The sequence below is a fragment of the Mauremys reevesii genome, linkage group 1 (assembly GCF_016161935.1).
Source record: "Mauremys reevesii isolate NIE-2019 linkage group 1, ASM1616193v1, whole genome shotgun sequence".
NCBI lineage: Eukaryota > Metazoa > Chordata > Testudines > Geoemydidae > Mauremys > Mauremys reevesii.
The window spans coordinates 250,534,778-251,563,380 of record NC_052623.1 but is presented as its reverse complement, the minus strand read 5'-3'; the positions used below and the strand labels follow the sequence as shown (position 1 = coordinate 251,563,380).

At 44.0% G+C, this 1,028,603-nt stretch overlaps 6 protein-coding genes and 2 long non-coding RNA genes across 47 annotated transcripts; 4 read left to right on the top strand and 4 right to left on the bottom strand.

Annotated features, from left to right (window-relative positions):
- Positions 1-1,767: 1,767 nt before the first annotated feature.
- On the bottom strand, positions 1,768-88,345 carry NINJ2 (ninjurin 2). Of its 16 annotated transcripts, none has more exons than XM_039514238.1 (9): positions 88,146-88,345; positions 87,340-87,394; positions 83,956-84,040; positions 81,944-82,015; positions 80,340-80,517; positions 73,646-73,901; positions 8,752-8,983; positions 5,539-5,719; positions 1,768-2,337 (listed from the first exon to the last, which is right to left on the bottom strand). In XM_039514238.1, exons 6-8 carry the CDS (start codon positions 73,676-73,678, stop codon positions 5,562-5,564), a joined length of 423 nt encoding a protein of 140 aa, XP_039370172.1. In that variant the 5' UTR covers positions 73,679-73,901; positions 80,340-80,517; positions 81,944-82,015; positions 83,956-84,040; positions 87,340-87,394; positions 88,146-88,345; the 3' UTR covers positions 1,768-2,337; positions 5,539-5,561. The 16 variants fall into 16 exon arrangements, 11 of the variants coding, with proteins under 11 accessions (XP_039370172.1, XP_039370257.1, XP_039370610.1 ...); XM_039514323.1 differs by having other exon boundaries at positions 80,340-80,449; XM_039514676.1 differs by lacking the exon at positions 80,340-80,517 and adding an exon at positions 69,163-69,199.
- On the top strand, positions 17,161-41,810 carry LOC120391392. Its single transcript, XR_005591293.1, has 3 exons — positions 17,161-17,600; positions 22,238-22,384; positions 41,037-41,810. It is a non-coding gene; the product is annotated as an uncharacterized LOC120391392 (long non-coding RNA).
- Positions 88,346-116,053: 27,708 nt separating the features above from the next.
- Positions 116,054-298,143, top strand: WNK1 (WNK lysine deficient protein kinase 1). 7 transcript variants are annotated; one of them, XM_039546941.1, is made up of 30 exons: positions 116,054-117,609; positions 170,488-170,660; positions 186,299-186,519; positions 188,440-188,597; positions 214,338-214,426; positions 215,606-215,825; positions 216,078-216,414; positions 217,980-218,167; positions 220,800-221,057; positions 223,184-224,368; positions 226,996-227,073; positions 228,472-228,621; positions 229,729-230,202; positions 231,370-231,648; positions 232,347-232,444; positions 234,158-234,320; positions 235,114-235,230; positions 242,911-243,084; positions 243,689-243,746; positions 243,906-244,046; positions 246,466-247,943; positions 251,966-252,049; positions 257,532-257,618; positions 258,735-258,804; positions 267,723-267,796; positions 268,727-269,403; positions 277,263-277,465; positions 279,890-280,084; positions 294,584-294,771; positions 296,787-298,143. In XM_039546941.1, exons 1-30 carry the CDS (start codon positions 116,836-116,838, stop codon positions 296,790-296,792), a joined length of 8,397 nt encoding a protein of 2,798 aa, XP_039402875.1. In that variant the 5' UTR covers positions 116,054-116,835; the 3' UTR covers positions 296,793-298,143. The 7 variants fall into 7 exon arrangements, with proteins under 7 accessions (XP_039402875.1, XP_039402864.1, XP_039402870.1 ...); XM_039546930.1 differs by having other exon boundaries at positions 116,055-117,609; positions 295,090-298,143; XM_039546936.1 differs by lacking the exon at positions 220,800-221,057 and having other exon boundaries at positions 116,056-117,609; positions 295,090-298,143.
- Positions 298,144-300,982: 2,839 nt separating this feature from the next.
- On the bottom strand, positions 300,983-333,243 carry RAD52 (RAD52 homolog, DNA repair protein). 4 transcript variants are annotated; one of them, XM_039546832.1, is made up of 13 exons: positions 333,110-333,240; positions 323,728-323,755; positions 319,865-319,953; positions 315,771-315,872; positions 315,206-315,299; positions 311,417-311,484; positions 311,043-311,161; positions 310,874-310,949; positions 304,886-305,082; positions 303,883-304,016; positions 303,005-303,088; positions 302,132-302,359; positions 300,983-301,611 (listed from the first exon to the last, which is right to left on the bottom strand). In XM_039546832.1, exons 3-13 carry the CDS (start codon positions 319,949-319,951, stop codon positions 301,550-301,552), a joined length of 1,251 nt encoding a protein of 416 aa, XP_039402766.1. In that variant the 5' UTR covers positions 319,952-319,953; positions 323,728-323,755; positions 333,110-333,240; the 3' UTR covers positions 300,983-301,549. The 4 variants fall into 4 exon arrangements, with proteins under 4 accessions (XP_039402766.1, XP_039402756.1, XP_039402780.1 ...); XM_039546822.1 differs by lacking the exon at positions 323,728-323,755 and having other exon boundaries at positions 333,110-333,243; XM_039546846.1 differs by lacking the exon at positions 323,728-323,755 and having other exon boundaries at positions 300,983-301,608; positions 333,110-333,243.
- A 237-nt stretch (positions 333,244-333,480) lies between these two features.
- Positions 333,481-895,657, top strand: ERC1 (ELKS/RAB6-interacting/CAST family member 1). 12 transcript variants are annotated; one of them, XM_039546701.1, is made up of 21 exons: positions 333,481-333,619; positions 356,834-357,669; positions 431,495-431,911; positions 456,640-456,714; positions 469,648-469,803; positions 471,722-471,805; positions 474,564-474,731; positions 496,492-496,659; positions 527,386-527,523; positions 529,062-529,202; positions 530,031-530,171; positions 554,355-554,548; positions 580,847-580,858; positions 625,037-625,172; positions 655,032-655,163; positions 688,160-688,320; positions 798,205-798,349; positions 835,516-835,617; positions 851,119-851,307; positions 888,451-889,524; positions 893,088-895,657. In XM_039546701.1, exons 2-20 carry the CDS (start codon positions 357,001-357,003, stop codon positions 888,586-888,588), a joined length of 3,366 nt encoding a protein of 1,121 aa, XP_039402635.1. In that variant the 5' UTR covers positions 333,481-333,619; positions 356,834-357,000; the 3' UTR covers positions 888,589-889,524; positions 893,088-895,657. The 12 variants fall into 12 exon arrangements, with proteins under 12 accessions (XP_039402635.1, XP_039402643.1, XP_039402652.1 ...); XM_039546709.1 differs by lacking the exon at positions 580,847-580,858; XM_039546718.1 differs by lacking the exons at positions 471,722-471,805; positions 580,847-580,858.
- LOC120409224 lies at positions 872,621-919,556 on the bottom strand. Its single transcript, XR_005601205.1, has 3 exons — positions 919,477-919,556; positions 873,459-873,562; positions 872,621-872,752 (listed from the first exon to the last, which is right to left on the bottom strand). It is a non-coding gene; the product is annotated as an uncharacterized LOC120409224 (long non-coding RNA).
- WNT5B (Wnt family member 5B) lies at positions 919,156-1,016,674 on the top strand. 5 transcript variants are annotated; one of them, XM_039546858.1, is made up of 5 exons: positions 919,156-919,519; positions 995,210-995,358; positions 996,055-996,302; positions 1,005,454-1,005,746; positions 1,015,143-1,016,674. In XM_039546858.1, the coding sequence occupies exons 1-5, from the start codon at positions 919,514-919,516 to the stop codon at positions 1,015,599-1,015,601; spliced, it is 1,155 nt and encodes a 384-aa protein (XP_039402792.1). In that variant the 5' UTR covers positions 919,156-919,513; the 3' UTR covers positions 1,015,602-1,016,674. The 5 variants fall into 5 exon arrangements, with proteins under 5 accessions (XP_039402792.1, XP_039402823.1, XP_039402802.1 ...); XM_039546889.1 differs by lacking the exon at positions 919,156-919,519 and adding an exon at positions 970,501-970,579; XM_039546868.1 differs by lacking the exon at positions 919,156-919,519 and adding an exon at positions 993,083-993,109.
- On the bottom strand, positions 968,938-971,394 carry FBXL14 (F-box and leucine rich repeat protein 14). Its single transcript, XM_039546811.1, has one exon. The coding sequence runs from the start codon at positions 971,363-971,365 to the stop codon at positions 969,434-969,436; it is 1,932 nt and encodes a 643-aa protein (XP_039402745.1). The 5' UTR covers positions 971,366-971,394; the 3' UTR covers positions 968,938-969,433.
- Positions 1,016,675-1,028,603: the final 11,929 nt, after the last annotated feature.

Below are 1,028,603 nucleotides of genomic sequence, written 5' to 3'. Positions count from 1 at the left end.
AAGGATATGAAGCTTGTCACCTTTGCCTAAACCCAGTCAGGTCAGTAGTAGTTGAAAGCCATGACCTGATAGTTCTTTGGTGGCCTGTCTGAAATAGCCTCACTCTAGCTGCTAGTGGGGAAATATCCACCTCATAAATCCTCACTGCTGCGCCTGCTAGCAACTTCTTGGCTGGCTCCATAGAGAGGCCAAGGAGTGAAATAACCACAGAGAGCAAACATCTCTAAAAGTTAGAGGGTTGGTGCCTCTAGCATGTAGATGAGGCAGCTTTAGTTACCCCTGGGCAAAATAAACAAAGGTGGATGACTACAAAAGTAATCATTAATATTATTGTGTGTATAATCTGAAGCAAGAAAATCTAAACAGTCTGTCATGGCTACTACTAAGAAATACCCACCATAGGGCTTTTGCCTATAGAAGAACTCTCAGAAGGATCAGTAGGCAATATCCTATAAAGCAAATTACTGGAGAGTTAGAAATGTAATGATGCCTCTGCTTTTCTATAGTCAGCTAATTCATGTGTGGAACACGCTATAGAAATGTCATTTGCCCCTGTCTCCAGGATGAAGCTAATACCTCCAATTTAAATTGAAATGCAACAGAGTAGATTTCTGGAAGGAGATCTGAAAAGTCAAACACACAGGAGATCAGCTCAGCTTGTGGGAGGTAAACAGTGACACCAGCCAAAGTCATGTCAGCAACAGCCATATTAGCACTATCCAGTATCTCTTAGAAGCTCTTCTGAGGAGAATATGTGAATATCATCATGCAGTTACTGTTGCCTTTCCTTTCCTATCCAGCTGTGATGGGAATGTACATGTCAACCTTAGGAATTTTCTATCAGTTTCTGGGATACATAGGATTTCACCCACATTGAAATCTGACTCTGTCGTTGAGTGAAAAATCATTTAATAAACAGGAAAACATAGTACTCAAGTATGCAAATAACTGACAAGTCAAAAATATCCAATTTTTGAGTGTAACACCAATAATCCAAAAATCAGGCTGCCAGAAAGAACCTGCTAAATAACTCAGAATGATCTGAAGATACTTTTTTTTTTCATTACTGCTTTGAGGTTGTGTAAAACCACTTTCCAATACAGTAGAATTCTCATCAGAACTAGCAGGATAAAAATCATGTATTTAACAGCATACCTGTTACTGATAACCTTTAATTATAACACCAAAAAAAAGTTTAAACCCAGTTTGCTCTTGAACATGTATATGCTGTTTGTTTACTTTTTGCACCTCAGTTAATGTAGACAAGTGAAGCTAGACTGGTCTGTTTCACTTTCTGTGTTTAGTCAGCTTCATTTCCTATTTCTCCTACAGTACCCCCATGTTATCCATAGAGGATTTCTAACAAGGTCCTTGTGGTGGTATCTAAGCATAAGTATCTATTTGCTGTGGGGTTTAGGTTTCCTGCACTGCAGAGGAATGTTCAATGGTTTTCAAAAAACATCTCATTTGATTTTTTTTTTAAGCAACCTTGAAGAAAACATTTTTATTCCTATTAGTCGTCATAACACACTCACCCGCTCCTTTCCTCCCACAAAAACAACCAACCAACCTATATTTGAGACATAAACTGTTTGATAGGCCTGGTCTACACTGGGGGGTCAAACTAAGGTACGCAAGTTCAGCTACGCGAATAGCGTAGCTGAACTTGAACTACCTTAGTTCGAAGTACTCACCCGTCCAGACGCCGCGGGATCGAAGTCCGCGGCTCCCCCGTCGACTCCACCACCGCCGTTCGCGGTGGTGGAGTTCCGGAGTCGACGGGAGCGCGTTTGGAGTTCGATATATCGCGTCTAGATGAGACGCGATATATTGAACTCCGAGAAGTCGAACGCTAGCCGCCGACCCGGACAGTAAGTATAGACGTACCCATAGTGTTACTTTAAATGTTGCCAGTTACAAAATATCTGGACACGGTATGGTTAGTTTTGCTTACCAAATAAATATAACTCAGCCTGGAACTCAGCCCCCTGTAGAAAATTAGTTAATACTGAATATGAGAAGCAGAGAATTAAAATCAGAGAAAAGTTTGTTGTTACCTATGCACAGGAGCATGTTTGGAAAATGCTTTTTTGCAACTTATTGTGAAGCTCTCTAGAAATCACTGCACAGCTTGCACTAGCGTTGAAAAAAATCAATGGAAATTTCATTCCTGCAAAGCTACACATGCTTTATACAAACAACCTGCATAAAATACTTTGCAAACAATTTTTAAAGAGTAATTCAGTTCTCTGTCTCCACTCAGCTGGTAGGATTCTGCTGAGGTCAGTAAAAAAAAATTGAAAGAAGGGACCCTAAAGCTGGTGCCACACACACAACCTGCAAGAAAAACAAAAGATGCAAGATAAGAATCCACTAGGTTCCTCAGGTCAGCAAGTATTTCATAGAAGATTCATAAGCAGGATCCCAGGACAGCTTTCCCTCTACTCTCTGCCTGTGTTACCTATCACAATCCATTTCCCCCACTTACCCCCCACCCCATCTACAGGGCCATTCTAAGAAAGCATGCCACCATTGTAACATTTTTTTCATGCTATTTGCCCTAAGTAGTTTCCTTAATTCATACTGGATCCCCAGCTAGGGTGACTGCCTGTCCCTTATTTTAAAGGATGTCCTGTGACCATTTTAAACATTGAAGCTTATGATAATTGTATCGTAAACTTGAAGGCAGTAGAAACATACCCTTGAAAGAAAATACGTGTTATGGTAAGGGAAATGGCAGTTTCCCTAAAATGTCCCTTAAAATAAAGCATCGTTCCTTAGTTTTCATTTAGTTTTCCCTTATTTCCATCCAGCAACGGTGATCACTCTATCCCCGTCTCTTCTAGCACTGCATCATTCTAGTCCAGTAGGATGACTTCTGTGCTTGTAGTTAACATGCGCATAAGTGTTGCAGGATCAGGGCTTATGGTAGCATTTAGAGGTCTTACAATGCTATTTCATGCTTTTCAAGCTGAAGAATCTCAAAGCATTCTATGAACCAGTCCTGACTGATTCTATGGAAGTAAAACCCAGAGAGGGGAGTTAAAAATGTTGTATGGTTCCCTGTGTAGGGGTTGTTCTCTATCACACTCAAAGGGGAAGTAATTGCTGCCGTAATAAATATGGTGTTCAGCCCCTAAATCCCACAGATTTCACAACTCCAAAGCGAGTGCCATCTTCATGGAAGCCTTGTGCCTCTGCACTGAATCCAGGATCCCACCTCCCTCTCCAATCCAAATTTCCATGGGACACTCCTGCTGGCCATTGCCCCAGCATCCTTGGGGGTTGGGTGACCAGATATCCAATTTTTAAAGGGACAATCCCGTATTTAAGCCCTCCTGCAAGTGTCCCAGGACTCAGCTCACTAGCAGCCTGGCAAGCAGGCTCCTTCCTTCCCCAATTGCCTCTGGCTGGGCTGGCAACCTGGAAAAGCCCAAGACCCTCGTGCCTGGGGCACTGGCCAGGAGGAGCCGAGCCCTGCATGTGCCAAAGCCCCGCACAGCACTGGCACGGGGAAGCCTCTCTGCCCTTCAGCTAAGCTCTGGAGCGGCATGGGAGCAATTTTCAGCCTGTTGCCCCAAACCTGCAGGGTCCACAGCAGCCCCTGGGGCAGGGGCGTAGCACCCTCTTCACCTGCGCCTCCCACCTCCGCCCCTCCCTGGGCCCTGTCCCCAGGGAACGTAGGGCTGCTCTGTCTCCTACATACCCTCCCCTGCTGATCCACCTCTCTGGCTTGGTTCGCTGAAGCCCCTGCAGCCAGGTTCCTTGGGCCCTGGTGCATAATGCATCCTTTGGGCTTAACCCCTTCCTGCCCACCCTGTAGTGCAGGGACAGGAGGCAGCTGGGTTATATCGGTGGCCAGCCGGGAGGTGTTAGCTGCCTTTCAACACTGTGCAGGCAGGAAGGGACAAGCTGCTTCCAGCCACACATGGGGGGAGGGGGGGAGAAGAGTAGCTCTGCAAAGACACAGACCAGGTCATGCCTCCTCCTCCTCCCATGCAGCTGGAACCAGCTCCTGTCCCTTCCCTCTCGCACAGTGCCGAAAGGCTGCTGCTGGCCACATTCTGGTGTGAGCCCTGGCAGACATCTGGGGCGGGAAGGCATGTGACCCTGCATGCCCTCTGCCCACGTGTTGCCTTGGGATGACAGAATGCCAGGTACCAGGAGAGGCGGGTCTGTCCCGGGGGCCCAGCCAGGCATGGAGGGCGGAGAGCACCGGGCAGGGAGGGTCAGGTCGGTCAGTCACACACACACACACCCTGTATGATAGAGGTGTGTGTGTGCGTGTGTGTTTTGTGTGTAACCTCTCCCTATGTGTGTGTGTGGCGGGGGAGGTGTGTGTGTGTTACCCCTCCCCATGTGCGCCCTAAAGCCTTAAAGATAAGAAGGTAAATAAAAAGAATCCAACTAAACAGCATTTCTTTTTAACAGGGGCTCAGTCAACTTAATGTTAATTTGAACGTTTGTACGATTGATTGCCATTGAACTCACTTGAATACAAGTAATTTTACCAGGTGTCCCATATTCAGTATAGGCAAATATGGTCACCCTATTGGTGGGAACCATTAAGGCAAGAGCTACAAGCCATTAGTTCCCTCTCAGGCTTGAGAGCCCACTCTAATTTAAAGCTGTGATCCCTGGTTTGGATTTGATTTGGAAACCCAGACATTTGTCTGGACTCCTAGTCAGGGGCGGCTCCAGGCCCCAGGACGCCAAGCACGAGCTTGGGGCGGCAAACCAAGGGGGGCGCTCTGCCGGCGCTGAGAGGGGGGCAGGCAGGCTGCCTTCCGTGGCTTGCCTGCGGAGGGTCCCCTGGTCCCGCGGCTTCGGTGGATCTCCTGTAGGCGTGCCTGTGGGAGGTCTGCCGAAGCTACGGGACCAGCGGACCCTCCGCAGGCAAACCGCCGGAGGCAGCCTGCCTGCCATGCTTGGGGCGGCAAAATCCCCAGAGCTGCCCCTGCTCCTAGTCACATGACTCTCATCCAGGAATAAAGGTCAAAAATCAGATTCTTAAAATGGCCACCACCACCACCACATAGCAGTGGCCATTTTGAAAAGCTCCCTCCCTACTGCCTCTCTTTCCTTCCACCACCCTTGCCAGCATTGGTCCCTCTTCTGATCTCTCCCACTGCCTGAATAGCTCTTGGGAACCAGGTGCTTTCCCACATACCTGGCACACCCTCCTTTCCACTGTCTGACTCCCCTCTCATAGTGCCTATCATGATCCAGGTTGGGATTTGCTATCTGCTGGACACCAACTGCTGCTACCAGCTATCTGATGAATCCCATAAATGTGGACTCATGACATCCTTGCTTTAGAGATGGAGCAAGGAAATTCCTTTTCCTGAGAGATCATGTCACACGGCCCAGGCTTCCCAAGGGACAACACTATGCACAAAAGGAGCCATGTGTGTATGTGTAGGGTTGTCCCCTACCTTCCCTTCCACAACAGCATTGATGATTTCTGAGACCCTTTGACAGCCGAAGCAGTTGACCCTTCCAAAGGTGGGTGGTAGTGGACCCTCATCCCTTCATTACCTGATTCCCTTGCGCTCCAAGCCTCAGTAACGTCTCCTGGTAGGGTAGAGACCAGTCTTCTGCACGCCAAAGCCAGTGATGAAGATGTTGAGGATGACAGTGATGAAGATCAGAGCCGTGGCAGTGTTATTGAGCACGTTCAGGCGATGCTGCTTTGACACATCATTCAGGTTCAGCCGAGCTGAGACACAGCACAAAACAAAGGGAGAATTGAAAACTGGCTCAAAGCCTTATGGCCTAAAGCAGGGTTTTTCAAACAGGGGTCGCTGTTTGTGTAGGGAAAGCTCCTGGCGGGCCAGGCCAGTGTGTTTACCTGCCCCGTCCGCAGGTTCAGCCGATCGTGGCTCCCACTGGCTGCGGATCGCTAGTCCAGACCAATGGGAGCTGCAGGAAGTGGCACGGGCCGAGGGACTTACTGGCCGCTGCTTCCAGCAGCTCCCATTGGCCTGGAGCAGTGATCCGCGGCCAGTGGGAGCCGCGATTGGCCAGACCTGCGGACGGGGCAGGTAAACACACCGGCCCAGCCCGCCAGGGGCTTTCCCTACACAAGCGGCGACCCCTGTTTGAGAAACCCTGGCCTAAAGGAACTGTGTCCTGGTCAGACTGCTGAACACATGAGAGGTAGTGGCAGCAAGTTGTCCCAGGGATTGGAGCTGAGAGGATGATTTTATTAATACTATAGTACAGGGTTTGTGAGTGGGGGGCGAGGGGGCAGAACAGTGCAAGTTACCAAGAGGGGCCCTGTTTTCTGAAGCGCACCCACAGCTCCCGATGACATCAATCTGACAATCAGGCCCTACGTAAATAACAAGGGAGTTACCTTTGTCTATAGTCCAGGCTCATGCTCCACTGTCATTCCTTACAGCGCCAAACAGGAGCACACACAAGTGCTGACAATGACAGGCCTTTGTTTATCAGCTGAAGGGCGGCTCCAGGCCTGATGGGGTCTGTGGAGACTTTTGCCAAGTAAGACTATGTCTAAGCTAGAAACACTAGAGCAGCATAGCTGCCGCTGTGCTGCTGCAGCGCTGTAGTGTAGACTCTTATTACAGTGACAGAAGGGGGGTTCCTGTTATTGTGGTAAATCTGCAAAATTTTCACACCCCTGAGTGACCTAGCAGGGTCAACCTAACTTTCTAGCATAGCCAGCCCAGAGGTGCAGAGGAAGGGCTCTTGGTATCATGGGAGGAGGCAATGGGAGGCTTTTAGACACATGATAGAGGCACTGGTGTGCTTGTCAATGAGGGTCAGGAAAGGGTTCCACAAGTGAGGGCACTGGATGAGGTGGCAGTGGGAGGGGAAAGGTGCTTAGGGAGAGCTGGCTCCTCCTTCAAAGTGGGTGTGTGGAGAAGGGGGCCAGAGCAGGTGTGGGAGGCTCTGGAGACACATGTGCTGACAGAGCAGGCACCCTGTAGTGAGGCAGAGTGGCCTCCCTCTGAGCCTGAGGGGGAGGAACTGCTCCATGCCCCTGGTGAGCAAAGTCAAGACAGTCCTGCCTCCTGTGCCGGCAGCAGGGGGGCGGGACAAGACGGGCCCTTCAGCTCAGTTGCTGTACCTTGCTGCTGAACTCTGGACCAGGGACCGAGCTGTGCAGTGCCCTGCCCCTGGAGGAGACTGACTGTGGACAGGAGTTGCTGGGACTGCCATCCTCCATTTACCCTGAGGAGCCTGAGGACCCATGGACTATGGAGCCACGCCAAGGATGGGTGGTAGGAAGTAGCCCAGGGGAACCAGACTTTAGTCCAGTTGTTTTGCTGGGAAATGAGTCAGTGTGTTTTGGTGACTTCCCCGCTGACCAGGTGGCGGGATCACCGACACTGTTAGGGCCTTGGGGGTGGGACCTGGTGGAGCAGTGTGAGCCTGGGTATCCCTACCCCCTGCTGCTAAAACCACCCCTGGGGAGGTGGCCTACTACCTTAGGCTAGCAGGCCTGTGCCCTGTTTGTGGCTTGTCCCAGCCAGGGGGCTGAAAGCCCCTAGACCAGTGGTCCCCAAACTTTTCAGGGTCGTGCCCCCCCCCTTGCCCCTGTTCGCAACCCCCCAGACCGGGAGCAGGGCCTGCAGCTTTGGGGGGTGGGGCATGGACGGGGTAAGGGGGCTGCAGCTGCAGCTGAGGGTGAGTTTGAGAGCGGGGATGTGGACGTGGCCAAGGCAGAAGAAGAGCCACAGCCAGCCTGCAGTGGGGGCTGGCAGCTGGGCCTGTGGCTGGGTGTGGATCTGCGGCTGAGGCTGAGGCTGGAGACGGGGGCCAGGCGCAGGGACAGGAGTTGGGCCAGGGTTGGAGCAGAGCTGGTGGCAGGGAGGGGCTGGGTGGTGCTCTTCCCTGCCCCCCAGGGGGGCTGGCCCGGGCCAGCTACGCTCTCTGAACGTTCCTCTGCACCACCTAGGGGAGTGTGCCCCACAGTTTGGGGATCTCTGCCCTAGACTGTGACTGCTGTCTGCTCCAGCCTGAAGTCTGAAGCTAAAGCTAAAGACTGAGCCCCAGGTGTTAATTGCTGTCTACCCAAGCCAGGAGGCTTTGGCTAAAGACTGCTCATTGCTCTGCCCTGCCCAGAGGGCCAGACCTACAGACTGTGTAAATTGTCTCTTGGACTACAGAGTCCCTGTTACTCTGCCCTGACCAGAGGGCCAGAGCCCTGGTCTGCTAATTGACTGCTTGTTGTTTGATGTTGTGAGGCAGGGTGGCCTCCCTCTGAGTCTGACAGGGAGGAGGACCACAGAACCACTACAAACCACAACAGCAGGGGGCCTTTGGGCACATGTCTAGGACCAGCTGAAACACTAGGGACCCCAGTTAGCTCTTGTACACACAGCACAAGGACAGGTTTGGGATCAATTAAATGAGGGTTGGATAGAACTGCAGGCTGAATCATTCTGTTAGGCCACAAGCCAGGGACAGTATGGACGAGGGCAGAGTGCAAGGATGTGGTGCAGGTCATGCTGGGGGAGTGCAACATGAAGGGGTGCAGTGTGGGGAGATGGCAGAAACAATTCCCCATCCCTAGTACAGGGGTGCAGTGATGGGAAAGCAGAGGAGTGAAGGAGTGATAAAGCTCGAGGCTAAGATGGAGAAGGAAGAAATGCATTTGCTGGTAGATTCTCTAATTTGAAGGAGAAATAATGTGGGTTTTTGCACCAGCCACCCCATTCCTCCTTTCATGACCCTGATTGCTGCTGACAGTGGAGGCAAACAGAAGTTCAGAAGATATCTTACCAATGATGATAAGAAGAATTCCAATCACCACCTGGAAGAAGAGAGAGATGCTGATGAGCGATATCAGGGTGGCATAATACTGGAATGAAACCCCCTGCTCCAGCACTGCTTTGAGTTGTGTGACATTGGCCATGAACAGCGCCACATCCAGCATGCTTTCTGCCACACTCTTCTTAGTTGCATAGTGGTTGATGTTGATTGGATTGTCCCTCCTTGAGCCAGGATTCCCCGTCTGGGTAGAAGGGAGAGTGAGAGTAAGATTCCTAAGCAGACTGGCCAGTCCATTCTGGCTTGAGTATTAGCCCCACCAAGGGAGTAAATCTAGAAAGCTTTCAGAAGGCACATTCCATGAACCTGACAGGCAGAAAATTTAAAAGAAACCCTTCTCCCTCCCACCACAATTGGCCCGTGGATCTCATTGCTACAAGATAATTGGGGAAACCACAAATTTAGCAAGATTAAAAAAAGAATTGGACATTTGTATGATTAATAAGAATAGCCAGTGTTAGTCATATGGCTTAACAAAACCCAGGAGTTATGAAAGAAAGGATATTTAACCCTCATTCTTCAAGGCACAAAGCAACCTTACATTAAAGGGGGATTAGGGAGCAATATTCCCCCGTGGACAAGGTACTCCAGGTCTGCCTACAGCAGGGTTCTTACACACCTTCCTCTGAAGCATCTGGTGCTGGCTGCTGTCAGAGACAGGTTACCAGACTTGATGGACTATGGGTCTGATTCAGTCTGGCAGTTCCTATGTTCCTACTCTTGAAACACTCATCCGAACTGTCAGCTGTTTTAAAACACAGACACACAAGGTCTGTAGGTGTAGGTCAGCCTCTACAGGGAGCAGAAGAGGCACGAAGTGATGGGTAAACTTGTAAATATACCAGATACTAGCCAAGCTCAGTCAGAGAAGCTGGGACTTGCAGTCTGTGAGCTGCAGCTTTGTAGTGGACATGAAGGCAGTTGTGGGATGATGCATTTTAGGGCTTGCTGGGCCACATTCAGCCTGCAGATTGCACCTTTGGCTACCCCTAACTTAATAAAGAGTACAGAGGAGAAGAGCCAGCTACTACTACATCCAATCAGCTAATTCCTCTCCCTTGCCTTTGTCAGCCATCCTGACTGAATTCCGAGTCCTGCAGCTTGTTTAGACTCATTGCCCTGACCCAAATGGCCACTGGGCTGGGAGACTGTGAGAGACAAGCAGGGGGGAGAAGGAGATGATGATCTTTAATTAAATATTCACTGGGAGCGTGGTGACATGGTAGCAAATCTCAAGTGAAGGAAAGAGCCAAGATTTTGAAGGATCGGAATATATCAGCAGAACATGGGGGGGCAGGGATAGCTCAGTGGTTTGAGCATTGGCCTGCTAAACCCAGCATTATGAGCTCAATCCTTGAGGGGGGCATTTGGGGATTGGTCCTGCTTTGAGCAGGGGGTTGGACTAGATGATCTCCTGAGGTCTCTTCCAACCCTGATAATCTAACACCATAGCAGAGTAAAGGAAAGATATAACTAGTTGAAATCTGTAGCATGCTGGGCTGCAGTTCTGGATAACACAGGCTGTTTCTCACCCATATCCACCAGAGCCTTTAGAAAGCTGGAAAATCAGCCACCTCATGATTTTCTGACTACATGGCCTTACTGAACTCCCCATTTTGAGTTTACTGCTTTATCTGAGCTTTTCCTCATAGGCTCTCCCATTAGCTGGCCCTTTAAGTCTATGAGAGAGAACCAGCTGCAGCCTGAAGGTGATAATTTTAGCTCCCTGTGCTGTAAGCTGTTGATCCCTCTCTCCTGGCAGGAGAGTACTCTTGTGATACAATAGGATATGTCTGTATCAAATTGTGAGCTCTTTTTGTAGAGATGTTGACTACTAGGCTAACCTTGTCTGAGGGCAACCTAGCGTACTGGGCACAGCTCAGGAGAAGTGTTTAATACCTCATTGAAGAACTACACTTAAGAGCCATCACACTGCAAGCTAGGGCCACTGATTTTGTTATTGACCCACTCCCAGGAAGCAATGGTTTTTCTACATGAGCCCACATGGGGTGGGGACACAGACCTGACTGCTGGATCTGTAACTATACCATCTGTCCACATGGCTCAGAGACAGAGGCTATATTTAAGAACAGGGTTCTTCTGCTCTGTGCAGGACAGAGAGGGGCCGACCATTGGCACATTTAAGTACGGACGGGAGACAGAGGGCAGGAGGGACTCTGTGCATGCTGAAACACTGCTGACCCTTGGACTCAAAAGAAGGGGTGAGCTCAGACTAGTGGAGGGCACATCTGAGAACTCTTGTTATGTCTAATGTTCTGTAACTCTCAAGTGCTTTCAGATTAAAGACTGTGGTTAAGAAATTCCTTTGCTAAGCCTGTGTTCCTTGCTTTCCTGCCACTTTGTTTCCAGAGGGGTTACACTAGAAGCCCAGAGTGCCCACAGCCTAGGTGGAGCTTTGGGGAAGCATGTGTAAGTGAACAGGAAGCTCAGGAGAGACACTGCTTTCAAGGTCTAAGGCAGCTGGACAGTGGCATCCCATGTCCAAGGAAAGGCATCTGACAAGCGGTTGGAGCCTGGGGGGATATCCTGGAGTCCCAGATCTAGAAATAGTGACTAGACGCTACCTGTATCTAGTTGAGCTGGAATCATGTGGGACCCAGCGAGTGGGTCCACTCAAAACAAATTGGTGGCCATACAGTGGGGTACTGAGCCAGAGTAAAGCAACTGTATTTTGTATTTATATTGTTTTCTCCTGTGGTTCTTTTCCCATTCTCGAGGAAGCAGCACATCATCCCAGTGGGATAACACTAGGCATTGATTGCTTCTTTGTGTAATGATGAGTTAAGGATGTGAGAACAATGAAGCTAAGCAAACAAGACAGTGCTTCTGTCAAACAAGTGACTGGCACAAGTAGGCTTAGCCATCTGTTCCCAGTCACTTACCCAGAGACAAATAAAGCAATTTTTTTTCAAATTAAAACATTTCCTTTTTTAATCTGGTACTGAGCCCTTAAGCTTGAGTGAGAAATCATAAAAATGTAAGGCTGGCAGGAACCTCAAGACATCAACTAGTGCAGCCCTCTGTGCTTACGCATGACCAAGTAAACCTAGAAGACCATCCCTGACAGGTGCTTGTCTAACCAGTTCTTAAAAATCTCAAATGACAGGGATTCCACAACCTCCCTTGGATTCCAGTGCCTAACTATCCTTACAGTTAGAAAGTTTTTTAATATCTTACCTAAAACACCCTGACTACAGATTAAGCCAGTTACTTCTTGTCCTACCTTCAGTGGACAAGGAGAACAGTTATAAGAAGGACAGTGATTAACAGCCCTTAACATATTTGGAGACTGTTATCAGGCTCCTCCTCACTCTTTTCCCAAGACTAAACATGGCCAGTTTTTGTAACTTTTCCTGGTAAATCAGCACTACTGTGTAGACACTTATGCCCCATTTTGTATTTGTGCATTTAATTTTTCATTCCTAAATGTCGCATGTTGCACTTGTCTGTATTGAATTGCATCTTGTTGATTTCAGACGAGTCCTCCAATTTGTCAAGGTGTGATCATGCCTTTGGGGGTCACAACTGAGAATACCGAACTTAGGACAAAATAGGGTAGATATACCCCAAAACTGGAGGTTATTCACCCATGAGATATACCATGCCGGCAACAAAAGTAAACTTCTGTTTCACCACACTGGCTAATACGAAGTCAGAAAATCAGTTTCCTTAGGCATTCCAGTCTTTGTATCACCACCAAAAACATTGGATTTAAAGATGAGTGGTTCTTTAAAAACAGTCTCACCAAACAAAAGGTTCATCTGATCCCAAAGGACCAGCCACACAAACAGGTCACTATACATCTCAGATCTTACCCAAAAATCACACTGTTGCCAATCCTTTAGTATCTAAAATCTAAAGGTTTATTTATAAAAAGAAAAAAGAAAGGTGAGAGTTAAAGTTGGTTAAAGGAATCAAATACATAAAATAATTGCAAAGTTCTTGGATCAGGCTTGTAGCAGTGATGGAATAAACTGCAGACTTAAGTCAAGTCTCTGGTTGCTTCCAAATCATTGGAAGGTCCTCGATCCCTTGGTTAGAATGCTCCCATTAGTATAAGTCCATAGTCCAGAGGTTTGAGTAGGAAAGAGGCAAAATGGAGGTGTTTCCATGGCCTTTATAGCTTTTGCCATGTGGAGGGAAATCCATTGTTTCAAACAAAGACCTCAGCACAGCTAGTGAAAAATCACAGGTGACAAGATGGTGTTTGGAGTCACATGGGCAAGCCACATGTCTATGCACAATTTCGCTTAGTCATAGCAGGAAGCTATTACCTATACTTCAGATGGAACGTCCACAGGAAAGTCCATTTAGTGTAGATGGGCATCTCTCATGGTCAATTGTGTGTTAAGTGTCCCTTGATGAGCCACTTAATTTGAATAGTCCCTTCATGATGTGCGGGTGTTACTCCAGGAACTAACATTTGAAATCCAGGTATAGAGCCAATACTCATAGCTTCAAGTACAAAAATGATACATGCATACAAATAGCGTAATCATATTCAGCAAAGCATACCCTTTCCATAGACACCTTACTTTACAACCTTTGTACAAGATTTGTTGTAAATATATAACAGTGGTTGAAACAATGATCTACATGGTCATATTTTATCAGATAAAGTCACACAATTCTAATCCTATCTTCCAAAGTGCTTGCAAACCCTCCTAACTTGGTGTCATTCACAAATTTTATAAGCATACTCTCTGCTCCATTATCCAAATTGTTAATTAAAGTAATGCATGGTACCGGACTCAGGACGGACCCCCACACAGGACCTCACTAGATAATGTCCAGTTTGACAGTGAACCATTGATAATTACTCTTTGAATATGGTCTTTCAACCAATTTTCCACCCACCCAGTAATTTCATCTAGACCACATTTCCCTAGTTTGCTTATGAGACTGTTATGTGGGACTGTGTCAAAAGCCTTTCTAAAATAAAGATATTTAATGGCTACTGTTCCCCTATCCACTAGGCCAGTAACCCTAGCAAAGAAGGAAATTAGTTTGGTTTGAAATGGTATGTTCTTGATACATCCATGTTGGCTATTCATTATATTATCATTTAGGTGCTTCCAAATTGACTGTTTAATAAATTGTTCCAGTATCTTTCCAGGTATTGAAGTTAGGCTGACAAGTCTATAGTTTGCTGGGTCCTCTTTCATCCCTTGTTTAAATGGATGTGACTAGCATGGTGCAGTATGAAAAGGTGATGAGCTGTATGTGTTTGGAATGGGCATAAAATACAAACAAGCAACTTTTTTCTGTCTCACTGGGACCAAAGACAGGACTACATCTCTCATGGGTGCACACGCTCAGTTACTGCCAAAGGTCTGGCTTGTCCAGTCAGTGCTTCCTCATCTGGGTCTGTGGTTCTTTTACCCCTTGCTTAGCTCTTGTCACTGCAGTATAACCAAAATGTTCACACTTGATGCCAAAAGTTAGGCACCGATAGCTATCTTCAGGCAACTAAATAAATGACCTGATTGGTCAGAGGTGCTGAGCACCTCGAGCTCCCATGGACTTCAGCTGAGTTGCAGAAATTCAGTGCATTCAGGTTTTGGCCTTTGTAGAGGATTCTCCCCATTACAACAATAATGCCAAACTTCCCTATAAACATTTGGATAACAATGTTACATTTGCTCACAGGATAAAGGCAGCCCTGGAGTGACTTCAAGATTGTCCCCTTACTCTGGGATTGCTGACAATATGAGCCTTATCAAAGCCAGCAGCCGCCTGAGATAAAGCAAAGCCACGTACACGCAAGAGGGTTCATTGATGTATTTTATATGTTGACGTGAAAGAACTGAGCTCTTGTCCCATCTTGAAATTATTCACTCTCCTGTAGCGTAGGGAAATCCACTTTTCTCCCTCCATGTTGTCAGGGAAGAGTGCAGTCAGACACCAGGCACTGTCCTGAAGCTGGGCTGTATGTAATAATGTATAGCAATGACCAGTATGAGGCAAACCTCAACTGAAAATGCATCACAAAGATGGACAAGTATAATTATCCTTCTTTTACAGACAGGGAAACTGAGCCACAGAGACGTAAAGTCATAGAGTTTAATGGTAGAGGGGAACACCAGATCACGTAGTCTGATTTCCTGTATATCACAGGCCACCAGAGAGTTGCCAAACATCATAGAACAAGTTGAGCTGAAGAGAGAACCCAGGTCCTCTGTGTATCTGTCCTATTTGTTCCAAATTAAGCAAATCTCTTGCCCGTGACACTACTATCCTTGGTGCAAAACTCGCTGTGATCTTGGAAAAAATCCCTTTATTTTCCCTTTTGTGAAATATGACACAATGATATTATTTATTAAAGTGATAGACTTGGGTTGCATGGGTCCAATGTTTAGGTTTTGTGTAAAAAAAAAAGGTTTTATAAAACCTCATTCCTTCATTTAAAACAAATGCATTTTAAAATGTAGTTTTGATTAAACTTTTTTGTTGATGGTGTTAGAAATGAGAGTAGGGAAATGGGGGTGGGTGGGTTTATGTTATGACTTTTTTAGTTGAGCATGTACTGTAGCAAACTATGAAGTCACAGGTTTCAGAGTAGCAGCCATGTTAGTCTGTATCCGCAAAAAAAACAGGAGTACTTGTGGCACCTTAAAGACTAACAAATTTATTTAAGCATGAGCTTTCGTGAGCTACAGCTCACGGTGAGCTGTAGCTCACGAAAGCTCATGCTTAAATAAATTTGTTAGTCTTTAAGGTGCCACAAGTACTCCTGTTTTTTTTATGAAGTCACAGTGACAGTATATTCTCAATATGGCCACAAGAGGGTGCACCAAAGTGCCTCTGCCTACTACTGTACTGAGTCACATAGGCCAACTCCATTGCAAGAAAGGCTAGTAGAAAACTGTCTGTCGAAATTGTTTTTCAAAGGAAAATGAGGGTTTTGATTAAAGAAATTTTTTTTGTAAGAAGTATCTGCTTTTCATGAAGACAATTTTTTTGTCAAAATATTTTGGCCAAAAACTTTCTGGTTTTCAGCCAAAAAATTAAAATGTACGTAGAAAATTTCAGCAGAAGCAAAAGTTTTCTTTGTTGAAAATTTCCATGAGAAGGAACACTTTTTTCAGACCAGCTCTTATTGCAAGTCTGTTTTTTATTACACTCGTGAGGGGAGACTAAAAGAGACACTGGAACAGTCTGAGACAGAAAAAGAAAGATGTGAATGATAATCTTCTTCATGAGAGTTTGCCGGCAGAGGGAGTGTCTAGGGAGACACTGTATTATTGAGCACCAGTTCCAAAGGAGCTGCTGTGGAATGCCAAATAAACCACACAGAGAGAAAAAGAGAGAGAGAGGGGTAATGCACACAGAGGGAAAGGAGTAGAGACATGCATTTCACTCACAGATCCTGGCAGATAAACATCTGAATTCAGATGAATACATATCAGCAAACATATGAGAACAGCACACACACAAATATTTGGCACTTCCATAGCATTTTCCTTCTGACAATTTAAAAGTATTTTGTAAACACTTATTGACCAAGCTAAAAAAATAATAATAACCTTGAAACGTACGAAAGTATCCTTATCTCCATTTTACAAAAATGAAGAAATTGATGCAGGGTTTAAAGGCCACATTTTCAAATACCTCCTCTATTTTTAGGTGCCCTATTTTAGACACTTATGACCTGATTTTCAGAGATGCTTAGCACCTGCAGCTCCAGACTATTTCATCAGGTGTTGGGGGTGTACTATTCAGTAATTCTGAATATCGACTCCAAAGTGAGTCAAGTTTGGGTACTGAAAAGAAGAAGCCACTTTAAAAAACGTTGACCTGAATAACATACCTAAATATGCACAGGGTCAGTGATAGTGTTGGGAACAAAATCTGGATACACATGATTCCCCCACCTCTACTCTAGCCAGTAGACTATGCTCCCCCTCATCCATTTGCTAACCACTAAACCATGTTCATCTCTGTGACGGAATAGTCTGTCTCCTTAAGGGTAGTGGGGCATAGCAGTTAGCCCACCGTGTCCTGTGGTGTCGCCCTTTAAGATTTTGTGGAGTCTGATATATAAAAGGACCTAGGAGATATCAAATAGACAAGATAGAGGTAATATCTTTATTGGATCAACTTCTGCTGGTGGATGAGACAAGTTTTCGAGCTACACAGATCTCTTGTTTAGGTACAGAAAAATGGTAAAAGACAAAAATAGTTATTGGTAGAGAAGAAGCAGTCCTGGGAATAAATAGTGTTTGGAAGGAAATCTCATTACTGTTCCTTTAAGGGTTGGGGACCAGAAGCCTTGCAGAAGTGAGCTGGGCAAGGTTCCCTTCTCTCTCAGCCAGTTGGGATGAGCCTTGGGAAGGGGCACTGCATATATGCTGCCTCTTCCCTTGTAACAGAAAGAGGTCTGCCTGGTAAACCCTCTGAGCCTGAGGACCAATTGGAAAAGAGAGGCCAGCTGAAGGAGAAGCTAGCTAAGGCCCTACAGCTGGCCTAATTTACAACTTCAGCTCCAGGAAAGAAAGCTGGTGGACTTTTGCCTTAGGGAGAAGCAGAGAGATTGGCTGAATAACAACTTCAGCTCCAGGAGGAGAGTTGATGAGGGACTCCTGTCTTAATGAGGGATACCAGAAGGACTGTTTGAAATACTGCTCAGCTGTTGCCAGAGAGGACACAGCATTGCTGGGAACTGCTTTGAGGAAGCTCCTCAGTAGCTGGTTGGGGAAAAGTGCCGATGAGCCACAAATACAAGGTTGGGAATAGAGGAGTTACCAGACCTGTGGAAGATGCTGACAAACAGGAAAAAGGTAGGAGAAGTGGTGAGGGATTGAAGGATCAGCCCTTGGCTGCCTTTGGAACCCAGAGGAGAGGGTTGGTGGGTGAGCGGGCCTGTAGGTGGGCCTGGTTCCGCCTACCTCTCCTCCAGACCAAGAGGAAAAGGAAGTACAGGACAAAGGCCAAGAATGATGAGCCCCAGCTGGGGACCAAGGGCCTGGCATGCCGGCCTCTAGACTCTGAGTTTTCCTATTTTGGACTTTCCTGTTAACCCTAGAAAGGGATGGGACAGTGAGATGACAGGGCTGGGCTATGGAAGCTCCACTGTTGCAGAACAGGAGCATGGGCAAAGTGGTGCTAAAGTAACCACTACCGTGCCATGGCCTGGTACAAAGAGATGCTATGGAGGTGGGCATGCCCTGTGACAGCCCCCTCATCAAAGAGATATATGCCAGCGTACATGTGCTGAGACATGGACAGATACGTAGAAAGGGTGACATGAATGGTCCTGGATTATTAAGCATATACAAGGGCATGTACATACAGAGCAGTATGGACAATGATTAAAATATGTAGATTTTAAATCCCTTTAGGTAGAGATTGTGCCTATCTCTGGGTTTTGTACAGAACAAACACATTGGCAGTGTTCAGCAGATAAAAGCAATAATAAACCATGCCATGCAGGCTACAAGCAAAAGGTGAATTCAGTCTTCAGGGCCCATTCCCTCCTTTGCCTCTCTGCTGAGGCTTCCAGCAAGGAGATCAATTGTAGTGGTTGGTTTGTGTAATATGACCACTCGTTCTGCTCACTAGGGATCTGATCCAAAGCCCATTGACATCAATGGAAACACTCCCATTGACTTCAGCGGGCATTGGATCAGGCCCAGGAATCAGGATAGAGATACCTTTCTGGTATGTAAAGCCCCTGGAGGGCCTTAATCACGAGCCCCTCTCAGAGAGTTTGTGTATCCCGGTGATGACAAGAGATGCAGCCCTCCTGGAATCAGAGCAGCACCTAAATGTGAAGGAGTGGTCTTAGTAACCAGACACTCAAAAGAGAATTGTGAAACCAGAAAGGAACTTTCCAGCAAGCTGATAGCAGCCTGAGGGGTTAGAGCCAGCTCCACTTCTGGAATGGAAGGTCAGGCAAGTGGCCAGCTGAGATGCCTATTTTTCTACTAAACCCTGTTCAGTTTGTCTTACACTCAAACCCCTTTAATTTGTCTTATTCACCTGTTATGTCCTGTCTGGCACTTAGACTGTAAACTCTCTGGGACAGGGAATGTTGTCTTCCTCTCTGTTTTGTACCTAGCACAATAGGCCCTCCTCCTTGATTGGAGTTCCTAAGTACTACTGTAATATTTAAAAATGGGTCAAATTCTCAGCCAGTGTGCCAGCCGGTTGAAATCAATGGAGCCTCCCTGATTTATACCAGCTGAGAGTCTGCCTAATAGCTCGTCTGATTACTTCTTACTGTACTGAAGATATCCAGGAACAGAAGATTAAAATGGAAACCTAACACCACACAAAGATAAGGAATTTAGCCTTTAAAATCTTCAGGGTAATGTCTGGAAAGGAATATTTAAGCCCAGGCCATCTCCTGGCTGTGGCTCGCAGAAGGGTCCTCTAACTAATTGGAACTCAGAAGAGCAGCCTGGGTGAGTAATGAAGTAACATAGCTGCACGTAGACCCACACTCCTCCTCTTGCCCTTGCCCTCCGGCTGACACTGCAACAGGATTCCACTTCCCAGCTGTCTGGCTGGGTGCTCACAGCCTGCAGAGACCTGCTTGTTGGATCAAATGTGTGCTCTGCCTCTCTCCAACTCCTCTTGTCTTTTTGTCTCAGTATCTGGCTTGCCCCATCAGCTTCCCTTTCTCTCCTCTTTCTTGATCTAGCATCACCTTCCTTTGCTTGCTTCCTCATCAGTACTTCCCCCTTTTCTCTTTCACCTCTCCTTCCACTGAGTTCTGCCTTTCTCTTGTGCAGATCCATCTCCCTTTTTTCCCCTGCCTTGTGTCCATAGGTGCTCCTTCTTTCTTCCTCACACATAATGGCACTCTGCACTGCAGTTCTCAGATCCATTCAAATCTCAGCTGCCATATGGCTTTCTGGGCTACAAAGCAACATAAATAATGTATCACTTAAATAACTGTCCTCTCAAATAAATAAATAAATATCTATATATCCATCCTCCTAGTTAAGTGTATTTACAGTACTGAATTGAAGGTGTCCAGGAATCAACTGGCAGGCAGCAGGATTGAGCTGCTATTAGAAGAAAGATAACTTTCCTTCCTAGGTTGTCGGGATGCTTTGAAGGGGGTGCTGGTGGGGGAGTTTATTTCCATAATCCAGAGGAATTAATGAACTTGAAATCCAAGAACAGCATGGCCCCAGCAATCACCACTTGCTAATGGGGGTGGGGAGGGTTGGTTGATGAACAGAAGTAGTTGCGTGGAGGAGGAACCCCCTTTAATATGCAGAATACTGGGAGTGCACTGAAAAGGATTAGCTGGAAGCTGGAACAACTATTAAAGCCAGGATGTACAGGCTAGACACTCCAGTAACACCTGTTTAGCACCCAAGGTAGATTTATCCTAGTGCTTGAGAAAGCAAGTAGAAACTAAAACCAGCCATCCAGCTTTGCATGAGAAATTTAAAAGTAGGTTAGCAGAGAAAATGAGCCTATTAAACAATGAAGAGCAGCCGGGAGGCACAACAGTAACTATTGCATTGTGCTTACGAAGCTAAAAATGTAAAGATGAATAAATCCCCAGGCCTGAATAGCTTATGTTCTGAAATATTCAGAAAAGCTGGGCCTGGGTTGCATAGATTGAAGACACCTTCAAAAGTAAAGTGAGTTCATGCCCATCATTTTAGTTACACCCACTGGCTAGTGTCTGTCTATCTGAAGTTTGGTTCCCCAAATCTGAACTTCTTTCAGATTTGGGTGACTGCTGCTTGGGGTCAGGTTTATTTCTGATATTGAGAGAACACTGAGCTTCTGGTGGCTACTTCATTAGTTTGCTCAGGTATATTGAGACAACATAGACAACATGGTGGATAGGGTACTGGGCTTCAAGTCAGGAGGTCTGGGTTTATTCTTGTCTCTGTCACATACTTGCTGTGGGGTCTTGAACATGTCAATTTACTGCTCTGTGCCTCAGTTTCCCTACTTGTCAAATGAAGTTAATGGGAATGGCTCCCCTTTGTGAAGTCCTGTGAAATGTATGGCTAAGAAGTGCCAAGTATTATTTCTATGTACTACATAATGGACCAGATAATCTCTGATTTAAGTCCATTGAAGTCAGGAAAGTTACACAGGTGATTGATTTAGTCCTATGACTAAAAGGATCTTTGGATCTAAAAGGCCAGATCTACACACTTCAGTGGAGCTATATAAACTTACACGCGCTGAGGAGCTGGCCCTGTGTCATTTAAAAGCAAAAAACAGGTGCTGTTGCCGATCTCGACTTGAATAAACCCTTGAACAATATACAAATGGTTGGTGTGGGGGTGGGGTTGTTTTGGGCTTTTTGTCAGATATTGAATAAAGATAGCAAGCTGGTTAAATGGGCAGGTAATTATCATTATCAATGAGTGGTAGTGTAGGGAAGCCCACAGTGGGCTGCTTCTTTTTAGTGTGGTGTTTAATAACAGTTGTGCCTGCAGAGTGGCAGAAAAAAATGGAAATGTTATTAGCTTGAGCAACAGAATGGATTGTTTTTGGAAAGAGAGATTTAAACACATTAGGGGAGTGGTCTAGCAAATGGCTACCACATTTATGTGAGAAAATGCACAGTGCTGCACAGCAATGGCTTTTCAACTAAGTTAGTATTAAAGCCTTCAACTAAACCCGCCTGTTTGAGGGGCTGTCCCTGTTTCTAGATGTTCTGCTGTGGCAATAGTTATTGAAACTGTCTTGTCAAGAGTGGAACTGCTGATCTCTCCATAATGTAGTCTGGAAAGGACAAGAAACACCATGCTTAGCAGGAGGCACAATTCTCCACTGTGTCCATGTGAGCACCTCCAGGTACCCCAGAGTACATCTGAAACATCTTCTGAGCAAGGCTCAGGATTTTGCTTGGTTTTGTCCTTACATTGCTGAGTTTATGTTGCTTTTTGTGGGGTCAACTTATTGCACTTATGGGTAAGTTCTGTTTATTGTCTGAGCTAGGGTATTGCACCTGTTCTGGGATTTATTTTGGCAAGCTGCCCATTTATTAATTACATTTTTAGTGGTTTTTTTCTTATGAGTGGAAGGTTGGCCTTGCGGGTTAAGGCACTGGACTGAGACTTGAGAAATCTGGGATAAATTGTGGACTATCATAGAATTCCTGCACGACATTGGGCAAGTCACTTAAACTCTGCACCTCAGCCCCTCATCTGCCAAAGGGGATAATATTGCTTTTGTTTATCTTGTCCATCTAAATCAAGAGCTTTTCAGGGCAGGGACTGTCTCCTACTTTATATATGTACAGCATCTTGCAGAGCAGGGGCCTGGTCTCAGTTGTAGTCTTAGATAATAAGGTGCAGATGAGATTGGAGGAATAGGCTTCTAAAAGGGTAACTTTCCTGTTAACAAGGATTACTACTTTACTCACACGCAGCATTCATCACCCAAGGACCTCAACGCCTTTCCCATGTGACCATTATCCCCTCTTCTGCAGATGAGGAAACAAAGGAGCGGAGAGGTAGGGTGACAGATTGTGGCAATTGGGAGTAGAACCCAGGCCTCCTGCCTCCCAGTCCTTGGCTATCAGCACTGTTACTGCCCCTGGAGCAATAAAATGTGAGATGGCCCCCAGCAATGAAAAGTAAGTACAATTTTTATTTTTTCATTAATATAGCTGAGCACAACTAATGCACAAATTAGGAGATCAGACATTTATCAGCTACACTTAGGACAATGATTCTTTAAGGTCTGTCCCTAAGCTTTTTCGCTGAGAGGAGATTCATTCATTTAAATTCCTTTTCTTTTTTTTGTGCCAGTGGACCAAGCAATTGTTTGGAAGCATATTGTTTAGGTGCTGCAAAGCAGGTCAGTCGACGACAAGGTTGTATCAAATAGAGTATTTGAAACCAAAGATGGGAAGATATTATTCCATTGGGCAAGGCTTTGATGGGATTTACATCCAGTTACGGGGATCTTGGGTGCAATCCTGTGCCCCCTGAAGTCAATGGGAGTTTGTAATTGAGGTCAGCAGGTCCAGGACTGGCCCTCAGGTTGGTCGCATTCTGGACAAACTGTGAGGGGGTGATTGTGCCACCTCAGTTCCAACCTCAGCTAGGTGACAAGGAGGGCCAGGGCTGGGCAGGGTTGAGGTTGTAGTTGCTATCTTTACTCATATAATGCCTAGAGAAAACCACTGAGATTGGGACTCCATTATGTTAGACCAGTGGTTTTCAAACCCCCCCCCCACACACACACACACCAAGTCAAATGGTGGTGTGGACCCCTTTTGAAATCTTACATAGTCTGTGTACCCTCTGGGGTCTGCAGACCACAGGCTGAATACCACTGTGCTACACCCTGTACAAACACCCTGTAAGAGAGAGTCCCTGCCTTGAAGAGCTCGGAGTCTAACTACACAAGACCAGTGAAGACATGGGGAAAGGATTATATTCCCAATCCTCAAATGGGGATCTGAGGCACAGACTTGCCCGAAGTCACCTGGGAAGTGTCAATGGTAGAGCTGGGAACTGAATCCAGAATCTGAACAAGCTTTCTCTGAAACATACAGTTTTGCCTCACTTCCTTTAATCATCATCATCCTGAGTCCTAGTCCAGTTCCTTCAGCCCTTTCTCTCCAGCTTTCCCTTCTTTTCTCTGTATGCTTAATCCTCCATGACACAGGCTCTTCTGGGCAGAGATATTGTGCTGGGGATGAGATATCACCAAAGAAATGCTGAGGTTTGCCCTGGAATTCAGCTGTTCAGAGAACTTACATTTCTGAACCAACTGGAAAATCCAGGTAGGGCCATCCCCCTTCTCTGAACTCTCACCCTGAATTGCAATGCAAGATTGCTGCAGCAGGATTACCATGATACTTTCATGCTGTTTCTTAGATTAGACTGCTCAAGCAGCAGGCACCTGTCATAACCAGGATGTGGACAGTCATCCCTAGTGGTCAGATCAGGAGTCAGGTACTGGGAGATCAGAGTCCAGGGTAGACCCAACTGAGGCAGGTGTCAGGCAGGGTCAGAAGCCAGACTCTAGGGTCTCCCATGAGCAGGGTCTGGAACAGAGACAGGCAGGAAGTCTGTGTTGCTACTCAGACAGCTCCCCTTTATGGCTTCCCTGTATATATACTGGTATCAGCCAATGAGGGAGGTGTCTGAGGCTGCCACTCTGATCCTGCTGGGCAGTACTTCCTGTAGCACCCAGTTACACAGAGTGCTCCCGCTGGAGCCCAGCCTAAGCCTCTTTTGGCAAGGTGAAGGCATCGGTGGCCCTGAACCCCCATGGTTCCAGCCCTGTAGGTTCTAACGATCTATCAGGAGGTCAGCCCTGGAGAACAGGATGGGGAGAGAAATGATTTTTCATGTTGAAATATTTTCCTTCCCACCCAGATGGAGAACCTAAATAATAGCACTCAGGGGCTTTGGATCAAAGTTCTGCAGCTGGACTAGCTTAGCTCTCCTTCCCAGAGCGTGAACACTTCCATCCACAAAGAACTAATACATCCAAGCAGGTCCTTACGGTTCCACAAGAGGGCAGCAGGGCACAGAAACCTAGCAACACACTTACCTGTTCATACCGTGAGCCCTTTGCTTGTCACCAATAACAGAATATTTCATTGCCGTTTCTTAACGTCTATCCATCTGCTTGTCCATGGAGAAAACTTGAGCTGAGCACAACTGAATATCAGGCTTCTTCTATGTGGGTTTTAAACTTCAGGCATCTAAGTTGGAAATATTTGATTCCAGTGTTCAATGGTCGCCTATGAATACTTACATTTTAAGTTGGGATTGTACACTTCACTATGATGAATAGTGAAGGCCAGGAAAGTGGGTTGTTTTTAAGGGGTGGGGGCGGGAGTAGGCGTGTTCTGCTTGTTTTTCCTTAACATTAGAAATGTCAAGTTTGGTCTTCTCTGGTTTTGCTGGTGGATTTCTTGTGTGGGTTGTAGAGTAACTGGTGTTTAGAATATGGCGCACAGAGCAAGTCTGCTTCCAGTCTCCACCCCACTCTGATGACAATGGGGAAGCCAAATGTAGAAAACTGAGGGAACTAATATGAGACTCTATATAATGAACACTATGATCAAGTATAGTTTAAATACATTATGAACTGAAGTGGTGTGTGCATCACAATGGAAATGGCTACTGAGCAGGAATATCTTATTTCTGAAAAATTATGGAAGACTAAGACTGATACAGGCAAAGCAGACTAGGTGATTTAGCCACACAACTCCTATTGAAATAATGGAAGTTGCGTGGCTAAATCACTTGGCTGGCTTTGAATATCGTAACCTAAATTCAGACATCTTAAATAGTAACCCACCAATGTAGTTCTGACCATATTGACTGTGCAATAGCTAGTATAGTGGGCAAAATGCCAGCACAAGTAATTTGTCAGGATCAGATGATCTAATATTACATTGATAAACAACATTTGTGTTCTTTTAGTCAAAATTAGACTAAGAAATTAAATTTAGACTGGCCAAGAGTTTACCAAACTATTGAAACACAGAGGAAGTGGGTACTAAATATGACTTGTGTTCAAATCAATGATGGTTAAGGGACATGGGACTAAATTATTTTTCAAGGAAAGCCAGTTAAAATTTCTGCAAACCAGGCCAGTGCCTTACTCACTGAGTGATGCTGGGAATCAGCAACTAACGGTACTAGCTAGAAAAGGAAGGAATAGCTTCTGCATTTTTGTTCCTGGTTAGTGGGCTCCATCTTTTGTGTATGTATCTAAAACAGGGTGGAATGAAAAGTTTGTGAGGAACATTTGGTGACAATCATAACACATTCTAGAAGAGGATGGGTATTTGTCCCTGTTTAGAGGCTGGTCCACGTGAGGTTTGTGTGTTTTTTTCCAGCTTAGTCTTTTTCTCAAGTGGTAGAAGTTCACGGGTAGGTCCCAGGTACAAACTTCACTGTCAGATCAAGCAGGATCAGTTAAAACATTTGATCCTCTATGGATCTAGACTTGGCAAGCTGGTCAATTGAAGGGTCAGAGAATGTCTATGGACTAGTGAGCTGGCCACCTAATTGACCATGGTCAAATATTCCAGCAAAAATGCCTTGATGTAGGAAGCTGTCTACTTTTTTGATTGCATCATGGAATGGTTGTGAAATAAGCGAATATCATTCTGGGGTGTATTAACAGACATGTCATATGTAAGACATGGGAGGTAATTGTCCCACGATTTGGCATTGGTGAGGCCTCAGCTGGAATACTGTATCCAGTTGTGGGTACCACACTTTAAGTAATATGTGGACAAACTAGAGAGAGTCCAGAGGAGAGCAACAAAAATGATAAAAGGTGTAGGAAACCTGACCTATGAAGAAAGGCTTTTAAAAAACAAAACACACACTAGGCATGTTTAGCCTTGAGAAAAGACTGAAGGAGAACCTCGTAACAGCCCTTAACATATTTGATAACCATCCCCTTTATAACAATCTTCAGTTATTCTCCACATCAACTGAAGGTAGGACAAGTAACCTGCAGTAAGGGAGATTTAAGTTAGGTATTAGGAAAAACTTTCTAACTACAAGGATAGTTAAGCTCTGGAAAGGCTTCCAGGGGAGGATGGAGGTTTCCATCACTGGAGGTTTTTTAAGAACAGGTTACACAAACACCTGTCAGGAATCTTCCAGGTTTACTTGGTCCTGCTGCAGCACAAGGGGATGGAGTAGATAACCTCTTGAGGTCCCTTCCAACCCTACATTTCTATAATTTTTATTTTACTTTTTTTAGAACTTAATTTCATTGTTTTGTATTTGAATTAAAATAACTCAGTTAAGTAACTTGTCTCTTACAATTAGGCATAAATATCTATCTAAGGTTAAACCTATTAGAGACCATAGTCTTGTAGTGTCAAGTATCAGAGGGGTAGCCGTGTTAGTCTGGATCTGTAAAAGCAGTAAAGAGTCCTGTGGCACCTTATAGACTAACAGACGTATTGGAGCATAAGCTTTCGTGGGTGAATACCCACTTCGTCGGATGCAATACGTCTGTTAATCTATAAGGTGCCACAGCAGTCTTTGCTGCTTTTACAGTCTTGTGGTGGTTTTTCATTTTTTTGTTAATGTTCTAATAAATTAGTGCTTTAAAATATTTGACTTGTTAATTGACCAATTATTTTGAACTGGTCAAATGCCCAATCCTATATCGATAAATATCCCACTCCTAAAAATCAAGATTTGTCCCAATGTTTATGGGAGGAGGGACGGGGGGGATCACCAAATTAGATTTGACACCAGCTAACCAGCAGGTGGTGCTGGGTAGTAAATCTAAACAATACACTGATGAATGCATTTGAAAGGATTATTTTGCAACATAATCAGTTACCCTGTGCTGTGGCTAATGTACCAGCAGTTTTTCAGTGCATTATGGATTTAGATAGAATGACTAAAAGGGGTCATATGTTATCTGGATAATATCCTAGTTCTGGGAGAAACCACAAGTGCACTTGTGTAATTTGGAAGCTGCACTGAGTAGCCTACATGATTAGGGGGTGAAGTCTATGGGTGAAGAGTTCAGAAGGCAAATGTTAGGTTTTATTTCAACATATGTCATGTACCTTATTTAGGATTCAGAATTGATGCTGTAGGGTTTAAAACCATTGAAAATATAACATCTATGAGCTAACACCGTATGAACTTTCCTGATATCAGTGATCTATGGGAAAAAACTATGAAGGGAATAAAATGAAACCTAAAATCCTGGAGTAAATTGTAACTAGAATATTAAACCTTGGTAACAATTCCAGGAAAGCCAAAGCATTCTAATGATGTAATAATTCCAATTTGTTTAATTGGATGAAGGTGTCACTCAGTGATTGTCCTGCTGGGAGAGTTCTCCCTCTCTTGATCATGTAGGTTAAATTAGAGCTTCATAAATTTGTGGTTGTTTTTCTAAATGCTCTGTGGCCTTTTATACTATCCTTCCAAACACCACATTGCCCCTGATTTCTAACCCCTCTCTTCCCCCCTCACACCCCAAACACTATCTCAGTAAAGACTTCCCCTTCTGTCTTCAAGCAAAGTCCTCTGAGTCTCATAGGCTTGTCTGATCTCTCCCTGACAAGCCGCATGGGCTATACTTCTTGCTTCCAAACCTAGTTCCTGTCAGTTTAGAGCTATATTGTGCCTAGTCACAGCTTGGGTGTACAGGAGCCTTTTCCCTTCTCACCCCCACCTCTGAAAGGTCCATAATAGCAGCTTCCTCCTGGAGCACCCAGGAGTGCAAATCACCCCAAAATGGGGGAAATGTGAGGGTCGTGGCTGTGCCATCCCCTCCGCAGTGGTGCACCAGATAAGAAGGCTGCACTAGGAGCTGGGGGAGGGATTGTGCCTCAGGCATAGTCTCTCCCACCAGTGCCGTTCTATTAGAGTAATATTAATTATCAGATTCTTTGTAGTGTCTTAGGACCCAACTCACCCTTGACCTAAACATCACTTAACTTGATGATGATGAACAGGGTAGAAGCAGTGGCAGAATTTTGTTCAGCTGTCTCAGTTTTGGAAGCTATTCATCCTGCCCTGAATGCTCCAGTCCAATTATTCAAAGGCAAATCTACTCCTGACCAGAGTCTAATGGAAGAAGGGACACCCAGCAGTTGCCAGTAACCTAGAACATACTTGTGGAGTTTGTGGATGGGGGGAACAAGGGAAGGGAATTGGCTCTCAAAGAGACTCATTAGAATCTCAGAAAAATGGGACCTGTCTAGGTTTTGGTATTTTTAGTATGGCAGGTGCTCTGTGGAAACCTGAAGAGAAAGGAGTTAATTAATCCAGCATCTTGACTGACATTGGCAGGCTATTGAAGACACTCACATGGCTAAAATCCAGTCCATTACAGCACTGTACAAACATCAGGCATGTGTTGAGAGGAAGGTACATATTGACTTCCTGGCTGGCACTGCAGGTGTTCCAGGACTTGGCAGAGGCCTCTCTCTGATCACTCCAGCAGGGCGTGTAGGAGAGCCACCGCTGTTGTCATGCCACCCATCCTGAAATTCATGGGACAGTGATAAATGAGACCTATAAGAAATGGAGCTAACAGTGTAGAGTCCTTGGTGCAAGGAACATTAGTTGATTTATCCGTAGTACTTATTTTTAATTTTGTAAGAGAAGAATTGTTAATCTTCTCTCAACCACAAACTGTTCTCTTTAGCAATACAGCAGAGGGTTAAACTGGAGCTTGCGTACAACTTTCAACTACCTAGTCCCTTGGAAAGAGGCTGAGATTGGAAATGTACGATGAGATTCACTCTGCCGGTGTACCTGAAGTTCAAAGGGAGACACTTTGTGCCAGGCAGTATTTAAGCAAATTTGTTTTGAACAATGAGTCAGTTCCCGCACCACTAAATCAAAGATCCTGTTGGACATTGACCTGACTCAGTCTTGACCCACTGAAAGCTAGGGAAAAGTTCCACTGACTTCAGAGGGGGAACAGGATCAGGCATTTAATGGACAGTAGTGGTGAGCCCCTGCACATTCTGGTGACTTCAGTGGGATTTGTGAATACTGGTGCTTCTGTGAATCAGACCATATTTATATAAATGGAGACATCGTCTAACAAAACATACACATTTTATTTATTTACTAGATGCGCTTGTGCCTTGTGACATATGAGGCAACCCAGTCTTTCCAGCTTCACCAGTCTGATGCCATGTTTCTTGCTCTGTTATAACCTGTTCCCATGACAGCAGCATCTTTCTCAATGGTTTTCTTATGTCATCTGTTGTCGTCCTCCTCCATTCTATTTTCCCACCAGGGCTTTTCACTTTCCCAGTCAAGAGCTAGGAATATAATTTTTTGACATCCATGCAACATGTCCAAACCACTTCAGCCTTCTTTCTGCAATCATTGTCTTTGCAGTTTGCTGTCCAGTCCTTTGTAACACATCAGCACTGGGTACTTTATCCCACCAGCAAATACCAAGTATTCTTTACAAGCATCTCTGATGGGATGCATTAAGTTAATTGTTGTGGGTTACTAGCGTTTGCCAAGTTTCAAAAGCATATAACAATGTAGGGTATCAATAGCATTGTATACATTTCTTGGTTCTTGTGTGAATCTTATTTTTCCAGATGTTTGCCAGTCTTAAAATGCCAAGCATTCTAATTAGGTCAGAGGAATAAATTAAGAAAATGAGGACAAATTCAAACTTTTATGGAAGAGAACACAACTTCATTGAAGGCAGGAAAGTTGTATGTGCTTAGTCTAAGCTGGGATTTGGCATAATTATTTTAAAATTATTCTAACACAAATCTCATTAAGGAGATTTCCGATAACTGGTCCTCTGACAGCAGAAATATATTCTCTGTGGAAAGAGCTTTGTCAGTGCATTGTGCAGCTCAGGAGGGAAACAGGCTGAGATCAGACAAATATGGACTCTAATATGGTCACCTTATAATTTATGGTTGCTAGCCAAACTCTTCATTACAATGTGTAGGCTTTTCATAGCAACTATGGATTGGAAAGCACGGACGCTAAAAGAACCTAGCTGAATGTTCAGATTCCTGGTGGTTTGCAGCACTGGAAGTTAGAAAAATAATCTTTAGACTTGGAAAATTGCAGGGGGGGGGTGGGGTGGCGGAGAGAAGAGTAATTAGAATGGCATGTCATCTTCACCAGTTTGTTCTTCTGCATTTTAACTATAGTCTCCACTCTAACTAGAGATGCTGCAATTCAACAGTACCTTAACCTCTCTACTCTTCTCACTTACACACTCCAGGGTCTGGCAGGTGATTCAGATACACTGGATCTGAAAGGCTGGATGTTATTCAGACTATATCCTGCAGGAGGCTCTCAGGAAAAGGTGTGTTTTCAGGGCCTTACCTTAAGCAAAGCGGTCAGAAAAAGAGTTACTGGGTCTGATTCTTCTCACATGGCTTTTATACCACTGTAACGCCATTGATTTCAATGGAGTTGCTCCTGATTTGCATTGTTGGAAATGAGATCTGAAATCAGCCTGGTGTTTAACAAACAGATGATTTGTTACATTTTGCTAGTGGGAATTTCTTCTGCATCCAACTGTCCCACCAGATTCACTCGTCTGTGAAGAAACAATGTAACTAAAAAATTCAGGAATAATTCTTCAGCCTCCAGTAAGAATGTAAACTGCATTGCATAGCATCACTTCTCTGTTTATTTATACCATCATCTGTGCGTAGAATGTCAGCCACACTACGGCTATTGGACCATAGGACAAGCTCTTGGGGAGATGTGAAACAATGCCCATTTGGCATTCCTAGCATTGTCTTGATGAGGCAGATGGGTCTATAAATTATTGCATGCAGTGAGATCCATGCTCCACGAGTGCAGTGGAAGTGATGCACAATGCCTCTATTTCCATAATTGTGCATTGAGATTTTCACTCCAGAAAACTAGTACCAGCATTCATACAATCAGACTCTGGACCTAATCTAACACCCTAGGAGTCACTGGAAAGAATGGTTGGGTTCATAGATCAGGGACCAAGTATCTATTGGGTTTCGGGGGCAGGGGGGCGCAAAAGCCGCCCATGCTATCCCCCCCCCCCAGAGGGGAGGAGGGCCTCAGAAACCCACACTACTACCGGGGGGACAGGACAAGACAGGGAACAACAGTGGACAGGAAGTCAGTCAAAGAAGGAGCCTGACACCGAGGGACCAAGTAAGAAGGCGCATCCCTCAGCCTCTTGAGTACAATAGACTCTACTAGCCAGTGTGCTATCACCACAATTCAGACACACACAGTCCACTAGTGTTTCACATTGATCTGCCTCTTTCCCGAGCCAACCCTGCATTGTCATTTTCAATGTGTACTCTGTAAAGGTAAACATTTAAAATGAGACATTTATTTACAGGTGTAAACAGGGACACAGCTGCCTAAAAAAACCAGTCTGGTTAGTCAGCCTGTGTGATGACAGGAGATGGAAGGAAATTGTTAAAGGAAATTGCATCTCAGGTGCAGTAATTAGCTGGGCAGTTAGCACCAAACAATGGAGGATTATGTGGAGCCTGAGGAATGTGGAGATAACTTTACCTTTCCAAACAGGAGGGCACTGAGTTCTGCTTTATTGCCTAAGAAGTAGGTCAGGAGGAAGTGATCCTTCACTTCACATTCAGCTCATAATTATTTCACATGTAGAAAGCAGCACACTCCTCGTCTAGGGGAAAGATGAAAATTGCTTCTGGTTTCACCAGACAGCCTTTTGGACGAAAGATCCTCCACTCACTAAGAAACAACATGCATATTTTAATACCACAGTGAGCATCACTGCCAACCACAGCCACCTCCAACATGACCTTTTAACCAGCATTTTCACTGTTCTCATCATCCCCACCAGAACTCAGCATCTCTATGAAATCACCACTGGCAAAGCCACAGCACTGCTCTCAACAAAAGCACCACACAAACATACTGCAACACCTTCCTGGTTATAAGGCAGACCAAAACAAGAAATACATAACCATTCCCATTATGGAAACCAATAACCTTCCTTTGTGGCAGTACTGGAGAAACTATTTGTACCTAGCGGAAACCTACATAAAAGAAAAACACATATTTCCCTCCCTGCCCCCGCCCGGCAAGAAATCCAAAAAGAGAATTGTATCTTAAAAGAAATTACTTTCAACATGCATGTATATCTGAGTTAAGGCTGCGTAGTAGATTATGAAGCCTTGAGTGTGTTAAGCGTGCTGTAGAAGGAGGATAGTAATAGGAAAAAACTGATAAGTTTTATATTGGGGTAGGTAGACAGAAGTGTAGTTCTTGATCATAACTCTGTATTGCCTAGCTTGTCAGTGTTTGAGTGAAATGTTATTAAAGTATCCCAGAGCACCCATAACTTACCGTAAACAAAATTTTTCTTGAGACTTTCCCTAATTTTTAAAGAAACTGTAAATTGGTGATGGGTGCAGGGGAAGGAATATAAAAAGCAAACTGTCATCATTCTTTGTAAGCGACGTAGTGAATGAACATGGCAGCTGCAGTGCAAATTCAACTATGGAGAAATGTCAACATTAGATTAAATGTGGCCATGTAAACTGAATCTGCTGTCATGTGTAAAAGAGATGGACCTTAAAGAATGTCACCATTAGTTAAAGCAGTGTTTTTCAAACTGGTGACACTAAAGTAAACAGGGCCATTGGAATTTGATGAATCTGCTGCTATGTATCTGCACAGGTGGCAGCCTATGAAGCAACGTTATTATTAATATGGCCATTTCAAATTGGTGCAAATCTATTACTAAATAAAAATCATTGTTCTTAAATTCTAAAATGGAAAAAATATAAATGTGGTATCTATTGTAAAGGTCACACAAACTAGACCAGAAGTTTAATGTGGAGTTTTCATGTGTATAATTTGCAAAAGGTTTCCAAAAAAAGTGAGATACTAAAGACCCAGTATTAAAAGCCATCTTTTCTCATTTCCAAAATACTTCTCTACAAATCCCAAATGCACAGAAAAATAAAAGCCCTCTTGTAGTCTATTTCAGCTTTTTTCCTGTAGTAAAATATTTAGCAGGTATCAGTTTCCCCCCATGTTAAACACAATTCTCTTGCACAGTCTTACAGGCTTCGTCTTCACTGCCAAAAAAAAAAAGTTTCACATCAAGATAGCTATTTCATTTTAGCTAGCAATGTAAAATCTGAGTGGGAATAAGGCACTGTAGCTTTTACCCTGACAAAGCTAGCTGAGGTCAATCCCCAGTGAAAGGCAGAGAGTTGACTTCAACTAGCTATGTCAGGGTAAAAACTATAGTGTCTTGTCTCCAATGGGATTTTACATTGAGTTAGCGAAGATGAAATAGCTATCTTGATGTGAAACTTTTTTTTTTGTTTGGCAGTGAAGACAAATCTAACTATGGTTTTGTTATTACTACACTATAATACTATGCATAAGTACACACCCCAACCCCAACAGTCATTACACTGCCTGCAGTAATAATATAAAATATTTCTGGGATGAATCAGCCAGTTGTTGAAACTCAGGATAGTTCTTTCCTTTCTGATCAGCTGTCTCACCTGTGCATGTCACTATTAGCCAGACTCTTCCACACACAGTGTCTCATATCTTTAGCTTTCCTACCTACTCTCTCCTCCACTGGTAGAACAGCAGCCATTTCCCAGTGTAGCTATTTCTCTCATGAGCAACAGTGCTCAGACAGAACAAAACACCCTTTTAGGCCCAGATCCTGGAAGTTAGGAGCCTAAATACCTTTAAGGATCAGGACTTTAGTCTCTTCGTCACTGGCCACTCTGTGGGTCCTGCTGAAATTCAATAGCCTTCTACCACAGTGCCAAAGACACCCAGTTGCTGCTTCACTGCATTCATCCAAGGCCATAGCTGATGGCATGACAGAGGGGTGGCTGAGCCAAATTTGAATGGCATCATGACCCTATGCACAACATTGCAACACCACTCAAATTTGGGGTAGCCGTGCAGGTAATCTGGGTCCTCTCTTTAGAAAAAATCTGGGTTTTGCCCCTGCTCACTGCATTCAATCAGGGCCAACATTCAGTAGCAAAGCAACAAAAAGACAGTGACCTCATCCATTTTTTTTTAATGTTCTGTGCTGCTTGCTTCAATGAACAAGATGTTCCAAATTTCACTATAGATGATCTTGCTGTATCAACCCATAGCCAGAACTTTTTCTGGTAAAACTCTCATTCACCCATAGCTTATGAGGAGCAACACCTGGTCAGTCATTGCCATTAATAACTGGAAGACCTCCAGAAGGTGTGATGGGTAAGCACTGACAATTTGGATGCTTTTCTGAGCCTTTCGGGTCTCTTCTCTCTATCCTCACCTTTGTTCCAACAACTGTATCACTGGGAATAACAAATGTTTGAATGATCTCATAACTAAGCAGCTCTTAATTAATATGTGGATGGGAGGCAACCAGGAAATGGTATTAATGATTGGTATTAATGATTCACTTTGTGACATCTTTGAGCCAGTACTGAACCTATGTCCCAGTATAGTGCGAAGGGATGCTAGAAGCACTGTATTTTTGCTGAATGGTTAAAGCAAGGCCCTAATTTCCTGTGCTCATTATTCCAGTGCAATTTTTGTAAGAGTTGGCATGTTAACCACAGGGCCCAGGCCAAATTTCACTCAGGTACACTATTTACTTTCAGCCTCAGTTATATGTGAAATTTCACCAGAATGCTCTTAGCGCTTCAAAAGGGGTGGTTTCCCAAAAACTAAAGAAATTAAGTGAAGTTGATTTGAGAAAAAAATCTAGATAGAAAAATGTGAATGAACACTGGGAGTTATTTTTAAGATGGCCCAAAAGCTACAATTCCACAGTTGTGAAAGTAGCCACCCCATCCTGGTTAAGTGGGGAAGTGAAAAATAACACTTCAAAACAAATATATATAACAAATGGAAAAAAGGGGGAAAAGATGGGAATCAATAGAAAACTGAAAAGGAAAGAGAGAGCCTTAACAGCCATGGATTTTTCCCTAAAGACAGTAAGGAAGAGTGTTTAAATACAGCAGGAACAAAAGAAATCCTAAGAAATTTGTAGACCCATTTCAAGAGGAAGATGGTAAGATTGTGAAGTGTTAAATAAATATTTCTGTTTTGTATTTGGAAAGAAGCAGGTTAATAGACCCATACACCATGAGGATGATGAAGTATATTCTAGTCCATTAGTAATTAAGAAGGATGTTAGAAAGGATGTTATCTGGGTCTACTTTAATTAGCAGACCCAGATAACCTGCACCCAAGAGTCCTAAAAGACTTGGCTCTCTGATGTTACTTTTTAATAAGTCTTGAATATGAAGGAAACTCTAGAAGAGTGGGATGCAAATGGAATAACTTGTGTCATTTATAAGAGGGTTAGCCTGACCTCAGTCCTGGGCGAAATAAGGGAAAACCTGTTGTGAGATTCACTCAATAAAGAATTAAAGGATGGGAATATAATTAATGCTAATCAACATGGTTTTATGGAAAATAGGGCTTGTCAGCCAAACCTGATTTTATTTTTTGAGATTATAAGTTTGGTTTATACATCTAGGCAGTGGCCAACATACTTAGACTTTTGTAAGGTGTTTGACTTAGTACATGATACATGAAGTAAAAAATTCAATATAAATAAAGCATGTTAAATGAATAAAGAACTGCTTAACTGACAGATCTCAGATAGATAGTAACCGTCAAAGGGGAATAGTCATCAAATAGGAGTGTTTTTAGTGGGATGTTATAGGGATCAGTTCTAGGCCCAATGCTATTCAATATTTTCATCAATGAGCTGGAAATAGATATAAAATCACTGCTCATAAAGTTTGTGGCTAGCACAAAGATTGGCAATGGTAAATAATGACGAGACTGGGCAATCAGACAGTACAACCGGGATCACTTAGTAAGCTGGGCTCATTAAAATAAAATGCGAGGTCATACATCTAGGAACAAAGAATGTAGGCCATATTTACAAAATAGGAGACTGTATCCAGGAAAGTAGTGACTCTCTGAAAAGAATTTAGGGGTCAAAATGGATCTATAGCTCAACATGAGCTCCCAGTGCAGTGCTGTAGTGCAGTGGCTCTGGAGTCTGATTTGTCTTGCGTACCCCCAACTTTCACCTCACTTAAAAACTACTTGCTTGCGAAATCAGATATAAACATACGAAGGTGTCACTGCTCACTATTAATGAAAAATTGCTTACTTTCTCATTTTTACCATATAATTATAAAATAAATCAACTGGAATATAAATATTGTACTTACATTTCAGTGTATAGTATATAGAGCAGTATAATCATATGACATTTTGGTTTGTACTGACTTCACTAGTGCTTCTTATGTAGCCTGTGGTAAAACTAGACAAATAGCTAAGTGAGTTGATGTACCCCCTGGAAGATCTCTGTGTACCTCCAAGGGGCATGTGTACCCCAGGTTGAGAACCGCTACTATAGCATAAAGAGCTAATATGATCCTTAGCTGTATAAACATGGGAGTGGTGCATAGGAGTATGGAGGTGATTTTTACCTCTATGCAGCATTGGTGAGATGGACACTGGATATAATTCTAGGATATAATTCAACATTTTAAGAAGGATGTTGAACAATTGGAGAGAATGCAGGGAAGAGCCTCAAAATGATTAAGAACTGGGAAAAATTGACCCTCGCATTGAGAGACTTAAGGAGATCGATCTGTTTAGCTTATAAAAAAGATAATCAAGAGCTGATTTTGTTATGGTATAGAAGTACCAAGGGAAGTGGTGGATTCTCCATCTCTTGATGTCTTCATATCAAGACTGGATGGCTTTCTGGAAGATATGCTTTAGCCAAACCCAAGTTATTGGGCTCAGTATAGGAGTAACTGGATGAAATTCTATTGCCCACTAGATATTGTCAGACTAGATGATATAATGATCCCTTCTGGCCTTTTTAACAACAACAACAAAAAAATCTATGACTCTTCACTTTCTCCTCTAAACTCTTGAAAGGTGTGGTGGGCACTGTTAAAATGGCATTGCCTTCCACCCTAAAGATGCCACATTTCAGTGGCGAATTAAGCTATCCATCTAATATTATAGGCGTGGTGTAGGCTTAATTAGTGTTTTTTTTTCCATTTTACTAACTAATCCAGTAGGTATATCAGGTTTTGTTTTTAACTATCTGGGAGCTCAACATTAATGGCAGAGATGTAGGAGTAAGAGATTACAGCATCAAGTGTGTTCATAGATGGGACTGTCATGTGACAAGGTTGAAGAAACAAAGTCACTTTTCTTTCTATGCTGAACAAGGAGTTTTATTAGTATAAGGGAAACAGTATTCTCCCTAAAGCCCCCTTCTCCTCTGCTCCCCCCCGCACCCTGCTGTGTGGTGATAGAGCTTCTGCCACAAACCTTCCTCATCCCCACTCCTGCAAACAGCACGTTCATCCTCAGATCTCTGCCACACCCTCCCTTGCATGCATACCCCTTTTACTTTTCTGGTGTAAGCAATCTAACAAGACTTAATATTTAATAACATAAATCTTCATGAGTCACTTTCTTGACCGCTCATCCAGATCTGTTTATCTTCTGGCACTGAGGATTGCTTTATTGATTCACCTAGATTATCAAATTCCAAAAGATGGAGAGTCATGTTCAATAGGATTTAGCAAAACTCTTCTCAGACCGATTTTCACAGCAGCTGGGTTGTGCAGTACCATGGCTACTAGCATCACACAGTAGTCCAGCTGCCCATGGAATTTAGTCTCATAGACTTTAAGGTCAGAAGGGACCATTATGATCATCTAGTCTGACCTCCTGCACAATGCAGGCCACAGCATCTCACCCACCCACTTCTGTAACAAACCCCTAACCTATGTCTGAGCTATTGAAGTCCTCCCAGAGGGCACTCCAACATTAACTGTAATTTTCCTTAAAGTTCCTGGTTTAAAACCTCTACTATTGGACAATTGCTCACAGGTTCTTTCTCACTGAAGCCAAAGTTACAATGCGCCACTTGCAGATACAGGACCCTCAGAAAGGCTCTCACGCTTTCCCTGGGCCTCTGCACGCATTGGTAAAAGCATGCCGGTTAATGTATCATGTCCTTTTTTGGGGGAATGAAATGCTCCTCAACCTCCTTAAGAGCAATGTCTTAGCTATTCTTATCTGGTCCCTTAGTCAGGATGTCACAGGGAACTCACTCACCGCAGGTAGTACCTCCACCTGGATTATCTCTCTTCCAGGTGCAGCGCCTCTCCTTGTGATCTCTCTCTCTCTCTCTCTCTCTCTCTCTCTCGCTCTGTAGCCCCTCCCTCTTCAGGACTTGGCCTTCCAGCCAGGTCACTAAGTGGCACCCCCCTTCCAGGGTGTGGAGTCTTAGTGGCTCTGCTGTCTAGGCTATGTTACTACATCAGTGGCTGGTAGTGGAACCTGGGCCCACCCATTATTATGGATTCCAGCCCAGGGACCCTACAACCCACAGCCATGGTCTGCTCAGTCTCCAACCTTGCTGCTCTTTCCCCGAGCTGTCTACCCCCGCCCACAGGCTTTTTTCTCACCCTTCTCTCTCTGGGTATGCCCGTCCCTCAGGGCCAGGGTCCTATTCTTTCCCTGGGTTCCCTCCTTCCCTCTCCAATGCACAGAGGGTAACTACAGACTCTCTCACTACAGCCACTTCTGTTTCCAGCTTCCTGGCTTCATACTTGCCTAGCCCACATCTTCTTAACTGAGCTTCATCTTTCAGTCAGGGGTTTGTTCTCCAGCCTAAGCCCCTTGTGTGGTCTATCTCACTAAGTGGCCTTTTCTCAGCTTCCTTAACCCTTTCAGGGCAGGTGTGAGGCAAACAACCCATCACAGAAGGCAAATGACTTAAAAATATTTCCAGATTCACTGCCTGTTGCATAGATTAATGAGCCTACCTACACATCACATCTCTGTGTGTTTTAAGCTTCATCCACATTCAGTATGTGGTGACCTACTCCTTCTGCTCAGGCTGTATTACGGGTTTCTCACACTGAAAGGCTTGGGAAGGGCTGAACTTTGGCATGTACTTTTCTTGATATTCATGCTGGTTCAACATGAGACCACTATGGACACAGTCATTTTGCAATTATAAATAATTGCTCTAGTTAAGTGTGTTTATGATAGCATCCAGAATGTGATTTCTAGACATTCAGGAAAGTACAGTCTCTGCCCCAAGGAACTCAGAGTCAAAGGACAGACAGGTAGGCCTCAGAGTAAAAGGGGGAGAACAGCACAGGTTGTTAACTGAACCATGTCAGCCCCAGGCACTTGCAGTGAAGCAGGAGGAGACTGGGGTCCTATCCCAGACTGGGGATGTAGAGGACTGGATCTATAGGCCAGCACAAAGTTGGAGGTGGTGTGTGGGGCAGACATGACAGTGATGGCAGCGGTCCGGACAGCTACTGAGCAAACTAATCTAGGAGTAGATGAGAAATCGGGGGAAGAGGGTTTCTGTAGCTGACAAGAATAGGGCTGAAGTCTTTTCACAACTTAGCAGCCAACCGACTCAGATGGCAGAGTGCTTGCAAGAGCTGGAAGAAACATGCTCCTCCAGGGATAAGGTTTGGATGCAAGCCATGAAGAGAGCAGGAGCTGGTTTGCCTTGGAGTAAAAGAAGAGAACAGTGAGCAGCACCAACGCTTGCTTCAGGAGGAGGAGCTGATGAAGCTGGGCACTGAAATCCTCCTGCAGAGCCAGAGCCTGGCAGAAAAGGATGAGACATTAGAGACCCTGGAAGCTGAGTTGGCTGCTTTAAAAGGTAGAGACTGAACTCTGGGTGAGAATATTGAGAGTAGAACTTATCCTGGGACCCGGCAAGGCTCTTGGGGTAAGATATGTCACAGGGTGACTGGCCCTTCTAAGGGGAGACTAACCAGCTGCCTCCCAGCTGAGGCTGAGAGGCTTGGGGCCAGGGGATAGCCTGAAAAGCATCTGATCCTTATGAAGGCCAACAAGCTCAAAAAGCTCAGCTGACTAGGTAAATTGGAGGGAGCTGGTAGGCTGGTCTCTGGGTCAGGAAAAGGGGACTGGGAGAAGATAGAAAATGCATCAGCATGACCCAGACATCATTCTCTGTCCTAGCACCCCAGGAATGCTAACAAGGTGTGTGTGTGTATATATAATATAATCTCTCAACAAGCAAGTACTAGATGGTTGAGTACTTTCTGCTAGTCTTACATCTTCAAAAGATCTTGGAAAAAGAACTGCAGACAAAGGAAAATATGTTCTGTTTATACTGAGAGAATCCCAGATTTCTACCCAATGCCCTTAAAGAAAACCGGAAAGTTCCTATTGTCATTGAATCAATCTAAACATTTTAATTGTGTTTTAACTACAAAATATTAGTTCAAGACATATTGCTACACAGAGTAGAATTTTCTCTGTGCTTACCAGAAACAACCAGCCTAGTGGAACAAGTTCTCACTGTGATTAACCGTTCTGGAACTGAAAATCCCATGAGGATAGGTTAGAGCTGATGGAAAAATATTGTCAATTTTTTCCACCAGAGAATGTTTTGGTTTTGACAAAAACAGTTTCCTGCGTGTACATGTAGATCTCAACAAAATTTTATTTCAGGGGCAAAAAATTAAAACAAATATTTAAATGAGGTCAAGATTTTCCATTTTGATACTTTTGAAATGGAACATCTTGATTTTTTATTCAAAACTACTTTTAATTTCTAAAATTTCTTCTTATAACAATTTTTTTAAAGCATTGAAACTGAAACAAAGTTTTTTATTTTGTTGAAATGTTTTGATTGACACACACCACCTTTTTCTGAAATTTCATTTCATGGGAAATTTAAAAATTATTTGTCTTCTTTCCAAGTGACAACAGAAGAAAAACTTTGAACTTCCCCAGAACAGAAATTCCAATTCCTGCACAGCTCTAGTATAGGATACTATTGTGACACCTGCTATTTGAGCTGACTCCAGGGATTCAACTGGGTATCTCCAGAGGTGAAAGCATAAGTCTCTACAGCTTGAGTTTAAGAACCAGACTCTCAAGCTGAAAAAAGAAGTAACAGACTTGCATCTTCTGTGGATCAAGCACAGAGGAAGATCTGTAATACACACTGACCAGTTGTTCGTTTTTCTCCAAGTGACCGGTAACACTTGTTCAACTTTTCATGAAAAACTCATTCGGTACAATCTAAACTCCTAGAAAAAATCCTCCTCCCCAAGAAATACACATCTGTCACTGCTGAGGCAGAAACTAGCAGTAGTGACAACAGCACACATTTAAAAATGTGAACAATTGTCTTTTGTAGAAGTATTTTGCCACCCTAAAACGTCTTGCTATAACAATGTCTGTTTTTTGTTTTTGAAAACATGGTCAGATAATGAAACAACTGGGCCTTTATGTAATGAACAGAGAGTGTGAATATATAAAACTGCATCTGATAATGCTGACTTTTAGTGATGTAGAGAGCTGAATGGAAAAATATAGGGGGGGATCATTATTTGTCGTCTGTAAATAACTTTACAGAAGTATCTCAAAGCTGAGGCTGCTATCCAGTGATGTGATACAGAAAACATGTAGTTTGGCAGTGTGAAACACGAGGGGAAATTGTTTTAGTTTTTTCAGGCCTCTTAACTTGATAACATGTACCCATCTATGGATATCTGCATCCACGGATGCAAATGTGGAGATCTGAAGACCATTTTTGTGGATCAGATGTGGATACAAACTTTGTATCTGTGCAGGGCTCTACCCAGTCATACAACATCTGGATATATACACAAAAAATTCCAAATCCACACAACTGGTTAATATCATACAAAATGGACTCCAATATATTAAAAAAAAACCTTGATAACTGCCCAGCAGTCAACTCTCACTCAGGTAAGAGCTCAAGTGATTCATTTTCACAGTGTGAGATACTAAACAATTTGGGCCCTGATGGACTAGTTGCACATTACAGAACAAGGGGCTCTATCAAAACAGCTCTGCTGCTATCCCCAAGACATTCAAACCTATGGAATGTTAGAAAAATCACCCAGCTGATCTGAATTATTGTAGCTACATATACCGGGTGAGAGGTGGCCTCTCCCACAGCCAGGACATAAATTATATGGAACTTTCAAGATCACAGTCAACCACTTGAAATTACATCTAGAAATGAATTGGAAACCAGGGAAGCTATTAGAAAGCAGGTCTTGTATGGTTGCTGTGGCTGACATGGGTAAGTAAGCCAACAGTCCCTTTCTGTGCTCTCTGAAGCGTCTAAGAAATTTGCCAGGACATACCCCTTTGTAGAGCATGTTGTAGTAATCTGTTTGAGAAATCATTGCACTATAGAATTGGGGTCTGCATCAGAGCGAAATGGGGTGCAACTACCTAGCCCACTGCAGATGGAAAAGAGGCATTTCTGGCCACCAATTCGACCTGGAAATTCAGGATCACTTGGATATAAAGGAATGAAACCATAAACAAAGCTAATATTACAGTATAACACAACCAGTTTCATATTCTCCATTATACATGCTTCATACTGCTGACACTACACAAAAGTCTTCAGTATATTCCCATTATCATAATACAATGTAATACAATACCCCTGGCTTGCAAATCTCTTTGTAAGAGGATAGACATGCCCCTTTATAACAGGAGTAGACACCACACCCACCTTCCTCTCCTAATCCTCCTCCCTGCTTACCACCAACAGGTTTCTTTTTTCCTTCAGCACCGAATGGCAATAGGAGCTTTGATAAGAGAAAACTAACAAAGAGACTTCACCATCCAGGTCTGATTTTAAAAAATAAGGGGGGTGTCAGTCTGTGTATCCACCACATGCTGAAGGCATTTCAGCCCAAACCATCTTACCTCCAGTGTCCTGCCATGGAAGTTCAACAGGAGTGGTGATAGGTGGGGCTTTTCAGGCAGCTGTTTAATGTGTCTAAATTACACCAAATGCTTGCACTTACTCATACTACACCCCTGCTTATGCACTATATTCTATCAATGCCTTTGGCCACAGCAAACTATTCCTCTCCTCTTACTCACATCTCTGTGTCATGTTCAGCAGAACTGGAGTCAGACTGTTACTGAAGAGACACCCAGGAAACAAGGAATGTGGGGAGTTAGATTGGAAACAACTCAGCCATGTGGACAGAGCAGCCTATGGGCTTAATAAAGTTTCATTTGTTCAACTTAACCTTCATGTAGCTTCGCTCTTTGCAAATGCAACAATCTCCACAATTGTTTCCTGCTGCCCAGTATTCCTGGAATAGCCTCCCTGATCCACTACAAGCCACCTTGCGTGCCTCCTTCAAATCCCTCCTAAAAGCTCACATTTTTGCAACACCCAGTATTTTCAGAAAGAAATTGTGAAGCTACATGATAACTGCCAAACGTCAACAATGCATATTTAAAATAACTTGTTACATCAATTCCCTTTGTCTAATTTAGGGATCAGTCCTGCAAGGTACTCAGCATACTTCATTCCAATTGAAGCAATTAAGAATGTAGGGTGTTCATCACCTTGCATGACTGTGCCCTTAAATTGTAAAGTCTTGAGGGCAGGAGACTTGTCTTCTTGCACATAGGGTGCTTTGGAGATAAATACAGCTGTGGTGCTGTAGTAAATAATACATCAGTATAATTAATAACTACCTTCTGAGAGCTCTGTGTAGGAGGAAAGAACAGAACCATTATTAAAGAGTAATACTTCTCTGCTACTGTGAGCTACAAGGGAGTCAACAAAACGTCAATGTAAATAGTATCCAAGCCTGCTGATGCAGCCAAAAGGACTGATATCAACAACTGACCTTGTTGATCGCTCAGAGATGCTGGGCAGCTATCAATCCTATCCCAGGCTTAAAGGGGCCAAGAAAATCAGAGGATTCCAAATGATATTGAAGTTGCTTCATCACAATGTTCTTGATGGCCGTCCCCAAAAAAGGAAGGTCAGGGCATGAAGCTTGAGGAACTAGGCTTCTTTTATCTGAAGAAATAAAGACCTGCACTTGTGTCCCTTGGAAGTGGTATTAAGTGGACTACAAGTTTACAGGTTCAGAGTAAAGGGAATAAGTTCCCTTTTGAGACACTATAATTTAGGACACAGATGATGCTGAAGGAATTCACCCTTTTAAATTTGTAAATTGTTTGGGACAGGTACTGTCTTTGTTCTGTGTTCATTCAGAGCCTACCACAACAGGGACCTGGCTTGCAGCTGGGGTTCCAAGGCGCTATGGTAATACAAATAATTATAATAAAGTTAGCATCAATATTGTGCTGACCAGTGTTACTGAGAGGAGCGGCTTTTGCAAACCACCATGGAAAAATTCATTTTGTGTGTACCTAACTGGTAAGCATTTGGGCAGATGTTTTATACAGCATGGGGGAAATAATCATGGGACAGTGTTTTTTTTTTCTCTCTCTCTCTCGAAAATGCTGTATGTTGTTGTCTGAATGTGCTGTTGATCAGGGCCCAATCCTGCAAGTGAGATGCTGAGTGCTTTCTGTGGAGTCACAAACTGCAAAAGCCATTTGGTGCAGAGAAGCAGGCTTAGCCACTTGCACAGGTGTTCATGCCTTCGGGCACACACTGTACCTGTAATCTTGGCTTGGGATGTCTCCCCAATTGAAGCAGAAGCTGTGATTGCTCACAGAGTGCCCGATGACTGAGAGAAGCCCAGTGAGTATGACTCACACAGATGGATAAGATCTGAAAGGATTTATACTCAAATAAAGAGGCCTTAGGTATATTGTCTGGAGTAATGGGATCCCATGAACACCTGTATAGTAGAAAATATATCTTGATACCTGAGCATAAAATCTTCCTTAAGATTCTAAGACAGGAGGCTGCAGAAGCTTCTCTAGGGAATGACACAGACAGTGGTGACAGTCTTTTCTTTCTCCTGCTCTAATAGTTGAATTTAGCTTCTCACTAAAGCAGTTATTTGCTAATTCACTTCCAGACTCTGGTTATGTCTACACTGCTATGTACGTCGGTAGAACGTGTCGCTCAAGGGTGTGAATAAGCCACATGACTGCCCCGTGCGTCACCTCTGGGCTGAGGAGCAGCAGCAGAACCAGGAGCACCAGGGCAGCAGCGAGCGAGCACCTCAGAGAGCATCTCATGGCAGCTGGGTTCGGCAGGCAGGGGCCAGCTCCAGTGGGCATTGCCAATAAGCGCTGGGTTCCTTTGGGGGAGAGGCAAGAGCACATTGAGGAGCAGCTCGGAGCTGTGCCATCCACCCTGCCTGGGGAGTGCCTGGCAGTGCAGAGGCAGCCAGTCTCGGGAAGCAGGGCAAGGAGGGCTCCCATAGCATGTAGAGCCAGGAGCCTGAGTGGGCCAGGCAGCTTCCAATCTACCAGCTCCTGGCAGGAGGTGACGGTTTTCAAACTGTGCCCCACAGTTTGAAAAATCTCTGTGCTACAAGACAGGCAGAAATCTTGGGAGGGGGATGACATTTTTGTGCCTTGGGTGGCTGCCTCACTTGCCCTGGTAACAGCCCTGACTGTTACTCTAAATACCAAGAGAAAAAAAGGTTCAATCATCCACATAAAAGCAATTAAACCATAAACAAAGTGAATAGTTTTGTGACATCTGCATGGCTCTGATTTTCATTCTCTCTGTTACTCATGCCTCAGACTGATTACCATGCCGTAGTCTTCAGAGTTACAGCCCCTCCACCCCAACTTACGCAATTGTTCATTCTAGAAAGTCTTGCGTAACTCGAATTTGGAGTAAGTCGGAAACGTATACCTGTACGTTACGCAAAAGTTTCCACAACTTGAAAATCCTATTTCTGGTTTATGGAACTTTTCCCCGTAAGTATGAATTTGCATAAGTCGGGTCTTGCATAACCCGGGGAGCGTCTGTATTACCATAATGCAATACAGAGAAATAGCTCACATTGTGCAGCTTCTTTTATGCAGACTCGGCGTGGGGATTTCAAAAGAGGCTAAGTGATTTAGGGGCACAAGTCACAAGGCTCTGGCACTTTATCATCAGCTCTTGCTGGGTGATATATGGTGAGACTGTGTTAAGAGACAGAAATAAGGACTGCGGTGAATGAGGAGAGAAAGCAAGAGATACGGTGCCAAAATCAGGGGGTAGTCTAAAGGCTTAAGCCACACTCAGGATATTCAGTGTGCTATTGCAGTGTCCGCGTGGGACGTTACTGTGTGGCAAACTGCTACACTGTAGCTTCACACTCTGGCTTGTAATAAAGTGCTATGTAGACAAGCCACATGGTGTAATTTGTGCCTAGTGGCCTGAAAGAAGGTGTAACTGTACACTATCTTAGACTGCCTTAGACTCCCATGTGTATTTGGCCTAACATGATTGAGGTAGGATGGAGCAAGTCCTTGGAAGTTTTTGAAAAAAAAAGGGACATTTTGACTTGCATCTTGAAAGGGACAAGAAGCCAGTGGAGGTGTGGTAAGGATGGCCCTGTTTCTTTTTTCTTATGAAAAGGCAAGTAGCACAGGCTAGAGTTGCTTTCTAGTAGAGATAGTCCTAAACTGCAAAGTTTGGGTCTGGATTCAGAGTCTGGGAGTACTTAGAGATAGGGTTTCAGTTTGGGCCTCTCTCTCCTTTCATATGTTCATATGGATATTTTTCAAAAACAAGTCACTGAATTCATCCCAGAAAACATACATAAATCTGCATGCAGGCAACTGCAAGTGCAGTATATGAAAATGCACATTCAAAACCAGGTAGTTGTACATGCAAGCACCAAATGCCTCTCTAGTACATGCAATTTAATCTTTTGCTTGCATGGTTACCTGATTGCACACATGCACACACATTTTTGCATGTAACCACTTAGGCATCTGGGTTATTGAAAAAAGTTTACCCAAGTCTACTACAAAGAATGCTCACAAGGCCTCCACACAAATACTAACATAGGGACCCCATCTCCTCTAACACCAGGTGTATGTAAAAGCCTTTCAACATCAGTGAATCTGTGGCATCTACCAAATTATCAACAGTCTCTATTCCCCTTTCTTCCAGAACATGTAATTAATTGTTTGTAAAAGCCCTTGTGGTCTGTCAAGGTTTCCTCCCCCACTCTGAACTTTAGGGTACAGATGTGGGGACCTGCATGGACACTTCTAAGCATAATTACAAGCTTAGATCCGGTAACACTGCCACCAGCCAGAATTCCAGTGTCTGGCACACTCCCTGTCCCCCCAAAACTTTCCCCTCCCTGGATAGCCTTGAGGCTTTTCCACCAAGTCCCTGGTGATACCGATCCAACCCCTTGGTCTTAACACAAGGAGAAATTAACCATTCCCCCCTCCTTTCCCCCACCAACTCCTGGTGAGTCCAGACCCAATTCCCTGGGATCTTAAAACAAGAAAGAAAAAAATCAATCAGGTTCTTAAAAAGAGAACTTTTAATTAAAGAAAAAAAGGTAAAAATTATTTCTGTAAAATCAGGATGGAAAATACTTTACAGGGTACTTAGATTTATATAGCCCAGAGAAATTCCCCCTCTAGCCTTAGGTTCAAAGTTACAGCAAACAGAGGTAAAATCCTCTCAGCAAAAAAGGAACATTTACAGGTTGAGAAAATAAACATAAGACTAACACGCCTTGCCTGTGCTATTTACCAGTTTAAAACATGAGAGACTGATTCAGAAAGATTTGGAGAGCCTAAATTGATGTCTGGTCCCTCTCAGTCCCGAGAACGAGCAACCCCCAAAACAAAGAGCACAAACAAAAGACTTCCCTCCACCAAGATTTGAAAGTATCTTGTCCCCTTATTGGTCCTCTGGTCAGGTGTCAGCCAGGTTTACTGAGCTTCTTAACCCTTTACAGGTAAAAGAGACATTAACCCTTAACTATCTGTTTATGACATGGTCCTTAAATGAAAGGCACTACCTATGTGTAGAAAGTATTATTGTTATTGTTAGCTCAGTGCTTGTTGTTTGAACCTGATGTCCTGCCAAAAGGAACACCCTCTGAATCTTTCAACAACTATTCCTAGGTATCCTCTCTAAATTTACTGTTTTCTCATGTGTCCTTGAATTGAGTTCTCAAATTAGATCAATGTCCACCCCCTTCCTTTTGTAGTTCAGGTGCCACATTTAGAGTTTAGCCTGTGTTTTTTCCCCCCACTATCTTGCTATTAGGGTTTTTAAAAAAATAAATACCTGTGCCAAGTGGGTTTAAAATGTTAACACTGATGTAAATGAGTGGAAAATTCTGGTTTGGTAGCATTTTACATCCAATTTTGCACAAGTGTGAAAGGGCAAACTGGTGGAGAATCAGGCCCATGATTTTACAGTGAACTCTGAATGCTGTGGAGAGGTTGAACACTAAAGAACTGACCGTGGGAGGCTGATTGGTGTGCGATGGAAGCTGTGGCACAATACACCCAGAAATCAGTGAGATCCCCCTGCTCTCTCAGTAAGGACTTTGTTTTGCAGAGGTCACTTTTGTTGATATAACTTTCAGGGATCTTTTGGGCCATGCTGCCTGCAGGGCTGGCCTTACCATGAGGAGAACTGAGGCAGCAGCCTCAGGTAGCAGACTGGGGTGGGGGGGGGGGCACCAGTAGGACCCAGAGCATAGAAAATTGTGTCCGCTGCTGGAGCATATGTATTCTCTCTGCTTTAGATGCACAGAGATGGTGGAGTGCTGTGCTGGAGGAAGGTGGGCACAAGAGACAGAACAGGCAGCCAGGAGAAAAGGTGAGAAGGAATAACAGAAAGCAGCAGGAGCTGCAGGGAGAGAGAGGAGGAGGAGCCACTTATGTACCTCTCTAGCACCCCCAGAAGCCTGCACTGATTAACACCAGGTTCTCAGGGAGCTTCCTGTTTCCTGCTGCTTCCCTGAACCCACTTGAGGAGAACAGACAGTCAACTGAAGTAGTAGGAGCCAGCTAGGCCCTTAAGACTCTGATATCTTACCTCACTCAGGCCCTGCTACCAGCCTGCTTATTTGTCCCCTTCAATTGAGTGTTGAGAGCCACTATAGCTGGCACAGAACAGCAGTCATGAGTGAAAGAAGAAAATGCCCCTCGGGGGCAGCATTCAGAAAAAGAAAGAAAGCAAAAGAAAGCTTTTCTATCTAAGCAGGGAGGAGCTCTCCTGAGATACATAGACACAAATGTTCATGGTGATTCTTCCAGTCCCAGTGAGGACGTGAGTGGTGAGGAGATGCCTGATCTTCCAGTTAGTCAGAGTGTAGGTGACCTGGAAGCTACTGCAGCATCCATATCTCCATCTCAAATGGATGTAACCATGCACATTCCTGAAGAAAAGTGTAGATCAGAGAAGAGTGTGGTGGAGGTGCAAGAAACAGCTGCTGCTGAGTTTAGTTCCTTAAGTCTAGATGATCCAGAATTGTGGACCCATTTGAGCAGTAGCCTGAGGGACTTCCTTGTACTGGATGGGCCACAGCAAGTGAAAAACTTCATGTTCCCCAAAAACAATGAACATAGAAGTTTCCATCGAACACATTACTGGCATGAAATCCCCAATGGTGACAAAGTGGAGAGGCCATGGCTTATGTACTCAAAACCCCAGAATGCTGCATACCGTCTTTGTTGCAAACTCTTCCAGTCTAATGTTCCAGCCACATTGGGTTCTACGGAAACAAAGGACTCGAAAAATCTGGCTAGAAATCTGGCATGCCATGAGAAGGCAGCAAATCAATAGAGAGCATTCCATAGGTGGAAAGAGCTTGAGATGAGACTAAGGTTAAAGGCCACCATAGATGATCAGCATTAAGAGAAGATTGCATCAGAGGCTCTTTACTGGCAAAATGTTCTGAAAAGGCTCATTGATTGCTATCCAAAACCTAGCACTGCGTGGCACTTCAGATCAGCTGTATGTGTCAAACAATGGAAACTTCCTTAAAATTATGGAGCTGAGGGCTGAGTTTGATGCTGTAGTCGGGGAGCATCTAAGAAGAGTCACCACCCAAGAAAGGTACACACACCACTACCTTGGAAAAACAATTCAAAATGAGATCATAGAGTTACTGGCAACAAAAGTCAAACAGAAGATTGTGGCAGTTCTGAAGTCGGCAAGATATTACTCTGTTATTCTGAACTGCACATCTGACATCAGCCATACGGAACAAATGACTTTAATGGTGTGTTTTGTAAGAACAACAGAAGCTAGTGAAAATGTCCCTGCAATGGTGACTGTCAGAGAGCATTTTCTAGAATTTATTGACATTGAATAATAAACAGGAGCTGGTATGACAAATGTGCTTCTTTAAAAGCTGAAAGATATGGGAATTGCAATAGCTGACATGACAGGTCAGGGCTACGATAATGATGCCAACATGAGAGGAAAGAACAGAGGAGTGCAGACACAGCTCCGAGAGTTAAACCCTCGAGCGTTTTTTTGTCCCATGCAGTTCTCATTCACTGAACTTGGTGCTTAGTGATGCAGCATCAGCTTCTAGTGAGGCTGCTGAATTTTTTTAATGTAATTCAGAGCATCTATGTATTTTTCTCTGCATCAGCTCATCGATGACAAATTTTGAAGCAACATCTGGGAACATCCTCTCTGACACTGAAATCACCGAGTGTCACACGATGGGAAAGTCAAGTGGAGGCGATAAAGCCTATCAAACACCAAATTGGGAAGATCAATGATGCCATAGTTGCCATTATGGAGGATAATGCTATGACAGGAATTGTTTGTGGGAGAACAGTGGCAGAGGGAAATGGAATCACTAGAAACATACATAACTTCAAATTTCTGTGTGGCTTAGTGTTGTGGCATGACATACTGTTTCAAATAAATGTTGTAGTTTCCAACTCCAAGGTGTTGACCTTGATATATATGGAGCAGTGGAACAACTGGACAAAGTAAAGTCATATCTACCGTCTTACCGGTCAGATGAGGGATTTCAAAACGTTCTGAAGAGTGCTAGAAAACGTTCTGAAGTTGGTAGAGAAACTTCACACTGAAGCTATTTTCCCACCCATTCAAGAATAGAAGAGTCACCGAAGAAGATGACATTTTGATTATGAGGCACGATCCCATGAGAGACCCCAAACAACAATTCAAAGTTGAATTCTTTAACCAGATGCTGCAATACAGTCAGTTGAAGAACGTTTCATGCAGCCCAAGGAACACAGCAGTATATTTGGGATGTTATATGATATTCCAAAACTCCTCACTATACCTGAAGAAGACCTACACCAGTAATGCAGGGCACTAGAGACAGCGTTGACACATGATGACATGCGCGATATTGATGCGAGTGATTTAGGTGATGAACTGAAAGCCCTTTCAAGATGCATTTCAGTAGGATCAACTCCAAAGGCTGTTCTGGAATATATGTGCACAAATAAGATGACCATCCTCTTTCCAAATGCTTTTGTTGCTCTGCGCATACTTCTAACACTTCCTGTAACAGTTGCCAGTGGAGAACACAGCTTCTCCAAGCTGAAGTTAATAAAAATGCATCTATGCTCCACAATGACACAGGAGAGGCTGGTTGGCCTTGCAACCATCTCAACAGAGCATGAGCTGGCCCAGACTGTGGATCATCAGCAGGAAGCAGTTCAAATCTTTGCAATCAAGAAGGTACAGAAAGCACCACTTTGATTATTCAAACAAATAAAAATGCCGGTGTTTACTATGCAGACAAGAAAAGTTACATTTGCTGTTCAGGCGTTTGAAAGTTAAGTGTTACTTAAAATTTTTGAACAAGGCATTTTAAGTTGTTAGTTCTCCTTTATTGGGGTAGGTAGCAGAGCAGTACCATGAGAGGAGTAGAACAGGAACAAGGCAGAATTGAGACCTTTTAAAGTTTTGGCCCAAGCGAGGGGGCATCATTTGAGCTCCCCACCTCAGGTGCCAAAATGTTGTGGGCTGGCCCTGGCTGCGTGAGTGAGTATAGCAAATGAGAACTTAGTGCAAGGCAGGGGGAAAGTCTGAGTTAAGGGAGCAAGTCCCTTTGAGCTGGGATGTCGAAGGGAATGTCTATCAACTAGAACATTATCATTACATAATACGCAATTCCTTGAAGTCTAGAAAGCACTTAAATTTCAGTCACCAAGGCAGGACAAAGGAAGCAAACAGGAACACCAGAAACTGGTATGCATTTGTTAATATATCTGATATCCATCCTCTATTGAGTCTGTACAAGGGGGACAGTTGGAGGGGAGCGTGCAAAACAAATGCCTCTGATCTCTGGTGAATTTCAGAACCAGAACCCAAATTTTGCAGCAAAAGCTAGTTATTAGAATTGGTTGAACAAAACTTTGGATCCAAATAACTTCTTGAATTTTTTGGGAGTAGGGGGTTGGGTGGGTGGGAAGAGAAGCGATAGGAAATCTGAATCTGGAGCAGACATTTTGCCTTAGGGCTATCTCAAGATCCTCAAAGAAGTCAGTACTCCTGCTCTCCTATTGCTCAATAGCACATCTAGTTAGATACACAAGTCCAGACACAAAGGCAGGGGAGGCAAAAGTGGCAGTAATTCCCCCACGGTTTGCTGTTTTGCAGTAATTCTCTTTGTCTCAGGGTCTCTACATCTCACAGTGTTGCATGTCCCATAAGCTTTACTTCCCATAAGTTGCACAGGGTCTCATGAAGCTGCTTTGTGCTGCCCTTCTCTCTCTCTCTCTCTCTCTCTCTCTCTCCCCCCCGCCCGCCCCCCCCCGTCACTCTCCCAAGCTAAAAATGCATGCAGTTTTGTTTCTTGTTGCTGTTACCATAGGCATCCTTCCATCATGTTGTCTATGGCATTCCTAAATATAGGAACACTTCTGCAGCGGAGATGATACTCCATCAGAGAAGGGGGTGTGGAAAGAAATTCCCTTCCCTCAGTAAATTAGAATATAATTTCCAATAATCCATCTTCCTAACTCTACATTCCTCCATAGATGCTGGACACCCCTGCTGGGAGGATATTTGTTTAGTAGAATTTTCACCCTTGTTTTCCTCTGTCCTTGAATCTGGCACCAAATATTCATGTATTTGTTGATCCTTCTGAAGAAGTCAAGCATATTCTGAAAAAAAATATTCTAAATAATTCTTTCCAAAGCCTATTTGAGGCTCTTAACTCTGCCAACCCTGTGTATTTAGCTGTTATTAAAAGGTTTGCCCCATTCTTCTTCCTATACATCTCCCTATTTACAGCTTTGCAAAATTAGCATGTACCAACCTGCCTAATACCTTCACCCCTGTGAAACAGCAGCCCTCATTCACCTAACATGGCCCTCTCTCTGTTCTCAGACTATGGTATATTAGTGCTGACTAGAAGTGCAAGAGGTACCCCAGGTGAAAATCAGACCAAAGGCTGCTCAGTAACTAATCTAATAGTCTCTCTGGACAAAAAGCTCTGGGACTATCTACAGAAGTCACAGAGGTATATTCTCCCTCCCCAGTGTATTGAGAGGAGAATAGGCCTAATGGTATACACATTATACTCCTGAGGGAACTCTGTGCCTAAAAATTATGTGCCAAAAATTAAAAATTATGCGCACAATATTTTAAAATTCTGAAAAATTCTGCAAATGTTATTTGTCAATAAATAAATGTGGCTCCTGCATGGCAGTGGGGAGCACAGGCCACTGGCAGCATTAAGGTGGGAGATCACCCTGAAGCCCCCACCTCCTCTGGTACCGAGACTCGGCAGTGAGGATGCACCCGACCCTGACACAGTGCAAGGGCTGGGCCTCCCCCAGAAACACCCTGGGGCCCCACCCCTCTGCCCCAGGCGCACCTGGTGTGGGTATGCATGCTCAGCCCAGCAGGATCCAAGTGTGGAGGGACTTAGTGTGGGGGGATACATGTGTAGGGTGAGAGGTTTCTGTGTGGGGAAATCTGGGTGCAGGTGGCTCAGTGGGAGATCTGGATGTAGAGGCTCCGGGTGCAGGGGCAATGGGACTCTGCAGAGGATCCAGGTGAAGGTAGCTGGGGCTCAGGAGAGGGGGATGGGTGTGGGGAGATGGGGCTCAGCAGGGGGTCAGTGAGGGTCCAGGTGCTGAGGGAGTGGGGCTTGATGGGGTGGGGATCCAGGTGCGGCTGGTTGGGGATCAGTGAGGGGCGGGGTCTGGGTCTGTGGGGGGAGACTCACTGTAGGGGTCCAGGTGTAGGGGGGTAGGGTTTGTCAGGTTGAGGGTTCTATGGGCCTTATTAATAGGGGAGCCTCAGCTGCTGCTGAGGGGACACTGCATGCCGGGCTCCCGCTTCCCCTTGCTATTCCCCTATCCCCTTTTCTTCTCCCATCCCCCTCCTCTCACTCCCACACAGGGGCGGCTCCAGGCCCCAGCATGCCAAGCGTGTGCTTGAGGCGGCATGCCGCAGGGGGCGCTCTGCCGGTCGCCGGGAGGGTGGCAGGCGGCTCCGGTGGACCTCCCACAGGCACGTCTGTGGGAGGTCCACGGGAGCTGCAGGACCGGCGAGCATTGAGCGCCCCCCGCGGCGTGCCGCCGTGCTTGGGGCGGCGAAATGGCTAGAGCTGCCCCTGCTCCCCTGTCCTATTCCATGCCCTTTCTTCCCCACTGTCTCTTCCCCTCACACCCACTTACCCAGCCCCACCGTGGGCACTCACTGTTGCACAGAATAGAAAACAGGAATGTTCTCCGCCCACAGAAAGGGAGCTCGACTGGCACTAGGACACAGGAGGCAGCATTCAGCTGCAGAGTCAGCGGAGCTGAGACACAGCCTCCTTCAGCTGAGCAGCTCTGCGCTTGCAGAAGGAGGTGGGGGGCAGTGGCATGTAACCCTGTTCGCCTCACCTCTGTTTGGAGGGGGTAATCCCCCCCAAAACTGTCCTCCTGGCAGGGGCAGCTCTAGGCACCAGCAAAACAAGCTGGTGCCTAGGCAAAAAAAAGGGGCGGCAAAAAAAGGCTGGGGCCTCAGCTCATCCTGCCGCTGCCGAGGAGAGCGCCGGCCCTGTCCCCGGGGGGGGGGGGGGGGGGGCGGGGCAGGGCGGGACCTGCGCGGGGCGGAGAGGGGGCGCTGCTCGGCGCGCCGGCGGCGGCGGACCTCCGCAGCGCTGACTGGCGCAGCCGCACCGCCCGCCCGCGGACCGCGAGCGGCGGCGGAGGTCCAGCAGCCCGAGGAGCCACCACCGCCGGTCCTGCAGTCAGCCCAGCGGCATGCACGGGGGGGCGCCTATGGGCTGGGTGGAGCTAAAGCCCCAGGAACATTCACAATCAGGGGCTCTGCTCACCAATATTTAGCTGCTGCTGCCGCTTTAAATAGCAGCCCCAGCCGGGGCGGGGCTGGGGGCTGGAGCCCTTGCAGCGGGGCAGAGCAGCCAATTTAAATCCGCGCGGCGGGGAGAATCAGGGGAGCCCAGGCTGCGCAGCAAGGCCAGCCCCAGCGGCGAGCCCAATCGGCTGCCCCGGCCGCTGCCGGCTGGAGAGAGAGCTGAGGCTGCCCCAGAGCGCTTTCAGAGAGGGCTTGCTGGGAATCAGCCGCGGCTGCCGGCAGCCCGCGCTCTGGGCTGCCTGCGGCCGCGGCCCCAGAGGGCTGCATCCAGCCGCCGGGGCCCCAGGGCCTTGGGCTGCAAGCCGCAGCCGCCTGACCATCCAGGGCGGGGCTGCCTGGCCGCTGCCTGGAACGCGCCCTTTGAGCCCTTCCTGGCTGCCCTGCCCTGCTGAGATTGAGAGGGCTCTGGGCTGGGAGGAGCCCGCCCTCCGAATCTCAGCAGTGGTGGCCCTCAGCCGGCTCCGGGCTGCCTGCGGGCGCGGGGAGCAGAGAGCCCTAAATGCCTGCCCCTCAAAGGGGGGAGCAGAGGGCTCCTGCAGCCTGGAGCCAGAGGGCCCAGAGGGCCCCCAAAGCAGCAGCCAGAGCCCAGAGGGCTCTGGGGGCAGAGAGAGGCAGAGGGAGCCCAGATGCCTTTGAATGGAGCCCCCGTGGCTCCTGATGGGCCCCTCCAGGGCAGCCCCCATGGCTGCCCAGCAGCTCCAGCCATTTGCCCCCCAGCCCCCCTGCCCATTGCCCCCCCCCGGACCCCTGCCCCCCCCCCCCCCCCCCCCCACCCCTATCCTGCACCCCACCCCCCCCCTCCCCCCCCACCACCACCCCCCTCCCCCCCCCCCCCTCCCCCCCCCTCCCCCTTCCCCCCCCCCCCTTCCCCCCAACCCCCCCCCTGACCTCCCCCCCACCACCCCGCCCCCCCACCCCTACCCCCACCCCCCCCCCCCCCCTGTCCCCCCCCTGCCTGCCTATCCCCTGTCCCCCTCCAACCCTTGCCCCCTTTGCCCCCCCCCCCCCCACAGCCCCTTGTCCCCCCCAACCCCCTAACCCCCTGGCCTTTCTGGCCCCTTTTCCCTCTTCTGCTCCACTTCTTTGTAGGGCAGGCACTGGCGGGGGGGCGGGGAGCATCGGGCCCGGGGCGGGGGAGGGCGGGACCACCGCCGCACCTGGCACCAAAAACCTGCCCCGCCGGCTCCGGCCGCGGGCCAGAGTCTCGCTGGCGGCCGGGGCCAAAGCCCTCAGCGCTGCCTCCTGGTGGCCCCCTCCCCCAGGGTGGCTTCCCTTTGCTTCCCTGCCATTTTCTGCAGGGAAACGCAGGAAATCTGCGGGGGGGGGGGTGTTTCCTGCGGGCAGTCCTGCAGAATCCCTCCAGGAGTAACACAAATCTTCCCAGAAGAAAGCTGTGATCAGTAAATCCCAGAATCCCTTCAGTCTTTGTATTTTCCCTGTGTTAAGGAGGACTTCCCTCCCGTAGGTGTCCTTCCTCAAGTAGTATCAGTGAATCTGCTTCAGAAGGTGTAAGGATTGGACAGGTAATAAGAAACTTTGTCTGGTTATCCCAGCAAAGTGTATGCAGGGAACAGAGTCTGTAAACAGTTGAAGTGGAACACAGCATACTGAGCTTCTCTAGCAGACTTACGCTTTGGACATGTATAGTGCCTTTCATTTGAAGATCACAAAACTCTTTATAAGTACATGCACACACACTTAGGGTATGTCTACCTTGGAATTGGACGTGTGGTTTGCAGTTCATGCAGGCATACCTGAGCTAGCTATAATTTAGCTAGCACTTCTGAAAATAGTGGCAAAGATGCGGCAGCACAAGCTGCACAGACCTGCCCAGAATCCTGGGTACCTATTGGTGTTGCTAGCCCATGCCAACATCTGTGCCACTGCATCTTCCCCCTGTTATTGGTATTTGTGCTAGCTATTAGAGCTATCTTTAAGCATGTCTATCCAAGTTGCAATCTGTCCTCTGATTATAATGTAGACGTACCCAAACATGCACACAGTAAATTGAGACACAAAACAATTAAGTGACATGATCAATGGCAGAGTATGGAGTAGAACCTAGGGCTCATTGCTCCCACTTTATGTTTTAACTCCAAGATAACAGTCCAAAACCATTTTAACCAGTCTGAGTTTAGCATGTGCATTTCCCTTTTTAATATGTCTGTGGCATTTAATAAAGTAAACAAAAGCAGAAGCCACTTTAGGGTGCAGGTACAATGATGTTGGGCACATTACTAATAGATAGACAGGATACTGCTTACTCTTAGCCCAGTGAGAAACCAATTCTCATCAGACAGGGAGAAAATAGAGGGAGTGAACCAGACAAGAAAGTGAATTACGCTCAGATAACAGTAAAGAGGGGTAGATTTCTCTCATACGTGCCCAAGTGGTGGTGCATCTCTTCTCCGCTTTTTGCCATTGGTTGTCATGGGTGTATTAGTCTGCTAGACAAACACCTTTCTCTGCAGCCAGCCAAGTGACTGAGTCAGCTTCTCCCATAGGAGATATAATGTTGCAGTTTATAGATTGTGGGAATGAGCCAACAGGAAATGATTTTAAATGACCTATTAAAATCAGCGTTGCCCCACCCGAGTTGTAAACACCTGAACTCACCAACACAGTGGTCCCACTCCCAGAGTTCTGAGACTCTTCCCCCATTACTAGTTCCCAGCGAATCACTGTTTTGACACTCAACTTGCACGAAGAGTGAATCTTATAATGCTGACTGAGCTCAGCAGCTCTGAAGTGTGCTTTGAGGTTCATCGCCAGAGATAGCTCAGCGGGCTGGTAATGGATTCCTGAGCCATTTAACTCTACATCACCAGCTGAAAATGGATTCAAGCCGGTAGTCACCAAGAGCTGTTGCTATCTGTTCTTCAGTGGCCTTTGTGAAATGAGTCCAGCCCCTAGTGGTTATTAGGAGCTCTGTGTAAAGATACAGACATAGAGCACTTCTGTAACATCATCCACAGCACAGTTGGTGCTAACTGTACCCTTTGTTGCAGCAGACTCAGACTAAATTAACCTCCCACTCTTGATAGAGTCCCTCCAGCTCAAGCTAGTGGCTGATTGGCAGGGTATCATGGGGAAGTCTGTGCTGTCCCTTTTCTGTGGATAGAGAATTTCAGTCTCCAAGTCTGCCCAACCCTCACCCCATGTCCCTGTTTTGTCATTTGTTGCCCCCTATATTTAGTAGTTTCCTCATCCTGTGGCTCATGCCACCTCCAAGGGAGGTGGGCCTTTTGTTCCTGTAGGCTCACACCCACCTTTACCAGAAGACAGACAGATTGCACCCTAGCCCTGTTTTTTCATTCTTTGTCTCGCTATTCAGTCAAGTTCTGAGGCCCTGCCCTCATTTGTGAAGGGGGTTTCTGTTGTTCTGGTGGGCTTTGCCCACCATTCCCAGGATTTAAATAGGCTGGCAGTTTTCACATGTAATCAATCCACTTCAGAGGCACTGACTTCCCCAGTTCCCGAGGGGTTCTTGACACCCACTCCACTCCAGGCCCCACTCCACCCTTTCCCCCAAATCCCCATCCTCACCCTGCCTCTTCCCACCCTGCCCCATTCTGCTCCCTCCACTGCCTCTTCTTGCTCCCACTCCTCCCCCCCCCCCCAGCGCCTCCTGAATGCTGCTGAACAACTGATTGGTTCCCGGTGGGCAGGAGGCGCTGAGAGGGAGAGGGAGGAGCTGATTGGTAGGACCTGCCAGCAGGCAGGAAGCACTTGGGGGGAAGGGTAGGAGCTAATCAATGGGGCTACCAGTGAGTGCCGAGCACCCACTCTGTTTTTCCTGTGGGTGCTCCAGCCCCAGAGCACCCATGGAGTTGGCGCCCATGATCCTCTTCACAATGTTTTTTAAAGGCTAAGCTGCTGAGCAGCTGAACAGCAAACACCACGGGGAGAACCACAGTTTGTGAGAGCTCCAAATTCCTTAGAAATATATGTGGAGCCACCATGTCAAAGCAAGAGCCTTTTGACAAAGCTCACCAGTGAGACTGAAATGATGTATATTCCTCAAGCAACTTTTTCACGATTACATACCAGAAATGGAGTCTGCCTAAGGAATCAGCCCAGCACCAGCTCCCAAGAATCTAGCACATGAAGATCAAGACAGAGGTCAAAGCTAGTCTGATCAAGAGAAAAAAGAAGTGGTGGTGTATTCTGTTTACTTGCAATACACTATTCAGTCACTAGCTGTTTCGCTGTGCTGTACAGAGTTCCAGACAGGGTGTGTGCCTGGTCAACAAACCAGAAAAATCTGCAGTTCATGTGTGGAAATCCCTTTCTTTGTGCCTGTATTTCTATCTTTTTCTTTATTAAATGCCTTCTGTTTAAGAAGGGCCATAGATTCCATGTATCACAAGTGGCATTTTATTGTAATCTGTGTTATCATAGCACCTCCAAGCCCCAGTCACATACCAGGACCCCATAGTGCTAAGTACAAACAGAACAGACAGTTCCTGCCCCAGAGGGTTTACAGTCTAATGTGTATGGCAAGAGACCATAGATGGGAGAGTACAAGGAAACAATTAGGCAATATCATCTGAATAAACAAGTGTAACCAGGCTGCCTAAGCAGTCCCCTCCTGTGGCCCATCATGGGGCAGCTCACCCAGCTGCAGGTTCCCAACAGTTAAGTATCGCTCCTCGCAGGTCCATTGCTATGGTGCTTTAGCCCTCTGCCTATGGCACACTTGAGTCCTGTCTCTTACCTAAACTCATCAATTTTAAGGCCAGAAGGGACCATCCTGATCATCTAGTCTGACTTCCTGTACGTGGCAGGCCAGAGAGCCTCACCTGCCCACACTTGCAATGGGCCCATAATCTCTGACTGGCTGAATGACTGAAGTCCTCAGATCATGATTTAAAGACCTCTTCTGGTGTATTAGGGTCCAACACGAAAGGAAAACCAGTGAACTCAAAATCAGGCTAGTCTCGGGATTCATTGGCAGACCTCACCCTTCTCCACAGAGCTTGTCTCAGTTAGTCCTTTTCTTATCAGTCTTCCTGAGTCTAGTTGTCCCATCCAGCAGGAAGCTTGTCCAGGTAGCAGTGTCTCAGGATCTTGGCCGAACCAGGCTTCCTTCATCAAGGACGAAGCAGAGCTGTGCACTCCTCCCTGTTCAGCCCTGAGCTGAGCTAGGTCTCCTCCTTTTAATGCCCCTCTCTATGCCTGACGTGTATTGCAGATGTAGCAGAGTTGGGCCAACAGACGCTCCTTAATCCTCTGGTTGCCAGAGTGAGCCTAGCTGCCTCATTAACCCCCTTGCTGCCCATGTGGGGCCTTTGTGCCCCATCACAGCAAGAGAGACACAGGGAAGGGATAAAACACACAAGCAGAGTGAACAATGTGGCAAATGTCATGTTAGTGCCACAATTATTAATTTTTGTTGGCTGTGTTTACATAGAAAGGGAAGGAGGGTGAGAGAGACAGGGAAGGGGAGGGATGGGCAAGAGGGGCCGGTCACTAGTGTGCAGTGAAGCTGAGGTGAAGAGACTGTGAGGGAGAGAGAGGGGGGCAAAGGAGGAGGGTTGGCGCAAACCCCAAATCAGCACAGGGCCTCTACCCACCATCCCAAGGGAGCCAGATGGTAAAATGATCAACAGTGAAATAAATGTGGTCAATTAAATAATCATCATTATGTTGTAGTGAGATGGATGGGGGCATTCCATGCCTTTTTAAATAGCTATATTTCATCTGTCTGCAGACTTGGGAAGATGGGACGGCATTGGTTATTCTTTGGAAGGTTTCCTGCCTTCCCAACTTGAGGCCTGATTCTCAGTTATATTAAGGCTTTGGAATTGCTCCCTGCAGAAACAGGGTTAAGCATGAATCTGGCCACAAAAAAGGTGCAAGACACACCTCTGTGCCTCTCCAATTTACTAAGGCTCTGTCTACACTACAGCTTATGTCGGCATAACTTACGTCGCTCAGGGGTGTGAATAAACCGCCCCCCTGAGTAACATAAGTTACACTGACATAGTGCTGTCCACACCGGTGCTTATGTCGGCGAGAGAGCGTCTCCTGCCACATAGCTACTGCCTCTCATGGAGGTGGTTTTATTATGCTGACCAGATGTATTGCAATGGTGCAGCTGCATTGCTGCAGCACTTTATCTGTAGACAAGCCCTACGTTTGCTTCCGAGCTGACTGGTAAAGCTTCTGCTACAGGTAGCAGAAGAGTGCTATGTTCAGCCTCTCATTGAGATCTTCAATTAATATTTCACTTTAAGTTTTGCAAGGTGCCCAGATACCATGGTGATGGATAAAAAAAAAAAAATTTTTTTTCAAAAACTGATGGTGTCACCAGGACCACCAAGTATTAATCAATCCGAGCCATGTGCCAAAGCTCAAAGCAGATTGCCTACTTGGTGCTACTGCTATATTTAAGAAAATCGATCACACTATACATTGTTTAAAACTCATGACTAGGTGAGAGAAGACCTGTCTTCCATTTCTGGTTCTGCCACTGACTTTCTGTGTGATCTTGGGAAAGTAATTTAATCCATCTGTGCCTCAGTTTATCCATCAATAAAATGGGGATAAAAAGACTTCCTACTTCATAAGGGAATTGTGAGGCCGAATTCATTGATGTTTTCAAAGAGCTTTGAGATCTTGGAATAGAAAGTGCTATGGAAGAGTAAAGCATCACTGTGTTATTGCCTGTGAATAGGAATCCTTTCAACACAAAGACACAGTATAGTGAGGGTGAGTACTTTCACTTTCATTTCTATTGAAGAAAAACAAGTCCTTTCAGAGGAATAAAGTTTGTGGTGAATTTGGGCTCTTTAAAAAAATGCTGTATTTGCGGTATCTGTATGCAAAGTAAAAAACCTGAAAATATCTTTAAATGGTGAAACCAAAACCCAACAACTTTTTTTCATGCTGTGATCACTCAAAAACAGCTGATGGGATTTCACAAAACTTTCCAGAATCAATTTACATTTGAGCTGAGAATACGCATGAGAAATTTCAACCCAAAGGGTTTTATTTTGGGGGGAACTTTATAAGTGCATGAATATAAGAGCTCAGGATAGAAATGCTTTTACAACCATAATTATAACATCACACAACTTCATTATGTAACATGACAGGGAATTATGACTTGCCCAGTGTACAAGCTGCAATGAGTTATAACTGTAGCCATTAATATGCAAATCTCTTGCAGCGTCCATGAGTGTATCCTTCTCCCAGGCAAAAAGAAACTAGTGTCAGATTTTTGTAGCCGTAGTTCACACACTCCTTATTACATAGTCCCAGCCTGGGGGCTATCCAAAATGATAGTGCTGGTGAGTGCTATGAGGTACAGATGATTCAGGAACATCCCATCCTTCCAGAGATGTTTTTATACACATTTGACTCCCAAGCCATATTTTCAGATGTGGACCCAATGGATATGCCACTAAAAACACCCCTGCACCCTTTGTACCAGCACAAATCCTGCACTTGTGGACATATCTCCATCTGTACATGATGGTATACACATAGGCAGATTTTTGCAGGCACTTTGTATAATAATAGTTAGCCCTTTGGTAGTGCTTTTTAGCTAAGGTTCTCAACATGCTTTACAAATATGAACTCTCAGGCTCTTCACTTCCCTGTGAGGCGGGTAAGTGATGTTATCACCATTTTACAGACAGGAAAGCAAGCCCTGACCAGTTTAACCAGACAACTTTGAAAATGTTGGCTTCAAGTTATGCCCCTACATCCAGAATCAAGCACCCAAACAAGTGGCCTGTTTTTTCAGAGTTTCTGAGCACCCTTGGCTCTCACTGGAGATCATGAGAGCTGCAGATTTGGTGGTCAGCTCCCTCTACTTCCTTTATTTAGGTGCCTAAATAGCAATCTTGGGGCCTTGCTGTGGGGCAAAATTTGAAAATTCTGGTCCAGATTGTTTGCTGAAATTAACACAATGGGTCTGATTTTTTTCTTGCCTTGCCCTTTCTGCCATCATTAACACCTGCGCAAAGTGGGGATAAAATGCTACAGAATCAGAATGATAGCTCATGACATCTACTTTGCACAGGTATGCATTTAGGTCATGGAGAATGAGAGCCAGCACCTCTCTTGAAGAGGCAGGTGTAGAAACCACAACTTCTGAGAAACGTCAGCAGTCTTTGGAGAGATTGTCTTACATCCCCTAGATCTAGTGGCTACTGCAGCAGATTTAGCCACTCTTTCAGAAGCTGTGAAAACTGGATAGGCCCAGCTCTAGCAGGGAAAGAAGCAAGAAGCACAAAAGCTGGTACTGAGGTAAAGGACTTAGAGACTTGCTGTCCATCTGAATATGTATTTCTAGAGCACCCATCAGCATACTGTCTAGGCACCTGAGATCCGACTAAGGGTAGAGAACAGGCACTAACACAGAGACTTGCACTGACAATTAGCCTGATTCTCAGTTGCACTAAGGTGACTTTACACCATTCTAACAGTGTAAAGAGGTATTAAAGTTGATGTAAATGACACCTACTATAAAAGGGGTCTTGGTGTAATTGAGACAGGCTCTAGTAAAAGGATTATGCACTCTCGGGGGCAGTTTGGGCATAAAAGTTTGGCTCACAGAAGAAGGACATGAAGAAAGATTAAGATAGTTAAATTCTTGTTTAAATTGTTGGGATGGCAGGGTAGGTGATGATTATTATATATTATTTGTATTACCATAGCATATAGATCCCTAGTTGGGAAGATGAATGGGTACCGTGTCTCAATTCTTAGGAACTGGGAGAACGTGGAAACTGAGAAGTCCAGACTGATGTAGACAATAAAATGCAGTTCTCGTTGGGGAAAGACATGGAAACCAATATGGAGTGTCATTCATAAGCATGGCCATACTGGGTCAGACCAAAGGTCCATCCAGCCCAGTATCCTGTCTGCCGACAGTGGCCAATGCCAGGTGCCCCAGAGGGAGTGAACCTAACAGGTAATGATCAAGTGATCTCTCTCCTGCCATCCATCTTCACCTTCTGACAAACAGAGGCTAGGGACACTATTCCTTACCCATCCTGGCTAATCTGCTTTGGTTTGTAAGTTACAAAGGACACATTTACTAGCAAAAACCATCAACTCTGGGGAAGACTTGTTTTATTTTATCCTGAGATCACAATTCATCATCTTAGCTGGACGATCAGGAAATCACCATAGCCATGCTTAGGCTTATGATTATATGCTGAACAAAACCCATTCTTCTATTCATACTGACTGGAACTGAATAACGAGGAGCCCAGTGGGGTTGCACCATTGGTCTCTGTATATGGAGGCAGGGGCTGCATGGTGGGCTAGCAGGAGCATGGAGGAGCTCTTAAGAGATACACTGAGGATGGAGGAGCCTGAGGAGAGCTGCTTTTCCATCTGGAAAAAAACAGATTCGGCTACACTCCATGCTGGTGCTGAGGGTGAGACCCCCTAAAGGCAGGGGTGGCCAACCTGTGGCTCCGGAGCCGCATGTGGCTCTTCAGAGGTTAATATGTGGCTCCTTGCATAGGCGCTGACTCCGGGGCTGGAGCTACAGATGCTAACTTTCCAATGTGCTGGGGTGTGCTCACTGCTCAACCCCTGGCTCTGCCCCAGGCCCTGCCCCCACTCCAACCCTTCCCCTGAGCCTGCCATGCCCTCACTCTTCCCCCTCCCCCATATAGCCTCCTGAGCATGCAAAACAGCTGATGGCAGGAGGCGCTGATCGGTGGGGCTGCTAGAGGGTGGGAGCTGACTTATTACTGTGGCTCTGTGGCAATGTATATTGGTAAATTCTGGCTGCTTCTCAGGCTCAGGTTGGCCACCCCTTCCCTAAAGGGGACTTTACCACAGGCTGGCCCTTAGTTCAGAGGCATGCAACTGTCCCCGTGATGTTAAGCAGAAATCAAGGGCTCATTCGCTGTTTGGTATTTGGACTGTCAGCCTTGTAATGTTCCTTCCTGTGAGCAGGTGCGGGAGTTCACAGGCCATGTGTTCTCCTTTGCCCCTTCTGAGGGAAGGGAGCTCCCAGGTGGCTTTGGACTGCCTCCCGCTTACCGTGTGCTGAGGCGGAGTCTCTAAAACTAAACAATAAAATACCAAAGGCCACTGACCTACAAAAGCTGCCAAACAAACCAGGATGGGCTGGAGGGAAGAGCACAGGGAAGAGGGGATGTTTTTGTCCCCATGCCTATTTACTCCGCCTGTCAGCTGACCTTGTTTTTCTAAGCTGCCCCTCATTCATGGTCATGGTGCAGCTGTGCAGACTTGCTGCCTCTTTCTGCATGAAAATGGTACCACTCAATGCAAAGGCCCTCGGCATCCCCATTCCTCTCCCCAAGAACCACATGGGTTTGTCTTGCCTCTTCAGCCACAGAGTGTCTCATCTCTCTTTCCATGCACCTGCTGTTTTTGTGGTTCTCCCAAGCTTTTCATCCCCCTCCACTACGTCCTCCTCCATTCTTGTGAGTTTTAACAACAGACAAAGAAAAACACTTATATTTTATTCTTAAAATGCTTTCATTCCCCAAACTCGTTGTGTCTCACCCTGCATGCTTCCAAACATTTCAGGGTCCCCCTGTCCACAGGAAGCACTGCTGACAAAGAATCATGTGTTTCCATCTCATTCATCCTATTGGCTGATTTTAGTATCAACACCGTAAAAGCAGCAAAGAGTCCTGTGGCACCTTATAGACTAACAGACGTATTGGAGCATGAGCTTTCGTGGGTGAATACCCACTTCGTCGGGTATCAACACCCTGTGCCACAACATCCACAAGCACTGCTTTTGCTCACCCTGGGGAATGTTGCAGCATTGGATATGATCCGTTGCTGGAATCCCCCTGGCTCAAGGCATTGTGATGACTCAGCCGCACCTTTGTCCTCTTTAGGGGTGGGGAAATTACTCCAGATTATTATACAATAAACTCCCAGAACCTTCACCTATTTCTAGTTCCAGAGTTGAACTAACTGTTTTTTGGTGGTTCTGAAATGTTCAGAAAAGGTTTTGTTCACTTCAGGATCCTGGCTGGGATAGGAGGACTTGTGAGGCAGTGAAAAAGCCTATTCTATGGAAGCAGATGATAGTATTTTTATATAATGAGCTCTGGCTGAGTGCTCAGAGCTGTACAAACATAGTGGGAGCAGGATAGGGCTCATGGGTCTGATACTGTAGAATGGGGACAAACTATACTTCTGCTCTAGTTTGTCATCTTGTGCCCCATATTGGTTAGAGCTGACAAGGAATCTTGCACCAGTCATTGTGCAAAGGGTTCACAAAAACTCTTTGGTGCATATATTATATGTTTGTACAGTGCCTGATCTGGCTGAAGTCTCTAGGCAGTACTGCAATATATATATTTAATAACCATAAAGAAGGGTGTTCTAAGAAGGCACCCACAACCTCCTGAGAGAGCCTGTTGGCGCATGAATTTCAGATTTAAGGGATTAAATTTATCCCTGAGGTAACTCCATTGACTTCAGTAGAGTTACCCTAAGGACGGATTTGGCACCTGAAGGCACTCTGAGGGGTAGGTTACCTTTTAGAAACCTACATAGATACAATGTGTGGATCTTCATCCAAACCCTGTGAGGCTTGCTCATCACTAGCCCTTCCCATTGCACAGAGAGGGACATTGCTTATGTAACAGCTACACCTGCTCACTCCTCCACTCAGGCAGGCCAAGGGTCAGACTTCACTACCAGCATGGCTTAAGTTTAAGAATCTTCAGGATCTGTTTCCTCTCACTTGAGTAATTTACAGCATGGCAAGTGACCTTCACAGGCACTGGAGGGAAAGTTCACTGTACCTGAGGGAAAGTTCACGGTACCATTTGTGTTGAGTCATTGACTTTTTCCTCCTCTAATACTGGTCCTAGTAGTAGCAGGAATTATGCTAATCTTACCCATGAGTGATGCCATGGATTATTCAAACTGTTGCTTGGCAGCACAGAGTAAACATAACATCTTGTTTTCATGTACAGTAGCACTCTCATCACAAACTAAGCTTCATAAACTAATCTTCAAACTTGACACAGGATATCCACTCCATCCACCCCTAGGGTTAAGTGGAGTGGTTGTTTAACAGCACACAGTAGCCTTATACAACAGTTAAGGACTGGAAGTCAAAAGTCTGTTTCCAGCAGAAACTGCAGAGGCAGTTTAGGAAGGAGAATATAATTACCCCTGTTGCACTTTGGCCAGAACAGCATGGCCAGATCCCCAAGTCATGTAAATTCACAAAACTCCATTGATTTGAGTAGGGCTATGCTAATTTACACCAGCTGAGGGTCTGGCCCAATATATCTTCCAAAGAATGCTATGGATTCTATGATGCCCACAAATGATCAGAAGTCCCACCTACTGTAACATTAAACACCACTCCCTCTTGCAGTTAGGTATCCTCGAGGATCTCCCATCATATTACAGTGCCAAAACACCTCCACTTAGCATGTGGGAGGTGACAAAACAAGAAGAGAATGTTGCTGCATTGATACCTAGCAAAAGATGTATTGCGGTAATGCAGCACTGTCAATTTCCATGCAATGTCAGGACATAGAGGGGCCAGATTCTCTGCTACACAGCGATCCACTCAGTGAGGGAGCCCATGTGCACAGTGTATAAAAGGTGAAATACATCTAACAGTATTTCTATATATATTTCAATATATCTAACAGTGGGAATGAAGGAGAGCATTTGGTTAGAAGGAGGGGGAACATGGTCTGATGGGGTTTCTGAATATGGCATTTGGGGGAAAATCAGGTATCCAGTGATCCCTCTTCATGCACATTGTTTCAGGGAGAATTACAGACAGTCAGCAGGATTAATTCACTATTTAGTGTGTTCTGCATATAATCGGAGAATACCCATTAATATCTTCCACTCCCGTATATATTTTCACATTTGTAACCCTATTGTGGTCCTGTGCTTCTGAATGAGTGGCATGGTTAAGACTCCTCAATAACATTCATTAAAATGTTGATACCTTTCTCTCACCAAACCTCCCTGAGGTGGAGCACCTGGGACCAAATTAATGCTTGTTGAAGGCCTCTAATTTTAGTGGAGTTACACCATGGATGAATCTGGCCCCTAATCTGTGTGTGTGTATGAACACATCACACTCCACAATGCTCTCAGTTTCTAGATCTCCTTTAGCACTGATCCAATTTCTTCAAGACCCTTCTTCCCCCCACAAAAATTACTGTGCTTGAAAAATTTCCATTGTGCCCCTCCCATTCTAAGTAAAGTTGCTGTCCACATCCAGGGAGAGGAACAGAGGGGGAGCAGGAGGAATTTGTAGGAGCGAGTAGAAATATCACAACGTTATTTGAGAACAAAGATCAAATTAGTATTGCTGTAAAAAAATCCCATTCTCCACAGTGATGTGCTAGCACCACATCTCCAAGCCTTCTAGCATTAGTGTTACAGGCAGCTTGGAGAATAGCCTGGATAGTGCTGTGCAGAATCACAGTCCCCACGACTTGGGGAACAGACATAAGATCTTTCCCTTTCCCCAGTCTGATATCAGCTTTCACATCTCTTGTTTTGCTGACTACATTAGAAGAGCTTTGTTTTCACAGTGAATTTTCTCCCTAGCCCTCTACACTCCTCCCATCCTACCCTAGACTTTTCGTTATACACAATCTGTTCTTATTCCTAAATTTCACAGTTTGAGTTAATGATATTTAATAGTTAGAGGTTGGGGGCACGGGAGATCTCTTGGGCTCTATTCCTGACTCTGCCATTGAATAACTACCGCACACAGTTAGATAAGTCACTTGTGTGGCTGAGTTTCTCCATCTGAAAAATAGGGATAATCCTTTCCTACCTTCCAAGGATATTACTTACTGTTTGTAAAGCACTTGGAATCTTCACATGAAAGGATCTGTATGAATGCAGAGTATCATTATTAAAATACAGTATTATAATTCTGCCCGGTGCCCAAATGACATTACTGAAGCCCTCTGGGACAGGAACACTGCTTGGACTATAACATCACATTGTCATACACCTCTACCCTGATATAACATGACCCGATATAACACGAATTCAGATATAATGTGGTAAAGCAGTGCTCCAGGGGGGCGGGGCTGCACGCTCCAGCAGATCAAAGCAAGTTCGATATAATGCGGTTTCATCTATAACGCGGTAAGATTTTTTGGCTCCCAAGGACAGCATTATATTGGGGTAGAGGTGTTTTTCTTAGAAATTGCTGAATGAGGGTAAAAGTCTCTGCAGCACTAGAAAGCACAAATTGGCTGTTCCTGCAGAAGAAGCAGACAACTATGTATCCAGACAGAGAGCTTGTAACCACGACGCTGCCTGAGGTCAAAACTTGAAGCCACAAAAACAAAAATAAACAGAAGTCTCATCCAGTTGTGAATAAACCCACCTACATTCCATCATCAGGCACAATGTGAAAGTGAGATGTGGGAGAGAGAATTTATGATTTATGTGGGACTTTCCATTCGTTTTGTGAATGTTTTAGAAAAGTCCCAGCTGCCACTCATTAAGTCATGCAAATTCTATTAATCTGCCTGTCTAAAATCTATCTAATCTAGATCTGGTCAAACTACCAGTTGGGAGTAAATTATGTAATGAATTTAACTCTTTTTTTTCTGGTTACAAATTGTTTATGAATCCATTCTGATTTCTGGAAATGTACTTGATATTTGCAAGTAATCACTCAATAGTTTATGCAAGCAAATCTTAGCCTATGGGGTGTTCTCAAACTGCTCACTTCATGTGTTCATTCTTTCTTATTTATACTGTGTGATCGATCACTTAGATTGCAAGATATCATTTCTGCCCCATGCATTGGATGACTGGAACTTTTTAAGAACAGCTATCTAAAAAACTGACAAAAGTGAACAGAGGACAGTCATCTTCAAATATCATTGTTCACATAGGAATATGAACAACATTCATTCTGTGAGCATCCCTTTGAACCCAAACCCATTCACACAGATATATATGGATAGCAAATAATAAGGTGGCAACTATGATCTCACTGAATGGCCAATCAGAATTGGAGCATACATTCACTGATATTATCTTGTGGTTTTCAACTAACTCGAATACATTTCACCAATCTCTTAATTTCTAATGGATTTATCACCATGGTATCAAACACCAACTCTGAGGCAGGATGGGCTGCCTGGTGACGGGTTTTGTTTTGTTTATGTCAATATCCCAAATGCTGTTTCAGCTCCCAGTTATCTCAGCTTGGAATTTGCCATAACAGATCAGAAAACTGGTCCACCTAGTCTGACTTCCTGTCAACAGCCAAAACCAAATATTTTATAGAGAAAAATGAAGCTTCCATTGCTGGCAAAATCTGAAAGCCATAAATAGAGATGTTTGGGGTGAAAAATACAGATACACCTTTGAATTCGGGTTATAGTTTTATCTGTTTACTCAGGTTTTGGCTGGATGGGAAGGGTTTAATTCTAGCTTGATATAGAGCACTTTTCATGTTGACGTCTCATTTTAGGATCTATGTGTAGTTTGATATTTTGTACGTGTGCCTAGAAGTGGGAGTTGAAAAATAAACTCCATAGAAGTGCTCTGGACTTGGAGAGTTTTTGGGGGAAAGACTGGGAAATGCTAGCTACTTTGCTGTTAGGAAAGCAGCTGTGGCTCCTACACTGGGACAGTTGGCAGGTATCCTTTTCAATGTACCTGAGCAATTATATAGTGGTGTTTGGTGGCAGAAGGGCTAATCTTCCTGATGTCCATATATCATAAGCTGAAGTAGGAGATCTGAAAGTGCCTCATGTAGCTTGCATAACTCCAAATGTTGTTATTGGTCATAAACTTATCCTGTCCCCTATTTAGTGCCAGCTACAATATTTAACTCTCTGACCTGCTCCAGGACACAGTGAATTCCACAGGCTGACTACATGCTGAGAGAAGAAGTATTTATTTTTATTCTGTTAACTTCATCTAGTGAGCTCTTGTTCTTGTGTTATGGGACAGGCTAAAAAAAAGAGGAGACTAATCAGTTCTCACTAGAACCTTCATAATCTTAAATACCTCCTCCGTTGCAGGCTAAAGGATCGTAAGTTTTGAATTCTTTTCTCAAATGGAAAGCCTCAAAATGTGATTCACTATGAAAATTCTAGTTGGCAGTGAGCAGCCGTTTGGGCACACAATGCCTACAAAATAAAACCAAATGAAAACAATATAAATGTACATTAGAATTCTTGGCTACTACTGTAATAGCATACAGTAGTTCTTTCAGATAAAGATTAATGCAGCAGCTGTGGGATTGCCCCAGAGTGTGCAGTGCTTATACCTACAGGGGCCTCCAGGGCTGTAGCTGTTGGACTTCAGAGTGGACACCTGCATTTTATTAGCCAGAACAAAGAACCAAGGGGTACTGTCAAAAGTGCCTTTAATTAAAGAGCATATACACTATCTTTCCCTCACTCTTCTTTTTTTTCTCTTTCATCTCCTGCTTCCTTTGCTCTGCCTTTAAGGCTATTTTATACTCTGGTCCTCCAAGGACCCTTCTACTTCCTCGCCTACATGATCCATAATGCTCTCTTTCCTTTGCCAGTATCATCCAGGAGGTTTCCTGGTGACAAGTATGCAGGAACCTATGAATATTTGCCTAAGTTTTGTAAAGTCTGGTTTAGCAAAATCCCCATGAGGTGCCATTAGGAGAATCTCAGGAAAACATTCTGTCTTGTGGGATTTTGCAGAGAAGCGGATGATATCCTGCCCTTGCCTGGTTCAGAAACAAACATGTTAATTTTAGTTTTGAAATTCAAACCATCTCTCTCTTCTCAGTTGCTCACATACTATCTCCCTTGACTGAAGTGATCCTTAACAGCTTTTCAGTCACACTAGAGATGGACCCAAACTGCAAGGTTCAAATCTGAATGCAGAGCAAAACTTTTCTGAATGTCAGGAGTATCTGGATCCAGGGGGTTGTTTTGTCCTGTTATGGAGGCTGGGTTCATGCACAAAACTCAGATACAAATCTGAATTTTTCCCAAGTGTGGTAGATTCATATGCAGGGGTTTGGCTTGTCTTTAGTTTATATTTCTTGACCTGTTTCCCTTTACAATTGTTCTGGTTTGCATACCTCTCTGCCTTCACCCTTTCTACCTTGTTTTGGGAAAGATCACCCCTCTCTCTTTCCTGATCAAACAGAAGCATCCGTAGCAGTATCCAGCTTCACCACTTGGCAAAGCTACCTTTGAATACTGCTCTTTTTTCCTCCTATTGTATCTGAGGACACCCATTCCAGCCCTTTAAGAGCTTGCACTGCATCTCATTCCGCTGCTGAAGTGACCTTGTGAATCTGCCTGCATCAGGCCCCTGCCCCAGCCAGTCACTCTCTTTGTTCTGCCATTCCCTGTTATCAAATTTTGGGATTGTGGGAATGAGTCCTCTTCATTACTCCTTTGATGATTTCCATAACAACAGGCCCAATTCTTTGCATTATAGTCTCTAGAGATTTTGACCTAGATCTGAACTTCCCTAAGGTTTTGCTCTGTTCAGTTCTAAGAATTTGGCTTAGGCCCCTCTAAAGATGGAGGCCAACTACAAAGTTTGGATACTGGTTCAAACTTCCCCAGATCTGGGAGTTGAGTCTAGGACTATGTTTGGTGTAGTTCTAGAGAAGGGGCCAGCTGCCAGGTGCAGATCTGACTCTGAACTTTCCCAAATTTGGCAAATGTTTCTGATCAGGGGGTTTGATTTCAATCTCTAATAACGTCTTTCCAAACCCTTGGAGAGTTGCCCTTTCCTAAAAGACATACTGAGTCCAAAGAAACACGCTTCTTAAAAAACAAACACCTGCAAAAGGAAACACATAGGACTGAAGGAGCTTTACCAGTACGTTTTGTTTCTCTATCAACCCCACATAGGAAAGCCCGGCTTGTGCTCTCTCTCAGCATTTGCTATATGTATTTCTTTTCCTCCTCTCTAGACTGGGAGCACTTTCTGCCAAACACAGAAGGGCTTTGTGAGGAGGGGAACAGCTCAAACTCTTACAGCTAGTAAAATACGCACTGCTTCCCTCTCAGACCTGGACACTAACCACCTCTGGTGTTTCACTCTCTCCACAAAAATAGTTCTTTCTAGTAAGCTCCTGCAGCTCTTCTTTCATCCTGTCTCCTTCCCAATAAGGAGCTAATAAGCCCTTTCATTAGCAGAGTGTCGAGACGAACCTGCAATCAGCTTCTCTCCAAAGGGGGCTGAAAATTTCAGCAAAGATGTTTCAAAACACTACCAACACAGAGGTGTAAATGACAGGAATTGATACTGCCTCCCTCTACCCTCCCACTTCCCTCTTGGTAATTCCCCAAGATGGACTCACTTGAAGGTTGATGATTTCCCCTTCTGATGCCATTCTTTTGCCCTTAGGTCTCTTCCTCAGCCTTCTGCAGACTGCACAGTAGCTTGGGACTCTGCAGTCCCAGGGACTCTATAATGCTTCCTCTGGGTAGGAGAGCACAGCTGCTGAAACAGACCTGCTATTCATCTGCCTGATGTGAGACGCCCGTCTTGGCACAAGAGTGCGGGGGAAGAAGGGGGTGGCATACAAATTCTTTGTCTTCAAAATGCTGAATGGTCTATGGAATAAACATCCCTCTTAGATTTGCAATGACAGTTTTGTTCACTATGTATCTCCACTAACTCCCTTGGTCCAGCTGAGCCCTGTGAGATCACTCAGGCTGGAATTCTGTGATGCAGCTAGCGTACCATGAGGGTCATGGCACAGACTGTACAGAGCATTTAGCAACAATCCTGAACCCTCTCTGTAGCCACAGAGCCCCTCTGTTCATATCAGGGCTACCACATGAAGATGGTTTGAAAACTAGGGGCTGAGAAGGTTCGGGCCAGAAAGTCACGTTCCTTCACTGCTGAACAGCATTACAGCAAAGCTCTAGAGAAGGCTGAGATGGAATTTCCATTCTAAACCCATTCTCAGTTACTTCTCACTTTCTCAACCAAGAAAACATCATTTAGGTCTGGAATTTCTATTCCTGGTATCAGCCCCAAATGAGGTTTTCTTTTGATTGGTAGGTGAGAAGTGACCAAAAATTGATTTAGAATGGAAATGTACACAGCCAAAATCGAGTCACAAAGCATGAACAGAATACAAGTGGGATCCTCAGCCGGTGAAAATCAGGATAGCCCCATTGACTTCAGAGGAACTATGAAGTTTTACATCAACCAAGATTCAAGTGGAGAGGTTTTGTCCTTTGAAGGACAACCTCACTGATCAGTTACAATGGCACAGAAGGTTATATTATTACTAAAGAAGATTATCTTGTTAAGAAGCATGCTATGTAGTATGTATGTAGTTAACCAGTGTTCATCACAGTTTCTGTATCTCCAGGCCTATGAAAGGTCCTGAAGTCTCTCTCAGTGGGAACTGCCATTGTACTGATACTTCTCAACAGGAGGCCTAGTTTGACAATGATACTAATGCTTAGCAGTTCTGTGGCACCATTTCAAAGCATTAATGAATTTAGCCTCACAATATCCCTGTGAAGTAGATAATATCCCCATTTTAGAGATGGATAAACTGAGGCACAGAGGTACATATTAGTGACATGCTTAAGGTTCACACGGGAAATTTGTAGCAGAGTCAGGACTAGAACCCAGATCATCTTACTCTCAGTCCTGTGGCTTATCTATATGAACAACTTTCCTCCCATCATGTACCTTGGGAGCCAGGCAATGTAGTTTTTGTGTGAAAGCATGAAAAAGACAAGCAGCTGTCAAAGCTATTGTAATGTACTTCTGAAAAAGTTAAAAACATTTTTGGTTCTCTTAAAAGGTGACTACTGTTTACATCAGTTTACATAAGAGACTTATCTAACAACCATTTTTAAAGTCACCTGTCCATCACATGTAATCATGCACAATTCATGAGCCTTATTAGCATGGAAATCAGTGACTGTTACTTTTATCCTGTGATGCATAGGTTGGGGTCAGAATACAGGCTTCTAAATCCTAATCTACATGACAGCAGCTTCCCATTTGATTTTTTTAATTCTCCGTAAGAAGTTTTGAAAATAGCATGCAGTGATTTGCTCTTCTTGTTATTTAGAGGGAGGGATTGAAATCTCTTTCTGTATTGCCTACCTGTTTCCCTATAAGCATACTATTGCAGAGGCACTAATACAAAGAATTACCTGTTCTAAATTATCTTCCTTAAAGATGTCTATAATAAGATGCCACAGCTCAGATTATATATAGACACAGTCTGTTAATGAATCATTTATCTGATTCTGGCATCCACCACATCTTTCAAACTTACTCCTGAGAGGAGTTCATGCTAAGCTTGTTCTTTGTGAATAGGGTCTATGAGGAAAGACCCAGGAGTTCATGCCAAAGTTTTGCTGTCCTTAGGTATCTTACCTATATCGTGGTAGGCCAGAAATATCATTCTGTGGTAACAATTGGATGAAGTGTCCAGCTATTATTTTAGAAGACAACCAAAGACTAGTATGGAGCTAATTTCAGACCAGAACATAAGATATATAACAATGTGTCTTTTATACCAGTTTCCCTCCAGCACTTATCTAAGTGTTATGCTGAAACTTTTGCTTTGCTCTCCGGGGAGATATCCCAAAGAATAATACTCTTAAATTGTGTTTTCAGAATATCCAGAGAAATTAGGCAAGACCTAGAGTAACTCCTGTGTCCTTCCAGACAAGCAAAGCTAAATCCAAGATAGCATGAAAGAATCTTTCTGCAAGAGCATATTAGTAATAATGACTCTATGCAGCTTCTCTGAGGGCATCTGGAGCCAAATGCATTAAAATGATACAACTTCAAACAGCAAAATCTCTCTTGGAGATTATTTTTGTATATCATATTAATAGTAAAGCTATGAGTCTAAACATGCAGGAAAATGGGTCTATTTCCATTTAACTCTCAGAACTGCCAGGGGAAGATTAAATTCATCAAAGGAAAATCCCAGGGTAACAAAAAAGATTTTCTGATCACTACTTCTGATTGCAAAGAAGAGTAAATATGACTTTTTAAAATGCCTTTAATAATCCTTAGAGAGAAAGGTGGGTGAGGTGATATTTTTTATTGGACCAACTTCTGTTGGTGAAAAAGACAATCTTTTAAGCTCCACGCCTTTTCTTCACAACCAACATGGCTAAAGGTGTAAATTAGGGCACATAAAATACTGCACAGAGTTTGAATGCACCAGAAAAACAAGCGATTTCCAGAGCTGGTTGTTGGTGTAACTAATGATGATTGAACAGAGTAGAAGAGAGTAATTCTTATATACACTTGAGGATGCAAAGGGGAGTTTGATGGGGAAAGAGTCTCTAAAGAGAAGAGAGCAGTATGAGGTGACTGTGGAGCTATTTGCCATTTGGGGCCAGATTGTACCCAGCTCTTATGCTAGGGGGTGAGAGGGTACAGGAGCCTCTTCCCTTTGTTCCCCACCCCTCACACAGGGCCCAGGTACAAAGGGAGTTCTTGCACTTAAGGTGCTAGTACCACTCATGGTGCTAGTACCTGCAACAGGACTGGGTAAGAAGGTGGAGCCATGACCCTGTTCCCTCAGCACTAGCCAGCAGAGACTGCTGGTTGCAGAGGGGAGTACATGCTGTCTTTAGGGAGGTAGAGAAATATTCCCTGGGAGCGCTAAGATGCATCGCGATGCTCCAAATCTTGTGCCTTGATTAAGAGAACAGGTGTGTTTGTAGGGTAGTAGTTCTCAACCTTTTCCATACCGTGACCCCGTGTTACAAAAGAAAATATTTTTGAGACTCTCCCTCCAACAGTTTTGGGGAACCTCTGCAATCTTGTCACCAAGAAAAGGAGGATGATCACGACCCATTTGCAACCTTCCCTGGGGCATTGTAACCCCCAGACTGATAACCCATATTGTAGGGCATACTAGAGAGGTTAAAATTTTCAAAAGTGCCTATGTGATTTTGGAGCCTAATTCTTCCATCAACCTAGCTACTGCCTCTTGTGGAGGCAGATTTCCTATGTGATGGAAGAACTCCTTCCATTGCTATAGTAAGTATCTACACTACAGAGCTTACAATGCTGCCACTTCAGCATTTCTAGTGTAGACATAGTCTAAGTGTCTAAATATTAACTGGCAGGATCAGTTCCTCCTGTGGTGGTCATTGGGAATATAGACTGTATTGTATTGACTGGAGGAAATGAAACTCATGGGGAGTTAGAAGAAAAACAACTGTTCTTATTAAGAGATTGATTCAATTGTTTAACTGAAACTACAGGACCAAGGATATGCACTTCTACCTCGCTATAATGCTGTCCTTGGGAGCCAAAAAATCTTACCGCATTATAGGTGAAACCGTGTTATATTGAACTTGCTTTGATCCACCGGAGTGCGCAGCACTGCCCCCCGGAGCACAGCTTTACCGCGTTATATCCAAATTCGTGTTATATCGGGTGGCATTATATCGAGGTAGCGGTGTATTTGAGTTCAGACCCATTCTACCGGAAGTCCACCTAAAAGATATGCTCTAGTTCAAACAAATTAATTCAGGGAAATTGTATGGCCTCAGACTAGATGCTCATAGTGGTTTCTTCTGGCCTTCTAATCTATAAACTTTCTCTGCAGGATACTGAGTGAAAACATGCTCAGCCAATGAAAACAAGATAGAGGCACTGTATCAAAAGAATAAACTCTCATTGGCTGATCATACCCTAAGACAGAACACTGGAATTTTACTCACCTACTTGCTCCAGATGAATTTTTTTTAATAGACGAGTAAAACGTCATTAGCTTGTGTTCCTTAAGCAATTTCCAACAGCTGAAGGCTTTACAAATTAACCTGCTCAAGGATATTACATTTCAGCACAGGTAGCCTATGAAATGAAATTCTGCAGGGTTCACCTTTCAAAACCCCTTACCTTTAGGCTCTGGACTCAGTTCTCAACCTGGCTAGTAGGGAAGGGTGAGACTATGGGGCAGATCCTCAGTAGGAGTAAATCACTGTAGCTCCAATGAAACCAATGGAACTATGCCAGTTTATGCTAGCTGAGGATCTAGTCAGACTAGAGATAGATAGTGGTTGTGTGGGAGAAGGGAGGCCCTTTGTCCAGTTTTCCTCTGCATGCACCTTGTGTAGTCATTCACACCCAGGAAGAGTGAGTGTAAAAGGCTAGCAGCATGATTCTGATTTGGTGGCATTTTACAAAGGTGAAAATGGCAATGCAAAGTTCTAGGCAGTGGAGAAAGCAGCTCCTGTATGTGTAGATTGATAGTGGGAGTTCAAGGCACAGTCTACAATTACAGTGAGGTCTGTCTCAGAGTGAATTGCCTGCCCTTTAGAGAAAAACACTACTTCCAGACAGAAGACCCAGGATAGTTACTAGACAAGAAAGAGATTGTTTCTGCAGAATTAAATTTATTTTAATTTTGTGATGAGGATGGGCCAGGCTACAAGAGATCAGCTTCCAATTACCAGATAAACCTCTTGTTACTAAATGGCTCCTGAAATTCCCAGGAAAGCTTTGCAGTCTTGTTTTGTTTTGGTTTTCAGTGAAGGATTCAGAGAAGTGAAACTGTGATCAGTTAGGGGCAGTAGATCTCGGTGAAGCCTCAATTTAAGGCTTTGATGCCAGACTGCTTATCATTTTTCCTAGACCATCACTTGCCCTGGGAACTGGGAATTAAGGAAGCTGCTCCAGCCCCTGCCTCATGCTGACATTAGAACCACAGCAATGTCAGGAGAGGATATCACTCAAGAAATAGGCAAAATCTCATCACCCTGGGTACTTTGAAGAAGAAGTGAGCAAAGCCTTCTGCTTGGATCAAGATAGAGCAATGCAATGCATGCTACTCCACACACTGCACCTTCCATAGGCTGCATATGTACTGGAACTTACAGCTGAATGGTTTCAGCTGGCTCTTACTGATTCCAAATGACAATTAGGATTAGGAACAGGGCAACAAATCTTCTGGGCTACTGGTTTCTGGGGCTATGAGTTAATATGGTTACAGATTCTTCAGTTCAAACTGGGAGACCAGTAGAAGCAAATGAAGACCAGTAGAAATCAATAGAGACCAAATAAAAGATTCCAATCAATCTGATGGAAAATTTCAAAAGGCAAAATACAAATATGTGTCATGGGAAGGGTGATTGCAATCTACAAGATGCAGTCTTCAGTCTCCGAGCAAGTTGGTATTGTGGTCCCCACTCAGAGATAGGTCTCCTTGTGTTAGAAAAGAGAAGGAGACGAAGAAGCTGGGGAGAGAAGGAACCTGTAGATATGAATTATAAGACTAAAGGGACTGTTTCAGTTCTTCCCACACCTGCGATTTAGTTTTTTTCTGTGTTTATATTCAACTACAGAGTCTTGTTTTACATACCTATTTCCCACCCCCGACACCGGAGAGGGCCCAGCTACTGCTACTTTATAGTTACCAGCAACTCAGCCTTTCAATAGCCATCATAAACCCTCCCCCTCTGACTCTCCAAACATCCAGAAGAACTTCTCCTTCAGTAGGGTCTCTGAATCTAAAAACTCACTATCTTCATATGGATAAAATCATCCTTAGAGTATCTCCATTGACCTTAATGCAGTTGGACCAGTTTACCCCAGATCTGACTTTGACCCTAGTAGTGTTTCCTACCCTGCTGTGACTGGCAGTTCTCAAAACCATCCTCCAGTGTGAGGATGAGAGAAGGTCAGAAAACTAATCCCATGTGACTCCCTCTTATGCACTCACTTTTTCTTCTTCCGGGAGACTCCTCTGAGCCTGTCTCTTGGGAAATGGTCAGAACAGTGACCTACCTCTCTGTATTCCTATTTGCACTCTCTCCTCCCAGTGTTCTCACATAAAACCTCTTCTCTCCAAATCTCCACCTCTGAACACTGTGATCCATTCTCATGGAATTCCTTCCATGGCAAAAAAAGACTTAACCTAGACATAGATTTCATGATTTTGAGGCAGAATGAGGGTCTAAGTTTTGATGTTCATATGGGGCCCCACAACCATGGGCCATTTGGGGAGCCTAATTCTTCCCTCACAGGATCAAAATAACTCTCACTGGCTTCAGAGGAAGTTATTCCCATCTGCAGGAAGGAAGGAAGGCCTCTGGAAAGAACAGATAATTGATTCCCTCTTTCAGACTCTCATGCTTCCTTCCACTGTGGTCTCCTGATGTGGGTTAGGAAGATGAAAAGCACGGTAAGGAATTAACCCAACAATGAAGTTGTGCGGTAAACCTGAAAAAAAAAAATCATGGACACATCTTTCTTCATTCCCTTGTGTAATGTTTATGCATGTCAGGGTCTGGGTGTCCCCTTCAGCAGCATCAGGAGAATCAACACTCATGCCAGATTAGTGTATTGGGGGTCTTGGTTTGCAGTTGGGCAACTGTTCCTGAATGAGGGCTGAGCAATCAGTCAGTAGCTCAGGCTGTCCGGCCTAAGGGTTAGCGCTCACCCAACCTGAAGTGCAGGGCCTGGGGTAGGGGGACCCAGGCCCACCCTACTCCACCAGGTCCCAGCCCAAGTCACTAGAAGCAACAGGTGACCCCATCACAGGCTTAACGTGGAAACATGGGGTCACTGCCTTACCTCCTGGCAACCCAACAGGACCAAAGTCTGATTTCCCTGGACTACTTCCTACCGGCATCTGGTGGGGCTCCTCCACGGGGGAGCACTTTGCCTTCTCTTCAGGCCAGCTCTCAGGAGTCATCACCCACCACAGCCAGTCATGGGCTCCCTGGAAAGGACATCTGGCCTGGCTCTCACTGAGCAGCAGGGCCCTGCTCTTATACTTCCTGCCCCAACCCTGTACTTCCTGTGAGGGGGATGGGGTGGGGTTAGCTGAGTCCAATAGGGTGATTTAACCCCCTCTGCATTGGAATGAGGCCACTCCACCTCATTACACCAGGTTAATGCCCCAGTTAAACATGTAAAAAACTTCAGTCTCCTCTATTCTCTCCCTTACCCTGCCTGACAAAATCCCCAGATAAAACAGAGAAATAAAAAATCTGATATATCAGCTGTGAAATCTGTAACCAATTAAAGATCCAGGAGCAGTTACATAAAACTTTTGTCTCAAAACCCAAATGTTTCTTACTGAACTTCTAGTCTTAAGGCCAAAGATTCTACTTATTGTTTATCTGATGCCCATTGCACCCAAAGTCAAATAACTTGAGACCCCTGGCAATGTGGACATTAAGAGGATATCATGAGGTAAGAGGAGAGTAAAAAGGCAGAGACACAAGTCTTTCTATACATCTCTGCACCTGGAACACTGCATTTAGTTCTAGACACCTCATTGCCACAAAGATATTGACAAACTGCAAGCAACTCAGCGAAGAATAACAAAAATTTACTGGGGTACTGGAAAGACTAGTTTATGAAGAAACTTTTTAAAAGTTAAGTAAGCAGTGCTTGGCTAAATGATGATTAATGGCCTGATCCAAAGCCCCTTGAAGTCAACTGAAAGACTCCCACTGATAACAGTGGGCTCTGGATTTAGCCCTGAGTGAAAGGAGCTGGGAGAGAAAAATAATCTGCATATTTTGGAAGCATGTAAACATCAAGGTGGGAGGGGAATTTAGGGAGGTACACGGGGGTATAACTAGGAGCAAAGGAATTAAATTAAAGAAATACTCTGGCTGAATATCAGAAAACCTACCTAACAGTATGATCTATTAGGCTTCGCAACAGATCCCGGCTAGTAAGTGTGCAACAGCAACAGGGAAAAATCCTACAAAGGGAGATAAGATGGGAAAACGTAATGTGGTTATTGGTATTATTTCTAACTTCTATATTTGTTTGATCCTTTGCCATCAATTTCTGGGCTGAAGACAGAATTCTCAGTCTCAGGGATAAAAAAAGTTTCATCGTGGTGAGCTATAAACATGCTGTCCCTCCTTGATAGGATCTGGGTCCCCCAAAATAGGGAACTATAAGGATTTAATTTCTAGAATCTTCAAAAAGTTTCTCCAATACAACTGAGAAATTCCCACCTTTTAAAGACAATCTATTTATTAAATTGCCTAGTATTACAAATGCTATGGTAAGGACAGTGCATAAAGCCAAGACAAAAAATAAGAAGAGCAGCTACATATAGCATTCAAAAAGTGATGGTATTGAAGACATTTCACTTAGGGTCTGTCAGTGGAAATACTCTCTTTTGGCTTCAATAGGCTTCAGACAATCAAGTAACTGAATGTAAACTGTGTGCTTAACCTGAAGACAGACTTCATTTTTGTGCTGCAAATTACAAATCAAAAACTTATTCTTAATCTGCCTGACAGGTACCTTGCGTTTTGCAGTGCTTATGTGAAACCTAGTAAAATGTTTTTGCTTTTGTATTGTCAATTCCATAGCATTTATGACATTTGTTGAAGAAACTTTTTGAAGAGCCATGCAATTACAGCTTTGTAGTTCAAGATGTATGAATTTCAGTCCCAACAGTGTCTTTTCTTCTCCTTATTTCTGAGGGCTTAACAAACACAGTTATTGTTGGAATCACTTCTCATTTACACCGGTGTGAGATCTGAATCAGGCCCAGTGAGTGTTCATTTCTCATTTGTTGTCTTGGTTCTTGAGTACATTTACTACTTTTGAATACAATGCTCCTAAAACACCAAATGTGCTTGTGAGTTGAGTGGATACTCCAAAGTGTCAGACCGGAAGGATTAATTAAATGAAACATGGCCTTTTCCCCCCAGTGGTCCCGTTTCTGATCTAACTCTCACCAGTTTTGCACTTGTGTAACAACTCCATTTACTTCAGCAGAGTTATTTCTGATTTACACTGGGGGAACTGAAGTAATAACAATATATACATATTTCTGTTACAGTAGCACTCAATCAGGATCAGAGACTCATTGTGCTAAGCATTGTATGAACACATACAAAGACAAGTTAAAAGTTAACAATCTAAGAAACTGGCCCAGGGTTCTCTACATATATAAAAATTAATGCAAATTTTGTACAGTAAATTCTGGACTTCAGTTGCTTTTATGTTGCATTAACAATGATGCACTTGCTTTCAGGCATCACCACTGCACATGTTCAGCACCTTTTGAGACCAGGTCTGGGACATGAATTCATGGAAACTAAAAACCAGAGCGCATCAACAGCAGAATTCATCTGTGTATCCCAAGTCAGAAATTATGTTTCTGACTGTGAGGACAAGCAGTTGTTAAAGCATTGTTTCTTTAATTAGTCTTCTGGGATGAGAAATGTTTAGAATAATTTCTTGTAGCACTGGGAATCATGCAGGGAGCAGGCCTAACTAAAGTATTATGGGACCATATTTTGTTTTCATTTACTCTGGTATAAATTTGAAGTAACTCATTTGGTTTCACTGGAGATTCTCCAAATTTACACGGGTGTAGCTGAGATCTGAATCTAGTCCAATGAATATCTTTAAGTAAGCCAAGTCCTGCTCTCCACTGCACCTGTGAAATCCCATCACAATTACTAAATGAGAGCAGAATAGGGTGCAGTCTGTCTGCATAGACACCTTTCACTGAGCATACATGAAGAAAGCCACTTCTGGGTCAGTGTGATGACAGCCAGCTTGGCCAACATACCAGGGATTGAACCAGGGACTTCTAGAATTAAAAACATGAGCTGCTGCATAACAAGCTAAAGCAGCAAGGCTACTGAAGTGGGGGCTATAAGAGATTCATACCTTCTGCAGATCAGCCCAGAGGGAGGACCTGTAACATATTACATCAGCATATCCATTCCTCTGTGTGTGTGTGTCTGGAGGTAAACTGAAAAAAATTGCCATCAGTTTTGTCTGCCACACCAAAAACAATGTATAAGCTCTCTTTGCTAGTCTACAGCCAGCAGATGACTGATTAAACCTATTCCCACTATTGTGTAAATCATGCTGATATCACTGAGGGGAACTGGTACAAAATGAGAGAAATCGCCTGTCCTATCTGTTTTCAGTGGACCTGCAAATCCATCTTTCATGGTGCTACCAGTTTCTATGTGCTAGAAGTTGGGGGATGGGGTTACATCCCCCAAGGAAAATCTAGTGCCACAGAAAGTGATGTTGGTATTTCAATAGGTGGCATTCTTTCTTGTGAGTCAAAACTGAGTTAATTCCCAGCAGGCTATTTATTGGAAAGTGTCATCTTTTGGGTCAGCTTTGAAACTAGGGTCCTGACTATCTGTGGCAATTAAGAATCCCATGACACTTTTTTTTGAAGAGCAGGGGTATCATTAATCCTATTATCCTGACTAAATTCTAGATAGGTAATGAAATTCTGCCTGTCTAAAATTCCCTTTTAGTTTCACTTGGAAGATGGTATTCTCAACTTTCTGCCCAGAACAATTAAGTACTATTGCTATGCCCTATTTAAAATACTACCTTCCATCCCAAAGGTGGCTGAATTTCAGTGGTGAGTGAAAATCGATTTGTATATAGAGTTAATATGCAGTTGGTAAAGTTTATTAAGTGCACTGAGATCTTTGGATGAAAGATACTATGTACACACCAGTGATTATCTGGTAGAGTGCTTGTAGAATCTTTGGATGACAGGTGCAATAGAAATGTTAGGAGTGCTGAGAATCCAAGAACAGTCAGTCCTAGGCTATAGCAAGAAATCCTTAGAGTGATTATTCATATTTCTCCTCTTTCTGTTTTATTTCTATATTTTTAAAATTATTATTTTCTTGAAACAATAAAATTAAAAAGAATGTGGTACTGTACTTGTGGGAAGTGCTAAATAGCCCCCCCAAAACAAAGTTCTCTCTTTATCTATAATATGGCTACAGAATTACCAGTGGCAGTGTAAACTTTCCTCCATGCTACCCTACCAATGTGTCTCATCCCTAACTTGAAGGGACCACCTCTAGGAATCAGAGAAGTTCAATGCCAAGTGCTCAAGTTTCTTGAACTCTGGTGCAGTGATGGTTTTGTGACATGAACGCTAAAGATATCCTAAGACTGCACACATGCATACTTCAAAAGTTCTAAGGGCCGTGTGATGCGGTATACAAACCGCATACCGGGCAACACTAGGTTAATGAGTTATTGTGGGCTTATGGGGCCCCACCACACCACACCTGTGAAAGATGTCAGACTGGGAGGGAGGAGCTTCAAAAGAGAAAATGTGGCACAGTTGGTAGCAGACCCAGGGCCAGTGCAAGGATTTTTCGCGCCCTAGGCGAAACTTCCACCTTGCGCCCCTCCCCATACCCAGGGGCGGCTCTAGGCACCAGCGGGCCAAGCGCCCGCTTGGGGCGGCATCCTGGGGAGGGCGTCATTTGGCTCCGGTGGAGCTCCCGCCGGCATGCCTGCGGCAGGTCCACCGGAGCCCGGGACGAGCGGACCTGCCGCAGGCATGACTGCGGCGGGTCCCGTCTTCCGCGGCTCGGTTGAGCTCCGCAGGCATGACGGCTGCGGCAGGTCCGCTCGTCCCGGGCTCCGGTGGACCTGCCGCAGGCATGCCGGCGGGAGCTCCACCGGAGCCGCGGGAAGACGGGACCCGCCGCGGGACTGGGGAAGGGCGGCGCAGCGCTCCGCGCTGCTTGGGGCAGCCTACTTTGTAGAGCCGCCCCTGCCCATACCCATGCCCTGACGTGCCCCTCTGCCCTCCGTGGCAGCTCCCCCCCTCCGCCCTGAGGCACCCCCCCCGTGGCAGCTCCCCCACTCTGCCCTGAGGCATCCCCCCACAGCAGCTCCCCACCCCAGCTCACCCCTGCTCCACGCATGAGCACCCCAAGCACGCCATCGCTGCTTCACTTCTCCTGCCTCCCAGACTTGCAGCGCCTAAGCTGATTGGCGCCGCAAGCCTGGGAGGCGAGAGAAGTGAAGTAGCCATGGCGTGCCCAGGGAGGAGGCGGGGGCAGGGCTTAGCTGGGGCGGGGAGTTATCCTGCGTGCCACCCCTCCCTCTAACTTGCTGCAGGCGGCCCTCCCCATGCTCCCCTGCCCCAGCTCCCTCCGCCTAAATGCCGGAGGCGACCGAGGCGGCTGAAGATCCGGCCACTGTGGTTGCTGCCGAAGAAAATGGCGCCCCCCAAATCCCAGCTCCCTAGGCGACCGCCTAAGTCGCCTAAATGGTTGCACCGGCCCTGAGCAGACCAGAGAGGAGAGCAGACTTGAAAGAAGAAGGCTGGGGGGCCTGATGCTGAGCCACCTTTGATGGGACTATTTCTCCATGATTTTGGGGAGAGGTTGGTTGGGGCCATATCTTAACAGAAGCCCTCTGAAGAAAGAGACCCTTAGTCCACCTGTGGAACAATTCATTTGTGTTAATTTCTTTTTGTGGAAGGGATAGACTATCCAGGGCTCAGCTGGAGGACTGAGCCTCATACAACGGGACTGATGAGGTGGAACACTCAGACACAGCAGATCAGAGTCCTGAATGAGTGCAGGGCCCCGCCAAGAGCCATGGGGAACCCTGGGGAGGGAATACTGTGACAGGCCTGATTCACAGGGCATTGAAGTCAGGGGAAAGACTCCTATTGACTTGAATGGGCATTGGATCATGCCCTAGGTTGGATCATGCCCAACCTATAGCCCATGGGCAATACACAACCCACCATTTCATAAGGCCCATGGCCTGCTTCAAACGCTATACTAATAGCCGGTTCTTTAGTGTTTTGTCGTCATGTTTACATCATTTTAGTTTACACAAGTGTGTAAATACACAATACTGTACATAGAAACAACCTCTCTAAATACATATGAAACAAGCTGAACTTAAAATATAACTCAATACAGGTAACTCTATATCTTACTACAATATGTAGAATCTATTTGGCCCACACAAGGTTGTGTTTAGGTTTATGTGGCCCTCCTGTGTAATAGGGTTGGACACCACTGCCACCACACTATCTAATTAAAAGATCTAATTTCTGTGCTCCAAGACCTTCCATTCCCAGAGGCTGGTTACATGTGCCTAGGGTTGCCAACATTGTATTTCAAAAACAAGGGACTGTTTTCTTAGGACCCCATCCCACCCTTCCTCCCAATACTAATTATTATTGGGAGGACGGATGGGGAGGGTGTGCTAAGACAACAGTCCATTATTTTAATAATAATAAGCAGTACTCACCTACGTTTGCCGGGGCATTTTTTGATCCTTTTTGCAGCACTCAGCAACTCCCAATCTTGTTGTACAGAGATAAAAAAATAAGGGACATCCTTTATAATAAGGGACTGTTGGCAACTCTACATGTGCCAACAGCCATATACTAGGTGATAAGCACCCTAGACATGCCAGCAAATAAAATAAATACTTCTAACCACTTAACCCAAACTTAGGTCTTAGAGAATTTCATACTTTGGAAGGTGCCAGATTGATAGCCCTGGACAATGGAGTCCTTTTTTCATCTACAGAACAGTTACACCACAAGCAACATTAGAACCCAACTTCATACTGGTCCCTGGTAATATGTCTTAACTCTGAGCAGAGTTCATAAACCAGGCCCTTTAAGTCCTTGACCTCTCTGCTGGGACTGACAACAAAGGTGTCAATTGCTTTTTGTGATATAGCTGTCCACTAGGAACTGGACTGAGACCCCCAACTGGTTTCACGCAGATCAGTGCTGTAATGTATTATCGTGACTGGTGCTCTGGAAATACTTTAGATAGATTAGATTAGATAGAAACCTACAAAAGACAGTTTAGAACATTAACAGTTTATTTTGGAATAAACTAGGAATTTTTCTAGCTAACCCTATCATTATGATAGGAAAAAAATGTTCCCAAAGGAAAAATATTCTATTTTTTCATTTGACCATTAAACACATTGTTATTGTAGGACAGAAAAGCCTGAGTTGAAGATGCCAAGAAATATGATAATAGAGCCACTCCATACAAATATCACAGCTTCATAGAAATGTGAAGTACAACACTGACTATGTTAGACATCTGTGATCCTCAGGGGCGGCTCCAGGCACCAGCGCTCCAAGCGCGTGCCTGGGATGGCAAGCAGGGTGCCTTCGGCGGCTTGCCTGCGGAGGGTCCACTGGTCCCGCGGCTTCGGCAGACCCTCCGTGCTTGAGGCAGCAAAATGTCTAGAGCCGCCCCTGGTAAGCCTATCACAGAGGTAGTCAGTCTCTAGACTATTCCAAGGTGTAGGTATTACATAGAACACTGTGACATAGGCAGGCAAGGGAGAATCACAGTCTGTGTGTGACATAATACTTAGTGGAATGGTCGGCTTCCATGCGAAAGGGGGACTGTGAATGTCCATTCTGGCAGGACTGCCACTCATTTTGGCTCTGTAGCTCTGAAGTAGAGATAAAAAAACACATTTAAAACCCCTCTGTACTTTATTCTGGCTAAGTTTTGTTTTTTCTCTACGTCAATATATGAACTATTTTTGCATAAACAGTCATTTGTTTCCTTGAAAACTGTGCTTGGAAAATTCTCTGTCAGACAGCACAAAGATTCAGACTGATATATCTTCCCATGAAACTGAAATTTTATTTTGATCACCTGTAAATATAGGGTTGGAGCCTTAAGCACCTCCCTACTTTGAGAGTGTCAAACCAAGCTGTTCTCCTCTAAAGGTTGCTGGCAGTGTGCTGGGCAATACTGCGCTGGCACGGAGTGATGTGGGCTGGAGAAGAGTGAGAAAAAGATTGGAACGGGCCCTCAGTCAGCAGCCGACACTCTCCAGCTTCCCAGCTGTGAAGGCAGCAGCACAGAAGTAAGCATGGCATGGTATGGTATTGCCACCCTTACTTCTTCACTGCTGCTGGTGGGAGGCTGCCTTCAGCGTTGGGCGCCTGGCCAACAGCCAACACTCTCCAGCCGCCCAGCTCTGAAGGAAGCACAGAAGTAAGGGTGGCAATACTGTGACCCGCCCCCCAAAATAACCTTGCAACCCCTCCCCCCGCAACTCCCTTTTGGGTCAGGATCCCCAATTTGAGAAACGCTAGTCTCCTGTATAGTACAGGGTAAACGCACACAAAAGACCAGTTTTAACAGGGGGAGACCAGATTTCACGGTCCGTGACACATTTTTCATGGCTATGAATTTGGTAGGGCCCTACACGTGTGCGTGAGTTTTTGTGTATGTAAAACTGAGTCACTCTGGGCTTTAAACCATCCCTGATGCCTACATGCTAGAGTGTTGGGTTAAACAACAGAAAAATGTTAGAAAACTGAATTGCAGAAACAGAAGCAGGAACTAAAATGTAGCACAATTTTTTAAGAAATAATCACATTACAATGTATATTTGTAGAACACTTTTCAAAATGTAAGATAACAAAAGCATTTTCAGAATCAGTGCCATTGACCCATTGAAGTGCAGCCTCTTGTGGGATTGAGGGAAGCAGCCCGCTCATGCACAGCAAGTTGCACTATAAACAGGAAGGAGAAATTTTGTTCAATCACACTTGAGCGAAACTCATCTTGTAAGAAAAGTGTAGAGTGGACTGGGCTTTAGTTTTGAAAGTCTGAAAGATCCCCCCACAAAAAACTGCATGGGACTCTGTTTAGTTCAGACCTGGTGGAGCCTGCCAGGAATGGAACTTGCTGTTCCACAGCTATGAAAACCTAAAAAAATAAAATAAAATAAAATAAAATAAAACCCACTTCAAAACCCCATTTATTATATTTAAATATTTTTGTTCATATTTTAAATGCCTTTTACTTTATAAATGCATGATTCTCCTCTCCTAATGTCAATCAGGAATCACTCCAAAAAAGTCAGTGGTGTTCAACTGGTGTAAAAGTGGTCTAAATAAGAATCCTACATATTTTGCTTTTCCAGCAGCACTGGCATTTCCTATTCCTCCTTCACCCCTCCCCTTTTTCCACTCATCTACTATTTTATGTTATTCTTAAGTACACCGATAACAATACCGATCTCAGCATAGTACTGACAGCTTTAAACAATAGGAAACCACAGGCAAAACTCTTCACTTATTTTTGTACTCTGTATGGAACCTTTAGCACAAAAGTTGGCAGCCATCCCTTTACCCCAGAGAAACCCTCCTTGGTGCAACAATCATTTTTTCTTCAGATGATTTTTTTCCTATGCCTCTAATAATTTCTGTGGCTCATCTCTGAATCCCTTCTCTTTCTGCTATATCTTTTTTTGAAATTAGGGCCGGCAACCAGAACTGAGCAGAGTGAGGATGCACCATCAATTTATATATTGACATTATAATATTTTCAGCATTATTTTCCATCTGATTCCTTTTGCATCCTAACATTTTGTTTGTATTTTTAATACCACAGTGCACCAAATGGTTTTCATTGAATTGTCCACAATTACTATAATTGCAAGAAAGAAGGTATAGAAAGAGAATTGGAAGAATGGGTCAAGTCAAACCCCAATGAAAGAAAGGCTGCCACCCAGCATGGGGATGGCCCAGGGGATAGAGTAGAGGCATAGCTTACAGAGGCCTAAACCTCTTACCATTATGTGGTACCACCAACAAACACCAGTCATCACAAAGAACTCTGCCTTGTATGAGAAGAGACAGAAAGAGACACTCTTCCCACCACAGACAAGAGAAAAAGGGGGTCTGTGTTCATAAAACAATTCTTGGCAAACCTGCTTGGATTATAATTTGATGCTAGTGAAACCTTGCCTGGATTATACCAGGATTACTCCACCTACTGCTTCAGCTAGAGTCAAAAGGTGAACTGACTCTGGAAGAAAAATCTGAGGCTGGAGGTGCCTTCTCTGTCCATGATATTATTTTGCCATGTTTTATTTGGCCCAGCATTTGAGAAAACAAAATGGAGGTTTTCTGTAAGGACTGGAATGAGGAGTCAGGACGGGTTACTACATCTCATCATCCGGAAACGCCTAGGGTGCTAGAGTCCAACACTGCTGCAAGTGTCACGAGATCTAATGTGATACAGGAAGCCCTCTGCCAAGGTTTTGCTTCTGCAGCAGCAAATGGGGAGAAAAATATAAACGGACATCCAGACCCAATGAGCTTGATTTCCTCTTGAGTCCCTGTGTTCCAGAGAGATGTAGCAGCAGAAAGTCTGCAGCCACTGCTTTAGAAGGGAGCCGGAAGTTGGCTAGCACACGGCACCAAAAATGGACAGTGCTGGCCAGGGAGGGTCATGGCCAGCATATTCAGGGGACATGCTGATTCAGAACATTCCATTCTGCTGATAGGGTCTTGTGGAGTTCTGGCTACAGTTTAAAATTGTGGTCTCCCAAAAGAACCTCTGGGACTTAATTTGCCCTCAGGCTCGAGGGCTACAAATTGCACCCCTCTGTGCCAGCAGGTTTGAATCAGTCCAGTAGCTGCTGTGGGCAACAGATTGAGCAATGAATTAGCTGATGTTAGTCATCATTTTTCCAATATGATGTTTGGTTATTTCATCATGTATGTGGGAAGGGGTGGGAACATAGAACACTTTTCTGATAGCATAATCACCAGTTATTTTAATATACCCCTCTTGTTGACACTCATCAAAACATTTAAAATAAGGTGTCAATTCCTCTAGCAGAACAACAAAAATGACACCACAGATTTTATAACAAACATTGAATACACACTAACCAAATCTGACAAACCAAGGCTCAGGTAAGGATATAATTTGTAGGTTACTTTAATGCAGAAGTACCGTGTCCAAACAATCAGAATAATATGTGGAAGATGAACTGCTTGAGTGGATGGGGAGAGGGTGCAGGAGTCAGTGAGAGGGAAGTCTGGAGGGTGTGAAGAATATAAAGTAGGAGTTGTTAGACTGGAAGGTACAGTACTTAACTGAAGCTGGTGGAGGAGATGCTATGTTGTTATGCTCAGCTAAGATCTTGGTGTTCCTTTCTCATGACATCATGAAATCTCTCAATCTTCTGCCTAATAAATTAAGGCAAACTTTTTATCACCATCTGCCTGATATAGATCTCATGTTCCATGCACTATTTTACATGTTATTAAAGTTGTTGTGTTCATACTATGACAAGCAAACTATATAAATAGGAAAAAATAATAGTATAAATAAAAGTATTTGTGTTGGTTTAGGTCCCTTTCTTTCATCTGCAGTCTCAGCCTCTAACTGTCCTGCATTCTGTAATCCGCTAGATGTCTCAGCAGCTTCCTTCTCTCATTCCCTCTCCTGCAGCTTTAACTCCTTCCTTATCTCCCACTTCAGCTCCAGGAATATTTGTCCCTCGGCATCTTTTCTCAAGTTGCTAAGAGACTGTGTGTTTGTCCTGCTTTATCTCCTCAAATTCTCACTAGTGGGATGTGGAGACATCTTAGGGAGCCATCGACATTTTCTCCTTTTGTGCATTGGGCATCATCGTATTTGCATCAGCGGGAGCTACTGGAAATGTAGAAGAAAAATAATGAAGGTTGCGCTAGATTCTGTGTTGTCCCAGTCTTGCGAGTTTAGAATGAAGGTGCTTCTGCATAGATAAAGTGTTACAGACTACATTAAATACAGTCCTTGGGAAAATGCAAAACATATTTTCCTAAATACCATCAGTGCTTTAAGGCAAAATGTTTCATTCTTACTTGGGGCACTTGGGGGGTGGGGAGGACGGGATGGAACCAAACTACTATACTAAATAAATATACTTTCCTAAAAATACTTAGTCCGATGTTTGGAACATTTTATTGAAAGTTTGGACTCTTACAAAATCTGTACCAAGCCAGCTGAGTAAATTGAGATGGTAACAGCAGGCCACTTACATATGATGATGATTACTCGCCTCTTCTGTTCAGGAGTACCTTACACATGCAACCAATCTACACAGATAAAATGATGATACAGTCTGATACCCTGGCATAGTATCAATTTTAAAGGAATACAAAGAGAGGGCAACCAGGTCTTGAAGCTGGATATGTAGGATGGCTGCGGAATTGTCCGCAATTACAATGTGAGAATGGAGGGGGGAAAATGAAATCCAAGATATACCATACTTTTTCTGAATTAGATACCTGTCCCAATACCATTCACTAGCAGTTATGAGCTCATTCCATTGGTAGTGTTAGGGCTACTTGGTTCTGTTTATAGGATTTAGTGCAAATAATAAGTATAGATTTTTAATAGGCTTCAATTATGTATGTCTCTTATTTAAGCTTTTTTTTAAATTCAGCAGAGTGTGGGCACCATTTGGGGGTTGTCACCCAAAGCATGTCAAGTAAAGGTGCATCCACTTCCATCTCTTGGGAGACTATTCCACAGCCATCAGTCAGAAAGCTCTTCCTGATATTCTGCATACATTTTCCTTTTCATCCCAGTATTCCTGTTGCTACTTCCTTGTATCACCCTATAAATAACTCCTCTCTTGGATGTTTACAACCCTGTCCCCACCCTCACCATACACACCCCATTCAACGGCCAGGTGGTTGTCAGCGAAGGTGTACTCTTTCTAGTCCATGTAGAATTAGGTGACACAAGTGATGATTAGTGTGATGGGGCAAGGCCAGATGGCTACAGTACAGTAGTAAGGAACAGGTATGTTAACCCCAGGCTAACCAAATCCCTAGTGCCATGGTAACCAAATGGCAGTTGCTCCAGGTTAATCAAGACACCTGGAGCCAATTAAGATCTTTCTAGAAGGCAGTGGAGATAGCGACATTGATTGGGCCACCTGAAGCCAATCAAGGGCTGGCTGGAACTAGTTAAAAGCCTCCCAGTTAGTCAGTGAGATTGGGTATGAGGAGCTGGGAGCAAGAAGCGCAAGGAGCTGAGAGTGAGAGGGTGTGCTGCTGCAGGATTGAGGAGTACAAGCATTATCAGACACCAGGAGGAAGGTCCTGTGGTGAGGATAAAGAAGGTGTTTGGAGGAGGCCATGGGGAAGTAGCCCAGGGAGTTGTAGCTGTCATGCAGCTGTTACAGGAGGCACTATAGACAGCTGCGATCCACAGGGCCCTGGGCTGGAACCCGGAGTGGCGGGCCCAGGTTCCCCCCAAACCTCCCAACTCCTGATCAGACACAGGAGGAGTTCACCCAGACTGTGGGATCCACCAGAGGGGAAGATCACTGAGGTGAGCAAATCCGCCAATAAGCGCAGGACCCACCAAGGTAGAGGAGGAACTTTGTCACATTAGATACAAACAAGAATGATTAGAGGGTCTGAAAAAAAAGAGATGAAGATGGGTTGATACAGGTGATCTTTACAGAGATCATTCTGTTGCCACATACAAGTGCAGAAAGGAGAAGATGGCTAATGAAAACCAACAACTATTTATATTTGGTAATAATAACAAAGAATACCGAGCTTTTTATATAGCACTTTTATCAGTAGATCTCATACTGCTCAAAAGAGTTAAGTAGTGATCCCACACACAAGAATAAAATAGCCACATGGCTGTTAACTTGATCCTTCTTTGATGATCTGACAGTAAATCTGATCATTAAAGAGTGACATATCATTTGTCATGTGGCATATTGAAAAGTGCAGTGATAGGACACTAAAAATTCAAATGCAAGGAATAATGAGGCTTTGTCAAGGATGGCCTCCATTTTGAATTTTTGTGAGAGAAGCAGAGCTTTGTCTTGGAATTTTTCACTGCATACAAGAACTCCTGCAATGTCTAAGTACAGAATTTACACAATCTCAGTCTTTCATGGTATGTCTGCCTCAGTTTATGCCGAATCTATCTGGCACTGAAGATCATTTCTTGGACCAGACAAACAGTGTTTCTTCACAGAGGCTGTTCAGTACAGCAAAGAAGATCTATGTTGCAAATATGTTCCCAGGAACACAAGATGTTTTGAAAATATAGTTTATCACTAATAAATTAGAGGTGTTAATATTTGTGTCTATTTATTGCAGATTTAAATTTTTCACCTGAAATTCACACCAAATAGCCATCATTATGATCTTGTATTGAAATCTGTTTAGCTACTGATGTTTGATTTCAGGATTTTCAAGACTTTTAATATATTCCAAGAGTTTAAAACTGCATTGGCATACACTGCTGTGTGTTTTAACCACAGCATTTGGAATCATGTCATTATGAAGAACTTTACGGATGTCACCTGTGTCCCCACAATGCATAGTGTTTGCCCAGTTGCCATGGTCTGCAGTTAACAGTTTGTGGAGAGAAGCAATTGGAGCATGGCCATTTTTTTGAGAAAACTGCTTTGGGAAAGTTTATGTTTTACAAAGTGTCCTTTGCGATGAGAGACAGGAGAGAGAACAGGAGGCTGAGGGAAGAAGAAATGCTAAGAGAAAAAGTAAAATTCCTGACAGTGGAGTTGTTAATAGCCAGAGAGGAAATCAAATCAGTCCCAAAGAAAGCGGAAGAAAGGAGGATGGAAAAGAAGGATCAGAAAGATTTGGAAGAGGATATGAGTCTGAAAAACTAAGTTAAATGCCTGTCATTGGAGCTGAAGCTGGTGAATAATAACATTAAAAAATTTAAAATCAAGACCTCAGGCATAAAGACAAGAAACAGACAATGGGGGAAATTAACAGAATGATGGAAATATTAAATGTAGGAAGTTGGACTCACTAACTCAAAGAAAAACAGGCTGAATTATCAAATGGAGAAGGTGAACAGGGAAAAAGATGGGGAAGAACATGAAATGAAGCAGAAAGACCCAAAAATGGCTTTAAGATGATGCAAGGAGGTCTCAGGACTGAAATAGTGGAAGCCCTTGTAATGATCAGAAATGTGTTGGTGTCAGAGGACATGACTATCCAATCAGGGTCATGTCCACCACCAGAAGAAAAGGCTGCACACCCTGGTTCCACCACTGATCCCCCCTAGGCTGAAGAGGAAAATGCCCAGCAACTGTCAGCCACCACTCTCCCACTGTCTCAAGAAGAAGGCCACTCTGCAGAGTTCAGATTCCTCCCACCTGCCAGATAAAAAGAATGCTAACTTGTCAGGGTCCAGCTGTTTCAAAGAATGAGGCGGAAGATATCACTACATCAAGAAACATAGTATTGACAGTCTATACCAGGAGTCGGCAACCTTTCAGAAGCGGTGTGCTGAGCAGGGCCGGCTCCAGACCCCAGCGTGGCAAGCGCAGCGTGCTTTCGCCCTTTCGGGCGGGGCGGCAGGCTGCCTGCCGCCAGTCATGCTGCGGCGGAGGTCAGAGAGAGCCACAACCGACCGCCGCAGGCCGCACTGCGACGGCGCGGCGGCTGCGCCCTGCGGCTGACTGGACTCTCGCGCCATGACTGCCGGCGGCTGAAGAGCCGCGCGGAACCCGGAACCGTCCGCGCCTGCGGGAGGAGCCGAGCCGCCAGCGCGACCACGACCCTCCACAGTCATGCCCGCGGAGGTCGGCTGCTTCTGCGCCCTCTCGCGCGGCTCCGCGGCGCGCTGACCGGCCGAAAAAAAGCCGCCCCTGGTGCTGAGTCTTCATTTATTCACTCTAATGTAAGGTTTCACGTGCCAGTAATACATTTTAACCTTTTCAGAAGGTCTCTTTCTATAAGTCTATAATATATAACTAAACTATTGTTGTATGTAAAGTAAATAAGGTTTCAAATTATTTAAGAAGCTTCATTTAAAATTAAATTAAAATGCAAAGCCCCCTGGACCGATGGCCAGGACACAGGCAGTGTGAGTGCCACTGAAAATCAGCTCACGTACCGCCTTCGGCATGCGTGCCATAGGTTGCCTGCCCTTGGTCTATACTTCACACTAAGTTATGTCAATAGTTGTATAATCCAAGGAAGACCTTATATTGAATTTACACTATTTCAATATTACATTTGTTTTAGAACAGTATGATTAAAAGTATTTTTATAAATTGCCACAACTGTGTAAAAGACTTTTATACTTCATACACTGGATTGCCTGGTTTACGATATTACCTGTATAGTTCTCTCCTTCATTTGCTTAGGGATCTTTTTTTTTTTTTTTTGGTGGAAGGAGTTTAAAAAGCATGGTAGAAAAGAGTATTAACATATATGTTACAATTGTTATAGCTCGATTTCCTCTGACTTGCTCTGGTTTTACCCTGGTGTAAATAATTTACTTAATTTGAACTACTCCTGATTTATATTGGTGTAAGCAAAAGGAGAATCAGATTATATATATATATATATTGAGTGTGATGCTGCTGATATATTAATAGTGGTCATTAAATTTTCCATGTGTGGTCTTTGGCCGGAGGAGTGTTTTTATGGAAATGTTGAGACAAATTGGACAAGTTGTTTTTGAGATAAGGACTGTAGAAAACAATAGGTGTTATTTCATTATTGAAAATACATCTACATTTTTTGTCACATTGTTTCTCAAAAATGGGTTGGCCTAGAAACTTCACATTTGTTTTAATCAAGTGTTCTTGATGAGATCTAGTGCACAGCGGTGCTTTGGAGAGGACAGAATGTTTTGTTATAGAGTTATTCACTAGCAATTTGCTACAGCCCTGAAATTCTGTCAGGGAGCTGCAAAGGTTTTGAAGTCCTGACGCTGGACTAACTAAATTCAGGCTCTATACTAAGGGGCCAGTTAAGTTTGGGAACTGTGCCAAGGATCTAACTTATGCATGCACACCCTCGCAGCTATCTCCTCCAGATCCCTTCTTTCCCACATAGATTCTTACAGCATTCAGAAGCATTACAAGAACTCTGGAAAACATGAACTAGATTCTCTGCTGCATTCAGCTTATACGGAATTCAGCAGAAAGCAGGATGTTCTCAGTGAGCCAGTTACAGATCTTTGATTTTTCTGTTCCGCCTTGGGTGCAGGTTAGAGCGAGCTATTCTAACCTATGCTAGCAAGCAGTCGTTCTTAGGGGATGGTTTACACTGCTGAGTTTTGCAGCTATAGTTAAACCAAAGTACTTACACTAGTGCAAGCATACTGCACAACTATAAAAAGTGACTGAGGGCTTGGCTACACTGGAGAGTTGCAGTGCTGGTGGTGGCTTTACAGCGCTGCAACTCACTCACCGTCCACACTTGCAAGGCACATACAGCGCTGTATCTCCCTGGCTACAGCGCTGGCTGTACTCCACGTCTGCCTGGGGAATAACGACTGCAGCACTGGTGCTGCAGCGCTGGAATGCCAGTGTAAACAGTGATTAATCTTACTACGCTGTAACTGACCTCTGGAATTTTCCCGTAATGCTTTTAACTAAAGAACTCTCTTTGTTTTGTTATGATGCCTCTCTTTGTTTTGTTGTGAACTCGGGGCTCCCGGAGCTGCTTATCTAAAAAACAAACACAGCTACTGTTTGCTGTGAATGAGGCAGGCAGGGGGATGAATGTCCACAGCTAGTGTTTGCTTGAGGACAGAAACAGCACGGCGGGGGCAGGGGTGGGGGGAAAGGGAGTCTGTCGGAGCAGCTGCTTATCTGGTCTGCAGGCTATTTGCATTTAAGAGTGAATGAGGGGTGGGGAAGTGGTCAGAATTTGCAAGACAGGGAGCATGAACAAGGAGGTGAGAGGAGCTGAGGGTTGCACTGATATCTCCTTGGGCAAACCTAAAAGAAAGGAAGGGATCGGAACTTGCAAGGCAGGGAGCTGACGCACAGTGTCAGCTCCAAAAATCCACTCTCTCTCTCCCCCACGCTCCCTGTCACACTCCACCCCTCTCTTTTGAAAAGCACATTGCAGCCACTTGAATGCTGGGATAGCTGCCCATAATGCACCACTCCCAACACCGCTGCAAATGCTGCAAATGGGGCCACACTGCAGCGCTGGTAGCTGTCAGTGTGGCCACACTCCAGTGCTTTCCCTACACAGCTGTACGAAGACAGCTGTAACTCCCAGCGCTGCACACCTGCAAGTGTAGCCAAACCGTGAGGTGTGCAGCGCTGGGAGTTAAAGCTGTCTTCGTACAGCTGTGTAGGGAAAGCGCTGTAGTGTGGCCACACTGAGGCTTTGGCTACACTTGCACTTCAAAGCGCTGCCGCGGCAGCGCTTTGAAGCGCTAAGTGTAGTCAAAGCGCCAGCGCTGGGAGAGAGCTTTCCCAGCGCTGTCCGTACTCCACCTCCCTGTGGGGAATAACGTACAGCGCTGGGAGCCGCGCTCCCAGCGCTGGGGCTCTGACCACACTGGCGCTTTGCAGCACCGCAATTTGCAGCACTGGAGAGGGTGTGTTTTCACACCCTGCTGCAGCGCTGCAAATTTGCAAGTGTAGCCAAGGCCTGAGAGCTACCAGCGCTGCAGTGTGGCCACATTTGCAGCATTTGCAGCAGTGTTGGGAGTGGTGCATTATGGGCAGCTATCCCACAGAGCACCTCTTCCCATTCTGCGATAGATAGATGGGACGCATATTCCTATTCTGGCACCACCCCACCTAGCATCCGAGTACGTTAATCGGAAGGGGTCTTTCTCTATGGTTCTCCAGGCGCTTGTGGATCACCGGGGGCGTTTCATTGACATTAACGCAGGCTGGTCCGGAAAGGTGCATGATGCACACATCTTTCGGAACACTGGCCTCTTCAGGAAGCTGCAGGCAGGGACTTTTTTCCCAGACTGGAAGATCACAGTAGGGGACGTCAAAATGCCCATTGTGATCCTTGGAGACCCCGCTTACCTGTTAATGCCGTGGCTCATGAAACCGTACACAGGGAGCCTTGACAGCAGCAAGGAATGGTTCAACTACAGGCTGAGCTGGTGCCGAATGACTGTGGAGTGTGCTTTTGGCCGTTTAAAGGGGCGCTGGCGATCTCTGTATGGGAAGCTAGACTTGGGGGAAAGCAGCATCCCTGCGGTTATATCCGCGTGCTGTACCCTCCATAATATTTGTGAAGGGAAGGGTGAAAGATTCAGTCAGGCATGGACCTCCGAGGTTCAACGCCTGGAGACTGAATCTGCACAGCCAGAGAGCAGGGCTACTAGAGAGGCCCAGCACAGGGCTGCAAGGATTAGGGATGCCTGGAGGGAGGAATTTGAGGCTGAAAACCAACAGTAATGTTTGATGCCTTGCACGTGAGTGAAGTGCAGTGGTTACAATGTTAGTAGGGATCTGTGTTTCCTAAGCTGATTTGCAGTGCCTGTTTCTTTCCTGGGCTAAGGTATCTTTGACTTTCTGCAATAATAAAGACTCTTTTCAAAGCCAAGTTTCATTTATTGAAAAGAAAATAACTTTATTGACAGACATACAACTTTTTGGGAACCTAAAAGGGCAATGGGGTGGGGTGGGTAACTGTACAGTCACAGGTTTGAATATGTCCTGTCTGGAGTGCTGTGCAATGACTGCTGCACTTCAGGATGGCTATACTGCATGGTGAGCGGGGTTGAGTGCAGAGGGTAAGGGTTGTAGTTCTCAGGGCTGGTTGGTGTACATACAGGTGTTGGAGGCAGCTGGTGGTGGTAAGAACCTGGATGCTGGGGAAGGGGGTTTTGAGCTGACATGGGGGCACAAGGAAATAGCTTTGGGACAAGGGTGGCGGGGGGGGGCGGGCATGGTAGTGCTCCGCCTGCATGGTTACGAGCGCCTGGTTAGAGTCCGCTTGGCACTCCAGGAGCCTTATCAGCTGCTTCGTGCTTTTCTTCCTCTGTGCTGCATTTTTCTGGCGGATCCTGCTTTCCCTTTCCCTCCAGTCCTGTGCTTTTTGATTCTCTGTAAGAGATTGCTGCATAACTTTTTGCAGCATGTCTTCTTTGCTTTTTCGCGGCTTCTTCCGGAGGTTTTGTAGTCTCTCAGCCAGTGATAACACAAACAGCCGAGATCTCAAGGTTGCATCTGTAAAGCCAAAATGCAACATTTAACAGAGGCAGCATTGTTTATTCCCCCACAGTAACAGAGTTATTCCCCCACAGTAACAGTCTTCACAATAGCATAATTTTCCCATACCAAAGAGAGCACACATAACCCACGGGAGCCCCGAAATGGTGAGTAAGGCTGTACTGGTTCAGGGCTGTATTGGGGTTTCTGTGCATTGGGGAAAACAAACAGCTGCAGGGGGCACCTACACTGAACACTATCCCAAAATTTTCCACAGGAGGTTATCCTGGAAGATATCTCGCTGCTGCGGGTCACCTGGGAAGTACGGGAGGGTCTTCTACTGCAATGCGGATTCTGCCCTGGCCCCTATGCAGCTTGCCTGTGTCTTGCAATGGTCCCCCCACCCCTCGTGGCACAGTGGTGCGGCCGCATTAGCCTGACTGGGACAAGGACCACAGTGGCTTTCCCAATAAACTTGCGCAAGCTCATTGCTCACACTCTGGCTGAAACTTTTGAAGAGATTACCAAGGCCGATTATCGCGACGTGATAGACCACATCAATGCACTGTTCCGCATCTAGGCATGCATGCATGCAGCCCTAACCCTCCCTCCTCTCCCCAAAAATTTCCATCCTGAAAATAAAAGCTGCTTACCAGGAACCCGCTCCTCTGTTTGTCCTCCACCAAGTACCAGCTGCTGCGACTGCCTACCTTCCTCCTGGCTTGAGAAGAGCATGCCTCCTGGGACTCCGGGGTGTCTCCCCCCACCCCAGTACCCTCACTCTCGCTTTCCTCCTCCTCCTCCTCCCCCGCCCCACTCTGAAGTGTCCATGGTGGCCCTCGGAGTGGAGGTGGGGTCACCCCCAAGTATCGCGTCCAGCTCTTTGTAAAAACGGCAGGTCGTAGGGGCAGCGCCAGAGCGGCGGTTTCCCTCATGGGCTTTGCAGTAGGCACTCCGCAGCTCCTTCACTTTAACCCTGCACTGCAGCGCGTCCCGGTCATGGCCCCTTTCCAGCATGGCCCTTGATACCTGCCCAAAGGTATTGTAATTCCTACTGCTGGAGCGCAGCTGGGACTGCACAGCTTCCTCCCCGCAAACACTGATGAGGTCCAGCAACTCGCCATTGCTCCATGCTGGGGCTCGTTTGCCGCATGGAGGCATGGTCACGTGGAAAGATTCACTGATTGTACTCCACACCTGGCTGAGCAAACAGGAAGGGGATTTTTTAAATTCCTGGGGCATTTAAAGGACGGGTCTGACGGTTAGTCACCTGAGTACAGGGCAGTAGAGTTTGAACTGATGAGCAGAGTGGCTGAACAGGCATTCTGGGATACCTCCGAATACCTCTGGAGGCCAATAACCGCACTTTTGGTGGCCACACTGGCGGAGCAGCGCTGCATCAGCAGCGCTATAGTCATTATTCCTCAGGTCGAGGTGGAGTACAACCAGCACTGTAGCCAGGGAGATACAGCGCTGTATGTGCCTTGCAAGTGTGGACGGTGAGTGAGTCGCAGCGCTGTAAAGCCACCACCAGCGCTGCAACTCTCCAGTGTAGCCAAGCCCTTACACTGGTGAAATTTATGTGAGTTTCAAAGCTGCACTAGTGTAAGTTAATTTTTACACTGGGGAGATCTATCACTGTAAGGGTTTGCTCCATTGCAAAAGTTTCCATTAAAGACCAGCCCTCAGGGACCATCCACCAGTCTGGGATTGCCGGAGTGCAGGATGCTCCAGCCTCCCTTTCTCCCCACTCCTGACACCCACCCTGCTATGCTTTTTCAAAGAGTCACGCAGACAGCAGGGAAAATTGATTAACTGACTCTGTAGTAGAAACAAACTATTCATAAACTTCTGTAAAATGCACAAAATGAACACTATTTCTTTCAGTAACAGTGTTCCAAATGCTTTCCAAAGAGAGAAGAAGGAATGATCCAAGGAGCTCACTAAAGAACTGTGAAATGATCTTTGATCAAATTATCACATACTGTTTTTTCCATAGTATCCCTACCTCATTAAAGGCTTGTTCCTATCAATTACTGAGCACTACTATAAGGTGCTGAGTGCTTGTAACTCCCACTGGCTTCAATGGGAATTGAAAGCACTCAGTTCCCCTCAGGAATGTTCAGCATCTTTCAGGAATGCTGAGAATCTTCCAGTATCACAGCCAGGATAGATAGCACAGAAACAGATTCATGATTTTCACATGCATTTGAAGGACCTGGAGCAGTGGTTTGTGCTGTGCACTGTGCCTGCTCCTCCTCTGAGTGAAATCAGTGGTATTTTTGGGCTACTCTACACAAGAAGCCCTACAATTATTGTCTGACCATTCCTATTGTCTGACACCCCCAAATTTTCCACAACTGTGAAAATTTAAATTGGTAAAAAAAAAAATGCTTAAAAATAAACATTTATATTATCCATTAATTTTTTTTTACAAAATTCAGTTCTGCCACAGCCCATATAACATCACACATGCATATTTTATGGGTTGGGATTTGTTTATTAATCGTGAGAACTCTTGTTTTCACCAGAATTTTTTATTTGAATTTTGAAATGTAGTAAGTTGTGTCATCTCGACTTGGAACCTTTCATGTAACCCTGTGTTGAGGAGAAAGAGATTAGCTATTATGTAACCACCTAGAATTTTGACTGGATGTCTTAAATGGCCTCAGAGACACTCTCATCCATGGCTTCACTCTTAGGAGTGATTTGGCCCTCCCAGTATCAGCCATTTGGAATACTAAGGCCATGGCTACACTTGCAGCTGTACAGCACTGGGAGTTAAAGCTGTCTTCGTACAGCTGTGTAGGGAAAGCGCTGCAGTGTGACCACACTGACAGCTACCAGCGCTGCAGTGTGGCCACATTTGCAGCATTTGCAGCACTGTTGGGAGTGGTGCATTATGGGCAGCTATCCCAGCGTTCAAGTGGCTGCAACATGCTTTTCAAAAGAGCGGGGTGGGGTGGAGTGTGACAGGGAGCGTGGGGGAGACAGAGAGAGTGGATTTTTGGAGCTGACACTGTGTCAGCTCCCTGCCTTGCAAGTTCTAAGGACTGGAAGATACACAGCACCAACCTTCAATCATTTTAAAAGTTTTGACCCCTTCCCCCACCCCTCTCTTATTCACTAAATGCAAATAGCCTTCAGACCAGAGAAGCAGCTGCTCCAAAACGGACTTCCCCCCCCCCACCGTGTTGCTTCTCTCCTCAAGCAAACACTAGCTGTGAACATTCCAAAAGAATCCCCCTGCCTGCCTCTGCTGGAGCAAACAGGAGCTGTGTTTGTTTTTTAGATAACCAGCTCCGGGAGCCCGGAGTTCACAACAAAACAGCAGAGTGGCTGAACAGGCATTCTGGGATACCTCAGAATACCTCGGAGGCCAATTACAGCGCTTTTGGTGGCCACACTTGCGGAGCAGCGCTGCATCACCAGCGCTGCAATCCTTATACCCCAGGCAGAGCAGGAGTACAGCCAGCGCTGCAGCCAGGGAGATGCAGCACTGTATGTGCCTTGCAAATGTGGACGGTGAGTAAGTTGCAGCGCTGTAAAGCCACCACCAGCGCTGCAACTCTCCAGTGTAGCCAAGCCCTTAGGAGTGCTGCTGTAGTGCATCTGGTGAAGATGCTCTGTGCTGAAGGGAGAGCGCTCTCTTAACAGCATACTAACTTCACCTTCACGAGAGATAGTAGCTATGTCGGCGGGAGAAGCTCTCCTGCCGATATAGCGCTCTCCACACTGGTGCTTAGGTCAGTGTAACACATCACTCGGGGGTGGCTTATTCACACCCCTGAGCGACATAAGTGGTAGAGTGTACAAGCCCTTTGTTTTACATTGATGTAGAGGGGAACAGGACTGAGCTTCCAAGGGGAAACCATTGATTTTCAGCAGCTGTAGTTGGAGGATGGCAAGAAAGCCAGGTTGAAAGTGCCATAGCAGCACTAACAGATAAAATAAAAGCACAGTATCATCCCATGTGAAAAGCCATTACTTTTCACACCTTCCGCTATCCCTTCTCTCTTGTACAGCTTCTCCTCTTCATTGAAACAGTGCCTCTGCCTTTCCTTTTCCCTTAGCTATGTTATGATGCAGAAACACAGTACTCTCTCAAGCCTAAGAGGCAATAAATCAATAAACAAACAAATTAAATAAATAAAACAATCTGATAAAGGAGGTAATCCATGCAATCACCACAGGGAAATAGAAGCGCAGAGTAAAAGGTTCATTCTGGCAAACACTCAGGATCCCATAACAAACACCCACTATCCAGACTTGTAGCCTGTATAGATGGTGTTTGCGTGTATTATATAGAAATGTGTTGATGTAAGTAGGCCCAAAAATCTATTTCTCAAAAATAGGCTTGACAATAGTCGAACAAAACTTGAAAAATGAGTCAAGTGAAGTGAGACAATGCAGAGGCAAATTAGACGTAAGTGAGAGCATAACCTCAGGTTATGTTGTAAATGCATTTTGATCCTAGCTGGTTTTTGCAGTGTTTAAAATGTAAATATTTTGGAAAATGCTATCTTTATTGATAATTATTGGTATGGCATTTATGCAGATGTTAATTAAGATTATGCTTAATGTTAAATAGCCAGTGAGAAAGTATAAAATTTAATTATGGAAATATAGCTATGGTAAAAGGTGGATTTACTGTTAATTAATTGAGAGGCATTATTATAATTGATTATAAAAAGGGTAGCATGCTAACTTTAGATAGGTACGTCAAGGTACTGTTAAAGAAAGGATTATACCCATTCTTACTATCCAGGGTCTGGTAATCCCTAGATGCATCATTTCATCTTAGAATGTGAATATACAGGTCTGTCGCATCTTATGCGCATTTAAGATGTACAATTTCAGCTTTACGTGGTTGGCAAAAACAAAAAACCAAAAAAAAAGAGAGAAAAATAACAATTTTAATACTGTACCTGTAGTGCAGTCAACTCCGCCCGCCATTACACTCAATGTAATTTTGACTATATGCGATTTTTGCTTTACGCACTGACTGCGGAACGTAATGACAGCATAAGATGTGATAGACCTGTAAATGCAGTGTATGGTTATGCTGTAATGGCTGTTTGTTTTAACTAACTACTTTGTTTTAAATAAATTCTTTCATTTTATCACGTGTGTCATTCACAGTCCTCCACTAAATTAAATTAAATTATCTGTAAGCACCCTAGAGGCTGGAACCTTAAAGAATTCACTTTGGCTTTATTCCTTATCTTTAAACTATTAATTGGGAATACTTAAATCAAAGATTACAGGCTGCTGCATGCCCCCCATCCTTCTCCCCACCCCCACACCTGGCCACACATGCTACATAAAGAACCATGGCATGAAAATGAAACTTAATACACAGAGCAATCAGCTATCATAAAAAGAGGAGGAGATAATGAATTTGATCATTATGGTTTGGTAGCTCTGAAGTAGGACAGTAAAAATAATTTAACTTTATCTCAGGTAAGTATTATGTCAGGTGTTTTTTTAAATATTCTTGTTTTCCCCTATGGTTTGACCTCTGTTTCCTTGGAGGGACCATGTTTTTGTACATATGTTGATAGATTAATAATAAAGAAAATATTTGATTAAATATAAACCACCAGTAGACAGCAATGCAGAGTTCAAAGAGCTCCAGTCTAAAAATAGTGGTTAATGTAACTGAAATTTGTATTTTGACAATCAAAGACTTTGGTTAGGAGCCACCTGTGCATTGCTGCACCAGCTCTTGAGAGAAATGTTGCATTCAGGTAGCTGGGATATATGCTTACAAAGAACTTTGATCAGTTCTCTCTTGGCTCAACAAGAACGTGTGAGAGGGGAAAGATAGAGAATTAAACAACTTCTTCCAGCAGACAAAACAAAGGAATGCGAGGCAAGCCTAGGCTCTGGGCTGGATTTAGGGGTAGGCGACACAGGCAACCACCTGAGGTGCTGTGTTGGGGTGTGTGTATATGCCAGGCTCTGGGTGCTGTAAGGTGCTCAAAAGCTTACCAAAGGTTGGGGGAAGGGGAGGGGCAGTGCCAAAGATGCTCCTTGCCTGGGGCGCCATTTGGTGCAGGGCTGACCCTGCCTAGGCTTCAACTCAACCAGCAAGCACATGCTAAAGTACAATGTCCCTTGTCTGCACTACAGCATTAGAATGTGGTAGCTAACATATTCTTTACATCAATCTTTTTATTCTAGTCAACACATACTTTTGACTCAAGTCTTACTCCTGTGAAGTTTATAAACTCCATGTAAGGCCCAATCTTGATCTCTCTCTCTGGTCCAGTGGAGCTCACAGTTTCTGCAGGTGTTCTAGCCATAGTGCACTCTGTATTCCTTCCGAATTTATAAACTATGAAGGACAAGAAAGGTGATAGATAGGGGACTTCTTTAGCGTTTTAAGCCCTGCAGGACCATAAACTCTTGGGTTATCCAGGTTCCGCTGGGCCACAGGCAATTTCCCTCTAATTTTTTACATGGGGTGGGACTGAGGAATTCAAACTGTGCGAGGGAGCTCAGGGCTGAGGCAGAGGGCTGGAGTGCGAGGGGGTGAGGGCTCTAGCTGCGGGCATGGGCTCTGGGGTGTGGCTGGGGATGAGGAGTTTGGGGTGCGGGTAGGGTTGACAACTTTCTAATTGCAGAAAACCAAACACCCTTGCCCCGCCCCTTCCATGAAGCCATGCCCCTGCCTATGGCCCCACCTCCCACTCACTCCATCCCCCATCCTTCCGTCGCTTGCTCCCCTCCATCCTCTCTCGTGCTCATTTTCACTGCAAGGCCCAAACAGGCATATATATATTGTTTTGACAGATGTATTATGCTAAGTTCAGGTTTTATTTGTTACAGGATGGTAGAGCTGGCAGCAAAATAGTCAAAAAGGGTAATTTTGAAAAAAAATAAATTTCACAAAGGTTTTCATGATTCATTCCCCACCCCCTTTCCCCATTTTTCATAACCAGCTCCATGTTTTTTGTTCACTAAAGTTATTGTCATTTTATGTGTGGAATTAGGACCCCACATTATCACAGCTGCAATGGATTCATTAAAGGCCCACTCCCAAAGCCCAAATACAAATCCATAGAGCACAACCACAGAAATGCACCTGTCCAGATACCTATCAAACTAAATCCATAGAAACTGACTCCCACACCTAGATGCAGATACACATGTATATTCATGTGTACACATCGAGCATGTACTAACACATATACTTCCACATTATTTATTATTACAATTGTTGTTTAGTGCCTAGAGACCCCCAACTAAGATCAAGGCTCCGGGGTGGTAGGTGCTGGACATACACATAAAAAGAGAGAGTCTGCAACAAAGAATTTATAATGTAGTTAGACAAAGGTGGGGAGAAATGTATGATACATTGGCTCTTCTGCAATTACTAGTCAACAACATTCACTTTTTAAGAAATAATACATTTCTTTTAGAGTTCCCTTCTTTTTTAAATGTTATGAAATGAATACACACATATTTTATGTCATAAATTGTCTTGTGTGCAAGCCAGCAAAATGAATAAAAGTCAGAGAGTTAAGCTGCAAATTTTATTCACGTAGGTATACATACGTGGCAATACACGCACCTCCCTACACAAAGACACACAGTCTCTTACACACATACAATGCATGCATGCACACACTTGCCTACACAGAGACACTTTTTCATACACTTTTCCAGAGGCTGACTATATCACCCAGCCAGGAAGGGAGGAGCGTGGGCTGGAGGGGAAAAAGGGGGGAGGGGTGAATGGGGAGGAAAAGAGAGAGGATGGGGAGGGAAAGAGGCAGAGGTGAAAGCAAGCTGGTCCAGTCCAGTCCGGCGTACTGGTAAGAGCCAGTACACAGCCAACCATAAAGGGCTCATGGCCACAGCTACCACTACCATGGGGCTACGGTGATGATTGAAAGGGCCTGGGGCTTCTGGCCACTGCTATTGCAGCTGGATCCCCTGGCCCTTTAAATTGCTGCCAGAGCCCTGGGGCTCCCAGCCACGACCCTGGGGCTCCAGCAGCAATCTAAAGGTCCAGTGCCCTGGGCCCTTTAAATCACTGCCAGGCTGTGCTGAAGAGCTGGCTGGGGAAGTCTGGACCCCGCCCCACCCCTTCTGCCTGAAGCCCCACCCCTTCCAGTTGAGGCCCTCCTCCCCTCCCCGCTCTGGGGCTCCCTGCATGCTGGTAAGGCCCTTAAGTTACTTTCACCCCTGGAAAGAGGCCAAGGACAAGAGCTGGGTGGGGATGAGAGGGGGCAGTGAAGTAGAGAGGAGGGGGTGGAGGGGTATGTGGGATGGATGGGGATGCAGGGGGAGGCAGAAGGCTACAAGTGCATGAGGATGTGAGGGGCACAGGGGTGTATAGGTACACAATGGGAGTACAGCAGTGTATGGAGGTGAATGGGGTGCAGAGCTGGGGGGTGAGGGATATGGGGGTGGCAGCTTTGGGAGTGAAGAGGATGAGTGAGAGAGTGCTGTAAACGGTACAGGGCTGGGATGGATAGATGTGTGGGGCAGGATGGGCTGGGATGGGAGAGGGATGCAATGACGAGGGATGTGGGACAGGTAGGGATGTAGTGATGGAGGTGTGGAGGTGCAGGGGGGTTGGGATGGGGAGGAATGCAGTGATGGGAGATGAGGGTGCAGGAGGGTTGGGACGGGGAGGGATGCAGTGAAGGGGGATGGGGGTGCAGCCCCATTCCCAGCACTCAGAGATGGGGATACACATACCTCCAACTCCTGGGTGCCGGTGATGGGGCAACACACCGCAGTTAGCAGCAGAGCATGCGCTGCAGCTCAAGCCCAGCCACATGAGGAGTGTGAGGGGAAGAGGGCCGGGCAGCAGTGGGAAAAGCGTATGCCAGGCAACCCCTCAACAGCTGCCTGTTGAGCGCTCATGAGTGGTGCTAGTTCTTCCCCTGCCCTGACCCAGCCAATGGGAGCTGCGGGTGGGGGGATGGGGAAGCACGTGGACCCCCGCTGACAGCCCCTAAACTGCTTCCAGATCCGGGAGCCACACGGGCCGTGGCGTGGCACTAGCAGGGAGTCTGCCAGTCCTGCTGTGGCCCCACAAACTGGACATTCAACGGCCTGGTCAGCGGTGCTGACTGGAGCCATCAGGATTCCTTTTCAGCCGGGTATTCCAGTCCAAAGCCAGACACCTGGTCACCCTAGGTCAGTGGTTCCCAAACGTTAACAGCCTGTGAATCCCTTTCAATAAAATGTCAAGTCTTGCGAACCCCCGCCTAAAAATGAATATTTCCAGGGATTTTCTCCTTTACCTGAGTATAAATTATAAAAGCAGTGATCTTAGAAATATAAAATTTGTTTTTATGACTTGTTTATTACACACTATTTATTATTAATTATTATTTATCATTACAGTATTTTTATTACATTATGAAAGATCTCACTTTTGTAGCTTGTATCACTTTGAATAAGCCTGTTACAAGACAAGGCTCCTAGGTTTCATCAAGGAGTATCAGATGTGAAACAGCACAAAGGTATTTAAGAAGCCAACTCAAAGAGTTCCTCCTACACAAGCATTCAGGTCTTGAGCAGTCCAGGCAAACAACACACGTTACAACAAAGCTTAAATTTGTTCTTCATAATAATTTAAAAAACAATACTAGCTGCCTATTTAATTTTAAAAACAGCAAAAAATATCCACCTCCCTTTCCAATTCTTATAAGGAGTCTTAAAGTTTAAATCTCCTCAGTGTGATAGATATTCTTGCTTTGATCTGCTTAGCTCTTGGAAGTCCAGGGGCTCTGGGCTGCTGGCCCTGTGCTGCCTGGCATCCCCAGGGACAGCTCTGTACACCATTAGGGATTTTTTTCCCAAGAACCCCCTGTAACATTTCGCAAACCCCAGTTTGGGAACCACTGCCCTAGGTGCAGGAAGGAGCTCGGGGCTAGGGCAAAGGGTTGGGGAGCAGAGGGGTGAGGGCTCTGGCTGGGAGTGTGGACTCTGAGACAGGGCCTGGGATGAGGGTTTGGAGTGCAGGTTACAGCGGGGAGAGAGGACTCCCCCCAGCCCTCTCTCGCCGCAACTGCCCGGGGCCAGGGGAGAGCGCCTCTCCCCGCTGCAGCCCTGCATGCCCCCTACCTCTCTCCTCTCCAGGCCAGGCACCTGTGGCTGCGCACCTGCATGGCCCTTGATAGCCTGCTGCACAGCCATGCAACTTAGAGGCCACCGGGACTTATTATGTTCCTGGGTGTCACAGTCCTGAAGGTTGTCTTTGCTTCTGCAGTCTGTAAACCCTTCATAAGTCCCATGTAGGACACTGAAAACTTTATTAACAGTGCCAGGGACCTTGGAGACTTAATTAAGCCCATCAGAGACCCTGGAGGCCTCTCAGAGTTTCCAATTAATATTTCTAAAATGAACCACCAAACCTTCCAACACTACTGTAAATCCCTAATCCTCATTAAAGACAAAGAAATAAAATAAATGTGAAGATTTTCAATCAAGATGTCAATGAAATGTAATATACTGAACAAATTAAACTCTCCAGAAAGTGAAACTCTTACTCAACTTCTTGTAGTTCTGAAATAAGTCGAAGTAACCTGTAGCTTTAAAAAAAACAACAAATAAATAAATACTCTGACGGAAGTGTAGACATGATAAAAGACAAGAAGAAAGGAGTTGTTCTGAGGAAATTGTGGTGGCAAGATTGTGTTAGTTACAATCTTAATTATGGAGTGCTATCATAGCTCCATAATGTGCAGTCAAACTTTGCGATAGCAGAAAGCACGTTTTTTTTTAACATTTAAATTATGCAGTAAAAATCACATGCTAATTGTACTGTGTAAGGTATTGCATAAGTGGGAAAAATATAATAACTGTTTCACATTAATATTGTGTCACATGGGCAAGTCAGGAATGCCAATAACAAATGAAATCTGCATTATACAAAATGAAACAAAACAGAACAACAGCTTCTGTTTCAAGAGTCCCAGTCAACTTTAAAGTCACACGTATATTAGAATTATTTTTTATCTATTATTGTTACAAGTAACAACAAGATGACTATAGTTGGAACAGATTAGAGAAAAAATACATGTTTTTACTTTATGTATGTGACAGCACTTTGGGCCTAATCAAAAGCCCACTGAAGTCATTGGCAGTCTTTCCCTTGTATATAGTTTCTACAGTAGAGTCAGACTCTTCTGTTGTTTGTGTGGGTCTTTCCCACAGCAACAGGAGAGAAAAATACTATTAAAACATAGAGAAAACTGATTGTAAAACCACAAAAATTGACAGAGGAGCTCAATGACAACTGAAGTACTTGAAAGTACTTTTAACTGAATTGTTTTAATCAGCTATATTTCAAGCTGATCGTGTCAGGACAGTTGACATGTATTGTTGACAGGGACCTGATCCTACAACTTGAAGACAGGCAGGGTTTTATAATTGGCTGCCATGGGCCAGATTAACTGTCATGCAATGAGCCCATTATGCCGGCCCCATTTGGGAAAAGGTACTGTAAAACTGGTAAATCTGGCCACCAAGGAATTCTCCCAGTTTAGGAGGTATCTCCATATGGCATAGAGATACCATAATGTCTCTGTGCTGCTTCCCCTGTTGCAGAGAGTTGGTAGGGTCCATGATCAGGAAAGAGGGAGTTGCTGGAGAGCAACCGTTGGGGCAATAGGCAACCAGGTGCTACTTAGGTCAGCCCTGAAGCTGCATAACCTTCTAGAGGCCTAATGAGATGCCAGAAGAATCCAGGAAAGGGAAGGAGCAAAGGTAGTGCTAATCCTCTCCTCTGCTCTCACTCAGCTCTGGGCCAACTGGAACGTGGCTGGACGTGAGAATGAAGCCCATTTGGGGCTGCACCAAACCCTATCTAGATGTATAGTACTATACAACATTTAGTGCCAAATCAGCCAGAGTAACCAGAGTAAGTTGTAGGCTGGGGAATTTTGTTGGGTTCCATTGGAAAAAGAGTTTTCCCCCTTCCAAGCCATGAAATGGCTGTTTCTGCAGCCTCAGGATTACATCAATCCATGTATGAACATAGCCTGTGGTTCTGCCCTCATCCTTTTGCTACCACATCCTGTCCTCTGATTTCCTGGCAGTAGGCAGAGCTAGCAGCCACAGAGAAGATGTTTGTGGGCCAAGGTTAGTGCAGGTACTTCTGCAGGATGGTTGTGCTGCAAGAGGGGAAGCACTGAGTACATCTGTTGTACATCATGTATAGCAAGGGGCATGTCCCCGCATGTCACTTAATGCCTAGGAGGCATTTTATGCCTTTCAGAGGCAGAGCACCCACCTCTCACCAACGGAGGTGCTAGTGAGAGGAGTTAGGAAATTTGAGAGTCAGCCCTGAAAATATTGTACTCAGGTAAATAACCCTGTTTGACTTTAATGGGATTGCTCATGAGTTTAAGCGTTTGCAGAATCAGACCCTTGGGATGACATGCTTATTTACATAATGCTCCCAGTTTCTGATGTGTCAGCCTCAGGCCCTTTTGTTTTTAGACCCTGCAAAGCTTAAAGTTCTCTGTTAAAGGGTTTCACTTAACTAACACTGGGCAAATATATTTAATCACTGTCGGTGACATATAACCCAGACAAAGCCCTACACAACACGTAAGCCCCACTTAAACCATATGTTAAGACCAAGAAGCTTGATTTATCCCAATGCTATTTCAGCTTTATGTTCATAGAGTTACACTGGCATAAAACTGGAATAATGTAAAGATAAATCAGGATCAATGTTTTTTTCCTCAGCACCCAGCCTGGATAACTGGGTTGTGGGCTATGGATGTTTTCGGAAGGCAAGAAAGAAGGATTCTTGCCTCCTAGGCCATAGACCTGCAGCAAAACCATTCTTCAGCCACTGCTCCAGCCTAGTAGCTGGAATAGCTTGCAACCCTACTCCTTACCCTACCTCCCGGAGAGGAAAAGAACCAGAAGATCTGTATAGCTGTGGATCTTCCATCCTTGTCCACTCTCTGTCCCAGGCTCCCAAACACAAACCTGAACCTGGAGCCCTCACAGATTGGTATCCATGCTGTTAAGGGATTGCAAACTCTCTGTATGACCTTCCCAATCCTATTCCCCCTTTTGCACAGTGGAGCTGCACGTATTACACTGCAAAAGAAGGAGCACTTTCTATACTTATAGGCAAATCCTGCCCCACCACTCATAAGGATCTAAGTGGTGCAAGTAGGACTTTACATGGGCCCTCTGCAATGAGTTGAATTTAATCATTTATGTATTTTAATTATTATTTTTATTATTAATAAGATATGTATATGGATATACAGAAAATAATGGGTGCTCCATTTGTAGTGCAGTATTACAATCAACATCTATAAAGACTATATGTATGTGAGAGAATCACTCAAGTTCAGTGTTATGTATTGTTCAGTGTTGTGGACCACCTGAAAGTCTGTGTAGGCACGTAGACTGAATCGGGACCTCTCTGTGGGAGATGTAATGCACAATTTCCTATATTAGCTGGTTTTAATTTTTTTAATGATGTATTTGAAATATATGTGTTAATTTGTCCAATATAAAATGTATAGTTTATACAGAAAAATCTCCAAAAATATTTCTATTACAGTTATTTAAAAAATGCAGTTGCATAAAAGACTTGGGTCCAAACCCTTTTACTTTACTCATGAGAGTAGTCTCATTCACTTTAATATACTGCTCTTGTGTGTAAGAAGAAATGTTTGGTCTTGGTGCATTATACAAAAGATGAATACTTTATAAATAAAGCACATGAGTTGTTTCTACCAGTGCCTCTTACTCTCTGGAAGTTCCTGATTTGTGTGAATGTTCATGTTGCCTTCCTTATTATTCTGAGTGTTATATCTTCCCCATTTAAACTATAATAACTGGAGTTGAGTGTCAAACTGTGACAGTTAGACTAATGATCATTTTTAAGGGTCAGATTTAAGAATGCTGGCCTTTTAGGAACTGCAAAATAATTGGGGGCACACTTTTGCACAGCAGTTATTTGCTCCTGCTGTTTAGGTCACAAGTCCAAGTGACCTAAACTGTGACTACAAAAAACAAACAAACAAACAAACAAATAAGTAATTGTGGGTGCAACATAGCTTCCACAATTATATGTGCCTATGGTTTTGTGGAAGGAAAATGGGAGACCTGCTAGAGAGGCCTGGTTAAAAATATGAAGCCAAATGCCTGATAATACATACAGCAAAAATCATTCATTGTAGGAGGGGAACTTGAAACACCACCTTTAAGGGACTCAGTGCTTGATCCTGTAAGGTGCTGAACACTTTGGCCCTGATCCAGCAAATGATGCGTTTAATGGTTAACTGCCCTCATAGCTGAAATCAAGCATGTGCCTAAATGCTTTGTAAAAGCAACAAAGAATCCTGTGGCACCTTATAGAACAACAGAGACGTTGCAGCATGCAGCTTTGTGGATAATTGCTTTGCTCATTTTGCAGGATTGAGCCCACAGTCAGATTAAAAATCTTATATTTAAAAATATATTTTACTTGCATGGTTACATGTAACACCTTGTTATGAAAACTGAATTTAAAATCTCTCATACCTTTCACTATTTATACTGTTTGTTTATCTTTTCCATTGTGCTCAACATATATACATGAAAATACACTGGTCAGTTTCACTTTTGTTTATATTTATTTTCTGTCTCAGGCACTAGTTGCTTGCTGTGTGATGTGTAGGTTGGAGAAACTGCTTCAGAGTGGGAATGGTTACAAGTTGAAGGGCCTGTTCCGCATTGCTATGCCAATTCACACCAGCTGAGGAGCTATCCCTGAATCCTTTTTGGTTAGATAAAAACTATTTTTCTTTTAATTTATAAAAGCAAATCATGGAAAGATTTTAATTGCTTTTAGATTTTGAAAAAGAACTCGGAGAGTGAAAACAGTAGCATTCAATCTATTACATCATATAATGTATATTGCATTGTAGCCCTGAGTCGACTGAGTATGATGACAGATTCCTTTCTTCTCCGAGAATTAATCCATATGTAATGATTCCCTCCCCTCTTTTCCTGCCCTGCCCCAGTAGCACAGCTTCTACCACAGTATTGTGTGAGGAGCAGCCAGGCTCGAGCTGTAAGTAGCCCGCAAGAAGAAAACTACAACTCCCGTGATGCCGTGCGCCAGCGCAGTGCGCGATGGGAGTTGTAGGTTAACAGCGTTTCTGTTCCCTCAGAGGAGGGATGAAAAAACTACCATTCCCAGGAAGCGCGGGGCTCCGGCGCAGGCGCAGAACGGGGTGGAAGGAGGGGGCGTGCTCCACGGGGCTGTCTATGTCTGTCGGTTTCGGGCGCTAGTCGCCATTTAGCGCGGAGAATTAGCCGGGCCGGGCCGGGCGCAGCGGCTCCTCCCCCCTACCCTCGCGAGGGAGACACCCGGGCTCCCCGGCCGGGGCCTTGCGGAGGAGGCGGCTTCGCGGGCGGCCCCGGTGAGAGACCCGCGAGGGGGGTTTCCGGCTCCCCGTGAGGCGCCGGCAGGCAGCGAGGGGGCCGGCCCCGCGGCGAGCGGTTACTTCCTACCGGGAGGAGGCCGAGGTCGCCATGGGCGCCGTGTGAGGCGAGAGCTCCCCCAGGCTCCGAGGGACCGGGCCGTGCCGTGCCGGGCCTGCCCTCCCCTCTCGCGGCAGGGGAGTGCGGGGCTTGCGCCCCCGGCCTGGGCCTGCCCCGCTCCCCACCCCCAGCCCGGGGGGCCAGTCGCTTTTCCTCTCAGAGAGCAGCTGGTCTGGCCCGCTCCAGGCAGCCAGCGGCTTCTCCCGGCCCGGCACCTTCCTCAGGCTCCTCTCGACTTCTCCCCGCTAGTCCCGTGTCCCGGCCCCACTGCTGTCGCTCCATGTCGGCCCCGCTGCACGGCTCCCCGCTGCAGGATGGATGTGGACGCTAAGCAGGGACCCACCCCGCCGCTGGCCCAGCAGCCGCCGCCGCCAAGCCCCGCTGTGAGGAGCCCTTGGGACCCTCCTCTGTTGCAGCAGCAGCCGGACGCGCTCCCCGCTCACTGACACCTCCCACCCCGCATCCTCTCAGCAGCGCTACCCCGAGCCCCGCAGCACCATGTCGGAGGGCTCCGCAGAGAGCAGCAGCCCGGCCCCCCGCTTCCTGGCTCCCCCGCCGCCTCCTCCCAAGAACGGCTCTAGCTCGGACAGCTCCGTGGGGGAGAAGCTAGGAGCCGTCGCTGACCAGGATGGCTCGGGGGCCGGAGGAGCAGGCGGCGAGGTGGGAGGCGGGGGCCGGGGCGAGGAATACCGGCGCCGCCGTCACACCATGGACAAGGACAGTCGTGGGGCTGCAGCCACCGAGCACCGCTTCTTCCGCCGTAGCGTGATCTGCGACTCCAATGCTACTGCTCTGGAGCTGCCTAGCTTGCAGCCCGCAGCACCCCCGGCCGTCGCCACTCCCGGGAGTATCACCCCGCTGCTGGGCTCCCCTCCTGAGCCTGCTAGTCAGACCCCCTGTGTCTCTGTCACCCACGCCCCCCTGCTGTTGCAGCAGCCGTCTCTGTCGCTTCCCCACGAGGAACAACCCATTCAGGAGCCCCCTGCAGCAGAGGACATCGCCCCCCTACTGCCCAAAGCAGAGACAGAGGAAGCTGCCCCCGTACCCCATACCAACACGGCAGGCAGTGCAGCCACCGCCAGCAGGGAGCTCCAGGAGGGGCGGAACCGACAGCAAGAGGATATCGAGGAGTTAGAGACCAAGGCGGTGGGCTTCTCCCTTGACGGCCGCTTCCTCAAATTCGATATTGAGATTGGAAGAGGCTCCTTCAAAACTGTCTACAAGGGATTGGACACGGAGACTACGGTGGAAGTTGCCTGGTGTGAACTGCAGGTAAAAGAGATGCAAATTCCCCAAACACAGTCATTCCCCTGCTGGCAGCCTCAAGAGAAGGGCAGAATCCTCAGATGACAGGTCAACTGTCATCAGGGATGGGTGACACAGTTTTCCCTAGGTGCCACCCAGCCAGCCATTCCTTGAATGGAGGGAGCAACTTCTCCCATGAGCTAGGCTGCCTGTTTGATTCCCTAAAGGTCTCTTCCCCCTTATGAGGTTGTCCAAGCACTGAGACTTCAGAAACAGTAACTGCACTGAGTTTGCTGGAGCACTTAGCCTTCATGTCTTCTAAAGGTAATTTGGAGAGTTGCATAAAATCCTTTACTTGAGGGATAAAGGGGTTCAAGCTATAAAATTAGCATTCATACTTACTGAAATCTAGTTCAAGTCTACCTCCAGCTAAGATAATTTTTTTCAAAAGATTGGCATTTGACATTAATGTCAAGAAAAAATGTATAAGGTAGGGGAAACACTTGCATGTGTGGCTAACGGCATCTTACAGGAGATACTCAAGAAATATGCTAGCAAAGTGCACATAATACAGAGGGAAACCAATGTAAAATTAAACTTGAGTAGGTTATGTACTATGACTCCCCAGTAGCTCAGCCTAAGTCCCATGGCTGCCTGTTGATACACTGGAAAGTAAATACTTGCCTTTTGTAAAATTGCAAAGGCTGAAATTCAACTTTTCCAGGTAACTATCTGGTTAAACTGGTACAAAGATGTTGCCGTACCTTCCAGTTCTTTGCTTCGACAAAGCTAAGGCTGTGCCGAAACCCAGTCTCATGATGGCAACAGCAGCAACTTCAGCTCCATGGCGAGTTGGAGCATGTATAACTAAATGAGAGGTAGGTTGCTGTGCAACAAGGTTAAGGGGGAGGGTAGAGCCTGGCCTACCAGTTACAAATATCTGAAATAGGGGAATGGAGCATCTCTGCTCTTGAAAAATTGGAGGGGGCAGAACAAAGGCAGCAGTGGAAAGTAATCTTCCCCATTGCTTCTGAGGGATCAAGTGCATGATCTCAGTGCTCTCTCCTGACTGGCTGCAGTATCTCATGTGCCAAAATTCTTCCTCCTCCACAGAGCAACGTACCTACTCTCACAGTCAAACTGAAAAATGACTGAGACCACCCTCAGCTTGTATTTGTAGCATGCATTTTGAAAGCAAATGACACTCTCTGCCAGTGTGCTGGGTAGCTGTGCATCACCACATACCGAACAGGTTTGTGGTAATAGCTTTGCAAGCTTTTTTTTTTCTTTTCTTTTCTTTTTGAAATAAATCTTAAAACCTAGCAGTGCAGTCAGGGTACTGTTGTCGTTGGTCCTGTCTGTGTTTAATAGTTGATGCCCGTTCAGATGCTAGGCACTACTTAAACTTTCAGTGCACAGTCTGAGTGGTGCATTATCTATGTTCTTTATGCAGTCTGATGTAATTTTGATTTGAAATCCTAATCTTATTCTCTGTTTAAAAGGCTCTGTGAGTTCATCTCTGATTCATCTTAATATTCAGATATTGTTTATTGACCTGAAATGATTGTCAGCTTGGTAGTGATAATTTCTAACTTCAGCAGCTATCATGACAGTCAGGATGTACTAATGGTTATGGGGTACTATAAGAACAAATTAGCTAATAGAAACATCACATACCTTTTTATTTACATATAAGTCTCTTTATAAAACAGATTTAACCAAGATTTTGCCGTTAAACATTCTTTTATCAGACACTTCAAAAATAACATAATGGTTGTAATAACAATGTAAAACAGAGGGAAGAAAATATTTATAGAGTAAGTAAAGGGTGATGAATTCCAGTTAGGTTTTGCTGGAGTGGGTTGTTAGATTACATTATTACAATATTTCACAGTTTGCAGTTTAAGTACCAATTGTGTGATAACTCCACAGGGTGAGTGACAAAGGTACAGGGCATGAATAGAGAACTGTCCTACAGGTGGTAGAAATAAACTAGCAACTACAGAAATGAGCCTGTGATGCATGGTAAATGAGTGTGTTGATTCCTCACTACCTTCAGTTGTTTTGACTGGACCCTGTAGCCAGTGGTCTTTAGTGATGCTATACATTTACTTCAGTAATAATTATAGGAGGATGTCATTGCAGTTCTGTCACTTACATTGACGTTTTCTTGATCTGCTCACTTCACTCAGACTCAACTGTATGGCTTTGCAAGGATGAACTTACACTTTATAAGGATGATCTACTGATGCAAGGAGTGTTGCAGAGACGAGGAATTAGTGAATTCCATGCCAACCTGAGGTGGATTAATTTCTTTTGTGAGCACAAATGAGCTCTGATTCTTTTAGGGCTGTCTTGACTTTGTGACCAATTTATGCTTAACCTTTTCATAGTTTTGGTGCTTTGAAAAGTATTTTTTAAAATACAATAGCTACCTCTTGTCTATAGTTGAAGCTAGTAAGGTAGGGGAAGAAATTCAAACAATTAAATCTGACTTTTCCTTTTGAAAAGAACTCTGTCCAAAATGTTCAGTTTATTCCTAGATCTCAAACGCTAGCACTGCTATGTAATTTGGGAGCTGAAAGGGCATTCTAGACATAGGGGAGGTGATGAGCATGGCAGGTGTCCCTTTAGTTCAGGAATTTTTTTTGTATCCAGTGCTACCACAATAAGTCATATCTGAACTTTATAAGAATTTACTTAAGCATAGTGTGTAGCCGCAGACACCGTTTTCTGGCTAAGGCTCATTTGCCTGATACAGCAGCCTAACCTGGTGTAAGTAAAACTTGATACGTACACGGTATCATGCTATTGGAAAAGATGACAGAATGATAAAACACCACAGTTCTTACTTGCAAGATATGTGATATGGGGGGGGGGACTGCAAATGCAGTGCATGGAAGCCTACCAAAACTTCTATATGTATTTAACGTATAGTCTTTTGAGTATACATTTAATGCCTAAGTTATCTGAAACATCTTTGCTGATAGGAAAGGCTAAAATGCCAATCTTTTTACTGTTTATCAAAATTGTTAAATATTTTTGATCATGAAGTGTTCAAATTATACAGCACTGAGGACAGTCCTGCTAGAGCATTCAAGGATTTGGTGTATTACGCAGGCAAGTCTAGAATGGACTTGGCAATAGAATGTCTGTTTTAACTGTGGGGTTTCTAACTGGATGACACAGCTGTCTTTGACTCTAAGCTAGGAACCCGGTAGGGAGATCAAGGTAATATTTTCGGGAGTGTCTCTTCTTTTTCAAAAAACAGGTATTTAAATCCACTTTGAAAAATGACTTTTCCCAAGTCACTTTGGAAAATCTCACACCATGTCTTTCAGAAGCCTGGATGACTGCATGGTGGTGCCCCTTGTGTTTGTCAGGCTGAGAATAGTAGCATAAATGGAAAAGTAAACACATTTTTGGTTCTCCAAAGGCTACAGGTGTGTAGCTTAATGGCAGTCCTCCCTTTTGCCAGATAGGAAACCTGGGTGAAATTTCTGTTTCCCACCTTCCCTGTATAAGGAAAGAGAAATCTGTGATTTGGAGGAATCAATGATATTGAGGATTTTGGGGCTCTGGGAGTGATTCAATGGAACCCCAGTAAGCAGCCTTGTAGGATATTTTGGCTTCGCTCCAAATGCTTTGGTTCTCATTTCTGTTATTCTCCTTCCACTGGTTACATGCATTGAAGTGCATCTTCCATTGTCATAATTGGACGTGTCATAATTGCATCTAGAAAGAGGTTAGGGTCAGCACTCATAGGCTTCATGATGTAGATGGCAAGGACAAAATCAGTTGAATATCTCCTTGTGAATGGAATGGCAGTAATTCAAAGAAGAGAAAATAGCTGTGTGTAACTCTTAACATAGCTGGTTAATCTGATTGTTCAAAAATGAAAAACAATTCTTAACTGCCTCTTTTGGTTCAGTAGCATTGCTATTAGGAATACATGATGCCTTATTCTTGTTACATTAAACTCAATAACCCTGTATTATTGAGTAACTGTAGGTCAGAGGAAGTCACAGTTCCAGTTGATTATTCATGTGAGTCTTAGGTGTGGTCTGTGAACCTCCAGGTAAATCCCTCCTTTCCTCTCATTGAGTCAGTTTTGAGTGGGATTGTGTAGTCTACTTAGGTTCATCAAATAACACTGACCTGCGGAATAACTGGTTTGAACTGAGAATCTTCTGAGAGATGTTGGATTGCTATGGGAATTTATCACTTGTGAAGGAGCACTAATACTGTGTATTTTTTAAACATGAAAGTGCAGTGGGTGTTCAGCCTGCTCTTAAAATAATTAATCCCTCCTTTCTTGATGTGTGTGAGGAATTTGAAGAATTACCTTTAAGATGGAAAGGGTCTTCCCTTTAATGGGGAAAGGGTGATACAGGAGCCACCATGTGAAAGTTATTTTAAGTTGGTTGTGGAAATGCTTCCAAGGTGCTAGTGAAAGTAATATTAGCTGGAGCAATGCTGGTGTAGTAGTGTGTTCTGATAGTTTTGTTTAAATGAGTAAAAGCTGAAAATGAAGTTAATCTGAATTTGTAGCTATCGCTAATTCTCATTGTTAGCTCAGCTCTGATGTACAGGCCTATGTTGTAGAACTATAAATTCCAGTTAGACTACACACTCAAATCCACTACATTTAGGTTTGGGATCAACCACCCCTAGTGATAGGTGTCCTTGCTTTCCTAGCATTGATGGTAAAGCAGTTGAATACAAACATAACTGCATTGCTGTTTACATGCAAATGGCATTACTCTAAAATAAACTGCAGGGGGGAGAAATGATAAAGCATGCAGCCCTTGAATTTTACTACAGGAAGCAGTGATGTACAAAACGTGTTTTCATACACAAATTTCACTGAAGGAACATTCTGGCTGTGATAGAAAAATGTAAATAAGGAACCCTCTATTTAAGGGTAAAATGTACCCTTATATAAATATTTAAATAGGCTATGAGAAGTTGGCTGGGTACGAGGTAGGTTTAATTCTTAAGTGGTAATTTTGACAGTCTAATTTTTAATTTAGCTCAAACTCTTAATACAAAGATGAAGTCTGTTAACACGTACAAATAAGTGGAATGTAAAATGTAGCTTTCAGGCTTTAATATGCCAGTCTGTGCAGACTGGTTGGTTTCTCACGCTGTTGCTTGGACAGTTTAGGGTCACTGAATGCATTATGAGTCTCTGTGACATTCTGTCCTGAGCCAGATTTGGTGGATTACAGGGTAGGATGCCAGTAAGGGATGGGTTTTAGGTCTTCCAGGGTGTGTTTTCCATCTGCTTTCATTGTGTCATAGTAGAAGATGATTCTTGGAGAGAAGTTGGTAGGCATTCAGAGCAGATGACCATACTACCTGAAAGTGCGTTGGGCGACCATTTGAGAAAGCAGGACCTGGTTAGTTAGGAAACAGATCTCTTCATTCAACTTGAATTTGTCTCGCTTGAGGCTTTTGATTATTTGGAGATTTATTTGAATGGTGTCCAACTTCTTTTCAATCATGACAGTGAGCGGCCATATTTCAGTCTCATGTTTCAGAGTGCTGACCACCAAAGCATTGTATATGCTTAGCCTCATCTCTCTACTTAGCAGGGTGGTCAGTTTCCAGAATATGCTCTTAATAAGGTGCCCCACTAGTGACTCTGCTTTTGCAATGCTTCCCATGTTACTGACGCCAAAGGCAAGGTTGGTGAAATCACTGACAGTCTTGGGTGGCTGCCCATTAAGGTGCTTGAGCACTCAGTGTTCAGAGCAATCAACTGGAAGAATTTTGCTTTTACCCCAATTAATTTTCAGGCTGACTTTTGCCACTGAGCTTTCCCAGGACTTTAAATGCTGCAACTAGCTTGTCTCTTGATTCAACAGCTCGTGTTGTGTTGGTGAGGTTCTTATCAAGGCATATTTCAAAAGTGCATTTACATAGTGTCTGGTCAAGTGCATAGTCTATGATGGCATTGAAAAGTTCTGGGGCAGCAAAGCATCTTTGTCAAATTCCCAATCTAATTTGGAAGAAGGCAGTTCTTTTCCCATGTACAAGAACACAATTTGAGGTGTCTCCATATGGGAGACGGGCTACTACAGGGGACAAGTATGTTGCTCCAAACCAAGGAGCTATTCTGGATATCAGAATTATCGTTTCCAAAATTTGCTATTGATTATATTAAATCTCATGCTTTATGTTTAAGCCAGTCTCTAACTACTAGAGATGGGGATGAGATCTATGTAGGGGGTAGATGATCTCACATCTGCATACTGTGGGTTTCTTTCACCTTCATCTGAAGCACCTGGTATGGGTCATAATCAGAAACAGGATACTGGACGTAGATTGACTTTGAGTCTGATCTAGTATGGCAAGTCCTATGTTACTGTGCCTACCTAGTATTACTTGTGTAGTTTTAACTGGATGGATACAAAATTAATGAGGTTCACTGTCAAAAAAGTAGTAGCATTAAAGCACTAGATGGTTTGTTTGGCAATCATGTATGACTGGAGACAGTTGCTTAATCAACTATAGAAAAATTCTGAAAAACCTTACGATGGAGGTAATATACCCACTAAAGTTTAAATGTCTTTTCATAAACTTGAATGCATATAAGAGTGTGCCGCACTTACGAATGCAGCATGATCATGTGAAGATGCACCACAGAGTGCCTAGATTCACCCTTCCTCAAATAAGTCATTATCAGACTGGCTAGGGGTGACTGAGAGGAAGAGGAGGATGACTAGGACAATCCAAATGGGGTCGTCCACCATCCTTGTGCACTTTTTTACATTGTTATCCGATCTAACCCTTAGCCTAGTGTCCCACCCAGTGGTTTTAAGGCGTTCCAAGTTGTTTTGCCCAGGATTGTTGAGATGCATGCTCTTGGGTGCAAGAAAAGGTTCACATTCATGGGATTTTTCATTCACAATAGAGTGGGCATGCTGTTAAAGAAACATTCGGCAGCTAGCTAAAAATCTCTGGCTCGCTCCAGACTGCATTATTTTCAAGGTTTCTTAGAAAATGCTCTTAAAATACTTGGATTAAAAAAAAAAGTGATCAAGGATTTTTCAGTAGAAGAAAACTTTGACAATATTGTGGTGGAGGTTGGAGAGTTCTTATTAGAGTTTCATTTGTAAGTCAAGTCTGTAACTTAAAATTTCAAGTCTGAGCTGAAGCTTGCATTGATGTCTGAGCTTACCTGAAAAGTAGAAATGTATCAGGCTGCAGAACATATATCCTTATTTTGAAGCCCATCTCTTGGTTAAAATGACTAGGTACTGCTGAGTGACACATAAGAGGACCTGGTATTTTAGCAGGCTTATGCTGGGAGGAAGGAATTGTTGTGGGGGAAAAAGCTAGTAATACTTTCAGTGCAGAAGGAGATATGGTGCCCTCTTCTGCTTGTTCAGTGCTGTTTTAAATGCCTGAACTTGGGATACTAGAGCCATCTAGTGATTCACAGGATAGGCAGCATCAGTACAAGCTTGTTCCTTTTATCCTACCAGTAAGACTAAAATGAGGTGGAAGGCCCACCAAGCCTCTTCAATTCTTGGCATATCTGTTGAGACAGCCAACAAAATGTTTTATCTGTGCTGATTTATGATGTGCAAAGTCTAATGGGAATAGTTCAAGAACCAACCGACTTATTTCAACTAGGTCAGTGAGCAGTCATCAGACTGTGAAACATTGAGTGCCTATTCTCCCACTGCAGCATAACTCCCATTGACTATGATGGGAGAATAGGGCTCCTTAAGCCACTGATACAGAAAGGAGAGATTCTGTCTCATGACTTTTCAACTCCCTCTTCATCTAAATGGCTGTACCAGTCCCTACTTTTGCTACACCAGTAGCTGAAGATAGGTTGTGAGTCTAATCTACTTCTTTCCCTGCCAGTTAGATGTACTTTTTTCCATTTTTAGTTGTCTGCCTTCTTTCTCCCCCTGAACCCACACAGTGAATGACTGTGAAACATACCCATAATCTGTAGTATGCCTGTGTTCATTGGCAGTAGAGGCACAGGACCCTTGGTCTTTGAGTGCTTTGACATAAGTTAGGTAGAATAGTTGTGATGGGATGCATTCGGATGACCGACAATATACCATGTGTGACAGATGACCATAGTCTGGTATTGTTAATGCAGCTGGTCTGGCCAGACAGCCTTGCTTAGCCATTTAAATGTCTACTGAGTTGGTATCAATGTTAGCCATGCTGCTTTTTTTTTCCTTGTCTGATCTCTTTTATGGTGTTAACAGCCCTAACGGGAGATGGATCATTTTTGCCTTACTAACTCTTCCTGGTGAGTTGCTTGGACTCCAACATATGTATCTTGAACAATATGAAAACATTGACTATTTCTGTCCTTGTTAAGATGACTGACACAAACTAGAACATATAAATATTGCTATTAAAAGATGAAATCCAGGCGATTATTTTAAGGATTTAAACATCTGCGTACGCTTATGTAACGTGCATCTGTTAATAGCAGCTTCTGTGTTACTGCTAGGATTTGGTTAAATGTTACAGAATGTCAGCGTTTCTGTATTCTCCAGATGAGCTTTTATGAGGCTTTATTTCTTAAAGCCTTGATATATTTTTAGTTTTCTCTCCCCTCTGTCAACTGTTTACAATGTAACTTCAAGATGCTGCCCAGTTTCCTTGGGATAACAGCAATTTTTTTTTCTGAATAAACCTGTTTTATCAAGAGTTATGCATATATGGGAAGCATTAGCTTCTGAAATCCTGTAAGTACTCTATGCTGAAATGATTTGTTCTATATTCTTAGCTGTTTTTAGCTGGCTTGGACCCACTCAACATAAGATACTTTTAGGCAGGGGAAGGAACCATGAGAAATGATTTCGAACTTGAGTTGGAGGGAGCAGTTGAGACTTACTGAATGCAGACCTGGTTCTGTCTCACTGTAGGTTAACTATCTCAGAAATACTGGTGGGAAAACTGACTGAATTTGTTAGAAGTCTCCTATGTTGAGCTTCCAGCAATATTTTTCACTTCAGTATTGCACTTGGGATCTAGGCAAGTAGGGAGCTGTTGTGTGAAGAGTGCTCTTTGGAGGAAACCTCATGTTGGTCACATGCAGAAAACAATATACAATTCACTGGTTTAGTGAGTTGTCAGATTTACCAGAAGCATGTAGTGTGCTGGAAACTTAACAGCAAAAATTAAAGTAGCTGATGGCAGAGTGAGCTCTAGTTTCCTCTTCGCGCCTTCTTTTTTAGTGAAAAAACCACAAACATCCTTCACATGCATATTGATTCAGCTGCTAATCTGAAAACGGCTTGGCCCTTTCTAAAATGTTTGCATCTGAAAATTTTACAGTGGACACTTGCATTTTTCATCTTGATGGCAACTACAGGCCAATTCAAATTTTAGGATGAGATTTTGCTGTTCAGATGCACAACAGGCTAAGGCAGCAAAGAGTCCTGTGGCACCTTATAGACTAACAGACGTTTTGGAGCACGAGCTTTCGTGGGTGAATACCCACTTCGTCGGATGCATATTGGATGCATGTGCATCCGACGAAGTGGGTATTCACCCACGAAAGCTCGTGCTCCAAAACGTCTGTTAGTCTATAAGGTGCCACAGGACTCTTTGCTGCTTTTACAGATCCAGACTAACACGGCTACCCCTCTGATACTTAACAGGCTAAGGGAGCAACTCCTGACAGAAAAGCCCCACTGCCTTACGGGTGAACTTGGGAGAATGTAAGGCTATGAGAGTAAACTCAGACAGAAAATCTGGAATGGAGCCCCTAAGGCAGTCAGGTACTAACATTTAGTATCTTTCTGGCAACTCCTGTAGCAGATCAGGTAGTAGATGTATTGGTGGTTCCTCTCCACTGGATTTTACTGGTGACATCCAGAGGGGGGGGTTCTGATGCATGGGCAACTCAGGGCCTCCATATCATCTGTCCAGGCTTGTGCCCTGGAGACATACACAACACTATAGTCCCCTTCATCAGAAAAAAATACACTACTAGGGAATGTTTTCTAGAGCAGGAGTGGTGAAAGGCCTGGTTCTGGAGTACAAACGCATTCTAGGACTTGTCTGCAGTAAAACTTCTGTGCTTACATGGCTCAGATGTAAATTGGTGGTCCCCATTGTTGATTCCAGGGTAGAAAGGGCTCTGGGTTGGTGTTGCCCTTTGTTATGTGGACTGGCTCTGGGCTGTTCTATGCTACATGGTGTTTAAAACATCAGTTGTTGCCTGAAGCTTTAAGAGCTGTTGAAATTAATGTTGAAAATGCAGAGGGGAATCTTCTAGCAGAAGTGCTCATTTTGAGACTACATTAACGAGCACAAGGGAACTCTTCATGCTTTCCAGCAGGGTCCACATGTGCCTGTTAGTGCATGACACTCCAGTGAGCACTGAACTTGCACTCCTTTAGTGTGGATGAAAGCACGGTGTAGACAAGCTCTAAGTCACTTTCATATTGTCTTGGACAGGGCAAAACTTAATGACTTGGTATGACAGATGACTTCCTTTATTGTCTATTTGGTGAGTTTTCAGTCTGCTGGTCTTCAGAAGCTTCTTCCAAGGGCCTTAAATTGTAACTTACTGTTTGTAGACCATGCCTTATGTGTGGGCACTATTGTAATGGCCTGTGATTTGCATTTTTCACAAAGCTTCTTAGTTTCTAGTATACAAGAGCTAAAATAGTCTTTTAGACTGCTTACAAAGTCAAGATGCTTTCAACCTTATTTGAGTACAGCAACGTTTATTACAAAAAAAAAAAAAGTACAGCTATCTGCTTTTTTGGTACCTCTACCAGATTAGAATCATAGAATATCAGGGTTGGAAGGGACCTCAGGAGGTCATCTAGTCCAACCCCCTGCTCAAAGCAGGACCAAACCCAACTAAATCATCCTAGCAAGGGCTTTGTCAAGCCTGACCTTAAAAACCTCTAAGGAAGGAGAGTCCACCACCTCCCTAGGTAACCCATTCCAGTGCTTCACCACTCTGAGTGAAAGTTTTTCCTAATATCCAACCTAAACCTCCCCCACTGCAACTTGAGACCATTACTCCTTGTTCTGTCATCTGCTACCACTGAACAGTCTAGATCCATTCTTTTTGGAACCCCCTTTCAGGTAGTTGAAAGCAGCTATCAAATCCCCCCTCATTCTTCTCTTCTGCAGACTAAACAAGCCCAGTTCCCTCAGCCTCTCCTCATAGGTCATTTGCTCCAGCCCCCTAATAATTTTTGTTGCCCTCCGCTGGACTTTTTTCAGTTTTTCCACATCCTTCTTGTAGTGTGGGGCCCAAAACTGGACACAGTACTCCAGATGAAGCCTCACCAATGTCGAATAGAGGGGAATGATCACATCCCTCGATCTGCTGGCAATGCCCCTACTTATACAGCCCAAAATGCTGTTAGCCTTCTTGGCAACAAGGGGACGCTGTTGATTCATATCCAGCTTCTTGTCCACTGTAACCCCTAGGTCCTCTTCTGCAGAACTGCTTCCTAGACATTCGGTCCCTAGTTTGTAACAGCGAATGGGATTCTTCCGTCCTAAGTGCAGGACTCTGCACTTGTCCTTGTTGAACCTCATCAGGTTTCATTTGGCCTAGTCCTCTAATTTATCTAGGTCCCTCTGTATCCTATCCCTACCCTCCAGCGTATCTACCACTCCTCCAAGTTTAGTAACCCTCAAAGTGCCAAGCAGGTTCTATAGTTAAGAGAAGTGTGCTGTAATACTTTACCAACATATATAAAGACAGACAGGAAGGAATATAAAGTGCCTGTCATGGACCAGGTGTAGACAATATTTAAAATACTGAGTGGGAAGAAAAGAGAACTGGTTCTCTTGCTGCACTCTCAATTTGACTGGCAAAATGACTTATTAAAGCCTCTAAAAAATGCATGTGGTGGCACTTGCTTGAAGTAGGACAAATGTCCAATCTTATAGCCAATGTTTCATTAAAACTAGGGAAACATATCATCCAAAAAAAATCACATCTTTCCAACCTGAGACTTTGTCTTAGGCTTGGGTAGTCATAGCAGTTGAAGCTCCTTTATTACAAAGTGTAAAATGGAAGTGAGGTTTGCTGTCCAGATAGTAGAGACCTGAAAATAAAACTAGTTCTGACTCAGTGCTGCTGACTGTGCAATTCCTCATAAGGAACACTGAGGGCTGATGAAGCATTTGAAATAGAAAGTTGGAGAATTGCAAACAATAGTTCCACAATTTATATGGTCTTGTCTTAAAAACAAAAAACAAACAATCAAAAACCTAACACTTAATTGTGAAGCTTTAAAATGTGTGAAGCAGGATGGAATAAATCTGCTAGTAAATGTTCAGATGTGCTAGTCTGCACAAAAATAAGTATCTGCTATTTGTGCTCAAACTTCTAGACTAAAACTTCAATTTCAGATTCTGCTCCTAGCTCTAGTGACTCTCGCTGATTTTGATTAAGTCACTTAACCTTGTCATGCCTGCGTTTACACACAAAATCAGGATTGGGCTTATTTGACTCTCACTAGGCTATTGTGGATTTAATATTTTTGAAACACTTTGAACATGAGAAGCACTGTAGTTATACGTGCACTCACATTTTCCAAAATGTGTGTCAGCAGGGTCAGGCAAAGTTAATTAGAATATCTGGTGACTTACTGGATTGTCCTGGTAATGTGTGTTGCCTCTGACCACGTATTACAGAGTGAGCTGCCTGGCTCATCTTTTGCACAAGGTGAGATTTAAAGCAATTATAATTAGCTGTCTATGAAGCAGTTTATTTAATTGGGGGAGAAAATGAACCACTTAGTCTTGCAGCAATATCCATGTATTGGTTAGTGCTGAATGACTAGAAAATTCGTAAAAAACTCCATGGTGGTTTTGACATCTCTGAAACATCTAAAGAGAACACATTGGGTTCATTGATGAAGGACAAAAGTGTTAGTTAGAAACTGTCTTGAAGTTACAATTAAACTACTTAACATTGCTCCCCCGCATTTGGGTGAAGTGGAAAAATGGGGAGACTTTTACAATCATGCATTGTATTTCCTCCAGCCAAATAATGGTACTTGATCTGTCCCTTTTCTCTTGTGACACCTTGGGACAAAACAGTTGCGATCTAGTGACCACTTAAGACACTGATTAACCATTACAGTGTTGCTGAATTTTAATCCAACCTTACATATTCTGGGTTGAAGATTTGGCAAGATACCTGGTTGGTCCTAATAGGTTACCACACTCCATGCTTCCCTTCTTTAAGGGCTTATCTACACTTAAAATGCTACAGCAGTGCAGCTGCATTGGGTCAGTGCTTCAGTGAAGACAGTACTTATGTCGATTGGGAGAGGTTCCCCTATCGGCTTAAGTAATCCATTTCCCCTAGAGGCAGTAGCTAGGTCGATGGGAGAATTCTCTAATCTAGCCAGGGCCCTGTTTGGACCTATATTCTTTGGTGACCAGTGACAAATTCTGCAAAGCAGTGGAATTACTTAGCTGGGGAACTTTAATTTCAACTTGTAAAACTGCAGTAGATAACTATTCTGTAGTTATTTGGGCAATAAAACTCGCAATTTATATATGTATCTCACACACACTCAGACTCAGGCCAGTTAATAGTAAAGTTTCTCAAATTAAATACCAAATTACAATAGTAACCTTGTTATGCTTTCAAAAACTTATTGTTGAAAATAAGTAACATCCTGTTCAACTTTTTCTAACTTAGTGCCAAATTCCTGTTGAAGCTTAAACAATGCGTAACTGCATTGTGGAGGGCAGTCACAGTGGACAAGGAGGATTTAGAAATCGGGGAGGGAACTAAATGTGTGGCTTTTGTCTCTTGCAGATATGCAAACCCTTAAATCTGCTGGATTGGTGGTCGTGTAGGGCTTTTTATCACTTGGGATGGGAATGGCATCTGAAAGTGTGGGAGTTCAGCTTGTGTTTTTGGGGGAGGGAGTTAAATGAATTATTTTATTTTAAATGTGCAGAATTTTTTTTTCTTCTCTTGCATGAATCCCCTCCTTACTTTCTGTGGTGAGAATGGGGGTAATGTTGGCCTGTAGGTGTAGCATATACTCCTCTCCTGCATCTTTCTCCTGGGTAGATGTCTCTTCTGGTTTTTCACCTATTTCATGCAACATGCTGCTTGCCTCCATCAAAAGTGTGAGCAAGGAAAGGTATCTGAGTGTTGCCTGAAATAGTGCTTTGTCCCCAAGCCTGCCCATCATGAATCTGCATTTAGTCCCTTTACAAGCCACTTGGCAGATCAGGGAATATTTTTTTTCCTGTGGTGACCTATCATTCTGTGGAAGAAAGTGGATTCTGCAGCCATGGAATTGTGTTAGTCACAGAAGTTGTGACTACAGTTCAAACCTGTATAGATATCTTGACACTTAGATCTATCTGCTTCCAAATTTAGGACTTCCAGCTGGTAATCTAATCCATAGGTGTGTTTCAGTAGACCGCTTCTTTTCCCAATAATCTACTTCTTATCCTTGCTTCTCCCACCTCCTCACATTTTTTTTCCAGGAAGGGGGGAAACCCAGTACTAGATCGGACTGTAGCCGAAAGGATATTATATTTCAGATCTGCCTTCTCTTACTTCTCAGATGACCAAAACATAAGCAATAACTGAATGTTCTCTCTTTTTTGGGGGGGCAGGGGGAGGTAGGGAGAGGTCAATGGCAGTCAGACTCAGCAATTTCCCTTTCCTCTTCCCTGAGTTGTGTGGAAGTAGCTGTATTTTGCTATTTTGAATAGTCCTACTCACATCATTAGGATGGGATGGAAATATGTCAATTGTTGCAAATGTAAATATTCAATGCAACAGCTGTAAGTAATCAAGCTCTAAGGTTAGTAGCTAAGGAGTCACTTTCTAGGATTGTAGGCATTGCTTTAATAAAATTGGAGAAAATGTTGGACAGTTGCAGAACTGTTTTGATGAAATAAAACTAATGAGCAGCTTTTGTTACTGGCAAGACTCAATAACACAGTTTTTTTTGTTTGTTTTTTGGGGGTGAAGTAGGACCTCTTAGAACTGTGAATTCCACCTCCCATAATTCCTCAGAAAATCCTCTGTTTTCGAGTCATAAGTCCTCATAGTGACCACCTCCTGTGGGCTGTTGGAGGATGAGAAGCCATTGATGCCATTTCTAAAGCAGCCAGAGAGGTTGCTGTTAAATAACTTAAACTCCTTCCCTGCCTCCTCCCTTTCAGATTCTGAGTGTGTGTCACTATACTATTCTTAGTTTTGGGAGTGGACTCTTCTGGGATTCTTCAGTCTCCCTCTTCAACTGAACAGTACTGGGATAGCCCTAAATGAGTTACATTTAAGTAAAGACAGAGATGCCTGACTTTATTTAGTTGTAGATAGTAAGGAGCCACTTATCAACAGTACTTTTTTTTTTTTTTAAATGAGTCTACCTGACATTGATAAATGGAGGGGTTAACTTTTATATTTCAGGTTAAGGAAGGTATCTACTTCCCTCAGACAATAAATGAGACTTAATTTATTCATTAGTTTTGGGAACGGGTTTTGGGAGACTGCAAATGGCCATTGGCCATGTGTTACATGCACTGCTGAGCATAATGTGAAACTAAGTGCCATAAGAAGTTAAGTACCAAGTAAATGGTTGAAAAAAGCCTTTAATCGGAGAATGGCCATGGTCATTAATTTGGTAGAATAGTTCTTGTGGAGACAAGTTCTTGTGCGATATGTGAAGCTGTGGTTCTTGGCTAGTGAAGACTGAAATTATCAGAAAAATTAATTTAGTTCTTGCTTCCTCTGTCCCCCTCTCCCCCGAATAGTAACATGCTCATGCTAAAATCAAGGGGGTGGGGGAAAGAACACACTAATCCTTTCCAGTTGAACTTACTAGCTGTCAAAATTTTGGAGTAAGCAAAAGCCAACCTTGTAAAGTATCAGAGGGGTAGTCTGGATCTGTAAAAAGCGAGTGTCCCGTGGCACCTTATACACTAACAGACGTATTGAAGCATAAGCTTTTGTGAGTGAATACTCACTTCATCAGATGAAACTTGTAAAGTTTTCATCTGGCTGAAAGGGATACTCCTAAAGGTGCTCTTGAATGTATGGTTCTGTAGCAGACTACCTTCTAAAAATAAGTCATGCGCAAGCATTAACCAGAACTGGTTTCCTTTAGTTTGCTATATTCACTGGCTTGATAAAGTTACTTACCTTATAGTAACTCTAGTTTTCGAAGATGTTTTGTCCACATGGATTCCATTCTTGATGTGCATGCATCCTGTGTGTGAGAGATTGGATTGAGTTGGTCAGCAGTGCCCTTTGGGGCCCACACCAGTGACCTCCCTATCTAAGGGCATAAAGGATAGATTGGGTACAATGCCTAATTTCCTTTGCCAATACAGAATCCCAGAGGAGTAGAGCTACCTGGTTGTGGGATCTGACACGCATCTGATCTGGAAGATTCCTGTGAAGATTAGGGTCTCTCAAAAGTGTGGACCATGCTCCACGTAGTTGCCCAACAGATTTCAGAAACAGGGACTTGTAGTTACAGGGTAGTGGCACCTGTCCCCTTTTGTGGTCTCTGAGTGCACCCATTCAGGTGTCAGACCTCGTGGTAGAATTCCACACTTAGTCCAATCCCCAGGCAATGATACCCTGTGTATTAACTGTGCTTATCCATCAGGTTTGACTGAGTTCTGACATCTGCAGTTCTTCCCTTCAGAGTCTGTGTCCAGTACTGTTCAGTGACAAAACTGCCTTCTTAAAACTAAAGTATTGTTTTTTGTTACTATGTTAAAATAATTAAGATTAAAAAGGATTTCAAACCCAGCCTCTTACCTAAAGGCTTACCATCCCTGAGGGTAACCTAGGCGGGACTAACTTAAGACACCACAGCTGGTGGTGCTTGTGTCTCAGCTTATTTCCTCTTAACAGTTCCCTCACCACTCCATAGTGTTTCTTCTTAAACCTGCCACAGTTCTTTTGACCTCTGGTGTGCGCAGATCTTTTCCTGTCCTGACACTGTCACTTAACAAAATCAAGTGTTTGTCTCAAGACAAGTAGCGTTTCAACATTCTTTTCCTTCCCGCTTGGGCTTTTCCTTAATCGCTATTCAACTACACCAATATATTCATACAGTAAAGATTCCAATAACCAGGTTAGCAAAGAGCATTAATAAATTATTACAGAATAGCTCCCTATCTATCCTCCTCTGTTCTTCCAACAGGCTGTTGAGGCTGCCTGAGATCTGGCGGAATGAGCTTTAATGGGTGGGTGGATCTAACCTGGTTAACTCCTAACATGTTCTTATACAGTTGGAAGACCCATATCTGCAAAGCTCATGCTCGGTGTAGGTATGTTCCTTGAATGTTTTTATCCTGTTAAGGTAATATAACAATGCCCTTACTTCATCAAGTGTATGAAGTTTGTTTTTCCTTGAGATTGTGTGAGACTTGAAAGAAACTGGGAGGTAACTAATTGGTTCATATGGAACTCTGAAACAACCTTGGGAAGTAACTTGGGATGAAGTACCTGAGAGTACCTGTCCTTCTGAAACACTGTAAAAGTCTGTGTGTGGGGGTGTGTGGTGGTGGTGGGGATGCATGCCATGAGGGCACGGATCTTCCCTATCTTTCAAGATGAGGTCATGACTACTAACAGGCAGCTTTCATCAATAGGTGGTATAGGGAACTGTTCGTTAAGGACTCAAAGTGTGGGGACCCATCAACTCTAATTGTTTGGGAGCTCCCTTCCCTCTTGGGACGTCAAACAGGGAAAATCATGGGATGGCACTGTGCAGATAAGAACATAAGAATGGCCGTACCAGGTCAGACCAAAGGTCCATCTAGCCCAGTATCTGTCTACTGACAGTGGCCAATGCCAGGTGCCCCAGAGGGAGTGAACCTAACAGGCAATGATCAAGTGATCTCTCTCTCCTGCCATCCATCTCAATCCTCTGCCGAACAGAGGCTAGGGACACCATTCTTTACCCATCCTGGCTAATAGCCATTTATGGACTTTAGTTTGTTTTTTGGTTTGTTGACCACCATGAATTTATCCAGTTCCCTTTTTAAACATTGTTATTTATAGTCCTAGCCTTCACAACCTCCGCAGGTAAGGAGTTCCACAAGTTGACTGTGCGCTGCGTGAAGAAGAACTTCCTTTTATTTGTTTTAAACCTGCTGCCTATTCATTTCATTTGGTGACCCCTAGTTCTTGTATTATGGGAATAAGTAAATAACTTTTCCTTATCCACTTTCTCAACATCACTCATAATTTTATGTACCTCTATCATATCCCCCCTTAGTCTCCTCTTTTCCAAGCTGAAGAGTCCTAGCCTCTTTAATCTCTCCTCATATGGGACCCTCTCCAAACCCTTAATCATTTTAGTTGCCCTTTTCTGAACCTTTTCTAGTGCTAGAATATCTTTTTTGAGGTGAGGGGACCACATCTGTACACAGTATTCGAGATGTGGGCATACCATGGATTTATATAAGGGCAATAATATATTCTCAGTCTTATTCTCTATCCCCTTTTTAATGATTCCTAACATCCGGTTTGCTTTTTTGACCGCCTCTGCACACTGCGTGGACATCTTCAGAGAACTATCCACGATGACTCCAAGATCTTTTTCCTGACTTGTTGTAGCTAAATTAGCCCCCATCATATTGTATGTATAGTTGGGGTTATTTTTTCCAATGTGCATTACTTTACATTTATCCACATTAAATTTCATTTGCCATTTTGTTGCCCAATCACTTAGTTGTGTGAGATCTTTTTGAAGTTCTTCACAGTCTGCTTTGGTCTTACTAAACTGCTCAAGATAGTTATCATCTGCAAACTTTGCCACCTCACCGTTTACCCCTTTCTCCAGATCATTTATGAATAAATTGAATAGGACTGGTCCTAGGACTGACCCTTGGGGAACACCACTAGTTACCCCTCTCCATTCTGAGAATTTACCATTAATTCCTACCCTTTGTTCCCTGTCTTTTAACCAGTTCTCAGTCCATGAAAGGACCTTCCCTTTTATCCCATGACAGCTTAATTTATGTAAGAGCCTTTGGTGAGGGACCTTGTCAAAGGCTTTCTGGAAATCTAAGTACACTATGTCCACCGGATCCCCCTTGTCCACATGTTTGTTGACCCCTTCAAAGAACTCTAATAGATTAGTAAGACACGATTTCCCTTTACAGAAACCATGTTGACTATTGCTCAACAGTTTGTTTTTCTGTGTGTCTGACAATTTTATTTTTAACTATTGTTTCGACTAATTTGCCCGGTACCGACGTTAGACTTACCGGTCTGTAATTGCTGGGATCACCTCTAGAGCCCTTTTTAAATATTGGCGTTACATTAGCTAACTTCCAGTCATTGGGTACCGAAGCCGATTTAAAGGACAGGTTACAAACCTTAGTTAATAGTTCCGCAGCTTCACATTTGAGTTCTTTCAGAATTCTTGGGTGAATGCCATCTGGTCCCGGTGACTTGTTAATGTTGAGTTTATCAATTAATTCCAAACCCTCCTCTAGTGACACTTCAATCTGTGACAGTTCCTCAGATTTGTCACCTACAAAAGCCGGCTCAGGTTTGGGAATCTCCCTAACATCCTCAGCCGTGAAGACTGAAGCAAAGAATCCATTTAGTTTCTCTGCAATGACTTTATCGTCTTTAAGCGCTCCTTTTGTATTTCAATCGTCAAGGGGCCCCACTGGTTGTTTAGCAGGCTTCCTGCTTCTGATGTAGTTAAAAAACATTTTGTTATTACCTTTGGAGTTTTTGGCTAGCCGTTCTTCAAACTCCTCTTTCGCTTTTCTTATTACACTCTTGCACTTAAGTTGGCAGTGTTTGTGCTCCTTTCTATTTGGCTCACTAGGATTTGACTTCCACTTTTTAAAGGAAGTCTTTTTATCTCTCACTGCTTCTTTTACATGGTGGTTAAGCCACGGTGGCTCTTTTTTAGTTCTTTTACTGTTTTTCTTAATTTGGGGTATACATTGAAGTTGGGCCTCTATTATGGTGTCTTTAAAAAGGGCCCATGCAACTTGCAGGGATTTCACTTTAGTCACTGTACCTTTTAACTTTTGTCTAACTAACCCCCTCATTTTTGTATAGTTCCCCCTTTTGAAATTAAATGCCACAGTGTTGGGCAGTTGAGGTGTTCTTCCCACCACAGGGATGTTGAATGCTATTGTATTATGGTCACTATTTCCAAGCGGTCCTGCTATAGTTACCTCTTGGACCAGCTCCTGCGATCCACTCAGGATTAAATCTAGAGTTGCCTCTCCCCTTGTGGGTTCCCGTACCAGCTGCTCTGTGAAGCAGTCATTTAAAGTATCGAGAAATTTTATCTCTGCATTTTGTCCTGAAGTGAAATGTTCCCAGTCAATATGGGGATAATTGAAATCCCCCGCTATTATTGGGTTCTTAATTTTGATAGCCTCTCTAATTTCCCTTAGCATTTCATCATCACTATTACTGTCCTGGTCAGGTGGTTGATAATAGATCCCTAATGTTATTTTTATTAGAGCATGAAATTTCTATCCATAGAGATTCTGTGGAACATGTGGATTCGCTTAAGATTTTTACTTCATTTGAATCTACATTTTCTTTCATATATAGTGCCACTCCTCCCCCTGCATGACCTGTTCTGTCCTTCCGATATATTTTGTACCCCGGAATGATTGTGTCCCATTGATTGCTGTCAGTCCAGCAGGTTTCTGTGATGCCTATTATATCAATATCCTCCTTTATCACAAGGCACTCTAGTTCACCCATCTTATTATTTAGACTTCTAGCATTTGTGTACAAGCACTTTAAAAACTTGTCCCTGTTTATTTGTCTGCCCTTTTCTGATGTGCCAGATTCTTTTTTATGTGACTGTTTATCATCTGATCCGGCCCTTACATTATCCTCTCCCGTCCTCTGCTCCTGACTATAACCTGGAGATACTGCTGCTACTGGACCCTTGTGGAATTAATAGAAAATCCATATTGTTGCAGGCTTAACAAATAGTCCGGTATTGCTGAAATGGGTATCGTCAAAAACACTGGTGCTAAGATGCCTAAATAGGAAACCTCTTCCATTTTGTAAAACTGAATCAGTTTAGTTGAGACTTTTCTGGTTCAGAGCACAATGTTCAGAACTTCACGTGAACGCTTCTTTTGTGGGCTGCCAGTCAGCAACTGGGCTCAGATGTAAACCTGCTGGGTCTCAGTGCAGGATTTTTGTTCTATATATTTGGCAGAGTAGGTAATGTGATCAGGGCAGGCTGTGTTGAGAGGTTCACCACATCTGAATACCAAAACTCACTGTGCTGAGGCTATCACCAGGGCAGATGGTATTCACCCAAGAGTTCTGAAGGAACTCCAATAGGAAATTGAAGATCTAACAACTGTGGTATGTAACCTATCCCTTAAATCAGCCTCTTTACTAGATGACTGGAGGATTAGCTAATATCTCAATTCTTAAAGGGTCCAGAGGCAATCCTGGTGATTACAGGCTGGTAAGCATAACTTCAGTACTAGGAAAATAGTTTGAAACTGTAATAAAGAGCAGACTTAGCAGACACGGAGATGAGCATGGTATGTGGAAGAGTCAGCATGGCTTCCGTAAAGTGAAATCATGTCTCGCCAATCTATAGAATTCTTTGAAGATGTCAACAAGTATGTGGACAAGGGGGGTCCAGTGGATATAGTGCACTTGTACTTTCAGAAAGCCTGTGACAAGGTCCCTCACCAAAGGCTCTTAAGCAAAGTAAGCTGTCATGGGATAAGAGAGAGGATCTTCTCATGGATCAATAACTGGTTAAAAGATAGGAAACAAAGGGCAGGAGTAAATGGTTAGTTTTCACAGTGGAGAGATGTCAATAGCAGGGTCCCTCAAGGATCTGTACTGAGGCTATTGGTGTTCAGCATTTTCATAAATGCTGTGGAAATGGGCATAAACAGTGAGGTGGCAAAGTTTTCAGATGATACAAAATTACTCAAGATGGGTCCAAAGCAGACAGCAAAGTGGTATAACAGGTCTCACAAAACTGAGTGACTGGGCAGATGAAACTGGCAGATGAAATTCAATGTTGCTAAGTGCAAAGCAATGCAAGTTGGATAACTTAATCCCAACTATACGTACAAAATGATGGGGGGTATACATTAGCTCAGGGGTTGGCAATCTTTCAGAAGTGGTGTGCCGAGTCTTCATTTATTTACTCTAAAATTTAAGGGTTCACGTGCCAGTAATACATTTTAACATTTTTAGAAAGTCTCTTTCTCTAAGTCCATAATATATAACTAGACTATTGTATGTAAAGTAAATAAGGTTTTTAAAATGTTTAAGGAAAGTGTCATTTAAAATTAAATTAAAATGCAGAGCCCCCCAGACCGGTGGCCAGGATCCAGGCAGTGTGAGTGCCACTGAAAAATCAGTTCACATGTCGCCTTCGGCACACGTGCTATAGGTTGGCTACCCCTGCATTAGCAGTTACCCCTCAGGAAAGATTTTGGAGTCATGGTTGATAGCTCTCTGAAAACATGAGCTCAATGTGCAGTGGCAGTCAAAACAGCTAGGAGAATGTTAGGAACCATTAGAAAAGGGGTAGATGATAAGACAGTAAATATCATAATGCCACTATATAAATCCATGGTATGCCCACACCACTGCTGTATGCAGTTCTGGTCTCACAATAAAAAAAAAAAGTGTTAGAATTGGAAAAGGTGCATAGAAGAGCAACAAAAAGGATTTAAGGGTATGGAACAGTTTCCATATGAGGAGAGATTACAAAGACTGGGACTGGTCAATTTAGAGACGAGAGTAAGGGGGAATATCATAGAGGTCTATAAAATCATAAATGATGTGGAGAAAGTGAATAAAGAAGTATGATTCACGCCCTCACATACCACAAGAACCAGGGATGACCCGATGAAATTAAGTCAGCAGGTTTAAAACAAACATAAAGAAGTACTACTTCACACAATGCACGGTCAACCTGTGGAACTCATTGCTGGAAGATGTTGTGAAGGCCAAAAGTATAACTGGGTTAAAAAAATTAGATAAGCAGAGATAGGTACGTGATGGTCAGAGGGTGCAACCCCATGCTCTGGTTTTCCCTATACCTCTGAGTTCCAGAAACTGGGACTTAGAACACGACAGTTATTGAGTGATCTCTCATAGTTTATTCCTTCTGAAGTGTCTGGCACTGGCAATTGTGGGAAGATAGGATACTGGTCCAGATGGACCACTGCTCTGACCCAGTATGGCCACTTTTATGTTCGTTCTTATATTATGATGGACCCTGCACTTTTCCTCAAGATCTCCAGTGTCATGGGTATTGTCAGGAAGGTGTTCATTAATCCCTGGCACCAGGGGATGACAGAGGCATCGGATGGCCAGTGAGCCTGGACAGGAAATCCTTCTGAAAGAGAATGCTTGACACTTTGTTCTGGCTTGTGGCAAATAGATGTATTGATGGGAATCTTTACTTATGAAAGATGTTCTGCACCATTGCATCTTTGACCACACAGTTGTCTGAAACCTTCAAGAGTTATGAATGCCTGGAAGATTCAGGGCCCTCAGTATGATCCAGTGATGAATCCATCAAGAAGAGAGCTAAATCGAAGATGACTGGCCCCTCTTCCTCAGTCATAATACATAGCTGTAATGTTATCAATCAGCAGGTGCAGAGTATGGATCCTCAGAATAGAAGTAGGAATGTTTTGCATGCCAGGAAGGTGGCAAATGTCCCAGAATATGTATGTAGCAGGGATGTTGTAGCTGTGTTGGTCCCAGGATATTAAAAAGACAAGGTGGGTGAGGTATTATCTTTTATTGGACCAACTTCAAATGGTGAGAGACAAGCTTTCTAGTTGCACAGTTTCTTCTGAGGGAGTCTGGAAGCTTGTCTCCTTCACCAACTGAAGCTGGTCCAATAAAAGAACATTTTATGTGCAGATGTACTTCTTGAAGGGACCATAGCCTCTGTTTTGAAAGTGACCTAGATGAACCTCCCTTGAGTGGAGGCTTCTGTCACCAGTCTCTTGATAGATAGGTGGAGGTTCAGAGAAATGAACTCCTTTACCTACCTCAAGTGGGTCTTTCTACACATTTAACAAGGAGAAGATTTCTTGCAGGACCACGACTATATATTGTTTGTTGCGTAGATACATTCTGTGCAAGCATGGTTGAGGTCAGTGTAGGTGAAGGAGAATTCTGACATTATCACACAGATGCATGAAGCTGTATGTCCCATAAGTCTGAGGCATGCTCTTACTAATGTCTTTTTGGGGGAAGTTTGTGGTTGAGACCCTCTATAATTTTGAATCTTTCGTGTGGAAAATAAGTTTTCACTGACCTTACCTGGAATCTAACATGGCTCCTACAAACACTGCTGTGAATCAGTGTTTGTTCTGAATTTAAAGCCTAGTGTGGTGAAGAGCTTTAAGGTTATTGGGACAGAGTTAGCCACTCGCTGAGGTGAACTTCCCCGACTGACCTGTCAAAGGTATATGGTAGATGTGGATGCCATATCTCAAGTGAACATCTAACTGCCAACCATTTGGTGACCACTCTGTTGTTAAAGAACCAAAGGGGGAAACCCTGTACTAGTAATGAGATGTTCCTACTAGGAACCTGAGGTATTTCCTAGGGCCAGATGTACAAATTATGAAAATAAACATCTTGAAGGTTGAGAGCTGTGAACTGGTCTTGAGGATCCAACAAGGGAATTAGGAAGCTAGAGAGATCATCCTAAACTTGAAATGATTGATAAATTTGAGATGTTGAAGGAATAGAATAGGATACCGACCACCTTTCTTCTTTGGGATGAGGGGGGAAAAGGGGGAGGGGGGAATCTTGCCCTTGAACTTGAAGGGCACTTTTTCTACTTCTCCAAGATGCAGGAGAAGAGTCCACCTCTTGCTTCAATAGTATCTCATGAGATGAGGTTCCAGAAGTGGGACAGAACATGGGTGGTTCTGGGTAGGTATGGACTGGAATTGTAAGTAATATTTATTGCTAACAATCTCTGACTCAGCAGTTGGTGGTGATCCTAGTCTAGGCTTTCTGTGGTGGGGGGAAGAAGCTCTTGTCAGAAGCAGAGTGGGGAACGAGTATAGAGCCTCCAGATGTTTTTGAGGGGCTGTCAAGAGTTGTATGAAACCTGTTGAGAGGAAGACATTGAGTTCATTGTAGCTGCTGAAGAGGCAGTGGGTAGTTTTCATTGCAACCTCTGTGTCCTCCCTCTGTGGGCTGTCATAGTGTAGAGCAGAGGGCTCTGAAGGAGGTTTGAATCTGTCTTGCTATCTCCTTGGGGTTGAGGTATAGAAGTCCAGAGGATGCAGAAAGGCTCTAGAATCCTTTAATGAGCAGAGGGTCTCTTCAATTTTTGAGCTGAAGAGATGGAACCATCAAATGGAAAATCCTCTCTCATGGTTTGGACCACTATGGGTATTCCTGATGACTTGTGGTGATGCAAAGATCCTCCTAGTTCCAATGTGGCTGTGTTGCATGCAGCTATGTCAGACTCCTCTAAAGCAGCCTGTAGGGAAGTTGCCCCCCTGGATTTCAGTTCTTCCCTATGCATGAGACTTTCCATAAATGGAGACAGTTTTTCCCAGTGCACTCATATTTTGCAAGAAGCATTTGGTAGTTAGCAATACTCATCTGGAGGCCAGCAGAGGAGTAGACTCTTTTTTGCTAGACAGATCTAGTGTCTGGCAACCTTAATAGGTGGTGCTACTAGCTCTGAATATTCTGATCACTTTAAGGGCCTCTAAACCATTTTACACTCCTACAGAATTGCAGAGGAGGAGGCAGACACTGGAAAAGTTGTCTCCATTGCTACAGCTAGTAAGAAGGAACTGAGGGGTGGTGGCAGGACCTGCTCCACCTTTTATGCTCTTAGGTGTGGGGTATGAGGGCAACTAGGAGGGTGCAGGCATGCCTCTACAGACACTGATGCTTAAAAGAATCCATACTTGGCTAATGAGGTGCATGAACACTAAGAGTGGGATACATGTGGACAAATACTTAAAGAATAATTGATACCTGTCATTGAAATAGAGTTAGTGTCAAACACTTACAGGTGAACCATAGTACAAATAAGGTCATAAAACCCTTGCATTAATGTGAAAATGGGTGGGGGGAGGGAGAGACTCATAATTAGTGTCTAAAGTCAGATTGTCAAAATGATTAGCAAGCTATATAATTGCAGCTCATTACGTGAAACTGCATCTTCTGCAGTATTCCATCAGTATAGAAAGCAGAATTGATAACTTGGTCCCCATGCTACAAAATCATGTTAGGCACAGTCCTGCTAGTGAAGGCAGGGGGCTGGACTCAATGACCTTTTGAGGTCCCTTCCAGTTCTAGGAGATTGGTATATCTCCAATTATTACCTTTATTACGGTTCTCCCAGAAGGACTTCTAAAGCCTTTTCTACAGTAGAAAAAGTACCCATTGCTTACAATGAACATGGTGCATCCACTGTCTAACCTCAGTTATACGTGGACAGAATGGATGGTGTCCAGCACTACTGAAGCCATGCAAGTTTTAACCAAGGCACTGGAGAAGAGCAACAGTCCAAAATCAAGTCCTTGTTTGAGAACTTAGAGTTGAGGATACAGTTATACCTATAGTCTCTGTATTAAATTCTAGCTTAGTACAATTCTGCATGAGTATGCTTCAATGTCAAATCTTAAAAGATGCTGTTTTCTACTAAAGAGCAATTTCATTTTTTGAGTGTTCAAAGTCAAGTGACATGTTTTGTTATACCTGCTCACTTTTATCGTACACTTCTGAACTTCTATGGGATAAGGGAGATCAAATTGGCAGCATGAATGCACAATTTTACTGAAGGCATGGTGCAAAGTTGTCGAGGGGTTGTGAAGATGAACAGTTAGTGTGAAGCAAGCTGGCATGTAAATCTGCAATGCACTAGTGTGCCTCACAGTAACTGTCCATGGGGATCCTGCTATTGTGCACTAAAAGTTCCCTAGTGCATTGATGAACTCCCATTTCAAAGTGGAGTACGTCAATGCACTAGAGAACTTCTAATGTATAATGTATCGCAGGGTCCACACAGACAGTGTGCATCTTGATAGTGCAGTGTAGATTTACATCCCCCAACTTGCTGCACACAAACTATCAATCTAGATAAACCCTGATAAATCTTAGACGCTGATTTTGGGAAAAAGTTGCTGCTGACACTCCGGCTTGGGCCTGTAGTACTCTGTATTCCTGGGGCTCTCCATTGCTCAACTTTTGTTGCTGGAGGTCTTGGAGCCATTATTCTAAGAAGAGCCTGTTAAGGTTGTCTGCCACTTTCTGGGGTAAAGCCTTGTTTTCAGTGGCTTGTAAGGTTGCAAAACTTTAACCCTTTGAATTGAAACTTTCTGTGCAGGATGTCTGCATCAGGCTGAATTGTTTTGAAGATTTTTGGTCAGAGTTCAGTCATTTCAAAAAGAGGATAGGGATTTTTTTTTTCCACTCTTGAACTCCAGAGACCTTTGCTTTTGAAAAAGTCTAACACCCCCATGCTGTGGAGCAAGGATTTAAAATCTAGTGGGTTGGTGACCTTTGTGTTAAGGATGTGCCTTTTGCTGGCCCTATTTAAAAAAAAAAAAAAAAAAAAAAATCTGCCCAGATCCACCAAGTTAAAAATTTTGTGTTTAAAAATTGCAGTTCACTTATACTGAGTAGAGACTTGCTAGAACTCCAAGATTCAGTCCATGCTGAGCAGGCATTTCCTTGTAGTTGTAGCTTGTGGCTGTGCTAAACTTAGAGTAGAGAGCCTGTTTTGTGTTCTCAATGCTCCTCCTTCCTGATGCCCAGGTTGTGTAGAGGAGGAAGCTGACTTGAATGCATAGGGGGATAAGACACAGACCTCGGTAGGTTTGGGGGGAATATGTTGGAACAGGATTGTGGGTGGGTGACACATGACTGGGACTGGAGGCTGGTGAGTCGGGTGTGGGGGAGGACAGGGAAACTTGGACTGGCTGGGCAAGGAGAATAGAACTGGATATGTGGAAGCAGTGGAGGATTTGTAGATTAAAGCCAGAAGAGACCATTTGGTCATCTAGTCTGATTTTAAAGGAGACTGAGATGGGGCAAGGAGAGGAAGTGGCCACCACTGGGGGAGTGGGGTGGGAGGGGGGAAGAAAGGACGTGTAGGGGTGGTGGTGAGAGAGATGAGGAGCTACGATGGGGGTTGTGGGGGGGGGAGAACAGGCAGTGGTTGGGCAGGGAGCTGTGGGTGGAGGAGGAACTGGGAATGGCTGGTGAGGGAATTGGGAGGGAACAGTCTTGAGAGTGTGGGCAGAAAAGAGTTTGTCAGCCTCACTTACTCTTACCAGTCAGAGGAATCTGATGTGGTGAGTGCAGGTGATATGGGACAGAGGAAATACATACTCCTTTTGAAAGGTTTGCTGTCTTGAGGAAACACCCCCTTTTTTAGGCCGTTTATTGCATTGGGTATTTGTTTAGAAGCTTTACTGTTTTGGAATAAGGGTCCTAAGACTAGATGCGAGATGAAAAGATGTATTTCAGTTGCATGCAGATAGATTTTTTTTATGGGCTTATATATATGACTACCTTAGAAAATATTCTTGGTTTTTTTAATTGGAAGAACATAGCTGACTCAATATTTCGATGTGTAGAAAGCAGTGAGGCTGGCTTGTATGAAACCAAATAGCTTGCCCAGCAAGCCAGGGTAAAATTGATTAAGTTTATACTAATCTTGGATTGGTTTTACCATCATTGGTCTGGATCTTTGTATTTAAGTTATGCCTCAGAGCCTTTGATTTTAAAATGGCTTTCATGGGGCTTGCCTTGGATGAGACTGAGCATATCCTGGAAGCACAAGATTAAAAACTTGGCATACCCTATAGCCAAATTGCTCAGAGCTGCTTTGCTTTATGAGCCTGTTTCCTTTTTTTAAAAAACTTCTGAAGTATATTACCATCGGTTTTGTAGATGCTGGACACACAAACGTTGAGACTATTTTCAGCCTTGGAAGTAGAACTCTTGCCCTTAAGCCAGGGCCTAACACCTGTTAGTCCTATCTGTTCAACAGCCCACCAGTCTTATTCTACTTTCCCAGCTGCAGGATGGACAGAGTTCCATGCATCAGAATTCTACTATTTCTTTGAATCTAAAACTCTTCTAACCTAGAACAAAACCTAAACTGAGCCAGGAATTCAGTTTGGCTGAATCTGTGCCTATCTCTCTGGCTAGTTTTTGGGGTAGATGGCTTCCTATTATTCTTCAGGCACTGCTGTAGCAGGTGCCTCTGTTTTATCCTACGACAATAAACAAGCAGAGAAGAAGCCTAAAAGGAGACCCTGTTCCTCCTGCACCACTTCCTTGATAGCATGCCAAAGGTAGTGGTCTTTGGTTTTATGATCAGGAGAAGGAACCCCCTCTTGCCCTCCAAACTTTGGCCTAGCCCAGGATGAATTGCTCAGTGCTTCCTCCCCAGTGACGGTAGAGGCAAGGAATTCTGGCAGGGGAGCAACAAGTGATGCCCCTCTCTTCACTCCAGGAAGTAGCGAAAGCAGTAAAAGGGTGCTTTCTCTCAGGCGCAAATTGCTACTACTAGTTTCTTGAGTCTGTTTCTTCGACCACTGGTGGTGACTGGTTCAGACAATGGATCTTCTGTGATCTTGTACATGAGAGAGACCAAAGATACAGGGGTCTATGAAGATGGCAGCAGGGACCCTGGGGCCAATTTTGGGGGTCTCCAAGCTGGGAAGGGAAAGCAATAGGTCAGTGGCATTCAGTGCATACTAGGGTCAAAACTGATTCCCCTGGGGAACTCCTCTATCCCCACCCCTTTAACTTGGTGACTGGTTCCTGTCTGTAACTTCATGAGACTTGCAATTTTGGGCAAACCCCCTCCCCATGACATGCCTAGGCAGGCATCTGCATCCCCTCCTCATGACTTTGATCTAGGTGCCCTGGCAAGGGGATCAAAGCTGCAGCATTCCTATAGGTCAGTCAGAATTATCCGAGTCCCACAACCCTGCCTCACTGGCAAATTCTTTTGCTCTGTTGCCAACAAAAGAGTCTGAGCATTACAGCCTTTGTAAGAGGCTGTCCTAAAAAACTGTCCATTTTAAGCTCGGTCACAGAACTCTAGTCTTGGACCAAAGGTGTGCTAGAAATGAAGTCACTTTCCCAAGCACTGGTGTCTTTCATAAACAAACAAAAAAACCCTTCAACAGTAACCAGTAAGTCTCTTTCAGTATCAAAATTAAAAATTGATTCAAAATATAGATTTCACAAGGGGGTAAAATCAAGAATCTGGCACAACAGCGCAGATTGTTCTTTGGGAGGAGAGGCCAGCTCTTGAAGTCAGACTGGAGGTAAAACAAGGTGGGCTATAGAAGAAAAATCCTCAAGTATACTTTAAAGCCTCAGTTCATTTCTTACCTAGGCCTTTTTTCTTGTCCTCTGTTTCTCCATGAGCCTTTTAGTCAGACAGCAAAACAAAGTAAACATTTCTTTAGATCAAAATTAGACTCCTAAGAGCTTTCCTGCAAAATGTGATCAAGTCTGATTGGGAAATCCCCCAATAACTGTGTCCCAAAGCAAAATGAATAATATGTTGGACTCCTAATTCGGTGTTTGGATTCCTATCCCACTCGAGTTGCCAGATGAGTCAAGTGGAGTCATAGCTAAGTATACAGTTTCAGCAACACTAAGGGTCTCTGCAGCATATGCCCATTTTCCGGAGTGATCCTTGCATGCCCAGACTTTGAATGTGATGCCATTTTGCCTTGCTGCATAGCCATATGTATTATGAATGTCTTGGTGGTTCTGCTAATGGCTCTTAGACAGAAAGGGGCTCATACCTATGCCTTCTTAGACTTCATCTGTGTCCCATATAGGAACAAGAATCTAATGAACATTGAGCAGCCAATACTAATGCAGCAGGGGCCTGGCTTTTTTAATAAAACTTCTTTTTGTATGGGAATAGCTATGCTGCTATAAAACACATCTGTACTGAAAACTTCACCACAGTGGGGATGGTGTGGTGAGTGGGTTGTACCAATATCATTAAAGCAGTACAACTCGTGTTTAGACAAAGGCCTGGTCTACACTGGGTGGGCGGGGAGGGGGATCGATCTAAGATTCTCAACTTTAGCTATGAGAATAGCGTAGCTGATGTCGACATATCTTAGATCGACTTAGATTGACTTACTTCATGTCCTCGCGGCACGGGATCGATGGCCGCCGCTCCCCCGTCGACTTGGCTTCCGCCTCTCGCCCTGGTGGAGTTCTGGTGTTGACAGGGAGCACATTTGGGGATCGATGTATTGCATCTAGATGGGACGCGATACATCAATCCCCGATACATCGATTCCCAATAGATCGATCGCTACCTGACAATCCGGCGGGTAGTGTAGACATACCCAAAGCCTTGGCTTATGCTGTCTGAGATTTTCTTTGCAACCAGAACAGCTAAAGTTTAAGGTTTCGAATCCTGCTGATAAACCATGCCAGAGACTCCCTAATGGATGTGTGTGACCAAATGAAAATGAAAGCTGAAATATTTGGAGAGCAAGACAATTGCCAGAGATGCCAGTACGGAGTGCCTGGCTGTTTCAGAGCCCTGATGTAACTAATTCTCCACTTTAGTTTCATGTTTCAGGTTAAATGGAAATACTAACCTTCCAAAAAATGGTTCCATTGATGATTTGGGGAGATGCGATGCCCTCTATATTGTACTGGGTAGTATATTAACATCGTGTTCACCTCTGTCAGGTAGACTGATTTCTTTTTCAAGTCTTAAGCCAGAAGTGGTAGTATATAATCTTGCTGTTGGGTTGCTATTCCCTTGCAGGTTCTTGACTTTCATCTTCTTTTGTAGCAAGACAAAAAACAGCTTCAGCCCATACCTTCCAGCCTTAACTAACTTGTGTCACACTGGCTGTTTTTATACATGACAAATGACTGATATAAAATACTGTTGCTGTGTGTCACTCCATAATTGACAAGTGGTGATAGGGTTTGTAGTGGAAAACAATTTCAAAGACTGCCTTTTGTTGTTGACTTGATTTAAAAAAAGACCTGGTGTGACCAGGTTTCTAAAGTGATCTGAAAAAAAATTTTTGGTTATACACCCATTATTATGGGGTCTCTTGCATGGTTTGTCAGCTGGATTCGAACTCTTAAACTTTCAGATTCCCAGCATACACCTCTACCACTTGAGCTACAAGGCAGTAACTATTAGCCTGTGCGGATAAATCATTAGAGAGGATATAGTATGCCCTTTGCCACTGAGTTACGTTATAACTTGACATAGCAGTGGAATGTTGGGTATGAGGGTTCCCTGGATTCTTATTCCTGTCTGTGCATGGTTGAGAGCTAGTGGTGAGATAGCATAGACAAGCATGGAGTTGTAACCTTGTTCTGAAAGGCATTGTCTGTCTCACAAATCTGAATTCTGTTCTGAGCTATGCCAGAAGTGGACTTCTGAAACCTCTCATTTGCAGGAGGAGAATAATACTTTGCTACCCTTTTTAGGGTAGAGGTACAAGGCTTCACTCAACCAAGGGTGTGAAAATGCACAGAAATACGTACGGCAGTCAGATTTGAGACTTGAAATGAAGGTATGACGGAGATCCCAGTTGTGACGCTTACGGGGGCACCCATGGTTGAGGCACCTTGCTACCACCTGCCTTTAGTGTGAGGAAGCCTTGCTTATGCTTGCAGGGGGTGAAGTCCCCTATTCTGCAAGCCTCTAGGCCTTGCAAGCCCTTCTGTCTCTCTACAGATCAGTGATAGGCACATGCCAACCCTCCAAGTATCTCCCTGGAGTATCAGGCCCTTGATCCACTGGATGCTCACGGTATTCAAAGATTTGCTGCTTTCAAAGAACTGAGCGCCTCAGTTTACCAGTTTCATTTCAGATCACTGCTCTGCTTAACAGGCAGCACTTAGATATGTTTGTAGTGAACTCAAGTATTGGTTTATTTAACAAAGCATGGAAATTTAAGTAGTAGCAAGTAGAAGTGTTGGAAACAAATGGTTACACATGAAATAAAATCATAATAGCATTCTAGAGCCTAGACTTAATTAACTAGATGGCTCATCTTGTAGGATGTGGGTTACCCAAGATCCTTTCAGCACTTTTCAGCCAGGCTTTGCTGTGATTCTCCTTTCATGAGAGAAGTACTCTGTCAGCTTGCCTCCCAGGTGAAGGATCCTATGCATTTTTTTCCTTGCACCCACCCAGATATACCTTAACAATCCTTTGTTTTTCGTCATAAACAGCAATCCCCCTGCTGTTTTGTTTCATCCTGTGAATTTTCTCTCTTGTAGATTGCACAATCTCTTCTTTTGCTATGGTGCGGTACATACTCCTGGGGTGATTCTGCATCAAAAAATACTGCATATTTTTTGGTCAAAATAACACAATATAATCACACCAGTTCAATTCTTTTGGTAATTTTTATCAAAATAAGTCAGCAAATGTCTGTAACAATAAGACAACAAAAAAGATTCAGGAAATTTGTTTTGACAAATTCCTTACTAGGCATGTTAATACAGAACTTTGAGTAATAATTCATTTAAACTACAGTACAGAAACTTATTTCCTATACCCCTCAGAAGCAGCGCAAAGGCTTGAGAGAGTCAGGGGAAATGGAGGAGCTTAGGGAGAGGTAAGTAATTGTTGGGAAGAAGCCTGGGAGTGAATCTCTGTAGGGTTGTTGGGAATGGTTGGGAGCAGTATGGAACAGGTGGTTGGTTTTTTTTTTTTTTTTGGGGGGTGGGAAGAGGGATTGTTAGGGAGTTTGGGGAACCTCCCCCATGCAGACCCTGGCTGACTCTTATCCTATCTCATTCAGTCAGGAACATTTGCCCTATCCCCATGTGTCCCTCCAAAAGCCCATGCCACCTCCACCTGGCCCCATGGATAGGGCACTGTGAGGAATGCAGCCTCTTCTCCTCCCTCTTGGTGATTGGCTGCTCCCATCTGGGAGCAACTGCCCTCTGTTCTGATGCCACGCTAGCCACTGGTGGACAAAACGTATAACTGCAGCACCTCTCTGGCAGAATGTATTTTTTGTGGAGGAAAAATAATTCTGTGGAGGACATGAATTCTGCATGTGTGCAGGTAGGTGTCTGTTGCTTCCTGCATGAAAGGAACATTTCTGAAGTATGTCACTTTCTTTTGGGCTAATGGCTTTCACAATGGACACCATTTGTATGTGGATTACATGTGCGCATGCTGGAGGCACCCATAACTAGGTATCAGTCATTCAGACAGAACACTTCATTAACATGCAATCTAGCACACTGAGCACCCCATTATTTTTCAGATTTCTGAAAAACTGTATAGCCAGAAACTGCTCTTAAACTCTCTAGACTGGTCAGACATATTTCACCCTGTAGAAATCTGTTATAAAGCACTTACATTTTTATATCCTTTTAAAATTAATTAGTTGTAAGCTAAGCTCACAAAGCACAATCATGTTTGAAGCATTGATTAGATGTATTCAATCTGGCAGAGTGTAGTAGGTGAATTGAAAAGGAAGAAGCTGTGTAGAGGGCGTGGTGACCCATTTAATGTAGGCCTCCTGGACCATGACAACCTCGAAGATTATAGTTTGAGTCTTGACAACAATCCTCCCAACTGTTCCTATTCAAGATACTGAAATATGAAATGGCATCAGACCAAGGACAGTGTGTGACTAAAGGACATGAGAAACAGGCTTTTCTGAATAATTGATTCATAGGTATTTTTTATCTCTAATTCTTGATTTCCTTTGACATGTCAGTCCTCTTGCCGGGTTGGTTGTGATAATGTTCCCCAGTATTTTCCTGATTTTTAAATATAGATTTTTTTTCCCCACAGATGTATGTATTAACTTGAATATTTAAATTGCATACAGTCCAACAAATACTCTATGACCCAAGTAACAACAATTGTACAGTCTGTAATACCTAGTAATGATGAAACTAAGCTGATACTCAGAAATATTTCCTAATTTTTTTTTCTAGTTGCCTGCTTTGGATAATTCTAAATTTCCTACTCCTTAATAGGGACAAAGTAAGTGAGGTAATACCTTTTTATTGGTCCAATAAAAGATTACCGCACCTACCTTGTCTCTTGCATATCCTGGGACCAACATAGCTACACCATCACGCCTTGATGTCTGTCCTTGATAAATTTACAGGGGACTGTCCTACGCTGCCTCCTTGGTGGTTCAGCCACACTATACATATAGCTCTCAAACACTTCCTGCAAATCGGGAGTTCTCAAACTGGGGGTCGGGACCACTCGGGGTTGTGAGGTTATTACATGGGGGGGGGGGGTCGTGAACTGTCAGCCTCCACCCCAAACCCTGCGTTGCCTCCCCCAGCAATTATTATGGTGTTAAATATATAAATAAATGTTTTTAAATTTATTTGTTTGGGGTGGGGGTCACACTCAGAGGCTTGCTATGTGAAAGGAGTCACCAGTACAAAAGTTTAAGTACTGGTGTAAATGATCCAATACCTTTTTTTTTTTTTTTTTTAATTTTCTCTGAATTCTGTCCAACTTCTATCAAGGTACCTTCCCTTATGGTGTAGAAGGGGCTGTCCCTTTCCTGGTTTATTTGTAATCCAGAAATTTCATTGATCCTTTTTTTTGTATTGGATCTGAAGCTTGTTTATATGTAGTAGAAGCGTGTCACCTTTTATCCTCACTTTAGCAACTCACTCTTTGTATTTGTTGTCTTCTGAGTTTAATGTCAAAATCTTCAGGGTTGGATTATGTAAAGTCAGTCTCTGAAAATCAGTCTCTGAAAATTTTGGACTACTTGAAGAGAGGTCTAACACATCACTGACACGTGTCTGTAATGTGAATACTTTGAAACTGCATGTTTGATTTATTCCAAAACTTCAGGGGAGGTTGTAGGCATCAGTGGGCACAACCTTATTGATTTTGGTGCAGATCAAAACACTGGAAAAGAGTGGTGCACAGGAAAATCAGTGTCCCTGACTACCAGGTGCTGCAGACAGAAGAATCTCTGGTGCTTGCACATCAGAGGCAGCAGCTTAATAAAAATAAGACATCCTTGCAGGCAAGCTTTGTAAAGGGGTGAGGGGGATGGGAACCTGGAGTAGTAGGTGGCAAATACAGGAGTATGGGAAGCATCGGCGCTGGAGGGATGAGTCAGTGGTAAGGGGTAGTGTAGGTAAATTGATTCACTGCAAAATGACATGCAGTACAAACTCCAGAAAACTTTACTGATGAGTCATCTGAGTCACAGAGGTGATGAGACATTCTGGCTGGCCTCTTGACCATTCAATAAGGCCAGCAAGAATCCAGTTCAAGCAGCATTTCAGTTCCAAAATGGGAATGTAGCACACATACTTTTTGCAGATCCACCTTACCTATGTTTTCTGGGGATCAAATAGCTGTTTTTAAGGAGAAAATAAATAACCAACACACAAGACTTTCTACATGGGAAGCTATTGTGAAATAAAATAGGGTGTGAATTTAAAGCACAATAGCTATTCCACACTAGCTCACCTTGTGGGCACTCTTAGGACTCGGCTACACTGGCGCTTTACAGCACCGCAACTTTCTTGCTCAGGGGTGTGAAAAAACACCCCCCCCCCAAGCGCAGCAAGTTACAGCACCGCAAAGCGCCAGTGTAAACACTGCCCCAGCCTGGGAGCGTGGCTCCCAGTGCTGTAAGCTAATCCCCACGGGGAGATGGAGTACGTGCAGCGCTGGGAGAGCTCTCTCCCAGTGCTGGCGCTGCGACCACACTCGCACTTCAAAGCGCTGCTGCGGGAGCGCTCCCGCAGCAGCGCTGTGGAGCTCTAAGTGTAGCCATACCTTTATTCTACACTAAGGGCTTGTCTACACTTAAAACACTGCAGCAGGTTTTTCCCACCCCTGTGAGATATAGCTATACCAAAGTAAATTCCTGGTGTCGACCAGGCCTAAGGATGTCTTTGTATGGTTTAGCCTAATCCATTTTGAAAGTGGCCTGTGATTAAGTGACAGTAATCTAAAGCCGCTTTACTTCTGAATGAGAGCGTCCACATGGGGGTTTAATGTGATTTAATTTGTGCATTGACTTCACACCTTTATTTGATTTGCTTGATTTTTACTTTCCTGCGGGTTCCTGTGGTGATAAATCCAAAGTGCAAAATAAGAGCATCCATATAGGGAGCTATTGAAGAATATTTCTCCTCAGCTGTGTTACTTCACTGTGATTGGTAACATCAGAATCCATGTAAGTGTTGTCCTTTAACAAGCTAATGGCATTATGGGGTTAGCTTTAAAATGAGCAGATCACAGTAGCTCTTTAAGACTTTATTGCAAGGAAGCACAAATGCTGCTTGGGGGGGAAAAAAACAAGAATAAAAATTACTGAAGTCTAACCAGTTTGTCATTCTCAGGTAGGTCAGATTCCTGAGGACTTTAGAGTGATTCCATAACAGGTCATGATGACATAATAGGGGCATATTTATCTCCATTACCACTCATGGGTAGAGGGCTGAAGATAATACTAAACTATATATGAATTGATTGTGAGAATTCTAAACATTCTTTAAGAGATTGGGTGGTTTGTACTACATTGAAGTTGCTGCTATTCTAGAGACGAGGGGAATTCTGTGTCTCCTGTTGTCTAGTTTCTAAAGTGTGCAAAAATATTTAAGGGTTTCACTTTTAGGTAGTCATAGCTAACTTATTAGAAAACCACATTCATCAATTTCTACAGAATTAAAGCTTTCATTTCAGAAAATTAAGCTTCCAGCCTTGGTGGTTGTGCAAATAACCTACAGATGTAAACTAATAAGCGATTCTTCCTGAGACTGCAGGTGGCTTTAGTGCAATGCTATTGCTTGTAATTCTGCATAGTAGTTCATTGAAACTGACACTTTCCCTATTCAGTGTTTTTTATAACCCTGTGGGCAGCAGTGAATTATCCATCTTGTTATAGCAGCATTTGTTTCGGGATGCTGCTTTGGTAAGTTGTGAATAGTGGCAGGCAGTAGTTTTTCAGAGGAAGACCACTCGGAGAGAGAAGCTAGGGAAGGGGGCATTCTTCGAGGGCCTCTGCCCATTCTCATTTATGGGATCTAGTGGTAAGCTGTGGAAATGTAAATCAAAGCTGTCTGCTGAGTGTGTGTGCAGTAGTGCTTGCGCTAAAATGACAGTCAGCTCAGTCTGTATAAGGGGGTGCACCCCCCACAACTGCCTCAGTGGTTTGCTGCTATAGCCAAGAGCTAAATGGAAGAACTACCCTTTATGTTCTTGAGCTAGTTAATCTATCGTCTTACTGTTAGTTTAGTTAATCATAGTATATTTAGAGTATTTTGGGCCACTTGGGTTATACCTAAGACTTTGCATCCTGAACCCTAAAAGGAGTTCAAAAGGTGATTAACCTGCTCAGCCATCTTTCGAGAGACAGACCACATATTTGGTGTCAATGTGCTTGGAACATGCTCATGTAGTGTCCCAGTGAAGAAATAGCTTCACCTTTACTCCCCAGATAAGGAAGGACAGATGGTTAAGACTGCAGGTGCTCTTGTCTTTGCTAAATCTTCACCTGGACCATTCTAGCATTCCTTCAGACTTTAAGGTCCTCCTCTTCGCCAAGGTCTTCGCTGCCATCTGTTAGGCCCAAGTTTGGCTTCCCCAAGGCAAACACTTACTGGGGATGAACCTCCTGTCTGGCACTGTCCAGCACCATAAGCACCATCAAAACAGACTGCTCTGGCACTGTAGACTTTCTCTACACTGCTGTACTCGATGCTGCCAGTGAGTATGCTTCCAGATTGCTTACCTGGAACAGGGTCATGAGAAGGAAGAAAGAGAGGAGCTTTCTGATTTGTGAAAGGAGTCCAAGGAGAAAAAGGAGACATTTTGTTCCTCTATCTACTGATGCACATCACTTACGGAGACATCTTACTGGTCTCAATGCTGTCCTTGGTACACTCCTCCTCTGTTTGAGGCCTTGGTGCAGTCATTTGGACATCTCCCTGGTGCACATATCTCCAGCACAGTCGCTTTCCTCTCATGAATAGGGGTCTTCTATCAAAGGTTTTGGCTACACACCTGTTTCCCGGCTCTGTGCAGCTGCATTCAGTGGTTTCAATTTGTTATATCCTTGAGACATAATATCCCTTTAGAACCAACTACACAATCTCTTGTGACTTGCTCCAGAGAGCCTAGCTGACTCCCTTGCCTAAAGTTCTAGCTGCCTGGAAGGAATTTATTCAGGGCCCATTCCAGTTGTTAATGGGGTCTTAAATTCAGGAGTCAATGAATGTTCTGCTCCAATGCTTTCAAAACTAGAGTGGTGCTGAGTTCACTACCAGTGACTAACATTGACATCAATACCCCCTACTGGTGCCCAAGGCAGCTCCATCAACGCCTACAGCTTTCCTGGCACTGGTCTCCTCTCAGGCACAGCACATCTGATTGCGCTCTTCGATGTAATGGAGAGGTAGACAAGACAGTATCATTCCATATTCTCCCAGGACTACTCAATCCAGCAGAGGACATTTGTGGCACATAGATGGCCTCTCTACCAGTATCAGAAAAGGCCAGTTGTGGTCACCAGTTCTTGTTGCATCACCACACAACTGATTCAGTATTCCAGAAATATAACTGCTCCCTCAGAGGAGAATAGACTGGATGCTGTTGGAACAAAAGTCTCTCTTCTTTAACTTTGAGCTTGAGTGGCAAATTCCTAATGTGTTATATCCAGGTACACCTATGCAGCCAAGTTTGATCACTGAGGGTAGAACATCAGCCAGACATGGTCTGAGGGGAGCTAATGACGCCTCAAACTCTGCTGCCAGAACTCTGGCCAGTGGCTTAGCTATAAGGAGATAGTCATGGCTTAGATAATTAGGCCATGTTCCAGATTGACACAAACTGGTAGAAGACCTCCCTTTTGACAATTCAGATTACTTTAGAGAGAAAACTGATGAGACTTGTGTGAGCATTAATACCAAAAGAGGAATAGGCCAATCTCTAGGGCTTTCCCAGTCCTAGCCAACATCCTACTGATAGAACGAAGTGGCTGCAGCAGTATAGGTACACACATCTTCAGCTGATCAGAGAACAGCTGTTCATATTGCTCTGTACCCAGGCTCCTTTCCCAAGAACAAAGGAGGATTCTTCATCTGAATCCAGAGGCGCTTCATCTGGTTGTGTGGTCTAAGTTCCCAGGACCACGTACGTTCAGAGGGTTAAAGCAGTGCTGTTCCTTGAAAGTTCACTTAGTTGCTATTTCTTCTGATCAGTTTTTGTTAAACAATCCTTTATTCTCTGACCCTGCAGCCTTTAGGTTTCTTATAGGGATGATGAATGCCTTTCTACTAGAGGACCTTCCCTAGCCTGGGTATTAAACCAAATTTTAATAATGTTGATGTGGCCCACACTGTGACTTCCTGTCTCAAGCTTCCTTAGAACACCTGTTTACCAAAACTTCATTTTTAATAGACAATATCTTTTGCTAAGAGTGTTAGTGAAAGTTCAGTGCCTTGATGGATAATCAACCTACAAAGTCATATTGAGACGGTTATCTTGAGCCCTCACCCTAGTTTTTTGCCTATATTGGTCTCAGATTTCCATTTGTTACAATATCTCCCTGTGTCTTCCCCAGACCCAGTGCTCACCTGGGGACTTCTGTTTAATTTTCTCAAATGTAAAAAGACCCTATGCTATTACCTGGACAAGGCTAATCCCTTAGGAAAAGTCTGACAGATTTGTTGCCTACAGGGCAAGGTATAAGGAAGAACCTATTTAAATACTTTCCCACTGGCTGAAAGAGAGATTTCAGCATTGCCATACTTGAGCAACAGCTGCCTTTGTAGCTTGTCTGAAATGGATCCCTGTTGTAGAGATTATAGTGCTGAAACATGAAGTTTGTTCATACTTTCACTAAGCATTATTTTTTAGACTTGACATTCCACTCCAATGCTTGATATATTAAAGTGATAATACGGTCTAATTTTTTTGTCTAGAACTCCTTGTCCACCATACTCAAGGGGGGGTTCTACTTGCTAATCTCCATAACTGGTAATACACAGAACTCCTCAAAGAGGGATTATTTAGTAGTAATTGCTCTTTGAGTGTCATCTGTGCATTTGCACTATCCACCTGCCTTAACTTCTGCCTTGGAGTTGTTTGTATTTCTGGACTCTGTGGCCTAGGGAGAAGGAACCCCGGTGGTTGGGGAAGAGCAGTGTGTGAGTGCACTCCCTTTATATAGCCAGAGTTTGATATCTTCCTAGTATGAGTGCCTCTGCACTCCACAGTGCATTCGGCTTTGTTATACGGTTCTGCCTCTGGATTCTATAGGTGCTAGATCCCATAATTGTGAATGCATACAGAGGCAGCTTTCTGAGAACAATAATTGCTAGTAAGTAAACAACTTTTTTCTTTTAGTTGCACCTGCAGAAGGGCTCTAGAGAGGGGAGAAAGATTGGGACCACCTTCTTTCCAACCGCTATAGAGGAGCACTTCAAATTTGAAGGTCTTTCTTCTTATAATTAATTAGTGTAAGATGGTTTCTGGGGCAGCACAATTTTTATGGCAGAGGGGTTGGGTTTCTCTGTGCCTTAAGGTCTTGCTGGTTCCTCTGCCCTCTTGTTTCATATAATGCCTTGGGCCAGTAGGTTTTTCTTTCAGCTATATTGTTCATATAGTACCCACTTTTGAGCCAAGCGAGAGATGTATTGAACGTTGCTATACTTGAGCAACAACTGGCTCCGTAGCTTGTTTGAGCCAAGCAATTTTCAGTTCTTCTGGTGATGGAACAGTGTATGCTGCAGCCATCAGTTTTCATAGGCCACCATGTAGCTCAACGGGTCAGGCTGTGTTCTGAACCCAGAGACCTACACTCTGGCCATTCCTGATCTAGTAGTGGCTTCTTCAGTAATACAGTTGTCTCTTCCATCCCTGTCCCCAAACTTTGTAATGGTCAATATTAAAATAAAATGTCAGTTCTTGAACTCTGTCAGCTTAGATAACTTTTTTTTTTTAGCAATGTACTTTTGATTTTACTTTCCAAATATGCTAGTGGAACCACAAAGCTGTTGGAGCCCCTCATTTCCACGGAGACCAGGGTCTGAGGAGATAACGCCCCTGGGATGCATGGTTTCACTTGTCTGGGCTCCCAAAGGAGGTACAATTCACCATAAAGGATCTTCTCTTTGAAAGGCCAAAATTATTCACAGGTAAGACAGATGAGTCCCTTCACACACTGAAAGACAGAGCGACACTTTGGTTTTTAGGCATCTACACATCTGCACAAAAACAAAAGCAAGGCAGATATTAACCAGCACAATGGTCAAGACAGCGCCTTACACTGAGCCACAGAGGCACTACAACACCCAGCGTCAGAGGCAAAGACCCACAAAATGTAGGCCACTCCCAACTGAACCTTGTACGTCGCAACAACGTCTCTCAAAACGTCAAATTTGAGGGTTTGGTTGTGGGTGCGAGAGACTTCCCTCAATTCCAGGTGCTTCCTGACCATTCTGACCTGCAATTGGGTGTGGTAGAACCAGTATTGGTACAGCACAGAGGGAAGGACTTTTGTTCCCATTATTTCTTAACTCAGAAAGAGAGGCGGTTGGAGGTGCATTCTCTACTTAAGAAACCTCAACAAGTTCATCAAAACACAATGGTTCAGGACTTTAGCAACAATAATCCCTGCACTGAAACCAGCGGACTGGTTTTCAGCCCTCAACCTTCAAGACTCATACTTTCACATCACCATACAGCCATCACAACCCTAAAACACAGTCTGAGCAAGCCCCTCAACATACTGTGGAAAGTTAGACTTGCTACAATGGTGGACTCCATCTGAACAAAATCAGAGTACAGGGCAGGTGGTCTTCTCTGGAGTCAGTGCAGCACATAAACATAGTGGAACTGCAAGCAGTTTGCAATGCATTTTCACACTTTCTGCCCATGATCAGAAACAAAACCATACAGATCCTAACAAAATTGCTTGCCTATTTTAGGTAAACAGGGAGGAGTGAGGTCACGTTCTCTCTGCACTGAGGCATTAAGACCTTGGAACTAGTACATTCATCACAGCATCACCATATCAGCTTCCTATTTCCTGAATTATCAGAACATCACAGCGGACATGTTGAGCAGAAAGTTCTCCCATGATCATGAATGGGAAATAAAAACCTTGGTGATACAGGACCTATTCTGACAATGGAGCTTCCCACCCAGAGATCTATATGCCACAAGTCAGAACAGCAAATGTCCAACAATTCCCTCAAGAGTGGGATTGAGGCCAGGATCCATGGGTGAGACCTTCCTCCTCAGATTGGACGCATCTCTCCTTCCTAACCTCTTGTTGTCCAGTATCCTACAGAAGACCAAAACCAACCAATCCAGGGTCATCTTGGTAGCCCCCACATGGCCCAGACAAATTTGGCTCCCATACCTGCAGCAGATGTCTGCATGCATACCATGTGTTTGCCTCTTTCTTCCAAATATCCTGTCACAAGATGCAGGCCAGATCTTGCACCTGAACCTGGAGATACTCCATCTGAGGGCATGGCTCCTTCATGATTCCAAGGTGAGGAGATGACCTACTCAGAAGATGTGAAGGATATCTTGTTAAATAGTAGGCAGTTGACCACATGCTCTACTTACCTCCACAAATGGAAGAGATTCCACACATGGTACCAGAACAAACAAATTGGAGCCACCATTTCCACTCTACCACTAGTTCTGGACTATATACTGGAACTAAAAAAAATTCAAGTCTTTCATTGAGCTCAATTAGAGTACATTTTGTAGCTATCACAACCTTCCATCATAAAGTAGATGGCTCTTCAGTCTTCACCCATCCAATTACAAAACAATTATTACAAATAATATCCTGATTAGAGTCCCAGTGCTTCCATGGAATCTTAACTTGGTGCTTCATTCTCTTACCAGACTTCCATTCAAACCCTTTGCTACATGTTCACTATTACATCAATGAATGTGGCCTTCCTTGTCACCATCACAACCACAAGACGCATGGGAGAACCTAGGATTCTCATGGAATACCCCCTGTACATGATCTCCTTCAAGAACAAAGTCACTTTAAGACCACATCCTAAATTTCTACCTAAAGTATACTTAGTTCCACCTCAGCCAACCCATCCATCTTCCTGCCGTCTTCCCTATACCGGCAAGAAGCAGCACTCCATACTCTGGATGTCAGAAGGGCACTAGTTTTTTATCTTTAACGAACTAAACCATTAGGAAGTCACCAAAGCTGTTCCTCTCTACTAAGGAGCGTTCTAAAGGAGAAGCCATATGCAAGCAGAGACTCTCCAAATGGATTTCAAAGTGCATTCACCTTTGCTACCGTTAACACAAACTACAACCCCCACCGGGGATTAGAACACGTTCCACCAGGTTGCTCTCCAAGTCGGTAGCCTTCCTAAATAAAATACCTAGTATGGACTTATGTAAAGCAACCAATTGGCCATCAGCCCACATGTTCATTCAGCACTATGCAATCGAGCAAGACTTGACATCGAACACTTTGAGGCTTCATGGTCCTGTCATTGATCACAGATCCATCTCTGAGGCCCCTCCCTTCCATTGAGGGTGGGGGCACTGCTCTACAATTACCTGAAGTGGAGGACCCACAGGGACATCACTTGGAGAAAAAGACCTTGTATAGTAACTGAGGTTCCTCGATGTTTCCCAGTGGATGAACTACTACCTACTCTCCTCCCCTCTAGTTTGGAGTTATCAGAAGGTCCTCTGTGGTAGAGAAGGAAAGGCGGGTGTGGGGGTGGAGGTTGGTCACACAGTGATAGTTAATCCCCATTGACGGCGCGAGATGGGGAGAGCGCATGTGTGGCCCAACTGGGTGCTGCTGTAGAAATTCTCTGACAGAGGCGCAGGGGTGCAGTTACTTGAAGTGGAACACCACCAGGGACGCACATCTTGAAGAACCTCACTTACTGCACAAGGTGATAACCTTCTCTTCCTTATCTACCTATACATAGTGTATTAGGTGGTGATTGCTTCTGTGCAGGGACTTTGATTACTTTTTAGAAAAATATTGATTCAAATCTTGTGTGTACATATATAGAATTCCTGCAGCAGTACGTCAATGTGCACAAGACCAAAGATCCGATGATTTCACAGAAAGCTTTAGATTAGCTCTGTTTTGAGCTATTACCATGTCAGTGTTGTGTAATGATTTTAGGGTGCAGGAGGAGGAACAGTTCTTTAAAGGGATCAACCTGGGAACTGCTGGACAATTGGAAAAATCCCAAGTGCTGGAAAAACTAAACTCTGAAAGTCAATACATACTGCTGTAATTAACATTTTATTTATTGGGAAAAACGGAAAAGTCAATACCTCGTATGGTGAACTACTGGAGTACTGTTGTAGGAGTAGGTATTTTTGTTTGATCATAAACTTGGACAGTTATCTGAATCAATTACGTAGGTTATCAAAAGTGAAGACCAAAAATTTAGAAGCAGTATTTGAGTGAGAGGAGGTTGCAAGGAGGGATGTGGTGTGAGGCTGACTAAGTTGGCCCAGTGCAGGGTGTCTCCTTTTAAATCAGTCTTACCAAAGATTGTGCTCATAGATGGCATGTTGCCAGGGAGCCTTCCAACAGGCAGTCTTTTGGAGGAGAAATGGAACACAAGTGGCTGACTGTAACAAATTCCAAGATAAGAACTATGTATAAGATTTCGACTTAATTCAGAACTTGCTCCTTTGGCATTCCATGAATATAGCAGCTCACAGGAGCTTGGTCTCTAGCTGTCTATGTGAAGGCCCATTTGGGGTGCAGTTTGTCATGGGGGGGGGGGGATAACCTAGTCATATGTGAAAGGTGTATATAAAGAGTTGGACCCTAAGTCTAGGCCCTCCCTTGACTTTGTGAAATGAGATGAATGAATAAGGGTTTAAAAAAAGACATTAATGTGAACACTCTTTTTTTGTCCTGCTTTGTTCTCTCTATACTAGAACTTTCTCCTAGGCAATTGCTTTTTTCCTGCCAGTCCCCTGTGTTCACAGCATTGTGTACAGGTGTCGTAAACACCTGATTGTTTCGTTGTTACAAGCAAGTAGGCAGAAAACTGGTAACAATGAAAAATTATTTGTAAGTGCTTCTATTGTCTAAGAATTTCGCTGTCCGTGATCCTGTTCACTGCTTCTGTGTTTGCTCTTTGCTCTACCAAAAACAATGTGGCTGCAATATGTAGCTCTGTTTGAATAGATGTAAGTCAGATGTAAACCAAGGTAGGCTTTACTGTAAGTGTAAACAATCACTTTCGTGTTAGAAGACTTACTATGCTGTTTTAGTATTGACTATTACAAAAAGGGAAATACTGAACTCTGCCCCTGCCCAACCCTGAGCCTCTCCAAGTTATGTACTCAGAAGAAAGGTTACAGAGAGACTCTGAAATGTGGATTTTCCAGACTGAATGAACTGTTCAGTTGATTCATAATGTGGCCCAGCCACTGTAGTATTTCATAATTTAAAAGGTAGTGGTAACATGCACATATTGGTTAAATGATATATTTAGCCAACCCCCTTTCCTTTCTATTTGGGATCTCCGATGTATTAACTGTCCCTAAAAACAGGAAAGCCAAATAAAAACATATCAAGACCCAGCTGTAAATGTTCACTGGATGTGTTCATACTTTGAGCTGCCAAGAAGCAAGTATTTTTTATGAGAACTTAAGCTACTCCATTATCTGTCTGTGCTTCATATAAGGTACCTTAAAGATGGGGGAGGGTGATGGCTGTTTCAGTTAGTGTTTTCTCTTTATGAACAAAATGCAAGAGGGAAGGGGGTTGGAGAGGCTATATCTTGCTTGGTATGGCTGACTAAAGTGGGTCTTGTAAATGTTTACCGGTTATTGCACAACGTACAACAGTGCTGATAGAGACATCTGTCTCTCAACTGAAAGAAATTTCAGTGGAAAATACATGGATAAATAGCATCTGCCAAGAAAAAAAATTTGAATGGTACTGAGCTGAACAATTGTTTCTCTTGCTGCCTGTCTCTGTTCCAGGACCCTGGCTCTACAGAAGTTCATCACGTGCTGGGTAGCCTTGCTTTTTTGTTGTTCTGCCTTGTCAAAACAATTTAATGTAGGTGGAAAGGAATGAATGAAATGAACAGTGTGGGCTTGATGCATCTGCTCTAGTTAGTTCTGAAGGCAACCCTGTGGTTGGGATATGACACTGAGTCCTTGGGGGGGTAGATATCAATTCAGGAAGAACAATGCTGTCCATTTTATGCAACACTAAAAATATACAGGCTGTCAAACCCTTCTCAATTTCACTTCCTAAAATGGATTTAACTGCTTATTTGCCTTGCCGATGTACTCCAATGGCTTGAAGATACCAAATGATTGCATTATTTCTTGTAAATTCTAGGTTTTGATGTTTGCTTTATTCTATCCTAAGGCTTCTTAGCTGTTTTTACTCAAGTAAGTTTTCCATTTAAATGAATGAGCCATTTTTCCCCACTCAAAGGCTGCTTATAGTGACAGTAGCATGGGTTTCTGTTAACTCATTGAAGTGAAGGATGCCAAGTTCTAGTCCTTTCTGCTGTTCATAGTTTCTCCTTTCACTAAAATTGGATCTACACTGCTGAACTGAGTGCAAACACCTCTCAGTTGCTTCCTCGTGTGTGTGGGTTTTTTAGTGTTCTGGGTGCTTGACTTTGTTCCTTTACTTACCCTACTTGCGGTTTGTTAATGTTAACCTGCTGGCTTTTGAACATCTAGTTGGAATACCTGGAATTGCTAGTGACTCAGAGCAGTAGGTATGTGCTGAAATGATCACTTTAGATACCTATTCAGATTTACAAAAATGCTAAATAGGGCTCCTGTCCATATAATTCAGGCACCCTTGAAATCACTTAACCCAATGCAGGAATTTATCTTAAACAACCTGTCACAAACAATCCCCTCTTCTCCCTCAATTTCCCACTCTTAATTACAATTCCTCCCATTTCAAATTTTGGGAGATAAAAGATAAGCTTTGTAACGTGTTGACAGTCATCAGATATGTGGAACCTGACATTTTCCATTTTTGGTAGATGCATTTTAGATAGGTAGAATTAGGGTAATGATTCTTCTGTAGCATAGCAGATCTTAAGGTGGCCATCCTGCAGCAAAAAAACTTCAGGACCAGCCTCCAACGAGAAACTGCTGAGCTTCAGTTCATCTGCAAATTTGACACCATCAGCTCAGGATTAAACAAATACTGTGAATGGCTTGCCAACTACAAAGCCAGTTTCTCCTCCCTTAGTTTTCATACCTCAGCTGCTAGAAGAGGGCCTCATCCTCCCTGATTGAATTAACCTCATTAGCTCTAGCCTGCTTATTGCTTGCATATATATACCTGCCCCTGGAGATTTCCATTACATGCATCCGACGAAGTGGGTAATTGCCCACGAAAGCTCATGCTCCAAAAGATCTGTTAGTCTATAAGGTGCCACAGGACTCTTTGCTGCTTCTGTAGCATAGGTTCTCAACCTGGAGATGGTAACAACCCCACCCTTCCCATATTGTTAAAAGGGAGGGCATTCTAGCTCCATCTTGGCTAAATGGCAGGGGGAGGAGTCCTGATATAGAAAAGGTTGAGAACCACTGTCTTAGAGAAATTTCTTGTATGTCAATATTAGTGACTTCTGTTTTGTAATTCTTTCATCTTGCCACTTTTCTTCATAGCTTTTTCATGCCAAATTGTACCTCTCTAACACGGTTGGCCACATAGGGGGGTGGGGTAGGTGGATTATTTCATGGATTCAATAAAGGTGTCCAATTGCAGCAACAGTGGCTATTAAGACTGTTGCTTTTCCAGTAAAGTGATATATTTGTACAAGGAAGACTAGGGACCTTAAGATAGAGGCTGTCAGGTTTTCACATACTCAGCCCTGGTCTACACTACAAACAAATGTCTGTCTGCCTCACTCGGGTGTGGAAAATCCACCCCCCTGAACAATATAGTTATAGCAACCTAACCACTGATGTGTAGACAGTGATATGTTAACAGGAGGGCTTCTCCTATTGACATAGTTGCAACCTGCTGGGGAGGTGAAGTACCTATACTGATGTTAGAAGCTCTCCCATTGGTGTAGGTAGTGTCTTCACTAAGCACTACAGTGGTACAGCTGCACTGGTGCAGCTGCACTGCTGTAAATGTAGACAAGCCCTCAGACAGCTCAGTTTAAGCAGAAGAGTGCTGAAAGGTGAATATGCGATGGGAGTTGCTGTAGCCCATCTTCACACACACACACACAAAGAAGTCTTACTATAGAACTAATAGGCTTTAGGCTAATATTAAACTTGTGCCAGTTGTTATAGCATTAGGGGACTCATTTTTCAAATACGAAGTTATGCACAACTAAATGCAGTTTGTTGCTTGTGTGAATGACCAGTTTGGTGCATAACTAATCCTCTGTGTGCAAATACATGGTTTGGTAATATTTGCATGTGCACAAACTAAGCACATAATTGTGCATGTGTTCTTGAAAAATTAAATTCTAAATATCAACGTTTCTTCTATACGCCTGCATGGATATGTCTTAACATTGAGGGGAATCTTAAGGCTTGTAGCAGTTATGGGTGTGATTATGGAGAGTGGAAGGGAAACTAAGGTGACTAAGGCCAGGTCTATGCTACAGAGTTACCTCAGTATAACTGCGTCACTCTGAGGTGTGAAAAATCCACGCCCTTGAGTGATGCAATTATACTGACCTAGCCTTCAGTGTAGACAGCACTATGTCAGCAGGAGGGCTTTTCCTGTTAACATAGCTACTGTCTCTCACAGAGGTGAATTAGTTTGTGTCCGTGTAGTAGGGTCTTTACTGAAGTGCTACTAGCTGTGCCACTGCAGCATTTTAAATGTAGACCTGCCGTAGCATAGTAGTGAGGTAAAGTTGGTACTTGCTGGTGGTTCAATGGACAAGTGGTGTCTGCTCCCTTTGCCCTTCCCCCATAGGTCTTCAAAATTAATATTACATTAGAGTACTGCAACAGCAAAAATTAAACCTCCCCCCCCCCACTACTTACTTACCCCAGCTTGAAACTTGCTGGCATGCATTAAGTGTGCAAACTTGTCCCAAACTATTAGGGAGCGTGACTTCTAAAGCAGATGCTGAATTACTCACTTCACTGCTTTTGCCAGGACTTTCTGCCAGTGCTCAGTGTTGAGTGTCTGTCTTCAGCACAACAGTTACATCTGTAGGGATGTGACATCAGCATTGATGTGCCCAGTGAGGACAAAATGGCTCAACATGTGCCTGCCCATTATGAGTATGTATGTGGCCAGAAGCAACACTAGTTAAATTCCGTTTTGAGCTTTGGTGGTAGTATTGCAATGATGTGAGGAAGTTGAATCATCTGAGTTTGAGATTAGATGTTGGGTAGTTACAATGTGAGAGCTTAATGTAACAGTTATGGTCTAAAACTGATTTTTAGCAAAGTTTGTGGTACGTCACTTTAGGTAGCATAAAGTTTCTTTGTAAAAATGCATTCTCATGAACATTATAAGCCTAGAAAACCATAGCATTCGGAATGCTTTTAGCCAATTTTAAGAGAAACTTAAGACAGTAGTAGAGAGAAATAAGATTATTTCCTGGCAATAATTGTTTATAATAAACTTAAAAGCTTGATAGACTGTTACAATAATAAAAGCTGGTCTAAAATACAGTCTAAATATTTCTTTCTTGGTTTTTGGACAATCTGCAAACTAAACTAGTTTCAGTATGTGAATATTTATTGTGTAGTATCAATGTGTGTGTGTGTGTGTGTGTAATATATAATGGAGTCAAGGCCATGGAGCAGTGGCCAGGAATATGATACACCCGACATTGAGAGCAGAGTGTCTCATATTGGAGGTTTTCTGTGTTGGCCCAAATATTGAGGGCTTCTGCCAGGAAGCATATGTATACGATGCAGTTCTGCTGATACACAGATATGCAGATTGTGTGTTTAAAAATATGGTGCATTGCTTTTACTGTCATTCATTCATATTGTAGAAACAAGTGCTATTTAACCTTTAACTGGTCCTTACCTGGAGCCTTTACTATCTTTCTTATTTCTGGGGGACAGAAAGGTCTTAGTCTCACAGTCAGACTGCAAAATTAAATCTACACTTGAGACATACAGTGACACAAGACCTATAAACATATAATCTTACTGCATATGTGTCTTTGACAAGTGTATGTTCTGTTTTTACTTGGAAAGTAACAAATTGGTATGCATTCATTCCTGAAATGGGAAGAATTAGTAATATTGAATGTTAAGTTACCTATAAGCCAAATAGCTTGTCATATGACCCTTCAGTCATATCACTTCATTCTTTTGTTTTAGGATAATGCTCAAACAGGATTATAAAATATAGTGGTAATTCAGTATTTGAGATACATGTTTTAAAGTAGGCCATTGTGGTTGAGTAGTTTTACAAAGTAGGTAATGATGAGCTGTATGTATAACTTATAGTTGAGTTCTGAAGACCTTTAAGAGTGCTTGATTTTTTTTCTTCATTTTCATCTGGAAAATCTTTACACTTCTTGCACTTGTCTTTAAATTATAGTGTTCCAGCTGGAAAATAGCCCAAGTTCCTCCATAACTATGGCTATGTCTACACTACAAATTAATTTGTTCACACCCCTGAGTGAGGTAAATTTATACCAATCTTCGGGTCTTCCTAATACTACTCAGATGCAGGTGAAGTCACATTTAGGGAATGTCTATATAACATTTTGGAGCAAGCTTCCCAGCCCAAGTTGACAGATTCAGGCTATCAGGGCTTGGATTAGTCCTCTAAAAGTAGCTGTAGAAACAGTGCTTTGAAGTTGCGGCTCGGACTCTGAAGACCGACCTTCCTCTGTAGGCTTCAGAGCCTGAGCTGCAACTTCAAAGTACTGTAGTGAATCTATCCTCTTGAGAGCTGGCAGCTAGGCTGATGGAAGAATTCTTCCAGCAACATAGCAGTGTCTGTAATGGGGCTTATGTTGGCTTATGTTTTCTCACCCAAGAGAGAATTAACATTGACAGCTAGTTCAATATAGGTTTTAGGTGTGGACCAGTCCTAAATTTCTAAATGTAGAATTCAGTCCTATAATCTTGATAGGATTTCCCTGCTGCAAGCGGATCAATAACATGTTTAGTCCGCATACAGAAGAGGCAATTCTGAAGCATATTTCTTAGTATTTGGGGATCCTTAAATGTATTGGACCACTGTATCCCCTTCCCCTAAGCATTAGTAGCCGTGAATCTGATTTTTGGCCGGGGTGGGGAGAATAATAGGCTCAGAGTATGTGAGCCTTGGTTTATACTGCAAACTTATGATAGTATAACTACATTGCTCGGCTGTGGAAGATACCGACCTCACCCCGCCGTAGATAACGCTATGTCGACAGGAGGGCTTCTCCCATTAGCTACTGACTCTTGGGGAGGTGGAGTACCTGTGCTGACAGGAAAAGCTCTCCTTTCGGCGTAGGTAGTGTCTTCCAGGGAACTGGGGTAAAAATCTGTCTGGGGGTTGGACTAGATGACCTCCTGAAGTCCCTTCCAACTCTGATATTCTAGGATACGTGTTACAGCTGCATTGGTGCAGCTGCGCTGCCACAGTGCTGTAAGTGTACAGAAGTCCTAAGACTAGTGACTCTCTAGAGAGCAATCGTATGGCATAAACCACTAAATCCGGTAAGATGCTGTAGTAATAGAACGCATCTGCAATTCTGCATTTATATAGTGCATTTTTAAAAAAACGAACATGAAATATGCAATTGAATGACAATTTGGGTGGAGTGAATTGCTTGTGAGAGAATGAATCTGAGTGGACTTCAGAGTTTCCTCTTATCCTAGAATCTTACTAATGTGCAAGAATCAGCAGCTTGTCACGTTTCAGCTTGCTGCCCTTCCCATGTGTTTAAAGTGGACTACTTTCAGATAGGTTTTTATAAATAACCTTTTTTTTTTTTCCTGCTAGGATCGGAAGCTGTCAAAGTCAGAGCGGCAGAGATTTAAAGAGGAAGCTGAAATGCTAAAAGGGCTCCAGCATCCTAATATTGTTCGGTTCTATGATTCCTGGGAGTCTACAGTGAAGGGAAAGAAATGTATTGTTCTCGTGACGGAACTCATGACATCTGGAACGTTGAAAACGTAAGTGAGCTCAGGCACAAGAGGGGTGTGTGGTAATGATTAGCATGACATCAGAATGTTGAAATAAAATGGAAACCAATGTTTCTTTTGAGAATATCTAAGGCCAAAGACCCATTGCTGGAAGTGAGGCAAACTGACGCTTTCTCTGTAATCCTAAAATTACTGCTCAAGTTGGATGCTGTTAGCACCTTAATTAGAGTAATGGGCCATCCTTTGAGGTAGTGAGATTGATAAATTGTCTCATATCACTTTCTAGTATACACAGGCAGAAAAAGTTTATTGGTTTGTTTTTAATTTCAAGGATTGAGGATACAAGCAGTGATCCTATTCATCTCTTTGTATCTCCCCCGCCCCCATGTTATGCTTAAAATGTAGTGGTGGTGTAGCCCTGTTGGTCCCAAAATATTGGAGAGACAAGGCTCTTTGGGACAGGGAATGCTTCTTTGTACAGTGCCTAGCATAATCAGGCCCTGATACTTGATTGGGGTCTCTGGGTGCTTCCACAATACAAATAATGCGTAGAAGTAAGAAAAGTGATTTGAAAAGCTTTTTATTTAATGGTAAATTTATGGGGAATTTCAAAAGTAAGTGATTGTCTGAACTTCCAGACTGTAATTGAGCTCTCTGTAAAACTGTAAATCTGTTTTAAGCCTGAGCTGAAGTGAGCATTAGGAAATTGAGTTGCAAGGAAGCCCTCTAGTGGTGACTGCAAGTTCACAGAGAACATTATAAAATCGTTGGAAGGGACCTCAGGAGATCATCTAGTCCAACCCCCTGCTCAAAGCGGGACAAATCCCCAGACAGCTTTTTTTTACCCCAGTTCCCTAAATGCCCCCCCTCAAGGATTGAACTCTCAACCCTGGGTTTAGCAGGCCAGTGCTCTGACCACTGAGCCATCCCCCCACTTCAGTGCAGCTTTCCAACTTCCTTGGGTTTAGGGTAGACATAATTGGATGTTCATTGAACATGTGCACAGTTTTTGTCCATTTGGAACTGGAATAATTTTGGAGGGGGGGTGAGTGGGTAATAAAGAGAGTGAGTAATTTAATTGCCCTTTAAATCTGACAGGACTTGAATTCTAGTGAATAAATAGGCAGCCTGTAGGAGCTTGAAACAGTCTGTAAACAAGTTCATAATCCATTCAGTCAAAATACCCTGACCTGCTTGTTTTTGTGAGGTTTACTGATGGCCACAAATGAACACAGAACAGGAAAAATACCTTCTCCACTGAGAATTCTAGATTACATTTGCAGGGGAAGTGCTTATCCTTTGTTGCATCTGTTACTCTGAAGTTCTACAATCATGAATGTTTTTCTGCACGTGCAATGCCAAGGAACTGTTCAGGAAAGGGTTGTCTCTTCTCCTCTCCCCACCCCTGGTGGTTCAGCCTTCAAACAAGGCTGTGCTCTACATTAAGGATCTATAGCAATAAATGTAGACTAGTTTGGCCTATTGGAAAGATTGGAGGTGACTGTCACAGTTTAGGGCAGTTGCACCTTACTTCCCCTCTGTGATGCAGCAAGGGCATCAGCTCCAGACTCCTAAGCTGTCCCTTTTCATGGGTGGAGACCTATTTCTCCCCCTCTGGACTGGCTATTTCCAGGCTGAACAGTTCCCTGCCTTCACTGTGTTATTCCCCAGGATAAGAGAGTGTCTACGGGTATGGCTACACTTGAGAGTTGCAGTGCTGGTGGAGGCTTTCCAGCGCTGCAATTAGTAACTGTCCACACCTGCAGGGCACATCCAGCGCTGCAACTCCCTGGCTGCAGCGCTAGCTGTACACCTGGGTCTGCTTGGGGTATAACCATTGCAGCGCTGGTGCTACAGCGCTGCTCGTAAAGTGTGGCCACACACCAGCGCTGTTATTGGCCTCCAGGGTATTAGGAGATATCCCAGAATGCTTTTAACTAAATTACTCTCTTTGTTTTGCTATGCTGCCTCTCTTTGTTTTGTTGTGAACTCAGGGCTCCAGGAGCTGCTTATCTAGAAAACAAACACAGCTCCTGTTTGCCGTGATCAATCTGTAACTGACTGAACAATCAAATGAGATAAACCCACTACCTTGCTGTGAATGAGGCAGGCAGGGGGGATGACTGTTTGCTTGATGAGAGAAACAGCGGGGGCAGGGGTGAGAGAGGGAGTCTGTTGGAGCAGCTGCTTATCTGGTCCGCAGGCTGTTTGCAGTTAAGAGTAAGGGGTCGGGAAAAATTTCTGATTTTGCAAGGCAGGGAGCTGATACAGTGTCGGCTCCAAAAATCCTCTCTCTCTCTCTCCCCCGGTCCCTGTCACACTGCACCCCACCCCCCTCTTTTGAAAAGCACGTTGCTGCCACTTGAACGCTGGGATAGCTGCCCATAATGCATCACTCCCAACAGCGCTGCAAATGCTGCAAATGTGGCCACACTGCAGCGCTGGTAGCTGTGAGTGTGGCCACACACCAGCGCTTTCCCTACACAGCTGTACGACCAGCGCTGCAAATCTCAAGTGTAGCCATACCCTAAGCAGACCTGCTTTGCTTCTCTGCACTGAGATGGTACATAGTATACATGCCCAGAGTTTTAGATTACCAAACTGCTTTTATGAACAATCACATAACAATCTCAAGGCAAAAGCATTACAGTGAAAACACTTTTTTTAAAACAGTAAAAGAATCTACACACATGCTAATAAGCTTACCAGACATCAACCCCTCACTCCAAGAAGGGCTCAGGGTGGTGATTAGTCCTTCAAACCCTGCCCCTCCTCTCCCTCCCCCCCCAAGTTGTTTTTCCTTTGAACACAAGTTGATCACAGCTTCAGCTCAAACAAACACCGAAGTCTTATGGAGTTGCAGTGGGCCAAAGACCATCCAACTGTCCCTAAAGATTGGGGCTCCCTAGGTCTTATGTTTCCTGGATCAGAAGGAAAGCCAAGAGTCCCTTTTAACTCAGGTTTCAGAGTAGCAGCCGTGTTAGTCTGTATCCGCAAAAAAAAACAGGAGTACTTGTGGCACCTTAAAGACTAACAAATTTATTTTAGCATGAGCTTTCGTGAGCTGCAGCTCACTTCTTGGATGCAACCGAAGAAGTGAGCTGCAGCTCACGAAAGCTCATGCTAAAATAAATTTGTTAGTCTTTAAGGTGCCACAAGTACTCCTGTTTTTTTTTCCTTTTAACTCAGGCTGTTTAACCAAAAGTCCTTTTTTTGTCTGATCCCTGGATAATCTAGTTTAAACCAATATATGCAAGCCCCTCTCCAGGTCCTAGTTCTGAGGAGGTGTTACATCCTGAGTGAATTTGCTTAACTGTCCCCTACTGTTCTTAGTTCCTGGAGGGTTGTGGTCTCCCTCATGGAATTACATACAGTCCCTTTGTTAGTACATAAACATTTTGTGTATTTAATACAATGAACTCCTAAAATACTTAAACTTAATTCCGCATTGTATTCCAGTGGTGTCTCTAATAAATGAATGGCTCTGCAGAGCCTTTCTTGTGAGACATGCAGTTGAAGTCTCTCCATAAAGTTCTGGATATGCACCCACGTTTCATAGATTGATAGACTTAAGGTCAGAAGGGACCATTACAATCATCTAGTCTGACCTCCTGCACAATGCAGGCCACAGCATCTCACCCACCCACTCCTGGAACAAACCCCTAACCTATGTCTGAGTTATTGAAGTCCTCAAATCGTGGTTTAAAGACCTCAAGGTGCAGAGAATCCTCCATCCTCCATGCTGCAGAGGAAGGCGAAAAACCTCCAGGGCCTCTGCCAATCTGTCCTGGAGGAAAATTCCTTCCCGACCCCAAATATGGCAATCAGTTAAACCCTGAGCATGTGGGCAAGACTCACCAGCCAGCACTCAGGACAGAATTCTCTGTAGTCACTCAGATCTCCCCATCTAGCATCCCATCACAGACCATTGGGCATATTTACCCGCTAATAATCAAAGATGAATTAATTGCCAAAATTAGGCTATCCCATCATACTATCCCCTCCATAAACTTATCAAGCTTAGTCTTGAAGCCCCCACTACTCCCCTTGGAAAGCTGTTCCAGAACTTCACTCCTCTAATGGCTAGAAACCTTTGTCTAATTTCAAGTCTAAACTTTCTAGTGTCCAGTTTATATCCATTTGTTCTTGTGTCCACGTTGGTACTAAGCTTAAATAATTCCTTCCCTCCCTGATATTTATCCCTCTGATACATTTATAAAGAGCAATCATATCTCCCCTCAGCCTTCTTTTGGTTAGGCTAAACAAGCCAAGCTCTTTCAGTCTCCTTTCATAAGACAGGTTTTCCATTCCTCGGCTCATCCTAGTAGCCCTTCTCTGTACCTGTTCCAGTTTGAATTCATCCTTCTTAAACATGGGAGACCAGACCCCCACACAGTATTTCAGATGAGGTCTCACCAGTTTCTTGTATAACGGTACTAACACCTCCTTATCTTTACTGGAAATACCTTGCCTGATGCATCCTAAGACCGCATTAGCTTTTTTCACGGCCATGTCGTGTTGGCGGCTCATAGTCATCCTGTGATCGACCAATACTCTGAGGTCCTTCTCCTCCTCTCTTACTTCCAACTGATGCGTCCCCAATTTATAACCAAAATTCTTGTTGTTAATCCCTAAATGCATGACCTTGCACTTTCCACTATTAAATTTTATCCTATTATTATTACTCCAGTTTACAAGGTCATCCAGATCTTCCTGTATGATATCCCGGTCCTTCTCTGTGTTAGCAATACCTCCCAGCTTTGTGTCATCCGCAAACTTTATTAGCACATTCCCACTTTTTGTGCCAAGGTCAGTAATAAAAAGATTAAATAAGATTGGTCCCAAAACCGATCCCTGAGGAACTCCATTAGTAACCTTCTTCCAGCCTGACAGTTCACCTTTCAGTATGACCCATTGTAGTCTCCCCTTTAACCAGTTCCTTATCCACCTTTCAATTTTCATATTGATCCCCATCTTTTCCAATTTAACTAATAATTCCCCATGTGGAACTGTATCAAATGCCTTACTGAAATCGAGGTAAATTAGATCCACTTTGTTTCCTTTGTCTAAAAAAATCTGTTACCTTCTCAAAGAAGATCAGGTTGGTTTGGCACGATCTACCTTTTGTAAAACCATGTTGTATTTTGTCCCAATTACCATTGACCTCAATGTCCTTAACTACTTTCTCCTTCAAAATTTTTTCCAAGACCTTGCATACAACAGATGTCAAACTAACAGGCCTATAGTTACTCGGATCGCTTTTTTCCATTTCTTAAAAATAGGAACTATTGTTAGCAACTCTCCAGTCGTACAGTACAACCCCTGAGTGTACTGATTCATTAAAAATTCTTGCTAATGCGCTTGCAATTTCATGTGCCAGTTCCTTTAATATTCTTGGATGAAGATTATCTGGGCCCTCCAATTTGGTCCCATTAAGCTGTTCGAGTTTGGCTTCTACCTTGGATGTGGTAATATCCACCTCCATATCCTCATTCCCATTTGTCATCCTACCGTTATCCCTAAGCTCCTCATTAAAGACTGAGGCAAAGTATTTGTTTAGATATTGGGCCATGCCTAGATTATCCTTAACCTCCACTCCATCCTCAGTGTTTAGCGGTCCCACTTCTTCTTTCTTTGTTTTCTTCTTATTTATATGGCTATAGAACCTTTTACTATTGGGTTTTAATTCCCTTTGCAAGGTCCAACTCTACATGGCTTTTGGCCTTTCTCACTTTATCTCTACATGTTCTGACCTCAATAAGGTAGCTTTCCTTGCTGATCCCTCCCATCTTCCACTCCTTGTAGGCTTTCTGCTTTTTCTTAATCCCCTCTCTGAGATGCTTGCTCATCCAGCTTGGTCTACAATGTCTACCTATGAATTTTTTTCCCCTTTCTTGGGATGCAGGCTTCTGATAGTTTCTGCAACTTTGACTTGAAGTAATTCCAGGCCTCCTCCGCCTTTAGATTCACAAGTTCTTCAGCCCAATCCGCTTCCCTAACTAATTTCCTTAATTCTTTAAAGTTAGCCCTTTTGAAATAAAAAACCCTAGTCCTAGATCTATTTTTGTTTATCCTTCCATCTAGTTTGAACTGAATTAACTCATGATCACTCGAACCAAGGTTGTCCCCTACAACCATTTCTTCTATGAGGTCCTCACTACTCACCAAAACCAAATCTAAAATGGCATCCCCTCTTGTTGGTTCTTCAACTACTTGGTGAAGGAATCCATCAGCTATCACATCCAGAAAAATCTGAGCCCTATTATTATTACTAGCACTTGTTCTCCAGTCTATCTGGGAAGGTAGTCTCCCTTGATCACACAATTCCCATTAGTGTTTACTTCATTTAAAACATTAGAGGTCTCTATCCATGTCCAAATCGGATCCCGGTGGTCTGTAGCACACCCCAAGCATTATCTCAGGGAAGGCTCTAGTAGCTTTCTTTCCCAATGTGATTTTTGCCCAGACTGACTGTCTTATCCATTCCATCACTTCTTATTTCTTTACAGGTTTCAGAGTAGCAGCCATCTTAGTCTGTATCCACAAAAAGAACAGGAGTACTTGTGGCACCTTAAAGACTAACAAATTTATTTTAGCATGAGCTTTTGTGAGCTACAGCTCACTTCTTCGGATGCATAGAATGGAACACACAGACAGGAGATATTTATACATACAGAGAACATGAAAAGGTGGAAGTATGCATAACAGGAAAAGTCTGATCAATTGAGATGAGCTGTAAAGGTTTCTTTACAGTTAACCTCATCATTGATATACAATGCTACTCCACCACCTTTGCCTTTATTTCTGTCTTTCCTAAATCGCACATAGCTTTAAATACCTGTACTCCAGTCATGACTACTATTCCACCATGTTTCTGTTATCCCTATAATATCCGGTTTCACTTCCTGCACCAGTAGCTTGAGTTCCTCCATTTTGTTACCTAGGCTCCTCCCATTAGTGTACAATCATCTTAATTTTTGCTATTTGGCTTCACTGACATTCTTTACCCGATTAGGCACAGACATTCTACCAGCAGTATCTATTAGACTGGTATCTACACTACCCTTCCTCCTTATGTCTATTCTCCTACCCACAGCTGTATCCTTTCTTTCTTTATTTGCTTAGGTATATCTCCAATTATATTTTATATCTCCTAGAACTGGAAGGGACCTTGAAAGGTCATCGAGTCCAGTCCCCTGCCTTCACTAGCAGGACCAAGTACTGATTTTCTTCCCTCTCAATGTTAAATTCCCGATTACCTGGACATCTCCTCCAAATTCCTGGTTTAAAGCTCTCTTAATCAGTTGTGCCAGCCTCCATCCTAGAAGTCTATTTCCCTCCTTACTCAGGTGAAGTCCATCCCGAGAGAACAGTCCTCTGTCCAAGAATGCTTCCCAGTGGCCATACATCCCAAAGCCCTCTGTATAGCACCACTATCTGAGCCATCTGTTGATGGCCATAATCTTGTCAGACCTTTGTTGCCCTTCTCTAGGAACAGGCAGAATCCCACTGAAGATCACCTGAGCCTCAATTTCCTTAAGCGTCTTCCCCAGCCTGGCATAGTCTCCCTTGATACGTTCCAGTGAGAATCTAGCCATATCATTTGTTCCCACATTAAGGACAATCAGCGGATTCTTTCCCGCTCCCCTTAGAATCCTTTTCAGCCTCAGGTCCGCATCCCATATCTCAGCACCCGACAGACAGCACACCCTTCTGTTCTCAGGATCAGCTCTAGTTACACGCCTGTCTATTCTTTTCAGTAAGGAATCCCCAATCATGTAGACCTGCCTTTTCCTGGTGACAGTGCGATTCTCTGGTCTGTCCCTTGCAATCCTCCGCAACCCGTCCTGTATCCTCCAGGGGCTCATATTTGGTGGTGTCTCCATTGACTCTTCGCCTCTTCCTATGTGTTTCAAGTGTGTTAGGAGAGAATTTGGTGCATTCTACTCGTTTTTGATATTGGGATTTCAGAATAAAGTTCTAGTGCTAGGTTGAGTTGTTAAATTGGAGGTTTTGACAGATGGATGGGAGGGTTTTGGCACTTGAGGAATTGTGGGAGGCAGGAAAGGACTGTGAAGAAAATTATTAGTTGGATGTTTATACTAAAACAAGTAAATAGTTAACAGTGACACGTAAAGATATTTTAAGTTGCAAACATAATCTGTTATGCTGAATGGGTCAGTTAGCATCTTTCCAATCTTCAGACTCAAGAGAAGGTCACCACATTTTTTTAAACTGTAAGTCTGAACAGTTCTTGTTTGTCTTGTTCCAGGTTACACACCTCCAAGTTGGTAGGCCGTGCTGATTGCTAGTGATGCCAATATTTCTGACTCTCTATTTTGTATCTCTTACAGGCTTTTCTTTCATCATTTGATGGGGTTTTACTACACAGGGTTTGACAACAGTTCTTTCTGTCCTAGAATCTGTCCAGCCCATGAGTGTCTTCCCATTAATCTTCTGTTCCCACTGGGGATCAGATGAGTCTGAGTCCAGGACAGTACAACAGGACAAGTATACCTGTACCTGAAGTGGGACCCTATCTGCCACCACACCCTGTGCCCTAGGCTGTGTAACTCCTTTCCTCTGAAAGTTCACTCACATAGTTGACTCTGGATAGAAAGACAGAACTTTTTAGATGAAACATCTTAATCATCGTCTCACTGGATCAGATTTAAAAACTTAAATGGACTGAGCTTCCGCATTGCCTAATGGGAGGATAACTCAGACCTGGTTTACCTCAAGTCATGGGTGGTAGGTATAAGAGGCCAGGGGAGGTGCAGGGTTTGGCGGTGAAGTTTTTGCTTTTTTATGCTCTATGCAGGTTCCAGGACAACTGAGGAGGCGCATACCACCTCCTCAGCAGCCCCATAACATGCATGGGGCATATCAAAAGCATCTTCTACAAATGCTTTTCCCCTGGGTGGTGGGCAGGTTGGGTCTGGGAGGGGAGAGATGGCTGCAGCCAGCCCCAGGCTCCTCCTGGCAGGGGGAGGCTTGGCTCAGGGTTTTGGCCAGTCTAGCCGGGGCTCGTCCGCTTGGGGCTTCAGCCAACACAGCTGGGGCTCCTCCGCTGGGGGGGCGCTGGGCTGTGGCTGGCCTGGGGCTCGTCTGGGCCGGGGTGGGTGTGGGGGTGGAGAGGCCTTGGGGATTCAGCCAGCCCGGAGCTCCTCTGGGCTGGGGAGGGAGGCTTGGGGCTCCTGTGGCCAAAAGTGGGGTCTTGCGGCTCTGGCCACACAGGGTCTCGGGGCTCTGGCCATGGTGAGGGCAGAAGGAGCAGAGCTGGGGGCTAGCCTCTCCAGAGGGGGGCTCCACCCGCGGTCCATGCCTCAAGTACAGGTTTATGGCATATTAAGACCTTACCTGTGACACTAGAAAGACTCAGATCCTATCTCATAGAACTGGAAGGGACCCTGAAAGATCGAGTCCAGCCCCCTGCCTTCACTAGCAGGACCAAGTTCTGATTTTGCCCCAGATCCTTAAGTGGCCCCTTCAAGGGTTGAGCTTACAACCCTGGGTTTAGCAGGCCAATGCTCAAACCACTGAGCTACCTTCCCTCAGCATTAAATTAAAACTAGCCAGCACCAAAGTAGTGCAGAACATTTCTGCAAATTGGAAGCTTCTCATATATGTAGCTTCTGTTTAAGGAATTTATTTACACAGTGACTTGCCCCACCCACAGTCCTGATGACCCTTTGGTCTGGACTGTCATTAAGCTGAACTCCATGAGTAGGGCCCTACCAAATTCATGGTTCACTTTGGTCAATTTCACAGCCACAGGGTCTTAAAATTGTCAATTTAATGTTTTTTGGGTGTTTACATCTGAAATTTCAGTGTTTTAACCATGGGAGTCTTGATCCAAAGGGGATTGTGCGGGGCCCCAAAGCCATTGTAGGGGGGCTGCAAGATTTCCATACTTCTGTGCTGCTTTCAGAGCCCAGTTGTGAAGGCAGCAGCTGCAGTGTTTCCTGCAGCTGGAGGAGGCTCCTGGAGCTGGAGGTAGGCCTGATCTCACCAGTGCTGTTGGGAGCACCCCAACAAGGGGCTCCTAGTTGCTAGTCAGAGCCAGTGGTGGATTAATGCATGGGCCCATGGGGCCTGTGCCCAGGGGCCCTGGACAGTTTGAAAAATAAGAGCCCTGAGCCCCAAGAGGAGCCATGGGGGCTGAAGCCCTAAGCTCAGGCAGGAGCCAGCAGGAGGGGCAGAAACCTGGAGCCTGTGCAGGAACCAGGGCAGGGCACCCCAAGTCTCAGCTGGTGCCGTGGGGGTGGCAGCAACCCCAAACCTGGGCAGGAACCACAGGGGGAGGGCTGGAGCTGTGGGGGGTGGCAGACCCCAGCTCAGATCCCTGAGCTTGAGCAGGAGCTGCAGGGTGAGGAAGCCCCAAGTCCCAGCTGGAGCCTAGGTGCCCCCAGCCCTGGCAGGAGTTGCTGGAGGGAGTGGGGCAGTAGCCCCAAGCTCAGGCACCCAGAGTCCAGGCAGGAGCCATGGGGAGGGGGAGCGGAAGCCCTGGATCTCGAGCACTCTGAGCCTGGGCAGGAGCCGCAAGGGGGAGCTGTGGCAGTAACCCTGGAGTTTGAGCATCCTGAGCCCAGGCAGGAGCTGTGGTGGTGGGGGATGGGGTGGAGGGAAAGCCCTGAGCTGGTCTGGAGCTACGGGGGCCCGCAGCCCTGCGCACTGGATGGCCCGCAGCCCCAGCAAAACCCGTGTGGGGAAAGCAGTAGCTTGGGGCCGCAGCAGGAGCTGTGGGTGACAGCAGCAGCCTCTGGCCCGGGTGCCCTGAGCCACAGCAAGAGCCGTGGAAGCCCAGAGCCGAGCTCTGGGGCTACTGCAGCAGAAGTAGTGAGGGTGATACACCCTCATTTCTGCACTGCCTGTGGAGGTGAGTCTTATCTCCCTCCGATAACTTCTGTGCAGGGGAAGGACAAGTCCCGTCCCTCCCCAGCCTGGCTGATTTCAGGAAGATCAGATTTGACGGGAAGGGCTTATTTTGCAGTCCATGACTTGTTTTTCACAGTCATGAAATTGGTAGTGCCCTAGCCAAGACGGAGATTTACCAGTCTCACAACTTTATGCTGCCACCCATGATTGTAGTGTCTGAGTGTCTTCCACATTCAGTTGCTATAGCAAGTTGTCTAGTGGACTTCATAGCCGTCTGCTCGTTTCCTTTATTTGAATGTGGGAAAGTTTGCTTTATTGTAGGGCTGTATCTGCTTTTTTGGGGTGTGTGTGTGTGGGGGGGGAAGTGGTCATCACAACCTATTTTGATCTTTTTTTTTAAAGTTACTAATACAGCAAGAGTAACTATTTGTAGAATCATATGGCTTTAATTTCATGTTACTTCTCTTTTGCCCTAATCCTGCTAAGGAATCTTCCTGTCCAAGTCCTAATGAACGTCAGGGTTGTCTGTAACTAAAGTAAAACATGTTTCCATATCTTTGGTAGAATTTGAAAGGGACAGTCAAATTTGTCTGTTAGTTTTGTTTTGTAAAGCAAGCCTATGAAATACTAAATAAATAGTTTTACTAAATAAATTCTAAATAAGTAGTTTATTGAACAAGACCTGCAGTGTTTCCAACTCCTTGTTAATGCATGAGAACAAAGCGAAATTAACTGGTCTGTTTTCATTGTGAAAGATTAGAGACGTGTAAAGAGCATAAATATAATTCAGATTTAAAACTATTTGAGGTTTAATTTAAATTCCCTAACAGCTATTTAATGTGGCTTTTTCAAAACTAATGTTCATCTAAGAACTGCTTCTTAAAGCCATTGAAATGTTCGTTGCTGTTTTTTAAAAGAGAGCTGCAGTGTTTAGTTGGCTGAGCCATTTATAAAGTTTCTAAACATGGTTTTGAAAACATGTTCTCTTTTTCTGTTAACTGAATGGGGCTCATGTAACTCAGAGGAAGGATTGCACTTTTATGTCAGACTAGACTTCCTGCTGGTTCTCTTTTTAAACACAATGTAACTGTTAAGAAGAAAAAATGACTCTTGTATGCCACCTGGAACTGAGGTATCACTGACCCCCCTCCCCCAACCCACCAGCCTGGGCTCCCTTTACATTGTACTGTGACAATCTGCCCAGACCACATACAAGTAGGGACACACCCAGCTGCAGTTACATGCAGATGCTGTGATTGGCCCTGCATGGGAAGGCTCCAGCTAGGGGACTTCCCAGGTACTCAGGCAGGCACCCCCTCTGGAGTCTAAACCCAAAATTATACTCTTGCACTGCACAGGGAACTATACAGCGTAAGCTCATGAAATTTGCCCCCTCCCTCAATGTGGAGAGCAATACACAACTGCTTTCTGCCCTGAGTTATGACTCCCACACATTGTTTATTTGCTAGGTAAGCTCCTTTGATCTATTCGCTATCCTTTATAATCATTAAAAATCTGTTTTTTGTAGTTAAACTTTTTTGCTTTGTCTAAAACCAAAGTATGCCTAATATTTCTAACTTCAGATTCAAAAAGATACATGCATACAAATAGGATAATCATACTCAGTAAATCATAACCTTTTCAATGATACCTCACATGATTTATCTTGCATAAAATACATTGTCATAATTATATTATAATATCACTGTGAAGAATATGGGGTGCAGTGTCACAATGACCTGATGTTCTTTTCTTTCGCTTTATGCTGTGAAAAGGTCTGATACAGTTGTGTGGCTTTTTCTGTTGTGGTTTTACCTTCAAAATGTCCATTTTGGCCTTGTTGAGGGAATCTCAGTGTAGCATAGACTCACACTTTAGTTGAAGGAGAGATTGCCCAATTTTTCACAAAGCTGACCTTTTTCCAGGAATGATAGTGCCAACAAAAACAAACCAAGTTCTGACTGAAATCCCTTCTCCTTTCAGTTGTTCAGCTTCCATTCATCTCTTGTGATATTTCTCTAGTTTCTATAGGCATCATTTTTCCAGGCTAGACTATCTGAATTTCTAGTATAAAAATCAACCAGTGAGGAGAAAATAACCCTTTCAGGTCCTTCTTTATACACCAAAAAGGGATTAAGACCATTTCCCCCCCATTTCAGGTGGTCTTCTAAATGAATACTTAAGAATGCACAGTTTGCAAATCTGACTTTCCATTTGTTCTGATTTGCTGCTGATGTCCAAAACAATGTAATTACTGTCCGGATAGTACCTGTCTGCCTGGTAACTAATCAGTGTTTTAAGATGTATTGTCTTCATTGGAAATGGACTAGAGTAAAGTTTTCTTTTTCCTTTTAAAATGTCTGTGTGAGCTTTAAAAGTGACATGTGATTGGTAGCTTATGACAGTGTTTTTGGAAAATTACAACAATCCTGCAGGGATGCAGGATGATAGTATGAGCCTAGCTCCTTTAGGAGTGAATTGCTGGCAGTAGACCAGCATATTTGAGAATCAAGAATGTAATTGGAGATCCCAAAAGCTGAACTAGAGTGCCACTACCATGTGACCCTTGGAACAGGCATTAAAAAGATGAATGACTGTGTCAGTAGCAAAAAGTATTTAAACCAAAATCATGAGTGGTAGCTGATATGAACCAGAGCCTCTTTCATTTGCTCTCTCTTCCTGGGCTTGCTTTTTCTCTGCCCTTGTTCTCTCCTTAAATTGTGCTCTGATTTCCCTCTGGATTTGGCTCCTGATTGCTTTTACAGAGTTGTTTTACAGCAGGATTATCACTAGGAGCTTGATTTCAAGGGCTTTCGTTGAACCAGAGAAATTGTAGTAATGGGAATTAATGTCTGTGATCTTATGCGGGCAATGGTCCAAATGATTTCATCAAGACCAGTTCTTCTAATGAAGTGGATACACAGAAACCAGAACTCACATTGGCAGTGCTCTGGGGTAAACGTGATAATCCCAGTCTTATAGCATCACATAGTACTGACCTCGGTGCTGGTCACAGGAATTAGGACAACTGTCTTGGAGTGGTGCAGGAGACAGCCGTCTCAAGGATTGGTCCAAGACTGTGGAATAAACTGGGAACCATCATCACCACCTTCCTCTGCATGTGCAAAGCACATTTTGTCAACCTTTCTTTCTCTAATATAAACACACAGCCACATGTACGTTTTTAAAAACAACCCTACACTGCACACACAGTTCTCCTCCTAGGGAGAAGATGAGAACACCAACCCATACATGAAAGATGTTAGTCATATTGCTTAATGCACTACTGGTTGGTGTTCAGAGACTATGGTGATGAGGTTGGTATAAAAATCTGTATAGAAATGGACACAGATGAAGCCTGTTAACAAGCCTGGAAACAAAAGTTCCATCTCTGGCCTGACTCTTGTATTTAGACTTTTTTGAAACCCATGTCCGAAACAAGCAATAGTGTGTCAAGAAACTTGAGATTGTGCCGTGTCTTCTCTGAAAGGTGGTTTGGATTTGTTGAATCTGTATTGTCCATTTAGTAGAGTGCATCCTTTGGGCTAGAAGGTTCTTCCACCTTCCCAGAGTTCTGTAATGAGTCCAGATGGTGTTTTCAGTTGGGTTTTAAGTGATTTAAATCCTGTCCTACATCTCTTGAGACCTTTGAGAACAGCTAACTTGATTAGTCAAGTTGAGGCAAGTTTGAACTGTACCCTAGGTCCCTGGCTGAGTTGCTTGGATTAATATTTCAGTAGCTGAGTGGTTGCTGTGGTGACTTCATAGCTGTCACTCACTACCCAACAAAACTTCTATTCATTCAGAATTTGACATTCTCCAGCGTTCTTTTCCTCTGCTGTGTCCAGGAAAAGGCATATTTATATAAGATAGTGATCAGACCTAGCTACTTAAGCACTATATTTGAGGAAAAATGAATTGAGGGGGAGGGTAGCTTTGCTAAGCAGGTGGTGCAGCATGGAAGATGTCAGTTTTAATAAGGAATAATTGGAGATAAAGGGTTTTAGAACCAGGATTAAAAAAATAAATGAAGCCTTCAGCTATCTGCATTTGAAGTCATATTTTGTCAATCAGTGATTTGTTACAACTATAGAATTGGAGTTCCATTTTATCCATCAGAACCATCAGTAGTCACCTCCTGGGTAATAAAATTAAACAGCAAAATGCTGAAGTAACTAGATAGGCCAAGCCAGCCCTCAGGCTCACTAAAAATATGTATATGGAGGACAACTTGCTTAAAGACTCTGGCCATGTTGGGGCCGTCTAGGCAGACTTAAAGTAGAAGGCAAAGCTGAGGTTTGGTAGTGGACAGAACTAGCTGTTTATGAATTCTTGAACTTTAACTAGTCTTTCTTCTTCTGAAAGTTTTAAAGAACTGCAGTCTCTCTGTCAGCAGGGCCAGACTAATGCAGCTGTCTAAAAGACAGCATGAAATATATTTGAGTCACAGCTGTTGCTGTCCACCCTTGCCAAGGAGAGGAATGATCAGTGGATCTGCAGAGCCAGTGTCCTGCCTATCTCCAAAAACCTGCTTGCTGCTTCCATAGCTTATAGCTCTGCAGCCAATAGGGAGTGCTGACACTGTGTTGTGGAACAGTACTGTTCCTAAGCATCCAGTGCACTGAAATCGGTCCATTAAATGTAATAAATAGGCCACATGTAAATTGTAGTATACTTACTAGATTCGGTACTGTACATTAGTTGTTTTTACACATTAGCAGAATTAATGGTGAAAACTTAACAAATGAACCTGAAATTTGTATTCCTTTGTACTCTGTTCTTTTTCTCAGGTATTTGAAAAGGTTTAAAGTGATGAAAATCAAAGTACTACGAAGTTGGTGCCGTCAGATATTGAAGGGCTTGCAGTTTCTGCACACCCGCACTCCTCCCATTATCCACCGGGACCTAAAATGTGACAACATTTTCATCACTGGCCCCACTGGATCAGTCAAGATAGGAGACCTGGGTCTGGCAACCCTGAAACGAGCTTCCTTTGCCAAGAGTGTGATAGGTAAGCCTATTTTGTTTTTGGAGGCTGGTAGACCCAGTCCACTTACTTGAGCAAAATTTCTTCTGGGAAGGTCAAGTGTCCAAGTACACTCATCTTAAAATACCTGATCGGAGCTCAGAAAAGCAATACTGGTTTTGCTTCTGAATTGTGGGGCTCATTCTGCTGTACTGATTAAATATCTTTTGTTGCAGGGTTTTGGTATCTGTGCTCCTAGTATTTGGATACAATCTGTGGAAGCATTTTAGGAATATAGGTTTATGATGTTGCCCCCCCACAGCTTAGTTGAACACTGTTGATAAAACCACTGTAGCTGGATTATGGGATATTAAACAGATTTAAATCTGAAATTGTATTTACTGCCAATTTGTTTGAGTGCGCACATAGTGGTTTTGGTGACATACCTCTCCCTTTCTATCAATAATATATCTTGATACCTAGCTTAGCATCTAGCCACATACCCAAATCTGCTAGTTTGTCAATCTAACATTGTAGAGTACCCTATTTTAGTTTGGGCTAGTTTGAAACTGGCACCATTGGATCATCCTAGAAAATTGGTTTTATCAACTTTTGTTCTGATAGTGTGCATTATATTTAGACTAACAAGGGAGCAAGATGGTCCTTTTTAATGTGCTGCTAACACTTTTATATTGCTGAATGGTCCTTTACCTGTTCTCCTGAATACACTGTTGATATAAGTTTGCAGATGTTTTGCATGCTATCACTATTAAAATGTTTCCTGCTTCCTGATCAGGATAGTGTTTAAATATTGACAGAAGTGGAAAAATATACAATGGCAATATATAAAATTTCCTTAAACACGTCCTCACCATGTGTTAATTTTCTGCCTAGAGCTTCAATCATATCCCTCTGTGTTCTTGCTAACAATTGTTAGCCTATGGCTAATTGGATATAATTGACTTCTGGATTATGGGTTGTGGGGAAGGATTAGGGAAGCTAGGTTGACTGATCTTCAAACAGTCTTAAATCTGGTTAGCTTGCAGGAAATAATTCACTGCTTAAAGTCTTTCATCTCTGGCTTGGAGGAGCCCTGATCATACAGTGTGATCTCTTCACTTGTGGAGAGCGTGCTGTGATTGAGGCATTAGGGGGCAGTGCATCTTCTGCAAACTCTTTACATTGGGACTTGTTGAATCTCACGCTCTGTGCCTGTAACTCAATCTCTCTGTATTTCTAAGTATTTTTTGCCTGTAGGATGTTCCTCACTATTGCCTGTATCTGCAGTAGGCCTATAAAATATACTGCAGGTGAGAAGGTAAGTATGTGAAGAAAAGGGCTCTGGTGAGTGGCCTTTGCAGAAAATTACTTTTATTCATTCCTTATGAAGCTTTATCTGTAGTGACTGGGTTTTTCATTGCAAGGCCTTTTTCTGAACAGTTCCACTTCAAAAAGTAAATGGAGTGTTACAGGTCAGAGACTAGCTGTGGGCTCTTACCAGTACTACTTTTTTGCAGCAGGGGGCAGACGGGTATGTTGCAACAAGCCCCATTGCCTCCTTTCTTACAGGGAGGAAAGGTAAGTGTGTCTAACTCTCCCTAGTATTTGGTTTGCAGTCTTGCTAGTCTTTTACTTTTTTTCTCCATTTGTCTTAAATTTGATCATCTCCTGATCCAATTTTTATTGTAGCCAAAGTTTCCCATTTCTGCCCTTACGTTGAGTAACATGTGGAAAGCAGTCAAAATATGGACCCTCTCATCTAATTCCTTACAAAGGCCTTGCAGTGGGACACCCGTGGGGTACATTGATGCAACAGAGTGACTAAGGGTTTCCTCCCTCTTCTTTTTGCCTCCACTTTCTCTTCTCTCACAGGTCTGCCCGTCCGCTTCCTCCTGCGGTGAGTAACGCCAGCAGCCTCTGCTCGCTTTGAGACATTTAGAGTCTGAATCGTTCTTTTAATTTAAGGTACCCCAGAGTTCATGGCACCCGAGATGTATGAGGAGAAATACGATGAATCCGTTGATGTATATGCTTTTGGGATGTGTATGCTTGAGATGGCCACGTCTGAATATCCTTATTCTGAGTGCCAAAATGCTGCGCAGATCTACCGTCGAGTGACCAGCGTAAGTCTCCCATACCTCTCTGCTGATTCGAGAGCTGGTGCTACCGCTAACAAAGGAAGCTGGATAGCTTCATACAATGCAAGAAGTAAGAAAGACAAGCTGACACATCTTTAGGTGAAAATGTAGAAGTTACTTTGCTTAGCCCAATCTACGGAAATGCTAGAAGTGTGTGGAAAAGTGCTCAAAGGAAAATCACTTACAGGACTTAATATGCTATTAGAAATCAGATCTTTCATACACAGTCTGATATCCTACTTTCAGGTAAAACTACATAACAAGGTACTATATCACAGTAAAATTCACTCCACTATCACAGGATATTTTCTGACTCATGACAATTTTGTGCTTTTTGCCTTGTTAGTTTGAAACTTTAGTCTCTGGAATAAACAAACTTGGGTCACAAATCTAGGGAACTCTGGATTAACTGATTGCCAATGCAGATCCTCATCTGTTTGTTTTTGAGTCATTGTAAGTTAATACTTTATTGTATCCTAAATTGCCTTTGGCTTCTTTGCTGTTGGGCCACTTTCCATAGTTGACAACTGGAAATCTTTTACATTATCAGCAGGTAACTGGCTCACAGAATGAAGTGAAACAAAGGTGCCAAATGGAGTGCTTGTAAACGTGTCACTGGGTCAGACTAGAGAGGTTTTTGTTGCCACAAACATTCAGATGGTGATATTTGAATAGTTTGAGCCACCAGCTGTGGCACCAAATCAAGAGTGTAAGTTTGAGTAGTTGGGAATGATGGGACCTCCAATTCAATTTGTGTTTCAGTGGTGGCTTTTTTTAAGTATAATGTGAAATAGTTGAAGGTCTCCTAATGAGGATGATAACTGCTGTCTTGCAGCATGCTGGATAAGTAATCAGTCTTCAGAGCTAAATATTCAGAAAAATAAGAAAGAGGGGGTGATAGTAATCCTCAGAATTGGAATTTCTGGCATCTATAACGTCTGTTTCTTGACTGATTATTTTTTTTTGGGAGGGGGCGGGGGGGGACCCTTCCAGTTGGAAGTAGAGAACCTTGTTGGTTGGTTTGCCAACAGATGATTTCCTTCATCTAGTGGTGGGAACCCAATAAGTTTCCATATGTTCTCTTGTTAATCTTGTGGTATGACTTTAGAGATGGGGGTGAGCATTTGTGAATGAAGTGCTTAGCTTTGGAAGAAACACCAATACAGTCCGTGCTCCTAATACCTCACAATCTAATGGGTGGATAGTGAGAAAACAAAATTGACTAGAAATGCTGAAGAAATAATGTGCAGTATCTTTTTGATTAAATATCATCCCAGTTGCGCCTTCCCACCTGAAGTACCTAAGATTTATGAGGTTACTTCCAATTTATCTTTTTTCCATTTGGCCTGTCATCTGGCCTGCAAGTGTTAATGAATATCATGTAGCAGTAATCCCCTCACCCCTACCCTCCAAGAGGGTTTTGTGTCCTTACTTGAAGGATTGATTTATTTGTACACTCTCACAAGACTGTGCCAATCAAGCAATGCAGGAGATACCGGAGTTGTTTGATTGACTTGGTCTTGTAGCAAATTGGGGATGGGGGGGAAAGTACTTCTATTGCATTCCCTTAGTCCCAGCCAGGATACACATTGCCTTGGATGTGAGCCTGTGGGTGAGATCTCCTGGATGACCTGCTCAGTGCAGGATGACCTGCTTCCTAAGGGAGATGGCTGCACATAAACACCCTCAAAGTGTACCGGCTAATATAGGGAACATGTGTTAAATGCAACATTGTGGCTGTAGCTCTAGTTATGAACCACCTGGATTGCTTTTTTGTATTGTCTTGCTAAGGGAGTCCTGACCTTTTTGCTGTCTTGGGTGGAGGCAATGGTCAGTAAGGCCCTATGTGTTCTCTGACACTAACTGTGCAGCAGACTGCTTATGTTTATCTAAGACATTTCCAAGAGTGGTTACCAAAGAAAGTACTGCAGCACCCCCCCAACCTCTTGTAGACCAAACCACCAAGAAACTCAATATCCAGTACTCTTTAACAGTGGATACCCAAACCCTGAAGTCCCAGACACTGCAGCAGTGTTGTGGGATGAATTTCCATTGGGCTTCACATTCCTCCTCTGTTACTTGTATTAATGGTCTAAGGGTATACCTACACTGGAGTTTGAGGCTTCTATTTTTGCTAGCTCTGATCAAGCTAGCATGGGTATGTCTACCTAAGGTGGAAATTATACCTCCAGCTCCAGTGTAGACATACCCTAAGAAAACTGCTTGATGTGGGATTTCTTTAAATCTAATTATCTGGTGAAGGTGGAGTTGGTAGGCAGACCTACTAATGCTCACCCAGTATCTAAGAGTTGTCATGGGCCCCCTTAAATCAAGATTTTTTTTCTATAGCAAAATCAGGTGCCCATGGTCTCTACCTGGTTCATAACAAAACACTGCTGTAAGAGTTTGGGATTTGCATTTGGGTGGCCCAAACCATGCTGTACCTTTGAAAAATGCCTCTGTTGCTTTATATTAGAGGTTTTTTTTTTAAACTTGTGTGAAACAAGGCAAAGGATTTCCCGCCCAAGTTGGATTCTGGCCCATCTTGAGTATCCTACAGAAATCTTCGGTCAATAGCCCACTCTTACCTCTTTTAGGATTTAAGTCTTTGGTCTTATAAAGAGTTTTTAGCACTTTTCAGTAGGGGACCTCTTATTCTAGTTACACTTTGAGTGGCATAACTTCGCCCTCTAGCTAGCTCTACATTGCCTTCAGTTAGTTGGAAGAGGTTTTATGAACCTCCCTTTGAACCTCATCTTTGAGATTTGTGGTTCTTTCATCCACAAGGTAGTTTTTGGATAGCAATCAACTCAACCAGGAACATGGGAGAGCTCTCTGCTTTTTCCGGTCTTCCTCCATCTTTAATCTTCTGTAATGACAAGGTGGCTCTGTGCATCTGTCCTAGCTTTTACAGGAAAGCCTGTCCCCATTTCAGCTAACCACGATATCTCCTTTGGAGTTTTGGTCCCAATCTAGAACACGAAGGGAAAAGCCTGCTGCTACCCATTAGACTTCAGGAGCAGCCCTTCTTTGTACTTAAATCAGAAATATTCAGGGGAATGGACAGTCTCTTTAAACCCTAAAAAAGAGAATGAAAAAAAGACCTCAGGCAGCCAGATTCATCATGGATAAGGCTAAGATTTTGTCATGGTTATTTTTAGTAAAAGTCACGGACAGGTGACGGGCAATAAACAAAAATTCACGGAAGCCGTGATCTGTCTGAATTTTGTTGCTGTGGCTCCCTGGTTTCCCTTGCCACCATGGTAGCTGGGAGCTGCAGGGTTCTCTCCCCACAAGACTGTCCCTGGTCGCTGGAACCCTGAGGAGGGGCCACCTGAGGAGGCGGTCGCCTGTTGCTGGAAACCTGCAGGGGGGCCCTGAGGAGGCTGTCGCTTATCACTGGAACCCTGCTGGCTGCCAGCTCCAGTCCTGCAGCCAGCAGGGGCTGAAGCAGAAAATGTCACTGAGGTTTCTGGAAGTCACTGATTCTATGACGTCCATGACAAATGTAGCCTTAATCATGGATAATTTTTAATCGGGTGCAGACTCTAGAAGGCCTACAAACCCTTGGAATCTGACTGGCCAGTATAAATTAAAGCTCAGTCTGCCAGAGCCATGGCCATCATCTGGGCTGGAGAGGGGAGATGTCAATAGACAAGCTTTTTAGAGCTGTAACCTGGTGTTCCCTGTGCTCTCACTCTCACTGTGAACAAATTATGCAGGTAGTTGTGGACCCAGCCCTTGGTTGCAGGGTATTTAGAGCAGGGCTTCCACAAGAAGCTTTCTTCAGGGAGCAGCTGAAGGGTTTGGAGGTTTCTATTCCTTCTTCCCCTGCTCCTTTGCTCTCAAGCTCCCTCTTAAAGTTGAGCCTGGACTCTTTTGTTCTCCCTCCCTACAGTGGGTTTTCAGTTAGATAGTGCTTTCTAGAATCTAGTATGTGTGTGCTGTCAGACTGATCTACAGCAAGGCATGTTCTCATTTGCTGGGTAACTGGCTTTCTGTGGTCCAGTCCAGTTGGACTCTAACCCTACCAGGCTTTCCAAGTGCAAGCATTGTTGGGGAGGTAGACTGGGCAATTGGCAAGAATCACTGTGGAAAAGTGGAGGAGGGGAGCCCTCAAGGCAGACAAATCCTTGACTGCTCAACATGTCAGAGCAAGTGAGGAGGAGGAGCCAAACCAAGCACAGAAAGCAAATTAGCTGGTAAGTGAGAATATACCTCTGACTCAGAGCAGGTCTATACTCGCCGTCTGGGTCGACGCGGTGAGTTCGACTTCTCCGAGTTCGAACTATCGCGTCTAATCAAGACACGATAGTTTGAACTCCCCGCGTGCTCCGGTCGACTCTGGAACTCCACCACTGCGAACAGCGGTGGCGGAGTCGACCTTGGAGCCGCGGAGTTCGACCCCGCCGTGTCTGGACGGGTAAGTAAGTCGAACTAGGGTACTTCAGCTACGCGAATAGCTGAACTCGAACTTGCGTACCCTAGTTCGACCCCCGCCCTTAGTGTAGACCAGGCCTCAGTGGACAAGATCACTTCACTTTTGTCTGTAACCTGCTTGGACAAGTGAGAGTATTCAATGAACACTTGAACACCAACCCAAGTTGTATCCAAGCTACTGTTAGTTTCTCAGTTACTGTGTGCTACTGAGTGGACAGCAAGCATGCTTAATTTGCTCTTCCAGCATTTCTTTCTGGCTTTGCTTCCCCTTGGTTTAGTTAGATCTCATTCCTAAAGGGGTATCTTAGAATGCTAAGAAGAAAACAAATGCTCTGCTTGTGTGGCAGCCCTATCAGTAGTTCTTCTATGCCAGACTCCTGAACTATTGACTACTTTTAATTTTTAAAGACCTCCTGGTTTTCCAGACCCCCAATCATCAGATAATGAGAGTTTCACAAGTTGAAATGTCTCAGACCTGGGTAGGTCCTTTATGACCTTTAAACAAGAACTTATTTCAATAATGTGGTTCTCCTGTTTGGTTTAGGGTTTTTTTGCCTCCCAGATGTGGCATCCCTGGAGCTAAATCTCCATGTCAGCTCTCCATTGCTATTCTGGGCCTCTGCTTGCCATTCATTTATCCCCTATTCTATATGCAAAATTGATTTAACTGAACCCAGTTTGACAGGGATGGTCTCTGTGGAAACTACTGAACTACTACTAACCTTATTTGCTCTTTTTTCCTCAGTTTTTTCTTATAGTATTTGAGGAAAACAAACTGGACACATGTCTGCCTCTTGTGGGCCTAAAGCTAGTTGCTAATGTGACATTCATTTCATCCTCAAAACTATTACTTCCAAGCCCTAAAAATTCCTGGCTGAGAACACAGAAGTTCCTATGATGGGTTCTCCCCCGAGGTGCCACCTGGAACTGGGGTACTACTGAGCCCCTGGCCCACCAGCCTGGGCTCCCGCTCACACTGTACTGCTGTGACAAGCTGCAGATTCCTCCAGCCTGCACTTTCACCAGCATACATACAGGTAGGGGGACACCCAGCTGCAGTTACAAGCAGGCTTTCTGACCAGCCCCTGCATGGGAAAGCTACACCCAGCTCCTCAGGCAGGCACCCCCTCTGGAGTATAAACTCAAAATTATACTGTCTTGCGCTGCACAGGGGACTGTTCAGCATAAGCTCATAAAATTTACCCCCTCCCTCAATGTGGAGAGGAATATCAACAGCCTTTTGCCTCTGAGTTATGATTACCACACTGGTTTAGATCAGGGATTCTCAAACTGGGGGTTGGGACCCCTCAGGGGGTTGTGAGGTTATTACATGGGGGGTCGCAAGCTGTCAGCCTCCACCCCAAACCCCGCTTTGCATCCAGCATTTATAATGGTGTTAAATGTATAAAAAAGTGTTTTTAATTTATAAGGGGGGAGTCTCACTCAGAGGCTTGCTATTTGAAAGGGGTCACCAGTATAAAAGTTTGAGAACCACTGGTTTTGATAAAGCAAAAATAAGTAAACTACAAAACATAGATTTTAAGTGATTATAAGTGATAGCAAACAGATCAAAGCAGATTACCTAGCAAATAAACAAAAAATGCAAACTAAACTTAATATACTAAATAGATTGAGTATGAAAAGCAGAGTCTCACCTTAAGAGATGATACAAGCAGGCTGCAGATTCTTTTGGGGCAAGCTGCACTTACCTTACAGCTTGGAATCTGCAGGTGTTTCATTCACAGGCTAAAAATCTCTTTAGCCTGGGTCCAGCACTTTCCCCAGTTCATTCTTTTTTCCTCTGGTATTTCCAGGAGTCCCCTTGTGGGGGGGGGTGAAGAACACCAGATGATGTCACTCCCTGCCTTATATAACTTTTGCATATGGCAAGAACCCTTTGTTTCAAAGCTTGGTTCCCAGACTGGTCTGTGGAAAAACACTGACATCCCAAGATGGACTCTAGAGACATGCAGTCACATCACATGTCTTTGTAAAGTCATAGTAGCTATTACTTGGAGGCTGTCTGTAGCGTTCTCAGGAAGGCTCCTCAGGTGGGAGATAAGCTTCTCCTAATGCTGATTGTTTTTCCTAATGGCTCATTGCCCTGAATAGGTCTTTCTCCACCCACTGTCTAGACTGAAAACATCTTGTCTAGTGAGCGTTACCCTAGTGTAACTACATTTGAAATACAGATACATAGTCAATATTCATAAAGTCAGATACAAAAATGATACATGCATGCATACAAACAGGATAATCATAATCTTTCCAATGACATCTCACATGACTAGTCTTGCATAAAATAAGTTATGTCATTATTATAATACAGTATCACGGTGACAAATATGGAGTGCAGTGTCACAGTTCCTTCAAGTATCAGAGGGGTAGCCGTGTTAGTCTGGATCTGTAAAAAGCGACAGTCCTGTGGTACCTTATAGACTAACAGAAGTATTGGAGCATAAGCTTTCGTGGGTGAATACCCACTTCGTCAGACGCAGTGGGTATTCACCCACGAAAGCTTATGCTCCTCCATGACATACAACTTTCACGCAATTCTGTACAGTTGACACCATTCCCAGTTTCTGTCTGGGAAGGTCTGGAACTGGAATAGGAATTCTGTGTGTCATTACCGAGATTCTTTGTTGTAGAGAGAGGAGTGAAGCAACTTGGATGGCACTTGACGCTTTTGTACTTTCCCAAGAAATTGTCAGGGAAGTCAGCTTAATGCAAACTAAAATTCAGTTAATATCTTTAAGAGATGGAAAGAAAGACTTTGGATGAAATTAACTTCTGTTGCATTGTGCTATATAGGCAGTAAGCATTAAGGGTGGAAAAAGCAGGAGCAGAACTACCTAAAACACTAATTTGTGATCCTGTTGCACAGAAATTATAAGAAAATTAGCCACCTTATAAGAAGTGTGCGTTGATTTTTCCTTCAAATACAAACATGAGAGCTATGCAGAAAACCTGAACTCCAACAGATCAGGAAAAATAACTTGTAAGTAAAAATGGACTTTGCTCTCTCACTCACCTCCCAATACATTTTAATTTGTGCAACTTGGTTCAGTGCAACAAGTAGAGTAACCCACATGCTACTTCAGAAGGGAACAGGTTTCCTTTAGCTAGGATTGCAGGCATGCCAGCTTTCTATGTTTTCTGTTGGAGTTCAGGTTTTGCAAAGACTTCAAGTATTACTGAGAGAGTGGTAGCAGATTCTTCGTGTTTGTGAAAGAGAACTTGCAGCTGCTTAGAGGATTCAGTTACTTGTCAAAGGACACTCTCTCTGTCCTTGAGCTTCCTGCATTGTATTGTTCACCTTGAAAATTCATTTGCCATCAGCTAAGTGTGTTAAATATTTGTCATCACATGTCCATTTTGTGTACTCCAGGTTTCATTAAGTTAGGCAGTGTTTTTCATAGTAAGCGGCCTTATGAGTTTGGAAGGCTTCAGTATTCCATGTGGGAGACCAAGGGCTGATTGTGTAAGACTTCATTACATTTTATAGACAGCCTGTTGAAATGTTCATCACCAACTTGGAATAAAATAAAATCTGGTTTACAGACATGAGTTCTTGCTCTGATTCATTAATGAAAGAGTACTGTATGCATAGAAGATCAGGGGCTTTGTTCTTTTGTAGAGTCATAGGTCCATGGTGCTATAACAACTGGGTGGAGAAGGACCATGAAAGGAGGGACAGCAGTGAAAAGTGAGCCATTTCCCTGGCTGGTGGGGAACAGCATAGCTCCTTGGCTTTGTGTTTGGTATTGTCAGTTCCAACTTAATGGCCTAGTTCCTCTAACACTGGCCCATTTTTCTCTGGATAAAAGAGCATTCCCTAAGTATATGGCTCATACTAGTGAAGTAAATTCTAGGTAGTGAAAATGAAGACTTGTCCCTGTGCTACACCTTAGTAGTGAAACTGATAGTGCAAATCGTGTTTAAAATGAGTTTGACTAACCAGATTTGGGTGCGTTAACTTTAGACAGTCCGAAGTGTTAAGCCTGGTTGTAAAACGCTTCTTAAAAATAGCTGTGGATGGTGTAAGTGGCCAGGCAAACAAATGGTTTAAGCAGTTTTTAAGGCTATTTATTGTGACAGATTCTGTTGACTGTTCAGGGTTGTCAAATCCAGTCCTGAGTGGTGGTGGTTTTGAGTAGCTCTCTGAGTGGAGAGTAAAATTGACTTCCTAGGCCTACCATTAAATTATAAGGTACTGGGTAAAGCAGATAAGCTGTACATGGTTACATTGCCTTCCTCTTTCTGTTTTACTGTTACTAGACCTCTTCATTCTTTTGTTGTGATGGTACCCCATGGCCCAATCAAGATCTGTGCCTTTACAAATGCTCAAGTAGACATGCTCAGCAAGCTTCCCATCAGTGAAGTGGCTGAGGTGGGGAGAAGGGAGCAGGATTCAGCATTCCTGGGACTACTCAAAACAAGTAGGATGGCCTGTAGCTAACTCCCTTCCCCCTCAAAAATCTGCTATTGGTACCACTATGCATATTTAATTGAATGAGGAGAGGGGTAAATGGAGGAGAATCCACATATAGTGGGAGAAGTGAGAAAGCCCTATGTCATTCAGAGGGAAAGCTACTCCCTGAAGATGTGATGGGGAGGAAAAGGGCCCACGAGCCACTTTAAGTTGATTCTTTTCTGAAAAGCAACTCTAAAAGCAGTCTTATAAAGATTTGTGTTAATGACTCTAATCAAGTGTGTCCAGGTTACAAGTCAAAATGTCTTGTCTTAGTGCCCGGCCTGCAAAGTCAGCCAGATGTTAAAGATTCAGCTTGAGCTCTTTCTGGCTCACGTACCACAACTACTAGATTGTGTGGACCAATTTTGCCCTAAGCTACACCTGTGCAATTCTACCAAAAATTACTTTACAGCAGCCAAAGTTGTGCCAAAATCCTCATATACCAGATAAGGTGCTTCCCTGTACAAAAGAGCATAAATTTGGAGATTGGATATGACCTACATGAGGGAAAGCAAAACAAGAAGGGGCTTTGTATTGTGCTACATAAATAATAGTCCTATGGAGATGATGGAATTATTTAAAAACTTGGGCTAAAATTTACTAATACAAGTGCCTAAAACAAGATTCCTAAACCTATATTAAAGCAACTTTAAAGAAGTGGCTTGACTTTCAGAGTGCTGAGTAATCCAGGTTTCTTTGGACACCTGCAACTCCCATTAAGTGCAAACTCTCTTGAAAATCTGGCCGCTTTGAGGTAGGAGGCTAATTTTAGGCACCCATGTTCAGAAAATTTTGGTCATAAGCTGTGCAGCCCTGCTGTCTTTATATCCTGCTCACACCTGTGCAGTTCTGTTGTCCTCACTGTGGCTGCACAGATGTAAGTGAGTTTGGCCCTGCAGTTGGAAGATAACAATTCCAGTGGTGTGAGCCGGAAGAAAAGATAACTTGGCTCTTGCATAGCTGCTGGCTTTTCAGTGCTAATAGAAATAAGTAATGAAATTGTTATTGAAATCACTAGACTGAGTAGTCAAAAAGGTCAGATTGGCTGCTTAAAGTGCTTTTTTAAAGTCACTTCTCAGTTTAGTACCATAATCCTAAAATGCTGAAGTTGGGCCACAGACTTAATATAGTTTACTCCTGGGGGAATTGTGCACATCTGCAGACGTGCAGAATTCATCAGTCTTGCACTATTTGTATTTTCCTGCATAAAATACATTTTGCCTCAGAGGTGCTGCAGTTCCGCCTTTTGCACACCAGAGGCCGCTGTGGCGCCAGAACAGCAGGCATGAATGAAGCTGGATGTTCTGGCGCCACAGCGGCCTCTGGTGTGCAAAAGGCGGAACTGCAGCACCTCTGAGGCAAAATGTATTTTATGCAGGAAAATACAAAATTCTATGCCCAGTGCTGCAGAATTCCCCTAGGAGTAGAGTTCATTACAGCGTCTTACCTGCGGAGCCAGGTTAGGACAGCGTGTGGCACACAGGGCTGCTGTGTGTATGTATGTCAGACTTGGGTTCAGAATGGCTAGTGGGGTGTGTATGTGTGTGGGAAACAGACTGGAGCATGGGCTCAGGATCTAGTGAGGTAACAGCATTGAGCTTGGGGGGGTGGGGAGGCTGCAGAGACCCATGGAGATGAGGGGTGCAGTGATGGGCAGACATACTTGACTGACTGACTGGGAGAGGCTTGAGGTCAGTCAGGTTCTGTATGGGGCAGGCTTCCTAACAAGCCTTCCTTCCCCCAAGAAAGACCTCCCACCCACACCTGACACCATCCTGGTTCACTCCTAGGGTCCTTCCCTCTCCCTCAGCGCTTCTGTTACCCCTGACTCCTCCAAGCATTTGCACTGCTTCTGACAGGTGCAGGAGAAACAGTTCTGTATTGTAATTTAAATGAATTACACAAAGTTCTCTATTAATATGCCTGGTAAGGAATCTATTTGTCAAAAAAATTACCAGAATCTTTTTTTTCGGTCTGTACAGATATACTTACTGAAAGATATATTTTGAAATAAATTACCAAAATAATTGTAATTGGCATGATTATATTGTTGATTTTAACAAAATATGCAGAATTTTACAGAATTTTCAAATATTGTATGCAGAATTCTCCCAGAAGTAGTAGTTCCTGCCTCATTCCAAGAATACAATTACATGTACAAAGAGAATAGCTTTCAATAAACACCCACACCTCAAATCTTTGGCGGCCCTGAAACAAGATACATACGAAAATTCACCAGAATACTCAGGCAACGTTTTCATCATATTTCCCTCTGTTTATTTGGAGAATTATCTGTAGAAATGAAAAATGGCAACTTCATGTGGACAAGTCTGTATCTTTGAAAATTAGATTTGGCCTTTTTTCTGTGTCCAGGATCCTAATAGTCAAATTGCACTACAGGATTCAACTATCTAGCTTAACCCTTTCTGTCCTCAGCAAAATCAAACAATTCCTGTTTTTGCTTCTACCTCTGGTAGCTTCCAGAGGTTCTCTAACGAAGGCAGTGTAAATTTGTGGCTTTTAATAAGAAGGAAATTCCTCTTCAGCTGTTTTTTGAGCATATTCCTGAAAGTGAGGACCAATAGTGATATCAGATGTTCCTCAATCCGATAAGGAAATGGGTGAATCGCCTTGAGTGATGTTTACAGTGCAGCATAGGAATCCTGTAGGATCTCATCTTAAAAAGGTCTGAACATAGAATATACCTACTAAAAGCTGCCAAGAATATTACTAATGTTATGGATTTTCTAGGAGACTATCTTTGATAGAAACTTTAAATGGCTGCTAGACTGGGCTGACTTCATTCAGCTGTAAATCCACCTCATCCATTCCTGTGGCTTTACTGAAGACCCTGTTTTCAATAAATTCACTTTTAAAACTAGTTCTAGAATATGCTTTTTCTGTCATGGTTGTAGCAGAGCAGGGTATGTAACCAGATAACTCAGTTTCCAGAATGCATAGGAATGCTATACTGACTGAAAAAAATCCAGGCAGGCTTGCTTCTAAAAGTGTCTTAATGCAGTGACTCTAAATGTATGGCACTGAAACTAGTGTGTGTACTTTCTTTTCCTTTGGAAAAGTTTTATAACTTCTTAGAATCCCTACGACTGGGTCACTTGTGATCAGTCCAGGGTCTGCACAATCATGTGTCCCAAATCCAAAAGCAGAGGCATTTATTCCTTTTTTGGTGCCATATGAAAGGTTAAAAGCTGAACACACAACATATTGTTAAACTGGTCCATTTTATCTTTGGTATCCCTGTAAGAGTGAACACTGGAAAGTCAAACACTAGTCCAGCTTTCCAAGCTGTAGTTATTTCTGTTGCAGTGAAAGAACTTGTCCCTTAGTACCCTGTTACCCTGAAGGTCCTTGTTTAGAAGTATTTTGGTACCTTACAGTGGAGAATGTATTTGAGAGCTAGGTAGTGAGGCATTGTGTGCTGTTTCCTGCCTCCAGTCTTTAATGCTGATGTTGCAATGCCCCATCACATTATATACTAGTCAACGACTGTGCTGTCTTGTAGGCTGCAGTTAGAGGAGATGCTGAGATTGGTCTGTTTCCATTTAGCTGAAATGTCTCTTTGGTTAGGTTTAGGGAATCCAGCTCCTGATTACTTCAACAAATAAGCTGATTTCTAAAGGATTTGAATTATAAAGAATTTGTGCATTTTAAAACAAAACTTTAAAATACAAAAAAGCCCTGAACAGCTCCTCCTGTAAGTTCTTGTTGTGCTTCTGTAACATAATTAGTTACTCCCACCAAGCCACACAGTTTTTTGATTTAATTCATAATCCTAAATATTCAGCCATATGGAAATTTCAAAGCATAACTTCAGTTTGTAATTTACATAATATCCTAATGCCTATACAAATAATGAATGTGGTTCTCATAAATCTTGGTAACAGCCTTTATTGATGAGCGCTGCAAAATCACATCTCCAATAACTTCCAGATCAGATTAATATTTTTCTAAATTAACTCCTTAAAGCAGTTGAGATCAAACCAGACAGTGTAATTCACACAGCAAATGTCTGTTTTATCCTAAGAGTGAGATCCTTGGACTTGAAAAATCTGATGTTGCCAGTCTTTTGGTTTCATATATCTTCTACAGCTTTACTGTAAGTAAACATCAAGTATAGACCATTCAGTTTTTAAGAGATTGTTCATATTGTGGGGTAGAATGGGTATTTTCAGATTTTTGAGCACCAAGTAATCTTATCCCCCAAATTAGTAAAATTTATAGTTGAGAGAAACAGGAAATGGTAGGCCAGATGTTAATAGTTGCCTCTCTTACAATAATCTATTATGGCTGTTTTATTAAAGGAAAAGAGAGAAAAACAAAACAGATGAGCAATAATTACTGTACTTCAGTTGCAATCCCTGCTGGGTGTCTGAGCTCTTAATAGAGATTATACCTTTTGAAAGTGGTCCCATTTCTAGTTGGGTCAGTCTTCTTTTGGTTAGTTGAGACGGAAATATATATTTTTTCCCCCCCAAACTGGTAGTTAATCCTGTCTAAGGATTAAGTGCTCTACACTTAAAACTTAGGCAAGAGAGCTGTGCCGCTCAAGGATGTGAAAAACCTACAACCCCAAATTCTGTAGCTATAGTGACCTAACCCCTAGTTTAGCTGCAGCTAAGTCAATGGAAGAATGCTTGTTGACCTAGCCCCCATTACTCAGGGAGGTGGTGTCCCTAGAACAATGTGAGAAATCCCTTCTGTCACTGTAGCCTGTGTCTACGCTATGGAGTTATTTGAGCATAGCTGTGGTCCCATAGGTATGCTGCTGTAGTCCCCATAGTGTAGACACGGCCTCAGTGTATCATAGATAGCAAAAACTGTGCATAGATGGGTGAAGGAGGGTTGGTATAGCGTGGATAGACTAAATCATTTATAAATAGGCAATGGTAAGTAGTCTTAATTAGGTCCTATGAAACTAAAGAAATTATTTAAATTCTGTTACATGAAAGAAGCTATTCAGGGAGCTGTCTTGAGACAGGGAAACAAATGAATATTAAGAATCTTAAATTTCAAATTAAATTCCGCTACTTTTCTCTATTTACTAAGGCCAGTTTGTCTCCTAAACAGGGATATGTAAACCATCTGCTGATTAACAGGAGAAATTGTTACTATCTTATATTACAATAGAATTTCAATATCCCATTAAAATCATTACAAAAATTTTAAATCTAATCCCTTGGCAAGGCTTTTACAAATATCATCTTCCCCATGATGCTGAAGAAACCATTCTGAACTGGAAGGTTGCTGCTTCTTGATGCGGTCCTGTACTCCTTTCTGTTTTGGTTGCAAGCAAGCAACTAACTGTAGAGATCAATAAAATTAGCTGTGAGGAGAACTGTATAGTTGAGGGATGGGAGCAGACTATGCTCCTGGTTGGTCAGTTCAGAAATATTTTGTATTCTTTCCGTGTTTCACTGAAGGAGGAAAACCCCTGTTCTGGATTCTGACAAAATTAAAAAATTAGCTGCTCTCATACCTTCTGGGCTCAACAACTTTGCTGGTTGATCATGGCAGCATCTTTGGCTCAGAATATGCAGCCTGTGAATACACATGCCACATGCTGTAACTGCTCTTCTTGATGGTTATTTTACCTTTGTGGCAGGAAGTTCTCAAAACATCTTTAAAATTAGTTTTAACTTTTTTCTTCTTTTCAGTCCATTTTCTGAGAGCCTTTGAGTTCCATCAGGGTTTAACAGAAGTTGAAATTCTGCTTCAAATGGATCCAAACACACTTATGTTCTATATAAGGTTTTAGTCTCCCAAAATAATCAAGTTTAATCATTAATTTTAAATAGTCATGTCAGTAGGCATTCTCTGAACAGGCTTGGAAGAGACGATTCTTGTCTTTCTAAGTTTTGGTAAGGAAGTTGCTTAAGCATTGCAAAATAACTAATTTATTCTCCAATAATATAAATATTCTGTACTCAGATGGCTTCTGTTATTAATAAACAGTTGTAGCAAGGTCACTGGATTCTATATTGGTATATAAAAATCTTACCATTTGCACAGAAAGCTGTTACATTAGATGGTTGCGTTTAGAAAGAAAATATTTTGAAAATAAACATCTAGAAAGAAATTGATGCCCTCCTAAGTATTTAAAGAATTGCAAGGTTTTCACCTTGAAGGGGAAACCTTAATTGAGAGGTTATAAAGTTTTTCTACAAAACATTTCCAGCTATCAATGTTTTACTTATTGTCAAGGATAAAAACGTCTAGAATTCTTTTGTAAAAGGAAAGGGTGTGTGAAAAGGCCTGATTCTATGGCTGTTAACTCAATCCATCCCTAAACTTTCCTACAGGGTATGTTGTTTGAGATACAAATCTGGTATAGAGATACGTTTTATCTCGTACCAGAGGGATTTGGTCCTTGATCAGACAGGTTATAGCTATACTGCAATTCAAGGGGTGATTGCAGCTTAGGTAAACATACTTGTAATAGCTTTACCTGTGTTAGTGTGGCTAAAATAGCAGCACAGCTGTGGTGGTTCTGCAAGCATGCTGCGGACCCTGGGGACCGGCTTGGGTTGCTGAAGCCTGTGCTGCAACATTTACATCACTGTTTTTAGCCGTATGGGCACAGGCATGTCTGTCTGAGCTGGAGCGGCAACTGCACTTGGGATTACAGTGTAGACCAGGGGTCGGCAACCTTTCAGAAGTGGTGTGCCAAGTCTTCATTTATTCCCTCTGATTTAAGATTTCACGTGCCAGTCATACATTTTAACGTTTTTAGGTCTCTTTCTCTAAGTCTATAATATATAACTAAACTGTTGTATGTAGAGTAAATAAGGTTTTTAAAATACTTAAGAAGCTTCATTTAAAATTAAATTAAAATGCAGAGCCCCCCAGACCGGTGGCCAGGACCTGGGCAGTCTGAGTGCCACTGAAAATCAGCTCGCATGCCGCCTTTGGCACGTGTGCCATAAGTTGCCTACCCCTGGTGTAGACATACCCACAATCTTGCTTGGTCTGCTAGCCTTTCTGACCAAAATGATCCTGGGACTTAAGACCTGCTATTTGCAGTACATTCATAACTTGCAATTAAAACCTCTCAAAACATACCATGAAATAAAATAACACCGAAAATAAAGCAAAATAGAAGTTATAAAAACTGTATTTCAGAGTCTGTGTAAACAGGTTTTATGGATTGTGGGGATGTTATTGTTGATGCCATGGAAGTCTGTCACGCTGACGGAAAACTGAAATCCTAGAGATTTCTTAAAATTCAATCATTATAAATGCAAGTTTGTAATAACCAACATTATAATTATACTTTCCTTAATAACAACTTTTGCATCAATATTGAGATTTTTATCTTCCACAATATCTTTTTTAATCTTTAGTAAAAGGAAAATAGTCTCCTCATAATCATCTTGTGTGATGGCTATTGCGGGGGAGGGATAGCTCAGTGGCTTGAGCATTGGCCTGCTAAACCCAGGGTTGTGAATTCAGTCCTTATGGGGGCCACTCAGGGATCTGGGGCAAAACCAGTACTTGGTCCTGCTAGTGAAGGCAGGGGGCTGGACTTGATGACCTTTCAAGGTCCCTTCCAGTTCTATGAGATAGGTATATCTCCATATATTATTACTTACTATGCTATTGATCCTGTCTATTAATTACTGGTTGACCCAGCAAATAAAAGTGGGGCGGTACATTAACATATCACTTTGTAGAAGCTTCCAGAGAAGAAAAGTTCATCCAGATGGTTGATTCTTGAGGCCTTTACCATAGAGAAGGAGGGTTTTGGGCTTTCCAATGGCATGGAAGAGGTCTTCTGAAGAGTCAATGATAAGACATGCTGTGATGTCTGATGGATGATGATGGAGGAAGGTTAAATATCTTACTTACTTTTTTGAGGGAAGAGGTAAGCTAGTCTTTAGGTATGTATGTGTTTCTGCTTGCTGAAACTATCTGTCCTACTCTGCAGCATTTGAAATGTATTTGTATTGGTAATCATTGTGAAAGCCTATAGCAAGTGTCAGACTTGCATTTATTTACCTCTTAACATCTGTGGTCACTTTTTTAAAGTAACAGCTGTAAAATTAATGTATGATTTGTTGCTGTTGCTACTTCTCCCCCAAAGCACTGACATGTGATAGGAATGAGCCCTGAAAGAGACTCCACAAGGTTTATTCTCATCTATATTGCCCCACTTTTACAGGGGTATGTTATAAGGGTAGAGATGCCAGCCATATGTTGAGATTCACTTCTGCTTTTTTATCTAGCATAGACTCCTACTCTCATACTTCACACTGTGGGTAGTGGGGGAATTGAAGTGTCAGTTCTGAATTAAATCCCAGAAAGACTGAAGTCATGCTAATAAGTAACTGTTTTGATGTGCTTATAAACACCACTACCTTGTCTGCAATGAAGGGCACTTGCCCTGTAACATGTAGAATAGTATTCAGCGTAGCTCATACAAGGCTCATCACTGACTCTGGAGAGTCAAATAACAGCAATCACTAAAGCACACATCTTCATTGCCTGCTAGTGAGAAGACTCCATCAGTTTGTCTTATGAGAGGCTTGATGATAACCTGCATTCATGACCTCCATGCTGCACTACTGCAACTTGTTCTACATTGGGTAGACAAAAAAATTGTGAAGAAACTTCAACTAGTCTGCACTGCGGCAGTCTGTGGAGTAGATTGAAGAAAGCATATGGTTGAGCTCCAGATGTCCTTGTGTTCTAGGTTTGAGTTCAAATCTGATTTTTAGTTTTGGGATAAGTGCCCAGAATACACTGTGTACAATAGATAGCTGTATTTATAAATTTATAAAGAAACAAAATCAGGTAAATCTGCATAAGTAACAATTAGTCAAAATATGAAGTTAAGATGGGTATTTAATGTGGACCTACAAGGATGCATTGTTAATGCATTGTTCTGCCCTTGATCACAAACAAGTTCGTCATCCAATCCATTTGTGCCTGTTGCCAAATAAACTGTCAGCCATGCCAAGTTGTATTATGCTGAGAAGTGTAGACATGGAATAGCAAAGGGTGCTGTAGATCAGTATTAAGTTGCATTGGCAGAGATGTCTGGGGGTTTTGTACTTAAATAGCAGTTGGGGTGATGTTGGACCCAAGTACTTTGACAAGGCTATGTGGGGGAAGCAGTGAGGTGGAGACTGAAACTTCTTTTTGTAAATTGTGAATTTATGGAAGACAATGTCTTTGGCCGAGGAAGTACACTTGTTCACTTAAGTACATTCTGTGAACAGTCTAATTTGCTAATCTGCATTAGGATGTGTTTTGGCTTGCTCTTGGTAAGAAGGAATTTAATTTTTTTAAATCCAGGGTTTGAGGTAACTTGGAAAATTGTATATTGTGGTAGAAAGTAGAGCCCTCAGTATCTCATAGTGCTGGCTTTACTGTTTTAGATACATGTTGTGAATTGTTGCTATTGAGATAATGGAGTCAATGAAGCTAGCTTTCTTAAACTGGCTTTAATTTAGTCACCAAATCAGAAATACTGTAACTAATTATTTTAGTACAGATCTAAACTCCAGCTTCTACAGGTCACTTTGTCTTTGACTGAATCAATAGCTAAAATGTCCCTTTTTCAAGTCAGTAAAGGGGAATGTAGGATGTGATTGGATCAGCTCAAGGATTGAGATGAAAATTGTACTGGGAGATGAATTTCCAGATGTAGACGGTAGTTTTCAGTACTCTCCAGTTGTGCACAAGTCAAAAGCAGAGCTGGAAGGGCAGCTTCTGGAAAGAGCCTTCTGAGTTTTATGAATTCTATTTGCTTAGGGATAAACTGAAGGAGGTGGTGAAAGGAAGAAATGGTTAAGCTTATAGGCTTCCTGGGTTGGAGAAATAACTAATAGCAGGTGTTGGTATTTTAGAGTATCATGGGGTAAACTAATTTAATTGCCTTGCATAGTTTTGCCTAGGGCCCTTTGGGGGACGAATTGGAGACTTGTTTTCCACTGGAATCATTGGCAGTGTTTGAATTCCTTAAACTAATGGTTTGTAGCAGCCCATATCTGGCTCAAACCAGCAACTTAACAGTCTAGCAAAAAATAATGGAGATTTTAATTACTTTGTTTGTGTAATTTGACTTTGTCACTGATTCTATTAGCCTCTGGACTGCATAAGTCTGAACATTATGTTTGAGGAAAAGAGATTAAAGCAGTTACTGTAAAATTCCTTTTGAGCTGTGAACTTAAACTACTTTTCAAAGGAATAAAGCAAACACACAGTGTTTCGGTAGGGGGTTGAAAAATTGGAATATTAAAGTGCACAGTGCAACTTGCATAGTGTGCCAGAAAAATGCAGACAGAATTCTATAGAGCAGAATGAAATGGAACAAGGAATAAAAGAAATTCTATTCCCGTGAAATCAACTTTAGTCTGTTCTGACTGTAAAAAAACAGGCATTTGTGTTCACTGAAGAGCACTGCAGGGGAAACTACCTTAGTATGTCCTACTTGCCAATGAGTTACTAAACTCCACGCTATAGTTATTGATCATAACAGCAAAAGCATTAAGCAAAACTGGGAGCTGATATTTGTGTGCAAAATGTCTGACTAACAATGCTGTGAGGAGCAGTCAGCACAGCTATGTATTTCAGATGACCTTTTAACAATTTTCTCATCAGTGATTGCCACTAAAAAGGAGATCTTCAAGGAAGGTGTCCTAGAATGTGCTATCAAATACTGAGTGTCTCATTGTAACGGAATTTGGATGTGCTTAATGTGCTATTGGAATGTGCTCAGATACTATGGTGATAAGCACAGTATAAAATCCTATATAGAATAGAATGCATTTATGATATCTGCAATGAACCAGGAAGTACCAGGAAGATTTTTGGGGTGATGTCGTCTTCAGAAATTTAAGATAGCCTTTTAAATGATGTGCAGTATGTCCTCATTGATTGATTGGCTGGGATTTATTTGCTTAGATCAGACCTTAGTTTGGTGGGGGAGGGAGGAGTAGGCAGGGAGGGAAGGTTGCTTTTAATTTCATCTTAAAATAGTGGCGCTGTAGCTGTGAACAAGAGATTCACAGCACTTGTAGTAACTACTAGGGAATTCGTACAAGCCTTGTTCATCTTGGTATGGTCTTGGTACTTTTTTTGTCTAACATCTGTTGTGTAGGCTCTCCCAAGTTCTTAAATTACTAGAGTTACATAGATGAATGATTCTCTATTTGAGAATTTTAAAGTACTTTAAGTTGGGCAATCTAGTACAGGATATGTGAGGCTGGAATTTAAGAAGTATAGGCAAGGGAATAAAATGTGTTAAGTATGGGAGTCACCTTAAGAATGATTGCAGCTGTAATATGTTACTTGTTCCTGTGGTAGACTCTTAGTGCTGGCCAGGAAGGGTGCAGAATGTGTAATGTGGTTTAATCATTAAGGAAATATTCTTTAAATGTTGAGAAAAAGGACTCTGCTGTTGAAGTAGGTGTTAGCACCATGCTGTAATTGGATTGACTTGGTAGGCAGAAATATGTCTGAATCACAGCTCAGTGCCTGTTGCTTTCTTAATATATTAAATAGTGCCAACAAACTTTGGTCAGGTTGTTGTACTGGACATTGACCCACTCCTTTCAGTGCAGTAGTATCTAATTTGCTAGGGTGGGAGTTAAGCCAAATGTGGTTCTAGTTTACGTGCAAAGTTAATTATTGCAGCAAACATGGGCAGAGAATAAGCAGACCATCTAGGCTGGAGGTGGGGCATACAGCAAGCAAAGATCCCCACTCTGCCTGCCCCTGTAATGCCTTTGCTATTAGGGGAGGGGTGATGGAGGAGGAGCACTTGAGTAAGCTTACCTGCTTAGCATTTAGCGTTTCTGTTCTGGGGTCTGGAATGGACCAAGCAGCCATCAGAACAGAGCTCTGATTTCTCAAACTCATGTACAGGCTAAGGGAAGCACAAGTGGCTTGAAACAAGAAACCATGCTCCCCTTTAATTTTGACGTCTGCTTTCCTTCTGCTGTGCGTTAAGTTTATACCTAACGGACCCTCATATTGGAATATTTTTTTATCTTTCATCCCATTTTTGGTGTCCGTCCGTCTGTCTCTCTCGTGATGGATTTTACAAAGAGAGAGATTTGCCCGGTGTTTGTCATCATTAATTCCCACTGTTGTTGCTGCTCTCACAAGGACAGTGCTAAAGAGGTGGGTAGGAATTTCTACTGTACTGGATAGGCACATATAGCTCAAGTAAGGCAATTGTAGCAGGAGCCTTTCATGAACAAGTCTGCTGGACTGGTCTGACTTAACATAAACTGTGCTTTGGTTTCAGTTAGTGGGGGACCTAATTTTGTATTTAGGAAAAACTTAAATGTCTTATGTGGGGGTGAGAGTTTTGGGAACAGCAAATATAATGGAATAATGAAAACTGAGGCTATTCCTCACCTTATTTTGTTTGTGCCTGGCATAGAGAGGTGACTTGTTCTCTTCTGAATAATTATAATAAAACTCTCATACTGTCATACAGACTGTTGCTGTACAGAAACTGAGGGTGAGTGAAGGTTGCAGTGCCTATGAACTTTTAAAACCGATCTTCCGGAATATCTTATTGGAAACATTTCTTTAGATAGCTTACCTGTGCAAGACCATTACTTTTTTTTGTTTGGTGCTTCAGTTACAAGGAACAAAATAGTGCTAAGTGGGTTAAATATTACTCAAAATCTAAACAAAACCATCCTAATTCATGATACGTCATTTTTACCTATCTTGTTTGTGCTACTTTTAGCTTAATTTGGTGTTAGAATCATTTAGCATTGACTATTTGCTCCATAAGAACACATACAAGTGACACTTCTGAATTGGTAAGGGAAGATAATTAAGTATTCATTGCTACAATTTTCTGGATGTAATCTGGATATGAACAACGTGATACGGATCATGCAAAATACAACAGTTGTTTCTCTTCCTGGCATTCAGAACGATTTTGAAAGAATGTTCTGGAGTTTGTTCAGAGTTACCTATGTTAGCTTGTTTTGATTTGTTCAAGGAACATTAGAGACTGCTGTTGGAGTTTAGAGCACCCTTTTTGTTTGATTTTATAAATTCACAAACTTACTCTGACAGATGAATAAAATATTCAACTAGTGATCTTGCTTTTGTTGTAAAGGTGGATGCAGATTGGTGTGTTATTTAAAAACAAAAAAAAAAGAAAAGTAACGGACTTCATTTTTGTCCAGTTAAAATATCCACTCTATCTGCCTCATCAAAGCCTTTCTAATTATACATTAGCTGGAGCTTGTGTTGATTTCTGAGCTAATCTCTAACTTCTATATTACAGCTTGGTCCATTCTGTATTAATAGCTAAAGACCTTACTATTATAAATAGTGCCTGGATATCATGTTGATAGGCACATTAGCAATGCAAGGAAGTATTTAAATGCTCTGATGTCCACCCAAAAGACGAATTTTGTGTATTAAACAGGACTAGAACAGGTATCTGTAACAAATGTATGTCAGTTCCTTGAATCTGCCATTTATAACAGCCCATTATTCTTTGTAACAAACACAGGTAAACCACAAAAGTAGTGTCAGGTATTCAGTGCTGTTGTAACTGAGCATCACCACTCAGGAGTGGGAAGCCACAGTTTCTAAAAGAAATCCACTGGCTTGTCCTCACTCCTGATTCATCCTAATGGGCTTGGAGAAGGGGAAGAGGTGGGAACTGTGCTTCTAAACACATGACACATGCATACCCTCAACTAGTTAATATGAACTGCTTGAGCCAAGAAACTGACAAAGTATGCCCTTGAGCATCTTCAGCTTTCCAGGGCCTGTTGAAAGAGTGTGTGGTTGCACACAGGACACACCAAGGTCACTTGAAGCACAGGACCTCTTTCCTCATTTTCTCCCTCGTTACAGTATGCTTAGTAATTATGTTGTGTGCAGCCAGGCCTTTCTGGTTGAGAAGGGGCTTCCTGACTGATTACAGCCTAAGGCAGTGGGTAATAGTAAAGGTACTTGAAATCTCTGAACTTCAAATATCCAAGAGTATTTTTCAGTCATTAACTTGGTAACGTTTGTAGTTACCCCCTTATTAACGTCCTCATCACTTACAAGATTGATGCAGTTGCAAGGATGGAGCATAGAATAAAGTACCATAAACAGGAAACTCTCATTTATTTCCTTGAGCTTATGTCCAGCTGTGCCAGCCATTTTTGTATTTTGTCTTTGCTTTTCTGAAATGAGATCTTCCCAAAGATCCTTAACTGACATCTTACCTCCGTTGCTGCCGTCAGTGATGTAAATTGAAGTCTATGCAGGCTTTTGCTGCTTTCAGGACTCTAGTTATTTAGGGTATATCTGTGATGCAGCTGGGAGTGTGCTCCCCAGCCCGGGTAGACAGAGGCACACTAGCTTTCTTGGAGCTAGTGTGCTAAAAATAGCAGTATCTGTCATGGCATGGGTGGTGGAACAGGCTAGCTGCCACAATATAAATCTGCCTGACACTCACCCCCGCTTCCCCCCCCTCCCCCCCCCCCCAGGTTTGTACTCAAGTGACTAACCTGGGCCACAGCATCCAACTGCTATTGTTGCGTGTCCATCTATCTGGGCTGGGAGGCACACTACTAGTTGCAGTGTAGACGTAACCTGAGGAGCCACCTGTGCTCGAAATACCTGGGGTATAAATTACACAATGGATCATGTAGCTAAAGTAACCACCTTAGAAATCTGAATACCTGCTCTCAATTTAAGCTTGGAAAGTGACCATATTTAAAGAATTTAGCTTTGCTAATTGTTAGTACTTTAAGCAGTAAGATGATTAGCAGAAAAAAAACCCACAGGAATTTGGGGAGAGAGTTAAAGATTAAGATAATTTTAAGATCTATTGCAATGCAGTACAATGCTTGCTAATGTTTTGCTGGAAAACTGGGAGATTGAGTGCCCATGTTGCTGTATCAAGTTTACTTTTATAAGCTCTGGTCTGGTGTTTTATCAGCTGAGCCATTGGCCTCTGATAAAGTTCTCATTTTCAAAAAAGCTTTTAAAAAACATTCTTAATGTTCACTGAGAGACCCTGCTCCGGGGCTTCCTTTTGTCACACTATACTCTTCAATTTTATGACTCTTAACTGCAGGGATCTGTAAGCTAGAGCAAAGTTTAGAGCAAGGAAACAGGCCCTCCAGAATACAATCAACCAGATGTTTGGATTTTTTGTGTGAAATACATCCAGCATACTTAATTTTTGGTTATTAAATACACCTCTCCATTACTCTAGGTGCATGAACAATGCATACTAAAACTACAGCTAATAATCGAAGGCATTAGAAATCTGGACTCAGTGCTTCCCCCTCACTCATCCATCCCTGTTGGAACCCACCTCTCCCTCCCTTGGAAGAGTCTGGGAGAGAAAATAAGCTGTGCAGCATGCCTGGAAGGTCCACAAACCACCCTCAGACCAATAGAGAAGGGAATTTAGTCTAGGAGTCTACTGAAAATACCATGTTAGCCCCATTCCATTTAAATGAGGAACTGTTAGCCTGAGTTTCTTAGGGAAAAGGTTGAGAGCCAGTGAACTATGACCTCCCTCTCATTACGAAATATGGGAAGGGCAGAGTGGTATGTTGTAACCACCAGGTTGAGAACGTTGCCCTAACGTATCATAAAGGGAGAATGTCTCTAGGTGCTCAGGACACAAACCATGAAGGTTTGAAATACTTCATATAGCCCTGTTCCTTGACTGCTACTTCAGGGCTGGCTCTGTGCTTGGTTTCATTGTGATCCACCAGAGGTGCAGGCTGATACTTCAGGTATACAGATACTTATGGTGTGATCGACACCATAAGTAACAGACCTGGTAGCTGAATTTAAGTTTATAGTTTACTTTGCTGCAAACTGAGACTTTAGATAACCAAAACTATGAATAAACAGAATGAGCTGCTTCCTCTTTCAATGTGTTGCCATCTTTAATATTAAGTTGAGATGAAGACTGAGTAAAATGTAGTTCTGTGGGCCCAATTCTGCTTTCCTTAATGTGTGCACAGCCCCCACCAAAATCAATGGGGATGTTGTTCAAATGGTAATAAGGGAATTTAGCCCCATATATATCTGCACTGGCTTCGATAGGATTCTTGTGGGAAAAGTACTGTAAGAGGTGATCTTGCTTATTCTTTTTTTTCCTCAGGAGACTGCCCTTGTGTTGCTAAAAGTCAGTGCTGCCTGTGTAATCATAACATCTATTTGTGCTGTCAGACTGTTCTGCCTTATCAGATTTATTTTTGACTGAGAGGCTGAGATATAGGGAAGTCTCCAATCAGTCTGTCTGGGACACTGAACAATTTACATAGCCATCCAGACAGATTGTTTATGGAGCTGAATTTTTTCCTATAAGATGAATCTCTGCCTAAATCTTTCTGTGTAACTGTAATTTGGAACCATTCTAGGAAGCAATGTAACTCTTTGCTGCGTGTGTTCAAGTAATCATGTGGGTTAGTAGTGTAGTAGAGCTGCACAGAAGGCGCTCCCTTCTGAGATGACATGTGCCCCTCTAGCCAACAAATTCTTCTAAAGTTTTTAAAATGTTTGAGTAGCGCTTAACTGCTAAAGCCCTCAAACTATATAGGGGATGTCTAGTAGAGAAAAAGGATGAATCTGTTTTTGAAAGATCAGTAATGAATGATTGAGGAACAAGACATCCTGTGCCAGATTTATCCTTTTAGTTCATACCAGGGATATGAACTTAGCCCTGTGTATACAGAATATGGGTCTGTGTTTAAGAATTGCAGAAACAACCTTCATATTAAACATCATTGCAAATTAATTAATGGGCTTCCTTGTTGCTGTATCCCCACTGGTACTTCTGTGTGTTTCAGGGAGTCAAGCCAGCTAGCTTTGATAAAGTAGCAATTCCTGAAGTGAAGGAGATCATTGAGGGATGCATCAGACAAAACAAAGATGAAAGGTAAGCTCACCGTCTTTGAGGCCCGGGCAGTTGTATTTCAGCACAGACTAAAGCACTGGAATAGTCCTATAAGACTTCAGATACTATGTATTGGAAACTTTCCAGATAGCGTCGTACATATAATTCTGATAAAATGTTGAGGTCTTGAGAGCAGTCATGACTGACATGATGCTGAGTTTGATTTGGGCTATTCTATACTGACCACATTGTGTTGGCTGATTTGATTATTCACAACGGTGTTCAAACCCAGTCACTCTTTGTAGCAGAGAACAGTGATGCTCTCTTACTGTGCCTGTACAGGTTGACATCACCATTTGTACTCCTGCAGGGATTTGTTTGGAATACAATCTGCACCGGTGCTTCCCAAATAGCACTAAGATTGAAGGCCTAATGTAGGGCATAAGGCCATAATTAAACCTAGGTAAGAGGAAGTGTGACATGGAGGATTATTCCTTTCATCAAATACCCATCTCCCACTTAGTTCCTGAGGCCCAGTGTCACTGACATCTACCAGTTGTGGGAAGGAAGATAGGTGAAGCTCTCTCCAGCACTGGTAATGTTACTACTTTTGCTGAGAGGGATGATACGTTGCCAGGGCTGTCAGAAATAAATTCAGATCTCAAACGGAATGAGACAGTTGGGTAACCAGTGAGGAGATGACTGGTGTAGGGTTTGGAGGCCATCTTGAATAGAATACTGACTTGTTTATTTAAATGGCAGTGTCCGCTGTGCCCAATATGTGGACTAACAGATGCCTTATGGTACTTTAACCTTCATAAAGTCATACTGTTTCAAGAGTTATTTAGGATATGCTGGCCATTATTTTAAGTAATTAACGTGATGTTGTGTGTTTGATAGGATTAGGTATTTGTAGTTGAAATGCAAGTGAATTTTAAGCCACTGACTGTTGCATGCTTTTGCATCATCTTGGGGTTAATCTTTTATTGCATTTTGAAAAGTTTCAAAAATTGGCACTGGAAAAGTGAAACTGAAATAGCAGATTTAATCCCCCCCATCCCAAAAAACAGACAGAGGAGTTAATGGGAGTAGTATGAAAAGCTGAGAGTAAGCTTTTTGAGATCGCCATTCAAGGAAGATGATGTTCCTTACTAATTTTGTCAAAACCTAATCATTGTGTATCTTCTATCCCTTTCCACTTCTCTATCCTGGTATGTACAGATATGCTATCAAGGACCTTTTGAACCACGCTTTCTTCCAGGAAGAGACTGGTGTGCGTGTAGAACTAGCAGAGGAAGATGATGGAGAGAAGATTGCCATCAAGCTCTGGTTACGAATTGAGGATATAAAAAAGCTTAAGGGCAAATACAAGGACAATGAGGCAATAGAGTTTTCCTTTGACTTGGAGAGAGATGTCCCAGAGGATGTAGCACAAGAAATGGTAAGGGCTCTTGTGCCCTTTTTGGGCATTTCTAACTTTTTAGATTAGATCAACTCACACACTTTCTTCTGAAGTTGGGGTGTAACCTGCCATCCTTTTATTGTCCTGGGAGACATAAGCAGGTGAGGGATTGGTTGTGTTTGGAGCTAACCTTCAGAGGAGACAGGGAAATTGAAGATTATACAGCAGAGCTGTACTTGTTGTATTGGTGTGGCAAGATGTAATATTGAACATCCATATGTCCTGCTTTAGGTGGAGTCAGGGTATGTCTGTGAAGGGGATCACAAGACAATGGCCAAAGCGATCAAGGACAGAGTGTCTCTGATCAAGCGAAAGCGAGAGCAGCGTCAGTTGGTGCGAGAAGAGCAGGAGAAAAGAAAGCAGGAAGAAATCAGTCAGAAGCAGCAGTTGGAGCAGCAGCTACAAACAAATGCTACCCAGGCAGGGGCAAAGCACCCTCCATCTGCCACTGGCATCACTGCCATCCCCACTACTTCAGCATCAGTGTCCACACAAGTAGAGCCTGAAGAGCCAGAGGCTGATCAGCACCAACAATTGCAATATCAACAGCCCGGCATATCTGTTCTATGTAAGTATATTGCCTCAGGCCATTCAGGATGTGCTCCCACCCCCTTTAATTTTATTCTCCTTCCTTCTGGGGAGTCTTACTGATTTCCTTTTCAAGTGAAAAATCAGGTTATATGATGCTGATAATTCTGCCCATGGTGGGGTATCCAAAGTAATGAGTTGTTCTTCGAGTGCTTGCTCATATCGATTCCAATTAGGTGTGCGCATGCCGCGTGCGCAATTGTTGGAGAATTTTTACCCTAGCAACACCCGGTGGGTCGGCTGTGGAGCCCCCTGAAGTGGCACCTTAATGGCACTGGATATATACCCCAGCCGACCCAGCGCCCCCTCAGTTCCTTTTTACTGCCTGTGACAGTCGTTGGAACTGTGGAGCGCAGCATAGCTGTCCTCCACTCTCCCTAGCTTTTGCTTCCCAGTTTTAGATAGTTGTTCTAGTTGTTATAATATATATAGTTAGTATAGTGTAAATAGTGTTTTTATAGTTATAAAGTTAGGCTTGTAGTTAAGTTTAGCAGGTTGGAAGGGGTCCTCCCCCTTCCTCCCTGCCTGCCGCCCGGGCTCATGCCCAAGGCTCTGGGTTTTAAGCTGTATTCAACCTGCTCAATTGTAAGAGGAAGAGAAAATAGTGAGAGGCTAGTTGATCTTCCATCCATATATGCACTAATAAAACGAGAGAGAGAAACACAAGTTACCATTTGCCCTGTATAGGCAGCTGGGTATTAAGATCTTTTTTGGATATACTCAGATTTGAAAGATATACCTATGTGTGCAAGGCAATGAGGCTGTTCATCCTTATTAATAATAATAATAAAGAACCCCTGGTTATCAGAGAGGACCTCGTAACTTTTTCAAAAAAGCAAACTTCTTATTTCCACATTTAGTTGGGAATAACTTTTTGATAACTCTGTCTAGGTGAAGGAGCTGTTGAAATGATTGTCAGTGGCTTTCCACACTCATCTCCTGATAATACAGATGAGTTTAATTCAGAGTTGGAGGTGGAGCTCTGATACGGAATACTCAGGGATATATCCATATATAGGTTTGCTATATTGGAGGAAGAGAATCTTAGTTTTGGACCAGTTTTCCTCTTAATAATCAATACAGTATTTAAAAACTGCTGGTGTACTGGGTACTGTAAATGACACAATGAAAGTAAACTCTGCCCTGAAGACCTTAGTTCAATATAGGACATGTTGCAGAGCCTGGAGGAGGTGGAAGACATCCTGTAGTCAGGGCAGGTTGTGTGACTGACGTTATTGCATGCAGATAATAAAGTTTTTAAGGCCAAGATTTTCAGAAGGGTGCTTAAAGTTAGACTTCCAAATTCATACTTAAACACCTGAATAAATGGCCTGACTTTGACAGTGCAAAGTACTTGTAAGCTCTGACTTCAGTTATGAACTGCTGGGAGCTTAGCACTTTGTAAAATCAAGCAACATATATTTCAGAGCCTAACTTTAGGCACCCATTTTTGAAAATCTTGGCTTGTAATATTCAAGCAAGACTGTAAAACTTGAGTCCACAGTATGGTTTTTGTAACGAAAGTCTTGTGGTCTTTATTTTCAGCTGATGGGGCAGTTGACAGTGGTCAGGGATCATCTGTTCAAACTGAATCATGTGTGAGTAGCCAACAGACTGTGTCCTATGGTTCCCAGCATGAACAGACTATCTCAACAGCTACAGTCCAGGGATATACAACTTCAGTTGGCCAAGTGCAGTCTCAACAACATGGAGGATATCAGCCACCCACAGTGGTAAGCACAAACCTCAAAAAGGGCACACAACACTATGGATTACTTCATTCTGTTTGTCTGGTTTTGTGGCAAACTTTCCTCTTGCCTTTCAATTTGCAGTTTATATATTTAGGCTTGGAAGGATAAGATTTTTATTGGTAAATGTTTATTTACTATACACACAAACGATGAAAAAAAATTTCCATAGATCAAAATTTACAGATAGGCGAAGTAAGAAAAATGCTGCTTGAGAACTTGAGCTTGATTTAGGGATACTTACTTTATATATTTTGGCATGAGATATTGACAGTTTGTGTTATAACAGTTATAAAGCTTAACTTTTTGAACCTCACATCTACTGTAATTAAGTAATTGTCTGCCCTCCATAATTTTCCACAACTGTGAAAATTTAAATCGATTATTAAAAAGTGCTTAAACCTATAGTTTTGCACTACTTTGACAATTTAAATCTATAATAGCAATGTATATTTTAAGCATTTTTATTATGTCAAAATTATATTTAAAAAAAAAAAAAAACTTGAAATCTGCCAATGCAGACTCTATCTGGGAGGTGAAACACTTCAGGCTACATGCAGACTTTCTCAAATGCAGCACTTCATTTAGGATGAAGAGGGAGTAAGCTGGGTTTTTTTGCATGCATTTAGAGTAAAATGGGTGGATTAGTATCAGTCTTGACTGATACAATCCTAATTTGAGGGTGTTATCTCACATGAAGTCTATGCTTAGACTCACTCAGGATAGGATGGTGCTTCAGCTACACTTAACAGTGAGCATGGAAGTTCCAAGGATCAAGAGTCCTTGAAAGGACAGACAGAGATATTAGAATAACTTAGTGAGAGCTGCTCTATAAATGTGAACTTGCTACATGTGTATTCTGTAAGGCTTTGATTACAGGTGTCACAGGTAAGAATTTTGAACCATTATAGAATGCTGCATGTAAGCACTCCAGACTGAAGAGATCCCACATTTGTGTGTTCCCATTTTATTTATAGCTTGTGTTGAGTTGCTTGTCAGTTGCCATGCATATTCCTTTCCCTGGAAAGTCTGCAAAGGCCACAAATACCCTTTCCACTATGTTCATCTGCTACCCTTCATTTGGTACCCTTTTTCCCCCCCCCTTGATACGTTTTCAATGCTGACTTTGTAGGAGCTCTTAAAAAACCGTGCCCCTCACTGCTGTAGTATTTATATTTCCGTTCAACAGTCATCGCTGGCTCCTTTATTTGCAAACTCAGAAGCAAATAATGGTACCATATCTGGAGAATACAAAACCGTTTTCTGTTGAGTCTTGGGAATCCTCAGGTTTCTGTTTTGGTATCTAGAGCAGGAAATTTTATTGGAGTTGTTAGTGGTGTCAGCCTTTCTCTTTGAAGAAACTTACCAATCGCATTGATGAATAAATGGCCTCTCCATCCTTTCCAAAGGCACTTAACCTGAAGGTTTGTGGCGCTGATGATTCTTAATCAAATGAACCTTCTAAGCCATTTGAAGTAGTTTTTTGCTTGCTCTCTTACTTTCCCATATTTCAATCCAAGGATGTGGCTTGGACCAAAAAACATTCCAGGCTTGACATGGCTGGCTTCCAGATTGAATGACTAGAGTAACAGTAGGGAAACCACTAACAATTCTTCTGAGCAGTCCAGATACTAATCTGAAAAATCTTGCTAAAATCAGTGGTAGACCTGCAGAAAACTACCAATCTGAATTTTTATTTTTTTTTATTTTTTAACATTTGGAGTTCAATTCTCTGAAGGCAAGGGGCAGTTCATTGTGAGAAATTTCAAGGACTAGTGGAACAAATCTTGAAATTATGGGCTGGCTACTATACTAACGCTTCCATCTTGCCACTTCTTTCCTTTTTACAAGTATTTAATTGGGTCAGATTCTGACCAAACGGCTTTGGGGTTGTCAAAATCACAAAATCTTGGCTCTTTGTTTAACAAAGTCATCTTCTAGAAAATGCAGTAAAACTAATATTAAAGAAGCAATTTTTTCCAAATATTAAACTCTACCTTTTTGCTCCACAATTCATGTTGTGGATGATGCTTAACTTCTTATGGTAATCACTTGACTGAATAAAGCACTAAACGTATCCATCAGTCCAGCTATAGGAAGCTAAACTCCTTTCTAGAAAATGAAATAAGTTTTGTGCAAGCAGAAAGACTGGAGAGACAAGTACCACTGACTTTGACATACACACCTTCCCCCACTCAACCTAGTGTGGACATCTGAAGGCTGTGCATTAAGCACCTAGGGTCTTTCATGTGTAGAATTGCTTGGTACTGGAAATACCACTTCAAAGCTTCCTGAAACCAGTGTGCAGTGAGAAAATATCTCCAATATGTCAGCCGTGCTCTTCGTGTGCACATACAAATTGCTTCTGGTAGGAGCACTAATGGAACCCTCTTCACTGTTGAATAATCAAAGGCAAACTTGAATCCTCAGAGGTGCACACTTCCTGTTCCCTGTGTGCTGGCCTTCATTAAACTCCCTCATATCCTTTTGCACACATAGCAATCAGCATTAGTCTCATCATCATGTATGTGTGATAATATTGTTTTGTTTTAGCTCATTAGTTGTACAACTTTTCATTTTTAAAGCATTCATTTCTTAATTTTGTTTTCCTCCTTAGCCTCAACGTGGTCGTAGCATGTCAGTTTGTGTGTCCCATCTTTCTGCTGTTCCCTCTCTGCCCTGCATCCCTCCCAGTATTCCTTCTACCCCACCGCCAGCATTGTGTGCACCTCTTTCTCCTTCCTACCTTCGGACTGCCCCCGAGGAAACCTTTGCAGAAAAGCTTTCTAAAGCACTGGAGAATGTCCTGCCCATGCACTCTGCCTCTCCACGCAAGCACCGACGCTCCAGCCTGCCTTCCCTCTTTGTCAGTCCTGTATGTGTTACTGTACGCCTCCTGGCACACACAGATAAGTTACCATTAAATACATCCTGGTTTGGTTTAATAAAAGTAAAGAGGAGCTGATTATTTTATTTTTTTAAAATCCTGTGCCCTATGCAACTAGAGTGCTGATTCCTTCTCTTTGGGAAGCACCATGCTTATGTAACAACTAATGAGCAATGTTGGCACCTGAAGTTTGATTAAAGTTTTAGGGAGAGGACTGAATGTATCATAGAGGATAAAGAGAGAAGTTACAATCTAGTCTCTGTCCCATAAGGTTAGTGCACCTGCTTCTGCTTTTAAGCAGTCAGTGACATTCTTTCACCTCCTGGATAAAATTAATGTCAAATATGACCAGGTATTAAAACTTACTAGTAGCAGCTGGTTTGCTCCAGAGCACTGTGTTTTAGTGGTGACAATTACCTTCTAGATTTATAATGTTAAAACAAATCAGAAGGGCTTCTATCAGTAGGAGTAGCAAACAGTTCAGCTTCCTCCTTCTGTTTGATTCTGGAGGGAAGTTACAGTTAAATTTCCATTGGTTCCTATATAATGTCTTTTGAGATGGAAAAACTGCTTCTGTTAGAGCAGATATTAGATGCTAAGAGCATGAATGGAAGGCAGTCTTTCCAGAGTAATTGATTCCATTTGAAGTTAGAAGTGTTTTTGGCTTCAATTTATTCTTTAATTTGAGGAAATATTTCCTTTTAAGGGGAAGTTAGAGAATACAGAATCTGTTTCCAGAACACAGGAATAGAGTATAAAGGACATGTCTTTATTCACTGTACTGGGCACTATGGGAGTTTGCTGCTGCTTTTCCAGAGGGGAAATTAAGTGATCTGTTTGATTATAGTGAGCTCAAAGAATCAATCACAATGTCATGGAGAAATCAGTTGCTGGTAGCTCTTGTAGAATTCTCCTAAAAGAGGGGCAATATTGCATCATGGCTCAATGTGCTGGGGCAAAGTGAGATGAAAGCATCTCACCGAACATTTGGAAATAGATGCTTTTGATTGTTACCCTGCTGTTGAATTATCCTTGAACCAGATCTTCCTAACTGACTTGAACTTCTAGCCAATTGGAAGCAACTTCTTGGCAATTTCTTTGATTCCAATAGCCTTTAGTAGTCAGTGATTTCATGGTTGCTGCTGTTCTCCCAAGAGCAATTAAATAAATATGTAGAAAATATGAGGTGCTAGTGAAAATGAGTAGTGACATATATAGTAAAAATGCATCATTATTACAAATTACAGTACAACTTTTCCTCACCCTTCCTTCTGGCCCTTGGGGAAAAAAGCCAGGATGAGCTGAACCTAACACTTTAATCAAAAAGTGTATAACTTTCCTTTTGAGAACTTCACTGCTGATTTAGCACAGGTCTATTCAGATTGGAGATGCAAGAGTAGTCTAGTCAATGCTAATGAGTGTTAATGGCTTGCCTATCGAGTACCACAAATGTGAAGGGCAGTTGAAATCAACTGAGTCCAAAGATGATGCAACATAATGAGTGACTCTTAAGAGATGGATGAATCTTGTGACCTTAGAAGATTCATTCCATTGCCATTTAGCATATAGCAACTGCTGAATGGTTTCTGAGAGGGTAACAACACTACATCTTCATGGGAGATAATCCAAGTTAAGTAACCAAAAACTGAAGATCTCTTCTCCCTTTCTTGCCTTTTTTGTGTACCTTGTAAACACAAAATCAAGAGATTGTTGCCTCACTGCTAGCTAGTTCAGAGTTTGTTCTTTTGGTATAATTTGCACACAAATCAGTAACTCAAAGGCTTAACTTAAAGCAGTTGCAGGTACCGTGAAAGTAAGTCTGTTTCGTTTGTCCGCAGCAAATTCTCTCTTTTGTGAATTCTCTATTTGCTTTTGTTACGGAAAAGCAGCTTCTAACAAAAGCAAATACTTCCATATGCAGTCATGTTCACCACGGATGTATTTAATGGATATTTACGTTTTGTAATTTCCAAAGCATTGTATGTGTTATTGATCATGAACTCGGAGTAGTCATTCTATAAGGTTACTACACAGAGCTGCCTAGTGAGCTGTGCATGTTCATGTCCTTTCATTTCTAAATGTATGAATTACTTGTCTTGTTCATATCAATACAGCCTCAGTCTCTGGTGCAACCGTGTGGGGGAACACCAACGTTCCCAGATTCACAGATATTTTTCCCAACCATTCATGAACGGCCAGTGTCTTTCTCACCACCACCTGTCTGCCCGCCGAAAGTCACCATTTCTCAGCGGCGCAAGAGTACCTCCTTCTTGGAAGCCCAAACATGCCACTTCCAGCCCTTGCTGAAAACTGGCCAGAGTTTACTTCCATCTGGTGGTAGCCCCACAAATTGGACACCAGAGGCAGTCGTTATGCTGGGCACTACAGCTCATAAGGTCACTGGAGAGCCCCTACATGTGCAAGTCAGTTCAGCACCTCCTGAGGATGCTCACTATAGAATGCCTCAAGAAGCAGTGTACTTAGTGGGCATGCACTACCAGCCACAGTTGCCAGAGCATTATGATACAGTAGCATATAATTCCTATGGGACTGAACAGTACTTGAAACAAGTGCCTGAACAGAAGCATGTGCAAGGTGGCCCTCTTCAGAGCTCTGTTTATGACTACCAATCTGGGCAGACCTTCCTGCCAAGACATCTACAGAGCTTGAGGCTGGATGCTGGAATGAGCCCACTTTCACCATTGTCCAGTGTTTCATCTCCATTAAGTGCAGATTCCACACAGATGAAATTTCACCAGGTATTTGTTCCTCATTCTGCACCTGCTGTGCTTACTCACAGTGGTGATGGCAGAACAAGCTGTGTTTTTGAGTTCCATGTACACACGCCAAATTCGGCTCCAGGAGAAGGGGGTATCTTACCCCAACGTATTTACAGAACCTGCCGGGGGTCGATGGATTTTAATCAGGAGGAGTCCACTCAGGCAACAGGGTTGCATGGTCGCCTCCAGCCTGTGACAGAGGAACTGTGTAACTACCTTGTTCCCGAGCTAACAGTGCCCAGAGCGGGATCTATCAGACAGAGCTGGCCAGAAGGAAGTCCAGAATACTCAAGTGATTCATCACAGCTGACTTCCTCTGACACTGGTGATTTCCAGTCTCCTCCCCCAACAGGGGTGTCGTCTACAGCTTTTGGTTCAGACTTCTCGTTGCCCATTGTCCCATTGCCTCAGAAGGTATTTCAAGAGTCGCAGCTCTTCATCTGTTTCCAACAGGGAGCCTCAGCTCAGCAGGCCTTGTCCACCTCGCTTTCATCAGGAACATCTGCACTCTTCCCTCAGGTTATGAGAGCGAACCATTCCAGAATTTCTCTGCTGTTTAAGTCCTCCTTTACACAATTAAGAGCCATGTTTCCCTTCTTTCCTTCTCCTCTCCCTTCCCTACTCCAAGTTGTTCTAGATCTTGGAATTCAGAGGATATGTTCCTGCTCTATTGGTAATATACTAGGATCTCAGTAGCTTATCAGGTCTCACCTAAATAAGTGAGACATCAACAGCTAATCATTCTACCTTCAGCCCAGGCTAAATCTTGGTAGGTGGGGCCTTCTGACATTTGTAGCAAATAGTCAGTCAGTACTCCTTATCATTTCCTAGCTGATGATCAGCTCAGAGATCCAGGGGAGTGAAATGCAGGGTTGGCTTTTCATCCTGAAAAGGTTATGGATTGGGTACAATAAGGTATGACTAATTCTGTGGGAAGAAATATTGTGACCAAAGAATCATGCTTTCTCTGGTCATGCAGTCAGTGTCTTCAATTAAAGAATTTAATACCGTTTAACAAAATATTATTCATACGGTGTAGGATAGAACTAAAATGCCAATTTATCTGTCCACTGTCCAGATGCAGGCAAAACTTGTACTAGGTTTTAAAGGGATTTCAGGGGATGAGGTGTGTCCGTAAATTATACACAGGTCTGGGAATGTATTTATTGAAGGAGTACTCTGAAAATTACTTAGGAAAATTTATTTTCCAAGTTAACTATTTTGATAAATTAAAATGTAAACAAAAACCAATTGCACAAATTGTCTGAGTTTGATATTCATAAGGTATCATTTCCACATAATGGCAGTACTTGGGACTGTTAAAAATGAAACAAACTTAAACATGGTTGGAATTTACATATTTTTATCGATACATGTAGTACTTTCACTTGCAAGAGCCAGGAGAGGAGAGGACCCTACCTAGAAGTAGACTTCTCTTCTCCCTCACTCCACTCATTTCAGCAGTGAAGTTAGGATTCTCTTCACTGCTGCAGTTGCAGGGGACTAGCCTGTTTTTTTGGAATGGAGATGTTTAGGAAGAAAAGGAGCTTTGTTCTGCAGTATATAAATGTAGAAAGGTCAGGAACCAGGGATTCAGTTTGAATGCTTTCCTTATGGATAGTGGAGACTTTTTTCTTCCCACCCACTCAACACAAGTAGAGGATTGTGGTGATAGCTGTTTCAGAATGCAGCTTTTAAGCACCAATCTGTTGATGACAGTTGCTGAACTCCAAGGGAGCCCACTTAGAGCATAGTGAACCTTCAATGTAAGCAGAGTGAAAGTCTAGTGAAGTGCTTTGAAACAATTTGGGACTATACTACCCTATAAACACTATTTTGTTAAACTTCAGTAAGTGGTTTCCTATGTATGTTAAAGATTAAATGAATGGCTGGGAAGGTAGCCCAAAATAAGGAAGATAATCCCTACGTGAGATTTTATTAAGAGCTCTTGACTAATGTGTTAAAATAGTGCATGATTTAGGACTTAAACTGTAGCCTCATGTTGAAGCGGCCTTGCTTTGGTATGTACCATTTAAATTGTAACAAATAGGCAAAACCTTCAAGAAATTATTAAGAGTAAAAGAAAAAGCTTCCCTTGATGGCGGCGTTTTCCAAGGTTTTTTTCTTAAATCACAGGAATGTTTTCCAAAAGTATTCATGAATGCAATATACTGCAGGTTTGTACATTGTCTAAGGGAAATCTTGTAGCTTTAGTAATTGGAAAGAATATTTCATACAGTACTTTATACAACTTTCTAAATGCACTAGACACTTCCTACTTTTTCAGCCTTCCCACTGAAGTGACACAAACTAAGAAAGGGAGCTGGGTGACCTTCCTTTTCTGGGCTATACTGAGGTGTATAGTTACTATATGTCCCAGTTTCTGATACATTAGTCAAGTGGGAACATGCTGAGGGGGTAGTTGCCATACCATTTCTTCAGTCTCTTCCACATTCACTTGTAATATCATTCATCCATTCTTTTATTTGCTTATTCATTCAAAGTTGTCTTTGTGTTAGCTAGGACTCTGTGGACTGGAACCCTCTGTCTCTCCAACAGCTGATCCAATTGATAGGCTCTGAACATTTATTAGGGTTTGAGAATCTGGAAGTGATTTGGTGTGGATTTTTGACATCACTTTCAAAGTGAGCTGAGGACACGCACACTTGATTTAATACTGGTCTAGAACTCTGTATTTTTCTTCAGCTGATGCTCAAGGATACAGATTTCATATACTTTTTTCACTTTTTCTTTTACCCCTGGCCACCTAAGTGTGCTCACAGTGTGTAAATGTTTAATGCTTCTGTTCCCGGCTATTGTACCAGGACAGTCTGACGTAGATCCTAAAGAAACACTGCAGAAGGATGAAACTGGTAGGCTGACTTGCCTAATATGGAGGGCTGTTTGGGTTGCACAGGTTTTTTATATTAGTTGTTCTGGAAAGCTTAACAAAATAGAGCTCAGCACTTCCCCATAACGCTCTGCTCCGTTGAATATCTTTATATTAAAATTAAGCCATAGTATTGTTTTGTATCATTAGAAATTTCTTCCAATTATACCATCCTAGTTAGAAATTATAGATGCTTGTTGCAGAAGCCAATAATTGCCCGGTCTGATTCTACCTGTTTCCATTTTTTCCCCTGTAGACACAGGTGCAAGGCCAGCCAGCCTCAAGTAGTATATCAGTGGGGGTGCCATGCCAGCCAACACAGCAAAGTCAGCAGGTAAGAATAACCGTTCCTAAAGCTGGGACTGATGTGTAGTAAGTTTAACTTGCAGCTTACTTTTTATGGGAGAAAGTGAACAGGAGGATCTCCCCCTCCTTTGTTTTCCTTAAATATTTTCAGTATTGCCTTTTTAGAATTTTTTAAAAAGTTATGAAGTTACAGATTGTGGGCAAGGGAAGAGGATTCTTCTTAAAATAGAAAGGATATAGGCTTGTTAGTGCAGATGCTAGGCACAGCTGCCAACTTTTTATATTCTAGTGACTTTTTTATACATGATGGCTTATTTTTGACTAAAGTATGTAATTGAAGCTTGCCAGATGTGCATGGGGATCCTCTTGATGATGTGTTTGAGTAGGCAAAGGTGTACGTCTTCTCTACTCTCTCAACCTCAAGTTTATCACCTCTAGTTCCAGTGTGTGCTTGGTTTTGAAAGTGAAATTTTGTAATCTAAGTACAAGTGGACTATAGTGCTTGCAGAATCTGGCCTTCCAAATTTTCTCAATTATTTTCTCAATGAGGTTTCCTGTGCAGGGGCAGCTTCTCATAAGGTATGGTAAAAGGACTTATGTCTAGGTTTTGGGCCAAGGGCTGAATAACTGAAAGACATGTTTTCTTACTTGGGCACTGATACAACTATTTTGTAGGATCTTTCTGTGAATGCTGTCTTCTGTGCCTTTCAGGAAGGTGTTTAATCTTTTATTTGAAAAGAGAGCTCAGACTAACTCTTAAGTAATTTTAAGATCTAACAAAAATGATTGGGTAGGTGGAAGCATGAAGACGAATCACCAATCTTATGGGCGCTTACCGTTTTGTCCTTCTGGCATTGAAGTTTGTATAGTGTACAACCCTACTGTCATGATGTAAAGTGTAGTAGCAAGTAGACTTCAGACTTAATTTTTGAATTTTTTGACTTCTTTGGACAGCCTTAATGCTAAGCAGCTATGCTTAGTGTAACTGTAGGATAATGTCGTCTATACTTGTTCCCACATCTGTTCTGTACCTATCACAAACACAGAGGTTCCACTCAGAAAAACTGTACATCTTCTCTTGGCAGCTTTTGACATCTGCCTATTCTAGGTAGCCCTGTCTGATCGTCTGGCTTTTGTGATATGAAATATTTTCTATGCTGAATAATATTCTGTTAATTGTCTTTGCACTTACACTAATTCTGTAACAGAAAGCATTAGCTTCCATTGTAACTAGTGAAAAATTAGGGCTCAGTGTTGGTGCCAGAGCTGTTTTAATTCTGCAGAATAGAAACTATCGTATATGGTTATCTCCTATATTTAACAAGAGAGTGAAAACTAGGAAAATCTACCCAAACACATCTAAATCGGAGGAACATTTTTATCTGAAGAGAAAATAATCTCTTGCCATCTTGCCTCCTTGCAACAGAGTGCACAGCAGCTGGCTCCTTCCCAGCAGACAGGACAGTACCAGCTGCAGCAGTCATCCGTTTCCAGTGGCGCTACCCCATCACAACCAGTTTCTCAAACTCAGACTCCACTGATCATGCCGATGCCTCAGGTACCAGCTGGAACTCAGGTAATTAAACTTGGTCTTTTGCAAAATGAGGAGATTTCTCCTCTCTTCCTTTGTTGGCTGCCCCTTTTACTGGTCTGCCTTCTGTCCTAATGGTTCAGAAAATACTGCTGGAGGTGACACGATTATTATACTATGTTAAAAAATTTGGCAGGAACAGAAATGTCTGTGCCTGGAATCCCTTCTTTGGAATATGTGGCAGAAGTTCATTGGTTCAGTTGAGGAGCAACAGCACTTAAAAGGGAGGCCTTTCTTACATAGGTATCTTTGTCAGGTTGTCTAAAATGTGACGACAAGGCACAACTTCTGCAAAGATTAAAATAATGTGTCACCTGCACTTTGAGGAGTTTCATGTGGCATTGTTGACACTTCATGTAGGAGAAACCTACTCCATCCAAATTACATTTGTGGGTTCATAATCAAAAATGTGTTCTCCAATTAATGTGCCATGTACACTGCCTCTTCTGAACTGTCGTCCTCTTTTTCTACCGGTCTTCCTCCTTCACTCCTTGGACAGGATGCTTCTGTTACTGAATGGTTTTATTTCAGCTTGGCTCACAGGTTTTGATACTATGAATGTGAGCTTTGTTAAATTTAAAGAGTTTTTGTTGCTTGTTCATTTGAACTCCTTTTCCAATTGATTGCTGGCTTCAATTGACATGACCCTTGCCATTCTCTGTATGCTGACAGTGGCTTTTCACTCTCCATTGCTTCCTGCCCATGCCCCAAATGGGCGGACTTCCCCATTTTGTTGTGGGCTTTGCATCTCTTCCCGATAGGGAAGGGAGGGAGGATTGGTTGTAGGATTAGAATGAGAGAGGACCAGAGTCAGTTTACATACATGTTGGTGCTGCAGCAGTGTTCAGATCTTGCTGTTCCACACCAGCACAGCGTACATGTTGCAAAAGGTGGTTTAGTGATCCTCAGGAACAAATTGCAAAATGAGAACCCTTTGGAACAGCAATCAACTCTCCAGCTACTCTCCCCACTCCACTCTTAAAGGGTGTGATAACTTAAATAATTCTCTTTTCTTTGACTCATACATTAAAAATCTGCTTTCTGCAACCCTGCTTCCTAAAAAGTCTATCTCTATTTTCTTTGCATCCCCAGCTTCCTGTTTCCCAAGCAGTGCCGATCATCCAAGGCGAACCTCAATTACCTGTTGCAGCACCTTCTCTCCCTCAACCTTCAGTTGCCCCAACCATCCCCATTGGCTCTCATTTTCTCCCTATGGGACAGCCCTTGTCAACCTCCCTGCTCCCCCAGTTCTCAGTCTCTCAGCTCCCCATAGCAACACCTCATGCGTCAGTGGCTCAGCCAGGCTTCCAGTCTCTGCCTATCTCTATGGCAGCTGGCATTAACCAGCCACTACTCACTCTAGCCACATCTTCTACAGCAGCTGCTATCCCTGTAGGATCAACCATTGTCCCTAGCCAGCTTCCAGCTGTTCTACAGTCTGCGGCCCAGCTGCCCAGCCAGGTTCTCCCTCAGCTCCTGCAGCCAGCTGTTCAGTCCCTGGGATTACCAGCCAGCCTTGGACAAGCTGCTGAAGCTGCACTTCCAGCTGGAGATGCTTTGTATCAGGTATTGTTGCAAGCCAGCAAGAGGTCTCCTTGTCTTCTGTTCCTCTGGGGCACTAGACCTGATCTGTGTGCGGCAGATACTTGCCAATACCCGAATTTGGCAGGAGAGAACAAGCCACATGTTTTCTTCTTCTTTGTTCATTTAAAAAAAAAAATTCTCTCATTACACTTGTATGCAAGAGGGCATAGTTTCATTAAATTGTATTTGTTTTTGGACACCTAACTATGGATTTATTGGCAATGGAGTTTCTCTAAAAGAGCTAGTATCTTTTTTCTGCTGTATGTGACAACTATGAATTTTGAAAATTGATAATATTTTATCACCCTTGCCAAAGACATCAAAATGCTGGTTTATGTCCTGGAAAGACATTGTGTGGGGTGTCTGGCAACACCAGTCTTTTGGCACAACTCCTTGGGGGAAAATTGATATCTTAGCAATAAACCAAACTATGTGAGCCCTGAACATAAGTGAAGTATCAGATGCAAACATAGAATGTTGAGATGATGGACAGGAGCTAATCAGTGTCTGATTATTTAGAAGTTAAACATTTACTGCAGTCCGGGTATAAAAGGGACAACCTGCATAGTGATGGGAATAGAGGCCCAACATGTGATATTTACCACTACTGTAATACATTGAAATGTGCTGTCCAACAGCATATAATAGCAAGTACTGTTTACTTGCGGTGGGTAGCAATGTTGCTTGGCACTAAAGTCAGCCTACCTCCTGATAGTGGAAAGGGGAGAGATTGTAGGAACATTAGCTATTAGTTATGAAAGATTACCAGCAGCAGTTGCGTATCCTGTCTGAGTAGTGGCCATTCAGCCTGCAAGCTCTTCAGATTTTCCACTTCATGATTTTGTGGATAACTATGGGGGGGAGTTGGAAGGTGAGAATTCATTTACCTGCTAGGGACTTTGAAACCCTTCTCTTTTGTGAGAGCACTGAGAGAGAATTCGCTGGTTCATGCTACATGATTGTTCTGGGCAGTCTGCTCTGTTCCTCTTGGAAAATGATTTTTAGAGGTGCTTGAACATTCTGGAAGGGTGTCAGGTTGGAACATGCCCCTGCAGCTTGACTTGCCATGTTTTCTTTTTTCAGCCTTTCTTGCTGATTTCCTAACTTCCCCTGAAATGCACTAACTCAGATTCCTCATTTCTGTCACAGGGCTTCCCACCTCGGCTGCTGCAATACCCAGGAGACTCAAATGTTGCTCCCTCCTCTGCTGTGGCCTCTGTTTGCATACCTTCTGCAGTACTGTCCCCTCCCTTACCCGCTGATGCATTGGCTCAGCCAGGCTATCTTGCTGCAATGGTGCAGCCTTATGTGGAACAGAACATTTTAGTTCCTCTGGGCGGTCTAGGAGGACAGGTTCAAGTGCCACAGCCTGCAGTGAGTTTAGCACAGCAGGTGTCATCTGCGTCTTCACAGCAGGGAGCTTTAGAGGTAAATGTAATCTCTGCAAGTTCTGTGTGTAAACTATAAATTTCAGGGCATGCATTACATTGCACTGTTTGTGGGGGGAAATTAACCCTTCTGTGATGGTATTCAGTTGGACATAATGAACTAATCTCTCAAATGACATTTTTCTTACAGCAGAATGTCATGCCAATGTGGGGACCTTGTTGCCATTGGCTGTTCTGTTGGGAAATGAGTGTGCCACCCAGAGGCAAAAACCTGTTAACACGTCACTTCTTGCTAGTACTCTAGATCCTTTTTGGTCTTTTCAAAGACACTTTGCCATTGGTAGCCCTTGAGAATCTCTCTTATACATATTCCCTGCAGCCTTGCTGCTGTTGGGGGAGAGATTTGAATTGTCTTTGTGTGCTGCGTTGGCTTCCTTGTTGCACAGTCTGCTAGTAAGACACTGGCTGCATGGCAAGCTGTAGTATCATCACAATGTAGCAGATGGGATGGCTGACCTCACCAGGTGCTTTGTATGAATGAGACTTGCACTAGAGCCCTCTTCCTTGGGTATCAGATTTGAGATGACTAGACCCTGGTTGTTATAAATTGTTCTGGAGAAATGGTGCTTTCTAGGTTCAAAGTTTGATTGGGGAGAAAATATCAAAATGTTGATTATGGTGAGAAATGAAGAAATAACTCATCGGTGTACTTGAAGAATGTTTGTTTTCTCTTCGCAGAGTACTCAGGGAGCCTCACAGGCTGCTCCTTCAGAATCTGTACTATCAGCACAGCAACAGCTTGCACAGACTACCCCATTGGTCTCCTCACTAGACAGGTAACCAGTGGGTTTTACCAAGCTGAACTTTTTGGTTGAGAGGAGTTTCTTCCCTTGGTGGCTATTTGGCATCTCTTCTTTACTAGAGATATTTTCTACGTAAACTGAGGGAATAACTTCCATTTTTTTTCTAGAAGATTTCTCTCCAACTCCGCCAAGCCTCCTCTTTTTAAGCAGGGCCTGGAGAAGGCACACAGATTGTGTGCAATGATCTGATGTTACCATGCCCGAGTGGGTCACAACTGAGAATACTAGATTCATGACAAACTGCTGAGAATTAGGACAAACACCTCCCCCCCCGCCCCAAAAAATCTGGTGGTTATTCTTCCATATGATTTACCAAACCAGCAACAAAAGTAAATTTTCTGTCTCACTACATTGGCTAATAAGTCAGAAATGCAGTCTCCTAAGGTATCCCAGCCTTTGTTCCAACACCCAGACACTAGACTTAGTGATAAGTGGTTATTTAAAACCAATTTCATTAACCAAAGGGGGGTTCTTATCCCAAAGGACCAGTCACGTACCCAGGTCAATATATAACTCAGATCTTACCCAATAATCACGTGTTGCCAATCCTTTAGTATCTAATATCTAAAGGTTTATTTATAAAAAGAAGGAAAGAGGTTAGAGTTAAAATTGACTAAAGGAATCAAATACATGCAATAATTGCAAAGTTCTTGAAGCAGTGATGGCATAATACTGCTGGCTTGTTAAGTCTCTGGTTTCTTCCAAAAGATTGGAAGGTCCCTCAGTCTCTTGGTTAGAATGCTCTCATTAGTATAAATCCATAGTCCAGAGATCAGAGTGGGAAAGAGGCCAAGTGGAGATGTTTCTGAGGCCTTTTATACTTTCTGCCATATGATGGGTCTGCTCTCAGTACAGTCAGTGGAAAAGTACAGGCACAAGATGGAGTTGAGTGTCACATGAGCTGGTCACATGCCCTTGCATGTTTCGAGGAGTTATAGCAGGGGCCATTACACATATTCTGGCTGGAAAGTTCACAGGAAAGTCCATCAGGTGGGGATAAGCTTCTTCCATGGCCCATTGGGTTCACTGATGAGCCATCAACTTGAATAGTCTGTTCACAATGTGCTGGCTAGCCTGGATGTAAACTACCTTGTGGGAGCTACCACATTTGAAATACAGGTATACAGTCAATATTCATAACTTCAGAAATGAAAATATGTGCATACTAATAGGATAATCATATTCAGCAAATCATAACTTTTCCATTGACACCTCACATGACATACTTTGTACAAGATTTGTTGCAATTGTATAACAGTGGTAGCAACAGTAATATACATGGTCATATCTTAATCAGATAACATCACACCTGATGTGCTAATCTATTGCAATTACACATCAAGCAAGGGGGTTACTCATTCCTGTGATACTCATACTTATTCAGGGGTTGAGCCTTGCGGAGCTTGATACTTCATCCAGAAGATGCATTTAAACGGATTACTTTACAAACATATTTTATGGATCCCTTCCTTTCATGTGTGGTTACATATTTATTATTCAAGCAACCATATGTGATTAAAGGTTTATCCTTCTCATACCCTGTCCTCATAAGAGTAACCAGTATTGCTCTTAAGAGACCATCCTCTCTTGGGTTAAGAGGAGAATTCCGTCATCACACAGTAAAGAATTTCAAATATTATTTGTGAAAATTATTAAAACTTAAAATGAATTATTTTTGGTTTTTAGTGCACATTCTGATGTTGCTTCGGGCATGAGTGATGGGAATGAGAATGTGCCAGGATCTAGTGGGAGACATGAAGGGAGGACCACCAAACGCCATTATCGGAAGTCTGTACGCAGCCGCTCTCGGCACGAGAAGACTGCTAGACCAAAACTGAGAATTCTCAATGTGAGTTATGGCTTATTTCAGTGACTGTAGTAGTGGGTAACGTCTTTCTTGAGCTTTTACAGAACTTCCCTACCCACCATCCTGAAGAGGGGTATCCTTTCTGTTTCCCTTGTATCCTAAATTCTTATAACGGCCTCCCATGTGAAGTGGCTAGGCTTCCACCCCATCTCTTTTCTTGGTGCCGTACACTATACAGGGGTGTAAAAAATAATCTTCCTGCTTTTGGAGGTCAGATAGTGTTCCAAAGATGAGCTATTAGGTATGCTGCGGAGCAGTAAGAACAGCAGAACATGGTCATTCAGAAAGCAGTGATACCAGTAGTTGCTACAGAATGTTTGCTTTGCCATTTGCCTTGCCCTCACACTGTGTTCACTGCGCTGGAGTTCATTTAAGAAACCTCATCCTATCTTCACTATTACCATTAATGACTTTCCTGAAATGTTAGGGCAGACTTTTTGTTCTGTTTCCTGACATAAGCAGGAAAGAGCAGTCAGAGTTCTAGAGTAAGATGGTCTATGTTGAGCAAGAGGGCTTGAAGGTTGATGTAGTTGGGGAATCCATAAAGGATCATTGCCCTTCAGTGCATCTGATCTCTGTTTGAGAATGGAAAGTGAATTGCTCAAAGAGGAGTACAGTACAGTTGGCCCTCTTGGAGATCTCATGTTGCTTTTGTGCACCTGGCCTTCCCTGGCTTTAGGAACAAGAGATGTCTGCACACTTTACTCAATAGTTGTTCGTGATGTTCCACTGTGTTCTGCATTTCAGGCTAGAAAGCATATTTCTTCTCTTTCAGGTTTCGAACAAGGGTGATCGGGTGGTTGAGTGCCAGCTAGAGACACACAATCGGAAAATGGTTACTTTCAAATTTGACTTGGATGGTGACAACCCGGAGGAAATAGCAATAATTATGGTGAGCTATATCTCCAGTGCAGATGGAGAATTGACCCTGATCTTGTTAACCATATTAGTTGTACAAATCACCTTAGAGTTCATCTAACCTGTCTTTTTGAATTACTACTATTCTTATGGCTTCCCTGTGCACTACAATCTTTGTCTCCTCTTCCAGTCACATTACTAATACTAGAAGCAAAATCTTTCCCTAATGACTGAGTGGTAAAGAACAGTATCCAAAGCCAACATGTTTGGTCCAGTATTTGCACAACTAGTTCATCTGAGGATTTGGGTCAGCTTCGATCTTAAAACTTCAGTGTCTTCAAGTAAAACAGTTTTAACTTTGTACTATAGGATTTTAAAAATCTCTTACTAACTGCTTGTTTTGAGCTGAGCTAATAAACAGTAAACTCTATTTCTGGAAATACAATATAAAACAAACTCCTCCAAGTGCAGTCCCGTTCCTGTCACTGGGGAACTTAATTTTCTTCAAGTGGTGTCCCTATATGAGCTCCATGGTAGGTGTATCAGAGCCTCTGTACCTCTAATCGAAGATTTTAGGTTGCAGTGTCCATTCGGCCCATACATTTGCTCTCCTTCCCTCATGATCTGCCTGGAGGCTATCTTGGGCGGGTTAATCGCCCACAGTTCCTTCTCTACTGCCTTTGGCCTCAAATGGAGCAAGCGGGTGTCTTGTTGTTCTCAGCATCATTAGCATAAGTGGTAGTAGTTTTAGTCCTTTTGTTTCCCTTAATAGTTAATTTCCGGGATTTAAAAAGAGGGGGAAAAACCCCTTTTATTTCATGTTTCATGCCCTTGCTGGGGAACCCTCTACACCCCCTCCTGCCCCGGAGGGCATTTAGTAGTTTAGAGACTCTAACCTCTGTTTAATTAAAGAAAAAAAAATCTGCTTTCTTTGCTTTTAAGGGTGATATCACTGTAAAGTATTGGGAGAATCGTATATCCACAAAAGTGCAACCTCTGCCAGCAGCTCAAGGCGAGGTCTCAAAAAAAGCCAAACCAGGATCTGAAGTTAAAATGCCTCTTGATGGAGAGAGCACTTCACCCACCAGCTGACTCCAGTGCCAGACATTCTCCAGGATACATGTCCCTGGAGCCTTTAACTTCCATTGGGGTAGAACTGTGGAAAAAATCAGCAGATTTTCCCCCCTTACGGGCTCAAGAAAAAGGGCTCCAAGCCCCCAAACAGAGTCTTTGGCCAGCCAGAGGGGTTCCCCAGTGTGCTCAGCCACCTCTGTACCAGTGGCTCCGAAGTGTGGTACCCAGAAGTATCAAGGTGCTTCCGCTAGCCACACTGCCTAAAGACACCAGAGGCTCAGACTCCGAGGCAGTGGTACCACCTCCTAAGGACAAAGTACATACTACTTCTAAGGGAAGTAAAGCCTTGGTACTGAATGTGGCAAAGCTCCTGTCCCTGGAGTGTTCCACACATAATCAACCATTAGTATCTACAGCTTTCCACCAACACTCATCCATGGTACCAAGTGAATCAGCGGCACCACAAGAATTCCCAGCCCTAGAGACCTGGAGGTCATGGAAGAACCACAATCCCCATTAATTGGTACTGGAGCCCCATGCCTGGAATCACTGGGGACATTTACTGCCAGTGCCCTGATCAGCACCACCCTTACCTTTGAGTCTGACAGTGACCAGGAGCATGGTTATTTCCCTGACCTCTCACTGTGGCGTGCCATCACAGTACTAGGGACCTCATCAACTCCACCCTTGTGCTGACCTGCAATCTTGGTGTGGGCCTCCTTGTGCACTTTCATTACCCCCCTCCCCCATCCCTAGTGGCCATATTGGGATCCTTGGGTGATGTACAGATCCCACGCTTTGTGCATGTCCATGCCTCTCAGAGAGAGTTGGCGAGACTGTCTCCTGTAGCTTCACTATCTCTAGTCCCTGGACTGGAAGAGGAGGAAAGGCTTGAAAGGGAGGCTATCCCTCCAGCAGACTTCTTCTCCTTATCTTCACCAGATAAGGCTTTAATGCCTCCCCCCATCACTATCTGATGATTTTAAGAACTTTGAAGATCTTACTAAGAGGGTGGAAGATGATTTGCAAATTCCCCTACAGCAGGTAGCAGATGATAAACATCACAAGCTGGTAGATATTCTGCATAACTTCCTCCTTCTCCAAAATCTCTCTCCCACTTAAGGAGGCGCTTCTTGACCTTGCCAAAGTCATCTGGCAGACACCAGCCTCCATTGCATGACCTGCAAGAGAGCCGACAAGAAATGTTACATCCCTCTCAGAGGCAGACTTTGTTTCTACATCCTCAATCCAATTCAATTGCTGTAGATGCGGTTAATGCATGTGGCAAGCAACATCATGCCAAGTCGACCCCATATGATGGAGATTGGAAAAGTCAGTGTGTTCATCGAACATTTACCAGAGGTACAAAAAGAGCAGCTTCAGGTCATTGTCATAGAGGGCCAGTTAGCGGCCAGGACTGTGCTACAGACAGCATTGGATGCAGCTAGAGTGACCAGAGGTCCCGATAAAATCGGGACTGTCCTAATATTTAGGAGTTTGTCCCGATATTTTGCACTATTTTTTTTCCCCTCCGCCGGCGACCCCCTACACGTGTCCTGATATTTTCTTCCTCTCATCTGGTCACCCTAGATGCAGCAGATACAGCAGCCTGCTAGGTTTCCATGGCAGTGATGAGGCAGGTGTCATGGTTGCACCTTTCTGGGTTGCCCAGAGAGGTATAGACTATGGTTGAGGATCTCCTATTCAAAGGGCCCAAGCTCTTCACTGATATTACCAGCTCCTTTCTCCACACCCTGAAGGATTCCGTGGGAATCTATACAGCGGGACAAAAGAGGAGATATGGCTCTCAACCACAGTACAGGTCACGACCTTCTCAGTACCTACCCTCACTGCGCTATTACGAGCGGCAGTGCAAGAGGCTCAGGGTACAAAAGCGAAAACAGCACTCCAATGTGCGACCTCTGACTGTATCTTCTCAGCATTTTTGACAGATTGGTCGAGGGCCCAAACAACTACGACTTGAAACATCAGCTGCCATCTATGCACCTGTCACATCTCTTTGGCAATCACCTGACCACCTTTCACAGCAGCTGGGAGAGATGGCTCTTGGAGATTATTTCAAAGGGTTATGCCATTCATTTCTTGTCCCTCCCGCATTCCCACCCTCCTTCGCCATCACTCTTCAGGGACCCTTCTCATGAGAACCTGCTTCGCCAGGAGATAGATCTGTTACACCTAGGAGCCATAGAACCAGTCCCAGCAGAACTCAGAGGCAAGGGGTTTTACTCCTATTTATTCCCTGATTCCCAAGGCAAAGGAAGGTTGGACACCCATTCTAGATCAAAGGGCATCAAACAGATGTGTGAAGGTACAGAAGTTCGAGGTGATCACGCTAGCAGCCATTATTCTAGATCTGGGGCAAGGAGATTAGTTTTTGGCCCTCAACCTACAAGATGCCTATTTCCACATCTCAATATGACGGTTGCACATGGCTTACCTTTGGGCAAGACCCTTATCTATACAGGTGCTCCAGTTCGGCCTCTTGTCTGTACCCAGGGTATTCTCCAAGGCTCTCTCTGTCACAGTGGTGCACCTGCAAACATAAGGCATTATCTACCTGTGCCTAGACAACACCCTTGTTGAGGATGCCATCTGTGCCACTCAGATCACCATGCGCACTTTTGCACAACTGAACTTACAGCACAACATCCAGAAATCAACCCTCACCTTGTTACAGCGACTGGAATTTATTGGAGCCAAACTTGACACAGTGCAAGTGAGAGCATTCTTCCTGCTGCGCAGATTTACCACCCTCACGAGTCTCATAGAGACAGTCCAGGCTAGCCCACAAACGTTGGCCAGGAACTGCCTACAGTTGCTCAGTCATATGGCAGCATGCACCTTTGTCACTCTGCACGCCTTAAGGACCGGCTAAGCAAACAGCTATCACTACCCTCCACTATAAAGCACTCCCTGGACTGGTGGAAAGACGCATCCAAGCAGGCGTTTCATTTGTACAACCGCTACTGACGCTGACTCGGACGGATGCCTCCCTGATAGGCTGGAGAGCCCATCTACATGACCACAAGGTTCAGATCAAGTGGTTTCCTACAGGAGCGGCTCTTGTATCAATCTTTTGGAGTTAAAAGCCATCAGAAGCGCCTGTGCACACTTTCTCCAATTCGTCAAGAATACCACGTAAAGGTCATGACAGACAATATAACCTGTATATTTTACATCAATCACCAGGGGAGTGCCAGATCTCCCTCCCTCCCTCTTCACAGAAGCACTCAGACTGTGGAATTGGTGCATCCAACACAGCGTGTTTATCTCAACCATTTACCTACCTGGGATACAGAACGTGACAACCAACAGTCTCAGTCAGAGCGTCTCTAATGACCACAAATGGGAACTGAACTCCAAGGTGCTTCATGACCTAAGGCTACAATTTAGTTATGGGTAGTTTTAGTAAAAGTCATGGACAGGTCACAGGCAATACACACAATCACGGGCCCGTGACCTGTCCATGACTTTTACTAAAACTACCCATGACTAAATTTTAAGGGGGTCACTGCTGGGGGGTGTCAGGAGTAGGGGTGGGGGGGCATCTGGAGAGGCTGCTGCTGGGGGGTGGTTGCTCCAGGAGGCTGCTGCTGGGGCAAGCTGGGGGCTGCCCGGGCACCACTACTGGGGGTTGCCCAGGGAAGTGGCTACTCCAGCCACCTGGGCACCACTGCTAGCAGCCACCTGGGGAAGCAGCTACTCTACCACCCTCCGGTAGCGGCTGCACTGGCTGCCCAGCTGCTGCCAAGGGAAGCAGCTACTCTGGCTGCCAGGGGCTACGGACAGCAGCTGGACTGACCACTGGGGGACTGCTGCTCAGGCGGTCCCTGTGGCGAGTCTCACCAGCCATTGCTCTGGTGGTCCCTGGGGCTAGCTGCACGGGGCTGCTCCAGCAGCGCCTGGGAGCGGCTGTCCCTGGGGCCACCTGGCCTCAGAGCCAACTACTTGGACGGCCCTGGGGTCAGCTACACTGGCCCCCACAGAAGTCGCAGAGATCGCGGGAAAATTACGGAATCTGTGACTTCAGTGCCAAACACAGAGCCCTATTCATGACACATTCACCCTTTGGGGAACCCTGACTATAGATCTCTTAGCTACATATCGGAACAAGAAATGTCCTCATTATTGCTTTAGAGCAGTCCTGGGGAAACAGTCTCTGGGAGATGCGCTTATCCTCCGATGGGACAGGAACCTTTTTTATTCGCCTTTTCCCCCCATTTCCTCTACTGTCCAAGGTATGATGAGACAAAGCAAGAATTATTCTGATTGCCCCCTCCTGGCCATGGCAAGTTTGGTTTCCTTACCTGGCACAGATGGCACTATGTTCTCAAGATCCTCTTCGACCTATTCCTCACCTGCTCTCTCAACATGACAGACAGCTCCTTCACTCCAACTTGTGGATCCTCCGCTTCCAGGCGTGGCTCCTTTTTGGTTCCAGGGTCTAAAGGTAGAATGCTCTGATGAAGTAAGACGTGTTATTACACAGCCGAAAATTGACCACTCTGCATACTTACCTGCAAAAATGGAAGCGATTCCAAATTAGGTGGTGATCTAAGCACATAGACCAAACATCTTCCTCCCTTCATCTCATCAAAACTCTGTTCCTTTAAGGTACATCTTGCAACTATAATGGCCTTTCACTGTCAAGTAGACAGATACTGTTTGCTCGCCCACTGACGCGTAGATTACTTAAGGGTGCTGGAAATCTCTTCCCACACATGAGACACCCGCTCCAACCTGGGATCTTAATTTAGTTCTCTGAGCCTTGACTAAGCCTTTTGAGCTCATGGTGACTTGCGCTCTCTCGTACCTGTCCATGAGCAGATAGCCTCCCAGCTACTCAATGCTCAGTTGGACAGTTGTGTACTAATATTAATTTTAAAGAAAAATTGTTTTTGACTAACCTGCACAAAACGCATACCAACACTCCCACCACTTAAAGTAATACATATACACCTCTACCCCGATATAACGCAACCTGATATAACACGAATTCGGATACAACGCGGTAAAGCAGCTCCCCAGGGGGGCAGGGCTGCGTACTCCGGCGGATCAAAGCAAGTTCGATATAATGCGGTTTCACCTATAACGCGATAAGATTTCTGGCTCCCGAGGACAGCGTTATATCGGGGTAGAGGTGTACGTAGATAATTGAATACATTTACAGAAAGTTTTCATTGTGGAAAATGTTTTTTGTATGACTCTTGTTACTCATTAATAGGTTTTTCTTGAGGTGCTAACAATATACGTCAAATCTTTGAATGAGACACACACAAAATATTGTAAAAGGAAGATTCGTCCAAAGTTGTCATGAAATGTACACCTATAAGCTATTAAATTACGCTATCCACATTATATACACTCAACATACACCAGTTACCTCAGTTATTGTTTCCAAGTAAGTCTGAATGAATTCTTGTTGGTTTTGTCATGTAGAAAATAAATTGATTGGTCAGGGTCATATATGCTTGGTCCCGTTTCATTTGGCAGCAGCAAGGATAAAATCTTTAAGTCTTCTATCTCAAATCATTCTGTGGGAAATTGTCATATCTTGAAAAACTAGTGCATAGGACTCATGAAATAGAACATCATGGCATTGCTGATAATATCCATTTTCAGTCAGAGTGAAAAACAGATAGCTAAAAACATGCTTAGTCTTTGAACAGAAGAGTTTGTAGTAACTGTTTTTGCACAATTGAAATGTACAGCTGGTTTATGTGGCTAGTCACAGAATTAAGCTTGTGAAATTATTTGGTCTCTTCTCTGGGAGATATGGGTTCAGCTTAAACGTAGTTTGCCAGTGCAGTAGCAACTTGGTTCATCATGATTGTTTGACTCTGGTTATGAAAGACATGGAACAGGCAGAGAAGAGAATTGAAGTTCATTTCCAGCACTTCGTGAGGAGATCTCGCAGAGTACTTTCAAGTTTCAGTGCCCTTAGTCCCTCATTCCTTTGACTGCGGCTAAACATTTGAGAGCTGTTTTGGAATTTGAACTTATGGAATATTCAACTAATTCCTATTACAGCTATTGATTTGACTGTCTGACTTCAATTATGCAATGATTTTGTAGCCGTGTTGGTCCCAGGATAGTAGTCAAGGTGGGTGACGTAATATCTTTTATTGAACCATCTTCTGTTAGGGAGAGAGAGAAACTTTCAAGCTACACAGACCTATTCTTCAGGTCTGGGAAACAGTGTGTCACAGCTGAATATAAGATTGAACAGATAGTTTGGCAGAAGTAGTAAATTTCAATTAAACAATTTATGCCAAGCAGAAATCCTGTGATGAAGTGACAGTAGCTTACCTGCATGAGTGAGACTTCTAATGCTACTGTAATACAAATAAGAGGACCATATAAGAGTCTGTATTTTTATAGCCTCAAGTGTAACAGGACTATCTCTTCCCCGAAAAGGTCACAGTCTAAATGAAAGCAAGATGCAATAAGTTGGTGTGACAAAAATGGCCAACGGAGAATAAGGGTAATACTGAAAGGAAGGCATAATTGCATAGACAAAATCCATGTACAATATATAGGTTTGAAGGGGTTTAAAAATCTAGACAGACAAGGGACATTAATGATGACAGTAGTCCTTGTTGTTTTGTTTCGTTTACAGGTGCAGAATGAATTTATTCTAGCAACTGAGAGAGATTCATTTGTAGAGCAGGTACGAGAGATCATTGAGAAAGCTGATGAAATGCTCAGTGAGGATGTCAGTGTAGAGCCGGAAGGTGATCAGGGCTTGGAGAGTATGCAGACGAAAGATGACTGCTTCTTTCCAGGGTCCCAGGTAAGTTGGGGACTGGTTGCTTCAGCCAGATTGTTTACAACCTTTGTTTTGAGAATGTGGTGGCATAAGTAAGGCTGGCCAGAAACTGGAATTCCTGTTCCACAGGAAATTTCATAATTTCAAAAAATTGCTCCGAAATGGAACAATAATGAAATGATTTAGAAAAAAATCAGACCTCTTGTTTTGACATTTTCAAAGTGATTCCTCTGCTCCTCCAGTTGTCCAGCATCCTGGCAGCCCACCACGCAGGGGAAAGGGGTTGTGAGGGCTTCCAGGATTGCCTTGGAGCTGGGACAACTGCAACCTATGGGAGTCCTGGCTCCAGGGCAGTCTGCCTGGCAGGAAAATAGGTACGTTTCCAAACTTTTCTGTCTTGATAATTTAGATGTAATACTGACATGTTCCCATGGAACAGAGTTTTGAGTGTGTGTGGGGGAGGGGCAAAGTGTGGTAGACTAAACTGATAAAGTACTCAAATTCACAGTGTTGCTTACAGTAGCAGTACACTGAATACCATAATTATGTCACTGAACTTGTGTTTAAGCTTTTTTGGAAGACTGAGGTTGTGCTTGAATTTAAATTTTTTTATTTTATCTTTTTGCAGAAATTGGAGGGAGAGTTCAAACAGCCAGATCCTGTATCTTTCATGCCGCAGAGAATTGGTAAGCTTTATAATACTTATCCAACAGTTTCCTAGTGCTAACATTGATCCAGCTGAGGAGCGCAACCTTTATATGCTTGAGTGCACAATCTGGCAGGACATGCTGTAATGAATGAGATGCAGCACATCGTTAAATACCTAACTTCTCTTTATTGTTTAGGTGTTCCTCCCAGCTCTTTCACCCAGGTTGTCCATTCTGCTGGAAGACGGTTTATTGTCAGTCCTGTCCCAGAGAGTCGGTTAAAAGAACAGCAGTTTTTCACCTCCTCTATTCCTTCAGGAAAGGAACTTTCAGATATTGGTAAGTTACCCAAAGCTCTCTGAAGTTTTGATTGTTAATATTTATTTACGATACCAGCTACAAGTTGTTTAACCTGAGTGACCAGTTCTTGTAGTAGCTGTATCAGTCCCAGGATATTAGAGAGACCATAGGTGCCAACTCCATGGGTGCTCCAGCCCTGGAGCACCCACGGGGAAAAATGAGTGGGTGCTCTGCACCCACCGGCAGCCAAGCTCCCCTCACTCCCTGCCCCACCTCCTCCTCCCCTGAGCGCGCCACATCTCTGTTCCTCTGCCTACCTCCTAGCACTTCCTGCCCGGCCGCCACCAAACAGCTGTTTGGCAGCGTTAGCACACTTGGGGGGGGGGGGAAGCAGGAACGTGGTGCACTCAGGGAAAGAGGCTGGGGTGGGGATTTTGGGGAAGGGATTGGAATGGGGGTGGGAAGGGGCAGGGCAGGTGTGGGGCCGGAGGTATGGGGGTGGGTGTTGAGCACCCATGGGAAAGAGGGGAAGTCAGTGCCTGTGTGAGGGACAAAGATAAGTGATGTGATATATCTTTTCTTGGACCAAATTCCATTGGTGTGAGAGAAGCTTTTGACTTTACACAGAGCTCTTCTTCAGGTCTGGGAAACGCACGCAATGTGTCACAGCTAAATACAAGGTGGAACAGATTGTTTAGCATAAGTAAACAACACACATTTTAAGGGACCATTCAAGGTGAAGTGGCCTGTTAACACGCCTCCAATCATACGGGGAAAAGGAAGCTCCCTTCCCCTCCACCCTCTCCTTGTGCAGAGAAGGGCTACTAGGATGATCTAAGGAATGGAAAACCTACCTTATTAGAGGAGACTCAAGGAGCTTGGCTTGTTTAGCCTAACCAAAAGAAGGCTGAAGGGAGATATGATTGTTTTCTATAAATACATCAGAGGGATAAATACCAGGGAGGGAGGGGATTTATGTAAGTTATGCGCCAATGTGGATGCAAGAACAAACTGATCTAAACTGGCCATCAACAAGTTTAGGCTTGAAATTAGGTGAAGGTTTCTAACCATCACAGGAGTGAAGTTCTGGAACAGCCTTCCAATGGGAGCAGTGTGGGCAAAAAACCTAACTGGCTTCAAGACTGAGCCTGAAAAATGTATGGAGGGATGGTATGATGAGACTGTCTACATGCCTTTGTAGACAATCTGTGACTGCTAATAGCAAATGGGACACTAGATGCAGAGGGCTCTGAGTTACTACAGAGAATTCTTTTCCAGGTATCTGGCTAGTGGGTCTTGCCCACATGCTCAGAGTCTGATTGCCATATTTGGGATCAGGAAGGAATTTTCCCCCAGGTCAGATTGGCAGAGACTCTGGGGGTTTTTCACCTTCCCCAACAGCATGGGGCACGGGTCACTTGCTGGTTTAAACTAGTGTAAATGGTGGATTCTCTGTAACTTTTAAGTTTTTAAATCATGATTTGAGGACTTCAGTAACCCAGCCAGAGGTTAGAGGTCTATCATAGGAGTTGTTGGATGAGGTTCCATGGCCTGCAATGTGCAGGTGGTCAGACTAGATGATCATAATGGGCCCTTCTGACCTTAAAGTCTGTGAATGGTCCCTTGAAATCAGACATGCCAAACCCGTGGGGAAAAAAAGAAATTGGGCTTATTTTTGTCTTAATTGGCTTGAGTTGCTTGTTGGCTAATTTTTGGCTTGTTGCTTGTTGCTTTTTTTTAATCGGCTCCCGGCAAGTAGGGGCCTCACGGAGAGAGATTCAGAGGTGCACAGTGGGCCTACCAGTCCCAGACTGCACGCCGCGGGGATCTAGTCACATAGAGTGTTGGGGTTCTTGTTTTGGCCTTGTTTTGAAATGGGATTAACTTGATTTTTGGCTTATTGTGAAAATCAGGGTGCTTATTTACCACGTGAAAGTTGGCAACTGTGCTTGAAATGTGTGTTAACTACTTATGCTAAACAATCTGTTCCACCTTGTATTTAGCTGTGACATTGAGTACTTTTTGCAGACCTGAAAAGAGCTCTGTGTAAACTCAAAAGCTTGTCTCCCTTAACAACAGAAGTTGGTCCAATAAGATATTACCTCACCCACCTTGACCAGTTCCTTCTATTAGGGGGAAAAAAAACCCCCAAACACTGAAAATAAGGAACTGACTGCTAGTTAGAGCCAAAAATGCTTTTGGGCAGCATTATGCAAGATTTTTCTCCTCTAGATCTGTCTGTTAACTGATGCTACCCATTGCTGTTCCAATGCTAGGCTCCTATAGGATTCACAGCACATCTTAAATTATGATTTGCAACATATCCCCGGCTCTGTATTCCTAGGTCTCTTTGAATAGCCTACGTAAATCATGCCATAATGCACTATACTGGAATGGTGTTAGTCTAGCAATGGTAGGTAAACGTCTCTAGGTGTACTGACTGGATTTTTTTTTCCAGTTGCTTCCTCTCCATCACATGGTCCTGGGATGAACCTGTCTCATTCTGCATCATCACTCAGCCTGCAGCAAGCTTTCTCTGAGATCAGGCATGCACAAATGACAGAAGGACCCAGTACAGCTCCTCCAGTTTTTAACCAAACTATACCACCATTTCCACCTGTACTTGCTAACATGGCTGGGAGTCTACCATCTACAACAGTGGCTCCTCTCCCAGCATCTCCCCCCTCCACCACTGGTATTTCTCTTCCAGTAGCTCAGTCTGTTGTTCCCCTGCCTACAGAAAAGGTGCCAGCTGGAGTTGCACCAAGCACAGGTGTTTCAGGCTCCAGCTCTCCCACAACATCACAGTCTGGGCACCAATTAATTGGTGGAGTGACTTCCAGTATGAGTGCACCTGCTTCTTTTTCATTAACTGTTACCTCGCAGACTGCTCAACCACTGACTGAAGAAGTTGTCCCTAATATCAGCGCACCTGCTTCTTTAACATTGCCACCAACACAACAAATTCCTGTCATGGCTGGCCCCAGTGTTAGTGCACCAAGTGCTGTACCCCCACCTGTGACATCTCCGCCTGCTCAACAGATTTCAGGTAGTATGGAGTCTGTGGCAGCTCCGCAAACATCTGTAGCCCCAACTATGGCTCATAATGTGACTTCACAAACTCCTCAGCTCAGCAGCAGTAGCTCCATCCCCAATCTGGCAGAAACAGTTGTTGTAAGTGTGCTACACTCAAAGCCTGAGGATGGACAGTCAGTAGATAAACCGCAGCTGTGCAGTGCAGCTGGCTTGTCCCTTCCTGTCTCTGCACCATTGTCCTCTGCAGTGGCATCAAGTATATCTAGTTCAGTCCCTCAGCCTGCTGTGGTGCATCCTTTACTCATCCCATCAGCAGTTGCATCAACACCTGTCCTACCCCAGGCAGCAGCTGCAATATCTACCCCCATACTACCCCAAGTTCCTTTATCTGGCATCCTACCACTGACACAGCCAGTTGCTAACTTGCCTGCAGTACAGCAGACCTTGATACACAGTCAACCTCAACTTGCTCCACTGCCCAATCAACCTCATACTCAGTGTCTGGAGGCTGATGTTGACACTCAACCCAAAGCTCCTGGCATCGATGACATAAAGACCTTGGAAGAAAAGCTACGATCTCTATTTAGTGAACATGGCAATGTTGGAGCAACACATCCACCAATATCTCTGGAGACCTCACTGGTAATGGAGACTACAGTCATGCCTGGCATACCAACCACTGCTGTTGCACCAACTAAACCTATGACCGCCACTACCAGCTCTAGTATACCACCAGTTAGTTTGCCCCTTGGACCAGCTGGCATACCAGTGATGACACCAGTTGCCACACCTGGTCAAGTTGGCATTCCTGTCACCTATGTTCCAGCATCAGGCAGCATTGCAACAACAGCAGCGAAACCAGTGACCCCTCCCTCAAAGCCACCTCTTAGCAGGGTACCGGTAAGGAATCCAGCACTCTTGTGAATGGTGTTAAGTATACGAGAGAATAACCTTTTGGAAAGGACTCTTGTTCTGAAACAAGGCTGAAACAGAATGTTTGTTTATCCAAACTGATTTATACAGTCTATTAGTCTATTCTCTGTTTTTAGTTCAGGTACAGTGTTAGCATGCTTTTTTCCCCTCTTAAGCCAAGTACAGGCAGCTGGACTCAAGTTCCTCCTGATTTGATTAGCTCCTATAGCAATCTTAACTTAAGGTTTCCAGCCCTCCTTATTTCCATCTGAATGTCTTGAGAGCTCCTAAGATATGCAGGTTTCCATGACCCCAGTGGATCCCGCAGCCCTGCTATCTTCTGTCATCTGCCTCTACTTACTTTCCTCCTCACCCAGGTTACATATTCCTGCTCCCTGCCTCAGATTTGATAAAATGTACAGGTGCTATTGAGGACAGGAATCCATACTGGGCCCATGGTTTCTGCTGACTTGCCAAGGTCCATAGATCTGTTAGTCTTCAGGAAGGTGACTTGGAGACTAGCTGTATTTCTACACGTCCAGCTATAGATGTAATTTCCAACTCAAGGAGACGTATATGTGCTATCTCTGATCAAGCTGGCACTGAAATAATGTAGCTGTGGAGGGGAGGTGGGGGAGTAGGAGGAAGTGGGGGCTAGCCACCCCAAGTATGTGCCCATTCACCCCACCATCACCACCTCTTGTGCCGCTGTGCCTACACTGTGTTTTTTGCACTAGCTTGATCAGAGCTAGCACAAGTATGTCTCCTTGAGCTAGAACTCACACCCCTAGCTCAAAGTATAGATGTGCTCTGGGGACAAAAATTAAAGGTACAGAGGTAGAAGATTGTAGTGGGGCTGATGTGCAAAGGCTGGGGAGACTGATCATGCAGGGCTCCTAAGCACCACAAACTTCCCTGCTTCTTTCTGGGTTCCAGTATTCTTCAGAGGTTTGGAATTTCACAGGGTGTCCTGTTCCCGGTCTCCTGTGTAGGGCACAAATATATTTAAAACTTAGGTCTTAATATATCCCAAAGCAAAAATTTCAGTATGCTTGACAGAAAGTAAGCATTTTATTTTTTTAGGTTTTTAGCAATTATATTACAGAATCACTCAGAAGCACCAATTGGGCCCAGGGTCTCATTGTGCTATTTTATGTTGAAACACACAGAGAATTGCCTGCCTTGATGTAATGATATAAAGCTTTATGAGAAAGTTGTAGAGGTACTTATTTGGTGGGTGAAGAACACTTAAAGCATAGGAAATTCAGATTAAACTAAAAAGGGAGCCAAGCATCTTACACCAAAAAAAAAAAGTAACAAAAAAGGAGGATGGGAACTTTTGGAATGTTATAACTGCATAGACATAATTTCAAATGGTTAAATTTAAATCCAAACAACTGAGTTCCTTGGATTTTTAATGTTGGTTTTGGAAAATTACATCTTTGTAAAGTTCTTGTGTCTTAAATTACTGATATGTACTTTAAAGCTTAACTTTAGCTTTATGAAGTCTGGCTAGGAGTAACTCATACAGTTAAGTAATATGATAATGGAGTTTGGGGAGAGCACCCGGGAGTGTTCTGCCTTCAAATGGTTAATGTAGCTCAAAGAGTTGGTGCTGTAAAACAATACAAGAAAGCCACTGGAATAGCATAAGTGTATCAATTTCAAGAGTAAATGCACCTTGAATTTTCTTGTGATTTTTGTATCAGCTAGCTCAGAGGTGGGCAAACTATGGTCCGCGGGCCATATCCAACCCGTGGGACCTTCTTGCCCAGCCCCTGAGCTCCTGGCCTGGGAGGCTACCCCCTGGCCCCTCCCCTGCTGTTCCCCCTCCCCCGCAGCCTCAGCTCGCTCTGCCACTGGCGCAATGCTCTGAGTGGCGGAGCTTCTGGGGCAGCGCAGCTGCAGAGCCTGGCCTGACCTGGTGCTCTGTGCTGCTCGGTGGCGACGGCATGGCTGGCTTCAGCTGGGTGGCGTGGCTGTAGCATTGCCAGCCACTGGCGCTCCAGGCAGCGTGTTAAAGGGGGAATGGAGGGTTGGATTGAGGGCAGGGGAGTTCGGGGTGGTGGGTGGGGGTGTGGGTAAGGGTCAGGGCAGTCAGAGGGTGGGGAATGGGTTGAATGGGGACAGGGGTCCCCAGGGGGCAGTCAGGAAGGAGGGGGGGTTAGGTAGGGTGGTGGGGGGCAGTTGAGGCAGGTGTTCCGGAGTCAGGGAGAAGGGATGTTTGGATGGGGCAGGGGTCCCATAGGAGCAGTCAGGAATGAGGGGGTGGATGGGCGGGTGGGGGCAGTCGGGACAGGGAGTGAGGGGAGTGGATGAGGCAAAGGTCCTGGGGGGCCGACAGGGAATGGGGGGGTTGGATGGAGCAAGAGTCCTGGGGGGGGGGGCACAGATAGGGGCTGGGGACTGGGCCATGACCCCCTCCCCTAACCGGCCCTCCATACAATTTCTGAAACCTGATGTGGCCCTCAAGTCAAAAAGTTTGCCCGCCACTGAACTAGATTCTGCCATAGTTAGTTCCCACTTGCTTAAAGATCGAAGAAGGCTTTATCCAACAAAGAACTGTCTATCACGGTTTGCTGCCATAAAATGCTACACCCAAATATCATTTGGTCAGAGGTGGCCAACCTGAGAAGGAGCCAGAATTTACCAATTTACATTGCCAAAGAGCCACACTAATATATCAGCACCTCCCCATCAGCTTCACCCCCTCCTGCTCCCAGTGCCTCCCACCCTCCAGCAGCCCTGCCGATCAGCACCTCTTTCTCCCTCCCCGCACCTCCTGATCAGCTGTTTTGTGGTGTGCAAGAGGCTCTGGGGGGGGGAGGGGGAGAAGCGAGGGCATGGCAGCTCAGGAGTGGGGGCGGGAAGGGGTGGAGTAGGGGCAGGGCCTGTGGCAGAGCCAGGGGTTGAGCAGTGAGCACACCCTGGCACATTTGAAAGTTGGTGCTTATAGCTCCAGCCCCGGAGTTGGTGCCTATTCAAGGATCTGCATATTAACTTCTGAAGAGCCACGTGTGGCTCCGGAGCCACAGGTTGGTCACCCCTGCATTAGGTTATCGTGCCACTTACTATGTGTGTTTTCTGAAATCAAGGAGACATACCCACACTAGGTCTGATCAATCTAGTGTACTAGAAATAATAGAATGCAGGCAAAGTGATGCAAGAGGTGAGGGAGATCTGGACATAATGGAGGGGGAGGAGAGTTGGAAAAAATCCATACAGAGCCACTTAGTTATTAGGTCCTCCCACTTTTGTAATGATTTGCAATAACTAACTGGAATGTGCTGTCTGACTTTGCTGTGAGGCTTGCATGCCTCATTCTACCCTTTCCAGTTGCTCTAACACTTTCCACATAACCTGGCTGGATTTTTTCCCCCTTACCAAGATGCATGTTCCAGTCATCTGCTTGGGCAGTCAGCAGCTTCAGGTAGCTGTTTATGATGGGTAAAAAATTGACCCAGGGAGGTTAAAAATAATATATTTCTTGGTGGATGGAGACTTCCTCAGATATCAAAAGCATCTCAGGTTCTTTATTATTCCTTAGAGCGATTTACTACAATCACATGAATATTGCCACTCTTAAGCAGCAGTGGAATCTCAGTATAGAGATGTCAGGGAAACTGGGTAGGGGCCACATCCTATTCTGGATTGCCTTGCTTAGTTGTCACGAAGCTTTCTATTGGAAAATTGATTGTTGCAGTGGTTCTCATGGATTTGCTATAAAGATGTCAAGATTCCTGGCTTTTTAAAAAATAAACAAAAACAAAACCACTTGCCTAAGTCATAAACACAGATTGTTTCCCTGTGGCCATTCAAAGAAAAAATGCAAGTAGATATTCTAGCTGCAATGAATTCCCTCTTAACACTGTTCCTTGCCTCCATAGGAAGTCTCCACAGGGAAATTCTTAAAGGTTTCTACTAAATGATGTGAGTTATTGTAACTTGCTGACTGCTCCTTCTGTTGTTCTTTGTTTGATGGACTTGCATTTCCTGTTCATTATCCATAGGTGCTACCGGTAGGTTTTGAACTTCCAGCTGGCACTCCATCCAGCGAACAGCTGCCACCCTTTCCAGGACCTTCACTAACTCAGGTGCTACATGACTTGGCAGATTCTGTCTGTTACTTCTCCTTTCTCTTTCAAAGAGCATGTTCCAATTAAACTTTCCATTGCATGGTCTTGGCTTCTTCACTTTCTCTTTTGACTGAGTAACCCCTTCTGTGTAGTAGTGACCAGAGTCACTTGTGCACTGGAAAGGCAGCAAACTTGCCCTTTGGATTACTGGACCTTAATGTTTGAACTCTGGGTGCAATGACTCAAGCTTATATTTTTACTTCTGTTTTGAGCTTGAGGGAGAGCTTCTTAAAAGCCCTTGTTTTACAGACAAATGTGTTCAGTGTTGAATAGTAGCTGTGTTTCAAAGTCAGTTATGTGCCAAATATGTCTTCATAACAGTATTTGCAAGGCAACAATAATCACTTGGTCTTTGAGTGCTGGTGTTGCTAGCTACACCACCTGCAGAGCTCAAGGAGTGAGACTGAAGGTGGTGTATTCCATAATATGTAGCTATTTCAAACGTGCATTTCATGAACTAAGTACAGAAACTTCTTTCAGCAAATCCCTGTGTTGGCAGAAAACACACTGGGAATGGCCAGCCCTGAGGAGGACAGCGAGCTAAAGCAAAACTAGTAAATTAACTTTCCCAGTGATGCTGAAATCCTCTTTCCAGTGGATACATGAATTAGTGTATGTAAATGAAGAGTCATGAAACTTAACTTCAGAAGTATTACACACACCTGTCCTCTGATTAGAACAAAGAGAGAATCTGGTAGCAAAGTTCTAGCTCTGCAGGGAGCAATAAATATTGCAATACCCAACTAGCTGTTGAAAACCCAAGACTGCTGGCTATGAGAACTCAGTGGGTTTTTAATAGTCTCCTTTTCCTAGTCTATCAGAGTTGGTGCAATTCTATAAATCTTCTAATGCTGATTAAAGATTATAGTTCAAGCAAACTTCTGGGACCTACATTTGGCCACCTTCTGGTGTACAGATAGCTGAGAACTTCCAGGGAGACTGGTGGATGTTTTGCCTTGTCTGTGAACTTTTGAGGCTGTTACTTATTGCCTTAAAGACCAAGACAAACCTTTCTGACTGACAGCTGTCTCTTTCTTCTGTAAAATAGAAGAAAATTCATAGAAGGGGTTATGGAACTCAAGAGAACATAAGAAAAAAGCAGTCAAGACCTGCAATGAAATAAGAGATTTCTAGATATCTTAAATTGCTGTGCAGTGAGGTAGTATGGAGAAAATTTAAGCATATCATTAAAGAAGAAACATACAATATATGATGAAATAAAAGCAGTGAAGATGGAGACTTGTAAGCAGTCTGTATCCTGTTCTTAATGTGTTTTAGAAACAGCACGTTTAGTGTCAGAAGGTTTATTTATGGAATAAACACGAAGTGGACTTTTCTTCCAGTGTACTTTGCCTGTAAATGTAATCCTCATTTCTCAGATTTAGATTTATAAAGGAGGAGGTATTGTGTGTTAAAGCAGGCATCTGGCAATACCTGCTTTAAAACTGCAAAACAATTTGTTATAAACCTAATGGTTTTTTTACACACAACTTTCTGAAGTATTCACTTTTTTTGAAGTGAAATTTTCTATTTGTGGTTTGTGCCAAAGATGACCAATTTTTGGAATATTTTTAAGGAAAATCCCTTCAGCCAAATTTGAGTTATGGACTTGAAACAATACTGCCTTTTTAAAGCCATTGTTTTATTATTTTATATAAATATAAAAAAATAAAAGTCAAGTTAGAAGTACTTTAAAAGTTGTAGCCATTTTGGCTATAATATGGAACTTTGTTATTGCCTTGTGGGCTATTGCCAGTGGCTGGATGAGCAGGGAATGAAAATTTAAATGAGAATTCAGCTCTGCATATTCTCAGAGATATCAGCTAAGACTTTTATTGGAGCCTGATGGAAGCTTTGCCTGTTGGCATCACAGTATGTTCTCCCTGCTCAGCCTGACATGCTCAAGGGCCGTAGGTCTCAGGCTTCTTCTGAGAAAAGTAACATAAAATGGGCCCTTCTAACTCATCTTGTTCCCTTTCATGCCATGTGTTGGAGAGGAGCATGTACCCAGCAAAGGGAATTTACTTTTGTGTGTGTCGTACTAGTTAAATCAATGTGATATAAATGCCAGTTCCTAAGTGAAACCATTTAAATGTGCATGTCAAGCATAAAGCTGTAATCTTAAAAAAGAAAGTTTGCACTATGTAGTATAAACTTAATATTAAATCCCTTGACACTGTGATGTCGTCTTAGCTGTTGCACTATTTCTGAAAGCTGGGTTGACATACTGGAGGTTATATTTGTTCTTGCAAGATACCATTTGGGCAGGTTTTATGCTTCCAAACGCATGAAAAGTAGAATTACCCAAGTTCTAAAATTGTTTGGTTTCAAAGAGTAGAAGTAGTGTGGTGGGGTATGAGCTGCTCCCTTACTAGTGGTCATGCATTGCCCAGGGCTTTAACCATTATCTTTGTAACCTTCCAGTCAGTTCCTTCTTGATTGTGGTAAACAAAAGAGCTCCCTTCATGGACTGTGGTTATTCAGACACTGTTCAGGCTCTTCAGCCCATCCAGTGACACACTGTTTTGGAATTCTTAGTGTCCCTTCCTGGCTTCCATTAAAGTCTACATTCCTTCCTTTTATTGTGATGTTTAAATTTTATTTTCAGGAGTCAAGGCCTTTTGGCTTCCTCTAACCAGGGAGCACTGATAGTCGCCAGAGACACCAGAAGATCCATGACCTGTTCTAGTCTTTGTTTAGACATTTACATACTTTGTCTTGTACATGGGCGTGCAGCACTTTGATGTCATGCATACAATTTTTTTTATGAAGACTTTTTGGTATTGGCTCCTTTTTGCTTTCTTAAAATGTTTTCTCAAAGGACTATGGTTAAAGGTAATCATGACCTATTGCCCAGTCTGGGAGTGCACATATTCCTCTAATCTAACAGGATGATCAAGGACGCCACTCTGGAAGCAGTCGAAATACCAATCTGTATCATCACTGGGATCACTAGGGCTCATGATAAACTATCCAAAGTCACAGCTTGTCCCTAACAAACAAATGGAGCATATAGGAGTCCTGCTAAATATAGTTCAACTCAAAGCCTTCCTGCCCCATGTCAGAAAGAATCCAGGACACCACCAGTTCAGCAGAAAAGATAAGCAGTAGCCAGCACCTGACAACTTGGACCATGGTAACAATGCATTCATAATAGCTTGATAGAGAGGACTTGATACCAAAATACTAATGGATGCAAGCAATACAGGGGACTTGTACTGCATTTTGCAGAAGAATGACGACTTTGGCTTGGGATGGGATTTGGCAGCCTCAATGGAGGCTGATAGGAAGGTTCTCTTGGTCTATAATACAGCCTCAGAGTAGACTTTGAGGAATTCATTATATTTCAGTCTGTCTGAATCAGCCTTTGTTTTCTATCGGCCTCAAATTTCCACCCCTCTGTGTTTTCATCCAGTGTAGGGTGTTAGAAAACAAGGAGATCAGTTTGGGTGATGGGGAGGAAAGGTCCATTTGGGGTCCAGTGTGTCAGTGGTCCTGGCCAATGTAGAATGTACATCATGCCCCAGTGGGCAGAGAGCTGAACGTAGTTTACTGGCTGAGGAATTTACATTAGAGGATGTGTGGTGAGCTTCATGGTTCACAGAGAAAGTGACAAATAATTATCTTGTCTCAGATCCCACTCAGTGTCAACCTGGGTTTGATTTACTGCAAAGGCAATGGAGCTTTCTGAACCGGTTTCATACTGGACATGGAATTTGTGTTGCAGTAGAATTTCAGTGGCATTTAAGAGACAGTCCACTACATCAATGTGGGCAGCCACAAAACATGACACACATTGAGGACTGCAAAATGACTCAACTTCCTGTAGGTCTTCATGCCTTGAACATCGTTGATAAGAACACTATGGCTTGGCTTGACCAGATCGCATACACCAAATAAGTAAACCTAGGCTGAAGATCGGGTTCCAGGTAAGATGGCTGTGTGAGTTAGACCAGAGATGACCTGTGAAAGTCCTAGGAAGGCAAATGAAAAGATGTGTTTTGGGATTTCTGCATCTGCAGCCTTGTCAATGTGAGTGTTCTGATCTCCCAGGACAAGTCTGGAGTATTTCACCACCATTGCTGACAAGATGTCAATGAGCAACTTTAAGAATCCTTTTATCTCTGATGGTCTGTAAGGCTAAAATATACATTGGCTTTGGCTCTTGTCTCTACTGTAAGATGACTGAAGTCAAATGAAGTTGTCTTACCTGAGGCACTTCTGAGCCATTCAGTACTAAAGTTTCTTACAGAAGGTCATTTTCTTGTTGCAATGACTTCAGCTCAGAGGGGAACAAGCTTCAGGTCCTAATAACTTATCCACCTTCTACCAGAGTTGACAAGAATAGTGATGCTGTAGACTTGCCAGAGATTCCTTTCCAAAGTGGTGTCAGAATTCCACCTTAATGAGCCTCTCATCCTGCCAACTTTTTCCCACTTACTATATGCCCATCCTGGTATGGCCCTTAACTATGCACTCAAAATTAAAATGTCTTTTTTGTGACACTAATTCTGTGGATAATGCCATTACTCAAAAGATTAGTGTCTGTGACTGATGCGTTGCGTTTCTCATTGCTTATGATCTGGCTGGCTTATTTAGTCCAAGACAGGGCAATCTCTGATGTCTGCCTCAGGAATGTTTCTCATTCAGATATGTGCAAGGCAGCTACATGGTTCTCCATTCATGTGTTGACAAAAATCTATTACTTAAAACCTAGGCTCTGTGGAGAGAGATTCTTGATTATCTTGCATAACCTGTTTCTGAACTGAAGTCCAAACTTTCTTGCCTTTTGAATTTTTATTTGGGATGTCCTCTTTAGAAGTCTGTCTTAAGACACCACCTCAGGCTGTTGAAATGTTAAACCTGCTACTTCTGGAGGTACCTCCCCATTTTTTTAAGCAGCACACTGTTCATCTACATAGTTGGCTTTGGCATAGCTCTTGTCTCAATTTGCAATGTAACTGTTACTCTTTTGTGTAGGGATAATCCTTGAGCTACTTTCATTCCTGCCCAGATGGTATCTTTAGAAGAAGGCAAATTAATTAACCTGTAACCTGGTTTGGTGAGCTGTGTAGCACATACTACCTGTGCGGAATGTTTGGGATGGCCCATACCATGAACCACTGCCCTTGGAAACAAACATGAGAGCTCGGAGGCTCTTAAACATTCAGTCCATTCTTAAGAATGAGAATCCAAACACAATATCTTCAGAAAAACAGAGCTAACACTTAAATTTTCCTTCCTATTTTTGGGTTTAAATGTGTAGCTTAATTTACTACCTATATATGATGCAGGAAGCAGAGGTAATGGAGGTATTGAAACTCTATATTTTGCTATACTATTTTGCAACCTTAATATTAAGTAGCTTTTGATGTTAAATCTTGCCATGTGCATAGCTGGTGCCAAGGGGCAGCTGCTTATTTTTCCTTTGTTGCTTCAGTCCCAGCAGCCTCTAGAAGATCTGGATGCTCAGTTGAGAAGAACCCTCAGTCCAGAGACTGTCCCAGTGACCTCTGCTCCTGCCTGTGTAAGTTTGCAGTGTTGGTGTTTAAAGCCTCTAGTTAATAGTGCTTCCTTAAGCTTTTACGCTCTTGGATAGTTGCCTTCAGAAGCAGTGTGTCAAACTTTCTCTGGTCTTTGAAAATAAAAATGCTTTGATGCCTCAAAAGATAGTGAGTGCTGTGCAGGGAAACATACTTGTATGACTTACAAACTAGTAACTTTGGTAGGCTTTTTAGTAGACTTTCTGGTCTGTTGCTAGAGGTACCCTGCTAAAACAAACAAACATTCATTAAGAAACTGAGAGAGCCTTTCTGAGGATGGAGCAATATAGGAGATCAGAATAAAGAATCACATGTGACTGTCTTCTGAGTCTACAAGAAGTGCTTCTGATGTACTTGAGGCAAAAGGTACAGCTTGTGCTGAATTTTGTATTCCCTCATGGCTGGCTACCAAGTAATGTTGGGTCCTTAAGGAGCCATGCAGTAAGAGGTGATTGCAAATTTTAAGATGTAATATGAAAATTAAAACTAGTCATTTGGAAAGGAGGTACTGTATTCAGATGAATGTAGGCTCCTGCTACAGTAAATAAGAGCTTGTCTGCATGGAGGGTGGGGGGGGACATATGACAACTGGAATACCTAGCATGAAGTAGGTATTCTGCACTAACTCCCTGTGTGGACACACTTATTCCACACCAAGGGGTTGTCTACATGGGTACACCCAGGAAAATTTAATCTGAATGTAAAGGTGTGAATTTAAAGTGAATTAATTAAATTGCATTAAACCCCTGTGTGGACTGTCTCATTCAGAATGCATGTGGCCTTAATTTAAATAGCTGTTGCCCTTTAAACGTGGACCCTTAGCTATTTCATACCAACTTCCCCATGTAGATGGTACTAAAACTCCCTCAAGTTATCTAAAGGAGGAGGAGCGTTGCTGAACCATTGGAGATAAAATTTGAAAACACAAACCTATATCCTTATAGTTATTGCAAGATTCACTGAGATTACTTGTTACCTTTGCCCATGGTTATTCCTTTATCCTTAAGCAAGATGGAAAAATATTGAGTATTGCAGGATGCTTTCGGTAGGCTGTGGTAAGGATCAATGCAACAGCTAAAGGATTTTCTTTGTTTTTATAGCCTGTGCCAGCAATGGCTTCTACAGCGGTTACTGGAGTGGTGTCTGCACCAGCACAGCCCCTGAAAGAAGGTATTTATGCTGACACTTGCCATCTCAGTCTTCTGAGGAATGTGAATGGACTTTCTGAACAAGAGGATTTGATGTTAAATGGCTGTCCTAAAACTGCAGGCTTTATTAGAGGAACTAGAAAGGCATTTGCTTTTGATGAACTAAACTAAAATTCTCTTACTGCAGGTCGAGAGGTGCAAGGGATATGGTAGCTTATTTGATTTTTAAAACTCTCTCCAAAAATAAGCCAAATTAAGATTTACAAGGACTCTCCGCTAAACCTACTGTTAAGGACCAATATCAGGATTTGTGAAGTGATGCCACCTCTCTCTCATACTATATAGTCAGCAAGAGTGAGCAGACTGTATTGCTAGTTTTGATCCTTCTGTGCCTTATTAACAGATCTTTAGGTATTTCCCTTCTTTCCACTGTGCAAAGAAGTGGAAATCTTTGTATGAGCAGTGTTGGGGAAAAAGATTTGCTTTCTGGTTTCTTTTAGAGAAGTTGAGGAGCAGACTGTGGACTTTCCAGTCCTAAATTTATATCCAGCTGCTAAACAATTAATGATTGGACAGTCCTGTAAAGGTTCCAGAATGCTTCAGGGTATAAAGCGCAAACATTTCAGCAGAAGTGGGGGGGAAAAAAAAAAGAGATGGTGTAGCTAGCTAGCTCACTTGCTGGCTCTCACTAGCTTGATAATGTATTCACTTATAGACTAAAAGGTTTTGTGGGGGCCAAAGGTTCTCCTGCCAGTTTAGTTCAACGAACTTCACTTGCCTTTTTACAAGAGAAGAGTGCTCCTGTACTGTTAAGAGTATTTCAAAACCAGTTAGAAGAGCTAAAATGTTCTGTGAGATTTCCCTTGTGCAGCCAGTGTTTTATGGCAGACATTCAAGGTTTATTATAGTAAGAAAACAAAGTCACATGTAGGGCTGCCTGCAATAGATTCCCCTGGAAAATTGCTTTCCTACCTGAGAATACGTTCTCCATCCTGCTGAAGTTTAGTAGAATCATTTTAATTGGAACACCATATTGGACCGTCTGCTGAATAAGGATGACAAAGCAATTTTTAAAATTTTGAATGCCAGATCCACAGTTGCACAACTGGTGTGATGGGCAGTGGTTGTATGCCCCCAATACTGGAACCAGGCCAGCCTTTGTTACAACTTACGACACTCTCAGGGTGACCCAATTGCATCCCAGCTGCACGTATTGCTGGAGTGCAGAGGTGCTCAGTGCATGTCCTCCTTCCTCAGCCACAGCCCCCTACATCACAGGCTTTGAGAGTAGTTGTGTAGAGCCAATATGGCCACCCAAGAATTTCTCTTTCATTAGAGAGAGAGCTAGGTAGCTAGTTCCACTAGTCCAACAGTGCAATGCAGCTGGAGTGTGGGGGAGGGGAGTCCAAGAATCTGGCCCTGAAGATCTAAAATGAGAATATTATACTAACTAAAAATGATTCTCTGCATTTGATTTGTCTTTTAATCTTCTTTGTTCATTTCTGTATTAATATACTGGTTTAATGCTTGGGTAATCAACATTTGTCAGTGGATAAAAATGCCTAAAGGAGCTGGCCTTAACTGAATTTGCCACTATTGTCCCATTTAAACAGAAGTCTGTATCATTCACTAGTAAGCTACATTACTTCCATGAGTGACATGCCAGTTAATTATACCTCCAGATTACATGTATTGTATTTAAGTGCCATAATATGTTGAGAGGGATAACTCTAGTGAAAACCAATTTGTCTTGAAATTGTGGTATGGCATGGGGTACTATATAATATTCCTATGGGTGCTGCGCTTCAGGTGCACATGTGCGCCTCATGCCTTTGGTAGCAGTGCCAGTTAGGTCCACACATGCGCCCCAACTATCTTCATGCCCCATACTGAAGGTATGTAGGGCAGTGTCAGATGAAGCACCCTCAGTTCCTTCTCAACTGGCTCAGCATGAAACAGCATCTTCTGGTGCCTGCTTCATAATTAGCTGCCTCTTAGGGAATAGCTTCTAGATTTTATATGATATTTAGGTCTTAGTTACCCACTGTTAATGTTGTAGTTTTTGTTGAGACTTCTTCAAGAGACTCCTTTGTGGTGGGGGGAGAAAAGGGGACTTGGGCCTGCTTTCCTTTGACGGAATTAATTTTCTGGTTATGCCTTGCCTATGTTACCTAGATTTAAAGGTTGCCTCACTTGCCGGGAGTCCATCCCAGTTAGTGATGGTCACTCTTACTGTGTCTGCTGCTTACGAGACTCCAACATTCCACCTAAGTAAAATTTGTTTGAGGTTTGAGTAAGTCTAGATGAGCCAGGGAGATTAATCTTAGGCTTCTCATGATGGAGCGCTCCCTTCGACCTGCCTCAGACTCAGAAACCCCCTGGTGGAGTGATCTTCCAGTGAGCACAGCGCCCCATTGACCTTTGCCACCTATTCACCCACTAGATCTATGTGAGTGAGAACCACAAAGGATAGTACCAAAATTTCAAGAAGGATGAGCTCCAGATTGTCTTGAACAGAAGCTGGGGACAAAAAGCCTAGGTCACCACACAGACCTGCTGTTTCAGTGACTTCATATCCCAGAAAACATACCACTGAGGCTCAAAGGTCTCCTCTTATCAAGGCCTCCTCATCTAAATCTGCAGGAATCTTAAAGTCCCAGGATTCCTCGGTACCAGCATGGTTGTGGTGCTAACGATCCAAAAGACTCTGTCAAAGAGGTCAGTACTGAACATGGGTCCTGTTTCTAAGTTGCCTGCGGTACTCCAAGTTGTCTCAAGCTGATTGACCGGCATCAGCAAAGCCAAGGTCATCCTCGATACCACCACCACTCTGTGGAGTCTTGCCAGGTTTCTGCATAGATTCACTCACCCAGTACTGCAGGAGTTCATATTCTGCTGTGGCTTGTGTGTCTCAGATGAACAAGAGTCCCCTGTACTAATGGATGCAGGAGGACTGTCAGTACTGGAGCCTCATGTGTCACTAGTACTGCCTGGCTTCCAGGACCCACTAAAAATGACAGGCAACCTCCCTCAAGGTCATACCTGTCTGCTCCTTCCTTGGACTGCGAGCAACTATATTCTTCAGACGCTCAAATTTCTGTCAGAGGCTTGCTCGATTAGCATCCCAGAGCTGCCTCTTCTGATGGCTTTTTTTTTCCCCTGAGAGAAAAGCTCCAAGGCTCAGACAAACTCCTCATTCCTCTTGTATGATCAATCCTGGGTACCCCCTCCTTTTCCTAATGGCCTCCTTCAGTGGTCATATTGGGATCAATGGGCTGCCTATAGACAAAAGTTCTCTAGAGCACCCAGTTACACCTGTGGGAATGTATCAGACAACGACCACCTACTTTTCTTGTTCCTCCAAATCAGTCTCTACCCCAGGAGGAATCTTTCAAGGAACAGGAGAGAAAAGCTGATCAGGAAGCTACTTACTAGACTAACATTTCTTTCTCCTCACCTGATGACAGTGATGCTCTCCCCTCCCCCATATGCTGATGATTAAGCAGTTCCAAGAGGTCAAAAGAGAATTGCTGACTCCCTTTGGAGGGAGTTCATGAGACCAGCACAAACTCTTGGACATCCTCCATTCTGCCACTTCTGTTTGGGAAGCCTTACCTATAAACAAGGCCTTGCTTGAACCTGCCAAAACAATTTAGCAATCCCCAGTTGCCATTTCTCCAACTTATAAGAGGACGGATAAAAAATATGTTCCTGCTTAAGGCACTGAGTTTTTGTTCATGCACGCAGCCCCCACCTAGTTCCTTGGTGGTGGATTTTGTGAACAAAGTTGCTACACATAAGGACCACAAATGCCTAGACCTCTTTGGTCAAAAAAGTTACTGTTCAGCTTCGTTGCAATTTAGAATCTCCAATTATCAAGCTTTGATTGCAAAATATAACCACACCAACTATGGAAAAATTAATTTTTATTGATCTGCCTCAGGAACGAATGAAAGCAATTTCAGGTGATCATCACAGAAGGTCACTTGTTAGCCAGAACTTGGGTACAGGCCTCCCTAGACATTGCCCACATGACAATCAGATCTGTTTCTACAGTGATTGTCATGCATCCTGCCTGCTGGATGTGATTCTCAGGAATCCAGAGGGAAGTTGTAGAGACCTTTGTTTTGATGGGCTCAAGCTCTTCAGTGAGTGCACCAATGAATCCTAGAGAGAATGCAAGTATTCAAGGGCTTCCTCAGCACCTACACACCTGCAAAGAAAAGGAGATTCAATAGTCATAGATGGTGCAGAGATCCTGCCCAGCCTAGTTCCCTGCTTATCACAGGCCTTGGGAACTACCGAAGACGAGACTTGGGTTCCCAGAGAGAAGTCTGCCACCACAACTACCATAACTCATTCTTCTTTGTCACCTAAGAGTCAATTTTGATTTGGTCAAGGGTCAAGAACTATCCTTCCTTCAGGATGGGAAGCTGTATTATTCTGCCTCCTTCCTCCCACTGTTGGAGATTCTCTCTCCCATTTCTGATCGCATGGGAGCAGGTTACTTCTGACAGATGGGTTTTGGAGGTCGTAATGTTGGACTAGTCTATGCATTTCATTTTCACTCTCCCCATCCCTTCTCAGGGTCCCATCTCATGAACATCTACTGAGATAGTCCTATCCCTTCTCCACATGGGCAGATAACTGGTTCTACATCTCTTAACACAGAGGGGAGGGGTATTCCAAGTACTTTCTGGTTCCCAAAAAGAAAGGTGAATGGAGACCCATCTTAGATCTCAGATTGTTAATCACTTCCCGAAAAACAAGTTCAGGATGGTGACACGTGCAGCAATAAAACTATCTCTAGAGCTGGAAGATGAGTTCTCAGATGTTGACTTATAGGATGTGTATTTTGATATCATGATGCATCCTTTTCACAAGAAGTTTCTGCACTGTGTGGTTGGCTGGGGGCATTTCCAATACTGAGTGTCCTTTTTGGACTTTACTGCCCCCAAAGGATTTATGAAGGTTCTGGCAATGGTAGGTGTTCAGTTGCAATGATAAGCAGTTGGCTCCTCAAGGGCCGCTTTCACAACAAAGTTCTTTTTGCAGTGAGGAAGGCTATTTCGCTATTCGATAAGCTTAGACTTCAGCTTAACAAGGAGAAGTCTACTTTGATACCTCTTTAGTGAATAGAGTTTATACAAGCCACATTAGATGGCAAAGCATCCAGAGTTTACCTACCGATGGACAGGCCTATGGCATTAACGAATCTGATCTTGCAGGTCCAAATGAGACCGCAAACAATAGCCAGAACTTGTCTGCAGCTCCTAGGTCATTTGGCAGTCTGCACCTTCGTCATGCCATGGTTGCACCTACACTACTTCCAGGGATGGCTGAGAACAGTTTACACCCCCAACAAAGTCTGAACAAACTAGTGTCATTCCTTCATCAGGTTCTAGATTTGCTTAATTGGAGGAAAAACCCAGGCAAGGTCTGTGCTGGAGTTCCTTTTACTCTGCCTCCCTCCACCACAGCATCGGATGCATCTCTAGTAGGATCCAGGAGCTCATCTTCAAATGCATAGCACTCAAGGCACATGGACTGCCCTGGAATCCACTCTGAATATCAACCTTTTGGAATGTAAATGGGTCAATTTTGTGTGCAAACACGTCCTTCTCATGATCAAGGACCGGTCCATGAAGCTCATGACAGATGACAGAGCCAGCATATACTATATAAATTTGCCAAGAAAGATCTCCCTTTCTTTGTATGGATGCATTTAAAACTATAGAACTAGTGCATAGCCAATCAGACTTGTATCTCTGCCTCATACTTAATGGGTCTTCAGAACATCATAGCAGACTGCTTGAGCAGATGCTTCTGCCAGGATCAGGTGTGGGAAACCAACAGTCTGATTCTCAACTGTATATTGTGTACTTGGGGTTTTCTGGAAATAGATCCCTTTGCCACTGCCGACAAACAGAAAGTGCCGGAAATTCTGCTGCAGGTTGGGGTGGGCTAAGACCTCAGTCTCGGGTAGTTGCCTTCCTCTTTTCCTTGTTGACGAACCTCCTCTACACCTATTCACCACTGCTCGTCAAGTCCTAAACAGAATTAATCAGGACATAGCCAAAGTCATTCTAATTGCACTGACTTGGCCAAGGCAAATTTGGCTTTCCTACCTGATTTGCCTCACATCTTGCCCGGCACTTCAGCTACTGTGACTATTCCTGAGATGCTAACTCAAGATTCTGGGCATGTTCTTCACCACAGTTTGAACACACTGCAGCTCAGTGCTTGGTTTCTAGATATTTCTCTGGGTTAGAAGTTCGAGACAGGTACAGAAGGTTTTGTTGAGTAGCAGAAAAACATAAGCTACAAAAACTTAACTAGAGAGAAGTTCCATTATTGGTGAATTTTGTCCCTTGTTGATTCTTCCCTTTTGGTTGTGTTTCCTGTGGAGTTTAAAGAATTCAGGCCTCTCTGAGTTCTGTTAAAGTTGATTTAGCAGCTATCACAGCTTTCCATTCTCCTGTTGAGTTTTTTTTGGTGTTTGCTCACTCCACATCTTCCAGATTCATCAAAGGCTAGCTAACCTTTTCCCATATGTCAGAGAACCCACTCTTGCATGGGACTGGAACTTGGTCCTCAACTTTTTCATGAAGCCTCCCTTTGAGCCATTAGCTGAGTGTTCTCTTTTATGCTTGTCTGTGAAAGCTGCATTTTTAGTGGCTATATCTGCTTAGAGAATTGGCCCATCTCCCTCTACACAGTTTTCCATGAAAAAGTATCTCTGGCCACATAGCTGACCTTTACCCAAGGTAACCGTGGACTCTGATATCGATCAGGTCATTTACCTACCAGTTTTTTACTCTAATCTTCATCTGACAAAGGAGGCGGCAGCCCTTATGCTTTAGACGTCAGGAGAGAATTGAGTTTTTAGTTGGAAAGGACAAAATCCTTTAGGGCCTCTCCCAGGCTCTTGCATAGTTGGAATTAAAGGGGCCCCTCTTTCTACCCAAAGACTCTCTAAGTGGATTTCTGGTTGTATCCCCTCCTTCTGTGAGGCTGCTAATGTTCAGTCTCCTTTTAGGGTTATAGCCCATTCCACTAGATTTCAGTCTGTCTCCATCGCTCTGCTGAGAGGTTCTTATTGAAAAAAATATGCAAAGCTGCCACATGGTCTTTGGTCCATACCATCTCAAAACATTATGCCTTAGTACACACCTCCTAGGGGAGACACTGCCTTCGGGTCAGCAGTTCTGCAAAAAGTCTTAGACCAGGCTCTAAAGTATCCACCTCCTTTAGGGAATAGTGCTTGGGAGTTAAGTGAAGTTACTCCTGGAGGAATTCTGCGCGCACACGCACACCACCCGGCCGAGACTGGCTCCCCAGATCATACTGTGCAGGCAGGCTGCAGTTCCTGGGTTTGACAGCTCTGCTTGGTCACATGGTGCAGGCAGGCCCCCTCCCTCCATGGCAGCTGCTGGAGCCTGCAAGCTGCAACCCACAGGGACAGGCAGGAGCAACAGCTGGGAGCTGCAGGGAGGGGCCACTCTTTTCTGGGAGGGGAGACTGAGGATTGGGTGGGAGCTTGCAGGGGAGAAGTGTGACTGGAGCTGTTCCAGGGGCGGCTGAACCGTTGAATTGTACCTGTCCCCTTTCCTCCCCCCCAATCAGCAAGTACAAGTCATCTCTGCCTCGCAGGACAGTAATGAAGCCTGTGGCTGGGCTCTAGAGGCAGAGTGTGCACGTCTGGACCAGGGGGCCCTGTGCAGCCCACTCCAGCACCCCCAAATACCTTCTCCAAGTACACACCCTACTCCTCCAGCTCCCCCCAAATACCCTCTACAGCTCCCCCTCCCTCCAGCAGTGTCCTCTATTTGGGAACTTGAAATATGGTAACGCTGAGGAAGTAAGGTGAAAAAAATGAGAATTGACTAAAAGACCAGAGGGGCAGAGTTTTCCCCCAAGATGTGCCCTGCTGGCACATGTAACACACCCAGACAGAGGGGCCTGACAAAAGCATAACAGAGAAATAGGAACTAGGTTGTTGTAGGGGTTTCTTTAACTCTCTTCTCATGGGAGAATCTTTTTTGTTGCCTGTATTGTTACAGACATACTTGCTGACAGGTATTTTGAAATAGATTACCAGAATAATTGAAACTGGTGTGATTATATTGTGGTGTTTTGACAAATAAAATATACAGAATTTTGCAGAATTTTTAATTTTTTGATGCAGAATTCCCCCCCCCCCCGGAGTATGAAGTGGAGTACCCAAGGGTTATTGGAATTTGAATAACTTTCTAACACTGGGTATTTGATCTGGATAAAGAAAAGTTGCTGTTAAAGTCCAGATAATTCCATCTCCTCCCCTTTGTCCCCAGATACAAAACCACTTGTGTTAATTTTGTCCTTATTTTGTAACAGAGGACATTCTTCCTTCTCTACACTTTTTTTCAAAGAAGTGAAGTTAATTAATTGACTTCTCAGTAAATTACGTAGTTGTGATGCACCTGGTGCCAAGCTGTTTTATCTTCCATTAGTTTGAAGGCATTTAGCATTTGAATTGGTTAAGGCAAAACCCTGGAGTAGTTCAAAATAGAACACAGCAGATGACCCTAAGAGGCGCAATTGGAAACCAAAGATTTAGATCAGTCCAGTGGAGTGTTCCGCTATGTAATTCTGAGATTGGTCCTCAGACGTTTCAGACTAATACTTTGTTGGGTCTAAAAATACATGAATCGAGCAGGCCATGTTTTATTGTAGCTCAGTTTAGTTGAATTATTGCTTATGATCGCTCTTCATTCCTGCACTTTAGAAGTCAGATAGGAGGTTAAAGAAAGGGTGCTGAGTTCAAGTAATGATGCCATTATAGAAAGCAGACTGGGTGCAGCAGTGGGAGAAAGTTTGTCTCAAGTGGGAGAAAAAGATAAATGAAAAAACTTCTCTAACTTTCTCTTCACTTCCACCCTCCTTTTTTCTCAATTTCAGCATCACAGGATGCAGAGAGCAGTGCAACAACTACCACTGCAGGAGCTGGAGTTTTTAAGATGGGACGATTTCAGGTAGGAAAATGTTACTTTGTAGATTTACTCTGTGGCCAGGGCATTGATCCAGGAATCTCACTTTTTGTTATGGCAAAGCAGTAGGGCCCAGATTTTTCAAGGTATTTAGGCATTGCTCCACTCAGCATTGCAATGCCCAACTGATTTTGGAGCCTAAATCTCCTTTTCAAAAGTGGTTTAGGCACAGGCGCCTAAAACCCGTTGGCTGTCAATTAGATTTAGGCTCCTAAGTGCCTAAACCACTTTTGAAAAGGAGATTTAGTTTCGTGAACCAGTAGGTCATTGCAACGCTGAGTGAAGCAGTGCCTAAATACCTTGAAAAATCTTGGCCACCTTAATTGGTACCACCTCCTGGCACACCATTTTACTGGGAGGAATTGCCAGTATCGAGTTTGACATGAATTCATCTTTCTATTCATGAACTCTACTCCCAATCAGGGTTAACATCACACTTTATTGCAGCATTTTCTGGTTTGTGACCTTTGCATTCTGAGACAACTGAAGCCTTGAAATAAGTCTTAACTATGCGTTGACTTTGCTATTAGTAGTCCAGATCTTTAATGTTAGCCACATGATGGCTAATATGACATTGGTGCACTCTGGTGTATCATTCTCTCAGTAAAATTCCTTCACAACCAAACTTAAAGATGTAGTTCTTGGAAGAACAGATGTGGGTGTGTATGAAACAAGTTGAGATGGCTTAGCTCCAGACCAGATGATATTTAGCCTGCCTTTACCTAGAACTCTGGGATGAGTGGATACGGGGCCAGGAAAAGGAGAAGGCAACTTGCTTTGCTGTGCTCAAGGCAGCTGGTTACTTTTCCCAGTTTGACATGTTTCTGACCATAGAGGTCAGCTAGTGCCTGTCGCACATTGCTGTGAAGGGTTCAGAATGCTGTGCTCACTTAGTGTTTCCATCACTTCTTCTAGGTGTCTGTGGCAGTGGATAATGTACTGAGAGAGAGTGACAGTAAACCTGAAGAAACTAAGCCTGTGCATTTTGAGACAACCTCCTCTGATTCATCCTTGTCTGGCAGCAGTCCAGAGAATACGCTTGTGAAGCAGACTTCCAATGGGACAACAGAGGCTACCACCGGTACCTCCTTAGATGTGACAGATTATGTTGTTTCACAGACATTTCCTGCCATACAATTGCCATCAGAGGCTGGGCAGCCAACTAAAGTTGGGCGCTTTCAAGTGACAACAACAACAGACCAACTGGGTCGTTTTTCTGTGTCCAGGACTCAAGATGAGGTCACCTGTGTGGAGAGAGAACCCCCAATGACTCTTCCTCTTTCTGTGGATTCAGAACCAGTTTCTCCTCCACCCATGACTCCAAAGAAAGAGGTGCCAGAATTGGTGGAGCCACCGCAGTCTCCACTTATGAATGGGCCATCATCTGATCTGGAGGCTGCCTTCCTGAGTGGAGCGGCTCAGGAACTGGATGATGGCTCAGGTAGCCCAGACTCTCTCCAACCACTGGGTTCAAAGATCAGTCTCCCCATCCAAAGCTTTAGCAACTCATTGAATTCTTCCTACATGAGCAGCGACGAGTCAGATATTGAAGATGAAGACTTGAAATCAGAGCTACGCCGGTTGCGGGAAAAGTAAGATTTCTTCTTTGAGAATGATGTTTGTGTGGACTGTAACAGTTGCTTAGTCTGAATGTCTCCTCTGTATGGCAGGTCAGAATGCTCATAAAGGAAAAAGGACTGATTTTAGAATGAGCCTCTGTTAAATATCATAAGCCGGTTTGTTTATAAGCTGACACCCCCCCCCCCCCGATGGATAAATAAAAATGGAAATTTTTTTATAACCTGTTCATAAGCCTACCCTATAATACAGGGGTCAGCAAACTTTGGCTCCCAGGCCATCAGAATAAGCCGCTGGTGGGCCAAGATGGTTTGTTTACCTCGAGCGTCCACAGGCACGGAGGTAAACCTAAGTAAACAAAGTGTCCCAGTGCACCAGCTGCTTACCCTGATGGGCTGGGACAGCAACTTGTGGGCAAATTTTTTGGGGGGAGAAGCTGGGAGTCAGGGGAGTAACCCCTGTGACCACCCCCCACATGACCCCAACCCTAGCCTGGGATCCCACACTCTCCCCATCCCATCCCTTCCCACCTTAACTGAGGAGGGCCAGGGGAGGATGTCTCTGGCCTGGCCGCAGCATGCTCCGGTGGGCTGGGCGTCACGACCGCAGCCTGCCAGCCCTGGAGCTGCAGCTGCTTCGGAGGCTGGGGGGAGAGCAGCGGGGCCAGAAGTGGAGAGACTCTGGCCCCGCCTCTTCCCTTTTGGCTGTGCTGCCTCTCCTTGCTCCCTCTGTTTGGGAGAGGGGTTGTGTCCCACCTCTCCCTCTCTATACCCGTTCAAATTCAGCTTATGAATGCGTATATATGGTATTTTTCTGTCGTAATTGTCAGTTTTCACATAGGGTAAAATTAGTTTACTGATAAATGAATGTGGTCTTCTTCGAGTGGTTGCTCATATCTATTCCAATTAAGTGTGTGTGCGCCACATGCACAGTCGTAGGAAAGTTTTTCCCCTAGCAGCACCTGTTCTGTTGGCTGTGGAGCCCCCTGGAGTGGTGCCTTCATGTCGCTCAATATATAACCCTGCTGACCCAGTGCCTCCTCAGTTCCTTCTTACTGCCAGTAACGGTCGTTGGAACTGCAGTGACTTGCTCAGCAAGCTGCTCTCATTTTCCCTAGCTTTCAGTGTAGTTTAGTTTGCAGTTTACTCCTAGCCTTGTTAAGCTTCGTTTTAATGTTTTTGGTTGTTACAGCAGATAGCAGTTGGGAGTGGGGGGTCTTCCCCTTTGCCCTGACCATGTTCCCTGTTGGGACTCGGGGTATGCCTAAGTCCCAAGAGTTTAAACCCTGCAAGTCCTGCAACAAGACCATGATAACAGGCAACCCCCACAACGCTTGCTTAAAGTGTCTGGGGGAAGCACACCAAGCGGACAAGTGCAGGATTTGTTAAGAGTTTCACTCCAGAACAACAAAGGAGCGAGATTTTTGCCTCAAGCAGCCCCTTATGGAGGCGGCACTTAGACTGCAACCTACATCGGCACGGCAAGACCCGGCACCAAGCTCATGGGTGCACAGCACCCTAGCAGCAGTGGTAGAAGTGGCACTGCGGAAGGACTCTGGGAGAGACCTGTGACACTGCTGCTCACTGGCACCAAAACCAGCAGGATTGACCCGGCACCGGTCCCATTCCCCGACGCAGCAGTGGCACTGGAAGCAGGGGAGGAGTGGCTCTCAGACTCAGAGACGCACCCCTTTGGAGCTGGCCAATGGGGCATATCCCGGAGAGGAGCACCCAGGGCTGAAGACTTTGGAGCAAGTACCATTGACTTTCATGCCCCACAAGGGGGACCGTTGAGTCCGGTGCCGTTTGATTTCCCCAAGTCAGGTCATTGGAGTGGATGGCAATTCCACCTCCTCAGACACCTTTGAGGCCGCGAGGGACCTCATCGCCATGACGGCACCATGGTTCCCCGTCCTTCGAGCCAAGTCTCTGGTATCACATGTGGCACTGTCTTGAGGCAAACGAGCGATGCTGTGTCCCTCAGCACTGCCGGTGGAATCCCTCAGCATGGCTCCAGGTCACGCCAACGCTCCCGATCGTGACACTGATCCCCATCACGCAGCAGGTCCCACTCCTGGCACCAGTTATCCCGGCACTGGTCAGCATCCCGGCACCACTCCTCAGCCTCGCGGCACCGCTCGGCACCACCCTGGCTGTCGCGGTCCCAGTCCTCATCTTCAGACTCAGAGACCAGGTCTAGATACTCAGTGGGGCCAGCACCAGTCAGGCCATGGAAGGGCTGAGGTGAGGGCAGGGCTGTGGCCTGCGCAGTGGCAGAGCCCAGTGCAGTGCCTATTTTGGACCCCATGGGCGTACCACCAGGCCTAGGGTGCCCAATCCAAAGGTTCCTGTTTGGTGGCCTCTGAACTGTGGGTGCCAGAGGCATCAGCAAGTTGCCCCATCCCTAGGGGTGCTGAGGAGGTACTGGTTGCACTACCTCCCCTGGAACCAACCCCAGTTCCTGAGCCTGATCCAGGTGTGGTTGGCCCCGACAGAGAGGCGGGACAGGAGGCCCCTGGAGACCGAGAGGGTCAGGAGGACCCTGTTCCCCCATTAACCTCCTTGTCATCCTCCCTGGATGAGGCGGTTGCAGGCACCTCCATCTCTGGACTGCCCCCCATAGACAGCTGTGCCCACCATGACCTCCTTCGTAGGGTAGCACAAAATATGGGCCTGCAGGTCGAGGAGGTGGTGGAGTCAGAGGATCCGATGGTTGACATCCTGGCCCCGGAAGGCCTGTTGAGGGTGGCTCCTACCCCTCATCAAGACTATACAGGCCAATGCTAAGACCATTTGGCAGACCCTGGCCTCCATCCCTCCCACTGCAAAGGGTGTGGAGAGGAAGTGTATTGTCCCATCTAAGGGGTACAAATACCTCTTCACACACCTGCAGCCTTGCTCATTGGTGGTGGCTGCAGTAAATGAAAAGGAGAGGCAGGGACAATAAGCTCCAGCGCCCAAGTCCAAGGATGCCAAGCGCCTAGATTTATTTGGGTGCAAAGTGTATTCCATGGTGGGGTTGCAACTCAGGATTGCCAACCAGCAGGCAGTTCTGAGTAGATGACAGCTTCAACTCCTGGAACTCAATGCTCAAGTTTAAGGAGCTGGTGCCAACAGAGTCCAGGGAGGAGTTTGGAGTGATAGTGGAGGAGGGCAAGGCGGTGGCACGGAGCTCTTTACAAGCCTCACTGGATGCTGCAGACTCAGTGGCATGCACCTTGTCCTCCGGTATTGCCATGAGGCGTAGCTCATGGCTGCAGGCCTCGGGACTCCTGCCTAAGGTTCAACAGACCATGTAGGACCTGCCTTTTGATGGGGCAGGTCTGTTTGCAGAGCAGACTGATTCTAGAGGGGGAGGGGTAGTTCAGTGGTTTGAGCATTTGCCTGCTAAACCCAGGGTGAGAGTTCAGTCGTTGAGGGGGCCATTTAGGGATCAGGGGAAAAAATCTGTCTGGGGATTGGTCCTGCTTTGAGCAGGGGGTTGGACTAGATGACCTCCTGAGGTCCCTTCCAACCCTGATATTCTATGATTCTAGGCTGCATAGCCTAAAGGACTCCAGGGCTACCATGAAATCCTTGGGTGTATATATACCCTGGCAACCTAATGTAAACATTTCAAGCCTCAGCAGCAGCGCTACTATCCTCCTCGGCCGAGGCAGGACCTCTATAGAAAGGGGGACAAGAATGGCAGACACCAGCCTTCCCACCCCCTGCCCGGGCAGGGCCAGTGCCAGGGCCAGGGCCTGACTAAACCATCGTCTGGTTCAGAGCAGGCCTTCTGAAGGTGAACCTGAGGACAGCGCACCAGCCGCAATTCTGGATCCTTCTCTCTGTCTTGATATCATCTGTCCCACTTCTACTGTGCTTGCGCCCAAATAACTTTGGACTGCTGGGTTCTCTGCACCATAGAAGCGAGATATTCTCTCCAATTCTGCTCCTACCCTCCCTCCCACCCCCTTCCCTATCCCTCTTCAGGGACCCTTTTCACAAGCAACTCCTTATCCAGGAGGTGTGGGTGCTCCTCGCCATGGGAGCAGTGGAGTTGGTTCCTCAGGAACTATGGGGCAAGGGATTCTATTCCCGATACTTCCTAATCTCCAAAACCGGGCGGGGGTGTGTGTGTGTGTGTGAGAGACCCATTCTAAGTCTGTGAGGACTCAAGTTCATGGTAAAGTTGAAGTTCCACATGGTCTTCCTGGGCACAATTAGCCCGTCTCTGGATCTGGGAGACTGATATGCCACCCTCGGCATGAAATATGGAAGCACGCGTCTAGCTATTTCACCTGCACCCAGACGGTTCCTACAATTTACGGTCCTTCCATTTGGCATCTCAACAGCCTCCAGAGTGTTCACCGAGTGCATGTTGGTCGTGGCTGCATTGCTCCATTGGAGGCAGGTGCAGGTATACCCCTACCTTAACGACTGGCTGCTCAGGGGCTGTACCGGGGGCAGGTGGACTCTCAAGTCTGATTGGTCAGATCCACATTCGAGAGACTGGGTCTCCTCCTCAACTTGAACAAGTCAACCTTGTCACTGACCCCAAGAATAGAATTCATCTGGTGGTATTCGACTCAGTTCAGGCAAGAGCACTTTTGCCAGAGTCCAAGCCATGACAGACATCATTCAAGGCGTCAGGCAATACCTTACCACTGTAGCAAGGGGATGCCTGAGTCTCCTCGGCCACATGGCAGCCTGCACTTGTATGACCCAGCATGCTAAACTGAGGCTCAGGCCTCTACAGGCGTGGCTCACTTCAGCCTATCACCCGGTAGGCAACAGCCTGAATTCAGTGGTTGTGGTGCCGGGGCAGGTGCCAGGTCCCTTCGATGGTGGCTCCACCCTCGGACAGTGTGCGAAGGAGTCCCTTTCAACAGCCCTCCTTGTCCTTAGTAATGGACATGTCAGCTCTGGGATGGGGAGCGCATTTGGGAGCCCTCCAAACACAGGGCCTTTGGTCATAGGACTAGCTTGCCCTCCATATCAACATCAAGGAGCTGAGGGCAGTGCGACTAGCATGCCAGACCTTTCAGGCCTGACTACAAGGTCAGTGTGTAGTAGCTCTGACAACACCACTGTCTTGTTTTACATCAACAAGCAGGGTGGACCCTATTCCTCTCCCCTACATCGGGAAGCCCTCTGGCTGTGGGAGTTTTGCATAGCCCACACCATTCACATTCACAGGAGTTCAGAATGTGCTGGTGGACCACTTCTGCAATCATGAGTGGTCCATCTGCCCGGATGTCATACGCGCCATCTTCCAAAGGTGGGGATGTCATCAGGTCGATCTGTTTGACACCTGGAGCAACAGAAAGTGCCCAATGGTTCTGCTCCTTCCAGAAACACAGCCCAGGCTCAATCACGGACACATTCCTGCTACCCTGGGAGGCCACCTGCTCTACACCTTTTCCCCCCATTCCCTCTCGTGCACAAGGTCCTACGCAAAGGTCCGCAGGGACAGGGCAGAGATAATTCTGGCAGCACCAGCATGGCCTCGACAACATTGGTACACCACACTCCTGGAACTGTCAGGGGATACCCCGACTATGTTGCTTCTTCTGTCTGACCTGATCATTCAGGTCCATGGTAGTCTTCATCATCCCAACCCCTCCATCTCATGGCTTGGAAGCTTCATGGAGGAACCCCATGGAGTTTCTGTGCTCAAAATAGCTAAGGGAGGTCCTACTTGGCAGCAGGAAGCCCTCACTTAGAGCCACATATCTGGCAGAGTGGGAAAGATTTACTTGTTGGTGTGACTAGCATCGTACATTCCCTTTTCAGGCACCTCTTATCTTAGAGTACCTTCTGTGCCTGAAACCGCAAGGCTTGGCAGTGTCCTCCATAAAGGTACACCTTGCTGCTATTTTGGCTTTCCACCCAGGAGCATCTGGATGCTCCATTTTTGCCAACTCTATGGTTAGTCAGTTCCTCAAGGGTCTGGAACAGCTACATCCCTAGAACAGACAGCCTGTCCCCATGTGGGACCTTAACCTGGTCCTCTCCAGGCTCATGGGGTCCCCATTTGAACTGCTGGCGACTTGCTCCTTTCTTTGTCCGTCGTGGAAGGTTGCCTTTCTGGTCACCATTACATCAGTAAGGAGGGTGTCTGAGTTAAAGGCCCTTACCTCAGACCCACCTTATATGGTTTTCCACAGGGATAAGATGCAACTCAGACCTCACCTGGCCTTTTTTCCTACGGTTGTGTCACACTTCCACACTAGTCAGAACATTTTCCTGCCTGCTTTTTATCCTAAGCCTCATTCCAGTAGCCATGAACAGAGACTGCACTCCCTGGATGTTCGGCAAGCACTAGTCTTCTATATCAAGCGCAGGGAGTCGAACCAGTTGTTCATAGCACTGGCAGACTGGATGAAAGGACTGCCGGTCTCATCTCCCAAGAATATCTTCCTGGATCACGTCATGCATCTGCACGTGCTACGAGCTGGCCAAATTACCAGCCCCGGCTCTTACTGCACACTCCACGAGGGCTCAGGTTTCATAAGCTACCTTCCTGGCTCTGATCCAGATACAAGAAATCTGTGGGGTAGCAACTTGGTCCTCAGTACATAGATCACCTCTCACTACACCATCATCTGGCATGTCAGAGATGATGCAGCTTTCAGCAGAGCGGTGCTCTAATCAGTGATTCCATAACTCTGACCCCACTGCCTAGATAAGGCTTGGGAATCGGTATGAGCAATCACTTGAAGAAAAAAAGGTTACCTTCTTGTAACCGTTGTTCTTCAAGATGTGTTGCTCCTATCCATTCAAAACTCACCCATCCTCCCCTCTGTCGGAGTAACCAGCAAGAAGGAACTGAGGTGGTGCAGGGTCATATATTGAGCGCCATAAAGGCGCCACTCCAGGAGGCTCCACAGCCAACCCGACGGGCGCTGCTAGGGGAAAAACTTTCCGACTACTGCACGCGGTGTGCACACACCTAATTGGAATGGACATGAGCAACACATGTCGGAAGAATAACAGTTACGAGGTAACTGTTTTTTTTTCTATAAATACACACGCATACTTTTTATGCTCAGTTTTAACGGATATCTCGTGTTGAATGTGTGTCACAAGTTGACCTAGTCAGGTGCCAGTGTCTCTTTGAAAATGGAACTTAGGTTCCTAAACCACCTAAGGGCACTTGAAAATGTTATCCTGAGCCCATAGGGATAGGGACAAAGATGTCAGAGAAAACTGAACTGCCTGAGTTCTTGTGTTATTTTCTAAGGGTAAGTCCACACTTACCGCACGGGTCGACGCGGTGAGTTTGACTTCTCGGAGTTCGAACTATCGCGTCTAATCAAGACGCGATAGTTCGAACTCCCCACGCGCTCCGGTCGACTCCGGAACTCCACCACCGCAAACGGCGGTGGCGGAGTCGACCTTGGAGCCGCGGAGTTCGACCCGCTGCGTCTGGACGGGTAAGTCAGTCGAACTAAGGTAGTTCGACTTCAGCTACGCTATTCGCGTAGCTGAAGTCGCGTACCTTAGTTCGACACCCCCCCCACCCACCCCCGTAGTGTAGACCAGGCCTTTGATAGGCTAGACTTCATGCATAAGTGCCTGTGAAGAACACCCACCCACCCACATACGTGTGTGTGTGCATATTTGCATATTTTTAAGGATAGCTGGTAGTTTTAGATCTTGTACATATAAAACATCAGAAGAATCTGAGACAATACCAAGCCTAGTGGAAATTTCAAAGCACTCGTGTCTTAGGAAAGTTACAATTTCTATAAGGGGAATGGAGCAATGATTTTTGTGTGTGTTGCATCCAGCTTGCTAATTGTGGCCAAGATTTTCCATCCTCGGAAAGCCGTTCAGTGGGGTGGGACAGGACTGCTAAGTTCTTATTGATACTCTTAACTCTTTAGGCACTATAAAGAGATCCAGGAGCTGCACAATCGCCAGAAGCAGGAGATTGAATTGCTGTACACCAAACTGGGAAAGGTCCCCCCTGCCGTAATCATCCCCCCAGCTGCTCCTCTCTCAGGGAGGAGGAGGAGACCTACTAAAGGAAAAGGCAGCAAATCCAGCCGCAGCAACTCCCAGGGTAATAAGAGCCCTCAGCTGCTAGGTAAGGCACCCTCAGGTTTCAGTACCAATGTGACACGCAGGGTAAATTGTTTATTAGCACCTTTTGATTCTGTCTCAACTCTTTTTACAATAGACCATGGGACCCCCTCAACCCACAGATTGAGGGGTGGTTGGTTGAGGTGATCTCTTGCCTCTGTCTCAGAGGAATCTATCTCACTGAGAGTCTCATCTGGGTTTGTACATCTCACTGTTTTTGCACAGCATACAAGTTTGCTAGGTTCCTCTTAGTCTGGCCTTGGAGAAAGGGTTATACAAAAAAGGCCTTTCTAATGGTGTTTTGTAGACTTGCTGGCCACTTTGTTTTTTTAGTAGGGCTGTCAGGCGATTAAAAAAATTAATCTCGATTAATCACACTGTTAATAATAGAATACCATTTATTTAAATAGTTTGGGATATTTTCTACATTTTCCAATTGATTTCAATTACTACACAAATACAAAGTGTACAGTGCTCACTTTATATTTATGATTACAAATATTTGCAGTGTAAAAAAAAAAAAAGTATTTTTCAGTTCACCTAATACAAATACTATAGTGCAGTCTCTGTATCATGAAAGTTATACTTACAAGCGTAGAATATGTATAAAAAAACTGCATTAAAAAATAAAACAATATAAAACATTAGAACCTACAAGTCCACTCAGTTCTACTTCTTGTTTAGCCAGCCACTCAGACAAACAAGTTTGTTTCCATTTGCAGGAGATAATGCTGCCGGTTTCTACTAGCACTAGTCATAGTGCTTCTGGTGGCAAGAGTTGGGGATTCCAGGATGAATTCTAAAACACAGGGAAAAAGTCAGACAAACTTATTTTTAGTAGGGCCTCTTGATCCCACCCGTTTAATTCCTGGTTGTTCTCGTCACATTGAAAGATGGACTTCCACAGTGGAGCTAACTTTGCAGTAGAAAACTGTACTTGGTGGTATTTCTGTTCCTTTGACTGCTATTGCAGATGTCTTTCTTTTCTTTAATAGGTGCTTAATAGCACAGCATCTCGTTGTCTTAATGAAGTTATAATCTCATTTTTTGACGTCAGTCTGCTGTGGAAGTGACTGCAATGTCACAAATTAAGCATCTCATGTAATTACAGGATTAAATGAGGAAAGATGGATTTTGAGGGAGCCATTCTTATTAAAACACACAACAGTTTTCCTAACTAGCAACAGTAGTCAGAAAATTAGGTCCATGAAAATCAAAGTTCCTTCCCCAGCACATGTGAAAATCCCTCTAAAACCCTGTGAATGCCATTGAGCACATGGATATGGGAAGGCCAGCATTGTGAATGGAAATATTTGTTGAAGTGGCTGCTGTGCTCAGGGTTCAGAGTCCACAGGACACAGCAGAGCACATATCTTCAACAAGTGAATTTTCCTTCCACAAACTGCATCAGTGGTCTTTGTGAAATGGGGTGGTCTGCCTAGCAATTTTAGCATTAATTGGCCTGCCTGTTAGTAGTCTCAGTGCAAAGACCAAGGATTGAATGGAAGTTCAGTATCCATTGTCCATTTTACTGACAGAAGAGGTGCCTCCAGGTCAAGGTGGTAGTGCATTGGCAGGGTATTTTGGGAAAGCTTGCACTGTCTGTATCTCTTTTGTGGTAAGTGGGATTTTCTACCTCCAGTGCTGTCAGCTTCTCACATGACAACAACACCAAACTTCTTTTTAAAAGATCAGATTTATAGATGATACTCCCAAAGACTTGTTTAAATATTTCACTATTCTGAGAATGAGATGCAAAAATCCCTGCTGTTATATCTTCTCTGGGGACTGTTACGTGAGCAGTGTATTCTGACCTAAAGGGCTCACAGAACAGAAGATGACTCTCTATACCAATAAATGAGCTAAAACTACGATAAAGCAGTATTTTGCTTTCAAAACAAGATTCTCAGTAATAGACTGGCATCTGTCAAAGTAATGACACCTTTTCTCCCCATGCTCCATCACCTGCACAGCTTAATTCTGCTCTTGCATGCAATGGAGGAGCTATCTTGACACACGGAGGCAGAACAGGGCTGTAATTAGAAGCCTTTCTAAAAACCAGTTATTCCAAATTCTACTCCTGGCTCCTTTCTCAGCAACAGCAAAGTCCCCTCTGTATCCTTTGATAAGGCATGATAATCTAGATATAAGAATCCTGGCAAAAGGGTGAAGGCCCTTCCCTTGGATTTTCCTGCTAATCTTACATTCTCAGCATTTCTCCCTTATCACTCCTACAAGTCCCTCCCAGTGATAGATTTTAGTTCTAATTTATTCACTGCAGATTTTTCCTGCTAAATCTACCAAGCATTCATCAGCTCTAGATACACTTCCTTCTGTCCAATGGGAACAGTGGAAAAGCCTCTGAGGTGAGGTGGGGAAGCTGAATGTCTATATTGTCCTGTGTCCTGATTCTTATTTCTTTTTATAGGCAACTTGTCTTCTCAGAGTGCCCCCTCAGTCTTGCCCCACCAGCAGACTCTTCATCCTCCTGGAAATGTCCCAGAGATTGGGCAGAACCATCTGTTACAGCCCCTTAAACCATCTCCTTCTAGTGAGAACCTCTACTCTGCCTTCACCAGTGATGGTGCTGTTTCGGTACCAAGCCTTTCTGCACCAGGCCAAGGTAAGAACTTCTATGGAATTAATGCTAACTCTTATACCAGGGAGTTTTCAGCCTCAAAATACAGTAGATTGGCTTCAGGATATGGCCTGTGTTTAGAGACTGATCAGGGTGTTAGTCTGTCTCTTTGTGAGGCCTAGCCCACTATTTGCAGTTAGATTTCTAAGTTTGCAGGTTGGCAAAATCAGAGGTGAGGTAATGAGGGGGTAACATACTGCCCCTTCTGCTCTAATGACAGCACTGAAAAGTTAGAAAAACCTGAAGAGGGTGAAAAAAATCTTCAGAAAATGCTACTAACTCTGCAGTTCTATTGGCTAAAAAATTCTGGAGATAGAGATGTAAAATATGAGCATACAGTGGAATGGGGGTAGTTAATAGCTCTCTTTTCCTTATAGCACCCAGATTGGGCATTTATCCTTCTGATAAGGTATTAGAGCTTTAACTAGTCTCTGGAAGGCTCTGCTTGATATTTGGGGGCCTCCTTTCTTCCACTCATTAAAGATTGTTGGTCTATTTGTGTATTGCTTTATTCATTTCTATGATTCACAATTGTTCCATTTTTCCATATACGCTATTTTACCCATTGCAAATGTTCCCATGAGACTAGTTGAATGCAGCAATCTCAACAAGCTGGTGGTGGTTTTGTTTGAATTAGTGTGTGGAGTAAAATGTAGACATCGATAGGAAAAAAGGATCAACAAGTAAAAGAATGGAAGATGGAAAGCTGCTCCTTCAGAAACTTTTCCTTCTGAGGATTCTCTTCCCTTTCTCCACTAACCTGTTTCAGAAATATTGGGGCTACTAATGTGTAACTTCCTGTGTCCTGAAGTTGTGCAGTGTCTTATGTAATTGAGAGAATGCCTTTGCCAGGAGTTGGACTCAGCTGTGGAGTGCAGCCTTATTCCTAATGGATTAGGTATTGGAAGGTAGCACTCTTTTAGCAAAAAACAAACTCGACCTATGAGTGGAGGAAGATTCCTTGTACTGTGTACATATCCCCTACTCCATCTCTTGAGGCTTGTTCTTGTGTGCCATGTTACTGCATTTCACCCATCCAACCTCAAGTTGCTAACATCTTGTAGTTGTGTTCTGTCTCTTCTCCTCTCCTTTCTCTGTTCTTCCCTCTTTTGTTTTATCACAGGCTGTGCGAAGTTTAACTGTGCATCTGAGCGGGTGACGTTCAAGCCTGGTGGCAGGAGGACCCGATTTCTGAGTACGCCCTGCTTGGCTCTTTGTGTGTAACACCTTTACTCCTTCCTTGTCTTCATTTTTTTTTTTCTGCTGCTTGGATCTGATGTCTCAGGCAGCCCATTCTCTTCTGCGTACTTGTATTCCCTCCACTTCATGGCTCTGCTTAACAGCTCTTAATACACCTTAGAAGTTTGGGTTCTCATGTTAAGTGTCTTGTTCAATATAGACCTTAACAAGGGCCAAATAACTTAGATAAACTTTTAGGAAAACTTGTCTGTGGGAAATAATGTTCTTCAAGGAATTAGCAGAGACCGGGGGGAGGAGGTCACAAGATATATGAATATATGGGCCTTGCCTTATGGTTTCACTTATGATTGTTACAAACTGTACTTGTTGACACCAAGGAGACTTCTGGGGAAAAATCTGGTTCTCCTCAGTAGCACTGAGGGTGGCAGAGAGAGGGCTGCCCATTCCAAATTACAGCAATGGGGGTGTATGGTGTGTACTGTCTTCCCTAATAGGAAAAAGTAGCTGCCTTAATGAAAATGTGAAATAAATTTTGTATGGTTTCTTCCTCCAACACATCTCCCTATAGGGTGGGTAAATCTTTGCATGCTGTTCCCAGAAGTGCTCAGTGTAAATGCTGAGGTAATCAGCATTTACACTTCTCATAATCACTGAGTAACCAGTGACTAAAACTTGCACTGGTTAAAGGTATTAGCCATGTGTGCAAAGGAACACTCAGGCCAAATGATCATGTTCCATATTAGTAGCCAAGAGACCTATGTTCAGAAAGGGCTCTTCGTATTGAGGACTGGAGGCAGACTAAACATGCCATAGGTAGAGGGTTGTGGTGAGAGAAACTCCTCAAAACACCCCTTTCTTCCCAGCCCACAAAAAATACTCCACATCCTTCTTATTTAAGGCTATTCCAGCTGTCCTAGCAAACTAGTTCAAGTTTAAAAGCGGAGGGGGCGGGGAGGTAATAGGATGGGGGTTTTGACCTATGAGCCTCAAACTTCTGATGTGGTTATTTGAAGTGTTTAAATGCATGGGCTAAGGCTGCAAAAATTATGCTTTTTTTCCTGGGAGTGATACAAAATCCCACTATGCTTCCAATGTAGGCAGGACCTTTGAATGCTGTGACACTCCTCTCTTTCCCTCCCCACCCTCCGCAAATGACTGGGTATGTGAGAGCTGGCAGCCCTGTGAAATGGCCTTCATTTGCCACATTTCACACACATTCCACAGACTTGTAGCATTTGTCCTCCTACAGCATGCAGCAGCTCAGCTGGGCTAGAGATGAACTCCAATGAACAAAGCAACAGTTACAGAGCAAGCCTTCTACAGAGACAGCTGCAATGGAACTGACAATTATCCTCTTTATGTTGAGAGGAGGGTGAGAAGCGTCCTTAATTGTTGAGTTTTTCAGCAATACTTTAAACCCTGCCATAAATAAATTCCCAATATTGGGACTAAATGCACCATTAGTGCATAATTGCTCGTGTAACTTTTCACCTCTCCCTGCTGCTTGGCCTCCAAACAATACAGCTTTAAAAGCTTTGAGCAGGTAGATGAAGGGTATGGAAGGGATGTGCAAAGAATGTCCATTTGGATTGCCAAGCTTTATAGTTTCTTTTCCTGGAAGAAGTTAAATTCTTAGAAAATCTGGGAAAGCGTATATTTATTTTCCCTATGCCTTTATTGGGAGGGTAATATAAAGAACAGTAAGGCTGTCACTCCTTCACTCCCAGCCTCTGAGATTAGCATTGTGAGCTGGATGTACTTATCGTTACTGCTTTCTTAAATGGTAGTGTACTGTTAGCTTGTCACAACCTCAGTCCAGCTGTCAGTCCTCTTGAGGCAAACTATAAAGCATCTCCTGAGAAGCAGGTAGCATGCTGTGGTGGCATGGATTGTTTTCACTCCTGAAATTTGACATTGGTGGATGGACCTTCTAAAAGGTTTATTATTGTAGCTGTCCTGTAAAAATGGGTAATGCTTCTGATAGCGCAGCTTGGCTTGAATGCTCAGTTTGTTTACAGGTTGCTTGCTTCCTAGAATCTGATATACTGTCTCAGCCACTTCTGGAGGGTGGGGGAAAGACACCTAGTTAGGAACAGCAATGAAGAGGAAACAGTGCATTGATCAATAACATGCTTTTAACTGTGCAGCTGGAGGAGCTGATTGGTACAGGCCCAGTAGGGTTATCCGTAACTGTTGCACTAACATTTCAGAAAATATGGAAGGGGGATGTAGTGACAGATGGTGAGAGTACATGATCCACGCTTGGATCCTCTGAGTACCCCCACAAATTCTCAGACAAATGAAAGCCATGAGGGACACTTCCCCTTTCCAATAGAGGTGGGAGATTTTTTGCTGTTGCTCTTGTGGTAAACAGCCAGTGATCAATAAGTACCAGCACATCCCTAACATTCTTAAGATACCACTAGATTTCAGAATAAACATATTAGTCTCATTTTGTGCGAGAGCACAAATGATGAAACACTGTCTTGTGGTCTGGGTATTTCCATAGAGCATTCACTGGGCTCTCAATGTAACTGCAGCCAGTGGCAGTGTCCAGCTGTACCGTCGTCTTTCTCATTGGGCTTTATGTGCTGTTTGCTGATATTAAACACTTCTCACTGTTTCTCTTATTTTAACAAATTACTCTTTCTTTGTGCTTCAGGGAAGATGGTGAAAAAAGTCTGTCCTTGCAACCAGCTCTGTAGTAATTATCTTATTTCTGTTATTTCTGGTCCCTGTTCATGAGTTTCCCTCTGATCAGTGAAGCCTAACCTCTGTGAATCTGTCTCCAGCACAGCATCTGTCTCTGTCTCGATTATCCCCTCTAACATGTGTTCCTTTGTTAACATGTTAATAGGTTCTGGCTGCCTATTCATTTTTGCAGTGGGAAATGAACTGCTGTTCAGTACTGTAGAGGCTTGCTGACCCTCAGCTTAGCCGTGGAACTCCTTGCTGATTGGTAATGACAGTGAATTGTGAAGCAGGATCAGTTGCACACAGCAGTGCTGATGTGCTAAAATTACCCCTTTGTGCAGCAGGATTTGCTTGTAATGACTATGCTGAAGGGGTTTGCCTACTATTGTCTCCTGATTCCATTGCAGAGACTCCTTCAAGATCTTAAAGGGTAAGGACAAGCCATTAAACGGCTTCAACCTGTGCCCCCAAAACAGGAACAGTTTAGATATGCCTAATCTAAGTGTGCTGGTATTATCTAAGGTTGTCTTTGAGGGTGGGTGCTCAGGCTGGTTTCCAAGGGAGGAAATAAAAGGGGGCAGAGAATGAAAGCATGATGGAGTAACGGGCTGAGGGGAGAAGTCTGTTTTCATTTCAAATCCTTCATTATGTCACCAGGCAAGAAACTGGGACGTTTGCTGTGGCTGAGCAGGACTAGAGGGGGTTGTTTCCATTGAATGCCATGAATCTAAGCACTCCCCTTTCAGACTCTTCTGGATGGCTTTAGGTTTGGATTAGAGCAGAATAACCAACTTCTGAGATTTAAACTCCCTGAGAATGTTTAATAAAATGCTGTTAAGAAATGAGCCTTGTATTATTATTAGCTCATGTTTTACAGCACAGGCCAATCCCACTCTGTCCCTGCTATGAGGCCGAGACAAGTGCTCATTAGTTAACAAAATCACTTTGTAGACAACAGAAGCTACTCAAAGCAAACATTTCAAAATGTTTGTAAATCCCATTGCACATTTACAGGCAAATACACTCTGGTGTCCCTTGACTAAATGTGCCTGTCTCTCCCAACCCCGTGTCTGTGGATTAGGTTGGAGACACTGGGGTATGAGCTGTAATTCCTGACCAAAATGTAACTGGTTATACAATATATAAATGTATCAAGCAGCGGAGTGCAGATGACTGGCCATCAGGAAGGGGTTGAGAGGTGTTGGTTTCTGCATGAACTCTTGACTATGGAATGTGATTATCTTGCTGTCTGTTTTGGTACCTCCTCTGAAGTACCTTTTGCTTAGTCACTCATGCCTGTTTATGTGGGTTCCAACTTCACCCTTTCACTTGCTTTGCTGCCTTGTCAGATAATTGTTCCAGGCCCTTTCACATTACACATGCTTGAGATTTTCATTGTTCCATCACAGTTTCCTTAGCACACTACACAGTATGTTCCTGTTACTCTGTTCCTTTTGAACTCCCACCACGTTCCTCAGAGAGGCCCTCTGTTCTCTTCCCCCTTCATCTGTATTGCTGCATGGGGCTCCTTGCTCCTAAAGATTACACACCTATTATTAGGTACTATAGGTAGGGAGAGGATTTCATGTTTTCTAGACAGTGCTGGGAACGGGGATAGCATTACTCACTCTAGTAGCACATTGCTCAGTTGCTACAGGTAATGAGTATGTTGCCTTTCTTCTTCAATATCATAACAAGCCATTCCAGCTGAGATTTGGAGAGGCTGATGTTGTTTCTCAGGTATGAGGGTCCTGAAGAGAGATGTCTAGGGAAGTGAGTAACAGAGAGCTGCTTCATTCATTTCAGGTAGTGGTTTTGGCTTCTAGCCTTGTTCAGTAGTGAGAGAGTGATTTCAGTGCTGAGGTGTTTGATTATTTTTTTGTCAGACATATCTGTTCAGCACACCTGGGTTATCCCAGATGCTGTGCCTGTTGTAACCTTAGTAGCAAGCCAGCAATAATTGTTTTGCAAGCCTCTTAATTCTGGTTGAGAGGCAGGTGTCCAAGGTTTGCTGATTCAGCACTGGTGAGCATCTTCCCTGTATTTTGAGGAAGAATGGTGGTTCTTTGAGTGCTGGACCCTATGTGCATTCCACTGGGGGTGCACATGCGCACCATGCGCCTGAGACTGGAGAGTTCTTGCAAGTAGTGTCCATTGGTCTGCACCTGTGCTTCAGCTCCCTTCATGATCTGCGCCCAGTGCATAAGAGACATGGCAGATTGACCGCCTGCCTCTCAGGTTCATTTTTACTGCCACAAGGCCTGAGCTGGAATCCTCCACAGTGTCCAGAGTTTCTCTTTTCTCTTCATCCTGTAAATATATTCAAAGTTACATTATTCTTTGCGGTGTTTTTGAGAGTTATAGTTAGGTAGTGTTAGAATCCCCACCCTGGGGAAGCTTCTTGGCATGGGACTGGCTTATGCCCAGACCTCTGGGCTTCAAAATCTGTTTCTTGCCCCTGCTCTTTTTGGTCAGTGATCACCACCACCAGTGCTGCCTCTACTGCCTTGAGGAGGCACTTACCTCCACCAAGTGCAGTATCTGCCACTCCTTCTCCAGCCTAACACAGCAGGGGCAAGAGCTCTGACTTCAAAAACAAATTATGAAGCAGGCAATGAGACTACAATCAGACTAACACTGGGGAGACCCTCCCAGAGTTGACAAGGAGCATGTCTCCTAGTTCTTTGTCTGACTCCGGTGCAGAGAAGGGCAGAGGGAAGGACCTTTTGACTGGGCCTCCTCATGAGAGTAAGGAGCACTCTCTCGGGCACTCTCTTCGACCCTGGAAGAGGAGAGATCCCTCCATGACCCCCATCCAAGTCAGGCGAGCCTTCATGCCCAAGCCATAAGAACTTAGGCCCTCGTAAGCCACACAGGCATAGTCAAATGACTCGGGAGCAAGAATACCTTCAGTATCAGCCTCTGTTCCAGCTTCAACACTGACTGCAGTACCATCCAAACTGAAGCACCAAAACCCAAAGTATTGAAGTGTTGGTTACCGTCAGGTCAGAGACTCATGCACTAATATTACTGGCACAGCCCCATAAGGAACTGCTATCAACTACCACTTCAGTGGTATGGAAAAACAGATTACAATTTCTGAAAGTATCATTGATTTATACCACTGCTGATAGCTTCATTCTCCTGGATCCACAGTCTCTCTTGTTATCAGGACTGATTCTCACTAGAGAGAAACTAGTGCCTGTGGGAATCTAGGACTCTGGGAGAAGGCTGTCCTGTCCTGTCCGCTAGTCATGGATTTCTCTCTGTGGATCTGTTGGCACTGCTGATGGATCTATATCTGAACTTTTCATCTTGAGAAGGGTCAGATATACTGGTGGAAGCAGCTTCTGCTCCACCCAGGGAAATTCAGCCCAGACAGGAGATTGAGAATTTCTTGGAATCAGCCTCGACTATACAGGTAGGATCTTCTTCCTCAGACCAGTGGTACTCAGTGTCTTGGAGGTCACCACAACCTGGCTTCAACCCCTCATACTGCCCTTATTGGGGTTCTTGGGACTCTTACACATGTTACCCAGAATCTCAGTTCCAATGGGGACTCATACCACCCTTCTCCAAGGGGCCAGTGTGAACCCTTGAGTCCATGGAAAAAGGAAAGATAATCTAGTTCCAACATGGGTATCATCCTTACCTGATGAAGTGGTCGCTCCAGCCTCTCAGTCTCTCCTGGATGATCATAGACCGTCCCAGGAGCTTATATGGAGAATGGTGGAAGAGCTTCAGCTCTCTTTAGAGAAAGTCCAGGACACTGATCATAAGCTCCTGGATATCCTCCAAACTGCAGGTTCCAGTTGGGTTGCTCTCCTGGTCAATGGAGCCATTCTGGAACCAGCTAAAGCTGTGCCCCTACCTACAAGAGGGCAGAGACTTTGTCGTGACTAGGGCAACAGAGTTCTAGTTCAGAGCAGGGTGGGTAAACTCCTTGGTAGTCCAGGCCACTGAAAGATCCAGACAACAGCACCAAGGACCACCCCTGCAGGAAAGGAGGCAAATGTCTCAACGTTATGGGGAGAAAGATTGTTACATCTACCAGTCTACAGTTTAGGATCAAATTATCAGACTTTTCTTGCCAAATAATATTCCTTGAACTGCTCATAAGTTTCTAGACTTTAAGGATAAACTGCCTCAGGAAGACAGGGCTCATTACAAGCACTTATTGATGGCAGAGTGATGATCGGGATCTTTCTGTGGGATGTAATTGATGTGGCTGATTATGGTAGAGATCCCTGGCAGCTGCCATTGTGATGCAGCAGGAATCATGGTTACACTCTTTGGGGCTCAAGATGGAGGTTTAGAGCACAGTTGAACACCTCATTTGGTGAAACTAATCTCTTTAATGAAAAGACCGTATGAGTCTCTGCACTTATGGAAAGGCTTTAGGGCAACTCTTTGCTCCCTGGGTATTTATACACCTGTTCCAAAGAGAAAATATCAAACAGCCTTAAAAATCAAGGTCCTTACCCCCAACGTTTTTATCAACGCTCCTATGAGCCATCTTGCAAACAACGAAGAATGCAGAGACCAAAATACGTGGTGCCTTCCACTCCAGTCATGACTACCAACATTTCTGACATGATTCTAGAGAGCTCTGAACCAATATTGATGCCACCAGATTCTGAGATTTGTTTCAGGAGGGTGGCTAGTGAAATTTTCCCCAAACTGGGAAATAACAGACATATATCTGTACTGGATATCATCCCATTCTAACCATTGAGTTTCTTTGCCCACCTCCCCCAAAACTTCCTTCCCTGTGCTTTTCCAAGGACCACTCTCATAGGGAATTCTGTCAGAAAATACAGGGGTTTTTCCCTGATGAGAAATATAGCATCCTACCTCAACATCAAGGAAATGGGTTCTGTTCAAAGTATTTACTAGTCCCCAAAAAGAAAGGAGGCTGGAGATCCATTCTTGACCTAAAATTCCACATGGTTACATTAACACTGATAATACCATCCCTCAACATGGTTCTCAGCTCTTGATATATGCAGTATTATTTTAGCTGTGCTGGTCCCAGGATATTAGAATGACAAGGTTGGTGAGAAAGTATGTCTTATTAGACCAACTTTGAGAGAGCCAAGCTTTTGAGCTTACATAGCTCTATGTAAGCTTGAAACCTTGTTTCTCTCACCAACTGAAGTTGGTCCACCTTAGCCTTTGAAATGAAAGACACTACTTTGTGTGGCTTTCACCCCTCTCACAGATGATTCCTTAGGTTTGTGGTGTCAATATAGGGTGCTCCAATTTGGGCTCACAATTGTTCCCAGAGTCTTCACAAAAGTTTTCTCAATAATAGCATCTCAGTGTAGACAAGATGGCTCCACGGTCCTCATGTATTTGGATAACTGGTTTCTAACAAGTTGGTCTTGCCTGGAAGTGTTAACATCAACTTCATTGCTGCTCCAGCTTCTAGCATCCCTGGGAATCTGTGTAAACATGGAAGTGTCTACCTTATCTCTGACACAGACCATAGAATTTAGAGGCGCAACACTGGATTTAATCAAGGAAAGGGCCTACTTCACCACTGACAGATTTTGCACCGTGGGTGCTCTCATAGACTTGGTTACATGCAAATCTCGAACATCAGCTCAGATATGCCTTACTCTCCTGGGCTGTATGGAGTTATATACTTGCATAATGTTACTCACCTGACTCCAGCTTTGTTGCCTGAAAGCTTTGCTCCAAACAGCATATACACCGAGCAAGCATAGCATGAATCCCACAGTAACAGTTTCTTCTGAGGTGAGCCCCGTTCTGGCATGGTGGAGGATGTGTGTGGGGGAGTTCCCTTTTAATCACCTACACCCAACCATAAATAGATGCCTCCCTGATAGGTTGGTGAGCCTATCAGGGTGGGTGATCGTGGGTGATCGCACATTACAAGGCACTTGGACGTTTCAAGAAGTTAGAATGCACATCAGTCTTTTGGAACTGAGATCAGTATGGGAAGCTTGCTAAAAGCATTTCTACTATTCATACAATGCCAGTACATCCTCATAAGGTCGGACAACATAACTACCATTTTCTATATGAACAAATGGGGAGGGTATGTTCCTTGCCCCTGTATATACAAGTGGTCAACTTATAGAACTGGTGTATACAGAGCCACATCACCCTATTGGCAATGTACCTCCTGGGCATCCAGAATTCACTGGCAGACAGTGTCAGCAGGCATTTTACCACTGATCACAAGGGGGAGTTACATGATTCAGTAGTAAACAGTATCTTACTCAGTGGGGAGCCCCCACTTGGAACCTGACCATGTGGGCTCCCCAACCTGTCAGGAAGTGCAAAATGTACTGCTTCAGAGGAACCCAAGGTCAGTACTCCAGAAGTGATGTACTCCTCCTCCTGTCAACAGATCACTTTAGCTATGCCTTCCCTTCCATCCCACTACTGCCTTGAGTTCTATTGGAAATTTGACTAGATGGGGCACAAGTCATTCTCCATCACCCAAGATGGCCTGAACAATTTGGGATTCCAAGCCGCCTTCAAATGTCATCCTCTCCACTTAACAGCGTTTGGACTTTTCTGGATCTCTTGACCCAGAAAAGTGGTAGGGTAAGGCATCCCATCCCAGATGCTCTTCATCTCATGGCTTGGTATTTGGATTGGTGTCACGCCTAGAACATTCCTTTTCTGAAGTGGTGAAAATCATTCTTAATAATAGCAGAAAAAAACACCAGAAAATGTTACCTAGCCAAGTGGAAATGTTTCTCTGTCTGGGCCAGCAAAACCATACATCTCCACCAGACAGTGGATATTCCCGCTGTTTTGGATTATCATTTTACCCTCAAGATGATAAGATTTTGCCCTTAATTTACTATGGGTTTATGTAGCAGCAGTTAGTGTGTGGGTTCACCAGCAAACGATGACTCTTTATCCAGCCAATAACAACCCAGTTCTTGAAGGGATTGATCAGAACCTTTCTGTCAGTAAAGAAACCATCCTCCCACTGGGAACTTAATTTAGTGCTTTCGGCATTCACTAAACCTCCTTCAAAGCACTCATTACGCATTCTGTGGCTCACCTATCAATGAAGATCACCTTCCTCATTGCCATCACCTTGACCAGAAGGGTGAGTGAACTTGAGGCCTTAACGGCCAATCCTGTATACACAATATTCCATAAGGATAAAGTCTTGCTACGACGACACTCACTCCTAAGATTGGTTTACGTGAAATTTCAAAACTATCAATTCACTTACCTTTGTTTTTTCCGAAAGCCCCATGCCTCTAATGAGGTGAGTAGACTTCATTCTTTTGACATAATCTGAGCTTTGTACCTGCAGAGAACAAAACAGATTGAAAGTCATCCAGACTGTTCACTGCCATAGTAGAATGAGTATTAGGACAAGCTGTATCCTCTCGGAGAATCTCTAAATTGATTTCTGGCTGTATCATACTCTTTATCAATTGGCACAGCTGCCTCCTCCACACTCAGTAAAGGCTCACTCTACAAGGGCACTGGCAGCCTCAGTAACATCACTTCAAGAGGTGCTTCTGCTTAATACAGACAAGGTGTCTACATGGAGTTCCAACCACACGTTCTTGAGACTTTATGCCGTGGTCCAAGACTCTTTTGCTAATGCATCCTTTGGGACAGCTGTTCTGCAAGCAGCTTTACCATCTGCATCCTGTCCTCCTGTCTGAGTACTGCTTGCCCATCACCCACTGTGAAATACACATCAGGACCAGCACTTGACAAGGAAAGGGAAGATATTTATTGTATCTGGAGTTCTTTGACATGTGTGGTTCCTATCTGTATTCCAGGACCCGCTTTCTTCCCCTCTGCTTTGGACCATGACCTGATTTGCATCAGAGAAAGAATGGAAAGATGGTCAGTCTCCCCTGCCCCTGTTTTTGGCATGGAACAGCAGGAGAGTTGGGGTGCAGGAGCAGGCCAACAAACACTACTTACAAGAATTCTCTGGTCACAGGTGCCTGGTGCGCATACATACTCAGTGGAATAGAGATGGGAACTACACATCTCTAAACTCCTGTTTACAATGAATAACTTCTTTTCATACTGGACAGGGATTCAGTAGATTTAGGTTCTGCTCATCTTTGCCACAAACTCTAGTGTGACATTGGGCAAAACAGTTAACTGTGTGATGCAGTTCCCCATCTGTAAACTGAGGACACTTCCTCACCTCTCAGGGTTGTTGAGGCTTATTTCGTTATATATGTGAAGTGCTTAGAGACTACAGTAATGACTGTCATACAAAAACTTAAAATTGAATGCAGCTGTCTATTCTGCAGTTGCAAATGAGGCCTGAGGTGGGTGAGGATGCACAAAGACAGAGGAGGGATGAGAAGAGGCTCTAACTCCTTGCCTCTTTGAGTGACCTTCAGTGAACTCTCCAGCAGAAATGAAATTCAGCATTATGTGGACTCCTTTATTCTTAGTCAATGTGTGAATAGATTAGTTTGTATGTTCTTCTTTGAGTGATTGCTCCTATGCATTCCATGTAGGTGTGCGTGCCGCGCGTGCACGGCTCTTCGGAACATTTTTACCCTAGCAACTCCGGCGGGCCGGCTGGGCGCCCCCTGGAGTGGCGCCGCTATGGCGCTGGATATATACCCCAGCCGGCCCGTCCGCTCCTCAGTTCCTTCTTATCACCCGTGACGGCCAGTTGGAACAGTGGAGTGCTCCTTTACCTCCACAGCCCTGGTCTGGCCAACCTTATGGGACCGCCCTTCGAGCCCCTGGCCACGTGCTCTTTACTCTATCTCTCCTGGAAGACGGCCTTCCTCGTCGCAATTACGTCGGCAAGACGAGTTTCTGAGCTCCGTGCCCTAACGGTTAGTCCACCATACACCGTCTTCCACGGAGACAAGGTGCAGTTTCGACCACACCCGGCCTTCCTCCCTAAGGTGGTGTCGGCCTTTCACCTCAATCAGGAGATCTTCCTTCCGGTCTTCTTCCCGAAGCCGCACGCCTCACCTCGTGAGTAACAGCTTCACACCCTGGACGTCCGCAGGGCCCTCGCTTTTTATATCGAGCGGACGAAGCCCTTCCGGCGTTCGCCCCAGCTGTTTGTAGCGGTTGCTGATTGCATGAAAGGCGAGCCGGTCTCTTCGCAGCGGATTTCCTCCTGGGTGACGGCATGTATCCGGACATGCTACGAGCTTGCTCGCGTGCCACCATGCCACCTCACCGCTCACTCAACGAGAGCGCAATCCTCGTCGGCCGCCTTCCTGGCCCATGTCCCCATCCAGGACATCTGTAGAGCCGCCACCTGGTCTTCTGTACACACCTTCGCTTCCCACTACGCGTTGGTGCAGCAATCTAGAGACGATGCAGCCTTCGGCTTCGCAGTCTTGCACTCTGCCACGTCTCACTCTGACCCCACCGCCTAGGTAAGGCTTGGGAATCACCTACATGGAATGCATAGGAGCAATCACTCGAAGAAGAAAAGATGGTTACTCACCGTAGTAACTGTTGTTCTTCGAGATGTGTTGCTCCTATCCATTCCAGACCCGCCCTCCTTCCCCACTGTCGGAGTAGCCGGCAAGAAGGAAGTGAGGAGCGGACGGGCTGGCTGGGGTATATATCCAGCGCCATAGTGGCGCCACTCCAGGGGGCGCCCAGCCGGCCCGCCGGAGTTGCTAGGGTAAAAATGTTCTGAAGAGCCGTGCACGCGCGGCGCGCACACCTACGTGGAATGGATAGGAGCAACATATCTCGAAGAACAACAGTTACTACGGTGAGTAACCGTCTTTTCTAGCTGTTCTCCGTTCTCCATTCTCCAACATGAAACTGAATTTGCTGTTTTCACATGGAATGCTTGCTGCTCTGAATGGCGAATCTAATCACGATGGCAAAAATTTCCTGGAACCCACCAAAGAATGTTGGGTTTTTTGGGTGTGTGTGGGGGGTTGGTTTGTTTGTTGTTTTTGAAGTGCAGGCTGCCCTGCATACTGCAGTCGCTGCCTGATGGATATAGTAGGGATCTGTGTGCACTATCCCATTGGACAAGAGCCCTGTAGTTATTGAGTGCAATAGTGCCTGCAGTTTGTGTCTTTCAGCCCGATGTTCTTCTCGCATAATCTGGGTTCCTGGTGCATTCTGCATCCTGTAGAGTGGCGTTCACTGGGCTACAGAGCAGCTAGCTGTGCTGACTGTACTACTACTTCGCTTTCTGTATCACATGGGCAGAGTTGAAATTAACTGTGCTCAAACAGTAGCTGTTACTTACTCTTTTTTTAAAAAATAAGGTGCCGGGGAAGTGAGCAGCTATTCATCACGAGTACTGCTACTCAGTGTGAAACCCAATCTTCCCTCCTCCCTCACTGCCAAAAGAGGAGCCTGATGTGGGCAGCAGCCACTCATCCTACACAACTGCTACTTGCAGCACTTCTTGGAAAACAAACACATCTTTAATCTGAGAAAATAGCTAAATGAGCCCTTGTAAATTCCCCCTTCAACATGTCCTAGAATCAAAATGTAGAATTCATGTGCATGGCTTTTAAACTCTTGCTCTGTACTATTCCACTATTGTCATAGTTCCTAAACTTTCTAGAAAACTAGTTGTAACCTGGCCTTTGATTCTGTTGTCTTTAATTTTAGGGACCAGCAGCACCAACACAGTTGGGGGTACAGTGAACAGCCAAGCACCCCAATCTCAGCCTCCTGCCATAACTTCCAGCCGGAAAGGGACTTTCACAGATGACCTGCACAAGTTGGTAGACAACTGGGCCCGTGATGCTATGAACCTCTCAGGAAAGAGAGGTGGCAAGGGGCATAGCAACTATGAGGTAAGATATTTCCCGCTTCAACATGCATGGATGGAGAGCAGTCACTGCTAACATAATTTGTTGTCTGAGTATCAAAACACATATGTAAAGAAGAGTTTCCATGTAGCCAGGCCAAAATAGTGCTCTAGGAGGGAATGAGCCATAGCTTACATGTGGAGGGCTCCTGCCACCTGTTCTTCAGGCACTAGAATGGGGAGAGTCATGATGTCTTTTGAGAAGCACCCATTTAACTCAGTTACATGGAAGGGGCTGTGAATGGAGGGGAACTGCTTCAGCCACACTTAAATAACTTCTCTTGGGGGCTGGGTTTTCTTTCAGGGCCCTGGAATGGCAAGAAAGTTCTCAGCACCAAGCCAGCTATGTATTTCTATGTCATCCTCCCTGGGTGCTACGCCTATCTCTGCAGCATCAGCTACCTCTCTAGGTCACTTCACAAAGGCTATGTGCCCTCCACAGCAGTACGGTTACCCAGCTGCGCCTTTTGCAGCTCCCTGGAGTGGGACAGGTAGTCCAGCACAACCACCCCTTGGTCAATTCCAGCCTGTAGGAGCTGCCTCTTTGCAAAGCTTCAACATCAGCAACTTGCAGAAATCCATCAGCAACCCCCCAGGCTCCAACCTGCGGACCACTTAGCCGGACCCAGAGACTCTGCTGGGTAGAACTTGGGACAGGAGATGGGGAGGGAGTTAGGGCTACTAGTGCTGCACTGAACTGGCGATTTCTGCCAGAATGGGAATGAGCTTCCCTTTTCCAACCATTGCTGTCAGCTCTCAGTAAAGAGAGTTTCCCCATTTCTGAAGGGGGAGGAGGGTGATGAGTGTGAACACTCCTGCTCTTGTATAAGATGAGCAATGAAGATAGAAGTCACTGGATCAATGTGATCTCACTGTAAAAGTACTTCTGTTTGAGTCTGAATCCACATGTGCGGAGATGAAGAGTTTAGTCTTAGCATGAGGTTTTAACACACTTCTCATCTTCCCTGAAGAATCAAGGCCAGGAGAGAAGCTGTCCAAATCTCCCTCCTCTCCCCCAAACAATCATCCTTACCTCCTGAGTGGTAAGGCACACAAATGGACTTGCAGTACAGCCCATGCTTGAGAGATAGGTCATTATTGCTTTAAGTAAAAGATATTAACAGCTTTGACTGCAGCATTAGAGCAATTTAAATTGTTTAAAAATAATTTTTAAAAAGTTCCCTGCGGACATGTACTTACCATCAGTTTTGATGTGGAAACACTGTGATATATAAATGTTGTTGGACAACAGTAGTTTAAAAATGAGTGGAAAATAGAGGGTTAAAAAAAGTTAAAAAGAAAAAATGGAAAAAAAGCTAGCTATATCCTATACTTATTGGAGACACTTTAACTTTTTCCTTTGTATTTTCATTGTATTAGATAAATGTGAATGTAAAATTGTATAAATTAATGTACTTGAATACTTGTCTGTTCTCCCAGTATGCTTGCTGGATATTTTAGTGCCTTGGACTTTTATTGCTTCTGCAGTTAGCATCGCATTCTCAGTGGGTCCCAGCTGGTCAGAGAGCAAGTTAAGGGAAGAATGGACTATTTTGTACCTAGTGACTGAGATACCAAAGGGTTAACTAAGTATAGTCATACTGTAACTTGGCTAGGGTAGGTGCTGGAAGGAGGGAGAGCCGTTAAGGCTGTAGGTTGGAACAGAGCTTTGGGTGGTGGGGAAACCTGTCCATGTTGACAGAGTAAGAAGTTGATGGCACAGTGCTAGTGTAACAAGGGGTGATAGGCAGAAGTGATGGAGGGGAAAGAGGAAGCTGAAGTGAAACTAACAAATACTGCCTAGAGCCTTAAGAGGGCTGGATCAGAACAGAGGATGGGAAGAAAGTGCATATTTTGGAGAAGTTCAGCTTTAAAGGTGTTTTGACTATTAAGCTGTGATATGGAAAGTGGCTAGGTGAGGGTGGAGCCATTACCCTTAGGGGGATGGAGTTATCTGCTGGGATTGCTTTTCTTACTTTTTTTTTTATCCATTCGTGCTAGGAGTAGACTTTCCTGGTGCGATGTCCATTGCCGGCAATGGATGCACTCGAAACAGCCGGCATCAAGGAATTCCCTGTTTTAAGCATGCAGAGGACTTATGATTTTGTTCACTCTAAAGAATTCAAACTGGTACCAGGACCATAACTAACTGTGCCATCTTTTAGTAGCTGTATTGTACCTTCTACTGCTCAACTCATTTTCCCTTTTTCATACTGAAAAATACTGGTTCCCTGTTCAATGTAATAATACTGCAACCAACCAGTATTACTCTGTAGTGCTGCAACAAGCTGTGAAGGGTCAAAGTACTGCTTCCTGCTACTTGGGAGTAGCTCAGTGGTGTCCTGGAAGTCTCTGCACCAAGGAAACCTTACACGAATTTTCTGTGAGCACTGCTCCCTTGTGGGGGGTCTTACTAGGGAATTTATACTTTCTGTGGATGTTTTGCTCTTGTCTCTTAAAAACAAATGCACAGGATCTGTTTCTTTCCCTTCACCTGGTTTTGATGTTTACAGCAGCTTTGTCAGCCAGGATACCACTGGCATATATAGGTTGGAAATGAAGAGTCTGTGGGTGGAGGCTAGTGGCAAGGTGGTTGGGTTCTAACAGTTGCTCAGTAGATTTTTTTTTTATTTAAATTCTTGGTAAATAACACAGGCACTGTAGAACCATAGAATGAGATAAAAGGTCTCACTGTTGTGTATGTGTGGTTGGAAGAGGAAGAGAAAATGTCTGCTGGTAAAGTTAATCAGAAAGCCTCTGCTTTCTGGTTAAAATGACTGGAGAGGAGGCTCCTGAATACACCAAGTATGGGTAGGGAAAACAATGCTCTGTGTAATGGAGTAATTATACAGCTGAAGCAGTAACAGGAGTGGGGCAACACTTCGTGGCAGAAGAACTGATCAGCTGAATGCAGCACATGGTTATTTAATTATTTTGATTTAATAAGTTTGAGGTCGGTTTTTCACTTAACGTTATGCAAGAACTGGTTTTATTTACCATTGATTTCCCTCCTGTGGATGAAATAACTGAAGTCTAGAGGAATAAACTAATGCTACTGAACTGTTAAATTATTTTGTGTTAATATTACACTTTGAGTACATTTTTCCACATAAAATCTGTTTCTGAATTACAAATGTTTTCTTTACATTATTTAACGATGTACACTGTAAAAAAAACAAAAATACACACAAATAAAATGAATTCAAACTTTGGGCTTCCGTGGCCGTAGTTAATTGTATGTTTTGCACTAAATCCAGGCATTGCGCTTCTTGTACGATTGCGCTTTGTGCTGCAGTTTGTTACCTTTGTAGAATATTTAATGAAATCATTCAAATAAACCAAACCTGCTTTTGTTGAACTGTGGGTTTTCATTTTCAGCTGGTTCCCACTTCTCCTTTCTCCTGTCACCTGGAGTATTTAACTGCAGATGGGCTCCTGTTACCTCACCACAGAAAAATACTGCAACCCACTCTGAGACCCTAAACCTCTCAAAAGCAGTGATCAGTAGCAATACTATCTGCCCTTTAACAGACCAAAGACTCTCCAAGTAGTATGGAACAATAAGGGACAGTAAGTAGATACAGAAGAAAATTTCCACAAAATCTGAGTCAACTTTGAGGGAGGCAAAGGCTAATTCATTTTTTTTGACATGCAGCAATGAAAATCTCTCTCCTGGTGTGGTTTTCTTAGGTTATACTCATTCATAACTTTTTTGAGAACTGGCAAGTTTCCCAGTTTACTGGAAATTAGCTAGTATCCAATTTATAAAGGTTTCATGCTGCCTCTTGGCATTTCTATACCGAAGAGGAGTCTGTATCTGTTGAAAAGCTTTGTCTTTCCCACATGCTCAGGGTCTAACTGATCCACCAAATTTGGGGTCAGGAAGGAATTTTCTCCTGGGTCAGACTGGCAGAGACCGGGGCGGGGGTACCTTCCTCTGCAGCATGGGGCATTTGCAGGTTTAAACTAGTGCAAATGGTGGATTCTCTGTAACTTGAAGTCTTTTAAACCAGGATTTGTGGACTTCAGTAACTTGGTTAGAGGTCTATTATAGGAGTGGGTGGGTGAGGTTCTGTGGCCTGCAATGTGCAGGTGGTCAGACAATGATGGTCCCTTTTGACCTTAAAGTCTGTGAATCTGAAAAATCTCCTTTCTGCAGTTTTGCTCTTCTTTCTTTGTTGCTGTGCCCCATCCCCATCCTTCTCCCTAGAAGCAGGATGTGCTTTCAGCAGTGGGGAGAGAAGAAACTTACTGGAACAGAGCCCAGAATTATTCTATACCACAGACTTCTGGCTACTGCCAAAAGGCAGATGATTTTTTGTTTGTTTTTTGTTCAGGGTCCTCTTCAAGGAGCCATTGTGGGAGATAGGAGGGGGTACTGGAGTTGAGGAGCTAAACTGACAATACGCTGATTCATTCTGTGGCTTGCTGCAGTCCTCTGAGGCCCTAAGTTAGGTGGGCATTTCAGTGATTTGCCCCAGAAGAGGCACTGTTACTCAAGATTTGTCTTGTGGAGAGGCTTTGGCTGCAGAAAGCTTTTTTGACCTTCTAAAAATTCATTTGTAACAATTAGTGAATTTCCTTTAAAAACTTTGTTTTGATTCATACCATCTCAAGCTGTGGTCGTGTAAGAACTCAAATCAAGCAAGTGCAAGTCTTGTGAATACGGACTGAAAGTCCTCTAATGAGGAGCAAGGTGTACAGGTGATACAGTGAGATGGGACACTTCCCTCTATATCTGCATCACAACAATGGCCCTGTATTGTGGCCCAGGTCAGACCACAGTTGAAGGAGCCTGGTCCTTAGACTCAGGTTCTGAACATTGTTGAACTCCTATGACCACAATATTCCTTGGCTAATCTTGGGCTGCCCACATGTGCCCTCTGCAAGTTCCCTTTCTAACAAAAGTGCTGTCTTATTTCAACAGTGTGGTTGTGTGAACTCTTACTATTGTCAAATACTGAGAGATTTTTTTGTTGACACAGGAATTCTCCTCCCAGAGCTGTAGTGATCCCAGAAAGGCTGTAGTAGTGAACTGCTAAATAAGACTGGTCGACTTCAGCTGTACTTAGAAGGTCTTATGCATTCTCTATAGAGACACTGCTAACTACAAGAGTTCCAGAATTAGCTAAATGTTCTAGGAAGATGTGAAAGCTTCTGCTAGTAAAGTGTGGGCTACTGAGGACATTGTCCTGTACTCACTCCTACAACTAGCTTCTTGCTGGAAACTTGCTGCTTTTGAGAGGTAGGAAGTATATGTGTGGGAGAGAACCATGAGGATGGATAGATGTTGAAAGGAGAAATGTGTAATGGGAGCAGCTGCGAGGCAGAGGAGCACAAAACACTCACTAAATCAGTCCAAGTTATTCACATATGCATAAATCTGCTCAACCTCCCCTCCCATTGGCTCATAGCATTGTTCCTGTATGTATTTTGTTGCTGGACAAGTTACTGTTTCACATGTGGCACTAATGTTACTATGAGACTGATCCAATTAAATGGACTGAAGAGCTACTTCTTGATTGGAACTTTAAGTTCATCCCATTTAGGCTAGTGATATTCCTTTCCCACCCTTCAACTGGAATTGAAGCATCTGATCATTTTTACACCATGTCACTTTAGGAGAGTAATCTTCTCTTTTAACTAAGCTAGACTGATTTTTGGTTTTAACCTGTACTTCCCCCTTACTCATTAGGTTGCTCTTTTTCATTTACCTCTTATTGGTCAAGTGCTAAGGGCTCAGAATTAACCACAGCTGCACTTCCAGTGAGAATGAAGGGACAAGAGAGGGTGATAACCACCTTGCTCTACAGCTGCTTGTTGTCCCTGCTGCCCACCTCTTACAGATGTAAACTCGTGCCACTGATCGCCAGTATTGCCCTCTGTTGCTCCGGTCACATTACTGCTGTCTAAATAGAGTAGTTATTTTAGATTCTCTGATCACTGTAGATTTCAGAATTATAAAATGGGATTTGGCATCTTGGTTAGGGATTGAGTTTTCAGTTTCACTTGTAAGGTTATGGTACAGACTTGCTTTCTTCAGGAAGACAGAAGGGAGTTAACACTGAATTGCATTAAACCATGAGCTGTTACTGTAACAGGAATAAGTCCCCTGCCCTGGTGACTGTTTTATCTCCCAAGTAAACATGCTGCTGCCCCTTTGCACAGTTACAAATTAGATTACTCAACTAATGCTCTGATTTCACATATTTATTCACATAAGAAAAGGGGATAAAGTTTAATATAAAAACACAGGTACCTAAAAAGAACTAGTCAATCTTAATCCTTTGTAACACATCCAGCCATGTACTAATGTCTCCATTCAAATAATTCTTTCCAGGATCTGATCTTGCTGAATGTTATCCACATTAAAGGAAACTGCATTTCATCATAGAGGGAGTAAAGTAGTAGAGCACCCTTCAGTTATTAGCGGGGAGTAGTTACATCTCATGTCATTCCAAAGGAGTTAAAATAACAGGCCCTGGCACTGGGCAGGCTCCCAAACTGCTTGACTCAGGAAGAAATGATGCATCAAACTTTTTACCCACAAGAGGGGACATCAAGCACATTATGAGGGGCTAAAGTAAGTAAGGAGTTATGACCAAAGATTGTCAATGATCAGCATTGCATGAAAGCCATGGATCTAATGCACTAGATTTTCCTTTGTGTTTAAACAGGTTCTTGATGTGCTTCTGAAAATATGGTTGTAGTGCTCAAATAATCATGAGGAAACTAACAATTCAGGTGCTGTGCTGTCCTGTCTGTTAGGAGGGTTCCAGTTTCCTTTTCTTCATGCCTTGGCTCCTCCTGTATGGGCTGCACTCTGCTGAATAAGACAACAGGTCCTTAGTAGGCAAATTATTCTGCTCTCAAAACTTACCTATGTTTTTGTGAGTGCTTTTTCTCTCTCACCTAGAAGGGCATGTAAGATGGCTAAGTCCCTTTTCTGGGGAGATCTGTCTCCCATTCTCTCCCTGAAGGAGCTTAAGTCTTATGTTCAGGTTCTGGTAAAAACAAAAAAAATCTCTCCCTCCCTTACCCTTAACAGCCCTCCAAAAACTATAAGATTGAAGAAGGAAGTGCTAGCTGGGGTTTGAAAGTGTAAAACAGTCTAGTGGGGAGGATAGCCATATACTTCACAGTGAGAGAATCACACAACTGAGTTCCATGCCAGGACAGTTACCTAGTCAATATGCTGGAATGTGTGCAAAGTGTTGACAAACTTCATTGTGTTCCCTGCTCAATTTCACATGCTGCTACTCAGCACAATCACCTCTACTTTCTTCCACGGCTTCCTCCTGTCTACATTTCACTGTAGCCACTTACACTCCTTTTACAGTACGTACCTGGTGCACCTGGGTTGTAAGGCCTGTGCCTAGGGGACACCTGCCATTGTGCAGCTCTCTCATGTGGTTTCTTATGGTTCATTGTTTGAGGGGTCCTGCTGCGAGTCATCATGTGATAGTGTCCAAGAGGCGTTGCAGGAGCCTGGGCTGCTACAGCTCCTTTTTTGTGGCTCTCCGTATCACTGAGAGCAGTGGTCTCCAGGGGAATGTTCCAAAGCTCAGGGTCATCTGGAACAAGTCAAAGACATATACAACAACAAGGGAAGAGAACAGTGTGGCAGCTGAGAGAAGGAAGCGCAGTTCCAGTACCAGTGCACCCTTTCCTCACTTGACCCCTAGAGGGGTTAAACTATAAAGGAGCTTGCTGTTAAATGAATAGGCAAAAGGAAACTAACTCAAACTAAAATGAAAAATCACACTGCCCCAGAGAAGCAGACACTTCAAGGGTTCTGTCTTGCAGCTACAGGCAGTAAGAAGGAAGGAGGTGCAGCTGGGCTTGTTCTGCACTTTGCTTTCAGGTGTAGGGTTAAAGAACACACAAGCAGCCCCAACAGACGCTACTTGCTGAAAAGAATCTGATCTCACATGTATATGCACCAAGACTGGAATCTGTGTGAACCCTAATGGCTACAAGAAAAGGTTCCTATAGGCAGGTTCCCTCTAGTGACCCTCTAATTGTAGGGGCTGTTTCATCACTAGGAGGGGTTTAAGTGTGTGGCCATGAATCAACTCTCACCTCTGCCCATGTCTTTCCCCCTTCTAAGAGTTAGTATTGCCACATCCTATTGCTAAAGTAAAGATGGTGCCCACACCACTTTCCCAATCCCTTCATTAAATCCTGCCTCCACCCCCGTGAACGAACATTTTGCCAACCTGCAAAGAACTCCTCTTCTGCAGCTGGTTCCTGTTGTGCTGCTGCTGGAGTGCTGTGTTTCACCAGTGAGGGATGAGATGCTGCTGGGCACAGGTAACAAAGGGGAGCTATTAGTGTCAGAAATGCAACAGGACACCACCTAACTGCCGAGGGGGAAGAGAGTCAGGTAAGATCAGAAAGACCAGCAGCACCTGATCCCAGATACTAGGTATCCTATAGCCACTCCTTGCCCTTTGCTGGACAGGTGGGTATGGAGGGGGTATTTGTAAGGCTTACTGAGGACAAGGGAAACATCCTGAAATTTCTTGCAGCATGAGCAGAGGTTTGGTGTTCTCAGTCTTTCCTAGTGCTGCTCTACAGCAGCACTACCTAACGTTTCCTAAGAGGACATGGGGCAAGTTTGGTCATGTCCAGTCTGAGCCCACATCCCTGCCCTATAGGGAACAAGTTTTAAAAACTACAGATTTCCTTTTTTATAGCTTCCTTCACTCAGACAAGAGGTGGCAAAATTAGGCAGCTGAGGGGGGGTTAACCCTGTCAGCCATGCTTGTGCTGGGTCGGGGTGTGTTATTTCTACACTAGCACCTTTATCAGTCAGGAGATGGGGGGGGGGAAAAAACCCACACCCCTGCCAGATGTAAGTTACACCAACAGAATCACCAAGGTAGACCATGCTATGTTGGCCAGAGATGCTCTCTGGCCAACATAGCTACCCTTGCTCGTTGGGGGTGGTTTAATTATGCCCAGGGAATAGCGCTCTCCCAGCGGCATAGAGCTGGTACATAGGAGACCTTACAGCGGTGCAGCTGTAGTCATGGCTGTAGCATAGACATAGCCTAGGTTGTTGGACTTGCAGATTTGCAGTGGTGTCTCTTACCCTGTTTGCTGACTGGATTGGCTACTACCAGCTGTTTTTTCTCCATTTGCTCCCGGAACTGCTGCTGAAGCTGCTTCTGTCGTAACTTCCGCTGGTAAGTGGCATCACTCCCACAGACTAAGGTGATGTTATGTCTGTCCCAAGAAATAAACACACAGTTGGATGGTGACTAGCTACTCTTACACATTAGGAAGAGGGATGCTTATAGCAATAGCCTGCCAGGGAAAATACGATAGTAGTTAACACTTCGATCACACCTTCCACTGAAAGGGCCCCCATCTCCCAACACGCTTTACAAGCATTAACTATTTACAACTTCAGAGGTGCTTAGATGTATAAACTAAGGCACAGTGAGGCCCTGTCCAAGTTCATACAGGAAGGCTCTGGCTAGAACCCAGCTCTCCTCTCTCAATCATTTACACCAACGTATCCCTTACTCCAGTAGGAGAGACTGATTTTTGAATCAGGTATGAGACAATGTTTATCACACTTTGTAGCAGGCTCTGCACTTTGAGGAGCTCAGTCCCATGCAAATATTGCATGTGTAGGTGATTATTAGACACCTTGTGTGGTTATGTGCAGGCAGAAGTAGAGATCTAACAGCCTTGGACCCTCCAGGTTCAACTCGTGCCTGCTGCTGGACTCGTGTACTCTCTGGCTTAGACAGACCGTGCTATGCACCTTGTAATGCAGCACTCCCTTATGACTGGATGCCCCCTAAAAGCCTACTGCTAGTCCCTGGAGAAATGGATGGTATAATAGCTTTGTATCAAATATAGAGTTGGTATTTGTCTGAATTAAGGAGATAACCAGCTGCAAGCTCAGGGAGCTCCACTCAGCATGACTCATACATGCTCCTGCAGCTACAGGGATATGGAATTTTGGGAGTGAGTGGGGGAGTCTGTACATTTTAAGGGCCAAGAGTGATTAGAACGTGCGCTGGGTGCTCATTTATAGTACGATACAAATAATAAACTAAAAAAATTCTCAGGTTAACACTCACCTGGAGCTGTTCTGCTGCGTCTGCTCAGCTGTGCTTAAGGAAGCCACCTCCTGTCCAGGTCTGCATGGGGACAGGCTCTCACAGTGCTGGGGTTGCCCTGCACTCTGCTTCTGCAGACAGCTACTGTATCTAGCCTTCTCTATTGCAGGCTCCAAGTCTTGCCTTTTTGCTTTGGCCAAATCCAGCTCAGGAGGCAGCTAGTATAAATGGTCAATGGATTATGATTCAATTCTCCCTCCCTTGTCAACTCAAAAAGTTACAGAGACTCAAAGCCTCTTATAACAACATTTCATGGTTTGTGTCTCCCTCTCTTGCTGCTCTTAAATTAGTGTGGGCAGGTTTTGTCCTTTCCCATTTGCCAAGCACTGTTTGGGTTCTATAGTCTGAAGGGAGTTCATGTGGGTGTTTGCAGAGCACCACCATTAGTGTCAGCAGTGTTTGTTAGCTAGCACTGCCTCCATACCAATACACAACAGAATTGTAAAATAGAAAAGTAGTAGAATCTGGACAATCCCCATGGTATGGAGGCAGGCAAGGTAGTAAACCCCAGCTATTACAAAAATGTTAACTTCATAAATGTGTGCACAGACATGTATTAGATCTGGCCAGAGAATTGTCTTCACCCTCCAACCCAGGAGTGGAAAAATACACCCCCACCCTTTAACTGGGCCCATTGGGGGAGAGAGGCTAAACAGGGCAACAGAGGGAGACACTGTACCAACCAGCCTGGACTTGTAAGTGCAGAAGTCTAAGAAGATGGCAATGTGCTACTGCCACTAGCTTTGAGCAATTACCATACGTATCTCTGAACCACTGTTAACCATGGCAAAGAGCCACTTTTAACTGAAAAGCCACAAAGGGATTTATTCTAATGAAAACTGTTCCAGCAATAAACAGATTTCACATGTGAATCACATTCTAGTAATTTATATTCATCACAAAAAGTGTAACTGATTCAACATACAGCTATCACCTATGGTGAGGGATACCCTAGAAATTCTTACATCATAATAGTAGTGAAGAAATAACAGATGGGTGGGGATACTGAGAAGGCATTAAGGGTTACAGTGGATGTGCCACTAAAAAGGGAAATACTAAATTCCATGTAAAAAAGTAATATTATTCTTCAGTGTTTAGCCTTGGTTAAGTCAAAAAGCTTGTGTCTAGCTTTAGGTACCACTCAAGAGACAAACCAGAGAGTGCCCTGAAGAGAGCAACAGAAACTATAAAAGGTCTGGAAAATATGAGTCTGAGACAAGAGTGAGACCTGGGAATGTTCAGAATCTGGGAAAAAGATGAAAGACAGTAGTTAAAGGGGTGCTCATATAAGGAGTGCAAGGGCCTCATCTCATAATGAAGCACAAAGTTTAGTAGCTCTGGCCTCAAATACTTTGCTTAAGGACTGGAGACTAAATTTGTAGGGCCATGGCCCATTGGGCTTCAACCAATCAGTTCCCCCTCCAACTCTTTCATTTTTGGTTTTAAACATTAAAATGATGTTACTCTAGCTGTCTCTGGCCCATCAAAACCAGCCAACCTTAAGGCAATCAAAAGACAGCAGAGATTCCTCCCACCCACACACAATTTCAGAATTTGCAGTTTCCATATTAATTCCACAGGAAGCTGCAATACTGCGTTTCAGCCACCATGTGGTACTGAGTGAGATTATAAATCAGCATCTCCAAGCCCACTCCCCCTGATTCCAATATGGCACCCTCCAACAGGTACTGCTGGCTGCTCCTCCTGGATCCTTCCCAAAGGTAAGCATGCCCACGGCTCTACTTCTGTATACAAGACTCTCTGGTAAACTGTAACTAAAATCTGTGGCAAGCCCTTCTCATTACTGCAGTATACAGGTCTGTCGCATCTTTCGCACATTTAACATGCGCGATTTCAGCTTTGTGCAGTCGGGAGAAAAACAAACAAAAAAGGGCGATTCCACCAGCGTGAGATGCGAATCTGCTGTTCCCACTAAAATGTTTTTTGGGGGGGACTTGACAGCAACAGCATGTCTTTAGGCCTGTGATAAGGGTCTCCCCCTATAGTAACCCTGGAGGATTGGCCAAAAAAAAAAAAAAGTTTAAGTAGTGTGTCTACCCCGGAGTGAGTGAGAGATGGGAGAAGCAAATCTGCTGTTCCCATTACAGTACTCAGTCCCCCTGTGCCTCTCATACTGTGTGCATCTCGCCGCGCTGAGTGAGATTCTGCTGTGCCTGTACTGTTTAAAAAGACAGTACGTATTTTTCGCACTGTATAACATGGCCCCTAACCGCAAGGCACCTACTTCATCTGGTGCTCAACCAAAGAAACAGCGATGTGTTCCAATGCTGGAGGAAAAACTGGCCGTGTTGCACTTATTGAGAGACGGTATGTCCATCGCCAACGTGGCGTGTAAATACGGCCGCAACAAATCTAGCATCCGTGCCATCAAGATTCGAGAGACAGAAATTCGTCAAGCCGTGGGATCAAGTGCTCCAGTAAGTGCTAAGGTGATGAGCCAAGTGCATGATAAGACTTTAGTGAAGACTGAAAAGGCATTCAACTTATGGCTGGAAGACATGAACCGTAAACGTGTGCCTATCAATGGCAACATGTTGCGAGAAAAGGCTCTTAGCATCTACGCGCTGTTCAAACCTCCTGCCGAAGAGGGACAGCCTTCTGATAAGAAGAAATTCAAAGCCAGCCAAGGTTGGCTTAACAGTTTTAGGAACCGCTTCAACCTCAAAAACGTGTAGACTACTGGTGAAGCTGCATCTGCCAATGAGGACACAGCAAAAGCCTAACCTGAACAATTAAAGAAAATCATAGAGGAAAGGGGCTGTCTTCCAGAACAAGTTTTTAATGCTGACGAGACTGGGCTCTTCTGGAAAAAAATGCCCACCCGCATTTACATTTCAAAATCAGAAAGACAAGCCCCTGGCTTCAAAGCAGCTAAAGACCGTGTGACTGTGTTGCTTTGTGGCAATGCGGCTGGGCATTTAATAAAGCCGGGCTTGCTCTACGGGGCTGCAAATCCCCGTGCACTAAAAGGCAAGAACAATGATTCTATGAAAAATCTCCTGCCTGTGTTCTGGCAATCAAATAAAAAGGCTTGGGTGACAGCAGCATTATTTCTGGATTGGTTCCTGTCATAAACAGATAGTTAAGGGTTAAAGTCTCTTTTACCTGTAAAGGGTTAACAAGCTCAGTAACCTGATGAACACCTGACCAGAGGACCAATCAAGGGACAAGATAATTTCAAATCTCTGTGGAGGGAACTCTTTATCTGTGTTCTTTGTTTTGAGTTCGTTCTCTCTTGGATTTAAGGGAGGCCAGACATATTCTTCAAGTTCTCCAAAGTTTCCTGAAGTATTTTCTTCTATTCAGTATAGTGAGTATTAGAAAGGCGAATTAGTCTTATAATTTAATTTCTGCATTTGCAATTGTGTGTTTGCTGGAGAAAGATCTTTATTTCTGTTGCTGTTACTTTGATTATTCTGAGGAGGAGGGAGGGGAAGTCTCTCCAGTTTTTATAAGTTAGACCCTGTAATTTTTTCCATCCTGGTATTACAGAGATAGTGCACTTTCTTTCTTTTAATAAAATATTTTCTTTTTAGAACTTGATTGATTTCTTCTCTTGTTTGGATTTTCAGGGGAGGGGGAAAAGTGAATCCCTCTTTGTTTGTTTGATTCAAGAAATTTGAATCCAGGTATCTCTCCTAAGGACTTGGAGAGGGGAGGGGGGAATGGATTATTTCCCTTTGTGTTAAGATTCAAGGAGCTTGGATCTGTGTTCCCAGGGAAGGTTTGGGAGGAATGGAAAGTGTACCAAAACACTATATTCTTGGTTGGTGGCAGCTTTACCAGATCTAAACTAGGATTTTAGTTTAGAGGAATCCATGCAGGTCCCCATCTTGTGAACGCTAAATTTCAAAGTGGGGAATAAACCTATGACAGTTCCACAAGTGTTTCATTCTGGAGGTCAAGCAGTACCTTGAAGAAAAAAGATCCTGCAGCACTCCAGTTTGCGCATAATGATGTTGAAGTCGTCTTTCTCCCCTCCCCAATACCACCTCCATCCTCCAACCTCTCGACCAAGGCGGCATTAGCTGTTTCAAGGCCACGTACACGAGGCTTACATTCTCACGGATCCTTACCGCTACGGATACTGATCCCAATGTTAATGTGATGGAGTGCTGGAAGTCCTTCAACATTGCTGATTGCATCAATTACATTAAACAGGCAATGGATGCAATCAAGCCTGAAACAGTCAATGCATGTTGGCAAAACCTATGGGAAGACTGTGTGAGTGATTTTAAGGGTTTCCTGACCATTGATAAAGAAGTGCAACTCATTGTTCAGGTGGCCAGGCAAGTGGGTGATGATGGCTTCGTCGACATCCTCGAGGAAGAAATTGAGGGCCATAGAGAAACATTGACTAACGAAGAGTTAGAGGAACTGAAAATCGTCTACAGAAGATGAAGATGATGAACAGGAAGAGCCAGCAACTTGGAATCTTCATAAATTTTCTGAAGTGTTCCAAGCAGCGAAACACTGGAATGATTTAATTTCTGAATATGATCCCTCTATGGAACGAAGCCTCAAAATCACACGTATAATTACGGAATGTTTGAGGAGCTCAAGAGACAACAGCGACAGTTGCCACTCACCACGTTTTTAAAGAAAAAACAACCAGCAGCAGCAGAGCCTACACAATCAACTTCTCGAGCTGAACCAGAGCTAACCACTTCATCTACGACTCGCTCTCCGTCACCCAAGCTTGGCCCATCGTCTCCTGGATCGACATCAAGCCCTGAGAACTCAATAATAATGTTGTCAGGGGAAGAGGAAGACTAATCATTGGAGTGTGTACAGTACAAGACTGGTGACTGTTCAGGTTTACAGTACTGCACTGTACTGTTTTCATTTTTTATTCTTTCATTCTTCTGTCTTATTAAAAATACTGTGAAATTATATTTTGCATATGTAGTCTTTATTATATACTGTACATTGCCGTATACAATACATAATACTTAATGGGTGATTTAAGGGATTTTCAAGGGTCATTTTGACTATACGCGGTTTTCGCTTTACGTGCTGACCGTGGAACGTAACCCCAGCGTAAGATGCGACAGACCTGTACTGGAAATTCTATGGTAGCTTCAAGTATATCAAAAACTGGAGGGGTTTTATTATAGTAAATATAAAAATGAATAATATAATCAGTACAGTAGACCAGTGCAGTGTTACATTCAGTTTATTTTTCTTAGCCCCTAAGTTTTCAGTTCTCTGTATGCTGAAGATTTCTGCACTGGTATTTTGCAAGCTGTCATGGAGAGCTGAAGCTTTCGACAGCTGTGTAAGGGAAAAGCAGTGGCTGCCAGCACTTTGTTTAGACTAGAGTTCCCACTGTGCCCTACAAATGGTGAAGGTGGACTAGGGGCGGTAGCTGTGGGCTACTATATGAAAAACTTCTAGTGTAAAAGAAGCTCTACTGTACATAGCACAGTACAGTGGTTTGAGTAACTTGGTTTGAGATGGGCCTGGAAATAGTTCATCCCTGTCTACACTAGTATTTAAACTATCATCAGCAAGGGTGTAGCTGGACCCACTACTGGTAATGATACAGAATGGTCTGGTGCTCAGGTACCATTTGATGGGAATGGTATGACCCCCTGACTAGAACAGAGTAAACAAGACCCATGGAGAGAGAGAAACAGCAGTGGGCTTAAGCATCAGAATGGCATTATTTTGATGAACTACTGGGAAAATCTTTTACAAAGAACAGTTCAGACAAACTAACTAGCAGCTAAGGGAGGCTGTGGAATCATTGTCACTGAACACATTAATGGCTGGACACATTCTCACACACACAGCTAGCAAGTATGGTTTAGAAATAATGGTTTCCATCCCCGTCGATACAGGGGGATGGAACCAATGACCTACTAAAGGTTCCTGGCAAACTAAATTACTCTGCTTTCTCCTTCTCCAAAGCCCCCCATATCGCACCTGACGAGGAAGTTTATTCACTGATCGCAGATAGTCTTTGTCCAGGATGCAGTTCCCAAGAGCATTTCCAAAGCACCTGAGGAACAAGAGAGCCTGCCATGACTGAGAACAACATTTTATTCTGTGGAAACATGCAAGCAGAAAGGCAACATACTGGTTATCCACTTACTTGAGTGCCCTCTTCAGTCCATCTGTCACTGCTTCTTTCCTTGCCTTTTCTAGGGACAACGCCTTAGATTTCAGGCCCTCACTCACTCCGTAACCCACATCTTCATGGTACGACCCATCCTGTGGGGTGAGTTTAAAAAAAAGCAGTACTGCTGGAACTTTTGCTTTCACACACCTGACTATATATCTCTAATGTAGATTGGTATTTATTCTGTAGTAAGCTCAGTTTTCCAGGGGTCCACAGGACTGTCTCGTTTGACACAGTAACATGGTGTGTTCCAGTCCAGCTCCACACACACTAGTACTGTCATTCATGGTTCTTAAATAACTAGCAGTTCACTAACAGATGGAGCAAACAAAAATACATCCATTTACCTTGAGTTGAACTTTCACAAATGCACAAACTCCCACATAGAATTTGCCGTTGTTGAGATCAACAAAATCTGGGGAGAGCAGGAAGGAGATGGAGTTACAATGGAGACCCAAACAGTATATCACAGGGTGAAATTTCTGTCTCATGCTCATCTTCCTAGGCCTGGTCTACACTTGGAAGGGGAGGGGGTGTGTGTCAATGTAAGATACGTAACTTCAGCTACGGGAATAGCGTAGCTGAAGTATCTTATTTCGACTTACCTCCCATCCTCACGGTGCAGGATCAAGGGCCGCGGCTCCCCCATCGACTTAGCTTCCGCTGCTCGCCCTGGTGGAGCTCCAGAGTCGACGGGAGCATGTTCGGTGATCGATATATCGCGTCTAGACGAGACGTGATATATCGATCCCCGATAGATCGATCGCTACCCGCTGATCCAGTGGGTAGTCTGGACGTACCCCCAGAAAGCTTAAACACTAAGCCCTGGTCTACACATAAAATTTAGATCGACCTACCTACCGTGCTCTGTGCGCCATAGTTATACCCCCTTTGTACACATGGCTAGGTCGACAGAAGAATTCTTCTGTCTACTGATGCCTGAGAGATGGATTACCAACAGCAACAGAAAAAACCCTTCAAATGACGTAAGAAGCATCAGTTCGATGGCCCTATAGAGGCATAGTTGCAGTGCTGCACCTTTGCCGCTACAGTGCCCATAGTATAGACATGCCCCAAATGTGAACCATCTAAAAGAACTTATTTGCAAAAGTACCTGGTGTGAGGTTGGGGGAGAAGTTTTAAAACCCTGCTCAGGCAACTAGCTATCAGAAAAATCAATACCGCTGGAGAAATACCAAGTTTCTCTATTCTGATTGGCTGGTCACTCCACAGCATCGCTCTCTAAGAGATATGGTCTCACCTGCATACTGTTTGATTCACCTTAGATCAAGGGTCAGAAACTTTTCAGAAGTGGTGTGCCGAGTCTTCATTTATTCACTCTAGTTTAAGGTTTTGCGTGCCAGTCATACATTTTAATGTTTTTAGAAGGTCTCTTTCTATAAGTCTATAACTAAACTATTGTTGTATGTAAAGTAAATAAGGTTTGTAAAATGTTTAAGAAGCTTCATTTAAAATTAAATTGAAATGCGGAACTCCCCGGACTGGTGGCCGGGACCCGGGCAGTGTGAGTGCCACTGAAAATCAGCGTGCGTGCCGCCTTCGGCACACGTGCCATAAGTTGCTTACCCCTGCCTTAGATCATTACAATTTAGTTTAGTGTTAGTTAAGTTTATTAGATGCTACAGATTGGTTCATGGCTCTTGATTTGCAAGATGCCTATTTTCATATCTCAATACACTCAACTTTCTAACTATAAGGATAGTTTACCCAAGGTGGTTGTGGAATCCCTGTGACTGGAAGTTTTTAAGAACAGGGTTAGGCAAAAGCCTGTCAGGGATGGTCTAGGTATATTTGATCCTGCCTCAGTGTGGAGAGATGGACTAGAAGACTTCTTGACATTCCTTCCAGCCCTGCATTTCTACCATTTTTATGAATATCTCAACATCACCATTCTATCTAGGGCCACACTGTAGTTTCCAATCCTGTAGTGACTCATGCATGGTTTTTCACCCTGTTGGGAAGCTCCCTTGTTCCTGAGACCTTAATATAGTACTAGCAAGGTAGACAGTTCCCCTTCTGAGTCCTTAGCAACCTGCTCCCTTTACCACATGTCAATGAGTAGTACTGGCGAAACTAATCCTATCTCATGTACAAGTGGGTCAAGGGTGGAATCTATGTGGACAGCAAATCTCGGAAAAACCACAGTTACTGTAGGGACAGTTGAGTAACTATTCTTTCCCTTGGGATCTGTTGATACTGAACCATAACAAGTGACACTGCATCAAAGTATGGAGTGACATGAAAGGGTCGCACTCTATTTCAACGTCATGAGAAACATCTAGCGCCAGCAGGCTGTCAGTCCCTTAAATGTTGAGGATCCACTAGACTGACACTATTCTAACAATGTGCTTCTCAGATCTTTGTAACTCTCCGGCTTTCTTATCAGAATTCATTACTGAGGAAGCCAGCACCAACCTTCCAATCACCAGGCTGAAATGCTGGTGCAGTTTAGGAGTTTCTCACTGCAATCCCTGCACCAGACTTAGACTCTCAAAGTGAATGTGCTGATCCTTCAGTACTGCACTCTGTTGTATGAACCTCAAGTGTCTTCTCCAACAGATGAAATTGAGGTGGCCTTCCTTCTTCTTTCTAGTGTGAGGGGTGAAAATGATGCAGACCAAGCATCAATATGGATTTTGTCCTTTATTAAGGCACTTAAAAGCACTGTTCATGGTCACCATTGTCACACCGCACAATGCAGAGAGACTACAACTAGTCTTTTTACTGGCAACAGCCACAACATGAATGGTAAATGAAGAGAGACCACTAGGCCTGAACCATGTAACATTGACCAGAACCTAAAAACATAGGGGTCAGGGCCAATGGAGTTTGGTCCAAACAAAGCTGCAATAGTGTCTCCTAACAATTAAGAGTGCCAACTTAACTGGCCACCCTAACAAACTCAAAGAAGAATAGACTGAAGAAAGCACTGGGGATACTGCAGTGTTTCAACTTGCTGCTCCTGCAGTGTTCAGAAAGAACTCAGGGCAGTTAGGATTGGTCTCCTTTCTGCCATCTGCACAATGCACAGCATAAAGGAGTGTGTGCATGGCTCAATTAGGCACTGTTAGCCAAAACTTTGAGTTTGTACACCTGGCTACAGGTATCCCAAATATGGGGACACATATGAGCAATTACCCGAAGAGTGTCTCAGGACCTGGATGCTGGTCATAAGGAAGTATTTTGCAGGAAGTTCCATAGTTGAAGTGGGGGATGCATAAGTTTTGAGATGGATGTTTGTTTGTTTGTTTGTTTGTGGGTAGCAGTTGCACATGGTATTGACAGTTGGCTCAGGACCTAAGTTCCCTCTAAGCTGCGCAGCCACACAGCAGCCTATTAAGTGCTGCGCAAGCACTCAGGGATATGGGCGGGAGAGATGCCTCTCCCCCCCCAGCTCAGGTGCTGCTACGGGGAGGGAGAGAGCTGGGGGAGTCCTCTCTCCCTGCTGTAGCCCTGGGGCAGCCTGCACCCCAAACCTCTCATCCCCAGCCAGAGCCCTCCCCATCCCTACCCCAACCCTCTTCCCCAGCCCTGAGCCCGCACCCCCAGTCCTCATGCCCCCACACCTCAACCCTCTGCCCCAGCCCTGAGCCCCCTCCCACACTCCGAATCCCTCGGCCCAACCCCCGCCACATGAATTTTGTTGTGTGCACCAATATGGAGGTGATGTGTCACAAATCACCTCTATATTGGTGCACATAAAATTAATTGTGCACATGCGTGGGAAAAATTAGAGCTCAGGGCTGCTAGGGTTAAGCTGGTGGAAGAGTCCAGATGGAATGCTTTGGCCCAATCATCCCCACTTGGCTGAATAAACTCGTTTTCAGTAACTCAGATGTGCTATTACACAAAGTTGAGCTACTGAACCTAAACAGGGTTTTCTTTACACACAGGACAGGGGTTTCACCATTACTCTATTTTGCTTTCTCTTAACTGTCAAGGAGCCTGTAGGCTCCAAAATTTAATCTGTGTCTTTTACAGGGACTGTCACTTTGAAGATGTTTCCTGCTGTTTCAGCTGAACAGGTTCCAGGAAAGATGGTTTCTCAAACATTCTACCACTCAGTATGAAGCAATAGGAACATAAATTTTCAGAACCTGGAAAAAGATACTCACCAACATTCTGCTGAGTGACCGAATGAGCCCAACCATTGTAGCCAAACATCTCATTGGCCAGACTGATGACCCTGTGACCCTCAATATAACAAACCTGAAAAGAGGAACAGTGAATTTTAAAAAGGCCTTTACGGTCATAGCTCTACCACACTAAGAAACCCTGTTAATTTCAAGAAACATTTGACTGCCTGTATGCAAACAATGAAAAAAGAGCTGGTCCCTTCCAAGCCCAAGCTCCAGAAGAAGATGGCACAACTGAGAGAGGCAGATTTAGTGAACACAAAACAAAGGGGAAAAAAACCCCAAATAATTTATACACAATATATAGCATTTATATAGTGATTTACATGTTCAAAGTACTGAACAATTAATACCGCCCAACATCCTATGAATTAGGTAAATATTATTTCAATTTAAAGGATGAAGAAACTGAAGGAGAAAGTTAAGTGACTTGCCAAAGGTGTCAAGAAATCAGTGACTGAGCTAGGGACAGTTTCTTATAGTGAAGAATTCTCTCTCTCCCACTCCCCACCCACAAAGTTTCTGCACACACACTTGTTTGTACCTTCTGTCCTCCACCAGCCTGCCGGCTACTGATGTACTCTGGACCCAGCCTCTGACGCAAGGCATTCTGGATGGCCTGGTATTCATCCGCTGTATACTGGTACTTTAATAGAAGCATAGCAGGGTCAGACAGCTTTAGTTTCTTCGCTCTATTAGTTCCCCAGCACCTGTCTCATCCCATTTTCTTTATTCCAGTCTTCCAGGAGAAGATGAGTATTCAACTCACATGCTTCAGGATGTAAAGGATAGTCAAAGGGCTCAGGAAGGAAGTTACTTTGCTCCATGGGGTAGGTGTATTATGCTGGTGATATTGCTTGCTTTTGCAAAGAACTAGATTAGATGGATCAATGATCTTTGTTAAATTCTATACAACTTTTCTCCAGTTCTCCCAAGCAGCAAACATACCAATTACAAAGAGATATAACTCAGCCAAGCACACCAGTCTGAAGGAGTACCCTTGCTCCCATCCCTATGAAATCCTACAGCAGTTGTAACATGTGCAAAGTCCAGTCCAGGCTGCAGGGGAATGAAGCATAGAAGGAATCCCCATCAGCACCACTCATATTAGTCAGAAGATCAACTAGGTGTCACTACTTATTGCACTGGCAGAAATGTTAGCTATAATCTATACACACTCTGCAACAGATACAGATAGGCTTAAGTATGTGTTCATGAATGTGGTGTGAGTGTTCCTGTTCTGCACAGATATAGGTGTGTGCGGGGAGAACTGAGTTCAATTCCAACTCCTGTCTGAACAGTAGTGTAGATGTCTTTTTTTTACTCAACAGCACCACACTTTCCCCTAACTAAGGAATGGATCTGGCCTTCTCCAAAGGGAATCTTGCTTAATCCTCAATCTTGCTGCTCTATTCACCTGCAAAACCGAACTTAGAGTGGAATTTTAAGGGATCCTCAGAGCTGTGCCAACTCCCATCCTGCCAGGCAATATAATTCAAGCAAACAGCATGAAACTTAAACAAAAAAATTCTAATGCACGATCATGAGGTTTTAACATTTAGATTTCAATGTATTGTTCCATTTAACTTTTTTTTAGGAATAACTGTCCATTTCTTTTTCTGGCAGTTATACAGAAATATACATCAGGCAAAAGGGAAAGAGAGCATTGTGTACATATATACAAAGACATATTCATCAGCTAACTGAAGAAATAATGGCACGGATAGGAGAATTCACCATGCAAGGCCAAAGGCAAACTCTGTCTATTGGTTTCTTCCAATGGCGGAGTGAAAACAGCTACCTTCTCTCCACCAATAGAGGAGAATGCATGTTTTTATAAGAAAGCCTGGGGCATGTCATCCAGTATTAAGATAAACCAGTCTGTGACGGGGTGTACCTACCCTGCACTGGTTCAGAAAGGGTTAATCTCACACTGTGGGCTGAGGAAGCCACATCTCCATGCACCCGCTGGGCCTGCTTCAGTTGAACCAGAGTATAAAAGGGAGTAGCTCAATCTGGGCTGGCCACTGATGAGAGCAGATGTGTGTTGCAAGCTCCTAAAGGGAGACTGCTGGAGCTCCAGGACCCAAAAGCCAGTCGGACTGAGGCTCCAATGGACCCCCAGCTGACCATTGCTGCTACTGGAGGACAGATGGGGAGGCCACGAGACTATCAGCCTTGGAAGGAAGGGTAGGAAGTGATCCAGGGATTGGGACTGAGGTACTGGATGACCAAGACTGAACATGGAAGTACTGGTTCCCTAGGGTCCTGGGTTGAGACCAGTGGAGCTGGATGGGCCTGGGTCCCCCTACTCCAGCTGCCCTGCTGGTGTGAACTGCACTACTGACCGTAGCCATTGGACCATGCTGCTCTGAGCTACAGGCCTGCTAGATAGACTTGGGCCATTAGGCCAAACTGCCTGAACAATAGGACAGCCTTATGGACTCTGGCCACTGGGCCGCACTGTCCTGCACTGAAGGGTGGCTGCATTGACTCTGGCCACTGGGCGGTGCTGCCCTGGGGCTGGGGCAGCTGTGGTAACACAGGAGGCCAGCCTACTTGGGGTTTTGAAGTGGTTGCTGGAGAGTCAGCAGCAGCACGCGGCAGAACAAGAAGCAACACCAGACCAGCTGCTACAACAGATCACAGCAGCAGCTTCTAATGGTGCAACAGTAGGAGCAGCGGTACCAGATGGTGTAGGAACTGGCCACCCAACACCAAGCACACCAACGGGACCAGAGGCGAGGAATGTTTTGGCAGGACTGCCAGTTCAAGTGACTAAGATGGGGTCCAGTGATGACCCTGAGGCGGTCTCTGTGACATTCAAATGGGTCACCAGGCCCAGTGGTCACCAGTACAGTGGGCTACCCTCTCAGCACCGTACTTAACTGGCCCAACCCAGACCAGCTACCGGAACTTACACCTCCATGAGGCACTGGGATACAACAAAGTGAAGGCAGCCATCCAGGACCAGGCTGATGTCAGTCCTGAGATGTACCGCCAACGACTCTGCTGCAAATAGTACCTGCCAAAGGTCGGGCCACAGCCCAGCAACTCTGGGACTACTGCTGGTGATGGCTGGAATCAGATAAATGGATTAGAGTCCGAGTTGTGGAGATGGTAGCACTGGAGCAGTTTACCCAGATCCTACCTGCCGGGGGAAGGAATGGGTGCAACAGTCCTGCCCGGCAACCCTTGCTGAAGTTGTCTTCTTATTGGAAGACTTCATGACTGCTGAGGGTCAGAGCAGCAAGCCTGTAGACCAGGGAGACCAGGAAACTGAGGTCATCCAGCCAAGCGGGGACCACACAAGGCCAATGTAGGAGCCACCTCTGCCAACCCAGGCCACCGGCCACCACAACTCCTCCTGATACAAGGTGACTGACTGACCTTCCTGGGTCAGAAGGTACGAAACAACCACTGCCCGCTCCTTAAGAGGATGGAGGGAGCCATCCAAAAAGAACTGGAAAGTAAGCTGTCCCTAAGGGTGGTAGAGGAATTTCAGAGAGAGTGGCGGAATCCGATAGTACTGGTCCCAAAGCCTGTTGGGGCCATCAGATTTTGCATTGATTTCAGGAAAGTTAACGCTATCTCCTGGTTCTACACCTAACCAATATTTCATGTAGATGAGCTCCTCGAGCGGCTGGGTAGCGCTTAGTTCACCTCAAGATCACATCTAACTAAGGGGTATTGGCAGATACCCCTGACACTGGCCTCCTGTGAGAAGACTGCCTTCCCTACCCCATTTGGCTTATATCAATTTGTCATGATGCCGTTTGGGCTGCATGGAGCCGCAGCCACCTTTCACTGACCAATGAACCAAATATTATAGCCGCACAACCAAGATACGGAAGCAAGTTGGGCTCAGGCTCCAACGGATCCCCAGCCGACCACCGCTGCCGATAGAGGAGAGACAATGGAGGCCATAAGACTACCAGACTTGGAAGGAAGGGTAGGAAGCAATCCAGGGATCAGGACTAAGGTACTGGGTGACCAAGACTGACTGTGGAAGCACTGTTTCCTAGTCCTGGTTTGGGACCTGGTGGAGCAGGGTGGGCGTGGGTCCCCCTACCCTGGCTGCCCCACCAGTGGGGCAGCTGATGCCCAGAGGGGCGAACCACGCAGCAGAAGGCCTACCCTACTGACCTTAGCCATTGGGCCATATTGCTCTGAGCTACAGGCCTGCTAGAAAGACTTGGGCCATGAGGTCGAGCAGCCCTGAACAAAAGGTCAGCCTTGTGGATTCTGGCCATTGGGCCACACTATACTAGGGCCAGGGCAGCTGTAGCGACATGGGAGGCCAAGCCACTTGGACTGCTAAAATCTCTGCTTTGATCCCTCCCACAATCCACTGCCCCATAATGGGGTGTACCTACTCCACGACACAGTCCAATCCATCAGAGAAAGGAAAACATTCTTCCTGTCTTTTAAAAAATAATTCAAGGCCCTTTTCTCTGAGTAATTCAGATAAAAGCTATTCGTGTTGGAGAGACAGCTCTGCCACCAGCAGGGGAAAATGTAATGAGGATGAAGACTATCATGGTGAGGACGGCAGGTATGATTTTAACATACAACTAGCATCCTGCATTAAAAACAACTAAGTGTTTCCAGCTCTGTTCTAGATGGAGAGAGACTGACCTGTCCAAAGCACACAGCAGAGCTACCACTGCTGGAACCAATCTTGCTGGTATGACTTCCACTGTTTGTCCCCTGACTTTCAGACATTCCTAAAGACAAAGGAAAGAAAACAAATAAACAGTGAATCGTCATCATCATCACTGACAAAACAAAACCCCCAAAACATCTGAATAGAAAGCAACCGATACAATTGTCTCACTGAAGACTTAAGATTGTAGGCTAGAAGAGATTTAGTATGTAGTCCACCCCACTGTAAGCATGCAGCAGAATCCCCTCATACAGGATGCATTAGATATTATACCAATATTATACTTTGAATTCTAATGAACAACTGCAGTTCCAATGGAAATTCATTTTATGATTAATAATTCACTTTTTGCTTCCCAAGAGCAAATCTAACAGATCCCTGCAACATAACCACTTTTCTTAAACATAATCTACAGTGTTATAACTTTGTTAACTTCTGGTAGAGATGGGCCTTTGCTACTTTTTTCCCCATCCATAGCCTCAACCTGTTTTATCTCCCGCATTCATTGTTCCCCTCAGGGCTTTTTCTACGTGGAAGTTAGGGTGTGAATTTAAAACTCAATATTTATTCTGCACTAACTCTCCATGTGGACACTTCAATTCCCCACTAACAATTCCCCACTCCTTTGTCTGGTTTTTCTTAGGGCCTGTCTATACTACAAAATTAAGTCGACTTCATCTAATTCGACCGTGAGCCTCCGAATTAATTAAGTTGATTATGCGTTGCCAAACCATGGTCATTGTCTCAATGGCGTGTGTCCTCACTACCAGTGCATCGTGGGTAGCTATCCCAAAGTGCAACTTGCCGCAGTGTGCTTTGGGAAGTTTGTGCAATGCCTCATGGGACCAAAACATTGTCGCAGGAGAGAATGGGAACATTGTGTCAACATCCCATGATGCACTATGCTCCCTCCCTCATATCAATGGCAAACAACCCAGTGGTTTTCGTGCCTTAAAACCTCCACGCGTATGCCATAACCCCAGAAGCATGGAGTCTTCTCAGTTGTGTACTCTTGCTGTGAGCATCTCAAACACCTTGCGCCTTCTCCTGCAGTATTTCCAGAGCTGAAGTAGGGTCTGCCGCACATAAAGCGATGTCCTGCAAGCAGCCCTGCTGCAAGCCATTGAAAAAAAATAATTCACAGTTGCTGCTGGCACTCACAGAGCAAGCAGCTGCACTCTGAGAGCCATTTCTGGTCCCATGAAACAAGCACTGATTGGTGGGACTGCATCATTTTGCAGGTATGGGATGATGAGTAGAGGCTGCAGAACTTTCAAATGTGGAAGGCCACCTTCTAGGAACTTTGTTCAGAGCTTTCCCCTGCCCTGTAGTTCAGCAACACAAAAATGAGAGCTGCTCTGACACTGGTGAAGTGAGTGGCGATTGCTATTTGGACGCATGCAATGCCAGACAGTTACTGGTGAGTGAGGAATCAATTTGGAGTAGGTAAACCGTGGGAGCTACTGTGCTCCAAGTGTGCAGGGCCATTAATCAACTTCTGCTACGAAGGGTAGTGAGTCTGGGAAATGTGTAGGACATAGTGGATGGTTTTGCTGCGATAGGGTTCCCTAATTGCGATGGGGCAATAGATAGCACGCATATCCCCATCTTGGTACCAGACCACCTTGCCAAAGAGTACATAAACGGAAAGGGATACTTTTGAAAGGTGTTGCAGGTGCTGGTGGATCACAGAGGGTGTTTCACCGACATCAACGTAGGATGGTTGGGAAAGGTTCATGACGAACGCATCTTTAGGAACTTGGGTCTGTTAAAAAAGCTGCAATCCGGGACTTTCTTTCCAGACCACAAAATGAACATTGAAGACATTGAGATGCCTATAGTTATCTTGGGGAACCCAGCCTACCCCTTGCTCCCATGGCTCATGAAGCCATACACCGGCTGTCTGGACAGTAGTAAGGAATGGTTCAACTATAGGCTCAGCAAATGCAGAATGGTGGTTGAATGTGCCTTTGGTCGTTTAAAAGGGCACTGGAGAAGTTTACTAACAAGGCTGGACCTTAGTGAAGATAACTTCCCCATGGTTATAGCTGCCTGCTGTGTGCTCCTTAATATCTGTGGGGGGAAAAAAAGGGGGAGGAATTTTCTGCAGGGATGGGCACTTGAGACAGCTCACATGTGATAAATGGGAGGGGGGGGGCAGGTAGCTCCCTTTGATGGACACCCAGACAGCCAATTAGCTGTAAAATCCCTCTTGGTAGCTGTTCTCTACTTGCTTTTCCTGTAAAGGGTTTAAAAAGTCCAACAGGTAAAGAAAAAAAAAAACTGGACACCTGACCGAAAGAGCCAATGGGAAGGCTAGAATTTTTTGTCTGTTGTTCTCTGGGCTGCAGGGACATGGAGCAGCAATGCTATAAGCAGAAATGCTGTGTAAGGTTTGAACCAGGTATGAAAAAGTATCTTCTATACCTAGAAGAAATAATTTGGATAGGGAATGTTTAGTTAGATGCGATCAGGGTTATTTCTTATTTTGGTTTGTGGATCTCCTCTGTGCTAATCCCTGAGGCTTTTGTTTGCTTGTAACCTTTAAGGTGAACCCCCAAGAAAGCTAGTTTGGGTGCTTAATTTCTGGATTTGCTCTTTTAAAATCTAGCAGAATCCTAAGTTCCAAATGTATTTTCTTTCTGTTTTAATAAAATTTACCTTTTTTAAGAAGGATTTGGATTTTTGTGTCCTAAGAGGTTTGTGCATATGCTCTTTGATTAGCTGGTGGCCACAGCTAATTTCCTTTGTTTTCTTTCTCAGCTCTTCCCCAGAGGGGGATGAAAGGGTTGAGGGTACCCCACAGGGAGGAATTCCCAAGTGCTCCTTCCTAGGTTCAATGGGGTTTTTTTACATTTGGGTGGTGGCAGCGTTTACCAAGCCAAGGTCAGAGAGGAGCTGTAACCTTGGGAGTTTAATACAAGCCTGGAGTGGCAAGTTGTCATAAATATGAAGAAAAGGGTAGTACAAAAATCCCTCCTTGGCAGCTGTACTGAATCGCTTTACCTGTAAGGGGGTAAGCAGCTCAAATCACCTAGCTGGCACCTGACCAGAAGGACCAATGAGGAGGAACAGGCATGCCAAAGGATTAGCCTGCAAAGCCAAGGAGTCCAACAAGCAGCTTAGTTTTCTTTTCTAGCTTTGTAGCAACGAAATAGTTAGGCTAAGTAGGGCAGCCTATGCATGAGGTTGAGGTCAGGCACCAAAACCCTACAGAAACCAGTCTTCCCAAAGTGGCACGCCATGGAGAAGACAGACCCAGATCAAGCCTAGACATCCAGCTCCATGACAGAAATGCAGGGAAAAGGTGGGGGACTGGGAACTTCCCAGGAGGAAAGGGTTAGCCCTCCCATAACCGTGATCCAAGTGCCAGGATGGAGGGATGCCCTTAACCCAGACCGAGTTCTGACTGTGGAAGACAGGGATTTCTTCCTACAGATGAAGCACTCGGAGTTGGAAGCGGAGGAGAAGAGAGACAGGCAAAGTGCTTGGAGGTGGAAATGCAGGTGAAGCGCTTGGAAGCAGAAGAAGAGGAGAGAGGTGAAGTACTTGGAAGGGGAGCCTGAAGCGCTTAGAGCTGGAAAAGGCTAAGCTGGATCAATCAGGTAGCCCAGTGGTCCCCAACCTTTTTGTGGCCAGTAGCACATTCATGTTTTCAGAAGTGTGTGGCGGGCACCAACAATTTGTCAAGGCTTATTTTGTATTTGTACATTAAATAATACAAAAAACATCATATTTAATATTACATAATATATGAATCCATAAGACTAAAAAGGGTAATTTTACATGTAAAAGGTATTAATTAAATTATTTGGCAATTACTCTTTCACCTTACCATGTGAATTTGCTCTTTTTTAATCTACCTGTAAGAAAAATTAAGGAGGTTTTACAAAACAAATATCATAAACAGTTTTCATCTTATTTATTTTAAAAAAGTAAAACATTGTTGAACTGCTGGTCCAAATATATTTATTATTCTAACTTTAACACAGAATGAAGCCTGCAGCCCCGGAGTTCTCTGTCCCCGGCAGGCGCGGGGCCGCGGCTTCTCTCTGTCTTAAGCCGCAGCCCCTCGCCTGCCAGGGACCGAGAACACTGGCGCCCGCAGCCTGCAGCCCCGGAGTTCTCTGTCCCCGGCAGGGCGGGGCCGTGGCTTTTCTCCGGCTTTGAAGCCGGAGAGAAGCCGTGGCCCCACCCCTGCTGGGGACAGAGAAAACCGGCGCCCGCAGCCTGCAGCCCCGGAGAGAAGCCGCAGCCCCGTGCCTGCCGGGGACCAAGAACGCTGGTGCACGCAGCCTGCAGTCCCGGAGAGAAGCCATGGCCCCGCGCCTGCCAGGGACCGAGAACTCCGGCGCCCACAGCCCTGGAGTTCTCGGTCCCTGGCAGGCCCGGGGCCACGGCCTCTCTCCCCTGCTGGGCACTAGGCAGGCACACATAAATGCCCCGGCAGGCGCCACGGCACCCGCAGGCACCGCATTGGGGACCACTGAGGTAGCCCTAACAATCCTTCTCCAGGTACCGCTCCCCATTCCAAGAAATTTCCCATATACAAGGTAGGCAATGATACAGAGGCCTTCTTAGAAAATTTCTAAAGGGCCTGCCTTAGATACAATACCCCTATAGACCAGTATATGGTGGAGCTGAGGCCGCAGCTCAGTGGACCCTTAGCAGAGGTGGCAGCTGAAATGCCTAAAGAACACATGAACGAGTACAAACTTTTTAAACAAAAGGCCAGAATTAGAATGGTGCTCACACCCGAGCATGCCCGTCAGCGGTTCAGAGCCCTAAGGTGGACACCAGATGTGGCATTTTCCCGACACACCTACCACATTGTAAAAAATTGGGATGCCTGGGTATCAAGAGCAAGTGTTAAATCTCTGGAAGATCTGTCTCTCCTAATGCAAATGGAGCAGTTCTTAGAGGGTGTTCCTGAAGAAATAGAAAGGTGCACCCTAGATGGGAAGCCCAAAACTGTAACTGAGGTGGGGGAGATTGGAAACAAATGAGTGGAGGTGGCGGAGAAGAAAGCTAGTAGCAGTTGGAGCGGATACCAGAAGGTGTAACCCGAGACAACACCCCACCATCAGGGTCAGCCCAAAGCCCCAACTTGCAAGGAGGAACCCTCCACACAGCCGGGGAGGCCCCAGATGCCTCTCGTCCCACCACCCTACTCTCCAACCATTCACCTTGCCCAGCCCACAGTCAACTGCGTGATGCTTCAAATTTAACGAGCTAGGGCATGTGAAGGCCAACTGCCCCAAAAGCACCAACCAACTACAACTCATCACCCCGGAATCCCACCAAGAGCCTTCAGGCCCAGATGTTTCGCAAATACCCCCAGAGCGAAGGGAAACTGTGAGTGTGGGTGGGAGGAAGATTACTGGATGGAGAGACACTGGTGCACAGGTGTCAGCTATCCACCAATCACTGGTGGACCCCAAATTCATCGACCCAGAGGCCCAAGTGATGGTGCAACCCTTTAAGGTCAACTCTTTGAACTTGCCAACAGCCAAGTTGCCTGTCCAGTACAAGGGCTGGTCAGAGATATGGACTATTATCCCATTCCCATGCTGCTGGGAGAAGACTTAGTCAACCATGTGAGGCTAACAAAAAGGGTGGGGATGGTCACCTGCAGCCAGGCTAAACAGGCTTCCACACCTAACTCCATTCCTGAGCCTCCTACAGGAACCCAGCCAGTGGTGGTGGACCAGAGTCTATGGCAGCAGTTGTAGATCCAGTTCCTGGGACGCAACCCTAACCAGCCCAAGAATCAAAACTGGTGGAGCAGTTAACATTAAAGCCTGTGCTTGCAACCCCACCAGAGTCAGGGGAGCCAGCACCAAAGGGCACCACAGAGCCTGCACCTGCAGCTAAACCAGTGCAAGAGGCTCAACTGGAGCCTGAAATATCACCTAGTGTACTAGTGGAGAGCGGGTCACGGTCAATGGAAACAACCCACCGCCTGTATCGCTTCCAGTGGGACCAAGCCCAAGTCCACAACCCAGCGAGGAACTAATGTCTCCAGCATCAAGGAAGTAGTTCCAGGCAGAGCAGGAAGCAGATGAGAGACTCAAGGGAGCTTGGACAGCGGCATGGAGCAACCCACCGCCTCTCAGCTCTTCTAGTAGGTCCAGGTTTGTTATAGGAGGACTCTTATACATGGAGACCCTTTCTGGTGGGCATAAGGAGGACTGGCATCCTCAGAAACAGTTGGTAGTTCCAGTTAAGTATAGGGAAGATCTCTTGAGCTTAGCCCATGATCACCCTAGTGGCCATGCTGGGGTGAACAGGACCAAAGACTGTTTGGGGCGGTCATTCCACTGGGAGGGAATGGGCAAGGATGTTTCTACCTATGTCCGGTCTTGTGAGGTGTGCCAGAGGGTGGGAAAGCCCCAAGATCAGGTCAAGCCCCCTCTCCAGCTACTCCCCATCATTGAGGTTCCATTTCAGCATGTAGTTGTGTATATTCTGGGTCCTTTCCCTAGGAAGACACCCAGAAGAAAGCTGTACATATTGACTTTCATGGATTTTGCCACCCGATGGCCAGAAGCAGTAGCTCTAAGCAAAAGCATGAGCCAGGCATTGACAGATATTTTTGCCTGGGTAGGTTGGTCCTCCGACATTCTTACAGATTTGGGAACTAACTTCCTGGCAGAGACCATGAAACTTCTTTGGGAAGCTCATGGGGTAAACCACTTGGTTGCCACCCCTTACCACCATCAAACAAATGGTCTAGTGGAAAAGTTTAATGGGACTTTGGGGGCCATGATATGTAAATTCGTGAATGAGCACTCCAATGACTGGGACCTCATATTGCAGCAGTTGCTCTTTGCCTACAGGGCTGTACCGCATCCCAGTTTTGGATTTTCACCTTTTGAACTCATTTATGACCACAAAGTTAAGGGGCCATTATAGTTGGTGAAGCGGCAATGGGAGGGGGTTACATCTTCTCCAGGAACTAACATTTTGAACTTTGTAACCAACCTGCAAAACACCCTCAAAGACTCTCTAGCCCTTGCTTGGGAAAACCTATGGGATGTTCAGCAAAAGGCCTGGTATGATAAACATGCCAGAGAGCTTTCCTTCAGAGTAGGTGACCAAGTCATGGTCCTGAAAGTGCTCCATGCGAATAAGATGGAAGTGTCATGGGAGGGACTATTTATGGTCTGAGAATGCCTGGGAGCTATTAATTACTTCATAGTGTTCCCAGACCCTACCCTAAAATCTAAAGTATACCATGTTAATTCTCTAAAGCCATTTTATTCCAGAGAAATCAAGGTTCTCCAGTTTACAGCCCAGGAGAGAGAGGATGCTGAGTGGCCTGAAGGAGTATACTATGAAGGAAAAAGCAATGATGGCACGGAAGAGGTGAACCTTTCTATGGCCCTTGGGCGTAAGCAGCGACAGCAAATCCAGAAGCTGTGCACCAGCTTCACACCAATGTTTTCAGCCACCCCAGGATGGACAGAATGGGCATACCACTCCATTGACACAGGTGATGTTCACTGAATTAGATCCCAATCCTACTGGATGGCTCCGCAAGCCAAAACCGTAATAGAAAGGGAGATCAAGGACATGTTACAGATGGGTGTAATCTGCTCCTCTGAGAGTGCATGGGCCTCTCCAGTGGTTCTGGTTCCCAAACCAGATGGGGAAATCCACTTTTGTGTGGACTACCGTAAGCTAAATGCTCTAACTGGCCCAGAAAACTATCAAATGCCACACACAGATACGCTATTGGAGAAACTGGGATGTGCCCAGTTCATCTCCACCTTAGACTTAACTAAGGGGTACTGGCAAGTGCCGCTAGATGACCCAGCGAAGGAAAGGTCAGCCTTCATCACCCATGTAGGTCTCTGTATGAGTTTAATGTGCTCCCTTTCGGACTGCGAAATGCACCCGTCACCTTACAGAGACTGGTGGATAACCTTCTGGCTGGATTTGGGGAATATGCAGTCGCCTACCTTGACGATGTGGCTATATTCTCAGATTCATGGGCAAAACACCTGGAAAATCTCCAAGCTGTCTTCCAGCGCATAAGGGAGGCAGAATTAACTGTAAGGCCAAAGAGTGTCAAATAGGCCTAAACAGGGTAACGTACCTTGGACACCAGGTTGGTCAAGGTACTATCAACCCCCTACAGGCTAAGGTAAATGCTATCCAAAATTGGCCTATCCCTAAGTCAAAGAAGCAGGTCCAATCCTTCTTGGGCTTGGCCGGGTATTACTGATTTGTACCACACTACAGCCAAACTGCTGCCCCACTGACTGACCTGACCAGAAAACCACAGCCAAATGCAGTTCCAGTGGACTGAACAGTATCAGAAAGCCTTTAACCAGCTTAAGGTGGCCCTTACGTCTGACCCTGTACTGAGGACCCTGGACTTCAACCAACCATTCATCGTAACCATAGATGCGTCCGAACATGGTGTAGGAGCAGTTTTAATGCAGAAATGACCAGATCAACAATTCCATCCTACCGTGTTTCTCAGCAAAAAACTTTCTGAGAGTGAAAGCCACTGGTCAGTCTCAGAAAAAGAATGTTACGCCATTGTGTATGCTCTGGAGAAGCTACGCCCATATATTTGGGGACAGCGGTTCCACTTGCAGACTGAGCATGCTGCACTGAAGTGGTTTCACACAAAGAGACTAACAAACTTCTTTGGTGGAGTTTACCTCTTCAAGACTTTGATTTTGAGATACAACACATTTCAGGAGCCTCTAACAAAGTGAGTGATGCGCTCTCCCGGGAAGGTTTCCCAGAATCAGACGAATAAAAATGTCCCTGCATTCTAAGTCATTGTAGTTCATGAAATGTAGAAAGTACTGATTAGTTCTTCATGTAATTATTAGTAAAATTAGAGGTGCATGTATCTTATTAACTCTGTTTCCTAAATCTCCAGGAAGAAATCCCAGCCGGTGTGGACCCACCCTGAACCAGGCTGGCCAGTACCATCTGTGATTTGGGGTGTGTGTGATAAATAAAGGGGGGGATAGCTCCCTTTGATGGACACCCAGCCAGTTAGCTGTAAAATCCCTCTTGGTAGCTGTTCTTTACTTACTTTACCTGTAAAGGATTAAAAAGTCCCTCAGGTAAAGAAAAAAAAAGTAGGCAGCTGACCAAAAGAGCCAATGGGAAGGCTAGAATTTTTTAAAATGGGGAAACAAAGGGAAAGTTTGTTTGTCTGTTGCTCTCTCTGGATTGGAGGAACACAGAGCAGCAATGCTATAAGTAGGAATGCTGTTGAAGGTTTGAACCAGGTATGAAAAATTATTTTCCATACCTAGCAGGATTCATTGGGATAGGGAATGTTTAGGTAGACACAATCAGGTTATTTCTTTATTTTGGCTTGTGGATCTCCTCTGTGCTAACCCCAGATGCTTTTGTTAGCACTGACCCCTCACTTGGTAAGGCAACTCTCCCATTTTTTCCCATGTGCTGTATTTTTATACCTGCCTACTGTATTTTCCACTCCATGGATCTGATGAAGTGGGTCATAGCCCACGAAAGCTTATGCCCAAATAAATTTGTTAGTCTCTAAGGTGCCAAAAGGATTCCCCATTTTTATTATTTACAAGTAATTCTCTTCAAATTTGCCCTGTTATGGTCCCAGGCAGTCCCCCCTCCCCCTCCATCATCAAGGTAGAGGTGTGTGTATGTATATAACACACACACGTGGCCTAAAACAAATTTTCATGCAATCTGTATTTCACAATACTCTTATTTTCTTCCTCCCCAGCATGTTACCCCCTTTTTCAGTATGTGATAAGAAATTTCCTTCAGAGTGAGGCGATGGTTTGCTGAGTGAAAATCTCTTACATTCTTTCAATAACAATCATTCCACAGATCCCACCCAGAGCAAGCTAGTCAAACATGTGAGCTCAAAGAGGTACTTAGCTGGCTGGTACTGGAGACAATCCAGTGCATTCTATTCTAAATTCCTATTTATCCCATTTTTCTTATTATATAGGGTATTTCCTTCTACAATATTTCCTTCCCACAGCATTTTACAGACAAACCAATATATAAACTATATGCAGATAGCTGCATTTCAGTGGTGTATAGAGCAGTCTTTGAAGTGGAACATTGTACGTGTTTTTAACAGGGCACAAAAATGCTGCATAACAGTTTAGGACAAACTGGGACTGTTACAGTATCAAACTGAAATTGCAGTGGAATTTAGATAGTGTGTGTAAATGTTATAGGGGACTTTTTATTACACAGCTTACTTGACACAAGTAACCTTTCAAATTGGTCACATCATTCAGTATTTTAAGTTTCACATTTGTAAAATGATGTAGAAGAAAATGGCTTGTCCTGGAGAGCAGACCCTTATTGCACACACACTCTGTGTTTAAACATCTCATGAAAAATCTCAAAATAACTTTAATTTATATAACTCCTTTCTTCCAGAAGAATACCAAAGAGCTTTACAAACTCAGACTGAGATACCAGTTTTACACAAACCAATTCAAGTCATCTCTTGAGTGAAAAACATAGCTGTGTAACAGAACACAGCAACACTGTATGATTGTTTGGGACTGGCAGTGACAAACACAATAGCCATGTGCAAGTGTTGTGGGAATTTAGTTTGGTAGAATGCAATTACCAGAATAGAAATTAATCCAGGAGAGCATCTAACATCCCTGTTTTTATAATATTAAAAGTAGTATGAAGTCATTCAAGCCACAGGTACTTAAAAATGTAGTTGTTATATCAGGTACAAAGATAGCATTTCAAGCAGCAGGACAGTAAACCCTAAATGAATCTGGGATATTACTTAAGTACTGACTATGCATCTCACTCTTTTGAGACTTAAATGTGCTTCTGTTCCACCCTAGCTGCTTGTTGTCTTTCTTTACTGAAAATTATTTAAGTTACAAAATATAGTCTTTAAACTTGAGGCTGTTAGAATACTTTAGTTCTGTGCAAGACACAAGACCCGTTTCCTTCAGATCACTTTTCCCCTTAGGTTGTTGCTGACATATGTGGAAGCAAATGCTGCAGGCTGTCATTCATGCACAGCTTTTCCTGTTTGCTACTAGAGGAGAAGGGGCATGCTGTCTCAGCATAGGTCTACTGTTAAAACGCTGCTTTGCTGCAGCTGCCACCCCTGCAGTATTTTAACAGACACCACAAGTCACTGGAAAAAAGCTCTTCCATCAGCTTAATTAATCCACCTTCCTAAGAGGCGGTAGTTATGTTGGCGGGAGAAGCGCTGTCTACACATGTGTGTATGTGTGTGAGGTCAGTGCAACTATAGTGCTCAGGGGTATGGCTTTTTCACACCCCTGAGCAACAGTTATACCAATATAGGTCTATAGTGTAGACCAGACCTTAGACTGCATTGTAAAATATTCTGTATGTTAGACAGGGCTTGGGTTAGTACATAGCAGTATGGCGTATTGGCAGCGCTCTCAAGCAGTTATTTTGTTCTCCAGAATTTCACTTTAATAAAACCAAAAAACCCAGGCTCTAGCTTTTATGATCGCAAAAACACATACTAATGTAGAGACATCTGGATCAGCCCATAGAGCCTGTAGCAGTATCTCTGAAACGTGTGAATTATTCTATACTGCTCAGATGTTCGGTGATGATAATTTAAGGGTATGTCTACACTTACAGAGTTTTGCGCTGTATGTTTTACTGGTGATAGTGAACCGGTGAACATAAAGCACTGGTCTGTGTACTCATTCAATTCCTCGGGTGTCAGAGAGTGTTTACACTACCAGCACTTCCATCCCCTATGAGAGCAACGCTGTAGGACAGCTATCCCACAGTGCAGCTCTCTCGATAGGTCTTGTGGGGGAGGGAGGCAGCAGAAGTGCCCTGTATTGCCCTGCTTAGTCTCTCAGGAGCCCCATTACTTCCTGGTTTCTTCTGTGGCATTTTTTTTTTAAACCTCCTGCTGTCTGGCAGCTTTCCTCACCACATCTACAAACAAAAGGAAAGGGAGCTTCAAACTTTCCGGGGCTTACAGGTGGAGGGGCTGATGTCCATGCGTCAGAGCAGCAGAGATGCTGGCCAGAGTGGTCGCTTTTGGAACAGTGGGATATCCTCCGGAGGCCAAAAGGTGTTTACGCTGCTAAAACGTGTCTTCACTTTCACAGCAGCGCAAAAAGAACAGTGGTAAGAGCTGTATGCTTCTCGTGAAGGTGGTTTTCTTCACCGCAAAGTCATTAACAAGTGTAAAAGCAGCAAGGAGTCCTGTGGCACCTTATAGACTAACAGACGTATTGGAGCATGAGCTTTCGTGGGTATTTCCGACAAAGTGGGTATTCACCCACGAAAGCTCATGCTCCAATACGTCTGTTAGTCTATAAGGTGCCACAGGACTCCTTGCTGCTTTTACAGATCCAGACTAACACGGCTACCCCTCTGAACATTAACAAGTGTAGACGCTCCCAGAGTTTTAGCGCAAACAAGGGACTTTTTGAGCTTTAAAGAATAGACATACCCTAAATGTCCACAGTATCAGCTATTTCATCCTCCTTGTAAGAAAGGAGCAGGAGGATCCTACATCTACCCCAGCTACCGCAACATCCCATGTCAGGGTCATAAGAGGCCTGGCCTTGGGAGATGCCCCTGCTCCTTCTACTCTCCCAGTCCAGGATCACGTTGATCTGAACGACCTACGGTGAAGGCGTCTCATATCATAGAAGATTAAGGATCAGTCCAACCCTCTGCTCAAAGCAGGACCAAACCCAACTAAATCATCCCAGTCAGGGCTTTGTCAAGCCTGACCTTAAAAACCTCTAAGGAAGGAGCTTCCACCCCCTCCCTAGGGAACCCATTCCCGTGCTTCACCACCCTCCTAGTGAAACAGTGTTTCCTAATATCCAACCTAGACCTCCCATATCGACAGCTCCCCGCGGGACGACAACGGCGCCTAACTTTGTGGGCAGAGAAACCTCCTTCCCCTGCAACCCCTCCCGTGGCGGCCGGGCGGGTGTCTCGCGGCCGCTCCCCGACCACAGCCGCCCCGAGCGCGCGGAGAGCCGTTGCCCTGCCCGATGCGACATTAGCGCCGTATCCGTAACGAGGCCCCGCGTGCTGGGCCGAGAGGCGGCGTCTGTATCGGCCCCGGCACGGTGGGGGCGGGCGCTGCCCCTAAGGGTCTGTCAGCCAGTCCCGGCGGGGGCGCGGCGCTTGTGCATCCACCGGGAGGCCACATAAGGGGCGGGCACCACCCCCCACGCGGCTGGATCTCTCCGTACCTGTGCGTGAGTGGGGGCGGGGCTCGCTCCTTCCTTCAGCAGCCGCAGCTCTACTCTAGCGACAACGTGGTTACGGCAAGCGGGAAAAGACAAACTTCCCGCCCACACTGGACGCGCCAGGGACGACGTTGACCTCGTGACGGTCTTTTTACAGCCACTTCGGCGCGCGCACGCGCGCGCTTAGGGTCCAGGAGCAGCAGCCCAGCGGTCAGAACCTCCCTAGCTCGCGCGGCGCAGGCGATGATTCAGTAGGAGAGGCCCGCGCAGGGGCGGAGCTCTGGTGCGCAGCGTAGGGGGCGGGAGCTCGGTGTGTCGCGCGGTGGCGGCAGGAGGGCGGGGTTCGCAGGCTCGCGCCGGAGGCGGGACTTAGTGTCTCGAGCCGGGGGCGCGGGAGGGAGCCGAGCGGGCGGGGAGGAGCCGAGCGCGAGTCTGGCCGGTGTCGCTGCCCCCGTGCTCCCCCCTCCGTCGCTGACAGGCAGCAGCCGGAGCCACCGGGCGGGCGGGCAGCAGGTGAGAGACGGACCCCCGCGACCCGAGGGGAGCCTGGGCAGGGCCTGCGGGGACCGGGAGCCGCCGGCTGCGGGGTAGGATGCGGCCGGGGTGCGAGGCTGGAGCCCAGGGGGCGGCCTGGTACTGGGGGATCCGCCGCCAGCTCAGGTGGGTCTCGCCCCGGCAGTGGCCGAGACCCCTCCCTTTCCACCCCCCCATCCCCGGTCGGGTGGCCTGTCTGCAGGCGGGGAGAGCCGGGGGCGCTCGGGTGGGGCCGGGGCGGCTGGTAGGGAGCGGACTCTGCCTGGCCCCTTCTCTTCCCTGGTGGCGGGGGAGGCGCGGGGCCTGGGGCAGCCCTGCCGGCGCCTCGCACCCCCTGTGGCTCCTCGCAACCGTGTCTGGCTGGGGCGGTGTGTTCCTTCTGCCCTCAGACACCTCCTCCCCCTGCGGGACGGCGCGGGGAACGGAAACGGCAGGGATCGCATCGTAGCAACCTGCCTCTCTTTCCTCCCGACGGGGGACTAGGGGGGTCTGTGTCTTCTCTGGTGACATTACTCAGGGCTTGTGGATGTAATAAATGTATCTTGACTCTTTGGTTTTTGTGTCCAACACAGTAGCTCTTCCCCTCTCCCCCATTTTGAATTCCAGTTATCCAACCCCAGTATTTTCCTTTGGTAACTGCATTTAATGTCTAATGTAAAAAATAATTATTTATCCTTAGATGGGGCAATCATGTTATCTATTATGTTAGTCTATCATGTTAGTCTGGAGTCCGGTGGCACCTTAAAGACTAACAGATTTATTCGGGCATAAGCTTTCGTGAGTAAAAAACCCACTTCTTCAGATGCATGGAGTGAAAATTACAGATACAGGCATAAATATATATTCACACAGGAAGAGAAGGGAGTTACCTTACAAGTGGAGAACCAGTGTAGAAGGCCAATTTAGTCAGGGTGGATGTGGTCCACTCCCAATGATTGTTGAGGAGGTGTTAATACCAAGAGAGGGAAAATTGCTTTTGTAGTGAGCCAGCCATTCACAGTCGCTATTCAAGCCCAAATTGATGGTGTTAAGTTTGAAAATGAATTGTAGCTCTGCAGTTTCTCTTTGAAGTCTGTTTTTTATATTTTTTTGTTGTTGAAGAATGGCTACTTTTAAATCTGTTATTGAATGTCATGTTATTTATGGTATGAATGTCAGATACGCTATTTGGCTTGAGGAACAGGAGTACTTGTGGCACCTTAGAGACTAACAAATTTATTTGGATGCATGCCCACGAAAGCTTATGCTCAATGAAGTGGGGCTGTAGCCCACGAAAGCTTATGCTCAAATAAATTTGTTAGTCTCTAAGGTGCCACAAGTACTCTTGTTCTTTTTGCGGATACAGACTAACAGGGCTGCTACTCTGAAACCTGTTTGGCTTGAGCTATTTTTATCCAAACCATGCAGAATCTAAAGAGTCTTTACAAAATAATGAGTTTTTAATCTGTGGTGGCTGTAAATTAACCTTCCAAATGAAAAGTGAGTGTAAACTGATAGAGTGCTACGTTCCTGAGTCTGCAGACATCTTGAAACAATAGCTCTGGGAAAAGTGAATTTGTCTGCTCCCCCTATCACTCTAACTAGGGTATTAAATCTAAAGCCTAATTATGAAACTACATGTTGTCATCAGCAAATTTTGTCAGGGATCATTTAATTATAGGCAATGGAGAATGGAGTGGGAGTTAGGGAAAATTTGGGAGTGGCTTTAAGGTAGCATGTGTAGAGATAGAAAAAGAAAGCAGAGAGATCCATAAAGACAAAGTAAAGAGGATGGTGAAATAAGAGAAGAAGCAGACATATCAGTTGGTAAAGGTAAGAATATGTTTGTCATATTCCGTCCTTGATTATTTTGCAGACCTCCCTTTGATGGTTTTGGTTGAATAATAGTAATGCATAGTTCTACACTTATGCCCTGGCCAGCTCTAAAGAATGAATTTGACACCCCATAATGGTATTATCGCTTTGTCATTTAGCTCAGTACTGAGTAGAGTTAGATGAGACTGGTTTTTAAAAAAAACTAGCACCTTGACTATACTAATATGGCTAAGGCGGTAGTATAATAGTGAACATTATAAATGCAACTTGCAGTACACACGGCCACTGGTGGCTAATCTATGATCACTTGTAATGGGGGAGCTGTGTGAAACACAGCACACCCATAGTAACGGCACAGCCCAAAAACTTGGGATAGAGCATGGTTCTTGAATGCTACTTAATATCATTGGATCTTTTCCATGGTGGCTGGCCAAAGTTTATTAAAACAAGGTTTAGCTGAAACCAAGTGAGAATATAGATGTTAAAAAGAGGCCCTGTTTATATTACAGGAGAACTGTTATCCAAGAATGCTTTAAAATCTTTTCTAGATGAGAACTAGCACTGTTTCTCTGGCCATGTTATAAACTTTTATTAGGCCCTTATTTCACCAATAATTGGTTAGTGGCATGACTGGCTAAATGGTTACTAACTTGTGAATTTAATCATGGGCTACTCCTCTACTGGTCTAATCTGGCACACAGTTGTTAGCCCAATACCTCAACAAATAGTTTGCCTCAGTTTTAATAAGGGTAATGAGGAATTTAGAAGTAGTGGCAGTGTGGCTAATGGGAATGAGGATATGGGGATTGAAGTTGCCTTCCACCTCAGACATGGTAATTTCTAACAGCTTGGGACCAAATCAGGGACCTGGATAATTTCCATCCAAGGAAATTAAAGGACCAGGCGCATGAAATTGCAAACCCAAGAGCAAGGATTTTAATGAATCTGTAAACTCAGGGGTGTAACTTATTACTGGAGAATTGCTAAGATAGTACCTATTTTTAGGAAGGGGCAGGGGAAAAGTGATCTGGGAAACGACAGGCTTGTTAGTTTGACCTCAGTTTTATGCAGAGTCTTGGATCAGAGGTCCCTAAACTGCAGCACGTCCCCCTGGGGGTGTGGAGGAATGTTTGGGAGGGGGTGCAGTGGGGCCAGGCCAGCCCCCGCGGGAGGCAGGGAGAGTGTGCCACCTGGTCCCTCCCCACCTCCTACTCTGCTCCAGTCCTGCCCCTGGCTGTGGCTCCGTTCCCGGCCCAGAGCCAAGGGTGGGATGGGCTGGGAGTGAAGCTGGGTCCAGTTGCTGACCCCCATCGCAACCTGGCTGTGGCTCTGCTCCTGCTCCCAGCTTTGGCCCCTGGCCGCGGCTCCGTCCCCAGCCCACTCACGGCCCCAGACCCACTTCCAGCTGTGGCCCCAGCCTCGACCCCCTTACCTCTGTCTGTATCTCTTCTCCCCCTGCTTCCAGCTGCACTGACAGATAAAAGGGGGCATGACCCTCAAATGTTTGGAAACCACTGTCTTAGAACAAATTTTGAAAGAGAAAGTAGTTAGTTATAGAGGTAAACAGAAATTGGAATAAAATGCAACATGGTTTTACAAAAGGTAGATCTTGTCAAACCAACATTATCTCTTTCTTTGAGAAGATAACTGATTTTCTAGACAAAAGAAAGGCAATAGATTAATCTACATGATTTAGTAAGGTATTTGATACAGTTCCATGTGAGAAGTTATTAGTTAAATTGAGTAAGATGGGGATTAATACAAGAATTGAAAGGTGGATAAGGAACTGGTTGAAGGGGAGACTACAGCATGTTATACTGAGAAGTGACCTGTCAGTCTGGAGGGAAGTTACTAGTGGATTTCCTCAGGCATCGGTCTTGGGACCAATCTTATTTAACATTTTTATTCATGAACTTGGTGCACAAAGTAGGAGTGTGCTAATAAAACTGGAAGATGACACAAAATTGGGAGGTATTGCCAATCTGGAGGACAGGAATATCATACAAGAAAATTTGGATGACCTTGAAAACTGGAGTAATAGAAATGGGATGAAATTTAATAGTGCAAAGTCATGCATTGAGGGACTAACAACCAGAATTTTTGCTATAAGCTGGGGACATATGAGTTGGAAGTTGGAGGTGGAGAAAGATCTGGGTTATTAATCAATTGGCGGTCATAGTCATCCTGTAAATGTGATGCGGCCATAACAAAGGCTAATGTAATCATAGGGTGCATTAGGTGAGGTATTTCCAGTAGAGAGAGAGAGAAGTGTTATTACCATTGTACAAAGCACTGATGAGACCTCATCTTGAATACTGTGCAGTTCTGGTCTCTCATGTTTAAGAAGGATGAATTCAAACTGGAACAGGTGCAGAGAGAGGCTACTAGGATGATCAGAGGAATGGAGAACCTGTCTTATCAGAGGAGACTTAAGGAGCTTGGCTTGTTTAGCCTAACCAACCAAAGGCTGAGGAGAGAGATGACTGCTCTCTCTAAATACATCAGAGGGATAAGCACCAGAAAGGAGGAAAAGTTATTTAAGATAAAGAACAGTGTTGGCAAAAGAATAAATGGATATAATAAACTGGCCATCAATAAGTTTAGGCTTCAAATTAGACGCAGGTCTCTAACCATCAGAGAAATGATGTTCTGGAACAGCATCCCAAGGGGAGTAGTGGGGGCAAAAAACCTAACTGGTTTCAAGACTGAGCTTGATAAGTGTATGGAGCGGATGGTATGTTGAGATTGTCTACACTGGCTTGTGGCCCATCTGCGACCGCTAGTGGCAAACATCTCCAATGGCTGGAGATGGGATGCTAGATGGGGAGGGCTCTTCTTTCCCAAGTGTCTGTCTAGCTGGTGGGCCTCACCAACATGCTTATGGTCTAACTGATTACCATACTTGGGGCTGGGAAGGAATTTTCCCCATGTCAGATTGGCAGAGATCTTGGGGTGATTTTTTTTTTTTTTTTTTTGCCTTCTTCTGCAGCTGTTCCAGAGCACTTACCTAGCTAAATTACCTGGAAGCTATGGGTAGATTTAAAGTGTCTAACTTGTTTTGCTGGACAGCATATGTTCACTTTAGTACAGACATATGCAACTGTCCAGATAGCTGTATTTTGTGATCAGCTGATCACAATAATTTCTACAGTTAAGACACTGAGACAGCAAAACCTTGTCTGATGGTAAGATCGAGACCTTGCTGACTCTCCTGGAGTGAAGAGAACATTCAGGCTCATTTAGATTTTTCTAAACTTAAACAGAATGTGTTTCAGGGAAACCTCTAATCATTTTGCTGGAAGCAGGATTCAGCATACTGCTGGCCAGTGATGAGAGGCTATAAAGAGCTTAACAAATAAAACTGCTAACGTCTTTTCAATGCTAGAAAACAATATTATTGCTCTTCTTGCAAGTATCTCATGTATCTATGGCTGGATCACAGTGCAATTTCAGGAGCTGGTACATATGTTGCTCTGATCAAATGCCTTGTCTACACTAGTAAAAATCAGAGTTATAAATACCTACCGGTGTATAATTACTGGTGGGTAGCAATGGAGGAAGCAATAGTAAGAGCTTGGGCTTTTTTACTGCCATTGGCAACATGGCTACAGTTATGATTCTACTGTTGTAGTGAAGAGTTAAGGTTCTACTTCCACCCAGAGTGAGGGGGAGAGAGAGAAACTGTATCACAATTACTGAGGAAATATTTCTGTTATTGTGTGTGCACTATGAGAATGAGCTACATGTTGCTGCAATCTTCTAATCATTGTCCTGATAAAATCCCATTCTTAAGTTAGAAGAGTGAGAATTATTTTAATCAGAGTTAATATCACCGTTGGTTTTCATCCCTGATTGATTTTCATTATTTATTTGTTTTTTTTGTTATAACATCTGCTTTCTTTAATTTGTTGTCTTGTACATATTTTTTATGTATCACGTATTACATGTTGGTTGGTGCTAAAAGTATGTGGTTAGAGGCTTGACTTCTCCACCCACAACAATCTGATTCCTAACTAGTGAGTAAGAAGACAGATGCCTCAGGAAGGAGAATTTGGGTGATGACTAATTTGAATACATTTACCTGATTGTATTTGAAAATAAGCTGATGGTAATAAAATCACCAAGCTAGTGCTTCTGTGCAAGCCTGGAAAAGACACTGAGTACACAACAGTTTCAACAAGGTAGGAAAGCAGTACTAAGTCGCCTTGTCTTAATTTGCCTGGTATTAATGTTTTGGGGTGAAGGTCTTTTGGACTGGAAAAGGTTTAAACTAAAAAGCGTAGCTTTTGTTTTTATAGTATATTTGATTATATAATGTTTGTGAATGGTAAAAGGTCTAAAGAAAAATGTCCGTTATTAGCAGAAACACAAATCTTTAAAGTGAAAATAGTATGTAGCAGGTTGTTTCTGATTACACCAGATTTTATTGTTAATTCTAATACACATTTCCTATCATGAAATCTATCTGAAGCCAGGGTAGAGACCTGAAATGAGCTTTGAGGCAGAACGTGGCTCTGACTTTCATGTACAGAGGATTGTGGGTAGTAGGAGTATATTCTGATTTTAGAACAATGCCATTTTCTGCTCATTGCTGTCTTGCTTTAAGCTAGGTTTTCCCCTGTGCTGATAAATGAAGGCTGTAGGCTGCTCTCTCCATTTTTTCTTAGTAAAAATAATCACATACAGTAACTAGTTTGAGGAAGCTTACAGCAACAAGGTGTAGCTGCTTTGTTTCTGCTATCTGCTAACAAAGGCAAGTGATGAATTGGCAAATGGAAAGCAGAGCTGGATCCAGAAAGAGGAGAGAGAAATCAGATTATCACATACTCCAGTTATTTCAGAGTGTGTGTGTGTAACATCTTACATTTTATTCTTCTTTAATTAATCTATCAAATTGGGAGACTGCCTAGGGTGACTGTCATTTGGGGTTACAAAACAAAAACACTTTTTTATCACAAGTGACATGTAGTTGTGCTCTTCCTCAGACTGTTAGGGTCAGAAATTGTTGTATCCATGTTAATGAAGCAATTTTATGGCAAATCAAGGTCACCTAGAGATCCTCTAACCATTATTGAAAGACTTTCTTGAGAGATTTCTCTGTGAGACATGAAAGAAATACAGTCACAAGTCAACCCCCTCCTCCTCACAGTGGCTTTTGTTGGTTGGCTGATGTTTCAGATAGGTGAATTAAAAAAAAAAAGAAAAGAAAAAAATGAAATAACATTCAAATTAAAATAAAAACATAATTTATAAAAGAGATGTGGAATTGGTGCTAAAGCATTGTATGTCTGGTAAAGATGAATCAATCTTTGATTGCTATTTTTGTGTCTTCTTTCCTTTTTAATTTTCTTCATGCCTTTCAGTCTCTCTTGTTGTCAGGGCCACAGGGATAACTAGTATTTGTTTTGAATGTGATAAATAAGTACAAATTCCACTGATACAACCCCTTGTTTATATAGGATTTTCAGCACAGGTTGATTTGGAAACATTTCTCAAGACAAACTCCCTTTTCATCCCTTTCCCAAATGTATTATTCATTGGCTCACTTTAACAAGGAGCAGTGATCCTTCCTCCCTTCTCAATTGAATTAAACCCCCAGATTCTAGAATACAGAAATAAGACAGTTACTGTTAATTCTGTACTTGTGTGCTGTGCACAAGATAATAGCAGTTCATTAGTCTCCTATTCATTTTGGTTGGGACATCTGTAAATTGTTGTGAAATTTATCTTTTCCTAAGGCACTGAGTCACTGTGTAGTGAACATTGCTATCCATAAAATGTCTGGAAATTTTCACTTGAATGGAATTTTTAATATATTTTTTGGGAAAATCCTTTCCCTGTTTTTTTCCTGACACTCTCCCCCTCTTTGTTTTTAATTCCAGTATGTAGACCCACTTTCAGAATCCTTCCAGTGACTTCAGTTACATTTCCACCAGGCACCTAGTTCTGAATTGACTAAGATGTTATTGCTTTCCATAGCTCAGGTAATTCAATTCCCATGAGTGGTAAAGGGGAGTTTCCCTACCCACTAAGCAACGCTGTTTGAGAGCTGAATTAGCTCTCACCTCTCATTTTCACTGAAGGTGTAAAAGTATAAATCTGTATGGTAGATATCACATCCTTAAGATACAGCAGATTGTGTGGCATCAGCTACCTTCTGTTACTTGGGAAGTTACTTTTCTGTCAGGGACATGACAGTCATTTTCATTTTCTAAAGAAGCTATTAATAGTTTGACAAGATGCTGGCTTAAGGCAAAGAGGAGGCAATTTCTTGAATCTGTTAAGTTTGCCTTCTGGAGTGATTGAGTTACAATCAGCACACCAGAAGTTTTTAATAAGACTACCTTAAGTTTATTATTCAGAAGTGTTAGCACTTTTATTTTCCAGTTTTGTACTGTATCAATATTGCTATGGTTTTTCCTGTGTCTTCTGTAGCTTAGAGAGGGCATACGTTTTTAGGAAAGTGTTCTGATAAACTGAAATTCACAGGACAATACACTTTTAGTCCCTTTTACTTACTTAGGGCTTGTCTATACAAAAGTTTGAGTAAGAGAATCAAAATGAACTAAAGGTGTGAATTTAAAGTGGATTAGTTAAACCGCATTAAATTCCTGTGTGGACAGTGTCCTTCTGAATTTAAGGGGTTTAAACTGGGTTAAGTTCAATTAACCTGGTTTGAAAACAGTTGTGTATACGCGACACAATCAATCACAGTGCATTAACTCCACATTTATTGCAAACTTTGGAGTCCTTCTGCAAAGTGAACTAAGTTTGCTGCAAATTGAATTAGTTGTGTGTGTTTGTGTGGACACAATGCTGTTGTGCACCATTTTGGCATGTGTCCATCAGCTATCACACACTGCTATGTGAATGACAGTTACTGACCTCTCTTTCCCTGTGTGCTCTCCTCTGCTTCGGTATTAAGTTGCCAGGATGTCCCTGTCATAGTTCAGGGCAACTGTACCTCTGTTTCCCCTCTGGTACAGAAAGGACATGTACTTCTAGGCTTCTGGCTCCTCAACTGTTACCACTCTTGGGTTGAGATCCATGTGTCTCTCCCTTCTAAACCGTTTTTTTCCAGGCTGCACAGTTCCTGCACACACTTATTCCCAGCTGGCCAGACTACTTAAACAGCCAAGTATCAGAGGGGTAGCCGTGTTAGTCTGGATCTGTAAAAGCAGCAAAGAGTCCTGTGGCACCTTATAGACTAACAGATGTATTGGAGCATGAGCTTTCATGGGTGAATACCCACTTTGTCGGATGCATGGGTATTCACCCATGAAAGCTCATGCTCCAATACGTCTGTTCGTCTATAAGGTGCCACAGGACTCTTTACTGCTTAAACAGGCCAGTGTGTGTGCTTTGCTTTCTCTTCAGAGGCTATAAACATAACTGCCCACAATTAAGTTACCACATAGTTCTTTATAAGCAAGCACATTTATTCTTAAGGTGAAAACATTACAGAGAAAACATATTAAAAACAATAAAATAACCTACACACATGCTAATAAGCTTGCCAGAGACCACCCCCTCAGCTCCAGCAGGGACTTGAGCAGGAGTCAGTCCTTTGGACCCTATAATGGGGTTTCCTGTGGTTACAGGTTCATAACAGCCATAGCATAGAACAAATGCCCAGACTGCGCAGATCAGCCTGGTTTTGTGTGTGTGTGTGTTTAATACAACTGGGCCTTTGATCTCCAGCCTTTAGGAACAGGTGAGTAGCAGAAAATGGTGCTCTCTTCAGGGCATAGATTCAAAAGTTTGGACTGTTAAATATCTGGTGGAAGGCATTTAGATTCACCTCCCCCTACATATTTCCCAGGAATTTCACTTTGCACAGGAGCAGGGCCACGGCTTTTCTCCGGCTTCGAAGCTGGAGAGAAGCTGCGGCCTGGCGCCTGCCAGCGACAGAGAACACCAGCGCCCACAGCCTGCAGCCCCGGAGAAGCTAGAGAGAAGCCGCAGCCCCGCACCTGCCAGGGACAGAGAATGCCGGCACCCACAGCCTGCAGCCCGAAAAAAACCATTCTCTGCCCCATTGTTCAATATAGTCCTTTGATCATCCTGGCCTACAATAATATATACATGGCATTTAATACAATGGACTCAAATATATACATAAACTTTATTCAGTAAGGCAGTGGTACCCAACGTGGTGCCCGCGGGTGCTATGGTACCCACCGGGGCATTTATGTGTGCCCGCCTAGTGCCCAGCAGGGGAGAGAGGCAGCAGCCCCGCCCCTACCGGGGACAGAGAACTCCAAGGCTGCAGGCTTCATTCTATGTTAAAGTAAGAATAATAAATATATTTGGACCAGCAGTTCAACAACGTTTTACTTTTTTAAAATAAATAAGATGAAAACTGTTTATATTTGTTTTGTAAAAACTCCTTAATTTTTCTTACAGGTAGATAAAAAAGAGCAAATTCACATGGAAAGGTGAAAGAGTAATTGCCGAATAATTTAATTAATACCTTTTACATAAAAAGGGTAATTTTACATCTCTTGGATTCATATATTATGTAATATTAAATGTTTTTTCTATTATTAAATGTACAAATACAAAATAAACCTTGAAAAATTGTTGGTGTCCGCCACACTCTTCTGAAAACATGAATGTGCTACTGGCTACAAAAAGGTTGGGGACCACTGCAGTAAGGTTTTTCAAGGATACTTCAGGAAATGGCCACATCTGTCGCACCATTTAAAAGCTGCACGGGGCCAGATTTTGCCGATTTACCTCTGGATTCCACTATATCAGCATTGCTGTGATTCCACTATAGAAGCCCCATAGCATGCTTTGCGCAGCTGCATGGAGCTGTGCTGAGACAATGGTTCTTATCGCTATCTGGGATGAAGCGTCAGTACTGGAAGCAATTGTGAATAGAACGAAACTAAAGATTTGTTTGTGGACATTGCAAAGCAGTTGAGTGGGGTAGCGAACAGTGCTGGATAAAGACAAGCAGCTCAGAAGGACGTATATTAAAATTAGTGATGACAAAAAAAAATAAAATATCCAGCTGGGCACATGTAGCAGAACTGGACAGGATTTCACATAACTACGTAACCACCCAACACAGAGGTTTTGGAATCTGCAGCCTTTTCTCTTCCCCTCCTCCCTCCCCTCTTTCTTCGTCCCCCACCACGGATAACTAGCAAGACTATGAGGGAATAAGCACAGGGAGGCCAATGGGGACCTGTTCCCTAACAGTCAGAATCTCCTTAGGCCTGAGGTCCCAGGTAGAAAGCCAACCCGATTCCTGTCCTGCAGCAATGAGCCTGAATCTCAGCCAGAAATCCAGACCAGGACCCAAGAGGCAGATCAGCTGGCAGGAACTGTAGTGTGTAAGAGTACTTATCTTTACAATTTATTATTATTGTGCTGCCATGCTAACTTCTGTTATGGGTGCCTCATGGCCTCAGCTATATTAGGGGGATGTGAGCTAGGATCCTTTGAGTCTCCAGCCCTGCCTCCCTCCTTTGCACACTCCCCCTGCAAGTGTTTCCAAGTTGGCAGCTGCTCCACCTGGGTAATTTCCCTTTGTCATATGCTAAAGTACTGACTATTGATTGTTTTGAGGACCATGGAGGGCAAATACCTATCTACTTATTTTCCTTCTCTTCTCTTCCCCTCCCCTCATGTGTCCTGCCCAGTGAATGCTCTTCCTCTGCCTTTCTTCCACCCCCCCCCCCCCGCCAAAGCCTCCCTAAACAACTCCTGTTTGTCATCTTAAAATGGTGGTTGGCAGCATGGTGCAGCTGCAGCCTCTACCCCACTCCCCTTCCACAGCAGATTCAGTGTGGGCAAAATTCACTGAGATAATGATTACAGGAAAAGTTTGATTAGTTTCTCAGTTTACATGAGGTACGCATGGATATCACATGCCTGTAAAGATACAAAAATTACTGCTCCCCGCGGACGTACAAATGCCCTGTAACAAGCATTCTTACAGGAAAATAATTGACAGTCATTGCAGAAACTTATCTGATTTTCTCTGCACTTTCTTCATGTCTGCAGGGGAGATAAAGCAGAATCTAAGACTAAGAAATTGCTCAATTTTTGTCCAGATGTTATGGGGGATAGCCAAATAGTGACTTTCTCCCGGTAAAGCTCACAGCTCCCTTTTACTCCTGCAAGAGACATTTCAGGGGTGGGGGTGCATCTTGGTGAATAAATTTTACAGCATATCATGCCTGCCCTTTTCCTTTTTGAATAAGGCCATTCTTTGCCTCCTAGTCACTGGTCTCACTGTAATGTCATTGAGAATCAGGACAGCTTAACGGGGTTAATTACCCAGTTCACATCCAGATGCTGCCTCCTGCTTTCCCTAACACATGGTATTGGATGGGTATGAAAGCACCTCCAAGGCACAACACAACTGCAAAGCCAGACCAGCAACATAATTCCCATCCCCAGCCTCCAAGGCATAGTGGCAGAGCCAAACAGTATATATTGCGTGCACACACACATCCCATTGCACCCAGCACTCTTCTTAACATCTCTGAGGTTCCAGAAACTCAAGAAGGTAAAGTCACAAATGTATATTTAAAAATGCTATCATAGCTTGTCTGGAATATGAACAATTGCAGCCTTTTTTTTCTTGCTTTCACAGCCAGCACACCTGCAGTTGCATGACCCTCAAGACCAGGGCTTCTATTGACTGCTGAGTGGCTGGCCAACCTGAGGAGACAAAAACTGAGAACTTGGGACAAAATGTTGTGGATCTCATTACAGAATCTTAAATAAATAAATTAAAAAAAATAGTGAAGACATGGAGGCAATATTTGTGGCCAGAAAGGGAGCTCTCACAAGAGATTGTGGCAGTGGCCAAGGATCGTGTGGTAGTTGCCAGAGGAAATATTACCAGGGCCAAAGAGAGTGAAAAAAGACACGGAGATACAGAGGCAACTCATAGGTTCAATACTAAGCCAAAATGCTGTACTTAAAAGCATATTGCTGTTGGGGCAGCAGACACAGCAGTCCTGTAAACCAGGATTCAGTCATGTTCTTCAGCCCCTGGACAATACACAATACTGGGAATCATAGAAGATTAGGGTTGGAAGAGACCTCAGGAGCTCATCTAGGCCAACCCTCTGCTCAAAGCAGGACCAACACCAACTAAATGATCCCAGCCTGGGCTTTGTCAAGCTGGGCCTTAAAAACCTCCAAGAATGGACATTCCACCACCTCCCTAGGTAACCCATTTCTGTGCTTCACCACTCGCATAGTGAAATAGTGTTTCCTAATATTCAGCCTAGACCTCCCCCACTGCAATTTGAGACCATTGTTCCTTGTTCTGTCATCTGCCACCACTGAGAACAGCCGAACTCCATCCTCTTTGGAACCCTCCCTTCAGGTAGTTGAAGGCTGCTTTCAAATCCCCCCTCATTCTTCTCTTCTACAGCCTAAACAAGCCCAGTTCCCTCAGCCCCTTCTCATAAGTCATGTGCCCCATCCCCCTGATCATTTTCATTGCCCTCTGCTGGACTCTCCAATTTGTCCACATCCTTTCTGTAGTGGGGGGCCCAAACTGGATGCAGTACTCTAGATGTGGCCTCAGCAGTGCCGAATAGAGGAGAATAATCACTTCCCTCGATCTGCTGGCAATGCTCCTACTAATGCAGCCCAGTATGCCATTAGCCTTCTTGGCAACAAGGGCACACTGCTGGCTCATATCCAGCTTCTCATCCACTGTAATCCCCAGGTCCTTTTCTGCAGAACTGCTGCTCAGCCAGTTGGTCCCCACCCTGTAGTGGTGCATGGGATTCTTCCATTCTAAGTGCAGGACTCTGCACTTGTCCTTGTTGAACCTCATCAGATTTCTTTTGGCCCAATCATCCAATTTGTCTAGGTCACTCTGGACCCTGTCCCTACCTTCCAGTGTATCTACCTCTCCCCCCAGCTTAGTGTCATCTGCAAACTTGCTGAGAGTGTAATCCATCCCATCATCCAGATCATTAATAAAGATGTTGAACAAAACCAGCCCCAGGACCGACCCCTGGGGCAATCCGCTTGATACTGTCTGCCAACTAGACATTGAGCCATTGATCACTACCCATTGAGCCTGACAATCTAGCCAGCTTTCTATCCATCCAATAGTCCATTAATCGAATCCATACTTTTTTAACTTGCTGGCAAGAATACTGTGAGAGACCATATCAAAAGCTTTGCTAAGTCAAGATATATCACGTCCACTGCTTTCCCCATATCCACAGAGCCAGTTATCTCATCATACAAGGCAATCAGGTTGATCAGGCATGACTTGCCTTTGGTGAATCCATGTTGACTGTTCCTGATCACCTTCCTCTTGTAAAAATGCTTCAAAATGGTTTCCTGGAGGACCTGCTCCATTATTTTTCCGGGGACTGAGATGAGGCTGACTGGTCTGTAGTTCCCCGGGTTCTCCTTTTTCCCTTTAAGGATGGGCACTATATTTGCCTTTTTCCAATTGTCCAGGACCACCCCCTATCACCACGAGTTTTCATAGATAATGATCAATGGTTCTGCAATCACATCAGCCAGTTCTCTCAGCACCCTCGGATGCATTAGATCTGGACCCATGGACTTGTGCAAGTCCAGCTTTTCTCAATGATCCTTAACCTGGTCTTTCACCACTGAGGCTGCTCACCTCCTCCCCATACTGTGTTGTCCAGGACAGCAGTCTGGGAGCTGACCTTGTCTGTGAAGACCGAGGCAAAAAAAGCATTGAGTACTTCAGCTTTTTCCACATCGTCTGTCAGTAGGATGCCTCCCCCATTCATTAAGGGTCGCATACTTTCCCTGACCTTTTTCTTGTTGCTTACATACCTGTAGAAACCCTTTTTGTTACCCTCCACATCTCTTGCTAGCTGCAACTCCAGTTGCGTTTTAGCCTTCCTGATTACACCCCTGCATGCTTGAGCAATATTCATATATTCCTCTGTAGTCACTTGTCCAAGTTTCCACTTCTGATAAGCTTCCTTTTTGTGTTTAATCTCACCGAAGAGTTCACTGTTAAGCAAAGCTGGTCGCCTGCCCTATTTGCTATTCTTTCTGCACATCGGGATGGTTTGTTCCTATGCCCTCAATAAGGCTTCTTTAAAATACAGCCAGCTTTCCTGGACTCCTTTCCCCCTCATATTAGCCTCCCAGGTGGTCCTGCCCATCAGTTCCCTAAGGGAGTCAGTCTGCTTTTCTATGGTCCAGGGTCCGTATTTTGCTACTCTCCTTTTTTCCTTTTGTGAGGATTCTGAACTGAGTCATCTCAGTCACTGCTGTCCAAGTTGCCCAGGAATACAAGTAACTCCTTCCTACTGTTCCACAGCAGCAGTGCTCCCAGAGGTCATTTCCTTCACGGAGTAAAGAGACAATTGCATCTGGACACCCAGCTCTTCTGAGCCCTCCAGCACTCCTGATAACTTTGAGCTGAATCATCCATCCTGTTACCCAGGTTATATTTATGTGTATGTCACACCACATTAATATGTATTCAGGAATGACATTAACTACAGCTGTGAATTGTATTTCTTTTCCCAGAATGCTGGCCACTCATGCTAAGATACGTCCCATAACACTCAATAGCTGAACTTTTCTCTTGGCACAGGCAAATACAGAACTAGTCAGAAACAAAATGTATGAATAGAATGTCTTGGTACAGGTAGGAGGTACCTCCACACCCCAAAAACTCCTGGAATGTGGTATCCAAAACAAAGATAAGGGAGGTACAGGATGGTATGGGAAAACAAGTACAGACTGGTGGGTGATGTATAACGTGCTCTCAAACTTGTAAGCAACTGTGCTGTAAATATAGGTAATCTTAGATGCATATTTTTGAAGCAGACCTTCCATGTAAGGTAAGTACTGTGAGATTGCTTCCCAGAAAGCGTGGTGTATGTGTCTCCATTTCATTCTGTAATGCCTTGTCTTTGGCTAATAAGATGACTAAGCTTGGCAATTTGGTTTTCAGATATTTAAAATATCAAACCATAACTGGTAATTGGCTATACCTAGTTACCAATCCCCAGAAGTACCATGAACAGGAAGAGGCGCAGGCAAAGCATATACTTGCCTGTCACTTTAACGTTCCTTTTCCCCCATAATTTTGTTCTGCCCTTTAGTGCACTGTTGCACTTTCAGTTTTAGCTTCACTGTTTTAAAGGTTTGTTTACAGTTGTTAGTTAATAGAGTTGTTTTAAAATGTATTGTTTTGTACTAAAAATTATTTTATTATTGGTGCAATTAAAATGTAACATTGCTATATTGGTTGGAAACAACAGGAAAAAAACAACACATTCCAATCTATTCTACTAACAGTACCACTTTCCTTTCAAACAGCCAAATGCACAATCCACTACTACTGTGCACCTGCTGAGTCAGTCGAAAAAAATTCCTTCCATCCCAGTGGCCTGAGAATGGTTTCATTAACCGGGGAAGCAAAGGTTATTTTGCATTTCCTAAGATAACTGGAGCAGCCTCTGCACTATTAATGTCCACAGTGATCCTGGGGGCAAATATTCCTTTTTCCATTAATATAAATAAACCTGAGTTCTGAAAGATCCTAGTATTGTGGAACCTTCCAGACCACCCTGCATTTGTCTGTAAACCTGCTATAGTGGTCAGCCAACCCTTGGAGCACTATGGAGAAATAACCCTTTCTGTTTATAAATTCTGTGCTATAGTGATGTGACAATTTATAGGTACATAATGCCATTAGCTGCTCCAATACAATTTGGGAATACCATGCATACAGAAAGACACAATCTCCTGAGAATTACCAATCTTTATAACCTGATGCAACAGTACAGTAACTCCTCACTTAACGTTGTAGTTATGTTCCTGAAAAATGTGACTTTAAGTGAAATGATGTTAAGTGAATCCAATTTTCCCATAAGAATTAATGTAAATAGGGGGGGTTAGGTTCCAGGGCAGCTTCCCCTACTCTGCAAGCATCAGGGGCGGGGGGCTCAACCCTCAGCCCGCTTACTCCACCCCTTCCCCCAAGCCCTCACCCTTGACCTTCCTCTTCTCCCCCCCACCTCCTCCCCCTTTACTTTGCATGCTGCGTCCTGGCTCCTTCCCCCTCCCTCCCGTCCCTTCTAAATGCCGCAAGCCAGCTGATTGCCGCGTTCGGGAGGGAAGTGGGGGGAGGCAGGCCGAGTCCTCCCTCCTACTTAGAGCAATCAGCTGGCTTGCCGCGTTCGGGAGGCAGGGGAGGGACGGGGAGCCTGCGTGCCTAGTCCTGACTCCTACCCCCTCCCTCATGCCTCCAAAACGTTGCAAGCCAGCTGATTGCTGCCGGCAGAAGGTGGGGGAAGGCGCTGATCTGCGGGGTCTGTCGGCGGGCGGGAGGCGCTGGGGGTTGGAGGGGCACTGTAGGGAGGCTGCCAGCTGTGGAGAAAGCAGGCAGCCAAACAACGTAAGAGTGGAGCATTGCACAACTTTAAATGAGTATGTTCCCTAATTGATCAGCAACGAAATAGTGTTAAGCGGGATGACTTTAAGTGAGGAGTTACTGTATCTTTTCGATGCTATGATACATCTGCATGACAATAGACCCAGCAGTTGATTTCCCCACACTAAATTGGTTGGTTATGGACTGGTAGCTTTTGGGAGTGGCTAGCTTCCAGATGGCAGTGGTGATCTGTTTCTCCACAGGTATGTGGCACTGGATGTTGGTACTGTCACTGCAGCTTTGGGGTCAGTTCACTGCACATCTCAAAAAAGGGGTTCCTTTCCTATCCTGAAATTTTCTCATGACTTCTGGTCATCCAATATCTACAAAACAATCCTTTCCCACCAAACCACACTAGTTTCTTGAGTCCAGAAATGGTGCTGCATTGTGTGAAATTACTCCAGGACCCAGTCTTCTAGTATCAGCTGCTCAGTGTCCTCTTTTTCATGGTCCCTGACCTGCTTTCTCCACTTCTGAATCTTTCTACTGCTGGAGGAGCTGTTGCCACTGCTGCCATATCTGCTTCGTGGTGTGATGGGGAAAGTTCAAAGCCAAATTCATTCGGCTTTCAGAGCTTAAATAGAGCCCAGGCAGCCTCTATGTATTTTGTGATCGCTATCATAGTGGTGCAGAGCAGTGTTTGGTCCGTGCTGACCAACAGCAACTTGAAAATGGGGCTAGCCCACCCAGAAAGAAAGTATGGGATGGGGACAGTGGAAACATGGGATTTTAAAAAAAATATGAGATTGCCTAGCTTCTTGCTTTGAATCCTACAACTCACAGCAAGAAACATCCCAGAATGCACACTGCTCAGTAGTGAAGCAAAGGTCTGTGGGATTCTCAGAGAATACCTTGTCCTCAGTATGCAGCAAGCTGTTGTGTGTACATGCTATGCAAATTGAAAGATGGAACGTGTGCTCCATATACACACTATTGGCGCGGCTCATATGCGTGTGTTACCTGACGCTCATCAAAAAGCTTCAGGTTAAACCTGCTTTGTAGATGAGCCCTAAGGGTATGTCTACATAGCATAGTAAACCCAGATCTGTATGACCCAGGTCTGCAGATTTGGTGTTTCCAACCTTGCGCTTCAGCATTCACATTGCTTTGGAAACCCAGGTCTCTCAACTTTGCTGGTGTGTTCATACTGCACTATGCAGAGTTGAGTCAGAACTTCAGCTTCTGCGGGCATATACCATCATATCCCAGCATTCTTAGTGCCTTCACCAGCTGTACTTGCTCTAGGGCTTGGTTCGTTGTGGGAGAACTTGTCTGTCCCTCCTGCAGGAGTTGATTGGAAATGTTTTGTGTGGTTTTAGCCTGCCAACACATCCAGCTGAGCCATTTTGTGTCCACGTGCTCCTGGCAGTCAGAGCCAGGATCTTGTCCCAACATGGATCCTGACCCACTGGAAGAACTTCCCCATCTCTCTGTCAGTTCTATTTCTGGAATCACACATGGAATCTGTGAGGTGCTCATGGACATTTCAGCGGCAGGTTTTTGACCTACCAAAGGCACCTTTCGGAGGTGGATACTGCCATGCCAGTTGTGATCCAGCTAATGCTACTCAAGCCTGTTGCCTTAGCTGCAGATTTCCCCTGTGTAGACTGGCCTTTCTGGAGCAGGGCCACAAGTGTGAACTGGTGGGATCATGTTATTATGTGGACCTGGGATGACCAACAGCGGGTCCGTAACTTTCATATGAAGAAGCAGATGTTCCTTGAGGTTTGGAGCAGCTTGCCCCAACCCCAAGCACCACATCATCTACATGAGGGAGGCCATGGTATTCCAGTTGCAGGTCACTATACCTATCTGGAAGCTGGCTACCCCAGAATGCTATAGGCCAGGGGTGGGCAAACTTTTTGGCCCGAGGGCCACATCGGGCTTGCAAAACTGTATGGAGGGCCGGGTAGGGAAGGCTGTGCTGCCCCAAAGAGCCTGGCCCCTGCCCCCTATCTGTCCTCTCCCACCTCCCGCCCCCTGACTGCCCCCCTCAGAACACAACACCCATCCAACCCCCCTGCTCCTTGTCCCCTGACCGCCCCCTCCTGGGATCCCTGCCCCTAATTGCCCCCTGGGACCCCACCCACTATCTAACTGTAGTGGGCCACTGCCCAGGGCCGTCCTCAAACAGCGCCTCCTACTACAGACCCAGGATTTGCTGTAGCTGCTCCAGCTGCATAGCTATTTAGTTACTCGTCTCAGCACCAGTGTCACTTCTTGCACTGCATCTGATGGCTGTCTGTCCTGTGGCAGTGTCTGTGTCTCAGCGATCATAAGGGTGCCATCCTTGCACAGCAGATTGTCATGCCTCACTGTGGGGCCCACTGCTTGTTACAATTCCGAGTACTCCATCAAATTCTTTGTGAAAGGGACAGGAAGATGGGTATTTCAGAGGTGCTCTGAATTTTTGACTTTGCAGTAGTTCAGAGGTTGGCAACCTCTGGCACGTGGCTCGCCAGGGTAAGCACTCTGGCGGGCTGGGCCAGTTTGTTTACCTGCCGTGTTGGGCCAATGGGGGTGGCGGGAAGCGGCGCGGGCGAGGGATGTGCTGGCCGCAGCTTCCTGCCACCCCCATTGGCCTGGGACAGCGAACTGCGGCCAGTGGGAGCCGCGATCCACCGAACCTGCTGACGCAACAGGTAAACAAACTGGCCTGAATCTTTCCATCAGTCTCTCCTCATGCTGTGTGCAGCTGTTCTCTCTCTTTCCACCCTTCTTGCATCCTTATCCTTCTGGAACTCTAGCTGCTGATTCATTTTATCTAGAATCTCTCCCATTTCAACTCATCTTAGACTCTTTCTCCTTGCCTGCAATAGGTGAATCTCCCCCAGGCTGCGGTGGCATATTTTTCCTGTGCAAAGTGCCTTGAAAGGAAAGGGGGAAAGAAAAAAAAAGTACATTATTGACAGTGGAAATTTTTTTTTACATTTTCTCCTCTGTCAAAGGGGCTGCTTTCACTCAAGGTCAAAACATAATACCTTTGTCATCTGGCTTTATTTTCTTCACATACAAAACATTGAAAGCCTTCGCACATCATGGTGAGGTACATGTACAAAACATTGAAATGATTTCAACATCTGTAACTGGGCAAGCTCCTCTCCTGGTGTGGGGTCATTCCCAGATAGTCATGGATGCCTCTTGATTGTCAACACCTCTCTGAGTTTTTATTTATGTTGCCACCACAAAGGCATCCTCACAATCCGTGTGCAGCACTTCTGCTTATAGTGTCTTTCAACCTCAGCCCTTTCTCCAGGGAGAGGAAGTGATCTCATCCGCCAGAGACCTGACTTCCCCTGGGTTCTCCTAGCCCCTCTCTCCTCCTTTAGATGTCCTTCCTGTGCTTTTTAACTACGGTGACAAAGTTCCTCCTCTACCTTGGTGGGTCCTGTGCTTATTGGGTTGCCGATCCCTGCAGTAGTTTGTCTTCAGCCACTTGATTTGCTTTCTGCATTTTTCTGGGGTCTGATAAATTCCCAACACCACCAGCTGCTCACATATAGCTTTGTAGATCTGATCATTTCTTGTACTCTTAGTGAAATTGAATGTCTTTCTCGCTTTGTGCCAGAGGTTAACCAGAATCCATCTGTGTTCTGGCCAGCTAACAACATGCTTAATACAGGACTTTTTCTTATTGTTGGCCATAGGTAGTACACACAAGGGTTAACAGTTTCCAGTTGAGCTGTGCGTGCGTGTGTGTGTGTAAATGAAGGGTTAAATGCTGAGCAGCTACATTTGAACCAAGTGGTTTGTTCTGGTTCTTCTGAAGTGAGTGGGAAGGTTTGGGATGGAAGGGCTGGAGAAAACAGCTCTAGAGGTGGGATAGTGTTGGTGGAATCTCCAGACCTGAATCTGGTGACCTGAACTTGATCTGCATCCACACTGCAAAATGCCTTTGTCCCATACTCTTAAGTGGCCTTAATTAGGTATAGCTCAGATGAACCATATTAAAGCCATTTCAATTCTGAATGAGTGGGTCCACACACATTTAATGTGATTTGATTAATCTGCTTTAAATTCACACATTTAGTTAGTTTGAATTAATTTTCCTGAGGCCTCATGTGGACAAGCCCTCAATGAATGTGCTTCAGATACTGTTTTGGAAATAGTACAATCTGATTTGCATGCCCTTATCCAGTGTGGCAGAGCAGGAATGAACAAACTAGTAGTCCAGACACTGAGGATGACTTAATCAAACTGACTTTTTGTCAAGTTCTTGTTCAAAGAAATTGGCTACTTTGCTGTTTTATTTCAAGATCTAGAGCATAGTCTCTTGACAGTTGGTCAGCCTAATTTTATGACACTGTAGACTTCACTGTGAAAGGGAAGAATCCTCCTCTGACTCATGTGGGAATAAGTGAACTAAGAAGACTTTGCCATCTCTAATTCCTGACTTAAAAAATCTGTGAGCTACTGTGTTTTGGTTTTGGTAGCCAAATAGCTTACTGTGTTATAAACTGAGTTCACTTCTCTGTGCCTGAGCTTTTAAAGTAAGCTTTAGCAGTGTTACTGCCAAACTTAGTGCATCAGCCAACTGTTTAGATACATTGTGGTCATTTCTTGAAGAAAGGGTTCAAGTGAACAAATACTTTCACACCTATTTACAATTTTTGCTAGCAGTAGTTAGTGAACAGGACTTGAAAAACAGTCCCTACAGCAAGGTGAAAATTTCCTGTGCTATTGCACCTTCTGAAATATATAAAGGAAACAGCAGTATACTGTTTGTACGTTGTCATTTAACTTTCTATTTTTAAAATGTGATTCACTGCCTCTTGTTTTTTGTTGTTCCTTTTTCTGCTTTTACTCCACTTTTTTCTTTCCCTTACACTGAAAACACTGCAAAGAAGATAAGTTTCTGGTTTATGTTCCCAATTTTTTCTTCTCTCTACCTTTACCCTGTTACCTGTTCCCGTATTATGTTTTGTAACTCACCTATTATTTTTTCTTTCCATTTATCCAAGCATCTCCTTTAGTACCATATTCTCTCTCTTAACTTACCCTATCAGTCTCTTCCATCTGGTCACCCAAAAACATAACCTCATCACAAAACATATCACTCCCTACATTTTCTGCAGTCTCCTCACAGCTGCTGAAAGGAAGAAGGAACACTGTTGGCTTTATTCTCCCCTTTCCCTGAGTTGCTCCAAGGATGATAATGGGGGATCTGCTGTTCTTGTCATGCCTTGTTTGTGGAGGGAGTCCTCACAGCATAATAGTTCTAGTGCCTGCATCTATTGCTGCTTAGAGCTTCACTGTCAGCAACGACTTGACTGTTGTCAGTATCACTGCTGACCGCAGAGTTCTGAATGGCAGCAGTGTAGACTGAAAAGCCTCTCTGAGGAGTGACCGAGGCTCTGGAACTGTCTGCAAGTGAATTTAGAAAAACGGCACTGTATTAGTTTACACTGGGTTCATATTTGGGGGATCATTTTTACAGCCAAGGGGTCTAGATATTTTATTTTTAAATGAAATCTCAAGTTGCAAAAGCTGAGGCACTTGCCTGGGAAAGATTCATACATGTCAAATGGGTTCAAATTTGTTTATGAAATTGAGTTTCCTGACAGAAGCTACAGTTTAGGGAGGGAGGGGAGCAATTTGAAAGGGGGAAAAGATTAGATTGTTCTTTTAGAGTTTAGACCATGGCCATAGGCAAAGAAATGATCTGAAAAATGATGGAGGCGTCTCTGTTAGGTTTGTCATTTTTCAGTGACGACAACATAGAGAGAGAGCCTATAATCATAAAACTCACTTTAAGTTTGATTCTTGAGGTTTTGAAAAGTTCCATTTTTGACAGCTGCAAGTAGTTGGAAGTATTATGGAGAAATTGAGAAATAACTATTAGAGGACACTTTCCGCTTGTGGTGGATCAAAATGGAAGGAGGTTATTTATTATTTTTCTTTTTTTTTGAGATATTGGGTATTGAATGTTTTTTTTTTAATTGATACAGATATGATCTCAAACACCATGAGTACGTGACTTCAGAAATGGACAACTGGATCTATTATAAATTGTGATTGGCCTTAAGCTGACTTGCAACCACAGAAAAACCTCACAGTATCTCTATCTCATTCCTGCTTGATACCTGTATAGTCACCTCACGCCACCAGTTCAATCATGTATGGAAGTGCTCGGTCAGTTGGTAAGGTTGAACCAAGCAACCAGAGTCCTGGGCGTTCACCAAGGTTGCCAAGATCACCGCGCTTGGGTCATCGTCGAACCAACAGCACAGGTGGGAGCTCTGGAAGCAGTGCTGGGGGTGGGAGTGGGAAAACGCTTTCCATGGAAAATATTCAATCCTTAAATGCTGCCTATGCCACATCTGGCCCTATGTATCTAAGTGACCATGAGAACGTGGGTGCTGACACCCCTAAAAGCACCATGACTCTTGGACGATCCGGGGGGCGGCTGCCTTATGGTGTTAGGATGACTGCTATGGGTAGCAGCCCCAATATTGCCAGTAGTGGGGTTGCCAGTGATACTATTGCATTTGGAGACCACCACCTCCCTCCAGTGAGCATGGCATCCACTGTGCCTCACTCACTGCGCCAGGCCAGGGATAACACTATAATGGATCTGCAGACACAGCTCAAAGAGGTGCTACGAGAAAATGATTTGTTGCGCAAGGATGTGGAGGTGAAAGAAAGCAAGCTGAGCTCCTCCATGAACAGCATCAAGACTTTCTGGAGTCCCGAGCTAAAGAAGGAGAGAGCCTTGAGAAAAGATGAAGCTTCCAAAATCACCATTTGGAAGGAGCAGTATAGAGTGGTGCAGGAAGAAAACCAGGTAAGTTATGCAAGATTATTGTTGAACTGTGTGTGTATATGGTTTGGGTGGGAGAGAGTTGGACTGAATCTGTGGGTTATTTCTGTTTTACTCTTGGACTCTACACTGGATTCCACCTCTAAATTAGGTAGAATGGGTTGGGGGCTTTCCCAAGGTAATGGAATACGTTTAAAAAAATGTATTTTCAAACCATAATGCCACTTGTTGAACAAAAGTTATGCTAGCAGAATTCCAAGCCCTCTGAGCATGGGTCACTTGATGTGCTGTTGTGTGTTATGTAGTATTTGGGTGTGGATTGATATTAACCAGTTAATTTATTTCCCTTTAAATATCAGGTTATTCTCTATTGATATTTATTGATATTTCTATAGTGCTTATTCCTGTAATATCTGAAGCATTTTATGTGTTAAAAATATATCAGTTGCTGACAGAGGGTACCGTTGAACTGCTGCTGAACATTGTCTAAGTGAAGCTAAGGCTAAAGTGTATTTGGTATCATTTTAGAAACTGGCTAAAAATTGCAGGTCTGGGGATTGCTGAAATGTTGCTGAACAGTTTGTCCTTGGCTACACTTGCTGTTATACTTTATTCAGCACTTGTTCAGCTGCACCTGTTGTCAGCAACTGAGTATTACTTGTAGTGTAGACTAGGCTGGCGTGCCTGACAAGATTAGATACATCATTTACCTCCAAGAAGTTAGAACTCAACTTTCTGCTTTAATCTGGCTTCTTACAGAGAGTTGTGCTTATTTGATACCTTCTGCAATCGGTGTATTATGACATAGATGTGATTTTGTTTTTGTTTTGTTAGTGTGATAATGCAATCTGTTCATGTTTACACAAACTAAATCACCCTGTTAACAACTGTTGACCTCTGATTTAGTAGGGCTGTGTAGCAGGGTGACCCCTGCTCCTGCCCTGAGGGGTTTAAAAGCAGCCTGGCAGGGCTTGAGAGCTGCTGCTCTAGGCTGGGCTGATTGGGGAAGTGGCTGCAGGGACTGAGACAGTCTCTCTCTGCCTTCAGAGAGAGAAGGGCCTGGCTGCAGGGACTGAGACAAGGTACCTAGGGTGAAGCAGGGCTGGGGAAAGGCTGAGGAGCTGGGGAGCTCCAGCCTAGAAAGCCCCAGGCTGCGGCCTAGCGAAGGGCCAACAGGTACTAGGGGTTGCAGAGGGCAGCCCAAGGGTAGGCCAAGGCAGCAGGTCCAAACCCCTTTGCCTGTGATGAGTAGGCTGAGACTGCAGTCTGCCCCAGAGTGTGGGGCTCGACAATGACTGGCAGTAGCCATACACTGAGGCAAGGTGGGGATAGAAGGTGGGGGTTCCCTGGGGAGGGGGAAACCCAGTTACAGGTTAAAGAGGCACCGGGGTCCTGGGAGGGACTCGGGCCAGTAGCAAACAGGTGGATCACCGGCCTGCAGAGGGCGCTCCTGGCTGGAACAGAGCTAATTCCCCAGAGTCACCAGCAGGAGGCGCTGCAGGGGTGAGTCTGACTCGTCTACAGGCTGACTGTACCTTAAACTTTCTGTGCTGTAATTTTACTCATTTGTAATGACTTGTCCAGCTATAAAGTGAATCAGTGGTAGAGAATTTTAGTAATCTAGATTTTTCTTTTGGCACCCATAAAGAGCAAATTTTCACCCGTGGGGGCATTAGGGTTTGTTCTGTTGGGCCAGAGGTGTTAACAAAAGCCATTCACTGTCCAACATTAAACAGTTTTAAACAAGGTTTGGGGTTTGGTATACAGAGGCCTCAGTCTGGTTAGTACTATGGTTAACATATAATTAAAAATACTTTTGAACTTTTATTAAAGATGCAGAAAAGGAAAAACAGTTAAAGCATTTGAAATGTAAAGTGTTAAATAAGGATTTCATTTTAACAGCATCCCCTGTTCCCTTTTCCTTTAGCTGGAAAGAGATTTTAGAAGGAAATTTTGTTTGACAGTCTCAGAGGGCTTGTCTACATTACCCAGAGGATCGACAGGCAGCGATCGATCCAGCGGGGGTCGATTTATCGCCTCTAGTCTAGATGCAATAAATTGACCTCCGAGTGCTGTCCCGTCAACTCCGGTACTCCACCAGAGCGAGAGGCGCAGGCAGAGTCGATGAGGGAGTGTTAGCTGTTGACTGACCGCAATGAAGACACTGCAGTGAGTAGATCTAAGTACGTCGACTTCAGCTACGTTATTCGCAGAGCTGAAATTGTGTAACTTAGTTCGATTTCCCCCCCACTAGTGTAGACCAGGCATTAGATAGACAAGGTGGGTAAGTAATATCTTTTATTGGGCTAGCTTTTGTTGCTGAGGGAGACAAGCTGTTTAGGGTATGGCTTTTAGCTGCCTCTTTCTGGTCATAGGCTTACAGTCGTGCTGTAAAATATGCAGTCCTGGCTGACTAAGCTGGACTCTTGTTAGATGGAATGAAAAAGGAGAGAGATAGGAAAGTAAAGAATAGGTAGGGAAGGAAAATAATATATAGGGTTGGGGGAGACAGTCTCACATCCCAGATGGTGTTCAGGATTCAGCTGGAGCTTGTGGAAGTGATAATGTCATTTGATTTCCTTTCTCTGGCCCAGTCTGGTGTGGACACTTCTCAGGATGACGAAGGACTAGTGCCCAAAGCAGGGGTGGAGATGGCAGCCATGATTATGAAGGTCACTTCAGTAACCAATTTTTCTCCTACAGTCAGTCTCTCTTTTTTTTTTTTTTTTTTTTTTAAGAACGCCAAAAGGGTTCCCCTCATTATTTTGTCCACCTATTAGGCCTGATTTCCTACATACTAATTTTGGTTAATTGGTTTTCAGTCTGACAGTGTTGTTGTTTACCAGGAATTACAGTCCCGGAATTATATCTGTAGGCCTGTTGGTTTGTCCTAATTCAGTCTTCCTGTCTCCCTTTTGCAACTTTTCCCATCAACAGTTTTATTATAGGTTATTGTGACACTATGAACTTTCACTTACTTTTTACTGTTGAGCTTACAATTAGGGTAAATTTGTAGGCCTAATTATCACAACAGGTTAGGTCGAGGACTTTAAAGTAAGCTCTCACTCTCTAGTTAAAATAATTCAATGTAGCTTCCCATCTAAACCCACACCAGCGAGACCAGAGGTATCTCCTTGGAATCTCATGTTAGTTCTGAAGTCTTTGTTCCTCCTTTTGAGCAAATAACCTCCATCCCTTTTGATTGCTTTCCTTTATACCTTCTAGCTAATAGTTTAGCCGGTTGAGCTGGGGAACCATTCATCCTCTCCTTTAAGAAAAACCCTTTTTTTTTCACGTGGCAAACCAGTCCTGTGTGCAGTCCCAGAGTTTACCCCTAATCTGTTTTTGATTTTTCACAACAATCAGGATATTTCCCTGTTGAATTTTCATCCATCTCACATCTTTTAAAGAAAATGTGTGCTCTACTTCAGATGTGATTAGAGCCTTGAAGCTCTACTGGCATACTCACTCCTTTATCCAATCCTTGTTTTAGCTTTGGAAGGTGGGTATGGGGGAAAGTGCCACAAAAAATAAAGTGATTCTTTTCTATTTCTAGGTCAGCGTGGTTTAAAGTGAGTTATTTCAAGATTTGATGTTTCTGAACTTCCATTCATTATGAAAATCTTGAAGGCAACATATAGCCTATGGCTGGCTTGTTCAATAACTCAAACTCTTTGGAACAATCAGTAGATTATTATGTTATAAAGAACATATGTAGAGATTGGAGAACACTGATTTTTTCCACATCATTTCTCCCCTCCTTCCCCTCACCAGCACCCTAATTAAACACTTAAGGTTATTGCCAGGACTCTCTTCCCTAGGCGCCCACTGTAATTATTATCACAATGCTGGGATTGTATAACTTTGGTCCAAAAAAGGAAGGGTGCAATTTAAAAGCAAAGTGAAACATGCAATGAGATGTAGAAACTGGGAATGCTAATTAATAGATTATAGTCAGCTAGCAGTATGCCCTAATTAAACTCCGCATTCATTATATTCTCTATAGCCTTCTGGAGTTGGTCATTTCACCTTTTATAAGAAAGATCAGTTTAATAGGATTTCCTGTAATTAAACAGATTTCTCTTTTTAGGCTCTGGACCAGGGATTTTTCTGTGATCTGGGCAGCTGGGATCTGTCCATTGCATTAATAAAATTTTGTTTAATTTGTTCCCCTTTACATTATCTTCCAGTAAGCTTGCGGAAGTTGGTTTGTTCAATGTCAACACTTGTATTTCAACAGACCCTTTTTAATGAAGCTCTTAGATTTTGTGTGGGTAGGGGTAGAGCTTAAATTTTGTACAGAATCTAGTTAAGGACAAATCCAGCTGTACGCACCAGCTCTGCTTGTGGAGCCAAGACTGGCTGACTCATGCCATCATTTTAAGGTCATCTTGAAGTCTCCTTGCCCTTTCCACCATGAGTATATCTTTTTATTTTCACATGCATACCACATAGTCCCTGGATAGATTTTATTACTATGTTGATATCCTTTATTGACACCTCATCTTTCTTGAACATAAGGGATGGTTAAATTACCTTAGTTTTAGAAGATGTTTTTAAAAAAAATAAAATAAGCCATAAGTCTATGGCCTTTAGACTTCTGTCAAACAGAATTGATTTTCTAATTTAAGATTTCCTTTTTTCTCTGACATAGTTACAGTTAATAGCAATGCTGAATCTTTGTAAGGAAGCATGATCATGTTGATCTTTATAAAATGTATATGTGGTTAGGTGGTCTTAGACCATTGCTGAATATAGACATAATTTATAGAAAAGTTTAATAGTGGGTAGGTTGGATAGCATGCTGCCTCTCCTGGAACATTAGGGATCAATCAAGTGGAGACATTAAGCAGATAATATACTTGCAGTGAAAAAATAAGTTTTATTTAAAATGTTGTTTTTCCTTAAGCGCCAAATTTGGAAAAGGTATGTAAATGTGGCTATATATCTATATCTACATAGATATATGTAGATATATAATATTGCTGTTTCTGAGCTACCCACACGCTTCTCTGAAGCTTCAAATCAGCTTCAAATTTTAGCTTTCAGTCTGGATGCACTGTCTGTCAGCGCAACAAACATATTGAAGTGCATGTGTAATTAACAGATGGTTTTTGAACATGCAGTGCTTCTTAACTTCAATTAAATATTTGTATTGGTTACCAAAAGAGTAAAATTGCAATATTTTCTTGAGTGATCAAATGTTTAAAATCTGAGCTTTTTGTCTCTTCAGCCCACTGACTACTGGCAGGCGTGGTTTGTTCAAGTTGTATGTATGTTTTTGCACATAGTGTTGATATGCATGTGATACAGTACATGGTAAATATAATTTATCTTTTGACCACTTAGTCAGCACTCTGCCCACTAATACATCAGTACCTCTGTTGGGACCTTCCAAACTTTCACACCGTAATAATACAAAAAAAATCCCTCAACCTGACAAAACATTTCCTTCCTTCCCTTCCCATCAAATGTGGAATCTTCTCCATGCCGCAGTCTCACAGTGCCCTGAGACCCAGGGATGGTCCCTGTTCTATCCTGGACCAATGACAGATTTTAAGGTTTAATTTCTTAGAACACTGCAAGGATAGAAATGGGAGCTTTATATTGTTTGGAAATGGGAGATTCCCAGATTTCTAATGGGTCGTGTTGTTTGCTTCTAGCTCTTGAAGGACCCAAGCAATCCATTCTTAAAATAATGGCATATTTATTCATAGCAGAGTTACTAGGATATTTTCAGAGGATTGAAGTTTAGTAATTTTTTCTTTCCCTTTGAGGCCTGTTCATTTGTACTCATGGTAACTGGGGCATTTAACATTACAGGTTGAGACATAGAAAAATATTCCTAGTACAAATTTTTAAACATGAAAATATTTCTAGAATACTGTTATTTAAGCTTGCGGAACATACAATATTCCATCAAAATAAAGCCTTTATCTCCTGACTGAAAGAACAGCCAGGCCCCATGTTAAGAGATATTCTGATGTGTGTAAAAGACATTGGCTGCTGGTCCATCCATACTTCACTGTTGCTTACCTTCTATGGTATAATTTCTTCCAGAGAGAGATTTTGGTGGCCATGTGCAGGGAAAAGAGGAATTTGTCTGCTTTGTTACATATCAGTCATGTTCATTCACTTGTTCAGTGTCTACCTTTTCTTCTTCGAGTGGTTGTTCATGTCCATTCAAAGTAGGTGTGCACGCGCTGCGTGCACGCCAGCCGGAAGATTTTCCCTGAGCACTGACCGTAGAGTCTGCCCTGGCGCCCTATAAAGGGGCCTGCCAACCCTCCACCCCCTCAGTTCCTTCTTACCTCTGGTGACAGCTAGCTGGAACTTCGCTTGCTGATAGCAAGTTTAGCAGTGTCCATAAACCTCATGTATATAGTTTGTGTATATAGTTAGTCTATCTAGATTAGTTGTACATAGTTCTTTGCTGTTGGGGGTTCCCCCACCTACTTGTTGCCCCGCCGGGGCATGCCTGGGTCCCCTGGGTTTAAACTCTGCAAGGACTGCGGAAAGGTCATGCCAAAGAGTGACCCGCATTCTGCTTGTCTGCGGTGCCTCGGGGAGAGCCACCAAAGGGACCGGTGCACTATTTGCAGGGGCTTCCGTCCCAGAACTCTCAAAGACAGAGCACAAAGACTTAGAGTTTTTCTGATGGAGGCTGCCTTGCGGCCACCTTCGGACCCGGAGCCGGCCAACGCGGTGTCCAGCATGTCATCGTCGGCCCGGCACCGGCATCAGGACTTAGGGCCCAGCCCAAATCCTCTAAAACCTGGCACTGGAGGGAGTCGGGTCATAAGAAGTTGGCCTCAGTGCGGCACCGCTCGCCCTCTCTGGTGCCTGCTAAAAAGAAGAGGTCGGTGAGGGAGCGATCGCCCCGCCAGGACCTCCACAGGCCGACGCCGTCCGCTGGTACAAGTGGACAGGCTGGGCCACAGCCCCCGGCTGCTCCGTCGACTCCCACACTGGAGAGAGGGCGGTCAAGTCCGGAGCGACCATCATCCCCGGGCCTTAGCGGAGACGTGCGTCCCCCCTCGATGCCGGAGGCATTCAAGGCGGCCTCAGACCTGCTGGGACTCCCGGTACTGGCCTCCCTGCATCGTGGCAGGGAGGTGCTGACCATAGCTCGTCCCCCAGTACAGTCTAGGGGCAAGCCGGCCATGCTGTCGCCTCCCTCTCTGTCCCGCACCACCCGGGCGGCACCGGACCAGAGAGACAGCTCCCCGCCTCCGCGCTGCTCCCCGGCAACGACGGTTGCTGCTCCCCTCAGGTCCTCTTATTCAGAGACCTCAGACTCAGAGGCGGACTCCTATTGCTCCAGCTGGTCACGGAGCAGGAGATCGACTTGGGGGTTGAGCCACCAGCGGCACCCACCACAGTGGCAGCAGCAATGGCAACCGCCCTCTCAGTGGCCGTTTTGGACCCCCTGGGCCTACCACCAGTCGGTGGGCCAAGTGTTTGGTCCTCGCTCGAGGTCGGCCTCGGTCTCCTCGGCGTCGATGGCCCAGGCGCAGTTGCCTCTTCCACCGGCACCGTCGCCGGGCAGGGGTGTGCCGCATCTGAGTTCAGCACCCCCTAGCCAGGCATCGGCACCGGCGGCGACCACGGTTCGTGCTCAACAGGTGCCGCCAGACACGCCAAGCCGTTCATTGGCGACCCCGGTACCAGCCGTGGTGCCGCATTTGGAACCGGCCCCGGCCCCGCAACCTCAATACTGTGTGCCGCCGGACCCCGAAGGGCTGGAAGCGCCGGAGGACGGGCCGCTCCAAGTGATTTCCTACTCTTCTTCCCCGGATGAGGCGGTCATGGGCACGGCACTGGCCCTGGAAGACACTAGGATCCTTCAGCAACTGCTCAGGTGAGCGGCTCAGAGCCTCGCAATCCAGGCTGAGGAAATTGAGGTGGACGTAGATCCGGTAGTGGACATCCTGGCTCCATTGGGACCATCCAGGGTGGCCCTACCGTTGATCAAGACCATAGAGGACACATCCCGCACCTTATGGCAAACGCCAGCCTCATTGGCCCCTACTGCCAAGAAAACAGAGGCGTTATTTTGTGCCCTCGAAGGAGGGGCATGAGCATTTGTACATCCACCCTTCCCCGGACTCCCTGGTGGTAGACGCGGGTAACCAAAGGGAGCATCAGGGGTTCCAAGGGTCGATGCCAAAGAACAGGGACGCCAAAAGGCTCGACCTCTTTGGTAGAAAGGTGTACTCCACGGCAGGCCTTCAACTACGAATAGCCAACCAACAGGCTGTCGTAAGCCGATATGGTCATAACACATGTTCGGTCATGTCGAAGTTTGCTGAGCTCCTTCCCCAGGACTCGAGGGCAGAGTTTTCAGCCTTGGTGGAAGAGGGAAAGCTAATCTCCCGAGCCTCCCTTCAGACTGCTCTAGATGCAGTGGACTCGGCCTCACGCTCCATGGCAACAGGTCTGGTCATGAGGCGGGGAGCCTGGCTCCAGGTCTTGGGCCTCCCCTGTGAGGTCCAGCAGACTATCCAGGACCTCCCTTTCGAAGGGCAGATGCTGTTTTGGGACAAAACGGATAAGTGTCTGCATAGTCTAAAGGACTCGGGCTACGCTTCACTCACTGGGCCTGCATACCCCGGCAACCCAACGTAGGCAGTTTAGGCCGCAAGCGGCCCCGCGCCCTTACCAGCCTCAGAATCATCCAGAGGTTGGGTGCAGACGGGGCAGGAACGGGCGGCGGCACCACCAACACCACCCCTCCGGCCAGGCATCCGGCCAACCGAGACCGTTGTCGGGGCCTAGGCCCCCTATTTGATGGTACGGTCGAGGACGGCCTACCGATCAGGACTACGGATCCTTCTTTCCCTACCTTTGGGTCACGTCTGTCCCCATTCTACCATGCCTGGTCCCGAATCACGTCGGACAGTTGGGTGCTAATACCGAAGGCAAAAGGGGGCCTCAGACCCATCCTGGACTTGCGGCGGCTGAACAAGTTTGTGAAAAAGCTCGGATTCCGCATGGTCTCCCTGTCTTAGATCATTCCCTCCTTGGATCCAGGAGATTGGTATGCCGCCCTCGACTTAAAGGATGCATATTTCCATATTGCCATAATCCCATGACACCGTTGGTACCTCAGGTTTGTTGTGGCTGACGCCCATCTGCAGTTCACAGTGTTCCTGTTTGGCCTATCAGCAGCACCAAGGGTCTTCACAAAGTGCATGGCAGTCGTGGCGGCCTTTCTGCGCAAGCGGGGTATCCAGGTATTCTCCTACTTGGACTATTGGCTTATAAAGGGCCGCTCCAAGGAGCAGGTGGAAGCTCAGGTGCTTTTCATCAGGCGAATCTTCCTCAAGCTCGGCCTCCTCTTAAACGAGGCCAAGTCCACTCTGTCTCCTACCCAAAGGATAGAATTTATAGGGACGGTTCTGGACTCAACACACGCCAGAGCGTATCTTCCGGAGTCCAGGTTCCTGTCCATGTCCGAAATCATTCTCGGTCTGCACTGCGCCCTGACCACCCCGGCAAGAAACTGCCTCAAACTGTTGGGCCACATGGCGGCGTGCACCTATGTGGTGAGCCATGCCAGACTCCGTCTCCGCCCACTACAATCCTGGCTAGCGACGGTATTACCGCCCGGCCAGGGATCCCCTGGACTCAGTGATGACTCTTCCCCAGGTGGTGCTGAGCTCTCTCCAATGGTGGCTCGACCCACAGAAGGTGTGCTTGGGTGTTCCCTTCGCCACCCCTCAACCATCCCTCTCCCTGGTGATGGATGCCTCGGATCGGGGATGGGGAGCGCACTTGGGGGATCTCAGGACACAGGGCTTGTGGTCGCAGGAGGACCTCAAGTTACATATCAACGTCAGGGAGCTGAGAGCGGTTCGCCTGGCTTGTCTTACCTTCCAATCCCACCTGGCCGGCAGATGTGTCTCAGTTTTCACGGACAACACGTCAGCGGTCTTCTGTATCAACAAACAGGGGGGTGCACGCTCCTCTCCCCTGTGCAGGGAAGCCCTCGCGCTGTGGGACTTTTGTGTTCAGAATGCTACCCACCTGACGGCGTTCTATCTCCCGGGGGAACAGAATGGCCTGGCGGACGCCCTCAGCCACTCTTTCCGGGGCCACGAGTGGTCCCTTCGTTGGGACGTAGTGCGCTCAATCTTCTGGCTCTGGGGTCGTCCCCAGTTAGACCTGTTTGCTTCAAAGGAAAACAGGAAGTGTCGGCGGTTTTGCTCCCTTCGGGGCCACAGCCCGGGCCCTCTGTCAGACTCCTTCCTCCTGTCATGGAAGGAAGGGCTGCTCTACGTCTTTCCTCCATTTCCCTTGATACACAGGGTAATTCTTAAGATCCGCGGGGATCATGCCCATGTAATCCTGATAGCACCGGCGTGGCCGCACCAACATTGGACATGTCGCTCCTGCACACGTCCACCCGAGCGCCCCTGACGCTGCCCCTGCTGCCGGACCTGATCATGCAGGACCAGGGCTGCCTCCGCCACCCGAACTTGCAATCTCTCCACCTCACAGCCTGGTTGCTCCATGGTTGAACCCGGTGGAGATGCAATGCTCCCAACAGGTCAGGCAAGTGCTGCTCGGTAGCAGAAAACCCTCGACCAAGGCCACCTACCTGGCCAAATGGAAATGCTTCTCCATCTGGTCCGGTCAGCGAGGGCAGGAACCGTTGCGGGCCCCGATTCCCGTTATCTTAGACTATCTGCGCCACCTGAGACAGTTGGGCCTTTCTCTCTCCTCGGTTCGAGTTCACTTAGCGGCCATCTTGGCTTTCCACTCGGGAGAAGGGGGCTCCTCGGTGTTCGCAAGCCCACTGGTTGGTTGTTTCCTTAAGGGCATGGACAGGCTATTCCCGCGTGTCTGTCAACCAGCTCCTACCTGGGACCTGAACCTGGTCCTCTCCGCCCTCACGGGTCCTCCCTTCGAGCCCCTGGCTTCGTGCTCTCTGCTGTACCTGTCATACAAGGTCGCTTTTCTTGTAGCGATCACCTCGGCAAGGAGGGTATCAGAACTCAGGGCACTGACATCCGAGCCCCCGTACACTGTCTTCTATAAGGACAAGGTCCAACTTAGCCCTCACCCGGCTTTCCTTCCCAAGGTCGTCTCCCAATTCCACATGGGACAAGATATCTTCCTACTGGTGTTTTATCCAAAGCCACACTTTTCCGGTAGGGAGCGGAGGCTGCATTCCCTGGATGTCCGCAGGTCTCTAGCCTTTTATGTTGAATGGACAAAGCCGTTTAGACGGTCGACCCAGCCCTTCATCGCGGTGGCAGATAGAATGAAGGGGCTCCCAGTCTCCTCTCAGAGGATCTCTTCGTGGATTGCGGCCTGCATACGGGAATGCTATCGTATAGCCAAAACCTCTATTCCTCTGGTTACGGCCCTCTCTACCAGGGCGCAGGCCTCCTCCGTGGCGTTCCTAGCTCAGATCCCGACTCAGGACATTTGTAGAGCTGCCACGTGGTCCTCCATCCACACGTTCACGTCACACTATGCCCTCACGCACCAGGCTAGGAATGATGTCGCCTTTGGTCGTGCAGTGCTTCAGTCGGCAGTGACCTCCGACCCCACCACCTAAGGTTAGGCTTGTGAGTCACCTACTTTGAATGGACAGGAACAACCACTCGAAGAAGAAAAAACGGTTACCCACCTTTTAGTAACTGTTGTTCTTTGAGATGTGTTGTTCATGTCCATTCCAATACCCACCCTCCTGCCCCTCTGTCGGAGTGCCGGCAAGAAGGAACTGAGGGGGTGGAGGGTTGGTGGGCCCCTTTATAGGGTGCCGTAATGGCGCCACTCCAGGGGGCGCCAGGGCCGACCCTACGGGCGCTGCTAGGGGAAAATCTTCCGGCTGGTGTGCACGCAGCGCACGCACACGTACTTTGAATGGACATGAACAACACATCTCGAAGAACAACAGTTACTAAAAGGTGGGTAACCGTTTTTTCCCATATCTGGATGTAACACACCTGCTGCTGTTGTGAATTAGTGGGATTGAAAAGGCATTTTTCTTCTGGAAGAAAGGCACAGTTTCTATAGTGAACTCTAGGTAAACAGAAGATGAAAATGAGAGCTGAATCTTTACTTCTGTAAAGAGAGAGCCTGCCAGTTTGCTATTTACCTTAAGGTGTCTTCAGGATGTTTTTTCTTTCATAGGAGAATATACTTTCATTCATGTATTGTTTCATTCATGAACCATGAGCCCCCTGCAGGTGAGTAACAGCTGCAGAAACTCTGTTTGTGCTGCTCTGTGCCTACCAGTAGGTGGGGAATAACTGAAGTTCGTAGATTTTAAGGTCTAAAAAGGCCACTGTGATCTTGTATGACCACCTGTGTAAGGAAAGCTGTAGGACTTCCAATAATTTAGTTCCTGCTTCAAGTCAAATAGCTGTGATTGAACTAGACCATATTTTTTTAGAAAAACATCCAATCTTGATTTAAAGATTTTCAGTGATTGAAAATCTAAAACAAGCCTTGGTATGTTCCAGTGGTTAATTACCCTGACAGTATAAAATTTGCATCTTATTTCTACAAAGGAAGAACTTACTACAAACTGCCAAGCCCCCTCTCCACATTTTTATTCCTTAGTCATTAGTCCCTTTCTGTCTTTCTTGTATCTGGGGTAATGATGAGTCCCAAATCTGGTAGTTCAACAATTCAGCCTCTCTGCTGATCTGTAGTGTCCATACTTGGCCACAAACCTTTTCTTTCAGCACAGCCACCACTTCATACGGAAGAAGTCACTTCTGACTTCTGGCAGGAAAACACATGGCACATCCATTCCAGGTCACAATCATTGCTGGCTTTATGGTATGTAATATAGAATTTACCTTGGAGGAGAGCCGCAGACCTTGGTTAGTTCTCATGCTGTTGCTTGGACAATCAAGAGGGCTCTGTACATATTATGCACCTCTGTTGTGGTCTGTCCTGAGGCAGGGGTCTGATGATGTCCAACCATCATGTTTTTAGATCTTCCGGTGTGTGTGTCCTTTTTCATCTTGCTTTCGCTGGGTCAGAGTCGAAGATGATTCTCACAGGGTCGTTGATAGGCATTTAGACCAGATGACCATACCACCTGTAGTTATTCTTCCATGAATTCTTATGGTAGGTTGTTTGCCAGGGTTTCCAAAGCAGTTCAAATTAGGTAACAGCTTTTCTCTTTGCTGGAAGCCAAAATGAGAGTACTCAGTTTTCTCCAAGGTTAAAAAAGGCTTGAATGTTGAGGGAGAAAATTTTGGAGCTAATAACAGAAACTTGTTTTTGGCATGGGATCACTCTTCTCTGCTTGGTGCTGAGGGAGCTAGAGTATTCTGATTACAAGAGTTGAACACAACTTCTCAAAAATATATTTTCAATGCAACAGGGCAGTAGTGGGCTATGTAAGATTTATGCTCCCACTTTGAGCCTGCTGTTGTTATGGGCATCTCTGATCTCTATCTTGGGGTGGAATAATAAGGTTTCAGGTTCTGCAGTTTCACAAACATCCTGCACTGAAATTTGTTTCTACAGTGACTTGTACATGTTAAGAATTACAGAATGTTTCTCCTGAAGGAATGTTTGGCTGCTGGAAAGGATCTTTTTACTTTGATATATTGTCATTCAGTTGGTAGGGGCCCTGGATGTCTGTGTGAGAGCTTAACCATGAGAATGTTTCTGAAGGGGCTTTCACCTTATTGAGGCAAACACTTTGAGAATGTAAAGAGCAGTCTAAAAAGTCTTCATGTTTTCATCAGCTTCTCTATTCTTGGCTATTAGTTTTCATATCTTCCTTCAATCTTTTTTTATCGATGAATTCATGCATTATTGCAATATTTTTCTTCAGTGTTCTCTGGATGTTGCTCTTAAGACTTGTCTTTACTTGCATCCCTACCATTTGAAATAACCTCCATTTCCCATCATCTTGAAGTGTGAGTATCCCCCAGTGCCTTTTAAAACCTAATTTTTCGTTGATAGCTTCTAAAGGTTTTTTGTTACTAGTCCCTACTGCTGTGTTTAGCTGAGCTGTTAGTGGCATCCTTGTTCTGACAAAAGGACTAATTCTGACTGCACCAAATGACTTTTTGGTTAATTTATTATAGTTCGCTAATGTTTAGTCTGATTGCCATTGGTACATGCTGTTGGATTGGTATTATAGCTCTTCCTCCTCCCTCTAGTTAGCTTTCTGTTCATTGATATCTACCTTGGCTTTTTCCATCCTGATGTCCACTAGTCTTTGCTGTGGCATCTGTCTTTAAAATACACTGGCACAAAGTGACTGATTAAGGGACCTATCCTTGGAATTCCCTTCCACATAATTCTTCTTTTAGATCCAGGAACATGGCAGATCTTTGTGTCAGAGTCCTCTTGAGAACTGATCATTTTAAACTCTCTTCCAGCATTTGGAGCCTGAAATTATAAGTAAAAAATTCTTTTCCTTTTGGGGGAAAATCAGTTTAATTTGGTTAAGTTTCTGAAGGGAACTTTCAGTTGTTGAGGTCCTGAAATCAAAGAAATCATTTTCCAAAACAAAGTGTTCTTTGTACTCTACCCCAGTTGGTCCTACAGCAATTGGCTGATGCCTTGAATTACTTTGAGCTCCAAATGGATAGTATGCTTGCTTGGTCTGTCAAGTCCTGATCAGTTATTGTGTGACATGCTGCCTTTTTTGCATCTTGACTTGGGCATGAGGATCCCCTGGCAGCAATCAGAAGTGCAAAGGCGTCTCCTCTCTATTTCAACAGAGAAGACTGTTCATTCAGCTTCCTGTGCCACTACTCTGGACCAGTTCTTCAGTCAGCCAACCCCTCATATTTTGAGCTGTCTCTACATCCATGTAAAGGGAGGCAAGGTAGGGAAAACTATAGCTTTGGTCCCTCTCTTTACTTAGCACCTCTTCCAAGGTCAAACCGGTGTGTGTTGAAGAGAATGGAACAATGGTCTGCCAAATTTCCTGTCTTATGAAAACTAGAGAAAAACAGGATTCAAGAAAAAGTGCTTATCAGTTTTCCAAGATTCATTGTGCTTTGCCCCCCCATAAGAGAAGATGTCAGGAATTCCATTGCTGTGGTTCTTAAACTCTAATGGAGGAAAGTAGTCCAATAAATTTTTGGCTCCCACAGGATGTTGCTATCAGGCCCTTATGAATGTCCTAGGCACGATGGTATCTTGCATAGGTATTTTGCAGTGATCCTAGCATTATGAGACCACTACAGATCTCTGTCCTATTTATTGCATGAGTCTACCTTGCTTTGAATGCTGATGCACTTTTTTCACTGGTAAAGAAAATTTCATAGGAGGGCAAGCCATAAAGGATCCCATGTATGTCCACCATCATTGACAACGTATAATGCCGGGGAGCCCATGTTAAGAGCAGGTCAATTCAGGGAATGTGTTGAGGACAGAAAATATCACAGTATTAATTAGGTGTAACTGAGTGATCATCTATGTGTCCTGTGCTTACTGGTGGACTTTCTCCCCAGCAGCTCAGTGCTGATTGTGATGGAAAATGCCATATCTTATGTCAACAAGCAGGTAGGGATCAGGTCTGCCTCTCTACAGAAAGAAATGAGGTGAATAAAGAATTCATAGTGCACATTCAGCATAAATGAGAAAACTTCAGGACTAGCTTGTTAAGCATGAGCAAGCTAGACCACAGAGAATGGTTCCTTCAACCAGAGATCTTCCATCAGCTGGGAGTTTCCTTGGGAATGCCATTGCTGGGTTTACTCACATTATAGCAAACAACAAGGTCCCCAAATATTTCTCCAGGAAAAGAGAACAAAGACAGTAGCTACTAATGCTCTCTTCCAAATTGGGCCAAACTCCATCCTGTATGCATTACCTCCTGTGCCCCTCATGTCCAGGTTAATAAAGAATCAATAAAGGTCTAAAAGCCTGGCTTTTGATAGGGAATGTGTGAAGGACACACATTTTTAAAATAGGATGATCAGTTCCATGCTGGTTTGCAGAAAGAATTTTCCCCCAAGTTTGTGAAAGATTCTCCCATTGGTGCAAGGAAGGAAGGATTTCCCCATTACCAGACACTTCTAGCCTTCCCACAGAATGCCTCAACCTTCATTTATCTCTTGGTTTGCCAGCTGGTATACTCAGGGTGTAGATAGCAGCAGCACTTTTCTTCCAGCATTTTCCAGAGTATGTAGAAGAATTTCATCATGTCAGGACATCAGGTTCCTTATGGTGACTGTGCTAACTACTCACCTAAGATCCTTAAAACTCTGCTTTTGGATTTAAATCTGGTTTTGAATGCTTTCATGAGACTAAACATCCTTTTAAAACACTCCAGGAAATATCCTTTTTCTACCCCTTACCATCAAAGTTTGCTACCTTTTTTTTTTTTTTAGGGTTTGGATGGTGTGTGGTAAATAAGGCCTGGGGGGGCTACACATTTTAAAAAAATGATATAAAAGGAAATACTGAAGATCTGCCTATTCATTGAGCACTGTCTATCCTGTACATGGAATGAGGCGGGGTCCTGTGGGAAAAAATAAAATGTATGTGGTCATGTTAAAAACTGTACCATAATACACGTGCACAGAGGAAGTAAATTGAGGTTGCACAGGTGACTTTAATTCTGGCATTTCCTAACTTCTGAGTACTTGATTTTACAACCTGGATGTTCTTTTAAAGTGTGTAATAATAAACATAGCAGGATGGAATAGGTGGGAAATATATATGTTGTTTCCTTAGTGTGTTGCATCTGACTGAGTAAACATGAAAATTCTATACATTGCCCCTCCTGAAGATACTGTAACCTCAAGTCATCCTAAATGGGCAAAGATTGCATGGGGAAGGATGGCAAAACCACCATATTTTTCTAGTAATCTTTAATAGATGAGAAGAAATGGTGCTGGTATTTGTCAGTAGTCCTCTACTTTAGGCAACTGTCCCAGTTTTGTAGGCTAGTACTCAGTTTATACTAGTAAGCAAGCTCATGTTTTCTCCTTCAATTTGTGAAAGTCATTAGGCAGAGAGTGGTGGAAGTCGAAATATTCATATGGATATTAAATCCAACCTCCGTACTGACCCTTGCTGTACTGTTATCCTCAGTTTTAATGGATGTTTTAACCCTCACTGAAGTTTGGATGCTCTAAATCTTGGAGTCTTCAAGATTGTGCTACGCTAGAGATTGGAGACGACCTAATTCCTATTGTGGTTTACTAAACACAGTGCACAGAGGCTCAGCATAAGCCTTTTGGCTAAGATTAAGTGCCGTATTAGGTTAATAGCTAATAGGTCCAAGAGATTGTGTATTTGTACAGGGATGTACAATGCAGTAGGTCATTTCCACAATCATGAATATAATAGAAAAGGGAGAGGTGTTTGCAGAGGGGACTGATAAGCAATGGCTAACTGAGTGTCAGTGGCAAAAGTCTGAAGAAACATCACTGATACATGTAAGTATCTGGGTCCCATTGTTATAAATTGCAAGACTTTTATGGCAATGTTAAGGGATACATGAGCTCACATTTGCAGTAATAATAATATATGAGGCCATATTTGCATATTACTAAAAGTTTTGTTGAAATGAAGAAGGTACAGCTGAAAAGCAAGCTGAAATGCTACACAGTCCCTAGAATCTTAATCAAAATGAATAAGGAAATTAGATGGAACTTTATTTGCTGGGGCATAGGACATGAAGAAAAGGGCCTGATTAAGGTTTATGCAACTCTGGAGGGATTAGTAAAAAGAGAAAAATTCTCGTATTAATGCTAAGTGTAGAAATGTATGTCTAAGTAAAGTAAGGGTTAGGTACCAAAAGAATTCAGTTAACAGTTCTTTACTGTAAGAGTACTTAATATATGGAATAAATTACCAAAGATGCCAGTGTCAGCAGCTAAACAAATATTTGAAGAATGAAGTCTTGTGAAGTACCACTGCTGACTCAGCCAGCAGGAGGGATGGAAGAACTTGATAGTATTTGTAGTTTTCTCCTGTCAAATTTCCAACATAAGGATTCTTTACTTTTATTTCCTATATTTACCAGTTTGAGTTAGTTTAAGGAAATATTTGTGGCAGGCAGTGATCCACAGTGATTGAAACTCAAGAGTTGGAACCAGGATGCAATGGTTTGTAAGCAGTAGGGTGTGAAAGGTTAATTTGGCATCACATCCTCTGTGCGGCAAGGATAGTTCTCTAGTTGTCCTCAGCCTTTCTCTTCTGCAAGTAGCAGAAAAATTTAAAAATGACAGTGGTCTCACCAATACTTTCTTCTGTCAGAGTGCCTGCTAGGTATTTTTTGCAATTTGTGCTGTGATTTTCTGTAAAAGTTCAAAGCTATGTTAGATTGAAATAAAAATATCGGCAGCAAAACTCAAGGTCTCATGTTTATTGTGGACCTCTTCCTGGTTATATTTTTGTAGGGTGGTTGGAGACTCACTTGTTCCTGTTGGGTGCTTTGAGTCACCTTTTGTAGTGAGAGGAATACAGTAATGCACCTAGCTACCATACTGCCTTCTAGGCCATTTAAAAATATTAATACTTAACACTTGCATTAGTGCCTTAGAGGATCCCACTGTGCTTTACAATTAACTCAGCCTCACAGACACCCCTGTGAGGCAGGTAACAGTGGTACAGATAGATTATATATAAACTCAGATGTATAAATGTGACTTGGTTAAGATTTCAAAGTAAGTCATTGACAGAGCTAAGAACAGAATCTGGGAGCCAGGAGTTGCAGGTCCCTGATCTACTATAACATGATTGTTTGTTGAAGTAGTGCTTAGAGGTCCTGTTGTGGTTTGAGGCCTTTTTGCACTAGGTTCTGTGTAATCAATACTATTTCCCCAAAATATTGATAAATAGCATTGATGGAGGAAGAAGGGACAGAAGAGAATCACAATATTCTAGCCTCTTGTGGTAGTCATGTGAAATACACAGGACTTGTCTACACTTAAACCACTACAGTGGCACAGCTGTAGCACTTCAGCTGCTCTGCTGTAGCCCGTTGGTGTAGACACTACCTATGCCCATGGGAGGGGTTCTCCCATTGTCATAGGTAATCCACTTCCCATAGAGGTAATAGCTATGTGGGTGGAAGAATTCTTCTGTTGACTAGAGCTGTCCAAACTAATTTTCTAGTGTAGACCAGCCCACATTGTGATTAAACTTTTTTTTGAGCTGGCTGGGAGCAATTGACACATACTGATACATTGAAGAGCACAACACTGAAGGGAGTCTTTGCAGTTAAGACTTTTGTGAAGTGGTAGTGTATTTTAATGTAAACCAAAGAAATGTCTGTCAGGGGAAGAAATCTGGCTTTATTACCCACAGCAAGGCAAATATTGTGAAAGCTTTTCTTATTTGTTTGAATGTTGGAATTAATTCACCTCACTCATATCTAAGCCTTTTTGTGTGGGGTTCCCCTCCAATGAACACTTAAAACTACATCAACCATAGCACAAGTGATCATCAAAAGGAATTTTTGAATTTTGGGCATTCAAATATTTGCACAGAGCACATCTTAAGTGTACTTAAATAAGCATTGCATCAGAAACCTGACAAGTTATGCTGATGCAGTTATGGAATTAAAATACCATGAGACTTATTTGTCCAATTTCAACAGAGCGACTGAGCCCAAACCTGAAATTTCAGATTTAAAAAAAAAAATGTAATAAAGAATAAATCTGAGACACCATGATGATCTCAATCTGTTCCTGGATATCTCATGAACCAAGGTCAATTAAATTTAAAAAATCAATCTTTTGATATCTTAAAAAAAATTTTATTTGATTTCTTTACTTACATATTTTTATTTACATGTTACTAATTATTTACTTCCCATCTTATAGTCCTACATTGCTAAAGTGGATTTATTTTACTTGCTACTTTAGTTTCCTAATTCAGTAGTATTTCAGATTTTACATAGAAATGTTTTCTGTTAAGAAGGTTCACACTTAAAACGCTCATTTGTGCTGTAAAAGGCAAGTTCAGGTCCCCATTAACATCCTTTTTATGAGAACAACACAAACTCAAATAAAAAAGATCTTCCTTCTCCTAAGGTCCACAAATCTGTTACAATGGGTGCCTCATGTTGCTTATGGCTGGGGGCAGAATCAGACCTATCAGTCCCTGGCAGCAGGGGAATGGTCCTCCCCCTGAAATTCCCTCTAGTTTTTCCTGCCTTCACAATGACAGGCAGGCTCAGTCGGAGACCTTCCCGCTTCAGAGCTTTTTTGAGGAAAAAATCCAAACTTTATTTCAAGTTTCTGATGAATAGTTCTAATGGGAGATACTTACCTGAAAGAATGGTCTCCACCCTAAATAGGCCTTTCATAGACAGCCAAATCCAGGCAGGCATCACCTCAGCCCCCCACTCCTTTGGGCATGAAAATTCTCAGATGACTTCAGAATAGTAAAAGTAAATAAAATGTACCTATTACCTGACATCCAGTGGTCACATAGGTGGACAGTATTGCAAATATAACACCACCAACCTCTTATATAGCATCACCTGTGAATCTCCAAACATTTTACAAAGAAGATCAGTGCAGTTTGGCTAGGTTTAAAAGTAAATCACTAGCAAACATTGGAGCAGCAAACCAGCAGGGTTTCTGTGAGGGTTTGGCCTGAAAGGACAGTGGTGATTTTTGTGTTCTGTTCTGGAGTGATTTGTTTCAGTGATTGGTTCCAGGTGTGTGTCTTGATTCAATGCTTGGTGATATCCTTTATCCAGGGGGTGCTGCTGATCTAGTTTGGCTAGGTTTAAGAGCCAGTCACTAACAAACATTGGAGCAGTGAACAGCTAGCAGCTAACAGCAGAGTTTTGGGGCAAATTTTTACGTGGGAGTTTGTGGGGGATTGGTTTGTGATCTGAGGAATTACAAACCAGTAGTATGTGAGGTTTTAGAGGAAATAAGGGGAAGAAAAATTAAATTCATAGAGGTAAATGATAAGAGATGTAATGCAACACAGGTTTATTAAAGGTAGATTATGCCAGAATAACCTAGGTTCCTTCTTTAAGAATATAACTGATTTCTTAGATAAGGGAAGTGCAGCAGATCTAATATACTTGGACTTTAGTAAAGCATTTAATGTGTTACCACTTGGGAAATTATTAGTTAAATAAGGGAAGATGGGACTCAATACAAGCACTGGAAGGGGGATAGGAAATTGGCTAAAGGGGAGAAGGTGACGGATTGTGCTGGAAGGTGAATTATTGGACTGGAGGGAAGTTACTAGTGGAATTCTTCAAGGATCGGTCTTGAGACCAGTCTTATTCAATATTTTTATTAATGACCTTGGCACAAAAAGTAGGAGTGTGCTAATGAAATTTGCTGATGATACAGAGTTTAGAGGTATCAATACAGAGGAGGATCAGAATATTGTACAGGAAGATCCGGATGATCTTGGAGACTGGAGTGACAGAAATAGGATGAAATTCAATAGTACGAAGTGCAAGGTCATGCACATTGGGTCTAATAATAAGAATTTATTGTACAAGCTCATCAGTTAGATGTGACAGGAGGAGGGGAGAGATGTAGGTGTGAGGGTCAATAACAGGATGACTATGAACCACCAATATGACTTCGGTTTAGAAAAAAGGCAAATGTGATCCTAGGATGTAATCGACGAGACATTTCCAATAGAGAGAGAATATTAATGCCGCTATACAAGTTACTGATAAGATCTCATTTGGAATCCTGTGTACAGTTCTGGTCACCCATGTTCAAGAAAGATGAATTTAAACTGGAACAGGTGCAGAGATCAGGTACTAGGATGATCAGGAGAATGGAGGGCCTGTCTTATGAGGGAAGACTGGCTTGCTTAGTCTAGCAAAAAGACGTCTGATAGGAGATATATTTGCTCCAAATAAATACATTAGGGGGGTGTAAATACCAGGATAGGTTAAAAGACAATGTTAGCGCAAAAACAAATAGGTTGGTACTGGCTATGAGCAAATTCAGACTGAAAATTAGGCTTCTAACCATTAGAGGGGTGAGGTTCTAGAACAGCCTCCCAGTCGGAGTTGTGGGGACAAACAACTTAATTAGTTTTAAGAGAGAGTAAAACAAATTTATTGAGTGCAATTGTATAACAGAGTTGTTTGTGATGGTAGGGGGCAGGGCTCAACACCCTTGGCTCACTTATGGTTTGTGTTGTGTTCCTAAAGCTCATGCTTCAAGGTTTCAGCTAGTCACCGGCAGGAGTCTGGAAGAGATTTTTCCCCCCAATGTACTTCGGGAGATGTATATATTTTTAAATCTTCTTCTGAAGCATCAGGGATGGCCTGTACTGGAGATGGGATACTGGGCAGGGTGTGCCAGGGTTCTGAGGTGGCACCGAGTACTCTCCCCTTCTCTCAGGTGCTTGGCTGGCTGGTTCTTGCTCACGTGCTCAGGGTCTAACTGATTGCCATGTGTGGGGTTGGGAAGTAATTTTCACCAAGAAAGATTGGCAATGACCTTGGTTTTTTGTTTTGCCTTTCTCTGCAGCATTTGGATGTGGGTCACTTACCAGAATTATCTGGATATATCTCACTTAATCATTTCCCTGCACTGCAGGGGTCTTGAGCACTGCCTCTCCTATTATCTGCTTGTGGCACTGTGGTAAATGAAGGGGGGGTGAGGGTAGCTCCCTTTTATGAACACCCAGCCAGCCAGTAACTATAAAATCCCTCTTAGTAGCTGTTCTCTAATTGCTCTACCTGTAAATGATTAAAAAGTCTCACTGCTAGGCATAGGTAAAAGGAAGTGAGTGGGCACCTGGCCAAAAGAGCCAATGGGAAGGCTAGAACTTTTTTAAATTTTAAAACGACTCCCCCTTTATCTGTCTGTCTGTGTTCTCCCGGGGAGAAGCAGACAGGGCAGAGCTATACTGTAAGAAGCTTGGGGCCAGGTCTGGAAAATCCTCAGTATCATACCTAGAAACTACTCATTTGAAACCCCAGATATGTAAGTTGATCAGGAAATGTCTAGGAAGACATGATTAGGTTTATCTCTTTTTATTTCTTTATGGCTTGTGGACTCCTCTGTGCTAACCCCAGAGGCTTTTGTTTTGCTTGTAACCTTTAAGCTGAACCTCAAGAAAGCTATTCTTGGTGCTTAATCCTTGTAGTTGCTCTTTTAAAATCTAGCGATAGCCTGAATTCCCAGATGTATTCGCCCCCCCCCCCCCTTTTTTAAATTAAATGTAAACCATGGCCCATCTCAGTCTGAATAGCCCATGGCCTAAGGACTTCTCCCTGAAAAAGACAGTGGGATATAAATCTGTTTCACAAAGATGTATGCAGCTTTGATTCTTGAGATCAGATGATCAGGCAAATAGATTCCCAGCTATATTAGTGATACAGTGGGAAATGTTTTGGAAAACTGAAGTGTTTTTTTGAGTATGTGTCAGTGTGGCTCGCACAATAGGTACACATGTGCCTCGTGGAAGATTGGAGTCTTTTGAATAGTGTGTTTGTCGGGGCTGTGCATACATGCTATTCTGCTTCATTTTCCCACGTGAGCACCTAAAAGGTGATCAACTGTGACCTTCCCTCAGTTCTTCTTACCTCTTGTGGCAGCAAGATGGAGCCCAGCTTGTGTCTGGCTTGCTACTCTCTTTAGAGCTTGCAAACCTTTCCCCACCCCTATACTGCTGTGAAGAAAGCTGTTCTTCTCCTTAATCCATTTAATCTGTATTTGATTACTATTGGCATTCCAAAAAATCAAAATTAATCCAACTACCACCCTGTAGATGCTGTTTCTGCATAGGGAAAAGTCTGATCTTGGACAAATGTTTGGTTTGCTGGTATTTCTCCTTGAAGACCTGTACCAGGGATGCATGTTTCAAGCTGCACCTATTGAGGAAACTCATGAGTCAGTTTGGACCCAGAGGAGGTAATAACAGCAAAAAATGGAACCAAAGAAGTGCACCATACTCTGTCATCTGGTGGTTAGAAGAAGGCATCAGTGAGAATGCTGGCACTGACAACCTCACTGCTGATGGCCTCAACTCTGCTTTGGCACCTGCAGTCTTGATGTTGGTAACTGTGGCATTGACCCCAGTATCAGTGGATCTGGCATCTATGCTTTTGACAACAAAGGGCAGCACTGAGAAATGAACCAGTTATGAGCATCAACTTAGCTCCAAACATCAGGCAGGTTCATCCCACAAGGAAAGTTCCATAAATAACAGACCAGGGAAAAATTCTCCAAGTCCTCTATTGCCCTGAGGGCAGGGGACACAAGCAAGACTGCTACTGTGGCACAGGAGGAGGAGGAGGATCTGCCATCAAAGATGACAATCATGTGTCCCAGAGCAGATCCCCATCCCATGCTTCGAGAAAGTGAAGGATCTCTTGTTCACCAGTGGCATTGTTAAGAACTCCCACACCAGAGTCAGACATTGATCCCTAGGATTAAGCAGAATCGACAATGGAGGGAAAACAACAAACTGTCTCTACCCAAGGAGCTATTGTGGTTGCCACACTGGAGCTGATATAGAGCCTACCACTTCGGGAAGTTACCTTGCCCCCTTTCCACTACGTTTGCAGTACAGTCTTACAGCTGACAAATGGCTGCTAGACATCATGGGCCCTGGCTACCCTATCCACATCTTACTCCCTACCTATGCCTCATCCTTATCCCTCTCAGGGACCCTTATCTCAAGAACCTGTCACTAAGAAAAGTAGCCTTGTTGTTTTAGCGAGAAGCCATAGAAGGCGAGTATAGGGGAAGAGGCTTCTATTCCCAATATATCCTTATCCCAAAGAAGAAAAGGGGTCTTCATTTAATTCTAGACCTGAGGAGACTGAACAAATACATATGCTGCCTGAGCTTCAGGATGGTTAGTGCTTGCCTCATCATTCTGTTCCTTTTAGGCACAAGAGTTGTTCATGGCTCTCCTTTTCTTAGCCATCCATCTGGACCCAGGGAAGTATCTCAGATCATGTCCTGACCCAGTCATTATCAGTGCAAGTTACTGCCATTTGGACTGTCACTGGCACTAACGTTCTTTACAAAGTGCGTCACTTTGGTCATGACACACCTGAAAAGAAGGGGCATCCTTGTCTGCCTTTACCTGCACAACTGGCTGCTTTGTGGCAGATCTCAGCAGGAGGTGGCTGAAAAGTCTAGATCATGCCCTCTCTCTTATTGTCCTTCCTAGGCCTCCCAGTGAGCTACGAAAGTCTCACGTAGACCTCCAGTGGCCAGCCTTCTGTCTGCAGGAGAACTTGAGAGGTGTCCAGGTGTCCCTCAAGCTCACATTTCATCCTCTTTTTGTACCCAGTTTGTTAGTATTACATAGCTTGTTCATAAAAAACAAACAAATGTCTGAGCAGAAGCTAAATTAAGTGTGACATTTTCCAGCCTGTAGTGTGTAGCTTTCTATTAGTTAACCAGCTATATTTCACATCACAATAGTTAACTATTGCCAGACTTTCCATCTTGCAAAACCGCATGCTTAGGAAAAAGCTCAAGTTAGGAGGGCACAGGGTCATGTGTACTCCTCGTGGTCACCCACTTCCCCCTTCCCCTCATGGTCTGTTAGTTGTGCTGTGGTTTCAGAGAGACCTTTCTAGCTGCTTTCAGCAATAAGCATAACAACTGGTATTCCAGTTGCGAGCAGTGATCTAGGCATGTTACTGGGTTAACAATATTTCCTCCTTACAATAAGGCAAGTTGAAACAGTCCTTGAAGTACAACCAGAGAGACGCCTCTTTGCAAGTGATAGCTAGCACAAGTGCAGGTTGCTAATGGGAGGTCAGTAGTGGATCTCTGTTGCTTCAGAGCGGTCTACAGGACTCTCAGCCAGTCCTATCTGGAGTTAGACCCCCAGTTGGCACCAAGTTGGAAGCAAATAGGTTGCCTATAATATCAGATGAGGTCATTGAACTTGGTCCAGAGAAGGTCTGCTGAAGGTGGTTTGCAAGAATTACAGGAAGAGATTTATTCCATTTTCAGTCTCAGCAACCCATGGAAGTGCCAGGACATGAATGAAATCATCCATCTACTTCAGATTAGAATAATGCAACCCACTCTCCATCCTATTTCTAGCCTCAGAATTCAGGACAAACAGCAGCCTCCTTCTAAAACATCTGAATAAGTTCCTAAAAGAGGTTTATCCACAAAACATTCAAATTTTACCCATCCTACAGACCATTCTTATGTTTTATATATGATTGACAGCTTTTTTCTTTTCCTAATTTCTGTCATTACCATTTGATCTGATGTGCTCCTAAGGTCTCTTCCAGGGTCATGGTAGTATTAATACTAGCTTTTAAGGAAGAAGGAAATTCACTTTTTTCTCTACTTGGATAAATGTTCTGACCAGAAGTCTATACAGAGAGAGAGAGCTGGAAAACACATTGATATAGTTCTTGGTGTATCTTTTGTATTGAGGAGAAATATACATAGGCCTGGGCTGATAATGAATACCATTTAGGTACAAAATCTAATCTCAGAAGAACGATAGCAAGATGAAGATGGACATAAGGAAAAACAAGCAAAAATCCAGTTCTTTTTGTAGCCTATTGGGGAATGCTGATCTCATACTGTGGCACTCTGTACCTCAAAACACACCCTGGAACCCCCATATTCACCCCGTCATATAATTGATATATTTCATACAAATCATGCCATGTAAGATATCGTATGAAAAGTCATGATTTGCTGAAACCCATTATTTTATCCAAATATGTATATCATTAATGTGTATTTAGTTATGAGATTTTGCTGTATAGTTACTGAAATATGTATTAAGTTTGTCTCTAGTTCCCCAGTGACAACATGGGTGGTGATCCACTCTCAGGAGAATGTTAAGTTACCATTAATCAGGAGAGGAGTTGTAAACAAGGGATTTACAATTCTGTAAGAGAAGCACCGCATAATGGGGGATTGCTCAACCCTGTGACTCAGCAGAGCTCACCAGGACCCGTCTAGGTTAGTTTCTTTCAAGGCACATGGAGTGAGGTCATAAAATAGGGGACAGTGACATCATGCTTTTGCCTTTCTCCTCCCCGACTACGCTGGAAGCAACAAGAATGCTGGGAAAACAAAGACTTGAACTGAGGAGACTGGTCCCAAGCTTAAAGGGGAAGTCTGTGTTTTAAGAACTATAATATCTAGTGGGTGGGAAAAAACTTCTTGATCCAAATATTGCCTCGTCTAATAAGGTTTAAGTTTCAGACTACTCGCTTACCTTTTATTTTCTTTGGTAACTATCTCTGACCTTTTGTGCCTACCACTTGTAATCACTTAATCTATCTTTTTGTGGTTAGTAAATCTGTTTTATGTTTACTTAAAACCATGTGTTTTGGTTGAACCGCTTGGGAAATCTTAGCTCAGTTTACAAAGGTTAGTATATGTCCTCTCCACATCGAAGGAGGGCTGAACTGGGCAATGAACCTACACTGGTCAGGCTTCTGACCAGAGTAAGATGGTATATTCTGAGGGTGCAAGGCTGGAGTCTTGGGAGATTTGCTGGTGCCTTTCTCTGTGTGATTTGTGAGTGGCCTAAGAAGCATTCATGCTATCTAGCTGGGATTCCACGTCCTAATATACTGAGTGATAACAGCGTCTGGAGGGGTTTGCTGCTTGTCACTATCAAAGAATTGTGAGAGACAGCTCAGGCTGGAGAGTTAAGAGGGCACAGAGGTACCCCAGTTCCAGGTTGTACCCCAGGGATCCTGTGACACATACACAGCCACATGAGATTTATCTAGTGATTCTGGCTATCTCCCCTACATTTCACCCAGTCTAAATCTATTGGCAGAGATTTAGGTACAGTTATATATTCTCTACTCTTTCAATCTGGAAACGCACAGAATCAGCCTTTTTTATTGTTAAGGGATCCTTTCAGTTTTGGGCATGGATAACAGAAAGAGAGACCACACCAGTGATTCACTGAGGTTTAGGAGAACTGGTCTTTCCATGGATAACAGACTTATGCTAGTCACAATTGTCAGTGTGTCTGGGGTTTTCATAAGTCAACTAGGAAGAAAACTATCAGCCATATTCCAGAAAATTTCTCCTATTCTTGGCAGAGCAAAGTTTCCTTTCGCAAAGTGCATTGTCCACTGAGGGGGAAGATGAACACCAAGACTTACATGGCAGAAAATGGACTAAGCAAAGGGATCCTGCACCCAAAAATATCCTCATTCATTGTAAATCAGCTTGGTGTGCTGGTGATTGACCTCTTTGCATCTGGAAACAGTAAATAAAATTTCTGTGCTTACCTGAACATTTCCTTTCTTTTAAATAATGAGGAGGACAGATGTGGCAGAGCCTGCATATAAATGGATCATTCAGTATAGATATAGAAATTGACAACTGAGGATTTTAGTTCATTGCCATTAGGGGGAATGTGCCATGGTTTGCAGTAGGAAATGTGTTTTTGTGAGTTCATTTGCCAAAAGAAATCTAATTTGTTAGAAGCAAAGCCCAACCCTTCACTATACCAGCCCATTTTGGGGGGGTTGGGGTGGGGTGGGGGCTGACCTGAAATCAAATGCTGTATTTTGCATTTGTACAAATCTTACATGTCAGCCTCTAAAAGAGCTTTGCGGATATAGATTAATTACACATCAACATCCTGTGAGGTAAGTGTCATGCTATTCTCTTTGGATAACGTCTTTGTAAATCATTATTTACAGATGAGTAAACTGGATCAGAGATTAAGTGATTTATCCAGATTAAGTGATTAATTCAAAGTCATTATGGCAATCAGTAGAACTAAAGGAATCTTTATTTTGTCCCGTTCTCTAACCATTGGACCAAAATAGAGCCTTCTAGTATTAGGGCAGGTGGACATATTTTGCTCAGAGCTCTATACAAGTACTATAGAAGGACTTAGTGGGCCTGCTTGGTTGGAGTGTGGTCTTAAGTGTTCTGTAGAGGGTTTAATCTCTGCTTGTATGTAAAAGGCACCTTCTTTCTTCCCCTTCAGTTTATTCCCAGAGTATTTTTCAGGCTTCATTCAGCCTAGCTGGTTGCCAGATTTACTTGTTGGTCCTTGGGCAGTGCAGTCAGTTCAGTTTTTAGGTCAAAAAGCCATAAGTGAATAGAGAGGCATTGGCTGTTTCTAGTGGCATGTCATTAACAATTAAATTATGCATGGGCTTCTATATAACTTCATCACAGGAAGGATGAGGTCCTGTTGGATTCTCTCATATTGTTGCCTTCAGTCTGTGGATTTCATTTCCACTGAGCCAATGAATATTTATTTCATAAATGGCATATAAAGTACTTAGATTTTCATGAAGCATATAGCTGACTTTACTCCCTAAAGATGGGTTCTTTTGACATACAGCTTTCATACATTGTCATTAGAGATAAAGGTGTGTGAGGTAATATCTTTTAGCGGATCAACTTCCGTTGGTGAGAGAGACAAGCTTCCGAGCCACACAGAGCTCTTCTTCAGGCCTGAGAAAGGAAGAGCTCTGTGTGGCTCGAAAGTTTTTTTGCTGTCTCTCTCTCAAACAGCAGTTGATCCAATAAAAGATACTATGTCACCCATCTTATATTTCTAATATTCTGGGACCGACACAGCTACAACTACACTGCATACATGTATTTTCATTATTCTTTCCTCAAGAGAGAAGCTGCAGCATTTATTACTCAGTTCTCCCTTTCCAGTCTTGATGATGCACGTCCAGTGGTGAGTATCTCTGGCTCTGGAAGTCTGTCCTCGATTACAATTTTGACTTTTGACTTCCTTGAAAGCATAAGAAATTAACTCTTTTTTCCCTAAAGGATAGATATGATATAGCTAGACAGTTGGAAGTGAGGAGTAGAAACAGTACAAATTGTGGAGAGACTCTAAATTAGCATAATATATACTATATTTAAGGTGTTGTGATTCTCCAGTCTTGATGGTAAGGTTTTCCTTTTTGAAGAGAATTGTACTGTTTCAGTGAATCATTTACTTTTCCCCGTGTAAATTGTTCCAGCTTGAGAGCATTGTATCCCACTCTGAGACAAGACTTCCAGTCATGCCAAGGCAGAGCAAGTTTGTAGTGTTATTGTAAAGGAGGCAGGATTTATTAAGGTCTGCTAAAATCTTAATAGGTACGCACTGGCAATATTCAGAAATTATTTTTCACTCACTTATTTTCAATCTTCCCTCCCTCATCCAAGGAGGCCTCTAGTCCTCAGGTGGGGCTCTGTTCATGCCAAGTTTAAAATTTTAAACAGTTTGGCTATTAGTTTTTTGTGTGCAAACAATTAATATGGTTAAGATCTTTTACAACTCGAAAATTCGTGTTTTCACTCTTTTGTACTTCAGAAATAGTCAAAGGGATTTTGCTCTACCTTAAAAATAAATCACCTTCTGACAGAGATCAAGCCTAGAAAATGTCAGCCTTAAAGAGGAACATATTGGAAAGGATTGTCTGTAAGGAAAGTATTATATAACTGAAAAATGTTTTGCTAATATTTTTGTTCATACAATGTTAGATATTGCATATAAAATAAAAATCGGGAATTCTGGGTTTTTATACCATGCTTTTCATTTTTATTTTAACTGTGTGTACAATCTTATCATTTAATTAATGGCGTTCATCTGTGTTTATATTCCTGTTTTTTATAGAAAAGTTGTATGTGTGGAAGAGGGTCGGGCTTAAGGGGAAGATAGATAAATGTGCACTTCCTGAAGAAAGTGTCCTGATATGAAGTCTGTATGGTGTAACTGCCCTATCAATACATTTACCTTGCAAGCTTAATTTTCATTTAATAGTTTTTTAAAGTCAAGCATTCAAAAGTTAGCAAATACTAAATTTAAGGTTTCCAATGCAATCTTAATTCAGCCCCTGTGTGCAAATGCATTGTGATGCAGTCTTTCAGAACTTTATGATTTCCTATGTTTTCCCACAGGACTGGAGCCTCATTAAGTGCACAAGATAGATGGTGATCACTGAATGGGTAGCTTTTCAGTATTTTTTTTAATCGTTCAGTGTGTGGTTGTGTGCCTTATTTTATCACACACCATCCAGACCCTAAACTGAATACAGACTGTTTCCTCATATGCTTTTTTCAATGGTGTTCAACATGGGTTTGTGGAAAACAGATCCTGTCAAACTGACTTGATATCATTTCTTGATGCAATTACAAATTTGGTTGATGACGGCTAATGGTGTTAAAGAAATATACTTAGACTTCTTTAAGGTGTTTGACTTGATGCCGCACAACAGTTTGATTAATTTTATATTGTTCTAGGTTTTTTTAATATAGCACAAATTAAAAGCTGACTAGTTGGTAGGTCTCAAAATATAATTGTGAATTGGAAATGATCAGTAAGTGGCTGTTTTTCTAGTGGGGTCCCACAGGGATAGGTTCTTGGCCCTATGCTATTTAACATTTTTATCAATGACCTGGAAGCAAACATATAAACATTACCAATAAAGTTTGCAGATGACCCTAAAATTAGGGGAGTGGGAAATAATGAAGAGGACAAGTCACAAGTAGAGTGTGATCTGGATTGCTTGGTAAACTGGGCACAAGCAAACAGTTTGCATTTTAATACAGGTAAATTTGTACATCTAGGAGCAAAGAATGTAGGCTAGACTTACAGGATGGGGGACTCTATCCTGGGAAGCAGTGCCTTTGAAAAAGATTTGGGGGTCCCGAAGGATAATCAGCAGAACATGAGCTCCCAGTGCGATGCTGTGGTCAGAATGGCTATGTGATCCTTGGATGCATAAACAGAAGAATCTTGAGTAGGAGTAGAGGTATTTTTTTAAATCTTTGTAATTGGCACTGGTGCAACCACTGCTGGAATACTGTGTCCAGTACTGGTGTCTGCAGTTCAAGATGGATGTCGATAAACTGAAGGGGTTCAGAGAAAAGCCACCAGAATGACATGAAGATTAGGTAACATGTCTTGTAATGATAGACTCAAAGACCTCAATCTATTTAGTTTAACAAAGAAAAGATTAAGGGGTGACTTGATCACAGTTGATAAGTACCTACATGAGGAATAAATATTTAATAATTGCCTCTTCAACTTGTTGATCACACACTTAAAAGAAAAATTAAACTATCAAGGGGGAAACAAGCAAAATAATGGGGATGGAGAGCCGATTAGGAGGCAAGACTTAGCAAGATTTACAGTTTCTGGGGATGTTTAAATTCTTCGAATGCTTGCTCATGTCAATTCCATTTTAGCTGTGTGTGCACTCACGTGCACAGTGGCTGGATATTTCTGCCTTAGCAGTATCCATAGGGCCGACTATGGTGCCCCCTGGCGTGGCGCTCCCATGCGGTGATATAGCAGGCGCCACTCGCCCTGCACCCCCTCAGTACCTTCTTACCGCCTGTGGGGGTTAGTCAGAGCCCCTTTCCTTGCATAGCAAGGGCTAGTGGTTTTCTTCCTGTCCACAATGGACTTCGTGCCTTAGGGCCTTTTGTAAATAGTTTGTTGATAGTGTTAAAGTAGCTGTTAAGTATAGTCATTAGTTAGCAGTTAGAGTCCTGGCTGGGACTTTGCCCCAGGTGGGACATGCCCCGCTTGCCCGGCTTCAAGTAGTGTTCGACATGCAGCAGGCCAGTGCCCATCAGTGATCCGCATGACAGTTGTTTCAAGTGTTTGGGCGAAAGTCACAGGAAGGATAAGTGTTGGGTCTGTAAAAACTTTTTTGCCCTTGTACCCAGAAGGAGCGAGAGATCCACTTGAGGGCTCTCCTAATGGAATCTGATCTTCGTCCCGCGCTGGAGTCCTCCACGGCTGACTCCTTTGGTACGGACAGCGCCACTGGCGCCAGACTCGGCCCGGCACTACTCTTCTTTGCCAGATCCTAGGAAGCGGTGGAAGAAGACGAGGACTTTGGTGCCGAAGGACCAAAGGCCTATGGGTAAAGGAAGTATGTCAGGCCATGTGCCCAGTTCGGGGCTTCAAGGGGTGCCATGGCAGTCGGACCCCCAAGCCCGACTGGGGACCCACCCCCTACCCTGGGCAGCGTCAGGGGCTCCCAGCCCAAAGTGGGGCCCTAGGGCCCGGAATGGTTCCGGCGGCTAAAGAGTAAAGCCGACTGGCTCTGCAGGTGCTATGCCAGGGGACTGAGGCGGCCCTGCCCCCAGCACCGTAGAGCAAGTCCACCAGAGTGCAGCAGCATACATTGGCAGAACACCCTCAGTCACTGAACTGCAGGCGCAGGTCTCCTTCACCACGTCCTCGGTCCCTAGCACCGTGCCCCAGCTCACCGGCCAGAAGACCTAGGTCCCCAGTGAGATCCCCATCAATCAGGCATGGGATGTCTGCTTCGAGGCATCGTTCCCCATGCCACTGGTACTGGCAAACGCCTGACGGTGGGCTGACTAGGTGGTGGTCAAGCGGTCCCCTCTACATCGATCACCGTCTTGGAGGGGCCATTCAGGATCTTGGTGCTGGTATCGCTCATCCTGGTACCGGTCCTCAGACAAGCTGCATTACTCCCCATCGCCCCGGCATTCGCCCACCGGGGTCAGCAGCCTCAATGGCCCTGCCCTTATCACCGAAGGGGCAGTGGTCGGGATCGGACCCAGACTTCAGCCTGCCGCCCAGAAGGGCCGACTTGCCACCAATATGGGAGTCCGGAGCGGCACTGATGTCAGTACCAGTGCAACAAGACAGTGGCCTCCCCAGTGGCAGTACTGGAATCTGTGGGCGACGCGGCTGGTACTGGTTCAGTATTCCCAACCTTCCCTGGCTGCATTGGACAAGCCGACCGTGGCACCGCTAACACCACCATTGGAGCATGGTACTGAGGCCGAGGCAGCAGACCAATCCCTGGCACTGACGGAGCCCTCTCCCAAGAAAGAAGGGGACAACGCTCTCCCAGAGGCAGTGTAATCGTCGTCCCGGGACGAGGTGGTGGCCAGGTTCTCCCACCTTAGCAGTCCCCCGGACAATTTTAAAGAGCACCAGGCTCTCCTTAAACGGGTGGCAGAGAATCTGGGCCTACAGATTGAAGAGGTGGCTGAAGAAGTAGACAACCTCTTCGTCATCTTGGACACCACTCTGGCAAAGACTGCTTTCCTTGCCCACCCAGGGGTGCACAAGATAGCCGTGTCTGTGCGGCAAACCTCCTAATCTATTCTGCCTACCTCCAAAAAGGCCGAAAATAAATACATGTCCCTGCAAAGGGCTTTGAGTATCTGTATACCCATCCCACTGTGGCATCCCTGGTTGTGTCCATGGTGAATGAGAGGGGCAGACAAGGCCACCCCAGCGGAACTCCCAAAAAGAAAAAGGCCAAGAGACTGGACTTACTCAAGAGGAAAATTTGTTCGACGGCCAGCTTACAATTCCAGGTCTCCAACCACCAGGGCCTGCTGGGGCATTATAACTTTAACCTATGGGACTTCCTGAATAAGTTCATGGAGGCCTCCCACAGGATTGTGCCCAAGAGTTCACCACGTTGGTGAGAGAAAGGCACAGAGATGGCCCGCAGAGTCCTCCAGATGGCCTGGGATACGATGGACTTGGCTGCCAGGGTGGTCACATCGGCAGTGACGGTGTGATGCAACTCTTGGCTGCAGGCATCTGGGCTGTCCCAGGAGATGCAGCCCACAATACAGGACCTGCCATTCAAGGGTTCAGGGCTCTTTTCTGAGCTGACTCTAAGCTCTGTGAGCTCAAGGACTCCTGAGCCACCCTCCATTCCCTGTGTTTGCACACCCCGCAGCAGTGCAGAAAGCTGTTCCTCCCTCCTCCGCTGTGCTTCCTCCGATGTAGTCTTGGTCCTGGGGAGCTCCCAGATCTAGCTCCTACAGAAGGAAGGACAAGGGGCCGAAGAGGCGCTAGTCATCCACCTCCTGCTCATCTGCGCAACCTGACCCTCCCAAGAGTCAGGGAGGCCAGAAACAATCATTTTGAGGGGGCGCTCGAGGACGGCGCCCCAGCCAGTGCCCCTGATCCAGCCTTCCTTTTCCTCGACTGCCTCCTCCCTTTCTGGTTGGCCTCATCCTGTGTCACCTCGGACCGTTGGGTGCTAGACACGGTCTCTTCAGGCTACACCCTGCAGTTTGCAGCCAACCATCCCTCCCACCCCCTTTCCCTGTCCCTCTTCAGGGACCCTTCTCACGAGCAACTTCTTGTCCAGGAGGTCAAAAACCTCTTGCACCTGGGGCAGTGGAAACGGTCCCACAGAACATGGAAGGCAGAGGATTTTACTCCAATCACTTCTTAATTCTGAAGGCAAAAGGGGGTCTAAGACCCATCCTAGACCTGCGTTGCCTCAACAAGTCTCTCAAGAAGTTGAAGTTTCGCATGGTCTCCCTAGCCTCCATCATTCCCTCCCTGGATCTGGGAGACTGGTATGCCACCCTCTATTTGAAGTATCAGAGGGGTAGCCGTGTTAGTCTGGATCTTTAAAAGCAGCAAAGAATCCTGTGGCACCTTATAGACTAACAGATGTTTTGGAGCATGAGCTCTATTTGAAGAATGCCTACTTCCATATTTCCATCTTCCTGGGGTATTGGCGCTTCCTCCGTTTTACGTTGGGTGGGCGCCATTTCCAGTTTATGGCGATGCCCTTCGGTCTCTTGGCCCCGAGAGTGTTCACCAAATGCATAGTGCCAGTGGCCGCTTACCTGAGATGTTGAGGGGTCCAACTATACCCATACCTTGACGATTAGTTGATAAAGGGACAGTCCCCGGATCAGGTGCAGAGGCATCTCAACCTGGTATGTTCCACTTTTCATGACCTGCGGTTGATTGTAAATGTACTAAACTTAGTACAACACATAGAATTCATCAGGGCAGTCCTTGACTCCACTCGGGCCAGGGCCTTCTTCCCCAAGGCCCGGTTCCGGGCCATGGCAGACCTCATTGTGAGCCTGCAGGCCCACTCGCTCATCACCACCCACATGTGCATGAGACTATTGGGCCACATGGGTGGCATGTACTTATGTGGTTCGGCATGCATATCTACGTCTTAGACCCCTTCAAGCATGGCTAGTGTCAGTCTATGTCCCCAAATGCCACAGCATGGACAAGGTGGTCAGGGTCCCAGACGAAGTACTCTGATCCCTCGCCTGGTGGCAGGATCCTGCATTGGTGCTGACGGAGTGCCCTTCGTGATCCCAGCCCCGTGGGTGACCCTGGTCTCTGGCGCCTGGGATGGGGAGCACACCTGGGCACTCTCAGCACTCAAGGTTGCTGATCCAGTTGCGAGCACACTCTACATATCAATGTCAGAGAACTCAGGGCTGTTCGACTGGCCTGTGAAACCTTTCTACCTCAGATTCAAGACAGAGTGGTGCAGGTCCTGACGGACAATATGGCTATGGTCTTCTATATCAACAGGCAGGGCGGAGCCAGGTCGTCTGCCCTCTTCCAGGAAGCCATCTGGCTTTGGGACTTTTGCCTGCAGCACAATGTCCATCTCGTAGCCACTCACTTTCCAGGGACCAAGAACGCTTTGACGGATCACCTCAGCAGGACGTTCTCATTTTGCCCCGAGTGGTCCCTCCATCCTGAGGTGGTCAATTCCCTCTTCCACAGGTGGGAAGCTGCCCAGGTGGACCTGTTCGTGTCCAGGCAGAACAGGAAATGCTACGTCTTCTGCTGAATTGGGGGCATGGACAGAGGATCCCTGTCGGACATCTGATGGCCTGGCTGCTGCGTGGCTGAATGCACAGGAGCAGCAGTACTCAGCTGAGGTCTAGTGCGTCTTGCTGGGAAGTAGGAAGCCCTCCACCATGTCGACTTACTTGGCAAAATGGAAGCGATTCACCTGCTGGATCGTGGACAAGGGTGTATGTCCTGAACGGGCTTCTCTGCAGCTTATTCTTGACTACCTCCTGCATCTCAAGGTCCAGGGCTTGTCCTTTTCATCAGTCAAGGTCCATCTAGCAGCCATCTTGGCCTTCCACCTGCCGTTGGGAGGGCAGGTCTATTTTCACTCAGGATATCATTGCCAGATTCCTCAAGGGACTAGAGTGTCTCTACCCGCAGGTCAGGGATCCAGTCTTGAATCTGGTACTGTTGCTGCTCACGGGTCCCCCCTTCAAGCCTATAGCTCTGTGATCGCTCCTCCTCCTTTCTTGGAAGGTCGCGTTCCTGGTTGAAGTGATGTTGGTCTGCCGAGTATCTGAGATTCGGGCGCTCACTTCGGAACTTCCGTACACATCCTTCTACAAGGACAAGGTCCATCGCAGACCACACCCGGCGTTTCTCACCAGGCAGGTGTCTCCGTATCATTCAAGTCAGGACATTTATGTACTGGTCGTCTTCTTGAAGCAGCATAAATTGGAGGAGGAGCGTAGGCTTCATGCCTTGGACATCAGGAGGGCTTTGGCCTTCTACATTGCCACGAGTGGTCACTCCATCTGGAGGCGGTCAGTATAATCTTCCAGAGATGGGGGACTCCCCAGGTGGACCTGTTCAACTCCAGGCAGAAAAAGAAATGCCATGTGTTCTGTTCAATCTGGTGGGGGACAGGGGGTTCCCTATAAGATGCGTTTGTCATCCTGGGCTTGGGGGCTCTCATGTATGCCTTCCTTCCAGTGTCATTGATTCACAGGGTCCTTGTGAAGATCAAGTAGGACAGGGCGAAGATTATTCTAATAGACCCTGCATGGCCTCGCCAGCACTGGTTCGACACGTTGCTGAACCTTTTGGTATCTGCCCTTCCACAGCTGCCCCTCTGGCTGGATCTGCTGTCCCAGAACCACGGCAGCCTTCTACTCCTGAACCTGGTGGCGCTGCACTTGACAGCATGGCTACTGCATGGCTAAACCTGGACGAACAGGGATACTTGGCCCGTGTTCAGCAGGTCATGCTGAGTTGCAGGAAATCCTTCACTTGAGCAACTTACCTGGCCAAATGGAAAAGATTCACATGCTGGGCCTCTGAACGGCATATTCACGCCTCACTGCATGAGATTCTGGATTATCTGCTGCACCTCAAACTTCAAGGTTTGTCCCTTTCATCGATCAGGGTCCACCTGGCCTCTGTCTCGACTTTCCACCCTAAGGCAGGTCAATCTTCTCTCATGACATGATGGCCCGGTTTTTGAAAGGTCTGGAGCATCTCTAGCCACACGTCCAGGATCCCATCCCTCCCTGGGACCTGAATCTCGTGCTGTTGAGACTCATGGGGCCTCCCTTCGAGCCTCTGATTTCCTGCTCTCTCCTGCTTCTCTCCTGGAAGGTTTCTTTCCAGGTTGTGATAACATCGGCCCTCAGGGTGCTTACTTCAGAACCGCCCTACAATGATACGGTCCAGCTGGGACCGCACCCAACGTTTCTGCCCAAGAACATTTCCCAGTTTCATACTGGCCAGGACATATACTTACCTATCTTCTTTCCAAAGCCTCATACGTCAGATGAGGAGCGCAGACTACACACCCTGGGTGTCAGGAGGGCGCTGGCCTTCTGCATAGATAGAACAAAGTCATTTCATAAGTCAACGTGGTGGTTTGTTGCAGTGACAGAATGAAGGTCGCCCAGTGTCTGCTCAGCAGATTTTGCCCTGGATCACAGCCTGTATCTGCTACTGTTACGAGCTGGCAAAGGTGCCTCCACTGGCGATAGTGACGGCACACTCGACTAGGGCACAAGCGTCATTAGTGGCCTTCCTGGCACAGGTACCAATCCAAGAGATCTGTGGGGACGCTACCTGGTCGTCTGTCCACACGTTCACGTGTCATTATGCGCTTATCCAGCAAGCTCAAGACCATGCTGGCTTTGGCAGTGCTGTGCTGCAAGTTGAAAGACTGTGAACTCTGAGCCCACCTCCATGGACACTGCTTGTGAGTCACCTAGAATGGAATCGACATGAGCAAATACTCGAAGGAGAAAAAATGGTTACTTACTTTTTCGTAATGGTTGTTCTTCAATATGTGTTGCTCATGTCCATTCCATTACCTGATTTCCTGCCCCTCTGTTGGAGTTGCCGGCAAGAAGGAACCTAGAGGGAGTAGGGCCAGCGGTGCCTGATATACTGACACTTGAGTGCGGCACTCAAGGGGGCGTCACAGCCAACCCTACGGATACTGCTAAGGGAAAAATCTCTGACTGTGCATGTGGATGCACGGACACCTAGAATGGAATGATCAAGTGCAAAACACTTAGAAGAACAACAGTTATGAAAAAGTAGGTAACCGTTTTTTACTGGTTCAGTTCATCCTTGTTGGGTAGTAGCAGAAAATTATCTGATGACTGATTGTTCAGTAGCTTAAATTTGCTTAGTAACTGGTCTCAGTATAGTTACTAGTGGGCAGGTGCCTACATAGCAAACCTGCAACTTTTGATAATTAAACCTACCCTTTATCTTTTAGATGTGGTTCTTCTAGAGCAGAGTTTTATCATATTATCCAGGGCCAATGTGGGGAAGTTTGCTCTTCTGATACTTATTCTTTGCCTTCTCTGTGGATAAATAGGAGATTTAAGTCTACAGGACTGTTGGAACTTTTCAGTTGCACTAAATTTCTTTATAAACAAAATCTTGTTTATTTGCTTTGAGCAGTTGCTCTTCCCATTTGTTTCTTTCTGTCTGCTTTCCTAGTAGCATGTGTTTGCAGCCCCATCCAGCAAATGCTGACATCCTGATAGACTGCACTATGGTTTATAGGAATGTGCTTTTTTTGTCCCAAAGAGGTAGTGGTTTAAGGCAAATATTGATATTTTTTTTTAAAGTGTACAGGTATTCATGCTTATTTAGTATACAGCTTTCCCAGTGAAGAATCTTATGTTGATCTCTACATTTGCAGTAAAAAAATTTTAAAAGTAATAAAACACAGTAATATCAGTTTTAAGGTAACATGTCTTTCAGGTAGTTGGTACTGGAATCTCACTTTCATGCAGTACTGACTACTCAGTCGAGTGAACATGTTTGGTGGGTGGAAAGGAGAGTGGTGTGTTGGATCTTATACGGTATGTCTACACTGCAATTAGATCCCTGCGGCTGGCCCATGTCAGCTGACTCAGGCTCGTGGGGCTGTAAAATTGTGGTGTTGACATTGGGGCTTGGGCTGGAGCCCAAGCTCTTGGACCCTCCCCACTTCTGGGGTCTGAGAGTTGGGCTCCAGTTTGAGCCCGAATGTCTACACCCCAATTTTACAGCCTCACAGCCTGACCCTGCAAGCCCGAGTCAGCTGACAGAGGCCTGCCATAGGTGTTTAATTGCAGGGTATGCATACCCATGGTTCCCTAGCAAGTGATTAGTGAATCATTTTTAGCAGCTATCAATGCTGCTCTCTCTCTTTTTTAGTTCTGTTTCTGTGTTTAACTGTAAATTTTGGTTGTTGCCTAAATCCTGGAAATTTTTCTGCTGAAATACTTAGTGACTGAACTCCTACAGGATCTACTTCTAAAGTACAGTGTTGGAGGCTTTTTGTCTGTCTGAGTCAGGCTGTGCGGAAAATGAATGATTTCACTGTGGACAATGTTATTACTTCTGGTAGCATCAAGGAATATGATGATTTGAGCAAGCAAACATGAAGAGCTAGAGTACTGAACTATATAAACACTAGAGAAAACTTAAGTGAAACTCTCCGAAAAGGCAGCTCAGGTCCCTCCTCCCATTGGCAATAAAATACTGGGACATGTTACCAGCTTTATTTTATTTGCTGCTTTTTTTAATCTGTTCTTTGTGAAGGAAAAGCAGTGCCAGTAGTTTAGTGTGTGCAAAGATTTTAGGATTAATTAAGGCCTAATTTGCTGATGATTGAACCACAACCACTCTTCCCCCTTCCTTCCTACCTTAGGCCATGTCTGCATTACGGTGCTACAGTAGCATAGCTCTGAGGCTGCAGCTAAGCTTCTGTAGCACTATAATATATATGCTTCCTACAGCAAAAGAATGGGCTTTTTCCATGAGCAGTGGTAGCCCATTTTCCATCAACCTAGCTGCATCTACACTGTGACTTAAGTCGCCCAAATACCCCAAGAGAATCTGCATCAATACAGAAATAAAACCCCCTCCAACCGAACACTCCTAGTTGTCATCTGCCACCCTGCACTGGAACCCATACAGGGTATTGTCAAACCACCACAACCCATACTCGATGGGATCCCCCCCTGCCCTGAAAGAAATTTTTCCTGAACCCCCTCTTTTGGACTTCAAACAATGCCCCAACCTCTCCAAGCTCATCATCAGAAGCAAGCTCCCCAAAGACCAGGACACACCAACTGAAAGCAGCACCAGACCCTGCCAGAACAACATGCAAAACCTGCAGACATATTTCCACTGCTACAGTGGTCAACACCTCCCACAACACACTTTTCAAGATCCAGGAGTTTTACATATGTCTATCACAACATGCGGTATACCTCATCCAGTGCACTAAATGTCCCAGTAAAAACTATGTGGGTGAAACCAGACAATCACTAAGCTCTCGAATGAACTCTCACAGGAAAACGTAGCAAGAATTAAGAGCCTAATTAAGGAGGTCAAGCCGGGCAAACATGGGCACACTGTAGTCCACTATTGACTTAATCACCACTGTGTCTGAAGTATCAGTTGTCAAGGAGAGGTTTTGTTGTTTCAGGCTTTGCAAAATCTAGAAAACTGCTACGTAGGGAGTAAGAGCAATAAAAAAAAAACCCTGGCCCATGTGTTTCAAAACTTATGCTTAGGAACAGCCAGTTTGAAGGTGTAAAAAACTCTAGTCAAAACTTCAGAAAAATCAGATCAATATGCTTGAAGCTGCCATTGAGTATTTGGTTTTAAGATTCACCAAATTATAGTAACCACGCATTATGGTTTCAATGCTTTGACTCCATGCAGAACCGTAGTTATAGAGCTGTTTAAAAAAAAAAAAAAAAAAAAAGTGGACATTGTGTAGTATACAGAATAGACTGGTGATCTGTTAGATCAATTTACATAGGTATTAAGTGAAGATCAGTGGTTGCCTCTAAAATTACAAATGACAATGAAAATGTATATTTAACAAAACTTTTAACCATAGGTCACTTGCCTTTCAGACGGTATTGTTCTTGGAAGAAGTACTGTTCTCATTGTGTTGCATTGCCGTTGTAGATATAGATTTGTCCATAACAAACTTAATCAAAACAAGCCCCATTCATGTTCATGTAGTAAAGCATACTCCAAGACTTGATGTATGGATGACCCAATAGTAGGTGTTTTCCAATTCAATCGGCCTGTTCTCTACTGACTTGGAGGAGGATCAGGAACAAAACATATTTGTATACGTAACACCGAGCATTCAGCAACAACAACTGGCTGGATGACTAGGTGAGTGCTGACTCTGTATGATCAGATCTAGATTTCAGAACAGATTGATTTATCCGTAAGGTTTTGTAGGTATTCCAGTTTCCACTTGAATTTGAAATAAATTTATATAGCTTGAACTCTAATTCAAACTGTCTGACTGATGACAAAAGTGATATTTAGATTTGTCCTTGCTTTAATACAAATTAAAACATTAGACCTTGATAGTCTGACACACTAAAAGCAAGACCAATAAAATTAGAAACTCTGATATAATGCTCCAAAACAGCAGAAAGAATACAGAGAAATATGTTCAGACAATCCAAATAACAAGAAAATTTGGTTGTCCTAAATTTTTTGGCTGCTCTCTTACTTTCTCAGGTAGATTAAAAGGAAAGATTTTTTGCTAAACAACCACATTTGAAGTAAAAACAACGAGGAGTTCTTGTGGCACCTTAGAGACTAAAACATTTATTTCGGCATAAACTTTCGTGGGCTAAAACCCACTTCATCAGATGCATGGTGTGCAAAATACAGTAAATAGTATATATATTACAGCACATAAAAAGATGGGAGTTGCCTTACCAAGTGGGAGATCACTGCTAACGAGGCCAATTCAGTCAAGGTGGAAGTGGCCTATTCTCAACAGTTGACAAGTTAGTAAGGCAACTCCCATCTTTTCATATGCTGTAATATATATACTGCTTACTGTATTTTTCACGCCATGCATCTGATGAAGTGGGTTTTAGCCCACGAAAGTTTATGCCTAAATAAATATGTTAGTCTCTAAGATGCCATAAGGACTTCTCGTTGTTTTTGCTGATACAGACTAACACGGCTACCACTCTGAAACCTGTCACATTTGAAGTGTTGGCTGTCCATGGACAAATGATCAAAATATTTTCCCTACCGTGTCTCCAGCCTAGCTAGATTCAGGAATGAGAAGTGCTTTAGTAGAAATCGGGATGTAGGGTGATGACTTAGACTAGTATGGGTCAAGGAAGAGTCTTGCAGAATATATAGGCTCTGCCTTGTTTTTGTGATTGCTGTTAGCCTCTCTAATATGTGATCATCAAATGTATCTTCATTCTGTGCTTTCAATGTAAAGACAGTGTCCTAGCTAGCTTACGACTGAAATGCTGGTCTGACAGGTTCTCTACCATGTCTTCAGCTGACACCTGCAGTGCCAGATGGTCTTGGTGACATTATACTACAGAACACCCATATGCTAAGATGTTGGTAATCTTCTCAAGTCTCTTTCAGTTTAGTAGATTTGTCATCTTAGATTCTGCTGATGTGGCGTTAGCATTTTATGAATAACAGGTTTTGTCCTGTTGTTGTATTGCATGTGGACATCAAGTTTGTACCCCTTAAGGGTCTAGGTCTAATTTTGCACCATTAAAGTCCTTGAGAGTTTTACCACTGATTTCAATGGGAGCAGAAGTAGATTTAACAGAACCTGTTGGTTACTATGCATGTGTGGGTGTGGGAATATACAGTAGTTGTAATTTTGACAATGGAGTGTCTTATTGAGGAAACAGCTGTGGACAGAAAAATCCTGCAGCCAGTCAAGTAATTAATCTCAAAATCAGCTTGACTAAGAAATCCCACAATCAGTAACCCTAAATAACATCCTGTGAACAAATGAATCTCTTCTGATGGAGACATCTTGCCATTTGCTTTGGTCGAAAATTGGAATATTTCTTTTGGCAAGTATTTCCTTTAAACGAGCTAAATAAACAAGAATTTGAGTTGTTGAGTATCAGAGGGGTAGCCGTGTTAGTCTGAATCTGTAAAAGCAACAAAGAATCCTGTGGCACCTTATAGACTAACAGACGTTTTGCAGCATGAGCTTTCGTGGGTGAATACCCTTTCTTCGGATGCAAGATGCACTTGCATCCGAAGAAGTGGGTATTCACCCACGAAAGCTCATGCTGCAAAACGTCTGTTAGTCTATAAGGTGCCACAGGATTCTTTGTTGCTTTGAGTTGTTGAGGGGTTCAAGAGAAATGAAGGTTTGTAATCCCTACTTCCAAGAAACATTCCTCTAGTGCAACACCTGTTCTGCTAGGAGGATCAGAGGCTCACTGGTTTTGCAATACTATTTCCAAAATAAGGGTGCTCTATCAAGGTCAACAATACTATTAGTTGCTCTGTACAGTGCCTATGAGTGCTGGTGGATGGCAAGATAGGAAGTTTTTGGGAGGGTTAAAGGAATTAAGTAGCAGTTTGTTTGAGATGGTTAGTTCATGCAGTATGTGTTTATTGCTAACACTGGTATGGAAGTTGGGGTCTCACTGAACCAGTAATAGCCTCCCTCATGGAAAGCCCAGCACAAAACTCCTCCCCCACTTAAATGAAGCTATGAAGGTGCGGGAGGGAGAGAAGAGGGAATGTGCTGAGCCTCTAACCCAGGAGTGTCTTCTCCCTTGTGGTGGGTGGAGTTAGACCCTGCTCAGGATGAGCCCATATTTTGCATGTGCTTCTGACTGCCAAGTATCTAGTGATTAATGTTGTACATGGTGGGATCTAGACACAACAAAAGATTAACCCTCAGTTGGTAAGATCTTGTAGATACCTTGCAGCCAGTTTACTCTTGCAGTGCACTCTATAGTATAGGGTTGTTAGTCTTTCACATACTATTTTTTTTTTTTTTTAAATCTTCCTTTTTCCTTCCTCCTTAACATCTAATGTAAGGCGATAGCTCTCATTTCCAGTGAGTTTTAAAATAAACTACCCACAACTCCTCTGTTATACTGATCTGGCTGCTACTTGAAAAATTTCTTACCTCTTTTGAAAAGCAGGTCGGGGGAAAAGGGTTGGGACGCAGTAGGAAAAGCATAAAATGCTGGCTGTAGAAAAAGGAAAACTAGCCAAAGCTTTTAAGATTTACGTTTTTTTTTTTTAAATTAAGTTTCTATGAGGCTGCATCTCAGCTCTCCTCGTTTGCTTCCTCATCCAGGTGTGCATGGATGTTCGCCCTTACACGCCAGCTTTACCATTCTGATTGGTGTTCCAGTAAAGTGATAATTTTTCCTCCTACTTTTTCCCTGTTGTGTAGTCCAACTTGCATTTTGCTAAGATGGTGTCAGCTCTCAGGTGTGTTGGGGTCAGCCAATGTTCCAATAAAGATGAACAGAAAAAGAAATGAAGCTGCCTGAGGGGAAGGGAGAAAAGTCCATTACAAAAGCGGGAGCTACTGCACTGAATGATGTAGCATTATTGATCTCTGGCAAAAACAGCAGCATTGCTGTGATCTAAAAGATAGAAACCTTTATAAACTGGATATTTTTTACAATAGAAATTTTTTTTTTTGCGCTTCCTCAGTTATTTATTGATTTGTTGGGACTTCACAAAGTTTTGTGTAGCAGATGTTTTTTGCTCTTAACTCCTCTCCTAATTAGAGCTTAATAAATGTTTAAATTTAAAAATAGCTTAACAGGAAGGAAACTGACTCAGAAGATTTAATATTTAAGCTATGCCATCCCAATACATTCTGTAGCGTGGGCATTCAAAGCTCTTGCTGTTTTCAGGCAGAACTGGGTAATCCTGTCTGTAGGACTGCAGGTTTTTCTAACAGAGCTCTCTGTGGGATAAAGCTTTGGTTTATAAACTGAACTGGGGTGTGTGGGGGGGTGGTTATGAGCACAAGTAAACTCTGGGCAGTATTACTTTGCATATGTGATGTGAAGAGGATTTAGAATCCTAGCTGGAAATACTACATGAGTGTATGAGCAAGATTAAGAGATCTAGGTCTCTGGTTCTTTTACTTAAACATAAAATATAAGTATTATTTGTGCAAAATAATAGAAAATGTTTGCTGTCCCTTGAGGATACTTGCTTGAAATACGTTTTATTAGACTTCTGTTCCTTGGTTTGTAACATGATGTTTATGTACAAACCTTTGCATAACATTGGATTTCTTTATTTTTTAAAAAATCTTTGCTTTTTTACAAATAACTTTTGATTAAAACTGAAAGGTTTTTAAAAATCCAAGTTAATTTTCACTGTATTACTTTTACTTTCTGAGTTTCTTTCACCATGGAGAATGAAAACAGGTTGTGAATTTAACTTTGGTGCTTCTAGGTAGTTTCTAGTTGCTGTATCACTTGAAAGTGATATTAATACACCTCTATCCCGCTATAATGCGACCTGATATAACACGGGTTCGCATATAGCGCGGTAGCAGCAGGGCTCCAGCGGCTGCGGGGATCCCAGGGCCCTTTAAATCACCACTGGAGCCCTGCTGCTGCTACCCCGGGGCTGTGGCAGCGGGGCTCTACAGGTGATTTAAAGGGTCTGGAGCTCCCCACAGTGGCTGGAGCCCTGTAAATCACCGCTGGAGCCCTGCTGCTCCTACCTCGATATAATGGAGTTTCAGCTATAACGCAGTAGGGATTTTTGGCTCCCCACGACTGCGTTATAGCGGGCTAGAGGTGTATTTGGGTTGCAAACATTGGGAAATGTTAGTTTAAAATATTCCCTATAGAATTTTTAAAAATTAGATTTCAGAAAACTCTTCTGTTAAGCTTTATCAGTCTTACTTTTTAAAACTTAAATTTTGAGCTGAGGATGAGGGAAGAAAGTAATATAGAAAAGAGTCTAAAAGCCATAGAATGAAATGATAATACATCCTCATTTTGAATAAGAAGTCTACTCTTGGGGGAATTCTGCGCCAAAAAAATTAAAATCTGCACACAATATTTTAAAATTCTGCAGAATTTATTTGTCAAAATACCAAAATAATTGAAACTGGTGTGATTATATTGTGTTAATTTATTTCAAAATACTTCTCAGCAAGTATGTCTGTAACAATACAGACAATGAAAAAATTCAGGAAATGTTTTTTGACAAATAGATTCCTTACTAGGCATATAAATACAGAACTTTGAGTAATTAATTTAAGCTACAATACAGAACTGTATTTCCCACTCCCCTCAGAAGCAGAGCAAAGGCTTGGGGAAGTGCAAGGTAACGGAGGAGCTGAGAGAGAGGGAAGGAGCCTGGGAGTGAACCTGGAGGGTTGTTGGGTGTGGGTGGGAGAAATATGGAACAGGTTTTTTTGGTGGGCGGGGAGGGCTTGTTAGGGAGGCTCCCCCATGCAGACCCAGGCTGACCTCTAGCCTTTACCATTCAGTCAGGCACATCTGCCCCTGTCCTCATGTGTCCCTGTATCCCAGTGTGTCCTTGCACCCACTCCCCCCATCGCCATGTGTCCCTGCACCTCCTCCCTCCTATCCCCATGTGTCCCTGTGCTCCCACTCAGCCACCTCATTCCCCCATGTGGTCCTGCACCCCCCTCCCGCCATCTCCATGTATCTCTGTGCCCCACTCAGCCACCCTCTCCCTCTGTGTCCCTGTACCCCTTTCCCCTGTCCCCATATGATCCTGCACCTCCACTCCCATTCAGCCCCTGCCCCAGTCTTTCCTCCCCCACTAGCCCTTATGAATCTGTCTATGACCTCCCCCCCACCCAGAGGCCCCACGTGCCCCATGCTGTCTGTCCCCTCATATCCCCTGTCTCCTGACCTTGCCCCACTGGCAGGATGCTGCCTTCAGGAAGGCAGCCTCTTCCCTGTCACAGCTGGGGAGGACCTGGGAGCTGCTGCTCCATTCTAGTGCCACAACAGCCTCTGGTGGGCAAAAGGCATAACTGCAGCAACTTTCCGACAAGTTATTTTCTGCAGGAAAAAAATTATACATGGCACATGAATTATGTGTGCATGCAGTGGCGCAGAATTCCCTCAGGAATATAAGTTGGGGAATTTGAAGCAACTCTTCTCCCCCACAAACCAAAAAGTGTGTTTCAGATAAGGGCCCAGTCATTAGAGATGTTTGGATAGAGAGGCGGATTCTATAAAAAATATATTTTAGAACCTAGGACTGAGTAACATGTTAGGGAAAAGTAAAAAGATATAAAACAATGAATAGCGTAACAAGACGCATTTGGCAACTTTTGTTTATCATTACTATAATAAAATGAGAACTTGATGAACTTAAAAGGTTATTCTTTTAAAACTCAAAAAGGAAATTATTAACTAGCATATAACTTGTGAAACTCATTGCAGCATAATATTTTGAAAGGTGAGCAGAAAACAATCCCAAACTTAAATGTTGATTCATATAAATAGCGGGGAAAATAAGCAAGATAAGCTAAAAATGATTCTCTCTTCCAGGCACTACGGCAGTACAAATATAACTTAGAGGTTGAAACTAAAACATGAGTTGAACATGCATCCGACGAAGTGGGTATTCACCCACGAAAGCTCATGCTCCAAAACTTCTGTTAGTCTATAAGGTGCCACAGGACTCTTTGCTGCTTTACAGATCCAGACTAACACGACTACCCCTCTGAGAGTTGAACAAGTTTCACAAGTAGAATATTGGCAACGATGAGTATAATCTATATAAGCAAGAGAGAATGGGGTGGGGGAAATGTCACTGGAAAGATCAGACTTAAGTGCTTCTCATTTTCTTAAGAGACCAGCTAATAGAGCAGCAAAAATCAGTTGTGTAGGAGAGGATAGTAAATTAAAGATATACTGACATTTTACTGGAAACTTTAAAAGTGGTAGCTATTGACTGTGGCCCTTAGCAAAGGTTTTACTGTATATAGTGTGTAGAATACTTTTGGGGATTCTTAAGGATAAAAGGTACAATATAAATCCTAGCCTGGTAATGTTTGTTAATTTATTAGCAGTGAATACTAGAATGTAACAGAAAAGTTGTAAGTATTTGTGTCAAACCAGGATAATTCCTTTTACTGGTTGGAGATAAGAGATGTGGCATCCTTTACAGTGGGTATGGATGATTTGGATTTTTTTAACTTGGTGAAGAGGGAGGGGCATTGAGGAATCAGCTCATATTACAGGGCCTTCTGCTTCACAGAAAAGGTTGGCCAAAGTCTTAGTCCTTTGCCAGTCTTAGTCCTGTGAAGAAGAAAGCTAATGTATCAGGCCACTGGCCATTACCAGAAGAGAGTGAATCACAGCTTGTAAGTGAAGTGATGTAAATGGAGTATGAGGGTTAAATTTCTCTTAAATTAATCAGATACTCTGGTAAGACTGTCTGACTCTCAGGAAACTGATTGTTATGCTTCATGAAGAGTCCAGGTGGCATCTAGAGTTACTTTAAGCGGTGTTGCTTAAATATTATTTAACTTTTGTACTATCTACTTATATATTGATTTTTTTTAACTTGATTGATTTTTTTTAAAGAGCTGTTTGATCTCTCACTACAGAGCTCATGCAGAAGCATGGTATCAGCAACAGATTTTAGATCTACCATATGTACTTTTAAAGTGATTGCTACAGGGATTGTTGCACAAATCTGTTTCTTCTGTGCATTCCAGAGAATTCTGCGTATCAGTACCTGTAGAGGGGTAGCGCTCACCCCTCATGGCCACAGTCCCTCCCCTGGCTATATGAGGTGGTACCACCACAACCCCCCTCAGTTCCTTCTTACCACACATGTCTGAAGTTGGAGTTCTGCATGGTTTCTAACCTAATAGCCTCGCTCTTTCTTAGTAACTTTTCTAGTTGTATATAGTTAACCAGTGTCATTACTATAGTGTTAGTTAGCTTAGTTTTAAATATTTCTCAGGTGATCCCCTCACCAGTGTTTCAACATTGTCCATCGTGTGGGGGAGCAATCCCTACATGCAGTGCTTTCTGTGTTCAGGCGAAGCCCACATCAAGGAGTGTTGTTCAATTTGTAAATTGTTCATGAAATGGACTCAGGTGGTGAGAGATTTTTGTCTCAAGCAGCACCAGTTCAATCAGTCCATATGGCCTGCTTCATTACTGAGGTTTGCATGGGATTGGAGGTCACCCTCAGGTTCTGAGATTGCTGATGCTTCGTGTCCTGGAGCTGGTGCCTGTTTGAAGAGATGGAAGAGTTGCTCCCTATTGAGTATGCTGAGAAAAAGGTTGCAGAAGACTGATCGTGGCCACTCCAGGTTGCGTGGTGACTCATCTGCCTTCTCCACAAGGAGTGCAGAGCATGGGATGGAGCAGGGTCCTGTCAACTGCTCCCGGGTACTGCACAGGGAGATCAGAGACCCCATACCATTGATTCCAGTTCCAGCCACAGGGCATCCATTGAGTCCTGTACCAATGAGGGTGATTCTGGCACCAGCTGTTTCTGTGTTGGTGGCATATCAGTTGGCAACGGTCCTCCTCTGCCTTTCTGTCCTGACCTCTCCCTTGGTCCAGGACTTTGCTAGTGCTGCGTCATTTATAGCCCTATTGGGAGGGTAAGCTGCTGAACCTGTGGGTCTGTCAGCACTGAACTTTGATGTTTCCCTTTTATAGTCAGTGGAAGAGGGGCTGATGCCGGGCTCAGCACAAGTCACCGTCACAGCACCAGCAACTTCTTTGGAACTCCTGTTGTCGGTGCTGCCAATGTTACCGTGGCAGCACTCAGTGCCCTCCACTTCAACACCTTTATCAGCCTTGGTACTGCTTCTGACTTTGGGGTTAATACTGCTTCTGGCAGTACCATTTCCATTGTCTGTGCCAATTCCCTTCTCAGTTTGGGCTACGGATGAATCCGATTGGTTGCTCGTACCATCAAGGCTGGCTCCACCTTTTTCCCCTGGAGCCCGGGACTCCTTGGCATCCAGGTCGGGATCTTCCTCCTACAATTCTCCATCACCTGACCCACATTAGGTTCACTCATGGAGCACTATGGGTACCAGGATTGGTGTTTGTCTTGTTGTTGGGATGGGGGGCCTTGGCCCAGGTCCTATCAGCCACCAGTGCCCTATCCATACCAGTAGCCTCCATGAAATCTGTGGGACACTTCTCAGTCCAAGATCACCAAGCAGGCCTGTGGTGGTGACTGTTGATCCACTGCCGGCCTAACCTTCCTCTTGTGGATCTTCTAGAGTCGTCCTGTCAGGTTCGTCAGACCTGGAGCAGGATCTGACTCTGGCACAGTAAACTGCTTTGGCTTTTTCCCCAGATAATTTTTCGGTACCTGGCTCTTCCTCTTCTTCCATACTGGAGGACTTCAGGGTGAACCAGGACCTTTTGCAGCATGTGGCTGCTTCCCAGGTGTTTGAGCAGAGTTCCTTCAGGAGAATACCTATAAATTATTGGATATCCTGCAGCTGTCTGCCCCAGGAGAGTTGCCCTCCCTGTTAATAATGCACTCCTAGAGCCTGTTAAGGTTCTCTGGAGCATGCCGGCTTTAGTACTTCCTACTGTGAAGTGCCTAGATAAATGCTACTTCATACTGGTGCAGGGATTTGAGGTCATAACCACAGTGAATGATACAGACCAGCAGAGCAGATTTAAATCCACTTTAAGGATAAGGACTTCTAAATAGATGGACAGGGAGCTTTACATCTCCTCTTCCTTACAGATGTACATTGCTAACTAGCAGGCATTGCTTCCAAATATGATTTTGTGAACTGGACAGCTATGTGTAAGTTTGCAGATCAGCTGCCTGAAGCCTCAATGGAGGAATTTCAAGCATTTATTAACGAAGGTTGCTTGTTGGCTAAGAGTTCTTGGCAGTCTGTGCTTGGGTGGTGCATTTACTTCAGCCAGAGTCATGGCCTCGGCAGTGACCGTGATGAGAATGCCCCCTAGCTGCAGAATTGGGGCATTGCTCCCAATGTTCAACAGGCATAGAGGATTTGCTCTTTGATGGCAGAGTTATTTTTCAGGCAAGATAGATGAGCCTCTGCACTCCTTCAAGGACTCTAGGGCTACTGTACAGTGATTGGGGATGTATATGCTGGCAGTGCAGCGGTGCCGCTACCATGGTTGTCAGTAGCAGGATTATCTGCAGCTCACACTGAGGCAGCCTTTCCCTCCCCCTCGACAGCGGGACTACCCCAGAAAGGGGTATAAGTTCCAAAGGAGGAGGCATTTGGGTCTGGGATTTGGCAAGTTGACATGCCTTCCCTTGGTGCTTCCCAAGGGCCCATTTTGACTCCTTGGTCCAGAGTATTGTTCCAGTTATTGTTCTCTTCTCTGTCCGGAGACAGGCTGGCTTGCTTTTACAGTGCTTGCAGTTGGATCTCCACCGACAGCTAAGTCCTAAGCACCATCAGATCAGGCTGTGCCATCCAGTTCTTGTCTGTTCACCATGTCTCCCCTCACCTCTCCCATCCCCGTTCAGGAACTGCTCTTTTGAGATACTGCTCCTTGAACAGATCTGCTCTCTGTTGGCTTTGTGGAGGAAGTTCTTCCAGAACTCTGGGGTCAGGGCTTCTATTTCTGGCAGGTTCCCAAAGATAAAGGAGGGGAAAGACACATTCTTGGCCTTTGTGGCCTCAACAAATATATGAGATGCATGTCATGTTCTGGGGTGCAATCTAGACCAGTGAGGGATTGTCACCATGTGCCCTGCAACAGTGGGTGCTTCGCAATGCTCTGCTGTTGTAGCTCCCAACCTGGGCAGCTCACCAACAGCCAAGCAGCATGTAGGTCGCACCCTGAATGTCTGTGTATAGCTACAGCCCTGGTCCAGCAACTCTAATCCCAGCAGCCTGTCAGCAACCCAGCAGCCTTGGTTACTACCTGCAGGGTGACCTCAAAAACGTGTGTTCTGCACTGTCCAGCCCTCTCCTGGGCAGTTCAGTATTAGAGGTCTGTTGCGCCTGTAAGGTGCCAATATGCAACAGTTTGCTGCTTTAACTGGAGTTACCCAGACAGCTCAATTTAAAAACAACACTGGATTAGTTTTGATTTAAGAACATTAATTTAGCTACAAAGAGAGATTTTCAGTGAATTAAATGGTATTAAAGTCAGAAATGGTTACAAGAAAAATAAAGATAAAATGCTTTCTAGTGGATAAAACTTACCATGCACCAAGTCTAGTTTGTTAAAATCCTTACCACATGCGCCCAGCAACATTGCTGACCAAAAGTACTTCCGGAATATAGGGGGAAAGGCTTAAACTCCTGGTATTTCTAGACTGTTGCCATTGATATGGGTAATTTCATCCTCAGTTTTTTTCCATATTCTCCAAATTATTAGCCATTATTTGCTTAGTGCAAACAGAGTGAAATTTACTAAAAATAGACGCCATCAGCACTGAAACAGATGGTGACACCACCAGGGCCAAAAGCCTGGCACCAAAAGAGGACACTCAGAGAATAATATATTGATTACATCAGGCTCCGCCAGAATTGCTCTTGTGATAAATTAAGGATTATTTGACCTTGCTAACGCCCTGTGGCAAAACACCCACTACGATCCACATCATAGCACAAAAGGTGGAAAAGTGGTATCAGATCCTGCAGGAGGTGTTTGAATATTTTTATGTCCATTCCAACCTGGGGTCCTTAGTCATCTCAACGGTGCAAGAAAAATCCAAATCCAACAAATGCACCCCAGAAGACAAAGACCTAAAGAAACCTGACCTGTTCAAGAGGAATGAATCTGGACCCAGTAGAGGTTCCATTACAGAAGATCCTTGATTCCATGCTGCACTTAAAGCATGCTGGCCTAGTATTTAGCACTCTGAAGCTCCACCTTGCAGTGATATCAGAACGTTTAGGTCTATTATTGAGTGACCAGAGGGACTGAAGTGCTCTCCTACTGGTTTTTGAATGTTATGATTCCTGATGTCATATTTGTGTCCATTTATTCTTTTGTGTAGAGACTGCCAAACCAGACAGACCTAAAAGTGGCAATTCTTCAACAAAAAAACTTCAAAAACAGACTCCAACATGAAGCTGCAGAACTGGAATTAATTTGCAAACTGGATACCATCAGATTAGGCCTGAATAAAGACTGGGAGTGGTTGTGTCATTACAAAACCTAAACTTAATTTCCCCAATACTAATTTCTCCCTACTGTTATCACACCTTCTTGTCAACTGTCTATAATGGGCCACTCTCTTACCACTTCAAAAGTTATTTTTCTTCCCTTTGCAGCATGAGCTTTCGTGGGTGAATACCCACTTTCAGAGATGAGATGTATTCACACCCAGCTCATCATGCTGCAAAAAACGTCTGTTAGTCTAAGGTGCCACAGGAGGATTCTTTGTTTTTTTTAGAGATCAGACTACTCTGATACTTTTCTTCCCTTGGTATCCTTAATTGATTTATCTCCATAGACCAGTGGTTCCCAAACTTTAACAGCCTGTGAACCCCTTTCACTAGCACATCAAATCTTGCGAACCCCGTCTTAAAAATGAATATTTCCAGGGATTTTCTCCTTTATCTGAGTATAAATTATAAAAGCAGTGATCTTGGAAATATAAAATTTGTTTTATGACATGCTTATTACACACTATTTATTATTAATTATTATTTATCATTACAGTATTTTTATTACATTATGAAAACAGCAACACTCTTCCAAGATCTCACTTCCGTAGCTTGTATCACTTTGAATAAGCCTGTTATAAGACGAGGCTCCTGTGTTTCATCAAGGAGTATCAGATGTGAAACAGCACAAAGGTATTTAAGAAGCCAACTCAAAAGAGTTCCTCCTACACAAGCATTCAGGTCTTGAGCAGTCCAGGCAAATAGCGCACGTTACAACAAAGCTTAAACTTGTTCTTCATAATAATTTTAAAAACAATACTAGCTGCCTATTTAATTTTAAAAACAGCAAAAAATATTCACCTCCCTTTCCATTTCTTATAAGGAGTCTTGAAGTTTAAATCTCCTCAGTGTGATAGATATGCTTGCTTTGATCTGCTTAGCTTTTGGAAGTCCAGGTGCTGCAGGCTACTGGCCCCGTGCTGCCTGGGGTCACTAGGGACAGCTCTGTCTGCCATTAGGGAATTTTTTTCCTAAGAACCCCCTGTAACATTTCGTGAACCCCCAGGGATTCATGAACCCCAGTTTGGGAACCACTGCCTTAGACTGACATCACACTTGGTAAAGCAACCCCCATCTTTTCATGTATTTATACCTGCTCCTGTATTTTTCACTTCATGCATCTGATGAAGTGGGTTCTAGCCCACGAAAGCTTATGCCCAAATAAATTTATTATTCTCTAAGGTGCCACAAGGGCTCATCATTTTTATATGATATCAGTACTTCATGCACTGAGCTTCCAACTCTGCCCCTGGGCAATTTAGAATTTTCCTAATCCTCTCCTTTTTCCCCCTCCCTGAAAAGATGGGAAGATAAGGGAAACCACTAGGCAACGAAGCATGAGAGTGCTACATCTCAGTGCAGACAATGATGCTCTCATTTCATTAAGGATGGGCTAGAAGACTTTTCCCTGGACTGGTAAATTTGAATGAAAACTTACAAGTTCGGACCAGCCTTTCTCTTTTGGGTAAAAGAGAATTTTAGAATGAGGTGGTGATGGTTTGAGGGAAAGAGGTCTTCATATGAATGTGGGGTAAGAAATGACTTAAGAATTCAATCTCATTGAGATCTTTGCCTTGCCTAATGTTGACTTTGCTTTATTTGGTTTCTTTAATTATCTTGCTACATTTTTAAGTTTGTGACATGAGTTTTATTTTGAGCTATAATTATCTGCAATTATCTTTTCCATATCAGTGGTTTCTGAAATGTTATTACTCTTTAGTATGGTTCTCTACATTAGTAGTACAACTGACAAATATGCAATGGACAGGTAACAAGTATAGGAGAAAGAGGAATAGCAAATGAAGAATGAGTTAAAATTCTTTGATCCATAAGCAATTGTCCTCCTTTTTGTTTTGTTTTTTGAGAGGAGTTAAGTTTCACTACTCCTGGGTAGCTGATAAGGCAGTTGATGGGACTGGATGCTCTTATCATCCTTGACATAAGATATTTATTTCAATTTATAAATACCGTATTGTCCCGAGTATAGGCCGCACTTTTCCCCCCTAATGTAAGCCTTTAAACTAGGGGTGCGGCCTACAATCGGGATGTTGTAAAAAAAGGGGGGGTTGCCAGAGCGGCAAAGCAGGGGAAAAAAATAAAAAACACAGCGCGGCTAGAGCGGGGGGAGGGGGAACGACAAAAAACGGCGCGGCTGAAACTGCAAAGCAGGGGGAAAAAACAACAACAAAAAAACTCGGTGCGGCCAGAGCAGTAAAGCGGCGGCGGGGGGGAGGAACAAAAACAAAAATGGTGCAGCTGAAGCGGCAAAGCAGGTGAAAAAACAAACAAACCGGCAGCACGGCCAGAGCGGTAAAGCCCGGGGAGGGACAAAAAAAAAATAGCACAGCCAGAGCGGCAAAGCGGGGGGGTGGGGGAGACAAAAAAACGGTGCAGCTGGAACGGCAAAGCAGGGGAGAAAAAAAACCTGCAGCACAGCCGGAGTGGTAAAGCAGGGGGGAGAAAAAAAAAAACACGGCTGGAGCGGCAAAGGGGGAGACGAGGGGGACAACAGCGCGGCTGGCAAAGCAGGGGAAAAAACAAAACAAAAAACCCTACAGGGCGGCCGGACCCAGGGTGCAGGGGGACTCCCTGTGCTACAGAGTGCATGCCTGGTCTAGTGCGGGGGAGGCAGTGGTGAGCTGCAGCCGGTTCGCACCGGTTCGCGTGAACCGGTTGTTAAATTTAGAAGCCCTTTACGTGGGACAACCGATTCTAAAAGGGCATTTAAATTTAACAAGCGCTCCCTGCTACGGCCTCAGCTCTGCCTCCACTTCCTGCCATGAATGCTCCTCCCTGCTTCTCCTCCCGCCCTGCTTCCCGCGAATCAGCTGTTCGCGCGGGAAGCCTGGGAGGGCTGAGAAGCAAGCAGGCTTCCCGCTCAGGCCCAGGAAGACAACGCTGAGGTAGGGGTAGAGGGAACGAGGAGGGCCGGCCGGTCCCCGGCCGCGGCCCTCCCCGGCCCCGTGTCCCCGACCAGCCAGCTCCGGCCGTGACCCTCCCCGGCCACGACCACCCGGCCCCGCGTCCCCGGCCGTGACCCTCCCCGGCCACCCGGCTCCGGCCATGACCCCACCTACCCAGATGCCTGGCTCCGGACACGGCCCTCCAGCCCGGCCTGGCCCCGTGGCTCCAGCCGCCCGGCTCCTGCTGTTTTGCCACGTGGCCGGGCTCCAGCTAGTACTCTTGAGTGGCTGTTATAATCATTATAGGAATATAATTAACCAATATGATCCAATGTCCCAAAAATGATTCTGCTAAGTCTCTGTTGCTCTCTCACTATCTCTGTCATCTACTCCTTCCTTCCCCCTCTAAATGCTGTTCCATCAGCTAAGAACAACATTGCTTACAAGGTATCCGCAGAGTAGTCCCACGTTATGCCTTCAATCTCTTCTCATGAAGATTCCTATTCCGGCTCTGGAGGGAGGACACTAGTCTGTATTATAGGATTTCAGCACAGTAGGGCACAGCTGCTAGGCATCTTAGGGGAAAAATGGGCTTGGAGACTGGATTTAACAGTAAAATGCACTCAGAAGCAGGAAACTGATTATATGCTTTATCTGCTGTGCGTTTTTCAGTGGTTTGTGCTTTTTATCAGAAGCTCTGAATTTGTTTGAATAGAGTTTCAATTTTTCAATACTTTTGTTCAATTAAGTATTTTTAGGTGAAGTTAAAATACATCCATAGGTTTGCTGCTTTTCTAGAACAATTGTTAAACTTGAATCCTAGGGCAATTCTGACATTTGATGCTCATGTGCAAATAAAGAAATTACATTAATCTGGTGTTTTACTTTTAAATACCATTAGAATTGCAGGGAGAAAACAGTGTTGACTTGTTAATTAGTAATGATACAGATCCTTTCATATTGATATTACTGATTCAAATCCAAGCCAGTCCATTGTAACCAAAAGTTTGCTCTCTAGTTTGATGATCTGTGTCTGGTTCCCAGAGGAAGAGTCCCTATTATCAGAAACATCCCTTAGTTGATACGCTTTTGTTAGAAGGCTAAGCGGAGTCCAAGAACTGAATAAATATATACAGTAAAACCTGCTTTAGAGACTAGCTCTGAAGAGAGAACACCTGTCACGAGCGACTACTTGCAGAGGCCATGGAATACCGCCACTCTGGTGTGCAAACTGTTGAAGAGAGACAACCTCTTACAAGTGACCACTTTTGCTAACTCCCATGAGTGGTCACTCTTGGCAGGTTTTACTGGTCGAGCATTTTGGCGGCATTTCAACGGCGATGCTGCTTGCTGCCGACAAGCGGCATCATCCAGAGGCGTCACCGCCAAAATGCTGCTGAATTTCAGTGGCATTTCGGCAGATGCTCGACTGCTGCCACGGTCCTTCGTCTGGCGGGTGCCAGACGAAAAAGGTTGGGGACCACTGATGTAGACCATGTCATAATAGCGCTAGTGTAGGACGATCAGTATAATTCAGTTATTTGGAACAGATCTATAAATGATCTTATCTGCTCTAGATCTACAATATCTGATGACCTGAGTTGTAAGACAGATTTCACCTACTCAGTGGCAGATGTTAAGACTCAAATTGCTTTTTGGGCAAAGACATCTGTATATAGGACCGTGGCAAGAATCAAATCAAATGGAATATCAAGTCATCTCACCAGACGAGACATTAACAAGACTAGAGACTAGTGTTTTGAGAAAATCAAAGGTCAAAAGGTGGCCTCGTATAAGGCTAAGGACAATAATATATCCAGGAGGGCAGTCATGCATTGTCTATTTTCTGAGGAAATGAATCTCAATATGAGAGACTGTTTCAGCACAAGAATACTAAATGGACACCACCATGACATGTAGGGTAATTGTGGTCAGGCAAGAAAATGCCTCGCGTCTCCGTGAGTCCTCAGTCAGTTCATGGCTGCCTCCAAGATTCATGGAGCCAAAGGCCTCAAGACCAGTTTGGGAAGATAATATTCAGTATTTATATTGCAGTAGCACCTAGGAGGCCCAATCTCAGACCAAGACCTGTGTGCTAGGTACTGTATACGCATAGAACAAAGATGGTCCCTGCCCCAGAGATCTTACAGTCTAACTAAAATGCATTCTGACCTTCTCCAGGAGGTAAAGGTTAATGAGGATGCCATGGCAGAGATGCCACCCAAACCTTGGTCCAGAGATAGAGGTCACTGGACACTGCCAATGCCAGAATGCAGTAAGGGACTTTCTAGCCCAGCTCTCTCCCCTGATAACAAACCATCTAAGAGTTCTCTACTGATATCTCAGGCTGGGGCTTCTAGGGGCAAAATAGGTTCATCTGGGTTCATTTGGATTCTGTGCGCTACAGGGGAGTAGAACTTCTGGGAAGCCCATTCTTGTACCCTGGGCCAGTATCTTTCTTAAGAGACTCAGAAGGGGCCCATGTGGAGCTTGGAGACAATAAGCACAGACTCTTTTAGAGCTGGGAGATGGCTAGTGACAAAGTATTTTTGGAACAAACTTTCAGTCCAATTTCATTCCTCACTCTGATACAGGATTATAAGGATGAAATCCTGGAATTGAAATAAATAAAACCAGCCAGTTTCCCTTGCATACAGTTACAGAGTACAGCACGGCAGATCAATCCATCAAATAGCAGACCACAGACATGCTGATTCCTCTGGGCATGCACATGTTTGTGCACACACACAAAGGAGGAATTTTTCTCCTTGTGAGCAGAAGGCCAGCTGCCCAAATCAGAATCAGAGGCTCAAATAGTAAAATATATTATAAAAAACAAAACAATACGCCTTCCCCTCCCACCCCAGACAAACAGATTCTTTCAGCCAGTGCATACTGAGTTTTTCTTAGAATTAGGGCTGTCAGTTAATCACAGTTAACTCATGCTATTAATTAATAAAAAAAAATCTCAAAAAAATTAATCATGATTAATCGTAGTTTTAATATCACTGTTAAACAATAGAATACCAATTGAAACTTAGTAAATATTTTTGGATGTTTTTCTACATTTTAAAATGTATTGATTTTAATTATAACACAATATACAAAGTTCACCGTGCTCACTTTGTATTATTATTTTTATTACAAATATTTGCACTGTAAAAATTACAAACAAAAGAAATGTATGAGGTGAATAGAAAAATACTAAGTACTGTCATGTAATCTCTTTATCATGTAAGTGCAACCTACAAATGTAGATTTTTGTTTTGTTACATAACTGCACTCAAAAATAAATGTAAAACTTCAGAGACTACAAGTCAACTTAGTCCTACTTCTTGTTCAGCCACTTGCTGAAACAAACAAGTTTGTTTACTTTTACAGGAGATAATGCTGCCCGCTTCTTATTTACGTCACCTGAAAGTGAGAACAGGCATTTGCATGGCATTTTTGTAGCCAGCATTGCAAGGTATTTACGTGCCAGTTGTGCTAAACATTCGTATGCCCCGTCATGCTTCAGCCACCATTCCAGAGGACATGCTTCCATGCTGATGATGCTTGTTAAAAGAATAATGAATTAATTAAATTTGTGACTGAACTCCTTGGGGGAGAATTGCGTGTCTTCCACTCTTTTTTACCTCCATTCTACAATATATTTTGTTATATCAGTCTCAGATGATGACCCAGCGCATATTGTTCATTTTAAGAACACTTTCACTGCAGAACTGACCAAACACAAAAAGGTACCAATGTGAGATTTCTAAAGATAGCTACAGTACTTGACCGAAGGTTTAAGAATCTGAAGTGCCTTCTAAAATCTGAGAGGGACAAGGTGTAGAGCATGCTTTCAGAAGTCTTAAAAGAGCAACACTCTGATGTGGAAACCACAGAACCTGAATCATCAAAAAATCAACCTTTCTGCTGGTGGCATCTCACTCAGATGATGAAAATGAATATGCGTCGGTCTGCACTGCTTTGGATCGTTGTCGAGCAGAACCCATTAGCAGCATGGACACACATCCTCTGGAATGGTGGTTGAAGCATCTGGCACATAAATATCTTGCAACGCTGGCTACAACAGTGCCATGCGAATGCCTGTTCTCACTTTCAGGTGATATTGTAAATAAGGCAGCAGCATTATCTCCTGCAAATGTAAACAAACTTGTTTGAGCGGTTGGCTAAACAAGAAGTAGGACTGAGTGGACTTGTACGCTCTAAAGTTCTCCATTGTTTTTAGAATGCAGGTTTTTTTTGTACATAATTCTACATATGTAAGTTCAACTTTCATAATAAAGAGATTGCACTACAGTACTTGTATTAAGTGAATTGAAAAATACTATCTTTTGGTCTTTTTACACTGCAAATATTTGTAATAAAAATAAATAAAAAGTGAGCACTGTACACTTTGTATTCTGTGTTGTAATTTAAATCAAGATATTTGAAAATGTATAAAATATCCAGAACTATTTAAATAAACGGTATTCTATTATTGAGTGTGATTAATCGTGATTAATTTTTGTTAATTGCTTGACCGCCATACTTAGAATGACTGAAAGCTGCCCTGAGCAAGCTATAGCTGTATATCCCTTCTCCTGCTCCCTCAGAAGCTGTCATGGCGGGATGGTGGTTTCTTGTCTCTCCTAAAAGCTGTGGGTTGTGATGCTCTAACTCGTGGGCTGATGTTTCCAGTTGCCACTGTGGGTGACCACGCTCTAATATCCAGGTTATATAACTGGCTTCTGTTGCCAGATATCATCACCGTCATCATCCTTTCCACCTTATTCCTCCATTATCTGGCCATAGAGTGATGAGATGGACAGCAACCCAGATGTGGAAGAACAAGCAGACAATAAGAGGCCTCTTAGCCCACCATGTTTCTTTCTTTCTACCTCCACTGGCCTCTCATTTCATAAGGCCAGAAGGTTTCTCAGTGTGCACCAGTCCAAATTGAACCTGGTATCACTACTGACGCAAAATGTTGCTATCCCTGATGGTCAGGGACTCAGTGATTTTAACTGAAGGAGATATTTTTACTTGAAAGAATGGACTCCTCCTTGCCCATGCCCTTCATAGGCAACTAAGACAATGCAGGAATCACCTCAACCCCTTTTTTTAGGCATGAAAACTCTGAAGTGACATCAGGAGAACCCCAATCAAACAACAAAACGCCTATGATTGGTCATTCACACCTTGAGTGCCTCTGTGTGCTTTCACAAGCAGTGCTAACATGCATGGATGTTGGTCATTGGACTTTGTCCAGAAGGGGGCTACTCTGTTGAGCAATGCAAGAATGACAGGAACAACTGTGTTTCATTATCAATCCATGCTAGGGTTGCTAGGGAATAAATCATCTCCCCAGGCTTTCAGCTGGCCAGTGGCACATTCCACTTCACCCACTGCAGATGTTGGATGTTAGTCCAACTGTCTTCTACCTGGCTGCATTAGGTACGACTTCATAACCCAGGGATAATAGTGGCTATGCTGGCCCTCTAGAATGAAAATATGAATAAAAAATTCATTAATATCCTTATTTTTGTAATGGAATAGGATTGTTGCTTGTCTGCTCCTGATCAGTGAAGACTTTCTGAACAGCCTCACATCAAACACTCCACCAGTGATTCAAGGAACGCTCATGAAATCCAGGAAAAGCTTGTTTCTGATATGACAGCTCTTTGAGGCATCTCTGCTGCATGTGTAGCCAGTTTGCTAAATTAAATTGGTTGGTTTGGAAGCTGCTTACCTTTCAGACCCACATTTGAAAAATTAATGATGTGGCTTCTACACACGTGTAGTATTAGAGGGTAGGTCCCAAGAATTTGCAGGATTTCTCAGGTTGGGATTGTAGAAATTTTGAGAGCTTGATTTCTCGTCTCTCAATTTCTATTGGGATCCATGAGGTCTTCCAGAGTGTAGTGTGCAACATAGACAATTCCTTGCTGTTTGGAATGGTGTTGGGAACCTACCTTAAGCGCCATACCGTAGGCATATCCAGAGCTCTTTGATAGTGTATCGGCAGGACTACTTTCAGGATGTACCCATGTTTATTTGTGGCTATAGCTGGCTGTTCCAAAAGTAAAGCCATTTCACCCCAGCAGCTTTCAAAATGGATAACACATTGTGTTACACTGACTGTCAAGGCTGCTTCCACCAAGGCTCAAGGCACATCAACATCAGCCTTGCAACTCTACCCAATATCTGAAGTCTCTCTGAAGTGTGTGTGTGTGCTGCTGTGTGCACATGTGTGTGTTTGTCATGTATTATGCTAGATTCAGATGCATGTCAAGAGAGTTTGAGTTAGTTGTGTCTGTTGTCTGGTGGTTGATGCATTGCATATTTCTCATGGTACCACACACAACACTTAACACATAAAGAAAGAAGAAAGAACTGTTATTTGCCATACAATAACTATAGAACTTCAAGATGTAGTCAGTGGTGATCTGATCCTCTGCTCCATCTCTGCTCTCGTCCTCACAGGGGCGGGGGGGCTTTGATGAGGAGGACCTGGGGAGGGTTGGGGATGCTCCACCATTTATGCCCTAGTATGGGAGTATGAGATGACACAGGGCACATGCATGGTGGCCCCAGTAGACACTGCTATTCAAAAGATCCAAGCTTGTGCACATGAGGTGCACATGAGGTGCATGGGTGGGGGACTGAAAAAAACATCAACAAAAGAAAAAAAAGTTACTGTAGTGTGAATAGTGTGAATAACTCTTCTTTCTTTTCTCATCTCCTATCTGGGACTATAGGCTAAACTTTCTGGTTCTGCAGATGGATAGATGGAGCTAGATAGATAGATATCCATTCATCTTATTCTGGGAATTTCTCAGCAGCTGTCTCATGCATCAAAATCACATCATCACCTAGGAGCAGAAAGAGAGTGAGAAAGAGAGTATTAACTTTAAAAAAAAAAAAAAAAAAAAAAAAAAAAAAAAAAAACTAATTATTTTTTCCTTTTTTTTTTTTTTTTTTCCAGTTTTCTTCTTTCTTGTCTTCATAATTGAAAGGAAAACAACACAAAGTCAAAACCAGTCATGATTTTTAGCCAGAGATGATTTTGAGAGAGAAGAGTCCTGAATTCCTGAAGGCTGATCAGTTGATTCTGAGGCCCTTTAGGAGGCCTGCCTAAAACTTCTCAAAAAGAAAAACTTACTCCTGCACTTTACTGAATGCAAGACTGCATGCACTGCATGCTTCAGTAGAGACAGTAGACACATCCAGAGGCACAGGCAAAGCCATTAAAACAAAAAAAAAAATAATACATTCAAATATGTTGGGCAGAAGAGCAGTGGAGAGTTTTTGTTTTTCCTAGATGTTGTGCAGCAGTGGTGTAGTAATCTTTTCCTGCAGCGAGATTATTAATTAGCGAGAGTTCTGCAGCTATTGTATGTTCAGCAAAATGTGTCTTCTGTATGTTTCTTCTTCTTTTCTTCTTTCCTTCTTCCCTGAGTAGTTCAGTAAAAACTCTATAAAAAAAAAATAAAATATAAAAATAAAAATAAAATAAGAATAGAATTCTTTCTTTCTAAATTTTAATTTTTCTTTAAATTTCATTAAATTCCCAAATTTTCAGATTTTTTTTGACTTTCTGATATTTATTTTTTGGCTGGGTCTCTGGGGAATAGTTATTTTAATGTCTGTTAAGAAGACTAGAAAAGGGTTCTTTAGGAACTTTAACTCTCTCTGTCTATATCTTTCTTTTTATAGGATTTCATTTCTCTTTGAAAGTTGAAGAAAAAAAGGAAAAATTTGGTTCAAAAATTAAAAGGAGGATTAATCCTTTTTAATGACAGGATCATCAAAGACCTTGAGCTGAGCATCCTCCAAGCACACTAAGCAGAAATTGTGAAGTGGTTTATACATAAACTTCAGGGTTAAATGAAGGACCCTGTTCAGATGTTTTAAAGTTCCCAGGATTGGCAAGTATTGTCAGATTCAAGAAAGTATCCTTTATTCCCTTGTGGAAACTGCACTTCATATGCAGGCTTTATTCAAACTGCTTTCTTGAGCCTATTTGAAGACAGATTCCTGTGCCGCTTATCTGTCAACTCTGCGTGATTATCACTGTTCACTCAGACATACTAGTGAACTACAATCTCTCTCAGCTAAATAAGTTTGTCCTTAAATCCACATGAACAAATAATTTCAAGAAAAATTAAAGAATTTTTCTGAAGTTAAATTCATAATTTCGTCCAAGCCAGGATGTTGTTTTTGTTATTGTTCTAGGCTAGAAACTCCTAAAGGAGCTACATTGTTGAGATGTTGCAGTTCTCAAAGTGTATTTGAAAAGGACTCAATGGTTTAGGACAAGGTTTCTCAAACAGGGGTCGCCGCTTGTGTAGGGAAAGCCCCTGGTGGGCCAGGCCAGTGTGTTTACCTGCCCCGTCCGCAGGTCTGGCCGATCGCGGCTCCCACTGGCCACGGATCGCTGCTCTGGGCCAATGGGAGCTGCTGGAAGCCGCTCATGAGGCTGTGGGGAGCTATGGGGATGGCACATGCATAGCTTGGTCAGTGCTAGGAGCTATGAGAGGCTCCAGCATTCTCAGTGATGATGGAATCTTTGGAGACTGTAGCTGCTAAAAATCGAAGCGTCTACTAAGCATGTAGTAACTGATGTTTTTAAAGGTGTATAACTTGGCCAAACCTATTCATATAGTTTAATTTTCAGAGGGATGGAAAAATGCACCTCTTTGACACAAAGGCACCCCCCTGCCAAATTTCAAATTCCTGATCCAAAGCATGGGGCCACTAGAGCTGTTCAAAGAAAAGGTCTCCAGAATTTTTTAACATGGGCAGAACAATGTATTTTTTCCACTCAGCTCAACTGTTTTGACTAAAATTTTTCAAAAAACTTCAGCTGGAGGCAGACACCTGGCATGTGAAATTGGAGCCCAATTTCACAACATTTGCAGAGTTACAAGCAAATAAAAACAGGATCTTGTAACAAGAATTGTAAGGCAACCTTAATAATAGCCAGTGCTACCAGCTCTGCCTTGTGTGTGTGTGTGTGTGTGTGTGTGTGTGTGTACACACATGTGTAAAAAATTACGTTAAAAGAGTATTCAGTTGCAAAGTCAAGCACTCAGAAGTTGGGAAATGTCACAATTGAGGTTGTCTGTATATCCGAAGTTGGCTCCCTTGTACTCATGCATTGTTATATAATTTTATGATCATATACTATTTTTTTCTACTGCCCTGTTCTCCCCTCCCCCATTATTCAGTGAACAGGGACAGCACTCAATTAATAAGCAAGTATTCAATATGTTGATTTATCCTCATTGGTTTGCAGACAGAATTATTAATTTGCTGATGATCATCATGGTATGAGTGCTTTACAAACAAAACCTCTGAGGTGAGTGGATAGAAATCATAGAATCACAGGGTTGGAAGGGACCTCAGCAGATCATCTAGTCCAACCTCTGCTCAAAGCAGGACAAATCCCCAGCTTTTTTTTTTTTTTTTTACCTCAGTTCCCTAAATGGCCCCCTCAATGGGATGGCGCGTGCTTGGGGCGGCAAGCCACTGGGGGCACTCTGCCGGTCGTCACGAGGGCAGCAGGCAGGCTGCCTTTGGCAGCTTGCCTGCGGAGGGTCCGCTGGTCCCGCGGCTTCGGCGGACCCTCTGCAGGCAAGCCGCCGAAGGCAGCCTGCCTGCTATGCTTGGGGCAGCAAAATGCCTAGAGCCGCCCCTGCCCCTCAAGGAGGGAACTCACAACCCTGGGTTTAGCAGGCCAATGGTCAAACCACTGAGCAATCCCTCTTCAATTTAAAGGTGGGGAATTAGAGGTGCAGAGATTAAGGTCAAAAGTGTTTGCTAATTTTGAGTGCATAATTTCAATTGCCTAGGGTTTGATTTTTTTCAGAGTATTTAGCATTTTATAGTGCTTTATATGTTGAAAGCACAGCTCCCAGTGACTTCAGATGCAGCTGTGAGAGTGTTCATTCTCAGAAATTGAAGAACACACAATTAGTGACCACCTGTGAAAAGTTTTGGTTTAATTGACTTATCAAGCATCACTCTCAGGGAAAGAATCCAACTGTCCGGGGTAACATTCAGGTGCCTTAACCATAAGACCATTCTTTGTGTTTTCGTGCCATCCCTTATATTCTCACTATACATCTTCTAACTTCTGTAATAAATGAGGTCTTACAGTCAAGAGCCTCATTCACTACATAACCCAGATTCATTCCCAGAGTTCATCATGTGCACTGTAAGAGGCAAGGAACCTATGGAAAATCATATGTGATCATCTTATTAAGGACTGTATTATAATGCATATTCACAAGGGGTCCCAATTAAGGTTGCATAGGCAACTTTAATTCTGTAACTTACTAACTTTGTGTGCTTGATTTTGAACTGTTAATATTCTTGTAACGCAGTTTTTGTGAGTGATTTCTGAGGCTTTTAAAAAAGCAAACTGGAAAAACCCAAATTCTATCATGTGGAAGCATACTGACCCTTACATGGGTCATCAGCAGGGTTAGAATCTTTAGATCCAGAGCACAGCACTCTGAGGTAACTGAATGACTGATAGCAGTAGTCAGTTGTCATCCTTTATGTGGTTCCTCCACTAGAGGAGGTTGACACACAAAACTTAACCAATAATTTTCACAGGTATTTGCTGATTGCAGAGGAATGCAACTTTGATTTCATTCCAGGTTCTGGAGCAAGTGTGTTCTACAGGGCATAAATGCTTCTGCCCCATTTCTCCCTGACCCTGACCCTATCTGCCTATGCCTTCTCCAGCCTATCCCTGTGTCAGGTCTTGTCTCCCTTTCCCTTGCCCCCAGTCTCCTTGTCTGATCTTTTAGCCTCCCCTCACCACCTTCTGGCTCCCTGTCTATGTTCCTGCCTCTCTTCCCCCCAGGTTCCTTGTCACAGCTCCTAGTCTTCCCTCACAGACACCTTATAATAATTTATTTGTTCACTCCCTACTTCATCCCTCTAGCTTGGCTTATCTCCTTACCCCTGTGCATTTCAGTCAGATCGCTTCCTTTTCTTTTATGGTATCAGGATACCAGCAGCAGGAGCATTCAAAACACAAGAGAGACATTTTCTCTGTCCCTCAGTTCCTGTGCCTGGCACCACAGTAACCCACCCCTCAGCCGTCATGAGCCTCAATTGTGGGGAAAATCCTTCTTAGTTCCTGCATCTCTGGGTTGGAGCATGCTCAGTACAAATACAAATCTTTGGGGAATTTAGCTGCCAAAGTCTAACCAGTCTATACTGAGCATGTCCGCATTTAGATTTTTTTGAAAGGCTTGTTGCTTGGCTGGATTTGAAAGGTTTTTTCATATTGTTGCATAACACAGAGTACTTGTCATCCTATGCTGTGTAATGCAACAGATGGTATGGACCCACTTCAGAGCTGTTTTATTGTATGGCTCAGATTATTCCAGTTACCAGTGAAAGTGTGTATACTACCTTTTAAATTATGTAATGTCACCAAGATCATGAGTGTGCAAACATCTTTCCAAGGTCCACTCTGCTTGGTATAGGAGAGGTACCTGTTGGTAGTTGAGAAACACTCATACTCCATAGAAGGCAAGGTATTTCTTTATTTCTCCTTAAAGGTTGCCTTGGTAAGCCTCTATATCCATCACATAAGTGAATTGTTTTGTCCCTGCTGAAACCAAAGTGTCCAGTTATGTGCAGAAGAGAAGTTTAGGTTCAAGTCATTAGTCCAATCTTATTTCATAAGATTTACTTGAAATGTCACCTGTATCAGCAGATTTAAAGCTGTTCCATGCACCCACCGCTGGCACAGAAGATAATCACAACTCTTGATGTTTTTTAGTTAAAAAATGAATCTGTTCAGGGCAATCTGTCTATAGCAGCTTACCAAGAAATTAATCAAATAGGATCACATTTTAGATTTCATGTTTTCAGAAAGTCCTAACTTTGAGGTTTCCTCTTAGTAGAGTGAGAGTGGATACCTTTAGAAATTCAGACACGGAATGGTAGCTGGTACTGACTAGCTTAGAGTTATAAAAATAACTTTCCTTTGACTGCTCTAGCATATTAGAGTGTTTGTGACTTCTGCCAGGAGAACAAATTAATATATAACTTAGAAGCCCAGTGACCTGCTAGAAGTGCATTATGGTACAAAAGTGGCAGCCAAACAGAATTTTCAGGAAGTAGTTATTGGATCTGTCAGCACTCAGTTAAAATTTATTTGTTCTGCAGACTTTAAATTCTAAGAGTCAGATGTCTGCATCTCAGTCTTGGTTTCTTTTGGACTACAGGACTATCAATTTGTTTACTCCTGTCCTTTTTTAGGATTTAAATTTACTGTTGGTGCTTTTCTTCTACAGTTTCTTGTGGATGTATTGTTGCTTCATGACATCCCCTTAAACCAGATCAGTCATTCATGTGAGTCTGGTTCAGCAGACAGATGTACTACCAACAATCTTAAGCTCTTTATCTATAGAATTTGTTTACCTCCTTGCTCTTCTGCTGTCTCAGAGATAAATCAGTGTAAGGTTTTCTTAATATACAAGTTAATTTGTTTGGCTCCCACTTAAATTAAATCCTATTAGAATCATAGCTTTGCTTCCAAGCTAAGCTACACACTATAAAAATCACTCTGTCATTTCCATACAAATAAGGATCCTGGTGCCCCTGAGCCATCTTACAGTGAGCATGCAGTGTTTTTGGAATCAGCAAGTTCTGTTTCATCAGGGCCCTGCTGGACACCTGACATTAGCCCTTTTGTCAGTTTCTCTGCATCCGCTGCAGCTGAATGTCAGCAGGGACTCCCTTCAGATAGACAGGTTTTTGCCTTGAGTATGCATTCAGCAGAATCTGTTGCCCAAATGATAACACTTTGAGAATGAGTGAGAGAAAGAAAGACTTCCTTATTTTCTCTCCTGATTTGTGATTGAGTTTTGCTTTAGTGACCCTGGTTTCTCCTAATATTTGGAACATGGTTGCTGCCCAGCTCTGTGTGGCTCATCCTTTTCCTGTCATTTGGAATACTTTCATTTCAGGGAAGACTTATAAAGGTAGGTTGTTAGTGAGGACTTTTAGTTTTCATATGTCCTGAGATGCTGGCAGGAAAAGCAAATTCATGATCTCATGTAGATTCTGCCAATTTCTCTGACTACTAAGCATTTGAGATAGGGAGAACTTGGGTGCAATCCCTGTGCCAGCACATCAAGAACTGAATGAGTTATATGAGCTTTGAGTTGACTATCCCGCTAAGACCTCCAGGGTAATCACTTGCATTTCCTCTCAGAGATTCTCTCACTACCTTTTCATCTGCAGAGGGCTAACTCGCTAAAGAGAGAAGTCTTTATTTTCAGTAAAATCTAAAGACACTGTCAAGTACTGTAGGTTCCAATTTTTATCTACTCTTAAAATTGAGCTTCTGTTAACAATGTTAAAAACTACGGCATCTTCTTCATGGAAACTGAAAGTATTGAGCCTTTAAAATATTAAAGGCATTACAAAAATAGTCTTACATTTATTTTGAGATCATGTGAGACACTTGCAATGGGCTCTTTCAAGCTTGAGAGTGGTTTCAAGTGAATTCAGGATCTGAAACTAGGCTTAGCTTTTCAGTGGCCAATATTAGATGGATTTATAAATAATATGTTCCCTTCCTTTCCCAAGGAATTGCAGTGATTAAAGAATGCAGGCAGAGAACTGGATGAGAAACAGTGGTAAAACTCAGTTTATGAGGGAAGTGAGTATGTCCTATTTAAAATGTTGTAGAAGAACAGCTATGCCCACCTGAAGAACCACCTTATAGTTCATACCAACAGGGCACTGTTCTGTTGGTATCAAAAACAGAAAAGCAGCTTATTAGCCAGCAGACAAAAGAACTCTATAGAGCAATAATATACTGGGAAGGAGAGCATGTCAGATTTCCTCCATCTTAATTTACTGCTACACTGCATACACCTCTACCTCAATATAACGTGTCCATGGGAGCCAAATAATCTTACCGCGTTATAGGTGAAACCGTGTTATATTGAACTGCTTTGATCTACTGGAGTGCGCAGCCCCGCCCCACCGGAGCACTGCTTTACCACGTTATATCCAAATTCGTGTTATATCGGGTGGCGTTATATCGAGGTAGCGATGTATTATCTTTTTTTCAATTAAGTAGTTCAGAGTACTTAATTGTAATTGTAAGTAGTAATTCATAAACATATTGCTGATCTCTTATTTGCAAAGTATTTAGCTCTCTTCTTTCTTCCTAGGAAACATACTTTGACTACATTTGCTAGTTGCTGACCCTTCCATTGGGTATGGCATAACTCCGTTGCCCTCACCCATGAATCTGAAATGACATGAATTCCATAAGTGCTGCTTCTATTGGCATCAACATTTTTCTCTTTTACAATTAGCCTATTTGAACCACTTAAAAATAGCTTTCAGTTTGTCAGCTCAGATGTTGATTGCATCTGTGGTAAATCATTCATGCTGAATTTGGGGAGATGTTTTATACTGGAATAGGTGGTAATGTTTTTCTGGGGTACAGCTTTGCCTGGGACATGATCCTACATTAATCAGATTATAAAAATTAAAGTCTAGGAAGTTTGTTGTGGTGACTTCTTTTTAGTTAGGGTTATAAATAGCCTAAGACTAATTCTGTGGCAGTACAGGAAGCCATTCTGCTGTTCTAATGCATGTGGTGATTCAGAGGAAGCTGATTCTCCTGCCTTCCTGGTGGGAGGAAAGCGAGGTAAGAGTGGATACATGTGAAATATGGATGTTAAGCAGACCATGCTCTGTGGTTGAAATGGGATGAGTATAGTTTCCCTAATAAAGATAAGTTCCATTTTGGTGTATAGACTGGCTACCTTAGGTATTTGCACTGAGCTTAGTGGAGCACTTTTCAATTGTTTGGTGCAAATTCTCTTGCTACCAGTGCAGCCCCATTGGTATTGCAATGGTAAAAATTAGGAGAATGTGAGTGCATGAGATTTTTTCTTACAATTTAGTCTGTATGGATGAGTTGGATAAACTTTAGTAGTTTGGCTGCCTGACTTCCCCCTCATTCACCTAACATGCTTGCTGTTGCTCTTCTGAGCTTTAAAGTGTGGAGGTGCAATGGCATTTTTATCTGGAATGCAGCTTGGAGAAGTGACATTGGCAATTTGTTTCAAAGAAGATTGAAAGCTAAAAGTGCATTACAATTCCAGGTTGTGGTGTGCTCAAGGCATAAGTTTTCTTCCATTTTGCAAGTAAATGCATGGGTAGAAATTCAGATTGCCACATACACTTTACCTTACAGCATACAACAAATAATCATTCTTGTTCAGGAATACACTTGTGTGAGAGATCCAGAACCATCATTATAACTTAAGTACTATTTTCTGCTGAACTGAAACAGTAACTGTCAAGTATCATAAAATTACAAATAGAAGAAAAGGTCAAATAAACCTCAAAAGCTTGAGATAACTCCCTTTGATGGGGAGGACCCCAAATAACGGGGCTTGGAGTGTTTGAACTCTCACATAGTGAGGAAAGTAGTACTGAAATAGTTTACAGCCCCACAGACTGCCTTCATACATCAGTCCCTACAACAATAGCTATTAAAACCACAAAGATAGACTGAATTCATGTGTTAATGAAGTAGCAAATACTGTATTACTTCCTCCCTGTTCCCTTTTTCATAGGAATATGCAACAAACAAATTATTGGAGGAATCCTACAGTCTCCTTGATTACATCTCCTGTGCATTATACATCTTGTTGTGAAATTCACTTTCTGTATTTTACTTTCAAATATAAGGTCCCTTCCCGGAGTAGCTTATTTGGATTTTATTTAGATTATAAACTGCTGGGCTATTTTGCCTCCTGTACATCAGCCAGCCAAGAGATGACTGTCATGAAACCTGTCCTTTCTAGTGCTTACGCTTTTGCTACCACTGGTTGTATCTGTGCTGTTTTTGGAAGTTGCTGTAATGTAGGCACTTTTTTTCTAGTGTCGAAGAAGGCCTCACAGAATTCAATTCAGCTGGCCTGTTCAAAGATAAACTGAATTGTGTCAGTCTCTTTGCCTTTCCCAAGAAAAGAGGATAGTTTTGTGGTTGTCTCAGATTTGTCAGTCAGACATTGTTTCTGTTTTTGCATCTCCTACGAACTTCCTGTCTTGCCTGGATATTATTTCATTCAGTGCCTTGTTTTTTTTCTCTGTAAATGGGAATAATGCTTACCAGCTCACAGAGTAGGTTCATCTACACAGCAAAACAAACAAACAAACAAAAACCACCCCAAAACCCCATGGACGCAAGTCTCAGAGCCTGGGTCAACTGACTTGGATTCATGGTGCTCACGCTATGAGGCTAAAAATAACATAGACATTCCCACTTGGGCTGGAGCCTGGACTCTGAGACGTACGCCCCTCACTGGATTTCAGAGCCCAGAACATCTACACTGCTATTTTTAGCCCCATAGCGGGAGCCCTACAAGCCTGAATCAGTTGACCAAGACTCTGAGACTCTACCTATGTGTATGGAGGGGGTGGAGTGGTGGTGGTTGCATTGTAATAGAGCAAATTGTTCTGCAATCATACACTGACATCTTTTTAATAATGATTCTTGGGGGATGGGAAACAAAATGTATAACCAATTTTTTAAAATAATCTGATATTGCTCCTTCATGATCTACCAGTGTTTCCTCCCTCACTCTATTAAAAGGTCAGCACTAGTAACCAGTGTCTCTTTATTCCTTGTTTGTTTGCTGATGTCCAAGGGAATTGCTCTAGTTCTTGGGCCTTTGATGCTGAAGTGAGATGAACTAAGAATAACAGAGTAGAGAAGTGTTCATTTATACTTTTCAGTACACTGATTTTTCCTAGTAATACTCTTCCGTTCTGGACGTTGACTTGCACAGATGGGTGGAGATAGGGGAATTACATGCAAGAGAATCTTTCTCCATCATTCAGGGCCTTAAAATGTGCAGCTCAATAACTCTCTCCCTCCAAAGTTGGAGAAATTATAGTTATCTGCTGTCAAATATGTTGAGTGTTGTCAGCTGTTGTATATTCCTTCTGACTGATTGGTCAAGAGGTTCAAGCAGCCCATGTATTTCCAATTTTTCACTAAGAAAGGGAATTCACTAACTTAGTTTTCTGCTTCTAGCACATGCAGATGACGATCCAGGCTCTCCAGGATGAGCTTCGGATCCAGCGGGACCTGAACCAGCTGTTCCAGCAGGACAACAGCAGTAGAGCCAGTGAACCGTTTGTGGCAGAGCTGACAGAGGAGAACTTCCAACGGCTTCATGCAGAGCATGAGCGCCAGGCCAAGGAACTTTTCCTGCTGCGCAAAACCTTAGAAGAGATGGAATTGCGCATTGAGACTCAGAAGCAGACCTTAAATGCCCGTGATGAGTCCATCAAAAAGCTGCTGGAGATGTTGCAGAGTAAAGGACTGTCTTCAAAAGCCACAGAGGAGGATCATGAGCGGACAAGACGGTTGGCTGAAGCAGAGATGCATGTCCACCACCTGGAGAGCCTGCTGGAACAGAAGGAGAAGGAAAACAATATGCTGAGAGAGGTGAGTGACCCAGACGTTAATTAATCTAAAAAATAATTCATTCCATGAGCAATCTTCCTGTCCCTCCTTCCTAGTGTTAATCTCTGCTAATTCATGCTTGTATGCCTTCCATTCCTTTTCTGATATTTACTCTTTCACCACTTTGGGAACAGCATTTCCCATGATGGATAGGCTGTAGATTTAAAAAATAATCTGATGGAGTTTGTCTCCTAAATTAAAACCTCTCATTTGTTTTTGTGTCTCCCCTCCCTTCCCCCAGCTCCTGTTTGCCTTTACTCCCGACATGTGGAAGTTCACTATTGCGGGAATGTAATGTTCATTCAACCTCTTTTTTTTTTTTTTTTTTTTTAATTGAGAGCAAACATCTACCTGGATTTAGGAAAGCGCTGAGAGAAATCTTGGCAGCATTAATGGATGATCACTCTGCAGTTTCCATGGAAACAGTTGACTTGCTGTGTAGGGTTTTTGTGATAAAAAACATTAGCTGCCTCAGATGCACAGCCAAAAAAGATTATTTAAAGGAACACTGTTGCAAAAATTTATAACAAAACAATACTTAGATATGTATTGTATATTGTGGACATATGATGACAAGCATTCTTAAGTATAAATCACCCACAACCAGTTATAATGAAACGTAGGCTACTCATCCTACAAACAGTACTTATCTGTCTTAGAGAAATGCATGAAAATCAGCAATGTGCCATCCCTCAGTCTTCAGCCAGTGTCATTAAATTTCTTGTCACTGTATTTCCTCTATTACCTGTAGATAATGTAACGATTAACTCTGAAAATGCTGTCATTTTCCTGTCAATACGTGGATTCAACAAAGGCAAAGTTTTCCAAAAAGTTGATTGCACGTACAAATTTGGTAACTGAACATACATGTAACTAGGTTCATAATTACCCAGTTTACACACACAAATTAGTCACATCATTACACAGGCCTTTTGTTCTAATATGTTTTTTGAAAATCTGGCTTATTTGTCTGTCTACACACAGGACCCAAACCTGATCCTTTGGAAACAGGAGGGAACAGGATCATTCACAAAGTTTCTGAAATGGGCATTCTGCAGCAACCAAAGGGTTGCATACCTCCTTATTATACATTTTTCCATCTCCTGTCCATTTACTTTTGTGCTCTTACAGGTTTCTGTATATAAGGAAGATAGAATCCAGAGAATTTCCTGGCCAGATTTAGAACAGTAAGCTCTTGAATGCCTGGAGTGAAGATATTATATTTTCAGACTTTCTCCATTCAGAGTTCTTGTCTTGTAGTAAATATTGATACTGTTTGCCCCATTCCAGGCTTTTATTTCTGCAGAAGCTAAAATGGCTTTGTAATGGGGGTAGACTAGGCCCAGAGACCCCCTGTTGGAGGCTTTAGAATCCTGCCATACTTGTCTCGGGAAAGGAGCAGTGGAGAAGTCCTCCAAGTGGGCTAGAGTGGCTGCAGGGGAAGCAGCCAATCATGGCCCAGGAGGGCTATATAAAAAGAGCTGCAGGACAGAGCAGGAGTCAGTTGCTGCCTGGAGTTGGTGGAGAGAGGACTGTGATCCTGGTTGGTTATGAAGGAGCAGCAGGATCACAAACAGCTCATTATGGGCAGGGACCAGAGGAGCAAAGCAGGAGCTTGTGGCTGGCTGCTGGGACTGAGTAAGTACTGAGCCCAGGGAGGGCCACAAAAGACAGTGTCTCCATGAGGAAGTCCTGGGGATATGGACCCATACCAGGGCTGGGACAAGTTAAAGACTATATATCCCAGAAGGGGTTTCTTTTGTTTCACATAGAGACAGTGTGTGTGACTTGGCCGGAGGGCTGAGTCACTGAAAAACTGCCTGAGAAACCACTGATAGGTCACCATAAACTGAAAGACTGCAGACCTACACAACCAGAAGGGGGCGCTTGTGAGAGGTGGGTGCCATGCCATTACAATTATCCGACCAGAAGGGGGGCTTGCAAGAGATGGGTGCCATGCCATTACAGGCTTCTATTTATTCCCTCTCTAAACACCAGCATCAATAGTGAGCAATCAAGAGGAAGATGTACCTCTTTAGAGAGAGAGAGATTCTGCTGCAAAGCAGCAGGTGTTGAGAGTGAGACAGGACATAAGGAATCTTCGTAGTGTAGTTGAATAGCTGGAAATCTTATATCTTGGGTTATTTAATCCCTAGGCCTTCTCAGGGAAGGATTTCTTGTGGAGAAGAGAGAGATTACTGTGTGGTCAGTTTTATTGTGTGTCTTAGACAAGCAACATTTGGAATTTTGCTTTTTGATGCCAATCCAATTCTGAAGCATTGAGGAGGGACTAGCAGGATATTTCATAATTTATTACTCAAGTTATTGTCTCATTGCCTTCTCTGGTACATAGAATTGACGTGTTTAGAAAAAGTAATTCCTTTTAAACTAGTGTAAATGGTGGCTTCTTTGTAATTTGAAGTTCTTCTTTGAGTGATGGCCCTATGGGTGTTCCACTGTAGGTGCGACAGCCCCTCCTGCACCTGGGATCGGAGATCTTTAGTAGCAGTGGCCATTGGACTGCACATGTACTCCTCCATGTCTTGTGCCATGAGCAGCATCTATAGATAGTGCTGTGCAGTCCAATCACCCCAATGTTCCTGGACTAAATATTGGAAAAGCTGATATGGGATTCAGTCAATAAAGAGTTAAAAGAATTGTAATATAACTAATACCAGTCTATGTGGTGTAGCCTTTTATTTTATTTAAAGTGAATATAGTAATGTTGTATTACACCATTGTGGGTTCGGCTCTGGTAGTTACAGTTTCAAGCTCAACAGAGTGAAAGTCACCTCTGCGACTTTCTTCAGATTTAGAGCCTCTAGGAACACACAAAGACCAAGGATATGGACAACATATACATTTACAAGTACAAGGTCTAGTCAGTTTTACAAGTTTTATTAAAGTTACAGTTAAGCTTATGATTACCCAAGCATATGGAAATCCTATAAAGACCTATGCACAAGTAACATATATAGTCATACTCACATCCTTAACAATATTGTTAGGGAGTGATGGATGCCTTGCCAATTGATCATCAATAGAGAGATGGTTCCTGATGGAGTTTCCCCATAGGAGATTAATTTTACCCAATCTGGGAGCCTTCTTTTATTTTGTGATTCTGACTACACGTACGCTGTGTGCATGTGCGTGAAAGTGTCCACTCTCTTTTTCCTTATTTGTATTGTCCCCCCCAAGAATATTGGGGCATCCTGTTTTTTAATAATCTGTTTATAGTTCCTTTTATTCTCATTAGCATTGACGCACAACCTTTATCATGTGGGTAAGGCACATATTAAAAAAAATGTGCCTCTAGGTCGTTTTGTGATCTAAAATTAATCTTACGGCTAATTTTTCGCAATACCATCCATTGGTACATCTTTTTCCGTAACCTTCTGGCATCGAGTTATTCTTTGGTTACTTACGTCAAGCATTTCTTAAGCCTAAAGCATAGTATGGCTAGGGTTACCAGATAGCAACTGTGAAAAAACGGGACAGGGGGTGGGGGGCAATAGGCATCTATATAAGAAAAAGTTCCAAAAAATGGGACTGTCCCTTTAAAAACAGGACATATGGTGACCCTAAGTATGCCTAAGCTAAAATATTACAGGCCTCAGCGTGTAGGTTTCGTGTTTCAGCCCTACCAGCTAATACATTAGGCCCTACCAAATTCATGGTCCATTTTGGTTAATTTCATGGCCAGAGGGTTTTTAAATGGTCGGTTTCATGATTTCAGATGTTTACATCGGGGTGGATTTGATTTAAATCAATTTGATTTAAATCACTAGTCAGGAAGACTCGATTTAAATATTGATTTCTACATAACAGTGCATGCTTGTTGGTTGTTATAACCTTAATATATATTCTTCACAACTTAGAGATAGATGTAGGTTTCATTTTTAGAAGGTACACACTATGTATTTTAAGTGATTTATTTTGAAAACTTTTCAGATTAGTTTTACAGCTATATCAGAAAATGAATGATTGTTTGGTTAATTCATTTACCAAAGGTAATTGAAGCAGATAGTTTACCTCCCAATGATGTCATAAATATCTCCAATTCAACAGGTTAATCATTAATATTTCGAGGATATTCTTGCCATGCTGTATTAAGAGGAGAACATCACCAGACAGACATTTAAATTGTTTTATTTAACTAAAACAACATTATGTATTCTGGATTTTTTTCTTCAACAGCAAATCTATAATATTTTAACAAAACAAGCATATGAATTTTTGAATGTAATTAAACATTCAAGTTTTTTAAAACCAGGTTTGTTTTTGTTAAAAATTGTTTTTAACTAAAATAGTTAAATGAAATACTTAAAAAACAAACAAACAAAAAAAACCCACCAAAATTAAATCAACTGTGTCAGTCAGGTCAACATGAGAAATTTAAAATATTGGCTTCTGCAGCTAACTGAGTCATCTTCACCTTCATTTTCCTGTTTGTTCATAATCTGGAAAAGAAAAACAAGCTTTCCTGCTTTTTCAGGTCCCAAACAATTTCTCAATTTGGAATTAATTAGTCCAAAGGAAGAAAATATTCTTTCTACACCAGCAGAAGAAGCTACTAATATTAAAAGTGAGATTATCACTTCAGCAGTCTCTGAATTCAAGTGGTTAAGTGACTTCCACCAGTTCACTGGTATAACTTTCTTTAAAACATCATCAGCAAACATCTATTTCTTGAATGGTTCACCATTAGCTCTGAAGTTTATTATTGTTGGCATTATGGAGGGATGATTGCTGGATGTCGATGTCATAGCCAACTCCTCTTTTTCAGCAGTAAAGGTTTGACCCTGATACCGAGTATTGAGAATATTTGCAAGAAAGTGAGCTGGAGATAGTGCTTGTCCCATTTGTTTTTTTAATGCTTGTAATTTAACTGTCATTGAATATTTCTCTTTTAAGATCTCACTCGCTTCCTTCTAAATTTCAACAGTGTCAGCAATAAAACAACTATTTCCCTGCATTTTGTTCAAGGCTACAGAAATAGGCTTCAGGGTACTCAGCCTGTGTTCAACATTTCTCTTAAGCTCTATGTTGAGAACTTTGGCTGTGACAGTGCCATCTATTTTTTCATGATTTTGTTCACAAACTGTCATCAAATTAGGCCAGTTCTTGATATAGTGCTCAAAACAGTCCACTACTGAGTTCCATCGCAGATCTTGTGGAAGAGTTAGCTTGGTTCCTCCCACTTTTTTCAGAGCAGCTGCTGCAAAGTGGTGGTTGTGGAAGTATTTTGCAATTTCAACATTAGCCTTTATTTCTGGAATGCAGAAGTCTTTGGCTAGGAGGTGCATCAAATGAGCACTGCATCCGTATGTTATTAGCTTGGGACTCTCTTCGCGCTCTTCTAAATTTCTTCAAATGTTGGATACATTTGCCGCTTTGTCTGTGACCATTTGAATTTTTTTTCACAGTTTGTTACCAGAAGTAGTAGTAAAAGTTGTAAGTATTCTGCTGTGTGTGCATTTCCCGATGTATCAATTGTTTCTGTAAGGAAGACATTCCCTTCTTCTGTTGTCACACAAGCACATACAACAGGATCATTATGGACATTACTCCACCCATCAAGACTCAGGTTAATAATTTCACCCTCTAGACCTTTTGCACACTGCTCAATTTCTCTTTCATACACTTTATTCAGCAATTTGCCGGTGACATCTGCTCTGTTGGGTGGACTGTATCCTGGTCTTAATGACTGAACCATGCTGATGAAGTGTGGGTTCTCACAGGGCCGCCCAGAGGATTCAGGGGGCTTGGGTCTTCCCCGAATTGCCACCGAAGACCCGGAGCGGAAGAAGCTCTGGGGGGCCAGGCCCCGCGAGAGTTTTCCGGGGCCCCCGGAACGATTAAAGGACCCTGCTCCAGGGCCCCTGAAAAATTCTCGTGGGGGCCCCTGCGGGGCCTGGGGCAAATTGTCCCACTTGCCCCCCTTCCCGCCCGGGCGGTCCTGGGTTCTCAATCGTACGGAAAGGAGAGTCTGTTGCATAAACAAACCGGACAATTTTTTCATCAATTACCTCTTTTTGTAATCTGCTGGTTCTTATCACAAACTTATCTATAGTTGTTTCTGGATGATGGTGATTTTTTTTTTCTTTTTGCTACAGGTGATATACTGTGGCTATGTGTGACCTACATGATGTGGCTGAAACACTATCATTGGCAGATAGCTCTGAAACTGTAGAAAATGATGGTGATCTTGAAGGTGGCTAGTCTTCAGAATCCTATATGTTGAGGATGGATTCTCCTAAACAAAATAAGTCAATGCAGTTATTTATTATTACCATACTGCTCATTTAGTATTACTCATTGCATTCACTGACACGCAGTACTACTTTAAAGGTGAAATAGTAAAAGGAAGATCTGCCAATTTCAGCTATTTATTTTTTATCACAAGTGCATCTAAAATGATAGTACCATAGAATAACAACTATATTTTTTGCTCAAACATGAGAATTCAAGAATAGTCCAGTAGGAAGACAGGCAGTCCTTAAGAAAGAAGTATGAAATAAAAAGTTTACCAACCTGAAGATCCAGCATGTTCAGACATGTTCCTTTCATCATCTTCAATGCAGCTTCCTCCTGAGAAGGAACACTCAATAATAGTGGGGGATTTCAATTATCCCCATATTGACTGGGAACATGTCACCTCAGGACAAAATGCAGAGACAAAATTTCTCAATACTTTAAATGACTGCTTCTTGGAGCAGCTGGTACGGAAACCCACAAGGGGAGAGGCAACTCTAGATTTAGTCCTGAGTGGAGCGCAGGACATGGTCCAAGAAGTAATAATAACAGGACCGCTTGGAAATAGTGACCATAATATAACAACATTTAACATCCCTGTGGTGGGAAGAACATCTCAACAGCCCAACATTGTGGCATTTAATTTCAAAAAGGCGAACTATGCAAAAATGAGGGGTTAGTTAAACAGAAATTAAAAGGTACAGTGACTAAAGTGAAATCCCTGCAAGCTGCATGGGCACTTTTTAAAGGCACCATAATAGAGGCCCAACTTAAATGTATACCCCAAATTAAGAAACACAGTAAAAGAACTAAAAAAGAGCCACCGTGGCTTAACAGCCATGTTAAAAGAAGCAGTGAGAGATAAAAAGACTTCCTTTAAAAAGTGGAAGTCAGATCCTAGCAAGGTAAATAGAAAGGAGCATAAACACCTCCAAATAAAGTGTAAAAATATAATAAGAAAAGCCAAAGAGGAGTTTGAAGAACGGCTAGCCAAAAACTCAAAAGGTAATAACAAAATGTTTAAGTATATCAGAAGCAGGAAGCCTGCTAAACAACCAGTGGGGTCCCTTGATGATAGAGATACAAAAGGAGCGCTTAAAGACGATTAAGTCATTGCGGAGAAACTAAACGAATTCTTGGCTTCAGTCTTCACGGCTGAGGATGTTAGGGAGATTCCCAAACCCGAGCTGGTTTTTGTAGGTGACAAATCTGAGGAACTGTCACAAATTGAAGTGTCACTAGAGGAGGTTTTGGAATTAATTGATAAACTTAACATTAACAAGTCACCGGGACCAGATGGCATTCACCCAAGAGTTCTGAAAGAACTCAAATGTGAAATTGTGGCACTATTAAGTAGGGTTTGTAACCTGTCCTTTAAATCGGCTTCTGTACCCAACGACTGGAAGATAGATAATGTAACGCCAATATTTAAAAAGGGCTCTAGAGGTGATGCTGGCAATTACAGACCGGTAAGTCTAACGTCGGTACCGTGCACATTAGTCGAAACAATAGTAAAGAATAAAATTGTCAGACACATAGAAGAACATAAATTGTTGGGGAAAAGCCAACATGATTTCTCAAAAGGGAAATCGTCTCTTATTAATCTATTAGAGTTCTTTGAAGGGGTCAACAAACATGTGGTCAAGGGGGATACAGTGAACATAGTGTACTTAGATTTCCAGAAAGCCTTTGACAAGGTCCCTCACCAAAGACTCTTATGTAAATTAAGTTGTCATGGGATAAAAGGGAAGGTCCTTTCATGGATTGAGAACTGGTTAAAAGACAGGGAACAAAGGGTGGGAATTAATGGTAAATTCTCAGAATGGAGACGGGTAATTAGTGGTGTTCCCCAAGGTTCAGTCCTAGGAGCAATCCTATTCAACTTACTCATAAATGATCTGGAGAAAGGGGTAAACAGTGAGGCGGCAAAGTTTGCAGATGATACTAAACAGCTCAAGCTAGTTAAGACCAAAGCAGACTGTGAAGAACTTCAAAAAGATCTCACAAAACTAAGTGATTGGGCAACAAAATGGCAAATGAAATATAATATGGATAAATGTAAAGTAATGCACATTGGAAAAAATAACCCCAACTATACATACAATATGATGGGGGCTAATTTAGCTACAACAAATCAGGAAAAAGATCTTGGAGTCATCGTGGATAGTTCTCTGAAGATGTCCACGCAGTGAGCAGAGGCGGTCAAAAAAGCAAACAGGATGTTAGGAATCATTAAAAAGGGGATAGAGAATAAGACAGAGAATATATTATTGCCCTTATATAAATCGATGGTACGCCCACTTCTTGAATACCGCGTACAGATGTGGTCTCCTCATCTCAAAAAAGATATACTGGCACTAGAAAAGGTTCAGAAAAGGGCAACTAAAATGATTAGGGGTTTGGAGAGGGTCCCATATGAGAAGAGATTAAAGAGGCTAGGACTCTTCAGCTTGGAAAAGAGGAGACTAAGGGGGGAAATGATAGAGGTATATAAAATTATGAGTGATGTGGAGAAAGTAGATAAGGAAAAGTTATTTACTTATTCCCATAATACAAGAACTCTAGGGGTCACCAAATGAAATTAATAGGCAGCAGGCTTAAAACAAATAAAAGGAAGTTCTTCTTCACACAGCGCACAGTCAACTTGTGGAACTCCTTACCTGAGGAGGTTGTGAAGGCTAGGACTATAACAGCATTTAAAAGAGAACTGGATAAATTCATGGAGGTTAAGTCCATTAATGGCTATTAGCCACGATGGGTAAGTAATGGTGTCTCTAGCCTCTGTTTGTCAGAGGGTGGAGATGGATGGCAGGAGAGAGATCACTTGATCATTACCTGTTAGGTTCATTCCCTCTGGGACACCAGGCATTGGCCACTGTCAGTAGACAGGATACTGGGCTAGCTGGACCTTTGGTCTGACCCAGTACGGCCATTCTTATGTTCTTATGTTCAAACAATGTTGTTTCATTCGGGAAACCAGGCATTGCATTTCTTTGTTGCACTGTTTGCATTTTGCACACATGCCTGTCTTACCCACAGGGAAAGGAACTTCATTAAAATACTCCCAAACTGGGTCTCTCTTATGGCCTGTTGTCATTATAGGATTTCCCTTCTAGTGAGAGAATGGTATGGTAGATCTCAAATCAATGAAGGCTACATTCAGAAAGACCTCAAGACTTCTGGAATATGCCACTCAAACAGTTTTACTTTCGTTTCTACTGCCTGTCCCTCCCTTCTCACATTTTTCTCCAGTTTTCTTCTCCTTGTCCTGATCTATTCTGCCCCCAACAATCTTCTATTCATTGACATTTTTGAAACTTTGCACTTTTAGAGAGAGGTAAGGATTGACTCTGTACACAAATTTTCAGAGGGACAATAGGGTTGAGGTCTGTTATTTCTCACTTCTCTATATATTATATTATATTAAGACATTTTTGCTGTTAACAAGCATGTTCTCTCTGGATACACAAATCCACAGTTTGAAAACTGCAAAACTAAGCATCTTTGATGATATCTTCTAGACTAAGCACTGAGTCTCATTGGGTAGATAGAAAGATTAATCTAAATAATCTATACAGAAGCCCCTGGAACCCATAAGATTGGGTCCCTAATCCATGAACTGTTGGAATTCATTTACAAAACTTTTCTTAAACATTATATGGATATATTGTCTCATACTATAGCATTAGAATTTATAATCCCTATTCCATGATGAGATAGTTGAGCAATAATGTATTAATTAAAATCTTTAGATAGATTTTTTCCTCAAAATTATTTTATAAAAAAATCTGATTTAAATTAAAAAAATCAATTTTTTTAAGTCATTGATTTGTATCCACCCTGGTTTACATCTGAAATTTCACAATGTTGTAACCATGGGGGAAAGGGGATCATGGGGGGGCGGGGGAGGGTGTTGCAAAGCTCTTCTAAGGGGGTTATAGGATTGCCACCTCACTTCTGTGCTGGCCTCTGAAGGCAGGAGCTGCAGAGCTTCCTGCAACTGGAGGAGGCTTCTGGAGGTGGTGAGTTTGATTTCGCCTAGCTGCTAGTCCTGGCTGGCTGGGGAGCGACAGGAATTGCTCTTCCCTTGCATGGCCACTCTCAAGGAGAGATGAGACCCAGCTCCGGGTACCTCCCATGGCTTCAGGAAGCTCTGCAGCTGGGCAGCAGCCCCAGAGCTTCCTGCAGCTGGAGGAGGTTCCTGGAGTTGGGTCTGATCTCCCCCGTGCTGTTGGAAGTGCTCATCCTAGACCTCACCCACTGCAACTTGAGACCATTGCTCCTTGTTCTGTCATCTGCCACCACTGAGAACAGCCGAGCTCTATCCTCATTGGAACCCTCCTTCAGGTAGTTGAAGGCTGCTATCAAATCCCCCCTCACTCGTCTTTTCTGCAGCCTAAACAAGCCCAGTTCCCTCAGCCTCTCCTCATAAGTCATGTGCTCCAGCCCCTTAATCATTTTTATTGCCCTCCGCTGGACTATCTCCAATTTGTCCACATCCTTTCTGTAGTGGGGGGCCCAAAACTGGATGCAGTACTCCAGATGTGGCCTCACCAGTGCCGGAGGGGAATAATCATTTCCCTCGATCTGCTCGCAGTGTGCCTACTAATGCAGCCCAAAATGCCGTTAGCTGTCTTAGCAACAAGGTCACACTGTTGACTCATATCCAGCTTCTTGTCCGCTGTAATCTCCAGGTCCTTTTCTGCTAAACTGCTGCTTAGCCAGTCGGTCCCCAGCCTGTAGCTGTGCATGGGATTATTCCATCCTAAATGCAGGACTCTGCACTTGTCCTTGCTGAGCCTCATCAGATTTCTTTTGGCCCAATCCTCCCAATTTGTCTAGGTCACTCTGGACCCTATCCCTACCCTCCAGCATATCTACCTCTCCCCCCAGCTTAGTGTCATCCACGAACTTGCTGACAGTGCAATCCGTCCCATCATCCAGATCGTTAATGAAGATGTTGAACATCCCCAGGACCCCTGCATGCTCGAGCGATATTTTTATACTTCTCCCTAGTCATCTGTCCAAGTTTCCACTTCTTGTAAGCTTCCTTTTTGTGTTTAAGATCACCAAAGATTTCTCTGTTAAGGGAAGCTGGTCGCCAGCCATATTTGCTATTCTTTCTGCACATTAGGATAGTTCGTTCCTGTGCCCTCAATAAGTCTTTAAAATACAGCCAGCTCTCCTGGACTCCTTTCCCCATCCTATTAGCCTCCCAGGGGATCCTGCCCATCAGTTCCCTTAGGGAGTCAAAGATCAGACCCACCTCCACCTCTGGAAGCCTCCTCTGGCTGCAGGAAGCTCCAATGCTGTTTCCCAGCCCCAGAGCTTCCTAGAGTAGGGGGAATTACCCAGAGGTGAGTCTGATCTCCCTCCGAGAATGGCCGTGCAGGGGAAGAGCAAATCCTGTCCCTTCCCAGCCCAGCCGGGACTAGCAGCTAGAAAACTCCGGCTGAGGCACTCCCAACAGCACAGGGGAGATTGGATTTCACGGAGAAGGGCTTATTTCATGGTCCATGACACGTTTTTCTCAGATGTGAAATTGGTAGGGCCCTACTACTATATAATTATATTTCTAAATACTTACCAGTCTTATACTTCTAGAATCCTACAACTTAAATTTGTTTAGCATACAAAGATTATATGTGACATCACGTGTTAATCTTGACATCGCACAGTAAATGAATGATAAAATGAACTAGTAGGCTACAGTTGCTTAATGAAAAATAGGTCTTGTCAAACACCTTATTTCCTTTTTTTTTTTTTGTTAAATTGCAAGTTTGGTTAGTAAAGGTGACTGTGTAGATATAACGTATCTAGTCTTTTGTAAGGCATTTGACTAGTTTCCACATGACATTCTGATTAAAAAGTTAATACTGTATAGTACCAATGAAATACATTAAATGCACGAAGGATTGGCTAACTGATAAATCTCAAAAAGTAGTTGTTAATGGGGAATTTTCATTGAATTGGGGATGTTTCTAATGGAGTTCTGCAAGAATGTGTTTTAGGCCTGATATTATTTAACACTTTCATCAGTGGTCTAGAAGAAAATGTAAAATCATTGCTGATAAATTTTATAGATGGCAAAAAGATTGGTGGAATGGTAAATAAGGATAGGGTAGTTATACAGAGCAAACCGGATCACTTAATAAGCCGAGCCCAATCAAACAAGAAGCTTTTTAGTACAACCCCATGCAATGTCATACATCTAGGAAAAAGAATGAAGGTCGTAGCTACAGCTTGTACAGTATACTGTATCTAGGAATGTATCAGTCTGAAAAGCAGGGTGACTTGATTTAAACCAGTGATTTAAATCACCGATTTTAATCATGATTTAAATCAGCATGCAGGAAACCTTGATTTAAGTAAGTTATTTTTATCACATTTTGCATTTATACTTCAGTTATTTTCCTAAAGAAAGGTTGATTCTCATTGGTAGGTAGCCATTGAAACATGCTGATTTGCAACTAAACTTTACACTAAATGTGGTGCTTTTCTTTGTTAAGCAGGAGGATGCACTGTATCTGTACTCATTTCTTTAAGCAATTGTATAGCTTACATTCATTCAGATTCTTAACTATTACATTTTTATTAAGTTAGAAAATGGTGAATGATTAATTACTTAGTAAAAAAAAAGAAATTTATTTTTTACTCGTAATTTGTGTCAATCTGTATTTGGATGGAAATTAAAATGCACAAAAACAATATTTTTTCGTTAAATAAAACAGCTTTAAATATGCTGGGTATAGAAGAAAAGTTTTTTAATGAACATTTTTATCACACTCTTTTGCATTTAAAACTGATTTATTAAACAAAGTAGTAGTTTGTCAGCAGTGAATTGAACTGATTGTTTCTGGTCACCATATCCTTCAGAATATTAGAACTAGAAGATTTCATTCTCTCACTTATTTTTCTAATCCACATATTGGAAGAGGAAAACAAACTTTCCTAACTCCCATTTAGTTTTTTAACTTTGAATGAACTAGTCACTGAGCTGAAATGCACTGCAATTTGTTTAAATATAAACTATTCTCTCCGCCCCGCAGAAGAGGCTACTGCTGTCAAAAGCTGGATTAGCACTTAAACTCTGATTGCATGTGCTTAGCAAGTGACTTCCATCAGTTCAGTCATTTAACTCTCATGAAAAGTCAGCAGTAAACTTGTACTGCTTAATTATTTTTTCATATTTAATTTAAATTATTTTAATTATTATAATAAACTTAGGCCTTAATGTAGCTTGTCAGTTTCAAATTTAACTTTAAATAGGTTAATTTATTAAAAATCTGTTATTAATTTAAATTTTAAAAAAAGATTTAAATTTTTAAAAGATCTGATGTTGGATTTTTTAAAAATCTTTGATTTTATCCATCCTGCTGAAAACTATTAAGGGTCACAAAAAGGGTTAATCTTTTTAATCGTTCTATTTGTTCAAATGTCTAAGTAGGGGGTCCTAATTATGGATGTACAGTAAAATACGTATAAGCTGTTTGTTGTTTCTTATTGCAGGATAAACCCCAGGTCACATCAGGCAGTTCACAGTAACACAGTAAGGTTTATATTTAAATGTGTTACCAGAGTGGAAACACATATTGCTTACTTTACTGCAGGAGGTAATGTGAAAATGGTGAAGTACTTTTCATTCCTATCTCCAAGGTACCTTGGAGAGATGAGTACTCCTAAGCATTTACTATTATTACTCTTGGATGAATTCTGCACCACTGCATGGGCGCAGAATTCATAACATCCACAGATTTCTTTACTCTCCGCAGAAAAATGAGGAAGCAAAGATATCTGTGGGTGACACGCACCCCTTCCATGGCAGCCTAGGCATGTCTGTTCAAGTGCCATGAGCATCCAGCAGAGATGTAAATCACCACAGGGGGTAGGGCTGTGTGTGCGTGCGTGGAGAGACATTAATTGTCACGAGGGGTCGGGGTTGTTTGGGCATGCCTGGGCGCAAGAGAGACTCTGTCCGTCTAGCTCGCCCAGTGTGGAGGGGTTCGGCGTCTGGTTGTTCAGAGATAGGTGTGAGGCAGGCTCTGTCCCCTCAGGCAGAGCAGAAATGTAGCAGCCTGCCTGTGTTGTTGTTAATGTTCCATTGTTTGTTAGTTGTTCCCTTTCTTAGTCAATTCCCACAGGAGCATAAAACACTTTTAAATGTTTTATAGTGCCTTACATTGCCAGAGTGCTGTAAAGGAGCCTTATTGTAAAGGGACAGTAAGGGAATCTTCAGCTAGGAAGATCTATGTGATTTCTCCCTTTTTTCCTGTGCCAGAGTTGCACAATGGAGTGAGATTACAGGATCTATTTTACTTACTTATTTTTTTAAAAGGTTAAGGGGAAAATAAAACGTTTATCAATTAGTCAATAAAATGTCAGGACAATCGGAACCAAGCTCTTCCCCAAGTAGCCAGTCAGGATTATAACTGGAATGCAGGGTAATGGTTACCAAATATTCATAACTTAACTTTCATGTGTTTAGGAAATACTGAATAGTTATTGTGACTATTTTCTGTATAGCAGTTAAAATAAATTACCAAAATAATTGAAACTGGTGTGGTTGTATTGCATTATTTTGACAAATTAAATAGGCAGAATTTTGCAGAATTCTTAATTTTTTGGCACATAATTTTTAAAATTTTGGCACAGAATTCCCCCAGCCTCCCCTGTATAGCCTGAGCTGTAGTTGACAGGGAATTGGACCATCTAGTGGACAAAATATGTATATCAGTCAAATATTTTGTAGCAGTCGAATATTATGTTTACTCCTTGGGAAATTCTGCATCACTGAGCAATATAAAATTTTGCAGAAATTAATGATGTGTGTGCAGAATTTCCTCCTACCACCACAAAAATGGGCTGCAGAGCTGCTGGCTGCCACTAGGGGTTGCTGGACCAGGCAGAGCCCAGCTGACAAATAGAAGACACTGTTGGTGGAGGTTGAGGGAACCGGAGGGTTCCCGGCAGCTGCAGTTCTTGGCAGGCCCCGAGGGGAGGCGATGGCGGTGTGCAGGAAACTCCATGCAAGCCCGGGACCCAGCATAAGGCTGTTTCTCCCCCTGGATCGCTGGGCAGGGAGGGGATGCCAATGTCTGGGCTGGGGCGGGGAAGGTCTTTGACTGGGCTCTGGGGGGGAGAGGAGCAGGTATGTGGGGGGGGCCCTGCAGCTGGACTTGGGGGTGGGGAAGAGGGTGCAGGTGCTTGGGCTGGGGGTGGGGGCTGCAGCTGGGCTCTGGGGGAGAGGAGGTGTGGGTGTCTGGGCTGGGGGCGGCCTCGCAGCTGGGCTCTGGGGGAGAGGGGGCAGAGAAATATATATTGTATGTGCTTCATGGTCAAGTTGAAGTGTGGACCTTAACTTTTGCATGTCCTGGATCTGCCCTCTGCATCCTCCCCACTCCCATTTTAACTATGTTGTATCAATGGATGTTTGGATTCCTATTTTAAAGGGGAAAAACTTCACCATACATAAGTGTGCATTTCAAGCAGTCACTTGTGTGGTATGTACAGGGATTGTAACCGTGTCTCCAAAGTATGATTACTTTAACACCTGTGCTGCTTAAGTGCAATTTTAAGGGCTCTGCTTCAGTGTTAATAGATAATTGAATTGATGTCTTGCAGTCAGCAGCAGAATGACTAGGCTGAGAAAGAGGTCAGGGTGTACATCTGCTTTTCAGTCGCCTGTTTCAAATTTCCCAGGCTTTGAAGGCTGCTGCATGATTTGGAACACCAAGTCCAACAGCTATAGTATTTGAATTGAAAGTGTTCTAATGATCATACTTTCAAATATAGACTATTGGGATGGAGGAGGAGTAAGTGGCTAAAGTCTCTCAACTGCTGCCTCTTAGCCTGTTATTAAAATTGCAGATTCTACAAACTCTGCATACATGCACTGAATGTAATTTTAAATGGTCATAATAAATGTATATATAAATATATATGGAGTTGATAGCACCACCAATAGTTAATGTTGCCTGACACTTTCCATTACAGGACCGTGTTTTCATTTGCTTATGCCTTTGCCAAACTTTGCCAGGGGTCTGCCTCAGGCTGTTTTTAAGATTTAGCTAAAACAGTTCTGTCATTTTTGAGAATGAGGTTGGAGAAAAATGTGTTTTGCCTATGTTACCAACAGAGAAACACACACTCCCCTTCTGTCTCCTTCTTTGAGAAGTTCTTGCACCTCCATGATTTGAAGCAGGGATTTGAAATTTGGCAGGAGAGTTGCTATTGTGTTTAGAGTGAGCCTTTTTCTATCCTGGGAAAATCTACTGAAATTTGTCCATATAATTAGCCTCTGAAAACATCTCCAAATTCACACAGGGTTAAAAGAGAATTGTCAGAGTTGGGTATCTGAATTCTCCGATTTGGTCTGCACTGAGCATGCTTAATCCCCTCACATCTCCTGTATGCTAACCAGACTGTACCTGTTCCATCCCAAACCTTGGGCGTGGGGTGGTGCTGAGCAGAATTTCCCTGTAATTACTCCTCCTGGTTACTGGAGGCCTCAGGGAGATTCTTTCATGTGCTCTCCTTCTGTTGGCATCTTGTCAGTCAGGAGGAGGAGAAAGAGTCAGATCAGAAAGCTGAGAGAAGTTTGGTAGGTGGTTTGGTTTGGTGTGTGTTGGTTGGTCGGTCGGTCGGGTTGTTTCGGTTTGCAGGAACCCGATGGTGGAAAGGGAGGTAGGAGCCAGAGGGAGGTAGGTAGAAAAAAGGGAATATGGGGATTGGGTAGGAGAAGAGGTGGACTGAGATGGGAGATGAAGTGGGTGGGGGGAGAAGGTTTGAATAGGAGTTGAAGTGGGATGAGGGGGACAGAAGATGGGGTAGTGGTAAGGAGGGCAGGAAGTAGGATCACAGGGGGAAAGCTGTCTGTAACCAATAGAGAACACTCTCCTCTAAAATGGTACTCAGGAAATAAAATCAGGGATGTGTAGTGAATGAGGCAATAGTTTGTAAGATCTCAGTCTCATCTGTTGCAGAAGTTGGAAGATGTGTGATGGTGAATGAGGCAGGCAATTGCAGGAAGAGAATGGATTGTCTCATGGTTAAGAAAGTTAACTGTCACTCTTGAGAATTGGATTCCATCCCTGCCTGTGCCACACGGGTCTTAGGTGATGCTGGGCAAGTCACTTAAACCAAAATGTTCTAAATTGGCCATTAATTGTGTGTTACTCATTTTCTAGGAACCCTGGGACATCCAGGGCCAGATTTGCAAAGTAGTGAGTGTTCACAACTGCAGCTGACATCCTTTGAAGATGTATTTTGAATATACAAAGTGCTATAAAAATGCTAAATGCTCTGAAAATTCAGTCCCTAGGTGTCACAAATAAGGCACCCAAAATTATTGGGCTATTGATAATTTTGGACTTAATACCTTCGTGCTTCTGTTCCCCAGCTATAAAATTAGGTTGATAGAGTGGTGGTTTGAAGATAAATTGTTTGTGAATCACTTGTATACTACTGTGAGAATACCATAGAAATGCCCATGAAAAAATGAATAACTTTATATTCAGTGCTCAGGTTAGATGTGCATTAAATAAGGCCTGGGTGGCCACACACTGAATGAAATGGATAAAAAGAAATATTGAATAACTGACCCTTCACTGAATGAGGTGTTACTCCTGTGGAAAAAATTAAGTGAGATCATATAATCAAAGACTCCATCATAACACACATGCACAAGAGGGCTGAATTAAGTTTGCTTGGGCCACTTAAATTCTGTCATGCCCTAACTTTTCAGTGCTTGACTTTTGCAACCTTACTGTTTTTAATTAGGTTGTTGTATGTGTTTTTTTTCCTTTATATAACATATAAAGTGTGCATATTTTGATGGTATCCTTTTCCCTCATCTTTCATATGTTGGTTGTCATCTAAGTTGTAGGATCTCGGTAGAGCAGGAACAGTCTATGTTTGGAAAGTACCTGTCACATGGTAGCTGCTACTGCAATACAGATAACCTTAAGTTAGAATTAATATTTTTCATACTGAGCACTGGTACTGCTTCTTGTTGAGGGCTATTTATATGACAGGTTATGACTTAAATTTCAACTGTTTTTGACATTTTTCTGGTCAGAAAAGTTGTGGTTGGAATTTGTGAGCCCTTGGATGTTCCATTGCACACAGGGAACACTTCATTACAATTATATTTTAGACACAGTATTGTTGTTAAACTATATTAATTGCTCATCTTGAAAATCACCCTTAGGAATTAGTTATATTGATGTTTTCCTTCTATGGAAGTGATGCTTCCTTGTCTACCTGCTTGGCATAATTTCAATGCCATACACAGCTTTCCAGTGACTGCTCTCTGTCTGCATGTGAACCTTTACTAGAGATGAACCACACATCAGAAGAGGAATGCAGTTCTTCTCATAATATTCTACTAAACTTGTGGTGTGAACCTTTCTTGGCTATTCCACTAATTTGATAGGATTTTGTTTTTTGAAAGTACATTTTGTTCATGATTTACTTAGTATATGAAAAACTGTCAGACCTTTGATTCCTGGGTTATTCAGAGAGAAGCCATAGTGATATCTGTTTTCAAATGGTTATTAAAAATCCTCTGAGTTGATGCATGATAGATCTCAGGAACCGTATGTTACCTTGAAATAACATAGAACAGAAATTTTGATAATGGGGTCTTCAGTCTAGCAAGCCATGATGGGACAAAATCCACAATGGCTGAAAGTTGGAGCTAGACATATACAGACTAGAAATAAGATGCACATTTTTAACAGTGAGGGTAATTAACTGTTGGGACTACTTGCCAAGTGTTTCCATCACTGGAAAATTTTAAATCAAGTTTGTTTTTTCTAGGGCTGTCAAGCGATTAAAAAAATTAACCGTGATTAATCGCACTGTTAAACAATAATAGAATACCATTTATTTAAATATTTTTGGATGTTTTCTACATTTTCAATATGTTGTTTTCAATTACAACATAGATTACAAAGTGTACAATGCTCACTTTATATTTATTTTTTATTACAAATATTTGCAGTGTAAAAAAATAGTATTTTTCAGTTCACCTAATACAAGTACTGTAGTTCAATCTCTTTATCATGAAAGTTGAACTTACAAATGTAGACTTATGTACAAAAAAAAACTGCATTCAAAAATAAAACCAGGTAAAACTTTAGAGCCTACAAGTCAACTCAGTCCTACTTCAGCCAATTGCGGAGACCAAACAAGTTTGCTTACAATTTGTAGGAGATAATGCTGCCCGCTTCTTGTTTACAATGTCACCTGAAAGTGAGAACAAGCGTTCGCATGGCACTATTGTAGCCAGCGTCACAAGATATTTACGTGCCAGATGCGCTAAAGATTTATATGTCTCTCTATACTTCAACCACCTTTCCAGAGGACATGCATCCATGCTGATGGTGGGTTCTGCTCGATAATGATTTAAAGCAGAGCAGACCAACACATGTTCATTTTCATTATCTGAGTCAGATGCCCCCAGCAGAAGGCTGATCTTCTCTTTTGGTCGGTTGGGTTCTGTAGTTTCCACATCAGAGTATTGCTCTTTTCAGGGGTGGCTCCAGGCACCAGCACTCCAAGCATGTGCCTGAGGCGGCAAGCCACGGGGGGCACTCTGTCGGTCGCCGCAAGGGTGGCATACCTGCGGAGGGTCCGCTGGTCCTGCGGCTTCGGCGGACCTCCCGCAGGCTGCCGCTGAATCTGTGGGACAGGGGACCTCCTGCAGGCAAGCCGCCGAAGGCAGCCTGCCTGCCGTGCTTGGGGCGGCAAAATACCTAGAGCTGCCCCTGGCTCTTTTAAGACTTCTGAAAGCATGCTCCACACCTCGTCCCTCTCAGATTTTAGAAGGCACTTCAGATTCTTAAATCTTGGGTCGAGTGCTGTAGCTATCTTTAGAAATCACACATTAGTACCTTCTTTGTTTTGTCAAATCTGCAGTGAAAGTGTTCTTAAAACGAACATGTGCTGGGTCATCATCCGAGACTGCTATAACATGAAATATATGGCAGAATGCAGGTAAAACAGAACAGGAGACATACAATTCTCCCCCAAGGAGTTCAGTCACATTTAATTAATGCATTATTTTTTTTAATGAGCATCATCAGCATGGACGCATGTCCTCTGGAATGGTGGCCGAAGCATGACTGGGCATACGAATGTTTAGCCCAACTGGCATGTAAATACCTTACAATTCTGGCTGCAAAAGTGCCATGCGAATGCCTGTTCTCACTTTCAGGTGACATTGTAAATAAGAAGCAGGCAGCATTATCTCCTGTAAAAGTAAACAAACTTGTTTGTCTCAACGATTGGCTGAACAAGAAGTAGGACTGAGTTGGCTTGTAGACTCTAAAGTTTTACATTGTTTTGTTTTTGCGTGCTGTTATGAAACAAAAAAAAATACTTCTGTAAGTTACACTTCAGGTTAAAGTGACTGCACTACAGTACTTGTATGAGGTGAATTGAAAAATACTATTTCTTTATCATTTTTACAGTGCAAATATTTGTAATAAAAATAATAATATAAAGTGAGCAGTGTATACTTTGTGTTCTGTATAGTAATAGAAATCATCAATATATTTGAAAATGAAGAAAAACATCCAAAATATTTTAAAAAATTCAATTGGTATTCTATTGTTTAACAGTGTGATTAATCATGATTAATTTTTTTGAGTTAATCGCGTGAGTTAACGGCAATTAATCAACAGCCCTAGTTTTTTTTAAAAGATATATGCTCTAGCTCAACCACAATTATTGGACTTGAAGCAGTAATTAATTATGGGAAAACCTATGGACTCTGTTATGCAGGAGGTCAGACTAATGCCAGATAAGACTATTGGGTTCATCTAATGTCTGACTTTGCATAAATTATATGGAAAACCTCAGTACAACATGTATTCCATTTAGAACACAGTTTTCTTAAATTTATTTTTAGTTTATGGAGTTAACGTTTGTTAAAAGTATTATTAGGAATTAGTAAAAAGACATTCTATTTGATTTTAGTAGGTACGTATAGTACAATAACACAGTGTGTCTCCAAGCTGGGGACTTAGTGCATCAGGAACTACAGCCACTTTTTTCCTGAATGAGAACATCCACAAGGGGGTTTACCATGTTTACTTTTAGGCACATGGACTTTGTAGCTTTACTTGATTTACCTGAACTTTCTTGAGTGTCTCTGTGTAAACAAGTCCTTTGAGACTTGAGGCTCTGAGATGTACACATCTCACCTAGCTCTAATCTGTCTGAACTTCAGTAAAGCATTTGACATGGTACCTCATGGGAAATTATTAGTGAAGGTGGACAAGATAGGGATTAATACAGGAATTGTTAGTTGGGTAAGGATGAAATCAAACTGGAATAGGTACAGACAAGGGGTACCAGATTAAGGGGAGTGGCGAGCCTGTTTTAGGAGAGGAGACTAAGAGAGCTTGGCTTGTGTTTAGGCTTAGCAGCATGAAGCCTAAGAGACACTATGATTGCTCTCTCTAAATATATCAGAGGGGTAAATACCATGGAAGGAGAACAGCTATTTAAGATACAGGACAAAGTTGACATCGACATGACTAAATTTAGGCTGGAAATTTGAAGAAGGTTTCTATCCATCATAAGAGTGAGAGTCTGGAACAGTTTCCCCATGGGGAGGGTAGAGATGGTGCTTCTGGCCACTGTGGTGTCTTGGAGCCCATCCTATCCATTTCTGTCAGTTCACTGCTGCAACAGCAGCAGCTAGATTGAGTCTCTGCTCCTGGGGGTCCCCAGTGCAATCGATGCTGCAGCTGGGGCAGGGGAGGAAAAATAAACATTAATACCACACTCCAGAGATGGGAAATGGTGATTTTTCAACACCTTATAGCTCAACCAGATCAGAGTGGAATTTCATAGGCTAAGCAAAAGGCTTCTCTAAGCTGGTGGGAATTTTTCCTGTGCTAAAGAACAAAGTCCTATTGTAAACAATGTAAGTGTTAAAGGCTGATTGATATAATAGAATATCAAGGTTGGAAGGAACCTCAGGAGGTCATCTAGTCCAACCCTCTGCTCAAAGCAGGGCCAATCCCCAGACAGATTTTTTACCCCAGTTCCCTAAATGGCCCCCTCAAGGACTGAGCTCACAAGCCTGGGTTTAGCAGGCCAATGCTAAAACCACTGAGCTATCCTCCCCTTCTCAAATAAAGGTTGCAAGATTTAAAGATAAAGGTTGCTATCAGAACTCTCTAAAAGAAACTGCTTTTATGGGGCATTTTATCTGTTTCCTGCCATTCGGTCATTGTTGTCTTTTTCCCAGTCTTTATATTCTTGGGGCAGGGTCTGTCTTTGCATATTTGGAAAGTACTTAGTACTACTGGAATAAAAATAACATTCTGTACAATACAATTATTTGGCAGAGTCTCTGTATTTGCCCTTTGCTCTTCCAGGTCTCCCTCTTTCATTGAACATCTTGGAAAGATTTTTTTTCTTTTGTAACAAGTTACTGCATTTCTTCCTAACAATAATACAGGAAACAGACTTGGAAGTTATGTAAGTTGTGTGCCAGAGGCAGTTAGGGAAAATTCTTGTAGCTCAAAATAGGACACTTTGCATTAATGGGGTCTTTCCACATGCTCAAAATTGCAGAATATTCTCTTCAATACTCTTCCCTTCTTCCCCTACATACATGTTTGAGAACTAGGAAACTCTCAGAAAGAGTAATGATTTTTAATGATAAATTACATGGAATTCAAACCCTGTTCTCTTCACCTTCCATTAAACATGTTTTCACTCTTGATGAAGTTGTAAACACGGGCTTTAAATTCATTGAGTATTTTTAAAGATGTAAATTGGGGCATCTGGTTTCAGACAGTTTTTACTCAAAGCCACTTAACAGATATTTATGGAGTTTAAACTGGTATTATTGTGTGGCTTTTCTTCTGTGTGGCCTCAGTGAAAACATTGACAAGGGACTCTCTGTTTCACTGTCAAATCTGAGAGTAGCATGTATTTTTAGAGATTTTTCTGGCCTAAACCCTATGTGTACTGGTTTATTTGCTAGCTGACTATTACTAATAGGTTTTCAGTTTAGACTGACATTTATCTGTAAAGATAGCTTCTCAGAAAATACGCAAATTATATATATAGAGAGACACACACATTGTTGGCTGTATCGTCATCACATACAGGTATAAACATCTAGAAAGTTCTGTGTTCTAGAGGCAAGAAATGGAATGGACTAGAGATTGAGAGACATGAATTCCAGATTGTTAAATCTTGCTCTGATACAGGTTCCCATTGTGGTATTTGTCAAATCAGTTCACCATTCTGCCTCAGTTACCCTATCAGCAGGTACTTAGCTACCTGACAGTTTTAAATAATCTTTGCATATCTTTTGAAAGCACTATATAAATCAGCTTCGCAAATTCTGCTTGCTTGTTTATATGGGGGTAAAACAAATAAAATACTATCTTTTTCATTACCATTTTTATGGAAAGAGTGAGTGAATATTCTTTTTTGTCTGGGCCGGGAAATCTAAATTGTTATATTAGGTAAAGTGCAAAACAATTTAGATGTGTGTGCACCATAACACAGTGAACTTTGGGTATGGCAATGTTTTGGTTGCCTACATTTCTCTCATTGTATTTAATATCATAGTGTGTGACATGAGGGTGATGCATATATTTAACATCTAAAGGCCTGCTGTTCATTTTTGAAGATGAATACAGAGAACAGGGACAGATACACTATAACAGATCTGTTTTTTCTCCAGCTACCTATTTGTATCCTGCAGCAACTTGGAAAGTGCTGTAGAGCAGTTCAGCTTGTTGCCATTTGTATTCTCTAGGCAGCTCTGGAACACTCTAGCAACCTGAGTGCATGCCCTTTACATATCTACAGAAATATCACATAGGTATTTGTCATCCTCCCCTTTGCACATTGTGAGCCTCTGGAGCAACTTGCTATCCAATCATGTTTTTTCAGCTACTTTCAGCCTCTGTGCAGAGAGATTTTCATCATAGGTAACTAGGTGGTTGCTACTCTGGGGGTGGAAAATATGGAAAGGAGCATTATCAACACAGATGCTCACAACAGCATGTTAAACATAAACCAGATTATTGCTGTTTTTATTAATCTTCTTTAAAATAGTTCTGTCTTCTATGTGAAGACAATTGCCTTTAAAAAACGGAGGATTCACTCACCAGCAAGGTAGTGGAGATTTTGAGTATGTCAGTTTTACAGTTTTTTTAAATATTTTTATTTCAGTGGTCAAAAAACAAGTTTCTATTGTGCCTGTGTAACTGAGCTAGAATTCTGTTCACTGGACTGCAGCCTGTCCTCTATGATGTGAAAGGAAGATTGAAGGGCTGGAAACATCAGAAGGCTGTAGAAGGGTAGAATTCTGCTGCATTAGAAAGAGAGAAGGTTCTGATAACTTTTCCTGGAGTCCGTGGAGTGGAGTGAAATATCATTGTTTTCACTCTTTCCTCCTTGTTCTTCTGTTATAGGAGATGCATCGTCGGTTTGAAAATGCCCCTGACTCAGCCAAGACAAAAGCTCTACAAACTGTTATTGAGATGAAGGTAAGAGAGTCCACACTGGCAGATGGGGATCCTATTCTTTTCAATGGTATATGGAGTCTTTCAGATAGCATAAAGCATGAGAAATCTGACAGCAGCAGATACAATGCATGGTCCAGTGTTACTAATGAAAAAAAATCTTGGAGATCTTCATTGATCAGGCAGGTTGGAGAACTAGTTCATTGCATGGTAGACGTCTGCTTTTCATCTACCTGGAGTATTATTTATAGTTTATAGCCAATAATCCATTGTATTATAAGGACAGTATGAGGAGATAAGTGGGTGCTTTTAATGGTGGTGTGAATTCTTTCCCATCACAGTATTTTCTGAACTTTTGAAAGGGTATTGGTGGCACCCAGAGTGCAAAGCAACATTAGATATTTGCATTCCAAAACACCTTATGTGAAGCAGGTGATTCAGTCAGAAAGATGCATCAATACCACCTTCATCCTGAATTATAGCTAGATGCAGTTTTGTGGTTTAGTCTTTAAATAGTGATGCAGGATTTAGAGCAACATAGACAACTTGTAAGAGCCTGTCACTGGGTAGATTCTCTCTCCCCACCCTTTGATGGGGTGTCAGGTCACATGTGGTCAAAAGAAAGGTCACAGGTGGTCCCACAGCCAGTTAGGTCCTATGCTGATGACCCTTACTATAAAATGTGGTCGTATTGCCTAGTGACTGGAGTTAATAAAGTCGTGCTTCCACACAGGGCTGCGTGGCCAATGACTAGAGTCAATAGAGTGACCCTTTCGTTCAGGGCGGCATAACCTAATGGCTGGAGTCAATAATGCAGCCCTTCCTCTCAGGGCAGTCCTTCCTCCTAATGGCCCTTTGGGGTGGGGGTGGGAGGGGGCGCCACCTAGGTGTGTGGTACCCAGGGTAGGGGGACTTGAAAATCCTACTACTACAGGCCCTCCCTGCTCCTCCAAGTCCTAGTCTCGGGCCCTGGCGGTGGTGCGGGGTGCTCACCACCGAGTCAGTGGGGATACTTCCGAAACACGGTGACTGGTTCCTCAGGTCACTCACAGGAGGAAAGTCTAAGTCCCCTGGGCTGCTTCTTACCCTTTCTGTCTTGGTGATGCTCCCCGGTTTCCCCAGGTTTCTGGGATCCTCAAGTGGTGTACCCTTCTGCTGCGTGGTCTTTTCTCTGGGTTCATCAGGCAGACTGGTGTCTATCTGGAGCTCTGTTTGCCATGGCTCTGTAGTTGGGACCTGTAGCTGCTCCCTGGTGAGAATCTGCATCCTCCCCCTTCAGCAGCCTGCCCAGATTGAGTTCGGCTGCTTCCTTTTATACTCTGCCTTCAGGCTGAGCATGCCCACCAGAGTCAGAGGGGCAGGGCTTCCTCAGCCTGCAAAGAACACTTAACCCTTTCAGGGCTGGTGATGGGCAGGTACACACCATCACAGATCCCAAGGACCACAAGTGGATTGCATATATATTTACACAACTTCATGTAGCTGTCTGCTGGATTATATGTTCCATAATATGCATGAAACGTGTAGTATTAATAAATACTTTCTCTTCCTACTCATCTTTGCATTCACACGCTTCCTTTTACCACTTCTCACTCTTGTTCTCCAATATTAACTTTCTCTATAGCCATTTCTCTCCTTTCCATTCTGGAGTCTCCCAATCCTTTCCCCATGCTTCCTAATAGACCAGCCAGTTTTCCTTTTTCCCTTTCTATCTCAGATTGTTAGCTGCAGTGCATGCCTCAATAACCCCCTTTTTATACTTTGAGATGTGCATGAATCAAATTCTGTTGCATATATTATGCAAGAGATCAGACTGTATGATCATAGTCCCTTCTGGCCTTATCAATCTATGCATCTAGGTGGGGAAAATAACAAGTAAAAGTAGTATGTGGTGAGCATAGGGTAGAAAGGGGGGTAGTGTCAAACCCTACAGTTTTTCCAGGGAATGCGTTTGCTAGTAGTCCCTGGAGAGACTGAGTAGAACAGACATGTCTGCTTTTAGAGGATGCATTTTATAAATGAATAGGCATGTGTATAAAAGTGAGCATAAGGGCTCTGTGTTCTGTGTGCATCAATTCCTTTTCAAGTGATTGCATGCGTCCATTCCATTTCAGGTGTGTGCCTGTCCTGTGCACTGTTGTCAGAGATTTTTCCCTCAGCTGTAACCCATCGAGGGAGTGCATGTGCCCTCTGCTGCCTCATGTGCCTCTGCACAATATAAAGGGTACCCCCAATGCCTCATAATTCCTTCTGACTGCCCATGATTGTTGTTGTTGTGTGTGATCTTGCTATTGCAAATCTTTTCCTCATTTTGTGTTTAATATATAGTTGGTACTCATTTTAGTACATTTGTAATTACAGTACCTAACATTATTTCTACTAAAGTAAGTTTTCTTTTTAAAGTGTTTTTTTAAACACTTCAGTTTCTGTTCATGGGTGATTGGTGCTGGCGCATGCCTAGATTATTGGGCTTCAAGCCCTGCCATTCTTGTAAAAACAAACAAACAAAAAAACCGAAACTATGCCAGTGAGTGACCCACACTCCAGTTGCCTGAAGTGTCTTGGGGATACTCACATTCACAATTCATGCCAAATTTTCAGGAATTTTAAACTAAGTACCAAGAAGGACAGGGAGGTTTACATTTCTGCAATGGAGGCAGTCCTGTGCACGCGCTTGGAGCCTTTCTGCTCAGAGTAGGTACCGAACACATTGGAATCCATCAGAAGTGCACCTCCTGGTCTTGCTGATCCTCATGGCCATTCTCCCTCCCAGGTACTGAAGAAGAGGCAGCAGAAGATGGTGTCTAAGGACAAAGTATCTGGGAGATCAAGGTCCCCTGGCTCAAAGAATGTGGACAAAGACACTGTGTTCAAGGCCAAGACACTCTCTGAAGCAATCAACTGCTCAGGCAGGTCTTTTGGCACTGTCCCTGGCCCACTGAGACTGGCCAGTAAGTGGCTCCTTCTAGTGCAACAGTGCTGCCCTTGATGTCTCAGCACTAAGGGCTAGTCTACACTTACCTGCCAGGTCGACATGGTAAGTTCGACTTCTCGGAGTTCGAACTATCGCGTCTAATCTAGATGCGATAGTTCGAACTCCCCGCGCGCTCCGGTCGACTCCGGTACTCCACCACTGCAAACGGCGGTGGCAGAGTCGACCTTGGAGCCGCGGACTTCGATCCCACGGCGTCTGGACGGGTAAGTAGTTCGAACTAGGGTACTTCGAGTTCAGCTACGCTATTCATGTAGCTGAACTTGCGTACCCTAGTTCGACTCCCGCCCTTAGTGTAGACCTGCCCTAAGAGACTTTCCCAGTACTGTTGACTCCAGAGGCTTATACAGTGGCTAGGGATTCTTCTGAGTCTCTTGGTACCAGTTTCATTGGCCATGCAGAGTCTTCTCTCCCAGCGCAGACAGTTGCTACTGTAGCCTTACTGGTAGCTTTACCCTAGCATGTGGTACCGTGGACTCCCATGTGCCTCTTCATGCGGTGCTATCCAGAGGGAAATCAGCTGTGTTCTCTCCAGGGCCACCTTTTCCAGGTTCCTGACAGCAATCCCAACTTCCAGGAACAATCCTCCACTTGGTTGGAGGAGGCTGATTCATCTTTTGATTCAGAGTTGGCTTATACATTTCACAGTCACGTCATGTACTTCACCATTCTCCTTTGAGCGCCTACCACCCTTGTATCCTCTAAGCCTCTGTCATGGCCACCAAGCAGGTACCCATGCCCAGGAAGAAATTGGACTGCACCCTCTCAGTTCCTTCTTACCGCCTTTGACATTGCTGGAATGATCCCTCTTGCTGTGGTATGGGTTCTTGGACTTTCTCTCTTCGTATTTTATATAGGAATTGTAGTTAGTGTATATAGTTCTTAGTTAGAGTTAGTGTATACAGTAATGTTAGTAGTTGTTCCCATTGTCAAGGGACTTTTTGCCCCAGATGCTGGGCATGCCTCAGTCCCTGGGCTTCAAGCCGTGTGCCTCGTGCAGCAAGCTGATGCCATTTAGTGACCCTCACACTAGCCATCTAAAGTGTCTGGGGGAGTCCATGTTAAAGAGAAGTGCCAGATCTGCCAGGATTTCAAACCCCGCACGAGAGAGGATAGAGACATTTGGCTGAGGGCCATTCTTATGGGGGCAGCCCTCAGATCAGCCTCTGAACCGAATCGACGCTGGGCACTTCGATACCTGTGCAGAGCGCTACCCTGGTACCATGCTCTTCCTGGCACTGCTCTCCATCCCCAGTGCCAAGGAAGAGGCATAAAAAACAACGCACCAAGAGAGGATGTTCTCTGGTGCGGCGGAGGGACAAGTGGGGTGCAACTACCATAGTAAGATCTGTGTTGAACTACACCTCCTCCCCAGGAGTCTGGAGTCTGATGGTGCTGCCGTCTCCACCTAGAGCACTGAGTCTGATACGGGACCAGTCACGGACTCCGGGGAGCAGCTGTGGGGTCAGGCATCTGCTGGCCCGTTCAACACCCGAGGCTTTCCAGGCAGCAAAGGACCTGCTGTCCCTCCCAATCCAGCCAAGCCTTCAATACCCCTCGTCAACCAAGGCAACTGAGGACAGAAAGGTGCAGAGTGCGGTGAGCTCCACCGTGGTGCTGACTACTGTGGCACCATCCTGGGGCAAGCCCTCCATGGTCCTGTTGCAGCAGTCATTGGCCCATTGCCAGTCTCTGCTCCCCTGATACTGCACGGAGGCGCAAGCAGGTACTGCACTGCCATTGTCTCCAGGGAAGGAATCTTGACTAGTTTTTTATAGTTTAGGTTAATTAAGGGCATGTCTACACAAACACCTACTGCATGGCAAGCTGGGTCATAGATCTACAATGCTATAGCACTCCTGACTTCAATACTGGCCCTCCTGCCAGCACCTGGTCACCAGACCTCTGGTTGACGCGGTGGCAGTACTGGAATCTTGGGGTTTTCCCCCAGTACCTGGGCCCCCTTCCCACCACACATACTCGATGGTGTCAGAAAAGCGAGCTACTGTCTTTCTGCCTGGCACCAGATCCCGACTCCGATACTGACCATGGTGCCGACATCCAGGAAATGGCCCCAATGGACATGGTGGGTTTGAGTACCTTTTCTTACCCTCCCCTGCATCTCCCTCCCCAGGGTCTCTGGTGTGGTTGATGACAATTGAGCAGGGCAGACAGGAGCATTTGAGTGCTACCCCCAAAAATAAAGAGGCCAAGAGACTGGACCTGTTCGGACATAAGGTTTATTGAACGGGCAGTCTCCAGTTATGTGTATCCAACCAGCAAGCCCTGCTAGGGAGATATGAGTTTAATCTGGGGGACTCATTATACAAATTTAAGAACTCCCTGCCACAGGAGTCAAGGGAGGAGTTCACGGCCATCCTAGAGGAGGGAAAGACTAATCAGGACCTCCCTCCAGGCGACCGGATGCAGCCAACTCAGCAGCCAGGGTTATGGTGTCTGCAATCACCATGAGGCGCTGTTCGTGGCTCCAATCTTCTGGCCTCATTTGTGAAGTGCAGCAGTCTGTCCAGGACCTCCCCTTTGGGAGCACCTCCCTGATCTCGGAACAGATGGACTCAAGGGCCACCCTTTGTTTCTTGGCCCTTAACATACCTCCAGTTTCAAGGAAGGACTTTAGGCCCCAGCAGCCTCCCATGTTCACGGTGCCTCCCAGGCAGGAGTCCAACAAGAGGAAAGGAAAGGGGGGTTATAAGTGACGCCAACCCTTCCTTCCTACCACAGCCTCCCAGTTGGGCTCTTTTAGATATCCCGGCGGGGCCAGGCAGGCCTTTTGAAGGTATGTCTGAGGGAGATATACCAATCTCAGTTCCAGATCCATCTCCCCTTTTGTTTTTGGACTGCCTGTCACCCTTCAGCCTGGCATGGTCATATAAAACATCATACCATTCATTGAGTACTGAGTACAGTAACAGTTGTCACACACTCCAGTTTTCATCCACCCTGCCCTCCAATCCCACAATCCTTTCCCTCTTCAGGGACCTTTCTCATGAGCAGCTTCTCATCCAGGAGGTGCAAGCCTCCTACATCTTGGGGCCATAGAGGAGGTTCCTCGAGACTTGAGCGGGAAGGGTTTTACTCCTGATACTTTCTAATCCCAATAAGGGGAGGGGTCTAGGCCCATCCTGGACCTGGGTCACCTCAACATATCTCAAGAAACTGAGGTTCCACATGGTCTCCCTGGCCTCCATCATTCCCTTCCTAGATCCAGGAAACTGCTACACTGCCTTGCCCTAAAGGATGCTTATTTCCACATCTCTCTCTTTCGTGATCACAGAATATTTCTCAGGTTTGTAGTGGGTCAACGCAACTACCAATTCACCACTTTCCCTCTTGGCTTATCGGCAGCCCCCTAGGTCTTCACGAAGTGTATGGCAGTGGTAGCAGCCTTCTTCAGGCGTCATCAAGGCATGCAGATCTACTCATATCATAGAAGAAGATGATCTTGATGACCAGCTCATCAAAGGTCAGGCACAGGTCCGACACAGCGTCAGTACTGTATGGGTCACCTTCCAAGTGCTGGGTCTGTTGATAAATGAGCAGAAGTCAACTCTAGTCCTGGTTCAGAGAATAGAGTTAATCGGGCAGTGTTCGACTTGATCCAGGCCAAAGTTTACCTCCTGGAAGCCTGATTTTGAGCTATGTCAAACTTGATTTCCAAGGTCACAGTCCACCCAATAAGGACCACTAGGGGCTGACTTAAACTATAGGGACACATGACAGCATGTACCTACATGGTGCAGTATGCAAGGCTGTGCCTCAGACCCTTCCAGATATGGCTGGCATCAGTCTACTCCCCAAGCAGACACCACCTGGACTCAATACTCACTATTCCGCCTCCAGTCTGCACTTTGCTGACGTGGTGGAGAGGCTTAGGATCTGTAATAGAAGGGGTATCCCTTGCTGCCCCTCCAACGTCGGTAACCTTAGTCTTGGATGCATCAGACTTGTGATGGGGAGCCCACCTCAACAGCCTCAGGACCCAGGGCGTCTGGTCCCAGGAAGAACTCTCCCTGCATATAAACGTAAGAGAACACAGGGCAGTACGCTTGGCTTGCCAAGTGTTCCTTCCCCATATCTCAGGCAAAGTGGCGCAGGTCCTGACGGACAACACTGCATCACTGTTTTGCATCAACAAGCAGGGAGGAGCTTGATCTTCAGCCCTGTGCCAGGATGCCCTCTGGCTGTGGGACTTGTGCGTGGACTACGCCACTCACTTTGAGGCGTCACATCTCCTGAGAGCCCAAAATGCACTGTCGGATTGCCTCAGCAGATCCTTTTCCTCTCACCACGAGTGGTCTCTTCACCTGGAGGAAGTCAGTGTCATCTTCCAGCAGTGGGGGCCTCCCCTGGTGGACCTGTCTGCCACCAGACAGAACAGGAAATGCCATCAGTTCTGTTCACTGTGCAGGCATAGCATGGTTCCCTATCCAATACCTTCCTGCTCTAGTGGTCAGACTGCCTACTGTATGCTTTCCCAATGATCCCCTTGGGTTCACAAGGTCCTCCTGAAAATCAAACGGGACAAGGTGAAGGTTATCCAGATAGCACCAGTGTGGCCACACCAACATTGGTTCATTATGCTTCTGGACCTTTCAGTGGCAACTCCACTCGTGCTCCCACTCTGCCTGGATTTGATTTCACAAGATCACAACCATTTGCTTCACTCGGGCCTCGCTTCTCTGCACCTGACAACGTGGTTGCTGCATGGCTGAACCCTGAAGAACAGGCCTGCTCGGATCATGTTCAACAGGTCTAGCTAGGTAGTAGAAAGCCTTCCACAAGGGCTACCTTCTTGGCCATGTGGAAACGTTTCACTTGTTGGGCCTCTGAATGGAACCTCTCTCCATCCCGTTCTTCTCTGCAGTCTATCTTGGACTATCTGCTCCATCTAAAGCATCAGGGTCTGGCTTTGTCAAGGGTTCACTTGGCAGCCATCCCAGCCTTGCACCCTCCAGTGAATGGCAGATCAGTGTTTTCCCATGAGATGACGGTCAGGTTTCTCAAGGGGCTGAAAAGACTCTATCCTCAGGTTTACGAACCAGTCCCCCCCTCCCATGAGACTTAAATCTCGTACCGTTGATGCTCCTGGGGACTCCCATCTGTTATCATCATGCTCCCTACTGCTTCTCTCTTGGAAGGTAACCTTCTTGGTGGTGATCATCTTGTCCAGAAGGGTCTCTTAGATCAAGACCCTGATGTCAGAACTCCCTTATACTGTATTCTTCAAGGACAAGGTCCAACTGCACCCCCAACCCATCTTCCTACCAAAGATGGCATTGCAATTCCACAACAACCAGGATGTTTTTCTACCTGTCTTCTTTCCAAAACTTCACAAGATCGCTGAGGAACATCATACATTGGATGTTAAGCGGACCCTCACCTTTCATATCAAGAGGATTAAGTTCTCTATAAGTCCATGCAACTTTTTGTAGCAATAGAGGAAAAGATGAGAGGGTACCTGTGACATCCTAAAGGATATCATCCTGATAAATCACCTGTATCTGAGCTTTCTACAAGCAAGCGAAAATTCTGCTTCCGGCCATTGTGATCACTCATTCCACAAGAGCCTAGACTTCATTGACAGCATTCCTCAGGCAGGTACCAATCCAGGACATCTGCAGAGCCGCAACCTGGTGGTCAGTTCATACCTTCGCTTCCCACTATGCCATCATCCAACAGGCCCATAATGATGCCCATTTTGGGAGAGCAGTATTGCAGTCAAAATGTCCATGAACTCTGAGCCCACCTCCCGGAATACTGCTTGTGAGTCACCTAGTATGGAATGGACATGAGCAAGAATTGAAGAACTAAAAAATGGTTATTAACCTTTTGTAACTGCTGTTCTTTAAGATGTGCTACTCATGTCCATTCCATGATCAGCCCTTCTACCCCTCTGTTGGAGCTACTTGCAAGAAGGAACTGAGAGGATGTGGGGCCGGTGGCATCCTTTATACTGATGCATATGCACACGATTCAAGAGGAGGCTAATGGATATCACTTAGGGAAAAATTTCAGGCAACTGTGCACGTGGTATACACACAACTAGCATGGAATGGACATGAGCAACACATCTCGAAGAACAGCAGTTACAAAAGATTAGTAACCAGTTTTTGGAATTGGAAAAGGAACAGAGAAGAGCAACAGAAATGATGAGGAGTATGGAACAGCTTCCATATGAGGAGAGATTAAAAAGATTGGGACTGTCCAGCTTGGAAAAGAGATGACTAATGGGGGATATGATAGAGATTTATAAAATCAAGAATAGTGTGGGGAAAGTGAATAAAGAAGTGTTATTTAAGCCTTTACATAATGCAAGAACACAAGAGGTCACGTAATGAAATTAATAGGCAGCAGGTTTAAAACAAACACAAGGAAGAACTTCTTCACACAGTGCTTAGTCAACCTGTGGAATTTGTTTCCAGGAAATGTTGTGAAGGCGAGAAATATAACTGGGCTCAAAAAAAAATTAGATAAGTTCGTAGAGGATAGGTCCATCAATGGCTATTAGCCAAAATGAACAGGAACGCAACCCCATGTTCTTGGTGTCCCTAAATCTCTGACTCCCAGAAGCTGGGACTCGACAATGGGACGAATCACTCAACAATTGCTCTGTTCTGTTCATTCCCTCTGAAGCATCTGGCACTGGCCACTGTCAGAAGAGAAGATACTGGGCTAGATGGATGGTTGAGCTGATCCAGTATTACTCCTGGGGGATTTCTGTGCCAGTGCGCATGCACAGAATTCATGTGTCCCGCATAATTTTATTTTTTTCTACAGAAAATACAATCTGCCCCAGAAGTGCTGCAGTTCTACCTTTTTCCCACCAGAGGCCACTGTGTCACCAGAACAGCCAACAGCAGGAATGCAGCAGTTGTTCTGGTGCCACATTGGCCTCTGGTGGGCAAAAGGTAGAACTGCAGCACTTCTGGGCAGATTGTATTTTCGGGGGGAGGAGGGGGTCTGTGTGCAAGCAGTGGCACATATTTCCCCCAGAAGAAGTTCATCACAGCACCTGGCTTATGGAGCCAGATTAGGATAGAGTGTGGCACACAGGTCTGCTGGGGGGTCCTAGACTGAAGTCCAGAATAGCTAGTGGTGGGGACAGACTGGGGTGTGGGCTCAGAAGCTAGTGGGGTGACAGGGTTAAGCCAGGGTCTGAATGTGAGTGGGGGTACATGGCCACATGGGGAGGGGGGAGGAGGCTGCAGGGACCCATTGGGATGGGGGGTGGGGTGCAGGGATAGGGACAGATGTGCCTGACTGAATGGGAGAGGTTTTGAATCAGCCAGGGTCTGCATGGGGGAGGTTCCCTAGATCCCTAACAATCCTGCCTCTCTTCCCGTCCCCCAAAAAACTGTTCCATACTTCTCCCACCCACACCTAACAACCGTCCAGGCTCCTTCCTTCTCCATCAGCTCCTCTGCTACCCCTGATGCTCCCAAGTCTTTACACTGCTTTTTTTTTGGTCTGTATTGTTACAGATGTAGTTGCTGACAGATATTTTGAAATAAATTACCAAAATAATTGAAACTGGCGTGATTATATTGTGTTAATTTGGCAAATAATATATTCAGAATTTTAAAATATTTTGTGCAGAATTTTATGTTTTGGTGCAGAATTCCCCCACTAGTATAGTATGGCCCTTCTGAATCATACTCATAGCTCCAGTTTGGCCTCGACAACATTGGTTTTCTAATCTCCTGACTTTCTCAAACAGAATTCAATTAACGTCACCGTTGGACCCAAACCTGATTTCTCAAGACCATGGTCACCTCCTCTACTCTAACTTTCAGGCCATCCACTCGGCAACCTGCATACTCTGTAGCTGACACCTCAGGAGGATGTTTGTTTAAACAGAGTTCAAGTTGTTGTTCTAAATAGTAGGAAACCTTCTACTAGATATACTTACCTGACAGAGTGGAAGAGATTCTCCATCTGGTCCCAGCAAAATGATGTTTTCCCCTATCTGGGCTCTGATCCATCATGTGTTGGGCTATTTGATATTCCAGAAACAGCAGATTCTTCCCATTTGTTCCATCAAGGTCCACCTTGCAGCTGTCTCAGCTTGATAATCAATCAGCAATCAGATTGCTAAAGGGTTGAACAGTTTATATCCCCAAGTAGAGGATCCATGTGACTTAAACCTGCTGTTAATGAAGCTAATGAGTTCTCCATTTGACCTGTTGGCTGCCTGTTTATTACTCCCTCTCTTAATGAAGGTAGCCTTTTTTGTGTCAATTACATCAACCAGGAGAGTGGATGAATTACAAGCTCTAGTGTCTGAACCTCTTCATGCAGTCTTCTAAAAGAACAAGCTGTACCTGTGCTCTCATCTGTAGTTCCTCACCAAAGTGGTGTCTCAGTTCCATATTAATCAGGCTACCTGTTTACCAGCTTTTTCCCCTAAGCCTCATACTCATAAGGATGAGAAGAGACTTCACATGTTAGATGTCAGGAGGAGACTAGGATAGTGTTGGCGATTTACCTGGACAGGACTAAATAATTCCAATCATCTTCACTGTTGTTGTGGCAGCTGTAAACTGGATGAAGGGCAGGTCCCAACTCTTCTCAAATAAACTCATCGTGGATCTCCTTTTGTATATGTTTGTGCTATGACTTGGCCAATGTAACCCCTCCAAAGAGAGTGTTAGCACATTCATCGAAGGCTGTAGAGGTTGCAAATGCCCTTCTTCCCCAAGTGCCTATTCTGGACATTTGCAAATTTGCATACCTTTGCCTCCTCTTATGATGATTCTCAACAATCTAGAGATGATGCCGAGTTTGTTGTGTGGCCCTTCAATCTTTATTCAGGTAGACTCCGATCCCCCCTCCAGATTGAACTGCTTGTGTGAATCACCTGAAGTGGAACGGACGTGTGCCATCACTCAAAGAAGAAACAGTTACTATCATGTTCTCTGAGATGTGTTGCATATATCCATTCCACAATCCACCCTCCTTCCTCTCTCTACTGGAGTCTGTCTGGTAAGAAGGAATTGAGGGAGATTGGGTGCAGCTCTGTCCTTTATACCATCATGCAGTAGCAGAGGGCACATGCACCACCCTGACAGGTACTGCTGAGAGAAAAATATCTGACAGCTGTGCACTGGGCAGGCACACACATGAAATGGAATGGACATATGCAACGTATCTTGAAGAACAACAGTTACAGAATAGGTTAGTAACCATTTCTTCCTGTTGTTTCTAACACCTGAGTCTGCCATGTCAACAATAAACCAAGTAGATTGTAAGAACTCCATTCATTCTGTTACGGCATGAAAAAGACAACAGACTGGATTGCTTACTTGTAACATGTATGTATTTTTTTTAACTATGTAGAAATGTTTGAAAAAGTATGAGAGAGATTTGGACTAGTTCAGCAACCCCTACATGTTCATCCACTCAGGAATAGATTGATATCAGTACATCTGTTCCATGCTTTATGGTGTTTAATGTGTTCCTCATTTGTCACCTAGACCACATCAGTAAGTAGAAGCTGAGACTAACTTGTTTCACAAGCTCTCTTCTCTTATACTTGTGGCACATCCATGGCTTAGGGTAACTATGAATCTGCGGTTTGTGCTAATACTGTGGCTATCATTATTTGTTTTACTGTCACCATAATAATTTCCCTGGTATATATCACCTCAGGACTGCAAAGTAACTGTTTCATAGTCTCTTACTTAGTGTTCTCTTCATATGCCACCCATAGCAACAACCTAGTTCACAGGCTTAAACTCCTTTGCTTGCAGAATGGAGAGAATTGGAGAAGAGTGCCCTCTCAGGCAGCCAGTCTTAGCTGCTCAGAGAGATGATGTTTAAACAGGTGCAGAGTAATTACTCAGGGAATGTTTATTAAGGGGAAGTTACAACACTGGTGCACTCATATACCTTGTTCCTTTTATGGTGTGTTAATGAGACGTATAACTGCACGTTACTCTTTTCAGGACTCAAAAATCTCCTCCATGGAACGTGGCCTCCGTGACTTGGAAGAGGAGATTCAGATGCTGAAGTCAAATGGAGCTCTAAGCACAGAAGAGCGTGAGGAGGAAATGAAGCAAATGGAGGTGTACCGTAGTCATTCCAAATTCATGAAAAACAAGGTAATGAGAGAACAATGATAGTAGCATAATGAACTCTGAGCCTTGGGGAACAGGTAGGAGAAGTACTCCTACTCATGTCATCGAATCCAGGGATAGAGTTGGGACCTGCCCTGTACTGCGAGCATTGGGAGATAGGAGAGGAGGCATCTGCATTCTACTCTGAAACGATGAGACTAGCCTTAGAATATTTAACAAAGGAAAATGGAACATTTAAGGAAAATTATAGAACTGTAGGCCAGGTTCTGCCTTTAGATTTACGCTCACAGCTTCCATTGACTTAACTGACATTTGTGCGTATCTTTGGTTCTTTTCTAGTTCTTATCTAGTTTTTTATAGTTTAGGTTAATTAAGGGCATGTCTACACAAACACCTACTGCATGGCAAGCTGGGTCATAGATCTACAATGCTATAGCATGCCACATGCTAACTGTGTGTGTGAACTCTGCTGATGCGCACTAGAAGTTTTCTAGTGGGCGTCAGCAAGGTCCATGCGGACAGTTAATGTGTGGTATGCTGGAGTGCTGTAAGTTGACACCCCAGCTTGCCGTGCAGTAGGTGTTTGTGTAGACATGCCCTTAGTTTAGTAGCCTTTTCAAACATACTTTATGGAGGGAGAAAAGTATTTCTTCCCATTGGACCTGTTGGATAACTGTGACATGACCAAGAGATTTAGCATTATTTCAAGTCTGGGCTGAGAATGAACTGTAGTGAAAGGGTTTCTGTTACACTGCCCTTCCAATAGTGTTGTCATAAAATGAACAGATTCTGCTACAGCAGTGGTGCCAAGATCTATTCAAACTTATGAGTATGTTTGTTCTGCAAGGCAGGATGGCATTGAGAAACACAGGTACTTTGGCACAGAGCTTGGTATCAACACTGCTTGCTGGACTATGTAGAGTTTAAGGTCACTTCATACTTTGTTTCTGCTGGATACTGTGGAGTGTTCACCACTGTATTTGTCCTGGAATGAAATGATTTGTTTAAAAAATACAGTTCTAACCTGCTGGCGAAAGTTAAACACAAAGATTACAATCCCCTAAAGCAGAAATATATGTGGTAATAAGACTTGTTAGTGCTCCCACCACTCCAGTACATTGACTCACCTGAGGAAAAACGCCTCTGTTTTTTAAATAGTGCTTTTTATTCTGTTGAGTTACCACTAGCAAATAAAGGGGAGAGGGGGAAACATTTTAGGCATATGCAAAGTCTATTTGAATTTCCAAGCTTTCATACTGCCTTACCGTATCCAGTTATTTCCCCCTCACTGTGTTAGAAACTTATGTCACCTTGTCCTCTCCCTTTACAGACTTTATGAGCCTCTTTCCTTGTGATCAATTTCTGGATCTCTTCCATACATCACATACACTTCTCTCCTGCTGACAACTTCCTCCCTACCCTTTGTTGTTTTAACAGCCTTATCCCTCTTGTGGCTTATGTCCAGCCACAATCCTGTTGTCTTCTCATATCCCTCTGTCTTGTATTGCTTAATAAATGCACATAATTTTCCTTTTAATAATGTATTGTGTTGACGTCAACAGCTGCTTCCTGGCATATTACTCGTTTACAGCTTTGAAGTGAATGATTTTTCTCTCACTATTTCTGTCTTAATTTTCTGCTTGCTCCCAATTTCAAAATGGTTGGGTAATATGCCCTAGATCTGAAATATATAAATCTAACTATAACCATGTTTGTAGTGTCAATTTTTATAAGTATGGTGATGAAACTCTTGCCTGGGGACTTGTGAAAATACAGGAACTTTAAACTCCTGTGATCATGACAGCAGGGATGAGGGAATGAGTGACCAGTCATGATCTTGCTGTGTAGTTCTTTGTCACATTTAGTCACTGTGATGGCTGAAACAGGTCAACTAGAAGACAGCAAATGATAAACATTGAAAAAAATAACAATGTCGTGGCAGGTAGAGCAACTGAAGGAAGAGCTAAGTGCCAAAGAGGCTCAAGGGGAGGAGCTGAAAAAAAGAGTGGCTGGTCTCCAGGCCGAGGTCTCTGCCGTAAGATTCATCTCTTTGTGTGCAGTGGCCATTCACTGGGTCTTTGCTAGGTCTGTGGCTTTCTGGTAGCTTACACTTTTCTTCTTTTACAGGACAGTAGAACTAACCAGTTTGCTCTGCTCTGTATCTGCCTCTTGTTCACATCAGCTTGGCATCTGTAGTATCACTGTTCAAAACACACTCTGAATATCCTGTTTGTTGTCTTAAATAGAATGATTCAACTAGATGGTAATTTGTTCTTTCATATTGGGACAGATTTTCAAAAGTGTTCAGTACCCACAATTGCAGTTAGATTTTTTTAGAAGAGCTGCAGTTTTATTTAGACACCAAAATAAGGGCTTACTTTTTCTACAGCATGTGTGGAGCTTTTTCAAATATCTCTCCAAAGATGTAACAGTGGAAGCTGCTGAACACTTTTGAAAATATATTCTTGATGTAGTTGCCTAAATGAGATCTGTGCACTTTTGAAAATCTGGCCCTATATCATTTCTGCAGTATACATTTAAGTTTTTCCTTACTGTAAAGTACGTGAATGCTCTGGGTGATCAGTGTGTGTTCAAGAGCAGAGAGATGTGAACACTTCAGGCTGCCTTCATTTCCTGTGCAGCTTTGAATGGTATGCACTGCATTCCTTCCTAAAGAGCTTGAGCATGATAGCTCCGGGGGACTCAAGATTCTGAAATTTTGCATCTGGGGACAATTAATTTATTACATTGCCTGGGACTATTAATATTGTGTACTATCTGTATGCAGGTAAAACTTCATCAGGTTAAAATATCTGGTCTAAATTCTCTCTTCTTCAGGTGGAGCCCAAGTAAATTCTCTTCTTTCAAAAGCAAAACTGACCAGTGATTTTACTCTAATTTGTGTTGCCTCTGAATTGGAGAATGTAGTGCCTTCTGAAACGTATAGGTTTTTTTGGTTGAGAGATGGTAAGAAAACTGAACTAGCCCCAAATTCTGTAATTACTTTCCATTTCTTATGCTGTACCCAAGGTAACTAATGTATCTGGTTTTTGTTGTTCTATAGGAATAAAAGTTTGAGAGGCTGACCGCAGAAACTGGTACAGTTCACACTTAGGTGCCTCTCTGCTAAATGGAATGAGGGATCTATTTATTGAAGTATTTGCTATCAGTAGAAAGAACTAAGGTGTCTAGCATCCAGTGTAAGATGAACATTAAAGTCAGAATTAAGTTAATGACTTACCATTTAATAGTCCTCTAAATGAAATTCTCTATAACTTCTCTCCAGTTTCTCCATTAAAAAATGGAGAAAGAAATTTTAAACTCTCACCAATTTCTACACACCTACACTCATCTCCCCTACAGACCATTTTACTCCAGGACACACAGGTCTGAGGTGAAAAGGGTTAGAAAAACTTCAACAGCATCCAAGAAAGAGGATTTTTAAAATATCCATCCATCAACAGGGTATTGTCAATATATAAGGAAATTTCCTTACTTTCATCTAAGGACTCAAAAGATTATTTTTAAGACATCTGTATTGCTATTAACACCTCAGATTATTAAAACTGACTGTTTTTAAAATATAGTTTATTCTTTTAAAAATATGATTTATGCTTTTTTCATGTTATGTATTTCACTCAGTTTGGAAAACAAAATTGGACTGGTCAGTTTCATTTTAGTTTATAATCTGCTTCACTTTCTGGTTTGCATGCATTTAGCATGCTCTTGAGCTTGGGTTTCCAGCACTGCTGGGGAAGTTGTTTGTAAATTGTTCTAAAACATTTCTGTTCATGTTTGGTTTTATAAAGACCTGTTTCTCCTTCTTAGATCAAAATGTTAGGCCTAAATTAAATTACCCTTTTTAGAGGAGGAGGCAAAACCAGAAATTTCCAAGTATAAGCCTGGATTTGTGTCAGTTTGTAGCCTCAACCAATCCCTATCTTTCAGCATGTATTCTTGCCTTCAGCTTTGGTTCCAAAGGTGTCCTGGGTGATGGTTGTTTTTAAACTGTTTTTAAACTGAGGTTTTTAATCTTATCTTACTACTGTGCAGATGAAATTTTTCACTCATTATTCATTGAGATGAGAATCTGATTCTGGCAATTCCAAAAGCAGCTTTTTGAGTATGATTTGTTCCAATTTTGGTGTTAGTAGTTTTACACTATACTCGGGAATCTTTCTTAAAGTGAGCCCAAATAAAAGGATGTTTCTCTTGTCAAGAGGGGTGAAATGATAGTTTTACCAAATGTAAAAATGAAAGGTATGTTTCACTGACGTTCTCTCTGGAGATGGGTTTGGATTGGTGAGCTTAAAGGGTGGGAGAAAAAACCAGTTCAAGTGACAAAAGGCAAACACCCATCTAAGAGATCACTCAGAGGTATACCCAAACATATCTAATCTCATTAGGTGTTTATAATGCACTGTTACTACCAGAGCAATGTACATATCCAGTACAGTTCTGCTGCATCTTCATTAAAAGACTACCCCAGTAAACAGTTGATTTTGTTTTGTCCCTTATAGGACGGCTGAACATGGATTTCACTCTGTTTAAATGCACACCTTTTGCTAACTGAATGGGATTTACTTCCCTCCTTTTCCCCTGATGTTCTGTGGAGACCTTTCTGCTAGGCTTACAGACAGCTAAAGACTTGATCTTTAGAATATCATTCTCTTCGTTGGTAGTTTTATGAATGTTAATTTTTTATTGCTGTGTTAAAGGTATAGATTGCTAACAATTGATCCTCTCTTCTTTTTCCTCTTCCTCACATTCGTTTCGTTCTTCAGATTGGTCAGGTGAAACAGGAGCTGTCACGCAAGGACACTGAGCTGCTGGCCTTGCAGACAAAACTGGAAACCCTCACAAACCAGTTCTCTGACAGCAAGCAGCATATCGAGGTGCTGAAAGAATCTCTTACAGCTAAAGAACAGAGAGCCGCCATCCTGCAGACAGAGGTGAAATGGACATTTCTATATATGTGGACTATTTGGGCCTTTGGAAGTGGAGAGGAAATCCAGAGAGGGTTGTGTGTTTTCTTTCTTGATTGTTTCCTGCCTCGGAACTACAGGGCATTAAAATCCTTCTTGCCTCGGAGATAGTTTTGCTGCATTCCAGTATGTCCCATATTAGTGGCTGTGTTTAATGTCATTTGCTCTGAACAAATCATTTCACCCATTAGATATTTGGGATTCTGTAGGGAAGGAATTCTACAAGAGTGTGTGCATATGCATATATATACATGCTGCACTAATGTGCAATTAGCAATCTGTTCTTAGATACAGCTATCTTGAAATCTGCCATGACTGGGCTGAAGGAAAGGGGAGGGGGTTTGCAATGGCTGATCATGTAGCTAAAAGGGATGATTTAGTTGGTGTGGTCCTGCTTTGAGCAGGGGATTGGACTAGATGACCACCTGAGGTGTCTTCCAACTCTAATCTTCTATAATTCTAAGGTGGAGGAACTGAGAGCATTCTGCTGGCTGCCTTTGTGGTTTCATTACCACCGTCAGCACGTAGTGGAACTTTTGCTCATAAGCTTGTATTTACATCTGAGACATGCATGCCATGCTTCATAGAGTAAACCACACATTCTGAAAATATTTTTTCTTAATTTAGGAACTTTTGGGATTGATGACAAATCATCTTTAAACTCTTGTGTTATATTGGGGAAAAAAGTGTACATCTGCACTTCTAAAGTTTAATGAGCACTGGAATTAAACTGCTACTTCTGGAAATTCTTCAAGAAGAGGCATAAATTGCTGTGTGACTCTAGCACGGGGTAGGCAACTTATGGCATGCGTTCCAAAGGCGGCACGCGAGCTGATTTTCAATGGCGCTCACAATGGCCGGTTCCTGGCCACCGGTCCAGGGAGCTCTGCATTTCAATTTAATTTTAAATGAAGCTTCTTAAACATTCTAAAACCTTATTTAATTTACTTACAACAATAGTTCAGTTATATATTATAGACTTATAGAAAGAGACCTTTTAAAAATGTTAAAATGTATTACTGGCACACGAAACCTTAAATTAGAGTGAATAAATGAAGACTTGGCACACCACTTCTGAAAGGTTGCCGACCCCTGCTCTAGCATTTCAGTTGAGTAACTTGGATAAATACAGTGATGGGAAAGATCCAAAAGAGGGCGCCATTGTATCAGAAAAGGTTTTTCTGACATGCATGACAGCAAAATCAATAATAGGCCAAGAGAGGCTTGTGTTCAGTCGGGGGAGGTGTGTGTGAAAGAGTTGTAGGATAATGATGATACAAACATTCCATATCACAGACTATGAAATTAGTTATATGTGCTTCTCCCCAATGTGGGATGTTTTTATTAGCTGTATTTGGTAAATTTATGGCTATGATTGGCACATAGAGAAGAAAAGTTTTTTTTTACAGTGGATATTTGTGGGTACTCTGTAATAGCTTTTGTGAGAGAGTGAAGCTGCAGAATCACAACTTTCCTATATGTTAGGAACATGGTGGATTGATACAAATCACATTGATATAAATCACTAATTAGAATCACGATTTAAATTAGCAAGCAAACCTTGATTTAAATAATTGATTTTAATCTTGCTTAACATTTGTACTTTTTAGTTATCTCCGCCACCCCTCACCAAAAAAAAAAAAAAAGTTAATTCTCATTGGTTGGTATAACCTTTAAAACATGCCAAAATACAACTAAATATAGTCTTTACACTAAATTTGGAACTTGTTTTTGCTATCCTGGATGATACACTATATGTATGCATATTTATTTAAGCAATTATGTAACTCAACATACATTTTTTTCAGATTCTTTATTTCTCCATTTGTATTGTGTTAGAAAATGTTGAATGACTCATTTCTTATTTACTAGATAATTTTTTACTTGGGATTTCGGTCAGGCTGCGTTTGGATAGAAATTGGATCTCAGCTAAAAATGCACAAAGCTAGAATTTTCAATTTGTTTTAATTTAAATAAAACTACTTTAAATGTACTGAATGCATAAGGAAAACAAAACATGCTATAAAAACATGTTTTGCATTAAAAAAACAGCTGATACGTTAAACAAAGGAAGTGTTAACTATAGTTAGGGAATTGACTGCTGTAACTGGTAACCATGGGCCAGATTTTCAAAGATATTTAGTTGTCTAAAAATGCAGATAGATGCTTAGTTGGATTTTCAAAAGTGCTGAAGTAGGTTAACTGTCTTACTCCCATTGAAGTCAATAGGAGTTAGGTGCCTAAACAGGATAAATACTTTTTAAACATTGGTCCCATATCCTTCAAGTTTTTAGAATTAATAGATCTCATCCTCTCCCATCTGTTTTTTATTCACCGATTGGAAGAGGAAAATAAACTCTCGTGCTTTTTCAGCTCTCAGTTGGTTTCTCAGTTTTGAATGAACTAGTCCAAACAAAGAAAATATTATCTTTGCTAGCTAAACTGAAACCAACAGTAATTAAGGCAAAAGCTTTCTGTACAAAAAATCCTTGAAGTACTTATATTTGGAAAAATGTGAATACCAACATGCATTGTGTAGTAAGGACCGAAAATAATATAGATTCTTACTTAATGCAGTACATGACTTTGTGACATTTATAAAGCTTGCGTTGACCTCAAAAATTAAAGATGTTTACCGTTGATTCAGTTTTTTTTTTTAAAAGAACCCTGAACTCATTAAAACTCGAGGAGCATATTTTTTTTTAAATTGATGTAAGTAACTTTATAGTAAGTTTAGGCCTTAACATATGTTGTCATAATTTCAAATTTAATATTAAACAGATGTATTTTAAAAAGAAAATGTATTTAATTTAAGTTTAAGAAATCATATTTTTAAAAATTATTTTCTAAATTATTTTTATCCACTCTGATTAGGGAGAATATTTGTGTCTTAGCTTAGTTGGGGCTTGTAACAGCAGTAATATTAAAGCTTTTTTGTGATTTGGGGAATTATAACATTACATTATCTCACCTGTAATAATAATCATTTAAAGCTTGGAAATAACTTTCCTGCGCTAGTATTCTCCAAGGCACCGTCTCATATCTGTGTGCAATGCAAGAACTGATTTGGCTGTTTCTCTAAGCCATGAGCACCTTACTTTTCTCAGGAGATTCAGAAAGATTATACATTCAGCTCTGCTGTGCCAGTTTAAACTTAAGCAACATTAGGATTTGGGGATGCTGTATTAAAGCTTTTGTCTTTGCTGCTAGTTCAAACCCAGTTCAAGGTGTTCTTGAGTGAAAGTTGTTGCAATCTCATATCTGTTTGGCCTACATAAAGAGATGATGATGATTCTCAGTCTGTTTCCCAGTATCCGTGTGAGATGAACATGAAAGTGAAAATCAAAGAATTATCCATTAGTGTTTCTATAAACCAGGGGTCGGCAACCTTTCAGAAGTGGTGTGCCGAGTCTTCATTTATTCGCTGTAATTTAAGGTTTTGCATGCCGCTAATACATTTTAACATTTTTTAGAAGGTCTCTCTGTATAAGTCTATATATTATATAACTAAACTACTGTTATATGTAAAGTAAACAAGGTTTTCAAAATGTTGAAGAAGCTTCATTTAAAATTAAATTAAAATGCTGATCTTACGCCGTCAGCCTGCTCAGCTCTCTGTCGGCCTGGGGTTCCATTCACCTAGGCTGGCAGCGGGCTGAGCGGGGCCTGCGGCCGGGACCCTGGCTGGCAAGGGGCCAGCAGCCAGAACCCCAGGCTGGCAGCGGACTGAGTGGGACCAGGGGCCAGGACCCCAGACTGGCGGTGGGCTGAGTGGCTCAGCCCACTGCCGGTCTGGGCTTCCGTCCGCTGGCTCCTGCCAGGCAGGGTCCCGGCCCCGCTCAGCCCCCCACCAGTCTGGGGTCCCGGCCCTGCCCACATAGAGTGGGGTACCTACCTTCTCCCTGGTTCTGGCCCATTCTCTTCCTCTCTCTCTGCACTGAGCAGAGGGTGGGGGTGCACTGAGCACAGGGCTAGGGGGTGAAGGAACAGGCTGGCGGTTGGGATGCAGGGTCTGGGCAGGAGCTAGAATGAGGGAGGGGGTTCAGGGTTGGGGCAGGAGGTTTGAGTGTGGAGTGCTTACCTGGGCAGTTACCATTTGGTGGAAGGGGTGCTGGTGAGAATGTGGGTGTGTGTGTGCAGGAGCTCCCGTTTGGTGCTCAGGGAGGGGGGCGTGTGAGAGGGGTGCAGGAGTTCAGGGCATGGGGTATGGGGAGGCTGGGTATGTGTGGGGGGTGCCAGAGTCAGGGCTGGGGTTGTGGGGGAGTGCAGGGGTCAGGGCAGAGGGCTGGGGAGTGGGCTGGGATTGGGGGGTGCCCCTAGCCCCCTGCCCTGAGCGGCTCAAGGCAGGGGGCTGGAGGGATACACCCTGATTCCACCCCCCTTCCCCAAGGCCCCCGCTCCTGCCTCTTCTCCGCCTCCCTCCTGGTCTGAGCAGCGAGGGTGCTGGGGCTCCTCTTCTCCACTCCCTCACAAGGGTCATCGGCGGCAGGGAGGGAGAGGAGGTGGGGCACAATGCAGCATGCTGGGGGAAGAGGTGGGGGAGGTGGAAACTTGGCTGCCAGTGGTGCCTGCCCTACAGCAGCAACTGGCAGGACCAAGCTTGCTTCTGCCCCCTTCCCTGCCAGAGAGTGTGGTAGGTGGGGGTGGGTGGGGTGGAGAAGAGCAAGCTGGGCTGGGCAGGATTTTTAATGGCACGCTGCAGCCTGCCGGGGTCCCAGCCGTTGGCCCCGCTCAGCCGCTGCCGGGATTCGGTAGCAGGCTGAGCGGGGCCGATGCTGGCCACAGCGTGCCATTAAAAATTGGCTCGCTTGCTGTCTTTGGCATGCGTGCCATAGGTTGCCGACCCCTGCTATAAACCCTCTTCTTTCATACTTCTAGGGACAGTTGTTCCCTTTCCAACAAGCAAATTTGTCATTAATTTTCACATTTGTAGACATTCTTCACAGAGTCACGAAGGATTCAGTAGTCATGAACAGGTGATCACTCCCGCTGTCGAGACACGTTGGTAAAGTTTAGTGTTGGGAAAATTTCCACTGCTGCCACCTGAGATATACTTGTTCTTTAGATAAAAAGAGGACTTAAGTCTCATGACAATGAACCCAGCACCTTTCACTACCATTGAATTTACCAAAAGAGAAATTGGTAATGTGAGGAAGGTTAGAGGAGAGTTATCAGGTCTGACACTCTTAAGTATTAAAAAATATCTAGGTCATTATTGGAACATGCTCTATTACTTTCCTGAAAGCTTGCTTACTTTATTGTGCATAAAATTATAGAGTAGAACTAATGTAGGTTGATTAAAAATATTGACCTATGAGGGGTTTCCTGTCTTAGACTTACTGTCACATCCTCCTGAGTGACCTTTAACAGAACCTTTTGTTGCCCTTAAAAGCCAATCATTTGGACAGCATCTTAGGAGTAGTTTTGGTTAACTTTGGCTGCTCTTCTTTTGGTTTGAGGTAGTGAATTTCCAATGCAGATGATGGGTCAGAAGGAAATGCGAGAGAATTTCATGACCCTGTAGTAGCTGGGGAGTGAAATACTTTTGGCCTCCAACGGGTAATGCTGCAGTGACCAATCAGGAAATATAACTTGGTAGCTGTAGGAAAGTAGAAGGAACTGTGGAAGAAATAAAATGTTAGCAAGGCACTCTCTGCAACCAGTGATTCATTAAAACCAACTTTCATAGGGGGAAGTACTTTAAAGGTACTTTTAGATGAACGTTTTTGGAGAAATGGCTTTCTCCCGGAGCCTCTGCCTTTTATTCTTCCATAGAAACAGAGTGCAGAGATGACTCAGGGTGCAGGCTTGATAGCCCAGAGATTAAACTTGGCACGTGTCATATTGGAACTAAGAGTTACAGTGTCCTGTTTTGGAGTTGTTTACCTTGAGGGCAAGTGGATGGAGAGGCTACCGTGGTTAACCTCTCAGTTTGTAAATGAGCCTTTATAAATAGTTCTATGAATTTACAATATCTTTGTAAATAAAGAAAAAAAATCAATATTTACTTTGGAGTTAAAAGGCTCGATCAATATAAGGTTTTTATTATATCCTACTGAGCCCTTTTGTTTGGATCAGTGCTGGGAGGTATTCAACTTCAAAGGGAAGTTAATTCAATCTGTTGAAATATTGTGCATTATTTGTATATTCTATCCAAGTTGGCATGATTCTGTGACCTGAGCCTATTCCATAGGGCAAGTGAGGAGATTCATATTCAGCAAAGAAACTAATACAGCCCCTAAGAAGTGTATTGTTTACACTGAATGTGTTAAATGAAAAGTCTTTTAAGTCTTGTCCATGTTGGGGCTTGGAATAGTGTTTTGAAACTATGTTAATACACTGTTACACCAAAACACAGTTTCTGTGCATATTGGAATCTGTTTCAAACTATGGTGGGGGAGGGTTACGAGCCCTAGGTGGTAATCTGCATATAGGTTTCAAAAAATTAGTTTATCTGTACCTGTTAGTAAATGTCAATTTCTTTGTACACATGTACACAGATTAAAAAATATTTCAGTCAATAACAGGGTGGATTTGATTTAAATCATTATTTAAATCATTTAAATCACTAGTCAGGAAGACTCAGATTTCTACATAAAAGTGCATTCTTGTTGGTTGTTATAATCTTAATAAATATTCTTCACAATTCAGAGATAGATGTAGGTTTCATTCTTAGAAGATACAATTTTTAAGTGATTTATTTTGAAAACTTTTCAGATTAGTTTTACAGCTATATCAGAAAATGAATGATTGTTTGGTTATTTCATTTACCAAAAGTAATTGAAGCAGATAGTTCACCTCCCAATGACTTCATAAATATCTCCAATTCAACAGGTTAATCATTAATATTTGGAGGATTTTCTTGCCATGCTGTATTAGGAGGAGAACATCACCAGACAGACATTTAAATTGTTTTATTTAACTAAAACAACAGTGTTATGTATTCTGGATTTTTTTTCTTCAACAGCAAAATATATTTTAACAAAACAAGCATATGAATTTTTGAATTTAGTTAAACATTCAAGTTTTTTTAAAAAATCAGGTTTGTTTTTGTTAAAATTGTTTTTAACTAAAATAGTTAAATGAAATATTTAAAAAAAAATTAAATTGACTATGTCAGCCAGGTAAACAAGAGAAACTTAAAATATTGGCTTCTGCAGATAATTCAGCCCTCTTCACCTTCATTTTCCTGTTTGTTCATAATCTGGAAAAGAAAAACAAGCTTTCCTGCTTTTTCAGGTCCCAAACAATTTCTCTATTTGGAATTAATTAGTCTAAAGGAAGAAAATATTCTTTCTACACCAGCAGAATAAGCTACTGCTGTTAAAAGTGAGATTATCACTTCAACAGTCTCTGAATCCAAGTGCTTAAGTGACTTCCACCAGTTCACTGGTGTAACTTTCTTTAAAACGTCATCAGCAGACGTCTATTTCTTGAATGGTTCACCCTTAGCTCTGAAGTTTGTTATAGTTGGCATTATGGAGGGATGATTGCTGGATGTCCATGTCATAGCCAACTCCTCTTCTTCAGCAGTTAAGGTTTGACCCTGGTACTGAGAATTGAGAATATTTGGAAGAAACTGAGCTGGAGATAGTGCTTGTCCCATTTGTTTTTTTAATGCTTGTAATTTAACTCTTGTCATTGCATATTTCTCTCTTTAAGATCTCACTCACTTCAACATTTCTCTTAAGCCTAATGTTGAGAACTTTGGCTCTGACAGTGCCATCTATTTTTTCACGATTTTGTTCACAAACTGTCATCAGATTAGGCCAGTTCTTGATATAGTGCTCAAAACAGTCCGCTACGAGTTCCATTGCACATCTTGTGTCAGCACAGCTGCTGCAAAGTGGTTGTTATGGAAGTATTTTGCAATTTCAACAATATTGGCCTTTATTTCTGGAACACTGAAGTCTTTGGCTAGGAGGTGCATCAAATGAGCACTGCATCCGTATGTTATTTTAGCTTGGGACTCTCTTTGCTCTCTTCTAAATTTCTTCTCATCCTGGATACGTTTGCAGCATTGTCTATGACCAAACTGCGTACAAGACATTTGAATTTTTTTTTCACAGTTTGTTATAGCTTTTACTGCTATTCGTGAGTATTCTGCTGTGTGTGCATTTCCTGATTGTTTCTGTAAGGAAGACATTCCCTTCTTCTGTTGTCACACAAGCACATACAACAGGATCATTGTGGACATTGCTCCACCCATCAAGACTCATGTTAACAATTTCACCCTCTAGATCTTTTGCACACTGCTCAATTTCTGTTTCATACACTTTATTCAGCAATTTGCCTGCGACATCTGCTCTGTATCCTGGTCTTAATGACTGAACCATGTTAATGAAGTGTGGGTTCTCAATCGTACAGAAAGGAGAGTTTGTTGCATAAAAAAACCGGACAATTTTTTCATCAATTATCTCTTTTTTGCAATCTGCTGGTTCTTATCACAGACTTATCTACGGTTGTTTCTGGATGATGGTGATTTTTTTTTCTTTTTGCTACAGGTGATATTGTGGCTGTGTGACACCTATGTGATGTGACTGAAACACTATAATTAGCAGATAACTCTGAAACTATAGAAAATGATGGTGATCGTGAAGGTGGCTAGTCTTCAGAATCTTTTACGTTGAGGATGGATTCTCCTAAACAAAATAAGTCAATGCAGTTATTTAATTATTATTACCATACTGCTCATTTAGTATTACTCATTGCATTCACTGACACGCAGTACTACTTTAAAGGTGAAATAGTAAAAGCAAGATCTGCCTATTTCAGCTATTTATTTCATCGCAAGTGCATTTAAAATGATAGTACCATAGAGTAACAACTATATTTTTTGCTCAAACATGAGAATTCAAGAATAGTCCAGTAGGAAGACAAGCAGTCCTTAAGAAAGAAGTATGAGATAAAAAAGTTTACCAACCCGAAGATCCTACATGTTCAGATATATTCCTTTCATCATCTTCAATGCAGCTACTGCCTGAGAAGGAACACTTCTCATGATGTTGTTTCATTCAGGCAGACAGGCCTTTGCATTTCTTTGTTGCATTTCTCTGCGTTTTGCACGCATGCCTGTCTTACCCACAGGTAGAGGAACTTCATTAAAATACTCCCAAACTGGGTCTCTTTTATGCCCTGTTGTCATTATTGGATTTCCCATCTAGTGAGAGAATAGTATGGTAGATCTCAAATCTATGAAGGCTACACTCAGAAAGACCTCAAGACTTCTGGAATATGCTGCTCAAACAGTTTCACTTTTGTTTCTACTGCCTGTCCCTCCCTTTTCACATTTATCTCCAGATTTCTTCTCCTTGTCCCGATCTATTCTGCCCCCAACAATCTTCTATTCATTGAACTTTTTGAAACTTTGCACTTTTAGAGAGAGGTAAGGGATTGATTCTGTGTATACAAATTTTCAGAGGGACAATAGGGTTGAGGTCTGTTATTTCTCACCTCCATTTATTTATTTATTTATTTATTTATTTATTTATTTATTTAAAAACATTTTTTGCTGTTAACAAGCATGTTCTCTCTGGAGACACAAATCCACAGTTTGAGAACTGCAAAACTAAGCATCTCTGATGGTATCTTCTAGACTGAGCACTGAGTCCCATTGGGTAGATAGAAAGATTAAGCTAAATAATCTATACAGAAGCCCCTGGAACCCCATAAAATTGGGTCCCTAATCCATGAATTATTGGAACTCATTTACAAAACTTTTCTTAAACATTACATGGATATATTGTTGCATATTATAGCATTAGAATCTATAATCCCTATTCCATGATGAGATAGTTGAGCAATAATGTATCTTAATTAAAATCTTTAGATAGGTTTTTTCCTCAAAAAGGATTTTATCAAAAAAATCCGATTTAAATCAATAAAATCCTATGTGTTTTCTTATTTTTTTTTTAAATCATTGATTTTTATCCACCCTGGTCAATAATTGGAAATGTACAGATAGGCAAAGTAAAAAGAATGCTGCTTAAGAGCTAGATTTAAGGATGTTTGGATATTTTGACATGTGGTGTTGATAAAATATGTTTTAATGGTTGTAAAGCTTTAACTTTTTGAATAACAACATCTACTGTCATTCAGTAATTATTGCCTCACATCCCTTCCATAATATCCCACCACTGTGAAAATTTAAATAAACAGAAAAAAGCTTTAAAATAAAGTGGATATTATCCAATAAAATTATAAGAAAATAAAATTGAATTCTGCCAAGCCTATCTATATAGCATGATTGTTTCATAAGTAATTGCTTATCTGCAATAAAGCACTAAGCCTTGCTAGTTACAACTGTGTTCATAATTCGTTAACAAACATAGTTCTGTCTGTGTTGGCCGGGGAAATAGATTTGCACACCTCTAGCAAAAGGTATGTTTAATTATGATTTATTTGAAAGATGCTAAAATAGAGTAACCAGACATTGCTTTGATAACAGTTTTCAAATATAGTTTCATTTAGCAGTTTCATGCTTCAGCGGGCCTTTTCTACAGCAGAATAGAAGTAGTGTGTTTGACTCTAGAAGCCAAATACAACTTGCTTTTCCCCTCCACACAACCCTCAATCATCTTCGAACTCTGACTGCTGGCATAAACAAGACCAAATTGTGTTCAACATGTAATGAAAAATGAATAGGTAGCCCTTTTTAGAACCAGGTAGGGTGCATCTACATGAACAAAAGCTGGATACTTAATTTGGCACTTTAACAGATCCGCTGGTGTCAGCAAATTCTAGTGAAGCAGAACTAGACATTACAATGGTAAGTGTTGGTGCCTTGTGTACACTAGAACTTTTTTCATTATTACCAGTGGAGCTGTACCAGTAAAGAAGGATAATTTAGAATTTTGCTATTGTAGATAAGCCATAGGGCTTGGTTAGAGATTGTTAAGAGCTGTTCACACTTTGTGCATTGAGTGTTGATCAGGATTTGGCCGTATCTGCACAAGTGACTAACCTATATTCAACCCTGGTTTGGGGAGGTGAGGGTGGGTAGGGGAGAGTCATTTAATATCACATGTCAAATGTGGCTTAATTTCTAGTGTAGACTTTGTACACTGTTTCTTGAATATGATTACAAAGTACCAGTTTCACAAAGAGATACTGATCATTACTATACAACAAAGATAACATTGCATAAAATTTTCAGTAGCGCTTAAATATTTAGGAGCCTAAGTCCCATTAACCTTCAGTGACACTTAGGCTTTGTCTACACTGGCACTTTCGTTGTTAAAACTTTTGTCGTTCAGGGATGTGAAAAATGCACATCTCCTCCGAGAGACAAAAATGTTAACGATGAAAAGCGCCGATGCAGACAGTGCTTTGACAGTGGAAGCTGTGCTCCTGCTGCCGTAGCTACTGCCCCTCATTGGAGGTCTGCCTATTTCAGCTATTTATTTTATCGCAAGTGCATTTAAAATGATAGTACCATAGAGTAACAACTATATTTTTTGCTCAAACATGAGAATTCAAGAATAGTCCAGTAGGAAGACAAGAAGTCCTTAAGAAAGAAGTATGAGATAAAAAAGTTTACCAACCCGAAGATCCTACATGTTCAGACATGTTCTCTGGGATAGGAGGATTTTATTTTGTCGCTGGGAAAGCTCTCTCCCAGCAGCAAAGAGCCGCTACACTGCTTACCTTACAACGATGTGGCCACAGGGGCACAGCCGCGTTGTTGTAAGGTGCACAGTGTAGACATAGCCTTAGACCAGGGGTAGGCAACCTATGGCGCGCATGCCAAAGGCGGCACGCAAGCTGATTTTTTCAGTGGCACTCATGCAGCCTGGGTCCTGGCCACTGGTGCTGGGGGCTCTGCATTTTAATTTCATTTTAAATGAAGCTTCTTAAACATTTTAAAACCCTTATTTACTTTACATACAACAATAGTTTAGTTATATAATACAGACTTAGAGAAAGAGACTTTCTAAAAACGTTAACATGTATTACTGGCATGTGAAACCTTAAATTAGAGTGAATAAATGAAGACTCGGCACACCACTTCTGAAAGGTGGTCGACCCCTGCTTTAGACTCTGAAGTTCCTATGTCACTTTTGAAAATGTAACTTATATTCTTAAGTCACTTAGGTGCATTTGAAAACTTATCAGTTTTCCCCACATTTATAACCAGGTAATAGTCTCATGATCAAGCCTTTAACCTACCTACAGATTATCAGAAAAAACAGTTTGCCAAAACTCTCCCCTCCCCCTCCATTCATATAAATGTTCTGTTATCTCTTGCATTTTTTCTATCTATATTCTTTCCCAGCAGAAGACACTGTAAGCACAGGTGTACAAGCATTGGTGGAGCTATGGGTATTCTAGTTTCAGCTTCTTTTAGAAGAAATTTCAGAATCAGTGTTCTTTCTTGTTTTGTATATGACTGTCCATACTAGGTAGTGAGATATACAGCACTGCATCTTGCCACTGTGTAAAATTTCCCCAAAACATAGGTATTGAACAAAACAAACAAACTAACTTATAACAAGATAGGCATCAGTTTATTTGTGTGTGCGCGAACGTCTGGGGAAAGTTGGTAATACCCTGTTGAAGAGAGGATTTTGAATTCTGTTGTTCCGGCTATGCGCGTTTCTAGTCAAGAGACTAAGTGAAGTTTGAAGGTGCATACTGGCAACTGACCTATCTGAGATACTCTTGTGCCCTTGGAAGTTAGATGATGAATGCAGAAAGGTTGGAAAGCACATAATCATATAAGGGCCAGAAACCACCCTATCTCTCCATTAGTATTTTGCATGCCATACCATTAGTGCAGCAGTTCCCAAACGTTTGAGGGTTGCGCTCCCACTTACCTCGTCTGCACCCTCCTCGCACTTCCCCCCCAAAGGTGGGGCCAGGAGTGGTACTGCAGCTCCGGGGGGGAGGGATGTGGACAGGAGTAAAGGGGCCAAGGCTGGGGCCGCAGCTTGGGGTGGTTCTGTGGCTGGGAATAGGGCCGAGGCTGGGGGCAGGGGCAGAGCCGCAGCTAGGCTGCAGTGGGGGCTGGCAGCCGGGCCTCCGGCCACGTGTGGCTCTGCTCCCGACCTCACCCCCAGCCTTCTCTCTGGGCTGGGAACAGGGCCAGCGGCCAAGGCTGCGGGCTGGGAACATGGCCAGCGGCTGAGGCTGGGGGCTGGCGCGGGGCTGGGAGTGGAGCCATGCTGAGGTTGGGGACTGGGCCAGAGATGTGGCTGGGGGCAGGACCGGAGCAGAGCTAGGGGTGAGGAGGGTCTGGGTGGCCCTCTCTGCCCCAGTGGGGGTTGGCCTGTGCCCTGCCACGCTCCTCCCTGAGTGGTCCTCTACGCCCCTCTAAAGGGGCACGCCCCACGCTTGAGGGACCTCTGCACTATTATATAATTAAAGACATGACTGTCTTTTAATATGCAAATAGGCAGGTTACCCTTAGGTTAAGCTAATACTGTATAAGGTGCAGAAATCAGGCTAGGGATGGCAAAACCCCAGTGGCTGCTTTCACAGCCATTTCTGTGTGTGCAGAAGAAGCCTTGCACTGACTTTGTTGAAGTTGGCATCACCTGGCTGCCACAGACCTCAGTTCTTGGCAGTCTGGGTGGATGCCATCCATAAACTGAGCTGGTGTGAATAAACAAGTGGATCGTTCTGCCAAGAACAGTGGTAGGGTGATAACTGTGTGTCTTGCCAGCCTTTGAGGATTTTTCCTGAAAGTGTTTTCTGTGGTTCTCTAAGCAAGGACCTCACACAAAATAAACCAAGGAGTTCAATTTACTCCAAACCATAAGCCAATATAGAGTTCAAAGGGGTCAATCAATCAGAAGATGGAAGGTCTTCTGAGGAGGAACCTTTACTTAGTACTTCACTTCAGTGGATTTGTGTAAGTGGGGTGTCTCATTTGCTATATAACAACCATTTGGGGGGCATGTGGAATTGCTTGTGAGGGAAATTTTTAGTTTTTCCTCAAGAATGAATGAAGGCTGTTAGCCTGAGGATTAGAAGATTCTGAAATGTATTTGATCTGTTTACACAGGCTGAACACTAGGAGCTAGTGAAAGTAGCAAAAGCTGTGGCTTGTGAGATTCAAAAACAATCTTCAGCCGCTTGGATCCGCCTATTGAATTTTTTCTTACAAAAATAACTACTTTATCTATGGTATTTATATGGTACACATCACACTAGTATTCATTCACAGTATATTTTATCGGCTTCTCTTCCTCCCCCCCCCCAATAGTCTTACATAATGGATAAGAAATTAGGAATGTGATTTTAATGATTCGAAGTGAACAGGAAGACTCCAGGAATAAAGGCAGCCGGGATTGCAGTGCTGACTTGAAGACCTGGGCTGCTTTTTCCTCACAGGGGTGGGCTCAGTGTTCCATATAATAGAGATCAGACAAAACAGTGAAGGATTTTCTTTGAGAGTTATACTATAGATGCTGTGGCTTTGATGAGTGTTTCCAGTTAGGAGAAAGAAATTAAGGAAATTGGACTGACATACACAGAGTCTAAAGCATCTAACTTTCTGTTTGTTTAATTTCTTTCCCCATTTGTAGTTTGTCCACGTTTTCTTTTTACTTCATGTCTCTGTCAGCCTGAGCTGTGCAGAAGGGGCAAGGGATTCAATAAACACCCTACTTACTGACCGTGACTGATGCTCTGTAATGGATTCAGCTAATGGGAACCAAATCTGATACTGTTAAATAGGATTAGCAGCCAAGCTGGCTGGTTTGAACTCTGCCTGAATGCCAAACGGATAAGGGTCAGTGGGTTTCTTTTGGTATCTTGAGCAACCTGGTGTTGTCAGATTTCATATTCCGCAATGGTCTTTGAGAGTGTTCTTTGCTCTGTGGTGGCCTTTTTCTTCAGATTGAATTTATATTCAAAAGTCTGATTCCTTCTCCTGCCCCCCCCCCCTTTTGTTTGTTTTTGTTTGCCTTGTGTTCTCTGTCTAGCTTAATAGGTGGAGAAGAGAAGTAGAGGGAAAAACAGAGGCTTGTCAGTTTACAACTCTTTGTGGATGCCATGGAAGTTCCCTAACTTATTTTTCCTTTGGGTGACACCATGGGAGGTCAAAGTGTGCTTTTATGGCCAAATGATGGCCCACAAAGTTCTGGAATGTGGTCCTTTTCCCCCTTCATCTTCAGCATAAAGATATGTCGTGCAGAAAAACCCTCTTGTATTAAGGTGCTACATGGTATTGAGGTCCATGGTATTGAGGTCCAAGGGACTTGCTGCCCATCTTTGACACTTCAGCTGCTGTTTAAACCAGAAACACTTTTGGAAATCTTCAGGTAACCATAAGATTGTTTCCCCTCTTTTCACATAGTGACGTGCAGTAGTCAGAGATCCGTGCTTATGTTACCTCCAGGCTCAACTAATATAGTGTAGTGTAACTGCAGATGATTGAACATGCAGCAGCCCACTTAGTACTGTTACTTAGCATTTGTATCTCTGTATTTTGGGAATGTTTGAAATGGGGGAAAATTTTCTTAAAATTGTGAGAACCTCCACTACCAAGAAGAAAACATAATAATGGCATCTACATGGTGGGAAAATTCTGAAATACTAATATAAGATTATGATGTCAGATGAATGTCTGGTAAGTGTAGAAGGGATATGTCTAAAAGATGTGTTAAAAAATAAATGTATATATTACTTATTGCACAGTCAACCTGTGGATTTACTGAAGAGAGTCACATACCACAGATTGTGTCAAATCTCATATTATAGGGCAAAATGATCCCCATGTACAGTGTTGCATTGCACAATGGTCTATCTCATTGGAGGGATAAAATTGTTGCTGCTGTCCTGATCTACAATGGAACATTGTGTCTTCTGCAGTTCTCATTTATTTTTTAACTTTTTGGTTTTGTAAGAACTGGGTTTTTTAATTTCTTTTTAGGCAAGCAGTAGATATTCTAGTATATTCAAAATTTCTAGAACTTCAGAAATTTAAATTTTCAGTCATTTATTTTTCCCTACCTTGAACAAAATATTGCTTAAGCTATGGTTTTATGACCTACAGAGATATTGATCAGGTATTTTAAGTGAATATCTCAGGGTATACATATAAAAGCCAATAACCACATGCCATGTGGGGTTAAGATTTGTGGTTATGTTTTGATGTTTAAATATTAAGACTGTCGATTAATCACAGTTAACTCATGCAGTTAACTCAAATTAATCACGATTATCACACTTTTAAACAATAGAATATCAAATGAAATTTATTAAATATTTTTGGATGTTTTTATACATTTTCAAATATATTGATTTCTATTACTACACAGAATACAAAGTGTACACTGCTTACTTTATATTATTTTTATTACAAATATTTGCGCTGTAAAAACGATAGAAGAAATAGTATTTTTCACCTCATACAAGTACTGTAATGCAATCTCTTTATCGTGGAAGTGCAACTTACGAATGTAGTTTTGTTTTTTGTTACATACTGCACTCAAAAACAAATCCTAAAACTTTGGAGGCTACAAGCCCACTCAGTCCTACTTGTTCAGCCAATTGCTAAGACAAACAAGTTTGTTTACATTTACGGGAGATAATGCTGCCTACTTCTTATTTACAATGTCACCTGAAAGGGAGAACAGGCGTTCGCATGGCACTTTTGTAGCCAGCATTGCAAGGTATTTAGGTGCCAGATATGCTAAGCATTCGTATGCCCCTTCATGCTTCAGCTACCATTCCAGAGCACATGCTTCCATGCTGATGATGCTCATAAAAAAAAAAAAAAAAGTGTGAATTAAATTTGTGACTGAACTCCTTGAGGGGAGACCTATATGTCTCCTGTTCTATTTTACCTGCATTCTACCATATATTTCATGTTATAGCAGTCTCGGATGATGACCCAACACATGTTTGTTTAAGAACACTTTCACAGCAAATTTGACAAAACAGAAAGAAGGTACCAAAGAGAGATTTCTAAAGATAGCTACAGCACTCGACACAAGGTTTAAGAATCTGAAGTGCTGTCCAAAATCTGGGAGGTGGGAGGTGTGGAGCATGCTTTCAGAAGTCTTAGAAGACCAACACTCTGATGCGGAAACTGCAGAACCCAAACCACCAAAAAAAGAAAATCAACCTTCTTTGAGTGATTGCTCATGTGTATTCCACAGTAGGTGTGCGTGCTCACCACATGCACTGGTGCTGGAAGTTTTTCCCTCAGCAGTACCCGTACTGGGGAAGCACCGTGGCGACCCCTGGCGTGGCACCTGTATATCGTGCTATAAGGGGGACCATGCGCTCACCCCACCCTCAGTTCCTTCTTGCCGCCAGTGAAGGTAGTTGGAACTTTGTGCTCCAGCTCTGCTGCAGCCTTTCTACTCGTCCTTAGTGGTACCATTCATGGAATTGTTACTTCAGTTGTTAGAGTGGGCTCGGGGCATGGCCCGTGCCCCAGGCTTCAAGTCATGCAACTCATGTCACCGTTCTATGCCTAGGTGTGACCCAAAGCTGAGTGTCTCCACTGTTTGGATGAGACTCACATCAGCAAACGTTATAAGATCTGCAGGTCATTCAAGCCACGGACAAAGAAGGAGAGAGCCATTAGACTCTGTACTCTCTTGATGGAATCGGCGTTGGCCCCAACTCCGGCGCACCGGGTGGACTCGGCTCCTGCTGCCGCTCCGTTGGTACATAGCGAGGCACACTTTACTAGCCAGCACCGTTCCCCCTCCAAGAAGCAGGGAAAGGGCCCTACCTCGCAGCGGCGCCGAGACAAAGAAAGAAGGGAGGCTGGACCTGTGTTGGGCAGTCCACGGTCCCTTCCCTGGCCTCAAGGCCTCCGACTTGTGTTGAGCGGAGTAGCCCAGCGCCGTCTGCGCGCACATCTCCTCCGGTACGGATACCGTCAATGCCAGAGGCGATGCAGGCCACGAAAGACATTGAGTCTCCGGGTTCCAGGCGCACAACCGGTGATGGGTCCCCAATCCCGGGGCTAACCCCCATTTGGGGCCCATCAAACCTCTCCTGCGGGTCGCAGTTCCTGCTCCGAGGACCGGTCCCCACACTGTTCGGCACACAGCGACTGGTCGTCCGGCAGCTCACGCCCTCCCTCGACGCTGACCAGACTGTCCCGATCACCACCTGGATGGGAGTCTCGAGGACCCTCTATGCCGCCCAGTTTGCAGTCCTCCCATTTGGCCTATCCACGGCACTCAGGGTTTTCACGAAGTGTATGGCTGTGGTAGCGGCCTACCTGAGGCGGGAGGGGGTACAGATTTTCCCATACCTGGACGACTGGCTTCTCAAGGGAGACTCTTGTTCTGAGGTAAAGACCAACGTGAAGCTGCTCCTGTCAACATGCGCTGGTCTCGGCCTAGTGGTGAATGAGACCAAATCAACCTTAGTTCATTGGGGCGCTGCTGGACTCCTTGAGGGTCACAGCCTCTCTCCCCCGGACAGGTTCGAGGCCTTAAGAGATCTCATCACCTCGGTCATGGCTTTCCCGGCGACAATGGCAAGGGTGTGCCTTCAAATTCTAGGGCACATGGTGGCATGTACGTATGTGGTCTGCCATGCCAGGCTCCGAATGAGGCCCCTCTAACTCTGGCTAGCCTCCCAATTCTCCCAGGTCTGGGACAGGCTAGACAAGGTTCTTATGGTTCCGTCCCCGATACTGGCTTCCCTTAAATGGTGGTCTTACCCAAGCAACATGCTGCAAGGGGTTCTCTTTCAGTATGTCAACCCGTCTTTGGACCTGGTGACCGATGTGTTGGATATGGGTTGGGGAGCCCACACAAGGAACGTGCAAACTCAGGGGACGTGGTTGATCCCAGACTTGTCCCTTCACATAAATGTCAAAGAGCTCAGGTGGTCAGGGTCCTCACGGACAACACCACCGCCATGTACTACATCAACAGGCAAGGCGGGACTCGCTCCCTAGCCCTCTGCCAGGAAGCCCTGAGCCTATGGGAGTTCTGTATAGCCCACGATATCTCCCTGATGGCCATACACCTCCTGGGCAACCGCAATACGCAAGCGGATTGCCTCAGCAGGGTTTTGTCCCCCCAGTATGAGTGGTCGCTCCACTCGGAGGTCGCTCACCGGCTCTTCCGAGAGTGGGGAGTTCCCCAGATCCACCTCTTTGCAACCCGCCAGAACCGGCGTTGCCCCCAGTTCTGCTCCAGGGGAGGAGTGGGGAAGGGTGCAATCTCCGATGCATTCCTCCTGCATTGGTTGGGCCAGCTCCTTCCCGCCGTTCCCCCTCATCGACAAAGTCTTGCAGAAAGTAAAAGCAGACAAAGCGAAAGTCATCCTCATAGCCCCAGCATGGGCCCGCCAACACTGGTATGGGACCCTCCTTCGCCTCTTGGCGCCACCCCCCTGCCTCCCCGAGGATGCTGCCACTTCGCCTGGACCTCCTCTGCCAGGATGGGGGCCACCTCCTCCATCCCAACCTAGCCGTGCTCCACCTGACAGCGTGGTTGCTCCGTGGCTAGATGAGGAGGAGGGCAAATGTTCGGAGCAGGTAAGGCGGGTCCTCCTGGAAAGTAAGAAACCATCCACATGCCGGACGTACGTGGCGAAGTTGTCCAGGTTCTCCAAGTGGGTGAGTAAGCGGGGAGTCTCCCCTTCCTCCGCGCCTCTCCAGCTTATCCTGGACTACCTCCTCTCTCTTAGGACCAAGGACTGGCACCTGCCTCTGTCAGGGTACACCTGGCGGCCATATCGGCCTTCCACCCACTGGTGCAAGGGCACTCGGTCTTCTCCCACTCTGTGACCTCCCGTTTCCTTAGGGGCCTTGACCACTCATTCCCGTACGCAAGACCCCCTGTGCCGCAATGGGACCTGAACCTGGTTTTGTCCCGACTCATGGGTCCTCCCTTTGAACCCCTGGCCATGTGTTCCTGGTCTCACCTCTCATGGAAGGTAGCCTTTCTTGTGGCAATCACATTGGCCCGCCGTGTCTCGGAACTCAGGGCCTTGACCTCAGAACCTCCCTATACGGTCTTCCACAGGGATAAAGTCCAGCTTCGCCCACACCCGGCGTTCCTCCTGAAGGTGGATATGCCTTCCATATGGATCAGAGCATCTTTCTCCCCGTGCTCTGTCCTAAGCCCCATTCCTCCAGTAAGGAACACCGCCTCCACACGCTTGATGTACGTAGCGCACTGGCCTTTTACCTGGATCGGACCAAACCGTTCTGGAAATCCTCGCAGCTTTTTGTTGCCTCAGCTGAGCAGGTGAAGGGGCAATCTATCTCCACCCAGTGTCTTTCCCGCTGGATTACCTCATGTATACACACATGCTATGATCTGGCAGGGGTTCCCCCGCCACCGATTGTTAGGGTACACTCAACAAGGGCTCAGGCCTCATCAGCTGCCTACATAGCCCATGTCCCTATCCAAGACATTTGTAGGGTGGCCACTTGGGCCTCAGTTAACACGTTCACTTCGCATTATGCGATCGTCTCCCAATCTAGGGATGATGCCGGTTTCGGCAGGGCGGTACTGTGTCTGGGCTATCATGAACTCCTACCCACCTCCAACAGGTATAGCTTGGAATCACCTACTGTGGAATACACATGAGCAATCACTCAAAGAAGAAAGGACAGTTACCTGTTCCGTGACTTGCGTTCTTCGAGATGTGTTGCTCATGTCTATTCCACACCCTGCCCCCCTTCCCCATTGTCGGAGTTATATAGCAAGAAGGAACCGAGGGTCGGGGGAGCGTGCGGTCCCCCTTATAGCGCAATATACAAGCACCACTCCAGGGGTCACTGTGGTGCTCCCCCAGTATGGGTACTGCTAAGGGAAAAACTTCTGGCACTGGTGCACATGGCGAGCAAGCACACCTACTGTGGAACAGACATGAGCAACACATCTTGAAGAATGCCAGTTATGGAACAGGTAACTGTCCTTTCTGCTGGTGGCATCTGACTCAGATGATCAAAATGAACATGCGTCAGTCCACTCTGCTTTTGATCGTTATCGAGAAGAACCCATCATCAGCATGGATGCATGTCCTCTGGAATGGTGGTTGAAGCATGAAGGGACATATGAATCTTTAGTGCTTCTGGCACGTAACTATCTGCAATGCTGGCTACAACAGTGCCATGCAAATGTCTGTTCTCACTTTCAGGTGACATTCAAAACAAGAAGCAGGCAGCATTATCTCCCGTAAATGTAAACAAACTTGTTTGTCTTAGCAATTGGCTGAACAAGAAGTAGGACTGAGAAGGCTTGTAGGCTCTAAAGTTTTACATTGTTTTATTTTTGAATGCAGGGGTTTTTTTGGTACATAATTCTACATATGTAAGTTCAACTTTCATAATAGAGATTGCACTACAGTATTTGTAATAGGTGAATTGAAAAATAAGATATTTTTTTTACAGTGCAAATATTTGTAATCAGAAATAAATATAAAGTGAGCACTGTACACTTTGTATTCTGTTGTAATTGAAATCAATATATTTGAAAATATAGAAAACATCCCCAAATATTTAAACAAATGGTATCCTGTTATTAACAGTGCAATTAATGACAACCCTATTAAATATTGATGTTTATATAGGCATCAGGTCTCCAAGTACTCTTAGTTTGATAAATCGTTCTTGAATAGTAACAGTCTTTGCTGAAGCTGTTGGATTTCACAGTCTTAATGGGAGATTAGTTACCAGAATCTATCTGGGGTTTGCCACCACTCATTTTCTTGTGGAAGTGGTGTATGCCTTGTCTAATAACTCTTTCCTTTCCTGTCTAACCAAGTCTTGTTTCTGCATGTGTAAACTCAGGTGGATGCACTACGATTACGTCTGGAGGAAAAAGAGACCATGCTGAATAAGAAGACAAAGCAGATCCAGGAGATAGCCGAGGAGAAAGGGACTCAAGCAGGAGAAATACATGACCTCAAGGACATGCTGGATGTGAAAGAACGCAAGGTCAACGTTCTTCAGAAGAAGGTAAGTTTGCAGATCTACAAGGTTGTGTCCTCTGATATATCCTCATTCTTGATACAAAATATCCAAGATTGCCAAAACGTCCCTTTGTTCCTTTGTTTACATTTTTGAGGTTAGTGGGTGAATTTGTTGATGTAATGGGAAGATTGTTCATTATAAACTTGTGAGCTTAGTCAAAGTTTTGAAGGGAAATTAAAAAACATCCCAAAAGCAAAACAGAGAAAATACCAGTGTTAACCTTTCAGTGATCCTATATATTGCTTCTGCTTCTACCTTACAGTTTGTAATGACTGAAGTATTTGTGTGGTGGACATGTCGCCCTGAAAACTCATCCTTTCCAACCCATTGCCTTAATGGCGGTGGGGAGGTGGAGGCTGTAGTTACTTTGGTAGTTCAAGAAATTGATTATGTGCCAGCTCAGCCAGTTTCTCTCACCTGGCCAACAGATTTTTATTTGCTTAAGCTAGGAACCTTGAGGGCTGAAGACAATATTGAGTTCAGTAAGAGCTAACCTTGTACAAAAGGGGAAATTAGCTGGAGTTTAAGCAATTTGTCCAAGGTCACATAGTAAATCAGTACTATTTATTAATAGAATCCAGGAATCCTAATTCCCAGTCCCCTGTTCTAACGTTTAGGCCACATATCTTTTACTATGGACTTGGCTTTTTACTAAAAACTTGTTTACATCTCTAAAAAGTAATAAGTCTGATTTCAGTGGAGCTATACCAGGAGTGGCTTTGATCCATGTGTTTAAATGAGCCCTAGTGCATCATACTCAATACTGGTTGAGCTCCCTGTCGTACTTTTTGACCGAGAAGCTTGGATATATAATAATTGTTCAAAATGTTGCTAGACCATATATAGAGGTTGTGATAAATGAAAGGGAGGGAGGTCAGCTCCCTTTTATCGACACCCAGCCAGCCAGTTAGCTATAAAATCCCTGTTAGTAGCTGTTCTCTACTTGCTTTACCTGTAAAGGGTTAAAAAGTCCACAGGTAAAAGGAAGGGAGTGGTCACCTGACCAAAAGAGCCAATGGGAAGGATAGAACTTTTTAAAATTGGGAAAAAACTTCCCCTTTGTCTGTCTGTCTGTTCTCGTGGAGAGCAGAGACAGGGCTGGAACTATGCATAAAAAGCTTTGGGCCAGGTATGAAAATCATCCGATCATACCTAGAAACTACTTATTTAAAAATCCAGATATGTAAGTAGATCAGGAAATGTCTAGGAAGATGCAATTAGGTTTATCTTTTATTTCTTTATGGCTTGTGGACTCCTCTGTGCTAACCCCAGATGCTTTTGTTTTGCTTGTAACCTTTAAACTGGACCTCAAGAAGCTATCTTTATGCTTAATCCTTGTAATTGTTTTTTTAAAACCCAGCAAAAAGTCTAAATTACAGATGTATTTTCCTTCTTTTTGTTTTTAATTTTTTTTTACCTTTTTAAAGACTGGATTTGTGTGTCCCTAAGAGGTTTGTGTACATGTTGTTGTTTAATTAGCTGGTGGCAACAGCTGATTTCCTTTGTTTTCTTGCTCAGCTTTTCCCTGGAGGGGGGGTGAAAGGGCTTGAGGGTACCCCACAGAAAGGAATTCCCAAGTGCACCTCTTCTCAAAGGGGTTTTTGCACTTGGGGGATGGCAGCATCTACCCACCCAAGGTCAGAGAAAAGTTGTAACTTTGGGAGTTTAATACAAGCCTGGAGTGGCCAGTATTAATTTTTAAAATCCTTGTGGAACCCCACCTTCTGCACTCGAAGTGCCAGAGTGGGGAATCACCTTGAGAGAGGGTTATGAGGATTGCTTCAATCTTTAAGTTAATGGACTTGGTCCTCTAACGTGAATATTCTTATTTCCTGTACTATTTATAACATGTGACAGATTTTTTTTAGCATTTCTTCTGAAGCTGAAATCCATTTTCTGTCTTCATGTATACAAGTCAGAATTCTGCTTTTCCCAAGGATTGTTTGTCAGATCTTTTAATGAAAGTTTGAATTGTCAGCTACAGACTTTAATATTTTTTGTTTCTGTCTGCAGTCTATTCATTTTTTTTTTTTTTTTTTTTTTGCTGGCTTGATCTAGCCTCCCACCCCCACCTTGTCACTAGCATTTACAACTGGCACTCCTGACACAGTAGGATTTAATCTGTATCTTCTAATTGGATACACAATGAATCAAAGGCCTTATGACTCTTGTCTAGTTTTAAACATCTCCTGATACAATGGCTGTTGCCAGTAAAGCTGTTAATATTTCATGTTGTCTTGGCTGGTGTGATGCTGGAATCTTGTTTTAGCTCTATCCATGTTATCTCGACATGGAACACAATAAGGACCTCTGAAGGGAAACTGGCAGAAGAAAAAGTTTTCTCATTGTGGCAGTGCTTCTAGATTTGCTTCCGTGGATATTAGGTGTCATCAGTAGCATCTGTCCACTGCTGGTGGCAGTGAAGTGGAATTGATGACATATTGGATGAACTTGGTTGAACTAGGTGTTGTACAAGCATGTATTGTTTGTTCAACTTTTATTAATGCTTCTCCCTCCCACCCATTCCATTTCCCCACACACACCCACCCACCCCTACCTACCTCTCCCGCTGGAGATCAGAATAGGGCCAAGTGCTTGTTTTGCAGCGGGGACTTGCATTAGCATTAGCATCAGAAGTAGAGGAACAAAGTCTTGGAAATATGGACATTTTCATTACAGAGAACTTCTTAGTTTGCACAGAAAAAAACGATGACTGGGCAATATTTAAATTTGGAAATAATACCGGGAAACTAAGGGTCTTAAAGTTGAAAGAATCTGATTATTATTATAAGTAGTAGTAGTAGTAGCAGTAGCAATACTGTAGCACCAAGGAGACCTGGTTATGGACCAGGATCCTATTGTGCTAGCCACTGTTTATGTAAAAAATCCTTTAAGCAAAGTGATATGCTGTCTGTTAAAATTAAGGAATACCATCTCTAGCAGTAAAGTTGTCATAGCCAAGATGTTTTAGGGTAAATTATGCTCTTAAAGAATGATACTGTCAAGCATCTGTGGCCCAAAATGTTATCTGTTTTAAAACTGTTGGACAAAATCCTGTGATTCTAAATAATTATTCTAGATATTTGATCTTTTGTTCAGATAACTAAAGAAACAGTTGTTTTGGGGATTCACAAAAATCTTTACTGTGCTCTACCTACTCTCTTTGCAGCAAAAGCTATCTAAAGCACTCCTTCTGAACTTGTTGGATTCATACTTGGACTGGTTGGCATAGGCAAATGTGTAGTGCGTTTTGTGCATTGCTAAGATCACTGCTGAGGCTGGTTATATAAAAGGTGTAAACAAGAAACGATGCCTTCCAGTAATTCGAAAGAGGGATAGTGATGTTTACTAACAGGCTAATGATAAAATAAAAAAACATTAATTTTAATTCAGCACTTTTAAGACGGCTATAAATAATGCAGAATTTAAATAAATGAAAAAGTCCATTGGCATCACCACTTACGTTACGTTGATACGCAACAAAATGTGATGTCTTGGATCGTATTAGGCAAACCTCATCTAGCTCACATTTCAGGTACTAGAATTGCTCCGCTTTGGAGTTCTGACAATTATGATATTTTTAAGACAGCACCTTTATTTAATGCCATGTGAGAAGATAATATAAAATGTAAGGAATATGGAGCCTGGGAAAGTGATGCACAGCTCTCTCTCCCTCTGTCTCACTGGCAGAAAATTAGTTTAACAGAACAGTCAGTACCTTTGAAGGAGCCTTGTGTTTTCCTTTTCAATGAAAATAAATCTAGCAGGAAAGCTTATACATTATGTTGGTTAGGGTCCATAGAAGGAGAGAATGATGTGGAGAGGATGGGCAGGGTATCACTACCATTCACTCATTGTTCATTATCATCCTCCTTGCTACATTGGTCTTGGAAGGTAGATGGGATCGGGAGGGAATAGAAAATTTTCAATACCAGATAATCAAAGCAGTTTGAAAGAACCACCTCTGAGACTACAGACACATGGCTATTACTGTGAGACTGTAAAGTATAGTACCATGACAAACCTGTGTTTTTGAGTGAAGGTTGTGTTTCGTGTCTTAGGAAGTTTATACCATGCGCTGCAGCAGTTCGTTGTGCAAAGTAGCTGCCTCATGACAAAATGTAAGTGCGTTTTCTGAACATGGCAGTTTTTTGAGGCAACTCCCCAGAGAGAATCTGATATGATCCTATTGTGTATTTAAGAAGGAACTCAGATGCAGACTGGCTGTGCTGATGATGTCATTTTAAGTGAGTTGCAGACACCACTGATTTGGTCAGCTGAAAGTACCTTTTTGCGTGCGTGCGCACATACATCATTTAAAAGCTTATGATGTCTACTTTAAGATGAAGTATGATGTGGAGCTATCTAGTGGTGCTGTTATCATAGAAACAGAGAGAGACAATGACACAATCAATACGGTAAAATGACCAGTTTGAAATATTTGCATTCATTTCTGTTAGGTTATTGACTCTCTGTGTATTATTTCAAGACATAAAATTGGATTGCTTTGCATCTCAACAACACTCTAAAGGGTAAAACAAAATCTAATAATTCTGTACATGTATCATTGAGCTGGTGACATTTCTAGTCAACATCATTATCTTTTCACTATTATGATCTCTGTTGAGAGTGCGTAGGTTATCACAGTCTTCATTGGATTGGCATGTACACAGTTCTATATAGGGAAGATTGTTCTGACTACAGACACAGTTGCTTGTGCAGCGACCTCTACCGATACAGGTACAAACAAGGTCTTGTAGAAGCTCAGATGCCATGGGGCCCTTGAAGAATACAGGAAGTACTTCATCATCCACATTTTTCTATCCATGTTGCAATGGTGATCCAATATCTGATTTACGTATGTGCAAAGACATCCAAATATTTGTTTGCCAAGGTGTTCTTTTGACATGCTCTTCAAAACTGTCCTCATGTGGTGTGAGTTTGGCCAGGCACTCGTCCTTTTTGATGGCTATACATAGGCACAAGCAATTTGGGTCTCTGTTGGTCTCCTTTTGTTTCTTGTGCTGGTCATACAGCACTGCTACTGACTCCCTTGCTGCAGAAATTGCAGCTTGTCTGTCACACACTCCCAATTTGGCAAGCTCTGAGAAGCGATAAGCGCCCTTTGTTTTCACAACACTAAACACAGATTTTTTTCCCCCAATACCAAGTAAGGATGATGGAATCCTATCCTGTTAATGCATGTGCAGCAGGAAATATGTTGCAGAAGTCAGGAGTGAATGCATCACAGATTGCAAGCACAGGTATGAAGTGATGCTTGCCAGTTGTGCTACTAATGGTGCCTGTTGCAATCCGCAAGGTATTTGTGTACCATTTTTGGAAAGTAATGAACAGCAAGGGCGAAAACATCTGTAGCAGGTGACATAATTACTATGGTGCTTCTTCAAGCAATGTCCCTATGAGTGCTCCACTACATATGTATGGCAGCGTCCTCTGTGCCTGGGATCAGAGATCTTCATCAGCGCTTGTCGGACCACACATGCACACCTTCCCTGTCTCGCAGTGTGAGCAGGATGTATATATAGCACTGTGTGGACTGACCGCTCCCCGGTTGCTTCTCTACCATCTTTGGTCTGGAACGGAATCCACAGCAGAGCCTGCTTCTCCTGTTCCCTCAGTAGATAGTGCCTTATCTGACAGTTGTAATGTAGTTAGAGGAGGGAAGAAGAAGAAGAAATACTATCAACCGCCCCCTTTTGTTTGTTTGTTTTGTTTTCGCTTAAGCTATAAATAATGATAAGTTAAAGTTTGCATTTCCCTGCTTCTTGCCCTTCCCAACGGAAAGCCTTTTTCCTTCACCTTTATGCCTGGATCTCCTGGGTTTAAGAAGTGCATCTCTTGTGGGGCAGCCTTCCCAGTAATGCCCAGCCACCTGCAGTGCATTCCCTGTCTGGAAGAGGGGCACGTACCACAAAAGTGTTTCTGCTGTCATGACTTGACTGCCAGGGATGGAAAAGACCAGGACATTCACTTGTGCCTTCTCCTCATGGAGAAATCACTGTGTCCAGCTTCACACCCTGGCCTGGACACTTCCCCATCGCAGCCCTCACACGCCGCTAGGTTGTCTATGGACCCCTGTTCTCCACGTCCTTCTAAAAGAAGGTCTTCTCCCTGATCATACGTGAAGAAACAGACTTTCTTATCACCCACTGAGATGCTGCCTGTGAGGTCGATAGTTCCAGGACCCACCTGAGTACCTCTAGCACCGGCACCAACCAATGGTCCAAGGACCATACCCGAGCAGAATTACAGCCCTCAGTGCCATCTCTCGGTGCTAAAGACCGAGATGCGAGACCTCTGAAAGTTGCGCCAACCCTGCTGACCAGACCTACTTCAGGCATATCAGCACTGACAAAACCACTGGTGTTGATGTCCTTTTCGGCACAGAGTAAGTCCTTGGTGCCAAGTAAGGTAGCAGTACCAACCATGTCCTCAGCACCAAATACTACATCGGCTCCAACTATGTCCTCAGCACTGAGCAAGGCTACAATGCCATCTGCTGGCTACGCAGGAGAATGCACCTCTCCTTCAGCACCAGTACATTCGCTGGTGCTGACCATGCTCTTCCCTCCACCACTGGAGTTTTGATACCTCAAAGACTTGTCTGTTTCTGAAGCTCCTGACTCCTCAGACATGACCTACCTCCACTGCCATCTTCTTCTTCATTGGAATCACATCGCTCTTCCCCGAGGACAGCACTTCCTGCCTCCAGCTATCATGACAACTAATTCTACAATACTGCTGGCGTCATGAGCAGGGTTCCTCGCGCAGAGACTGATCCAGGACATCTGTAGGGCCGTGACATAGTCATCTATCCATACCTTCACGTCTCACTATGCCTGAGGCAATGCTAGTTTTGGGAGGGCAGTGTTAGTCAGCTCATCCATGAACTTTGAATCCACCTCCAAGGTACTGCTTGTGAGTCACCTAGCATGGAATCCACATGAGCAAGCACTTGAAGAAGAAAAAAAGTTGCCTATCTTTTGTAACTGTTCTTTGAGATGTGTTGCTCATGTCCATTCCATGACCCATCCTACCTTTCTGTTGGAGTTGTTGGCAAGAATCATAGACTCATACAATATCAGGGTTGGAAGGGACCTCAGGAGGTCATCTAGTCCAACCCCCTGTTCAAAGCAGGACCAGTTCCCAACTAAATCATCCTAGCCAGGGCTTTGTCAAGCCTGATCTTAAAAACCTCTAAGAAAGGAGATTCCACCACCTCACTAGGTAACCCATTCCAGTGCTTCACCACCCTTCTAGTAAAAACGTTTTTCCTAATATCCAACCTAAACCTCCCCCACTGCAACTTGAGACCATTACTCCTTGTTCTGTCATCAGGTACCACTGAGAACAGTCTAGATCCATCCTCTTTGGAACCCCCTTTCAGGTAGTTGAAAGCAGCTATCAAATCCCCCCTCATTCTTCTCTTTGGCAAACTAAACAAGCCCACTTCCCTCAGCCTCTCCTCATAAGTCATGTGTTCCAGCCCCCTAATCATTTTTGTTGCCCTCCACTGGACTCTTTCCAATTTTTCCACATCCTTCTTGTAGTGTGGGGCCCAAAACTGGGCACAGTACTCCAGATGAGGCCTCACTAATGTCGAATAGAGGGGAATGATCATGTCCCTCGATTTGCTGGCAGTGCCCCTACTTATACAGCCCACAATGCCCTTAGGCTTCTTGGCAACAAGGGCACACTGTCGACTCATATCCAGTTTCTCATCCACTGTAAACCCTAGGTCCTTTTCTGCGGAACTGCTGCCTAGCCATTCGGTCCCTAGTCTGTAGCAGTGCATGGGATTCTTCCGTTCTAAATGCAGAACTCTGCACTTGTTCTTGTTGAACCTCATCAGGTTTCTTTTGGCCCAATCCTCTAATTTGTCTAGGTCCCTCTGTATCCTATCCCTACCCTCCAGCATATCTACCACTTCTCCCAGTTTAGTGTTATCTGCAAACTTGCTGAGAGTGCAGTCCACGCCATCCTCCAGATCATTAATGAAGATATTGAACAAAACCAGCCCCAGGACTGACCCTTGGGGCACTCTGCTTGATACCAGCTCAGAAGGAACTGAGAGGATGTGGGGCTGGCGATGCCCCTTATACTTGTGCATAAATGTGGGGCTCAAGGGGGTGGTAGGGCTGGCCCTACAGATACTGAACGTGAGGGGGAAAATCTCCGGCAACTTTGTACATGGGCGCGCACACACCTTAGCATAGAATGGACATGAGCAACACCTCTCAAAGAACAACAGTTATGAAAGGTAGGTAACCATTTTTTTTCCCTTCTTCATCGACCTCTTGTCCACCGCAGGCGAGCCTCTGCCTGTACCGGAGGAAGAAGAGCAGGAGAACATTCCACCGCCACTCCACTTTTCCTCTTCCTTTCCTGATGAGGCTATCTTGCCTCCATCTCCTACTGCAGCTGATGACTTTAGACACTTTCAGGAGTCATTTTGCAGGATTGCAGACACTTTTCAGGTCCCTTTAGAGAGGGTGAAGAACTAACAACTTAAGCAGCTCAACATCTTGCATATGTCGTCATCTTCTAAAATAGCCCTCTTTATCAACAAGGCCCTACTTGATCCTGCAAAAATACTCTGGCAAACCCCCACGTCCATTCCACCAACTTACAAGCAGGTGGAAAAAAATACGTTCCTGCAAAGGACTTGGCATTTCTTTTTACTCACCCCACCTCGAATTCAATAGTTGTCAATGCTGTGCAGGAAAAAGGACATCAATATTAATCTCACCAGTACCCACCGTGATAGAGACTGGAAACGACTTGACCTGTTTGGATGCAAAGTTTATTCGTCTGCAACTCTCCAGCTCTGTATTTCCAACTACAGGGCTCTAATGGCTAAATATAATTATGTCAACTATTCAAAAATACAAGAACTCTGCCAGGACCTACCTGATGAAAGCCTGTACATCTCTGGAAACCTTTTTGGACTCTGTGGACATGGCTGCCCGTTCCATCACAACTGCCATTGTTATAAGGCAGGCATCATGGCTCCACCTCTCGGGCTTTCCTAAAGAGGTACAAACTATAGTAGAGGATCTATCCTTGGAAGGCCCCAAATTATTCGTGGAGCATATGGATGACTCCCTATGCTCCCTTAAAAACTCCCGAGCTACACACTCTCTTGGCATTTACACACCAGCGCCGAAGAGATGCCCGGGAAGTATCTTTCCCTGCGATCCTGACCACAACAGTACACCACTCAGCGGCCTTATGACACTGAGCACTGATGATAAAAGCTGCCTGCCATATGCAGACAGACTGCTCCTCAAGGGGCTACTTCACGTGTACCTCCAGCCAAGCAACAATTTTGAAGGTGTGGTCGCGGCCTGGAGAAGCCTCCCCACGTTCCAGTCATACCAACCCTCTTTGACATCCCACCAGTTTGGCAAACGCTTAGCCCTCTTCCTTCCATCATGGAGGCTAATCACCTGAGACAGTTGGGTCCTCAAGATCATCAAGGAAGGATACTCTATCCCTTTCCTATCCATTCTACCCCACCACCCTCCCTCCCCTTCTCTCTTCAGGGACCTTTCTCACGAACCCATTCTGCAACTGTGAGCCATAGAATTTGTCCCTTCCCAACGCAGAGGACGGGGTTTCTACTGTCTTTATTTTCTGATCCAGAAGAAATCGTGTGGGTGGTGGCCGATCCTGGACCTTTGAAACCTCAACAAGTTCATCAAACTGGAACCCTTCAAGATGGTTACCCTCTCCAGCATTATCCCAGCACTGGAACAGGGAGACTGGTTCTCGGCCCTTGACCTCAAAGGTGTTTATTTCCTTATTACTATATCCCTTGACCACAGATGTTTTATCTGGTTCACCATGGGCACTGACCACTATAGTACAAGGCACTGCCTTTCGGACTGTCAGTGGCCCCTCATGTGTTCTTGAAGGTTCTGTGGTAGTCATTGCCTACCTCTGCAAACAGGCCATCACCATCTTTTTGTTTTTAGACAACTGTCTGCTCAAAGTCCCGTCTGAAACCGCTGCTCTTCACACCTTCAGGGTGACAATGAACCTCTTTACGGAACTAGGCCTTTGTGTGAACGTGGAGAAATCTACTTTGATGCCAGTGCAACACCTGGAGTTCATCAGGTCACAGTTAGACGCCATATAAGCCAAAGCCTTTCTTCTACCTCACAGATTTTTGGCTATTGTTGACCTTGTATCCAAGGTAAAAGCCTGCCCCCAGATCTCCACCAGAACGTATCCCCCAGCTAGTCAGCCACATGGCAGCAGCCACATTCATGGTAAAGCACACACAGCTACGCATGTGATGCCTTCAAGTGTGGCAACATACAATATATGTCCCTCACAGGCACAGCCTGCACAAACACATATCCAAGCCATGATTCTAACCACTGACGCCTCCTTCATCACTTGGGGAGCACACCTTCACGCTCAAATGGGGCAGGGCAGGTGGTCCTTAACTGAATCTATCCTACATATCAACCTCCTAGAGCTGTGAGTGATCTGCAGTGCCTGCCGACACTTTCTCCCACTGATCGCACACTGACACATCAGGGTCATGACGGACAATGTGATCTGCATGTTTTACACAAACAGGCAAGATGGAGTGAGGTCCCACTTGTTATGCTTGGAGAGACTGAAATTATGGAACTGTACAAATGCAACACTTATATCCTGTTTATTAACATGGGGAGGAACTGTTGTTTAGTAATTAGGCAGCATGTCTGTGACTTGGATCTGAGTTCTGCTCTCACTCAGCTTTGCCACTACTCCTTATGTTAACTTGAAAAAGTTACTTTAACAACCTGTAATACGCATTTAATGTACTTACCTATTTTGCAGGATGTGTTGAGGCCTAATGTTTGAAAAGTGCTTTGAGGTTCTCATGTGAAAAGTGCTACAGAAGTAATAAGTTGTATATATTCACATATTTTTGTTCTGTACGGGAAACAAGGATTTATGGATGCTTTAGTAGTAGCAATCCAAGGAATGCCAGGAGATGGGAGTCATGGTGCCCCAGGTAAAGAACATGAAGTACACCATCATCACTCTGAGAACCAGAACCAAGCTGGAGAGGACCCTGAAGGATGCCATCCGCTGCCAGTACGTGGAAAACCTGAAACGGAAGTTTGACCAGGGCAAGGCCTTCGAGGTGACATGCAAGTGGGACACCAGCAACCACTTCCTCCCCGGAGGCAGTTTCACCCAATTTTGCTGGCTGGAGGTTCATGCACCGGGCCCGGCTCAACTGAACGGAGCTGTCCGCCACGGGAATCGGGAAAACGATGCAGGAAGTGCGGCTACGCCAACAAGACATTACCCCACCGTCTTGTATAGCTGCAAGCCCCATTCTAGAGCCTGGCAGCTGCAGCACAACGCCATCCAAGATCGCCTGGTCAGAGCCATCCAACGACCTGTGGGGAAGGTAGCTGTGAACTCTGCCATCACCAGAACCGACAGCCAACTGCGACTGGACATCGTCATCATCAACGATGACCGGATGAAGATCATCATGGTGGACGTTACAGTGGTCTTCGAGAACAGGACCATGGTGCCTGATCTTGAAAGCTGGAGAAATACGCCCCTCTTGCCGACACCCTGAGGGCTAGGGACTACAAGGTCTAAACTCACGGCGCTGATCGTCGGAGCCCTGGGCGCATGGGACCCTGGTAACAAACGAGTGCTGAGAGAATGTGGAGTCGGTCAACGCTATACTTGGCTGATGTGGCAACTCATGGTGTCAGATGCCATCAGGTGGTTGAGGGGAATCTACATAGAACACATCACCTGACATCGGCAAGCGCAGTCAGGAAAGTAACTTCCTGATGGACTGGTTTTTTTTTTCTCTAAATGGATAACCTATCCTAAATTCTCAGTTATTGAGGGACAGTCTTCACTCATTGATATATTTCACTTTCCGCCAGCAACTCTCTGTATAACTTTTTTCAAGAGTAATGTATCCGAATGCCTGGATGCTGAATATCTAAACTGTATTCTTAAATTTGTTCACCTAAATTTGGGTTCTTGCTGATTATGCACTATATGTATCTTATGACTTTAAAAACAAACTTTGTATTTGTGGGTCATCTAAGCACCATATCTAGATATACAGACACTTGTTTCTCAACCTGTGTATTATATAATTTTTTTAACATTAGCTTTAGTAATTTTTTTATATTTCTCTCTTATTTTGTAGGTACTCAGTTTCTAACTATTTACTTTGCAACTAATTTTCAGTAGCCACTGCAGTGATGATTTGGGTGGTACAGTGCTTAGTGTAAAATGGAAAATAGATTTGTCAAACTACAGAAATAATGTAATGTATATATGTTCCCAAATTCCTTCCAAGCAGAGACTACTAGTGAAGTTGGTTGTAGAGTTTTCTTTCCATTTCCTGACACTGTGCTCTGAAGTGACCCCACAGTATTAGTGATAGTTGATAGTTAACATAGCATGTGTATTCTAGAGTTCAATATTTACATGTACCTGTGTATCTCCTCCCTTCCCCTTTGTATTTTTTATGCCTAGGGCATGAAACAGGACAATAGCAGCTGGCTGTGCAGGCTTTACAATGGGATTAGTAAAGTTCCCCTCCTCCCTCAGGCTCTCCCCTATGGTTTAATATGGTTTTATGTTACAGTACATTTCTTATCTTTGTAATAAATCACTGACTTAGAAAATGTAATTGAGTGCTTGAATCTGAGCCTCATTTAGAATCTGTGTTAAAATTGTACTGCTTCCTGCTTGACTGATTCTAAATGATAATGTAGATGAAAGTTTAAATTGTCATTAACGTTCCCTTTGTATTCAGGCCCAAATCCTCTGTGCTTTCATTCTATGCCTTCTTGATATCCTCCATCTATTCTGTATCTGGGTTCTTTCTTTGCTTGCCTAACTCCTCTTTTATCTGTAGTACTCCTTTGGTGAGCTAAAACTTTCCTGCTCTCAGCCTATTCTTAGTGCTCTCTGTGCCATAATGAGTTGGTGGGGTGAAGTGCCATGCTACATGCATATCTGCGCTGAATTATTTTAGCAGTTACTTATTTATAGGGCGGTATTCATCCTCTAAATGGTGAGTGACATCAAAGGCAGTGTAGGAGAAGGGCACTGCCATTCCTGTCTCTATACAGGACCAAATTTGATGAGGAATCTAGAGTATTTCACTGATAATAACAAACATTGGAACTCTTTTCTTTGTGTTTCTCCAAGTGAACAAGCTCAATTCATCGGTTAGTGTTTTTTTTTCACTTCACACATTTAAAAATGAAATAGCATAAATTTTATAATGCTAGTCCTTGATCATCTTCTGAGCACCCTAGTCTCACGCTGCTTCATGCAGAATGATGAACAAAAGGGCTGAGCTGCTTTTTCCAGTTCCAGAATTCTCACTTCCCAGTTAATTTGGCTTCCACAAAATAGGGGTAATATCCACCATGTGGTGATTCTGGCTTTACCTAGTTTCTCAAACTGGGAAAGGCCAAGAAAAAGACAAGTAATATGCCTTTTGTGGCAAAGCTCTGCATCCTGGGATTTCCTCCACACCAGTATAGTGTTATCAGAGGCATTAGTGAGGTACAGTCATACATTTATCAAGGACCTGAGGGCCAGATAGACTGAGCTAATGTGAAATCAGATTTCTTAAGGAATTTTATCCCTTCTGTCTCCTACACCTCTCATATTTGCAAATGCCCCATCCAGATTTAAAATAAAAACACAGAGGAAAAAATAGCCCCATTACCAGATCGTACAAGTTGACAATCTGCTAGACCACTTTACACAGGTACTGATTGAGAAGGAAAGGAGAGTGTCCTGTGTTACTGATTCTCTAAAATAACATTTAAATAACACCAAACTCATATGAAATCACAGTGCACATTCATGTTTATTCACGAGATCACCCCCTTTCAGGATATATTGATCTTGGTGGAAATATTGTTCCTCATTATCTTGTGGTGCTGCAGTGGTAGAATGTGGTTTTTCTGCTTTAAGCTTAGCCAAAACAAGCCCATAGACACACATTAGCAAAGCACCTTCCAGAGCTTGACTCAGATATGGGTGAATGCCCCAAGTGAAACTACTTTCTACCTTTATCATGCCATTTCCTACTGGCTTTAGTGGGTGCCAGGAACATAACGTTCAAAGACACAGTCACAATTAGCACTCAATAGCATCAGCGGGCAGCACTAATGGAGAACTAGTCTAGTGCTATTCAGTGTGACTAGATCTGGATTTCAAGCCAAATGGATATTAATGAAAATTATAGTTTTAAGTATTATCATTTACAATAGCATATAAAATAAATTATTGCAATGGGCTCAGTGCTGATTCTCATTATCTGGGAATTTAATTTCTACAAAGTAAGGCAAACCTGAGCTTATAAGTAGGGCTGTTGATTAATCCCAGTTAACTCACGCAATTAACTCAAAAAAATTAATCGCGATTAAAAAAATTAAATCACAATGTATTGCACTGTTAATAGAATACCAATTGAAATTTATTACACATTTTTGGATGCTTTTCTACATTTTCAAATATAGTGATTTCAGTTACAGAATACAAAGTGTACAGTGCTCACTTTATATTATTTTTATTACAAATATTTGCACTGTAAAAATGATAGTGTTTTTCAGTTCATTTCATACAAGTACCATAATGCAATATCTTTATCATGACAGTGCAGCTTACAAATGTAGATTTTTTTTACATAATTGCACTAAAAAAAAAAAACCTAATGTAAAACTTTAGAGCCCTCAAGCCCACTCAGTCCTACTTCTTGTTCAGCCAATCATTAAGACAAACAAGTTTGTTTACATTTACGAAACATAATGCTGCCTGCTTCTTATTTGCAATGTCACCTGAAAATGAGAACAGACATTTCTTCTTCGAGAGATGTCCCTGTGGGTGCTCCACTTTAGGTGTCGGTGCGCCCGTGCGCTTTTGATCGGAGATTTTTGCAGCAGTACTCCTACCGGCCACGCATGCTCAGAGCCTGGCCCCCCCCCATTCTGAGTATAGCTCTAGTGAGCATGCGCGGCCGTTTCCCTCAGTTCCTTCTCTACCGTCCCCGGCTTGAGACGGAGCTCAGCAGACTCCTAACACTTTCTTTCCTCATCTTTAAATTACTTAGAATTAGATACTTTTTTCGTGTTAGTTAGTTGTTAGTTAGTGTTACTTACCTTTTCTCTACCTTTTTAAAAAAAAAAAAAAAAAAGGAAAAACTTTTTCTCTCAGCGCTTCAGACATGCCTGGCTCCACGGGCTTTAAGCGCTGCTCCTCGTGTAAGGATGCTATCCTTCTTTCTGATGGGCACTCACAATGTATAAAATGTCTGGGAGAAACTCATATTCCCCAGAAATGCTTACACTGTACCAAACTAAGCTCCAGAGCAAGGAAGGACAGGGAGCTAAAACTCAAACTTATTTTACTGCAAAAATCCTTAGGGTCTGCCTCAGACCCTGGCGCGGACTCTGCCTCCGTCCAACACAGCTCTCCCGCAGCAAAAAAACACAAGAAATCTACAAAACGAGGGCATCCCCTGTCAGTACCAAAGGAAGCCCTCGGATACAGACCTTCGCCAGTGAGATCCACGGTCTCCTTACCAGTGCTCCCCAGGCTGAGCACTTTTGACGAGCCGGGCTCCTCAGGGATCGCTTCAAACCCGCCTGTGCTGTCAGCGGCGACACGAAGCTCCGGTGCTGAGGCGACAGGCTTTCAGTTACCTGCCTCGATTATGACACCTATCGGCACCGCGGGGGACACGGTGCCGACATTCCAGGACCCTCCTGAGGCACCGCAGATCGCTGTTAACAGCGAGGCATCGGCTCTGACACCGGGGTGAAATTGACAACGTTACTTGGCAATGAGCCAACCCTTGTAACTCCGGCAGTGAAATCAACAACATTACTTGGCACTGAGCCAACTCTTGTAACTCCGCTGCAAACCTGAGTTCCCGGGCAGCAGTTTTATCAGCCCTCACCTTCTGCCACCTCAGGGCTGCCGTTTACTCAGTCAAGTGACCTATTAGTGTCACCTACAGTGCAATCGCCTTTCCTTAAGGATTGCTTCTCCTTTACAAATGAATCTGGGTCTGGACAGCACTCCTCCAGTGAAGAGAAGTCCTAATTACAGGGTGATGCTTCTATACAGGAGGACTGTATAGACTGCTGTATAGACTGCGGATAGACTGCTGTATAGACTGCTTCTATACAGGAGGACTTCCATCCTCGGGTTCCTGTCAAACGTGGGCACAAGACACTGGTCTCAGACTGTCCTCAAGATCCTGCCTCCTGGGGCGTTAACCCCTGGATGGCTCCGACTATGCCCTTTCCGGCAGTATTGGGCCCCATGGGCACCTTTCCCTCCGCAGCAGACCCGCTGTTCCACTTCCACGAGACGCCACCGTCCAGATAATATTACTCAATTACCGGCACCTTCTCATCCTCAAGATCAATTAAATCCGGCTCCAGACCCAGTACCAATGGAAATACCAACTGAAGTAATGCCTGAAGAAGCTTTACTTCCCCCCCCTCTAACTTCTTCAGACGATTTTACGAAATTTCAAGATCTCTTTAAAAGGGTTGCCAGCGACCTCAGAATTAATCTAGAGGAAGTACCGGACCAACAACATGAACTCACGGATATCCTGCAACCCTCTTCTGCATCCAGACTGGCATTACCAATCAATATAGCCCTTCTGCAACCTGCTAAGTCCATCTGGCAGACTCCAGCCACGAGCCAGCCTACCTGCAAACAAGCGGACCGTAAATACTTCATCCCCACTAAGGGCTCTGAATTTCTCTTCACCCACCCTGCGCCAAACTCACTGGTAGTGGACGCAGCAAATCAAAGGAATAAACAACAGTATTCCTGCCATACCCCAACCGATAAGGAAGGCAAACGTTTAGACCTGCTGGGTCGCAAAGTGTATGCCTCCTCGACCTTAGAATTTCGAATTGCCAATTATACAGCAGTTCTGGCAAAGTACGACCACAGAAACTATAATAAATTCATGGACTTTATTGAACACATTCCAGAACAGAAGAAACAACAGTTCTCAGCTTTAGTTTCCGAGGGCCAAATCATATCTCGCATGGCTCTTCAAGCAGCTCTGGATGCAGCCAATACTGCAGCAAGGTCCACCACTACGGCAGTGGTCATGCACCGAGGTTCATGGCTCTCTTCTTCCCTCTTTCCTTGTGAGGTTCAGAGCACCATAGAGGATCTCCCTTTTGACGGTGACAAACTCTTTGCTTCCACTACAAATGAGGTGCTTCATTCGATGAAGGAATCAAGGGCAACTCTTCGATCCTTAGGCATCCAAACTCCTACAACCAGAAGGCGACAGTACAGATATCAACCATACCACCGTCCACGCTACCCCTCATATAATCAGCAGTTCCCAAGATCTCAGGATCAACAGCAGCAACACCAACGCCAGAGAACCAGATACCAGAGACGTCGCCCCAATTCTTCCGGGATGCCCCAGCCACCTCCCACTAATAAGCAGATTTGAATCTTTGGTCGAGGGTCTCGTAAGCATCGCCCTAACTTCAGCGTCTACACTGCTTACAACCATCTTTGGACACCGCCTACAGCCATTTTTACACCAATGGCAGAATATTACCACCGACAAGTGGGTTTTAGAGCTCATCACAACTGGGAACTCTATCCCTTTCCACTCCTTCCCTCCCACCCTCCCCCCTTCCCCGTCCCTCTTCAGGGACCCCTCTCACGAGCTACACCTCCAGTAGGAAGTACAACATCTCTTCCACCTGGGGGCTATCGAACTTGTGCCAGACTGGAATTCCAGGATGATAGCAACATCTTGAGAGACCGCATTCTCTTTTAACCTGTAGAGGGAGTCTTGAGTAATGATTTTAATAAGACACTTAATAAGGTGCTTACTAGAATAGCAGTCAATTTTTTAAATATAGTACTTTGCCTGTCTTAAGTGCCTTTATAGGATGCTGCTCTGGTTGGGGTTTTCTTGTAGGTTTATTTACTTTCTTTTGGACTTTCTGTTTTAAAACAAAATTCAAATGAGTCTTTGGTAATGAACAACTTTAAAAATAAAGTGGGTGTGGTGGTAGAAGGAGAAGAGCTCACTTCCAAGGGGGAAAAATAGGTAAAATTAAAATATGATATCCTGGCCCTAGATAGAATAATTGAGATGAATTGAACAGTCTTATAATTTTGTTTGTGACCTACACTAAATAATTGACCACTACTATCTAGAGCAGTTGACCTGGCCTGAGGGATTTGGAATGAGGGAAAGGAAAGATCAGGTATCTTCCATTCAATGTAGAAGCAGCAAAGAATCCTGTGGCACCTTATAGACTAACAGACATTTTGCAGCATGAGCTTTCGTGGGTGAATATCCACTTCTTCGGATGCAAGCAGTGGAAATTTCCAGGGGCAGGTGTATATATAAGCAAGCAAGAAGCAAGCTAGAGATAATGAGGTTAGATCAATCAGGGAGGATGAGGCCCTGTTCCAGCAGCTGAGGTCTTGCTTGCTTATATATACACCTGCCCCTGGAAATTTCCACTGCTTGCATCCGAAGAAGTGGGTATTCACCCACAAAAGCTCATGCTGCAAAACGTCTGTTAGTCTATAAGGTACCACAGGATTCTTTGCTGCTTCTACAGAACCAGACTAACATGGCTACCCCTCTGATACTTGACTTCCATTTAATGGTATCTTTCATTTTAGTGCCTTAAATCCCAAAGGATCCCAGATTGCTTTGCAAATTTAACTGATAGATAAAAGTAATCCCTGTATACATCATGGAAGTGGAGTTATCCCTGTGGCATAATTTGGCGACTCTTTAATGGCACTCAGCACCAGCCGATTATATGCAAAGTAAAGAAGTTTACTGAGCTTATTAAATCCAACTGAATCTTGCCAAATAATCTAGACACTGTTTACCAGATTGTGGGTGGGGGAGGGAGAATTGCATAAAACCACTCAAAATTGAAAAAGTATTAAAAATCCTACTGCTTCAACAAGAGGATGTAAATTCCAGGGCCCTACAGTATGTGTTTCTTTCTTCCTGTGAAGGTACTTATACCACTGTAATCCTCCTGTACCCTGAGATGCATAGGGTGTCCACCATTTCTGCCACATATTTTGGTCTTGTGCTGGTCTGTTCGGGCATCAGATTGTCGTGTTGATGGATCTGGCTTCTTTATTTTTTTTTTCTACATAATATTTCTCTATCTTACCCCTCTTTCCAGGTGGTATTCATATTATCACTTGCTGTGGAAGTCATGTTGGTGGCCTCTTTAAAGCATGTTATAAATAGGTCCATTGTTGTCTCCTTACCATATTTGATGTCTTAAATTGGTTTGTTCTACTTATAATTTCTGATAAGTGGATTCTGGATATCTTCCACAGACATTTACTTTGGAATGAGTTGATCTTATCTATTTCTGTTGTAGATTTCCATGACTTTGCTCCATAAAAGAGGACAGATATGATTCTGTTTGGCTCTGGCACAAAAATATGAATTTTTAATCACGCTACTTTTCCAAATCCTTTCAATTTTATGGAAATTGCTGCTTTTGATATTTGTTGCTTGACATCTAGCATGGTGGCACCATCATTGCACATCTCACTCCCTAGCTAGGTAAAAATGACATACCACTCAAAGGTTACCTTGGGATAGTGTTAGCCATATATTTTGTCTTCCCCTTGTTGATGAACAAACCAACTTGTTTTGCTCATCTGCAAAAAACTGATTCTTTCTTCCATTAAGGGATGTGTTGAGCTAAGCAGGACCAATGTTGTCAGCAAAAGCAAGGTCATCCAATTGTGCTTTATCATTTGTCCATAAAATTTCTCAATGCAATGTACAGAGATAAAATCAGTTCCCTTCTCATACTTAGTTTGTTCATCCTGTTTATACACCCAAGGATCGCATTAGCCCTTTTTGCTTCAGTATCCCACTGGGAGTACTTGTTGAGTTTCCTGTCTGTTATGACCCCTAAATCCTTTTCATAGTCACTGTTTTCCAGTATACAGTCCTCTATTCTGTAGATATAACTTGTATTCCTTGCTCCTAGATGCAAAACTTTGCATTTGGCTGTATTAAAATGCATCTTCTTTGAATGGGCCCAGGTTTCCAAGTGCTCCAAGTGGCTCTGTATGACTGACTGCCACTTTCCTCATAATTATTTACCACTCCACCAATACGTGTAAGCTGTACATTTTATCACCAGTGATTTTATATTTATTTCCTGATCATGGATGAAAATATTGAATACCATCAGGCCCAAAAGCAATCCCTATGGAACCTCACTAGAAACACCCTCATTCAATGATTCCCCATTAACAGCTACTTCTTGAGATCTGCCCATTAAGTTATTAATACAATTCTTGTGTGTTCTGTTGATATTTTATAGTGCTGATTTTTAAATCAGCATGTGGTATTAAGTCAAACATCATACCAAAGTCTAAATATATTACATCTATGCAGTTATCTTTGTCAACCAACTTGTAATCTAATTTTTTTTTAAATTAAATCTGGTTTCTTTTAACAAGACTGATTTTCCATAAAACCATGTTGACTATAATGAATTATATTTCTGTCCTTCAATTCTTTATTGATTGAATCCTTTATTAGCTTTTCTGTTGTTATGCCTGTGCTTGATGTCAGGATAACTGATTTATAGTTACCCGGGTCATCACACTTGTCCTTTTTGAATATTTGCACATTAGCTTTCCTCCAGTCTTCTTGAATGTCCTCCGTATTCCATGATATATTAAAAGTTAACATCAATGAGCCAGAGATTCCTCAACCAACTTTTTTAGGACTCTTGAGTGCAAGTTGTCCAGGCCTGCAGATTCAAAAATGTTTAGCCCTGGTAGATGATGATGATTACTATCCCGCTGAGTTATTAATGGATCGCGAAGTACTTTATCCTCATGTTTTGGTGCAGTGCTTCAGCAACTGTTCTTCTACATGAGAGTCCTGGAAGTAGCTTCTGTTTTGATCTTAATACTCATAAAGCAGTCAGAGTGATATCTACGAAATGACATAAGATACTCTCTGCCTACTTTACTTTCATACATTCAACATATTGTTTCTCCATTGCACTAGCCTCTGCCAGCCTAGGAGAGAAGGAATGAGTTATCTTAAGTATTTGTTTTCAACTGAAAGATGCAATCTGTCAGTGAAACCCTAATTCCTTTTTAATTATGGAGAGGCGATAGGTATTCCAGAACATAAAAAAGGCAGACTTTTTTTTTTTGCTTATATGCTCACTGCTCTCGATATAAAAGCCCCACTAAAAGTTAATGCAGCTTCAAATATGACACGTGTGGCCCGTGGGCACTATACTATTTTTGATCAAATTTGTGGTTACTGAAACAAGCAGTTTTGAAGATATTGGCCATAGAAGACTGTTCAAACTGTGATTAAAACCTTTTTTTAACACTTTTATGTCATGTTTTAGATACCAAACAGTCTGTCCAAAAGACTTCAGATGAGGTTGTGTAGGAAGACTTTGAGATCTAGTGCACTAAACTATATATGAGAAGCTGAAAACCACATTTAAAAGTACTGTCTCTAATAATATCTAGCTCTTACATAGTAGTTTTCAAAGCAACTGTAGACCCCAAAGTACCTTTCAAAGGAAGTAAATGTCATTATCCCCATTTTACAGATAATGACACTGAGGCACAGAGAGGTGATGTTACTTACTTAAGCTCTGGGACAGCATTTAAGGATCTTGGGGACTTGTAAAGCTTGGTGACATTTCTAGTTTTCTTTTGGAATTTTGCTGGAGTGTTGTCATAGTTTTTTACAAAGTTTTCCAGGCAACTATAAAGTCTCAGTGTACTCACAGATTACATTTCTGCATACAGTAAGGTCCAAAGGAGCAGGTTTCTTCTCCAAGAGACCTTAAGAGATTTGCAGGAAGGGATCCTATGTTTGGTCAGAGGTCATGAGGGGAGAGAGCAGGAGACCTACAGTGTCTCTAGTGGCCAAAGATAAAGCAGAAACTGGGTGAGGCTTGCTGCAAGAGGCAGCATAAAGATTGTCACTTGCACTCATGATCAGAGCTTTATGAATTGTGTAGGAAAGGTGCCCTCCTCTGTGCAGATCTCTTAACCTTCTCCTGGGCAAACAGCCTAATTAATAGCATTCATAATGTACCAGATGTTCCTTTTCTGTCAGAACGTACAACAAAAGGGACCACTAAAACATCTTGCAAGCAAAACAAGGGCTTAAGCAACCTCTCCACCTCCTTCTAATTTTATTCTTTCAAATGAGGTCTTATTGGCGGCTGGTCAACATTATGTCCAGGTTGGTCTCTAGCCAACCTGCAGTATTACAATGAACAATCTTTAGACCCTGCAGATTGGAGACTTCATAGATTCTATGAGTATTGACTCAGATGCTGCCCCTTCTAATTCCTGGGCTGATATTTTCCTCAAGTGTTTGCAAGAAATGGTCTAGTCTCCTTGCGCTTGGAATGCTGGCAATTAGGACCTTAAAGGCAGAGAAATCAGTTCTGCCTGACTAGGAATAAATCCCCCAGGTTGAAACATAGTGCCCAACAACGGGGAATGTTGATAAAAAGCCAAATGAAAGATTTCAATAATTCTTTACCGATGACGGAATTGGTATGCAGAGCAGATGATTCCAGCATGCACCTTACCAGTCAGCATTAGTTGTTCATCAGTTCCTGTCTTTTCCTTGGAAAATTAGAATTTACAGTAGGAATAAAAGCTCTTGATAATCTAATGATAATGATATCTCTGTTCTCATTCCAGTCTGGAAAATATAGGGTAGAAATTTACATTCCTTATGTTGAAAGGCCATTTTAGAGTAAACTTGATACATGTGAAACTGTTTCTCAGTTCAAATTGCTGATGCAAGCCCCCAACCCTTTCCATCTCCCAAGGAGGTGTGTAGACCCCAGCAAGTTCTGTTTCATTCTTTGTTGGGGACATGAAGTGTGAAGCATGTTTTGAATACTTGGTCTGTTTTTGTTGGTTATATAGTCATTTGCTTACCAAATATTTTTAGTGGGATGGAGAGGAAGGAAGATGAAAGCAAATATCCTTAATGTGTACGTTGTGCAATCCTTTGACAGGGGTATGTTATGTTGCTCGTGGAGCCAATAGATAGAGAATGATGGTCAATTTTTATTCCATTGAGCAGTTGTGTGGGTAGAAACAAGGGATGTTTTTGCCCAGTTTTTCCTTGAGAATGCACAGTCTTGGAGAACCTATAACTTCTGTTTCTGTATATGTCATTTCAGTTCAGGTTTTGGGGAAGATTGGAATAAAGATAACCAGACTTTCATTTAATACTATTTCAAAAGGGAAATTTGTTATTGAATGTGTGGAATTGGACCTAGTTTCCCTCCATAAGCCCATCAAGTGGCTATTTGCCATTTAAAATTTTTTTTTAAGGATGCATCCTTATTAGGGACCAGCCATTGTTTGACTCTGGAGAGAGCAGATCTGTTTGAAGCACACTTTCTTTTGCCGATGGATAGCTATTAACATGGTTTAAATATTTAATTAATTTTTTTATTTATGGACTAGGACTCTGTTGTGCTAGGCACTGTGTACAAACACAGAACTAAAGCCAGTCCCTGCCCCAAAGAGCTTATAATCTAAGTATAAGATAAGAAGCAGCAGATGGATACAGATAGACCGAAGGGGCAGTACAAGGAAACAATGAGACACCATTGGTCTACTTGATAGACACTGATTAAATATGCCTGGTAGGTATACCAGGTATATTTAACCAGCTTCTTCATTTCCCCCAAATGTGCAAAACATGAAGACTGGAAGAACAGAAAGTTCTTTTTCAAGTGCTTGTATATGTCCATTATCATAGAATCATAGACTATCAGGATTGGAAGGGACCTCAGGAGGTCATCTAGTCCAACCCCCTGCTCAAAGTAGGACCAATCCCGAGACAGATTTTTGCCCCAGATCCCTAAGTGGCCCCCTCAAGGATTGAACTCACAACCCTGGGTTTAGCAGGCCAGTGCTCAAACCACTGAGCTATCCCTCCCCCCTTGAAGAGACACAAAGGGAGGCTGTAGTGTATGTGTGTATTGTGCTTCGATGCCAGAACATTTTCTCTTAACACCTCTTGGGACAGCCCCACCCATTCCTGGCTCCTTATGAGTCTCACAGAGAGGGTATAAAGGACAGAACAGCCCGACCTCTCCTTCAGTTCCTTTTTACCCTCTGTGGTAGCTAGTCAGTACTGCGTGATCACAGCCTCACTCCTTGTGAACAAAGTTGTGTTTCTTATTTTATTCTTACCTACTGGTAATGTTTTTCATTCACTAGGTGGTTTTTCTTCCTTATTTTTCTTTTTCATCACAGTTCATTTTTTTTTTAAGTCAGGTGGAACTTGCCTGATACTGGGAGATCCTATGACAAGGTCTCTAGGTTTCAAGCCTTGTTCTGGTTGTTGAAAGCCTGTGCTTGTCAGTGACCCTCATTCATGCTGTCTACAGTGCCTGGGTAAGGGCCACATAAGAGACGGATGCTTGATCTGATGGTGCTTTTAGACTAGGACTAAAATGTTGTGGGAAGAGGCCTTCAATATATTCTTATAGAGACTGTCCTTAAACCAGCATCTATGCCACCTTGGTCATCCAAGGGGAGCTCATTGCTGAGCCATTCCCAGTGCTCTTCCAGCTTTACCAGCAGATGGAAGCCACAGGAGAGCCCAGAGAACATGGGAGCAGTCCCGGCCTCAGAAGCATAAGAAGAAATCAGTATCGCCTTCCTCAAAGTCCAGAGTGCAGGACTCCTACACAGTCATTTCAGTACTGAAGGAAGCACGCTCCCTTCAGCTTGCCACTCCTTTGTACTGGCTCATACTGATTCTCACAGACCTGAGCCATACACTCCAGTGCCCTCCAAGAGATTGTCAAGACCAGCTACTTCCCTGGTTTCTCTGATTCCATTTGAACAGTTTTACCTACATCAGGCTCACTAACTGAATTGGAGAAGCCATCAGGGCTGGACTTAGGGCTACCCCCAAAGAAAAGGAGGCAAAAAAGCTTGATCTCTTGTTAGATTTTTAGATATGATTATTTAGTATCACAGCTTGCAAATAAGCTGCCAGAAAGCTCTAGGGAACATTTCCAGTCCTAACTTCCCTTTCAGCTGCATGGCTGTGCAGCTGCCTATTAAGCCCCACCCAGGGGCTCAGGGCTGTGGCGGGGAGAGCTGCCCCTCCGCACTGGCCCCAGCATGGACCTGCTGCGGCCGGGGGAGTGGCACCTCTCCCGCCGGCCCCAGCATGGACTTGCCACTGCCAGGGGAGAGGAGCCCTGCCGCCAGAACTGCTGCGGCCAGGGAGAGGCACCTCTCCCCCAGCCCCAAGCTGCTGTGGCGGAGTCCTCTCTCCCCGGAGCAGCCTGTACCCCAAACCCCTCATCCACGGCCCCACCCCCTGCATCCCAACCCTCTGCCCCAGCCCTGAGCCCCCTCCCAAAACCCTCAGCCCCAGCCCCACCCCAGAACCCGCACCTCTAGCCAGATCCCTCATCCCCCCGCACCCTAACCCTCTGCCCCAGCCCTGAGCTCCTTCCCACACTCTGAACCCCTCAGTCCCACCCCCACCACATGAATTTTGTTATGTGCACCAACATGAAAGTCATGTGTCACACATCACCTCCATATTGGTGCACATAACACAATTCATTCCGCACATGGACATAAAAAATTAGAGGGAACACTGTTCCAGTCTCTTGTTGCAGAAAGTAATTTGGTCTACTGTTCGTCTTTGTAAACTTCCCTGGAGGTGAAGGATTCTGCTGGCAGGGCTCTGTCAACAGCAATGACTATGTGTCTTTCCTCTTGGTTGCAGTCATTGGTCATCCTTGTGGAAGTGCAGTAAACAGATTATTTCCTTTTCAAGGGCTATGCCTTATTCTCATCCAAAACAGATGAAGTTTAATACACTAAAGGACCCTAGCAGTCCTAAAGTCCTTAGGTTTGTACACATCTGTTCTGAAGAGAACTAGGTATTGTTCTCAATACCAGCTGAGGAAGCAGTATTTCTTCTGTCAGGCTGATCATTTCAGAAGGAGGCCGAGGTCTCAGAGAAGGAGGCCTCCATCCCCTACCACCTCATTCTCATCATCCAGACAAACATAGGCCTTCAATTTCCCTGCTTGACTTCTATGTGGAGGAGAGCATACTCACATGAATCTTACTGGCACATTCCCTCCCCTCCAAGATAGGTTATGCCATTTCCTGCACGCATGGCACGTCATCACCTCAGAAAAAATGGGTGCTAAGCACAGTGCAATCAGACATACCTTGCATTTGCTGTCCCCCTTTCCTATATGCCTTCCCTGTCCTTCAGGGACACCACTTGTGAGTCTGTGTGAGGACAAGAAATGCAGACTCTGTGTTCTTTGGGTGTTATAGAATTGCCTCCACTTTATCAAGGCACAGGTGTTTATTCCCAATAGTTTCTAATGACCAAAGCCAGAAGGGGTCTCAGACCCGATGCAGATCTTTGGATCCTAAACAAATACATCAAGAAGTTAAAGTTCTATGTGGTGTCCCGCACTACTATTATCCCTTCCCTAGATCTGAGAGACTGGTATACTGCCCTTGACTTACAGGATGCCTACTTCCATGTGGCAGTCCACCATGGTCATAGGAGGTTCCTAAGGTTTGTGGTTGGTGAATTGGTAATGATTTTTCCTATCTGCCCTCTGATCTGTCAACAGTATTGAGGGTTTTCACCAAGTACATGGCAGTGGTAGTAATCTACCTCCATAGATGTCTAAATGTATCCTTACCTGGACAGTTGATTGGTTCTGCGTCATTCCAGATGTCTGATAGTGTAATGGACAGTGGTCTCTATCTTATTGTTCAGCATCCTGGGCCTGAAAACAAAGGCAACTCAGCATTATCTGCTCTACAAATAGAGTTCATTGGAGTGATCCTGGACTTGACTTCTGCTTCATGCGAGATTCCAAACTATTTGAGCCCTCTGCAGATTGCTCAAAGATCAGTCACAAACCACAGTGGGGAGCTGCCTCAGACTTATAGGTCACATGGTGGCATGCATATATGTGACCTTTCATACCAGGTTCCATTACAGAGCAATGCAAGCTTGGCTCAAGTCAGTCTATCACCCTCAAGTTTCCCATCTGTATAAGCTTGTGTGTGTCCAGGACAGGGCATTGTGGTCTCTGAACTGGAAGATGAGCCAAGATCACATGTTTGAGGGAGTCTCTCCCTTGCATGATTTTGTTAATGGTGGGAGCACATTTAAGTCTGTTATTGAGTGTCCAGGGAGACTGAAATGTCTCCCTGGACACTCAGTAACAGACTTATTCAGAGTGGCAATTCTTCAACAAAAAAACTTCAAAAACAGACTCCAACAAGAAACTGCAGAACTGGAATTAATTTGCAAACTGGACACCATCAAATTAGGCCTGAATAAAGACTGGGAGTGGATGGGTCACTACAAAAAGTAATTTTCCCTCTGCTGATACTCACACCTTCTTGTCAACTGTTGTAAATAGGTTGCTTTGATTGCATTGGCCTCATTAGCACTACAAAAGTAATTTCCCCTCCCTTCACATTCACCTTTTCTTGTCAACTGTTGAGAATAGGCCACTTCCACCTTAATTGAATTGGCTCGTTAGCACTGACCCTCCCCCCCCCCACACACACACTTGGTAAGGCAATTCCCATCTTTTCATGTTCTAGAATATATATTCTGCTTACTTTATTTTTCACTTCATGCATCTGATGAAGTGGATTTTAGCCCATAAAAGCTTATGCCCAAATAAATTTGTTAGTCTCTAAGGTGCCACAAGGACTCCTCGTTGTTTTGCTGATACAGACTAACACGGCTACCGCTCTGAAACAACTATCAGAGTGGATTATCAGCTGCATCACTGTGTTTTGCTGCCAAGGACATAATGCCTCTTGAGAAACTGACAGCATGCTCTACAGAGGATCATTCAGCTTCTGCAGCATTTGTGGGACATATCCTTATTCTGGATATTTGTAGGGCAGCAATGCGCTCTTCCATCCACATTGCTTAGTAGACACTAAGCACCTACTGCTGCACAAGGGAAGAAGCAAATGTGGGGAAAATAGTCATACAGTCCCTCTTCCGATGAGACTTGAAACCCCACCACTTTGAGAACAGTTTGGAAGTTAGCTACAGCGTAATGGACATATGCAACACATCTTAAAAAACAACAGTTTTGAGAAGGTGAGTAACCATTTTATTATTTTTTTTACCTAGAAATACAAGGTTCATACTAAGTGTAGTACTCTGCCACTTTCTGTAAATGCAGATAGATGGTTCTGCAGTAATGAGGGGGTGCAGTAGTCAAATGTTATAGTGTAGCTGAGATGTCACATGACCCTGGTCAGACTAAGTTCATGCAAATGAACACATGCCTTTCAGTTTGTGTGCCGCCTTGGCCAGCTGGTTAACACATGTCTGTGTTTAGTTGCTTAGCTGTGCCTCTCCTGCAGTATCTTGCTCAGAGCAGAAAGCATCTGTGTGCACTGTCTGTCTCGCCTGTTGGAATCTTGCTTCCCAAAGTGTTTCCCCTTCAGAAGTAAACAGGAATCTAAGAATAGCTCTCACATCTCTTTGCAGTGTATTTTCATTATTGGCTATTTAAACAGTCAATCTTTCTAGACAGCTGATGGAACTCTGAAAGCTCATGAGGTTGAAAGCAGCCACATGGACCACTGTATAGGATGTTACCTGGCTCAGCTGAGCTGCAATGACATCTGTAAGAGCATATCAAGAGAAACTTTTCTTTCAGAACCTCTTGAGTTCATTTTGAGGCTTATTCTGTTTAACCCCCAGGTGTCACTAGTGCTACATGCAGATACTAATAAGGACTTAATCTGTACAATGGAGTTTAAAGAAGGGGGAAGCTCCGGTTTTCTCATACTTATGTTTCCAGCAAGTTACATACATATCTGTCTCTCTCTCTTTAAAATATGTCCTCAGGTGACATGTGTTGTGCTCACATTTAAATTTTAAGTATAAACTTAGGATATGGCTACACTTGCAGCTGTACAGCGCTGGGAGTTAAACCTGTCTTCGTACATCTGAGTAGGGAAAGCGCTGCAGTCTGTCCACACTGACAGCTGCCAGCGCACTGACGTGGCCACATTTGCAGCATCTGCAGCGGCATTGGGAGCGGTGCATTATGGGCAGCTATCCCAGCATTCAAGTGGCTGCAACATGCTTTTCAAAAGAGGGGGGTGGTGTGGAGTGTGACAGGGAGCGTGGGGGAGAGAGAGTGGATTTTTGGAGCCGACACTGTGTCAGCAGCTGCCTTGCAAGTTCCGACTCCCTCCCCCACCCCTCTCTCACTCACTGAAAGCAAACAACAGCTGTTTGTTTTTTTCCTCACAGACCAGATAAGCAGCCGCTCCGAAACGGACACCCCCCCCACCCCCACCCGCCGCGCTGCTTCTCTCCTCAAGCCCCCTCCTTCCCCCTCTCTTCAAGCAAACACTAGCTGTGGGCCTTCCAAAGGGAGCCCCCCCGCCTCTGCTCATTCACAGCAAACAGTGGCTGTGTTTGTTTTTTTGATAAGCAGCTCCAGGAGCCTGGAGTTCACGACAAAACAAAGAGAGGCATCACAACAAAGCAAAGAGCAGGACCTTCACTTAAAAGGATTATGGGAAGCTTCTGGAGGTCAGTCACAGTGTACTAAGATTATTCCCTGTTTACACTGGCGCCCCAGCGCTGCAGCAGCAGCAGTGCTATACTCTTTATTCCTCTCGTGGAGGTGGAGTACAAGCAGCATTGTAGCCACGGAGATACAGCGCTGTATGTGCTTTGCCAGTGTGGACGGGGAGTGAGTTACAGCGCTATAAAGCCACCAACAGCACTGTAACTCTCAAGTGTAGCCAAGGCCTTAGATGCATACTGATTGCTAATACTTTAATTCCCCTCATTTAAAATAAAAATGGTTTTCCTAGTATAGATGGTCTCATGGGCAAGGAGATCTGCTAGCTTTGTGTTTGAGGTGGGAGGACAATGATTGTGTAAACTTTTTTGCCCTAATTTCTAAACATTTAGGTGATGGTGTACGTAGCCAAGTGCCTCCCATTTATGTTCAGAAAGAATTCTTGAACTACTCAAGACTACTCACTAAATTATTCCCACTGATGTTCAGTTCTTTGATATCTGTAGTGATGGTTCTTTGAACATCTCCTTTTGGAGTTTATTCAGTTTCCCAGTTACTTTGACAATATTTTCATGAATATCAAAAGTAAACTTTTCCTTCCTTTCTTTCAGTACATTACACCTAATCTTACCATCTTCCAAGATTGCAAATAATTGCTTTCCTTCATTGACATTGTTACTTTGAAAGTATTTTTACACTGTGCTGTTGCTCAGAGTTCTCTTTCGTAGATATTAAAAATATTGCTCCCTGTCTCTCCTCAAGTGCTCTGTTCTTGTGCTCTAATTCTTGAATCATATTCTTTACCATTAACTGTATTTTCTGTTTTGATATAGGATTCTAGGAGATAAATCCCTGCATGTGAATTTGAAACTGTATTTCCCTTTGCTAAACACTGAATACTCATGTTGCTGTTTTAACAGCTGTGTATTTCTTGTAGGAACATATTATAAAGCTTTTTATACCATTAAACTTGTTCATTCATACTCTTCGTAATTGTCTTTTCTTAATTAAGATTGAAAATCTCCAGGAACAGTTAAGAGACAAGGAAAAACAGATGAGCAGTTTGAAGGATCGAGTAAAATCCCTGCAGGCTGACACCACCAACACTGACACTGCCTTGACCACACTGGAAGAAGCACTTGCAGAGAAAGTGAGTGTAAAGGGCACAAGTCCTTTAAATCCAAAATTCATTCTGCTAATCATCTCTGTAAATCCAAACTACTTTGGCACTGCCTTGAATTCTAGGTAACAGAAGAGATACCTTTACGGTGTAGCTGGACATTTACTGTTCTCTAGGAGCTGTGGGAGTAAGGGCCTCCATCTGGATGCTGTTAATCCAGGCGGAGCAGCTGCTGTTAAGCATAATGGATTTCTCACTAGAAGACATCTTAGGATATTTTGACTAGCCAGCCATGTGCTGTTGACAGGCCTAATTTGAATTAAGGCAGCAGTACAGTTCTCAATACATATGCTAGGGATAGGACTTGTGGGGAGGGCATTCTGTAGCATTGTCTTTACAATGGCATGTTGTAGGGAGTTACGCCTCAAGCTGCTACCCCACTAATTAGGTCCATCATATAACTCTGTATGAAAATAATTGCTGCTTCTAGTGTGCTAATATTGTATAGACCTTTGTGGAGTATTGCTTGAGCTGTCCTCTTTTTCTGCGGTGCATCTTTAGCACTGCTGCTGGAAGGCACATTCTAGGTGACAGGCCCTGGATTCTTCACCTTTTCAGGTCAGGCTGATGTCTTATTTTTATTTTTTCTTCTTTCATATGTTTCGTAGTTTTTTATTTTTTGGGGGGGGGTGTCTTTTTTTTTTGTTTTTTAAGTTCATTATCTGAAGCTTATATTTTTGGTTCTCAAAACTAAATCACACAGAACTCAGTGATCCTGATGTAACTACAACCCAGTCTCCTTTCTTTGCTGTCCTGTTGTTCTCATTGCATTTTTCATTCTTGCATAGCAGGGGATTGTTGACTGAGGGAACAGCTGGGTCTGTTCTGTTCCTAAAGGGGATCTCTTTAGCATTACTGCATATTTTGTCTCCGTTCCTTCAGGGAGAGGGCCATGGCTCCCTCAGTCTGTCAGACTCGAAATACAAAGCTTTGTTGGTGTGCTTGCTTGCAGTTGAGACTTATTTTATAAATAGAATACACTCACATCACATCAGCTTTTAAGCTTGATGAGCATCTGTTGATGCTTGGTGTATAGAAGAATTGTTTTTATTGCCAATCCCATCCCCACATTGGTTTCATGTCTCACATCTTGTATATTGCATCTCTTTGGATGCAAACTTTGGAAAAATAGGATTTGAATAAGTAAGAGTGTAATGCATGGTGCTTCTTGCTGCCAGGTGACCTGACTGAACTTTGTTTAGTCAGCAGCTGGATAAATGAGATAATACGCTAATAATATTATTAGACATTCAGTGATTGGAAAGTTTGCAGTAACAAGCAGCCTGGGACGACTTAATCATGAAACCAGAGAAGTTTCATGATATTTTCTTCCCTCCTGAGGTCTGTTGGAGGAGAGTAGAGACGACCAGCAATATTCTGCACACTTTCTCCCCTTAAACTAATAAGCAGAGATGTGGTATGATGTCTTCTCAAAAATAAGCAAAATTTTTACCTGTTAAGCTGATTCAAAGGGATTTTCATCACAGGGTACTGTGTTCTTTTGTCAGGAGCGGACTATTGAGCGCCTGAAGGAGCAACGGGACAGGGACGAGCGAGAAAAACAAGAGGAGATTGACAACTATAAAAAAGATCTTAAGGACCTGAAAGAAAAAGTCAGCCTCTTGCAAGGAGATCTCTCTGAGAAAGAGGTTAACACTAGCAACATTAACCTTCTCTGTTGTTAGTTGTTTATTGTAAAGGGGGTGTGTTTGGGGGGAGAGGATGTTCTATAGACTTGATTCTGCAACATGTTTATGCACTGAAGAGACACTTGTGTCAGACCTTTTGGTGTGGCTCACCACGTTGTCCCATTAAATGATGTGGTTTGATCATTGGCATTCCCAGTGAAATTGGGAGTTGGTAAAGTTGTTGGCAGCACTTATCTGGATCTCAGTAATTCTGGAATAGAGCTAGTTAGTGTCTATTAAGTATACTGAAGAAGATGGGAGAAAGAGGAAGGATTTATTGACGCTGTGCTTTAGAAGTGCTGCAGATCAGTGACATGTGAAACTACAATCAGTAGACAGGACAAATAGTGTCTTCCCAGCTCGCTGCAACATATATGCCATCTTCTCATTAATGCAATTTTGTATTTATATATATGAAAAGTTGCGAATTATGGAGAAAGTAGGATGGGGTTAGTGAATTCCACACCCTAAGCGCTACCACAGTAAAAACATGAACATCATCTAATTTATGATACAATGAAAATAATAATGCTATTTAAAAAAAAAAAAAAAAAAAACTTCAGTCATGTCATTGCAACTGAATTTTAAGGGAGTTTTGACTGGGTTTTTTTCCTTACCCTGAGAATCTGAAGTGAACCAAGCTGTCCTAGGTTATTTTCCAAAGCGGGAACCAGAACATTATGTCTGGAAGAGACAGGAAAACAAAGACAAAAAGGAAATTTAAAGTCGTGGTATTGTGCCTAATGATCATTTACCCAATAGCAGTTGTGTTCTTCTTGCTTGTTTTAGGCTTCCCTGTTGGATCTGAAGGAACATGCCTCATCCCTGGCTTCTTCAGGACTGAAGAAGGATTCCAGACTCAAGACGCTGGAAATTGCATTGGAGCAGAAGAAGGAGGAGTGTCTGAAAATAGAAACTCAGCTGAAGAAGGTAAAAATTCATACTTGCTTCACTGATTTACATGCATATAGGAAACTCTAGTGCAGTGTTAAACAGTCTCATCTTTGCCATTCTTCCTTTTTCTACTGTACAAAATGAAGCAAACACAATCCTTTTGGTTAGTGTCAACAAAGAATTGAGATACCAAGGTGGGATTGTTGGATTCTTTTATCAGTAACCTGGGCTGCTGCTTATACCCCCTACAGTAGGACAGCTGTATTCCAGAAGTCCTGCAGGACCTCATCTATTTGCTTTCTGCTTCAGTTCTGTCTATAAACCCAGCCTACCACCTTTAGATACTATATCAATGTATCAGTAATGATTATTGGGGAAACATTTAATATAGCTGAGAGCCCTATAGGATTGGTTATAGAGATTCTTGTTCGAATGCTTTCTCATGTCCATTCCAATGTAGGTGTGTGCGCACTGTGTGCACTGCCGCCGGAAAGTTTTTCCCTCAGTGATATCCATTGGGTAGGCTTTGGTGCCCCCTGGAGTCATGCCCTCATAGTGCCATTATATAGGGTCCTGCCAACCCGCTGCCCCCCAGTTCCTTCTTACCACCCATGACGGTCACTGGATCTTCTACTCATCCTTGTATTCGCACAAGTACTCTCCTCAGTGGACTTTTGTTTCTTTTCCCTGTATATAGTTAATAGATACTGGTTAGTTGTACAGTTTTAGTGTGTGTTAGTCGTTAATAGAGTCGGATTCTGCTCACCGGGGTTTCGCCGGCACCAAGACGTGCCTTAGTCTCTGGGGTTTCAGTTGTGTGAGGCTTGCCATAAGCCCATGCCAATCAGTGACCCCCCACTCTGCTTACCTTAAGTGCTTGGAGGAGTCTCATCTGTGGGAGTGCTGCAGGATTTGTAAAGGGTTCAAACCTTGTACCAAAAAGGACGGGGACCAGAGATTCAAGTTCCTCCTTATGGAGATGGCTCTCTGTCCTCCCTCAGAGCCAAATCATGCTGACTCAGCACTGAGCACCTCTTCCTTGGTGAGAGACAGGCAGCATAACTCAGCCTCTCCAGCACTGAGGAAGGACTTTATGTCTGCATGCCAGGACTCTCGAAACCATCAGGGCTTTCCGGTGCAGAGGAGATCTATGCCTCACAGGGACACTTGGCACCGATCTCAGTCACCAGGGCCACAAGAGAGGCAAAGAAAAACGAACTGGAGACATCCCCAACTCCAAGACTTGTGAAACAAGCAGAGTGAGACCCGTGCTGGGCCATTTGGACTCAATCGCTGCCAACTTAGTACCGTTGCCTCTGGACCAGGGAAGGGACCCCTCGAGTCTGGTACCGTTGGACTCTCCTCCAAGGTAGAGCCATCAGAGTGCAGCTCTAGTGCTTCCATCCACGCCAGAGGCATTTGAGGCAGCAAGGGAGCTACTGTCCTCCCTGTACCGCCATCCCACACCAGGCATGAATTGGCATCTGAAATGAGAGCGGCTATGGCACTGAGGCCCCAGGTGCTATCGAAGGGAAAACCGGTGGTGATGGCACAGCACCCGTCTCCCCCCTCCCAGCACCGCTCTTCGGCACCAACCAGTATTTCTCTTCTGTGGTCACCGAGGAATGACTCCTCGCAGTCAGACTCTGAGGAGGATTCCTACACCTCCTGCAGGAGCTGGCACTGGTCTGACTGCCGATACCCGATGGCTGATATGAGCCCAGGGTTCCCACCAATGGCCTGGCCAGTACAGTGCAATAGCCTTTATGGAATCCCTGGACTTTCCATCCAGTCCAAGGCTCTCAGTCACGGAGATTGTACTCCGTTGCGTGAGAGGGTAGAGCTCCCTCAGTACAGGGATCAGGACTTGGTACTGAGCCAGGAAACGAACCAGGTGCTGAAGGACAGGAAAAAGGCCCTGTAACCATCATAACTTCCTCCTTCCCTGATGAGACGGTAGCGGGCACTTCAGTTGCATCTACTCAGGATGACCACAGGGAACACCAGGAGTTCCTCAGGAGAGTAGCCCAGAACCTGGGAATCCAGGTGGAGGAAATCTCAGAAACCTCCCATTCCCTGGTGGACATCTTGGCCCTTTCAGGCCCATCATGAGTTGCTTTGCCTCTGAACGGTGCCATTCTGGAACCCATTAAGGCCCTGTGGCAGACTCCAGCCTCCTTGCAACCCACGGAAAAGATGGTGGAGAAAAAGTATTTTGTGTCCCCAAAGGGATTTGAATATTTATACACCCATCCTCCTCCAGGGATTGCTAGTGGTATCAGCGGCAAACAAATGAAAGAGGCAGGGACAGCAAGGGCCTCCCCCTAAGGCCAAGGACACCAAGGAGTTTGATCTCTTTGGCAGAAAGATCTACTCCACAGGGGAGAGGGACCTCCAACTTTGAATTATCAGCCAACAGGAACTCTGGAGACAGTGTCTGGATCCATCCTCCCCAAATATTGTGAATTTTGACTGTCCCACTTCTATCAGGTGTGGGCCTATATCACCTCAGACTGTTGCATGCTATGCACAATGAGACTGGGATACACCCTGCAGTACAGTTCTTCCCCTCTTTCCCACCCTCCCTCTCCATCCCTCTTCAGGGACCCTCTCAAGAGCAGCTTCTACTCCAGGAAGTGCAAACGCTCCCGCAAGTGGGAATGGTAGAGGAGGTTTTCTCCGTAACTAAGGGGCAGGGAGGTTTACTATGCTTATTTCTTTATCCCGAAGGCCTATGGCGGTCTCAGACCTAACTTGGACCTGCGAAACCACAACAGATTCAGAAGAAGCTGAAGTTCTGCACTGTCTCCTTGGCCTCCATTATCCCCTCTCTGGATCCAGGAAACGGGTATACCACCCTCAACTTGAAGGACGCCTACTTCCGTATTTCAATCTTCCAAGGCCACAGAAGATTCCTCCAATTTGTTGTGAACCAAGTATACTACCAATTCACTGTACTTCCATTCGGTCTGTCAGCAGCCCTTCGTGTTTTCACAAAGTGCATGGCAGTTGTCGTGGCTTTCCTAAGGAAACAAAAGGGTTCAGATATGTCCTTACTTCGACAACTGGCTGATCAGAGGTCGGTCCAGGGCCCAGGTGGAGGTAGACATACTGCTAATACTGTCAACTTTTCTGAGGTTAGGCCTGTTGGTAAACAGGCAGAAATCAAGGCTGTTCCCCATATAAAGGATAGACCTCATAGGGACAGTGCTGGACTTTTCCAGGCCAAAGTCTTCCTTTTGGAGGCCTAGTTCTGGGCCCTGCGCTTGATCTTAGCCTCAGAAACCATCCATCAGCACAGCAAGAAGCTGCTTGAAACTCCTGGGTCATATGGCATCATGCACTTATGTGGTGAAACGCACAAGGTTGCAACTCAGACCTCTTCAGGCCTGGCTAGCATCAGTATACCAATCAGGCCGGGACTTCTTGGATATGGTGGTCACACTTCCCCCTTCAGTGATCAACACCCTCCTATGGTGGATGGATCCGGTGACAGTATGCGCAGGTGTCCGATTCTCAAAACTGCATCTGTCAATGTCTCTAGTCACCAATGCTTCCCTGTTGGGTTGGGGAGCCCATCTGGGGATTCTCAGAACTCAGGGTCTCTGGTCCCAGGCGGAGCTCTTGCTACACATCAACATGTGGGAGGTCAGGGCGGTGTGCCTTGCCTGCCAAATGTTCCAATCCCAGCTGGAAGGCAAACGTGTATCGGTGCTTACAGACAACACAACAGCGATGCTCTACATAAACACACAGGGTAAAGCATTCTCCTCTCACCTATGCTAGGAGGCTCTCCACCTGTGGGACTTCTTCATACTCAATCCACCTCGAAGCATCCTACCTCCCAGGGCACACAATGAGCTAGTGCAGCAGTTCTCAAACTATGGGTTGCGACCCCAAAGTGGGTCGTGAACCCGTTTTAATGGGGTCACCAGGGCTGGTGTTAGACTTGCTGGGGCCCGGGGCCAAAGCCCCATCACCCTGGGCTAACACCAAAGCCTGAGGGCTTCAGCCCTGGATGGCAGGGCTCAGGTTACAGGTCCCCTGCTTGGGGCTGAAGCCCCAGGCTTTGGCCTCCCCCAGCCCAGGGTGGTGGGGCTCGGGCTTTGGCTTTGGCCTTGGCTCCCCCACCTGGGCTGATGGGTCTTGGGCTTTGGCTTTGGCTTTGGCCCCCCTGCCTGGGGAGGCGGGGTCTCGGGTAGGCTCAGGCTTTGGTCTTCCCTCCTGGGGTCGTGTAGTAATTTTTGCTGTCAGAAGGGGGTCACGGTGCAATGAAATTTGAGAACACCTGAGGTAGTGGATCACCTCAACGGATCGTTCTTCAGTCACAAATGGTCTATCTGCCCAGACCTCGTGAAGGACATTTTTCCAGAGGTGAGAACTCCCTGGATAGACCTGTTCGTGACCAGACACAACAAAATGTCTGCAGTTCTGTTCCTTGCAGAATCACAGCCCAGGCTCGCTCACGTACGTGTTTCTCTCTCCTTTGGAGAAGCCATCTCTACTATGCATTCCCCCTCCCCTCATGCCTCTCAATGGAAGGTTCTGCTGAAGATCAGAGAGGAAGGAATGAAACTGATCCTGGTAGCCCTGGCCTGGCTTCACCAACATTGGTTCACCACCTTCTCGACCTGTTAGTGGAAAAACCAGTCACCCTACCTTTGCTTCCGGATTTCAGCTCACAGGATCACAGACTTCTACATCACCCGAAGCTTGAGTCCCTCTGTCTCACTGCCTGGAAACTGACCCCCTTGGAGCTAGCATGCTCCGGTCTGGTTTGAGAAGTTCTTCTAGGGAGCAGAAAGACATCCACTAGGGCCACGTACCTGGCAAAGTGGAAAAGGTTCTCGGCCTGGTCAGTGCAGAAAGAGGTCTTGCTCACCCAAGTATCAGTACCATGTATTCTGGACTCTCTGATGCACCTGAAGCAGCAAGGGCTATTGGTGTCTTCAATTAGGATCCACCTGGCTGCAATTTCGGCTTTCCACCCATGGGTGAATGGCAGATCCATCTTTGCAAACTTGCTCTGTAGTTGTTTTCTCAAGGGGCTGGATAGACTGTATCCCCAGGTGAGACAGCCGATCCCGCCCTGGGACCTCAACCTGGTATTGTCAAGGCTCACAGCTCCTCCATTCGAACTCTTGGTAACATGCTCTCTATTCTGCTTGTCCTGGAAGGTGGCCTTCTCGGTGGCCATTAACATGGCCAGAAGGGTCTCGGAAATTAGGGCCCTTACTTCGGAACCCCCATACGCAGTCTTCTTCAAGGACAAGGTCCAACTGTGCCCTCACCCAGTCTTCCTCCCAAAGGTAGTATTGCAATTCCACAATAACCAGGATGTTTTTCTTCCGATTTTCTACCCAAAGCTGCATGCCAACAGGCAGGAACAGAGGCGCCATTCACTACATTTCAGGTGAGCTCTTGCCTTCTTAGAAAGGACTAAATCATTTAGGAAGACTACTCAGCATTTCGTGGTGGTGGCGGCAGACAGGATGAAAGACTCTTAGTCTCAGCCCAGACAATTTCATCATGGATCACCTCTTGTAGCACGTGCAGATACAATCTGGTGAAAGTCCCTGCTCCAGCCCTGACGGCACACACCACAAGGGCGCAAGCATCTTAAACCGCATTTGTGGCACAAGTTCCAATCCAGGGTATCTGTAGAGCGCAACTTGGTCTTCAGCCCACACTTTTGCAACTCACTATGCTGTCACTCAGCAGGCCAGAGACAATGCTGTATTTGGCAGAGCCGTGCTACAGTCTGCTTGTCCTTGAACTCTGAACCTTCCTACTGCATCTGCTTGGGAGTCATCTACATTGGAATGGACATGAGCAAGCTCTCAAAGAAGAAAGAACGGTTGTTAACCTTCTGTAACTGTTCTTCGAGATGTTGCTCATGTCCATTCCAAAACCCATCCTCCTTACCTCTCTGTCGGAGTTAAGCAGCAAGAAGGAACTGAGAGGGTGGCGGGGCGGCAGGACCCTATATAGCAGTGCTATGAGGGCGTGACTCCAGGGGACACCAGAGCTGACGTGACAGATACCAGTGAGGGAAAAACCTTTCTGGCGGCGGTGCATGTGGCATGCGCACACCTACATTGGAATAGACATGAGCAACGCATCCTGAAGAACAACAGTTATGGAAGGTTAGTAATCATTTTTGTTTAATGTCTAAAGAGACAGCAGTAATGGAGAAGTTAGAGTTACAACAAACTACTTATGCAGTACTATTGCTGACTGGATGAGCATGCATGAAATAAAGCTATTCTTACTGAAGAAAAGATTGTGAGAATTAAGTTATGCAGGTGAAGTGGTTGGGAATGTATTACTTTGTACTGCAGTGTGCCTACTGAAATTACACTCTCAGCATATACCAGGGCGCTTCACTTGGATGGAAAGAGTAAGGGAAGTTGGTTAACTCCAGTGAAACACTTAGCTAAAAGATGAAGATTGTTACTTTGCAGTGCCATGACAATACCTCTCTTTAATTCCCTCGGGAACTGATTGTGCTCACTCTCTCCACTTTAGAGATCCCTATGCTGGATAGGAAAGTTTATGTAGGAGGTAGCCAAGAATGATACAAGGAGACATTGGGTCAGATCAAGAGCAAGATATTTTTGAAATAATCCATTCTCATTTTCAGTAAATTATCAAGAAAATCAGTTCGTCTGTGATCCTTTTCCTGAGGGTTAAGAATAAGAAAATAGTTCAAATGTAAATTGCATTCAAAATCTGCAAAGGGTGAACTGAACTGTGATAGGTACTTGTTTCTGAGGAACAAATAGGGAGCATTAATTTAGTTTATTGCACATACAGGCAAATATACTTATCTTCAAATTGAAGAAAATCTGTGACTTTCCATTCTGTTAGAATGGTAATAATTCTTTCCTGTATAAATAGGGCAGTTGCTTGTTAATTGTATCCTGAGGGAAAGGGACTAAGCAGAGGAAGGAACTGGACAAGAGAAGAAAATGTGGTGGTGGGGAGGGTGAACTAAGGGGGTGGGTAAACTTTTGGAATGTACAGGTAAAATATTAAAATCTGTCATTGCCTGTTGTTGTGTGCTGTGTCATACCCTTCCACTATTATTCCTGGGGGAATTTCGCGCCATTGCAACGCAGCAGAAAAATGCCCCCATCCCCCACAGATTCTCTTTATTTTCTGCAGAAAATGGTTTCTGTGGGGAAGCAAAAAGAAGCTTCACCTTCCCCAGCAGTTCAGGCATGTCTGTTTGGGCAGCCAGGGGAGAGGTAAATCACTGGGAGGAGGAGGGACTGGGGATGCCCCTGCTGCCCAGGAACATGAGTCCCATCTGGGTGGGAGAGGAGGACGGAGACAGAATTCCCCCTTCTCTTCCCTGCATAGTGCAGCCAGGTCTGGGTAAGATCAACAGTCAGAAACTTTCCCTGGCTGCAGGAAGCGCTGCACTGTGGGGTGTGTGTGTGTGCATGGCGGGGGGCTGGCTGAGGATGCATGGGGTTGGGCGGACAGGGGGAGTAGCTCCCATTACAGTGACCCCTCCCCTAAGCCCCCGTTGTGTCAGGAGCTCTCCACACCCAGAACTCCCCCACTGGACCCCCACCCCACTGAGCCCCAACCAGCTGCACCCTAATCCCCCACCTCACCAAGTCCCACTCCCCCAGCTCCTTCCCACAGCCCTAACTACCTTCACCTGGACTCCTCTGTGGAGTCTCATTACCTCTACACCCAGAACCCCCCACCAAGCCCCTGTGCATTCACATTCCCCCGCACTGAGCTGCCTGCACCTAGATTGCACCACACAGAACCCTGGTACTCTTGAGGGAATTCTGCACCAAAATTTTAAAATTCTGCAAAATTCTGCACATTTTATTAGTCAAAATAACAAAGTAACACAATAACAATATAATCACACCATTTTCAATTATTTTGGTAATGTATTTAAAAATACTTGTCAGCAAATAATTGAAAATGCTGTGATTATATTGTGTTATTTTGACAAAATATGCAGTATTTTAAAATGTGGACAGGATTTTTAATTTTTTTGATGCAGAATTCTCCCAGGAGTACACCATGAACTCAGATATACCTCTCCCTCTGTATTCTAACGACCTGCTGCATGCTGAGGCACTTGTGCAATTATTGATTATGCAAAGGCCCCCCAAAGTTGTCTCTTGAGCTCTATTGAGCAAGGCCTGGAATGAATTTCTTCTCTGGGTGCTATTTTCAATACCTGATTCTGTTGTGGGTTCTCTGTGATCGTTTCTCTTTGTGCCATTACATTCCTTTCATGCTGTGAAAAGAATTTCTGCCTTTCCTTCAAGGTGTTCCTAGCAGTTGGCCCATTTCCTTTCTCTCAGCAGGTTCTGAATGCTTACATCAAAGAAGAGATTCCAATCAGGTGCCTAGATCTGCTTAAGTATAATCTTACCGAAGCTGTAATTGGGATACTTTCCCTGTGAATGTATGAAAGAGCAACCTTACATGAAAGTCTTCTGCAGCCGCTAAATTCATGTCACAAACACTGATTGTTGCTCAGAAGATATAGCTAGAAGGCACTTCTATAGTACATATTATAGTTATGGATATGTCCAAATATTTAATTAATACCCCCTCTCAGTTCCTCATAACTTGCTGAAATTTTCCATGTTTGGTATTAAACCAGAGGTAAATTCTTTATAATTTAAGTAAAATCCATTTGATCCATTTTTGCCTTTTATAGAAAAGTGAAAAAATACCCTTTCAAAGTAAGTTTTTAAGATCCTTCCCTCCCCCTCCAAAGTGCAATTCAAGTGGCCGTTAAAACAATTTGACATTTTCAGGGTGGATTAGCCTCTTCTATGTGTTTGTAAAACAATTAAAATACATAAACCAGCTCTGACTGACAAACATTTAAAAACTAAATTTAAAACCACTTTAGTATCTTGTGCTAATGTTGGGAGCTAAGATACTGTTTTAATTATCATAGCTAGTTAGTATTGCAGGTAAAGACTACATAGAAAACTTTCAATACAGAATTGAATTGGAGAAGGGGAGAGAGATCTTCTTGTGGTCAGTAATAAACTTGTGAGGTCCTAAGCTACCGTTTCAAAGCATAGGAATAAGAATTTGAGTAAATACGGGTACATTTGCATATAGAAGATACTGAGATCTGTAATGACATCTACGGGAGTAGTGGTTCCCTTTTTTCCACCACCTTTTGCTGAGATTAGAGCCACACTGGTCTTGTGCTGCCTGAGAACTCTATATGAGTGTGTCTCTCTCCTTGTGGAGTTCCTAAACTGCACAGATCAAGGGAATTTCCTTTCAACACAACCCAATTGCAGTTTGAATAGTGGTCTCTCTCTTGTCAGAATTGTTTCCAGTCCATAATTTAAACAGTTTCAAATAAGGTGAAATATAATGTCCTAAAAGTCATGACCGTGGCATCAAAGGTGAAACTGTTGGGCTGTCAGGTGAAAGAGATTTAATCCTTTGTCAGTCCTTTTGAGAAATCTTTTGTTAATCTCTAAACTTTATGAACTCCTTTGAGAAATCAGCATAGTCACTACAGGCTTCCACTTCTGGTGTGGAAGGTATTTAACATTATAGTAAAATGGAGTAGTCTCCGTCACTAGAGTGCGAGCAGTGCTGCAAAGTTATTGACATCACTTATATTTTTTTCCTAGTTATGCAGTCCCCTGAACTCTGATTTTTAGGAGCCTGATTTTCATGGTTTCTATTTGTTTCCTTAACAGTTACTCTATTTTGTCTGGATTCTTGTACTCTTTCGGGGTAATAACAATAGTTAGCCAATCTGAATGCAGCTATTTTCATAATCAGTGTATCCTTATTTTTCAGTAATGGTCCTGTGACTATACAGACCTCTGTATTCTGAACACTCTGTTCCCTCTGCCGTCATTCACTCCTGTACTGAGAACTGTTGAGCTGTTTGCCAACAATACAGACAAAAAAAAAGTGGGAGGACAAAGTAGTACAGGAGCTTCTGAATGCTGAAAGGGCAGCATGGTCTCTCTTGAGTTTGCATTCCAATGAGCTAGGCTTATGGACTGGGGCTCCATTTTTGCTGTGATGAAAGAAGCTGAAGTGTCAGGGTAGGTGATAAGCCATATGGGGCCCTGGTCCAAAAGTTTCTCTTCAGAATTGTTTGCCTCTGCAGAGCTGTGCAATAGCACCTTTAGGAAAATTTCATTTTCAAATATATATGCCTCCCTCCTACTGGGGGATTGTTCAAGTGATAATCTTTTCCTCTTAGTTCTGAGTGTTCTCTTTTCCAGCTTCTCCTACCCTCTTGCCTTTCTCCTCTTAGTGTGAAGTGCTTTTTGTCTGCCTGGGGAGACCTAACAACAATAGAATCAGCTCCAAAGAGGAGCAAATCCTACAGGCCTCCTACAGTTGTTGCCAGTGCATATCTTCTCTGCCTACAGCCACTGAGTCAAGAGCTTTTTCTGCTCTCAGATAACCCTATTTGAAAGGGGCCCGCTGACCTTGGTGAAGAGAAGAATCCTGCAGCAGCTGGTAGCAAAATTCCCCCTCCAGAGAGCAGTTTTAGAGGCTCTGCACCAGAGGAGAATGCTAACACTGGCTCCATGGCAGGAAAATCCCCTCCAGAGTTAGCAAGTCAATGTCTTGGGCATACTCCTGAGATTCTCTTCTGCTATGATGATGTCCTTGCTTCCAGTTAAAGGATGTAATATCTTTCCAGGAAGAGAGAATATGTGAAGCCATAAGTTCCGTGAAGTGTTCATCCAATTTGTGGGTTTCCTAGGATCTGACTCAATTGAGTCTGACTTGGTCTCTAGGGCTTTTCTCTTTGTGAAAAAGAGTTTCCTGTCATGACTAGAATCTTACAGATACACTTGTAGATTAGAAGAAAAGTGTTATATTTCATTCACAGCTGATTAATATTCAGTTTCAGTAATAGTGATTCATTTATTGAAAAAGAAACAGGCCTAATGTGCTCAGTTCAGCAACCCAGGAAAGAAAGCTAGAGAACGGTTACCAGGGAAATCAGGCTTTCTGTAATTTTTCTTTTCCATCAACTGTGTTCATCATTGCTTTGTTATTCTTCAAGATAATTTCCTGAACCACTTACCTATTTGATAATTGATCTAAATGAGGCATTAGAAAGAAAAGTCCTGCCCAATCTGTTAAACTATTTGATGTGTCATCAGTAATCCTGAATGCCGCATAAGACAGCAAAGTGTTTGAGGGTTGGGTAGAAATAGCTGGAAAGAGAGGGGGAGTGAATATTATGATAAAGCCTTGAGCTCTGACAATGCCAAGGGTTAAGTGGACAAATTTTGTAATATTTCAAAATTATTAGGATTTATTACTAAACACCACAATCTTAAGTGTTGTAATAAATGAATGTGTTTACATCTGTCTTTAAATAGTTTTCTTGTTGCATCTTTTTTTCTCTCACACTCTTCCTTTTTTCCAATTTCCCCCTCCTTTTCCTATCTTTTTTCTCCCTTTAGCATCCTGAAGTTTTATTGAGCCATCCATCCAAGCCAGTAAGTGCCCTGGCAAACAGGAGGGCCATTGCCAGCCCCATTTATTTTTTTATGTGTTGCATGAATATTCACTTGTGCCTTCATATTCCTGGATCAACACACACAATTTTTGGTGAGATATTTTGAGAGTGTGTATAGAAAATAAGGGTGGGTGAAGGGGATTTCAAATACCTGAGTAGCTGTGCACAAAATAGCCTTGAGAGATGCTTGTACTTGTTTTGCTATTTTTGCTTAGCTTCACTTTCTATTTGGGCAGTTTGATGTAGTGCAACCCTTTTGTTTCCCCTCATGTCAGTTGCTTGTGGTATCCTGTAGCATTTCTATCACCTTTACTGTCTGTGCATTGTCACAGCAAGATTGCAATAGAATAGAATAGGCCTCTTGTGCAAAAAAGCATTCTGGTTAATCACTCACATCAGTGCATTGAAAGATGCTGATTAAGTTACAGTAAGGAGATAGGTTGCTAAAGTACTTGGATAACCATTGTTCCTGCTGATGCTATGTTGGTTTAGCTGTGGACCCAATTATGGAAGCCCTCTGCTTGAAGTTAGTAAGGGTATGTCTACACTAGGAAATTAGGTCGAATTTATAGAAGTCGATCTTTAGAAAGCGATTTTATACAGTCGATCGTGTATGTCCCCGCTAAGCACAGTAGATCGGCGGAGTGCGTCCTCAATACCATGGCTAGCATCGACTCACGGAGTGGTGCACTGTGGGTAGCTATCCCACAGTTCCCGCAGTCTCCGCCGCCTATTGGAATTCTGGGTTAAGCTCCCAATGCCTGATGGGGCAAAAACATTGTCACGGGTGGTTTTGGGTACATGTCGTCAGTCACCCCTCCCTCTGTGAAAGCAATGGCAGACAATCGTTCCGCGCCTTTTTTCCATGCAGACGCCATACCATGTCAAGCATGGAGCCCGCTCAGCTCACCGTCACCACTGCTGTTGTGTCCTGGGTGCTGCTGGCAGCAGACGGTGCAGTAGATCTGCAAACCATCGTCATCCACTGCTTCCGCTGAAACCCTGCTCTCCTGCTGTTGTAAATGAGCTCAGTCATCCACCGCTTCAGGTGCAACTCTGCTCTCCTGGTGCCATGAATCCACCTCGCAGGTCCTCTCATCATTCGGTATAAATATCTATTCTCGTGGCATCCGTCATCATCCACCGCTTCCACTGTAACTCTGCTCTCCTGCAGACGCCATACCACGGCAAGCATGGAGCCCACTCAGCTCACCGCTGCTGTTGTGAGCATTGTAAATACCTTGCGCATTATCCTGCAGTGTGTGCAGAACCTGCAAAAGCTGGGGAGAAGGCGACAACAGCGCAATCACGATAGTGATGAGGACATGGACACAGACTTCTCTCAAAGCACGGGCCCTGGCAATTTGGACATCATGGTGGTAATGGGGCAGGTTCATGCCGTGGAACGCCGATTCTGGGCCCAGGAAACAAGCACAGACTGGGGGGACTGCATAGTGTTGCAGGTCTGGAATGATTCCCAGTGGCTGCGAAACTTTTGCATGGGTAAGGGCACTTTCATGGAACTTTTGTGACTTACTTTCCCCTGCCCTGAAGCGCAAGAATACCAAGAGCATTCCTCACAGTTGAGAAGCGAGTGGCGATAGCCCTGTGGAAGCTTGCAACGCCAGACAGCTACCGGTCAGTCGGGAATCAATTTGGAGTGGGTAAATCTACCGTTGGGGGCTGCTGTGATCCAAGTAGCCAACGCAATCACTGAGCTGCTGCTATCAAGGGTAGTGACTCTGGGAAATGTGCAGGTCATAGTGGATGGCTTTGCTGCAATGGGATTCCCTAACTGTGGTGATAGATGGAACACATATCCCTATCTTGGGACCGGACCACCTTGGCAGCCAGTACATAAACCGCAAGGGGTAGTTTTCAATGGTGCTGCAAGCACTGATGGATCACAAGGGATGTTTCACCTACATTAACATGGGATGGCCGGGAAAGGTACATGACACTCGCATCTTCAGGAGCTCTGATCTGTTTGAACAGCTACAGGAAGGGACTTACTTCCCAGACCAGAAAATAACAGTTGGGGATGTTGAAATGCCTATAGTTATCCTTGGGGACCCAGTCTACCCCTTAATGCAATGGCTCATGAAGCCATACACAAGCAGCCTGGACAGTAATAAGGAGCTGTTCAACTATAGGCTGAGCAAGTGCAGAATGGTCGTAGAATGTGCATTTGGACGTTTTAAAAGCGCACTGGCGCAGTTTACTGACTGGGTTAGACCTCAGCGAAACCAATATTCAAATTGTTATTGCTGCTTGCTGTGTGCTCCACAATATCTGTGAGAGTAAGGGGGAGACGTTTATGGCGGGGTGGGAGATTGGGGCAAATCGCCTGGCCACTGATTACGCGCATCCAGGCACCAGAGCGATTAGAAGAGCACAGCGGGGCGCGCTGCTCATCAGAGAAGCTTTGAAAATCAGTTTCATGACTGGCCAGGCTACGGTGTGACAGTTCTGTTTGTTTCTCCTTGATGAAAGCCCACCCCCTTGGTTCACTCTACTTCCCTGTAAGCCAACAACCCTCCCCCCTTCGATCACCGCTTTCAGAGGCAATAAAGTCATTGTTTCAAAATCATGTATTCTTTATTAATTCATCACACAAATAGGGGGATAACTGCTTTGCATCAAAGACTTTGCTTGGTTTTTTTTTATATGAATTATATTTTTAAACCTCTTGGAGAAGTGGGATCTCTACTAGTTTTGACAGTGTTTAGTGAAATCTGTTTGTATTTGTGTATTAATACAAACCAGAATTATTTTTCTGAGGTTTCAGGCTATTATTCTTGATGATTGTACACATATACCTTCCACTGCAGGTGTTTGCGATTTGGGTACGGGGGACACACTGGGATCCAATGAAAGCAAGGGTCAATGTCACCAGTTGAAGACAAACTTTTGCCAGCAGTACCACCAGGCAGCTCTTGTGCTCCTGCTCTCCTCATGCTCTTAGACAAGGGCATAAAAAGGGCATGTCCACCCCCTTCCATTCATTTCTTTCTCACCACCTGTGGGTGGGGTTGGAGCTACCTGTAGTATTTGCTTTGACTCATAGACTTTAAGGTCAGAAGGTACCATTGTGATCATCTAGTCTGACCTCCTCCACATTGCAGGCTACAGAACCTCACCCCCCTGAAATAGCCCCATCACCTCTGGCTGAGTTACTGACGTCCTCAAATCATGGTTTAAAGACTTCAAGTAACAGAGAATTCACCACGGACATTTGTTTAACCTGCAAGTAACTTGTGCTGCAGAGAAAGGCGAAAAATCCCCATGGTCTCAGCCAATCTGAGCTGGAGGAAAATTCCTTCCTGACCCCAAATATGAAGATCAGTTAGACCCTGAGCATGTGGGCAAGACCCACCAGGCAGATAGCTGGGAAAGAATTCTCTGTAGTAACTCAGAGCCGTCCTCATCTAGTGTCCCATCTCCAACAGTTGGGGATTTTTGCTACTGGCAGTCATTGATGCGCCATATGCCATCATAGACAGTTTCATCATCCCATCATCCCCTCCATAAACTTTTCAAGCTCAGTCTTAAAGCCAGTTATGGTTGTTGTTTTTTTTGCCCTCACTGCTCCACTTGGAAGGCTGGTTAGAAACCTTTGTCTAATTTCGAGCCTAAACTTGTTGATGGTCTGTTTATAGCCATTTGTTCTTGTGTCCGCATTGACGCTTAACTTAAATAACTTTTCTCCCTCCCTGGTATTTATCCCTCTGATGTATTTATAGAAAGTAATTATATCTCCCCTCAGCCTTCTTTTGTTTAGGCTAAACAAGCCAAGCGATGAGTCTTCTCTTATACCAGGGGTAGGCAACCTATGGCACGCGTGCCGAAGGCAGCGCACAAACTGATTTTCAGTGGCACTCACACTGTCCAGGTCCTGGCCACCGGTCTTGGGGACTCTGCATTTTAATTTAATTTTAAATGAAGCTTCTTAAACATTTTAAAAACCTTATTTACTTTACATACTACAATAGTTTAGTTATATATTATAGACTTATAGAAAAAGACCTTCTAAAAAAGTTAAAATGTATTACCGGCACGCAAAAGCTTAAATTAGAGTGAATAAATGAAGACTCGGCACACCACTTCTGAAAGGTTGCCGACCTCTGGCTTATACGGTAGGTTTTTCTATTCCTCGGATCATCCTAGTAGCCCTTCTCTGCACCTGTTCCAGTTTGAATTCATCTTTCTTAAATATGGGAGACCAATATCAAAATGAGGTCTCACCAGTGCCTTGTATAATGGTACTAACACTTCCTGTCTCTAACTGGAAATACCTTGCCTGATGCATTCTAGGATTGCATTAGTCATTTTCCACAGCTGCATCACACTGTGATCAACTACTACACTCAGGTCTTTCTCCTCCTCTGTCACTTCCAACTGATAAGTCCCCAGCTTATAGCAAACATTCTTGTTGTTAGTCCCTACATGCATGAACTTTCATTTTGCACTGTTAAATTTCATCCCATTTCTATGACTCCAATTTACAAGGTCATCCACATCTTCTTGTAAGATATTCTGGTCCTCCTCTGTATTGGCTATACCTCCCAATTTTATGTCATCTGCAAATTTTATGATTGTACACATATGGTACACATACTATGGGGCCATGCGGGTACCCATAGCACAGTATGCCAACATTTTTATGGCTGACTTAGAACAACGCGTCCTTAGCTCTCGTCCCCTAACGCCCCTACTCTTCTTGCGCTACATTGATGACATCTTCATCATCTGGACCCATGGAAAAGAAGCCCTTGAGGAATTCCACCATGATTTAAATAATTTCCATCCCACCATCAACCTCAGCCTAGATCAGTCCACACAAGCGGTCCATTTCCTGGACACTACTGTGCTAATAAGTGATGGTCACATAAATACCACCCTATACCGGAAACCTACTGACCGCTATACTTACCTGCATGCCTCCAGCTTCCATCCAGGACACACCACACAATCCATTGTCTACAGCCAAGCTGTAAGATACAACCGCATTTACTCCAATCCCTCAGACAGAGACAAGCACCTACAAGATCTCTATCAAGCATTCTTAAAACTACAATATCCACCTGCTGAAGTGAAAAAACAGATTGACAGAGCCAGCTGAATACCCAGAAGTCACCTCCTACAAGACAGGCCCAACAAAGAAAATAACAGAACACCACTAGCTGTCACCTTCAGCCCCCAACTAAAACCTCTCCAGCGCTTCATCAAAGATCTACAACCTATCCTGAAAGATGATCCCTCACTCTCACAGATCTTGGGAGACAGACCTGTCCTCGCTTACAGACAACCCTCCAACCTGAAGCAAATACTCACCAGCAACCACACATCACTGAACAAAAACACTAACCCAGGAACCTATCCTTGCAACAAAGCCCGATGCCAACTCTGTCCACATATCTATTCAAGTGACATCATCATAGGACCTAATCACATCAGCCAAACCATCAGTGGCTCATTCACCTGCACATTTACCAATGTGATATATGCCATCATGTGCCAGCAATGCCCCTCTGCCATGTACATTGGCCAAACTGGACTGTCTCTACGCAAAAGAATTAATGGACACAAATCTGACATCAGGAATCATAACACTCAAAAACCAGTAGGAGAACACTTTAACCTGTCTGGTCATTCAATGACAGACCTGCAGGTGGTAATTTTGCAACAGAAAAGCTTCAAAAACAGACTCCAACAAGAAACTGCTGAGCTGGAATTGATATGCAAACTAGATACAATCAACTTAGGCTTGAATAGGGACTGGGAATGGCTGAGCCATTACAAACATTGAATCTATCTCCCCTTGTAAGTATTCTCACACTTCTTATCAAACTGTCTGTACTGGGCTATCTTGATTATCATTTCAAAAGTTTTTTTCTCTTACTTAATTGGCCTCTCAGAGTTGGTAAGACAACTCTCACCTTTTCATGCTCTCTGTATGTGTATATATATCTCCTGAATATATGTTCCATTCTGTGCATCCGAAGAAGTAGGCTGTAGCCCACGAAAGCTTATGCTCAAATAAATTTTTTAGTCTCTAAGATGCCACAAGTACTCCTGTTCTTTTTACTAAAAGGTTAGATTCACCTATCTACGTTGCCGAGGGGTGTGAAAAATACACAGCCATTACCTTTCTAGTTAAGCCAATCTAACTCCTAATGTAGACAGCACTTGATCAATGGAAGAATTACTCTCAGGGAGGTGGATTACCTATGCTGATGGGAGAACCCCTCCATGGGCCTAGGTAGTGTCCACACTGAAGCACTACAGCAGAGGTAGGCAACCTATGGCATGCATGCCGAAGGCAGCACACGAGCTGATTTTCACACTGCCCGGGTCCTGGCCACCAGTCCGGGTGGGCTCTGCATTTTAATTTCATTTTAAATGAAGCTTCTTAAACATTTTAAAAACCTTATTTACTTTACATACTACAATAGTTTAGTTATATATTATAGACTTATAGAAAGAGACCGTCTAAAAAAGTTAAAATGTATTACTGGCACGCAAAACCTTAAATTAGAGTGAATAAATGAAGACTTGGCACACCACTTCTGAAAGGTTGCCAACCGCTGCACTACAGCAATGCAGCTGCAGTGTTTCAAGTATAAACAAGCCCTGAGGTGCATCACTTCTTGAGGCTCCTCCAATGGCAAGGAATTGATTAAGAGAGATATATGCAGAAGATTCCAGCAAGTGGCCTGCACCCCACGCAGAGAGAGGTATTGGAAACAGTTAAGGCCAGATCTTTGCTATCTGGTATAGTTCTAGCTCTTAGAACTCCCATTGACTCATAAGTAGCAAGCACTAGGTTTGGTGCTTAGGTGTTTTGCATGATGAAGACCTTATTTGCAAGCTCTCTTAAGCAGGGATCTGTCTGCAAACTCCAAAGCCATGTGTTAAGTAAAGGAAGCACATTAAGGGTCTTATAAAAACTTAATAAGCCTACTCTGAGTTTTTGAGTTTATGACACACATACAATGAGAAACCAGGAGAACGTTAACTTTGTCTGTTTCTACAGGGTCTGTTGCACTTGCACAGCATGGGTCCTAAACACTCATTTTAAATACCCAACCCACCACTTGATATTTTACTTCTCTTCATATTTTCAGTGTTGTCACTTGTTTGTTTGTGGTTTTGTTTGCTTTCTGTGTCGCTTTATTACTTATTTTTACTTTTCTATGTGTGTGAAGTATTAATCAAATTTAGAGTTGACATCCCATAGAAATTGTATAAGCCTGAGTGAATGCCCTTTACTCTCCATTCCAGTATCAGAAAATATTGTATTAATATTTGCGATGAGAGCATGTCTATTTGTAGTTGACTCAGATTTGTATAGTATCTTAAAGCTGAGCTATGTGTGCAGATAATATGCATGCAAGAGGGATAGTTTTGGGAATGCAAAAGTATGTAACATGCTAGTGTTTTGGCAGATGGTTTATTTTTCGAGAGCAGCTTTCCATGAAGACTTAGGCCTGGTCCACACTGGGGGGCAGTGTCGAGGTAAGATACGCAACTTCAGCTACGGGAATACTGTAGCTGAAGTCGAAGTATCTTATCCCGACTTACCTCCCGTCCTCACCGCTCGGGATCGACGTCCGCGGCTCCCCCGTCGACTCCGCTACCGCCACTCGCTCCAGTGGCGTTCCGGAGTTGACGGGAGCGCGTTCGGGGATCGATATATCGCGTCTAGATGAGACGCGATATATCGATCCCCGCAAAATCGATCTCTACCCGCCGATTTGGCGGGTAGTCTGGACGTACCCTTAGTGATCTATGGTAGGAGTAGGTTATTAAATTGGGCTTCTGGTGCATATTTTTTTATGCTTACACTTAATGGCCATGCCTTTGTTTTATTTAAATAGCTGTTTTCACTATGCCAGATTTTGGTGTGTTTACTAGCTTGAGTTGTTAGAAAGGATAATAAAATACATGTACTCCAAGGGCAGTGTTAATTTTCTTTTTATTTCATTTCATATTAAATAAACATCTTACGCAGTGCTCCTTGTTAATCATCCCTTATTTTAATATTCTTTCTCCTTCTTCCATACCTATGAACTGTTTAAACATATATATTTAGGGTTTTTGTTTGTACTGGTGGCGCACATCTACACATTACCTTAATATTGGTGCTGCACATAACAAAATTCATTATGTACATAGATGGAAAATAGTAGAGGGAACACTGGAGGCACTATACTTGGAGAATTTGTGCAGGGTTCAAATACTACATTGAAGAACTATTTTTATTTTAAAAAAATCAATGTAACAGCAGGAAAAGATGATATAGCAGAAATATATAGAATGTGCAACATGGCCAGGTTAATTTGACAATAGAAATTTCAACTTTCTTGCATTTCACAGAATTGTAGAATAGTAAAGCTGGAAGGTACATCAAGAGATTATCTAATTCATACTCCTACGCTGAGGCAGGATCAAGCACACCTAGACCATTCCTGACAGGTGGTTTTCTAACCTGTTCTTAAAAACCTTCAGTTATAGGTATTCTACAACCTCTCTTGGTGTAACCCTGTACTTAACTATCCTTATAGTTAGAATTTTTTTCATGCTATCTAACCTAAATCTCCCCTGCTGTGGGCTGACTAAGTTGATTACTTCTTGTCCTAGATTTAGTGGCTATGGAGAACAATTGATCACCATCCTCTTTGTAACAGCCTTGAACATATTTTTGATATTCTTTTTTAATAGTCACTGTGCATCATTCCTGTTTCATTAAATTTAAATGAAAAAAACTGTCCAAAGAGGGACAGATAATGAAATTTCTTGTACTTAATGTTGATGTTTGAGTCTCAATTAATGTATGAAAGTTTGCACCTCCGTGAGATGATGGATAATGAGATGATGAGAAGATGGAGTGGAAAGAGAGAACTTTCTTCATCTTTGAAGTGAACAGCATGGGAGAGGAATAAGGCCTGGTCTGCACACAGTTTTTGTACTAATTTAACAATTTTGGTTAGGAGTGTGGGTTTTTTTTTTTTTAAATCAAAATAGTTAAATTAGTGGAAACTGTAGTGTGGACACAGTTATATCAGTATAAAGGTACTTATACTGGTGTAGCTTATTCCACTAAGTGTATAACTTTTAAGGGTTGTATTGCGTTAACTATACAGGTTTCAAACAGATATAGTTAAAGCGATACAAAAATGTGTGTATTCAAGTCATAAATTTCAACTTTTGCAGCAGGAACTGTTTTTGCGTGAAGACTCTGTTCTTCAAAGCTGGGTTAACAGGACACCAGCACAATTATTGATGTTGGCTCTTCCTTGGTAATCAAAGAAGACAATTATTTTAAAATCAGAGTTTAGAATTTGCCAAATATTGCATCGAGCAAAAATTATGGAAACATCATAAATTCTTGGGATAAACAATATTTTAACACCCATGATTTTCTCCTGTTGATTGTTCCTGAAGTTAAAGCACTGGGGCTTTTTTCCAGTACTTTGCTGTTTTCTTCACTGAGTTATTTACAGTAGCCATAATGGAAAGCGTACCAGGAGCAGCTTGAGTGCAGCATATCCTGTGTCAGCTGAGTCATTGATAAGGCCTGGGAGGGGGAATGTGAAGTGATCTATCCAACCTGAACAAAAAAAATATTTTTAGTTACTTTCAATTTTTTATAATCTGGTCAGTGTTTTTTCCCTTCACATTTGCTTGCGAACATGGTCCTCAGTGAAGATTATCTACATGCCATTTTAAAGCTATTTTTGACTCCTGTGTATGGGAGAAAATTTGTGGTAATTTTTGGAATTAGGAGAAAACAGGGTGTTTTTTATTGTTATCCTTGCATAACTCAGATAGCTATGTTCAGACTGCCCCTCCAACACTCACCATTGAACAGAGATGAAACATGGTTGATTTTAGTCCAAAAGCAATGTTCAAAAAAGTTGTGTGTGAAAATGAGTCTATAAATGAAACTGTTTTTGCAATGTTTGTATTGTTTGCTATCATTCAACTGTGATAATGTGAGTTAGATTTTGACAAACGGGCTAGGAATTGCACATTTAAAAAGGAGAGACTGTGTTCTCATTAATACTTGATCATCCCTTTCTTTCAAGTATCTGAGTGCTTTATAACTCTGAATTTTATCCCCATTTTTCCGATGAGAAAACCCAGACAAAGAAAGATTAAATTATTTTTCCCATCTTTTACAGCAAGTCGGTGTCCAGAATAGAATCCTTATGTTATTCCCAGTCTCTGAATCTGACTACCAAACCATGCTGCTTCTGGTACCCAGACACAATGGAAGAGCTGCCTTAATGCCTTTATTACTGTGTTCCATTGTACACTGATGATGAAATTAGTGGATTATACCTTAATTGTACACTTTTTGCTTCTTTGTGTATTATAGGAATAGTATTGTTTGCATCTGAATTTCCTTTTTCAGTGTAAAAAATGTGGTGTTGAAGGGTGCCCTATACTGTTAAATTGGGATTATATCCAATTTCTGCTCTTCTAGATCTTTATGCAAATTTTAAAAAAACCTAAATGCATTGGCTTTCTCTCTTGTATGATAACTGAATAAAATAGGATTTAAGACACGGTCACATAAAATGCATTGTCTGTGTAACCCACAAATTGGACCAAAGCCAGTCAGTAATTCATAACCACAAACTGGTTTCCAGTTTCTACAAGATCACATGCCATATTCATTGTGTATGGTTGGGAGTATCTTACATACCAACATTCTGTATTATGTGTCTTTACCTGTAATGAATATAGTGTAAACAGCCCTCTAATTCCATAAGAACCAGACACACTGACTTGTTCCATTTTCTAAAATGGAAAATATACTTCCTTCTTCTTTCAGTAGTGTCTCTTGGGTAATTGTCAAGATACTTTTATTAACATAGAATAATATTAAATAGGAGAGTCCTGACAGTAGATCTCCATTAGCTGTTATAGCTTATTTGGGATGAGAGAGCTCAGATAAATTTTAAAAAAATTAAAATAATTGGAGATATACCAATCTCCTAGAACTGGAAGGGACTTTGAAAGGTCATTGAGTCCAGCCCCCTGCCTTCACTAGCAGGACCAATTTTTGCCCCAGATCCCTAAGTGGCCCCCTCAAGGATTGAACTCACACCCCTGGGTTTAGCAGGCCAATGCTCAAACCACTGAGCTATCCCTCCCCCCATCTGGCTAGCAGCCCAGTTTTACATTTTGTCACATTTCCAGATTATCTGATTATGTATTTTGGATTACTTTAAAGGGTCTGGAGGAGCATTTGTTAAAGCAAACATTTTGAGAGGTTGGGGATGCAACCATATTCAGTTGGAAAGAATTCAGGCTGTGTCTATGGCGAAAAATCAGGCTTTACTCACTACTGTCTTATTGTGGTCTCTCCTAGGACGCATTGCTTATAGTACCTTTTATGTTTGCTCTATTAGTGTATTTGCTCCTTTGGAAGCAGCAAATTATAATACTGACATTTATATGCTGCTGTAGTTATAGCCTTGATTACATTTAAAAGTAGCTCTTGGACTCCCAATGTAGTGGGTTTAGGTTTGCCACACTTTGGGTCAAAATCTTGGCACCTTGTCAATCCCCTTTCCACAGTAATGCAAAGGGAATTGAAACATCAGCCATGTTATAGGTGTTACAGTGTGCTCTGGTAGTCTTGGCTGGCAGAGCTGCTTTTGGGAAACTGCGATCCACTGGAGCAAATTTGACCAGGCCTGAAGCTGCTTTTACTTATATCAGGGGCTAGTTTAGCATCCAAGATCAAGGGGGAGTAGAAAGATAGCATAAAGATGACTAGGTCCTCTCCACCTACTTCCCTCCAGATATGCTGAAAACTGTTCTGTGTTAACTGGGAATCTAATCCTTGGTTTTTTTAGTTTAAATTCCAGTATGTATATCCATTTCCTTGTATTTTGACCATGCTTGGGAACTGTTGGATTCAAATTCACTCTGTTAATAAGCTAGTGACTTTTCAGTGGAACAAGGTTTAGTTCCAGATAAATTCATTGCACTGTTCCTGTACACAAAGCAGTGGAACTAGGCTCTTTGCTGGGGCCACTTTTTCCTGAGCCTTCTCATTATAGTGTTTCTCTGTGCGCTAAAGTGTGATTTCTAGAAGTCCTTATACTTTCATCTCTCCGAGTCCTAAATATACTTTCAAGCACATTCCTTTTTTATAAGTATAATTATATTCCTTGATTCCGCACCCCCCCCCCAATCAATATCCCATTACCCTGCACTGTTTTTGTTCCTCATGAAGAGATCAGCTTCAGTTTTTGTTTTTAAAGAGCACAGTTAATGCTGCTAACAGCGTCAGATGCTGGAGTGTTATGCTTCAGATGCAGATTAGGCTTCTGTTTGTAGACTTTTGTTGGGGTGCTGAAAAGATGGGACTAAATAGCCATATATTTGGAAAAAATAAATTTTGAAATTACTTGTTTTCTTTCTGAGCTGCCAGCATGGTGCAAATTTAAATGTCAAAGCTCTCTTTAAAAAACCCATACAAAATATCTATTTCATTATTCATCTGCTATTAACTATCCCACTGATGCAATGTAACTTACAGGAACTTGGTGCCCATGACCTTTTCCATTTTAATGGATGAATTTATCATTTAGATGCAGCTATTTGGGTACTTTGTGCCCTGTAATGATTTTGGATATATTATACATGTGTGAGAGATGGTTCTTGAACTGATTTCTTTGCAGGCTCATGAAGCTACACTGGAGGCCAAGGCCAGCCCAGAGCTGAATGACCGATTCCAGCAGCTGGAGCGAGAGGTGGCATTGTACCAGGAAGACACCAGTAAGGCTCAAGCTGAAGTGGATCGTCTTCTGGAAATCCTGAAGGAGATGGAAAATGAAAAGAATGATAAAGATAAAAAGATAGCAGAACTTGAGAGGTAAGAGGGATGTATGGGTACAAGGGAGAATTGGGGCTGAAGGAAGTAGAAATTGATTATTCAATTTCTTTTCTCAGTAATCCTTAAGTGCCTGTGTTGGGAAAATCTGCTCTGGATTTTGCTTCTTTGGTCCTTGACCTCAATTTCTTAAACAAGTTTAAAGATGCCTGGCTGCAGTTCTCTGACTTGATGTTAAGAAAATAGAGCTAATGCATCTGAACTATAAGGGAAAAGGAGATGGGAGGAAAAGTTGCTGAAATCATTGTGTTCATTGGGGAAGAGAAATAAATGAAGTATATGCTTCTGGTTAATAAATTGTTGAAATATGAGTGACCTCCAACCCAGACTGGGCAAATAGACTTTTAGGGCCTGGAATGCTAATTGTTGCTGCAAGTCCCTTTGACAGATGCGGTGGAATTCCATGTACTCATAGAAACAGAAGTGAACTTCAAATATGTTCCCTCTTCTTCATGTAAACTGCTTTTGTCCAAACCATACTTAACTTCAGCACTTTTTTTCAGTTATTTCTCTCTCTCTCTACATTGGCGCCATGGCGCTTTATTTTTCTAAATCCTATTCATTTTCTGGTTGGGGAATTATGTCACATGTGGTGATGCCACTGGCCTTTGGGATCAGAATCACTAGCAATAGATTTCATGGAAGGCATGGAAACAGCTTCTGTCTCCTTAATATAGTCTCTTCTCTCCCTCAGCAAAATGTCAGAATGGATACTCCTGGGGGAATTTTGCGCCACTGCACATGTGCAGAATTTGTGTTTCCCCACAGATTTCTTTGCTTCACTGCAGAAAAATGTCTTTCTGACAGAGAAGCAAAGGGAAGCCACAAGAGCCGTATGTTTTGGGTGCCCAGGGCAGCCGGCAGAGAGAGAAATCACTGTGGGTCAGGAAGCAGAACTGGGGGAGACCCAGCTGGTGGCTCTTACCCTGCGCTGGGATCAGCTGCTAGTCAGAGCTGGGCTGTGGAGGACGGGACTTCCTCTTTTCCTGCATGGCATCCGGGGCTGGGTCAGACCCACCCACAGATTTCTCCCCTGGCTGCAGGAAGCTCTGCAAACTCCCCCGCTTCCTGTATCCGTCGCTCCTCAGCTGCAGGGGGCAGCATCCCTCTACAGGAATCTACCCCCCTTAATCTGCCCAAGCCCCGTGCATCCAGACCCTCCTGCCGAGCCTCACCCCCCACACTCAGACCCCCCCCCTCCACTCTGATGAGCCCCACTCTGCCTGCACCTGGATCACCCCGATGAGTCACCCACATCTGGGTCCCCACCCCACTGAGTCCTAACTAGTTGAACCTGGATCCCCACCCCACTGAGCCCCATTCCCCCAGCATCTGGACCTCCCATTGAGCCCCCCACACCCAGACCACCCCGCCAAGCTCTATCCCCCCACACCCAGGCCACCCCACCACTGAGCCTCAACCACCTTCACCTGGACGCTCTTGCAGAGTCTAATTACTGTTGCACCCAGAACCCACAACAAGCCCCTGTACATCCAGATCCCTCACTGAGCTGCCTACAGCCAGATTGCCCCACATAGAATCCTCTCAACCCACACCTGGATCCCCCCACATTAAGCCCCTCCACACTTGGATCCTGCCTTGTTGAGCCTGCCTGCCCACACCTGGTGCACCTGGCATGGAGGGAAAGGGCCCTGGGGTGTTTCTGGGTCAGGCCCGGTCCTTGTGCTGTGTCAGGGTTGGGTGCAGCCTCACTGCTGAGTCCATATCCCAGTGGGGAGCTGCGCAGTGATCTCCCACCTCTATGCAGCTAATGGCCTGTGCTCCCCAATGCCATGATGGAGCCTCCACATTTATTTGACAAATAAAATTGCAGAATTTTAATTTTTTTGGTGGAGAATTTTAAATATTTTGGCACAGAATGCCCTAGGAGTAGATGTAAGATAAGTAAGGACAGCAATATGTTACTTTCTGACCTTCCATTTTGTAATGTGCCAAGCACCTTTTGGGGCTTTTTAAGCTCTAGTATTGCAAATAACATATATTTTGCGTTTGGTTTGATAGTCACTTTGAAAAACAATTAGCCTGGGGGAACTAAATGGAAATTTGTATTTTTCACAAATGCCATGTGGCATGTTAAACACTTTTTTTTTGATACTAGAATGGCTTCTGTACGTTAGCCCATCAGGATTTAACTGCATTACATTCAGTGTCAGGAAAACTATACAAGTTGAGGAAGAGACTTGAGCAGAACTTTCATTTGTAACATCACTAAAGCCATGACTGAAGGGCCTTTCTAGATCTTCTTGCTGGTGTTACTGTTATTTGGGCATGGGAAGCCTCTTCCTGCATGTCAGACCACCCATGCCAATCTGCGACTTCGATCTAGTTCTGAGAGACCACCCTTCAAAGCCCATGGCAACTTGCTCTCTGTTACACTTGTCCATGAAGACCGCATTACCTCAGCACGAAGGATAGGGGAAATAGCAGCGCTGATGGCATACGGTCGTTTTTAAAGATAAAGTCACATTGAGGCTGCTTCCCAAGTTCCTCCCCAAAGTAGCCTTCACCTTTCATATGAATCAGCTAATTCACAAAAACCACATTGTGATAACAGGGAGGCGATATTACATATGCTACATGTTAGGAGAGCTGTAGCATTTTATTTGGACAGGACTAAGGACTTTAGGAAGTCTCCTAAACTCTTCTTTCATTTGCAGAAAAATCAAAAGGTTCCACAATATCAGTTCAAAGACTCAAAATGGGTCTCCAGTTGTATTAATCACTGTTACCATGTGTGCATCTGCTGCCTCGGTTGGGAATCCACACGCCCTCCACAAGATCAGTTTCTACCTCAGTCAGGTCTCTTAAACTGTCCCCATCTCAGAAATTTTTAGGGCGGCAACCTGGGCCTCTGCCCATACATTCTCAGAACACTACGTGAACAGTTGAGACTCAGCCTCTTATGCCATCTTTGGCTCCACAGTACTATCTTCAATAACAGCCTCCACTCCAAAGCCTCAACTCTACGTGGGGGATATTGCTGTAAAGTCATCTACAGCGGAGCAGCCATAGGTACACTACTCAAAGAAGAAGAGGAAGTTACTCACCTTGTGCAGTAATCATGGTTCTTCGAGATGTATTTCCCTAGGGGTGCTCCACAATCTTCCCTCCTCCCCTCTACTTTGGATTTATCAATAAGGAGCTCTGTGGTAGAGAATGAATTGAGGGTGGTTCATTCACGCAGTGCTTGATAGCTTCGAGCAGACCACAAAGGGGTGGGGAGTGGTGCATGCCCGGGCCGAAAGGACACTGCTACCTAAAATCTCCAATTGGGGCACAGGGGCACAAATACATTTATAGTGGAGCACCCATAGGGGGACACATCTGGAAGAACCATAGTTACTGCACAAGATGAGTAACTTCCTCCTCCATGCACCCAAGACCAGAGAATTCTTGCAAACAGTCTCTTTTGGTCCACATTTGCTCCCCTGCTGTCCTAATACTCTACACCAAGGACATAAGGGGTGAGGTGGACCAACTGCCTCTTCAGTTCCTTCTTACTGCTGCATGTTTTGAGTCAGAACTTTCAATGTCCAGAGCCTCTCCTTTATTCTCCAGTCTTGTCTTCAAACCTGTTAAAATTTCAGAGTTTCAGTTTTATCTTAGGTAATGTAAATTGTTTTTAATACTATAGTTAGTGATTAGTTAGATTCCCCACCCCATGGAATCCTTCTGGTTCCTAATATGGTAATTAGATTATACTCAGAGCACCACACTTCAAAAACTGTCTCCACTGTTTCTGCTCCTACTTGGTCAGTGACAGTCACCAGTGCTGCTTTGGGAAAGTGCATATCTCTGCCAGGTACAATATCTGTCGCTTCTTCCCTATCCGGACCCATCGGGTGCAGGAATTTCCGCTTAAAAAGTACCTCATGGAAAAAGATACAAGGCTCCAGTCAGTCCCAGGCCGGGGGACCCCTGTATATCGACCAATCAGAGAGAAGCGCCCCTCCTACCATGGCGCCTGACTCAGGAGTGAGAGAGATTACATCTATGGACCCTCTCAGGGCTGTCAGAAGAGTAGGGAATGCTCTCATAAGCAGAAGAGCAGATCCTCCTCTAAGTCCACTCCAAAGAGGACAGATCTGATACTGTCCATGTCAGGCAAGTCTTCGCATTCAGCCCACAAAAACATAAAACATCCTAAGTCCCCAGGACAAGATAAAAACTCATAAGAGCAAGGCTCTATTTGTACAAATTGCACGTTCCTACACTCTCTCAGAGCAGGTGGTGGTCCCCATGCCTTGGGTCCAGTGATACCCCTTGCCTCCATAGTCCACCTTCGATTTTTCCTAAGGGCCCTACTGGGGACCATGGGACCCATGTGCATGATACCCAGGGTCTTTGTTATCTAATACTGAGTCATACCATCCCTACACTCTGAGAGAACAACTGGAGATTTCTCCTGATCCTGTTGAAGAGGAAGATAATGAGCTGGATTCACTTATCCCGCAAGTATTGACAAAGATGTCTTCCTCATCTCCTGATGAGGTGGTCGCTCCAGCTTCACTGTCCCCTTTTGATGACCACAAACAGTTCCAAGACCTGCTACATAGAGTGATGGAGGAATTCCAGTTTTTCCTAGAGGAGGCTAGAGGACACACAACACAAGCTCCTAGACATCCTGCAACCCACAAGATCCAGCCAGACAACACTCCCAGTGAATGAAGCCGTATTGGCACTAGCAAGGAACATATGGCAAACACCAGCAACAAGCGCCCCTACCTCCAAGAGGGCTGAGAAGTGTTACTTTGTTCTGGCTAAGGGAGTGGAGTTTCTATGTACTCACCCCTCACCAAACTCCCTAGCTGTTTAGGCTGTCACACAAAAAATTTAGACAACAGCACCCAAGAGCCACCCCTTCTGATGAAGCCAAGCCTTTGGACCTACCGGGAAGGAAGATGTTTACATCTACTAGCCTCCAGTTTAGAATATAGAACTATCCAGTGATGATGGCTAAGTATGAGTTTCTAAAGTATTCAGAATTCCTAGATTTTTAAGGCCAAATTACCTCAGAGGGACAGGCTCAATTTCAGGCCCTTATTTATGAAGGCAAGCTGCTGGTCAGAACCATGACTGCAGTCTTCAGGGTTTCCCAGTGAGTTCCAGAACATTGTGGAAGATTTGCCCTTTAACAAGACTGACCTTTTCAATTAAAAGACTGATAAGTCTTTGCACTCACTAAAGGATTCTAGCGCAATCCTCCACTCCCTGGGTATATATGGTGTCCCCAAAGAGGAAATACTACAAACCAAGGCCTATGCCTCAACCTTTTTACCACTAGCAAGCCTATGAACTGCCTCATAAAAGACAAGGTGCACAAGCCACAATATTCTGCACCTTTCACACTGACCACATCAACCCAGCTTTACCCCCAGCCACATGATACTTTTTATGTGATTCTTCTGAGTTGTGAACCACTATTGATGCCATCTTCACCCAATCCTCACATTACCTTTGATTGCCATCTAGCATTCTTTTCCCACAACTGGAGTGCAATAACAGACAGGTGGGTTCTGGTTCGTTCATTCTGGCTATATCATCGAGTTCTTCTTCGAGTGATTGCTCCTATGCATTCCATGTAGGTGTGCGCGCCGTGCGTGCACGGCTCTCCGGAACATTTTTACCCTAGCAACTCCGGCGGGCCGGCTGGCGCCCCCTGGAGTGGCGCCGTCATGGCGCCCCTTATATACCTCAGCCGGCCCGTCCGCTCCTCAGTTCCTTCTTCCCGCCCGTGACGGCCAGTTGGAACAGTGGAGTGCTCCCTTACCTCCACAACCCTAGTGTTTCTCCATAGTTCTAGTGTAGATAGTATTAGTAGTTAGTTGAGTTCTTGTTGTAGTTGTATATATATTTAGTGTTAATAGTGTTAATAGTTACGGAATTAGAGGGTTTACCCCTCTTCTTCCGCCCCGGTGCGGGCTTATGCCCGGAGCACCGGGTTTCAAGCCCTGTGCGGCTTGCCAGCGGCCTATGCCGGTTAGCGACCCGCACGACTCTTGCCTCCGCTGCCTCGGAGAGTCGCATCGGCCAGATAAGTGCTCTATTTGCATAGCCTTTAAGCCTCGTACGAGGAAAGAGAGAGACTCTAGGCTGAAGCACTTACTGATGGAGTCTGCGCTCCAACCTCCGGCGCCAGCTCCAGCGGCACCGAAAACCGCCTCGACGAGCAGCGCTCCGGCTGCACCGAGCCGCTCTGGCACCGAGCCGGCACCAAAGACCCGGCACCGCTTCCTCTCCCTGGGGAGGAAGCAGAAGGCGCCGAAGACGGCCGCCGCGAAACAGCAGCGAAAGCCGTTAGCCCAGCCGCCTCCGACGAAAACGGTGCAGGCTGAGGCAGTGCACGCTAAGTGCACCGCGCCGTTGACTCCGGCGCCGCCTGGCCCGTCGAGTCCGGCTCCGCCCAGCTCCCCGGTGCCCACCGAGGAGGAGCTGAGGATCCCGTCGACACCAGAGGCTTTCGCGACGGCAAGAGAGCTGATCGAGGCGACGGCCCCGTCATATCAGCCGCCGGCACCACCGGTGCGGACATTCAAGTCCCTTGGCAAGCCAGCGATGGTGCGCCCCTCATCTCCGGGCGACCGTGGCGATCGCGGCTCCAGAATCCGGTCTCGATCCCGGTCTATCTCCCGGAGAAGGTCACCGAGGCACCGCTCCCCATCCCGCCGAAAATCGCCATCGCGACGCCGCTGAGCGTCCCAGCACCGGTCGCAGTCCCGGCACCGCTCTCCATCGCGGGGCCGGTCGTACCCGGCGGCGCTCCAGGTCCCGGTCACGGTCACCGGCACGCAGCAGGTCCGCGCCCAGGCACCGCGACATCGGGACTCGCGCAGCCGCTCGAGGTGCCGCAGATCCCGCCGAGGTCCGTTCCCGCACCGCCGGTCGAGCTCCCGACGCCGCCGGTCGAGCTCCCGCCGCCGCTCCCTTCTCGGCACCGAGATCCAGCTCCCGACGCCAGATCTGGCTCCCGCACCGAGATCCGCTCCCGGCACCGCGGCGCAGCACAGGTCCCGCCGCCACTGGACCCCGAGACGCCCGGCACCGACCTCGGCACCGAGGATCGTCTCACGCCGGGCGCTGGACGCCCGCCCAGGCACCGCCACGGCTCCACCCTGGCCCTCCAGGGACCCCTCTGTCGCCTCACCCCACGGCCGGGCGGTGGATTTCAGAGCCGGTTCCGTTCCGCCGGATCATGGACCCCAGTATTGGGGACATTGGGTGCCCTGGGCGCAATATGAACAGGGGCCTCCCCTGCCACCCAGGCAGCCGGGCTCGGCACCATCGGTACCGGTGGCCACCGTCAGTCGAGCCCCCCCCGTCCCCACCGACGCAAGCCGCCACCCACGGCCCTTCTTTGGGCCAGGACTCGCTGCCGCCAGATCGCCAGGTGGGCGAGCACCAACAGGAGGAGGTGCTGCCGGGCCACTCCTCGTCGTCCTCTCCAGATGAGGCGGTAGCGGGGGCCTCGCCATCAGGGCCCCCGCCCATTGACCTCAGGGCACACCAGGACCTCGGCAGGCTTTGTCACCCGAACCTGCAGTCGCTACATCTTACAGCCTGGTTCCTGAGTGGTTGACCGACGCGGAGAGGACCTGTTCCGCGGCGGTGCAGCAAGTTCTCCTTGAAAGCAGAAAACCGTCCACACGCTCTACCTACCTGGCGAAGTGGAAACGCTTTGCCCTTTGGTGCGATCAGCAAGGTCTTAACCCCTTCTCGACCCCTATCCAGACGGTCCTCGACTACCTCTGGTACCTGAAAGGCCAAGGTCTCGCGATCTCGTCCCTGAGGGTACACCTGGCGGCGCTTTCGGCCTTCCGGCCTGCTGTAGATGGTCGCTCCGTGTTTTCCAACCCCATGGTTGCCCGCTTCCTCAAGGGGTTGGACCGCCTCTACCCGCAAGTGCGTCCGCCGGCTCCTACGTGGGATCTGAACCTGGCTCTCACCCAGCTGATGCGCCCGCCCTTCGAGCCCATGGCCTCCTGCTCCCTCCTCCATCTCACCTGGAAGACGGCCTTCCTCGTGGCAATCACATCCGCCAGACGAGTCTCCGAACTCCGCGCCCTGACGGCGGGTCCCCCATATACCGTCTTCCACGCGGACAAAGTGCAGCTTCGGCCACATCCGGCCTTCCTCCCAAAGGTGGTGTCGGCCTTTCATCTTAATCAGGAGATCTTCCTCCCGGTCTTCTTTCCAAAGCCGCACGCCTCACCTCGTGAGCAGCAGCTCCACACCCTCGACGTCCGTAGGGCCCTCGCCTTTTACATTGACCGAACTAAGTCCTTCCGGCGTTCCTCCCAGCTCTTTGTCGCAATTGCGGAGCGCATGAAAGGCGAGCCTGTTTCATCTCAACGGATTTCTTCCTGGGTGACATCCTGCATACGGGCGTGCTACGAACTTGCTCGCGTCCCCCCGTGCCGACTCACCGCACATTCGACAAGGGCGCACGCCTCGTCAGCCGCCTTCCTGGCCCACGTTTCCATCCAGGACATCTGTCGAGCGGCCACCTGGTCTTCCGTCCACACCTTCGCTTCCCATTATGCGTTGGTGCAGCAGTCCCGAGACGACGCAGCCTTCGGCTCTGCGGTACTACACTCCGCCACGTCTCTTTCCGACCCCACCGCCTAGGTAAGGCTTGGGAATCACCTACATGGAATGCATAGGAGCAATCACTCGAAGAAGAAAAGACGGTTACTCACCTGTAGTAACTGGTGTTCTTCGAGATGTGTTGCTCCTATCCATTCCAGACCCGCCCTCCTTCCCCACTGTCGGAATAGCCAGCAAGAAGGAACTGAGGAGCGGACGGGCCGGCTGAGGTATATAAGGGGCGCCATGACGGCGCCACTCCAGGGGGCGCCAGCTGGCCCGCCGGAGTTGCTAGGGTAATAATGTTCCGGAGAGCCGTGCACGCGCGGCGCGCACACCTACATGGAATGGATAGGAGCAACACATCTCGAAGAACACCAGTTACTACAGGTGAGTAACCGTCTTTTTCTCTCTCTCTACCCCCTCCAAAATCCCTTCTCTGTCCCTCTTCAGGGACCTTTCTCATGCAGAGATTCTCCTCCAGGAGGTAGAATTTCTCCTCTATCAGGGAATATAGAGCAGGTACTTATTCAACAAGAAGGAAAAGGGTTCTATTTGAAATATGTCTCAGGTCCCAAAAAGAAGGGAGCGTGGAGACCTATTCTCAACCTGCGATGGCTCACTGTTTTTATTTGTAAACAAAATAGTCTCAACCTGCAATAACTACACTGGTATCAATAACACCTTCCTTGGAAAAGGACACAGAGTTCACACTTATCAGTAGTAAAAATGCATGCTTTCATGTGGGTATTCATTCTGCCCCCAAAGGATTCTTCAGATTTATTGTGAGTCCCAAGCACTATCAATACAGAGTGCTCCCATTTGGTCTTGCAAGCAAATCCAGGGTCTTCATGAAAGTGTTTCTAGTAGTAGCAATGCAGTTCAGATGGAGCAGCTTCATTGTCTTCCCATATTTAGATGACTAGCGTCTAACTGGCCCGACACTCCTAGAAGCCCTTACATGAACCTCATTGTTGCTTCATCTTCTGTCATCCCTAGGAGTCTGTGTGAATGTGAAAAAGTCTATCCTGACCTCAACAGAGTACAGAATTGATAGGAGTAATCTTAGACTCAGAGTGAATGCTTATCTCCCAATGGACAGATATCACACCATTAACAACCTGATAGACTAGGTTATGCTCAATATCAGTTTGGGTTTGCCTTTATCTCCGGGGCACCATGGCAGCATGTGCTTACGTCACACCATTCACAAGACTCCATTTCCATTGCCTGCAGGCTTGGCTCCAAACAGTATATATACCAAGTAAGCACAGCATGAACACCATAGTGACAATTCCTACCAGGGTGAGGGCCTCACAAACTTGATGAAATGGTCCTGGACAAATGTATGTAAGTGTTCCTTTCCTGTCCCCCAAACCTAATAAGACAATAATTAGAGATGCCTCCCTGTGAGACTGGGGAACCCAGATGAACAGTCACATGGTGGAGGGCATTTGGATATGCAGAGAGACCAGAATGCACGTAAATCTTGGGAGACAGGCCAGTCCTTGCTTACAGACAGCCCCCAAACCTGAAGCAAATACTCACGAGCAACCACACACCACACAACAAAAACACTAACGCAGGAACTTATCCTTACAACAAAGCCCGTTGCCAACTCTGTCCACATATCTATTCAGGAGATACCATCATAGGACCTAATCACATCAGCCACACTATCAGAGGCTTGTTCACCTGCACATCTACCAATGTGATATATGCCATCATGTGCCAGCAATGCCCCTCTGCCATGTACATTGGCCAAACCGGACAGTCTCTACGCAAAAGAATAAATGGACGGAAATCAGACACCAAGAATTATAGCATTCAGAAACCAGTTGGAGAACACTTCAACCTCCCTGGCCACTCGATTACAGACCTAAAAGTCACAATATTACAACAAAAAAACTTCAAAAACAGACTCCAACGAGAGACTGCTGAATTGGAATTAATTTGCAAATTGGACACCATTAAATTAGGTTTGAATAAAGACTGGGAGTGGATGGGCCATTACAAAAAGTAAAACTACTTCCCCATGCTTATCTCCTCCTTCCCCCCCCACCCCCCAGTTCCTTATATCTTCTTGTCAAATGCTGGAAATGGGCCATTTTCATTACCATTACAAACAGTTATTTTTCTCTCCTGCTGACAACAGCAAACCTTAACTAATCACTCTCCTTATAATGTGTATGGTAACACCCATTGTTTCATGTTCCGTGTGTGTGTGTGTGTGTGTGTGTGTGTGTGTGTGTGTGTGTGTGTGTGTGTGTGTGTGTGTGTGTGTGTGTGTGTGTGTGTGTGTATATCTTCCTTCTGTATTTTCCACTACATGCATCTGATGAAGTGAGCTGTAGCCCACGAAAGCTTATGCTACAATAAATTTGTATGCAAAGCATTCCTACCATTCATTCCGTTTCACCATATACTCATAATATCGGACAGAATAAACATATTCTACATAAGTAATCAGGAAGAAGCAAGATTAGTCTCCTTGTGTATGGCAGTGGTCACCCTATGGAACTAGTGTAACAAGAACTATATCATTCTATTGGCAATGTACCTTCCAGGAACCCAGAATTTGTTGACAGATAGCCTCAGCCGGCATTTCACCATCTATCCTGAGTGGGAGTTACACATTTCAGTAATGAATAGTGTTCCCACTCAGTGGGAAACCCGCACCGAGGACTTGTTTACCTCCCAGGCAAACAGGAAATGCAGCATATATTGCTCCAGAGGGGCTCAAGAAAAGCATTCCAGAGGCAATGCTCTCCTACTACCTTGGATAGATCACTTCAGTTATGTCTTCCCTCTCATCCTCCTGGTTACCTTGGTTCTACAGAAGATTTAACTGGACAGGGCAAAAGTCATCCTAATCACTGAAAATGCCCAGGCAGTTCTGATGTCTAAGTCTTCTACAAATGTTGTCCCGTCCACCTATCAGCATTCGATTCTTTCTGGATTTCTTGACCCAGGAGAATGGCAGTCAAGCATCCCAACCTTGATGCACTTCATCTCATTGCGTGGTATTTGGATGGGCATCAAACTTAAAATGTTCTTGTTCTGAAGCCATGCAAATCATTCTTAATAAGAGCAAAAAGGACTCCATCAGGAAATATTATCTTGCCAAATGCAAAGATTTCTCTGTCTGAGTTCAGAAAAACCACATATCTCCAGAAACAGCAGACATTATGGCTATTTTGAATGATCTTTTTACTCTGAAGATGATGGGCCTTTCCTTTAGTTTGCTATGGGTTCTGCTGGTGGTAATCAGTGTGGGTTACCTGCTTTGGATGGTTACTGCATCTTTACTCAGTGAGGAACAGCCAGTTTTTTGAAAGGTCTAATCAGAACCTTCCCACCAGTTAAAAAAAACAAACAAAAAAACACACCTCCTCACTGGGACCTTAACTTAGTGTTTTCTGCACTCACTAAGCCACCATTTAAACTTATGGCTACATATTTCATGTTTCATATATCCATGAATGTTGCCTTCCTTGTTGTCATTGCCTCGGCCAGAAGGGTAGGTATATTCCGGGCCCTAAAAATTATACACAATGTTAACATAACGACAAAGTCTTGCTACTGCTATACCCGAAATTCATTGCTAACATAGTTTTGGAATTTCACATAAACCAGTCAATTCGACTACCTGTGTTTTTTCTGAAGCCCCAAGCCTCTCCCAAGCAGAGAAGACTTCATTCTCTTGGCATAAGATGCGCGTTTGCATTGCAGATAACAAAATCAATCAGTAAGTCACCTAAACTATTCATTACCGTAGCAGAATGAGTCCAAGATCAAGCTATATCCTCTGAGGATCTCTAAATGGATCTCTGGTTGTATCCTACTTTATCAGTTTGCACAGCTTCCTCACCCATACAGGGTAAGGGCTCACTCTACAAGGTCAGAAGTGACCTCGCTATCATTACTCCAAGAGGTGCCCCTTCTTGATGTTTGCAGGACAGCTATGTGGCATTCCATGCACACATTCTTGAGACGTTATGCTTTGGTCCAAGACTCCTTTGCTGACACATTCTTTGGGACAGAGGTTTTATAAACAATACCACCTTCATCCTTACACCCTCCTCTCTGAGTACTGCTTGTTAATCAACTCGAACTTGGAGTTGAAGGCATAGGACTTAATGAACCGATTGACAGCCTTTTTGATATAATGGCTGTGGAACTCTCAGTGCATGACAGGGTACTCAAGCTGGTCAAGGCATTCTGGCAAATCTCGTCTTCTCTGCCAACAACATCTAAATGGGCAGGGAGGAAGTACTATGTCCCTGCCGAGGACAGGTACAGGTATTCCCACCCTCCACCTGGGTCACTAGTGGTCTCTACCAATGAACGAGACAGGCAGGGACAAACAAGTGCAACCCCTAAAAATAAAGATGCTAAAAAGCTGGACTTATTCGGGAGAAAGGTTTAATCAACGGCCAACTTACAACTGCGTATCTCCAACCAGCAAGCATTGCTGGGGAGATATGACTTCAATGTCTGGGACTCAGTGGCCAAATTTAAGGACTTCCTGCCTCAGGAGACGAGACAGAAATTCTTGGCCATTACGGGAGAGTGCAGGCAGTGGCCAGACCCTCTCTCCAGGCCACCTTGGACGCAGCTGATTCGGTGGCAAGGTCAATGACAGTTAATTTCTACAACCCCCGGGGTTATCCCATAAGTTGCAGTAGCTGGTCCAGACCCTTCTTTGCAAGGGTAATGCACTGTTCTCGGAATAAACTGACAGCCTATGTGGTCGAAAAGATTCAAGGGCCACTCTGCGTTCCTTGAGCTTGTTCATGGTGCCGGCCTCCAGGATGCACTTCCAGCCACAGCCGCCTCCTAGATTCTCAGGCCCATCTTGCTAAAATCCCTACAAGAAAAGGGACAGAGGTTATAAAAGTCACCAACCCACTCCATCCGCCCTGGCTTCCTAGCTGAGCTCCGCAAGCCACCGGAGTGGCTTGTGGCAGGCATTTTCATGATGCCCCTGAGGATGACGTACTAGACTTGCCCCAGGATTCATCCCCCTGTCTATTCCTGGACTGGTCTATTTCCTTTGTGCATGGTCCCATGTTGCCTTGGACCGTTGGGAGCTCAACACAGTAGCAGTTGGATACACCCTGCATTTCTCCTCCACCCCTCCCTCTCACCCACCCATCCCCATCCCTCTTCAGGGATCTTTCTCACAATTAACTTCTTGCCCAGGAGGTGGAAGCCCTTCTGCATGTGGGGGCCATAGAGGAAGTTCCTTGAGAGCTGAGGGGAAAGAGGTTTTATTCCCAATATTTCCTAATCCCGAAGGACAAAGGGGGCCTCAGGCCCATTCTGGATCTGTGTCGACTCAACAAATATCTCAAGAAGTTGAAGTTCCTCATGGTCTCCCTGGCCTCCATCACCCTCTCCTCGAGACCAGGAGACGAGTGCACCGCCCTCGACTTAAGATGCCTATTTCCATATCCCTATTTTCTGTGGGCACAGGAGATTCCTCCGGTTTGTGGTGAGTCATTGCCAATTCACCACACCGGCCTTCGGTTTATCATCAGCCCCAAAAGTTTTCTTAAAGTGCATGGCAGTTGTGGCAGCTTACTTGAGACATCAAGCCATGCAGATCTATCCGTACCTCGATGACTGGCTAATCAAGGACTGTTCGTGATCCTAGGTTCAGCACAGTGTCAGTGTGGTACAGGCCACCTGTCGAAAGCTGGGACTGCTTATAAATGAACAGAAATCAATTCTGACCTCACTTTAAAGAATAGAGTTTATAGGGGCAGTGCTGGACTCCATTCAAGCCAGGGTCTTCCTACCAGACTCTGGTCCCGAGCAATGTCGGACTTTATCACAGGTATCAGAGCCCACCCACTCACAAGCACCAGAGAATGCCTCAGTCTGCTAGGCCACATGGTAGCGTGTACTTACATGATACAGCATGAGTGTCTGTGCCTCACCCCTGCAGATGTGGCTGGCATTGGTCTTCATACCCGGCAGGTATGACTTGGACCTGGTCATCACAGTCCTGTTGCATATCCTATCATCTCTGGACTGGTGGATGGATTCGCGGTCAATGTTGAGCGGGAGCCCCTTCGTAGCCCCTCACCCTTCATTGACACTGGTCTTCGTGTGGGATCTGGGGTGGGGAGCCCACCTCGGTGACCTCAGCACTCAGGGCCTCTGGTCCCAGGTGGACTGTTCCCTTCATATAAATGTCAAGGAAGTCAGAGCGATATGCTTGGCCTGCCAGCATTCCTGTCCTACTTGAGGGGGAAGGTGGTGCAGATCTTGGTGAACAATATAGCTGCAATGTTCTACATTAACAAGCAGGGCATGGCCCACACTTCAGCCTTGTGCAAGGAGGCTCTTTGGCTATGGGATTTCTGTGTGCAGCGTATCATCTGTCTCAAGGTGTCACACCTTGCAGGCACCTGGAATGTGCCTCAACAGGTCTTTCTCTTGCCACGAGTGGTCACTCCACCTGGAGGTGGTCAACGCCATCTTCCAGAGGTGGGAGACTCTCCAGGGGGACCTGTTCATGTCCAGACAGAACAGGAAGTGCCAACAGTTCTTCTTTGAGTGCTTGTTCACATCCATTCCACATTAGGGGCCCCCGCCTGAGTGGTGCCACTGCGCTGTGCATATGTCCCCGCTGGCCCGACCCCCTCCAGTTCCTTCTTACTGTCCGTGGCGGCGTTGGAACAATCTCTTGCTCTCATACGGGAAGCAATCGCTTAGCTTTAGAGTACTTAGCTGCTGTCAGTTCATTAGCATTCTCTTGTTGTGGGCACTTAATAGTTTAGGGTGCTTGGAGGCTTCCAGCACCCGCCCTGGGCCACAGGGCATGCCGCAGGCCCACAGGTTTAAGGCTTGCACCACGTGTCGCAAGCCTATGCCGCTTAGTGACTCCCACGACTACGTTACCTGGGGGAAGCACACCAAACAGAGAGGTGTAAGATTTGCAAGGCGTTTAAGCCTAGAACAAAGAAAGAGAGAGAGACTTTCGTTTGAAGCAATTGTTGATGGAGGCCATGCTGCAGCCATCGGGCCCAGAGCGCCCGACGCCGGCTCTAGCCTCCTCGGTGCGGAGTGCCCTGGAGTCGTCAAGAGACCCGGTGCTGGATAAGCACTGCAAGCCATCGGCTTCAGAGCGAAGTAGGCCCTGGCACCGCTCATCCTCCCCGTTGCGGCCCAAGGCTAAATCAAAGGAAGGGCGCGGACGTTCCCCACAAAGGAGACCGGTGCCATTTAGGGGCCCAGGCACTGGGAAGAGTGTGATGGACGCTGTACCGGCTCCGCAGCACCGGAACCACAAGTCCCACTGAGTCCAGCCCTAAGGAAACTCAGTGAGGACGACGGGCTCGAGGGAGTAATAGATCAGCCCTCCACGCCTGACACCTTTGAGGCGGCAAAGGACCTCATCGGGATGTCGGCGGTGAGCTTCCTCCCAACCAGAGGTGCCATCAAGGGGAAAGCCGGCAATGGTGCGCCGTTCGAGGACATTGTCCTGGCATCACTCCTGGGGTTGGTCCCGGTTGAGCTTCGAGTCTGTGGACTCTACCCCTGACGCAGAGGGAAGTCTCAGTACCGGAGGTGAGTCAGTGCACAGGTTTAGTGCAAGGGACCCGACGCTCTCCAGCACCCCCCAGAGACAGGCACCAGGAGAAGGCGAGCCAGTCATCACCGAAGGCTTCCAGAAGTCACCGGTCCCGGTCCAGGTCTCGGGAGCACTGATACCGGTCCTGGTCCCATGAGCAGCGGTACTGGTCCCGTTCCCTATCAGCAAGAAGCCTCTCATCGACCTCCCACCAGCACAGATGGACAGCACAGCTGTGGCCTTCGCATTTGGTGCCGGCGCCGACTCGGGCCGATACAGTTACCCGCACCAGGCACTGGACAACAGAGAACACCAGGCTGGGGGGCAACCCCAGTGGAGACTGCCAGGACACTGGCCCTTCTGGACCCCTTGGGCCTACTACCAGCAGCAGGGGGCTCTCTCCAGGGCCAGCGTCCCTGTACTGACGCTCCTCCGTGTGGGAAGCTACAGTGTCCAGACCACCTGCACCTTCAGTGAGTGAGAGACCGGAGAAACCGGTGCCGCCTCAAGGTCAGCTGTCCTGGCCCGAGCCGGAAGCCCCTCCCTCGGGGGAGGGGGACCAAGGGGACCAGCAGGAGGAAGCCTAGCAGCTGCTGACCTCCTCATCATCCCTGGATGAAGCGATGGCAGGCACAGCAGTATCAGGACCTCCGCCAGTAGACCACAGAGCCCACCAAGAGCTGCTGCGTAAGGTTGCTCATAACTTGGGGTTACAGGCTGAAGAGACAGTGGGGCAGGAGGACCCCATGGTGGACATTCTGAGCCTGGAAGGTCCATCCGGAATAGCGCTTCCACTCATTAAGACCATACAGTTGAACTTTAAGACTATATGGCAGACCCCGGCCTTCAGCACTCCAACAGCCAAGGGTGTGGAGCGCAAGTACTTTGCCCCATCAAAGAGGTTCGACTTCTTGTTTTGCCACCCAAGCCCATGTTCCCTGGTAGTCTCAGCGGTAAATGAGAGAGAGCGCCATGGGCAGTAAGCCCTGGCCCCTAAGGCCAAGGAAGCAAAGCGTCTGGACCTGTTTGGCAGGAAGGTGTATTCCTCAGGGGGCCTCCAGTTGAGGGTTGCTAATCAACAGGCCATCCTCAACAGGCATAACTTCCTAGAGCAAGTTCACAGGTCTCTGTGACTGGAGCTCTGTCTTTCCCTGACAGCAAATCTCCTCCTCCGCCCTGCCCTCTCAGCACTTGATCTCAAGGTGTGATTACTAGATGGCTCTCTAGTGTAAAACAAGACTGCTCCCCAGAGGTACAAACAGTACTGCTTCATAATAGAAAACTCACAACAAGGAAAACTTACCTGTAGAAGTGGAAATGTTTCCAGACTTGGTGCAGCCACTGATTTATACCTCCTCTCAAGGCTTGTCTAACACACATTCTCAGTTACCTGCTGAATTTAAAAACCACAGGTTTATTGCTGAGCTCCATTAAAATTCCCCTATCTGCCATCACAGCTTTTCACTCCCTCATTGAGTGGTTTTCAGTCTTCACCCACCCAACCACTATGAGGTATATTTACAGGCCTATTCAACCTCTTCCTTTCTGTCAAGGAGCCAGTTGCACCTCAGAACCTAAATTTAATCCTCAGTGTGCTGAAGAAACATACATTTGAACCTATGGGGATGGTTCCATCCTTCCTTTGTCCCTTAAGACCTTGTTTCCTTATAGCTAACACCTCAACCAGGAGGGCAGGGGACCTTGGAGCATTGATGGCTGACCCAGGGTACATGGTGTTCTATCGTGGTAAAGTGACACTAGATCCACACTCTCACTTCCTACCTAAAGTTTCTTCAGAATTCCACATTCATCATAAGATTCACCTCCTGATGTTTATCCCAAGCCTCACTCTTCAAGATAAAAAATGAGCCTTTGTACACTGGATGTAAGAAGAGCTCTCGCCTTTTACCTAGGCAGGACCAGGCCCTTTAGGGCTTCACCTAGGTTTTTTATCTCCATTGCATAATGAATGAAAGGCCATCCAATTTTCACCCCAAGACTGTCAAAATAGGTTACAGGGTGCATCTTAACTGGTTATGAAGCCTCCTCCGAAGGTGATAGTTCATTCTACCAGAGCTCACGCTACCTCAGTAGCCCTACTGAAAACCATACCCATCTCAGACATATGCAGGGCAGCCATCTGGTCTTTGGTGCACATGTTTTGCCAGCACTACACTCTTGTGCTTGCTTCTAGTGCTGATGCAGTTTTCAGTGATGCTGTTCTTTAATACGTACTGAATTTGCCTCCTCGGCATCTTCGACCATAATTGAGGTACTGCTTGGGAATCCCCTGACGTGGAGCAGTCATAGGGATTCTACTCAAAGGAGAAGAGGTTATTTACCTTGTGTCCCCATGGGTGCTCCACTACCCACCCGCCTTCCCCTCTGCCTTGGAGTCTTTCGAGGAACTTCTGTGGTTGAGAAGAATTGGAATAGTTGCAGGTCCACCCTGTCCCTATACACCCTTGCACTGGTGTAAGTCCTGCCGTCCTTCAGATGCTGCTGACAAAAATCTGTGATCAAGAGTTCACAGGCACATGCACGTCCTGATGTGGAACACTCATAGGGGCACATCCCGAAGAAATCTTGTTACTATAGAAGGTAAGTAACTATTCCTTCATTCCCTGAGCAAGTCTGTTCTGTGTACTGCATGAGGCAAGGTTCCTTTTGGAAAAAAATCATATGTGATCATGCAGGTAAGGACTGTATCTTAATGCTTACCACAAGGGGCCCCAGTTAAGGTTGCACAGGCCACCTTTAATTCTGTCTTTTCCTAACTTTTGAGTGCTTGATTTCATAATGTTATTTTAACACATTGGTTCTCAAACTGGGGGTCGTGACCCAGTTATGCAGGGGGTTGTGAGCCCCAACCTCAGCGTGCAGCTGCATGTTGCGAGCCCCGACTCCTGCGGCAGGCTGTGAGCCCCAACTGCGACTCATGGCTGCGAGCCCCGACCCCTCTGTGGAGTTGCAGGACTGCAAGCCCCGACCTTGACAGGGATGCATGGCTGTGAGCCCTGACCTCGGTGCACAGCTGCGAGCCCCGACTCCGAGCTGCAAGCCCTGACCCCGACAGGGATGCATGGCTGTGAGCCCCGACCCCTGTGCCAGGCTGTAAGCCCCAACCCAAACCCTGGCCAGGAGCGGGGCTGTGAGCTCTGGCCAGGCGCGGGGCAGCGAGCCCTGACTCCGACCCCCCATGGGGCTGTGAGCCCTGACCGCAATCCTGGCCAGGAGCGGGGCTGTGAGCTCCGGGCAGGCGTGGGGCAGTGATCCCTGAGTCCAACCCCCCATGGGGCTGCGAGCCCAGACCCCAACCCTGGCCAGGAGTGGGGCTGCAATCCCTGAGTCTGACCACCACGAGGGGTTACGAGTCCTGACCCCAACCAGGAGAGGGGCTGTGAGCCCCGAGCTGGGTCATCCAGGACGCTGTGAGCCCGACCTTTGTACTGGGTTGTCAGGCGGAGCCCAGCCATGTGGATGGTTATTACTTGCTTCAGGTCATTAATTGCTGTCAAGTATTAAAATAAAATTCTACTTAAAAATAACTTTTCCACTTATATTTAATTTGATAAAAATGTGTTTTAGTCTTAATTTAAAAGCAATGAGAAAAGGTAAATTCATTTTAAGCAATAGAGTTCAAATTGAGTATTTAACATAGTATTAAATATCAAAAATGTGTTTTTAATTTCTAAGAGGGGGTTGCACTCAGAGGCTTGGTGTTCAAAAGGGGTCACCAATACAAAAAGTTTGAGAACCACTGTTTTAACACAATATTTTGTGTAACTTCCTAGATTTTTAAGGAGGCAAGTTGAAAAAACTAATTTCAACATGTGGAATTATACTGACCCCTACATCGGTCAACTGTAAGGTTGGGACCTTTAGACCAACAGTACAAACCCTTTGCCACTAGAGCTAAGTAACTGTTAACAGTAGTAGGCTGTGTTATCTGCTATGCGGACCAACCACTAAAGGAGAATGAGACAAGTAACTAGACAGTGAGGTTTCACACCTAAAGTTAACATAATATAAAGACTCAGGACTCTCCTGAGTTAAATTCCAGGTTCTGGAGGGAGTATACACTAGTGGGTTATAGACCCGCCATCTCCATGTGCCCCCAGCCTGTCGCTGTCCCCACTTTCTGCTCCTATCCATCCTCTCCTGAGTTGCTGCCACTGTCTCCCCTGCTCTGTCCCCCTCATCCCTAGAGCTCTTGGTCTCGAACCTCCTTTCCCTCCTTTTAAGCCTCTTCCTTGAATTCCTACTCTGCTTCTATCCTTTGGCTCCTGCTCTATCCCTCTGCTCTTGTCTCCCTAGTTGTAATCTTTCTGCTCCCCAGCTCCACCCCTGGCTTTTCTTTCCCAGTAACCCCTCTCTGTTCCTCACCCTCTCCTTAATTATATTAAGTCTACTACTTCTCCTCCTCCTCCATACTGTCTGAGCACCAGCATTGAGAGGACAAGAGCAAAAGTCTTCTTGTCTGAGTTCCAGTCCCTGGAACATGCTCAGTCACTCTGTGGGGAGTGGCATATTTGCAGCCTGGTTATTATGTAGGAGCTGGAACAGGATAAAGCACGCTCAGTGCAGATAAAATCTTAGAAAAACTAACTGCCAAACTCGTTATAAGGAGACAAGACTTGAAAATTTATTTTATTGGACTAACTTCTGTTGATAAGAGAGAGAAGCTCTTTTTCAGGCCACACAGAGCTCTTCTTCAGGTCTGGGAAACTTACTCAGAGCATCACAGCACAATGCAAGGTGGGACAGATTGTTTAGCATAAGTACCCACTTCGTCATACATCCGACGAAGTGGGTATTCACCCATGAAAGCTCATGCTCCAAAACTTCTGTTAGTCTATAAGGTGCCACAGGACTCTTTGCTGCTTAAGCATAGGCCGTTAGCACATATTGTAAGGGACCATTCAAGGTAGTGTGGCCCATTAACACCTCTGCAGCCAAAAAGAGGGGGTTAGTGGATTACAGATCATTGTAATGAAACCATAAATCCAGTGTGTCTGTTCAGTCCATGATTTTTAGTGTCTAGCAGAGTAATGAATTTAAGCTCCCAGGCTCGTGTTTTGAAAGTGTCTTGCAGGTTTCCTTTGAGGATGATCACTGATAGGTTAGACATAGAGTGATCACTTTGTGAAAAGTGTTCACCTACAGGTGATAGGAATTTTTTGTCTTTTATCATTTTCCCGTGTGAGTTCATTTGAGAGGGTAGTGATTATCTGGTTTCACCCACACAGTTGTTGTTGGGGCATTCAGTGCTCTGGATGAGGTATACTGTGTGTTGTGATAGGCATGTGTAGGATCCATGGATCTTGAAAGATGTGTTGTGGGGGTGTTGATCATCATAGCAGTGGATAAATGTATACAGGTTTCTGTTGTTCTGGAAGGGTCTGATGCTGCTTTGAGTTGATGTGTCATAGTCTGTGGGGAGCTTGCTCCTGATGATGAGGTTGAAGGGTTGTTTGAAGGCCAGAAGTGGAGGTTCAGAAAAATTTCTTTCAGGATGGGGTTCCCATTGAGTATGGGTCATAGTTGTTTTGTGATATCCTTTATGGGTTCCAGTGTGGAGTGCTAGGTGACAACTAGGGATGTGCGGTCAGAGGGGTTTTATTTCTGTATTGAAGCAGATTCTCTCGGGGTATTTGGGTGGCCCGTTCCATGGTGGAATCTACTTCTCTGGTGGTGGTTTTGAAGGTGGTTAAGTGTGTTATGGTGTATATCTTGGACTTTCTCTTTGGAGCATATTCTGTGGAATCTGAGTGCCTGGCTGTAGGTAACTGAATTCTTGGTGTCTTTAGGGGTGGTTACTGGATCCACAAAGGTAGGTGTGGTGATACGTAGATTTCTTGTATATGGTTGTTTGTAGGGTTCCATTGTTGAAGCTGATAGTTATGTCCAGGAAGTTGATGCTAGGGTGGCACTGTTCCAGAGAGAGTTTAATGTGTGGTGGTGGTTGAAATTGTGGTGGAAATATTTGAGGAAGTTTAGGCTATCTGTCCAGAGGATGAAAATATCATCGATGTATCTCAGGTATATCATTGGTTTCATGGTGCTTTTGTCCAGGAATTCTTCTTCAAGGTGGCCATGAAGAGGTTGGCATATTGAGGAGCCATCCTAGTACTCATGGCTATTCCCATGGTATGGACAAAAAGTGTTTGTTTCCTAATGTTAAATTGTTATGGGTGAGGATGAAATGGATAAGTTTGGCAATATGTTTGGGGTGGATATCTGAGGGTTGTCCATTGTCTTGTAAATATTTCTAAATATAACCTCACGCACCTTGTCTCTCTAATATCCTGGGACTGTCATGGCTACAGCGACACTGCATACAAACTCGTAATAAGTCTCTACTGAGCATGTGTAAACTGATTTTTCAGAATCTCAGCCAAATTTGGATGAATTTCCTTGGGGAGGGCAACAGCCACATCCCTGACACCAGAGAGATGCCCTTGCTCTGAATCATGGATGTGCGATTGCATCTCAGTAGTTATAAAAATTTATTTAACTTAGGCAAATCTCTCCCTTGTTACATTAGGAATAAAAAGGAACAGACCCCAAGATCTGTCACACACTACAGCAAGGATGAAAGGTCCATTAATAGCTATAAAACAAGTGAAATAAACACTAACACCCCTTCTGCCCAAGACATCTGCAATGAAGGAACAGGTGTACTAACCTTCCTGAGTTTTGCTAGAGTGATAGGAACAGACTAGTCGTCTTCCCTTTTCTCCCACAAACGTACAATCATAAAAGCGCTCTCTCAGTACAGCCAAAATGTCAGAGACTACCCCAAGACAGTATTCTCCTTCCCCTGTTCGGCTGGAATGAGAGAACACACACACACATTATTATACGGGACCCATGACCACCAAAGCAAGTGGAATTAAAAGAATACCCATGTCCCCTCTCCTCTGTGCATTCAAAATTCAAAGTAGAGCATGCATTATACTTTTACTCACAATTGTATATGGAATTAAAGGAACAGACTCCTCTTTTCCTTGCTACAGTCAAATGGAGGAATATGCATACTCAAGCACGAGGAATAAATTATGGCCAGAACAAAAAAATAAAATAAAAAAATAAAAATAATGGAGATATACCTATCTCCTAGAACTGGAAGGGACCCCGAAGGGTCGTTGAGTCCAGCCTTCTGCCTGCACTAGCAGGACCAAGTACTGATTTTGCCCCAGATCCCCAAGTGGCCCCCTTAAGGATTGAACTCACAACTCTGGGTTTAGCAGGCCAATGCTCAAACCACTGAGCTATCCTTCCCCTCCCAAATTTAAAATTTAATTTAATTTAATTTATTTATTTAATGAATCCTCCAGTTTAATCAACATATTTTAAAATATATATTTCTCCATGATTAAATAGTAAAATGATGTGCATCAAATCAGTTTTGCCCATCTGTTACCCAGAAATTTGGTTTAAGCTGGCTGTATTTTGATATAAATTGAAATAAACTCTTAAAAGGTAAACAGTTCCTTCGAGACTGGCATCTGACATTACAATTCTGTTGTCTCCCTATGTAAAATATGTCAGAGAGTGCACACTTAATGAGGCTGGGGAGAAGAGCTATTCTGGATCTTGTAAAGAATGCTCTGTATGTTCTTGCTTGAAGGGAAATTGGCTGTGTGAAGCAATAAAAATGATATTGCTTTGTAACCAAACATCTATCATTTATCTGACTCTGCTTGCTTGAGGAAGATGTTTGCTTCTCTGTGCCTTTCTTGGTCAATTTCACTGATGTTGGTTTTGGAAGAGAGATTTTGTGCACTGAGATTCTATTGCTAAATTTCCCATTACTTTATTTTGAGTGCAGTACATGTTATACTTTGGCTTATTTTCACTCTGCAAGGAACAGCACATTTGCAAACTTTTCAGTTAGCTTTACTATGTTTTTAGAAAACTATTCACACTATATTCTCTCCCTTTTATTCTAGATATGTACTAAAGAGGCCTAAAATCCTATTTCACGTGTTTCATATATTAAACCCTTACAGAGGCCATGAATCAGCAATAACATATTACCATTTTCTTGGTAAGAAATATCGTAAACTGAAGATGGGGTGTCATTTTCTCTGTACAAATCCTCTGCAACTGGTTAAATAGCATTTCTCTGCACATAGCTTTTCCAACACTGGTCTGCCTGTCTCTTTCATTGGCAAAAGAGGACACCTTTACTGCCAATTGGAAGAACTTAGTGGTTTGTTCAAAACTCCCTCTTTTGAATAGTGTAATTTTTTTCTAGTCCTTAGTCCTGTGCTGAGTTCTATTGAGATCTTGAAGGAAACAATATCCATAGTATGAGTAACTACAGACTGACGCTGGTGCACAAAGTGTAAATTCCTAAACTTCCACTGTCTGGATTCAACATTTGATTAAAATATTCCTTTCCCCCTTTTTTCTCCTTGCAAGTCCCATAATCTCTGTCAACCAGACATTTGTCTTCCCTTTTTTCTATTTTTTTAATTTACTTGACTGTTTATAATTGTGGAGTTAAACTCTTAAATTTAAGGACAGGCCCAACAGACTTGCAACTTTTGAATATCAAGGAGGCCTGTTTTATATACACTATTTTTCAGCTGGATTGACTGAGGAGACTGGAGTGTTAATGACTTGCTTCAGGATCATACCTATAAACGGCACTCCACACAGCCTTCAGTTTCAAGTATATTCCTTTAAGAAACTTTTAAAGATAATTGTTTTAAATTATGAGAGTAAGTTGTTTTTTATTAGTTTCTTTCTTGCAAGCCACTGCCATACTTCTCAACTATACCTCATTTTGAAGGGTGTCACCCACACAAATTTGATATCCCATCATCATTATTGTTGAAAATATTTATATCAGAAATAAAGAATCATAAAACTCAAGTTACAGTTATCTACACTAAAGGCATGAAACCCATAGCCTTTCAACTTTTCTGCATGAATTTTTGTCACACATTGTATCCCTCTTTTGGATCTTGGGATAATGAGCAATCTGGCCACTGTAGTTTAGTTTATAGAATCCCATATGTATTTAAAAGTCAAATTGATGTTTTTGAGAGCAGGAAATGTATTTGTCATCAATCCTTTTTTTTTAATATAAAATAAAAGAATAGAGCATAAAGTTTCAAATCTGGGGTAAAATGATTATTTTGGGTTTCTGGATCTTTATTGAGCATATCACTCTTATCAGTGAATTTGACAATGGGTGTCTGTGAAAGGGGGATATTGGAGTTTACACTAGAAGGGCAATAACGAACCCATGGGACCTCTTGCTGTACAGGAAACTCCAGCATAGCATCTTAGTCAGCCTTGTTGTTGAACATCGTTGGAGAGAACTGTCAAAAGATATGCCTTTGTTCATTATTGTTTTTAGATTGCACCTTATGTGGAATTTGGTGTAAAGACAGCAGCAGTGTGGGAAGGAGAGGCTGATAATTCTGTTTCCGTTTCGAGAAGTTGTTCTAGTGTGAAAACTAATAAAGATGGGCTAGATTTCTTTTTAGCTATGACAGGATAAACTAAGTCCTGCAGCCTTAATTTTGTCATTCCATGCCTCTCAACAAACCTGGGTCATCGGCAGGGAATGTGGTTCCAGATAATGCATTTTTCATACTCATTGAAAGAAAAGTAAAGCCTGAAAGAAAGGTAGCCTGAAGAAACTTATCAGAGTTGTAGTGCCACCTTGTATTTAAGATCCACACTTAAAAAAAAAAAATCTAATTAACATTCCTGAAGGAAGTTGGCTGGTGGTGTTCCAGTGCAATCCCAGAGGTTCTGAAGTTGGTTCATTTCCCTGCCCCAAGAAACAATTTATACTAGAGATAATGTGCCCTAGAGAAACTCATCTCTAAGTAGAATGGTGTAATCTAATTAGAATGTGTGTCTTGTTAACTGAGAGGTTGCAAACCTTGGTGCACTTTGTTCTAGGAAGAACTTTGCTCGTGTGTGTGTTATTCTGTCTCTAATGCTGTACTAGTTGTTTTGTCCTGTTTTCTTGTGCTGTATTATCTCTGAACAGGATTCTCGTTAACCCTTTCTCTAACTCTTTCTCTTTCGCATCTCCTTCCTGGATTTGCTGTTCCCTTCAGCCTCACCTCAAGGTCAGTATCCACTTTTAAGAAAGATGTTTATTAGACTGCTGTGGGTTAATCTAAAATTGAGATCTAACAAAAGGCCAGAACCAAACCACTTCAGGCATTAAAACAGAGAACCAGGAATCTGGTCCAATCTATGGAAGTGGGAGTGCTGGCTTTGAAGGGTAAAGAATGAATTTTAGAAGAACACAAAACTTGAACAATTGACACAACTTTTTGTTTCCAAACCAGTGTACATCAAAGAGCATCACAAGATTTAAGTGTGCTGGGGATATGGAGCTTGGGGGAAGAAAATTGCTTGGTATTTAGGTCTTGAGATCATGTGGTGGTGGTCAGGGAAAATTATTATAAAAGGCAAAAAAAAAAAAAAAGGCTGGAGTGAGACACTTAGGGTATGTCTTTGTCTATACATGCAGCTTTGCAGTGGCACAGCTGTACCACATCTGGTGAAAATGCTCTATGCTGATGGAAGAGACCTCTCCAGTTGGCATAAAAAAAACCCACTTCTGCAAGCAGCATAAGCTATGTCGGCAGGAGAAGCTCTCCTGCTGATGTAATGCTGTGCACATGAACACTTATGTCAGTGTAACTTATGTCACTCAGGGGTGTGAACAGTCCAGCCCCCTGAGCGACATAAGTTTTGCTGACATAGGCTACAGTATAAATGTAGGCTTAGTTCTGGTGCTGTTTGTTTTGTCTGGAACCTCAGGAAAAAAGGGGTTTAATTGGTGATCATTACTTCTGATTCATATTGAATGTAATACCAGTGGCTTAATATAAAACATCAACTATTCATGTTTTGGTATAGGTTGGAGGCCCCCAACTTTGCATGAATAGCTGAGACCAGCCTGGATGATACACCCAAACTGGTTCAGTAGTTAGTTCTATCTGAATAATTAGTACACTCTGAATCCAAGAGGAGTCATCAAGGATACGTATGACTATGCTGTATACGTCCAACAGTGATTATAATGAACCCTTCTGACCTTAAAGTCTGAATCCCTGGCCTGAAATTAGATCCAATGGTGTATCTGTTTCTAGGCTGAAGTTAAATGGGGGCTGCTATTGGTGTGCAAATTGCCCTTTTACACCCTAATGGTCTTCAGTACAGAGGAGTTTGGACATGCGAAGGTAGGTGGTGCTCAGTAACTTTAACATCCACATAGATCTATCTTCTGAGCGTGCCCAGTTATTTCATGGCTACCATAGTGACAATGGGGATTTCCCAGCTGGTTGCAGTCTCAGTGCATGCAGCTGGCCGCATTCTAAATCATCTGGTATTTGGGACAGGATTAACAATTGGAGAGTTGAATATTGCGCCCATGTCATGGATTGAACAGTGACTCCTGTGTTCTGAGGTTAGAGCACACCGCATACTGTTGGGACAAGGGACCTGCTTTCCTGAATTGCTCCCAGGGACTCCTAATTAAACTTCAGTGATTCAAAAAGGCTCTGAAGGAGAGTACTGTATTGCTAACAGATGACAATTATTGCTATAGTAATCCCTAGGCTTCGTCTTCCCTGGCTTCATCTTCACAAGTCTCTGTGGTTTGCAGCTGATCTGTGAATGAGAAAGTGAGAGGGAAGATTGTAGAGAAATGGTGGCAGAAGTCTCTTGCAGAACATGGTTGATTGAGTCATAAAGTTGTTTTGAATCCTGGTACCCTGGCTATGTGAGAAGCAAGGAAGTGGTTCTTTGTCTCCATTATAGCATCTGCAAAGTCTCAGTAGATTTATCTGACTTAATAGTCTAGTTAACTTGAACTGACTGTCTGGCTGATGATATGAATCCTTCCTATGAGGAAATTATGCATATTTTATGGGGGGGTAGCGGTCAGATTCAGACCAAAATGTCTACATCTGTGGAGGTGGGACAGTATCTAGAGGAGCCAAATACTAGGTTTTCCTTTGTGTGAATTTCAGCAAGTGGTGTCCTCAGAAGCTCTGGATATGTTGGGAGAACAATGTGCTGGTACCTGTGTCTGGACTTCAATGTAAGATGTGCTAGAGGTCTTCTGCAGCTAATAGTAAAACATCAAAGTTTGGAAAAAGTATAGATGGTCATTTTCTAACAAAAAGGTATTTCATCCATCAGGAGTTAACTCTGGCCTGGTCTACACTAAGAATGGGGGGGAACTAGGTGGCACAAAAAATTCAGCTCGTGAAATACGTGGCTGAAATTCTACCTACTAGTTCGAACTCACCCGCGATCAGCGCGCGGCGCCGAACGACCTCCGCTCCGCCAACTCTCTCTGCTAGCTCTCCAGCTGGTGGTGGAGTACCGAACTTTTCGCGCTCTTCGCTTCGAACGATATCGTCTAGATCAGGCGATAGAGAACGAACGAAACTCACTCTCACGCGACCGTCGACCAGGAGTGTAGACTAGCCCTCTGTTTTGGACTTTATTATGATAATAATATTAATTGACCATTGAACTGGAAGTTTATGGTTGCTTAGGCACCAATGATCATGACTTGAATGCATTCAATATAGGCAAATAGAGGACAGTCCCAAACAGGAGTGTGTGTTTAAATATAAATATGCACACACGCACTTGGTGCTTCAAAGGGCTAATTTTCCAGAGATGAGGAAAAATACATACAAAATTGATTGGGAGGGAAAACAGAGAAAAATCTGAATGAAAATTGGGAAGAGTTTAAGAAGAGTTTGCTAGATGGTCAAAAAGCCACAATTCCACAGTAATGAAAGAGGATAACTTTGGTTAAAAGTTCATCCTCAGTAAGAGGGTTAGTAAAGATGGCTTCCTAAGCCTATATCCATGTGTGTGTATTAAAAAAAATTATAAAAAGGAAAAAAGGGGAAATAGCAATCAAAATAAATTAGAAGATATGAAATGCAGAAAATTGATTAGGGGCACTAAAGACACCAGAGAAAATCTGTGTCTGACAGGACTCAGGAGGGCAAGGAGGAGTATTTTAAATATATCTGGAACAAAAGATAATCCTAACAATGGTGTAAACCCATTACTAAATGGAGATGGTAAAATTAGCAGTTATGCAGAAAAGGCAGACGTGTTCAATAAATATTTGCAATCTGTATTTAGAAGGAAGTAGGATGTTGTATGTTAAACAATATCTACTAAGGATAAACATTTTTATTATAAATCAGCAGGCCTAGATAACGTGCACCTAAGATTCCTAAAAAAGGTGGCTGAGGAGACCTTGGGCCTGCTTAGGTTAATTTTTAATAAATCTTGGAATACTGGGGAAATTCCAGAAGACTGGAAGAGTGTTAGTGTGCCAATATTAAAAAAGGGCAAGTGAGATGACCTAGATCGCTATAGGCCAGTTACCCTGACATTAGTCTTTGGCAAAATAACAGAAAAACTGATGCAGGATTCAATTTTAAATGGTCACAGTATAATTAATGCCAGTCAACATGGTTTTATGGAAGATGGGTGTTGTCAAACAAATCCGGTTTCATTTTTGAGGAGATTACAACTGTTAGGGCAAATTGGGATTATGGGATGGTTATGAGGGCTGGAGAGGTCTTTCTGATACGTGATTATAATGTGTTTAAAATTATATCACCTAGAAAGTTTGATTGGTGCAATAATAATTCAAAGTAAATAATAAAGTAAACAGAAGCTCTGAAAATATTACTGGTTAAGCAAATTTACCACAGAATTTCATGCTGAGCTATTAAGCATTCCCACTGGTGGTGGTAACTGTCCTTGTGGAGCTATCTAGTGCTTAACTGAGGGAGTGAGAATTACATTAACACCTACAATAGAAGGAAAATAATGAGAAGCACGTGGTTAAAATCAGTCATATCCTGTGATCCTTTATATATCATAAAAATCTAGAAAACAGCAAATGCCATATAGGGACAGATAATGAACTATGGAAGGCCTGGCTAGCAAAATCTGGTTCTATACTGATCAGGTATATTTCAAGTTAGGATTGAAATATATTGGCACAGCTGAAGCAGGAAACCATGAAGCATAAGTACAAGGAAGATTTTAAAACAAACAAACTAGAAATGTCTACCATCAAATTAGATAACCTATCCATGGGGAGGGAAGGGGAGGAAGAGCTTATCGCACTTCACCAAACTGAGCAATATGAAGTAATTGTGTATACCCTGAAGATTTGTTCCAGGATCCTGTTTTAAAAGGATCTCATATGTTGATAAAACAATTTAAATGGTAGTTTAAACCATTGAAAATACAAATAGAAGCTCTTTTTTTCATCGATTTAAAAGCAGAAACTAAGATATGACAGAGGAAAATTAATTTATCCCTCCAGACCGACAAAGCTAATGTTGACCTATTGGTACTCAAGTCTGAAATCCTGTTTTTGCATAATAAAGGCTTTTTTCACGGCCATTTTTATAATTGTTTTTTAATTCATCCGAGCACTCTTCATATTGTCTCTGGGTGCTGAGCAATATTAAAATAAATAACCTAAAATACAGGTTGACAACTGTCAACTTTGAAAAATGCCATTAAACTAGCATAAAAATGACTTTATTTTTTAGAAGTGCTAGGCAGTATAAGAATCCTTTAACTGATTTCATTGAGAACTGATGATGAGTTCATGAGAACTCATTATCTCTGCAAATCAGGTTGTTTGGATTTAGGTACCTAACATTAGGCATCCTCTAACAAAGCTTTAGCCTAATCCAAATTTAGGAATATTAGTACAGGTGGCCTGACTTGTTTAGCATAATTCATACAACGGTCTCAAAGACTTTGCAAATATGAATTAAACCTTACGCTATCCAGGTGAAGGATGGAAGTAGTAATACTTTTAACAATAAGTACAGAGAGGTTAGTGTCAGAGCTATCTTCCATTGCCCTGTTTCTTACATTCTGGTTTGCTGAAAGCTCTCAGTACAAACTCAAACTTAAGTACAATATCACCTTTTCAGGCAAGTAAACTAGGATCTTAAAAGCACAAGGTTTTCAGGAACTGTTTGCCCTCTAAAATAGAATACTGATTCCACTAGGAAACCCTGAAGAGCACTCTATATCTTGTACAGCGAAGTCGAAAGGAACTGTTGGTGGATATAGGCTGTTAGTCAGGTACACAGTGTAGTTCCAAATAAGAGCCCATTGCAAGATGTGCCTGTATAAACTGAGTGGCAATCTGAACAACTCCAGGCTGCCATAACCTGGTAAAAGAAAATTTAAAATATGGTACCACCTCAGAATAGAAGCTTCACTCTACCCCTCATCCCCAGTCCTAATACAAACCTAAGATGTAAAGATACTTGTACTTCAAAGGCACAGTTCATAAATGTGCCCCCTTTTAGTATACTAGTTCTCAGATACATAAATGTGGGTTATGGAGGCTTGAACATGTTACTGATAACAGGTATGGTTGGTAAGGTTATAGGAACCATCCTTTTTGAAGTGCTTAGTGCATTACAGTATTATCTGACTGTGTTCCTTTCTCTATTCATTTTCAGTTAACCACCTATTCATGAAATCAGTAAATCTTCTTTGTTAAAAGTACAATGCCTACTTACTACTATGATAGCTCCCAGTTAAATTACTGTTAGAACAGGAAATATTCCATACACAGGTATGTGTTGTAAGTAATAGAGATGTAATTGTAAAAGTTAATAGAGATGTAATCTTATTCTACAGAATGTTTTCAGTCTTCCATGGTAGCTCAGCACATTGCAGGATCAGGCTCTGGGCTAGCCAGAGAGATTTAAGAATATGTTGGTTCATTTTATATTCTTCTGACCCTTAATATTTGAAAGGTTATTACATGGGGTAGCAGCATAATAGAGACATCCTTAAATACGTCTGATTCTAAGACTTTCTATTTCAAAGCAGAACTTTGGTCCTTCAATGTCTGTGCTATTGTTTTCCTCCTGAAGTAAATCTTGAAGAGCCAATATGCATGTATTCTTAAAATCAAACATGAATTAGGCAGAGTAGGGAAAGGTCCAAATGCCTGTTTTACTTAGTATTTCATGACAATTCTATAGGCCTTTTTTCTGTTTTTAAACTTGTTTAAATCCTTTAAAAAAAGAAAGAATTGAATATAAATCCAGGAAGATAATTAGTAACCCTGCCTCTTTCCCAAAAGATGCTTGAGAACCAGGTTTACCTCTGGAGATAAATTAAATAGCCAGTGGAATTTGTGGTTTTCCTTCAACATACCAGTATTGTAGCCATCAAACTTTGTGGTTATAAGAGTCTTGTTCCATGGTTTGAAGTGGAAGTTCTAATATTTTCCTTGAAGGGTTCAGTCCTGCTTTTGTGTCTTCTTCGGACCTAGACATCATCTCATAAACTTTCACTTTTTTCCAGTCTACAAATATTGTAATTTTACCTCTTCCCAGCTTCATAGTGAAATTAGTATTAGATTGATTCTGCACAACATAGATGAGTTTTTCCTGTATTAGTGCTCTGTTTTTAGTTTTTTTATTCATTAAGTTTGAACTTTTCCTTTGGGGATTTGAAATGGTGCAACGTTTGAGGTATATGCACACACAAGCACTTCCTTCATGTGTGTGTCAGCTGTGTGCTATGCATTCTGAAGAGCTTTGTGTGGAATGATTTAGGGGCAGAAGAGTCTCTTGTGATTTTTTTGGAGAGAAATTGGCAAAACAAGGTGTTTTCATTTACATTGTTTATATAAAACCTCCTTTTAAATTATAACATATCTGCATGTTAACACGTCCAAAAGTAAACAAATTATCTAGAGTGGCATCATGAGAAGTTGTTATTCTAACTTCATGAAATGTTAAAGGTTTGCATAATCTGTATGTGTCAGATTACAGTTAATCAAAGAAAAATATCTGGAGGGTTATTTTTCTTCTTTAATGGATAATTTATGTGCATTTATTAAGCAAAATAGATACCTAATTTATATGGCTTTGATAGAAAAAGCTAAGTTGAAACTTACAGTTGCCAAAAGTAATTTTCTGTCATTTATCTAGCTAGGTATAAGAATGAACAAATGGACTCCTTTAATATATGTTGAATTTTGTGACTAGTGTGTGAATTTAGGCTCAAACCAATTCTCAATGCAAGTGGTCGCAGCTATAGATATGACCCAAAATAACTAGTATAGCACCATCAGTTACAACAGTAGAGTCTGGATTGAGCAATAATACTCTGTTTATCAGGAACTGAATAAGATTTGATTTCCAAGACAAACTTAAAACTTGTCTTTTTGTTCCTTTGTTTCTGTGGTGGTTACTCACTCACTCACTTTCCATCCTCCCCTCTCAACTCTACTCATACCTGGCTGCCATAAGAATCTGCTATGTAAAGTTGACCTTGCAAAACTGTAGATAAGCAGTAATTGCCTCTGGGCTTCAGTTTCTACCATAATGGCTAGAGGAATTGTGGACTCCCCCCCCCCCCCCCCCCACAAAAAAAAAAGCATGGGTGCTTTTGATAGCTGGTCATATAACTGTCAACAAAGGTCCAACTTGAGGTATGCGTTTGCTGTTTATAAATGATGAAAATACATATATGTAAAGAAAAAGATAAGTACCGCCTTCCTGTGTGTGGCATATCACCATGGATATAGTAAGGCATTTAGGGTAGCAATCTTTTTCCTAGCAATTGGTAATCAGTACAGTAAATCGGAAACACTTCACTTTATAAATGTATGAACAACATACATTTTTAATTTCCTTTAAGTTTTCCAGGTTTGCCAGTAACCAGTATGCCACACTTCCCGCCAATGTGATGCCACAGGGCACTAGCTGCTGGACAAGGTTTTCACAACTTCTGAGTTCCTGGAGTAGTAGTCAAACTGTAGTTTGTATGTGTGTCTGTCTCTCACACTCATATGATCCAGTAAATCAGGATTACACTCCTGTGGTCCTGACAGCTGGGTCATTAGCTGATGGTGCAGAATTACAAGTGTCCTACTATTACTCCTTTTGTTAAATAACTTATTCTTCGAGTAAGTATAGTCCTTTTTATACTGTGTTATGAAATTTTGTACATACAGTATTACATACCAAGTAGATGCCATTACAGAAGGAACATTTCTGCTTTATTTTCTCTGAGGTAGATGTGCTTTACCACAGTGGAATCCGAATGTGTAAAGTGACATGTGATCTTATCGTACATCTGAGTTTTCAAAGCACAAAACTCTCTACAGTGTGTAGCTTTGCATACATTTTCTCATTAGAAAGCAGCTCTGTGAGAAATTTTGTAAGCTTACTTGTAAACCCAGATTTCCATTCTTCTAACATCAGCAATTTCCCTGCCCTGTGTCTGGTATCTCATTCTATGCTCCAACAGTAGAATTTTCTTACTTCATTAATATGATCAATATATTTAAGTAAGAACACTGGAAAGGGAAATAATTTAACTCTGAGCATAATGGGCAGCACAAATGTAGTTGAGTGTAGTAGTAATTAGCCTTTCTGATGTCAGGACTCCTAAGTTTTGTTCCTCACTCTATTACTTTTTCTCTGTAACTTTCAGCAGATTACTTAAAGGAGGTTTTTCAAAGTAGCGAGATGGGCACTGTGATGGGGCAAAGTGCTCTCATTTGGCTGTTCTGAATATGCCACCACTTGATTAGACACCTATGTCATAGAAGGGGTTATCTTTTGAACACCTGCACTGTGTTCTCTGCCATATTCACTTTATCTCGCCTGTTGAGCATGCAGGACTCTGGATTTTCAAAAAACAAACAAACCCAGAGGACTGAACTACATTACATGTCTTGTCATGTCCCCCACTTCACAACACAGATTGATACATTGGTTTCCATGAACAGCATCACCATGAAAAACGACACACGAGGATTTACAGAATACAGAAGATGGCAGGAACTCAAAAGTAAAGCACATCATTGAAGCACTGTCTGGTTCAGAGTGTACTTTAAACATAGTGTATGCCTCCTTGGATGTGCCTGCGCTACTTGATCAATTGCTATGCTCATATTTGACACAAGCATGTGGACAAAGGGGATCCAGTGGATATAGTATACTTAGATTTTTAGAAAGCCCTTGAAAAGGTCCCTCACCAAAGGCTTTTAAGCAAAGTAAGCCATCATGGGGTAAGAGGGAAGGTTCTCTCCTGGACTGGTAACCAGTTAAAAGATACAAAACAAAGGTTAGGAATAAATGGTCAGTTTTCAGAATGGAGAGAGATAAATAGTGGTGTCTCCCAGGGGTCTGTACTGGGACAAGTATTATTCAACATATTCATAAATGATCTGGAAAAAGGGGTAAACAGTGAGGTTGCAAAATTTGCAGATGATACAAAACTACACAAGATAGTTAAGTCCAAAGCAGACTGCGAAGAGGTACAAAGGGATCTCACAAAACTGGGTGACTGGGCAATAAAATGGCAGATGAAATTCAGTGTAGATAAATGCAAAGTAATGCACATTGGGAAACATAATCCCAACTATACATATAAAATGATGGGGTCTAAATTAGCTGTTACCACTCAGGAAAGAGATCTTGGAGTCATTGTGGAAAATTCTCTAAAAATATCCATTCAGTGTGCAGTGGCAGTCAAAAAAGCGACTAGAATATTGGGAATCGTTAGGAAAAGAATAGATAATAAGACAGAAAATACCATATTGCCTCTATATAAATACATGGTATGCCCACATCTTGAATACTGTGTGGAGGTGTCCTCGTCCCATCTCAAAAAAGATGTATTGGAATTGGAAAAGGTTCGGAAAAGGGCAATAAAAATTATTAGGGGTATGGAACAGCTTCCATATGAGAAGAGATTAATTAGATTTGGATTTTTCATCTTGGAAAAGAGACAACTAAGAGGGGGATATGATAGAGGTCTATAAAATCATGACTGGTGTGGAGAAAGTAAATAAGGACGTGTTATTTACTACTTCTCATAACACAAGAACTAGGGGTCACCAAATGAAATGAATAGGCAGCAGGTTTAAAACAAACAAAAGGAAGTATTTCTTCATACAACACACAGTCTATCTGTGGAACTCTTTGCCAGAGGATGTTATGAAGGCCAAGATTATAACAGGGTTCAAAAAAGAACTAGATAAATTCATGGAGGATAGGTCTGTCAATGGGCTACTAGCAGTGCAGAATGGGCAGAGATGGTGTCCCTAGCCTCTCTTTGCCAGAAGCTTGGAATGGGTGATGGAATGGATCACTTGATTACCTGCTCTGTTCGTTCCCTCTGGGACACCTGGTATTGGCCAACTTTTGGAAGATAGGATACTGGGCTAGATGGTCCTTTGGTCTGACCCAGTATGTCTGTTTTTATGTTCTTATTTGTGATCAGCAAAGCCCTGGCCGCACATATTGGATGGGTGTACTGTTGTTTATATGTGCTGCCTCCCTTTTGAAAAAAACCCTTTCTTCTTAGGGCCCCCATTCTCATTCCCTCTCCCCTCACCCTAGTGCAATGCCCCAAGTCTCTACTGCCACCCTCCCTGACTTGCACTTTCCCTAAAGTTTCATGTTATGTGTTTGCTCCTATTCAGTATGTGTCTATTGTGACAAAGTTCCTCCTCTACCTTGGTGGGTCCTGCGCTTATTGGCAGAGTTTGCTCACCTCAGTGATCTTCCCCACAGTCTGGGTCAACTTCTCCTGTGTCTGATCAGGAGTTGGGAGGTTTGGGGGGAACCCAGGCCCGCCCTCTACTCCAGGTTCCAGCCCAGGGCCCTGTGGATTGCAGCTGTCTATAGTGTCTCCTGTAACAGCTGCATGACAGCTACAACTCTCTGGGCTACTTCCCCATGGTCTCCTCCAAACACCACCTTTATCCTCACCACAGGACCTTCCTCCTGGTGTCTGATAACGCTTGTACTCCTTAATCCTCCAGCAGCACACCCTCTTACTCTCAGCTCCTTGCGCCTCTTGCTCCCAGCTCCTCACACGCACTTCCTCTCCTCTGGCTCTCTCCCACCTGACTGGAGTGAGCTCCTTTTTAAACCCAGGTGCCCTGATTAGCCTGTCTTGATTGGCTGCAGGTGTTCTAATCAGCCTGTCTGCCTTAATTGATTCTATCAGGTTCCTGATTACTCTAGTGCAGCCCCTGCTCTGGTCACTCAGGGAACAGAAAACTACTCATCCAGTGACCAATATATTTGCCCTCTACCAGACTCCTGTACCCCACTGGCCTGGATCTGTCACTCTATGTACTTCTATCTCTGCCTGCAGTAAATAAGTTTATAGTGTGTTGGTCTGTTAGTCAGTGGTTAGCAGGATATGTGGATGTTATGCAAGTCCCCGGACCTTTGAGAATCTATGAGAGGTGAATGTTCTTGTGCATTCTGAGTTAAGCCATACCTAAGGCATTCATCTGAGATACCTGTTAGGGATTACAAAAATGCTAGATGAGCAGCCTTATCCTTAATCACATCCCTGCACTATCCTTTTGTTCCCTTCTTCCACGTAGGCCTTCAGGGTTAACGCCTGGAAGTTGATATATAACCAATATGAGGCCAGACCACAGGTGTCAAGTTCTCTGTGAGATATCCTGCTTCACAAGTGGGCAACTGTCTACAACACTAGGTCACTAGGCTTCTGAATCCATTTAAGATGTTAGCCCTGTTGGAGCTCATTGGAATAATATATTTTGTCTGCATATTTCATTCTTCTCACAGTCACCTCCAACTAAATAAATAGTTCTTCAAGTGATTGTCCACATAGATTTCACTCTCGGGTGCAACACTAGGAAGTACAGCTGGTCCTAGGAGGACACCATCCCCAAAGCCAGCAGGCAATGCAGGAGATCAAGTGGGATCCCCTGGTGATGGGGGATTGCTTTGCATGCTGCAAGCCAAGACACTTTCACCAGGACTGCTTGTACATGGATTGTAACTATGGCCAAATCTGGGTGTCCGACTCCAGGGCCCCCAAGAAGGAGCTGAAGAAATTACTCATTCCTGTACAAGTCAATGGAGTGAAGGCACAAGGTCTGATAGACTTGGGTTGCAGCCAAACCCAGGTGAGGTTAAGTGTGGTGGGACCTGAAACAGACTCCGCAGGCACCATCTATTTGGAATGCATCTTTAGGGATGTGCGCCCTCACCCCACAATGAGGATGCCATTGAAGGTGCAGGACCACGATGAGGAAATCTGCATGGGGGTATCCACAAATCTTGTATACCCTATAATAATTGGGGGGGTTGGAAATTTTCTAGGGACGTACTAAAGTTTGAAGGGGTTTGTGGAAGAGACTGACGACAACTAGGAAACTTGAGGCCGGCGGGGCCACAGACTTTGGTGGGAGGTGATGAGTATGAGAACCCAAAGGATGGAACATCAGCCTTCACAGACGATGACCCCACCGGTGCTAGCTGAACTTTCCCTAAGAAGATTAAACAACAGGAAGGACTATGTTAACTGACTGAGACCACCTATTTTCTGACAGAGTTGACTTTGTGGAAGAGCAAAGAAGCAACCTGACTTTAAGCCAAGCCTACAAACAGCTCACCCAGGTGGTAGAACTGCAGTTCTTGAAGTAGTGGCCACATTTCGAGCTGGAAGGAGATAATGTCTAGGGCAGAGAAACACTACCACACCAGGGAAGTTAAGATGCAACTTCTTGTCCTGAAGTTGTACCAGAGGGAAACATGATGGTTGGTGCACACAATACTTTCTGGGGGTCACCTTGGTTCAGACAAAATGCCAGACAGAGTGGCACTTCGGTTTTACTGGCCGGGCATCCACCAGGAAATGTGAGAGTACTGTGCCTCCTGCCCAGAATGCCAGTTGATAAGTCGTAAGAAGGTACACCTCACCCCACTAATACCCCTCCCTGTGGTGAGGACCCTATTTGAGAGGATCAGCATGGACTTGGTGGGACCAATAGAAAAGAGCACAATGGGTTTCCAACAGATATTAGTTATAGTGGATTATGCCACATGGTACCCTGAGATGATGCCGTCTGCTCCATGAAGTGATGGCCCTCGTCCTGGAGCTCATGAAAGTGTTTGTCTGGGTGGAGATCCCACAAGAAATAATTACCTATCAGGTACTAATGTTATCTACGAAGTTATGAGAGAGTTATGCAGCCTGTTGAAAATAGAGACTTTAAAAACATTGGTGTACCACCTCTGGGGTTGCAAGCACTGCTCAGATTCCCCTACCCCACCCCCTTGACTGAACCATGTGATGCTTTGAAACATTCAGGTGACCTAATTTTGGGTCCCAACCCATGGGTTGAGAAACCCGGTTCATAACAGGGCAGAGACAGACTTAAAGCTAGCCCAGGAGGGATGAGAACCGAGCTCATAGACTGGGCTGCAGACACCAACAAGGGCACAGTGATAGTCCATGTTGAACCTTTGTTACCCTGGAAGGGATCCATCCATTCTTCCATTTTACACTGTGATATTTAGCCACAGGGCTGAGCCACTGAACATCTGCCTGATGAGGGTAACAACTATAGGGGGTGCCAGGAGAAGGAAAGTGTGAAGGATTGCATCCAGCCAACAGGAGGCACTTGAAAGGTGAGTACCCTCTGTCGCAGAAACAATACAAAGAGAGCTGAGGGCCATCTTGGACCTCAGGGTAGTGGAGGAGTCGCACAGCAAATGACAGAGTTCCATTGTGTATGTGCCTAAGCAGGATAGGACAACCAGATTTTGCATTAACTTCCACAAAGTCAGTATTGTGTCAAAATTTGGCACATACCCAACGTTGAGGATCCACAAATTGTTGGAGAGGCTGGGGGCTGCCAGATATATCACCACCCTGGGTCTCACTGGCAGTTCTTCTTGACTCTGGAGTCCTGAGAGAAGACAATCTTCTACATGTTGTTTGGCCTATACCAATTCAAGATTATGGTCTTGGGCTTGCATGGTGTTGCAGCCACATTTCTGAGGCAATGGGATAAGATGATGCAATCTCACCACCAATATGCAGCCACATACATTGATGTTATTGTCATCTATAGCAAGATTTGCAATGATTATCTAAAGCATGTTGCTGGGGTCCTGCAGACTCTTAAAAACTTGGAGCTTACAACCAATCCATCCAAGTGCCACCTAGCTATCCAAGAGATGACATACCTGGGGCAAACAGTGTGGAGGGGGTGTCCAGGCCCACTGATGGGGAAGGTGAAAGCCTTGGCAGAATGCTCTGAGCCCACCACAAAAAAGGTGGAAGGTATTATGTTTCCAGGCGTTAGCAGGGTATTATAGATGGCTCACCACAAACCACCACAATTGTTGCCCCGCTGACACACTTGGTGAAAGATACAGCCCCCCCCCCAAAGGTCTTCTGGTCTTAAGATTGTGCTAAGTCTTTCAGAATATTGAAGGATGAACTGACTCTAGAGCCTGTCTTGTCTCACCTTGATTTCTGAAAGACTTTTGTCTTACAGACTGATGACTCTGACGTTGACATGGAGAGTGGATGGAGAGGAACACCCCATCCTCTTTACCTCAGCCATAAGTTGTTCCCCTAAGAGGTTTCATACTTGCTAATTGAGAAGGAGACCTTGGCAGTGAAGTGGGCTATTGAGGCCCTCCGCTATTGCTTATGGGGCCAGCCTTTCCATGTGGTGACAGACCACGCATCACTCCGGTGGCTATATGCCATGAAAGAGCACAACCACTGGATCATACAATGGGTACCTCACTGCAGCCGTATCAGTTTGAGGTGCTGTACTGAGCAGGAAAATACCACAAGAACGCGGACTTCTTCTCATGGGATGGAGAAGATTTGTCAACATAGACCGACCAACACCGCCAGATCTGAGTGGGAGGGTGTGTAATGTAATTTACAGACGCCACACGGAGACTATGGGGGTGAAGGAGCAGTACTGAGCCAAGAGGCTTCTGCTCCTCAGCAGCTGAGGAGCATGCTCCAAGTGGAGGATTTGCTCAGAAGGGGATTCTGTCAAGTAGCTAGGAGAGTGAAGTAGAGGCTGTTTGAAGGGAGGAAGCAAGTTTTCTGCTTCTGGGAACAGGTTGATCCACAGGAGAAAGGTTTGGACTGTGGATAAGACCACAACCAGTTGAGCAGGGGGCTGACCTTTTCCCCTCTCTTACTGTCTGCTGAGGGAGAATAACTGAACGTTGGGACAAGAGCTGGGGAATACTTATTTCTAGGGCTGTCAAGTAATTAATCTTCTTAATTGCACAATTAATCGCACTGTTAATAACTGAATACCATTTATTCAAATATTTTTGGATATTTTATACATTTCCAAATACATTGATTTCAATTACAACACAGAATACAAAGTATACAGTGCTAACTTTATATTTATTTTTTATTACAAATATTTGTGCTGTAAAAAACAAAAGTAATATTTTTCAATTAATCTCATACAAGTACTGTAGTGCAATCTCTTTATCATGAAAGTTGAATTTACCAGTGTAGAATTATGTACAAAAAAAACCCTGCATTCAAAAATAAAACAATGTAAAACTTTAAAGCCTACAATTCCACTCTTGTTGAGCCAGTTACTTAGACAAACAAGTTTGTTTGTAGGAGATAATGCTGCCCACTTCTTGTTTACAGTGTCACCTGAAAGTGAGAACAGATGTTCGTATGGCACTGTTGTAGCTGGTGTTGCAAGATATTTTTGTGCCAGATGCACTAAAGATTCATATGTCCCTTCATGCTCGCCCACCATTCCAGAGAACACGTATCCATCTGATGATGAGTTCTGCTCAATAACTATCCAAAGCAGTGCAAACCGATGCATGTTCACTTTCATCATCTGAGTCAGATGCCACCAGCAGAAGATTGACATTCTTTTTTGATGGTTTGGGGTCTGTAGTTTCCGCGTCAGAGTGTTGCTCTTTTAAGACTTCTGAAAGCATGCTCCACACCTCGTCCCTCTCAGATTTTGTAAGGCAGTTCAGTTTCTTAAGTCTTGGGTTGAGTGCTGCAGCTGTATTTAGAAATCTGACATTGGTACCTTCTTTGTGTTTTGTCAAAGCTGCAGTGAAAGTGTTCTTAAAACAAACATGCTAGGTCATCATCTGAGACTGCTATAAAATGAAATACATGGCAGAATGTGGGTAAAACAGAGCAGGAAACATACTACTCTCCCCCAAGGAATTCAGTCAAAATTTAATTGATGCATTGGTTTTTTTAATGAACGTCATCAGCATGGAAGCATGTCCTTGGGAACGGTAGCTGAAGAATGATGGGGCATACGAATGTTTAGCATATCTGGCACATAAATACCTTGCAATGCTGGCTACAAAAGTGCCATGTGAATGCCTGTTCTCACTTTCAGGTGACATTGTAAATAAGAAGCTGGAAGCATTATCTCCCGTAAATGTAAACAAACTTGTTTGTCTGAGTGACTGGCTGAACAAGAGGTAGGACTGAGTGGACTTGTTTTGTTTTCAAGTGCAGTTATGTAACAAAAAAATCTGCATTTGTAAATTGCACTTTCACGATAAAAAGATTGGATTATGGTACTTGTATAAGGTGAATTGAAAAATACTATTTCTTTTGTTATTGTTTCAGTGCAAACATCTGTAATAAAAATAATATAAAATGAGCACTTTACACTTTGTATTCTCTGTTGTAATTGAAATTGGTATATCAATATAGCCAGTGGGATGGCTTAAAGTTAATGGCTAAAACAATACGAGGAAATGGGTCTTAATTCCCTGTGTGTCATCAAACTGTTCTTCGGTGGTGGAGTGGAAATTGAGCGACGAGAGATTGCTAAAAATGTCAGGTGGTAGGCCAACATGGAAAAGGACAACCCTCGCTGTATGTACTTACAATTGTAGGTTGCTGGCAAGGGAGGAAACGTTAAACCATCTGATGGAGGAGAAGAAAAGGATAAGATGTAATATCCTCAGTATCTGAAACCCGACAAAAGAAGGAGTTGGAAGGATGGAAATGCTGTGAGGCTCGGAAAGGGAGATGGCGCTAGTAATGTTGGAGGAGTTGGATTTATTGTCAGTAAGGATTGGGTTTCAAAAGTCATATCATGCAAGCTAATATCACATATTGGTATGCTGCATCGTCAGATGGAGTCAAAAGCTATCCTCAAGGTCATCCAGGCCTATGCTCCCACAAGTGCAAGTGAGGATGAAGAAGTGGAAGAATTCTACCAAGAGCTCGAAAGAGCCCTCGTGCAAAAATCCACTTACACTGTCACAATGGGAGATTTCAACGCTAAGGTCAGGCGAGGGAAAGCTGGCGAAAAGTTCATAGGGAGATAAGGCAACAGTGAAAGAAATGAAAGAGGAGAAAGGCTGGTAACGATGGCAGAAAGGAAAGAACTGTATGTGGCAAACACCTGGTACCAGAAGAAGATTGCAAAAAAGTGGACATAGAGCGCACCAAAAATGAAGAGTAAGAATGAAACTGACTATATTTTAGTCAATAAAAGGCGCATTGTTCAAGACTTCTCTGTGGTGCAGCCCTTCAACACCAGCAGTGACCATCGCCTGCTTAGAGCGAAGTTAATTTTCGATGAAGTAGTGAAAAAGAAAGCTTTACAGATGGCAAACAGGAAACAGCCCTCGAAGACATTCGATGAAGCAAAGCTGAAGAAAGTGATTTCTGGGTTTGACTGGATCCAGATGGAAAAGTGTGATGAGAACTAGAGTATCTTTGACAAGCTGAGACGTTGCATAAAAGCGGCTGAAATTGAAAAGATGAAGAAGGCAAATGAAACAAAAAGCTTGTTAGAGAAGCGGAGAAATATGAAAAGGAGCTTAGATAACAACCTCAAGTATTCCGTTCTGTGCAAGCTTATACGGCAAAAACTGAAGGACAACTTTGAGAACTTCCGGAAAGAAAAGCTCCTTAAAACAGCTGAATCACCCAAGAACCTCAGGACATGCAAGCGGGAATTGGCTCAGTATAGATTGAGTGTAATAGCATTGAAGAACAAGGATGGAGAGACAGTAATTGACACAGCAGGGATGGAGGTGATCTGCAAGGACTTCTATACAGAACTGTTCAAATCAAGAATCAACATCCCTCTCCCAACGTTCCAAGAGTCAGAAGAACGCATCCCCCCAATAATCGTCAGCAAAGTCCGAAGCGCACTACACCAGATGAAGAAGGGAAAAGCTTCAGGCAAAGATGGAATAACATCAGAAATGATTTCCGTAGGAGGCAAAAAACTTTGGAAGGCCCTCGCTTTAAGATTCAGTCGATATCTCAAAGAAGGAAAAATACCATCAAGCTGGAAGGAGTTGAATACCATCTTGCTGTACAAGATATATATGCCTGCTTTCTCATATCTATAAACTCTTTACAAAGGTGATAACAAACCAACTTTCGCAGAGTCTGGATGAACCACAGCCGAGAGAGCAAGCAGGGTTTCGAAGAAATTTCAGCACAATCAATCATATATTTACCCTTAGCCAGCTCCTAGAAAGAGCGAGGGAATACAAACTCCCACTGTGCATTGCTTTCGTCAGCTATGAAAAGGACTTTGATAGTGTCAAGTTCAACGCAGTATTAAAGGTGCTCGCAGAGCAGGGCATTAACACGCAGTACATCAGTTTGTTGAAGGAAGCGAATACTGGATGTACAACAGACATTACTTGCCTCAAAACTCAACTCCGCATCCCAATCAAGAAAAGCGTAAAGCAAGGAGATACGATTTCACCTAAACTATTTACCGCCTGCCTTGAAATGGTTATGAACAAGATCAACTGGAGAAGTGGTGTTAATATAAATGGAGAATGATTATCTCATCTCAGATTCGCGGACGACATCATACTAATTGCCAAAAGCACCAACCAACTGCAGAGCATGCTATGAAGACTCGACAAGAAAAGCGATCAGGTTGATATGAAAATGAACCATTGCAAAATGAAATACATGCGATCAGACATCTTACGAAAAGCCCAAATAACGGTAATAGGAGAAGAAATTGAAGTAGAACAGTACATATATTTGGGCCAAGAAGTTAATATGTGCCAAGACATGAACGGAGAACTCTCATGAAGGATTCGGGCAAGATGGTGTGCGTTTCATTCCATCAAGGACATCCTCAAAGGAAAAATTGACAAGACCACACGTACAAATATCTTCAGTTCAACAGTGCTGCCAGCCATGCTGTATGGCAGTGAAATGTGGGCACTGACAAAGAGAGAACAACAGCGGCTGTCGGTAGCTGAAAGGGCAATGGAACAAGCTAGGCTGGGAATTTTCTTTCTGGATCATATCCCAAATGAAATTATTAGAGAACGCAGCGGTGTGAAAGATATTGTCATGGAAAGCAGATATAATAAGATACAATGGGTGGCCCACATAGCACGGTTCACGGACAGTAGGTGGACCGCAGTCATTACTGAGTGGTACCCGTGAGAACAGAAAAGACCACCTGGTCGGCCTCCAAGAAGATGGGAAGATGACATTGTTAAACATTTTGGATGAACGTGGAGAAGAAAGGCAAGAATGTGAGAAGAGTGGCAGACGTTGTGATTGGCGCAGTCTTAACTACAGCTGAAGACCGATCGATCCAGGTGATATTAGAAAACGTAGAAGAACAACCAAAAATAGTTAATAAATTTCAATTGATATTCTATTGTTTAACAGTGCGATTAAAACTGCGATTAATCACGATTAATTTTTTTTTTGAGTTAAACGCGTGAGTTAAGTGTGATTAATCGACAGCCCTACTTATTTCACCAACTGAGCTGGCTACATGAACTAGGAAGAGATGACTGAGACACTCCATACCACTCTCCCTTAGCCCCTGGGTCAGGACCCAGTGAAGAGGGAGGGTCCAGGTTCTCCTACCTCTCTCCCCTCTCCCCCGTCCATCTGGGGAACGACAGACCACAGTTTGACTGCAGGGTACACTGACCATCAGGCTAGCCCATCCCAGGACTTTGGGGGTGGAAAAACTATTGAGCTATGGCCTGCCCACTAGGCCTTCTGGCCTCCATGGGAAACCCACTAGAGAGCAGGAAAAGGCATTGGTCTCACAGGAAACCAGCCTCCTGATAGCCATCCTCTGTGTCCCTAAGTCCAGTATCCATATCAGTCATAGACCTACGGGACACCAAAGGATATGCAACTGTATGTCAGCAAGCCAGCATACTCTGCCCCACCTCTTTTGCAGTTCGAGTCCCTTCCTTCCCAACCAAATCAGTTAGAAAGACAGGAGGGGGAGAAGTGAAGAGAATCAACAAGAAGGTGAAGAAACAATTGATTCTGGCAGCAATTTAATTATTCTCCCTCCAATGAGTTATTCAGTCCTTCTGTGCCTTTTCCAAACAGACGTTCCAAGAACTAATGAAACGTGAACCACATCCAACATGGAAGTAGTGCAAGAGAAGTCACTCAAGCTGTTACCTTTCCAAACCTGGTAGAGTCTCCACACCTATTAGTGAGAGATTGTTAGAGCCTGCAAAGGACTTAGGGCACATTCCAGCATTAATACATGTCAGTTCCAAGACCAAATTTTACCCAACAGCTGTGACTACCTTTTTTCACATCTGGTACCAGGATCAATTATCACAGCAGCGGTTCAGGAAAGATCCAAGCACCCAAGGGCCTTCTAAAACAAAGGAAAAGAACCCTAAGAGACTAGATCTGTTTGACAGAAGAGTCTAGTCCTTTGTCAGTCTCCAGATGTGTATTGCCTGCTACCAGGTGCTTCTGGCAAAATGTGACCGCTTGCACTGGGACAGATTGTCTCAGTTTATAAAAAGACTCGCACAGGAGCATAGGGAAAAATTAAAATACATCATGAAAAGGGCAACTTCTCTGCAGGCTGTTTTGGATGCATCTAATATAACTGCATGCACCACAGCCAGATTGGCGAAGATGCAAAGAGTCTCCGAACTTCAATTATTGATAGACTGTCTTCCATTCAAGACTCAATTTCTTCAACTCAGACATTAATGAGGCCCTCTACTTCTTAAGGTTCTAAAGCTACTCCTGGACAATGATCCCACGCTTTCACAGGCCTTGGGTGGTAGGCCAGTCCTCGCCCACAGATCACCTGCCAACCTGAAGCATATTCTCACCAGTAACTGCACACTGCACCATAGTAACTCTAACTCAGGAACCAATCCATGCAACAAACCTCGATGCCAACTCTGCCCACATATCTACACCAGCGACACCATCACAGGACCTAACCAGATCATCCACACCATCACCGGTTCATTCACCTGCACGTCCACCAATGTAATATACGCCATCATATGCCAGCAATGCCTCTCTGCTATGTACATCGGCCAAACTGGACAGTCTCTACGGAAAAAGATAAATGGACACAAATCAGATATTAGGAATGGCAATATACAAAAACCTGTAGGAGAACACTTCAACCTCCTTGGCCACACAATAGCAGATCTTAAGGTGGCCATCCTGCAGCAAAAAAACTTCAGGACCAGACTTCAAAGAGAAACTGCTGAGCTTCAGTTCATTTGCAAATTTGATACCATCAGCTCAGGATTGAACAAAGACCTTGAATAGCTTGCCAACTACAGAACCAGTTTCTCCTCCCTTGGTTTTCACACCTCAGCTGCTAGAAGAGGGTCTCATCCTCCCTGATTGAACTAACCTCGTTATCTCTAGCCTGCTTCTTGCTTGCATATATATACCTGCCCCTGGAAATTTCCACTACATGCATCCGACGAAGTGGGTATTCACCCACGAAAGCTCATGCTCCAAAACGTCTGTTAGTCTTTAAGGTACCACAGGACTCTGCTGCTTTTACAGATCCAGACTAACACGGCTACCCCTCTGATACTTAAAGCTACTTTGTTTTCTCTGGACTTGTCTCCTTGGGGCTGGAGTGTACAGCAAGCCAGACTTCAACCCTCCTTAAGATGGTATCCCTCTCCTCCATGCCATTATTGCCCAGAGAGAACATAAACTCACTGAAAGAAACAGAGGTTCAACAAAGATGAACCACTGCCTCTTCCTCAGCTACAGCAAACTCAGTTGCTTTCTTTCAATACTGTTTCACAGCACAGCTGAGAGCCTGGCAAGCAGATTGCTATCAATTTCCCTCCCATTTGGTAACAGATGTTTTGTTTGTTTTTGAAGAGGGGTGAGGGGGGATCTGGACTAGTATCACCATGGACAAATGGGTCCAAGAGATAATAATGGAAATTGCATACAATTTCAGTCCCTTCCTATTCTCTCTCCACCTTGCCTATCCCTTTTCAAGAACCATCTCTGATGAATCAAAAAGTGGAGACTTGACTACATCTTGGAGCAGTGGAAGAGTTCAGGGACAAGGTGATTTATTCCCACTATTTGCTCATTCCAAAGAAGAAAGAGGGTTGGCATCCTGGTACTTTGATATCTCCGCACTTTCATCCATGGTTTCAAATTCAAGGAAGTTGTATTGGTCTTAATTCCATTATTAGATCCTCAAGACTGATTTGCAGGTCCCCGATCACCAAGAGGCCTATTTTCATATATTCATACATCTAGCTCACAGAAAATTCCTCATGGTCCTAATAGGAATATCTCACCAGGTCCTGCCCTTTGGCCTTTCCTCAGCACCAAGACCATTTACCAGTTATTTAGCAGCTCACTTAAGAAGACATGGGATTCAGATCTTTCCTTATCTTGATGACTGATTGCTCTGGGGAAGTTCTCTCAGCAAGTGACCAAAGCTGCTGAAGTAATGTTAAAGGCCTTGCCCACACTGGGTCTGGAGGTCAGAAAAAAATCTACACTTATTCTGATTTATAGCATAAAGTTCATAGGAGCCATGTTAGATTACAGGTCAGTGATAGTTTCGCTTCCACAAGAAAGATTCCTAGCTACAGTGAACCTCATCAACCAACTTTAAATTTCCCCCCAAAATCAATAAGAACATACCTCAGACTTATGGAACATATGGTTTTGTGCACCTATGTGATGCTGTTTGTTGGATTTCATGTACACTCCATGGAAGCTTGATTGAAATCAATGTATCTACGCAGCAGAGACTACATGGACATGCTAATCTTGATCCTGCAAGAAACCCCTTTTGTTAAACTGGTAGAAGTGGTAGAAGAACAGGTGTGCAAGGGAGTACCCTGCCTGCTACCTCTTCCTACCAAGACTCTGGTGACTGAGGCCTACATTTAAGGATGGTTGGGTTCATCTAGATCACCTTCAAACACAGAGCCTATGGTCCCCTCAAGAACCATATCTGAATATAACTGTCCTGGAACTCGGATCCATCTGCCTGGCATGCAATGCATTCCTTCCTTTACTCCAGGGATCCACATTCAGCAAGTGCTGATGGACAATACCACAGTTTTGCTTTTTGTCTGATGAGGAGCCAGGTCCTCCACTATGTCAGGAGGCCATTCAGCTCTGTACATGATGTATTCATTGTTGGTTCGTGCCACTGGCTCTATATCTCCCAGGCATTGAGAACTCTCCAGTAGATCATCTCAGTAAACAATTTGAATTTATTTCTATTCCATGAGGGTCCATCTAGCAGCAATATCTGCACATCACCATCCTACCTACAATATTGCATTTTCTTACCCTATAATGGCACGATTCTTTAAGAGACTTATTAATGTCATGTGTCCCCTCTTTCCTTCCCTCCCCCCGTTTGAGAGCCCCATACTACCTAGGACCTTTAATAGAGTATTAAGAGGGTTGATCGTTTCCTCACTTACAACATGCAGCAACCTGTTCGTGATACCTCCTATCGATAAATATTGTCTTTTTAATGGCCATTACATCAGCGTGAAGTATAGGTTAGATTCAGGCTTTCATGGTGGTCCCCCTTAAACAGTTTTTTATAAGGACAGCATTACTGTCAGGCCTCATACCAAGTACTTGCCCAAAATTGTTTCAGAATTTCATATAAAAAATATATTCATCTCCCAGTTTTCTTCCCCAAGCCTCACTCAACCATAGATGAATTACTTAACTGATAGGTTTCAGAGTAGCAGCCGTGTTAGTCTGTATCCGCAAAAAGAACAGGAGTACTTGTGGCACCTTAAAGACTAACAAATTTATTTTAGTATGAGCTTTCGTGAGCTACAGCTCACTTCTTCGGATGCATAGAATGGAACACACAGACAGGACACAAATCTGACATCAGGAATCATAACATTCAAAAACCAGTGGGAGAACACTTCAACCTCTCTAACCACTCAGTGACAGACTTGAAGGTGGCAATTTTGCAACAAAAAAACTTCAAAAACAGACTCCAAAGAGAAACTGTTGAACTCGAATTAATATGCAAATTAGATACAATTAACACTGGCCTAAACAGAGACTGGGAATGGTTGGGTCATTACACTAATTGAATCTATTTCCCTATGTTAAGTTCTCCTCACACCTTCTATGGGCCATCTTAATTATCACTTCAAAAAGTTTTTTTTCCCTCCTGCTGATGATAGCTCATCTCAGTTGATTAGACTTTTCCTGTTGTTATGCATACTTCCACCTTTTAATGTTCTCTGTATGTATAAATATCTCCTGTCTGTGTGTTCCATTCTATGCATCCGAAGAAGTGAGCTGTAGCTCACGAAAGCTCATGCTAAAATAAATTTGTTAGTCTTTAAGATGCCACAAGTACTCCTGTTCTTTTTACTTAACTGATAGTAACTGTTGTTCTCTGGAATGTGTTGCCTACATGACCTGCCCTCCTCCTCCACTACTGGAGTCCTACTCCTCTGCAATTTTGTACTGGAAAAAGAACTGAGGGATGGTTGGGACTTCTCTGCCTTTCATGCCTTTGGGTGGTGGTTGGGAGGAGGACACTGCTGGCCAAAAGAATCCAGTCTTGAGTGTGTGGGGCACATGCATAGCAAGAATGGAATCCATGTGGGTAACATCTCAAAGAGCCATAATTGTTTTATGCTAAGTAATAGTCTTTTCTTTATCTGTTGTCTTGTATGTGGGATAAGTTTTGTTAATTTACATGCCCTGAGCTGGCTGGTTCTGCAACACCAAAGACAAAACATTGCAAACCCACAAAAATAGTGGTTATTGTTTTTGAGTGTTTCAGGTTTTGCAGCTACTCTGGTAGACTTTCAAAAATAGATATTTAAAGTGTAGAGGACATTTCCATAGTGATAATTTCTTTACTATATGCCATATTCTGGGTTTATCCTACTTTAGCATAGCACCTTTTGGACTTTGTTTTAAAAATGTACTCTGCCCAAATTACATTTCATGTTTTAAAAATTAGATCTTTAAATTATTTTTTTATTTAAAAAATATAAGATTTCATTAATTATAGCGAGTGTGATTTTAAGAGGGGAAAGAATCAAATGATTGAATACTCTCATTAAGGAAAAGAAACTATGCTGTATTTTGACTTTTCTTTTCTGGCCAGTGGGAGCTGTGTTAAAAGCAGATGTGTGTGATTTCAGATAACAAAAATACCCACTGAAACCTCAATAAAATGTCATTCATAAAGAATATTTAATTGTGTTTTAGAAAATACTTTTTTCAGCCAAAGTGTGCAGAAGTTTACAGGCCTCTTGAGTAGAGAATAACAGGCTTTGTGTGATCTATTCACAGGGTGGTTGGTTCATACACCAGAGTTAGAAAGAACAGCATCTTGGGAGTTTTTCCTGCACTGTTAGGGACAAATACAAATAACTCAGCATGTAGCAGAAAGAAGGAATCTGTACAGTGAGACCTTATCAATAATTTTACAAACGTCATTTTTGGCTTTGCATCTATTTGCACAATGAACAAAAACAAAAAAAAGAAAACATCAGAACAAATGTATCTGCTAGGAGACTGACTGTCCTTGTTAACCCTGTCCATAAATTATTGGTATTTTTTTCTAACAAATGGGCCCCCAAATCTCTATCTATCTATAATCTTTGTTAATCTGGAATAAAACAAACAGAGGGCTGACACTTCATGCTCTAGGTCTTTTTCCATCTATCCGTTTCATTCATAGTAAAAGTTCAGCTTTCCCTTGGTGTATATTTTTTGTATCTTTTTTAAAATCCATTGGTCTAATGAGATTACATCTTCTCAATCCACACTGACGAAAACCATTTTATTAATGGTATGCTCTCTACTTACCTTCCTCTTGCATATTCTTTGTGCTTGTCAGCAGTCCAATGATAGCTATAAACAGCATCTCATAACAGCAGCCTCTGTAACACGAAGATTTTGAGGTTTTTAGTTTTATTTACATTACTTGATCTTACACCTATAAATTCAAAGAGCTCAGTACAAGGATGTGAAAAAAAAATGCTAAAAATTGCTCCTGAGCTCTGGTTAGGTTATATATGGCAAACTGTGGGAAGCAGTCAGTGTTCCAAGAGACTAGAGTAGTTTGTTTACTCTTCCTGGAAGCCTCTTCCACCATGAGGGGTGAGAAAAAGGACATTATCATCCTTCAAGAGAAGACACTGTAGCATTCACTTCATTCCATATTCCTGCAGGAGAGCTGGACTAGAAGCATAGACTGAGTGCCAATTTCACAAACAGTTCTGAGACCAGCTATCTTTTTTAGCCTCTGCTGTAAGCAAAATGGAGTGCAGTCTCTTTTAGCTCTCTGTACAGCTAACTGTACCTTCGTGGCCCTTCACTGGTTGGTGCTTGCCAGTATCCCCGATAGAGGAGGCCAAATATTATTGGTAACATGTTCCCACTCAGCCAAAATACTGTGTGGCCGTAGTTCAACTAAGATGGGTTTTCATCCATAAAACAGTTTGTGAATGGGTTTTTTCCCCCCAGGTAGCTTTAACCACTAGGGTCTCTTTTCATGCTCAACTGTCTTCCCTGATCTTTCCATAAATATGCTAGCTATTTACAAAACTTTCTTGCTTTTAATTTTTAAATTCTGGCTGATCATTATATCTAGTGTTCTGCTTCATTACTCCTTTTTCTTCAGCTGGTTCTGCAGTGGTAAAGACCACAGGATTAACTAGGAAGGTGCTATGTAGACTCTACCAGAAAGACTATGGCATCTTGTAGGTAATTCTTACCATGACACAGGGAAAGCATAGGGCCTGTGTAGAGTTGCACAAGATGATCTGCTTCTGGAGTCTGATTTCTGCACCTGCTAGTCTGAACACTACAGAGCTCCAATTCCTAAATTTTGGGGCAAGTTACTATCTTCCAGCCTTTCTATTTGGCTTCCTTTGCCCAGCCTGTGCTATCTGTCATGCATTGTGCTTTAAAAATCTGAGTTTCCTTAGCTGCAGGAAACCAAGCCCACCTTTCTCATCTCTTAAAGCCCTCCTGAGGCTTTTTATTGGCACATATACAACAGACCAGTTTAATTTTCAGGATCTGTTAGAGCAACAAACTGTTGGCATCTCTTTCCTTGTCTCAAAAAATGTCACTGAACAGCGAGGAGTAGTGTAAAAAAATGATGACAGGTTGTGGGGAGGAGAAACTCACAAACAGAAGTTCTAATTGAATGCTTGAGCTTGCTAGTTGCCAATCTGAACAAGGGTGACTCCTTGACAACTGTGACTGCTCACTAGCTGTTAGATATGTGGCTCAAAACCAGAACTGAATAGAGACGAGAAATGCTAGACTGGAAAATCAGTTGTTTGAATAGCAGTGCAAGGTGGTTTGTATTTTAATTATACAGTGGTTTTTACAAAATCTGCCTTTTTTTTATTTTTAGATGAATTTAGTGTTGATGAAAAGTCTCAGCCTATTTAATAACTTGGATTGGTGGGCAGAGACCAACCGAGCAACAAAAGACCCATCTCTCAGGTGAGGGAGGAGGGCACAGAACCCAGGAATCGGTAGATTAAAAGGGGCAAAAAATGTGGAGAAGAACAGTGTTGGAGGTATAGGTCACAAAGTCTAAACAGAGTCCAGAGAGGAACACCAAACAGAGAACAGCAGACAATGCCCATTGCTCTGAGAAGGAGTCATTGGATGCGTGAATGTACAGGACTCCAGAAGAAGGCTCCACAGTCTCACCTCTCGTCCCCCCCAATCCATCTTTCTTCTCTTGCACTGATTGACACCCCTGGAGGCTGAATCTTATATATTCTTTTATTCACACAGCTAGTACAACATGGGCAGCAGCTACACAAGCTTCAACGCACAGCCTCACCAGTGGGCTTTCACCCTGATCTTATTTTTCTAGGAGTAAGAGTAGGAACTTAGTCTCCATGGCCAATTTAGTATTTGGCCACTTTGCATAGACTGCCTGCCTACCTACAGAATGTGCTCAGCCGCTGAATCACTGATGTAATAACTACAATTAAAAACTGCACCATGAAATATTATTACTAAGTAGTGGTGATGAGTTTGTGTGATGTGATCACCTATTCTCTGGAAACAGGACTTAGTGTTTGAATAGCTTAACATTTCTTTTAATTTTTGAGGGTAAGCTGTTTTACTTTTCAAAAACTGCCCTGATTCTCCTATCTGGGAGAGTAGACACTGGTAAAACAAAGCAGGAAAAGGAGATAAGATTTTGAACAGCAGAAAGATGGAGCAATACGACCATGAAATACTTTTTTCCTCTCTTTCAATGTAAAAACCTCTTCACAAGAGAGAGCTTCTCTTTAGATTCTTACTACAACATGTTCCAAAATATGCACGTTTTATCCAGTGTATCAGGATTACAGGTCAAAAAAGAATGCGTCATTCTGGGATGTATTAGCATGATTGTTGTAAGTAAGACACGAGATGTAATTCTTCCACTCTACTCTGTGCTGATTAGTTCTCAACTGGAATATTGTGTCCAGTTCTGGGTGTCACATTTCAGGAAAGATGTGAACAAATTGGAGAAAGTCCAAAGAAGAGCAACAAAAATGATTAAAGGTCTAGAAAATATGACCTATGACGGAAAATTGAAAAAATTGGGTTTAAGTCTGCAATTGAAAAATTGTTCTCCTTAACCACTGAGGATAGGACAAGAAGCAATGGGCTTAAATTGTAGCAAGGGCAGTTTAGGTTGGGCATTAGGAAAAACTTCCTAACTGTCAGAGTGGTTAAGCACTGGAATAAATTGCCTAGGGAGGTTGTAGAATCTCCATCATAAATTTTTAAAAGCAGGTTAGACAAACACCTGTCAGGGATGGTCTAGATCGGTGGTTCTCAAACTTTTTTTTTTTGTGGACCACTTGACAATTGCTGAGGGTCTCGGTCGACAACTTGATGATCTTTCCAAATGTTTTTTGTACCGTTAGCTAACTATTGTAAAGTACTTTGGATAAAAGTGCTATATAAAAAAAATAAACTTTTTTTGTTCTACAAATAAAAGTACACAACTCATATTTTCATATCAGTAGTCTTACCTTTCTAATGCAATGGATGTGCCCTCTCTCCCCCGCCGCAGCAGCCCCTGAACTGGGACTGGGAAGCGGGGAGGGTCTCTCCTCCACTGCAGCAGCCACAGAGCTGAGGCTGGGAAGAAGGGCAGTCTCTCCCCGGCAGCCACAGCCCTGGAGCTGGGGAAGGACATTTCTTTCTCTGGCCACTGCAGCCCTGCATGTCCCAAATTCCCCCACCCCCTCTTCTCACCCCACTGCCCCCTCCCATCTCCTTCGTATTCCCCCCAAAGCCACCACCTCACCTTACATGTGCGTCTTCTCCACAGTCCAGGTACCTAATTAGCGGAGCCACGCTTGCGTGGCTCTGCTAATTAGGTGGGTGGCCCTTCATTCTCTTGTGTGCAGCTGCCCAGGCACACACCTTAGAGGGAACTATCTGCAGACCACCTGAATGTAGCTCGTGGAACGCTGGTGGTCTGTGGACCACAGTTTGAAAACCTCTAGTCTAGATAATACTTAGTCCCGTCTTGAGTGCAAGGGACTGGACTAGATAACCTCTCGAGGTCCCTTCTAGTCCTATGATTACACAAGGAAATCCAACTGTGTGTCACTGCAGCCATACCATCTTGTGCTATGATCTCATGTTTGCTCACAGGTTAGGCAAGGCTAAGACCAGATATATAATATTTAGCTAGGAAGTGGTATTGGTGATTCAGCAGGTTGGACTCTTTCCTCTGAATTAGTACTGAACTAAATCAACCTCAGGGCCCCACTGTACTGCTGAAGATGCTGATTTTTTGCATAAATAATGAAATCTAACATCAAGGTTCTGACCACTTGTGATCATTCAAAATCTCACGCTTTTGTTTGTTTTGCTAATAGCGTTGCTAATAGTGATGTTCTGACCAACTTGATTAATTACATTCTGCCTACGTATGTTTCCTCTTACAATTTTTGATGATTAGAGTATTTTTCATTTCCTGTCCCTAAACTATTTTGTAGTGTTATGTTCTGTCAGACAGCTGCTCTGTTTTGTCCCACTGATGGAGGAAATCATCCCTCTGTGCATCTCCATTCTGCAGAGGGTTTTGAGGACCCTATTGGATGAAAAGCTATATAAATTTAAAATATTGTATTATCTAATAACATATGGGTTCTTTGCAAACCATTTAAACCAAGGTAATAGGTAATTGTGTAGAGGTTGGGGTTTTTTTTGTAGTTTCTACACCAGTGATTCAGTTGCTGAGCACATTCAGTGTGCAGTTTAATTAATGTCCAGGAATAAAGTGTGTGATCCTTTTCTGGACTGAAACACATGCAGCTAGGCTGTCTGTCAAGAGTAGTAGTTTCAAGAACAGTGGATTGTCCTGTGGGTGGTGGTAATGCTACACCAATAAATGACTAGCTACACGCTGCGTCTCTGGCACCATGTCTACTTCTTAAACTTCTCAGTGTAGTAGCATTTTTCCAAGTACCTAAATCTAATGAACAGGACCAACCCTTTGTGCTACTTATGCACAAAATCTGTCTTTTCCTGAGATCCTGGCGCATACAGTTCTTACATGAAATATAACCTGTGTGCTCGCTTATTTACTTAGATTGTAAGCCATTTAAGGCAATGAAAGTGTGTTACTATGCAATGTGCTGTAAATTTACAGTATTGAATACATGGTTTTTAAAATATTTTGTAGGGCTTTAGGCACATAAATATGTAGGAAAGATTTTTACAGCAAAGGTCTGAATAAAAGTATAAACAACATTGAAATTTCATTCTGCATTCTTTTCAGTGTTAACAAGATTGTCAACTTCTATTTAACAAACATATGATTCCCATCTAAAATAACTAAGATAAAGCCTTACCTCACTTTAACAAGTAGCATGAAAATTCCTATAAGAAAAAGAATAAGCTTCTTACGGTTATTTCTACGTGTGTGCATTACTGCTGAAGGTAGAAAAATTGAGATTAACATTAATCTGCATTTTTTTTTATTTTTAATATAGAAGAGACTACAAGTTCATCCACAGTTTACTGAGTGAAAGGGTAAACAAAAGGAATAAACCTTAATTACATTTTTTTAAAAAATCTTTCAACAGGTTTGCAGGTGATAAGACACAATTAGATTAGTCCTCTTTTTTCAAATTGCTTAAGGATCCTAATGAATTTGGAGAATTTTTTTTCAATACGTCTTTCCTGCATTGTTATCCTAGAAAATATATGATTTTAAATCATAAATAACTCAGAGCTTTGCTGGGACTTTCTGCTGTTTCTGCCTCTGCCAATTCAGATTCTTACTTGGATATAATTCATTTGACACCTGGCCATTGTGACAGGGCTCAAGTAAGAAAAAATCAGGATTTTATTACCATTACAGGTTTTATGACACTAACTGCTTTTAGGATTTTTTTTCTTTATGCGTGATGGTAGATGGAGAAGAAAGATCGTGTAGTGGTTAAGATAACAAGCCTGGCAATCAGGAGACCTTTCCTGCCTCGTCACAGACTTCCTGGGTGCCTTTGGACAAGTCACTTAGACTCCCGGTGCCTCAGTTACCCACCTTTTTTTTTTTTAATGATGATAATAGCTTGCTTCTGTGAGGATAAAGATTTTGAAGAATTCAAATAATGTGGCCAAGAAGTATGACTGATTAATCGATTGATTAAAAAGACAAGAGTGGTATTAATTACAATATTTTTATTTCTTGGATTTAAGCATGGCTCTTTTCAGAAGTTGATAGCGTCCTCTGTGGTGTCCATTTTTGGAACACTAGATGGAAATTTTTCCATGATTTAAGTTTCAGGATCAAAGTTGTTTAAGAAGCCTCAAAGTTGTATATTACACACTTCCCACTGGTCTTCTGGCCTTTCCACTCTTCTTTCTATTGCGGACCCTTTAAAAGCATGCTTAGATCTTTCTGTAAATTAGGCCCTGTTTAAGTGTTTTAAAAGTTGGTCATCCAAAAATTGAGGCACCCAGAATCATTAGTCATTTTTTAAAATCTTGGGCTTTGTTTCTTTGATTTTGACTGTCCTTATCTTTCTCCAAAGATTGCATTTTACCTGGAATTTGGTATGAGAAGTTGCTAACCAGGGTAGGTTTGGAAACCTTGGAAAAGATCTGTCACTTTGGAAGCCTTAATGTTTTTAGGGAACCATATCATATTTCAGAGTCTTGATCTGGAAGCAGAAGCCTATCCATAGTTAAGATTGAAACTGTATTTCCAGTATAAGTCCTGTTTCCCTCCTTAATACAATATGCTTTAAAAAAGCATATTTTGGCTTGCGTTACCTTTAACCAAAGACTAATTTTACTGTCTGATTTGTGGATAACTCAGATAAGCTTCTTTCTGAGATCAAGTTAACTCGGCATTTCCATACATTCAGATACTTGTCTTTCTTTAAAGCTTTACCTTATGAAAATGTACTGGTTTTCCAATGTTTATTAAAATCTATGCCATTCTTTTTTCCCCCGAACTCCACTTTAACAAAGATTTTTCTGTAGCAATTACCAGTTATTGTAATTAGTGCTCTACATCTTTTAGTCAAGTTCATCCATTCTTTAATTAATGGTGACTTTCTTGATGCTATTTAATCATTAGTGTGCCCAGTTGCAGCACATAGTACTGTTGGATTCCTATCAGGATAACTAGAGGAAGGTATTTAGTATGTTCACATGGAAAATAATCATAAAGCTACTACATTGTTGCCAATGAGAGTGCAGTTCTGAGGTGCTAACCTGATAATATTCTTTAATATGACTGTTTTATTTATATAATTACACTCAAAAAATTACACAAGGACATTAAATGACAGAATTAAGGTGGTTCTTTGAGTGATTGCTCAGGTGTATTCCACTATAAGTGTGCATGCTCGCCACATGCACCGGTGCCGGAAGTTTTTCCCTTAGCAGTATCCGTAGTGGGGGAGCACCGCTGCGAACCCTGGAGTGGGGCAGACATATCGTGCCATAAAGGGGTCTGCGCGCTCCCTCCACCCTCAGTTCCTTCTTGCTGCCAGTGAAGGTAGTCGGAACTTGCTCCAGCCTAGGCTGCAGCATTATAGCCTTAGTGGTATCCAGTCTTCGGAAAACTTTACATTTAAACTCCTACCCGCCTCCATCAGGTATAGCTTGGAGTCACCTATAGTGGAATACACATGAGCAATCACTTGAAGAAGAAAGGACAGTTACCTGTTTCCGTAACTGGTGTTCTTCGAGATGTGTTGCTCAGGTGTATTTCACGACCCACCCTCCTTCCCCTCTGTCGGAGTTGTCTGGCAAGAAGGAACTGAGGGTAGAGGGAGCGCGCAGCCCCCTTTATGGCGCGATATGTTGGCCCCACTCCAGGGATCACAGCAGTGCTCCCCCACTACAGATACTGCTAAGGGAAAAACTTCCGACACCGGTGAACGTGGCAAGCACGCACACCTATAGTGGAATACACCTGAGCAACACATCTCAAAGAACGCCAGTTACGGAAATAGGTAACTGTCCTTTCCTGTGCAACTTTAATTTGGCTGCCTTGTGCCTATGCATTATGATACAGTCTTTAAATACATGATCACATGCTATTTTTTCCATAGAACCCCTGCCTCATTCAGGCTGTAGGATGGATAGTACTCAATAAGCAGCTAGCTGTTCAATATTTTTTTTATCCTTGTTAAATCTGTCGTCCCAGGCCTTATTTATTGTACACTAGTCAAACCCTGTTTTGAAGACAGTTGTTTTCTTTATTAGCTTTTCTGTGGTACTCCTCATTATAGTACCTGAGTGCTTCACAAATATTAATGAATATGCAGCACCCTTGTGAGAAGAAGCAATGGTAATATCCCCAATTTACAGATGGGGAATTCAGGCACAGAGATAAATTCAAAAGTTTCCAATAATTTTGGGTGCCTAATTTGAGATGACTAGACCTGATTCATCAGAGAATTTAGCATAATATAGTAGTTTATATGTTCAGAGCACAGTTCCCATTGACTTCAGTTGTAGCTATGAGTGCTCAGCACTTCTGCAGATCAGACCACAGGGTATCAAGTTTGGTTCACAGAAAATGACGTGTACAAAATTAGTGACCCCTGTAAAGTCTGGTTTAAGAGACTTGCTTAGGATCACATAGGAACTCTGTGGCAGAGGCAAGGATAGCGTCCAGTTTTCCAGGGCCGCATTCACATAAAGACCATCCTTTGTCTTCCTGCTTCGTTCACTACACGCCTTCCAACTTCTGCAACAAATGACACAGGTATCCTGCAGGCAACATCCTCTTTTATTACATAGTCCTGATTTGTCCCCGATCAGGTCCATCCTGTGCACTGAAAGAAGAAAGGGTTTGTTGAAAAAATAGTATGTGATCAGGATGGACAGATTAAGGTTGCATAGAGAATCTTAAATCTGGCGTGTCCTAAATTTTGAGTGCTTAACTTTGCAACTTCAACATTCTTCTAATGTAGGGTTTTTCATGTAATTTACTGCCATTTTTGTTTGTTTTTTAAGAAAGGGGAAAAAACACTATCATATGAAACCACATTGATGCCCCTAAACTTCGGAACTGGTAGATCTACAGCACACTTCTCATCCACTTGGACTAAATGAGTAATTCTCAGCAGTAGAAGACTGTCATTTTGTGTGTTGACTAGCACTAGTAAGGGATGAAAAACACACTTTGCCAGTGGGCTTCAGAAGTATTTGCTGGCAGGAGGGGAAATGTTGGGACATAGGAATCCGTGGTTTGATTCAGGTTCTGTAGGGTAGTGTATTCTGTTGGTTATAAACTCTTCTATTCCCCCCCCCCCAGCTTGTCCTTATCTCTCTCTGCTCCTATGCTCTCCCCATCAGATCATGCCCCTATTCCATCCCATTTGCAAGAGGTCTGTTAGCTGTCAGTCTCTGCCATAGAATCTGCTTAATTTCAGCAGTGAGTTAGATTGATTCTTCTTTGAGTTCTTGCTCATATCAATTCCAAGTAGGTGTGTGTGTGTGCCACGTGCACAGTCATCAGAAGACTTTCCCCCTAACAGTAACTGTTGGGTCGGCTGTGGCGCCCCGGAGTCACGCCTTCATATTGGTGTATGTAGGTCCCTGCTGACCTGCTGCCTCTTCAGTTCCTTCTTACCATCCGTGACGGTCATTGGAGCTGCTTTCTTCTCTCTTGCTATGGCAAATGATCCCCTAATGGACTTTTTCTTTGTAGCCGTAAATAGTTAACATACAGTTAGTGTTTTCAAATAGTTTTATAATTAGATAAGTTTCTGTTGGGGTTTCTCCCACCACGTTCTTTCCCTCTCAGAAGCCTATGCCAAGGGGAGACCCTCACGACTCCTGCTTAAAGTGCTTGGGGGAGGCCCACCAGACCAACAGACATAAGATCTGCAAAGGCTTCTTTCCAAGAAACAAAAAAGTAGAGGGACTTTAGGTTGAAATGACTCCTCGTGGAGTCAGCTCTCCATCCCCAGCCCTCATTGGACCTGAATTCAGCACTTTGGTGCAGAGTGCACCAACCTCAGTAAGAGAGGCTGCAGTGACGAAAAAGGACTCAAGGTCTAGAGACCCTCGGCATCGCCACACTCTGGCACTGAAGACCTGCTCCGCAGCTACCCTGCATCACTTGCATTCGCCGGTGCCACAGAAGAAACATGCTAGTGGAGTGTGTCCCATACTGGGACACTCAGCCTCTGCTCCAACTAAACTGGCACCGTTGACTCCAGCCTCTCAGAGAGGTCCATTGAGTCTGGTTCTAGTGGACTCCCCCAAGCAGGAAAACCAGGTAGAGGAGCTGTATGTTCCATCCACCCTGGACATGTTTGAGGTGGGCCAGGAACCTTATAGCAATGACAGTTCCACAGTCCCCAGCACTGACACTGCAGAAAAGCGCTGTGCCTTCCAAGGGCAAACCAGCCATGATGCAGCACTGGTTGCCCTCCCCTCAGCACCGCTCTCCGTCACCACCCCAGTCACCGAGGTTAAACTTTGTCTTCAGATTCAGAACCGGAGTCGTAAGTCTCAAAGCGGAGACGGCACTGCTCTCAACACCGTTCAAGGCAGGAAGAGGGGCAACAAATTCCCATGATGCCCTGGCTACCCCAATGGCAGGTGCCAACACAGTGGCCCATCTGGACCCCATGGTCATATCATCAAGCCCAGGGGCTGGGCTCCAGATTGCTGTCGATCACCTTGGAAAGGCGGGCTCCCCTGACATCTTCTATGGCATGAGAACCTTTGCATGGCTTGAACACCAACACCCAAGCTGGCACCGCGGCCATAACCAATGCCAGCACAGAGACAGGGACTGCACAAGAACCGCACAAGAAACATCAGCACAGGAGGATCCCCGTGAATTTGGAAGGTCAAGAGAATCCGGTGCCACCAAGGGCATCATCCTCATCCTCCCCAGATGAGGCAGTAGCCGTCTCTTCTGCCACATTGCTGGCTATGGACAACAGAGCTCACCAGGAGCTATTCAGAAGGGTGGCACAAAACTTGGGCCTCCAGGCAGAGAAAGTGTCAGAGAAGACGACTGATCCTATGAGGGTATTCTGACTCCCGAGGGTCCTTCAAGAGTGCCCTTGCCCCTGATTAAGACCATCCAAAACACTACCAAGACCCTATGGCAGACTCTTTCCCCCCACAGCCAAAGAGGTGGAAAGAAAGTATTTTGTACCCCTGTGCGGGTACAACTTATTTACCCACCCTCAACTGGGAACACTAGTCGTGGCAGCTGCAAATGAGAAAGAGAGGCAATGTCAGCAGGGACCAACACCCAAATCTAAGGAGGCAAGGAAGCTAGACCTCTTCAGCCGTAAAGTCTATTCCAGCTTCAGGATCAGCAAGCGGTCCTCATCGCTATAATTTTAACTCTTGGAACACTAAGTTCAAAAAGTTGCTTCCAGCTGAATCTTGGTCAGATTTTGGGGCCGTCCTCGAGGAGGGCAAGGTTACAGAAAGGACCTCCTTGCAAGCTGCACTGGGTTCAACAACCCACACAGTGTCGACTGCTATAGCCATGCAAAGGAGCTCAGGGCTGCAGATTTCAGGCCTCCCACACAACATCCAACAAACAATTCAAGACATGCCCTTCATTGGCTCAGGTTTGTTCTCAGAACAGACAGACTCTAAGCTCCATTGTCTCAAGGACTCCTGGGCAACACTGAACTCTGGGGCTCCATACACCAGCCCCACTAAAAAAGTATTTTAAACCTCAGCCTCCACCACGCTTCTCCCCCATTCCTCCCAGACAAGATTACAATAGAAAGTGGGGCAGGAGTAATAGACGAAATCCTTTACAGCCCTCTTCCAACCAGGGCCAGGGCTCGACAAGGCAGTCTTCAGTTCCCAAGCAAAACTTTTGAAGGTGCTCCCAGGGGCCATGCACTAGGCAGAATCCCGGATCCTGTTCCCCATTTCATTAATCGTCTATCCAATTTCAAACATGCCTGGGCCTGAATCACTTTGGACCAATGGGTCATACACATGGTAGAATTGGATGTTCTCTCCAATTCTGTTCCCTTCTTCCCTCCCATCCCCCTTCTCTGTCCCTCTTTAGGGACCCTTCTCACGCGCAACTTCTCATACAGGAGGTGCAAACGCTCCTAGAAGCCAGAGTGATAAAGGATGTCCCTCAGGAGTTCAGGGGCAAGGGGATTGTTTATTCCTGACATTTCCTGGAAAAGTTGAAGGTCTGCATGGTCTCCCTGACTTCATTATTTCTTCCCTGGATTCGGGGGACTGGTACGCTGTCCTCAACTTGAAAGTCACGTACTTTCACATGTCAATAGTACCGTCACATGGGCAGTTCCTCCACTTTTTGGTCAGCAACACCCATTATCAGTTTAGAATACTCCCCTTTGGCCTATCGGCAGCCCCTTAGGTGTTCACCAAGTGCATGTCGGTTGTAGCCGCCTTCCTGAGGAGGTTAAGGATAATCTAGGCATGGCCCAATATCTAAACAAATACTTTGCCTCAGTCTTTAATGAGGCTAATGAGGAGCTTAGGGACAATGGTAGGATGAAAAATGGGAATGAGTATCAGAGGGGTAGCCTTGTTAGTCTAGATCTGTAAAAGCAGCAAAGAGTCCTGTAGCACCTTAGAGACTAACAGACATGAATGGGAATGAGGATATGCAGGTAGATATTACCACATCCGAGGTAGAAGCCAAACTCAAACAGCTTAATGGGACTAAATCGGGGGACCCAGATAATCTTCATCCAAGAATATTAAAGGAACTGGCACATGAAATTCCAAGCCCATTAGCAAGAATGTTTAATGAATCTGTAAACTCAGGGGTTGTACCGTATGACTGGAGAATTGCTGACATAGTTCCTGTCTTTAAGAAAGGGGGAAAAAAGTGATCCGGGCAACTACAGGCCTGTTAGTTTGACATCTGTTGTATGCAAGGTTTTGGGGGAAAAAATTGAAGGAGAAAGTAGTTAAGGACATTGAGGTCAATGGTAATTGGGACAAATTACAACATGGTTTTATAAAAGGTAGATTGTGCCAAACCAACCTGATCTCTTTCTTTGAGAAGTATCAGAGGGGTAGCCGTGTTACTCTGGATCTGTAAAAGCAGCAGAGTGTCCTGTGGCACCTTATAGACTAACAGACGTATTAGAGCATGAGCTTTCGTGGGTGAATACCCACTTCATCGGATGCATGTAGTGGGGCGTGACTCTGGGGACCTCCACAGACAACCCACAGATAACCTGCCAACCTGAAGCATATTCTCACCAGTAACTGCACACTGCACCATAGTAACTCTAACTCAGGAACCAATCCATGCAACAAACCTCGATGCCAACTACAAATGCCACATTTGGCAGAGCAGTGCTGCAATTTGTGATCTGCTGAACTCTGACCTCTCCTCCTAGGAGATTCTTGGGAGTCACCTATTTGAGTAAGCACTCGAAGAAGAAAAACTGATTATCTACCTTCTCATAACTGTTGCTCTTGGAGATGTGTTCTTCATATCCATTCTAAGACCCACCCGCCTGCCCCTCTGTCAGAGTATCTGGCAAGAAGGAACTGAAGAGGCAGCGGGTTGACAGGGACCTATATACACCGCCATGAAGGCGTGACTCCGGGGGCCTCCTCAGCCAATGCAACGGGTCCCGCTAGGGCAAAAACCTTCCAACAATTGTGCATGTGGCACACATGCACCTACTTGGAATGGACATGAGCAACACATCTCAAAGAACAACAGTTACGAGAAGGTAGGTAACTGTTTTTTCCTGTGAGTCCAAAATTTCAGAGTCTTTGAGATGAAATGCACTATATAAATGTTGCTCTGGTTCCAGCTCTCCGGAAGCAGAGTTCTCTGAAGGAAAGGGAAGAGTCTTCTTTGTATAGTGAGTTTTACACACACTTTTCTGTGCAAAAAATTGGGAAATAGTTGAAGGGCATACATTGGGCATGTATAACAAGCCTTCATATATAGAAATGTAGGGCTGGAAGTGCTCAAGAGGTTATCAAGTCCAGCTCCGTGCACTGAGGCAGGATGAAATAAACCTAGAACATCCCTGACATGTTTTTTTCCAACCTGTTCTTAAAAATCTCCAGTGATGGGGATTCCATAACCTTCCTTGGAATCTGTTCCAGAGCTTAACTACACTTATAATTAGAAAGTTTTTTTCCTAATATCTAACCTAAATGTCCCTTGCTGCAGAGTAAGCCCATTACTATTTTGTCCTGTGTTCAGTGGACATGGAGAATAATTGATCACCATCCTCTTTATAAGAGCCCTTAACATATTTGAAGACTCTTTAGGTCCCTCCCTCAGTCTTCTTTTCTCAAGACGATCCATGCACAGTTTTTTAACCTTTCTTCATAGATCATTTTCTAAACCTTTTATCATTTTTGTTGCTCTTCTCTAGATTTTCTCCAATTTGTCCATATCTTTCCTGAATTGTGGCATCCAGAATTGGACATAGCACTCCAGCTGAGGCCTCACTAATGCCAAGTAGAGCAGAAAAATTACCTCCTGCATCTTGCATCCAACATTCCTGTTAATACACCCTGGAATAATATTAGCCTTTTTGGCGGCTGCATCACATTGTTTACTCGTATTCAATTTATGATCCACTATTCAGATCCTTTTTATGAGTACTAGCACTTACCTTGTTGTCCCCCATTTTGTAGTTGTGAATTTGATTTTTCTTCCTAAATGAAGTACCTTGCACTTGTCTTCATTTAATTTCATCTTGTTGATTTCAGACCAATTCTCCAATTTATCAAGGTCATTTTGGATTCTAATCCTGTCCTTCAAAGTGCTTGCAGCTCTTCCCCTCTTGAGATCATTTACAATTTTTACAAGCATTCTCTCTGCTCCAAGTCACTAATGAAAATATTGAATTGTACCAGACCCAGCACCAACCCCTCTGGACTCACTAGATATGCTGTCCCATTTTGACAGTTACCATTGATAACTACTTTTTTAATACAATCTTTCAATTAGTTGTGCATCCACCTTATAGTAATTTCATCTAGCTCACATTTCCCTAGTTTGCTTATGAGAATGTCATATGGGACTGTGTAAAAAGCCTTACTAAAATCAAGATATGTCACATCTGCTGCTGCTGCTGCTTCCCCCCGATCCACTAGGGCAGTAAACCTGTCAGAGAAAGAAATTAGGTTGGTTTGGCATGATTTGTTCTTGACAAATACATGCTGGCTATTCCTTATAACCCTATTATCCTCTAGGTACTTATAAATTGATTGTTCATTGGTTTATTCCAGTATCTTTCCAGGTATCGAAGTTAGGCTGATTGTTCTATAACTCTACAGGTCCTCTTTGTTCTACTTTTTAAAGATAGGTACTATGTTTGCCCTTCTCCCATCCTCCATGAGCTCTTGAAGAGAATTGCCACCAGTTCCAAGATTGCTTCAGCAAGTTCCTTAAGTATCCTAGGATGAATTTTATCAGGCCCTATCAGCTTGAAGACATCTAACTATTCTTTAAATTGTTCTTTTTCTGTTTTGGCTTGCATTCCTTTTATTATTAAAATATTAATTTTCTTGAGTATCTGGTGACAATTAACCTTTTGAGTGAAGACTGAAACAAAATAGGCATTAACCACCTCAGCCTGTTTGATGTAATCAGTTATTAGCTCTGCCGCCACACTAAGTAGAAGACCTACACTTTCCTTCATCTTACTCTTGCTCCTAATGTGTTCAAAGAACTTCTTAGTAGATTTTATGTCCCTTCTTAAGCATAACTCATTTTGCGCCTTAGCCAAGGGCGGCTCTAGCCATTTTGCCGCCCCAAGCACGGCGGCACACCGCGGGGGGCGCTCTGCCGGTCTCCGGTCCCACGGCTCCAGTGGACCTCCCGCAGGCGACCGGCAGAGCACCCCCCGCGGCATGCCGCCCCAAGCCTGCACTTGGCGTGCTGGGGCCTAGAGCCGCCCCTGGCCTTAGTCTTTTTTATTTCGTCCCTATATGGTTGTGCTGTTCGTTTGTCCTCCTCATTAGCAATTGGTCTGTGTTTCCACTTTTTGTAGGATTCCTTTTTGATTTTCAGGTCATTAAGGAGTTCCCGATCGGAGCCATTTTGGCCTTTTACTGTTCTTTCTGTCTTTCCTTCAGATTGGAATAATTGGCAGTTTCGTGTTTAATAATTTTATCACTTAGATTTTCTTCCCACGAGATCTTACCTATCAGTTCTGAGTTTGTTGAAGTCTGCTTTTTTAAAGTCCATTGTCCTTATCCTGCTTATGATCATCTGTGCTTCTATTGGCAGGGTAAGAGGCAACATGCAGTTCATGTGGGATATGAAAGAGGCTGGGTCACATTCCCCACACCTTCCCAGTTACTTCACTTTTTCAAGTTATAGGTTTCTTTGCCCAACGCACATGTGACCTGTCCTTTTTTTTTTTTTTTTTTTTTTACAATAGTTGAACCATTACAGCCAAGTTTACTATGAATCCCTATCTCATTCAAGGTCTTCACTAGAGCCACATGATTTTTTCCATCAAAGATACAGTAGGATTGCCCTAGGTTGCACTTTATGCAGCTTCCATAACTCTGGCTTGGATCAAGTGGTTTAAGGCACTAGGGAGTTGCATGGGCTCTCTCTAAATCTGCCTTTAGGAAGTACTTATGTTTCCCTTAGAATTTCTGGCTGACTGCTTCTTCAACATTCAGATGATCCTTTACATACACTATGGCAGCCAATTCATTAGCAATTCTTGCTTTTTGGCTCAGACCCTGGGCAGCAAACTTCACGTCAAAAGTTCATTTAATCAGCTTGCTTTTCAAGAGAGACCTTTTAATGCAGAGGACTTGGACTTTGCAGAAGATAATCTATTTTTTATTTTAATCAGTGGTATGCCTTTATTTCTGTAGTTCAGCGTGCACCAGAAAATAGTGATAACAAGGAATACTTTTCTAATGGATAAATTTAGCTTCATCAAATTTATCAAAACAAATCCATACACATATCCTTAATGTAGGAATGTAATTAGCATACCCATGTGAAACTGTGTGTTTTGGGATTATTTAACGATATTTTCTATAAATTAACTCTGCTTTCTATCTTTATTTAACAGTACAGAAATAACTCTGTGTTGTACAAGCTCAGTTCAGTGCTGACAAAGTATTTCAGAAAAGTAATGTAATCACTGAGCAGATCAGCTTTCAGAGTGGACTCAGTGCCCATTACCATGGTGCAGCACTAGCCCAGAGCAACTTATCAATTATACTACTCGTGTCCATGTAGTATCCCTAGTAGAATCAGCTGTATTGTTTTGGAAAGGGCACTTATAAGTACACCAATGATTCTATAATGTCATAAGCAGAGGACTTCCTCTTCCATATTTCTCAAGACACCTCATCTTGGTCATCTTCCTTGATTGAGAAGAGCTAGAAGAGACTGTCTCTGGAAGCCATCAGCACTGTTCTTTTCTCTGTGATGAGAGTGTCTGCAAAGCAGCAGCAATGAGTTTGCTATCGATGCAGTTACTCCAGCCCCAGCTGGCTTAGGGAGCAAAAACCACAGCCTAGGAATTGAACCCAAATTCTTTGTATGGCACTGCAGAGCACTGACCAGCCTATAAATCAGTTAATTGGTGTATACTGCGAAGAGGTAATCTCTTCGTTGTGAGCTCTGAAGGAAATATCAAAGCAGCCAAAGCTGTTTGTGATCTATTCTAAATGTCTTTCTGAAATGCTATCAGAAGGAACATTCTTCTCCTTCTGTGTGTGTGATGCACCAAAAAGGAAGCTAGTTTATGATTTTTTTCTCTAAACATTAAATTAAAGAGTTCTCTATGCTAGTTGTATGATATTTGGGGGGAAAGCTTGGGACTAAAGAATCTGTTTTTTATTCCAGAGTCCAAACTCCAAATGTAATTATGGAGAAAAGGGCTGAGGAAGCAAAGCTGGTCTGTTTTATTTTGATTGGACAAAAAGTTTAGACTTAAGTTTTCTGTGGTCAGGAGACTGAGATTAAAGGGTCTGTAATTAGGTTCCATACTCCATGTGTCTTAATGCCCAGAAAGGCCAAACCCCTGCTGCGGGCAATGGTAGATGCCAGAACCATCAAGAATAATTCACAGATGCAAGTGAAAAAGGAAATTATGCACACTTTCTTGTCTCTCTAAGATGGGGGTGGGGAATATACCACAAAATATCTAGTAAACAAGTAGAATTTGAGGTTGGAGAAAATAGTTTTACTGCTTCAAGCAGATGGCCTGGACCTTGAAGATGTTCCTGTATGTTTGAGTTGTGGGATTTTTTTTAAAATTCCTCTTACTACTCCCACCCCCTTGAATAAAGTACAATGGTGTACACAAGATAATATGGGTTTCTATATATGTGTATAATACACTATGACGAGTCACCAGAGAGCAGGTATGTCTTTAATCAACGAGTCCTACAGATGTAGCGGTTTGAAATTTTAGATTAATGGGGTGATGCAATCTGAGATTACTCCAGGAACTTCCAGTCACTTCTCTTAATAGTGGTGAGTAAACTGAAGTGTTCTTTAAATGGAGTTTACAGTTGAGTGTGGGTTGGAAGCTGAAGTGTTTGTGGACTTCTGCAAGATGAGGAAGAATGTTTCTGGTCTTTCAACTGTTCTTAGGTCCAGGTCACACAAGAGCCAGGACTGACTGAAAACGTATTCTGGATTTTGCTCTGAGTGTTTGTTTTTTACTTCACAGGCAAGTCAAAGACCAAAATAAGAAGGTAGCAAACCTGAAGCACAAAGAGCAAGTGGAGAAAAAGAAGAGTGCACAGATGCTAGAAGAGGCCAGACGGAGGGAGGACAATCTCAATGACAGCTCCCAACAGCTTCAGGTAGCATAAAAATCTGAACTGGGAGGATATGGCTGATAGCCAGTCTTCTCTCCTTTGTATGCGTGTGTGCTTTCTCTCTCCTCTTCCCTGCACCTGGTGCCTTGCCTTTAATTGGTTTGTGTTTAAAAGAACAGTTTTATTCCACAGCACTGCGGATAGCTGCCTCTGGCTTCTGCTTCTGCAGTTTCATTCATTTTTATGGTAAGTAAACAGGGATTCAATTGAACTATAAAGTGGGTCGCTGGAATGGTTTTATCAAATGGATATTACGATTGGGATGTTGATTTCTGCATCATAACTACTTCTAAGGACTTCTTTCTTTAGTTGCTTTGGGGTATTTTCCAAAAGGATTGACCTTATTTTGCTGGATTTTCTTCATTAAATAAAGGATGAAACACACGACAGCATCAGTAAGTATTCCTGTGGCAATGGAAATGTATTGTGGGTCATGTGGAGGATCACATGTTTTCTGTGATTACCAAGAGCTTCCAGTTGGCACCGAATCCTACTCCACTCCTCATCAGTTCCAGATGTACCCACTAGTCTGCTACATATTTCCCTCTACCCATTAAACTGTCAACGCACTGCTGTATCACCACCTATAAAGTCACCAGCCTCCCACAAAATGGTACAGACAAAATAAAGTTGGCAATTTGAAAGCAAGAGAAACACTTTTCCATTCACCGAACTTTGATACCAACATCAGAAGTTATGTCAAACAGTGAATAATCAAGTGCTGTAATATCACTGTTATAACTGCTACAGTGAAGTAAGGGTAGAGAATGAAGAGAGTTCAAAAAACTTTCAAGTAAAATTGCTTTAGTATTTCAAAATAATTGCAGCTTTTAAAAAATCATTTTCTTTTCCTTTCCCCATCGTAAGTATAATGTGGAAGTAGTCTGCCTTTTAAGTCATATTCTAAAAGTTATGATTTCTAACACTCTGTAGATCAATCCTTTTTGTAAATATTTTGCTTGACTTTGCACAATTGGTCCAACCCTGACCACGGCTATCTCATTATTCTCAGGTATTTGATATCATTCAACTAATAAAGACATAGGACATAATCCTAATTGTTCATTAGAAGGCAAATTCCCCAGTTAATTTAAATTGCGAGTTTTTTGCTCTATTCTGTGGGAGTCTGGTGGGGTGATTCAGCCCTTTCAGTACTTCAGGGAGAGCTACAGAGATATGGGTCTGTCCCTGTGTACAATGTTCTCGGCCGTGCCATCTTGTGGTTTTTCCATCAATGCCAGTCCTGTACAGAACATGCGTTCAAAGAGTTAACTTCCAAGTGCACATAGTGATCTCATGACTAGACTTTTTTAAAGCCTTGGATATGGGAGTTCTACAGCTGCTAATGCATTCTGTGGGTACAATGCTACAGAAATCCACAAGGCCCTAGTTATGTGACAGCATATGTTCAGACTACAAAATCCTCTTTGTATTTGTAAAGTCTTTTAAAAATTTTCCTTGAAGATTTTTTTTGTTTACTTAGGTTTTTGAACAATGCTTATGTAAATATTCTGAAAACATGTGTATTTGATGTCTGAGTTGTTAATCTAGTGCATGGTGGTACTTATCAAGTTGTGCCATCCCAGGTAGGTTGTCATTTCTGTTGTGCAATGATTCCAGGTTTCAAAAGTGCACTCTTTTTTCTCACTTGTTTCTTCCTTTTCATCACTATTTCCCTCCCATGCAAATGGAGCATATAGGGAAGGGTAGACTGAAATTTGTCCTTTTATTGTGGCTCACAACTCCTTATTTACATGTTAAAGATGTTGGCTTAGTCCTAGAAGTGATATGGTATATAATGTTTTCTGTAAAGTTATACAGTTCTGGACAGAAAATGGCATTCTGCTCACTGATGTGACACTTGATTTCTGTGCAGAATATTTTCCTCTGAAAATTCACTGACAAATTGTAGTATGCTTGGTAATTGCCACACACAGAGATTCACATAATGTTACTCAGATTATTGTGGATTTGTGCAGTGATAGGGGGAAGAGATGTCAGGTGACAAGCTTTTGCTCAGAAATCAAGCATCAGGTCAAGGAAAAGTGTAATTTCTTTCCTGAATTGTCTAAATAGTGTATAGATATCCTTTTACAGAGAACTGGTTTGTCACTCATACTTTGTATGGTCAGATGTGGCCTTGTAGATGTGAACTGGGACTCAGGAGACCTGGATTTTGTTTCTGTCTCAGCCACTGGCCTGCTGGGTGACCATGGGAAAGCTACGTCACCTTCCTGTGGCCTCACTTTCCCCACCTTTTGTAAAGTGCTTTGAGATCTTCTGATGAAAAGTGCTATATAAGAGCTAGGTAGTATTATGATTCCTTACTGTACTTATGGATCATTTGTGCAGTAAAGGTGTCATGGAACAGTGTATTTCTGAAAATATGTACAAATATTAATTGGCATATTTTTAGTATGAAAACTTACAGATTTAAAATTTGAATCTGCAAATAAGTAACCAGCTTAAATCTATGAATTAGAATCTAGGAATAAGTAACCAGTTTCCTGTAATAGGGAAGGAAATTAAATGAATTGGATGACCTTTTTACTCTATTGTTATTATCTGAAAGGTTGGCTTTTCAATATTGATTTGGATTCCTATAATAGCACCAAGACAACTGAATAAAGAAAGAAACAAAACCTGAGAAGGGGAATGCCACAGTATATAATTTGTTGGCATATTATCTACTCCTTGTGATGATCCAGCCCTTTCATTTTGAGACAGATGACTGCGGTAACTTCTTGTACTGTACATCTTGCCAGTGAAACTTGTAGCGTGTTATATTCTGCTTAATCAGGCATAAATAAATTTCAGATAAAAATATGCATTGGCAGAAGCGTATGAGAACTCAGGATTGGCATAGCATGAGCTGATGCACAAATAAGACTTTAAGATATGTACAGAAGTCTGTACAGAATTAGCTTTATTTGGTTATGATCAATGTCATTCTCGCTTTAATGGTTATAACCTCTCCCCACCCAAAGCCTTCAAAAATGTACATTGCTGTGAAATTATAAAATTTGATTGTTTATTTGACAAGGACAAAGGAGCCTTTTCCAGCTTATGCAGCGTTCTTTTGGTGTGGTGTGGTGGTTTTTTTTTTTTTTGGTTTTTTTTTTGCTTTTTTGGTATGATAGATTGGGTTGTTTGAGAGTTTGTTGTTGGGGGTATGGGGCGGGGGGGGGGAATGATATGGCTTTTTCAGGGTTTCTTTGTAATGGTCCCCAGCAGTTAGCCATTCAAAATGTGTACACTGCAACACTCATAAAGGTCAATTGGATTAAGGAGAGGTAAGAAGTTTCATGAAAACCAGTCCCTTTGTTACCGGTATGTCAGCTTCCTGTCACCTGGATGCCAGCATTATAGAGAGCCTTTCCCCATGTTCACAGAAGGGTGAAGTGAACGCTTTCATTCAGAGATGAAAAAGGGTTTTAGATGTAAATAAAAATATCAGACTAAAGTAAAATGTGGAGTGTTTAATGCAAGGGGCTGGTCCAATAAAACCCTTTCCTTTAGGAGGGCTCTCTGCTTGCAGCTTGACTCTCTAGGACTTCAGCATTTTGGTTTCCTGGAAGTAGAATCTACCAAATACCACATTTCAGTTCCTTAGACATGGAAGCCTGTCTTTTCCTTAGTCTCTCAGGAACACTGTTTGCTAATTGATTAAAAAAATTAAATCGGGGGGGAAATATATATATTTTATATGCAAACATTGTTGGGTTTGGGGTCAGGACACATACGCACCAATTTCAGATAATTTTGGTCTTGGTGGTTTTGGCTGGAATTAATAATAAGACATTATGAAATGCTTAAAAATATGATATCCGTATTCCTAAACTGGCCATCTGCAATCCAGCCGAATAAACATGCTTTCAAGCACATATTCCACTCCTGTCTCTGCCCCTAACAGGCCTGTGGTTTCTTTCTTCCTGAGTCCAGTAACAAACTATTCGTTTATAGAGAGAGCTCTGATGATGGAAATTTGGCATTTTGGGGAGCGCGGGCGGGGAGAGTGTGGGGGGAGGGGAGCCACCGGAAGAATGGAAACCATAACATCTCAATTCTGTTGAACTGGATAAACGGGTTTCTAAATTTGTCCCTCCATTCTGGGTTCCCTTAAAACCACAATTCTCCAGAGTTCTGAGAGGTTAACGAGTGCCTGGTCTATAACTGGATGATAAAATAGGCTTCTGGTCCTAAGTAGAAAAGGGCAACATAAAAACTTTTGCTTCAAGGAACTGGCAAATCGGCACAGACCCATTGGAAAACATCTGAAATCATGAAAGTTTCATGAAATATTGAGTGGATATTCAAGAGCAGGGTCTGTTGGAGTTTTCAGGCAGAAGTAGGAGGATGCTGTCAGTGTTTCAGTTCTAGCATCATCTTTGAGCCTTTCGTGACTGTTGCTAAGCACTTGTGTATTGAAGTAATATCTAGCGTAATAGGTTTCAGAGTGGTAGCCGTGTTAGTCTGTATCAGCAAAAACAACAAGAAGTCCTTGTGGCACCTTAGAGACTAAGAAATTTATTTGGGCATAAGCTTTCATGGGCTAAAACCCATTTCATCAGATGCATGGAGTGAAAAATACAGTAAGCAGTATATATATTACAGCACATGAAGAGATGGGAGTTGCCTTACCAAGTGAGGGGTCAGTGCTAAGGAGGCCAATTCAATCAAGGTGGACATCGCCCATTCCCCACAGTTGACAAGAAGGCATGAGTAACAACAGAGGGAAAATTACTTTTTGTAGTGCTGTAATATATATACCGCTTACTGTATTTTTCACTTCATGCATCTAGCGTAATGAGTATATTGCTCCCTCTCTCTGTTTGTTTATATAACTCCTATATGATAACTTGAGCATTAGGGAGAGGATATATCCGTAAAAGAATTTTCAGTCCAAGCAGGTGTGCGGTTTTTGTTTGTTTTAATAGCCCTTGTACAGTAAATGGAAGGTCAGTAGCCACTGCACTGGGACCCAAGCAAAACTAGGGGAAATTGGTAAATAGCAGTTCAATCAGGATAAAACTGTCAAGTTTGTTACTTCAGATTCAGTAATTTTAAGTATTTATCATGAGGCCAAGTAATATATATACACATAATGAATTCAAGCAACTCAAGGATCTGAGAGCCAAAGTGGAATACATCTAGGCTTGAATTCCTGAAGTGAAAATTTCAATCCCAACGCTCAGTGATTTTTAAGGATTGTTTGAGGGAGACTGGTAGAGCTTGTTGCCCCTATTTCTTTGAATAGGTAGCCATAGTCATGCCAGTTAAAAACAAAGAGGGTCTAGTTGTGGTGTTAACAGGGCACCAGACCATTATGCTAGAGGAGGCTGAATAGTTGAGAACTATTTTGTGAGGGCTGTGAAAATTTATTGTAAGAATGCTGGTTCTCTCCAGCAAGTTTGGTCACTTTATAGACAGGTGCTGGGAAGGAAACTGATTACATAGATGTTGATATCAAGGTGCAAGGAAATGCAAGATAGGAGTCAAGGAAGGAATATTTAGGAATAAAGTATCATAGAAAGCTGAAATTCAAGACAGACGTATTACTAGATACACACTTATGATCAGTCAGATAGAGAGCTAGAATGTTCCCATGCATGGACAAGAAGACTTCAGAGAAGAAGAGTGAAAGTTCATTAGGAACTTTTTGGGTCAGTGAAATCTTGCACTGCTGGAAGGGGCTCAGTCTAAACTTTTAAGCATGCCAGATTGCTGCCAGTGAATACAGAAATTTGGGGAATAATTTAAAAATAGGATTTGAAGGAAAGCCATCAGATGCAGAGGGCAGTTCAGGCTGGACAGAAATACAGTAACTCTTCACTTAAAGTCGTCCCAGTTAACGTTGTTATGTTGCTGATCAATTAAGGAACATGCTTGTTTAAAGTTGCCCAGTGCTCCCTTATAATTTTGTTTGGCAGCCTCCTGCTTTGTCCACTGCTTGCAGGAAAAGCAGCCCATTGCAGCTAGCTGGTGGGGGCTTGGAGCCAGGGTGGACCAGCAGCCCCCCTTCAACTCCCTACTCAGCTCCCTGCTTCCCTAAGTTCCCTGTGAAGCAGCCGCCCAGCAGGCTATCAACTGCCGGCAGTTGAGTTGTCCCTCCCCCCACTGCCATGTGCGGCTCCTGCCCTCTGCCTTGGAGCTGCTCCTGGGAGCCTCCTGCTGGCTGTGCAGGGGAGAGGGGAAGAGGGGCTAATGTCAGGGTGTCCCCTTCCCCCCTACTCCTGCCCCCTTCTTACCCCTGCTCCATATAGATCAGGGTGGGGATAGGACAGGGCTCAGGGCGGAGGGAGCTTGCGGCCGCAGCTGCTATCTCAACTTCCTGATCTTTTTTAAGGCAATATACTTAGAATAGTGTCAGCATCCTTAAAGGGGCACTGCGCTTCTCTCTCTCTCTCTCTCTCTCTCTCTTACACACACACACACACACACACGGTGTGTGTCTGTCATGCTATCTCCCCCTCCCTCCATTCATGCTGCCTTGTAGAGTGAGGCTACATTAACAACAATATGTTAACCCTTGAGGGCTCAGCTGAGTGCCAGTTCATCATTTAGCAGTAAGGCATTCCCTGGGAAATATCCTACCCTCCTCCACCCTATAACTTCACCACCTCAACCAAGCTTCACGGTCATCATTGCTGTGTACAATAGTAAATTATTTGTTTAAAACTTATACTGTGTGTGTGTGTGTGTGTGTATATATATATAAATATATATAGTTTTTTGTCTGGTGAAAAAAATTTCCCTGGACCCTAACCCCCCCTATTTACATTAATTCTTATGGGGAAATTGGAGTCACTTAACATCATTTCACTTAAAGTCGCATTTTTCAGGAATATAACTACAACGTTAAGACTAATATGGCTAATGTACTAATATGGCTGTAGATGTGATGAGAAACAAAAGAATTTAACTTGTTTCCAGTCCAAAGGCAGTTGAGGATCAAGTGGTTCAGATTTCAGCTGAATGAGCCTATTAACAATAGCTGTACTATAATCAGGAAGACATTTGTGCATTTAATTCATAAAATGAAAGCTTAAATACAATGCTGGAATGTTTGACTTGTCAGGGAGACCAGAATAATTGGTGTCTTCAAGATATGAACTAATTTTAAAAAATAAATTAACTAGGAGGAGGCAAAAGAGTTGTAGTTATACACAAGGAAGATCATCATTTCATGGGTAAAATCTGTTTATTCATAAATCACAGGTGATAGAAGCACAAAAAGTAAAAGTATTTTACTTTGATCAGAATGATAACGAGAATAATATGTCAAAAGAGATTAAAATTTTTAAAATATACTAGAATAGAAAAATTGAAGGATTTGTAACTGCTGTAATAGCTAGCTGAGTGGCATGTTGAGACATGCATTGTTAAAGCAAATTATTGATATCATAAACAACTGCTTTTTGAGCAGTTTGTTTTAGAGCCTCATAGAGCAAGATGGAGTTAATTTTGGTGGTGTGTGTTGGAATTCCACTGGGTAACAGTGAACACTGCACAATTGTTAGGTTTCACATTCACTAAAAGAGGAGACTGCATTTTGGAAATGCAAGTGCAGTAAGTCACCAGGACTGGATGGTTTTCATTTAAAGTTCAAAAGGAAAAGTGCAGAATAGTGGCAATACTGATGAAGGTTTTAGACCAATGGTTATGGAATCCCTTCCATTTTGTTTTTGACTCCCTTTTAACTTTTTCAAAATCTCCTTCAATATGAAAACCAACATGTTTAGTTTCAATCCAGGGAGAAATATTAAAATATTTGAAACTAATCGCTCCAGCCATTTTTGGAATGATTTAACTTAGAAAATATAACTTTTTTGACTCTTAAAAAAATCAGCTTTTGAGGATACCATAATGCAAGTGGCTAGCTTTCAAATATTAAAACTTGTAGTGTACTTACTGTTTAATGGGATATAGTACAGAGGTTGGTTTGAAGACATTTTGTTCAAAAATAAAATTTAAGATTTCCTTGCAAACTGACTATGCTTCATCAGCTCTGAAAGCAAACTGGTAGTGCATCAGACTCACCAGTCAACTGGTTATGCATCAGAGAATTGGATATAAGTCTACAGTGGAGAAAGGATGACACTGCACCAGGTGTTGTACAAATGTAATCTCCACAGCAGGTTTAGTCTCCATCAACAACTGCAGTGTACTGCAAAGAATTTAATGTTCTGTAGACGCAACTATCTACTCTAGTAGATTGTAATTTATAGTACAGAATACCCAATTACAACAGACACAGATTCGTGTTTTATGTTCACAGGTGCATGGAGAAAAATTCGCTCCTGCTCTTGCCATTCTCAAGCTCTCTGCTTGCAGGAGAGGAAGATCACGAACTCCTTTGTCAGTGGCTTATGGAAAGGCAGTAGATTATGTCCTTTTGGCTGCCTATCTCATTGTGAGGGATTGTTCCTCTGTTGGGAATACAAAATGTATTGGAAATTGTTTCGGTGTATTATTCCACATAGCATCTGGGGCATTATTGTTCAGGCTTTTCAGCCTGAGGGCTGAACATCTGATTTCAAAAGGCTCCATCAGTACTTAGTTAGAGTCTCAGTCTCTGCCCTGTTCTGCTTCTTTTTCACTGTTCAGGTAGTGCAAAGGGAGTATTGTAAATGTGTAGCACAAAAAAAAATGGCTGCAGAGAGAAATTATTCGTTGGACTAGTTGAGAACTAGTGCACAGTATCAACAATTAGTATAAAGTGAAATATCAGACTGTTTTCATTTTGGATCTATGCTATAGGACTTTGGCTCCAAGAAACTTGACATTCAACATTGGGAATGATGGACTCATAAGCTTTGATTTTAAAAACAAAAGTTTCTGCCATTTTCCCTGCAGAAAGAGCACAAAATATAACTTGGTCTCAAGGAAGATCATAAGAGGTGCCAGCATGTCATCTCAGGCAAATCAAGGATGGGGTAGGGGACACATTTGGAGGTCCAGAGGAAAGGAGGGAATCTTCCCAAGCCCTTTGTTCTCACCTGTCCACCTTACTTGTGAACCTACTGGTGTTTCAATCTACATTTACCTAAGGAGGCTTCTCAGTGCCACTCTTCTAACCCTCCCCACTGCAAAATGCTTCCTTAAGTCTCATTTACATTTTTCAGTGTATCTTAATAGGAGCAGAATTAAGGTACTTTGGGTGCCTTGCTTAAGAAGTGCAACTCTAACTCTGCCATTTCCTGGTTTTCTAACATTTGAGGTTTTTTTTAAAAAACTAACTTTATTGTAATGCACATATTGAGCAGTTCATGAAATATGACAGCAATATTATCTCCAGGCTTTTTGTCTGATAAATGTGTAAAAAGTCCGAGTATTTTTATTGCTGTTAATGTTTGTAATATTACACATGAAGATAATGAGGGTAAGCAAAAATTTTACACTTTTTAATGAAGAATACTTCGCCAGGATCATAAAATAATGGCTATTTCTCATACATACATGTATGAATGGTTTGGGTGTATTATTAAAGAATGCAGGTGTAGATTTTGCCTTCCTCTGAAGTGTAAAAGGTATTACCCAATATCAGACTAGACAGACCTGTTGTCTGATTCGATATGGCAGTTACATAAAAGTAGGATCTGTCATTTCTAGGTGACCGGTGTTTATGATATTACCTAGGTTGTTACAGGATTACCTCTTATTTTATTAGTCTAGAAGATAATGCTCTAGAGAGAGGGCCTGTTACTATAACATTTACAAAGGCTAAGCTTGAGAGAGCAGACTTGACATTTAGAAAGGGTAAGTGGATCCCTGACAGGTGCTTATGCATCTGCTCCATTTGCTTTTACTCTGTAATTTGCTTTATAACAGATTTAAATATTTATATTTATAAAATATAAATATAAATATTTAACATGTACTGGGGAGACAAATTCACCTTGTCTACCTTGTGGAGTATCCTTAAAAAGCGTAATACTTAGCTATTTAATTCTGCCTTTTGGGATTGTATAAAAATACTCTGCAGTATTTAAGACTCTTCTTGGAGTAATTTTGTGTGGGGTAAACCCTGCTTATTCCAGAAATAGGCAGCATCTCAAGTATCCCAGTACTTGATAACTATACATTGAGATTTTTATTAGGAGAAAGCCATTAAGAACCTTGACACCTTTTGACAGATGAAGTAGGGCTCTCTGCATCTTAGTATAGCTCTCTGATCAGTCAGAACTATTATTCTCTAGACTAGGCCTGCACAACATGCGGCCCCCAGGCCACATGCTGCCTACGTAGGCTCACTGTGCGGCCTGTGGGCAGGCGGCGGGGTGGGACTGCTGGGGTCACCCCCTGCCTGTGTGGGGGCCCTGCCTCACAGCCCCGCACGCGCCCTAATGGCCAGAACCGCACATGTCTCCATCTCCTGCTCCCCCCGCCTGGCATACAGCGGGTGCGTCACTTCCGGGGCCCGCTGAGGTGGGAAGCGCTGGGCACGAGGCAGAGCTGGTAAGTGCAGAGCGAGGGGAGGGGCGCCCGGCCTGGGCTCGAGCCACAGCTTGGGGGAGGGGAGGACTGGGCCGAGACCCCCCCCAAGACCCCCTCTTCAGTTGGGAGCAGGGTGGCTACTGCGCTGGTTGGTCCCAGGGCAGCCTCCGTAGTGATTGTGGGCGGGGGGGGGGGAGGTGTTGAACTGTCTGCGGGCAGCCAGGAAATCCCCAGGGGAGATGTGTGTGTGTGTGTGCTGCACCTGCCCTGCCCCAACTGCTGCCCCCTTCACTGGTCCAGGGACCTTCCCCTCCCCGGCCCCTATCACACTGCCGCCCCTTCCTCCCCTGGGCTCCCTGTGGCCCCTGTGTTTGTGTGTTGGACAGTCACATCCAATCCCTTCAAACTGTCCCCCTTTTCCCCTCCCCTTGTTTCATGTGGGGATGACGAGCAGGCAGGCGGGCAGTGGCGGCGAGGCTTTATACTTCGGGGAGGGGAGTGTTTCCGTAGGGCCGGGTCGCACTGGGGTGGGGGATGTGTTTCGGGGGGAGGAGGGGCAGGGCAGGCGGCGCTGTGGGGGTATGGCCCTCAGCTGCTTTCTTTGAAGTAATATGGCCCTCGCCACATTGCGAGTTGTGCAGGCCTGCTCTAGACACTCCCTTTGTTCTTAAACTTGACTGTAAAAGTGCTAGTTTGGGGAGATGAGACCAGCTAGATGCACTCCACTGTCTAGTTGGCAAGGAAATGCATTCGTGCCCATTATAACAGGCAAGAGATTAAACACCATGAAGATAGTACTGGTGACTCTGTGCCAACAATCTCAACCGCTAGTTATTCCTTGCAAGTGTGTGGGGTTTTTTAAGATTAGTATCTTGGTTCAAAACCCTTTGCTCAAAACTGTCAGAGAGATTAATGTGATTGTTGACAACATACTGTGACTCCTGTGAGAGAATTCTCCTGAGAATAGAAAACATTAAGGTCTAGGTTTAAGCAAAATAATAGAAATACTTTAAGGGGAAAACCAGATCTTTACGTTTTGGTGTTTTGTTTCATGGGCTCAAAAGATGGTAATAAATTTGCATTTTACCATCTTCTGTTTTACCATCTTCTGTTTTTTCTCTTTTTTTAAACTTTATTTCATTTGCTGTTTCGAAACCTAGTCCCTTCTGGAGAATAAAAATATTCATTCTGCTGCAGTGAATTCTGATCTTTCATTGCTGAAGAAAGCTTTTGCCCTGTTTTTCACTGGCTGTGGCCGATGGGGGCGTGAGGGAGTGTTCATTGTGGAGCTCATATGAAGGTTGGAATTTACTCTTTCTAAAGCTTATTAAATACATTGAAATAAATTATTTTGAGTTCCATTTTCTATGATAATGAGTGGTTCGATATTTACTCTAAAACTTTTAGCATAATTGATTTGCCCGTGGTAATAAACCTAAACATTCCCTTGTTGTGCTTTGACATTTTTTCTGTGTCTTGCTTATCAAGCTTTCCGCACCCCTCCCCCCAACTTTATTTTGTCCTTTCTTTAGAAATAATCATATTCTACATTTTACCAGTGGATATATAAAAACACTTATCCTTTTTGTGGAACGTTAAACAAATATTAACTGGAGACGACTTAGACTAGAAATCTGTGCCCCATGTATGGAAAAAGTGACTGACAAAAGTCTGCAAAGCACTGCAAGTCAGCATCAGTCGTTTCAGCTTCTCTGGAAAATTGTTGAACATGTAGCTGCAAGAAACGAACTTACTGAATCTGTTGGCAACTGCTTCTTTTTTGAATTCTTACCCCTCCAGAGATAATTAAATTTCATTAATAAACTCAACTGGGGTATTACATTTTGTTGTTATATTTCCACACAAAAACACAGGAATTTAGAGTCCAGATTGAGAGAGAAAGATAAAAAGCAAGGAAATAAGCAGGTAAGTCATTCAATACTCCATTTATACTCAACTCAGCAGTTCTCTTCTCATCCACGACTCCCTTCTTTCTGTCACCCATGGTCCACAATCTCCACCCTCCTCCTGAATGACTGTTTGGCACCCTTGAAGCCCAACCACATTTTATTTGTTACATGTTTATTTTTATTAATATACAGTTAGTGTGGTTTTCATAAATTGTACATAGATTTTTTTTTTTTACTGATGTGTTGGAGTATGCCAGATTGCAGTTGGTGAATGTGATATGTTTTTATGTAATGCTTAGGAAAAATTACTTGAATAAGTGATCGGTATTAGTGATTGGTATAAAGCTGGTATTTTTTATGTAGAAATTAATTATGTAAAAATGAAATCTGCATGTGTCTGTGATTGATATTTATTTGGAGATAAAGCTGCTAGTTGGTGGTTCCAGAGAAGGAGATATGTGGGTGGACTATAAGGTTGAGAAGGGGCACTGATGGGTGTTCAGTAACATTTCCTTGCTTTTTAAACTTTATGTTGGTAGGCTATGTAGTCTAGCACCCTGTGTTCAAAGTTATCAAAGCTTTTTATGTGATTAAGTATCTGTGTTAATAGCTCACATGGATTGTAATCCAATCCCACTGCAAAGACCATTTGTGTCATCCAAACCCCCTAATACACACAGCCATGCTATCATTCTTCTTCGAGATATGTCCCTGTGGGTGCTCCACTTCAGATGTCCCTGTGGGTGCTCCACTCCAGGTGTCACTGTGTCCCTGTGCCTTCGCTTGGAGATTTGACAGCAGTACTTGTAGCAGTCGCGCCCACGCAGAGCCTACCCCACACGTTGAGTGTGCTTTAATAGTACGCGTGTGCCACTGGTTTCCTCTGTTTCTTCTCTACTGTCCTCGGCCTGAGACAGAGCTCAGCAGACTCATTAGAGAAATTCCTTTCTCCCTTTGTTCAACTAATTTTCATTAGTTTAACCTCCCAGTTATAGTTAGATATCATTTTCCCTCCTCTTTTCTTTAAAAAAAAAAAAAAAAAAAAAAAACAACAACCCACCAAACAAAATAACTTTTTGTTCCTGTCAGCGGCAGCCACTTCCAACATGCCTGGCTCCCCAGTTTTTAAGTACTGCTCTAACTGCAATGATGCCATCCCTCTTTCAGATGGCCACTCAAAATGTATTAAATGTTTGGGGGAGTCCCACATCCCCCCAAAATGTGCCCACTGCATCAAGTTAAAATCCAGGGCATGCAAGAACAGGGAGCTACGGTTAAAATTCCTCCTGCTGCAAAAATCTCTCAGACCAGCCTCAGACCTGGGCGCTGACTCCGCTGCACTCCACAGCCCCGCTTATTCCTCCCGCCCCCGCGCTTCAAAAAAAAAGATAAGAACACTTTAAAAAAGCGGCAGCCTCTCTCACCCGCAAAGGGTATTTTCAGGGACAAGAGTTTGCCGGGCAGATCCACTACTTCCGTCACGCCGTTTCCTCAGCTGAGCACTTTTGACGTGCCGGGCGAAACCCACCTGTGGCTGTTGCAGTAGAACCACACTCCGGTGCCAAGGCTTCAGGCTTCCAGTTGCCTGCCTCTCTCACGGCACCATTTGGCACCGCACTGGAAGCAGTGCCGATGCATACTAGCCTGCCTAACACCGCACAGGCTCTTCTCATTCTCCCAGCACCGTCATCCTTTGAGCTGGCCGGCAGTGACACAAGGCTCAGGACACTGGTGCAGAGGAACCCTTCTTCTCAACAAATTCCTCTTGTACAGCCCTCACCTCACAGAAGCTCTGCGGCACCGCAATTCACACAGTCAAGGGACCTGCTGGTGTCGTATATCTTGCAGTCACTCCTACTTAACACCTACTTCTCTCCAGACACTCAGGCAAGGTCCGGACAGCTTTCCTCCAGTGATGAGGAATCTGAGCTGCAGGGAGAATTTTCATCTTATCAGATCTCCTGTCCGCTGACCCCAATCAAGAGAGGTCATATAAAAGCTACCTCATCCTACTCTGAGGGTCCCTCCCCATGGTGCGTAAACCCCTGGATGGCACCACCCATGCCCTTCCCACCACAGTGGCAATATTGGGCTCCATGGGCACCTTATACTCGGGACCACACTCATTATGCCACTGCAGTTAGGCATGAGACCTGCTTGGTACCGCCAGCTGACAAACCTGCACAGACTCAAGACATCAGGCAGTCCTGTCACAACCACAGGATAAAGCAAGGCTTGCCTCTAACCAAATAGAACCAGTTGTTCCTCCTGATGAAGCATTGCTCCTCCTCTCTCTACATCATCGGATGTCTTCTCAAAATTTCAGGGCCTCTTTAAAAGAGTTGCCAATGAGCTAAGAATTAAACTGTAGGAAGTCCCTGAACAGCAACATGAGCTAATCAACATCCTGTAGCCCTCTTCTTCTTCCAGGATTGCATTACTTATCAACGCAGCCCTTTTAGAACCTGGCAAGGCCATCTGGCAAACTCCTGTGGCAAGCCTACCTACCCATAAGCGAGCAGATCAGAAGTACTTTATCCCTTCCAAGGGCTCAGAATTCCTTTTCATTTATCCAGCGCCAAACTCGCAGTCAACCAAAAGAACAAACACCAGTTTCCCCGCTCCATCCCATCTGACAAGGACAGTAAGTGATTAGATCTGTTCAGACGTAAGGTATACGCTTCTTTCACGTTGAAATTTTGCATTGCTAATTATACTGCCGTTCTGGAAAAATATTACCATAAATTCATGGAATTTATTGATCACATTCCAGAAGAAAAGAAACAACAATTTACAGCAATAGTTTCTGAGGGACAAATCATCTCCCACACCGCTCTTCAAGCTGCCCTTGATGCGAACAATACTGCAGCAAGATCCACTGCCACACGTTCATGGCTCTCGTCCTCTTCCTTTCCTCGGGAGGTCCAGACTACCATTGAGGATCTCCCCTTCGATGGCAACAAACTCTTTGCCTCCACGATGAATAATGTACTCCATTCCATGAAGGACTCAAGGACAACCCTCCAATCTCTAAGAAAACTCCTACGACCAGAATGTGACAATATAGGTACCAGCCTTACCAGTGACCAGGCTGCCCCGCATACACCCAGCAATTCCATAGATCACACGAGCAACAACAGCAGCAGCAAAGTTAGAGACCCAGATACCAACGCCACTGTCCCAACTCCTCAGCAGCGTCTCAACCCCCTACGGCTACTAAGCAAATTTTAAGCCTTGGTCGAGGGTATAGAAAACAATACTCCCACCTCAGTGCTTACACTGCCTGCCCCTATTTTTGGTCAACACCTATGCCCATTCTCCCATCAATGGCGAAATATTACCACCACCAAGTGGGCTTTAGAGGTCATCACAATTGGCTATTCCATCCCTTTCCTCTCCCTGCCTCCCACCCTCCCCATCCCTCTTCAGGGACCCTTCTCATGAGCAACTGCTCCTCCAAGAAGTACATCGTCTCCTTCAACTGGGAGCAGTGGAAATCGTGCCCGAACAACACAGAGGAAAAGGGTTCTATTCACATTACTTTTTAACAGAAAAGAAAACCGGGGGATGGCGACTGATCCTTGACCTCAGGCGGCTAAACAAATTTATCAAAAAGGTTACCCTCACCACCATAATCCCAGCACTGGAGCAGGGCAATTGGTTTTCAGCCCTCAATCTACAGGATGCCTGTTTTCATGTGACTATTCACCCAGCCCACAGACATTTTCTTCGTTTTACCCTCAGCGCGACACGTTTTCAATACAGGGTGTTGCCCTTTGGCCTATCCACCACCCCCGAGTTTTTTCCAAACTCCTAGCTGTAGTCACTGCCCACTTCAGAAAACAGGGAGTTATAATATTTCCTTACCTTGACGATTGTCTCCTCAACGCTTGACGAAGCTCTTCAATCCAAGCAGCTTACCTTCACTTGCTTCCTGTCCCTCAGCCTACAAATAAACAAAAACAAATCCACCTTGTCTCCTACCCAACAACTGGAGTTCATAGGAGTGCACTTTGATTCCCGGGTGGGAATAGCGTCTCTCCCGCTCGACCGTTTCAACACCATAAAACTCCTGGTCATGAAACTTCGTCACAGTCCCCAGGTCACTGCTTGAGACTGCCTGCAACTTTTAGGTCACATGGCCTCATGTACTTTCGTGGTCAAAAATGCACTCCTATACATGTGGTACTTCCAAGCTTGGTTGGCCACAGTTTACAGACCGAACATACATGCTCTAAACAAGCCTTTATCCATTCTCTTCAGAGTTGAAGACTCCCTCCGATGTTGGACAGTTCCCTCCAAGCTCTGCTCAGGAGTCTCTTTTTTCTCCAGGGATGCTCCATCCCTTATAATGACTGCCGATGCATCCCTCACAGGATGGGGAGCACACATGTCCCACCACACAGCCCAGGGGCTATAGTCTTCCACCGAAGCCTCCCTACACATAAACATCCTAGAACTGCAAGCCATACGCAACGCCTGCCATCGCTTCCTCCCATTCATTCGGAACCCAACATGTTCAGATAATGACAGACAATATTGCAAGCATGTTCTATGTAAACAGACAGGGAGGGGCTCGATCTCACTCGCTTTGTACAGGAACTATGAAGCTCTGGAATTAGTGCCTCGCAAACAACATCCAGATATCAGCCACCTATCTTCCTGGGGGCCTGAATACCACCACAGACGTTTTCCCTGGAATCATGAATGGGAGATAAATGAGACAGTCATATTCAACATATTCCACGTTTGGGGCTACCCAACCCTGGCCCTCTTCATGACTGTGAAGAACAAGAAATGTCCCGAATTTTGCTCCAAATCTGGACTGGGCAAACATTCCCTAGGAGATGCGTTCCTAATCTCATGGGTTTAGGATTTAATGTATGCTTTCCCCCGATACTGGTTCTCTACAGAGTTCTGACAAAGATACAAACAGATTGTGCCACGGTAATTCTGATTGCCCCATTGTGGCCCAGACAACCGTGGTATCCGTTCCTCACCAGAATGTCAATTCGTCCACCAATTTCATTGCCCCTCACTCCGAACCTCCTCTCACAGCAACACGGTTGATTTCTTCACCCCAACCTATCCATGCTTCATCTCAAAGTTTGGTTCCTACATGCTCTGAACAGGTTCAAAGAGTACTTTTACATAGCAGAACACAATCTACTCGCACCACCTATCTCTGAAAGTGGAAGCAATTCACACAATGATGCTCGACCAACCCAGATTCTTCCCACATCCACACCTCATCCATACCTGATTACCTATTAGACCTTCAGCAATCCAGCCTCTCTTTCAGCTCCATCGAAGTCCATTTAGCTGCTATTACAACTTTTCACCAAAAAAATCGACGAAACTTCTGTTTTTGCTCATCCAGTCACCAAGCGCTTTCTCAAAGGGCTCCAATCCCTATACCCAAACATTAAATCTCCTACACCTGTCTGGGATCTTCACATAGTATTAACCTGCTTAACGCAACAACCATTCGAACCCCTAGCCCCTTGCTGTCTCTTACACCTCTCTATGAAAACAGCATTCTTAGTGGCAATCACCTCCACCAGACATGCAGGAGAAATAGCAGCTCTCATGGCGGACCCACCCTACACATTATTTTTTAAGGACAAAGTTATCCTCCGACTACACCCCAAATTTCTTCCAAAGGTACATTCGTCATTCCACATCAATGAACCTATACATTGTGATGGAGCAAGGCCGGATGGCTACAGGAAAGTACTGAGGAGCAGGTATGTTAGCTCCAGGCTAAGCAAATCCCTAGTACCATGGGAACCAAAATGGCAGTTGCTCCAGGCTAATCAAGGCACCTGGGGCCAATTAAGAACTTTCTAGAAGGCACCGGAGAGAGCTACATTGATTGGAGCACCTGCAGCCAATCAGGACAGGCTAATCAAGGCACCTGGTATAAAAAGGGAGCTCACTCCAGTCTACGGAGGAGGAGCCAGAGGAAAGAAGTGCGCATGAGGAGCTGGGAGCAAGAGACACAAGGAACTAAGAACTGAGAGGGGGTACTACTGGAGGATTGAGGAAAACACCATACAATCAAGCAGCATCAGACACCAGGAGGATCCTGTGGTGAGGATAAAAAAGGTGTTTGAAGGAGGCTATGGGGAAGTAGCCCAGGGAGCTGTAGCGGTCAAGCAGCGGTTACAAGTGGCACTATAGAGACTGCTGCAATTCACAGGGCCCTGGGCTGGAACCCGGAGTAGAGGGCGGGCCCGGGTTCCCCCCTAGCCCCGCTACTCCTAATCAGACATAGGAGGAGTTGATCCAGACTATGGGTTTCATCCAAGGGGAAAACCACTGAGGGGAAGAAATCCACCAATAAGCGCAGGACCTACTAGAGGAGAGGAGGAACTTTGCCACAACATCTACCAACCTTCTTTCCTAAACCGTATGCAAATTCCTTTGAATCCACAATGCATATGTTGGATGTATGCAGGGCTTTGTCCTTTGATTTGGATAGAACAAGACCCTTTAGGAACTCTTCCAGTAGTAGCTGCATTCCTCCAAAGATTGGGAGTTGAGGTTTACCCCTCTCTGGACAACTGACTTGTTCAGGGCCAGTCTATACTGCAAGCACAATGCAGTGTTGTCCTGATCCATTCAACGTTCAATTTCTTGGAACTATTAATCAACACAGAAAAATAGTCTCCTCTCCCTGGTCCAGAGGATAGGGTTTATAAGTGCTATACTGGACTCATTTCAAAGCAGGACCTTTCTACCAGACTCCAGGTTCTAGGCAATGTGATCAATTGTTATATGTTTGAACTCTTACCTGGTCACAACAGCTTCTGGGACATGTGATCTCTTGCACCTATGTGATCCAAGACATTGGACTGCCCCTGAGTACTCTGAATGGCTGGCTGGCATCAGTCTACTCTCCAAACCACCATCAGCTAGACTTAGTGGTGGGAGTGACCTCCCATGTCCTCACCTCCCTAGATTGGTGGACAAATCCAACCAGTGTATGTATAGATATTCCATTTGTCCACGCGCAACTGATGCTCACACTAATGACATATGCATCTGCCCTAGGATGGGGAGCCCACCTGGGTTCTCTATAGAGTCAGGTTCTATGGCTTCAGAACATTTAGCTTTACATATCAATGTCAGAGAACTAAACACTGTCACACTGCTGTACTGAGTAGTTCTATCGCAGTTCAGGGGAAGCAGCATGTTAGTCCTCACAAGACAATATGGTGGCAATCTTCTATCTCAACAAGCAGCGGGGAGCCTGTTCTTCCACTCTGTCAAGAGAAGACTCTACTCTGGGAGCACTGCCAACTCAATAGATCTAGAAGCATTTTACCTGCCGGGGGTCCAAAATGATCTAGCAGATCACCCGAGCAAATTGTTTGAGTCACCATGAGTGGTCTCTTTGTCCAGATGTGGCCAGATACATCTTCCAGCAGTGAGGGTTTCCCCAAGGAGACCTGTTTGCAACAAAGTCCAACAGAAATTGTTGGAAGCTCTGTTCCCTGTGGGGTCATATGACAGATGTGTTTTTACTGTCATGATCAGGCTGACTCTTCCATCCTTTTCCACCAATCCTGCTCATTCACACGTATTACTAACGATAAGACAGTACCATGCCAGAGTCATACTTATAGCCCCACCATGGGCCCATCAACACTGGTTGTCCACTTTCCTGGCACTGTCAGTGAAACCTCTAGTTCCACGTCCCCTAGACTTGGACCTAATTTCCCAAGATCATGGTCCCTTCATTTAACTGCAAGGATGCACCATGGCTGGATACTAGAGAGCGGTCTTGCTCAAAAGAGGTTCAAGAGGTTCTGCTAAGTCGTGGAAAGCCTTCTACAAGAGCTAATTACCTCTCTAAATTGAGACATTTTTCCATGTAGTGTTACTAGTATGGGATATCTCTGACCAATCTTCAGTTCAACATATCCTGGACTACTTACCTGAAACACCAAGAGTTGGTAGTTTGTTCAATCAAAGTACATCTGACAGCTGTTTCAACATTCCTCCCTAAAGTGGACAATCACTTTTTCCTCCAATGACATGTTCATAAGGTTTTTGAAAGGCTTAGTCAAATTATATCTTCAAGTACAAGACCGTGTTCCTCTGTGGGATCTAAACTTAGTATCATCAAGTCTTATGGGTTCCTCATTTGAACCATTGGCTACCTGCTCTCTGCTGCATCTGTCAGCGAAGGTAGCATTTTTGGTGGCCGTTATCTTGGCCAGAAAAGTAGGGGAGCTGCATTTCTCAGTGTTCGGCCTCCACATACAATCTTTTTTTAAGGACAAGGTTTACCTGTGTCCTTATCCAAAGTTTATCTCCAAGATGGTGTCATCTTTCCACATCAATCAGCCAGTTTATTTGCCTGTATCCTACCAAAACCATATTCAAGCAGGGAAGAAGAGCATTTGCAAACCTTGGATGTCAGAAGAGTTCTAGCATTCTACCTGGACAGAATCAGGCACTTCCATAAATCCTCCTAGCTGTTCGTAGCAGTGGCAGACAGAATAAGAGGACAGTCAGTCTCTACCCAGAGAATTTCTTCCTGGAATGCCTCCTGTATACATATGTACTATGACTTGGCTAATGTCAATCCGCCTAGCAGAGTTGCAGCTCATTTGACAGGGTTGCAGTTGGCCTCATCCAGCTTTTCTGGTACAGGTTCCAGTTGCAGACATTTGTAGAGCAGTAATGTGGTCCTCAGTCCACACATTTTCTTCCCACTACTCTGTGGCTCAAGACTGCAGTGACAATGCTAGAGTTGGACGGGTTGTTCTCCAATCTTCATTGAAATAGACTGTGCTCACATCTCCTGTTCTTATGGCTTGTGAGTCACCAAGAATGGAATGCACATGAGCAATTATTTGAAGAAAAAACAGTTACTAAACTATTTAGTAACTGTTGTTGTTCAAAATGTGTTGCACATGTCTATTCCACAACCTGCCTTCCTATCCCTCTACATTGGATCTCTGGCAAGAAGGAACTGAAGGAGTCTAGGGGCGGCTCTGTCCTTTGTATCTGCATGCAGAGCATCTGCACGCACTGGCACATAACAGCAAGGGGACCCTAAAGTGTCCCAGTGAGTACCGCTGAGGGAAAAAGTTTCTGATGCCCTTCCTCTAGGCACACAAATCCAAGAGTGGAATGGACATGTGCAACACATCTTGAAGAACAACAGTTTCTGAGCTGGTTAGTAATTCTCTTATTCAAATTATCCAAATTCCCCTTATTAAAAAATTCTTTTTATCTGACTCCACAGTGTGTCCCCATGTAGCCCTATGTTAGTTAATATCACTTTAGTTTCTCTGAACTGCACATTATCCAAAACTTTCTGATATCCTTCAGGCCATTTAGATCAACAGGGGTGTACTATCACCTGAGGGGGAAAATAAACATTTTTCTTTCTCCTCTTAATCCAGTCCACCTACAGAAGCATTTTAAGTGTGGTGCAAAAAGGGAATATTTTCAGAATGACGAGAGGTTTTTTTTGTCTGTACTGATGTAATCTTGATAGCCCAGGTGAAGACATCTACATACATTTACATAATCTGGATGGCATACAGCTGAAAATGTCTTTAAAAGAAACTTTTTCTTCAAATAGTATGGGAAATTCACCACAAATGACCAAAAAGAAAACATTAGTGTCTTCTGTTGGTCCTGTCCATCTTCTGAGGCATTTTCAGGATTTTTCATTATTCTAATTTCTAAAAACCCAATTTTTAACTCTGCCTTTTCAGTGTTGTGCTCAGGTCCGCAGTTCATATGCAGGTTGGTATTCTGCATGATTAAGTCAACTGAGCAATGCAGCACCTATAAACTATTCATTTTCTTCCTGAACAATTGACCCTAATTTATTTGAGATTCTAATATTCCTCTAAAGCAGGTGGCCATGCCATTGAAGATCAGGAACATCTTTGAGTTCTATATCAAGAACAATAGATGGACCTTGGTGTCAGCATAAACTGCCAGGGAAGATCTAGAGACCTGATCCAAAGCCTATTCAAGTTAATGGAAAGATGTTCATTGACTTGAATGGGCTTTGGATCAGCGCCTAAGAAAATAAATCTTAACTAAAATGTCACCAGAACCCTTTCAGTTATGGAGAAGCAGGACTTCTCTACCAAAGCAATGCAAGAAACTCACAATCTAATTATCCTGTATTATTGTAGCCCATCTTGTTTATTTAATGTAAATGTCTGTCTATTATTTTTTTAACAAAAAGCTATTTCATCTTATAATTATGCTCATGGTTACTAAACTGTTGTGCAGAGGCATGGTACCTAGTTATTATGTAGTAAACCAAACCAAAAAAAGTCTTGATACTGTTTGATCTAACTGGATTGAGATGCAGGACATTTTCTTTATAATGTTCATTATTATACACACAATGTATGACTGTACAAATGTATGTGGTTTTTATTTTTAGAATCAAATGCATCTCTTGTCATGACTTCAGTTTTTAATAGTTGAGGCAATCCTGATCTGTGCATTGACTGAAAAGAGTTGAGAGAGGAAAGGACATCTTTTAATGTTTAAGAAAAAGCATTTCCTTAGAATAATAATAAAAAAAATCTGGTGTGTAACAGAATCCTGTCTGCACCCGAAACAGTTGCTTTTCTTGAAATTGGCTTCATTGATGCATCTGTCTTCAGTTGTTTTTTTTCCCCCAACATTTATGAGGGTTGTTGGTAATTGAATTCTGACATATCAAATGATTTTAATGAACTTTTATTGGGATGGGAGAGGGAGGAGGAGGAATGTTTAGGGTAAAGGTAATAAGGAATTACTGTCTCTTTACTTTAAGGAAAATGAACAGAGGTTAACATTAATATCCTCCTAACATGTTAGTCCTATCTGGTAAGTGGTGCTTGTTCTAAAGGAAGCAGCTCTTCAGTCTTAACAAATAAATCTGCTACTTTACTATAGTGAAGAGTCAGAAAGGGACAAGGAGTGTTGAAGGGGGAGGAAACTGCTTGTCTGGAGTGATAAATGTGAAACCCTCTGAAATAGTTGTCTGTAGCTGAGAAACGAAGAGACTCAATAAGTTCAGCCATTTAATTGCTGTGTAAACACTTCTGTAGAATTACTGTACCAACAAGTATTTTTATTTTTATTTTTAATTTAAGTATGAGAGGATGAGAATGAACATTTTTAGACATTTTCCATGCCTGTTTCTTTGCCTGCTCTCTTCTTACTGAATGTTTGGATTGGAAATGGGGCAGAAGGTGTGTCTTAAAACTACTGTGATATATTAGTACAATGATGATGACAGGGCTGACGTCAGGAAGCAGAGTTCAGCAGGGTGTGTGGGGGTCATCAGGGAAGTCACTTATGTGTTCAAGCTTCTCGTTAATATTTTGAAGTGCTGTTAGTTACATCTGTTGCTGGTTTTGCCTTTAACCCACAGGAATTTAGGAGTCTGAGTCACACTTCTGATTTATAGGTGATGAAATCTTTTTACAGTAGTCTACCCTCACTTATCCCCCACAAAAACACAATTACGGAGGCCTTATTTGCTCATTTCAGAGCATTGTTACCAGTTGCAATCTCAGCAATGACTGTCAGTCATGGGTGAGGCAGTGACCCAGTGTGGTGGTACAGAATCATGGCCCCTGTTGGCTTTAACAAATACAGAAGTGGTAATTTGCAGCAGCTGAAGTGAAATGTTAAAGCTGTTGGCATCCTGTACGAACTGCTAAATGGTAAACCCGGATGTTAGTATTGGCATGAACTTTTAGTCTGTCTAGGCTTTTACTAGTGAGAAATACCTATATAATATCAACATACTGTTCTGATTCGTTTTCGGGGCACCAAACTTAAACTAACAGGAAACAAGTGTCCAAGGCGTGGTAGCTATATGAGAGAGAAATTGCCAGTTTCTACTAGTCTTACTTAACCTGTTCTTCCTTTTACTTTGATTCTGGGCCTTCTGTTTAACACTTATCTACAGCTTCCTTCCTTCCTTTCTTTCTTTTTTCCAGTTTCTAATGTTCAATAAAATCCACTTTCAGGCTAATCCAGAGAGGGAAGCAAAGCATGTGGGGAGTACAGAATTTTATAATAGACCTGTTATTTCAGTTAGCATTGGTCAGGATCCTGCTCCATTGTTACGTACAAACCTCTCTGTGCTTTAGATTGCTCTTGATGTTGAATATGGCTGATTCGCTTTCAGAGATAGTGTTTTTAAAAATTCTCACAACTTTGAGTGATAGCGCAGAAGATCCCTAAGGACACAAACTCTGAAGGAATCAAAGGTTGACTCTGCAGATTTCCCAGACAATTGTTGGCAATTCCTTGCATAATATTCTGAAACCTAGTTGCTGCGATCCTTGAGGCTGCGGTAGTAATGTGCATCCTTCCATGGGTTTTGTTAAGTATTTTCCAAATGAGTTATCAAAACAGGGTGAATAAATTCCAGGAATGTGAAGAATAAAATTGTGCTTGAGTTAATTTTAGTTTTATTCTCAATGTTGTTGTTTCCCCGTCCTGCCTCCCCCCGAACTCTAAAAGAATTAATTGGCTCACACTAGTTGTGCCATGGACAAACAGGGTATTGTGACTGGATTATGTATCCAATTAGTCTGTCTTTCTAATATGCCTATTCTTTTGCAGTTTGTAAATTCCTGGTGTTTTTCAATTTATATATATTTTAGGGAGAAGCATTTAGATGTAGTTGTATTTTGCTACTAGGATTACTTCTGTTTGATATAATTTTACCCCAAAAGGGACTTTGACTTCATTGATGTTTCTCTGATCTCAGACCTACTGGTGGGGCTTTATACTCTTCTGGGACTAGATGTGGTTGCCTGTTGTTAATCAGTGCACAAGCCCTTATAGGGCTACAGTTTTGTGTGTAATTGTTGCTGCTTTTCTGTGGTGTTTCTTTCAGTTCACAACCTTAGTTCAGTTGTTTTCCAGCAATGGAATTAGTTTCATCTGTATTTATCCCATCCACATTAGCCACTGTGTGTTTTTTAGTGATGCTTAACATGTGTGTCAGCTTCTGTGTAATTAATTCTTGGTGATAAAAGCATGTTTCCCATCACATTCTTTGGCATGACATTTTACAGACATATTTGACTATCTGGAAAGGGGTGGGGGCTTGTCCTCACCTCTCTTTCCCCCCCTCCCCATTCTGTCTCACTGAGGTAGGTGGTTATAGAGATTTTGTTCTGAGTAGTGCAGAATTTTCTGGCTGTTTTCTTCTTTCCATGATTCATTAACTTCTGCTGTCAAACATTTTAAATTATGGTTCGTTTATTTTTTTTTTCCTTTTCATTTCAAACAATTTTCTATTTTATATATGTGTGCGTGCACACACACTGAAACTTTGAAGGAATTTCTCAGCATAATTTTAACAGCATTTTCTGTATGGTGTTCTTAGAGTTAGTCAGAAACTACTGTCAATCTGTAAAAACTCTCAGGACTTCAGCTTATTGCAGGTCAAAATACCAAATGACGCATTGTATAATTCAGGGAGAAGCACTGACAATTTATTGTTTTTATTTTACGTACCTGCAGTTTTGCCATCAATATCAAAATGTAATGAATGCATTTGTCAGACAGCTTTTCTTCCCCTCCAATCCACTACTTCAGTGGATCAGTTAACTTGTCTGATGTATGAGCATCTGAAAAATCATGTGATTGTTATTTTTCTCTTACTACTTTGGGCCATGCCCTGTATCTGATTTCCTTTATCCAAAGAGGTGTATTGGTCTTGCTTCTGATCATGTTCTAATGTGACAATTCTGCTCCTATATAGGACTGCTGTTTGATGGGTGTCTGGTAGAAATACATCTTGAGTTTCCCAGGATATCCATAGAATTAAAAATTGACATTTTTTTCCACAAGGGCACCATAAACCAGTGGAGTGATTCAGTAGGAAAAAGACAGTTGTCGTCAGTAATATCTTTTTCCTTAGCGCTACTGAAAGTAAAATTTTTATGTAAATGGAAAGCAAAAATAAACACAGACCACACTTGGGTTCACCCTAAGACTGTGATCCCTGAATTTGGGAGCCTGACCTTCCCAAAGGCCTGCTCCCATCTCTGTCTTTTTCTCAACCCTCCTTTTCTTTCTGTAAGGATGGCTTTGGGGAACATTTTACATATAATTTCTGTACTTTGCAGTTTGCTCTACCATTTTATAACTGTTCTGTTAGTGGAGAATACTGAGGTGGTAGATGTTTCTGCAGAGGACAAAAATTTTGATTTGTATCCATTTGTCACTTTGCTCAACTACTAAATATTACTCAAGTTTGTCATCAAAACACCAAAAAGCAAATGTCACTCACCATTCAACTCAGTTCCACTTGAAAGTGCAAAGCATTTTTATTTCTTCCTTCTTCAAGGGCAATGTCTAAATCCATTTGTGACCCCCATATATCAACTATTATGAAAATCAAACTCTCACAAGAAGACTTTTTCCTCCTCTATGTTCATGTAGCTCTCTGGGAAAGTTGGAGATTTCTCTTCAGGTTTTTATAAGTTGCCCAATCATTGTGATACCTACGTGCAAAACAGAAAAATCTGCAAGAGAGGTTTTCCTCCCATAAAGGGCCTCATCTATCACTTGATTTTGCTACTTACTACAGAACTGATTTTTTTTTCTATTTTTCTTCTCTCCAGTTCCATGTTTTACATCTACAAACAACTTGGATCAAAAAAAATTTTTTGATGGACCAAGGAGCAAGGAACAGAATAATTAATGCTGTGGTCTAACAAAAACTCACTATGCTATGCTTTGGAATACCAGAACTGTGTGGGTTTGTCAGGCTCTGCTACTCATTTCTGACTTTGACATTGTTTTATAGGGACAGGTGTGAAGGCTCATAGTGGAGTGAATATGAGTTAGAGGAAATTACCATGACTTTTCGCAGCACGTTTGTCTGATAGACTGGAAGAACAAAGTTATAACTAAACTCTACTTACTGAATAGACTGTAGGTGGCTCATATGCTGAAGGTGAAGAGGGTGTTGACAGTTGTTTGCATGAATGCACACTGTGCATTTTCCAGTATTGCCTAGCACTCCAGCATCTGCATAAATGTTTTCAGAGGATGCCTGTATGTCTGAGTGGCATTTTAGGGAAAGTAATTAAACACGTGCTGTAGAGATTTTGCTGATAACATTAATATGCAAAATATCTTTCTCACATTTATTTCAAACAGCAGTTTCCAAATAGACACACCAGCAAAGATTTTCACATGCAAGTACCAAAGTGCTGTTCCAGCCTGTTCTGACATCACCAATAGGACACAATAGCTCTTATTTCTCTCCTCCAAAGTTTACTTTTCTGAATGGAGCAATTTACTAGGCTGGGTACCTGGAGCTCTTAAATGTTTGGGCACAGAAGAACACGTATGTGTAGATTTAACTTTATATGCCAAATTCCTTCTTATAAACCACTTTCCCGTTGCACACAGCTGTTTAGATGGGCCTTACCAGATCCTGTGCAGTGAAATGGAATGGACCGTCCCAAACTCTACAGCCTAACCAGGGAGAAGATTTGAAAGAGTGTAGTCAACAATATTGACATTTTTCAAGCATGGCAGAATTAACACTCTATGATGAGATTTTTTGGGGAACTCACTATTTCATTCTTTTTTGAGGGGATGACTTTGAGTTGACTAATTGCAACCCCTAAGTAGTTTTGAGAACATTGGAAGATTTTATCAGTGCATCAAAAGGACTCAACAAGGGGTGTAATTTGACTCATGCAGCATAAATTTTTAATGTGAAAACCTGTTCATTAGTTTTGTGGGAAACTCTATTGTAACTGAACTGGCCGTTGCCCCCCTGTAAATCCATTTAATTTACGTTCTTCTTTGAACAACAAGCACTATAGGAAAGTATCTCGAATACCTTTTTGAAAGCCAGCCACATGTTGTAGATTCCTACTGGCTGGACAGGTCCCATTAGACTGTCTCCACTTGGCAGTGGTGCCAGAGATCTGCACAGCTCTCTTGGCAGGCTGATATACAGCTGTATTGGAACAGGATGATTAGAAGTGACAAGCTTGAGAGAGAACCAGTCTGCACTGCTCAGCTCTTGTGGGGGACACAGCCCAATTCCTTGGAGATGGACATCTAGGAATAAAATCCTTCTTTAAACTCTAGTAACATTATCAGAATGGTGGATTCAGAACCAAGCCTCTTTCCAAACCTCTTCAAAATCAATTGTTATTCCTCACACTTTGTGTGCTGTAAAATACTTCCAGAGGAACAGTGGGAGGATTTCAACACCAAGATCTGAAAGGACAGAAAACAAAGGCATAGGTTTGCCACCGCTTCTTCCCTCATTTCAGCTACTTATCAGATAGCAAGTGGGATGTGAGAAGCAAGGTGTTCATATGAATAAGAGAGTATGGTCCCTCCATTACAAGGCCTGCAACTGCAGAGAAGTAGATTAAGAAGTCCTTGTGGTTACTTTAAAATCAGATCTCTAATGCTGATGATTATTGTGTGAGCTAACATAGCCTGCAACACCAAAGATGCATAGAATGTGTCCCCAGCTTGCTTATTTCAGTTGATTATTTTTAAATCAGCGGCTGCCACACTTCAAGAAATCAAAGTATCCTGACCAGCCTAAAGTGGCTTGTTTTTCAATCTTGTGGCCAAGCTATCACTCCAAACACAGGAGTGCATTTACTGTCAGAAATATCTCATGAGCAGATTCTCCTGGTAAAAACTGGAATTCAGTTCCCTTGATACTACTTTTTCCAAATTACATTGTGTGTGTAAACAAATAGTTTTTGATATTTCCTCCTGACCCAGTAGTGCACTTCAGTGGCCTTTGAATATATGCAGGACACCTAAACTTGCAGCTGTGAAGATATTCTTAATCAAAGAATGAAGTATATGGGGATATTACACTTCAGATGCCTGAAATCCAAACTGGACTTTCCACCAGAACTTCAAGTGGGTTTTTCATGCAACAGTATTTGATGAAAAACTGAAGCTAAACTTGGCTGAAACTGTACAGATGTTTGTCCTGTTTTCTTGTTAGGTTAACATTTGCTTCAGACAATAAAATATTTTTTTTCATCTGGACATGGTGAATTGCAAAATTGCAATGCTATGTTTCCCTTCTGCCACACCTGCCTGTGAGAGTGAGAGTGCATGAGGGAATCCAAATGCTGCTATTGTCCCACCACTGCTGGCTATTAAGCTTCTTTGGAACTGCACACTAACCTTTTCTTTACAAACAACCCTCTCATACCTGTGCTGTTTGATCTGAAAGGATTGTGGTACCACAGTTGCAGAGGGCAAGCACATCTGTCTTGCTTTGCTAGATTTTTCCTTCACTGTATTATGCAATTCCTCCTCCTCTTCCTTCACTTCATCTTTCCTTCCTTTTTTGCGAAGATATTTTGATATGGAATTGCACCCTGGGAGGGAGAGCAGCTATTTAGTTGGCATAGCACTTGGTTGTTAATGGGCTCTGATACTTATTTCCAAATTAGTCTACTTCACCTGGTCTCCCATCATTTTCCAGGATAACCTGCGTAAAAAGGATGATCGGATTGAAGAATTGGAAGAGGCGCTGAGAGAGAGTGTGCAGATAACTGCAGAGCGGGAAATGGTGCTAGCACAAGAGGAATCAGCCAGGACTAATGCTGAGAAACAGGTCTGCAATCTTATACAGTCACTGGTGTTGCCGTTGGGCATGTAAGAGGTACAGCCTGACAATAAAGTAGTAGTAATCATTCTTTGCCCTTGAATAGTACCTTGCCATCTGGGGATCCTAAAGCACTGTGCAGACATTAACTAATTGGGTCCATTTCTGTCTTTTCCTGAAACTAAATATGAGTGTGTGGTGTTCAGTGCTTTGAAAGAGAGGTTTGTGTGACATTCCTCTCTGACATGTATACATCAAATATATATTCCTGTGTGTAAACGTGTTCATACGCGCTGTACTATATATGTTGTATTATTATTAACTTGTATTACCGTAGCACATAGGAGCACTAAACATAGACACAAGACACCACTGTGCTAGGCGCTGTACAGACACAGAACAAAAGGATGGTCTCTGTCATAAAGAGTTTACAATCTAAGGGTAGGTCTATACTTACCTGCCGGGTCGATGCGTAGTGTTCGACTTCTCGGAGTTCGAACTATCGCGTCTAATCTAGACACGATAGTTTGAACTCCGAACGCGCTCCCGTCGACTCTGGAACTCCACCACCGCGAATGGCGGTGGCGGAGTCGACGGGGGAGCCGAGGACTTTGATCCCGCGGCGTCTGGACGGGTAAGTAACTCGAACTAAGGTAGTTCGACTTCAGCTACACTATTCGCGTAGCTGAAGTCGCGTACCTTAGTTCGACCCCCCACGTTAGTGTAGACCAGGCCTAAGTGTAGGACAAGGGACAATGAATGGGGAGTACAAAGAAACAGTGAAACATTAGTGGTCAGCATGATAGGCAATGGTCTCAGCACACCAGCATCTTAGTCATCGTCAAGTTCTTTGTAGGTATAACGGAAAAGGAGTTGTAAGGAGGATTTTTAAGGAAGAGTATGTGTTAGCTTTGTTGATGATTATGGGGAGCTCCTCCCAATCACAAGGGGCAGCATGGGAGAAAGCTTGAAGGTGTTTGATTGAAAATATAACAAATGGATGATAGAGACTGGTATTGTGGGCCAGAGTCGGGTGGGAGTTGACATCTTAGTATGAAAGATGATAGGTAGGGTGGGGATAGGCCCTGAAGGATCTTGAAAGAGAAGAAAAGTCTCTTATATTTCATGCAGTTGAGAAGGGGGTAATTCATGGGAGGGATGCAAAGAGAAGGGTGACATGGTTGTGTACACATGTCTTCAAGTCACCACAGCTTGATGAAATACATCCTAGAAAATTCAAGGAGCTGACTGAGGAGATATCTGAGCCATTAGCAATTATCTTCGAAAAGTCATGGAAGACGGGAGAGTCTCCAGAGGACTGGAAAGGACAAATATACTGCCAATCTATAAAAAGGTAAATAAGGACAACCAGGGAATTACAGGCCAGTCAGATTAGCTTCAGTACCCAGAAAGATAATGGAGCAAATAATTAAGCAATCAATTTACTAACACCTAGAAGATAATAAGGTGATAAGTAAGAGTCAGCATGAATTTGTCAAGAACAAATCATATCAAACCAACCTAATAGCTTTCTTTGACAGGGTAGCAAGCCTTGAGGAGACTGGTAAGCGGTAGATGTGGTATATCTTGACTTTAGTAAGGCTTTTGATACTGTCTTGCATGACAGTCTCATAAACAAACTAGGGAAATATAACCTAGATGGAGGTATTATAAGGTGAGTGCATAACTGGTTGGAAAAGTGTTCCCAGAGAGTAGTAATTAATGGCTCACAGTCAAGCTGGAAGGGCATATCGAGTGGGGTCCCACTGGGATCAGTTCTGGGGCTGGTTCTATTCAATATCGTCATCAGTGATTTAGATAATGACATAGAGAGTACACTTATAAAGTTTCAGATGATACCAAGCTGGGAGGGGTTGCAAGTGCTTTGGAGGATAGGATTCAAATTCAGAATAATCTGGAGAAATGGTCTGACGTAAATAGGATGAAATTCAATAAGGACAAATGCAAAGTACTCCACTAAGGAAGGAACAATCAGTTGCACACATACAAAATGGGAGATGACTGGCTAGGAAGGAGTACTGCGAAAAGGAATCAGGGGTTTGTAGTGGATCACAAGCTAAATATGAGTCAACAGTGTAACACTGTTGCAAAAAAAAAAAAGGCAAACATAATTCTGGGATGTATTAGCAGGAGTGTTGTAAGCAAGACATGAGAAGTAATTATTTCGCTCTGCTCCACTCTGATTAGGCTCAACTGGAGTATGGTGTCCAGTTTTGGGCGCCGCATTTCAGGAAAGATGTGGACAAATTGGAGAAAGTCCAGAGAAGAGCAACAAAAATTATTAAAGGTCTAGAAAACATGGCCTATGAGGGAAGATTGAAAAACATGGGTTTGTTTAGTCTAGAGAAGACTGAGGGAGGACACAATAACTGTTTTCAAGTACATAAAAGGTTGTTACAAGGAGGAGGGAGAAAAATTCTTCTCCTTAACCTCTGAGGATAGGACAAGAAGCAATGGGCTTAAATTGCAGCAGGGGATGTTTAGGTTGGACATTTGGAAAAACTTTTTCAGAGTGGTTAAGCACTGGAATAAATTGCCTAGGGAGGTTGTGGAATCTCCATCATTGGAGATTTTTAAGAGTAGGTTAAATAAACACCTTTCAGGGATGGTCTAGATAATACTTAATCCTGCCTTGAGTGCAGGGGACTGGCTGGATTAAATGATGTCTCAAGCTCCGTTCCAGTTCTATGATTCTGTGATCAAAGCAGTGGACTAGGAAACTGATCTTCATGACAGCATTCAGAATGGATATTGTGGGGAGAAGGATACAATTGCATTTATCAAGATCAGTGAGAATGATATTGTAGTAAATGAGACACAAGATGATGAGAGCTGGCATAAGAGTTGTAACTTGGTGGATGGAGGGGAAAGGCTGTTTCTTAGATATGTTATACAGAAAGAATCTGCGAGATTTAAACATAGCGGGGATGTGAGGATCTGGAGTGAGGTCCAAGTTGAAGAAAACACTCCGGTTGCTGGCATTAGTAAAAGGCAGGATAGTGGTGGTGAACATAGTAAATGAGAGAGGAGATAGTGAGGAGGGAAGATTAAGAGCTCTCTGTTAGCCATGTTGAGTTTGATCTGATGGCTAGACATCCATGAGATGTCAGGGAGAAGCCAAGATTTTAATTTGGACAGAAGGAGAGAGGTCTGGGGAGGTGGGGGTGGATGAGTAGGATCTTCTGAAGGACATGCTGAAGGATAGATTAGAGAGTTAGGAGGAGACCTAGGAGAGGACAGACTCCCAGAATCCAAGGGAAGACAAGATTTCAAGAAGACGAGCATAGTCAGTGTCAATGCAGCTGACAATTCAAAGAGGATGTGGATGGAATACTGTTTCTGAGTTTGGCTAGGAAGAGGTCACTAGACACCTTGGCAAAAACAGTTTCAGTGGAGTGTTGGGGTGGAAGCAGGATCAGAGAGGGTCTAGGATGGAATTGAAGAGAGAAACGCCAGATAGCAATTGTAAACAGAACTTTCAGTGAGCTTACAGATGAAAGGGAGATGGGGCAGCAGTTGGAGAAACAAGTGGGGTCAATGGTGGGATTTTAAGATTGGAGAGACTGAAGTGTGATTGTATTGTGAGGAGAAAGAGCAAGAGGAGAAAGAGAGGTTAAGGGCAAAGGGATGAGGGTGAGCATTAGGGAGATGGGATGGGGTCATTCTGGCAAGTGGAGGGGTTACAGGAGGAAAGCAGATGAGAAGCTTCTGCATCTATGACAGAGAAGGAGAGATATGTAGGAAAGGAGGGAAAGGCAAGCCGCGGGGAGAAGGTTGCATAGTTTTGTAATTTTCCTCTTGGAAGTAATCAGAGAAGTGAAGGGTTTGAGGAGTAAGTCAAAGGTGGCAAAAAGGCAGTTGGGATTTCAAGTGTGGATTCGTTTAAGCTGGGGAAGTAAAGTTGTTTAGTTATGAATATGTCAGTACTGAAAGAGGGGAGAATGAATTTCTAATAGAGGAAGTCAGTCTGGTCAAAGGAATTCCACCAGAGATGCTCTGCAGCACAAGAGTAGGAGCGGAGGAAGCAAAAGTTGGGACTGAGTCAGGGCTGAGAGATGGTGGTGAGAACTTACAAGTAGGAGAGAGGGGCAGAAGAATCATGAGTGAAGGAAAGAGAAGCATGGAAGGAATCAACAACTAGATCAAGTGAAGATCATTCTGAGCAAATGAGAAGCCATCAATACTAGTGGACTGGAAGGTGGCAAGGCATGATGGGGGTTGCTGGAGGGCGATGCTAAGAGAGACCAGGTGATGGTTGGAGAGAGGGAACTCAGCAACAGAGAGTTCAGTGCTTGGTGAAAAACAACTCAAGTGAACACCTCTTTTGGTGAATGGGAGAGTTGAACCGGGGGTGCAAGTCAAATGAAGACATGAAGGTGAAGAAATGTGCAGCCAAGGGGTTGGATGGGTCATTAACATGGAAGTTAGTGACTGAGGACATGTGGGAGATTGAGAGGAGAGGGAGAGAGAGAGAGCCTGGATCTGAAAGCAAAAGAGGGTTGATAGGGAGGAGTTGGATGGATGGTAGATGACAGCAACATGGAAGGAAAGAGAAGGGTTGAATGCACTGCTGTTGAAAAGAGGGAAAATGGCGGGAGAAAGGAGTGGGAAGTGGCAGGAATGGGAGAGAAGACCAGCACCCCCAGCAGGGTCATATATGACAGCTGTGTTTTATTTCTAGCAAGGCTGCGAACTGAGAGGACCTCAACTAATGCTATGTTACTTGCAGACAGTGTTAAGAGAAAACCAACCTTGTCACTCAGTGACTTTGCGTAGCACCAAGTCAACTGCCCTGTCCTATTTTACCTGACAGAGTTTTGCTTCAGTATGAATTAAATGCAGTTAGGTAATAGGGAGGGATGGCAAGTAGCCATTGTTCTAAGGTGGGAAGGGGATTTCCTTTCAGCTGTTTAACCTTCTCACATTCCCGTCTTCACTTTAAAAATGCCCTTGTTGTTTCCCATTCTGTGGCGATTTATATAAATTATGAAAAAATCTCCCTCTGAAAATTGAGAGTTTTACAAGTCTGAGATTCTGTTTTTGTTTTGAAGATTGACAGATTCTTTTATGTGTTGCAACTATGATAATATATTAATGTCAACTTTAGATTGGATATAAGTGTGATGTATGTTTGTGTTTTTTTAAATGTTAATGTTGACCATACTGATTATAATTTGCTTTTAATTGCATGCTTTTTCTTCCCTCTATTCTGCTCATCTTATTTTCTACCATTCTGCATCTCGCCTGTCTGAAGCTATTAAATGAAACAGTGCATAAGGCCAACTATTTTGGCTTTAAATGGTTCAAGGTATGAGGAAACCTCATTTATGTACATCCCTCCCTCTTTTCTTTAATACTGTTGTGTTAACCCCCAGTCCTGTCTAGCCGTCATCTCATGTGCTGTGCCTCTCTGCTGTACAGTAGTGCTCACTGTAGATCTTTCTAAATGCCCTGTAAGTAAAAATCATACTTATTTTGCAAAAATTATGCACTCCATTAACCTGCTCAGGAATACAGAATTCTCAGACTTGGTGCCTAGACAGTGCTCCCAAACCAACTGCAGTGAGCCACTACAGCCTTACATACACCAGAACAATTGGGTGTAAATCAGACTTTTGATTCCATCACTGCCACTCCTGCTTAGATAAGAAAATTCAATCTGACAGCAGACTGACTGAGTGGGAAGCAGAAAGACTGAATGATGGTTTCACCATTCTGAGAAATAGGATAATTCAGAAGTTTGAGGTCCTCATAATGGATCAGAGTAATGCAGGAAGATTACAAGACATATCTGATCTTTTTCCATATGCCAGAATCAGGAGTCTTGCTAACCTCACAAACCTGGCCAGAAGAGATTACATACCTTCCCTCCAATGAGAGAGAAAAGATGGTCCAGTTATTAGGGCACTACCATGGATTTGCAGGGCTCTATGGATAAAGTCCTGCAGGATAGAGCCAGGGTGGATTTGATTTAAATCAATTTGATTTAAATCATGTTTTAAATCACTAGTCACAAAAACTCGATTTAATCATGGATTTCTACAAAAGTGCATTCTTGTTGGTTGTTATAACCTTAATAGATATTCTTCACAACTCAGAGATAGAAATAGGTTTCATTTTAGAAGCTACACACTATACATTTTTAATGATTTATTTTGAAAACTTTCAGATTAGTTTTACAGCTATATCAGAAAATGAATGATTGGTTACTTCATTTACCAAAGGTAATTGAAGTAGATATTTATAAAGTCATTGAGAGGTGAACCATCTCCAGTTCAACAGGTTAATCATTCATATTTGGAGGATTTTCTTGCCATGCTGTATTAGGAGGAGAACATCACCAGACAGACATGTAAATTGTTTTATTTAACTAAAACAACAACATTATGTATTCTGGATTTTTTCTTCAACAGCAAACATATAATATTTTAACAAAATAAGCATATGAATTTTTGAAAGTAGTTAAACGTTCAAGTTTTTTAAAATCAGTTTTGTTTTTGTTAAAATTGTTTTTAACTAAAATAGTTAAATGAAACATTTTTTAAAAAGAAAACTAAAATTAAATCGACTGTTAGCTAGGTCAACATGGGAAAACTTAAAATATTGGCTTGTGCAGCTAACTCAATCGTCTTCACCTTCATTTTCCTGTTTGTTCATAATCTGGAAAAGAAAAACAAGCTTTCCTGCTTTTTCAGGTCCCAAACGATTTCTCTATTTGGAATGAATTAGTCCAAAGGAAGAAAATATTCTTTCTACATCGGCAGAAGAAGCTACTGCTATTAAAAGTGAGATTATCACTTCAACAGTTTCTGAATCCAAGTGCTTAAGTGTGACTTCCACCAGTTCACTGGTGTGACTTTCTTTAAAACGTCATCAGCAAATATCTATTTCTTTAATGGTTCACCCGTAGCGCTGAAGTTTATTATAGTTGGCATTATGGAGGGATGATTGCTGGATGTCCATGTCATAGCTAAATCCTCTTCTTCAGCAGTTAAAGTTTGACCCTAGTACCGAGTATTGAGAATATTTGGAAGAAAGTGAGCTGGAGATAGTGCTTGTCCCATTTGTTTTTTTAATGCTTGTAATTTAACTCTGTCATTGCATATTTCTCTTTTTAAGATCTCACTCAGTTCCTTCCAAATTTCAACAGCGTCAGCAATAAAACAGCTATTTCCCTGCATTTGGTTCAAGGCTGCAGAAATAGGTTTCAGGGTATTCCACATGTGTTCAACATTTCTCTTAAGCCCAATGTTGAGAACTTTAGCTGTGACAGTGCCATCTATTTTTTCATGATTTTGTTCACAAAATGTCATCAAATTAAGCCAGCTTCTTGATATAGTGCTCAAAACAGTCCACTACTGAGTTATATTGCACGTCTTGTGGGAGAGTTAGCTTGGTTCCTCCCACTTTTTTTGGAGCAGCTGCTGCAAAGTGGTTGTTACGGAAGTATTTTGCAATTTCAACAACATTAGCCTTTATTTCTGGAACACTGAAGTCTTTGGCTAGGAGATGCATCAAATTAGCACTGCATCCGTATGTTATTAGCTTGGGACTCTCTTCTAAATTTCTTCTCATCTTGGATATGTTTGCAGCATTGTCTGTGAGCAAGCTGTGTACTAGATATTTGAATTTTTTTTCACAGTTTGTTATAGCTTTTACTGCTACTTCTTGTGAGTGTTCTGCTGTGCGTGCATTTCCTGATGTATCAATTGATTCTGTAAGGAAGACATTCCCTTCTTCTGTTGTCACATAAGCACATACAACAGGATCATTGCTCCACCCATCAAGACTCAGGTTAACAATTTCACCCTCTAGACCTTTTACACACTGCTCAATTTCTGTTTCATACACTTTATCCAGCAATTTGGCTGCGACTTCTGCTCTGTTGGGTGAACTGTATTCTGGACTTAATGACTGAACCATGTTAATGAAGTGTGGGTTCTCAATCATATGGAAAGGAGAGTTTGTTGAAAAAATCGCCCTGTTTGTTTATGCATCAATTACCTCTTTTTGTAATCTGCTGGTTCTTATCACAAACTTATCTGTGGTTGTTTCTGGATAATGGAAATTATTTTTTCTTTTTGCTACAGGTGATATACTGTGGCTATGTGACCTACATGATGTGACTGAAACAATATCATTGGCAGATAACTCTGAAAATATAGAAAATTATGGTGATCTTGAAGGTGGATGGTCTTCAGAATCCTGTATGTTGAGGATGGATTCTCCTAAACAAAATAAGTCAATGCAGTTATTTAATTATTATTACCATACTGCTCATTTAGTATTACTCATTGCATTCACTTACACACAGTACTGCTTTAAAGGTGAAATTGTAAAAGAAAGATCTGCCTATTTCAGCTATTTATTTTTTTATCACAACTGCATCTAAAATGATAGCATCATAGAGTAACAACTATATTTTTTGCTCAAACATGAGAATTCAAGAATAATCCAGAAGGAAGACAGGCAGTCCTTAAGAAAAAAGTATGAAATAAAAAAGTTTACCAACCTGAAGATCCAGCATGTTCAGACATATTCCTTTCATCATCTTCAACACAGCTTCCTCCTGAGAAGGAACACTTCTCATGATAGGTTTCAGAGTAGCAGCCATGTTAGTCTGTATCCGCAAAAAGATCAGGAGTACTTGTGGCACCTTAGAGACTAACAAATTTATTTGAACATAAGCTTTCGTGGGCTACAGCCCACTTCTTCGGATGCATGGTGTTGTTTCATTCGAGCAGCCAGGCCTTGCATTTCTTTGTTGCACTGTTTGCATTTTGCACACATGCCTGATTTACCCACAGGTAGAGGGAACTTCATTAAAATATTCCCAAACTGGGTCTCTTTTATGGCCTGCTGCCATTATAGGTTTTCCCTTCTAGTGAGAGAACGGTATGGTAGATCTCAAATCTATGAAGGCTACACTCAGAAAGACCTCAAGACTTCTGGAATATGCTGCTCAAACAGTTTCACTTTTGTTTCTACTGCCTGTCCCTCCCTTCTCACATTTATCTCCAGATTTCTTCTCCTTGTCCAGATCTATTCCGCCCCCAACAATCTTCTATTCGTTGAACTTTTTTGAAACTTTGCACTTTTAGAGAGAGGTAAGGGATTGACTCTGTGTACACAAATTTTCAGAGGGACAATAGGGTTGAGGTCTGTTATTTCTCACCTCTATATTTTATTTATTTATTTTATTTTATTTAAAAACATGTTTGCTGTTAACAAGCATGTTATCTCTGGAGAGACAAATCCACAGTTTGAGAACTGCAAAACTAAGCATCTCTGATGGTATCTTCTAGACTGAGCACTGAGTCCCATTGGGTAGATAGAAAGATGAACCTAAATAATCTATACAGAAGCCCCTGGAACTCCATAAAATTGGGTCCCTAATCCATGAACTATTGGAACTCATTTACAAAACTTTTCTTAAACATTATATGAATATATTATCTTATACGATAGAATTAGAATTTATAATTCCTATTCCATGGTGATACCTTTGAGCTATAGTTTTAATTAAGATACAGTATCTTAGATAGGTTTTTTCCTCAAATAGCATTTTATCCAAAAAAAAATTTTTTTTTAAATCATTGATTTTTATCCACCCTGGATAGAGCAGAGGTCTGACTTTAAGAAAATAGAAAGCCTTAGTCATCCTTTTGAGAGACTGTATTCAGTTCAGTGAAGTCCCAGTTCAGACATGTTTAGGAGATCCTTTCCGGCCTGAACTAAGGTTAGATGGCCTAAAGTCTTTTGAGTCCTGCAAGTGAACCACAGTCCACCAGACACTACAGCCATCTGTAATTCCATCCTTCGATTGGGAGATAGGTAGTCATTTTCCTGATAAGCTATAGACTGATAACCACTGCTTATTGGGTTCTGCTGGAGGTAGACTTCAGATCACTTGAATCCATCCCCTCTTCCTTCAGACCCAAAGAAATGGTAGAAGATCACGAGGACAGTCCATTTGTAGGAAATTCAAGCAGTAAGACTAGTTCCAAGAGATTATGGGGATGGTCTCCCTTCTGTTGACAGTATCTAAGAATTTAGGAGAAATATAACATTGATTTTGGAGCTCAGGTAGTTAATTCATTTGTACAATCAAAATTATTAAAAAATGGAGATCGTCAGAATTATCTTAGCCTCAGTAGAATCTGGGTATTCTTTAGCATTAACAGATTTAAAAGATGCATACCTGTACATCAGAGTTCCTCTAGGTTGCTCTAGGAAAATAAAGGTGTCATATGCATCTCCTGTTTGGTCTTTGGTCCTTTCTGGCACTGTTCTACTGATCATGCTGACGGTGGCTATCTGGCAATGAAAGATCCATATTCTACTTTACTTGGACAATTGGCAGGTTCAGATTTCTTCAGCTCTATAGGTAACTCTGGCAGTGAAATCTATGGTAGCGCTCCTGATGGATGAGAGCTTTTTCATTTGTCAAGGTTGACTTTATTCTGACTCAATTGCACATCCACACAGAGAGCTGTCTTCAAGAGTTTCAGTATGGGTCCATCTGTCACAGCAACATCTTACCAAGAGATTCTCACTGGCCAAGAATATCAGCCCCATTGTCCCAGGATTCAAGAAATTCTACAACTCTTGGGCATTAAGTTCTCTCTAATAAAGCTGGTTCCCTAAATTTACTGTCCTCACTGACCACTTATGCTGGCCTTTCTAGAGCAGTGGAACCAAAAGAGCAGTGGCCTCTTAGATAAGATTCACTTGAAGGAGAGTTTGTTCTACCTGTCATGTTTAAAATATCCTCAGCTGTGTAGGCAAAGAATGCCATGGTAGATCTCTTCCCACCTTATGTTATAAGAGCTGATATATTTGGCTTCTATAGTTCATAACCTTATTGTTCCGAGTATAAAACTGGTTGGCAGGGAAATTTGTACTGACGCTTTGGTGGCTCAATGACTCTAAAAAGGGGTATCAAAAATATAACTGGAGGGAGACTCCAGCTACCTCTTTGGAGAGGGAGAAAAGGAATAACATACTAGTCTCAGGCCAAAGGAAGCCATCTAATTTACAGTTAATATAAGAACTAGAAGGTTTTGGGGGGACTGCCCCACCTATCGTTGGTCAGGAAAACAATGCTGGAACCCCACAAACAATAAGTTTGCTTAAATGTGGTTATTGCTAGCATGGCTTCAACAATAGTGTGTATAGAGCCATAATTAAAGGCAGCATATGCTGTGCATCTTCAAATACTGAAGTGTGGAGAAGCAGCAAAGACTAACCAGACTAACACGGCTACCCCTCTGATTCTTGAAGTGTGGAGATAACTGACTCAACACACTATTATAGCATATCACTAAACAAAAAGCACCCCAAAAAGTGGAGTGTTACAATCACTGTGATAATACAGTTGAGGGCATTTTTCAGAATAATTAGTGAGTTGGTGGTAAATTGGGTGCCCAAAAGACACACGCAGTAGCAAAATTTTCAAGAATGTGCAGCAAAGTTGCTCATGTAAAATGAATTACTTTGCCTACAGATTTTCAGTTTCCTATTGCTACATTTGCAGTTTCATATGCAATCACACATGCAACTTGGGTGCACTTTTATTAAAAGTTAACCTCAGGAGAGTGCTTTTGAAGTTTCACCCCCAAAAATTTGACAAGAGAACATATAAATAATTTAAACAACACAAATATATTTTTGCATGAGAAAAGAATTTTCTAGTCTGAGACTGACTGGGTTAACTGTATCCATAAACACCACAGCAGCTGCTGACAAGCTAAGAGTTTCCCATCTCCTTCAAGTGATTATCCATATGCCCATTACACTTATGGTGCAAGTGTGTCCCATATACTTGAATTCAGAGTCTTTTGGCCAGGAGTCTCCATTGTGCTCTGAGTCCTCATGACCCTTACCAAAGTCATAAAGGGGCAGAGCGACCCAACCCTCTCATACCTGTAGTGAAGCTTGTCTTCAAATCTACCTCGTGGGCATGTCACTGAGACCACCTTAGGACCCTGGGTCACATGACCTGCTTGTGTACAGTCTTTCTGCAGCTAAGAGTTTTGGACCATATGAATCTATCATTATGATGACCCGTCACCTTACTAGTCATGCGAGATCTGGTCTCACAGAACATCATCTGGATTCTGCATCCCAATCTAGCAACCCTGTACATGACAGCTTGGATGCCATCTGGTTAACATTTACAGAAATAAGTGTGTCTGGTGAATTTCAGGACATCTTACTCCAAAGCAGGAACTCCTCGACCAGACTGACATAGAGAGCCAAATGGAAGTGATTTTCTCTTTGGGCAGTGCAGCATCCTCTTTTGCCAGTAGCAGCCCAGGTTCTAGCTATACTGAACTAATTACTTTCCCTGAAGCAATCAGCCCTCTCTTCTAGTTTGATATGAGTGCTCTTGGCAGCGATATTTGTGAATTATCTTCCTGTTTAAAGCAATACAGTTTTCTTGCACCCTACAGTGGGAAGATTCCTGAAGGGGCTCTACCATGTTTGTCTCATGGTTCAGGAACCCCCTCCTTTGTGAGACTTTGGTGTCGACTAGACTGATGGACCCCACTTTGAGCATTGGTGACCTGTTCTATTTACCACCTGTCAATGAAAACAGCCTTTTTGGTGGCCATCACATCAGTTAGGAGGATAGAAGAGATTTAGGCCCTCAGGGCTCCCCCCCCTCCCCCATACATGGTCTTTGGCAAAGAGTCTCTCTCTGGCCTCACCTAAAGTTTCTGCCTATTGTGGTTTCAGACTTCCACATCAATCGGTCTAGGCACCTTCTGGTTTTCTTCCCGAAGCCACACACCACCCTGAGCAAAATGAAACTTCACATGTTAGATGTTGTGAGAGCATTGTCTGTTTTCGATGTATAGGACCAAGTCATTCAGTGTACACCTTGACTCTTCATGGCATGTGCTGAAAAGCCTAAGACACACTGTGTTGTCACAGAGACTACCCAAGTGAGTCTCGGACTGTGTCAGGGCTTGCAGAGTGGTGTTTGAGAGATATCCCTGGACAGGTTAGAGCTCATTCCACTAGGCTCAGGTGACGTCTGCTACCAGCTTAGATAATGTCCCCATATCAGAGATATGTAGAGCAGCAATTTGAAGTTTGATCCAAACTTTTATTATTCATTATCCCCTGGTGCAAGTTTCCAGGTCAGATGCAGTCCTATGATCACTCTTCAAGTAGGCTCACCTGCCTCTTAGCATGGGGGTAACTCCCTGTTAGTTACAAAGAAGAGAGTCTGTATCGACAATCACTTGAAGAAATACTGGTTAAATAGCTTATGGAAATTGTGGTTCTTTGAGATGAGTTGTCCAAGTAGTTTCCACTAACTGTCCTCTATCTCTGCTGATAAGAGTCCTGCTCCTATGAGATTCTAAGGCAAAGGAACTTACTGTGGATTGCGGCCCACCCCACCCTTTATGATTTCAGTTGTGGAGAACACGAGTGCACTCAGAGTGCAGGCATGGCCCTGATGGACACTGCAGTTCCAAAGAATCTGATCTCAGGCACAGGTGCACAAGAGTGGAATCTGTGGAACAGAATCCTTCCTATATTTTTAAGGAACCCAGAGCTGTCAAAGGTAGGACTCAAGACCTTCCTGCCCAGATAAACTACAGCAATGGATCCCAAATCCAGAAGGCTTCCCCTTTCTGGAGCCAAGGGGAGGAAAATGAGCTTTAGGAAGAAACTAAAATGTATCCTTTATGCATGATATATAGGCCTTTTTTTTCCAGTACAAATAAGAACCTAGAACTGAGAGAAGATTTCAAAACTACTCTCCAATTAGGCTGGTCAGGCTTTAGCACTTATTGATGGAGGTTAGAAAAGCTTTTGTTTCTTAGGAGCTACTGGAAGCATGTGCAAGATCTTTTTTTATCAGAATAACAAATTATTCTCCCCTCTCTTCCCCCCCCCAAAAAAAACCCAACAACTTTAAGTGGTGGCCACAAGGGTGGCCACTTTTCTTTTTCACAGGCATAGGTAACTTACCCAAATCTGTGGTTCCACTGGTAAGTTCCTGGATGCAATGGTTGAAAGTACTCCAGCTCTCAAAGATTGCTTGGAACTGGAAGAGTACTTGGAGAGGCTTTCTATGTTTCAGGACTGCAATTTGATGTTTCCCACTCTGTGTAGAGAACAGGGGCGGCTCTAGACATTTTGCCGCCCCCAAGCAGGGCGGCATGCCGCAGGGGGTGCTCTGCCGGTCGCCGGTCCCGCGGCTCCAGTGGTCCTCCCGCAGGTGTGCCTGCGGATGCTCCACCAGAGCCACGGGGACCAGCGGACCCTCCGCAGGCACGCTGGCGGGAGGTCCACCAGAGCCCTGCCTGCCACCCTCCTGGGGACCGGCAGAGCACCCCCCGCGGCATGCCACCCCAAGCACGCGCTTGGCGTGCTAGGGTCTGGAGCCGCCCCGATAGAGAAAACTGTTTGAGCTTTACATTGGGTGAGGGATGAAGCCTGGAGAGAACACACACACAATGTCTGCAGAGATACCATCATAGACCTTAACATAAATAATTGAATTTAATCTTGAGTTTGTATACATAATCTACACCAAACCCACTGGAGCACTGTCTCATCTAAGGCTGTCTACACTATGAGCTAAGGGTGTCATTCCCCTGCTCGTGTATGCATATTTGCGCTAGCCCAGTGCAGATATAAATGGCAGTGTAATCGCAGTAGTACTGGTAGCGGTAGCAGGACCACGGTGAGTACATATCCACCACTTTCAGGCGGGTTTGTACTCAGTGCAGCTCAACTGTGCCTCCACAGCTGCTATGCCTGCTACCGCCTCTGCACTGATATTTAGAGTTGCACTGAATTAGCATGAGTATGTCTACACAAACAGGAGAATCACATCACTAACTTTTAAACATAGCCTAAGAGGAGTCAGAGGACAAGAACATTTCCTTCATGCTCTAGACAGGAGGAAACCACAAAGGTTTGTCTCCCCTGTAGCTTTTGCCCCAGGGATATTAGTATTTCTCTTTTTCTTCAAACGGGAGCATTCCAAGATTGTCTGCTTTCTTGATGGCCACATTTAAGGATTACCCAAAGAGTTTTACTTTCACAAGAAATCTGGATCCAAGTGAGTTCTAGAGATGGAGTTTCACCCTATCAGACTTGCAGCCAGTTGTCTCCTATCTAGTACAATACAAAGAAAAAAATGAGAGCTTGTCTACATGATGCATAATGTGCTCTACCTGAGTGTGATTTCTGAAGTGCACTACTAACATGTTGGTCCATGTAGATCCTTCTGGTGCACTTTAACATAGTGCTGTTTAAAACAGTACTATGTTAAAGCATACTAAGGGATCTTTTCTGCATACCAGCAGGGTATTCACAGAATAGTTAATGTGCAACATGTTAATGCACCTTAGGAATCACAGCTCCATAGAGAGCATTTCTTTGCTGCGTAGATGAGCCCTGAGTTGACAACCTTGTTAAGTCACAAGTAACATCAAACTGAAATAAATGCTTTATGTGGGTTTAGGATTTGTTTTAAAGTGAGCTAAAGCAGTGTAGTCAATTTAAGATTCCTGAAAAATCCACAGCACTCTGGAGGAGCTCTGGTATCATTAGCTTTGCTTGAACAGCTAGCAGCCATCAGTGTCTGGAACAGAGAAGTTCAGGAGATGGAGCCCACCTCAGAGGAACCCACCAACTCCTAGCTAAAACAGTGCAAATAATTGAGTTAAACAAGACCATGAAAAGCATGGGAAATATCCCTTTATATTTTTTCCTTTTAATGAGATCCTTTCTAAACATGCCTGCCAATGGGCCATTTAACACCTCAGTTATCAGCATCTGTTGATTTGATTGAGGCAGTTAAACTCCTTAATGATCAGCACCTCATGAATTAACTGAGCTAGTTAGGCCTTGTCTTCACATACAGTGGTGCAGCTGCGCTGCTGTAGCACTTTAGTGAAGACACTACAATACCGACAGGAGAAGCTTTCCCGTCAGCTTAGTTAATCCATCTGCCTGAGAGTCAGTAGTTATGTCCACAGGAGAACCTTTCCTGTTGACATGGCACTGTCTAGACAAGGGGTTGGGTCAGTATAACTACATCCCTCAGGGATGTGGATTTTTCACACCCCTGAGCAATGTAGTTATACCGATATAAGTCTAGTGTAAAACTGGCCTTAACCTCATCTGCTGTTGCATTAGTTGACTCCAGTGTCCAAATCACGGAGAAAGGGGTTTGAGAAAAATGAGGCTCTCCTTCCTCAGAGGAAGAAACGTACTCATTATTCAAGTTGCTGAGAGTTTTCAAAGGCTTTCAGAATTAAAACGCTTCAGAAGAAAAAACACTTTTGAAACCTAGTCTGTTCCAATTGCTCTTTCTAAGCTTTGAATGCAGGACACCAGTACACGAACATATAGTAACTCGCAAAAACAACAGGAGTACTAGTGGCACCTTAGAGACTAACACATTTATTTGAGCATAAGCTTTCGTGAGCTACAGCCCACTTTATCAGATGCATAGACTGGAACATATAGTAAGGAGATATATATACACATACAGAGAACGTGAAAAGGTGGGAGTTGCCCTACCAACTCTAAGAGGCTAATTAATTAAGCAGGAGAAAAAAAACTTTTGTAGTGATAATCAAGATGGCCCACTTCAGACAGTTTGACAAGAAGGTGTAAGGATACTTAACATGAGGAAATAGATTCAATGTGCGTAATGGCTCAGCCATTTCCAGTCTCTGTTCAAGCCTAAACTGATGGTATCTAGTTTGCATATTAATTCAAGTTCAGCAGTTTCTCATTGGAGTCTGTTTTTTGGAGCTTTTCTATTGCAAGATTGCCACCTTTAAGTCTGAGTGACCAGAGAGGTTGAAGTGTTCTCCTACTGGTTTTAAATGTTATGAATCCTGATGTCAGATTTGTGTCCATTCCTTATTATGCGCAAATAAATTTGTTAGTCTCTAAGGTGCCACAAGTACTCCTGTTCTTTTTGCGGATACAGACTTAACATGGCTGCTACTCTGATACAGTAACTCCTCGCTTAACGTTGTAGTTATGTTCCTGAAAAATGCGACTTTAAGCTAAACGATGTTAAGCAAATCCAATTGCCCCATAAGAATTAATGTAAATGGAGGGGAGGTGGGGAGGACTAGGTTCCAGGGAAATTTTTTCACCAGACAAAAGAATGTATTATATATATGTATACACAGTATACGTTTTAAACAAACAATTTAATATGGTACACAGCAATGATGATTGTGAAGCTTGGTTGAGGTGGTGGAGTCAGAGGGTCGGATATATCCCAGGGAATTCCTTACTGTTAAATGATGAACTAGAACTCGGCTAAACCCTCAAGGGTTAACACATTGTTGTTAATGTAGCCTCATACTCTACAAGGCAGCACGATTGGAGGGAGGGGAGACAGCATGGCAAACAGTGATACATATTCTGTGTGTGTGAAAGATGCGCATTGCCCGCTCTAAGTAGAATGCCTTTTTAAGTAGACCAGGAAGTTGAGACAGCAGCTGCTGCCAGCACCCTTGGTTCTGAGCCCTGTCATGTGCCCCCCTGCTCTATGGAGATGGGGTAAGCAGAGGGGAGGGGGACACCCTGACATTAGTCCCCCTGCACAGCAAGCAGGAGGCTCCTAGGAGCAGCTCCAAGGCAGAGGGCAGGAGCAGCAAATGACAGTGGGGGAGGGACAGCTGAACTGCCGGCAATTGATAGCCTGCTGGGTGGCTGCGCACAGGGAACTTAGGAGAGTGGGGAGCTGATAGGTGGGCTGCCAGTCCACCCTGGTTCCAAGCCTCCATCAGCTAGCTCCAACAGGCTGCTCTTTCTGCAAGCAGTGGACAAAGCAGACAGCTGCCAAACAACTTTATAAGGGAGCATTGCGCAACTTTAAACGAGCATGTCCTCTAATTGATCAGTAACGTAACAACAAAACGTTAACCGGGACAACTTTATTTGAGGAGTTACTGTACTCATTCAACACCAGCACAAACTGTAAAAGTTAACAGTTGAGACATCTCGTTTTCTCTCAGAAAACTAAGTTGAACATTCCACTACTGACTAACTTATAGTTTTTCCATATTTAATTGGAGGGACTATGACTTGTGCAATGCAGGAAAGTTGGCTTGCCATTGAATTACTGCTGGCAAAAACCCACTTCTAGTACAGGCCTTTTATTTAAAAGCAAGTATTGATTCCTCTGTGGTAAATGAAAACTGGCATATATTGTGGTTGATCATCTGTTACATGATACTAAAGCTTGATAACGCAACACTTTCAGAATGCACCCATTTTGCCATCTAATTGCAGTTCAATAGAATCAAGTGCTATTACAACCAATTTCAATATTTGGAGCGATTCTTTAGATTAATATTTATTACCTTCTGTCAAACAATATATTCAATATTTACTCTATACTTTTCAGATTTTCATTAACTTGGGCCACTTTGCAATATAAGTACACTTCTAGGCAATCTTTAAGAGTACTCTGCCTTATTTCTTGTGAGGCATGGCACAAGAATGGTCACTTAGCTGTTTTTGTATTTGGTAGCTGCAGAGTAGTTTGGGGGAAAGAATTTGATCACATGGTCTCCAATCCTACAACTGTATCCACTCGGGCAGAGCCCTGTATCTATCTGGAGGCCCACTAAAGTCAGTAGGTCTCTGTGCAACGTGAGCACAAGGATCTGCTAATAAGCAGGTTGCACACTTGCAGGTTTGGGACCACAGATAATATGATCTGTTATTTTCTTCCATGTCTTTTGTCAATATTTTTAGAATGTATAGTACTTTTCTTTTTCTGGTAAAACTCTCCTCTTCTTAGTCACTTTGGTGGTTTTGTCCGTCACAAAACTAGTCATATGGAACATATGTCACAACTTTTGATAGTATCACTAGTGGATTGTAGTCAACTATTCCGTTTAATGTAGAAGACCAGAGGAATTGTGTTTTTATACAAGTTAATACCTCCTCCTTCAGCAGTTACTGTTGTACACACAATAAGTTTGTTGTGAACAAAACATCTACATGTGTACTCATGTAGTCACTCAGCAGACATTTTGTGAAAACATTCAGTCTTTCTGTGAATCGCTTTGAAATGGTGGCCAGCTACTGCAAATCCTGGTGCAGGAGATTATCCTTGTCAAAGAATTTTAGCTTTCTTGATTTGTGGAAGTTCAATATATTGGAAAGAGATGACATTGGCAAATAGTGCATGGGCTGTTTTCTTGTCAAACTTCTTTTTGAAGATGGTGTTCTCATGGCAAGGATGTTACTATGACCCTGGACTGTAGATGAGCATTTTAAGTATGAAAAGTCTATGCAACACTGGAATTTTTTCTAATAATTAGGAAACTAATAAAGAAACAAGCACAAAACATCCACTTTGTCAATTTAACATTATGAAATTGGAAGAAAGTAAATTAGCAACATGTAAATAAAAGCAGATTTTTTCATTTAAAAATATATTTGCATTTTTTAAAAATTATTCACTCTACTTAAAGGGACTCGCAAACAGATGTGTACGTATAAATACAAAATGCAGTTTCCTTAGCTTGTCACTTTGTGCCTTTTTAGTATTGTTGCAAATATTTTAATCTGGGCTTTGTTCCTCACAGACAAGCTTCCCCTTCTCTTTCGGTCTTCAATGGAGATAGGAATCCTGTGAAATTGGCATGGAAATTGGTGCAATGTTACAAACATCAGTATTATAATTTAGCTGAAACATCAAATAAGAGACCTTGGGCTATGAGGGAGCAATGTTAAGGACCTGGGTGCAATTTCATAGGTCTCCCATTTGCACATACCTAGGTGGTAAATTATTTTGTCTTGCATTTATTTGGGGCCTTGCTGCATGAGAACATATCTTCTCAGAGTTATATCGCAACTTTGCAAGATGAGTATCTTTTTCATATAGCAATTAGAGAAAGAGGTGGCAGCTCTAAGTCAACACCCATGAGAAAGGTCTTTAATTTGTAATACAATAGCTAGAAAACAGCAGTCCATACTAACTGGTTTCCCTAAGAAACCGCAGTGGTGGGTGGCTACATTCACCCTGGAAACCATAGAATTGGAGACAGTAGACACCCAAGGCAAATCAAGAGAACTAATGAGCCACTCTTGTGAACATCTAAATTGTGTAAGATGTCACAAGGGAGTTGGTATCTGGATTTTCTTAGAGATGTGAGTTATTGTAGAGCCAAGTGTCCAAACACTACAGGGATTGATCCATTGCTACCCCCTGTGAACAGATTCTGCAGGGTTCAGTTCATTTTCCTCACATATCCTGGATTTTGCATCATTTACACAACCCAAGTGGAAATCTCTTTATTAGGAATAGGAAATTACCAATTTATTTCACATAAGACACCAAGCAGATATCAGATAAAATAGTTTTAATTCATTATCAACAGGAATGGATTCAAACCAGTGACCTAAAGGTGAAACACTAAATCTTTTGCTTCTATCAATTGCTAATCCCCTGGTTCATCCAGTACTCTGATCTACTTCTAAAGCTTTTCATTTTTGTTGGTTTACTGAGCATAGTATTAGAATGTTTGCATTTCAGATTGGGCCTTGATAATCTCACTGTAGGTTGCTATTCCAAAGCTAATGAGATAGTAGCTTCTTTTTAACTATGGCCAATTTTAAAATCTTAAATCGGGCTGCCATCCCCTGATACGGTGCTTTATTATCCAAGTATTGTCTGACTTCATGGTGTGGCAATCTAGGAAAAAATAAAGACAGTCAGAACTATTAAGCAATCAATGACGCACATCAGAGGCCTGCACTGCTGCCACTTCAAAGAAAATTGCGCCATCTCTAATTTTTTGAAAGTCATTGAAATGATTGTACCCCATTATGGTAAAAATTACCTTGTTTAGATTTGTTGCCTTGGAATATTAAGAGCAGTGGGCTTTAGAATTTAGCCAGTGGTTGTAAGTGACAATAGCCCAGTTCTGTTCTCTCATAGGAACCAACTGGTAATGGAATCTCTCTCCTCCCACCAGCCAAAATAACCTTAAATAGCATTAGGACCTGATTTTGAGAAGCTAAAGCATTCAAACATATGGCTGAAACTGCGGCCATTTTTTTTCTAAAATATAGTGACCTAAAGTTAAACTTCTAAATTAGTGGTCTGATTTTGAATCTAACAATGAGTTCCTTTAAAGATGTTGATGCTCAACGCCTCTGCAAATCAGGATATTTAAATTGAGGTACTTAAGTTCATGCACCCAGATTCGCACACGTTGCTTCTATCTTTAACTCTATTAAGCCTGGCCATTGCATGCATCTCTGCCCTTTGTTTACTGAAAAGGGTTTGATAAGGACATAGGAGGCTAAATTGTGGATTTCCTGGCTCTTAAGAGTTTACATCAAAAGTGTGCTGTTTAACTATATTTTCTTGTGTTAATACTTTCCTCCTCTGCCCTCTGTTTAAACTGTTCTAATGAGATTCAGGACTCTTTCAGGACTCATGTTATATCAGTAAGGAATGTTGACATGTTATCAAGGCACGTAAAATTCTGTATCATATGTGTCCATGGTATAATTCATAGCATCAAATGATCAGGAAAAATTCTGAAAATTTGTTAATGAATTAAAAAAAAAACAAAAAAAACCCCTCACTTGGGATCGCCTCACTCATTTTTCTCCCCTAATGCCATCCACCACCTTCAGAGATTCTCCAATGTGAAGCCTCGGCCGTTTAGATTCAGCTCCCTCAAAAACCCAGCCCTCAGGAGGAGTCACTAAAGAGCAATGCCAGAGGAATTTCAGATCCAAATTCCGATTTGCACCTTCTCCCAAAATAGTAGCTGCCATTAGGCCACCAGACTAGCCCTTTATAATCGCCTCCTAATGCTTATTACCCTGGCTGCCTTTCCATATTGTAAGAATAGAGAAATTAAACAAAATTAAAATTTGGTTATTATGCATTATCGTCTATCGTCTAGAATTTATTTTAATCATACATGTTCCAGAAGTACAAAAGAAATCCAAATACCCTTTTTTACTTTGCACTCCTGTAACTGAAAGACAGTCAAAAATACACCTTTTCAGGTGTGTTGGATGTTGGGGAAAATTCTTTAATAGTATGAGCTCTTGTAAATTGAGTGAGTTCCTCTACCAGAGATATAGGTCACTGTATATAATGTTTATAAGGGAAATGCAGGTGGACCACCTACCTACAGCCGTGCTCTATAAAATTAGAGACTGTGTCTGTAGGTATAGTCAGTATTTTGACTCAGATCTGTAACAGATGGACAGTTTGCTTTTAATGAGTCCTTGGCCCTTTTTCAGTTATCTCTTACTGAGAAGTTTGATAAACCAAATTATTGAAGATCAAGGCAGTAATCCAAGATATGGCTGGAAGTGGAACTACTATAGCCAGATGGCTTCCCACTGATTTATATAAGCAGTTTACATTCTCTTTGGCTGAATCTCTTCTGGGTGTTTTCAGTGAAACTCCTTCTCATAAAATGCCGCCAAACCAAATTTGGTTTTAGAGTACAAGTGTGTGTGTGTATATATATGTACATGCATACACACATTTCATTCATTTTCACTTAACTGGTGATTATATGCCAGAAATGTAGTTCTGATTTTCTTCTGAAATATAAATGAAGACTACCTCCAGGTATAGCAGCTGAAAATGGCTAAGACCTATGATATTACATACCCCTTTCCTATCCTTTTCTTTGGGTTAGGAGAAGCCCTTTAGTAAGGTTAGATGACCATATGTTGCATTCTTGCCAATCAATACTTGGTTTCTAGTCATTTTTTAGAAGCTTCATTGAATTGCTTTCACTCTTTTCCTAAGCAAATATTTAAACCAACTATAAAATGTCCCCATCAATTACTCCTAAGCTAGTCACTTGCCATTTGATTTATACTGATTTACACTTCTTTCATTGTAAGTGGGATCTGATCTATGTCATAGGCAACTGGAATAGGCGCATCTGCAATTCCTACTGAATGGGACAACATAGGTCTAATAGCCCAAAAAATGGAAGTTATAATCTCTTCTATCCTACATCTAGTCAATTGTATTTGATTTTCCTTACCCAAACAAAGAACAAAACAAAAAGAAAACCATCACTGATATAAAAACATATCCCAAGAGAGATGTATTAGTAACTAGGTCTTTACCTTCCACTGTTGCACGGGGAGGGAGGGAAGGGGTGGGGGAGAAGAGAAGCTTTCCTAGAGAACAGAGGCAGAGCCCTTTTAGATTTGGTGCTTGTGTAAAGCTGATACAGAGGGCAAAAGCCAGGGACTGTGTTGGAGACTTTGTGTCATTGAGATGATTTATAGCTTTTAGCCTAAAATACACATTGTCTTTCCCCATTTAAAATCACCTTGTCATTTCAGATTAGGTGATGAAGTTTGGAATCTATGATTTGGAATTTTGTATGCTGCTCCTGTACTGTTCTTTATTACTTTACTTTTTTTTTTTAAGTAGACAAAGACTGACAGGAATAATCACTTCATGGCCAAAGAAGCTACATAGCAGTGCTTCCTTTCCCCCACTTAAATTTGGTGGTCTTGGTCTCATCAGCAAATGTTTTGATGCCAGATTTCTTGACTGAGTTAAAGTAGCTATGTGTCCCATCAGAATCAAGAGCACCTCTCACAAATCTCTCCATTTGTTTTTCACCAACAACTGTTATTTTCATTAGAGATCTTATTCGTCTGATGTTACCTGCAGGTCAGTAGGAATGTTGATAAGCACCTTTGAATGTGATCCAGGGTCAAATGGGTTTGTCATATTATTGATGACATGATTGGTAAGAGGTATAGTATGTTCCTCATCCCTCTGCAGTGGAGAGGCAAGGACTTGTTTGTGGACTTCGTCTTCACTACTTCTTCTTAGGCCCCTTCTTTCTCTCATGGCTTTTGTATATTCACTGAGGACATGTCTTGTGAGGGTCCATTTGACAGGGGCTGGCTTCATTCTTGTGAATCCTACAATCCTACTGCTGCCTTTGAATCTGATGACAGTTATCTCTGTTCCCGTGTTACTCCAAATTCAGTTGAAAGAACCAGGAGTCTGATGCATAGCAAATTCCCCAGATTCAAAGGCACTGTGTACTTCTTCAGGGAGATTTAACATATCAAAGATGTAAATTGGTATCCACCTGGCATAGCTAGGCCTGTTTTCAGTAAAGAAGTATGTAAGCATAGCACTATGTGTATCTAGGTGAAGTTTCTAATAACCCTCTTGCTCTGCGTGGACATTTAGAAGTCGTATCTGCATAACCTGGAGAAAATGATCCCAGAACTTGAATGTGGGAGACTGGTCATCCCCCAGGCCTGAAATTCCTCCAGTAGTGGTAGCGTATGCTGTTACAGCCTCATCAAACTCTTCAGTGACATTTTGTAAGGATTCAATGTCTTCAGACTCAAACACCTTTTGAGTGTCAGCCAATATTTGCAAGACAAATGCTGGAACTACATGAGTATACTCCTTCCTGTTCATACAATTTAACAAATGAATAAAGTTTCAGAGCACACAGAGCATCAAATGCTAGAGTGAAGCCACATAGAGCATGTGATCTTCGGTACAAGCTGCATACACATTGGAATCAACAAGAAAGTCTAGCAATCCAGCATCCCCCCAAAATTTCCCAATACATGCAGTAAAACAGTACAGGATATGAAAACCAACCACGTGGATCGCATTAGTACCAAGTTTATTTGGGAGGTCCCCATTCACTTTCTAAGCAACAGCATACAGCTGCTGATCCATGGTCTGATCAGCATGCAGCTGTCCTAGAGCTGCTGACACTACCTTTATTTCAGAATTGTAGTATAGACTGTGTCCATGTCAGTTGGTTTGGCATCCACAATGCTATCCATAACATCCACAAAACATTTGAATGACTTAAATTCTTATTTCAGATTACTAGCGGCTTGGATAGCATCAGCTAATGTTATGCGCTGCATCGAACAATGGTAGACTTGCCTTCTCCATGCTGTGCATCGAATGAAATTGCAGAACCATAGTGTTTTTCTAATCTTGCCTGTAATTTGCTACTAGAATATGTTGCAGTTTCTGTATCTGACAGTAATAGAGCTTTGTATCTTTATAGAAGTTTGAACAGGAGAAGAGTCTTCTTGTTGAACATAAAATCACTGTCCATCTCTTCAATCAGCTGATAAAATGCAATATCATAAGGTGACTGTATTGTTGTAGCATAACTAGATGGTTTTGCTTTAAGATTTGTTTTGCTCACAGAGGAAGAAAGGTATGTTGAGTGATAAACTGCATCCTTGACAATTAAGTCTTCCATAATACTCTGAGCAACATGTCATCTCTTTGAAGTGCTGCCTCCCTTGGTTGCTTTCTCAAAAGTTTCTATTTTATGAAGTTTCCTGCCTTTCTTGTGTGTTTTTCTCAAGCAAACAGTGCAACAGGACCAATTGCTGTAGGACATGCTTGCTCTGGTGGCTATAGAAGCAGGTGAACATGATGGTCTCCGATCAGATTCAGATTGTTTTCTTTCCCGGGTTAGGTACCACTTTGACATGTGTCAAATTCAACTTGTTTTATGTCTGAAAGCAGCCCCTGTGATAGAGTATTGGTGGCACATCAAGTAAACTAGAAAACTCATCCAGTAGTTGCCAATACAATTAATCTCTCCTTGTTTCTGATGCCAGCATCACAGAATTCTGTACAGCACTGATGGCTTTTGACAGTTTTGCATTCTTTCGATTGTCTTGACAAACAACCACGCTTTCTTCAAAGTTTGTGGAGAGTCTTTCTCTCTTTGATGTAAGCTTTAGGGGATTTGTATTCTCCGTGTCTTAATATACTGTGTCTTCCCTGTAGAAGTAAAATTCCCAAAGTATATTGTTAGCGTTACTGTCATTACCACCACCATTTTTCATTTTGTACTAGTATACAGACTTGTGATAAATTAGATCTATATGTTAGTATCAAAATTGCCATTTTTATTTAGTGAGCACTTTGATTGAAGCCCAGTGTGAAGCTGTTTGTCATCTCTCACAGTAATACTGACCTGTGCATAAGTGTCACTGAATTAAAAAGTTAGTTTCTAGAATATTTCAAAAACTAGTACTGCATGCAAAGGCAATTACAAATTAAATACCTCACCATCAGGCAAATTATTTCCAGTAGAGACAGGGAAGTGTTAGTACCATTATACAAGGCATTGGTGAGACCTCATCTGGAAGACTGTATGAATTCTGGTCTCCCACGTTTAAGAAAGATGAACTCAACCTGGAACAGGTGCAGGGAAGGGTTATTAGTATAATCGGAGGAATAGAAAACCTACCTTATGAGAGGAGACTCAAAGAGCTTGGGCTGTTTAGCCTAACCAAAAGTAGGCTGAGGGAGGGGATATGATTGCTCTCTATAAATACATCAGAGGGATAAACAGGAGGGAGAGGAGTTATTTAAGTTAAGCACCAGTGTGGACACAAGAACAAATGGATATAAACAGTCCATCATCTAATTTCAAGCCTAAATTTGTTGAAGGTTTCTAATCATCAGAGAAGTTAAGTTCTGCAACAGCTTTCCAAAGGGAGCAGTGGGGGCAAAAAAACCTAACTGGCTTCAAGACTGAGCTTGATAAATTTATGGAGGGGATGGTATGATGAGACTGCCTACAATGGCATGTAGCCAGTCTGCAACAGCTAGCAGCAAGTATCTCCACTGGCAGTGATGGGACACTAGATGGGGAGGGCTCTGAATTACTACAGATAATTCTTTCCCAGGTGTCTGTCTGATGGGTCTTGCCCACATGCTCAGGGTCTAACTGATCACCATGGTGCTACAGGAAGGAATTTTCCTCTGGGTCACATTGACAGTGATCCTAGGGGTGTCTCACCTTCTTCTGCAGCATGGGGCCTGGGTCACTTGCAGGTTTAAACTAGTGTAAATGGTGGATTCTCTGTAACTTGAAGTCTTTAAATCATGATTTGAGGACTTCAGTAACTCAGCCGGAGGTTATGGGTCTATAACAGGAGTGGGTGGGTAATGGTCTATGGCCTGCAATGTGCAGGAGGTCAGACTAGGTGATCATGATGGTCCCTTCTGGCCTTAAAGTCTGAGTCATTGAGTCTACAAGGCAGACTAGATGCTAAATTGTACAATCAAAAGTTTACAGATGCAGAAGCATTAAATTAGGATTCATGTGCATTTATATCTACCCAGGATGCATTACAAACTGTGGGCAAGCAATCTATTGCTACTGGTACACAACCTTCAGTATAAGATTTATCTAGTCAGCAAATTTCAACTGAAAATATAGAAAACTATTAGTCACATTTGTGATACTTTGACAATTAAGAGTATGCGATGTGAACACATTGCATGTTATATGTTGCAAAATATTGGTATTCACCATTTTTGCCATATGAAAACAGCGTCATCATTTCTGGAAAAAAATACTAACTCATCCAAAACTCAGAAAAATCTTCTAATATGTGGTTATTTGGTAGCTTTGACCAATAAACCCCACTTCAAGGTGGGTAAGTAAAACCTGTAGTCGTAGTCATGCTTCACTATTTCTAAAACTGCAGAAAATAACACTTGCTCATTTTGAATACCATTGTTTCAGCTCACTGAGAGGTGTACGGCAGCACTTGACAGCTCCGCTTCATACTTCATCTAAACTTAGGTAAAATAAGCTTTAAAATAATATATGATGTGTGTGTGTCAGGTGGGTATTTTAAACTCCAAAAATACAATTATTATTTTTTGGAGAATGGCCACATGCCTATAGTGTTTATCAGATCTTCATAATTGACAACCCAGTGGCCATAATCCCTTCATCGGAAGGCTTTCAAACATATGTGGGTGTTGGGTTTGACAGGGCTGTCACTGAGCCAAAGCTCCATCCCACATGGTGGAGGCAGAATCCCAACTACATGCTTGTTTCATAGCCATACCCTGCCAACACAGCAGAACTTTCAGCAGTTCTGGTGAATTGAGAGCCTTCCTTGGCTTCTAATAGCATGAGTGATTTTAACTTCTATTGATTGATGAGACTTATACTTGATACTGGTTAATCATTTTTCTACCTTTTCTGAAGTTCTTGCATTTGCCTGTCTGGACAGTTTTCCAAGTATCTGTGTGAGAGTTCTGAAAATTGTGTTCTGTATTCAGCACAATAGACAACACAGTTGAAAAATGTCTTGGGATGTAGTCTTTGACAGCACCTAAAGCACCCCACTGCTTTCTTAAAGAAAATGGGTCTGTTGTGAAACCATAATTCATTCCCTCTTTATTTTGCATAAAGGTTTATTAGCTTATGATTTAAGCAAACCATCTGGTCCCGCTGGCACTGCACACTGTCAGGCCCAGTGTTTTTTCCCTTATAATATGTTTCTGAAGTTAGTTAAATTACATACTTAAGTCCCAGCTTTGGCCTGTGCTTTTTCCATGTCTTAACATCTGCTCTTGGAAAGCTTTCTGGGTTCCAAGTAAGTTTACATGGAGCCAGGACTCTTTCCTTTCCCTCTGACTGTCTCCCATGCCCTCTCATCAGTTCAATTCAGTGAAAAATAATGGCAGAAATGTATAGTGCCTATTTAATCGCAATCCTGTTTTAAAAAATCCCGGGGGCGGACAGGGCGGCAAATAGCAGCAGACCTGAAAGGACTAGGAGAGCATTCTCTGAGAGATATAGAATGTCAGATGGTGAGGAAGTTTAGTCTCTTTTCTTCCCTGACAAATTCTTATCTCACTCCTGACTTCTGATTTCAAGTCCTTTTTGATTTGGTGTGAGCTTTCTATTGTTAATGAGAAGTGCAGGTTTATAACATCTTTTGTCTCTTGTGTCCCATGATGCTTTTCACATTAATCATATTGAAAAAGTGTATTGCTCAATGTGATCAAATTCAGTAATTGAAAATATACCAGGTTAGTCTGGAGTTTTGGAAAATAAAAACTGTGCTGGATTTGCACAAAGGTAATGCTAAAATTGTTGCTAATAGTGAGTATCTACCATCTGTATTCTCTCAAATTCCAACTCTTATCCTGTCAATAGCATTTGAAATGAATATTGAACATAGATGTCTGTCCCATTGTCCTTTAAATCAGCAACTGAATTCTTCCCTTTTAAAGCAGCAAGATTTAAAAAAAAACTGGCTCTTTTTAAGGATGCAATATTGCATATTAAAATTTAACTTCTCATGCTTCATGACGTAAAAAGCAATATACCTGTGCGGTCTTGGCAATATACTACAATGCAGGGATTTGAATTCAAGACTCAAGCTCAATCCCGTCCTCATGAGACAGCAGGATCTGAAAGCTGTGAAAGCAGCATGGACAACTCATCCGAGAGGGGAATGGCATATCTCATTTTCAAATGACCTCTGAGCCCTTTGGGTGTATGTCAATAGACCAAAGAATGAGCAAGATCTAGTCTTCAGCTAGATGGAGAAAGTTACCCCAATGCAAATTTGAGGGTAGAAGTAAATGAAGCAAAAGAAAAATAACACGACTTCAGGAGCATCTTAAACAACTTGGAGGAAGGCAAATTGGACTCCATCAGTAAGAAGGTGGGGTTGATTGAGAAAGCCAGTGTAACTTCAATGAAGAAAAATGTCTGTTTAGAAGCGAGGAAGACATGTATAAACCTTGCTATATCCTGAGTTCATACCAAGTTCCTCAAAGTCCAGCACATGCTGTGAATATGCAGTATGCTGTGAATATACAGTATGCTGAATTGTCAAGTGGCTAAATTACTTTAGTCAAGTACAATTCTCCCAGCATTAAAGTAAAAAAAAAAAATCTTTTGATGATACATGTATATCACTGGCGTAATTCTGAACCTCAAATTTATCTTCAGTATGTCCTGTTACATAAGTAACTATATCAAATCTTAGGAGAAAAAATCAAAAGTAGCATTAATTATGAATAAATAAATAAAATTAGACCTACAGGTTGCCTACAGTCAATGCTCCTATGCCACTCATTCCAGCACTGGATCTGGGATATGCAAGGACTAGGGTGCAGTAAAATTGATGAGTCACCATGTCACTAATATTGTTCTTTCCTGTTTGTTTAATTTAAATGTTCCCAGTGAAATGACCTGAATGTGCATAATTGTGTGTATCTGAGAGAGTTCTGTTATAAATGTACAGTATCAGAGGGGTAGCCGTGTTAGTCTGGTTCTATAGAAGCAGCAAAGAATCCTGTGGCACCTTATAGACTAACAGATGTTTTGCAGCATGAGCTTTCGTGGGTGAATACCCACTTCTTCGGATGCACCCACGAAAGCTCATGCTGCAAAACATCTGTTAGTCTATAAGGTGCCACAGGATTCTTTGCTGCTGTTATAAATGTATTCATCCCTGTTTGGCACAGTTGTATCTTTTGGAAGTAAAAGCTTAACATAAAATCACTGGGGTGACTATCACTTCTCTTTCTGCACAATGAGAGATGGTGACAGTTCAGTGAACTAGTTCATTAGCACATTATAGTGTCCAGCTGTTTTCAACCTATCTGAGGCATTAGGAGGCCTAGTTTTCTGTTTGCTTTTTATGAGTACAGTAACTTAGCAAAAACATACAATTAAGAGAATTGCCAAATGGAATATTTCAAAAAGATTAGCAAACTGTGATAATGTAGCCTCCAAAGAATTCAATCCTTTCTGGTTGCAGAGTTTAGATCTTACTACTCTGCATGAGGAGCCTTGGCCCAGATATCAGCTGCTGGCATCAGTGTACCCTGTGAATAACCCAGATTCGTCATGGATGCTGCAGGTCTACATCAAGCCAGCCCTTGGTGTTAGTGTTGCAGACTTGTAATATGACTAGGAATGGATTGGTGGATGCTGAAAACCTTTTCCCCCTAATTAGGGAAAGGTTTGTTGCCACAAAGATTACTTCTTGGCAAGTAGCAAACTGACATAAGCCCTTGTGCTTGTTGTCGTTGGCTATGCACTTGTTTAGTTGAGGTTACTTTTTGTTACTAAAAAGATGGTTTTGTGGTTGGCACACACCCTTTCTCCCCTCCCCCAATTAAAAACAAAATGTTTATCCAGATAGTTCTGATTGTGGAACCATCCAAAGGAAATGGAAATGGCTGACATGCTATACACCTTGGCTTCCCTACTTTTCTCTTTTTCTAGACATTATCTTCAGTTTCCTTGCTGATGTTTCTTTCTGCTTTTCACCACTACTTACACACTTTTTATTTGCATTTTTTTAACCACACTACTTTTTTCCATTCTATGGAATTTTTCTCTCCAGTTTCAAGACAGACAAAGCATTTGATCTGTTTTGTACAAAAATAGTACTCCACCTCAGACAGGAAAAGCCTGGTTTGGATGAATAAAACTGGCTATTTTATGTATATTAACCAGTTTACAGTGAGTTTCAATTTAACTTTGTGTCACTTAAGGTCTCTTTCATTTTTCTGATCTCTGGGCAAACTCATTTCTTCACATCTTGAGCTAAGAACTGCAGTTTTTATTTGGAAATCAGATTTATAATATAATGGTTAAGATCTCTGGTGAAAAGTGAAACCTTTATTTTTAGAACTAAAATGTTTATTGAGAATAAATAGTAAGAAAATGGAAATATTTTTTGTACTCAAATACATATGACTAGAGAGAGATGTGCTGTACCCTAGCCAAATGGGCCTACTTACATGTAGGCATACTGAATTTTCTAGAAACCAGGTTGCTGTTCTTCATACAGCACATCTTTCAGTGCTTACCTAGTCAGTATCCAGTCTGAATCACCCTTATAAAGAGATGTTGGTAGGAGCTGAGTTTAATGTAATGTTAGGAATTTATTTAAGGTGTGGAGAGGAGGTGTGGTCACAGGTTTAACCCAGAAAATATTTTTTACCTATAGGCAATATTAAGATCTGTATTCTTCCGGTTGGAGAGACATTTAAAAAACTTGTCACTCCTTGCTGAGCCCTCCCTGAGGAGTTGCTTATGACTGGGGGGTTGATTAGGGCACCCTAAATTGAAGAGTCTGGGTGCAAGAAATCCTCATGCCTCCTGAGATTATTGCAAAATTATTAAAATAATATCTGGTAATGTTTCTGTGTTAGAATACATTGGCACTTGAATGTTTAGTTGTGTTTTAACACCTGCTAATTAACACAATTGTAAGTTCTAGCTAAGGTAGGACCCAAACATTTTTCTAGTGCAGCCTTGGGTAAAACATGACTTGGAAGGAACATCTGTGTAATGTTTACACAAAAATTTACAATCATGTTAGTTCTGAATTTGAATCATTCCCACACTGTCAAACATCACATAGGGCAAGAACAAGGCTCCACCATCCTTGCCTATCCTGAGCTGATTTTTGCCCATCCTCTGTGTTAAGTGCCAGAAATTAGCCCTCTCTAATTACTGTTTGACGGAGGGATTCTTTCATTTGGCCCCATTTATGTGTTCCTCCAGCTGCACAGTGGCACTCCTGCCAGACTGTCTGGCTTCATTCTTAACACACATCCCACATATTTTTGTCTTCTTTTCTGGATAACTTTGGAGATAAGAAGTTACTGAATTCCCTGAAAAATCTTGGCATTTATCATCAGTTAATTCCATTTAATACCTGGTATTTTCCTGAGATGTTTGCCTCTGAAGGCATTTAGACGTCTTTCTATACCTTTGGTGGGATTTCCAGCTTTCACATATATACGTTAAGGTGGAAATAACATTTGAGTTGAAGGTTTGTAGTTTGGTCTTTAAATTGTAGATTTTCAGTGACCAAATTGTGTGAATCGACATCTGCTAATTAACATGTTAAAACATCATTAAAAAGTCACGTGTAGGCACAGCTTATGTATGCAGATGCTACTTGCACCTTCTTTCCCTCCCTTTCTCTCCCTTATATGCAGTACACTGTACACATATATTACATGCCTGTTTGCAGACTCTTGACTCTAATCTCAGTTGTGATGTCCAGAAAATTTCTATTCATCATGTGGTACTATTTTTTGTCTTTCCTCTTCTCCTCCCCTTTGCCCCCCTCCCCAAATATAAACCAAAACAAAAAACTCTTAGGTAGAGGAGTTGATGATGGCCATGGAGAAAGTGAAGCAAGAGCTGGAGTCCATGAAAGCAAAGCTGTCCTCTACCCAGCAGTCTTTAGCTGAGAAGGAGACCCATTTAACCAACCTACGAGCAGAGAGGAGGAAACATTTGGAAGAGGTTCTGGAGATGAAGTGAGTATTTATTTCCATTCTTTATGCTTGCAGCATATTGACATCCCCTCCCTTCTCCTGTTACCTCTGCTTTTGGAAATCTAAAGACAGTTACTAAATTGCACTTCTCTACAGAGAATTAGTTATCTGTGTTCTCACTCAAAGCTTCAAAGGAACCATCTGACCAGGAGCTGTGTACATGACTTGGACTAGATTTTCCACTTGGAATGAAATATATATTTTTCCTCCCTTGTCATCCACTTTCTTCCTATACATTGGTGATATTATTTGCATTAGTTCCCAAAGGCCCTAAATCAGAATCATGGCCCCATGGGCTCTACTTTGAAGAGCATACCATCTAACTTAAGGCAAGGCACAAGTAAGTGTAGCAATCAATAGAAGGAAAGGAAAGACAAGGATAAAAGTAAGTACCAAGGTAGCAGTAATCTCCTGAATCAAAGCACAGCTGCTGTATTGCCAGATGAAGATTTTTCAAGATCATGGGACTGGTTCATTGACACTGCTAAAACCTAACTGAAGTTGAGTTTGAACTTGTGTATGTTTTTCACTGCCACCCCTCACAGGAGTCTTCAGTATGGCCAAGCATTGAAGTGTTGGGGAAAGATGTGGGATTAGATTTCTAAGACTTAAATACTTCCTAAATTCTGACCTCCCTTACAGATAAATGGTTATCTTTAGTTTAGGGAGGCATGAATCCATTTAGCGCAATGACGGATAGCACTGCTGGCAGTTCATTAAAAACACTTTCAATTGTTTAGCCAGCCCTGAAGAGAAGGAATATTTTTATTGGCAGGACTTGCAGTGGTTCCTCCACTGTGGTTTTTTGAGCCATTATTTATTTAGTTAACTTTTCTGTGTTAACCTCTTTCCTTTTTGAAAAAAGAAACGAAATGATAGAAAAACAGCTCTTACAAAATGGAAAGAGAGGTGGCTTGAGTCTTGAAGCCCTAACTTAAGAGCCCACACTCTTCAATATGGCTTCTGTGGCGATGCAGGACTCACCCCTGCGGCACCTCCTGCTGGTCATCTCAGGAATTAGCTCTTTTCCAGCTTGGGCGCCCTCTGTAGGCCGGTGTCCTGCTTGTCGCTGACCCCCGTGTCCCTCCCTGGACCCGGTGCCGCTTGTCTTTGGGGTGCTGCCCCCTAGCAATACCCCTCAGTCTCTGGGTCTTCCCACCCAGGGGAACCCCCAACCCTCTAATCCCGCCTTGCCTCAGTCGTGGGCTACTGCCAGTCACCAACTAGCCCCCGTTCCCTGGGGCAGACTGCAGTATAAGCCACTCATCAAGGAGGGTTTGGACCTGCTGCCTCTGCCTACCCGTGGGCTGCCCTCAGCAACCCCCAGTACCTGTTGGCCGTGCACTAGGAGGGTTTCCAGGCCAGAGCTCCTCAGCTCCTCTTGCCTTCCCCCAGCCCTGCTCCACCTTAGGTATCCAGGGACACTCCACAGTAGCCAGGCCCTTCTCCCTCTAAAGGCAGAGAGAGTGTCTTCCAGCTCCTGGCTCAACGCCTTTTTATAGGGGCCGGCTGTGGTCTGTTTGGGGCATGGTTCCCAGCTGTGCCTACTTCCCCAATCAGCGTGGGAGTTGCTTGCCCCAGCCACAGCCCTCTGCTGAGCTGCTCTAAGCCCCTCAGGGCAGGAGCGGGTGACCACCCTGTTACAGCTTCATATTCAGCTACCTAATACAATTTGACCTAGATCTGGCACTGGGACATTGCAAGACTGCAGTCCTTAAAAAACATACTTTTTATTTTTAATAAAACATTTATTGACTTATAAATTTCACTGCCTTGAGAGTTGATGTATTGGGGGATGGGAGGAATAGCTCTTAAGTTGATGTGGGAATCCAAAGTAACTTGAGATACATCCCATATCCAATCTTCTGGCAGCACACTCTCCTGCCAAATTGCTGTGCCAAACCTTCTCATTAAAATATATACAATATTCAGTATATCCTGAAATGTACTTGGAATTGGGTAGCTGTAGTACCTTTAACATACCACTCACTTCTTTTAAATGATGACCTATCTTAACTCGTTAGTTATTGTTGGAAAGTTATTGCATAGAGTGAAAGTGAGTCTCAGGAACCAAATAAACTGGTAGATCCATTGTGACCTAAGAAGGGAGGAAAGCAGTAGAGAGAAAATTAATGCTGTCAACACATGGACAGAGACGGAAAAAGCATTATAAATTTGTACACTGAAGTAGTTGAACAGGTTTTAGACTTCTTTAGTCTTCCTTAAAGTTCTGTAAAGCTGACAAAGGCATCTAAACCTCAGTACGTTAGAATGTACCCTTACCATAAGCCTCTTTGTTACGGACAAGTCTCTACTGTTGTCTCCCAATCCATAAAATAGTACCTTACATTTATAAGAAAGAACTGCAGTGTACCCTTTCCTGTTCAACCTTCACAATCCACTGCTTTTGAAGAGAAAGAGAGTGCTGAAAACTGAGACTGGAAAACTTAAAAATACTTCTCAGATAACCTAGACAGTGTACTGCAGTTTGTAACTCATCTCTTTTGGCTTGAGTGGTTGAAGCAAGGCCACCTTTATTTTTAATTTTTAATTGCCATATTTTCTGAAGGATTTTCTTGTTTGATATTGTAGTGAATGTGCTACAGAAGTTTTGGAGTGTTTTGTTATATCCCCTCAAGTCAGAGGTTCAACTCAACCATAAAAATGTGCTCAGGACTAGACTGATGCATGAAATGTGAGACCAGGATCAGTTATTTTTAAATAGCTTTTGAAAAGGACTCTTCTGCTGTTTTGAAGCAATGCCAAGAGTATTTTAAATGTAATACTTCAGTATAGAATTTTTATTTCCTCAACTCAGAAGTACCTTTTCTTGAGTAAATAGGAAGTTTTATACTATAATCCACCTGGTTTTGATATTCCTAAGAACAAACTATAGTTGTTTGCTGATTGTACAATAATTCATTAAGGGATCTAAGCATGGATTTGAGTGTGTGCGCCTTATAAAGATGACTTAAATGCTAACTTCAGGCTATAGCGACAATCTTCAAAGTAGAAAAGATAAGTATGCTAGACAGTCTGTTACAGAGATAATACGCATTTACAAAATTGTTACTCAAAGTAGAATTTGTGTTTATTCAATGGACTATATAGTTTTGAGTGAGTCATTCTATACTAGTGAGGGAATAATATGCTCATTAAAATACACCTCTACCACAATGTGATCTGCTGCAAAGGTGGAAATTCAGTCTCTAGAGAAAATGATTCTCTCTTATACCCTTATTCATCTGATTCTGGGATTTACATTTTGTTGTAACTCATTATAGAGGAAGCTGGTAGGGATTCCTATATTTAGGTTGCCTAACATTTTCCATTATAAAAGATACTAGTGACCTTTTTGAGAAACTCTGACACCTCCAGTGTTTGCAGCAGGTCTTTAAAAATTGGCAGGGAGAAAGCCTTTGGGCCAGTTAAATGCCTGTTTTTTGTCCCATTCAATTCTGTTTAGTCTTGGGTTATAAATTGTTGAAAATCACCATTTCCCTTCTGTTCCATGCATTGTCATCAATATTTTGGCAACATGCAAAAATAACTGAACACAAACAGTCTAATCTAAGGCTGAGCCCATGCCATGGCCAAAGCAGCAGCACTGAGAACCCTGGTGACAGACAGCCATACTGCTGATAGAACAGCATTGGGACGTAGAGGGGGAAAAGAAATCAGACTAGGCTCCCCTGGATTCAGCAAAAGGTCCCAGTAGCCTCTCCTGCCTCATTCTCTGGGGGATTATATTGAGCAGAAGTTTCCCTCCACACACATACATGCCTACTGGAGGAAAGAGAGCCAAGGCAAGAGTTTCCCTCCTGTTGCCCTCCCAGATTCAGAACATGGCTTCAGCAGCCCATCTCCCACCCCACCCCACAAGATAACAGCTTTCTCCTGTAGGCAGTTAATGTATATAGTCCGGTAACTCAAGTGATGCAGAACTCTGTGATACAATGCCAAAGTTTCTTAGTTCAAGCCCTGATGATGATGGATAATGGGGCAGTTATTACAGTTGTACATAATAGAAGTTGTTTTTACTTTTTCCTTAAAATAAATAAATAAACCACACAGCTAACAACAACCTATGACATTATATACAAAATCTCTTCTGAAATAACATCGTTTAGATTATAAAATCAAACACTTAAAGGTTAGGAAATGCCATTATTTAGGTTGCTCATGCAACCTTAGTTCAACCCCCTTGTGTGTATGCACTATGATATTATCTTTAATTACTCAAATACATACTATTTTTCCACAGGATACCTGCCTCATTCAGTACATAGAGTGGTCAGTAGTCAGAGAATGAGTCAGGCTTGCGTAGCAGCAAATTAGGCTTTTTTTTCCTACCTCATTTGTTCTACAAGTTGGAGTGTGTACAGAGAATGAGGCAAAAGGCTGCTAGAAGAGATAGGTTGCCAATGCAAGTGAATGCACACGGGAGGACTCTGTTCTAGCCCTGCCGCAGAATTCCTGTGTGATGCTATGCAAGTCACTTAAACCAAAAATCTTGGCAGATGGACACTAATTGTATGTGCTCATTTTCTAAGTGCCAAATTTGAGACACCTGGGACCTGATTTGCAGAAGTGCTGAGCACTCACAATTGACACCAACGTTAGTGGGAACTGTGTTCTCAGTATTTCTGGCCATAAGGCAATGTTGTCTGGAGGTATGGGCATAGGGTTGGGAGTCAAGAAGGTCCTGAGTTCTAATTCTGGCTCTCTTACTGATTCATTGTGTAGCATCAAGCAAGTGTCTTGTCTCAGTTTCCCTATTTGTAAAATTATGATAATAATGATTTCTTATCTCTCGGTGGAAATAAATTCATTAATATTTATGAGGCACTCACACACTAGGTGGTAAATGCTCTAGAAAATAAATGAATAATTATGTATTCACTGCAGAGTTTGGGTTGCATGGAGTAAATAAAGGTAGATGCCACACAGAGTAATGAGCCTCAAAGAAATATTGAACAGCAGCCTCATTACTCAAGCACTGTCCAGCCTGTCCACTGAATGAGGCAGGGGTCCTATGGAAAAATATGATATAGTTCTGTAATTAAAGATTGTATCATAATTAAGGATATGATTTTGTCACGGAGGTCACAGATTCCATGATTTTCCAAGATCACCGTTACTTCTGGGGCATGGCTGAAGCAGCCGTCAGCCCTGGGGCTGCCAGAGCAGCGGCCCCCAGAACAGCTGACTGGCAGCCAGGCCGAGGGCCATGGAGTAGCGGCCTCCAGAACAGCCGGGCAGCAGTCATCCCTGGGGCCACCAGAACAGTGGCCCCCGGAACAGCTGGCCAGCTGCCAGCCCTGGGGCTGCTTGCGTGGGGGCGGAACAGCCAGAGCAGCAGTCCCCAGCCAGTTGGAGCAGCAGCTGGGGTTGGGTCAGCCCCTCTGGGCCTGGAGCAGCGCCGGTCAGCCTATGCCACAGGATCAGTGGCAGGGCTGGAGCAGCTGCAAGCCTTGGCACCGCACTGTTTGCTCCTCCCTCAGTCCCAGGTTATTTTTAGTAAAAGTCAGGGACAGGTCATGGGCTTCCATGAATTTTTGTTTATTCCCACGACCTATTCCTGACTTTTACTAAAAATACCTGTGACAGAATCTTAACCCTAATCATATGCATATGCATAATGCTAAGGGAGCAGAATTAAGGTTGTATAGGAAGCCTAAATTCTAGCATTTCTTAACTTTCAAGTGGTTGACTGCAACTTAAATGTTGTTCTTTGAGTGCTCGCACATGTCCATTCCACTGTAGGTGTGTATGCGCCCCAAGCACAGTCTCTGGAAATTTTTCCCTCAGTGGTACCTATCGAGTCAGCTCTGGCGTCCCGCGGTGCTGCATGCTCATAGCACTGGAATAAAGGGCCCAGCTGACCCCGCACCACCTCAGTTCCTTCTGATGGTCGCTGGAACTGCTGTCCTTGCGGTGGCAAACTGTTCTCAGTGGTCTTCGTTGTTCTTCATTTCTTCATATTGTGTATAGTTGCAGTGTAAATAGTTATTTGTTTAGTTAGGTAAGTTTAGTTGGCACTTCTCCGTCAGTTAGCGGAGTTTTGTCCGTTCCTGGTGCCTTGGTCACCGGGCTTCAAGCCCTGTGCCTCCTGCAACAAGGCTCTGCCTTTGAGCGACCTGCATTCTCGTTGCCTAAAGTGCTTGGGGGATGCTCACATAGGGGATTGCTGTTAGATCTACCACAAGTTTAAGAGGACCAGGAGGCAAGGTTAAAGTTCCTATTGATGGAAGCGGCACTCAGACCTTCCTCCGAACCGAGCCAGTCGGACTCAGCACTGATTACCTCAGGGTTGGTGTGGAGCACTTCTCTCTCCGTGCAGGAGTCCCAGCACCATTCCCCATTCCCGGTGCCAAGAAAGAAGCATAAGAAGCAGATGGCCGAGAGGGGACGTTCCCCTACTCTAAAGAAGGCCAGGCATGAAGAGCAAAGCGGAATGCTACTTAAGTCAAGCCACTCTCCTGCCTTGGCATCACAGGCAGCCCCATTGACCCTGGTCTGTTTGCAGGCACCATTGAGTCTGGTCCCGGATGAGCCATCAGCACCAGAGGGACAGCTCAGCACCAGCGGTATCATGGTGCCGTCCACTCCAGAGGTGTTTGCCATGGCCAGAGACCTGCTGGCATTCTCGGTACCCCTGTCACCAGCAGTACAAGAATTGGTGTCCTTGGTGCCAGTGGGCAGGACAGAGCATGTCGCCTCTAGCTGCCATCCAGTTCTGCACCCCGCAGTACTGCCCAGAGGGAAACAGTCCTTGGTGGCTCTGGTGCAAGCTTACCCGCCCTGGCACCAGTCGAAACTGCACCTCTATGATCCCCAAAGGAGGGCTCATCATCTGAGTCGGAGATTGGGTTGTACTCCTCTTGTCCAAGGAGCTGCCTTTGTTATCCCTCCAGTCAGCTCTACCCCTCCATGGACCCAGGCACAGGAGTACCATCAAGTGATTGGCTCAGTGGTCACTGACCTATGCCAATCCTTTTGGAATCTGTGGCTCTTTTGGAACCTTTGGGGATTCCCCCTGGGCCAGGACCCCACTCAACATACTGTTAGTCAGTGGCCTCTGAGAAAAAGGCACTTCCATCCCATTGGTATCGACCTTCATGATCCAGATCTGCTGGATCCTGTCCACACAGAGGATCGAGGAGGAGGGCAACCTGCTGGTGCAGGCTGCCTCCTCCCCAGACAAGGTGGTGTGGTAGGAATGTCACTCTCGCAAGACGACTTCAAGGCCCACCACGTGCTGCTAAAGATGTTGGTCTCAAACTTAAGCTTGCAAGGTGAGGTAGTAAAAGAATCCTCCCATAGCCTGGTCGACATCCTCGCCGCTGCGGGCCCATCAAAAGTGGCCCTACCTCTCAATGAAGCCATTATGGATCATGTGAAAGTCCTGTGGCAAACCCCCGCCTCCCTTCCCCACCACCTCAAAAAGAGCCAAAAGGTAGTACTTTGTGCCCGCCCAGGGTTATGAGTTCCTATACTCTCATCCCCACCTGGGGTCCCTGGTGGGCTCTGTGGCCTGTGGAAGGGAGAGGTAGGGCCTACAGCAAAAGCAAAAGACCTATAGCAAAAGACTAAAAAAACCTGGATCTTTTTGGTAGAAAGGTTTATTCTACTGGTGGACTACAGCTCAGGATCGCCAACCAGCAGGTGCTGCTGGGCAGATGACTTCAGTGTGTGGGACTCCATGTTGAAGTTCAAAGACTCACTCCCCCAACAGTTCAGGCAGGAGTTCTCACTGATGGAGAAGGGGAAGGTAATAGCCAGAGCCTCCTTGTAGGCAGCCCTGAATGTGGTGGACTCGGCACCCAGGTCCGTGGCCTCCACAGTTGCCACTCATAGGAGCTCATGGCTACAGTCTTCTGGTCTCCCGACAGAGGTCCAGCAATCCCTTCAAGACCTCCCCTTCAAAGGGGCTTCACTCTTTTTGGAACAGATGGATGCAAAGATCCATGTGCTGAAGGTCTTCAGAGCTACCTTTAAGTCCCTGGGACCATATACCCCAGCAACTTTGAGAAAGCATGACAAGCTCAGCAGCCCTCCCAGTTCTCTGCCCCATCATCCCGTCAGGACTTGCAGAGGAGACGGAGCAGGGTTTTTTTTTAAGTGCAGATATCCACTTCCATCTGCCTCTGTGCAAGAATCTGCTCTGCCCAGACACCCAGGGGGCTTGAAACAGACCTTTTGATGGCACACCTGAGGGCGTTATACCAGTTCCTGTGCCAGACCCCGGGTACCCTTTATTTTCGGACCACCTGTCCCACTTCAGCACACCGTGTTCTCATTTCACCACAGTCTGTTAGGTATGGAACGCCATAGAAACGGGTTATACACTCCAATTTATTCATACCCACGCTCCCTCCCACCCGTCTTAAGGGACCGGACCCCTTTCATGAGCATCTTCTAGTCCAGGAGGTACAAGACCTCCTCCAAGTAGGAGCTATGGAAGAGGTTCCACAGGATTTAAGAGGGAAGGAGTTTTACTACCATTGTTTCCTAATTCTGAAAGCCAAGGGCAGTCTGGGACCTATTCTAGACCTGTGCTGACTCAACGGCTACCTCAAGAAACTGAAGTTCCACATGGTCCACTGGCTTCCATGATCCCCTCCCTGGATGCCGGGGACTGGTACGCCACCTTCAATATAAAGGACACCAATCATCACATTTCCATCTTCTAAGGCCACAAAAGGTATCAGGTTTGTCGTGAACCAGGCCCACTACCAATTCACAGTTCTCCCATTCAGCCAATCGGCAGCCCCACAAGTGTTTACAAAGTCATGGCGATAGCGGCAGACCTTCCTGAAAAGACGTGTGGTGGTGCAGGACTACTTGTACCTGGACAACTGGCTAGTTGACCGGTCCAAGGCTCAGGTAGAGTCCAGCATCCACCTCATACAGTTGACTTTCCAGGCCCTGGGTCTGCTAATAAATGAGCAGAAGTCTATCCTCACTCCGGTGCAGATGATAGAGTTTATCAGAGCAGTGCTCAACTCCACCCAGGCCAAGGCCTTCCTCCCAGAAGGCCGGTTTCACACTATCATGTCACTAGAATTATAGAATCATAGACTTTAAGGTCAGAAGGGACCATTATGATCATCTAGTCTGACCTCCTGCACAATGCAAGCCACAGAATCTCACCCACCCACTCCTGTATCAAACCTGTGTCTGAGCCATTGAAGTCCTCAAATCATGGTTTAAAGACTTCAAGGTGCAGAGAATCTTCCAGCAAGGGACCCGTGCCCCACGCTGCAGAGGAAGGCGAAAAACCCCCAGGGCTTCTGCCAATCTGCCCTAGAGGAAAATTCCTTCCCAACTGCAAATATGGCAATCAGCTAAACCCTGAGCATGTGTGGGCAAGACTCACCAGCCAGACACCCAGAAAAGAATTTTCTGTAGTAACTCAGATCCCACCCCATCTAACATCCCCTCACAAGCCATTGTGCATATTTACTGCTAGTAGTCAAAGATGAATTAATTGCCAAAATTAGGCTATTCCATCATACCATCCCCTCCATAAACTTATCAAGCTTAGTCTTGAAGCCAGATATGTCTTTTGCCTCCATTACTCCCCTTGGAAGGCTGTTCCAGAACTTCACTCCTCTGATAGTTAGATAGTTAGAAGTCTAAACTTCCTGATAGCCAGTTTATATCCATTTGTTCTTGTGGCCACATTGGTACTGAGCTTAAATAATTCCTCTCCCTCCCTGATATTTAGCCCTCTGATATATTTATAAAGAGCAATCATATCTCCCCTAAGCCTTCTTTTGGTTAGGCTAAACAAGCCAAGCTCTTTGAGTCTCCTTTCATATGACAGTTTTTCCATTCCTCAGATCATCCTAGTATCCCTTCTCTGAACCTGTTTCAGTTTGAATTTATCCTTCTTAAACATGGGAGACTAGAACTGCACACCAGCTGAGGTCTCACCTTGTAAAACGGTACTAACACCTCTTTATCTCTACTGGAAATACCTCGCTTGATGCATCCCAAGACCGTTTTTTCACAGACATATCACATTGGCGGCTATGATCAACCAATACTCCAAGGTCCTTCTCCTCCTCTGTTACTTCCAACTGATGCCTCCCCAGCTTATAACAATAGTTCTTGTTATTAATCCCTAAATGCATGACCTTGCACTTTTCACTATTAAATTTCATCCTATTACTATTAAGGAACCACCCCATTACGACAGTGTATTTCTGTCTGAGACTTTTAGGTCACCTGGCCTCATGCACGCACATGGTGCAGGATGCAAGGCTATGCCCCAGGACCCTTTAGGCTTGGCTGGCCTTCATTTACTCACCCAACCGCCACCATCTAGAGTCAGTTTATTCTAAGGATAAATAGAGGACTTCAGTCTTCAAATTGGTGCCTTCTGTTAGTACTGAAAACTAAATTAATGGATTTTTTTTAATAAAGTTTTTTATTTTAGTTTTTTTTTTTGATGGGGTATGGATTTGGTTGTTTTCTTAATGCATGGCTTATTAATGGAATGTGTTGGACTTGATTTTGGATTCTTTAGCATTTGTTCATTTAAGCAAACTCCACTTTAATATTTGAATATGAGTCTTTCTTGTTTTGAGTTATTTCTATTAAGTTCCCATGGCATCTAAAGAATCATCCCTTTTTGGGTTATTTAAAGATTTTTAAATTAGTGCTGTACCTTGCTGATCTGATGAGAATTGATCTGTGTCATTTTTACATCTGATCCCATGAGAATTAATCTCCGGCATTTTTTTGTTGGTTTCCATTTGGTAAGCGTATACACACATACTATACCTTATTAACTTTACAGCCAGCTGGGATATACATCTGTTTACAAGATGTTTAGACACTTTGACCAAGGCTTGTTAGCTGCTCAAAAGCTGCCACTCTGCTTTAAGATTCTTGGAAATTAAAGATAGCAGGTTTATTGGTAATGGTCACTGTGAAAAGTATTCATTGTACTTTTCATTTATATGCACTTTATTCCTCCAGAGCAATAGAGAAAATAGAGAATCGCCAGGATTCTTTACTGCAGGAGAGGCTTGCAAGTGGTCTACATATGTCAACAATTGTATGTGTAGAATGCAGTCACTTTACATTCTCTTCCTATTCCATATAGCAATATTGTTTTAACATCTACAATGTGTAACTTCCAGTGCCAAACAAAACCCTCCATCCCACTGTATACTGGGATATATGTTAGATGGGCCACTCAGCACTTAATTCCCTGACAAGTCTTTACAAAACAATGGTCGCCGTCACTTCACCTGTAATTACTTTGTTTAATTTTAAACAAGCGAGAATCCTACAGGGGGCAGTGTGTGTCTGTGGAAACTACTGTTTGGGACAGACTTGAATAACCACATCTGCCTGAAGCTATTTCTGGTTAGTCTATTTCTGCCTGCATCTGTTTCCCTCATAGTCTTAGGGCTTATCTACACTTGAAATGCTACAGCAGCACAGCTGCAGTAGAACATCAGTGTAGACACTACCTACACCAGCAGGAGGTGTTCTCTGATAAGCGTAGGTAATCCACCTCCCTAAGAGGTGGTAGCTTAGGTCAACAGAGGAATTCTTCCATTGATCTGGCACTGTCTACACTGAGGCTTAGGTCAGCTTAACTACATCACACAGGGATGTGGATTTTTCACACTCCGAGCAATGTAGCTGGGTTGACATAACTTTTTAATGTAGACCAGGCCCTAGTTTTCTGACTGAAAATGTCTCTTATGGAAGGGAAGGCACTTGGTGAAAATGACACATACAGGATATTGCTACTGCATTTTGTCTCCTTTAATTTTTGGAAATAGTTATCCTATTAGATTTTGACACCTGAACTGTAAACATTTTAATTGCAAAGTCCTGAAATATGAAAAGTTGTCCCTTTCCAAATTGCAGAAAACATGTATATTGAGGACAGATCAATGGCAATATCATGATTGTGGAAATGCTGAGTCTCTCAGAATGAATTTCTCAGAATCATATGGAAAACAAAGAACGTGTGTAGTGTTAACCTACTGTGTGTCTGCGTGTATATATACTCTATGTATATGGATTTTGCATGTTTTCTGGCATTAGTGGTCTCTGGGGGTCACTTTTGCGATTCAAAAAAACTCAGTTTTGCACCCTAGTCTGAATGTCTCCGTTCTCATTACTGTTATAAAATGTGTTGTTAAAAGGTCTCATTTGAAAACCCTATCTATATTTTTCCTCATGTTTTTTGTTTGGGGCCTCTGACATTGTTTACATCCATTGCTTTTCTACACTGTCTGTTAGATTCAGCCTCCAAGCACCCTCTAAAGATGGTCAGCACAATGTCATCACTGTGGGTAGTTTACCACTTTGTCTCCAGTGAAATAAATATTGGCATGTGGTGGTCAATGATTGGGCTGGTGATATCAACAGTAAAAGGTTTCTGGACCATAGAACAGGTTGAATGACGATTAACCTGGTTGTGGACAATAGCACAAAACTCTCTTAATCAAATGATTTGGCATAAGCCAACTGTATTGTGAATTTTGGTTTCAAAAGTTCACAGTAAGGGTGATCTGTGAAGCAATTAAATGATATCTGTAGTGGATCGTGTAAGTATGGTACCACCTCACATGTGCCTAGATAGAAAGAGGGCTATTTGTCTTTACCACATTTATCTTTAACTGCCAGAAAGTTGTTCTTATCTTCTACAGATTGTTTGTTTTTATAGTTGGCCTTCCTTTAAAAGGTTTTTGTTCCAGGGCTTCTTCAGATACTAAAATCCTGGCACTATGGCTCACAGTTCCATTCTGTCTCACGATAAATACCACCATATCTCATTATATCTTGAACTCCATGGTCCCTCAGAATAGCCTTATAGAGAGAATGCACTGTACTATCTAAATGAGCCATGACAGGCCTGGGAGCAAGACCAACTGCTGAAAAGTGCACCAGGTGGTGTTAAAGGGGTTTGTTCCACTCAGTAATTGCTCAGTCTGTTAATGTTGTAGGGAGGAGTTGGGAAAGGAGGTTCTTTCAGCCGTTAACTTCCTGAGAATTTAGTTACACTGTGCTCTTGTTTCCATGCTATTCCACTGGAGATATTTTTTCTTCTGGATCTGTTTTCCAGGGGCTGAGTTCAGTGTGACTGATCCCTTCAGTATCTCCTGGAACCAGGTTTCTAGAAAGACAATTCAATGTAACTTGACTGCTTGTAAGTCAGAATATGAAAAGAGAGTGCACAAACTCAGCCTTGAGAATAAAAACCCTGTTGTAATATTTTAATCTGGTTTTTATATTTATTTATTTGTTTGTTTGTTTGTTTGTTTTAAGTGAGGGAAGATGACATGGTCAGAAAGCTTCTTAGCTAGAATAGATGTATGTCTTTCAGTTAGATCTAGCCTACTTTGTGGTCATTTTTCCTTTCATATTATTACAGAATGCTCATAGAAATTCTCTTGAAAATTCCCATCTGTTGAAAAACATTTATACATGCGTACAAAGAGCTGGAATATTATTGTCCACTGTTCCTGGAGATTTACATAGTGCTACTGTGCATGAACGATTGTCCCTCTTCTCCTTCCCTATCCTGGGAATCCATGTGTGCAGATGAGCTTTAGGGTAGGTGCAGTACCGCATAACATCTGGAAGGTCATTAGTGCCCAATCTCTCTTACTGCTCAGAACAGAGTTGGTTTGGCAAATCTTCACTTTTGTCACAGAAAGAGAGGAATCATTTTTTTTGGAGGTGGTTAGTCAAATTGTTTTATGTTGGTTTATCAAAAGAATGAAAGAAAAGGCAGTGTTATTGTGACTGACATTGAATAACATAGATTGTTTGTGACACAGCCCTAAAGTAAGCCAATCTGCTCCCTTCTCCCTGTTTTTTCTGCATCTTCATCCTTTAGCACTAAACATTCCTATTATACTCTCACAGTCTCTGTAATCAGATACATTACACAGTTCTGTTAGAAATGATACATTTGTAATTATCTTCTTCACACACCTGTGCTTTTTGTTTTGTTTTTAAAACAGAAGTTATTTTTTGGATTTGTACTTGTACTGATAGTATGTTCCCTAAACTGGACATTTCAGTCACATCATTGACCTCATCGCCATCTATAATCCCATAATATTTTGGTGTTTCCAGGGGCCTTGCTGAACTAAACCAAATCAAGCACTTTTGATTTTCTGTTGAAGTCAAAAGAATCATAGGTTCCTCTCCGTGTTTTTTTTTCCTCCTTGATAAACGTGCACTGTAAATATTAGTTCGTATAAATCAACTCTTAAGAGCACTGCATATTTCATTAAATACAGCCAAACTGTGGGTTACTTAAAGTTCCAAGTGAAAATATTATGGTATCTCATTGCATATATTGTAGATTTAATGTAGTGTGAACAATAGTAGCTTTGAGCCATTGTAAATCCCATGCGGACATCATCAACATGGTTCAAAATACAAGGAGAGAAATCCCAAAGGTTGTATGTGCTCATATGGCTGCTGTGCATATGTAAGTCATTCTTTCTTTCATTATTTTTAAAATAGCAATGTGGTATTTTGGAAGAGAGAGGGATAAGGAAGAGCCTAACACCATATGAGGTTTGGAGCTGGTCTGAAATTCCTTTTTCCATAGCTGTGGGGTCAGTTTGCAATAATAATAGAAATAACCTCTGAGCCAGGTGGTTTTCCCTTGAATCTTGGAGGATGAGTTGCAGCAACTCGACAGTAGATGCAGTGACTAAAGTATTGGGGAGATCTTCCAAACTGTCCTCACTTCCCATGACCTGTGCCCTCACTTTGCATGGGAATCTGGGGTATACCTCTGGGGGGGATTTTGCCAGCAGAAAAATCACCATTAGATAGATGTATTAAAACTAAACAAACAAAAAACAACCTGCAGGTCCATGGAATTTTTGAGACGTCTCCTTTTTACATTTTCTTTTTTTCCTGGTAGAGGTTACTTCAGGAGAGTGAGGCTTTTTGGGGCGGAGTATCTGTATGTGAGGGCATATGCCAGAGTTCAGTCCATAAGAGCTGATCAAACCAGCTTATGTAGGAACCATAAGAGAACACATTAGACACAGTACAAAAAATCATCCTTTCACATACAAGCTGATTGCGTGCAAGATTCAATACAAGCTTTCTTCTTCTTCTCTCCCAATCCAATTTGTAGCAGTGCACTATTATGTGAATTATGAAGATGGGGAGATGTTATCTTTTATATTGGCCCACAAATAGAAGCAGGATGCTAGACTTGATTGACCATGGTCTGAGATAGCATGACAACAGTAGAGTGAGAACAACAGTATAACAACAGATATAGCCAGAGGGGGACGGTTAGGTATAAGGAAGGCGGGGGGGGACGGATACTAGACCGACAGGTCATACTGGTAGTACTGTGTCCCTACCAAGTTGGGTGAAAAGGGTGAGAGGAGCCAAACAGCAAAAATTAGGATGTTTGTTCACCAATGCGAGAAGCTTAGGTAACAAAATGGAGGAACTAGAGCTCCTGGTCCTAGAATTGAAACCGGATATCGTAGGAATAACCGAAACATGGTGGAACAGTAGCCATGACTGGAGTACAGGTATGGAAGGGTATGTGCTGTTTAGGAAAGACCGATACAAAGGTAAAGGTGGGGGAGTAGCATTGTATGTCAATAATGAGGTGAAAAGTAATGAAATAACTAGCAATGCAATGGATAATACGGAGTCTGTTTGGGCAATGGTCACATTGGGGAAGAAAACTACTAGAGCGTCCCCTGGGATAGTGATTGGGGTGTGCTATAGACTGCCGGGATCTAGCCTGGATATGGATAGAGAGCTCTTTAATGTTTTTAAGGAGGTAAATACTAATAGGAACTGTATGATCATGGGAGATTTTAACTTCCCGGATATAGATTGGGAAACAAATGCTAGTAATAATAATAGGGCTCAGCTTTTCCTAGATGTGATAGCTGATGAATTCCTTCATCAAGTAGTTGCTGAACCGACGAGGGGGGATGCCATTTTAGATCTGATTTTGGTAAGTACCGAGGACCTTGTTGAGGAAATAGTTGTAGGGGACAACCTTGGCTCGAGTGATCATGAGCTAATTCGTTTCAAAATAAATGGAAGGATAAACAAAATTGCATCTGAGACTAAGGTTTATGATTTCAAAAGGGCTAACTTTACTAAATTGAGGCAACTAGTTAGGGAAGTGAATTGGACTAACATATTTAGGGATCTAAAAGCGGATGACGCCTGGGGTTATTTCAGGTTGAAGTTGCAGGAGCTGTCAGAGGCATGTATCCCGAGAAAGGGAAAACGGTTCGTAGGTAGCAGTTTTAGACCGAGCTGGATGAGCAAGCGTCTTAGAGGAGTGATTAAGAAAAAACAGAAAGCGTACAAGGAGTGGAAAATGGGAGGGATCAGCAAAGAAACCTACCTTATTGAGGTCAGAGGGTGTAGGGAAGCAGTGAGAAAGGCAAAGAGCCGGGTGGAGATGGACCTAGCGAAGGGGATTAAAACCAATAGCAAAAGGTTTTTTAGCCATATAAATAGGAAGAAAACCAAGAAGGAAGAAGTGGGACCGCTTAAAACTTTAAACGGAGTGGAGATTAGGGATAATCTTGGCATGGCACAATATCTGAATGAATATTTTGCCTCGGTCTTTAATGAGGCTAATGAAGGGCTAAGGAATAGTGATAGAGGGACTGATGGGAATGAAGATATGGGGGTAGACATTACGGTATCTGAGGTGGAAGCCAAACTTGAACAGCTTAACGGAAGTAAATCGGGGGGCCCGGATAATCTTCATCCTAGAATATTAAGGGAATTGGCGAGTGAAATTGCAAGCCCGTTAGCGATGATTTTTAATAAATCTCTAAACTCAGGGGTTGTACCGTTTGACTGGAGATTAGCTAATATAGTTCCTATATTCAAGAAGGGGAAAAAAAGTGACCCGGGTAACTACAGGCCTGTTAGTTTAACATCTGTAGTAGGCAAAGTCATGGAAAAATTTTTAAAGGAGAGAGTGGTTACGGACCTTGAGGCCTATGGCAACTGGGACAAATTACAGCATGGTTTTACAAAAGGTAGATCGTGCCAAATCAACCTGATCTCCTTCTTTGAGAAAGTAACAGATTTTTTAGACAAGGGAAATGCAGTGGAACTAATATATCTTGGTTTCAGTAAGGCGTTTGATACAGTACCGCATGAGGAATTACTGGTTAAATTGGAAAAGATGGGGATCGAAATGAAAATCCAGAGGTGGATAAGGAGCTCGTTAAAGGGGAGACTGCAGAGGGTCATATTGAAGGGTGATCTGTCGGGTTGGAGGGGGGTTACCAGTGGAGTTCCTCAAGGTTCGGTTTTGGGTCCGATTTTATTCAATCTATTTATCGCTGACCTCGGAACCAAAAGTAGGAGTGGGCTGATAAAGTTTGCGGATGACACCAAGTTGGGAGGTATTGCCAATTCGGAAAAGGATCGGGATATCCTCCAGGGAGATTTGGATGACCTTGTAAACTGGAGTATTAGTAACAGGATGAAATACAATAGTGAGAAGTGTAAGGTTATGCATTTAGGGATGACTAACAAGAATTTTAGTTATAAGCTGGGGACGCACCAGTTGGAAGTAACAGAGGAGGAGAAAGACCTAGGAGTCCTGGTTGATTGTAGGATGACTATGAGTAGGCAATGTGATGTGGCCGCTAAAAAAGCTAATGCGGTCTTGGGATGCATTAGGCGAGGTATTTCTAGTAGAGATAAGGAGGTGCTAGTCCCGTTATACAAGGCGTTGGTGAGACCTCATTTGGAGTATTGTGTGCAGTTTTGGTCTCCCATGTTTAAGAAGGATGAATTCAAACTGGAACGGGTACAAAGAAGGGCCACTAGAATGATCCGAGGAATGGAAAGCCTGTCGTATGAAAGGAGACTTGAGGAGCTCGGTTTGTTTTCCTTAACCAAAAGAAGGATAAGAGGAGATATGATTGCACTCTTTAAATATATCAGAGGGATAAATACCAGGGAAGGAGAGGAATTATTTCAGCTCAGTGCTAATGTGGACACGAGGACAAACGGATATAAATTGTCAGTCAGGAAATTTAGGCTTGAAATTAGACGAAGGTTTCTAACCATCAGAGGAGTGCAATTCTGGAACAGCCTACCGAGGGAAACAGTGGGGGCAAAGGACCTCCATGACTTTAAGATTAAGCTAGATAAGTTTATGGAGGAGATAGTATGATAGGATAACGGGTTTAGTCAATAGGTCAATAACGTGCCACAATGGTAATTAGTACAAAGGGTCAATGATAGGATATTGTTAGCCTTTTTCCAGAGGGTCTGGCTGGAGAGTCTTGCCCGCATGCTCGGAGTTCAGCTGATCGCCATATTTGGGGTAGGGAAGGAATTTTCCTCCAGGGTAGATTGGCAGTGGCCCTGGAGGTTTTTCGCCTTCCTCCGAAGCATGGGGCAGGGGTCGCTTGCTGGTGGATTATCTGCTACTAGAAGTCTTTAAATCATGATTTGGAGCATTCAACAGCAGAGTCAAGGGAGAGAATTATTTCAGGAGTGGGTGGATCGGCTTATGTGGCCTGCATCTTGCAGGAGGTCAGACTAGATGATCATAATGGTCCCTTCTGATCTTGAATTCTATGATTCTATGACAATTCCTGTGTTCCTAAATCTGTTTTCCAAATGCCTTCTTCTGACATTCTACGTAGCTTATAGTTTTCCATAAACCAGTAGCTGATTTTCTACCTAGCATGTAATTATCAGATTTATCATAGAGGATCTGTGTCTAAAATTCATATTAAGATGTCTTTAATTTGGTCTCAACAAAATCAGTAAAACCTTTTTGAGCCACATAATTCTTATGGGAACAATTCTTTTTCTCTTGACACTGATTTTTGCTTGTAGAGTTACTGAAACTTTGAGTTTGAGTATCAATCCACTTTGCATGTAGTTTATATAAGTATAAGGGAAGTCCTTTTTATTGTGAAAGGTCCAAATTATTGAATCCTCTGGTTCTAGATACCCGCAGAACTTGCATATATGGAGACACCCAATGCGCTTCTATCCCTCAATTGTTAATAGGTTTTAACATACATGTAGTTTTTGTGATCTTGTAAAAATGAAGAGGCCCTCTTTTGTTATTTGCAGGAGGCATCCTATGACCTTGGGTTAGTTATGGTCCCTACTAAGCAACATCAGAAAATTATGTCGTTATAATAATAATTAATATTTTGCACTTATAGAGTCCTTCATCTGAATATCTTAAGGTATTTTATAAAGGTGGGTAAATACTATTCTCATTCTACAAATGAGTAAGCCGAGACCAGAGAGGTAAAGTGACTCATCCACCCAATGCCACATGGCAAGTCAGTAATAGTTCAGGAATAGGACCTCAGGTGCATTCCCCAATCAAACTATTGCATTGTTGTCAGCTTCTAACACTTGGAGTAATTTCTCCAAACGGACTTGGTAAATGTGCTCCAGAAGCGTCTTGGAGGTTATAAGTTCTAGATCATTGGCTCCCAGGACTTGCCTTCCACCCCCCAGTTTTTACTGCATTAAGACTGAGTTGTTTGGTTCTAACAGTCTTTGCTGTTTTCAGACATTAAAATTAATGTCTAGAAAGCTACAAACAGAATCTAAAGAAGTGACTGTTTAAGATTTCTCAGAGAATCTAGAATTCACATTACAGTCTTACAGGAACTGATACTTGTCCATACTATGCAGTTATCTAAACTAACATGTTTACATTTTAATATGGCCATCATGTCTAGGTGCCATATATAATACACCACAGAATGCTTTTCAACATCTTCTGGTCATTCTTAGTTTGAAAATCATTCTCTTTCTGTTCAATCACCTACTCAGTTATTCTCTCTGTGGAATCCTCTTTTTGTTTTCTTTGAAAATAGAACCCTATCTAGTCTGAAAGAAGAAAGTATGTTAGACAGTGGAGCAAAGTGGGATATAGGCATTGTGGTGCAGCCCATGCAGTAAACTCTGAATTGTAACAAGTCCAGCTACAGGTTAGACATGTGTCATGAATTATGTTCTAATTGAATAGTATACATTACGCTGCCGCTAGTGAACAATCATAGGAATAATTATGTTATTGAAAAATATTTACTCACTATATAATTTAGTATTTTTTTGTCTGAAGGGAAAGGTCAGATAGCCTCTTTTCACTACATTTGCCACAGTATTTATTTTCTTTTTAACTGGAATGCACTTCCTGCTGGTTGTGACTGATGCTCTGTAGTGCTTCATCAGAAGCCCTGTCTTCATTAGACCACAGAAAGAAGCAGGGGCCTTGTAAGCTGAAGTATTTGTGCTCAAGAGTGTGATTATATATCTCATTCTGGTTTCCATCCTGCAGTTAGTGTTGCAAACTGCCCCTCATACCCTACAGACTGATTAGCTTGACCTCTGGTCTCAACCAGCAGAGCTGCTTATGAAGATCAGCCAACATAGGAGGAAGAAGTGCTGGGCTGACCCTGTGTGACCCTCTAGCCTCTGGGGATGGCAGTCAGTTTGAATATATATACTCTGCACAGAGAGAAGTTGGGTGATTGTTTACAGAAGTGATTTGCAATTATCATTTATTGGTCCCACTCCTGATCATCACATCTGTCATAAGGCACTACTCTGCTGGCTTTTTTTAATTTTTTCCTTGAACTTTCTTCCTGATCCAAAGTTTGACTCAGACTCCAAGGCAAGTTTTATTTCTGCATCCTATGATCAGTGTCCCATATGCCTGTCCCTGGCTTATTATGTTTCTCAAACTTTATAGCATTGCTGCTGCTTTTGTCTTGACTCTTCAGCTTTTCATTTGATTTCCATTTGAAGAGGGGATGTATTCTATCTCTTGCCATCCCTCCACAACAAAATCCCTCTCTGCTTTAGCACTCAAATATTTTTCATCTTAGGTTGGAATTCCATTTATTTATACAATACATATTTGTAATCCACATCCTTCTTTCACCCAAGAGGCAGTGCAGAATATGAATTTTGCCCAGCTTCATAGGGTGTAGACTTTCAAACATATTTTAAAAAAATAAAAACTATTGTGCAAATAAGATACATGTCTGTTTTTCACCCTCCTCCCACAAATGACATTGTCTTACAGGCTCTTCTAAATCTTAGTTTCCATCTCTAGTAAATGTCAATATATACAATTAAAAATGCTCACATCCTCAGTTCTTTACTCTAAAAAGAGAGCAGCAGTATGCATTATTTCTTTACTAAGTTGGTCTTTCAGACTTGCCTTACCTTGGTGTTTGTGAGGGTCACAGTATTACTGAGGACCTTGGCATAGAAATTGTAGAAAGAGATTAATTTAGCCAGTGGCATGTTCATTTAAAACAAAAACAAAACCAATTATTGTGCCTTGCCTTGATAAATGTGGAGCTGTTTTTGGACTACAGTTTCATAGCTGTTGTTTCAAATGAGGCTTGAAACAAATTGGCAAACTAGAAGTGTCCAAAGTACAGTGGTGCAGTGTGCTTTCTGATTCCCAGCCCTCGAGATCCCAGCAAAGATTGCAAATTAAACAAACTCAAAATTAATCAGATCTACAATCAAATAAAATACAATCATTAAGGCTTTCGTAGACCACAAAGGAGCTATTGTGTAATTGTGAGAGAGGTGCTGGAGAGGGATTTTTTTGCGCTCTGAAGGAAAATCAACAACAAGGTGTCAAAGAGAAAAATGAAACCCTGCAGGTGAAGCTCTCTTTTGAGCCAAAAGAAACCAGCATTTTATGCAGAACTGCTAGTGAACTGTTGGAGAATGAAAAGGGTGTTTGGCATTGAGCTTTAGAATGTGTCAGCTTTTCACTTGGCCCAAATAGAAAGAGGCTTTGGACTGCAGATACTGTTAATCGAGTAGTTCTGTACTTGTGAACAACCACTTCAAGCAACCTCACACCAATGCTTCGCCCCAGTGGTCTCAACCGCCATAGTTTTCACCTCCTTTACAACTTGTAGTGTGGGAGTAGCACTTCCTTACTGTGGGAAATTGAGAAGTACAGTCAACAGTGCCTAGAAACAGCCTGGCTGACAGGAGACTTTTTTATATTCTCCTCTCTCTTGGGAGATATGGTGGAGCAAATGAATCTCTGGTGTATGCGGGTACAACTCGATTGACTTACATGCAGCTGTTCCCATTTATACCAGGACTGGATTTTATCCAGTATTCCTTTGCAAACAGATGTATCCATTCATTATGCAACTCAGATAGACCTGAGAGAGAGAAGATCATCCTGTGTACTAAAGCAGAGCCAGCAGCCCTTTAACCACAATTAACAAAGAGGTAGTTTTAGTGGTTCAAAATTTACACTGGATTATGGTCCCCTTTTCATGCCCTGGGAATAGAGAGAGAAAGCTGAAGACTTAGCCCAGGTCTACACTAGCCGGGGGGTCAACCTAAGATACGCAACTTCAGCTACACGAATAGAGTAGCTGAAGTTGGCGTATCTTAGGTCAACTTACCTGGCTATGAGGACGGTGGTGAGTAGATCTCCTTTTCTGTGTTTGAATACTCATTTATGTACAGTGCATGTGTGGACATTTGTGTTTGTGTGAACCACCCTTTGAGGTCTACATGTGTTCTCTTTATTTTATAAATCAGTACAATTAACTCCCTGTAGTTTCTGGAAAGTTTCCATAAGAGGACGGATTTCTAACTAAAGATGATATTTACACATAAGAAGTGCAGGAATAACAATGTATTTAATAATTTTCAGGTGATAATGTGCCACATAGAATGAAAGTGACCAGTGTTCATTCAAAATTGCTCAACTCCCTGGTGTTCCTCATGCTTCATACAAATTTTCTTGTCAGGGGATGCCCAATTAGAAAAGACTGCTGTGAACATTAACTCCTACTGACTTGTAATCATAGATTTTTTTTCAGTCAAGCTCCCAAGCACCTTGTGTATCTCAGTGACCTAGAAACTATATGGTGAAGAACCAAAATTCATCTTCATTCAATGGTTATTTCTAAAAATAAAGCCTACTTAAATGTGACAAGATAAATATTTCTGGCCACTATTTCTAAACCTACTCTAGTGAAAAAATGTGTCCTGTTTTCTCGTCATTTCTTCATTCTCCCTTGACATTTTTCTTTTCCTTCTTACTGCTGTCTTTCTTCTTCTCCCAAACTTTCACTCTTTCTTCTCAAATCATATCCCCTCTTCTGCTTTCTTCTTCCACCAATCTGCTTATGCTGCTTGCCAATATCAGGAAGTCTTTCCAGTGACTTCAATTTGCTTTGAATCAGACCCTACGCTCTTTGACTCCTCTTCTCCCAGTGGGAAGATTGATTCTAGCAGGTCCATGTGGATTAGTTTCTTTGTTAGTTATGTTTTGTGTTTAACTTGCATAATATAGAAGTGGTTAAAGTGACAGAACAGAGTGAAGCACTTTAAAAAAATAGAAACACAATCTAAGCATTCTTCGTGGAGCATGCACATGATAGGGGTAGTCTGGGGATAAATCATTCTGAATTTGTGTGTTTGCTCTTTCATCCATTGTTTTATTAAATGCCAGTTTTGCAAGACTGAAACGAAGTTGATTTGTGATCCACTCTGTTTCTCTGAAGAATATTAGCTTGATTGTGTGCAAGATGGAGCTGTAAGTTGTCAGTTAACATATGAGAGCTATATTTGGAAAATGGCTGTCCAGTGAATTACCAAAATACACATGTTGGAAGCTTAACAGTTTGGTGGCCCCTCTAATTTGTTTTTTCTCTCCTCTAAAACTCATGCCAGCAGAAACACTTTACCTACTGTCTGCTTCAGAATAAAGTTCACTCTGATTGTATAAAATTGTCCAGCTAATTACACTCAGCAACAGGACTCTAAGATGAAATACTACTCTCCTTCTGCAACTCTCTGTAGCTTTTATAGGGAGAAAAAAAGAGGAAATGCATCGTCCAGTTACAGTGTGGTGGTCAAACTACAAAATTGTCCTTCCACACTACCTCCCACGTACTAACTGTATCTTACCTTGTGTAATTGCAGATATGTTTAGCATACACCTAGCATGCATTTTCCCTTCTGCAACTCAGTGAATTTGGCCTCTGCGTGGGAGTTCTCAGTGGCTAAGAGGAGATGCTGTTATCCTCCAATCAGAGCTGACTATAAATGGAATTCATTCTGTTTCTGCCCTAGTTTGTGTGGCCAGTTCAAAACAACAAGCAAGTTTCATGGCTTTCCAGAACTTTTTAACTGAAGGACCAAAAACCCAATTCTTCTTCAAGTGTTTGTTCATGTCCATTCCATATTAGGTATATGTGCTCGCCACATGCACTGGTGCCATAAGTTTTTCCCTTAGCACTATCATAGGGGACTGGTTCTGGTGCCCTCTGGAGTGGCGCCCGCATGGCGCGGTATAAGGGGTGCCACTGGCTCCCCCCACCCTCAGTTCCTTCTTGCTGCCAGTGATGGTGCTGGAACATCTGCTGCTTTGGCTAGCGTTGTTTTGTTCTCTGTTCTTGTGAACTTTGAAAACCTGTAAAAAAGTTGTATATAGTTAATAGTTTCTTAGTTAAACCCTTAGTAGTAGTTTTCAACCCTTCATTAGTCCCAAATGTGACTCAGCCAGGGGATGGGGTATGCCCCAGTCCCCAGGCTTTAAGCCCTATGCCAGTCAGCAATCCACATACCAGCTGCCTAAGGTTCTTAGACGAGGGGCATGTAAGCGACAAGTGCCATATCTGCAAGTCCTTTAAACCTAGGACGAAGGAGGAGTACGAAACTCGATTAAGGGCACTCCTAATGGAGTCGGCACTCACTCCAGCACTGGAGCAGCAGTCCGAGTCCACACAGAGCACCGTCCATAAGCTAGCACCGGTCTCCTTCAACGGTTGTGGTCATGAAGCCAAACAGGAATGTGAAGGGATGATCTCCTACCTCCCGTAAGGGAAAGGAGAGGGCTCGGGGTGAGCCACGACCTGTGCCGGGCAGCTCAAGGCCCCCTTCAGGAAGTCACACCCCAGCTCAAGTCGAATGGTGCAGCCCATCCTGTACTTCGCCTGCGACTCCAGATAGCGGTGCCGGTCATGACCAGCTTCAGGTGCCATCGATGCCCGTAGCCCTTCAAGCAGCTCAGGAGATCCTGACTCTCCCAGTGCCGCCCACACCAGCTCCAGTGGTACCCTGGTCTCAGGGAAAACCCACTTTGGGACCTATGCGTGTGTCCCCACCTCAGCAGCACCATTCCTCATCGAGAGGGACATCCCGCCATCGCTCGCCTGCGCAAAGCCATCACACCTCGGGACTAGAGAGGCAGGCTCAGCGGAGCCAACTTCGGTCCCCGCACTGGGGGCACCGATTGAGGATTTTGTTTGGCACAGACCCTCTGCGGCACGTGCCGCCCAGAAAGATCTCCAGAACCGGCCCCGACCGTTTCCAAAGGCCAATACCAATCACTGTACTGATTGGGGAGCAAAGACCACCGATTGCCCGGTCGTCATCACCCGTCTCCTAGGAGGAGATCACCCTTCTCAGGAGGTTCCTCCCAACATCCAGCCCATAGTAGCTCCCAGTCCCATTTGGCATCCTGGTACCGATTCAGCAGCATGGGGCGTGGATCACCGGGTGTCCCACACAGATCCGCTGAACGCCATCGGTCTCCGAAACCCTGACCAAGATGCCCGACTCACTCAGACAGGTCGGCTTCGGGTTGCAGCAACTGGCACCGGTCAGACAGGAGCCACCGCTCTGCCTGTTCCTGGTCGCCCGGTACTGACCACTCTGCTTACAGCTCTGACATAGAGTGATGTTCCCTGACTGCTTGTTAAGCCCCAGTACCTATGGTGATGCCAACATCAACAGCACCAAAACTGGTTCCATGGTCCCAAGCGCAGTGGCCAGTGCCCTGGTACCCAGGGAACCTTTGGGGGTTCACCCAACCGTCCCAGGCTGCCCAATCTGTGTCGGGAGCATCACCTGTATCCCGTCCCCCTCTGGTGCTCAAGGCTTCGGGGGGTAAGACCCCACTGGTCCAGAAGGACCCGGGGGAGCAAGCTACTGGATCACCAATGGACGTGGAGGTTCCAATGGCACCAGCATTGTCCTTGTCATTGCCAGATGAGGATATCACGGGGCCCCCTCACCCAGTTCCTCAGGATGACACCAAAGCGAACCAGGAACTTTTGAAGAGGATCGCTTCCAACCTGGGGCTTCAGGCAGAGGAACTAGAAGAGCCCTTGGACTCTGATGTCCTCGGCTCCTGCCAGGGTAGTCCTACCCCTTGATGAAGGGGTTTCTAAAATCACTAATGCCCTGTGGCAGACCCATTCTTCCTTGGCCTCTGTCTCTGAGGGCCAAAAGCAAGTACTTTGTGCCAACCAAGGGGCATGAGTACTTATACTCCCACCCTGTCCCCAGTTCCTTTGTGGTAGAGGCAGTTAGCCACATAGAAAGGCAAGGGCAACCTGGGGCCACCCCAAAAAATAAAGACGTGAGGAGGCTGAATCTCTTTGGCTGTAAGATTTATTTGTCTTCCAACCTTCAGCTGAGAGTGGCCAACCACCAAGCCCTCCTTGGCAGGTATGACTTCAATATGGCAAGCCATGGCCAAGTTCAAAGGGTCGCTCCCTGAGGCTTCCAAAAAGGAGTTCCGAGCGATCCTTAATGAGGGCACAACTGTGGCCAGGGCAGCCCTCCAGATGGCGTCAGACGCCGCTGATGCTGCTGCCCGCACCATGGCTTCCGCTATCTCCTTGCGGCAAGCCTCCTGGCTGCTCCTCTCTGGCTTGTCCTCTGAGGCTCAGCAGTCAATGCGGGACTTACCTTTCAATGGCCGAGCCCTATTTGTAACGCAAATGGACAGTAAGTTGCATGGCTTCCAGTACTCCCGTACCACCCTGAAAACCCTGAGTCTTTACGTCCCAGCCCCAGTGCGTAAGCAGTTCAAACCACAGCAGCCTCGGGGCCAGGGGAGCTAGCCTCAGTGGGACCAGCCCCACAAATGAGCCAAGGGCTACAAGCGACACCGGAGCCACCCACCTCCACCCTCTGCCCGGTCAGGATCGACCTGTGCCAAGCAAGGGGCCAAATGGTCATTTTGAGGGTGAACCCGAGGGCGACCTACCAGACCAGGGGTGGGCAGATTATAGCCTGCGGGCCACATGCAGCACATCAGACCATTTAATGTGGTCCTCAGCTCCCACCAGGGAGCAGGGTCGGGGGCTTACCCTGCTCCATGTCTTTCCCAGGAAGCAGCTGGCATGACCCCCCTCCGGCTCCTACATAGTACACAGAGACGTAGTCAGGCAGCTCTGCACACTGCCCTGTTCATAGGCATCACCCCTGCAGCACCCATTGGCTGCAGTTCCTGGCCAATGGGAGCTGCACAGGTGGCGCCTGCAGACAGGGCAGCGCGCAGAGCTGCCTGGCTGCGCCTCAGAGCTGGAGGGAGGGCATGCTTCTGGCAGCTGCTTGCGGTAAGCACTGCCTGGAACCTGCACCCCCGTGTCAAGAATACACTGGTGGATCAGCTCAGCAGAGACTTCTTCTCTCACCGTGAGTTGTTGCTCCATTCAGAGGTAGCCTGCATGATCTTCCAAAGTGGGGAACTCCCCAAGTGGACCTGTTCACCCCCAGACAGAACAGGAAATGCCATTGGTTCTGTTCTCGGCAAGATCTGAGCAAAAGCTCCCTCTCCTGTCATGATGAGGGAGCCTGATGTACGCGTTCCCTCCGATTTCACTCATCAGCAGAGTCCTGGCAAAGATCAAGACAGACAAAGCGCAGGTTGTCGTGATTGCCTCGGCGTGGCCTCGCCAGCATTGGTTCAGCACGCTCATGAGCCTGACAGCGGGCCCTCCCTGGCCCCTGTTCAACCAACCGGACCTGCTGTCACAGGATCACAGTCGCCTACACCCTAACTTCGAGTCCCTCCACCTCTCAGTATGGATGCTGTGTGGCTGAACCCAGAGGAGTGGACCTGTTCGGAAGGAGTCCAGCAGGTGCTCCTGGGAAGTAAGAAGTCCTCAACTAGACTGACTTACCTGGGCAGGTGGACAAAGTTTTCCCGCTGGGCATCCAAGCGTGGCATTTCTCCCTCGCATTCTTCCATACAGGTTGTCCTGGACTACCCTGCTTCATTTGAGGAACCAGGGCCTGGCACACTCTTTCATTAGAGTGCATCTTGCAGCCATCTCTGCTTTTTACCTGCCAATCCAAGGACAGATAGTGTGTTCCCATGACATGATGGTCAGATTCTTGAGAGAGCTCAAGAGACTTTACCCACAGATACAGGCTCCTGTTCCGCAGTGGGATCTTAACTTGGTCCTCTCTAGGCTCACCAGCCTGTCCTTTGAGCAGCTGGGTTCCTGCTCCTTTTCCCACCTGTCATGGAAGGTCGTGTTCCTGGTAGCGGTGACGTCAGCGAAACGGGTCTCTGAAATTAAAGCCTTGACCTCAGAACCACCGTACATGGCTTTCTCAAAGACAAAGTTCATCTGAGGCCCTACCTGGCCTTCCTGACGAAGGTGGTATCCACCTTCCGTATGAACCAAGACATCTTCTCCTGGTGTTCTGTCCCAAACCGCACAAGACCAGTGAAGAGAGGCGTCTTCCCGCACTGGAGATCCGAAGGGCCTTGGCTTTTTACTTAGAATGTTCCAAGCCTTTCCGTAAATCAACTCAGTTCTTCATCGCTGCAGCAGACAGGATGAAGGGCCTTCCGGTGTCCTCGCAGAGGATTTCCAGTTGGATCACTTTGTGCATAAGGACCTGTTACAAACTAGTGGGGGTGCCGCCACCCCCAAGTGTCAGAGCCCACTCAACTAGAGCTCAGGCATCTTCGGCGACCTTCCTGGCACACATATCCCTATCCAGGACATCTGTAGAGCCACAACGTGATTCTCTGTTCACACATTCACGGCTCATTATGACATCACTCAGCAAGCCAGGGACAACGCTGGGTTTGGCAGAGCTGTGTTGCAACTACACATCCGTGAACTCCTACCCACCTCCAGGGGTACTGCTTTGGAGTCACCCAATGTGGAATGGACATGAGCAAGCACTCGAAGAAGAAAAAACAGTTACCTTTTCTGTAACTATCAGAGGGGTAGCCGTGTTAGTCTGGATCTGTAAAAGCGGCAAAAGTTCTGTGGCACCTTATAGACCAGGGGTAGGCAACCTATTGCACGGGTGCCGAAGGTGGCACACAAGCTGATTTTCAGTGGCACTCACACTGCCCAGGTCCTGGCCACCGGTCCGGGGGGCTTTGCATTTTAATTTAATTTTAAATGAAGCTTCTTAAACATTTTAAAGACCTTATTTACTTTACATACACAAATAGTTTAGTTATATATTATAGACTTATAGAACGAGACCTTCTAAAAACGTTAAAATGTCTTACGGGCACACAAAACTTTAAATTAGAGTGAATAAACAAAGACTCGGTGCACCACTTCTGAAAGCTTGCCAACCCCTGTTATAGACTAACAAACGTTTGTTAGTCTATAAGGTGCCACAGAACTCTTTGCCGCCTTTTCTGTAACTGATGTTCTTCAATATGTGTTGCTCATGTCCATTCTACAACCCATCCTCCTTTCCCACTCTTGGAGTTTCCAGCAAGAAGAAACTGAGGGTATGGGGAGCCTGCGGCGCCCCTTATACCATGGCATGTGGACGCCACTCCAGAGAGCACCAGAGCCACTCCCCTACGGATACTGTTAAGGGAAAAACTTCTGGCACCAGTGCATGTGGTGAGCACACACACCTAATATGGAATGGAAATGAAAAACACATCTTGAAGAACACCAGTTACGGAAAAGGTAACTGTGTTTTTTCACCCATGTCTTTACAAGTCATACTAATTCTGCTAGTTTGAAGTTAACCATAATTTCTGCTTTGAGGAAAGAGTTAAAATATTCTTATGAAATAGTTCCAGTGACTAGCTTCTCAGACAGCCTTCTCCAGCAGTCAATCAGAGCCCATTGTGATTTGCAAAATGTGCACCCAGCGTCTGTAGTCAACAAGCATCAGCTTGCCAACCCAACATGTGATACGATAGCGTCTTCCCCAATGGTGTTGAAGTATTTCAGCTTGAGGGAGAGTTTTTAAACCATGCTGCCCTTTTATGGTTTTGGTTTGCCTTCAACTTTAGTTATGATTCTTTGTACTTCATCGTTGTCGTCATCACTCCCATAACCACATTGCTCCTTGGAGCACCATCATTTATGAGCAATCAACCAATTCTCTCCACCCCTGACAGTTGTGTGCCAGTGCTTGAGTCTCCACGAAGTCCATTCCTGTCCACTCTCCTATGTTGTCAGTCCATCTCTTCTTCTGTCTACCTCTTCTTCTGATCCCCTGTACTGTCCCTTGAAGGATGATCTTGGAGGATGATCTTGGATAGGCCTGATGATCTTGTTACAGTCGTGAGGAGGTCTTCATATGACCCAGCGTATTGGGTGATGATGCTGCAGACCCCTTCATTAGTGAAGTGGTTGAAGTAGGAGATGCCCTGGATTTTATGGCAGCATCTCATCTCTACTACCTGTATTTTCCATTCAAGTTCTGCCGTAAAGGTCCATGTCTCTCACGCATACAGGAAAATGGAGATGACCAATGCATGCAGCAGTTTCAGTTTGGATTCCAGGGAGATGTTCTTATTCCTCCAGATTGGCTTTAGCTTTGCCACTGCTGCTGCTGTTTGCGCAGATCTTGCCCGAATTTCTTCCTTGGATCCTTCATCAGTGATGATTGCCCCCAAATACTTGAACTGTTTCACTGTCTCCAGCGCTTGTCCACTGACAGTGATATGTGAGCTGATCCCATCACGTTTGTTTGTCATCAGCTTGGTTTTCTCTGCACTGATTTCCATGCCATATTTTTAAAGAGATTTCATCCAATCGTTTCACAAGGTTGGCAAGTTCATCTTTGCTGCCTGCCAGGCCATCAATGTCATCAGCATATCGAAGATTTGAGATTGCCCCCTCCCTCCTCCAATGCTGACTGTGCATATGTGATCTTCTAGGGCATCAGTCATGAGCTCCAAGTAGATGTTAAACAGTGTGGGCGAAAGAAGGCAGCCTTGCCGGACTCCAACAGTGGTGCAAAAGCACTCTCCTATTTTGCCATTGATGAGAACTGCACTGCTGGCCTTGGCATACAGTTGTTTAATGGTAAGAATAAGCTTATGACTAACATTGTATTTCTTCATGGTTGCCCAGAGAGCTTCGTGCCATACTCCGTCAAACACCTTCTTGAAGTCAACAAAGACGTGGTAGATGTCCTGCTGGTATTGTAAGTACTTCTCACATAGAACACAAAGGTTGAAAAACTATTCTGTGGTACTTCTTCCAGCATGAAAGCCAGCCTATTCTTCAGCGACGATGTTATCTGCTTGTGGCTTCAATCTCTTCAATATGACTTTCAACATCACTTTGTTGGGATGCCTAATTAAGCTTATGGGCCGGTAATTTTGACACAATTGCAGGTTGCCTTTCTTTGGCAGTGTGATGATTAGTGACTGTCCACGTGGAGGGCCACTCACCGGTCTGCCAGATCTTGTTGCAGTTTTTGGTGAGTACATCTATTACTATTTCTCCTCCAAATTTCATCAGTTCGGCTGGGATGTTGTCAATACCTGTAGCCTTTCCGTTCTTGAGTGATTTCACAGCTGTCTCCACTTTTTCACGTAGTTTTGGAAAGTCATCCTCCTCTGTTGAAACGGGGCTGTCACTAGGATCTCCATTTGTCTGGTGGTTGTATAGATCAGAGCAGTAGTTTGTCCACCTATTGATGGTGTCCCTTTCTTCTATAAGACTGTTCCCTTCTTCGTCTTGAATTGCGTTAACTTTGGTCCATCTTACTTTCATCAGATCTTTTACAACCTGGAAGGCTTGTTTGCTATTTTTATTATAGATACACTCTTCAGTTTTAGAGCATTGTTTTTCAACAGTGCTTTGTACTTATGTAGCACTTTTCACCTAAGAGCCTCAAAGCACTTCACAAACATCAAGTGAAATAGTCCTCAAAACACTACTGTAAGGCAGTTAGGTATTGCACTAATTTATAGACATGGAAACAAGCACAGGACAATTAAGTGACTTTCCCAAAGTCACACAGGGCTGTCTGTAGTAGAGCCGGAAATTAACTGCAGGTCTTATAATTCCAAGTAATGTGTCTTAACCAAAAGTCCATTTGCACTGATGAGTAGGTGGGCAATCCAATTGTAATATTACAACTGTTCATTTCAAAAAGGGCAAAATGATTGGACTTCCAGTGATTACCATCCTTGCTGTAAACATCGCATTAAAAAGAAGGTCACTTAGAAACTTTTTTGTCTGTAGCTGTTTAACTCAAATTTAAGATTTAAATTTACAGGGAAGTGAGGTGAGTTCATACCACAGGTCTAGTTCGTATTTCAGTGGAAACTTAAACAGGTTTTAAGGGACTTTATTGTAGGGTTTGGTGTTTTCTTCTTATTCAAGAAAACAATGTTCTGATTAAGGCTGAATTAATCACTGGGGAGTGTAGCCCCTGGGTTTACTTTGACATCAGGAGCAAGTATCCTGTAAATGTTTATTTTAGTTAATGTATGAGTTATGTAGCTTTCTGTTTGCAATAACTGGAAAGAAATAACAAGCAAAAGGAGGAGGGGATTCCAGACACTCCACAGTCTAGTGATTACTCAGTATTGCACAGCAAAATTCCCACAAACCTGACTGGAAATGTGGAGCAATTTGAAGGGAAAACTCCAGATTGAACATGCAGTCATCAAGTTATGTATCCAGGTTGGTCCCTTCTGGCCTTAAAGTCTATAATATATAGACATTGCTGATCCTGCTATATGTGTCTGTATGCATAGTGAGTATACTTTAAAAGTTCTGTTGGTTTTAAAGATTTTGCTGGTTCTAATGGAAGTTCCCATTTTAAAAATAAGATCATCATCTCTGGAAACAGTAGACCCTTTGAAACCAGTGGAACTTTTTTAAGGTTGCCCTCTGTACCAGATGTGTTTGTCAATTTGCCTGCATATCCAGCTGAAAATGTTCCTGGGAAAGCAAACCACGTAAGAAGACTTTGTAAAGTATGTAAGACATATTTTATTTAAAAATATATGCTATGATACCACAGAAGCATGAAGAGCCCAGGGATTCTGAATTGTTAAATAAAAAAGTCTGAATTCTAATAGCAGTAGAGTCAGAGCCTGGTGTTACCCCTATTTGTCCTCAAGCAAATTTAGGGTATACCTACACTTATGGTGGCATGTAAAGTACAGACACTGCACATCCAGTTAGCCTGGGTATAAATAGTAGTGTAGACAGTGAGGCATGCTTAGGTGAGAAGAGTAGAGTGTCCTACACTCCTTTACCCCCAGTATACATACCCTACATGGCTGTCTACATGCCCAAGCAGTGCTTCTGACATCTACACACTATTTATAGCAGTGTAGTGTCACACTGCCTCCCCCTTGCTGGAGCCTTTCCTTGCTACAGTGAAAGGCTCTTGCACCGGGGAGCTGCCAAACCTTTCTCTGCTGCCAGTTCCTTTCACTACCATGTGTAGCTACACACCGCAGTGACAAGTGTGGAAACAGCCTGCCTTTCATTGCTGTATGTAACCACACCTATAGTGCCTGATCCCTACACACTGCCATAAGCAGTAGACATAGCAATAGGGATCAGTCCTTCAAAATGTTGAGTGTCCTCAATATCTGTTTAAATCAGTGGTAACTGAGAAAGCTCTGACTCTGACAGACTCTGTCTAAGAACTTCTTGTGATTTTTGCTCAGGTGGAAAGTTCTTCAGTGCTGTAAACTGTGGGAGGGCAACATTTCTAGCTGCTGTATTTAACTATTAATTTACACTATATTACAGCAAGAATGTCATCTTCCTCAATAAATATAGATTATCCAGGGCCTTTCAGGTTTCCTTTCCGTGTCTTCTCTCCACCCTCATTGGTATTGTGTTACTGGGAAATCTCATGTGCTGTGCTGTTTCTCCTCCCATAACTCACAGCTTTACAGAAGGTTACCACTGTCTGCATCTGAGTAATGGTCAGTCTCTTGTGCAGCATTATAACACTGGATATTCAATGCAAATGCCCTTTTCCAACATTGCCCTAATTCATAACCATAAGGCTATCAAAGCATTATTTTAACTTTCTCTTGAAAAAAGCATTCTTAAAGATAACTACTAGGTTAAAATTGCCCTTCTGTTAATGAGATGTTCCAAGCCAAGGTTAGCCAAGTGAGTGTTAGTACTTCACATACCATCTAAATCTTAAGGTAAATTGGTTAAACTTCTCAAAACAGTATTCAGAGTCTTTCCAATGGCCAGAGACCTCAGAAGCAACAAAATTGCTTCCTGGTTTTTGCCAAAATGTAATTTAAAGCAGAGATGTGGTAGGATTGGTCTAGCATTTGATCACATGTTCATAATGTCTGAGTCCCACCGCTGACTTTTAGCCAGGCAGCTAATGCAAAGTACTGTAAATAGGATCTATCCCACCATTTTTGGTATTCTGTGTTGTGTTTTAAAAAAAAAAAAGCTAAAACTGAGTAGGAAAAATTGTAATCTGGAGAAGTCCTGCATACTTGGAGGTACATGTATGTAGGTGTTCTACATATGAGGCAGGAAGTATTGGTAATAGCTGTTTTTCTAATATGCCTAAACTCTGCAATTTCTGAATATTTCTCCTCATCACTCACCACTGAATTCCAAACTGTGGTCATTATTGTAGTTGCTAGGATTTTCATTTTAGCTGGATCCACTTATATGTCCATAAGAACATAGCAACATAAAAATAGCTATTCTTGAGCAAACCAATGGTCCATCTAGCCCAGTATCCTGTCTTCTGACAATGGTCAGCTCCAGATGCTTCAGAGGGAATGAACAGAATGGGGTAATTATCAAGTGATTCGTCCCCCGTTGTCCAGTCCCAGCTTTTGGCACTAAAAGGTCTGGGGACACTCAGAGCATGTGATTACATCCCTGACCACCTTGGTTAATTGCCACGCATAGACCTATCCTCCATGGACATATGTCATTCTTTTTTGAACCAAAGGTAGATCTCAAGTGATTATAAGTCAAAGCATAACAAGTTAGATTTGATCAAATGAAATACAAGCTAAATGCATTATAAGCTGATCTTAACACTTTCAGTGCCATTACAAACTTAAATGCTTCTCACCACAGGCTGGCTGGTTGCCCTTCAGCCAGGCTCTCCCCTTTGATCAGCGCTTGAGTCACTTGGCGGTGATGTCTGTAGATGGAGTTTGGAAGAGAGAGGAAGAGCATGGCAAACGTCTCTCCCTTTTATCATGTTCTTTCTTCCCTCTTGGCTTTGCCTCCCCGCCCCCCTCAGAGTCAGGTGAGCATTACCTCATCATAGTCCCAAACTGACCAAAGGAAAAGGGGGGTGACTCACTCGAGAGTCCAACAGATCCTTTGTTGCTGCCTAGGCCAGTGTCCTTTGTTCCTGTGAGGCTGGGCTGGGTTTGTCCCATACATGCCCTGATGAGGTGTGAACTACCCCTCTGCTCTTGGAGAATTTTCGCTGGGCTTGTTTTAAGCCATGAGGACACATTTTTAGCCTCATAACTATATACATGAAATTACAATCTATAACATTACTATAACAACGATGCTCTGTGCATCATGAGCCTTCCGAAGACACCCAACATGACAAACTTTGCATTGGATACCACACAATCATTTATAAGGATGAATATGGGGGTACAGGGTATTTCTCCGAGATACAGAACGTCACAACCGTGTTTACCTACGTGTCTGATAATTCTGTTCTGTACTATGGTTTCAATCAGTATTCCACAGGGAATAGGATTCACTGTTCTCATCACATATTTCAGACTGCACACTTTCCCATATGCTTTGCAATGTCTTATCCCACAGCACTGGTTCTCACACCACTCCCGCACAATATCTGTGACTAGAATCCTAGTGATTGAAAGAGATTTTTGATGAACCTATTCCATCCTCCAATGTTGCAGAAAGACTGTCTTAATTTATTCCTAAAGCATCCCTAGTATCTGGCTCAAGATTAGCCTTCATCATCTTCAGTGATGGTGAGTCCACAGTATTCCTTGATAGCTCTTTCCATCACCAAACTGTACTTAGTTTTCCCTAATATTCAATCTAAATCTACCTGCTACAGCTTAAGTCCATTACCATTTAACTGAGAAAAAGAGATCCCTATCTCTTTGTAAGATTTGTATGTGTTAGACAGACATTTTCTCTCCCTTAGGTAATCTTTTCTCAAACTAATTCTTTCTTCCTCTATTGAGGATCTTATACAACACCCATCAGCATGCTATCTAAGCACTTGACAAAATTTTCCCCATGGTGTCTGAGCACTTCACAAAATGATTAAGTAAACACAGCAAAACATTTCTCTCACACACACGCACGCTCTTGAACAGTCACCAGGAATTGGGGTTGGGGCTTTTGTCCTTTTTTTGTTGTCCATTTTGTTCATTATAAGAGTGTTTTGGGAAAGGCTAGTTTGAAGGAGTAGTGTTTCTGTTTTATTCTAAAGGTGCAAAGGTTTGTATCTTCATATCTTCTGGGAGCAAGTGCCAAATTCCTGGACCAGTTACCAAGAGACCTCTTTTCTCATTCACACACAAGACTTGCACTAGAGGTGACTTGTCACTTTGTCTGCAATGGCTCATGACCACGAGTGCCAATCTCAGGCAGACTGTCAAAAATCAGGGCAGAGACCCCAAAATGGTTGTGTTCTATAATTAGATTTCAACAACCCAGCAACAGATGTGAACTTCTAAAGCACTATAACAGTCTTACCATGGTCGCTATACACCAAAGATTACAAAATATTCAGATGGCTCCTGGTCCCAAGAGACCAGTCACTTACCCCAGGTCAATTTATATCTTAAATCTCACATCAAAGGCAATGCTTGTAGACATTCTTATGGTAAACTTTCTAAGGATTTATTAACTAAGAAAAAAATGAGAGCGTTGTTATAAGGTTAAAACAGACAAACATGTATAAGCAAATAAGTTAGTCTATGATTTCAAAAGGTGACAGAGTGTAGTAATCTGTCAACACTGAATGTCTTTTAGGGCTAACCCAGCTTGACCCTGGGGATCTCTGCTTCTGTTCCATCGCTCTGGCCCTGTGAAAGCTATTGTCAGCAATTTTTATTTCCTTCTTCCAGAATTCAAGCTGATGGGACAAGCCCTTTTGCATGTAGCCTCTTCATGATTGTGAGGGGGCAATTAACAAAGTCTTTGTATTGTGATGTCCCACAATGGCACATTTAGTTTTGATAGGTCTTCTTGAAAGGCAAGAGATGATCCCTTCTGACTTGGTTGTCAATTTCAGAGCAAACATTTTTTACTGTTAAAAAAGCAAAAACTTAAATATTACCATATAGCACATGATAAAGTCATTGTGAGATTAATGCAGGCAGCAATTTACAAGCATTTCATAAAGTCTAAACACTAAACCATCTTAACCATATTAGCACACAGGTGAAACAGACTGGTTTCCAGCAGTGAATCTGTCAGTGCCTGCAGAGGCCTAAAGCCTTGTTGGCAAGAGCTCTCACCTGGTCTACCAGCATCACACTGCCAATTCTGTTATTCCAGAAGAACATAGTTGTCATTGAGGTCATGATCATATGTGGGCCTGCCTCACTGAAAGCTTTGAAGATGAGTATAATTTTGAATTTTAACTAGTATTCAGTGGAGAGTCAGGTAAGAGAGCAGAGCAATGTAGTGATGTGCTTTAAGCAGTGAAAGTTCCTGAGAAGATGAGCTGTTGTGTGCTAAATCTATTTTAACTTTTTTAAGGTTAGTGGTTTCATATCTAGGTACAGAGAATTACAGTAATCAAGCCTAGATGTCATAAATGCATGGATTGCCATGGCTAAGTCCAAATCCAACAGGAAGGAACACAGTTATCTTACTATCCATCTATTGACGGGATGTTTTTTATAACCATGGCTACTGGGAAAACTGTAAGCAGTGCGGGGTCCAAGTGGACACCAAGACTGCGGACTAATTTAATATGAGCTCAGATGCTCTCAATGGAGAGTAGTGTTTATAAAGGTGGTGAGTATTTTTAAATGTTTCCTTATCCCCACCAACATCACCTTAGCTTTTCCAGGATTCAGCTTTAATCAGCTGCATTTCATCCAACTGCTGATCTCAGTCTAGCCCTTGAATAGCAGGGGTTTGTCGCTGCTTATATCTGATGTGAAGGTAATATAGGGCAGGATGTCACTTGTGTGTTTCTGGCTTTTTAGTTCATGCTGTTTCACAACCACTTCACTATCTTCCCCCACCCCATGATTTCATATAGGTGTTGAAGAGGATCAAGGAGAGGATGGATACCTGTGAGATTTCACAGGTGAGACCTCTGGAGGCTAATAGCAGGTGCCCATCATAATGCTGTAAGCATGGTCTGAGAAGTATGATTGAAGCCATCAGTGTGATCAATGCAATTCCTGCCATGTGTCTGATCTAGGACAGTAGGGTTGGTTCCATGGTCATCTGTATCCAAGGCAACATAGAAATCCAGAAATATGAATCTAGAGGTATGGCCTTATCCACGGCTGTACTCACATTTGAACTTTCCCTAGCCATATTCCTTACTATTCCAAATGTTTTATCATTTCTGTTACTGTCCTTTGAACTTATTCTTGTTTATCTTTTTAAAATTATGGTGCCCCAGTATGAGTAAGAGTAAAACAGCAGGATTCAAAGCTGTGTAGAGAGTCCCCAGTGGACCTCTCAACTATGATTAAACATCAAAATGATGAAAGTCCTTTGCTATTCTTTTTAATTAAGCAGAAACATGGTCTGGTGGTTAAAACCCAGGACTGAAAGAGAGAAGTTCTCAATCCTGTTCCCAGTACTACTACAGATTCTCTGTGTGACCTTGGCCAAGTCACTTACCACCTTGGAACTTCTGTTTCCCCATCTGTAAAATGAAGATAATACTGCATTGCCATATAGCTTCTGTGAATGTTTTCTTTCATTCATTAATGTGTGTAAAGCTTTTTTGAGGTCTCTAGATGCAAGACTAGAGAAGTGCAAAATAGTAGTATTTTTATTATTAATGTCTTGTGAAATATGTCAGGATAATTAAAATGCTATGGAAGGTCTGTACATAGCAAACCTCTATTTCCACTGCCTACAGTTTGCCATATTCAGACTGTAGAAATATTTCACATGCAATGTTTAGACCTTGCTAATTAAATGTGCCAGGAAAGGGAAAGGTAGAAGAAATCCTCTTGATGTGCTGCCCCAATACAAGAGCTGCCTACCTAGGAACATTCCCCACTGGTCCAAGCTTTACATTACAAGCCTATATTCTGTCCTGACTGCATGAATAAAGCAGAACACTTTGGAATGCAGGCAAGAACCAGCCAAGGCAAAGCTATACCCTGGGGAAGATTAAGGAATTGTACCCACTTAAAAAGAGAAAAGAAACAAAGTTTGCTGAGATTGAAGGGCTGCTGCTCTTCATTTCTAGCCTGCATAATAAAACAACCCCTTAATTGGGATCCTGAATGGTTAATTATCTCCCCACATCACATAATCCCTTCATCCACTGGTTTTCCCCCTTTTCACCGGAAGATCCCTCCTGCTGTTTTACCTGCTAAACTTAGTGCACTTGCCAGACTGTCTCTCTCATCATTAGTATATCAAAGGTGGGTCAGTGTTCTTGTTCTCTTCATGCTCTGACTTGTAACAATGAAGCTCTTGAACAGCTTTTCTGGTGCCTTTTTGGTGGTATATCTAGTGTCCGTCAGTCATTCCTTGTTCTGAGTTGATTGGATTGATTGGACTGATTAGAGAGGGCAATTGGATGTAGGGGGTTAAAGAGCATCCATCTGTTCTCGATTTACTGTTGCTTGACAGGAGGCAGAAAGGCCAGGAATTAGTAAGTGGCTTGTCTTTTTCACTGTTGGCAGCTGACAGAAACACTGATGAGGTGATAATGAACTAAAAAGTCTGCCCAGTTGGCCGGATGGGAAAGGGACCCAGACAAGTGGGGCAAGTCTCACCCCAGTTCTTGCCAAGATTTTCACTTTGTAATAGAATCCATCTAAAGCGAAGTTAACAGGTATACTTCCCTGGATGAGCGTCAGAAATGTAACTTATCACCAGTGGATATTAGCAAAGCTTATATACTGTGTTACTCACAGCACTGCAGCCCTATAGAAGGTTCAGTCACTGGCTGCAGTCACCAGGCTGTGCACTCGGATAGAGGCAGTGACAGAAACAGGGCCATCAAATACAAATATAAAATGTGAGTCTTTTTTAACATACCAAATTAAATTCTGCAGAACTTAATTCTTGCAGCTGATGTTAGTCCTGACTTCTGGCAACATTTGCCAGCTGTTCTTAACCATAACATTCAGTCATGAAGGCTTCTCAATTACAGTTTTTGCATGAAAAAAATAGTTTTAAAGGCATTATTTTTTTCTCACTTTTTTTCTGTTATTGTTTTGCTATTATTCATGTTTATACTTCCATCATCTACCATAACATATCACTTGTTCCTGTAGCTGCAGAGCCTTTCAGTTCTAATATAAGATAACCCCTTCTCCTTCCAGGTGACCTTACGCATAGGCATTTGTAGTATATATGTCCAAGCATAACATTATGAAAAAGTGCTGTAGGTTAGTGTGATAGCCCAAGTATTCCTTGTGTATACCCAGCAGACTTCTAAAATGAATATGCAGTAGAACCAAGACCCTTTTTCTTGACTGACATATTCCTGTCAGACTTAATGACAGTTTGAGGTTTTACTGGTCTTCAGTAAGAGTCCACTGGGATTATGAACATGAAGTCCTTAGTCTGTGGTGTTGGTTGGTTGGTTTGTTAAAAACAATTATAAGAGCTTCTGGATCTTGCACTATCCTTATTGTTTGCAAGGAGAACTCATTCTTAGAGAGCAAACCTCTCTGACCATCATTTACGTAATTAGGGGGTTGTGCAGGGGGAGATCATGAACACAGAATCCTCTGTAGCCCGTGATTGAAATCTAGTGTTTCATTAAATAAATGCTTATTAACATTCCATTCTAAGGCCTGGTCTAAACACTCATTCTTCTTCGAGTGCTTGTGCATGTCCATTCCACATTAGGTGCGTGTGCGCCACTTGCACAGTTGCCAGAGATTTTTCCCTCAGTGTTATCTGTCAGGCCAGCTCTAGCTCTCTCTGATGCTGCGCGCTCATGTGCTGGTATAAGGGGCCCAGCTGGCCCCACACCTCTCAGTTCCTTCTTACTGCCCATGGTGGTTGTTAGAACAACTTCTCTTGCCTCAGCAAGGCGTTCAGTCAGTGGTGCTATTATTCCCTCCTTTCTTTCTCGAATTTAGTTACCTTCAGGTTTCTTCTTTCATAGTAGTGTATATAGTTAGACTCCCTAATGTAGCTTAGAGGGGCATCGTCCATCCCTAGGGCCAGACATGCCCCCATCTCTGGGCTTCAAACCCTGTGCCTCCTGCAGCAAGCCCATGTCAGTGAGCAACCCACACTCCAGCTGTCTGAAGTGTCTGAGGGAAACCCACATATGAGAGTGTTACTAGATCTGCCATGAGGTCAAGCCTCATACAAAAAAGGACAAGGAGGCTAGACTAAGGGCTATCCTGATGGAAGCCACGCTCAGACCAGCATCAGAGCCAAGACAGTTGGACTTGGCACTGAATACCTTGACATCAGTGCGGAGTGCTCCTCCGGCAGCATAGGTTTCTCGGCATTGTTTGCCTTCACCTATGCTGAGAAAGAAGCACAAGAAATAACGGACCAAGAGGGGACACTCCACAGAACTGAGGAAGGATAAGTAAGGGGAGTCCAGAGGAGTGTGACCTGCATTACACCATTCCTCCACCCACGCTCCATAAGTGGACATTGTGGCACCAATGGGATTGTGATGCGGTCCACCCAAGGCCTTCGCAGCAGCCAGGGAACTGATGACTCTCCTGATACCACATCTCCAGGGTCTCCACAGGCTGACATCCCACCAGATCCTTGTGCAGGTGCCTCCTCTGGTGCAGAGGCCAGTGACTTATGCAGGTCCAATGGCCATTTTGGAATCTGTGAGATTTTCCCCCGAGACAGGGACTGCCTTCCAGACATTTTACTCAGTGGTGCCCAAGAAAAGGACCCTTCCGCCACACCATCTGGCACCCAACTTGGACTCCAGTACCAAGCCCAGTACCGACGCTCAGAACTTAGGCATGTGTGATGTGGTTACTGCAGAAGAAGAGGAGGAAGGCCCCCTGATGGTGCAGGCTGCCTCCTTCTCCCCAGACGAAGCTGTGTCAGGACCAAACAGCTTGGCACTGCAGGACAACTTTAGAGCTCACCAGGAGCTATTGAAAATGGTGGTTTCTAACTTGGGGCTAGAGGTGAAGGTTCCTAAAGAGTCCTCACACAACCTTATCGACATCTTGACCACAGTGGCCCCATCGAAGATGACCCTATCCCTTCACGAGGCCATTATGGATCCAGTCAGATCCCTATGGCAGACCCCTTTGTCTCTGCCCCCAACTTCAAAAAAAGCGGAGAAGTACTATGTTCTGCCAAGGGGTATCAATACCTATATTCTCATCCCCCTCCCAGGTCCCTTGGGGTCACAGCAGCCAACAAAAGAGACTGGCAGGTACAGCAAGGTGCGACCTCCCCAAGCCAAAGGACTCAAAGCTGGACCTGTTTGGTAGAAAGATTTATTCTACTGGAGGGTTACAGTTCTGCATCTCCAACCAGCAGGCCTTGCTTGGGAGGTCTGACTAAAGCGTCTGGGACTCAATGGCAAAGTTTAAGGGGTCGCTTCCCCAGGTGTCCAGGCAAGAGTTCTCTGCTCTGATGGAGGAAGAAAGACCATAGCCAGGGTCTTCCTCCAGGTGACCCTAGACACAGCTGACACAGTGGCCAGAACAATGACATCGGCTGTGGTCTTGAGAAGGTGCTCCTGGCTCCAAATCTTGGGGCTGACACCGGAGGTTCAACAATCCATTCAGGATTTTCCGTTTGAGAGAACCTCCCTCTTCTCTGAACAGATGGATTTGAAACTCCATGGCTTGAAAGATTCCAGAGTTACCCTCAAATCCCAAGGCCTCTGCTCTCCAGCAGCTTTGAGGAAGCATTTCTGATCTCAGCAACCAGCCCACTTCTCAGCTCCACCACCTTGCCAAGAGCAGAGGTTATAAGAATAGCAACCATCCACTTTCATCTCAACCTTGTTACTAGGCTTCCACAGATAACTGGGAGGCCCCAAGCAGAACTTTTGAAGGGGCATCTGAGGGCGTTACAGCAGTTCCTATACTGAATCCTGCCCCCCGCCCTTTGTTTTTAGACCGACTATCCTAGTTCAGCTCGGCGGAACTGTTGGGTGCTGAGACTTTTTTCTGAGACTTTTTTCTGAGACTTTTTTCTGAGACTATTGTCAAGCTTTCAGAGCCCCAACGTCGAATGGACACGAGCAAGCACTTGAAGAATTAAAAACAATTACTAACTTTTCCGTAACTGTTGTTCTTTGAGATGTGTTGCACATGTCCATTTCATGACCCATCCTCCTGCCCCTCTGTCGGAGTTTGCTGGGAAAATGAAACTGAGAGGGTATAGGACCAGCCAGGACCCTTATACTGGTGGATGAGCACATGGCATCAGAGAGTGCTAGAGCTAGCCCAACGGACACCACTGAGGGAAAAATATCCGGCAACGGTATACACGGCACATGCTCACCTAACGTGGAATGGACATGAGCAACACATCTCGAAGAACAACAGTTACGGAAAGGTTAGTAACCATTTTGGCGGCGGGGGGGATACCAATTTAACTATTTTGGTTAGGTGTGTGATTTTCACTGAAAGTTAAATTGGTAAAATATGGGTGCAGGTATGTCAGTATAAAAGTGCCTTATTGGTATAGCTTATTTCTCTAAATTGATAGGGATACGCTATACCTGTATAAGCACCTTTATACGCAACTTATGCCTGTATAAGCACCTTTATACAGGTATAACTATGTCCAAAGTGGGAGGAGTTGCACCATTTTATCTGTATTGGCACATTTTTGGGGGCTAGACAAGGCCTAACAGGAAAGGTATGGTGTCTCCACCCAATAGGAAACTTTCTTTCATTTTGTGTGCTTTTATAAATGAATTTCGTGTGCACTTGAACAACCACATTATGGTGATGACCTTCAGTTACTTCCATATTTAAAACAGCAAAGAAAAAGAATCAGTTTCAAGCAATAGACTTTATTGTTAGAACTGGTCAAAACATGGAAAACAATGTTGTGATGCTGCACCCCATATTCTTCATAAAAATATTTTTATAATATGAATATGGCATAAGTAAGATGTTTTATGCAAGATAGGTAATGTGAGATATCATTGGAAAGGTTATGATTTGCTGAATGTGATTATCCAATTTGTTGTATGTGTATCCATTCTGAAGTTAGAGTTATAATATTGACTATGTAACCAACTCAACTGTGTGTGTACTTGGATTCAAGACAGTACAGTTCTTCTTAGGTTGCTGCTTTGCAGGTCAGGTAGAGGGTGTTGTGTCACAGTAGACCATCCCCCCCCCCCATCTTCTTTTTTCAAGTGGGGGTGGGGGTGGGGGGGGGGGGAAAAAAAAACAAAAATTCCCAAATTATGGAAAAAATTTATTTTTAAAGAGGGGGGAAGGCACTTTCATCACACTCTTGCCAGTGACTATGGTAAGAAATCTGAGAAGACTGGGGGGGGAAAGGACAGGCCCAGAGAGAAAGAAAATGAGAAGAAGAATTTAGCTTTGAAAGTTGCAGTGCAGTTAAGTAGTTTTTAAAAACAAAAACAAACCTTGAAAACAACATTTGAGGTGAGAGATGTTTATATGTTTTTTCTTTTTTTTTAATGTCCTAAGCCTAGTTTTTGTTTTTGCTTTTATTTGCTTTATGCTCTTTTTTGTTTTTTTTTGTTATTCTTTAATATCACTTAATTTTTAACTTTTTTTTTTTTTTTTATTTTTTTGTTTCAATAATTCTATTCTGGGGTGGTTAAAAGCTATGCATATATCCCTCCACATTGAGAGAGGGAGCGATTTTTTTATGAGCTTGCATGGTACAGATCTCTCTGTACAGAGCAATACAATATAATTTTGGGTTCACACTCCAGAGAGTGTGTGTACAGGAGTGCTGGGCGTCCCCTAGCTGAGTCCTCCCACAGAGAGCTGATCGTAGATTCTGTGATTCTATAGCTGGGTATGTCCCTGCCTGCATGTGTTCTGGAAAGGAGCTTTGAGGGCCCGTCACAGGAACACAGTGCAAGGGAAACGCAGGCTGGTAGGAGAGGCGGGCTCAGTGGGACCCTAGCACATCCAGTGGCACCCCGAAAGGGGGCTCCAATCCGTCACAAATGTCACAAAAAATTGTTATAGGCTTTGAAACAGAACAATTGTTTGTGAAATATTTTTCTAAAAGTTCAGATTTTTTGTAATTTCAGATGTTTGGGGTTTTCCCCTTTCTACCTTTTTTCCCCCTTATTGCCACAATAAAAATAACTGTTCAGGCTGTGTGTGGTTTTTTATTTTTTGCTGTTCTGTATGGCAGAGTTAGTTTTAATTTTTCCATTCTGTAACTTTTTCAAAGTTGGGGAAATTTAAAAAAGTTTAAGTGGCAACAGGAAGCAGAAAGGAATAAAGGAAAAGGATTTTTTTAAAAAAGAAACAAAAGCTTTTTGTAAAAGTTTGTTATAAAAAGCCAATTGTCATCAAAAAAATGTTGTGAATGAACAATTTCAAGCATGTCAGTTGTAGTGAATGTGATTGGGTCATTTGACAGGCTGTAAAGATGCTGTATGTTGCAAACATACTAAGGCAGTCCACTTGGCAAATCAGTAAGGCCCTTGTTTTCACAGCATTTTCAGAAGTTCTCCTGTTATTGGCCTAACACAGTGCAACTCCACCAGTGCTATCCACAGAACGAATGAAACTGTTGAGCACGGGTGCAGTCTTTGCTGCGAAATTTAGGTGTGTTGCAAACTTGGGTTAAAAAAAAAACAGGAAAAATAAAGCAATTTGGTTTATAACTTGGGTGTGCTGCTCAATTTAAAGCTTATAGGGAGAGCCTGGGGTTGAACTCAAGCTGCGAACTTGAGTTAAAAGTTGAGTTGCCATGTCTTCACTGCTGTTTTAATTTGAATTTAGCTAATGTAGGTTAATTTACCCGATTAAAAACACACCCTTTTTGTAGTGAAGACGTACCCTTATAGACTCGTTTTTTAAGACTCTCCCTACTTCTTTTACCCTTTTCTTAGTCTCTTATGTTAATTGCACCACTATCTCACCTGGATTACAGTATCTATAGTTGACTAGTGATGCTAATTGCTACCAGGGAAATACCTGCAACTTTCTTTAATGTTTCATTTGTAGCCTATGTATTTTGATGTAGGAAGTGAAGAAGTAGTCTTCAAAACTGATGAATGTGGGAGATTTAGTAAAGCAGAAAATATATGGAAACCATATCTGTGGTTTCATAAACATAATACCTTTTATATGAGTGATTTTGGTTAGTGTGTAGTTGGCAAATAAATTAATATAACAGTGAGTACATCTGTTTTTAGCATTCTTCCTATTTTGGTTTGCTTGTCTTGTCTTAAAACTTCCCATTGTTCTCCTATATTTAGTTTGAATGGAAAAGTGGTTTAAAATTACCTGGTAATGAGTCCCATACAGTGGTTTCTGGTGTGTCCACTCAAATTACTTTTTCTCATATTCCTTACTCGCCTCTCTGGCCTCCCTTCCAAAAAATAACAACACTAGTGTTGCATATAGATGCTGATAATCTTTCAGCACAATTTTTTTTATTCTTCTTTGCCCCCAGAAGCCAGTTCTCAAAAAAAGACTATCTAAAAGATTGCCAGCTATTGCCCCAGAGTTTTTCACAGAAAAGTCCTCTTTAATCAATGCAGCATTGTCAGAATTTTCCCCAGAATCATTTTGGACACTAAGATCAAACTCTGCTGCCCAGCATGGGATTCAGTTTTTCAAACATTTTCATAATTAAATATCAAGGACCTAATTTGTAGTTTGAAACAAAGCAACAGGGATGGCTCCTCACGCATTCATAATTTGTTCCTGTTGTTGCAATGCCTGGACCATAAATCATATCAGTATATCACAGTGTAGGTGTTTGCCCTGAGGATGGGAAAATGGTTGCTGGCATCCTTTCAGTGACAGAATCCTGCATGGTTCTAATCTCTTTTGTCCCTCCTTCCTTACAAAGGGGCAATAGGGAATCAAGCCAGGAAGTGGGAGCTGCCCCATAGAGAAGCCCCAGAATTCATTTCCAAATTCCTTCCTGATTAGGCAGGACATGGTCTTAGAGACATTAAACATTTTGTCCTCAGTCCAACACATTTCCCTCTCTTTCTTTCAGGGTTAGCTGGATGTACAACAAACAAATAGGGTCCTAACATGTGAGAGTCAGAGAAACCACTTATTTAAGAAAAAATTAAGAATAAAAACGGATGACTTAATTTAAGCATTTGTCAGTGCTCCAGGAGTTCATATTGATAATATTGTCAAGCTTTCAGAGCCCCTTCATATTAAGCTTCCCATGACATATCTCAAGGAAGCCAGAATACGTTTTTTAAACACGATTATAGGTTGGAAAATGCCAAGTGATTATCTGCCCAGAAATCTTTTTGTTAAACTATGTCCAAGAAAAAGGTTTGGTCAGAGTTGCTGATCTTGCCCAGTAACTATTTCAGTCTGGCTTAGTCCCTTTCTATTACTTAATGAATTCTTCCCTCCCCTTAGAAGGTTGGCATCAGAATTCAAAGTAACTGCCTTCCATAGAATGCACATTTATGTGAGAGCGTGTCTCATGGAACTGTATGTGAATGAAGGTGAAAAGACAGATTTCAGTCCAGGGGACATTTCATTTTATGTATGTGTACATATAGATATATTTTATTTTATTTTATGTATTTATTTGTTTATTTTAAAGCTTCCTGGACTTTTTCCATGAGTTTGTTGAAATTTTCTGGCATCACAGTTCATTATAACTGTGGTGAGCCAGACTGACAGCTTCTTTTTTGGGGGTTGGGGGGAAGAAAGTAGGAAAAACTGCATGGAAAAAGAGAGGAATAGTGGTAAAACTTAAAATCTGACTCTCGCGTCTTTCACATTCTATTATAAATACTGCTTTTTCCCCCTTCCACTCTAACAGGAGGATAGGCCAGTCCACTAGCTTCGCCCAGATCAGGGTAATTCCACTTCTGGAACTTTCTTGCTTTTAAAACCAGCTCTAAATGCAAACTGCTTCTTTGTCCAACTTTAGGTCATGTTGTAGCATTGAAACAATCTTGGTTAATGTGATAGTTTATCCCTTGCTAAAGAACAAAAACAAAAAATATCCTTGCAGATTGTTAGACCCTTTCTACAGCCTTTGACCCGTTGATCATACGATGATGCGGACAAGGCCACATCCCTTATGTGGCTTCTCTCAAGATGCTGTGTTCATTATGGAAATGGAGGGCACAAAGGGTGATTATGGGCATTTGCTCATCTTCACCTAAATGATCTCCAGAGTTTCATGTTGTATGTCCCACTGCCTAACATGCATGGGACTGCTGGATGAGATCATAGAGAGAGTACAGATCACAGCATCATCGGTAACATGATGGTACACATTAGGTCAACCCGAAGAGGAAGTCGCTAATGTCTCAGCTATCAGACTCTAGCTGATGGTTTTTATTTAGCTGGCACAGAGCTTGTTGAAACACAACCACACAAGACTGAAATGATATTGTGAATAGGGGAAAGCTTTTAAAGAAATTGCTGGTAGCTTGGGCATGTTCATTATTCAGGGACTTCAACTGTCACTTAAACTATGTCTTTGCTTAGCAGTTGTGGTCAATGCAAAGTTGAGTTTAATCCCTGTTCCTAGGTTCAGTCAGAATTAGGACAATTCCTTTTTGTGGTTTGTTATTCCTCTAATTGGTTGGAAATTTATCCTTCTGGGAGAATGAGGTCTGTGTTGCTTTCTGGTTCTTCTTCGAGTGATTGCTCCTCCTCCATCCCATGTGTGTGGTGTGCGGCGCGCGCGTGCCTCTTCTTTTTTTTTTTAGCCTAGCAACTCGGGCGGGGGTGGCGCCCTGGCTGGCGCCGCGCGCGGCGGCGTATATATATACCGCCCCCCGTCCTCCTCAGTCCCTTCTTCCTCCCGCCCGTGCAGGCCAGTTGGAACAATGGCATACCTCTTACTCCCACAACCTAGTGTTTCTCCATAGTTCTCTAGTTAGATAGTTTAGTTAGTTAGTTCAGTTCTTGTTGTAGTTGTATATATTTTTAGTGTAGTAGTTGTAGTTTTAGAATTAGAGGGTTGTTTCTTCTCTTTCCTTCGCCAGCTTTTGCTATGCTGCACGAGTTTTCAGCCCTGTGCGACTTGCCATGCGCCAGCCCCGCCCGCCGACTCTTGCCTCGCCTGCCTCCGCGCTTGCTCGAGTCGTGCCGCCGGCCAATAAGCTCTGCTTTTAAGCCTTCGCCAAGCCTGCGAGAAAGAGAAGAGAGAGCACTGGCTGAAGCACTTTCCTCGGCAGGCTCGCTCAACCTCCGCCCGCCAGCTCCGGCGGCGCTCGGCGCCCGGGCGCTCCGGCTGGCTGCACAGAGCCGCGGCACCAAGACGGCCGGCACCGCGCACGCTCCCTCTCCCGGCCCGGCGGCGGCAGGCGCCAGCGGCGCCGCCAGCCCCAGCCGCCAAGCGCCAGCCGCAGGCCCGCCAGCCCAAGGCGGTGCGGGCCGCTGCCAGCGCCGCGCCGCGCACCGCGCCGGCACCGCGCCGCGCGCCTCCCCGCCCCCACGGTGTCGCCCAGGAGGAGCCGCTGAGATCCGGCGCCCGCGCGGCGTTCGCGGCGCTTCGGCGGGCCCGCCGAGCGGCCGCCCGGCACCCCGGCCCGGCCGGGCCCGCCATCGGTCGCCGAGGCACCCGCGCGATAGGGCGAGCGTGGCGAGGCGACCGCGCTCTCGGGCTCTCGTGCGACGCGGCTCGGCGGTGGTCTCTCCGATCCGCACCGCTCCCGGCGCCGAGCGACCGGCTCCGCCGGGCGCGAGCGCGCCCAGCGCGCGCGCAGCGTCCGGCAGTCGCGCCCGGCACGCGGGCCGCCCTCGCGGTCGGGCGGCACCGCCGCCAGCCCGCAGCGGTCCCCATGGCGCAAGTCACGCGCGGCCGCAGCCCACCCGTCGCACCATCGACCCGCCGGGCGCCGCCGATCGCTCGAGGTCGCCGCCGGGACCCGCGCGGCCCGGTTCGCGCCGCCCGGTCGTCCGCCTCGCGCTCGGCCAGCCCGCTCGCCGCCGGCGCTCCCCCGCCGGGCGCCTCCCCCGGCTCCCCAACTCCTTCTCTTCGCTCTCGGCCCGCCGGCCGGCCCGGCCCCCCGCACACCCCCCACCCCCCGCCTTCGGCTCGCGCCCGGACCCGACCTCCGCCCACGCACGACCCGCGGCACGGGCTCCGACTCACCGCCCAGGCTCCCCCCAGGCCCCCAGGGCCGCCCTCCACCCACCCCTCCCCGGATCCTCCCTCTCCCCGACCCCCCTCCAGGGCGGGATTTTTCAGAGTGCGCTTCCGTTTATGAGCAGCCTCTCCCCAGGGGCCCATTGGGCGGGCCTCGCAGTGAAGGGGCCCCTCTCCCCCCCCATCGGCCCCGCCGCCGCCCCCGGCGCGGTGGCCACCGCCCCGCCAGCCCCCCGCCCCGCCCGCCCATGGCCCCAGGCGCGCCGGCCCGGAGCAGGCTTCCAGCCGCCCCCAGGCCAGAGGCGGCTGCGGGAGGAGCGAGCACCAACAGAGTCGCCACGCCCTCCCCCTCCAGATGAAGGCCAGGCGCATCCATCCATCAGAGAAGCCATCAGGCACCATCTCGCCAGGACCCAAGAAGACCAGAGGTGGCAAAGGTGCTTGTCCATAGAGGAGGGGAGGCAAGTGGGGGAGAGACCCGAGACGTCGTTGTGGAGATGGATCGCGCCTGTTGAGAGCGCCCTGCCCGTCATCAGCACCATTCAGAAGAACAGTGCCACTATCTGGCGCTCCCCTCCTCCCGCCCGCCCGCTCGCGAACGAAAAGTGTCCACCGCCCGCCCCCTACGAATATACTCCCACGCCTACCGACCCGGCTCGCCGGTGGCCCCTGACGCTGCGGGACCGGCGCGAGACACCTCAACATGACCGCACGCTGGCGGCTGGCGACGCCGGGCGGACGGACTTGGATCGATTAGGCACCAGATAGGCGAAAGGATCTTTCCGGCTCCACTAATCCAGATCCATGGCCCTCTTAGCAGATATCCTTTTATTCAGGAGAATCCGCCCTGAATTCTCACAGGCCTGGGCCAATCTCAATGCGACCCTCAGCTCAGGCAGCTAGGCGGGGCTCCAGCCTCAGCAGACTCAGATCGAGCGCCAGCATGCGCAGCGACAGCAGGCTCGCCGGCGCACACGGTAGCATCTCTCCGCATTCCCCTTCCACCTTTCACCTCCCACCCTCAGGACTCCTCTACCCTCCAGGACGCACCCGATTGACCGCTGAGGCTGTTTTCAGGAGGAAAGAATCCAGGTCCCAGTCTGACCCAAGGATGGCCCACGGCCCACCGAACGGGGGGTAGGCACCGTCAGCGCAACCGCCGTTGGCCCCCTTCGCGCCCCGCCAAGGCCCAGGGCGGCGCAGCCCGCGCCGTGCACGTCAACGGCGACAGAGGCCAGCCTCATCCCTTTTGGCGGCCAAACGCGGCGGCCGCCGTCAGCAGGCGAACCAAGGCCAGCATCGACTTCGTCCCTTCAGCCACATCGGCCCGAACCTCCACCCGCGGCCAGCTCCCTCCAGGCACATCCCGCTCTTTCCGCTTCCCCTGCGTGGTCTGCTCCCCTCCAACCTGTCCTTCCTCCTCAGCACCTCCCGCCCACTCTCCTTCTCTCCTTCTTACCCCTCCCTCCCACCTTCCCCCCCTCCCACCTTCCCCTCCCCACTCCCACCTCCTCTCCCTCATTAGGCCTCCCACCCCTCTCGCTGCAGAGAGGAAGGGAGGTGCCTCCCCCAGGTTCGGGATCCCCCTCTGAGGAGAGTACCTCCCCCCTGTCGAAAGGCCATCTTGACCTCATCTTGCCTTCCAGGGACCAAGATACCTGGTTTGAGCTCGGAATGTTTTGGTCCTCCGCCTCCCATAGATTGATCCTTTTGCGGATCAATCTTTGAGAAGCCTGCTTACTTTCATGTGGCGGTGTCCCCCTTCATACCTCCCCTTTGCGGTGTTCACCAAGTGCGCACCAGTTTGCACGGTCACCTTCGCCCCACCGGCCCAGACGGCCGCACTTCGCCTGTGTGGCGTTCTGGCCGGCCGTGGCTCGTACACAGCCGCCCGTCCTCGTGGCCGCAATGTGGTATACCTATCCTGGGTCATCGGTGACAGCTCAGGTGTCAGAGGCCAGAGTATACTGTATCGCCGGCGGTCTCTCGGCCTGTTCTCGCCTCCCTGACCACTCCGTTCGGTCCAGAGAGCTGCTGCCTCAGTGGTCCTCGTTCGGCCTCCTGCACCGGCACTCCACCCTCCCCCTTACCCAGCCCCTCTGTCGCTCTTTCTCGCCACGGCCTTTCGGTCCCACCCTCGCCCACCGCTGCCACCCTACCCTGCCTGGCTTCTTTGTGCCGACCCCGCCGCTGCAGCACCTTGCACCGTTGTGCTGCTGGTCTGGCCCGGGCTGCCTCGCCCTCCCCTCGCCCTGCGGTCGCCCTGTGGTGGCCCCCCCGGCCCCGCGCTGTCACCGGGTCTTCGGTGGTGCCACTCTCGAGGCTGTGGTCTCGGTGGAGGCCCTCCGTGGCCTGCACCGCCCCTGGGTCTCCGCCGGGGGAGCTCGCACGCCGGGTCGCGGCTCAAGGAGGGCGGTGGGCGGCCAGGAGCCTCGTCAGCCGGGTCCAGGCCCTCTGAGGCCTGAGCTCTCCCGGCTTGCACAGCTGCGGCAAGGCTGGATCTACGCTCTCGCACGACCTGTCGGCCGTTCTTGCACACGGCCCGCACGCATCTTGTACGTGGTGGTCCGGCATCCGCCTCGAGCGGTGTCTGCCCTGGTGCAGCGCTTCCGGTGTTCTATCTCCCTGCGTGCGCTGCCACGATCCACCCTGTAACCCAGCGTTCTTTCCCAGGGCCTGGGCCCAGGCGCACTGTGCTGGCTCTGCTCCTTGGAGACCCCCCACCAAGTCCTGAGAGTTCGTGGCCCCACCAGTTCCATGGTGGGTTCCACCAGGATCCTTCCAGATGACCCGAAGGCCCCATTCCCCAGGCCCGGCCTCCCCCCACCGACTTGCATCCAGGGTGGGGACTCAATCTATCCACGAGTCCGCATCCTTATAGGTCCACCCTGGAGCTGGTTCTTCACAGTCGACTGCTGCGGCCATGGTGCCGCCTCCGCCGGCCTAGAGGGCTACCCCCCTCCCGCTCCTTCCCCTATCTCCCTGCCTGGATCGAGTACTGCTCCACCGCCATCGCTCCGAGTCCATACGGAGGCGGATTATGCTGGCCCCGCGCGGATCTCATCTCCCAGGACCTCGGCAGAGTGGTTGACGAACCTGGCCCTGCAGTCGCCGTGCGCGCAGCAAGGTTCTGGTTGACCGCTCAGGGAAGAGGACACGCCGGCCTACCTGGCAGGCTTGAAAGGCTTAAACTTCGTTGCTGGTACCTACCACCCTCCTGGAAGCGACCAAGGACGCCTTTCAGCTCGGTCTAGCCTGTTCTCGTGAAAGGTCAGCTCCTCCCTCTGTCACCTCTGGTAGCTGAAGTGCCAAGGTCTGCGATCCAGGTGCCTCCTGCCCGTGGGACGGTACGCAAGTCCACCTCTTGCGTCTCCTCCTCTTGAGTCAGACCCTCCCCCATGTTTCTCTGGTCCCGGTCCTGGCCGCCACCTCACTCGCCCAGCCTGCCCGCCGCCCTGTGGTGGCCCCCTCTCCGGCGCCTCCCTGGCTCCCACCCACGCACCGCGTGGGATCTGAACGCCTGCTCTCACCCAGGTCCAATCGTCCTCCCAAGGCGGTCCTCTCCCCTCCTCCAAATCCCCTGACCTCTTCACCTTCACTCATTGCTCCATCCGCCCATCTCCTTCGTCTTTCCCATCAAGTGCAGCTCCGGCCCACCCCCGCCAGCCGGCCTTCCCTCCCCAGTTTGGCCACATCTTTCCTCCTCCCTCTCCATCTTCCTCACGGCCACCTTGTTCGCAGGGCCTCGCACCCTCCAGCTCCCTTTCCGTCCCCGCCGCCTCTCCTGAGCGTGCTGCTTCGCCCTTCGCTCTTTGCTCAGCCTCGCCTCGACTTCTGCGCCACTTTCGGCTTCGCTCCGTCCACCAGCCCTTCAGTCCGCTGTGAGTTCTCTCATGCGTTCCTCTCTGCATACTCGTGCCGGAGCCGCCTTTCCGCAGCGGTCCTGGCGTTGGCAGCGTTCTTGCACGGCCTTCGTCCTGCTCCGCCAGTCATCGCACACCTGCTGGCAGCGTCCGCCTGCCTCCTGGGCGCGCCGCACCAGCACTTCCCAGCCAACGCCCCGCTCCACTCAGTTCCGGGTCCAGGACATATGCCACGCCAGAGCATCGTCTCCGTCTCACCCGGTCGCAGGTCTGCGCCGCGGCCAGCTACCGCTTGGGCGTCTCATGGATCCTCCAGCGCTAAGCAGGGGCAGCCGTCTCAGACAAGAGCAAAGATAGTACGGCAATAATGCCTCGAAGAAACTCAGATCCAAGTAGGCGTAGCCACTCGCGAGTGGATACTGGCCGAGTGAGGAGGCAGTAAAGGAACCTCCTGTGCCACAGGTTCCCGCGTGCTCAAAGACAGCGGGCGCCACCGAGGGCGGAGCAGGCTTTATATATTGCATTTGTCTGATTGTTTTTTCTTAAATTGTTAATGGCTTATATTTGGTCATGACTATTTAGTGCTTAGATGTCTCACAGGTCTGTGATAAATAAATACAACTGTGTTCTTTCTCTAGTCTTTTATTAAGAGACTAACTGTCAGTACAAAGGGCTATTTTTCCCACAGGAGAAAGGGAGTGTTCATTCAAATTTACCAGTCTCTGTGGTAAATTAGTTATGCTCAAAAAGACCCTCTCTACATGTTATTTAGTTTTCTACTAATCTAGTCAGGCAGTGGAAATTATTAATATTGTTGTTATTTTTGCAGTATTGCCTGCAGACATTCAACAGGGGTTAAGGGCCCCTTATATGAGGCACTATCCAAACAACACAGTCTGTGCCCCTGAGTGCTTACAACTTGGATTAAGAAAATGCAGCAAGTGAATAAACAGACAGGCAAGGAAGATAGGTGAACAAGGGTCACAGTAGAGACAGGTGCATTTACCAAAGTCTCAGTCAGTGGCTGGTCTGACAGTTGAATTTCAGTGGCTTGCTCTGAGCAAGAGACCATAACTCTCATTGGTCTATGTGGGGGTTGCCCTAATGTTTTATTATAAATTGATAGCAGTGCTAGGCTCTGGACCTGACACATTGAATATACTGGGAACAAAAACATAGTTCAGATGCCAGAAGTTCAAAATCAAGCCTTTGGAATGCAATAATAGGAACTCAGCAAATACCTGGAACAATTTACCAAGGGTCATGGTGGATTCTCCATCACTGACAATTTTTAAATCAAGACTGGATGTTTTTATAAAAGATCTGCTCTAGGATTTATTTTGTGGAGTTTCTATGGCCTTTGTTATGCAGGAGGTCAGACTAGATGATCACAATGGTCCCTTCGGGCCTGGGAATCTATGAATCTCATGCTGAAAGATGAAAACCACAATTACAGTTTCAGTCCTGTGTTACAAAGCAATTGCCAATAGAAATAGTTGTGCATGAGTTCTTCTATTATCTTTGCTCAGGATTGTATGGAGAGTGCTTTGGAGTTGGAAAGATTGCACCCAGGATAAAAAAAGGCATTGGGGTCTATAAGGCTACAATTAGGAAAAATGTGTTGGAGCACACTGAGGAGGGATTCAGAAAGGTCATAGTTCATACTATACAACTTTGTTGCGTTACACAGTATAAACTTGTCAATATAAATAGTCCCCAAATGACATTCAGAGGAAATTAACAGATGGGAAGAAAAATTTGGAGGTATAGGCAATAGAGGATGCAGATTCAGTGAGTTGGATAGATGCAAGAGATGCTTCCAGACAACAGGCGCTACAGAGCAGAAGTTTCCTGTACCAGTAGTATGTAGAGGGGCAGAGAGAAAACTGGTGCTAGATGATAAGATGGTGCAGAAAGGGAGGTAGAGACGGTGTTCATGTATAGTAGGTTGATGTAAGTCCATAGAGGTATTGAAAACACAGAATACAACTTTGAACTGAAATGAATTTGGAGTGAGTGGTATTGTTTGAGGATGGAAGTGATGAGGTCACATTTATTTGTTTGTGTGAAAAGGCAGACAGCAGTATTCGGCTCATTCTAGAATTGGGGAAGTGGGGTTTCATTCATAAGTTTGAGGATGATTTTTTTCTAAATACTTTGAAGTTTAATCTTATCTCCCTCCAAAGCTTCTCAACGTTGTTGTTTACCAGCAAGCCCCCCAAAAAATTCAGTTAAAATAATTGGTTACAACTCAGAAACACCATTTCAGTTATAATTGTTAATAAAGAAATGGAGTATTAACTGAGGGGAGACGGTATAGGGGCTTATTGGAAGAATGATTTCATATAGTTCTTCACCAGTGTTGAGCCAGGTTGATTTTTGTCCATCCTGAAAAAGCGGTGTCTGATGTAGGTTTCCGTACACTGGGTGTCTGATGCTGACCCACTGCCTCTCTGTAAGTAGAATTTCCCATTGCACCCTTTCGTGTTGCACTATTATTTTGATTTATCTGAAGTTTTTCCATTAACTTCAGGAAATAAGAGCCTGCCTTTAGTAATGTTTGTGAGCAAAGTCTGGTACCTGGCATCCTGATATTTAGAGTTTGATTGATTAGAGTTGTTGACTCTCAGAAATCAACTTCACTCTTATGCTATCTGATAGGGAATAGTGGAAGATCAGCCAAGGCGAGAGTCTCCAGAGTAAGGGAGCAGCACATTAGCCCTGCATTTCCAGAGTGAATGGTTTTCCTTCTAAGGAGACTCTGGAAAATAGCTTAACAATTCCTGGGGGAAGTAAGTTATAAAACTTGAGAAGGAGATATTTAAATCCTATGAGCCAGCCAGCCAGCAGCAGTGGAATTGGCCATCAGAACTCATAAAAGTCTCAACCAATCTCTTTTATTGTCTTGTGGCTGAAGCAATGAGATATCTCAGCTTTTGCATGGTGAACTTTCCCCATTGTGTCCTGTTTGCTACTGTTTATTTTTTTATGCAAAAAATAATGAGTGCTGTATTTAAAAGAAGATCTCTTTAGAATATGCTGTGGGAAAGGATATCGCAAAGGTCCCTCCAATTACTGAAGTTTCAGAATATGAGAGTAAATCAAATCTGAGATGCTACAACAGCTGATGAACTCACACTTGGGCCCAGTCATAGATTTGCTCTCTTTTAACATCATTTTAAACTATGGAAGCTGTGGGCAACATTTCAAATTTCCATACACTACACTTTGGATACCCTAAGTTCAACCAGGAAAAAAGTCAAGAATACAAAGGAATTTTCATTGATATGCTAGTTAAGAATCTGAAGTGTTTTGAAGATATTCCATCTCAACTGATAAGCTTTTTGTGAACCTGAATTTTACATTGAATTCTATGTGAACAATGCTCAGATCTGATACTCTTCGCTCATACTTGATATTACAATAATTGGCATGGTAATGGAACTTTGGCAGGAAGCAACAAATATTAACCACAAACCCAGACCTGAGGAGAATGAGTCTGAAGTATGAATCTGTCATCCAGTATATAAAGCTCTAGGAAAATATTTCCCATTACAGTTACAGGGCCAAATTTGGCCTTGGTTATCATTCTAGGATCTTGAAAGGAGTTGCAGCCATTCACACCAGGAGCGAATCCAGATGAACTAGTACATCATAGACCAGTGGTCTCCAGCCTTTTTACTCCCAAGATCACTTTTTGAATCTAAAGGCAACCCAGGATCTACCCCGCACCTTCCCCAAAGCCCCCCCCCCACTCACTCCACTTCCCCCCCCCCATCACTCAATCTCCCCCACCCTCCCTCACTTTCACCAGGCTGGGGTAGGGGGTTGGGATTTGGGAGGGGGTGCGGGCTCTGGGTTGAGCCTGGGGTAGGGGGTTGGAGTGCAGGAGTGGGTGAGGGATGCAAGCTCTAGGAGGGAGTTTGGGCGCAGGAGCGGGCTCCTGGCTGGGGCAGAGTGTTGGGGTGCAGGAGTGGGTACAGGGTGCTGGCTCTGGGAGGGGGGTCAGGGCTGGGGCAGAGGGTTGGGGTGCAGGAGCGGGTATGGGGTGCTGGCTCTGGAAAGGGGCTCAAGGATGTGGATTGGGGTGCGGCCTCCTGCCGGGCAGCACTTATCTCCAGTGGCTCCTGGTTAGCGGCGGGCACTGCAAAGCTAAGGCAGGCTCTCAGCCTACCCCAGTCCCACACTGCTCCCACAAGGGGCCAACGCATCCCTGCGGCCCCTGGGGTGGGAGGGCAGGGGGCATGTGGCTCCGTGCACTAGCCCCTCTCTGCAAGTACCGCCCCCGCAGCTCTCGCGGCCAATGGGAGCTGCGGGGTCGGTACTTGCAGGCAGGAACAGCGTGCGGAGGGAGACCCCTTCCCCCGAGGCTGCAGTGGCCTCTTCTGGGAGCAGTGTGAGGCCAGGGTAGGCAGGGAGTCTACCTTACCAGCAGCCACACTGCACTGCCGCCGGAGGTCACAATCGACTGGTTGGTGACCACTGTCATAGACCATTGGTATTTGATTCATTTATCCTGTGCAGGCCTTCATAAACTGGCACATGGGTTTAGGTCCAGGATGTCCAAAGAGTGCCCCATAAAATGTAGCCTGTAACTTCTCTGTTCCATACAGAGTTGCAGTTCACAGAGATTACAGGTCCCAGCATGACACTGTCTTGATTTTATAAGCCTTCCACATGGATCAAATTGCTGTATTGCATGCTGAGACCTATAATCTCTGCAGGCTACACTACTGTGTTAAAAGCGCTGTTTTGTTCAAATTAAGTGTCATCCTTGGGCCTCGTTTGAGTTGCCAATTTGGCCATCAGCTGGAAAATATTCAACAACCTATAGTTTAAATAGAACCATAGCAAATTTTAAATCCTAGCCATGATCCTGTACCACCAATTTCTGAAGCTGTGTATGATGTTGCCTCAAGCAATGATGGTGATTGATTATGAAACTGTATACAGTAATCATAGTTGATACTTTTTCATTAGTGCTTATTTCCCTTGTCTCAATCCTATTCCTTCTTTTTATAGCTGGATTCCCTTTTTTATTGAGTAACTGAGTCACACCTTTCTAGTTGCAGTTGCTGTACAGTATCTCCTCTCCTTACTAACCAAATGCCCTCTGGTTGTGTGTTTGGAAAGTTAGCCAGGCTGATTCATAATTTGACTGCACTTCAGTCTTTTGTTTCTTTAGTGGCATTGGCTCTGGCTTTTATTGGTGTTTGGTTTGCTAGATTGCAGCATTCCAAACCCACGTTTGTGGTATTTCATAATCTGCTTGTGACCTTTTTGGAGCAGGGTGGGGACAGCATATGCAATACAATTGTGGTCACTATGGTTTAAAATACAGCGGGGAACTTGGAGGTCCTAATCCATAGGAATTAGTCAGTAAAACAAAGTCTAATCCAGAAGAGAACTCTGGGGAATAGAATGTTTCCAATGGGAATTCATTAGAGCTGATACATTTCTTTTAAGCACTGCAGAGAGCTAACTTTCAGTCTTAAACTCTGCTATGAGGTACAGAGGAAACTTGCATGGAAAGTGTGTAAAATCAGTCTGTTCCTTACCTGTTCTTCTTAAATGTGAAACTATTTTCTGCTGTTTGTGTAAAGAAAACAATCTTTATGCCTCTTCCTGCAAGAGATGGCAGCATCTGATACAGGCACATTTAACAGCCAGATTATATAGGTTGTATGTGCAGTATCAAAGAAATAAAGGCTAAAATAATATTTGATAGTAGCACCGACCAACAAAAAACAAGCAAACAGGGAACTTCTTTCATTATTGCTGGTAAAGATCCCTGGTTTAGGGATCTGCATATACACTCCACATCATGTCTGGAGCTCCCTAGAAAGCTTAGACCTGTGAGGTTCCCACAGACGGAGCACTGTATGTGAGGTGTTATAGGGAGTCATGGCCCCCAGAACCGTTCATTGTTCTCCAGACACTGAAGCAGCAAGCCAGAACTCCCTGTTGTCCTTCTTTTAATTTTGTCAGCTATTTTTGTTAGGAATAGTTATTTATAATTTTAATAGGTTTTTAGGTAAGTTATAGTCCAGATAAATTTGGTATTCCAGAATACTTCCATAGATAGTGAACAACAAAAATAGATCTGTTTGCAATATGGAAGAACTCCAATCCTGAAAAAAGGACCAAGTTCCAGTTCCCTGACAGATGCCTTTTTATTAAGCCTTTTAGCAAAACTAATGACATACTGTTTGTACCTCTGAAAGACCAATTCCTCCTTTAGCTATCCCTGAAATATGCATTCTTTATGGCAGTAGCATCAACCGGGAGAGTTAGTGCAATCCAGGATTTAATGGCTTCTTCAACCCTTAGCCAAGCAGTCGGCCATAGCGATCGTTCGCCATTTGGTCCATTCCTGCGTGGCCACAAGGGCTTGATGGCCCAAGAGTCCAACATTGGAACAGACTTGAACCCATGTAATAGGGGTGTCTGTCTCTGGGCCGTCTCCATCCTTCAATTTAATGGCTGATCTTCTTTAATCTCCCATAAACACAAGGTGATACTGCAGTCTCACCCCAAATGTATTCATAAAATGGTCACTAACTGTCATCTAAATCCATCTGTTTGCCAGTTTTGTTTCCCAAACTATATTCTTTTCCAGGGGAGGCTAGGTTACACACTTAAAATACTAAAAAAGACCCTTAGAAAGAATCATAATGGCATAAAACGATTTTGTAAATACCCCAGATTATTTGTGTTTACACCGATAGAGAATAGACTGTCTCCTCCCAGCACATGTCAAATTAAGTTAAGACTTGTTAGCAGATATCCCAGTCCCTAATGGTATCAGTGCACATTCTACCCGTTCCAAGCAACTTCTAGGATATGTTTTTTAAATGTCTACTTGTAGAAACAAGTAGAGCTGCTGCTTACAGCTCAGTACACATCTTTATTCATTGAGATCTGATGTTCAGTTTGGGAAAGCAGTCATTGTTTAAATATCCTCATTGTTCCCAACTACTTGGAGATTTGTTACTTGCATAATTTGAGTTCTCCAGAGAGAGAGAGAGAGTGTGTGTGTGTGTATACACACTCCTCACATTCCTTCTTCAGAATCTGCATTAGCTTCTGAGAGGATGGAAGGAACTAAAGGGTCTGTAGGAGACAAAGTCTCCTAATGTATCTTCCCAGAGAGTGTTGCATCATTAAAAACAGGGTCTTTGTGGCCCCCAAAGGGTGAGAGCTTTCTGGTTCCTGGCTTGGTGTGAAGTATGTATTTGCATCCCAAGACTGTTGTTACTTGAACTCCAGTCACTGGTGAATAATTCTTCTTAGCTGGCTCAAGGGCTTGGTTTAGGGATGAATGGGGTATTTTACCTTCAGGGGGAGAGTGTGAATCAAGAGGACAGTGACAGAACTGAGCTATGGAGTTTGAACTTTCCTCTCAGACTACAAATTGTTCATCCAGAATAGGATTTACATTTGTTGATGAGTAGATGTGGAATATTTTGCACTGCCACGACCTGTGGCAGTGCAAAATAACCTGTGTATAAACAGGATTTCAGTCACCAATGCTGTTAATCCAGTTCTTTTCACACACATTTAATTCATTTTTAAGAAATTAGTAACAAAATATCCTACACCTTTGAAAAAACCAGAGAAGTGAAAGAAATATTTGATGGCTCCATTTCTCTCATATACCACTGAAGGCGGAGAAATTGTTTCATCACATTATTACGTTGTTTTAATTTTTATTGATCTGATTTACAACTTTAATGTTTTGTTTAAACATAGGGTTTTATCTTTTTCTCTTTTTTCTTAAATAGTTATAAATGTTTTATAAAATGCATATTATTTACTCCGCTGACCATGCGGGATAAGCCTGGATTGACCAGTTCTTCTGTATTGTTGGGCAGTTCCTTCAAAGTATAATTAAATGGGATTGGAGAGGTATCATTTACCCAAGAGATTGGCATAGCCCCCTGGAGTCATTCAGATCCATCAAGTATTAATGTAATTAGGGTGTGTACACTCCAGTGGAAACCTGCTCCAAATTGGATTCAACTGAAACTATTTTAGATATTTTTAGTGCAAAGATATTGGTATGTATTCCGATATTCCACAATTATCATTTGCCAAAGGTGGTAATTATAATTGAAGCCATTTTGAGTTATAGAAAAGCAAAAAGGTCAACCTTTTGTATGCTTTTTTTTAAAAAGCTGTGATATGAAAAACTGACTTGGAGAGTCAGGAGGGAGCTAAGCACTCATGCTCTACATTTCAGCCTGGAGTGAATTTTTACAGCCAAATTCCAAACCCTTAAAACCATAGGACTTCAAGTAAGTGTTGACACAGCAGTAACCTGAGCAGTATGAATAGTGCCGCTTGAATACTGTGGATGTTCAGGAGCTGCGCCTTCTGATGGAAAGCACAGAAGTACAGACAATGCACAGGGAAAGCTATTGTGAACCTGTTTCAGCGGGTCTTTGCTAAGGAGGTTTGGGAGGAACTAATATGGCTGTAGATTAATTCCATCTGCTTTGCCTTTCCTAACCATGCTGTGAAGGTAGGAAGTTGTAAGTCACAGGCTAAATGTACAGCTACTGCCTTCTGCCACTTTAAGGGTCTGTAAAGAGTTTCTTTAATTGCAAAAGATGTCTGAAGTCTTGCTCTGTTATAATTTCCTAATTTCCTTCCATTTTCCCATGTGCTGACCCCCTATATTGTCTTCTCCCAAGTCCTTAAGTTTCTAGGTCAGCACTCATGCAAGAAGTAGTTTTTCTAGTGTTCACGTGGTCAGGTGTCTGGGACCTGCAGAGGAGCAGCGTGTTTAAAAAATCATTTAGCTGATCTGACTTTGTGGTTTGAACAGAGTCTGTGTGGCCAGTATTGCTGCCAGCACCTGAGGGAACCAGAGCTCTCTTTCCACATTACAAACACACAACAGATTAGATTGGAGACAAATTCTGCATCAAATGGAGGTCCCCAGAGCAGTTGTGCTCTGCCACAAAACAGGAAAAGTCTCAGAAATTCCACCGAAGAGATTAACTCCTCTATAGCATTGAATGAAGAATATGGTGAAAGAGAGTCTTCCTTTCTAAGATATGGGGAATTGCCTCACTATGTGAACTCCATGCTCTAGGAGCAGCAGCGCCAATCATTCTACTGATAAATTCTGTTCATTTGTTTGGTTCCTGAACTGCTTCACGTTTCCTGTGTTGGGAACATATATGGTATTAGTACAATTACTTCCTGTTGCCTGCTTCATTCTCCTTCAAAGGGCACGACTTCTCTCTAAATTGGAGAATTAAAGACTCTCTCGAGTGTTGTAATGAAATAAAATCTCTACGTCTACAGGTCATCAGTCTTATTCTGTCCCTCATTCACCATCCACACACTCCTCTCTTCAACCCCCACCCCCAACTAATCAACCTAGCACTGGGCGCTCTGAAATGTTTGCTAAGAAAACAGCCCTGTTTTGACAGACAGCAATTATAGCACCTGGGCTTAAGGCAGACTTTACAACTCTTCTGGGGATCTCTTATGAATAGTTACCATGAGGTCAGCACAGCCCTGTGCAAACAAGCTGTGTAACCAATCTGCACTCAAAGCCCCCTTCTTCTCCAACTACTTCCCAATAAGTGACTGACTGACATGGATGTTCCTTTACCATTTACACTGATTCTGGAAGGATTCTCACTGTCTTTACTAAATTAGTGATGTGGGGGATTAGAGGAGAGACTCAGACCCTGGATCAGCAGGACTTGTTTGAAGTCCTATATATACCTTGTTTAGATTTGTGCAATTATAGCTTGTTGGACTGAGATTGGTTATTTCAGGACTGAAAGGCTTCCTGAGGTGCAAATATGGTGCTTTATGTAGAAAACTAAATGTAGGATATAAACTGAGATCAGTATTAACTTCTGTCTGTGCCCTTCTTGGAGGCAGATTGCCAGATCTCGTGTGGTGGTTCATCGCCCATCAAACATTTGTGGCATACTTCTTGGTAAAGAGGAAATTGGATTCCCACTAACCTTCTATGATCTCTGTCATATGCTGCCTTTTCTAACCTGTCCTTGGGAATCTGTTTCTTCTGACCAATTACCCTCTTCATACACGCGTCTCTCCTATTTTCCCCCAGATTTGCTGCTTTAGTTTCATTCATTATATCACTTCGCACTGTGGGAAGCTTGGGCTGGGATAGCTGAAATTTCCTCTTTAGGCAGCACTCTTCCACTATTCCTTGGGCCTACACTAGGGAAAAAGGTGGGCTTCTTTAGAGTGAGATAGCTAATGTGAGTTAGCTTTCTTGTTGTAAAATCCTAGTGTAGGCAAGGGAAGTGGTTTTAGGTTCATCCTGGCCAGCTACACTAATATTTTACGAGATAGCGATCTTGTTTAAAACCAAAATAAAAACCCTTTTTCCTAGTTTAGACCTGGCAATGGAGAGTTGTCTTGGGCATTACTCTTTGCAAAATTTTCAGATATGCGAGAATAGATTATATTTAATTTTTGCCCATGTTTTTATTTATTTTTTAAAAGTAGAATCCTAACTCTATTTTTAAATGAACTACCTCAAAGTCTTTCCACAGTGAGGTGTACAGGACAGAAAATGTGAATGGCTGACTTTTCTGTGAAGAAACTATCTGTTCCAGTCAGGCTGTTTTTGCTTTTCTCCCCTCAGCATGACCTCTGCTTTGAGCATGCACTGGCCTCTGTCAGTATCTCAATGGGGAAGAAGGGCTTTCATACATCTTTGAATACACTGTTCTCTTTGCAGTGAGACGAGACGGCTTGATCTCTCTGAGGAACACAGCTCTGGAACCACATGAAAGTTAGCACTGTTAATCCCCTTGCTATGGTTTGTGGTAAACTTCAGTTACCATATTACACCAAGGGTAATGTTTAATAGGAGACACTAGCCTTGGGAGAAAAAAACTCCAGTCCACTTGGCTCTTGACTGCAGCCTGAAAAGTATCACCTTGAAAGAACTGGCAAACTTAGAATGCTATTTAGCCTTTCATGGAATCTCTGGCTGATATCCTTTGTGTTGTAACATACCTGAGTTCCAGGGTCAAAGCACATTGAGTGGACTCCATGATTTACACAGGTCTGAAGTTATTAAATTTTAATAGGAGACTATAGTCTAGATCAGTGGTGGGCAACCCGCATGCCGCACGCGGCCCTTCAGGGTAATCCACTGGCAGGCTGTGAGACAGTTTGTTTACATTGGCCATCCGCAGGCACGGCCTTCTGCAGGCACGGCCATCAGCAGCTCCCACTGGCCGCGGTTCGCCATTCCCGGCCAATTGGAGCTGCGGGAAGTGGAATGGGCTGCAGGGACATGCATTCCAGATAAGGCTCCAACCTTTCCCTCCCACTCCACCCATGAGGCACTACTTTATGTCATGGCTAACATCCCTCAAGCAAAGGATTAGGTAGGATATTTTGGGGAGTCTGTTGGTGTTGTTTCTTGTTTGACTAAGGGATCACTTGTTAAGCAGTTAAAGGTACTCCATTCTCATAGTGGTTTAGGTTGCTACATCTAGAAAAGAAGGTTTTTAAAGATGGAAAAAAAACAGTTGTGTGTTCACTTAGACATACCATAATGGATACGCATAAGGGTATGTCTACACTACAAGAGTAGTTCGATTTAACTTAGGTCGAATTTGTGGATTCGACCTTATGAAGTCGAATTTGTATATCCACACTAAGGACACTAATTCGACTTTGTGAGTCCACACTAATGGGGCAAGCGTCGACATTGGAAGCGGTGCATTCTGGGCAGCTATCCCACAGTTCCCGCAGTCCCCGCTTCCCATTGGAATGCTGGGTAGAGCCCCCAATGCCTGCTGGGGGAAAAATGTGTCGAGGGTGGTTTTGGGTAACTGTCGTCATTCAACCGTCACTCCCGCCCTCCCTCCCTGAAAGCGCCTGCGGGAAATCTGTTCGCGCACTTTTCTGGTCAGTGACAGCGCGGACGCCACAGCACTGTGAGCATGGAGCCCGCTGCGATCATCACTGCACTTATGGCCGTTGTCAACTCCTCGCACCTTATCGTTCACCTCTTCCACAGTCAGCTGCTGAGAAATCGGGCGAGGAGGCTCCGGCAGCGCGGTGAGGACATGAAGTGTCAGAGTGGCACAGACCTCTCACAAAGCACGGGATCCCGCGCCGCGGAGATCATGGTGGCAATGGGTCACGTTCATGCTGTGGAACGGCGATTCTGGGCCCGGGAAACAAGCACGGACTGGTGGGACCGCATAGTGCTGCAGGTCTGGGATGAATCACAGTGGCTGCGAAACTTCAGGATGCGTAAGGGCACTTTCCTTGAACTCTGTGACTTGCTGTCCCCTGCCCTGAAGCGCCAAGACACCCGGATGCGAGCAGCCCTGAGTGTGCAGAAGCGAGTGGCCATAGCCCTCTGGAAACTTGCAACGCCAGACAGCTACCGGTCAGTAGCGAACCACTTTGGCATGGGCAAATCTACCGTGGGGGTTGCTGTGATGCAAGTAGCCCACGCAATCGTTGACCTACTGCTCTCAAAGGTAGTGACCCTGGGAAACGTCCAGGTCGTCATAGATGGCTTCGCCGCGATGGGATTCCCAAACTGCGGTGGGGCTATAGATGAGACTCACATCCCTATCCTGGGACCAGCACACCAGGCCAGCCAATATATTAACAGAAAGGGCTACTTTTCAATGGTGCTGCAAGCACTGGTGGACCATAGGGGACGTTTTACCAACATCTACGTCGGGTGGCCTGGCAAGGTTCATGACGCGCGTGTTTTCAGGAAGTCTTGTCTGTTTAGACGCCTGCAGGAAGGTAGTTTCTTCCCGGACCACAAAATAACTGTTGGGGATGTGGAGATGCCTACAGTGATCCTCGGGGACCCAGCCTACCCGCTAATGCCCTGGCTCATGAAGCCCTATACAGGTGCCCTGGACAGTGACAAAGAACTCTTCAACTACCGGCTGAGCAAGTGCAGAATGGTGGTGGAGTGTGCTTTCGGACGTCTCAAGGGGAGATGGAGGAGCTTACTGACTCGCTCGGATCTCAGCGAAACCAATATCCCCATTGTTATTGCAGCTTGCTGTGTGCTCCACAATCTCTGTGAAAGCAAGGGGGGGAGACCTTTATGGCGGGATGGGAGGTTGAGGCAAATTGCCTGGCTGCTGATTACGCTCAGCCAGACACCCGTGCAATTAGAAGAGCCCAGCGGGAAGCGCTGTGCATCCGGGAGGCTTTGAAAGCTAGGTTCCTCAGAGAGCAGGGTAACCTATGACTGTCCAGTCTCTTTACAGAGAAGCTGAACCTGCCCCCGTTTCAGTTACTATTGACTTTTTTCAGCGGTTACATACCCCGTTCACCAGGTTTCCCCCCTTCCAACAGACGTTTAAAAATAAAGTTATTGGAACATTGTTAATTAACAAAGTTTTATTTACTAACGAATTCGCGTTAAAGGGTTCAAACAGGGACGCAGACTGTGGTGGGTACGGTGTGCAGGAAGGGGTGGGTTTGCAGGAAGGGGTGAGGGGTGTGTGGGAAGGGTGAGTAGGTGTAGGGGGATGAGGGCTCTGGCTGGGGCTCAGGGCATCGGAGAGGCTCATGGCTAGGGTGGAAGGGCATGGTAAGGGCAGCCTGACCTTGCCATTTCTGGATGCCAGGCGCTAGGACCCTGGGGCAGCATACACCTCCCAGACTGACCTGGGGCAGCAGACACCTCCCAGAGTGACCTGGGTGCCTAGTGACTGCACTCTGTGTGTGACCTGCTGTTGATCCTGCTCCCATGTCTGTACCCTGCTAATGGTGGCTGTCCTATGCAATTAACAAACCCCTCCCCCCCTTCACACAAAGTCTTCTGCAAAGAAACATGACAGAAAAAGGAATTAACAGCAAACTATTTTTAATACTCAACTACACAGTTGGGGGATGAAACTGGGATTTGGGATTGGGTGAGCCAGGAAGGGAAGCAATTCTCAAACTTTAGGGAATGAGAGCTGTTTGGTACATGAGCGCTCTGCTGGGGTGGAGTGACAGTTTTCACGGCCCCTAGCGCCCCTCCTTCTTGTTATTTTGGGTGAGGGGTGGACAGGACTTTGTGGCGGGGGAGGGCGGTTGCAGATACAGTGCATGGGGGCTCTCTCCTCCTGCCTGCAGTCCTGCAGAACATCCACAAGGCGCCGGACCGTGTCCGTTTGCTCCCTCATTAGGCCAAGCAGCGTTTGAGTCGACTGCTGGTCTTCCTGCCGCCACCTGTCCTCCCGTTCGCTGTGTGAGCGCTGGTACTGAGAGAGGGTCTCCCTCCACTGGTTCTGCTCGGCCGCCTCGGTTCTGGAGCAGGCCATCAGTTCAGCGAACATCTCGTCCCGAGTCTTTTTCTTTCGCCGTCTAATCTGCGCCAGCCTCTGTGAGGGGGATGCCGGGGCAGGTCGGGAAACAGCCGCAGCTGTGTGATGGGAAAAAGGAAGTGATTTCCTTGCAAAGATACATGTTTGCGAACACTGAACACAGTCTAGTCTGTCTCTGTGAACAAGACCATACACGGCACCTATCTCATGCGCTCTCAGGACAAGTTCGAATTTTCGGCATTCGCTTTCATTGCCTGGGGTCTTGCACTGGAGATCAGACAAGCGGGGCAGGACAGCAGAATCCGTGTAGCAGCCAGGCCTGGTAAGCCGTAAACTTTAGGCTGCTTAAAAGTTAATGTATAGCAGTGCCCTCCTGCTGCAGGCAATCCGGAAAGCATAAACTCTGACCCTGTTCCACCCCCTCGCGGCTGTCCCTGGGAAAGATCCCTGTATGCTTCCCCTCTGCAGCCTCCACCACGTGGCTGTTAAACGACGCTTAGTGTTATGCAAAGGAAAAGTGAAGCATTCCCAATAGTAACATTACACTAATTCCCCTAATTAGATGCAGCAGTCGCCGAGCGAGATCACCCTGAGGCGGGTCACTAAGACAGAGAAAGAGTGCATGCTGCGTGAAACCCTGCACAAACCAGGGCCCTATGCTGCCATGCTCGTGGAGGCAATGCTCCCACTGTACCTGAGGATAGCCTGGCGCGGAAGAGTGTGCTTCCATGGAGCACCCAATAAGGCACCTCTCCCCAGGAACCTCCTGCGGAGGCTTTTCGAGTACCTGTACGAGAGCTTCGTGGAACTCTCCCAAGAGGATTTCTGTTCTATCCCCATATGCATTGACCTTCTTTTCATATAGTCTTTATTCCTGTTTTTTGAAAAATAAATGTTTACATGTTTATAGCACTTACCGACTGATCCTTCCCCTGATTCAGAGTCCGGGTTAACGGCCGGGGAGGGTTGGTAGGGGATCTCTGTGAGGGTGATGAAGAGATCCTGGCTGTCGGGGAAATCAGTATTGTAAGCGCTGTCGCCTGCCTCGTCCTCCACAAACCCTTCCTCATCTTCCCCATCCGCGAACATTGCCGAGAAACTGCCCGTCGACACTATCCCATCCTCAGAGTCCACGGTCACTGGTGGGGCAGTGGTGGCAGACCCACCGAGAATGGCATGCAGTGCCTCATAGAAGCGGCATGTCTGGGGCTGGGCTCCGGAGCGTCCGTTTGCCGCTTTGATTTTTTGGTAGCCTTGTCTCAGGTCCTTGATTTTCACGTGGCACTGCGTTGCATCCCGGCTGTATCCTCTGAGTGCCATGGCTTTGGAGACCTTCTCGTAGGTCTTTACATTCCGTTTTTTGGAGCGCAGCTCCGAAAGCACAGACTGATCGCCCCACACAGCGATCAGATGCAAGACTTCCCGGTCAGTCCATGCTGGGGCCCTCTTTCTACTCTGAGATTGCATGGACCCCTCTGCTGGAGAGCTCTGCAGCGTTGCCGGTGCTGCTGAGCTCGCCCCGATGTCCAACCAGGAATTGAGATTCAAACTGGCCAGACAGGAAAAGGAATTCAAATTCTCCCGGGGCTTTTCCTGTATGGCTGGTCAGAACATCTGAGCTCGGACTGCTGTCCAGAGCGTCAACACAGTGGTGCACTGTGGGATAGCTCCCGGAGCTACTAAGGTCGATTTCCGTCCACACAGACTAACTCGACATAGCCATGTCGAATTTAGCGCTACTCCCCTCGTCGGGGTGGAGTACCGAATTCGAACTAAAGAGCCCTCTAGGTCGAACTAATTAGCTTCCTGGTGTGGACGGTTGCACGGTTAAATCGAATTAATGCTGCTAAATTCAACATAAACTCCTAGTGTAGACCAGGCCTAAGAGAGACGAATTAAGGTTGCACAAACAACCTTAATTCTGCCATTTCCTAATTTTTGAGTGCTTGACTGCAGCCTTAATAATGCTTTTTTTCTGTAATTTTTTTATAAATTGATGGAATGTTGACAATTCCTTTCACAGGTGATTCTTAGTGAATAGTTTAAAGTTTTCATTTTTTAAAAATGTTGCTCTCCTTATACAGTCTTCAGATGGAATCTTGGTCCCTCTGAAGTCAGTAGGAGTTTTGCTATTGATTTCAATGCAGACAGTATTTCACCCTTCATGTTTTCTGACTATTTGGTTTTTATTTTTCTATAAACAAAAATCTAAAGTTATCATTAAAACTATTTGTTAAAATGTGTGGCTTTGCTACTTTCTGTTAGACTAGACCCATGCCATTTTTAATAAAATTCTTGTAAAGAAAAAGAAAACTCTAAAATAAGGTCACTTTGTCTTTTCTTTCTTTGGTCAATTGAGCCTTCTGAGGCAGTGGTTTTCAAACTTTTTTTCTTGTGACCTAGTGGAAGAAAAACAACCCAGAACAATAATATCTTCTGACTAGAGTTTTCATAAAATCACAATAAAGGAAATCAGTACATGCTAGCTTTAACATCAGCGTTACTTGTCAAACACTTTTAAATACAGTAAAAAAGACTATCCGGTTGAGTTTCACTTACTTAATTTCACCGGTTGGTCTGCCTGTTTTTCATGATCTTATTCCAATCTGGATCACAAGATGAAAGCGCTACCTGCATATCAGGTGTGCTGTTGAGTCGGTGTCTTTCTTTTGTTTTCAACTTCTCAAAGTTAAAAATCCCAGTTCACACATGTAGGTTGTTGTGAACTGTAGCAACAACAGAACACTAATCAGACTTAACAGTAGATAGTCTTTGAAAACACTTATCTAAAACAATGACAAATGTAATGACTTCCGGCATGTTTTGAGTGTTCTATTGCAGGTGAGTTGTAGGAGCTCTTTTTCTTGCTTAGGCATCAAGTTTAGCTCCATTATTGATTCAGGATTTTTGAAAGCAAAAAGATCTTTCATCCAACACTTTTCCTTCAGATTTTCACACTCCTCTGCAGGGAAGTAGTGACTAAAATTTGTCAAACAGAGCAGCACGAGATAACTGTATGACACTTCTCATTTCATTCACTTTTTCTTCACTGATGCCGTTCTCCTCAGTGTGTTGTAACAGTAGTGGGAACATGTAGTAGCTCAGATGGTTACTTTTCAGTCAGGCTTGCAACAGAGCTAATGACTTTTGGAATGCTTGTATCTATTCACAGTGTGAAAACAAATCATTGCTTCTTCCTTGTAACTTCAAAATCAGTTTGTTAAAAATTGAGAAAATGTCAGCTAGATATGAAAACGTTATTAACCAAATGTCATCGTCAAACACATTTGTCAAGTTAGACTGTTTCTCTACCAGACAAATATGAATCTCCTTCCTGAATTTGTACACCCTGTTTTGATTGCAGGGAGAACTAATCATGATATAAATGGCGACAGGGAGTTCAGTCTTGGAGAATCGTGACGATGCTCCTTCATTGTTAGCACCTGTTCTCACACACATGCCCTTCTTCCCCATAACATTACCCAGGTCCTTCAGACTTTAGCCAGTTTATTATCTTTTTTTCTGAGTTATGACATTTGCCGGGAACCGCGGCCAATGGGAGCTGCTGGAGGCGGTGCCTGAAGCAACAGCCACACACACCCCTGTGCCCCTCCTTCCCCAGGTTCCGTCGGCTTCCCAGAGCGGCGCGGGGGCAGGGCAGGCAGGCAGGCAGGGAGCCTGCCCTGCCTCCGGTGTGCGTTGGGCTGAAGCCTACCCCTTGCTGCACCCCTCTTGCACCCTGACCCCCTGCCCTGAGCCCCCTGCCACACCCTGCACCCCAACCCCCTGCTGCACCCCACACCCCTCCTGCACACCAACCCACTGCCCTGAGCCCCCACTGCACTCCTCCTGCACCCTGACCCCCTGCCCTGAGCCCCCTGCTGCACCCCGGACCCTGAACCCCTGCCGTACCCCGCATCCCTTCTGCGCCCCAGCCCCCTGCCCTGAGCCCCCTGCCGCACCCTGACCCCCTGCCGCACCCCTTACCCCTCCTGCACCCCACACCCCAACTCCCTGCCCTGAGCCTCCGCCACACCCTTCCTGCTCCCCCTGGGGGCAGGGAGGGGGCGGAGTTGGGATGAGGATTTCAGGGAAGGGGTTGGAATGGGGGCAGGGAAGGGGTGGGAAGAGGCAGGGCAGGGGCGGAGCCTCATGGAAGGGGTGGAGTGGGGGTGGGGCCGAGGGCGGCAGGGGGGAGGTGTCAGTAAATGCAGCCCTTGGGCCAATGTACTAGTCCTCATGTGGCCCTCATGGTCATTTGAGTTTGAGACCCCTGATTTAGAGTGACTGTACAGTGTAATGCACTGTCTTCACAGCAAACTCACAGCTCTCGCAGGAACACTGCAACTTCCCTCCCTACTGTTGATTACACTGCTGATTCACAAACCATGCACACAAAAAAGATTTCTTTAAATGAAATGCTCACTGATAGTTGAGCAATTAGTCACTGTGTATTGTAACATCAGCCATAGGTTTGAAGGAAGCAGAGTAAATTTTCATTTTGTTCAACTTTAGTGGCCAGGTATAGCATGAGTACAAGAGACCTCTCTTTGAAAAAAATCCCTGTGGTTCCCTGAGGGGAATGTCAAAAATGCAACCAGCACATGACTAGCCCTTAACTGGGAGACTGCCATATATCCACAAAGGAAGACTGGCAACTCCTCTCCTGCCCAAAAGGACTGTGAAATGTGAGTGGTTAGAGGGAGAGGGATCTAGTGTTTACAGTAGGAGGTGTTTATTCCTTTATTTCTTGGCTCAAATTGATTTGTTTGCCTGAAAACTTATAACATGGCTTTAGAGCCATATTATTTTGAGCTAAATATGAGAGCATTCAGGAGTCTAGCAACGCTGTACTCTGTTACTGTTTGTTTTTATTTCCAGGTGCCAAAAAACAAAAGTATAAAGCTGTTACATCAAAGGCTTGTACCCAAGTGCTCTTTATAACATTCATAACATGCACATTATAACCCAGGCTGCACAGCAAGTTCTCTAGATGTGCAAAATGCTCCAGCAGATATTCTGCTAACCTGCTCATTATTAGAGAAACGAGTGAGTGACTTAGCCCTGGTCTACATTACACAATTAGGTCTACATAAAGCAGCTTATGTTGACCTAACTATGTCAGGGTACACACTACAGCCTTGCTCCCACCGATGTAAGTGCCCTATTACACCAACATCAGAACTCCACCTTCACAAGAGGCGTAGGGCTTATGTTGGTGCAGTTAGGGCAACTCTGTCCATGTAGACACTGCCTTACTTATATTGGCTGTTGACTGTCTTTTTTGTCAATTTCACAGTTCCATGCTGTGACCCTGAAACTGACAAGAGAGTCCTCCCCACTCCCTGCAGGCTGCTGTCCAGGCTCCCCGCTCCAAGCCAAACTGCCCCTGTCGTGTTCCCAATTGGCTGCTCTCAGCCAGGCAGCTGGCCCACTCCCAGTGGGGTGCAGGGAGGCGAGATTCTGGGCAGCTGTCCCACTCCTGGTGGGAAGTGTGGAGCTGAGAACCATGGGGGCTGCCGTGCTCCAAGCAGGGAACCAAGAGAGGGGGCAGCCAGGCTTCTAGTGGAGAACAGGGAACGGAGGGCAGCTGGCAAAGGGAGCCCATGGTGCAACCAGGCTCCCAGCGGAGAGCTGTGAGCGGAGCTGAAAACCCGGGCTCCCAGCTCCCTAAAATTACCCCTTTTAGGTTGGTGGAAGCGCTCCTGGTGAGCATACGCACCACCAGCCAAAGGAGGGTAGTGTGCAAGTGCACAACCACAGCAATTACTGCGGTGGCTGCAAGTTGACCTAATGTAGGTCGACTTAAGTTTGTAGTGTAGACATGCCCTAAGTCTTGTGTTCCTCTGTTTTCTGAACATTTTAATGCAAATAATTTGTAATGACACAGAAAGAACTAAAAAGGGAAAGAAAAAATAGCACACGGAGAATATTTATTTCTTGGTGGAGAACTGGGGATGGGATTAATACAGTTAATTTACTCCACCATTTTGTCACCACAATAATTTGTTGCAGAACCAGGTCATTTCTGAAGCTGGTATTTAGTGTTAAATGCAACAGGCCTGGGGCAAATGCAGACCTAGCAGCAAGAGGCAATGGTGGGGCTGAGACCTATTGTTTCTGTAAGCAGTTCCAGGGCTGTCCAGGTGTCCTGATTTAAAGGCTGCTCCTTGAGACAGGAAATTGTATCTTGTTCTGAGGTTTACAGTAATAAACTACATAGTCCTGGGGGACAGTACAGACGGATCCATGAATTACTTTATGGGCTGGCTGTTCTGACCTCGGCCCTGTGATTTATTCATGCCATACCACGAGAGGAATGGCAAAAATGTAACCAGCACATGGTCTCCCACCCTGGATGAGCCTTTAACTAGGAATCTGCCATAAATCCATAAAACAAGTTTGTTCGGGACCAACAGTTTCACTTGTCTTGCCCAAGAGACCTTTGCAGTGTATCTGTTGGGCATTTGGGGATAGCAGAATCCCTACATTTCCCAGGTGTTACGCTATGTCCTTAATTTTGTGGCCTGTGTAGCTCCTTGAATTGCTTGTTTGAAAAAGTGAAGTGTCTCTGCAATCATATTACTCTCAGTAAAAGATCAGGGATTTTGGTAACTGCCTCTTGCTATTGGGTTACGAATAATAACAACTGCGTTCTAATAGAGCCTTCCATCTCAGGATCTCAGAGTGTTTTATAAACATGAATGAATCCTTACAACCACCCTATAAACTAGGTAAATAATATTATCCCTATATACAAAGGCACAATAAGTTAAATGATTTGCCCTTGGTCACTCTAGATCTTATGGCAGTCAGGAATAGTTCCCACTTCTCTTGATTCCCATGTCTCTGTTTTAATCACTAGACTATGTTTCCTCTCTGATTTGACAAAGTTTGTTTACATGGGCTGGAGTAAGCAGTTCTCATTTTTATAAGTCTAACGGCTTTTTGCTTTAATAGTCTTGGCTTCTTGGCTTTACCTATGAAGATTTAATGTGAATAGAACACCTTTACATTGCTCCATACTGACATGCATACATACAGAAGTTCTTAGAATCTCAGGAAATGTTTTCACTTCTTTAGGAATTTTTCACTTCTTATTTTTTACTTGCTTTCCTTCACTAGCAGCCAGAACGCTTCCCCCTCCTTGTGTATATGATATTATGGCAGTCACAGCATTGAGTTATCACTGGCCTGTGCAACATACCCACCTCTCAAGGGCAACCTCAGCACTGAAAGTTGCTGCCTGATTAATGTGAAATATCACACATGTATTCTCTCTCTCTCTCTCTCTCTTGTTTCTGCCCACATTTGAATCTCTGTGTCAGGTAAGCAGTGCAGACCCACATACATGTCCTTGCAGTGAGTGTTTCCACCTAGCCATTTTTAATAGCTTGGAGAGAGTTAGGGGGGTCTCACAGAAAGTCATATTATTCTATCACATAACAAGGAATGTCATTACAACGAAGAAAATAGCATTATCCTTAATATGTCTCTTCTAGTCCAGTGGCTTTCAACCTGTTGTCCGCAGACCCGCTGCAGAATGTCTGAGTCCACAAAAGGTTGTCGTTACCATAGAACTGCGGTCCATGGACCATTGGAGGTCTGCAGACTGTCTAAGATTTCCAAAGGGGCTTGCACCTCCATTTGAAATGTTTTAGGGGTCCTCAAATGAAAAAAGGTTGAAAACCAATGTTGTACTCCTCTGTAGAGCTTCTGCCTCAAACCTTCCCCAATCTCCTCCTGCCAGGCTTCCTGCAGCCAATTTAAGAAAACATATGCACATCCTCACATAATGTAGCTAGGATTTAATCATCTTTTAATTTAGTTGCTGTAAGAAATTAGTCCTGTCACAAGACCCAATAACAACATTGTTGGATCCCATCCAAACTAAACTTTTTAACAGTTGTGGGAGAAAAACGAGTCCTCACTCTGAGTTTGCAATTGCTCGAAAATAAAGCTGCCTCTGGCTTGTTGCTTCAGACTCAGAGTGTGGACTCGTTTTTCTCCCACACAATGTTGTTGCCAACTAAATGGCAGTTATATATATATTGTAACAAAGTCCCTTGACGTGGTTATATTTGTAGTTTAGACTGGATCTAAGTTAGTCACCTAATGAACCACGTCTCTACATCCTCTTTCTGTAGCATAGAGCTAGTTTTAGTTTTTTTTAAAGGTAGCATACCTGTCTAACTCAGAGGGCTTGATTTTCTCACTTGTTGAAATGTACTAGAGCAGTACCTAATAAAGTTGCACCCAGAAGAGTGTTTTCTCAAGTAGGCTTTTCCTATGGCAGTTTCATATTGTTTGCTGTTACAGGACCAATACCACTTCAGACTTGGGTAGTATGTTAATCAGAATTTGTAGCAACCTGCAGAATCAGTAAGATCTGGTAGTTATAGCTAGAGGACTGGGCTTTGTTACTTCTGAACTCTATTCCAGGATCCATCAATAACTCAGTGACTTTCTCTGTGACCTTCAGCCTGTGCTTGTTGCCCACCTGTAAAATGGGTATAATATGGTGTACTTCATAGGATTGTTGAGGCTTCATTTGTTTGTAAAACACTTTGAGATTTGTGGATGAAAAGCTATATAGATGTGGAATTATTATGACCAACCATGATCTGATAATGAAAGACTGTCATGAGTTAAATTTCCATGGTTTATATCAGGCTCACAATGCTTGCTCTGGAGCAGTGTACACACATCTCCCCTTCCCCCAGCTGTTTGTACAGCATTCAGTTCCAGGCTCTTCCCATGAAGAGTGGTGAGCAGAAACTTGATAGTGATAAAAACAGAAAACATAATGATATTATGACCTTTACTTGATACAGCATGCAAATTGCTTTAAATGAAACCTCTGGAAAGTTGTTTATCCTCAAAGCCCATGAGTGAGTCAAAACATACTGCAGTGTTAATTCACACAAGTCTGTACCTGCATTAAAGGACTGAGAATTGGTGCACATGGGCCTAAAAAAGAGAGCTTAGACTGAGCTGCCTAGTCCCATTCCATTGCAGTTACACCTCTACCCCAATATAACGCTGTCCTCGGGAGCCAAAAAAATCTTACCGCGTCATATCGAACTTGCTTTGATCCGCTGGAGCATGCAGTCCGCCCCCGCCCCGCCCCCCCGAGCACTGCTTTACCACGTTATATCCAAATTCGTGTTATATCAGGTCACGTTATATCGGGGTAGAGGTGTATATACCAATTATCTGCTATCTAAGTATCCAGTAATCATGAGGTGTGCAAGAGCAGCTTTCATCTCAGGAAAGCTCTAGCAAGCAACTCTTTGAACTGCATTGCTAAACCTTGTGTTCTCTAGTATTTTTGAGGTCTCCCCCACCAGTGCATCACTTTGGGAGGTGACACTGGTGGAAGTGCTAGTGTTAATAGAGCACAGGCATTTTTACTAATGTGTCCTCTGGGCATGTAGGGTTAAATACTGGTAAAAATGTCTGTGACCTGCCTATTTCAGTGCTTCCCATATTACTGTCACCAGTGATATTGTGTTGGTGGGAGATTTCCTGCAAAGTATTAGTATAGATACAGCCCTAGATATTTAAGTAAACCTTTCACAATGTGTATCTTGTTATAAAACAAACAAATTGGTTGTATATCGCACAGCTTTATCCACCAGTTAAATGCAAAGGTTGGAGATTACTTGACACTCATATTTTGTGATATGGTTGACTCATATCCTTTAATAAAGCTTCATAAGTGGCTGTCAGATTAACCTGAAACTTTCCAGCACACTGAAATTTCATTTGGACAGAGACCACACATGAGCCCCCTTCAACCCAGCAGAAGCTGGAAAAAGAGTAAGAACTTGGAACTGGAAACAGTCTTTCAACTTTTAACTGTGGAGGCAGTAACTTGATAACCATGAGTGACCAGCAAACTGTTCTTGTGGTAGAACATGGCATTTTGTTGTAGATTTTTTATTTTTGAACATATAGTGTGTGTGATGGATGTGTTTCAGACAGATGAGAATCTTATGGAGCAGTAGTGTTACAAAGCAGTGGTTGGTCAAAGTCCTGGAGGGGGAGACTACTCAAGTGCTTTATGTGGACAAATCAGTAGCCCATGAGGATCCCAGCAGCACAGAGGCATCTTTCTGTTTGGGAGTACCCAATCTATATATCAGCATCCAGCTGATCCTTAATCAACATCATGGTAGTTGTGTATAATTGTGATGTATAGGAATCTGCAGTTCCAGTTAAAATCGGCAGTCTAGATTTTTTTTTAATGTGGACACTTAAATAAAGAACTTGAAATCAAGGGCCCTTAAATAAAGGCATTGTTAGCTCTTAACTGTTTTGCTTTTTCTATGGGGAGAAGCTCAGGGAGAAGTGAGAGACTATAGAAACTAGAAATAAATTCCAAAAACCGTGAGACTAGAAGTAAGATACAAAATTTTAACTGTGACGATAATTATCCATTGGTACAACCTATCTAGGGAGATAGGACACTTGAAGTAGTTAAATCAAGTCACAGTATTGGATAACTTTCTGGAATATAGAATATAGCTCAAACAGAAGTTATGTGCATGAGGCAATAATTACATTGTTGAGTTCCATGGTCTGTGTTATGTTGAAGATCAGACTAAGATGATCATAATGGTTTCTTTTGGTTGTAAAATCTATGAATATATAGCCTTGTAGTTGTTCTATTTAGTGTCACAGCAAATAGACCTGGAAGGCATTGAAAATGGAAGGAAAAAAGCAGTAAGCCCTCAGAAGTGTGGTGTGGACAACATGAATTATCCATTTCAGACTAGGAAAGGTTAAGTAAATACCAGAACAGTGACAAAGTGCAGGGATTAGGTGCTTAAATAGTCAATAATACTTTAAATGGGCAGCTAGATAAATGAAGGATTTCAGGAGTCAGAGCTATGGGCAGAGACAGAGGATGACAGGTTGGGAAAAGACTTTAAATCCTGGAGAGAGGTGTCCATTATTAGGCTACATGGGTGCATAAGATTGAAGTAACAGGTACTACAAAATTTGTTAGGCTAAATATTCTCTTGGTGTACCTTGAATATTACATCAACCTCAAATGAGTCATTTTTGTTACCTTTTTATTCCAGCAAGGAGGTAAATTCTTCCTGTCTGTGTCCCATCCAGTTCTTAGTCTTTCTGGAGCAATTAGTATAAAGTGCTCATATCTGTTTTCTGTATATAAGATTGATCATCTGTCCACCCCTTAGCCTTTTGTCAGTAGGGTTGGACTCATCTTATTCTCTCTTGGTCTGTTCCAGAGGTCAGTGTTTCTTAGAACTAATTTGCCAGGGATACATGATGGAGCTAGTCATTCTCAAAGACAGCCTCTTTAAGAGCACACTAACACCCAGCTTTCCTCTCAAGAAAGTTACTAAATGACAAATAATAGTCCCTCAAGTATGTGTCTGTGTGGATCCTACTGAAGGTGCACATGCACCTCATGCACATTAAACCAGGAGGTGTTGGGTTTTTTTAATAGCAGTGTCCATTGGGACCACTCATGTGCCTCATGCTTCCATACAAGGGCATAAAAGGCAGGACGGATGTGACCATCCCTCAGTTCCCTCTTACCACCTATAGCAGGAAGACAGAACCTGGCTAGTGTCTGACCTGCTAATTCTTAACTCCAACTCAAGGTCTACAAATCTTAAAGGAAATCTTCAGAAGTACTTCTCTACTCACTGCTGTGAACTGTTTACATCTACCTGAATGGAACTGTACCTGTCAGACACCCCCGACCATGATCATGCTGGGCCCCTTAACATGGAAACTCAAAACGTGGGCTTTAAGCCCTGTCCTTCGCTTGGTAGGCTAATTTCTCTGAAAGATGGATACAGCAGGTGTCATTTCTGTTTGGGGAAATCTCCTATACTGAGAAGATGCTTATTTTACTTGTCATTATCCACAAGAACTAAAAAGTCACAAGACATAAGGCTAACGCTCCATCTTTTGGAACGGTCCATGAGTAGACAAGCTCAAGAGTTCTGTTGGCAGACGAGCCAGCTTCATCCAGAACCCCACTCAGCAGACAAGTGACACCAAAGACTGAACAGATAAGGCGGCATTGAGAAATGATCCTGCACTGACACCAGTACCAATATCACCAGCAACAAAGCCATCCTAAACATCATTATCACCAAAGCCGGTGCCAACATCTTAGGCACTGAAGTCTGGTGAAGTCTGAACACAGAGATAGAGACTCCAGACAGTGCTTGGTGTTCCCCCATAATGACCAATAACATGAAGCCTCCAGAAAAAAAATGCACCATGCCCCACATGGCATCAAGGGTTGAGGAGAAGGAACAGCCTACAACATAGCAAACTTCTATTGCACAGATCTTGAAACACATCCATTGGTATCAATGAAACTGTAGACGATGAGCCCAGAAGAGAACCTAGACAGACATTGGAGCCAAAACACCTACTGGCACTGGTATTAAGAGCTCCATGTACTTTGGTACAACCCTTGGACAAAGTCTGCTCCTCCTCACCATCACCAATACAAATTCTGCTTGTCTTCCAGTAGAAAGCCGCCTTCTCTGAGTTTAGTGATTGACGCTAAGGAGAGACTACCATCTTACTCTACAGGGCTCAGGCACCACTGGCCCATCAGGAATGGCACTGGACTGGCCAATACCCAACAAACCAGCCACATTCTTGCAGACCACAATCTCAGGCATCCAAAAGCCAGTCTCCACTGCACTCAAGGAAAAGGTCAGTCTGCCAATTAGCATCCCTGGCTAGACCACCTACGCCAGCACAGAGAATGAGGGAGCTGTGTGAAATATCATTTATAAATATCATATGCCCTTCAGATAATCTGTTTTGATATTAACCTACCCAAATGCCAGGAGTTAAATCAAAGGAGCCTGTAAATGGGGGACACCCACAAGAAATGAAACAATGGCAAAGATAAGACTCCTTGAGGAAACAGAGTGGAACCATCAATTGGGGAATTATCCCCAAATATAAATTAGGGAATGCCCCCAACTGGCTCCATCTTGGTGTACTGGTGGCTCCATCTGGGTGTACTGGTGTACTGTTCCCAAGCCTGAGACTAGGATCAGGGAGGATCCTAAACCACAAAGATCTTTTATTTAAAAAAAAAAAAAGTGGGCTAGTGTGAGTGGCCAGAGGCTACCTATGGTCTGTGAAAGGTGATAGACTGACTGAGAGACAGAGAGTCTCCTACAGCAGGACAAGCTGCTTCTCCCTGCCAGAGCTGGAGATAGCTAGGCTGAGGGGAGCTTATAGTAGCTAGCAAGGAAGGTCAAGGGTGTAAATAGGACCCTATACATGTAGGCATTTTCTTATTTTTACCCTTTGCTATACAGGCTTTGTAACTTTGAGGAATGAATGAATAATATTGTGTTTTGAAGATGGTGTTTCTGTATTGCTTTTAGAGTATACTGTCACAGGATCCCAAAGGGAAACTATTACAGGTGCCAAAACCAAGTTGAGCCTATGTCAATAACACAGGGTGGTAACCACAGAGGCTGCAGCTCAGAGATCCAAACTAAGAGTGGTTGGACTACATGGGTCTGCCCAGAGTGAGGTTCAGGGAGCCAGGCTCATCACCGAAGGGCTAAAGAGATCTGAAGAGTAGTTTACTTTGCAGCCATGACAGAGAGTACCAGATACAGGGACAGAGAAGCACCAGAGCCCTGAGTCACGACCAAAGGATCTTTTGTCTTCATCACCTGATAAAGTGGTGACTTCAGTTCAAATACGGCTTTCAGGAACAAGGACTTGCAGCTGCTCTGTCCTGTCTCCAGGCTGCATACGATCACAGCAGTGCCGCCTGGTTGACCAATCTGCTGATTGGTCAAGAAAGCCAGCAATCCTTCTCTTAAGCACAACAGCAACACCTGATCTCTGGCAGCTCAACACTAATGCTTGCAGTTGTGATTGCTCCTGTGCCTGTCTTGTTCCCAGCCTTCTTCCAGCCCTGCCCCGTCCTCTTCAGACCTGCTTCCTACTGGCTTCCTGACTCCAGCTCTGATCCCTGGCTTCAGTTTCTGGCTCTGGTTCTGACCCCTGGTTCTTGCTCCTGACTTCCGACTCCTGCGGCAACCATGGGGCATGGCTTCTGCTCCAACCATTAGGCCTGACTACCCATGTCATGGTTCGTGACTGTTTGAGCAGCCAAAAAAGACAGAACCAGGCTATGCTGCCACAATGGATCTCATGAAAGCCAACATCTCCATGATTGAACTAGTGGAGATGCTGCAGAGTCTACAGGCTTGGGTTACAGCCCTGCAGACCTAGACTGCAGTTTTGCAGGTGAATACCATACCCCCGTGCTTCATGCCCCCTGTGAACCAAAGATCCTGCTGCCTGACAAGTTTGATGGTAACTGCAGAAAGTTCCACGGGTTTTTGAACCAGTGTCAGCTCCTGTTCCTGCTGCATCCTCAGACATTCCCCACTGACTGTGCTAGGGTGGGACTCATCCTTAGTCTGATCTTTGAGGAAGTGTTGGCCTGGGCATCCCCTTTGCTTGAGAAGTCTAGTCATCTCCAGGGTCAGTTTGAGGAGTTTGTCCACACTGTCGGTGATCTTTGATGACCCGAACTCTGTGCACACAGCTGAGGCCACTCTCCAGGCCTTGCAGCAGGGAGTCCTGCTGGTAGCAGCTATGCTGCCGACTTTGAATGATTTGTGGTAGACAACAAATTGAAGAAAGCCACTCAGTGCTACCACTTCTGCCTTGGCCTGAGTGATTATGTCATGAATGAGCTGGCGTGGGTAGACCTCTTCCCCCCACCCCACAATCTGCCTGGATGCATTTATCGACGTATGTATTAAGATCAATGACCGGTTATCAGGATGCTGCTGGGAAAGAAAGAGAACCACTCAATCCATGCCTCTCCCTATGACCCTGGTTAGCCAATCTTCATTGCCCCTCCACGTATGCCCAGTCTGAATCCATGAAGGTTGACATGGCCCAGCTTTGACTCTCTGACCCTGAAACAGCCCAGTGCTGACCATCAGGCTTCTGTCTTTACTGTGAGGGAGTCGGGGCACTTCTCCTCCTCCTGCCTGGCAAGGGCCGGGTCTGCATCTTGGTTGGGAAACACCAGATCCTAGCCCCAGCAGAGGGGGTCCAGGCTGGGCTGGCTGTCTTCCTCTCAAGACCGAATATGGCCTCCATGCCTGTCCATCAGTACCTTGAAAGTAGTCTATCAACATCCAATACACTTTCTACTTCGGCTTTGTCTGCGACATTCTGCCATGTCGAAGGTCACTAGTAGACTCCAGTACTTCCAGTTGTTTTATGGACTCATATGGACACATAGAATTCTGACAGCGCAAGGCCATCCATGACCTGGTCGAAGCCATTGACAGTTCATCCTTTCCTCAGATTCTGTCTTGCATGAGACATGTCACAACCCTTCAGGGATGCCATGATACCCTGCAGTTTGGTCTGGTGTGTTCCCAACATTCTTTGGTCATCCTCGAGATCACCTGGCTTACCACTCATGAGCCATATATCCTCTGGAAGGCTGGTGAGGTTTGATTCTGGTCAACATTCTGCATACAGTCCTGCCTCCCTGAACCCAGGTTCAAATCGGAAGCTATTTGCAGCTTGACCCTAAGGATGCACAATCCCTCTGGGGACCCTGGAACAGTGGGGATGGACTCTGAAACCCAGACATCGGCTACCCAAACAATTCCGGCAAAATACCAGGAACTCGCAGACATTTTTGACAATGGAAGGGTGGACATACTCCTACCCCACCTTTTGCTATAACTGCCCAATAGACCTCCAGCCAAGGGTCAAGATTCCATTTGGTCATATTTACTCTATCTCAAAGCCCAAATAGGAGGTACTCAAAGAATACATTAGAGAGAACCTGAAAAAGAGATTCATCTTCCACTCTACGTCCACAGCAGGCCCCCCAATTTTCTTGATCACTAAGAAGGATGGCTCCCTTTGACCTTTGCGTGGACTATCGACCTCTGAACAATGATACTACTCAGAACAGATACCCTTTGCCACTCATTAATGAACATCTCAAGAGACTTCATTCCACAAAAGCAGCAAAGAGTCCTGTGGCACCTAATAGACTAACAGGCGTATTGGAGTATGAGCTTTCGTGGGTGAATACCCACTTCATTGGCTGCATGTCCACAAGGATTTTCTGCAGGGCCTACAACCTGGTCTGTATTTGGGGAAGCGATGAATGGAAGATGGCTTTCTGCACCCACTGTGGGCCCTTCGAGTACCTAGTGATGCTCCTGAGGCTACACAGTACTTGCAGAATCTTTCAGCACTTTATCAATGATACGTTTATGGACAGGATGGACCAGTTTGTAGTGATCTATCTAGATGACATCCTTATCTTTTCTGAGAACCAGGTCCTTCATGACCAATATGTACGCTGCATTCTGGAGAGGTTCTACCAAAACCATCTCTATTATAAATGAGAGAAAAGTGAATTTGATCATAGTACAATTAAGTTTCTTGGGTACATAGTATCCTTTGACAGGTTAACTATGTATCCACTCAAAGTGTGTCATCTCTAAGTGGTCCACTCCAAGTGATGTTCCTGGGGTACAGTGGTTCCTTGGCTTTCCCAACTTCTATTGTCATTTTATCAAGGGTTTTTTCCCACCTGGTAGCTCGCATTACGACAGTGTTTCAGGAGGGGAGCCGATTCTTTTGGTCCCTTGAGGCCCAGTCTGCCTTTGAACAGCTGAAGAAGCCTTTTACCACTGCTCCCATCCTTGTCCATCCTGACCATACCAAACTTTTCATTGTGTAGGTTGATGCATTGAACTTCACTATAGGAGCTGTGTTGGCCCAACAAGCAGGACCCCAAAACCAACTCCATATTTGTTCTTTCTACTTGAGAAAACTAACCCCAACCAAGCTAAGACAAGGAGTTGCTTGCAATTAAGGAAGGTTTTGAGGAATGGCATCATTCCTTGAAGGAGCCCAATTTCCAGTTCAGGTCCTTATTGACCAGAGAAACCTGGATCACCTTCTTACAGCCAGAAATGTAGACCAGCGCCAGATCTATTGGCCCACTTTCTTTGCCTGATTTGATTTTGTTTTGAAATACCATGAGAAACAGGAAGGCAGATGCCCTTTCCCACAAAGATGAACTTGACAAGTCATGCATGACACCATGTTCCACCATCCTTAAGCCATCCAATTTCACCTTTGAAACAGTGCACAGGGACCTAATGTCACTCACTCAATCTCTGCTGCCTCATGACCCCTTCACAACCCAGACCTGCCAGACCTTGGGTGATGCAGACACCAAGTCTGGTTCAGAGTTTCTTACAGGATGGAATTCTCTACCTTGGCGACTGCATTTTTTTCCAGATAGCCAGCCTAGACTCAAGGTTCTTGAATTATGTCATGATTCATGGCTCACTGACCATTTTGGCTGAATGAAAACCAGGGACTTTGTTTTACAGAATTTCTGGTGGCTAAGTAAACATTCATATGTCAGGAAATACACTGACTCCTGTAACCTGTGTTCCTGGACCAAGAACTCTAGTGGAAGGGTGTTCAGTCTCCTTCAGCCTCTACCCACCCCATCTCAGCACTGGTAGTGTCCCTGGTTCCCTCCCTGTTCCTATAGATATACAGTTGCGTTGGTCTCTGTCAATCTCCTGACCAAGATGGTACAATTTATCCCCTCTCACATGGGTCTTCCTGCCCCAGAAAATGCCTGCCTCTTTCTTGAAGACATCTTCCTGCTCCATGTGTTACTGAACATCATTGTGTCAGATGAAGGTCCACACTTTGTCTCCCATTTGTGGCGAGAGCTCTTCAAACTTCTGGGAGTAGAACTCTTCTTTTCCTCCACATATCATCCACACACCAAGAGGCAGACAGAGTTGGGGAACCAGATTCTCAAAAAGTACCTCCAGTGCTTTCTGAATTGTCACCAGGATGACTAGGTACCAAAGGGTTTGAGTACATCTACCCCAACCCAAGTGCATTAGTCTTGTTGGCAGTACAAGAAAAGTGGAAGTTAAGCAAAAGTATTCCCAAGGACAAAGACCCTAATGGGCACCTTGACCTTTCTGGGAGAAAGTCTTCCTCCTTGGTTTTCTTACAGTTGTGTATGGCTAATAGCCAGGCCTTACTGCCCAAATATGATTTCCTATCATGGAACAGAATGACGCCCTTCTTCACAAAACTCCTGCATGAAAACATAGAGGAGCTTAACAAAATTAAGGATGATCAACTGGTGAGCAACGCTGCCCGGGAGGCAGCCCTGGATGCCCCCAACACCAAGGCCAGGCCTATGGCTACTGTCATGCCCATGTGCTGGCCAATTTGGATCCAACCTTTGGGCATCACACAAGAAATGCAAACCATGATCAAGGACTTGCCCTTTGAGGGATCGGAGCTGTTCAGCAAGAGGACAGACACTTGCTCTGCACTTGCTGAAAAATTCAAAGGCCACTATTTTTGCTCTCCAGGAATTTACACCCCATCTCCATATCATAAGTCATTCTGTCTTCAGCCCATCTGAGACATCAGATGCCATCTTACCAAATATCATGCCAAAAAGCAACCAAGATACCTCAGAGGGCAATAGCCCTCTTTCTCCTCAACAATGCACCCCACTCCTATGACACATCAGCAAATTTGACAAGACTGCTCTGAAGTGGCTCCTAACAATCTAGAAAGCGTGACCTTCAGAAGCCATTTCATCCCATTCCACCAAGCATAATCTTCCTTTACATTGGACAGATGAGTGTTAGAGATCCTCACCATAGCTACCCCATCCAGTTCCACTTTTTATTCCCCGCCCTTCTCATGAGAGTCGTAGAGGAGGTTCCTCCAGAATTCAGTTTAGAGGCTTCTACTCCCAGTATTTCCTCATTCTAAAGAAGAAAGGGCATCTTCGTCCTATCCTAGATCTGAGAAGACTAGACAAATACACTTGCTATCTCATGTTCAGGATGGTAACGCTTTTTTGCATAATTCCATCTCTGCACGCTCAAGGCTGGTTCATGGCTCTTGACTTGCAGGATGTGTACTTCCATGTAGCCACCCATCTAGACCACAAGAAGTACCTCCAATTCAGATGGGGCTAAACTGTTACCAATATAGGGTTCTGCCCTTCGGACTTTCCACTGTATCAAGAGTATTCACCAAATGCCTGGCAGCGCTGGCAGCACATTAAAGAGGCAGGGAATCCACATATTCCCATACCTAGCTGGCTCATCAGAGGCAGGTCCAAGACTGAAGTAGCCTTAGCCTATGTCATTCCATGTTCTCTTACCTAGGACTTGCATACAAATTACTCCATCACAGACAATAGAGTTCATGGGAGCTATGATTGACTCCTGATTAGCTAGGCCCTACCTCCCAAAGGAGGTTTCTATTGTAAACTTTTTATTTTTGTAATTTATGTGCATAGAAATTCTAATGCAGTGGTTCTCAACCTTTCCAGACTACTGTACCCCTTTCAAGACTCTGATTTGTCTTGCGTACCGCCAAATTTCACCTAATTTAAAAACTACTTGTTTACAAAATCAGACATAAAAATAAAGAAGTGTCAGAGCACACTATTACTGAAAAATTGCATTCTCATTTTTATTATATAATTATAAAATAAATCAATTGGAATATAAATATTGTACTTACATTTCAGTGTACAATATATAGAGCAGCATAAACACATCATTGTCTATATGAAATTTTAGTTTGTACTGAGTTCACTGGTGATTTTTATGTAGCCTGTTGTAAAACTAGGCAAATATCTAGATGAGTTGATGTATTCCCTGGAAAATATCTGAATATCCCAGGGGTACACATACCCATGGTTGAGAACCACTGTTCTAATGTACTCCCCATCTGTAAAATGGGAATAATGCTATTTACTTCCTTTGTAAAGCACTTTGAGATCTACTGATGAAAAGTGGTATTAAGGACTAGCTGGTATTATTACTAAGCCTGAGAAGTCATGAAGTGACAAGTGTTTTGCTTTTGTCTTAAAAGATTATAGGTAAGCCACACAGCAGCAGAGAAAGGAGAGCCTTATACCTGAACAGCCTATCTTCATTCAGAGATCTTGATATGCTTTTGCCAGAGCCTCCAGTACAAGATTGTCTTTCCTGTATGTGAGGGTGTTTCTGCTTTATCGGGCATTATGGGAAGTTTTTTCTCTGTTTTGTTCCTCCCCTCACCACCAGGTGCCCACATGTGAGCTGTTTCTGGTTAGGGTGGAGTTCGCACTTTAATCCTAAACCATTAAAATTGTGGAAATTCCTTAACTGTTTAGATACAGTCTATGTAAGGTAATATTTTCCTCTAAAATATCACCAGCAGTATTATCTGCATGATTTCCTCTACCTAACGAGCCCAATTATTGTTACTCCATTGAAAGTACTTTTACTGGGAAGGGAGTTGTTCCTTTTCCAGTTCCTCATAAATGAATTGAGCTATTCATTTACTACGGTTCTCCTGATTAACTGAGGGTCTGATCTGTTTACAAAATGGACTGTATTAACAGGCTTATTCTTACTAACTTGATTGCCTACTATTCATTTAATTTAAATAGGCTTTCCTTTGAGGCAGGCAGGAAGCCAATGTGGAGCTGAAAATTGGCAGGTTAGCACTGGATTGGGAAGGACGGTCCTTCATTTCTAGTTTTAGATCATTTTTGTCAATGACTTTGGCGAAACCTGGGAGAACTGAGCTTTTCTTCGTATTGAAATGGGCATGCTTTTAATGCATTACAGAAACAGTTCCTAGACTTCTGTGTCCTGTTGAACTACCATCTACAGCAAAAGAATATATGGCAATCTGATTGTGTCCTAGAAAGGATTTTAGCAACTGTGCTTCTGAACTGTGCTAGGAAGGAGCCTAGAGCTATGCAGAACGGCTGGCAAGAAGTATGCTCAGTATTGAGGAATATGAACAGAATCAGAATCCAGCTCTAAAACCAAAATGGAAAGCCTTAAGGAAAGCCAGGTTTGAAATACTGAAAAGTATAGTATATAAAGTTTATAGAGCTATAATGAATATTCTGAATACGTTGAACGCAAAAACATTGAAAAACATTCATTGCCTATTAATCTTAGTAGTGACAGATGGCTCTACCAGCTGTGTATCCATTTAGAGAGTTGGAAATAGTATATGGGGGAAAGTCCAAACATATTAGTATCTCCTTTAGAGCAAGGACAGCCCAAGTAGCTCTCTTTCCTCCTCCTAAATTTAACATTCATCAGTTACACAGCTTCTGTGTACTAAGAGTGAAGGGAGTGCCAATATGTGACCATAGCTTCTCTTTTTGAGTGGAGAAAACTTGTATTTCTTCCTTTCAGTGACTCTCCGTATTCCCACTTACAGGTATTGGAGCGCCTAGTGGTGCCCAGAAGTAGAACCTTCTAATAGTGTCTATGAAAGCACTCGCACACATCTGTCATATCCTTCCCCTCAGTGTCTCCAAATGTTCTGAGGTTGAATCTGCATAAGAGAGCGCAGTGCCGTCTACCTACCTCCGTTCCTTCCAATCACTGTGCCAGATGGAAGTGAACCTATCCAGTCGGTTTGGATCCAAGGTTTTTCTCCATTCTTACTGTCTTGCTAATTGTTTAGTATAGTTTTAGTTTAGTGTTAAGTGGAGATAGTTAACCTGGAGCTGAGCTACTAGTTTATGGCATCATTAAAGAGGTAGGAGAAGTCGGGATTCAAGAGATATGCTTTGCGCCCAGCTGGCTTCCTGGCATTGAACAACCATGCTAGGTGCCTAAGTACTTGGGAGAGGGCTACTCTCCTGAATGTTCCATCTGCTGGACTTTCACAACCAGAATGCGCAAGGAGAGGCAGAACAGGTTGCAGGTGCTTTTCCTTAAGGAGGCCCTTGAAGCTAAACCCTCTAGGTGCATACACTTGTCGGCTCCAGGATCTAAGAGACCAGTTTTGGCTCCTGTGACTTCCTCCAGAAAACTGCAGCAGCTTAAAGGTTGCAGCAAATCAAAACTCTCATCAGATCTGTCTCCAGATCTTGCTGCTCAAGCAGTGAGGTCTTTGAAGGTACCATTGATGGAGAAGGGTAGACCACCCATTATGGAACTGAGCGCCATTTTGTCAGCTCCAGCCGTGTCAATTCTGAAGAGAAAGGCAAGGGAAAAGAAAGCCACTGCTAGCAGTGCCAGATACCACACATCAGATTTGTCACATCCATCTAATTCTAGCAGGGCCTCAATGACTCCAGTGCTGGTTCTGGTTTCACCTTTGAGAATCAAAGAGGTGGATTTTAGTATTTCGTCAGATCTTATGCCATCCAAGTCTTCAGCTCTGGCTTCAACTCCTGATCTGGTTCCAGGTTCATCTTCAGATCCGATGAGGACTTTTACTTTGGCAGCTGATGTACACCGTTTGGCTTCCATGCATTCCCTGAATCCAAGTGAGAAACAGAGAGTCTCAAGGAAGAGATAACTTTCACCAGTTCCAAGGTTTGTGTCATCTTCATCTGAAAAAAAGAGAGCAGAGAAGATTTAGTCTTTCTGCTCATCTGTCTATACTTCCTTCTCCTAAGACTCCTTATGGTCTCCACAAAGAGTTTTCTCTCTCTTTTTTTCTGTCCATCCTCCAGGTTTGTTGCTGTCTTTGGTGCATTCTGTCGTGAATCCATATCTAGAGGAGGATACAGTAAGAATAAAGTATCAGGGGGAGCTGTGTTAGTCTGTATCCACAAAAACAACAAGGAGTCCGATGGCACCTTAAAGACTAACAGATTTATTTGGGCATAAGCTTTCGTGGGTAAAAAACCTCACTTCTTCATTTCTCCATGCATCTGAAGAAGTGGGTTTTTTACCCACGAAAGCTTATGCCCAAATAAATCTGTTCGTCTTTAAGGTGCCACCGGACTCCAAGTAAGAATAAAGAGACCTGTTTCTTCCCAGTTTATGCCATCTTTTCCTCCTCCTGAATCCCAGTTGCTAGGGAGGCTGGCAGTCCTGGGCTCCATGGCCTTATTGGTAGCTGCCATAGGATTATTTCAGTCAATCTCCTTATGGATGGAGAGGTGATATTTTATTTGTAAAGGGTCTGGTGCTGGAGGAATCCTCGGATCCAGTTCCCCTGGATCCATCTGCATCTCAACAAGTGGTGCCTGATATTCTGTGTGAAGAACATGATGAGGAGATAGCGCCTCTTTTTGTACAAGAGCATGCTGACACAGACCATGATCCTGGTTTGTCACTGGATGCACATGTTGGAGTGGCTTCTGCCTCTTCCCCTTCTGAGGATGCTCTGCAGTTTCTTGACTTAGTGGATTTCATGTTGTCCACATTGAATTTGCCTTCAGTAGCTGTGGAGGAAACCTCCAATCTGGTGTTTGGTATTCTTGGGGCAACCTCTGAGAGCAGGAAGTTGTTACCAATTCTCGATAGTGTGCTGCAGGCTGCTAAGTCTGTTTGGTCCGCTGTTGCCAGCCTATTTCAAAGAAAGCAGACAACTTAGATCAAATATCCTTAGAGGAGTTTTTATATTTTCACATATACATTGTTCCTAATTCACTGGTTGTGGCTACTGCCAGTAGCAAGTTGAAGTCTAGACAAGTACATTCCACTGCTGCTGATAGAGAAGGGAAGATTGAGTCTCTAAGTAAAAAGGTGTTGTATTCTTCCTCTCTTGGTATTAAGGTGGCAAATTGTCAAGCAGTTATTGCCTGGTATCAGTTCATCTTGTGGGGAAAATTGTCATTGTTTGTGCACCGCAACCACACAAGGCACGTTAAAGCACTGTCGCAGCAGTGCTTTAGTGTTGCTAGTGTAAACTAGCCCCTAGTGTAGACCGCCCTTAGTAAACATTATGCTCTTGGTTTGGCCTCAAAGGCTGATGTTAGATTTGGTAGAGTGGTGCTTCAGTCTCCATTCAACTAGGACTCTGTTCACTCCTCCAGGTTATTTTCAGCACGGCTTATCAAACTACCCATGAGTGGAAATATGCAGAGCCACTCAAAGAAGAAATGAAGGTTACTTACTTGTAACTGAAATTCTTCGAGATGGCTTTGCATATTCATACTTCCCACCTGCCTTTCCCGCTTTCTCAAAGTCCTTTTTGTTCTGTGTGTCTGTGTTGCTGATGGAAGGAACTGAGATGATAGAGGGTGCTGCTCCCCCTTATATAACCTTGCCCTCAGAACTTTTGAAGATACTGAGGGGACGGATTGGAAGGGGTGTGTGAGTGCTCTAACAGACACTGCTAGAAGAAGGTTCTACTGTTAGGCACCATGAGGCAACACAATACCCATACATGTGAATATGCAGAGCCATCTCAAAGAACTCTGGTTACAAGTAAGTAACCCTCATTTTACCTGGTGATCCTTTGTTGCCTTTCAACTGTCATTACTTTTGTATGGAAGGCCATTGGGATGGATAGTGCAGAAGTATGGGTTGAGGCACCTTTAGTGTGCGTATAGTACACAACTTCTTAGTTCCATCTCAGTTTATCTCGCTGAAGCAGTCATTTGCATTACCTAGTGTCTGAGGGAGATTAGGGTATGAAACACAATGGCTGAAACACAATCCAGACAAACGGAAGGTGGTATTGGTTAGTTGGGGGAAGCAAACAGAGGGAATGGCAGGAATAACGTTGGCCCTTTTGAGTGAAGGTATATGCCCACTGTTTGCTCCTGTTTATTTCAGATGTGATCATTGAAACTATCGTGCATGCCTTTGTCATCTTGGTGTTAAATGGTCGCCATGTGCTTTATATTGGGCTGCATCTTAAATCCATGCAGAAATTGTAGCTGGTGCAAAATTTGGCAACTCACTTCTCAAGTGGGGTGTCGTTTCCTGAGCATATTAAACCAGTGCTCTGGCCTGCAGTGGTTCCCTGTTGGTTACCAGCTTGCTTTTAAAATGTTAGTTTTGATCTCTGAAGCCCTAAATGGCCTGGCACCCACCTGTTTAAGAGACTGCCTTGCTTCTCATGAGACACTGTTATAGTTATTGTCACTTGAGCTAAAGTTCCACTGGTATAAAAGAGAAGATGCTGCTGGTAAAGTATTTACTGTTAGGGCCCAACACCTTTGGAATCCCTTTCACCCCTTGGTGGGTAACTGCCTGAGTTTGTTAACCTTCAAGGCATACTGTAAGACCTGCATTTACTTCCTGGCCCACAGAGAAATGAGAGACGGATGAGCATGGAATTCCAGTGGTAGTTTTTGTTGGTGGGGTTTATTATTAATTTTAGATTATGTTTCTGCCAGGATAGTGATCCCTATGGGTCAGTTGTTGTGTGTTATGTATGAATTGTATTTTTAAGAATTTATCAAGCGGACAGAGAGCCTGGGATTGGTGCTGTCTTGTACAGTTGGTTCAAATTTCATTAAATAGATAATTCACATGAGGTCTATCAATTTTGTGTTCTCAGCTCTCACCTGTATTTCTCTCCAAGCATCACCGTACTGATAATTTTAAAAGAGACTCTTTGCCTCGCAGTTCGTTATATTGCTGTCACTAGGGTAAAGGCTGTGAAAAGTATCCGTGCACAGCACTCCTGCTCGGAGAGCACCACCTCCACAGGAAGTGAGAGGAAAGTGTAACAAACTATATTGAGATGCCGCTGTAATAAGTGAGTTGTATCTGGGGTGAGGAGACAGCAAAGTCATTCAGTAAGTGACTGGAAGGCTTGCAGAGGTAACCAAAAGTAGCACAACGCTCTTGCTTACATCAACAAATCAGTTAAAAATAACACCTAAAAGAAGGATTCAAGTAACAGATTCTCTAACACTGCAGTTTAATACTATGCCTCTACCAGGAAAGAAACCAGATTTGATTCCTATGATGAGATTAGAACACATGTGATTATCCCAGTTTCACAGTGACATTAAAAGCTCCCCAAACTGCTGATATTAGTGTAGCTTTCATATAGTACCATCCATGCTATCAGAGTTACTCTGCACATGAGTAAAGTCAAAGATCATTCAAAGTAAAACAATACTCAAGGGATGGGCTGCTAATATTCCTGTATGGCATTCGTGTTCTCTATCTCTCTCACACACACATACACTGTATGTATGAACATGCACAGCGCTTACTCTTTGAAACACCATCAGTCCAGCACTGATTAAAGCCTGTCATCCTAATTTTAATATTTATGAAGTGCCCCAGCATCACAGTCACAAGCAGTGTGTTGTAGAGTAGAAAACCTCTTTTAGAAATCCTCTTTCCATTAATATTTACCAAAAGTCGTCATCTTTTTGAGATTTGCCAGGATGGGAACTGGGGGAGGAATCTTTATAGTTTCCTGAAACCAAAGTGCTGCAGTGGGCAATTTTAAAGACATCTTGATTCTATTAGGGTGTAATGTAAAGGTCAGAGGACGAACTTGGCTGGTCTGGTAGTTAAAGCATCAGTGGTGCAGTGAATGGATGATTTTTATGACTTCTCACTGGACTTCTGCTGCAAGCAACTCATTATCCAAGAATACAGCATGTTAGACATGCAGTGCTGTGGATTTCTTAATAGTGTGGAAGCCTATACTCCCTTTTTCAACAGTATTCTGTGGTTCACCAGAGAGGAAGAATAGGAATAGAACAAGAATGGTGGTTATAGTATAGTAAGGGGTGAGCTGTGGTTTTCACTACATTACACTCATTGCATTCACATCTTACACTCTGGCATTTTCCACTAATATTGTGTATTAATGACACATGGTAGTTGAATCTATTTGACGTGCAGTATGTGTTACTTGCTTTTTCTTCCAGTAGGGGGGTTAGAAATATTTAATAAATCTCAGTGTACTTGGTCACTCTAACCACTAAATCAGCTTCCTCAAATGTGAGCATAAAAAGCCTCATCTGTACTGTGTATTTCTTCTTTGAGGCTCTGGGATGCCACTTGTAGGTCATATTGTGAGGCCTACTATTGTCATTCCATTCCAGCAAGAGGGGCAATTCTATGAAATTTGATAAAGCCAATAATCTGAGAGATCTTGTGTTAAAAGTTCAATGCAAGAAGCCCTGCAGTTTTCTGTCACAGCACATCCAAAGTTACCTCCTTGTGCTGAGAAAATGTACGGCAAAGCCTACAAGGTTTTCCGTGCCACTATCATCCACCAGAGGTTCATTGTAGACCAGGAGGAGTTGTGGATAACAAGATTTACCCAGGCATGATTCCAGAAGTACACAAACGGAAAAATCTTGATAGCACAAGAATTCAGAATGATGAGTCAGCCATAATGAGCATTCTGTGCACTATTGAATGTCTGATCAGTCCTTTTAATGCTCCTCAAAATGGACTAACATGTTTGAGTTCAGGTGTTGTTGTTGCCAGTAAGATAACAAACAACTTGTTTACTGCTCAAGAGAAAGGTGAAATTGCACTGATTGATAGACTTCCTGAACCAGTGGCTGCTTTCTGCTACTTAGGACATTTTTTCTTCCATCAAAAGCCAGAAATTGTAAACATTCAGTGATAAAGTAAAAGCAAAAGTAGCTGGCAAACACTTGATTCTTCATAATGACAAGAAACACTTTGTAAGGTTTCTTGTATTAGGTCAGCAGTTCTGAACTTGCAGGCCACGTGCGGCCCAATTAGCACACAGCTGCCACCCAGCTCAGCTTTGTATTAAAGGCCGGCCCACGTACCGGGGTCTGCCAGGTTCCCATCTGCCCAGCACGGAGGGGTCAGAGCTGCTGGCCCGCCCCATGTGGCAGGAGTCTAGGATCCGGGGCAGCCGCCTGGCCCCGTGAGCTCCAGGGTCTGGGGCAGCTGCGTGGCACGGGGTCCGAGATCGGGGCAACTGGCTGGCCTCATGCAGCTAGGGTCCAGGATTGGGGTAGCTGGCCCCGCAACCTCCAGGGTGGGCAGCCAGCCACCTCCATGCGGTGGGGGTCCAGGATTGGGGCTGCCCTGTGGAGTCCCGGGCATCCAGCTGGCCCTGCAAGCTCCAGGGCAGCCATGTGGCAGGAGTCCAGGGCAGGCAGCCGGCCGACCCCATGTGGCAGAGGTCCGGGGTCGAGATCCAGGCTGCCACTGCCCTGTGGCCCAGGTAGCACATTGTGGGCCACTGTATTAGGTCAAAGGAGGAAAACTGATCTCTCAGAAATCTTGTCCTACTCTTTTGGAGCTGTTTCCTACCCTCTTGCTAGCTGACAGTACTTTGGCAAAAAATAGCAAATCAGCTCTGCTCAATCTTCTTCAGTCCAAAGCTGGAGACTGCCTTATTGACCATGTTCAAGAGAATGTGCAATAATCTTTGATGGAGTAGCTGTCATACAAGCACTACATGTTGTTCCTTCAACATTTGGTGAGCTTGCAGACACGATTTTAGTGTACATGATTAAGCTTGCAAGAAAGTACAAATGTACTTGTTTAGACTTTGTCCGAGATCCGTATCCTGATCTTAGCATCAAAAATATGGAACAATCATGCCAAGCAGCTAGTGGTTCCCAAACTAGACACAGCTACAGAAAAGACCAGAAAACCCCCAGTCTGTGGAAGAAGTTTCTTTCTGATGACAACAATAAGGAAGCACTTCAGAAATTCTTGTACATCATGTGGAGGGATGCAGATATGTAAGGTGTAAGCAAGGACATCACTCTCCACATAGCCGGTGGAGAGGAGTGACACTGCCTGGCTGTGCAGAAGGGTTCACAGACAGTCACAGCTGCTGATGAATTAAGATGTGATCATAAAGAATGTGACAGGTATATTTCTTCATGTGAAACATGCTGCCAGGGACCACCAGGCTGTGATAATTAGGAGCCCTGTTACAGATGTTGCAGGCATTAACATCAGTCTTAAGTCACACTGTTAGTCAATTTGTATTTCTTGACTGGTGTTGGGAATTAAAGCCACATTATTGATTAATATTTTGTAGGCATTGTATTGTGACTGCAAGCATGTAAAATATCAAACAGGGAGATTTTCCTATCTTGCTGGTGGGTTCTCCTACCCAGACTTGTGTAAGTGACAGAAGTGCGAGAACATTGACAAAAAAGCTGCTGAACCTGTCACTCACAATGATGACAAGTCCAACAAGAGTGACTTTGATTAATAGGATGCCATGATTTTCAGACTGCGAAATAAAAATGTATTTTATTCTGAGAATTAAGCACTACAGTGCCAACAGCAATATACATAATTCAAAGTGAACACTGGATTTGAATAAGTATCAGAGCGGTAGCCGTGTTAGTATGGATCTGTAAAAGCAGCAAAGAATCCTGTGGCACCTTATAGACTAACAGACATTTTGCAGCATGAGCTTTCGTGGGTGAATACCCACTTCATCGGATGCAATGGGTATTCACCCACGAAAGCTCATGCTGCAAAATGTCTGTTAGTCTATAAGGTGCCACAGGATTCTTTGCTGCTTGAATAAGAAAGTAACATTTCGATTTATATCAATAATTAAGTCAATTCATACCAATCCAGATAAGCTGTCACTTATAAATATTTGAGAAATAAATGCCAATATACAAGGGAATTCTAATAAAAAAGTTTGTGTAGTACTTTTTTCAGTGCTGCTGCTGAGGAAAATATGCTAGTTGTCAAGGAAAATAGTAATATTTTAGGTATTTACTTCGAAAAATGTATCAGATGTATTAAATTTATCATTTCATGTAGTTAGGCTGATGTACAAACACTTCTCTGGAGGGTAAATGGTAACATAGTCCAACCTACAGTGAAAGGCGAGTATTGCCAAGAAAAACAAATTATGGGCATGGGGTAATATCTTGACCTATACTTTCTACCAAAAGATAGACATGTTAATTTATTGCACATTACCTGTTGAACTGATGATTGTAGAAAATATTGATGCATAAAACACTCCAGTAGCACAAGAACTTAGTTTTTTAGCACATTTTTGTCCATAAGTACAAAAAAAAAATTTCGCCCAAATTGGCTATTTGCAATTTTTTTTTGTATATGACTAAGTTCCTCAGTCCATGAAGTCTTGCCTTTAATATACTTCTACATACATTTCAATCATTTTCAGTCAACGTGGGCCTTTACAGGGCAAATATTAATGAAGTTATAGACAAGAAGCCTTTGTCACTATGGCATCAAAATTGGTAACTTTAGATGTGCCATGACAGAAAACTGCAGGGTTTCTTGTGGAGAACTTTTAACACAAGGCCTCTCATGTCATCGGCTATATAAATCTACAGAGAGTAAGTAAAAACAACGAGGAGTCCTTGTGGCACCTTAGAGACTAACACATTTATTTAGGCATAAGCTTTCGTGGGCTATAACCCACTTCATCAGATGCATGGAGTGCATACCTGCCTACTTTTTTTTCCACTCCATGCATCTGATGAAGTGGGTTATAGCCCACGAAAGCTTTTGCCCAAATAAATGTGTTAGTCTTTAAGGTGCCACAAGGACTCCTCGTTGTTTTTGCTGATACAGACTACCCCTCTGAAGAGATTAAGTAGATTAACTCTTTTTGTATGCACAATTACTGGCCTCATCACACAGCCTGTTGGTACCTTTACACTCAACAGAATCTCTATCAAAGCCATGTCCATTGTGGCTGCTCAGCCCCCCCAATGACATCAGCATTCAATGCCAGAACCTATACAATGCCCAACCATCTCTGTTCGTTTCCCTCTGCTATGGAAAGTGTTAGGGAACCCTTCTGTGTCCAGTTTGCTTTGCAAACTTTACTTAGTGCCCTCTTTTTGTAGCTCTGAGTGTTAGTAGGATTTAGTCTTAAAATTGTACATAATTGATTTTTTAAAAAAAAACCACACACACACACACAAAACCCTTTCCCTTTGACTGAGGAGTCCCTTAAGGTTTTGGTTTGGTTCTGAAGTTATGGTGGGAACCAAGCCACATGAGTGCACCACTTGTCCACTTATCTATTTAGAGTCAGACATCCACATTCAGTGCCTGGAGGAGGCATACTCGATGGCACAGTTCTCTTTGTTGTGTTTTCATTCCTGTGATGCTGCCCAGGAGTACCCAGTATTGTGAGGCACCTTGCTACCCTCTGCACTTAGCATGAGGAAGTCTTGTCTGTGCCTGCTGTGGATCAGCTCCCTGAATCCACCAGCCTCTGGCAATACAAGCACTACCTTCCAGGTCTCCACAGACCTCACCATCTCTGTATAGGTTAGGGATAGACACACTCCAACACCTGAGTCCTCAAAGTGTCCCTCTGAAATGCACAGCCCCTGTTCCATTGAACAGTCACAGAACTCTGTTTGCTACTCCCAAAGGAATAATACACACCAGCTTGTCAGATTCAGTATCCGATCAACACTTTACTTAACACATAGCTAGCTAGCTAACTAGAGAGAGAGATGCAGTGAAAACAGGAATAAGTTTATTATCAAAGAACATAGATCCAAGTGATAGAAAGTAAGAATTTTGGAAACAAATGTTACATATAAAACACACTTTCTAGAGCCAACCTTAACAAAGCATTCCCCTATCTCCTATAAAATAGCTTTGCCCTGCATTTTCAACCAGGTTGGCTGAGATCCCTTCTGATAAGATCAAGCCTGCTGGTGGCTTGTCCTCTCAGATTGAAGGACTACATGGGAGGGGTGGGGGGGGTTCATCTGCACCCCTATATAGTTTTAAAAGTTTGTTTTACTCCTAAACCGAGTAACCCCTTCTGATTTTGTTTTTTCTTCCAGCCACTGCAAACTGGTGATTAGCATTTTGCTGATTTTTCATAGGCATCCATTGTGAACCATAGAACAGTCAATTTGCACATGACGAAACATTCAATCTTAATTTTAAAATTGCCAATGATGGAGAATCCACCATGAACCTTGGTAAATTGTTGGAATGGTTAATTATCCTCACTGTTAAGAATGTATGCCTTACTTCAGTCTGAATTTGTCTAGCTTCAACTTCCAGCTATTGGATCTTGTTATACCTTTCTCTGCTGGATTGAAGAGCCTGTTATCAAATATTTGTTTCCCATGTAAGTATTTATAGACTATAATCGAGTCATCCATTAATCTTCTCTTTGTTAAACTAAATAGATTGAGCTCCTTGAGTCTGTCACTATAAGGCATGTTTTCTAATCCTTTACTCTTCTCTGAACCCTTTCCAATTTATCAACATCTTTCTTGAATTGTGGACATCAGAACTGGACACAGTTTTCCAGCAGTGGTCTCACCATTGCTAAAATAGAGAGATAAAATAACTTCATTACTCCTACTGAAGATTCCCCTGTTTATGCATCCAGAGATCACATTAGCCCTTTTGGCCACAGCATCACCCTGTACTCATCTTCAGCTGATTATCCACCATGACTCCAAAATCTTTTTCAGAATCACTGCTTCCCAGGATAGTTTCTCCCATCTTCTAAGTATGCCTTACAGTCTTTGTTCCAGATGTATACATTTATATTTATCCATATTAAAACATATATTGTTTGCTTGTACCCAGCTTACCAAGCAATCCAGAATGTTCTTTACCAATGACGTATCTTCTTCATTATTTAGCACTCCCCCAATTTTTGTGTCCGCTGCAACCTTTATCAGCTATCCTGTTTGCCAATCAGAGAATCACTTTTATGGATCCAGTGCTGAACTCTACTTTATTTAAGGGTTTACCAGCGTACGTCAGACACTGAAGTTTCAGCCCTACCAAAGAACAAAATTATTTGAGGCACATGGGACCCCTCGCATTATCCTCCTATGTGACACCATATGCATGGCTGCACATGAGACTCTTACAACATTGGATGGCCTAGTCAACTCACCAAATATGGACATCTTCAGAGAACTTTGATCATCCCTGAAGAGGCGGAACTCTTCATGGAACAGCAGACATTGCATCCTTGGAGAGTTTTCTTTGACATTCCAACTCTTTCCACCATCATTATGATAGTCAACACCATTATGTATTATCTGAAAAAACAAGGCCAAGCTTACTTTTCTCTTCTGTGCAAGGAGGCCATGAAATGCTAGCAGATGCGTACATTACATGCATCCAGTGGTTCTACACCTGGCAGAGGAGAAAAATGTGCAGGCAAACTCTCTCTTAGCAGGATGAGCCAAGATCAACGCAATGGTACTGAATCACCTTTTATCATACAACTCTTTCACAAGAGAGGCTCACACACTGAAGACACATTTGCCTCCAGGAATAGCCCCAAATGTCCCCTCTGCTGTTCCAGATAGGGAGGAACACACAATACATGTTCCTCTGGAACTGGAATGGAGGCCTTCTCTAGGCATTCCTTTAAATAATACTCATTCCTCAAAAAAGAAAAATAAATAATGGAGAGAGAGGGCAAGAGTTCTTCTGATTACACTTTTATGCACAAGACAACAGAGGTATATCACCCTGCTAGTTATCCAGAGAGCCACCAGGTAATATAACGAACGAGGTTTCCTGGAACTGTATCTCTTGCTAATGTATCCTATAGACAAAGCACTGAACTTCAGTAAAATCAAAATTGAATTACATGAGCCCACCACTCCAGAACCTGTAAACATTTAAAATCATCTTTTTTTATCCTGCTTTCAATCTCTTACATCTTCTGTCATTAAAAAAAATTCAGCTGTGAGCTTAGCTGGCAGTATCCTGAAATGCAGTTCTCTTAAGGAGAAAACATCATCTGAAGGCTACCCAGGGAAATTTACCAGTAAAATTATACTGCTATAGTTATACTGGTATAACTCCCTGTGTGGACACTCTTATTCTGGAATAAGAGTGTCCATCCATAGAGTTACACCAATATAAATGTAGAGGTATAATTATGGCAGTAAATTCCCCAGGTAGACAGGCCCTTTAAGAGCAGCCTTACCACTAAGAATTCAGATACTCAGTGGCGGATTTAGAGTTTGTGGGGCCCTGTGCACAGCTTCATTTTTTGGGGGCCCCCCTCAGGACACAGCCAAGAAAAATAACATTCTCTCTTCCCCTCCCACCTTCCCAATTTTTAATTCTTTTTTTCTTCATCCTCCTCCTATCTTATAAGTGATGGGAAGTAAAAGAAAATAAAGTGAGGTACCTTGATTGGAGGAAGGATGCAGGAGAGGGTGCATGGGTTGGGCTCTGAGAGGGAGTTTGGGTGCTGGGTGCAGGCTCTGGGTTGGGTCGGGCTTTGGGAGGAAGTTTGGGTGCGGTCTTTGAGCTGGGGCAAGGGGTTGGGGGCGGCAGGGGGAAGGAGGGCAGCATTTACCTCAGACTGCACAGCTCCCAAAATGACCGGCACACACACCCCTCTGGCAGTGTCTCCTAGGTGGAGGAGGCCAGGGGGTCTCCACACGCCACTGCCTGCAGGCGCCGCCCCCGCAGCTCCCATTGGCCACAGTTCCCAGCCAATAGAACTGCGGAGTTGGCGCTCAGCACGGGCAGTGCATGGAGACACCACCACCCTGCCCGCCCCAGGAGCCTCAGGGACATGCCAGCTGCTTCCGAGTGTGGTGCGGAGAGATGAAGGCAGAGTGAGCAGAGAACCACCTTAGCCCTTCTGCTGGCACATCTCTGCACAGCCCTTGGGGGGAGGGGAGCAGCAGGTCTCCATGCACTGCCCATGGAGGGGGCAGCGCGCAGAGCCACCCTCCCCTTCGCCATGGGCACGCAGAGACATGCCAGCAGCCGTCCAGTGTGGGTCCACTGGCCACGGCATGCAGGCAGCGTGCCTGACTGAGTCCTGCTGCGCCACTGGCCAAGACTCGGGGTCAGGTTGTCAGGTGAGATTTATCCTGCATTTTGGGGGGCCTCCTGTCGTTGGGGGCCCCGTTCCACTGCATGGTTTGTTTCATGGTAAATCCACTCCTGCAGGTACTTTCAAAGCAGGATTGAATATGTGTTAGAGAAATTCTGAGACAAGGATAAACAGGAAACTTCCTAATGAGAACATCTTAAACTCCTTCACTGTAGAGGTCATTTTTCCTCTTTTTCATGTGGCAAGTGGATATTTTTAGACAATTACCCTTAAGTTTGGGAATGAAAATTATGGTAGCCCAAGGTTTGGGACTTAATATAGCAATTTCTGGACATATACCAAAAACACTGCTAGACCAAAGGGAAGTGACAGTGCTGAAGTCTGACATATCTCAAACTCTCAGGGCTAGAAATTCTGTGCACTATGTATAACTTGAAGTCTTCACTTTCCATTTGTGAATAGCATTTGTTTCTGGGTCCTGTTAGACAATGAGATCAAATTTTAAAATGATGTCATTCTGATTACTATCTTGTATTTCTATTATTTAGATTATGATATGATTTTTAGTTATTACTATTTTGAAATGCTAAACCTCATAAACCTAATGCTCTTCAGATATTAGCAGCTAAAATCGTGTCGAACATTATTTTGGGGAGGGGAGGCAGAATGGAGGAGTGAAAAATAGTAGCAGTTATATATATTTTAAGATTAGTCTCTGATGAAACATCCAGACTCAAAATGCTAGCAGACAAGTACAGATGCCTTTGACTTTTGACTTTTCTAAGCAACGCTAATATGATTTTGATCCCTACTTCATTGTTTGCCAGATTTTTGTTTCAATAAACCTACCAATACTTAAACCATCTGTAGAGTTGTGTTTCACGTATTGCTAGAATACCATGCCGGTGTGGATGCCTTTTTTCTTTTACCTGAGGCTCCAAATGTTTGGGAAGCAACAGTACAGCTGGTTCTGCTTATAGACCTCAGTTTTTTCTGTGGTCTTAATCAGGTTTAGTGTACACTGGAACCTCAGAGTTACGAATACCTTGGGAATGGAGGTTGTTCATAACTCTGAACAAAATGTTATGGTGGTTGTTTAAAAAGTTTACAACTGACCTAAAACTTTATTATGCAGAAGAAAAATGCTGCTTTTAACCATCTTAATTTAAATTAAACAAGCACGGAAACAGGTTTCCTTACCTGATCAAATCTTTTTTTTTAAACTTTCCCTTTATTTTTTATTAGTTTACATTTAAATCAGTACTGTACTGTACAGTATTTGCTTTAATTTTTGTTTGTTTCTCCGCTGCTGCCTGGTTCCATATTTCCAGTTCCAAATGAGTTGTGTGGTTGACTGGTCAGTTCGTAACTCTGAGATTCTATGATATATAGTTTCTGATGTCGGTGTAGTCTGGTTTAAGGTTTTATTAGTTGTTTAGAGTTCTTTTTACTCATTGATGCTATTATGAAGTTCTGGTCAGGTCTATGATAGCAAATCGATCTGTCAGGAGACCAGTGTTTCAGAGATTCATAATTTATAATGCCAGAAGGGACCATTGTGACTTTCTAGTCTGATCTCTTGCATAGCACAGGTCATAGGACTTCCCTGAATTAAGTCCTGTTTGAACTAGAGCATATTTTTAGAAAAACATCCAGTCATGATTTAAAAATGTCCAGTGATAGAGAACCCACTGCAACTCTTGGTAAGTTGTTCCTGTGGTTAATTACCCTGTTAAAAGTGTGCACTGTCGTTTTAGTCTAAATTTGTATAGCTTCAACTCCAAGCCATTGGATCTTGTTATACCTTGGTCTGCTAGACTGAAGAGCCCTTTATTATCAAATGTTTGACAGGTGTGCTTCTATTCAGTGATCTTTCTGGCCTCCAGAGCATGTGCTCACTAGGGTTGCCAGGTGTCCTGTTTTCAACCGGAATGCCTGGTCAAAAAGGGACCCTGGCAGCTCCGGTCAGCAGTGCCAACTGGGCCATTAAAAGTCTGGTCGGTGGTGCTGCAGGGCTAAGGCAGAGTAGTCCCTACCTGTCCTGGCACCGCATTGCGCCCCAGAAGAATCCAGCAGGTCTGGCTTCTAGGTGGGGCGGACACTAGGCTCTGAGCACTGCCCCTACCCCGAACACCAGCTCTACACTCTCATTGGCCGGGAACCATGGCCAATGAGAGCTGGGGGGGCGGGGGCAGTGCCTGTGGGCAAGAGCAGTGCGCGGAGCCTTCTGGACCCCACACCCCAGGTGCCGGACCTACTGCTGACCACTTCTGGGGCTCAGCGCAGAGCCAGGACATGCAGGGAGCCTGTCTTAGCCTCACTGCACCACTGAGCGGGAGCCGCCCGAGGTAAGCCCATGCCCCAGCTCTGAGCCCCCCCCCCAATTTTTCATCCCTGGCCCCACCCCAGACCCCGCACATCCAGCCAGAGCCTTCACCCCCTCACTGCACCTCAGCCCAGAGTCCCCCTCCCACATCCTGAATCCCTTCATCACTGGCCCCAGCCCAGAGCCCACACCCCCAGCCCAGAGCTAGTACTCCCTCCTGCACCCCAACCCCCTGCCTCAGCCCCCTCCCTTACTCTGAATCCCTTGGCCCCACCCCCTAGCCTGAAGCCCTCTCCTGCACCCCAAACCCCTCATCCCCTGTCCCACCCCAGACCCCGTACCCCATCCTGTACTCCAAATCCCTCAACCCCACCCCCCAGCCTGGAGCCCCCTCCTGCACCCCAAGCCCCTCATCCCCAGCCCTGAGCCTGCACCCCCAGCTGGAGTTCCCAGCCCCTCCCACACCCAACTCCCTGCCCCAGCCCGGAGCCCCCTCCCACACCCCAAACCCCTCATTTCTGGCCCCACCCTGGAGCCCGCACCCCCAGTTAGACCACTCACCCCCTTCCGCACCCCAATCCCCTGCCCCAGCCCAGTGAAAGTGAGCGAGGGCGGGGGAGAGCGAGCCACCGAGGGAGGAGGAATGTAGCAGGTGGGGCCTCAGGGAAGGGGCGGGGCTAGGGTGTTCGGTTTTGTGCGATTAGAAAGTTGGCAACCCTAGTGCTCACTGCCTTCTATGTAAGTCTTTTATCTCAAAAAGCCAGAAAGAAAAGATTCTTCATGTGTTATCTTGCTTAGTCCTAATTTTGCTTAGATTTACTATCCTGCTCCTCTCTTTAAATTTGCAACATCCATGTGTCAGGGGTGTCGCCAAAACAAACTGCGCTCCCCCAGTTGGAGGGCGGTCCTTTAGGAGCCTTTGTCTACACTACCACTTATGTCAGCAAAACTTATACCACTCAGGGGTGTGAAAAAACACACCCCTGAGTGGCATAAGTTATGCCGGTATAAGTGGTAGTGTGCACAGCGCTATGTCAGTAGGAGAGCTTCTCTCGCTGACATAGCTACTGCCGCTCATTAGGAGTGGTTTAATTATGTCAGCAGGAGAGCTCTCTCCCGTCAGCGTAGAGCAGCTACATGAGAGATCTTACAGTGGCGCAGCTGCATACATAGGCGCCAAGTTTCCCCGGCACTGGTGAGTGCTCACACCCGCCCCGCCCCTATTCCAACCCCTTCTCCAAAGTCCCCGCCCCAACTCCTCCACCTCCCTGCCCTATTGGACCCCTTCCCCAAATCCCCGTGCCCGCCTCTTCCCCAAGCACGCCATGTTCCCTCTTCTCCCTCCCCCACTGCGTGAAACAGCTGTTTTGCGGTGCAAGCGCTGGGAGCTGAGGGGGGAAGCAGGCACAGGGCACGCTCGGGGGAGGCGGAGACGGAGGTGAGCTGGGGCGGGGAGCTGCCAGTGGGTGCTGAGCACGCACCAATTTTTCCCTGTGGGTGCTTCAGCCCCAGAGCACCCACAGAGTTGGTGCCTATGGCTGCATCGATACAGCTGTGCTGCTGTAAACTCTCTAGTGTAAACATAGCCTAATAGTATAGTCTTTAGCTGTCTTTAGCTGTCTGATGGTATAATCTAAATACAGCCTTCAAGCCTGCACCTGGTACAGAGAGGGCTTCCACTTTATGTTGCAAGGACATCAGCATAGATTCTCCCCTACTGGTAGTATTTGCTGACTCTGATTGGACTGTATTGAGACAAGTCTGTTTCAGGCAGGAGGAGCTCAGGTTTGCTCAGAAGACAAGCCTACATTTGTCTCAGTCACTCAATGCAGAAAGCTGACAAAAGCTCCTCATCATCCAGAATATTGACAGGGGAAGTCACAGGACAGCAAAAGCATCCTTGATATGGGAGGGTGCCCTTTTGCCAGCTCTCATTCAACCCCAGTGCTTTCTGCCAGCGGCCTCTTCACCATCTCTCTGATAACAGAATAGGGCCTGTATCTTCCCGTTATCTTCATTTGCTTCTGGGAATACTGTGCACTGCAAAAATGAGTGCAGCTAATTTGCCACAGACCACTTTCCTCCTCAAATAGCTACATGAATAGCCAATATATTTTAAGAAGATGGAACACAATGGTCCACTCTGTTATATGTTTATATCAGGGGTGGCTCTAGGAATTTTGCCGCCCCAAGCACGGCAGCATGCCGCAGGGGGCGCGCTGCTGGTCGCCGGTCCCGCGGCTCCGGGGGACCTCTTGCAGACGTGCCTGCGGAGGATGCGCTGGTTCCGCGACTCCGGCGGAGCATCCGCAGGTATGCCTGCGAGAGGTCCACCCGAGCCGCGGGACCACCGAATCCTCCACAGTCATGCCTGCGGGAGGTCCACCGGAGCCGCGGGACCAGCGGACTCTCCACAGTCATGCCTGCGGGAGGTCTGCTGGTCCTGCGGCTCCGGTGGACCTCCCGCAGGCATGACTGCGGAAGGTCCGCCGGAGCCGCCTGCCACCCTGCCAGCAAAATGCCGCCCCAAGCGCGCGCTTGGCACGCTGGGGTCTGGAGCCGGCCCTGGTTTATATATCACACCAGTATATTTTAGAAATCCCTACAATAGAGGGAATCTGTTTAGAACAGTCTGAAATACCCAAAAATGATGAAAACCTAACCTAAAACAATGCTGAGCTGAGTCTAAGAAACTAGGAAGTTCTGAACAGGAACACAGCACATCACTCTTCTCCCACCCTACCTGGTTATCGATCCTACCTACTGAATCAATAGTCTCGATACACAGCAAAATAGGGTCTTTTATAAGCCATTGCATCATTGACTGGTGTAGAGTAAGTCTCCCAGAGTTTGATACCACCTTGGTGAATGCCATAGTTAATCCTATCCCTAGAATCACACTCCCTATCACAGCATTCCACAGTACACATATATCCAACTCTGTACTGTGACGGTACCCAGGGTACAATCTGGACTGCTGAATAGCTGTATCTCCTCCAACCTGAGATCCCTTTTACACTGCTTTACCGGTGAACAGCCAGTCCTGGCCAGTTAACACAATCTCCCTCCAGCATGTAACTTGTTCCCAGCTAACAGCATTGAGTGCTACTAGGCAGCCACCCATGAATTACACTGCAGAAGAACACCAGCAGATTCTCTAGTCCCAGACTGTACCCTCAGAAATGTGCATCTTTTATTTCCCAGCACACTGCTGAACAATGCAGGCTTATATAAAGTCCATCATTTCATCAGTGGAAAATGATATGCCCTAGCCTTGTTATCCCAAATGGAGTTTCCCACACACTTTAATCCAAACACACACTGGTTTAGATAAATCAATAAAACAAGTTTATTAACTACAGAAAGATAGATTTTAAGTGATTACAAGTAATAAGGCATAAAAGTCTGATTTGGTTACAAAGAAAATAAAAAGATAATACGCAAGCTAAATGACTAACTTAATAACCTAAAAAGCGACACAGAGTCCTGTGGCACCTTATACACTAACAGAAGTATTGGAACATAATCATGCGTCTGACGAAGTGGGTATTCACCCACGAAACTTATGCTCCAATACTTCTGTTAGTCTATAAGGTGCCACAGGACTCTTTGTCGCTTTTTACAGATCCAGACTAACACGGCTACTCCTCTGATACTTAATAAGCTAAGTGAATTTAAAAGCAAAGGGTTTTTCTCACCATAAGCTTACAGCAGTCTGTACTGGCTGAAAAGCCCCCCATCCAAGATTCCCCCATCCCATCCCCAATTTCAGTTCTTTGAGAGTCACTGATGTCATGAGCAGAGATGAAAAAGGATAGTGAAATCCAGCATTTTCCTCCCATCTTTATAAATCAGTTTCTTGTGCTAGAAATATCCTTGCTGAGTCATGGTAACAAAACAGGCTCTTGTGGACATGAGGTTTAAACTGTCCCTGTGATGGAATGTAAATTTCGTACTTACCCCTTCCCCCCTGCTGGAGAATGTCTGCTTAAGCAGGTGATTGCCCTTTAGCACCTGCCTGGGGTGCCAGTGTGTCTTTGTCTCTGAAAAACTGATTTGGGCCTGCTTTTCTTAACCTTGGAGCCTGTTATAACAGTGTTATACAGTAGAGTCTTGTAACTTTACATACAGTGTTGCCCCACATACTTTACCAGTACAATACTGTTCAGCAGATTATGATTTTTCAAGTCAGACCTCAAAAGTCATATTTTGTAAATATATATATATATATAATATATATATATATCATAACTTTATAAAAGGATGAACATGGAGTACAGGTTGTCATAGACACCCCTTACTTTTTAAGGACACCAGTGCATTGTATTCTTTTTTTTTTCCCCCAGACAAGAAGCTCTTCTAGCTGCCATCAGTGAAAAAGATGCCAACATTGCTCTGCTAGAGCTTTCATCCTCTAAGAAGAAGACCCAAGATGAAGTGGCTGCACTGAAGCGAGAGAAGGACCGTCTGGTGCAACAGCTCAAGCAACAGGTGGGAAGGGACAGAATCAGGCATGTGGGCTGGTGGTACGGAATTATTATCGTGGGTGATATAACTTTATAAATTAAAAATATACCGCCTTGCTGAGTACTGGGACAGAACCAGGGCTGCTTTCTGATCAGAGATTCTCCACTTCCTCCTTAGAAGGCAGTAGTGCTCTAGTGTCAATGGTTTTACACTTAACATTTAATATTGAAATAAAATGATTAATGTTCACATAGTAAAGTTCTTTTTTTGAGTGTTTAACCAATATTAAAGCAGTTTAGAAACTGATTTTACAATTTCATAACATTCAACTTTACTGGTAGAGTCATAAATACTGTCACTTTCCAGCAAGATAACATTCTGCTAGCAAGAGACTCAAATGTAATATGCATATACCCAGTTTGATTGTGGTGGAAAGTGCTTCTCAGCATGTGAGCTTCCAGAGTGTCATACTGAACATAATGGTGAGGGGTAGCTTTCTATTAAGGGCATGCATGTCTTTATATGACAACACCAGCCTGACTTGTGAATCCCTTTGCAAAACGGACAGGGACTCTAGGGGGAGGTCTTTTGGGGGGAGGAAGTAATGTCGTGTCCCGATAGTATAGTGGGCCTGAATAGATCCATTTAACTGGCTATGGTAGAATGCAAATAGTGCCTTTCTTTTGACTTTGGCGGAAAGCATTAGTTGTTTGTATAATTTCATAGCTGTTGATAATGTGTGTACAGATTGACTTTTCTTAAGAGAACAACATATATAGATTGTTTATATCTCCTCAAATCAGAAATTAATCCATAAACGGATAAGCCCCAGTTTACTTCCCAACAAGCAATTCCTGAGCTCTTCAGCCATTCAGACTAAGCAAGACTTTCTTTGATTTAAAACACTTCAGTGGAGAGACATGGATTCATCAAAGGAGGAAGGTACTTTGGTTCAGAGAGATTTTGTAGCAATTCTCTCCTTCAACTTTGCTCTCTGCCTCTCCCACACTATATCATGTTCCCACCCACTCACATTGCTCGTGTGTTACTGTGAAAGAGAAGGAAGGAGTCCTGCCAAAGACATTTAGGTTCTTTAATTTGTGTGCACTAAAGCTTAGATGAGGGAGCATTTCAGAAAGAAGATACGGCATCAATTTTTTTTTTTAATTTAAAGCTTCTAGTCCCTGAATTGCAGGAGTGTGCCTCGATATAGAAACATTGCCTAATGAAGCAGTCAGCATTGACCAGGCTTTCCAGTAAATGGAGCTGCCTGCTTAGGATTGGTTGTCAACTTCCATGAAGGGATTTCCTCTATCATCAGAAGGAAGGGAGGCGAATTGGAGGGCAAGGGTTACCAACTAACGTAGTCCCAATTTACTTGCTCCCAAAGTAGTTTGTCTCCTTGACTGGTTCATGGTGAAACAGTGGTTGTGAGGCTGCTTCAGATGAGGGGGCCAGGGCTGATGCAAGAAAACAGAGCTGAAGGTTGTCTAACAAAGTCCAGATGTGCTGTGGTGAGTGCCAGCCAGTGTGTTCTAATTATAAGTCAGAGAGAAGCCCCTGCAGTGCGTGTCAAGCGGGCACCCACACTGGAATTAATGTAAATCAAGAGAGCTTTGGCCTCCTTTAACGCAGTTCATCCACCAGCCATCTGTCCAAGAATGGCCTGTGTTTCTCTGATTCATTTTCTTTTCAAACTAAGATTTAACAAGCAGCATACAGTAATTATCACAGCTTAAAGTCCTGGTCCACAGCTGTGAGTTGTAAATGGAAGGCATATGAGAATAGGCTGAATTTTTCTTCTCTGTGGGCTCATACCGAGATCTGTGAGGTTTCCTGGAATAAGATCTCTAGGACAAGGTCTGTCATTTACTATATGTGTACAGTGCCTAGCACCACAGAGCTCCAGGCTGGTTGAGATCTCTAGGCGCAACCACAGTTTAAATGTTTAATAATAATAATGCTGTTGCTTGGAGGCTCCGATCCATGGGGATTCTCAATTCAAGAGCGTGGGAGCTCAGAGTCAGATTGTTATTCAGTTGGAATTGTTTGAGAAGCATCATATATATTGGTGGTACTGTATAAATGTTTAATAATAACTTTCACTCTCTTTTGAATACAGCAGTAGCAATAGGTTGGCTCAATAAATAGATAAAGGGATCTCAAACCTTTCATATCTGTAGTAAATCACTGGTTTGAATCCAGTTCTGGTTGGCAGTGAACAGCTGTTGTAACCATCCCTTATGTGCATAAAAAATAAGTAAGTATTCTGCAGTAATTATCTAAACCAGCGGTTCTCAAACTGCAGGTCAGGACCCCAAAGTGGGTTGCAACCCCATTTTAATAGGGTCGCCAGGGCCAGCATTAGACTTGCTAGGACCCAGGGCTGAAGCTGCAGCCTGAGCTCCACCCCGAGCCAAAGCGGCGGGGCTTGGGCTGTGGCCCTCTCCTGCCCCACCCCCACCCCCCCAAGGTGGCGGGGCTTAGTCTTCGGCCCCTTTCCCAGCACCCAAGGCGGCAGGACTCAGGCTCCAGCCCCCTCCTGGGGTCCATGTAGTAACTTTGTTGTCAGAAGGGGCTCGCGGTGCAATAAAGTGTGAGAACTCCTGATATAAATTAACATAGCAGCTTAAAACAATGTTACTGGGGTGTTTTTGAGTATTACTGGAGAATGCTGTAGCATTTTTTTATAAAAGATATGACCGGTGCTTGGCAGTCTTTTTATTTCATAGTGGACAGAGAGATGTCCATATCACAAAAACCACCACTACAGTTTTCTAAGTGATACCTTTGTAATCTTATTGGTGATTTCAAAATAGGTACCAAGGATTAAATGCGTATGATCAATGAACTCCCTCTCGCCCCTGAACTTCCTCATCCATGAGAGATCTGAGGCATATTTGAAAGGGTCAGACAGTATAAAGAAAGCTTACACTACTGCTGCATGTGCTGTACCTGTCCTGTGGACAGATGGAGCGTTATTAATCTGGCATCTTTCACTAGTATTCAGTACATTTTTAATTATAAAAAGACACTAATTGTGTTAAGTGGCATAATTAGGGTGACCAGATGTCCCAATTTTATAGGGACAGTCCCAATTTTTGGGTCTTTTTCTTATATATACTCCCCCCACCCCTACCCTGATTTTTCACACTTGCTGTCTGGTCACCCTAGGCATAATATTCACCAAAAACATCGCCATTGTCCATGAGGAATTAGTCACTTGCTGAGGTTTGCTCTTAGAGCTTTTCTATCCTGAATATCTGTCCAAGGAAAGAAGAAATCCCACCTAGAGGTAGGAGAAGAGGGTTTGTTATTGAGTTATAAAAAGATTTCTGCTATCCATGTCAGTTCTCACAAGCTCTTCTCTGGAATGATGAAGGGAGAATGAGCCGTCGTCCCCTCTGCCTCCATCTCTTCCCGCTGACAGCATGAGAAACATCTGTTCAAACTTCTCACTAGTGGCTCACTGGTCATCCTCCCCATATCTGCCTAGGCAAGGTGATCTTGTTTGCTTCACTAGCAATACTGGTAGGATCTGGTCCACTGTCATTGTAGCTGCATTATCCTGTTGAACCACATGACAGTTTAAAAAAAAAAAAGTTCCAACCATGTTTTAGAAAGAAGGCAGAAGAAAGTGACACTGAACGTATATAGCTGAGAAAATGACATTCTCAGAACCTCTCCATTTAAAAGCGAAATGCTTCTTTGACTATTCCGGAGGTTAACTGTTGGTGTTATGTAGTGCCTGACTGCTGATCTCTCAGGGCTTGTCTACACAGGGGTTAATGCGCTTTAATGTGATTTCTAAATCACACTAACAAGTTGCATGTTAATTGTTCCATGTAAACCCTGCTGTCGTAATATAACATAGTGCATTTTGAATAGGGCACTAGGGAACATTTAGTGCACATCAGCAGAGTCCATGAGGACCAATACATTAGTGTGATATAGAAATCATACCCCCATAGAGTACATTTCCCACTGTGTAGACAAACCCTCATTTGCTTGTCTCAGTAACAAGAGGGCTCTGCCCTGTACTCCACACCCTCTGTGTACCTGTAGTGATCTACAATGCTTATACTGCAAATACAGTCAAGTAACCAGCCTTTCAGTTGTTGCTGTCATACATTTGCAATCACTGGCCCATAACTACTTGTAGACTTCACAGTGATTTTATGATTGCAGAGCAGGCTTTGGTCACCAGGGTCCCTGACTTGCGGGTAGTGAGAAGAGCAATTACAAGCCTCTAGCTGCCCAAAATTCAGCTTCTGTGGTCAGACTGTTTGGCATTTGCAGAAGGTTTGAGTACATACAATTAAAATCCCCTTGGCCTTCTGTATCTTCCTCCTCCCCATCCCCTTCATACACAGAGCAGCATGAAATGAGGGGCCATTATTCACCACTCATGAGCTCCACCACATAGAAATGAGCCATTTGTGGACAAGCAACACTGGACTGTAATAATAATACTTTCTAACACTTACAGAGAATTTTACGTCAGGATAGCCATCTAAGTGCTGAATCAAGCTTTTGTGCACTACTTTAAGCTTCCTCCCTACAAGGATTTGTCTGACTTCCCTCATGAGGCTAAGGCATTGCAAAGATTTCATTGTTTCTCAAGTTAATTTCTTTCTTTAGGGAATGGGGGAGAGGAGAAGCTTTTTAGACTCTAGAATAGCCTCCATGCAAAATATTAGTTTTCCATAGTTACCTGTTTCCCTGGAAACCCAGCAGTTTGACACCTGACACACACTCCTCCTACTATGAACTTTTCCAAAGTAAAGTTCCACTGGTAGAGGCATTTCTCTTTGTAATAGAAGAATGTAAAACTGGGTCAGAAGAGACTGACAGATGAGCAGTTTCCTCTCCTACTACCATGTAACTTCATGAGAGTGTCCATGCTTTTGGCAGGTTTTCATTAACACTTATTGAGGAAACTGTACAGAACCTTTTAGGGTTGCAGATAGATCCTGTTTTGCTCTATCTGTCTTAGGTTTTAGGACAATGTCTGCTGTTAAAGATTACCCAATCAGAAAATGAATTCCCTTTTCATCTGCCACAAAGAAAATTGATGACATAGCCAGGGGTGGCTCTAGGCATTTTGCCACCCCAAGCACGGCAGGCAGGCTGCCTTCGATGGCTTGCCTGCAGAGGGTCCGCTGGTCCTGCAGCTTCAGCGGACCTCCCGCAGGCATGCCTGCCGGAGGTCCGCCGAAGCCACAGGACCAGCGGACCCTCCGCAGGCACGCCTGCCGGAGGTCCGCCGAAGCCGCAGGACCCGCTGAAGCCGCGGGACCAGCGGACCCTCTGCAGGCAAGCTGCCGAAGGCAGCCTTCCTGCCGCCCTCGCGGCGCCAGCAGAGCACCCCCCGCAGCTTGCCGCCCCAAGCACGCGCTTTGCGTGCTGGGGCCTGGAGCCACCCCCGGACATAGCACAAAATGCTGATACTGTGGTAACTGATGCTCTTTGAAGTGTCTGTGTATTCCCACTTGTGAGATGGTGCCTCCACCATTGTGAATGCATGAAGGCAACTCTCAAACCATAGTTACTGGTAAGTAACCTTCACTTCTAAAAATGGCAACATTGTCACTGTTATCATGTATCCCAGTCAGTAGAACAGCAGGTAGGTCCGAGTGTAGAAAAGTTGGTGAGACTAAAACATCGTCAAAGTTCCAAAAGAGCAAGCTACTGCTGACTTTGATTCAGGCCATATCATTGTGGCCCTGTCAAAGGATGCCAGTAGGTGATCTAGATAGTACACTTGAATTTTTTAAATAAGTTGTTGCCATTGTTTTCCCTGCATGGAATAGAGAGAAGTTAAAATAAATGTTTCAAAATAAGTGACTCCGGGAATTTGGATCTATCTGTTTGTTTAGCTATTTACAAAACTTGTATATCAGAGTTCCTACCATTTATTGGATAAAACTGAAAGCTCTCTATGATTTCTGAATGATGGTTCATCCTGTTCAGAACCACAGCGTATGCTCAGACTTATGTCCTCTTTATGAGGAAAATTTTACGCAAAGAGAAGTATTGTAAGAAATATTGTTGGCGGCAACAGTATTGTTGTTCAACCGTAGTACAGTCACAGCCTGATCTTCATCTAGGGAGTAGCTTCAGTGTAAAGCATTCTATTCAGGTTCTTATAGCACAACCATCACCAGATATCCGAGCACGGCAAGTACAGCTATATCAAGATTTAGAAAAAGATATTTCAGCTGCCAAGATGCATTGTCTTTGTAGCATGGTTTTAAGTGTCCTGACAGTGGGGCTGGCATAGGAGTGAACAGACAGACAGTGAGGGGAAAGCATTGTGTTCATACACATCCCATTCAAGAAGCTATTGAAGTAGGTCTGTGATGGGATGTTAGGTGGGGTGGGATCTGAGTTACTACAGAGAATTCTTTCCTGGGTGCTGGCTGGTGAGTCTTGCCCATATGCTCAGGGTTTAGCTGATCGCCATTTGATTTGGGGTCAGGAAGGAATTTTCCTCCAGGGCAGATTGGCAGAGGCCATGGAGGTTTTTCACCTTCCTCAGCAGCGTGGGGTACGGGTCACTTGCTGGTGGATTCTCTGCACCTTGAAGTCGTTAAACCACAATTTGAGGATTTCAGTAGCTCAGACATAGGTTAGGGGTTTGATACAGGGGAGTGGGTGGGTGAGATTCTGTGGCTTGTGTTGTGCAGGAGGTCAGACTAGACCAGAGGTGGGCAAACTATGGCCCACAGGCCACATCTGGCCCATGGGGCAGTCCTGCCCGGCCCTTGAGCTCCTGGCCAGGGAGGCTAGCCCCTGGCCCCTCCCCTGCTGTTTCCCCTCCCCCACAGCCTCAGCTCGCTGTGCCGGCAGTGCGGTGGCTGGCTCTGGCCAGGCGGCGCGGCTCAGGAGCAGATTTACCAGTGAACACAGGGTGCCCTGGTCCGGGGCCCCTCAACAACAGGGGGCCCAGGGCCGGGCACTCGGGCAGCTCAGCACCGACGCACGCCCCGCAGGAGGGGAGGGGCTGCACTGCGGGGGCAGGGGAGCAGGCAGGCGGGGCGGGTGGCGGGAGCACGGCGAATGCAGGCAGAGGATTCAGGAGGAGCACCGGGCGGCCGCACAGCTGGCCGGAGAGAAGCAGCGCTTTGAAGGGTAAACCACCGTTTCTCTCTGGCTGTGTGGCTGCCCCTGCTCCTCCTGAGTCCTCCGCCCATGTTCGCAGGGCCACATTCCAATAGGGGGTCAGGTCCCATGAGGGGGCAGTCAGGGGACAAGGAGCAGGAGGGGTTGGATGAGTTGGGGGTTCTGAAGGGGGCAGTCAGGGGGCGGGAAGTGGGAGGGAGTGGATAGGGGGCAGGGGCCAGGCTGTTTGGGGAGGCACAGCCTTCCCTACCCGGCCCTCAATACTGTTTTGGAACCCTGATGTGGCCCTCGGGCCAAAAAATTTGCCCACCCCTGGACTAGACAATCATAATGGTCCCTTCTGACCTTAGTCTATGATTCTATGAGAGGAACATAGGAAAGTTCTGGCTGAAGTGAGTGTAATTGGCTCTTTTCCAGTGCTACTGGTTATACAATTGAAGCATTGTGGCTTTTGTTGTAGGCCTGTAATCCACACAGATTATCAGTCACAAAGCTTCTTGTTTTGCCACTCTTTGCTCCTCAGTAATTGTTTCTGTCTAGCAGGGAGCCATGCTAGGAGCAGAACCAGGGAATCTGACAACGGCTGAGCTGGCACAGTGAGCAAGATGGTCCCATACCCTTGAACAGAGCTTACTGAAGAACAGCAAAACTCACATTTACTGATTAAAAACAAACCACCCTCACTCACATTTCCCGGGGTTGTGTTTTTATCAGTCACTTTTAGATCATTCATTACCAGTGGTTATCAATGCTTGTGATCCAGTCATGAACAGTATGGAAGAAATAAACAATTCTATTCTCATTGGGATGACATAATCAAATCTATACCCAGTGATGACAATGAAAATCACCAGAGCAATAAGAAGAGCAAATTTTTGGATCCCCCACAGGATGATCAATGAAACAATGTTGTACAGATTAAACCGAAATTGGACATAGCAAACTTGAGACATCCATTGCATCAATAAAACTGCAGAGAAACGTAGAGGAAAATTTGATGGCATTATATCATCACCTAATGACGTGCTTGAAAAGTGAATATATTCAAATCTATGTAAAAATCAAAGACAGCACCAGGATTAGTTTCATGAAAATGGTGGTGAAATCCAAAATATCCACAAGGAAAAGAAAATGCGTTTAAGTTTTGGCGAAACGACGAGTCCACATCAAACAGACACAAATTCAATTACCTGCAAACCAAGGCTCAAAGATAGCTTCATGTTCTACAGGGTAACTGATTGGAAAAGACAGAAGAAATACAGCATTATGCCAATACTAACAACACAAAGTTATTTTATAACTCATTGAAGACCATTTATGGCCCATCAAATTTTGTGCCAGCTCCACTAAAGCGTTTAGATATATTTACCTTAATCAAGGACAAGAGAGGCATCTGTGAAAGATGGGCACAGCACTTTACTGAGCTACTCAGCCATCTTTCTATTGTCAACCCACAGGTGCAGAGGAACTTAGGACCCCCAGCATGAAGAAATCGTCTAGTTACCTGCCTTTGAAAAAGTGCAAAAGCAAATGAAGTCAGGTAAATCACCAGGCAAAGACAACATACCAGCGGAAATCTTCAAACTTGCAGGCCCCAACACTGTCAACTATCTATATGAAATTATTAAGGCTGTCTGGGAAACTGAGAAAAGTCCTCAGGATTTCAAAGATACCTTTATTTATGTAATCATAATTGTAACAAATCTGACTGCAACAACTACCAGGTTTCCGCCCTCCTATCTGTAGATGGTAAAATCCTTGCTTGTATTTTGCTCAATCAGCCTGTTGAAATAGTATCAGAGAAGTTTCTGCCAGAGATCCAGTGTGGATTTAGATCAGTTTGGAGCATCACAGACATGATTTTTGTTGAGAAACAGATTCAGGAAAAATTAATTGAACAAAACATGGAACTGTATGCTGTCTTTATTGATCTTTATTTAAAAAAAAAAAAAAAACATTTGACACTGAGCGGAAATGGCCTCTGAAAATTCTAGAAAAGTTTGGATGCCCCATCAAATTTGTTAACATCATACGTCAAGTCCACGAAGACATGACTGGTCAAGTCCTCTCAGATGACGGCCTCTCTAAGCCATTCCCCATATTTACTGGGGTGAAACAAGACTGTGTGCTCAGACATTGGTCCTCTTTGGTCTCTTCTTTGCAGCGGTTCTGAACTACACAACTGACAACCTTCAAAAGGATATCCACATAAGCTGCAGAACTGATGGATAACTCTTCAGAAGTCCTTGAGAAACTCATATGTGACGCCCTTTTTGCAGTTGATTGTGCTCTATTTAGTCATAGTGAAAGTAACCTACAACTTATCCTTGATAGGTTCTCAGAGGCAACTAAACAGTTTGGACTCACTTTCAGCCTGGAAAATCCTGAAGTCCTGTTCCGACCATTGTCATCCGCCACTATCACTGAACCAAACATCACCTTTGATGGTACAAAACTAAAGAATATCAATCACTTTACATACCTGGGCAATACCATCTCAAGTGACAGTTCCCTGGGTCAAGAAAATGTCAAACAGAATGCAAAAGACAAGCTAGGGTTTTGGAAGACTTTGCCATAGGATACTCAACCAGCACACCTTCATACTGTTAACAAAACTGATGATATACAATGCAGCAATGATAGCATCCCTTTTATATGGGTGTAAAACATGTCATACTGCATACACACCGAGCAATTTGAAAAATTTCACATGCAGTGTCTTTGCTCTATTCTGAAGGTCTGCTGACAAAACAAAGTGTCAAACATTAACATCCTTGAAAGAGCAAAAACAACCAGCATCGAGGCAATGATTATCACACCTCATCCTAGGCGGACAAGTCAAGTTGTCAAAAAGGGTGATTGGAGACTCCTGAAAAAAGTCCTTTGGCAAGCTGAAACTCAGAAAATTCAGGAAGGGCAGTCAATGTGAATGCTTCAAAAACACCCTTAAGGAGACTCTCACCTTGTGAATATTGATAACTTCAAAGACACAGCCAAGGGAAAACCTGAATATAGAGCAACTGTCAATAAAATTTGTAAACACTTTGACAAAGATGCAAAAAACTGATAGAAAAAAGGGCCAAGCATGATTGACAATCTTCATTGGGAGCCTATATTTTCCTGTGTGACATCTGTTCGCAACCTTGCTCCTCAGGCTACATAGCCACAAGAGAACACAAGAAATGCCACAATGCCACACAGTAACATTCAATGCTGTGTCAACATTTTTTCCTATGGCAGCGATTTACCGTCCTATGGAATTAATACTTACTCTCGCTCCTTTGCCCACCTCCTTTCAGCATTGCCCTTCTTCCTTTTATATTATTAAAATAAAACTGTGCACAAGTTAAATTCTTGCTGCCACTGACTTCAGTTCCCTTCACACCTACTCTCAAAGGAATATGCTGGCAAGCCAGGCATGTCGTCTGTACTTCAACTAGCAGTCAAGTCTGTTATTTGTTACATTTCAGTAGTGATTCCATAGCTTTAGTTGAGGAGGCAGGTTCATTACCTCACTGAGGTACTGAGGCTTAATAAATTGTTTGTAAAGTAATTTTATATCTTCAGATGAAAGACGTCATAGAACTGCAAAGTATTATTAGCTTTGTTTTCAGTTACTTGTAACTTTTTTTTAAAATATATTTTTGGGCTGAAATTTCCCATGTTTGCTCTCAGCCCAAAGAAAAACTGTTTTGGTTTATTACAGATATTGCTCTCATTCATTAAGATTCATGGCTGCAGTATAATTTTAGTACAGCATTTTAGTTCTTCAATGCCCCATACAAATACTAATAAATAAAATAATTCCTTACAACATCCAGTGCTACTTAGATAGCTATATATAGCTTTTATAACACCCAGTGCCTCTTCTATAACATTTCTTCATCACAAAGCCCTTTCTAAAGTGAAGTGTAAGTATCATCATCCCTACTCTACAGATAGGGAAACTGAAGATACACAATGAATCAGTGGAAGAGCCCAGATTAGAACTCAGGAGTTCCTGTCTCCCACTCTGGTGCCACGGCCGTTAGACCACACAGCCTCGCAGCTATAACCATCTTACTGGTACTTGACAGCCCAAGAAATTGTACCCTAAGAGGTCTGTAATGGGAAAGAATCTCAAATATGGGCAAAGTGGTAGAGCCAAGAGCCTTGAAAATGAGCTTGGTTCTTCTAAAAGTTTATACTGATAACATGGAAATCTGAAGGCCATATTCTTCAGTGCCTAGCACAATGGAGTCCTGATCCATGACTATGATAATACAATAATAAATAATAATACTGTGAGATCAGTCATTTTAAATTGTAACTCTGTAGTTTGTGAATACATCCTGTTACTATCTTTGCACAAACCACACCTATGTTATATATTTGGCTGGCAGTTTGTTGCACTTAAATCATGGGAATGCATTATAGCAGGGGTTTTCAACCTGTGGGTCACAGCCCCTGAGCAGGTAACAGCCACCTTCTCTTTTTCTTTCCTACCTTTTTATATAACAAATATATATATTTCCTGCCCTGACAGAGAGAATCTTGAAAGTTTAATCTGATGCAGTGGTGCCTACCTGAATTTGCAGACTGCCTGAAATGATACTCTAAAAAGTATGAATTGCTCCCATTCATCTCTGTCAAGGAGTCTGCAATTTGGTGATCGTAGAATTTGACATTCCAATAAGCCACAGAATGCAGTATTTTTGCCATGGAGTTCACCATGTTGCTGCAGCCAGTAGGCCAACATTTTGTTTTGTCTCCCTGCCCAGATGGGACCTGCCTGCAGCTGCCTCCTGCTTTCCACCTTCCCCACAAGGGGAAGCTGACTGGGTTATAGTGTGTGTTCCATGGAGCCAGCAGGACAGTGGCAACCATCCTCTCTTCCTTACTCTTTCCTCTATTTTGTGGATCTGTGCTGCAATCTAACTTTCCACTCTGGTGCTCTTGGACCAAAGCACATAACAGAATGCTTGTCACCTACCAGGGTATTTCAAAACAGTTGTTGCAGTACCTGGCAAAGGATTCTTAGAGAGACAAGGTAGGTGAGGTAATATCTTTCATTGGACCGACTTTTGTTGATGAAAGAGATTAGCTTTTGGGGCTACACAGAGTTCTACAAATAGTGAAAGCTACCAAGCTTCATGTAATTGGGGAAACGTTGGTTGTGCTTTGTGTCTTGGACGTTATGCTGGGAACTGCTGCCACCAATCAGGTAAAAACAGTTTCCCTCTTCAGTGATGCAGTTAGCTGATGAATTAATGGCATCCCTGCAGATTGTTCAGGAATAGCTGTTTAAAAGAGTTCAGAAGATCCAGTTCTTGTCAATACAACTGGATAAAACTGCAGATGTCGTATTGTGCCCAACTTTTAACATTTGGCTGGTTTGCTTGGGAATGGTCCATATATAAGGACTTCCTGTTTGCTGTGTACTGACAGGATGCTCCTCAGGGGAAATTTATTGAAGCTTTTGAACAATTAGTTCTTGCAGCTGGGTTGGATTGGCATCACTGTGTATTGCATTATGAAGCCTGAGCTTTGGCATGAAAACTCAGCAACTTTGTGACTAGAACCCAATCTTGCCTTTTGAACATATTGTTCAGTGCACTGGGAAAGTATAGCGACAAAGCGGATACCAGTGGAACTGAAAAAAGTACTTGATGAGACTTAAAAGTTGTGAATTTTTTTAAAGGTAAGCCCGCCAATCCATCCTCAGTCTTATTTTGTGTGAAGAAATGGGCACTCATTATCCACATCTCCTCTTCCACACTGAAGTTTGTTGGCTTTCATGTGACAAAGTTTTGAATTACTTGTTTGAGCTCACAAAAGATACAAGGTTTTCTTAGCTGAACTTGGCTCAAACTTTGCTAAATACTTTACTGATCGGCTTTGGCAGTTTTAAATGATTCTTTCAGGGGTGGAATATGACATAGGTTCTCAACCTATGAGGTGCAACTCCCTACATGACTAAATGGGATGGGGGGATACCAGCTAAAAAGTACAGTCTCAGAACAGTCATGATTTGGAAAAATAGGTACTGATATGGAAAAGCTTAAGAACCACTGTATTAAAGGATTCAGAATTGGGGAAAATAAATGGGATCTCATCTGCTACAAGGCAATTTTATCAGAAAAAGTTCCCATGTTCTTTCATTTTACATGTCAGGATTGCAACCAAATGCCCCTCTCTGGAAAGACAGAATGTGTTGTCTTCTTCTGAAGAATTGTATCACACACAGTATATGAATAAAGCTGAATGGAAAATGTTTTGGTTCACTTACAGTTTTGAGAAGTTAAAAAAAATAATTCTCCTTCGCATGTCCTTTGCATATTGCCACTTTTGGGATGTTCCAACTACTTCAGCCTGAACATTAGAGCTATAGCTAGCAGTAGCCATTGGAGTGCCCAAGGGTTTCACTAGCCCCTCCCTTCATTGAATGTTGAGCATTCCAGGGTGGGGGTATAAAAGGGCCTGGCGCTCCAGCTGCCACAGTTCCTTCTAACCATGACCAGCTGAACAGTCTGTGTGTGGAGCTCTGGAATTCTTCCAGATCTGTGATTGTTCGCTAGTTTTAAATGTTAGTTATTACACAGTTAAACACTGCTAGTAGTTAGTTCTAATAATAGTATAGTTACCTGCTTGGTATGGAATCAAAGAAAAAAACAGTTTCAAAAGATATCTATGCGGTAGGATGTTGCCATTCCTTAATACTTTACCTCAGGAACATAGAAGATTGGTGAATACCTGCTCACAGAAGGACAGAATGTTGCCAAGCAGCATTTGAGAGCAGCATTTGATTCTTCAGCTAGGGCAGTAGCTTCAGCCATTGCTTTAAGATGACATTCATGGCTCAGTTCAGTAGACTTATCCCATGAAATGAAGATGAGGATTGAAGATCTGCCTTTTGAAGGGGAAGATCTGTTTAGCATACAGATGGATGAAATACTAGAAATAATTAAAAATGTGAGATCTACAGCTAGATGTCTAGGTTTCATTCCTGTGAATAAGAGAGAGTCTAGAGCTCTAACATTTAGTTATCAAAGACAGTATTCTTCATCTTCTACATTCACTCCTTAACAGGAAGAGTTACTGTCATCAGCCTCAATATCAAGCCTCTGAACATTAACAGGAGAGAAATTTTATAAGCCTTGTAGTAAGAAGGGGAGGAATTCTTTTATTTCGTCAACTGTGGTTCCCACAAAGTCTCAGATTTTACATAAGTCTATGGAGTTATAAACTATTCTGGTTGGACAATTTGGGGACTGTTTGTCCCAATTTTATCACAAATGGGAGTTGTTAATATCTGACAGGTGGATCCTGGAAGTTATTGCATGCAGCTATACAATTCAGCTCAAGAGTCTCCCCCCACCACAACCCCTTATGTCATCCCTGACCAGGGATCGAGCTCACCTTGGTTTACTAAGAGCGGAGGTTCAATCTTTACTGAAGTTAAGAACAATGGTGGTGATACCACCAGATCAGAGAGGGAGAGGTTTTTATATGTGTTATTTTTTAATTTTAAAAAAGACTGGGGATCTTCATCCTATTTTGGTTTTAAGAAAATTAATAACTATATAAAGAAATTTCATTTCCACATGTTATCTCTAATTTCTATCATCCCTTCTCTTTCCCTTCAGGATTGGTTTGCAGATCTAGATTTAAAAGAATATATTTCCATATTTCAGTAAGACCTTGTCATTGAAACTATCTATGTTTCAGGGTAGGAGAGGAACATTTTCAGTACAAAGTCCTCTTTTTTATTTGTTCCAGAGTGTTCACAAAATGCCTATCTGTAGTAGCAATATATCTAAGAAGGCAGAGGATCTTTGTGTATCTGTAGCTGGATGATTGGTTAATAACAGTGTTGTACAAGAGGACATCCCATTAAATAAAAACAAATGTTTCCTCTTTGCCAGTCTGGGATTACAAATAACTTGGGAGAAGTTGTCTTCAAATCCAACCCAAAGGACCCTCATTGTAGGGACCATACTTGATTCAACCATGGTAAGAGCTTTTCTTGCAGAGGAAAGATTTATAAAAATAAAAGGTCTATCTCAAATTCCTGCAACAGTCAATCCTCCTCTTTCTCTGGTTGATAGGTCTGTTGGCATCAACCACATTAGTGATACCATATTCTCATTTTAGGATAAGGGGTATTCAGCACTGGTTAGCAATAAGTTTTGAACCAGGTTTAGACAACATTCTTCAAAAATTAATAATTCCACAGCAGATGTTAACATCACTAATGTAGCAGTCAAATGGTCAGAATGTAATGAAGGCGATACTCCAGCAATACTTACCTCTGATGCATCCACACTGGGATGGGGGACTCACTTAAACAACAAGTTGTTAGAGCTCGTTGGTCACCCAACGAAAATAATTTACATATCAGTGTATTAGAGCTGAGAGTGGTCAGATTGGCTCTAAGGTCATTTCAAAAGCAGGTAAAACACAAGGGAGTTCAGTTGGTCACAGACAATATGACGATGTTGTATGATCTGAACAAGCAAGGGGGGTAGGGGCGGGGGGACTCATTCCCTATAGTTATGGAGGAAGGCAAAAGTCTTCGGATGTTCACCCAGCAGCAGTCCATTTGTTCAGCATGTCAGATGCATGAGTGATCTTTGAACGACAAAGCAGTAGTGCACCTTTTCAGTTCATGGGGGAATCGGATAATAGATCTGTTGGCATCCAACAACAACAGGAAGTGTCAGAAATTTTGCTCGAGACCAGACAGCAACAGGGACTCAATATTAGATGTCTTTTAAATACACTGGCATCAGGGATTAATGTATACATTTCCCCCATTTCCACTCATCCAGAGAGTGATAAACAAGATAAGACAGGACAAAGCCAATGTAATTTTAGTAGCACCAGTATGGGCCAGGCAACAATGGTATCCAGACTTAATGCACCTGTCAAGAGGACTAATAGAACCTCTGCTGCTAGTACAGGACTTGTTGAAAAAACACTGGATGGTTTGTCATCCAGATCTTCAGTCTCTTCATCTAACAGCATGGGGAATAGGGCTCTAGGGTTGTTAGAAAAACGTTGTTCATTAGATGTGCAAAATGTATTGTCACATTCCAGGGAAGAGTCAACACAAAGATGTTCTAGTCATAAATAGAAAATATTTTGATGCAGATCCATATGCAACACCAATTAGTTTCATTTTACAATGTTTGTTATACCTTAAGAAATGAGCTTTCTCACTATCTTCAGTGAAATTCATCTCTCAGCCATATCAGCATACCATGTGCCTATGGAGGGAAAAATCAGTTTTTAGTAATAATATAGTTTAAAGGTTTTTAAAAGGCCTCAGTAATTTATACCTTCCAATAAGATATCCTATACCATCTTGGGATTTAAACATAGTGCTCTCACAATTGATAAGACCTCACTCTGAGCCTTTGGGAAGCTGTAATTGAATTTATTTGTCTATTTAGACAGTGACTTTGATAGTCATTTACCTCTGCAAGGCATATAAGGCGATGCCTACACTATAAATTACTTCGGTTTAATTTATATCACGCAAGGGTGTGAATAATCCACACCGTTGAGTGACATAAGTTACAGCAACCTAAGCGGCAGTGTGGTCTGTGCTGTATGGGAGAGCTTCTCCTGCCGACATAGCTACCACCCATCATGGAAGCAGGCGTTATTAAGCCAACAGGAGAGCTCTCTCCCATTGACTTAGAGCATCTTCACCAGAAGCACTACAGGGGCACAGCTCCATCTATACAGCTGTGCTGCTGTAGTGTAGACATAGCCAAAGTGAATTACGTGCATTAATGGCTGATCAGCCATTTAGTTTTTCACACAGTTCTTGTACAAACCCAGTGTTTTTATGTAAAAGGATCTCATATTTTCATATAAACCAGTCTATAAAATTTTGCCAGTGTTCTTTCCCAAACTTCATATTGAAGAGGGGGAGGCTAAACTACATACTCTGGATGTTAGAAGCCTTTAGGTTTTTATTTAGGCAGGACTGATTAAGCAATTTAGATAGTCCCCAAAGTTGTTTATTGCTTATGAAAAAAAGAACAAGGTGAAAGTCGTACTGCATGCGGTCTTTATTCAGTTCAGTGGTCAGAGCATTCCATAAGTGGGAATATACAGAGCTCATCATGAAGAAACCTTAGTTATAGGTAAGTAACCTTCATTAATGGGTTGAATGAATTGTTTCATTTTTGACCATTTTAAAATGTCTTTGAATGTTTTTTTAAATAAAATTAAAAGAAATTTTGAAAGGAAAAGTCATTTCAAATTGAAAAATCAAAACATTTCATTTAAAAATATCAAAATAAAATATTTAGATTTTTTCTGAATTTTGTTTGTTTTTCCCAAAATGAACAATTTGACAAAACTGACCAAAAAAACCATGAAACATTTAGGTGTTGCCATATCTGTATTTTTGGCAAAAAACTGTTTCAGCCAAAAAATGTCACCCAACTCTATGTATGAGCCCTAAAAATAGCTGGATGCAATTCCAAGAGGATTATGAATTATCATTGGAAAGCATAAGATGCCATACCAGAACACTGGGCACAGGGATCCAAAAACATCAACCCACCCTTGTACCACTTGTTGGTTCATACTGGAGCCATAAAACAAGCCAGAAGGTCTGCAATTATACATAGCTTGTTAAGAGGCATAACAAGCTTGTGACTTTAAAACTTTCTCTTAAATAAAGCAGTGATTCAGTAGCATGGGGCCTTACTAGCTAACAAAAGGAATGACATATCATCTTTAGCCATCAGTAATCTCCAACCCTTATGACCATCTCCTGCCACGCTTTCTACATGCCTACATATAAACTAGATCTGATTCCAATTCAATAACACATTGATGTCTCTGTACCCATATAGGGGCTCAAACCATGTTTTTGCACGTGCATGTTCATATAGAATCTTTCCATAGTATATAGTAGAGCTTTTTAATAGCATTTCCTAAGTAGAGTATCACAACACACCGTACAGCAAGAAACTGTCTCTATACTTAAAAAATAGGCAAGAAACAAAGAAAGTTATCAAGGAGGGTTGACTTGGGAGACATGACAGCACTTTCTCTAGATTCTGACTGAAGAAACAACAGAGAAGATGGCTAGTGTGGAAGAGTGAAGTGAGGGGTTTTTCTCCAGAAAATTGTGTGAGAGAAAGGGTTGGGAGATAAAGGTAATACCATCATTTTTAAATGAGACAGAAATGTAGTGGAAAAATGCAAAACAAAAAGACAGAGAGGTTAGAAATCTGGGCAAGAAATAACAAAATGAGACTGAATTGGCAAAAATACAAAGTAATATATATGGGGGAGAATAAACCAAGATACAGATATTCACCGGGTTGCAGAAATCTGGAAATTAACTCTGAATTTGCAATGCAGCATGCCACCTCCAACCCCACCAAAAAAAGTCTGTTCAGTGTTGGACTGTGCATATGACAGGCATCAATCATGTCACAGCGCAAGGAAGTGATAGTTCTTCTCTGAGAGATATCCCTGTGGGTGCTCCACTCCAGGCGATGGTGCATCCCTGCACCTTTGCTCGGAGAGTTTTAGTAGCAGTGCCTGTACAGGTCGCACATGCACGGTGCCTGCCTCGTGTGCCATTGGCACTTCATCTAGCACGTGTGACCCAGACCCCTCAGTTCCTTCTCAACCATCCCTGGCCTGAGACAGAGCTCAGCAGTCCCATTAAAAACCTTCATTTCTACTGTTAGATAAATTAGTGAGTTAGGATAGTTTAGATAGGTTAAGGTTCAGTTCTTAGACTTTTACATCCCTTTCAAAAACAATTTTTTTATTTCTTGCTCCTTTAGTACAGCTGGTATTAAGTTAGAGAAATGCCTGGTTCACCAGAATTTAAAAGATGCACATGCAGAGAGGCAATGCCTGTGTCAGTGGGCACACTCAATGTGTTCGTTGCCTAGGGGAAGCTCACATTCCTCAGAAATGTGCCCATTGTAACAAACTGGGTGAGGGCACGCAGAGATAGAGACCTGAGGCTGAAACTCATTTTGCTGGAAAAGTCATTAAGACCAGCCTCCGACCCAGGGCAGGAAACCTCTTCCCGGCCAGTCTTTTCACCACCACCGTCTCCAAATACCAAAAAATCCACACAAAAAATCCTCTTCGCCTCAGAGAAAACAGACCAGCAGAAAACAGTCCCCGACCAAATTGCTCTCATCTGTGCTAGCAGCACCGCGGCTCAACACTTATGACACACTGGGCATGTCTGGCACCGCCTGTGCGTCGGCTGCTGCCGGAACCTAGTGCTCCTGTGTGGAGTCTAAGGGCTGTAAGCAGGGTTGAAAGTAACTTAAAGGACTTACCGGTACGCTGGAGTCCTGAGCGGGGTGGGGCCTCAACCGGAAGAGGTGGGGCCTTTCAAGATTAAAAGGCCCTGGGGCTCCCGCTGTGGCTGGGAGCACCCGCTGTGGCTGGGAGCACCAGGGCCTTTAAATCACCCCGGAGCTACCAGCTGCAGAGGTGGCTGGGAGCCCTAGTGCTTGGGGAGAATTAAAGGGCCTGGGGATCTGGCCACCGCGGGAGCCCTGCCACCACTACCTTGGGGCAGCAGGGCTCGGGCTGGGGTAGTGGCAGCAGGGCTCCGGAGGCAATTTAAAGGGCCGGGGGTTCCAGCCGCTGTGGGGAGCCCCAGGCCCTTTAAATCACCTCCAGAGCCCTGCCACCCTGGGCCCTTTAAATTACCGCCGGAGAAGCCAGTCCAGTCCTGACACTGTACCATACCGTACCAGCTTACTTTCACCTCTGACTCTTAGCCACCCATCTCCACCACAGCACCGACAGCACTAAAGGAGTCTGCACTGACAACCGCCCCGATTACAATGCCACAGCCCAATACTGGTAGTGCAACAACACCAACACAGACTGCACCGGCTCTGCACACTGCACTTCCAATACAATTGGCACCTCACTCTTCGGAACCGAAGCTCTTGGTGCTGCACCACTTTCTGCATTAGAAGGATCTGTTCTCCTTGACTCAGTGGCTGCGAAAGCATCACTTCCAGGAGACAGATTCAACATGATAAAGACATTCATATCTATAGTGAGGACAAGCCCACAGATTACAGCCCACACATGACTCCAACTTCTGAGCCACATGGCAGCATGCACGTTTGTGGTGAAACACGCATGGTTACATATGCACTGCCTACAAGGATGGCTAGGAACCATATACAGATCAAACAAACACGTATTAAACAGACGATTAACAATGCTTCCCAAAGTCAAGAAATCACTAGCCTGCTGGACTCAACCACACAACGTGTTCTCGGGGATCCCATTTACACAGGATCCTCCATCACAGATGATGACATGGATGCCTCCCCCATAGGGAGGGGAGTACACCTGCAACATCACACAATTCAGGGGTTATGGTCCGCAGCCAAGACAAGGCTACTCATAAATCTGCTAGAATTCCATGCTGTCCACAATGCCTGCCTCCACTTCCTACAGTTCATAAGGAATCAGAATAGAAAAGTAATGACCAACAACACTGCTTGCATGTTCTACGTAAACAGGCAAGGGGGAGCCCGATCACACTCATTATGCACCAATAAAAAATGTAATTTTGTACTGGTGCTCAACAGAAGTCATGGATTCTCTTTCCTTAGGTGTATAACTTTCCCTTTCCGCCCTGTTCTACTGAGATAAAAGAAATTTCTTTACCAGAGGAAAGATGCTACCATGTGTCATTTCTATAGGGGAGAAAATGTTGGCCGGGGGAGGGAGAGAGAGAGAGAGATCTACTGTCTTCTGCCTGTGTAGAGCCTGTGAGGATTCTGTTGCCACTTGTCGTTTCCTTCCTTCCCATTCAGGGTGGAGCTTTTCAAAATGTTGCCATTAGAACAGAAATACTGTACTCTACTCCTCTAGGGTGATGAAACAGGGTTTTGTCTAAAAATGCCAATTTGTTGAGCCTGAAATGTTTTGCACAAACATATCAGGTTCAATGAACCAGGCAGTGCTCCAGCAGAAACCTTCCTGCTTTCCTGCCAGCTCACCTGGTGGGCTGCTGGGGACCCCAGGGTTCTAGGGTCTGTGACTCCAAGGTAGACCCACCTCATGGGCTATCCCAGTGACAGGAAGCTCAGGGCATCTAGGATCAGCAGCTCCAATGTGTGGACAGACTGGGACCCTAGCTTTTCAGGTTCCACGGTTCTGGGGCAGTTGTGCCACACAGATTGCCTCTGAGTTGGGAACCTTTGGGCTTTTAGGGTCCCTGGCTCAGCGATAGCCCTTCTACATGGAGGGCTTCTAGACTCCTGGGCTGCATGACACCAGGGGCCTGGTGAGTCAGCTACTCCAAAAGTCAGGGAGCCAGCTGGCAAAGGAATAATCCATATGGTGGGGCTGCCTAGAGTTGTGGCCCCTCAAAGCCCTGGCAGCTGCTATCTGAAATTGACATGATTCTTGTCAGTTTCATTGCTGCTATTCAGTAATGGGCAGCAGTGAAACTGGCAAGTATCATGTTAATTTCAGAGTCCCAGGAAGCACATTTCATTTTGGAAACACCACATGTTGGTGTTTCTGAAATCCCCTGTTTTAAAAATTTCCAGTTTGCAATAAATATTTTTTCTGCATTCGAATGAACACAAATTTTGAAACAATAAAATTTCCTGTGAACCAGAAATTCTGCGTTTAGGCCAGCTCTAGCTGCCTCTAAGTGGATCTGTGTTGAAACAAGTTTACTTCTGAGAGGAGAAGGTGACATGATTCCTCAAATCCAGGGATATCAAGGTGGTGGGAGAGTTGCTTCCTCATTGCATTATTGAGTTAGGCTTCATTCCCTGGAGTCTCTTCAGCGCCCAGAAATGGCTAAGAAGTAGCTAAAGATTAGATTTATAATGGAAAGCAAGCTTCAGTCTTAAATATCAAAAGTCTTCTTACTCTTGTTCGCTACTGCTAGTGGGGATAGCCAAAGCATGACTATCATATGGTCATAAGAAGATAGTTGGTCAGCTCTAACAAATTATTTCAAATGTAGGGAAAATGACCTTTGTAGTAACATACTGTAGGCCCTTCAATTGCTAATGGTCTAGGAGGATGAAATCATGATGAAATCATTATCACAATATTGATGTCTGAAGGGAGCAGGAGGTCTCTTACCTTGAATCCACTATGAAGAACAGTCATTTTGCTAGTTTTCTATTTCTTATTGTTTGACCTTAATATATGACAGGACTTTGCCCTTTACCTGCCTCCAGATGTCTCTTTTCTAGTACCTTCACAAACATTCATACAGATGTTTACCTGCCAACCCAAGCTGCATTTCATGCAAATATTTATCAACTGCTGTTTGGGTAAAAGAAGCAAAGGGAGATAGCCCATTTGGGCCTGCTTATGTTCTCCATAAATTCTAAGGCATAGTTGTCCAGGTATCTGTCTTGTTTTTACAACACAGATACTGCTAAGCTGTTCTTTTCTGTTCACTGGGAACTTGGAATTTATATACATAATTTCACCATTTGTGCCCTGATTAATTTGTGCTCTGATACCATGCCAGAGTGCCTCCCAGATTTTGAAAGATAAAACCATGGCTTTGCTTCCATTACCTAAACCAGAACACCAAAATTCTGCCAACTGCTTACATAAATGTTGGTTTAAAAAAAATTAATATCCCATAAAAAACACACACATATTCATTGTTTAAAACTTGGAAGACTGCAGAGGTTTACTTGCTCTGTGGAAGTAATAAGTAATGTACCTTAATGTTTTGGGAAGATTTTTAAATCTATTTTGTGTCCCCCTTCAAGCCTCTTCTATATCCCACTAAGATGCAGGTTCGGTTTCAGTGAGTTCTGCTTGACTAGAGTAAGAAGAGTCTAGAGGTTGAGAAATGTGGGGAAATCTGGACTCAGACCAGTTTCTCTTTGTCCATCTGTTCTGTCTTTCTCCTCATCATTTCCAGATGTTTAAAAATACTTCTTCAAAATTTTGATATAACTCTTCATTTCCTCTTCTCCACCCTTCCCAACCATCAAACCCTGCTTGTCCTTCCTATTGTCAGCCTGCTGCCTTTTATGATACTATGGGGATTTTATAAATCCTTTGACTTCCCTGATCCCTCTCAAGTCCTCCGGCTGCAAGTAAATCAGTCTAGGTTTTCTGCCCCTATCCTTTTGTTCCTTCATCCCTACTTTTTCCTCTGCTTCTGTCAGTGCTGCATGATTTGTGTCATTGCTTCACATAGGCTTACTGACCTCAGACTGAGAGGATAAAACAGCAGAGGCAAGACTGAATGATTGGTTTGATTTTTCATCCCATGTTCCAAGGACCTCCTTTTTATGTGGGTGGCTCTACAAGAGAGGTGGACTGTATAACCCGAGCTTGCTCCAGGACTATGTTATCATGTCCTTCAACCCTATGAGTGGGCTTCTAATTGATTAGAAAGGGTAGTATACTGCAGGTTGTAGGAGGAGCAGCAGATTGGGAGTAGATGTGCAAGATGGAACACTGGCTGATTTGCAGACACTTTAGAGCAAGCTGATGTGACCAAACTGACACCTGTCCCCACTCTTTTCATGTCAAAAATTTTATAGAGAGAGAGAGATCTTCTTGGTTAAAAAAAAAGTCAACACAAGCACAGTACAGAACTTGAATTTTTTTTTTAAATCTTGCCACTTGGCATCATTACCTGAATGTTATGAAGGTTAGATATGAAAAAATAACCCTAGTAGAAAAAAAAAGTTGATACATAATAATGATCTGTGTTCATATACTGCATGAAGGGGACATGCAGATGGACAGGAATCCTCTGTCTGCATACTGCATATGAGGGATAGTGCATGGACAGGAATTTTTTCTCTGTCTGTGGACCAGACACAAGAACAGTGTGGATGGATAGGAATTTTCTGTCTGTGGACCACACGCAGGGATGGTGTGGACAGACAGGAATTTTATGTCTGTGTGTTTGTATGTTGCATATGGGGCAGTGCTGTTTTTAGCTGCTGCCAGACCTCGCAAGTTGCTGTACAAAGAAAATTCCTAACATTAATTTAGTTTAGTGTAGCAAAACTTCTCCTGCTGCTTAGGAAGACAGTTTATTGTACTTCTCCCTCCAGTAATTATCATAAAGGCTGAAAGTGAGGCAGAGAGAGAGAAGGCTGAAATTATACTTTTTTTTTTTTGCAGCCAACTTTGAAAATCTGTCAGAACTAAATCACAAGCACAAAGTTTTTAAATAATGTTGCTATCAATGCTGTTTATATCTTACAGCACAGACACACATTTATACACACACAGCTGGGCTCTGGGCTATCGCAGACAGCCTATGTTGAGATGACATTGAGCAGTTCACATCACTTTAGAATCTAGGAATTTGTGTCTATTGGCAACTTGTCTTCGCCAAGAACAGCTCATCGAGGAGGGTATACTACTCTCTGCGGACTCTTTGAAGCTGCAGGCAAAGGCTATTGAAGTGCTGGGTCATATAACAACAAAAATGTGAGGCTAAAAATGTTCTGGTGAAAACCTGGGAGGACTGGGGGTAATAGCTTACTGAAACTCACTAATGTTTAATGCCATCTAAACGCACAAAATCTAAGGTTCCTCTCTGGCTGAGGAAAGATCCTTGTTGTTTATTATAGAGGCACTGTCAAACTAGCATATGTTTTGAAACTTTCTAATGATATCAACTAATGCTGCTCTGTGTAAGAGTCTGTGAGCAATCCACATATAGCAGGGGGGCACAACTTGCTTATAAAATTCCATTCTGAACTGAAACTTCTGTAAAATCAAAGACAAGAAGAAGAGTTTGTTAAAAAACGAAATGTGTTGATGTTAGAATGCTGTAATGATTACAGTCTTGATTGTGTTATAGTTTCCATGCTTTTGCAATGCAAACTATTCTTCTCTAACACCTTTCCCACACTGCTTCTCATTCTAACAGTGCTCCTGATGTCATTGGGTAATCCATAAAAAGCAAGTATGTCTTAAGTCTGATTTTTAAAACTACAGGGAACAGCTTTTTTCAGTACCAAACTAGGGTGAGAGTTCCAAACATAAACATGGTCATAGATTGTTTTCCTTTATTAACCATTAATATATTGCTAACTATATTATTCATATTGAGTGTTAATGCAGACTCATAACTATAGTTACAACAAAGGTCTGTGATGACTTTACGATTTTGTAAATACTGCTTACTGTAAGAGTACACAGACAGCTGAACTGTATCTTTCAACTTCTGTCTGAGACTTAAAGCTGTACTTCTCACCTTTCCCTTCAGTTGACAAAACACCCCATCTTTTGGATCCAAATTGCTTTCCCTCACTGTTTTTGTTTCTGTAAATTACTAACTCTAGAAAACCCAGATTAGGAAAATGAAATTGAAGAAAACTCCTCACACATCATTAATTTTTCTGTGCTGGTTAGATCTTCTTGCCATGTGGCTTTTTGAATCCCTCACTTTTGCTCTTCCACTCTCCTAAAGAAAAGAATAGCCATTCTGACAGTAGCAGATCTTTGAAAGATCTATGGTATAGCAGGTGAAATACTTAGAGAACCAAAGTCTGATAGTCTAAAAGTAACGAAACTTGACCTGATGAGATACCATAATACTGAGGTGATCAGCCTGAGACCAGGAATAGAAGATGAATCTCCTAGAATCTGTGTGACAAGTAACGGCAATTAATCTAGTATTTTAATACCACTTGATATCTCTTATCTAAATAAACTCTTCTCAGTATTTTACCTGAAGTGGGGTTAATCTCTAGTGGACCATTTAAATAATCCAAGGAAATCCCTGACGAAAATAAACTTCAAAGTGAAGTTAAGGTTGCAAGAAAACGTCAGTAATTTAGGGTTCAGAATCCTTTGAAGAACATTGTAGGCAGTTCTCATGTATTCTGCATCTATGGAGTTTCATTCTTGCCAAAAAAAAAAAAAATGCGCTCCAGAATTTCACAGACAGGGAGAAACAGTGACTGAGAGATTAAAACTGCCCCATTTATTTTAATAGCTTGAGTTTCAGAGAAACCAGCCTATGTCTACGCTATTGTGAATAACGTAGCTGGAGTCAACGTACCCTAGGTCAAGTTACTGCGGGGTCTACACCACGGGGGGTTGACGGGAGAAAATCTCCCATCAACTTACCTTAGTCTTCTCATTGGGGGTAGAGTACAGGGATCGACTGGAGAGCGATCTGCAGTCAATTTAGCGGGCCTTTACTAGACCTGCTAAATCGACTGCCAGTGGATCAATCTCAGAGCGTTGATCCCTGCCCCCAGACAACATTCTGCAGCATCTTAAAAACTGAATATGTGAAAGTGTAAAATAAATGGAATTTAATATAAAAATAACAGAGGGAGCTGTACTGATTACATTCATGTTCATATTTAAATCAGTAAAAATCTCTATTTGTACCATACCTGAAACAGTTGTAGAATTTTTCCATCAGAGTGCCACAAAATCTAGGGACCTTGCAGCAGAGTCCAGCTTGTCGTTGTGTACACTCATCTAGATTATAATTCTCTTTTTTCCCCTCTTAAGACAGGAAATTCAGAGTTACGGTTATACTTTCAAATGTTTGAGTTTCTTGTAAGTGTCAAAATTCAGTGAAGATACCCAGATTATCTTAACTCTGTATCTCTCCCCATGAAAATGAGAAAGGCAGACTATTTTATCAATTCCTAAAAAAAAATTTCATCTTGTCAGCAACCACAAAAACAAGAATATTTCATCCTTAATTCTAGAGTGGTTGTGCCAGTTCTGGCCTTTTTCACAATCCACAGGGGGGAAAAAGTACTTTACAAATTCCTGATTGGGCAAATTAGCATAGAGGAGACAATAATTCCATACTCTTCATAAAGGCCTCCCATCTTATAACATGCTGAGGATGCACTGTACTTCACAGGAGGTGATCAGTACTTCATAGCATTAGGTTATATGATTTGATTTGCCAACCAGTTATCCTAGATGTCACTAGAAAAAGTGCTAACATGTATCCATATTCAAACCTCTTGGGCCTAGGCCTTGTATCACTCTATAGCAGGTCTGGATTAAGGCAGTCCAGTGCCTTGGATGCACCATTATGTGGTGCATCTCTAGCTCCATCCACATGGCCTTGCCCCTTCATTATGGTGATACCCCCATCCCCCACTATCACCACCTGGAATAGATATGGCAAGGAGGCTCCCCGTTCTTTCCCAGAGAGGCAGGGCTGACCTGAGATTCCCCAGCAATAGAAGCAGAGGCCCTCCTTGTCTTGGGGCAGCAGGAATGGGAGCAAGGGTCCCTTTTCATTCCTGAAGAGGCAGCAGTTTCAGCAGGGAGGCACCTCCAGTTTTGGAGTTAACATTCCATTGAGATGCATGGGGAAGTTCACTCCTCTCAGAGCTATTGTTTAGGCCAAGGGTTCTCAAACTGGGGGTTGGGACCCCTCAGGGCGTCGCGAGGTTATTACATGAGGAGTTGCAAGCTGTCAGCCTCCACCCTAAAGCCTGTTTTGCCTCCAGCATTTATAATGGCGTTAAATATATAAAAATGTGGTTTTAATTTATAAGGGGGGTTGCACTCAGAGGCTTGCTATGTGAAAGAGGTCACCAGTACAAAAGTTTGAGAACCAGTGGTTTAGGCTGTCTGAGGACTCAGGAGGATGTCCCTGCATTGATACACTCCAGGCATAATCACATACTTTTCTTTGCAATCATATAGGCTATTTTTTTTTTTTAATGAAAGCTGAGTGGCTAAGCCTTAATCCAGTTGTCCTCTGTGGGGACAGAATTAAAGTAGTTGGTTACCTTTGCTTTCAGATGATAGAGGTTTTTTGGAAGTGTAACCTTGTCTCTGAAACTCCTGGCTTTTTAATGGCATCTTTTTAACTAATTAAAACATTCTTGTAAGGATTTTATGCTTGTTACTGGTACATATTCACGACTTTGGCTTCACCTCAAAGATATTTGTCCAGAAACCTTAAACCCTGCTTTGTAACATAAGTATAGCAACAACCTAATAAAGTTTTATAGAAAGGTTCATTTTCAGTCCTATCTTTTATTTTGTGTTTCTTTCATTTCTTTTTCTCTACCAATAAATTATCCTCTTGTTTAGAAACAAAAATTGAAAATTTTAGCTTGGAGCAGCTACTGATTAGCATCTCGGAGAGAGAAACTTGAATTCCGACCAACGGAGAAATACAGCCAGGAGCCTGTTACAGTTTGGGTTTAAGGTCTCTGACATGGCAGCTGCCATCTCCCTTCCCAGTGCCGCAAAATGGCTGGAAGGAACCATAGCTGACATAATGGGAGCTGTACGTTCTAAAATGTACTAAGTTTTGTTACAGCCTGCAAATAAACTAATTGCACCATGGGATAAAGAACAGGACCTCCTTGACACCGAAACCAATATGCTTTTGGATACAGATAGTGGTATTTTTTTGCTCTCAGATGAGATCCCATATTTGCATGTGTCAAAACAGAATACAGAATTTGAGTAAATTGTAAATATTAAACATCTAGTGGACATACAAGACATATATGAGAGGCTGTTCAGCTGAAGATATGTGGCAGTCTGGCCTCACAGCATATTACTGAATGGCAGTTTCCTTGGAGGAACTTTGGAACAGAATGTCAGAAAATACAGCGTCTATGGCATTGCTATATCTAATACAAGGATACATTTAGAGACTGTTTCCAAACTGTCACAACTTGAAACAATTTAAAGTATAACAGTTTTAACCAGATTTTGATCCAATACAAAATGTGTAGTGAAGAGATTCATAAGAGAAAGTGAATTTACTAAAGACCATCAAATACCACACACCTTTCTTCTATTAAATATTACTCCTAATACTGAACTTGCAAAAGCAGGCAAAAATCACCCAGATACTATGGAAGATCCTCAGAATTTAAAATCAAATCCTAATCTTGCCAATCAGCAGCATAAGGAAGATTCAGGCAGGCAGATTAATTGGCATAGATCTTAAGCCATGAACTAATGTGGATACGAATTTCTGAACGTGAGTTTACAGTGAAATTGATCTGTAGTTAACGCATTTTATAGGAAGCCTTTCTAAATGCTTCTAGGCTTCATACAATAAAAGCCCAACGTTCAAAACATTAAAATCAATACAAAAAAAACCCAAACAGACCAAATATCCAACCACAGAATAAACAGGAACCTAATTTAGAATCAAACCCCCAAAACCTTCAATGTAAGCCATCCTACCAGCAAAAGGAATCAATTCCCAACTGATGCAAAAAATACTGGAGAGGGAACAACAGATGGGAGAGGAAAAAAAAGTTGTGGTGAGATTTAGCTGAAAATAATCAAGGCTGGGCCAACTTAAATAAATGTGTTTTGCCTGTTTTTAGGGCACCCTACAGCAAGGGACACTGGTATTACCTTTTCTGGTAGATAATTCCACAGTAGAGTAACCTCAGTCCTATCTGTGGCCTGGGATTGGAATCAGACTTGCCCTGGCCAACTAAGGCAGGGGCATAGAGTGAGAGACACTCACTCATGTATTTCAAGCATAGATTATTAAGGCTTTTATATGCTAGTTTTAAGAAGGGTAGGTGTAACCAACTCTCTCACTCATCATAAGGATTAAATGAGCAACTCATTCTACTTATTGTTACCATCTTCAAATGAGTTTCAATGGATGTATTTCATGGCTTTGTGTGGTATCAGTGATCTTAGACTTATTTAAGCTGTAGTCATGGGATGCTATATATGTCCTTTTGATCTTGTCTTAAGGCTTTGAATCACAGGCCACACTATTTGTGTAAACCAGCACTGTGGTAAACATTCTCAGACTCCAACCCTTCTTTACAGGTCTCAGAAATAAAGGAAAACACCTTCCTGCCTGGAATCTTTAGATGTGGTGCTGAGATGCCAAAGATACAACATACCTTTCACCCCTCAGGATCATTAGCAATGAACAGGACTGCTGTTTATTTTAGAACAGATGTAACTAAAATACACAACCTTTATTACTTGAAAGCTGGGATTGGGATGATTTGAGCTCTTGTAAAAGAAATGGCTGGAGGAGAAGGGAGTTAAGTCTCGTTATCGCTGTTTAGTAAACCAGAGAACTGTAAACGAAGTGTGAGAGAACATATACTAGTTAAATTATGGATACTCCATTATGAGGAATCTCAAGATCTGGTTTGGGATGACTTTTATATCTCTGGTGCTAGCTTTGCAGAATCCAAACCAGTAACTCACAGTAGACTTTTCAGCAGGAGATCTTGTTAGTAACATGTGCCTTTCCTAAGGCACCAGTATTGCTCCAAGAGGCATCCCTGAACAGAGAAGATTTCAATTCAGTTTTTAAAAGATCAACACATATTATATATACATGTTATATATTGGCCTGGAGATAAGTGAACACCTGAGCTGCAGGGTTACTACATGGTATACCTCCATTTGTTTAAAGTTGAACTTTTCGAACATGTGGCAGCCAAGTTTTTCCAGGAAAAAAATGTGGGCAAATGAGCAGCAATATGGACGAATTAAAACTACATGATAACTAGGCTGACAAAGTCTACCACTCGGTTATATAACAAATCTATAACATTATCAGCAGGTGATTGGAAAGTCTTTACCTCAGATATAATCTATGCTCAGTCCTGCATATCTTGGAAAATGCTGGCAGATGAATTGTGCATATGCTGTTTGCTGAAATAACAAAAACAAGAGACTCCATGAAGCAAGACAGTTCTGGTAATCCAGTTTAGTGATAACATAGAAGGCTTTTCCCTGGACTCCTGCTGATCACATCAATCTGTTCTTAATTAGCAGTGAGGTCTCTACTGGTTATACTGAACATCCCCAAAAGGCATCTAAACCCAACTAAAGATGTCCCTTTTTTAAGCCTCACAAATAAAGATGACCTGTCAGAATGTAACCTCTCCATCAGGTTTGGAGAACGTTCTGCGGGATCTTAAATATTTTAAATGTGAGGGTGAAGCATGTAAATCAATTCACTCAGTTCCTCGATCTCTGCAGTAAAATCATGAGGGGACATTACACAAGGCATCACACTATATTATCCCTGCAAAGAAATCATGGGTAGAAAGATGATTCACACAGGGATTGTCTTCTGCTTGTGTCTGCCCCAGTGGATACCAATAGAGAGATCCTGGGGGCATTTGTATAGGGCATTGCTGTCTCCATGTTGAATACCTGCAGGGACACCCTAGGGGGCATTAACAATCAAAGTGTCCTGATTTTCAGAGATGCTGAACACCACAACTTCTGTTGAAGTTCACCACCTCTGAAAATCAGGCCCTTTTTTGATTAAGTCTGTGCGTTATCTTTGCAGTGGTGAGGAGGAGGATTTATTTACACATTGTTTCTGCATGTCTGTGCATTCAGTAAAAGCAGCAAAGAGTCTTGTGGCACCTTATAGACTAACAGACGTTTTGGAGCATGAGATTTCGTGGGTGAATACCCACTTCGTCGGATGCATGACGAAGTGAGTGTTCGTCATGCATCCGACGAAGTGGGTATTCACCCACGAAAGCTCATGCTCCAAAACGTCTGTTAGTCTATAAGGTGCCACAAGACTCTTTGCTGCTTTTACAGATCCAGACTAACACGGCTACCCCTCTGATACTGTGCATTCAGTGAAACCCTCAACTCTGACTAAAAGAAACGAAGTGGGAGAGCAGCCTGTAGAAGATGACTCCTTTAACTCACTGACAGGCATACTGTCTCCACCACATATCCATTTGTCACAAGTATAGTCATTATATTAACAATGATGTAATCTGGGTCTTTTTTAAACTTTACATTAAAGGATTAACAAAGCTTGTTTAGGCTAGTTAGAAGAGCCAGGCACTCCACTAATCAGATGTTTTACCAAAACTGAGAGAATAGTCACTGATGTCATGGTCAGAGAATAGTCATTTTTGCTAGTAGGCTTTGTAATGGGAGAATAGATTTTATGAGTATCCCATCCTGATGCAAGTCTTTTGGGAACCTCTCTGTATATCTGATAAAAATAACTTAGTGCAATATGAGTATTAACCAGACTGGCTGAATGCAGACAGTGTGTAGCTTTTATAGCCTTAGTTCTTCTCTTGCTTTCCCTAGTCTCTGAAAGTCCTCTCTGGAGAGAGAGCTTGATCTGTCCCTGAAGTTGAAATTTGAGTTCAAAATCTTGCCAGGTAAAGGTGTCCTCCGGGCACTGGGCATCCTTCACAAATGTTAAAGAAAGCTATGTGTGGTCATGATCCAGTATAAATGTATTTAATGTAACATTTTATACAAACTGTGCCCTAACATGTAGTATAGAGTTAAATACAGTGTGTATATAGAGTTAAATCAGTGGTTTTTAAATTGACCTGTGATGTTCAGTGATCTAACATCTGTCAGTCTTCAGGTACTGGTAGTTCTGGCTATTTGCTCCTCTGTGTAGGACTCCTGTAAAGTTTCTAAAGTATTTCACCACTAAGTTCCATATTACATCTCTACACTCTGTGCATCTGCTCCATATCAGTCTTTGTTAAGGGTTAATTTAACTGTGATAAAATCTGTAGATAGACACCAGAATTTCAAGTGTTAGTGAACACAAAAGGTGAGCAGAAGCAAACTATACAATGACCTGGAAAGTTTAAAGCAGGGAGAAATCCCATACTAATAAATGTGAAATCCTACAACAGGCGAGAGGAAATAAGTAACACATTTAAAAGAGGTGTCACCAAACAGCTACATCCATCATATTTTCTCTTTAATACTTTCCCATTATATGTAACCAACTGGTGTAATTTCAGTGGGAGAGATGTGGGACCTAAGTAGGGTGTTCAAAAAAGACACATTCCTACAGAGAATATGCCGTCTAAAAAAGTAAAGTACAGTATGAAAAGATTTTAGAACCACTGGGTTAACTAAAACAAAAGAACAGACACACAGAAATTAAGAGATATAGGCAAGGAAGAAAAGAGAGATTTTCAGATGAGATTTGAACTGAGGGGGAGAATCGTTGAGGAAGATGGATACTGGATGGCTGTTCCAGATGTTGAGATGCAGAAGACATGGTTCTTGTAACAGAAGTGGTGAGATTGTGTGAAGGGGCAGAGCAGAGGCTAGTGTTGAATAAGTGGAGGGAGTAGGAAGGGAAGTAGTGGCAAAGTAGCAGATTCATGGAGGCTTTTACAAATAGAGGACAAGATGAGTTAGTGCTGCCGGTATAGCTCATCATAGCAATGGAGGAAATATTATTTTAAACCAAGCGACAAACCCAATGCCCTTTCAGAAGTCATACTTCAGAGACTAACAGCTGAGAGTCCGTGGAGGCCTGTTGAAGGCTTTGACACCCCTGTCATGTGAAAAAGGATACCATAATTGAGACTTAATTTTTTTGATGGAGAGGATCTTATTTGATATTAATTATTATATAAGAATGTCTCTGTTGGTTTTCTCTTTTTTTCTTAAGTGATTGGTGGTGCACAGGGAAGGAATCTCTTACCTGAGGAAGCCTGTGGTATATCAGGTAAAACATCTGGGACAACTGAGAAACCTAGCATAGTCAGTTTCTAACACAGAAGTGCTGTTTTATATCCATTTTCAGTCTTAGCTTTGAGTGGCACATGCACACAGCAGTTACCTTCCCAAGGAAACATAAAGCAAAAACTTCCGTCTAAGGCGCAGTTCTTACGTGTGCACGTTCTGAAAGCTAACCCTGCAGTTTCCCGCCTGAGGCATTCCCAATGCCACAGATGTCTGCTTCACTCATTCCCTTCCCACAGGATATAGTGGTTAGACCACTGTGTTCGCAGATTTTTTACAGTGGCGTAAGAATGCTTGCCAGGGGGTCTGAGCAGAGGTACACCACAACCCCATAAGGTGAGAAAGGAAGTGACTGTGTAGTAGCCCAATGACATAGCAGTTAAGACTGCAGGATGCTGGAGATGGGAGGGGGGAAAGTTACTCACATGTTTCCCCCTTGTATAGTAAGCTGTTTTTCCTCATAAACACTTCCACCTATGTAAAGCTATGTTCTAGAAATTTCCATCCTGCGTATTCTATAGCTGTAGGAGAGGAGCTCAGTACAGTTATTCCAGGTGCTCAGCAGACTCCTAATTAGAAGTCCCCAATTAGCTTTCAGAAGTCCATAGAAGTGTTTAGTTTCCATGCCCAATAGGCAGAGGCTTATAAAAATACTCCTTATTCTTCAGCCCTATGCATGGAGTTGGGAATGGATTTTATCATTCATTATTAACCAAATGACTTTGCTTTGACTGACTTCTTTAACAAAGAGCTTTCATACTTGAAAAAAAATCATTTAAAATGGTATCCTACCAGTAAATAGACTTTTGTTATTTCTATCTTGATTTTTTTTGCTAAATTTCAAAGATATATGTATTCCAACTCTTTAATGGCTGTCATCTAGAACTTCCAGTGAAATCATAATGCTGAATTTGTAACATCTTCATGCTAAGCCTTGGATATCAGAACAAGGTTAAAGCTTAACAGCAGAAGTAGCAGAAAGTGAAGTTAGGCTGTCAGGGAGAGAATCCTTTTTGAAAACTTAAAAAAACAAAAATAGAAATACAGAAAATGACTGACTGGGTGAACTGTTTTATATGTTACTTTCATCACAGGGGTGTTGCAAGAGTTAATTTGGGTTGGGATTTTCAAAGAAGCCTAAGGGACTTAAGCCCCTAAATCAAATTGAAATGGAATGAGGATCTAACTCTTTTAGGTTCCTTTAAAAACCCAGCCTTACAGTCTGTAAAATTCTCTAAACACAGGAAGTGCTGTATAATTGCTAAATTTTAGTAGTATATTTCGTATTGGATCATTGTGAAAGCCACTTGAAACCAAATCAGTAATGTGTATAATGTCTTCAGTCCCACTTCACAAGTTTTGTGAATGAGAGGCTTCTTTTTCCAATGTTTATCTCTGTATAGCCTTCTGTTCCTATGATGGCTCTAAGACAGTTTTTACAAGTGTTAGCGTGCATTGAAACTTGTCAACCATGCAATGCTTCTCAAAGTCATTGCTTTAATTTTGTGCAGCCAATGAGTGCTGCTGTACTGAAATTCATGTTAAGTATATATCAGTTCCCATAATGCATTCTTTCACACATGCTTCCTAGTTCATGTAAGTTAACTGAGAGAGAGTTTTATTTATTTTATGACTTATCAACAATCAAGATCAGATATTTCAAGTGTAATTGATGAGATTCTGATCTGTGCATCTACTTAAAAGGAAATCATTTTAAAAATGATTTAGTCTTAAATATAATAAAAACAGTAACCATAGAGAAAGCTGCCATCTTGACAACTAACTAATTAGTTATTTGTAAAGTGCTATGAAAGTGCAAATAGTGTTAATATTGACTGATGAAGAGTGGGACTGGTAATTCAGATCTTGTTTGTCTTAATGGAGAAAACCTTCTGTAAGGTTAAGTTGTTGGTTTTTCAAGTGCAATTTAGTGGTAACCACTGTTAAATTAACCCAAAATCTAAAATTTAGAACTTGTCTACAACAACTTTGAAAGCCCCTGCTATTCAACATGCAGTCAAATGAAATCTGAATTCTCTATCCTAAGAAGGATCATTAAAGTGGCAGCGTCTACTGAGAAACTATTCAGTTATGGAGAGATTGAATCACTAACAGATATTTCTGCAAACAGCTTTGAACATTCATTTAATGTATATTATTATTTAGTAAATCTTTAGCTATGTAATGTATAAAGACATACATAAAACTGTTGTTTATCTTCTCTAATGTAGGATTCTCAAACTTTTTCATACTTTGAGGACCACCTTGTAATAGAGCATTAGTCTCAGGGACACCTCCCCTTGCATTTGCTTGTTGGGTTAGTAATATTAGGTTAGTATTTAATGTATTTTTAACTGTCTCTTAAAGCAGGTCAGCAGCTGGAAACAAAGAGAGCAGGCACCATGTGATATGCCAACTCTCCTCAGACTACCAGCAAGTGTTCCATGGATCTCAGTTTGAGAACCACTGACTAAATAAATCCCATACAAATCATGTTTACTTTTTCACTATTGCCTCAGCCTTACCTTAAGTTCAATTCAGGAAAGAGGAACATAGGAATTATCAAACTGGACCAGACTGAGGATACGTCTGCTCCAGTATCGTGTCTCTGGCAGTGGCTAGTACTTGGTCAAGGATATTTTATCTAATCTGACTGTGGGTGGTGGTATTATTGATATACATAATATAACATTTTTTATTTTACTAAACCTTGGAGCTCCATATCATGTTGCCATGAGTTCCATATGTGATTTATGCTTTGTGTAAATTATATAAAAAGTAATTCTTTTGATCGGTTTTAAAATTTGTTTCCTTTTAATTTCATTGGACATACCTTGTTCTTGTATTATGAAATAGTAACTAGGAGTTCCCAACTGACTTCATGCAATTGCTATTTGATATATCTCTATTATGTTACCTCTAATTCATCTTCCTTCCAAAGTAATTATTTCTCATCTTTATAAACTCTGACATGACAAACTCTCTCTCAATTTTTCTTACCTTTCTTTGGATTTTTTCCATTTCTGCTATGTCCTTTTTGAAAACTGAATTTGAGTATTCAAATGGAGATTGTACTTTTTCTGGCACGTAGGTTTATATTATGCCATTTATAATATCTTCAGTATTGATTTGTATCCCCTTATTAATATGGCTTCATAGTTTTCTTTTTGACCAACACTTCGCATTTAACAGATGTTTTCACTGAGCTGTCCACATTGATGCCTTTTTCCTTAAGCAGTTTAATCAAGAACTTAATTCCCCTGTACACACATGCACAATGCAGTCGTTATTAGGTGCAACTCAGAGGATGAGAGAGTTAATTACAAAGCTAATTTAGCTGCACAGTGAAGTGAAGTGGCCTGTATGTGCTAGCTAATTTTTACTTTTGCTTTGTGGCTACACTTAATCTATAGTATGTTGTGTATTTTGTACAAGTATTGTGTACTTTGAATATCAATGATTTTCATGGGCTTTGTCTGGCATGCACAGAGTAGTGCACAGTGTTATAAAATGCATTTCCTTGGCTATTGCCCTCTGCCTTATAGCACTTTCAATTTACTCAGTTGAAGGTAAATGTATTTCTCATTCTTTTTCCCTCATAGACTCAGAATCGCATGAAGTTAATGGCAGATAACTATGAGGATGACCACCTCAAATCCTCATCCCATTCCAACCAAACCAACCACAAACCCTCTCCAGACCAGGTAATACTTCTCTCCTTTTCTCTTTTAAAATGACTTTTAACTACCGGGCCTGATTATTTTTGAGTCATATGTAGCTTTTCCCAATGTGCATGAAGTATCTGGAACAAAAACAACATTCCAGAGTGAACTTAGAAGATAGAAATGGTTGCAGCTGTTTTGCTGGCTTTCTTGAAGACCCTTGCAAGATGTACAAATGCTCCCAAGTACTGAGTTGTCTTTAGTGGGGTGAAGAGGGGACAAAGGAATGTTAATGTCTTGACTATCCCATGAAACATAAGGTAGGAGCTGTCTCCAAGCACGTTCAGATTTCAGTAATACAAGTCACTTGTTCTGGAGTGCTTGGAGTGGCTTCACCATTCTTGCTGTAACTCGTGAGAATAATCACCTCTAATAAGAAGGGTCCTGAACTATTTCTCTCTGTGAATAGCAGGAAATCTTGGTCAGGATCAGCTTATTGGCCTCTGGATTGCGTGTGGGCAATTACTTGCAATTCCCAGAAGGAAATCCTAACTTGTATGCCAGATGAGCACAAGTTGTTTCTTCTGAAGCTCAGTGGGCCATGAACTGAAAGAAGATCAATTTACCATTTCTAAGACATAGTAGAGCCTCATGTGTCATTTACTAAGATCAGCCATTTATTTGATGTCCATCCCTTGGGTAACACAGGGACTGCCGACCTAATTACAAATTTCACATTGAAACCTCACGTGTTCCAGGTTAATTAAAACATTCAAAAACTGTAATTGCTCCCTAGACTGAGAGATGGGAATACCTTACCTTTCTCAATCCTCTGGCTGACCTGTAAGTAGCACTGATGGGTTCTGAATGGAGCTGGATCTCATCCTGGTCTGCTGAAGAATGGGTCATTGTAACATGGCAGTTCTGAGGGGAATGAAAGTAGAAAATGGAGGAGCCTAAACACATACACACACACCCAAAAATCCCATATTTCAAAACTTCCTTTCATATCTACACCAGACTCTCTCTGAAAATAATATTATGAAAAAGTGTTGAAGACATGGTGTTCATTGCTCTTGAGGGGATAAAAGTGATGCAAACAGAGGAATGAGTATAACATTTTCTTACTACTTAACCACCTTCCTGGGGTTGTAAATGAAGAACATCATGAATGAGTGGCTCCAGGCCTCCAGGACATTCTTTGCAGGTGTCAGACCTATTTTCTTTGAGAGAAGGATTATCAATCTTGAAGATCAAAACAGTGGTCTCCAAATCTCAATTTCCTGGGGAGTAGAAGAGTATCTGCTATTTTACACACTGAAATGTTGTAGTGAAATAAGGGCATTTTCCAAATGTGTATATGGCACCTGACTGAAAATGAAGGCTTTGGTAGCATGAACAGGTTAAGAACCAAAAGAGTTTCATGTATGATCTCGCAGTGAGGGACAGGTTACATTTTCAGTTTATGTAAACAAATTCTGACTAATTGAGCAAAGTTTAAAAGAGAATTAAGAAAGCTATTTCCAATGGTTCGAGTTATTGGAAAGCAGCAGTTCAGAGGACACAGGGAGTTGGAGGCCACTTTTTTCTACTAGTAGTACTTTATAATTATGTCTGTGCTTTAAATACTAACCAACTCTTTATTTCATTCCCATGCTGCTCTGGGGCTTTTTCCCCTTGTCATCTCTCAACCAATAGGATGAGGAGGAGGGTATTTGGGCATAGCCAATCAGATGCTCTTAGTTCAGCCATTTTGTTCAGAACGGTGAGAATCAGCTTTCCTTACCAGTAGAAAAGTTTCCCACGGTCACTCTTGCATCTTGCTTCTGTGTGATTCATGAAATCCGGGTGTGTTTCCTTTCCCTTTCTCACGTGGTCTATGCATGTGGATGTTTCCTACTTATTTGTTGTGTTTTTTATTTCTTCTGTGTGTTAAGAATCAAGTTATTGTTTCATTATATTATGGGGAGAACTTTCCAGGGCATGTAATTGAGTTTATATGTGTATATGCAAAGCAACACCATGATTCATGTGAAAGAGAGCAGGAAATGTGTCCTCTACAATTTACCATTAACCTCACGGTGGAAAATGTTTCCAGTCAGACCCTTTTTGTTTTTTCACAAAGCAATTTGCACTGTAACCAAACCTTTTTTAAATCCTGGTCAGTAATGAATGAGCTCAGAGGTAATATTTCTACCTGGAGATTACATATTTTGAGCATGTTGAGCTCTGCTGCTGAGAACAGTGCTAGATAGATGACCCGAAGCACCAAGTTGCCCCAAATATGTATTAACTCAGAGGAGGCGGCTATTAATAATAACTACTCAGAATAGGGGACTCTTAGAAAATTAATAGAAAAAATAAGACTCTCCAATTTCTCTCTACATTCCCCTGATTTATTGCCACATTACATATGTGTCATTGCACACATCAAGTCAATCAGCTGGAAAATTTATTCCACCTGTGACAGTCAAACTTTAATTTCATGCCTTGGGATTTGAACTGAGGAAATCCCTTTTATGGAAAAAAAATTATAATGTGATTAATTCACACTCCTTGGTGATCTCACACTCCTTTTGAGTCACTTCTCTTGCAATGCTTGTGTGTCAGTGTCTGGTGTTAAGTGTGTAAAGCAATTAGGATGTGTGTAAAGCTCTTGCTGAAGAATGCCATTAAGGATGGAGAGATGAGGTAAGTTGATGGCGAAAAGGAAGAAAGCACTTTGAAGGTAGGAGTCATTCGAACTGATGTTCATTCCAAATTAAAAAGATGGTGTAGCAGATACTGATCAAAAAGATCTTTCCATTGACCATCCTGTGTACTGAGAAAGGAAGAAAGCTTAGGAAAATGAGTGTGCTGAATTTCTTTACCATTTTCACAGACTAGAAGTTTGCCAAATTAAGGCAGATGTGGGTTGCCTGTCTGTTAAGCTCATACATTTTCTTCAGCTTCCATGCCACAGCAGAGAAGCAAAGAAGAAACACTGCATATTCTGAGGCTAATGTGGTAGCTAGAGGCCTCTCCTCCCATATATCCCAACAGAGAAGACTGTCAAGCACAAGCCCTTCATATATACCCCAGCAGGGGTGTGAGTAATAAGTGCCTCCCAAGCCAGTGGTCCCTAGTGTGATAACATTTTTAGCAGAGTGTTCTATGTATACTAGAAGGGGAGAGTGTGCCACAGCCCTTCCCACTTCTTATATGCTAGAAAGAAAAGGTTTGTTTGCCACAGAGTCTATTTTTTATTTTTGCAGTTGTAAAATTTAGTTAATTTAGTCAAGTTCATTAATGCAAGAGATTGATAGCATAGGAAGCCAGCTTTGTTTTTTTCAAGAAATTGTTCTAGCCAAGGGCATCTATACACCTCTGCTCAGTACTGAAGAAAAAGGGCTTTTATACATGGTGCATTAGTCTGCTCTAGAGGGGCATAAATTCTAGTGCGCACTAGTGTGTTGTGGCACTCCATGGCCTGTGTGGACCCTCCTGGCTTACACTAAGAATTCTACTGTGCATGTTGATGTAGCCCCATTTCAAATTGTACTACGTTAATGCTCAGTAGGGAACTTTTAATGCTCGCCAGCCAAGTCCACATAACACGCTAGTACACACTAGAATTTATGTCCCTGTAGTGCAGACAAACACACACTAGAGGCCACCAAAACATTTACTACATGTAACTAAATGTTTATAGTGTAACGTCTGAACCTGACCCACATTACTGGTAATGTTTAATTATACTTAACTCAGTGCATGACAGCAGTATTGTAGACACACTCTCTTGAAACATAGCACTGCCTCTCCAAGTATGTACTATACATACAGCTGCACTGTGTGGTACTGTGTGCTCAGAGACTGCAAATCTAACAGAACTGTGATACACCATGACAATCTTCTCTGTAGCCTCACTGCCTTACCTTCTGGATTCTTTCCACCCTATCCTTTCATTCCCCATAGGTGCTCTGATTCATCTATTTTGGATACCCTTTTCTTTCATTCGTTCTTAGAGTATGCTCATTTTGTATGAGCATCAACTCTGGCCCTTTATCCTTCTCAAGTGTTAAATTCTGCTAGCCATTGGAAATGGGAGTGCCATAGTTGGTTTATTACTGCTCATTGTTACCAATAACAGTATGGTTTTATGTATGGTAACATAAGAGTGTCTGAGCGACTGGCTGAAGTAGGACTGAGTGGACTTCTAGGCTGTAAAGTTTTACATTGTTTTATTTTTTAATGCAGTTATGTAAAGAAAAATAATTCTACATTTGTAAGTTAAACTTTCATGATAGAGATTGCACTACAGCACTTGTATTAGGTGAATTGAAAAATAATATTTTTTTGTTTTTTTACAGTGCAAATATTTGTAATAAAAAATAAATATAAAGTGAGCACTGTACACTTTGCATTCTGTGTTGTAATTGAAATCAATCTATTTTAAAATGTAGAAAACATCCAAAAATATTTAAGTAAATGGTATTCTATTATTGTTTAACAGTGTGATTAATCTCAATTCATTTTTTTAATCACACAGTTAATCACGATTAATTCTTTTAATCGCTTGACAGCCCTAGTTTTATTGTTTTAAAACATAACATTTCAGAGTTCAGGTGGTGTTGAAACCTCATTCCTACTTGATTCCCAGAGTTGTGTTGGACTTTCATTTGAATCAATCTGTTAATTTATCTGTTTTTTTTTTAAGACCTCACTCCTCTTAAGGAGATAAGAAATTCCTTGGATGTTTCAAGGGCCTTGTTATCCTACCTTGATGGAATAAAAGCCTTTAGACTTTCTTCTCATCTTTTTATTGCCCTCTCTGGTGCTTCTAAGGGTCAAACCATCTCCTCTCAGAGAAGTTCAAAATAGATTATGTAGTGTATATCAACGTGCGTTCATATGGTCCTCCAAATAGTCAAGCTCACTCCACTAGAGCATAAGATAAGTCCTCTGCTTGTTTCAGGAACATTTCCTGTATGCAAAAATTGCAAGGCAGCTATGTGGAATAATCATCTTACTTTTCTTAAATACAATGTTTTTGACCTGATTGCAAGATCAGATACCAAATTTGGTAGGTCAGTGTTATAACATTTTTCAGTTAGTGACAGTCAGGGCTCCTCAGTCCCACTTTCCAGATGGGTCACTGCTTATCAGTCACCTAGAGTGGGGATCCCCATGGACACATACTTGAAGAAGAGAACAGTTATTTACCTTAAAGCAACTGTGGTTCTTCAAGATGCTGTCATCCAGGTGGATTCCGAAACCCATCTTCCATTCCCACTTTTTGTTGTCCTTCTTATCTGGGATTCAAAATTAGTAGGAGAACTGAGGGATGGCTTAATCTGGTCTGTCCTCTATACCTTTGGCAGGGGGGCACAAGAGACATTGCTATTCCAAAGGTTCTAATCTTGCACACATAGGATACACGTACACCTACGGTGGGATCCATACAGATGACAACATCCTGACAAACTATGGTTACTATAATGTAAGTAACTGTTCTTTCCAAGCCCTGCCTGCCTACTGGATTAATACTGCACCTTCTCTGCTATAACTCCATTGGCTCTGTTGAAAGCTTGTCCTTCCTAGTGACTTGAGTACTGTGGTGTAGGTACCAGTGCCATAGCAGTGAAGCGAATATTTACTACTGTCCCAGTTCTTAGTAAGCAATTTCTGAACCTGATAATTTTGTCTTGTGTTTTATTATTTACCATTCTGCTTAGAAGTCATCTCCATCCCACCTTCTGTCTTAGTTCATTGCCCACTTTAGCATATAGTCCTTCAGCCTGACATGTCACATCTCTCATTCTTCTGGGCTTTCCTATTCCAGACTAACATACATTCCAGCCCTTGGAATGCCCTCTGCCCATTATCCTTCTCTCTAGTTCATACATTTATTTCATTAACTTGTTTTTTACTCCATGCTAATTTGCTATCCTCTTGTCTTTTATGTCTTATCAACAAGCACAAAATAACTGATCTTTTTTGATGCATCATTCCTCTTCTTCCTGATTTTGGGATGATGAGACTAAGATTTCCAGATGGAATTTTGTAATCTGTAAGTCTGGGATGAATTAAATGATCACGATTGAAGTGTAGCTCGATTGAATCATCTTCCTACTACCTTCACATATCAAAGAAAAGCACAGATAGAGCAATATTTTCTAAAACATTCAGAACAGATGGCTCATTCTGATAGAGATTTGGGCTTTTCAGCAAATCACTTCATTCATTTAAACCAAAGGCGATTGTTCCTGGAGTTCCATGACTGTCTTGTTTCTTCTCTGTCTTACAGTTGACAAGTTCTTCTGCTAGTGGTTTGGCTTCTGTACCAGCTGTGCATTGTGAACCCAAACATCGTGTTTCCTTCAGGCTTCTGCCATAACTGTTGTGGCTTATGGTACTGTGTTGAAGTCGCTGGTCATTTTCCTACTGTTTCACCATCCAGAGCTCTTGTAGTTCTTGTCCGTCTGTTGGAGAACAGACATGCAAGCTTAGAAGTTTCTGTGAACAGTGAGCTAATAGTTGTGACCATTAAAAAGAATGGACTTAGATTCAGGTACCCATCTTACATCCATGAGATAGATACACGTATGGGAATAGCTGAAGAAAGGCAGGATGCATTGCTTCCAATACTATTAGGATATAAATTGGGAGAAGAGGAAATGACACAGAAAATGGGACTAGCAATATGGGGAGCATTAATAAGAGAATGAAGTCATTTCCAATAGTAATTGTGAAAATAGGTTTGTGAGGGGAGTTACTAAAATAAGAGCTGATAAGGGCATGTAGCCAGTCTAGAAGCTGTACTTTCCTGGCTGGTAAAGACTGTAATTACTGAGAGATGCACCAGGATTCAGTTCCAGCTCACAGTAGCCTGGCCCAGGCAATCAGACCACATCCCTCTGCTTAATATAACACAGGGATGAGCCATGTTACTGCACTTGGGATATCCATTTGACTGCATAGCATGCAACCAAAGATGAGTCCAAGAGACAAGGGAGTCAGATATACAGTGGATTTCATGTGACATTGCTTGAAAAGGTTCATGAGGCAGGTGAGTGCTAGAAGAGCACTGTGCACACAGACTATCAGCGGGAGGAGAGACAGATTCATCTCACCAATGGGCAGGAGAGTCGTAATTCCTCTGAGCAGGAAAAGCACAGACTGTGTTCCCTGGCAGTTACTTAGGGAAGGGTTTCTATTTCTGATCAATACTATAACAGACTATAAGGGACAAAAGAATACAGAAACTGTGATAAGAGCCAGGTCCGGCTCTAGGCTCCAGCAAAGTAAGCACGTGCTTGGGGTGGCACATTTCCAGGGGCGGCATTCCCGCTGACATCTTCAAAAATTCCAACATCAAGCCCCAGCTCTCCTCGGGCAACAAAGTGTCAACCAACTGCCTGGATATGGCCGGCAGTGGCCCTCCGGGCTACTGCTACAAAGTCTGCCTGAACCCGGAGTCCACCAAGAGCGACTTCATGTTCCTAAAACCCTACAGCCCGAGTCCCCCAAGGAACAACGAGAAAGCCACCGAGAACTTGCCAGGGCCGGGAAGGAAGCCCCGAGCTGCCAATAACACCGTCAGTGCCACCAGCCAGGTAACCCTGTGCTGCAGTACAGCCAGTGGGGCTCAGGGAGACGCACCGGGAGAGAGTACCATGAAATACCCCTTCAAGAGTTAGCCCGGCTTTCCCCCTTCTTCTCTCCCTCCCCCGCCCCCTTGGAAACGAATTTGAGCTGGGAGAAAGCCTGTCATTCAGGCACAACTTTTTAAAGACAATTACCCGACCCTTTGATCAAATAGCAGTGTCAGAATTAGCACCCGTCAGACAGCAGGCAATTCTCCAGCGCGCTCCTTACCCATTTCAGTTAATGATTTGGGGAACGTCAGGCTCATTTTAAATTAGCGAAAGTAGCAGAAAGTGCTCAGAAGCAGCAGCCCAGCTCCTAGTAAGACTGAAATACTGACCATGCCCAGGAAAGCCAAGGGCTGTCTCCAGAGATAACTGTCCCCTTTTGAGGGCTCTCGCTCAGCCTCCAATCGCGGCTGCACAACCCCGTAGCCTTCCTTCAAGAGACCCAGATGTGACACCGGGGCAGCAAAGCAAGCAGTGATTTAAGCCTCTTGAAAGGTCACTCTCTATTCTGTATTTCCCCTCCGCACATATTACAGGCGGCACAAGTTACTCAGGTGCTCTCGTGGCCCATGGGGCTTTTCAGTTTCTTTGTCTCGATAAGAAATTCAGGCAGATATACCCGGCTCAAGCAGATTCAGATGCAGTCATTGCCCAATGCTGCATCAGTACCGCACCCAGTCAAAAAACCCAAACCAAAACAACAACAACAACAAAAAACATTGCAAAATGCAACCATGTGTAAAAGCCCCCCAAAAAAGATGGGGGAGCCAAAAAATGTTTTGCTTGGGGCAGCAAAAAACCTAGAGCCTGCCCTGATAAGAGCACGCACATCTACAGATCCCCAGAGTGTGTGCAATGCAATTGTTATATTTGCAAGCAAAGGCTGTATCTGCTACTGCGCCTTATTATTCCTTGTAATGGGAAGGAGGAATAGATGAAATACCAGAACAGTAAGGACAATTGATATTTAACATGGACTGAGAGGTGTGGTCTCTGGCTACTCACTGTTACATATTAGAGAATCAGATGCTGGAAAGTGTGAGTGATGGAAAGCACAGACACCAACTGACTCTCCTATTTCTTTCTTATCCCCCTTTTCAAAGTCCTTCTTCATCATGCAGAAAGGATCCCACCAACATAAAATCTAATGAAGTGTGTAGAATTAGAACTTTTCACTTGCCCCCAGGTTACACCCAGAAAAATTATGTGGGGAAGCAAGTATTTAAATCTGTGGTTTCACCACACAATCTGCAAACACAGTTTTCTCAGAGTGGCTGTCTTACCATTTTCATTAGCCAGGGGGAACACTTTCCCTCTTCTATGCCAATACGGTCACACACTAAATACCTCACAAGTATATCTATCCCCAACCGGTGGTTTGTTGTGTGGTTTTTTGTTAGTTGTATTTAGTGTTGAAAAGTAGCCTTTTTAACTTGAAAACTGTCACAACTTAAAGGAACTAACAAAATGACATTTCCCAGACCAAGTAGTTCCTGACACATTGAATTGCAGTGTGGAGCTACAGCATCACTGAAATCATGTGGTTAGCCACCCCCATTCCTCTCTCTCTCAATCCTGTTTTGTTCCAGAACCATTTTGCAGAGCTGCCAGACTCCAAGACTTTTTGAGAAGAGAAAAAACAATAGACAAAAAGAAACATGTTTGAAGTTGCCATGTTCTGATCTCATCTTGCCCTTAAGTCACTAACTTTTCTGCTTTTCCTCAGTTAAGAACGAGACAGACAATTAACAGTATGGAGCATTACAGAAAAGGGAGACCCGGACCACTTGTATTGCGTGCACTGTGATACTAGCCATTTGGGGGAGGGTGTTCACTGTCAATGTTAGTGCTCATGAAAGTGACAAGTTGACAGTTAAATTCAGGCAGGGCTGGCTGTGTGCAAACAGCACCTCCAGCTCTGCCAAAGCACCTCAGTCCTGAATTATAGTACTCCCTGCTCTTCTAGTAATAACGCCCCCCCCACACACACACACAATTCTGTCAGTGTGCCTCAGTTCTGACCTATAGAAGTCCCTTCTGCTCCAAACTTGGTTCCCCATTTAACTCAGGCAGTACTCCTCAATTTTCCCCTGTTGTTCAGATCCCCACAGCCTTTTGTAAGTGGAGACTGCCAGTGGGGTTAAACAAGTAATAGATTTGTTATGTGGATAAATGTCTGAAAAGCTAGGGGTTTCTAAGACACATTAAAAATCCTTAGGGAAACTCATTGCAAGTCTTTTTGATTCATCTTCTTCATGGATTTTACTCTCTAAACAGGGAGAGTTGATGGAGAACGCAACCTTCTTTTGTGTTTTCCCTGTTTTTCCCCCCAGAGTCTGGATTTTTCCCAAGGTGAAGGGAGTGAGCTCTGGAAAATGTTAATCTGTGGGATTTGTTCATGGTGTATAAAAATTTCAGAAAGAATGTTTTATAAATATGATTTCCTGATTGACTCTGGCAGAAATGATACTGAGAAAGGCAGCTCTGCCAAAGCAGCCAAGATACTTTCCAACTCCTCACATGGTTTTTTGTTCATTTGTTTTGGTTTGTTTTGGTTTTGTGAGGAGTGTGTGATGGAGGGTAGATTTGAACCCATTTTTCTTATAAAAAAACAAATCTACAGGAAAGTGAACCTGCCCCCGAGCTTCAGTAATGCAGTCTCTCTGAAGAAACCAAGTGTCTCAGTGCAGCAGCAGCTGAACTTAGGTCAGGCAGTGTGTTTTTGAGAGCTTTCTTCTGTTTCCATTTAAAATAATGAAGGGAAGACATTAGTGATAAATTGCTATGATTTGGGGAAAGCTTTGCACTTCCTGAGCCAAATTCATGCCTTGTATAACTCCACTGAATTTTGTGGTGACACCATGGCTGGATTTGAACCCTTGCAGTGATTGCTGAACAAACTGAAATCCTCTGACCAAGGAGCAGGATTAATTCAGGCGCTCATGCAAATATTTCCAGATTATATCATTTTGTTTTCTTGCTTTTTCTCGGCTCTTTCAACTGGAGAAAGAAAAACATTCTGGCTTGCATTTCAACAAATATCCAAGATCTCTCTTTCTGATAATATTAATATCAAATCACAGATGCATTTGTTTTCTCTGGGATTGCAGCCACCAGCTAAACTCTCCACCCGTCCCTACCTCCCACCTGCACTCCTTTTTTTAGGTCCTTTTCCTTCTTACATGCTCTTTAACAAGTAGTTATGATTGCCAGATGCCTCAAATTTATAAAAGCAGCAAAGAATCCTGTGGCACCTTATAGACTAACAGACGTTTTGGAGCATGAGCTTTTGTGGGTGAATACCCACTTCATCGGATGCAAGATTTATAGACACTCACGGCCTCGTCCCTGTCTGCTAGTGTTCAGTGGTAGGTTTCAAAAGTACACTTGCTGTGCAGCATATTTGCATCCATTTGAAGCAAGGTTTGAACATCAGAGTGGCTGAAAATAATTTCCCATCCCTGCATACCTCTGTCAGAAATGGCTGATAGGTGGGGAAAGGCTGTCCACAGGAGGCTAGCCTCAGCTTGGTTGCATTTCAGTCATGCACTGTGTCAGATCTCTTCATTATTTTGGAACTCCTTTTAAGGATTATATCCTTACAGGCTACCAAAAGAAACCATCAGGTGGGGATCAGTCCACAACTCTGTAGTCCCGGATAGCAAACTGTATATAGAGTGTGTTGTGAATGGTTTCACTCCTTAGAAAGCTCCTGTTCCCTCCATTCGTTTTCCTGTTTCTGCTCCACTAGGCTAAAAGATCAATTATATTTCTGATCTCACTTAATTTTATTTTGACCTCCAGAATATCTCCCAATTTCACTATCTTTCCTTTGTTTCATCTTTTTCTGTCCTTTCAGTACTTTGTGTTCCTTATTATAATGATTTTGTGTTTGAGTTAAACAGGACATGGGGAAGGGGACTCAGCCAAAGTGCACAGAAAAGAAGCTATAGACTGTCCTCCATCCCACTATACTATCAGTTCAGTGAATTATTTGATTGTGAAACTGAAGGCTCATTATCTGCTTTGTTCCTTCACGGGTATTACAATGTTATCCACAGTAAGTATGCACACACTCTTGATAGCAGGACTGCCATGCTGCTGAAGGGTTACCCAAAGCAGTCCTGCCAATGCCAAACATGAATATAGCAGAGTGTGCTGACTTTGCAATGCCAATGTGATTCTGTTCATTTTTTCTGTTTCCTCCTCCCATACACACAGAGTCATATACACACAGTTGCACAAAAAAGCATTACAGCATCTGATCAGCATGTCAGGGTCTGACAAGTGTGAGCGCAGTTACACCTACCTTAAAATATTTCTCATTCTCTACCCATTTATAGACAGTTACCATCACACTTGGCTTTCACACATCCTCCTACATATTTTTGCATATTTATATTTGACGTCTCTCAGATAAACATTTGGACACCACAGTCTCCATATTTGAGGTGTATTGGTTTCTCCCAGTAAAAGAAATAAGCAAACATTTGGATAGGTCTGTCCAACCACATTCAGTACAAATATCATGTCTTGTCTTATCCATGCTTCATGACTATCAAGTCTAAGACAAGCTTTTACCAAAATAAAGCTATTAAATACTGACACTATCATATAGGTTAACCGCGATATAGCAATAGCAACTCCACAGTTAAGGTAGCAGCAGCTATTTCATTCTAAGCCCTATTTTCACTCCTTTATATCTTTTGCAAAACTACATTTAGATTTAAATTTGTCTTGCTCACTCTGTCCAAAGTTAAAACTTTCTGGAAACTTTCTGGACAAGTTATTTTTGAGTTGAGTTTGTTTTGAAAGGCATTCCCACATTTCTTTGTCAGTTGATAACTTTAAAATGGTTTGCTCTTATTTCAGATTTGTCAAGCATTTAATGTCTCCACTTTAACATTGTAGTGCATTTTTGTGGTAGGTAGAATACGTTTTCAACCTTAACTGTGCATTAATAGTGTTTTGAGCTTGAGGATAGTGTGTGTGTGTGTGTGTGTGTGTGTGTAAGAATTGTTAGACTCTATTCTGTGCTCTGATGGAAGTGGTCTAATTGTATCATGACAGTTATTGAAGATTGGTTGTTTTGGAAAATATTTCCATGCCTCTAGGGAAGCCAGTTCATCCAGTGTTTCCCTGGAAAGCTCTACAGCTGAATGCAGAAATGTGACCTGGTTTATGAATCCAGTGCTGCTCTGCATTTCCACTTAGCAAGTGCTCTTGCACCCTCTTGAGATAAGGTAGTGGCAGCTCTGCTGTGTGGGAAGCACAGTGCCTTTTGCTAAGTGGCCAGCTCAAATTAGATATGGGAGGAACGCAGAGATAAAGGCATTTCCTACTTGACTGGCAGGATTTAATGAGTCCCAAGGGACAGAAATGATCACTCCGTGAACAGCTCTGGGAGCTCTGTTAGTTAAGAACTTTCACATGCCTCATATGGCTAATCTCCACTAAGGGAGGGACACCTCTTCCCAAGGTAAGCAGATGAGGGGGACAGTCAGAAATGTGCTCTGGTTTGCAAGGGATCTTGTCCCTGAGTAATCACGTTCAGTTTCCATACTAAAATCCATTATAATGATCAGTCAGATAGTCCTGCTACTTCCTTATCACACAGGGCTGTACTGAATAAGAATAGTTAGATTGGTCTGTGACACTGGCTTGTCAGCTTGAAATCCACACATCCCATGCATGCCTAATAGAATCTGTTATCTGAAAGAGAATATAAGGTGGTTAGAAAGTTTATTGATTAGCCACCTAATCATTAGACATTAGCTTGTTCATGTCCATATTTCTGTAAGTCATTATTTTACAGAAAATGATGTCTCCATTATACCTCAACCTGTAGATGAACAGAAGAGCAACAAAGATAGGGAACACATCAAGAGAATCAGAGGCCTCAAGTCTGCCATTTTAGGAAATGCAATTAATCTCAGAAGTGGGTTTTTAGTAGGAAATAGTATGGAAGGTCTAAACTAGAAGAAATTGGGGGAATGGAATGCTACTATGTCAGGTGTTCACTAAACAGACAAATCTGATGGATGTGTAATGGACTGAAATTCAGTTGTATTTGGACACGGAAGTGAAACCTGAAGAATTGTGTTGCCACTGGAATATACCTTCCCACTGCTCTGTACAAAGGTGGATCAATCCTGTCCTGTTGTGACTTGCAGTGTTGAGATATCACACCTATCAATTATATATACATATGTACGCCTTTAGTGACTGGTACCCCCAAACTGACAGATGGGGGTTCATACAGAACCTTATGTGCCCCATTCTATAGTTTGGTTAATGTTGTGTCATCTGTGTGCAAGAAGCAAATGCATAAACATGAGGTAAATATTCATCATTTTAGCTTTCCTGCCTTCTGGCCTGTCAAGTCATCCTTAAAAGATTTCCTAGTCTCTAGTCTTCTTGTCCAGCCTCCCTCACCTGCATCTTTCTACTTCTCAGCTTATCATCTGGCCAGGGTTTCTCCCAGATTATTTCCTATGAGGTGTTAAGATGCTGTTGACCCTAACCTTCTGCTGTAGGTTCCTGGGTGCTGCTGTGTCCTCATCAGAAGGATTTTGACACCCATTAACTACTTAGCTGTTGCTCTCAGCTCCTCTCACTCCACAGAACTTAATCCATTCAGTGTTGGAAACAAAAGAAGTGAGCCAGAACAGCTTGTTAGAGGGGGTAGGATTCAATGTCTTTGTTGAAAGTAATACCAGCACCCTGTTTCTGTTGACTCAGAGATTATCACGCTTCTCCTTCATTAGCAGGGTCAGAGGTGTCCCATTGAAGAGACACCATGAGCCTGCTGACAAGCAACAGGTGCAGCCTCTGCCTTGTCTAAATGGGAACATTTTGACAGTTGCCAGCATTCTGGCGAGTCTTTGCAACTCTCACAGCTGGTGCATGTCAGCAGATACAGATTCAGCACCTCATTTCTTTGAGAAGAGGTGCATAGCCTGGCCCTTCCACGGCCTCAATTTTTGATTGGCCACATTCCACAGAGCCATAATTCTGCTTGTTTAAATTTTAAACATACCTTTGTAAAAACCTAGAACAGTTTAAACCAGTATTCTAGTGTGAGACTGCATTTATTCATCTGGTCTCCATTTCTTGGTAAACAGTGACTCTTCAGAGAAGAGACTGGATGATCCAAAGGACTGGAAGTAAGAACATAGATTAGATTTAGATTAGATAAAATAAAATAGTGCTTGTTAGAGCTCTTCATTTTTAGGCCATCACATTAAGTTTTGCTCAGGTAGTGACTGAATGTCATCACCATCTCAAGACTGTTTGGTGGTCTATGTATTTGACATGGTGTGTAAGTGAAGTTTCTAATGTAGAGGTGTCTGTATTTCAGAAACTTAACTTTTCAGTTCATGCTAATTGGCATCATTAGAAGAGATCCCTTCAGAAAAAGGTCGATGCATGTGTGTAAAGCAACATGGGAGGAATTTGTTCTGCCTTTGCCTTTGCTGTGGACAGACAACCTGTCCTGTGGCTAATACCAGACTTCATTTTCCAGGTCTATCAGTCTGGCACCTTTCACCAACACAAAATTCACTTCAAAAAATTAAAGCAGGGAATTGTGATAACTGGAGTGATGTTGTGCAATAAACACACTAAATCTATATAGTTAATACTGTTTCAGTTCTCAGCTTACATTGTCTCTACTTTTCATATTAACAAGCCAGCCAGCATCACCATGCCCTCGATGCTCCATTTCTTCCTGCTTTAGTCCAGTGTAATAGATTTTACAGGACAGAAGGGTTTGGGGATTTCATTCAGTGTTCTTACAGCTTTAAAAATATTATGGGACGTTGAGATTCATAACTTAGGGATTGGTCTTTAACTTCTTAGTGGCTTGGGTCTCAGGCCGACCCTGACTATTCCTGTTTTCTTATCTCAGATAATTCAGCCCCTTTTAGAACTTGACCAGAATCGCAGCAAATTGAAGTTGTACATTGGACACCTGACAGCCCTCTGCCATGACCGTGACCCCCTGATTTTGCGTGGACTCACCCCACCTGCTTCCTACCACCTGGATGATGACCGGGCAGCTTGGGAGAAAGAGCTGCAGAAGATGACCCAAGAACAGGTAAGCCTTATACAGGTCCATCAGTAGTAGAACCTTTGAAGTGTTAATTCAGACCTTGTTGATGTGACAGAGATGCTGTGAAGGGAATCCATGAGAGGTGAATGCAGCTAGAAAAGGCTCATTCTTCAGTTGATTGTGGGAGGGTTACTTTTTAGAACAATAGCCATTTAATCTTTATTAGGTATTGTACCTGTTTTACAGTATTTGCTCCAACTGAGGGCATGTTGCATTCACTCACTGTTGGGCAATATGCTCAGTAGGAACCATTCTGAATCTGTTCACCTGTATGTTACCTAAACTTTAATTCTGTAGGATGGAACACTATGAAAAGTCACTACCCTTCACTTTCACCGATTAATAGATTTTAACCATTTTTTTAATAAGATAACCTAATCACATTAATCTTAAATATTGTGTAGTTGGTAGCATACTTACATTGGAAAGTACAGAACAAATTTGTTCTTAGGAACCAGCATATTATCTCAAATATATATATAGTGGTTAATGAAAGTATGTCTGATGATTAAGGCTACGTTTTAGTCATGGGTATTTTTAGTAAAGGTCATGGACAGGCCGCGGGCAATAAACAAAAAGTCATGGCCCATGACTTGTCCGTGACTTTTACTAAAAATACCTGTGACTAAATCTTACCTGCTGGGAGGGGCGGGCTCCTGAAGACTGCTGCTGGAGGGAAGGGGGCAGCGTGGGGTGACACTTCTGCTGTGGGGGCCAGCCCAGGGCCCTGCTGGTGCTGGGTGGGGGCAGCCCATGGTCCCACTGCCGCTCTGGGCGGGGAGCAGCCTGAGGCACCCCTGTTGCTGGTCTGGGCAGGGGGCGGCCCATGGCACCAATGCTGTGGGCATGGGGGTAGCCCCACCATGGCCACTGTTGTGGCGGGGGTGACCTGGGACCCACCGCCACTGCCGCTGGTCCCAGACCACTGCTCCAGGGCAGCACTGGGGACCAGCTGCCTGGGGCTGCCAGAGCAGCAGCCAGTGCGGCTGGCCCCGGGGCTTCCCCAGCTGCTGGGGTGGTCTTGGGGTCAGCCACACCAGCGCTGCAAAATTCATGGAGGTCACAGAAGCCGTGACCTTACTGATGATCTCATTGCAGTATGTGAATGTGTGGGCCTGCCAGGCAATATTAATGCTGGGCTCTGACTTGTTGACCTTTAGGCACGAAGACCAAATTATTAAAAATTGATGCCTTCAGTTAGGTTCCTAAATTCATAATTAAGCATCTAAAATGGGCTGCTGCATGCTCAGCAGTTTTGAAAATCAGGACTCTTGCTTAAGAGCCAAAATATTCAGGAGCCTAACTTTAGACACCTGTTTTTAAAATATTGACCTAATGCCTTATGTTCATGTCTGAGATTATGTGTTATTAAGACTCCGTAGTGGTCCATGAACTTCCATATTTATATTTCTTTCTCCCATCTCCAGACAATTTCTTACTGGACGATTCAATATTCATTTAGTCAGAGAATGTGAACTTGTGTTTTGAATTTTCTTTACTCAGTGAGTTGCGAGAATGAAAGTGAATGGAGGGATGAGGCTTGGGGTTGAAATTAAGCCATTATGTTGGAGCTTCCGGTATCTCATGGTCCCTTCTTAGCGTTAATGTTTACACAAAGCTCTCTTTATCCAAGACCATCAAATTCTGCTTACTCAGACAGCTGGAGTAGATTATGTGTATAGCCAGGAGAAAGAATGTACTCTGACATTTATGCTATACATTCTTGTAGCGAACACACACCATGGGACAGATATGTGCAAACAGACATATGTTGTATAGTGATTCACAGCCTTTCTAGCTACCACTATATTGAAGTTAATTTTCAATATGTTTAGCTACAGGTATATCACATCTCTATAATGTCATGTCTATGAAATACACAGAGAGTGTTATGCAAGTAAATATGATCTCACATTAAAGGGCTCTAATGACATTGTGAGACCTATATAGGCAAGCTGCAGAACAGAGGATCCCATTTTGCGTGGTATTTTGTCAAAGCCTGTATCATAATAGAATAGAAAAGGCATGTAATGCTGGCAGGATTAAAAACTTTCTATCTTGCCCAATATATGCAAAATTAAACTTACTATTAAGCATATATACATCTACCTGATTTATCCTTCGATACATGAGTGTACATGTTCACACACTTGGAGTGGGATTTTTAAAAGTACTCATCTAACTCCACTCATTGACTCCAATTGGACGAGCATTAAGCCATGGTTGAGCACTTTGAAAAATCCGACCCAGAATAGAGATACAAACCTGCCTGTTATTCTATACAGTAGAAATTAAAGCTGAGCTGGCACTTCCATTCTAAAGCCCTATTTTCAAATATATCTAACTTTCTCATTAATTATATTTTGGACTGTAATTTCTTGTGTTTAATCTCAATTTAGAAGTGAGTATTTTTTGGAAAGTTTATTGGAAGTTCATTGAGGCATTTGTCAAACAAGCAAAAATGTTTTTGGCCAGTGAAGACGTGTATCAGATGCTTTTTTAAAATAGAGAACTCAAAAACAGGTTTGTTTTTAAATGTCAAATTTAGCACATACATATCCTTCAGTGAAGATTAGTGCTTTGGCAATGTTTTAGGGGGAAATCTTGATGTTGAAATAAGTCATAGACATTTAAAATAATATACTGATCATCCACATCCATCATCTGTTAATTCTTACATTATTTGGACCATTGCTTTAAGAAAAATGCAGCAAGCTCTGGACATCAAGTGTTTAAAAAAAGCACAGATATTGGATGTGATGCAGTTGTTCTCATTGCCCCAAGTAATTCTTTTCAGATTTACAGTTATGTGAGGTTGAAGCCTTATTTTATCTCCTGAAGAATCTCTTCCTATGGGCAGTTACTCCTGATTGCACTTCTGTCCTCATCAGACTTGCTACCTCCTCATTTTTTAGACATTTCATTTAAATGTTTTAAAGGAAATTATATATATTATCATGTGGCCAAGTCAGTGTATGACAGTCAGTCTGTTGTGAGTGGACTCAGGTGCTTCCAAGTCAATTGGATCTAAGTAGAGTCTAGTCATTGCTGCCAGTTCTGGACTCTAGGGCATCCTCCCAGGCCCAGAACTCTTTTCAGATGCCTTTGCTTGGGATATGGACTCCGCTGTCCAGCCACCTTAGCCTCCAGACCTAGTATCTGAGACCTCCTGAGCACCCCATTCACTTACACAAGCTTCCTCAGTCCCACCTAGGCAATGGGCACTCGGGGCTTCTAGTTTAACCCCTGCAAAAACAACGTAGCAGGAAAACAAGGAACATGGGCTTAGCAAAGGAATTTCTTAAGCAGTTACTTTATTCTTGATCATTTGAGAGGTACAGATCTTCAGAAATAAAACAAGTGCTGAGACACTCCCTCCCCTAGACTGAGCTTACCCCTTCTTGTGAGTTTGTGGTTCATCAGCATTTCAGCCTGAGCAGAGTTTCTCCTGCCCTCTGTCTCCTGAAAGTCCTTTTTACATATGGTGATGGCTAGTCCCCTGCACAGAGCAGAACCCCACTCTTAAATGGAGCCTCTGTCTCTGTGTGATGTGCTCAAACTGAGATGCTGTAGATCCCAGTCCTGCTTTCACTCCCGCTCCTCCAGCAGGCCTTTCTGTCGAAAAAGCATTGTTACATGAGGATGGGCCAGTAGTTGAGAGACAATCTAGACTATAAGCTCTCTGGGCAGGGACCACCGTTTTGTGCCATGTTTGTATAGCACCTAACACAGTGGAGTCTTGGTCCACATCTAGTAGTTGTAGGTACTACTGAAATACAAATAATAAATCAATAATAAAACCCCCCTGCTGTTTTTCATTTTGTAGAATTCCTTTCTTGTAGATTTTGCAATCTCTCTTTTAGCAGCTGACTTGGTATGCAAATAGGCATACAGTTTGAGGTATACAGTAGGCAATACCCACATACCCAGACAGAAGATAAGTGTCTGTTATCTCCTGCCAGAAAGGAACATTTCTAAGGTATGTCACCTTCTGGTGATCTGCCTTAACTCCAAGATCCTGAGAATAGGAGTGGGTGGATAAGGTTCTGTGGCCTGCAATGTATAGGAGGTCAGACTACATGATCATAATGGTCTCTTCTGGCCTTAAAGTCTATAAGTCCAACAGAATTTTCAGTATAGAGATATAACTCCTTAAATATTATGAATACATACATTTTGCAATGATTATGTTGCCCTGTGGGCTACTGACTCTCAGTAGAAACCTTACATGCCACCCTTCAATGAACTATTATACAAGTATCCAACCCAGGTGATCCAGTCTTGTGCACCTCCTTACTCTCTGCCAGTTGGCACCAAGATGTCAAGATCCCAACACAGGCCGTCAATGCCAAGGGTCAGAGTAGGGACAAACCTGAGGCAAGAAGGAGCAAAAGAGTGCTTAGTCAGGTTCCAGGTCAGGGCTGATACCCAGGACCAGAATCTGAGTCAGGTCTCAGGGTCCGAGTCAGAAGGTGAAGTCCAGATCAAGCTAAGATGAAAGCCAAGAGTTCAGGAGCAAGGAATGGATGTGGCAGGTACAGGAAATATATACGGTTGACTGGGCGCTCCCTGAAATGTCCCTTAGTTTTATATAGGACAGGGAGCCAATCAGAAGCCATGAGGTTGCTGTCTCAGACCCCTTGAGGTGGGACTTCCTATGGTCTGTCTCTGCAGCAGGTCATGGGCAGTGAAGTGCATGCCAGTTACAGCTGCCACTAGGTGGCAGCATGGAGATGCCAACTGCCTAGCAGCTCTGCAGGCCTGGGTTCTAGCTCCACAGGGCCTTACATTACCCCTCACACACAAAGTGCCTGCTGCCGACCCAGGTTTGTTTAGATGGGCTTCAGGGAAGGCTGCCACAAGGTATGGGGCATGGAATTGGGACATGTGCTCCCAGGAACACTCTTATGGGCTGCAGCCCTTCCAGTCCACAAGGTACCAGAGGGAGCCATGTCCAGTTTTTGAGTCCAGCATCTCTTGGACCGCATACTCATCATGTCCTTGGATCTGCACCAGAATGAGTGGTGGTAGAGCCTGCTAAGCAAATGGATTGTCGATGTAGGGTTTTAACAAGGATATGTGAAACACTGGTTGTATTTTGAGGGATCTGAGTAACTGAAGCTTCATAGTCACTGAATTGATTACCTGGCTGATGGGATATGGCCTGAGATATTGGTGGTCCAGTTTATGACATGGCCAGTTGCACTTTTTGGCCAACAGTAAATGCTGGACCTTCCTGGCGCTGGCAAGTAGCATACTGCTTATAGTCCTCCTTGGTTCAAGACATGGGGAGCTCCTCCTGGGAGTAGTCCACCTGTTTGGGCAGCTCCAATACCCTCTGGGGCATGCTGGGCAGTGAATGGCCCACTGCCTCTATGCTGCCCCAGGGTAAGCCGTCAGCATGGGCTAGAGTGGTCCCGGCAACCTGTCAGGATCCAACACAGGCATTCAAGACTAAGGGTCAGAGCAGTGGCAAACCTGAGTCAGGGAGTAGCAGAGGAATGTGTAGTCAGGTTCCAGGCCAGGGTCGATACTGAGAGTCAGAGTCTGAGTCAGGTTTCAGGGTCTAAGTCAGAAGGCAAAGTCCAGATCAAGCGAAGGTCAGAGTCAGGAATGTCATGGCCATAGGTGCTGATGCTCCGGGGCTGCTCAGCACCCACCGGCAGCTCCCCTTGGCACTGCCCTGCCCCCCTGCTCCAGCTTACCTCCGCCTCCTCCCCTGTGCGGGCCACCGCGTCCTGCTTCTCCCCGCTCCCTCCCAGCGCTTGTGCCGCAATACAGCTGAGGGAGGGAGGGGGCGGAGGGGGAACCCGGCGTGCTGGGGGAAGAGGCGGGGCTGGGGTGGGGATTTGAGGAAGGGATCCAATAGGGGCAGGGAGGGCGCAGAGTTAGGGTGGGGACTCTGGGGATGGGGTTGGAATGGGGGCGGGGCTAGGGCCAGGGATGAGGTGGAGTCGGGGCGAGGCCAGGGGCGGGAAAAGGGGCAGGGGGGGCGCAGGCACCCACCAGCGCCCAGAAAGTTGGTGCCTATGGTCATGGCAGCTATAGGGTATCCATACTGTTGCCTGGACGCTTCCTGGAACTCCGCCTAGGTTTATATAGGGTGGAGAGTCAATCAGGAACCATGGGGTGAATTTCATTAGGGCCTGCCGACTTGAATACATCTAATTTATATAATCTTTTACCTGTTCTTTCCCTATTTTAGCTTGCATTCCTTCCCCCTTGTTGAGCATATGGTCACAGATAACGTTTTTAGTGAAGACAGAAGTAAAATAGACCTTAAACACCTCAGCCTTCTTTATGTCATCCATTATTAGCTCCCTCCCTACTAAATAGTACTAAATACTAAATGTTTCTCTTTCTGCTAGTGTATTTATAGAACTTGTTCGTATTGCCTTTTATTTCCCTTGCTAGTGTAACTCACTTCATGCCTTACCCTTTCTGATTTTGTCCCCTACATACTTGTGCTATTCCTTGGTACTCATCATTAGCAAGTTGTCCAGGCTTCCACTTTTTGTAGGGTTGCTTTTTGATTTTCAGGTCATAAAAGAGCTCCACATATATACACTCTCAGATGTGTGTCCAGTACATACACACACCAGTGGAAGATGTATTCTGTTGAAAGGGTGTTTTGTGGGGCAGTGAGCTCTATCCTGATTTCTAGCCAAAAGATTTTTGCTCTGTTTTTCTTCTTTTGTAATGTTTGAACTTGTTTCCTTGAACTTTTGGCTCAAGGGCTGAATTATAGTCCAAAAAAATGAAGCAGCAACTCAGCAGCTAAATTATAGGAGGCTAATGGAAGAACTTGTCTACACATGGAGTTATTCCAGAATAACTATTCCTGAATAACTCTCTCTGTGGACACTTATTCTGAATTAAGAATGCCTTGTTCCTGTTTAGCTTGTTCCACTTTGAAATGGATTAAGCTAAACAGGAACAAAGCACTCTTGTTTCAGGAATAGCTATTGTACTTTAAATTCACACCAACCTTAATCCAAATTAACTTTCAAATGCCAACAAACCCTAAAAATTCAGAAAGAACAGGCCTTTGAAGGTAAATGTGTCTGTAACAGGACTTAGATGCAGGGCTGGTGCTACCATTGCCCCCAATTTTTTTTTTTACAGTGTTCCTCCCTGAGCGTGCAGTCGCTGCTCCACTTCTCCCGCCTCCCGGGCTTGCAGCGCCAATCAGCTGTTTGGCGCCGCAAGCCTGGGAGGAGAATTAGAGCAGGGGGCGGCGTGCTCAGGGAGGAGGCGGAGCAGAGGTGAGCTGGAGTGAGGTGGTGCCGCATGGCTCCACAGGGGGAGAGAGCTGCCGCGGGGGTGGGGGGGCACCTCAGGGCGGGGAGCTGCCGCAGGGCTGGGGGCGGGGGTGCGCACAAGATGGAAGTTTCACCTAGGGCGCGAAACTTCCTTGCACCGGCCCTGCCTAGATGTGGGGGTAGGTCCTGTGCCTTGGTAGATATATGTATTAGAAATACACCACACTGTACCCTCACCTTGTATGGCTGCATAAACACAACTATCTGATTCTTCCACCTTTTTCCCTTAAAAGCTGTTAACCCATGCACAGGTAACTTTCCAGCTTGGAGAATGCCACAGCCCATTCTACCTTCCCCTTGCTCAACTGGATTTTGTTTCAGGATTTGTGGGTCAAAATATAAACAAAGAATATTTTTCAAATTAAGAAGTACTTTATTTATTGAAGTCTTAGTGCTTTTATCTGCCTAACTGCATTTTTCCTTTGTATTTAAAGTATTCCCATGGGAGAAAGAGGGTTAGTTTTCCATATTCACAGAAGACCCCACGGGAGAAATCATTCATATCTTGGAATTTTAATGAGTTTTGTAAATTACTTCAAATCTGGTGCATTAAATTCAGGCCTGTCCCCTCTACTATTCTCTTTAGGAGATAATGCTCCCCCAGTCCCAGTGGGGAAAAAAATTAATCCACTTGAATGTTAATAACACTAACGTGATTAGGGTGGGCATGTTAAACTGAAAACCAATAGTGTTTAAGAACAAAGGAAATGTACCCATTCTCTTACCAATCAGATTTTTTTAATATAAATTGTTTAGAATTCCTTTATATATTATCACTTTTTTAGCTGTGATTTCAGTGCAGCAACTTCTGTTGGCAGAGGCTAGTCCTGGATTGGTTGTAGCTGTGAGTAGAAGCTCTGTGCTTCATCATAGCCAGTGCTTTTAATACCCTGCTGGGTGAGGCTGGGACAAGAATGCTGTGAGCTTCTTTTGAGGCTAACACTCCTACACAACTTCCTTGGGCTTCTCCTGAGAGGAGAGACTAGAACAGAAGTAGCTATAAAGTTTCCATACATCCAGCAAATACGCAATTACCGGTGGAATCTATTATATAGATAGGTAGTGGAATAGTGTCTGTCAATACACCACATGCTTCAGCAGAAAGTGGGTGAAAAGTACCTTTGTGCATTCTCACATAAAAACAGTCATGTGGATGCTGGAGATTAAGTGTTTCTGACAAGTTAGTGCCTTCCTTGTATAACATACAGCTTCATTGTAGTACCATGAAGTCAACCTTACTCTTGAATGGCAATGGTCCTTATCAACAAGTGCAGTTGGGATGCCATATAAACCTTTGGTTTAGCAACAGATTTTCTGAAATTATTATTATTATAAATAAAAACAGTTCTTAATGTTGAGTTAGTGTAGTAGAATTTCAGTCCATTTCTAATGAAGGCCTGAAGCCTATACCGTGGATTTATGATCATAGGAGATATTAGAAATTAAGCTAAATTGGGCCTGGTTAGAACCAGAATAAGGCACAATAAAGGAAAAACTCAGGGAGCTTCCAGGAACTATGTTGCTGATTCATTTGGTAGGAAACATTCCCTTTGAGTCAGTTCTGAATCAGTGCCCCCAAATGTTTTAAGGGGCACTGTGCTTCTGGATGTGTCCTCTCTTCGTCAACTTAGGCCTGACAGCCTGTTGTCATTAAACAAATTAGGTAACTTTTTAAAGAGAATAGGTGTTAGGCATTAGGTCCTCATCTGTAGAAACAGGAATTCCAACTTGAATAATTATATTAACCTAGCATTTTTCATTGGATATAATATTCTGGCATTATTATTTTTCTAACATCAGATATACTGTTCTATCATAACCTAGCATTTTTCATTGGATATACTATTGTCTTTCATCTATTGTCCTAACCTGTTGTATAGTGTTGTCCAGCAAAACATAGCAACCACTGCATTTCACTTTAAAGATGGCTATTATAAGTGGTGGATATGTGATTCCTTTTTATTCCTGTATAAAGGTGTTTAACACTAAAAACCTTAATATACCTTACATTTATGATTTATAGTTCACTTTTTGTTTTTCCTTCTTCTTTGTATTTTTACAAAGAGAAGGAAGTCATAAAGGGACACTCAATCATTAAACAATGTTTAAATATGTTGCTATAATGTCTACCAGCACAGGTTGGAGGGCAGGAATGGGAGAGAGAGTAAGACACAGAATGTCAAATAAAACTGCCATATTAGTAGTAATAAACAATGTTCATGGGGTAATTGAATTCCTATCATAAATTTTATCTAAAAGCCTCAAATCCAGTTAATAAAGAGCAGGGCCGGCTCCAGACCCCAGCGCACCAAGCGTGTGCTTGGGGCGGCGTGTCGCGGGAGGGCGGCAGGCGGCTCCGGTGGACCTCCCGCAGGCATGCCTGCGGAGGGTCCGCTGGTCCCGCAGCTTCGGTGGAGCATCCGCAGGCGTGCCTGCGGGAGGTCCACCGGAGCCGTGGGACCAGCGGACCCTCCGCAGGCACGTCTGCAGGAGGTCCACCGAAGCCGCGGGACCGGCGACCGCCAGAGCACCCCCCGCGGCGTGCCACCCTGCTTGGGGCGGTGCAATTCCTAGAGCCGCCCCTGATAAAGAGTGGCACCCCATTGTAGTGAAGAGAATTTGTTTGGTTTGGTTTTACTCAAAACCTGAGATTCTAAAATGAAGGTGCTTATAAAGAGCAAGGTGATGTTATAAGTGGAGCTTCTCTCTAGCAGAAGAAAGGCCTACCTGGTGAAATAATCCCTTTTCTGCACTTGGGAGTTGTGGCATGTAATCTCTTTGCCTCCTATAATTGCATAGGGCACTGATGGCTGTGTACAGGGAAGAGAAGTCTTAGGAAAACACATCTTTGGTTTGCCTTGGGAATCATTGTAGCAAGGCCTGGTTCCCTTCCCTCTCCACTGCGAATAGCTTCAGTAAGACCAGGAGCAGCTAGGGACTCCTATTTATCCCTCTCCTGCTCACCCACAGCAGAGGAGGAAAGGGAGGTGATATTTCTTCTTGGCTGCACCACTTACCACCTTCATCATCAGATAGATAGGAATTGTTGCATTCCTAGAGGCACAATTTGTGTCTTTAACTTAATTTTACTAGCAGCAAAGTTTCAGTATAACAGAATTCAGTTACTGTAAGTGAATTCCAGTTTTTTAACCAAAATATATTCTGCACTTACTATTTATAATGCCTTTCATGCCACAGGATACCAAAGCACTTTATACATTAATTTAGGCTAACATTTCAACACTGCATATATCCCGAATTAATTTTGATCATATAAAACAAATATATCTTAACATACGTCATGGGAAAAATAGTGAAAGCAAGAATAAACATAATTTATATATAGTTACTATATAAACTACCCTTTCCTCATTCAGAACTTCCCTTAAGACCGACTTCTTCTTCTGCAATAAATTAGCCAACAAAGACTTTTAATTATTTTGTTTAAAAAAATCTTTATTCTACTCTACTTTCCACTAGCCCTTACTGAGCTACCACATTATTTTACCTAGTTCACCCTGTCATGCTTCTCTGCCCTCTTTCCTATTAACTTGTTATCTTCCTTGCGCCTACCCCCGTTACATCATTTGTATTCTTAGTTTGTAATCTCTTTAGGGAAGGGTACTGTATTTTAAGGCCCGGCCAACTTGTGGACTCAGTAAAAAAAAATTATTACACTAATCCATACTTATTTGCAGAGTGTAACCAGTATTTTCAAAATTCAAGGAAGAAGAATTAATATAGTTTATCTAATGTAATTAGCTATAATTATCCATATCTGCAAATTTAATTAAGGCTTTGGGCTTAGGCAGGTGGAGAGAAACTGTGATGATCTACTTCGTATTTTTTAAATACACCTCTACCCCGATATAACATGGTCCTCGGGAGACAAAAAAATCTCACCGCGTTATATCAAATTTGCTTTGCCCTCCCATTCCTTGTTCTCTGACTGCCCCCTCCAGAGACCCCCTCCCTAATCACCCCCAGGACCTCACCCCCCACCCAACCCCCCTGTTCCCTGACTGCTCCGACCCCTATCCACCCACCCATCCCTTGACAGGCACTCACCGGCAGCGGCGGGAAGCAGAGCAGTCCGCTCCACTCCGCCAGCTCCCAGCCGTGGCGCTCCGCTTCCCGCTGCAGGTGAGCGCGGGGAGCTTGGGGAAAGGATGCCCCTGTACTCACCTGCGGCGGGAAGCGGAGCGCTGCGGCTGGGAGCTGGCGGAGTGGAGCAGGCTGGGGCCAGGTTGCTCTGCTTCCGCTGCTGCTGGTGAGTGCGGGGGGGATCCCTTCCCCCAAACCCCCTCCCCCGAGAGACACAGCTGGGGCCGGGGCGAGGGAAGCAGAGCGGGCTGCTCCCGGCCCCCTGCTAATCCCCCGGCCCACTCAAAAGTGCCCTCCCACAGCTCCTGCCCCCCAGACCCTCTGCCCCTTATCAAACCCCTCAGCCCCGGCCTGGTCCAGCACCCTTAACGAGCTGCTCAGACCAGCATGTCAGAGCTTTACCGTGTTATATGCGAACCCGTGTTATATCAGGTCACGTTATATCGGGGTAGAGGTGTTCTAGAATATCCATTACTTTTAAATTAAAATAATACAATACCAACCAATAACAATGTTTTTAACTTTAGAACAGGAATGAAGGGAGATAAAACTGTCTTACAAGATACAGTCAAGCTTTATAGATAGCTATAGGCTAATAAGAACAGTGATGACTTCTTTCAATAAACAAATATTTATACTTGTTATAGTCCATTTTAATAGAAGGTTGGTTCTTTTATTTTTGAGGAAGAATAAAACCTTAGAATCTTCATTAATAATTTTGGCTTAATCCTCAGTTGTTTTTTTTACAGTCTCAAGAATTGGCCATAAAATGATAATCACAGCTGCCTCTCTGGCACCACTTGTCTTATTTGAGCTTCATTTGCTGCTGATTATTCTCTGCTGTAAACCTAGATTCTGTACAATAGCACAATTCCGTAGTATGGGAGGTGAAAGATTCCATAAATGTCAATAATTACCTAGTTTTCTTAAACTCCCCACACTACATCATTTGGTTCTTCTTCGAGTGATTACTCATATGTATTCCACAGTAGGTGTGCATGCTCACCACGTGCACTGGTGTTGGAAGTTTTTCCCTTAGCAGTACTCGTACCGGGGGAGCACCGCTGTGACCCCTGGAGTGGCGCCTCTATATCGCGCTATAAGGGGATCTGTGCGCTCCCCCGACCCTCAGTTCCTTCTTGCAGCCGGTGAAGGTAGTCGGAACGTCTTGCTCCAGCCTTGCTGCAGCTTCTCTAGTTGACATTAGTGGTACAGTTACTTTTACTTTTAGTAGTTTTTCAAGTAGTTAGAGTGGGCTCGGGGCATGCCCCGTGCCCCAGGCTTCAAGTCGTGCGACTCCTGTTGCCGTTCTATGCCCAGAAGTGATCCGCTGCTTGGGCAAAATTCACATGAGTGCTGCAAGATCTGCAGGTCATTCAAGCCACGGACTAAGAAGGAGAGGGACATCAGGCATCGCGCTCTCCTGATGGAATCAGCACTGGCCCCTACCCCAGCATGCCGAGTGGACTCGGCCCCCGGCACCGAGTCTTTGGTGTGTAGCAAAGTCCCCTCCACTAGCCGGCACCGCTTCCCTTCCAAGAAGCAAAGGAAGACTTCCGTCTCACAGCGGCGCCAAGGAAAGGAGAGGAGTAAGGCTGGTCCCAAGCCGAGCAGCCCTCGATCCACCCACGGTGGACTCGTGTTGAGCGGAGCAGCCCGGTTCCATCCACGTGTGCCTCCCCTGCGGTGAGGCTGCCGTCAACGCCAGAGGCTGCACAGGCCACGCGAGACATCTTGAACTTATTGATACCCGGTGCACCGCCGGTGTTGGGCCCTTGGTCCGAAGGCAAGCCGCCAATGGGTGCTCATCAGACCTCCCCGGCACGGCGCAGCTCTTGCTCCGAGGACCGCTCCTTACGTCGTTCCACACGGTCTTCTCGCAGCTCACGCCAGCCCTCTACACCAGTCAGGTTGACCAGCTCGCCGCTCAAACGGGAGTCTCGAGGCCCCTCCATGCCGCGCGGCGACAGTCACAGGCACCGTGACAGGCGCCACAGACGCTCTTCCTCGCATTGCAGCTACCGCAGCCAGCCCCAATGTCATCGACGTCAACGCTCCCACTCGAGTTTCCACTCTGCCAGGCATCGCACTCGAGACTCCTCTCGCAATTCACTGTCACAGGAACATCGTAACTCCTGGCTTCGGGTCGAGAACTGGAGCAGCACTTCCGACGGGTACTGGTCCTCGGCATCGAGGTCTCGGTCCCGCGGAAGGCACCGTCGTAGGCACTGTCACTCTCGCCGCTCCTATGAGACCGTGCACTCGACGGTGACCTCAGCATCAGCACCAGGTTGTGCGGCTCAGCCGGAACAGACAGCACCACTGGGCCCCCAAATCGGTCAGTGATCAGGGGCACCATGGCAAGGATAGTGGTGTCAATGGGCACTGTGGCCGCAGATGCCTGCACAGATGGGAACCCAGTCGGTGGCCGGAGCGTCCCAGACGCCTTCAGCCTCCCCTCCTCAGCAGAGGGACAAGTCAACAGGTCCCGAGTCAGTGGCCCCGCGCCCAAACTCCGACCTGGGGACCGAACCCCTGGTACCGCCCGAGACTCTCGGCTCTGCACTGGCCCCCTCTCCGGCACCAGATGATGCCATTACGGCACTGCCGCCCATTCCACAGGAGGACTTCAGGGCACATCAAGACCTCCTTAAGAGGGTGGCGTCTAACCTCCAGCTCCATGCTGAGGAGATGGAGGGCCATCTGACTCCCTTTTCAATGTGCTGTCAGCCTCGGCACCGGGACGTGTAGCCCTGTCTCTCCACCAGGGAGTAGCCAACATTTCCACTACCTTGTGGCAAACTCCCGCTTCCTTGGCCCCCATTTCCAAAAAGTCGGAGAGGAAGTACTTTGTGCCGGCTAAGGACCATGAATACCTCTATTCCCACCCGGCACCTAACTCTCTGGTGGTGGAATCGGTAAACCACCGAGAATGACACAGCCAGCCCGCACCCACCCCCAAGGATAAAGACGCCAGAAGACTGGATACTTCTGGCAGGAAAGTTTATTCTTCGGCAAGCTTTCAGCTCGGGGTGGCCAATCAGGCCCTACTGAGACGGTATGACTTTAACTTATGGGGATCCCTACCAAAGTTTGAACCTCTTCTCCCGGAGTGGGACAAAAAGGACTTCATGGCTCTGGTAGAGGAAGGGGTGGCAGCGGCAAAAGCAACCCTCCAGGCGGCGTTGGATACAGCAGCCCACTTGATGGCTTCCGTCATTTCCATGCGCAGGGCGTTGTCCTAGCTTCTCCTGTCTGGGCTGTCGGTGGAGGCCCAGTCCCTCATGCAGGACTTGCCCTTTGATGGTAAAGCACTGTTTGCGGACCAAACGGATGTCCATCTGCACAGGATGAAGGATTCCCATACCACCCTCCAAACCTTGGGCCTCTACGTCCCGGCGGCTAAGGACAAGCCCAGGCCGCAAACTTCGGCTCCACCTGCACGGAGCAGATATGAGCCCCCGTCCAAGAGGCCGAGAGACCAGAGGCATCAGTCTCAACGTCAGTCCCACTCTGCCCCGCAGCCTGGGCCCTCTAAGGGCAAGAGGCAGGGAAAGAGGCGATTTTGACTATTTGCGGGGGGGCACCAGGCCTGTTGCCAGGAAGACCTCCCCGATTAATAAAGTTTGTGTTCTGCAACCGATTGTCTGCCTTCTGAGTGGAGTGGTCCCATATAACCTCGGACCAATGGGTGCTCAACACCATTTCCAAGGACTACAAGTTGCAGTTCACTTCACCCCCACCTTACCACCCCTATTGAGCCCAAGGGACCCGGAGCATCCCCGCCTCCTAGGGCAGGAGGTGGCACATCTGCTCCACCTGGGGGCGGTAGAAAGAGTACCAATAGACTTCCTGGGCAGAGGCTTCTACTCCCAGTACTTCCTGATCCCAAAGGCAAAAGTGGGGTTCAAGCCCATCCTGGACCTATGGGATCTCAATCGGTTTATGGTCCACTCCAAGTTTCACATGGTGTCCCTGGCCTCTATCATTCCCTCCCTGGACTCGGGGGATTGGTACGCGGCCCTGGACCTTCAGGACGTGTATTTCCATATCCATATATTCGAGGGGCACAGGCGCTTCCTCAGGTTCCTGGTGGGGTTGGATCACTACCAGTTCACGGTCCTCCATTTTGGTCTATCCACAGCACCCAGGGTTTTCACCAAGTGCATGGCAGTGGTAGAGGCCTACCTCAGGCGGAAAGGGGTTCGTATCTTTCCATACCTGGACAATTGGCTTCTCAAGGGCAGCTCTCGGTCCCAGATGCAGGCCCATGTGGAACTGCTCCTGTCCACATGCGCAGATCTCAGCCTAGTGGTGAACAAATCTACGTTAGTCCCAGTTCAGCGCATAGAATTCATAGGGGCGCTGCTGGACTCCTTCAGGGCCACAGCCTCCGGGCAGGTTTGAGACCCTCAAAGGTCTGATTGCCTCGGTCACAGCCTTCCCCGTGTCAATGGCAAGAGCGTGCCTTCAGATCCTCGGGCACATGGCGGCATGCACATATGTGGTCCGCCATGCCAGGCTCAGAATGAAGCCCCTCCAGCTCTGGCTAGCCTCCCAGTACTCCCAGGTCCAGGATGGACTGGACAAGGTTATCACGGTACCGCCCCAGGTAGTTGCCTCCCTACAGTGGTGGTTCCTCCTGAGCAACATGTTGCAAGGGGTCCCTTTCCGGGAAGCCTCCCCATCATTAGACCTGGTGTCAGGTGCCTCGGATCTGGGATGGGGAGCTCATATAGGGAACATTCAAACCCAAGGGAGATGGTTGGCCTCAGACTTGTCCCTCCACATAAATGCCAGAGAGCTCAGGGCAATATGGTTGGCGTGCGTAGCTTTCAGCATGCACCTTCGTGGGAAGGTGGTCAGAGTCCTTACGGACAATACCACTGCGATGTAGTACATCAATAGGCAAGGCGGGACTCGTTCCTTGGCCCTATGCCTGGAAGTCCTGAGCCTATGGGAATTCTGTATAGCCCACAATATCTCCCGGAGAGCCTTTCACCTACCCGGCGTCTGCAATGTGCGAGCCGATCGTCTCAGCAGGGTTTTCTCTCACCAGTACAAGTGGTCGCTCCACCCAGAGGTCATCCACCAGCTCTTCCAAGAGTGGGGAGTTCCCCAGGTCGACCTCTTTGCAACCGACCAGAACCGGCGCTGTCTCCAGTTCTGCTCCAGGAGAGGAGTGGGAAAGGGGGCGATCTCGGACGCCTTCCTCCTGCAGTGGTCGGGCCAGCTTTTCTATGCCTTCCCACCCTTTCCCCTGATCGGCAAGGTCCTGCAAAAAGTAAAAACAGACAGGACACAGGTTATCCTCATAGCCCCGGACTGGGCCCGACAACACTGGTATGGGACCCTCCTGCACCTCTTAGCGGCCCCCCCATGGAGGCTACCGCTTCACCCGGACCTCCTCTCCCAGGAAGGAGGCCGCCTCCTCCATCCCAACCTAGCCATGCTCCACCTGACAGCCTGGTTGCTCAGTGATTAGATGAAGAGGAGGGTAGGTGCCCAGAGGACGTCAAACAAGTCCTGCTGGAAAGTAGAAAGCCGTCTACATGGCGGACATATCTGAAAAAGTGGTCCAGATTCTCTAGGTGGGCGGCGAAGCGGGGAACCTCCCCATCGTCCGCACCGCTCCAGATTATCCTTGATTACCTCCTGTCCCTTAGGATCCAAGGACTAGGGGACTGTCAGAGTACATCTGTCAGAGTACATCTGGCAGCTATATTGGCCTTCCACCTGCCGGTGCAGGGCCAATCAGTCTTTTCTCACACTATGACCTCCCGCTTTCTAAGAGGCCTGGACCGTTCATTCCCGTATGCTAGGTCCCCCATTCCACAATGGGACCTAAACCTAGTGTTATCCCGTCTCACAGGACCTCCCTTTGAACCTTTGGCCACGTGTTCTTGGTCTCACCTGTCATGGAAGGTAGCATTCCTTGTAGCTATTATGTCAGCCCGACATGTCTCGGAGCTCAGGGCCTTGACTTCAGAACCCCCATATAGAGTCTTCCACAAGGATAAGGTCCAGCTTCGCCCACACCCCTCATTCCTCCTGAAGGTGGTCTCCGCCTTTCACCTGGAACAGGACATTTTCCTCCCTGTGCTCTGTCCCAAGCCCAATTCCTCCAACGAGGAATGTCACCTTCACACGCTCCATGTGCGAAGGGCACTGGCCTTCTACCTGGACCGGACCAAGCTGTTCCGAAAATCCTCGCAGCTGTTCGTTGCATTGGCTGAGCGTATGAGGGGGCAACCAATTTCCACCCAGCGCCTTTCCTGTTGGATCACCTTGTGCATACGCACATGTTATGACCTGGCAAGGATTCCCCTGCCACCAGTCATCAGAGCACACTCAACGAGAGCTCAGGCCTCGTCAGCTGCCTATGTAGCTCACGTCCCAATCCAGGACATCTGTAGGACTGCCATGTGATCCTCTGTCCACACATTTTCTTCGCATTATGCGATCATCTCCCAAGCAAGGAATGATGCCGGGTTTGGTAGGGCGGTACTGCGTCCTGGAAACCCTTAAACTCCTACCCACCTCCATCAGATATAGCTTGGAGTCACCTACTGTGGAATACACATGAGCAATCACTCGAAGAAGAAAGGACAGTTACCTGTTCCATAACTGGCGTTCTTTGAGATGTGTTGCTCAGGCGTATTCCACATCCCGCCCTCCTTCCCCTCTGTCGGAGTTGTCCAGCAAGAAGAAACAAAGGGTGCGGGGAGCGCGCGGCGCCCCTTATAGCGCGATATAGAGACGCCACTCCAGGGGTTGCAGTGGTGCTCCCCCAGTACGGGTACTGCTAAGGGAAAAACTTCCGACACCGGTGCACATAGTGAGCACGCACACCTACTGTGGAATACACCTGAGCAACACATCTCGAAGAATGCCAGTTACGGAACAGGTAATTCCGTTTTCTAGGTTCCTCATTTTCTATCCTCTAAACATCTTCATTACTTTCTTAGAGGTATCCAAAGGTACCAAAACTTGTTTGACCAGAGCTTCAGCCCTGACTTCCATGCTGTCTCTCTCTTACTTTACTCTCTTTTTTTCTCACCTTGAACATATTTAATTTACCCCAAACCTCCCTAGACTTGTTTTCAGCAGAGGATGGTGTAGTTTGAACTCATTCACCCTACAAGGACGTCCACCAACTCATACACCTGGTCTTCTGAGTGGGAATTAACATCTGTCATATGCTGATGCTTATGGTAATCTTATCCCTATTTTTGGACATTTTAATCCCAGTGTAAACCTTGTAACACCTTAAAAAACAATTCTCATTATGATATCTATTAAGTATGAACAGACCTTGAGCAGTACTTGGTGTCCTCCTTGGCCTTGCCTAGCTTCCATTTCTGGTGCCTAAGGACTGCTGCAGTGTTTTCTCAAGAAGGACCACTACGAACAGGTGGTAGCTTGCTTTGAGGGGAGAGTGCCTGATCTCTCCAGGGGCTACCCACTTCTTCACAAGTACTAGCAATAAGGTGTTCAGTTGCCCTGTGCCTTGTTCAATGGATGTAGCCTTTATTGAAGCTGTTCAGAGAGTCTTCTTTGTATAAGAGTTGGTTCTTCTTGAAGTGCTTGCTCATATTGATTCCATTCTAGGTGTGTTCGCACCCATGTGCACAGTTGTTGGAGATTTTTGCCTTAACGGTATCCATAGGGTCGGCTGCAGCACCCCCTTGAGTGCCGCACTCATGCGTCAGTATATTAGGCACCACCATCCAGGGGCACTGGAACAATTTGCATAATGGGGGTGCTGAGAGCCATTGAAAAAAACTGCAAATGCTGTATATAATGGAAACCACTTCAAGTCGGCGGTGCTGGAGGCCAATGCCTATCAGTGATCCCCATGACAGCTACCTGAAGTGTTTGGGGGAATCCCATAGGACAGTGTTGGATCTGTAAAAACTTTCGACCTCGAACACAGAAGGAGCGGGATATCCACCTGAGGGCCCTCCTCATGGAGGCTGCGCTTTGCCCTGCGTCAGAGCCCTCCACTGTGGATCCCATGCCGAGTACTTCGGTTTTGGTGTGGAGCGCACCGTTCCCCCTCACCGATGCTGAAGAAGAGGCAAAAGAAGAGGAGTCCCTCGGCTCCGAAAGACAAGGGGACTTTGGGCAAAGGATCTATGTCAGGCAGTGCACCCACTTCTGGGCTTTATAGGGGTACCACTGAGATCAGACCCCACCCAGCCCAGCCACTGATCCACCCCCAACTCTGGGAAGTGGCAGGGGTCCCCCCAGCCTCTTCCAGGGCCATCAGTGCCCAAAGCGGCCCCAGCATCTAAAGACCAAATGAGCCAACCAACACCGCAGGCGCCACACCAGGTGGCGGACTCGGCTAAGTACCCAACACCGAAGGGCAAGCCAATTGTGGTGCAGTCTCATAGGATGGTGGAGTACACCTGGTCACTGGACTGCTGGCGCAGATCCCATCTCCAGGACCTTGGACCCTGGCACTGTATCTTGGCTCTCCAGCTAGAAGACCCAGGTCCTTGACACGCTCCGCGCCTACTAGGCATGGGACATCAGAGTTAAGGCGCCAGTCTCCGTACCGGCAAGCTTCTGGCTGCAGGTCACCAAGGTGCCAATCGCCCTCCCTCAGACGGTCTCCTAGATGCTGTTCCCTGCACAGGAGGGGCCGTTTGTCATTACGGGCCCGGTTTCCCACGGTACTGGTCCTCCAGCAGGCATCTTTATTCACCCTTGCCTCACCAGTCACCAACCAGAGTAGCCAGTAGTCTCATGCCTTGATGGCTCCACTGTGATCGCCAGAAGGACAGTGGTCCAAGTTGGACTGAAAGTTCAGCCCTTTGCCTTGAAGGGGAGATTCACCACTAACGCAGGAGATGCTAATGCTAACACCGCAGCTACATCACAGCAAGGGCAGTGGCCCTTCCAGTGGCCATATTGGAACCCGTGGGGTGTGCCAGTGATGCCGGTTCTGTACTCCCACCAACCCTCCCTGGCTGCCTCGGACAAACCAGCCATGGCACTGCAGTCGGAGCACGATGCCACATCTGTTATGGGGGCAGCGCACTGGACCCCAGCACCCAGGGACCCCTTCCCGGACAAGGAAGGGGAACACACTCCCCCACAGGCGATGCAGTCATCGTCCTCACCCCAGATGAGGTGAAGACAGAGCCATCCCATACAAGCAGTCCCCCGATGACATTAAGGAGCACCTCCTTAAAAGGGTGGCTGTGAACTTGAACTTACAGATCAAAGCAGGCTCAGCCAACACCCCTGCCCGGGCTGCATTGCCTGTCCACCCAGGGGTCCTCAAAATTGCCGGGTCATTGTGGCAAACCCACTCTTCTATTCCGCCAACTTCCAAGAAAGCAGAAAAGAAATATTACATCCCTGCATTCGGGTTTTAATACCTGTATAAGCACACACACACACCCCGAGGCATTACCGATAGTGTCTGCGGTGAATGAAAGGGACAGACATGGCCATGTTAGTGGCACTTCCAAAAATAGGGATGCCAAAAGACTTGATTTATTTGGCAGAAAAGTTTATTCGATGGCCAGCCTTCAATTTAGGGTGTCGAATCACTAGGCCCTTTTGGGCAGATATAATTTCAACCTGTGGGACTCGTTGAATAAGTTCAAGGAGGTCCTCCCACAGGATCGTGTCCAGGAGTTTGCCACTCTGGTGGACGAAGGCACGGTGGTGGTCAGGGGAGTCCTTCAAATGTCCTGGGACACTACTCTCTCGGCAGCCAGGGTAGTCACATCTGCAGTGGCCATGAGACGCAGCTCATGGTTGCAGTTCTCCGGGGTATCCCAAGAGATGCAGGCCATTATTCAGGACCTCCCGTTTGATGGTGCAGGGCTCTTCTCTGAGCTCATGGACTCGAGGCTCCTTGGCCTTAAAGACTCCCAAGCCACCCTCCGCTCTTTGGGTCTTCACATTCCTCAGCAGGCCAGGAAGCCATTCCGCCCTCCGCCTCCTCTGCACTCTAGAACCTGGAGAACTCCCAGATCAGGTTCCTACAGGAGGAAGGACACGGTCTAAGAAGAGATATCCGTCATTTTCCTGCCCGGCTGCGCAGCCTGACCCTTCCAGAAACCAGGGAGGCCAGAAGCAGCCATTTTGAGGGTTCACCTGAAGACGATGCTCCAGTCGATCTGCTGGATCCATCCCTCTCTTTCCTCAACCACCTCCGCCCTTTCCAGTCAGCCTGGTCCCGTATCACCTCGGACCGTTGGATGCTCGACACGATTTTGTCGGACTATACTGTGCAGTTTGTAGCAGGCCCTCCTTCTCACCCCTCTTCCCCGTCCCTCTTCAGGAAACCTTCTGACAAGCAATTCCTGGTCCAAGAGGTCGAAAACCTCTTGCACCTCAGGACAGAGGAGGAGGTCCTTTGGGACACGTCAAGGAAAGGATTCTACTCCCATTGCTTCCTAATCCCAAAAGCAAAAGGAGGCCTCAGACCCATTTTGGACCTGCATCGTCTCAACAAGTCTCTCAAGAGGTTGAAATTTCACATGGTCTCCCTGGCCTCCATCATTCCCTCTCTGGATCCGGTACACTGGTACCCCACCCTCGATTTAAAGGACGCATATTTCCATTTTCCCAGGGCACCGGCACTTCCTCCATTTCATGTTGGGCCAGCACCATTTCTGGTTCACAGTGATGCCCTTTGGTCTCTTGTCGGCCCCTAGAGCATTCACAAAATATATAGCCGCTAACCTGCAATGTCGGGGAGTCCCAATTTACCCATACTTTGACGACTGGTTGATAAAGGGCTGGTCCTGAGATCAGGTGCAGAGGCCTCTCAATCTGGTCTGTTCCACCTGGGCTGGTAATAAACAAGAAAAAGTCAACCTTAATCCCAGAGCAGCACATAGAATTTATTGAGGAAGTCCTCGACTCCAGTCAGGCCAGGGCCTTCCTCCCTAAGACTCTGTTCCAAGCCATAGCAGACCTCATCTTGTATATACGAGCCCATCCTCTCACCACCACCCACACGTGCCTGAGATTTTGGGGACACATGGATTGAAACTCCACTGCAGCAGTCTCATTCCTCCTCCCCCCGGCTCCTCCCCCCGCCTTTGTCCAGTTTCCCAGGCAAAGTTGTCACCTGGGTCCAACCCCCTCCCAGCTCAGGTTACAGGCTCAGGCTCAAGTGGAGTCATCCCCTGCTCTCCCATCCCCGATGCAGATAGTCCCAGCAAAACTAGACAACATTCCCAGGTCAATCTGCCCTGCTCCGTACTGCGTCACATATACCATTTGTGAAATAAAGGATTTTATGTGATATATCATAGATTCTATTGTGTATATACACATACTAATTGGTTCTGAAGAGATGTAGAAGTTGAAGCGTGCCTTTTGACTTTTTGGATAACATGTAGTGTGGTTTGATTTACATCTAATATGTCCTCTCTTGGGGGCAAATTGCCCAAATGGATCAAACAAATAGATCTTTTCATCTCTCACTTCTGTGATCCTAAACACATCTTCAACAACAAATACAATATGGCCTGATCCAAATACACCGAAACTTGGGGGGACAGTCCAGATCCAGAAGCCAATATTGTGTCTGTAGGCCAGTCTCTCTCAGTCCCTTTAGAAAAGTGGTTCTCAACCAGGGGTACATGTACTCCTGGAGTACGCAGATGTCAGGGCCGGCTCCAGGCACCAGCATAGCAAGCAGGTGCCTGGAGCAGCCAATGAAGAGAGGGGCGGCAAGTGGGACTGTTCGGCGGCAATTCGGTGGTGGGGTCGTCACTCCCTCTCGGAGTGAAGGACCTGCTGCCGAATTGCCGCTGTAGAAGAAGTGGCGGTAGAGCTGGCACCGATCGCGATCGCAGCTTTTTTTTTTTTCCCTGCTTGGGGCGGCAAAAAGAGCCGGCCCTGGCAGATGTCTTACAGGGGGTACATCAACTCATCTAGATATTTGCCTAGTTTTACAACAGGCTACATAAAAAGTACTAGCCAAGTCAGTACAAACTAAAATGTCATACAGACAAAATAAGAACATAAGCAATATTTCAGTAATAGTGTGCTGTGACCCTTTTGTATTTTTAAGCAAGTAGTTTTTAAGAGAGGTGAAACTTGGGGTATGCAAGACAAATCAGACTCCTGAAAGGGATACAGTAATCTGGAAAGGCTGAGAACCACTGCTTTAGAATATCCTTTGGTTGATCTTTTTTTCTTTTTCCTTTTGCAGTAATTAATTGCCTGCGCTCTATTTTACTTGTCCACAGCTCCTGCTCTCCTGTTTTGAATACAGCTCTCTTGTTTGTTTTTCTGCCTTCAGTGTTTATATAGGATTAGTAATGGGAGGGAAGTAACATCTTATTTACTGAGAGTCTAAGGGGTAAATTCCCCCATAAAAACAAACTTTAACATTCTACAACAAAAGGTGTCCTATTGCAGGAGGGGGTGGGAAAGGGTCACCAACTTATCCACATGTCAACGCCACATCCACCCAACACACACACAGTTGAGAAATACCTTGGAAGATACGGCAAAGGTATCCTCTCACTTAAGTGCCTGCCAGCTTTCAAGGAGAGGTGGAGACAGGCACAGTGCAAACTAACCTCTTGGTGACTTGTTTGTTATTCAGTAATGGAATAAATGTGAAGCATTCCTGGAAGTAGTTCTGAAACCAGGTAGGGAGTAGAAGGGGAGAGAGTTTGAATCTGTTATGCATTATCTGAGGACACTGCTTCTCTACCCCGACCCGGACAGAGACTTCCCCTTCCTTTGTGTGGAGATGAAATATAAATCATTGTGAAGCTGCTCGCTGAGGTCCTTGTTATTCATTTTCTTCCTGTGATATCTATTTTTTACCTGTCATCACCTACACCCATACATGGCCTTTTACCCTAGCCCGTTTTTGGTCAATTCCATAAGGGAAGTGTGTAATTCTCATCATGTCCCAGGCTAAGGAAGAAAACAAAAAAGAGTGAACATTGACATGTTCTTGTGCTTCTTTATCATCACAGGGAAAGGTAAGGCTGGGCAAAGATAGCACTGTTTCCTTCTGCATTCAGTTCACGAGAGCTGGGAGCCTAGGGGCAAAATTTGATCAAGGTATAACAGACATTTCAGAGAATGTTTCCCCAAAGTTTGAGATTGCTAAACCTCTAGGTTTATCTGGTTTATAGCATGGAGGACTGGACATTCCTTTCTTATTAAGGAGTCTGGCTGAATGAAAGCTTAGCTCCTCTGGTCGTCACTAAAAGGAATGATATAGACTGACTATGGGAAGGATGCCTCATCAGAGATCCTTTTTCTTGTTGTAACCTTGTCTTTCAATAAGATCCAGTATAGCTGTTGAATTTTTTAGGCTTCCATCTTGGGTGCTTTAACACAATTCTGTAATGGTTCTGCATATTTTTGGTTGGTGCCTGTTTTTCTTGAACTTCAGCATCCACCCCAACACTCAGGCACTCAAGTGCACAGTACTTTTTTCAGCATTTTTGTGTTCGTGTTTTTTCTTTTGGTAAGGAAGTTGGTCCTGCTACAGCATTGTTCTCAGTACACCAAAACCACAATTTAGATGCTCCGGCACCAAAGTTCATTGCATGCCTCAGCACCTTACAGTTAAGTTTTGGTGCTTGTTGTGTCTGTTGGTCTGGAGCTAATACACCTGGGCCTTTTTCTTTTATTCAGGTTGTGATACAGCAGGGCCACAGAGCAGCAGGAGAGTGGTAGATGGGAGATATGTAAGCCCTAGGATGATCAAGGCCTTATTCCCTGTGGACTAGGGAAAGGTTACTACAGGGTAAATGGAGCACCTGGAGTCAATTAAGGCCCTGCCCAAGACCTAATAAAAAACCTCTGCTTCAGTCAGACAGGGAGAGGGAAGGAGAGCTGACTAGAGTTTGGAGAGTATTGCTGTTAGCCAGAGGACCAGGAGAAGGGAAACCCTGCTCAAGCAGAGCAGAGGGACTCAGGGAACTCAGGGTAACCCTACCCAAGGGGAGAGAGGGTAAGCAGCCCACAAAGCTGAAGAGGCTGAGACCCGGGGTAGGAAGGCAGACGTGGGTCCCTTCCCCACTCCTATTTCTCTCCCACCAGGGCACTAGCGGAGCCCACAATGCCCAAGAATAGGGGCAAGGGGCGGCACCCTGACCCACCACACCACTGTCAGCCATTTGCCAAAAGGTGTGGAATTCAAGAAAAAAGGAAGACCACTCAGCAGCTTCAAACCTTGTTTTGTGAGGCAGGGTGAAAGAGTGTTGATTGTTTATCGTGGAATCTGTTAAGATCTATAAAGATATCAGATACATTTGCAGATGTCACCAAAGTGCTGAAGAAAGGTGGGCTGCATCTCCAACATTCCTTGAGGCACCTTGGGAAGACTCCATTATATCTGCCACAAGACCAGCAAGGAATGCTTCAAAGGCTAAAGCTCTAAAGCTAAATCCTGAGTTGAAGACCACTGAGTGCCAGGACTCTGAGCCATTGCACCCAAATCAACTCACAGTGCCTGTTCCCCCAAATAAGCTGAGCAGGATAGTTTCACTATCAAAATATATGACACCAGCAGGACTCAAGACTTCACCAAGCAATGGCTCCTCGACATATCTGGGGCCTTTGCACTTGACGCTGGTGGTAGTGGGCTCTGGTTCACTGAAGCCTCCATGCATGTGATCAAGGTAGGAGGCACGAAGAAGTGGCAAGGAGCTATCCAGTGTACCTCTACCAAAGCCCCCAACTCTGGGAGGCTCTGTACTGGGCCTCTAGATTTTCTCTTTCCTGCATTTGGGTGTATAAACCAGAGAAGGGTATGGCAATTCTAGGCATCAGTATATGTTCGATGGTGTGACCCAATCCCTTCTGATTCTCTGCAAGGTAGCACACAACATCAGATTTGAGTCATTTGTCTGGCCCTGCATCAGTGGTTATAGGAATTTTTGGCATAGTGGGAGCTCTTTTCACACAAAAACTGACTCTTTCACCCTAAGATATGTGAAGCCAATGCAGGAAGCTCTTACCCTAATACTAGTGCCTCTTGTGGCAAAGGCTTCAGCACAGCTGCTATTGTTCCCTCCCAGAACCTCACATTGGCTAGACCATTCCAGCTGCTTGAGTGTTGGCATGTTGAGGATAAAGGACTCAAATAACAAGGAGGATCCTTCTAATGCCAAATTCTTTACTGTCATTCTATGGAGGAGCACCAAGACAGTGACTGCACAGAAGAGTATCCGACCTTTCCCCAGTTCTTACAAACACTGTCTGAGATAGTGTTTGTAAGATAGTTTTGAATGAAAACTTCTCCAGGAGTCTACATGACCTCAGTCGAGAGGTATGTGGGTGAGGAACTCCCTCCTTCTGCCAGTAGAATTGCCATGCCTTTAGTTTCTTTTTTGGAAGAAAGCGGAGCAGATGCCTCACACAGCTGCCCCAGTCTCAAAGGCTTTCCAGAAAATACATCCTCCCCAAGAACATTCACAAGTGTATCTCCTCACCTTCCTCGTTAGAGCTTAGTGATGGAGGCTGCAGTGACCAGAAGAAAGACCAGCCAGACTTTTGATACTGCATTTCAAAGAGAGATGTACCAGTCCGTTTGAAAGAATATATTTGAAAGAAACAGTGCGCTTCTCTTAGAGGCTGGCAATTTGTAACATATTCTGGACCTTATGGATACTATTTACTAGGGCTGTCAACCGATTAAAAAAATTAATTGTGATTAATTGCACTGTTAATAATAGAATACCATTTATTTAAATATTTTGGGTGTTTTCTATATTTTCAAATATATTGATTTCAATTACAACACAGAATACAAAGTGTACAGTGCTCACTTTATATTTATTTTTAATTGCAAGTATTTGCACTGTAAAAAAAAAAAAAATGGTATTTTTTCAATTCACCTAATACAAGTACTGTAGTGCAATCTCTTTATCATGAAAGTTGAACTTACAAATGTAGAATTATGTACAAAAAAACTGCATTCAAAAATAAAACAATGTAAAATTTTAGAGTCTGCAAGTCCCACTCAGTCCTCCTCCTTGTTCAGCAAATTGCTCAGACAAAATGCACTAAATATTCATATGTCCCTTTCTACTTCAACCACTGTTCCAGGGGACATGCATCCATGCTGATGACGGGTTCTGCTCAACAACAGTCCAAAGCAGAGCGGACCGATGCATGTTCCTTTTCATTATCTGAGTCAGATGCCACCAGCAGATTTTCTTTCTTGGTGGTTTGGGTTATGTAGTTTCTGAATTGGAGTGTTGCTCTTTTAAGACTTCTGAAAGCATGCTCCACACCTCATCCCTCTCAGATTGTGGAAGGCACTTCAGATGCTTAGAAATCTCACACTGATACCTTCTTCATGTTTTGTGAAATCTGCAGTGAAAGTGTTCTTAAAACGAACATGTGCTGGGTAATCATCCCAGAGTGCTATAACATGAAATATATGGCAGAATGCAGGGGACATACAATTCCCCCCCCAAGGAGTTCAGTCACAAATTTAATTAACGTATTTTTTTTTTAACAACTGTCATCAGCATGGAAGCATTTCCTCTGGATGGTGGCCAAAGCATGAAGGAACATATGAATGTTTAGCATATCTGGCACATAAATACCTTGCAATGCCAGCTACAAAAGTGCCATGCAACTACCTGTTCTCACTTTCTGGTGACATTGTAAGTAAGAAGAGGGCAGCATTATCTCCTTTAAATGTAAACAAACTTGTTTGTCTTAGCGATTGGCTGAACAAGAATTAGGACTGAGTGGACTTGAGGCTCTGACGTTTCCCAGTTTTGTTTTTGATTGCAGTTATGTAACAGACAAAATCTACATTTGTAAGTTGCACTTTCAGGACAAAGATATTGCATTACAGTATTTTTATGAGGTGAACTGAAAAATATTATTTCTTTTATCATTTTTACAGTGTAAATATTTGTAATAAAAAATAATATACACTTTGATTTCAGTTACAGCACAGAATATAATATATATGAAAATGTAGAAGAACATCCAAAATATTTAATAAATTTCAATTGGTATTCTATTGTTTAACAGTGCGATTAATCGCGATTAATTCTTCTTTAGTTAATCACGTGAGTTAACTGCTATTAATCGACAGTCCTACTACTTACGTTTAAATAAAAATATATCTCATGCAAAGTGAGAGTGTATCAGATTTGTGCCTTACCTTTTTCACAATGTGTTGCTATGAAATGCTTGGCAGCAGTTGTGGCCTGTGTGAACAGGCTGGGAATGCACACATGCCCCTATATGAATGATTGGCTATTCAAGGACATAACTCAAGGGGTATTATAAAATCAATCCAGGTCACTACTGCACGCTTGGATCACCAATGTTCATAAGCTATTCAAAGTCCCAGCCTGTCCCCAGCTGACAATTATTTGTACATAGGAACCCTCCTAGATATGGCTCAACTCAAAGCCTTCCTGCCCAAATACAGGATCTAAGACATCCCCAGTATGGTTAAAAAGCATAAGCAAGAACCAGCGGATGACAGGTTGGACCATGCTATGTATGTTGGGTTTTATGTAAGTTCCTAAGGCATGCTTCCATATTAGTCAACCTCAGTTCACCCTGTGATCCCAAAAGAAGCCCATAAGGACTCTTGCATCCCATCTGGCTAATTGATGACCTTTGGATCTTTCTGAAATTGTGATAATTTAGGTGAAATCTGCAATTAGGAATGGGCTTCTGAACATTTAAATTGTAGTGTCTACAGATGCATCCTACCTAGGATAGAGAGTCCACATAGAGGAACCAGAAAAATTGGGTTCCCCAGGAACAGCATTTGAACATAAATATCTTGGAGATGATGAGAGCCCTGGACTTTGAGAAATGGTAGAATCCAATAAGGTCATAGTGTAAAGGGACAATCAGATCCATCACAGCCAATATAAGCATGCTTGGAGATATCTGTTTGCACCTACTATGTTAGGAGGCCCTCCGGGTGTTGGAGTGAGCTATGTCCCACAACCTGCTCCCTGCTGTCTATGTGCCTGGCACGGAAGGAAAACAAAACAGCAGATAGACTGTCAGTTTGTGATAGATCCTCATGAGTGGTCTCTGGATCAGGGATCCTGGCAGATTAGATCTTTCTCAAGTAGGGAACACCAGAGGTAGATCTCTTCAAAACTCATCTGATGAAGAAGGTGCCAATTTTTTACTTCTGGCTGCATGAAAGATTCCAAAGGACTGGAAGAGGGCAAATATACTGCCAATCTGTAAAAGGAGGAATAAGGACAGACTGGGTAATTAGAGACCAGTCATCTTAACTTCAGTACCCTGAAAAATAATGGCGCAAATAATCAGGCAATCAATTTACAAATAACTAGAAGAAAATAAGGTAAGTAATAGTCAACGTGGATTTGTCAAGAAAAAATCATGTCAAACCAACCTAATAGCTTTCATTCACAGGGTAACAAGCCTTGTGGAGAGTGGGAAAGCAATAGATGTGGTACATCTTGACTTTAATAAGCCTTTTGATACAGTCCGGCACGACCTCCTCATAAACAAACTAGGGAAATATAACCTAGATGTAACTACTATAAAGTGGGTGCATAACTGGTTGGAAACCTGTTCCCAGGGAATAGTTACCACTGATTCACAGTCAAGATGGAAGGGCATATCGAGGTGGGGTCTCACCAGGATCGTTCCTGGGTCTGATTCTGTTCAATATCTTCATAAAATATTTAGATTATGGCAGAGAGAGTACACTTATAAAGTTTGGGACGATACCAACCGGGAAGGATTTTAAGTGCTTTGGAGGATAAAATTAAAATTCAAAATGATCTGTACAAACTGGAGAAATGGTCTAAAGTCAGTAGAATAAAATTCAATAAGGACAAATGCAAAGTACTCCACTTAGGAAGGAATAATCAATTGCACACATACAAAATGGAAAATGACTGCCCAGGAAGGAGTACTGTGGTAAGGGATCTGGGTGTCAGAGTGGATCACAAGCTAAATATGAGTCAACAGTGTAACACTGTTGCACAAAAACAAAAAACAAAAAAACTATCATCATTCTGGGATGTATCACCAGCTGTGTTGTAAACAAGACACGAGAAGTAATTCTTCCACTCTACTCCATGCTAATAAGGACTCAGCTGGAGTATTTGTCCAGTTCTGGGTGCCACCTTTCAGGAAAGATGTGGACAAATTGGAGAAAGTCCAGAGTTGAACAACAAAAAAGATTAAAGAAAACATGACCAATGAGGAAAGACTGAAAAAATTGGATTTGTTTAGTCTGCAGAAGAGAAGGTTGAGGGGTCACATGATGATAGTTTTCAAGTACATAAACGGTTGTTAGAAGGAGGAGGGTGAAAAATTGTTTTCCTTAACCTCTGAGAATAGGACAAGAAACAGTGGACTTAAATTGCAGCAAAGGAGCTTTAGGTTGGACATTAGAAAAAACTTCCTAACTCTCAGGGTAGTTAAGCACTGGAACAAATTGCTTAGGGAGGCTGTGGAATCTCTGTCATTGGAGGTTTTTAAGAACAGTTTAGACAAGCATCTGTCAGGAATGGTCTAGCTATTACTTAGTCCTGCTTTGAGTGCAGGGGACTGGACTAGATGACCTATTGAAGTCCCTTCCAGTCCTACACTTCTATGATTCAATGAAAAGATTTCACTAGGAAGAGCTGTCTTGTCCACTGACTCTGGAAGGTGGCTTCTGTACACCTTTGTGCTAGTCCCACTGGTAGCAAAGTACTGGCAAATCTCAAGGGAGAAAGCAGTTCAGTTATCCTAACAACTGTATGCTGGCCCTTCCAGGTATGGTTTTCAGCCCTGTTGTAAATGGCCAAAGCCAATCTTGTCAGGCTAAGAATCAGGGCTCAGTGTGACATTCTATACCTTGGGGGAGCGTACTGTAACCCCCATCTTCCTCATTTTCGTGATCTTACATATAAAGCATGCTTTGTAAGGTATCGGGGAAAGGTTATGATCTGCTGAAAGTCATTTCTCTATCCATATATGTGTATCATTAATGCATATGAAGTTATGAGAATTTTGTTGTATGGTGGTCACTAAAACATGCTGTAAGTTGGGGAATCAGCCAGATATTAGCTCCGCAGAAGCAACAGCAAGGAAAGTAACCAATGCCCAGGCGAGGTGTCAAACAACCCATCAACAGCCATTGTCCAGCAAGGGAGCTACAATGCAATGACTCACCTGCATGAGGCCACACTAGGGGAATTGCTCAACCTTGTTTGGAGAGACTCAGCAATGCCCCTCAGACATGCCTGGACTTGTGCTCCCCAAGCACATGGACTGAGGGTATAAAACAGACAGAGTGGACACATACTGAGCCCTTCTGCCCCCACCTTCTCTGCAAGCAAGATACTGAGAAGAAGACAAGACTCCAACAGAGAAGATTGGCCCAGGTGTAAGGAACAAACCTGTATATTAAGGACTGCAATATCCAGTGGGGTGAGAAAAACTGCTTAATCTAGATGTTGCCCAGTCTAATAGGGTTGAGAGTTTAGACTGCGTGCTTATATTTTATTTTATTTTGGTAACCACTCTGACTTTTTGCCTATCTCTTATTATCACTTAAGATCTATCTTTGTAGTTAATAAATCTGTTTTTGTTCTACCTGAAGCAATGTGTTTGGTTTGAAGCATGTCAGATATTCCCCTTGGGATAACAAGCCTAGTGCTTATCAATTTCTTTGTTAAATTGATGAACTCTCATAAGCTTGCAGCATCCAGTGGACATAACTGGACGCTGCAAGACGGAGGTTCCTAGGGTTGTGTCTGGGACTGGAGATACTGGATATTGCACAATCCAAGCAGCTTACATGCTAAAGGCTGTGCGTGAACAGCAGAGCAGGGTAAGGCTGGCTCCCAGATCACCGGTCCAGATAACATCAGGAGAGCGTCACACTCAGATCACCTTCAGAACAAGAGAATCTTGTTCCATTCCATCTTGGAAACTCTCTCCTTGATACCTTGGTTCCTGCCTGCAGTGTGATGAAATCAGGCTCAAGTCAGACCCCTTTACTTGAACAACTCAGAAACTGCTGGAATACCTTATTCATCTGTCTGCATCCATCTTAAAAACGAACTCAATCCAGATACATTTGATAGCTATTTTGGTCTATCATAGCCTAAGGTAGACCACTGTCTTTATATCCCCTTAGTAGCAGGTTCATGTGGGGCTTTTAAAGCCCACCTTCTATTATAAAACTACTTCTGTTGTGGGATATCAATGTGGTCCTTACATAGTGGATGAAAGCTCCTTTTGAACTCAAACCCAGAGGAAGTGAGTTGTCTTTCATAGAAGTAATTTTCCTGATGACAGTGGCATCAGCTCACAGAGTAAGAGAACCTCTGGTGAGTGATTTGCCTTTGTGACAAAGTCAGGCGGGACAACTGGAAGAGAGTGGTGGAAGGCAGGTATATTAGCTCTAGAATGATAAAGGCCCTTTCTCCTATAAACTGAGAAGGGTTATCTTGGGTCAATTAGGAACACCTGAATCCAATTAAGGCTTCCTGAGACCTTTAAAAACCTCTCCTCTGGTGAGAGAGGTGGAGAAAGAGGCAAGCTGCTCCAGGGAGAGAGGCTGCTCTCCTTCCTACAGGGGGGAAACAGCCAAAGCTGAGTGCCCGTTTAGAGGAAGGACTGACACCCCGGGGGCAGCAATAGGACAATACCACCCCAGCAAGGGACCAGGGAAAGGTATCCCCCTTTGTTTTGTGTTTGTAAAATGGTTTATTTTTGTTTGCTAGAGGAGCACTCCGTGGGCCTGCCATGAGGCCTACTTTGAAAATACTGATAAGAAAATACAGAGGGGGAAGACAGACACTATCCAGAGTGGGGTTGATTTACCCCAGGCCCCACCACTGCCAGAGGGGGAAGCGCTAAGTCCAGCAAGATAGAGGATGTGCCTTGCCACACCTTATATCAGATTTTTCAAAGGATGAAGTGGTGCTATGGACTCATATGATATTCTTCTCCAAGATAATGATGAAGTTCCATCTTAATGGGCTTATTGTTTTACCAACACTTTTCTACACTCTGGCTTCACAAAGATGGGCAACTTTCACTATAAGTTTGATGATAAAAGGTCCTTGGGGTTCTGTTTGGCACAGACTATAACCCATAGACAGTCCACTCAACTTTGCTTCTTTTGACACCAATTCATTGGACAGTCATATTACTAAGATGATAGTGTCTAAGTGGATGGTCTGATTACATTTCACATTTCAATCTGACTGCCCTGAAACTAGCCTTTTCAATGGTCACTCAATTCAAGGCAAGGTTGTGCCATCACAGCTTTTTCAGAAATGTTTCCATCACATACATCTGCAAAATAGTTATACAGACTTCTCTGCCCATGCTTATTTACAAAGCATTATTGCATGTATTCAATGCTGGAAGGGGAGGATCTTGTTCTAGACTTTTCATGCTCCAAAACTAGTTTCCAAGGTAGAGAAGGCCAAACATCTCCTACCCACAGAATGATTTGCTTTACTTCACTAAGTCCCGTATTTTCAGTTGGATTTTCTTTCAGCTGTGAGCTATTTCTATAGGTTGTACATTTTTTATGTTGAGTTTGCAAGGAATCTTAGTAATCTTGAGACATGAATTTGTGTATACATATGGATAAACCCTCCCTGTTCACACTGTTGGCATTGACCTTAATTATTGTTGCTTACTGGAGCTCTACTTTTATCTTTCTTTGAAGAGATTATTCTCCAGGAATGAGACTCCTGACACAAATAGCATGTTTAACAAAGAGGAAATGATTTAACTTGTAATTCTGCTTCTCTGAAGATATCACTGTGCAGAAGTCTCACTTGTCCATCCACCTCCCCTCACAGATTGGAGGTTACCTCTTTTGAGGTGTTTTTTATTTTCTATTGTTCACCTTGAACTAGTTCATTCTTCCTGGAAGCTTCACCCCACACTCAGTTGGAGCATCTGACTGAAATGGCCAGAGGGCAGCATTTATACTCTAAGTGGTGGTGCAAGACAACCAGTAGGGATCCTGGCTCATGCATTCCCTTGATAATACTGCTTTCAAAAAAACCCTTCGCTAGGGGAGTTCTGCTGGTCTTGCACTAAAGAGCCAAAATCCATTAATGGGAATCCTGCAAGGGTGTTGTTTCTTCAAAGAAGCAGAATTATGTAAGTCATTTTCCCTTTTGTTCTCTTTAAATTTCTCTTGCCCTCCCGCTCCCCCACCTCCATGCATATAAACACTTCTGGTAACTGTCACCAGGAAGACTTACTTTGGCATATGGGGGGAGTGAAACCATGTCACCAAAGTCAGTATCAATGCTATTCTATGAATTCTACAGTAGTAGGTGCTTAACTGTAGCATCTTCAGAGTCTAGTTGAGTTGCTAGAGTTTCGCTGACCTGAGCAACATGAGACTTAAAGCAGCTCCTGAAGCCAAGTCTCTTGCCTTGCAATTTAGCGCTGCTTCTAGGTGACTGTGCTGGTTCTTTCATCCCTGTTTGAGTACTGGACGTTTCCTAGACTTTTCCATTCCATTAGAGCTGCCAGGCTGTCATCCAGCTACTGGGGCCAAGTTAATCACATATCCAACATGTTTCTAAGCCATGCTGAGTTTGTTCTAAATTCCCTTCCTCCTTCCTTTCTCCTTTGAGAGCAGTTATAGAGCCCAGAGTATTCCCCTCTCTCTCCTCCACCGCACTTACCCAGCTCATGTCATTTTGAGAGTCATGATCAGGTTGCCTTTGCATTTGTGATTTTTGGCATAAGCTCCTCTCAAAAGTATATTACATAATCATAAACCTTACAAAAATGCTGTAGTAATAGTTGTTTAATAGTATTAGAAACAGGAAATTCAGTGTTAGAAATCCTAAGTTTTGAACATATAGAAACATAGTAACAGCCACCCCAAAGAACGCTAACTTTTGCCTTCAGAGCAATGTACTGAGAAACATCAGAAATGCTGAGAGACCCTTATCCACCCATAACAAATGTTAGTCCTAACAACGAAACAAAAATGTGAATGTCTTACGTTTAATCATATAGTGGTTGCCTTCTTTATGACCATACTCAGGTCACAGATAAGAACATACTTTACCAATTCCTGGTTAGATAATTCTCATTGAGAAGGCAGTGATTTTCCTTTCTTTTTTAAGATTCCACTACTTCCACAAGTATCATTACACACAGAACTAATTGGTGAGTCTACCTATAGAAACCTGTTAAACACATATAATGAAATGACAGCACTTACTTCAAAAGCACAATGTGGAGACTGTGCAATGAATGAGGCAAGGGTTTGAGAATCCATTATTCCTTTTAGACAAATTCTGGTTGCAATTATAATAGTGTGACTGCAGAGTAATTGAACTGGAAACGTACAGTGGTGTAACTAAGACAGTTTGGTCCTCATTGCACAGTCTGGACAAGGCACAGTGAATAAGACAGGAGATGTACTCTCTGAACAAAGTAAGTATTTAATTTCCATAGAGAAAATAAAATTTTGGTTGATTGTGGCTGTACTGTGTGCAGCATTCCTGTTAATTTCTGTTTTAAGAAGTTTTTTCCCCATCCTTTCTATGCACTGTACACTGAATAAGGAAGGTGTTCTGCAGAAGTAATAGCGTGGTATCATGTAATTTAAAGTCCACTCAAAGGGAAAGAGTTAGGGTTATGCAAGCAATTGTAATTTTAGCTTTTTCTAACATTTGGGTACTTAACAATGCCTCTCTGATATTCTCAGTTGTTTTTTTTAATGAAATTTGTAATAAAGAGAAGCATATTTTTGCTACACATATTCAACAAATAAAAACACTTCTGGGCTGGAAGCATGCACTGTGACAAATTTCAGAAAAAATGTAAATTACAATGGCCACATTATAAATCTTTTAAGCAAAGGGATTAAAAATTGCTTTGTAACTTACTTTCTGTGCTTGATTCCATTCTTGCTGTCACAATCCATGCCTGCAGGAGCCAAAACTACAGTAGAAGGCTGCGTGCTTCAGCTCCCAAGGTGGAGACTGTAAAAATTACAGAGACCTTATGGTTGGGGTCAGTGCACGACTCTCTTCTATTCTCACAGACTCTTACCTCCTTGCTCTGTGCCCCCTAATGACAGCTCTAAACATTCACAACTAATACTACAGATGTGGTTCCTACCTTAACAGGGACTCTTGTGGTTAGCAGAGGATGGGTTAACTGGCTCTCATATTGACTAAGGGCTTGTCTACATGGGAAAATTGACTGTAATAGCTGTTGTAGAATAAGCTGTTCCATGATAGCTCCCTGTGTGGACACTATTCCAGAACAATTTATTTAACACTTTTTTCCAGAATAATTACTGCACTTACAAATCACAGTACTTATTCTGGAATAAAGTGACTTTTATTCTGAAATAGTGTATCCTCACAAGGGGATACAGGGAGATATTGCCCAATAGCTATTCTAGTCTATTTCCCTGTAGACAAGATGGGAGCATCACAATGCTAGTCGTCTAGGGTAAAAAGCATAAAGCAGGGTGTGGAAAGCTCAGGCTCCTCAGGGCTCTAACAAGCCTGTGGAGAAGTAACTAGAGAAAAATATCAGAATGTTACACTGCTGCTGGCTTCCTCTCTGAAGCTGATGTTCAAACCCGGATTGTGAAGTCTCTGAGGCAAGGACTTCATTTATGCAATTTCCTTATAATGCTAACTATGAAGGGGTCCTTAGGCGCTACCAAAATACAAATAATAATAATGGTCTAAAATGTGATTTTTTTTTCTTGCAGCTTCATGGTGAATTAGAAAAGGGTGAGAGGGACAGCGCTGAGCTGCAGGAGTTTGCCAATGCCATCCTACAGCAGATAGCAGATCACTGCCCTGACATTCTGGAGCAAGTCGTCAACGCACTTGAGGAGTCGTCATGACCTCAGCTGCTAGTCCGAACAGAACAGCACACTCAGTGACCAAGCCCAGTCTGTCCAAGAAGTCATTAGAATGGAGAGAATTGTGAAAGAAAGACAAGGGAACAGGAAATTTTGGTGCACCTTTTACAAAAGAAAGAAAGGAAAACTTTATAAATTACATGTTATCTTGGTTCTTCCAGTCTAGGATTACTGAATCGTGTCTGCATTCATCCTCTCACTGCCTTTCAACTTTGGTATCTGCTTCCCAGCTAACTTTCTCTTGTTCGTATTGAGGCTTTTGGATACATCTAAGCAGAGACTTGCTGAATCCAGTCAGCACAGAAGAGGGCTTTTGGACATGAGTGGCTATGATTTTTTCTTGAGGTAGTGAATGGGGAAGCACTTGTCTTTTGTTGCTGTTTTTTTTCCCATACAAACTGAAAGCCTGAATTTCTTAATACTAAAACTGAGAACACTGATCAAGGCCCAGAGCTGGTCAGCATCCACTAGCTCTCTCAGGATTTGCTGTCTGTCTCTAAATTAGTGATTTCTTATGGAAAGTCTCCTTATGTGGCCCTACTGGTCATTTCCATGCAGTAACTGTGGGACAAGATAGGCATATGGGTGATTTCTGTTTATTTAGCCTCACTTTTGTTGTTCATTGGCTCTGAAGTATTGAGAATGGCTTTTTTCAGAAGAATGTTCTCTTTAGTTGACTTTCTTGGTCTGTCCTAGTTATTTTGCATCATAGTGTACCTCATCTGTATCTTGTAAATTCTTGTTTACAGAGAGCTTCCTTCCTTCAAACAGGCTCTGGGCAGCAGGGAAGTTCCTGGACTTGACTTTTCCCTCTTACCATTGATAATTTTTCAGGCAGTGGCTTTTCTGAATTCTAATTGCCAGGAGAGGAGTCCTACACATTGTCTACATGAGAAAGTTGCAACAGTTTGACTAAAAGTAAGATTTTTTTTAAAACCAATTTAGGTAAACTGGTAGAACAGGCTGTGTGAACACTCTTACTTCAATTTAAATCAGGTTTATTTTGATTTATCTCAAGAATCGCTTGACGCTAAACTGAAATAAGCCATTCTTAAATCAAAATAGGAGTATCTACACCAGTGGTTCTCAAACTTCTGTACTGGTGACCCCTTTCACATAGCAAGCCTCTGAATGTGACCCCCCCTCATAAATTAAAAACACTTTTTAATATATTTAACACCATTATAAATGCTGGAGGCAAAGTGGGGTTTGGGGTGGAGGCTGACAGCTGGTGACCCCCTGAGCGGTCCCAACCCCCAGTTTGAGAACCCCTGATATACACTATGCTTTCTAGTGGTTTAAGTAATTTGGTTTAAAATCATACCATTAGTTAAACCAGTGCAACGTTTGTATGTAGATGAGGCCTTAGTCATAGGTCCATCCACCCCCCTTACCTTACTAAATCCCCTGCTGCTAAGTGATGTGATCTCACATAGCTGATCTGTTTGTCATTCTATTAGCAAATCAGAATCTGCATCATGGCTAGGACTCTGAATGTTCTTTCATGCACTTTTCACTAATGTTGAAGACATGGTTTTGTTGCAAGTTTTCAGTGAGCCCCTGTGAATATTCACAGGACAGAACTTTTTGGCATCACCCTACATGCCCCTTAAAGGAATTATCCCCTTTTGAATTTTTGGTGCTCTCATATTCCAGGTTAAGAAAACAGAGTTTTGTTACATTAAAGAAGAGGGTGGAAAGATTTGAAAACCAATATCATAGTGGAGAGATTGCTGGCTCTTCAGCTGCTTTCCCAGCAGGTCTGCATCAATAGTCAACGTCTTGACTCCTGGTTCCTCGGCTCTAGCTCTGACTGATCTTTCACAGTCTAGAAATATCTGATATTAAATGTCCGTAATCCAAGCCTTCAGGGCAGTCTCTCAGTAGACCCCTTTCACCATTTGGAGCCTGCAGTGTAATTTCCTCTCCCCCGCATGAAATTCTGAGCCCACATCACAGAGCCCTTTCACTGCCCAAAATGCTGTAGTCCCAGTCAGCTAACCCATTTCCTTGTCTTTCAAGTCTGCAGAGCAGTTTCCTCCACCTTTTTTTCCATATTTGGGTTGACTAACCCCTCTGGATATGAAGATGATTGGCAAAGACTTAAGAGTCAACACTCACCCTGCGCTTATCTGAAAATAGCACTGAAAGTCAAGGCAAGAAAAGGCTTTTCACTGGCATTCCCATAAAATATAATGAATTGTTTTAAAGTAAACCATGTCTAAGCTCATTCTACCTTTCTCAGTATGAAAGGACATAGTGGGTCATCTATTGCCAACAGCAAATCACCTAGAGGAATTCAATCTTCTCCTCTCATTGGTATAAAAGGGAACATTTTAGGGGGAACTGGATCAGTAACAGTGTCCCCTCCTGAGTTTCCTAAGATGTTCACATTTATTTGTTTTGAGCCTTTGTTGCTTTGCAAATCAGGAAATACAGCTTTAGTTCTCACTGCAGTGATAGGCAGTGTCTGATGCTTTTTTGTCACTAAACGGGAAAGGAATGGGAACCTGTTTGCAAGGGTGAAACAGCATGTACCGGAAGGCATATAGACAGTGACTGTACATACCACCGGCCATGCCTCATACCAGAGCCGCTCCTTTGGCCTTATTATTTGAGTCAGCACGTTTTGATTGAAACTGTTTTGAAATCTTTCCTCTTGCTTTCTCTTCGTCACCCATAATTACTCACTTTAGGAATTTAATGCTGCCTATAAAACCATCACAGCCATCATCGTAGCATCTTCCCACCACCACTGCTTCCTGACTGTCCCATTAGCTTATATGGTCAAATCTCCAGCTGTCCTTGTTCCCTGCTGTAAAATAATCCTCTTTCTGTCAGAAGCTGTGGAATTTTCCTTATTGATGGTTCAAATCACTCCTACTCGTAAACCTCTTACTGAGATGCTCCTTGATAGTGTTTCTGGTTAGGGGAGGGGAGTGAATAGTGGTCATTTGTGGCTATTACTTCAGTTCCCTTTTTTATTGCACTGCCCATAAATCACAAGAAACCCCCGATTTTCAATGCTGGGACTTCTAGGGTCTTTAACTCAGCTGCCACCATGTGGCTGCATTTCTGTACAACTGGAACTGCCTCAACAAAGGCATGTCAATCTCATGACAGTAGGTGCAAGGTTTGTGCAGTGAAAGCCATGTAAATCCTACTGTTTGCACTCTACGCTGCTCCCAGCATGTTCTTTGGAGGGATTTGTTAAGCAGGGATAATTCTCACACTGGCCATTGGGTTTTTATCTTCAAGCAACACATCTGCTGTTTTTCTCCATCTGAAATATTGTGCCTTGCTGCATTTCCTTCCATTACCTACTGTTGTCTTGTTGGGCTCCTAGCCCTGCCACTGTGAACCTTGATCTAAGCCCTCAGTAAAGTGAGTAAGCCAGATCTTATCTGGGAACAGACTTGATCTGACTTGATCCCTAGTGAACTGTTACAGATAATCTCTTTTATCCTGCTTAGATAGAGATCATATCATGCTGAATAGCCCTGGGAGCTGCTTGATTCAGGGAGAGATGGCTGGCCATTAATTCTGAACATGACCCGTTTCAACATATTTTCTTTTATGGAGTGCCGTGCCATTACCCTTAGGGTAACTCATAGATTTAGGTGACGTAGGATCAATCATGAGATGGCATATCATGCACATGGCGGGGGGTGGTCCCCGCATGCATGTGTGCAGTCGCCCAGTTGCCCAACCTATCACAGCTCTTTTAAACTCGTATTTCCCCATCTCAACTTCCAGGGAGACCAAGCCAGTTACCCAGGAAATACAGCTCTACAATGCAGTAGTATTCCTGGCAAATTCATGTGCCCTGTCTGCCCCAGAGTCCAGTTTCCAAGGACAACCTTACCAAAAGAATCTGCAGAATCTCGCTTATTCTTGTCACATTAATGGAGTTCCGCTTGCTATAAAATTATGATGGCGTTTTATTCGTTTAATTATTTTTTTTCTTTCAAGCTATTAAAGTGCTTATTTGCAGAGAAGCTGAGAGGTTTAAGAACTGGAGAAACTCTTAATAATAGAGTAAATGGGATATGTTATCAGGGTTTGAGTGTAGATACGAGTGGAGCTCTTCAAACCCCACCTAGTCATGAGCATCAAGAATCTAAGATTGTTTCCTTTGCACCAAATGTGGTTTAAAAACACTAATGAAACGGACACTGCAATGCTAGAACTGCAAAACCAGTGACACTATTTGTGATTGGAGGAAGAATTGATGAGCTACATGCCAGGTGAAACTCTAGACTTGTGGTATTGTCTCTTATGTGGACTACCTTTGGCTAGATCTCCCCCTAAGAAATGCCAAACCCTTTTTGAAAAATCCAAACTTCAGCCAATCCCTGGGGGTGGAGGATGAAGGTTGTGAGATACAAGAATCTATATGTGCCGTTTCCAGGTGTACTTCTGGACTAATATCTCCTCTAGCAATTTTTTGATACTTTGTGTATCCTATTATTTTGTACCAGGGAAGAATGGAGACCTCTCTTCAGAGGAGTGCTAATGTCATAGACCCCCCTGCCTCACACACCCTGTTTTCTAAACCCAGTGGTATCTGTTTTTCCTCACCCTTATAGCTCCCACCCATAGCTGCTGCTAATGTTTGTGTTAGGAAATTCTCATATCTGATAAAGGGTAAATGGAGCAGCCCCCACACATCCCATTGTCAATCACTGCCATGAAGGTTTCCTTACAGAGGGTGGTGTGATAAAGAATCCTCTGTTGATTCCAATATAAAGCAAAAGTTCTATTACATCACCAGTATACATACGCCACAAGGACTTCATTGAACTAAAAAGGAAAGTAGTACAATCAAGATGTCTGGGATTAAAAGAATCCCCTACTCAACTGAGCATCTGCACTGACCCAGACAGCGGAAACAGAAGGCTCTGGATAAATAACACTGCCCAGTGAAGCTAGTGGGGTGGGAGGATCAGGCAAAGAGCAATTTTTGGACTGTGCTGAACTGAGAAGATAAACTCTTTGCCAATCACATGGTCATGGCAGAGAATGAGTTTCAGGTTTTTTAAACAAAATAATGTTTTTAATGGGGTTTTTTTCCATGTAAGAAGAGGAAACCCTATGCTACAACAGATCCTTCTGAACAAAATGGCTGTGTGCAATTTTTTAAAAAAAGAAAACTTTCAAAACTTTTTAGTGTCAAATGCATAAACACAAGAATCCTGACTTTTTCCAGTGTGTGTGGCGAGTGCTGTAATCCTATCATCGGTATTTTCCCTGACTTTTTCAGGGTATTTTTTCCTGTTTTGTTTTCTGCTTGTCAATATTGTCTGTGTGGTCCTTTGGCTCGGACAGTACCAACAGTGTGTGTCTGTTGTCAGATTTTTTTAAAAAGCGATAGTAGTAGAACTGAAAAAGATGTGTGTTTAAAAATATAATAATAAATGTAAATAAAAGGAATTCAAGTTATGACACAGCAAAGCTCTGACTCCTCCTCCTGGGTTTGTAAGGAAAAGGATTTGTGGGCTCATTATAATCAATTGCCTTTAACAGGCTAGTAACATCAAAACTAGTTTGGCCTTTTAGGAAATAACCCCATACTGTATGTTCCCTCCCCCCTGTTTTACACTGTACATACTAACCACAGAGTATAGAAATGGGAGGGGGAAATAGTCTTTACTAGTAAGGTTATCAGCCCAGCATGTCCTTTAGGTTATCACTCCTTGATTTAAATGGATTGGATGCTTTGGGGCAAATTTTCAGACATTGGCACTTGAACTGCACCTATAAATTATGTGGGTATGTGCAAATGCATATTGGCTTCTACAGTTACCAGTTCACATAGTGCAATGCTTACGTTGCAGGTGCCTGTTTTTAAAACTGTATCCAGCATCTTTTGTGCAGCATTAAAGGGCTTCCAGCCTTTTTCTGCTCCAGTTGTTTCAAAGACTGGACTATATAAAAAGACTTTGTCAACTTAAAACTGCATATTGGTAAACAGACACATTTCTGTACTCATGTTGTTAGTGACACCTTAAGTTATTTTAAATGAATGTATTTTTTACAATTCTACTTTTCACTATGCTGTTTGTTTACTTTTTGCACTTTTTCTAGTTTGGACATTGCAAACTAAGGCAATCAGTTTCACTTTTTTTAATAGCCATTTTCACTTTCATGTCCTGCACTGTTTGGGTTTATTTGTTCAAAACCAACTGTTTCAGTTAAAAATAAAAAATCAGGGAACCATTTCTATTAATAGGCTCTAGTCTTGAACTTTGTAAAAGCTTAGCTCTATAAATCTACATTTCAAGCCAAACATGAATTAGACACTGACCCTTTGCTCTACTTTTCCCCATTCACCCAGCTCTCAATGGTTCCGATCAGGTCTCAGTCTCTGTGAAGTGTATGTAATAACACTTTTGCTTTTATCTACTAACCTCAGTATTTGTGAAGAGCATTAACTTCCATTTGGCCTGTACCTGTGACAGACTTGCAGAATTTAAGTTTTGAGTTCAGTAATTGTCTCTCAACATTTATTGATGTATTTGTTACAGTAGTTCCTGGGGCTGCTATACTGATAAAGTACTTAAAGATTTCTGAAGGAGGATAACTCAGATGGGACCACAGCCAGGGGAACCATTTCTGTGCTGATCCAACATGCTGCTCCAAGCCCACTAAAACAGTATTACTGTTTTTCTCTATTTCACTAACTGATGGATAGTACACCAGATTCTGATTTACCAAATTGTTCCTGGGGGTAGCCCAGTGGATTGTCATAAGAAATAAAATTTGTGGGACACCCGCTCTATAGTCAGGGATCCCTTATTTGCTTTGGAAGAGACATGTTGCACTTTAGTGGAGGAGGAGATTGGCTTTGGATATAGAGTCTGGCATACTTGAGTTCCTTTTGGAAAAGCAGCAGCAGGAGACATTGATGTCTGTGATGCAAGTGTGCACGCTGCCTTCAACTTGTATGTGTTTTATTGCTGGAGTCATGTTACTGACAGGATAATGAAATTGCAAAGAAAATGTGTTATATTCAACTTTGCCTTGATAATTATAAACACTTTTTGTTCATTTTTTCTTCTTTTTTATTCACAAACTGAATTCATCAAGAAATTATAAAATTATTTAAAAACTCTGTGCTGTCTCTTTCTTTCAGTCCCATTGGGTCTTGTGTAATGTTTTCTCCCCACAGATTTTGTATTAGGGAGGGTTCTTGTTTCCAGAATGCGGTATTCTATTTCTGTCGCTCCCATCTTTCCCACTTGATATTTTCCAAAGTAAGTTAACTTAAAGAATTGCTCCAGAGAGGGCCTGAATCCCAAGCAAACACCTTACATGGAGACGATTTCAGAGCCATCTCCTGTGTGGTCACATGTCTGGAAGCACATCTAGTGCAAAACTAACAAGTTGTCATCCCATAGAATAAAATGCCCACAAGCACATCCCATGTGCTAACTAAATTAAAGCTCTATCACCCAGGCATCAGATACCCAACAACATGAGGAGAATGGTGCTAGGTGCCACAAAGTGATCTATGCCAGGCCTCGCAGAATGGAAAAAGTGGGTTCTACCGAGTGTCCTATTTCCAGCAGCATGTTGTGGGCATAAGCAATTTCTGCTTGTGATTGTTTCATCACTGCCTTCAGAAATCCTCATTTTTCTGGAGTTTATAACCTTTCTAAAGGGAATTAGTCATAGCTGCAACACTGGGTCCCAAGTCTCCACAGGGATGAACAATGCCCCTTTTAAATGCCCCCCACCAGATCATTCCTACCTATACTCTCACTTTGAGGAGGATGCTCCTTACCAAAGTCACTTCTAATGAATTTTTCTTTGAAAGAATGTTGCTTTCTCCTTTTATCCATCTACACAGCAGATTTTTCCACTCAAGTTTTTTGCTGGTTCTGTGCCTGCTGCTTTCTGTTGGTTTGTCATCTCTTCAAGAGACCCATACAACCTTGAATTATTGTTTCTATGATGGAGACTTTCACTTGTGACAGGAGAAAGCATCCTGTCTCTGTGTCCCTGGCAGTTCCACTTCCTTTGCCAATTGGATTTCAATCACTTGGTTGTCAGTCAAACACAACACAGACAGTGTGGAAAAAGAATACAGAGATTAAGAGTTTCTGTAATGAAAAGTCCGGCGGCCTTTTGATTCTAAGGCCTTGTCTACACTGCCGGGGTAAGTCGACCTAAGTTATGCTACGCCAGCTACGTGAATAACATAGCTGGAGTTGATGTAACTTAGGTCAATTACTGCAGTGTCTACACCGCACTGCGTCAACAGGAGACGCTCTCCTGTCAACTTACCTTATTCCTCTCGTTCCAGTGGAGTACCGGAATTGACTGGAGAGCACTCTGCAGTTGATTTAGGTCTTTACTTCTAGACCTGCTAAATTGACCCCCACTGCATCAATCACAGCAGCGTTAATCCCCAGTCAGTGTAAACATGGCCTAAACCTGTTTTCGCTCACTTTAGTGTCTTGGGTTAAAAAGAGAAACTCACAACTCCAGTCAGGCAAGGTTGTGCCTTGCGCTCATGTAGGAGTCTGGATCAGCTGAATGAAATCACATGCATGTAAATTTAACCAATCTGTAAAATGGGATATCTGTAAGCTTGAAAGCTAATGCAAATGCTATTTCTGAATATGTCCTTTCAAACACTAGGACAAGTGAAAGTCACTGTGAGAGGACATCTTCAAGCAGACAAGAGCCGTTAATTGCCAGAGTACAATTGTGCTAATGCACACTCACTCTAGTTGGTATGTTGAACTGCTGTATCCCTGCAGTCTGATTTATGTTTTGGATGGCCCATCATAACACATTGTTCATGCTGGTTATTGGGTTACATTTTATGTGTTGTGCAGTAAACCAGTACAAGGCATCCTGAATAAGCTTTTGTGTTTACTGCTGTTATTGTGATAAAAAAACAAGCAAGACTTAAATGAAAGGCGAGGTACTTTAGAATGCCCAACCCAGTGATCAAACAAGTTTAAACTTTTTCTTACTCCTTCTTACACTATATTTCAAACATAGGTTACAGTAGCGGCCCCTCTCCACATGTACTGGCCACCCACATTCCCCTCACACCTACACTTCTTATCTGTATGCAACACACACTTCTATTGACTCTCACTTGTGCTCTGCTACATACAATGGAAACCTACCACCTGCAGCTTTTGATACGAGCACTTTCTGTCCTGTCAAACAATGGAAACGGGGCAGTTCCTACCCATACAGAAAGTACGCAGCTGCGGTACAGCACCAGGAACTTTGGGGCATCAAATTTCCTGGTGCCCTAAGCAGCTGCTGCTGCTCCAGCCCCTGCTCCACCTCTTCCCTATGGTCCCTGCCCCGCCCCCACTCCCCTGAAGACTGCAACAGGGTCAGGCTTGCACTCACCAGCGGGGGTGGGGGGAGTGAGAGGGGTGAGGAAGTGTAGCGACCCGGCCCCAGCCCACTCTGCTCCAACAGCTTGTGCTGGGAGGCAGTTTCCCCCCATCCCCCAAGCCTGCTCCTGCCCCCGCACGGAGGCCTGGGGCCAGCCAGCCCGCCCCCCCACAACAGCCTGGGCCCCATACACACACCCCCACAGAGGCCTGGGGCCCCACACACACACCCCGCCGCGGGGTTGCGTAGGGCACCAAAATGGCTAAGGACGGCCCTGAATGGAAGTAATGCAAATTACATAAAGGCAGATTGATATAGTCCATCCTATACAAAGTGCCAACAGTTGGAGTATTTTAGGGCCCTGTATAAGTGTGTGTATAAAGTCCCAGTGTTAGCCAGAATCATGTTTAAATACGGTTCTTCCCTGCAAGGTGCTACTAGTTTTTCAATACCATTTTCCCGGTCAGTGTAATCCTGGTCTCCCCAGGTTACAGTGTTTAAAATCATGTATCCTAGAATAGAACATGGCTTGTAAAATGGTAGGTCTGGGTTAAACCAGTCACAGAAATAGTGTTGAACCCTTTTTAGCTTCTTACTGGAAAAGAGACATATTTAATAAAAATAGTTTAGGTTACCAATTTCCCTTTATAGTAGATAAGCCTAAAGGTCTTGTACAAGTAGGGCCTAATTTAAGGACTTTCTTTCAGTATACCAAACACCTATTGTAACTGATGGAGTGTGAAGCTCTAGGGTGCAGCAACTGATATTGGGGGTTTACTTTAGATATGGATGATTGTAAATAAATTATCAGTACCTAGTGTTTAACCATCATAAATATTAAAGCTGCTTTAAATTAGTCATTAATTAGACAAACTATTTAGGATCAGAACCTACAACCACTTTATATAAAACTATCATTTATTTTAACAGACATTCTGCAAGTGTAGTGTCTACAGAACCAGCCCCTGAGAAAGTATGACAGACATTTGATTGCTTTAGAAAAGGGCAAGTTGCTGCTCTGATCCAAAAACCTCCAGAAAAGATCTTCCAATTTGAACAAATCTTTCATTTTCTGTACCATTGTGTTATTTTAGGGAGACACAAGTTTGGGGATTTACATGAACCCACTTAAATGCTATTATACAACACATACAGACTGTTTTTTACTTTATGAGTAAGCTATTTTCTTGTAGTGCTATGTACTGGGGAAAAAAGATACTTTTTTTCAGTATATCATATCAACACACAAAAGCACACCGGCTTCCTCCTTGCTCAGGGGATGCTCAACCCCCCCCACACTCTGCCCCCCCACCCCACCTCTTCTCTTCCTACCTAGTTCTGCCCTCTCCCTGCTCCTTCCCCACCCAGCACCTCCTGCAGGCCATGGAACAGCTGATCGCAGCGGGCGGGAGGCACTGGGAACAAGGGAGAGGATTTGATCAGCAGGGCCGCCAGTGGGCGGGAGTCGCTGGGGAGTGGGAGCTGGCTGCTGGTGTAATTTTTTTCCGTGGGTCCTGCAGGGCTGAAGGCCCCATGGAGTCAATGCCTGTGTATACACACACACACACACACTTTTATGTATAGCCAATTTTTTTATATAGTACATAATTACATTTTAAAAGCTACATTAAAATAATGTTAAGATTGCAGCGTCAAACACTCCAGAGTTAGAAATGCCAGAATTTAGGTTATTTGTCCACCCTTAATTTGCCCCTACCCTTGTGCACATACAGTATGATAACAGGCTTTTATTACATTCTAACATTCTATTTTTTCCCCACAGGACCCCTGTCTCATTCAGTGCACAGGATGTATATGTTCTGTTCTCCCAAAAGTGAGTCACTACACCCACAAACATTAATTTCTTCACATAAGGAATCACACATATCTGTATCTGTGGATATAAACTTGTAGCGCAGGGCTTTACCCATATACTGTCTTCAAGTAGCGTTCAGCCTCAATCAAATCTCTGACCTGGGTTCATATCTGAAATGCCCAGCCCACACCTGTCTCTAAAATGAGCCAGATCTGACTACCTAGGAAGGCTAAGCCTTCAAGCTCCAAACCTGCCCTGGAGCTGGGGTTTTGGTCTAGCCCATTATAAAAATTTAATTCAGATCCAGAACTAAGTTTGGTTCAAACCCCTTTATCCTTTTAATCATTCTTCCTTTAATGTGTCTATAAAACTCATTGGTTCCAGGGGCTGTGCTGCAGGACTCCAGTGCAATCATTTTGCAGACACTGTAATTTAATGCCTTTCACATACCCTAATCCTGAGCCCCACCAAGCCTGCAGTTTTTTTGTTGTTTGTTTTTTTTTTGTTTAACATGCTCAGCTACTTCCCTTGACAGAGGTATCTGGCCCTTCTATACAGCACACTTGAGCAGGATGGCTAAAGCAAGAAAACACACCTGAATAAGTGCCCTGGAGTATGCCTCTCCTTCCATCTCCACTCCTGTGCTGAACGCAGACCTCCCTGAAGATTACAGGTGCTAATGCGGAGCCCCGTACATACTGACACTGCCCAGTGCACTGAGTACTTTGAACTTTAATTACACCAAGTTACACCTAATGGCTTTGATAATTGAAATCTTCATGTAGTGAATAAGACTCCTGTCTCCTCAAGCAGTTAAACATTAACCTTGATGGTGCAGCAAATGCAGGGTCCAACATAGATTGTCTGCGATCTGTCACGAAGCCACTTTAAAAGAAAAAAAACTCAGGAAGAGTGAATCTGGTACTAATACAAAAGAACTAGTGCATCTCCTCCATTGGTCCTGCTTTGAGCAGGAAGTTGGACTAGATGACCTCCTGAGGCCCCTTCCAACCCTGATATTCTATGATTCTATGATTGCTCCTTATTGACTAGAAAATTAGCTCTCTCTTTCAGCCAGAACTTTTTTAGGGCGCATATTAATCCTCCCATGCATACATACTATGGATATGTATGCGGCATCCAAAGTGCTACGTAAGGATGTAGAGAAATTGTGATATATATGATTAAGGACTGTATGCCACAGAGATAGAAGTTATTCATGCAGGCTTAACTTTGGCATATCATGCGTTTGAAATGTCACCATGCAATTTGATTCACGTAGTTTTTGTATGGTCTAGTATTTTCATAGTGTTGGTTATTTTTATTCAATCATTAAAATATAAGAAAACACTACAAAATTATTTTGGAAATCTTGAACCATTGCCACTTTTGAAATTAGGGGTACTTAATGCTGATACCCTTATTGCTGTAGATTAGTGTATTTTGGCTTTAGTTTTATTTACTCTATCCTAGCTGTGGCGATAACCATGTACAACTATTTACTCAGGAAGCCAGGGTGCAGCAGCAGCCAGGGGAAGCTTGAGAAGCTTGGAAACTCTCCAGGGCTATGGTGTTACCAGAGCCAAAGTAAAGGTGCGGTACTCAGCTCAGCCCTTTATACATCTCTTACAGTGGATGGGGATCAAACATGCACATAAAAAAACTGGTAAGTTACCTGATCCAAACAGAGTCCCACCTAAGTATTATAAGCTATTGCCTGATAGGTATCAAATCTCCTTTTAGATACCTTCAGGTGAAGCCAAATAGAGAAAAATGTATTGTGTCTGGAAAAAAATCTTGCTCTATCTGTTAGCCTTAAAAAATGTTGTTTTGTGTTTGATTGTCATGGATAAAGGCCAGTGTTGTCTTTAATCAATATTGATTGTAAAATTCTGGCCAAAGATTGGGCTCTAGGATTGGATTTCTCTTTATCCTTCTAACTTGTAGCAATTTGTTTTATTAAAGCTTAAAACTCAATGGATGATGTGAGTGGATTACTGGTTATCCTTTTGAAGTACAAAAATCTGATATCCCGGTTGCTTTTTCACTTGATGCGGAAAAGGGGTTCAACAATATTGAATGGCCTTTTCTGTTCCATGATCTGCCTACTTTTGGCTCTCAGAAGGAATTTATTTCTTGGGTGAATCTCTTAAACATCAATCCATTTTAATCTGTCTTAATCAACAGTATGTGTTTGTGCCCCTTTCCGTTTTAGAAAAGGTACTTGGACAGGATGGCCTCTCTTCTCACTTCTTAGCTGTAGCACTTTAGCAATCATGATATAAAATTAAGTGAACAGCAAAAGTGTTAATGAGATTGTGCAGAATCTTTGGCTTTGTGCACATGATGTTTTGCTTACTTTGTCTAACCTGAGTGACTAGTCCCTATCTTTTAAAGAGTCTCCGGCGTCTGGGGATTTAATTTAGGATAAACTGGAAGTCAGGCTATCATCTGGATTCTGTACAAAAAAGTTGATTCCCACAATGGAAAATTGTATGGCAAATGGGATAAATAATACCTGCTGATCTATAACATGTTGTGGAGAACTTCTTTCCGCTGATCAACAAGATTCAAATGGCTATCAGCAAATGGAAACTACAGTAACTTTCTCTGTGGAGATGAATTTATCCCATTAAAAGGAATTCTCTGTCCATGGTCATCTGCTGTAATTACTACTACTTAATTACTATGGCCAAGTTTTCAAAAACAAGAGTCTAATGTTAGTCTCTTAAGTACTAAGCACCCAGCAGTTCTCATTGCTTAGCCTTACATTATACAAGCAGCATGATTTTTTTAATTTAAAAAAAACAAACAGCCTCTATTTTTCCACCCATAATTATTTGTGGGTGTAAATGAGGATGTGTCTGACTATCTGTCTTGAGAGCACAATCACACACCTACATACTCTAATAATTACACATAAAGCAATGTTCAGGTATGGAATGGGCTTCTGGACTACAGAGCCTGCTGGATCCCCACCTGGTTACATTGTGTAAGCGTTTTACCAGATGATAGATGTCAGAGGTGTAATGCACATAATGCAACATTAGTCTGCACAACCTGGGACAGCCTGGTGGTAATCCCAACTAGGGATGTTGTCTCAAAGAGGATATTTAATGGACTACATTCACCCTTACCTTTTGGGGGACCTAATTCAGTACAGTCACAAATGGAGAAAGAGCTGATTCTTGAGAACATTGGCAATACAAATACTTATCTTCATGAAATGGAGGAGTAGGTTAATACGCTACTTGATATGGGCAAAGCAAAGGTTTCCTCTGTGCTAAGTGACAAAATGGAGGACTACCACCTCATTTGAAAATTAGTCTTAAATCCATATAGCAAATAAGAAGTCATCTGAGGTAACTGTGACCTTGTCTTCTCTTTGTCTGTGTTTGCATGCAAAAAACTAGTGACGGGTTGGAGATGAATGTGCCAAGTTTCCCCATTTTTTGTTTTGTTGTTACAATCCTTATTCAATACTAAAATATTTCTTATACTCATCATGTTACAGCTTTAAGCACAATAGCTGGGCATGTTCAAGCATGACATTAATAGATCTTCAATTTTGTCATGGCAGAATGTATTATAGAGTGTTGTTCAGTTAGCATATAACTGATTGGGTATTATTTCAATTAGTGTAAACAATTCAATAAAATGTTAATGAATATAAAAAAACTCCAACCCTGACTTTACTGCCATAATTTTGGATATCCTTAACCACTGCCCACGTCCATGACAGTGCTTCCATAGTTAGTTATTGTGTTTCTAATAGGAAAAGGCCAAGAGAGACTTAACGAAAGAAAAGGGACACACCAAATAAACATAATAAGAAATCAAAAGCGAGATCCTCAGCCAATGTAAATGGGTGCAGCTGCAGTTCCACTGTCTTCAGAGGAGCTATGTTCATGTACACCAGCTGATGTTCTGCCCCTAAAAATATAATAGTGTTGCGACATGCCCTACAATATTAACTGCCAGTTTTAATGGACCAGGACCCCACTGTGCTAGGTGGTGAACAAACACAAACCAAAAAAACCAGTCCCTGCTCCAAAGTGCACACAATCGAAGGATACTATAAGAGAAAATAGATAGATAAAGACAGGCCAACAGGAGAATTAAAAGAAAGTGAGACAATATTGCAGTATTGCCAACCTCATCAGTTCAAAAAACCTGAGCCAGACCCCCCAAAAATCATGATTATGACTCATACAGAGCAGGGATGGACAGGGGAAGCTCAAAAATCAAAAGACAGACCAAAAAGACAATATAATTTTAAAAATGAAATCTCCTGATTTTTGTGGGGGAGAAGAATCAGTGTTGCCTACTCTCCCATATGTATTAGGTAAGGGGATTTGGGGACTCCAGTGCAGGAGCTCTCACCTCCCATATCTGCCTGTCCCATGCCCAGCAATTAATTCTGCCCCCCCACCAACCTCCCAATCAATCCTGTCCACCAGTTCTCATAGGCCACACAACCAGGGGCCCCACCCGGGCCATGTCCCAATCACTTGTAAGTAGGTACATGGAAAAAAAGGGTTGCTACCTGGCCGGTTTTTGACCAGCCTGGTAGATATTTCTGCTAGTTTGGTGGCTACCAGTCAAGATCTGTCATTTGCTGGGGTTTTGCTATGCGCATGTGTGCCCGCACCCACAGCAGTCGCGTAACTAGTGGCCACAGCACTCCATTGGCTAGGAGTGCACAGCAGTACAGTTGCCACCTTTCTAATTGCTGGTAACCAGACTTCCGAGTCCCCGCTCCCACCCTGCCTCTGAGACCCCGCCCCTGTCACTCACTCCTCTAGCCCCTCCCCCTTGCTGGATCTTCTCAAGGAGCCTGCCTGCAGGTAGGAGGTGGCCCCAGATAAGCGAGGGCTGGTGCGGGTTAATGACCTGTTGCCTCCCCCCGCCCAATGATACCTGGGCTTTTGGGTCAGGTGCCATTTAGGGTTGCTAGGTCCCCTTTTTTATCAGACTTGCCAGTTGAAAGCCAGACACCTGGCAGCCCTAAATGGCACCCAGACACAGAAGCCAAAAACCAGACTGTCCAGGTAAAACCTGGATGGGTGGCAAACCTGCACAGTAGCTGGCTCCTGCTCTGGGTGCAAAGCCTCTTACAGGCTGGGTCCTCGCCTGCCAACGGCCGAACCCACCACGGCTCCTCTCAGCACTGGGGAGTGTCTGTGAAGTGGGACAGACCCATCACCAGGCTCACCAGCAGGGAGGGGTAAGGTAAAGGCGGGAAAAGGGAAGCAGGAGCTCCTGGGAGGGGTTGGCGGGGGACGTCCTATGATGGGGTGGACGTGGGGCACAGGGGCCAGGGGGGCAGCACCTGAAAGGGGAAGCTCAGCTGGGGGGAGCATTAGACGCCCACACACACTTTAAGTGGCGCTAGGGTGACCAGACAACAAATGTGAAAAATCGGGACGGGGTGGGAGGTAATAGGAACCTATATAAGAAAAAGACCCCAAAATCAGGACTGTCCCTAAGTGGCGCTCTGCAGGCCCTGGTTCAGCCCCGAGCCGAGCCTCTGCTCCCCCGTCCAGGCGGGGGTGAGGGGGGCGCTGTTCCAGAGCCTCTTCTCCCCTGGACCCTTGGCAGGCCACGTGCTGCGGGGAGGGCGGGACTCTCCAGCTCGACTCTTGTGAGTTTGCCTTTGGGTCGCTGAGGCGGGAGAGAGAGTGTGCACGCTCAGCCTCCAGCAGCTGTGATTGGTTGCGCTGCCTGAGGAGGCGGGCAAGAGGGAGACAGGCAGCCAATCAGAGGGCTCAAATCTGCACGAGGGCAGGAGCATCAATAGTCCTTACCAAACAGGCTCAAGCCCGTCTCTATGGGAAAAGGTGCGAGCGTTAGCAACGCCAACGCTCTGCCACGAGTCGCGGCTCAGGAGGGGCCGGGCAGAACGCACACGGCAGCTGGGGGCTGCCTGCAAAGAGCGCCACGTGTCAGGGCCATGAGGAGGGTGGGGGCCTGCTAAACGCAAAGGCGGGGGCAGGGGTGGCGTGAACTCGCCCACGGTGAGGCGCTGTGGGGGCAGTGGCTGCCCAGCACGGGTGCACCGCTACCGCACTACACATAGCTGGGTCGGACTCGGCAGCGCTTTTACCTTGCAGCTCACACTCCGACACCCCTTTCCTGGGCTTCAGAGCCGGGGCCCCACCAGACCCCACCCTCTACACAGCTGATTTTAGCAGGGCAGCCCCAGCCTGTCACCTCAGGCTCAGACGCTCGCTGCCTTGGCTGTGTAAATGTACCTGGGTAGGGTTACCAGAGAGCAACTGTGAAAAAACGGAACAGGGGGTGGGAGGTAATAGGCGCCTATATAAGAAAAAGTCCCCAAAAATGGGACTGTCCCTTTAAAAACAGGACATCTGGTCATCCTACCTCTGCGGGGTCAAGGAGAGCATTGGTGCAAACACTACAGGGTAAGGACAGACAGAGCCCTGTCTGCAGCTTCACTGGAATGTCTAAAGATGAAAAAGAGCTGTCCCGTGGCAGCTCCTGTGTCTACTGGCTGGAGTCTCTGGTGGGCTGCTCTCTGCAATGGCCCCCCACGCCACAGGGGGAGGGGAGGCCCCAACTAGACCCTAGTGGCCCCACAGTCTCCCCTGCACAGTTCTGGGTTCACAGAGGAGCTGAGAGGGGTAACCCAGTCTGAACCCCGTTTTACCCCCTTCCGTCCTAGTGCAGCAGTTCCTGCTTTGGCAGCGTCTGTTCCTACCAGCTGGCGATTCTATGCCCTCAATCAGACCCACCAGTAACTGGTTCAGTTATTTATTTAGAACTTTTTCTTGTGCTTTCATATATCCATCTCTATTATTGACCCATTCAAAATCTGAGAATTAGTCCTTTCATTAGAATTAATAGTGTTTCCATGCATGAAGGGACCCATTGCATTTGGAGTGTCACTATCCCGTATAAAGCTGTTTAGCTGGTACCCAAGTATTTATGCCACGCTCGTCATAATATCTTACAAGAAAAATAAACCACTACTGCCAGATAGTTCCCTCATTTTGTGGCTGTGATTGGTAATCTGTTTAGTTATTAGGGTTTGTTTTTCTCGGCATACCATATGTGCATTGGTGCTATTAATTTCTTTGTGTGAGTCTATTATGATTAGGAGACACACTGTCTAAACAATTTAATTACGTTCCCTTTGGCTTGCATTGTAAAGATATGGCTACCAAGCAAGGACTTTTAACTATGAAGGGCAGCTCCAAAGCAAAGACTGCATGGCAGGGTGGTTTGGTACAAAGGTTATAATGCATTTTGGTGTGTGGAATTACTCATCAGTGGTAAAGCCATGACCTATACAGACCATCCCAAATGAGGACCAATAAAATCTTTGTATCATACCACACCAGTGAGTAAGCTGTTTGTGACACGTTGTATAGAAAATCTTTTTTTAGAAACATTGTAGAGGGTTGTATAACCGCCAAATATTGGTACCATTTTCCATATTACTCTTCCTATAAACCCTTGGTACAATGAGTCCTCCTGCATAGGAGAGAGAGAAATTATAATTACTAAATTGTACACATCTCGTCTTCATGCCTGTTATAATATACATAGAGATGTTAGGTCTGAAAGTGTTGTCTAGAGGCACCCACCCTTATATAATGACAGGAGTTCCTCTGTCTAACTTATTGATGGAAACTTATACACTAGTTTCTCAACCTTATGCAGGTATCCCCCAAACACACATGGTGATGGTATGTCAACAGCTTCTTATGGGAGATCACTCCATTGTCTGATTGGCAAAAGTTTCACAGTAAACTCAATGTAACTTGGATTTTCTTTTTTCTAACCTCAGGCTTTTACTCCTGGTCTCACCCCATTTTACTTCCTTCCCTCCCCTTCCTTTTTTTTTTTTTTTTTTTTTTTTTTGCCTTTGTTTATGCTCTTTACTTGAGCTCTGGCCTTTGTGAGGCCCAGAAATGAACACAGGAAATTAGCTGTGGTCTTACTACTGCTGAATAACAAGGAATTGTCAGCTATCTGGGGCTGCCTAGGAGAGGTGTAGAGCCATCCCAGAGCACCATTTGCCTCTTTACAACAACACTATCACATGCCATGTTTGCATGTACTGTGCTTCCTGGTACTCTTTTCGCCAACACTCTGTCTGCATCACTATGCTCTAGGCAATTTTCTCCCTCTGTGCATTTCGACCTGATGACTTTTCTCTTCTAGTGTATTATCTGCATTAACGGAATCTCAACCCATTAGTCTTTGCCCATTTTCTAAACTCTCCAGCTCTTCTGCAGTTTTACTCCATGGTACAGTATTAACCACCCCTTCTACTTTTATCTCATCACCACATGTAATTAGTTTACTATTCACCGCATATTCCAGGTCACTGGTAATATCATATACTTTAATGAAAAAAAAATTACGCGTACCAACAGGACACTAATTTTACACTTGTTACATCAAGTCACAGGTATTTTTAGTGTGGGCACCAGTGACCCTAAAAATAGTGTTTCACCCTGTTATGTTGTATTTGTCTCCTGTTTAATATAATCATTGTGTTGAATATATTTTTATGTGTTTGTGTTATTTCTTGGAAGTCTCCAACTATCTGGCAAGTAAGTGGGGATTACTCTGTATTTAGAATTTTCTGCTCAAGCTGCCTGGTGACCCTGCCAGGAAGGAGCGAGGGGGATGGAGGCACCACCAAATAATTTCATAGGAAAAAAAAGAAAAAAGATACACCCTGCTGAGTGGGTGGCGGGATCCAAAAGAACCCAGACCTGTCCATCAGAACCTGTAAGCGGATTGCCATTAAAGGAGGTAACCAGGTGGAGAGGGGCACTACAATGATAAAGGTTGGGAGGAGGTGTATAAACCCTGCACGGACAGGGAAGGGGCTTGGGAGGCTGTGTGTGATAAGGCAGCCCTGCCAGTCATGTATAGTAGGGAGGAGGGCTTTACAAGAAGGAAGCTGGAGCCTGCAACAGGGGAAGCCCTGATAAGTGAGCAGCTGGACCACTGGAGTGGCTCCTGAGACAGCAAAAGGACTTCTACTGCCAGAATCCACACACACGCACACCTGCCAGCTGTGTGAGGAGTCCAGCGAGCCCCAGGGATGAGCCAGTAGGGAGAGACTGAGGCCTGGTCTACACTAGAAAATTGGATTGGTTTAACTACATCAGTCAGGAGTGTGAAAAATCCACAACCCAAGTGGCATTGTTGAGCCAATCTAAATCCCCATGTAGACAATGCTAGGTCGACGGAAGAATTCTTCTGTTGACCTAGCTACCATCTCTTGGGGAGGTGGAAAATTCCTTCCCGACCCCAAATATGTGTAGACATACCTTGACTTGGCTACCCAGCCATAAGGACTGCAACAAAGCTGCTATCCAGGCATGCCTGAAATAAGGTGATGCCTCTGACATTTTTGCTTTTTATTGACTTTAGCAAGGGTTTGTTTTGTGCTGAAACTGAACTTTTGCTTGTCCCCCACCTGTAAGCTAAGCAGGCCCAGAAGGGCAGGGCCCACTACAAAGATTAAGAGGCTGTGGCCTGTACTGGGCCAACCCTGTGACAGAAAAGAAAGATCAAGGATAGTGTGGGCCCACGGCTTAATGGAGAAGGTGAGCTGGTAATGGAAGATGATAAGAAGGCGGAGATATTCAATTCCTACTTTGCTTTACTCTTCCACAAAAAAGAACATATGACTGGACAACTAGTGAAGTTATCAAAGACAATAAAGGAGAAAAGATGCAGGTCACGATAACTAAAGAACACGTCAGAGATCTGTCTAATTTGAATGAATTCAAGTCAGGAGGGCCTGATGCTATTCACCCCAGGGAGCTGCAGGAATTAGCTGAAGAAATCTCGGCACCACTGGCAATAATATTGGAAAACTCATGGATGACAGAAGAGGTCCTGGAAGACTGGAGAAGACCTAACGAGGTGCCCATCTTTAAAAAGGAGGGAAAGGAGGAGCCAGGGAACTATAGATCAGTTGATACCTGGAAAGCTACTAGAGCAATGTATAAAACTTTCAATTTATGAATACCTGTAGTATGAAGGGGTGATCACTAGCAGGCAGCACAGATTTACTAAGAACAAATCATGCCAAACCAACTTGCTTTCCTTCTTTGACAAGGTAACTGGTTTGTTGGATAGAGGGAATGTGGGAGACATAATATACCTGGACTTTAGCAAGGCTTTTGACACAGTCCCATGTGTAAGTCTCATAAACTGGAGAAAGGCAAGCTCAGTAGAACTACCATTAAGTGGATACATAACTGGTTAAACAACCGCAAACAAAGAGTAGCTATTAATGGAATGACATCAGATTGGAAGAATGTCTCAAGTGGAGTTCCACAGCGATCTGTTCTGGGTCTGGTGTTATTTAACATCTTTATTAATGACCTAGATGTAGAAAGAGAGAGCATACTGATCAAATTTGCAGATGACACAACGCTGGGGGGTTGTAAACACTTTGAATGATAGAACTAAAATTCAAACGGATCTTGATAAAGTGGAAAACTGGGCTATAGACAACAAAATGAAATTCAACAAAAACAAATGTAAGGTGCTACAATTAGGGAGAAAAACCAAATGCACAAGTACTGAATGGGGGATAACTGGCTTGGCAGCAGCACTGCTAAGAAGGATCTGGGAGTAGTGGTGGATCACAACCTCAAGATGAGTCAACAATGCAATGCTGTCGCACAAAAAGCAAATGCCATTTTGGGTTGCATAAACAGAGGTATAATATCACCTCTCAGGAGGTGATAGTACCACTCTACTTGATGCTGGTTAGGCCTCAGCTGGAGTACTGTGTCCAATATCGGTCACCACTGTATTGAAAGAATGTAGAGAAACTGGAAAGGATCCAGAGATGAACGACAAAAATGATCAAAGAGATGGAATGCAAGCCACATGAGCAAATGCTGAAGGAACTGGGTATGTTTAGTTTGGAAAAGAGGAGATTAGAAGGGAACATGATAATGGTCTTCAAATACTTGAAAGCCTTTCATAAGAAAGATGGAGAAAAATTGTTCTCTCTTGTCACAGAGGGAAGGACAAGAGGCAATGGGTTCAAATTACCACATAGCAGATTTAGATTAAAGCTCAGGACAAACTTCCTAACTGTAAGAAAGTAGGACAATGAAACAAACTACCTAGGGAACTCCTGGAATCTTCTTCACTGGAGGTTTTCAAAAAGAGGCTGGATAGCCATCTGCCTTGGATGGTTTAGACACAAAAAATCCTGCATCTTGGCAGGGGGTTAGACTAGATGACCCTTGCAGTCCCTTCTAACTCTATGGTTCTATGATTCTGTGGTAACTGAGTGTGGCAAGGGGCACCAGCCCAACTAGGGAGGCATCCAGAGAGAATCTTTTTACAGAGGTCTATAAAATCATGAATGATGTGGGAAAACCTTTTCCCACAATACAAAATCCAAGGTCACCCAATGAAATTACTATGCAGAAGATTTAATACAAACAGAGGTCCTTTTTGCATAATTCACAATTAACTTGTGGAACTCATTGCCAAGGGATCTTGTGAAGGCCTAAAGTATAACTGGGGTTCAAAAAAGAACTAGATAAATTCATGGAGGATAGGTCCATCAATGGCTATTAGCCAAGATGATCAGGGATGCAGCCCAATGCTCGGGGCAACCCTAACCTTCTGACTGCCAGAAGCCGGGATGGGAAGATGGGGCAAATCTCTCCACCTGCCCTGTTATGTACACTCCCCCTGAAGCTCTGGTACTGGCTACTGTCAGAGACAGGATCCTGGGCTAGATGGACCATTGGTCTGACTCATTATGTCAGTTCTTATGTTCTAATTTTGGAAGGGATATTAAACCTCCTGCTTCAGGACTTAAGCCAGTCTCTAGCTGTTAGAGATAAGGATGAGACCTATGTGGAGAACAGATTGTTTCACATCTGCCTGCTACAAGGTTCTTACACCTTCCTCTGAAGCATCTGTTGCTGATCATTGTCAGAGAGAAGAAACTGGATTGGCAGGACCTTAGGTCTGATCCAGTATGGGAATTCTTATGTTCCTGTCACCCAGTTGTCCTTGTTATCCTGAGATCTGGCTCTGAATGCAGGAAAGGGAGTGGTCTGCGATAGCTTTTCCAGAATGTGGGGAGGGGTCTTTGTTCCAGAAGGGAGTGAAAGCATCTCTGCCTCCACAATTTCAATGTAAGCCCCTGTTATGTGTTGGTCCTGAAGTTTTGCCTACATCCACTTTCCAAGGCTGTAATACAGAAATAACCACCATGTCTCTTGTTAAAATCAGAGAGAAAGAGGATAGTTTTTTTGGACTGGGGTAGAAATCTGCCTGAATGATAATCCTTTATACTCCTTAGGGTCTGTGAGACCTCTGTGGCATCTGAGATTTGTCTGGCCCAGTCGGCCCTGGGCTTCTCCACTAGTGAATTGAGCCCAAGAATCAATTGCAATAAAAAATGAGTGAGGAAACACTAGTTCCCTGTGTATGGACAACTCCACTGATCCATTCCTGTCCTTCACTTGGTACTGAACCTGCAGTGTTCGCTGGACATCTCCTTGTTTTACCCTTTCCATTTCAGCTGCCACATGACCTGGGGTTTCCTGTTTGGGGGTAGAGGAGGACTGTTGAACCCACAAACTCCATTGTAATGGTCACAGAGAGAGAGGAGCTTGTCTAATGACTAAAGCACAGAACTGGGTATCAAGAGCTCTGCATGTTATTTCCAGCTTTGCTACAGGGTTAGTGTATGATGCTGGGCAAGTCAATAGAGAGAGACAACCTACTCTTCTGGATCTCAGGATCTCTCTGGCTACTACAGAGTCTTTTCATCTTGAATTCATGTGAAAGGTTGCTAATAACTCTGTTTTCTAGGTTTTTGGCTTAACTTAACAATTGTGTTTTTCCCTTTGTTTGGTGATCAAGTTCGGGGGGAGGGGCAGGCAGGACAAAGCTCCTGTACCTCGGATGTCTTTATGGTGCTTCTGAAGCAGGGTGGCCAAAGTGCAACTCAATGCCCCAAGCAGCTGTGGAGTCCTAATGTGCTTCCCACAACTGCCCTTCCCCTGTAACTGCCCGGTAAGGGCAAAGCAGATGGGCCACAGATTTTACAGCTGGTGAATGTAAACAACAGGCTGTCTCTCAAGGAAGATATGAGCGTGAACAAACACTATCGATTGTGTCTCCATCTAGCTCCAAGTGCAAAACCTTATGCAAAATAGCTGTAAATCTCTGGCTCCTGGCAAGTTGCCAACCTGGACTTTGCTGGGAACAGCCTGCTGAGAAACATGTCTCCCAGTCCCAGGGAATCCTTCCAGGGAGCAGAGTAGCACATCACACAGAGGAGGAAAGAGAAAAGCCTCTATCTCTGGAAAAGTTATATGACATATAGCTGCAAAGATTTCTTGATAAGAAAGTTGCTGTGACCCTTCGTGGTCTGTATTACTGGAGGCTGGTGCTATCTGAAAAGGTGTGGATGCAACTAATAAATATAAGTGAACTCTGAGCAAATTAACTGCAGCAGCCAAAGCATATATTGTAGGTTATCTGATTCAAAAGAGGGCAAGTCCTGCCTGACCCATGGAGCCTCCATTTGGCCTCTGCTTCTCCTCAGATCTGCCTTCCAGAATTCAGAACAGACTTTACCAGCCCTTGGTGGTGATTGCCAAGAAGAATCCTTTTTCAATTGACAGTGGATGCAATTGTGTTTTAATGAGTAAGGCTATGCTTGGGGGCTGGAAAAGCCATTGTAAGTTCATAGCAATTAGAACTAGAAACTATGTAAGTCTTCTAGTCCATTCCTTCCCACACCTCCTCAGGGACTAGTGCAGAAATGTTCCATATAATACACGGTATTCTCCCATGCTCTATTCCTGTTCTTATGACTCAAGGGATGGAGCTTCAACTATGTCTTTGGGGAGACTATTCCACAGCTTAATAAACGTCAACATTAGGAAATATTTCCAGGTATTTACCTGAAATTTCCTTTTGTGGGGCACCACAAGTTCCCATGTCATGAGCTTTAAGCCTATGGGAATCGATCTGGTTCCCATGTGGATAACAGCTGAGAATATGTAGTGTGCTAGGGGGCTGCAGGGGCAAGAAAAGAAGATGAGTGTGGGGCAGTGAAGGTTTTAATACCAGCGAGGCAAGGCAAGTCAGGCATCTTGTCTGGAATGAGTCCTGCTTTGGCAGGGAGCTGGACATATCTTTTCCAGCCCTGATTTCAATGATTCTGTAAGTCCTGTCTTCTCTCTCATCCTTTGCTATTGAAAACTCTCACAGATCCACACAACCTACCCTTTTCACTTAACCTGCCTCCTGCTACCAATCTCCAACCTAGAGAGAAAGCTGGATGGGAATTAAAAACAAAGCATCAGTCCCAGTAAGAGGAAGTGTAAAGAAAGGTACAAGTAAAATGTTAAAAGGTAGCTCTGAGTAGGCATGGGCCTGACATGGGGTTTGGTGTGGTTGGAGAGAGGGCATCTTATCGAACAGACACTAAATTGACAGAGAAACTGCTCAAGAGATCGAAGCTCAAGAGGACCACAGAAATACCCCTCTGGGCCTAACTTTAGCTAAAGGTACTTTGGGGATGTGTTGCTTGATCTCTGATTATAAGGTCTCGATCTCATATTTTTTAGCATCTTTGGCTGCACAGATTATTAAAATAGTCTGTAGATTCATGCTGCATAAATAGAGGGACTTACATTCAATATACTTTTTATATGTCTTTCTTTTATCAAGTGGGTCTAAGTGTCTCATCTCTTACTGAACACAGATTGGTCAGAAGCCTACCCTCCCTCTTTCTGCAGCTAAGATCATTCTCATTCACGTTGTGGGGAGGAGGGCAGTGTCCATTCTCTTGGTGAAAGAGAAAGAGTGGTGTGGGGAAAACATTACTTTTATGGCCATTGGGAGACAGGGTGGACAGAAGAACTGAACATGACTTGTACATGAAGACCCCAGGTACTGTAAGGGTTAAATCATACACTACAAATGGTGTGATGCAGCAGGCTTCCTAATCCTGCTGATACAAAGCATAGACCTGTTGTGACACTGTTCCCTCTCATTATCACTCACATCCTAGTCTCTGGCCATGGGACAAAGTTCACTCTCCTCACAGTTTCAGTTTTGACTGGTAAGGCTTTTTAAACCAAGCAGGAATCATCCTGCTCTTTAGATGAGTTTGGACATCTTCTTCCATGGATTTTACAGAAGTGGAAATCTCCTCACTTGTCGTGCGTACCCAAAGTAGCTGGTGAGGCTCCAGGGAGTAAGTGTACTTCCCCCTCCAACTCCCCCGAGAGTAGATCATATATTTAAAGTACAAAAACTAGGATGGTATGGTCCGGGTATCCCAGAAAAACGTTGTAGTGGGGGATAAGGGTAGTTTGTGGGCAGTGGAAAGAAAAAGAGACACCCTCTTCCCCTTCCAGAATGAAAAACTGGGACACTTCACACTAAGGGGTTGGGTGGGAAAAAAACACATGTATCCCTCTATCACTCCCTACCATCTTCCCTACTGTGTCCCCCCCCCCCACACACACACATGCCTTAACAATTCATCCACATCTTCATTCACCAAACACTCTGTTTCCCTGCACTCAGTCTTACCAGCCTCGACTGCTCCCTTGCCAGTTCAAAACCTCCCCAAACCGCCTCAGCTCTCTCCAACCCCCACCAACTCCGAACCTCCTCACTCATACACCCCTCTTCCTTCCCGGCTAAGAAGCCTGCCTCTTCGCATCAACCTCTTCACGGCTCAGAACCACTCCCTCAGTGCCAAACTCTCTCTCACCCAACAGCCCCCAGGCCCAGAACATCACACCCTTCTCTATGCACATACAAACACACACAACTGTCCAGGCTCAGAACTCTTCCCTCTTGTACCTGACACCCACCACTACCGCCAGGATCAGAAACCTCCCCTACTTCCCTTAGACCTGAAGAAGCAGGAGCAGAGGCAGTGAGGAAGGACTGTGGCAGCAGGGAGTGATATGCTCTCAATTAACCTCATACAAACCCGCATTCCCTTCTCCTCCCCCTCCATGTGCGGAATGGATGGCAACTATCAGAAACACGTGCACCCAGCCCTATATTTTGCCTCTGTAGGTAGCTTTACTGCAGCCTCTATATCAGACGTGGGCAAATTACGGCCCGTGAGCCACATCCGGCCCGTAGGTCCATCCTGCCCGGCCCCTGAGCTCCTGGCTGGGGAGCCTAGTCCCAGGCCCCCTGCCCGCTGTCCCCCCTCCCCTGCAGCCACGCGGGCCGCACTCTGGCATGCCACTCCCACTGGACAGCATGGGGAGCGCAGCTGGCTCTGGCCGGGTGTCGCAGCTGCGAGCTCCTTCTGCTGGTAAGGGGGCGGGACGGTTGGGTAAGGGAGTGGGGAGTCCTGGGGGGCAGTCAGGGAGGAGGGGGTGATTGGATGGGGTGGAGGTTCTGGGGGAGTGGTCAGGGAATGGGGAACGGGGATGGTTGGAAGTGGGAGTCCCGGGGAGCCTGTCAGGGGACGGGGATGTGGATAAGGGTCAGAAGGGCACTCAAGGGACAGGAAGCAGGGAGGGTTGGATAAGGGGGAGTGGGATCCCGGAGGGAAGTTAGGGGCACGGGGTCCCAGGATGGGGTGGTCAGGAGACGAGGAGCAGAGGGCGGTTGTCTGGGCGTGGGGGTGTGGATAGGGGTCAGCACAGTCAGGGGACAGGGAGCAGAGGGGTTGGATAGGGGGCTGGGGTCCCAGGAGGGGGCGGTCAGAGGACAAGGAGCAGGGGGGGTTGGATTGGTTGCGGGTTCTGAGGGGGGCAGTCAGGGGGTGGGAAGTGGGAGGGGTGGATGGGGGTGAGGGGCCAGGCTGTTTGGGGAGGCACAGCCTTCCCTACCCGGCCCTCCATACAGTTGCACAACCCCAATGTGGTCCTTGGGCCAGAAAGTTTGCCCACCCCTGCTTTATATGTATTCCCAGCTCTGTGCCTTCTCCCTTTGCCCTCAAGTACTCTCCTAATGGTAGCCAGGTGTACTGCAGCCTCCAGGGGCTTAAAGAAGCACCACCCCCACAGGAGTCCCTATGCAGTACATCAGCCACACTACACAGTTATAGCATGTGTAGGGGGGCAGGGATAGCTCAGTGGTTTGAGCATTGGCCTGCTAAACCCAGGGTTGTGAGTTCAATCCTTGAGGAGGCTACTTAGGGATCTGGGGGGAAAAATGAAAATGCTAGCTAGGCAGGGGGGGCAGGGAGATGACCTTCAAGGTCCTCCAAGTTCTAGGAGTTCTAGGGTATCTCCATTATTTACCTTATTACCATTAGTGGTGGAGCTTTGGCCCAATAGCCCCTAACAACCAATTGTACCTGGACCTCCCCAGACCAGGGTAGACAGGCAGCACAGTAATTAGGTAGCACATCAAATGGTCCAGTACAAATAGATACATCAGCTCTGCGAAGCACCCCTTCTTAGAAAGAGGATCCTTTGGAGCCAGTCCTAGTGTGTATTAGTGAACAAAATGCTCTGTGCCTTGTTCTCTGGAGACTGGATGCTCAACAGTTAAAGTTCTGCAAACACACAGGGAACAACATCCCATTTCATAAAACACATTTAGCTCCAGGTGAGAAAAACTGGCACCCACCACTCACTGCAGACAGTGCAATTTGGAGGTGGTGTTTCCCTCTAATTAGCTGGTATTTGCCATAACAGCTATTATGTTTCTGGTTATAAAGTCCTGAGGACAATTGTTCCTTATTTCCTACCAAAAATAGTGAGTTACTATTTATTCCCAGACACACCTCTGCTCTCCCTAATTCACATTGAAAGAAGGTATAACTGAGTGCAGTGATGGAAAATGTTGGATTATTTGGTCATAAATTAAGACAGCCAAAACCTTCAATTATTTTTTACTATATATCCTGCATTCAGATGTTTACCTATTTCTCTAAAAGTGCCCAGATAAATATTTCCTCTCTGAACATGAACAGAAGCTCAAAGCTGTTTGAAACCAGACACTAATGGGCGGTTAGCAAATTACACTTGCTAAGCCAGACTCTGAGTTCAGTAAAAATGGTGTAAATAGAGAGTGATTCCAATTGGCCAGATTTATGCCTGGGGTAACTCCATTGCAGAGTTATTCTGGATTTGAACTGGTGTAACTGACATCAGCATCTAGCCCATTTCTTGCACCTTTGCACATGTATGCTAGCCCTGCTGCATTTGGAATCCTGATACTAGAGCTCTGATGCGAGGATCCCAATATGCCAGACTGCAAATCCTGGTATTATTGCACTAGTGTGTAAGTGACACTGAACTCAGAGACTGGGAATGTAAATCTTGCTACTAGTGTGCTGGTATGTAACCCTGAGGGCCAGATGTTGATCTCAGGTACACCAGTGTAAATCTGTAGTGACTCTGCTAAATTTGAAGCTCCTCCAAATTTATACCAGTATACATGAAAACAGACTCTGATCCCGAATATGGAAACTAATATGTAGAACCTATTGCAGTGTGAATGTGAAGTCTGATATTCCTACCTTTGAGTGTGAATCCTAATACACTCTGAATGTGTATCCTGATTAAGGCCACCCTCCTTCCCTGGAGCAACAATGGTGGTCCTGGACTGCACGCTGCTGCCCTCCCCCCGAGCACCAGTGGTGGTCCCGGGCCACGCACCACTGCCCCCATCCATCTTGGTCTCGGGCCACACGCTGATACCCCCTGTCCCAGGACAGCCGTGTCCCCCACAGAGCCCCCTCCCTAGACTACCCAAGATTTAATCAGGGATATATAGTACATAATCTGAGGTTTCACTGGCCTATGGATCTGCATTCCCTAACCAGACTACTTTGCATCTTGGAATATGAGAACGGCCATACTGGGTCAGACCAAAGGTCCATCTAGCCCAATATCCTGTCTACCGACAGTGGCCAATGTGAGGTGCCCCAGAGGGAAGGTGTCTGTTTCACTAGAGGGTGGAGGGAGAAGGATGCCATGCCCTGGGCTCTGGAGAGGGGATGTAGGCATGCTTGGCTTCTTACAGGAAGTTTAAACCCCAATGGGGAGGTGTCTCCGGAAGGGAGTGGGGGGCTCTGGGTGTGTGCCCCGGGGAGCAGGAGGGTCCGGGATTGGGGACTGAATGTGACCAGTAGACCTGGGTCTGTAGAGGATGTGGGGTCGGGGGACGGAGTGGCGCTGTAGCGAAGGTATCCCCTGGGGCGGGCGAGGCGGGGGATCCCAGGCTCTGGGAGGCGGGAGTCCCCGCGGCTCTCAGGCTCTGCCTGTGTAGCTGCGGACCGGGCGGGGCGGGCCCGGGGGCTGGCGCAGGGCGTGGGGGAGGCGGGGCGGAGGCTGCCAGAGCCCCCGGGATCTGCTTGCTGTGCTCCGGCCCCTGCACTCGGCACCGCAGCTGCCACAAACTGCGGCTGAAAGTTAAGTCCGGTTCCCGCCGCTGCAGGGAGAAGAGCCCGGGGCAGCCCCAGCGCGAGAGAGCGGGTGCCGGGGAGCAGCCCCCCTCCAGCGGCGCAGCCGAGCGAGGAGCCGGGCGGCCCGGGCACTGGGGGCGCCAAAGTGCTGGGACAGGGGGATTCGGATGAGCCTCGGATTTAAAGGCTAACGGGCAGCGAGAGCCGGTGGGCCCCGGGGGCAGGTGCGTCTCCTGACATTGCAGCGGCTTCCCCCGCGCCCCCAGCCGGGCTCCCTCTGCCCGGGAACAGGACTCACCTGCTGCCTGCGGAGCCAGCCTGACAGGAGCCACCAGATGCAGGTAGGAGGCGGCGGGGCTGAGCAGGGGCGGGCGAGGCTTGGGACGGGGCTTGCCATTGCCAGTGCCCCTGTTACGCCGGCCGGAGGGTGTCTCAGACATGGGCAGAGCCGGGGGCTCTGGGCTGAGCCGCCGCCGCCTCTGGACGCTTTCCCGGTGCCTTAATCCCCCTTGGCCGCGGGGAGGGGCGGGCTGGCTGTCAGCCCGCGTCCGGGGGCTCTGCCTGGCCCCTTCCCCTCCTCCGGCCCGGCCTCTTGGTGCCGAGCCCCAGGCACTGGGCCGGGCTGTAAGTCCGAGGAGCCGGTCCCAGGGCCGGGTGCCGCTGAGGGGGTGGGAGCGGGAACTCCGCCCGGCCGCCTGTCGGGCTGGGGGCACGGGGCAGGAGCGGGAGCCGCAGAGGGGAAAGCGGCAGGCAGCTCGTCCTGGGCCCACATCAGGTTGGATGGGGCGGCGGGGGAAGCGGTTTCTCTCCCCGAGGCGGCACCGGTGGAGCCTTGCGCCGTCCCCGCTCCTGGAACAAAGCTGGAGCTGCTGCTCGTGTGGGGGCAGGAAAGCTCCCCCCGGCCCTGCCTGCTCCCTCAGCTTTGTTGTGGCCTCTCCAGCTCGCCGCCTGCCCCTGCAGCAGGCAGGTGAGGGGTGGGGCTGCTGGCGGGAGCTGCTGCTGCTGGGGAGTTTGAGGGGTGGCTCGGGGTGGCTCGCTGAGGGGCGCGCTGCTCAGCCCTGGCCCCGCGTCCCCCGCCTAGTTCGCCAGCCCAGACGCGCTGGGTGGGCGCGAAACTCGCTCTGCAACTTTCTGTCACGTTGTGCTTTCCGAACCGGCGTCTGGACGTTGTGTTGGGAGGTGCGGGGTAGCGGGAGCCGGCCTCTGGTCTGAGCCCTCCCCGGCTGGGGCTTGCGACTTGTGATTGCTCAGGGCATCTTCGAAAACTGAGCAGGAAGGTGTCCGGTATTCCGGGAGGCCTGGACCTCCAGTGGGTGCTGTTGCGGTACATTTAAATCTTGGGGAAAAGGAACCAAACTGAGACTAAGGTCCTTTCTCCACAGCTGGGCGCTAGCAGTACTGCCTTGCTCCCACCTTGTCTGTCAGTGTGCCCTGGCCTGGTGCGAAAATTCAGTTTCTGCGACTAATTCAATCATCGGCCTCTCTGCTGGGACAGACGCATCCGATACAGTGGGTTTTATGCTCAGTACATTTGTTTACCGGCACCTGGACTAAGGCTGCTGACTGATTTTACTAGGTTATAGCTTTCAGTTACTACAAACCAGAGATGGATTTGAATTGGTGACCTAGAGGTGGAAAGGCTGTACGTGCCATTACTTACCCTGCCGAGCAATCCCATCCTCCTGTACCTCTGTTAGGCAGGCTAGGTCTGCCTTGTGCCTGTGTCATGGCTTATGGATGGATGCAAGCATATAAACCCATAGGTTGTGTTTTTGGGGGGCTTTTTTTTTTTTTTGCCTTCCTCTGCAGCATGGGACACAGGTCACTTGCTGCTTTGAACTAGAGTAAATGGTGGATTCTCTATAACTTAATGTCTTTAAATCAGGATCTGAGAACTTCAGTAACTCAACCAGAGGTTATACGCCTATTTCAGGAGCGGGTGGGTGAGGTTCTGTTGCTTTCAATGGGCAGGATGTCTGAATAGATGGTCACGATGGTCCCTTCTGACCTTAAAGTCTATGAGTCTACATCGGAACACACACAAACTCATGAACGAGAGCAAATTGACACCTGTGCATCCCCTCACTGTCCTCATAGAATCATAGAACTGAAAGGGACCTCAAGAGGTCATCTAGTCCAGTCCCCTGCACTCATGGCAGGACTAAGTATTATTTAGACCATCCCTGACAGATGTTTGTCTAACTTGTGAAATCTCCATCATTGGAGATTTTTAAGAACAACTTCCCTAGGCAATTTATTCCAGTGCTTAATCACCCTGACAATTAGGAAATTGTTTCTAATGTCCAACCTAAAACTCCCTTGCTGCAATTTAAGCCCATTGCTTCTTGTCCTATCCTCAGAGGTTAAAAAGGACAATTTTTCTCCCTCCTCAATTTTTTTTTTAAACATGATGTACTTGAAAACTGTTATCATGTCCCCTCTGTCTTCTCTTTTCCAGACTAAACAAACCCAATTTTTTTCAGTCTTCCCTCATAGGTCATGTTTTCTAGACCTTCAATCATTTTTGTTGCTCTTCTCTGGACTTTCTCCAATTTGTCCACATCTTTCCTGAAATGTGGCACCCAGAACTGGACCCAATACTCCAGTTGAAAGGAAGACACAAGAAGTAATTCTTCTGCTCAACACTCCTGCTAATACGTCCCAGAATGATGTACATGCATGTATACACCCTTTTTGTATATATGTTAGGCAAACGTATGTTTGTATTCTTTCTTGCACACACATCAACATGATGACATCATCATGCATCAGCGTTCTTTCTCTCCTGCACCAGCTTCACAAGTGCACCAACACACGTTTTCTACAAGCACCATTGTACTGACAGCTTATGTGCCTGTGTACACCAACATAGTCCCATCTCTTTCATGTATCCCAACACACATGCTCCCACAAATATGCCCATTAGAACTTTCAATCTCTCATGCATAAATATGTGCAACAGCTTTCATGTGCCTGTGTTCCAACATCCATGCTCATTCTTATCCTGGCATTGCACAAATACACCAATTCTCTTGTGCAATGTCACAGGCATATTTGCACAAAATCTCTTATTCCAAACTTGATTGAATGTGTACATAACGCATTTGTTCCCCCACCTCTGCATAGAATTTGTAGGTGTGCACACGTACATACTTACACACATGAACACCTCACTCCTTTCTCACATACACACTAGCACTGGCATACACATGTGTGTGCCCACACACTCCTCTTCTCTCCCAGGCATGCAAGTGTGGATGCTCACATCTGCACCAATGCACACATTCTCATGTGAGCCAATTCTTTCTGTGTCACACACAACAACACTGCATGTACCAGTGTTCATGCTTCTACCTGCTCCAATTCTTTCTCTCTTGCTCACTCAAAGAACTCTTATGTATGCCCATCAACATGTTCCTTGCATATGCCAACACACTTAGATTATACTGGTAAGTATATTTCCCCCATCCAATATGTACATGGGCACGTATGTTTTCTAACATATGCACTTGTGCACACATATACACTCTCTTTTGTGCCAGGACATACTCTTTCACACACATTGATCTCTCTCTCCCCTCCAGTTTCATATGAGCCTTGGTGCATAAATGATCTCAGGCATGCACATATGCAGGGACACACAAGCTCTGTTTCCCTTTGCATGTCTGCATAGGCATCCCCTTACCCTACCCAGTATGCATGGGTGCATGGACACTGGCAGCACCCTGTTCTTCACTTAGCATTTATAGACTTTCTCACCCATGTGCACAAACACTCTTGCTCTTACACTCTCTCCCTCATGCATGCACTTATTTATGCACAGTGGCCATGCACTGGCCATTTGAAATGGCTGTCATTTTGTCATAGCACTTTTTGCTTGCTGGCACATGTCCATCCTCTATCACATACACAGATTTTGTTTTAAAAGGAGAGTGAAACAAAGTGCATGTCCTTTAGCAAAAAGAAAGTAAAGACTCAGGCCTGACTAAGTTTACAAAGTCCTGGAGGGGTTAATAAAGTAGAAGGGGATGGAGGGGAAAGAGAGAGGTTCTTTTTTACACTACTGTCCTAGTCATCAACTTATATGAAGTAAGCTGGCATTTCTTTATATACCAAGCATTGTCAATATATGGAATAAATTACCAAGTGTGTCAGAAACTAGTGTATGTTACAGTTTAATTTTCTTCTTTTAAAGAAATTAGAGAAGTATACGGCAGGAAAACCATTGTGAGATCCAACTGCCAATTCAGAATATGAGGCAGAATTGGATAGGCAAGCTGGCCTCTCTCCATCTGTGGATTTCCTGTGCTCCCAGGCTCCATCTCTCACGTGTGTTTTTATGCCCAGGAGTGTCAGCGAGGGATTCCTTCCTGTTGGAAAGTAGTTTCCTCCTTGTTCACTGTGTAGCTGTAATATTAGCACTCTCTTCTCTTTAAACATGCCCTGACTTCACCTTCTTTCTAAGATAAATATCACATTCCGGTACTTAAAACTACAGTGTCTTCACATGTTATTAATCCCCACCTCAGAGTATTGAAGTTGAAAGGATTTTACAGTCTAGTTCACTTCATTATTGCAAACTTCAAACATTTGAAAAATCTTAAATCAAACCCCCAAAAATGTGTGATTGGCTTAAAAATCATGTGCTTCTTTTAAATTGGGGTACTTTTTATTTCCCTTCTGGGTTTTTGTTTTGTTTTGAGTTTTTTTGAGATTTTGGAGTGGGCAAAGAATATTTTCAAGGTGTTTTTTTTTCTGAAACTGCAAGGTCTAAAAACTTACCTTTTTACATGAAAGCCGAGATTCTCATGTAATCACTTGTCTACAGGAGCTGAGGCTCTTAGTAAAATGCCAAATATTGTGAGACTTGCAATAAATTCACAAGAGTTGGCAATTCTGTTACTCTTCACCTTTAATGCTCTTTCCATTTCACTCTGGATCAAAAGGCTGGTAAGTTTCACATTCTGTAGAGTGCTTCTGCACTACTATGATGCTGTTGAATTTGGATTTCCAGAAATGCAGGGCAGCAAATCATCAGAAATAGCCTGTTTATTGAAATCAGTATAAACATATTTCTATTAATTAGGGTTTTTTCTATTTTTTTAAAGCAAAACTTAAGTATAAGTTGACTGAGTGTCACTTAAACCATTTCAGAATAACTTGGGAACACACAAAAAGCACTTCAGTAATCCTTTTAAAATCAGGATTCAAATAGCCAAAACTTTCAAGGCAGCACATTTTTTACTAACTGCGGCTCATACTGTATTTTTATAGAGAAAGGGACATAAACTTATTGATAAAAGGGATGCAGACTTCGCTGAAGAATTGGAGAAGGTGCAGAGAAGAGACACAAAAATGGTTTGTGGGCTGGAAAAAGTACTTTACAGTGAGAGACTTAAGGAGTTCAGTCTGTTTAACTTATCAAAAAGAAGATTAACGGATGACTTGACTATGATGTATATGTACCTTCATGGGGGGAAAACTGCAGGTACTATATTGCTCTTTAATTTATCAGAGAAAGGCATAAGAAGAAACTATGGCTGGAAATCAAAGCCAGACATTCAAATTAGATTTAAGGCACAAATTTTTAACGGTGAGGATGATTAACCATTGGAACAAACTACCAAGGGGGAAGTGGTGGAGTCTCCATTTCTTAAAATCTTCAGATCAAGACTGGATGCCTTTCTAGACAGGGCTGGTGCAACCCATTAGGTGACCTAGGCGGTTGCCTAGGTCGCTAGCATTTGCGGGGCGGCATTTCGGGTCCTTAGGTGGCGACCGCGGTGGCCGGATCTTTGGCCGCCCTGGTCGTCGTTGGCATTTAGGTGGAGCAACCTGGTGCAGGGGGGCGCAGGGAGGGCCACCTGCAGCAAGTAAGGGGGGGCACGGCACGCAGGGGAACTGCTCCCCACCCCAGCTCACCTCTGCTCTGCCTCCTCCCCTGAGCACACCGCCCTGCTCTGCTTCTCTCCGTCCCAGGCTTGTGGCGCCAAACAGCTGATTGGCACCGCAAGCCTGGGAGGTGGAAGAAGTGGAGCGGTGACAGTGTGCTCGGGGAGGAGTTGGAGCAGAGGTGAGCTGGGGTGGGGAGCTGCCGCACGGCTCCCTGGGCTGGGGGGAGCTGCCGTGGGGGGCGGTGCTTCAGGGCAGAGGGGGGGCGGAGAGCTGCCACAGGGCTCGGAGAGGGGGGTGCAAGCTGGAAGTTTCGCCTAGGGTGTGAAACATCCTTGCACCCGCCCTGAAGATGTGCTTTAGCCAAACACAAGTTATTGGTCTCTACAGGAGTAACTGGATGAAATTCTATGGCTTGTATTCTACAGGAAGTTAGACTACATGATCTGATGGCCCCTTCTGGCATCCCAATCTAGAAAACTTATGTGAACTTTTCTGTATATAATGAGGTAGCGTGATGGGGCAGCCGGAAGCAGATTGTCATTATTTAGCACAGCAGTTTCACATTTCACAGAGTAGCTATATAAATCTTATATTTATAAAATACCTTTCATCCCAAAGTGCTTTCCAAGCTGAAACTAATACATGCTACAAGCTATATATACATAGGGCTCACTTAATTTACCCTTGGTAGTGCAGCCACCTCTACGGTAAAGCATGGCAGCTTTTTTAACAGTCTAAACAACACTGACTATTTAAGGGTGTGGTATCAGATCTGAATTAAGCGGCAGAGGGGAAAGCGTTGCCTACTGAATTGTCAGCATCACCTCCTGCATCTCCTAGTATGGTTTTCTTTAGAGGTCTTTCATCCGAGTACAGTCCTACTTTGCCATAGGCACCTTGCTCTTACCATTGCAGCTATCTTCAGACTGCAATTTCACACGGACACACCCCTGAAAAGCCTTTCCATGTAATATGAAAACCACGTGGAGGGGCTGGGAATGCAGAGAATAATGGGGAAGAAGTGCTAGATTGTTAGTCTGTCCCATAACTTCATATTCAGTGATGCTCTAGGCTGCAGATTCTTACCCTTCAATGGTTTTGCTGTGGGTGCTCCTCTTGGTACCCAGCAAAAGCAGATGGCTAGGTCTGTGTGAATCCCATCTCTTCTACTGTGTATGTTTACCTGTCTAAATATAACTCTTCAGCCAGTCTCATGCATCCCAGACTGACCTGTTCTCTTGTGGCTGAGCTGTGGGTCTGGCTCTTGCTGCAGCATTTCCTGGCTGCTTTGGGCTCATGCTTTGCAGCTCAGTCCCTCTCTCAAACAGAGATATCTTAGACACTCATTCTCTCTAGGACTTTGGGAAGCCAATTCTCCCTGTTCCTAGGTTTTATTTTTAAACCTGCCTGTACAATGAGAAACCTAACAGCTCTCAGGAGTGGAGGGTCCCTATTCCTCCCCCTCCCCCGATTGCTCACTCCCTCTCTGAATATATACAATACAGTGGGCTTCAGGAAACCTCCTGTCTGCCTGTTACAATCCACACAGTTTATGCTGCAGCTCTGATCATTCCCAGAGATCAGGCATGCTGAGGCAACCCTTAAAGGGACAGTGTCTCTCTTTCAGCCTCTGTCAGAATCTCAGAGATGCAGTTGGCAGATATTTCCCACTGTATGCCTTTTCTATTTCTGTTTTGTTTAGAATTTGATTCCTTTGAGTTTGCTGTAGTTTTTAATTTACTTGGGAAAACCTTTATATACACCTCAGCCTTTGAAGAGCAGAGGAGAGAGGAGTGAAGTGGAGAAGGGAAGGACATAATTCTCTGCTGGGTTGAATTAATTTGTTTTAAAATCCTATTCCAGAGACTAGCCTTTACAGTCCAACCCTGCAGCCCTTACATATCTAAAGAAAGACTGAAAGATGAAATCATTAGTGCCTTGCACAACCATGCAAGAAACTCTTGATTGATTTAGTCTACCACATGAAAGAAATGGTTTGATTCCTGGCATGGTAGACTAGAACTCCTTGAACTAACCCAATGGCCTTGTGGTTAGTGCTGTTGTATTTGGAGTAGAGGTAATTAAGGCCGACGTTTCCAAAAAGGACTGTTGATTTTGGGTGGTTCTAATTTTGAGTTGTCTGACTTGAGCCACTTTAAAAGGGCCTGATTTTCAGAGGTGAGGGGTTAGCACTTTCTGAAAATCAGGCCCCTGTAAGTCATCTGAAATTGGTTCCCCAAAATTATTAGTCACTTCTGAAAATTTTAGCTTAAGAGTCTAAAGCAGTGGTTTTCAACTTGCAGTCTGCAGACCCCTGAGGGTCTGCAGTCTATGTCCATGAAAGATAGTCATTACCATAGAACAGCAGTTTTCAGCCTGTGGTCCACGGACCTCCATTCAAAAATTTTTAGGGGTCTGCAAATGAAAAAAGATTGAAAACCATTGGTCTAAAGGAGAATTAGAAAAACTGTTTGTCATTGAGAGAGATTAATTCAATCACACACAAGCAACAATGCTGATATGATCTCTAATGAGGAGAGACTAGTTCAGACCAAAACTCACAGAACTCTTGACTACATGACTCTCCTGCAAGGATATTCAATTAGAACAAACTGTCCTAGGCAGATCAGTAATCTGTGTTCAGACAACTTTTGCATACAACTTTTAAAGGTGACCTGAAAAAGAAATAAAATGTGTTTCTCTCTGATGTAGAAAAAAAGGCTGCTTGCTTTTTACCTTAAATCTAGAAGTGTCAAGACTTCCTTGGTTTTGTTGGAGGATTTTTTGGGAGTCTAAGATGTTTATTGCAAGTTATTACAGCTTAACGGGAAGGGCTTAGAGATTTGAATATTTAATAAAGTAATTGTTTTCTCAAGTGTTCTTTAGTTGTTGGGGTTATGTAGGCATTAACAAAAACAAACAGAAATCAGTCTTTTTAAACAGTCTGACTAAAATTCTTTCCTTGTCAATTGTTCAAATTTTAGTATTCATTTCTTGTGTTGTCATTGTTTCACTAGTTCTTAACCATAGCATCTCCAAGATAGACAAGATCTGACTTTTTAAAGAAAAAACCAAGAGGATTCTCTTATTTGGTCACAAAAGCTTTCAGACCTTCTTCGTACATCATAGAACAGTGAAAAAGGACACAAACCCAAATTTGTCTCGCTTGGAAGTTCACTTTTAAAAACGGTTTAATTATTTCATGGGTGTTATGTATACTACACTTCTAATTTTCTGAAATCTTGTTTTACACTCAACATAGAAAGTGGATACAATGAACAAATAAAGTGAAATGACACAGTATTTTTCTTTTACAAATTTAGCCAGTCTGGGGGCTTTCCTAGTACACCATCTAGCTGACCCACCCATTCATTCTAATCTTGCAGGATCTGGGCTTGGTACAATGTCCTGGTTTTATTCAGTAACTATGCTGACATTTTCATTTTTGTGTCTTTTTTGGAAAGATTTGGAATGTCCCAACTAGATATTATCACTTCAGACTCTGCACAGCCTTGGGTTCTAAGAACTTAAGTAAAGTTTTATGGTCAGCTATCAAGATTTAGTGCATTCTACCATACATGTGTTTGTAGAATTTCATTATTCTATACACTGTACCTTAAGGCGTATTATTTGAGCATAAATACCAGTTCTTGTCAGGGCATAGGATGTGTATACAATAGACTTCTCCCTGCCATTGTGTAATCCGAGTGAGATCACAGTTCCCACTCCAACCAGGAGGTCTCACAAACCAGCATTACAGGAAAAAAATGGAGTCAGAAGGTTCTTACACCTGTGCAGATACTGCTTGGTCACCTGTGTCACATTCTTTTTGCCATTTCTATTAACATTTCCCATTTTTATCTTTTAACAATTCGTTTAGATGTTTTAACAGTTTAGAGCGGTATAAAGTGACTTCAGCAATCACTTATTAATGCCAGGAAAGCTTGCAACTGGATAACCTTTATTAAGTACCAGTGCTAGCTGTATAGTTTCCATTTTTTCTTTAACTGGATGGATTCCTTCAGTGTCAATTCTGTGTCCTAAGAAAACTGCACTGTCTTGGAAAAAAAAAAAAAGTTGCTTGCTTGTCTTTACTCAGCTTCATAGTATTTTTGCACTACTGCTTCCAAATTATGTAAATACATTTCTGTGTTTCTTCATAACTAGAGTAGCATTCAGAGAGCATACTAACCACTTGCACTTTCTGGTTCATAATAAAAGCTCTGGTACATTAATTAGGCCCGAAGGGAACCTGTTAGACTAGGGCCCCGCCTTGACCAGAAAAATGTTGATGAAGTTTACGTCAGGCCTAGACAACACAAACTATCTAAACCCCACCTAAACTCAACCACTTGTCCTAGTGTAGATGCAGGGTAGTACCTTCAGATCAGTTTTAGCAGGTTGAGTTAAGGCATAGACATGAGCTAAAGATGTTACCCTGAATCTACACTAGGAGAAGTGGTTAACATCTTTAGCTCAAGTCTAGGCCTTAACTCAACCTGCTAAAACTGATCTGAAGGTGTTACCCTGCATCAACCACTAGGACAAGTGGTTGAGTTTACGTGAGGTTTACCGAGATTTAGGATTGCCCTCCTGGTTTTGCTGGGAGTCTCCTGGAATCAGGCTCTATCTCCCGGAGGCCACAGATGCCAAACTGGGAGATTTTAGGCCACTAAAAGTCCAGTGGGGCAATGGCACGCTCCCTCTCTGCCTTGGCCCTCCGGCACTCCTGGAAGTGGCCAGCACATCCCCATGGCCCCTGGGAGGAGAGGGAGTCTCCGTGTGCTGCCCACGCCCCGAGCGCCGACTCCGCAGCTCCCATTGGCCGGGAACTGCAGCCAATGGGAGCTGCGGGAGTGGTGCCTGCAGGTCCGGGCAGTGTGTGGAGCCCCCTGTTCCCCCCCAGGGCCACAGGGATGTGCTGGCCACTTCCAGGAGTGGCGTGCAGTGGGGGAGGTGCATGGAGCCCTCTGGCCCCGCTTACCTTGGGCAGCTCCCAATCGGCAGCGCAGCAGGGCTAAGGCAGGCTCTGCCCCTGCAACTCCCATGGGCCGCAGTTCCCAGCCAATGGGAGCTGCGGAGTCAGTGCTCAGGATGCTGGCAGCGCGTGGAGACCCCTGCCCTCCCCAGTGCTTCTGGCACAGTGCCTGGGCAGGCAGGGAGCCTGCCTTGGCAACACAGTGGGGCTAACTGGGAGCTGCCCAAGGTAAGCACCATCTGGCCAGAGCCCCCACTCCGCACCCCAACCCCTGCCCTAAGCCCCCTCCTGCATCCAAACTCCCTCCCAGAGCTTGCACCCCCCCCATCTGCTGCCCTTTTCCTGACCCCGCTCCTGGAGCCTGCACGCCACATCCCCTCCTGAACCCTAACCCCAACCCTGGGCCCCCTCCTAACACTCAAACTCCCTCCCAGAGCATGCAGCCCAATCCCCTGCCCCAGCCCGGAGCCCCTTCCCACACTCCAAACCCCTCGGCCCCAGCCCAGAGAGAGTGCATGAGGGTGGAGGAGAGTGAGCAATGGAGGGAGGGGGGATGGAGTGAGCAGGGCGGGGCCTCAAAGAAGGGGCAGGGCCTCGGGGAAGGGGCAGGGAAGGGTGTGGGGCAAGGGTCTTTGGGTTTGTGTGATTAGACAGTTGGGAACCCTACAGAGATTCCATTTTCTGACCAGCTCTGCGAAAGTGTATTCCCATTGGTTCTTCTGGCTGACTATTCCAGGGTTTTGTGTGTGATGACTTGTAATTCATTGCAAATTGAATTCTTGGTTGTGTCCACATGGTTGGTTTGGAGAGGCTGAGAGAAGTTAATTTTTCTTACTCTGTGTTGTGCTTTCAAATGAATATCCAGAATTCTTACCTAAAATAAATTTTCCTTCTAAACTGTTTCCTATGCTTCCTGCAGCATATTCCATATACAAATTAGATCTCTGCTGTTCTTCCAATGTAGTTAGACATCTCATGTGGAAGCTGGGTGTTTTAAACCTATGATTTGAGACAATCTTTTGCTTGGCTGTTGTCCAAACCTGGCTCTCTTGAAAACTAGCATACATCTTCTAGCTAAGAAGTCTCTCTCTCACTTACTCACACACACACAACAAAACAAAAAACACACCTTTGGTCCCACTACTGCCAGGAAAAATTTTTTGCCAGGCCTTGTAACATTTGTTTCTAAAAACTCTTTCAGGTTCTCCTCAGAATTGCTAACACTCTGTTCTGAAGCTGCATCAAAGCACAATCCAAACCAACCTCTGAAACAAGCCATTTCTTTCTTTGTTTTGCATTGCTTTGTTCCAGTTCCTCTTCTAAAATGAAATTGGTCCCACTTTTATCACCAACCTATTGTGTTTGGAGCAAAGACAATTGAAAATTCAGAGGCCAAATTCACAAACAGTTGTGTGATATCTATTCATCTACACCAAAAGGAGATATGTTCTTAAAGGAAGAAAGACCAGTTCTCACAGAAACTTCCTCTGTGTATTTCTCTGGCAAGACTATTACAAACATTACATCATTGGATCAGACCAGTAAAGCTAGATGATCAGTAAAGCTAGGTGAATATCTCAAACATTTCCACTAATACTTTCTAGAATTAAAAAAATTGAATTCAGGTTGATTGTTTTTGTACAATTTTGTATGTCATCTCCACTAATGTTTTAGCAAATGAGTTTACTGGCAGGAATGTTCATAGAAACAGTACGTTATAAGCAAATAGACAGTGTTGATGGAATTTGTATTTTGAAGTTATAAATGCAAATATTTGCATCAGAAACCTGATTCCAAGAGTTGCTTTGCTCCATTTGAGGAACGGAAACCATACCTGTCAACTGTGTGTTGAATCAAAGCTAACCAAGTAGTTGAATTTCACTTATCATGTACTGGCAACAAAATGTTCACAATCTATATACCAGGAATTATTTGTAGGAATTATCTGCCAAGTAATTTTGGATGGTAAAATTTGAGAAAATTTTATAAATTGCTGTTGAAAAATCTGAGAAGAGGAAAAAGAGTCAAACTTCATTAAATTATAGATTACAGATTATTCACTCAGCTCTACTGATCAGTGATCTTAAGGCAGGGCACTGCTACCTAGCAATTTCTAAGGCCTGGTTAATTCTTAGATTTGTCATGTATGCTAGAAGTGCCCTATTTTCCCATACAGAAGACCCTGATTCATTTCCCACCAGTCTGGTCTTTTGTTCTAGGGCCACCAGGGCAGCCCACATGGTCAGGGTTCTGTGATTAGTAATAAATCCTGGTTCATCTGGGCACATTGGATCATTCTAGACCAATGCTCACTTCTCACCCCTGGCTGACTCGGGAGTAGATTTGACGAGCTGTGGAAAAGTTTGTGTTCAGCCTTCATGGTATAAAAGAAGGTCATTGCAATCCAGGACAGAAGGGAAGAGGAGGGAGACTAGACAATCTCCATGGAAGACAGTCCCTCCCCCACAAAAATCCACTTTTATTGTCACAGGAAAGAATTGGTAAAGTTCTGTCTTTCTCAACAGTCCTTATATAACCCATGCCTGCTTGCAGTGGCATTCCGTCCCCTCTAGTGGCTCCTAGACATCTAGAGATTGATGAGTCTGCTACAGTCTTGGCTAAGAGGCAGGTGGCTTTTAGCTCATGGGGTAGAGACTCATATACTAAACTTCAGAGGTGTTAGGTTCAATCCCGCTTGCCAACAACTGGGATCTGTGGATGTTACACTTGCATTTGAGGTCTGATTGAGTTGCTAAAGCCCTTTGGCACAATGGCCATACTCCATTTCCAAGCCCTGTCATAGCTTCTATTTGAGGACAAGAAAAATTACTCTGCATTTACACTAAAACCTCCCATTCAGTCATGCTCTGCCTAGTCTTGTCCTGAACTGAAGAGTTCCCCTCAATGGGGTGGAGGGTTCCCTTAAACTTCAGTGAGGTCATTCATGTGAGTCGGGGTGGCAGGCTGAGGCCCTTAGTTTGGTTCCTTTGTTGAGTGGAGAGAGAGAGAGGCCTTGTTCATGCTGCTGCAGAGACAGGTCATGAGCATTCCAGGTGCCCCGACATCGAGATTCACTTCCAATAGATAATGGGTTATTTTCCAGATTGAACAATATTAAACAAAAAGGGGCTTTTTTCCCAATGTCTATTTTATTTTAAAATGACCAAGAAAAATTCAGGGTAAGGCTGTCAATCCAAAAAATCTTAGGCTTTCCGATTCCCACTGTGCTGTAGGTAGGAGCGCTTTCCATAAAGGCAGGGCTGCATCTTCCTATATACAGAGGAAAATTATGATCTGAAACAGAGATTCCTCCAAACTGGAAAGCCCCTATTACATTGCCCTCAGCTCCCTCCCTTCCTGCCTTTAATGTGGTTTAAAGTATAAACTGTCACAATATAGGATTGCAGCTTCTTTATTTCCCCCCCCCAACCATCTTTACATTGGGGCTGACATGGAGAAAGGAAGAATGGCCCAGTAGTGGGGGCATTAGCCCGGGACTTGGGAAACCTGGGTTCAGTTCCCTGTGGGAATTTGAGCAAATCACTTAAGGACAGATTTTTAAAGGTATTTAGGCACCTGAAGATGCAGACAAGCATGTAGTCAGTTTTCAAAAGTGTCTAAACAGGTTAATTCGCTAACTCCCATTGAAAGTCTACTCTCTCGTAGGTGCCTAACAGGATTTATGAAAGTATCTATCTGTATATTTAGGCGCCTAAATACATTTGTAAGCCTTTTTGTGCTTCAGTTCCCCATCTGTACAATGGAGATAATAGCAGTTCCCCACCTCGCCGGCGGGTTATGGGAGAAATGCATTTAAAAGAATGTGAGGTGTTCAAATATTATTGACATATAAGTAACTTAATTGGAGACTTCTGATGCAGTCTCCTCTCCACCCACTCTCCCCTCAAATCTTACGGGACTGCTGTAGATAGAGGGCACTATGAGGGGCAGGGGTCCCCTCAAGACTCCACTTCAGGTCCTTGTACTTTATTTCTCCCCCCGGCCCCAGCTCACACCCACGGGATTCTTGGAACAAACAGAGAAAAATAAAAGTCCTCTCCCTTCTTTCTTCCCTTATGGGAGATGGGAGTCCATGGGAAATTGGAAAAAAAGCAAGTGTCGCCTGGAATCCAGGCACTATTCCTAGGTCAGCCATTTGAACTTAGTCTACACAGGGTCTACTTCCAGCCCCTCCTCATGGGGCATGTTGATCTGAAGCTGGGTAGTGCAGCTTCAGGAGCAGTGAGGTTTGTTGGTGTCTCCCTCATGGCAGGCCTGTCTCAGCTGTCCAAGGCGGGGCAGCCTCCTCCCTGTTCACCATCCCTTCCTGTGGTAGGTTTTCCCTTTTAAGCTCCCCCTCCAGGCACAGCAAGCCTTGCAGGTACAGCAAACATCAGTTTTATTTGATCTATATAGCAGATTTGTTCAAATCTGCTATATAGATCAACAAATCTGCTATATAGGTCAATTAAAACTGATGCTTTCCAGGATCTCCTCACAAGTCCTGGGTTCACTGGCTGACCTGAAGATGAATACTGCCTCCTGGTTCAAGTTCCTTGTTTTTTAAAACAAAACAAAGCCAGCTAACCAAACCAACAAAAAAAAACCCCACCATACTGAACAGCAGAAGTAACAGACCTTTCTGCTAGATTCCTACCTTTGTTCTGCTCAACCGTTTGTACACCATGCTGCATTTTGGGAAGGGCGTACACCAAGCTAAATATATCTACCTTCTCCTTGAAATGCGGTATGGTGCACAGTGTTGTTTGGTTGAGTTCATGTAGAACCTAAGGTGAGAAGCCAGCTTTAATTTTCAGCCTTGGGTTGGAGTCAATGGTCAGTCGACTCACACAGGACTTCTAAGTTCAGATCAGCAGCTTGTCTTTGAAGGAGGGACATAAATCCTACTTTTTAAATAAAAAAACAAACTAATTTTAGCTACAAAAATAAAATTGAGACAGCCATATTTTTCTTGCTCAACAATCAATAAGAACGAAGAGTTGTCTTTGGACAAGTCACCTTAGAAAAACAAAAGTTCATAGCTTAAACACATTGGCTCGCTGGGTACAGGAGTTGGTATGATACTAAGTATAATTCTAAATAGAAAGAGGTGCAGACATGACGACAAACTCTCCTGGAGTCCTTGGATTTGCTGTTGTATTCGGACACAGAAATTTGTACGTCTAAGAAATCCATAAAGACAGTCAATTGAGTGAAGTGAATTGTCAGCTAAAGATGTTTAAAATTTACACTTTTTAGGCCTGATTCTGATCTCTGTTTCATCTCTTTTAGCTGAGTGACTCCTGATTGACATTGCTGTGAGAAGAGCAACCAGCTCTGTGTTTGGCTGTCTTGTTGGCACACACGATATGTTTAAAACTCAAACTATCCCATATACGGCTTTATTTTTATCCCAAGGTTCTGATGATGTGTAACCCACAAGAATGAAACTTTCCTTTGTGTTTCTAGTACACTGGGGGCCTCCAATAATAAATTGCAGAACTCCTCACTAAAACAATACAGACCTATAAAACTAGATTTCTTTAGAAGGTGTCAGTTGTTAGAGCAGGGGACTGGGAATCAGGACTCCTGGGTTCTATTCCAAGCTCTCTGTCCTTGGACAAATCTGGGTACTTCATTTTTCCCATGTGTAAAGCCTGCCTCATAACAGCAATGCAAATGAATGTCTGTGAGGTGGTGCAGAAAGTGCAGAGTATTATCATTATCATCTAGCTGGGCGCTGTTTATACTCTCTATAACATAGTGTTGTTGAGAGGAGAGGCTGTGACATTTTTCTTCAGCCCTTATCGCAGACTGTGGCTATCCTGTCTCTTTGGCTGTCCTATCCTGTTCTCTTCACTGTTGTTAGGGAGGGAAGCTAATAAATTAATAGTCTTTAGCAGACATTATTTTACAAACCGATCAGCTGTCTCTTGAATTTTCTGTTCTTTAGTTCTAAATAATAATGCTTAGCACTTTACATCTGGAAAGTGAAGTGAAAACTAATTCATCTTCGCAACCCCTTTCGGTAAGTATTATCATTCATATTTTATAGATGGGGAAACCGAATCATAGAAAGGTAAGTGACTTGCCCAAGGTCATATGCCGAAGCCTGGTCTACACTTAAAAATTAGATCATCCTAGCTACATCGCTCAGGGCTCTGGAAAAGTTTGCGACCTGTGCAATATTATTAGCTCAACCTAACCCAGAGTGAAGTTTTGGCTCGGCAGATGGAAGAATTCTGCTGTCTCTTGGAGAAATGGATTTACTACATTGAAAGACAAACCCTTTCTGTTGATGTGGGAAGTGTCTACGTTGTAGTGCTGCAGTGCAGAGGTGGCGTATGGAGGGGCATGCAGGGTCACGTGCCCCCTCCCCCCCAATTGTTTGGTCATATGGTGTGGATGTGCTGGGGTTGTGGGCCCACCCCACCCCCCACACTATCAGTGGGTATGGGTCATCTCTGCTGCAGCGGCACAGCTGTGATACTGTAGTGCCCATAGTGTAGACATACCCAGAGTCACTGACAGAGGCGTACTTGGCTCCTTTGATTCCAGCAGTGAAAACTGAAATTGGTGGACTCAGTCAACACCTCTGGAACAATGGACATGTTACATAAAATCCCACAGCACCAAGTAATAGTGCTATAGTTAATACTTAAGTTTGGCAACTATCTGATGCTTTTTCCTGCCAATAAAGCTATTGACATGGAAACTAGCATCTGAGCCCTTGCCTGTCTGAAGGCAATTGGTGGGTTTTGGAGTTTTGGCCTTTAGATCATATTGACGCTGAGGTCATGGCTTGGGATCCAGGGAGAGAGACAAATAGGTGCACCACGAGGATAATCTCTTTTTGGATTCTGAGACCCAAAACTATTGTTTCCCACCCTGGTCAGTCAGGCCCTTTCTCGTGAGAGAATACATACCAGACAGTGCAAAGGAGGAGTGTGGGCAGGGAAATCAGTGTGATCTACTCTACACCCACCCCCTCATCCCAACTCCCTATGCAAATATGCACAAAAAACAATGGGTAGATTTTTAAAAGCCACTGCTCTCCTTTTCATTCCTACAGGGGCCTCTTATGTCAGTGGCCATGAGAATGGGTCATGCATACAGGGCAGCACTTATAAGGAGCAACCTAAGCTTAGGACAGCACTCCACTCAGCCATGAGAGCATGAGCAGCTGTCACCAAAGGATCTCTACCCAAGGCAGCATGTAGCCTTCAGGTGAGTGGGGAGGAGGAATAAAACAAGAAAGAAGGTAACTGCGATTTAAAAGGACAGGAGTGAAAGAAAAAATGGACAGAAAAAGGAGTGATGTGGCAACTGATCTGGGGGCAGAGTGCAAGAGAATACAGGGGCCATCACTGCTGCACTTTTATACCACAGTGATGAATGTAGGATAAATACCCAGACTGTGTGTGGCGGGGCAGAGCAGGGCAGGGCAGGGCACGGGGGGAGTTAACACAGAAAGTTGGGACCCACTGCTGTAAGCTCTCTGCTCTCAGCACTAACTTCCTTGCCTATGTTTTGCTCCCCACTCCTGCTCTGTCATCTCAGGCTATGATTTCCTAAATTGAGCAAAATGGGACTAGGTTAGTATTCTAGATAGGAAACATCAAAGGAAAACCCACAGGTTGAAGAAGTGATGCATGAGATGCCCTTTTCTCTATTAGCATTGAACCAATGTTCCAGCAGGGAGCTAGGGGGTACTGTGTTGTTGGAGGGCACCATCATTCACATGGGATGTAAAAATAGGGGCCTGACCAATTGTTGTCATTAAAAATTCTGGGGCACTTTTCACAAAACCAGGGTTGTTAATCCCTAATATCCTGCCCAAATTCCAATATGGGTAATTACACAGTCCCCCTAAACTTCTGTAGTTTCAAGTAGGTATTCTTCACTTCCTAATTTATTGTGTCACGTGCTATTAAGCAGCTGCTGTGCTCCACCTCAGGAATAGCTGCATTACACCAGTGGGTAAAATGATCCTGACCTGTACAATTTGTAATCAAATTGTCGAGTGCTTTGGGATCTTTAGACGGAAGGTGCTATTTAATGATCCATGGTATAATGGTTTTGTATACCCAGGGTTCACTACATGAGAGCCAAAAGCTGGTAGCCTGTAACTGACCATTACTCACTCTCCATCTCCTAGCCCAGACAGGGCCAGGAGGGTTCTCAGTCTTCATCTGGGAACCTCCCTAACTGTGTCTCATCCATCTGAGCATATGGAGACACAATCTACAGAGAACTGTAATGGGACATGCCTATCCACCCCACGAGTCTCCGAAAATGACTATCTCTGATGTTCACTAATGAGTGGTTGTGGGACTTCACAGCTGGGACTGTTGCATCCATTTCTCAGCAGAGAATAAGGTTTGTGCCTTGCCGCTGTATTTCATTTTCCTGGCATTGGCTGACATGGAACAGCAGGGCATTGTCTCTCTTGCACTAGTGTGAACTGCAATGTGAAAGCATCTGGTGCAATACCATGCTGTTCCATTGCTCCCTTTTTCTGTTGCCTAACCTTTAGACCTGCTCATTAGATGAAGAGAGGCCAACAGTGCATGGAGATGCACTGGGTCTGTTCAGTTTAAGGACTAATGGGATCTGTGCTAGACTAGGACACTTTTCTTCTGGCCACGCCATAGCCCCTCTTTCCCCCCCCCCCAAAAAAAAAGTTGCAGAAATAGAAGGATTCAGGTACAAGTGACAAAAATGCTTAGAGGTATTGAGAGACTCAAAAGATTAGGAGTATGTAAGTTAGAGAGAAGATGAGTTAGTGGAGACATGACAGAAGTACACAGATTAATGAGAAGTAAACCAGACATTCCTGTATATATTTTTAAATAATACAAAGACAAGAGACCATTCAGTGAAATTGAAATGTAATAAAGCTGACCTAGGTAAAATTTAAATACTTTTTACACAACACATTATTAACATGTGGAACTCATTGCTACTAGATGTCAGTGAGACCAAGAACTTTAGTAGGATTCAGAGAGGATTAGACATTTATATAGATAATATGATCCACAGTTAGGCTAAAATTAATATCTATTATAAGGAATATCAACACTTCTTCTTTAAGACATTTTCCTTAGGTTACATTTCTCCCTCACCCCCACAAACATGTAATACCTTCCTCTGAAATGTCTGGTACTGGCCACTATCAGAGATAGGATACCAGGCTAGAGAGATAATTGGTCTGATCTGGTATGCAAGTCCCTATGTTCTTAAATGGGGATTTGGTAATAGAATATTTTCTACCTCTAGGTGATCAGTACAAATCTGGCCCAGATCAGTAGTAACTGAAAGTTGCATATCACCTGAAGGCTGATTTGTGGTTTATGAGAAATAATTTCATGGTCTCAATCTAGCTCCTAGTAGAAAATTGTCCAAATTGCCAAAACTACTGTAACGCCATTGTTGGCATTAATTGCCCCTTGCTGGCAATCTCAGCACTGAGACAGAGAACTAAATAAGGTGTGTGACAGAGCCATACATTCATGCCCTACAAGTGATCTCTGCAGATCAGAACTGAGAGAGCTTGTACTGTTGATGCTAGTGCTGCACTTGTTCTCTTCATAAATACTGTACTTCATTCTCCAGGAATGCCAGTCTGACATCTTTGGTCATCAATACGTCTCTATCCTTGAACCTGTAACAGTTGCACAGGATACTGCCACTAACCCTACCTTTTGTTGTTAAGTTGTCTAAGCCGCTCCTCTCCCTCTTGTTGTTTTATCACTTTAATATTAACAACAAATTCCCCTTGACACAGTGCCCATTTGGTGCTGCAGGCAGAGAAGCCTGCGCAATAGCACCGTGACATCAGAGGTAATTCAGCCAGTCATCACCCCTCCCTCCTGCTGCCTGCTTTGGTCATCTCTCCCCTTGACAGTGCCCATTTGGTACTGCAGGCAGACCAGGCAAAGGTAAATGAAGGGAGCCATAGTGAAAATCTCCAGCCTCGCTACTACTGGACAAGTAAAGGTCCTGATTTGAAGCAGTCCCTGCTATTCCAATCCTGATCCCTTTATCCCCCAACTCTGTCAAAGCACCTCAGCCTTGACCTGTAGTTTCATTTGCTGACTCATTTCAACGAAATGAAATTGAAGTATGCAAATGAACAGGAGGGAGGTCATGGTAACTGACAGAGTTGCCTCTGACCTCAAAATGCTTCTTTGCCTGCAGCACCGAATGGGCAGGACACGGAGATCAGGCTTTTCTGGTGTTCTGCTTTTCTTATCTTCACCAAAATCAATCAAGTTCTTCCCGTTGATGACTAGAATGTTCCCTGGCAGTTTGCATGCAGTCTTCAAAAGTGCCAGGGAACTTGATTAGTTGCAGTCTTCAAAAGTGCCATCAAGCTGAGTGTTAAGCCTCACTGTGCTCGGCCAAACAGTGTGTTTATATTGTAACAAATCTGTGGCCACCTAAGGACTTCCCAAGTTCTCCTATATTGCATACCATGCATACTTTGAACTTCATAGTGGCAGCTGGGATAGAACTCAAGTCTCCCTGTTCCAACAGTCCAGGCCCTTACCAAATTAACTAAAGGAGAATGTCTGTTAGCAGTATCGGGCCTATGACACATGGTAGAGCAAACTTGATTCCATCCAGTAGAGAGTACCCATACATATAAACACTAGCTAGTTCACTACAGCTGTTCTGATCCAGCTCTCACTGTGGATACTTACCTTTTGGCCAAGCCCCTTCTTTTCAGTGGTTGCCCAGGTGATAACGTTTGTCATGTCTGCTATCAAGCCCCAGTGCCCATCAACTGAATTGACATAAGAGAGACAGGATAAAATGTTCCAAAATATGCACCTGACTTGCAAATGGAGAACCTATAGGCAAAACTGAGCAGTTACACATGCAATTTGGGTGTGTGTATTTTAGCAGGTTGATTCAAACTGTGTGCAACTGCAATTTGGATTGCAGGGGTCTCTGCAGGCATTTTATTTGCTTTCCACTTATGGGAGTTTGTAGTTTCTGAATTTTGCTACGCATCTCTGCCTAGATTGTACACAAAATTTCAAAGTGCTCCTCAGTCAAAGCTGCCGAGTTTGATTTTGCTTTGTGTTTGTCCAGACTATAGGTTATAATGCAGAACTGTAGCTCAGTCCCATCTGTGCTGAGAAAGGTCACACACCTTTCAGCAAATGTGGGCTGAGTTTGTGCCAAATCCCAGAACCGGTTGTTTTTTATGGTTTTGGGGGGTCTTGTTGAAAGTGTCACATGGCTCCAAAATCTACCCCACAGAGCAAACCTAGTGTGTGATCACAGGTCTGTGGTGTTAGGGAAGAAGAGGACATTTGTTGATCTAATTTCAGACTGCTGAGTTGTCAGTGTCAATTATCCCATTAATGTTCAACACTTTTACAGTATTTACTATGTCTATGCAGGATTCATGAGCTTCTGTATATCAGAGGGGAAAACTCATGTCTGAAAGGAGGTGTGAAATAAGGTATCCTTGGATTATATAGAAAAAACGACCAAAGGCTATAAAAATATCAAATGCAGAAAACTTTACAACTACCATTAAAAATATCTCTCATTTCCCTAATGCCTTTTATCCTGAAAAATCCCAGAATGGTTCACAAATATATATGCAATAGAAACACTTCACCCATCACCGAAGTGCCACCACCTCTGAGTGAAACACAGCAGCTATTGAACAGTGCAACAATTTAGGCCAGAAAGTGGGAAAAATACTGTCTCTCACAGAAATTTCAGGAAAAATGTAGCAAGGCCAAATGTAATTACTCATGTTGGCATTTGACAGGGTTAACACTCCAATTCTTGTGAGAAGTGGCATGTTGTTTTTAATGACCACAAGTGTGGTCAGGCCTTCATTTATCTCATCTGAAAGATAGCATCTCTCCAGCAGGTTAGCACTGTCTAGCATCATGCTGGATCATTGATTCAGTACTGACTCGGGGAAGAGTACTGCCCACTGAGTCACCCACATCACTTCCTGCAGCACCTGGATTTTCCTTGGAGTACTGACCAGCCTCACCACTGCCTAGCTGGTGATACCAGGTGATATCATGACCCCTGAGGTGGTCTGGCTGCAGTTATATATAGAGAGATACTGAAAAGCAGTTTTCATAGTAAATGTTGGAAGGTTTTTTTGAACGATTGGATCTTGGGTTACAGATCTCAAAAACAAGAAACCTTCTTTAGCTGACTTAATAATAGTATAGTTTTAAAAGTACTTGTTTGGCCAGTGCTGACTACATGCTTACACAGCTACCCCTGGCCTGGGAAAGATTTAAACCACAATGGCTAAGTATAGAGGCCTCTAAAATATTTTCATATATACAGTGCCTGAATACACAAACATAACCAGTCTCTCTTCTGCCTACAAGAGCAATATTTTCCATAGGATTGGTATTGACAGAGGTTTTCCCCTGTAGTTATAGTTATCTATTAAAATAAAAAGCCTCCAGAATTGCATCCCTCTGCTGAACCCGCCTTCACCCCCACCTTGAATCCAATATAAGCAATGTCATCTCTTTCTGAGGAAAAATAAGACTTTTCATTCTGTGTCCGAGTAGCTCCTGACTGGTTCTTGTTAAAAACACCACAGAGAAGGATTCAAACACCAGGACACTAGTGTCAGGATTTGCAGCCCTAGCTTCTGAGAACAGCAGGGTCTGTGCACTAGGGCACTAATTCTCGGAGTCACTCTCCTAGCATGGTAGGATCCATGTACAATGCAACCAGAGCTGCAATTCACCTCCAGTCTACACTAGAATTGCTACAGCTCTCCTGTTTACTCCACCTCCCTGAGTGGCAGTAGCTATGTCAGTGGGAGAGCTTCCTCCACCAACATAGTGCTGTCCACACTGGCGCTTAGGGTGGTGTAACTTGTCACTTGGGGGGGATGGCTTTTCCATATCCCTGAGTGACTTAAGTTATACCGAAGTAATGGCTAGAGTATACAAGCTCCTGTGGATGCAGTGAAATCCATACACCCTTGCAGAGAAAGTACATCTGTGTGCAACACCTAGTTTGTGTGCAGCACTCTAGAGCCCACGGGTTGTATTTTGTAGTGAAAGTCTATCTCTTAGGGTATTTCTACACTACAGGGACTACCAGGAGCGGTGCCAGAGTTTCTGGCGCCCTAGGCAGAATTCAGGGGGCAGCATTTTGTGCGCTCCCCATGGGGCGCGCGGGAGCTTCCGGTTCTACTCCCATCGTGCCACCGAAGAAGGACCCTCCACTGAAATGCCACAGGTGACAGTGGCAGTCATTGAGCTGCTCAATTGCCTGCCGCTGTTTTCCACGGCATGTCGGCAGAAGGTCCTTCTTCGGCGGCGCGACGGGAGCGGAACTGGAAGCTCCTGTGTGCCCTGTGGGGAGCGCACAAAATGCCGCCCCCCAAATCCTGGCACCCTAGGCGACTGCCTAGGGTCGCCTAATGGAAGCGCCGGCCCTGGGGACTACAGTGGCATAGCGCCAGCACATTATGGCTATGGATCCTTTGCTGGCACAGAAGCAGTTCTGGGAATCCCCCCACTTTTATGATAACAAGACCTTGTCTCCCTTTTTGGAATCAGTCAGTCTCTTTGTATGTTTGTGTCAATACAGAGCTGAATATGAGAAACCTCTTATAACACAGAACCACAGTCAAATAGGCTTGGTCTGTTCACACTTATTTGTCTTGAATTGTATCTGAAGAAAGAAAGAGGAGTACTTGTGTACTCCTCCTTCTTTTTGCAGATACAGACTAACATGGCTACCGCTCTGAAACCTATATCTGAAAAGATTTATGCGTGTTCCCCAACAAAGGCCATGCTCTAGGAAAGCAGAGTACAGAAGGGATGGGGGATGGAAAATTTCATGCTTGCAGAACCTGCCCTTGCATAGGGAATGACTTCTCGGAGATTTTCCACACCATGCCCCCGAAGTGGTAGTGATGATGATCACTAAGACACTCTGTACTTCCGTGGTGACTTCCATCCAAAAATCTCAAGGTACTTTACAGACATTCATGAATTTAGCCTCCCAACACCCCATAGGTTAGCAGTGTCATTCTCAATTTACATCCAAGGCACAGAGGGCTGGTGTGACTTACCTAAGATCACGCAGTGAGCCTTGAAAAGAGCGCTCAGCAATTCTGAAAGTCAGGCAATAAGTCTCCTAGCTCCCAGTTCCCACCTCTTACCACTAGACCACCCTTTTGCATAGTAGCAGAGGAGAGGCATACAGCATATATACAGGGCATTCTAGTGTAATTTCCTAGGGATAGGATTCTTTCTGTTTTTCTCCCCTTCCTTTTATTTCACTCTGCTCAATCATGCTCTCCAGCTGCCTGCTCTGTTAGTGATGAGTAGGGCTCCGTGTCTGTCACGGAGGTCACAGATTCCGGACTCCCCGGAGCCAGCTGTTCAGGCAGCCCTGGGGACAGCCACACCAGCCACTGCTAGAATGGCTCTGCAGCCAGCCGCATTGGCGGCCCCGGGCTGCTAGCCCCAGGGACCACCTGAGCAGCTGCCAATGTGTCTGGCCCTGGAGCTCCCTCCCCACCCCCCAGCAGTGGCCAGAGTGGCAGCGGGGCCCCCGGGATTCTCCCTTCAGCAGGGGCTGGAGCAGCAGCGGGCCCCATGGCTTCCCCCTCGCAGTATGTCCCCCTCCCCCAAGATTCAATCATGAGTATTTTTAGTAAAAGTCTTGGACAGGTCATGGGGGCTGTGATTTTTTGCTTTTTGCCCGTGACCTGTCCATGACTTTTATTAAAAATACTCATGATTAAAACGTAGCCTTAGTGATAAGACTGTGGAGTTGAAGCAGTATCTTGGAAAAATATAGTGATACTGTAAGTAGCAGGCCAGTATGTGTGTTTTAAAATTGCAACTGTCCAGCTTGCACCCAGTGTGGGGTCACTATTAAGGACTACAAAAGGGTTTCCTCTCTCTATTTTCTTGGGACATCTTATACATGTGAAATAATTGGCAAGTGCCCCAAGAAGTCCAGAGGTCCATAATGTTAGTGCTGGGATAGGAGAGTTTTTTGTTAAATGGATACCAGAAACAGGGATGGCCTTAGTCATTGTGCCTGTCAGTCCCCGATTCTCTTCTATCCCACCTAGATCCCAGAGCTACAATAAGGAACTAAGATCCTGATCCTCTGAACTCTTGAGTCTCTCTTGCAAGATGCTAAGTGATCTCAATTCTCAGTGACTTCAGTGGGAATTGAGGGTGCTCACTATTTCACAGGATGGGCGCCTAGGTGGGAAGGACAGAATCATACCTCCAGTTGGTTCATGTTGGAACACATCAGCTAGATCATTGAGATGTTTGGGCCAAACGGAAATGAAACAGTCAGTTTCTAGCATTTTAAAGCAGTGTTTCTCAAACTGGGGTCGCCGCTTGTGTAGAGAGAGCCTTGGCCCGCACCACTTCCAACAGCTCCCATTGGCCTGCAGCGGCGAACCATGGCCAGTAGGAGCCGCGATCGGCCGGACCTGCGGACGGGGCAGGTAAACAAAATGGCCTGGCCCGCCCGCTAGGGGCTTTCTCTACACAAGCGGCGACCCCAGTTTGAGAAACACTGCTTTAAAGGAACGTGTGGGATTGGGGTGAAGAGGATAGTTAATAAGCCTCTCCATTTCTCACCGATCTTTCACCTGAAGTATCAAAGCATTTTACAAATAGTAAATTATTTTTCTTCTCAATACTCCTGTGACTGAGTGACTCTTAAATCACTGGAATCCTGGGCTCCAATCCTGTTGGGCCACTATTTATTTATTTATTTAAAAATTTAGGACTGGAAGGGACTTCATTAGGTCATCTAGTTCAGTCCCCTGCACTAAGAAAGGATTAAGTATTATCTAGACCAGTGGTCCCCAAAGTTTTTACCTCACTCCCCCTGCTTACCTCTGTCCATGGCCTCCCTGGGGCCGGGAGCAGGACCATGGCTTGGGGAAGGGGAACATGGACAAGGGTAAGACAGCTGAGGCTGCGCTGGCAACCGGTTCTGGGGCCAGAAGTGGAGTTGGGTGGCACTCCCTCCCTGTCCCCTGCGGGGGCTGGCCCAGGCCTTAGCCGCAGCCTCCTGAACGGTCCTCCCTGCCCCCCTAAGGGGATGCATCCCACAATTTGGGGACCTCCAATCTAGACCATCCCTTACAGGTGTTTGTCTAACCTGTCCTTAAAAACCTCCAATGACAGGGATTTCACAACCTCCCTAGGTAAAGTGTTCCAGTGCTTAACTATCTTTAGAGTTAGGAAGTTTTTCCAAATGTTTAACTTAAACCTCCCTTGCTGCAATTTCAGCCCATTACTTCTTGTCCTGTCCTCAAGTGGTTAAGGAGAACAATTTATCACCCTCCTCTTTGTAACAACCTTTTATGCACTGGAACACTATTATCATGTTCCCCTTCAGTCGTCTCTTCTCCAGACTAAACAAACCCATTTTTTCCAATCTTTCTTCATTGGTTATATTTTCTAGACCTTTAATCATTTTTGTTGCTCTCCCTCTGGATTTTCTCCAATTTGTCCACATCTTTGCTGAAATGTGGCGCCCAGAACTGGACACAATACTCCAGCTGAGGCCTTATCAGTGTGGAGTAGAGTGGAAGAATTATTTCTTGTGTTTTGCTTACAATACTCTTGGTGATATATCCCAGAATGATGTTAGCTTTACACTGTTGACTTGTATTTAGCTTGTAGTCCACTGTAACATCCAGATCCCTTTCTGCAGTACTCCTTCGTGGGCAGTCATTTCCCATTTTGTATATGTGAATGTTCCTTCCTACGTGGAGTACTTGGCATTTGTCCTTATTGAATTTCATTCTATTTACTTCAGACCATTTCTCCAGTTTTTCTAGATCATTACTTCAAAAGCACTTGCAACAGGTCCCATCTTGGTATCATTCACAAACTGTGTAAGTGTACTCTCTATGCCATTATCCAAATCATTTATGAAGATATTGAATAGAACCAGACCCAGGACAGATCTCTGGGGATGCTACTTGATATACCCTTCCAGCTTGATTGTGACCCCTGATTAAACTCATAGACAATAATGCCAGAAGGGACCATCATGATCATCTAGTTTGACCTCCTGCACATTGCAGGCCACAAAACCTTGCCCAACCACTCCTGTGATAAACCCATAACCGCTGACTGATTTACTGAAGTCCTCAAATCATGATTTAAAGTCTTCAAGTTATAGAGAATCCACCACTTACTCTAATTTAAACCTGCAAGTGACCTGGGCCCCATACTGCACAGAAAGTGAAAAACTTCAAGGGTCTCTGCCAATCTGACCCAGGGGAAAATTCCTTCCCAACACCAGATATGGCGATCAGTTAGGCCCTGAGGATGTGGGCAAGACCCATCAGCCAGACACCTGGGAAAGAATTCTCTGTAGCAACTCAAAGCCCTCCCCATATAGTGTCCCATTATCAGCCGTTGGAGATATTTGCTATTAGCAGACGCAGATCTGCTACGTGCCATTGTAGGCAGTCTCATCATACCATACCATCCATAAATATATCAAGCTCAGTCTTGAAGCCAGTTAGGTTTTTTGCCCCCACCACTCTCCTTGGAAGGTTGTTCCAGAACTTCACTCCTCTGATGGTTAGAAACCTCCATTTAACTTCAAGCCAAAATTTGTTGATGGCCAGTTTATAGCCATTTGTTCTTGTGTCCACATTGGCGCATAACTTAAATAACTCCTCTCCCTCCCTGGTATTTATCCCTCTGATGTATTTATAGACAGCAATCATATCTCTCTTCAGCCTTCTTTTGGTTAGGCTAAACAAGTCAAGTTCTTTGACTGTCCTCTCATAAGGTAGAATCTCCATTCCTCCGATCATACTAATAACCCTTCCCTGCTCCTGTTTCAGTTTGAGTTCTGTTTTCTTAAACATGGGAGACCAGAATTGCACACAGTATTCCAGATGAGGTCTCACTAGTGCCTTGTGTAATGGTACTAACACTTCCCTACTCTCTGAGTATGCTTTCCCAACCTTATATACCCACCTTATAATAGGTTTGTCATAGGCATGTGAGACAGTACTGAAAGTCTCACTAAAGTTGAGATAAATCACTTCTACTGCTTCCCTCTTCCTGTATCCACAAGACTTGTTGCCCAGTCAAAGAAGGCTATAGGTTGGTTTGGCATGATTTGTTTTTAACAAATCCATGTTGACTGTTTATCATCACCTTATGTTTGGAAGGCTCATAATAATATTTAGGGCACGTTTATCTATATCACATAAAAAAAACCTACTTTTATAATACAGAGAATAGTCTCTTCTCAAGAGAGGTCCAGGACTTGAGTAACCAGGGATGCTCCACATCAGGCCTGAGATGCTTTGGTTGAGATTTGGAGTTCTGTTTGCTGATATAGGGAAGAGAGTCTCTGGCTATGTAGATAGAGAGCAGCCATTTACTTCATAATGGAGACTGGAAGGTGTCCAGCACTATCTGTGGAGAGCAGACTCTGTGTGGATACAGAGAGAAGGATCTTGAAGAGTGGAGCATTCATATAAGGCTTTGGGATGGTAGGCCATGCAAAAGATTCACAGCTTAGAGACTAGAAAATAATGGTTTCCCCATTGTTGTTGTACTTGATGTCACTTTTTATTAAGGGGAGCAGGTGGAATGAGAACTAACTCTTTATCTAACTCCATGTTTCCAATAATAATGAATAAACAACTAGGCCAAAATTTTCAATATGACTGCTGATTCTGAGTACCTCAGTTTTCGAATAGCCCAACTTGAGACACATTAAAAGGGCTTGATTTTCAGAGGAGCTGATTCACCCACTATCTGAAATTCAGGCCCCTTTAAGGTAATTCAGGTAGGTCAGCCAAAATCTCTAGTCGCTTTTGATAATCTTGTCCATTAGCTCTTTTCATCTGTAGATCTCATAACTCTATAAAAAAAAAAGGCAGGTGTTGTTATCCCCATTTTACAGATGGTGAAACTGAGACACAGAGAAATTAAATTTTGTTCTAGGTATCACGGACATTATGTTTGCAGAGTCAGGAATAGAAAGAATCACCTCTCCTGAGTTCCAGTCCCATGTCCTATTCACTGGACCACACTGCCTCCCAGTCCCTTTCTTTTAGCTTAGCAAGGCACACAGGACTGGAATTGGTTCAGTTTCTGAAGCGCTTTGACCAACAGGTGTTCAGAACGCTGCATTTCTTCACTGGTGAGGACTTTCTGGGGAAATGACACAGTGGTGGAGTGGTGGTTCTTTAGAACTGGAGTTTGGGATCTGGTCCTGTGGGCACACAGAGATGAAACTGTGATTGAGACGGTTGGTGGTTTCTGCAGCTGCAGTGGTCAAGGCTTTTGGCTGGGTCTGTCTGAAAGCGGCACAGAGCAAAAAACAAAGAGAGGGAGGGAGGGTCATAAACACCCCCATTCTCTCCTGGTAATCCCTTAAAAATAATTGCAGACCCAAACCTCTGGCCTCCAGCAAATTTTCCACTCGATTAGAGGCTTTTGTGAGGCTAGGGAAAGGGACCCGCAGACTTGCACATTGTGCTGGTGCCCGAAACTTCCAGCTGGGATTTTCTCCATCAAAAGGGGATTTTAGTAAAACCATTATAAAGGGCTTAGTCACAGAAAAGCAGTTGAGCTGTGAGACAGGGGTAGATTAGCATTAACGTGCTTGTTTTTGGCACTAAGGACAGGGATGCAAGTTACACCCAGCCACTCACATACAGCCTCCCTCTGTTTGAGTTCCTGGCAGGTGTGTGACCGAGATGTCATCCTAGTATATTGGGCATAGAAATCTACTGAGATGGGGGTGGGGACTGGAAAGCTCAGACACATTCTAATGCAGTGCTGTCCAGGTGACTAGAATGAAAGTTACTGGGATCTGATTGCTGTTTGGTGAAATGAAATGAAGGAGGTTTCAGGACATTTCTTCTTAAAAAGCACCACCATAACTGGCACTAATGAGACACATTGTTAGCAATCCCAGGGGCCAAACTGTGTCTAGGCCTCTCACCTCTAGATGCGGTCCCTCCAAGTTCAGGCTAAGGGCTTGTCTTCACTACGGGGCTAAATCAGCGCTGCTGCAATCGATGCAGCATCGATTTAACGGGCTCGGTGAAGCTGCTTTCCCAACGACTTCAGTAATCCACCTTAATGAGAGGCGGAAGCTATGTCAATGGTAGAGCATCTCCCACCAATATAGTGTGGTGTAGACACCACGGTAAGTGGATGTAAACTACGTCAGCTTAAGTTACATTAAGTTGTGTAACTTACATCAACTTACCGTGTAGTGTAGACAAGGCCAAAGATACATTGGTGAGGACAGTTAGCCAGAGCAGCTGACACTACTGCTTCCTATGCTATAGACCAGACCTGTTCTGTAACTAGAAATTGTCCGTTTCCAGGCCTGTCTGGTCAGCACCTTTCACCAGCACTAAGTTCACTTTATGAGGGAAACTTATCAATCCACAATGACTGAAAAACTCCAAAAACTGAATTTATGCTACAGCAAATCCTGCTACTGCGAGTATAATAGCTAGGATCAACTCTACAACTAACATTCACGTATTAGTCCATACAGTAACTCTTGCTGGAAGGGGTTGGTATGGCAGTAGTTGGGAGCTTTCCTGCATGTCAGTGCTCATCTGTCTTGTCCATCTCTTCTAGGTGCTATTTTATAGAGTCTGAAAAGGCAGTGCAGCCTTTGCTACTTATGAGGTAGTAGTCAGTGCACTGGGCTGGAAGTCTACAGAGGTGGGTTCTTTCCTGGTTCTGCTGCTAATCTCCTGTATGACCTTGGACAAGCCACTTCACATCCATGGACCTCTGTTTACCATCAGAAAAACTGGAATAATGATACGTCCCTTCCTTTGTAAAGTACTTTGATAGCTGTGAATGAAATGAGCTATAAAGAGCTAATTAAATCCTGTGGTTCTCTCTCCCCTCCTCCTGACTGAAAAGGACAGTGTCAGCATAACTATTGCATAAAAGTTAAAAGATGGGAATGACCTTTTATTATTTCTTTCAATGCAAAAGAGGACTTCCGTCCACATCTGTAGGCACCTTAATATTTTCAGAACAGCCATCCAGCAACATAGCACAACCTCCACACAACAAAATTAAAAGAACATAAACAATCATTGAAGTGACAGAATATAGACTATTCCATTATAATTTCTGTACCTTCAGACCTCTCCAAAAGCCATTGCAAATAAATGGTCTTTGCAGCATGCTCTTAATGGCAAAAGATTTGGGCTATATGGGAGTGGCGTTGGGGTAAGGATGTAGGATCCAGAATCTGGGCGTGCACACAGAGAACACCACATCAGTATCTCCCTCTTTTGTATACCAAAGGGGGTTCATCTCGGGCTCTTACATCTGTGGTGCTGTGGCATGGGGAAAGAGGCAGTCTCAATCAGGCAGGTCCCAAACCGTTTAGGGCTTTTTAGTCAAAATCAATGTCACCTGAAACCCCACAGGCAACTAAAGTAGGTCATGGAACAGAGGTATCATATGTGCTCAAGACAAGATAACACAGCTTAATAAGCAGGCTGCTTCCTTCTGTACCAGCTTCAGTTTCCAGCTGCATTCAAGGTATTACCCCCTATATGATCCTTGTATTCACCAGGAAACAAAGGTGCATTCTCATCTTGAGTTAGCTAACATGATTTGAAAACCTAGTGAAGACAAGGCAGTAAGTAGTTTTCACATGAGTGAGCAGGTTGAGTTAACACACTTTTTTTCCTAGTGAAGACTCAGCAACGGAGGCTATTGCAGTCATCCAGAAGTGACGAAGGTGTGGATAGCAGTAACCACATCCACATCTGAAAGAAAAGGTAGCAACCTCCAGGTCAGGCACAGATGGAAAAAATGCTGTCCTGGTTATTTGCTATAATGGGATCATTCAAAATCAGTTAGGAAGCGAACACCATCCCTAAATTGTGAACAGGTGTGACCAATGGCAGTTGAACACTCTCAGTCAAAGAGACCAGTATGATTTTATTCCATCACCTTTGGCTGCTTCCCTCAACCCACCATCATCAACTCAATCTTGTCTGGATCGAGCTTTAGCTAGGCAGCCCTCCTCTATGCTCCAGTCTTAAGGGGGTGATCACATTGTTTGGGTCAAACAAGATGGACATAAAGCTGGATGATGTTCACATACTGAAAGCACCACAGCCCATGCCTCCTTACTAACCCTCCCAATGGCCGCATATAGACGCTAAAGAAAAGGGGTAACAGAATGGTCCCCTATGGCTTCCTGCCTTTGGAAAGTGAAGCAGCTGCCCACAACTAACTGTTGTGAGTTCTGAGAGAAAATAATAAGCCACAGAAGGGCAGCTCCATCCACTCCTGACAGCATTCCCAAGTAAGTTAATGGCACCTCCTAACCAACAGTATCAAAGGCAGTTGATGGCTCTAACAATATCAGCATGGACACCTGATCTTCATGCAATGCCAGAAGATCATTCACCAAGGCAATCAGCAGAGACTCTATGCCAAAATCAGTTCTCTTTCCTGACTGATATAGGTCAAGGAGATCTGAGATCTCTTAATACTCTGTGAATTTTCTTGCCACAGTCTTCTCAATAATCTTACTCAAGAATGAAAGCTTGGATCATAATTGGCCCAGCTCATCAACAGCAAGCAATGGTTTCTTGAACAAAGGCCCAACTAGTGCTTTTTCAAAGCAAAGAAAGGTGGTTACTGGTGGAAATAGTCATGGATGCAGGTTGCTTACTCTGAATCTGCTCAGTTTTGTTTTGTCCTCAAAATAAAACATTTCCTCGCAGCTGGGGGAATTCAGGCCAGCCACCAAGCTATCAACAATCCCAAACTAATCTGCAGTCTGAGATTTTTCTGGATGATATGGTGAAGGTAAAGAACCAGTTATTTGTCCACCGCACAGTCGAACTTCAAAATCTTTATGTTACAGCTGATCAGCTTTGGCATGAAATTTCTGCTGCTGATGCCCTAAGCATCTTCCTTCTCACTTCATTTGTTGCAAGTCATTAGTAAGTCTGTGAGGATGAAGCTGGAGAAGAAAATGTCTATTTCCTGCTCACTTGGTGATGAAAGCATATTTTAAAGTCCTATGAAATTCTTGATGGAGGGATTTGTCAGAGGAACAAAACTTTTTTCCCCGGGATATGTCCTGATTCCATTAACCTCCAAGGGTGGAGCATCAAAACATTTCCCTGCCCTAGAAGGAGAGAGAGAATCCCCTACCTCAAATTGTAAAAGGCAATGGTCAGTCCATTATATATATGTGTAATCTTCATTTCCTTAACCTCCAATCCAGATACCAGATCAACAGTGTGCCCAGCTGTATGAATTGAGCTGTTTGTTACCTCGGATAGTCCCCATGGTCACTATGGTGGCATAAAATCTTCTACATGGTTATTGAAATCACTTCAGTGATGCATTCAGTGACTCTAATGTCACAATAGTAAGAACATAAGAATGATCATACTGGGTCAGACCAACAGTCCATCTAGCTCAATATCCTGTCTCACAACAGTAGCCAGTGTCAGATACTTCAGAGGGAATGAACAGAACAGCACAATTATTGAGTGATCCATCCCCTGTCATCTAGTCCTAGCTTCTGGCAGTTGGAGGTTTAAGGACACCTGGAGCATGGGTTTGCATCTCTGACCATCTTGGCTAATAGCCACTGATGGACATATCCTCCATGAACTTATCTAATTATTTTTAACCCAATTATACTTTTTGGCCTTCACAATATCCTCTGGCAACGAGTTCCACGGGTTGACTCTGCATTGTGTGAAGAAGAAGTTCCTTATGTTTCTTTTAAATCTGCAGCCTATTAATGTAATTGGGTGACCCTTGATTCTTTTGTTAGTTGAAAGGGCAACACTTTATCCACACCATTCATGATTTTATACACCTCTATCATATCCCCCCCTTAGTTGTCTTTTTTCCAATCTGAACAGTACCAATCTTTTTAATCTCTCCTTCTATGGAAGCTGTACCTGCTCCTAATCATTTTTGTTGCCTTTCTCTGTACCTTTTCCAATTCTAATGCATCTTTTTTGAGATGGGGCAATCAGAACATCAGACATGTCGGCATACTATGGATTTATATAGTGGCATTATGATATTTTCTGTCTATTTATTCCTTTCCTACTGGTTCCTAACGTTATGTTAGCTATTTTGACTGCTGCTGCACACTGAGCAGATTTTTCAGAGAACTATCCACAATGACTCAAGATCTTTCTTGAGTAATAACAGCTAATTTAGACTCCACCATTTTGTATGTATAGTTGAGATTGTTTTCTGAAGTACATTACTTTTCACTTATCAACATTGAATTTCATCTGCCATTTTGTTACCCAGTCGCCCACTTCAGTGAGATCCCTTTACAGTCAGCTTTGGACTTATCTATCTTGAGTAATTTTATTTTGTCTGCAGACTTTGCCACCTCACTATTTACCCCCTTTTCCAGATCATTTATGTTGAACAGCACTGAGCCAGTATAGATCCTTGGGGTACCCCGCTATTTACCTCTTCCATTGTGAAAACTGACCATTTGTTCCTACCCTTGGTTTCCTATCTTTTAACCAGTTACTGATCCATGAGAGGACCTTCTCTCTTATCCCATTACTCCTTTCTTTGCTTAAGAACCTTTTGTTGAGGGACCTTGTGAAAGGCTTTTTGAAAGTCCAAGTACACTCTATCAACTGGCTCACCTTTGTCCACATGCTTGTTAACATCTTCAAAGAATTCTAATAGATTGCTGAAGCATGATTTCCCCTTACTTAACACCATGTTGACTCTTACCCAATATATTGTGTTCATCTATGTGTCTGAGAATTCTGTGCTTTACTATAGTTTCAACCAATTAGCCTGATACTAAAGTTAGGCTTACCCGTCTGTAATTGCCAGGATCACCTCTGGAACCTTTTTTAAAAATTGGCTTTACATTAGTTATCATACAGTCATGGGGCACAGAGGCTGATTTAAGCAATAGGTTTCATACCACGGTTAGTAGTTCTGCAATTTCATATCTGAGTTACTTCAGAACTCTTGGTTGAATACTATCTGGTTCTGGTGACTTCTTATTGGGTAATTAATCAATTTGTTCCAAAACCTCCTGTACTGACACCTCAATCTGGGACATTTCCTCAAATGTGTCACCTAAAAAGAATGGCTCAGGTATGGGAATCTCCCTCACATCCTCTGCAGTGAAGACCAACGCAAAGAATTAATTTGGCTTCTCTGCAATAGCCTTGTCATCCTTGATTCTTTGCACCTTGATTGTCCTCTGGCCTCAATGACTGTTAGGCAGACTTCCTGCTTCTGATGTAGTTGAAAAAAAATTGCTATTAGTTTTTGTGTCTTTTGCTAGTTGAGCAAATCCTCTCCTGGTTGTTTACACTTGACTTGCCAGAGTTTATGCTCCTTTCTATTTTTCTCAGTAGAGTTTGACTTCCATTTTTTTAGAGAATGACTTTTTGCCTCTAACTGCCTCTTCTACTCCGCTGTTAAGCCATGGTGGCATTTTTTTGTTTGTTTGGAGTATACATTTAGTTTGAGCCTCTGTTACTATGTTTTTAAATAGTCTCCATGCAGCTTGCAAGTGAGGAACCTAATTGGCTCATGCTGGGATTTTGCAGTACAGCAGGGTGATCAGTACACTAAAACAAGTCCTATCTTAAACCCATGCCATGATACGCATTCAAGGTGCAGAGGCAAGTGATGTTTTAACCTAGACACAAATGGCACAACTACACCACCTCCTTGCTGATCCCCAATTTAGTTCATGATAACCCAAATACCTGACTGAAGACAACTGCACCAAAACCAGTCCCGGAGTCAGAGGGGTAGCCATGTTAGTCTGTATCAGCAAAAACAGTGAGGAGTCCTTGTGGCATCTTAGAGATTAACAAATGTATTTGGGCATAAGCTTTCGTGGGCTAAAACCCACTTCATCAGATGCACGGAGTGGAAAATACAGAGGCAGCACATGAAATACACAGCACATGAAAAGATGGGAGTTGCCTTACCAAGTGCAGAGTAAGTGCTAATGAGCCAATTCAATTAAGGTGGGAATGGGCTATTCTCAATAGTTGACACGAAGGTGTAAATACCAAGGTAGGAAAAATCACTGGCCTCATTAGCACTACACAAATGTAATCAAAGTGGCCCATTTCAAACAGCTGACATAATTTCAGCACCCCATGTCTTCCCTCCCCAATGCCCATATTCCACAGATTCAAACATTCACTGTCTCTCCACTCTCAGCTTTAGTGCCAATCCTTTTGTGAATCAATTTCTTCATCAAGTCAAAAATTATGATCTGTCTTAGGTCCTGCTGGGACTGAGGTGGGGATCTGTCTTACAGTATCAGAGGGGTGGCCGTGTTAGTCTGGATCTGTAAAAAGCAACAGAGAGTCCTGTGGCACCTTATAGACTAACAGACTATCTGTTAGTCTATAAAATGCCACAGGACTCTTTGTTGCGTCTTACAGTAGTTAGCCTCCTTGATGGAGTCCCTGTTGGTGGAAAGATCAGCCTATAGTCCAGTGGTGGAATGGCTCTGGGTACTGGCTACTGGAGAGTGGGAAATTCCTTTGAAAGAGGGCAGTCCCATTACATGGAGCATCTAGCCCAGTTCAGAGCAGATCGGGATTGTTATATTTAATGGTTCATCCTGCCTCATATGTCAGCACCTCCAGCCCCATGATCATTTTTGTTGGTCTTTGCTGAACTCCCTCCAGTTTATCAATATATTTCTAGTACTTTTGTCAGCAGAACTATATATGCACTATTATAGATTAAACCTCTGCCAAACAATGGAGAGGGAGATTGTTGTTTCCTCATCTATGATGTGATGCCTGTACTTATCTCCAAATAGCTCTATCACTGTTTTGTATTGTGAACCTCATTTAGATAGGTGGACCTTGGTCCTTCCTGTCTCTCTTTCCTTTCCATTCAAGCCTTTTTGCCAAACTCCAGGTGCGGTGCCAGTCCAGCGACTGGGAGCGCCGCATCATGGCAGGCTTGCCTCTGGACGGTACCAGGTCTCGACAGTGCCGGAGGCTTGTCTCTAATGGCCAGGAGTTGAGCTGCAGTCATCTCGGTGAGATCTCTTGTAGCCTCAAAAGTGTCTCGGGTGGAGGGCGGCTCCAACACCTCCACATGGCACTGCCCTGCTGGAGAGTTGCTGTGAGCCAGACTCAACGGTGCCTTCTGGGGCGCCGGAGTCAACGGCATGGACTCTTGCTGCCTGGGAGCTGGGTCCTTCCTCTGGTGGAGCGAAGCATCTCCTGGCAGTCCTGCAGCCCTCTGTCAGACTTTTTGCGGTTGTGAGGCACTGGAGAAGTAGATGGTGTGAGGCCACTGCTCCTTATTGCGGTGCCACTGGGGATCGCCAGGGCTGAGGGTCTCTCGCGCTAGAGTCCTTCCTCAGCACCGATTCACGGACTGATGCCGGAGCGCTCAGCACTGATGTGCTTAGGCCCGGGCCTTGGCATGAGGCACTGCTGGACGGAGTGCAGCTTCCATGTGCAGCTGCGTTAAATGGAAATCCCGCTCCTTTTTAGTCCTGGGCTTGAAAGCCTGCAGATCTTGCATCGGACTGATGCGCCTTCCCCAGACACCTCAGGCAAGAGTCATGGGGGTTGCTATTTGGCATGGGCTTGTGGCATACGCTGCATGACTTAAAGCCTTGGGCTTGCGGCATGCCCCAGAGCCCAAGAAGGGGTGAGGGGATAAGGATGATCCCGCTCACTAACCTCTATGCTAACTATACTAAACTACACTAATGACAACTACTATACAAGAAACAAAGGGAGAACTAGATAATTAAGCTAAGGGAGCACTTGCAAGGCAAGCGAGACGCCATTCCAACAGCTGCCATGGACGGTAAGAAGGAACTGAAGGGGGGGTCGGGTCGGCAGGGTCATATCTTGAGCACCATAAAGGCGCCGTTCCAGGGAGCTCCTCAGCCAACCTGAAGGGAGCTGCTAAGGGAAAAAGTTTCCGATGACTGTGCACGCGGCATGCGCGCACTGATTGGAATCAACATGAACAAGCATGTGAAGAACACTTTGTTACTCACTTTCTCTACACCATTCATGATTTCATAGACCTCTATCATATCCCCTTAGTAGTCTCTGATATTGTTTAGTTTAAAAAAAAATCTTTTAAATCTCTTTTCAGATGGAAGCTGTTCCATATCCCTAATCATTTTTGTTGCTCTTCTCTGAAGCTTTCCCAATTGTAATATACCTTTTTTGAGATGGGGTGACCTGAATTGCACGCAATGTTCAAGGTGATATATTTTTGTTATTATCTAGTCCTTATTGCTCAAGTCCTTGGCCTTCCATTTATTAATCAGCCTGGAAGAGGTTCTGGGTGGGGGGAATCCCTGAATAATTTCTTTGCATCCCATGCCCTGCAGATGCAGAGCTCCCGAAGCTGGATGGAGATTTTTGTGTGCCTGTGTGTGTGTGTGTTCCTGTGTAGGAGTCCCCAGCCCTGCAAATGCGGGGAGCTGGACCATGAGTGTGAGGGCCCAAGGCAGGTCCTGGGTGACTTGGGGCTATGTGGGTCAATTACCGCAAGTGCCGAGCTGGCCTAGGGAGAGGGTGAGGCCCAAGGGGCGCTGAGGGATGCACGTTCTGGGCAGGAGGCGGGGTGGGGACTGGCGGGGATCTGGGGCCGGCGAGCAGTCGGGCCCCAATTGGTGGGCAATGCTGCCGCCTAGTGCTGCTGAGTGATCAGTGCGGGCAGAGCAAACCGGGACGGGGCTTCAGCGCCCCACAGACGCTTTTAGTAACCAGCGCCGCCCCGCCCCCCGCGGCGGCGGTGCTGCTGCTGCGAGCAGGGGCCCTGGAGCCAGGAGGCTCCTGGCTTTGTCCCCGTGGACCCCCAGCAACACCGCCAGCCACAGAGAGGGCGGGCGGGCGGCGGTGGGTTTCCCGCCCACGCACACACATACTGGGGGACCAGGCACTTTACCCCGGGAGCTTCTCGGCACCGCGGGCTGCTCTGGCCCCCGCGGGCAGCGCGCCCCGCCCGGCCCCCAGCGGGGTCTCCGCTTCTCCGGTGGGAACCGCAGCGCGCTGAGGTCGCTTGTTAGCTCCGGAGCCCGGCGTGTGCTGCCAGCGCCCCCCTGCACTCATGAGTCGCCACCTCCCCGCTTTGCGCCCAGTGGGATGTGCTGCCCTCGGGAGTCGGGGGAGACTCACCAGCCCCTGCCAGGCTAATTCTTTCCTGAGGCCACAGTGGAGCCGCAGTTCAACCAGCACCACTGGCGCCTTTACCTCTCCTGCTATTTGACAGACTGGGGGTAGGGGGGAGCTGCAGTGTGGCTATGGGGGAACAGGCTGCTCAGGCATCCTCCTGCTAGAAGGGAGCTGTATACGGTCTTTAATGGAGAGAGAAGTGTGGGCGCTACCAACTTTCTGTTAGGGGTTGTCAGTATTTCTTAAGGAAGCTGAGCAGTGTAATAATGTAACCAGTAAATACATTGGCAATCGATTTTTCAGCTGGGCCAGTTCATAGCTAATTGTAGGGTGGATGGTGAGCAGGGAATGGATTGAGGCTGCTTGCAATATTTTGTTTCCAGGTATAAAAATGTGCCCACTTGGTGCTTAATGCCCTTGTGCAATTACAAAAGCTCCAACAGTAATAAAGCTCAATCTTCTGAATGGTGGGTGGAATAAAGTCCCCATTTCTCAGCTGTGCCAGTGCACTTACTGTCCCCTGCCACTGGCTGGACCCTGCTCTTTACCCCCCTGCCACCATCCCTGAGTCTGCCTCCTGCTACTAACCCCTTGCCCTCTAATCCTGGCCTTTACCTCCTGTCCTCCTTCCTCACCCAGTTATTTAGTAAATTCTTATTGAGTTTTCCCGTACTCTTGCTTCTGTTGCCATCTTGCCTTGTGACCCCTATCCCTGCCTGTACCATTGCCCATCTTTGCTGTCAGAAGGAACAGGATGGGATGGTTTTGAGGGAAGGAGGCGGTAGTTGGCATTCAATTGTACCATCCTAATAAGGGACTGCCTCTGAACCCAGCACTAGGGCCAGAGTTATGGGGAAGGGCTGTCTTAGAAATAGCTGCAGTTGTAGTATATTCACTTCTCTTCCAGCCAAAGAGCGTAGGGACCTATTAAGCATAAGGAGAGAGGCTATACAAGCAGGGAATAACCCTCACCTCTTCTGTACTGGACCAAAGAGATTCTGCACCAGCAATTTGTGGTCTAGGGCACAAGACTTTTGGTCCATACTTTTATGGGCCCTGTGCCCATTGTAGTCTAGAGTGCAAGATTGACTGCAGTACCCTTTAAACACACAAGTTTAACACTATGGAGCAACGGCTGCTGCAATCAGCACTTCAAACCTTGGAGGCATATGGGAGTAAAATTGGGCACCTCCTTGGGCTAATTCACTCCTTCCCCACCCTAATATCAACTGTTTCAGTAACTGGCAGGGGGTGCTACTGTGAGGGAGGGAAATAAATTGGCACGCAGAATTGACTTAGTTGCTCTCTGGGTGCCAGCCAGGATCTCAGCTGGGAAAGCTGTTAGCTATTCTGTCTCTCACTCTCCCTGCCCCAGATGAAATATTTCAGTGTAATAGTCTCTGATCCAAGTTGTTCTTGGACTGCATCTTCTTTACTTTGCCCCATTCTGTTTTGCTACATTATTCCGGATAGTTATTAGAGAAATCAGATGAAGTAATTCCCTCTCCTCACTATTTCACAAGATCCATTCTTTTTCCCACTGTAAAAACAAACACAGAGGGATTTATAGCACATTTGTCACTTCAGCCAAATGGCAAAAGGTAACAGAAAGGGCAGCACTTGTCCAGGGTTTTCTGTTGGGAAGACTATGAAGCAATAACTACATCTTCCAAATTAAAGCACATTCTGGGAGAGGAAAGATGGTTCCCTTGTGATGGGGCAAAAAGTGTCTTAACTGAACAGTTCTTGCACATTTGGCAGGGGAAGTTGCAAAAATGAACATGCTTAGTCTGTCTAAACCAGGGGTGTTTAGAGATGAGTGTAACTGTCAAGGAAGGAGAGAGTGGGTGGGTTTCTATTGCTGCTTAATGCAAGTCATTCTAGTTTACCCCTCAAGGCAGCTTTAAGTAAATATGATCTGTTGTATTCTTTTGATAAAGCATGTTTCTCTACACTCTTACAAGTTAGGTGGAGACTTTGCAAGCTTCTTCAGGTACCCATGGTGTTGTAAATGTTTAGACACTTGCACTAAGGCAAAGAGAAACCACCTGAGACAGAAGGGACGGGGTTAAAAAAAGAGGATAGGGAGAAATCATTTAATCTCCAAATCACAGCTGGGATAGCTCTTTCTAGAGAAATTAGAATCATGAAGAGGGAAGGGAATTGACCTACTATAGATCCTTTAGTAGACAGAATGTTTGCTTCTATAGAAGAACAGCTCTGTCCTCGGGCCAGTAACTTGTTTTTTCTGCAGGTAGGAACAACATAAAAAAAATCTAATCTTTGCTAAGTATTCACAGGAGAAATACAGTAGCCATACCCCTCTCGCTCCTTCAGTTTAAATCCTCATTTAGATGATAGTGAAAAGAATTTGGTTTTAACTTAGGGCTTGTCTACACTGGCAATTTACAGCGCTGCTACTTTCTCACTCCGGGGTGTGAAAAAACACCCCCCTGAGCGCAAGTTTCAGCACTGTAACGTGCCAGTGTAGACAGCGCTCCCAGCACTGGCAGCTATGCCCCTTGTGGAGGTGGGTTGTTTCCCCCCAAGAGCACTGGGAGAGCACCGCAACCACACAAGCCACGTTAAAGCACTGCCATGGCAGTGCTTTAGTGTTGCCAGTGTAGACTAGCCCTTAGAAACCTGCCATGTGAAAATCTATGCTCCGAGGCTGGACAAGCGTGGATGGAGTGAAAAGCTTAGTGTTCGCTCACTAGTATTAGTCTCGCTCTCACACTCACTCCAATTTCATTTCCCCTTGAAAAGACAAGTCAGCTCTGGATTGGTTTGAAATCATTACAATGCCACTTAAGGTTGAATTGACATTTAGTTAATGCCTTTGGTAGATTTAATTAAAGAGGGGGGAAAGCACTAGTGTCACTGCCAAATGTGGAAGGAATCTAAGTTCTGGCAGAGAAACCTGAAAAAACTCTCTCTCATTCTTTATTTCATGCAGCTTAGGGCTGGGGAATTCAGCAGGAAGGACTCTATGGCTGGACGCGACAAGGAGCATTATGCAATCATGCCAGCGGCATTGGCATAGTGCCCAGTAGATATCCTTAGGGGTCTTCAAATACAGCCTCAGCCATTCATTTCAGTTTATCGATTATCTTTTCTCCACAGATGGCAATATTAAAGAGCTGCTGGCCAAAGAAATGGGGTTTATGGAAGAAGAGAGGGAGAAAACAAGAGTCCCCTTTGCTTGAACCAGGCTGTGTTTGTAGTGAGACTTGCAGATTTAACAGAACATACCTTTGAGTTGTTAGTAGCAGCTTGTGTTAACTTCAGATCTCAATTCCAAAAAATCTTTAAATGACTTGGCACCCACTTTTCACCTTAACCCTTCTCTTTCCAAGCATCACCATGTTCAAGAACGAGTTGTAGTACAACTACAGAATAGCTTGCACTTACAGCATTTTTCATCCTAAAATCATAGAGCCATTTATATTAAATCTCAACACCTCTGTGAAGCAATTATTCTCATTTTATAGATGGGGAGACAAGGGGCCTAATCTGGTACGACAAGCACCCAAAATAGGGATTGTTGTATTGAGAGGAGAGCATAAAATGGGACCTTAGTCAAGACGACTCCTCTCAATATACATTTGCACAGACTCAAAATTGTGAAGGGGAAACCATCACCACCTACCCTGGGGACACGAGAATGCAGGTAGTGCCCCCCACCCTCCATGGGGGAGGAATCAGCCAGTAGCGGCAGCTGCAGAAGCAGCCAGAGCAGGAACCTTTAGAGAATTTTCCATAGTTTTGACTAGACTTTTTCCGCTCTGTGCTGAGTGGCTGTTTGCTCCACCCTGCCCCTCCCTCAAGGTCTTTCCCTCATCTTCAAGCTGTACCTGCCCATCTTACCCTCTGTCTCCATCACCCTTCCACTTAGCTCATCCCCTCTTAACTAAACACACCCAAAGCCCCCTAGACAAACCCTGGAACTAACATGCCGTACGCTGCCATCACATGGTTGCCTCTGCTTGTGTTTTCATCCCTTCCCCCCACCCTGTGCTTGTCTTGTCGGTTTAGATTGAAAGCTCTTCAAAGCAGGGACAGTACTGCTGTGTTTGTACAGTGCCTAGCATAATGATTCCTCATTCTTAGTTGGGCCTTAGGCAGTGACGTAGCAAACATGATTAATAATAATGACTGAAGTTAACTGGAATTTTTCTGTTGACTTCAATTGTAAAGATTAGGATGACATGAATTGACTTCATAGAAGATTAGGATTGGAAGAGACCTCAGGAGGTCAACTAGTCCAACCCCCTGCTCAAAGCCAGACCAATACCAACTAAATCATCCCAGCCTGGGCTTTGTCAAGCTTGGCCTTAAAAACCTCTAAGGATGGAGATTCCACTACCTGCATAGGTAACCCATTCCAGTGCTTCACTATCCTCCTAGTGAAAAAGTTTTTCCTAATATCCAACCTAGACCTTCCTCCCCCCACCCCACTGCAACTTGAGACCATTGCTCCTTGTTCTGTCATCTGCCACCACTGAGAGCAGCTGACCTCCATACTCTTTGGAACCCTCCCTTCAGGTAGTTGAAGGCTGCTGTCAAATCCCCCCTCACTCTTCTCTTCTGCAGACCAAACAAGCCCACTTCCCTCCGCCTCCCCTCAGAAGTCATGTGCCCCAGCCTCTGCTGGACTCTTTTCAATTTGTCCACATCCTTTCTGTAGTGAGGGGCCCAAAACTGGACGCAGTACTCCAGATGTGGCCTCACCAGTGCCAAATAGAGAGGAACAATCACTTCCCTTGATCTGTTGGCAGTGTGCCTACAAAGGCAGCCCAATATGCCATTAGCCTTCTAGGCAATAAGGGCACACTGTTGACTCATATCCAGCTTCTTGTCCACTGTAATCTCCAGATCCTTTTCTGCCGAACTGCTGCTTAGTCAGTTGGTCTCCAGCCTGTAGCAGTGTGTGGGATTCTTCTGTCCTAATTGCAGGACTCTGCACTTGTCCTTGTTGAACCTCATCAGATTTCTTTTGGCCCAATCCTCCAATTTGTCTAGGTCACTCTGGACCCTATCCCTACCCTCCAACATATCTACCTCTCCTTCCTTAGTGTCATCTGCAAACTTGCTGAGGGTGCAATCCATCCCATCATCCAGGTCATTAATAAAGATGTTGAATAAAAGCGACCCCAGGACCGATGCCTGAGGCACTTCACTTGATACCGGCTGCCAACTAGACATCAAGCTGTTGATCACTACCCATTGAGGCAGACAATCTAGCCAGCTTTCTATCCACCTTATAGTCCATTCATCCAATCCATACTTTAACTTGGTGGCAATAATACTGTGGGAGACTGTATCAAAAGCTTTGCTAAAGTCAAGATATATCAAGTCCACCACTTTCCCGATATCCACAGAGCCAGTTATCTCATCACAGAAGGCAATCGGGTTGGTCTGGCATGACTTGCTCTTGGTGAATCCATGTTGACTGTTCCTGATCACCTTCCTCTCCTCCTTCCAGTTCACTTCAAAATAACATTTTTACTATTCTCTACCTCTGCTTCTAAATGAGTCATTTTTGATGGGAACTTTGCACTGACTCTGATCTGAGTTCAGAAGTGACTGGAGAGCAAAAATATTAGTTCCTCTGTTACACTGGGGAATGATATATTGAGGAGAGTCATTGGTTAGTCTCCTCTCCCCCCTTTACTAGCATCAGTCTCTTTTTTAGAAACCATCTCCTTACAAGTAAATAGACACATTGCTCCAGCTCAGACCATTCCCATTAGTAAGACGTATGTTTAGAACCAAGAGAGCATTGTCATATCTGAGACAGTAGTCCATTTCAAGAGGGAACAATGTCTGCTGTTCCTAATACTACAGGACTCTGGTTGCAGCACAATTTCTTAAAGATTTTGGGTTCTATTTAAATAGTATGTTCGTTCACCTAGCTTGTTTCTGAGATGAAGTGATAAATAACATTTTTGCCTCAGAACCATCCTGTTCCTGACTTTCGGAGGACTTCAGGACCACACAGAAGATGCATGCATGTGCAATTTTGATATCTGCCTTCAAATATTATCCATGTTAACGTGTGATTGATTGGGGAGAACAAATCATCTGTACACTATAGCTTGCTATCTATATTTTTGTCGGAATCTGGTAAGCCTGTGGCCTAGCAAAAGAGGTACAATTTACTATCCCTTGCAAGGACCATGGCTAGCTATATCAAATATTAAATATCTACTGGTAACTGGAACCTGGTCTGGAATTCCTATTGTTTACTAGGGTTCACACATCCTCTTTTTGGTCAAGAAATAATTGTAATATTTCTTTTTTAAAGGGAAGGAAAAAGATCCAGTACCTCTCCAAGTAAAGCAAGATGGATATAGTGTCAGGCTCAATTAGATCCAATTGTGATGGCTTTTCCCAAAGGGAACAATGCATCTTTTGTGATGAACTCCCAACAGAAAGCTTGGTAGTTTTACAAAAATAATCCTGCAGCCGTCTAGGTACTGGCCCTTCTCTCTGGGGTGCTGAGGAGAACCCAATGAAACTTTGCTGTCCTAACAGGAAGTGGAATTTTTTTTAAAGTGTGTGCGGGGGTGTGTGTCTGCAGCACGAAAGAAGGAATTATGAATGTTCTAGTTTCAGTCAAAAATACATCAAAATATACAAGCCAGAACAGATTACAACAGGAGACAGCCATAACCTCTTTGCTAGGGCTGTATTGTGGAGAGCTCACCTACCTGGATGTAACTTGAGAGAAGCTGGCTAGGATAGAATAGTTTGGATGAAACAAAGTAGCCTGCTACAGCACTAGAAGTACTTAAAATGCAAATGTACAGGAACTCCAGACCATCCCCCACCGCCCCTCCTCTGCATGGAGGAAAGCAGCTTAAATACAGCCAGGCCTGGAGAGGAATGTTAAAAAGAGGGGAAGAATCACCCTCCTCCTTTCCATAGGGACCCTCACATGGCAAGATTCAGTATGCATGACTGAACAAGCAAGCAAGCAAGCAAGGACAGCTCCTCTTTTAACTTTCCTGAACAATGGCTTTGCTCCTTCCATCATTTCACATTCTCTCTAACCCCAACCCTTCTTTAAACAAAAAAAAAAAAGGGGGGGGGGGTGAGAGAAAGCCCTGCTGCAGTACTTAGAGGCGAGAAAAGCTTTGTTTCATGCCCTATATACAGCTTAAGCCCCTATCTCAAACAACAACACAAACCTCACACCGTAGAAGTCTAAAAGGGACCCCATCAGGTTAGAAGTCATGCGTTAAAAAAGAAAGATTTCTATGTTAAAAATTCAATTTTTTCCCATTTCCTCTTTACTTTTATCTCAGTGTGTACAATGAAAAAGTGAAACAGCATAGTCAGTTTTCTAGTTATTCACTTCCAAGTTCTCATGCAGTAGCAAAAGACAGCAAGTTTATGTTATTAATATTACAGGAAAATGTTTGGGGTCTTTTTGGGTGTGGGGAAAGAGCAGAAAACCAGTTTTCATGGATTTTTAAATGAAACAGGAACACTGCCATGTGTCAAGTTTTTTTAAAACGTTTTTCCCCCTAAAGTGTCAAGTTTGATCTACTATACATCACTTTACCCCATGTCCCTTCATAACAAATTTTATCAGTTGCCGTTTACCCAACTCCAAAATGAACTGGTACCCCAACATTAATCTTTACTTTCACTCAATTTCTCTGACCAAGTCAGCTGTTCTCATACACAATATTGGTCCTTCCAAAAAGGAAGCAATGCTCTCTTGTAAACTTTAATTATGACGTTACTTAACATCCTGCACAGGATTGACCAGACTCCCCATTTCCTTTTACTAAGACTAAGACAAGAGCACAGGCCAAACTCCTCTATAAGCTACACACCACGCTTCTTGCAACTAGTAGACCAGATACCTACCTTTAAAAAACCAAAGACAACACAGATACAGCTTTTTTTCAAAAACATACTTCATATTTCCTCTTTTATTATATAAATATCAGTTTAACCTTTTACTGTAAGAATATAAAATGTTTTAAGAGGATCTTTGTTATTTTTTATACAAATTCACAAACAGTACAATTAATCCATAGGGGGTCTCTGGGTTTGCTTTAACTCCATGGTCTGGCCCGTTACTGTGGAGGATTTGAGATTTTGAATTTAAAAAAAAAAAATCAGTAAAGAAAGAAGGCCAACATTTGTTTCTTTAAAAATTAATCAATTATTCTTCCTCTTTAAAATAATAATTAAAAAAATCTAAAGAACCAGCTCCATTTTACTGACAGAACAGAGATAAGACAGATGAATTACAGTCTCCTCCCCTTCACATCGCAGCCTCAGGCCCTGCAGGCCTGTTCTGCTCCTCTCCCCACTTACAAACAGGAAGCCTCACACAGTGACCTTTTTTTGTAGGTGAATTGGGAGGGAGAGGGGAATATTTGCATATATATATCTATCTATATATATTTAAGAAACTGAACTTGCATTTCACACATTTCAATACCCCAATCCTCAGTATGGATTCTCACATGTTACACATGTTTGTGCTAAGGGAATAAAAATGCAGAAGCACAGTTGGATCCCCAAACCCCAGTGGAGAGAGAGGGAGAGGCACAGTCAAAATGTGAAGGTGGGGCACATTAGGGAAAGCTTTTTTTAAAAAAAAGTTACAAACCCAAGGGGCATCTTTCCAGTCTAGGCACAAAAATGTTTCAGTCTCAAAATCTCTTTCTTGTAAGAATTCCAGGGCTTTTGAGAAAAAAGTAACAAATTAAAACGAGGTAGCCAGACATTATATATATATTTATATATATAGAATATATTCAGCAGAAAAAAACGTACTTAAAAATCCACAACAGCAACTTCAAATGTCTTTAAAAATAAAACCATGGAAGAAAACGAATACTGAAGAAAGAAAAGATGAGAAAAACTAGGATCAGAAACAGGATGTAAGCAAGGGGAGGGTGGTGGTGGTAAGAGGCTGTTTTGTAGTAGTAATTCTTTTGTACGCATTTCAAAATAAAACCATGTCACAGTATCTCAAATGAAAGCAAAAATGAAGCTGGAGTTTCTTCCTTAAGTCCCCTGGGTAGATAGGAGCTTGGTCATCCCCTCTGCCCCATTCACCCCCAAAGGGGAAATGGATGGGTGGCTGGATATGTCTTTATCCCCACTTCCAAGAAAGAAAAGGCAGGGAGGAAGAGAGAGAAAAATGAAAGGGAAGATAAATGGCTAAGGTTACTCCATCCCTCCAATGCAGGTAGGACATTTGAAGAGACTGGGATCTGTCGTCTTCTCTATTGGGAATGGGGTAAGGGGAAAATGGTGTCTTCATCCCCAGTACAAGGAGGAGGGAGAAATATTAGGAGTCTATCTTCATCCCCAATGCAGAGAGATGGGAAAAGAGTGGAGGGTCTAGGCTCTCTCTCCAACCACAGTTCAGGGTGCAAAGGAATCATGTCCCTATACTTAACTCAGGAGGGGAGGAGACCAGTGTAGCTCTCTCTATAGCCAATGCACTGGAGTATCCAACCACAGGGCAAAAGGGGGTAGAACTGAAGATGGGGGTGGGACTGGAAATTGATGGACTATGTATAGCTGGGAAAGGCTATTTCTGTCACAATCCCCAGCTGGGATGGGGAAAAAAAGAATTGGAATGGTATGACAAGGGGGTGTCTTTGTACCCAGTGCAGAAGGACTGGGGTCAGTGGATATGGAACATGCCGCTAATAAGCTTTTTTTTGGGGGGGGGGGGGGTTGTTCCCATTTCCATTCCCACCCCCATTCAAGAAGGTCCCTATTCCCAAAACTGAGGACTGGAGGTGAATAAGAATAGGGGGACTTTCTTCATCAATCCCTAGTGCATGAGGGGGTAGAATCAGAGCTGGAGTGGGGAGGGGTATCTCCAGCCCCAGTGCATAAAATTGCAGGCCTCTATCCCCAATGCAGAGAAGGATGAGGAAAGGGGTACTGTATTCCCAATGAAGGGCTGGGGATGGCATGGAAGAAATGGGGGGGTCTCTCTTCCCTCTCCTGCCCCAGCCAGTGCAGAGGTGGGTAGGTGGCATGGAAAGGATAGGGGTGGGCGCTCTCTATCCCTCCCTCCTTCCAGTGCTGGAGTGGGCAGGTAGCATGGCTCTGTGTGTGCCCCCCCGCTCGCTCTCCTCCATTGCAGCAGTCAGTCAGTGAGTCCCTCCAGAGAGGATGGAGGTTTCCAGGTGCCCCCTCCTCTCACCTGACCTTCTCGCTCTCAGTCATTTGCCAAAGTCCCAGGTTGAGCACTTTGAGACAGGGCAGCTGGGTGATGCGCTCCAAGCCCCGCTTAGTGATGCGGGTGCAGCCATAAAGATCAATGCCTGTGAGCTGGCTGAGGTGCTCTGCAATGAGCTCCAGGCCCTTGTCAGTGATACGGACACATTGGCCAATGTTGAGCGTGCGGAGCCCATGCATCTGGCGCACCATACGGTTGATGCCCTCATCGCTGATGTGGCAGGAGCAGAGGGAGAGGGAACGCAGCCCATCCAGGCCCTGTGCAATATAGGCTAGGCTCTGGTCCCCCACCTTGTCACAGAAGGAAACATCAAGGCCCGAAAGGCGCAGGCTGCCCATGGCCAGATGCATGATGCCTGTGTCACTGATATTGTCACAGGAGCGCAGGTTGAGGCTGCGCAGGCTGCTCATGTGGGACAAGTGGAGCAGCCCCGCATCTGAAATGCCCCCACAGAAGCTGAGGTTGAGCTGGCGGAGGCGTCCCAGCCCTCGGGCCAGATGCTTTAGTGAGAGGTCACTGAGCTTCTGGCAGTCCTGCAGCGTGAGCTGCTCCAGGCCCAGGCAGCCCTCAGCTGCACTGCGGGTCATGCCCGCCAGGTGCCCAATGCCCACATCAGAGAGGTGACGGCATGAGCGCAGGTTGAGGCTCTTGAGGCGCTGCAAACCCCAGGCGATGAGGAGGAGGCCGGTGTTGGTGATGTTGCTGCAGCCGCCCAGCTCCAGCACCTCGAGGCCCTTGAGGTACTGAGCGATGCGGCCCAGGCTGCTGTCGGTGATCTGCTTGCAGAGGCTCAGGTTAAGCGCCCGCAGCGAGCCGATCTCCGCCACAAAGGCGTGGCCCAGCCCGTTGTCGGTGAGGTTGTAGCAGCCGCTCAGGTTGAGGCTCTCGATCTCCGCCATGCCCTGGATCACGTAGCTCAGGCTGCGCCGCAGCGACAGGATCTGCACCCGCCGGATGCCCCGCGCCGCCAGGCTGGGGAAGAGCGAGGGGTTGGCGCGGCGCAGGTGCAGCTTGGCCTCCACGCCCCGCCACACGGAGCGGTGGTAGGCGGCGTCCCGCCAGGCCGTGCACACCTGCGCCGCCCGGCCCTTGTCCCGCACCTCCAGGTACCCGAAGATCATGGCCAGCAGCTCCGGGAACAGGCACGAGATGTGCGTCTCCATCGCACACCCGGGCCCGGCCGCCGCGCCCGCCGGGTCCTCGCTGCTCGGCTCCTCCGGGCCCGGCCGGCTGCCGCGCCCGCCGGATCCCCGCTGCTCGGCTCCTCCGGGCCCGGCCAGCTGCCGCTTCCGCTGGGTCCCCGCTGCTCGGCTGTGGCTGCTGCCGGCTCCGGGGCCCTCACATCGCCGCCCCGTGTGACAGGCCGGGGGGACGCTGCTCGCGGGAGGGGCCCGGCCCGGCTCTGGGGCTCCGGCCGCCGCCTCTATCCCCGCTCCGGGCGGGCCGCGCTGCGGCCCCCGCGCTGCTGCAGCCGGTGCGGGCGGGCCGCCCCGTGCCGCATTGTGCCGCCTACCCCGGGCGGGGGCTCCCGGAGGCTCCTCTCGGTCCCTGGTGCCGGCTCCGAGCCCCGCCGCCTCCTTTGTCTCCGAGCCCCGCAGCCCGGGGCCGCCCGCTGCCCCGCGCGGGGGGAGAAGGGGCCGCGCCGCCGCTACCGACCCCGCCGCTCTGGGCCCAGGCCCCGCGCTGCCGCCGACGGGATCCGCCTGCTTCGCTCCTCCGCGCTGCGCTCGCCGCTGGGCCCAGGCGCCGCGCTCAGGCCGGGGGGAGGGGGAGAGGAGGAGGCGGCGCTGGGCTGGGTCTGGCGACGGCTGAAGCCTTCTCCTCCCCCCTCCCCGCACAATGGTACGATCCGGAACACTCCGAGCCGTCACCCTGGAAACAGCGCGGCCCATTCTCTGCGCTCGCGGATTAACCCCTGCCGCGCCGCCGCCGCCGCGCTGCCCCCTCCCCGGGAACTCCCGGCCGGGAGCTCCCTTCCCCCACAGCCAGCCTAGACCTGGCGCCTCTTCCTCTCCCGGCGGAACCACCCCCCCCCCCCCCGCCGGGCCGCAGCCCGAGCCCCCGATCCCGCCCGGCCCAGCAGCACCCCCGGGACCCAGAGCAGGGGCCGGGCCGCGGTCACCGAAAGCGCCATGCGCTGCCCCTGCCCCAGTGCCGGTCCCTGCCCTCCGCAAGTGTCCCCCGAGAGCCCCCTCCGTCCCTCACGCTGCAGGGCAGCGTGTCACCCTCCCCCCCCCAGCTGCCACTCATCGCTACCGGCTGCTGGCAGGTTAAGGTCACAGCTTCCACCCCCAAGCCAGCCAGGAAACACCGTAGCCATATGTCTGGGAAGTTCAGCTCAGCCGTAAGGGCCCCAGCCGCCCTGGCTTTGTCTCGATTTGGGAGAACTAGAGCCCTGGTGTAGGCAGGGCAGCTTGTGTCTTAACAGGCCTGGGGCTCTGGGTTTCAACTCGACCAGCCAGCACGTGCTGCCCCGCTGTTCGGGGAGGTGCTAGTTAACATGGCCTTTAAAAAAAATCCCTTTTCCACCCTTGTCTAGGCCTAATTTCCCATGAAGCTCCATAGGAATATGTGAGCTGAGAGCTTTGGTTAATTGTATATCAAGGTGACATTAAACCGCCAGGCTGGCTAGTCCATTGGCTCTACACTAGGAAGTGAAACCAGGACTGAAAATTGTTGTCAGCAATGGGGCATGTGAACAAATATTGAAAGTGGTGTAAGTGCTAATGTAGATCAGGCAGAGATCATTAAAAGGCATTTCAAGAAAGAGTGCTTGAGACTCCTAGTTGCCTGGCCTTAACAGCCTTTTGTGCATTAGTAAACAGTTAACATGGGTGCAGCTGCACTTACATTAAAAACAGCTTAAGTGCTAGTATAGGCCAGATAAAACTTTTCAAAACAATTTCAGAAAACAATATTGCCTTTTTCTATTGGAAAAGTACAACAAAATTCCCAGTGGGCCGGGGGAAGCCTTAGGACTCTTTCTTAACACTGTTTTTGTAACTTACTTTTTATCACATTTAACTAAAACACTAATAAAACTGATCTGGTTACTGGAGCCTAGATTATACTACAGCTCCTATGAGCCTGGCTGAATTGATAGCACTAGTTTTAATTATTTTGTCAGTGTCTCCAGTGTAGAAAAGGAATTTAAACTCTTCTCAGTACTGATTCTGGGGAGATAATTGGTGAAAACCGTTTCACCAATGGTTATTTCACCTAGCATAGACAAGTTGCAGTCATAAATTAAGATTACTATGAGAACCATCACTGATGCATTTCCTGATTTAAGTGTTCACAGCCATAAATTGAATGTTATAGTTTTATATCTGTTTCCCTTGGGACTTTTTGTTTTTAGGTAAAAGGGGAGATTATAAAGCTAATCTCTCTCTTGATTTGTGCAGTTCCAGGCTTGATAACTGTGAATCTCCACAATGAAATAGCTGTAAAACACCCATACTCCTACTGATATTATAAATTATACATTATTCTGTAGTTCATTGATAGCATATTAACTCTAAATTCATAGGACATTTTGTACTGCACCTGTGCTAAGCTATTTTTTAAAATAATAATTTTAATAATAATTCTTTCTGCATGTTTGCTAGGAAACTAGTTCTCAGTGATGAATAGCCACCAGGAAATATATGGACCCTGATCCTGCATTCTTATCCACTTATGTGATTTCCTATGTTAACTTGAGTGGGTTTCTGCATGGCCATACGGAGTCTGTTATTGCAGATCTTACTGCGTGTTTGGGATCTAAACTTGTAAAATTTAACCCAGTTTTGTGGTTATTAGGTGGGGAAAAAAATCTTAGGCCCTCATTCTGCAGTATGCTAATCCTGAGGGGACCCTAACGTGAATGTGCAGCCCCACTGAAGTCAACTGGGCTCCTTGTGGCGATTTCCTGTGTGGCTCCGTCAGCAGGATCAGGTCCTTAGGTTTTATCTATTTTACACAGGAAAGACTATTTTCTACCCTCTCCCTAATAATAAAATGTCCTGTGTGAATAGAATTTACTCTAAATAAATAAAATCCACTTTTCTGTTTAGACCAATCATAGAAAACCTCAGCCAAAAAGAGAGATTTTACATAAAGATGGGAGCAAATGAAAATGGATTGTAATGGAAGTCCTGATACATTAACCATTCCAAGTGCATATCATGGTATATACACCATATGGGCCCAGTCATGCAACCCTTATTTATAAGAATTGTTTTATTAAAGTCAGAGAAACAACTTGTATGAGATGTCTGCAGGATTGAGCTCTATGCATTGGGCAAAAGATGAAAGAAACGGAACATGGGATGGTGACTTTACAGAATGTTGGGATAGTTGCCTTACATAAGTGGCAAAGCTACACGTGAGTTACGTGTCATCCTGAATGAACGTCCATGTAACTTTTATACCTTTATACTATAGTGTATTCCATATAGAAAAAAAACTATCCTATAAATGTTTTTGTGTATTTTAATTACTATTTTTCAATCCCTCTACCTTACAAATTAGAATGGTAGAAAAAATGGCCATTTAAGGCCTAAAAAATTACTTAAAACAGTATTTCTATCATCTGGTATTGAGGTGTCATGATTTTAATATAGGCCATCTGTGACTAGCAAAGGCTACAAACAGATGATGCATGTTCTTGGGTAGCCTGAAATCTCTTTCTCCCATGGCATGTAGCAAGAATCTTTAAATCCTGGCTGACCACAGGGTATCAAACCTTTTAAGTCTATCACCGATCTAAAATTAACTAATTCTGGTCCTTGGACTGGTTGTAAAATTTAATCCCTGATCCACCATGTTTTGGTAGGGGGAAAAAGAAAACATTTTTATAGTAGGCTTTTATTTTATCTAAAGGATGACTGTTTGGAACCACTCAGAGTTTTAAAATATCAGCATGCAAGTGGAATGGTCAAAATGCACAATAAATGCAATTTATCACATGGTTTCCTCTGTTTAACCCATAGTTGCAGAAATAAAGACATTCATACCATGTTTATCCTGACCTCATGTGGTACAAATGTTTTTACCACATAGATGGCTAGCACCATCTCCTGATAAACTGCATTTATCAAAAACCTCGTAGGCACTCTGACTGCTGATCTATCCCCTGGAACTATTTTTAACATTCCAAACCCTTGAACAACTCCAAACAGCCACTATCTCTTTTTGAAAGGACTTAACGGATAAATGTTTCATTCTCTCCCCCCTCCCGATCACCCCAAATTACACTGGCATTTGGTGCAGGCTGGATAGTTCTTATTGACAGTTGTTCAGGGTGATCTGCATAACTGCATTGTGGCTTCAGCCCTTGTGAGTTATTCATGCTGATAAAACTGCCCTGTCATGTATTCCATATCTTATATCACACGTGTGGTCATGATATCCATGGACTTTTTGGCCGTTCTTGTCTTAGCCTGTCCCTATTTGTTTCCCTTGCCTCTTAATTCATAGTACAATATTCTCTCTCTCTCTCCTTCAGGCATGGTTCAAATGAAGCATATATTAAAGATAGTGAATAAAGGTCCGGTCAGAGGTTGTACTCTTAGGGCATCCCTTTGGGGGTGAAAGTGGGTGCCTCTCATCACAGACATCCTTCTCTAGCCTCAGGTGTCTCTGTAGAGCCAGAGTGAGATTCTCTGACCGAAGTCTTGGGGGAGAGGAAAGCAACTCTTTACTAGGCATTAAGCAGTCCAAAAAAAAGGTAAGGGCAAACCAAATAATGCTGCAGCCCATAAAACAATCTGGAGTCCCCCAGTGGTTCCCCAAAAGATAAGAGGTCAGTAGTGTCCGTGAAGGGAGTCTGGGCCACTCACTTTCTTGTTTCCAATAGGACCCAGGCTGGGCACCCTGCAAACAAAAGGGAAAACAACGGGAAGAATGTCTCTCTTTACATCTTCAGAGGGTTCAGGTGGCAGACGCTTTTTAGCAGCTTTGTGGGTAAGCAGCCCCTATTCTGTGGGGCTAGGGAGCTCTGGCTCGGCTTCCCTCTGAGTGCCATCCTGCCCCAGGCTTGGATCCTCCTTTCTAAGGAGACTCCAGATTTGACAGGCCTCATAGGTATGCCAGGTTGGGCTGATTGTGCCCAGAGGAGCTCTTTGACCTCTTATTGATGGGTGGAAATGTGTCCCACTACATATCCCTGTGCTTTCACTCCAAGTGATAGAGCTCCAACCAGGGATATGGAAAAATACATCCTGAATTTAGCCACAGAAATTTTCCAGTTGATACTAGCTCTCCTGCCAATGGGTGGTGGCTGCTGTGATTCCAAGGGAATGATGGCACCTATTAAACAATTGGCAGCTATTAAAACAATAATGTTCTTCGGACCCCTTTCTTCCTTTTGCTCTCTATCACTCCCATAGAACCCTAATCCACCTCCTAAAGCAATATATTCCTCACCCCACCTAGCTGACCCTAATCCAGCCCCTAAACTAACTTCCTGATAAGCTCCCTTCCCTCTGACCCATCTCCCTATAATGAGGATGTTTCCATCTTCCTTGTTTCTCTTCTAACATTCAGTTTCTCCTTCCCTCTTCCCTTCAGTCACCAAGCCCCAACTACTGAAGGGCAGTCATTCGATTCAGAGGGGCTATCAGCTTTCCCCAAAAAAGCAGAGAAACCAGCAGGAGGCACTCTCTCTCACACACACAAAAATTCTCTCTCTCTCTCTCTCTCACACACACACACACACGGGTGGTGTGTATAATAGGCCAGACCTTGCCTTCCCTGGCGCTGCCTCCAACCCACTGCCGGACACCTTGGACGTGGTGGCTCCAGCCCTTCCCTGAGACCCCCACCACCTTCTCCACTCCACACCCTCTCCCATCCCCGCTTCTTGCTGTGTCCCTCCTCCTAGGAATGGGGGAGTGAGGAGGGACGCGGAGGGCCGGCGGACTGAGCAGACTCAGCTGGGCGCTGGGGCCAGTGGCTCAGCGGGGGAGCAGGGCCTTCAGGGGCAGGAAGAGCTGGTGTTAGGGGGACGGCAGCTTGGCCTGGCCCGACTCTGGCACGGGGGCTGGCAGCTCAGCCAAGAAGACACTTGGGGTCCGGGGCGGGAGAGATGATGGCTCGGCCCGGCACTGGGGGAGGCCAACAGTGCCCAGCCTGGCCAGCCCAGTGCTGGGGGAAAGGCCAGTGGGTCGATTCAGTACGGGGCGGGGGTAGGCAGCAGCAGCAGCTCAGCTCGATGTGGCTGGGGTGGGTGGGCCAGGGCTCCTCCAGTCGCAGAGGCCCCTCAGAGTCAGGGCTGCTTCTTTTCCAGGGGTGGTTTTGGGACTCCGGCAGGGCCTTGGCCAGGGGGGCGGAGCCGATGGGCTTGCCTCCCCAAAGCAGGGGTTCATGTGCGCACGGACACACAAACACAGATGTAGGAGTTTAGCTGAGTTTCTGTGATTAGTTGATGTTGACTTTGACTTTTCTATCTCTTGAGATTCCCCCCACCCCACCCCCCAATGGATATTTGTTTTCTAAGTGTGGGACATTTCTGCAAGGCCCAGTGTACGCTGAGGAAATTTCCCTCAATTTTAAATGGCTTGAAAAACCAGATAAGCCAAATTTAAAGCTGGCTGGAATTGTAGCATAGACCACACTCCAGGTGGCCTGAGCTGTCTTTAGCAAACCAATTTCAGAACCTCCTTCAGCGGGTTCCACCTGGAGTCTTGTCTATGGTATGGCCGCAAGTGGTTTTAAAGTTGGTTTAGTTAAACTAGTTTTAAAATGAATTTTGGGGGTAATTTTCCCAAGTAGACCAGGCCACAATGCTCCTGTAGCACTATGACAATTACAGCCAAAGTTGTTCTAGTCACCAATTCCTGACATGAACTAGCAAAGAGAAGGTGCTGACTTTTCATGGCATTGGTATTTTCTGGAGGGTGTATCTTGGAGACCATTTGCTACTCTTCCATTTCATAGGCTAAGCTGACCCAATCCATACTGACAGGGGTGCTGAGAGCCATTAAACCAAACTGTAAACCCGGTATATGATAGAAAACACTTCAAGCCTTCAAGCCAGGGGGTGTGGCAGCACCCCCAGTACCCTTAGTTCTTCCACCCAGGAGTACTGAAGAATTTTCCTACAGTTAATAAAGTGGCAGAGGAGCTGCAGTTGGGTAAGGTGGGGGTTCCTTTCCTTTCATCTCTTAAATGTTCAACACAAATGATTCTGTGAAGTACCTCTGTACTGTAATAAATAATTCCATGGCAGTGGTCTCCAGGATTAATAGAGATCTGTGCCTATGAATGCAACCAGGGTGATCATGGACTGCATATACATCAGAGCAGGATCTGTCAGATGGGTGGATTACTTTTGGAATCTGCATTGTGCATCATCCCACTTGATCCTTTTGCTGGCCAGCTATTATAATAAAAATATATAATCAGACAGTGTTTTTTGGGATTAAAACATAATGTTCCTCTTCTCTTGCAGACTTTTGTTCTAAATATCAGATCACATTGAAGACTTTGTGAAAGAAAACCTACAGATAGTGTGTTTGTTTGTAAGTGCAATACAGATAATACAGTTATGATACATTAAGGGGCTAAAAATTAATATTCTCTATATTACATTTTCTCAAGTCTGTCCGAATGAAGTAATCCTGATTTGCCATTTATCGACCTGTTTCAGTGTTGATAGAATCTTTCAACATACAGGGCACTGTGGATGTACAATAAGGTTTGGGGGCAAAATTCAGACCTGATATCTCAGTGTAAACACCAGGTTTAAATTTGGGCCTTTTTCGAAGGCGGTCGGGGACAAGGTTGTTAATAAGTGACCTTGGAAAAAAAATCCCAATACTTCCAGGAGACACAGGACTGAGAGCCAGGAGTTACATTGCCACCATGTTGATATGTGACTAATGCTGCTATAATACACAGGGATCAAGCCACATATAAATAAAAAGACAGGACAGTGTGATGAACAAAAATATATGATCCAGGAAATTACAATTAAATGCCATGGTACACAGGGGATGCGCTGCTTGTCTGCTACTGTGTGACAGGATGGTATAGTGGTTAGAGCAAGGGACTGGGCTCTAGGAGACTTGGGCCATAGGCATACGCAGGTCACTCCACTTCCTGTGTGTTATTTTCCCCATGTGTAAAAGGGGACTTATGAGGCTTAATATGTTAATATTAGAGGGAAAGTACTAAAGTGGAGTATGAAATCCCAAACTGCAACACTGATAATTCATTGTAGTAGATGCCATGAAAGGGTTGTGGCTGTATCTTTCTTTCATTCTTGGTACCAAAAAGGGATAAAGAAGGGGAAAATGGCTGATGCGATAAGTATTAATGGCGATGTCTTGAAGACAGGGGCGGCTCCAGGCCCCAGCCCGCCAAGCGTGTGCTTGGGGCAGCATGCCGCGGGGGGCACTCTGCCGGTCGCCGGTAGGGTGGCAGGCGGCTCCGGTGGACCTCCCACAGGCGTGCCTGCGGAGGGTCCGCTGGTCCCGCGGCTCCGGTGCCAAAGCCGCGGGACCAGCGGACCCTCCGCAGGCACACCTGCGGGAGGTCCACCGGAGCCGCCTGCCGCCCTCCCGGCGACTGGCAGAGCGCCCCCCGCGGCATGCCGCCCTGCTTGGGGCGGCGAAATGTCTAGAGCCGCCCCTGCTTGAAGAGTAAACAGAATGCTCATGTAGTAATCAATTTCATGGTTCAGCAAGGAGGATTGAATCCAAGACCTCCATTGCTAAAGCATAAGCTTCTGCTACTTGAGTTAAAAGAGTAGCTCCTGTAGTTGTAGCAGATTTCTATCTTCTGTGGACCAGTCACTCGAGGGAACACATTGAACAGACCATTACATGACTATACAATCTGCCCCTTCTGGGATGGGCTGCAACCGCCAACTTGTTCAGAATGTTACAATGAAGGGCAAAACCATCTCTGATGTAACTCCAGTAGATTCAGTCCATGCCAGTGCAAATGCCCAGCCAAGCCCCTGGTCACCAGTATTGGCAAGCCCTCGGAGGAGGGGGTTGTGGCAAAGCAACGTGTCCTCCACTTCCCCTCTGCCAGAGAACTTGCCTGCAGCCAGAGCAGCCCCAATATTGGGCAGTACCAGCTGGGTTGGGGGCCTGGGTGGTCCAGCTATCAGTAGAACTTAAAGTTGCTCCCCTCTGGCAGAACTCGAGGGAGTGCATGCACTAATACCAATATCTGCCCTCCCCAGGTGAATCCTTCCTGGTGCACAGGGGGCCACGCTGGTACAGGAAGGGGTAATTCACGCATTAGCAAGAGTGAGGCTGGCTCATGGAATTACATTTAACTCTAGGGATTTTAATGTGTGATATTTTCCTGTCCCTGGACTACACGCAGTAGTTAATTTTAACTATTAACTACTCCCTCTCTGGAACAGAGCCATCAGTACATTTCCCAATAGTAAATCACATTCTAAAATTGGCAGTTCACTGGAATTTCATGAAGTTATGTCTCTGCCCAATAAATATTGGCTCCAAACCACATCTCAGAGGAAAGCTGCAAAATAGGGCAGTACTACTCTGGGAACTTACTGTGAAAATCAGTCACAATTCAAGCCCAGTGTGAAGGAAGAGCAAATACAAACTCCAAGTAAAATATACAAAATGCTGTCTTCAGCTGACCATGGGGTTTATATTAGCATTGGCTAGGGGAAGCGTGGTTTGACACCTTGTTCATAAAAGCAATAGTTAGTCCAGAGGCTCCTGGTGTCAAATCTGCCAGGCTATCAGAAATTCATCACTGCATTTCCTGAGAGGCCCTGCAACAGAGATAAGTGCCATTCAGAAACTGTATTCCCTGATGCTTCCATTCTGTGGTACCTGGAGCAATCTTGGTGCTTGGATTTGAGCTGCAGACTAGCCTGAAACATGCTGCTTATCTTTGTACATCAGAAGTCTTAGACATGCTGTTTGAAGATGTAGGTGTATGCAAAATACTCTTCTGTTTACAGTACATTCATTTTATGTTAGATCATGTTTTTCCATAGGACAAGCCATTTTTGTGTAAAATGAGAGCACAGCTTCCTTCAGTCCCCACCACTCCCAACTCCCAAAATGTGTGTGTGAAGGGAAGGGCAGGCTAGAAATAGTTATTTCAGTTCAGTTTCTTTGTCTGCAAAATGACTGATTTGTATGAAAAAGCAGATTTCTTTCCACTCTTTCACCCGTGAGCTCTTCCATTTCTTCCTAGCCTTGTTAGCAGTGGTGTTCAACCCCTATTGCCAGCACACCCCAGTGTATGTTCATCCTGGTCTTCCTGGAAGCAATGAATCTTCTCTATTACTACTAAGATTATTCCTTAATTCCCTGAAGCAGAAAACACAATCACACTCTTTAGACACACTGAAACTTGTGAAAATATTTGTGGAATGACTATGGGAACGTGAGACTAATAATAATCCTTTGCATGTTTCTAGCACCTTTCAGCTGAGCATTTCAAAACTCTTTACAACCATTAGTGCTTCAAGCCTCACAGTACTGGCTAATCAGCTTAGTATTATCCCTGTTTACGTATGGTGAAAGAGAGGCACAGAGAGTTTAAGGGCCTGATTTTGAGAAGTGTTGAGCACGTGCTGGTTGACTTCATATGGAGTTTTGGGTATCCAGCACCTCTGAAAATCAGGCCCAAGTTGTCTCCAGCCAAAAATATAAGCACTTGAAATCACTAGATATTTTTGGACATTTTGGCCTAATGCCCAGATCCTCACAGGTATTGAGGCACCAAACTCCTACTGAAATGAATATGAGCTAGGATCTTAAATACCGTGGAAGGTCTGGGTGTAAGTGACTTTCCAAAAGTCACATACTTAGTCTCTGGCAGGGCAAGGCCTATAGCACAGATCTCCTAGTTCCCCATCCAGAGTTTTAACCACAAGGCGAAGCCCCCGCTCTGTTTCAATGGAGACTAGAGAGCAATGGCATCTTAGCAAGTCAGTTGGCAACCAAACTATTTTACTTAGATTGGGTCACATGTTTCCATCTAATCCCCACACTGAAAATGCCCAGCTTCCTGTTTTCCCCTGGTTTTCCCAGCAAGACATATTGAATATGCAGATGTGCAGGCGCACACACATACACATGCTTTCCTGGAAGTAATTGCTCAGACTTTGTTTTGTTTTACCCTAACTTCTCTAATCCCCAAAGTGATATTAAACAGATTTTTTTTGTTTAATCTTTTAATGAAACACTCTCTCTCTCTCACACTCTCTTTATTTTTAAGACTATGTGGTTTTAGTTACATTTTGTTAAATGTCCAGAGAGCTGCCTGCAAGGAGCATCACATAAATGAAAATATATCATGATTATTATGTGCAACATACAAATATATTCTCAATCACCTCCCACATATGCTTCCCCTAGAAGATGGTCTCAAACACACATTGTCACAATTCTCAGATATTTCCATGTAATAATAAATAACCATGTTAGCGCTGTGTACTTATACGGTGCTAGTCCCCAAGGATGTAAAAATGTTTACAAAGCTTGGTAAGTGTTATGGGGGAAATGAGGCACAGAGAAACTAACCAATTTGTCCAAGGTCAAAGAGCAAGACAATGCCATTAGGAATAGAACCTAGGACTCTTGACTGCCAGTCTCCCCTCTAACCAATAGGTACATTACTTCCCATGTAAGGAATCTTTGAGTGCAAACAAAAGGTACCATGCTTGCCAGCTAAACCACACACAGGTAGCATCAGAGAGAGACTAAAGGACTTTCCATTCTAAAAAACAGGCTGCAACTTAAGGAAAGAAAAATCTCTACTAGCTGTAGTAATATAAGAGCATATATCCTACATAGGAATTCTTGCATTCTCCAGCATACAATCCAAAGCACAAACTCATCCACTGACACAGGTACAGGCTTGTTCTGGACTACACTGCCACACAAACCACATGCACATACACACACACATTATGAAATGCAACTCTCCTGCACAACAGTAAGCATTTCTTCCTGCCCCTGCCAACAAATGACCCCTCCCCCCCACACTTATCTCCTGCCTCAAACCTACTTTATTTCCATGGGAGAACCATTTATTCCAATGGACGAACATTAATCTTTATTTGGTCAACAAAGCCAGCTTGCATTCCAGATGAATAGTCATTCCACCCACAGAACTGCCCCTGTCCCTTTCCATCCATCATATTTAATATTTCATTAACCAAGAAGAACAGAAGTGTACAAGATAATCATGGAAGAAATCTTCAGTATTGTCAATGACCTTTTAGATGACATTATGAAATAACTGCCTTCCAAGATTTGATTATTTTTTTTATTAATCCTTATTTGAGTTGTTACCCACTACATTTTTGTGGGGGTGTTTGCTTTTCCTCTAAGTTAAAGGTCATAAGAAACAGTTTTATTAAGTTGGTGGAAAAAATTATCTCCCACAAGTTAATCCCTTGTGTTTGATAATTTTCTGCCTAGACATAATTCTGAATAGGGAATTAATAATAATAATAATAGATTGCATTTATATAATTTATTTCATATAAGGATCTTGAAACATTTTACAAACGATTATAACACCACTGTTGAAATAGATATCTCCATTTGACAGATGGAGAAACTCAATCAGCGTCTCTATGAACTAGTGCGTCCCAAAATCCCACAGCATATCAGAAGACGTGCTAGGAATAAAGGTCTTGGCTCAAAGGTCTTGGCTCTTACCACTAGATACACAGGGTCAGATCCTCAGCTGGTGTAAATAAGCATATTCAGTGGAGCTATGATTGTTTACATGAGCTGAAGATCTCACCTTGTATCTCGTAGCTGAGACCGCCAGCGCAACTGTAACTTGAGTGTCACGAACTAGGAAGTCTAATGATATTGTCATTGTACTCCCAACACACACATTTCCATTTCATTGTGAATAAGAATTACTCAATAACACTTTCTGTTCTTCCCCAAGCATGAGTATGACAGGGTGGTGACATCTGAGGTGTGAAAATAACCAAGATTCATTTTGGACCAACAAATAATAGAAACCTAAACAAGGCATCCTTTTCCAACATCATTGGACCTAGTGAAGGAATTGCACATATTTTAGATCAGTACTCATGGGCTGCAAAATGTAGGCAATATAGATCAGATTTTCAAGTGCTCAGCATCCACAGGCTAGGCCAGATTTTCCAAACAGTTCAGTTCTCACTTAGATATCCTTTTAGGCTAAATTTTCCAAAGGGTTCTGCACCTGGAAATTCCTGTTACGGCAATTATCGTCTGATTTTAAAAATGTGCAGAGCTGTTTGGAAAATCTGTCCACTTATCTTGGTGCCTAAACAGGAGACTGAGGTCTTTTGAGAGTCTGGCCTCAGTGTGGAATAAAGGGCAGAAATGCATCCTTAAAGTGTCCCTATGGTTACATGAGCAGTTCTGCCAGAACTTCATCATATCTGCTGAGTTCACTGATGTAAAACAAATTTTCATTCCTCTTAGCCCTGCAGATCCAACACAGCTGAGGGGGGAGTGAGCTGCATTCTATTATGGTTCCTGCAACACCCGCAAAGCTGGCAGTTTACACCTCATGCTGATGGGAGAAATGGAAAGAGGATAGCTAGATGTTGAGCTTCTGAGTGTATTTACAGCTCTGGCAGTTAAAAAAAATCTCTTTTGACTAGAAAACTGGGCAAACTGGATCTGACAGACATTGAGAAAGAAGAAATATGGGGGGAAGTACACTGGCATTTTTAGTAATTTTTTAAATTTAGCTTTGAATTTTCCTTTCCTTTGTGTCTTGAAGAACAGAAGTTTAGAGCTTCAGAGAAAGGTGTACCAGTTGCCACTGCAAAAACCTTACATGTGAAATAGCAGGTACTTGTGTGCAGAGGTGCCTTTTTGTGAGAGTGAATTCAGGTGTCTGTACCCATGCCCATACACCTTAATGTTAGGTCTTCTCTGCATGACAAAAATGTACTGATTTAAATAAATCAGTTTAGAAACCGATTGAATTAAATCAGTGCAACCCAATTGTGTGGACACTCTTATTTCAGTTTAAGGGTTTGTCTAGACATAAATTTGTACCAAAATAACTTTATCAGTTTTAATTCACACTATAAGTCATTTTGGTGCAAATCTATGTATGAACACTCCATGGAGTAAAAGTGTCCTCTTTCAGTTTTGTCAGCTCTAAATAGGATACTTTTGCTCTGAAATAAGAGTGTCCACACATTGACTTGCACAGAAATAAGTAATGGGATGAATTACAATTGATTTGGTTATTTCAGTGCAAGTTTGTGTATAGACCTGTCCTAAGAGTGTCTCTTACTGATTTAGCTTAAGTTGTCTCCTTACCAATGTAAGCTAAATCAATACAAGACAGTTTTAAACTGAATAAGATTGTTCACACAAATTGCACTGATTTTAACCACATAGGTTTCTAAACTAATTAGTTAAATTGGTAAAAAAAAATCATGTAGACAAGACCTTATTTGTAGTGCTTTGGTATTTTCTATAAATTCTGTTTATACTAAAATCCTTATTAAATATGTGGTGCAAATAGGGTTTTCTTTGCTTGGGAAATGGCCTGCCTAGTTACAGTAAATGTATGTAACTAGGTAAGATGAGATAACTATAGCTTTAATTCCAATGTATTTTCTTTATTACTTATGGGGTTGAGTGCTTTGTGTCCAAGCAGAAATATTGCCTAATCAATGGGAGGATGATTGGGTGGCCAAAGGATGGAAATGGAAGACAGGAGATCTTGATTTTAGCCACAGTTCAGCAAAACATTTAAGTACATGCTTAACTTTAAGTATATGCTCTAGTGCTTTGCTGAATCAAGGTCATTATTCCTAGCTCTGCCACAGGCTTTCTGTGTGACCTTAGGCAGGTCACGCAACCTTTCTGTGCCTCAGTTTTCTCATCTGTAAGATGAGGATGATAATACTTCACAGAGTGTTGTGGGGATTACCTTCTTAATGCTAGTAAGGTTTTGTGGCTATTATTATTATTAATTATTATTATTATTACAGGGAGTTTATGGAACTATTTCTAAAGATTTTAAAGGACAGAGAGAGAAAAATTACATTGAAATAGAACTGATTTGGGCTTAATATTTTTTCATGGTTATTGGTAGCTGTAGTCGTGTCAGGAATTACTGGTAGTTGTTTTAGTAAAAGAAACAAATGGGAGACAACTGATCCCTCTGACTGACACTTACAGATAGTAACTCTTTGTTTTGAGCTTCTAAATGTTTCTCGTATCAGAGGGGTAGCCGTGTTAGTCTGGTTCTGTAGAAGCAGCAAAGAATCCTGTGGCACCTTATAGACTAACAGATGTTTTTTGCATGAGCTGCTTTGTGAATACCCACTTCTCTTGGATAAGCAGTGGAAAAAATTTCAGGGTTTGTATATATATAATAGCAAGAAGCAGGCTAGAGATAAGAGGTTAGATCAATCATCAGGATGGGGGATGGGGCAGCAGCCAGCAGCTGATGTGAAAAACAAAGGGAGGAAAACTGGTTCTGTAATTGGCAAGCATTTCACTTTTTTTGTTTTCCCCTAAACTTAAATGGTTAAAAATATGATGAATTTGGCTTTCTCTCTCTCTCTCTGGTCTCTCTCTTTTTTTTTTTTTGGGAGATGGGCCACCTTAAAATCTGCTATTGTGTGAGGTGGAAGGGTTGTTCTCCTCTTTTTTTTTTTATATTTTCATTCCTAATGTCTGATTTGTGTCATTGGTGATGGTGTGGCTGATCTGGTTAGGTCCTGTGATGGTGTTGCTGGTGTAGATGTGGGTCCCATGGGTCCAGATGATGAAGATGTCATCATGTGCCACTGATCTGGAGATATATATTGTCATTAAATTTGAAATAGTTGTGTGTGAGGATAAAGGCACAGAGCTCAGCAACAGTTGTGCTGTGGCATCATCAGGGGATGTGTGTCCACACTGCTTTCCATTCAGTGTGGTGTGTGTTTGTGTAGAGAGCCTCTACATCCATCCATGGGTGATGGTGTTCTGGAAGGTCACCCAATGCATTTTCTCAGAAATCAGAAATCAGTGGGAGAGTGGTGTCAGTGAGGAGGCTGGGGTAACTGGTAAGGGAGTCCACCAGTCCAGACAGTCCTTCAGTGAGAGTTCCAATGTTCGATGAGATGATGATGGCAGGATCAGGATTAGGTTTGTGGATGATGGTAGTAGTAGGATAGAATGGGTGTCCTGAGTAGATGGTGCAGTTTCTTGTTGTATTCCTCAGTGGGATCTGAGGAAGAAGCCTGTAAAATTTGGTATTGGAGAGTTGTCTGATGGCCTCCTTTTGTTGTCAGACTGTGTTCACATGACAAAAGCAACCTCCTCCTCAGCCTCTTTAATGTCAGGATGGTGAGGATGTTTCTGAGATGCTGTGGATGGCATTGCGTTCTGCATACATTAATCAAATCAAATCAGAGCTTCTAAATGTTTCTCTAGGCTGTTCGCTCATGGGGAACGTGAAGCCATATAACAACAGCATAACTCTGTACCTTGTGTACTGTACACTCTTTGCTATTTTTCATGGTGTTAATATAAATTATGGAACAAAACTCAGTTGAGATATGTGAACAGAAACATGGGGTGTAGTTCTGTGAGATTCTGGGAAGTGTTCAATGTCCTCAGCACCTACTGACTTCAGTGGGAGTTAAAGGTCTTGAGCACCTTACAGGATCAGGGTCAGAAAACACTACTTGATGGTCATCCAGCATGTTCCTCTTGTTTGACCTGTTCTTGAATCTCTGCAGAGAAGGTGCATCACCCTGGGGAAGCTATTTCACTGCCCAGTTGCTCCTACTGTTAAGAACGTTGCCCTAGTATCTAGCCTAATCTTAAATGGGGACTGTTATACTTATTTTCATGCCAAAATTTGAGTTTACATTTCTGTATTCTCTTGCAAATATTGTGGCTATCACTAACCCTCTAGCAGAGCAGGGAGCTGCATTCCTTACACAGCTTGAGGGACTGATGATATCAACTGTTGCAGGTGAAACATCAGCTCTGAACTCAGGTGTTGGCAGGCAAGTAAAAGAAGAAAATATTTTCCATGTTGCTTTCATTCTAATGTAATGTGTTTTCCCTTTCAAGTGTTTAATCCTCCATATAAATTTAGCACTTGTGAAAGAGCCTTGGGGACTGGACTCTTTTGTGCACAGAACACATATAGCATTGGGCAGCAGCAGTGAATGCTTTCCCAACCCTGTCCTATCTTATGTTTCAACCCTGACTTGATGTATCTCCTGTCGGGTGAGAGGGGAGTTCTGAAGCTCTCTGAAGAGGGGTTAATTAGTACAAATTGAGGTGGTTTTTGTGAGTGGAAATTGGATTGTGACACTAAACATGTCAAATCACCAAACAGCCATCAAATGATAATATTTTGTCTTTTAAAATGTGTAGTGTTCAGTAATTTTTAGACCAGGGGTAGGCAACCTATGGCACGTGTGCCGAAGGCGGCACGTGAGCTGATTTTCAGTGGCACTCAGACTGCCCGGGTCCTGGGGGGCTCTGCATTTTAATTTAATTTTAAATGAAGCTTCTTAAACATTTTAAAAACCTTATTTACTTTACATACAATAGTTTAGTTATATATTATAGACCTATAGAAAGAGACCTTCTAAAAACGTTAAAATGTATTACTGGCACGCAAAACCTTAAATTAGAGTGAATAAATGAAGACTCGGCACACCACTTCTGAAAGGTTGCCGACCCCTGTTTTACTGTCCATAAACATTTTATTACTGATTTACAATCTTAAATGATTTATTCGTTTAAGTAGAAGAAACTAAGAAGGTTCTGAGTCCATGTTTAAAGCTGATATGCTGCTCTCCCAGAAACCAGGGAGTTCTCTCAGTAATAGGAATAACAAAGTCCAAAGTGTGGGCAAAATGTGCCCCATCCAGCTCACATGTGTCTAGTCCAGTATTTCTGATTCAGGTCTTCTACTGGACCCAACATAAAACTGTGGTCTAGAAGACTGAGCACAGAGATGGGAATTAGGTGACCGGGGACCTCATTCTCTGGGGAATACCTCAAACATAAGGAGTTCCCAGGATGGTGTACAGCTGCCAAAATGATTCTGTGCTGTCTCCCCTTCCCAGCCCCTGACATTGAGGACATGGCTAGAATTTACTGAGCTCTGCTTTTCTTAGGTAGTGGGCAGCTCTAGGAGAATGTTACAGTTACAGCAGCCCTGAAGTTGCTTTAATTTAAGCAGGAGGCTGGGCAGGCCCCAAGCAGGGCCAGGCACTTGGTAAGAGCAAAGGTGTTTTAAAGCTACTTTGCCTGCCACCCTAATTCCTGTGCATGGCACAGGAATGAAGGAACAGGCTATTGAGTTTAATCCTGACTTGCTGTGTGACCTTAGGCAAGTCACTTAGCTGCTCTTTGCCTCAGTTTCCCCATTTGTAGAAGACGATTTGCCCACCTTTTTAAATGCTTTGCGGTCTGGGAAGAAGGTGTCATGTAAGTGTTAAGTGTTTTTTTTTTATTACTGCTTTATTACCATGCACTTCTCTGGCTTCAACATGGCTGATCCAGCCTATTATCGGGTCCTTTTCTGATTGCTTTTAACAAACATGTTTTCTCACTATTCCCCTCCATTCTCTTTCCCTGGTTATGCACCTCAGACAGCTGTCACAGGGTATGCTGAGTCTGGCAGGTATATCTTGGCATTTTCTGGACTGTATCTGACCTTAATGACAGTGAAACTAAATAACACTGACCAGAGGAAGTATGGAAAAGAAGAAGGTTAAAGTTGCAGCAAGGTAACAAGGAAAGGAAATGTGGATGTGCCAGAGGGGCTGACAAGTGCTGAGATGCAGAAAAAGGTAGCATATGAGCACTTAAAAAGATAAAATACTACAGTGCACAAGTACCAAAGGAGACAAGAAGCAGTGTGAGCTGGAGGAGTCTGGCAAGAATAATAGCCCCTTTCTCTGGAAATGGAGAGATTGTGTGGAGAAGCAATTTAACAAGGCAAGGAACGCTACAAGACAGCCAGACATGGAGGATCTGTGTCTGGGAATATTTTCAACAGATTTTTATAATATCTTGGTAAAACCCCAGCTGGAGCAGAAATAATGCAGTCAGCTCTCGTTGCTGTTCAGTTAATAATAATTAAAGACAAGACAAAACAACAAACTTAGCGTTCGAAAGATTTATAATGAAGAATCCACTTAGGCCCAAGGAGCTGGAAGTTCAGTAACAATAGCTGAAGAGTATCAGAGGGGTAGCCGTGTTAGTCTGGATCTGTAAAAGCAGCAAAGAGTCCTGTGGCACCTTATAGATTAACAGATGTATTGGAGCATGAGCAATACATGAAGACTGCAGCCCAACACAAGGTGGAGGAATAAAAGGTGATTTAGAATTCTGGCTAGTGGAGACACTTTGGCCTTGGAAAACGTAAAAAAAACCCAACCTCTCCACTGGTTCTAACATCAGTTCAGTTGAATTGATGGTAGCAACAAGACTCTTGAGCGCCCTTAGCTAAAATGGCAGTAAAAATAAATCTGGCTGCTGGAGCCTATGGCTCTAGGGCCACCTGTGGTGCCTCTCTTAACAGAACCTAGGAATCCTCTCTACAGACACAGAAGTTAGAGCACTCCTTATGGCTACATGAAGTACTCCTGCCAGACAATGGACCCAGAGCTCCCCTTTTGGGCTAGGAGGTGAGGCTCTTTTCCCCAGTAATGGAACCATTGCTGGATCTTGGTTTCCTGAGGCTCTGTTTATATGAATCTTTTTTTTAATTCCTGATGGATAAGTGGGCTCATGCCCATCCTGGGAGGAAGGATACATTTTGTGCATGAGCTGGTGAATTTTTGTGACAGTTTTGCAAAGATAATATTAATATAGCTGAAAACATTATGATGCAGTACCAAAAATGTCCATGGACTAGATGCTAATTTGTGGTGCGGATGGCTTCATGAGTGTATATGAACACTTGGGGATGTTTTAAGATATGCAGTTAATATATAAATAATAACTAATATATGTATATCCATATACATTTGTTTGAATGGTTGTGATTAGTATATGTATTTCACTTTGCAATTAATTCCCCTAATGTAAAACAAATACAGGAGTGGGTGGGTGAGATTCTGTGGCCTGCTTTGTGCAGGAGGTCAGACTAGATGATCATAATGGTCCCTTCTGACTTTAAAGCCTATGATTCTATGATTTAGACAGCAGTAAATGCTCCTGGATGCATTGGACATCATGAGCACTTAGAAACAGGAATTGCTCCAGAGTCAAGTTGTGAGAATAAACAGGAGCTTGAAAGCGGCTCTGATTGCAAAGGGAGGAATGTGTGTCCAGTCCCGCCCAGTCTGGAGGAAACTGGACAAGAAGCAGGAATGATGATCACACAAGTTGCAGTAGAAAGAGACTTAAAACTTCTTTCAGTGTTTTGTTTACAACATTTGATAAAGTGTCACACTTGGGACCTCCCCAAGTAAAAAGCAAGGATCAGAAGATTGTAGGGGTAGCTTTTTGGATTTGTCGGGTCTGATTTCAGTGTCGCCTGGGTCAGGATTCAACTTTCCTATAGTATGTATCAAATCTTAGCAGATTCTCTCATGGACACCCCTCTTCTAGTTGTGATCACACAACATCCCTCATGCAAATACGCCAATAATAGGAAAGTGGTGATGGATCTTTGATAGATCGTATTGAATGAAATAAGGCTACAGTGTTCAAACTAGGATGCCTAAAATTAAGTCAATCCATATTTGAAAATCAGGGCACTTATCCGAGTGCCTAAATATTAATATAGGGGCCAGCTTTAGAAATGCAGGTTTAAAAAATGTAGCACAAGATTCTTAAAAGAAGTTTGCAGTAAAGGCCCTAGAGACATCTTTAGAAGCAGCTGGCAGTAAGGAAGTGAAATAGCACAATGTGACCTAACAGCTCTTTGCAGACCACCACCCAACTTCTCTGCAGGCCACAGTAAAGGAACTGCTTGCCTAGGCTGAGCTATTCAACAAAACCTCACCTGCTATTAGCACTTTAGCTGAGGCCATAAACACAGTCACTAAAGAAGTTATCTGTGGGATCTGAAGGAGGAATCACTTTCACAATTCACATTTTAACTCCACGGAGATTACCACACTACAATGACAGTCATTAGCAGCAGAATCCACCTGGAATCCTGTTGCAGGGTTTCTTGCACCTTTCTCTGAAGCATTTGGTGCTGTCCACTGTCGGTGACAGGATACTGGACTATGGACCAGTGGTCTGATCCAGTATGGCAATTTCTATGTTCCTATGCTTCAAAATGAGATCACTGCTTTGCTTTGCTTTGCTCCGCTTTGCTTTGCTGTCAGCTAGTACCCATTGAGATGCTGCTGGGAAATTGCAGGATATTTCACTGTGATATGTCATCATCAGCTTTGTTAAAACTTTTCTTTATTAACAATTATTTAATTAATAATGAATACTTTGTAGGTCTATTCAAGGATTTAAAAGACTTTACAAACTTTAATGAGTTAAGCCTCACAGTTCTACTATGCAAAAGATTAAGCCACAGGCCCAAAGTCATAGATGAAGCCTGTGGTAAGTAGCTCCACAGTTGTGCCTTGGATTATCTATGGCTCTGCACATGTACACTTTTTCACAGAGGTTCATACTACTCCATTCCCACATTCTTAGCAGGAAGAATCAAGAGGATGGCTTGTGGGGAGCTGACAGCTTACTCCACTCCCAGATTTTTCCAGCACAAGGCTCTATAGGGAGTATTGGCTATGAGTAAACTGACAGTTACTCCTTTCCCAGCATGAGTCATTTATTTACTACAGCATGGTACAAATCCTTGTTGTTTCCCTTATCTGTCTGTTTTTTTTTAAAGTTCTCCCCTCCTTCTGCCTCTGTTGCTAAGGGGGGACTTCACTTATAATAGGCAGTCTCTCCTCCACTTAGGAAGAAGGGCTCATATACCTGAGGCTGTCTGGAAACCTTTGGGTGACATCACACCACTTCTGTGCAGATTCATCGTTTGTCATGGAAAAACCATCCACCCCCTCACAACTTCCTTCCTCCTCAGACTGGAAAGAGAAACTGTCCATTTTGCCATCACTGACAAAAACAGTCCTGAAAAACACCCCCACTCCCACAGCCCACTCCAACACACACAAGTAGGAGGAGGGAAGAGGTATAAGACGTGAATAATGTAGTCCTGTTTTCTTCAGACATGGATCCTGCTGTGCCTGGGCAGTGTGGCTTGCCTCTCTTCTGGGATCTGGGTCACACAAGGCCTTTTTGTCCTGAGGCTAATTCTGGCGCTGGCAGCCTCACATCTGCCTGCCAGGTGAGACAGGTCACCAGCTGCAGGTAGAGCACATCTGGACTGTGGAGTAAGCGAAGCCTGGTACAAACAAACACGGCAACTTCACCGTAGCAGGCGATAGGAATTTGGGTTAACCCCACCACCACCACCAAAACCCTTGGGTGGAATGAGCTGCTGAGTCTGGTGATTAATGTCCCTGCTGGTGTTTATGAGGCTGTATGAAAGGCAGGTAACTTGCAGAGCTTGGACCGTACACGTTTCTGGCACAACTTGACAGTCACTGGAGGGGAGCGGCAGGCTGACCTTTCAAACTCACTGCAGCAGAACCACCGCCACCTGCGCTCCTCTGGAGCTGGCAGGCCGGAAGAGGAGGACGTGGTTGGGGGCGTAGGAGTCTGTCTGTGGGTGTCCTCCACTGGGGCTGGGAAGGGATAGAGAAGCGCGAGTGGCGGGGCGGGCTAGGCGTGGGCTGAGACAGGGCTGTGTGTGGAACGAGGCACAGGGCGTCGGGGGTGGCAATTTCTGGTTCCCTCCCCTTTGGGAGATGGCGGAGGGGGAGAAGGATTTGTTAGCAGGTCTGTTAGCGGGTTGGGGTGTGAGTGGGGGCAGTGGGGGCGGCGAGCAGGGCCGATGAGCGGACAGGAGTGGTGGGGATGGCGCGGCGGGGGTGTGTGTGTGTGTGTGTGTGCGGTGTTTGCCTTGGCTACCTGAGGAGTGAGTGGAGCTGGGAGCGGGTGAGGATCTGTCTCGTTATTCCTGCCGCAGAGCTGCCTGGTCCCCGGGGTAGCAGGGGATGGCGAAGGATGTTTGGACAAGAGGAGCCTTTGAAGCTGTTTTCTCGTTCCTCTTCTCCGGACCGGCTCCCCTCCCCCCCCCCTATAAAGTCATTAGGCTCTGGTGCCAGCCCTATCTCTGCTCCATCTCTAGCTGTTCCAGCCAGTGCATTCACAGGCCTCCTGCCCTGGGGGAAGGGGATTGGGGGGTATTATATGGGGTCCTTTTGAAGGGGAGGGCTATTTTCGGGAGGAGGAGGGGGGGGGGCTGTTCATTTGCTGCCGTAGAGGCCAGATCATTTCCGAAGCGGCTCTGCATGACAAAGGGGAAGGAGCGAGTTTCTCCCTTTGATCTGCCCCCCTGCCAACCCCACACACCTGCCTGTGCGCCCTCCCCCAGCAAACAGATACCCGAGGAAGAACTACCGTGAGGAGGGGGGCTGTCTCTGGATCCCCACCTCTGGACTGGGGCTAAGTAACTTGGAGAGACTCTCGGATTCAGTGAGGGGGGCAGAAAAAAGGAAGAGACAGTAGCGTGCGTGGGCCCAGGGGTATTGCCTCTGGGGGTGCATTTCTGCATGGCTGGTGCCTGGGACACCGGGGGTTGTCACTCTGTATCTATGGGGGTATTATCGCTGGAGAATATGAATGTCAAGGAGAGAGGCACCCTTGGGATGGGGGTGGTGGGGGGTCTTAGGTATCGGTGCCCCTTAGGTGCTGTCCTGTCCACCCCCCACCCCTCTCTGCAGCGCTTCACACTGAAGAGCAGCGAGTCTGGGCGGGTGAAGGGCTGCAGGTTTCCACTGTTAGATCCAGCTCTGTCCCATCCACTTCTGGAACAGAGGTTTGGGCAGCAGCCGGTTCCTTTGCAGTCAGCCTGGGATGGGATCAGACCCTTTGCCCCAGTGACTCCTGTGTCCCAGAAGGAGCTTCATCATTACACCTGCGACTGCAAAAAGGCCTCAGGCCAGGTCTTTCCCTCTGGGGTTATTACAACTCCCAGCGCCTTCTGTTCGACCCGGGAAGGGGCCCCTGGAGGGGTCTTGCTTGCGGCAGGGCGGAGAAAGACCCGATGAAGAGGGGCCTGCATGAGTCACTCTTCCCCCACCAGCGTTAGCCGCATTAGCAGCTCTTTTTTGCCCTTCGCTCTGCAGGCTCTCCTAGTTGCCCTCATTCCTGGAAGATCTCCGGGCGGCTGGCTAGGTGGGAGGGCTGGATCGCACGCTACTGTGCACGTAAAGAAGGGGTGGGGATGTTAGGGTAGCTATGTACAAAAATGGGGAGGGGGCTGCTGGTTGTCTCTCCTTTCCCTCTCCTTCACCCTCTCCCAGCTCACGCTGCCCCTTCCTTTTCTCTCTCCTCACACTCCCTCGTCCTTCCCTTTGCAGGGCTCGTCCGTCTCCTCCCCTCCCCAAGTGTCACTAGCTGACATGCCCTGGAAGTGTGCATTCCCAGGGACCCTGGCGTGCGGACCAATCAAAGGCAGATGGACCCTCATAAAAGCCCTGCAGGTCCCGGAGTGCTGCTGGCCGGTCACTGGGGAAGGGAGCAGGGCGGGGGAGGGGTCTGCAGGCAGGGCTGGCTGTGCGCAAGGGGTCCCGCCCGGAGAGCTTTGGAGCAGAGAGAAGTGGGAGGGGGCGCTCGGCTTCCCTGGAGCAGGACCCTGATGTGATCCCCGCACGCCCGTTGGACTCAGGCCCCTCTCTGGGGTTGCTCGTTGTTTTGCAGGGAGCCTTGTCTTGGAGCCTGTCGGTTCAAGGGCTATTCCAAGGGCGCCGGAGCCGGGAAAAGCGCACTATGACCGGGACGAGGCTGCTGCTCACCGTCGCTCTCCTCTGCAGCTGCACCCAGCTCCTGGCGGACGCGAATTCCTGGTGGTGAGTCTCAAGTCACTGCTTTCCATTCGTTGTCCTCCTTTGGGGTGCAGGTGATTTTCCAGTGTAGGGAAGTGGGACTTTGCAGCCCGCTAGGGGAGTCAGGGCTGCTCTTCCCCCGGGCTCCGGGGGCTTTGTGCCCATGTTCGAGTGAAAATCGGCGGGTTTCGTGGTTTTCTTGCTGTACCTGCAAGAAGTCTCCAGATCCGCCCCCCTCCCACCTTGGAAAGAAACCCACGTCCCTTCCCCACCCAATTCTGCTTGAGAGAATTTCAGGGATCTCGGCTGGTTGCCCCTCTGCGGTAAAGCCCACGCGAAAGGATCGTTAAGGTTTCCTATTAATTGTCCAACTCTCGACAAACCCCTCTCGTAGGAGAGGAAAATGTCCCGAGTTGGAGGCAGCGCTTACTGGCAGTTCATAGAAACGGATTAACTCTTTTTCGTGTGTGCAAAGCCTCAGCGCATCGCCTTCCCCATCCCGAGTGTCTCTTTATGTTTTAACTCAGGTTACAAACAAGCCTTGGAAAAGATTAGCATCTGGTAGAGCCGTACCAGAGATCTGCCCAGCCTCAGCCCTTGGCTGGCAGGAAGGTGCTGGCACGGACTCCCGATTAGGCCTGGAGACACTCCGAGATCGGAACTGGCTGATTACTTTTTTGGTCCCCCCTCCCCTTTTTTGATGTTTTTTTCTCATTCCAGGTCTTTGGCGATGAACCCAGTTCAGAGACCTGAGATGTACATTATCGGAGCCCAGCCTGTGTGCAGCCAACTCCCCGGGCTCTCCCCAGGCCAGAGGAAGCTCTGCCAGCTCTACCAGGAACACATGGTGTACATCGGAGAAGGAGCCAAAAATGCCATCAAGGAGTGCCAGTACCAGTTCCGGCAGAGGAGGTGGAACTGCAGCACGGTGGACAATACCTCTGTCTTTGGCAGGGTAATGAAAATAGGTAAGGGTGGCAGCAGCGGCAGGATGGGGAGCCTGGGAGGCTGTTGCCTATACTCATGGCGATGTAGAGCAAGGCTGGTCTGTTCAAATACACATTTAGCAGCAGGGCCACCCATTAGCGGAGGTTCGAAATCCGCATTGAACGAACCGTTTCCATTTCCTGAAATGCGCGTGCTTCTTAATTGAGCAGGGAGCGCAGAAGCCCTGGCGTCCAGCCACCTCTCTCCGTTCGCGCTTGGCCAGGGGCACCGGCCTGGAAGGCCTCCCCCTCGCCCATTGAACGCCGTAATGCGGAGCTGGGGTTTAGCGGGGGTTTTTTGGGGGGGGGGGCGTTGATTGTGTTTATTGATCGGGGAGGGTGGCGAGGGAAGAGGATAAAAGCAGTAACCGCCGATCCAGGTTGACGTCCCCAGAGCCCCCGGTTACAGGGAGCGCAGCCCTGCTAAGCGGGGCGATGTGCGCTCCCTGCGTGGGAGCCCTTGTTTACCTGGGAGGGAGGTTTGGACAATTCCTACCCCGCTGGCGGTAAGAGGCGCATTGACGGGCCATTGCCGCGCTTGAATCGAGGTGTGACCTGGGGACATTGTCCCCGCTCCTTTTGAAATGCAATCCCCCGATGGCAGGGCCCTGAGAAATCCGGGCGCAGTTTGATGTGTCCGACCGCCAGGACAATAAAGAGAAGGTGTTAAAATGGGAGTAGGCCACCCCCCACCATCCCGCCCCTTTTAGTCAGGACGCTTCCCACCCCCACCCACCAAGCCAATTATTTACTATTGAATGACCCATGCAGCACTAGCCCCCCCCCAATGATGGGCTCAGGGATACCATTGAATGGCGCATGGCGTGAATCCTCGGTCTTCAGCACCCGAGGCCTGGGAGTGGAGATTCCTAGCGAGGCTCCCTTGGACGCGGCCCGGGGATCAATACATGCAGCTTTAGCTTCTCCTTGCCCCGAGAGCAGCCCGCGTGTCTCTGCTCTGAAGCAGCAGGCTCCGTCCCACGGCTGCAGAGCGCAGGGGCCGCCGGCGGAGCTTTGAGCTGACAAACTCAATCACCGCGCTGGAGGGTTGGTCACTGTCACTGAGCCTGCAGATTCCCAACCCTGTCAAGCCCCAGCGACTTCTCTCTCGCCGTCCAGCCCCCTCACATTCCTCTGCCTCTCCCGGACACACCCCTTCTGATTCCCCCTCCCTGACTCATACTTTCAGCCTCCCACACCGCTCTCCTGAACATACCCAGGGCCATATGCACGTTCCTGTGCTCCTCCCGAAGGAAAGTGAGGGGATGTTGCCAAGGACAAAAGTATATCTATCTATCCATCTATGTATCAATCATCTAGCTGCCAGAGAGAGAGAGAGAGATGACAAATTCATGGAGGATAGGGCCATCAATAGCTATAGCCAAGATGGTCAGAGTGACAACTGCATGCTCCAGGTGTCCTTATATCTCCAACTCCCAGAAGTAGGGACTGGATGACAAGGGATGGACATGGATCACTCAATAATTTCCCTGTTTTGGTCATTACCTCTGAATCATCTGGCACTGGCCACTGTCGGAAGACTGGGCTAGATGGACCATTGGTCTGACCCAGTATGGCCATTATTATGTTCTTGAGTCACTGGGTGGGAAACAGGACAGATGGGGGGACAGGAACCTAAAACATTAACATCTGCCCTCCAGGGAATGAAAAGTGTATCCACCATGAAGGGATGCATTTGAGGATGAAGCTATGTAATACAATAACAGGAACTACCCCCCTGACATACCCCTTAGTTTGGTGGGCATTGGTCAGCTGGATTCAAAGCCTGGGGTAAATTTTGGCTCCCAGAAGAAGTTACAGCAATTCCACAGGAACAAAGGCTCAGGAAGTGTCCCATGTAGTGACGGATTCCCTTCCCCTTCAGTACCTCTCCACCCATCACAGTTTTGTCCATGAGTTAGGAGACAAGTCCAAACCTGGGTGGGGAAGCAGAGTGAACAAAAGGGAAGCAAGAGCCAGAGGTGAAGGAAAAGGGGGTCAAGGGATGAACAGAGGACATAGGGAGGGTGGGGGTTATGGAGGGAAAGGAGCCAAAATGAAATGGAGAAGGGGTAGAAACAGAGAAAGGCCCTTTCAATTACAATGATCCTGGTAACTTTGCCCACTCTTTGGTTTTGGTGGTAAAACAGTGGTGGCCTGTGTGAGTGTCTAGTGTGGGTGTGGTGGTAGGTGTCTCTGATGGCTATGGTGTTTGGTGGCAGTATTGGTGTAGATGTTTCTGCTAGTTATGGTATGGGTGGTGGTGGGTGTCTGTGGTAGAGAGGGTGTGTTTGTGCATGGTGGTGTGCATGTGTGTCTAGTTGTGTGTGTGTGTGTGTGTGTGTGGTGGTGGCTGGTGGGGATATGGTTTGTGGTGTGTCCACTATTTAAAAATTTAACTTCTAATACAGATATTTGAACCTGCCCCCTCTGTACCTCGTTCCTGGTATATTCTCATGAGAGTGCACACACAGATACAAAATGAAAACACTAGAATGGCAAGAAAAGTGATACAGGTGTTGCAAAAGTTTACAAATCTATAAATCTGAGGTCTCTCTTGCATAGGACTGGGCTTCACAGTGTCATGAGTTTTATGATAATTCATCATGATTGTCTATTACTGAGGTCATGTCTACACTACACTACACTTACATTAGTGTAGCTGCACTGATGCAGCTGTGCCGCTGTAGTGCATCTGGTGAAGACGCTCTATGCCGATGGGAGCACGCGTTCCTGTCAGCATGATTACGCCACTTCTGTGAGAGGTGGAAGCTATGTCAGTGGGAAAGCATCTTCTGCTGACATAGCACCGGTGTGGTCAGTGCTTAGGGTGCTGTAACTTGCATCACTCAGGGTGTGTGTTTGTCTTTTTCACACCCCTGAGCTAGGTAAGTTAGATCAACTTAAGGGGGGGGATGTAGACTTGCCCTTTGTCAGTGACAAGCTGCTACGTAGGGTGATGTTATTGCTGCTGTCTCTCTTCTCCTAGGCTTAGGCACAGTTCTTTTGGATTGATTTTTTATTTAATGTCTTCTGTAATTTCAGATAATTTGAGGAAATATGTTTTTGATATTGGAGTAGAAATCAAGCCATTTCAATCTCTTCTGTAGCATGTTGGTGTAAAGTCATTCTTCTCTGAGTTTGTGGTTTTATCCCATTTTTAACCTGTGGGCTTCAATTCTGTATTGCATCCTGGTTCCTTTATGCTGCTGTGGCGCTGTAAGATTTCTTACGTAGACACTCTCCCCTTGGCATAATTAATCCATCCCCAACAAGCAGCGGTAGCTATGTTGGTGGGAGAAGCTCCCGCGGACATAGCACTGTGCACACTATCACTTATGCCAACATAATTTATGTCACTCAGGGGGTGGAATATTCACATCCCTGAGCAACATGAATTTTGCCAACATAAGTGGTAGTGTAGACGTAGCCTTGATCTATGTTTAGTAAGTCTGCCTTAGTTTTGTATATTTTACAGTGGTAAGGCAGTCTGCTAGCATGCAGATTTTGTTCAGGGATGTGTAGCACTTTAGCTGGTTGTGTTATATTTGTTTTTCTAAGCGACTGTTTCTTTGAGTATTGTTATAGGTTTTGGTCTAGTCTAGTCTGGCAAAGAGCAATTTCTGATCACTGAAGTACAGAAATTGCCCTTTGGAAATTGGTCCCTGCCCTATAATAGAGATTTCATATATTCTTAAGGCTGCATTTCTTAAAGGGGAGGATAAAGAAACATATAATGTAATGTAAAGAATTTACTACTGGGAGTATCTTCTGAGAGGAAACCATATTCTGTTCCCACCCCAATCTAGTCATTCTCTCCTGACTGGGCTGTCCCAAGTCATCCAGTTGAGCCCTATAATTTCTAGAGCTGGTTGAAAAATGATATGTTCCATGAAAAATGTCTGAGTTTTTAGTTGGTTTTCCTTCCCTTCTGCCCATCTTTCTTTTCAGTGGTGACATGGAAAAAAGAAAAGGGGAGAAAAGGAAAAAGGGGTGAAAGGGAGAGAAGGGGAAAAACCAAAAGAATTTTAGTATTTAATATTTGTTATATTAATTGTCAAAATTGGAAAATGTAAGAAAAATAAACATGTTCTGCAACTGAAAAAAAAATAAGACAATTTTTCATCATAAAAATTTAGAAATACACTTTTTAACCAGCTTTCATTATCTTTTTTGCCTCACTCTTCCACCAAGTTCAGGTCTGCCTCTCCTTCCTTTCCAGGCAATCCTCTTGAAAAGAGTTGCTGGGATTGGTTCACCTTTGAGTCCAGAAAGGAGAGTCTAAAGCTCAAGTTAGCATTTTCACAATTGATGCCTACAGCCTGTCTTATCACATCCCAATATCGCCCTAGTTTATTCCCACTGCTTTGATTGTGCAGTGGACACTGGAGGGCAGTAGAGCTCCACAGAGAAGGTACTGGAGCACTCCATTGCTAATGTCACTCAGAAGACAGACCTTAAAAACAGGGGCGGCTCCAGGCCGCAGCACACCAAGCGCGCGCTCTGCCGGTCGCCGGGAGGGCGGCAGGCGGCTCCGGTGGACCACCCGCAGGCGTGCCTGCAGAGGGTCCGCTGGTCCCACGTCTTCGGTGGAGCATCCGCAGGCACGCCTGCGGGAGGTCCACCGGAGCCACGGGACTGGTGACTGGCAGCGGCCCCCACGGCGTGCCGCTGTGCTTGGGGCGGCGAAATGGCTAGAGCCGCCCCTGCTTAAAAACACCTAGAAAAGCAGAGAGAACCTGGGAACAGAGTATAGAGCAAATGCTGCACGGACAATCACAGTACTCAGATGGCCTTGGCATGCAGACCGAGAATGGGGGATATAAAACCAGGAAGCTTAAAATTCTGTGAGGGTTTATCGCATTACTCCAAATAACATTTTCTGTAACCTCTGTTCATGTTTGCTCACTTTTAATGAAAATAACTTACTAAACATGTGACATGACTCCATATCTGTGTGGAACAGAGGTACATTTGGGTCTGAAATGAGGGATAACCATTGTAATGAAGGGCAGTTGAATGGAGTGATATCAATGCACCCACGTGTGTTCACACACCACTGTGCCACACCTTACAAAAACCTCGATAGATAGATCTACATATTTGCTTTGTACTAGAGATGACCCTGGTCTAAACCTGATTGCAGCTTCATGACTGATCTGGGGTGTACCAAAATTGTAGGTTCATGCACCCTCAAACTTCAATGGGTTTGAAATCCAGATCTGAATTTTGCAACTTAGGTTTATGTCTATTTTATACTTTCAGGACCTGGATCTTAAATATACATCGGGCAGGTGCGCCCAGGGCACTGGTGCTGTCAGACTCCTCAGCTGAATATGCTATAAAGCCTGGTCTATAGATTTTGTACCAGTATAATTATGTTGGTTAGAGGTGTGATTTTTTTTTACTGATATAGTTATATAGTAAAAGCTGTTTTATCTGGCATGTTGGGGGAATAGGGAGTGCAGGTAAGTGAAAAATTCTGGTTAATTAAGAGGGAGTGAATTTGCGTGTGGGAGGGGGTGTGGCACTGGGGTGCAGGAGTGGGTGTGGGTTCTGGGAGGGAGTTTGGGTGAAGGAGGGGGCTTGGGGCAGTGGGTTGGGGTGCAGGATGCTGGATTCAGGGTGCGCTCACCTTGGGCGGCTTCCCACAAGCGCCAACTTGTCCTGGCTGCTCCTAGGCGGAGACGCGGCAGGAAGCTCTACGCATTACCTCTGCCTGCAGGCACCGCCCCCACAGCTCCCATTGGCCACAGTTTTCAGCCAATGAGAGCTGTGGAGCTAGCGCTTCCTCCTAGGAGCAGCCAGGACAGGTTGTTGCTTGCGGAGAGCCGCCCGAGGTGAGCGTCCCCCTGGATCCGGCATCATGTGCCTCAACCCGCTGCCCTGAGCCCCCTCCTGCACCAAACTCCCTCCCAGAGCCCGTGCTCCACACTCCCTCCTGCACCCCAATCCCCTGCTGACCCCGCGCCAACCAGACTATAAACTGGAATTTCAATGAAGATCAGAAATGTCAGTTTATAGAGCTTTCCGGTTGGTGAAGTGCTGAAAGAAACAGCTTTTACTGTACCGGGTAAAACCCCTAGTGTGGATATAATTATAATAACTGATATAAAAGTGCCTTATATCAGTATAGCTTATTCTCCTCTCTGTATAGGAATGAACTATACCTATATATTAGAGAGACGATGTGTGTGAGGTAATATCTTTTAGTGGACCAACAAGCGTTGGAGCTTACACAGAGCTCTTCTTCAATTCTGTGTAAGCTTGAAAGCTTGTCTCTTTCACCAACAGAAGTTGGTCTTATAAAAGATATTACCTCACCCACCTTGTCTGTCTAATATTCTGAGACAGACAGGGCTACTGTATATTGCAGTGTTGTTGTAGCCATGCTGGTCCCAGGTTATTAGAGAGACCTGAAGAAGAGCTCTGTGTAGCTCAAAAGCTTGTCTCTTTCACCAACAGAAGTTGTTCCAATAAAAGATATTACCTCACTCACCTTCTCTCACTCCACTTGTATAAGCATTTTTATACCAGTATAACTGTGTCCACACTAACGGGTTGTACCATTTTTAAGCCTTATCCATACTGGTATAGTTACTCAGATACATTACAGCGCAGTTGCTGCACACACCACATTCATTATAGCATAAATATGCTGCAGCATGGATGCTATACATTCATACAAATACTTATCTGCTGGAGGGTGGACCTCTTTCACAGCTTATTTAGTAGCTATTCCTCGTCTCCTTCTGAAACAAGGAAATCAATGCAATAACAGCAGTTGACATACTGTGTTGAACTAAATAGAAAAACAAAAGCAAGACATAATAGCACATCTTACTTTGCCATAAGAGAAAGTGATTCTGTGAATCATTCCTACACTCCCGGAAAATGTCACAGATGACTGTACCACTGGGTTTCATGGGAGTTCTCTTTATATGGTAAATCCTCTCCTTGTTTGCATTTCACTAGAAAATTTTCCCAACATACCACTCTATGCAAGGGTGGTACCCCCTCACAGTCCTGCCTTTGTCTTGGGTCGTTAACCACTAAACTGGTGCTAAGTTGCTAATAATGACGGTTTCTCAGGATGTGCAAATTGGAAAAAGAGGACACCCAAACCACCAGCTCAGTCCTGCCAAGGAGGCCTGATGCATGATTTACAATGTATTCTTAAAATATCCATTTTTGGTGATACTCTAAGGGTATAGCTCACTATAAGAACTACAATTGTAGTGCCATAGTGTAGATACTTACTACAGTGATGGAAGGGGGTTTTCCATCGCTGTAGTAACTCCACCTCCTTAAGAAACTGTAGTTAGGTCAATGAAAGAATTCTTCCATCCACCTTAGTTCTTAGCTGGACTTAGCTAAGGCTATGTCTACACTGCACTTTTGTTGTTAAAACTTTTGTCAATCAGGGCTGAGAAAAAAACACACTGCGACCAACAAAAGTTTTAACAACAAAAAGTCCCGGTGTGGACAGCACTTTATCGTTGGGAGACGCTCTCCTGCTGACAAAGCTACTGCCCCTCCTTGGAGGTGGTTTTATTTTGCTGGCAGGAGAGAGCAGTGTAGACATAGCCTATGTCTCTCGGGGTGAATTTTTCACGCCCCCTGAGCAACGTAGCTAGGGTGAACTAAGTTTTAGGTGTAGACCAGGCCTAATTCAGCTGAGAAAATTAGTGGGCAGTTTGATATTGGGATTTGGTACTAGTACTTTGGATCTGTAGCTCTTCATACTTAGGTTGCTGGTGCAAATGAAGCTCAGGTAATCATTCTCTGTATCACCTGAAGGCTGTTTGGTGACATACATGGAAGACTTGGAGAGTCTCAGTTCAGTTCCTTATTTTTATATTGAGTGCTGACATTCTTGTCCATGCTGTACAATACACAGATGGAGCTATGATCCATGCCCCAAGGCATTACAATCTAAACTGGACAGACAATACAGTTAAGATACATAATTTGAGCAGAGGAAGGTGGACACCTCAAAGCAGAGAAGTTCCTAGAGGACAGGTATTCAGTTCCTCAGTTCCATTGCAACTAAGACCTTGTCTAAACGAGAAGGTTGTCGACCAGTTAATATAGGCCTTGTCTATATGGGAAAGTTTTAACAATAATACTGATATAGTTATACAGGTATGGTTATAGTTACACTAGTATAGTCCCTTGTGTGGATATTCTTACTTTGGTTTAAGAATGGCTTATTTTGGTTTAGCTTAAGCCAATTCCTAATTGACTTTAGCTAAAGTAAAATAAGGAAGGTTTTAACTGAAACAAAAGTGTCTATTCAAGGGTTCACACCAGTTTAACTAAATTGGTTTAAAATCACCTTTAGTTAAACCAGAGCAACTTTCTTGTGTAGAGAAGGCTTACTTGCACTTCATCCCCACTTATTTGCAGTCTCACCAGATAGGTCAAGAACTGAATTTTTATGGAGAGTGAATTACCCTCCCACTTCTTGCACATTCCCTCCAGGTCAGGATTAAAACACGTTGATGGATCTATGGTGGGGGGTGCGGGGGCGGGGAGAGAGCTTGGGCGGCTGCTGTCTCTTCTGTAAATAGAGAGAAGGGTGCTTAACTGCGCAGCGCAAGCACTATTGGAATACAAATAATAAATAATAAAATTAATAATAATAACCTTTCTCTGACAGCCCCTCCACAAATATACCTCCTCCCAAAATGAGAGCACTAAATGTTTTATTTTTCACTGTGTATATCATTACCAGGAAACAACCTCAGGCCATAAAAGAGACCCCAGCCCAGGTATGTCAGAGAGCCAGGTTTGCTATTGGTACTGGCTACACTAAAACTGCTGGGATAGGATAGTTGGAGTCTTGTGGATGGACTCCTTAAATACAAACAAAGTGAGGAATGCAAACCTATGTTATGAACAGCTCCTATTTGAATTTCCCATCCCATCCATCTCTTATCTGCCAGTGCAGAATTGTCCCTTACAATACATTATCCCATCCTTTTCTCAACCTAATTTCAAATGTCCTGTGCCTTTGGGCTCACACCACTTTCCATTGCTATACAGTCTATTAGGTCTCCCCATGACGGGTGTTGTATTTATCAAAGGAGGTTTGTCTTTTGTTAATCTTCTCCTCCTCCTGCTCTCCCAGGTAGTCGAGAGACCGCCTTCACCTATGCCGTTAGTGCCGCTGGGGTGGTGAACGCCATCAGCCGTGCATGCCGCGAAGGAGAGCTTTCCACCTGTGGCTGCAGCCGAACAGCCCGTCCCAAGGACTTGCCCCGAGACTGGCTATGGGGTGGCTGCGGGGATAATGTGGAGTATGGCTACCGTTTCGCCAAGGAGTTTGTGGATGCCAGGGAGAGGGAGAAGAACTACGCAAAGGGGTCGGAGGAGCAGGCTCGCACACTCATGAACTTGCAGAACAATGAGGCTGGTCGCAGGGTAAGCTGGATGCTGGCCCTTTCCTTTTGGTTGGAGCAGAGGCAGATCAAGAACTCATTGTGTGTTTGGGTGTCAAGTCACTCATGGGTGGTGATGAGGAACAGTATTAGTCAGTCAACTATGGGCCAGAGGATACCAGTAACTCCATTGGTATGGTGCAGTGTCCTAGTTTCACCATTTCTTTGTAAATCCTACAGTCAAGATCAGTTTGGCACTTACAGAAGAACCTCAGAGTTATAGAAGCCTTGCCTCGGGAATGGAGGTTGTCCATAACTCCGAACAAGACGTTGCGGACTTCAGCCACGGGGGAGTTGGGTCTGCAGCCGCAGGGTTGGGCGGGCGTGTGTGTGTCAGGGCTCAGGGTGGGGGGGAATGGAAGGCTGGGGCTTCTGACCCTAGGGACTGCCAGGTCTCCCAGCGGGGGGCTCAGGGCTTCTGCCCCCTGGGAACACCAGGGCTCAGAGTTGTAGACCTGGGGGGAGCACTGGGCCTTGGGGCTTCATCCCTGTGGCTCTGTTCCAGCTTCAGCCCTGTGGGGGGCACTGGGGATCGGGGCTTCAGCCCACAAGTCCGCTCCTGATTACAGCTGGGGGACGGGCACCAGGGATCAGGGCTTCAGCCCTGCGGCTTTGTTCCTGGCTTCAACCTGGTGTGGGGGGCATGCCGGGGCTTGGGGCATCAGCCCTGCGGCTTCACTCCCAGTTTCAGCCAGGGGAGGCAGGTGTGCAGCCAGGGCTCAGGGCTTTAGCTATGGGGAGAGCGCAGGGGCTGAAACCGGTGCTGCCCACATAGCTAAAGTCCCAAGCCCTGGTGCCCCCCCCCCGCCCCTGAAACCGGGAGCAGAGATGCAGGACTGAAGACCCGATCCCCGACATCCCCTGTGGGGCTGAAGCCCCGAGCCCCAGCACTCCCCCCAGTCTAAAGCCCTGAGCCCTGGTGCTCCCAAGGGTCAGAAGCCCCAAGCCCCCACTCTGGAGCCCTGACCCCCCCCGACACTGAAGCTGCAGCCCCAAGCCCCCCAATGGCTGAAGCACTGAGGCAGTACAGTATTTGCTTTTTTTTATTTTGTCTGCTCTCCTGCCTGATTGAGGACTTCTGGTTTCACAGGGTGTCCAGTAGATGGGTAAGTCCGTAATCCCACTGTTCATATCTTGAGGTTCTACTGTAGTTTTCTCTGGCCAGCAAGTGAATTAAGGCCAGTGAAGAGCTCCAAGGTGTGTCCAAAGCCTTTTGTCTGCTAAACCACTGGATGCCATAGACATTCAGGGCCAGATCCTCAACCCTGCTAAATCAATTTTGTACTGCCCAGGCACATTTGGGGATTTGGGCCTCAGTCAGTTTTTCTTCCAACACACAACCTTACTGGGGTTGCCAAAGTGGGACCTTGGTAGTGGGGTGGGGGTGGGGGCATTCCTGTGACACTGAATTTTCTTTTACCTGTCATTCAGAGATTCATAGAGTTTCAGGCCAGAAGGGACCTTTAGATCATCCAGTCTGTCAGAGTATTACATTTCATCCAGTTATCCCTGTACTGAGCCCAATAACTTTTGGCTGACGGAAACATAACCTGTGTTTGGCTAATGTTCATCTTCCAAAAAGGCATCCAATCTTGATCTGGAGACATCAGAAGATGGAGAATCCACCACTTCCCTTGGTAGTTTGTTCCAATGGTTAATAACCCTCACTGTTAAACTTTTGTGACTTATTTCTAATTTGAGTTTGTCTGGCTTCAGCTTCCAGTCATTGGTTCTTGTTGTGCTTTTCTCCACTAGGTTAAAGATCCTTTAGTACCCTGTATTTTCCCCCCATGAGGTACAATCTAAACAGATCAAACTCTTTAAGTCTCTTACTGTAAGGCATTTTCTTCAACCCTCACATAATTTTTATCTCTTTTCTGCACCCTCTCTAATTTTTCAACATCTCCTTTAAATGTGGACACCAGAACTGTATGCATCGTTTCAGTATTGGTCTCACCAATGCTGTATACAAAAGTAAAAGCATCTGTCTGCTCCTACTCACTATTCTCCTGTTTATATATCCAAGGATCACGCTAGCCCTCTTTGCCACAGCATTGCACTGGGAGCTCATGTTCAGTTGCTTGCCCACTATGATCCCTAAATCCTTTTCCGAGTCACTGGTTTCTGGCATTCTGTAGGTATGGCCTGCATCCCTTATTCCTAGATATATAACTTTGCATTTTTCTGTATTAAAATGCCTTTTGTTTGAATAGGCCCATATTACCAAGAGATCCAGATGGCTCTGCATGCATGCCTTTATTATTTACCATTCTACCAATCTTTGTGTCAGCTGTAAATTTTATCAGGAGTGGTTTTATATTTACTTCCAGATCATTGATGAAAACATTGAATAAAGTTGGGGCTAGCACCTATCCCTGTGGAACCCACTAGAAACATAATGATTCCCATTGACAACTATTTTTTGAGATCTGTCAGTTAGCCAGTTCTTGATCCATTTAATGTATTTTCTATTGATATTATATCTTGCTAGTTTTTCAATCAGAATGTCACGCAGTACTAAGTCAAATGCCTTAGTATATTACATCTATGCAGTTACCTTTATCAACTAAACGTGTAATTTCATTAAAGAATGAAATCAGATTTGTTTGACAAGAAACCATGTTGACTGGCATTAATTGTATTCCTATTCTTTAATTCTTTATCAATGGAATTCTGTATCAGTTTTTCCATTATTTTGCCTGGGACTAATGTCCAGCTAATCCACCTTATAGTTAGTTACCCAGGTCATCCCTCTTGCTCTTTTTGAATACTGGCATAACATTAGCTCTCTTCCAGTTTTCTGGAATTTCCCCAGTATTCCAAAGTTTATTGAAAATGAACATCAGTGGGCAAGAGATCTCCTCAACCAGCTTTAGGATTTTTGGGTGCAAGTTATTCAGGCTTGTTGATTTTAAAATGTTTAATAGATGTTCAGTAGCCTCCTCAGTTACTAATGGATTAGAAGGTACTTACGTATCCCGTGATATGAGTAAATCATCCTGCTTCTTTCCAAATACATATCAGAAATATTTATTAAACACTTCTGCCTTTTCTGCATCATTATTAACAATTCTACTCTCTCTAGTTAGTAACAGGTCTATATCATTACTAGGATTTCTTTTGTTCCTAATATATTAAAAAACCTCATTATTGTCCTTAGCTGTGCCAGACATGGATTTTTCCCTGATGTCTTAAGCTTCCCTTATCAATTTTCTCCACTTCATAACTTCTAATTTATATTGATTGCCATCTATTTCTCCCCTTTTCCATTTGTTATATATTGCTTTTGTATTTCTAATTGCTGCTTTCACTTTGCCACTGAACTAGGACAGTCTTTTAGCCAGAATTCTCTTTCTTGACCGTGAAATCATCATGTGTCATAAGCACAGATGTCAGCATACTGCTAAGGGCTTTTGCATTTCTGACCACTCCTTTTGGAAAACCAATGTTGAGATAAAATTGCAGTTGGTGAAAGGCAGTAGACTGACAGCTCTGGCACCTAATGTTTCTTTATTCTTCAAAGCTCTGAGGGTTTAACTGCCCTATATTTGGAGAGGCTGCTGCAGTTTTTTCATTAAACAACCATGTAAATATTTAATTATTCTCACTAGGGATCAAACATAGCAAATAGCAGCCAGTAGACTAGGAGTTCATCTAGACTACAATAATAGCTATGTGAGGGGATCAAGTTAGTAGACATTTGTCCCACAACATGGTTAAAATCCAGTTCTGTCTTGTCATGTGAACAGGAATCTAACTGTGTCACAAGCTCAAACAGTGCTATAGCTTTGTACAGAGCTGGGTTGTATCATGGTTCAGGGATTCAGCTTAAAACAGTCAGGTCTTGTCTTCAGTACTAGACACAATCACATTTTAACTGTGTTTGGGGTGCTGTTTTCTACATGGTTGTGGTTATGGTTGAATTTGTAGATAGTGCTTTAAGGGTTAGGAGATTTCATGGTCTGCAGTTAGCGGCTAGCCTGAACAAAGGCTTTACCCAGGGACATATTGCATTCTTCGTCAATTGGAGTCTTTAAATCAAGACTGGGTGTCTTTCTAAAAGACATGCTGAAGATCAACCATATATTATTGGGCTTGACGTGGGAATCACTGGATGAAATTCTATTGACTGTGTTATGTAGGAGGTCAGACTAGATCATCCCTTCTGGTCTTAAAATATAGAAAAGAGCATGATCTTACATCTCACTTTAAAGCTATGACTACACTAGCACTTTTTTTGATAAAACTTTGTCGGTCAGGGGTGTGAAAAAAAAACTCTCCCGACCGACATAAGTTTCACTGACAAAAGTGCTGGTATGGACAGTGCTATGTTGGCGGGAGATTCTCTCCCACCAACATAGCTACTGCCGCTCAGTGGGGGTGGTTTAATTATGAGGTGGGAGAGCTCTCTCCCGTTGGCAAAGATCGGCTACATAGGAGACCTTACAGCGGTGCAGCTGCAGTGGTACAGCTTTGCCACTGTAAAGTCAGTCGTGTAGACTAAGGCTTTGGCTACACTTACACTTCAAAGCGCTGCCGCGGCAGCGCTTTGAAGCACTAAGTGTAGTCAAAGCGCCAGCGCTGGGAGAAAGCTCTCCCAGCGCTGTCCGTACTCCACCTCCCTGTGGGGAATAACGTACAGCGCTGAGAGCCGCGCTCCCAGCGCTGGGGCTTTGACCACACTGGCGCTTTGCAGCGCCGCAATTTGCAGCGCTGGAGAGGGTGTGTTTTCACACCCTGCTGCAGCGCTGCAAATTTGTAAGTGTAGCCAAGCCCATAGCCTAAAAGTGACTATGTTTGAGCTAAGAGATGTATTTGGCTGGGCTGAATTCTAGTGATGAGGGGTTGCCACAGGCAGGGGCGGCTCTAGACATTTTGCCGCCCCAAGCACGGAGAGTCTGCTGGTCCCGCGGCTTCGGCAGACCTCCCACAGGCACGCCAGCGCGAGGTCCGCCGAAGCCGCGGGACCAGTGGACCCTCCGCACGCAAGCCGCCGAAGGCACCCTGCCTGTTGCCCACGCGGCGACCGGCAGAGTGCTCCCAGTGGCTTGCTGCCCCAAGCACGCGCTTGGAGTGCTGGTGCCTGGAGCCACCCCTGGCCACGGGGAACACACTAATTCCCATGAGTTTCTTCCTTGGAACAAGCATCTGACATGTTCCTTCTGAATAGAGGTTATGTGGGGAGAGGTGAGATAACTAGGTGAAAAATTAAAACAAAAGTGTAGCCTCTAGGGACTGCTGTTAACTGTGTAGCCTGTCTCCAGGACAGTGATCCTTTAATATGCTGCTCACTTCAGTGAGTGATCGAAAGCTGCAGGTAAGCAGCCTAGAGGAGAATGACACAATCAGACCCAATGAGGCAGAAAGTGTCTCTCTCTCTCTCTCACACACACACACACACACACACACACATTTCTAGCTGATGAAGTTGAACATGAACAATTAGAGAGCAAGAAGAATAGCTTCCTGTGCTTGAGCCTGGCATACTGCCAATACACAGAGTGGCAGTCCATGGACTCCAGTCCATGGAGTAGTGGCCCAGCCTGCCTCCCTACACCTATGACTTACTAACACAGTGGTAAATCTCTATATTGTGCTAAGTTTTCACGTTAAAGATTTTGTGCTTGAGAATATGAAGCAATATGGGATCATGGCACTCCATATATTGTAAATAAAGACAGAAAGGAAGGGGAAGAACATGAGAGGGTCAGAGGGGTAGGGACCATATTAAAAACTACAGCATGGCTCACCTGGCATAAGCAGCACCCATTCTCTTGAGGGACCAGTGGCCATTGGCAAGTGGCCTTCAAGTTCTACCCCCATTCTGATTTTCAGATGAGAGTGTGATTTCTGTCTTCTAGACAGAGTTTGAATTGAAGGGAGAAATTTTTTCCCTCTGGTTTCTGGGCAGTTTTGCCATATTGCCCCATCTTTGTTAAGAGACAGAGTTCTCATGTGAGAGAATTCTATCTAATCATAGAATATCAGGGTTGGAAGGGACCTCAGGAGGTCATTTAGTCCAACCCCCTGCTCAAAGCAGGACCAATCCCCAGACAGATTTTTACCCCAGTTCCCTAAATGGTCCCCTCAAGGATTGAGCTCACAACCTTGGGTTTAGCAGGCCAATGCTCAAACCACTGAGATATCCTCCCCCAGTGCCTGGTTTGTGTGTAGAGCTCTGATGATGGAGGGGGAATTTTCCCCTACCCATGTTAACGGGGAGGAGCTGGGAGGTCAGGGTGGGGGTGTGAAGAGAACAGTGTTCTTTTCTGTTTCAGACACAGTCTTGACCCCATCACCTCTCCACTCCACTCTGGAGTTTCTGAGGTACTGGCTCCTGGCTTTATTGCTCTTGTTTGTTTGTCTTTGACTGTTATCTCAACATGTCCTTTCCTTCCATCTGTCTTTTTCTCCACTTGGTCTCCATTTCCCTAATTTCTTATCTATCTCCCTGTCTCTCAGACTTTGGCAGTCTGTCCTTCCACACTGTTTACCCAGTCAACATATAGCAGGCCTCAATCATCAGTCACTCCATCCAGTGCCAGGTGAGGCTGGGAGGGGGCCATCTAATTAACCACATAGGAATTCTCCATTAATTCTCTTCCCATCCCCCTTCTTATGAGAGAGGAATCAGAAAGGAACTTGGGCTTGTGGAAAGGGGGGTTTAAACATTTTTATTTAACATACTTTCAGACTGATTCTGTGGCAGGCCCATTGATCAGACTCAGTCTTTACAGCTTCCTGTGGGCTCTGTTATTCTTCACCTTGATCTTAGCTCAGCCAGTAAAGAACCTACAATTTCTCCCACCCTTTCCCCATCCCAGCAGCTAAGGAATAGAGAAAGGGAGAGTCATTTTCGGACTAATACAGTGGTGACTCCCACAGTTAATGGATGGGGGACTGTGTATGTATCTAAGCAAAGTGGGACCAGGCTTACTTCTCCTTAGGGGCTTGTGAGTACTGGTAGCATACACATTCCACAGCATAATCATTACCCAGATGTTTTGAGAATCAGCCATTTAAACCCAAGTCAGAGTAAACGCTGAAGGTCCCATGACATTAACTGAGGGGGATCAAGTTGCAATGTTTTCCTAAAGGAACAAAGCCAAGGATTAGGAAGAAACAAACTACTTTATAAAAACATATGCAAGGGCAACAGAGGCATGAGTAATTTGGGATTTAACCCAACAATAACCAAGAAGTGCTAACACAAATATATAACAAGCAGGCAGGCAAGTCAGTTAGGATCTAGGAAGTGTCTGGTGCTCTGAAAATTCAAGTGTAGTTCAGTCTTGTACAGTACAGAGATCCTTAGGTAGCTATGTGGTTGGTGTTGCACAGTTATAGTCCAATCCACGGCAAGTCCAGAGGCTTCAGATCTTTAGCTGTTATGTTACACTATGAAGGGCAATTACCAGTAAATCACACACAGAGGAATGGAACTAAAGCCCCTCCTCTCTAAGGGCTCAGAGCATTGTCTTCTCTGAGGCCTGGTCTACACTGGGGTGGGGAGTGGGGGAATCAATCTAAGATACGCAACTTCAGCTACGAGAATAGCTTAGTTGAAGTCGACATATCTTAGATCAAATTAAAATCACTTACTTGGTGTCCTCGTGGCACTGGATCGATGGCCACTGCTCCCCTGTCGACTTTGCTTCCGCCTCTCGCACTGCTGGAGTTCAGCAGTCGACGGGAGAGCGATCAGGGATCGATTTATCGCGTATAAACTATACACGATAAAGCGATCCCTGATAGATCGATCGCTACCCGCTGATCCGGCGGGTAGTGTAGACGTACCCTGAGAGTTGGACTGGGCCCTAAGGGATTTACCACTTGAGCTAAAGCAGAATCTCTACTAGCTGTCAGCCATATTAGGCACCCTTTATACACCTGCTCACTAGTAGTCTTAGTAGCAATACTATGGAATCTCTAAACTAGTTGAGAGATTGGTTTCACTTACAGAGTTCTGTTCAGTGTAATGAACAAACCCAACCTGTTAAGTTTTTTCCCCACTGATTATGAGTTTTTCTATTCTTGTGGTTTTTTAATGTCTGTCTCTCTCCTTATTAGGGTAAGAGGAATCATGACTCTTCTCCCTCACATCATCTCCACACATGCTTTTAAGAGATTAATGCACACAGGGCTAAATTTTTCAAAGGCAATAATTAATTTTGGAGGTCCAACTTGAAATACTTTGAGCTGGATTTTCAGACATATATCACCCATTGATATCTGAAAATCAGGCTCAAAGTAGCTCAAATTGAGCACTCCTAAATGAAGCTCTGAAAATTAGTGGTTGCTTTTTAAATGTTTAAAATTTAGACCAGCCATACTGTGACACTAGATGAGGAAACTGAAGCCTGGTCAACACTTAAAATTTAGATTGATATATCTACATTGCTCAGAGGTATGAAAAATTCATGCTGTAGCTATGCCAACCTTACTCCCAATGAAGAATGCTTCTGTTGACCTAGTCAGGGAAGTGGATTATCTAGTGACAGAAAAAACCCTTCTGTTACTGTATGCTGCGTCTATACTATGGTTGAGTTTGGCTATGCCACTGTAGTCCCCGTTGTGTAGACAAGCCCTGAGGGATTATTTTGGTGTAGAGGAATAACTTGACACAAGGTGGTGCAAAAGTTGCACTTGAATCTGTAAAACCTATGCTGTTATTATTCTCAGTACACAGAATAGTGATACATTGAAGAAACATGAATTGTCCTTGGAGAGCGAATGCCTTGTTTATACACGCTTGGTGTGAATCTGTTAATTTTTCACACCATTATTACCATCCCAGCTGTTCCTCTTTGACAGAGAGTGACTCCTTCAGAAACTTTATTTAGAGTGAACAAAGCTCTTGAATGGGGTTAGAGGGAAAGAGCCTGTGTACATGGATTTATTTCAAGAGGATATGGATATAATGCTAGAACTATAGCATCGTTTACCTGTTCTTCCTATAGGAAATTGACAAGTTCCCAGGTGTTTTGTTGCATTGATTGCTTCTATGGAATTTGAGGGGAGGTGGATGTAGTACATTAGTCCAGAAGACTGGGGAGCATTTCCAATAGTAGGACTCTCTCCCATTGCTGTTTCCTGTGCTTGACTCAGCCCTCAGGTCAAGAGCTAGGAAAGATAAAGTGGCTGGCAGGCCCACATCTATGTGGACTGTGGACAGAAGTGGAAGTGTTAGGGGTCAGTTGTACTGAGGATGGCAATGCCAAAGGACTAAGGAGGATTGTGTCTGTTCTGGGGAAAGAGAGAGCTGGGGGGATGGTTAGGGCAAGTATGCAAGGAAGAGGAACTCAGCGCAATTATGCCAGTTCCCAGTGCTAGAAAGGTTAATGCAGCTCTTGTCTGATTCCATCTGCTCTCCCTGCAGGCTGTATACAAGCTGGCAGATGTGGCTTGCAAGTGCCATGGCGTCTCAGGTTCCTGCAGCCTCAAGACCTGCTGGTTGCAGCTGGCAGACTTCCGCAAGGTGGGTGACCTGCTGAAGGAGAAGTATGACAGTGCAGCTGCTATGAGGATCAGTCGCAAGGGCAAGCTGGAGCTGGTAAACAACCGCTTCAACTCACCTACGCAGGAGGACCTGGTCTACATTGACCCCAGCCCTGACTATTGCCTGCGCAATGAGACCACTGGCTCACTGGGCACTCAGGGCCGGCTATGTAACAAGACCTCAGAGGGCATGGATGGCTGTGAGCTGATGTGCTGTGGCCGGGGCTATGACCAATTCAAGAGCATCCAGGTGGAGCGCTGTCACTGCAAGTTCCACTGGTGCTGCTTTGTGAAGTGTAAAAAGTGCACAGAGATTGTCGACCAGTATGTCTGTAAATGAAAGAGCCACCAAAGCAACAAATCTATATTATATAAATCTATATAAATATATTTTATATTTGTATAAATAAATAGATGATAATAATTAAAGAAGCTTATTTAAGAGACATTTTGGTTTTGAAATTTCCCCATCGGACTGGACAGTTTGCCACTCCCTTTATTCAGCTGTGGAGCAAAGGGGGAATTTGCCCTCCGACCCTTCTCCCCCTGGATGTTATAATCCAGAGTGAAGGGAACCAAAGAGTTGCTCAAAAGGAACTTCCCCCCATAGTCACCTCACTCCAGAAGCAGGGGATTGATTCATGGTCAGAGACGTGGAAGAGAAAAGTGGGTTCCCTTTGCTATCTCGTGGTTTAAAACTCAAAAGTTTACATGGTGTTGGACATCTGGAGTCACAATCAGACATGTGAGAGTCTTAGTTATTCATGTTCCAGGCCCCCAAGCCCTTTGGACAAACAAAACAAGAGGACTTGGACCCATTTTCTGCTCCCCATAAAGGAAGTGCTGGTGCTTTGTCAAACAAGAGGGAAAGTCACCCAGGTCTCGTGCTGAAGAATATGGATTAAAATACAAGGTATCGTGTAGAGTGTTTGGAATGAGGACAGAGCAGGCACTCCTGCACAGTGGTGGGGGGACCACCTGTTCCAAGTGAGGGAGAAAGGTGTGATCTTCAATTGGGAAGAACTACTGTATCCTGAGAGTTTAAAAGAAACTAGCATCTAGCTCTTCTGTACCTCAAAGGCAATGAGAAAAGTCTGCCAAAGCCCTGTCTAGGGTGGTCTGTCAAGGAGATCCTTTTTCCCTCCACTGTAACCCACTTTGTCTTTGCGGATGAGGAGCTGCTACCTGTCTCCTGGCCCTATTGGGCTCTTTGGGAAAGAAATATACTCCATGTGTATGTCAGTGGAGTGTGTGAGAGAGCCATACATGCATGCAGGGGACTGGATGAACACTGCACCTCAGTCCTTACCATTGTTGCCATTTCTCCTCTTCGACGTGGACACGAATGGTCACCTTGCTCAGCTCTTTTTAATCCTCCTCACCTCAGATGTACAGTTTTTCTTTACCATTAAATACCCCTCACTGAGGTTTCTTTCTCTCTCTCTTGCTTGTGTATGTGTGTGTTTTGTTTTATTCTGTTTTGTTATTTATTTCAGAGCCCAGGGTGCCAAACTCTTCTCTGGTGTAAACCCACTGCAGTCATTGGAGCTCTACCAAAGATGACTTTGTCACCAGAATGTGGGCTAGATTTTCAAGGAGTGAGGTCCAGTCTGCACCCTCTTGTGGTGATAATGGAGAATAATGAAAAGGTGCTTGAACAGAGGCCCATTAGCAAAATCTACTAATCTCTCTTAACTTTCTCGCAATTATAACAGAATTCAGTTAGTAAAATATGGATGGAACATATGCTGATCCTAGCACAGGACATTTCCTGCCTTTCATGGCATCTTCAGAGTTCATTTGTAGGGATAGAGGAATCAGAGAAGCAAACCTCAAAATGTAAACATTTACTAATATACTTCCCATTTTTTTACTGACATTCCAAGTTTTTTATTGACAAATTTCAAATGAACAAAAAATTCCAATAAATGGACAAGATCCATAGTCCAGAAAACTAGATTTTTAAATCTTTACGACTTCTATTTCTGATTAAACATGGCAACTTTTACAGAACCCACTATTTCAACTATCAGAGAATCCTGCAAAAGCATATTTCATATTTAAAGTATTGGAAGAGTCCAGAAACCCACAAGAAAGAAAAATTATGCTTAGTGATTTGTTTGCCTATTTTTATGGATGTGTCCACTTTTTATTTTTGTAATCCAATTTTTGTTTCTTATTCAACAGTCAATATATTTGTTGGCATTGAAGAGAGCAATTTCTTGGAATACAAAAGGTGGCCTGAATTTATTTTATTATATAAAAGCCAAAGCCAATGGTATAGTAATTCAAAGTAACAGAAATAATTTTCCATGCATGGAAAAATGTGAATACAGTGGCCTGACCCAACTCCAATTAAACCTTAATGGGAACTAGCCTGAGCCCAAGAACAGTTCAAATATGTGAGCGATCCAATCTGGGGATACTATACATTTCCTGTTCAGTAATAAAACTCATTGCACATTGGATATATCTAAAAAGATTTTTTCCTCCCTCTAAGCTCACCCCTCTGTTCTGTCCCATCCTCACTGCATCAGTGCTTAAAGGTGTTACATACTTGTGACACCCCCCTGGCATTGCTAATATATCCAGTAATTCAAAGTCTTTTCACTTGGCTTTTACATTCAAGACCATTCATGTAAGGGAATCTTAACACATATTCCAGCACTGCACCACAGTACATTTTGTGGGTGTAAATCATTGCAAGTGGAAGTGATGACACAGTGGGGACCCAAGGGAGAAGGGAAATGTCAAGCCTCTCCAACTTTAAAGAAATAAACAGGGAAGAAGTTGGAGGCCTTCTGTTGGAGAGATATGGCGTGAGGTGCCCCACAACCCCCTTCTCCAACTAGAGTGTGGGAAACGTTCCATGACTATGCCAGAAAGGATATAGACTTGCCATCCTCTCCTTAAGGTATCAGGAGAGTAGCAAATGACTGAGTTTCCTCCCTCATGAAGACAACAGCCAGTAGGGGGAGCCTGTTGATGGAGGGAGTTGTATGAGGCTTATTGAAGGGTTTCTTCTATAGCAGGGGTGGGCAAACTTTTTGGCCCAAGGGCCACATCTGGGAATAGAAATTGTATGGAGGGCCACAAATGCTCACAAAATTGGGGTTGGGGTGCGGAAGGGGGTGAGGGCTCTGGTTGGGGGTGTGGGCTCCAGAGTGGGGCCAGCAATTAGGCATTCAGGGTGTGGGAGGGGGCTCCAGGCTGGGGCGTGTGGGGGAGGGCTTCAGCTGGGGCTGTGGGCTCCGGGGTGGGGCTGAGCAGTTTGGGGTGTAGGAGGGTGCTCTGGGCTGGGATTGAGGGGTTTGGAGGGTGGGAGGGGGATCAGGGCTGGGGCAGGGGATTGGGGTGTGGGGAGAGGCTCAGGGGTGCAGGCTCCGGGCGGCACTTACCTCAAGCGGCTCCCAGAAGCAGCAGCATGTCCCTTCTCCAGCTCCTACGCTGAGGTGCAGCCAGGTGGCTCCGCATGCTGCCCCGTCCGCAGGCACTGCCCCTGCAGCTCTCACTGGAACGCCGGAGGGGGCCACTGGAGCAGGGCCATTGGAGCGTGTAGGAGCTGGAGGGGGGCCATGCCTCTGCTTCCAGGAGCCATGTGGAGCAGCCCCTGACCCTGCTCTCCAGCTGGAGCACAGGAGGAGGGTCATGAGGCTTCCAGGAGCCGCATGGAGCAGCCCCTGACCTTGCGTCCCAGCACCGAAGCGGGGCAAGCCCCAGACCCCACTCCATGGCAGGAGCTTGAGGGCTGGCTTAAAACGGCAGTGGGCCGAATTCAGCCCACGGGCCATAGTTTGCCCACCCTGTTCTATAGGCTCAGAGAAGTATCCAAACATTTGGAAGCTTCTCTGTACCCCAGTTATTTGGAGGCCTTGATCATTAAGAATTATATTAAAAATAACCTAACGTTCACAAGGATTCTAATAAAAATCGCCATCCTCCAGTTTTTCAGAGAATTTTCCCTGGATTTTTTTCAAATGATCTGGCTTGGAGCTTTCCCAAAGTCTGGGGGGTTTTGATCCAGAAGTTTGGTTCAGCCCATTTCTAGCTAAAGGACAATTTATGTGGCACCCTCACACAAAATAACCTCCTTGCGATAGTAATAAGAATGTAAATCAGAGCAGATTTAGATTGGCTTGATGTGTGCAAAGCCAAGGAAAGGCAAGCAGCAGATGAAAACCAAAGAGGAACTACCCCTTGCCAATGAGGGAGAAAGTAGTGGATTTTAATTTGCACGTTGCTAGATAGACAGTGTTATCCAGAGGCACAGGATGGGGAGTTAAGACCTGGGTTCTATTTCCAGCACTGCCACTGACCTTAAGGTACGGCTACACTACGGGACTATTCCGAATTTGCATAAACCGGTTTTGTAAAACAGATTTTATAAAATCGAGTGCGCGCGGCCACACTAAGCACATTAATTCGGTGGTGTGCGTCCGCGGTCCGAGGCTAGCGTCGATTTCTGGAGCATTGCACTGTGGGTAGCTATTCCCTAGCTATCCCATAGTTCCCACAGCCTCCCCCGCCCCTTGCAATTTCCGGGTTGAGATCCCAGTGCCTGATGGGGCAAAAATCATTGTCGCAGGTGGTTCTGGGTAAATGTCGTCAGTCACTCCTTCCTCTGGGAAAGCAACGGCAGACAAGCATTTCGCGGCTTTTTTCCCTGGATTGCCCTGGCAGATGCCATAGCATGGCAATCATGGAGCCTGTTTTGCCTTTTGTGACTGTCACCGTATGTGTGCTAGATGCCGCTGACAGAGGCGATTCAGCAGCGCTACACAGCAGCATGCTTTTGCTTTTGCATGACAGCAGAGATGGTTACCAACCATACTGTACCATCTACCAATCCATAAATTGGTAAAAAGATGATCATGGTTACCAGTCCTTTTGCACTGCGCCATCTGTTGCTGTCATAAGTGCCCCTGGCTGCTCTTAGCCAGGGGCGCAAAAGCCAAAATTGGGAATGACTCCCTGAGTCAATCCCTCCTTTATGGTATCAAAAAACAGAATCAGTCCTGCCTAGAATATGGGCAAGTGTACTAGAGAACCACTGTATCAAGAACCAGAGAGCACAGCTGCTCTGTGTCAGATCCTGCAGGAATGATGAGCTGTATGCTATTCACAGGGGGTGCTCCTGCAACAACCCCACCTGTTGATTCCGTTCTTCCCACAGCCTTCCTGGGCTACCATAGCAGTGTCCCCCCACTTGTGTGATGAAGTAATAAAGAATGCAGGAATAAGACACAGTGACTTGTTAGTGATAAATGAGTGAAAGGCAGCCTCCAGCTGCTATGATAGTCCAGACAGGACATTAAGGAGTGTGGAGGAGAGGAGCCCAGCATCCTGCTGCTAGTCCAGGGGCAATTGAATCTTTTCTTTACACATGAAGGGTGGGGGCTGATGAAGCTCAGCCCCCTGTTGCTATGATGAAGACGGTTATCAACCATACTGCACCATCTACCATGAAAAATTAGGTGCACATGACATTGGGGGACCTGACAGATGCTAGTCGGCATGGTTACCAGTCCTTTTGCACTGCACCACGTGCCAAAAAGCTCATGATGATGAGGACGGATACCAGTCATATTGCATCATCAGCCACCCATAGGGGGGAGGTGGGAGCATCCTGCAGGAACTGTGGGATAGCTTGAGTCCTCCAGTCCATGAGTGTCCATTTGATTCTTTGGCTTTCTGTTACGCTTGTCACGCTGCAGTGCGCTGAGTCCCTGCTATGGCATCTGTCTGGAGAATTTTTAAAAATGATTCTGAATTTCGTCTTCTATAACGGAGCGCTGATAGAACGGATTTGCCTGCCCTTACTGTGATCACATCCGCACGGTCCATGCTGGAGCTCTTTTTTTATTTTGATTTCGGACTGCATCGCCACCCGTGCTGATCGGAGCTCCACGCTGGGCAAACAGGAAATATTCAAAAGTTCGCGGGGCTTTTCCTGTCTACCTGACCACTGCATCCGAGTTCAGATTGCGGTCCAGAGCGGTCAATGGTGCACTGTGGGATAGCTCCCGGAGGCCAATACCGTCGATTTGCGGCCACACTAACCCTAATCCGATATGGCAATTCCGATACTAGCGCTACTCCTCTCGTTAGGGAGGAGTACAGAAACCGGTTTAAAGAGCCCTTTATATCGATATAAAGGGCCTCTTGGTGTGGACGGGTGCAGCGTTAAATCGGTTTTATGCTCCTAAAACCGGTTTAAACGCGTAGTGTAGACCAGGCCTTAGACAAGTCACTTTGCATCTTTGTACCTCAGTCTCCTCATATATAAAACGAGAGTAATGATACTTGCCTTCCCTTGTAAAGCACTTTGAGATGTATGAATTAAGAATGCTAATAACGAATATTTACTATTATTAATTATTGTAGCTATATGGCATTGTGCCATAACACTCATAGCTCTAACAAAACAGCACAGAGGCAGGCTAGATTGCTACCTAGATGAGGGACATCAAAGAAACACTAAGGTTGTGTTGGGGATTCATCAAGAAGCACTCTTTCCTCTGAGTCTGTATTTAACAAATGCCCTACGCCAGCCTGGTGTTAGTGGGAGATGCTGTTTTCTCAATGAAATGTGAAAGTAATCATTTGATCATTCATGGTAATTAAATAGCTCATGGTAGCCTGTAAGATTAAAGATGTTAGTCTGGTTTCTGAGCCAAATACCCGATTGCCTAAATTTTGCTTGTAGTTCAAATGCATAAGATATTCTGCCCTTTCCATCCCTAAACTATTGTGAAGAATGTGCACGCTGTGGGACCAATCTGTAACCTGTGGCCAAAGAAATAGAGACAGCATTGCCAACTGCCATCATCTGCCGGTGTACACACAGCATCCCAAAGAAACCTCAGGTCTCCATTTGGAGGAAGTCTGATATCTTCCATCTGGTAGAGGGCAGGTGTCTAGCTTAATCTCTAAAGGGGCTGTCCCAATGGTATCTACACACAGCTGTGTATAATTACACACATTTTCTCACTCTGCTTTTATTTAACTGCATTTTAGGATACAGATTATATTGAAGACTCTGTAAGAAATAAAGTTCCATTGCATTGTAAGTTGCAAAGGGAAATGTTATATACATGATTTGATCTGACATATTCTACCTCAGGCAGGATTGGAAGAGATGGCTCAGTGGGGTAAGTATTGGATTTTGTAAACTTAAATTTCCGGAAACCAGAGGTTTGAATACTGACTTTCCCAAGGTCACTGTGAGTCAATGACAGAGGTGAAAATAGGATCCCAGATTACAATTCATGTGCCATATCCACTGGACCGCAACCACCATCCCCATCTCATCAAATGATGAACAAAACAAAATGCTTACAGCCACCAGAATATGCACCAGGAAAAACAGATCACAAGCATGTCCTTTTATACCCAAGGATAAAAATAATTAAAAATATAACAAATATGAAGATCACCGTAAAGCTTTATTGTCATATCTGCGTTTTGCCAGACTTCTTCCTGCAGGGGATAAAGGTATAGCTGTTGCCATCCCGCTTCTCCCTCTCCCTTTTCAGATGACACAGGAGATCTACCACTCTCATCAGGAGAGCATGAGAGGGTGTGAAAGGCACACTGGCACCTCCTAGAACAGAGGAAGGAGAACCAACAACAGGAACAGTTTCTCTTTCTCTGTGGGAAGTAGAAGACAGCTACTTCTCCCCTCCTTCCCCAACACTGGACAGCCATAAGAGGGACAGGTAGGGCTGTAAATTGTGTACTGTCATGGGGTACACTGGCTCCTTAAGATCTATATTACCTCATTCCAAAGGGCTTGCTCAAAGACAAATGTGTGGGTCAAAAGACACAAGCACTGAGAGAGAAAAAATGGTTTGGGGAGGAAGTAGTTTCTGGGAGAAAACCCAGCCTGCTGAGTCTGTCCAGAACACTTGAAGTTTGGGAAGTCAATGTTTCCATCTTCTCTCAACAAAATAGAATCTGGGAAATACAGATCCCCCTGTCCCTGGGGCTTCTGGGATTTGTAGGGCTCTACAGGAAGACATGCTGAGAAGGGGACAGCCTCTTGCCTGATAGTAGGAGAGGCTGGGTAGGGAGATTCTGCAGTGGCTTTCTCTTCTTCTTGCAAATAAATTCTAGGTGTTTATTATTTACTTTAGCCACCAGATCTCTGGGGAGAGTTTGGAATCTTACCAGGAGTGCCTGGGAGGAAGATATTTGAGGATGGGACCATTTTGTTTGTTTTGTACTTTATTACAAGACTTTCTGTCTTTTTGTTTGGACTTTGCCACCAGATCTCTGGAAGAGTCTCGATTGTACAGAGAAAGAAATGCCCCAGGGATGGGGCCATATTGTTTGGTTGTTTTTACATTCAACAGGCATGGCCTTCTGCAGACATCAGCCTGCCATACAACCCATCTGTGACAATACTTAGAAATGGATAGTCCTCATGTTCAATTGAAGCACTAGTTTCTCGGAGTACTCCCTCATCTGGATGTGCTGAAGTTGAGGGGTATGGTGAATGATCACCTGCAGACTTCCTTTGATGTGAAGCAGCAGCAACAAGAGGCAAAATTCTCTAGGCTATAAGCACAGCAACATTATCTTCTGATGATATCAAGGGCACAGGGCAGGACTTTTGCTTATGACCATAGGTGCTGGAACTAGGAGTGCTGGGGTGCTGCTGCACCCCCTGGCTTTAAATGGTTTCCATTATAGACAGGATTTAAAGTTTGATTCAGTGGCTCTCAGCACCCCCACTATACAAATTGTTCCAGCACCCCTGCTTATGACCAGGATGAGAGGCACAATTAGAATAATATAGTAATGAATCCATAGCCACCTAGGACAATCACAACTGTCATTATGCTTCACACAAACTACACAGGCCCCTAGTACCTGAACTACAGGAGAATCTCCATTAGCTATTTACTTTATATAGCTTATGACACACAGATGAGTAGTTCTTCATCCCACCAATAGGGAGCAGTGGTATACATACATATTAGTATGTTACAATACAATACACTCAGGGTGGGGCATGAATGTAAAATTATTTTCTTTTTTAGACTGGGCTTGTATGTTAAATGAACCGTTAGTGTTTCTGTTTAATGTAGAGCCAGACTTCCATTTCTCCATCTTCAACAGCAAATCTTGGATCTGTGCTCACAGCAGCATCCAGAGAAAAACACTGCAGTTTTTAATCCAGCAAAGAAACAATTGACTGGCTCTTTCATAGTCTCATCAACTCAATAAAGTCTAGATTATGACCTAACTTCTCGCCTTGTTTAAGGGCAGCATAACTATGTGCCACCCTAGAAGCGGCTCTGGGGAGGAATTATGACTCAGAAAGGAACTGATCCCGGGAGGAAGTAAATTACTGAAGTCTTTGACAGGGCATTCCCCAATCCCCAACCCTTCTGTCCTTTCTCTTCCCTCTTCCTTGCAGGAAGGAAGCAGCAGAATCTTTGCAGAACCTGCTTTCTCTCCCTAACTAAGCACAGAATCATGACTGGGATGGGGTATGGCATTGCCACATAAGGACAAATGGCAGTTTTGCCCATAGACCCAAGAATGTGAGATATGGAAGGATGACTTTAATCTCACCATTCTTAGACAATTAGAACTATTAATTTTCTCCTCCAGCAAATGAACATTTTTGGAAGTCTGGTATCCAGCATTATATTAACTCCAATACAGTTTTTAAAAAGAAAAACAACATTATTTGCCTCTAGGATACAGAATTTGCTTAAGTACAAATTGTAGTAAGTTGTCACCTCAGTACAAATAGGTAAATAACCTGGAACACCAAGAACCCTTCTAAGAAAACAATTCTGAATAGGTTCCAAGAAGGAACAAATGCCCTGCACTAACTCCCCATACTTTTAGCGCCAGTTTTTGTGGACTAGCTGGCTAATACATATTTTTTCTTTGCGTATTTTAATTCCATTGCTGTTAATAATTCCTCTCCTTCCTTAGTAAAACTTGTAGACAGTTATCATTTCTTTTCTTAAAATGTTATTTAATTAAGATAGACATATTTTGTTCTTTTAAAAATCAGTCCAAGTCCTGTTCCTTATTTTTTACTCCCCTGAGTTTTATCCAATAATTCCTCCATCTAGCCCATAATTTTTTGGTTTAGCGCATATATTATAGAAAGGCATCCAATCTTAATTTAAAGATGTCAAGTCATGGGGAATCCACTACAAATCTCTTGGTAAATTGTTCCATCAGTTAATTACCCACACTATTAAAAATGTGCTTCTGATTTCCATTTTTCAGTTTCAACTTTCAGCCACTGGATCTTCTTATGCCTTTGTTAGATTAAAGAGCCTCACTACCATCAGAAAACTTCTTGTGTAGGTACTTACAGCCTGTGATAAAGTCACCTCTTAACCTTCTCTTTGATAACTAAATAGTAGAGTTGGGCAGAGAAGGCTAATTCCGTTTCATAGAGGATTTAGATCAGTGGTGAGCAACCTGCAGCCCATCAGTGTAATCTGCTGGCAGGACGCCAGAGTTTGTTTACATTTGTACAGCCGCCGGCAGCTCCCACTGGCCACGGTTCGCCGTTCCCAGCCAATGGGAGCTGCGGGAAGCAGTGGCCAGGCCTGTGCCAATGAAAAATTTTTTAAAGAATTTTTTCTGACCAGTTCTACTATATAAATTGATTTAAAATTTTTCATGGTAAGGCAGGTATTTGAGACCTTGAACCATTCTTGTACCTCTATTTTTAACTACTTCCATGTAGTAGTTGCTTCTTAAATTTTATAGACTATAGACATCTGTTAGTCTATAAGGTGCCACAGGATTCTTTGCTGCTTCTACAGAACCAGACTAACACGGCTACCCCTCTGATACTTGACACCATGCAAGGCACTGCATTTAGCCGTATGGAGTGGAAATCCATCAACCTCATGAAAAAAACAAAAACACACACATATATCATCTTCCTTTCCTTTCAAAAATGAACAACATCACATCATATGGATAAACTAAAAAAAAAAAAAAATCTATGCTACACACACCACCACAGTGAGAGATTATCTATCTATCTATCTAAACTAAGAAACTGAACCTGATCAGCATACATAAACAGGAAAACATCAAAAAAAAACAAAAAACTAGAGAGACTCTCTCAAACTCTCAGACTTCACAAAACGGACTTCACTAAAATAAATAAGACATCTACATTACACTTCATTACCCACTTCAAAAAAAAGGAAAAGGAAAAAAAGGACTGTACTGCCACATGGGCCACTGCCACATGGGGCACCCACCCCCCAATATCCCCCCCCAGCAATAGCAACCATCGCAGTCCATCCAGCCACACTCAGAGCAGAAGAAGGAACTCTCTCCTGCCTGCCTCTCTTCTGCCACCAACACCCCACTGACATGATCCCCACCAACATGCTGAACCTCTCTACTCTTCTGCCTCCGACTCACATCACTGAACAGCGCACTGATACACAGAACACCACACACACACACCCACAAGAACACCACATGGACTCCTCCTGAGGTCCAACTCTCCTCCTGGACCTATACATTTGAATGGACTACTATATGCACAATGAGAAAATTGTGCAAAAACAACAAGCCGCTTGCCTCACAACCTAAATGCTGCAGACATGCATGCATCCACAGCCTCAGAAACCATCCTGACATTATAATCAAAGAGGCTGATAAAAAGAGGCTGATAAAGGTCATGTCAGCTGACTCTGGAACAGGTCTGAGACAAAAAAGGAATACAAAATTTCAAACAACACATCCCTCTCCCCTCCCTCAGCTCCACTGAGAAACTACACAGAAACTACTCACAACTGCACCATCTACTCAGGACACAATCTACACCAACACACTCGACCAGGACATACCCTACAACCTATATCCCCTTAGATCCCCTACCTAAGATCCCAATCATCTTACCATCATCTCTGGCATCATCTCTCTCATTGGAACTCTCACTGGATATGTGGACTCCTATGGGACTCCCTATCCTAGCACTCCCAGCTATCTCCTCCCAGCCATCTCCTTTCCACCACACTGATTTCCATCTGAAGAACCACAAAATGCACAGCAAACTACAATGCATGAGTGACCACATCCTAGCCACCATCCCACACACACAAACAATACACACACGATCACACACACTGGATGGAATAGCACAGCACAATGCAAGTCCTGAGCTGTGCTTGCTTACATCTACACAACTGATGAGCCTCCTAATGACAATCACACACACAACTATTATAAATTTAATGACAATATAATATATATGATCAGTGGCACCACCTTATGGCACCCAGCAATTCTTTTATATGCCAATATTTTATGGCTTCTCTACACTGGCTACATCTCAGCCATCTTCATCACGCCATCTACTGGGAAGCTACTGATGATACATTCCACCATGGGAAGACCCATGGAGAACCTCCAAGGAAATTTCTCCAACCACCCCCTCCATCAACAACCCACCCCCAACTTGACCAACCTCACCTACACTGTGGTCCCACCACGGTGACCACACGGTGTCCACCCTATGGGCAACCTTAACCACCCTCAACCACGAAAACATCCCTACAACCATGCTACCCATTGCCTACAGCCTCTCACCCACACCACAAAGATCACAGTCTACAATCACAGAACTAGAGCCAAGCACTGAGGTAACCTCCACAGCAGGACAGAGACCAACAGAGAGAAAAATGACCAAGAAATTCTCAAGACTTCAGTAGACTACAGATGCCAGATAAAGAACAGAACAGAAGAGATAGACCAGAAAAACAGACCTGGACCTCCTAAGCCCAATACAGCAAGACAAAGAACCCCTCAATCACACACTGGACAACCATCCCACCCTCACAAACACACCTTCTCAGGCCAACCCTCCAACCAGGCCTCAGGCCCACATGACCCCACACTTACAGGCCCAACCTGGCCACTCACCCAGCACACACACACACACCCAACATAGTACATCTAACCACCAGCAACTGCACAACACCCATAGCCACTCCCTAGCTCAGAACACATAGCTACTCATCACACCACATAAACCATCCTACACACCACCACCACCACATTCACCTGCACCTACCAAACCACATCATCCACATTCATCAGTCATCAACCTCCAACACCATCACTGGTCAATATGGACAAATCACTGCCAAAGTGGAAAAAGGATAAATCGACACAAAAAAGAAATTAATATACAAAAACACAAAACAATTCAACCTACCAAAACACATGGCAAATGGCAATATACAAAAAAGGTGGCCATCCTCAAGCAAAACTGGAGGAGACTATCACCACTTGGAGCAGGGCATAAAGAAATTTAAAAGATTAGGACTCAGCAAAA

What these genes read in the sequence shown, in the direction of transcription:
- RAD52 (XM_039546822.1), bottom strand. Translation starts at nt 319,951, where the DNA reads ATGTCTGAAAGTCAGGGGACAAACAGTGGAAGTCATACCAGCAAGATT. An exon ending in CAATCCAGTCAGCAAACAGG is followed by an intron (nt 303,089 to 303,882) that starts GTAAGAGACACC and finishes ACCTGTGCCCAG; the next exon opens with CAGCATCTCATCCCTCACTG. An exon ending in TTACAACCCAGGTGCACCAG is followed by an intron (nt 301,612 to 302,131) that starts GTACGTACTGTA and finishes TGTCTTATTCAG; the next exon opens with CAGAGTGCAGCCCATACAGG.
- NINJ2 (XM_039513879.1), bottom strand. Translation starts at nt 28,646, where the DNA reads ATGTACCTTCCTCTCAACACATGCCTGATGTTTGTACAGTGCTGTAAT. An exon ending in ATGGACTGGATTTTAGCCAT is followed by an intron (nt 8,984 to 28,580) that starts GTGAGTGTCTTC and finishes CCTTCTACCCAG; the next exon opens with ACGGGGAATCCTGGCTCAAG. An exon ending in AATTCTTCTTATCATCATTG is followed by an intron (nt 5,720 to 8,751) that starts GTAAGATATCTT and finishes GCTGTGTCTCAG; the next exon opens with CTCGGCTGAACCTGAATGAT.
- FBXL14 (XM_039546811.1), bottom strand. Translation starts at nt 971,365, where the DNA reads ATGGGCCGCGCTGTTTCCAGGGTGACGGCTCGGAGTGTTCCGGATCGT.
- WNT5B (XM_039546858.1), top strand. An exon ending in TGGCAGGGTAATGAAAATAG is followed by an intron (nt 996,303 to 1,005,453) that starts GTAAGGGTGGCA and finishes CTGCTCTCCCAG; the next exon opens with GTAGTCGAGAGACCGCCTTC. An exon ending in ACAATGAGGCTGGTCGCAGG is followed by an intron (nt 1,005,747 to 1,015,142) that starts GTAAGCTGGATG and finishes CTCTCCCTGCAG; the next exon opens with GCTGTATACAAGCTGGCAGA.
- WNK1 (XM_039546930.1), top strand. Translation starts at nt 116,836, where the DNA reads ATGTCGGAGGGCTCCGCAGAGAGCAGCAGCCCGGCCCCCCGCTTCCTG. An exon ending in ACATCTGGAACGTTGAAAAC is followed by an intron (nt 170,661 to 186,298) that starts GTAAGTGAGCTC and finishes TCTTTTTCTCAG; the next exon opens with GTATTTGAAAAGGTTTAAAG. An exon ending in CTTCCCTCTTTGTCAGTCCT is followed by an intron (nt 221,058 to 223,183) that starts GTATGTGTTACT and finishes ATATCAATACAG; the next exon opens with CCTCAGTCTCTGGTGCAACC.
- ERC1 (XM_039546701.1), top strand. Translation starts at nt 357,001, where the DNA reads ATGTATGGAAGTGCTCGGTCAGTTGGTAAGGTTGAACCAAGCAACCAG. An exon ending in TGGTGCAGGAAGAAAACCAG is followed by an intron (nt 357,670 to 431,494) that starts GTAAGTTATGCA and finishes TTCTGCTTCTAG; the next exon opens with CACATGCAGATGACGATCCA. An exon ending in ACAGCTCCCAACAGCTTCAG is followed by an intron (nt 625,173 to 655,031) that starts GTAGCATAAAAA and finishes ATCATTTTCCAG; the next exon opens with GATAACCTGCGTAAAAAGGA.